The sequence below is a fragment of the Mastigoproctus giganteus genome, chromosome 14 (assembly GCF_048544385.1).
Source record: "Mastigoproctus giganteus isolate SK-2022 chromosome 14, ASM4854438v1, whole genome shotgun sequence".
In the NCBI taxonomy this organism is placed as follows: Eukaryota; Metazoa; Arthropoda; class Arachnida; order Uropygi; family Thelyphonidae; genus Mastigoproctus; species Mastigoproctus giganteus.
Window position 1 is genome coordinate 37,622,536 of NC_143588.1, and position 1,153,433 is coordinate 38,775,968.

A 1,153,433-nucleotide genomic window follows, 5' to 3' on the forward strand; every position below is an offset into this window, starting at 1 on the left:
CACTACTGATACTATGCTGCTGCAACACTATCTGGAAAGGTTGAGCAGATGGGCTGAGAGGTCGCAAATGAAGTTTAACATTGACAAATGTAAAGTACTACATATGGGAAACAGTAATCCTAGAGCAACGTATCACCTCTGTGGTACTACGCTGACAGTGTTAGAGAATGAAAAGGACCTGGGGGTAATTGTGCAGGCAGATATGAAGTTCTCTGAGCAGTGCAGACGAGCTGCAAGAGTAGCTCATGGTGTCTTGTCAATGATATACATGAATTTTTCTAGCAGGGACATGGATGTGATTATTCCCGTGTATAAGGCATTGGTCAGTCCACACCTTGAGTACTGTATACATGTCTGGAGGCCTCATTTCAAGAAGGATGTAGAGCTGCTGGAACGGGTACAGAGAAGGGCAACAAGATTAGTGAATGGAAGAAAGGGTTGCTCTTACGAAGAAAGGCTTAAGTTTTGCAAATTACAGAGCCTGGAGACTAGGCATCGGCGAGGTAATCTGATAGAGGTGTATAAGGCTTTGAATGGCTTGAGCATGCTCAATGCCGATGGGATTCTTCCTCTTGCTCAGAATAATCACCTGAGAGGGCATAAATTCAAATTGAGGAAGGACGGATGTCGGATAGATGTGCGGAAATTTGCCTTTAGCCAGCGGGCAGTTGGTTTGTGAAATAGACTCCCATCGCTTGTTGTTGAAGTTGATAGCCTAAACAAATTTGAGGCTCAGCTGGACAGGTATTTCCAACGAACGGAGGGGTGAAATGGGAGTAGTGGTTGTTTTTTTTTTTTTTTTTTTGGCTGATGCTGAATAAGCTTGCTTTCTTGCATCATATGTCTCGACTAATGCTAATGCTAAAGGAGGTCCGGCAGGCGAAGGCAGATTACGAGAAATCCTTGGCAAGGGATGCAAAGAAAAACAGCAAAGAATTCTTTACTTATGTAAACTCTAGAAGGAAGGGGATGAATCAGATTGGTCCACTTGATATTGATGGGTCAACTGTTGATGATCCTGCTCATGTAGCTAAAAAACTAAATGAATATTTTGCATCGACATTCACACATGAGGAGTTATTCAGCGAGGGGAATGCCAGAGGTGTATTCATCTCTAGCAGTAAGCTACAGAATCTTGAAATAACTGGGAGTAAAATGGAGTAGAGACTGTTGAAGATAAACACAAGAAAGGCACCCGGGGTGGATGGGATCTATCCAGTTATATTAAAGGAGGCAGCGAAGGAAGTAAGCAAACCCTTAGCCATAATTATGAGAGCTTGCTTGGACTCAGGGGAGGGACCCATAGACTGGAAATGTGCAAATGTGACCCCGATTCACAAAGGAGGATCAAAGGCAAGTAATTATAGACCTGTGAGCTTAACTTCTGTTCCAGGAAAATTAATGGAGGCACTGGTTAAAGAAGCACTGCAGGATCATTTAGACAAGACTTCAGTTATAGCTCGGACACAGCATGGTTTTGTTAAGGGGAAGTCTTGCCTGACCAATTTGATTGGATACTATGATGCAGTCACAAAATAACTGGATGCAGGGAATAGCTTTGATTTTATATACTTGGTTCTTACAAAGGCTTTTGATACTGTTGCGCATGGAAGACTGCTGCACAAATTGAAGCAGTGTGACATTGGAGGCAAATTGCTGCTATGGATAAAGGGGTGGTTGAGGGGGAGGAGACAGAGAGTGGTAATCAATGGACACTGCTCATCGTGGACTAATGTTATTAGTGGAGTCCCTCAGGGCTGACTGTTGGGTCCATTATTGTTTTCTGTATTTATAAATGATATTGATTATGGTATATCAAGCTTAATGTCCAAGTTTGCAGACGATACAAAGGTAGTCAGGGTTGTCAAGGACACTACTGACACTATGCTGCTGCAGCAGGATCTGCAAAGGTTGAGGAGATGGGCTGAGAGGTGGCAAATGAAGTTTAACATTGACAAATGTAAAGTACTACACATGGGAAACAGCAACCCCAGAGCAACTTATCAACTCTGTGGTACTACACTGATAATGGTAGAGAATGAAAGTGACTTGGGGGTGGTTGTGCAGGCAGATATGAAGTTCTCTGAGTAGTGCAGACGGGCTGCAAGAGTAGCTCATGCAGTATTGTCAATGATATATAGAGGAATTTTTCCAGCAGGGATAAGGAGGTAATTATTCCCTTGTATAAGGCAATGGTCAGGCCACACCTAGAGTACTGTATACAGGTCTGGAGGCCTCATTTCAAGAAGGATGTAGAGCTGCTGGAACGAGTACAGAGAAGGACAACAAGATTAGTGAATGGAACAAAGGGGTGCTCTTACGAAGAAAGGCTTAAGTTTTGCAAATTACAGTGTCTGGAGACTAGGCACCAGCGAGGTGATCTGATAGAGGTGTATAAAGCCTTGAATGGTTTGAGCATGCTCAATGCTGATGGGATTCTTCCTCTAGCTGAGAATAATCACCTGAGAGGGAATAAATTCAAATTGAGGAAAGACAGATGTAGGATAGACGTGCGGAAATTTGCCTTTAGCCAGCGGGTGGTTGGTTGGTTGGTGGAACAGACTTCCATCCCTTGTAGTGGAGGTTGATAGCCTAAATAAGTTTAAGGCTCAGCTGGACAGGTATTTTGAACGAACAGAAGGGTGAAGGTGATGGTGCATAAACTTGCTTTCTTGCATCAAATGCCTCTACTAATGCTAATATATAACCATACCTATAAAGAATATTTATTATTAATATAAAATATAGTAAGTAGGTATTATTATTATTATTTTTTTATTATTAATATTATCTATATGGTGTAAGGAAGCCTGAGGCTTTTGCTGCACCAGCTAAAAAAATTCTGAATTACCCTGAGAGAGAGAGAGAGAGAGAGAGAGAGAGAGAGAGAGAGAGAGAGAGAGAGAGAGAGAGAGAGAGAGAGAAGTACAAGGGAATCAACAAGAAAGAGAAGAAGGATGATATCCAGCTCAGAACCCTAGGTGTGCCTAGCCCATACTCACCAGATGTGAGCCCCTGGTGTATGTTTAGAATTAGACTAATGAAAATACGGTGTACCCTGGGAGCGATATACGTGTCGACTGAAAGGGGGGGAGGAAGAAAGGGATCGAAATTAAAATAAATGTAACAATAGAAAAAATAAACCAAATGGAATTTTGAAGAGACGACCAAGGTGGAAATAGCATTGCGGTGTCAGTCATAATTTTAGTGTCTTCTTCATACATATATATATACTTTTTCTATTCATATATATATGTATATGTATATGTTTAAAGAAACTGTTTTTTAATATATATTTTGAGCCAAAGTGCTACTGCTGTTATGAATTAGCATGCATTTACTAAAATTTATTTTTTTATTCTAGTTATAATAAAATTTAAAAATGGACATGCCGGTTTGAATTTTTTCGATAAGATCGAATTTGAATGCATTTTAAAATCATATGTGCATTTATTCTAACCAGATGACTTCTAGTTATTGTTTTCACATTTGACAAGGGCTTCTTTTTAAGCAGCTCTCCTCATTCTTAAAAGAACTATATTCTCAAGAAGCTCTTGCTATATTCAGTATTGGTTATATGTACGTGAACCTTAGTTTATTTGTATTAGTGGAAATAATGTGCCTTAAATTTATTTGAATAGAATGGCCGCTAGATGGTGAAATAATTTCTTCCCGCGGAAATTTTGGAAGGCAGGGAAATCCATCGATGATTGGTTTGGCGTTCTTCCAAGTTTTGTGACGTTGGATTGTGACCGATTGGTTATTCTATGGCGGAGTGAGCGTGTAATAAGTGCGTCTTGTATATAAGCTTATATTCCATCAGAGAAATCGAAGACAATATCATTAAATAAATGTGAGCTGGGTAATGGTGAATATTTACTTTTCTTAAGCACTGTAATATTTTTAAATACAGATTACGAAAACTCACATGCTAAATAGTTTCCTATGCCGTCTGCTACTATTTTGATATAGCCAGCTGTCTGTAATTATTACAGTTTTGTTTATTTAGTACAACTGACAGCTATGTGTAAATGCTATAGCTATTTAAATCTTTTGAAAGTCCATCCCAACAGTATCCTTTTTAGCATTCTCAGAGGACCAAATTATAACCAGATTAAGTGGATGAACATGACAAAGTAAAAACGGTTAGCTTGTAATTATAAAATTGACATATTTTTGTGGGACTTCATGGATGCATGTGTTTTTGTGTGACCATAAACATTTAAATATCTCATAAACATATATATATTCCTATACGTAGTAATAATTATATATATATATGAGAGAGAGCGAAAACTTACAAATGTGTGTATGTATATATACTTACACATACATGCCAATGTTTCAGAAAAAAATATATATGTATACCGATTAAGAGTGAAAGATACAGATAACAATAGATTCATAAATGCGCCCAGATATATTATAAATTCACATTTTTAATAAATATATATATTATAGTTTTTTTTAGCATGCGCGTGTTTATATATATATATATATATGCGTGTGTGTAATTTTGAAACTTTACTGTTTACAGCGATGACTACTATCATACGGTAATTTTTTTTCGAAAAGTAATTAGCCACGTGTTAGCCATCTATATATTTTTTTAAACAAGTTACATTGCATATATAAAACAAATTTGGATGAGAAATGTGAGGCATATTTGGGAAATGGCCTACCTATACTAACCCATCTGAACCAGATTATTGATAGTGTTTATATGTAGAATATTTTAATATTATATACCTTATTTTATAGCTTCGGTTGCTAAATAATATAACTGAAGTCTTATTTTCTATTTCCAAACGTGGAATTACTTGAGATCTTACAACGATGCTAGTTATTGTTTTATTCATTTTTACATAAGATCTATTATTACATCCTAGACATAGAGTTAAAACATAGGGAGTGTTTCCTAAACATTTTCTTTTTGAAATAGTGGTTGTCACTCGTTTGTACTGTAAATCTTAAATTTTAATAAGCGTAATGTTTTTTTGATTTGTGAGTAATGATCATGAAAGCAGTTCAGTGTTAATTTCGTCTTAAGTGTACCGTATGATTGTAAACTAGTAGTTTTAGAGCGATTTTGACGCAGTGGAAACCTTTTTTTTTTTCTTTCAAATTAACCTTATCTCCCCTCTGTGAAACCACGTATGGTTGCGTCCACTCTCGTCACGACTGTTTGCGTTTTCTGCGCGGCCATATTCGCTTGTATGGTTTACGAGTGTAAATCTGTGTGCAGTGTTCGTTTTGGGAATGTAAATAAGTGGTTGATGTTGTGTGTAAATAAACGAATATTTATATGTGTTAAAAATACAAACGTTAAATACAGAGAAATTCTGTAAATGTATTTTAATAAGGTAAGCTAGTTCTTTGAAATTATGAGATGTTTCCAGACATTTATTGATGCTAAATTGCAGTATCACTACATTGACTTTCATGCATGCCAAGTATCTTTATCGAATCATATTTCATTCCCACAATTTGATTTCTTGGGTGTTGTTTTCTATTACTAATTACTCTAAACGTCTTTTGGCTTATTGAGCGAGTTTACTGAGTCGGTTTTTAGTCTCCACTATGAAGATGAAATGTATATTATTAGATGTGAAGTACATCGCTTCTATTGACCAGTGATTATCGTTATATATATATTATGTTGGTGTTTTCACCTTTAAGAAGTTGTGTCCATGCCCACTTTATTTGTGAAGAATATGCCATTGTATTATTATCTTCTCCTCCCCCGCCAAAAGGATTCATAAAATTGTATATGTAATATGTAGAACTACAGTTAATAGAGATTGGAATTTCTGTTTGATTGCTTTATTAGTCAGAGAGAAATGGGTACACATACATAATATAGTTAACTTATATACCATTTTGTTTATACAAGTATCATTCACAGTAATAATAAACAGTTAGTGTTATGTAATTTATGTGATATGAATATATTTCTGTAAGAGCAGTTTTAGTACATAAAAGATTACAATCGATGAATATTATGTTGTCAGAGTAGAAAAGGAGTTTACTTTTCCTTTTTCCAATTTAAATTATTTTACCCCTTATTTTTAATATGACTTGTGTAATATAGAGATTGTTTCATCAAAAGTTAATTTCAAATTTATTTAAATATATCTGGATTTTACTCTTTATAAACTTTTATAATTTGCATAGCCATTTCCATAGGTTAATAATCACTTTTTTATGTTAATGCAAGTTTGATTTTTTACTGTTTAAAATACTCAACTGGCAGTAATAAGTTTTTTTCTTAATTATTTATTTATTTTTTTTACTTAACCACTTTTCTATAGGTGTCTGGTGCAGTTATTACTTCTGGATAAATGGATTTCTTCCTCTGGAGCAAAAAATAGTATGAACTTTTAGCATTTTAAATACATTACGAATATAGTTAAAATTATATAATTTGATGTACATTATATTACTTAGTCTTTCAGAGACTGGAGTTTTCATTGAGTTTCATTTATCTTCTAATTTGTGTAATTCAGGTAGAAAGTTAACAAGCATGCCTATTTGGAATTGTGTAAAGAATTATGCACATTTGTTATAATTTGTAGAAGATTTACATTTCATATAGTTTATTTCACTTGCATAGCTGCCAACTCTGGATTTATGATAGAGAATCTGTCATTTTGATCATTTTTCTTTCTTGCTGTTATAACAGTTTTTCTTCATTTTTTTTTTTTCCAAAGAAAAAAAAGCAAAAAAAAAAGCTGTTAAATTCAGAATTTTCAAAAAAATGCTGTGTTAAAGAATTGCCCTGCATGTTTCATGCAATGCAGGCATGTCTGTGTTGAAAGAAACAGTGTTTCATCGTGCTTGTGTGGTGCAAAGGTACTTAATAATTTACTTCAGTAAGATGCCAAAGAAGTATGATGTAAAATTTCAGAAGACAAGATGCGTATGTTTTTCCATCATCAGTTTCAAGTGGCAAGAAACACAGTGTAATTGAACATTGCAAACAAATAAGGAAGGACCAGTGTGTATTGTGTAGAAGGAAATGTAGAAAGAGCATTTCATAGTGATGATGATATTTTTATATATGCCAAAGTCCAAATGTTTATTTGCATCATTTATCCTAGAACATAGTCTTCCTCTGAGTTTTGTGTTGTGTTTAGAAATATGATCCTAGAACATAGTCTTCCTATGAGTTTTGTGTTGTGTTTAGAAATATGATTCCCAATAGTGAAATAGCAGAAAACTACATTTATGGAATAAAAAAAAAAAAAAAAAAAATAGTGGTCACTGTTAGTGAACTTGTGCAGAGGAGGAAAAGAAGAGGACGTGATGGCTCTAAAAAATGTGCTCTTTTCAATTGCTATAGATGGCAGTAATCGAAGTGATGCAATGCTGTATCCCATTGTTGTCACATTTCCTATATAAAAAGGGGGGGGGAGTCAGATCAAAGTGGCTTTTGCTCACTGTCATCATTAGAAGGTTTCTCTACAGGGGACAACATTGGGTACCTTCTGAACAGCCTGAAAGCATGTTGTATTCCTTTAAAAAGAATTCCTTGCACTTTAGTGTTGATAATTTCCTTGTTATGGTAGACCAAAAATCTAGTAGCAAGGTTACTAAAATTAGAGTTGAGCATGTGGTACTAATCTGTCCTTGTCATCTCATCAATTTGTGTGCTGAAAAGGGTTTGTATGCCTTCCTGTGAAAGTGGATAGATTTAAAGGATTTCAGTTAATCCATGTTATCATGGTAAAAAAAAAATATATTTTGAAGCATGTGTATGTATATAGGGACTGTCATAAAAATATAATTAGATTGGTAGAACAGTGGCAACCTCTGACAAGTTTTTTTAAAAAGAGATAAGGAATTGTGGAATAAACTGTATGAGCACTTTTCAGAGTTACCAATTAGAGGAGTACAAGTGATCACTAGTGGGTGGCACTTAATTGTGTCCAGTTAGAAGACTGATTAATGAATTCCAAGAAAAGTAAGGAAGAAATCAATTTTGAAAAGGTTTCAACAGATTGATAGCTCTGAGCACGTTATCTTCACTTATGTGGAAAGTTTCTTCATGTTCATTCTTTGGTCGAATAAAGCAATTTGCTTGTTTGCATGTTGTGCCAACCTTTGAAAATACTAACATAGCACTTTAATCCAATCTACGTTACATTTGTATACAATTACTCCTAGATATGTGCAGAAAATTTCTTATGTTATGTTATGTAAGTTTCTCATACCAACTGTTTCGAAATCTTCCGCTTCCATTTTGGAAGTAAATTAACATAGCACACTAAATGGGTAGGATGATAATAATTTAGTCATAGGTGCTTCTATTACTGAGGTCAAGCTAGTTTAAAAGAAACGAAGATCCATTTTTGTTCAGCAAGGAAGCCCTTTAGAGTTCTTTCATATAGTCTTTACTGTTGTACGTGTCCAAGTTTCCATTTAAAAATGTTCTCGTAAATGACAGTATAAATTTCTTCAGTGTCAGTATTGGCAGTGCTCGTTTTCAAATTTCAAGTATTTTGTGGACAAATTAGCATTATTATTAGTAGTGACAAATGAGCAAGATAGCAAGCTATACAGCATCAGTCAAAAAAAACAAAAAAAACAACACCCTTACTTATACCACCTACCCAACCCGTTTAATAGTTTCTTTAGTTTTTCCTTGAATTTTATGACAGCTAGTTCCAATAATCAACTACCTGGGTGCTGGCTGAAGGCAAACTTCCACACATCTATCCTGTGCAACCATCCTTCCCTGGTTTGAATTTATTTCCCCTCATGTATTTAGTATTAGTATTAGCCATATAGCGCAAGGAAGCCACAGGCATTTGATGCACTGGCCAAAAAATAAATAGATAAGAAACAGTAAATTAGCACCGCCTTCCTCTTGTAGGTAACTGTCTTGTTGATTTTTTAATTTCTTCCAACTGTCAGCCACAACCGTGTGTAGAGGCAATTTGTTTCAGTAATCAACGAGTTGCCGGCTAAAAGAAATTTTTATACGGTCTAATCTAAACCTCTTCCCCAGTAATTTGAGTTTATAACACCTAGTTCTGGAATTTTTTGTAACAGTGAAGATACTGCCTTCATTCATTTTACTGGACCCTCTCAGAGTCTTATGAACCTCAATCAGATCCTTCTGAGGTTACCAACTGTATCACATTAATTGGAGTATTTCTTTGTATGGACATCCTTTTGTTGTTCTCACAATGCAATTTGCCCATTTTTTAAATCCTTTCAAGAAGCTCATTGTCTTTTTTCAGATGAGGTCTCCATACTTGTACACAGTATTCCTTATTTGGTATTAAAATTGCCTTATACGGTGAGATTATGACCTCCCTCAGTGTTTTCCCCAGAAAATTTTGCCTGCCAGGTGGCATTATGAAGTAGCCGAGCGGGGAAGTGTAATGCTTCGCAATATTATAAAATTTTCTGTTATTTATAAGTGTGACTTAAGCGATCCAGAGCAAAAATTAGTTGCATAAATTAACATAGGCTCCTGTTGCACTGATCTTGATCGCATAGTATGTTCAAATTAATATTGATCGAGATCAGTGAGCAGTACCATATGATACCGCGAGAATCGCTTAAATTTTAGCTGGGCGGTGCACCCATTTGATAGGTCCTGAGGAGAACACTGTCCCTATCTCTACAGGATAATGTTTGATAAATCATTGATAGGACACCATGGTCCCTTTCTTCCTCTACTGTTTTTAATTTGATTACACTAAGGCATAATTTATTTTGGGGTTGCTGTTACCCAAGTTTAAGATCTTGCATTTTGTTACATAAAGACATAGCTGACCATTCTTGAAGCCTGTTCAAGTCATTCTGAAGAAGTGTTGCTTGGCACCGATCATTAACAACTCTACCAGTCTTACCGCACAGCAATCTATATTAGAATGTTTCCAGTAATCCCAACATGTTCCAGTTTATACAGTAACTTCTCTTGAAGTCAGAATTTTGCTAAAATCCAAATATACTGTTGAAATTGTTTACTTCATCTGGCTCATGAGTAACTGTCAAAATAGCTTACTAGGTTAGTTAAACATGATTTTCTCTTAACAAAACCATGTTGTGTCTTCGGGCATTTCTGTCCCTAGATTGCACTCTTAATCATTGTTTCTACCCCTAAAGTTTGACTAACCAGTCTGTAGTGAATGACTTCACCCTTAGAATGCCTTTATGCATTTGTCATATGTTGGCACTTCTCCAATTCAAGGGAATCTTTCTCTCTAGTCCAAAGATGCCCTCATAATTAACCTCACTGGTTCAATACACTTTCTGGTGACCTCCCTCAAAATTACTGAGTAAATAAAATAAATAAATAAATCTGCAGCCATTATCAACCCACTGCAGGATGGAAGCCTACCCAACAATTCATGTTGAGGGAAATGGACCATAATCTGCCACTCTGGTCCAGTGCAGTGCAGGTTGGTAGATCAACCGTATTTAGCAGTCAAGGGCTTGAACCCCCAGTCTACCCAGTGTATGCTACTGCACTCCTGCCCCTGACAACTTGGCTACGGAGGCTTTTTTTAACTGGGTATATGCCATCAACTCCAAGAGTGTTTTAAGCTCAAAAGTTATTCTAATAAACATCATCTATAATTATGAAATCACTAATTTCATATGGTTTAGCTGCACTTGCACAGCCTCTTTTCAGTATGAAGGATCTTTCATCAGTGAATACCGATTCAAACTACCTATTTAATTCAGCAACATCAACTGGGTTATCTAAGACTTTCTCATATCCAGTACACAAGTGTCTTACCTGATTCGATTGCTTTTTTGTTGTAATCATGTACATGATTACAACCAAATTCCTTGTCCCCAGTGCGTTTTCACACGCTGTCTTAGCCTCTCTAACCTTATCTGTGGTTCTATTACAGATCAACTTGTAGCTGTTGTAGGCTTCAGAACCTTTTGTCACTCTGTAATTAACCCCATGCTACATTTTTCTGCTCTATTAGACCGGCCAGATCTGCATTCATATATTTCAACATCCTCCTCATGCAATCTTTTCTTAATCGTATGTATATGTTTATGATCTCTGTGATTTTTATTTTATAGCTGTTGCATAATTCAAATGTATTCACCCTCGCTCTGCAATCCGCTCAATTAATAGATGCCATATAGCACCTTAAATTGTCATCGACCCTTCTTCTGAAATTAAAACCCACGCCTTTACTTTTAACACTCCTTGACCATGTGGTCATCTTGGAGTATAAAAAGAAAATTTATTTATTTCTAATTTATTTAAAAAATTTTTTCTCCATGGTGAGTTTTCCTCCCACTTATTCCATTCCATCTGGGACAGATGGGAGTCACCCATAATTAGACATTCATGCTTGCTTGCCCATTTCATCTCTGTGTAGAAACTCCTGTTGTACTCTTCACAATGTTCTTGTCTGCAGATTACTCCACCTCTCATTATACCCTTGCTTCCAGCTAACTCATACTACACCGATTCAGCAAAATCTCTTTTTGTTCTCAGGCTGCTTCTTATAAGAAGCTTGATCCCACACCTACCTTTCCTAAATACTCTGTACATACCATAGTGGAACTTGTCATGGGATGACAAGTGGCACCTTGTCTCTGGGTGGCACCTTGTTTCTGTTATCCCTATTACAGTATGTCAGCATTAGTTTGAACTTTTAACCAGGAGTTCAAATTCAGCCATTTTATTGACAACACTCCTGACATTACTGTAGATACAATTAAGAATAAGTATTCTTCTGTAGTTTACTAATCTGACATTACACCCATTGAATTATTTAGGCTTGTTGTCCTAGCTTTTTCTTCCCACTCATTTGGATTGTTCCTACCCTCAGAACATCTTGCCAACGTTGGCTGTTATGGCAACAAACAAGAATTCTTCAGGTGAGTGCAAGTGTTATTTTAACTGATATTATCAGATAAACGTGGATCATTATTATCCCCCCACCCCTCAACTAGCAGTTTATCTGAACCCTTAACATATCCTCAGTGATACTGGGAAAAATCCTTGTGACACCTTTGTTCAAATGAATACTATCTCTACAAAAGAGATTCCTTCTACCTTCATGTGTGGACCATGCTGATGAAAATGTCCCCATCGAGGGTTTCAAATTCTCTCAAGTGTTGAGTTAATCCATAAGCTTTGAGCATATAATCCCTCCTGTCATGTCTGGGCAGAATTGAAGACACATACACATTCTGACCTAACTTGCATCATTTTTCAGCATTGCCTTATATTTATTCAACAACTGGTCATATTTGTTTAATATTGTCGGTCCCCATATGATTAATAATTCTGTCTTTACCCCTCCCACCCCTTAAAATCTGACAATCTGTTGGTTAATTCTTGCTCCTTGCAAACACAGCCTAATTTCTGGTCCACCTATTTTTAACTACAAAAAATGTTACCTGTTTTTCCTGACAATAGAATCTCCCACTGAAAGTAAATCACCTTCAGCCAGAGCAGTATGCACTTGACTGTTCTCTTCTCGGTCCTGGGGTGCATCACTTGGCAGGACGTGAGTTCTTGACAATCTCCTAGTTACATTTGCCTCTAGGGCAAGAACCTGTTTCTTCAGTGACTAAGATTTTTCTTGCATTGTACCAATTTGAGATTTGTACAATCCTTACATCAGGTACAAAAAAAAAAAAAGAATCGTTAGTTGAGCTAGTTTTGCCTGCTAGACCCACCCTAGAATACATGCCACAGGCTATACAATTGATGAACTTGTGACACACTGGAAATACCTACAGGCATTTCCTGTGAGTCACAATGTCCTTGGACGTGGTATTGTAAGTGGATTGTGTAACAACTATTATTTAGGTAAAATTTGAAATTTAGAAAGACTTCTAAATTTAAATTTACAATATACACCGATGAGCCAAAACATTATGACCACCTACCTAATACGATGTTGGTCCTCCACATGCAGCCAAAACAGCTCGTACCCGGTGAGGCACTACAAGATTTCTAACTGTGTCTTGTAACAACATAATCAGCAGATCCTTTAATTCCTGTAAGGTCCATGATTGAGACGCCGCAGATCGGAGTTGCTGTTCCAACACAAACCACAGATACCCGGTGGAATTGAGGTCAGGGCAATATCTGGAAGTCTTCCTGATGTTCCGTGAACCAGTCTCGAACAATCTGGTCAGCAATGATATTTAGGTAGGTAGTAGACATCAGAGTGCCCGGCACATGTATGACTAGACCGTATCCCAGCAGAACATCGCCCAAAGCACGACACCGCTCCCACCAGCTTGTTTTCATCTTGCGGTGCATCCAGTCACCATCATTTCCCCAGGTAAACGATGCAAGTGTGCCTGGCCATCCACATGTTGCAACAGGAAATGTGATTCATCAGACCAGACGACCTTTTCCCAATCACTCAAGGTCCAGTTTCAATGCTCGTGTGCCCATTATAGGCACTGTTGCTGGTGAACTGTGGTTAACATGGGCACTTGGAGTGGCCTACACAGCCCCATTTTCAGCAGTGTTTGATGTGCTGTGTGTGTGTTGTGACACATTACTCCTGACACCAGCCTTCCAATTACTGGCGAACTGTGGCAAAGTCGCCTTTCTGTTGCCACGTACCATCTGGGAGAGCCTTCGCTCACCTCGAGTATCGATGAGCCGTGGTCGTCCAACACCTCGCTGACGGTTCGAGGGTTCCCCCCTCCTCGGACCATTTTCGGTGGGTACTAACCACGGCTGACTGTGAGCATCTCACCACCCGTACCGTTTCAGATATGCTCTGACTGAGTCATCTGGCCATTTCAGTTTGGCCTTTGTCAAACTCGCTTAAGTTCGCTGCCTTTCCCATCTGAAGAACAAGAGTAACACTGATTAACTGAGCTCAGTATCAGGTGTTTTTTATACCGTGTCCCAACTCGTGCACGTGCCGTATTCACCTGTAGTTACTGCGATTTGCATAATGCCTCGCTGGTCATAACGTTTTGGCCCATTGGTGTATTATAGAATTTAAATTAACACAAAGTATTGCAGAAATTAAACTGGTTGCAAAACTTTAACCACCACTGAATTTAATTTTAAGTTATCAAACGAAAGTTATGAAATTCCTGCCAAAATATCAATAACAAAGGCCATCTTAATATTAAGTTGTAGCTTACCAATATGTACCTAAATGCAAAAATAAATTAACCTATGTGACTGAAGGAATTCAAACTATATATTAACTTTAAAAAAAAAAATGCAAAATTATTTCAAAAACTATCCTGCAATGAAGAGGTGCCGTAATGCCCAGCCACACAATATAACTTTGTTTCCAAACTCCTTCCAGTATTCTGAGCAATAGGAGGAATTCCATCAGCAATGAATTTACTTGATCCATGCAAAGCCTTAAACAACTCAATAAGATCTCATAATGGTTTATTCTCTAGACATGTCCAATTTTCAGAATTGAAGCCTTTCTTGGTCCTGGAAGAGCACCTTTTTATCCATCTTACTAATTGTATTGTTCTTTTCTGCACTTGTTCCAACAGATCCATGTCCTTCCTAAAGATCTTCACAATTGGCAGAAATGAAGCCTTTTATGGTAAGTGTATCACTTTGTTTTGTGATCTCTTAGAATGGGTGCAGAGAATAGCTGGTTGTTATTCTCTGCACCCATTCTAAGAGATCCAGAGATCTTTCTTAAACTGATGCTTCCAGACCTGTATGTAGTACTTAAGATGTGGCTTAACCTTTGAATTATAAAATGGGATAATCACTTCCTTATCCCTTCTGAAAAAATTCCTGTGTTTTAATAACAAAACCCCCATGAGTTGCCCTAGCAGCCAGTTAGCACTGCTCAGAAAATTGTCTTTTTCATTCTCCATTACACTGTGTAGTATGACCAGTTGGTGGGTTAATCTGGAATTACTACTACCCATGTGCAGTACTTTACATTTGTGAATTTTGAACTTAATTTGTCACTTTTCAGCCCTTATGCCTAATTTTTATAGACCTTGATGCAATAGCATACCCTGAATACTATCATTAATCACCTTGCCAATCTTCATATCATCTGCTTTTATCAATATACAGTAAAATCTCATTAATACAAACTTGGTTTATACCAAGTACTCGTTTATACGAAGCACATACCATTCCTCTGCGAAAGGATAGGCTTTTCTATGTAAATATTTTTGTTTATTACCAAATTTGGTTAATATGTATTACAAAGTTCTTTTTCACTCCATTAGAAATAAATATTCATTTTGTATTTTTAATACAAATCTTGGCAGAGCAATCCGATTATTGCTCCCGGCCACTTGGCTCCCTACTTCCCGAAGGATGGCACTGACTTGTTAGAAATTAGTTTTGCGTAAATAAAAGCAGTTTATGGTAGCTACAACATCAAGTGCACTCTGAAAAACATCTTTCTGAAGGATGAGTTATTAAATTAACAAAAGAATAAAAAAAAATTTTTCTAAGTTGTTTACATGCATGCCCTCGCTCTCCACGGGAAAAAGGTCAGTTGCAATTGTTACTCCAGTTCAAAGAGTCTTTTGCTATCGTATACAGCAATATATTTTTTGTGCAATTTTATCTGAGCTGATGTCTTTTTCGGAACTTGTGTCTTTAAATTCATTATATTAAATCTTATCTAGCAGTGTTATGATGACAAAACGTAGATGGACGGAATTAAGCTTGGAAATTAAACTAAAAATTATACAAGAGGCTGATAGGATGGAAAGAAGCAAAACGGACATTGCAAAGGAATACAACATCCCTTTACCTACTTTATCTACAATGCTGAAAAGGCTCCTCCGTAGCCAGGTGGGAAGGAGCAGCAGTGCGTAGCACACGCTTCTTGATTAGACTGGGGTTCGAGCCCGTCACCACCAAATACGGAGGATGCGGAAAGGTCAGGGAATGACCACTGCATATCCCGGAGCAATATGGCCTTAGTTGCTAATGCTCCTAAAAATAAAAAAAAACAATACTGAAAAACCGAAAAAGGCTTGAAGAAGTGTGTGACAATGGAGCAGTGATGAAAAACAGGAAACGAATTCGTGGTGCGAAATGAGGAGCTTGAAACAAAACTTTTCGACTGGTACCAACAAATACGTGCATCTAATTTGCCAATATCAGGTTCAATTTTGCAAGAAAAGGCAAATTATCTAGTTCAGCAACATGGGATTAGCAACTTCAAATGCAATAGTGGCTGGCTCCAAAGCAGGAATAACTTGGTTTCGCAAAATGTTTGCGGTGAGTCTGGATTAGTCGACAAAGAAAAGGCTACAGACTGGTTGCGTTCTGTATGGTCCATCCTTGAAAAATATGAAGCAAAGAATATTTTTAATCTTGACGAGACAGGTTTATTTTATAATTTGCTGCCAAACAAAACATTTGTTGTTTGAGGAGACTTGTCAAAATTAAGTAAACGAGGACTCTCTGTTCTGTTATGCTGCAATTCAGATGGCAGTACAAAACTACGCCCACTTGTGATTGGTAAGTTTTCCAAGCCAAGACGTTTTAAAGCAGTTAACCAACTTCCCTGTGATAATGAGGCCAATAGAAGTGCTTAGCTTACGGTCAAAATTTTTCAGTTTTGGTTATCAAAATTGGACAGAAGAATGGCTTCAGAAAAAAGGAACATTTTGATGATTTTAGACTGTTTTACAGCACATTCTGCCGAGACACTTAAGTTGACAAATATGCGGCTGTTGTTTTTACCCACCAATACCACCAATTTAATGCAACCACTGGATCAAGACATTATTTATAACCTCAAGAGAGCATATAGAGTCCACCTGATAAGGTACTTGATCCGCAACATAGAAGGAGGGAACAATTTGCAGACAAATTGGAATGTCTTGGATGCTATCCATAATATTGTTATTGCTTGGGAAAGTATTACTTCAAGTGTAACAATCAACTGCTTCAGAAAGAGTGGCTTTGGAGAGAACATCATCGAAAAACATGGTCCAGCAGACAAATGTGATAGCAACAGTGAGGAATGGAGGAATTTGAAGGAGCATATGGATTTTGTTGGCGAATTTGAAGAGTTTGTGATGGTGGATGATGAAGTTGCTACCACTGCAATGCCAACACCAGAAGAGCTGCTGGGTACCAAACAAAATGATGATGTTTTTGTTACCAGCAACAGAGAAAGTGAAGAAGTGCGCACACACTGCCATCTAAAAAAGATGCCCAAAATGCATTGAACATAATAGAGAATGTGTTGGCCTGCAGTAACGTTGATAAAAAAAAAACTATTGCATTTGATAACATCTGTGCTGTAGTTAAAAATGCACACAGGACAAAAACTGTGCAAACAACATTGGATTCTTTCTTTAAATTAGATTAATTTATTAAAAAGTTAATGGTTTGTATGTCTCCTTTTATATTAAGATTGTGTAATTTTTTTTACTGTGATACAAAAATATTCTATATATCAAAATATATACTGTACAGTATTTTCATTTCTGTTAATATTGCTTTTCTTTTAGTTTATCTTACAAATAAAATAAAATCTTTAAAAAATGTTTTTCCTATGACTGTATTGTTAGACAAGGCTTTTGTTTTTATTTTATTAATTTATTTTTGATATTGTTATTATTCTTAGATATACAGTATATACCAAAAAAAAAAAAGTAAAATTTTGACACTTTTGGGGGACCTTGTTATTACAAAACGTGAAAATTTAGGTCCCTTTAACATTGTATTAATGAGATTCCACTGTAATATCATTTTAATAAATATGGAAAACAACAACTTCTTAATGCCATCCCGTTCCAATTTGTACAACACTCTTTAATGTGCAACAGTATCAAAAAAATATTTCTGAAATCTAAGTGTTTGATGTCAAAAATATTTTTTGTATCCAGATTTTTTGATACTGCATCACAGGGATAACATTTCTCTAGGTGGTGATTATCCCTATAGCTTTCCTGACCAGTCTGATAGTATCTAGTCATATTAGTTGCTTCAGAAATCCAGATCATTACTTCAGAAATCCATGGTGCAACTGCATTTTAACTACATTTCTGTCTAGATAGTCTTGCATTACTTTTAAGTAGCGACTCCATTGTTTTCTCTAGAACAGAAGGCAAGCTAACAAGTCTGTAGTTGCTCATGTCACCTTTTGATCTCCCTTTTTGTGAATTGGGGATACATTTGCATATCTCCAGTTCATAGGGTGCCCTTGTATCCAAAGACTCTCAAAATTATAGCTAAGGTTTGCCTATCTCCCTTGCTGCCCCCCTTAATATACTTGATATGTCCCATACACCCCAGGTTCCTTTTTTATGTTTAGCTTCAACAATTTCTCTTTGAATTTCCCCTCAGTTATCACAAAATCATTTAGCTACCTGTTAGAGTCTGATAAACTTCTGGCATTCCCTTCCCTAAAGAATTGCTCGTGTATGAATGTTGATGCAAAATACCTATTCAGTATGTCTGCAACTTGAGATGGATCATCAACAATTAAATCATTGATATCAAGTAGACTAATGTTATTCATCCCCTTCCTTCCAGTGTTTACCTAAGTAAAGAAGCCTTGCCAAAGGATGTAAAGAAGTTTTACTTTACATTGTTTGCTGGGGATTCATAACGTGCTAGCCTGCCTAATCTTCTTGTGACTTGATTGCATATTATTTTATATCTATTGTAGGCATTTGTATCACCTGATAATTTATATGCATCCCATGCATTTTTCTTCTTTGTCACGAGTCTCATTATTTCATATGACATCCTTTAGGGTCTATGTTTTATATTTCTTAGTTGGTATGAAAAGTCTAGTAGCTTCTATGATTATTTCCCTGAATGCTTCTGATTTAGAATTTGCTGTTAATAACATCATTAGTTGGTTCCACTGTATAGCCTCTGAACACTGTCTGAACTAACTGTAGTCACCTTTACAAAACCCCTTCCATTTTGCCCTTGACAGTAATCACAAATTTTGGTAAAATCCCACGTCTTCTTGTATAAATAAAAGACACCATGTGGTGTTTTTTATCTGTAGATTGTTTATGCATTAAGAGCCGCTGCTGATAATCAGATTAAATGTGCTACAATCTCTTTTGTCTGTAACATGCTTGTGTAGGAAACACTCATCCACTAAACCTAGTACCTCTTGGAGATAAAGAAATAGTTGAAGCAATAGACATTATGCATATTTAGTTCTGCCAATTTCATTGCAAGAATCTACAAGTAGTTTTTATGAAAAGAAAGAATTGATAATCAGTGGTCCTTGGTTGGGTAACTGACAAGTGCAGAAGGGAGCTTGGAATATAAGAAATTACCCAAAGTTATGCTTAACATCTTAAAAATTCCTCATAGTAGCGTTAAGTGTGAGAGAATATTCAGCAAGGTGGAAAAAACAAAACTGAGTTCAAATTTCTCTTTCTGGTGAGGCTTTGGAAGTGCTCTTTAGAACCACATTTAGTGAAAATAAAACATTTTCTGAAGAGGTCAAAGTCTTCAACAGTATCTTTCTTGAGGCGATTAGAATTAGTTGATGTCTAACAGACAATCCAAACAGAAATTTACAGTAAGGGAAATCCTAGGCATGGCAGTGTTTGAAAACATTGTACTGGTAAACTGTATTTTTTCCTGTGGCTGTATTTTAATATCAGATGCATGTGTTGTTAGTTAAATGATTTCATGTCCAAAGTCTGTAAGAAAGATTCTGCTTTTTCCAAAAATCTTCTGTCTTCCTCCAACTTTTTCCAGAAATAGCTCCTGTTTCCTTTACCGATTTTGTACGAAAATCTCTTACAGTAACCCGACCTCTGGCTTTTTGAAAGTCAAAAGATGGCAGCTGTGTAGTTAATTGCTTCATGATGTGATCGCTTCTTAATATTGTTGCATGTAGTTGTTTATTTTGTTTCTGTTATGTACAATAATGAATGTATTATAAAATTTTTTATTATTAGTCATAAGGATTTATTTTTCTTATCTGGGTTGTGTTATTCAACATCTTAACCAGTGGAGTACAGCTTATCAGGAATGAGATTTTTTTTTTTAACAGTTAAATTAGGCATTTTAAAATTTTATTTTTATGTTGTAGAGTATTATGAAGCTGGAAAAAATAATTGCTTTCTCCATGATTATTTAATTTGGTGGTTCTCTTATGAATATTTATTGTTAGGTGGCAGGAATTTTGATCTTGTGTAGTGGGGGTTTTTTGAATTTTTAATAAGAAGCAAAGGAAAAACTTTTCTTGAAACTTATTGTGAGTTACAGCTTAATAAGGAATAGTTTTGAAGCACAAAAATTAAAAAAAGAGGTTTTTTTTTTATTATTATTATTATTAAGTTAATATATATTTGTTGGAAACGAAAACAGAAGATGTAAACAGGATTAGAAAAGAGTTTTTTCAAAGGGATCGTGAATAGTGAAACAGTCACTAGAGAAGAACAGGAGCTAGATGGCCATGATGAGGATGTCAAGGATATAAAGGAGGAAGAAATTTTGCTAGCATTGCATAGTATGAAGTAAGGGAAGGCAGCAGGGCCTGACATGATACCCATTGAAATTTTCAAGGGGGTTAGGACAGAGAGGAGTCCCATTTATGACAGGGCTAATGAATGAAATAATGAGAGCATCCAAGATACCAGATGCTTGGAGGGAGAGTCTTATAGTACCAATATATAAAAGGAAAGGAGGCATACAAGACTTCAACAACTATAGACCTATCAAACTAATGAGCCAGACAATGAAGTGGCTAGAGAGGGTTGTCTAAAGAAGACAGAGTTAAGCTGGAAGACTAGATTACCAAGAATCAGCTTGGCTTTATGAAGGGAATAAGCACTACTGATGGAATATTTATAGCAAGGGTCCTGCAACAGAAGTGTAGGGAGAAAGAACAAGCTCTCCACTTAGCCTTCATAGACCTAGAAAAGGAAGTGTCTGAGGAAGAGTTGTGTTCCTGAGACCTATGTCAAGCTTATCCAGTTTATGTACCAGGATAGTAGAACTAGAGTACATAGCGCAGCTGGAGTTAGTGATGCCTTCTCTGTTAATGTTGGTTTACACCAGGGCTCTGCCCTTAGCCCGTTTCTATTCTGAAACTGAAATCATAATGGACACACTAATCAGAGAAATGACTCTGACAGTTTACTCTTTGCAGATCATCATGCTTAGTGGCCAATTGTGCATGAGAGAGAGTGAGAGTACAGAAGAAGCTAGAGAGATGGATAACAGTTCTAGAGCAGGGAGGTCTAAAAGTCTACAGGAAGAAGACAGAATACATGGAGTGCTTTGGTTACCGAGACAACTCTCAGCATTGGCAGTGTACAGCTTAATAGGGTTAACAACTACGAGTACCTTGAAACAAATGGCAGGTGTGAACATGATGTCCAAATTCGAATAAAATTGGGATGGGCCAAGCGGCGAGAAATGTCTGGTGGTTTGAAAGACAAGAAGATGCCAACTAAACTGAAATCAAAATTTTACAAACAGGTGGTAAGGCTATGTATGTTATATGGCTCAGAGTGCTGGGTTGTCAGAAGAAAAGAAGAATGAGCTTTAATGTCAGCACAAATGAGAATGCTAAGGTGGAGTTAGAGCAGAATTAAGAATGCTAAGGTTGTTCAAGAGAAGAATGTTGCATATCGGAATTGGTTTGTTTCTAATTCTTCAGTTTCATTTTCTGCTTACACCAAAGCTCGCAACAATTGTAAAGCAGTTATTAATCAGTCCAAACTAGGGTTTGAACAGGCTAAGAGTAGAAAACTTGCTTCTTGCCCTAATGGTAGCCGAGCGTTCTGGTCTCTCTCCAAAGCTATTGGCCGCAACTTTTGCCCATCTCTGCTGCCACCTCTGTCCAAACCAGATGGTTCTGTTGTCACTTCAGCCAAGGATAAAGCTGACCTGCTAGCATCCCATTTTTCTTCCAACTCATGTGTTAATGACCTTGGAAAACACCTCCCACCATTCCCAACATGCTCCATTCAATGCCTCCTGTGGTCTTCCGTCAAAAGGATGTCTGAAGGATTTTGACAAATCTTGATGCTAAGAAAGCTCTGGGTCCCGATGGTATTTCTCCACTTGTTCTCAAAACCTGTGCTCCTGAACTTACTACTATTCTTTGCTGCCTTTTTTCACTTTCTTATTCTAAAGGTGTTTGCTCATATTTTGCTCTAAATTTGCTCATATCCAGCCAGTTCCTATAAAGGGTGACAAATCCCTCCCATCCAGTTATTGTTCCATTGCAATTACTTCTACTCTTCCTAAAGTAATGGAGAAATCAATTAACTGCCAACTCTTAAACTACCTAGAAACCTTCCGTCTGATCAACGATCACCAGTATGGATTCCATCAGTGTTGATCCACTGGTGATATTTTGGCTTATGTTACCCATTTATGGACTTTCAATGGAAAGGTTCGGTGAAACACAAGTAGTTGCTCTTGACATTTCAAAGGCTTTTGATCGTGTTTGGCATAAAGGTCTTCTAAACAGGCTTCCATCTTATGGTTTGCCAACTGTTTTTAGTAATTGGTTATCCAGGTTTCTCTCTGATCGCTCACTGATGGTGGACGGCTCTCTGTCTTCTAACCTCTCTACTAAAGTGTTCAGAGAGAAAACTGGATACCTAATTGCAAAAAGCAGTCAGCAATCCATAAGATGGAAGCTTATCTAAACAAGACATTTATGCTGAACACTATCAGATGCTTTGGAAATGTAAGAAGTAAACTTTATATAAATATAAAGTGAAAAAAACAGAGATAGAACGTAACAAAAAAAAATGTATAATAAGAGAGAAATAATTACAAAATTGACAAAATAAGGATGTTGCTACACAACTTACAAAACTGACCTCTCGTCTGGTTTCAACGGCCAGGATTTCAAGCAAAGTAGCAACATGTGTCTTCATTTCTGATGTAAACAACAAGCCAATGCTAAAAAACATATACATCAATCAAAATGAGAATAAAATTTATTGTTACCGAAATTAATGAAAATATAATTTTATGAGCAAAATAAAAATTTTTTTTTTGCAAGTATCAAAAAAGGGGCTATATCGAAAATGGCCTGTGAACCTTACAGTTGACACTATGAAGACAAGAAATTAAAAACTTTAATTGACAACACAAATATCTAGAAACAATCCATTTAAAGGTAAAGAGATTTGAAAGCAGTAAAAAAGCAAGTAGCCTTGGAAAAAATAACTTACATTGTAGACATGTGAGGAAAAGGTGGCAACATGACTGTATGCAGGACAAAACAAAATGAAAACTGAAGAGCACATGACAATGAGATACAAATATAAAGTTATATGACAGTGACACCTAGTGATAAAATTTTTGTCAAAACTAGAACTAAGTAGAGACTCAAAATAAAAAAAAAAAGCATATGTTGCATAGAGACATATTAAATGTAGTCATAAAGTATTAAATGTATGCTATATACATAATGTATAAGCATAGAGAAAAAATGTGAAAAAATAAGTTGATAAAGTGAGATAAACAGATATAATATGAGAAAAACAGATAGAGTAGGGCAAAGTGTGATAGTATTATTGTATCTGAAAAACGTTTTGAAGTAAAGTTACAAATTAATCCAAAAGTGCGAAATTTAGAGGCCAAAAGTGTGTCCCAATGAAATATACAAGGCGCGCGCACGCACACACACACACACACACACACACACACACACACACACACACACACACACACACACACACACACACACACACACACACACACACACACACATAATGAGAAATCTGTAGTAAGTTAATGGATTTTGAAAAAAAAATTTATATGGTTGATTATAGGAAGAGCTTTACGAAAATGATAATTTCAATATCCTGAAGGAAAAGAATTGCCAGTAAGGTTAAGAAAAAATTTTTATGGTTGGAAATAGAAATATTGTAGTTATGGCATATGACAGCATTTATAACATTGGGTGGTAATGACATTAGAGTGGACACTATATTAGAAATATTGGAAAACCAATGGAAAAAATTACTTTAAAGTTGAAAGAGTCTCTTTTATTGTAAAGATCAACTGAAGAATGATTATTAACAATACTAATGTTAATGTCCAAATTATTAGTGGTGTTATTACAGGAATTAGTTTTTTCTGGAGTTAGCATTAGTAATAGCATATGATGCAAGAAAGCAAGCATTTACAGCATCAGCCAAAAAAAAAAAAAAAAAAAATCGCATTTCACTTATCCATTCTCTCCAAAAGTTTGTCCAGTTCCTCATTGAATTTATTCAAGTTATCAACTTCCACTATGACAGGTGGAAGTTTGTTCCAGCAATCAGCCACTCATTAGCTAAAGGCAAATTTCTGCACATCTATTCTGAAACTGTCTTTCCTCATTGTGAATTTATGCCCACTCAAGTGTGTAATCTGAGAAAGAGGAAGAATTCCATCAGCATTGAGCTTGATCAAACTATTCAAACCCTTAAACAGCTCAATCAGATCACCTCAGATGTCTAGTCTCCAGACACTGCAATTTGCAGAACTTAAGCCTTTCTTGGTAAGAGCACCCCTTTCTTCACCTCACTAATTTTGTTGTACATCCTGTCTAAAATGAAGCTTCCAGACCTATATGCAGTACTCAAGGGGTAGCCTGACCATCACCTTATGTAAAGGGATAATCACCTCCTTTTTCCTGCTAGCAAAGTTATTGTATATCATTGATAAGATCCCATGAGCTGCTCTGATCTGAAAACTTCATATCTGACGGCCCAATTACCTCCACATCTTTTTCGTTCTCCACTACCCTGAGTGTAGTACCGCACTGTTAGTATGTCACTGTGTGGTTACCGCTATCCATATGCAGTACTTTGCATTTGTCAATGTTAAACTTCAGTTGTCACCTCTTAGCCCATCTGCCCAACTTTTCTAAATCCTGTTGCAGCTGCATACCGTCATTATTCATTAACATCCCTGCCAACCTTTGTATCATCTACAAACTTGGACATTACACCTGTTATACCTTCATCATTATCATTGATAAATATAGAAAACAATGGTCCATCGATTACCACTATGTCTTCCACCAAACCATCCTTTTATTCATAGGAGCAACTTTCTGTTAATACTGATGCTCAATTTGTATAGCAGTCTTCTATGTGCAACAGTATTAAGTTTTCCTGAAATACAAGTATATGATATCAAAATTATATTTTTCATCAGTTCCTTTGTGACCACATCATAGTATCCAATCAAATTGGTCAGGCAAGATTTCCTCTTAACCGTACTCTTATCTCCTCGGGTTTGGTGGACCAAACCCATGCTGTGTCTGAACTATAACTGCAGTCTTGTCATGAGGATACAGATACAAATGGCTAAAATCCTTAATAAAGTTTGAATAATTGATTACACAAAGGTCATCAGTATACTGAAATAGCAGGATATTTTGAGGAAGAGAAATGTTAGACCAGTAACGATATAAATTTGCAAGAATACAAGAGGCAGGGCTACCCATGGGAGTACAGACCTGGAAACCATCAAAAAAGTATTTATTAAAGATGCAGAGATTGATAAAGTTGTTCCAGAAAGTGATGTTATGATAACATGATTATATTTATGGAAAATTTCTAAAAGAACTTTTTAAATTAGCCAATTTATATGTGTAAAGAGACTATGGAAATCAAAAGTTTGAATATCTTGTAATTTATTAGATTGTAATGTTTCCAAGAGAGGTAAATTATTTAGAATAATTTTGTTATTAGGTAAAATACCCCAGACAGTTTTAAGTAACTGTTTTAATGTAATTCCAGGAAGGTGAACATAACTGTTTTTACAAGAAGTAATAAAGCTGAATATGACAAGTGTTTTATGAAAATTTGGAATGAAATAAACACAGGGAATTTAAAATTATTAATATTTAGTTTTAATTTCTTATTTAAAGCTAATAATTTTTTAATGAAAATCTTAGGAGAGGAAGGCACCAGTTTGTAAGTATCACTGTCATCAATATAGAAAGCCTTACATATAAAGGTGTAGTTGTTAGAGGCTCTGTCTACCACAAAAGCAATTTGTTTTTGTAATAACAAAATGCGTATGTATTTCTTGTAATTGTGTTTTGATCTCAGAAATATTGTAATATCTAATAGGATTATATGTAAATTTAGAGTACACGTTGGAAAAATTATATAAAGTTATGAAAAAATATTATTAATCCAAGAAAAGCCTCAATGGATGTATATATGCCAAATTAAGACAAAAGTTTAAGAGGTTTCTATGAGGAAGATCCTCATTGAACACCTTGCTTTCCAGGCTGTTGCATGCTTCTAGTAGAAGCAGTGCGAGAATCACTTTCAACTCTGCCTGTGTCTTTAGTTAATCTATTAGTCTGTGTACCCCCCCCCCCCAAGATATGTTTCCCAACCACCTATATAAAAGTGTTGATATCATTAGTGAATATTCTTGCAAAACCCCCCCCCCCCACTCTGTTTAAGTGTCCCTGTAAAAGTATAATTACAATCATAATCGTATTTGTAAAAAAATATAGATTATTTTGAAGCAACTTAACCTTGCATTAGTCAAATTATTAGCATATTTTGACAGCTTTTACTATATTTTCTAATTGTGTTCAAGGATAATTAGAAGAAGAGAACCCAGCACCAATTCCTGAAGAACTCTGCTTGATATGCTGATTCACTCTGATGAATGACAATTTATGACCTATTGAATAAGTGGAAGTGGGGATTGCCCCACTTCCACTTATTCAATATCATCTTGTTGGGAACAATATCAAAAAACACATTACTAAAACCTAGGTATACAGTGTCAGCATTGCTTTTTTTTTGCATTCACTTGTTTTAAGACCTTATCATAGTAGTTAATCAGACTTTCAAACAAGATTTTCCCTTTGTGAACCTATGCTATGTGATTCCTTTAGGAAGCAATTCTTATCAAGGTGGTCTTGGTTGTTTGTTTGTTTATTTGGTTTTTAGGAGCATTAGCAACTAAGGCCATATTGCTCCGGGATATGCGGTGGTCATTCCCTGACCTTTCCGCATCCTCTGTATTTGGTGGTGACGGGCTCGAACCCCGGTCTAATCAAGAAGCGTGTGCTACGCACTGCTGCTCCTTCCCACCTGGCTATGGAGGCGCCTGGTGGTCTTGGATTGGCCTTATCCATAGACTGTGAAACTAGCCTATTACTGTCAATTTTACTGGTGTGTGATCCCCATCACATCTTGCCTTTTGGGTTAGGGAAGAAACGGTGCTCTTTCAGCTTAAATGGAACATCAGAGTCCAGTGATGATCTCTTTAATGCATAGCCGCCAACTCTCTGGATTTACTATGTAGAAATCATAGTTTTTTACTTGATTTGACCCTTCTTTGTCCATTGTAATTTAATAATGTAATTTAAGTTAAATGTTCATTTAACCATTGTAATATTGTTGATGAGACAGTGTGAAAAAAAAAACTACATCAAAATGGGGATTCATTTTTTTTTTTTTTTTTTCCCAATTTTTCAAATTTCTTATTTTTGTTAACAAATTGGCCATCATGATGTGCTGTGGTAGTGTACATTGGGAAATAGAAATGAGGGATATAGAATTATTTTATGTTTTTTGCAGTCATTTCATACTTGTATAGTATTAGTAAATTAATAAGAGGAGTTTACCTCAATATAGTACGTAGAACACTTCCGTATGATACCCTCCAGAAATTAAAACGGAAAAAACGAAAAAATCGACAACTTACCGGTACATTAAAGTAAAATATAAATAATTAAATAATCAATTTAAAACAATTAAAATTCAAATTAATGCAATTAAAAGAATCTAACGAAAATATTCGAAACGATTTTCCTTCCTGAAGCTGACAATGCTTTTCGACCGTATGTCGTGATCACAGGAATGAAAATTACCGAATCGGGTTAAACCTGCAACTTAAATAGTGATTATATGTCTTCGCGCATGCGCGTAAAGGTCCACGCATCAGAGATCAAATATGGCCGCCGAACATTATCTCCGATGCGTGGACCTTTACGCGCATGTGCGAAGACATATAATCACTATTTAAGTTGCAGGTTTAACCCGATTCGGTAATTTTCATTCCTGTGATCACGACATACGGTCGAAAAGCATTGTCAGATTCAGGAAGGAAAATCGTTTTGAATATTTTCGTTAGATTCTTTTAATTGCATTAATTTTAATTTTAATTGTTTTAAATTGATTTTGAATTGTGTTAAATTGATTATTTAATTATTTATATTTTACTTTAATGTACCGGTAAGTTGTCGATTTTTTCATTTTTTCCGTTTTAATTTCTGGAGGGTATCATACGGAAGTGTTCTACGTAATATATTGAGGTAAACTCCTCTTATTAATTTACTAATATTATTATCAATGTGGAACATATTGAGTATTACAGCTCTGATTCATACTATATACTTGTATAGTGTGAAGCTAATTAACAGTGTTTTTCAATAAGGTGCCGAAGCAGTATGGCATAAAATTTCAGAAGACATGCAAGATTTTGCATGTAAAAAAGGTAACAGGTTTGTTACCTTTCAGAAGAAAGGTAACAAACATTGCATGTCTTCTGAAAGGTAACAAATCTTTCAGAAGACATGCAAGATTTTACATCTGAAAAAGGTAACAGGTTTGTCTTGGGTACCATACATAGATTTAATTTTTCATTTTAAAGAGGTGGGAAAAATTTGCAAATTTCTGATTACACAATTTACAAATCGGCAAGATGACAGCATGCAATGCTTAGAAAGAGAAATTCAAAAGTAGATGTTACATTTTATGGTGATGATGATGTCATATGTGCTGAATGTTTATTTACACCTTATAGAACATAATCTTCCCAGAATTGTGCTGGTCATGCTGGTGTATTGTTCAGAAATGTTTCCTGGTAGTACAATTGCAAAAAAAAAAAAAAAAAAAACACCAAAAAGCTATTATTAAACCATCAGGTAAAGAATTAAGTTTTAACAGTTTTAGGTTAAATAATTTGAACAATTTTACATGGTCATTAATTTGGTTAATAAGATTAATAATAAATCAATTAATAGACATACAAGTTAGTGCAATTGCATCATTTCTGTATGTAGCCAACTAAAGTAGTTATAAATTGGCATTATTAAGTATATCTCATATTGTGAATACCTTCACAACGAGTTGCCATGATATTGCACTACCTAGAATAAGTAACACTTCACCATAGGAGAAGACTGTTATTTATTCTCAGCGGATACCATCATCACCCATATGGCACCGTTTCGGAGCTTATTGGCTCCTCATCCCACACAAGTAAATTCCACATCAGTCTACCGTGATCACTGCCACCTAGTGGGTCCTTTATTTTCCGATTCTTAATGCACGAATAATCACTGCTGATAATCAGATCAACAGTATTAGTCCCTCTGGTTGCCTCTCTAACATGCTGCTGTAAAAAACAAGCATCCAATGTATCCACAAAAGTCTTGCTAGTGTGTGAGTGACCTACCCACAATTTTCATTCACTCTCTGGGAAGTTAAAATCTCCCATTATAAAAAAAATTCTGATTTACCGGCCCACTGTATTTCTCTGTACAGTTGTTTGTTGTATTCATCAGAGTCATTACGCCTATAACACACTCCTACTCTCATATTTGCCGTACCAGTCCTCACCAAACTGACTCAACATTGCACTGCCTACCCATCTCAACTGGATGCTCTTCCTTAGATTTCATGTGATGATAAAATAACAGCATAATGCCTCCTCCTTTCCTATCCTTTCTGTGTCTCATCACAGTGACACTAGGTGGAGGTGGACGTTAGTTTGAGAGCCACCACAGACAGGGTACACATACATAAATACATATCCTTTCTGTACACATTATACTCCTCAAATTCGAATTCCGCACTGCCTATATCTTTGTGATACCACGGCTCTGATATCCGACAATATTCACCTTTTATGTCTTGACCAGCACCTCAAATTCATTAAATTTATTTACTATAATCATAGCATTGGTGTATATGCAAGTATACATGCATCTGTTCTTACTCTTAGTTACCCTATCACATCTCACATATTTACTTGTTCAGTGATGACTCCCAGCTGTAAAAAATCCCCTGTTGAAACTCCCATCACCTTGCTTTCCTCCAGGCTGCTACTCATTCTAATAGAAGCAGTGCAAGAATCACTGTCACTTTTGCCTGTGGTTACTGTTAATCTCTTAGTCTGTGAATTGCCCCAAGTTAACAGTTTTTCGACCCACCTAACATTGCCTCGATAGCATCAGCAAATATGCTTGCACCCTTTCTATTTAAGCGTATCCCATCCCTGGATGAGCAGTCTCTCTTGTTAACAAGCACAGACCACACAGAGAAAACTTCTACCCCACGAACCTTGTACAATCTCTCAAGGGCTGAATTGATTGACAAGGCTCTCATCATATATTCCCTCCTATTGTGTCTGGGCAGAATTGCAGACACTTTCAAATTTAACCCTAACTTGTGACTTTTTTTCAACATTGACCTGCACTTCTTAAGTAAATCTGCAGATCTCCTATTCTTACTGTCATTAGTGTAGATATGTACAACAGTATCACCTTTTGAGCCCTTTAAAGATGATATCTGCTGTACAATATCATCAGCTTTGCTCCTGGCAGCCATACCCTGGTCCTATTCCACCTATTATTTTTGCACAATATATTTCCCACCTCCTGACAATAGAATCACCAATAATAACCAGCTTCTGTGGGACCAGTGCATTCTGTCTTGAAGATTGCAGCTGTGTTGCCTAATGCACAAGAGTGAGCTCTGGCATTGAGAGCTTGATGTTCCCCCCCATTTTAATTCCTTTGAGGGCATCTACCCTACTTTTCAAACTCTCATAGACATCCATCAGAATGCTGAGTTGGCTCCTAATTTCTTGACACTCTGCACCTAGCACAGACAAAGACATCCTTCTTGGCTAGATCATGTCCTATTCCAGAAATGTTCACAAAAATTTCATAAGTTGCAAATTTTTTTAGGCTGTGATCTGTTGGAGAGTCGGATACCTTTAGTTCTACCCCAAGCCACAGCACTTCCACTATGTTGTGCCCATTGCTTTGCTGCTCTAGTCTACAGCATAATTGCATTTGAATACAATTTAATTGATTTACAATGAAAATTTATAAGATTAATAAATTGAATTGATTAATTGACAATAGTACATTAAGCTGGATTCCTAAATGCAGTGCTATGCATTACAATATCTAGTTTTACGTTATACCTTATGCTATCAAGTTCGGAATATACGCTACGCTGTTCCGTAACGATCACAACATTAAATTAGTTATATCCTTAGCTAAACACAAAAAACTGTATGTCCAACAAGGGATTAGCAGTTATAAGTCAATTATCCAACTAATGGCAACTTAATTGATTCCAACTTTATAGCTACCTATTTGTCACAAGTAAAAAATTTGAATTCCGCTACCACTCAAACTATAACTATAACAGTGGTGGCAAGATTCGAATGATACGGAGGTTCTACATATATTAAGTAGTAACCTAAAAAATCTCTCGCTAAATTAAAGAATAAAATAATGAGTGTGACTAGGACTATAAAACTACTTAGAGTAGAATTTAATATGACAATTAAGACAATAAAATGGCAAAAGTCTTCAAACCTATCAGTTCTTGGAGTTGAAAATTCCATGAATAGTGATTGCTACTGATGAAAGACCCATCATGCTGAGCAGAGGCTCTGCCATTGAGGTTTAAACATAAGAAATTAGTGATTCTGAAATTATAGATGACAGTTTATTATAAAAACTTCCAAGCAGCATCAGGCTCCGACTGTTTCAGGGCTATTTTGGCACTTCTTCGATGGATGGGTTGTTACCCTGGTGTTGCAATGTTGACAACCCAGTTGTGAAGTATAGCTCCATAATATGAGAGATGCCTGATGGTGTATAAAGTGAATTAGACTAGAGCACTTTAAAGGCCTAAGCTTCAGGCTGCGAAAGAATTAGACTGTACAAGTTTGTGCAAATGCAGCATATTAGTACGCAGCAATTCTAAAAAAAAAAAAAAGCTAAAAACAACATCGTTTTAGTTATGTCTCATATTGTGAATATGAGAAAATGAGAAAAAATTGAATATTATAAAAAAATAAAATATTAAAAATAATAATAAATAGAAATATTGCAGAGAAGTTTTCAATTTATGCACATGATTATTAGAACTATATTAATATATATTGTACTACATGATACAGAGCAAAATGGAAAGAAGAAAATAAGTTGCAGCTAAAATATGTTTAATGTTGAAATACATACAGGAAAATAATGCAAAGCTTTCAGGCAGTATAGTGCCCTTCATCAGTTTTGACCATTAATCTGGAAATATAGAACCTGTGTTGCGTGTAATAGCAGTCATGTATGTATGCAACAATTAGCTGTTAGAAGGTAAAGTTTGTGCCTGTGACACATGGGAACGTTGTAAATGCCAATGGTTGTCAGCCATGAGGATGGTTGCCTCAATGTTGAAATGTCAGTAATGGGATGTAATGGGATGAACACGAAATCCTCTGTTTCTATTAAAGGAATCGTTACAGTATGAGATATGCAGTGATTCCAACCATGTGCGGCAACGTTAATGGCGGGACCGATCAATAATCATGACATCATGGCGTGGATCACTGTCGTGCTGGGTCAACCAGAAGTGCTCAGCAATGCCTGAGAGTTCCACATCTTGGCATAGTGCGAGCTCTGTTAACCCATGCCTGGACCCATTCTAGTTCTGCGGATGAGAGGCGCACTGAGATTACTAGGGTCAAAACAGATCTTGCGAGGTGTGGCTTCCCCACCAGTACCTTAGATAGGTGCGACCTACAAGCCCGTGACTGCCTTTATCCCATTTAACCCAAACCTATCACAACAGATTTCTAGAGTCTTAAAGGCTCATGGGATAAAGTGCCTACAACTCTCAGGCAGGAAGTTGCGATCCCTCATCTCCAGAGTTAAAACATTGGTTTCCCCCTTGCTGCAGAGTGGATTAGTCTACTGTATTTCCTGACGTGACTGCACTAGCTGCTGCATTGAGGAAACTGGCAGGAGGCTCAGCAATTGTTTCTGAACCCGAAAAAGCTATCTGTTCAGCAGACGTGGAACACTCGGTCATTGCTGAGCACTTCTGGTCGATCCAGCACATTGACCCACTTCGCAATGTCATGATTATTGATCGGTCCCACCATTACTGTCACCATGGCTGGTTGGAATCGCTGCACATCTCGTGCTGTAATGATTCCTTTAACAGAAACAGAGGATGTTGTGTCCATCCCATTACTGAGGCAACCAACATGGCATTTACAACATTCCCATGTATCACAGCCACAAGCTTTACCTTCTAACAGCTAATTGTTGCATACCAGCAGTTCACCCTACATGACTGCCATTACACACAACTAGGTTCTGTATTTCTAGATTTTTAGATTGACGGTCAAAACTGATGGACACCATACTGCCCAAAAGCTTTGTATTACTTTCATGTACACATTTGATCATTAAACATATTTTAGCATTAGTATTAGCAGAGGTACATGACCCAAGATTTATGCAGCATCACCCAAAAAAAAAAAAAAAAAAAAACCCTCCCATTTCACCCCTCCATTCGTTTCAAATGCCTGTCCAGCTCAGCCTTAAATTTATTTAGGCTATCAACTTCCACAACAAAAGACGGAAGTCTGTTCCACCAATCAACTACCCGCTGGCTAAAGGCAAATTTCTGCACATATATTCATCAATTGTCTTTCCTCAATTTCAAACTATTTCCCCTCAGGTACTTAATCCTAGCAAGAGGAAGAATCGAATCGAACCAGCATTCAGCTTGCTCAACCCATTCAGGGCCTTATACACTTCAAATCAGATCACCTCGCAGGTGCCTACTCCCCAGGCGCTGCAATTTGCAGAACTTAAGATTTTCTTGGTAAGAGCACCCCTTTGTTCTCACCAATCTCGTTGCCCTTCTTTGTACTCGTTCTAGCAACTCTAGCAAGTCCTCCAGACCTGTACACAGTACTCTAAGTGTGGCCTGACCATTGCCTTGTATAATGGGATAATCACCTCCCTCTCCCTGCTAGCAAAATCCTTATATATCATTGATAAGACTCTATGATCTGCCCCAGCAGATCATCTGCGAACTTCATATTTGACTGCACAATTACCCCCAGGTCTTTTTCACTTTCCACTTCTCGGAATGTAGCACCACACAGTTGATACATTTCTCTTCGGTTATTGCTACCCATATGCAGTACTTTGCATTTGTCAATGTTAAACTTCAGTTGCCACTTCTTAGCCCACGTGCCAACTTATCTAGATCCTGTTGGAGTAGCATACTGTCTTTACTGTCATTAACAACCCTGCCAACCTAAGTCTTTGAGGTTGTCATAGACATTCTCTCAGATATGCCAGACAAGCTGTACTTGCTACCTGGGAGTCTGAAACGCTGATGGAACTGATATTTGGGTGACATTCAAGTCAAATGGACCCAATTTCGGCAAAGTCCGGACGGTCTGTGACAGCCAAAACCTCTGCTTGCACCTTCACGATGGTGGGACTGTTAGTAATCCTGGGTATAACCTCCATGCAGAAGTACATGGTGGGTGACCACCCAGGTGTGAACCAACGTAAGCAGGGGTCGAGGTGTGGCACCCACACCACATGGAGGAACGCCGCCCCTCTATGTTACCAGGCAGTACTAGGTGGTAGATGACTCTCATCAACCGGTGAAATACCACCACTTTGCTTATTGGAGGTTTGAAGTGGTGGAACCGATGTTTAGTCTCTAGAGCTAAGTTCCGGTCAATCCTTCCTTATCTCTTCCGTCATACAGTATGATTGATGAATTTTGAGGTTATGATGAACGTCATGGCGAGATCCAATATTCCTTACATTTCGAGGGTACAGCTCTAAAACGATGTTCGCAGGCCGGCCGCTAGTTAGTACACCGGACCGAACCTATTGGTAACTCTCTAGGCGGCTTCCGGATCAGCTAGTGTATAATCTAGCTACCTCTACTCTGCCAGATAGTGACTGGAGGGAGTCTGAGTAGTGTGTATGCGGGGAGCATTGTCGAAGCCATGTTATGTCAAGGATCTGGGTATATTCTTACCACGTGTATGCCGTATCCAAAAATTTCATTACTTCATACAGTATGGCCCATCCACTTTTTCTTACTATTGAATACACCATGAATTGTCAAACTAATAGAGCAAGCTTATCTGCGAAAAGATCTAAACCTCCCAAGCACTTCCTAATTAATTTCACAAATATACGTGGTCTCAATTCTAATCTCAACGATGTCCATTTCCACTTGCAGTCTGCCAAACCCCATGTACTTTTTCTGACAGAATCTCAGTTATCGGCTGATTCAACTACTGCTGATCTCAGATGCCCAAATTATTCGCTGTATGATTCCTTTCGCCTCAATGGTGGTACTTGTGCATATGTCCGTTCTGATATTCCCTTTCAGAGACTTGACAATTTGGAATCTCCTCTCTTTGATCTTCTCTGGCTTAAAATCTCTCTACCTCATTGTGTCAAATTCATCTCTTGTCTCTAACATTCTCCCAACTCCACCATAAGGTCCATTCACCATAAGGTCCAAGGAAGTGAAGCCAGTCGACATCGATGGACAGGGCAGTGTCGAGTCAGTTTGGTGTGACATAAGCATAGGGAAATCAAAATTGAGAGTAGGAGTGTGCTATAGACATAATGACTGTGATGAGTATAATAAGATATTGTACAGGGAAATAGAGTGGGCCAGTAAATCAGAGAGTCTTATAATGGGGGATTTTAATTTCCCAGATATTGACTGGAATTTGTGGATTGGTCACTCGCACACTAGAAAGGCTTTTGTGTATTTATTGGATGATTGTTTTCTACATCAGCATGTTCGTGAGGCAACAAGAGGGAGCAATACTCTTGATCTTATTATCAGTAGTGATTCTTCATGCATTAAGAATCTGCAGATAAATGAACCACTAGGTGGCAGTGATCACAGTGTGTTGAAGTGGGATTTACTCAAGGAGGTAACTACCATCAGAGGTAAAGGGAAGGGTTTTTGTTTTCGTAAAGGCAACTATGATGGTCTGAGACAGTATTTAAATTCTATACAGTGGGACCAACTGATGATGTTACCAACAGCGAACTCAAAATGGGAAGCATTCAAGGAACTAATCTTGGAGGCTACCAGGCTTTACATACCAACTAAGAAATATTGTTCAAGGTTTAGTCCTAAATGGTTGTCAGATGAACTAATGAGGCATGTGGCAGAGAAGAAAAATGCATGGGATACATACAAATTAATGGGTGACATGGAAGCCTATGATAGATATAAGTTGGTCTGTAACCAAGTCACAAAGGAGATTAGGCAGGCAAAGGCAGACTACGAAAAATCCTTGGCAAAGGATGCAAAGAAAAACAGAAAAGAGTTCTTTACATATTTAAACTCGAGAAGGAAAGGGATGAATCAGATTGGTCCATTGGATATTGATGGTTCAACAGTTGAGGATCCTGCTCGGGTGGCTAACAATCTAAACGAGTATTTTGCATCTACATTCACGCATGAGGAGTTATTCAGGAAGGAGAATGATGTAGGTAAAGTAAACATTGGCAGTGAGCTAGATGATTTTGTAATAACTGAGAGGAAAGTGGAGGAGAGATTGTTGAGGATTAACATAAAAAATGGGTGGATGGGATCTATCCAGTTATATTAAAGGAGGCAGCAAAGGAAGTAAGCAAACCCCTAGCCATAATTATGAGAGCTTCTTTGGACTCAGGGGAGGTACCCATAGACTGGAGATGTGCAAATGTAACCCCAACTCACAAAGGAGGCTCAAAGGCTGACACAAGTAATTATAGACCTGTTAGTTTAACTTCTGTTCCAGGTAAGTTAATGGAGGCACTGGTTAAAGAAGCACTGCAGGATCATGTAGACAAGAATTCAGTTATAGCTCAGACGCAGCATGGTTTTGTTAAGGGCAGGTCTTGCGTGACCAATTTGATTGGATACTATGATGTAGTCACAAAAGAACTGGATGCAGGGAATAACTTTGATATTATATATTTGGATCTTAGGAAGGCTTTTGATACTGTTGCACATGGAAGACTGCTGCACAAATTGGAGCAGTGTGGCATTGGAGGCAAATTGCTGCTATGGATAAGGGGATGGTTGAGTGGCAGAAGGCAGAGAGTGGTAATCAATGGACACTGCTCAACGTGGACTAATGTTATTAGTGGAGTTCCTCAGGGTTCAGTGTTGGGTCCGTTGTTATTTTCGGTGTTTATGAATGATATTGATGATGGGATATCAAGTTTAATGTCCAAGTTTGCAGATGATACAAAGGTTGGCAGGGTTGTTAAGGACACTACTGACGCTATGCTGCTGCAACAGGATCTGGAAAGGTTGAACAGATGGGCTGAGAGGTGGCAAATGAAATTTAACATTGACAAATGTAAAGTACTACATATGGGAAACAGTAACCCCAGAGCAATGTATCAACTCTGCGGTACTACACTGACAGTGGTGGAGAATGAAAAGGACCTGGGGGTAATTGTGCAGGCAGATATGAAGTTCTCTGAGCAGTGCAGATGAGCTGCAAGAGTAGCTCATGGTGTCTTGTCAATGATATACAGGAATTTTTCTAGCAGGGATAAGGAGGTGATTATTCCCTTGTATAAGGCAATGGTTAGGCCACATCTTGAGTACTGTATACAGGTCTGGAGGCCTCATTTCAAGAAGGATGTAGAGCTGCTGGAACGGGTACAGAGAAGGGCAACAAGATTAGTGAATGGAACAAAGGGTTGCTCTTATGAAGAAAGGCTTAAGTTTTGCAAATTACAAAGTCTGGAGACTAGGCACCGGCGAGGTGATCTGATAGAGGTGTACAAGGCTTTGAATGGTTTGAGCATGCTCAATGCCAATGGGATTCTTCATCTTGCTCAGAATAATCACTTCAGAGGGCATAAATTCAAATTGAGGAAGGACGGATGTCGGATAGATGTGCGGAAATTTGCCTTTGGCCAGCGGGTGGTTGGTTGGTGGAACCGACTTCCATCACTTGTTGTTGAATTTGATAGCCTAAACAAATTTAAGGCTCAACTGGACAGGTATTTCGAACGAACGGAGGGGTGAAATGGGAGTGGGTTTTTTTTTTTTTTTTTTTTGGCTGATGCTGAATAAGCTTGCTTTCTTCCATCATATGCTTCTACTAATGCTAATGCTAACTCTACTAATCACTTGGAGCTCTTTGACTTCCTCTCTTTGCAACTTGACTTTCTCCAGTCCAACTTTCCTAACAGTGAGATAATTTTCCTTGGTGGATTTAATGTTCACAACTCCAGCTGGCTTCCGTTTTCTAGTCACACCGACCCAGCAGGTCGAGATGCTGAGGCTTTTGCAATTACTAATGACCCAGCACAGATTGTTCATTTACCTACAAGAATACCGGACAATCCTAATCATACAGCCAACACGCTTGATCTTTTTCTCACAAACAACCCTTCTAAGTACACGGTCGAAGTGAGAGGCCCTTTAGGCACTTCAGATCACAACTTGGTGATTGTCTCTTCTCCAATGGAATCTTTATCTCATGGCTATTCCCAACCTTGTGTTGTTTGCCATTACAAGAATGCAAAATGGGATGACCTGTGAGACTTCTTTTCCATGGTCGGATTACTGTTTCAAAACTTCTGATGTCAACGTTTGCTCAGATCGTGTCAGTTTAATTATTCTTGCAGGAATGGAATCCTTTATCCCACACTCCACTTTAAAATCTCGTCCTCCAATAAATGTGCTAAGGCTATTCAAGAGAAGAATGTTGCATATCTTAATTGGCTTGTTTCTAATTCTTAAGTTTCATTTTCTGCCTACACCAAAGCTCGCAACAATTGTAAAGCAGTTATTAATCAGTCCAAACTAGAGTTTGAACAGGCTAAGAGTAGAAAACTTGCTTCTTGCCCTAATGGTAGCCGAGCATTCTGGTCTCTTGCCAAAGCTATTGGCCGCAACTTTTGCCCATCTCTGTTCCCACCTCTGTCCAAACCAGATGGTTCTGTTGTCACTTCAGCCAAGGATAAAGCTGGCCTGCTAGCATTCCATTTTTCTTCCAGCTCATGTATTAACGATCTTGGTAAAATACCTCCCACCATTCCCAACACGCTCCATTCAATGCCTCCTATGGTCTTCAAGGGATAGCAGAAGGATTTTGATGAATCTTGATGCTAAGAAAGCTCCAGGTCCTGATGGTATTTCTCCACTTGTTCTCAATACCTGTGCTCCTGAACTTACTCCTATTCTTTGCCGCCTTTTTTCACTTTCTTATTCCAAAGGTGTTTTTCCTTCTGCTTGGAAATTTGCTCATATCCAGCCAGTTCCTAAAAACGGTGACAAATCCCTCCCATCCAATTATCGTCCCATTGCAATTACTTCTACTCTTTCTAAAGTAATGGAGAAATCAATTAACCGCCAACTCCTAAACTACCTAGAAACCTTCTGTCTGATCAACGATTTCCAGTATGGATTCCATCAGTGTCGATCGACTGGTGATATTCTGGCTTACGTTACCCATTTATATACTAATTCAATGGAAAGGTTCGGTGAAACACAAGTAGTTGCTCTTGACATTTGAAAGGCTTTTGATCGTGTTTGGCATAAAGGTCTTCTAAACAAGCTTCCATCTTATGGTTTGCCAACTATTTTTAGTAATTGGTTATCCAGTTTTCTCTCTGATCGCTCACTGAGGGTGATGGTAAATGGCTCTCCGTCTTCTAACTTCTCCACTAATGCCGGTGTCCCCCAAGGTTCAGTTCTTTCCCCCACTCTTTTTTTTCTCTTGTATATTGATGACCTTCTTCCATTGACTGGAAATCCTATCCATAGTTTTGCCGATGATAGCACATTGCATTCCACTTTCCATTTTGAGAAACCTTGTCCTGCTCAATCAGCTTCAACTTCTCGAAAATCTGCTACCAGTTCCTTAAATGCCGTTCTTCAGGTAATTCTCCAGTTGGGGGAAAGACAACTTAGTTGATTTCAACCCTTCTAAAACTCAGTCTTGTCTTATATCTTGCAAAAAGGATTCTTCTGCTCCTATGCTTATCTTTGGTGACACTCTGATTTCTAGGCAAAATGATATATCTCTTTTGGGGATTACCCTGACTTCTAATCTCTCTCTTGGCACAAGCACATTACAAATATTGCTTCCTCTGCATCTAAAAAACTTGGTTTTCTCTTTCGCTTTTGGTGTTACTTTTCTTCCAAACAGCTGCTCGCTCTGTATAAATCACAAATCCGCCCTGCCATGGAATATTGTTCCCACATCTGGGGTTGTGCCCCCAAAACCTCCCTCAGGCTTCTTGATTCCATTCAGAAGAGGGCAGTAAGGTTAATTAATGATTCATCTCTAACAGAGTCTCTCCACTCGCTCTCTCATAGACGCACTGTTTCTGCTGCATGCTTCTTCTACAGATACTTCCATGGGCACTGTTCTTCTGAATTGGCTTCTATAATTCCCGCTCTCTCTTTCAAAACAGTCCAAACATGTGCCGCCACCAGCCAACATCCATTTACTGTCCAACTTCAAACTCACAGAACCAACTTTTCATCTTCCTCATTTATTCATTCGACTGCAGTTTTCTGGAACAACCTTCCTTCATATTTCTTGAAAATTACAATCTACAGAAGTTTAAGTCCAATGTCAACAAATATCTTCTTTCGTCGTCTCAATCTCCAACCCAAGCACGGTACTAAGTACTATAGGTTCTAATACCTCTCGTGTTTGGGGGTCACATAAAAAAAAAAAAAAAAAAAAATCTGAAAACTTGGACATTAAACTTGATATACGTTCATCAATATCATTGATAAATATAGAAAACAGCAGTTGGCCTAACGCCGAACCCTGGGGAACTCCACTAATAACATTTGTCCCCGAAGAGCAGTGTCCATTGATTACCACTCTCTGTCGTCTCCCACTCAACCATCCCTTTATCAATTGTAGCAACTTACCCTTAATGCCATACCTCCAATTTGTAAATAGTCTTCCATGTGCAACAGTATATCAAAAACTTTCCTGAAATCCAAGTATATGATATCAAAATTAATTTTGGCTTTCAGCTCCTTTGTGACCACAGCATAGTATCCAATCAAATTGAATCAAACAAACAAACAAACCCATGCTGTGTCTTAACTATTACTGCAGTCTTGTCTAGATGATCCTGCAATGCTTCTTTAACCAGTGATTCCATTATTTTCCCCAGAACATAAGTTAAACTAACAGGTCTATAGTTACTTTTGTCACATTCTGAACCTCATTTCTGAATTGGTGATACATTTGCACACCTCCAATCCATGGGGACCTCCCCTGAGTCCGAGGAAGCTCATTATTATGGCTGAGGGTTTGCTTACTTCCTTTGCCACCTCCTTTAATATAACTGGATCGATTCCTTCCACTCCGGGTGCCTTCCTTATGTTTAACTTCAACAATTTCTGCTCCACTTTCCTCTCAGTTATTACAAAATCACTTAGCTCCCTGTTAGCATTTGATAAACATCTGGCATTCCCCTCATTGAATAATTCCTCATGTGCGAATGTAGATGCAAAATACTCATTCAATTTATCAGCTACCTGAGCATGATCATCAATAGTCAACCCATATATTTTAAGTGGTCCAATCTGATTGATCCCTTTTCTTATAGAGTTTACATAAGTATAGAACTCTTTGCTGTTTTTCTTTGCATCCTTTGCCAAAGATTTCTAGTAATCTTCCTTTGCCTGCCTAACTTCCTTTGTGACTGGATTACAGACTAGTTTATATCTGCCATAGGCTTCTTTGTCACCTGGTACTTTATATGGATCCCATCGATTTTTCTTATCTGCCACCAGCCTCATTAATTCATCTGACATCCATTTAGGCCTAAACCTTGAACAGTATTTCTTAGATGGAATGAAAAGCCCAGTAGTCTCCAAAATTAAGTCCCTGAAGGCTTCCCATTTAGAATTCAACGTTGGTAACATCATCAGTTGATCCCACTGTACAGAATTTAAAAACTGTCTGAGACCCCTGTAGTCACCTTAAGAAAGCAAAAGCCTTTCCCTTTAGCCTTGATGGGAGTTACATCTTTAAGTAATTCCCACTTCAGTACATTGTGATCACTGTCATCCAGTGGTTCCTTTATCTGCAAATTCTTAATTCTGCAAATTGTAGCTGCAATTTGTTATTTTATTTTATTTCAGTTTTGCTTTGTGTCATGTAGTATAATATACAAAGGGTACTAGGAAAGTTTTGCAATATGACGCAACAATGAATCACAGGAAGCTGCATGTTGAGACATGTTCATACGTGCATAGTAGCCGCCGCGCCAAGTCGATGGGCTCAGTTATTCATTAGTAGTGAGAGTGTAAAGTGCTTGCTATGGCATCGTGGTCACGAAATGAGATAAGGACAGTTTTGCGGTATAATTTCGTGCATGGTTTAACCATAGACCAGTGCTTAGAAGAAATGACTCTTGCACTAGATGATGATTGTCCTCATCGTACAACGATATTCAGGTGGTATAGAGAATTCCAAAGGGGAAATTTCACTCTGGAGGATTCTGAGAGGCCGGGAAGGCCACGAACGTCAGTTACGGCGCCTCTGTAGCCAGGTGGGAAGGAGCAGCAGTGCATAGCACACGCTTCTTGATTAGACCGGGGTTCGAGCCCGTCACCACCAAATACGGAGGATGCGGAAAGGTCAGGGAATGACCACCGCATATCCCGGAGCAATATGGCCTTAGTTGCTAATGCTCCTAAAAACCCAATAACAATAACAAATAACGTCAGTTACGGAGGAAAACGTTACTGCTGTGAGGAAAATGCTTGACGAAAACAGGCGAGTGACCTACCAACAGATAGAGGATACTTTGGGCCTAAATGCTCCAGCAATTCGTTCGATTCTGCAAGATCATTTGCACGTGAAGAAACTTTGTTCTCTCTGGGTGCCGCATCAACTGACTGAAGAGCAGATGACACGACGTGTGACTTGGTGCCGGGAGATGTTAAAAAAGTTTGATAAGGGACAATCTCGGTATGTGAACAACATCGTGACAGGTGACGAGACTTGGCTGTACTATTACGATCTGCCGACCAAGGCTCAAAACAAAGTTTGGGTCTTTGATGATGACGACACACCCGTAATTGTCAGAAAATCCCGATCTGTAAAGAAGAAAATGATAGCTGTATTTTTCAAATCGAGTGGAATTGTGGAACGTGTCGTTTTGGACACGCAGAAGACAGTCACAGCTAAGTGGTATACTGAACAATGCCTGCCTAAAGTCATTGGATCTATGAAGAACCTGCGGCCAAAGTCAAGAATGGACATCTGGTACCTCCATCACGATAATGCTGCAGCTCACCGCGCCAAAGCCTGCACCGAATATTTGACCACGACAGGACTGAAACTTCTCGAGCACCCTCCCTACAGTCCAGACCTTGCTCCCTTCGACTTTGCACTGTTCCCGCATGTGAAAATGAAGCTAAAAGGGAGGCGGTTTTCCAGTGATGAGGACCTTCTACGGGCTTGGGACAACGAGTGTACTTTACTCCCTAGTGAAACTTGGCAGAACTGGTTTAAAGATTGGTTTCGGAGGATGGAGAGGTGTTATTGAATGTAGAGGAAATTACTTTGGAAAAATTAAATAAACAAAGCTGTATTGCAAAACTTTCCTAGTACCCTTTGTATATAATGAATCCAGAGCACAATAGGCCTTTTCACTTATAACTATATTAATATTAAGCATGTTTAGATATACTGAAGATTCTCTGTATATGCATTTCTCATCATTACGATTAAAAATATTCAAAATAAAATATTCAAAATAAAATAAAAATTCATCCAATACAAATAAAAGTTTCCAGGAGTTATTATAATTTAATTAATAAATACAGGTTTCAATAAAATAATACATATACACTTACCAAAGACGCTTCTTTTGGGAATCCTTCCTCTAAGATGTCCACGGGTAACCTAATATTGCAGCTGAAGTGCACTCTGCCAGAGCGGAAACAGGAATGATGAACCCTCAGAAATGAAACATGCTTATCTTTTCAAAGAAATAAGCGAATTAGTGATTCTCAGTACTATGTCCTTTCACTTCCTTATCTCTGATTTGATCGGTGTAAGTGTTCTGCTGCATTGAGAGTGTCCCTTCCCATGTGCTCCACTGCAGAGCTTCTATTCAAATAGCTCAGCAGGGACCCTGTGGCCCACAGGGTTTCTCCGCAACTCATTTCTTTGTCAAAGCAAAAAACTCTTTCCCTACCCCTGAAATGGGCTCCTAATCTGATGCAGTGCTTTTCATGTTTTCTTAGTAACAATTCTAGAAGCCTAGCCACAAACATTGGAAAAAGAAAAAGGAAGGAGTATATGTTATCTACTCACTGGATTTCCCCATGAAAATTTTCCAAACTTTTGTTGATCCATAGGCCATATTCGATGTTTGAACCAAATACCAAAGCACTTTACTAAAAAATGTTGTTTCGGTTCGCAGTTCAGAAAAAAAATCTGTTCAGTGGTTTTAGTTCGGTTCACGGTTCAGAAAAATGGGTAGAGTTTGGTTCGGTTTGGTTTGGTTTGCACCTCTGACTCCATTATTTATTTTCCCCTGGAACAGAAGTGCTGATGGGATGCTTCTTACTCTTGCTTAGATCACACTAAAGAGGGGGCACAAATTGAAGTTGAGAAGGACAGGTGCAGATTAGATGTGTGGAAGTTTCCCTTTAGCTAGTGGTTGATTGATGGAACAAACTTCCATCTGTTGTTGTGGAAGTTGATAGTTTAAATAAATTAAAGAAAGAATTAGACAAACTACTGGAGGGAATGAATAGGTAAAATGGGAGGTATTTTTTTTTTTTTTTTTGAGTGATGCTGTATAAGCTTGCTTTTTTGCATCATTTGCCAGTGCTAATGCTAATATAATCCAGCTGTGTTCAGCATGATATAAGATGAAGTAAATTTAAAATAGAAATAAATTGAGGAAAGAACTACTAAAATTTTCCACCAAAAACTGAGTATTTTATTTGCAGATGAAAATAAGAATTAGGTGCACCTGACTCCGCTCTTGTCAGACCTCCTAGTAGGATGAGATGGGAAGGCAGCAGTTTCACATGATAGTCTGTAATTAGCACTTACTTTTTTTTTCTTTTGCTCAGTTAATTCTTTTAGCTTTCTTGTCATTCACTTTGGTATCCTTTTTGTGCTGTTTTCTTGCTGGAATGAATGTATTTGCGACACTGAGGATGTATAATTGTTATCTCAGTTAATAAAGTCCAAGAAATATTCCTTAATTCATTATAGTCTTTCCTTGTAAAACTGAAGCCTGCACTTTCTACTTTCTTTCTTTTCTCTCTCTTTTTTTTTTTTTTTTCTCCCATACCACTGAAATGCTTCACTTGACTTTTGCAGTTGTTCCATAGTAGTGATGAGAGGGGAGAGTATTATGTTCTTTAATTATAATAATTATACAGTGAATTTAAATTAAAAGCATGCAAAGTATTTTGGGATATACATATTCTAGGATCCAAAATAGGAAAAAAAATGTCATTTTAAGGGTTTTTGATTCTGAACAGTTATGAAGGTATAAAACAAGTTAGCTAATGTATGCAGTGCATTGCAATTTAGGCATGTTAGTCAGGTTAATAAAGGCAAATATAAAATTTCATGAAAATCTATCCACTGGGAGTTGAGCTATTACAAGTTGATGGCTGGATTTGGATTTCTGTTTTCCAGTTTTCACGAAATGTATGATGCCTGGACAAATCTTTTTAATAGAACAATATATAAAATTTCATGAATAATCCATTTATTGAAAGTTGACTTATTTATAAATGTGATATTTCCATTGGTCCAGTTTTGATGAAATTTTGGGTGTCCATTGGTCCAGTTTTGATGAAACCTTCATAGAAGAGCCAAATATAAAAATGTATGGAAAGCATCCAATAGGAGTCAAGTTATTACATGTAAATGCAGAACCGGACTGATGTGAATCATGATGACAGTGGGCACTTTAAGCATATATATACACTAATGCAACTAAAAATAGCTGTAGCCAATTTAGAATGCTGAAAAAATATGAAATTAAGAATTTTTAGACATACGTGAATAACATTTTACAATTGTGAATAACATTTTACTTGGTATATTGCTGCATATTCTTATTTATTTGTTATTATTTTTTGCCATTTGAAACTATATGTCATTGTTTAAAATTCAAACAGCCCTAATGGCTTTTAAAATAAGATGTGCAATATCTTTGGAGATATATTCTAGTCATATGACATATGATTATATGACTTATTTTTTATTTTGGAGCCTAGAATATATATCCAACGATAATGCACATAATTTTTGAAACACCTTGTATGATAGGTAAGGTATCACTATTTTACTCTTAAGCCATCAGCATATTTATCATCCATAGTATTTGTTTTGTTGGAATTCAAATTTACATTATGAAAACAAAATGAAGTTGTTGATGGGTTAAACAATGCATCAAACTGGTTCTCCATAGGCTGCTTGTGACCTCTCAAACATTTTTTTGAGGTGCATCCTGAGTGTTGTCACCTTTTACAGGTTCCTTGGGTGAAACCTATAAAAAAAAATAATGATAAATAGTGGTACTTAAAGTAGATTGCCCAGTTCTATAAAATTCTAAAATATGGAATCTTCATTTGTATTGCTAGTTAGGAGAAAGAACAGAATCTTTACAAATGTGAAAATATTCATATTTCATTCAGTAATATTACAATAAAGTTTGTAGTGTAAACACTGGTGTGTGGGTGGGTGGGTTGCAAGCCCCAGAGAGCTGCTGGTTTAGCCTTTGAACACGTTTCTGAGTTTGACATTCCAGAGTTCAAGGGTGCATTTTTATTAAGATGCAAACTGCTAGTATTATTACAGTAGTCACTCAAAAAGTTTACCTCAATTTTTCTCAGTTTTATACTTTGAATTTATTTAAATTGTAAACTCTACAATAGATTCAACCTGTGTACAATGGAATTTCATAACATTGTGATATGAAGTGTTGCAGTAGTCAGTTTTCAAAATGGAGTCAGATACCTGGGTTTATTATAAACAAAGAACTATGATACAATTTTACACAACAATGAGGAATATTCTGAAATAGAAAGGGGAATGAATAAACAAGGTGGCATAAAGCTGTAGGAAAAGATTGAGATTATATCGAAAAATAGTGCATAAACAAGGTATGTAAAAACATGTATGATTTTCAGATTTTCTAAATGAATATGTGCTGACTTGAACTGCAGGGCAAAACTTTTTGATTGGCCTCCTATTTGTACAGTTTAATAGTTCTATGAATAATTTTACTTTGTTTTTAGGTCAGTCATAATACTTTTCCCATGGTGTAACAACCTTCATGAGAAAAGTTAAGGCAGTTCAATGTGAGAAATAAAAAGGGGTAAAAAATTACTGATTCATTTTAAAACATGCACATCAGAGTAAGTAGCAATATTAAACTATGTTTTTATGTGATTTTATTTTATACTCTTTACTGAACAACTGAAATGTTGGGATAGTAGTTAAAAAAAAAGTTTTAAAGCTGTTTCAGTAATTGGTATACACTTTCCTCCAATGTGTTTGTGAGACACCTCATCTCTGGGAACTAATGATTGATTCCAAAGGTCACATGAGAAGTAGTTGTCAGTAACAGTTAAAAGGTTAGATATAAAAGGCATATATACTTGTTTGTACCAGGGAGACAGAATGAAATTAGAAAAGGATCTAGCAGCCACATCCATTTGCAGTAGCATGCATTTGCCAAGGAGCTGAAAAAGTGGAAATGTTGGAAACAGCATATTGCCAGTGGAACAGAAGATAACACAACCATTTATTTCAAGATTACCCTATATCATAATGAACAGATAGTGAGAGGATATTGCAAAGGCATCCTTAATGATTTGAAAAAATTGGGAAAAATGTGTGATCAACAACCATTAGATAGAATTGGTTACCTCTGTTGCTCTGCCTGTCATTCCAAAAAATATGGAAGGATTTGACATTAGAGCAGAGGCAGAAAGTGATATGGAGTGAAGAATGGTCTGATAGCAGATAGCTGCACATATTATGGGCATCAATAAATTATCTACCTTGACTATAAATATGTTTTATATATAAAAAATTGAAATGTTATTGTGCTCTCATAAATGTCTATCTTATTTGCCCAGGTCCAACTCAGTACAGTGAAGTACAAAAGATATTTCAAGTAGCCATTCCAAAGGAAAACATGGACTTCACGAAATTGGAGCATCAGGCCATCAAATTTTTGACAAACGAAAGGAAGGAATGGGCCAGTAGTAGTTATTTTTTAACAGTGAAAGCTTACGTGTTGATGATATCCCATCTGAATACCAGATAAAATATTTTGGTCTAAGCAGATTAATTGAGGTTGAGAATAAAGGACTCTGACTCAGGGATGACCAACAAAAGTGACAACTCTAGAAATATGCCAAACAGTTGAAGAGCTAGTTATGCAGGATAGACATATTAAAATGTTTATAATTGCTAGAGAATGTAATATATTTGAGAGGTACTAACCAGCCTTCATAAACACTTGTCCATGTCAAAGATAAGTTTTCATTGTGTGCCAAGAATGCTTATGCCCCTAAAGAAATAATGCAGGGTTCAAACAGGGCCAGATTTAAATTTGTTGTGGCCCTAAGCTATAACATGTATTGAGGCCCCCCTCTCTCTTTCAATTCACCTGTGACAATATTAAAAAAGGATTTTTTTAGGTAGAGTGAGGCTCCTTGTGAGGTCCTAAGCTGTAGCTTGTTTAGCTTATGTGTAAATCCGGCCCTGGGTTCAAATTTGTGAGGGAAATTCGTGATATTGATCCACAAGGATTTCTTTTATGAAATGTGAATTTACTTTTGGGATCTGTAAACACCACAGAAGTCCACATAATGAAATTATCATGATTGTTACTACCTGAAAAATTTGGAATAAGGAAGGAATTCTTTTGATAGATTACAATCAACCTAAGAAGAGACCGCAGTCGTTTTTGCGCCAGTAAAATCTAAATCAATCAAACCTAAGAAGACAATCATGCCTATGCTGTTGTTTTCAAAAATTTAAGCGGGATGGTAAAAGAACAATTCCTACTTGCTTCTTCCTGACAGCCCTTGTGTACACAAGTTTTATAAAGTAATTGCTGCACCAAGAGATTGTGGATTCCAAGAATTAAACACCTGCCCTAGAGTCCAGACCTGGCCTTAGTAGTAATTATTTCCTCTTACAAAATTGAAAAATTTGCTGGGAGAGTGTGATGAACTCAAGGAAGCTATAAATGGCTTTTTCAGAGACCAGAAAAAATACCCCTCACCTCAGATATTTTAACGTTATCAAATGGAAGATATATCAAGGGGATGTATTGTGTTGGGGGGGTGAATATAGTTTATGTTGTTTATTTATTTTCGAGGTGGATAACTTTTTGAAGTGTCCCAAAAAATGGTTATTTGGTCATGTTAGTGGCAGTAAAGCTCAGGGATAGTAATGTGATAGTATAGGCCTGTTTTATGCAGACCACTGGTAGTCATTGATGAAACTATGAATGCATCTATCTTTCAGGACATTCTTAAAAATTTTTCTGTATTTGCACATGCCATTTCTTTGGGGAGGCTTTGTGTCACAAAGCACAGTGTGTAATGAATTATCAGTGATTTGAGGAGAGTAATGGTGAACTTGTCATTTCCAGCCCCAGAGCTTAGATATGAATCCCACTGAACACTTTGTGGTTTTGGAAGAACATACGATTGACAGACAAGGTTCCCTAGTTCAAGCATAGCACTAATTGCAGCCTTGGACAGAGTGGAGCAAGACCAGAGTCTCCATATACCAAAAATTTGTGCAAAGCATTCCACAAATTATTGATGTCATTGAAGTCCATGGAGGTCTGTACTCAATATTAAAAATATGATATTGCATATGGCCTCCATGGCTTTACCATCACTTTTCTAACCAGGTGTCTTTATTTATTGTTCTGATATACATATTGGAGGATAGTAGTATATAGTAGTAGTAGTGTGTGCCTTGAATATTTATTCTAAAACTTGTGCGTGTAGCCATTTTTGTGTATGTCTGTTGGTGATTTTATTTTATTTTAAATTGTTATTACAAAAAAAAAAAAAAAAAAAAGGTAAATACAATGCGCTTAAAATATGTTTATTTTGTTTTGATGTAGGTTTCATTATATTGTTTAAGTGAATTTTTTTTATTCCCAGCATGCCCCTTGTGGCTCTTTGAACATGTAACTGTGACTCAAACTTTTAGCCCACATGAGGCAAAATTTGAAATGGAGTTAAGAGGACTTAAAAATCAAGGACATGTGGAGTGCAAGACAAAAATGCTTTAAAACTGAAATTGAGGATTTGGTAAGGCAAAAGGCTGCCCTTGTAATTCTACACAAATGGACAGCAATAGATGAGTTGAAAGCAAGACCAAATTGTGTTCTATGCATGGAGTAGCTTATCAGACAAGTATCTTCTTTTTCTGTGTGCCATCTCCTAATGGAGGTCACCGACCACCACTGTAAATGTCTCTCTGTGGCAGCTCTGATCAGTTGCTCGGTGTTCAGTCTTGTCCAATTCTTAATGTTATCATGCCACGATGTACATCTTCTCCCAGGCTTTCTTCTTCTTCCATTCATTCTCCCATCAATAATTAGCCGTGGAATTGTGTATTTGTTGTTCCTCATCAGGTGTCCAAGATATGCATTTTTCTTTTCTTTATATCCTTCAGCAATTGCTGGGTTTTTCCAATTCTCTGCAGGATACTCATTGGTCACTCTTGCTGTCCATTGTATCTTTAGCATTCTTCTGTACGTTCACATATCAAATGCTTTTAGTTTTTTCGAGGTGTTAGTTTTTAGTGTCCACGTCTCAACACCATATAACAAAACTGACAAAATGTAAGATTCTAAGGTGGAGATCCAGGCTTCCATTGCACAATGCAGGTCTCATTTTAAGAAAATACTGCCTGGCCACTTCAATCATTGCTTTTATTTCCATATCCGGTTAGTTTTTGTTATTGATCCAACAGCCTGGATATTTGATTTTGTCAACTCTATCAGTGTTCCGTTTAACATAAGGGGAAGTGTTGGTATTGCCACATTAAGGACCATGAGCTTAGTCTTGCTGATATTAATCCCGAGGCCCATTCTTTCATTTTTTCTTCCCTCACACGATTGAGGAGTACCTGTAAATCCTGTATATCAGTTGTACAAAATACAGTGTCATGTGCATAGCGAAGGTTGTTAATCACTTTACCATTGACAGATATTCCTTCATTTGTTTTAAACAGGAGGGGAAGAGTCAGTGCTGTAGTTGTAAAATTAGCAGAAGGTATACTCTGTGAATGTTACGTATGCAGAGGGTATACAATGCTTATTCATTGAATTCCAGAGGGTATATGGTGTATAACCGTGTGCATACACAGCATATTTACTTACTTTTATATACAGCATATATATTAAAAATAATAAAACTATAAGTATTGCCTAAGAATCAAATTCTAATAAATTTCTTTTTTAATTTTCAGTAAATATTATAATAAAATTTGTTTTTTCAAGTCTCTCAAAAACCAGAAGGTATATGCTGTTCACCTAAAAAAATCCAGTGGTATACCCACGTATATCCTCCACTACAGCCCTGGGGAGAGTACGCATCATTGCCTCATTCCACTTTCAATGTTGATGTTTTCTGTCTTTCTGCCATCAACTACAACAGATGTTTGGATCCTGTAGAGGTGTTTAATTATTCAGACGTCCTTTTCATCAAGGCCCCAACCCGCAAGGATCTTGATGAACCTGGTATGTTGGACTTGATCAGAGGCCTTCTCAAAGTCAATAAAACAAAGGTGGGCATCAATCTTTTGTTCCCTGCCCCTTTGCACCATGACCTGGGCACAAAATAGTGCTTCTCTTGTACCCAGTCCTTCTCTAAATCCAAAGTGTGCATCATCCATAGACTCCTCACAATTCCTGTAAATCAGATTTTGAATTATTTTTAGAAACATTTTGAGGAGTTGGCTCATCAAAGGGACAAGTATATAAATTTGAAAATATTTGCGTTTGGACTTCTCTCAGTTTTTGATTCAATGTATTTCTGCGGGGAAATATTTTTGAACATGAACTATATTAAAAATAAATCAAGAAACCATCTAAACAATGCGAGTCTCTCAGCTTGTTTAAAGATGAAAATTATGGCATACTCGCCTGATATTGAGAGAGTCGCTCAAGAAGTTTAGCAGCAAAAGTCCCATTAATTCGTACCTAATTGGATGTTTGTTACTTTTTTTTAGTATTAATAAATAATATTTCAAAATATATATTTTTTAATAAAACACTTCCCACTCTATTCCATTTGTTAAAAAAACTCCCCTCCTCCCCCAGCTTAAGCTGAGGTGCAGGCAGCTCTTCGGATTCTCTTTTTTTTTTCTTTTTTTTTTAATTAGATCAAAAAAAAGGTTGCCAACCCCTAATTGTAGATTATAATTACCACAAAAAAAATTTTAAAGTAAAAAACATCTCTATTCATAGATGCATTTTTTTGAAACTGGTGATAAAAAAATTCTGCTTAGGTTAAAATTAAAAAAAAAACAAACTTTTTTTAGGATTAAGATATTTTACTTTTATAATGCATTTAAGAAAAAAACAAAGTAGTCTATTGATAATCATGATATAAGCTACTAAATTAATAAATATAATAAGTTTGAAATGTTATAAATGTTTTATTTATATATTTCTTAAAAAACCAAACTGTTGAAGTTATGAATATAATTTTTTTCATAATATTCTGGAAGATGAGTGGGGGGGGGGGCTAAATCATATAGAAATAATGATACTCTATTGTTGTAATAGGTTTTAAAAGTAGTTAGGTTAAAAATGAAATAAAAAGAAGAAAACTGTTTGCAAATCAAAAATTATATTTTAAAATTTTATAATGGGCACAGTATTAGGTATTGGCAAACGATGCAAGAAAGCAAGAGCTTATACAGCAGTAGCCACACACACACACACACACACACACACACACACACACACACACACACACACACACACACACACACACACACACACACACACCCCATTTGTTCATCTCCTCTAATAAGTTGTCTGGCTTTTCCTTGAATTTATTCAACACCAGATGAAAGTCTGTTCCAACAATCAACTACCTGCTGGCTGAAGGCAAGCTTCTGCATGTGGTAGATGATTCTCGTCAACGTGTAATATTACAACTTTGCTTATTGGAAGCCAAAAAGTGGTGAAACCATGATTAGTTTCCATAGCAAAGCTATGGCTACCCCATCTATTCCATTATTCAATATGATTAATATCTTTGGAAGTTATGATGGCTTTATGTAAAGTGTTAAGTATGTTAATTGTCTGATGGCACCAGGGGTTTCCCCCATCTCTGCATTGTATACTCTGTTTTTTTCTTGACACAGTGGGGAGTGGAATGTCGTGTAGTGTTATGTTCTGTTGTTTCTCTGACCATTTAGCTGTTGGGCCCTTATTGGGATTCAGGTCAGGCACCCAGTAGCTTATTTAAGTACTCTGGCAGCCCCTGCCACCTATTTTCCAATGATTTCAGTGACAAGGCCTATTTATAAAAAAAAAGGGGGGGGTTGAACACTACAATTTGGAAAGGCCAAAAGAGATTTTCGAGACAGCGGTTGAATTTAGAATTCGGCAGCATTATTAATGGGGTGTACTCGGTCAGTTTAGTTAGAGTTGGGGTGAGACAGGATTTGGGAGAAAACAGGTAGAAGGATGGGGGATGATAGAGTAGGCATCCCCCAAAGAGGTCAGTGGGGGACTAGCTCTGCCAGGCGAAGGCAGGGTGGAGCTCGTCTCTATGGGGGAGCAGGGAGGGGAGGATATAGACATGTCTCCCCCTCTTCCTGGGGATGGGGTTTTAAAGGGACTGGGTTTGAGTACCCAGTTCAGATAGGCAAATGGCGTGTTGTGTCGAGTCCAGTAAAACTGCAGCCACTATCAACCCACTGCAGAATGGAAGCCTCTTCAACAATTCATGCTGAGGGAAATAGACCATAATCTGCCACGCTGGTCTAGTGCAGGTTGGCAGATCGACCGTATTGAGCAGTCATGGCTTGAACCCCGGTCTACTCAAAGAGCATGTGTTGCACTCCCGCTCATGACCACTCGGCTATGAGTCCAGTAGGATGGTCAAACTGCCCATTTACTTCATTCATAATCTGCATTCTCACTCTACTTGCATTCTGTTTTTATACTTTTCTCATATATTTTATTATATATATATTTTTTTTTTTTTCTCTTCACTCACTCATTCATCTTTTTTCTAACACATCAGGTGGGGGGGAGATGCAGTGGTGTGTAATGTAAATTTAATACTAATGCATAATAGTTAAATAAGTAAAAATAGTTAAATAAATGATTGAAACTAGGGTTGAAACTTAACTGTAACATTTATGGTTGTGTTCTTTTTCTCACACAATTACACTCATTCATCCTTCTGGCATTCATTTCATTTGTTCAACTCTTGCTTTCTGCACTGCACTCTCTGGGCACCTCAACTTACTGTTATTCTTCAGTTGTGGTGCAGGCCAGGGGAGAATGCAGTGAAAGTGTTTGTGGTGTTAGTAAGTGTTTGTTAAAATATATAAAGTAGTGCAAGTTATTATTAAATTCTTAAATTCTTTCTTAAATTCTTAAATTAAATTCTTTCAGCCAATTACATTTGACCTTCCACTCATTCCCATTCACCATAACACTCATTCACTCTCTCTCTTTTCCCCATGCTGGGTCACTCTTTCTTACATTTATTCCCTTTTTCCATAATTCCTAATTCGCTCTTTCGCTCAGTGCCCAGCCTGTTTATTCTGGCTTTCATTCTCATTTCATTCTACATTGCATCCCCTTGCTACTAGCTTACTGATATTTTTCAGCTGATCTGCTTCCCTGGCTGCCTCTACACTCCCTCCCCTAAATAAGTAATTATTTGGTGTGGGGTCCCCAGGTTCCTACACATGGCAGGAACCTGGGGACCCCACAGGTTCCTACACATGGCAGGGTAGTCCTGGGGGTACCCAGGTCAATCTGGTTTTGTTGTGTCAGGTTTCTGTGCCGACCGGGCTAGCCAGGTAGGTAAAGTGCATGCCTAGCAACCCAGAGGTAAAGTGTAAAGTGTGTTTAGGGTCAAACGGCACCAGGGGTTCCACGTAGTTTACATTGTGGGTGAACCAGTTGACTGGAAAAGCCAAAGATTTAAAATTGTATGGACTTTGTATATGTGTGATGCCTTGTACCGTTGGTCATTTAGCCACTGGGCCCCTACTGAGGCCCAATGTTGCCCCACTTATGCCCCGTGGAGGCAGACCAAGAACCCAGTAGTCTGTTTCACTCTGGCAGGTCCTGCCGCTTAATTTCCTGAGATTTCGGCGGCTAGGACCTAAAAAAAAGAAATGTGTCGACGTAGGGGTAAAATTGCTTAGTTTTGCTAGGCCAAGTTATGGGCGTAAGGTAATTTAGACATGTTAAGTTTAATATGGGGCCAATAGAGAGGTAGCCCCAGTTTTCAGTGGAGCATGCCCTTGCCCCACCAGAGTAGAAGATATAGGGTGGAGAGGAGAGGAGGATGAAAATGACTCCACCAAGCAGTAGATATAAAGGTGAAGGGGGCTAGAGGGCCTTCTTCAGATTGCCATATGGCTATTGGCAGCTATTGCTGCATTTCTGTTTTCAAGTTTCTTCACTCATGGGTCAAGCAACCCAAAGGTCGCGGGTTCGATTCCTGCCTCGGGCTTGGATCACAGTAAAATGCAAAAACTTTGGGAGGTGCATTATGGCCATAGAAGCTGATGCGCCAACAACTAACAAGGGGGGAAAAAAATCAGGTTTCTGTCAGGGTGCAGAATACTGCTATCCTGACAGTTTTTAAGTCATCGTCTGAGCATGGTGGGAGACGTGGGCAATTTTAACTATTGATTATTTGGTTAATTGCTGGGAGGCTGAATTGCCATTCTTTGGATAGTTCTGTGCATTTCGAATACTTTGTGTGAAGGATGTAAAGGCTTTATAGTTTCCTCTTCTATGATAAACAGGTGTTCTTCTCCCCTGGGAAGGGGGCCAATCTGTGCCATTAGCTGTGTTCTGGGGATATTGTAAATTATACATTCACATAGAATATGTGCCCAGTCTTCATTCTCACAACAGGTGCAGTTTGATGGGCATTATGGTGAGATCTAGTCTTCCTTAGATTTTAAAGGTACAGCTGTAAAATGGTGTTTGTGGCCCAGCTGCTCGATAGTCCACTGGACCAAACCTTTTGGTAACTGGCAGGCATCTGGATCAGCTAGTATATAATCTGATAGCATCTGGAGGGAGTCCAGATGCCTGCCAGTTACCAAAAGGTTTGGTCCAGTGGCTAAAGGCAAATTACAGTGTCTGGAGACTAGGCACCGGCGAGGTGATCTGATAGAGGTGTACAAAGCCTTGAATGGTTTGAGCATGCTCAGTGCTGATGGGATACTGCCTCTTGCTCAGAATAATCACCTGAGAGGGCATAAATTCAAATTGAGGAAAGACAGATGTAGGATAGATGTGCGGAAATTTGCCTTTAGCCAGCGGGTAGTTGGTTGGTGGAACAGACTTCCATCCCTTGTTGTGGAAGTTGATAGCCTAAATAAATTTAAGGCTCAGCTGGACAGGTATTTCGAACGAACGGAGGGGGTGAAGTGAAAGGATTTTTTTTTTTTTTTTTTTTGGCTGATGCTGCATAAGCTTGCTTTCTTGCATCATATGCCTCTACTAATGCTAATAGTCAGCTAATAGAAGAAACTTGACTGTGAAAAGATCTAAACCTCCCAGAAACATGCTCATTTGTTTCACAAATACATGTTGTCAGAGTTAGTGATGTCCATTTCCACAGGCTGTCAAGCCCCACTTACTTTTTCTGTTACTTTAAGATTCAAGATTGAGGCAGCTGATAATTATCAGTTGCCTCAACCACTGCACATCTCAGTTGTCCTAGCTGTTTGCAGTATGATTCCTTTTGCTTCAAAGGTGGTACATGTGCATATGTCCATTCTGATATTCCCTGTCAGAGACAGTAATTTGAAATCTGGCTTAAAATATTTTTATCGATTTCTGTCAGATTCATCTGTTGCTTTTATAGTTCTCTCAACCGAGCTAATCACTTGGAACTCTTTGGCTTAGTTTCTTTGAAGCTGAACTCTTCTCCAGTCCAACTTTCTTAACATTAAAGTAATTTTTCATGGTGATTTTAATGTTCACTTCTCCAGCTGGCTTGTGTTTTCTTTTCATATGGACCCAACTAGTCAAGATGCTGAGGCTTTTGCAATTACTAACGACCTCACTAAGATTATTCGTTTACCTACCAGAATGGTAGGTAAACATACCAAGAATGGTAGGTAAACAAATACCAGAGAATACTGGTATTCTGGTGGGTAAACGTTATCCATGGATTCTTTAATTAAGAATAAAGACTAGCATTTCTGATTTAGCTGCTTCTTTGAGAACAGCACGACTAGATGAACAGGCTAAATGTACATTAGACTTTAGGTATTACTGGATCTTGGCAGCCACTGTTTATACCGTGGTTCAAGTAATTTTGGAATTTAATGCTAAGAAACACTACACAGGCACAAAAGAGTTCTCATAGTAAAACAAAACAAACAGTGACAGTAATTAAAAAAAAAAAAAAAAAAAAAAAGGTAAAATAACTGCTAGTAATAGAAAAATTGTTCCACTGAACTGAATGCACTAACATAATATAAAGATGGACAAGTTTGGCAGAACCTTTTGACCATTTGGTTTCTGACTGCAGCATTTGTTAGTCTGAAATTTCACTGTTGTAAAACACATTTGTCTGTCATGCAAAAGAGTTCTACGAATGTGAGGTAAGACTATAATTGCATGTACATTATATACTTATTATTTGTATTCTACACATATAGTAGAGGAGGTATGTAAATGTGTCTCTTTTTCACAAAGGGTGACTTCAGCAGTTATAGACCTGTTAGCTTGACTTCTGTGTCAGTGAAATAATGCAGTCATTGTTTAAAAGTATGGAATTATACGGACATCACAGCATGGAACAGTTGCAGAGAAGAGAAACCAGATTAGTTAAGAACACAAAAGGTGGGATTCTCTCTCTCACCAGGTTGTAGAGATCTGCATGGGGTCTACATTTTTTTTTTTTTTTTTTTTTTTGTTTTTTTTTAACCTGGCCTGACCTAAGCCAAGCCCGAATTTGTTTATCAAATTCATTACCCATACCTGACCCACCCAAACCGATTTTTATCCCAGCCAGACTGAAACTTTTAAATCTAAATAAAATTGCTAGCATTAGTTTCTGAAGTTTCATAATAATAAAAAAAATAAACTTTCAGATTCAAAATTCAATATTAATAATTATATAACAATAAGAATTATCCAAAATAATTATCAATATTAATTATAAAAAAATAAAATGTAATAAATTTTCAATTTACTGTATTTAATATACAGTAAATCCCCGCTATTCGCGGTATCTGTATTCGCGTATTCGTGGTCGCTGATTTAATATAAAATGAAACCTAAAAAAATGTGAATTTTAAAGCGCCGTGAACATTTTACGCCATAAAAAAACGTAGGTGTGGCTAAAATTATCTTTCCCGGTCAAAACAGCGCTCAGTTTGACAAAATCGCGAGCATGGATGTTTCTCGCTAATCCTTGTTCAGTATGTGTTATGCGCTTGTCATGGAAGGTTTCGTCGTTTGCTTTTAATTTATATGCTTATAAATTTATCAATTTATAAATTGATATGCTTACAAAAGTGATAAATCTACTGTTTGCAGTGTAAAACAGACTTTTTCAAGTGTGTTAACGGAAGAAAGTGACTTTATTGTGGACAAGTTCTTTCTAACCCGTACAAAAATATGGCTACGAATAACAAGGGAAATGTGAAAAGATCAAAGAAGGCGATGACATTAGCGAATAAAATTGAGTTATTAGACAAAATTTCTAATGGTGAAAGTGTCTCCTCAGTGGCAAAACATTATAAAATCAGTGAATCAATGGTATGATCAATCAAAAAATCGGAAGAAAAAATCCGCCGTAGTGTCCGTGAAAATGTGCTAATTGCTTCAAAAATTTGCTCTGTAACTCGTGATGTTAAATTAGAAAAAATGGAAAAAGCTTTAAATCTGTGGATAGAAGACTGAACTCAAAATAAAATTCCGTTAAGTTCACTTATCATTCGTGAAAAGGCAAAACACCTTTATCAATTTTTAATTATCAGTTGCCTCAACCACTGCACATCTCAGTTGTTAGAGAAACTTTAGAGAAACTGGTGATAGCACTGGCGGGATGTTTTTTTTTTGCTATCAAGCCAAGGCGCTGGTTTGAAAGATTTGTTTGAAATTTCTAATAAATATTACATTTAATATTAAATTGTTTCTTATTTTCATTTCGATGCCATATGCTTGCATTTCACTATGTACTGTCTATGTACATAGTCATATTATGAAGGTACATATAATACATACATAGACAAAATTTTAGACTAGTTTTTCTTATATATTTCATACTTTGGAATGGAACCCCTTTATTACTATGGGAGCCATAACTCAGTATTCGCGTTTTCAGTATTTGCGGCATTACTCAGGAACGTAACCCCCGCGAATAGCAAGGGTTTACTGTAATTCCAAAACGAATATCAATATCCACTTCTACCAGCCACCTTCTCTTCACATGCCTTTTATTGCAAATTGTTGTGCAGAAATAAAACCAAGTCAACACCATCATATTTAAATTGATCCGGCAGTCTTTGCACTGCTAATCTGGCTGCACTAAAATTTCTTTCAGAGCTTGCACTGCTGATGGGTCATTTCCATGAAAGAGTACAAATTTTGGAGACTGTGGCAAAGTGCTCCTTATTGGTCAATTAAATGCGTCAACAGACAAATAATACACATTTTTTCTAATAAACCTTTAAGAATTTAAATACATAAAAATTAAAATTATATGTAAGAAAAAAGTCGGAAATGTTTGAAATAACAATTCATTACGATTATTTATACCCGACTGGAGCTGAAGCCCGAACATCATTCATGTGATCCCAACCCTTGTGCTGGGTTGGGCCGAAGCCTGAGGGCTAGGACTGGGCCCCTGCAGAACTCTACAAGGCCGATTAGCTACAATAATGCAGTAACAGAGGAACTGGATGTGAATGATAATTTTGATATCATATATTTAAATTTCAATAAAGCTTTTGACACTAGAAAAACAGCAGTCTTTTGTACCATCCATATGAAAGACTGCTGTATAAATTGGAGCATTTTAGCATTAGGTGGGAAAGTTACTACCTTGGATAAAGGGATATTTGAATGACAGAAGGTGGTTATAAATTGGGACCAGTTTGGCTCAGATTCTGTATTTTTCTTCTTATTTTTTTATTTTGCAAATAACCATTATCCAAGTAATTACGGGCATTTCATTGATGTCACAGCAGAATGGCATGTATACCTATGATGATGTTAACTGCCAGCTCTCTGGATTTATGACTGAGAATCCATTGTTTTGACTACTTGCTGCCCTCTATCTCATCGTTATACTAGAGTTGGTATCATAGAGTTTCTCCATCGTTTTACACAAATTCCATTTTCCCCCTGTCTTTTTCTTTTTGTAGAAAATGTGACCTTTTTTCTTAAATTTCTGTGAAATGATATTTCATTTAAGAATATAGCCCTGGGAAAGAAGAATAGTTTGCTGTTACTGTTTAGTTAGAAAAAATAATAAAATAAATAAATAAAGCAATCTTTATTCTGCAAATTTTCATTTCTAAAGCATTACCTATATTACAGCAATGACACGCTTTCTCAATTTGGAAAGGAATAACTATTAAGTTTATTAAAAGCTAATATAATTAATTATAAGAGCTTTTAATAATATAATATAAAGAAAATAAATTGCTTTCAACTCTTAACGTGCATTTCTGATATGGTGTAGAAATACAAGCCAGAACACTGCTCTTCCTTGTAAATTAGTGAAGGTTCCAGTGAGAGGTAATTATAAAGGTAATATGGCATAAATGTGAAGACAAGTTGATGTGGTAAAACTTTAACTAAGCTTTATTATACATATGGGGGATCAGAAGCATTTTTGCAAGTTTACATGTTGTACCATTGATAGATACGAATGCTAATATGATCCATTGAAGTAAAGTGTTACATCTTCCAATATTTCATATACTCATACCAGAAGCTATTTGATTTTGTGCATAAATGTGATTAATTGTGGAGTCAGTTTGGTGGCCAGCTGACTTTCTGTCGTGAATTCCTGTGGCCTGAACATGTTTCCTTATTAAGTTGAAAGTTTGCTAACTCCGAATAGAATTTTTAGATAGCAGGTTGCGAAACTGAGTTATTGGAAGTGTTAATTATTTAATTTCAACTTAAATATATTGTATTTACATTTATCATCCAATAACTGTATAAATTTGTCATCGAAAGCCTGTTATTCAGAGAAAGTTCTTGAACCAATTTAATATGAATGAATCAATTTTGTAAACACACACACACACACACACACACACACACACACACACACACACACACACACACACACACACACACACACACACACACACACACACACCTCTGCTATTAAGAAAGAAGTTATGTTAGTCACATTTGGTTGAAGAACTGACAAGCACACAAAGAAGCTAGAAAGTTATTCCAAGTCATTCTTGGAATTTTGATAATTTCTCATAGCAGTGCTGAATGTCAGAGAACATTCAACCAGATTGGTGGGAGAGAAAGAAACTAAATTCAGATCATCTCTTTTTTGGTATAATTTTGGAAATGCTCTTGACAGCCAAGTCTGAATAGCAGTGTCATTGTTATAAACATAACTTTGATTCAATTCCTGAAGAGGTGTAAAATCTGCAGTATCCTTGAAGCAGTCATAATCATTGCTCTCTAAAGAATATACAAACATAAATCCATAGACAGAAAAAAATGTTTAGTAAGCTAATGTTTAAAACTATACTATACTGGTAAACAATCCTATGACTATATTTTTTAATATGAAATGAGTATTTTGTTAGTGTAATTTAATGTCCTGTGCAGTGCAGACTAAAAAAACCCCTGCTTTTTCTGAAAAATCTCCCATTTTCTTCCTGTTTGGGAAGAATTGTTTTTTTTGCAAAAAAAAGCCTTCTGTTTTTTATTGCCAGTTGTGTCATGCTTACAAATACGTGGCGCCTCCGTAGCCAGGTGGAAAGGAGCAGCAGTGCATAGCACACGCTTTTTGATTAGACTGGGGTTCGAGCCCGTCACCACCAAATACGGAGGATGTGGAAAGCAGGTTGCAGGAAAGGTTAGGGAATGACCACCGCATATCCCGGAGCAATATGGCCTTAGTTGCTAATGCTCCTAAAAACCAAAACAAACAACAAAGCTTACAAATACCTAATATCCTGCTCTTTGAAAGTCAGAAGTTGCAGCTATATGTCAATGTATAATTTGTAATAAATAGTATTCATGTGTTGAAAGGAGAAAGCATGTTATCATTGCTTTTGTAGTGGATGCAAATAAGAGAAAACATGCAATTTGTTAATGTTGCATGATTGCATGTCTTAATAAAATACACATAATGTGCTTCAGTATTTACAAAATACACAATGATATGTAGTTTGTTTTGCCAGCTAATAAACACCATTGATTTTATATTTCAGAAAAAACCATTTGATAACTGATCATTTTTACAAAAGTTAAGTGCACTGCTGGCAAGAGACCTGACAAATGGAATTTGTTTAAATCAGAAAAAAAATTAAAAAAAACTTTATTTTCTGATATACTTGTATATCATTCAGATTAAGATAGTTTGCAAATTGTCATTATTCTGAAGAGCATAAATAGCCTCTTCAGTAATGAGTAATCTGTTACATTTTTTTCTCTGGGTAATTTTCATTAATCTGAGAAGTGTTATAGCAGTCATGTGAATTATCATACATTTGTAGTAATGTGGAAAGAGTAGAAAATTGTTTTGATTTACACTTCTTTTTCCAATTAGCTCATGTCTGGCAGCAGTAATATATTTTGCATTTTATGGTAGCATCTCTATCTGAAGACTGAAATATTCAGTAAGTGTCACTGTTCCTACTTATGTCAGGTAAAATTATTGCTTTGGCTTAAGAGTATTTTAATAACTTAATAAATATGGTAAATATTTTAAGACACCAGCCTTTGTATGGCTATAGTTGGAATGAGAAAGTAAATGTTAAGTAAACTGCAACATTAAGCTGGATGGAATGAATAGAAATTGGTGGTATATGTGTTTTCCCCGAGTACTCTAAAGAAGCTATCCAAAAAAGTAAGTTTTAGGTGATTTACATGAACATATCCTCGGTTAGCTGTGTAAGGAATTTGCAGTGAAATGGCTTTTCTTACATTAGAAGTTGAGGTTTTCATTAACTTAGGACTGTGTAAAGGTGCATTAAGAAACTATTCAACTTTTTATAAGATTCGTTTTATATAAATTACTGAATAATTTGTTTAAATGGTTAAACTGTTTGTACACATTAAAATACAATTATATAATTAGTAATGTAGTATTTTTGTTTGTCAGCTCACGAAGGTTCTTAAACTTGTCCTTCCATCTGCTGAATGTTATGAAATTATTAAACTTTAATTACAGATAGTGATGAAACTGTTGTACTGCTACTGTGGGGGGTTGGGTCTGAGGTGTCAGATAGCCTGATGGGTGGTTCTTGTATGCTTATAAGGTTATGTGGGAACTGTTTGGCAACCTGGTGAGGGAGCAGAATTTATAGGTTAACCTCTGGTGCAACTATAAATTCTGAACTGAAGATGTGTTTTTCCAACATAAAAATCAGTGGAACAATATTCACTGGCCTGATTATTGTTCCATCGATTGATAGGTTGTAACAACACATATCTTCGGTTGGTTGGTTGGTTGTTGTTGGGTTTTTTTGGCGCAAAAGCAACTTTGGCCATATTGCGCCATATCTTCGGATTCAGTCATTATCACATTCCCCATTTCATTGTTAATAGAAGTTTGTACTTTCATTATCTTATTTGCTTTATCTCTGCTTTTCAGTGCTGCACTTATGAGCATGATCCATAAGGATTGAGACCAATATTACAACGTAAAATGTAGAATGATTATTAGTGGAAACTGTATACCTGTCAGATATTCATTTCTAACAATACTTTTTTATTTTTGTTTCTGCAGGTTTGCAGTAATATCTGTAAACCAAGTCAAACTCAGATAAGGATAACGTATCTGTAAGGAAAATAATAAATAAATAAATAAATAAATAAAGGGGAGTCTGCTGACGAGGCCACTAGAGATGGTCGTGTTCCAAGCCGCTAAGTGGATTTTTCTTAGTTATTGATTTGAAATTTTTGTTTTTCTAAAACTTTTGATTTAAATTTAGTAGTATAACATTATTTTGTGATTTTCTGATTAACTTGGTGTAATTATTCTTTACTCGGCCTTGTAATTGCATAAAAGTATCGGTAAAGGTTTCCACGTGTTTCAACTCCGGTACCGTTCGTAATTTTCCCGCCATTGTGATACGATAGTTGTATGCCGTACTAGATAGCGTTAGTTGAACTTCGTTAGGAGTTAAATTGTACGTTTAAATAAATACATATAACGACTTAGATTACAAACGTAATATAATTAATTATATTTAACATAATTAATAACATAACATAATTAATTAATAAATTAATAGAATCATGACTCAGACCAGAGCAGCAAAGCAAAAGGCTCAAGCTAATGGAAGCGCTGTGGCTCAGAGCAGAACTGAGGGGGGCAGTTGTCCTCTGACTCACAGCCTTATAAAATGCACTGTTTGCTTGATGTTTGCAGAGCAATCGGGTACGGGACATGATACTGCCAAGGGGGATGTCTTTGTGTGTGCGCGATGCAAGGAGTGTATCGATATCAGGCAACAACTCGGCGTTCTTGTGGGCCTATATGAGAGCTTGAAGGACAGGGTGGATGCCCTCGAAGAAACTAAATTGAGGGGCCCATCAAGCTCTCAGCTGCCCACATCAACGCCAGAGCTTGCACTTGGGCATCGCGTGACACAGAGACAACCCCCAAGGCAGAATGCGCTGGTCCCGAAGGAACTAGTAGTTGTTGGTGACTCTATTGTCAGGGAAACGGGGAACATGCTTTGTAAAAAAGATAGGTGGAACAGGACCAGGGTATGTCTGCCAGGGGCAAAGGTTGATGACGTTGTAGAGCGAATATCATCTTTTAAGGGCACAAAAGGTGATATAGTTGTACACGTTGGCACTAACGATATTAAGAGTAGGAGACCGGCAGAATTACTTAACAAGTACAGGTCACTGTTGAACAAAAGTCGAGAATTAGGGTTGAATTTGAAAGTGTCTGCAATTCTGCCCAGACACGATAGGAGGGAGTATATGATGAGAGCCTTGTCGATCAATTCGGCCCTGGAAAGATTGTGCAAGGCTCAAGGGGTAGAATTTTTTTCAGCCTGGACTGTACTTGTTAACAGGAGAGATTGCTTCTACAGGGATGGGATACACTTAAATAGAAAGGGTGCAAGAATATTTGCTGATGCTATCGAGGCAGTGTTAGGTGGATCGGAAAACTGCTAGCTTGGGGGGAGACAAAGACCAATAGATTGACAGTAGCCACTGGCAGAGGTGAAAGAGATTCTTGCACTGCTTCTATTAGAATGAGCAGAAGCCTGAAAAACAAGATGCATGGTATTTCAGAGACTGCTGGGAGCCATTGCGGTACAAGTAAACACATGGGTTGTGTTAGAGTAGCTAAGAATAGAAACAGGTGCAGGTATACTTGCGTGTACACCAATGCTAGGAGTTTAGTAAATAAATTTGATGAATTTGAGGTATTGCTCAAAACATCAAAGGCAGATATTGTTGGGATATCAGAGACGTGGTGTCATACAGATATAAGGGATGCAGAAATGCAATTTGGGGAGTACAACGTCTACAGAAAGGATAGACAGGATAGGAAGGGGGGAGGGGTTATGCTATTAGTTAAGAAACACATAAAAACCAAGGAAGTGAAGCCAGTCGACATCGCTGGACAGTGCAGTGTTGAGTCAGTTTGGTGTGACATAAGCATTGGGAGATCAAAATTGAGAGTAGGAGTGTGCTATAGGCCTAATGACTCTGATGAGTATAATAAGGAACTGTACAGGGAAATAGAGTGGGCCAGTAAATCAGAGAGTCTTATAATGGGAGATTTTAATTTCCCAGATATTGACTGGAATTTGGGGGCTGGTTACTCACACACTAGCAGGGCTTTTGTGGATTTATTGGATGATTGTTTTCTACATCAGCATGTTCGGGAGGCAACTAGAGGGAGTAATACTCTTGATTTGATTATCAGCAGTGATTCTTCATGCATTAAGAATTTGCAGATAAATGAACCACTAGGTGTCAGTGATCACAGTGTGCTGAAGTGGGATTTACTGAAAGAGGTAACTACCATTAGGGGTAAAGGGAAGGGTTATTGCTTCCGTAAAGGCGACTACGATGGACTGAGACAGTATTTAAATTCTATGCAGTGGGACCAACTGATGACGTTACCAACAGCAAATTCAAAGTGGGAAGCATTCAAAGAACTTATCTTGGAAGCTACTAGGCTTTACATACCAACTAAGAAATATTGTTCAAGGTTTAGGCCAAAATGGATGTCAGATGAACTAATGAGGCATATGGCAGAGAAGAAAAATGCATGGGATACTTACAAATTAACACATGACACAGAAGCCTATGATAGATACAAGTTGATATGCAACCAAGTTACAAAGGAGGTTAGGCAGGCGAAGGCAGATTACGAGAAATCCTTGGCAAGGGATGCAAAGAAAAACAGCAAAGAGTTCTTTACTTATGTAAACTCTAGAAGGAAGGGGATGAATCAGATTGGTCCACTTGATATTGATGGGTCAACTGTTGATGATCCTGCTCAGGTAGCTAACAAACTAAATGAATATTTTGCATCGACATTCACACATGAGGAGTTATTCAGCAAGGGGAATGCCAGAGGTGTATTCAACTCTAGCAGTAAGCTACAGAATCTTGAAATAACTGGGAGTAAAGTGGAGGAGAAACTGTTGAAGATAAACACAAGAAAGGCACCCGGGGTGGATGGGATCTATCCAGTTATATTAAAGGAGGCAGCAAAGGGAGTAAGCAAACCCTTAGCCATAATTATGAGAGCTTCCTTGGACTCAGGGGAGGTACCCATAGACTGGAAATGTGCAAATGTGACCCCAATTCACAAAGGAGGATCAAAGGCTGACACAAGTAATTATAGACCTGTGAGCTTAACTTCTGTTCCAGGAAAATTAATGGAGGCACTGGTTAAAGAAGCACTGCAGGATCATTTAGACAAGACTTCAGTTATAGCTCAGACACAGCATGGTTTTGTTAAGGGGAAGTCTTGCCTGACCAACTTGATTGGATACTATGATGCAGGCACAAAAGAACTGGATGCAGGGAATAACTTTGATATTATATACTTGGATCTTAGAAAGGCTTTTGATACTGTTGCACATGGAAGACTGCTGCACAAATTGGAGCAGTGTGACATTGGAGGCAAATTGCTGCTATGGATAAAGGGGTGGTTGAGGGGGAGAAGACAGAGAGTGGTAATCAGTGGACACTGCTCATCGTGGACTAATGTTATTAGTGGAGTCCCTCAGGGCTCAGTGTTGGGTCCATTATTGTTTTCTGTATTTATAAATGATATTGATGATGGTATATCAAGCTTAATGTCCAAGTTTGCAGATGATACAAAGGTTGGCAGGGTTGTCAAGGACACTACTGACACTATGCTGCTGCAACAGGATCTGGAAAGGTTGAGCAGATGGGCTGAGAGGTGGCAAATGAAGTTTAACATTGACAAATGTAAAGTACTACACATGGGAAAAAGCAACCCCAGAGCAACGTATCAACTCTGTGGTACTACACTGACAGTGGTAGAGAATGAAAGGGATTTGGGGGTGATTGTGCAGGCAGATATGAAGTTCTCTGAGCAGTGCAGACGGGCTGCAAGAGTAGCTCATGGAGTATTGTCAATGATATACAGGAATTTTTCCAGCAGGGATAAGGAGGTGATTATTCCATTGTATAAGGCAATGGTCAGGCCACACCTAGAGTACTGTATACAGGTCTGGAGGCCTCATTTCAAGAAGGATGTAGAGCTGCTGGAACGAGTACAGAGAAGGGCAACAAGATTAGTGAATGGAACAAAGGGGTGCTCTTACGAAGAAAGGCTTAAGTTTTGCAAATTACAGTGTCTGGAGGCTAGGCACCAGCGAGGTGATCTGATAGAGGTGTATAAAGCCTTGAATGGTTTAAGCATGCTCAATGCTGATGGGATTCTTCCTCTAGCTCAGAAAAATCACCTGAGAGGGCATAAATTCAAATTGAGGAAAGACAGATGTAGGATAGACGTGCGGAAATTTGCCTTTAGCCAGCGGGTGGTTGGTTAGTGGAACAGACTGCCATCCCTTGTGGTGGAGGTTGATAGCCTAAATAAGTTTAAGGCTCAGCTAGACAGGTATTTTGAACGAACAGAGGGGTGAAGTGGGAGTGGGTTTTTTTTTTTCTGGCTCATGCTGCATAAGCTTGCTTTCCGCCATGGACGGTCCCAAGCCCGGCTGCGAAAGGAGGAGGGTGGTCATCCTGCCGAAATGACCAGAACCGGGAAACCGGGGAAACTAGGCAAGAAACCGCATGAAATTCGGAACAAGCTCTTACAACAATGTTACCGCATCCGGGGTAGCCGATGCGCCAGCACTGGGGACCCAGGGTACTGGTGTGAAGTGGACCACTGGCCACAGAACAAGCTGTTATAACAATGTTACCGCATCCGGGGTAGCCGATGCGCCAGCACTGGGGACCCAGGGTGCTGGTGTGAAGTGGATCACTGGCCACAGCAATAAGCTTACTACGCCAAAAAGGACAATTAACATTGGCGAATGGAATGTTCGAACGGGGCACCACATTGGACAAAAGGAAATCATTGCCCAAGAACTACTTAGGTGCAAGATATCAATCGCAGCATTATCCGAATTAAGACTCACCGGGTCTGGAACGATGATCATCCAACCACCAGCACCTAATGAAGTGGTTATGCTATTCTACTCTGGTGGTGAGAAACGAGAAGCAGGAGTGGGCTTTATGGTCGATGCTCAGGCCACCAGTAGTGTGATCGCTTTCCAACCAATATCGGACCGCCTGGCAGTCCTTATTGTCAAGGGCACCATCAAGACCCATATTATCTCCGCCTATGCGCCAACTGAGACTAGCCTGGACCCGACCAAGAATGACTTCTACAACCAGCTCCAACATACGCTGGATTCAATTCCGCAGACAGAAGTGATCATCCTCGCAGGGGACTTTAATGCCCATATTGGCGTGGACAGATCTGGTTGGGAAACAACAGTGGGCAAGTTTGGCCATGGGAAGATCAATGACAGCGGCTTACGTTTGTTGTCCTTTGCCGCATCTAACAACCTGATCATTGAAACAGCCATTTCCAGCACCCTCAAAAACATCAACTTACATGGCGAAATCCATCTGGCAAGGACTCAGCAATCCTGGACTACATTTTGATCAATGCCAGATTTCGCTCATCACTCATGGACGTTCGTGCCATGAGGGGACCTGATTGCGGATCTGATCACTACCTCATCCGGGCTAAGGTGCAGCTCAAATTACGGCATGCAAAAAGATCATCTCGGTCAGCCAAGCTGGACTGGAGGCAGCTAATGAATGCTGCCAACAAACAGGCATATCAGATCGCCCTATCCAACCGCTTTCAGATGCTGGCTGTGCCCGAGGATATAAATGAAGAAGAAAAGCAGATCTCTGATGCCATTCTGGAATGTGCCAAGCCCCTATGTCCACCTGCCCGACGTCGAACACAACCATGGATATCAGACGAGTGCCTCGACCTCGTGGACAAACGGAAACAGGCAAAGTTGGTCGACTTTGAACGGTACCGGCAGCTAAACCGAGAAGTCCGACAAAGAATGACAGCAGAAAGAGAAGCATACTGGAACCAAGTGGCAGACGATCTTGAAGTGGCGGCATCCAAAAACGAGTACCGCACTCTCTACCGCACCCTCAGATGTCTGAGTGGAAAGACCAAATTGACTAGTGACAACATCAAGAATGCTGATGGGACCTTCGTGCGATCACCATCCGAACGCCTGCAACGGTGGAGTGAATTCTTCAAAGCTTTGTATAATCACGACCCACCTCAGGGACCGCCAGCAACAGCACTCTCGATCGACCCCCCTGAGGTCTCCATGGTCGATGTTGAGCCTACAGTAGAAGAAGTGAATGCAGCCATACAATCCCTGAAGAATGGCAGGGCACCAGGAGTGGACCAAGTCACCACAGAAGCGATCAAAGCCGGGGGAGATGTACTGCTTCGCCGACTACACTCACTCCTCAAAACCATCTGGTGCACTGAACAAATTCCGTTAACATGGAGGAAAGCCATTATCGTACCGATCCACAAGAAAGGTGATAACCGGGACTGCAAGAACTACCGTGGCATCAGCCTCCTTTCCATCATCGGAAAGGTCTTTATGAAGATCATCCAGTCAAGACTGCAAAAACATCGCGAGCAAACCAGTCGAGAAGAACAGGCAGGATTTAGACCCGGGCGAGGATGCTGTGATCAAATCTTTGCCATTCGTCAGCTGATGGAGGAGAGGATCCGGTGTGGACAGCGAACCGTCATTGTTTTCATTGACTTTAAGTCTGCTTTCGACTGTGTTCACCGGCCTGCCTTATGGAAACTACTAGAGGTTGAACATGTACCTCGAAAAGTCATCACACTCCTCCAAACTGCATACAACGGTTTAACCAGCCAGGTGCGCATCCAGAACGATTTATCTGAGGAATTTACCATCCAAACTGGAGTCCGCCAAGGGGATGTAGCCTCCCCGTTGCTTTTCAACATCGTGGTCGACGCCATTATGAGGCAAGCATTCAGAAACAGACAGGGCATACAATATGACAAGGATCACTATGTGACTGACCTGATGTTTGCTGATGATAGTGCTATCCTTGCCGGTAACGACGCTGAAGCCACGGACATCCTCTACGACATTGCCCGCATTGCCCGGCCGTACGGTTTGAAGATCAATGCTGGTAAGACAAAGGCCCTGACAACAGATGGGTCGCAAGCCACCATCTATCTCGAAGGCGTCCAGATCGAGCAAGTGCAGGACTTTAAATACCTTGGGTCGCTGGTCCAGGAGAAGAAAGTTGCATCCACCATGGAAATCCACAGCAGAATTGGACAGGCGGCCACTGCGTTCGCCTCGCTCAAATGGTGTCTGTGGAAGAGGACCAACATTTCCACAAAGACTAAAATCCGACTCTTCCGGACTTTGATCCTGCCCATTCTTCTTTACGGATCGGAAACATGGATTTGTCTCAAGTTAGATTTGAACAAACTTGAGGTATTCCAAATGCGATGCCTGCGGCAGATCTTGGGCATCTCTCTTCGCGACCGCATCACTAATGATACCATCCGCGCCAGATGCCAACAGCAACCAACCATTGCCGACCAAATCCAGAAGCGAAGGCTCAGATGGTTTGGCCACGTATGTAGAATGGGCACGAACAGAATACCATCCACACTCCTTTGGAGACAACGACCCACCCAATGGAGCATCCAACGGACCGCGCCTAGGAAAACGTGGGCCAAGCAAGTGGAAGATGACTTGAAGAGCCGACGTCTTGACCTTAACCAGGCCAGGACTGAAGCCATGGATCGTAAGGTATGGAAGAACATCACAGAGCAAGTCCGAAACCCTGCGGCACCTACAGCAGCATACTGGTTGCGTGGCCAACCGCCTCCCCCAGCTGCCAGCTAAGGACCAAAGAAGAAGAAGAAGAAGCTTGCTTTCTTGCATCAAATGCCTCTACTAATGCTAATACTAATGCTAATGCTAAACTTGTGTGGAATTCTGTGTGGCATCTCTTTTTGTGTAAAACACCTGTAAACATTTGAAAATGATTTTTCACACAGAATAATCACTGAAGGGTAGTCCTGGAACTACTACTATGATTCTGAATCAAAAAAAACATAATAGAACACGGAAGTTTTCCAAGGGACTGGAGGTTTAGAACTTCTTAGACGGGAAAATGACCTAAGGGTATGAAAATTAAGTACACAAATGAAAATGAAAAAATACACATACATAAGTTAAAGATCATTTTTAAGTACTATTTCAGAATTTATAAATATTTTACTCTGTCTATGGGAAACATTTTTAAACTGAGAATTTCTAATTGCTTAACATTCTGTTCATTAAACTCATAACCAAGTTGGGAAAATGAGCTCTTTTGGAGTTTAAACATACCTTAAAAGTTCACAGTTGCAATAAGACAGAGCAATAATTCACTAAGTAATTCAGAACTCTTCACAACCATCAGAACTTAATGCTTAACGTGGTCTACATATCTAATTATGGATTTTGATGAAACCATTGCATTATGTCACTTCTGTTATATCAAAATTTTTATACTAAAAAGGTTTCCGTGCTGAAAGCCTCAGACTATGGAAAATTCACTAACCGAACAAGTTACTGCCAGGCATCGTTTTAGTTCGTAGTTAACCACTGAAATAGGTGAAATGCATTGTTTCTGTTATATCTTATATTGTGAATGCCTTCACAACGAGTTGCTGTGACATTGAACTACCTCAAAAAAGCAATGCTTCGCCAATGGATTCTCAGTGGATACGACCACCCCACTGCCGCTGAGCATTTTCTTATATGTGCAAAAGAAATATAAGAAAAATATTGGAGGTAGTGCAATATCAGGGCAACTCATTGTGAAGGCAACCACAATTTATATGAGATACACGAGTATCAGAAGCGATGACATTTCACCTAATTCGGTGGTTTACTATGAACTAAAATGCTTGGCACCAACTTGTTCCATTACCAAATGTTTGTATTGTTTACTATTTTTTAATATTAAAAATAAATAATTTCTATATTTAAAAAAAAAGAGTATAAAGTGGGAAAATGTCATTATAAAAATACACTGTGCATTCCTCATCACAAACTTTTTATGTGGGAAAATGTTTTACCCGGGAAACTTCTTACACGAGAAAATAATACATTACAACTTAAAGAGTTGAAATTGGGACTTAAGAAATTAAACCTAGTACAGGGGAAAACTTCTTATACGGGAATTTCTTATCTGGGTTCTACTGTATTTTGTAGTGGAAACAAAGCATGTGCCACCCTCCGAATAAGAAATGGCACACAAAATCTGCTGGCAAGTGTAAGCTCATTTTTTGATATGAATGACATTATTTACACTCATCTGCAGAACTAGTATTAGTATTAGCCACATGATGTAAGGAAGCCTATAGCTTATGCTGCACCTACCAAAAAATATATAAAAATAAAATAAAATAAAGAAAATAATATAAATAAATAAAATAATAAAAAAAAAAAAATAAGAGAAAAGGAAATGACATACTATGTGTTTCCTTCCTCCCGTAAGTAATTATCAACCTTTGAATTTCCCCAAACTGTCAGCCTCTCTACCACCCATGTAGGTAACCTATTCCAGTAATTTATATTTCCCCAAACAGTCAGCCTCTCTACCACCCATGTAGGTAACCTATTCCACTGGCTAAAATAAAACATCCTGCAATCCAGTATAAACATCTCCCCCTGCAACTTGAACTTATGGCCCGCAGTTCTAGAATCATTTATAACCGTGAAAATTTCGTCCTCATTCGTTTTATGTTTTCCTCTCAGAGCCTTAAACATCTCAATCAAGTCTCCTTTAAGGTGCCTAGTTTCCAAACTATGCAATCCACATATTCGAAGTCTTTTCCTCATATATACCTCCTTTTGCCAATCTCACCAGGCAAGTTACCCGTCTTTGGATCCTTTCAAGAAGCACAAATGTCTTTCTTTAGGTTCGTACTTGAACGCAGTATTCCAGGTGTAGCTTTATATAATAGGATTATGACGTCCTTATCACTACTAACAATCGTTCGATAAATCATCGATAGGACACCATGGGCTTTCCTTGCAACCTGTTTACAGTGCCCGAAGAACTTCATGTCTGACCATATCATAACACCCGAGTCCCTTTCCTCCACTACTTGCTTTAGTTCAACTCCACCAAATGTGTAAGTTATTTTGGGACCACTGTTCCCTAGGTGTAATACCTTACACTTTACTGGATTAAACTTAGCTTCCCTTTTTCCAGCCACCCCTGAAGTCTTCTAGGTCACTCTGAAGAAGCTCTGCTTGGCAGTGATCATTAACTACTCTATCGATCTTTACATCATCTGCAAATTTAGACATCATGCCCTCCATCCTTTCATCGATGTCATTTATGAAAATCAAAAACAAGTAAGTAGTGGGGAACACCACTTCTTACATCAACCCAATCTGAGGAATAATCATTTAGCACAACTCTGCTTCTTTCCCTGAAGCCATCCTGTTATCCCTCTAAGGATTTGCCCTGTGATTCCAACCTGTTCCAGCTTATAAAGTAACCACTCAATCCCACATAAGCAGTTACTTTATGAGCGGTTGCTTATAAAATAGACGCTCATGTGGGATTGAATCAAATACTTTGCTGAAATCCAAATAAACTGTGTTGAATATTCGCAGTCGAAATTGATGTATTTTGCATTAAGGGCAAATTGCTGCTATGAATAAAGGGATGGTTAAGTGGGAAAAGACAGAGAGTGGTATTTAATGGACACTGCTCTTCATGGACTAATGTTATTAGTGGAATCCTCCAGGGTTCAGTGCTGGGCCCATTGTTGTTTTGCGCATTTATCAGTGATAAATCATTGAAGGTATATCAAGCTTAATATCCAAGTTTGCAGATGATACAAAGGTTAGCAGGGTTGATAATGACAGTAAAGATAGTATACTACTGTAACAGGATCTAGAAAAGTTAGGCAGATGGGCTGAGAAGTGGCAACTGAAGTTTAACATCGACAAATGCAAAGTACTGCATATGGGTAGCAGTAACCCAAGAGAAATGTACCAACTGTGTGATACACTCAGGGAAGTGGAGAATGAAAAAGACCTGGGGTAATTGTGCAGTGAGATATGAAATTCTCTGAGCATTGCAGACGGGTTGCCAGAGGAGGTCATGGAGTCTTGTCAGTGATATATAGGAATTTTGCTAGCAGAGACAAGGAGGTGATTATCCCTTTGTATAAAGCAGTGGTCTGGCTATACCTTGAGTACTGTGTACAGGTGTGGAGGAAGGATGTAGAGTTGCTAGAACGAGCACAAAGAAGGGCATCAAGATTGGTGAGAGGAACAAAGGGGTGCTCTTACCAAGAAAGGCTTAAGTTCTGCAAATTGCAGCATCTGGAGACTAGGTACCTGTGAGGTGATCTGATCGAGGTGTATCAGGCTCAATGCTGAGGGGGTATAGATTCAAATTGTGAGGAAAGACAGTTGTGGAATAGATGTGTGGAAGTTTGCCTTTAGTCAGCGGATAGTTGATTGCTGGAACAGACTTCTGTCTGTTGTTGTGGAAGTTGATAGTTTAAATAAATTTAAGGCTGAACTAGACAAACATTTGGAGTGATTGAATGGGTGAAATGGGAAGTTTTTTTGGTTTTTTTTTTGGCTTATGCTGTATAAGCTTGCTTATACAGCATCAGCCTGTATAAGCTTGCTTATACAGCATCAACAAATGCTAATCTCACTTGCACATATTGTGTTAGTTGTAAGTTGTGCGTGCCGTGTTCTTTGTTATTTGCATATCTTTTTTTATTGTTTTCAATTTTACAACCAAAAAAAATGTCAGTGAACAGAAATATAAAAACCTGTGGAAAATATTCTTCTAATTTTCAATAAATTTCCAAAAAAATTAAATCATTTAATTTTTGAAACAGTTGGTTTCGATCACTGAGTCTGAATGTAGGCATACATTGGCACCTACATGCCTCTGGGTGCCAAATTCCACAGTTCTATGGACTGACAAAGGTCCACAATGAGGGTGTACCCTTGCGACCTATCGTCTCCTGTTGTTGATTCCCTGACATGAACTATCCAAGTTCATTTCTGGTCTGCTCTTGCCCCTAGTGGGCAAGAGCAGACAACTCACAGAAGACTCATTCCATTTCAAACAGTGGGGAATTCTTGGACCAAGTTAGCAGTGTGTTGATTTCAGATGATGGCCTTGTTTGATATGGTGTATCTCTTCACTTCAATCCCAGCCCAACTAGCCATCACATGTGAAAAGGATCTTCTAGACAACGAGCAGACCCTGAGCAACAGATCTTCTCCAACTGCCGATGACATTTTCACCACTCTTAGATTGTGCCTGACTGATGGTGCCGTTATGTTGGTTAGTACATTTACTGGCAAATACACGGGACAGCCATGGGTTCACCAGTTAGTTCAGTCACGGCAAATATTGCAATAGAGGAGTTGGAGGAAAGTCACATGTTTGTGGGTTTGCCAGATGCCTTTTGGTGCTGCTATTTGGACGATGTGTTCGTTGTCATTTCTCAAGAGTCGGGAGACCAGCTCTTATGCCACCTCAACTCTCTCACCATTCATTCAATTCACCATTGAACTGGAGTTGGGCAATGCCCTTCCTTTCTTGGATACCCTTGTCTGTCGCGAGGGTTCATGTTTAAAGACTTCAGTCTTCCGCAAACTGATCTGTGCTGACCAGTCTACTAACTACCGGTCAGCATATGCACGCAGCAATCTTCTTGGCATGGTGTGAGCTCTACTAACCTGTGCCTGGACCCACTCCAGTTCTGAGGATGAGAGGCACACTGAGATTATTAAGGTTAAGGCAGATCTCATAAAGTGCGGATACCCTACCAGTGCCCTGGATAGATGAACCTACAGGCCCGTGACCACGTTGCCAACTGCAGGACCCCCGTGCAGTGATGACCCCCACCTTGACTGCATTTATCCTGTACTACCCGAACCTGTTGCAACAAATTTCTAGGATCTTACAGGCTCGTGGGATAAAGTGTTTACAACTTCCAGGGAGAAAGTTGCGGTCCTTAACCGAGGTCCTTAACTGGTGTCTTAACCGAGGGTTAAGACACCAGTTTCCCCCTACTCCAGAGTGGATTAGTGTACCGTATTTCCTACCATGATTGCACTGGCTGCTACGTTGGGTAAACCGGCAGAAGACTCAGTAATCGGGTCTCTGAGCACGAGAAAGCCATCCGTTCGGTGGACGTGGATCACTCAGCAATTGATGAGCATTTCTGGTCTATCCAGCATGATATTGACCCACGCAGTGACATCGAGATTATTGACCGATTCTGCCACTGCTGTCGGCGTGTATGGTTGGAATCGCTCCACATCTCATATTGTAGCAGTTCCTTTAACCATCCTCCTAGCTGACAAGCTTTGGCACCCAGAGCATTCCCAATTATTGCAGCTACAACCGCAAGCCTCCACTTCAACCAGCTAATTGTTGCAAGCACCTGTAGCATGTGATTTTCACCACGTATGATCACCATGGCACCACATGATATTCTATATTTTTACAGTAACAGTCACAACTGAAGAAGGGCACATCCCCTATCCCAAAGCTTTTTTGTTTTTGTTCCTATCCTAGTGTATTAAACAGTTTTAACTACAACCTGTTTGTTTATTCTTTTTTTCCCAGTGGCGAACATTGTTACTTTAAGCATGAATCCTGGGTATGTAGGCCTTTTTTCACATATTCATTTAATTTTGTTAATTGATAAGGAAGTAAAGTTTAAATTTGTGCTTAATATATCTTTACTTTTATAGGTGGGGGATAATATTCCTCCTATTTTCACTTATTAGAATCTCCGTTTAATAGAATTAAAATTCAATTTGCAAATGCGATCACAATGGCCAGCGCTTACTACATATAGTGAATGGTATTTTATTTTGGAGAGTCCATTCTAAGACGATTTGATTGTACAGTGAAACAATCATAAAGGGCTGGATTCACTGTATTTGTAGCTATTTATGTGGAACTTTGCATAATTGGGTCAGCCACTGGGCCAAAGTGCACTAGTCCTAGTGTGTCCCAAATAACCAGAATCTACTGTATACAAACAAGGTGTGGCAATTAAATAATGAAACTGTCACAATAAAATATTTTGTACTTTACAAGTTAACTCCTTCAAAATAATTGCCTTGGGCCTGCATGTGCTGTTCCATATGATTTTTCCAAGCACAGAAACATTTCTGGAAGTCATCTTCTGTAAGTCTTTTTTAACATTTAGGTTGTTTTTTTCTGAATGTCTTCACTGGACTGAAAATGAGTTCTCTTCAATACACTTTTCAGTTTTGGAAAGAGAAAAAATTCACAAGGGACTATGTCTAGTGATTAGGGGGCATGTTCTCTCTCTCTCTCTCTCTCTCTCACACACATACACACACAGTTTTGTATTTTGGCCAGAAACTGGTGAACAGAGAGCATGTTATGTGCTGAGCATTATATTGATGGTGCATCTATTGATCCTTCCACAATTCAGGTCTCTTCCTTTGAATTTTTACATGCAGCCTTTAGAGAACTTCTGTATAGTATATTTGATTGACAGTGATTTGGTGCAATGTATTTATTCAGCCATAATTCCTCTAATATTGAAAAAAGCAAGAAATTTGGTTTTTGATTTTGACATTCTTGCTTTCATTAGTTTAGTGGATTGTTTTGTCTTCCATTGCATTGACTGTATTTGTACAGTCAATGCAATGGAAGTGTTGGACATGATATAACTTCAGTTATATCATGTCCAACACTTCCATCCTGTCCAAGTGTTGGACATGATATAACTGAAGTTATATCATGTCCAACACCTTGATATCTGTTAATTCACTCCACTAGTGAGAAGCCCTTAGGAAAAATGTTGCTTTTCTTTATCCAGAAGGGTTGACAGGCTCTCTTAAATCTGCAAAATGGCTTCATTCAGGCAACATACTTGTACAGACCAGAAGTTACAAACATTCAGAAAAGCACCTCTGAGCAACATCTGTTGGGGAAATGCCTGTTACAGTTACTTCTCCCTAGAAGACAATGAACTCATCCCATGGTGTCATTGCTGAATAAGATCTCATTGAAGTGTCTGAAGAGGAAATCTGTTCTGAATTAAAACCACAAGGAGTGATAACTGTGAAACTAATATCCATGCTTCGGGACGGGAAACTCATTCCAACCAGAAACATCACCTTCACATTTAATTGACCAATGTCTCCTAATGAGATCAAAGCTGGCTATATTAACTTTCCAGTGCGTCCATATGTGCCACCTCCTTTATGGTGCTTTAAGTGCCAGAAATATGGACACTTGCAAATGGTTTGTGGCGGAACCCTTGCATGTGCTCGGTATGTTGCAAAGGACCATGAAACCACATCCTGTTCTGATTCAAAACTATCATGCATTTACTGGCAATGGCAGTGACTGTGTGTGAGATGTCTTGAAGCTATTAATATTTACCAATATATATAGTGTTGAGCATTTATTTTTAGTTGCTGTGTATTGCTTTTTACTGCATTTTTATGTATTTACCTTTTTTGACATTGTAACCTTTCTGAAAGGTTACGAAACTTTTAGTCATTAATATTTTTATGGCATGGTCATGTCGCACCACAGCTTTTGTTGTTTTTGAGACAGAAAAAATCCAAATTCTATTCACCAAACTTTTCTATTGAATTTGTCCATACGTGGGTAACATAAGCCAGATATCATCAGTGGATCGACACTGATGGAATCCATACTGGAGATGGTTGATCAGATGGAAGGTTTCTAGATAGTTTAAGAGTTTGCAGTTAATTGATTTCTCCATTATTTTAGAAGGAGTAGAAGTGCAATGGGACAATAATTGGTTGGGAGGGATTTGTCACCCTTTTTTAGGAACTGGCTGGATATGAGCAAATTTTCAAGCAGAAGGGAAACCTTTGGAATAAGAAAGTGACAAAAAGCAACACAGAATGAGTGTTAGCACAGGTTTTGAGAACAAGTGGAGAAATAGCATCAGGATCCAGAGCTTTTTTCGCATGAAGATTATTCAAAATCCTTTTGACAGAAGACCACAGGAGCCAGGAGGCATTGAATCGAGTGTGCTAACAATGTAATTTACTAAGATTATCAATACACAAGTTGAAAGAAAAGACGGATTATAGCATGTCAGCTTTTTCTTTGGCTGAAGTGGCAATAGAACCATCTGATCTTGACAGGTGGGAATAGAAATGTTTAAAAGTTGTGGCCAATAACTTTGGTAAGGGACCAGAATGCTCGACTACCATTTGGACAAGAAGCAAGTTTTCTGTTCTTAGCCTGCTCGAAATCTAGTTTGGACTGATTAATAACTGCTCTACAATTGTTGCAAGCTTTGGTGTAGGCAGAAAATGAACCTGGAAATTTGAATACAAGTGAATTGTGATATTCATCATTCTTATCTTGAACAGCCTTAGCACAGGTCGACAATAACAGCTTTGTCAGGAGAGATTTGATGGTTCTCCTCTCAAAAATGAAGCTTCGAAGCTATTATCGTCGACCGTCCACACAAATTTGGGACCGCAAGTGGCTCAAAAGCTTGTGAATTTGCTCCTCTGAGAGTAACACCATTAATGGTGTTACTCTCAGAGCTCTGTGCAGGGAAGTTTTATGGCTCCAGAAATAGAGAAGTTTTTCTTAAATTTTTACCATTTTATTAACTAAATTGGCATATTAATTTATTTTCTAGAAGTAGCTTATATTCTTAGTTCAATACTTAGTTTATATTTTGAACTTAGAGATTTTGTGGGTTGTTACTTAATATTGGTAAAACTTGTACCGGCCGAAACGTTGCCATTGTGTAGTATCAATATGGAATAGCATGACGTATGTCTCGAACTTGATAGCTTAAGGCATAACGGAAAACTAGATAGCGTAATACGTAGCACTGTAGTAGGAATCTGTTAGCTTAGTATAGTATAATATTGGCAATTAATCAATTAAATTTATAAATCCTTTAATTTTTATTGTTAACTAAATTGTATTTAAACGGAAATTACGGATTGTTAGAGTAACTAAAAGTAAGAACAGGTGCATGTACACCAATGCTAGGAGTATAGTAAATAAATTTGATGAATTTGAAGTGCTAATCTCACTTGAGATTAGCACTGGTTAAGACATCCAAGGTGGATATTGTTGGGATATCAGTGACGTGGTGCCACTCAGATATAAGGGATGCAACTTGCACAAAGTAGCGAAAATGATGTGGTTCGCAGGAGAACCATAGGGGTCGATTCTCCAATGCATCACAGTCTAAAAGAATGCAAAATGTGACATGTTTGTGGACCTCTCTCAAACAGGATGTGATCTAGCCATGGAGGATGTCTTCGTGTGTGTAAGTGCAGAGAATGTGAATAAATTAAGCACCAACTCAGCGTTCTGATGGGCGTCTATGAGAGCTTGAAGAGTTGGTGGATGCTCTCGTAGGAATGAAAACCGGGGCCCATCAAGTTCTCAGCTACCCAAATCAACACCAGAGCACACTCTTGTGCACCAGGCAACACAGCAGCAACCTTCAGGGCAGAATGCGCTGGTCCCACAGGAGCTAGTTATCATTGGAAATATAGCTAGTTTTGAAAATATATTGTTTAAAAAGGATAGGCGGAATAGGACCAGGGTGTCTGTCAGGGGCAAAAGTTGATGACATAGAGGAGATATCTTTTAAATGCATAAAAGGTGATATCATTCTAAATGTTGGTACTAATGACATTAAGTATAGGAGATTTGCAGATTTACTAACAAAGTACAGGTCAATGCTGAAAACAAAGTTGCGAGTTAGGGTTAAATTTGCAAGTATCCTGCCCAGACACAATAGGAGTGGGTTTATGATGAGAGCCTTGTCAATCAATTCGGCCCTGGAGAGATTATGCAGGGCTCATGGGGTAGAATTTTTTCATCGTGGTCTGTGCTTGTTAACAGGAGAGATTGCTTCTACAAGGATAGGATACACTTAAATAGAAGGGAGTGCAAGAATATTTGCTGATGCTATGGAGGCAATGTTAGGTGGATCGGAAAACTGCTAGCTTGAGGTGATTCACAGACTAATGGATTAACAGTAGCCGGAGGCAGAGGTGGAAATGGAAATGATTCTTGCACTGCTTCTATTGGAATGAGCAGCAGCCCGGAAAGCCAGTTGCTGGGAATTTCAGGAACTGCTGGGGGTCATGAAACAAGTAAATACATGGGCTTGTTAGAGTAACTAAGAGTAAGAACAGGTGCATGTACACCAATGCTAGGAGTATAGTAAATAAATTTGATGAATTTGAAGTGCTGGTTAAGACATCCAAGGTAGATATTGTTGGGATATCAGTGATGTGGTGCCACTCAGATATAAGGGATGCAGAATTAGAATTTGGGGAATACAATGCGTGCAGAAAGTATAGGAAGGGAGGAGGGGTTATGCTGTTAGTTAAGAAACACATAAAATCTAAAGAAGTGCATCCATTGAAATAGATGGACAGTGTAATGTTGAATCAGTTGGGTGTGACCTAAGCACTGGGAAAGCAATAATAAGGGTAGGAGTTTGTTTTAGGCTAATGACTCTGATGAGTACAATGAACAGTTATACAGAGAAATAGTGTGTCTTATAATGGAGGATTTTAACTTTCCAGGTATAGACTGGAACTTGTGGATTGATCACTTGCACACTAGCAAGGCTTTTGTGGATTTATTGGATGATTGTTTTCTACAGCAGTATGTTAGAGAGGCAACAAGAGGGAGTAACACTCTTGATCTGTTTATCAGCATTGATTATTCATGCATTAAGAATTTACAGATTAAACTACAACTAGGTGGCAGTGATCACAGTGTACTGAAGGTTTTGATACTGTTGCACAATGAAGACTACTGTACAAATTGGAGCAGTATAGCATTAAGGGCAAGTTGCTACAGTGGATAAAAGGGTGGTTTTGTGGGAGAAGACAGAGTGGTGATCAATGGGTCCTGCTTGCTGTATGTGGACTAAGGTTATTAGTGGTTTCACTCAGGTTTTGGTGTTGGGCCCATTGTTTTGTATATTTATCAGTGATATTGATGAAGGTATATCAAGTGTATGTCAAAGTTTTCTGATGATACAAAGGTTGACAGGGTTGTTAATAACATTAATGACAGTATGCTGCTGCAGCAGGATCTGGAAAAGTTGGGTAGATGGGCTGAGAAGTGGGAACTGAAGTTTAACATTGACAAATGCAAAGTAGTGCATATGGGTAGCAGTAATCCCAGAGTATCAGAGAACTGTAGTGGATATTGAAAGGGACCTGGAGTAATTGTGCAGTGAGATATGAAGGTTTCTGATCAGTGCAGACAGGCTTCCAGAGTAGGGGTCTTGCCTATGATATTACAGGAATTTTGTGAGCAGAGGTAAGGAGGTAATTATCCCTTTGTATAAGGCAATGGTCAGGCCACACCTTAAGTACTGTGTACATGTCTGAAAGCCTTATTTTAGGAAGAATGTAGAGTTGCTAGTACGATTACAGAGAAGGACAACAAGACTGGTGAAGGGAAAAAAAGGGGTGCTCTTATGAAGAAAGTTCTGCAAATTGCAGCTTCTGGAGACTAGGCACCTGCGAGGCGATCTGATTGAGGTGTATAAGGCCTTGAATGGATTGAGCAGGCTCAATGCTGATGGGATTCTTCCTCTTGCTCAGATTACAAACCAGAGGGGGAATAGAGTCAAACTGAGGAAAGACAGTTGTATAATAGATGTGCGGAAGTTTGCCTTTAGTCAGTGGGTAGTTAATTGCTGGAACAAACTTCCATCTGTTGTGGAAGTTGATAGCTTAAATAAGTTCAAGGCAGAATTAGAGAAACATTTGGAATGAATGGATCAATGAAATGGGAAGTTTTTTTTTTGGCCGATGCTGTAAAAGCTTCTTTTCTTGCATCATGTGCCTCTACTAATGCTAATAGAGACAGGGAATCTGCATTCATCCCCTCTTTGAAGCTGTGGTTCTTGGAAGGAATGAACAGTTCTGCCTGGCACACTCCCAAATCTTTTCCGGTTCCAGTTCACATATGGAGAATACTGCCCATGCTCCTGTAGTAACATGTGCTGTGAATTCTGAGCCTGCTGATATTTAAGGATGTACTGTATGTTAAGCTCCACTGTTGAAAAAGAAGGCGGACACCTCTGAAAGCTTCAGTCTTTTATCGTGGTTTTATGGCTTTTATCATGTGTTTTTTCTAAATTGTTTTATTTTTTTTTAATCTTATTTTATCAGTTTTATCTGGTGTAATTCTACTATTAATTTTACTTATTTTATTTCATTTTTATTATTATTATCTTAATACAAGACAACTCCAGTTTATTTTATTTTATTGAATAAAAGTTTATAAAGATTGGTGTAGGATCATGCAGTCATTGTGAACATGATCATACCCAACCCCAGAGGCCTATTTGAAGATTTTTGCAGATATGTTTGTTCTATTGTTTTTGACAATTCATGATGTATTTACTAGTAAGAAAAGTTGAGTATATGTGGTATAAAATTTTGGATATAGCATACACACAGCAAGAATGTACCGAGCTCCTTGATGTGGCCTTGACATTTCCTCCTACATACACACTATTTCCTCCAGTCATAATTTGTCAGTAGAGACATCAAGATTATACACCAGCTGATGCAGAAGCCTCCTAGAGAGTTACCAGTTGGCTTGGTTCTGGTGGAATATCTAGTGTTTGGCCTGTGAACACTGTTTCAGAGCTGTACCCTTAAAGCATAAGGAAGATTGGATCTTGCCATGATATGATATCTGTCATAACCTTAAAAGACACAAACCATACTGCACGGTGGAAGCGAAGCTGAGTGAGAAAGCACTTGCTAAGAGAGCAAAGAATGGTTACAGGCAGTTACTGAATTCAAATAAGAAAATGATACAGACCAGAACCTCGTGTATTGAGTGTGGTAATTAGATAACTCAGCTGAAGTTGCTGTTGAATTGATCAGTACTTTGTATCTTTACTGATATAAGACCCGTTATGCTGAGGAAAGCTGTGTGTATGTTAGGCTGAGCCATATGAAATTAGTGATTTCGAAATTAACAGGTGACTGATTATTAGAAAAGCTTTCAAGCTTAATGGCAATTAATTCTTCTATTAAAAAGTTCATACCCTGACCTAAATAAAATGTCAGTAGGAATATAAGTTGTGTACATATTCAGTAACTTAATATGTAAAATTTCATTCCTGTAGGTGATTATATACCAGAGGTGGAGCCTGGAATCCGAGGAAGGATGCAATGGTTGACAAAGTGGAGTATCAAGCAGTGATCAAGTTCCTGCATTTGCAGCGTAAGAAAGCTCAAGAAATTAACGAAGAAATGAAAGCTGTGCGTGGGCAGAATTGTCCATCCTATGACACCGTAAAAAAGTGGAAACGAGAGTTCCAGTGCAGTCGTACAAGTGTCTTTGATGAGCCAAGAGAAGCTAGGCCATCAATATCCACAGATAGTGAGACGGTTGCAGAGGTTGTGCGGCTGGTGCTGAGTGACAGACGTGTGACAATTCATTTCATTGCAAATGCAGTGGGAATTAGTTATGGGTCTGCCCACAGCATTTCATCTGACCATCTACACATGCCTAAGGTTTCTGCACAATTGGTTACAAGATTGCTGACGCCTTTGCAGAAGCAATGTCGAATGCAATGTTCTTGCCAACTGTTGGATTTGTGTAATGCAAATGATGTTGAGACCTTTTTTTGATCGGTTGGTGGCAAATGACGAATTCTGGGTGTACCAGTATGACCTTAGAATAAAGACATGTCAAAGCAGTGGAAGCACACCTCCTCCCCACCTTCCAAAAAGGCAAAGACCACTCTATCTGCGAAGAAGATGATGTTGTCCGTATTTTGGGACAGAAAGAGGGTTATCCTGACAGATTACCTACCTACCCCGTGGTTCCATAGTTAACGGAGAATACTACAGAAATCTTTGGAAAAAGTTACGTGATGCTTTGAAGGTGAAAAGGCGTGGAATGTTAACCAAAGGTGTGTGTCTTCTGTCAGACAATGCACCACCTTACATGACTGTTGCTATCACCAACTTTGTTGCCGAGTGCGACTTAGAACTACTGCAGCATTCACCCTATTGATATCCCCTCGTATACCTAGTAATTTACCCAGAGAGTGAATTGAACCTTTGACGTTAATTATGAGGGCATTGTTGGACTCTGGCGAAATTCCTTTGGATTGGAGAAGTGGCACCATATCACTAATACATAAAAGCAGTTCTAAGATTGAAGTCAATAATTGCTGACCTGGTTAGTCTGACGTTGGTAGCAGGGAAACTTAGAGACAATGTTTAAGAGTACAGTTCATGAACAGTTAGATAGAAATGATATTTTGTTAAGATAAAACCATGTTTAACTAACCTGGCAAGCTATTTTGACACAGTTACTGATTAGTTTGATCTAGGGAACAATTCCAACATAGTTTATTTTGATTTTAGCAAGGCATCTGACAGTTCCTCATGAGAGATTACTCTATAAGTTTGGATTACAGGGAAGATTTTAAGATGGATTGCAGCGTGGCTTCAGGGAAGAAGGCAGAGGGCTTTGATTAATGGATATGCTTTATATTGGTGTAATGTGAGAAGTAGGGTCCTCCAGGGATCAGTGCTTGGACCACCTTTGCTTCCGATTTTCACAAATGACATTGATTATGGTTAAATGGTGTGATGTAAAAATTTGTAGACGATATAAAGATTGGGTAACTTGTTAATGATTAGTGCTGTGTTTTAATGCAGCAAAATGCAAGGTCGATTAGGGAATAGCAACTCCAAAAATAAATTATACATTTGGTGGTGTTGAATTAAAAACAGTAGAGGAAGAAAGGAATCTGGGAATTATAATATGTTTAGATATGAAGTTTTGGACTTCATATTTAAGCAGTGTAGACAGGCGGCCAGGAAACCCATGCTGTCTTATCAATGATTTTTTGAACCACATTCTCTAAAGATAGAGGTCAAACTTGCTGCTATAAGGCAATTGTTAGACCCATTTAGAATATTGTGTTCAAATTTGGAGAGTTCATCTGATAAAAGACATTGAGCTCCTTGCAGTAACCTTAGACGGGACTTAATTGAAGTTTATAAGGTTGTGTGTTTGGGGGGTGGGGGGTGCGTTAGTAAAATGAATGAAGGGCAAATTTTTACTTTCGTAAAGAATTTAAGAATTCCATTATTTGTACTGCCAAATTGTATGCTATCAGGTAAAGTTGTAAAATATTGGCAAAAAAAAAAAAAAAAAAAAAAAAACCCCACACTAGAATCCCATCATTCTTCTTTAAATTTATTGAAACTACTCGCTTCCACAACATCAGATGGAATTTTTTTTCCAACAATCACTTACTCTGTCAGAAAGCAAATTTTCGAACATTTATCCACAAGCCATCCTTTTTTGATTTAATTGTAATGTCCCCTGTGTTGTCGAAGAAAGAGTTTGAATACCATTATCAAGTTCACCCAATTCATTTAAAGCCTCAAACATTTAAATCAGGTATCCTCACAAATGTCGTTTCCAAACACTGAAATTTGTAGAACCAAAGCCTTTTGTTCTGAAAATATATTGTTCTGTTCTTTTCTGTGCTCAGATTACATGTAAGTTCTCCTTAATGATTTTGCCTTATTATTCAAAGTCTCAATTCCGGAACTACTATTTGATGTAGTAAGTGAGCCTTATCAGGATATTTTCATTATCCAGGAAGAATGGAATCGCTTGAGTTAACTCCTTTATGTATGGGTTTGAGCATTATTGTTTTAAGGTCATCTGAATATCCCATTTTTCAGCAGGTACTTAATTGGAGTGGATTTATTTTTTTTTTCAGTTTCTTCTTTTCTTAGTAGAATCCATAAAAATTTCCTCAGGCTGAAGTTTTCTTTTACAATTACACTAGTAAGCATCAATTTCTTCCCTGAAATAATTTTGGCAGATTCTCTTAGGAAATATGTTCAAAAGCTGAAATATGTGCTTAAAAAGTTCTCATTACCTTCAATTTACAAATATCATAAGTTAATGACCAAAAACCAAGAGTTGTAGTTGGTTTAATCATCTTTTCCATCAATTTTATCATTATTATTATTTTTTCTAGAACATTCAGGAGATTTCAAGAGCATTCAGGAACTTTGTGCAATATTCGAGAACATTCCAGGATGTTCTAGAATATTGTAACATGTGGAAGAAATGTTGCGGCGTTTCTGGAAGGTTCTAGAACTTTCGATGGATTTCTCTAGAATCATTGTGAACCTTCTAGAAACTTCTCTACCGGTATATATATGAGCAGATTCTGTACCAAGCAAGCATTTTCATATTTCAAAAAGTGTGTGTGTGTGTGTGTGTGTGTGTGTGTGTGTGTGTGTGTGTGTGTGTGTGTGTGTGTGTGTGTGTGTGTGTGTATATATAGAGAGAGAGAGAGAGAGAGAGAGAGAGAGAATTGAACAAAGTGACAAGTGTTTTGATGAATTAGTGATTGTAAACAAGTGTTGTGTTGTTATCCACATATTTCTTAACCATACATGAAATATGTTGTGTTCTTGTCAAAATAAGCCTGATAGCTTTTGCTGCATTTGTGGAGAAGTGGTATTAAAATTGCAGCGGAAGCCACTGTTGCAACTTATGTCGCAAATTCAATGAACTCTATTTTGGATGTAAAGTCGGAGATCAAGATAAAGTATGGGCTCCAAGCATTTCCTGTAACTAGTGTTCAAGGACATTAATGGGGGCTGGCTTAGAGATAGTCAAAAAAACAATGCCTTTTTCTGTTCCAATGATAGAGTGCGAACCTTAATACCGTGTATATGATTGTTACTTTTGCATGACCAGTATTTTTGGTTTTTCTGGGAAATCCAAAGTAGAGTATCCCAACATACTTTCTGCTCTAAGGGTGGTTTCTTATGATGATACAATGCCAGTACCAAAACCACCAGAAACTTAAGGACTTGACTCTGATTCAGAATCGGAAAAGTAATCTCCAGAAGATGCAAACCCCAAAACAAATACAGATCCATACTTTTAAACTCTTGATACTGCTGTGTCTAATCAATCAGGCAGAATTGAACGATTTGGTAAGAGATTTGGACCTCTCCAAAACCAAGGCTCAATTACCAGGATCGCAGCTTCAGCAATAGAACCTTCTTCAAAAGGGTAAGGGTCTAATGAATACGGTGTCTTTTTATAGGAAGAGGCACTCTAACATAACGACCTGTTACTCAATGGATGATGCTTAGGTTTATTGTAACAATTTCCAGGAATTAATGAAAGAGTTACATCTGGAGCATGTCCCCGAGCAGTGGAGGCTCTCACTGATTCATCCCAGTTCAGTTTGAAAGCAGTTTCACTCCATAATGGAAATAAGTATCCACCTATATCATTGGCCCATGCAGGTCACATGAAGGAAATGTATGAGATCCTACAGGTTCTTTTGTAAAAAAAATATGCTATCAAGAATACAAATGGAATATCTGTGCCAACTTAAAAGCGGTAGCTTTGCTGACTGGGTTGCAAGGTGTATGCACTAAATACTGCTGCTCTTTATGTGAGTGGGACAACCAAGCTAAGGATTGCCACTACAGGGTAAAAAAATGGCCAGACCATTCAGAAGCTACATCAGGCCAGAAAAATGTAGCACATCTTCCTTTGGTGGATAAGTCAAAAATCTGTTTACCTCCATTGCGTATCAATCTAGGTTTGATAAAACTATTTGTGAAAGTGATTGACAAAAAAGGAGAAGAATTTTTCTGTTTGAGGCAAAAGCTTCCTCGAATCAGTGAGGCCAAGATAAGAGGGAATATTTTTCAGATCAAACTGCTATTCCAAGGTGAGGAATTCACTAAAAAATTAAATGCTACAGAAATAAGAGCCTAGAAGGCATTGGATCTTTTCAGGCAATGAGAAACCACAAAATTACAGTGAAATTGTGGATGAACTAATTTTAGTGTACTAATTTTATGGGATGCAACGTGTCGTTAAAGCTTCATTTCCTACATTCCCATTTAGACTTTTTTCCTGAAAACTTCGGAGCTGGCTCCAATGAATACGGCGAGTTTCACCAAGATATTTCTCAAATCAAAAAAAAGATACCTAGGAAAATGGAGTCCAAATATATTGACTAACTACTCTTGGAATCTCATACGGGAGACAGCAATAGACTATTATAAAAGGCAAAAAAAAAAAAAAAAATGACAAAATAAGTATTTTGTTATCAGATAAACATTTTTGTAAATAGAATAAGGTTAATAGACCCATTTTTTGATATTTAGTTGTGAAATGTTATGAAATGAAATGTTTTTTTACTGGAAACTTAGTTTTTGACTTAAATCTCTTCTCCCTTAAAATTGTTGGTGTTACAGCAATATGGTTGCCATATTTAAATATTATTTTTTTTTGTATATTATTATCTTATTATTATTAGTGGCATATGATGAGGGAAGCAAGCATATATAGCTTCAGCGAAAAAAAAAAAAAAATCTCCCAAATCACTTGTCCACTCCTCTGATGATTTGTGTAGTTCTTCTTTGAATTTATTCAACTGGCAAAAGGCATCTACAGTCAGTCCTCGTATAACACGTGTTTACATTACACGAATTCGATCATACACGATTTATAAATAGGGGAACGGTATCTTATTTAACATGAACCGAATTCACTTATGCACGATTCGCCTTTGTGTTTACAAGAAATGGCTGTCGAACGTGGAATCACCCCCAACTGAACGCAACACTATAGGAATGAAGAGAAGATTCTGAAAATATATTTGTTTTTTGTATCAGTGAAGTGGAAACACATTTCACTATAATAACATAAAAACCAACACAATTCCAGCTATCGGTATTATCGCAAATGCAATTAGATAGAGTTTACTACCAGTTTATAACAGATTCCACTATCAGAAATGCAACTGGAAATTGTTTTTATTGTTTTATGGTAGTAACCCCTAGAAATGTGCTTTAGTAAAATGTGAGGTGTTAATGGTGTATCTCTGCCTTTACGGTGTTGTTTATTCAGTTGCTACATGCACGCGCAGCTTTGTTTATGTGTATCAAGCGTGCCTCCTTGTTTTGTAATTATGCTTTATTCCCTAAAATTGAGTAAAATACTTCAAAGGTGTGAAAAGGAAGCGTCCTGGTGAAGACACTTGAGATTCAGAGAGAAAAAAAAAGCAATATCGATAAACAGAGGCGGACTGGGTCAAAAATTCTTACCCGGGAAAATTTATAGTGGCCTCATACTACGGTTTATGGCCAAAATCACACCGGCCTCCGGCCTACAGGGGTTTCCCCGGTAAGGCTTATGGCCAGTCCGCCACTGTGGATAGCAAAAAAATATGAAACTGTGAAACGCTTTGAGCGAAATGAAAGACCATGTGATATTGCACGTGCTACAGACCTAAATGAGGCAACACCGAGAATTACAAAGAATGCAGAGAAAATAAAAACAACTTTCATAGCAGGAAGAACTCAAAGTGTAATTAACACAAACAATTTGAAGAGATGTAACGGCTGTCAACTGTTTGGATAGAAAATCAAACAAAAAACAAGTTTGCTTACGATAGAAGCAAAAGCATTAGCAATATTTTATTATGTAATAGTCGTAATAAAATAAGTAAGTATTTTATTACGATTATTTATTGTGTTTGGTAATGTTTTGGTTACAAATGTGTATTCAATCTTGGGTGGTCGGCACCTAACCCTAATTTTCCCATAGGGCCTGTTGTTTATATTGCACGATTTTGCATTGCACGAGGGTTTCTAGGAACACAACTATCGTGCTATACGAGGACTGACTGTACTTGCTGGCTGAAGGCAAACCTCCTCACATTATCCTCCAAGCATCCTTCATCAATTTGAATTTATGCCCCCTTGTGTGTAGTCTGTGCAAGAGGAAAAATCCCATCAGCATTGAGCTTGCTTAATCCATTCAAAGCCTTAAAAATCGTGATTAGATCACCTTGCATGCTGCAATTTGCAGAACTGAAGTCTGTCTTGGTAAGACCAGTAGTGCCCTTTGATTCCCTTTGCCAATCTCATTGTCCTTCTCTGCACCTGTTCCATCAGTTCTACATCCTTCCTAAAATGAGGCCTTCAGACCTGTACGCAGTGCTCAAGATTAAGGCTCAAGATGTGGCCTAACCATTGCCTTATACAATGGGATAATCACTTCCTTGTCCCTTGTTCCTGTATCTCAGACAAAACTTCATGAGCTGGTCTGGCATCCTGTCTGTATTGCTTAGAGAACATATCTGACTGCACAATTACCCCCCCCCCCCTATTCTTGTTCATTTTCCACTGCCCTGAGTGGTAGTACCGTACGGTTGGGATGTTAATCTGAGATTATTGCTACCCATGGGCAGTACCTAGCATTTATCATTGTTAAACTTCAGCTGACATTTCTCAGCTCGTCGGCCTAATTTGTTTAGATTATGTTGCAGCACCTTACCCTGATTACTGTCATTAATCAGGGTAATGATTAATGACAGTAATCAGAGTATCATCTGCAAACTTAGACATCAAGCCCGATATACTGTCACTGATATCATTAATAAATATAGACCCTGCTTACAGCATTACTCCATGAAAAGAATTGTCTATTTAATAACCACTCTGTTTTCTTCCATTCAACCATCCCTTTATCCAGAGCAGTTAACTTACTCTTCTCAACATGTTTCCAGCAACTCTGCTTTCGGTTGTCATTATACATCAGCAAATTTCACAGTTTTGTCGATCCACCTCATCTTTGGTTTTTTTTTTTTTTTTTTGGGCTTTTGGAATTAAGCGGTATCCAATTTGAAAATTTGTTTGGTTCCATCTATCATCAGTTCCTCATGATGTGTGACCTGCCCATTTCCATTTTAAATGCTTTGTTCATATCATTGAACAATCAATGATATCACAAATCTAGGTTTGTTGGCAAATTCATGCACATATTTTTCAGTCTCTTTTGGTTATGTTCAAAATTCGGCACTCCCTACTTCTCTGTGTGATCCTCAGTGTTTGTAAAACTTTGGAAATCAATATCCACGTTTTCCAACCATATTTTAGGACAGGACAGATACATTGATCAAAAACTTTTCTTTTGAGACAAGACTATATTAAGCTTTTCAATGCTTCTCATGCCAATTTTATGCACCATTCAATTTCCATCTATTCAAATTAATTGTATGAGGTAATCATACCTTTCCACTTCTTCAGTTCTTGTCCATTGGTATTGATTTTCTTTGGTCTGGTAAATTTGTTGAACATCATCTGTGTTTTCTTGATATTTCCAAACTTCTTGCTTTCATGCTGCAGTTTGTAAATGTTTTGCTGCATTTCTTCTGGATCATTGGTAAAGAGAGTGGTATCATCTGCAAATTGTGATTCAGGTAATCTCCATTTCTCACTACTCCTTTATTATCCCAGTTTAACTTGCAAAAATTTCCTCTAAACAGACACCCTTTTCTTTGTTGATCCATATTTGCAGTTCCTTTTATATGAAAAGGATTTTCCCTTTATATGAAATGATTGGAAAATATTGATGCATACTCTGTCTACACATTGGTTAATTAAAGTGTTGATTTTTGCTTGTTTTGCGACCGAGTCTTATGCTTTTTTTATAGCCAATGAAGGCTATACACAGTGGAAGGTTGTATTCATTGTGCCACTCTATAACTTGCAGCACTGTTTCATGAGATCCATTGTACTGAAGCTGCTTCTAAAACCTGCTTGTTCTTTGGTTGTGCTGCATCAAGTATTGTGCCTATTCTTGAAAGTATGTTTGTGAAAACTGTATAGACAACTGGCAATGGGCTTATTGGTTGGTAGTTTTTCAAATCTGCTTTGTTACCTTTTTTGTGCAAAGGGATGACTTTGTATTCTAAAGGTACTTTGTTAAGTAGAAGGCATTTTGAAAATAGTCTGGCTAAGACTTTAAATACTGGCTGGCCTCCAGATTTCAACATTTCACCAGTGACTATATTGGTTCCTATTGCTTTGATTTCATTGATTTTTTTTTTTTTTCATTGATTTTTTAGCATATACTCCTACCACAATTTCTAGTACAGTTTCTGCATCTGTTGTTGAGTAAATGAATAAATTTTGGCCCTCTGCAAATTCAATTAAATCCAAGTATATGAAAGTATATTAAATGCAAGTACAGTCGATTCCGGTTATTTGTGACGCATCAGGACTAGTGCATTTTGGCCCGATTGAGCGGCTGCCCCAATTATCCGAAGTTTCACGTAAAAAAAGTTAAAAATACAATGGACCCGCTTTACAATTGGTTCACTGTACAATCAAATCATGTTACGATGGAGTCATCATAGTAAAGTACCGTTCACTATACGATGTGAGTGGGAGAATCAATAACAAAGAACACAGCACACACAAATTCACAAATAACACGATACGCGCAAGTGAGAATGGAGTAATAAGTTACGAAGCTTTAAAAATAGGAATGAAGAGAAGATTCTGAAAATTAATTTTTTTTATAAGATTGAAGATTTCATGGAAGTGTAAATGCATTTCACCATAATAACTCACGGAATTCCAGCTGTCGGTATTATCGCAAATTCAATAAGATCGAGTTTACTATCTGTTTATAATAGATTGACTGCGATCTCTTGCCCCAATTAAACGGCATGTTGTCCCAATTAAGCGAAGTAAACCCTGGATATTTTCTTGATTGGGTTCTGTTTTTTAAGATTTTCCCCAAATAAACTGCTGCCCTGATTAACCGGTGGCGCCTCCGTAGCCAGGTGGGGGAGCAGCAGCATTTTTTTTTGCACACGCTTCTTGATTAGACCGGGGTTCGAGCCTGTGATCACCAAATACGGAGGATGTGGAAAGGTCAGGGAATGACCATCGCATATCCCCGGAGCAAATATGGTCTTAGTTGCTAATGCTCCTAAAAATCAAATAACAAACAACGATTAACTGGTGGTGGAATCCACTGTATATGAAACCTGAGTAAGTGATATCAAAATTATTTTTTGGATCCATTTCCTTTCATTACTGCATTGTAATATCTAATCAGATTGGTCTGACAGGATCGCCTCCTGTCAGACCAATGTTTGACTGCAGTATAAGTTCATTCCTGTCTAGGTAGTTCTGCATTACTTCTTTCTACAGAGACTCCATTATTTTCCCTGGAACAGAAGTTAAGCTAACAGGTCTGTAATTACTCATGTCATCCTTTAGTCTCTCTTTGTAAATTGGGGATATATTTGCATATCTCCAGTCCATAGGGATCTCTCCTGACTCCAAAGATGCTCTCATAATTATGGCTAAGGGTTTGCTTACCTTCTTTACTGTATTAATATAATTGGATAGATCTCCCATCTAACCCAAGTGTATTTTTTACATTGAGCTGCAACAATTCTCCCCACACTTTCCTCTCAGTTATCACAAAATCATTTAGCTCCTTATTAGATTCTGATGAACTTCTAGAATTCCACTTAGTAAAGTTTTATATTTTATTACCTTAGACATGGCGCACAAAAGCCTTAGATGGTGATGTGCCATAAAACTCCTAATAACCAACCAACCAATCCCTTAATAAAGAACTCCTCATGGGTGAATGTAGATGCAAATACCTATCCCGTTTGTCAGCAACCTGGGCATGATCATGAATAGTTGATGATCCTACCCAGGTCCCAAAACGTTGTCAGTTTGCCAAATTGATTCAACCCCTTCCTTCTGCAGTTAATATAAGTAAAGAAGTCTTTGCCACATTCTTTGCCAGAGACTTCTCATAATCTGTCTTAGCTTAACCTTCTTTGTGACTTGATTACAGACTAGTTTGTATGTACCATAGGCTTTTGTGTTACCAGATAATTGCATCCATGCATTTTTCTTCTCAGCCAGAATTCTCAGTCTAATCAGTTTTTCTGACACCCATTTAGGTCTAGTCCTGTAATGATTTCTTAGTTGGTATGAAAAGCCTAGTTAACTTCTATGATTGTTTCCCATTTAGTATTTGCTACTGGCAACATCATCAGACTGGCCCACTGTATTTAAAAACTGCCTGAGTCCACTGTAATCATCCTTATTGAAGCAGAAGCCCTTCTCTTTATCCTTTGCAGTAGTTTTGTCATTATGTAAGTTTGCCCTCAGAACACTATGATCACTGTCTCCTTTGGATCCTTTACCTGCAAATTCTTAATGCATGAGGAGTCACTGCTGATAATCAGATCAAAAGCGTTTTTTTTCTCTCATATGCTGCTGTAGAAATCAGTTATCTAGTAAATCCGCAAAATCTTGCTAGTATTGGAGAGATCAACCCACAAGTTCAAGCCAATATCTGGAAAGTTAAAATCTCTCTTTATAGGACATTCTGATATATTGGCCCACCCTATTTCTTTGTATAATTGTTTGTTATACTCTTTATTGTTATTAGTCCTATAAAACACTCCTACTTTCATTTTCATTTTCAAATGCTTGTCATGCCAAACTGACTAAAACATTGCACCTAACACCCATTTCGGCTGGATGCACTGCCTTAAATTTTATGTGCTTCTTTACTGAGGGCATGACCCCATCCCACATTTTGCTCTGTGTGTTCCTTTCTGTATGCATTGTACTCCCCATATTCAAATTCACCATCAGTTATGTCTGAATGACATTACGTCTCTATCCCTACAATTTCTGCATTTTATGACTTAACCACTACTTTAAATTCATCAAATTTATTTACAGTGTTCTTAGCATTAGTATGCATGCACATTTTCCAATAATAGTAATTGGGTTTTCAGTTTGAGGGTGGGGAAAATCTGTTGTTATACATAATGTTCATTCTTAGATGTGTGCAGTTAGCTGTACATTTGAATTGTGTAAGGACTGTGAGGGCAATGAGGAAGTTGTGTAACATGTGTTCACACTACAACCATTGTTTAGTCATTTATTTTTTATTCAAATAAAATATCGGTTTACATTTGCTTCAGAAATACATTTTAGACTAAACAGCAATAGGGAAAACTATCCCACTGAGAATAAAGCAGTTGATTAAGAAAAGTTTAAATTTGGAAATCCTAAAATGTAAACTATAGCTGAGTCCTGTTTTGACATGGAGAAATTTACCCAAATATGACAAAAAAAAAAAAAAAAAACTGTACAGATGACAAATACCCAAAAACAAAAATAAGTGAGAGAGAAAACCTGGTGCCTTTTAATTGATACACCTTGTATATTGTATATGTTTAGCCGCCATATTTGTATATGATTACTTGTCTCTCTCTCAATAAATATTGAATTTGCAGAAATCAATTCATTTTTATTTCAGATCAACATATGGAGAAATAATGCGACGGCATCTTGATGATCATCCAGGTGTAAACACCAGTGTCTTCTCAACTACACCACTTTCTGTGCATTCTGGGACCACAGGATCAAATTCTCTTCATACTACTCCCCCTAGGAGTGATGATGGACGTGTAGTAGTGCCTGGTGTTAGTACCCCTGTAACAGAAACTAGTACTTCTCCAACATCAACGTTAGCTCTTCATCATCAGGGGAGGGCCTACACCGGGTTATCAGGATCTTCAGTAATTGGAATAAGTAAACCACTTATACGACAACCACTAGCACTAATTCAAGAAACAGTCCATGCTGTTGGTTCTTCTGGAAGCGAAATGCAGAGTGGTGTTCAGTATTCAGTTCAAGCAGGTTATCAGTAAGTTTGTGTTAAATTTTTTGACTATATTCTTTGAGTAAAGTGCAGTTTATTATAACAGTAATTCTAGATGCACTATTTGTGGTAATTTTTTAAAAACATTTCAAAATGTGAGTAATGTTTTTAATTGGTAGTTGACAAATGCTGTGAACTCAGCATTTCAGCCTTTTACTGAAATTAATGAATTAGTAGAGTTTCGTTAATCTCTTTTGACATATTGCAGTTGCATTTTGCTCAGAAACTTTTTTGAGATGTGGGAGTTACAGATTTGGGAGTTACTTTGTCAGATTAACATCTTTCATTTTAGATGGTTCCGATTTCAGTTGAATTAAAAACATAAATGCCACTTTGAAGGAATAATTAAAGGGATGATATGTGGTATCTTGTTGAGAGAGCGCTAATAAACTTTTGCGTGTGATTTTGTTATTATTATTGTAAGTGTATGAAATCTTTTAAATATGTGCATTTCTTGATTGCTTCATGTGTTCCTGAAAAGCAGCTTGTAAATTAAAAATACATGAATTAAAAGCAAAAATTATTTTTATGTAAGGTTTTTAAATGCATATTGATTCCATAGAAAATGCAATGAATGTACATTTAAAGAGTATGTAGTACGGAACACTAATAGCCATGAGTTATTATTTCGTGCTGCCTTGCATTCTTTTTTTTTTCTTTTTCTTTTTTTTATAAATCTTGTTATTGGATATTATAGCTTCTTTTATTTAATACTGTCTCTTGGTGTTTTTTTTTTTTTTTTTTGTTTCAAGCTTTATTTTCTTGTGATGTTAGGGAACGCTAAGTTGTTAGAGCAGTTAAACATGTATTTATTGTTACAGTATAGAAAAATATAAAGCTATGATTTAATAAATGTTAGAAATGCTAGTTACAATTTATACAGAAAAATTAGTTAAAACTAAATAAAAAAATCGATGATTAATACAGTGGATTCCAGTTATTTGGGACACATCGGGATAGCGCATTTTGGCCCAATTAAGTAGCTGCCCCAATTATGCAAAGTTTCACATAAATAATTAAAAATACAGTGGACCCCTGCTTTACAATTGATTTTCTGTATGATCAAATCATGTTACGATGGACTCACCATAGTAAAGTACTTTCACTATATGATATGTAGTAAGTGCTGGTCATTGTGATCACATTTGTGAACTGAATTTTAATTCTATACAGTGATTCTAATAAATGATAATAGGAGGAATATTATCCGCAGGCCATAAAAGTAAAGATATATTAAACACAAATTTATACTTTATTAACTTAACAATTAAAAAATTAAATGATATGTGAAAATTGGAAGAATATTTTCCATAGGTTAGCAAAATAAAAATAAATTTACATTTACGTGCATAGCTTAATTAATACGTACTGTAATATGTACATACTAACTAGTTGATATTTCTGTTCATTGACATTTGGGGGGACGGGATTAAAATTTAAAACAGTAAAAAAGATAAGCAGTCAATAACAAAGAACACAACATGCACAAATTGCAGCTAACACGATACGGGCAAGTGAGAATGCCGTAACAAGTTACGAAGTGTAAAAAATAGGAATGAAAAGAAGATACTGAAAATTTATGTTTTTTCTATGATTGAAGATTTCATGGAAACACATTTCACCATGATAACTTAAAAACCCACAGAATTCCCGGTGTCAGTATTATTGCAAATTCAATAAGATTGAGTTTACTATCCATTTATAATAGATTGCAATAACAGAAAAGCCCAATAAACCGGAAACTGCTAATTGTTTTTATTGTTTTATGGTTGTGACCTCCAGAAATCCAACCGTACCACGTGGTATGGTCAGAGACAATTGTAGGGCAAGCTAGAGTGCTGTGATCTCCTGTCCCGATTAAACGGCATGTTGTCTCAATTAAGCAAAGAAAACCCTGGCTGTTTTCTCAATTAGGTTCTGTTCTTTACGATTTGTCTCAAATAAACAGCTGCCCTGATTAACTGGTGGCCCAAATAACCAGAATCCACTGTATTAAAGTACTATTACAAAAAGTATCTGCATTACAAACTATTAATATTAGTTTCAAAACAGTTTTTCACATAGAAATTATACACAGCATTCTACCCTGTGTTGCAGTGGTCCTCAGATATTTTTCAGTGGATGGCATCTGAAAATTATGTGCTATGATTTGCACCTTTTTAAACAGGACCATAAATTGGACTGGGTGATGTACGTCCAGGAATTTACAAGTGCAGATTTGCTACTGTAAAACTGAGTCTCCGAACTCAGCCATACTGTAAAAAAATATATTGAATTTATTTTAAAGTAGAACTCTGGTCAACCAAATGATTACTATAACTGAAGAGTCGGGAGGGGAATTCCCCAGACATTGTGGAATTCACCATCTCAATCAAAAAACAAATAAATAAATACATAAAATAAAATAAAAATAAATTAATTAATTTTCAGAAAGTTCATGGCACCTCTATGAAAGAAACATGCATGATTGCCCATTTTTCAAACTAGTGATGTACTGGGACCCTAAATGAAAAATCATCTTATTTTTTATAAAAATAATGTTTACTAGAGAATATGACCCCATGGGCTTTAATGACATCAGTAACCTTCTGGGGAACACTTTGCACAAATTTTTGGGGTGGAGACTGGAGATTATAAGAATTTTGCTCTGTTCCTGTAAGGTTGTAGTTAGTTCTCTGTCTCATCTAGGACATCCTGTTCATTCTTTCAGCTGTTCTAAAAAAAATTCAAAGATGTTCAGCTGGATTCAGATATGTGCTCTGAGTTGGAAATTGTAGGCTTCATCACATTATTCCCTTCAAAATACCATTGTATTCAGCCTTGCTTTGTCATGTGGAGCATTGTCACACCAGTAAAAAATATTCCTCTTCAAAGAATTCCCTTCAAACAAGCGCAGGAAAGGCAGAATGTTTAATGTTGAAAAATCAAACCACTGGTTGCCATAGATGGCAACCAGTGGACAAACTTCAAACCACATTAAACAGTCTTGTGATATCACATGACTACCAAACTTCATTGTTGGACAACAGAATATGGGCAAAACTTTACTTTGGACTTATATTACTGCACCCAATGTGATCGATTATTCTGCATCACATTCTGCCACTGCTGTAATGTTCCTTACCTTGTTTGCACGAGGATAGGTGGTGGCAAGAACTTCTAGGACATGTTTAACCATTCAGATATAGTTGTTTCTTCAGTTGTCACACCAGTGTTTATCCTAGTTATTTCACCTGTATCCTTCTTTATAAATCCCTCTTCAGTAAAGCTTGTTTATTGAGCTAAACTTACTTCCATAAGCCTTTTTATTTAAATTCTTATGTGAAGAAATCAAAATTAAGTATAGAAAGTGATAAGGTTTGGGAATATGTAAAAAAATACATTACTTCCCTGAAATGCATTTTTATCAAAGTAAATCAACTTTAGAATAGGTCATAAACTGAAAAGAACACAAATAGGAAGAAAATGATGAACTCGAACAGTGGCAAGAAGAGAAAGATTTCTTTCTTCTTTTTTATTATTTTTATTTATTTATATATATTTATTAACATAATCAATTTTTATTAAGAGTCAATTCATATGAAAAGAATTGTGACAGTCACTTTGAAGGAACTTATCTCCTGATTTTTTATGGGTAGAATCTTTTTAACCAAACTCCAGATGCTGAGAATTCAGTTGGCATTTAACTAGTCTTTGTCATCTAATTTGATTGGTTAGTACTTTCATTTCAACTAATTTTTATTCATTTTCTAGTTTAATTAACATTGGCATCATCTTTTTTAGGCTTATGCAATGCAGTGAACTATAGAAGCGAGCTGATAACTCAGTTCACATGCACATTACCAGGAATATAGTTCATATAATATGTCCTGACATATGAACTATATTCCTGGTAATGTGCATGCGTGTTTCAAATTTTAGAGTGTCTATATCTGACCAATAAAGAACTTAATGTGTTTGGCAGGAGAGTTCTCCCGACAACTAATTAGATAAAGAGTTATTTAAATTACATATTATGTTATGCAGTATCTTACATTATGCTTACCCTTATATCTGATCAAGTATTTGACTGGAGAGTTCTCTTGGCAACTAATTAGATAAAGAGTTATTTAAATTACATGATGTGTTATGTGATATGCTATGTTATGCTTACCCTTAAATAACATCATTCTTGGCACCTGAAAGATGGAGGAAAGTTATTATCATCTCAGCATTTTCTTGTGGTACTGGGTGTACTTATCATCTGAATTGGGCAGCTTCTTGTGCTATTTGTCTCACTGTCTCCTTTTGATGCTGGGTTCAGTTCTTGCTATATTGGCAGCTCCTTGTGCTCTTCAGTTCTGTACTGCCAAAATGTGTGAATGGACTGCAGTTCTTATCTTTGTAAGCATGAGCTGGATGAACTTCAGATATTGTTGCATACTTTTCAATGACTGTTCCTCAATTTGTGCATGATAGTGTAAATTTTATCTGTAATATTGTATGTACTGGTTTGAATACACGTCAGGATGCCATAATGTGGCAGGGAATGCCTGGTACAGTAAATAAATAAATAAAATATTATGTGACTGTTGGGATTTTTGATTAGAGAATCAATTTTTGAATACGCGATAAGACCAATTTAATTATGAACTAATTTTATCTGCAAGCGAATTTTGGTACGGTGTGGATAATATTTTATCGAAGTCCTGATTATAAAATTATAGCATTTTTACCGAAGTGCTATAATTTGTTAAGTGGGTAGGGCTGATATATGCTGATCTTATGTAATATAATTCAGCTTCAAACACTGCATCTGAAGAACATCTTTTAGCATTGAGCACCTGCATATGTAATACCAATTTGTTTTTCTCCTGATGGATGATGTGAACTGAAATATGGATATTATCAAAAATGTGGCTGTTTTCTGTAGATATGCTTAACAAAGACCAGACCTTGTTTTATAATGGTCAAATTAAAAAAAATATATAATATTATTATTTTGTATTTGAAAGATGCATTTTAAATTAAGGTGAAGAGTTTGATCAGAAGATAGTGGTTTTGTTTTTTATTATGAGAATGTCGTCTGTGAACATAGTGAATAATTTAACATATGACCTCTAATATGACAATACTAGATTTTTAGTGGCATTCAAATATTTCTGAGAGTGGTTTTTTTACACCAGCCCTTAATGAATTTGAAAATCTGGTTGAAAGTTTTTGAATTAGTATAAAACAGTTTGCTAAGAGCAGTAAAGAAGTAAGTTTAATGATATCGTTTGGTGACAGCTAGATCCATTATTTTAAATTGGTATGTCAGTTTAGTAGTACCAACGTTTTGTTTTAGAAAAAATCAATGTCCACATTAGAGATGGGAGAAATCCCAGGAGCCGCAAGACCCTCAACATACCAAATTAGTATACAAAGAAACTGTTGCATAAGAGGCTAAGATGTCCTCAGAATCTAAATGGACTGCTTTAGAAGAAAAACATCCTTCATATTGCTAACTCCAAAAGTGGATGGTGGAAGTGGCTAACAAGGAAATATTATTCATCAGTAATGAAGAATATTTATTGAATGCAAATGATTTGTAAGAAACAGCAGGACATAGAGGGAGGACTGGTTTATGTATTTTTATGATGATGAATAAGTTTTGTCTTCTCATTTGGTGAAGAACTGGAGGACTTTTTAAAGATCCTTGAGCAAACTGTCATCCTTATTTTTCACCATTATTCCAAATGAATTTCCAATTTGTATATCTCAGTGTCTTGTCCTTTTGATATAATTTATTATTATTCATTTTTACATAATAAACTTTTTTTGTTGGCTTTCTGTATAATTATTTTTACTAAGTTCTTTTATAGCTCGCAACTAAAATCAACATTTGATTTACATTTTATTTTATCACTAATAACTTTATTTATTTGTTTAAAAATATGTTGCTTGTCCAGATAATTATTTAACTTTACTTTGTGTTTCCACAATAGCTTCTGTTATAGAAACACAATTGGATATATCCTTTGATGAATTGCAAAACATAACCTAAACCATAAAGGTTCAAGTTCAGAATTTTTGAAGTGCTCTGAGGATAAATTTATTATGTTAATTAAGGGTAAGAGCTTAACTTGGTGCTTTGTTAAATTAGATCACTTTTTTTCGTGTCTGCTTCTAACAGAAGCTGACATGTCTACCATCAGCTGATTATATTTGCGAAAAGAAAACCACTGTTCACATATTAATAGCTGATATAAAGTATATTTGTATCTGTTTATGAGTATTTTACTCTGCCTCTCATTTATTACTTATTTTTATTATTTTTTTTATCAAACAAGCAGGCTTAACACATCATGGAACCTTCTGAAAGTGAATCGTGAACAGGTACAAGTAAATTTTGAAATAATTCCATTATTGTAACATTTTTAATGACCAACTTGCGGCTTCTGAGCAACAAAAAATAAATAAATAAAAAGAAAAACCATAGTATACTGCATTTTAAGCCATGACAAGACTTCCTCAACCTGTTCATGAGAATGTTCCATTATTTAAAAGAGAGAGAGAGAGAGAGAGAGGGGGGGGGATTTTTTTTTATCAAACAAGCAGGCTTAACACATCATGGAACCTTCTGAAAGTGAATCGTGAACAGGTACAAGTAAATTTTGAAATAATTCCATTATTGTAACATTTTTAATGACCAACTTGCGGCTTCTGAGCAACAAAAAATAAATAAATAAAAAGAAAAACCATAGTATACTGCATTTTAAGCCATGACAAGACTTCCTCAACCTGTTCATGAGAATGTTCCATTATTTAAAAGAGAGAGAGAGAGAGAGAGAGAGAGAGAGAGAGGGGGGGGGAAGTAATAAGAATACTGTAGAACTTGTAAAGTCTCTTGTAATTGGTGGTTTCAATCTCAACTGTCCTTTATGTGATAGTTTTTAATTTGCATTTTAGTAATAATGAGCATATTAACCTTTATCTCTACTCTGTTATGAAGACATTTTGTAGCATTTATTGGTAGCATCATTTACATTGTTTTATAAATTTCTCTTATAAATTATGTATCAATAACTAATGAGTTCTGAACTTCTAACTTGCGGGATTTACTTAAAGACTTAACCACTGTCAATGGTAAAATGGAAGGGCTTTTGCTTTCGTAAGGGTGACTGCAGTGGGCACAAACAGTTTTTAAATTCAATACTATGTTACCATTTTATGAAGTTGCCAATAGCAACATTCTAGTTGGGAAGCATTCATGGAAGTAATTGTAGAAGCTACTCATACCAACTAACCAGTTAAAATACCGTTCCTGGCTTAGACCTAAATGGATGTCAGATGAACCAAAGAGACGTGGTAGAGAAAATATTTGTGGGATGTATATAAATTATCAGGTGATACAGCCTGTAGTTGATATAAACTAATCAGTAATCAAGTCACAGAGAAGATTAGGCAAGCTAAGGCAGAATATGAGAAATCTTTGGCAAAGGATGAAAAGAAAAATAGCAAAGACTTCTTTTCTTATGTAAACACTAGAAGGAAGGTGATGAATCACTTGATATCGATGATTCATCTGTTTATGATTCTGCTAAGGTTTCTTACAACCTGAATAAGCACTTTGCATCTACATTCACACATGAGGAATTCTTTAAGGGAGTGGATGTCAGAAGTTTATCATATTCTGCCAGGAAGCTAAAGGTTTTGTAATAACTGAGAGGAAAGTGGAAGAGATGTTAAATGTAAGAAATGGATGAATGGAATCTATCCAGTCATATTAAGGGAGGTAGCAAAGGAGGTAAGTGCACCTTTAGCCATAATTATGAGAGCATCCTTGGATTCAGGAGAAGTCCCCATGGACTGGAGATATGTGAAGGTATCAATTAACAAGGGGGCGGTCAAAGAGTGACATGAGTAATTAGTTAGCTTAACTTTTATTCAAATAATGGAGTCACTGGCTAGAGAGCTAATACAGGACCATCTAGATGGGAATGCAGTTATACTGCAATCAGAGAATGGATTTGTTAAGGGGTGATCTTATCTGACCAATCAGATTGGATACTGTGATGTAGTAAAAAAGGAACTGGATGCAAAAAGTAACTTTTGGTACTGTTACACATAAAAGACTGCTGTAAAAATTGGAGTAGTGTGGCATTAAGGGCAAGTTTCTATTCTGGTTAAGAGGTTGAATGGTGGAGTGGAAGGTTGAATGGGAGAAGATATAGAGTGGTTATTAAGGGACACTGCTCTTCATGGACTAATATTATTAGTGGAGCCCCGCAGGGTTCAGTGCTAGGTCCATTGTTGTTTTCTGTATTTATTAGTGATATTGATGAAGATCAAGCTTAATGTCTAAGTATGCAGATGATACAAAGATTGGTAGTAATGACAACAATTGGGGTAAAGTACTATAACAAGATTAAAAAAAATTGCAGTTGAAATTTACATTGACAAATATAAGATATTACGTATGGGTAGCAGTAATCCCAGATTAACATATACCCCTGAATTTAACACCCCCCACTGAGGTTAGTTGGAAATGAAAGTCTTGGGAGGGGCATAATTGTGCAGTCAGATATGAAGTTCTCTGAACAATGTAGGCATCCTATGAGGACAGCTCATATGATTTCGTTTATAATATACAGTAACTTTGCTAGCAATGATAAGGAGGTCATTATCCTGTTGTATAAAGCAATAGTTAGTCACTGCATCTTGAACACTGCATACAGGTTAAGAGATCTCATTTTAGAAAGGTTGTAGTAGTAGTAGTGGCATGTGATGCAAGAAAGAGCTTATGCAGCATCAGCCAAAAAAAAAAAAAAAAAAAAAAAATCACACCATTCCCTCCAAATGCCTGTCCAGTTCCTCCTTAAATTTATTCAACCTATCAACTTCCACAACGACAGATGGAAGTTTGTTCCAGCAATTAACCACCCGCTGGCTAAAGGAAAATTTCCGCACATCTATTCTACATCTGTCTTTTCTTAATTTGAATTTATGCCCCCTTAGATTCGTAATCTGAACAAGTGGAAGGATCCCATCAGAATTCAGCGTGCTCAACCCATTCAAGGCCTTATATACCTCAATCAGATCACCGCGCAGGTGCCTAGTCTCCAGCCACTGCAATTTGCAGAACTTAAGCCTCTCTTGGTAAGAGGATCCTTTCATTCCCCTCACCAATCCTGTTGCCCCTTCCTGCACACGCTCAAGCAAATCCACATCCTTCCCAAAATGAGGCCTCCAGACCTGTACGCAGTACTCAAGCCATGGCCTGACCATTGCCTTATACAGAGGGATAATCACCTCCTTTTCCCTGCTAGCAAAATTCCTATATATCATTGACAAAACCCCATGACCTGCCCTGGCAGCCTGTCTGCATTGCTCAGAAAACTTCATATCTGCCTGCACAATTACTCCCAGGTCTTTTTCATTTTCTACCACCTTAAGTGTAGTATTGGTACGTTTCTCTGGGGTTACTTCTACCCATATGTAGTACTTTGCATTTGTCAAGGTTAAACTTCAGTTGCCACTTCTTAGCCCATCTGCCCAAATTATCTAGATCCTGTTGCAGTAGCACACTGCCATTACTGTCATTAACAACCTTGCCAACCTTTGTAGATCTGTTGGAATGGGTGCAGAGAAGGTCATCGAGATTGGTGAAGGGAAACAAAAGGGTTGTCTTACCGAGAAAGGCTTTCTTCATCTTGCTGAGATTACACACGTGAGGGGGAATAAATTCAAATTGAGGAAGATGGTTGCAGGGTAGATGTGGAGAGATTTCCTTAGGTAGTGTGTGGTTAATTGTTGGAACATACTTCAATTTGTTTTTGTGAGAGTGGGTAGTTTAAATGAATAAAAAATTTAAGGAAAAATTAAACAAATTATTGGAGGTGATGGACAGGTTATGGAATTTTTTTTTTTTTTTTTTTTTTAAATTTTGGCTGATGCTTTATAAACTTGCTTTCTTGCATCATATGCCACTACTACTACTACAATAAAAATCTAGTAATAAATGTCTAATAATAATAACTAAAATTTTTTTATTAATTATATTTTTTGAGAAGGATACATGCTTGCTTGTGTGGTTATTGCCCTTGTATTAGTATGTAAAGGTTTTAATTATACCATTTTTTAAAAGATTATTATGTCATGCATATCAACCTTCATTTTTATATCCCTCATTCATAAAATAACCTTATTGTGTTTAATCACAGGCCTCGAGTGGGTACAACAGCGGTTCCCCAGGTTAGTCATAGCCATAGTACACCCACTGTCCATCACTCCCATCCCATCCAGACACAAGCTCATCAGTCACAAGTTGTACATCAAGCCCAAACTCAGGTATTAGTTTTATCTTGTGTGTACTTGTGTCCATATATACAGTAGACTCTAGATTTTCCGGGATACATGGCAAAAAACAAATCCCGGATAATCCAAAAATACAGAAGTCCCCGATATACGTAAGAGATACGTTCCAGGACTTCTTACTTCGTTGAGTTTTATGTAAGTTGGGAATGACTAGTAACATATTGCTACTACTGTATATTATTATTGACAAATCTGAATTGAGCACGCTACTTGTTAATGTTTGACCATTTTCATACATTCTCATTAGTTTAATTTTCTAATCCAAATAGATCATTTTCCTTTTGTTTGTAGATGTACTAGTACTGCTGTCACTTATTCTCTTAGTCGGCACCACGATAATGGTCAAAATGAAATTTTCTGTAAAGAACTTCACAGGGTTAAGGTGAAAGCTCACTATTATCACCCCTCGCAAGCTCACTTTTACTAAAGCACATTTCTGGAGGTCAACAAAAAACAAAAAAAAATTTTCACTTTCTATTTTATTGGGCGTTTCTGTTAGCGCAATCTATTATAAATTTGTAGTAAACTTGATCTTTTGCATTTATCAGTGATAATACTGATAGTTGGAATTCTGTGGGTTTTTACGTTATTATGATTAAAAAAAAAAAAAAAAATTAAAAAAAAATATATATATTAAAAAAAAAAAAAAAACCCACAGAATTCCAGCTATCGGTATTATCGCAGACAAATGCAAAAGATCGAGTTTACTACAAATTTATAATAGATTGCGCTACTTGTGTGTGTCCAATATGATGTTTCCCTTTATTTTTTGCGATGTCGATTTTAAATCTAATAGCTTCCCTTTATTTTTTACCATGTCACGTATGGTTTGGTCACGAACATATAATGGTTCATTAAAGATTTAACGGATGCACCGTTTTCAAACTTTTGAATAATTTCAAGTCTTTGTTTAACTGAAAGTGCAACTCTTTGGCGTTACTATAAAAAAAAAAATTTCGACATACCTGACATAAATTACGAAACAAAATTTGTCTTTTTGCGGTGCGGTGAGATGCGACACAACATAACAATCAATGCAACACACTAAATCAAACTAAACATTTTTTTTTTTTTTTAGCGGTGGGTGTGAAGACAGTGGGGTTGCACGATAATAGGCACATTAATCTCCCAATGGTGACTTATAACGCCTCTTCTTGTCGCTTATTTACGACTTGCAAAATATATCTATTTATACCTATTCCAGTTATTACTTGAATTTTATGATTTCTGATTTTTTTTTTTTTTTTTTTTGTAGTCTTGAAGTGTCCTAGTTAATCCGATCCCGGTAAATTGAGAGTCTGCTGTATATATATATTATTAAAGATTTTTGGAAAATGAGCTATTTGTAACTGTTAAGATGGATCATTAATAATATTTTTCCTGTTTTGTGTACCACACAGTATGTATGTTTTAGTGATTATGCTTGTAATATTTGTTGTTTAAGAATCCATTAATTATAGTATGCTTTTTATTTTTTACTAGACCTTAAAATTTAGGTACTTTTAATTTCAAGACATAAACTTCCAAGGACGAGAAAAGCAAGCTTCTCTTAACCCTTAGGTGGCCACACGTGCTTTTAACAACAATCTGTGTGATTCCCCACCCCTCTGGTCTCCTATTTTAAACACCAAACATACACCCATATCTGTTTTGGTATATTATGGCTACAGTTGCTAATGTGCCATAAAAACTCAAACCAACAAAGTATATCTGTTTATTACTGCATTATTTATCTAATTTTAAGTGATTATGCTTGTAAAAGTTGTGAGAAAAGTAGTGTTTGTGTCTGTTTAGACTTTGTAGGTGCATTTGACACCATTGATTAGAACAGTGTACTAATGGTGCTTTGTAATGCCGAGTGCATGTCCCATTTACTCAGTTATTAAAGACTATTTTTGAGATTGATTTGTGGTCAAATCAAGCAGTGGAACCATTGCCAAGTGAGTGGTTTGGGGTTGTCCACAGGGAACTGTGTTTGGGCAAATCGTGTTGAATTTAATACTAAATGTGCTGGTACTACTTGTGTGGAAGCAAACTCACAATAACAACTAGAAGAATGTTCAAATTTTGTGTTATTGGAGCTGTATGGTTGGTGTATTCATATGTTGGCAATAAAAGAAAATCTGTTCCCTTAAAAAGAGAATCTCTCTCTCTCTCTCTCTCTCTCTCTCTCTCTCTCTCTCAACATATATTTCCTTTTTTCCTTGTGAATTTCTAATGGTTGCAAAATTTTACTTTTTTGTATTTTTATTTTTTAACCTCTATCAGTAAAATAGAATGATTATAGCAGTTTCTTGAACTTGTATACTTGGCATTGATAGTGGCATGGCACCTCATTCCAGGAAACCAACTATCATCACTCCTTCTGCATGCCAGAAGATGGATGCTAACTTTTTTAACAACTTCTGCACTCGAAACTTTTTTGGAGGGATAAAATGAGATTCCTCTCCTGTTTCAGTTGTTCTTTTGTTTTGGGGAATTGAAGTGGTGCACCCATGTTTTGTCCATAGCGACATACTGCCCTCAAAATCGAGCTTCGTTAGCTTTAAAATGCCGCACACTTCAGTGCATTCTGTGCACTGAAGTGTGCCCACCTCAAAGAAATCTTCCTTCCTAAAACATTCGCTACAGTATTATGTGCTCCTCATAGGAGATGTTGATTGTTGTCTCAATGTGTTATTTGTAGTCTTGCATGATCAGGTCACTACTGGCATCCACATTGGCAGGGGTCACATGGAAAGGCCTCACTGTGCAGGAGTGGTAATGAATAATAGTTTTTGAAATTATTTTTATATATATAAAATAAAAAAAGAAACATTCATAATACTCTAAGCTCTTTAAAATGTGGCAGGTTTATTGAGGGTGCATGGTGTGGTTGCTGCACCCTTGGGGATTTAGAGGTGATGGATTTTATAATTTTCCAGATTTTAGAGGTCTACCTAGGTTGAACAGATTTAGAGGAACATGTTCAAAAAATAAAGCACAAACAACTGAACTTATCTTCATTTCTAAACACATGTATAATATTATTATTATAATATTATACATGTGTTTAGACCATAATAAGTACTCAAACACTGAATACTTATTACGGTGCAAGGAAGCCTGAGGCTTATGCTGCACTTGGGGGGAGAGATTTGTTGTGCTACGAGAATTGTGCTATGACTATTGCAGTATGAAATCTGCAGTGTAAATTGTGTTGGTTGTTGAAACAGTTTAAAGAATCCTGCAAGAAACTTATAAAGAAAGAAATGTCACTGTTTTTTGAAAAGATTCTTAAAAGACAAATGTGATTGTTGATATGAGTGCTGGAGTTACTTTCTTAATATATCCTGATTGTAATATGACTTTTTTTTAATATGTGAATTATTTATTTATTTATTTATTTATTTTTGGTGAAATGGCTGTATTTTAAAGATTTCTGGATTCTACAGTGCTGGATTTTAAAGTGTTTATTATATAATTTTTCAAATTTTTTGGTCAGTGGCTGTGTTGAAACAGAACATCAACAGTAGAACTATATCTTTCTTCTTCAATTAGAAATGCAATTGCAGAAAACTCTTTTGATTACTGCATTGTTTGCAGGGGTAGAAAGATTCACATTCTGCAACAGAGGAGAGGAATGTAGTTGAGAAAGACTGGATGGAACTGTAATACCCTAAAATGTTACCTGCCATATCTACCCAGATGATAATTTATGCAGATTGCTTAATTGGCCAAAACTAAACTCTGTTTTTAGTGGGAGGGCTGCATCCACTCAAATTCTCTTCCCAGTTTTCAGTCTTGACTTCAAACACTGAATACTTACTATTTGCTCTTAATTATATACTCTTATTATTTTTTCTACATCCTTGGATTGGTGCAAATTTGGCTTAATTTGCCCATGTGCCATAAAAATTAAAATATCTTTATGTGGCGTATATTTATGGATATATTTATAAACTTTACCTCAATGGGGTCTGGTCATACACTTTGTAAAAGTAATTTTAATAAACAGTGAAACATGAAAATTTAGAATTCTGTATGTATGCTTTTGATGTGCGAAAGTTTGCCTTATCCAATGGGTAGTTAATTGCTGGAGCAGACTTCCATCTGTTGTTGTGGAAGTTGATAGTTTAAATAAATTTAAGGCTGAACTAGACAAACATTTGGAGTAACTTGGATGGGTGAAATGGGAAGAGGTTTTTTTTTTTTTTTTTTTTTGGGCTGATTCTGTATAAGCTTGCTTTCTTGCATCATATGCCTCAACTAATGCTAATGTATCACTAAGCTACGTAACTTAGACCGTCATTTTGAATTTTCTGCAGTGAATGCAGTCCTAAGGAGTTAGTGCTCTTTTAAGCTGCAATTTGTAGGACACTTTTAATGATGTTCTTTTTTAGTTTTGTACTGAAAGATTACATTTTTAATGTTGATTCAATTTTTAATTCTACAGCATTGACTCTATAAGGCCTTACGTACTAATGTGGTAGGTAATAAACAGGAACAATAACATAATATGAGATAAGTAATGCGATATTGTTGGGGGGGGGTTATATGTTAGTTTAAAATCTAGAAAATAATAATCCATTTTTAGTAATAACATCCTTCTCCCCACTATGTGTGGGTTATATGTTAGTTTAAAATCTAGAAAATAATCATCCATTTTTGGTAATAACATCCTTCTCCCCACTAACAAAGGCTGGCATAGTGGCATAGTATTTAGGTTCAGGCGCCACCGGTGGTTTCCCACATCTGCACCATATGTACTCTGTGATGAAATGCAGAACCACTGCACAGCCAGAAAAAGTGTAATGTCTGGTTAATGTAGTATTGTGCTTTGTTCTGTTTGTTGTGTCTGGCTGCTTGGCCGCGGGGCCCCTATTGGGACTCCACATTGCCCGCCACAACAACTGGGAGGTGAGCCAGGCTGCCCATTATACTCTGGCTGCCTCTGCCAGGGTTGCCTAAGCTTCCTGACAGAAGCCATAAAAAAAAAAAAAAATAAAAATAAAAAAATAATAACATAAATAAATAAAAAAAATTAAATTAAAAGAAAATTAATAAATAAATAAAAAAAATTAAATTAAAAGAAAATAAATAAATAAATAATAAAAATAATAATGAAATAAATAAAAAAAATAATAAAATAAAAAGAAATTAAAAGAAATTTGATAAATAAAAAATAATAAAAAATAAAATAAAATAAAAAAAATGAAAAGTGAAAAAAAAAAGTTGAGGCTGTAAAAAAAAAAAAATAAAAAAATAAAAAATAAGTAAAAATAAAATGAAAAGATAAGAGAGCATATGGGGGAGTAAGAGAAGAAGAAGAGGTCAAATGTGGGGAACAGTAGTTGGAGTGGACCAAAGAGGGAAGGCAGTCCACTTTAGAGTGAAGGAAGAGGATGGAGAAGGGAGTTGAAAATTACAGGAGCAGGTGCCCCTGTGAGTATCCTGCACCCAGGGTTTATTGCATTATCCTATCCCAGTAGGGGATCGCAGGGGTGGCACGTTATTCTGTTCTGCCCTGAGTTCCGCAAGTCTTGCTCTTCTACAAGTGAAAACAGCCTGGGCATAGCGTGTTAAGGCTAGGTATGTGGCCTCTTCTTGAAGTAAAGTTGACTTCTGATTGCGGGGGTTTCCTTGAATCTCTGTGAGAAATTGAAGTCTGGTGTTCTCGTAAGTGAGACACTCGTACATAAGGTGTTCCCAGGATTCCTCTTTACCACAGTGGCAATATGGGTTATTTTCTATTCCCATGGCTGTTACTTTTTGCTGGAACGGTCCATGGCCTGTAAGCAGGAAGGTGACTTGCAATCCAGGCGAGTACCAAGGAGGAGGCTTTGGGGAAGTACGACTAATTGAGGGAATAAACCTTTTGGTGATTGCTCCTTTAGGCGTTGTGTCCCATGTTTCTTGCCAGAGGTTTTGTAGGTGGTCTGCTATTTTTATTCTTTCCTTCTTAGGGTCATTTGCCTGGTTCAATTGCAGGTTTAACAATTGCGTTGGGATTCCCTTCTTCAGGTGCTGGAAGAGACCCCTTTTGACAACTTCCAGATAGAGAGGTAAGTATCCTGCAATGACTTGTAATGCAGGGGTGCTGACAGTACAGCACGCCCTGGTAACCGATAATAACATAAATCTTTGAATGGAATCAAGCTTGCGCTTGTTCCTTTCCAGGATTGCCTTTTCACACCAGATGGAGGCTCCATAGCACACAATCGGGACATATACTGCCTTATATATTAATGATAGAGCTTTATTCTTTAGGCCCCAATCTGCTCTACTAATCCGCCTTATCATTGCAGTGTATTTTTGGATTTTAGCTGACAGGTATTTTAAGTGGGGGTGGAAGGATAAGTTGGCGTCTAGATACAGGCCCAGATACTTGATTTCTGTGTAGAGACGGATTGGGGTGTTGTTAATTTTCATCACTGGTGGCCGTCGGATTTGGAGCTTTCCTTTTAGAAGGATTGACTTTGTTTTTTCACTGGAGATTGTTAATTTGTGCATGGCAGCCCAGTCTTGAAGTTTTCCCAGTGCAAAGTTGGCTTGTACTTCCAATGTGGCTCTTTTACCAGAATGAACAATCAGTACGAGATCATCAGCAAAGGCCAGGGGTTTGACCTCTCCGAGATCTATCCCCAGGAACTCGTCCAAGACAATGGACCAAAGAAATGGCCCAAGAACAGAGCCCTGAGGACAGCCTCACAGTATATTCCTGGTGACTGGTTGGTATTTGTTGGTTACCTGCACTGTTCTATTGCTGAGGTAGGACTTTATACTGTTATATAGACTGCTGGACGTCTTGGCCTGCCAAAGTCTTCGAAGTATGCTGGGCCACCATAGTCGGTCGAAGGCCCCTGCAGAGTCCACCATTATGGCTAGAGAGTATTTAGATTCTGTCTGGGTAGCTAGAGAGATTAATCTGTGGATAGCATCTTCTGTACTGCAGCCTGTTTTAAAACCAAATTGATGCGGAGATGGTAATTGTTGCTTTTTGTAGTAGTCGGTGAGACGGCAGAGTAAAAGACGTTCTTGAAGTTTGGCCAAAACAGGAAGCAGGGCTATTGGTCTGTAAGAAGTCGGAACTTGAGGTGGTTTTTTCGCGTGTTTTAGGATTAACTTGAGTGTTGAAATTTTCCAGAAGTCTGGAAATGTTCCTTCAGCTAGGCATCTATTAAATAAACTTAAGAGAGTTATAGGATAGTGCTCTGCAAACTTTTTTATTACGTCAACTTCCAGCAAGTCCAAGCCTGAGGTATTACAAGAAAATTCTTAGTTGCCTATGCTGACGTTGTTGTTTTGTTTTCATTCACTCCAGATGGGAACTTGAAGAACGTGCCAATAATGTACTACTCGATTACAAATATCGATAATAAAAACCAAGCAAATGTTGCTTAAAGGTCAACTAAATTTAAACAGACCCCCTAATATTAAACTTCTAGATCAATCAATTAAAATCGTTAGAAACTTATTTAGGAGTTATGGTTGATGACAGGTTTCAATTTGTCTCCCATGCTAAATATATATAGAAAAAAGTTAAAACTGTAACTGGTAAACTTATTGGAATAACCAAATGTTCTTGAGTTATCAAACTCTCCACTTTGAAGTTGTACTATAAATCCATTTTTATCCCAATAGTGTGTTTTGCTGCGGGTGCCTGAGACCCTTGTATAGGTAAATATCTTGTGAATAATTATATCACACACCTCCAGAGATTTTTTCTTTTGGTGACTTCTAGAGCTTGTTGCACAATCTCTACTACAGCCCTTCAGGTAATAGCAGGAAAATTGTCTATTAAGTAACAGGTAATCTTTGTTTACAATACCACAGAAGAAAGGAATTACCTGTTGCATTTCAACATTATTCTCTAAACTTTGATATACCAACTAAAGACGACATACTTAGAATAAGAAACTAGTTCATAAGTGACTGGCAAGATGAATGGGACAGTGGTATAACTGGTAGGATTACAAATAAGTTTTTTCCTCGAGTAGAAGAATTTAAAATATCATTTGGGCTGGTTTAACTCTGGCTTATATATTACCTTTTGGATATCAGGACATGGTAGTAGTTTAAACTCTAAATTGTTTACGTTAGGGTTGGTTGCTTCTCCATTGTGTAGTTGTGGCATACCAGAGATGGTGCAACATCTGATATTCGAATGTAATTGTTACCTTGACTATAGATCTGAACTGCAAGTGTTAACAAATATATATGATGAGTGTGACATATAAATTTCTTGAAAACAAGGATAACTACTGTGCTCTAGCAAAGTATGCTGACAAGGTTTTCAAGGGAAGGAAAAGGCTTATTGGAACTGACATATAGGTTTGTGGGTGACTTCATCTTGTGCCTTGAACTTCTCATTTTCTAGGTGTTTCTGAATTGTGCTAGAATTAATTAATTCTTCACTGAATTTGTACCTAATGAGTTATTTTCTTGGGTTTGTGTCATGGAATTTTTACATTGGACTTCAACTTTCTATTGTTCTTAACAGACTTGTCTTGAACAAACACCTGATTTTGTTTTGTTCGGACAAACTGCTGCTTTGAATATGTTATAAAATGTAAATATGTTATGTTTTTGATAGACTGTTGTTTTGAACATATTGTATAAATTGTAAATATTGATAATCATCTTCAGAGCTTTGTTAGCTTGGCTCTCTTTTAATGTGGTTGGATCTAGATTATTTTACTTTCCTGATGTTTTTGTGGATTAATTGTTAATAACATTTTGTGTGTGATTTTTGCCATGAGCTTAGTCATTTAATTTTTTTGAATTAAGGAATTAAGTTCTATATACTGTTTTAAGATAATCTGGAATTGTTCAGATTTATCTGACTGGGTGGTATATTGATGTAGTTTAGTTTAAACTTTGAGATCTTCTAATTTTAGATTGTGTTCTTTTTTTCCTAGTTTGATGAGACTACAGTTAATTTAATGTTTTAGAATAAGATTGATACTACATCATCCTTGTTGGATCCTCAATTAATTAGCTTAAGGTAACCCTATGTTTATTATAATCCGGTGTGTGACAACTCTTGGTGCTGCCAGTTTGATGGCTGTTTATCCCACTAGGAAATTGTGTTGGATAATATTGAGTGTCTCAAGAAGTTTGATACCAATGATTCTTGTGTCGCTACTGGTTAGGCAGTCTAACACATTTTGATGTATAGTTTATGAAAATTATGTTAATTGTTGTTGGATTGTGAATTAACTTTGATGATTCTCCACTAGTAACCTACTATAATTTTTACTAAACTATTTCTTCCTATTTCTAGGAAATGCCTTCCACTTTCACTTTCTGTCTCTTTTCCTCCCCTTCCATCCCATACTTATCTTAATTCATTTTTCCCTTCCTTAATTCTTGGTCTGCCATTTTGGCACTAGTAAGAGTCTCTTCTCTAGTTAGCAGACCCTGGCATGCCTCCACATGGCTAAGGATGGGAGTCAGGGGTGGGAGGAAACCAGGTGTTCTCTGCTCCCCTGGCTGCAAAGTCGGAAGGTGCCAACACTCAATACTCAACAGAACCCACACATACTACTGTATACACCAACACTTGCCAGCCTTGGCAAATGCCCTGTCAGATGCATCAGCAGCATATAGGAGAAACCCTGGAGACCACATATAATACAAGAATACTTTGGTGTCCGTTCTGTATATTATCACAAGGGTTTGCTGCGCTGTTAGTACATCTGTTTTGCAGATCTTGGAACCTCCACTGAATATCAAGCAGCATTGCCACTCGATCTAGAAGTTGTCAAAAGACGCCTCAAGAAACAAATCCCAACCAACATCTTAGGGATTACCAAACAGGAAAGAAAAAGAATACTGGCCTCACTGTACCAGCAATGGCAGAGTCGATGGGACCAGACACCCAAAAAGGGATTCTAGGAGCTCCCTGCTTCAGGGCTTTATGCCACATTTTTGCTAACAGGACATGGCTCCCTGAATGAAAAGTTATTTCAGCTGGGTCATACCTGTAGAGCTGATGAAGGTTGGGTCCATGTCATTTATGACTGCCCCAATTACCATCCTCACAGATGTAAACTTATGTCCAAGTTTGGACCAATATGCAGCGGAGGTGAGCAGCTACTCATCTCTGATGAAATTCATTACATGGCCTTCTTCGAATTTGCTTTAAAAGTTTTTGAGACCAGGAGAAGCGACCATGCAATGGCAACACACTGCTACACCCCTCATTACTTAGACATGGATGCCTACTGGACTGACATCTACTGACTATGACAAATGAGTGTGTTTCTCACTCAGAGAAAATGTTTTTGTTTATGATAGAAATTGCTTTTTTTTTTTTTTTTTTTAAATGTCATTTATTTTTGTAGTTGTAACAATCATTATACACGTTATTGTGCTAGGTAGTATCTTGTTTTTGTGGTTATTGCTGGCTCTACGAATGTATGTTAGTGGACAGACATTCCTATAACCACAGACGACATTATAGGAGTTTATCCTCACTAACAGAAGATATATATTGTGAACGATTACCATTCTGAACAACATAAATGTTGGACGTGATCACAGATGTAAGATGCACACTTGATACAGATGTAAGAAAAGAAAGGAAAAAACTGACTCAAGTAAATAATCCAAAGGTCTTTGAGATAACAGAAGAGGAGGGGAAAAAAGTATGAACTGGCACTCAGGAACAAGTTTGAGCTTCTACAGATCTTTCAGGACCAAGATATCGATGATGAATACCAACTTTCTGAAAGTGATAAAGCCCAAGAAACCTATAGGTAAAAAGAAATCCAAAGAAGAAAAAAAATTAGTCAAGAAACACTTATCATGATGAACAGAAGACAACAAATGAAGAGCCAGATAAAAACTGACAAGGACAAAATTGAGTATGCCGAGTTATGCAAAGCTTTAGAAAGAGACTAAGAGAAGACATAAGAAGATTTAACACAAGAAAAGTAGAACAAGCATTAAGAGAAAACAAAGGACTTAAATCAGCAGCCATGAGCAGTAATAGAGAAAGACAAATGATACTGAAACTGAAGAATAGCGATGGCATAATTCAAATAGCAGAAGACTTGCTCCTTATATAAAGAATTATATTAGGAGTGAGGGAATGATGCCAGCAGTGGGGAAGATGGTTTACAAATTTAACAACACATACGAAATACCCGATGTACTTCCTCATGAGGTAGAACATGCATTGAAGAATCAAAAAGCCCCAGGTGAAGATGGAGTTACTGTAAAGTTGTTAAAATTAGGAGGAAGAGACATGACACAGAAACTGGCAAGACTCTTCACAAAATACAGGCTTGACACCTAAGGCTTCACAAAATAAAGGTGTGAAGGCTAAGGAGCTTAATAATTCAATCATAATTTTGCTGCATAAGAAAGGAGTTAAATCAGAAATTAGAAATTAGCCCAATTAGCTTGTTGTCCCACATCTACAAGTTGTTCACAAGGGTCATTGCTAACAGATTAGAAAGAATACTTGATGAGAATCAACCCAAACAGCAAACTGATAATAGTAATAATAATAGTGGCATGTGATGCAAGAAAGCAAGTGTATGAGCTTATGTAGCATCTCCCAAAAAAAATTCACACAACCATTCCCTCTAAATGTTTGTCCAGTTCCTCCTTGAATTTATTTAAGCTATCAACTACCACAACGGCAGATGGAAGTTTGCTCCAACAATTAACCACCCGCTGGCTAAAGGCAAATTTCTGCATATCTATTCTACAAGTGCCTTTCCTCAATTTGAATTTATACCCCATTAGGTTCGTAATCTGAGCAAGTGGAAGAATCTCATCAGAATTCATGCTCAACCCATTCAAGGCCTTATACACCTCAGTCAGATCACCTCACAAGTGCCTAGTCTCCAGCCACTGCAATTTGCAGAACTTAAACTTCTCTTGGTAAGAGGATCCCTTCATTCCCCTCACCAATTTTGTTGCCCTTCTCTTTACACGATCAAACAAATCTATATCCTTCCTAAAATGAGGCCTCCAGACCTGTAGGCAGTACTCAAGGCATGGCCTGACCATTGCCTTATAAGCCGACCGGGCTAGCCGAGTGGGTAAAGTACCTGCCCGGCAACCCAAAGGTCGCGGGTTCGATTCCCGCCTCGGGCTTGGATCAAAGTACTGCAAAAACCTTGGGAGGTGCAATATGGCCACAGAAGCCGATGCGCCAACAACTACCAAATCAATCAACCATTGCCTTATAAAAAGGGATAATCACCTCCTTTTCCCTGCTAGCAAAATTCCTGTATATCATTTACAAAACCCCATGACCTGCTCTTTCAACCTGTCTACAATGCTCAGAAAACTTCATATCTGACTGCACAATTACTCTTAGGTCTTTTTAATTTTCTACCACCCTAATTCTAGTACCACACAGTTGATACGTTCCTCTGGGGTTACTTCTGCCCATATGGAATACTTTGCATTTGTTAATGTTAAACTTCAGTTGCCACTTCTCAGCCCATCTGCTCAAAATTTCTAGATCCTGTTGCAGTAGCACACTACCATTACTGTCATTAACAACCCTGCCAAACTTTGTATCATGTGCAGACTTCAACACTAAACCTGATATACCTTCATCAATATCATTGATAAATATACAAAACAACAATGGAGCCAACACCGAACAATGGGAAACTTTACTAATAACATTAGTCCACAAAGAGCAGCACCCATTGATTACCACCCTCCATCTTTTCCCACTCAAACATCCTTTTATCCATTGTAGCAACTTACCCTTAATACCATTCTGCTCCAATTTGTACAGTAGTCTACCATGGGCAACAGTGTCAAGGGCTTTCCTGAAATCCAAGTATATGATATCAAAAATATTTTTTGCATCCAGTTCCTTTGTAACCATATTATAGTATCCAATCAAATTTGTCAGACAAGACTTTCCCTTAAAAAAACCCATGCTGTGTCTGAATTATTGCTGTAGTTTTGTCTAGATGATCCTGCAGTGCATCTTTAACCAGTGACTCAATTCTTTTACCCGGAACAGAAGTTAAAACTAACTGGTCTGTAATTACTCGTGTTACCCTTCAATCCCCCTTTGTGAATTGGGGATACATTTGTACATCTCCAGTCTGTGGGGACCTCCCCTGAGTCCAAGGATGCTCTCATAATTATGGCTAAGAACAGACCTCCTTTTCCACTTCCTTTAATATAACTGGATAGATCCCATCCACCCCAGGTGCCTTTCTTATGTTTAACTTCAACAATTTCTCCTTCACTTTGCTCCCAATTATTACAAAATCATTAAGCACACCCTTCTACAATATGATAACCTTCTGGCATTTTCCTTCCTTAATAACTCCTCATGTGTGAATGTAGATGCAAAATACTCATTCAGTTTGTTTACTATCTGAGGAGGATCATCAACTGTCGAACCATCAATATCAAATGGACCAATCTGATTCATCCTTTTAGAGTTTATATAAGTAAAAAATCCTTGCTGTTTTTCTTAGCATCCTTTGTCAAAGATTTCTCATAATCTGCCTTCGCTTGTCTAATCTCCTTTGTGACTCGATTACAGACTAGCTTATATTGCCATAGGCTTCTGTGTTGCGTGATAATTTATATGCATCCCATGCATTTTTCTTCTCTGCCACGAGTCTCATTAGTACATTTGACAACCATTTAGGCCTAAACCTTGAACAAATTTCTTAATAGGTATGAAACGTCTAGTAGCTTCCACGATTAATTCCTTGAATGCTTCCCACTTAGAATTTGCTGTTAGTAACATAATCAGTTGGTCCCACTGTACAGAATTTAAAAACTGTCTGAGACCCCTGTAGTCACCTTTATGGAATCAAAATCCCTTTCCTTTACACCTGATGGTAATTATATCTTTAAGTAAATCCCACATCAGTACACTGTGATCACTGCCACCTAGTGATTCCTTTATCTGCAAATTCTTAATACATAAATGATCACTGCTCATAACCAGATCAAGCATATTACTCTGTATTTGCCTCTCGAACATGCTGCTGCAGAAAACAATCATCCAATAAAACCACAAAAATCATGCTATTGTGCGTGTGACCAACCCACAAGTTCCAGTCAATATCTGGGACGTTAAAATCCCCCATTATGTTAAAATTAGGAGGAAGAGATACGACACAGAAACTGGCAAGGCTCTACACAAAATAAAGGCATTGACGCCAAGGCTGCACAAAATTTTGTGAAGGATTTTAACTTCCCAGATATTGATTGGAATTTGTGGGTTGGTCACACCAGCAAGACCTTTGTTGATTTACTGGATGATTGTTTTCTACAGCAACAACACTTTACAGAGGCAACCAGAGAGAGTAATACTCTTGATCTGGTTATCAGCAGTGATTATTCATGCATTAAGAATTTTCAGATAAAGAACCACTAGGTGGTAGCGATCACAGTGTACTGATGTGGGATTTACGTAAAAGACGTAACTGCCATCAGGGGTAAAGGGAAGGGTTTTTGCTTTTGTACACTGTGACAGTTTTCAATTTGTGTACAGTGGGACAACAGCAAATTCTGAATGGGAAGCATGAAGGAAGTAATTGTGGCAGTTACTAAGCTTTTCATGCCTAAGAAATACTGTTGAAGAAGAACAGTATTTCAAGCAGAAAGAAATACTGTTCAAGGTTTAGGCCTAAATGGATGTCAGATGAACTAATGAGACTCGTGGCAGAGGAGAAAAATGCATAGGATTCATATAAATTATCAGACGACACGGAAGCCTGTGGTAGATATAAGCTAGTCTGAAATCAAGGCACAAAGGAGGTTAGGCGAGTGAAGGCAGATTATGAGAAATCTTTGCAAAAAAATGTTAAAAAAAACGGCAAAATTTTTTTTTAATTATAGATAAACTCTAAAAAGGAAGGGGATGAATTAGATTGGTCCACTTGATATCAATGGTTTGATTGTGGATGATCCTGCTGAGATAGCTGACAACCTGAATGAATATTTTGCATCTATATTCACACGAGGAGTTATTAAGGGAGGATATTGCTAGAAGTTTATCAAACTGTAACAAGGTGCTTAATGATTTTCTAATAACGAGAGCAAAGTGGAGGAGAAATTGTTGAAGTTAAACATAAGAAAGGCACCCAGGGTGGATGGAATCTATCCAGTTATATTGAAGGAACGGCAAAGGTAGTACGCAATCCCTTAGCCATTATTATGAGAGCATCCTTGCACTCAGGGGAAGTCCCCACAGACTGCAGATGTATTGCCAATTCACAAAGGGGGATCTAAGGGTGACAATTAATTACAGACAAGCTAGTTTAACTTCTGTTCTGGGGGAAATAATGGTGTGACTGGTTAAAGATGCATTGCACGATCGTCAAGACGTGGACTAATGTTATTAGTGGAGACCCCCCCAGGGTTTGGTGCTGGGCCCACTGGTGTGGCCCTGGGTGCCAAGTGTGCTGTGGTCAAGTGATTAAAGTGCGTTCATTAAAGCAATCTTTTGGAAGAGCTTTTGCTATATAGAGTTTCTTTTTTGTTGTGATTACAGTTTTTCTCATTTTATACTAGAGTAGTTCTTTGACACTACAGGAAGTAGGCAGAGGCCCAGAAAGGAAAGTCACCTTTCTGTTTCTTTTTCATATCTGTCACTAGCACAACTAACAGCTTCTTGATCACCTCGTGGTGCTGCTCCTGCCTCCCCGTGGTGGGGCCCGAAACCTGGAAGGGAAAGTTTTCCTTCCAGGGCTAAAAGGAGCAATCAGGGAAAATGAAAATTTCCCTCCTCTGAAGACAGGATTTTCTACATAGCAATTGTGACAATGAAAACTGCAATAGAATGAAAACAGATGTACCTTAAATGGAGTACCCATCTTTCCTTATACTGCATTTGCTAACGAATCAGTAATTAGGTACACTGTCTCCCTTCTATATACAAAAATGTTTAGAAAATGTAGCTGGATCACCAAAAATGGTACACAGACTGAAATCTGGTGACTTATTAATTAAAACCACGAACCACAAACATTCTGAGTCCCTCGTCAAACTAACATCATTTAGTGGAGTCCCCCACTGAAGTATCTCCTCATGCTACTCTTAATAACTCTAAAGGAGTCATATCCGAATAAGACCTATTGAATGTCAAAGAGGAGGAGATTGTTTAAGAACTCCAAGACCAGAAAGTTACTCAAGCAAGACGAATAATGTTAAAGAAGGATGGAGAATTTGTACCTACTCATAGCACTATTCTTACTTTTTCTACACCGAACCTATCTTCATCAGTAAAAACTGGATACTTAAACTGCTGCATGCATCCTTACATCCCCAATCGTATTCGATGATACAAGTGTCAGAAGTTTGGGCATTCCCAAACTGTCTGCCGAGAAAATTCAGTGTGTTCAAACTGCAGATCAAAGGAACATATTGATACCAATTGCAATGCGGAATCATTACGATGTCGAAACTGCAAAGGCAGTCATTCAGCATTTTCTAAATCCTGTGAGCAATGGAAGCTGGAGAAAAAAAAATCCTGAAATACAAAGTAGATAACAAAGTCACCTACCCCGAAGCGAGAAAACATCTACAAAACATACCTAAACGTACGTATGCTGAAGCATCCAAAAGATACCAAACAGTTTCAACTCAGACGGATACAAAAGTTCCACCAGAAGTGTCAATTTCTGGCTGGGCTCGATCACTCTTATCATCTGAATCACATTCCACAAAACAAACTGTCAATAGGACTAATAATACACCAATCTCAATACCACCTACTACTCAAGCTCCAGTTATTCCAGGTCAAATAGAAAACTCAGATTATGCTAGGAAGAAATCATCTGATACCATATTTATGGTATCAGATGATTTCTTCTGAGAATAATTGCAGAGAATAATAATTATGATGAACCCATTCTAGATCCACAGGGTGTCAAAAATATTGGTACAAACGTTTAGGGGAGGTTGGTAACATCTAATGGAATGTGAATCGCATAGAACCCATAACCGGAAATGTCACGAGAAAGTAGTAGCAGAGGCACAAGACAGTAATTAGTGGCAAACATTTATTTGATATAATATTAACAATGGAGTACGAGATAGATGCATTTCATGATGTTACAACAGATGCTCGAAGGTTCCACCATGAGACGCGATGCATGCGTGGCACTGATGCAGCATGGATTGGTGGACACGGTCGAACACACCTGGAGTTTCTCTGACAGTAGCAGCAGCACAGATGAGTCTCGCCATGAGATCCATTTCTGTCTCCACAGGTGATTCATACACAATAGATTTGAGGGCCCCCCGCAGAAAGAAATCAAGGCTCGATAAATCAGGTGAGCGTTGGGGGCCAGGCAACGGGTCCACCCCGGCCAATCCATCGACGCCCCAAAACGCCTGTTCAAATGGTCACAAACACACCTTCCATAATGGGCAGGCACCCCGTCATGTTGAAACCAAATGTTGCGTCTCACATTTGCTGGAACCTCGTCAAGTAACCCTGGTAGAATTTTTTCAAGAAAGATCCGATATTTAGCGGAGTTCGTGCGGGATGGTAACAGGTATGGGCCGACTAAGCAGCCACTGACCATACCTGCCCACACATTTATTGCGAAGTGATGTTGTGCCGCATGGGGGGCGCACACCGTGTGGGTTGTCGTGAGCCCACACATGAGCATTGTGCTGATTGAATAAGTCTTCCCGAGTGAAATAAGTCTCATCCTTGACCAAAACATAGGCTGAAAAATTCAAGTCTTGAACACTTTCTTGGAGAAACCACTGCGCAAAAGCTACATGTACAGGATGATCTTGGGGGGGGGGGAATAGTAACTGAACCCTTTGGGGGATGAAAGGGGAGCAAGGAATGCCGGACACGCTGTACACTGCAACGAGACACTTCTAAGGCAGAGGCAACGGCACGTGTGCTGGTAGTAGGATTATTCTGGACGGCATTCAACACACTTTCTTCCGTGGCAGATTCTCGTTGAATGTGGTCTGCCCGCACTACTCCTGTTACCTCTAAGTGACCCATAATCGCACAAATTTTGATGCACACCTGCAAACAAATGGTGGTCCAGCACATGTATGTCTGGGAAGCGTTCTCCATAAGTTCGTTGAGCGGCTCGTCCATTTCCCTCTGCTAATCCATACACTAGGTGCATGTCTGCCAGCCCACAGTTCATATCTTGATGCATGCGCTTTGTGCGGCAACTACAGCTTGAATGAGTAAACCAGAAATTTTCCTTCTCGCGAACTGATGAACAGCACCGTGTACCGACTTACGGTGACAATTCCTGTTATGGGTTCCTGTGCGATTCACATTCCTTTAGATGTTACCTACCTCCCCTAAACGTTTGTACCAATGTTTTTGAGACACCCTGTATATGCTGAAGACGACATGGGTACACGTCCATTCTTCCCAAAAAAGGAAAAAAATAAGAATTGACTGTCAAAAACAGACCATATCTAAAAAACAGACAGATTTGACTGCTAACTCTAAACCTACACAATGAACAACATAATCCAGTGGAATTGCAGAGGGTTTCATAGCAACATAGATGACATATACGAGTTAATCGATCGTTATCATCCTCTGGGTATCTGCCTGCAAGGTACAAATTTAACACTTCAAGTGATAGATGACTCTTGGTGGTAGATGACTCATCTACCGGTGCAATACTCAACCAGTGCAACTCATCTACAGGCAGGCCGCTAATTAGTACACTGGACTGAACCTATTGGTAACTCTCTAGGAGGCTTCCAGATCAGCTAGTGTATAATCTTGCTACCTCTACTCTGCCAGATAGTGACTGGAGGGAGTCTGAGTAGTGTGTATGTGGGGAGCATTGTCGAGGCCATATTATGTCAAGGATCTGGGTATATTCTTACCAAGTGTACGCCCTATCCAAAAATTTCAGTACTTCGTACAGCATGTCCCACCCACTTTTTCTTACTATTGATTATACCATGAATTGTCACACTAATAGATTCTAATTCTTTTTGTACCTAAAACGAATTCAAATGTATATTGATTGATATTGATATTTATTTTTTTATCAATCAATAGACATTTGAATTCGTTTTAGCTACAACATAAAACGATTTCAAATGTATAATCAATTTTAGCTGCTCCCAGAGCAGTCATCACATACTACTTCACTACCTTTGGTAGGTGCAATATGGCCAAAGTAGCCCTTGTGCCAGAAACTCCCATAACAACAACAAAAATCACTGTTGTTTTGTATATTTATCAGTGATATTGATGAAGGTATATCAGGCTTAATGTCAAAGTTTGCAGATGATACAAAAGCTGACAGGGTTGTTAATGACAGTAATGGCAGTGTGCTACTGCAATACGATCTAGAAAAGTTGGGCAGGTGGGCTGAGAAGTGGCAACTGATGTTTAACTTTGACAAATGCAAAGTACTGCATATGGGTAGAAGTAACCCCAGAGTAACGTACCAACTGTGTGGTACTACATTTAGGGTGGTAGAAAATGAAAAAAGACCTGGGAGTAATTGTGCAGTCAGATATAAAGTTTTGTGAGCAGTGCAGACAGGCTGCCAGATCAGGTCACGGGGTATTGTCAATGATATACAGGAATTTTGCTAGCAGGGATAAGGAGGTAATTGTCCTCATGTTTAAGGCACTGGTCAGGCCTCACCTCGAGTACTGCATACAGGTCTGGAGGCCTCATTTTAGGAAGGACGTAGAGCTGCTTGAACGAGTACAGACAAGGGCAATGAGATTTGTGAGTGGAACAAAGGGTTGCTGTTACCAAGAAAGGCTACAGTTCTGTTAATTGCAGCATCTGGAGACTAGGCACCTATGAGGTGATCTGATTGAGGTGTATAATTCCTTGAATGGGTTGAGCAGGCTCAGTTTTGATGGGATTCTTCCTTTTGCTCAGATTATGAACCTGAGGGGCATTTAGAGTTATAGAATAGATGTGTGGAAATTTGCCTTTAGCCAGCAAGTTGTTGATTGCTGGAACAAACTTCAGTCTGTCATTGTGGAAATTGATTGCTTAAATAAGTTCAAGGAGGAACTGGACAAATGTTCAGAGTTAATGGATGTTTGAAATGTTTTTTTTTTTTTTTTTTTTTTGTCTGATGCTACATAAGCTTGCTTTCTTACATCATATGCCTCTGGTAATGCTAATTAAATAACAATGCTAATGTGTACTGACGGGTATGCAAATGTGTGCATGTATGCCCTTATGTCCTATGCTGGGTGGGAAATGAGTCCATTTAACCTGTGGCGGGGGAGTATCAGACACAGATTTTAAACTGTATGTATTATTCTATTCAGGGTACCGCAATGGAGTTAAAGTGTGTGAAAATTTGGGAATGCACAGGACTGTCTCATAAGTGTTATTTGTTGTTCCCTGAATATTTTTATATACAGTTGGACCTCTGTATAATGAAATTGATTTTCCCTTGAAAAAATTTGTTATACAGAAATTTCCTTATAAAGAAATATGATCTTTTCAACAATGAAAAATACTGTAAATTCAGAAATAAAGTAAAAGATGGGAAATAAATCAGGAATAAGTGGGAATGGTTACATTTTCTAAAATTTTTAAACAATTTATTAATACACACATATTAATGACTACTTACATGATGCGCAAAATATGTTAGTACACTTTTGAGAATTATGTCTTAATTTGTCTAAACTTGAACCATTGAAATATATTTTCTGTTACATTTTCTTCCCACCAGAGGCCTGGATGCAGAGTTTCAAATGCTGCCAACATTTCTTGTTTGAAATGCCTTCATTTTCATTGAACTCATCGTTGATATATTCACTAGTTCTTTAAATATGCTCCAAAATGTTGGTATCACTTGGATATTCAGCTACTATGACATCGTTATCAACTTCTAAAAATTCATCAGGAACAATTTCTCCTCTGATCAGACCTTGCTTGGAACTCTTCCCAAGATTGCTCAATGTCTTGTAGTAGTTCATTCTTCTCATCTGTGTTAATTAGCATTTTAGCAAAACTTGCTTTTACAAAACAATTCTTAATCGTTGTTTCCGTTTCATCTTGCTCCACACTTTTGCAAACTCTGATATGCATATACACAAATCTCTAACAGAATCTCTATGTTGGTTGGTTTCTATTCTCAGTATAATTTTTTTTCAGTGTGAATCTTCGGTAATGCATTTTCAAATTCTTGATAATGCCTTGGTCCATTGGCTGCAGTCATGGCTGGATTTAAACTTGTCGTGGCCCTAAGCTGTAACATGTATGAGGCCCTTCTCCCTTACCATTCACCTGTCACAATATTAAAAAAGGATTTTTTAAGATGGAACGAGGCACCTTGGAACTCGAGGCCCTAAGCTGTAGTTTGTTTAGCTATATGTAAATTTGGCACTGGCTGCAGAAGGAAGAAAACAAGCTTCACACTATTAAGGTTTGAAATTGCCTTGTGAAGGTGGGCAGGGCAGTGGTCGACAGTCAACGCAATTTTTCTGTTTTCTTTTGTTATCTTTCTATTGAAATTTAAAATCCATTGCTCAAAAATTTCACTTGTCATTCAAGATTTTTTGTTGTAGTTGTAGTCCAACTCTTAACGACTTTACTCCTTTGAAACATAGGGGTTGTTTACTTTTGCCTATTACCAAAAGCTTCAGTTTGTTGTGCATCGCATCTGACATTACCTTCAGAAACCAAGGAACAGAACTAGGGATCAACATCGTGTTTTGTGTAAAGCTAGGGAAAAGTCCCAGCTTATTGGGATGATGTCTGTCCTGAGCATAAACATTTTATTTAAGCATTTTAAAGAGGACAGGAAGGATGTAGCAGATGATCCTCAAAGTGGACAGACCAAAAACAATCTGCAGCCTTGAATTGGTGGACAAAGTGCATAGGTTACTAGCATGTGACTGCTGATTAATGCTGAAAATGCTAGCAAGTGAGTTACATGTGCATAAGGAATTGATTTGGTCCATAATTACCACACATTTGAGAAAAGGAAAACTTTGCACAAAGTTTGTTCTACACTATATGGGCGATGTGGATAAACTTAGAAGAGCAGATGCTTGCAAAGATTTTGTTCAAACAGGTGACAGTGAACTTAACCTGCACTTGGCTCTGGCAGATTTTTTCCTGTTTTCTAAGTTGAAATTGAGATTGAAAGGATCTGATTTGATATTGTTTATGACATTCAGAAGAATGTAGCAGCAGAATTTAATACCATCACAGCAGATGAGTTTTCCAAGTCTTTGAAACTTGTGTGAACGTTGTAACAAATGTATTCAGTCCCTGGGGGACTGTTTTGAGGGAGGCAATTAAGTAAATATTTTTGTAATCCATATTTTGCCTTATATGAATTGTCATTATTTCTTTGTTGCCCTGTCTATTCCTTCTCTCATTTTTGTTTCCCTTGTGTTCATCATACTAGAACTAGCCATTACATTGTTGAAATGTGTCAGTTGGATGGTTCAAAAACCCACAGTACAACAAGAATTTCAAATAAAAAATTTGTTTTTTTGTTTATATTTATATATCTTGGTGGGGGGGGGGCTAATTCTGAATACTTGATGCCTTTCGATGAAGTGTGTTTATTCCAGGCATAGTTGCTACTGTAATTTCACGAGTATCTGATCTTGTTGGTTTCTTTTGTTTTTATAATTTTGTTTTTATTTATTTAATAATAGTCAGGATGTAAGTAGTAGCACCTCACATGCTTAACTTTGCAGCTGGCAGCAGTTATCATATGTTTAAATGTGGTAATTTGAATAAACACGTAAAAAATGAAAGCAAATCAGATACAGTACACAGATTTAATTTATTTTATTTTTTTATTTAAGGCACATGTTGCACAGATGCAAGGTCAGCAGCAGCAGTTTCAAAGGCTAAAAGTTGAAGATGCATTGTCCTACTTGGATCAAGTAAAAATTCAATTTGGCAATCAACCACAAGTTTATAATGATTTTTTGGATATCATGAAGGAATTCAAGTCTCAGAGGTGTGTGTTCTTTAGTTGATAAATTTCTTTTGTTTTAAATGGTAGCGGTAATACCTATTGCCATTTATATACACTGAATTGCAAAACAAAAGTTTTTAGAAAAGTCCACTTAAAATTTTTGTTTTAATGTTTGACCCTGGGGAAACAATGCTTCAATGCTTTCTCTGGCTGCACATACTTGAATGCTAATCCTAGCCTACGACCATAGTGGTCGACATGAAAGTATACATGGAAAATTTTGTAACAGAGAAAATACAAGTAATGTGTGTTACAAGCCTTTCTTATATTAATGAAATCCTGTTATTTATTTTTTATTTATTTGTGCATGCTGTAGACTATCTGAGAAACAAAGGTTAATGAAATTAAGAGCAGTTTTGTTGCTTATGATGATAAATAAAAGCATTATTATCCTTACTGGAAAATGTTCTTATATTGACAAGGGAAAATTTTGTTTCAAGTGCATTCTTTTCCTTATGTGACCTCCTCATCCCTTTGGAAGATTTTCAGAATGCAGCCTTGATACGAGCAGAAAAGTTGAATGCTCTTTATTGCGATAGGGAGCTCTCTAAAATGATGAAACAAAAAGCGACATGTGACATTTTCTTCAAGCTGCAAGAACTGCTGATGGTTCATTTTGGTCTCAAAACCTTAGACATCAACTTTCACAAGTAAATCAATCATTTTGTATAATTTTACTTTCTTGCTCTGTGTTTGTTTTAATTTGTTACTTTTCATTATAATAAATAAGTGCATGCATACATATAGGTGCCTCCGTAGCCATGTGGGCAGGAACAGCAGTGCATAGCACACTTCTTGATTAGACCGGGATTCGAGCCCGTGACCACCAAATACGAAGGATGCGGAAAGGTCAGGGAATGACCACCGCATATCCCCCGAGCAATATGGCCTTAGTTGCTAATGCTCCCAAAAACTGTCAGTCTACTGGAAAAGCTCTATACCCCCATCTGTGGAGGAAGTTTGAACTAAAACATACCACTTCCATTTATTTTCATATTCGTTTAACATGACAGCATCAGTCTTAGAAACTTTACTGCCATGCCTCACATGTATCTAAGACTGATTCTGTCATGTTAAACGAATATGAAAATAAATGGAAGTGGTATGTTTTAGTTCAAACTTCCTCCACAGATGGGGGTATAGAGCTTTTCCAGTAGACTGACAGGTTGCAAGTAACACTAGTTTTGTTAGTAACATTAACATTCCATGTCACAAATTTGCAGTGGAGATATGAACAAATATGAAATTTTGCTTTAGACTGGGAAAATCTGCAACAGAAACTTAAGACATGTTAAAAACTGTTTATGGTAATGAAACTTAAGGTGTACTAATGTGTTTGAATGATATGAGCAGTTGAAAGATGGATGTGAGGATGTTTGTAATAATTACAAAAGTTTGGAAAAGTTGTGTCAAGAAATCATTGACCCTGTCAGCATCTGATAACTTAGACATCAGATGTTGTCATCTGACAAGTTGAATATGAATAAGGAAATTATTCATCAAATTCTTCATGAAGATGTAGAGAAAAGGAAGATCTGTGCAAAATTTGTGCTGCATAGCCTCATAGAGAGTGTCATCATGCAAAGACTTCACAAAGTCTTTGCTTCCATATTCCATAAAGTGGTAGCCACAATCTTCCCAATGGAGGGCTGAGACCTGAATTGTTTTGAGGGGATGCTAACCCATTGCATGGATTTTTGTTTTGTTTTCAGATTTCAGTGATTAATTCATTTCCGTTACAATTCTTGAAAGAAATGTTTGTGGATCTGCACATCATAAATGTGTAAATTTTCCTCACAAATTTCAGTCCTGCGCTGTTTTTGAAGATGTGTGCATTTTTGTTACCCAATGAGAATGTGCATTTGACATGGTGAGGTGTTCATAAAGATGATCAGTACCAAACTCTCAGAAATATTATATAATATATATTTCTGAGTATTTGTGATACGTTCGAATCACAAATTGCATGCATTCGAAAATTGTAGTGTATGAGAGTGTTTGTGGATCTGTGCATCATATGCATGTAAATTTTCTTCACAAATTTCAGCCATGCACTGTTTTTGTGAAGAAGTGTGAATTTTTGGCACCCAATGAGAATGCACCTTTGACATGGCAAGTGTTCATAAAGACGGTAAGTACCAACCTCTCAGAAATATTGCATAATATATTGCTGAGTATTTGTGATACACCATGCATTCGAAAATGTAGTGTATGAGAAGTTCATCTTTAAACGACTATGTTTGTAATAAATGCTGAACAACCATCCCTAGGAAGAGGTTTTATGTGTACCATGAGACCCATCATAAAAGTCATTTTACAGTGATTTGACTGGGGATGCCTCTATTCTGAGTGGCGCCTCCGTAGCCAGGTTGGAAGGAGTAGCAGTGCGTAACACACACTTCTTGATTAGACCGGGGTTCAAGCCCGTCACCACCAAATACAGAGGATGCGGAAAGTTCAGGGAATGACCACCGCATATCCCGGAGCAATATGGCCTTAGTTGCTAATGCTCCTAAAAACCAAACAACAAACAAACAAACAAACAAACAAACAACAATCTATTCTGAGTCGATAGAAGATGCCACTATGGCCTTGTCCAAATAATTGAAGTTAATTGCACTCCGTGGTGCATCCAAGAAAGTTAGGATTTGTATCAAGTCGAATCGGTGTTTTAATAAGGAAACCAAGTTGGCCTTCATCAGGAAGCAGAAGGCCTACTGTAAATGGCAGAAATCTCAACTTACTCAGACCTCACTATATTCAAGAAAGAAAGAGCTTACTTCTTAATAAAGAAAAGACAAGTCCTAAACCAAGCTGTTCTTGATAGGTTGAAGAGGGGTAGAAGGATTCTATCACACCAGACAAACCATCATATCATTGATCAAAAGCTTGTCCAGGAATGGGTACAGTGCAACCTCCTGCAAGCAAATTTTTCATATCCAGATTCCTCTCCCGCACAAGAGGACTGGTTATCTAGGGCACAGATGAATGATATAGAAATACCTAGGGAGACCCTGATTGATATCAACAAATTACCTAACAAAGCTACTGTAGGACCAGACAGTTTCCCATTTTTCTTATTAGAAAAAGTATGCAGCATGTACATTGTTGACCTTCTACTACACATCTTCAGACAAACCTTACAATCCAGAAGAGTTCCATCAATTTGGAGATCTTACCATGTCAAGTCCATTCCAAATATTAGGAAACCTAAATCTCCAAAAGATCTGCGACCAATTTCTATCAGTTGCTCTTTACTTAAAATCTTCGAAAAAGTGATTCAGCCAGCAATTGCTCAGCACTGCTTTGGTCACAGGCCCGAGTACCTTCATACCGTTCTGCACAAGCGATCAACAACTACAAATCTTCTACATACCCTCTTCAGAATCCAACAGGCCATCAATAACAAATCCCAGATTGACATCATCTTCCTGGACATTAAATTGCCATATGACAGAATTTACTTACCAGCTCTCTTTACTATTCTGAAGCATTACTTTGGTCTGGCAGATACCGTGCTACAAATCTTGAAGTCCATCCTACTTCTCAGACAACCTGTTACTGTCAACGATTTCCAGGTAACTTTTGACGTCACAAGAGGCATCCCGCAAGGGAGTGTGCTTTCAACAATCCTCTTCACAGCAGTTTTGGAACCTTTCCTTGCATGTAATTCTAAAAACTTCGTCTCTTATGTCGATGATCTGAAGTTCTTTGAGTTCAAACCATCCTGATCAGATCCTTGATATTAACCAACAGGCCTCTACACAGATAATGAAACTGGAAAACTATCTAGCATCTCCATCAGTTGCTCTTTACTTAAAATCTTCGAAAAAGTGATTTTGCCAGCAATTGCCCAGCACTGCTTTGGTCACAGGCCCGAGTACCTTCATACCGTTCTGCACAAGCGATCAACAACTACAAATCTTCTAGATACCCTCTTCAGAATCCAACAGGCCATCAATAACAAATCCCAGATTGACATCATCTTCCTGGACATTAAATTGCCATACGACAGAATTTACTTACCATCTCTGTTTACTATTCTGAAGCATTACTTCAGTCTGGCAGATACCTTGCTACAAATCTTGAAGTCCATCCTACTTCTCAGACAACCTGTTACTGTCAACGATTTCCAGGTAACTTTTGACGTCGCAAGAGGCATCCCGCAAGGGAGTGTGCTTTCAACAATCCTCTTCACAGCAGTTTTGGAACCTTTCCTTGCATGTAATTCTAACTTCGTCTCTTATGCCGATGATCTGAAGTTCTTTGTGAGTTCAAACCATCCTGATCAGATCCTTGATATTAACCAACAGGCCTCTACACAGATAATGAAACTGAAAAACTATCTCGCCATAATTGGGTTGCATCTGAACCCTTCCAAATCTGCTCAACTACCGATAACCAAAAAAAGATTTAAAAATGATGGTCAAATCTTCATTGGCAGGGAAAGGGTGCAAAGGGTAACTTCCCACACAGACCTAGGCCTCACCTGGGATGTTGGACTCGCCTTCCAGCCTCACTTTGTCAGGATGAGACAGAAGATGTACGCGGCACTTTGGGCAGTGCGTCAGGAGCTCATTGGTGCGCATCAGCCAGCGCTGCTTTGTCGGTACATCCTGAGGTGCATTACCCCTATCCCTCTCTACGCATCTGAAATTTGGTCATCTGCTCCTGCCTCCCACCGAAAAAAGTACCTCAGTCTGGAATATTGGTTGCTCAGATGAATGAACAGGGTGGTGGGTCACCCTTTTACTACCTCTATATCCATCCTCCAAGCTAATCTAGGGACGACCTCCTGGAGACTTCACAATACAACAAGAAATGTACTCATGTTAGCTCGGCTTATCACAGGCCGAATTGATGCTCCATCTGTATCCCTGTTAATCTCTGGCCCAAAGAAGACAAGAGGTGAATGCTGAGACTCCTGCCACTCTCTCTGGTTTACACTTACAAACATTGATTCCCTTAGGGGCATGTTTCCGGCCAACTGCCTCCAAATCTACAACAATAAACTGGGCATCAACCCTGATAATTTTAAGACAGTCATATAAGTTCTGTGAGGACAAGCTCTACAGAAAGGAATGCCTCAAGAACTGAACCTGTGACGATCACCTACACCTGGTCTTTTTGCCTGCTGCATCCCTCCCCATGTCTATTGCTATAAACTTTGTGTCTATTTCAAGCATATGTAACTTCAATTATGTAAATATCTCAGGTCGAGCACACATGTACTCTTATACATTGTAATGTGGTTACTTGCACCTCAGTATGTAAATCTCTCACTCTCCTGGCACACTGCCATCCCGGGGTGACCCACAGTCTATTGTGGTTAATAAATGGATAATAATAAAAAAAGTTGAATTCAATATTCTGAAATACAAAGATGATGTAGTATTCAGAACTGATCATAAAATTAGGGAAATTATTCTCTGTTAGTATAGATATCCCACATGATAATGAAAACATTCTGTCAAAGCATAGTATAGTGTACAATGTAGAATGCATTGGTTGTATCTCTTCGTATTAGGGATTTACCAGAACTAGATATCAAAAAATTCCATTAATGTGAGATGGCTGGTTGCTTCAAAATTGACTCATTTTCATTACATATAATTTATTTGATCTGTTTTGATCAAATTGCAGTATTAATTATCAACCAAATCTCTTGTAAATTGATTTCTGAAATGTTGCCTATAAGGATTGATGAAAGCTCCCTTAATATCTATTAGTGTTTGTCATCTTAGACATTTGAACCTTTACTAACATGCGCAAACACGATACCTTGATTACATTCTGGTGCAAAATAAACTTATCCATGAATGGATAAATGCATCCGACTTGGAATCCTCCTCATAGAGTATTTTTTTAATGGTATATATGCATTTAAGGCTTCTGTAATTAATACAGACTTGCTAAAGCATACTGCCTCCCCACCCGCCACTTCCATTTTTGCAGCAGCATCTCAGTTTGGCAATTTTGTTGCCCTTGTTAAGTGTTGTGTTCCACTGGAACTTCAGACATTCCAGATGAAGCTTGTAAACAGTCCTTACAGTTGTGAGTATGTTAATGACATATTGTGCAATTGGGAATAACCCATAGCCAGAATAAGGCTTATTAGTGCAACTATTAATCATTGACCCTGACCTTCATTTGCCCTCATTGCAAATGCCTGTTGATTACTGAAAATGCATATTTGTGTCACAATTACCCTTAAAAATGTGTGGTGCAATGAGGTTTAAAATGCAAAAAGGACATCTTTAAAGTCTTTGCACAGTTTTGGAGATGTTGTTTAACATGTAATTTCTAATACGCCTGGCTGTAACTCAAGCTGCTATGTCCAAAATGAGCAGTCTGCTTTTAAAGAATTGTCTGTTAAGGGTGGTTTCAATGCAAAGAAAGAAGTTTGAATGTTCATAAACCAATTTATATAACCATTACACATATGCTCATAGAATAGAATAGTTGTGAAATTGAATCACTATTTCAAAAGTGTTATTGTGCATTGCTTAACTTTCATTGGTACGTTACATATTTGCAACCCTGTTTGCTGCTTATATTTTTAAATCTATGTGCAACAAACTTTAAGACAATCAAATGTTTCCATAATAATTATACTAAAGGTATATATGTTTAAATTTCAGTATCGACACACCAGGAGTTATTCAGAGGGTGTCCAATTTGTTTAGAGGTCATCCAGACCTTATAGTTGGCTTTAATACCTTTTTACCACCAGGATACAGAATTGAAGTACAGTCAAATGAACAAGTACAAGTCAGTATGCCTGGACCAAATGCTGGTTCAAGTGCATCATCTGCAGTGGCAGCTGCAGCAGCAGCAGCCTCAATTACAATCCATACTGCCAATCACAGTTCTAATACACATGCTACCCAAGGAAGCCAGTCAAATCATAGTAGTCATACCAGTACTCCCCATCCTCCTAGTTCGGGAAGTAAGGTTGGTAATACTTTATAATATTATATTACGTTTCATGCTATGTATACTTGAAATTATTAAAGGCACTGTTGTCTCAGACAAGTCTATTTTCCAAGTGAGTTTAGATTATTTAATGTAATTTTGTTTAATTGTAATGATATGCATTAAAATGCTTATTTACATTGGGATAGATTATTTCACTGTTTTTCTAATACAGTGAAACTTGCTGAATTCCGGGGGGGAGGGGGGTCTGTGTCCAAGAAGGAAGCTATGTTGTGGGAATCCATGTTGAGAGGAAGTTATGCAACTGAGTAAAATTTGGATCTGTTCCAAAATAGGGAAAATATATACAGTATCATTTTTACCCTTTGTACATGTGATTACTTTTACTTTTATAATTGCGAACAGTTTTTTTTTTTTTTTTCAATAGTAGTACTCAAATTAGTAATACATCATTTGCCACATAGCATTGGCCTTGAAGCCATTGTTAGGTAATACTGCTCGTGTTTAGCATACAGACATAGCACAAACCAACCATGTGATCTTAGCAGATTAAGTGCTATACATTATATCTTGGGTTTTGTTTTAATCTATCTTGGTCAGTAGCAGTGTCACATTCCAACATTATGTGATTGTGATCTTGCATATTTGTCAGGTTTCTCTAAAATGTATTAGATTAATTAAGTTTTAATTATATTCTTTTGAAAAAATATTCAGGATGGGCAGCAGTTCATATATGAACTTCAATTTATTTATTGCTTTTTTGAGTACTGATTTTTTAAAATGTCAGGTATAAGATAAATATTCTGTTTATACTCCAGCATGACCACATAGGTTAGAGGAGTTTATGACTAATCATTTTGACAAGAATAAAATCATTGTCTATATTTAAGTCATATGGGCCAGCATGGCTCTCAAATGTATGTACTACTGCATTTCTGCATAGACTACTCCTTAAGGCTCAGATAACTCTCTTTGAACCCTCAAGCACAATCATAGGTCAGAAGAGATGCCAGAATTCTTCCATCTCACATGTGAAGAATGTGTTCTTTATTTTTCTTTGAAGCTTCTCTATCAACATGTTGCCCTCCAATTCATTGATTATTGAAACTTGGTTGGTAGTTTTGAAAAATGAGGCTTCATTTGTGTGGTATGACTTCTGAATGTAAAAAGTAGTGCTTGGTAAGAAAGCAAGAAGTTAATAAAATGAGTCTATGTTTTCTGCACACAGTTTTGATAAATTAATTTTAGTTTAGTGGAACATGAAGGCATGCATATATATCACTTGGCATTTTATCAAATGTAAAATCACAAGACCTATTTCAGTTAGTTAATGTTTCAAAACCTCTTGTTTTGTTATGCAGGTAACAAATGAAATAGTAAAGTCCATATGCAGCCTCCTTTTAGACAATTGTGTAACTACTTGTACAGAATTGTCTAAAATTCTCAATTTCCTGATTGAGGGTGGATTATTGGCACATTCCTAGTGTTTTGTTGATGAATGATTTTATGATACTCAATTTTATTGAATGGGGATGTGAAAAATGAAATTTGAAGATGGCTTCAGTATACGCACACCTGTATACTTTAGTGGTAATATTGTTGGTCTGGTCTTTTCAGTAGAATATCCAGGAAAAGTAGTTTTATTTTTATTTTTTAATTACCTGTGGTTGGAAGTCACACAAACAGGTTCCCTTGCCAATTTGTTGTCATGATGATGAAATACAAAGTGGGGGCTGAATACATTGATTCATTGAAATTCATTTCAAACATAAAGGATTAATTTTTGATTTAGAAAATGCTTAAGTGATATGTGCATGCCTTGTACGAAGTTGACAGCTGCGCGCGTAGCACAGTGGTATTGTCACCGTCCTCCCCACACCGGGTGGAACTAATAAATTAATTTACCAAAATTATATGCATAAGAATTACGTAATGTAATTATTCCATTTAGAGTTGGAATGTAATTATTCCATTTACATAGCATTTTATAAGCATGAAGTATCAATTTCAAGAAGTGAAAGAAATTATTTAATTTTTTATATTATATTAAAGATTGTATTTATATTACTGTTCCACACTGCCAACATTTTACTGTTGGTATTCGTGGTGAGCAGACGTACCTTGGCGGTGCTCTACATAGTGATTACAGAGAACTACAGATTAGAGGGGATTGGTGGAGTAGAGTAGGATTACGGAGGTTCGAATATTGATTTTAAATAATTTATTTAGTATATTGTAAAGTTTAGTTCGATATAAGTTTTTTTTCCCTGTAATAGTTTGATTTTTATAATATACATATAATTTTTTTTTTCAAGGTAGATAATTTGTTCAAGGTAGATTTTATCCTTTATTAATTGTTAATAAAGAATAAAATCCATCATTAATTGTTGCTCCCGGCAGGGTATGGCTGCCGGGAGCAACAATTAATGATGTTACCAACAGATAGTGAGATTTTAGGGACTAATTACAGGAACTCCCCAACTTAAATAAGGGTTGCGTTCCACTGAATGCTATGTAAACTAGATTTTACATAAGTTGGAATTTCCCCCATGCTTGTGCAGCACTCACAGCTGTGCTCGCTGAATTGATTGAATCAAAAAAACTGTTGATTCAAAAATTGAAAAAATTTCAAAAAAATTGAATAAATACAATAAATAATTCTATTTTCTTGTTCACCGATCGAAACGATCGGTGAACAAGAAAATAGAATTATTTATTGTATTTATTCAATTTTTTATCTCATGCACAGGAAAAATTACAAAAGCGTGCAATTTAAAAAAATTTCAAAATTATAAAATTACAAAAAAAGAGAGGAGATAGGCATAACATCAGTAAGTTTTACCTTTTGAGCATCATTGCCAGAATCGACGCCTTCAGCTGATAAGTACTGCGCTATGCAGGTTGAGGGCGGTGGAGATTTAGAAGGGGTCGACTGGTCAACCGTACAAAAGAACATATTAATGGATGACTGGACAGTGGCTTGTTTCTTTTGATTGTAGATTTCTTTGTAGCAAGCAAGCATATTATTCACCCCTCTGTTAACTTTTAAGAATCATTCGCTGTCAAGATCCATCTTCTAAAAACTGCCATTGCCGATGCAATTTCACGAAATGGCATTGCCATCTCTCTCTGGTGATGAAGCGTCTCGGCTCCTCTTTTGGTTCATCTTGAGCTTCGTCAGCATTTTCTTCTGTCACTATCACTGCCTGCAAGTCAGTAAGTTCTTCGTTAGATAATTCCTTCTCCTCTTTCTCTATTAACACTTCCACGTTTTTAGCATCAACTTACAACTGAAGTAGTTCTGCAATCTTTACAATCTTATCTGTAACCTCTTCATATGATTCGTCTTTTTCAAATCTTTCGAAGTCTTTTACATGCTGTGGCCATATTTTCTGCCCAGGCCTTATTAATGTTTAAGATGTGCGTGGTAAATATTGTAAGATTTCCAAAAGTCTCTTAATGTAAAATTTTTCTCATTGTCTACTGCAGACAATGCCTGAGCAAATGTTCTGCGTAAATAGTACCCTTTTAAATTTGAAATAACACCTTGATACATAGGTTGGATGCTGCCTCCGTAGCCAAGTGAGCAGGAGCAGCAGTGCGTAGCACATGCTTCTTGATTAGACCGGGGTTCGAGCCTGTGACCACCAAATATGGAGGATGCGGAAAGGTCAGGGAATGACCACAGCACATCCCGGAGCAATGTGGCCTTAGTTGCTAATGCTCCTAAAAAAACAAACAACAACAACAACAACAACATAGGTTGGATGAGTGAAGTCGTGTTTGGTGGTAGAAATATGACTCTCACGTTCGAATTGAAATCACCTAGATGCATAGGATGTCTAGGAGCATTATCTAATAGAAGCAAAATCTTGAAAGGAATGTCGTTGTCTTTACAGTATTTTTCAACCTTGGGAATGAAGCAGCATTTAAACTGATCATCAAAGAGAGATATTATTATCAATATGATTTGATCGGAAATGCACATGTAGGGTGGCTTTATTGATGTCCTTAAATGCAGGAGTATTTCCAGAATGGTACACAAGCAGTGGTATTAATCTGTGATCTCCTGCTGCATTATCCCCAAGCAAGGGCGTGGCTCTATCTTTTGAAGCCTAGAAAACCGGAATTGTCTTTTCCTCTTTGGCAATGTATGTTTGATCCGGCATTTTTTTCTCAATAAACAGCAGTCTCGCCAATTTTAAAAATTTGCTGCTTTGAATGCCTTCATCAATAATTTTTATCAACACATCACAAAATTTCTCTGCAGCTGCAGAATCGGTACTGACGACTTCATTGCATACTGTTCATCTATATCCAGTTGATATAGATGAACAGTGCACTGTTGAGTCAGTTTGGTGTGACATAAGCACTGCAAAAGTAAAAGTAAGAGTAGGAGTGTGTTATAGGCCTAATGACTCGAATCAGTACAATGAACAATTGTACAGAGAAATACAGTGGGTTAGTAAATCAGAATGTCTTATAATGGGGATTTTAACTTCCTAGATATTAACTGGAACTTGTGGGTTGGTCACTTGCACACTAGTAAGACTTTTGTGGATTTATTGGATGATTGTTTTCTGCAGCAGCATGTTCGAGAGGCAACCAGAGAGGGTAATACTCTTGATCTGGTTATCAGCAGATCAAGATTCGTGTATTAAAAATTTGCAGATAAAGGAACCACTAGGTGGCAGCGATCACAGTGTACCGATGTGGGACTTACTTAAAGATATAATTACCATCAGGCGTAAAGGAAAGGGTTTTTGCTTCTGCAAAGGTGACTGCAGTGGACTCAGACAGTTTTTAAATTCTGTACAGTGGGATCAACTGATGATGTTACCAACAGCAAATACTAAGTGGGAAGCATTCAAGGAATTAATCGTGGAAGCTACTAAAAGTTTCATACCTATTAAGAAATATTGTTCAAGGTTTAGGCCTAAATGGTTGTCAAACGAACTAATGAGACTCGTGGCAGAGAAGAAAAATGCATGGGATGCATATAAATTATTAGGCGACACAGAAGTCTGGCAGATATAAGCTAGTCTGTAATCAAGTCACAAAGGAGGTTAGGAAGGCGAAGGTAGATTACGAGAAATTTTTGGCAAAGGATGCTAAGAAAAGCAGCAAGATTTCTTTACTTATATAAACTCTAAAAGGAAGGGGATGAATCGGATTGGTCCACTTGATATCGATGGTTTGACTGTTGATGATCCTTCTCAGATAGCAAACAAACTGAATGAGTATTTTGCATCTACATTCACACATGAGGAGTTACTAAGGTTTTAAAATGCCAGAAGGTTATCAAATTGTAGCAGGGTGCTTAATGATTTTGTAATAACTGGGAGCAAAGTGGAGGAGAAATTGTTGAAGTTAGGCACCTTGGGTGTATGGGATTTATCGAGTTATATTAAAGGAGGCGGCAAAGGAAGTAATCAAACTCTTAGCCATAATTATGAGAGCATCCTTGGACTCAGGAGGTCCCCACGGACTTGAGATGTGCAAATGTATGCCCAATTCACAAAGGGGGGATCGAAGGGTGACACAAGTAATTACAGACCAGTTAGTTTAACTTCTGTTCTGGGTAAAATAATGGAGTCACTGGTTAAAGATGCATTACAGGATCATCTAGATAAGACTTCAGCAATAATTCACACACAGCATGAGTTTGTTAAGGAAAAGTCTTCTCTGACAAATTTGATTTGGTATTATGATTTGGTTACAAAGGAACTGGATGCAAAAAATAATTTTGATATCATATACTTGGATTTCAGGAAAGCTTTTGACACTACTGCACATGGCAGACATTAAGGGTAAGTTGCTAGAATGGATAAAAGGATGTTTGAGTGGGAGAAGAGGGAGGGTGGTAATCAATGGATGCTGCTCTTCATGGACTAATATTATTAGTGGAATCGAATCTCACAGGGTTCAGTGTTGAGTCCACTGTTTGTTTGTATATTTATCAATGATATTGATGAAGGTATATCAGGCTTAGTGTCGAAGTTTGCAAATGATACAAAGGTTGGCAGGGTTGTTAATGACAGTATTGGCAGTGTGCTACTGCAACAGGATCTAGAAAATTTTGGCAGATGGGCTGAGAAGTGGCAACTGAAGTTCAACATTGACAAATGCAAAGTACTGTATATGGGTAGAAGTAACCCCAGAGAAACATACCAGCTGTGTGGTACTACACTTAACGTGGTAGAAAATGAAAAAGACCTGGGAGTAATTGTGCAGTCAGATATGAAGTCTTCAGAGAAATGCAGACGGATTGCCAGGGCAGGTCATAGGGTTTTGTCAATGATATACAGGAAGTTTTCTAGCAGGGAAAAGGAGATGATTATCCCTTCGTATAAGGCAATGGTCAGGCCACGTCTTGAGTACTACATACAGGTCTGGAGGCCTCATTTTAGGAAGGGTGTAGATTTTTTCTTGAGCATGTACCGAGAAGGGCAACAAGATTGGTGAGGGGTAATGGAGGGATCCTCTTACCAAGAGAGGCTTAAGATCTGCAAATTGCAGTGACTGGAGACTAGGCACCTGCGAGGTGATCTGATTCAAATGTATAAGACCTTGAACGGATTAAGCACACTGAATTCTGATGGGATTCTTCCACTTGTTCAGATTGCGAACCTAATGGGGCATAAATTCAAGTTGAGGAAAGACAGATGTAGAATAGATGTGTGGAAATTTGCCTTTAAGCAGCATGTGGTTAATTGCTGGAACAAACTGCTATCTGTTGTGGAAGTTGATAGGTTAAGTAAATTTAAGGAGGAACAGGACAAACATTTAGAGGGAATTGTTTTGTAAATTTTTTTTTTTTTTTTTTTTGGCTGATGCTGCATAAGCTCATACACTTGCTTTCTTGCACCACATGCCACTACTACTACTACTACTATTTTAATGTTTTGAAAACCAACGTAGTGCTTGACCGTATTATACAACCCATTGCTTGCCATAAACTTGGGTTGGGATTCACCGTACTTATCCTTAATATCTTTATAAATGCTTTTGCTTGAATGACCATTGGACTCACAGGCACTCGCTCCTGCATCTGATTTTCGATCCATATTATTAACAGCTGTTCCATCTTCGATATAGCACCTGAATGCTGTTTTGTGACCTTAAGTGTGTTGATCCTTTGATACTTCTTTTATACGTGCACTGTCCTTTAAAATAGTATTCACTGTTGAAGCAGCGAGACCTAATTCCGTTTCAGTAGACGGGAAACTTTGTCCTTCTTTGTACATCTTAATCATTTTCACCTTCATTTCTAAATCAATTTTTTTTCATTTCCTGGCACTTTTCATTGGTCACTTTCCTTTCATCATTGTAATATGTAAATAGGAATGAAGAGAAGCTTCTGAAAATTTGTTTTTATATGATTGGAGATTTCAGTGAAGGGGAACACATTTCACCATAACAGCATAAAAACCCACACAATTGCAGTTATCAGTTTTATCTCAAATGCAATAAGATCGAGTTTACTACTCGTTTATAATTAGATGCACTAACAGAAAAGCCCAATGAACTGGAAAGTGCAAATTGTTTTTATTGTTATATGGTTATGAACTTCAGAAACATGCTTTAAATATGACTTTTTAGAGAGATAAATAGCTTAGTAATACAGTAATACCCCGAAGTTACGCAATAGGTGGGTCCAACAAAAATTGCTTAAGTCGAATTCGCGTAAGTCGGGGTACAACATTGCATACATATAAATTTTGTTTAATTGGGACCAAGGACTAACAAAAACACTAGTTTAGAAGAAAAATATTTAATAAAATTGCAATTATTTATACATATTAATACAAAATGTGTATTAAAAAAATAAATGGGTTACGTAAAAAAGTTATTTTGATGTCGATGGCTTCATAAAATCTAACAAATTGGTCTGACCACACAGTGGCTTCTTTTTTCACGCAGAATTTCTTCGTAGCAAGCTAATAATTTTTTTATTCCTTGCTTTGTAGCTATAACGTGTTCTTTGTTGGAGTCTGTTTTCTAAAATTTTTAAGCCCTTTTCAATTGAGCTGAGACCTTCTGTCAAGCTTGCAATTGTCATGTGTTTTTCTGGTGGAACTGGGTCTGAAGTGTCGGATACTTCAGACCCAGTTCCACCTGGATAGTTCAGTGACGTTTTGCTCACACATCTCTATGAGCTCAGTCATTGTCAGCTTCTGACTGTGAATCCAACAGCTCGTTGACATCATCACCATCGACTTCCAAATCTAATTGCCTGGCAAGATTAACAACTTCTTCTATCACATGAGCGACATGATCAGTTTCTGGCGTTGTTTTTGTCTCGGTTTTGAAAAAAAAATGGACAAAGTTACTTCCAGACATCATTCAATGTTTTTTTGTAAATTTCATCCCAAGATTCTTCAGTGATTCTTACGGCATCTAAAACATTGAATTGTTTCCAAAAGTCTTTAACAGATATCTCACTATTTTGTCTCATAGCTTCATTCAGACGTGCAAACGAACACCTCGTGTAGTAAGCCTTGAATGGTGCCTCCGTAGCCAGGTAGGCAGGAGCAGCGGTGCGTAGCACACGCTTCTTGATTAGACTGGGGTTTGAGCCCGTGACCACCAAATACGGAGGATGCGGAAAGGTCAGGGAATGTCCACCGCATATTCCCGGAGCAATATGGCCTTAGTTGCTAATGCTCCTAAAAACCAAATAACAAACAAACAAGCCTTGAATGTTTTGATACTCCCTGGTCCATCGGTTGAAGCAAGCTGGTTGTGTTTGGAGGCAAAAACACAACTTTCGCACGTGGGTCGAAATTAATTAGCGTGGCAGGAGGGTGACCGGGTGCATTGTCAATAAGAAGCATCACTTTAAATGGAATCTGTTTAGACTTGCAAAATCGTTCGCCTTCGGGTATGAAGTGGTGACCAAATCAGTCCTCAAAAATGGAAGCTGTCACCCAAGCTTTATGATTTGACTTCCAAATCACTGGTAAGCTAATTTTAGATATACACCAAACGAAAAAATCAAGTACTGCGTAGCTCCGAGTTCGCGTAAGTCGGGGTATTACTGTATAGCGAAAATTTCCACTTCCAAGGACTTGGAACAAATTACAAAAAAAAAAAAAAAAAGTGTTATTGAGTTCACGTTATGATATTTTCATGATACCTCCATTTATTCCTACAGGATACAAACTATGCTTCCACGATTTTTTAATTTTTTGTTTAAAACGTACCTAAAATCGAATTTTCATAAGTCATGCATTACGTAAGTTAGAGAGTATATTAAACATACACGATCTGATGATTTGTTAGACAAATATAGGACTATGCTGAAGAAATGCTGCGAGTTAGTTCACAATGACGGAGTGTGCAATTCTGCCCAGACACGATAGGTGGAATCGTATGCTGTGCAAGTCTTGTGAATTAATTCAAGGCTTGATGGACTCTGCAAGGCTTTTAAAGGGAAATTTTTATCAGCTTGGCCTGCAATTTTTATCAGCTTGGAAACTACTAGTTTTGGGGGGGGGACAAGGGTAATATAGATATGCTTTTACCTGATAATATTGGTAAAAATACCGCTTGCACATACCTCGAGTTCTTGTTTGTTACCGCAGCAGAACATATTAGAAAGAAGTTCTGAGGGCAAAAACGCTTCAAATAATGCCAAGGAAGTGAGCTTAAATAACTTTATGTATGGGGTGTGTCAGGGTAGTTAACTATACAAGAACACTAAGTCTTAATTGTGTATACAGTAATGTCTGAAGTGTCATCAATAAAATGAGTGAATTCGAACTTCTGGTTAGGACAAGTAACGCTGACGTAATAGGGCTTACAGAAATGTGGTGCCATCTGGAAATAGGGGATGATGATGTGTTTCACTATGGTATTTATAATGTATTCAGGAAGGAGGGCAGATAAAAGGGGTGGTGGGTCATGCTTCTTATCAAAAGCAGCCTGATCTGAGATGAAAGCTTTTCTGGATTCAGACATTTGCATGCTAGTATACAATCTGTATGGTGTGAGATAGTTGGAAGCAAAGGTATATTGAGAGTGGGAATAATCTACAGGCCAGGTGATTGTGAAGATTATGATGAGAGCCTCTATGTGCAAATGAAATGGTCAAGTAAGCGTGAATGTCTTTTTTATGGGTGATTTTAATTTGCCTCTAATTGATTGGAGCAAATGGGAAGGAAACTCCACATGAGTGATAAAATTTTTAATTAAACTAGATGATTTTTATTTGTACCAACATGTCAGGGAAAATAATATGCTAGACCTGATTGTCACCCATGAATCAGATGATGCAATAGGGCTGACAGTACAGGAACCAGTAGCAGGAAGAGTAACCAGTTGCATGGAGTTCTACTGTGGACAATGAAGAGTTGTTATTTGGTTTTTTTAGGAGTATTAGTAACTAAGACCATATTGCTCTGGGGATATGCGGTGGTCATTCCCTGACCTTTCCGCATCCTCTGTATTTGGTGGTCACGGGATCGAACCCTGATCTAATCAAGAAGCGTGTGCTACGCACTGCTGCTCCTGCCCACCTGGCTACGGAGGCCCCTACAATGAAGAGAGAGAGGTAGCAGTAGTTTAAGGCAAAGGAATGGGTTTTAATTTCAGAAAAGGAAATTACGATGCCTTAAGGTATTACATGGCCTCTACAGAGAGCGAATACAATTGAATTATGGTATACCTTTAAAACATAAATCACAGAAGCTTGGAATGCGTAAATCTGTATTGAAAAAATACTCTACGAGGAGGATTCCAAGTTGGATAAATAATGAAGTTGCCAGATTACTTGAGCAGAAAAAGATGGCATGGAATAGTTACAGAGCAGTAAAAAGTACTGAGGCATATAACAGCTACAAAGTGATCTGTAATAGTGCTACAGAAAAGGTAAGGCTGGCAAAGGCAGATTAGGAGAAATCGCTGGCAAATTTGAAAAGTGCTAATGTATCTTCAATACATGAGAGTGGCTCTAAGAGTGAAGTGGGAAATTACCGACAGTCTAACTTTAGTAGTAGAGAAAATCACGGAGGCAATGAGCAAGGGTGGAATTCAGGATCATTTAGATAGAAATTGAATTGTGAAGGAATCTCAGCACAGTTTTGTAAAAGGAAAATCATGTTTAACAAATCTGGTTAGCTATTTTGACAGGGTCAGTCGTGAACTGGATTTAGGGAATAATTTTGATGTTATTTATTTGGATTTTATCAAAGCATTTGACTCATTTCCCACATGCGGGATTTATAAGCTGGAACAGGTTGGAATCACAGGGAAAATCATTTGATGGATAGCAAGATGGCTTCAGTGCAGGAGGCATAGAGCTGTGATAAATAGTTAATCCTCAGATTGAATAGATGTAAGAAGTGGGGTTCCCCAAGAATCAGTTTTAAGACCACTGTTGTTTTTGATTTTTATAAATGACATCTATGAAGGGATAGATTTATCCAAATAAATGAAAACAGCCTGTAAAATCAAGCAAATTATAATTTAAAGAAATTTTTGACTTACAAATGTTAAAGAATGTTTATTCATAATCATCGACTAAATGCACACTCGTTAGTTTTTTGCACAAGGAGTCTTTCTTCAGAAATGCTTCAAGAGAGGTTTGTTTCCAAGATAATCCCTTCTCTTTTTTTTATAAATTTCACGATAGTATGCATAAGCATTTTTTTTAATGGTACGCACAAATTGCAACTAACTAAGACAATACGTGCAAGTGAGATTGCAACTAAGACAATACGTGCAAGTGAGATTGCAACTAACACAATACATGCAGAGTAACAAGTTTACGAAGAAGGGGGGGAAAATTAATGAATGAAGAGAAGATTCTGAAAATTTATTTGTTTTTTATCTGATTGAATATTTCAGTGAAGGGGAACTCATTTCACCATAATATCCTAACGTAAAAACCCACAGAATTGCAGTTATCGGTATTACCGCAAATGCAATAAGATCGAGTTTATTACCCATTTATAATAGATTGTGCTAACAGAAAAGCCCAAAAACCGGAAAGTGCAAATTATTTTATAGTAGTGACCTCTAGAAAAATGTGTTTTAGAAAAATATCACAAAGGCGTTCACAATTGATTCTTATAACGGAACATTATGATAATGATGAAAGTGTAGTGCATTTTAATGATTTGAATTGGTAATTAATACAATTTGCATTATAAAAATGCTCTTTTAGAGAGATAAATGGCTTAGTTATATAGCGAAAATTTCAACTTCTGAGATCTTGGAACGAATTACCAAAAAAAAAAAAAAAAAAACCACAATGTGTTATTGGGTTCACATTATGATATTTTCACAATACGATGGTGTCTCTGGAATGGATTAATATCGTAAAGCAGGGTGCACTGTATTGTATAGCTACATGCATGGTTTGAAATGCGGTATTTATGAATGTTTAACATTCATTTTTTTGCAATTAATGTTCATATTTTAAGTTTTGTTGATACTTGATACTTGGAAAAAATAAAAACTCGTAAAGCTGGAACTGCCTGTACTGGAATAAGTTACCTACATGGGTAGTAGAGGCTGACAGTTTGGGGAAATTCAAAGGTCAGCTGGATAGTTACCTATTGGAGGAGGGAAATGCATAGATTGTCTATTTCCTTTTCTTTTAGTAATTATTTTATTATTTTTTTTAATTTTGTTATTATCTTATTTTATTTATTTATTTTTATTTTTTTTTTGTGTGGCGTAGCGTAAGCCATAGGCTTCCTTGGCAGCATGTGGCCATTGCTAATACTAATACTATATTATGTTAATGAATATTTTTTGCATAAAACATGTTATCTAAAACATTAGTGGGTCTTTGGTCCTGAAATGCAGAAATGTGTACTAATGTTGTGATAAGCAGAATAATTGCCTTGCAGATGTCAGCCCCTTCTGTTTGCAAATATCTGTGCATGTGATTACAGTGGTCCTCCCCCTCTTTTGATTCCTATGTTATGTTCATTTATTTAACTTCATATGCTAAGAAAACACACCTGCTTATTTATTAATTGTGTAAGTCTGTTCTGCCATCTTTACCTTCATTTTCCTTTAAAGTTGGCTTTGTTTTGATTTCATAATCATTAGCTGTGATTTCATTACCTTTAAAATGGAGTGTACGTGCAGCCATATTTGGCATTAATTTGCTCAAGGCACGTTTGAGATGATATTGGCCAACGTTGAAGGGGTGGGGAGCTCTGGAATTCTGATCATGAAGTTGATGGCATTGAATTAAGTGACAGTGATATGGAGCGTATTGGTTTGTCAGAAAAAAAAAAGTGAAGTTAGTAGATAATAAAGAACCCAGAAAAAAAGATAGAAACTTCAGAAGGAAACTGTGGTATCTAGTTTAGAAGGGAAAGGCGAATGTAATTTAAAATCAATTATTTTTGATTTTGATTCTATCCCACTCTACAGAGAATGATATTTTTAAAAGTATCTTGCATATCTGCCAACCCTGCAGCTGTATGATGGAGACTCTTTCCTTGACTCATTTAGCCCACCACTCTTAATAGTTTAACTCCTTTTCCACAACAATCCATAAGCCTATGGCTTTGGCATTGAGTTCCTGATTTTCAAGAATAATTCTCGAAATTTTCATTTGAAATTTTGTTGTTTTGTCTGAACTAACAAACTGGTTGTCAGGTGTGCTAAGGCTTATGTTTGCATAAAATGTGTGGAACGCTAGAAACAAGATGCGAAATGTACTACCTTATACAAGCTTAAATAATATATGTTACTTAAGCTTGTATAATGCTTAAGTGATGGTGGTGGTGCATAGCTAAATTTGATTTGATAATACCCCCAATAAGATTCCAAAGAAATGTTAGGTATTTAAAATGTAAATAATCAAGAATTTCCAAGTATTATGTAATCTGGAAAACATAGTATGTCTGCTTTGTGTGCCCTATTTGACATGATTAACTATTTAAGCCAGTCAGAAATGTGATATAATATAACATATACAAACAGATAAGCATAACAATGAATATTGATGTGGATACAGAACATTAAACCATTTAGTGAAAATGGAAGCCAGCATTCAAGATGCCTTCATTCAGACTGATCAACAGTACAAGTTTTCCCCCTTAGTCTTTAGTCTATTTACTGGTGCCTTAAAAACAGAGCTCTAATTGAATCCATTGATGCAAGGGGAAATTTATCCTTAAATATAATGTAAATAATTTTCATTTAGCTGGTTTCATTTTAGTGTTTCTTGCTGATTTTTTTTTTATGAAACCCCAAACACGAAAGGTATCAAAACCTATAGTACTTAGTACTGTGCATGGGTTAAAGGAGAAGTATGGGGGGGGGATGCCGGAAACTTTGCTCTAGAGTCTAAACATGGGTTTCACCACTTCAAGCCTCCAATAAGCAAAGTGGTGGTATTTCGCCGGTTGATGAAGATCGTCTACCACCTTTAAAGGTGCCATTTCTCTATAAACAATATTAATGTAGCAGAAACATTCAAAGCTTTAAATATAAATTTTGAATAAAACATAAGACAAGAAACCTCACCTTAAAATTATGGAACCTTATGTATATAAATAAATAAATATACAATAACAGCTTATGATACTGTTGATCAAATCATTTATTACCATTAAATGTGTTGTATAAATCTACTGCCTGCCGAAATCAGTGTTTTTAGAATGTCCAGTTTGGTTTCCAGTGAATAGTTTTGTTTGATAGCTTTTTATCTTCTCGTTATTAGCATTAGCTGATTCACATGATGTGTTTGAGGCCATTTAAAAAAAAAAAAATAAAGAAAAATCTAATTTGAAACTACCTGTGCAGTAAACCAAAATCAATCACTTGTAATCAAAATGCATATAAACAATATGTAAACAGAAAACAGCATTGGTGAGAGGTGCTACCCAGCAGAGTTTAAAGAGAAGTTTTATAAACGTCACTTCATCGAAATTCAGTTAATTAGAACCCGCAGCAGGCACTCTCTCTTTACGATAACACTGTTGTGCAGGGCGATGTACAGAGTGCATATTTTTGCAATGTGCATGAAAAGGTGGAGTGACTATTTTGGTAAATATTCCAATGATGTTATTGGATGGCTTTGCAGCCATCCAATAACATCGTCTGCGTTTTGTGTCCACGTTTTACAGACGTGGACACAAAACTCGTGGCAGTAGAAACAGGTACAGAAAATTAGCACAGAGAAGGTGCAATTATCCATTGACATGAAAATAAGTTTTGAGCAATAAACAGAGCTTTAAAATTTTTTCCTTGTCATAAATTGGAAATTTTTGTAGCATTTTCAGTTCGTATAGCAATTCAGCCATTTTCTCATTACCTATAGTATCAGTTAAAATTTGATTTAAATCAAAGAACACCCCTTAAAAGGCAGTACTGTGAATTTTATTTTTTTAAGTTGGCGCATCGGCTTCTGTGGCCATAATGCATCTCTCAAGGTTTTTGCACTACTCTGATCCAGGCCCGAGGCGGGATTCGAATCCACGACCTTTGGGTTGCCAGGTAGGCACTTTACCCACCCGGCTATCCCTGTTGGCAGTACTGTGAATTACAACTGATTGGAAAACTGAATTGCAAAACACTAAAAAAAATTTTTCAATAGGTCTCTGAGATACCCAAACACATAATTATTAATCATTTGCATTTGGAGTGAATAATGCTATTTTGGGAGACAGCTCTTGAAGGAGGTGTCAAAAATACAGAGCACTGTTGCAGGGGACAATTGTAACCATATTCTTTAATATTGAAAAAGCCTATGATACTGCATGGAGGTACAGCATCTTTCTTATGTGACATATATAACTTTGGACTTTAAGTATACTTAGTACCCTATTATCCAAAATTTCTTATCAGCCCATACTTTCCAAGCCTGAGTACAAACTTCCTACTCTAAAAAATGCTATGAGGGTGTACTACAAAGATTCAATCCTGTGTCATGCTATTTGCAATTAAGATAACTGCAGATCTACAGAATGCTATGAATACTGTCAGCTGAATAATGGTCAAGAACAATGGATTTAGGCACAAAAAAAAAAAAAAAAAAAAAAAAAAGAAAGAAGCTATATACACTAATTTTTGCCCAGATCCAGAATTAAAATTAGAAGAATAAGTGGTCCCAGTGAAGCCATTGGCTAAGTTCTTAGAGCTTGATTTAGAAAAAAGTTTGATATATTCTGAAAAGTTAATCTTTTAGGAGTATATCAACTTAAAAAAAAACACGAAAAACTCAATACTATAAAGTTCTGTCAGCACAGCATGGGGAGCCAATCATTATACTCTTCTTAAATTATACCAAGTATTAGTGAGTTCTAAACTTGATTAAGGTGCCCAAGTATATAGTTCATCAAGTGATAGTGCCCTTCAGCGGTGGTCTTGGCGCATTATAGCCTTAGTAGCTAATGCGCCAATAAAACCAAAACCAAACCAAACCAAGCCCTTCAGCGGGTTGATCTGATCCACCTTAGCACATCCATAGGAGCATTCCAAACATCACCAGTACAGAGTTGGTACAGTGAATTCAACAAACCATTATTAGCAATCCAAAGTATAGCAATATGCTTATAAGATAAGATCCATGCCAGACTATCCAAAATGGTCAACTCTGTTCACGCCATGATGGAAGAATAGATACCATATTTGCCGTAGGGCAGTCGTGGTGTCTGTTGAATACTCCGAGTAATAAGGAATTAATCTTTAAATAATAAGACTTCAGAAGGTTTAATAAATTACTACCTGCTTAGTTATAGTAATATTAATAGGGGAATGTGATGCAAGAAAGCAAGCGTATGAGCTTATGTAGCATCAGCAAAAAAAAAAAAAAATTGCACGACCATTCCCTCTAAAGTTTGTCCAGTTCCTCTGCGAATTTATTTAAGCTATCAACTTCCACAACGACAGGTGGACGTTTATTTTAACCACCCCCTGGCTAAAGGCAAATTTCCGCACATCTATTCTACAACTGTCTTTCCTTGATTTGAATTTATGCCCCCTTAGGTTTGTAATCTGAGCAAGTGGAAGAATCCCATCAGAATTCAGCGTGTTTGACCCATTCAGGGCCTTATACACCTCAATTAGATCATCTCGCAGGTGCCTAGTTTCCAGCCATTGCAATTTTCAGAACTTTAAGCCTCTCTTGGTAAGAGGATCCTTTCATTCCCCTCACCAATCTTGTTGCCCTTCTCTTTACAGGCTCAAGCAAATTCACATCCTTCCTAAAACAAGACCTCCAGACCTGTGTGCAGTACTCAAGGCATGGCCTGACTGCCTTATACAAAGGGATAATCATCTCCTTTTCCCTGCTGGAAAAATTCTTTTATATCATTGACAAAACCTCATGACCTGCTCTTGTAGCCTGTCTGCATTGCTCAGAAAACTTCATATCTGATTGCACAATTACTCCCAGGTCTTTTTTATTTTCTACCACCCTAAGTGTAGTACCACACAGTTGGTACATTCCTCTGGAGTTACTTCTACCCATATGCATTACTTTGCATTTGTCAATGTTAAACTTCAGATGCCACTTCTCGGCCCATCTGCTCAAAATTTCTAGATCCTGTTGCAGTAGCACACTGCCATTACTGTCATTACCAACCCTGCCAATCTTTTTATCATCTACAAACTTCGACACTAAGCCTGATATACTTTCATCAATATCATTGATAAATATACAAAACAACAGTGGGCCCAACACGTGAACCCTGTGGGACTCCACTAATAGCATTAGTCTGTGAAAAGCAGCACCCATTGATTACCACCCTCTATCTTCTCCAACTCAACCACCCTTTTATCCATTGTAGCAACTTACCCTTAATACCGTTCTGTTCCAATTTGTATAGTAGTCTTCTATGTGCAACAGTGTCAAAGCTTTCCTGAAATCCAAGTATATGATATCAAAATTATTTTCCATCCAGTTCCTTTGTAATGACATCATAGTATCTAGTCAAATTTGTCATACAGGGCTTTCCTTTAACAAACCCATGCTGTGTCTGAATTATTGCTGCAGTCTTGTCTAGTTGATCCTGCACTGCATCTTTAACCAGTGACTCCATAATTTAACCGGAACAGAAGTTAAACTAATTGGTCTGTAATTACTCGTGTCACCCTTCAATGCTCCTTTGTGAATTGGGGATACATATGCACATTTTCAGTCCGTGGAGACTTGAGTCCAAGGATGCTCTCATAATTATGGCTCTGGGTTTGCTTTGTTCTTTTGCCGCCTCCTTTAATATAATTGGATAGATCCCACCCACCGCAGGTGCCTTTCTTATGTTTGGCTTCAACAATTTCTCCTTATAGACAAGTAGTTGTTTCACTGACTGTCTGCAGACTTACTGCCCTGGAATACTCGGAAACCAATTTGTGACTTTTCCTTTGAGAAATGAGGGGGAAAACATCCTTAATTTAGACTTTGCATCCACTGATTGCACACACTTTTCATGACATAACCCTATATGTACAGAATAGGTCCGAAACCATGACAGGACCAGCAGCAATTTCTCCAGATGCTACCTTATAATAACAATACTCTATAGGAAGCATATATATATATATATATATACACTGGAGTTCAAAGAAAGTGCATCACCCCCTTAAAATTGTAATTGGTGTCTGAATAACGTAAGTATATGGCAATATTTTTTACAGATTGCATCAGATAAAATTGGCATGGATTGGTGATGACGTAATATTCCATCAGCTGTTACTAATATTGCATCAGCTATATAAGCACACTCTGCTAGAGTTGCAGTCATTCCTTGCTTGTGTCAGGATGGCAAGTTACGTGTAGTTCATGCCACGAAGAAAGAGTGCTATTGGTGCTTTACGTGAGGAAGGATGTTCTTCCTGTCATATAGAGTGTCTTGTAATCTGTCGACAGTAAGTAGATTTCTTTCCAAACTCAACAATATTGGTTCTGCTGATAGGAATAAAGGAACCGGATGCAAACAAGTCCCTACGCCAAAACAGGACTGAGTTTTGAAGCTCTTATGCCTTAAAAATGTTAAAGCTTCTTCGTCTGCGCTGAAAAGAGAATGGGAAAAACATACAGGAGTGATAGCAAGTGCAGTAACAGTCTGAAGATGGCGCATTATAGCCTCGGTTGCTGATGCGCCAATAAAACCCAAATCAAAGTCAGAAGATGCCTCTTCAAAAATGGACTTGTAGCACATTGTCCTAAGAAGAAGCCCCTCCTCACACAAAAAATGAAAAAGGCCAGATTAATTTTGTCTGAGCAGTGGAAGTCAGTTATTTTCTCGGATGAGAAGAAATTCAACCTGCATGGCTCTGATGGGAGACAAACGATTTGCCGTAGACATGGTGAAGAATATCATCCAGACTGTATGGTGTCCACAGTGAAATTCCCTACCAGCCAAATGATATGAAGGTGCATTTCATATCGCAGAATAGGTCACCTGCAGTTTATAAAATGTTCCGTAAATGCCAATGGATACCTGGCTATATTGGAAGGCAAATTGCTGCCAACCATTAGAGACAATTTCAACCTGCCAAGTAACTGCATCTTTCAGGATGACTCTGCTCCTTGTTATCGGGCAAAGAGTGTAAGTAGGTACTTCTGTAGTTACTTTGGCTTCACTTCTGCATTAGAGGTTCGACAGTAATGTGTTTACATTTATTACAGATGAAAAAAAAATGGTTGGAAGAACAGTCCATTTCAACTCTTAGCTGGCCAGGAAACAGGCCGGACCTGAATCCTGTAGAGAACTGTTGGCATCGTGTGGAATCTGCAGTTGCCAGAAAGAAACCAAAGACCCTTCAGGAAGCCATAATTCATGTTTGGAACTACGAACTAATAGTTGATTTTCTTCAGAAATTGATCTTGTCAATGCCTCGATGGTGTGCTGCTGTCATCAGGGTCAGAGGCGGTTCAACTAAATATTAGTTTGTACCTGGTGAACGTTTTATTTTGTTTTCCATTATGGCTAAAATGGGTAACAGAAGTGTTACCCATTTTAGCCATAATGGGTAACACTTCTGAAATGTTATCAGAAGTGTTACCCATTAATTACTAATTATTAATGGGTGTTAATTTTTCTAGCAGGGATAAGGTTGTGATTATCCCCTTGTGTTTACCAAAACTGTTGTATAAAGGTTGCAAATGCTCATTTTGGAATATTTTGAGAGCACCTGTCTGAGCAGTGCAGACAGTCTGCAAGAGTAGCTCATGATGTCTTCTCAATGATATACAGCAATTTTTCTAGCAGAGATAAGGTTGTGATTATCCCCTTGTATAAGGCAGTGGTCAGGCCACACCTTGAGTACTGTATACAGGTCTGGAGGCCTCATTTTAAGAACAATGTTGAGCTGTTGGAACGAGTACAGAGAAGGACAACAAGATTAGTGAATGGAACAAAGGGTTGCTCTTACGAAGAAAGGCTTAAGTTTTGCAAATTACAGTGTCTGTTGACTAGGCACCTGCGAGGTGATCTGATTGAGGTGTATAAAGCCTTAAATGGTTTGAGCATGCTCAGTGCTGATGGGATTCTTCCTCTTGCTCAGAATAATCACCTGATAGGGCATAAATTCAAATTGAGGAAAGACAGATGTAGGATAGATGTGCAGAAGTTTGCCTTTAGCTAGTGGGTAGTTGGTTGGTGGAACAGACATCCATCCTTTGTTGCGGAAGTTGATAGCCTAAATAAATTTAAGACTGAGCTGGACAGGTATTTGGAATGAACGGAGGGGTGAAATGGGAGCATTTTTTTTTTTTTTTTTTTTTGGCTGATGCTGCATAAGCTTGCTTTCTTGCATTATATGCCTCTACTAATGCTAATATGCTAATTACTTAGTTTTGCTTTAACTACTAATAAATATCTTTTGTTTATATTTCTATTTGTGATGCTAGTCATTAATGTAACATACCATCGCGAAACAGGGTTAGAAATGTGAAATTCCCAGGTTTCTTTGAACACCAATATATATATATATATATATATATATAAGAATAATAATAGTATTAAGATGCATATAGGGTGGAGAGTAACAGTATGAAAAGGAAGATAACGTTTATTATGGATCAGGGAGAATGCATTAGCAAAACGTACCCTGCAGCCATAATGTGTGTGTGTATATATATGTATGTATGTCTGCATGTATGTATGTATGTATATATGTATGTATGTATGTATATATATATATAATTAAATTAAAACGACAGTAACTGTAAATATGTAAATAATATTTATGAGTCAATGCAGTTGCAAGCAATCATGCAAAGCACCCATAATGTCTATAATATTACAGATAATAGAAAGAATAAGCAAATAAATCCAACAATAATACCATCAGGGACCTAAGATAACGCAAAAAAAAAAAAAAAAAAAAAATTATCGCTTTTTACCGACAATCTAGATGACGTCAACTGGGGCCAACCACCCAGAATGAAGGCAAAAAGCGACAAGAGGTTCTCTGTTTCTGTGATGATTAATATATGCTAAGTAATTTAAATCTAAACCAAATGTAAACCACTATAGGCCTAAAGTAAATCGAATATAAAACGAAAGATGATAATAAAAATTTTAGCAATATTAGAATCAAAGGTAGGAAATATAAGTAAAATATAAATGTAAGCATATATTAATCATCGTTGACCCGACAGAGAACGTAATTTAATGATTAAAATAAGATTAAATATATAATACATACTACATATTGACCGTATCTAGGACATAATGTAATAGTCGTCAAAATAATATGTGGTGCCCCCTATGTGATGGATACGGTAAAAATAATTAATTAAATTAAATTAACGCATTGAGAAACATGCAGATAGTAAGAAGAAAAACTAAAGGAGTAGGAATAATAGAACCTGAACTCCACAAAGGCGAAAAATAGTGGTATAGATAAGAAATAGTTTCTCCTACGTCCTCGGATTGCCCTAATAATTTCGGAGAAATAAAAATAAAGAGTGTAGGACAGTTTAAAGACATTACAAGATATAAGTTGTGGCTCGGGTATGCCCGGGATCGCAAACCCGTTCCTATAGTAGGACCCTGAGCTGAATTTGCATGTTATCTTAGCGTGAACTTAAGTAAATTTAAATAAATTTAACTATATTAACTATATATTTAAAAAAAAAAAAAAAAAAAAAAAAATGATACACTGTAATTTGCAAGCCGGTGGGTACAAGTTTTCTACGCCGTAAGACACCAAGAATGCAAAGTGTATCCTATTTACATATATACATGGCACTAAATATAACGATTATATTGAAAATTATATTAAAACAATAGGTTCAGAAAACAAATTTTTGAAATTAATAATGCTTATTGCTTTCCTGAAATGATATTTCAGGTAAGCGATGGGGAAATTATTATTGATCAACTTGCCGTACAACACTGTTAAGCCCGCTGAACAATTTTTATTACTATTGCAGATATAAGCAATCCTTAGACATTGTGATAAAATTATATTAGCATGCACTGATTTTGATATATTAGATTTCCAATTTGTAAGGCTTACTACGTTAAAATTGAATGCATCTCTTTTATTATATACGTTTACGTCTATATTATTATTATGCAATATTTCTATATGAAGATCCAGATAGTTTGCTATAGTATCAGAACTATTAGTTTTTTCCAATACAAGTTCTACTGGATATAATTTACTGTAATCCTGGACAAAATGTGGACAATTAAAAACACATATATCATCTACGTATCTATATATAAGTAGGTTATCTTGGAATTCTCTTTCTGTATAATGTAGATAAAGGTTTGCAATTATGCTTGATGCTGGACTTCCCATAGGGGTGCCAGTGACTTGCAAATATAACGATGTTCCGTCATATACATAATTATTAAAAATGCATAATTTTATTAGAGTATCCCAATAGGTTAAATCAACCTTTATAGCATTTTTATTTTCTAAATATAGTTTCTGGAGGACGACTTCTAAGTTATTAAGATTAATGCTCGTAAATAGACTGTTAAAGTCAAATGTTTGTATTTGATGAATATTGTTATTTTTTAGAGCATTTATAATAGGTAAGTTATTATTTATTATAATAGTTTTATTTAAGTTATTTAATATAATTTTAAGTAACTTTTCTAACGTTTTTCCAGGAAATTTAGCATAACTATCTCTACATGATGTTACGAATCTAAAAGCAATCGGTGTTTTATGAAATTTGGGTATGCCATATATAAATGGAAATTTTAGGTTATTATACTTTAATTTTAATTTTTTATGCAATGCAATTAATTTTTTGATTATTATATTATGGGAAGATGTTATCTGTTTATATGTATGGCTAGACTGTAGTTCATTTTTAATGATTTCTATATAATATGATTTACATATGATTGCATAATTACAAGCAGCTTTGTCAACGGGCGTAATCACAAAATGTTCATGTATATCTTTGAGCTGCCTATTTATTAATTTGGTATTATATAGATTATCTTGTATGAATTTCAATTGATTATATTTGCTAGATATGATATTTAGCATTGTAAATAGCCACATGTGGTATGCCTCAACCGGTATGTTATGGTTGTATGCTGATTTTATACAATATTTAAGTAAATCTAGATATAACAATTTTTTAAAATTAGATTTAATTAATGCGTTAATTTAATTTAATTAATTATTTTTACCGTATCCATCACATAGGGGGCACCACATATTATTTTGACGACTATTACATTATGTCCTAGATACGGTCAATATGTAGTATGTATTATATATTTAATCTTATTTTAATCATTAAATTACGTTCTCTGTCGGGTCAACGATGATTAATATATGCTTACATTTATATTTTACTTATATTTCCTACCTTTGATTCTAATATTGCTAAAATTTTTATTATCATCTTTCGTTTTATATTCGATTTACTTTAGGCCTATAGTGGTTTACATTTGGTTTAGATTTAAATTACTTAGCATATATTAATCATCACAGAAACAGAGAACCTCTTGTCGCTTTTTGCCTTCATTCTGGGTGGTTGGCCCCAGTTGACGTCATCTAGATTGTCGGTAAAAAGCGATAATTTTTTTTTTTTTTTTTTTTTGCGTTATCTTAGGTCCCTGATGGTATTATTGTTGGATTTATTTGCTTATTCTTTCTATTATCTGTAATATTATGTATATATATATATATATATATATATATATGTATATATATATATATATATACAGGGTGTTTCAGTTAAATGTTTCAGAACTTCTAAGAGGGGTAGGGTACATCCTGACAACTCGAAATCATATAGCAATGTGGGGTCGGAAATGCTTTCCTGAAGCGGTGTTGTACCCAGAAGCACCATAAAGAAAAGAGACTGTAAGTGAGAAATCGTTTTAATAATACATGAAAAGAAGCAAAAGGTACATGGATTAAAGTAAGTGTTCGAAGTTTCTTCCACAGGCTACAATGCACGCCTCACATCTCCGACGCATGGACATCCGAACATTCTGGAATACTCCAGGCGAATTTCGAATTTCTTGAACAAGAACGCCAAGTTAGTAGGATGGATGATTACACGAACGCAGAGTTAGCCGATATGCATTTGCCGTACGGGGCTGCAAATTGTAGTGGGCCAGCCGCACAGCGTTTGTACGCGGAACGATATCCGACGAGGCGTATTCCCAGTCATAATTTCTTTGCAAGACTGCACCAGAGGTTAGCTGAGAGAGGTTCATTTGAAAGAGCTGACAGGGACAGGGTAAGAACAGCACAGACTCCAGCCGTCGAACAGAATGTGCTGTAGCATGTACAGGGGAATCCAAGAACGAGTACACGAAGTCTAGCAAACGCAGTCGGGGTTTCCCATTGCAGCGTCTGGAGGATTCTCCGAGAACAAGACATGCATCCGTTTCACGTGCAGCGTGTCCAGGCACAGCAACCGGAGGATTATGCACCTCGTATTGCTTTCGCACAGTGGTACCTTGGAAAATGTGCTACAAATCCCCTTTTTCCTGCTGAACTGTTGTTTTCCGATGAGGCATCCTTCACAAGGGAAGGAATTTTCAACACGCATAACGACCATATCTGGGCGGTCGAGAACCCGCATGCAATACGACGTCGTGCAGCACAGATTCGATTTTCGGTCAATGTATGGGCCGGTATTATGGGAGATCACCTCATCGGATCTTACCTGTTACCGTGTCGTCTAACCGGACCTATCTACTTGATCTTTCTGCAGCAAGTATTGCCACAACTTTTGAGAGATGAACAGATTTCTGCATCGACGCAACAGACAATGTGGTTCCAACACGATGGAGCCCCTGCCCATTATAGCGGAGATGTTCGTAACTACCTGGATGTCACATTTGGTCAACAGTGGATCGGACGTGGTGGTCCCGTGCGTTGGCCTGCTCGGTCACCCGACCTATCATGTCTTGATTTTTATTTCTGGGGTCATATGAAATCGCTAGTTTATGACACCCCTGTTGACAATGCTGAGGAGCTGGTTGCAAGAATCGCAGTAGCTGCCGAAGAAATTCGCCTGGAGTATTCCAGAATGTTCGGATGTCCATGCATCGGAGATGTGAGGTGTGCATTGTAGCCCGTGGAAGAAACTTCGAACACTTACTTTAATCCATGTACCTTTTGCTTCTTTTCATGTATTATTAAAACGATTTCTCACTTACGGTCTCTTTTCTTTATGGTGCTTCTGTGTACAACACCGCTTCAGGAAAGCATTTCCGACCCCACATTGCTATATGATTTCGAGTTGTCAGGATGTACCCTACCCCTCTTAGAAGTTCTGAAACGTTTAACTGAAACACCTTGTATATATTAAAAGTCTGATGACTTTTAATTATTATTAATGGGTGTTAATGGAGTTATTATGTGCTATGTTAATGCTATTGTATAGGAACAATTAGCCATTATATGTGTATCGTTTTTATATGTACCAAACTAAATTTCTTATTATTAAATTTGGTTCTACATGGGAGCATCAGATTTGTACCACAGATACATATAAATATATAGTAATATATAACATTTCAAAATTAATGTAAAATTGGAGTAATTTGGAGAAATTTAAGAAAATTAAAATTCTTCCTCTTGGCCACATATCTGCTACTTCCTCATGTGCTTTTAGCAGACACAGCCAAATTAGAAGAATGTTTCATGCATTCTTAAATTTTTGTGCTTAAATTTTTTTAAATTAAATAGTGGTTTACCTTAAAGACAGCAAACTGATAGGAGATTCAAAGCCCTACGGGTATGTATCAGATTAAGATACTGTTAAACCTCATCTCCATATCCTGAGGTGGTCAGACTGAAAATGTTAATTTTTCCCTGCCTTCTTTTGGTTTTGTGTGTGTAGTTCTATTAGTTGCGCAATCGTACTAGGGGTTTTTTCTTCCATGGTGGGGTAGTAAATTGCCGTAAGCAAATACTAATCTTCTGCTTTCATGTGAATGGCCTGTTTAATTAAAAAAAAAATTAAGTACATATATAGACAGTTCTCGCTTTACGAGTTCCCGGGTTTACGAATTTACCGCAAGTATCAACAAAATTGAAAATATGAACATTAATTGCAAAAAATAAATGTTAAACATTCATAAATACTGCATCCAAACCATGTGTTTAGCTATACAATACAGTGTACCCACTTTATGATATTAATTAGTTCCAGAGACACCATCGCATCGTTAAAATATCGTAATGTGAACCCAATAACACATTGTTTTTTTTTGGTAATTCGTTTGAAGATCTCGGAAGTTGAAATTTTTGCTGTATAACTAAGCTATTTATCTCACTAAAATGTAATTTTTAAGGTCACGAGCATGACCTTAAGGCCATATAAAAGGTCGTGAGTGTGGTTTGTAAATTGTATTAGTTACCAATTCAAATCATTAAAATGCATTACACTTTCATTGTTATCATATGTTCCCGTTGTAAAAATCAATTTTAAACGGCTTTGTGATTTTTTCTAAAGCACATTTCTGGAGGTCACAACCATAAAACAATAAAAACAATTTGCACTTTCCGGTTTATTGGGCTTTTCTGTTACTCCAAGCAGTTATAAACGGGTAGTAAACGTGATCTTATTGCATTTGTGATAATACTGATAGCTGGAATTGTTTGGATTTTTACATTATTATGGTGAAATGTGTTTCCCCTTAACTGAAATCTTCAATCGTATAAAAAAAATAAATAAATTTTCAGAATTTTCTCTTCATTCTTTTTTCTTTTTTTTAAAGCTTGGTAAACTTGTTGCTCCTCACGAATCGTGTTAGTTGCAATTTGTGTGTGCCATTAAAAATGCTTATGCATGCAATCGTGAAATTTATAATTAAAAGAGAAGATTATCTTGGAAACAAACGCCTCTTGAAATATTTCTGAAGAAGATGACTCCTTGTGCAACAAACCAACGAGTGCCGAGCCAGTAATGAGTGATCAACGAGTGTGCATTTAGTCGATGATGATGAAGAATAAACATTCTTTAACATTTGTAAGTCGTAAATAATTTCTCTATTATCATAATTTGCTTGGTTTACAGGATACGTTTTCATTTCTTTTGATAAATCAATCATTGTTTAAACTTAAACTACCGTATTTCCCCATGTATAAGGTGCACCTTTTTTCGAAAAATTTGGGGTCAAAAAAATGGGTGCGTCTTATACAGTGGTTTTAGATTTTTTTAGTTGCATTTCCCGCTTTTTCGCGCTTGTTGTCTTTGCGCTCATTGTTTGGCACTTGTTACCGGTATATTAGGTTACGTTTTGCCACGTTCTGCCCAGAAATGGCTCAGAAAAGATTTTCGTACAGTGCTGAATTCAAGTTAAAAGTGATCCAGTTTGCAAAAGTGAATGGAAATCGTGTTGCTGAACGTAAGTTTGGTCCTCCTCCAACTGAGAAAACAATTCGAGACTGGCTACGGGAAGAAGAAACCCTACTGAAAACGCCACGGCAGAAGAAGGCCACGAGAGGCAAGTCAGCAAAATGGCCTTCTTGCCTAATTTAGAGAGGGAATTGAAGATATAGACTGAGGAGCAAAGGGTAGTTGGAATTCCTGTATCCGCAAAGATGGTTCAGCATGAGGCAAGAAGAATTGCTGATAAAAAAGAAGTTACTGATTTCAAAGGAGGACACAATTGGTGCTTCAGGTTCACGAAACGGAATGGACTAAGCATGTGTACACGCACTAGACTTTCCCAAAAGATGCCTGAAAGCTATGAGCAGAAGGTCCTTGAATTTCATCGTTTTGTCAAAGTCCCTCTTCAATTTGATGTCCCAAGTAACAGAACTGTTGATAAGAAGGGTGTGAAAACTGTAACTGTGAAGACAAGTGGACATGAAAAGAGCCATTATATAGTTCTAGCTTGTTGTGCCTACGGAACCAAGCTGCCTCCTATGCTGATTTTCAAACGCAAAACAATGCCAAAAGAAGGCATTCCTCGACGAGTGATTGTCCATGAACATGGACAATCACTCGTCGAGGGTCGGATGGATCAGGATGGGGAGATCTGGTTTGAGACAGTTTGGAGCAGGAGACCAGGTGGGCTCTTATGCAAACCTGCCCTATTGGTGCTTGATCAGTCCAGGGCACACATAACAAAATAATTAACGAAACTAGGAGGAATATTGTCCACAGGCTATAAAGCAAAGATATTAAGCACAAATTCACCCATTATTACCTTACCAATTAAAAAATTAAATGATACGTGAAAATCGGAAGAATATACCTGATAATCAGAATAATTAATACGTACTGTAATATGTACATACAAACTAGTTGACATTTGTGGGTGGGGGTTAAAATTTAAAAATAAAAAGATAAGCAATCAATAACAAAGAACACAGCACAAACAAACTGCAAGTAACACAATACACGCAAGTGAGAACAGAGTAACGAGTTACAAAGCTTTAAAAATAGGAATGAAGAGAAGAGCTGAAAATTAATTTTTTTATATGATTGCGAAGATTTCATGGAAGTGTAAACACATTTTACCATAATAACCCACAGAATTCCAGCTGTCGGTATTATCGCAAATTCAGTAAGATCGAGTTTACTGTCCGTTTATAATGAATAAATAAATTTTCTGTTTATACTCCGGGACGACCAAACGGTCAGAGGAGTTATGATAATTTCACTAACAGAAAAGCCCAATAAACAGGTGACTGCTAATTGTTTTATGGTTGTGACCTCCAGAATTTCGACCGAACCATGTGGTACTGTCGGAGACAATCGTATGGTAATCTTCAGTGCTGCGGTCTCCTGCCCTGATTAAATGGCATGCTGTCCCAATTAAACGAAGTAAACCCTGGCTATTTTCTCGATTGGTTTCTGTTTTTTAAGATTTGCCCCAAATAAACGGCTGCCCCGATTAACTGGTGGCCCAAATAACCGGAATCCACTATATATATATATATTCACAAAATATGTTTGCAATATACATTACATATCAAGAATAGAAGAATAGGAAATATGTTGATTCTCCATACAGTATCTTTTCGATGAAACTCAATTTTCCTATGTCTACAGCAGTTCGTGCTGGTCCATTATTCAAGAAAATGCTTCTTAAGACAAGTCACGAAAAAGTATGGTTCTGGTAGTATTAAAGCATTGTCATTGATATTTTGCCAGATATAACTTCTGGAGTAGTACAGTTTTGGAAAATTGTACCATATTACATTCCATTTGATGGTAGCAGTGATAAATATATATAATATTTTTGTTAATAAATTTTAATTGCTTTACTTTACTGCCTAGCTTGAAAGGTGATTCTTCAAGTTGGAAGATGGGATGTTTAATGCTTTCAGAATTTGAACGCAATAAAATACTGACAGAACACTCCGTTGCAATATTTACCAAATGAATTTGATCACAGAATCCTAAATTTTGGAATATATTAGTGGAACATGTATTGCTAGTCTTGGGAAGGAGTAATTCATTCTGATAAACTGTCAGTCATACCTCACTTCAGTAATCATAAAGTATAACAAAAGAATAAAGAAATAATCTCCATGAACAGATAATGCCCTTTTTTATAAAGTAGACACTTAGCAAAGATTAAGTACAATCACAAAAACAGTAAAACAGTAAAAGAAGGCTAGTGAGTGTTATGGCAATATGTTCAAAATATGGATTGTAATTTCTTACTTAAGCTTTAAAAAATGGGGGAGGAGAATCATTATTATTGGACATAGGGAAAATATTTTTAAAGTAATTTTTATTATCATCATCATTATTATTGATTAATTTAATCGTCATTCATTTATTACTTTGTTTCAGAACTCTGCAGGGAAAAAAAAAATAGTACTTTTGACATTTTTAAACGAGAACTGTGTTTTTGTATCTTCTGATCCAAAATCTGCTTAATAAATAATAGGAATGATTGGAGAGTAGGATCTTCAGTTCAAGTTCACAGAATAATGAAGTATATTCTTTTCTGCTATATTTCATTTTTCTTGCAGCATAATACCAATTTCACATAGATTAGTGTATTGGCAGTATAACACAAGAAAGCATAATTATAGTGCCAGCAAAAAAAAAAAAAAAAAAACAATGAAGGAAAAGAAAAAAGCATTTTTCTTCTCCTTCCAATAATTCCCCCAAACCTTTATTAAATTTATTCATACTACCAATTCATAGCAGTAGGTGGAAGTGTATTCCAGCAATTGATTGCTCTTTCAGTGAATGAAAATTTCCACACATCTGTTCTGCAGTCAGTTTTCCAATATAAATATTATGTCTCGTGAGTTTCATCTGAGAAAGAGTAAAGATGTCTTTAACATTTAGTTTGCTTGTCACTTTGAAGCAGTGTTTCTCAACCTTTTTTTTTAATTATTGCTCCCTAAATGGTTTTTTAGACATTTTTTTTTTCTCAATCGTCCCCCCTCCCCATGAAATTTTAAACAACAAAATACTTTATACTTATTCTTTTTATTCAGTGGGATCCCTGAGCCTGATGCTTCTTAGCTGAAAGTTCAATGTTTGGTATGATGTTAGCAAGTTTAATTCTAATGTCTCATGAACATATATCAATTCTGTTTCTTTCCTTTGTTAATATTTTATTTACTGAACTAAAACCACTTTCAACCACATAAGATGTTGGAAAACAAAGAAGTACTTTGGCCATTTCCAACCACATTGTTGGATAAAGAAGTTTAGTTAGTTATATTTGATCCCCACAACTTAGCCATTACACCTTTTTCGAATTTATATCTTCATTCTTCATTACACCGTAATTCAATGAGTTTTTCTTGAATTTCTTCACTAGCAAAACTGGCATTGCATCCAGTTGGGTTTAACATCTGTGGCTTTACTTCAAAAGAAAATAAAGCTGAAAATCTATTTTTCAATTCGCCTTTTAAAGAACATAAATGATCTGAATAATTCTTAAGGTCATTCTCGGTGAGAGATTCATTGATTTCAGCTAAATCTTGCATAGCATGAAATTGTTTTCTCATTAAATTGCATTCAAATATTTCCAGTTTTTCAGTGAAGGCTTTTGAAACGCTTTTGCAGTCTATCACAGTAATTAATTTCCCTTGAAGTTGAAGTGATACTTCATTAAGTTTTCGAAAAATCCAAGTGCTGCGGTCTCCTGCCCTGATTAAATGGCATGCTGTCCCAATTAAACGAAGTAAACCCTGGCTATTTTCTCGATTGGTTTCTGTTTTTTAAGATTTGCCCCAAATAAACGGCTGCCCCGATTAACTGGTGGCCCAAATAACCGGAATCCACTATATATATATATATATTCACAAAATATGTTTGCAATATACCAAGCCATACAGTATACGTTGTTTTTGTGTTTGCCTGTCTATTTTGCTAAATCAGTATCTCCTGCATTTTCTAAAAAAACTAATTATCGTGTCAAAAAGGTTTACAAATCTTGTTAGACAGTTCCCTTTAGAAAGCCATCTGATTTCTGTATGTAAAAGAAGCCTCACATATTGTTGTTCATTATGAACACAAAATTTTCTGAAAAGGCGATCATATTTGCTCTGTGACTTTATTTTATTGGTGGTTTTAATAAATATACTGATGGAGTTGAAAAAGAACTGGACTAATATTTTTTGCGACCAGATGATGTCGGTGCACAGTGCAGTCTATTGTAAGTACTTCGGGACATACTTCCTTTAGGTAGGCTATAAAACCTTTGTCTTCCAACCATGGAGGTAGCACCATCAGTGGCACAGGATACCAAATTTTCCAATGGTAGTTGTTTTTTTAATAAAACATATTTTTAGAGCAGCAGAAATGGATGCTTCAGTACATTCAGTTTCTATAGATTTTACAAGCAACATCTCTTCTTGCAATTTACAATCATCATTGAAATGATGCACATATACCATTAGAAGGGCCTCATTGTCAGTAACTCTGGCTTCGTCAATCCGAATAGAAAATTTTCTCGTTTTTAGTTTGTCAGTTAGCTGCTGTTCAATGTTAACTGACATCTTATCAATATTTCTTCGAATTGAGTCGCTCTATGGCAATGTTTTTAAAATACTGGAAAGATTTTGATGCATCACTGTTGAAATTGAGTCTCTGTTGTGGGCAGTATAAGTCTCAGCAACTGTATGAGCACTGCCCGCCAATTTTACAAGACAATCATTCCATCGTAATTGTTTTGTGTGTTTTTCTTAAATAAGGAAGTAACGATGTTACATTGCTCAAAATTCTGTTTTAAATATTTTAAAATATTCAATATGTTTTTTTTTTTATGTGAATCCCAAACACGAGAGGTATTAGAACTTATAGTACTTAGTACTGTGCTTGGGTTGGAGGTTGAGAAGACGAAAGAAGATATTTGTTGACATTTGACTTGAACTTCTGTAGATTGTAATTTTCAGTAAATATGTATGAAGGAAGGTTGTTCCAGAAAACGGCAGTTGAATGAATAAATGAGGAAGATGAAAAGTTGGTTCTGTGGGTTTGAAGTTGGACAGTAAATGGATGTTGGCTGGTGGCGGCACGTGTTTGGACTGTTTTGAAAGAGAGAGCGGGAATTATAGAAGCCAATTCAAAAGAACAGTGCCCATGGAATTATCTGTAGAAGAGGCATGCAGCAGAAACAGTACATCTATGAGAAAGCGAGTGGAGAGACTCTGTTAGAGATGAATCATTAATTAACCTAACTGCCTTCTTCTGAATGGAATCAAGAAGCCTAAGAGAGGTTTTTGGGGGCGCCACCCCAGATGTGGGAACAGTATTCCATAGTAGGATGGATTTGCAATTTATACAGAGTGAGCAGCTGTTTGAAAGAAAAGCACGCCGAGAGCGAAAGAGAAAACCAAGTTTTTTAAATGCAGAGGAAGCAATATTTGTAATGTGCTTGTGCCAAGAGAGATTAGAAGTCATGGTAATCCCCAAAAGAGATATATCATTTTGCCTAGAAATTGAAGTGTCACTAAAGATAAGCATAGGAGCAGAAGAATCCTTTTTGCGAGATATAAGACAAGACTGAGTTTTAGAAGGGTCGAAATCATCTAAGTTGTCTTTGTTCCACTGGAGAATTACCTGAAAATCTGCTACCACTTCCTTAAATGGAATTGGTAGCAGATTTTCGAGAAGTTAAAGCTGATTGAGCAGGACAAGGTTTCTCAAAATGGAAAGTGGAATGCAACGTGCTATCATCTGCAAAACTATGGATAGGATTTCGAGTCAACGGAAGAAGGTCATTAATATACAAGAGGAAAAGAGTGCGGGAAAGAACTGAACCCTGGAGGACACCGGTATTAGTGGAGAAGTTAGAAGACAGAGAGCCATCTACCATCACCCTCAGTGAGCAATCGGAGAGAAAACGGGATAACCAATTACTAAAACCAGTTAGCAAACCATAACATGGAAGCTTGTTTAAAAGACCTTTTGCCGAACACGATCAAAAGCCTTTGAGACGTCAAGAGCAACTACTTGTGTTTCACCAAACCTTTCTATTGAATTAGTCCATAAATGGGTAACATAAGCCAGAATATCACCAGTGGATCGACACTGACGGAATCCATACTGGCGATTGTTGATCAGACGGAGGGTTTCTAGGTAGAAGGTTTCTAAGAGTTGGCGGTTAATTGATTTCTCCATTAGTTTAGAAAGAGTAGAAGTAATTGCAATGGGATGATAATTGGATGGGAAGGATTTGTCAGTTCCTTTTTAGGAACTGACTGGATATGAGGAAATTTCCTAGCAGAAGAAAAAACACCTTTGGAATAAGAAAGTGAAAAAAGCCGGCAAAGAATAGGAGTAAATTCAGGAGCACAGGTTTTGAGAACAAGTGGAGAAATACCATCGGGACCTGGAGCTTTCTTAGCATCAAGATTCATCAAAATCCTTCAGATATCCTTTTGACGGAAGACCACAGGAGGCATTGAATGGAGCGTGTTGGGAATGATGGGAGGTGTTTTACCAAGATCATTAATACATGAGCTGTAAGAAAAATCGGATACTAGGAGGTCAGCTTTATCCTTGGCTGAAGTGACAACAGAACCATCTAGTTCGGACAGAGGTGGGAGCAAAGATGGGCAAAAGTTGCGGCCAATAGTTTTGGCAAGAGACCAGAATGCTCGGGTAGAAGCAAGTTTTCTACTCTTAGCTTGTTCAAACTGTAGTTTGGACTGATTAATAACTGCTTTACAATTGTTGCGAGCTTTGGTGTAGGCAGAAAATGAAACTGGAGAATTAGAAACAAGCCAATTACGATATGCAACATTCTTCTCTTGAACAGCCTTAGCACATTTATTGGAAAACCAAGGTTTAGATAAAGGACGAGATTTTAAAGTTGAGTGTGGGATAAAGGATTTCATTCCTGCAAGAATAATTTCACTGACACTATCTGAGCAAACGTTGATATAAGAAGTTTTGAAACAGTAATCCGACCATGGAAAAGAAGAAAAAAAGTCTCGCAAGTCATCCCATTTTGCATTCTTGTAATGCCAAACTACACGAGGTTGGGAATAGCCATGAGATAAAGGTTCCATTGGAGAAGAGACAATCACCAAGTTGTGATCTGAAGTGATCATGTGTACTTAGAAGGGTTGTTTGTGAGAAAAAGATCAAGTGTATTGGCTGTATGATTAGGATTGTCAGGTATTCTTTTAGGTAAATGAACAATCTGTGCTAGGTCATTAGTAATTGCAAGAGCCTCAGCATCTGGACCTGTTGGGTCGGTGTGACTAGAAAACGGAAGCCAGCTGGAGTTGTGTACATTAAAATCACCAAGGAAAATTACCCCACTGTTAGAAAAGTTGGACTGGAGAAAGTACACATGATCACATAGGAAGTGCTTGGGAGGCTTAGATCTTTTCGCAGATAAGCTTGCGCTGTTAGTTTGACAATACATGGGTGTATTCAATAGTAAGAAAAAGTGGGTGGGATATGCTGTATGAAGTAATGAAATTTTTGGATATGGCGTACACGTGGGAAGAATATACCCAGATCCTTGACATAATGTGGCCTCGACAATGCTTCCCACATACACACTACTCGGACTCCCTCCAGTCACTATCTGGCAGAGTAGAGGTAGCAAGATTATACACTAGCTGATCCGAAAAAGCCTCCAAAGAGTTACCAATAGGTTCGGTCCGGTGTACTAACTAGCAGCCGGCCTGCGAACACCGATTTACCAACTTTACAGGATGTTTCCTTTTTAAGTGATCTAAAATTCTTGATGGTTTCATAGCCTCATTTGATAAAGAACTCTTGCACATAAGACATGGTGAGAGAAAACGATCACAAGCAGTGGCTATCAAGCCTAAGAGGCAATAGAAAGGAAGAAGTAGTACTTGCCAGATTGCGAATAGGACATACCCACCTAACTCATAGTTATTTACTCACTCAGTATGACCCTCCACTATGCAGCAACTGTCAAACTCAACTCACAGTAAACCACTTTATCATTGAATACCCATTATACTTGAGAGAATGACAAACAGCTTTCTCTTCACATCTATGTTCCTTTAATAGACTAACCTTACAGCAGAAAAAGGAAACAATAAATCAATACTAATTGTCGCTTAGAAAGTAGAAACAGTGGACTGAAACATTTCCTCATCCCATCCATGCCTCATATATTGACCACCGAAACAAAAGAATAAACTATGCCGCCGCCAAGGTCGGAGCTGTTGGAAAATGTGCAAACGGCAAGGGTTGCGATTAGGCACAATTCCAGGTTAACTGTGCCTTTTCCTCCCAGCCACACTTTTTTTTTTTTACAGTCACTGTATTTTATAATAATATTTATAATTTCCATTGCATTATCTGTCCGTCTTTGTGTAATAACTCCTCCTAGGGGACAGATTTTTGTGAATTTTTATGTTTTGCTTTTTTAAAAAAAGATTTGTTGAGACATCCGAAATTTATTAAAATTAGACATAGAAACTGGATAATTATGATTTTTTTAATACACATATTATAGGCCAGTGGTTCCCAAACTATTGAGATCTATGGACCCTTTCAAAAATCAAAAAAAGTTCACAAACACCTTCAAAAATCCAAACAAAAAAAAAAAAAAAAATGCAGATCCCCATATATAACATATGCATATGTTATATGCATGTGTGTGTATATATATATATATATATATATATATATATATATATATATATATATTTACACACACACACACCACTGCTTCACAGACCCCTTTGAACTGGTCTACGGACTCCAGTTTGGGAAACGCTGTTATAGGCTATTATATACTATATATTGCAGCTGAAGCACTGGATATTGTTGTTGCTGCCATACACCTGTTGGATTTATGAATGGGCAGTGTGGTGGATGTGCAGCAAAGTAAAGTAATGTTTTGTTCTTGTGTTACATGTGAAATTTGAGGAGCTTGTTTCTTTATCAGTTTATTAAGCATATGTATCGTGAACTATTATCAATTACTTATGTTGATTACAACAGATATGTTACTTTTCACTTGTTATTAAAATGAAGGGGTAAATAACTAAAGTGCATGCGCTATGATCTGAGGATCAAGTTGCTATTTGCTTACTTTATTACATCACAGAAGATTCACAAAATATGTGTTGCATTTCAGCTTTTATTAGAAGTTTGGAGGAAATAATCAAATTGTTATATAACACTAAGTGAATATTATGTTGTGAGAGGTGTTGTTGCAGTGAATTGAAAACATTTACTGTCATATACAGGGTATGTCAAAATTATGTTAACACTTATATGGAAAAAACATTGTGTTCATAACAATGAACAACCAGTTGAGACCTTACATACATAATATTCCACATATACAATACAATAAATATTGATTAATGTTGATTACAATAAATGTTTTTTTCATATAAGTGTTAGCATAATTTTGACAATGTTTTTTCCACATAAGTGTTAACATAATTTAGAAATACCCTGTATTATTAGTTAAATAACTAATAAACAAAGATAATTAGTTATTTACTTTTCATATCAGTTAAAACACTGAAAAAAAATTCACTTAGTTTTAGAAATAAAAATGTAATGCACCTGAAATTCAGTACATTACCCAGCTTGTTAGTTCTTTTGCCATAAAATTTTTTTTTTTTAACATCCTTCATCAATTTTATTGGTTGAAAATTCCTTTACCACTTTAACTTATCTACAACTTTAGTAAGCCCAATACTTGCTAATATACCTAGAGCTCCTTTAGTTATAGCAGGTAATAAGAATTGAAGAAAGCCAACAATTTATTGTAACTGAGCTAATTGTAACAATTTATTATCAGATAGATATACTTTATAAGGTTGATATGCCATTTATTTAAAATAAATTTATTCAAGATATAATTCATATAATTGTTTATGTTCATCTTGAGTGAGTACTTCATTTTCCAATAATATGTCCGGAATTTATACAATTTGATTTCTGAACTCTGCTATTATCTTCAGCTATTTTTGATGCAATACTCATTTCTAATTTTTTGTATAGTTCATCCTTATTTTTGAGTATACTAATCCTGAGCCTTTGTATTCTAATGCTGTTAGTATTAAACTAATACTCTTCTTATACTTTCCTAAATGTTCTCTTTCTTCAGCTATGATTTTTTTTTCATATAAGTGTTAACATAATTTTATCAGAAGACCTACATCTTTTCTTTCCACCTGAGGATTTTAGTTTTAATTGTTTTTATTTATTTCTTCTATTTCAGATGTTTCTGCTCTTTGTGTTAATTTGCTAGGCATCTTTAATTCATTAGCTTCTATATGTTATCTGTCTAAACCTTTATCAGGATGCTTCAAAAATACAACTTCTGCAGTAGTTTTAACTAAATCTAAGCTATTCTGTGTAGGTATACTTTCAATAGCTTTAAACTATACGTGTAGGCGTAGCTTCTAACTTTTCTGTAATTGGTTTTGAAAATTCATAATGAGTGTTGAAATGGGGGTGACTGGGGGGAGTTTAGCTCCAAATGGAATAAAATCCCCCCAAAGTGGAAAAATAGTAATTTTTATTTTAATATTAATATAAATATGTTCCAGTCATCATTTTTTTCTTGTATGTATGCCTCTAATACTCATAATGTTGTATGCATATCTTTCATCAATTTCACAAGATATACACATATGAGCATGCGTGGGACATTAGCATTAGTTGAGGCATATGATGCAAGAAAGCAAGCTTACACAGCATTAACCAAAAAAAAAAAAAAAAAAACCCCTTTCCCATTTCATCCATTGAGTCACTCCAAACGTTTGTCTAGTTCATCCTTAAATTTATTTAATCTATCAACTTCCACAACAACAGATGGAAGTCTGTTCCACCAATCAACTACCCACTGGCTAAAGGCAGACTTCTGCACATCTATTCTACAACTGTCTTTCTTCAGTTTGAATCTATGCCCCATTAGGTTCTTAATCTGAGCTAGTGGAAGTATACCATCAGCACTGAGCCTGCTCAAAACCATTCACAGCCTTATATATACACACCTTGATCAGATCACCTCGCAGGTGCCTAGTCTCCAGATGCTGCAACTTGCAGAGCTTAAGCCTTTCTTCGTAAGCGCACCCCTTTGTTCCTCTCACCATTCTTTTTGCCCTTCTCTGTACTCATTCTAACAACTCTACATCCTTCCTAAAATGAGGCTTCTAGACCTATATATAATATTCAAGGTGTGGCCTGACAATTTTACAAAGGGATAATCAGCTCCTCGTCTCTGCTAGCAAAATTCCTATATATCATTGACAAAACTACATGACTTGCTCTGGCAGCCCATCTGCAATGCTCAGAGAACTTCATTTCTGACTGCACAATCACCCCCAGGACCAAATAAGGAGGATGCGGAAAGGTCAGGGCATGACCACCGCATATCCCTGGAGCAATATGGCCTTAGTTGCTAATGCTCCTAAAAACAAATAATAATAACAACAACAACACCCCCAGGTCTTCTTCATTCTCCACCTCCTTGAGTGTAGTACCACACAGTTAGCATTAGCATTAGCATTAGTAGAGGCATTTGATGCAAGAAAGCAAGCTTATGCAGCATCAGCCAAAAAAAAAAAAAAAAAAAAGTAACATAAATAAATAAAAATAACCACTTCCACTTCACCCCTCTGTTCGTTCGAAATACCTGTCCAGCTGAGCCTTAAACTTATTTAGGCTATCAACTTCCACGACAAGGGATGGAAGTCTGTTCCACCCACCAACCACCCGCTGGCTAAAGGCAAATTTCCGCACATCTATCCTACATCTGTCTTTCCTCAATTTGAATTTATGCCCTCTCAGGTGATTTTTCTGAGCTAGAGGAAGAATCCCATCAGCATTGAGCATGCTCAAACCATTCAAGGCTTTGTACACCTCTATCAGATCACCCCGCTGGTGCCTAGTTTCCAGACACTGTAATTTGCAAAACTTAAGCCTTTCTTCGTAAGAGAACCCCTTTGTCCCATTCACCAATCTAGTTGCCCTTCTCTGTACTCGTTCCAGCAGCTCTACATCCTTCCTGAAATGAGGCCTCCAGGCCTGTATACAGTACTCTAGGTGTGGCCTGACCATTGCCTTATACAAGGGAATAATCACCTCCTTATGTCCAGTTGTTACATTTCTCTTTGGTTACTGCTACCCATATGGAATACTTTGCATTTGTCAATGTTAAACTTCAGTTGCCACTTCTCAGCCAATCTGCCTAACTTTTATAGATCCTATTGCAGTAGAATACTGTCTTTACTGTCATTAACAACCCTACCAACCTTTATAATCTGCAAACTTAGACATTAAGCCTGATATACCTTTATCGATATCATTGATAAATACACAAAACAACAATGGGCCCAGCCCTGGAAGACTCCGGGTTATTACCGGAGTCTTCCGAACCCTGGAAGACTCCGGTAATAACAAACATAGAGAAATGTCCGTTTATTACCACTCTCTGCCATCTCCCACTCAATCATCCTTTCATCCATTGCAGTAACTTGCTCTTAATGCCATACCGCTCCAATTTGTACAGCAGTCTTCCATGTGCAATAGTATAAAAAGCTTTCCTGAAATCCAAGTATATGATATCAAAATTATTTTTTGTATCCAGTTCCTTTGTGACCACATCATAGTATCCAATGAAATTGGTCAGACAAGACTTCCCCTTAACAAACCCATGCTGCATCTGAACTGTTACTGCTGTCTCGTCTAGGTAATCCTGTATCACCTCTTTAACCAATGATTCCATTATTTTCCCCGAAACAGAAGTTAAACTAACAGGTTTATAATGATTTGTGTCACCCTTTGAACCACCTTTGTGAATTGGGGATGCGTTTGCACATCTCCAGACTGTGTGGACTTCCTCTGAGTACAAGGTTGCTCTCATAATTATAGCTAAGGGTTTGCTTACTTCCATTGCTACCTCCTTCATTATAACTGGATAGATTCCATCTGCCCCAGTGCCTTTTTTATGTTTAACTTCAACAATTTCTCCTCCACTTTGTTCTCAGTTATTACAAAATCATTAAGCACCCTGCTACAATTTGATAACCTTCTGGCATTGTCAAAACTTAATAACTCCTCATGTGTGAATGTAGATGCAAAATACTCATTCATTTTACCAGCTACTTGAGCAGGATCATCGATAGTTGAACCATCTATGTTAAGTGCACCAATCTGATTCATCCCATTCCTTCTAGAGTTTACATAAGTAAAGAACTCTTTGCTGTTTTTCTTTGCATCATTTGCCAAAGATTTCTTGTAATCTGCCTTCGCCTGCCTAAACTCCTTCGTGACTAGATTACAGACTAGCTTATATCTGCCATAGGCTCCAGTGTTGCCTGATAATTTATATGCATCTCATGCATTTTTTTTTTCTTTGCCACGAGGCTCATTAATTCATCTGACATCCATTTAGGCCTGAACCTTGAACAGTATTTCTTAGTTGGTATGAAAAGTCTAGTATCCTCCAAGATTAAGTCCCTGAAGGCTTGCCATTTAGAATTCACTGTTGGTAACATCATCAGTTGATCTGACTGTATAGAATTTAGAAACTGTGTGAGACCACTGTAGTCACCTTTACGAAACAAAAACCCTTCCATTTACCCTTGATGGTAGTTACATCTTAAAGTAAATTCCACATCAGTACACTGTGATCACTGTCACCTAGTGGTTCCTTTATCTGCAAATTCTTAATGCATGAATAATCACTGCTGATAATCAGATCAAGGGTATTACTCCCTGTGGTTGCTTGTTGTTTGTTTGTTATTTGGTTTTTAGGAGCATTAGCAACTAAGGCCATATTGCTCCGTGATATGCGGTGGTCATTCCCTGACCTTTCCGCATCCTCCGTATTTGGTGGTTACGGGCTCGAACCCCGGTCTAATCAAGAAGCGTGTGCTATGCACTGCTGCTCCTTCCCACTTGGTTACGGAGGCGCCAACCTGTGGTTGCCCCTCGAACATGTTGCTGTAGAAAAGGATTCTCCAATAAATCCACAAAATCCTTGCTAGTGTGCAAGTGATTATCCCACATGTTCCAGTCAATATCTGAAAAGTTAAAATCCCCCATTACAAGACATTCTGATTTACTGGTCCATTCTATTTCTTTGCACAACTGTTCATTGTACTCATCAGATTCATTAGGCCTATAACATAATTCCTACTCTCATATTTATTTTCGCAGTGTTTATGTCACCAAACAGATCAACATTGCACTGTCCACCCATGTCAACTCGATGCACTTCCTTAGATTTTATGTGTTTTTTAACTAACAGCATAACCCTTCCTCCCTCCCTTCCTATCCTGTGTGTCCTTTCTGTACACATTGTACTCCCCAAATTCCAATTCTACTCTGCTTATATCTGTGTGACACCATACCTCTGATATCCCAACAATACCTGCCTTTGATGTCTTGATCAGCACTTCAAATTCCTCAATTTTATTTACTATACGTCAGCATTAGTATACATGCACTTGTTTTTACTCTTAATTACCCTAACACAGCCCATGTATTTACTTGCTCCATGATGACTCACAGCAGCTCTTGAAGGCCCAGCAACTTGCTCTCTAGGCTGCTGCTCATTACAGTAGAAGTAATTCAAGTATCACTTTCACCTCTGCCTGCGGCTACCGTTAATCTTTTAGTCTGTGAATCCCCCAATCTAGCAGTTTTCTGACCCACCTCACACTGCCTCGATAGCATCAGCAAATATTCTAGTACCTTTTCTATTTAAGTATATCCCATCCCCGTAGAAGCAGTCTCTCCTGTTAACAAACTCGGACCACGCTGAAAAAAATTCTACCCCATGAACCTTGCACAATCTCTCCAGGGCCGAATTGATTGACAAGGCTCTCATCATATACTCCCTCTTATCGTGTCTGGGCAGAATTGTAGATACTTTCAAATTTAACTCTAACTCGCAAATTTTTTTCAGCATTGACCTGTACTTGTTAAGTAAATCTGCAGGTCTCTTACTCTTAAGATCATTAGAGCCAACATGTACAACAATATCACCTTTTGTGCCTTTTAAAGATGATATCTGCCCTACAACATCATCAACTTTTTCCCCTGGCAGATATACCCCGGTCCTGTACCCTCCGTCTTTTTGAATAATATATTCCCCGTCTCCCTGACGATAGAGTCACTGACAATAACCAATTCCTGTGGGACCAGCACATTCTACCTTGCAGATTGCCACTGTGTTACCTGATGCACAGGAGCGAGCTGTGGTGTTGAGTTGGGTGGCCGAGAGCTTGACGGGCCCACATATTAATTTCAGGCACCTCCGTAGCCAGGTGGGAAGGAGCAGCACACGCTTCTTGATTAGACCGGGGTTCGAGCCCGTCACCACCAAATATGGAGGATGTGGAAAAATCAAGGGAATGACCACTGCATATTCCCGGAGCAATTTGGCCTTAGTTGCTAATGCTCCTAAAAACCAAACAACAACAATATATTAATTTCTTTGAGGGCATTTACCCTACACCTCACACTCTCATAGACACCCATCAGATGGTGCCTAATTTCTTCACAGTCTCTGCACCTAGCACAAACAAAGACACCCTCCTTGGCTTGATCATGTCCTGTTCTAGATAGGTTTGCAAACATTTCACATTTCGTGCATTGTTTTACACTGGTACGCTGGAGAATCATCCCCTTCAGTTCTCCTGCGAACCACAGCACTGGCTATTCTGTGAAGGCTGCTTTGCCGCTCTAGTCTGGGTCATGATTCTGTTAAGTATAATTTAATTAACAATGAACTTTAATAAGATAAATAAATTTAATTTTACTGATTAATTGATAATACTATACTAATCTAACAGATTTCTAATACAGTGCTACGTTTTTCTCTATCTAGTTTTACGTTAAATCTTGCACTACTCCATATCGTATAACAGTGGCATCGAGTAGCGAATGTAAAATCTACAGACACTAAATATTAACTTTCAAAATCGCTATCTAAATTCAAAAATAAACCTTGGAGTTTGCTAGAACTATAAAGCTACTTATAGAAAATAATTTAGTATAACAGTTTAGTCAATAAAATGACTAAATATAAATGAAAACTTAGTGTTCGCTGGAGCTGCAAAAATCTTGGTCAACATGGTAATAACCTCGTACCAACTATTGCATTGGGCCCATGTGGTACATGTCTTTAATGTATTTTATCCTGGCATACGTCAATTTTGTGCAAGTTAAAAAACAGAATTGGAATTGACTTTTCGTGTTGTTCAAGGCGTTCTATTGTTTTTTTAGGTATGAAGTTTAAATATTTTTAATGCTGTTCATTTTTTATCATTTAATACTTAACAGGTTTCATTTATAAATGCAAATTGAATTATCCATCAGTTATGGTCATAAAACGGTACAAAGGAGTCTGCTTTAATTTTTTTATAAGCCAAAACTTAGTTCTGAAATAGAAGCAGAAAATAAAAATGTAATAATTATCAAGGAAAAAGAAGAGAATGAAGAAAACATTGCATCACCAACAGAAGACATAAAGAATAGTAAACTCAGCCACTAATCCCGACACAGATGAAGTGGAGATTCTTGTTTGTTGCCACAACAGCCAATGTTGATAAGATGTTTTGAGGGTATCAACATTTCAGATGAAGGAAAGATATAGCTTGGGAGAAACCTAAATAACTTCAAGCAGTGTATCAGGGTAGTAAACTATAGAAGACTAGTTAGTCTTAACTATGTCTACAGTAATGTAAGGTGTGTTCACAATAAAATGGCTGAATTTGAACTCCTGGTTAGGACAATTAATGCTGACATATATAGGGCTAACAGAAATTTGGTGTCACCTGAAAATTGGAAATGATGAGTTCCACTGCAGTATATATAATGTATTTAGGGAAGATAGAAGAGGTGGAGGGTGTCATGCTTATCAAAAGCAGCCTGACCACAAAAAGAGTTTTCACTGAGTCAGAAGTTACATCTGCCATTATAGAATCTGTGTGGTGTGCATTAGTTGGAAACAAAGGTATAATGAGAGTGGGAGTAATCTACAGAATAGAAGATTGTGAAGAGAATGACAAGAGTCTCTATATGTAAATGGAATAAGCAAGCAATTGTGAATGTGTTATTATCGTTGATTTCAATCTGCCTCACATTGCTGGAATAAGTGGGAGGGAAACGCCATGGGGAAAATTTTTTTAAAATAAATTAGATGATTGTTATTTGTACTAGCATGTTAGAGAAAGTACTAGGGGTGAGAATTTCTTGACCTCACCATTGCTAATGAATTAGATGACATCACAGGGTTTAAAGTACACAAACTATTTTCAGGAAGTGATCAATCAATTGTCAGAAGATGAAGGAAGATGCATTATTTAAAGGTAAACACACAGGTTTTAATTTCAGAGGAGGGACTTTGACAGTTTAAGACACTATACAGCCTCTATTGATTGGGCAGATTGCAAAGTGAGGGTGAATACACTTGAATTACAGAATATATTTAAAGCAAAAATCATAGAAGCCATGAACACATACATACCATTAAGAAAATACTGCAGGAGGAGGCCAAAATGGATAAGTGTGGAGCTCCCTGGACAAATAGAGCAGAAAAAGATAGCATGGGATAGTTAAAAAATGGTTAAAAGTAGGTACAATTTGATCTGTTTCACAAATAAGGTCAGGTAGGCCAAGGATGAATATGAGAAAGCATTGGCTAAGAGAGCAAAGAATGGAGACAACGAATTTTTCACGTATATGAATATAATGAAGAAGAAGAAAGCAAATCAGATCGGACCCTTATGCACTTGGTGTTGTAAAGTCTTAGATATCCTAGCTGATGTTGCGAATGAATTGAATAGGTACTTGACGAAAGAAGCTTCATACTGAAAAGAGGCTGTGCAAGTGCAGCAAAACCATATGAAATAGTGATTTTGTAATTACAGATGATGTTTATTAGAATAATCTTTGAGCTTAAAAGCAAGTAACACTGTTTATAGATTGATGCATATACCCAGCAGTTTTGAGAGAAGTCATCAGGGAGTGTACTGAACCATTGAGGCCTCCAGACCTGTATGCAGTACTCAAGATGTGGCCTGACTATTGTCTTATATAAAGGTATAATCACCTTGTCTCTGCTAGCAGAATTTACAACACTAAGTGCACAAGGGTCCATTGACAATACTCCATGACCTGCTCTGGCAGCCCGTCTGCACTGCTTGGAGGACTTCATATCTGACCGCACAATTGCCCCCAGGTCTTTTTCATTCTCCACCTCCCTGAGTGTAATACCACAGAGTTGGTACGTTTCTCTTGGGTTACTGCTACCCATATGCAGTACTTTGCATTTCTCAAAATTAAACTTCAGTTGCCACTTCTCAGCCCATCTGCCTAACTTTTTCTAGATCCTGTTACAGTAGCATACTATCTTTACTATCATTAACAACCCTGCAAACCTTGGTATCAACTGCAAACTTGGACATTAAACCTGATATACCTTCATCGATATCATTAATAAATACACAAAACAACAATGGTCCCAGCACTGAACCCTAAGGTTCTCCACATTAGTTCATGTAGAGCAGTGTCCATTGATTACCACTCGCCGACTGGGGTAGCCAGGTGGGTAAAGTGTTTGCCTGGCAACCCAAAGGTCGCGGGTTCGAATCCCACCTTGGGCTTGGATCAGAGTAAAATGCAAAAACTTTGGGAGGTGCATTATGACTACAGAAGCCGATGTGCCAACAACTTACAAAAAAAAAAAAAAAAAAAAAAGATTACCTCTTTCTGCCATCTCCTACCACCTTTATCCATTGCAGTAACTCGCCCTTAATTTCATACCACTACAATTTGTTCAGTAGTCTTCCATGTGCAACAGTATTAAAAGCTTTCCTGAAATCCAAGTATATAGTATCAAAATTATTTTTTGCATACAGTTCCTCTGTGACTGCATCATAGTATCCAATCAAATTGGTCAGGCAAGACTTCCCCTTTCTAAAACCAGGCTGTGTACGAGCTATAACTGAAGTCTTGTCTAGATGATCCTGCAGTGCTTCTTTAACTTGTGCCTCCATTAATTTTTCTGCAACTGACATTATACTCACAGGTCTATAATTACTTGTGTCAGCCTTTGATCGTCCTTTGTGAATTGGGGTCACATTTGCACATCTCCAGTCTATGGGTACCACCCCGGAGTCCAAGGAAACTCTCATAATTATGGCTAAAGGTTTGCTTACTTCCTTTGCTGCCTCCTTTAATATAACTGGATAGATCCCATCCACCCCAGGTGACTTTCTTGTGTTTATCTTCAACAATTTCTCCTCCACTTTACTCTCAATTATTAAAGATTATCTAGCTTACTGCCAGAGTTGAATACACCTCTGGCATTCCCCTTGCTGAATAATTCCTCATGTGTGAATGTCGATGCAAAATATTCATTTAGTTTGTTAGCTACCTGAGCAGGATCATCGATATCAGATGGACCAATCTGATTCATCCCCTTCCTTCTAGAGTTTACATAAGTAAAGAACTCTTTGCATCCCTTTCTCGTAATCTGCCTTCGCCTGCCTGACCTCCTTTGTAACTTGGTTACAGATCAACTTATATCTATCACAGGCTTCTGTGTCACGTGTTAATTTATATGTGTCCCATGCATTTTTTTCTCTGCCATATGTCTCATTAGTTCATCTGACATCCATTTAGGCCTAAAACTTGAACAATATTTCTTAGTTGGTATGTAAAGCCTAGTAGCTTCCAAGATAAGTTCTTTGAATGCTTCCCATTTTGAATTTGCTGTTGGTAACATTATCAGTTGGTCCCACTATATAGAATTTAAATACTGTCTGAGACCACCGTAGTTGCCTTTGCGAAAGCAATAACCCTTCCCTTTTGCCCTGATGGTAGTTACCTCTTTGAGTAAATTCCACTTCAGCACACTGTGATCACTGCCACCTAGTGGTTCCTCTATCTGCAGATTCTTAATGCATGAAGAATCACTACTGATAATCAAATCAAGAGTATTACTCCCTCTAGTTGCCTCCCGAACATGCTGATGTAGAAAACGATCATCCAATAAATCCACAAAAGCCTTGCTAGATCAAGAGTGACCAACCCACAAATTCCAGTCAATATGTGGGAAATTAAAATCCCCCATTATAAGACTCTCTGATTTACTGGCCCACTCTATTTCTCTATACAGTTTCTTATTATACTCATCAAAGTCATTAGGCCTATAGCACACTTCTACTCTCAATTTTTATCTCCCAATGCTTATGTCACACCAAACTGACTCGACACTGCACTGTCAAGCGATGTCGACTGGCTTCACTTCCTTGGACTTTATGTGTTTCTTAACTAATAGCATAACCCCTCCTCCCCTCCTGTCCTGTCTATCCTTTCTATACACATTGTATTCCCCAAATTCCAGTTCCGCATTCCTTATATCTGTGTGACACCACGTCTCTGATATCCCAACAATATCTGCCTTTGATGTTTTGAGCAATACCTCAAATTCATCAAATTTATTTACCAAACTCCTAGCATTGGTGTACACGCAGGTATACATGCACCTGTTTCTATTCTTGGCTACCCTAACACAACCCATGTGTTTACTTGTACCGCAATGACTTCCAGCAGTCTCTGAAATATCCTGCATCTTGTTTTCCAGGCTTCTGCTCTTTCCAATAGAAGCAATGCAAGAAGCACTTTCACGTCTGCTAGTGGCTGATGTTAATCTATTAGTCCTTGTATCCCCCAAAGCTAGCAGTTTTCTGACCCGCCTAACACTGCCTCGATAGCATCAGCAATCGAGGCATTCTTAGTTGGTATGAAAGCCCAGTAGCTTCCAAGATTAATTCTCTGAAGGCCTCCCATTTAGAATTCACTGTTTTTAACAACATCAATTGATCCCACTGTATAGAATTCAAAACTGCCCAAGACCACTGTAGTCACCTTCATGAAAACAAAAACCCTTCCTTTTATCCTTTATGGTAGTTACTTCTTTAAGTAAATACCACATTAGTAGACTGATCGCCTTCATCTAGTGGTTCCTTTATCTGCATATTTCTGATGTATCCGTCATCACTGCTGATAATCAGATCAAGAGTATTACCTACTCTGGTTGCCCATCGAACATGCCGCTGTAGAAAACAATCCTCCAATAAATCCACAAAAGTCTTGCTAACATGCAAGTGCCCAACCCACAAGTTCCAGTCAATATCTGAAAGTTAAAATCCACATTTTAAGACATTGTGATTTACTGGCCCACTCTATTTCTCTGCACAGTTGTTCGTTGTGCTCAGGGTAATTAGGCCTATAACACACTCCTACTTCCATTTTTCCATTCCTAGTGTTTATGTCACACCAAACTGACTCAACATTGCACTGTCCAGCCCTGCCAACTGGATGCATTTTGTTAGATTTTATGTGTTTCTTAACTAACAGCATGAACCCTCCTTTCCTACCCTGTATATCCTTTTTGTACACATTGTATTCCCCAAATTCCAATTGTGCATTGCTTATATCTGTGTGACACCATGTCTATGATATCCCAACAATATCTGCCTTTAATGTCTTGATCAGCACTTCAAATTCATCAATTTTATTTACTATACTTCTAGCATTAGTGTACATGCAAGTATACATGCACTTGTTCTTAGTCTTAATTACCCTAACACAGCCCATGTATTTACTTGTTCCATGATGACTCCCAGCAGTTCTTGAAGCCCCCAGCAACTTGCTCTCTAGGCTGCTGCTCATTACAATAGAAGCAGTGCAAGAATCACTTTCGCCTCTGCCTGCAGCTACTGTTAATCTTTTAGTCTGTGAATTTCCCCCAAGCTAGCAGTTTTCCAACCCACCTAACACTGCCTCGATAGCATCAGCAAATAATAAGTAAGTGTGTCACAAACATATTATAATAAAAATATAAATTTATTATAATGAATAATAAATGTGAAAATGTTACTGCATGTAATAATGTTTTGGTGCTTATTTTATTGTATTTTTGGCTATATTTTAATTATGAGTCTTAAAATTTAATTAGATATATAATGTTAGAATTAAAAAAAAATATTATAATTAAATAAAACAGTCGCTGCTCTTTAACAATTTATTATTGGGAAGGAAATTGTGAGTATATAACTATTAAATTAAATTAGGAAACACGTGACCACCAAAATAAATACTGCAAATTAATTAATGCTGTCAAGGTTGTTGGAGTTAGGGGAAAGGCAAGGTGCTGTTCTGTTAGATTCTATGAAATGAACCTAACTGTCCCAATAAAAAAAAAAAAAATAATAAAATAAAATAATACAAACATAAAAATAAGAAAATAAAAGAAAAAGGAGGACTAAGGCAACAGTCGCCCTCAGAGGCTTGCTGAAAGACATAGTCGGTCACACATGCAACAATGTGGGCTATTAAAATAATAACACAGTCCCACAGAAAGAAACAAAGATCCTACAAACACTTTCCCTTCAAGGGGCAGTGGCACTTGTGAACTCAGAAAAGGGTGTCATTTAATAACCATTAAATTACTTAAATAAATTAAATTTATTCCTCAGAAGATGTTGCCTGCAGCATATTTTAAATAAGTAATATTTAGTTATTTAAAGATATTTAAAAAAATAAAAAATTCTGTTACTAATAGTAGTAAACATTTTTTTATTTATAATACTGTTTAGCCATAATTATCACTTGAAACATTTTTTGAGATTTATGTTTAAAAAATTTATTTATTTTACTTAATTCCTTATGCACAAAATAGCAATCATCACATCATATTCCTGTAACAAGCAACCAAACACATCATTCCACGCACAGCCAGCATTCATACCATCAGAGTTCTCCAGCTCATGGTCCTTCTACATCACCAGGTGTTCATAGTCCAAGTGCTCCACAAGCAAGCCAACCAGTGGAATTTAATCATGCTATTAATTATGTTAATAAAATAAAGGTAAGTATTGATTTGTAGTTGAATTCAGTATTTACATTCTTAGATTATAAATTAAAGAAATCTCTCTCTCTCTCTCTCTCTCTCTCTCTCACCTCCCCATCCTCTTGGAAACTTAAGCTTTTCAGCCTGCAGACAGAAATCCTCCCATCAAAAAGAACCACTTTACAGACACAGCATGGATATGTTATTGTTTAAGTTTCCTTTCGGTACCTTCTTCAGCATTACTCTGAGAACTACGAGTAATTTTTCAGTTTTATCTTTAAAAACAAGTGCAGTTGTCTATATTTTCTATACGTTAAAAAAAGAGAGAGAGGGGAATTTATGAAAGTTTATTGAATAACACTAACATCAAGTAAGAAATGACAATATTTTCGCTTCATTGAAATAAATTCCTTCTACAAATGGAAGTTTTCCTTCTGCTCACTGTTTACAACAAACAAGCAGATAGAATGTTACCACTCTCTCAGTAAAGTTGAACTGTCTAATTTATGTTTCACAAAGTAAAAGTTTGGTTGAGTTTTATCCTTTTTAAGTTGTGTTAATAGCAGTTTTACTCTTTCTTCTTTATCAAAGAGGATGAACTCTGTTTAAAATCCAATACTCTATGAAGTTTACTTTAACTGTCCTGAATGTTCTGTTTACAATAACAGTACAATTAAGCAGCATTTAGGGCTTTACATATGCCATAACTTGCTTTGTTACTTTGTCTCTTTGTTCTTCAACAACGGTTTAAAGGCTTTTAAAGGCAAAACCTTAACTAGTTAATTAGTCACAATTTTTATTAACCATAACCTTGTGTAGCAAATTAACTCACTTTATTGCAGTAGATGAAAACTAATGCAGTAGATTGTCAGTTATCTGGAATAATTGATGTCAGACCTTTTCTGGATAGCCAAATTTTCCGGATCATTGATCATAAAGTAAGATTAAATAAATTTAATCTTACCTTACGATTAAATTAAATAATTAAGATTAATTAAATAAAAAAATAAATTTATAAACCAATCTCGGAAAGCAGAAATCCAGGCATTTTTATACAAAACAGGAAAATGAGAAAGATTTTTAAATGCTCTGTTTTTTCGACTTACCAATAAAGAGCATGGACTGTGCATTCCAGTAGTATTTGCACACACAGCAATTGTAACTCTCCCTTTTCTTATCTTAAAACCTGGTGCAGGCATTTCTCTTGGCGCCTCCGTAGCCAGGTGGGAAGGAGCAGCAGTGCGTAGCACACGCTTCTTGATTAGACCAGGGTTCGAGCCCGTCACCACCAAATACAGAGTATGCGGAAAGGTCAGGGAATGACCACCGCATATTCCCGGAGCAATATGGCCTTAGTTGCTGATGCTCCTAAAAACCAAACAACAACAACAGCATTTCTCTTTTAGTGGCTATGGTTTTTCACGGTAATGCTATCCATTATAAGCCTGTCTCATCAACGTTATAAATGTTTTCTTTCTTGTAATTTGCCATAACTGAAGCAAACTTATGACACTACTGCCGATTTTTCTGCAGGAAGTTTCTTGCCTTGAATATCTAGTTCACATATACTGTGTCTCAGTTTAAAGTTTTTGAGCCAACCTGTGCTTGCCTTAAAATCTTCATTACCTCTTAATTTTCTATTAAAATCTAGTGCTTTTTCACACAACATTGAGCCAGAGACTGGTTCACCTAAACTTTGCTTCTGAAGAAACCGCAAAAAAGTGCACACTCTCTAAAGCGGCATTTTCAGGTTTAAACATCGCCTTTTTCCTGATAGATCCTCCTTCACTATCCATAATCGACACAAATTCTGTTATAGCATTGGAATTTTTCTTTGTGTCATAAATTGTTGAAGTCCCCACATTAAACTCTTTGGAGAGATTTCCTAAATTTCCACCTTTTCTAATTCTATTAATAATTTCTGTTTATTGTTGCAATGTTAAAACTATGTGTTTTCTTTTCGTTCACATTTTTCCGTAAAAAATTGAGAAAACTAATAAATTGCATCGTTTTGGGCTGATATTATTCTTACTGAATCTGGAGCTAAACTAATCTGAAGTTCACTCTTGGTTTCCGAGAAAACCCAGTAGTCTCTGTGATATTTTTCTAAAGCACATTTCTGAAGGTCACATAGAATTCTAGAGGTCACAAACATAAAACAATAAAAACAATTTGTAGTTTTCAGGTTATTGGGCTTTTTGTTTGTAGAATCTGTTATCAACGGGCCATAAACTCGATCTTTCGTTTATTAGAATCAAAATTCAATTTGCGAACATGATCTCTATAACCAGCACTTACTGTATTATCATTAATTAAAAAAAAAAAAAAAAAAAAAAGAGAAGAAAGATCAGCCTTTCAAATTATTCTGGATATCTGACGTTCTACTGTATATATATTAAAAAAAAAAAAAAAAAAAAAACCAGTCTGTCTCAACTTAATTTTATTCTTCAAATGATTCACATATATAATCTGTTGCAAGTGGGAGCATACTTCATATCATATCAATTGTTGCTCCAAGCACTGACATAACAGAGAGTGCAGGCTAACGTTTAATGAACCATGCTTTTGATATCACATCATTAAGCTATACACCGATGAGCCAAAATATCATGAACAGTGAGTCATGCAATCGAAGCAACTGCAGGTGAACTATGGCGCATGTGCGGGTCTGGACACGGTATAAAAAAACACCTGATACTGAGCTCTATTAATCAGCATTACTCTTGTTCTTCAGATGAGAAAGGCAGCGGACTTAAGTGAGTTTGACAAAGCCCAAATTGTAATGGTCAAAGCATATCAGAAACGGAACGACCAGTGGGATTCTCATGGTTAGCACCTACCGAAAGTGGTTCAAGGAGGGGGAAACCCACGAACTGCCGGCAAAGTGTTGGACAACCACGGCTGATCAATGCTCGAGGTGAGTGAAGGCTCTCCTGGATGGTACGTGGCAAAAGAAGGGCAACTGTGGTGCAACTCGCCAGTAATTGGAATGCTGGTGATGGGAGTAATGTGTCACCACACACAGGACATCGAACCCTGATGAAAATGGGCTGTGTAGCTGCAGGCCGCTCCAATTGCCCATGCTAACCACGGTTCATCAGCGACAATGCCTACAATGGGCACGCGAACATCGAAACTGGACCTTGAGTTATTGGAAGAAGGTTGTCTGGTCCAGTGAATCATGTTTACTGTTGCACCATGTGGATGGCCGGGTACATGTGCATCGTTTACCTTGGGAAGTGATGGTGCCTGGATGCACCGTGGAACAAAAACAAGCCAGTGGCGGCGGTGTCATGCTTTGGACGATGTTATGCTGGGTTACCCTGGGTCCAGGGTATCCCAGCAGAACATCACCATTCATATGCCTGGCACTGATGTCTACCACCTACCTAAACATCATTGTTGACCAGGTACACTCTTTCATAGCAACAGGCTTCCCCTCTGGCGGTGCCATCTTTCAGCAGGATAATGCGGCATGCCACACTGCCCAGATTGTTTGAAACTGGTTTGCGGAACATGAGGAAGACTTCCAAGTATTGCCCTGGCCTTCAAATTCCACAGACATCAATCCCATCGACCATCTGTGGTGTGTGTTGGTACAGCAACTCCAATCTGCGGTGTCTCAACAACGGACCTTACAGGAGTTAAGGGATCTGCTGGTTATGTGTTGGTACCAGATACCACAAGACACATTTATAAATCTTGTAGCATCCATGCCTTGCCTGATACAAGCTTTTTTCGCTGCACGTGGAGGACTAACATCATATTAGGTAGGTGGTCATAATGTTTTGGTTCATCAGTGTACATAACATATTATAAAAATCATTGCAATTCATATCTCATATGATTTGCTTTAATAATTATTGCATATTTGAAACAGTAGTATGACACAAGTACATCCTTCAGCTTCACATTAGATTGAATAAATAAATAAATAAATTTACAGCAAGGAAATAGATAACTTATCATTCACTAGATTATTATAGTGATAAGCATATTAGGATTAGTAACAACAAATGATGCTAGGAAGCCAAATGACCTATCCATCCCTTCTAAAACCATTACCAAATATTTTCATTTCCGCTGTTATATATGTTAACTGTTTGCAGTCAGTTTTTATTGTTAGACTTTTAAAATAATTGTTAATCCTGTCACACTTTCTACTTATACAGGTTTTTGTATTTAACATCTATATTACACATTTAAGGAAGTAGATATGACACTGATCTGTTGTATTACTAGCAAATAATAATGTTTGCATGCTCATAGATGACAGTAATGTTGAGGAGGGTTAACAGTGTGTAGCCTTGTCTGTCTGCCTCCCACATCTGTTTTTTTTTTTCAGTAACAGAAACAGTTGTGCTGTGAGAACATATGCAGTTTATCTTCTTTTTATTGCATATACAATGGATTCTGATTATTTGGGCCACTGATTAATTGGGGCAGCTGTTTATTTGGGACAAATCTTAAAGAACAGAACCCAATCGAGAAAATACCCAGTGTTTACTTCGCTTAATCGGGACAACGTGCCGTTTAATCAGGGCAGGACAATAAAACAATTAGCAGTCCCCTGTTTATTGGACTTTTCTGTTTGTGCAATCTATTCTAAATGGGCAGTAAACTCTATCTTACTGCATTTGTGATAATCCAGATAGCTGGAATTCTGTGGGTTATTATGATGAAATGTGTTTACACTTCCATGAAATCTTTAATCAATCATATAAAAAATAAATTTTCAGAATCTTCTCTTCGTTCCTATTTTTAAAGCTTCGTAACTTGTTACTTTATGTGAAACTTTGCATAATTGGGAGAGCCACCTAATCGGGCCAAAATGCACTAGTCCTGATGTGTCCCAAATAACTGGAATCGACTGTATATGTGTGTGTGTGTGTGTGTATATATATATATATATATATATATATATATTTTTTTTTTTTTTTTCCCTCTTGTGTTTTTACTTAGTTCTTGTATTTTTATTGTTAAAATGTTAGCAGACAGAAAGATAGTGTTTGAATCATCTCCCTGACAATTTTTGCTACATACCTGGACAAGAAATTCAGTCGAAAAAAATCCATAGCTTTAATGAATGTATAAATTCTTTTTAACTTTGGTTGTAAGGTTGGTGATCAGGACAGAACTTGGGCTCCACATATGTTCTGCATTATCCACAAACCTGAGGATAATAAGTGAGAAAATTAAAAGTATGGTTTTATAGTACAGGTAATCCTTGTATAACACTGTAGTTAGGTTCCTAAAAAAATCTCGTGTAGTACGAAACCATGTTATACAGGACTAAGAACCAGTACAAAAAAGGAAGGGGTACGTTCCAAGAGCTAACAAAAATGCACCATTTCATCAACAAAATGTTAACCGAACTAACAAAAATAGAACATTTCATTAACAAAATGTTAACAAAACTAACAATTCATTTCATTAACAAAATGTTAACAAAACTAATAAAAATACACAATTCTAGGTTTGTGTATCTTCAGTCTCTTTAAAAAATCATTAACCTGGGTTTGTTTGTTTTTGCTTGATAGATCTTTGTAAATTTCATATGGAACCAATCATTTTTGAAGCTCCCTTTTGAACTTCGGGATCCTTTCAGTGTTGAAGAATCTGAATTCAAAAAATAAGATTGTAATATGCCATTTCCAACAAATCTGCTTCGCCAGCCTCTTTTTCTACCAGTAATTCTTGAACATCTTCAGTAATCATATCTTTTTTTTTTTTTTTTTTTTTTTAGCATCAGCGACTAAGCCTATGCTACTCTGTGTGTTCTGAGGTCGTGTGTTCCATTTTTCAGGATGAAAACCCAAATGTCCTGGGAGAAAAAACATACTACTCTTTCCTGAGACCCACTAACTCAGCCACGTTGTGAAAAAGATTCCTCTTGTCATCGACGGGATTCGACCTTAGATCTTTTCCACCTGGTGTGGGGGTGACAGCAGTTCTACCAACAGTTGATACCCAAGGGGTCTTCAGTAGTCATATCATCAAAACCTTCCAATCCCACCGACTTTCTTACCATTGTTTGGCACATAATGGCCTTTAGCTCTCCTTGCGCCGTAAAACCTCCAACAACAACCTATTGACTTAGCAGGTTCTAATATTGCACTGATTCCATTTTCTGCTGGTTCAACCATGAACTTACTATGGCCATACATTTTTCCAACACATATTTAATGTTGATTGTTTTACATTTTTGAGTGATAAAGCTAAGATTCCGATACAGTCCACAATTGAAAAATGTTTCCAGGCATCCATCACTTTAATTTTCCATTAATTTAATTCGGAATCAATTTTTTCCAAAATCCATTGTAAAGATTTCTTGATGTAATGAATTTCAAAGGTAGATATAATGCCGTGATATAATTAAAGAAATTGTACTAGGTGGTAGGAACACATAACTTCAATGTTTGGATGACTTAAATCTTTTGGATTGCCTGGCACGTTATTCAATAGTGATAAAACGTTTAAATCTAGATTCTTCCACATGTTTAACACTATAGGACTAATACAGGGATTTCCTAACAAAGGAAAAAAATGGGAATTTTTCAATATTTTTTATTTATTTATTTATTTATTTTTTGTATAACAATTAGTGAGTCAAAAGTGGAGATTCACAAAAAAGAGTGGAATTGTTGAAAAATTACATCCAACATAATGGCAGAGTTTTTCCTCCCACAGAAGCTCAAAAATACCATGTTATGTGAGTTTGCCACAATTCTCTAACTGTGTTGGAGCGAAACTATGTTATATAAGTACCGTGTTGTGTGAGGATTGTCGCACTTAAATCAATTGTGTTAGAGCGAAACTGTGTTGTAGAAGTACTGTGTTACATGGGGGATTGCCTGTATAGAAAAAACCCCGCAGCCACATTGATGATTGCTGTTTCTGCTTGACAAAACATATCTGGTGTCCAGAAAAAGCAAGCACGGTATCAGCTATCCTAACTTATCATCTAATACAGGTTGTTCGACATAATGAAGATCTACCAAAAAGAGATCTCCCAAAATCATGACATAAAGTCAGCAGTGATGCTTATAGTTAGGATTCTTACATTGCACGACTTAGTTCATGATTTAAACTTATCTTACTAATATCCATTACTAATATGCTTATCACTATCTAGTGAATGTAAGTTATCTATTTCCTTGCTAAAGAGAAAGCAGAATTTCTTGATTCTAGTTTAGAACACTGGAGATTACATGAAGGAGGAACTGAAATTATAGTATGTCAAAAACATCATGAAATATTTTCAATATATATTTTGTTGTGAAAGATAGCATGTATTTCTTTAAACATATTAATCGTGTTCTGAATGAATTGAGTATTGAATGCAATCATAGTGAATGATGTGAGTATTTATTGATGCCTCAAAATTAAGTTTAAAAGCAGTGTTACTATATAGTAAGACTTTTGTGGATTTATTGGATGATTGTTTTCTACAGCAGCATGTTCGAGAGGCAACCAGAGAGGGTAATACTCTTGATCTGGTTATCATCAGTGATCATTCATGTATTAAGAATTTGCAGATAAAGGAACCATTAGGTGGCAGTGATCATAGTGTACTGATGTGAGATTTACTTAAAGATATAATTACCATCAGAGGTAAAGGAAGGGGTTTTTGCTTCCGTAAAGGTGACTACAGTGGTCTCAGACAGTTTTTAAATTCTCTACAGTGGGACTAACTGTGATGATGTTACCAACAGTAAATTCTAAGTGGGAAGCATTCAAGGAATTAATAGCGGAAGCTACTAAATGTTTTATTCCTATTAAGAAATATTGTTCAAGCTAAATGGTTGTCAAATGAACTAATGGAACTCGTAGCAGAGAAGAAAAATGCATGGGATGCATATAAATTATCAGGCGACACAGAAGCCTGCTAATTTATATGCGAAGGCAGATTACGAGAAATCTTTGGCAAAGGATGCTAAGAAAAACAGCAAGGATTTCTTTACTTATATAAACTCTAAAAGGAAGGGGATGAATTTGATTGGTCCACTTGACATCGATGGTTCGACTGTTGATGATCCTGCTCAGATAGCAAACAGACTGAATGAGTATTTTGCATCTACATTCACACATGAGGAGTTATTAAGGTTTGAAAATGCCAGAAGGTTATCAAATTGTAACAGGGTGCTTAATGATTTTGTAATAACTGAGAACAAAGTGGAGGAGAAACTGTTGAAGTTAAACATAAGCAAGATAGGTAAATTGGATCTATCCAGTTATATTAAAGGAGGCGGCAAAGGAAGTAAGTAAACCCTTAGCCATAATTATGAGAGCATCCTTGGACTCAGGGGAGGTCCCCACGGACTGGAGATGTGCAAATGTATCCCCAATTCACAAAGGGGGATCGAAGGATGATTGAGTAATTACAGACCAGTTAGTTTAACTTCTGTTCTGGGTAAAATAATGGAGTCATTGGTTAAAGATGCATTGCAGGATCATCTAGACAAGACTGCAGCAATAATTCAGACAGCATGGTTTTGTTAAGGGAAAGTCTTGTCTGACAAATTTGATTGGTTATTATGATGTGGTAACAAAGGAACTGGATGCAAAAAATAATTTTGATATCATATACTTGGATTTCAGGAAAGCCTTTGACACTGTTGCATATGGAAGACTACTGTACAAATTGATCTGGTTAGAATGGTATTAAGGGTAAGTTGCTGCAATGGATAAAAGGATGGTTGAGTGGGAGAAGACAGAGGGTGGTAATCAATGGGTGCTGCTCTTCGTGGACTAATGTTATTAGTGGAGTCCCACAGGGTTCGGTGTTGGGTCCACTTTTGTTTTGTGTGTTTTTCAATGATATTGATGAAAGTATATCAGGCTTAGTATCGAAGTTTGCAGATTATAGAAAGGTTGGCAGGGTTGTTAATAACAATAATGGCAGTGTGCTACTGCAACAGGATCTAGAAAATTTGGGCAGATGGACTGAGAAGTGGCAACTGAAGTTTAACATTGAAAAATGCAAAGTACAGCATATGGGTAGAAGTAACGCTAGAGAAAAATACCAACTGTGTGTGGTAATGCACTTAAGGTGCTAGAAAATGAAGAAGACCTGGGAGTAATTGTGCAGTCAGATATGAAATTTTCTGAGCAATGCAGACAGGCTGCCAGGGCAAGTCATGGGGTTTTGTCAATGATATACAGGAATTTTGCTAGCAGAGAAAAGGAGGTGATTGTCCCTCTGTATTAGGCAATGTTCAGGCCATGCCTTGAGTACTGTGTGCAGGTCTGGAATGATGTGCGGAAATTTGCCTTTAGCCAGCGGGTGGTTAATTGCTGGAACCAACTTCTATATGTCGTTGTGGAAGTTGATAGGTTAAATAAATTTAAGGAGGAACTGGACAAACATTTAGAGGGGATTGTTTTGTATTTTTTTTTTTTTTTTTTTTGGCTGATGTTTCATAAGCTCATGCACTTGCTTTCTTGCATCACATGCCAGTACTACTACTACAATGGAAATGCATTCTCATCAGTTCGTCTACTTTGTGTTGTTGTCTTGAAAGAAACATAAGATCCTGAGTGTAATAAAGTTTGATGCCTTTGTTGAGAATGTCTGTGGTGAGCATAAGGAATTGGAATACTCACTGGTCTGCAGGAAGATTTCACAAAATACTGTTGTTTTCTATTTTTGGGAAAAAATCACACAACAAGAAAAACATAATATTGTGCAGCAGTGGGAAAAGAGGGAGGAATTTTTACCAGTGAGAAATAATATAAAACTTGTTCCACAATGGTTGATCCAAAAAAATGATCCTTCTTTCTTTTCACCTTTACTTATAAATCTTGGATTAATGAAGAATACTGTTAACATTGTAAATGAAAAGGAAGTGTAATCTTCTACCTAAAGGAAGTGTTTTACAATTTACCAGATGTGCAAAATTGAACGAAGGGATTTTCATTAGGCCTCAAATAAAGAAACTGCCCAAATATGAAGTATTTAAAACAAAGCTACAGCATATGGAACTAGCAGTTTGTTCTTGAATTTCGTTGAAGAAGGAAAGATGATAATTATCAATCTCTGGAGTCAACTTTCCTGCAATGTAATGAAGCTATGGGTTGTAAAATGTCCTTGAAAATTTACGTACTTCGTTTGCATCTTTGCATCTCAGTTTTTTTAACCCCAAAATTTGAAAGATGTAAGTGACAACTAGGAGAAAACAGCAGGACCTGTTCATTATGCAAAAATGTACTAGTGTTGCTGTGATATGCCATTTTGAGAGAAATTTTCCCTCTTAAAAAACCATTCTGGTTTTTTAAGAGGGAAAGCAAAATGGCTATAAGAATAACTCCATGAATTTTATTTTTATAACCCTCAAGGAGTTATAACACCACATATTTTCGAAGTAAATAGAATATATGTGGTAATATTTTATTTGTTTGATTAAAATATTGAAAACAAATGTCTCATTTTTAAGATACATTTGAAATTAGTTCTTTAGTAAGCCACTAAAATTTCAGTGCATACATACAAACATAATTTAGACATAATTTTACTATTTTTTGAATAAGTAAATTTCATTTTGAATTTGCAACCTTTGCTCTGGAGGTATGATGGGGGGGGGGGGCTTGTTTATAACCACTGTATTCAACTTCACGAAAGCAAAATCCCTTTCCTTTACCCTTGACAGTAGTTATATCTTTAATTAGCTTGCTCGTGGGTGGGAGTGAACATAATATATTGATGAGCGAGCTACTTCAAGTTGTAACTACTTTCAAGGGTAAAACGGTTCCTTTAATGATTTCTGTCATTGCTTATCGAACATGTTGGTTGAAATTAATCCAGAAAAGTCTTGTTGCTGTATTATTTAGGCAATATCTTGAAATTTAGTCTCCAATTTATTTTGATTTATTGGCCCACTCAGTTTGTCTGTATTGTTGTTGTTTGTGGTATTTATTTATCATAGCCTATAACACATTCCTACTCTCATTTTTGTCAACCCATTGCTTTATCATCATCATCATCATCATCATCATCATTATAGGTGGTAGATGGCTTTCATCAACCGGTGAAATACCACCACTTTGCTTATTGGAGGCTTGAAGTGGTGAAACCCATGTTTAGTCTCTAGAGCAAAGTTTCCGGCATCCCCCTCCCCCCATACTTCTCCTTCAACCCTAACCCAAGCACGGTACTAAGTACTATAGGTTCTAATACCTCTCGTGTTTGGGGTTCACATAAAAAAAAAAAAAATCCATCATCATCATCATCAGCCATTTTCAATCCACTGCAGGATGAAGGCCTCTCCAGCAACTTTCCAATTTCTTCTGTTTTGTGCGGTGGCCATCCATTTACTACCCACGAACTCGTGACTTTCATCTGTCCCTCTCCGCTGTTGTCTTCCAGGTTTTCTTTTAGCTCTTCTTGGGTACCATCCTGTTATTTTCTTAGTCCGTCTGTCATCACGTCTTCTAGCTATGTGTCCTGCCCAAGTCCATTTCTGTTCTTTAGTTTTGATAAGAATGTCCTTTATGTGTGTTTGCTGTCTAATCCATTTTTTTTTTTTTAAATCGAACAGTCGGATTCCTAATATAATTCTTTCCATTCTTTGCTGTGTAGTTTTCAGCTTCTCTTCCATTCTTTTGATGAGTGTCCAAGTTTCACTTCTATAAGTCACGGTGGGGAGTATACATTGGTTGATTGTTTTACATTTCAGAAAAATTGAGATATTGCTCCTCAGTATGTGACTATATTTCCTGGATGCTATCCATCCAAAATTTATCCTTCTCTTCACTTCCAGCCATTTACAGTGAAACTTCCCTTTAACGGACAGCCATGGGGAACGAAAATTTGTCCGTTAGAGAGAAGTGTCCGCCAACAAGAAGTCTGAGGGAGAAAAAAAAAAGAAAGAAAAAGAAAAATCGTTAAACGTTTAATGTAAAATGAAATTAAAATATATACAGATTTTGAACAATATTTTTGTAAATAATATACAATTACATACACAAGAGATAAAGAAAAATCGTTAAACGTTTAATGTAAAATTAAATTAAATTATATACAGATTTTGAACAATATTTTTGTAAATAATATACATACAATTGTGCTATGCATATTATGACTTTATGTTAAGAAAAATACATACAGTAATCACTTATTTTCTTCTGCACCCTTTTCCGGCTGATAATTTTGTTTTCAATATTTGTTTGGAGTGAAGAAACCATTGAAAGTTCTTCAGTATCTTCTTCAGCGGCGAAAAACATTTTTAAACGATTGATTTGTATGAGCGCTTCTTCTGTTTTCATCGGTGGTTCATCGTTAATATGTTCTACGACAGAATGACCTCCTTCCATTTCTTCATCCTCATGAGGAACTTCTTGAAAAATATCGATGATAATGTCCTTGATATCTAGAGCACCATCTTCTGTAGTGAGGTTCGAGTCTATATCTTTGTAGCCAGGGTCACTTGTAGCTGAAGTATCGTACATTATCAATAGATGTTGAAGTTCTTGTTCTTTTTGTTCACAACTTCAATTTTTGCTTTTGAGAAGCCAGACTTTACAAAACAGTTCACGACAGTTTGTTTTCTAATTGTGTATACTGAAGAGGAAATCCATTGAATTGCATCTAGGATGCTGATTTTCTTTGCAAGGTCACTCGCACATGTTACATCGTTCATGTTTGCAATGAGATGTCTTTAAAACACGTTTTCTGTAGTGAAGTTTAAAATTTTTTATTATCCCTTGATCCAAGGGCTGACACTCTGCAGATGTGTTTGGTGGCAGAAAAACGATTTGAATGTTGGACAATTCAATGTGCGGGTGAGATGCAGCATTATCCATGAAAAGAATAATTTTTCTCTTTTGACGAATCATGTTTTGGTTAAAGTGACTTATCCATTCGCTGATGATATCTCGTCACATGATATCATCAGCGAATGATGATATCTTGAAACAACGAGGATTTTGTGGTTTTCCTATAACAAGAGGTTGTTCAAAGTCTCCCAGCATATTTGTACACAATAGTATAGTCAAGTGTTCCTTAGAAATTTTTCTGCCCTGGCACTTTTTGTTTTTTAGGCTCATTGTTTTTTCAGGAAGAGCTTTAAAAAACAATCCTGTTTCGTTACAGTTGTAAATATCCTTAGCTTCAAAATCACAACATAAATCTTCCAATTTGATGGTCCACTCTGTTACAACCCCCAGTATCAACAGACCCACCTTGACCACTTACGGTTTTCCAAGAAATTTTATGCCGAGTTTTGAACTTGTCTAGCCATCCCACAGAAGCTTTGAACTCATTTACTCCAATAGATTTCACAACCTCCAAAGCCTTTTCCCTAATAATAGGCCCATTAATGGGAATTTTTTTAGCACGTGCGCGACAAAACCACTCATACGTAACATTGTCAAATTGAAGTCCAACAGTTTTCGGGAATGATTTTTGAATTTTGGCAACACGGATCATTTCCGTGTTGCCAAAATTGTTTGAGCAGTTCATTTTTTTTCTTTAGGATGTCACTTACCTGCGTCTTCCCGATTTTGAATTTTGCAGAAAGTTTGCGAACACTATTTTTTTGCCGATCATACGCATTAATGAGTTCGACTTTATCTTTTAAAGTTAAATGTTTATGAGAAGACATTGTGCACTTCACACAACACTGAACAAAACTGAAAACTGAAACTGCAAAGCCGAAAGGCCGATGAAACCCCCCCTCCTGCACACACCGAATTCATCAGAAGTTTTACACGTGCCTTAAAATTCTTGAAAAAGGCTTTAGAACCGCGACGTAAACCTTGATAAAATTCAGAGAATTGAAAATAGAAAATAAACACACGATTGAGGCAATACTCTCTAGTTAGTGGTCATATGTTCTTGGGGTGTCCCCATGGCATCTTATTCATTGTGATCAGGTACACAGTGGCCCATGGATCCTGGTTTCCCACCGAGGAGACAAGATGCTCCGCAGGACAGCTTCTTCCACTGCCTGATCATTGCAGTGTAGGTGTTTTTTGTCTCCCGGTATTGCCTATTGCCGCTTAAATGTTTCAACATCCTGAGGGGGCCCTGTTTGCCTTGCCCACTGAAAGGTTCGTCTTCTCCTTTGCACTTGGTTGCGTAGAGCGTCTCTCGACCACCATGGCACCGCTCCTGTTTTCGGGTTTTCTTTTTTATGGCTTGGTTGGCCGCGTTTATAATGTCTTTGGTCACTGCATGCTGATGAGTGTCAGGATTTCTTGTCTGAGTACCATCCTGGTGTAGGTTCTGCATATTTAGTATGACTTGCTCTTTGAACTGATCCCATCTGGCATGATCCACTGCAAACCTGTGCTGCTTGAAGTTGGCAATCAGTGGCTGCTGCAGGGCTCGCCGAATGGTGAAGGTAATTGCACGATGGTCTGATGTGGTCCATTCCTCGTGAACCACCCAGTCCACGGCGGACCTGGTAGCTAATGTCACATCCAGTGTTGCCTCCCAGAGGGTGGAGGCAAAAGTTGGTAAGTTGTTGGGGTGATTCAGGACTATAAGTCCACTGGCACTGATGTATTCTTCTAAGTGCACTCCATTCCTGGACCCCCTGTGCTCCTGGGTGCAGTTTGCAGCTAAACCAAAGGGGGGGGGGAACAACAGTTTACGTCGGCTAAGATGAGTACTTTGTCTTTTGGGAGCTCGGTTAACGCTTGGTTGGGGTACTGGGTTGCTGGTATTATATTCTCTCCAGACCGACAATAGAGAGACCGACAAAATTGTACATCTGCCTGTACAATTTTGTACCCTAAGGGATATCCCCGGACTTTATTTGCAACTGTGTAGGGTTTCTGAATTAGTAGAACATCGCAGTTTTCTTCTTCTGCCTTTTTTGTGATTTGGCCTGCAACTGCATATGCTCTTTGGGCGTTTATTTGCATACATTTTTGACTCTTGTTGTTATATCCTTTATTCAGAGTTCCTATAATTGATTCTTTCTTGGTGGATGCTCTTGACTATCAGGTAGGTGGGACAGTTTGTATCGCGAAGGGAGTGTGTATGCGGCATCTTCAGGTCCCTGCAGTTCACACAAACTGGATCTTTACCCTTGTTTGGGCAGGAGTTGAAACTGTGTCCCTTTTCCCCCGCAGTGGCTGCAGGTCACAGTTTGGGAACACATAGGTGCTGCATGCCCAATTCGGCAGCAGCGGCAGCATTGTGGGACTGCTACATGCTCCCTGTATCGATGTGCTCCCCAGTTTATGTATATTCGGGGGTGCCTCGTTATGATTCTCCAGGCATCCGGGGTTAGTTCAATCACCCAATTTATGGTGCTACCGTTCCTGATTTTTTGGCTGTACCGCTGTTTCTGTGTCAACCTCTGGTAGGTCTTGTTGCAGGTTTTGTCTGTAAATCTCTTCTGTAATGGTGGTTGATGTTGTGTCCTTTTCCCGGTCATACACCACGATGGACGGGCCTTTCTGCCTTGGTGGTTAAGCTACCAATCCAAGGGTGGATATTTTGGCATTTTCTAAGATGCATTTACCGTCATTGCTGGTCACAGTTCCAATTATAACTCCCGTGTTTCGAGTTTTCCTAATGGACTTTATTCTTGTGCTCTTTAGGTCTTCTGTGAGAGAGTCCATCACAGCTTTCTTAACATCTCCACTTGATTTGTGTGTGCCCGGTGTAGTGGGTTTGACCACTACTAAGTGTGGTTTTGGGAGTAATGTCTTTCTCGGTGGCGGTTTGCCTCTGCTGTCTGGCCGGAAGGCATTTGCCTCAACGCTTCAGAATAGGTCGGGGAGCGTTGTGGCATTTCATTTTACCCCGCCTCGAAAGAACGCTTCTAATTTAGCGTTGGCCTTTTCAGACTCGATATGAGCCTTGAGGAGAATAGTTTTCATCTTAGTCTGTAAGGAGACAATATCCGCTCGTGGCCATGTAGTAATTCGGTTGTTCTGTTCTTTCAGCAAGTTTTCAAGCTCAGTTCTGAGAAACAGGATTTGTTCTGGGACCGGTCCTTCTGGCAGGGTAGCATCAAGGAGTCGAACTTCTTTCAGTGGCTATGTTGTTTGGGTTCGTAGCTCAGGTTGGGTCTTGTTATGGTCAGTCTGAGATCTGGTCTCTCGTTTATGCTTTGCAACCATGTGTTGCTTGTTTCTTTTCTTTGATGAGGGTGGTGGTTTCTGATTATATTCAAATTCTCTGGGGTCTCATTATTAATGGTCCCAGGCTCTTGACCAGCACAGTCCTCCGTTGAGAGGTGATTTCTGCTGGCATTTTGGACAATGTCGAATTTCCAAGATGTTCGGATTAACGAGATTATATTGTTATATTCTTGGGGCACAGAATGTGAAGGTGTTTGGTACCTGACACAAGTTCATGCAGTTAAGGATCCTGATTTATGTCCAGATTAAAGGAGGTGGCAAAGGAAGTAAGCAAACTCTTAGCCATAATTATGAGAGCATCCTTGGACTCAGGAGAGGTCCCCACGGACTGGAGATGTGCAAATGTGTCCCCAATTCACAAAGGGGGATGGAATGGTGACACGAGTAATTACAGACCAGTTAGTTTAATTTCTGTTCCGGGTAAAATAATGGAGTCACTGGTTAAAGATGCATTGCAGGATCATCTAGACAAGACTGCAGCAATAATTCAGACACAGCATGGGTTTGTTAAGGGAAAGTCTTGTCTGACAAATTTGATTGGTTATTATGATGTGGTTACAAAGGAACTGGATGCAAAAAAAATTTTGATATCATATACTTGGATTTCAGGAAAGCTTTTGAAACTGTTGCGCATGGAAATCTACTGTACAAATTGGAGAAGAATGGTATTAAGGGTAAGTTGCTGCAATGGATAAAAGGGTGGTTGAGTGGGAGAAGACAGAGGGTGGTAATCAATGGGTGCTGCTCTTCGTGGACTAATGTTATTAGTGGAGTCCCACAGGGTTCAGTGTTGGGTCCATTGTTGTTTTGTATATTTATCAATGATATTGATGAAGTTATATCAGGCTTAGTATCGAAATTTGCAGATGATAAGGTTGGCAGGGTTGTTAATGACAGTAATGGCAGTGTATTACTGCAACAGGAATCAGAAAATTTGGGCAGATGGGCTGAGAAGTGGACTGAGGTTTAACATTGAAAAATGCAAAGTACTGCATATGGGTAGAAGTAATCCCAGAGAAACATGCCAACTGTGTGGTACTACACTTAAGGAGGTAGAAAATGAAAATGACCTGGAAGTAATTGTGCAGTCAGATATGAAGTTTTCTGAGCAATGCAGACAGGCTGCCTGGGCAGGTCATGGGGTGTTGTCAATGATATACAGGAATTTTGTTAGCAGGGAAAAGGAGGTGATTGTTCCCCTGTATAAGGCAGTAGTCAGGCCACACCTTGAGTACTGCGTGCAGGTCTGGAGGCCTCATTTTAGGAAGGATGTAGATTTTCTTGATCGTGTACAGAGAAGGGCAACAAGATTGGTGAGGGGAATGAGGGGATCCTCTTACCAGGAGAGGCTTAAGTTCTGCAAATTGCAGCAGCTGGAGAACAGGCATCTGCGAGGTGATCTGATTGAGGTGTACCTTGCCTTCAATGGGTTGAGCACGCTGAATTCTGATGGGATTCTTTCACTTGTTCAGATTACGAACCAAAGGGGGCATAAATTGAAATTTGGGAAGGACAGATGAAGAATAAATGTGCGGAAATTTGCCTTTAGCCAGCGGGTGGTTAATTTGTGGAACAAACTTCCATCTGTCGTGGAAGTTGATAGGTTAAATAAATTTAAGGAGGAACTGGACTGGATTGTTTTGTAAAAATTTTTTTTTTTTTTTTTTTTTGGCTGATGCTACCTAAGCTCATACACGTGCTTTCTTGCATCACATGCCACTACTACTACCATGCCTCTGCTATTCCTGAAATATTTGTATCTGATAATTTGATCAGTTCTTTAAATTCATCAAATTCATTTATTTACTATTCTATTATACTATACCTACAGCGGATTTTACCCTTAGAAGCCCCCATCCAGCACATATTAGCTTCTTCCATGAGGTCCCCCCCCATCCCCCAAGAAGGTCTTTTAACCACCTTGCTTTCCAGACTTGCATGTTCTGCAGTCTGATTATGTTCATCAAAAGAAAACTGGGGCCAGAATCGACTTCTAAAATTAAGAGAATTAACTTATATCTGTAAAAATAAATCAGTATGTCATATATTTTTACATTTATTTACATAAACTGGCTGGTTTATGTAAACTGGCTAGCATATTTACCAAAATATGCTAATTTACATAAACTGGCTGGCTGGTTTATGTAAATTAGCATATTTTGGTAAAACGTAACTCCTTCTGTATCTAATAACTATTACATGATGTGAAATCTACTGTGACATGATTTCGAATTTTCGAAATCTATGCATAAAAATTGGTTAAAAACAGCATTTAAATTCTTGGAGGTAAAAATTGTGTTGGCTAGTTTAATCAGATCAAGAGTATTGCTCCCTCTGGTTGCCTCTCGAACATTCTGCTGTAGAAAACAATCAACCAGTATATTCAAAAAGTCTTGCTAATATGTGAGTAATCAATGCACAAATTTCAGTCTATATCTGGGAAGTTAAAATCCCCCATTATAAGACAATATGATTTACTGGCCCACTCTATTTTTCTCTTCAGCTGTTGTACAACTTGTTGTACTCATCAGAGTCATTAAATCTATAACACACTCCTGCCCTCAACTTTGCTTTCCCAGTGCTTATATAACACCAAACTGACACAACACTGCACTGGCTACACATATCAACTGAATGCACTTCCTTAGATTTTATGTGTTTCTTAACTAACAACATATGATCCCTTCTCCCTTGCTATCCTGTCTATTCTTTCTGTACACTCCCCAAATTCCAGTTCTGTATTCCTTATCTCTATTTGACACCACACCTCTGATATCCCAACAATATCTGCCTTTTGTGTACATGCAAGTATAGATGCACCTGTTCTTACTTTTAGTTACTCTAACACAACCCATGTATTTACTTCTTCCGTGATGACTCTCAGCAGTCCTTGAAATCTCTAGCACTCACTTTCCAGGCTGCTCATTCCAGTAGTAGCAGTGCAAGAATCACTACTGTTACTAGGTGGCAGTGTATGAGATGACAACAATTGCTGTTATCCTCTTTTTTTTTTTCTCCTTAAGAAATCAAGAATGTCTAGATCAATAAAGAATATGAATTTAAACAGTATTTATCATAAACGTATACAGTCACTTCTAGACCCATCTCCTTTCATATATTGACCAACACTCCAGAGTAACAGGTGCAATTTAGCCATAGCAGCCTTTGCACCAATAAATCCCACTGCACCTCTGCCTGTGGCTGTAGTTAATCTATTAGTCTGCATATCTACCCAGGCTAGTAGTTTTCTGGCTCACCTAACACTATCTCGATAAAATCAGCACATAAACTTACGTACACCATAACTTAGCTGTAACTTGACAAGATTTTTATATAGGTGCAGCAGTGTTCCAAGTATATTAAATGCCAATTGGAAAACTGGCATTAAATATTATCATGGAAGTAATTTACTCCAGTAAAATTATCACTTATTTCTGGTATGATTTATAACTGAAATTTCACCTATAATCATTTTGCAATCCCCTCCCAACTCCTAAATCTCATTCAGACCCCCTAACGTGAATTAAAAAACACTGTAACCCACATTCAAATGCTTTCCTATGACCATCCATTTTGTAATTGACAACTTCAAAATCAGCTCAGCTGGATTCGTACCTGTTTGAGTAAAACGTGCAATGACACACACACACACACACACACACACACACACACACACACACACACACACACACACACACACACACACACCTATTTAAGCCCATTCCTTTAGAAATAATTCCTCTTGTTAACAAGCACAGATCATGCTGGGAAAAATTCTATTCCATGAGCCTTGCACAAACACTACCTCTCCATGGCCAAATTGATTAACAAGGGTTTCAACGAATACTCTGGCTAGAATTGCATTGATTTTAGTTCTAACTAGCAACTTTGTTTCAACGTTGCTCTGTACTTGTTAATGATATTCTCAGATCTGCCACTCTTAATATCTTTAGTGCCAACATGTATTATCAACCTTTGTGCCTTTAAAAGATGATAGCCTCTACAATGTCATCTATTTTAGGCTCTGACAGATTATTCTATTTTCCTATATTCTATATTCCAATTCTGTTTGTCCATTTTGTACAACCATATTTCCTATTTCCCTGACAATCAAATTACTAACTATAGCTTCTTCGCGCGTTCTTGATGGGGCCCCTCTTTTACTCCTTTGAGTGTATCTGAAGGCTTTCTCCCTATTCTTCAAGCTCTCATATAATCCCATCAGAATGCTGAGTTCTGGTGAGATTATATGAGATGCACTTAAACTTTTCTTGCTGTTTACAAAGAACATGTACAAAGGCATTCCTAACAGCTGTATCATGTCCTGCTAGAGGTTGCCTTCCAAAAAGAGCATGTGCAGCACACACACATAACATAATCCCAATTCATAGGAGGGCTTCCTTCTGAAATTATTCCCCCGAATGAAAGCATTCCCACTACTTGGAGCCCTTTGCTGCTCTAGTTCAAGTCACGATTTTAGTTTAAATTTAATTTAAAAATATCACACAAAACTAAGAGATTGAAAAGGATTATGCTTCTCCAATCTCACTTATTTAATGGCAGTACAAACTATGTACTTTTTTAGATTGTATTACTTACCATGTGAAAAAGTAACATTATTAAAACACATTTGTTTTGTTATTACTTATAGTACAATGGTACTATAAGTCTTATGGTACTAATAGTACAATGGTATATAAGTATTGTATAAGTACAATGGTACTTGGTCATCTTGCAACACAGAGGCAGCCCCCAAAGCAGAATGCGCTGGTCCCACAGGAACTAGTAGTTGTTGGTGACTCTATTGTCAGGGAAACGGGGAACATGCTTTGTAAAAAGGATAGGTGGAACAGGACCAGGGTATGTCTGCCAGGGGCAAAGGTTGATGACGTTGTAGAGCAGATATCATCTTTTAAGGGCACAAAAGGTGATATAGTTGTACACGTTGGCACCAATGATATTAAGAGTAGGAGACCAGCGGAATTACTTAACAAGTACAGGTCACTGTTGAAAAAAAGCCGTGAAGTAGGGTTGAATTTGAAAGTGTCTGCAATTCTGCCCAGACACGATAGGAGGGAGTATATGATTGAGAGCCTTGTCGATCAATTCAGCCCTGGAAAGATTGTGCAAGGCTCAAGGGGTAGAATTTTTTTCAGCCTGGAATGTACTTGTTAACAGGAGAGATTGCTTCTACAGGGATGGAATACACTTAAATAGAAAGGGTGCAAGAATATTTGCTGATGCTATCGAGGCAGTGTTAGATGGGTCGGAAAACTGCTAGCTTGGGGGGAGACAAAGACTAATGGATTAACAGTAGCCACTGGCAGAGGTGAAAGAGATTCTTGCACTGCTTCTATTGGAATGAGCAGAAGCCTGAAAAACAAGATGCAGGATATTTCAGAGACTGCTGGAAGTCATTGCGGTACAAGTAAACACATGGGTTGTGTTAGGGTAGCTAAGAATAGAAACAGGTGCATGTATACTTGCGTGTACACCAATGCTAGGAGTTTAGTAAATAAATTTGATGAATTTGAGGTATTACTCAAAACATCAAAGGCAGATATTGTTGTTATATCAGAGACGTGGTGTCACACAGATATAAGGAATGCAGAACTGGAATTTGGATCCATCGATGTCGAAGCCAGTCGACATCGATGGACAGGGCAGTGTCGAGTCAGTTTGGTGTAACATAAGCATAGATAAATCAAAATTGAGAGTAGGAGTGCTAGAGGCCTAATGACTCTGATGAGTATAATAAGATACTGTACAGGGAAATAAAATGGGCCAGTAAATCAGAGAGTCTTATAATGGGGGATTTTAATTTCCCAGATATTGACTGGAATTTGTGGGTGGTCACTCACACACTAGCAAGGCTTTTGTGGATTTATTGGATGATTGTTTTCTACACCAGCATGTTCGGGAGGCAACTAGAGGGAGTAATACTCTTGATCTGATTATCAGTAGTGATTCTTCATGCATTAGGAATCTGCAGATAAATGAACCACTGGGTGGCAGTGATCACAGTGTGCTGAAGTGGGATTTACTCAAGGAGGTAACTACTATCAGAGGTAAAGGGAAGGGTTTTTGCTTTCGTAAAGGCGACTATGATGGTCTGAGACAGTATTTAAATTCTATACAGTGGGACCAACTGATGATGTTACCAACAGCAAATTCAAAATGGGAAGCATTCAAGGAACTAATCTTGAAAGCTACCAGGCTTTACATACCAACCTAGAAATATTGTTCAAGGTTCAGGCCTAAATGGTTGTCAGATGAACTAATGAGACAAATGGCAGAGAAGAAAAATGCATGGGATACATACAAATTAATGGGTGACATGGAAGCCTATGATAGATATAAGTTGGTCTGTAACCAAGTCACAAAGGAGATTAGGCAGGCAAAGGCAGATTATGAGAAATCCTTGGCAAAGGATGCAAAGAAAAACAGAAAAGAGTTCTTTACCTATTTAAACTCAAGAAGGAAAGGGATGAATCAGATTGGTCCACTGGATGTTGATGGTTCAACAGTTGAGGATCCAGCTCAGGTGGCTAACAATCTAAATGAGTATTTTGCATCTACTTTCACACATGAGGAGTTATTCAGGAAGGGGAATGTCGTAGGTGAAGTAAACATTGGCAGTGAGCTAGATGATTTTCTAATAACTGAGAGGAAAGTGGAGGAGAAATTGTTGAGGATAAACATAAAAAAGGCACCCGGGGTGGATGAGATCTATCCAGTTATATTAAAGGAGGCAGCAAAGGAAGTAAGCAAACCCCTAGCCATAATTATGAGAGCTTCTTTGGACTCAGGGGAGGTACCCATGGTCTGGAGATGTGCAAATGTAACCCCAATTCACAAAGGAGGATCAAAGGCTGACACAAGTAATTATAGACCTGTTAGTTTAACTTCGGTTCCAGGAAAATTAATGGAGGCACTGTTTAAAGAAGCACTGCAGGATCATCTGGACAAGAATTCAGTTATAGATCAAACACAGCATGGGTTTGTGAAGGGCAGGTCTTGTCTGACCAATTTGATTGGATACTACGATGTAGTCACAAAAGAACTGGATGCAGGGAATAACTTTGATATTATATATTTGGATCTTAGAAAGGCTTTTGATACTGTTGCACATGGAAGACTGCTGCACAAATTGGAGAAGTGTGGCATTGTTGGCAAATTGCTGCTATGGATAAAGGGATGGTTGAGTGGCAGAAGACAGAGAGTGGTAATCAATGGACACTGCTCAACGTGGACTGATGTTATTAGTGGAGTTCCTCAGGGTTCAGTGTTGGGTCCATTGTTGTTTTCTGTATTTATAAATGATATTGATGATGGTGTATCAGGCTTAACGTCCAAGTTTGCAGACGATACAAAGGTTGGCATGGTTGTTAAGGACACTACTGATACTATGCTGCTGCAACAGGATCTGGAAAGGTTGAGCAGATGGGCTGAGAGGTGGCAAATGAAGTTTAACATTGACAAATGTAAAGTACTACATATGGGAAACAGTAACCCCAGATCAACGTATCAACTCTGTGGTACTACGCTGACAGTGGTAGATAATGAAAAGGACCTGGGGGTAATTGTGCAGGCAGATATGAAGTTCTCTGAGCAGTGCAGACGAGCTGCAAGAGTAGTTCATGGTGTCTTGTCAATGATATACAGTAATTTTTCTAGCAGGGACAGGGATGTGATTATTCCCTTGTATAAGGCATTGGTCAGGCCACACCTTGAGTACTGTATACAGGTCTGGAGGCCTTATTTCAAGAAGGATGTAGTGCTGCTGGAACGAGTACAGAGAAGGGCAACAAGATTAGTGAATGGAACAAAGGGTTGCTCTTACGAAGAAAGGCTTAAGTTTTACAAATTACAGAGCCTGGAGACTAGGCATCGGCGAGGTGATCTGATAGAGGTGTATAAGGCTTTGAATGGCTTGAGCATGCTCAATGCCGATGGGAATCTTCCTCTTGCACAGAATAATCACCTGAGAGGGCATAAATTCAAATTGAGGAAGGACGGATGTCGGATAGATGTGCGGAAATTTGCCTTTAGCCAGCGGACAGTTGGTTTGTGGAATAGACTCCCATCGCTTGTTGTTGAAGTTGATAGCCTAAACAAATTTAAGGCTCAGCTGGATAGGTATTTCGAATGAACGGAGGGGTGAAATGGGAGTAGTGGTTGTTTTTTTTTTTTTTTTTTTTTTTGGCTGATGCTGAATAAGCTTGCTTTCTTGCATCATATGCCTCTACTAATGCTAATGCTAATGTTGGCAGAATTTGAATGTTCTTGTAAACACAACACAAATGTTGGCAGAATTTGAATGTTCTTGTCAATACAACAGAATGTTGGCAAAAATGACTCTTATTTCTTAAGTGTTTACAAATGCCAACTAACAAATAAATTCACCAATTTAATCAGAGACAGAGAATCACAAATACTACTAATTTTAAATCAAAATTAATACTACACTACTAATTTTAAATCAAAAGTTGCAAAAAAAAAAAAAAAATAAAAATAAAAAAATAATTTTTATGCAATTAAAGAATGCTCCATTTAGCAGCTCCTAAAAAAAAGGTTGCACTTCCAGATAACCTCATCAACCTTTTGTGCAGAAAGAATTGTTTAATTCCATGCAAAATAAACTACATCGTACTGTAACAATGGTGGCAGAATTTGAATGTTGTTAATAAAACACAATGGCGGCAGAAGTTGACTGTGATTTTTTAAGCAATTAGAAATGCCGAGTAATGAAAAATTTACCAACTCCAAATTTCTCCAAATTTACCAGCTTAATCAAAAAATTACAGGTAATAACTGCACTACTAATTTTAAGTCAGAAGTTGCAAAAAAAAAAAAAAAATAAATAAAAATAAAATCTTTAAAGCCCTAAAAAAAATAGTTCCACTTTAGTAGCCCCCGAAAAAAAAATTATGCTTCCAGATAGCCTCATCAACCTTTTATGCAGAAGGAAATGTTCAATTCCATGCTACCAAAGTAACATATGATGACTGTAATCAAACTATTTTTTTTCCAGGTATTGTCACAATTTTTTTCTATGCCACTTGATATGCCAATGGTGATGCATTTGATATCATTCTAAAATGATATCAAATGTATCATCAGTTCATTCATCTGCTCTAAGGCCAGCTTACATTGCTATAATTGGAAGAGTTGCTTGTACTAAGTTATTTACCTACCACATTTATTGAATATTGATAGAGAGAAATTTTAGAGATTAATGGGGAAATGTTTCCCATGTTTTCATGGAATATATGTATTAATCCATTATGGACATGGGACTTGATAGATGCTTTTGAGAGGTGCACGTGTGGAGATTCCTACATTGCCCTTTAATGATCAAAGATGTGAAATTACTTCTACTTCAATAGTTCTGAATTCCCCCCATAATTTTCAAAAGAAATTGAATGCGAGCACCTTTGTGTTCTGTACCACTCTTTACATAATTTGTTTTCCATTTGCTAGTACTTCAGGAATTGACAGGTACCGACTTTGCTACAAAGTTTTGATCTAATTGTTTATTTAACGTTCAAGATTACTTGCCTTTCCATTCCCTTGAGTTAAGTAAACATCAACTCACACATTTTTTGTTGTTTTCACAAGGTATTGATGGTCAAATGTAACATGATATTCACTGAACTTGAACAGTACTGTGCAGGAAGTGCAAAAAATCTTAAGTAAAATTTTGAAAATAGAAGTGTGGGATAGAATCTAATATGTATGTCCATTTTTGAATTTCAGTATAATCTGATATGTGCATCCATTTTTGAATTTGAATAGGAATCTGATGTGTACATCCATTTTTCTGAATTTTTTTAGAATTTACACACATAATAAGCAGAAATGCTTGCACATGCAAACATTTAAATTTTTTTTGGCTTAACTGTCCATTTTCGTGTGGAAAATGGACCAGACTATTATATTTAAATGTTTATTTTTTCAGACTTTTTGAAAATAAAACAATAATAATAAATAATAATAATGAAATATACTACTTTTTATAAATAATATTTATTAAAAAATGAAAAGATACATGTAGTATGTATTGCAGTCCTTTAGAAAAATTAAGTACATTGACATTGACTTAAACATTGGCACCTCTGTAGCCAGGTGGGCAGGAGCAGCAGCAGTGTGTAGCACATGCTTCTTGATTAGACCGGGGTTCGACCACCAAATACGGAGGATGCGGAAAGGTCAGGGAATGACCACCACATATCCCTGGAGCAATATGGCCTTAGTTGCTAATGCTCCTAAAAACCAAATAACAAACAATAACAGACTTAAACATTGACTTCAAAATCAATATTAAATGAAGAAAATTGCAAAATGCATACTATATGACTAAATATATGTGTATGTATATTATCATTCTGAAAGTATGTTTAATTATAATCATAAATTAAATAACAATAAACATTCATTTTGAGCATTTTTTCATATTCTTATCATTCAGGAATGTGAAAAACTTTAAAGGGGTGCGATAATGAATTAATGAATTATTATATAGTGAAATATGCTATTTTCTATGCAATTGATATTGCTTTATTTTGTCCTTATCCATATAATGATAAGCAACCTCTGGCTACATCTGTCCAGGCTGTAATGGGTACTATTGCATTGTTTTCTTCTCCACAGTTTTGTAAAGATTGAAACATGCAATAAAAGATTTAATATATTTATAATATGGACTACAATCAACAATTGTATTCTAAAGAATGAGTTTTAGCCAACTTACAAAATTGAATTACAGTTCATTTTGTGCTAAACGTTTAAGATTTTCACATATTGTTTTTTCTTCTTTGTGAATTGTATATTTTTCCACATTTATGCATAAATGAATTTTGTAAATAATTCTTTGTTCTGAGTTTTTTCAGGATTATTTTGTTCAAGTGAGACTTAAGAAACCATTATTATTAGGCCACATCTGGTTGTATTTTTGTTACTGTGAAATTTTCATTAAAAAGGTATTCATTGTACTTTGATTTTATCTGCATGTGTGCTCTCCCAGTGCCAACTGTATTAGGTATGCCAATTATAACTTTGTGTAGGATCCCCTTTTTGTCTGCAATGAAACGTTGTGGCACTGATGTGGCCAATTTTAGTAATGTGTTGTATAGGTGACCCCTGCTTAATGCTGTTAATTTGTTCTGGAAAAACAGCGCCAAGTGAGCGCCACTTTCCTATAAGGTAACATATGTATTTGTGAGTTGCGGTCGGTGCCATAGGATATTTCCTAATCAATAATAAACGGTAGTGAAAAGATGCACAAATGTCGGTCAAAATATTTAATATTCAAATATTTGTTGTTGTTATTTGGTTTTTAGGAGCATTAGCAACTAAGGCTATATTGCTCCGGGGATATGCGGTGGTTATTCCCAAACCTTTCCGCATCCTCCGTATTTGGTAGTCACAGGCTCGAATCCCGGTCTAATCAAGAAGCGTGTGCTATGCACTGCTGCTCCTGCCCACCTGGCTATGGAGGTGCCTCAAATATTTCTGCTTATAAATTGATCGATCAATTAAGATAAAAAATTTGTTGATTTTAGGTTGTAATTTGATCCTCTTCCTGGTAAACTAAAAGGGGTTTTAATTTTAAATCCCCCGCAGCATTACCACCAACAATAAAGTCAACCGATCCTTCGTCGCTTTGAAACCTGGCATGTTTTTTTCTTCTTTCAATATGAAACTTCTTTTAGGTAGTCGTTTCCAAAAAAGTCCTGCTTCATCTATGTTAAAAACTTGTTGAGATTTTTAGTTGCTTACAGTGGAACAGCTGTCTTCCCCGCTGTAAAATTAATTTTTTATTTTTTATAATTGTTCTTATAGTTAAACTTGCCAGTCCTAAATTATGGCACACATCCCCTTGTCATTGACTGAAATTGATTCGCTTCAAAATGTCTAATTTAATTTTCAAATTCAGTCTTTTTCTTACATTTTCTTACATTTACAGATGTTGTTGCTTTTTCATTCTTATCCGCCATTATTAACTCTTCGAAAATGTCACTGCGTTCGTTGCATTAATTAGGCATTAATTTTGAATGTTCGAGTAAACTGTCCGTTACGCACGATGTCTAATACTGTACTGAGTGATGACTAGACTTCGGATAAATGCATATAACCAAATATATGACAAGCTAAATGATCAAATAATACTTGATCATTTTTTAAAATATCGATCTCGGAATACATAACAAATCACTGTACTGCAATTAAATTAGCATGCGAGAAAATTTCACTGAGCGTGTGAAAATTTCTCAAGTTGGCATGGGAAATGTTTTAATGTTTTGCTATTCATTTTCAAGCTATCAACTCCATCAACTGAAACAATTTCATTAAATATGCCAAAAATGCAATCTGTAAAAGAGCGTTATAGTGATTTGTGACAGCGTTATAGTCAGATACGGGTTATAATATAAGAACAGCGTTATAGCGAATCAGCATAAAGCGAGCTGCATTATAACGAGGGCCTGATGTATATTCTTACTGCACATTCAGTCAATAAACTGGTAACCATGAAAACATTTCTTCAATTTTTCCAAGATATGATTGTTGTTGTTATTGACTGGTAGTACCACATTTATATTCATCAGATACTAGATAGTACAATGCAGTAAACTTATTTTATACACAAATATAGATAGCAGATTACAGCGTAAAGTAAATTCCCTCATTGCTTTGTTTAGAACCAAGGTTTCCATTAGATTCTTATTATTATTATTATTATTTTTTTTTTTTTGCAAATTCATAAATATATAATTTTCAGGTTCTGTCTAATGAGCATAACCTTTTTCACCAATTTAAAAAATTCTTTAAGCCTTTAAAATGAACTGAATACGTATATAAATTTTCTGTTTTTGTTCACAATGATGAATGCATTACTGTAAGCCAAATTCCCACAAGATGCAAAATATGTCATCCTTGCTTGTGTTTTCAATTTCAGAAAGAATGGTGATACATATACTGACAAACACAAACATTTGACATAATATGAATATTTACTGAAAGAAGAGTCGTAGAATTACACCATTAGGCAAATACAGCACAAAATGGATGAATACAGAACTGGCTATTCTGATAGAGCAGAAAAATATGGCATGGGACAGTTACAGAGCAATGGAAAGTGAAGCCTGCAGGTTGATTGATCTGTAAAAATACCACAGAAAAGATGATGTCGGCAAAGGTTGCGTCGACAGCAAAGAATATGCTTAAAGAATTTTTCATGTATTTGAATATGAAGAAGAAAAGAAAAAAATAATCAGATAATGAGTTTGGGAAAGTCTTAATAATTGAAGAGGCAGAAGTGATTTTTACAGTTGAAAGACCTGTAATGAGCAGTGACTGCCTTGGTGACTGAGCTGTATGAAATTAGTGATATTAAAATTACAGATGGTTGTTTATTAGAAAAAATTTGAAGCCCAAAGGCAATTATAGCTCTGAGTTTACGGCATATACCTAGTAATGTTGAGTAGTAGGATAGAATGATATTACAGTAATATACAGTGATATACAGTAATCTTGAATATAGTGATAGAGTACAATGCTATTACGGTTAATTATGTACTTATAAGACATTCTTCTGAATTGTAGATGCACCAATTTTATGTAGACGTTTTTTATGTTAAGCGTCTATAGTTGTTCTTCCACTTTCCTCTCAGTTACCACAGAATCATTCCCCTCGCTGTTAGTTTGATAAACTTCTGTTACCTACCCCCTTCCCTAAAGAATTACTTCATATGTGAATGTAGATGCAAAATGCTTATTCAGCCTGTCAGCTTCCTGAGCAGGTTCATCAGCAGTTAAACTATCGATATCAAGTGGACCAGTGTGATTCAACCACCTTCCTCTACTGTAAATACGAGTAAAGAAATCTTTGCTGGTTTTTTTTTATTTTATTTTTTTAACTTTCTTTACCAGAAACTTCTCGTAATCCGCTTTTATGACTTGATTGCAGACTAATTTATGTCTACCATAGGCTTCTCTATCCCCTGATAATTTATGTGCATCCCATGCATTTTTCATCTCTGCCACAGGTCTCATCAGTTCATCTGACACCCATTTAGGTCTAAGCCTTGAACAGTATTTGTTAGTTGGCATGACAAGCCTAGTGGTTGCCAAGATTAATTCCTTGAATGCATTTGGAATTTGCTGTTGGTAATATCATCAGTTGAGTTATATTAAAGGAGGCAGCAAAGGAAGTATGCAAACCCCTAGCCATAATTATGAGAGCTTCTTTGGACTCAGGGGAGGTACCCATAGACTGGAGATGTGCAAATGTAACCCCAATTCACAAAGGAGGATCAAAGGCTGACACAAGTAATTATAGACCTGTTAGTTTAACTTCTGTTCCAGGTAAATTAATGGAGGCACTGGTTAAAGAAGCACTGCAGGATCATCTAGACAAGAATTCAGTTATAGCTCAGACGCAGCACGATTTTGTTAAGGGCAGGTCTTGCCTGACCAATTTGATTGGATACTATGACGTAGTCACAAAAGAACTGGATGCAAGGAATAACTTTGATATTATATATTTGGATCTTAGAAAGGCTTTTGATACTGTTGCACATGGAAGACTGCTGCACAAATTGGAGCAGTGTGGCATTGGAGGCAAATTGCTGCTATGGATAAGGGGATGGTTGAGTGGCAGAAGACAGAGAGTGGTAATCAATGGACACTGCTCAACGTGGACTAATGTTATTAGTGGAGTTCCTCAAGGTTCAGTGTTGGGTCCATTGTTGTTTTCGGTGTTTATGAATGATATTGATGATGGGATATCAAGTTTAATGTCTAAGTTTGCAGATGATACAAAGGTTGGCAGGGTCGTTAAGGACACTACTGACGCTATGCTGCTGCAACAGGATCTGGAAAGGTTGAACAGATGGGCTGAGAGGTGGCAAATGAAGTTTAACATTGACAAATGTAAAGTACTACATATGGGTAACAGTAACCCCAGAGCAATGTATCAACTCTGCGGTACTACACTGACAGTGGTGGAGAATGAAAAGGACCTGGGGGTAATTGTGCAGGCAGATATGAAGTTCTCTGAGCAGTGCAGACGAGCTGCAAGAGTAGCTCATGGTGTCTTGTCAATGATATACAGGAATTTTTCTAGCAGGGATAAGGAGGTGATCATTCCCTTGTATAAGGCAATGGTTAGGCCACATCTTGAGTACTGTATACAGGTCTGGAGGCCTCATTTCAAGAAGGATGTAGAGCTGCTGGAACGGGTACAGAGAAGGGCAACAAGATTAGTAAATGGAACAAAGGGTTGCTCTTACGAAGAAAGGCTTAAGTTTTGCAAATTACAGAGTCTGGAGACTAGGCACCGGCGAGGTGATCTGATAGAGGTGTATAAGGCTTTGAATGGTTTGAGCATGCTCAATGCCAATGGGATTCTTCATCTTTCTCAGAATAATCACCTCAGAGGGCATAAATTCAAATTGAGGAAGGACGGATGTCGGATAGATGTGCGGAAATTTGCCTTTGGCCAGCGGGTGGTTGGTTGGTGGAACCGACTTCCATCACTTGTTGTTGAAGTTGATAGCCTAAACAAATTTAAAGCTCAACTGGACAGGTATTTCGAACGAACGGAGGGGTGAAATGGGAGAGGTGTTTTTTTTTTTTTTTTTTGGCTGATGCTGAATAAGCTTGCTTTCTTGCATCATATGCCTCTACTAATGCTAATGCTAATGCTAATTTATGTCTACCATAGGCTTCTCTATCCCCTGATAATTTATGTGCATCCCATGCATTTTTCATCTCTGCCACAGGTCTCATCAGTTCATCTGACACCCATTTAGGTCTAAGCCTTGAACAGTATTTGTTAGTTGGCATGACAAGCCTAGTGGTTGCCAAGATTAATTCCTTGAATGCATTTGGAATTTGCTGTTGGTAATATCATCAGTTGGCCCTACTGCATAGGATTTAAAACCTGTCTGAGACCACTGTAGTCATCTTAAAAAAAGCAAAAGCACTTGTCCTTGGCAATAGTTATCCCTTTAAGTAAATCCCACATCTACATATTGTGATCAGTGCAGCCCAGTGGGTCTTTTACCTGCAAATTCTTAATGCATGAAGAATTGCTGCTAATAGTCAGATCAAGAATATTGCTTCCTATTTTTGCCTCTCTAGCATGCTGCTGTAGAAAATAGTCATCCAATAAATCCACAAAAGTCTTGCTAGTGTATGTAAGTGACCAGCTCACAATTTCCAGTCAATATCTGAAAATTGAAATCCCCAATTATAAGACATTCTGATTTATTAGCCAACACTATTTCTATATATTTCTATATAGAGTTGTTTGTTATACTAGTCGTTTATTAGGACTAACACAGTTCTACTTTTATTTTTGTTTTCCCAATGTTTTTTAAACAAAACTGACTCAGCATTGCACTGGCCACCAGTGTTCCCTGGAGACACTGCCTTAGATTTAATATGCTTAACTAAGAACCTCCCTCCCTTCCTGTTCTTTCTGTATTCATTGTACTCCCCATATTCAACTTCTGCATCTGTTATGTCTGAGTGACACCATGGCTCCAATATCCTATACTGTCTGTATTTAATGATTTAATCAGTACTTCAAATTCCTCAGATTTATCAATCAAATGTTGCTTTAGCAGATTATGCAAGATTTTCCTTGTCCAGTTCCACAATCTCTTTATAAGAAACTTTTGGGGCCAGATGTGTTTTGGAATTAGGAATTTTTTGGATTTCAGAATTGTAGTACAGCACATGTGCAATATACTACGTAAAACTCTATAGAGGTCTGTGGCAGCACCCTGTAAGCAAACATTAGTATTTGTGCAGCAAACCTTAATGAATATATACTGAGTGGGATAAATAAAGACTGTAAATAGTATTACTATTTATTTGACAGTAATAATTTGGTAAATGAAATAGTTGGCTAAATAATTGACCATAAATATTTTAATACAGTTTATTTGTAAAGAAAGTGCTCAATAAAACTTTAAACATATACAGACTAAGCTATACCTATACATATACATGCAGTAAAGGTACATTATATCTGGCTTGAGGAACTTGGAGAAGAGAGTGCATCAGTGTGTCATCGTCATCATCATCAGCTTGCAGTCAGACATCTGAAGATGGGCCTGCAGCATTTTTACACACAGAGGAAAAGTCAGTCTGTCCTTAGCATCCTTAACTTCTGTTGGTGCTATCTCATCAGCTAATGCTTTTCTAGGAACATAGCACCAATACAGAGAAGTTTATTTCATCAGCATTATAACTGTTCAGGACCAAGGTTTTCATCAGATTATTATTATTATTATTATTATTATTAATTTTTTTTTTTTTTTTTTTGCAAATTTATTCCAGCTGCTTCACAATCAACAGAACCTTTTTCACCACAGCTATTTAGATATTTTATACCATGATGCTTCTTAAATTTCTGTAGTAAATTTCTGTATTTTTAATGTAAACAGGAATTTAAAAATTCTTGTTTATATTAAAAATAATCTTTATTATTGTCTAATGTTGAAAATGTAAATGTTTTCTAATCACTAAAAATATTTTTAACACCGAGATTTTTAAATTTTAGAAGAACCACAAAATTTGGTAAATGAAATAGTTGGAAGTTGCCATTTCCAACTATATATTCATTGAAATAGTTGGAATTTCACTAAAATTACCATTTGATAAATAAATAGTTCACTAAAATTGCCATTTAATAAATATTTGAAAATTTCAGCAATTAATCGTCATAATGTCATGATATAGACACTTAAAATGCAGCTGTGTGTGTGTGTGTGTGTGTGTATAGTATTGTTTGGGTTATTGTATTACTGTGACCCAACTATAATAAAATATAAGTATTTTTTCTATTCAAGTGATGCCTCTCACCCTCTTGAATCATGTGATTCACACGGTTCACTCTCCATGAAAAAACTTTCAGCTTTCAGAACTTTTTGAATCTTGGAATTTGGGTTAAGAGATTTTGGACTGGTAGTATAAAATTTGGAAAAGATAAAATGTTTGCTTTATGTATTTATGTCGATGTGATTTTTTAAAGTTTATAAATGATAGAAAATTTTAAACAAATAAACATAAGAACTGTGCATAGAAAGAAATGCAGAAATAGATGAAGCATTTTAAATGAAGATAGTAGTATCTGATGTTGTTTTTGTGGTAGATGAAGGTTTCTACATCCGACCTTTGTTTCTTTGGGCTACTGCATTCAGTCGATTTAAACAAGATTCCAATGCATTACTTCCAAAAAATAGCATCTAATGATGTCATACATGCTGAGTACGTTTGCATCATTTATCATAGAACATAGTCTTGCTCTGAGTTTTGCTAATCATTCTTGTACAATATTGAAAAATGTTTCCTTTTAGTAAAGTAACAAAATATGGATATTGAATTTAAAAAAAAAAAAAAAAAAAAAAAAATTTTCTTTCAAATTGGGCACACACACAGAGAGAGAGAGAGAGAGAGAGAGAGAGAGAGAGAGAGAGAAAGAAAAGAAGTAGTGATGCCTTTTAAAAATTTTTGATTGCTAAATGACAGTAATCAGAGTAATTCTAAGCTATATCCTGTTGTAGTAATTAAATGACAACTAAGTACACTGTTATATCACTTGAATGTATTTTAAATTATATTTATTGAATTGTTACCTGATCGGTCTACACTTCAAATACAGTAAACCCTCGCTATTCGCGGGGGTTACGTTCCTGAGAAATGTCGCGAATACCGAAAACGCGAATACTGAGTTATGGCTCCCATAGTAATAAAGAGGTTCCGTTCCAAAGTATGAAATATATAAGAAAAACTAGTCTAAAATTTTGTCTATGTATGTATTATATGTACCTTCATAATATGACTATGTACATAGACAGTACATAGTGAAATGCAAGCATATGGCATCGAAATGAAAATAAGAAACAATTTAATATTAAATGTAATATGCCTTTGCTAGCAAAAAAACTTATCACGCCAGTGCTATCACCAGTTTCGCTCAAGTGTTAATAAAGGAGTTTTGCCTTTTCACGAATGATGAGTGAACTTAACGGAATTTTATTTTGAGTTCGGTCTTCTATCCACAGGTTTAAAGCCTTTTCCATTTTTTCTAATTTAACATCACGAGTTACAGAGCAAATTTTTGAAGCAATTATCACGTTTTCACGGCCACTACGGCGGATTTTTCCTTCCGATTTTTTGATTGATCGTACCGTTGACTCATTAATTTTATAATGTTTTTTCCACTGAGGAGACACTTTCACCATTAGAAATTTTATCTAATAACTCAATTTTATTCGCTAATGTCATCACCTTCTTTGATATTTTCACATTTCTCTTGTTATTTGTAGCCATATTTTTGTAGGAGTTAGAAAGAACTTGTCCACAATAAAGTCACTTTCTTCCGTTAACACAGTCGAAAAAGTCCGTTTTACACTGCAAAACGGTAGATTTATCATTTTTGTAAGCATATCAATTTATAAATTTATTCAATTTATAAGCATATAAATTAAAAGCAAACGACGAAACCTTCCATGACAAGCGCATAACACATACTGAACAAGGATTAGCGAGAAACATCCACGCTCGCTATTTTGTCACTCCTCTTCCCCCCACCCACCGAGCGCTGTTTTGACCGGGAAAGATAATTTTATCCACGCCCATGTTTTTTATGGCGGAAAATATTCACGGCGCTTTAAAATTCACATTTTTTTAGGTTTCATTTTATATTAAATCGGCGATCGCGAAACCGCGAATACAGATACCGCGAAAAGCGGGGGTTTACTGTATTTATAATGTTTTGATGGTCTGCTGAACTCTGTTTTAGCCTTGGAGGAGGAGGGATATATATATATAAATGAAATTGCATAAAATTCTATAATCCTATTACAAGTGCCTTCATGTAAGGCAGTGTTTCCCAAACTTTTATGCTTGTGGACAGATAAAGGAACTACTAGGTGGCAGTGATCACAGTGTACTGATGTGGGATTTACTTAAAGACATAATTACCATCAGGGGTAAAGGAAAGGGTTTTTGCTTCTGTAAAGGTGACTACATGATCTCAGACAGTTTTTAAATTCTGTACAGTGGGATCAACTGATTATGTTACCAATAACAAATTCTAATTGAGAAGCATTCAAGGAATTAATCGTGAAAGCTACTAAAAGTTTCATACCTATTAAGAAATATTGTTCAAGGTTTGGGCCTAAATGGTTGTCAAATGAACTAATGAGACTCATGGCAGAGAAGAAAAATACATGGGATGCATATAAATTATCAGGCGACACAAAAGCCTATGGCAGATATAAGCTAGTCTATAATCAAGTCACAAAGAAGGTTAGGCAGGCGAAGGCAGATTACGAGAAATCGTTGGCAATGGATGCTAAGAAAAACAGCAAGGATTTCTTTATTTATATAAACTCTAAAAGGAAGGGGATGAATCTGATTGTTCCACTTGATATAAATGGTTCGACTGTTGATGATCCTGCTCAGATAGCAAACAAACTGAATGAGTATTTTGCATCTACATTCACACATGAGGAGTTATTAAGGTTTTAAAATGCCAGAAGGTTATCAAATTGTAGCAGGGTGCTTAATGATTTTGTAATAACTGAGAACAAAGTGGAGGAGAAATTGTTGACGTTAAACATAAGAAAGGCACCTGGAGTGGATGGGATCTATCAGTTATATTAAAGGAGGCGGCAAAGGAACTATGCAAACCCTTAGCCATAATTATGAAAGCATCCTTGGATTCAGGGGAGGGCACCACGGACTGGAGTTGTTGAAATGTATCCCCAATTCACAAAGGGGGATCGAAGGGTGACACTAGTAATTACAGACCAGTTAGTTTAACTTCTGTTCCAGATAAAATAATAGAGTCACTGGTTAAAGATGCATCCTGCAAAGCAGTAAGTCAGACACAGCATGGGTTTGTTAAGGGAAAGTCTTGTCTGACAAATTTGATTGGATACAAAGGAACTGGATGCAAAAAATAATTTTGATATCGTATACTTGGATTTCAAGAAAGCCTTTGACACTGTTGCACATGAAAGACTACTGTACAGATTGGAGCAGAATGGTATTAAGGGTAAGTTGCTACAATGGATAAAATGATTGTTGAGTTGGAGAAGACAGAGGGTGGTAATCAATGGGTGCTGCTCTTCGTGGACTAATGGTATTAGTGGAGTCCCACAGGGTTCGGTTTTGGTTCCACTGTTGTTTTGTATATTTATCAATGATATTGATTGAAGGTATATCAGGCTTAGTGTCGAAGCTTGCAGATGATACAAAGGTTGGCAGGGTTGTTAATGACAGTAATGGCATTGTGCTACTGCAACAGACCTAGAAAATTTGGGCAGATGGTCTTAGAAGTGGCAATTGAAGTTTAACATTGACAAATACAAAGTACTGCATATGGGTAGAAGTAACCCCAGAGAAATGTACCAACTGTGTGGTACTACACTTAAGGTGGTAGAAAATGAAAAAGACCTGGGAGTAATTGTGCAGTCAGATGTGAAGTTTTCTGAGCAATGCAGACAGGCTGCCAGGGCAGGTCATGGGGTTTGTCATATATGGGAATTTTGCTAGCTGGGAAAAAGGAGGCGATTGTCCCTCTGTATAAGGCAGTGGTCAGGTGAAGCCTTGAATACTGCGTACAGGTCTGGAGGCCTCATTTTAGGAAGGATGTAGATTTGCTTGAAAGTGTACAGAGAAGGGCAACAAGATTGGTGAGGGGAATGAAGGAATCCTCTTGCCAAGAGAGGCTTAAGTTCTGCAAATTGCAGTGGCTGGAGACTTGGCACCTGATTGAGGTGTATAAGGCCTTGAATCGATTGAGCACGCTGAATTCTGATGGGATTCTTCCACTTGTTCAGATTACAAGCCTAAGGGGCATAAATTCAAATTGAGGAAAGACAGATGTAGAATAGATGTGTGGAAATTTGCCTTTAGCCAGTGGGTGGTTAATTGCTGGAACAAACGTCCATCTGTTGTTGTGGAAGTTGATAGGTTAAATACATTTAAGGAGGAACTGGACAAATATTTAGAGGGAATTGTTTTGTAAATGTTTTTTTTTTTTTTTTTAGCTGATGCTGCATAAGCTCATACACTTGCATCACAGCCACTACTACTGCTCCTTTTGGCTTTGAAAAATAACCATGGACCCTCACATTGTTGCTTACATAAATATAGTGTCCGGATGATGGGTATCCAAAATTAAAAATATATATCTCAGATTCAATTTATTATGTTTACAATCTACCTTTTTCAAAATGACACAAAAGATAACTGAGTCACTATTTGCATATACAGTCAATTGTACCTAATAGGCTACTAGTGTTATGAATGGTTTTCTTTCTTCATCTCACAAAGTTCTTTAAAGTTGGGGATGATTATAGACAATAGACAACTGAATTCTCATGTTGGGTGTGACACCCAGCTTGTAACAATGTTTAGATTTTGTTGCTGCATACCTTGAAAATGCAGCTTTGCACAGATAAGTTGTGGGGAACGGAAGAAGCTTGAGCACTGAATATTTAGACACTTGCAAATATTCTTGAAGACCAGAATTCAACCAGAGGAAGCTCACCGAATTTCTGTTTCAAGCTAGTATCAGATGTAATATCTATCAAACACACATAATTTTACACAGACATGCCATCCGGTTTCTCTGAAACACAAAGTGGATATCAGTCCTAAGTATTACAGACCAGTTAGTTTAACTTCTGTTCCGGGTAAAATAATGGAGTCACTGGTTAAAGATGCATTGAAGGATCATCTAGACAAGACTGCAGCAATAATTCAGACACAGCATGGGTTTGTTAAGGGAAAGTCTTGTCTGTCAAATTTGATTGGTTATTATGATGTGGTCACAAAGGAACTGGATGCAAAAAATAATTTTGATATCATATATTTGGATTTCAGGAAAGCTTTTGACACTGTTGCGCATGGAAGACTACTGTACAAATTGGAGCAGAATGGTATTAAGGGTAAGTTGCTACAATGGATAAAAGGATGGTTAAGTGGGAGAAGACAGAGGGTGGTAATCAATGGGTGCTGCTCTTCGTGGACTAATGTTATTAGTGGAGTCCCACAGGGTTCGGTGTTGGGTCCACTGTTGTTTTGTATATTTATCAATGATATTGATGAAGGTATATCAGGCTTAATGTCGAAGTTTGCAGATGACACGAAGGTTGGCAGGGTTGTTAATGACAGTAATGGCAGTGTGCTACTGCAACAGGATCTAGATAATTTGGGCAGATGGGCTAAGAAGTGGCAACTGAAGTTTAACCTTGACAAATGCAAAGTACTGCATATGGGTAGAAGTAACCCCAGAGAAACGTACCAACTGTGTGGTACTACACTTAAGGTGGTAGAAAATGAAAAAGACCTGGGAGTAATTGTGCAGTCAGATATGAAGTTTTCTTTGCAATGTAGACAGGCTGCTAGGGCAGGTCATGGGGTTTTGTCAATGATATATAGGAATTTTGCTAGCAGGGAAAAGGAGGTGATTGTCCCTCTGTATAAGGCAATGGTCAGGCCACGCCTTGAGTACTGCGTACAGGTCTGGAGGCCTCATTTTAGGAAGGATGTAGATTTGCTTGAGCGTGTACAGAGAAGAGCAACACGATTGGTGAGGGGAATGAAGGGATCCTCTTACCAAGAGAGGCTTAAGTTCTGCAAATTGCAGTGGCTGGAGACTAGGCACCTGCGCGGTGATCTGATTGAGGTCTATAAGGTCTTGAATGGGTTGAGCACGCTGAATTCTGATGGGATCCTCCCACTTGTTCAGAATACGAACCTACGGGGACATAAGTTCAAATTAAGAAAGGATAGATGTAGAATAGATGTGTGGAAATTTGCCTTTAGCCAGCGGGTGGTTAATTGCTGGAACAAACTTCCATCTGTCGTTGTGGAAGTTGATAGGTTAAATAAATTTAAGGAGGAACTGGACAGGCAATTGGAGGGTATGGTGTGATTTTTTTTTTTTTTTTTTTTTTTTTTGGATGATGCTGCATAAGCTCCTACACTTGCTTTCTTGCATCAAGTGCCACTACTACTACTACTACTATTATCATCAGTAGAAGATGGGAAGTATTTCTGAAACACCTGTTTCAAAAAATTTAAACGTTCAACGATGCTACCATAAATAATTTCTTCCTGGCTAGATTCATTCTCTATCACAAAGTCATTCAGAGTTGAAAAGCACTCATAGTGCCTTTTTTCTACACACCTCCAAAATTAAAGTTTTCATTGAAATGACTCAATTCTTCCCTTGTTGTGAATATTGACATGCTCTTTCCTTAGCACGAGAGATTTAGTTCATTAATTCTTTTAAAAATGTCTGCTAGGTATGCCAATTTCTGCAGCCAAGATGTATTTACCAAAAAGTCAGAAAGATAAAATGGATGAACAATAAAAAAAAACAACAAAAGAATAAATTTTCAAGTGAAGTTCAAAAACTCTAACGAGAACTTTTTCCCTAGTAAGCCACCTTATTTCTGATGAAGCAGCAGTGTTGTGTCCCCACTGCACATTTCTTCACAAAGTAACCTAAACACTGCTGTTAAGTGACCTAGATTTAATGTGATTCAGTATCTTTACAGCATCATCCAACACAGTTTTTAGATCCCTTTCACTTGTTTTGGCAACAGATGCTTGTAGATGAAGCATACGCTGACTACTCGAACAATATAGCGCAACTCATTGATACGTGCCACCATCCCTGCCATTTTTTTGTCATTGCTCTATATCCATCAGTGCACGAGCGCGCGTGCACACACACACACACACACACACACACACACACACACACACACACACACACACACACACACACACACACACACACACACACACACACACACTCGAGTCTTAAGTGTTCGTTTTGGAAGAAGAGTACAGCATAGGTCATCTTTTCCTCATCAACCAGAAAAGCATATGATTCCTTTAGAAAACCATATGACAGTTATCACTGGTAATGTCCCTGTTATGTTAGATGTAAAAACTGGAGTAGCAAGTAAGTTAAAAGAGAAAATTGAACACTCGATTGAAATAGGCTGTCCTTATCTGATTAATCAGGCAGCACATGAAAAGAGATGTCATGCTGTCTCCTAGATAAATATTTGTCGGACATATTCCAGTCTCAGTCATGTCCATTTCCACTTACAGCCTGCGAAACCCCTTGTACCTTTTCTGACGGAATCCCAGTGGTTGAATGAACCAATTATTGGTTGATTCAAGCGCTGCTCATCTCATTTATCCTAATTATTCGCTGTATGATTTCTTTTGCTTCAAATGTGGTACTTGTGCATATGCCTGCTGTGATATTCCTGTCAGAGAACCAGTAATTTGGAATGTCCTCTTTTGATCTTCTCAGACTTAAAATCTCTACCCAACTCTGTCAGATTCATCTGGTACCTCTATTGTTCTCCTAACTCCAGAAATAATTTGGAACTCCTCTCTTTGAAACTTGACTTTTTCCATTCCAACTTTTCTAATAGTGAGGTAATTTTTCTTTTTATTTGATTTTAATGTTCACAACTCTCTCAGGCTTCTGTTTCCAATCACCAGACCCAGCTGGTTGCAATGCTGAGGCTTTTGCAATTACTACAATACCAGAAAATCCTAACTACTCAGCGCAACCCCAGGGACTCATATCTGGTGAGTATGGGCTTGGGCTTGGCACACCCAGGGTCCTGAGCTTCTGACTCTCTCTCTCTCTCTCTCGGTTTTTTTTTTTTTTTTTTGACTAGTGTAGCAGCATAAGCCTTGGGCTTCCTTGCACCATATAGCTAATAATAATAATGATAATAAAACACTTGATCCTTTTCTCACAAAAATCCTTTTAAGTACACGGTTGAGATGAATGGTTCTCTAGTTGTCTCAGATCCCAACTTGGTGAAGTCATCTTCACCAATAGTACCTTTCTCTCGTGGCCATACTCAATCTCATGTTTGGCATTACAAGAATGCAAAATGGAATAATGTGTGATATTTCTATTCTTCTTTTCCTTTGTCAGATTAGTGTTTGAAATCTTCTAATTAGTGTTTGCTCAGATTGTGTCAGTGAAATTATCTGATCAACCAGATAATTCGCTGTATGATTCCTTTTGCTTCAAATGTGGTACTTGTTCATGATTTCCTTTATTCATGCATGAAATCCTTTATTCCATGTGCTAAGGCTGTTCAGGATAAAAATATTTCATATTGCAGTTGTATCTAAATCTCCAGCTTCATTTTTTGCCTATACAAAAGCTTGCAACAATTGCAAAGCAGTTATTAATTAATCAGTCTAAACTAGATAAAAAAGCTTGCAACAATTGCAAAGCAGTTATTAATCAATCAGTCTAAACTAGATTTCAAACAGGCTAAGAGTAAAATAACTTGCTTCTTGTCCAAATGGTAATCAGGCATTTTGGTCTCTTGCCAAAGCTATTGGCTGCAACTTTTGCCCATCTCTGTTCCCACCTCTGTCAAACCTAGATGGTTCTGTTGCCATCTCAGCCAAAGATAAAGCTGACCTGCTAGCATCCTACTTTTTTTCTAACTCGTGTATTGGTGATCTCGTATACCACCTCCTGCCATTCCTAGTACACTGCATTCAATGACCCCCCCCCCCCCCCCCCCCCCCGGTCTTCCATAAAAATGATGTCAGAAGAATTTTTAATAGTCGATGCCATTTCTCTGCTTGTACTCAAAACCTGTGCTTCTGAGCTCACTCCAGTTCCATGTAACCTTTTTTCCACATGTGTCCCCCCCTTCTTGGAAATTTTCACCCTTTTTAGGAACTGCCTAAGAAGGGTGAAAATCCCTCCCATTATGCTTACTTTTTCTCTTTCTAAAGTAACGGAGAAATTTATTAACTTTCAACTCTTAAACTATATAAAAAACTTCCATCCAATCAATGATTACCAGTATGGTTTCCGTTATTGTCAATCCACTGGTGATACTGGCTTATGTGTCCCATTCATGGACAAATTCAGTAGAAAAGTTGGCGAAACTTAAGTAGTTTCTTTTGACATTTCAAAGATTTTCGATCATGTTTGGCATAAAGGTTTACTAAATAAGCTTCCATCTTGTGGTTTACGAACTGTTTTTTGTAATTGGGTATCTAGTTTTCTCTCTGACTGCCCACTTCAAGTGATGTTTGATGCCTCTCTGTCCTTTAACTTCTCCACCAGTGCAAGTATTCCCCAAAGGTTAAATTTTTACTCCAACTCTTTTCCTCTTTTTATATTAATGACCTTCTTCCATTGATCGGAAATCATATCCGTAGTTTTGCTGATGTAGCACATTGCATTCTACCTTTCAGTTTGAGAAATCTTGCCCTGTATAAACAGCTTCAACTTCTTGAATATCCACTATGAATTCCAAAACTTTTGATCTCCTGGTGATTCTCCAATGGGGCAAAGATAACTTAGTTGACTTCAATCTTTCTAAAACTCATTCCCATCTTATATCTTGCAAAAAGGATTTATCTTTTCCCATGCCTATCTTTGATGATTTCTAGACAAGATAACATATCTCTATTAGGAATTACCCTGATTTTTAATCTCTGTTGGCATAAGCACATCACAAATATTGCTTCCACTGCATCTATAAAGCTGTGTTTTCCTCTTTCGCTCTCAGCATTACTTTTTTTTTCAAACAGCTGTTCGCGCGTACAAATTGCAAATCCACCTTAACATGGAATATTGTTTCCACATTAGGGGCAGTGCTACCAAAACCCCTCTCTCGGTCTTGTAGATTCCATTCAAAAGAGGTCAATATTGACCTCTTTTGCATGGAATCTTAGAAGCCTAAAAGATCAGTTATGTTAATTAATGTCCCACATCTAACTTCAGAAGAACATGCCATGGAACTATAGATACTTCCATGGCATGTTCTTCTGAATTGTCTTCTGTAATTTATGCTGTCTTCCAAACTACTCCAAACACATGCTGCTACCATTCAACATCCTTTTACTGTCCAACTTCAAACTCACAGAACCAACTTTTCTTCTTCCTCATTTATTCATTTTTCTTTTGTTTTCCGGAACAACCTCCCTTCATATGTGTTTTCTTAAAATTATAATCTACAGAAATTCAAGTCTACTGTCAACAAGTATCTTCTTTCTTCTTTCATTTTCCCAACCCTCAACTGATGCATGGTATACTAAGTACTGTAGGCCTAATACCTCTCATGCTTGTGGTTTTCTCACACACACATATATATAAATATATATTTATATATATGTGTGTGTGAGAAAACCACAAGCATGAGAGGCACACAAGCAGTGTTACAAAGAAAGGCTGATTAAAATTATTATTAAATAATATATACCCCCTGAAGTGGCAAAAACCTTGAAGCATGTATACACTGTCTTTGGGTAAATGTTTAAGTAGATTTTTAAAATAATTGCAACCTCTGATAAGTGTAGGAATCCATATGAACACTTTCAAGGTCATCAAATTGAAAAGTACAGTAAGCAGTTGGAGTGATTTGCACAGACTCGCATCCAAATCTCATTCATTCATAATCCTAAGGAAATTTTGTGAAAGGATACGATAATGAACATCTCAAGGAAAACATTAATTACAGATTTCTGGTGTAAGCAATCCTGTACAGTCTAAGCAAGCTGATAGACAGATTATATTAACACAGTCAGAAATTTTTTTTTTATTATTTTCTGGTTTGATTAATCATTTTAAATGTTATGCTGGTGTTTGAAATTCTAAACAGAGTTCTTCAGTCAAATGTGCCCCAATCTGTATGCTGAGATTATTACTCCTTTGATGTGTTGAAGAATGTGATATGTGGATTTGCTAGGCTAACAGTTTTAAAATCTTACACTTCTATTTTGGAAATTGTTACCAATGCACACTAAATTAGAAGAATGATTTTGACTTGTTCACAGTCAGTTCTCCTACCAAAGTCATTGTGTCATAGTCATTGGATTCCCCAGTTGGATTTTTTCCCCTTTAGAGTTTCATTAAGAACCAGATTTATCAAAGATAGTCTAAAAGGTTTGTTCTTTTGTTCAGTGATGAATTTCTTTATTGTTGCATGTGCCTACATGGGAGCACAAGTTTGCACCAAAAAAAATCTTATAAATGTTGAGGTAACATAGCTTTCAACAAATGGTAATTCATTTTCAAGTCTAAGGGTATTAGTAGTTATCAATATGACTTTTGCCTGATTCTCTGTAAGATCTTATGAAAGAAGAAAGTATGGATATATATGTATCAGGGTCTTTAGTGGCAGAACTGACTAGCATAGAAGGAAAAGAAATTTAACAAATTGTGTCAAATCATGCTTGGCAATTTAGGACTATTTCACAGCAATGTTGAGCATTATCAGATATTCAGCCAAGTGAAAAGAAAGTGGATAGTTGTTTAAGATTTCCACTTTCTGAAGAAACTTTAGAAATGCTCTTCGCAAGCAAGTCCAGAAGGCTGTTTTTTTTTTTAATGAAAACTCCAAACACGAAAGGTATCAAAACCTATAGTACTTAGTACCTGTGCATGAGCTGAAGGAGATGAGAGGAAACTTTGCTCTGCAGACTTTATTGTGAACAAAATTTTATTCAGCAGCTATGCACAAGCATAACACTGTCTTCCTTGTAGCACTATGCTTGTAGTCATAATCATTTTTTATTGTGTGACAGACAGTCTAAAAGAAATCCATCAATTTCTGATCCACTGTATTAAAAGACCAGTACTGTGTTGTATCCTAATATTAAATGTGTGTTTTGTTTTCAGTTCATAGTCTGGATTTAAAGAAGTATGCTTTCTGAAAATATTTGGATAGCAGATTCAGAATTAGTAGCTTGCACATATGTCTGACAGTGAAAGCATGAATATTTTGTGTGCTTTCAGTCATGCGAAAGTGTATCATCCATTTTTCTCTTAGAGAAACTGCCACCTGGGTTATGTATCTTGAAATGTTTTTGCAAAGTCATATCACAGATATAACATTTAGTCATCTCTCTCTCTCTCTCTCTCTCTCTCTCTCTCTCTCTCTCTCTCTCTCTCTCTCTCTCTCTCTGATTTGAGTTATATGTGAGCTCTTGCATGAGAATTTAGTTTTATTTTGCTTTTTTTTTTTTTTTTTTTTTTTGTATCATAATAAATATGGTGAAATTCCAATGACGAAAGTAAATATTTTCATCATTGGAAAAACCCCTCTTCTTTGTGTGGCAAGATATCATTCTAGGGATAAAGGAAGAAAAATCTGCCAATAGCAAAAATACTGAATCCGATGAAAATGAGGGAAAAAAAGAAAGAAAGAAAGAGTGGAAATGAGTTAAAACATGACCTACGTTTTTGGCAATGTGAGGCTTGTCTGACTTATTCTTTCCAGGGGGCTGGCGGGAGAGATGCTCACATGCAGAGAAAAAGTAGGGTGGAAACCCTCTCTGAGGATATTCATAGCATACTAATTGTAAATAAAATAACGTGTGGTAGAAGGCATTTGAAAAGTCAGCTAGAAGGCTGTGGGCTCCCTTCCATTTCCGTTCGAGATAATTTTTCTTAGAAAAGCATGGGTAAAATGCTCATACTCATAATCGCTCGTGGGTTTACAATAAAATTGAAGATCTTAATTTTCATTAGTGTTTGATTTGTTTTTTTAAGTAGCAAATAGACAAGATTAAAAGTTGTGAATCCACTTTTGAAATATTTTGTGTACTATAAATCTTGAAAATACTAAATCCTTATGGGAGTTGATGTTTTTAAATATCCTATATATATATATTGTATTAAAACCAATAGAGATAACAGAAAGATAAAAATCGTTTAGACAAAACAAATGCACCAAAGTGTGCAAAGCAGCAGCAAAGGATGCAGATGTATATATAATAATATAAAAAATGCCTATGCCCCCAGACATATATATATATATATATCTCCTACAAATCTTATGCATTAAACAGTAAATTGAATAATGTTCTCAGTTATACAATATTCTTATTGCTTTTTTTTTTTTTTTTTTTTTGCCCATACTTTTTTATATATATATATATTTGTAGATGATATATTTTTCAAACTGAATTTTAGAATTCAAGGTAAGTTATATAACTTTACTCACTTCTGAAATTACTTTACAACTCAGTTATAAAATAAGTTCTGCATTTTACATTCTGTTTTTGAAACACAAAAGGATATAATATATCATCAGCCAAAAAGTCAAATCTAGTGCAGGGCATGTTCTCACTCACTATGCAATGACCATGCCTTATGTTATTCATCATAGAGCTGTTACATGGTGTCAGACTTTGAGTGAATCATTCCAGTGGAACTGTGACAGAAGACATCTCTTATTGCATCTGACAATTTGCCAGTCTTTAATGAAATAGAGCATATCACTGGCAGGTGGGATGGGGGGGGATCTTTGGATATGGATATGGGTACAAATATAATAATGGATGTTTCCTGCATTCCAGTGGTAGGAGAATAAACAAGTTTCATATTATTCATCAGCCACATAAAAAAGGTGAAACAAGACATGGGTTTCTCCCCCTTTCACAGGCCTGATTTTGTATTATATTATGGTGAGTATCATACAGTTTTTGTTACCTTCTAAATTTGCCAGTGAAGAAGAAATCAAGGGCACCATTAACCTTTATATTTTCATAGATATCAGAAGCTGGTATGTATCTGGTATAAACATAGTTTAGAAAATGAAATGTTTCATATTTCTGTATCTCTAAAAGCAAATATAATATACTGTAAATGGAAGTATAATAACAAGTAAGTATCCACTTAGCATAGAAAGTGAATGATAAAGACACTATTAATATACAATGGGGTGTTATTGAATGGTAGACTTTAACAGATATGGTTCAGTTATAGTTTAGAAAATTAATATGATTCATATTACTATGTCTCAAAAATCACGCAAGCATATCCATGCACACAAAAGCACACACATGAACAGAGCCACACATAAACTTCATAACGAGTACCCACATCTGATGGAAAGTGAAAGACAAAGAATTTACTGATACAATATCAGTATTATTAGAGGCTTATCAAATGGATTGCTTTTCTAGTCTTTTAAAGCTGTTAGGGCAAATCATCATTGGATTGTTCTTTATTGATATAGCCTTCAAAGATTAGAAATACAATCTTTAAAGCATTCCACATTTTGTAAGCTATGTGTCATTGTCAATTATGTCCATAATGACAAAGCTATTTTCATCAAGGATGACGTTGCCATTATGTTAATAGCTGCTTTGTCTTTCATTCTCTGTGGTAAGCAGATACTTAGTTTGTTTTTGGACTAATTTTGCTTTGGAATTTGACCTTATAGGAACCAGCTGTGCTCCTTTTCAATTCACTATATATATAGAATGGACACCCCCATCCCCAAGCTTTACAATATGTGGTAAGCGGCGGTGATTGTGGTCACGTTTGCAAATTGAATTTTAATTCTATTAAATGGCGATTCTAATAAGCGAAAATAGGAGGAATATTATCCACAGGCTATAAAAGTAAATATCACACATTTACACTTTATTATGTTACTAATTAACAAAATTAAATATGTGAAAATCAGAAAAATATTTTCCACAGGTTAGCAAAATAAAAATAAATTTATGCTTATGTACATAGCTTAATTAATATGTACAATAACATGCAAATACTAACTAGTTAATATTTCTGTTCACTAACATTTGGGGAGGGGGGAAGTAACATTTAAAACAGTAAAAAAGATAAGCAATCAATAACAAAGAACATGGCATGCACAAATTACAACTAATGCAATATGTGCAAATGATATATGGAGTAAGAAGTTTATGAAGCTTAAAAAATAGGAATGAAGAGAAGATTCTGAAAATTTACGTTTTTTCTATGATTGAAGATTTCATGGAAGGGGAAACATATATCACCATAATAATGTAAAAATCCACAGAATTCCAGATATCGGTATTATTGCAAATGCAATAAGATCGAGTTTGTTGCATTAACAGAAAAGCCCAATAAACTGGATACTGCAAATTGTTTTTATTGTTTTTTGGTAGTGACCGCCAGACATGTGCCTTAGAAAAATATCACAAAGGCATTCAAAATTGATTATTATAACTGAACATATGATAATGATGAAAGTGTACCGTATTTTAATGATTTGAAATTAAAGTGGCTGATTTCACCAACCAGCGAGCACATTAAATGGCTTCTACTTATTTCACTTTATGATGGGATGGGCTTACGATTGTCTCTGACCGGACCAGGTGGTACTTCCTTTCAGCAAATAGCAGCGTCTGTAAACATGTTGGCCGTGTGTTTTGTTTTTGCATCTTTCAGTTGAAGTGACTTTTTGGTTTGGCTTTAATCAATATATTAGTTTTAATCAACCTTTTTAATCAGTATGTACAGTTTTCATTATAAAAATCACCTTTTAGAGAGATAAATAGCTTAGTTATATAGCAAAAATTTCATTTTCTGAGGTCCTGGAACAAATTACCAAAAGAAAAAAAAAGAAAGTGTTATTGGGTTCACATTACAATATATACATGATATGGTGGTGTCTCTGGAATGGATTAATATTGTAAAGCGGGAGTCCACTGTACTGCTTACAGAGTGATGTTTAATGCAGGAGAAGAGCCAAAGAGATATGTTATTTAAGCAACTGTAAATAGCATTAATTAGCATAAAAATACACCACACCATACTCACTGAGCAAATTGTACCATTTAGTAATAGTAGTAGTAGTGGTATGTTTTTTTGTGCAATATTTTTAATAAGTCAGCCAAGCTCTAGAAGTCTTAATGAGGAAAGTCTCTGCATGGAAATGCTTAATTCTGAGTTTCCTACATGGTCGACATAATGTGAGGAAGTGCACCACAGGTTGGATGCTCATTTCTCAGAGCATAAAAATGTTTTTTGAAGTCTTTGTAAGAATTATCAAATGTAATAATAGTAACAATCCAACTTGTAATTTAACAACCTTTTCTTTACATTCTTCCTCACAATCTGTTTCTTTCCCTTGAATCCATGTTGATATTTCTTCTTCTATTGCCATGATATTCAGCCTCCTCTTCTTATAGCATTAATTCCTCACTATACTATGGTTCTCACAAATTTATATGCTTTTTACCAAATATGGTGGCAAAATGTGTTGCACACATTTTGACACCAAGTTGCTAAAATGCTACATCACAGTTGAATTCTGCAACAAAAACCAGCAAAACCACTTGCTTGCAAAATGTTTTACTTGTATTTTGTACATTGACCATGTTACAAAACCCATCTGTAAGCTTCAGGGAATTTTTAAATCACAATCCTGCCACAGATCGAATAATCCATTTTAAAAGCAGAATGTCGTGTATAGCATATAGTTCTTCATGTCAGGCTTTAGCCAGATGTACTTTGAACAAAAGGTTACAATGACAACATGAACTAAATATCCTCTATTTACCCTGGGCATTGGAATTGGCACATATTATTATTGGCACAAGGTATTGCCTATACAGCAATACCTTGCTTGTCACAGACTTAAAATTTCAATTAAGTTTAAGTCTGTGACAAGGCCGTTGGTATCAGTTCCATAATAGTCATAAATTTTATTGTTTTATGACTATAATGTTCCATAAAGACCTGTATGTCGAGAAAAAGAGGAGACGATTTCACCAGACTTCATTATTGAAATACCTAAGTAAACAGTAATGGTTTTTTTCTCATCTCTCACGATGTTACCTTTTCATTAATAAAGTTTTTATTTCAAATCCTTGTAATTGGCTATCAAGTGTAAATTGTTTAATTATTTATTATAATTTGTTTATAGACTATTTCTTTGGTACGTATTCAATTAAAACTCATTATAATTATACCTCAATCAGCACGGTTTCACATAACGCAGAACAGTTTCGGTACCGACTATCAGTGCTATGCGGAGTATTGCTGTATTTCATTTTGATATTTCTGACTATAGTGTGTCCGTTCATTCTTAAATTGAGGGTAAAAGAAATTTACTAATGAAAATTTATATTTTCATAAGTCATGAATGGTATTCTTAGCAATACATAAGAAAAATAAAAAGGAAAGTCCTTTAATTTAAACCATTAGTCCTCTCAAATTTAAGGTGTATATACTGGATTAATATTTGTTCTTTTTTTTAAAACTCTTATCAGATGAATAATATATACAATTTGGGAAATGTCAGATTGGTTTCTGTAATGATTTATAAAGATTCATCTGGTTAGGATACAAACAACAGATCCCTACTTCCTTGTTTTGCATAATCACTGTGAGTAACAGTAGTTTTATTTCATATACATTTATTTAATAATAAAAAAAAAAAAAAACTGTACCACTAATTGATTATTTCATTCAGTACAATGTCACCAAGAAAAAAGAAAGGAATGGACTATTCACAAAACCTGTTTATGGTGAAACAAAAATTATACATTCTTCTTTTATGTGTATTTTATCTGCTAACAAAATTTCAAGGAAATTGATATGTTGGCAAAAACATTATAGATTGTAAGAACTGATGAAGAATAGAAATCGCAATAAATATTTTTTTTTCAGATAAAAAAAAAAAAAAAAAAAAAAAATATATATATATATATATTGTCAGTCCTCGTATATCATGATAGTTGTGTTCCTTGAAACCCTCATGCAATACAAAATCTTGTATTGCACGAGGATTTCTAAATGAATAACACGCTCTATGGGGAAAAATAGGGTTATGTGCCGATCACCCAAGATTGAAAACACATTTGTAACCAAAACCTTACCAAACACAATAAATAATAGTAATAAAATACGTATTTTATTACGATACTTCGTAGTCATAATAGTCGAATATTACTAATAATAGTCGTAATAATTACGTAATTTATTATATAATAGTTGTAAAATTTATTATATAATAGTCGTATTTTATTATGACTATTACAAATATTGCTAATGCTTTTGCTTCTATCGTAAACTTGTTCTTTGTTTGATTTTCTATCCAAAATGTCCAAACAGATGATAGCCATTCCATCTCTTCCAATTCTTTGTGTCTTAATCTAATGGAATTTAATTACACTCTGAGTTATTCCTGCTATGAAAGTTGTTTTTATTTTCTCTGCATTCTTTCTAATTCTCAGCATTGCCTCATCTAGGCCTGTTGCACGTGCAATATCACATTCTTTCATTTTGCTTATTACGTTTCAGAATTTCATATTTTTTTCTCTATGGACAGAGGCGGACTGGCCATAAACCTTACCGGCGAAACCCCGGTGGGCCAGAGGCCAGAAGATGATGGAGGACGGCGTGATTTTGGCCATAAACGCTAGTATGAGGACACTACAAATTTTTCCTGGTAAGAATTTTTGACAATATGAATATACAGTCCACCTTTGTCTATCCATATTGCTTTTCTTTTTCTCTCTGAATCTGCCTGAAAAGGAAGCTTCCTGGTTACACCAGGAAGCTTCCTTTTCACACCTTTTAAGTATTTTACTCATTTTTAGGGAATAAAGCACAATTACAAAATGAGGAGGCATGCTTGATACACATAAACAAATCTGTGCAAGTGTAGCAACTGAATAAACAACACCATAAAGGCAAAGACACATTATTAACACCTCACTAGCTCACATTTTACTGAAGCACATTTCTGGAGATCACTACCATAAAACAATAAAAACAGTTTCCAGTTACATTTCTGCTGGTGGATCTGTTATAAACTTGATCTAATTGCATTTGTGATAATACCAATAGCTGGAATTGTGTCGGTTTTTACGTTATTATGGTGAAATGTGTTTCCCTTCCACTGATATAAAAAACAAAATACATTTTCAGAATCTTTTCTTCATTCCTATTGTGTTATGTTCAGTTGGGGTGATTCTGCGTTGGACTGCTATTTCTTGTAAACACAAAGGCGAATCGTGCATAAGCAAATTCAGTTCGTGTTATATACGACATCGTCCCCCTATTTATAAATCTTGTATGATCGAATTCGTGTAGTGTAAACACGTGTTATATACGACATCGTTCCCCCATTTATAAATCGTGTATGATTGAATTTGTGTAGTGTAAACACGTGTTATTCGAGGACTGACCCCCCCACACACACACGGGGGTATCAAAAAGTTTGTACCCTTACCTAGAAATAATAGCCCTAGAAAGGTGAAACTTCACAGGAACTTTAATTCTTTTCTATGTACTCTCCATGTATAGTAACACATTTCTCCCATCTATGGATCAGTTGTTTGATGCTTTGTTCATAGAAGTCTGCACTTTTTGCCTGAAACCATGATTCCACTTCATTGATGACTTCCTGAGACTAATCAAAGCAGCATCCATGTAATGGTTTCTTCATTTCTTGAGACAAAAGAGTCTGACACTGCTAGGTCGGGAGAATAGGGTGGGTGCTGCAGTTGCTCAAAGACACACTAGGCAAGAAAGTTCGTGTTGGCTTCGGCCTTAGCATTTCTTCACTCTTAGAACTGCTTTTATGTATTGGTGATATGGTGCCACTTCTCCAATCCAAAGGAATTTCGCCAGAGTCAAACGATGCCCCCATAATTAACGTCAAAGGTTCAATTCACTCTCTGGGTAAATTACTAGGTATATGATGGGGTATAGGGTGGGTGCTGCAGTAGCTCGAAGTCGCACTCGGCAACAAAGTTGGTGGTAGCAACAACCGTGTAAGGCGGTGCATTGTCTGACAGAAGTGGACACCTTAGGTTACCATTCCACGCCTTTTTTTTTTTTTTTTTTTTTTTTTTTTTCCAACTTCAAAGCATCTTGTAACTTTTTCAAAAGATTTCTGTAGTATTCTCTGGTAAGTGTGGAACCACGAGGTAGGTAATCTGTTAGGATAACCCCTTTTTTGTCCCAAAACACGGACAACATTACCTTCTTCGCATATGGATGGTCTTTGCCTTTTTGGGAAGTGGGGAGGAGGTGTCCTTACACTGCTTGGACGTATCTTTAGGCTCCGGAGCATACTGGTACACCCAGCATTCGTCATATGTCACCAATTGATCAAAAAAGTTCTCAACATCCGCATTACACAAATTCAATACTTGGCAAGAATATTGCATTCGACATTTCAAAGGGGTCAGCAATCTTGGAACCCATCGTGCGGAGACCTTAGACGTGTGCAGATGGTAATGTAAAATGCTGTGGGCAGACTCTTAACTAATTCCCACTGCATTTGCAATGAAATGAATTGTCACCAGCTGCACAACCTTTGCAACCATCTCACTGTCTGTGGATGTTGATGGCTTGGTACACCCAGGCCATCAACATCCACAGACAGTGAGATGGCCTTCTCTTGGCTTGTAAAAGACACTTGTACGACTGCATTGGAACTACTATTTCTACTTTTTTACAGTGTCATAGGATGGACAATTTTACCCATACACAACTTCCATTTCTTCTTCAATTTCTTGAGCTTTCTTGCCCTGCAGATGGAGGAACATGATCACTGCTCGATACTCCACTTTGTCAACTGTAGTGTCCTTCTTCAGATTCCAATTCAGATATGATCACCTATGGCAGTGGTGTCCAACTTATGGCCTCCAGGCCATATCTGGCCCGCGAATAATTTTTATAAGGCCCTCTTGGCACGGGAAAGTGCCGAGAGGGCCTTATAAGCATTTTAGAATTGCCCACTGCATGCAAGGCAAAGCTGAATACGAAGATATGCAAGCATCAAGCTCGACTATATAAAAAGCACACACCTAGTCCAGTGCAGTCATATATACGCTAAATACATTTATATATGTGTCAATCTTTTCATATTGTGAAATTCTGCTATTTTAATATAACTTGCTCATTGTAGTGAAATTAGGACTAATTTTTATTGATTTTAAAAATCATCCTTAAAAATGCTCCGAGAGAGGAAAGTCGATTTTTATTGCCATGTTTTTAATCAAAGGTGGACTGAAGACTATTTCTTCATTTAGTTTGATGAAAAAGCAGTGTGTTTGATGTGTAAAGAGACTGACAGTTTTTAAAGAATATAATTTAAAATGACACTATGATTCCAAGTAAATCTTATTGTCAGTGTAAAGGAGTATTGCGAAATAAAAGTGTTCCAAATTACAAAACGAATTAAGAAAACCACAAAACACACTGAAAACAGATCAATCGAGAAATTTATTTGCTGTAAGTGCTAGTTATGAAGTTGCACATTTGATCGCTTTTGAAAGTAAACTGCTCTGTGATAGTGAATTTGTTGAAAGTTGTGGAAGAAATTTGTCCGGAGAACAATTACATGATACAAGACATTAGTTTGTTTCGATAAACAGTTATGCAAATAGTAGAACATATTGGAAAGAATTGGTTCGAATAACTTTTGGAAATATAAAACATGAAATATTTTAGTGTGGAACAGGATGACAGTACTGATATAAATGACACAGCCCAACTCCTTATCTTCATATGTGATATCAATGAGAGTTTTGTACAGTTGAAGATTTAGCTGATTTACAGAGTATGCACGGAAGAACTGCAGGTGAAAATCTTTTTAAAAATTTTTTCCATTCTATTGAAAAGTTTGGATCAAATATTAAAAACCTGGTAGGAGTCACAATTTACGGTGCAAAAAATACGATTGGTAAAAACATTGGTCTTATGAGTAGAATAACCAAGAAAATGATAGACATCAGAGTTGAACTTCCGAATGGAATTCACTGCATTGTGCATAAAGCAACTCTCTGTGGAAAAATATTGGATGTCCAACACGTTATGAATGTGGTTATTTCAGCTAAATTTTATATGATCACTTGGCCTTAATCACCGTATGTTTCAACAGTTTTATTTAGAAATTGAGGCTGAATATGAAGATGTAATTTTACCTAGCCTACTCATGGCAAAGTGCCATATTGTTTCTTTAAATTGCATCATGAAATTGGTATTTTTATGACAATAAAAAGTGAAACCTATAAAATAATTATCAAATAGGAAGTGGCCATTTGATCTTCATTTCTTACAGACATTTGTAGTGATTTAAATGCTCTTAATTTAAAACTACGAGGAAAAGGGAAATTAGTCTGTGATATGAAGTATGGTGACATAAAATCATTTCAGAACAAGTTATTGTTTATATTCAAATTGAGCAAGACAATTTAGTTCACTTTGAGTGTTGTATCGAGCTAAAAGAGAAACACACATTTTCAAAGAATCCTTGCCTCTCGTTATTACAATTGCTTTTTGATGAGTTTGAAAGTCGATTTGCTGATATAAGATCCCATGAAAAAGTCATAAGCTTGTTTGAGAATCCATTTACTTCTTTTTTCTGAAAACTAGAATCCCAACTTGCAACTTGAAATTATTGATCTTAAAGCCAAAACCTGGATCAAAAATAAGTATATAGACTACTATTAGTAAAATAATAAGAGGAGTTTACCTCAATATAGTACGTAGAACACTTCTGTATGATACCCTCCAGAAATTAAAACGGAAAAACCAAAAAAATCAACAACTTAGCGGTACATTAGAGTAAAATATAAATAATTAAATAATCAAGGAGGTGAGGAAGGAAAATCGTTTTGAATATTTTCGTTAGATTCTTTTAATTGCGATAATTTGATTTTTAATTGTTTTAAATTGATTTGAATTGTGTTAAATTGATTATTTAATTATTTATATTTTACTCTAATGTACTGGTAAGTTATCAATTTTTTTCGGTTTTTCCGTTTTAATTTCTGGAGGGTATCATTCGGAAGTGTTCTACGTACTATATTGAGGTAAACTCCTCTTATTATTTTACTAATATTATTATCAACATAGAACATATTGAGTATTACAGCTCTGATTCATACTATCTAAATATATAGACTACGAAAATAAGCTACTTGAATTCTACAACTCCTTGCCATCTGAAGATTTTGCGCTAATAAAAAAAATTCCATGAAAATTGCTACTTTGTTCAGATCAACATATGTTTGCGAGCAAATTATTTCACACATGAAATCAAATAAATATTTATAAAGGAAACAGAATAAAACAGATGAACTTCTTCGTTCCGTATTGAGAATTGGCGTCTCAAATTTTCGATCATATTTTGAACAGTTATCTAAAAATATCCGGCCTCAATCAACTGATTAAATGTTATCTTTTGTTCAGTAAATGTTATTGTATATTATTCTGTATTATTTAGCACAGAGAGGAACCGAAAGTAAAAATAAAATGAGTTGTAGTTCAGCTAGGTTTAATGTTATGTTAAATACATACGATAAACAGTAAAAACAGAATATGTTAGATACATACAGTAACTAGTAATACAAAAAGCTTTCGGCCTTTATGTTGCCCTTCATTGAAAGTTTTGAGAATGTAGAACTTAAGAGCATGCAATGGCAGTCATGCAACAACTAACTGTTGGAAGTTGAAGTTTGTGGTTGTGACATATGGGAATGTTGTCACCATTTGTCAGTCATGAGAATGTTTGCTTCAATAATAGGATGAACACGACATCCTCTGTTTCTATTGATGGAAGTTTATAGCACATGATGTGCAGTGACTCCTACCAGAGGCTGCACTGGCAATGGGGGGACCAGTCGACAAACATGACATTGCAGCGGGGTCAGTGTCATGTCGGGTTGACCAGCAGTCAAAAGCAGAGTATTCTATGTCTACTAAGCGAATGGCTCTTTCGTGTTCTGAAATATGTTTGCAAAGTCTTCTGCCAGTTTCCCTGAAGAGGCAGCCAGTGCAGTCACAGCAAGAAATGCGATATATTCCACTCTGTAGTAAGGTGCGAACTGGTGTTTTCACTATGTTATTGTATATATCGTACTTAATAAAATTTTCGAATATTTTCAATTTTAGGTGCATGATTATATTTATTTATTCACCTCAATATTGAAAGCAGTGATCCTTTTCAGCTTGTAAATTTTGAAAAGTGAGCATTTAAAAGCAAAAGTAAAGTATTTTTTAATGAAATCTAAAAAATAAATCACTGACAGATTTGTTACTCATAAAAGTGTTGGAAATTTGCCTTTTTTTTATATACAACATGAAAATAAAAAATTAAAAAAAATGGTAACATGAAAAGAGAAGCTTCATTTTAACATGTAACAAGTTACAGAAAATTTAACATTAATTTTTCTTGAATCACCCAGTGCAGCCCAAGAAACAAATCTAACTTTGAATATGGCCACTGTACAGGAAAAGGTTGGACACCACTGACCTTCAGGAATGAAATTTCACATGTTAGTTATTAAATATGTAGACAACTTATATTAAAATTGGCATCTTCCTATTGATGTTTTATCTAGGTCACGGTATGAACTTTTGGATACACCCCTTTGTGTGCTTGAGCACGCACGCAACTGCCTAAAAGTAGTTTGGAATCACTGAATGTGAAAACGGTTTTTGATAACTTTTTTCCGAATTACCTGTCATAGTGTAAGGTTTAACAAAAAAAAAAAAAAAAAACACTGCAAAGTATTTTATGATTTTTTTTTTTATAAATTAAGCATTGAAAAATTTATAGCAAAGAATAACGAAATAATTAACATTAACAGCTCTACTGATTTTTCATCAAAATGTCCTTCATTACATTTTATCACTGCCTTACACAGAATATGGCATTTTGGTGATTAATTTTATAATAGTGTCTTGACTAACATTATTCCGAGTGATTGACATGATTCTCCCTAAATTTTGTAGAGACGGGCAGATTTCATGGACTTGTTGGTCTATATCAGGAGTGGCCAACTTATTATGTGATGCGATCTACTTTTTTCCTTCAAAATGCGCTGCGATCTACCATCTCAAAAATTTCATTGCACAAGGTGCACAAATCAAGGGATGACTATATATTTAAAATTCGCCGTGATCAACTGAAATTTAATCCGTGATTGACTTGTTGGCCACCCCTGGTCTATATGATCCTATTAAAGTGCTGTTGGGTTTAAGTTAAGTGATGGGGTAGCCACATCATAATTTTTAATATTCCTTCCTTTCGTTTAGTTGCTAAAAAGTCTCTACACAGCTTTTAACTGTTCTTTGTATTACTGTCTTGTTGTAATGTACATTTCTTTCCCAAAGTCAAAGTCTAGAAGATATTGCATTATGTTTTTCTAGTCTTCTTTTCTTAAAATTCTCCAATTCTGATGTTGTCACTCACTCCAGAAAAAAAGAAGCAATCCCAAATCATGATGTGACCACCACTGTGCTTGATTGTAGGCACTAAACAATGTGGAGCCATTTTTACATTCAGTTGAAAGTCTTCACAATAAACTCTGCTTTTGGATCCAAAAATTTCAAAATTGGGTTTGTCTGTCCACAGTATGTTGTCCTACTACTCTTAAAGTGTCCACTGTTGATAACTCTCTACCCAAACCAAATGTTTCTTTTGATTTTCCGGTTTTAATAAAGGTTTATGGACTGCTCCAAGACCATAAAGTTCTCTTTGTATAGGATGAAGTTTTACTTGGGAGTTTGTCTTTTCCTGTTGAACTCAGCTCAGATTTCAATTGCAGTAAGTTCTTGATTGCATAACAACGAAGGGTTTGGCTACTTCCTTCCCAAAAATCCACCCCACCCATGGTGGGGTGGATTTGTGGGAAGGAAGGAAGTTTAACATTTGTCAATGTTAAACTTCATTTGCCACCTCTCAGCCCATCTGCTCAACCTTTCCAGATCCTGTTGCAGCAGCATAGTGTCAGTAGTGTCCTTGCCAACCTTCGTATCGTCTGCAAACTTGGACATTAAGCTTGTTATACCATCATCAATATCATTTATAAATACAGAAAACAATAATGGACCCAACACTGAACCCTGAGGGACTCCACTAATAACATTAGTCCACGATGAGCAATGTCCTTTTGATTACCACTCTCTGTCTTCTCCCCCTCAACCACCCCTTTATCCATTCTCCCCCTCAACCACCCCTTTATCCATAGCAGCAATTTGCATCCAATGCCACACTGCTCTAATTTGTGCAGCAGTCTTCCATGTGCAACAGTATCAAAAGCCTTTCTAAGATCCAAGTATATAATATCAAAGTTATTCCCTGTATCCTGTTCTTTTGTGACTGCATCATAGTATCCAATCAGATTGGTCAGGCAAGACTTCCCCTTAACAAAACCATGCCGTGTCCAAGCTATAACTGAAGTCTTGTCTAGATGATCCTGCAGTGCTTCTTTAACCAGTGCCTCCATTAATTTTCCGGGAACAGAAGTTAAACTCACAGGTCTATAATTACTTGTCTGCCTTTGTTCCTCGTTTGTGAATTGGGGTCACATTTGCACATCTCCAGTCCATGTGTACCCTCCTGAGTCCAAGTAAGCTCTCATAATTATGGCTAAGGGTTTGCTTACTTCCTTTGCTTCCTCCTTTAATATAACTGGATAGATCCCATCTACCCCAGGTGCCTTTCTTGTGTTTATCTTCAACAATTTCTCCTCCACTTTACTCTCAGTTATTACAAGATTCTCTAACTTACTGCCAGAGTTGAATACGCCTCTGGCATTCCCCTTGCTGAATAACTCCTCATGTGTGAATGTCGATGCAAAATATTCATTTAGTTTGTTAGCTACCTGAGCAGGATCATCAACAGTTGACCCATCGATATCAAGTGGACCAATCTGATTCATCCCCTTCCTTCTAGAGTTTACATAAGTAAAGAACTCTTTGCTGTTTTCTTTGCATCCCTTGCCAAGGATTTCTCCTAATCTGCCTTCGCCTGCCTAACCTCCTTTGTAACTTGGTTACAGATCAACTTGTATCTATCATAGGCTTCGGTGTCATGTGTTAATTTGTATGTATCCCATGCATTTTTCTTCTCTGCCATGAGTACTGTTCAGGTGACCTCCGCTTAACGCTGATAAATCGTTCTGGAAAAACAGAGCGCTAATTGAATACAAGCTAGGGTAGCGCCGCATTCCCATAAGGTAACGTGTATTTGTGAGTTGTGTTCGGTGCTATAGGATATTTCCTAATCAATAATAAACGGTAGTGAAAAGATGCACAAATGTTTGTCAAAATATTTAATATTCAAAGATTTGTACATATAAAATATTCTGCATTACATACGTATATAATTTTGTGGTAACTACTTATGTTTATAAATTAAACTTACAATTCCAATTACAATAATGAATTTTATTGATGAATTTAATCATGAAAAATGTGTCGATTTTGGGTTGTACTTTGGTTCTCTTCCTGGTAAACTAAATGAGGTTTTAATTTAAAATCCCCTGCAGCATTACCACCCAACAATAAAGTCAACCGATCCTTTGCCGCTTTGAAACCTGGCATATTTTTTTCTTCTTTTAATATGAAACTTCTTTTAGGCATTTGTTTCCAAAAAGTTCCTGCTTCATCTATGTTAAAAACTTGTTGAAAAGTATAACAAATAATACCCCTCTTCAATAATTTTAACAAGTTCTTTTTTCCAAGTTTCGACTCCTTGATCTGCACTTGTTAAAATGGTTCCACATTTCTTTTTTTAGGTGAGTTTTCTTCAGGTCATCATATAGGTTAATCTCTTTCTCTCTCTCTCTCTCTTTTTTTTTTTTTTATAATATTTAACTTAAATGAATTCTGCATTGGATATTATCTTCAATAAAATTAGTTAGTCTCTCCATTTCAATCCTAATAGCTGGCCTAGCCCTAGTTGCTTGCAGTGGAACAGCTGTCTTTCCCGCTGCTAAAATTAATTCTTTATTTTTATAATTGTTTTTACAGTTAAGCTTGCCAGTCCTAAACTATGGCACACATCCACTTGTCGTTGACCAGAATTGATGCTCTTCAAGACATCTAATTTAATTTTAACAATCAGTTTTTTTCTTACATTTGTAGTCTTCGTACTGCGTCCAGATGTTGTTGCTTTTTTCATTCTTATTCGTCATTATTAACTCTTTGAAAATGTAACTGCGTTGGTTGTATTAATTATGATACAGTGTTCGAGTAAACTGTCTGTTCCGCACAATGTCTAATGCTGAACTGAGTGATGACTATACTTCGGATAAATGCATATAACAAATATTACAAGCAGTATACTTGATCATTTTTTAAAATGTTAATCTCAAAACTATGTAACAAGTCACTGCAGTAAATTAGCTTGCGAGAAAATTTCACTGAGCATGGGAAACACTTTAATGCTGTTTTGCTATTCATTTTCAAGCTATCTACTCCATCAAATGAAACGATTTCGTTAAATATGCCAAAAATGCAATCTGTAAAAGAACGTAATAGTGATTTGTGACAGCATTATAGTCAGATTCAGGTTATAATATAAGAACAGCATTATAGCGAATCAAAGTAAAGCGAACTGTGTTATAATAAGGGCTTGCTGTATACAAGTCTGGTGGCCTCACTTTAGGCAGGGTGTAGATCTGCTGGAATGGGTTCAGAGAAAAAGAAGCAGTTTGTCGAAGGGAATAAAAGGGTGTCCTTAGCGAGAAAGGTTTCAGCTCTGCAAATTGCAATGTATTGAGACTATGCACTTGTGCGGAGATCTGGTTGACATGTTTAAAGTTTTGAATGGATTGAGTAAGCCTAATGTTAATGATATTCTTCCAGTTGCATAAATTCAAGTCGAGGAATGATGGTTGTAGGATCGAAATGCAGAAGTTTGCCTTGAGTCAATAGGTGGTTGATTGTTAGAATAGGCTTCTATGTGTGTTGTGGAAGTGGATTGGTTGAAATTATTTAAAGAACTAGTCACATTATTCATTTAAAAAATAAAATAACTGTTGTTATTTTATTTTATCGGCTGATGCTCTATAAGCTTATTTTCTTGCATGATTTGCAGTCACTACTACTGCAACGACTGTCTTTCATGTCAATTCATGTCTTTACTAATTTTAATGCTAATGACTACATTAACATTAGTAAAGACATGATGCATGAAAGCATGCTTATATAGCATTAGCCAAAAAAAAAAAAAAAAAAAAAATTCTGATTTCACTCATCCACTCGCTCCAAATGTTTGTCTTGTTCTGCCTTGAATCTATTTAAGCTGTCAACTTCTACAACGACAGACGGACGGTTGTTCCAACAATCAGCCACACACTGGGTAAAGGCAGACTTTCACACATCTCTCCTACAACTGTCTTTTCTAAATTTGAATTTATGCCCTCTCAGGCAATTATTATGAGCAACAGGAAGAATCCCATCAGCATTGAGCATGCTCAAACCATTCAAGACTTTATACACCTCAATCAGAACTCCTTGCAGGTGCCTAGTCTCCACTGTAATTTGCAAAACTTAAATCCATTTTTCGTAAGTGCAACCCTTTTTTTCCATTCATTAATCTTGTTGCCCCTCTCTGTGCTCGTTCCAGTAGCTCTACATCCTTCTTAAAATGAGGCTTCCAGACCTGTATACAGTACTCAAGGTATGGCTGGACCATTGCCTCATACAAGTGGATAACCACCTCCTTATCCCTGCTAGAAAAATTCCTGTATATCATTGGCACGACACCATCAGCTACTCTTGCGGACGGTGTCGTGCCAATGACACCATCAGCTACTCTTGCGGACATTCATATCTGCCTGCACAATTACCCCAGGTCTGTTTCATTCTCTACCACTGTCATTGTAGTGCCACACAGTTGATACATTACTCTGCGGTTACTGCTTCCCATATGCAGTATTTTATATTTGTCAATGTTAAACTTCATTTGCCACCTCTCAGCTGATCTGCTCAACTTTTTTAGATCCTGTTGCAGCAGGGTCCTTAGTGTCATTAAAAGCCTGCAAACCTTCATATCATCTGCAAACTTGGAGATTAAGCCTGATATACCATCATCAATATCATTAATAAATACAAAAAACAACAATGGTCCCAACACTGAACCCTGGGGACTCCACTAATAACATTAGTCCACGAACAACAGTGTTCATTGATTATCACTCTCTGTTTTCTCCTACTCAATTATCCCTTTATCCCTAGCAGCAATTTGCCTCCAATGCTATACTGTTTTAATTTGTGCAGCAGTCTTCCATGTGAAACAGTATCAAAAGCCTTTTTAAGATTCAAATATAAGATATCAAAATTGTTCTTTGCATTCTGTTCCTTTGTGACCACATCATCGTATCCAAACAAATTGGTCAGACAAGACTTCACCTTAACAAACCCATGTTGTGTTCAAGCTATAACTGAAGTCTTGTCTAGATCACCATGCAGTGCTTATTTAACCATTTCGTCCATTAATTTCCCTGGAACAGACGTTAAACTAACAGGTCTGTAATTACTTGTGTCGCCCTTTTATCCTCGTTTGTGAATTGGGGTCACATTTGCGCATCTCCAGTCGATGGGTACCTCCCACGAGTCCCTGGAAGCTCTCATAAATATGGCTAAGAGTTTGCTTACTTCCTTTGCTATCTCTCTTTAATATAACTGGATAGATCCCATCCACCCCAGTTGCTGCCTTTCTTATGTTTCTCTTGAACAATACATTTCTATGTCCTACTAGGGCAGAAGAGAAAAAAATATATATAGCTTATTTCTGATTTAAAAAAAAAATTTTTTTTTCCTATTTATTTTTCAATATTAATGTTAAATTTAAACATTAATATTGAAATGTTAAATTTAAACATTATTAATGGACATTCCCATTTGCTCACAATTTTCACACATTGATCCTTTCAGAACAGTACATTGAATATGGTGGCAGGCAAACCTTTTTTTTTTTGTAGGTCAAGTGCACATATATCTCACTCAGGAAATGCCCCACCTTAATATATACATGTGTTATCTCATGCATATACATTGATAGGGGAAATAATAATTTATACAGCTTTCCAGAATTTTTCACACATATGAACATTCATTTACTCTCTGCAATGAGAAACAAATTGGGGTGGGAGTAATCTTTGTCATTGAAGTATTATCACTTTTACACCTCTCGTTCTCATCCAGCAATGTGGATGTGATTGAGAGCTCCAGTTAAGCATAGACACAAGTACTCAAATAAACCAGTTTCTATAGATGAAATGAGTAAATTAACATTTACTCATTTCATCCTATTATACTAATTATTCACAAACATACATTACATTTATGAAATAAATAAAGTATGTCACCCAGAAGCATAGGCATCCTAGCTGGATGAGAAATTTTCCCATTGGTTTGCATTACAAGAGTTTGCCCTGATTCCTTTTTCTTTTGTCTGCTAGCACTTGGATAACAATATCTCAGGGGCAATAGTTCTTCCGAGCTTTTATCTTAGCTATCGGTCAACTTATTCTGGATCTCTGTAAGTTTTTTTCTTGCGTGGTTTACCCATCACCAGAGTTTTTATAGCTTGGGACATCAAAAGGAGGCTGCATTAATTCCCCGGTTGCTTTCTTCCAATGGAGTCATCAGCATCTTTTCTGATAGTGCATATTATTTAAAAAACCTGTTCATTTGCACGATGGTGATTATCATTCTGTGTGGAAGACCCCATAAAGCAGTAGTACTAAGGACAAGTTGCTGCTGTGGATAAAGGGATGGGTTGAGTGGGAGAAGACAGAGTGGTAGTCAGTAAACATTGCTCTTTGTGGACTCATAACATTAGTCCATGAAGATGTTGGGTCTATTGTTGTTTTCTGTATTTATCAATGATATTGATGAAGGCACATCAGGTTGAAAGTTCAAGTTTGTAGATAATACAATCGTTGGCAGGGTGTTTAATGACAGGAATGACAGTATACTACTGCAACAGGATCTAGAAAAGTTAGGCAGATGGGTCAAGAAATTGCAACTAAAGTTTGACTTTGACAAATACAAGGTACTGCATATAGCTAACAGTAACCCCCAGAGTAATGCACCAACTATGTGGTACTACACTGGGGGTAGTATTACCCAGACCACCCTTGATAAATATTTGGGGGTAATTGTGCAGTCAGATATGTAGTTTTCTGACCAGCACAGATAGGCTACCAGAGTTGCTCATGGGGTGTTGTCAATGATATACAGGAATTTTGCTAGCAGGGATAAGGAGTTAATTTTTTCTTTGTATAAGGCAATGGCGAAGCCACACATTCAGTCTGGAGGCCTCATATTAGTAAGGATGCAATGCTGCTGTAATGAGTACAGAGAAGGGCAATTGGATTGGTGAGGGGATCAAAGGACCGCTGTTACCAGTAATGGGTTAAGTTTTGCAAATTACCGCATCTGGAGACTAGCCACCTGTGAGATGATCTGCGAGATGTATAAATCCTTGAATGGTTTGAACAAGTTTGATGCTGATGAGATTCTTCCTATTGGTAAGATTATACTCCTGAGGGGTGATAAATTCAAATTGAGGAAAGAGTTGTAGAATAGATGTACGGAAATTTGCCTTTACCATTGGGTGGTTGATTGCTGGAACACATGTCCATCTGTCGTGGAAGTTGGTAGCTTAAATAAATTCAAGGAAGAACTGCACAAATTTTGAAATGAAAGGGTGGATGAAATACAGATTTTTTTTTTTTTTTTTTTTTTGGTTGATGCTATATAAGCATGCTTTCTTGCATCATGTGCCTTTGCTAAAGCTAATTTCAGAGAAAGTTATAAGTTTAAATGGTCTTTTGTCTTGTGCTCCTAGATTTTTTTGTATTTTTTAGTTATAATATCCTCCTTACTCTTATCTTTATCTATATCAAAGATTAAAATTTTGCATACTCTTGTTTTCGGATTATCTGTCTTTAAACCTACATCAGTGACCTCAGGGTTGTCCCTTATTTTTTCTGCATCTTCTTTTGTGGCAGTTTCAATGCCTCATGCCTATGTTTCTAATTTTCCCCACCAGTTTTATCTTTTCATTTTTAAACTGAGATTCAAGGTTTTTACTAATTGCTTGTTCTACAGCTTAACTTGTACCAAACCTGATTCCTTCTGTTTGTCTTGTAATAAACATGTTGTCCTTTCATTGATTCATCTGTTGTCTTGTTTCTTCGGCATATTAACAGTTAATTGTTTACTTTTAATTACTTGTGCATATGTCTGAGTCTCTTGTCCTTTCCCAGTCACATTCCTTTCTAACTTTACTTTGAGAACTTCATTTTCAGCGAGAAGGTCTCCTAATATCCATTCCAGCCTTGTCCAATAGTCTATTATCTTTTTTTCCATCAGTTTTAATAGTGGTAGATGACTCTCATCAACCGGTGCAATACCACCACTTTGCCTATTGGAGGCTAGAAGTGGTGGATCCCATGTTTAGTCTTTAGAGCTAAGTTCCGGTCAACCCTTCCCTAGCTCTTCCATCATGCAGTATGATTGATGACTTTTGAGGTTATCATGAACATCGTAACGAGATCCAATATTCCTTACATTTTGAGAGTACAATTCTAAAACGGTGTTTGCAGGCCGACCGCTGGTTAGTACACTGGAACAAACCTATTGGTAACTCTCTAGGAGACTTCTGGATCAACTTGTGTACAATCTTGGTACCTCTACTCTGCGAGATAGTGACTGGAGGGAGTCCGAGTAGTGTGTATGTGGGGAGCATTGTCGAGGCCACGTTGTGTCAAGAATCTGGGTATATTCTTATCATGTGTACGCCGTGTCCAAAAATTTCATTACTTTATACAGTATGTCCCACCCACTTTTTCTTACTATTGAATACATCACGAATTGTCAAACTAATAGAGCAAGTTTATCTGCAAAAAGATCTAAATCTCCCAAGCACTTCCTAATTCATTTCAAAAATATACGTGGTCTCAATTCTAATCTCAATGTTGTCCATTTCCACTTGCAGTCTGCCAAACCCCATGTACTTTTTCTGACAGAATTTCAGTTATCAGTTGATTCAACTACTGCTCATCTCAGATGCTCAAATTATTCGCTGTATGATTCCTTTCGCCGCAAAGGTAGTACTTGTGCATATGTCTGTTCTGATATTCCCTGTCAGAGACTTGGCAATTTGGAATCTCCTCTTTTTGATCTTCTCTGGATTAAAATCTCTCTACCTCATTGTGTCAAATTCATCTATTGTTTCTACTGTTCTCCCAGCTCCACTAATAACTTGGAGCTCTTTGACTTCCTCTCGTTGCAACTTGACTTTCTCCAGTCCAACTTTCCTAACAGTGAGATAATTTTCCTTGGTGATTTTAATGTTCACAACTCCAGCTGGCTTCCGTTTTCTAGTCACACCGACCCAGCTGGTCGAGTTGCTGAGGCTTTTGCAATTATTAATGACCTAGCACAGATTGTTCATTTACCTACAAGAATACCGGACAATCCTAATCATACAGCCAACACACTTTATCTTTTTCTCACAAACAACCCTTCTAAGTACACGGTCGAAGTGAGAGGTCCTTTAGGCACTTCAGATCACAACTTGGTGATTGTCTCTTCTCCAATGGAGCCTTTATCTCATGGTTATTCCCAACCTCGTGTTGTTTGCCATTACAAGAATGCAAAATGGGATGACCTGCGAGACTTCTTTTCTTCTTTTCCATGGTCGGATTACTGTTTCAAAACTTCTGATGTCAACGTTTGCTCAGATCGTGTCAGTGAAATTATTCTTGCAGGAATGGAATCCTTTAACCCACACTCCACTTTAAAATCTCATCCTTTATCTAATCCTTAGTTTTCCAGTAAATGTGCTAGGGCTGTTCAAGAGAAGAACATTGCATATCATAATTGGCTTGTTTCTAATTTTTCAGTTTCATTTTCTGCCTACACCAAAGGTCACAACAATTGTAAAGCAGTTATTAATCAGTCCAAACTAGAGTTTGAACAGGCTAAGAGTAGAAAACTTGCTTCTTGACCCAATGGTAGCTGAACATTCTGGTCTCTTGCCAAAGCTATTGGCCGCAACTTTTGTCCATCTCTGCTGCCACTTCTGTCCAAACCAGATGGTTCTGTTGTCACTTCAGCCAAGGATAAAGCTGACCTACTAGCATTCCATTTTTCTTCCAACTCCTGTATCAGTGATCTTGGTAAAACACCTCCCACCATTGCCAACATGCTCCATTTGATGCCTCCTATGGTCTTCCGTTAATAGGATGGCAGAAGGATTTTGACGAATTTGATTCTAAGAAAGCCCCAGGTCCTGATGATATTTCTCCACTTGTTCTCAAAATCTGTGCTCTGAACTTACTCCCATCCTTTGTTGCCTTTTTTCACTCTTATTGATTGCTGCCTTTTTTTTTTCACTTTCTTATTCCAAAGGTGTTTTTCCTTCTGCTTGGAAATTTGCTCATATCCAGTCAGTTCCTGAAAAGGGTGACAAATCCCTCCCATCTAATTATCGTTCCATTGTAATTACTTCTACTCTTTCTAAAGTAATGGAGAAATCAATTAACCGCCAACTCTTAAACTACCTAGACAACTTCCATATGATCAACGATCACCAGTATGCATTCTGTCAGTGTCGATCTGCTGGTGATATTCTTGCTTATGTTACCCATTTATGGACTAATTCAATGGAAAGGTTCGGTGAAACACAAGTAGTTGCTCTTGACATCTCAAAGGCTTTCGATCGTGTTTGGCATAAAGGTCTTCTAAACAAGCTTCCATCTTATGGTTTGCCAACTATTTTTAGTAATTGGTTATCCGGTTTTCTCTCTGATCGCCCACTGAGGGTGATGGTAGATGGCTCTCTGTCTTCTAACCTTTCCGCTAATGTCGGTGTCCCCCAAGGTTCAGTTCTTTCCCCCACTCCTTTTCTCTTTTATATTTATGACCTTCCATTCAGTGGAAATCATATCCATAGTTTTGCCGATGATAGCATATTGCATTCCACTTTCCATTTTGAGAAACCTAGCCCTGCTCAATGAGCTTCAACTTCTCGAAAATCTGCTACCAATTCCTTAAATGCCGATCTTCAGGTAATTCTCCAGTGGGGCAAAGAGAACTTAGTTGATTTCAAGCCTTCTAAAACTCAGTCTTGTCTTATATCTCGCAAAAAAGGATTGTTCTGCTCCTATGCTTATCTTTAGTGACACTCCGATTTCTAGGCAAAATGATATATCTCTTTTGGGGATTACCCTGACTTCTAATCTCTCCTGGCACAAGCACATTACAAATATTGCTTCCTCTGCATCTAAAAAACTTGGTTTTGTCTTTCGCTCTCTGCGTTACTTTTCTTCCAAATAGCCGCTCACTCTGTATAAATTGCAAATCTGCTCTGCCATGGAATATTGTTTTCACATCTGGGGTGGTGCCCCCCCAAAACCTCTCTCAGGCTTCTTGATTCCATTGAGCAGTTACGTTAATTAATGATTCATTTCTAACAGAGTCTCACCACTCGCTGTCTTATAGACGTACTGTTTCTGCTTCATGCCTCTTCTACAGATTCATTTCATGGGCACTGTTCTTCTGAATTGGCATCTATAATTCCCGCTCTCTCTTTCAAAACAGTCCGAATACGTGCCGCCACCAGCCAACATCCATTTACTGTCCAACTTCAAACTCACCGAACCAACTTTTCATCTTCCTTGTTTATTCATTCAACTGCTGTTTTCTGGAACAACCTTAATTCTTACGTATTTCCTGAAAATTACAGTCTACAGAAGTTCAAGTCCAATGTCAACAAATATCTTCTTTCGTCTTCTTAACCTCAAACCCAAGCACGGTACTAAGTACTATAGGTTCTAATACCTCTCGTGTTTTGGGTTTACATAAAAAAAAAAAGTAAATAATAAAAATAAAAAAAAATAATAATGCATGTTTGTGTGGTCATTAATTTGTCTAGTTCCAGTCTAGCTAATTTGTTCTTTGTTTGTGACAGAAGCAACTGTCTGGATAGTTGCTTCAGAGTCATATTCAGTTGTTTGTTCATTTGGTTCTTGTGATTTCTCCATCGTGTTCATGAGTGAATTTTTATCCTTCTTATTTTGCTGGAAGCTGGTAAAGGTCCTTCTTCATCTTAATCTTGAGAGTGATGTAGCTGAGTACCATCTTGTTTTGTTCACTTCAGTTGAACAGTCCAGTTAAAATCTTGCAAATTGTTACATGGTTCCAAAGTAATTTTATCGTTATGTTTTGATGGTATTTCCCAGTCATTTGACTTATATGATGATTTCTCAGTCGGTTCAAGATTGCAATACAATGACCTAGGGTTCAACGAATCATTTTATAACTAATGTACAGGCTGCCATTGATTAACACGATTAATTCTTCCCTTGAGCTTATTGCACAAAAACGGAAACCCGTTAATCGAATATAATAATCAATAGGAAAAAGTATAATTGGTCCGTGACGTTCAGGAATGTCTATAAATAAATTATATAATGTAAATAAATTATATTCATGAAGAATTTTAAAAATACCTTTTAAATAACTTTTTAACTGTATACCATGTAAAAGATAATGAAAATAATAACTGAATTAAATGTTTATTGCATAAAATACACAATGTAGAAACTATTTGTTACGGAAATATTTGAAGAGCATTGGCTTTTTTATTATTTTTTTTATTTATTTTTATTAAATACAGTATCGCAGAGAATCTCAAACATTTGAGATTATGAATGATTTCATTTAGTTCTTTTACCGTCATCTCCTTTGTGGTAACATTTTCATCTGGCTCATTTAAAAATTAAAATTATTTATTTATTTATTATTTTTTTTTTGTATTTAAATAGAATTTTTAAATTCAAGTCTGCACGTGACTTTATTAGTGGGAGACAAACAAATAACTTCTGCTTCCGATAGTTGATGGAATACACAGGCGTGCAGGAGGCAAACGTTTGTTTATTGCCTGTCTGATGCGCGGTAAGTTTAGCACGTGATTCAAATCCTTTTCAACTATCACATAAAAAAGATTGCGTTAACTGGAAATTTGCATTGTGTAAAGTGATATAATTTATCAAATAGTGGTAACTGAAAAACACTTTAATCGAACTAGCGGTATGCTAGGCTTGGCTGTATTACAGAATTGGAAAGATTTTGCAGTATATTAGTATGCAGTTTTGGTTGTCGAAAGGAGTTAGAGTTAGAAATTGTCTTTTGGTAATGAACATAAATACGTGATTTGCATATAAAATCTCATCAGGATTGCCACCTCTACAAAGATCATGGCAGGTGACTATGAAATAGATTATATATATATTTCATAGTCACCATTGAATTTTAGTGAAATGTCTGCATGGGCAGAAATAGCATCAAATAGTGTCAGTTTAAGATTGCAATACAGTAACGTAGGGTTCAACAAATCATTTTTATAACTAATTGTTATAAATATTTTTATAACTGAGTGTTGGCAATGGCGAGTGAGTGAGTGAGTGAGTGAGTGAGAGAGAGAGAGAGAGAGAGAGAGAGAGAGAGAGAGAGAGAGAGAGAGAAAAGCTTGAAAGGGTGCGAATTCACTAAAAACCTAAAAATATACATAGTCATCCTTACCTGATAAAGGTTATTTTCTTGCATTTTTTGGAATAGCTAGCTCCATTTTCCATAAAAATAAAGCCTCCAAGAAGAAGCACTACCTTCAAGTCTTCAGTACTTACGATTGATTGCACCTCTGTTTGCTTCAAATGCCGCATACTGGCCACTCTTCATATTTCTTGCCATCTACAATCATCTGCCGCATTCTGAGATACGTCTGCCATTGTCTCGGTGCCCACAGGTGAACCCCATAATGGAGAATTTTATCTTTCCAGATATTGACTGGAAATTGTGGGTTCGTCACCCACTAGCAAGAATTTTATGAATTTCCTGGATGACTGTTTTCTACAGCAGCATGTGAGAAAGGTAACAAGAGAGAGGCAGATAAAAGTACCACTATGTGGCAGTGATCAGAGGGTATTGATACGGGATTTATTTGAAGATGTAATTAACATTAAGGGTAAAGGGAAGGGATTTTGCTTTCATAAAGGTGGTCTCAGACAGTTCTTAAATTCTATACTTAAATTCTATACAGGAGGTTATATAATAACAGTAGAATTAAGAGTTTCAAAAAATTGTTTTACCCAGTGAAACTTCAGTTCCAGGTAAAATAATGAAATCATTGGTTAAAGAAATAATGGAGGATCATCTAGACCAGCGTTTCCCAAACTTTTTCAGTCACGGAACACTTCATCTCGCAACATATTCACAGAACACTTTTCATCTCGCAACATATTCACGGAACACTTATGAAATACAAGTTTAGTGGGAGCCAAAGAACTGTTTGCTAATATTTTATTACATATGATGCACTGTGCATGAGGAGCATCTTTATTTCCAATACATATAAAGCCAAAATTCAAATAATTGTCATCATACTTTTGTTTTGGTATTTTATTAGTTGGTTCATGTTTTTTCACTTTGGATTTCTGGGGAACAAAAGGCTGCGATTGTTCATTCTCACTTGGAAGTGTGAAAATATTGTGTTCATTTTCATCGACCATACATAGTTGCACTGCTAGCAGTACTTTGCTTCTCGTTTTAAAGTTCCAAACCACAAATCTATGGTCACATATTTCAGTAATAATATTTCAAAATACTATTTTTTTTTTTTTTTTTATCCTCGTCTTTTCCCATTATTATATGGGGTCAACGTTTTTTTTTTTTTTTATTATTATTATTGTTATGGGATGCAATTTTTACGGCCGGATGCCCTTCCTGACGCCAACCCTCACCCTTTATCCGGGCTGGGAATATGCGGTGGTCATTCAGTGACCTGCCGCATCCTCCGTATTTGGTGGGTACGGGCTCGAACCCCGGTCTAATGAAGAAGCATGTAATTATCAAAAAAAATTTATACAAGGAAGTGAGTTTAGTTATGATATCGGTTCGCTTCCCTCTCTCCTTCAATCTGTGTACTCCAGGCTAAATCACATACGAATGGCATATTAGCATCACTACATTACTATTTTTTTTTTTTTTGTAGGTTTCATTACCTCTACGAATGCTTTTCTATGCAAAAGCCTGCCAAAATAAAGTGTTCCGTGGTCTGTTTGAATATTAGTCTATACCAGTGTATTAATAACTGAAAAAAAAAAAAAAAGTTAAATATTATAATGATACAAAAGTCGTTTGCCCTTGTGTCGTGAAATGTGCATAACAACAACAAAAGTGGTGTTTGCTACAAATATGCAAAATTTATTTATTTTTTAAAAATTATTAATTACGATTTTTCGCCGAACATTTGTTTACATCTCACAGAACACAGCTTGAGAAACGCTAATCTAGACAAGAGTCCAGTTATATTTTAGTCACAGTATGGTTTCTTTTAGGGGAATCTTTTCTGACTAATTTGATTGGATATTATGACGCAGTCACAAAGGAACTAGATGTAAAAAATAAATTTGATATGTTATGCATGGATTTCAGGAAAGCATTTGATACTGTTGCACATAAAAGACTTCTGTACAAATTAAAACTATGTGGCATACTTCTATAGATAAAGGGATGGTTGAATGAGAGAAGACAGAGAATAGTTATGAATAGACTTTACTGTTTGTGGAATAAAGTTATTAGTGGAGTTTTCCAGTGTTCGATTCTGGGCCCATTTTATGTTTTCTGTATTTATTAATGATATTGATGAAGGCTTCTTATCTAAGTTTGGTGAAGATATAAAGGTATTAACGTGGCCAGTGGTAGTAATGATGATATGCTACTGGAAAATTTAGGCCTATGAAGTTAATCATTTCCAATTACCCTGAGTAACGTACTACTGTGTGGTACTACACTCAGGATAGTTGGAAATGAAAAATTCCTGGGGGTAATTGTGTAGCCAGATGAAGTTTTCTGAGCAGTGCAGACAGGCTGCCAGAGCAGCTCATGGGGTGTTGCCAATGATGTACAGGAATTTTGCTAGTGGGGATAAGGAGGTGATTATCCTTTTGTATAAGGCAGTGGTTATGCAGCACCTTGAGTACAGCATGCATGCATGGACACCTAATTTTCGGAAGGATGTAGAGCTGCCAGAACAAGTACAGAGAAGGGTGACTAGATTGGTGATAGGAAGAAAGGCTTGCTCTTACCAAAATTGGCTTGGGTTCTGCAGATTGTAGTGTCTGGTGGCAAGGCTCCTTCAAGGTGATCTAATTGAGGTGTTGAGTGGATTGAACAAGCTCAATGCTGGTGGATTCGCTCTCTCTCTGTCGTGCACACTCAAACTACACTATAATTGGGAATAAATTCAAATAAGGAAGGATGAAATCAGAATAGATGTGTGGAAGTTTGCCTTTAGTTATCCAGTGTTTGATTGCTAGAACTAACTTTCATCTGTTGTTGTGGAAGTGGATAGAACTAGTCAAACTACCGGAACAGATGGATAGGTGAAATGGGAAAGCCACTTTCTTTTTTTTTTTTTTTTCTGATGCGCTATATGCTTTGCCTTCTTGTATAATTTTCTGATACTAATGTACTCACAGATTTTTCTGATTTGAGACAAAGGTCATTTCAGCTTATATGGTTGGGTTGAGACCTAGCAAAAATTGGCATAAATGTGCTGATACAACATTAGTTTGTCAGTCAGACACAATAAATAAGATTTAGTCATCAGTGAACTAATACGTGTAATTTGATTGATATCCACTGCATAGATATCTTCTCTCCCATGAACTTGAGGAACTAGCAGAGTGGCAAATAATGTGCCCAACAATACTTGACCTTGTGGAATGCCTGAGATTACATTGTGGGTGAAGGTCTTTTTTTCCCCCTTTAGGAGTGTCCATTTGTAGAGTGGAGTGTTCAAAATTCCATGTCTCCAGAAATGTGAAAGTGCCTCTGACAGACGGTGAAGAACTGTTACATTTGATAGAGTCATAACAGATTTACAATCAAGGAAGTTGCCAGTAGTTTCTGCATTATCTTGGAATGCCTTGAGAGTTGGAGTCATAATTGAGAGAAAGTTGGTTATAGCAGATGCCTCCGTAGCCGAGTGATCACGAGCGGGAGTGCAGTAGAACATGCTGTTTGAGTAGACCGGGGTTCAAGCCCCTGACTGCTGAATACGGTTGATCTGCCAACCCACACTGGACCAGCGTGGCAGATTATGGTCCATTTCTCTCAGCATGAATTGTTGAGGAGGCTTCCATCCTGCAGTGGGTTGATAATGGCTGCACTTTACGTTTTTTTGGTTATAGCAGAACAATTTTGTATTGCAGAGTGGGTTTGTTAATATCTTCCTGACAGTAACTGTTTAGTGGGAATAGGTTACAGGGTTTTCTTGTGTAGGCTATAGGTATGTGAAATGGGCTGGCAGTGATTGATTTATGATGGAGATAAAATCATAGCTATAGGTATCACACTTACCACATTCCACTGTTGAGGGGAAAAAAGTTCTGGTGAAGAATTGTATGAAAACGTTCAGTAGAGGTCCTAAGATGAAAGACAAATTCTTACAACCTTAGAGGTTCTAAGGCTGTAAGAATTTGTTTATAAATTGTGGCCCCCATCAGCTCCAGAACTGACAGTCAGTGGTAGCATATTAATAGCTTTAATCACCTGTTGTCTAGAGGTAGCAATCAGTGTTCTCCCCAGAAAATTTTGCCAGCCAGGTGCCATTATGAAGTAGCAGGATGGGAAAGTGAAATACTTTGCAATGTTATAAAATTTTCTGTTATTTATAAATGTGACTTAAGCTGTCCAGAGCAATAATTAATTGCATAAGTTAACGTTATATGCTCCTATTACATTGACCTTGATCGCATAGTATGTTTGAATTAATATTGATCAAGAACAGTGAGCAGTACTGTACAGTACCATGAGAGTCACTTTAAATTTAGCTGAGTGGTCAGTTAAATTCACCGGGTGGTGTGTCCATTCGATAGATCCTGGGGAGCACACTGATAATGTTTGCTAAGTCATCAGATGTTGACTGAAAGTCAGTGATGTTGTTATCTTGTCTTTTTTGGTTTGAGAACCTAGTTTTTTTTGTTTTTTTTTGTGTACCCCAAACACCCAAACACGAGAGATATTAGAACCTATAGTACTTAGTAATGTGCTTGGGTTTGAGGTTAAGAATACAAAAGAAGATATTTGTTGACATTGGACTTGAACTTCTGTAGATTGTAATTTTCAGGAAAGACGTAAGAAGGAAGGTTGTTCCAAAAAATGACAGTTGAATGAATAAACGAGGAAGATGAAAAGTTTGGTTCTGTGAGTTTGAAGTTGGACAGTAAATGGATGTTGGCTTGTGGCGGCACGTGTTTGGACTGTTTGAAAAGAGAGAGAGCAGGAATTATAGAAGCCAATTCAGAAGAACAGTGCCCATGGAAGTATCTGTAGAAGAAGCATGCAGCAGAAACAGTGCGTCTATGAGAGAGCGAGTGGAGAGACTCTGTTAGAGATGAATCATTAATTAACCTAACTGCCCTCTTCTGAATGGAATCAAGAAGCCTGAGGGAGGTTTTGGGGGCACAACCCCAGATGTGGGAACAATATTCCATGGCAGGGCAGATTTGCAATTTATACAGAGAGAGCAGCTGTTTGGAAGAAAAGTAACGCCGAGAGTGAAGAGAAAACCAAGTTTTTTAGATGCAGAGGAAGCAATATTTGTAATGTGCTTGTGCCAAGAGAGATTAGAAGTCAGGGTAATCCCCAAAAGAGATATATCATTTTGCCTAGAAATCGGAGTGTCACCGAAGATAAGCATAGGAGCAGAAGAATCCTTTTTGCGAGATATAAGACAAGACTGAGTTTTAGAAGGGTTGAAATCAACTAAGTTGTCTTTTCCCCACTGGAGAATTACCTGAAGATCGGCATTTAAGGAACTGGTAGCAGATTTTCAAGAAGTTGAAGCTGATTGAGCAGGACAAGGTTTCTCAAAATGGAAAGTGGAATGCAATGTACTATCATTGGCAAAACTATGGATAGGATTTCCAGTCAATGGAAGGTCATCAATATACAAGAGGAAAAGAACTGAACCTTGGGGGACACCGGCATTAGTAGAGAAGTTAGAAGGCAGAGAGCCATCTGCCATTACTCTCAGTGAGCAATCAGAGAGAAAACTGGATAACCAATTACTAAAAACAGTTGGCAAACCATAAGATGGAAGCTTGTTTAGAAGACCTTTATGGCAAACACGATCAAAAGCCTTTGAGATGTCAAGAGCAACTACTTGTGTTTCACCGAACCTTTCCATTGAATTAGTCCATAAATGGGTAACATAAGCCAGAATATCTCCAGTGGATCGACACTGACGGAATCCATACTGGTGATCGTTGATCAGACGGAAGGTTTCTAGGTAGTTTAAGAGTTGGCGGTTAATTGATTTCTCCATTACTTTAGAAAGAGTAGAAGTAATTGCAATTGGACGATAATTGGATGGGAGGGATTTGGCACCCTTTTTAGGAACTGGCTGGATATGAGCAAATTTCCAAGCAGAAGGAAAAACACCTTTGGAATAAAAATGTGAAAAAAGCGGCAAAGAATAGGAGTAAGTTCAGGAGCACAGGTTTTGAGAACAAGTGGAGAAATACCATCAGGACCTGGAGCTTTCTTAGCATCGAGATTCATCAAAATCCTTCTGATATCCTTTTGACCGAAGACCACAGGAGGCATTGAATGGAGTGTGTTGGGAATGGTGGGAGGTGTTTTACCAAGATCATTAATACATGAGCTGGAAGAAAAATGGGATGCTAGCAGGTCAGCTTTATCCTTGGCTGAAGTGGCAACAGAACCATCTGGTTTGGACAGAGGTGGGAGCAAAGATGGGCAAAAGTTGCGGCCAATAGCTTTGGCAAGAGACCAGAATGATCGGCTACCATTAGGGCAAGAAGCAAGTTTTTTACTCTTAGCCTGTTCAAACTCTAGTTCTGACTGATTAATAACTGCTTTACAACTGTTTCGAGCTTTGGTGCAGGCAGAAAATGAAACTGAAGAGTTAGAAACAAGCCAATTATGATATGCAACATTCTTCTCTTGGACAGCCTTAGCACATTTATTGGAAAACCAAGGTTTAGATAAAGGACGAGATTTTAAAGTGGAGTGTGGGATAAGGGATTCCATTCCTGCAAGAATAATTTCACTGACACGATCTGAGCAAACGTTGACATCAGAAGTTTTGAAACAATAATCCAACCAAGGAAAAGAAGAAAAGAAGTCTCGCAGGTCATCCACTTTTGCATTCTTGTAATGTGAAACAACACGTGGTTGGGAATAGCCATGAGATAAAGGTTCCATTGGAGAAGAGACAATCACCAAGGTGTGAGCTGAAGTGCCTAAAGGACCTCTCACTTCGACCATGTACTTAGAAGGGTTGTTTGTGAGAAAAAGATCAAGCGTATTGGCTGTATGATTAGGATTGTCCGGTATTCCTGTAGGTAAATCAACAATCTGTGCTAGGTCATTAGTAATTGCAAAAGCCTCAGCATCTCGACCAGCTGGGTCGGTGTGACTAGAAAACGGAAGCTAGCTGGAGTTGTGAACATTAAAATCACCAAGGATAATTATTTCACTGTTAGGAAAGTTGGACTGGAGAAAGTCAAGTTGCAAAGAGAGGAAGTCAAAGAGCTCCCAGTGATTAGTGGAGTTGGTGGAACGGTAGAGACAACAGATGAATTTGACACAACGAGGTAGAGAGATTTTAAGCCAGAGAAGATCAAAGAGAGGAGATTCCAAATTGCCAAGTCTCTGACAGGGAATATCAGAACGGACATATGCACAAGTACCACCTTTGATTCGAAAGGAATCATACAGCGAATAATTTGGGCATCTGAGATGAGCAGTAGATGAATCAACCGATAACTGAGATTCTGTCAGAAAAAGTACAGGGGGTTTGGCAGACTGCAGGTGGAAATGGACATCGTTGAGATTAGATTTGAGACCACATATATTTGTGAAATGAATTAGGAAGTCCTTGGGAGGTTTAGATCTTTTCGGAGATAAGCTTGCTCTATTAGTTTGACAATTCATGGTGTATTCAATAGTAAGAAAAAGTAGGTGGGACATGCTGTATGAAGTAATGAAATTTTTGGATATGGCGTACATGTGGTAAGAATATACCAATATACCCAGATCCTTGACATAACGTGGCCTCGACAATGCTCCCCACATACACACTACTCGGACTCCCTCCAGTCACTATCTGGCAGAGTAGAGGTAGCAAGATTATACACTAGCTGATCCGGAAGCTTCCTGGAGAGTTACCAATAGGTTCAGTCCGGTGTACTAACTAGCGGCCAGCCTGCGAACACCGTTTTAGAGCTGTACCCTCGAAATGTAAGGAATATTGGATCTCGCCACGACGTTCATCATAACCTCAAAAGTCATCAATCATACTGCATGATGGAAGAGATAGGGAAGGGTTGACCGGAACTTAGCTCTAGAGACTAAATATGGGTTCTGCCACTTCAAGCCTCCAATAAGCAAAGTGGTGGTATTTCACCGGTTGATGAGAGTCATCTACCACCTAGTACTGCCTGGTAACATAGAGGGGCAGCGTTCCTCCATGTGGTGTGGGCGCCACACCTCGACCCCTGCTTACGTTGTGTCACACCTGGGTGGTCACCCACCATGTACTTGTGCATAGAGGTTATACCCAGGATTACTAACAGTCCCACCATCGTGTAGGTGCAAGCAGAGGATTTGGCTGTCACAGACCGCCCGGACTTCGCCAAAATTGGGTCCACTTGACTGGAGTGTCACCCGAATATCAGTTCCATCAGCGTTTTAGACTCCCAGGTAGCAAGTACAGCTTGTCTGGCATATCTGAGAGAATGTCTGTGACAACCTCAGTGATCAGATCAAGCCATTCAGTGGGATTAAAATGAATGGATAGCTGATTTGATTGTTGTAGTGCCACATTCCTCTTTCAAGAGTCTGCTGAAGGTAATTTTTAACTGCAGAGGACTTACTTCCGTTGAATTCAGCTCTGGTTCTGGAGTAAGCAGTCATGGATAGCTCCAGTAGTTTCCCATATCTTGTGAGGTTTGTTGTTGAAGAAGAAGTGAGAAAGGGGACTAACAGGCTTTTGTCCTTTTAGATATTCATGCAATTTTTGATGCAACAGACTTAACAACAGAGTTTAGCCAGTATGGCACCAAGAATAACTTTATTGGTGCTGATCTCTCGTAGTTTATTACTTGATTACCTCATCACTTAATTGATGAAATGCCTGGATCAGCATTTTCTATAAGTGCTAGAGAAGAAGTGTAGATTGAAGTTGCCAACAATAAGATGCTTACCAGATGTGTCCATATTATTGATTATTCAGTGCGCAATTTCCTGGATAATGGCCTAAGATTTGTGGCATGTACAAAGTAATGTCAAGTAAACTGTGTTAATATTGAACCAAGGTGTTCAGAGCCTCGAAATGCTGAGACTGGCCCAATGAAGGATGTTTTTGGATAAGAATATTGTCCTTGAAGAACATGCCACATCACTTCCCCTCTTAGAGCCATGTGAGTGCATTAGTATTAATGGTGGCAAATGGTACAAGAAAGCAAGCTTGTACTGCATCATCCAAAGGGAGGGGGACTTTCCACATCACTTGCTTACCCCTCTACTGTAGTATTGTTCGTCCTTAAATTTATCACTAGATGGAGGTTTGTTCCCAGAGTGAACTACTCGCTGGCTGAAAGCAAATTTCTGCACATGTATCCTGCAACAATGCTCTTTGACAATTTAAATTTACCCTCTCTTATTTGTGTTTCTAGGCAAGAGGAGGGACACATATCAATTTAATCAAGGCTTACTCAATCTATTCAAAGTCTGGACAGCTCAATCAGATTTCTTTGCAGTTGCCTAAGTTTCCTGATGCTGCAGTTTGTAGGACTGAAAGTCTTTCTTAATAAGAGTTTCAGTTCTCACTAATGCTCATTGCTCTTCTCTCCACCCATTCCAACAGATAAACATCCTTCCTAAAATGATACTCCAGGCCTGTATGCAGTACTCAAAATGTAGCTTAGCTATTATCTTATACAACAGGATAATTACATCCTTAATCCTTATGGCAAAATCCGTGTATATCACTAACAAAACACTATGAGATGTCATTGCAACTAGTCTGCACCACTGAGAAAATGGTGTGTCTGATGGCACAATTATCCAGTTCTTTCTCATTCTCTGCAGCCGTCGCTGTCTTCTTGGATTTCTCCTTTGTATCAATGGTTATCCTCTACCTAACTTTTTATATATATATATATACAGGGTGATTCACTACCAGTGCGAGAAACTTGCAGGAGGTGTAGGGGGGCACAAAGACAAATCGGAATCACGTAGCATTCCAGGGTCCGTAATGCCTTCGTTATGCGGTAGAGGACGTTGAACGGGAAGCCGCGTGAACAGCGATCCCGCTGGAAGTCAGTATTTGCGAACCGGTTCCCGAGGCAGTAGGATGGACGAGTATTCAAACGTTGAACTGGCCGACATGCACCTCGCATATGGAGCTGTGGACTGTAATGGGCGCGCCGCTCTGCGCTTGTACCAGGAACGTTTCCCGCACAGCCGTGCTCCTCATCATACGATTTTCGCATGTGTGCACAGAAGGTTATGTGAGACTGGTTGTTTCGCGAGAGGTACCATGAATCGAGAGCGAATGACAAGGACACCAGACAATGAGGAGAATGTCCTACGTCTTGCAGAAGGCAATCCGAGTTTCAGTACTCGAGCGATGGGCCAACGATTGGGTATTTCCCAATCCACTGTATGGAGGATACTGTCAACACACCAAATGAGTTCATACCATCTGCAACGCGTCCAATCATTGGAGCCTGTGGGTTATCCACCCCGGAAGACTTTTGTTATTGGTTTCTCTATCAGAGTGGGGCAGACAGCGTATTTGCTGCGTCCATATTGTTCACAGATGAGGCAGGTTTCACAAGAGAGACTGAATCTTCAATCAACATAATGCCCATTTGTGGGCTTCGAAGAACCCCCATGGTACGCGAACACGTGCAACTCAGTGGCGTTTCTCTGTCAATGTTTGGGCCAGCATTGTTGGAGACCACCTCACTGGACCGTACCTTCTGCCCCCTCATCTGACGGTAGGGCATACTTGATCTTTCTACAGGAAGTCCTGCCCTGAACTTATTGAAGAAGCACATGTTCCTCAGTCGTTGCGCCGCTCAATGTGTTTCCAGCATGATGGGGCTCCCCCACATTAAACCAGTGATGTCCGCCAACACCTAAACTTTAAATTTGGACAGCATTGGATGGGTCATGGTTGTCCAGTTCATTGGCTTGGCCTGCTAGATCGGCGGACCTATCATGCCTGGACTTCTTCTGCTGGGGTGAAATGAAGACATTGGTGTACGAGAACCCCGTTGATTCACTTAAAGACCTCGTCACTCGCATCTCTGTAGCTGCCGGAGAGATTCGAGACACGCCAGGAATCTTCCAGAACGTTAGGGATTCCATGCGGCGACGCTGTGAAGCCTGTGTGACTGCTTCTGTTCGAACTTTCGAACACCTGTAGCATGGCTTTTTGCCAGTGTAAAACTTGTCATTAAAATGATTTCTGTTACACTAACGAGTTGCTGTTTCTGTTCTTTTTCTTTGCTTCGCTTCTTTGTTCATGCGACCTCCCACATGACAAAGGCATTTTGGACCCTGCAATGCTATGTGATTTCGATTCATCTTTGTGCCCTCTACACCTCCTGCAAGTTTGTCGCACTGGTAGTGAATCACCCTGTATTTTAATTTTGTTCCTCCACTCTTTTCTGCCCTCCTAGTCTCCATTCTTCAATTCCTCTTTCCAGGTGCCTTTCCATTTTCCCCCTTTTTTCCTTCTATTTCTACTTCCTCAAAGCTAATCCTTACTCCAGGAAGTTTCAACTTCATTATCTTTAAATTCCTCTCTGTTTTCTCTCAGTAGTTCTTCACAATATCTGTACCATTCTTCTAATTTTATTACACCCAGATTAGCCTTTTGTTTTTGAGACTGTCGCAAACCCTACAGCATCTTCCATGCTGTAGCAGATCTCTCACATCCTATGCTGCACTATACTTCTGCACGGCTATGCATACTCAAAATGTGGCCTAAATTCTCTGCAACCAGTTGGTATTTTTATTTATTATTATTTTTTTTTTGGTAATATTGCTACCCATATGCAGTACCCTGCCTTTGTCAATTATATTTCAATTATCACTTCTCAGTCCATCTGTCCAATTTTTCTAGATCTTGTTGCAAAAAAAGTATATCCAGATTACTATTATCATTAACTACCTTGCTTACCTTTGTATCATCTGAAACTCGGACATTAAACCTAATAATGCCTTCATAAGTATAATTAATAAATACTAAACAAGAATGGGCCTCACTAATATCACTATTCCAAGAAAAGTCTTGGACTAATTTTATTAGTTGTCTTCTGCTGTTCAGCCATTCCTTTATCAGTAGCTGTAATTTGACTGTAAAAGAGGAAAATGTTAGAGAGAATTGTTTTTATTTATTTTTTTTCCTTTCCTGAAAGGTGAAGAAAGCACTCTGATACCTCCTCTGCTATAAAGGTGAGACAGAAAGTGAGTCAAGTAATAGGAATTGGGAATGGTCAGAAAAGTGGCAGCTATGTTTTCATATAGCAGAATGCAAGCTCTTACACTTGGGGATTATAAACCCAGTGTATGCAGCCATGGGTGAAGTGGAAACTGGGAAGGGGGGGGATCCTGGTGGATGAGCAACCCAACCCTAATACACCATTTTGACCCTGCTTCAACACCAGAGCTAAGAGTTTCTGGGGCAATTAGTGATTGGTCCTTGCTACTAGGGTCAGTTGAAGCCCAGTCTCCTTCCCTTCGGTCCCAGGACAGTGTCAAGGGTTATTGGAAATGTAGGTATGGCACTCTGAGTGAACTTGTTATTCCATTTGTCTATACAGTGCCTTCTAGTGCACAAATGGCATATCTCTTAGCACACTGTGGTGGGTTTGGTACTTAGGGAATTAGAAATTTTTATCTTATGAATAATTAAATTCCTCTTCTTCAGATGATGCAGACAATATTTCTATTAAAAGACCAAAAACTGAGGATATACCACCATTAGTGACACCACTTTCTCTCATTCCACCAGAGAGAAGGAAATTGGAAAAATGAAAACCAGCTTCATTCACAAAGGATTAGGAGGGTTGGCAGATCTCCAAAATGTGTGAAATGATTGCATTCTGGAGACCTTTTAGTTGGAGCTACAACATGCCCATCAAATTCTGAAAGGTACATTGATCTGGGAGAAATATCTATCATCGTAACCTCCATAAAACTTCATGTGGTGTAAAATCAGACTGGGATTTTCTTAATATCTCTGAAGAAGAGAACTGCTGTGAATTGAAAGAATAAGCCGTGACACCTGCCAAGGAAATATTCATGCAAAATAGCAGAAATCTTGTTCCTACTCGAGTTCTCATCCTTACATTCAACACCCCATGGCCTCCAAGTTCGTTTGCAGCAAACCACTTAAATCCTCAACAAGGGCTTATATTCCAAATCTGCTGAGGTATGTTAAGTGCCAAAAGTATGGCCACTCACAAACAACTCATCGTGGTAATACAGGCACTAGCCTGTGCTCAGTGTTGGGGCAATGACTATGGGAACAAGAAATGTTCAGCTCTAAAAGCAATTTGTACAAATTTCCAAAAAGTGCACCCTGAATACTATTGGGCATACCAGCAGTGAAAGGAAGAGAAAGAAATCCAAAAACTAAAACCAGAGCTGAACATTTCTTATCAAGATGCCAGGAAATGCATTGAATCAGTAAATAGCTATAGGCCATTATACTCAATACGTTTCTGGTTTCTCATACACTCAGTAGGTCTCAGTAGGTTTGTATCCCTTAGGGATACAAACAAAGATAACCATACCACCATCAGAGTCATGTACTCCCATTGTATTCTATGGAGGCACCAATAAATTCAGTCATGGAACTCTTTGCTGAGGAAGAAATGGACATAGGACACCATCCATATTGTCCCAAAAAATAAGAAATGAGTGGTTCAGAAGGATAGTGAACCAAATCACTTTTAAATAGTATTGAAAAAAATCAACTTTTGCATGTGAGCCAATAAAAAATTAATTGTTATGTAAATTTAAATATATAATATCGGTGTAAATACACCATAGTTAACCCATATATTTGAGCTACGGTTGTAGCGTAGAAGGCATCGTTTTAAATGTATCTCATAATGTGGTTGCCTTCACACTTCACACATTATGCCAGTATTTGTTGAAAATAGTTATTAATATATTCTGAATTTCCTAGAAATTTGAAATATTTATCCTAAAAATTTTAGTTTAAACAAAAAAAATGGACTTCATTCACTTTAACTTGAATATTTTCCCACTTCCGTAGAATACCAAGCACTATTACTAACTATTTTTATTATTTAGGATTGAATGAATGAGTAATATCACTTTTTTATTTTACCATTGCTGTTTTTTTTAAACAAATAATGTATTTCTGAAATTATAATCACAGCTTTTTTGACAAAAAAAAAAAAGAAATTGTAAACAAGTCTGGTGATTGTGGTGGCCAACTTATGTTACTAAAACAAGCAAATTAAATAAAACTTTTATTAGTCATACGTATATATATATCCATGCATAATTTGAAACTCATCTTCAGTCACTTCAGCACATCCAGTGTTCCTTTCCACCGACAATATTTTGTAGAAACTATGGTGACAAGGAGGAATATAAGGCAATTACAAAATCATGTTTGCTTTCTTTGCACTTGTTACACTCTGTTGGTCTTTGTATAGTTGATTTTGTTTAAATTGCACCAATGAAGACAGAGGTCTACCACTTTTCTCCTTCTGTACATCAATTTCTTCAAATGGCATTAAATTGTTTGATGAGTTTTTGTAAAATGTTGAGAAGGGACACCCTCTTAAACTGGAAACGTAAGCCAGTTGACAAACTCTTTGATAATATTTTTTTTTTCTGTTGATTATATAACCTTTTCTAGAGGCTCTGATGACAAAAAAATCATTATGCTTAAGTTCTGTACTTTAAATGGTGGGTCTTTTTTTTTTTTTTTCATTGAGTGTTTTATTATATTAATCCAGTTGTCAGGGCTGTATATCAATGAATTTTTCTTACTAAACTTTTCTATAACTCCAAAATCATCATCATTTGGTAGGTAAGAGTGACCAGAAAAAACCGTGAATACTCATTTGTATCGATGGCCATAGAGGGGTCAACTTCAATAAATAAAGTGCAACATTTATATTGCTGTTTTGCCCCCAGCAGATGTCACAATAGAGTTACGTTGGTGCATTAACTGGCATTATCTTTTAAATGCTTTATAATAACAGTCAAGATTTCTTGAAACCCTCTTCCACCTTCTGTTTCATTCCACAAGTAGTTTACAGAGGGTCAAGATGGACTTGGCATACTGTAACACGAACACTATCATATGTTCTCCATCATTATAAGGAAACACTGCTCTCCATTGGCTGGCTAAAGAACTAAGGGCTTGGTCAACATTTTCACTCAATAATTATTGGCTTGAAGGGGACATAGTATACCTGTAACCTGACTATTCATTCACTCCAAAAGTTTGTCTAGTTCTTTCTTGAATATATTGAAGCTGTCAACTTCCAAAATGACAGATGGAAGTTTGTTCCAGCAACATTCAACCACCCGCTGGCTAAAGGAAAATTTATGCAAATTATTCTGCAACTGTCTTTCCTCAATTTGAATTTATGCCTCCTCAGTGTGTAAGCTAAGCAAGAAAAAGAATCCCATCAGCATTCAGTTTGCTCAAACCATTCAAAGCCTTATGCACCTCAATCACATCACCTTGGAGGTGCCTAGTCTCCAGATGCTGCAAAGTGCAGCATCTGGAGACTAGGCACCTTTCTTGGTAAGAGCAACCCTTTGTTTCCCTCACCAACCTCGTTACCGAGGGGTGCAGTGGAAGTTTTTTTTTTTTTTTTTTTTGGCTGATGCTGCATAAGCCTGCTTTCTTGCATCATATGCCTCTACTAATGCTAATCAATCAGAGAACAGATTACAAACATTTGAAAATAGGATTCTAAGAGCAATCTTCGGATCAAAATAAGATGAAACAAAAGTAGAAATATAGAAATGAAAGTATATTTCAAATCATAAAGGTTAGAAAATTGAGATGGGCTGGATATGCTATCTGTCCTTGATGACAGAAGATACAACCATCAAATCCTCACAGGAATCCCAACTGCAAAAAGGAAAGCTAGCAGAACACCCCTCAGATGGAAGGATGGTTATGAACAAAGATATTAGTGTAATTTTTGGAGGAGAGGTGAAGTGGAGAGATCTTGCACATAATAGGGAGTTTGCAGAGAAATAGAGTTGTGGAATTTAGTTGTAAAGGGCCCTTGAGGCAACCACCATGGAATAAGTAAGTAAAGGTATTATTTGCGTGCAGTCTGTACAGTGGACTGACAGGAGATGATTATCTGTTTCTCTTTTTGATTTTGTGTCAAAATATTTGGCAACCCCATGTTCACATAGTAGTCACAAATGGTAAAGGTTTACAAACTGCTTTGTCTGCTGTATTAGGAAAGGAGTCCAACAAACTAGCCAAGAACAAAGACAGTGTGAACACTAAAAAACTTTTGTTGGAGTGACTTGTCACAAGAGATATCAATCAATTTTTCTTATTTTTTAGATATGCCAGCAGAGTTATGGGTTTTCAAGAAAGGGTATCCACCTGTAATTTTCAATGTCTGTATTGACAGGAAAATATTCTTCAAAAGAGATTGACAACTATGTGAGGTGGTCAATTATTTCTTACTGTAAGTCTGACTCTGCAGAAATATTTTTTTTCAACAAACCATGTAGAAGAGTATCTAAGGTATCATATTGTCTTGCTTCGGCTCTCTTTCTCCAAAGAATAATTATTCTTTGAAAAAGAGTGGGAGAAAGAACTGAACCTGGGAAAACCAGCATTACTGGAGAAGTTAGAAGACAGAGCCATCTACCATTACTAGCAGTGAGCGGTCAGAGAGAAAACTGTACATTATATGTTTGATTAAATGTACATTATATGTTTTTGATTAAAGTAGTTTAAGATGAATAAGGCTCATTTTTAAGAAAGCATTGTACTATTGTATAATATTTGAAAATGAACTGCACAGCGACATAATTTTGATATTTTTGAGACTAACAGATCAATTTTGTTTTGAATATGCAACGTTTTCTCTGGAGATGTGATTTTTTTTTTTTTTTTTTTTTTTTTTGTTTCCAGTGGAATTAGCTTCATTTGTGGGAGGAGTGCAGGTTTTGTTAAAAAACTGTCTGTTTTGGTGATATGGGATAGCTGATAATCTGGCACTGCTGTAGCCCTGTAAATTCCAGATTGTTGTGTACACTTTAATTGTACTACTGTTAAATTAGTATAGCATATTTAAAATTTGTTTATTGAAACAGTAAAGATATCACAGGTCAACACCAAAAATGTTTCTGGCTTGAAAATAGTCAATTCTTCTTAATTTCAGCATGAGAAAAACGAATATAAAATTTAAAACTCTTAGATAGCTTTCAGTTCCATGATATAGTCCCTCTTATGATTTATGAGCATATTGGTGAATACTAGGGAATTTTGGAGTCTTGCATTAGCAGAGACATACGATGCAAGAAAGCAAGCTTATGCAGCATTAGCCAAAAAAAAAAAAAAAAAAAATACCCTCCCATTTCACCCCTCCATTCATTCCAAATACCTGTGAGCTCAGTGTTAAATTTATGTAGGCTAAACAACTTCAACAACAAAAGATGGAAGTCTGTTCTACCAAACAACTATCCGCTGGCTAAAGGCAAATTTCCGAACATCTATTCTACAACTGTCTTTTGTCAATCTGAAACTGTGCCCCCTGAGGTTCTTAATCTGAGCAAGAGGAAGAATCCCATCAGCATTCAGCTTGCTCAACCCATTCAAGGCCTTATACACCTCAATCAGATCACCTCGCAGGTGCCTAGTTTCCAGCTGCTGCACTTTGCAGAACTTTAAGCCTCTCTTGGTAAGATGGCCCCTTCATTCACCTCACCAATTTTGTTGCCCTTCTCTGTACACGCTCAAGCAACTTTACAACCTTCCTAAAATGAGGCCTCCAGATCTATACTGGGTACAGGCCCGAAGGCCTCATTTTCGGAGGAGAGGTATAGCCTGTCCATTGCCTTGTATAACAGGATAATCACCTCCCTGTCCCTGCTAGCAAAATTCCTAATCATTGACAAGGCTCCATGACCTGCCCTTACAGCACATCTGCACTGCTTAGCAAACTTCATATTTGACTGCACAATTACCCCCTGGTCATTTTCAGTTTCCACTTCTCTGAGTGTAATACCACACAGTTGGTATGTTTTTCTTCGGTTATTTATCAGTGTTCTACCATTTATCAATGTTAAACTTTAGTTGCCACTTCTCAGTCCACTTGCCCAACTTATCCAAATCCAGTTGGAGTAGCATACTGTCTCTACTGTTGTTAACAACCCTACCAACCTTTGTATCATCTGCAAACTTGGACATTAAACCTGATATACCTTCATAAATATCATTGATAAATATACAAAACAACAATGGGCTCAACACCGAACACTGGGAAACTCCATTAATAACATTTGTCCACGAAGAGCAGTGTCTGTTGATTTCCACTCTCTGTCATCTCCCACTCAACCATCCCTTTATCCATTGTTGGAACTTGACCTTAATGCCATACCTCTCCAATTTGTACTGCAGTCTTCCATGTGCAACACTAACAAAAGCTTTCCAGAAATCCAAGTATATGGTATCAAAATTATTTTTTGCATTCAGTTCCTTTGTGACCACATCATAGTATCCAATCAAATTGGTCAGACAAGGCCACCCTTTAACAAGCCCATGCTGTGTCTTAACTGTTAGTGCAATGTTGTTTTAGATGATACTACAATGCTTCTTTAACCAGTTTTAAACCATTATTTTCCTCAGAATACAAGTTAAACTAACAGGTCTATAGTTACTTGTGTCACCTTTTGAACCCCTTTGTGAATTGGTGATACATTTGCACACATCCAGTCCCTGGGGACCTCCCCTAAGTCCAAGGAAGCTCTAGCTGAGGATTTGCTTACTTCTTTTTCTGCCTCCTTTAATATAACTGGATAGATCCCGTCCATCCCAGGTGCCTTTTTTATGTTTAACTTCAACAATTTCTCCTCCACTTTGCTCTCAGTTATTACAAAATTATTTAGCTCCCTTTTAGAGTTTGATAAACTTCTGGCACTCCCCTCATTGAATAACTCTTCATGTGTGAATTGCAAATACTCATTCAGTTTATCAGCTACTTGAGTGTGATCACCAATAGTGGTTCAATCTGATTCATACCTTTCCTTCTAGAGTTTACATATGTAAAGAACTCTTTGCTAATTTTGCAGTCTTTACCAAAGATTTCTCGTAATCTGCCTTTGCCTGCCTAACCTCTTCTTTGACTTGATTACAGACTAGGTTGTATCTGCCACAGGCTTTGTCTCACTTGATACTTTATATGCATCTCATAGATTTTTCTTCTCTGCCACGAGCCTCATTAATTCATCTGACATCCATTTAGGCCTAAACCTTGAACACTTGTCTGACAAATCTGATAGGATATTATTATGTGGTTACAAAGGAACTGGATGCAAAAAATAATTTTGATATCATATATTTGGATTTCAGGAAAACTTTTGACACTGTTGCGTATGGAAGACTATTGTACAAATTGGAGCAGAATGGTGTTAAGGGTAAGTTGCTACAATGGATAAAAGAATGGTTAAGTAGGAGAAGACAGAGTGGTAATCAATGGGTGCTGCTCTTCGTGGATTAATGTTATTAGTGGAGTCCCACAGGGTTCGGTGTTGGGTCCACTGTTGTTTTGTATATTTATCAATGATATTGATGAAGGTATATCAGGCTTAATGTTGAAGTTTGCAGATGATACAAAGGTTGGCAGGGTTGTTAATGACAGTAATGGCAGTGTGCTACTGCAACAGGATCTAGATAATTTGGGCAGATGGGCTGACAAGTGGCAACTGAAGTTTAATCTTGACAAATGCAAGGTACTGCATATGGGTAGAAGTAACCCCAGAGAAATGTACCAACTGTGTGGTACTACATTTAAGATGGTAGAAAATGAAAAAGACCTGGGAGTAATTGTGCAGTCAGATATGAAGTTTTTTGAGCAATGCAGACAGGCTGCCAGGGCAGGTCATGGGGTTTTGTCAATGATATATAGGAATTTTGCTAGCAGGGAGAAGGAGTTGATTCTCCCTCTGTATCAGGCAATGGTCAGGCCACGCCTTGAGTACTGCATACAGGTCTGGAGGCCTCATTTAAGGAAGGATGTAGATTTATTTGAGCATGTACAGAGAAGGGCAACAAGATTGTTGAGGGGAATGAACAGATCCTCTTGCCAAGAGAGGCTTAAGTTCTGCAAATTGCAGTGGCTGGAGACTAGGCATCTGCGCGGTGATCTGATCGAGGTATATAAGGCCTTGAATGGGTTGAGCACGCTGAATTCTGATGGGATCCTTCCACTTGTTCAGATTACGAACCTAAGGGGACATAAATTCAAATTAAGAAAATACAGATGTAGAATAGATGTGCAGAAATTTGCCATTAGCCTGGAACAAATTTCCATCTGTCATTGTGGAAGTTGACGGGTTAAATTAATTTAAGGAGGAACTGGACAGGCATTTGGAGGGAATGGTGTGATTTTTTTTTTTTTTTTTTTTTGTCTGATGCTGTATAAGCTCATACACTTGCTTTCTTGCATCACATGCCACCACTACCACTACTACTTTTTCTTAGATGGAATGAAAATCCTAGTAGCCTCCAAAATTAAGTCCCCAAAGGCTTCCCCTTTAGAAATCAACGTTGGTAACATCATCAGTTGATCCCACTGTACAGAATTTTAAAACTGTCTGAGACCCGTGTAGTCACCTTTATGAAAGCAAAACCCTTCCCTTTAGCTTTGATGGTAATTACATCTTTAAGTAATTCCCACATCAGTACGTTGTGATCACTGTCACCCAATGGTTTCCTTATCTGCAAATACTTTATGCATGAATATTCACTGCTGATAATCAGATCAAGAGTATTACTCCCTCTTGTTACCCCTTGAACATGTTGCTGTAGAAAACAGTCATCCAATAAATCCACAAAAGTCTTGCTAGTGTGAGAGTGACTAACAAGTTCCATTCTATATCTGGAAAGTTAAAATCCCCCATTATAAGACATTCTGATTTACTGGCCCATTCCATTTCTCTGACAATTGCTCTTTATACTCATCAGATTCATTAGGCCTATTACACACACCTTCTCTCATTTTCCTTTTACCAGTGCTTATGTCACACCAAACAGACTCAACTTTGCATTATCCACCAACATCAGTTGGATGCACTTCCTTCGATTTTGTGTTTCTTAACTAACAGCATAATCCCTCCTCCCTTCCTGTCCTGTCTATCTTTTGTGTACACATTGTACTCCCCAAATTCCAATTCTGAACTGCTTATATCTGTGTGACACCACATCTCTGATATCCCAACAGTGTCTGTCTTTGATGTCTTGACTTGCACTTCAAGCTCATCAAATTTATTAACTATACTCCTAGCACTGGTGTACATGCTAGTATACATCCACCTGTTCCTATTTTTAGTTATCCTAATATAGCTCATGTATTTACTTCTTCCACTATGAATCCCAGCAGTCTTGGAAATCCCCATTACCTTGCTTTCCAGGCTGCTGCTCATTCTAATAGAAGCAGTGCAAGAATCACTTTTGCCTCTGCCTGCGGTCACTGTTAACCTTTTAGTCGTGTATCCCCCCACAAGCTAGCAGTTTTCCAACCCACATAACACTGCCTTGATAGCATCAGCAAAAATTCTTGCACCCTTTCTATTCAAGTGTACCCCATCCCTGTAGAAGCAGCCTGTCCTGTCAACAAGCACAGACTAGGCTGAAAAAAATTTTACCGCTTGCACAATCTCTCCAGGGCCGAATTTATCGACAAGGCTCTCATCATATACTCCCTGCTATTGTGTCTGGGCAGAATTGCAGACACCACATTCAAGCCTAACTCTTGACTTTTTTTTTAACATTGACCTGTGCTAGTTGAGTAAATCTGCAGATCTCTTACTCTTAATGTCATTAGTTCCAATGTGTATAACAATATCATCTTTTGTGCCGTTAAAAGATGATATCTGCTCTACAATGTCATCAAGTTGTGCCCTGGCAGACATATCCTGGTCCTGTTCCACCTATTCTTCTTGCATAGTATATTCCCTTGTCTCTCTGATAATAGAGTCACCTTACTAGTTTCTTTTGGACCAGCGCATTTTGCCTCGGAGATTGCCTTTGTGCACAGGAGCGAGTTCCGCCATTGAGCTGGGAAGCTGAGAGCTTGATGGGCCCCCTTATATTAATTTTTTCAATACCAATTACCCTACACCTCCAGCTCTCATAGATGCCCATTAGAACGCTGAGTTGCCACCTGATTTCTTGACATTCTAAACACTTAGCACACACAAAGGCATCCTTCTTGGCTAGATCATGTACTGTTTTAGAAATGTAGGCAAACATTTTATATTTTGCACATTTTTTTGAGACCCTGATGCATTGGAGAATCACCCTCTTCCTTTCTCCACCAATTCACAGCAATGTCTCTAGTCTGTTATCTTTGCTCGCAGCTCTAGTCTGGGTCATGATTTCTGTTTAAATACAATGTAATTATCAATGAAATTTAATAAGATTAATAATATTTTTGATTAATTGATAGTACTATAATAAGCGAACAAATTCCTAATAGAGTGCTTCTTATCACACTATCTAGTTTTACTTTATACCGTAAGCTGTCAGTTTGAGATATATATACATTATGCTATTTCTTATCGACTACAATATGGTGGCTAGTTCAACAATATTGGGGACAACACTGGGAATCGTAACTTACAAAAAATCTCTGGTTAAATTCAAAATAAGAAGTTAAAGAATGCTACTAAACCTATTTAATTTATCTGTAAAACACAATGTACTATGTTAATTAACGAAGAATACTGTAAAAATTAAAAATATTTATCCCTTTACAGCAGTCAAAAATCCACACCGACTGTTCTCTTTTGCAACCAGAGCGACTCAGATATATCAGTCTACTCTCAGATGTCTAGTGAATAGATAGGCTGGTAACATTGAAACAGGAACTGATATGCCTTTTTTTTTGTATTTCTGTGTATCATTTAACTTGCAAATGATGTTTTGAATGACACTCATTTCTTTTTCTCGGGTTTGTGAACAAAAATTACGTACAAATACAGGATGCCACGTAAATGTGTTAACAGTGTTGACAATATTTGTTATGTGTGTTGATGTGACATTTTCCAATTGACTCCACTTGTGAAGACAGCCTACTACCATTATTTTGGCTGTAAGATAGGGACGAAGACAAACCCTGGGCATCTCATATTTGCTGCAACACGTGCTGTAAATCTCTGTGGATGGTTGAATAAGAAAGAACGTTCAGTGCCTTTTGCCATCCCAATGATTTGGAGGCAACCTTCAAATCATGTAAATGACTGCTATTTCTGCATGGTGCCTCCTCATCAGCGTGGCATGTCAAAAAAAAAAAGGAAGTGGACTGTTCAATACCCCAACATCCCGTCAGCTATCTGACCGGTGGCACATTGGGATGGTCTGCCTGTGCCTCACCCTCCAGAAGAGTACACTTTGTTTTCTGATGAAGATTGGGACAGTGTGAGGAATGATAGTCAACCTGGTCCTTCAACATCACAGGATCCTGATTGTGTGCCAGAACATGAGTTGCCAAGTGAGTCACACAGAATCACTCAAGGTGAACTAAGTGATCTAATTTGAGACCTAGATCTATCGAAAGATAAAGCAGAGCTTCTGCGATCAAGGCTCCAACAGTGGAATCTTCTGCAACCAAATGTAAAGGTGTCCGTGTACAGGAGCAGGCAGAATGCTTTGACTCCATATGCTAAAAGTGAAAACAACCTTGTTACCTGCTGTGATGTCAATGGTTTGATGACAACTTTGAACGCGGAGCACAACCCACATGACTGGAGGCTATTCATAGACTCATCAAAGCTAAGTTTAAAGGCTGTTTTGCTCCACAGTGGCAGCACTCTTCCTTCAATTCCTCTAGGCCATGCTGTCCACATGAAGGAGACATACGAGAATATGAAATTAATTCTGAGTAATAAAGTACATAGACCACCAGTGGCAGATCTGTGGAGACCTGAAGGTGATTGCAATACTGCTGGACATGCAGTTGGGATACACGAAGTAATGCTGTTTCCTGTGTGAGTGGGACAGTCGTGGTAGGTCCTCACACTATAAGAGAAAAGTCTGACCATTAAGGGAAAATCTGCACTCGTGGAAAAAAAAATGTTCAGCACAATCCTCTGATTGATTGAAGCAAAATTCTTCCCCCCCCCCCATACACATCAAACTGGGACTCATGAAGGACTTTTTTAAGGGGATGAACCAGGATGGAGAATCTTTCAAGTACTTGAGACGACAATTTCCACTGTTGAGTGAAGCTAAGGTTAAGGAAGGAATCTTGGTCCATAAATTCGTGAACTTTTAACTGATTAAAACTTGGAGCGAGTCCTCCAGGGTACTGAGAACACAGCTTGGGAAGCCTTTAAAAGTGTTGTGTATAACTTCCTGGGAAACCGAAGAGCTGGAAACTATGTTGAGACAGTGAACAAACTTCCACAAAATTATCATCAATTAGGCTGCAACATGTCACTGAAAATCCACTTTCTGGACTCTCATCTGGACTTCTTCCCCGTCAGGGAAGAAGTCCAGATGAGAGTCAAGACTTGGTGCAGTGATTGATGAGCACTGTAAGCGATTCCACCAAGACATTTCAGCAATGGAAAGAAGATATCAGGGTAGGTGGAACACTTCTATGCTTGCCGACTACTGTTGGACAGTAACAAGAGTTGCCCCAGAAGTGGAGTACAGGCGACAAGTGAAAAGAAGGGGCTGTCATGAATAGGCCACATTTTGAGAAAGTACTTTTGGTTTCTGTGCAGTTTTCTTGTGATTTTGGTTTTTTTTACGTTTTAATTAAAAACAACTGTGATTTATTTTTTGCAATAAATATACTTTTCACTCCGACTACTACTGAAATGACTATATTCTTAGAAAATAGCGAAAGCGCTGTATCCAAAAAAACTAGAACTAATAAATAATTTCTGAAGTCATATTCGTTTTTCTCGACCCAAAATTAGTAAAGTTCGCATATTTTAAGAAAGGAAACCTCAACTAGTGAGGTACATTTAATCAAGCAATATGAATTGAACTGTTTAGTTTGAGACAAATTTGCCTAAAGAACAAGCTGAACATTAGGTTCTAGGTTACAGCAGTGGAATATACTCACAGAAGGAACAGAAATTTTAGGTTCTGAAAAAGACATGAAAATTTTTTTAAATATTTTGCCACGGAGGACAGTATATGTTTTTTCAAAGACATTATTAGAATTCTGAAAGAACTAGGTGTGCAGAAGTCAGATTAATGCTGTTTCATAGATGCCTCAAAATTAAGTTTAAAAGCAGTTTTGCTTCATAATGGAAATGACTTTCCGTAAGTTCCTGTGTTTCATTCAGTTGTACTTAAAGAAAGTCGTGGAAGCATGTCTAACATTCTACATGCTAAAGACTACCAGGATTATGTTGCAACATATGCGGTGATCTTAAGGTTATCAGTTTGCAGAGGGATTTCGCAAAATGTTCTTTTTTGTGTTTGTGGACAGCCGAGCGGCAGAAGAACATTATGCTGTGCAACATTGGGACAAGTTCATATAAGATATATGAACTCATCCCGCCTATGAACATTTGATGTAAAATATAATCAAACAGTGTTCTTCTTCCACCCCTGCACATCAAATTTGGATTGATGAAAAATTTTGTGAAGGGCTAGATAAAAAAAGTAACGGATTTGCATACTTGAGGAACGTGTTTCCTAATTTAACATATACCAAACTTAAGGAACAATTTTCTTAGTACCCAAAATTAGAAAACTCCTGAAAGACAATATTTTTGAAATCCCATTAAAGGAGGTTAAATTGGCAGATTGTCAATCCTTTAAGTCGGTAGTACATGGTTTTTTGGACAGTAGGAAAGAAGAAAACTATGAAATGTTGGTGTCTAATTTACTAGAGTGCTACAAAAACACGGGCTGTTGAATGTCGTTGAAAAATTACCCCCTGAAAATCTAGATGTGAGTGATGAACAAGAGGAGCATTTTCATCAAGATATTTCCACGATGGAAAGTGGTTGTTGTTGTTTGTTTGGTTTTTAGGAGCATTAGTAACTAAGGCCATATTGCTCTGGGATATGCGGTGGTCATTCCCTGACCTTTCCGCATCCTCCGTATTTGGTGGTGATGGGCTCGAACCCTGGTCTAATCAAGAAGTGTGTGCTACGCACTGCTGCTCCTTCCCACCTGGCTACGAAGTCCAATATCAACAAATATCTTCTTTCGTCTTCTCAACCTCCAGCCCAAGCACGGTACTAAGTAATATAGGTTCTAATACGTCTCATGTTTGGGGTTTTCATTAAAAAAAAAAGAAAAAAAAAAGCTTTCTCGTAAAGATTTGTCATACTTTTTCTGAAGTTAGAGTTATACAGAACAAATAATATTTTTTTACACTTGTATTTCAAACTAGAATTATATGTATATATCCATTTATTTCAACATTAAACTTTGGTACATCTTTTTGTGTAGACGGGATAGAGACTTTTTATGGTGATTTTCGGAATCAGCACGTTTATTTCCCCCAGAATCACACATTGTAGAGATATGACAAAAAAATTTTTTTTCTTCCACAGTGTTATCAGCAATGATTATACCTGCATTAACAATCTGCAGATAAAGAAACCACTAGGTTGCAGTGATCACAGTGTACTTATGTGAGATTTATTCAATGATGTAAGTACCATCAGAAGTAAAAGGAATTTTTTTGCTTTTGTAAAGGTGACTGGAGTGGTCTCGGATAGTTTTTAGGTTCTATGCAGTGGGATCAACTGATGATGTCAACAGCAAATTCTAAATGAGAACCATTCAAGGAATTAATCTTCGAAGCTACTAGGCTTTTCATCCCAACTAAGAAATACTGTTCAAGCTTTAGGCCTAAATGGATGTTAGATGAACTAATGAGACGTGACAGAGAAGAAAAATGCATGGAACACATGTAAAATATTATGAGACAGATACTTGTAGTAGATACGTGGTCTGTAATCATGTCACAAAGGAGGTTAAGCAAGCAAAGGCAGATTACAAGAAATCTTTGGCAAAGGATGCAAAGAAAAACAGTAAAGACTTGTATACTTATGTAAACTCTAGAAGGAAGGGAGTGAATCAGATTGGTCCACTTTTGATATTGATGGTTTTATTGTTGATGATTCTGCTTAGGTAGCTGACCAACTGAATGGGTATTTTGCCTCTACATTCGCATGTGAAGGATTCTGTAGGGAAGTGGAGGCCAGAAGCTTATCAAACTCTGGTAGGGAGCTAAATGATTTTGTAATAACTGAGAGCATAGTGGAGGAGAAATTGCTGAAGTTAAACAGAAGGAAGGCACTTGGGGTGGATGGGATCTATCCACTTATATTAAAGGAGGAAGCAAAGGAAATAAGCAGTACCTTAGCCATGATTATGAGGGCATCCTTAGACTCGGGAGAAGGGGGTCTCTACGAACTGGAGATTTGCAAATGTATCTCCAATTCACAAAGGGGGATTGAAACGTGACACAAGTAATTATATACATGTTAGTTTAACTTATGGTTCGGGGAAAATAATGGAGTCACTGGTTAAAGAAGTATTTCAGAATCATCTAGACAAGACTGCAGTTATAATTCATACACAGCATGGGTTTGTTAAGGGAAAGTCCTTTCTGACCAATATGATTGGATACTATAATGTGGTCAGAAGGGAACTGGATGCAAAAAATCCTTTTGATAACATATACAGTCAATCCTCGTATAACATGGTAGTTGTGTTGCTAGAAACTCGTGCAATGCAAAATTATGCAGCATGAATAATAGGCATTATGGGAAAAGTATTGTTAGGTGCTGAGCACCCAAGACTGAACACATTTGTAACCAAAACATTACCAAACACAATAAATAATCATAATAAAATACGCATTTTATTACAATTATTGTGTAATAAAATATTGCTAATATTTATATTGCGTTTGTTTTTATCATAAGGAAACGTATTCCTGATATGTTCCGTGTTGGATCTTCTATCCAACCAGATAACAGATGTTCCATCTCTTCCAATTCTTTGTCTTGATCTAATAGATTTTGTTACACTCTGAGTTGTTCCTGCTATGAAAGTTGCTTTTATTTTCTCTGCATCCTTTCTAATTGTCCTCAACAATGCCTCATTTAGGCTTGTAGCACGCATAATATCACATTCTTTTGTTCTTGCCAATGTGTTTCACAGTTTTCGATTTTTACTCTATCGAAATTGGCTTTTTCTCTCTCAACCTGTACATGATATTGGCTTTTTCTCTCTCAACCTGTAGTATCTTCACTAGGATGCTACCTCTTCAGAAGTATTAGTTTTTTCAGGTATTTTACTCATTTTTAGTGAATAAAACACAATTACAGTATAAAAAGAACAAAAATGAGAAGGCATGCTTGATACACCTAAAGAAAGCAGTGCACATGTAGCAACTGAATGAACAACGCAGTAAAGAAGAAAATACACTACAATCACCCTACACGAGCTCACATTTTACTAAAGAACATTTCTGGAGATCACTACTATAAAACAAAAACAATTTGCGGTTACTTGTTTATTGAATGTTTCTGCTAGTGGAATCTGTTACAAACGGGTAGTAAAATCGATCTAATTGCATTTGCAATAATACCGATATCTCGAATTCTGTGGGTTTTTATGTTATTATGGTGAAATGTGTCAATCATATAAAAAGCATAAATAAATTTTCAGCATCTTCTCCTCATTCCTATTGTGTTGGGTTAAGTTAGGGTGATTCCGACATGTTTGACTATCATTTCTTGTAAACAGAAAGGCGAATCATGCATAAGTGAATTCAGTTTGTGTTAAAAGCGACATTATTCCTATATGTATAAATCATGTATGATCAAATTTGTGTAGTGTAAACACGTGTTATACTAGGACTGACTACTTGGATTTTAGGAAAGCTTTTGATACTGTTTCACATGGAAGACTACTGTACCAGTTGGAGCAATATGGCATTAAAGGCAAGTTGCTACAATGGATAAAATGATGGTTGAGAAGACAGAGAGTGGTAATCAGTGGACACTACTCTTCATGGACTAATGTTATGAAGTGAAGTTCCCCAGGGGTCCATGTTGGGCCCATTGTTGTTTTCTGTATTTATCAATGATATTGCTTAAGGTGTATCAGGCTTAATGTCCAAGTTTGCAGACGATACGGAGGTAAATAGGATTGTTAATGACAGTAAGGACGGTCTGCTACTGCAAGAGGTCTAGAAAAGCTTGACAGATGGGCGGAGAGGTGGCAACTGAAGTTTAACATTGACAAATGCAAAGTACTTCTTATGAGTAGCAGTGACCCCAGAGTAAAATACCAACTGTGCGGTACTACACTCAGGGTAGTGGAGAATGAAAAAGACATGGGGTATTTATGCAGTCAGATTTGAAATTTTCTGAGCAGTGCAGTCAGATTGCAAGAGAAGCACATGGGGTTGTGTCAATGATATATAGGAATTTTGCTAGCAGGGATAAGGTGATTATCCTCTTGTATAAGGCACTGGTCAGGCCTCTTTGAGTACTGCATACAAGTCTGGAGGCCTCATTTTAGAAAAGATGCTTGAGATACTAGAATGAGTACAGAGAAGGACAATGAGATTAATCAGTGGAGCAAAGGGTTGCTGTTACCAATAAGTTCTGCAAATTGCAGTGGATCACCTCACAGATGCCCAGTGAGGGTATCTGTGAGGTGATCTGATTGAGGCCTTGAATGGTTTGAGCATGATCAGTGCTGATGGGATTCTTCCTCTTGTTCGTCACTCACTGCACCTCAGGGGGCATAAATTCAAATTGACGAAAGAGTTGTGGAAGAGTTGTGGGGAAACAAGTTGACAGCTGAAATAAATTTAAGGATGAAGTAGACATCTTTTGGAGTTAAATGAGAAGGGGTGTTTTTTTTTTTTTTTTTTTTGTTTGTTTTTTGGCTAATGCTGTATAAGCTTTCTTTCTTTCATCGTATGCCTCTACTATTCTAATATAGTTCAGATATAGCATTTGTTTGTTAAGGGAAAATCTTGTCTGACCAATTTGAATGGATAATACGATGTGGTCACAAAGGAACTGGATGCAAAAAATAATTTTGATATCATACACTTGGATTTCAGAAAAGCTTTTGACACTGTTGTACATAAAAGACTACTGTACAAACTGTAGCAGTGTGGAATTAAGAGTAAAGAACCATAATAAATAGACATGCTCTTCATGGACTAATGTTATTAGTGCAGTCCTCAGGGTTCTGTGTTGGGCCCAATGGTGTTTTCTAGTTTTATCAATGGTATTGATGAAGGCTGGTAGGCTTAATGCCCATTTTTGCACATGATACAAAGGTTGGCAGGTTGGTTAATGGCAATATCCACTGCAACAGGATCTAGAAAAGTTTGGTAGATGGGCTGAGAAATGGCAGTTGAAATTTCACGTTGATAAATGCGAAGTACTGCATATGATAGAATTAACCCCAGTGTAATGTGCCAACTGTGTGGTACTACATTTAGTTTAGTGGAAAATGAAAACATTTGGGGGTAATTGTGCAGTTAGATGTGAAGTTCCTTGAGAAAAGCAGACAGGCTGCCAGGGCAAGTCATAGGTTTTTGTCAACAGTATATAGATATTTTGCTAGCAGAGATAACATTCTGATTATTACATTGTGTAAGGCAGTGGTTAGGCCACATCTTGAGTACTGCATACAGGTCTGGAGGCCTCATTTTGGGAAGAATGTGGAGTTTCTGGAGTGAGTACAGAGAATGGCAATGAGATTGGTGAGCAGTATAAAGAGGTTCTGTTTCTAAGAAAAGCTTAAGTTATGCAAATTGCAGCATCTGGAAATTAGGTACCTGTGATGTGATCTGATTGATAGTTTTAAGTCTTTGAATGGATTGAGCAAGCTGAATGCTGATGGTATTCTTCCTCTTGCTTAGACCACACATGAGGGGGCACAAATTCAAATTTAGTAAGGACACCCCAGCATAATGGTGTCTTATATTCATTTGCAGAATAGATGTATGAAAATTTCCTTTAGCCAACGGGTTATTAATTGTTGGAACAAACAGCTGTTGTGGAAGTTGATAGTTTAATTAAATTAGGGTCTAGTACCTCTCGCCTACGGGTGAAATTTTGTCCCCCAGTCAAATTTGAAACAGCCTGCTGATGAAGTCCCATAAAATGGCATATGAAAAATCGGCATAAGCCTTAAGGAAAAAAACAATAATTTTATATTAGTTGTTGTTTTAAGCACTCGATAAACAAATTTCTGTTAGCTGTAATCCTGTCTTGTGACATTAATCATGATTCGGAATATGTATCAATTGATGCCGTAATCGATAATCACATTGTCATTACACCTAATTAGTATTTAGCATTTGTTTCTCCCCCAAAACCATGCTTCACACATTGGCACTGTCTTATTAGGTCTTGCTGTTGGTGATGGATAGTCATTATTCATTTTAGCTTTGTCTTGGTTGGTTGGTTGGTTGGTTGTCGGTTTCATCATTGCACATCAGTGCAAATTTAGTGAAATAATTTTGAATGCTGGCAACGTGTATGGTTCATTTGCTTATTTCTATTTAGGTGAATATTGTAAAATACATGAAACTTTCTGCAATGAATTGTAATAATAAAAGAATAAGAGATGCAGGCAAAAGTTCTTTTTTTTTTGATGAAAAATGGATGAATAATTATTTTTTCATGAAAATAAATGGGAAGTGTGTGTGAGTGTGTCATTTGTAAAGAATCAGTTGAAGTTTATAAAAACGTAGTCTTGAACTCCATTATTTGACCAAGCGTAAGGAATATGAAAAACCGAAAGTGACTCTGCCTTTCGACAAGGTAAAAGTTTTAAAAGAATCTTTAAGCAAACAGCAGTCTATTTTCAAATGACATAATGTTCATGAAAATATATCCATAACACAAGAAAGTTATGAAGTGTGTAAGCTAATTGCAAAGAAACTGAAAGCACGCATCGAAGTTGAGTTTGCTAAAGAGTGTATTGTTGCATGAATTTTAGTGCATGAACTCCAGAAAAATTCAGATTGTTTGAGAATATTAGTTTATCATGGAGTACAGTTTATGACTGTATAATACCCATGGCTAAATGTCATCCAAGTATCCTTGAAACAAGAAGCACCAGAATTTGATTTATCAGCATTTTCAGAATTTTCATGATCAGAATTTTATTCATCAGCAGCATCAGTGTTTTATTCCCTAGATGTAGATGAAATAAGAGATATATTAAATATGGCACATTTGGCTATATTTGTACACGGCACAACTGGAATAATGGCAAACTTTATGATACGAGAAGATTTGCTTGCTTTAAAATCAATCTCTTTTCTGAAGTCAAATCAGCAATAAGTGATTTCTATTAAAAAAAAAAAAAAAAGTGCAGCCATTATCAACCCACTGCAGGGTGGAAGCCTCCTCAACAATTCATGCTGAGGGAAATGGACCATAATCTGCCACGCTGGTCCAGTGCGGGTTGGCAGATCGACCGTATTCAGCAGTCAGGGGCTTGAACCCCAGTCTACTCAAAGAGCGTGTGCTACTGCACTCCCGCTCCTGCCCACTCGGCTACGGAGGCCGTTTCTATATATATATTTCTATATATACCCTACAAAAAACTGAGCGGTGTAGTTATGGACTGTGCAGCATTTATGGTAGGATCTCAAAAAGAACTTGTTTCTTTAATTAAGAAAGAATTAGAGAGCTGTTAACTGGAATCTAATGTGTTAATAGTGTGTCACTGTCTTATTCACCAAGAAAATTTGTGTACATTCTCTAGGAATGAGCAATGTGATGAAAGTGGTAACAAAATGTATTAATTGCATAAAAAAAACTAAGGGACTGAACAACCGAGAATTTAAAGAAATGTTAAGGGACCTTGAAGTGGAATCTGGTGATTTATTGTAGTATTGTAAGGTTCGCTGATAAGCAAAGGGTACATGCTCAAGTGCTTCTATGAACTGAAAGTTGAAGTGAAAACTCTTCATGGATATTAAAAGCTCCCACATTATAAAATTGGAGGACCAAAGGTGGTTATGTGGTTATTTCTTGATATCACTATCCACTTAAATGGTCTAAATTTGAAATGACAAGGGCTAATTACCTCTCTCTCTCTTCTTGTCAATATCAGGAGCTTTCTCTCTCTTCTTGTCAATATCAGGAGCTTTCTCTCTCTTCTTGTCAATATCAGGAGCTTTCTCTCTCTTCTTGTCAATATCAGGAGCTTTCTCTCTCTTCTTGTCAATATCAGGAGCTTTCTCTCTCTTCTTGTCAATATCAGGAGCTTTGAATCAATGCTGCAATTGTTCATAACTCAACTTAAAAAACACTGCATGGTACATTTTCCAACACTGAAGAACTTAAACCAGAATTGAAAGTGGAGTATGCTGCAGAGTGTTCCAATCTTTTGAATCAATTTCAAAACAGGTTTCAAGATTTACAAAATCATGAACTCAAGATTATATCTATTTTAGAATTTTATAAATTCTATGTAGATCCTGAAAAATCCACTTTTGAGGAATCGTGCATTGAAAATTGCATCACTTTTCTACCACTTACCGATGTGAATAGTTTTTCTGAACATTAAATTTAGCCAAGAACCACTTGAGTGCTGGAGTTACGGATGATAGATAATCTTGCAAACCAACTAAGATTTGCCACATCATCAGTGCCATCTAACACCTCTGACCGTTCCACAGCAAAGCAGGGCCAATGTTCTCATTAAGATGCAAGGTAAGAAGTTTCATTAAAATTAAAACCTTATAACTGTGGCATCTTTGATATTTCGGTTTTTTAAGCATTATAACTGTGTGGTTAATAATGCATATTAACATTTTAATTAATATTGCTTAGTGTGATCGTGTGCATACCTATGAATTTGTAAAACTTATTTTCATTATTTTAATTAATTATTTTTCTCAGCAAAGATGTTCACCCACAGGTTTTTATACACTTCCAATTTGCCCTTGGTATTAAAAAGGTTCCCCACCCCTGGTTTAAATAAATTCAAGACAGAATAAAACAACTATTGGAGGGAAAGAATATGTAAAATAGGAGATATCTCTCTTTTTTTTTTTTTGGCTGGTGCTGCATAAGCTTTTCTTGCATCATTTCCTAATGCTAATAAGAGTGAATGACATGAAAACAGTTAAAGTACTGCTTAAAGCATAACCATATTGAAATCTTACACTTAAGAAGGAATATCTAATAGGTGAGTTAATCTGATAATTGGAAATTATAGGGTACTGTGTTTACCGAGAAGTGTGATTTAGGCATGGAGTATAAAGTAATAATTTGTTTATTGACTTCCTAATTTATGATACAGTGGACAGCTATGATTGAGTCATATAGAAACTGTAAACAGATATAATTAATTTTACATGGTGTAATATTTGGCTTGGAAGGGTAGCAGTGATTCTTTTCAAGGGGGTTGTAAATGTAGTTTTTTGAAGTTTTAGGTTTTGAAGAAAATTTTGATTCCTGAGGCTTGCCACAGACATTCTCTGAAGTGTGACAACTGGGCTTACTACCTGGGAATCTAAATTGATAATGTAACTAATATTCCTGTGACACTCATGTGTTTAGTGAGCCGAATTTCGGTGAAATCCAGTTGTTCCCTGACAGCCAAATCCTCTATTTCTACATTCTCTATGGTGAGACTGTTATGTGACTCAGGGTATGTCCTCCTGATTGCAAGTCCTGCAACACTGTATCTAGTGTTACAGAAGGTGTGGCATACACACTGCATAGAGAAATGCCACCTCTTCAGTATCACCCAGTCAATACTAGGTTATAGATGATCATCATCATCAGCAATTTTCAATCCACTGCAGGATGAAGGCCTCTCCAGCAACTTTCCAGTTCCTTCTGTTTTGTGCAATGGCCATCCATTTACTACCCAAGAACTCTAGAATTTTATCTGTCCATCTCCGCTATTGTCTTCCAGGTTTTCTTTTAGCCCTTTTTGTGTACTATTCTATTATTTTCTTAGTCCACCTGTCATCTTGTCTTCGAGCTATGATCTGCCCAAGACCATTTTAGTTCTTTAGTTTTGATAAGAATGTCCTTTATGTGTGTGCTGTCTAATCCATATGTTTTCTTTTCTTATCTAACAGTCTGATTCCTAATATAATTCTTTTCATTCTTTGCTGTGTAGTTTTCAGCTTCTCTTCAATTCTTTTTGTGAGTACCCAAGTTTCGGTTCCATAATTCATGGTGGGGAGTATACATTGGTTCATTGTGTTACGTTTCGGAAAAATTTAGACATTGCTCCTCAGTATGTGGCTATCCTCAGTATGTGGCTATCCATTCAAAATTTATCCTTCTCCTGACTTCCAGCTATTTATCATTATTACAGCTAATGACTTGTCCCACATAAGTATATGAATCCATCTTATCAGTTTCTGGTCCTTCGATGATTATATCGCTTTCTGTGGCATACTTGTTCATCATTACTTTTGTTTTAGCCGTATTCCTCTGTAGTCCGAAATCCTTATCAACTCTTCATAACTGATTAAAATTTTCCCCTAATTCTTTGGGATCAGGGCATATGATCACAATGTCATATGCAAACCATAAATGGTTTAGATTCTCTCCATTCACATTGACTCCTTTCTACGACCAGTCTAATCTACTGAAAGCTTCCTCAAGGAGCAGCAAACAACTTCGGAGATATTGTCTCTCCTTGTTGAACTCCTTTCCCAGTTTTAAATTTGCTAATGTCTTTGTCTAGTCTAATAAAAGGGTAGTCTATGTCTTGTCTTTACAGTGGCCAAAACAGTGTATGGAGCCAAATGCCTTTTCATAATCTACAAATGCCAGGCATAATGGTGTTTTATATTCATTTGCTTTCTCAATTAGCTGTGATATTACTCGAAGGTGATCTATAGTTGAGAATCGTGTTTTAAAGCTGGTTTGCCCTTTTGGTTGGTTCTCATCAAGTTTTCTTTCTAATCTGTTAGTGATGATTCTTGTGAACAACTTGTAGATGTGAGACAACCCAGGGGTTGACATTCAGTGAGTATGCGCTTTGCACACCCAGGGGCCTGACCCAGATATCATCATTCTTCTCTTTCTTGGTGATTCACTTCTAGCTCTGAATCTTGTTCTCACTCACTCACTCACACGCATGCAAGTTAATTCAGAAATTTTGTTTAGGCTGTTGCAGGATAAGCCACCAACTTCGTTGCACCATATGGCTAATAATAATAACAAACTAATTGGTCTATAATTTACAATTTCTCATTTGTCTCTTTTCTTATGTAGCAAAATTATGAATGCATTATTCCACGCCTTTCCTAATGTATTTTGTGAAGAGTTTTCCCAATTTCCTGTGTCATGTCGCTTCCTCCCAATTTTAAGAACTATACAGTAACTTTATCTTCACCCGGGGATTTTTTATTCTTCATTTTCTTCAATGCATATTGTCTCTCATCAGGAAGAATATGAGGTATGTCATATGTATTGCAAATTTGTGATCAATTTCCCCAATTTTGGCATCATTCCCTTGCTCCTTATTTAAAACTTTATAATCATCATCAGGCATTTTTAATCCACTGCAGGATGGCCTCTCCAGCAACTTTCCAGTTCCTTCTGTTTTGTGCAATGGCTGTCCATTCACTACCCACAAATTCATGAATTTCATCTGTCCATCTCTGCCGTTGTCTTCCAAGTTTTCTTCTAGCTCCTCTTGGGTACCATTCTGTTATTTTCTTAGTCCATCTGTCATCATGTCTTCGAGCTATGTGTCCTGCCCAAGACCATTTTAGTTCTTTAGTTTTGATAAGAATGTCCTTTACTTGAGTTTGCTGCTTAATCCATGTGTTTGTCTTCTTATTTAACAGTCCGATTCCCAATATAATTCGTTCCATTCTTCGCTGTGTAGTTCTCAGATTCTCTTCCATTCTTTTGGTGAGTGCCCAATTTTACTTCCATAAGTCATGGTGGAGAGTATATATTGCTTCATTATTTTTTGTTTCAGACAAATTGGGATATTGCTTCTCACTATGTGACTATATTTGCTGAATGCTATCCATTCAAAATTTATTGTTCTCTTGACTTCCAGCCATTTATCACTATTACAGCTAATAACTTGTCACAGATAAGTATATGACTCCACCTTTTCAATTACTGCTCCTTCAATTATTATGTCCCTTTTCTGTGGTGCACTTGTTCTTCATTACTTTTGTTTTAGCTATATTCATCTTTAGTCCAAAATTCTTACTAACTGTGCTTAACGGATTAAGATTTTCCTCTAATTCTTTGGGATCGTGGCTTATGACCACAATGTCATCTGCAAATCATAAATGGTTTAGGTACTCTCTATTCACATTGACTCCTTTCTGCGACCAGTCTAATCTTCTGAAAGCTTCCTCAAGGGCAGCAGTAAACAACTTCAGAGATATTGTGTCTCCTTGTCGAACTCCTTTCTCAATTTTAAATTTGCTACTGTCTTTGTCTAGTTTAATAAAGGAGGTAGCGTTCATATATATTTTCTTCAAAATCATAATATATGGGGTATCTATGCCTCATCTTTCCAATGCCTGAAACATTGATTATGCTGTATGGAGTCAAATTCCTTTTCGTAATCCACAAATGCTAGGCATAATGGTGTTTTATATTAATTTGCTTTCTCCATTAGCTGTTATATTATGTGAAGGTGATCCTTCACGTAATATAACAGCCATAGTTGAGAATCCTGTCCTAAAGCCAGCTTGCTCTTTCAGTTGATTCTCATCAAACTTTATAGTAGTCTTCTGCTATTTGAATTATGCCTTTTGCTATTTATAACTGCACCATCACTGTTCTTCAAATTCAGTATCATTTGTCTTTCTGTATTACTGCTCATGACTGCTGATATTAGTCCCTTGTTTTCCCTTAATGCTTGTTGTTCTTTTCTTGTGTTAAATCTTTTTATGTCCTCTCTGAATGTCTCTCTAATGGCTTTGCATAACTCAGTATACTCAAATTTGTTCTTGCCGGTGTTTATATTGCTCCTCATTTGTCTTTTTGCTTCATCATGACAAGTGTTTCTTGACTAATTTGTTCTCCTTTGAATTTCTTTTTGCCTTATAGGTTTCTCAGGCTTTATCACTTTCAGAAAGTTGTATTCGTCTTTGATACCTTGGTCCTGAAAGGTCTGCTGAAACTCAAACTTCTAAGTTCCAGTAGCTACTGTTTTTTCTCCTCTTCTTATCTCAAAGACATCATATTATTTTCTTGAGTCAGTTTTTTCCTTTCTTTTCTTATATGTATAGGAAATGTACTTCATACCATTCTGTGATCACTTTCAACATTTACCTTATTCAGGACAGTAACATCGTTCACAATATATCTTCTGTTAGTGAGTATGAAGTCAATTTCATTAGTTTTGAATTCATTAGGGCTTTTCAATGTCCGCTTTCTGTCCACCCTTTTCTTGACAAAAGTGTTCATTACTGACATTCCTCTAGATTCTACAAATTCCACAGGTCTTTTACCTCTTTCATTTCTGTCACCAATTCCAGATTTTCCTATAGTTTCCATTTCTGTGCTCTTTTGTCTCTTTCCAACCTTAGCATTGAAGTCCCCCCCCCCACAATGATGGTGTAGTGAGTTTTCTGTTCATCTAGAAGTCTCAATTTCTGTGTACGTTTCTTCAACCTCTTCATCATCATGGTTCAACGTTGGTGCATATATCATTATAACATTTAGTTTGTATCTCTTAGAAATTCTGAGCAGTAATATTGACGCCTTTGGTGATGTACTTGTGAATTCCAAAATGTTGATTTTTATATCTTTATGGTCCAAAAATCCAACTTTGCATTTATTTCTTTCACTATTTCTATTGGTCTACAGTAGATTTCCACTTGGTAAATTTATAAGTGATTCCTTTCTTCTTGTTGTTTCAAGCCGATGATATTGTAATTGACATTTTCTAATTCCTTTTCCAGCTCTGATATCCTCTCTTCACCGATGAGTGATCTTTTGTTGTTACAGGCGCAGTTTATTTTCCGTGCATTGCAGCCTGGTCGTTACCCAGAGATTGTTAGCATCTTCTTTTTCCACTCTGATCCTCTCAGTGCCGTAAGAGGGGGAGCTAAATCCGTTGGGACTGAGGGGCATTAGCATTAGTAGAGGCATTTGATGCAAGAAAGCAAGCTTATGCAGCATCAGCCAAAAAAATTAAAGTAAAATAAATAAATAAAAAATAACCACTTCCACTTCACCCCTCTGTTCGTTCGAAATACCTGTCCAGCCGAGCCTTAAACTTATTTAGGCTATCAACTTCCACGACAAGGGATGGAAGTCTGTTCCACCTACCAACCACCCGCTGGCTAAAGGCAAATTTCCGCACATCTATCCTACATCTGTCTTTCCTCAATTTGAATTTATGCCCTCTCAGGTGATTATTCTGAGCAAGAGGAAGAATCCCATCAGCATTGAGTATGCTCAAACCATTCAAGGCTTTGTACACCTCTATCAGATCATCTCACTGGTGCCTAGTCTCTAGACACTGTAATTCGCAAAACTTAAGCCTTTCTTCGTAAGAGCACCCCTTTGTTCCATTCATTAATCTTGTTGCCCTTCTCTGTACTCGTTCCAGCAGCTCTACATCCTTCTTGAAATGAGGTCTCCAGGCCTGTATACAGTACTCTAGGTGTGGCCTGACCATTGCCATTTGTTATGTTATGTTGTGTTGTGTTGTGTTATCATAAAGTGCTGAAGGGTTTGGTGTTTTCCTCTTCACGCTGACCAGGCATCTTGAAAAGAACCATTCTACACTTCCTTTGCTACCAAAGTTGCTTACCAACGAGAAGGTGTGCACGAGTGGATTTTAGGGAGGCACGTCAACCGAACTACTCCTAAATCTTGTAAAACAGAAAGATATTGGATCGATCAGTGTTTTAGACTGTGTCTGATAATATAGAGAATGCCTGGTTCCCCTCTAAGTCCCAGGTTGTAGGTAACTGTCATCAACTGCTGCAATACCACCACTTTTCTTATTGGAGGCTTGCAGTGATGTCACTTATATTTAGTCTCCAAAGAAAATTGCCAGCAGTGCACACCTCTTCTTTCAAGCGGTATGATTGATATCTTTTGAGGTTATGATGGGCATCATGGTGATATCCAATCTACCTTATTTCAAGAGTTTATAACATTTTTGCAGGCTGTGTGCTTGATAGTCAACCAGACTAACCCTTTTTGGATGCAGGGGAGGTCCTTATGGACTGGAGATGTCTGAATGTATCTCCAATTCACACAGGGGATCAAAAGGTGACATGAGTAATTAAAGTCCTGTCAGCTTAACTTCGAGGGGAAAATAATGGAATCACTGGTTAAAGAAGTAATGCAGGATCATCTGGACAAGAAGGCAATTATAATTGTGTCACAGTGTGGATTTTTTATGGGGTGGTATTGTGTAACCAATCTGACAGGTTACTATGATACAGTAACCAAGGAACTGGATGCAAGAATTATTTTGATATCATACAGGGGTGGTCTTGTCTAACCAATCTGATAGGTTACTATGATGCAGTGACCAAAGAACTGGATGCAAAAATTATTTTGATATCATACAGAGTGTGTGATATCAAAAGTCACTATCTATTTGAATTTTAAGATGAATTTCATAAAAATGTCCAGATGACTCGATTTTTTGCATATTTTTCTACAAAATATCGTTCTACAGCTTTTCATAATTTATTAATTATTATTTTTTCTTTCCAGATCCAAATATACATAAATTAAACATATTTTTTTGAAATCTGCCTTATTTAGCCTAATATATAGTGAATTTTTGGACACCCTGTATAATTGAATTTTAGGAAGTCTTTCGATACTGTTGCACATAAGACTGTACAAACTGGAGCAATGTGGCAAATCGGCAAGTTACTGATATGGATATAGCCTATGAGCCTTGCATAGTTGCCACAGGGCCGAGTTGTATGATAAGGCTTTCATCACGTACTCTGTGTTGTGTCCTTGCAGGACTGACCACACTCTGAATTTAAACGTGAATTTGGAACTTTTTTTTTTTTTTTTTTGCTCTGTACTTGATGACCCCTGCATGAAAAGGATACCTTCAATATCTGGTAACCTTTGAAGATGTGATCACCTAACATTGGGGAGGACACCTGCTGACAGTGTTTCCTTTTTTATTAGCATTAGTTGAGGCATATGATGCACTAAATCAAGCTTATACAGCATCAGCCAAATTTCTAGCAACTCTACATCCTTCCTGAAATGAGGCCTTCTGACCTGTACACAATATTCAAGGTGTGGCCCCACCATTGCCTTATACAAAGGAACAATCACCACCTATATTTCATTGACAAAACTCAGTGACCTGCTCTGGCAGCCGTCTGCACTGCTCAGAGACCTGCATATCTTACTGCACAATTACCCCCAGCTCTTTTCATTCTCCATATCCCTGAGTGTGGTACATTTCTCTTGGGTTACTGCTACCCATATGGAGTACTTTGCATTGTCAATGTTGAACTTCAGTTGCCACTTCCCATTTGCCAAATTTATCTAGATCCAGTTGGAGTAGCATACTGTCTTTACTGACGTTAACAACCCTGCCAACCTTTGTATCACTGCAAACTTCGAACACTAAGCTTGATATACCTTCATCAGTATCATTGATAAATATACAAAACAATAGTGGACCCAAAACTGAACCCTGTCGGACTCCATTAATAACATTAGTCCACGAAGAGTGCACCCATTGATTACCACCATCTGTCTTCTCCCACTCAACCACCCTTTTATCCATTGTATCAATTTTCCTTTAATACCATTCTGCTACAATTTGTACAGTGGTCTTCCAGGTGCAACAGTGTCAAAAGCTTTCCTGAAATCCAAGTATATGATATCAAAATTATTTTTTTGCATCCAGTTCCTTTGTGACCATATCGTAGTATTCAGTCAGATTGGTCAGACAAGACTTCCTCTTAACAAACCCATGCTGTGTCTGAACTATTATTGCTGCCTTGTATAGGTGATCCTGTATTACCTCTTTTGTGTCTATTGTTATGTGCTTTACATATGAACAGTGGCTTTTGCAGTGGATTGTCCCTTTATCTTATTGTTGAATGCAAGTGGTAAGTTCCAATCATCCAGAGAGTATCATGGGATAAAAGAACAAGTGGCTGTATTTAAAATTGTGTTGTGTGAATTCATTCCAGCATAGAACACATAAAGGTTTCTCAGAGCTTAGTGAATATGTGTTGTTTTGTAAGACATTATTCTTGTTCTGTGCTTAATAATTACTTATAGATTTAATAAGGTGCAAACCATTAAAATAACAGAGCACACTGGAAAAATGCTGTGAGAGCCCACTATATATACCTTTGAATTGTGTTTTAAATTCCTGACTGTATTAGTTGTTCATTTTGTGTGAAAATTTGTGGTTTAGAACTAAAATTTCTTATTTGATATTGTAAATTTTTCAAAACAGTCATCACATGATTCCAAGAGTGTGACAGGAATATCAGAAAAGTCTAAAGTTGTAGGCAAGAAAAATGGTTCTTCCTGCACAGCAATCTGTGACAACATACATTAGTGTTATCTATAATAATAGTTTACAAAAAAACCAAATCATTGTTTATCCATGTTTATTCATCAGATCTGATCCTGCTGCACTTAATTTTTGTTCCTATAGCATTTTTTTTTTTTTTTGTTGTTTGGTTTTTAGGAGCATTAGCAACTAAGGCCATATTGCTCCGGAATATGCGGTGGTCATTTCCTGACCTTTTGACAACCTCCGTATTTGGTTGTGACCTTTTGACAACCTCCGTATTTGGTTGTGACGGGCTCGAACCCAGGTCTAATCAAGACGCATGTGGTACTCACTGCTGCCTCTTCCCACCTAGCTACGGAGGCGCCTTCCTATAGCATAGATTCGGTGGTATGAAAGTTATCACTCCACTAAAATTCAAGCCATTCAGGTGTTTTATTCCCATTTCCTTCCAGTTATTTATGGAAATGCTGAGAGGAAATGTTAGAATTATTATTATTTTTTTAGATTGAGAATTTTTTTTGCTTTTAGATTGTTTGCGAGAATTTTTTTTGCTTTTAGATTGTTTGTGAGAATTTTTTTTGCTTTTTGATCATTTTGACCCAAATGATCAAATTGAATTGATTATTCTTTTATTCTGAGCCTCATAAGTTGTTGAAAGAGAATTTTGGATATAGTTCTTCTTATAGAGGAGCAACCTCTGAAGTTCAGTTATTGCTTTTTCTGCCCTAAGTTAAGATGTTGTTTGTTGGTAATTGGCTAATGCTTAGATATTTCCAGTGTCATTTCTAATGCTCCCTGAAGATCTAATAGGTGTTTCAGCAACTAAAGTTAGGATCAACATGCATTTTTAAGAAATTGGTTTTGCACAGTCTCAGTTCTGGTATTTTATTGTATTTGCTAAGTGCACCAGCTTAAAGGCTGTAGTGTCCAAAAAGTTTTACTAAATACTTGGAAATATTTTAGTCTACACATCAATTACCCCTGGTAATGAAGACTTCACTTAGTAAATTGCTAACACATGAAATAGGCTTAATATAGTCTAGCAGTTAGCATGGGAGAGCAGTACGACACTTGGGTTGACCCTGGTGCCAGGCCAGGTAATTGATAAATATGGTGTTGATATTATCGTCAAAATGATTAGTTATTAACTCCTCTGAGTTAATAACAAATCCCCTGTTATGCTGAAGTATAAACAGAAATGAATATTTATATTAATAACAGACATTTATGCAAATCACTATTAGTATAGTTAAAGCAAATCTATGTACGAAAACAGGTTTATTCAGCATTTAAAGAAAAGTCAGGCTGTGATATCTAGGCTATATGTCCAACCTTCCCTGTTGATTATCTTAACTCTTCTTATTTCTTGTAGATGGTCATAACTGCCTACTTTCTAGGTTTTCAGTAGACAATACTGACAACTAAAAGTTTTTCTGTCATATTTGTAAAAATTCAGTTTTTACCTGTCTTCTTTACAAAAAAAAAAGTTAAGATTAAAATTTTTTCCGATTTTCTGCTTATTTCCATTTATCTAATGGTTGTTGAGTGTGCTAAACTACTTCACAAAACAGAAACGTGGGATAATACGCTTGTTCTCTCTAATCATTTCATTCTTCTTGTGTGCTGTGAAGCTAATTAAAAATGTCTTTCGATAAGATGCCAAAGAAATAAAAATTTCAGAAGACGTGCATTCAGGATTTTTTTTGTATCATACAATTTTAAAAAAGGTAACAAAAGGCGCACACACGCATGCCTTGTGTACTGTATGTATATACAGGGTGTCTCAAAAATATTGGTACAAATGTTTAGGGGAGGTAGGTAACATCTAAAGGAATGTGAATCGCATAGGAACCCATAACCGGAAACGTCACCGTAAATCGGTAGATGGCGCTGTTCATCAGTTTGCGAGAGGGAAAATTTCTGGTTTGCTCATTCAAGCAGTAGTCGGTGCACAAAGAGCATGCATCGATATACGAACTGTGAGCTGGCAGACATGCACCTAATGTATGGATTAGCAGAATGTAATGGACGAGCCGCTCAGTGAATTTAAGGAGAATGCTTCCCAGACAGACTACTGGACCACTGTTTGTTTGCGCATGTGCATCAAAATTTGTGCGATTATGGGTCATTTAGAGGTAACAGGAGTAGTGCGGGCAGACCACGTTCAACGCAAACTCCAGCCATGGAAGAAAGTGTGTTGAATGCTGTCCAGAATAATCCTACTACCAGCACACGTGCTGTTGCCTCGCCTTAGGAGTGTATCGTTGCAGTGCACAGCTTGTCTGGCACGGCGATTCCTTACACCCCTTTCATCTCCAAAGGGTTCAGTTACTGCTCCCCCAAGATCATCCTGCACGTGTGGCTTTTGCGCAGTGGTTTCTCCAAGAAAGTGTTCAAGACTTAGATTTTCCAGCCTATGTTTTGTTCACGGATGAGGCTTATTTCACTCGGGAAGGCTTATTCAATCAGCACAATGCTCATATGTGGGCTCACGACAATCCACACAGTGTGCGCCCCCGTGTGGCACAACATCGCTTCGCAATAAATGTGTGGGCAGGTATAGTCGGTGACTGCTTAGTCGACCCATACCTGTTACCATCCCGCATGAACTCCGCTAAATATCGAATCTTTCTTGACAAGTTCTACCAGGGTTACTTGACGACGTTCCAGCAAATGCGAGACACAACATTTGGTTTCAACATGACGGGGCGCCTGCCCATTATGGAAGGTGTGTTCGTGACCATTTGAACAGGCATTTTGGGCGTCGATGGATTGACCGTAGTGGACCCGTTGCCTGGCCCCCACGCTCACCTGATTTATCGAGCCTTGATTTCTTTCTGTGGGGGGGCCCTCAAATCTATTGTGTATGAATCACCTGTGGAGACGGAAATGGATCTCATGGCGAGACTCATCTGCGCTGCTGCTACTGTCAAAGAAACTCCAGGTGCAGCCATGTCCGCCAATCCATGCTGCATTGGTGTCATGCATGCATTGTGTCTCATGGTGGAACCTTTGAGCATCTGTTGTAACATCATGAAATGCATCCATCTCGTATTCCATTGTTAATATTATGTCAAATAAATGTTTGCCACTAATTACTGTCTCGTGTCATTTCTGCTTCTTGTGCCTCTGCTACTACTTTCTCCATGACGTTTCCGGTTATGGGTTCCTATGCGATTCACATTCCTTTATTACCTACCTCTCCTAAACGTTTGTACCAATATTTTTGTGACATCCTGTATAATTTTACAACTTCAAGCAGGAAATAGGACATAATCAGAAATTTGTAAACAAAAAGCCTTTCTAAGGGCAGCACACAGTGCATAGAAAGAAATACAATGATGATGTATTTCATATGCACTGAATGTGTATTTGGATTTTTGGTCATATAATATAATCTGCCCTGAGTTGTGCTGATCATGCAGGTGCATTGTTCAAAAATATGTTTTGCGATAGTGAATAACAAAGAAATGTAGTTAAGAAGTACAGAACAACAAGCATGGTTAGTGGAATTGCATGGATGAGGAAAGAAGAGGTAGATATGGCTATTTGCAGTTTATACATATGGAAGTAATCAAAGTGATTCCAATTTTTTTTAATTGCGTTGACCTATTATTTAAAAAATAATAATAAAAAAATAAATAAGGCTGCTGTCAGTGTGGCATTAGGATGTGTATGCTGTTTTGAATAACATGAAGGATTTTCTGAAGAACATGCTCAATATTGTAAGATTCCTTCAAAAAGAAATGTGTGGCACTTAGTGCTGAAGTTATGTCTGTTATGGTAGACTGAAAACAGGAGTAGCACAGTATTAAAACAAGAGATTGAGTATTTGGTGACAATACGCTACCTATGTAATCTTATTGATTTGTGTGCTGAAATGCAAGCTCCATGTTTCTTGTCAAGGTAGATGAACATATGGGGGACATTTTAGTACCATCTAGAAAGAAGTGCTAAAAGGAAAGATATTGTTAAACTAGTGCAAGCCACTGAAATAAAAAAAATAATAATAAAAAAAAAAATGCATGTTTGTACACATTATCTGTCTTTGGTTTAATATGTATCTAGACTGGTAGAACAGTGCAGTTTTCAGAATTACCAATTTGAAGTACAAGAATTAACTAGTGAGTGCCGCTGACACATGTTCAAGTCTGTTTTGTGGTTCTAAAGTTTGGAAAGAAGAAAAACTGATAATCTCAAGAAAAAGAACTTTAGAGTTGTAAACTAAAAATTGTAGCATGTTAGCCTCACCCATGCAGAATATCCGTTCATGTTTTTTTCCCCTGAATTTGGCAGTTTCTTATGCTAGTGTTTGGAAATAAAAACAATGCCCTGGGTCCATATATTGAGGTTATTACTCCTAGATATATTGAAAAATGTTATGGATGAATTTATTTTCTCAACAGCTTTTAAATCTTCCATTTTGGAAGTTCATTGCCATAGCACACTTAAACCGGAAGAATGATACGACTTAATCATAAGCATTTTTATTGCCAAGGTCATATAGAGTAATACAAGAGAAGATTTTCTTCTTCTATTGTTCGCTAAGGAAGTACTTTATTGCTGCATGTGACTACATAGTGCCTATGTTCCTATTTAAAAATTTTAAAAATGTTCTTATAACAGTGGTGAAAATTTTATATTTGGCACGTTTCCAGTACACATTGTTGACATTAAAGATAAGGAAATAGATGAAGCAATAGATGTTTTTTACCACTATTTCTTGTCAGTTTCAGTGTTAAAACTATTTCATAATGATATTATGAAAGAAGAAGAAAGAATTCTTTTCAACAGCATTGCTCAGGCAATTGACAAACACAAGGAAAGTGAAATACAACAAATTATCCCAAGTCATTCTTTGCATTTTAATCATTCCTGATAGTGTGCTGTGTGTCAGGGAATATTTAACTAGGTAAAAAAAAAAACAAAAAACTCTTTCTCGCAATACTGCTCAAGTATGAATAGCAGTGCCAGTATTACAACCAAAACTTTATCTCACCATTTTTGAAGGTTTGACAGTGAAACTTAATTTCTTGTGCAGTATGAACTTCACAGAAATCTCCGCTTTCCTTCTCCTTTTTTTTTTTTTTTTTTTTACCTGATGAATTCTTGACTTTCGTAACATCCTATTTTTCACCTTTAGTCCAAAAATCTGTGTTAACTCTGTATACAGTTGCTTGATTTCCAGTGATTTGGAAGCAGATACAGCAGTATATTTTATGCCTCTTCTCTCTCTCTCTCTCAGCAACTCTTCACCCCCCCCCCCCAATAAATTACCAAATTCAGATCTAACTTGATAGCAAATTTAGTTCTCTCTCTCGCTCGTGCGCGCGCGCGCACACACACACACACACACACACACACACACACACACACACACACACACACACACACACACACACACACACACACACATTTCCAGTGAAATATTCTAGTGCGTTTTTCACCACAACAAAGGTCAGCCTACATATAAAGTCAGTCATGATGAATTTATGGTTGGTAAAAATTGAGCTGTAACTGTAGTTTTCCCTCTGGATTTGAAGTAATAATGTTTGACACAGGGTTGTGTGTAAAAAAAAAAAAAAACTCAGTTGGCTTTAAAAAAATTTTTAAAAAGAATTTGCAAGAGGCTGCTTAACTGTTTTCATATTCAGGTTTTTAACCTATCTTTTCCCTGTGAAATATACTCTTGTACAAGGACTTCCACAACTTATTTCACATGTATAACAGCCTCCTTATATTAATTCTAAAATGCGAATACTTTGTATATTGTTTTGGCTGTTTCACTTTACTCATATCCAAGTAAAAAGATTCATTCTGTTTTAAATTCTTGCTATTATTTAGAGTAGAATGATATTTTCTGTGTGAAATTATGTTGGTAATTATTTTAAATTTCCTAAATAAGGTTTTCTCATACAGTTCTCATTAAAACATTGACTGGTGCCATTGTTTTTATGAGAATTTCAATTAAATAGTTAGCTTTTTTTTCATTGTTCTATTTTTTTAAATTTTAGAATCGATTTCAGGGGCAGCCTGACATATATAAGCAGTTTCTTGAAATATTGCACACATATCAGAAAGAACAAAGAAACTTAAAGGAGGTAAGGTTTACTTCGAGTAGATGTAACATATTTTACAATTATGATACTATAACATCAGCTTACATTCCGAAATTTACTATTTCTCTGTAACTTTTCTCCAGAATCCCAAGAAAGAGGCACAAATAATATATACTTATCCCATATTGTATATTTATTATTATTATTAGAAATTTAGGAGCAGAAAACATATAGGTATATTTCTGAATTTTAAATTTTATGCCTCTTAATGAGCAAACTGCAAAACAATTTGAAATTGACAACACTAAGTTTTATTTTAAATTGATTGGAATCTTGACAAGGGATACATCACATCCCACAGGCTACATTTAGTTAATTAAAAGCTTTAATAGCCCATAGGATTTTTTTTTTAACTCCCACAGTTTAAAATTTATTCTAATACAGTTTATATTATAATTGACATACAACAGGACCTCACTGCTCGCATCTTTGCTACATGCACTTTGGTCATTTATGTTTATAACTGTTTTTGTGAACATGCCACTCTTGTCAATATCTATCTGCTCAATTGTTTATAAAACCAATCCCTGCATTCTTTATAAGCTTTAAAAGCCTAAAGAAATTTAAGGCATTTAAATCATTGAAGAAGAATATACATGCTGTTCAGTTGAATGAATAATTATTATTATTTTTTTTTTTTTTTCAAACTACAGTATGCACATGTAATATATCTGATTTATTTATAAACTGCACACACTGAAATATTCTTGGTAATAATTGGTTCTGCAAGCTGAATAATGAACAAAAATTTAACTACTTATTAACATATAATCATTATGAACAAAATAAACAACAGTATTAAATAAGTAATACAAGGTTATCTTATAAATACAAATCCATGTTGCAATCTATATATATATATATATATATATATAATGTTGATTAAAGAAATCTATATCAATAATGTGGGATTCTCCCATGTTTTTGAATAATAATATTATTAAAATGAAAAAATAGCTAATTTCTAAAGGAAATTTTCGAATGAACTGTACTATCAAAGAAACTGTTCTTTCTACCCAGTGCACACTTGATAAAATTAGTGCTTAGCCAATAATTATAAAATACATTAATAAAATACTTGAACCCCCTTATCTGGTGTCTTAAAAGCCAACAGTGTTATATTTGAAACAACTATGTATCAGTTTGAAAAGGGCAAGTGCATTAAGCACTATAATTCTCAGTTGAATTCTGTCTTGTCTTAACTTAACTTTTTTTTTTTTGAAATTAGTTTTTGCATATAATTTTTTATGACATGGGGAAGTGTCCAGAATTTTTTTTCTATTGGCATCACTTTGAAAATTTAATTGCAGATAGATCATCCTGTGGATTGCATAATGCAATCATTTATCCTGTGTTAAAAATACAGCTATGTATATGTTTCATTAAAAAGCAAATGAGATTTTATATATATATAAAATCCCATTCACTTTTTAATGCAAGATGTCCCTGCCTTAACAGTGGAGTTTTGGTTTGTTTATCATTGATATCCTTTGTCAAATCAGTTTTGTGTTGTCATTATCTTAGCCTGAATTGTGCACACAGTATCATTTTTGTTATGTTTTTATTAATTATTATTATCATTATTATTATTATTATTATTGTGCTCTGATTACTTATAACTATGCCATAATAGATTATTTTAATTATGCATGTTTTTATTTAATTTATAATTTGGAATCTACAACTTTTGGTATTAATTTTTGATCCTCTCTCTCTTTCTCAGACAAATCCAGTTTATTTTATTACAGTAGTGGAAAATTGCATTCCACATTATAACTGTTAATGTGTTTTATGTATGAAACAGGATTTTTCTATCCATGAGCATATGCTGCACTTAGGACCTGAAATGTGGAAAATCCTCCTGGCAGTAATATGGTCTAGATTGAAATATCAATGATTTGGGAATTTAAATCCCTTCTTTCTCACAGGCTTCTTCATTCTGTGCTAATCACAGATTTTTCATTATAGAGACTTTGGAAATATAACTCCATAACTGAAAAGTTCCTCCTGCATATGAATTAAAAGAAATTCCATGACTGTATATATTAAGTATTTAGTAAATAGTTATCTTTTATAGAGAGAGAGAGAGGAGAGTGGTGGTCACTTTTCATTTGATGCACTCATTAGTTGACAGTTGGTGCATGCATTATAGTTCTTTCTCATTTTCAATGAGTTATAAATGATTTTGTAAAGTTTTTCAACTGTGGCATGTATATGTCTAAATTACATCAGCTGAGTGAATGCCAATAGTACATGTAACATATCTATGTTCCCATTGCTATTCTTAATTTTCTCCTGTTATTTTACTATTTAAATACAACTATATGGTTCTGTGTAGCTTTATTGCTTCCATCAGTAAATCATTGCCTTTTCACTAATTTTAATTTTATCAATAAAACTACTGAAGGATAGTCATATTCTGTTTTTCGAAATTGTAAAAAAAAAGCAGGGTTGGTCCTTTTAGATATTATTCAGATTGTATGCAATAAATCTAGTCAGATTTATTGCTTACAATATTAGCTAGCAGTAGAATTGACCTCCCACCATTAGAAACTATGATCCTGCTTATATTCCTAACTCTTATCAGAAGAGAGATACTGGGTGGATTAAGTATTATGAATGTTATGTAACCAAACAGAATATGCTATTAGTATGTGTAGTGTTTATCCACCTGCCATCAACTGCCAGCATTTGGTAAATTGATCTAATTACCTCTGCTGCTTACTTGTTCTCTCTCTCTCTCTCTCTCTCTCTCTCTCTCTCTCTCTCTCTCTCTCTCTCTCTCTCTCTCTCTCTCTCTCTCTCTCACATGCTTTTGAACCATTGTGTATTTTCCTAGGGGGTAGTACATGGTTTTATTTCACCTTTTGTAAACCCAATTTTCCTAAAACCAATTGTTTTTAAAATCCTGCTAATAATGTTCTGCAGCTGTGGTTGGTTTCGAGGTTTGTAATGGTGAATAGTTGCTAATTTCCATTGAGTTTTGTATTGTTTGAATAAATTGAAGTTGCTATTTCAAAAATGTTGCTGTACAGTAGCTGTAGAAGGGGCATGTAATATAAATAAACCACATTTATCGAATAGAGAGGTGTGTTTTGATCATATGGAGATTGAAGCTTACCCAACTGTGCTTTTGAACAAAGTTAGGAAATTGCATGGTTGGAGTCATTACCCCAGCCGTAGAAACAGTTTTCTGTGTAAGGTACTTTTGGAATTTGTACTGGATTTATAATCATTCAGAAAAAAAGTATTACCTGATTAAGGGGCAAAGAATATTTTTTGTAAAACCATATTTCAAGTTTCATATATCAAATAAATATTTAAACAAAAATGAAAAACAAAGTTTTTTTTAAGTTTGAGTGATGTGGTTGGTGCTACTGTTCAATTTCAGGAGATTAAAATGGTATCTACCCTTTAGAGAAATAAGAAGCTTTTTGATCATTCTATTTGGAATTGTTATTTAGGCAATCTTTAATGTAATTCGTTTATAGATTTTCCATGTTACATTGACATTAAGCTTGACATGAAGGTTATTTTCCCATAAATACACTACTATAAATGATTAATTTGTACCTGGGCATACAAAAATCAGACCAACATTTTAATAAATCTAAATTTAGTAAATTCTTCAATAGAGCAAAATTCAGCACATCAAAAGATTTTAGTAACCATCAATTATGTGATGATAAAATCATCACAGTAGCATCATTTAAGTTTCTATTACTCTCAGAGGCTATTGGCAATAACAATCATCTTGTGCGACATAAGGCTTGAAACAGATTGAGCAAGTTTAGTGGTGATGGGATTCTTCCTCTTGCTTAGACTTCTATTCACATGAGGGGGCATAACTTCAAATTGAGGAAAGATGGTTGTAGAATAGATGTGCAGAAGTTTGCATTCAGCAAACATGTGGTTGATTGCTGGATCAAGCATATACCTGTTGTTGTGGAAGTAGATAGTTTGAATAAATTCAAGGAAGAACTAGACAAACTGTTGGAGAGGATGGATAGGTGATATGGGAAAGTTTTTTTTTTTTTTTTTTGCCAATGCAAATATTGTTTTCTTGCATCATTTGTCACTTCTACTACTAATATATTTTCTCCTGGTCACTAAACACAAATCTTTTAACTTTACACGTTTGGAAATCTTGTTTTCTTTTGTGAACAACTCCTAGTTTTTGCATGGAATGATTTTTTCTTTCAGCCGTTTTATTTATTGTATCCATAAAAATTAAGGTTTGGTTATAATTTGCGATGGCTGTATAAGTGAAAAGACTGAAATCTCTGTGTGTGGGGGGGGGGGGGGGGGGGGTACTAAATCACAAAACAACTTTAGTTTTGAATAATAGGAAGCTGTGCAATGTTAGAAAATTAGCTCCACGTGAAAGCAGTGAATACCAAGGTGTGATCAAAGTTATCTAGATTACATTTGGTATGTATGACAATATTTGTATCATTACTGTTTTGGTATTAGGATAATATGGTGTTCTAGTGTATTTGGAAGTAAATAAATTTACTTACAAATATGTTCGTTGTGATATTGGTAATAACCCACTGCCAGATAAACTGTGTATAATGTAAAGGTGTTCATTTGTGATGATTAATGAGTGACTTGAGTCATTTACCTGAATGGCTGACTTGACTCATCAGTAATCTTAGGGTGTCTCCGTAGCCAGGTGGGCAGAAGCAGCAGTGCATAGCACTGCTGCTTCTTGATTAGACCGGGGTTTGAGCCCGTGACTACCAAATATGGAGGATGCGGAGAGGTCAGGGAATGACCACCACATATCCCCGGAGCAATATGGCCTTAGTTGCTAATGCTCCTAAAAAAAAAAAAAAAACTAAAACAACAACAATAATCTTACCCGTGGCCTGTCTTTGTGCCAGTATTGATAGTCAGTACCAGCTCTCTAGTTAGAGCAACAAAATGACCAGATCCAACAGTGTACACATCCATAAACAGATCCAGCTTCAAAATCCATAAACAGATCCAGTTAGATGCAGGAAAGTAATTCTAAATGGAGAAAGTGTGTCACAGCACATCTTGTTCGCTAGAAAGCCATAGAGCAATCCAATATAATTGAAGTACAAGCCTATTTAAATATCATCTCATTTTTTCCCCTCACATAAATAAATTCACTAAATTGTTAGAAAGGTAACAATTATTCCAAGTTTTCAAATTAGTCTAAAGCATATTTTGCATAATTATAACTTATTTTCTAACCAGTCATTTTCTCAAATATCATAGTAGTTTGACAAGTTATGGTCTCAGATCATATTTCCTGATTTGAATTTGAATAAAATGTTTAGATTTTAAACATTTGTTTAAATAAAATTCTTATGTTTGAATTATTCTTTAGGCCCTCATTGTACTGTATATACAGTCTCTGCATTGATTTTTATGATAGACTCCACTAATAAAATACACGTTTTTATGTGTACTTTATTATAGTGTTTTATTTTTATCTCTCTATGGAATAATTGTACTGCAGGAAGAAGTTAAATATAGAACACTGCAGTTTTTCTTGTATTGTATGAATAATAAAAATCTGAATAAAATAAATGTGCAGTGAAATTTGTGGGTTGACAGAGTGATCTTGTTTCTTGATTTGAATCTAAAATAAATCAGGAAATAAAATGTGCATTTAATACATTGTTGTTATTTTGGTTTTTAGGAGCATTAGCAACTAAGGCCATATTGCTCCGGGATATGCGGTGGTCATTCCCTGACCTTTCCTCATCCTCCATATTTGGTGGTGACGGGCTCAAACCCCAGTCTAATCAAGAAGCGTGTGCTCCGCACTGCTGCTCCTTCCCACCTGGCTACGGAGGCGTCATTTAATACATGGAATTTGTAATGACTCATCAGTGTGGTGGGGAGGGGGGATAATGAAAAATTATACATTACTTCCTTCTTTTGTAAAAAAAAAAAAAAAAAAAAAACCCAACCCCAAGACAAAACAATAGCTTTTATAGAGTGCGTTCACGAATGATATCCTTATCAAGTGAAATTTCTAATGTAACAAATAATGGTGTTGCAAAGGTGTGTTTTTTTTTTTTTTTTTTTTTTTGATGAAGAAGGTGGTGATTTTTATTGATTACCTGCTTAAGGTTTATTGTTGAAGATAAACCCTTAACCAGGCACAAGCAATTTCTCATATCTTTGTGTGACTAATAAATGGTTAAAGTAGAAATGGACCAGTTTTTAAAAGGAATGAGCAAAAAGAAGTGGACTCTTAGATCCTGCACTCAGTTAAGGGTTAAAATCCAAAAATCTAAGAAAATTGTCCAGGGTGGTCCTCTTTGTGCATAACAATACTCCTGTTGAATATAATCAATTTGGGTTTACAGATTGTTGTCACACCCACCATATTCACCAGATATGGCTTCCTTGTATTATTATCTGTTTCCTGCACCGAAAAAAAAAAATAAAAAAAAAAATATATATATATATATATATATATATATATATGATAGAGCAGAACATTGGTACAAGTAAAGAGTCAGAGTGGTTATAAGTGTCTAGAGCATTAAGTGCCTAGTCCTCATGTTGAATAAAAGTTGACTCATTTTGAGATTACTTCATTCTTTCTATTGTGGGCCAGAAACATTTTAAACACTTCTCCTATATGTGCAGTATATATATTTGTGAATGATTTTTTGTTAAGTAAGATGGTGCCACAATGTTACTCAGTAAAGCACTGATAATCCTTTTGCAAGTACTGTACACTTATATATACATTTTTAAAGTTCTTTCAGTAAATTACACACAAATTATATCTCTATGTTCATATCCTCTTGAAACTTTATAGAGATAGATGGCATCTATCTAGTTCTTTACAGATAATAGTAGTAATTTTTATATTTATGATAGTTTAAAAAATCAGCTTAGGAGGGCTCACCCTTTTGGCAAGATTTTCTGACAGTGTGGGCTTCTAGTAGCTGAAATTGAGGAATTCTCAGCAATTCAGATTCAGAAGTTGGTGAAACTGAATCAAATAATACATATATAAATATAGAAGGAAGGCAAATAAAAAAATGAGTACCGTAAATCCTCACTAATCTAGTTACAGTTAATCCGGATTGAAATATGGAAAATTGTTTCACAGTTGTGTACTATACTTTGAAAGACACGAGAATTAGGAAGGCAGATGAGTCACTCTGACTGCACAGAAAGAGACGGAACGTACATCACGTTGTCTTGCATGTTGTTCAGTATTGTTATTGACTCTGAGTCGGATGGGTGTAATTGTTTATATTGCTTAATTTGCATACTTCTTTCTTCTGATGTAAAGAAGTTAACATATGTTATATATTATGGGTTTATGTAATTGTTGGAAAACCACAACACCATTGCCTTGTCAAAGTCTTTGGAGGCAGTTTCATTGTTTTTCTGATAGTCATGCCTTTAATGCTATCAGATGTGCTTGCAAAATCTAATAGCTTCCCTTTATTTTTTATGATGTCATGTATAGTTTGGTTACCAACATTATAATGTTAAAGATTTAACGCAGCGGTTCCCAAACTTTCTTGGTTCACAGCACCCTTAGTGTTATAGTAATTTTTTTCACGGCACCTCTAGGCCAAAAGAAATACCTGACAATGGTTTGCACCCTTTTAATATATACCTTTATAGTAATTTATTGTTTATATAGAGGTACTAAATAAAGATCAATTATAGATCACCACAAAATTAAAATGATACGGTACAGTGGATGCTGTACACCTTTTTATAATGAAAATAAATATACAAATTAAAAAAAATATAATAATTATAATAATAACTTTAAGTAACTTAAACCAAAATTACACGACACCCCAAGAATGTTGTTGAGGCACCCTGGTTGAAAACCACTGATTTAACGGATGCACCATTTTCAAACTTTTCAATAATTTTGAGTTTTTGTTAAATTGAAAGCCCAGCACTTTTGCTTTTACCCATCATTTTTACGATTTCTAAACCAAAAATATTTACTATTAAAAAAAAAAAAAAAAAAAAAAAAAGAATTTCAAGACTTCTGATTTTTTTTTTTTTTTTTTGCAGTGCGGTGGAGCACAACAATCCATGCGATGTATTAAAACAAACTAAACATTTGTTCTCTTCTTATTTTTTTTTTTTTTTTTTTTTTGAGCGACTGGTGTGGTCTTCACAACCCCTGTTGTCTTACCAGGGGTTGCAGGATAATAAGTACATTCCTCTCCCAATCACTACTTATAATGCCGATTGTCGTGCAAGCGGCATTATAAGTAGTATAATGCCGCTCTCTTGACTTGCAAAACGTTTGTTTATACCTTTATTACTTGAATTTTATGATTTCCGTCGTTTTTTTTTTTTTTTTTTTAACTTTGTATTCCTGAAGCTTCCTGATTAATTGGGAGTCTGCTGTACAACCTCTGAGTCTTCTATCGATGGATAAATGTATTGTTTTTTTATAGTTTTCGAATAAAGGCTCTATAGTGATATATTTTTTATTTATTTTCATCAGCACTAATTTTCTATTTATTCTAAGTTTTTTTTTTTTTTTTTTGGTCTTTTAGGGCAATGTTTTGCTTCGCTAATCCAGATTATTGCTTAATCTGGATTAGTGAGAGTCTACTGTAATGGAGATTTTTTTATGATTTATTAATATATTTTGTGATATGTTTCCAGTGTTTTTACCTCAATTTTAAAATTATTAGTTCTCTCAGAAATAATTTTAAATGTGCATTTTTGATATATTGGCAAAACTAATAGATTCTAAGAAAAATACAAAATCCTCTTTTATTGTAGGTGGTAGATGACTTTCATCAACCGGTGAAATACCACCACTTTGCTTATTGGAGGCTTGAAGTGGTGAAATCCATGTTTAGTCTCTAGAGCAAAGTTTCCGGCATCCCCCTCCCCCCATACTTCTCCTTCAACCCATGCACGGTACTAAGTACTACAGGTTTTGATACCTTTCGTGTTTGGGGTTTTCATAAAAAAAAAAAAAAAAAATTTGACATTAATCTCTCTCAGACTGTGAGGCCCTACTGGAGTCTTCCTCAGTTCTGTGCAGAAAATGGAAGCATGTTTTTGCAGAGTGAAGTGTAAATCTTAATTATAATATGATGCCGTCCCAATGACAGTTGAATGTTTTCAAGATATTTATTTTGTATGCTGAAGAAAGTTTTGTCAATTTAATGTTTTTTTTTTTTTTGTTTTAATTAGTTTTCCCTGTGGCTTTCATGATTCCCACAAACTGATGCATGTTACATGTTAGCTTTGTCTATTTTTTTAAGTGTTAATTTGCAATATCTTTTACAAATGCAATTTGTTTCTTGTAAGTAACACCCACTCAAATACAAATTATTATCAATTTTGAAAGATATAATAATTTTAAGTAATCTTGGTGATGCTTGATTTTATTTGTCTTGATTTTATTTGCCTCCTATAATACCTACTATTATGCCTACTATAACACCACAAAGTATTATAGTAGGCATACCTACTATAATACTTTGTGGTATTGCAAATTATTACTTTTACTAATTTACATAATTGTAAATATCTGCATATACTCACTGATGTGGAAAGATGTGTGGGTGTGTGTGCACGCACACAATTGTTTCTTACATTCTCTATAGTTAATTTTTTTTCTTTTTTTCTCTTTTTTTTTTTTCTCTTACTTTTAGATCAAATGTAAAACATCCTTTCTATAGCTTTTCAAAACACCAATGCTTGAGTAGATAGAGGAATTGACACATGTTAGAATTGTTAGAATTTATTCTAATAAATTCTGACAATTTATTATAACCTTTGTTTAGTGTAGAATTCACTAACAAATTTGCTGAAACCATTTACACAAAAATTCAGTCCAATTCTGAAATTCATAATAATCCTGTATAGGCTGTTTATCTTGTCCATGTTTTCCAGGCTGCTTTATTGTCATGTGCAGTGCTGTCGTGAGATATTTTGCACCTTAGGCAAATCAAGAATTTGCCCCCCTTTTTAAATTAAAATTAAATAATCTGCATGACGGCGAAGTGCCCCTACTCAAATTGCGCCCTAGGAATTTTCCAGGATGCCTACCTACCACGACTGCAATGGTCACATCATAAAATTTTTGTCCTGAAATGATTGAACTGAATAGATGGCTCAGTCAGTGACAAACAATTTCCATTTATACTTTGGTCGTGGCTAGAAAGTTATTAACTTTACGATAACTATCTGTTGAATATTACGGTAGGTATATCAATGCTAAAGTAAACATATTTTTTTGTGCTGCTATATGGAGCTCAGTCTGAAAACATATATGCCAGTAACAATGTCAGTATACATTACTAGGAAAGTGGGCAACACACTTTAAAACCTTTTCTAGAGGAGGAGAAAGATTTTTATCAAGTAGAGTTAGTTTGAATTTTACATATTTGATCCTCATTTTATTGGGTGCATTCCCTGTTTTTTATCTTTTAGGTACCTTAGAAGATTTTGAATAGGTTTCATTTCATATATGCGGATTAGCCAGGAAAGGACAGTTAATGTTCAAAAATTTAAAACAAGTAATCCGATATATGTGTCATTACTTTCAGACCCTTGTGGATAGCACAGTGGTTAGGATTACTACCACCCCACTTATGAGTTTCTTGGGCAAAGTTTGCACAATTTCCCCACCTGGAAATTTTGATTTTGATTCATCTAAACTGGATGCATTGCAATTTGCATGCAGAAATCACTAATGCTTATGGCCTTTGTTTTGCTGCAAAAAAAAAAAAAAAAAAAAATGATATTATTTTTGAGATGTCATTTCTTCTGTCCCATAACATCACATTTGATGTAATGTCACCACTATCCTCTGGAATTAGCATCTGAATTTCAGAGTTATTGAATTCAGCTACTTTTTGATTTTGATTATTTTTATTTGGGTTTTTTTTTTCACAGCTAAAATATGTGTTTCACATTGACTTTTGGGTCCCCTAGTTCTTGCTATAGTACAGTTTGGAACAAAAGTTATAGATGCAAGTGAGCACATGATGACTCTGTTCATTTCTTTAAAATTCATTCAATACATTTTATTGATTTTTATGCTTTGCTTTTAATTGATTTTTTGTTGATTTTTAAAATTTCATGGACCTTCATAACCTTCTTTCTCAGGCTGATCATAAATGATATGAAAGCAATTCAAATTATTCATTGGTACCTAAAAAAAAAATTTGAGTTTACCTATAAAGTGAGGAACAAATATGCAAATTTCAAACTAACTACCTGATGCAAATTCTCCTTCTCTTTAACAAGAAAATTTCCTGAAATTTATGTAGGTCAGTATGTGGCATCTTAGAACAGGAAGGGGTGGATTGTACCAAGTTGTGTATAGACATTTGCATGTTAAGTACAGTTTTAAACTGCAAAATTAGAAATTATGCATAAGAATATATTTATATGCAGAAATTTATGAAAATTATGCATATAAATATTTTTAAAGAAAATATGTATATATGTTTTTTGTACTATTAGATACTTCCATTTTCAGACTTAAAATTTGGTAAGGTGAAGTGTGTGAAATTTGAAAACTTTGCATGTTGTTTCCCTCAGAATAGTTAGATATGATCAATGATATACTGTTTTGTGCTCCTCTCTCTCTCTCTCTCTCTCTGACACACACACACACATGAAGACAGTTACAAATATTTCAAAAACAAATCCTTTAAGATTAGATTTCTTTAGAACAAGTGGGAAACTGAAAGCAGGTAACTTAACTGTATTATTACTAAAGCTGCATTGTGAAATTCACGCTTTGTATGTCGGCAGCACATACCACTCTGATTTTTTAAATAGTTGCAAAGGGATTACGAATACCTTACAGGTTTTTGTACTCAGTAACTCTTATAAAACTAAAAATCCCATCAAAAACCCTATTAACCAAAAATTTGTCTGTATTTAGTTAGGTTTAACCTTTAATGTTGTCATTGTTATTTTTGAGAGGTAGCTTTCCTGTGTCTTGCAAACACAGCTGGGAGAATAACAGGTGATCTGAAGAATATCCATTAATCACAACTGCATGGCCTTCTGCCATGCAGCCACCCAGCAATCCAGCTTAGAATCTTACCAGTAATCCCACCTCTCCCAGCTTACAGTAACAGTAACCTCTCTTGAGGGATTGAGTAAAATGCTTTGCTAAAATCCAAATAAACTAAATAGAAATTGTTGTGGACATGGTACTCAGAGGGAGGAGGAAGGGGTACTTGGCTCTACCGCTTACATTCCCTACTATCCGGGCATTTTGCAACCAATAGCCCGCATCTCACAGTCGTACAAAATATGTTGTGTGCAGCTTCCAGTTTGGAAGCTGAACACGGTGATGGTGGCAAAGACCCTGTTGTGGGAGTTGACAACAGTGGAGTTGTCTACAAAATTCAATGTTCGGATTGTGGGGGATGTTACGTAGGTGAGACTATGCGTATATTACACGATAGATTGAGGGAACATAGCAGGGCGCTTAGATTGCCTAATGTCTCGGGGTCGGCCATGGCGGAACATGCCTGGGATAACAGCCGAAGGAGCTGTAATTACAGATGTTTCTGGAACCAGAAGTGGCTGGAGAGCATAAGGATTTGTTCCTTGGGTGATCATAGCCTGAATAGGGATAAGGGTTATAGGATTAATGTAATGTTTGAGACCGTTATCCTGGATAGGGGGTGAGCGTTTTAAGGTCGTACAGCCCCGAGCCACTTCCGGTGCTGATGTACAGGAAACGGAGCATGTGCAGGTACTATAGTATGCCCTAGGTCTGCTGGGAAGGCTTAGTACTTTATAATGAATTGTTGATGCAGCACTACTTATGTTGAGAAAGACAGCAGATGCTGCCGAAAGCTTCAGTTTTAGAGTAGTACGGGTTTAACGCTTTTAATATATAATATTTTTATTATTTTAATATATTCATATAATTTATTGTATTTTAAATTATATTATGTTTTACAGTCGATTTTATGTATTTTATTTATTTATTTTTTTATTTGTAATTTAATTTTATCTATGTTTAAAGTTATAATTGGTCAGAGTCGGCATCAATTATGCATATCCCATTTATTTAGGTTGTCTGTAAAGAAATTTGCATGGATGATATCCTAAAGCTGACTAGGATGGTTTGGTTGCTGTATTCCTGTTATATGATTTAAAAGAAAATATATGAGAACGCTACCTCCTTTATTAGACTAGACAAAGACAGTAGCAAATTTAAAATTGAGAAGGAAGTTCAACAAGGACACACAATATCTCTGAAGTTGTTTACTGTTGCCCTTGAGAAAGCTTTCAGTAGATTAGACTGGTCGCAGAAAGGAGGCAATGTGAATGTAAAGTATCTAAATCATTTACGATTTGCAGCTGACATTATGATCATAAGCCTTGATCCCAAATAATTAGAGGAAAATCTTAATCAGTTATGCACGGTTAGTAAGGATTTCAGACTAAAGATGAATATCTTTATTGTTTTTATGAATATCTTTTTTGGCTAAAACAAAAGTAATTATGAACAAGTGTGCCACAGAAAGGGATATTCCTTGGGTGATCATAGCCTGAATAGGGATAAGGGGATGAAGGAGCAGTAATTAAAAAGGTGGATTCATATGCTTGTCTGGGACAAGTTCATTAGCTGTAATAATAATAACTGGCTGGAAGTCAAGAGAAGGATAAATTTCGGATGGTAGCATTCAGGAAATATAGCCACATACTGAGGAGCACTCTCCCAATTTTTCTGGAACGTAAAATAATGAACCAATGTATACTCCCCACCATGACTTATGAAAGTGAAACTTGGTCACTCACCAAAAGAATAGAAGAGAAGCTAAGAATTACACAGCGAAAAATGGAATGAATTATATTAGGAATCAGACTGTTAGATAAGAAACGAAATACATGAATTGTGCAGCAAACTCAAGTAAAGGACATTCTTATCAAAACTAAAGAAACTAAAATGGTCTTGGGCAGGACACATAGCTCCAAGACATGATGATGGATGGACTAAGAAAATAATGGAATGGTACCCAAAAGGAGCTAGAAGAAAACCTGGAAGACAACAGTGGAGATGGACAGATGAAATTCTCGAGTTCGTGGGCAGTAAATGGATGCCCATTGCACAAAACAGAAGGAACTGGAAAGGCCTTCATCCTGCAGTGTATTGAAAACGGCTGATGAGGATGATTTGTTTATACAGTATATTCTTCATAGTTGTCTAACCAGCAATGGTGTTTAGGTTCAGTGAAAACTTTGCCTTAAACAAGCAGGACTTCATAGTTGTGTACAAGTCCAAAAACCCTTATTAAAACTGGAAATTGAAAGAAACTGTTGGCTTGAGCTAAGAGTCATCAACATGTTAATTTGAAGAGTGGAAAAAGGGTACTGTAGATGGATGAATCCAATTTTGAAATTTTTGGATCCAAGCGTATCAACTGAAAATGATCAACTGAAAAAAAAAAAAAAATAAATAAAATGGTGGTTCCATCATGACCCTGGGTTGCTTCTGTTTTTCTGGAGTGGACTACGTTGTCAGAAAAGATGGCTATAAAAACATTCTTGAACATAATGCAGTAGCTTTTCAATTTAAATTGCATCGTCATCCAAATCGCCGGACTTTAAACCGAATAGAGCTTGAATGTGATCATCTAGACCAGGGTCGCCAATCTACGGCCCGCGGGCCAGATCCAGCCCGCGTAGTCTGTTCATCCGCCCCGCCCCGCACTGTGCTACAAATGATCAAAATTTCTAAAATATATTGGTAAATAAATATATTGTTATTTACCAATATATATATATATGTTTATTTACCAATAAATATATGTGTTTAAAAAAATAAATATATGTTTATTTACCAATAAATATATGTGTTTATAAAAATAAATATATGTTTATTTACAAATAAATATATTGGTAAATAAATATATTCGTTGTCTTCATTTTTATTGTATTTACTGAATTGTACATATCAAACAAAATGAATATACGGCTCGTGCTCGTCAATCTTGTGGTTATCTGGCTCGTCATGAAAAATGTTTGGTGACCTCTGATCTAGACCAGCAGATATGCATAGGCGTCCACAAACTTTTTTGATATTTGAAGAGGTCCATGAACCGTTTTTTTTTTTTTTTTTTTTGTTTTAGTGTGTGTAGATTTCAGCACTTTGAGAACCACTGATCTAGACCATATCAGGTTCATGAAGGCTGCCCACCTTCAAAAAATTGTGGGATATCTTGCAGATCGCTTGGAATAATGTTAATCAAGACACTATTATAAAATTAATTTATAGAATGCCACAACTGTGTAAGGGCAGTGATAAAATCTCATTCCGGATATTTTGGTGAAAAACCAGCAGAGTTGTTTATATTAATCATTTCAATATTTTTTTTGACCTTACACTGTCATAGCTAATTTCAAAAAAATTAATGAAAACTGTTGCTATGTGATTGCAAATGTTTAGGTGGGAGTGCATGAAGTAGGTCTATACTAATTTTGCAGAGCTATCTAAAATATAGCTTCTCCTTCTGGAATATTTTCAGTAGCCAGAATTTTGTGACTTCTGAATTCATTGCATATGAGAATAGATTCTGGTATGTTCTTTTGATAATATGCCAAGACCAGGGGTGGGCAACTTTTTTCGTCAGCGGGCCGAATGAAATTTTCGTATCATGATGCGGGCCGAATGAAATTTTCGCATCATGATGCGGGCCGGAATAGATTGAAAAATTTAATAAAAAAAATCAGAACCTAAAAAATGTTATATTACTTGAATTACCAAATTATTAATGTATTTTTAAAAAAAATATCTGAATGTCCAATTATCATTGAAAATGCGGCATTCGGCATCAATTTTTCTTTTTTTTTTAATTGGCTCATTTTATGGGCTATAAATTATATTAAATTAAAAATTGTAATAATTAGAAAAGGCATAAAACATAAAATATCTCGCACCAATATTATTTTTTTCAATAAGAAGTCAAACCCAAAGGAACTTTGTTCGATCGATGCTACAATAATAATTAGGAAATAACTCTTTGACGCTGCGTAGAATCACTTGGTTACTGTTGTACTGGCCGCGATTCCCGATTGAACCGAATTAAGCTGAACGTTTACGGCGAGTGTAGTCAGGTATGGATATTCTATATTTATGCATTTACCGAGGGGGCCGGATTCAACATCGTCGTGGGCTGGATGTGGCCCGCGGGCCAGCTGTTGCCCACCCCTGGCCAAGACTATAGATAAGAAGAGTTTAAAATTAGTCATTTGAAGAGTATTTTTAAGCCTTCATTGTGTTTTTTTTTTTCATGAGCTCACTACTTAATATTTCCTTCATTATTAATTGTTTTTCAGTACTAGCTACAGTACAATCTTGTTAATATAAACTTGGTTTATACAAAATATTTGTTTGTAGAAGCACATATTATTTCCCCTTTGAACAGACAGGGTTTTCTGTGTAAACTAATTCATGTATTACAAAATTTGGTTAATTTGAATTACAAAGTCCATTTTTACCCAGTGAGAAGTAATGTTATTTTGTATATTAGAAATTACTCTTATGTAAACAAAACTAGTTTATGGTAGTTTTGTTTACTGTGTTCTGAAAAACATCATTAGAATCATTTTTAATTATTAAGCTGGGTTCAGAGAGCCTTTTGTTACATTTATAATTTATTTTGTGCTGTTTTTACAGAGCTGTGTTTGTGGAACTTGTGATTTTTAAAATTCAGTTGAAAGTTTGCTTGTATTAAACCCCTATCTAGGAGTGTTGTGGAAATGCAGAGTATTAAAACTGGAAATAAAGCTGAAAATTATACTAGAGGATGTAGAATGGAATCAAGCAAAATAGACACTGCAAAGGAATACAACATACCTTTGCCTACTTTTATTTAAAGTACTGAAAAACTGAGAACAACTTGAAGTGTATGACACTAGAGCAGCGATAATAAAACAGGAAAAATTTGTGGTGCAAAACATGAGAGCCTGAAACAAAACTTTTCGACTGGTAGCAACAAATGTGTGCATGAATTTTGCAAGGAAAAGATAATTATTTAGCTCAGGAATATGGAATTAGCAACTTCAAATGTAGCAGTGGCTGAATCCAAATATTTAAGGTTAGAAATTATTTAGTTTTGCGGAATTTTTGTAGCGAATCTGGATCAGTTGACAGAGAAAAGGCTGTTGATTAGTGTTCTGTAAGGTCCATTCTTGAAAAGTAAAGAATATTTTTAATCTTGATGAAATGGGTTTATTTTATAATTTTCTGCCAAACAAAACATATGATCTTCCAGAAGAGTTGTGTAAGGGTGGAAAATTAAGCAGACAAAGGGCAATTTTTCTCTTTTGCAGTACAAGACTATGGCCACTCATATTTGATTAATTTTTTTCAAACTAAGATGTTTTAAAGAGTTTAACCAAGTTTCGTGCAATTATGAAGTACTAGAAATGCTTGCACAGATGTTGTGGGATCTGCTAATCCTTCTAATGCTTTCTGGACAAAGAAGGGTGATTTCTATTGTGGTCAGAAATTTTCATTATTGCTGTCAAAAGTGGACAGAGGAATGACTTAAGAAAAATGTAACATTCTGACCATTATGTATCGTCACAGCGCATTCTGCTAGGAATTTCAAGTTTCCAAATATACAGTTGTTGTATTTCCCTCCTAGTAGTACAATTTTATGCAGCCATTGAATCAAAGAATTATAACTTCAAGAGAGCATGTAGAGCATACCTGATAAGGTACTTGATCTACAACATTAGCATTAGCAGAGGCATAAAATGCAAGAAAGCAAGCTTATGCAGCATCAGCCAAAAAAAAACCCCTTACTATTTCACCCATTTACTCGCTCCAAATGTTTGTCCAGTTCTTCCTTAAATTTATTTAAGCTATCAACTTCCACAACAACGGAGGGAAGTTTGTTCCAGCTATCAATGACCCACTGACTAAAGAAAATTTACCACACATCTTTCTATAGCTGTCTTTCCTCAATTTGAACGGATGGAAGTTTGTTCCAGCTATCAATGACCCACTGACTAAAGAAAAATTACCACACATCTTTCTATAGCTGTCTTTCCTCAATTTGAGCTTATGTCCCCTCAGGTTTGTAATCTGAGCAAGAGGAAAAATTCCATCAGCACTGAGCTTGCTCAAACCATTGAGCAAGCTCAGTTGCCTAGTCTCTAGGCAACTTCTCACCTCGCAGGGTAGACTAGTCTCTAGACACTGCAATCTGCAGAATTTGTCTCTCTTGGTAAGAGAGTTCCCATTTGTTCCGCTCACCAACGTGATGCACTTCTCTGTACTCATTCTAGCAACTCTAAATGAGGCCTGCAGGCCTGACACAGTACTCATGGTGTAAACTGACCATTGCCTTATACAAAGGGATAATCACTGCTTTATCTGTGCTAAGAACATTCCTGTATAGCGTTGACAACACATCATGAGCTGCTCTGGTAGCCGGTCTACACTGCTCAGAAAACTTCATATCTGACTGCAAAATTACCACTGGTCTTTTTCATTCTCCACTACCCTGATTGCAGTACCACACAGTTGGTACATTTCTCTGGGGTTACTGCAACCAATATGCAGTATTTGCCACTTCTCAGCCCATATGCCCAACTTTCCTAGATCCTATTGCAGTGGCATACTGTCATTAGGATTAGCATTAGTTGAGGCATATGAAGCAAGAAAGCAAGCTTATATAGCATCAGCCAAAAAAAAAAAAAAAAAAAACCCTTCCAATTTCTCTGTACTCGTGTGGGCTGAAGATTGCCTTATACAAAGGGATTTTTTATTTTAGTATTAGTATTAGTAACGGCCGTATGGTGCAAGAAAGCCTATGGCTTATGCTGCACCAGCCAAAAAAAAAAAAAAAAAAAAATAAATAAATAATAATAATTAATAAATAAATAAATAATAATAATTAATAAATAAATAAAAATAATAAAATGAAATAAAAAATAAATAAAAACGAAATTAATCCTATCATCCTATGCGCTTCCCTTACCCGAAAGTACAATCCAGATGACCTTTGAATTTCCCCAAACTGTCGGCCTCTACCACCCATGAAGGCAACTTATTCCAGTAATTTATAACTCGCTGGCTAAAATAAAACTTCCTGCAGTCCAATCTAAACATTTCCCCCCGTAACTTGAATTTATGTCCCCTAGTTCTAGCATCATTTATAATCTTGAAAATTTTGTCCTCATTCATTTTACTGATGCCTCTCAGAGCCTTAAACACCTCAATCAAATCTCCTCTAAGGTGTCTAGTTTCCAAACTCTGCAACCCACATATTCGAAGTCTTTCTTCATAAGGACGCCCTTTTGCCGATCTCACCAGGCGAGTTACCCTTCTTTGCACCCTTTCAAGAAGCTCGATGTCTTTCTTTAGGTGCGGTCTCCATACTTGAACACAGTATTCCAAGTGTGGTCTAACGTAAGCCTTATATAATGGGATTATCACGTCCCTATCTCTACTTGAAAAAGTTCGATAGATCGTCGATAGGACACCATGGGCCTTCCTTGCAACCTGTTTACAATGCTCAGAGAATTTCATGTCTGACCGTATCATAACACCCAAGTCCCTTTCCTCCAGTACTGGGTTTAGTTGAACTCCACCAAGTGAATAAGTTATTTTGGGATTACTGTTTCCCAGGTGTAATACCTTACACTTCGTTGGATTAAAGCACAGCTGCCATTTTTCTGACCATTCTTGAAGTCTATCGAGGTCTCTCTGAAGAAGCTCAGCTTGACAGTGATCATTAACTACTCTACCAATTTTAACATCATCTGCAAATTTATACATCACGCCCTCTATCCCTTCATCAATGTTGTTTATGAAAATTAAAAACAACAGTGGTCCTAATACTGATCCTTGGGGAACCCCACTTCTTACATCAACCCAATCTGAGGAATAGCCATTTATCACAACCCTCTGCCTCCTGCCCTGAAGCCATCCTTCTATCCATCTAAGGATTTTCCCAGTGATTCCAACATGTTCCAGCTTATAAAGCAACCGCTCATGTGGGACTGAGTCAAAAGCTTTGCTGAAATCTAAATAAACAATGTCGAAATTATTCCCTAAATCCAGCTCGTGAGTGACCCTTTCGAAATAGCGAACCAGATTTGTTAAACATGATTTTCCCTTTACAAAACCGTGCTGAGTATCCTTGAGAATTTCAATTCGATCCAAATGATCCTGAATTCCACCCTTGATCATTGCCTCCATGATTTTCCCTACTATTGAAGTCAGACTGACAGGTCGATAATTTCCCACTTCACTTTTAGAGCCACCCTTATGTATGGGAGATACATTTGCACTTTTCCAATCCAAGGGAATCTCCCCAGAGTCTAGTGATGCTCGCATAACCAGCCTCAGTGGTTCAATGCACTCGCTTGCCGCCTCTCTCAAGATTATAGGGTATATTCCATCAACTCCAGGAGCCTTACTGGTCTGTAGGCTTGAAAGTTTTTTCATTAAATAATCTTGCGAAATTTCAATATCATTAATTACATATTTTTCAACTTCGCTCCCACAATTTCCCATTGCCACAAAAGGCTTTTCATTTGTAAATATCGATGCAAAATAACTGTTGAGTTCATCTGCAACGGCAGCTGGTGAATTTATTACTATCCCCTTTCCCTTACGTAAAGGTCCGATCTGGTTTGTCCTGCTCTTCTTGGCATTTATGTATGTGAAGAATTCTTTATCCCCCCTCTTTGCTCTGTTTGCTAGTGATTTCTCATAAACTGCCTTTGCCTGTCGAACCTTTTCTGTGGCTCTATTACACATCACCTTGTAGCTGTTATAGGCTTCAGTACTTTTTATTGCTCTGTAACTTTTCCATGCCACCTTTTTCTGCTCAAGTAATGTGGCAACTTCACTATTCATCCAACTTGGAACCCTTCTCGTGGAGTATTTTTTTAATGGTATATACGCATTCAAGGCATCTGTGATTAATGTTTTAAAAGCGTACCACAGTTCAATTGTATTCATTCTCTGCGCGATATCTACCCAGTTAATAGAGGCCATGTAGTATCTTAAGGCATCGTAATTTCCTTTTCTGAAATTAAAACCCATTCCTTTGCCTTTTACTTCTGCTACCTCTCTTGTCATCATCCACCGTAGAACTCCATGATCACTTCCTGCTACTGGTTCCTCTACTGTCAGCCCAGTTATGTCGTCTGATTCATGTGTGATAATGAGGTCTAGAATATTCTTTTCTCTAGTACTTTCCCTGACATGTTGATACAAATAACAGTCATCTAGTTGATTTAAAAATTTTGTTCCCCATGTCGAGTTTCCTTCCCATTTACTCCAATCAATTAGAGGCAAATTGAAATCACCCATAATAAGACATTGACGCTTACTTGCCCATTCCATTTGCATGTAGAGGCTTTTGTCATAGTCTTCACAATCACCTGGTCTATAGATTACTCCTACTCGCATTGTACCTTTGTTTCCAACTATCTCACACCATACAGACTCTATACTAGCATGTGAAATGTCTGAATCCGGGAAAGCTATCGTCGCACTCAGGCTGCTTCTGATAAGAAGCATTACCCCACCACCCCTTTTATCTACTCTATCCTTCCTAAATACATTATACAAGCCGTACTGAAACTCATCATCCCCAATTTCCGGGTGGCACCACGTCTCTGTAAGCCCTATTATGTCCGCGTTACTTGTTTTAACCAGCAGTTCGAATCCGCTCATTTTATTCACGACACTTCTAACGTTACTCTATAAACAATTAAGATTTACTGTTCTTGTATATTTAACAACCCTAACACAACCCAAACTCTACATTCTTCCTAAAATCAGGCCTTCAGACCTGTATACAGTACTCAAGGTGTGGGCTGAAGATTGCCTTATACAAAGGGATAATCTCCTCCTTGTCGGTGCTAGCAAAATTCCTGTATGTCATTGACAAAACTCCATGACCTGCTCTGGCAGCCCGTGCACTGCTCAGAGAACTTCATATCTGACTGCATAATTACCCCCAGGTCTTTTTCATTCTCCACCTCCTAAGTGTAGTACCACACAGTTGGTACATTTCTCTTGAGTTACTGCTACCCGTGTGGAGTACCTTGCAGTTGTCACTTCTCAGCTCATCTCCCTAGCTTTTCTAGATCCTGTTGCAGTAGCATACTGTCTTTACTATCACTAACAACTCTGCCGACTTGAATATTAAGCCTGATATACCTTCATCGATATGATTGTTAAATACACAAAACAACAATGGGCTCAAACCAAACCCTGGGGGACTCCGCTAATAACATTAGTTCCAGCGAACAGTGTCCATTTATTACCACTCTTTGCCATCTCTCACTCAACCATCCCTTTATCCATTGCAGTAACTTGCCCTTAATGCCATACTTCTCCAATTTGTACAGAAGCCTTCGATGTATAACAGTATCAAAAGCTTTCCTGAAATCCAAGTATATGCTTTTAAAATTATTTTTCTGCATCCAGTTCCTTTGTGACAACCTCTGTGTCATCTGCAAACTTCAACATTAAGCCTGATATACCTTCATCAGTATCATTGATAAATATACAAAACAACAATGGCCCTAACACCAAACACTAAGCCAGTGTTTCTTAACCTTTTCATTGTTGCAGTTCACTTTTAAAGACCGTATAATTTTGCAGCACACTTTGAAAGATGCTAAAATTTCGCGGCAAACTACAGTCACTATTATACTCATATATATTATATATACATATCTAAATTATATATTTTTAAATATCTATAAATATTATAAATAAAAACAAACAAAAATTATAAATAATATATATAATATACAGTCGGACCTCCCTTTAACGAACTTCCATATAGCAAAATTTTCGATGTAGCAAACTTTTTTTTGATTTCCCCCTGGTTATTACATTGAAAATAGTTTCCATATAACGAAGAAAATTTCCATATAACCAACTGATTTCCACAGACCTGGGTACACATTGTTCGCACCTCTGGCCTTTAGGCAATAAAGCTGATGCTGTAGAAAGCACAAATTAAGAGTTAAAAGTATTAAGCATTAATCCCTTTATCTTTGAATAGCTAAAGGGTTTAATTCCAGGAATTAAGAGGTAAAACATTTTACAATTTAATGGTTCCTTTAAAACCCTGCAGGAGGAAACTGCCCAACCCATGCACGAGATACAAAAAGATGGAAGAGTTTGGGAGAAGCCTTTACCCAGCAGTGGGTCAGCAATGGCCAAAAATAAGTAAAATCTACACAACTGATACACTACTATGCTGAGAAGTCTCACTGGTCAGTTGTCCACAGCCATTGGTAAAGATTAAGGCATATTCCTGAAAAGATTAAGGCATATTCCTGATGCAGGCATTGGCTCTGGTCAACCCATTTTCTACCATAAGCATCCTATTAGAGAATTAGGAGAGAGTGATTTTCCTCTATCTCGGAAATTCATCTGCTGTTTTGAAGAAATTAGTCCTTGAGGTTGTCACAGACATTCTGTCAGATATGCCAAACAAGCTGTACTTGCTACCTGGGAGTCTAAAACGCTGATGGAACTGATATTCGGGTGACACTCAAGTTAAGTGGACCCAATTTCAGCAAAGTCTGGACAGTCTGTCACAGCCAAATGCTCTGCTTGCACTTTCACAATGGTGGGACTGTTAGTAATCCTGGGTATAAGTTACCCCATGAACAAGCACACGGTGGGTGATCACCCAGGTGTGAACCAACGTAAGCAGGGGTCAAGGTGTGGTGTCCACACCACATGGAGGAATGCTGCCTTTCTGTGTTACCAGGCAATACTAGGTGGTAGACGACGCTCATCAACCGATGCAATACCACCACTTTGCTTATTAGAGGCTTGAAGTAGTGGAACCCATTTTTAGTCTCCAGAGCTAAGTTCTGGTCAACCCTTCTTAATCTCTTCCATATTGCAGTATCACTGATGACTTTTGAGGTTATGATGGACATCATGGCGATATCCAATCTTCCTTACATTTCGAGGGTACAGTTCTAAAACGGTGTTTGCAGGCCGGCCGCTAGTTAGTACACTGGAACGAACCTATTGGTAACTCTTAGAAGGCTTCTGGATCAGATAGTGTATAATGTTGCTACTTCTATTCTGCCAGATAGTGACTGGAGGGTGTCCAAGTTTTGTGTATGCTGGAAGGCATTGTCTTGGCCACGTTATATCAAGGATCTGGGTATATTCTTACCATGTGTATGCCATATCCAAAAATTTCATTACTTCATAAAGCATCCCCCCCCACTTTTTCTTACAATGAAATACCCCATGAATTGTCAAACTAATTGAGTAAGCTTATCTGCGAAAAGATCTAAACCTCCCAAACACTTCCTAGTTAATTTTACAAATATAAGTGGTCTCATTTCTAATTTCAATGATGTCCATTTCCACTTCCAGTCTGCCAAACTCCCATGTACTTTTTCTGACAGAATCTCAGTTATCGGTTGATTCAACTACTGCTCATCTCAGATGCCCAAATTATTCGCTGTATGATTCCTTTAGCCTCAAAGGTGGTACTTTGTATATATGTCCATTCCAATATTCCCTGTCAGGGACTTCGTAATTTGGAATCTCCGCTTTTCGATCTTCTCTGGCTTAAAATCTCTCTACCTCATTCTGTCAGATTTATCTGTTGTCTCTACTGTTCTCCCAATTCCACTAATCACTTGGAGCTCTTTGACTTCCTCTCTTTGCAAATCTACTTTCTCCAGTCGAACGTTCGGTAACAGTGAGATAATTTTCCTTGGTGATTGTAATGTTCACAACTCCAGATGGCCTCTGTTTTCTAGTCACACTGACCCAGCTGGTCGAGATGCTGAGGTTTTTGCAATTACTAATGATCTTGCACAGTTTGTTCATTTAATTACATACCGGACAATCCTAACCATACAGCCAAAATGCTCAATCTTTTTCTCACATACAATCCTTCTAAGTGCACGGTCGAAGTCAGTGGTCCTCAGATCACAACATGGTGATGGTCTCTTCTCCAATGGGGACTTTATCTCTTGGCTATTGCCAACCTTGTGTTGTTTGGCATTTCAAAAATACAAAATGGAATGACCTGCGAGATTTCTTTTCTTCTTTTCCTTGGTTGAACTACTGTTCCAAAACTTCTTATGTCAACGTTTGCTCATATCTTGTCAGTGAAATTATTTTGGTAGGAATGGAATCCTTTATTCCACACTTCACTTTAAAATCTCGTGCTTTATCTAAACCTTGGTTTTCCACTTAATGTGCTAAGGCCGTGTAGGAGAAGAATGTTGCATAACATAATTGGCTTGTTTCCAATTCTTCAGTTTCATTTTTGCAACAATTGTAAAGCAGTTATTAATCACCCCAAACTAGATTTTGAACACGCTAAAAAGTAGAAAACTTGCTTCTGGCCCTAATGGTAGCTGAGAAGTGTGGTCTCTTGCCAAAGCTATTGTCCGCGGCTTTTGCCCATCTCTGCTCCCACATCTATCAAAACCAGATGGTTCTGTTGTCACTTCAGCCAAGGATAAAGCTGACCTGTTAGCATCCAATTTTTTTTACAACTCATGTATTAATGATCTTGGTAAAACACCTCCCACCATTCCCAACACGCTCCATTGAATGCCTCCTGTGATTTTCCATCAAAAGGATGTCAGAAAGATTTTAACAAAATCTTGATGCTAAGGAAGCTCCAGGAACTGATAATATTTCTTCACTTGTTCTCAAAACCTATGGTTCTAAACTCACTCCTATTATTTGCCGCCGTTTTTCAGTTTCCTATTCCAAGGTGTTTTTCCTTCTGCTTGGAAATTTGCTCATATCGAGCCAGTTCATAAAAAGGGTGACAAATCCCTCCCATCCATTTATCATCCCATTGCAATTACTTCTACTCTTTCTAAAGTAATGCAGAAATCAATTAACCCCCAACTCTTAAACTACCTAGAAACCTTCCGTCTGATCAACGATCGCCAGTATGGATTCCATCAGTGTCGATCCACTGGTGATATTCTGGCTTATGTTACCCATTTATGGACTAATTCAATGGAAAGGTTTGGTGAAACACCAAGTAGTTGCTCTTGACATCTCAAAGGCTTTTGATCGTGTTTGGCATAAACGTCTTGTAAAGAAGCTTCCATCTTATGGATTTCCAACTGTTTTTAGTAATTGGTTATCCAGTTTTCTCTCTGATCACTCACTGAGTGTGATGGTAGATGGCCCTCTGTCTTCTAACTTCTCCACTAATGCCGGTGTCCCCCAAGTTTCAGTTCTTTCCCCTACACTTTCCTCTTTTATTTATTAATGACCTTCTTCCATTGACTTGAAATCCTATCCATAGTTTTGCAGATGTTAACACATTGCATTCCACTTTCCATTTTGAGAAACCTTGCCCTGCTCAATCAGCTTCAACTTCTGGAATATCTGCTACTGATTCCTTAAATGCCTATTCCAAGGCAATTCTCCAGTGGGGCAAAGATAACTTAGTTGATTTCAGTCCTTTAAAACTCACTGGACAAAATCAATGGTTTATGGACAAAATCAATGGAACAATTTGGTGAAACACAAGAGCTGCTCTTGACATCTCAAAGGCTTTCGATCATGTTTGGCATAAAGATCTTCTAAACAAGCTTTCAGATTATGGTTTTCGCAACTGTTTTTTGCAATTGGTTATCCAGTTTTCTCTGACCGCTCACTGAGCATGATGGTAGATGGCTCTCTGTCTTCTAACGTCTTCCCTAATACTGGTGGCGCGTCCATATCCAGGAGGGCAGGGGTTGGGGCCCGTGACGACCAAATACGAAGGATGTGGAAAGGTCACGGAATGACCAGCGCATATCCCTGGAGCAATATGGCCTTAGTTGCTAATGCTCCTAAAAACCAAATAACAAACAACTGATACTGGTGCCCCTCAAGGTTCAGTCCTATCCCCCACACTTTTCCTCTTGTATATTAATGACCTTCTTCCATTGACTGAAACTCCTATCCATAGTTTTGCTTATGATAGCACATTGTATTCAACTTTACAGTTTGACGAACAAACCTTGCCCTGTTCAATCAGTTTAATCTTCTCGAATATCTGCTACCAATTCCTTAAATGCCGATCTCCTGGTAATTCTCCAGTGGGGCAAAGACATCTTAGTTGGTGTCAATCCTTCTAAAACTGAGTCCTGTCTTATATCTCGCAAAAAACGAAAAACAATTTCAAAAAACGAACTTCTAATGTCTGAAGGATTTTTTTTTCTGCTCCTATGCTTATCTGGTGACACTTCGATTTCTAGGCAAGATGATATATCTCTTTTGGGGGATTACCTTGACTTGTAATCTCTCTTGGCACAAGCACATTACAAATATTGCTTCCTCTGCATCCAAAAAACTTGGTTTTCTCTTTCGCTCTTGGTGTTAGTTTTCTTCCAAACAGCTGGTTACTCTGTACAAATTCAAATCCATCCTACCGCGGAATATTGATCCAACATCTGGGGCGGTGTCATCAAAACCTTTCTCAGGCTTTCAAATTCCATTCAGAAGAAGGCAGTTAGGTTAATTACTGACTCATGTCTAAAAGGGTCTCTCCACTTGCTGTCTCATAGATGTACTGTTTCTGCTGCATGCCTTTTCTACAGATAATTTCATGGGCACTGTTCCTCTGAATTGGCTTTTATAATTCCTACTCTCTCTTTGAAAACAGCCCGAACACATGTCGCTACCAGCCAACATCCATTTACTGTCCAACTTCAAACTAACACAACTGAGTTTTCTTCTTTGTTTATTCATTCAACTGCCATGTTCTGGAACAACCCTCCTTCATGTGCCTTTCCTGAAAATTACAGTATACAGAAGTTCAAGTCTAATGTCAATAAATATCTTCTCTTGTCTTCTCGACCTCCAACTCAAGCACGGTACTAAGTACTACAGGTTCTTATACCTCTCGTGTTTGGGGTTTTTATTAAAAAAAAAAAAAAAAAAGCTACTAGTTGTCCCTAATTTCAGCTTTGTGTTAACTGCTGTGCAAGTAGCCTTACAGTGTCTAAGAGGACACTACACTCAGAAATACATGAGTGTAGTGTGAAAAAGTGGAAGTGGTTCATAGTGTAGATCGCAGCATGAAAAAAAAGAAGAAATCGCTTTAAATTTTGATGTCTCTGACAGCAGTGTGGCAACCATTCTGAAAAACCCTGTTTTTATTCTCAACCTCTTTGAGGAAACGTGACCCAGTCGGAAGCATGCAAAATTATGCCTTTGGAAAGATGTAGATGAAGAAGTTTTTAGGTGGGTGAAGTTGATTCGAGACCAAAACATGGCTATATCAAGGCTATTAATAAAAGAAAAGGCTATGGAGTATGCATCTTTTCTGGTGCACAAAACCTTCCTAGCCAGTTCTGGTTGGCTGGACAAATGTAAAGAACGGTATGGCTTTGAAAAAGTCATTTATGATGAAAGTGGAGTTGCAATCGTAGAAGACTATACCCATTGAAAACAAACAGTTTTGAAAAAAAATTATGGAGGGCTACGAGTCCAAAGACAAATTCAATGTTGATGAAACATCTGTTTTTTGAATGTTTGCCAAACAAAACACTGACTTTTAAAGGTGATAAATGTTTATGTGGTAAAAATAGGAAGCAGAGAATTACACTCTTCCTTGCTGCAAATATGGCTGGTAACGAAAAACTGAAGCTTTTGGTATTAGGCAAAAGTAAATAACCCGGATGTTTGAAAGGAGTAAAGTCATTAGATTTGGACTACAACAAAAAACCATGAATGACAAGCGCAATTTTTGAGCAATTGATTTTAAATTTCGATAGAAAGATGACAAAGGAAAATGAAAAAAATCACTTTAATTGTCGACAACTGCCCTAGCCACCTTGAGTCAGTAATTTTGAAACTTGCAAGTGCGAAGCTTGTTTTTTTCCTTCTGAATAATTCGTCTTAACTGTATCCAATGGACCAAGGCATTATCAAGAATTTGAAAATTCACTACTGAAGGCGCATACTGAAAAAAATGATACTGAGAATAGAAACCAACCCAACATATAGATTCTGTTATAGATTTGTGTATGTGCATATAAGAGTTGGCAAAAGTGTGGAGTCATGTGGCAGAAACAACGATTAATAATAGTTTTGAGAAGGCATGTTTTGCTGAAATGCTAATTAACAGAGATGAGAGGGATGAACAACTAGAAGGGATTGAACAACCTTGAGAAGAATTCCAAGCAAGGTTTGAGCAGTGTAGAAAATGTTCCTAACGAATTTTTAGGAGTCGATAATGATGTCATAGTAGCTGAATATCCAAGTGACTTCAACATTTTGAAGCGTATTTAAAGTACTAGTGACAATATCGTGATGAGTTGGATGAAAATGAGGGCAATATTATTATTATTATCATCCATATTGTGCAAGTATGAGCCTTATGCACCTGCCAAAAAAAAATTCCTAAGCTACCCTAAGAGAGAGAGAGAGAGAGAGATGGGGGGGGTTGGGAAGATCTCCAAGAAAGAGAAGAATGATGATATTAAGCCCTCCAAACAAATGTTGGCAGTATTCGAAACTTTGCATCGAGGCCTTCAGTGGGAAGAAAATGTAATAAAAATATATTTGAGTATTTAAAGTTTAAACAAATGTAAGCATTTTTATGAACGGTGTACAGTAGGATCCGGTGTACAACAAAAAATAACCAAATATTTTACGACATAATTCTTAAACGTGTACTAATAAATTGTGGGCATCATGTAAGTAGTCATTTCTTAATGTGCATGTATTAATAAAATGTTAGAAAATCTATTCATTCCCACTTTTTTCCCATCTTTTACCATCCTTCTGAATTTACTACATTTTTCATTGTTGAAAAGGTCAGTTTCTTTATAGCGAAATTTCTGTATAGCGAATTTTTTTCAAGGGAACGATCGATTTCATTATATAGAGGTCCGACTGTATATTATATATTATAATATTGATTCAACATTTGATAATATTAGTGTTATTAAAGTGACTTTACAGCGACTGGTCACTGCGGATCTCAGCCAATTCTTCTTCCTCTTGCACATTCCGAAGTTCTAATGTCTGAAGGATTTTTGTTGCAAATGAGTCTCTTACCCACAAATATTTTTTGTTTATCAAGGGATGGGAAGTAATGCTCAATTTTGGTCTTTAACAGCTTTAATGTTTCGCTTATTACATTAATTATTTTAGTATAATTCTTTTTGGCAGTCAAGGGAAACATTTCTAAATTTTTTCATTTAGACATTTTTTCCCTATACTCAACTTTTCTTTAAAGATGATGTTTAGATGCTATCTGTAAAATTTTTATTGCTTGGGACAGTATTGCTTGTCCCAAGCATATTTATTGTAATAATTAATTGCTTTTGAGTGAGTGGCTTTGTTAGAGAATATTATTTAAAAATATTGTCTATCAGACGAATGTGAAGGTAACGTGCGTGCACACACACACACACACACACACACACACACACACACACACACACACACACACACACACCCACGCACCCACGCACACGCACACCCACACACACACGCGCGCGCACGCACACACACACACTATAAGCTTCACATAAAAATCAAATGAATTTTTTAAATTTTCAGTGAATTTCTCGTATAAATTATTAAAATAGTTATTAAAACACACAATCTTTCTTTTCCCTTGGGTTATCTTACAATAAAAGAAACTGTGAATGAAAGATATCTGTTATTATTGTTAGATAAGGCTTTGGTTATTGTTATTATTTCTTATTACTCATAGATATATGTACCAAATAAACAAAATGATAATTTAATTTTGACCCTTTTTGGTCCCTTAAACTTCATAATGAGATTCAGTTGTAATCAGAAAGAGGCTAGTTTGTGGTTTTATGCTACTGTTTAAATTTCATTCTCATACCAACATCATATAAAGGCTCGCATATCAGAGCAGAAATTAAATGTGCCTATAATTTCTTTTGATACTATTTATTATATGACGCAAGAAAGCAAGCTTATACAGAATCGGCAAAAAAAAAAAAATATACTCTTTGTATTTCACGCACCCAATTACTCCAATCCTTTGTCTAGTTTAGCCTTAAATTTATTTACGCTTCCACAACAACAGATGGAAGTCTATTTCAGCAATGAACTACCCACTAGCTAAAACCAAACTTCCACATATCTATTCTACAACTGTCTTTCCTCAGTTTGAATATATGACCTCTCAGGTTCTTAGTCTGAGCAAGCAGATGAATCCTATCATCATTGAGCCTGCTCAAAACATTCAAGGCTGTATACACCTCAGTCGGTTCACTTTGCAGGCAACATGCTGCAACTTGCAGAAATTAAGCCTTTCTTTGTAAGCTCACCCATTTATTCCTCTCTTGTTGCCCTTCTCTGTACTCATTCTAGCAACTCTACATCCTTCCTAAAATGAGGCCTCCAGACCTGTATGCAGTACACAAGGTGTGGCCTGACCATTGCCTTATACAAGGGGATAATCACCTCCTTATCCCTGTTAGCAAAATTCGTATATATCACTGATAAAACTCCATGATCTGCTTTTGTTGCCCGTCTGCACTGTTCAGTGAACTTCATATCTCACTGCACAATTATCCCCAGGACTTTTTCATTCTCCACCTTCCTGAGCGTATTACCACATGGTACATTTTTCTTGGGTTACTGCTGCGCATGTGCAGTACTTTGCATTTGTCAATGTTTAACTTCAGTTGTCACTTTTCAGCCTATCTTCCTAACTTTCTTAGATCCTGTTGCAGTAGCATACTGGCTTTATTGTCATTAATAACCCTGCCCACCTTTGTATCATCTGCAAACTTGGACATTAAGACTGATATTCGTTTGTTGAGAAATACAGAAAAGAACAATGGTCCAAGCACCGATCCTTGCCGGACTCCACTAATGACATTAGTCCACATAAAGCAGTGTCCATTTATTACCACTCTCTGCTGTCTTCTACTCAACGATCCCTTTATACATTGTAGCCACTTGCTCTTAATGCCACACCGTTCCATACAGCAGTCTTCCATGTGCAACAGTATTAAAAGCTATTCTGAAATCCAAGTACAGTCAGTCCTCGTATACCACAATAGTTGTGTTCCTAGAAATCCTCGTGCAATGCAAAATCGTGCAATGTAAATAACAGACTCTATGAGAAAAATAGAGTTATGTGCTGACTCCCAAGATTGAACACACATTTGTAACCAAAACATTATCGAACACAATAAATAATCGTAATAAAATTATCATTATTACTTACGTATTTTATTACGACTATTACATAATAAAATAATGCTAATACTTTTGCTTCTATCATAAGCAAACTTGTTTTTTTGTTTGATTTTCCATCCAAACAGATGACAGCCATTCCATCTCTTTCAATTCTTTGTGTCTTGATCTAGTGGATTTTAATTACACTTTGAATTGTTCCTGCTATGAAAGTTGTTTTTATTTTCTCTGCATTCTTTCTGTTAGTTAGTTATTTGGTTTTTAGGAGCATTAGCAACTAAGGCCATATTGCTCCGAGAATATGCAGTAGTCATTCCCTAACCTTTCCACATCCTCCGTATTTAGTGGTGACGGGCTCGAACCCTGGCCTACATCAAGAAGCGTGTGCTAGGCACTGCTGCTCTTTCCCACCTGGCTACGGAGGCGCCCTTGCATTCTTTCTAATTCTCAGCGTTGTCTCATTTAGGCCGATAGCACATGGTCTTTCATTTCACTCAAAGCGTTTCACAATTTCATATTTTTTCTCTATCGACAGAGGCGGACTGGCCATAAGCCTTACAGGTGAAATCCCAATGGGCTGGAGGATGGTGTGATTTTGGCCATAAACGCTAGTATGAGGCAGCTACAGATTTTCCCAGGTAAGAATTTTTGATCCAGTCCGCTTCTGTTTATCAATATTGCTTTTCTTTTTCTCTCTGTATCTGTAGTGTCTTCACCAGGATGCTTCCTTTTCACACCTTTTAAGTATTTTACTCATTTTTACAGAATAAAGCACAATTACAAAATGAGGAGGCACGCTTGATACACATAAACAAAGCTGCGTGCTTGTAGCAACTGAATAAACAACACCGTAAAGGCAGAGACACACTAACACCTCACTAGCTCACATTTTACTAAAGCACATTTCTGGGGTTACTACCATAAAACAATAAAAACAATTTCCAGCTGCATTTCTGCTAGTGGGATCTGTTATAAACTGGTACATTTTTCTTGTCATTATAATTGCATTTGCGATAATACTATAATTGCATTTGCAATAATACCGATAGCTGGAATTGTGTGAGTTTTTACGTTATTATTGCGAAAAGCGTTTCCCCTTTACTGATATAAAAAACATAAATACATTTTCAGAATCTTCTCTTCATTCCTATCATGTTGCATTCAGTTGGGGTGATTCCACGTTCGACTGCCATTTCTTGTAAACACAAAGGCGAATCATGCATAACCGAATTTGGTTCGTGTTATATATGATTTCGTTCCCCTATTTATAAATCGTGTATGATCGAATTCTTGTAGTGTAAAACGTGTTATACAGGGACTGACTGTATATGATATTGAAATTATATTTTGCCTTCAATTCCTTGTGACCACATCGTAGTATCCAATCAAATTGGTCAAAAAGTCCTTTCTGTAACAAACCGATACTGTTTCTGAACTATTACTGCAGTCTTGGCTAGATGACCCTGCATCGCTTGTTTAACCAGAGACTCCATTATTTTCCCCAGAGTAGAAGTTAATCTAACAGGTTTAACATTTTTGTCACCCTTTGAACCTTCTTTATGATTTTGGGATATATTTGCACATCTCCAGTTGATGGGGACCTCCCTTGAAATTAAGAATGCTGTCATAATTATAACTAAGAATTTTCCTACTTCCCTTGTTGCCTCCTTAAATATAACTGGATAGATTCCATCCCATGGCCTTTTTTATGTTTAATTTTAAAAATTTCTTCTCCACTTTGATCTCCATTATTACAAAATTATTTAGCTACCTATTGGAGTTTATTAAGCTGGCGTCCTCCCCCTACCTTTCCAAATTCCTCGTGTAAATGTAGATGTAAAATACTCATTCAGCTTGTCAGCTTTATGAGCAGGATCATCAACAGTTGAACCATCAACCTCAAGTGCACCATCTGATTCAAACCCTTCATTCTAGAGTTTACATAAGTAAAGAAGTCTTTGTTGTTTTTCTTTGCATCCTTTGCCAAGGATTTCTCGTAATCAGCCTTTGCTTGCCTAACCTCCTTTGTGACTTGATTACAGACTAGCTTTTATTGGCCATAGGCTTTGTGTCACCTGCTAATTTATATGCATCCCACACATTTTTCTTCTGCCATGAGCCTCATTAGTTCATCTGACATCCATTTTAGCATAAATCTTAAATGGTATTTCTTAGTTGGTATGAAAAGCCTAGTAGCTTCCAAGATTAATTCGGTCTACCATTGAGAATTCACTGTTTTACGCATCATCAATTGATCCCACTGTATTCAAAAACTGTGTGAATATAGAATTCACACAGTTGTGAATATAGAATTCAAAAACTCTGTGAGAACGCTGTAGTCTTCTTTTCGAAAACAAAAACTCTTCCCTTTACCCTTGATGTTACGTCAAGGGTAAAGGGAAGGGTTAGTTACATCTTTAAGTAAATCCCACATCAGCAGACTGTCATAACTATCACCTAATTGTTCCTTTATCTGCAAATTCCTAATGCATGCATCATCACTGCTGATAATTAGATCAAGAGTATTACCCACTCTGGTTGCCCCTCGAACACGTTGCTGTAGAAAACAATCTTCCAATAAATCCACAAATGTCTTGCTAGCTTGTGAGTGACCAACCCACAAGTTCCAGTCAATATCTGGAAAGTTAAAATCTCCCATTACAAGACATTCTGTTTTTTTCTGGCCCACCCTATTTCTCGGCACAATTGTTCGTTGTATTCAATTGAGATATTAGGCCTATAACTCGCTCCTACTTTCATTTTTCCCTTCCCAGTGCTTATGTCACACCAAAGTGACTCAACATTGCACTGTTCACCAATGTTAACTTGATGTACTTCCTTAGATTTTATATGTTTCTTAGCTAACAGCATAACCCCTTCTCCCTTCCTACCCTGTCTATCATTTCTGTACACATCGAACTCTCGAAATTCCAATTTTGCACTGCTTTTATCTGAGTGACATCATATCTCTGATATCCCAACGATATCTACCTTTGATGTCTTGATCAGCACTTCAAATTCCTCCATTTTATTTAATATACTTCTAGCATCGGTATACATGCATCTGTTCTTACTCTTAGTTACCCTAACACAGCCCATGTATTTACTTGTTTTACAAGGACTCCTAGCAGCTCTTGAAATCCCCAGAAACTGGCTCTCTTTGCTTCTGCTCATTTCAATAGAAGCAGTGCAAGAATCATTTTCTCCTCTGCCTGTGGCTACTGTTGGTCTTTTGGTCTGTGAATCCCCCCCCCCCAAGCTAGCAGTTTTCACCCCACCTGACACTGCCTCGATAGAATCAGCAAATACTCTTGCACCCTTTCTATTAAAGTGTTTCCCATCGCTGTAGTCTTTCCTTTTAGTATGCATAGACCACGCTGAAAAAAATTCTACCCCATGAGCCTTGCACAATCTCACCAGGTCCGAATTGATCGACAAGGCTCTCATTGTATAGTCCCTCCTATTGTGTCGGGGCAGAATTGCAGGCACTTTCAAATCTAACCCTAACTCATGTGTTTTTTTCAACATCACCTGTACTTGTTGAGTAAATCTGCAGATCGTTTACTATTAAAGTCATTAGTGCCAACGTGTATAACAATATTACCTTTTGCACCCTTAAAAGATGATATCTTCTCTATTAAGGCATCAACCTTTCCCCCTGGCAGCCATACGCTTGTCCTATTCCAACTATCCCTTTTGCACAGTTTATTTCCTGTTTTCCTGACAATTGAGTCAAATTGACAATTAGTTCCTGTGGGACTAGTTCCTTGGATATTGCAGCTGTGTTGCTTGATTCATAGGAGTGAGCTCTGGCATTGAGTTGGGCAGCTGAGAGCTTGATGGGGCTCCTCTTATTAATTTCCTTGAGGGCATCTAACCTACATCTCAAACTCTCATAGATGCCCATCAGAATGCTGAGTGGTGCCTAATTTCCTCAGAGTCTGCACCTAGCACACATAAAGGCATTCTCCTTGGCTGGATCATGTCCCGTTCTAGACAGGTCCATAAACATTTCACACTTTGCACATTTTTTAGACTGTGATGTGTTGGAGAATCGTCCCCTTCGGTTCTCTCCCAAGCCACTGCACTCCCGCTACTTTCTGCTCGTTGCTTTGTTGCTCTCGTCTGGGTCATGATTCCACTTAAGTATAATTTAATTAACAATGAAATTTAATAAGATTAATAAATATTACTGATTAATTGATACTATACTAAACTAACAGATTTCTAACACAGTTCTACGTATTACGCTATCTAGTTTTACTTTAAACTTTATGTAATCATGTTCAGAATATACGTTACGCCATTTCATATCGATCTAATATACTTTAACAACTGTGGCAAGTTATGAATGGTAAAATGTACTGACACCAAGTATTAACTTCCAAAATCACTATCTAAATTCAACATAATCCAAGGCTACTTCTAGAAAAGAAATTAATGTGTCAGTTAAATTAGTGAAATGGCTAAATATTTATAAAAACTTTACATTTGCTGGAGCTGCAAAATCTTCCATATATTTTTGGTGGCTTACATTTTCATTTTTGCATAATTACTGCAGTAAGATGCAAGACAAAAAACAATTTGTTTTTTCGAACTTAGCAGGGAAAAAAAAAATTACTGGAATCAATAATCTTGCTAGGATAAATCTGCTTATCAAATTATAATTTTTTCACAGTATGTCTGCTTAATTGAATAATACATGTTTCCTTTGAATTTACATTCTGTGTGGCAGTGACATTTGTATTGTTTAAAATTTTTTCTGGTTCATCCTTTTATTTAAGTTTATTGTTATCATCTATGTGAAAATGTCTTTTCCATGCCCCAAAGTCATTTCTCGATATAATCATAGACATCATGGATGTTACATTTTCAGTTTTAGTTCAGTTTGATTTGACACAAACAGCTGCCCAGATGGTGAACTTTAAAGAATAGAGTAGTCTAATTAACTTTGACTTTTTACCCTTTCTACATCTATAGCTCTATCATATTTTACAAATGATTTAAACATTAATTAAATAAAATTTTTATTTTTTTTTTGTATTTTATTATTATTATTATTATTATTATAATTATTTTTTTTTTTTGAAAAAGATGGCCATGAAAGATTGGAAGTGTACAAAATAAGTTCATTCTCCTTCATCTCCTTCCAAATACTTATTGGTGATTGGTAGTTAACTGTTATCAAGTAACAGATTATTATACTTATATGTAACCTGTGAAGTGTGAGAGAGAGAGAGACTATATTAAAGTTAAAAAATTGGTGCATTATGTAATCTCTTTGGGATGCACTGAAATTCTAGCAAAACCTGGGATCGTTTGTACAAGAATTCATATTGAGTACAAGGGGTACTAGGAAAGTTTTGCAATACAGCTTTGTTTATTTAATTTTTTCAAAGTAATTTCCTCTACATTCAATACACCTCTCCATCCTCCGAAACCAATCTTTAAACCAGTTCTGCCAAGTTTCACTAGGGAGTAAAGCACACTCGTTGTCCCAAGCCCGTAGAAGGTCCTCATCACTGGAAAACCGCCTCCCTTTTAGCTTCATTTTCACATGCGGGAACAGTGCAAAGTCGCAGGGAGCAAGGTCTGGACTGTAGGGAGGGTGCTCGAGAAGTTTCAGTCCTGTCGTGGTCAAATATTCGGTGCAGGCTTTGGCGCGGTTAGCTGGAGCATTTTCGTGATGGAGGTACCAGGTGTCCATTCTTGACTTTGGCTGCAGGTTCTTCATAGATCCAATGACTTTAGGCAGGCATTGTTCAGTATACCACTTAGCTGTGACTGTCTTCTGCGTGTCCAAAACGACACGTTCCACAATTCCACTCGATTTGAAAAATACAGCTATCATTTTCTTCTTTACAGATCGGGATTTTCTGACAATTACGGGTGTGTCGTCATCATCAAAGACCCAAACTTTGTTTTGAGCCTTGGTCGGTAGATCGTAATAGTACAGCCAAGTCTCGTCACCTGTCACGATGTTGTTCACATACCGAGATTGTCCCTTATCAAACTTTTTTAACATCTCCCGGCACTAAGTCACACGTCGTGTCATCTGCTCTTCAGTCAGTTGATGCGGCACCCAGAGAGAACAAAGTTTCTTCACGTGCAAATGATCTTGCAGAATCGAACGAATTGCTGGTGCATTTAGGCCCAAAGTATCCTCTATCTGTTGGTAGGTCACTCGCCTGTTTCGTCAAGAATTTTCCTCACAGCAGTAACGTTTTCCTCCGTAACTGACGTTCGTGGCCTTCCCGGCCTCTCAGAATCCTCCAGAGTGAAATTTCCCCTTTGGAATTCTCTATACCACCTGAATATCGTTGTACGATGTGGACAATCATCATCTAGTGCAAGAGTCATTTCTTCTAAGCACTGGTCTGTGGTTAAACCACGCACGAAATTATACCGCAAAACTGTCCTTATCTCATTTCGTGACCATGATGCCATCGCAAGCACTTTACACTCTCACTACTAATGAATAACTGAGCCCATCGACTTGGCGCGGCGGCTACTATGCACGTATGAACATGTCTCAACATGCAGCAACAAGCAGCTTCCTGTGATTCATTGTTGCGTCATATTGCAAAACTTTCCTAGTACCCTTTGTACAGTGTGTTTCGGCCTAAGGAAACCATGAATATCTAGTAAACAACTGGATATTCATGGTAAAATTATTCAGTTTGTTTACTGAATATCCAGTAAACAACTGAATGATTTGGAACAATTCTGTTGAGTCTTTAGCTTCCACTGTACATGAACGTCACCATTAGCAGTGTGTGGAGTTGTCTGTTATTTGAAGGAGAATCTTCTCCTACGTAATTTACTCCTCTCTATACTCTATATCTATTATATTGGCAGCGTGATCTACACATCTGTTATATAATTAAATAGGACATTATTTTATTTTGTGTAATGAACTTTTTTTAATTCTGTAGTAGTAATGATTGAAGTGGAGATTATCGTGTCATCATTATCCATTTTTGATAGATAATTGGATTGCTTTGAATTTGCAGAGCACTGTGACTCTGCTGTGTTATTTCATTTGTGTAAATTGGTGTGGTCTGTTAACTTTAACCAGTCATGGAATGCATCGATTCTTTCCTTAGACAGTGTACATCTGAACAGAATGATCATTATTTCCTTGGCCATGTTGTGTACAGCATGGCCAAGGAAATAATGTAATAACAAAGTAAATAAATAAATAAAAAATGGTAAGATAATAAAAATAAATTAACAAAGCAAGGAACTATAAAACATATTTATTTGCATTGCATTATGATATAATTTACTTTCCACAAATTAATAACTAAATTATTCCAAATCAGTTATCACTAATTTGGAATAGAAGTGTTGGAATACTTCAGGTACTGAAATGCTGTTCTAGAGCAATTTGCCTAAAGATGAATTGTTATTAAAAGTATTTAGATGTATAAAAGTTGATTTTCAGCCTTAATTAATAAAGGATATTGTTTCTTAGGGTGTTCATACAGGAACAAAGCCATTAACAGAAGCAGAGGTGTATGCCCAAGTTGCAAAGTTATTCCAGAATCAAGAAGATCTTCTTCAAGAATTTGGCCAGTTTCTGCCAGATGCCAATGGAGCCTCCAGTGCATTGGTAAGCTGAAGAATGAACTAAAAGTCTAAAGTAATCACTACCATATGTTAAATACTATTGATTGCTGATTGTTTCTGTAGGTTTTTCGCCCTGTGGAATGGTGGTATTATCAAAATTTAGAGATTTACTTTTAATTCCGTGACAGTGATGTAATTAATTTGTTAAAAATAATTTGATTAATTTTATTTTTTATTTCTTTAAACTTGAATTCTGACACACATAAAAGGGAATTTTATTCAGTCATCCCATATCCCTCTATTGATACAATTAATATCTGTCTGAGGGAATCATGCTTTATCCTTTTGAGAAATTTGGTTCTCCCTATTTTAGAAAGACCTAACTTCATTATGAAGTACAATGTTATACATGTATAGGTATATTGATATCCAAAACCATAAAAAATATGTTAAATATGTTAAACCCCTAGCATTATTTCTGTTATGAGTATTGCGTCAGGCCTCTATGTAAAAACTCCTCGCTAATTGCAGTAAAGATATAAACTTCACGTTATCTGTCTAATGTTTATCTTTTATGTGACCAGTTACAGCTTTACTTCTGTACGAATTTCTATTATGTTGTTCTGTTAATTTTTGTTCCCCATAAACTTGGTGAAAGTTTATTAAACAACATGCTATGCTTTCATCTATTCACCCCCTCCCTAATGCAGTTACTTGTTTCCCAAGATCTTCGCACCGTCATTAGCACTAATGGCCTTTCCTCAATTCATCCCATTCACATAGTATAATTTTATAGTTTCTTCTGAGTGGAGCAGAAATTGAAATTATATGCTACCATTAGTTGATTGCATGATTAAAATTACAGTCATCATGAAACTGTAATTGATCATAAGAATTTTACTTAGTATCTATGAATAAAATTAGGGTAAATTGTGTTAAAAGTGAAAGTAACCATAGAATTAATACCGAAGAGACTTTTCTAATTTTGTTCATTTATTTTTTATTATTGTTTTTTTTAATGAAAACCTCCAATCGATAAGGTATTAGAACATATAGTACTGCACGGGTTGAAGGCTCTAAAGACAGATGATAAACGTTGATATTATACTTGAATTTTTTGAAAATTCATATGAAGGAAGGTTTTTCTAGAGAACAGAAGTTGAAGGGATAAATGAGGAAAAGTTGGTTCTGTGAGTTTTGATTTGGACAGTGAATGGATGTTCACTGGTTGTCACACGTTCAGAGTGGTTTGGAAGAAAATGAGTGAGGAACTTAAGATGCTGCTTGGAAACAGTGTACATGGAAGTATCAGTAAAAAAAAAACAGATACTTCCATGTGCACTGTTTCCAATCAGCATCAGTTTCTCCACTCTTCTGTCTCACAGATATCATTTCTGCTCTATGCCGCAGAAATAACTTCTGTTTGACAGAAGTGTGGAGAAACTTTGTAAGAGTTGGGTCATTAATTAACCTGAATGTCCAGCTTTGAATGGATCCCATGAGCTTGTGAAAGGTTTGGAGGCTTTGCCTCAGATGTGGGAACAAAATTTGACAAAGGTGTAGTTATTTAGAAGAAGAGTAATGGTGAGAGCGAAAAGGAAATCCATTTTTTTTTTTTTAAAGCAGTGTTTATGACGTGCTTCTGCTAATAGACTGAGAGATTAGAAGATGGGATAATCCCTAGTAGAGATAATGTGACCATGTATAGAAATGCGATTATCAACAAAGATGAGCATAGGAACATTAGATGCTTTTTTTTTTAAAGAAATAAGACAGTATATTATATACTGATTATTAATATGTTAATAATGTTCTTGTTTATTCTCTGGCATGACCACCAGGTCAGTGGAGTTTACAACAACTCAATCAATACAAATGTACATCGTATTTATCAGTCACGGGCTTGAACACCGGTCTACTCAAAGAGCGTGTGCGACAGAAGTCGCACACGCTCTTTGAGTAGACCGGGTACTGCACTCACCCTCGTGACCACTCGGCTACGTCAGGCCTAATGATAGATTTCCTCTTGTGCATTAATAACCAGGCCATTAATATACAAGGGCCTGCTTTATTGGAGAGATTGGAAGGAAGATGGAAGGGAGGGAGGGAGAGAGAGATGGGGGAGGGGGGCTGGATATACTAAATTGATAAAAGTATTCAAGAGGTAATAAGATAGAAGCATGTTTAGAAGATCTTTGTGCCATACAATAGAAGCTTTAAAAATTTTGAGCAACTGCCGGACTTTTGCCAGCTCCTCAACTGTACCATCAAATTTGTTCAAAGATGAGTAAAAACAAGTGTATCAACAGAGGAGCAACACTGGCATGCTAATGTGATCGTTGATGATAGGGATTGTCTTTAAAATAGTGGTAGTTGATGAAATTTTCCAATAGTTAGTAAAGATAGTTAAGTGCAAAGGATTATAACTGGAAAGAGAGGGATTTCTCACCTTTTTTTTAGAACCTGCCTAAATACACACTATTTCCAAGCAAAAATTGAAACATCAGTGGAATAAGAAGATGACAAAGAAGGAGCATGGATTTTAAGAACAAGTCGAGAAATTCCATAAGGACCTGGAGCTGTTTTGGCTTCAGGATTGTTCATATTTTTTCTATCATCCTTCTGTTGGCAATCCATAAGATGCATTAATTGGAGTGTATTGGGTATAGTAAGTGGTGATTTAACAATATTCTCAATATAGAGGTAGAAGAAAAATAGGATGCTTTTAAGTCAACTTTATTTTTTAGTTAAGTATGCAATAGTTCCAGTAGATTATAACAGAAGTGGGAGCATGGATGGACAGACGTTGCGGCCAGTAGCTTTGGTATGTGACTGGACCACTTGATTATCATTTGGGCTAGAAGGCAAGTTTTCTGTTCTTGTCCTTTTCAAAATTGGGTTTGGATTGATTTGGACCCAATTGTAGTATTTCTTATCTTCATATATTTACTGGAAAACCAAGGTTAACACGAAGATCAAGATTTTAGGGTGGAATATAGGATAAAGGATTTCATTCTCATTAAACTTATACGCAATGCTGTGTTGATATTTTCATAATTTTAATATTTAAATTTAGCACTGCTTTATTTAATTAAGCACTATAAGATTTAGTTATTTCAATTTAATTAAAATTGAAAATTAATTTGCAATTTTAATTGTATTATTTATTTATTTGGTATCTATATAATGTCGGTGTAGATACACCATAGATAACTCTTAAGAAACTACGATGGTTGTGTGGAAGGCATCATTTGCTCTGTATCTCATATTGTGTTCTTTCTTCACAATGAGTTGCCATGGTATTGCACTACCTCAAATAAGTAATGCTTCAATGATAGAGAAGACTATTGTTACTTATTCTCGGTGAGTACCACCACCCAGATGGCACCGTTTCAAAGCTATTGGCCTATCAAGGTGAGTGGGCAGGTATTGCAGACATGACAACCCAGTTGTGAAGATAATCACACAATATGAGAGATGCCAAAAGGTGGCAGTACTCACCAGTGCTTTTTTTGTAAAAAAATAGGAGCCAGTACTCATTCTTTTCTATCAGAAAAAATTTAAAATTAAAAGAATATGAAAAGTACTCTAAAATTTTTTTCCCCCTGATACTGTTACTTTTGTAGTAATGTTTTTGGAATAAGAACAACAAATTTAGTATATTAACACAGTTTATTAAGTATAAATTAATTATTCAAGTATATATAGAAAAATAAGTAAAATGTGAACAAAATAAGTAAATAAATCGGTCAACTACTGAGTGCCGGGCACTCAGGATGACACAAATGGTAGTTAGTGTAGTATCTCAAATAGAGAGCTTTATGGTAACTGAAAAAAGTTTTTAGTACCCCCGACTTGGCCTAAAACTTAGGAAATAACGAAAACATTGTCTATTTCAGTCTTTCCAGTTGTTGTGAATGCCATGGGTGGGAGAAGCAACTCTGACTTCTTCCTGGAGAAGCAATTAAAGTCTCGGGGGAGAAGCGACTGGCAGGTGAGGGCCATGCAAGACTCCGTGCAGGTGCCTCTCCACCACCACCGCCTCAATGTTGGCTCTCTGAGTATTCCCCTTGCCAGGACAACTCCAGCTTTGAAAATTTTTAATATGCATGCCCTTGTATATTAATGGCCTGGTTATTAATGCACAAGAGGAAATCTATCATTAGGCCTGGTCGCAAAATTTATAAATGACCTTTATAGAATTATTAACTGACTATTTAGCAACCTTTTTGTCACCAAAGGAGAGTTTCTAAGTACAAAGAAGCTTTCTATTGAAGTGCAATAAAAAATTGTTTTTTTTAACTTTAACACAAAAATAAATGATAGTTTTCCCTTGATAAGCAACGAATAACGCAGCTAAATTTTTAGCTCCGTTAGCAACGGAAATAGAGAAGGGGACATGAAAATTAGTCACATTTTCCTCTCTGGTGCCATCATTTTAAAATTTAAAAAATATTTTAGAATTATCTTTTAAACATACTCGTTGAGCTCTTTCCAACGGTGTAGCTATAGGTTGTTGACAACATTTTTATCCTCCCACATTTTAACCCTCCATTTCTCAGACTAATTTTTGTCAACAATGATCAATATGGCATTATGTTGGCCCACGTAATGTGCAAACCCATGCAAAATTTCTAGTCAATAGGTTCAGTGGTTCCAGAGATTAGCATTGGCATTAGTAGAGGCATTTGATGAAAGAAAGCAAACTTATGCAGCATCAGCCAAAAAAAAAACCACTTCCACTGTTCGTTCAAAATACCTGTCCAGCTGAGCCTTAAACTTATTTAGGCCATCAACTTCCACGACAAGGGATGGAAGTCTGTTCCACGAACCAACCACCTGCTGGCTAAAGGCAAATTTCCGCACGTCTATCCTACATCAGGGCGCCTCCGTAGCCAGGTGGGAAGGAGCAGCAGTGCGTAGCACACGCTTCTTGATTAGACCGGGGTTCGAGCCCGTCACCACCAAATACGGAGGATGCGGGAAGGTCAGGGAATGACCACCGCATATTCCCGGAGCAATATGGCCTTAGTTGCTAATGCTCCTAAAAAAACCAAATAACCAATAATATCCTACATCTGTCTTTCCTCAACTTGAATTTATGCCCTCTCAGGTGATTATTCTGAGCGAGAGGAAGAATCCCATCAGCATTGAACATGGTCAAACCATTCAAGGCTTTATACTCCTCTATCAGATCACCTCGCTGGTGCCTAGTCTCCAGACACTGTATTTTGCAAAACTTCAGCCTTTCTTCATAAGAGCACCCCTTTGTTCCATTCACTAATCTTGTTGCCCTTCTCTTTACTCGTTCCAGCAGCTCTACATCCTTCTTGAAATGAGGCCTCCAGACCTGTATACAGTACTCTAGGTGTGACCTGACCATTGCCTTATACAAGGGAATAATCACCTCCTTATCCCTGCTAGAAAAATTCCTATATATCACTGACAATACACCATGAGCTACTCTTGCAGCCCGTCTGCACTGCTCAGAGAACTTCATATCTGCCTGCACAACCACCCCCAGGTCCCTTTCATTCTATACCACTGTCAGTGTAGTACCACAGAGTTGATACGTTGCTCTGGGGTTGCCTGTTCCCATGTGTAGTACTTTACATTTGTCAATGTTAAACTTCATTTGCCACCTCTCAGCCCATCTGCTCAACCTTTCCAGATCCTGTTGCAGCAGCAGCAGCATAGTGTCAGTAGTGTCCTTGACAACCCTGCCTACCTTTGTATTGTCTGTAAACTTCGACATTATGCTTGATATACCATCATCAATATCATTTATGAATACAGAAAACAATAATGGACCCAACACTGAGCCCCAAGGGACTCCACTAATAACATTAGTCCACGACAAGCAGTGTCCATTGATTACCACTCTCTGTCTTCTCCCTCTCAGCCACCCCTTTATCCACAGCAGCAATTTGCCTCCAATGTCACACTGCTGCAATTTGTGCAGCAGTCGTCCATGTGCAACAGTATCAAAAGCCTTTCTAAGATCCAAGTATATAATATCAAAGTTATTCCCTGCATCCAGTTCCTTTGTGACTGCATCATAGTATCCAATCAAATTGATCAGGCAAAACTTCCCCTTAACAAAACCATGCTGTGTCCGAGCTATAACTGAAGTCTTGTCGAAATGATCCTGCAGTGCTTCTTTAACTAGTTCCTCCATTAATTTTCCTGGAACAGAAGTTAAACTCACAGGTCTATAATTACTTGTGTCAGCCTTTGATCCTCCTTTGTGAATTGGGGTCACATTTGCACATTTCCAGTCTGTGGGCACCTCTCCTGAGTCCAAGGAAGGTCTCATAATTATGGCTAAGGGTTTGCTTACTTCCTCTGCTGCCTCCTTTAATATAACTGGATAGATCCCATCCACCCCGGGTGCCTTTCTTGTGTTTATCTTCAACAATTTCTCCTCCACTTTACTCTCAGTTATTACAAGATTCTCTAGCTTACTGCTAGAGTTGAATACACCTCAATGCTGTGACAGGCGGACGGACAGGCAGACAACCAAGTGACATTTTAAGGGTTCTTTGTTAGATTATGGCTCCTAAAAATAATAAATAAAAATAAATAACATAAGTAAAATTGATTTCATAAAGTTTTTGTAGAATATTCCAAATTTTTATTAAGTTTTCATCCGACACCCTATGCCGACTTCTTTTCTTCCTCTTTGTGTGTCGGTTGCTGAATGACGTTTCCGGAGCAGCTATGAATCCACATATTTTGCTGGATCAAAGCGGGTCAGTGGTGGGTATACAATTTTAAGAAACAGTAGTGGAGAAACTGTTTTTGTCATCAACGAAGCTGTGGTTGGGCTGACAATCAGATTCATTTGTGAAAATGCTCGTTCACATTTACACGAGGAAATTGGTATCGTACTCAGAGCATCCATCAGATTCTTACGAAACCATCTTTTCAATTAGGTCCCCCCGAAATCCAGGAATTGCCTTTAACTGTAACCCAATTGACAATTTTTTAACTTCGTTTTCACCAAATGCCAGCAACATGCTTAGAAGGTTTAATACCTTTGTTCTCCTCGTTTTCCATGTCTCGTCATCAGTGTTGTCACTAGTTTTTAAATTTGAATTATTTTTATTTTATTTATTTTTTTGAAACTGTCGGTGTCATCTGGATATTCAGGTACTGTGACAATGTAAACAGAGATAGGGAAAATGTGGATAATGCAATTCTGCGAAATGACAGATGATTATTTGTCGGGGTAAAAGAAAATCACCCTCTACTAATTCTCGAACGGGGCACTTACAGTTGATTCACGAAGGTGCTGTTTTAGTTCACTTTCCGGGCGGGCCATAGGTCCGCCCGGAAAGTGAACTAAAACAGCATTTTAAATTTTGTTAATTATCAAAAAAAATCTCATTAAATGTATTGTTCGGTAAATGTAATTGTGTATTGTACTTAATAAAATTTTTGAATATTTTAATTTTACATGCAACAAGATATGGAAAATGTAACACACTGAAGAAATCTAACTTTGAATTTTTTGAATATGGCCCCTGTATGAGAAATGTTTGGGCACCAATGCAGTAGAAGGTGGACCAGAGCCCATCTGAAATACACCTTGATATGCTCACTGCAGACCAGTGTGACTTCTTCTTATGTGGGATGGGTGGTCGGATAGGTTTTGCCAGGTACCACTAAGTTGTAGAATGGTAATCCCTTCAGCTCTCTTAATTCGTGCAGCACCACTAATTGCCTGAAGGCCAGAAATGCGAACAGGGCGTGCTGAGTTCATCCTCTCCTAATCTGTTTGTTATATGAAAATTTTCTCGCTCGTTTTAAATATAACTTCCAAGGAGAATTCAAAATAATTAAAGACAGAGGTCCAACTGAGTAATTTAGAATTATAAAAATGGTTATACTGTTTTATATAGAAAATACCTTAACAATAGACAGTGAAAAATGTAAATTTAGTTAAATAATTTTAAGCTTATTTGAATAGTAGATAAACATGTGAAAGAAATTTATGGAATATTACAAATTTCAAAGTGCACTGCATCCAAATGTCACACATCATTGTTAATAAAGGTGCCGTACCGTTGTGTACCATCACAAAAAAAGCACTGGTACTCTGAGAATAAATAACAATAGTCTTCTCTATCAGTGAGGTAGTACAATACCATGACAACTCAGGGGGTGCCTCCGTAGCCAGGTGGGAAGGAGTAGCAGTGCGTAGCACACATTTTCAATGTTCAGATTTTATACAATCTGAGCAAAAGGTGGCCATTACTAGTAACGGCCAACCTTTTGCCCAGATAAGGGCAGTTACACAGTGTGGCATCGAGTCCACTAGTTCACAAAAGCGTTCCAGGTATTTCCATCCATGCTTGCTGCACTGCTTTCCATAATTCCATCGCATTCCTGGGTGGAGAATCCAAAGCTGGAAGAGACCTTTTCACAGCATCCCGAAGATGCTCCCCAGGATTGATGTCAGGTGAGGGAGGCCATTCCATGGTTGTGAAATCTGTGGAATGCTCTTCAAACCATGTTCTAGTTACCAATAGCTCTGTGAGAAGGTGCATTGTCCTTCTGGAACAGTCCATTGCCCTGTGGGTGCACAATGACCATGAAGGGATGCAGATGGTCTGCAAAGATGGTTACATAACCTGGACTGTTCAGAGATGCATCTGGACGTATCAGAGGTTCCAATGTGCACCACTTGAACACACCCCAAACCATTACCGCCTATCCACCTGCCTGAACAGGTTCTTGTTGATGCATATCTGGAACTGGAACTTATTGGACCAGGACACCAGTCTCCAATCATTCTTTACCCAGTTGAGCCGTAGAGTCCTAGTGTGGTGTCAGCAATGGGACCCTGGTGGGTCAGAGACTCCCATAATCTATTGCAGCTAATGATCACTCGATGGTTTTGTTGGTTGTCTTTCTGGCACTTCCCTCTGTGTAGTCGGTGGTGGTGGTGTGTGCCACTAGCGCTCTCCGGTTGGCTGAAACAATGCAAAACAGACGTCAACAGCCATGTTCATCCCCGACCTTTCTCTGACCGCAGTGCTGTCCTCAATAAGATGTTATTCCGGAAATGGTGTATTCCCAATACACTCTTGATACTGTTGAATGGGGATAGTGCAATTTCTGTACCACCTCGGCGATAGAGTCTGGCACTCACTATCATCCCTCTCAAAGTCAATTAACTCACAACGTTTATCCATACTAATATCGAATTACTATTTATGTGAATGCGGTGATGCAATTTGCCTATATACCTGCAAAGCAGCTGGTTCATGCACTAACAAAAGGGGTGACAGCTTCGCGTTCAGGAACCAGGTATCCCATGAATTCAGTACTTTCAGTGTATTTAGTGCTATTGTTAATGAAGAAATTATCAAGAATTGGATGTATTCTGATGGTATATGAACAAGTATGTGAGGTAATTATTAATTGGAATATTGATTAGCTGGGATTAACTAGAAAACTGATGTCAGCTAGATTTGTGAATATTAAAATCACCAAAGAAACATTATTTCATTGCTAGGAAAGTTAGACTGGGAAAAGTCAATTTTCAAAGAAAGTAAGTAAGGAAGTTTCCAATGATTAGTGCAGTTGGAGCAGCCTCCATAGCCGAGTGGTCAGGAGTGGGAGTGCAGTAGCACACACTCTTTGAGTAGACCAGTGTTCAACCTCCTAACTGCTAAATACGGTCTATCTGCCAACCTGCACTGGACCAGTTGGATGTATGATAAAGGCACCAGATAAATTTGGCACAACGTGGTAGAGACATTTTTAGCTGGATGATATCAGAAACAGAAGATTCCATCAGAACAGGCATACATGTGAGTGCTTCCTTTAAAGGAAAATGAATCATGAAGAGAATACAGTGAGTTCACTGTTTACACAATAGTGTATTCTATTGTGTAAACAGAAATCACATAGATTGAACAAGATTTTCCCATTCAAATGCATACAAAATATGGAGGAGAAATTCTACCACGAAAACAATAAAAAAATAAATAATAACAAACATTAAATTAATGCATACCATTAATATTAAGTACCACTTGTACGAAATATTCGATGGTTGGTGATTCTCCTCAGGGGCAGGATCATTAGCTTCTTCACCTTCCTCAAATTCTATAAAGGTGGGCCTGGAAAAGTGGAGGTACACAAGCAAATGGTTTCGTGAAGCAGGTGTGCAGAGTTGGGTGAATTTCCGACTTTCTCTTCCCACAAAGGATTTCTTGATAGAGAGCAACATTTTTCAGCATTTTTGCCCTAACCAAAGAGCTCCTGTCCATGTTGGGACCATTTTCAAAAGTCATAAGGCAAAATATTCATGATGTTGGAAGGCCTCTTTTAGGCATATCACTATAAGTTGGCAGTCTTGTCGTTGTTACTGGCTGGACGAAGCTGATGCTGCTTCATCATCTTATTTCATGGCTATTTTTTTCCAACTCCCTCAACTCTTCAAAGCTCAATGCTACTATCCGAGATTCAAGCAAATTTTCAAGTTCCTTCTCGTTGTCTTTATTTTATTTTCAGCAATCATTAACCCACTAATCATAATATAACAGATATGATATCACATGCAGATGACGTGACGCTCTTAACAAAAATAAAATCGACTGATGAAGCAATGGACACTACAGTAACCATCCGCAAGACTTTATCAGAAATACAGCAGTACCTCATAAGATTTGACCTACAAGTGAACCCTGAAAAATCTACTATCATGGTATAATCACTTAAATTCCCACCAACCATAATTTGGCCTGCTGTTAGCAGAGTCCTTATCCCCTGTGTCGAATAGCACAGAGATATGGGTGTGATATTTGACAGAAAGTTAAAATTACTTCATCACATAGAATTATGTGTCAAATTCAACACGAAATGGTGATGTTGTTGTTGTTATTTGGTTTTTAGTAGCTTTATCAACTAAGGCCATATATTGTTCCAGGGATATGTGGTGGTTATTCCCTGACCTTTCCACATCCTCCGTATTTGGTGGCTCATGGGCTCGAACCCTGGTCTAATCAAGAAGCATGTGTTACGCACTGCTGCTCCTGCCCACCTGGCTACGGAGGCAAAGGAAATGGTGAAGTAGTTGCCATGTAGTACTTGCTACATATCCAGAACACAAATCTGATTAAAAGATATATCAGAACGATGATTTTCAAAGGTGTTCTGTATGGAGTAGAGTTGTGGGGCTCAGCTGTAAACAACACAATCCAACCAATAAATGCCACAGAATACTGGCTCCCAAAGTAGGCAACCTGGAAGTGTCGTCTCCCACCACAGCAGCAGACAACGAAAGGGTCAAAGCACTGAATGTCACCAGATTTTCAACATTAATGCATGAAGGATGACTCACCTTCACCGTAAAAATGATCACTGGAGGAATCTCAGCCAAAGATGTGGAACACAATATGTTGGTGGATTCCCCAACCAGCTCTCCACTCCACTCCCAAGCATCTTTCTCTTCCTTCGAGGCTCCATAAAGATTTCTTCCTCCCTTATGAAAAGCTCCATTTAGCCCAATCCTTGGATGCAGACCTGTGTAAAATCGTAGGGTTACAAGAAGTATAGACGTCACATCCTAGATCTACATGTGTATTGAACAACCGTCAACTTAGGTGAGATTCCTCCTGCTCACCAAAAATTTGAAGCAAAGCTGAATTCAAGTAAACTAACCTGTGCTATTTAAATTTATTTTATTAATTTTTAATCTGATGTATTATTATTATTTAATTTTATTATTTTTAATTTGTTTTATTATTACTATTATTATAATTAGCCATATGGTGCAAGGAAGCTTGAGGCTTTTGCTACACCAGCCAAAAAAAAATAATTTTCTGAGTTACTCCTGAGAGAGAGAGAGAGAGAGAGAGAGAGTGAGAGTGAGAGAGTGTCAGCCCTTTTCACTTTTCCAATTTGAGAAAACTTTGTTTATATAATAATAATTCCTTATTAAAAGTACTGTATGTTCTCTTCTGGCCACAATGAGATGTTTTTAAAAAATTAATGTACATTATTGTTCCTCCCTGATTTGGGGTTCCATCTCCAGACAAGTATTGCTACCAAGTGCATAGGGTGGTTGTTGTTATGTCTGGTGTGTTATTGTTGGTCGAGAACCTCTAACTATCCTACAGGTGTTTAGGATTGCAACTTTCTGGAGTTCCTTGTAGGTGTTTGTGCTGGGAGACCTATTGCTGTTAGTAGGGGTGTTTGTCACCATACCTGTGGTTGACACCATGATCAAGATGATCTTAACTTGTTGTGCCACATCTCTTTGATCCCCTGTCTTAGGTTAGTGTACTTCCTGATTTTTTCCCCCATGGGTTATCTGCAGGTTGCGAGTGTTGGGTACCGCTATGTCAATTAGACAGGTAGCCTTTTCCTTCTTGTCCAAAAGGAAAGTCCAGTCTGTTGTGCGGGAATGCCCTATCCATTATTATGGGATGGTTCCAGTACAGCTTGGGGATTGGGGTCTCTAGTACTGCCTGCAGTTCATACTCTAATATGGTACACTGTCTGCGATCAGCTGGTGTTTCCTTGCTAGCTTCTGATGACTACCTGGTCGTGTCTATGAGCTATCCTACCTGGTCATGTCTACAAGCATACTCAGTCTGGGTGATCACCTTGCATCCCACGGTGATGTGTTGTATAATTTCTGACATGTGTAATCATGTCAGACGTGTAATCGGACATGCCGGGCTCCTTGACGATGTATTTTCTATAGTTTCTGGTGTTGATTTCCTGGTCTTGGATGGCAAGCATGAATCCTTCAGTCTCAGGGAAGAGTGTTTCACTCGTGAGTCATGCATTGGAAGCAATTTTATCTATGTGATCTTGATGGAGATCATTTTAGTGCCTGCCGTGGAGTGTCTTCCCTAACCATTTTTCTATCTTTGTGTTTGTGCCTCCTGGTTTGGAGGGGACTCCCCGCTTAGGTTGATTGAGTGGAGTATACTGCTTGTCTTCTTCCTGGCCTGGTGGATTGCTGCTGTGTGTTTCTGAAAGTAATCCTTCATTTTATTATTATTATTGCTCTTATATTATTTCTCTCTGATTCGGGGTTTCCACCTTGTGACGGGTATTGCTACCTAGTACACAGGGTGATTTAATGTCTGGTATTACTGTTGGTCGAGGAACTCTGATTATATTACAAAAGGTGTTCAGGATTGCGACTTTCTGTAGTTCCTTGTAGATGTTCTCTGGGAGACCTGTTGCTGCTAGTCTGCTATGTAGTGTCTTTCGCCTCATACCAGTAGTTGACACAACCTCATGTCTCAGGTTCGTGTACTTCCTAATTTTTTCCTCATGGGTTTTCTGAACATTGCTAGTGTTGGGCACCGCTATGCCAATCAGTTAGATAGTCTTGTCCCCAAGGGTTATGTCCGGTCTGCTGTGTAGGATAGTTTTATCCGTTTATCTCTTGTACTGCCTGGGGTTCGTATTTGTAGTAAGGTACAATTTCTTTGGTGAACTAGTATTTCCTCGCTGGGTTCTGATGTATTATCCTTGCTACCTGGTCGTGTCTATGAGTGTACTCATTTTGTGTGAGCACCTTGAACCCCGCGGTGATGCATTGGATCGTTTCTAAGGCCAGATGTCATCTGAGATTCTGGTCTCTTTTGCGATATAGTTTCTGGTGTTGATTACCTGGTCTTGGATGTTCAGCATGAATCTTTCAGTCTCAGGAAAAACGTCCCGCTTGTTAGCCATTCATTGGAAGCTTTGTTATCAATGTGATCTTGATGGAGGTCATTGAAGTATCTGCCGTGGAGTGTCTTCTTTCTAACTTTGTTTCTTGTATTGCCTGGGCGGGAGGGGCTTCCTCGCTTAAGTTTTTTTTTTTTTTTTTTATGAAAACCCCAAACACGAAAGGTATCAAAACCTGTAGGTTGAGTGGGTATACCACTTATCTATATTCATTATGGCCCGGTGGAGTGGTGCTGTATTGTTCTTGAAGTAATGCTTCAGGTTAACTATTGCTGTTTTCTGTTGCTCTTTCAGGCCTCTTCCTCCCTCTTTCTGATCTATTTTTAGTCTCTCCACTGCCACTTCGGGTGGTGTTGGTGACTCTTGGTCATCATTGTCCTTATCTTTCGCATGATATCTTCTAGCTCGGAGTTAGTCCAATCTATGACCCCGAATGTGTATGTTAGTACTGGAGCTGCATAGCTTTATGGATTATGATTTCAGCAGGCTTCTGAGTCTCTGATGATATTTTTCGATGAGGCATTTCTTGATTTCCTTGTGTTTTAACTGCTGAGCCTGCATCATCCCTATGTATTTGTAGGTCCCTCTTTACCAGTCAGCAGCTGGTAGTTTCGGCCAACTAATTTTCCCTGGTGCAGTGTGTGGGTCTTGCATTTGTCTAGACCAAATTCCATCCTGATGTACTTGCTGAATTCTTTGGTAATCCGGAGTAGTTGCTGGAGTTGCTTCTCGGTTGCTGTGTAGAGCTTTTGTCATCCATGTATATCAGGTGGGTGAGTGTGTACAGGTTCTTTCTTCCTTCTTTGAGGTTATATCCATAATTGCTGCCGTTGAGCCTGGCGGATAGTGGGTAGAACCATAGTTGGCTCAGAGCATCTCCCTGAAAGATTCCTCTTCTAATGGGGATTGGCCGGGTTGTGATGTTCTCGATCTTAATGGTGGTACTCCCTTTTGCCATTGTTGCTCCTAAGAAGCTTGTCACTATGGGATTGACCTTGCAGATCTTCAGGGTCTCTATTAGCCAGATATGAGGTAAGGAGTCGAAGGCGTTGCGGTAATCGATGTAGGCCGTGTATAGGTTGCGGTGCTTCTTGAAGGCTTGCTCCATAACTGCGGCATCTTTGGTTAATTGCGTCTTGCATCCTTTGCTGCTCCACTTGCATCCTTTCTGCTGTTCGGCCATTATGTTCCGATTCTCTAAGTGTTCTGATATCTTCTGTTATGTAGCTGGTCAGGATCTTGAACATCGTTGGGAGGCATGTGATTGGCCTTTATTTTTCCGGATTTCTTGTATCTTCCTATTTAAGCTTCAGATATGTGACTCCTTCAGTGAAAAACGTTGTGATTGTCTCCGTGTGCCTTATCATTCGAGTGAACTGCTCTGCTAGGTGCTTGTGTGCGCAGGTGAGCTTCTTGTTCCAGTAGTTGTAGATGTTATCATTTCCCGGGGTTGGCCAGTTGTGGTATCGACTGTGTTACTTCTTATTCTCGAATCTCCCACTCTCTCATCTCTTTTATGTCCTCCATTTTCTTCCATTCTACTTCTATTCAGGGTGCTCTGCTGTTATGTTTTACTTCACTGGGCCAGATATTTCCCCAGAACTCTTCAATCGTCTTCTTCTTGTGTGGTCTGTTTCCTGCTTCCTCATGTTTACCCAGTTTCCTGTAGAAGGCTCTTTGGTCCTCATTGAATTCGTTTGTTTATTTTCCTCTGGGAGCTCTCTTTGTATCGGTGTAGTCTCTTGCTGAGTGCAAGGAGGTTCTGCTTCAATGTGTCCAAGTATTCTCGTATTCTGTGATTTCTGGTCTCATGTTTGCTGTGGACGCTGTCTCTCTTGAGGATGCTCTTCACCTTTCCAATCAATTTCTTACTTCTATTACCCTGTTGGTACTGGGTCAACTAATATATCTTGACTCGTAATTCTTTTATATTCTGCTGTAGTCTTCTTTCCCAAGCTGGCTGTTCCTTCTGTTTATGGTTCTTCTGTTGCTGGTCTCTCATTTATTTTCCATTAATCCTAGTGACTGCTATGTTTACAGCACAGTTTATGGCTCTGTGGATAGCCTCTTATATTACACCATTGTTGTCGAGGTAACATGGCATTATTTGACGATTGAGGTGGTCTGTTACTCTCCACAGGATTTTATTTGGCCTCTGCTTAGGTATCACATGGGTTCTTGTGGGGTCCATTCTTTCGAATTCTGTTAGGGCCTTCCACTCAACTTCAATTCTCGATACCATGACTTCGTCTCTTTCCACTTCAGGATTGTACTCTGGATTGTATTCTTTCTTGCTGTTCCTCCTCTCGTTCCATATTGTCCATATTCTTTGTGCTTTGTAGTTCATCGCTGACATTCTGATTGATTTTTTCCAAGATGGCAGGAGCTATTAGGTTCTTCATTACGATGGTCCTTCTTTGGTCTGCTAATTGTTGTTCGGTGACCTGAACATCTGGGTATTGTTCCAACCACTTCTTATGTAGTCACGATCTGTACATTGTCCTATTGGCCTCTAGCCTTCTTATTTCATAGTATGCTCGCATCATGTAAGTATTCATTACAATGCTCCACTCTGTATTGGCGTTTTCTTCCTTTCTGGGTTGGCAGTTGTGCAGGAAACACTTCCAGTTGGTGGGGCTGGATGGTCTTGCCCTTCTCTGGTGGTAGCTTTATGGGGGACAGCGCCTCTTGCTCGGGAGACTCCAACTTTTCGAGCCAATCCCTCTGCCTAAGGCCTGAACCAGAGTGATTTTATCCTGCATCATACTTGATGGAGTATGAATAATATTTCTCTGCGACATCATCCATCTATGGAGATGGACTTGTTTAGCTTCAGCTCATGTTCAGTAGTTTATTTTTATTTAGTTCTCTCGCGTGACACCAGATGGTGCCACCATCTGCCTCAGCCGTAACTCTGGCCTTCGGGAAGATAACTCGAGGAGACTTTGTCGATGTTTTTTTTTTTTTTCATCATAATTTTAATATTATTATTATTATATCGGTCTGTCTGCATAATAGAGCCGCGCTTGCTTCCACCAAGGTGTGATTCAAACCCCGGTCCATCAGACTGGTAGTTCAGTGTGTTAACCACTGGGCCATCACACCCCATTATTATTATTATTATTATTATTATTGTTGTTGCTCTTATATTATTTCTCCCTGATTGGGGGCTTCCACTCCGTGACGGGTACTGCTACCAAGTACACAGGGTGGTTGTAATGCCTGGTGTTACTGTTGGTCGAGGAGATCTCTGACTATCCTACAGGTGTTCAGGATTGCGACTTTCTGTGGTTCCTTGTAGGTGTTCTCTGGGAGACCTCTTGCTGATAGTCTGCTATGTAGTGTCTTTCGCCTCATACCAGTGGTTGACACAACCTCATGTCTCAGGTTCGTGTACTTCCTAATTTTTTCCTCATGGGTTTTCTGAACATTGCTAGTGTTGGGCACCGCTATGCCAATCAGGTAGGTAGCCTTTACCGTCTTGTCCACAAGGATTATGTCCGATCTGTTGTGTGGGATGGTCTTTATGGCCCGACCCCAGTACACCTTGTGGGTTCAGGTCTCTAGTACTGCCTGGGGTTCATACTTGTAGTATGGTACACTTTCTTTGTTCAGCTTGTATATTTTCGCTTGCTTCCGATGTATTATCCTGGCTACCTGGTTGTGTCTATGAGTGTACTCAGTCCGAGTGATCACCTTGCACCCCGACGTGATGTGTTGGATCATTTTTGAGGGGCCAGGAGGCATCGTCGACATGTGTCATCTGACATTCCGGGCTCCTTTGAGATGTATTTTCTCTAGTTTCTAGTGTTAATTACCTTGTCTTGTGTGGCCCTCATGATTCCTTCAGTCTCGGGAAAGAACGTCCTGCTTGTGAGCCATGCATTGGAAGCACGGTTATCGATGTGATCTTGATGGAGGTCATTCTGGCATAGAGTGTCTTCTTTGCCCATCTTTCTATCTTCGTTTCTTGTTCCGTTTGGGTGGGAGCGGTTTCTTCGCTTAGGTTCAGTGCAGTGTACCACTCATCTATCTTCCTTATGGCCAGGTGAAGTGGTGCTGTATTGTTCTCGAAGTAATCTTTCAGGTTATCTAGAAGATATCCCTGATATCTTCTAGCTCGGTGTTAATCAAATCTATGACCCTGAATGTCATTAATGAATGTTATTACTGGAGTTGGAAAGGTGTTTATCATTTTAACTGTGTTCCCTCCATTCAGTTTTGCTTTCAGTAGGCTTCTGAGTCTCTGATGACATTTTTCGGTCAGGCACTTCTTGATTTCCTTGTGTTCCAACAATGCATTGGAATATGCACTCCAGTGCGTGGAGTGCATATTCCATGCATTGTAAAATCTGAAAATGGGATGACAATTGCCTCGTACTGTAGGATTTTCAGTTTCAATCTGTAGGACAGATGATGTACATCAATAATCGATATTTATAAGCAAATAAGCAAAACAACAGCATATAGTGCATAGAAGGAAATGCAAAAATAGATGTCGCATTTTATGGTAATGACTATCATATGTGCCGAATGTTTATGTGCATTTTTTGTTAGGAAATCTCTGACAGGAATATTAGAATAGATATATGCAGAGTATTATCTTTGTAGTGAGAGGAGTCATAGATTGAATAGGTAGAGCAACTGAGATGAGTGGATGTTGAGGCAGTTGATGATAGAGAATCAAAAAAAAAATAAATGGAGCTTGGCAGATTGTAGGTGGAAATGAACATTATTAAGATTGGAACTGAAACCTTATATATTTATCAGATGAATATCCTTTGTAGGTCATTTTGCCTTATATATTTATCAGATGAATAAACCTTTGTAGGTCATTTCGCCATTGTTTCTCCAAGGAAGTTGGTCACTATCGGATTGACTTATGGATTGGCTTGCTCCATAATTGCAGCATCTATGGTTAATTGCTCCTTGCATCCTTTGCTCAGCCCCTTGCACCCTTTCTGCTGTTCAGCCATTATGTTCTGGCTCTCCAAGTGGTCTGATATCTTCCTGGTTATGCTTGTGTACTCCATTTTGCCATTGTTTCTCCAAGGAAGTTGGTCACTATCGGATTGACTTTGTAAATGTTCATCTCCTCTATTAGCCAAGTATGGAGCATGGAGTCAAAGGCCTTGCAGTAATCGATGTCAGCTGTGTATATGTTGCGGCGCTTCTTGTCGGCTTGCTCCATAATTGCAGCATCTATGGTTAATTGCTCCTTGCATCCTTTGCCCAGCCCCTTGCACCCTTTCTGCTGTTCAGCCATTATGTTCTGGCTCTCCAAGTGGTCTGATATCTTCCTGGTTATGCTGGTTAGGACCTTGTACATTGTTGGGAGGCAGGTGATTGCTTTATATTTAGCCAGATTTCTTGTATGCTCTTCTTTAATCTTCAGATATTTGATTCCTTGAATGAGAAACTTTGGGATTGTCTCTGGATGCCTTATCGTTCGGGTGAACTGCTCTGCCAGGTGCTTGTGTGTGCAGGTGAGTTTCTTGTACCAGTAGTTGTGGACTTTATTTATTCTTGGAGTTCGCCAGTTGGGAGAGTTCTTGATTGTCTGTTTTACTTCTTCTACTCGGATCTCCCATCCTCTCATTTCTTGTATGTCCTTGGTTTTCTTGCATTGTAGTTCTATCCAGGTGGCTCGGCTGTTATGTCTTACTTCCCTGCTCTGTATGTTTCTCCAGAACTCCTCAGTCATCTTCTTCTCAGGTAGTCTGTTCACTCCTTTCCTGTCTTCTCCAAGATTCCTGTAGAAGCCTCTTTGGTTCTTATCGAAGATTCGGTTGTTTATTTTCCTCTGGGAGCTCTCTTTGTATCGGCGTATTCTTGCTTAGTGCAAGGTGGTTCTGCTTCATGTCCAAGTACTCTCCTATTCTCTGATTTTTTGTCTCATGTTTGCCGTCGACACTGTTCCTCTTGAGGATGCTTTTCACTTTTCCAATTAATTTCTTACTCATATTTCCCCTTTGGTACTGGGTCAATTGGCCTATCTTGACTCTTAATTTTTCTGCCTTCTGCTAAAATCTTCTTTCCCAAGCTGGTGTTTCCTTCTGCTTTTGGTTCTTCTGCTGCTGGTCCTTTGTTTCTCTTCCATTAATCCTCGTGGCTTCTACTGCAGCACAATACACACTGTGTGGATGGCCTACAGTGTTGCTCCATTGCTTTCGAGGTAATGCGGTATTATGTGCCGATTCACGTGGTCTTTGACTCTCAACAAGGTTCTATTTGGCCTCTGCTTCGGTATCATGTGAATATTTGTTGTGTCCATTCCTTCGAATTCTGTTAGGGCTTTCTTCCATTCGTCCTCTATTCAGGATATCATGACATCGTCTGTTTTCATTTCAGCTGCTGTGGGTTGTATTTCTTCTTGCTCTTCCTCCTCTGTGGTTCAGTAGTTTTATTTTCTTTTTCCTCTGATTCCGTATTCCTTATCCTTTATAATTGATCGCTCACGTACTGCTTGAATTTTTCCAAGATTGCAGGAGGTATCAGGTTCTTTGTGATTATGGTCCTTCTCTGGTTGGCTATCCGCTGTTCAGTGACCTGAATATCCCTGAATCATTCCAGCCATTTGGTATGTAGTCTTGCCCCGTAAGTTATCATATCGGTCTCCAGCTTCGTTATTTCGTAGTATACTTGCACAATGTACGTATTTATTTCAATGCTCCACTTCATGCGTTGTTGTTGTCTTCCATCCTGGGTGGTTACTAGCATAGGTGTGCAGGAAGCACTTCTAGTTGGTGGGGCTGGATGGTCTTGCCCTTATTATTATTATTATTGAAGTTAATATAATCTGCATTATGTAATTTGTACATAATTTTTCTTTAATCTAATTGCATTAAAGTACGTAACCCGTATCGTATTTCTGGTGAGATGATATCTCTGCTCGTTGTTGAACCCTGGCTTAGTGCCATGAAGGGTGTTTTAAAGTCAGGGTACCTGCGTGTACTTGTGCACCCTACAGCACAGATCATATATATTTATCTAAGCCAGCTGTTGAGGCCATCGTGGTGCTATCTGTAATAGCAATGCAAATGATGCCCTCCACTTTGAAGCATTTAGAGTTATTGCAGCATTGAGGGAACCGTTTTTTTCCACATGCCATTTGTGCATTGTTTTGGAATTTACATCTATGCAGACTTGATTTTTGAAAGGACATCTTTTCGGTGAAGATATTCCAAAATTCTTTCTCTCACTCTTACAGAAACTTTCAAATTGTTCATCTGGTTGACAATTTTGGCTATTGTAGAGTGCACAGAAGATAACTTCAACATTTTACCTTTGGTCCATCAGTTGCAGGAGTGAAATAGTATTAGGTGATAGAAAAACAACTTGAATGTTGTTACTCACTTGATGGTATGTGGATGACTTGGAGCATTATCTGGGTTATAAGAATTACGAAATGAATTTCATCTTGTATGCCTTCAATTAAACTGGCAAGGAACTTTTGTGTGTAGCCCATGAGAGCCTGTGGATTTTTGCCATGGTGGATCAACAAAGGCTTCCATTTGCAATCCCTCTTTGCGTTACTGACCAGAAAACATTGTCAAGCACTCTTTTAAAACCTGGCACACTCTTTTATTCTTATGTAGTAGTAGTAGTAGTGGCATGTGATTCAAGAAAGCAAGTGTATTATCTTATACAGCATCTGCCAAAAAAAAAAAAAAATCACGCCATTGCCTCCAAATGCCTGTCCAGTTCCTCTGTAAATTTATTCAACCTATCAACTTCCACAACGACAGATGGAAGTTTGTTCCAGCAATTAACCACCCTCTGGCTAAAGGCAAATTTCCGCAAATCTATTCTACATCTGTCTTTTCTTAATTTGAATTTATGCCCCCTTAGGCTTGTAATCTGAACAAGTGGAAGGATCCCATCAGAATTCAGTGTGCTCAACCCATTCAAGGCATTATATACCTCAATCAGATCACCGCACAGGTGCCTAGTCTCCAGCCACTGCAATTTGCAGAACTTAAGCCTCTCTTGGTAAGAGGATCCCTTCATTCCCCCTCACCAATCTTGTTGCCCTTCTCTGTATACGCTCAAGTAAATCTACATCCTTCCTAAAATGAGGCCTCCAGACCTGTACGCAGTACTCAAGGCGTGGCCTGACCATTGCCTTATACAGAGGGATAATCACCTCCTTTTCCCTGCTAGCAAAATTCCTATATATCATTGACAAAACCCCATGATCTGCCCTGGCAGCCTGTCTGCATTGCTCAGAAAACTTCATATCTGACTGCACAATTACTCCCTTTTTCATTTTCTACCACTTTAAGTGTAGTACCACAGAGTTAGTACGTTTCTCTGGGGTTACTTCTACCCATATGCAGTAATTTGCATTTGTCAAGGTTAAACTTCAGTTGCCACTTCTTAGCCCATCTGCCCAAATTATCTAGATCCTGTTGCAGTAACACACTGCCATTACTGTTATTAACAACCCTGTCAACCTTTGTATCATCTGCAAACTTCGACATTAAGCCTGATATACCTTCATCAATATCATTGATAAATAAACAAAACAACAGTGGACCTAAAACCGAACCCTGTGGGACTCCACTAATAAATTAGTCCACGAAGAGCAGCACCCATTGATAACCACCCTCTGTCTTCTCCTACTTAACCATCCTTTTATCCATTGTAGCAACTTACCCTTAATACCATTCTGCTCCAATTTGTACAATAGTCTTCCATGCACAACAGTGTCAAAAGCTTTCCTGAAATCCAAATATATGATACCAAAATTATTTTTTGCATCCAGTTCCTTTGTAGCCACATCATAATATTCTATGAAATTTGTCAGACAAGACTTTCCCTTAACAAACCAATGCTGTGTCTGAATTATTGCTGCAGTCTTGTCTAGATGATCCTGCAATGCATCTTTAACCAGGGACTTCATTATTTTACCCGGTACAGAAGTTAAACTAACTGGTCTGTAATTACTCGTGTCACCCTTCGATCCCCCTTTGTGAATTGTGGATACATTTGCACATCTCCAGTCCGTGGGAACCAACCCTGAGTCCAAGGACACTCTCATAATTATGGCTAAGGGTTTGCTTAGTTGCTTTGCCGCCTCCTTTATTATAACTGGATAGATCCCATCCACCCCAGGTGCTTTTCTTATGTTTAACTCCAACAATTTCTCCTCCACTTTGCTTGCTTTCAGTTATTCCAAAATCATTAAGAATCCTCCTACAATTTGATAACCTTCTGCCATTTTCAAACATTAATAATTCCTCATGTGTGAATGTAGATGCAAAATACTCATTCAGTTTGTTTGCTATCTGAGCAGGATCATCAACAGTCGAACCATCGATGTCAAGTGGACCAATCAGATTCATCCCTTTCCTTTTAGAGTTTATATAAGTAAAGAAATCCTTGCTGTTTTTCTTAACATCTTTTGCCAAGGATTTCTCGTAATCTGCCTTCGCCTGCCTAACCTCCTTTGTCACCTGATTACAGACTAGGTTATATCTGCCATAGGCTTCTGAGTCGCTTGATAATTTATATGCATCACATGCATTTTTCTTCTCTATTACGAGTCTCATTAGTTCATTAGATAACCATTTATGCCTAAACCTTGAACAATATTTCTTAATAGGTATGAAACTTTTAGTAGCTTCCACGATTAATTCCTTGAATGCTTCCCACTTAGAATTTACTGATGGTAACATTGTCAGTTGATCCCACTGTACAGTATTTAAAAACTGTCGGAGAGCACTGTACTCACCTTTACGGAAGGAAAAACCCTTTCCTTTACTCCTGATGGTAATTAAATCTTTAAGTAAATCCCACATCAGTACACTGTGATCACTGCCACCTAGTGGTTCCTTTATCTGCAAATTCTTAATACACGAATGATCACTGCTGATAACCAGATCAAGAGTATTACTTTCTCTGGTTGCCTCTCGAACATGCTGCTGCAGAAAACAATCATCCAATAAATCCACAAAAGTCTGACTAATGTGTGAGTGACCAACCCACAAGTTCCAGTCAATATCTGGGAAGTTAAAATCCCCCATTATAAGACATTCCGATTTACTAGCCCACTCTATTTCTCTGTACAATTGTTCATTGTACTCATTCGAGTCATTAGGCCTATAACACACTCCTACTCTTATTTTTGCTTTTGCAGTGCTTATGTCACACCAAACTGACTCAACAGTGCATCAACTGGATGCACTTCTTTTGATTTTACGTTTTTCTTAATTAACAGCATAACACCTCCTCCCTTTCTATCCTGTCTATCCTTTCTCTACATATTGTACTCCCAAATTCCAGTTCAGCATTCCTTATATCTGTGTGACACCACGTCTCTGCCATCCCAAAAATATCCACCTTTGATGTCTTGACTAACACTTCAAATTCATCAAATTTATTTACTATACTTCTAGCATTGGTATACATGCAAGCATACATGCTCCTACTCCTATTCTTAGTTACCCTAACACATCCCATATACCCACCTATTTCAGGATGACTGCCATCCGTCTCTGAAACCCCCAACACCCCACGCTCCAGGTCGCTACTTATTCTAATAGAAGTTGTGCAAGAATCACCTTCACCTCTGCCTACGGCTACTGTTAAACTATTAGTCCTTGTAACCCCCCAAGCTATCAGTTTTCTGACCCATCTAACACTGCCTCGATAGCATCAGCAAATATTCTTGCACCCTTTCTATTTAAGTGTATCCCATCCCTATAGAGGCAGTCTCTCCTGTTAACAAGTACAGTCCAGGCTGAAAAAAATTCTACCCCTTGAGCCTTGCACATTCTTTCCAGGGCCGAATTGATCGACAAGGCTCTCATTATATACTCCCTTCTATCGTGTCTGGGCAGAATTGCGGACACTTTAAAATTCAACCCTAATTCTCGGCTTTTGTTCAACAGTGACCTATACTTGTTAAGTAATTCTGCCGGTCTCCTACTTCTAATATCGTTAGTGCCAACGTGTACAACTATATCACTTTTTGTGCCCTTAAAAGATGATAACCGTTCAACGTCATCAACCTTTGCCCCTGGCAAACATACTCTGGTCCTGTTCCACCTATCCTTTTTACAAAGAATGTTTCCCGTTTCCCTGACAATAGAGTCACCAACAACTACTAGTTCCTGTGGGACCAGTGCATTCTGCCTTGGGGCAGAATGTAACTTAGGTGTGGTGTGGCATTCATTCCCAGAAGAGACAGGCTTCATCCAGATTGAAGAATTAGTATTAGAAGTGGCAAATGAAGCAAAATACAAGCTTATACAGCATGTATTAGCCAAAAATAAATAAATAAATAAAATAACATAAAAATAAAACCCTTCCCATTTCATCTATCCTGAGCAACTCCAATAGTTTCTGTAGTTCTTCCTTGAATTATTGAACTTATTTGCTTTCACAACAAAAGATGGAAATTTGTTGTGGCAATCAAACGGCAGCTAGCTGAAGAAAACTTCGACACATCTATTCTGCAACCATCCTTCTTCAGTGTGAATTTTTGCCCATTCGTGTAAAGTCTGAGCAAGAGGAAGAACTTCATCAGCATTGTGCTTGGCCGATCCTTCCAAATCGTTAAAGGCCTCAATCAGATCACCTTGCAGTAACTAGTCTCTGGCACTGCAATTTGCAGAGCTGAAGCTTTCTTGGTAAGAGCACCCATTTTCCCCTCTCACCTTCGTTCCAAACTTTTTTCCCTTCTCCGTACCCTTTGCAGCGTACATTCTAAAATGAAGCCTCCAGACCTGCTAGCAGTACTCAGGATATGGCCTGACAATTGCCGTACGGTGTTCTCCCCAGAAAATTTTGCTAACAGGGTGGGATTTGTAATACTTCGCAATATTATAAAAATTTCTGGTATTTATAAATGAGACTTAAATGATCCAGAGCTGACGGAGCTAGCCAGGTGGGTAAAGTGCCTGCCTGGTAAACCAAAGGTCGCGGGTTCGAATCCTGCCTCGGATTTTGGATCAGTGTAAAATGCAAAAACTTTAGGAGGTGCATTATGGCCACAGAAGCCGATGTGCCAACAACTAATAAAAAAAAAAAAAAAAAGTGATCCAGAGAAAAAATTAATTCCTAATTTAACATTATATGCTCCTGTCGCATTGAACTCAATTGCATAGTATTTTCGAATTAATCGCGAACAGTGAGCTGTACCTTTTGGTACCACGGAATTGCTTAAATTGCCATATGGAATTGCTTAAATTTTACCCGGGCGGTCAGTTAAATTCACTGGGCAGGGCGCTCATTCGAGAGGTCCTGGGGAAACACTGCCTTATAGAATGGGTTAATCACTTCCTGATCACTGCTAAAAAATCCCTGCATATCATTGACAAAAGTAGTGAGCTGTCCTGGCGGCCTGTCTGCACTACTCAGAGAAATTCATTTCTTACTGCACAACCACTCACTGGTCTTTTTATTTTTTTGCTACCCTATAGTAAGAGTCACTACTACCCATATGCAGTGTTTTTCCTTTGTCAGTGTTAAAGTTTAACTGCCATATCTCAGCTCACCTGCTTAATTTTTCTGTATCTTGTTGCAGTAGCATACTGTCATTACTGTGTAATGCTCCTGCCATTCTTGGTATCATCTGTGACCGATGTATAACTGCACTCCTGTCTAGATGGTCCTGCATTCCTTCTTTAATCAGTGACTCCATTATTTTCCCTGGAACAGAAGCCATGCTAAGAGGTTTTATTTACTCATGTCACCTTTACTGGCTCACCCTCTTTCTCTGTGCAGTTGTTTAACATACTCATCAGACTCATTAGGCCAACAACACACTCTTACTCTCATTTTTGCTCTACCAAACCTTATGTTAGACCAAACTGACTCAGCATTGCACTTGCCACCCATGTCTACTGGATATGCTGCCTTAGATTTAATATGTGTTTTTAACTGAAAGTTTAACACCTCCACCTGTCTTGTCCTGTCTGTCCTTCCTGTATATACTGTACTCCCCATATTTGAATTCAGCATCACATATATCTGTGTAACACTACATCTCTGATATCCCAACAGTGTGCACATTTGATGTCTTCACCAGCACTTCAAATTCATAAAATTTATTTACTGTGCTCTCACTGGTGTACATGCAAGTATACTACACATTGCTCTTTTTCTTATTTACCCTAACACAGGCATTGTATTTATTTGTTTCATGATGACTCCCAGAAGGCTTTGAATTCCCCAACACCTTTCTTTCTAGACTGCTACACATTCCAGTAGAAAGCAATGCAAGAATCACTACCAGCTCTGCTTGATTGGTAATCTTCTTCTGTATTGCATCCTCATAGAAGCTATCTCTCCTGTTAACAAGGACTATGCTGCGAAAAATTCTACCCCACGAGCTGTTTGCAATTTCTCCAGAGGACAATGATCAACAAAGTTCTCATCATGTACTACTTCTTATCGTGTCCGGAGAGAACTGCAGACACTTTCAAATTTAACCCTAACTCGAGACTTTTTCTCAATATTGCCCAGTAGTTGTTAAATAAGTCCTCACATCTCCTACTCTCATTGTCATTAATGCCAATGTCTAACACAATATCAACTTTTGTGCTCTTAAAAGATGATATTTTCTCTATAATGTTTTATACTCCTTCCCCCAGCAGACTTACCCCTGCTCCTTTTCCACGTATCCTTCTTGCACAATAATTTCCTCCTATGGGACCAGCGCATTCTGCCTTGGGGATTGCTGTTGTTTTACCTGATGCACAAGTGTGGGCTGTGGCACTGAGTTGAGTAGCTGAGAGCTTGATGGGCCCATCATTTTAATTCCTTCAGTGACATCCACTCCTACCTTTAAGTTCTAGTAAACCCCCATAAAAACACTGAATTGGAGCCTATTAATTTCACACTCTGCACTGAATGCACAATGACATTCCTCTTGGCTGTATTATGTATTCTGTTCCCAAAGGGTTTGCAAATATCGCACAATCAGCATATTTCATTTTGCCATGATTCAGAGGAGAATAGCCCACCTCATGTAGCATGTATATAACATAAACTCAATAGAGTAATACCTATAACATAAACTTGTTACTTTGAGTCCGTTGCCCTGCTGCTCTAATCTGAGGCATGATTTCCATTTAAATTGAATTTTAATTTGACCATACATTAAGCTAACATATTCATAAATTCAGTAATAACAGTGCTCTTTTCACCAGTTATGCAGCAAGTTTACGTTATATATATTACTCTGTCAAGCTTATGTTATATTTTTATTTATTTATTTATGAAAACCCCAAACACGAGAGGTATTAGAACCTATAGTACTAAGTAACATGAATGAGTTGGAGGTTGAGAAGATGAAAGAAGATATTTGTTGACATTAGACTTGAACTTCTGTAGACTGTAATTTTCAGGAAAGTCACATGAAGGAGGGTTGTTCCAGAAAACGGCAGTTGAATGAATAAACGAGGAAGATGAAAAGCTGGTTCTGTGAGTTTGAAGTTGGACAGTAAATGGATGTTAGCTGGTGGGGGCACTTATTCGGACTTTTTTTTCAAAGAGAGAGCAGAAATTATAGAAACTAATTCAGAAGAACAGAGCCCATTGAAGTATCTCTTGAAAAAGCATGCAGCAGAAACAGTACATCTATGAGACAGCGAGTGGAGAGGCCCTTTTAGACAAGAGTCATTAATTAACCTAACTGCCATTCTTCTGAATGGAATCTAGAAGCCTGAGAGAGGTTTTGACGACACCGCCCCAGATGTAGGATAAATATTTCACGGTAGGATGGATTTGAATTTGTACACAGTGAACAGCTGTTTGGAAGAAAACTAACACAAAGAGCGAAAGAGAAAACCAAGTTTTTTGGATGTAGTGGAAGGAATATTTGTAATGTGCTTGTGCCAAGAGAGATTAGAAGTCAGGGTAATCTCCAAAAGAGATATATCATATTGCCTAGAAATCAAAGTGTCATCAAAAATAAGCATAGGAGCAGAAGAGTCGTTTTTGCGAGATATAAGACAGGACTGAGTTTTAGAAGGATTGAAATCAATTAAGTTGTCTTTGCCCCACTGGAGAATTACCTGGAAATCGGCATTTAAGGAATAAGTAGCAGATATTCAAAAAAAGTTTAAGCTGATTGAGTAGGGCAAGGTTTGTTTGTCAAACTTGAAAGTGGAATGCAACGTGCTGTCATCAGCAAAACTATGGATAGTAGTTTCAGTCAATGGAAGAAGGTCATTAATATACAAGAGGAAAAGAGTGGGGGGGAAGGACTGAATCTTGGGGGACACCAGTATTAGTTGTTTGTTATTTGGTTTTTAGGAACATTAGCAACTAAGGCTATATTGTTCCGGGGATATGTGGTGGTCATTCCGTGACCTTCCGCATCCTTCGTATTTAGTGGTCACAGGCTCGAACCCCTGTCTAATAAAGAAGCATGTGCTATGCACTGCTGCTCCTGCCCACCTGGCTACGCAGGCACCACCAGTATTAGTGGAGACGTTAGAAGACAAAGAGCCATCTACCATCATCCTCAGTGAGTGGTCAGAGAAAAAACTGGATAATCAATTACAAAAATCAGTTGGCAAACCATAATCTGGAAGCTTGTTTAGATCTTTATGCCAAACATGATCTAAAGCCTTTGAGATGTCAAGAGCAGCTGCTTGTATTTGACCGAACTGTTCCATTGATTTTGTCCATAAATGGATAATTTTTCGTACTCTTGGACCTTTGTGGATGCACATGTGTAAATAACATTATTTATATTGGTTAATAAAAATAATTTTGTCATGGTACACTAAATTGAATTTTATTATTAGTATAAAAAAGAGAGTGGAGATTGTTAAGTGTCACTTTACTTCTTGTGAGCACGGACCATGCCGAAATAACTTTGTCCCTTATTAAGAAGTTTAGTCTAAAAGATTTTAGTAAATTAGACAATTGTTTTCAATTTCCTGTCCGTTATTGCTGGGTGGTTTAGTTTGTTGTGGGTTGATGTGCATCGACTTCGCTTTGCTTTTCCTTTTGGCAGTGAGTAGATTATGGAATTTGAATACTGGATTGTTTTTAAGAAACCTGTGTATGTTAACCATTTTAAATCATAATATCATGTCATAAATTTAGTTTCATTTAATGTATTAACTGGTTTACCTTTGTATCATCTCCAAACTTCTTCATTAAGCATGATACCTTCATCAATATCAAAAAGTGGTCCCAACACCAAACTCTGGGGGACTCCATCATTAACATTAGTTCACGAAGGGCAGCATTGATTGATTACCACCCTCTGTCTTCTCCCACTCAACCACCCTTTTATCCCTTGTAGCAACTTACCCTTAATACCACACTGCTCCAATTTTTCTTCCATTCGCAACAGTGTCAAAAGCTATCCTGAAATCCAAGTATATGATATCAAAATTATTTTTTGCATCCTTTGTGTTCCTTTGTAACCACATCATAGCATCCAATCAAATTTGTGAGACAAGACTTTCCCTTAACAAACCCATGCTGTGTCTGAATTATTACTGCAGTCTTGTCTAGATGATCCTGCAGTGCATCTTTAAGAAGTGACTCCATTATTTTCCCCTGGAACAGAAGTTAAACTAACTGGTCTGTAATTACTCGTGTCACCCTTAGATCCACCCTAGTGTGACACGTCTAAGTTTGGAAGGGTTGTTAATGATAGTATTGATGGTATGCTGCTGACACAACATCTAGGAAAGTTAGCAGAATGGCTGAGAAATGGCAACTGTTGATATTGCATATGGGTCGCAGTAATACCAGAATAGCATATTAACTGTGTGGTAGTGCACTCAGGTAGTGGAAAATAAAAGGGCCAGGGGATAATTGTGTAATCTGACATGAAGTTCTTTGAGCAGTGCAGACATGCTTCCAGGACAGCTCATGTAATTTTGTCAATAATATTCAGGAATTTTGCTGGCAGATATATGGAGGCATTATCCCATTGTATAACGGAATGGTCAGTCCACATCTTGGAATTGCATACAGGTCTGGAAGCTTTATTTTAGGAAGGGTGTAGAGGCATTGAGTTCTGTAAACTGCAGCAACTGGAGACTAGGCACCTGCAAGGTGATCAAGGCTTTGAGTAGCTTGAACAAACTCAGTACTGGTGGGATTCTTCATCTTTTGCAGACTATGCCCATGAAAGGGCATAAATTCAGGAATGGTGGTTGCAGAATTGATGTGGAAGTTAGCCTTCGGCCTAATGGTGTTTGATTTTGGAACAATCTTCATCTGTTTTTGTGGAAGTGGTTAGTTTGAATTAATTCAAGGGAGAACTAGACAAAGTATTGGAGGAGGTGGATAGGTGAAATGGAATTTTTTTTTTCTCCTTTCCTTTTTTGGATGATGCGATATAAGCTTGCTTTCTTCAATCATTTATTGCTATTAAGGTAGTGAATTTGATCAAGTCTCGAGCACAAAATTCATGGCTTTTTAACGCAATGTGCAAAGAGATGGGTTCAGCTCATACACACTCACCTATTGTTGCATACTGAGGTGACGTGGCTCTCCCGAAGCTGTGTTTTAACTTGCCTGTTTGAACCGATGGAGGAAGTGAAAAAAATAAAATCTATGTATGCAACTTCGAAACCATTCATTGACTTTTGCAACTCAGTTACCTTGCAGATAATTTCAGCAAGATAAACGAACTTAATCTCCAACTTCAAGGATTCGACAGTAATATTTTCAAGATGCATAGTAAAATAAAAGGTTTCTATAATAAATTATTGTTGTGGGCAAAATATATCAAGGATGAAAATATCGCAGCTTTTCCGAATCATAACGAATTCACTGTTCATATTGCAATTCTCGTAAATATTAGTGTGACGAAAACAATTAAATGTCACTTGATGCATCTCAATGAAGCCTTCACACAATATATTTCGCATTTCAAGAACGAAAAAAAAAAAAAAAAATAAATAAATAAATAAAATAATAATAATAATAATAATAAATAAATAAATAAACAATTGGGTTTTAAATCCTTTCGTCACAGCCAGTGCCATAACTGCTGACATACCAGTCAATTTAAAAGTGAGTTTATTAAAAATTGCAGTGGATAACTCATTGAAAACAATTTTTGAAAGCCTGACGATTTTTGGTCCAAAACTCGAAAACAGTTCAAAGAAATTAGCGATGGGGCTCTTTAAAAGCTTCTCGTATTTTCCTCAACGTATTTGTGTGAACAAGGCTTCTCTTTCTCTGCCTTAACGTCAATAAAAATTAAGGACAGAAACTGTTTGAATCCAGAGTCAGCGATCATTCTTGTCCTAACTTCTACTCGGCCACGAATTGAACTGCTGGATTCAACAAAACAAGCTCAACAATATCACTGAGTTTTTAATATTTGTTAAAAACTCAGTGATATTGTTGAGCCATGAATTGAACTGCTGGATTCAACAAAATAAGCTCAACAATATCACTGAGTTTTTAATATTTGTTCTTTATAATGAGAATAAACATTTGTATTTCTCTTAAACACTTTTTTTGTAGAAGTGATATTATAATGAGAATAAATGTCTGTATTTCGACAAATTGCCCCGCACCACAAAACATGCATAAAAGGGATCTTATCATCTGTTTTCTTACATAAGTACCAAAAAAGTTAACTCACTGTAAGCACTTAGAGGAAGTGAAACTTTAGCACTCACCAAAAGAATGGAAGAGAAGCTAAGAACTACACAGCGAAGAATGGAACGAATTATATTGGGAATCAGACTTGGGCACTTATGAAAGTGAAACTTGGGCACTCACCAAAAGAATGGAAGAGAAGCTAAGAACTACACAGCGAAGAATAGAACGAATTATATTGGGAATCAGACTGTTAGATAAGAAGAGAAACACATGGATTAGGCAGCAAACTCAAGTAAAGGACATTCTTATCAAAACTAAAGAACTAAAATGGTCTTGGGCAGGACACATAGCTCGAAAACATGATGACAGATGGACTTAGAAAATAGCAGAATGGTACCCAAAAGGAGCTAGAAGAAAACCTGGAAGACAAAGGCGGAGATGGATAGATGAAATTCATGAGTTTTTGAGTAGTAAATGGATGGCCAGTACTCAAAACAGAAGGAACTGGAAAGTTGCTGGAGAGGCCTTCATCCTGCAGTGGATTGAAAATGGCTGATGATGATGATGAAGCACTTAGAATTCAAGTGTAGAGGTTTACTTGTAGTAGGCATACATATATGGGGGTACAAAGATAAGAACGTCAGGGGCTCACATCTGGTGAGTATGGGCTTGGCACACCCAGGGTCCTCAGCTGGATATCATCATTCTTCTCTTTCTTGGTGATTTCCTTCTACTTCTCTCTCTCTCTCTCTCTCTCTCTCTCTCTCTCTCACACACACACACACACACACACACACACACACACACACACACACACACACACACACACACACACATACAGGGTAACTAAAAAATTTTTTTTGGCTGGTGCAGCATAAGCCTCAGGCTTCCTTGCACAATATGGCTAATAATAATAATAATAATAATAACGTGGTTCTTTGGGGTATGCGAACAAAAAAGGTTGAGAAACACTGATCTAGCTTATTTCCCCCCCATTTATTCTTGTATGGTTGACAAGTTCCAGAATTTTGAAACTTCTGAATATTTGAATTACAGAATTTGAGGTTCTACTGATTTAATTTCACTGATGCAAAACAGATATTTTTTGGATGAAATAGTTCTGGTATTTGGTTGTTAGTTTGATTTTTATGGATCCCTGTATTGTTTATATAACTGTAACTGCCGGCAGTCTACTTTTATTCAGCTACTGGTTTACAACATTACTTGTCTGTTTGAGAAAGTGCTTTAAAAATATTAGCAATTGCAAGTTTAGTGATATATATCTCTCTGTTGTTGATTTTTTTGCAATAGTGGAAAATTATGCATTCATATAATGTGTTATATTTCATTCATTCTAATGTTTCATTATTTCTTCTAGCTCCAGCCTGCCAAAGCAGTAAATAATGATCATACCTCAGTTGTTAAAAAGACTGTTGTTCCAAAACCAGTTACATCACCAGCCAACAATCAAACTAAACAAGCACCTCCTGTTAAACGACCTCCACCTGCTCCAGCTCCTGTACAGACACAGCCTAGCAAAGTTGGTATATTTTTTATAATTACCTCTCTTAAAATAAACATCCTCAGTGAAATTAATGTTGAAAGAAGAAACACTAGAAAAGATATATATTTTTTAATTTCCTTAGCATGATGATGATAAAAAGCAAAAGAAAGTGAGAAACAAATTGAAATTGAATAGAAGAATAGAATAGAATAAGGAGTCTGTAGTTTGTTTGTTATTTGGTTTTTAGGAACATTAGCAACTAAAGCCATATTGCTCCGGGGATATGCGGCCGTCATTCCCTGACCTTCCCACATCCTCCGTATTTGGTGGGCACGGGCTCGATACCCGGTCTAATCAAGAAGCCTGTGCTATGCACTGCTGCTCCTGCCCACCTGGTTATGAGTCTGTAGTGGCAGGGTAAAATGTATGTGGTGCAGATAAGCATAATGAGAGATCGACAGCATGGTCACAAAATGTGCAGCTCACATTACTTCCTTCCTACCTATAATATCACCATCAGAAATATTTTGTAACGAGTGGATATCTAGGTCAGTATTATAGTTTTTGTTGTTGTTGTGGTGTTTTCTGGCACAAGGGCTACTTAGGCCATATTGCGCCTGTAGTTTATGTCAATCCTTACCTCCAGTCTTCCAGTCACTACTTTCTTTTATGGTCTCTGTTACTTTTTTTTTTTTTTTTTTTAGCCTTATTTCCTCCCTAATGCTTGTCGGACAATATTGATCTACTTTTCACTTGATCTGCATTTAGTTTTATTAGCATTCATTTCTTCTTTTAATATCAGTTTAACTAATCATATATTGTTCATCCTTTCCATGTTCCTTGCTGTTCTTGATTTTAATCGCTTTCCTTTGATTAGATAATTGCTACTCCAAGATTTTTTTTCTTCTTTTCTCATTTGTTATGTTGTCTTGCCACTGGTTCCATTGTTAGTGGTGCATTCACGTATTTTTCTGAAAACACATTTCTTTATTGCCTTCTTATGCCTCTTGTTTTATTTATTGTGCTGGTTTTCTCTGGTAAAACTCATTCAATTTTTTAAGAACCCCTCCATGTATTATTTTCATTGTAGACTTCGCAGATATAAAAATTAACTAACCTTCCAATTTTTGTTTGTTTAGTCTCTAAACAAATTTTTTCTTGTTTCTTCCAGCTTTCATAGGTTTTATTTTTGTGTAACTAATTTTCATGCCAAATTCTCTGCGGTCTTTATCTAATTCATTAAGTGATTGTGTTCTATTTAACGACACAATTATTATCCACGTATAATAACAGTCCAGATTTTTTATATCATACTGAACTTTTTCAGTAAATTATAATATTTTTTTAACATTCCATTAAAATTATAAACAGAACTGCTGTAGGTGCTGCATTGCCTCTCACATTACCTTAAAACTATTTACTGATACTTTCATAATTCTTCACACATATTTGTTTACTTATATACAAGCTTCTTATTCACCACAAAAGAAAGATCCTTTTTAGCTTTGCTAAAATTTGAAAGAGAAGCATTCTTGTTATTTTGTTCTTGTGTTTTTTTAAATATCGACAATTCATTAATACCGTTTGTTTTTATGGTTCCATGATTTTCCTGTAATTTTCCTTCATGAAAACCTGCAGTATACCCTTTGGCTTAAAACTTTACTGTGATTTCACAAGGTTACATTCAATATTTTAGCCCTCTCTCTCTCTCTCTCTCAGGGTAACTTAGGAAAATTTTTTTTTTTTTTTTGTTTTTTTTTTGGCTGGTGCAGCAAGCCCAGGCTTCCTTTGCACCATGTAGCTAATAATAATAACAATAATTTTCATTTTTATGAATTTGTGCAATTAATGCCTTTACCAATCATCCAGAACTTTTTATTCAGAAAAAACTACCTCTGAGTAATGTCATATCAGCAGTGTCATGCTATTTTCCCTCAATTTTTCTGCATTTCAGATCTAATTTTCTGCATGCCTTCTACCTTTGTTGCATCTGACAGGTGCCCGAACTTGTTTTTTATTCTGAATTTTTAGTTATTTATTTTTTTCTTAATGCTTAACTTAGCATTATTTGAGGCATATGATGCAAGAAAGCAAGTTTATAGAGCCTCAGCCAAAAAAAAAAAAAAAAAACCTTTCCATTTCACCCATCTGGTCACTACAAATGTTTTTCTAGTACAGCCTTAAATTTATTTAAGCTATCAACTTCCACACAACAGATGGAAGTCTGTTCCACCAATCAATTACTCCAGGTATGGCCTGACTATTGTCTTATACAAAGGTATAATCACCCCCTTGTCTCTGCTAGTATAATTCCTATATATCGTTGACAACTCCATGACTTGCTGTGGCAGAATGTCTGCACTGCTCTGAGAACTTCATATCCAACTGCACAATTACCCCCAGGTATTTTTTTATTCTCCACCTCCCTGAGTGCAGTACCACATATTTGGTACATTTCCCTTGGGTTGCTGCTTGCCATATACATTATTTTGCATTTGTCCATATTAAACTTGAGAGCCATGAACCGCTGCAAAGGGATGAGACTACACCCCACCTTGGAGACAACTGTTTTAAGTCTAGATAAGTGCTGGAGGCAAAACTGCGCATGTCCATGCAGCAACAATGAACACCAATCTAATGGTTGAATTGCGTACCTTGTGCCCTCGCACGCCTCACTGCATGCACAACTCTGTGTCTGTTAAAATAATTTTATCTCTAAAGTTTCCATTGTTAGAATTTGTTGACAAAGAGACATGTTCAGCCTTGAAATCTCCAAACTATTTAATTAAAGTTATATTTTACTGGATATATACGTTATTATTATTTCTTATAAGAAATCCTCTTGTTCTTATATAACTTGGCCATTATCTCTGAATAAAATAATGTTTCCTTCCACTTTCTTCGAAAGAAAGTTAGAACACAAAACGCCATAAATATAACAATTGCTACTTATGATATATTGACTTTGTTAACAGAACAAAAATCAAAACACGTAAATAGCAACGTAATTATTTCACACTATGGTAACATGTACAGAAGATACGTAACCTTCTTATGTCACATTTAATGGTCCATATCCCTCGCCTAAGAGATACAAGCTAAAGATTATAATGATTTATGCACCAACATCGAGCCATGATGATGAAAAGGTTGAAGAAATGTACACCGAAATTGAGAGTCTTCTAGATGAGCAAAAAACCCACTACACTATTATTATGGGAGACTTTAATGCTAAGGTTGGAAAAAGACAAAACAGCGCAGACAGGGGAACTATAGGAAATTTTGGAATTGGTGAAAGAAATGAAAGAGGTGAAAGACTTGTGGAATTTGCAGAATCTCAAAGACTGTCAGTAATGAACACTTTTTTTCAAGAAAAGGGTGAACAGAAAGTGGACATGGAAGAGTCCAAATGGATTAACTACTAATGAAATTGACTTCATCCCCACTAACAGAAAATATCTTGTGAATGATGTTACCGTCCTGAATAAGGTAAATGTTGGAAGTGATCACAGAATGGTAAGATGCACACTTGATATAGAGGTAAGAAAAGAAAGGAAAAAACTGACTCGAGTAAATAATACAAAGGTCTTTGAGATAACAGAAGAGGATAAAAATCAATATGTACTGGAACTTAAGAACAAGTATGAGCTTCTGCAGACTGCTGAGGACCAAGATATCGACGAGGAATATTACAACTTTTTGAAAGTCATAAAGCCCAAGAAACCTATAGGGAAAAAGAAATCCAAAGAAGAAAAAATTAGTCAAGAAACACTTGTCATGATGAACTGAAGATGGCAAATGAAAAGCAAGAAAAACACTGACAGGGATAAAATTGAGTACAGTCGGTCCTCGTATAACACGTGTTTACATTACATGAATTCGATCATACACAATTTATAAATAGGGGAACGTTATCTTATATAACACGAACCGAATTCGCATATGCACGATTCGCCTTTGTGTTTACAAGAAATGGCAGTCGAACGCGGAATCACCCCAACCGAACGCAACACGATAGGAATGAAGAAGATTCTGAAAATGTATTTATGTGTTTTATATCAGTGAAGGGGAAACACATTTCACCATAATAACGTAAAAACCCACACAATTCCAGCTATCGATAATTTGCAATTGCAGTTAGATCGAGTTTACGACCAGTTTATAACAGATTCCAGTAGCAGAAACACAACTGGAAATTGTTTTTATTGTTTTATGGTAGTAACCCCTAGAAATGTGCTTTAGTAAAATGTGAGGTGTTAATAGTGTATCTCGGCCTTTACGGTGTTGTTTATTCAGTTGCTACACGCGTGCAGCTTTGTTTATGTGTATTAAGCGTGCCTCCTCGTAATTGTGCTTTAAAAATGAGTAAAATACTAAAAGGTGTGAAAAGGAAGCGTCCTGGCGAAGACACTGCAGATTCAGAGAGAAAAAGAAAACAATATCGATAAACAGAGGCGGACTGAGTCAAAAATTCTTACCCGGGAAAATTTATAGTGGCTTCATACTATGGTTTATGGCCAAAATCACACCAGCCTACGGCCCACCGGGATTTTCCGGGTAAGGCTTATGGCCAGTCCGCCTCTGTCGATAGAGAAAAAATATGAAATTGTGAAACGCTTTGAGCGAAATGAAAGACCATGTGGTATTGCACGTGCTACAGACCTAAATGAGGCAACGCCGAGAATTACAAAGAATGCGGAGAAAATAAAAACAACTTTCATAGCTAGAACAACTCAAAGTATAATTAAAATCCGTTAGATTAAGACACAAGAATTGGAAGAGATGGAACGGCTGTCTTTTCTATATGTTTTTCGATTTTCTATCTGTTTGGATAGAAAATCAAACAAAAAAAGAGTTTGCTTACAATAGAAGCAAAAGCATTAGCAATATTTTATTACGTAATAGTCGTAATAAAATACGTAAGCATTTATTACGACTTACGTATTATAATTTTATTACGACTATTTTATTTAATATAATAAATTTTTTAGTATTAAAAAATACTAAAAATACTTTATTATAATACAGTAATACCCCGAAGTTACGCGATAGGTGGGTCCGACAAAAATCGCGTAAGTCGAATTCGCGTAAGTCGGGGTACAACTTTGCATATAAATACATATAAATTTTGCTTAATTGGGACCAAGGACTAACAAAAACACTAGTTTAGAAGAAAAATATTAATAAAATTGCAGTTCTTTATACATATTAATACAAAATATGTATTAAAAAAACAAATGACTTCGTTTAAAAAGTTATTTCGATGTCGATGGCTTCATAAAATCTAACAAATTCGTCTGACGACACAGCGCGTTCTTTTTTTCACGCAGAATTTCTTCGTAGCAAGCTAATAATTTTTTTATTCCTTGCTTTGTAGCTATAACGCGTTCTTCGTTGGAGTCTATGTTTTCTAAAATTTTTAAGCCCTTTACAATTGAGCCCTTTTCAATTTTCAACCTGTCAAGTTTGCAATTGTCATGTGCTTTTCGCCGTTGCTTCATTTAGGCCTGTAGCACGTGCAATATCATATGGTCTTTCATTTCGCTCAAAGCGTTTCACAATTTCATATTTTTTCTCTATCGACAGAGGCGGACTGGCCATAAGCCTTACCGGGGAAACCCCGGTGGGCCAGTGTGATTTTGGCCATAAACCATAGTGTGAGGCCACTATAAATTTTTCCGGGTAAGAATTTTTGATCCAGTCCGCCTCTGTTTATCGATAATTGCTTTTCTTTTTCTCTCTGAATCTGCAGTGTCTTCACCAGGACGTTTCCTTTTCACACCTTTTAATTAAGTATTTTACTCATTTTTAGGGAATAAAGCACAATTACAAAACGAGGAGGCACGCTTGATACGCATAAACAAAGCTGCGCGCATGTAGCAACTGAATAAACAACACCATAAAGGCAGAGATACACTATTAACACCTCACATTTCTAGGGGTTACTACCATAAAACAATAAAAATCCAGTTGCGTTTCTGCTAGTGAAATCTGTTATAAACTGGTAGTAAACTCGATCTATTGCATTTGCGATTATACCGATAGCTGGAATTGTGTTGGTTTTTACGTTATTATGGTGAAATGTGTTTCCCCTTCACTGATATAAAAAACATAAAAGCAGCAAAGTTGAATTTTGTTCATCTTTCGCTCTCAATCTCCGCCGTTGCACCGTATATCGATAACATATGAAAAACGACCTTGAAGATAGTGGGCGGCAGCGTTGCCAAACGAAAAAATCAAGAACCGCGTAACTCCGAGTTCGCGTAAGTCGGGGTAGCGTAAGTCGGGGTATTACTGTATAATAAATAATAAAAAAATATTTTTTATTATTTATTATATTATAATAAAAAAATATATTATTTTTTATTACGTATTTTAATCGTTATAAAATACGTAAGTATTTTATAACAATTAAAATTACCCGATTATTTATTGTGTTTGGTAATGTTTTGGTTCCAAATGTGTGTTCAATCTTGGGTGGTCGGCACCTAACCCCACTTTTCCCATAGGGCCTGTTGTTTATATTGCACGATTTTGCATTGCACAAGGGTTTCTAGGAACACAACTATCGTGCTATACGAGGACAGACTGTATACTGAGTTATGCAAAGCCATTAGAAAGAGACTCAGAGAGGACATAAGATTTAACACAAGAAAAGTAGAAAAAGCATTAAGGGAAAACAAGGGATTTAAATTAGCAACCATGAGCAGTAATACAGAATGACAAATGATACTGAAAAATAGCGATGGTGTACTTATAAACAGCAGAGAAGGCATAATTCAAATAGCAGAAGACTACTATAGAGAATTATACAAGGAGCAGGGGAATGATGCCAGCACTGGGGAAGATGGATTGCAAAGTAGCAACACATACGACATACCCAATATTCTTCCTGATGAGGTAGAACATGCATTGAAGAAAATGAAGAATCAGAAAGCCCCGGGGGAAGATGAAGTTACTGTAGAGTTGTTAAAATTGGGAGGAAGAGACATAACACAAAAACTGGCAAGGCTCTTCACAAAGTGCATTAGAAAAGGTGTGACGCCTAAGCAGTGCAATAATGCAATCATAGTTTTGCTGCATAAGAAAGGAGATAAATCAGAAATTGGAAATTATAGACCAATTAGCTTGTTATCCCACATCTACAAGTTGTTCACAATTGTCATTACTAACAGATTAGAAAGAATACTTGATGAGAATCAACCGAAAGAGCAAGCTGGCTTTAGGACAGGATTCTCAACTATGGATCACCTTCATGTAATATCACAGCTAATGGAGAAAGCAAATGAATATAAAACACCATTATGCCTGGCATTTGTGGATTATGAAAAGGCATTTGACTCCATACAGCATAAGGCACTGTTTCGGGCACTGGAAAGACAAGGCATAGATACTCCATATATTATGATTTTGAAGAAAATATATGAGAGTGCTACCTCCTTTATTAGACTAGACAAAGACAGTAGGAAATTTAAAATCGAGAAAGGAGTTCGACAAGGAGACACAATATCTCTGAAGCTGTTTACTGCTGCCCTTGAGGAAGCTTTCAGAAGATTAGACTGGTCGCAGAAAGGAGTCAATGTGAACGGAGAGTACCTAAACCATTTACGATTTGCAGATGACATTGTGGTTACAAGCCACGATCCCAAAGAATTAGAGGAAAATCTTAATCAGTTATGCACAGCTAGTAAGGATTTTGGACTAAAGATGAATATGGCTAAAACAAAAGTAATAATGAACAAGTATGCCACAGAAAGGGAAATTGAAGGAACAGTGATTGAAAAGGTGGAGTCATATACTTATCTGGGACAAGTTATTAGCTGTAATAATGATAAATGGCTGGAAGTCAAGAGAAGAATAAATTTTGAATGGATAGCATTCAGGAAATATAGTCACATACTGAAGAGCAGTATCCCAGCTTGTCTGAAACGTAAAATAATGAACCAATGTATACTCCCCGCCATGACTTACGGAAGTGAAACTTGGGCACTCACCAAAAGAATGGAAGAGAAGCTGAGAACCACACAGCGAAGAATGGAATGAATCATATTGGGAATCAGACTGTTAGATAAGAAGAGAAACACATGGATTAGGCAGCAAACTCAAGTAACATTCTTACCAAAACTAAAGAACTAAAATGGTCTTGGGTAGGACACATAGCTCGAAGACATGATGACAGATGGACTAAGAAAATAACAGAATGGTATCCAAGAGGAGCTAGAAGAAAACCTGGAAGACAAAGGCGGAAATGGATAGATGAAATTCATGAGTTTGTGGGTAGTAAATGGATGGCCAGTGCTCAAAACAGAAGGAACTGGAAAGTTGCTGGAGAGGCCTTCATCCTGCAGTGGATTGAAAATGGCTGATGATGATGATGATCACGATCCCTCGCCTTATGCTTGTTAATAGTGTTAATGAAAACTGTGAAATTAAAAATAACATGCTCTGAGTGCTCTGACAGTATAAGACACATCTTGATTTTAGGACTAATTATGGGTTAAAAAAATGCATCTTGTACACCAGAAAATACAGTATGTGTTTTTAATGAAACAAGGTCTGCTACTTGAGTTATAATTACTCATTTTCTGTTAGCAGATGTATTTTCGTTAACTTTCTGTATAAATCATTGATTTATCTGGTTGGTAATTTAATGATGGTGATTTTTCCAACTGTTGGGGTTCGCACACTTCTAGTGATAGAATATATGGAATTTAACTGATCTAGTTGGTAAATGGTGCTGTGCATTCAAAGAAGTACAAGTAAATTCCTTATTATATAGTGTTATACAATTCCTTATTAGTTGATAACTGTGAGAATGAACATTTGCTCTTTTTAATTATAATATGCACTGAGTGAACACTGAAATTATGACCACCTACCTAATACTTCGTAGGTCCTCCTTTTGCCCTCAGTATAGCAGCTTTCTGTGGAATTGATTCGACAAGATGTTGGAAGCGTTCGGGAGATATGGGACAACCAAGCTGTGTGTAATGCGGTCAGCAATGCAGGTATGGAGGTGATTGGTGTATCCAGACGTGTGATATGCCTTACCATAGTGTACTACAAGTGCTCTTTTGGATAGATATCGGGGAAGTTTGGAGCCAATCAATATGCTGGAAGTCAGAACTGTGTTCCTTAAACGATTCCTGCACTACAAGTACCCGATGGCTCAGTGCATTGTCATCTTGGAAGATGTCATTGCCATTTGGGAAAAAGTGTAATATATTGGGATGTACTCAGTCAGCAGGCAGTTAACGATAGCGGAGACCACTGATATGTTGTTTCACATGCAACAGGGGTCGAAGTTCCTGCCAGTGAAACATTGCCCACACCATACAACCGCCACCACCAGTCTGCACTTTTGATACCATGTACACGACCATCCACGGTGTTGAGTAAATAACGTGACTCATCCGACCAGCACACGTTCTTCCAGTCCTCTAACGTCCAATTTGCATGCTCTTCCACTGGGCGAGTCTTTTATGCCGATGAACCTTGGTTGGGAGAGGATGCCATAGTGGTTGTCTGCTGGTATAGCCCATACGTGTGTGCATGCGACACATGGTCATGTCAGATATTGTTCTGGGTTGGCCCAAGTTGTATTTGGTAGTCAACTCTTCAACGTGCTGTGCCAGTTCGCCTGTACGAGTCATTGGACACCGCACTCACCTCTAACATCAACCTTTCACCGACCTTTGGAGTTTTGCTGTCGGGTTGTTGTTTGACCCTTTTGACACCAGTCCTGGTACACTAACTACGGCGGCTCTCGAATACCCCACCTGTTCAGCTGTTTGGGAAATTGAGGCACCAGCTCGTCAAGCATCCACAATCTGTCCTTTTTAAAAGACTGATAAATGCTTCCTTTTACCCATCCAGCTTAGAATTTTACTACCTACTGAACCACTAACACCTTATCTATGCTGTGTAGGTCGACTAACTTCACACTGTCATGTGCTGAACGGGTTGCATTCAGTTTTCATAGGGGTGGTCATAATTCAGTGATCACTCAGTGTAGTTGATATCAGTGCTTAAAATGCATTTGCATTATGGATAGAAATAAATCTAGAAAGGAACAAAACATTTGATACAGATTAAAATTATTCTTAGAAAAATTGGGTAAGTCATTAATAACTCCCTTTATATTGCCAAAAAAAAATAATGCCACACAATCAATATGCATATTTCCTTAGTGAACAAAATTAAAAAAACATGATAAATAAATAAAATAATATTCTCTTACTGGTACTAGCACAAGAAGTAACAAATGAGAAAGATTTAAATTTTCCCCCTGAAAATGTGATAATAAAATAATATAACAATAATGGTATTTATGTAAAGATCATGTTATAAATTATTACACTGATTGTACGAAATAGCATAATATGACTGGTCAATTTTATATTTTGGTTTTGCAAATTAGCATTTATTTATGATACGACAGGCAGTCCACATAGTAAGATTGGCAAAAGGGCAACTGTATGAGGAAAGACTTTAGTTATTCAGGCTACAGAGCTTTGCAACCAGACCTTAGAGGAGGCCTGATTTAGGTTTATAAGACTCTGCAGGGATTAGCAAAATGAATGAAGGCAACATTTACACTGTTATAAAGAATTCCTGAACTTGGGACCATAAATTCAAATAACAGGAGAAGAGGTTTATACTAGATTGTTGGAAGCTTTCGTTTAGCTAGCGAGTCATCGATTACTGGAACAAGTTTCCTCTGAAGTTAATTGAGGCCTAAAGGTTGATGAAATTCAGAAGTTAACTGGATAGATATGTACATGAGGAAAGAAGCAAGTATTTTATATTTTTTATATATAGCCATTCCCCGGCTTATGTAAGTGTTGCATTCCATGAAACTCTACGTAAGTCGGAATTTTCCTAAATGCTTATGCAGCACTTGCAGTTATGCTTGCTGAATTTGATTGAAGCAAAAAAGAAATGTTCGAAGAACATGTAACTAGAATTATTTATTCAATTTTTTATCTCATGCTCAGGAAAGATTACAAAAATGTACAAAATTATTAAATTCCAAAAAGAGAGAGGAGACAGGCATAAAGTCAGCAAGTTTTATCTTTCGAGCATCATTGTCAGAATTAACTCTTGCTGATCAACACGCCGCTGTGGAAGTTGAGGACTGTGGAGATTTAGAAGGGGTTATTTTTAACACGTGACAAAATTTCTCTGCTGCTGCAGAATCGGCACTGGCGACTTCATCGCATACTTTAATTTTTCGGAAACCAACACGATGCTTAAGCTTATTAAACCTCCTGTTGCTTGCCAGGAACTTGGCTTAGGGGTTCACTGTACTTATCCTTAATATCTTCGTAAATACTTGCTTTTGTTTGCATGGCCATTGGATTCAGGGGCACTTGCTTCTGAATTGATTTTCCAGCCATATTATTAATAATTTTTCCATCTTTGATATAGTACCTGAATGCTGTTTTGTGATCACTGTTGATCTTAAATGTGTTGATCCTTTAACATGTTCTTTTCTACAAGTACTGTCCCTTAAAATAATATTCACTGCTGAAGCAATGAGACCTAATTCCGTGCAATAAATGACAAACTTTGTCCTGCTTCGTACATCTTAATTAATCCACTGCCAGCACTTATACTTTCCGTTGGTCCCTTTCCATTGTAATAAGTAAATAGAAATGAAGAGAAGATTCTGAAAATTTATTTATATGTTTTATATGATAGAAGATTTCAGTTAACTGAGACTCATTTCACAATAATACCGTAATGTAAAAACCCACAGAATTTCAGTTATCAATATTATCGCAAATGCAATAAGATCGAGTTTACTACCTATTTTTAATAACAGAAAAGCCCAATAAATCGGAAAGTGCAAATTGTTTTTATTTTTTTATGGTAGTGAAATCTGTTTTAGAAAAATATCAAAAAGGCATTCAAAATTGATTTTCATCTTTTTGTAGTGATTCCAGTACTTGTTGTATTTACGCCTCAGTTTTACATAAAAAAATTATTTTATTTTAAAACGTTTTTTACCTTTTATTTTCAAAAAAAATATTAATTCTTGCTGAAAATTGCGCAAACCTCGATTGCCGTGGTGACATTGAGTTCATTGATCCTTCGCTTGACTACTGCCAGAACTCAATTGTAACAGCACTATGAACTGTAACAGGGAAGTGCATATGCATCCCATTATGGAGTCTGTCATTCTGCATTGCAGTTTTGAGCGCCAGCGTTCATCACATGAGCATAATTTTGCATTGACACCAGAAATGTGATCCATGATCATGCTCAGTCAACTTTTATTTTACTTTACCTAACGAATATATATATATATATATATACATACACAGCACACCATTCGCGAAGCACCTCCGTAGGCAGGTGGTCAGGAGCAGCAGTGCTTAGCACACGCTTCTTCATGAGATCGGGGTTAGTGCCCGTGACCACCAAATACGGAGGATGTGGAAAGGTCAGTTAATGACCACCGCATATCCTAGGAGCAATATGGCCTTAGTTGCTAATGCTCCTAAAAAAACCCCCAAATAATAACAAATAAATAAAATAATAGCACCATTCGCTATCTTTCTGAAGAAGGGACACTTCCGTACAAAACTACCATTATATTTTTATCATTTTGTATTTTATATTCATTTATTTTTACCTGTATTTTAATCTTTTTATCCTGTACCATACCACTTGTAACTTATATTTTATTTATGTTTTATTTTATTTATTTTAATAAAGTTATTTTAATTTAGTTTTTCAATCGTTAACAGAAAGAATACAGAGTGACTTGCAACTTGAAGCCCAAGGCCTGTTTTCTAATGTTTGTCTAATGTATGCCCCTTATGTGTATGGTGTAACTATCAGTTTGCAGAAATTGATGTCAGAAACCCAAAGTAGACAACATTTTCGTTTCGCACACTGTCGTAAAGCTCATTGTTTTATTCCCAGAGGATTTGGATTTAAAGAGCCCTTTCCCTGTGACCATATGAAGCGAGCCTGTTTAATTTTGCCTTGAGAACCTTGGGAATTTGGATCAGCAGTGTACAGCAACAATTGAAGAGAGTTAGCATTACCAAATCTAGGTGCATGCCAGAATTAAGAGGTTTGGTTTCTTTTTCTACTCTTTCTGCTTTTATTCAGGTTTTATGTTCTCCAACCATACATGAGACAGAAGTGTACCGTATACGTCAGCAAGATAAATTTAATAGCTTACTGCAGGAGGCATATACCATCAGGAGCACACACAGATTGCACATGAAAGATTTTTTCTGAATCAAAGAAGTAAACAATTGTCTGGAGAAAAAGTGATTTTTTAACTTTTGGCTTGAAGTTCGCTATTTTTCCGCTGAAGCCTCCCATCATGCAGTTAGCCCTGAGAGTGGAAGCAGCACTGGATCGACTACCCAAAGCAGCTGCAAACGAAATTCGTTTTTTAACCTCTGTCTTACAATATATCCGACCTACTACCATCAACCTTAGGTATTGTCAAGGGGAAGCCCTTATATCGTTATGCAAAGATGACACTATTGTTGTTTTACCTGTCAATAAGGGCTGGTGTACCGTTATTATGAATAAATCTGAGTATTTATGCAAGATCCTCTCTCTTTTACAGGATTGAGAGGTGTATGAATCTGAACAAGATGCCCCTATTAAGATTTTTTGAGAAGTTATAGTCCAAACTCAACGAGTTAGTATATAGCTGGTTTCTATCTCATAAGACTTTAAGAGTGTTCATTGAAGGCTTCATGCGACAGGTTGTCAACTCTCACAATTCTCTGGACTTCCAAAGATCCACAAGCCCAATATTCTTCTACAACCTTTGTTTCCTGCTGTTAATACACCCACACATGAGCTCTCTTGATACATTGCAAATTATTAGCACCCCTTGTAGGGAGAACTAATTATACTGTCTAGCAGTGTACAGTTTTTACATGCTATTAACGATTTTATTATTTTGGATAGCTAGGTCATTGTTTCCTTCAATGTGGTCTCCCTGTTCACTTTTGTCTCTGTACCACAGGCTATTTCCTGTGCAAGGCAACTTTTGGATGGGGATACTACCTTGAAGGACAGGACCTTGATGATGTTTGTACAGCCCTCAACATGTGTTTGACTGGCAACATGATCATGTTCAACGTCTCTGTTCTGCCAAATTCAGGTCACAGCTATGGATTCTCCCATTAGTTCCATTGTAACCAACATTGCCATGGAGGAACTAGAGAATTGGATATTTTCGAATTTCCCATTACTCTCTAGTACTGGTATGTTGATGATACATTTGCTATTGTCCTTCAGGGATCAGAAACTCAACTGTTTCATTATCTCAATTCCATGTCACCTTTTATCCATTTTACAATCTAACTGAAAGCAAATAATAACCTTTCTTTTTGCATGTTTTAGTCGAACGCTTGGTTCAGGTTTTACAACTTCTGTATTTAGGCAGCCTATGTGAGCCTATGTCAATTAAGCAGTATGTTGTGTACCTTGTTTTCCTGCACTTAGACACATTCAAGCTCCATAGACGACAGGCAATTAGAGGTTTCCAAAATAGGAACAGAGCTTTCCAACTATGGTTATCCACCTCATGTTCTGGATAGATTGGAACTATAAGTTTGTTACATGACCAAGTCCCCCCCCACACTATAATGATTTTAACTGTCTACACTCCTACTATCATATCATATCGGAACATTTTATCAGGATTTTATGTACAACTTTCTGGTAGGAAGTTAAGTTGCCTTATTTCCAAGGTGAAAACTTCCATCCCGTCTTCATTACGAAGCAGTTTTGTGTATCTCATTACCGGTCCAGAATGTTGGGAATGTTATATAGGTGAAACTGCTAGTTGATTGAAAGATCATGTCTCGGAAAATGAGGGGGCCCTCTGAACCACTAACTTTGAGTGTGCCGCTGTTGCTGAACATTATTGAGTTGAGTAAAACAACTTTGATCCCCGTTGTGACATTGAGAACTTCGCCCATTCGCGTGACTACCAGCAGTGCTCGTGGCTTGAGTCACGAGCACATAGTCACTGCACATAGTCAATTGTAATTGCACTATGAACCATAATAGTGGAGTGCATATGCACCCCGTTATGGAGTGTACCATTCTACAGTGTGATGAGTGCTGCCGTTCGCCACGTGAGGCTAATTTTGCATTAACGACACCAGACGTGATCCACGATCACTCACATTTAACTTTTACTTTACCTTACCTAACGTGTGTGTGTGTGTGTGTGTGTGTGTGTGCGTGCGTGCGCGTGTGCGTGTGTGTGCGCGCGCGCAGTGGATTCCGGATATTTGGGCCTCCGGTTAATCTGGGCAGCCGTTTATATTTCGGGCAAATCTTAAAAAACAGAAATCAATCGAGAAAATAGCCAGGGTTTACTTCGCTTAATTCGGACAGCATGCTGTTTAATCGGGGCAGGAGACCACAGCACTGGAGATTATCTGACGGTACCACGTAGTTCCGTCGAAAATCTGGAGGTCACAACCATAAAACAATAAAAACAATTAGCAGTCACCCGTTTATTTTCTATTAGTGAAATTTATCATAAACGGACAGTAAACTCGATCTTACTGAATTTGCGATAATATCGACTGCTGCAATTCTGTGGGTTATTATGGTGAAATGTGTTTACACTTCAATGAAATCTTCAATCATATAAAAAAATTTATTTTCAGATCTTCTCTTCATTCCTATTTTTAAAGCTTTGTAACTCGTTACTCCATTCTCACTTGTATGTATTGTGTTACTTGCAATTTGTGTGCTTATTATTGATTGCTTATCTTTTTACTGTTTTAAATTTTAACCTCCACCCACAAATGTCAGTGAACAGAAATCTCAACTAGTTCATATGTACATATTACAGTACGTATTAATTATTCCAATTATCACATATATTCTTCCAATTTTCACGTATCATTTAATTTTTTAATTGGTATATTGGTATAATAATAGCCTCTGGATAATATTCCCCCTATTTTCGCTAATTAGAATCGCTGTTTAATAGAATTAAAATTCAATTCACAAACGTGATCACAATGACCGGCACTTACTACACATCGTATAGTGAATGGTACTTTACTATGGTGAGTTCATCGTAACTTTATTTGATTGTACAGTGAACTAATTGTAAAGGGGAAGGGTACATTGTATTTTTAACTATTTACGTGAAACTTCAGATAATTGGGGCAGCCGCTTAATCGGGCCAAAATGCACTAGTCCCGATGCGTCCCAAATAACTGGAATGGACTGTATATATTGGAATTATATCAAATGACATTTAGATTTAAAAATTAAATGGTGTAAATATTGGCTCTAGTTTTAATGCTATTGTCTGTGGACAATTAGACATTATACGTGCATGGGTTGTATATGTACTTAACTTATTTATACATTATTATTTTTAAATTATGGTACTACTTGGGAGCATCAGGTTTGTAGTGACCCCAACCAACCCGCTAGTTATATGTAAATCTAGCCCTGGTATGGATAGCCTTATATATAAAAATATAAGATACATATAAAAACAACAAAATTAATGAAATATTTCTCCAACTTTCTTTATATATAAGGATTTTTTTATAAGTCCTTATAAAGAGTCCTTTATATATAAGGACTCCAACTTTTTTATATATAAGGCTATCCATACCAGGGCTAGATTTATATATAACTAGTGGGTCGGTTGGGGTCACTACAAACCTGATGCTCCCACGTAGTACCATAATTTAAAAATAATAATGTATAAATAAGTTAAGTGTATATATGTACAGCCAACCGTTCACTGTCTAGCTGAAGGAGGGACACCTTGGTCCAAAAGCTACTATTATATTTTTATCTTCTTGTATTTTCTATTCATTTATTTTTATTTGCATTTTAATGTTTTTATCCTATACCATACCAGTTTTAACTTATATTTTATGTATATTTTATTTTATTTATTTTAATAAAGTTATTTTAAGTTAGTTTTTCTTTGGTTAACAGAAAGAATACAGAGTGATATGTAACCAAAGCCCAAGGCCTGTTTTCTAATAAAATAGAAACATCAGTCTCATATTTTCTTCCATCTATTAGTTTAAATGACAGTTAAGAGTGCAAACTTTCAAACATATGCATGTATATCTATTCCTATTTTTTATGTATTTAAATATTATTAAAATTAAAAAAAAATATATATATATATATTCAATCTCGTTTCTTCTTTTTCAGTTCTTTCAAATTTGGTACTTTTTACAGTATCAGATTTTGTGTTACTATCTTTGCTATTTGAAAACAATAATACAATAATAAAAGCAATTATTGAACTATGAGAGAATCAAAATAAAGAACCAGAAAATATAAACATGCAGCATTGATACTTCTCTGGTACCAAGCCATTCTTCAAGCAGAAAAGCACATAGTTGCAGAGATGGTGTTACATCATCAGAGAGGTTCTTACACATAATTTCTGTATGAAAAACATAAGAAAAAGTCACTTCAGAAATTATTGCAGTAAACGTTTGACAGTATTTAGTAAGGTAGAAAAAAATTACAGATTTTTAATAATTTAAACATGATAATTTTATTTTCATTGGCCAAAAGTCAGATGATCTGTTGTCACCATTACCACTAGGTTCCAGCACCCTCATGGACTGAGGAGTTAAGCTGAGTTTAGCTCTTCCAACTGAAATTATTTACATTTATACACATTTTTCTGATGACTAATAACTAACATGTAGTTCTAGTGGTTATTATAAAATGTGTAACCATTGAATTTCTTAGAAACACATGTCATTAAATAAATTCACAGCAAATGACTGCAGATTATGTCATAGCAAGTACTGTAATGGCAGTTTTAAATGCATGCCTAGTATAGTATCGGTGAGAGTATCAATGACTGTGCTTAAAAGAAAAAATACACATTGATTAATGAATTATTTTGATTATGAACCTCAATTATGCCCACTACTAATAATAACATAGTTTGTGGAGTTCTTGGCCCCTGCAAAGAAATTTGATTGAGATGTTTAAGGCCTTGAATGGATTAAGTAAGCCAAACTTTGATGACATTCTTTAGCTTGCTGAGACTATACACGAGTGTACATACATTCAGATTGAGGAAGGATGGTTGCAGGATAAATGTATGGAATTTTGCCTTAAATCAGCATATGGTTGATTGTTGGAACATCCATCTGTTGAGATGGGTAGGTTTTTTTTTTTTTTTTTTGGTTTTTTTCCCCCCCACCTAATTTTCTGTAAGCTTGCTTTGGTGCACATTATTCAATATTATTATTAGTCATATTCTGCAAGGAAGCCTGAGGCTTAACTTGCACCAGCCAAAAAAAATTTCTGAGTTACCGAGAGAGAGAGAGAGAGAGAGAGAGAGAGAGAGAGAGAGAGAGAGAGAGAGAGAGAGAGAGAGAGAGAGAGAGAGAAGTAGAAAGGAATCACCAAGAGAGAGAATGATGATGATATCCAGAAATTTCATCCTTTTTTTTTTTTTTTTTTTTTTTGTATAGGCATTTAGGACAAGTCTGATCATTAAGCGTGTTCAATTGCTTTCTTAATATACCCAATTTGTAAAAGGTTTTTTTTTTTTGTAAAATATGCTAGATTTTATAGCTTTTTCTTTTGAAAATATTAACATAATATTAGTATGGAAAATGGAAGATTAATACATAATATTATTAGTTTACTGTCATATAAAGGAAAAATTTTATATTTTCTTTTTAAAAACGAAAGCCTCTTTTATGTTATCATTATTTTTAGTGTCTCTTTTTAATTTTCTCTACTGAAATATTGTGTTTACATTTAATAAAGGAAATCATACATTATTGTGTTTGTTTTTCACGTTTTCTCTTCATATCAGTGGGTCGTGGTTACCCATAAAATATTAATGTATCTCATACGAAAAGATTATAGTTAGGTTAATCTCGTTTCTCACTTTCCCACCCTTTTATTTATTCCATTTCCTGTTTAAAATTCAGAATACCACTTGAGCTTTTGAAAGTGATTTTCAAAGTGATTATTATTCATGGGTTTTTATGGTTCTGTTCATGATTATATTAAGCACAGTTCAGTACTTAATGATGCATTGTCACATTGTTAATGTGACAATGCAGTTAAGACAGATTTTATAAGAATATACTGGTATTTATATATGGATAGTGTGTCTAATAAAATCAATATTTTGTATACTTTAATTGATTATGCAGTGTAAATATGATTGTGCATGTTGAATGTTTATGATATCTGTGTTGTTTGAATATTTGGATTTCATTTTCCAATCTGGATAATTTAAGCCTTTCCATGATAACCAGCTTTTATCTTTGTATGCCTAATGAACAAAGATTTTAAAAATATTAAAGAATTGCTAATGATAGTTTGCTCCTATGCACAAAGCACAGCCACCTTCAAGAATTAAAGCGACCGTGACTTTGGTATGCACACTGTGTATGACATCACCCACCAAAGCTTATGACTATGTATTAATGATCTCTGATAGAGGGAAAATGTCTTTATTGAGTGAAATGTATTTATTGAATATGAATTTTTCTTATTCTTCGTTCATTTTACTTACAAAATCAAAATTCACTAAATAAGAAAAATAATACATTGTTTTTATTGGACATTAGCATTAGCATTAGTAGAGACATACGGTGCAAGAAAGCAAGCTTATGCTGCAATAGCAAAAAAAAAAAAAAAAAAAAACCCTCCCATTTCACCCCTCCATTTGTTCCAAATGCCTGTCCAGCTCAGCCTTAAATTTATTTAGGCTATCAACTTCCACAACAAAAGATGGAAGTCTGTTCCACCAATCAACTACCCGCTGGCTAAATGCAAATTTCCGCACATCTATTCTACAACTGCCTTTCCTCAATTTGAAACTGTGCTCCCTCAGGTTCTTAATCTAAGCAAGAGGAAGAATCCCATCAGAATTGAGCCTGCTCAACCCATTCAAGGTCTTATACACCTCAATCAAATCATCTCGCAGGTGCCTACTCTCCAGGCGCTGCAATTTGTAGAATTTAAGCCTTTCTTGGTAAGAGCCCCCTTTTGTTCCCCTCACCAATCTTGCTGCCCTTCTTTGTACTCATTCTAGCAACTCTACATCCTTCCTAAAATGAGGCCTCCTGACCTGTACATGGTACTCTAGGTATGGCCTGACCATTGCCTTGTATAATAAGATAACCACCTCCCTGTTCCTGCTAGAAAAATTTGTATATATCATCGACAAGACTCCATAACCTGCCCTGGAAGCCTGTCTGTACTGCTCAACGAACTTCATATTCGACTGCACAATTACCCCCAGGTCTTTTTCATTTTCCACTTTCCTGAGTGTAGTATCACACAGTTGGTACATTTCTCTTTGGTTATTTTTTTTTATTATTTTTTTTTTTTATGAGAACCCCAAACACGAGAGGTATTATAACCTATAGTACTTGGTACCGTGCTTGGGTTGGAGGTTGAGAAGACGAAAGAAGATATTTGTTGATATTGGACTTGAACTTCTGTAGATTGTAATTTTCAGGAAATACGTATGAAGGAAGGTTCTTCCAGAAAACGGCAGTTGAATGAATAAATAGGAAGATGAAAAGTTGGTTCTGTGGGTTTGAAGTTGGACAGTAAATGGATGTTGGCTGGTGGTGGCAGGTGTTCGGACTGTTTTGAAAGAGAAAGCGGGAATTATAGAAGCCAATTCAGAAGAACAGTGCCCATGGAAGTATCTGTAGAAGAGGCATGCAGCAGAAACAGTGCGTCTATGAGAAAGCGAGTGGAGAGACTCTGTTAGAGATGAATCATTAATTAACCTAACTGCCCTCTTCTGAATGGAATCAAGAAGCCTGAGAGAGGTTTTGGGGGCACCACCCCAGATGTGGGAACAATATTCCATGGCAGGGCGGATTTGCGATTTATACAGAGTGAGCAGCTGTTTGGGAGAAAAGTAATGCCGAGAGCGAAAGAGAAAACCAAGTTTTTTAGATGCAGAGGAAGCAATATTTGTAATGTGCTTGTGCCAAGAGAGATTAGAAGTCAGGGTAATCCCCAAAAGAGATATATCATTTTGCCTAGAAATCGGAGTGTCACTAAAGATAAGCATAGGAGCAGAAGAATCCTTTTTGCGAGATATAAGACAAGATTGAGTTTTAGAAGGGATGAAATCAACTAAGTTGTCTTTGCCCCACTGGAGAATTACCTGAAGATCGGCATTTAAGGAATTGGCAGCAGATTTTCGAGAACTTGAAGCTGATTGAGCTGGACAAGGTTTCTCAAAATGGAAAGTTGAATGCAATGTGCTATCATCGGCAAAACTATGGATAGGATTTCCAGTCAATGGGAGAAGGTCATTGATATACAAGAGGAAAAGAGTGGGGGAAAGAACTGAACCTTGGCGACACCGGCATTAGTGGAGAAGTTAGAAGACAGAGAGCCATCTACCATCACCCTCAGTGAGCGATCAGAGAGAAAACTGGATAACCAATTACTAAAAACAGTTGGTAAACCATAAGATGGAAGCTTGTTTAGAAGACCTTTATGCCAAACACGATCAAAAGCCTTTAAGATGTCAAGAGCAACTACTTGTGTTTCACCGAACCTTTCCATTGAATTAGTCCATAAATGGGTAACATAAGCCAGAATATCACCAGTGGATCGACATTGACGGAATCCATACTGGCGATCGTTGATCAGATGGAAGGTTTCTAGGTAGTTTAAGAGTTGGCGGTTAATTGATCTCTCCATTATTAGAAAGAGTAGAAGTAATTGCAATGGGACGATAATTGCATGGGAGGGATTTGTCACCCTTTTTAGGAACTGGCTGGATATGAGCAAATTTCCAAGCAGAAGGAAACACACCTTTGGAATAAGAAAGTGAAAAAAGGCGGCAAAGAATAGGAGTAAGTTCAGGTGCACAGGTTTTGAGAACAAGTGGAGAAATACCTTCAGGACCTGGAGCTTTCTTAGCATCAAGATTCATCAAAATCCTTCTGATATCCTTTTGACGGAAGACCACAGGAGGCATTGAATGGAGCGTGTTAGGAATGGTGGGAGGTGTTTTACCAAGATCATTAATACATGAGCTCGAAGAAAAATGGGATGCTAGCAGGTCAGCTTTATCCTTGGCTGAAGTGACAACAGAACCATCTGGTTTGGACAGAGGTGGGAGCAGAGATGGGCAAAAGTTGCGGCCAATAGCTTTGGCAAGAGACCAGAATGCTCGGCTACCATTAGGGCAAGAAGCAAGTTTTCTACTCTTAGCCTGTTCAAACTCTAGTTTGGACTGATTAATAACTGCTTTACAATTGTTGCGAGCTTTGGTGTAGGCAGAAAATGAAACTGAAGAATTAGAAACAAGCCAATTACGATATGCAACGTTCTTCTCTTGGACAGCCTTAGCACATTTATTGGACCACCAAGGTTTAGATAAAGGACGAGATTTCAAAGTGGAGTGTGGGATAAAGGATTCCATTCCTGCAAGAATAATTTCACTGACACGATCTGAGCAAACGTTGACATCAGAAGTTTTGAAACAGTAATCAGACCAAGGAAAAGAAGAAAAGAAGTCACGCAGGTCATCCCATTTTGCATTCTTGTAATGCCAAACAATACGAGGTTGGGAATAGCCATGAGATAAAGGTTCCATTGGAGAAGAGACAATCACCAAGTTGTGATCTGAAGTGCCTAAAGGAGCTCTCACTTCAACCTTGTACTTAGAAGGGTTGTTTGTGAGAAAAAGATCAAGCGTATTGGCTGTATGATTAGGATTGTCCGGTATTCTTGTAGGTAAATGAACAATCTGTGCTAGGTCATTAGTAATTGCAAAAGCCTCAGCATCTCGACCTGCGGGGTCAGTGTGACTAGAAAACGGAAGCCAGCTGGAGTTGTGAACATTAAAATCACCAAGGAAAATTACCTCACTGTTAGGAAAGTTGGACTGGAGAAAGTCAAGTTGCAAAGAGAGGAAGTCAAAGAGCTCCAAGTGATTAGTGCAGTTGGGAGAACGGTAGAGACAACAGATGAATTTTACACAATGAGGTAGAGAGATTTTAAGCCAGAGAAGATCAAAGAGAGGAGATTCCAAATTGCCAAGTATCTGACAAGGAATATCAGAACGGACATATGCACAAGTACCACCTTTGAGGCGAAAGGAGTCATACAGCAAATAATTTGGACATCTGAGATGAGCAGTAGTTGAATCAACTGATAACTGAGATTCAGTCAGAAAAAGTACATGGGGTTTGGAAGACTGCAAGTGGAAATGGACATCGTTGAGATTAGAATTGAGACCACGTATATTTGTGAAATGAATTAGGAAGTCCTTGGGAGGTTTAGATATTTTCGCAGATAAGCTTGCTCTATTATTTTGACAATTCATGGTGTATTCAATAGTAAGAAAAAGTGGGTGGGACATGATGTATGAAGTAATGAAATTTTTGGATATGGCGTACATGTGGCAAGAATATACCCAGATCCTTGACATAACGTGGCCTCGACAATGCTCCCCGCATACACACTACTCGGACTCCCTCCAGTCACTATCTGGCAGAGTAGAGGTAGCAAGATTATACACTAGCTGATCCGGAAGCTTCCTAGAGAGTTACCAATAGGTTCAGTCCGGTGTACTAACTAGCGGCTGGCCTCCGAACACCGTTTTAGAGCTGTACCCTCGAAATGTAAGGAATATTGGATCTCGTCACGACATTCATCATAACCTCAAAAATCATCAATCATACTGCATGATGGAAGAGATAGGGAAGGGTTGACTGGAACTTAGCTCTAGAGACTAAATATGGGTTCCACCACTTCAAGCCTCCAATATGCAAAGTGGTGGTATTTCACCGGTTGATGAGAGTCATCTACCACCTAGTACTGCCTGGTAACATAGAGGGGCGGCGTTTCTCCATGTGGTGTGGGCGCCACACCTCGACCCCTGCTTACGTTCGTTCACACCTGGGTGGTCACCCACCATGTACTTGTGCATGAAGGTTATACCCAGGATTACTAACAGTCCCACCATCGTGAAGGTGCAAGCAGAGGATTTGGTTGTCATAGACCGTCCGGACTTCGCCGAAATTGGGTCCACTTTGACTTGAGTGTCACCCGAATATCAGTTCCATCAGCGTTTTAGACTCCCAGGCAGCAAGAACAGCTTGTCTGGCATATCTGAGAGAATGTCTTTGACAACCTCAAGGACCAATTGCTACCCATATGCAGTATTTTGCATTTGTCAATGTTAAAGTTCAGTTGCCACTTCTCACCTCATTTCCCCAACTTATCTAGATCCAGTTGGAGTAGCATACTGTCTTTACTGTCGTTAATAACCATGCCATCCTGTGTATCCTCTGCAAACTTGGACATTAAACCTGATATATCTTCATCAATATCATTGATAAATATACAAAACAATAATGGGCACAACACCGAACCCTGAAGAACTCCATTAATAACAATTGGCCAAGAAGAGCAGTGTCCATTGATTACCACTCTCTGTCATCTCCCACTCAACCATCCCTTTGGTTGAGGGTGATTATGGGTGATTTCAATTTGCCTCTAATTGATTGGAGTAAATGGGAAGGAAACTCGACATGGGGAACAAAATTTTTAAATCAACTAGATGACTGTTATTTGTATCAACATGTCAGGGAAAGTACTAGAGAAAAGAAAATCCTAGACCTCATCATCACACATGAATCAGATGACATAACAGGGCTGACAGTAGAGGAACCAGTAGCAGGAAGTGATCACAGAGTTCTACGGTGGATGATGACGAGAGAGATAGCAGAAGTAAAAGGCAAAGGAATGGGTTTTAATATCAGAAAAGGAAATTACGATGCCTTAAGGTACTACATGGCCTCTGTTAACTGGGTAGATATTGCGCAGAGAATGAATACATTTGAACTGTGGTACACTTTTAAAACATTAATCACAGATGCCTTGAATGCGTATATGCCATTAAAAAAATACTCCACGAGAAGGGTTCCAAGTTGGATGAATAGAAGTTGCCACATTACTTGATCAGAAAAAGGTGGCATGGAAAGGTTACAGAGCAATAAAAAGTACTGAAGCCTATAACAGCTACAAGGTGATGTATAATAGAGCCACAGAAAAGGTTTGACAGGCAAAGGCAGTTTATGAGAAATCACTAGCAAACAGAGCAAAGAGGGGGGGATAAAGAATTCTTCACATATATAAATGCCAAGAAGAGCAGGACAAACCAGATCGGACCTTTACGTAAGGGAAAGGGGATAGTAATAAATACACCAGCTGCCGTTGCAGATGAACTCATCAGTTATTTTGCATCAATATTTACAAATGAAATGCCTTTTTGTGGCAATGGGAAATTGTGGGAGCGAAGTTAAAAAATATGTAATTAATGATATTGAAATTTCGCAAGATTATTTAATGAAAAAACTTTCGAGCCTACAGACCAGTAAGGCTCCTGAAGTTGATGGAATATACCCTATAATCTTAAGAGAGGCGGCAAGCGAGTGCATTGAACCATTGAGGCTAATTATGCGAGCATCACTAGACTCTGGGGAGATTCCCTTGGATTTGAAAAGTGCAAATGTATCTCCCATACATAAGGGTGGCTCTAAAAGTGAAGTTGGAAATTATCGACCTGTCAGTCTGACTTCAGTAGTAGGGAAAATCATGGAGGCAATGATAAAGGGTAGAATTCAGGATCATTTGGATCGAATTGAAATTCTCAAGGATACTGAGCATGGTTTTGTAAAGGGAAAATCATGTTTAACAAATCTGGTTCGCTATTTCAAAAGGGTCATTCACTAGCTGGATTTAGGGAATAATTTCGACATTGTTTATTTAGATTTCAGCAAAGCTTTTGACTCAGTCCCACATGAGCTGTTGCTTTATAAGCTGGTACAGGTTGGAATCACTGGGAAAATCCTTAGATGGATAGAAGGATGGCTTCAGGACAGGAGGCAGAGGGTTGTGATAAATGGCTATTCCTCAGATTGGGTTGATGTAAGAAGTGGGGTTCCCCAAGGATCAGTATTAGGACCACTGTTGTTTTTAATTTTCATAAACAACATTGATGAAGGGATAGAGGGCGGCATGTCTAAATTTGCAGATGTTAAAATTGGTAGAGTAGTTAATGATCACTGTCAAGCTGAGCTTCTTCAGAGAGACCTAGATAGACTTCAGGAATGGTCAGAAAAATGGCAGCCGTGCTTTAATCCAACAGAGTGTAAGGTATTACACCTGGGAAACAGTAATCCCAAAAAAACTTATTCACTTGGTGGAATTCAACTAAACCCAGTACTGGAGGAAAGGGACTTGGGTGTTACGATACGGTCAGACATGAAATTCTCTGAGCATTGTAAACAGGTTGCAAGGAAGGCCCATGGTGTCCTATCGATGATCTATCAAACTTTTGCAAGTAGAGATAGGGATGTGATAATCCCATTATATAAGGCTTATGTTAGACCACACTTGGAATACTGTGTTCAAGTATGGAGACCGCACCTAAAGAAAGACATCGAGCTTCTTGAAACGGTGCAAAGACGGGTAACTCGCCTGGTGAGTTCGGCAAAAGGGCGTCCTTATGAAGAAAGACTTCGAATATGTGGGTTGCAGAGTTTGGAAACTAGACACCTTAGAGGAGATTTGATTGAGATGTTTAAGGCTCTGAGAGGCATGAGTAAAATGAATGAGGACAAAATTTTCAAGATTATAAATGATGCTAGAACTAGGGGACATAAATTCAAGTTACGGGGGGAAAATGTTTAGATTGGACTGCAGGAAGTTTTATTTTAGTCAGCGAGTTATAATTTACTGGAATGAGTTGCCTTCATGGGTGGTAGAGGCCGACAGTTTGGGGAAATTCGGAGGTCATCTGGATAGTACTTTTGAGTAAGGGAAGCGCATAGGATGATGGTATTTTTTTTATTTTTATTAATTATTATTATTTAGTTATTTATTTTATTTTATTATTATTTATTTATTTATTATTATTTTTTTTAATCATTGTTTTGTTCGGATTTTTTTTTTGGCTGGTGCAGCATAAGCCATAGGCTTTCTTGCACCATGCGGCTGTTACTAATACTAAATACTAATACCTCTCCAATTTGTACAACAGTCTTCCATGTGCAAGAGTATCAAAAGCTTTCCTGAAATCCAAGTGTATGATATCAAAATTATTTTTGACATTCAGTTCCTTTGTGACCACATCATAGTTTGTTTGTTGTTGTTTGGTTTTTAGGAGTATTAGCAACTAAGGCCATATTGCTCTGGGGATATGCATTCCCTGACCTTTCCACATCTTCCGTATTTGGTGGTCACGGGCTTGAACCCTGCTCTAATCAAGAAGCGTGTGCTACGCACTGATGTTCCTGCCCACCTGGCTACGGAGGCAACCCACATCATAATATCCAATCAAATTGGTCAGACAAGAACTCCCTTTAACAGACCCATTAGCTGAGACTGGGTTTCAGTAAGTGCAGGAATAGTAATTGAAATTTCACTGTGTTTGTTAACGAATTTCATTAATATCAGATTACATTAACATGGTTTAAATAAGTAGACAATGTGCATGCCAATGAAAAATACATATTTTAATATGAAATAGTGCAGTTTATTAAAATACTATTTTAATATGAAATAGTGCAGTTCATTAAAACTATTTTAATGAAATAGGGCAGTTCAAGATCCTTCCATAGTAGGTATGGAAAGATCTTGAAGGTAGTCGTCTGTGACAGACCTGATCTTGCCTATTTCTTTCAAGTTATGTACTGAATTGAATGCATACTAGTGTTTTGCATTTCTGATATCAGTTGTCATTCACAGCATGAAATATACTGCAAAAATACTGCAAATAAGAATATGTAATAATTGTTGCACTTATTTGAAAAAACAAAGAAAATTGTTAAATTTTTCCATATGTGTATGAAGTTTGAATATAAATATTATTTATTGTTGAATTAATTTTTTAGAAACCAAGGATGACTTCCCTGAAAGATGTTACTCTGGCAGAAGCAGGGAAATGTGGCACTTTAAATGAATTTGCCTACTTTGACAAGGTATTTAGACACCGTTTATTCAAAAATTTATATTTTATAAAATATTTAATCAAAATTCAAAGGTGCTTGGAAGTGAGGAATAACTTAAATTCTTGTTGCATAGTAAGAGTATTAATCTTGGTGGGGGTGGAGAAATATCACAATGTGGATACCAGAAGAAGGCAGGAATGGTATCATCTACTTTGTTCTGTTTCACTCTTCTCCACCTCACTGTCTTAATATAGTTGGTGGCAAAAGTTTTCTCTATCTTTTTGAAAAACCTGAGTTATTTATTTATTTATTTATTTTTTTTTTCATTTCACAAAAAAATAAATAAAATAAAACTACATTAAAATTTTGTGAATTTATGTTTGTTTTCATTAATTATTTAGCAATCAAGTGTGCTCTGATAGTCAATGTTTCAAAGTTATAAAATAGAAATGCATCATAATAGCATTCTACTCTGCTTTGTACAGTCTTGAGTATTTGTTTAGTGAGATGCTAACTAGCAGTGTCCACCTATATGATGGCAAAGGAAGACAATGTAAAATTTCATAAGAATTGTACTGTGCATATTCCATGCATTGTAAAATCTGAAAATGGGATGACAATTGCCTCGTACTGTAGGATTTTCAGTTTCAATCTGTATGACAGATGATGTACATCAATAATCGATATTTATAAGCAAATAAGCAAAACAACAGCATATAGTGCATAGAAGGAAATGCAAAAATAGATGTCGCATTTTATGGTAATGACTATCATATGTGCCGAATGTTTATGTGCATTTTTTGTTAGGAAATCTCTGACGGGAATATTAGAATAGATATATGCAGAGTATTATCTTTGTAGTGAGAGGAGTCATAGATTGAATAGGTAGAGCAACTGAGATGAGTGGATGTTGAGGCAATTGATGATAGAGAATAAAAAAAAAATAAATGGAGCTTGGCAGATTGTAGGTGGAAATGAACATTATTAAGATTGGAACTGAAACCTTATATATTTATCAGATGAATGAGCAAGTGTTTGGAAGGTTTTGATTGTTTTGCTAAAAAATTTGCTCTTTTAGTTTTGGTTATTCACAGCAGATTCAGTGGATAAAATAAAAGCAGAGGATGGAACTTATATGAATTAACAAATTTTTTGGATATGGTGTCTACGCACAGCAAGAATATACCTAGCCTCCTTGATATAATATGGCCTCCAGAATGCCTCCTGCATCTATATTTCTTTGGCTCTTCCCAGTCATTGCGGACAGTGAGTTATACACAAGCTACTGGATGGTTGACCATCCAGTAGCCAGGTTGCAGAAACCCTCGAACATTGGAGCTAACCATGATTCCCATCATAATATCAAAAGGCTTTTCTCATATGATGCAAGAGATGGAGCATCTTGAAGTATGGTATTGTATTGTTAATGAGAGTCATCTACCACCTAGAATCGTGTAGTTATCGAGAGGGGGATGTTCCTCCATGTTATATTAATAGCACACCCTGACCCATGCTTACCTTGGTTCACACCTGTAAGTCACTTCTTGTATACCAGATGCAGTGTTTTCAGACATGATAGATGGAGGGGGGGGAGAGGGGTCACTGACAGTCCCACTCTAACTGTACCTACATGAGAGTGGGACTGTTACTGATAGTCCCACTCTCTTGCAGGTACAGTTAGAAGGTTTGTCCTAGAAGAACCAGAGTTCACCAAAATTCAGATTCCACTTGTGAGTCAAATCAAATTGAATCTCAAGTGCACCTGAATGCCAATTCCATCAACATTTTAGACTCTTACTTAGCAGGCCCTAGATGTTATAGTTGGAAGGTAGTCTGTGACAGACCTCAAAGGCCAATATCTCCACTCAGTTTGCAGTAGGAACTTTCTAAATTCCGGCTTAAGAACTTGACACACTTATGGAAAAATAAGCTGGCCACCCTATGCCTCTTTTACTATTAGTATTAGCAGAGGGGCCTTGGCATCCGATATTCTCAGGAACCGATATACCTACATACAATCTTTTATTTTAAGAACCAATGATATTTGCAGCTACCGATGGCTTTTCGATACAGCTGGAACAATACATTGGTCAAATTTTCTGACGCATGGCATGTGGAACATGACTCGTAAAATTGTTCTCAACCAATTAACATATTTGTTACTGTTCAGTGAACATTCCCACATGTTACAGTTTGTTCCATGCTCTGTTTGATGCCTTTGTTCAGTGTGTAAGCAGTCTGTTTTTTGTTAAGCATACATAATTACAGTAATTTAATTGTGGTATTTTTGAATTTATTAATTAAATAAATTGAAATTAAATAACAATGGCTCCACAAGTTAAGAATAAAATTTCTATTAAAGTGAAGCAAGAGATGGAGTAAAAATTAGTGCATTGATACATGAGTATGGTTTCCTCAATCGATTATTTCTATAATACTTAAAACAAATGGATATTTTGAAGAGTGTCAAAGTTAGTGATGATTCGACATCAGTATATAAGGGAAGAGACTTTGTTGTGGAAATGGAAAGGCTTTTTGTTGATATGGATTAGGGAAAATCAGATGAAGGGTGACCCAGTGCCTAGACAATTTATCTGTGAACGTGATAAGCAGATCTGTGATGATCTGAAACTTAAAAACTCCATCAACCAGTGGCAGGACTGTGTGCTTTGAGGACTTTAAAGCTAGCAGAGGCTGGTTAGAGCCCTTCAAAAGAGGGCAAATATCAAAAGTGTTGAAAGGCATGGGGAGGCATCCAATGCTGATAAAAAAAAAAGTAGCTGAGGCTTTTAAAATTGAATTCCAAGAGTTTATTGGTCAGGAGGGTTATCTTCCCCAAGAGGTTTTTAACATCGACGAAACCTGCCTCTTCTGGAAGCTTATGCCCAGGAGAATGTACATCACTAAGGATGAAGTCAGTTTACCTGGGCATAAGCTTATGAAAGATAGGCTCACTCTCCTGTTGGGTGCCCATGCTTCTGGAAATTTCAAGCTGAAGCCTTTGCTTGTGTATCACTCTAACCCCCCAGTATATTTAAACAACAAAAGGTTGAAAAAGGCATGCTGGGAGTATTTTGGTGCAGTATCAAGAAGGCCTGGGTTTCAACGAATGGGCGCTTGAAGTTTTCTTTCCTTCAGTGAAGAGTTATCTTTAGAAAAATAAGCTTCCTGTGAAGGCACTGCTCTTGCTGGATAATGCTCCAGGCCATGATCCCAAACTTGTTTAATCCCTTGAGGCATATTTCGACTTTGTTCCAGTCAAATTTTTGCCACCCAACACCACTCTTCTTCTTCAACCAATGGACCAGCAAGTGAAAGCAAACTTCAAAAAAATCTACACCAAGAAAATGTTAGCAAGTTGCTTTGCAGTGACCTCTGGTGAAAATGCTGTCACCCTCAACAATTTTTGGAGGTCGAAGTTTGACATCCTGGACTGTGTGAGGCTAATTGTAAGTGCTTGGAAAATTAATTAATTTAGAAAATTATCCATGCCATTGACGGACTTGAAGATGATGGTGACAAATGTTATTGTCACGCTTGGTAAATCAATTGGTCTGGAGGTTGGTGAAGCAGATGTGAAGGACCTTATTGATGCTCATGGGCATGAGCTAACAACAGAGGAGCTACAAGAGTCAGAGAAAATTATGGAGAGGGAGAGGAAGAAGACACCCAAAAAGTGCCAGCTGAAGAATTGAAGACTGTCATTTCTTGTTGGGGCGTTTAAAAGAAGTGGTAAAAAACCACCCCAACATTGAAAACACTGAACTCGCAATGTGAAAAATGGAAGGCAAAGTTATTTCTTATTTCGGGAAGCTACAAAAATGTCATCAAAAACAGTCCACTTTGGACAGTTTCTTTGCCAGTAGGAACAAAAGACTGAAAAGATATCTGACTCCCGATAGTCCCAACATCAGTATGCCGCCATTGATTTCATAGCTCTGCAATTCAAATCTAAGGTAAATGCTAATTTATTGTTTGTTTTTCAATTTAAGTTCTTTTATGACTATTAAATAACTTTAAAAAAAGCTAATTTTTAATGTAAAAATGAAGTATAAAATGTATAGGAAATGAAATATAAGAAATACTATTTTATGTGTTCACGTGTCAAGAATTTGGATGAATTACAGGAAATTGATGTACAGTATAGTATAGTGTGTTCGTGTCTAACGGCACCAGGGGTTTCCCCCATCTCCGCGTTGCTTTCATTGTAGGTGTACCAGTTCACTGGGAAGGCCAGAGATTTAAAAGTGTATGGATTTTGTAAGTGTAGTGTTGTGTTTCGTTGTTCTTCTGGCCATTTAGCCGCTAGACCCCTGCTGGGGCCCAACGTTGTTCACACTATGCCTCGGGGAGGCAGACCAGGTACCCAGTAATTTTACGTTTTCACTCTGGCAGGTCCTGCCACCTAATTTCCTGAGATTTCAGTGGCAAGGATCTAATAAAATAAAATAAAATAAAAATAAATAAATAAAATAAAATAAAATATAAATATAAATCAATAAAATAATTTAATAGTATTGGGAAGTAGTCGCTGAAAGGTAGACTGAAAGGGGTTTTCGTATGCATTTGGAATTTTGACAATTTTTTTTTTTTTTTTTTTTTAATTTTGACACTGTCTAATACTGTACTGAGTGATGACTCGTTTTTAAATATCACCTAGTTTTGGCGCATTATAGCCTTTGTTGCTAATGCGCCAATAAAACCTAACAAACAAACGAACAATGATGACTGGACTTCGGATAAATTTATAACACAAATATTACACAATATACTTGATAATTTTTTTAAATGTTGATCTCGGAACTACGTAACAAGTCACTATACTGCAATTAAATTAGCGTGCGAGAAAATTTCACTGAGCGTGGGAAAATTTCTCAATTCGGCATGGGAAACGTTTTAATGCTGTTTTGCTATTCATTTTCAAGCTATTGACTCCGTCAAATGAAACAATTTTGTTAAATATGTAAAAAATGCATTCTGTAAAAGAGCGTTATAGTGATCTGTGACAGCATTATAGTCAGATATGGGTTATAATACAAGAACAGCGTTATAGCGAATCAGTGTAAAGCAAACTGTGTTATAATGGTGGCCTGCTGTACCATCATCAGTATCATTGATAAATATACAAAAGAACATTGGACCCAACACCAAACCCTGTGGGACTCCACTATTAACATTAGTCCACGAAGGACAGCACCTATTGATTACCACTTTCTGTCTTCTCCCACTCAACCATTCTTTTATCCATTGTAGCAGCTTACCCTTAATGCCATTCTGCTCCAATTTGTACAGTAGTCTTCCACGCACAACAGTGTCAAAAGCTTTCCTGAAATCCAAGTATATGATATCAAAATTATTTTTTTGCATCGAGTTCCTTTGTAACTATATCATAATATCCAATAATATCAGAGTAAATTGTAGCATCATTTTTGTATGAAACACAAGAATTTATCGTCCAAACCTATGGAGTATTTTAAAAGACTGCAAGCCTCTACCATAAAGTGCAAGAAGCCAGCTATTTAGTAGCCGAACTGGTAGGAAAAAAAGAAATCTCACCTGATTACAGAAAGTAATTTCACCAGTATGTTGACTAATCGTGAAAGGTATTTTGGGAGAGGAAGCTGGAAAAAGAATTATGACAGTACCACTTTCGAACAGCACAATTAGCAGGCATATAAAAGAAATATCCAATGATATTGAAGAACAAGTTGTTCAACATATTAGTAATTATGGGTGGCTGTTTGCGTTGCAAGTAGATAATTCTGTCAGGTTTATAGAAAATGACATGATTATTAATTTTTTTTTTATTGTTGTTGTTGTTGTTGTTGTTGTTGTTGTAAAGAACTTACCGAAAGAACAACCGGCCAAGATATATTCGAAGTAATGAATAATTATTTACAAAAGTGGGGTTTACTATGGAAGTCGTATGTTTGCATTAGTACCGACAGTGCTACTGCAATAACAGAAGCACTAAAAGGATTTGTAAACTTAGTAAAACGACACAATTCAAATATTATACTTGATCAAGTGGTTAAAATGGTAAATAATATAAAAACTAGACCACAAAAAATATGTATTTTTGGAAAATTATGCAAGGAACTGGAATCGATCATTATTTTTTTAATAATGCATTACTGAGGTTCGGTGGCTATTCAAAGGAAATGTACTTATGCATGTGTATGAATTATGTGAGGAAATGCTGATATTTTTTTCACTGGAGTAATCAGAATTTTTTGATTATTTAAGTGATGAATTTGGTGCTGTAAATTAGTTTTTCTAGCATATTTGTTCACACAGCTAAAAAAATTAAATATCAATATGCAAATGTCAAGTAAATTTACTCATTTCTACTGACAAGTTGTGCTCTCCTTTAAAGAAAAGTTGAGTATATGGAAAAAATATGTAAATGAAAAAAATTAAGAAATCTTTCCTTTGACTGACAAAATGAATTATACTAAAATAATTAGTGTAATAAACGAAATATTAGAGCCGTTGAAGACAAAAATTAAGCATTACTTCCCATCCATTGATACCAAAATGTATATGTGGGTAAGAGACCCATTTGCAGCAAGAAACCTTCCAACATTAGAACTTAATTTGCAAGAGGAAGAAGAATTGGCTGAGATCCGTAGTGACGAGTTGCTGGAAATTCACTTTGATAACACTAATATTAGCAAATTTTGGATCAGAATTCAAAATGAATTTCTACGAATTTTGAAAAAGGCAATTAGAATTTTATTACCGTTTTCCGCTTCCTTCTTGTGTGAAATAGGGTTTTCTGCTTTAAACGAGATTAAACAAAAAAAGAGAGAGAGACTAAAGTCGGTAGAAGAGGAGCTGAGGGTAAGCCTATTGACAGTGTCCTTGTATTAAAAACCTGCGTGCCTCCCATCAAACCCAGCCGTCTCGGTGATTAAAATGTAATAATTGTATATATTTTTTTGTTTTTATTTAATTGTATTAATTTTTTTATATATTTTCTTTTAAATTTCATGTATGTTCTTTTAAATAATTCCTTTATTTTAAATTTCATGCAATTCATGTATGATCAAAAAAGAGACATTTAAAAGCATTTGGAACAAATAAAAGGTAAAAGGTAAACTGCAGTCATTATCAACCCACTGCAAGATGGAGGACTCTTCAACAATTCATGCTGAGGGAAATGGACCATAATCTGCCATGTTGGTCCAGTGCGGATTGGCAGATTGACCGTTTGACTCAAATGCTCTTTGGATAGACCGGGGTCTACTCAAAGTTGTTGTTGTTGTTGTTATTTGGCTTTTAGGAGCATTACCAGCTAAGGCCATATTGCTCCGAGGATATGCGGTGGTCATTCCCTGACCTTTCCGCATCCTCCATATTTGGTGGTCACAGGCCCGAACCCCGGTCTAATCAAGAAGCGTGTGCTACGCACTGCCACTCCTGCCCACTTGGCTACGGAGTTGCTCTACTCAAAGAGCGTGTGCTACTGCACTCCCGCTCGGCTGTGGAGGCTTTTGAAACAAATCATAAGTGCATTATTAAATATACCCAACAGAAATAACTTCCAATTTGTGATATGTATATATAGATATGTATTTTGTATATATTGTTTATAACTTTTATTTATAATATATATATATATATATATATATATATATATATATATATATATATAATATAATATATATGTGTATGCATATATATAATATATCAAATATATTATATATATGTGCATATATAATATATATGAATATATAAGTGATAGTGTGCTGCAACAATGAAAAGAACATACATGAAATTTAAAAGAAAATATATAAAAATATTAACCCAGTTAAATAAAAGCAAGAAAATATACAATTATAACATTTTAATCAGTGAGACGGCGGGGTTTGATGGGAGGCACACAGTTTTTAATACAAGGACTTATTGTGGATCTGTAGAGCTTACCATAACTGGTGGTTTGACATGGCATGCACACCTCTTGGTGCTATGTGCTGTGCAGGTATATTATTTGCATCAGAAATCATATGCAAGGAACATTTCTAGAACACATCACTGGTAATCCACTTATTGTCTAGACCAGTGTTTCTCCAGCGATGTGTTCTAGTAATGTTCCTTGCATATGATTTCTGATGCAAATAATATGCCTGCACAGCACATAGCTCCTAGAGGTGTGCATGCTGTGTCAAACTACCAGTTATGATAAGCTGATGTCACTGACTACCAAAGAAGCCTTTATGGGGCTGGCATATCAAGTCGGGGACTGTATACTGTAGTGAATTTGTCCAGTGTCAGTGAAGCATCCTCTAGGGTATTCCTCTCATGATGAATACCCTAGAAGCTGTTTTGCTGGTACATGGGTATTCCTCATGTAAGGAATAACCATATCCTTAGCATATTGGCATATATGCTGAAGAAGATGCAGACTGTACACCTCTTTCAAAAGCACATTGCTAATAAATGAAATATCATGATGATATTTCATTTATTAGCAATATCATGATGTCCTGGATGTGAAAAATAACATACGGACAGAATCCTCACTTCTCAATCCACTCATTTCACTCTGCTTCTTCCCTTCCCCTCTTTCCCTGCTCACTCCTTCCACAATAGCTCTGGCTGCTCCAAGTCTTGTAAAGACCAGAACACCCATCAGCCATCTGTCTAGTGATCATTATCATCGTGGTCACAAAGAAACTGAAAGGATGAACACATAATCACAAGAACACCCGGCTGAATGACAACACCTAAGACATGGAAGTGGACATCTTACACAAATTGTCACTACAAACATATAAGAATGATAGATGTTCTGACTATGGAATTCAAAAGGTCATTTTGCTGGTTTTTACCCCGCAAAACTAACCCTGGATAAAACAAATAATAATGACCTTTCAGCCAACTACCTAGACATAAAAATCGACAGCCCCCATACTACTATCAACATATACAACAAAAGAGAAGCTTTTAGCTTTGAGGTAGTCAGTTTTACCCATTGGCACTCTAACATTTCTAAAAACGTTCATGCAAACATAATTCTTTCCGAATGTATAAATGCTACAATATGCAATAACATCAGCCTATTTTCAGACAACATTAAAATACTGTACAATAAATTACTACATAATAAATTTCCAGCTGCTTGCATCTGCCATCACTTCACAAAAACATTTAACATTATTAAATTTAAAAATATTACAAACTACAAACTGGGTTGTAGTTTGTAATGTTTTTATTTTTACTCTCCTCCTTTACATTCTGTCTTGTACATATTGTATAGTTTCATACCCCCCTTGACTCTGTCGTGTCTCACAGTGTGGAAAGCTCATGCTCCCGGATTGTCTGTTAACGGGGTATTATGTTTCTTGTCTTGTCATCATTTTTGCATATTCTTATATTTTTATTTTTTTATCTCATTATCTTATTTTGATTTCTTTAACATTGCCACTGTTGACTTAAACATGTGGGGCAATTGTCCAGTCATCAGGCGCTACTTCTGCTGGCTGGCTTTTTGCCTCATCTGTTTAATTGCTCACTTCCCTGTCACACAGGTACAGTGCTAGATTACGATTTTACACCCCCCCTTTGCATGGGGCTACTTCAGCTGACATATACATATATATACCGCAAGTGAACACTTAGCTCTCCTTTAATCACCATTGACAACAATATCTTCCGGTCCATACAGACAGTAAGTTCTCTTGTCTTTGCCCCATCTCTTAGATATTTTTGAGTTTAAATTGTATACTTTTCTTTCCACAGGTTTTTATTTATCATTATTATTTTTATTTTTATTTTATAGTTTATTTATTATTTTCTTCTTAATTCTGGTCTCTCTCAGGTCAGCTGTGGTGTATACGTATGCCTTTTACGTGTACATCATAACAGAAACAGAGACCTGGACTATTTTTGTGGCTCCTACAATTTTTGCTGTCCACCCTTTTGAAGAAGTAGTTAAAGTCCTGGGACCCACAGTTTTTGTTCTTACAATTATTATGAGCTTATTAATTGCATTTTATATTTATTTCAGGAAAATTGATTTTTTACTTACAGGTTCTCCCTATTCTTCCATAGTTACTATACCTTAAAGCTCAACTCCCCTACCACATACACAAATATACTTAATTTTACCTTTTTGTCCATTATTCATTATGGTTGCTTCCTTTCTATGTCTACCGTAGTTCCCGGATCCATAATCCAGTCTTCTATATATTTTATAAATTTTGCATAAACCCTTATAGCCCATTCCTGTTTGATAAGACTTTCTTAATATCATTGCATCTTTATCTTTATATATATATATATATATTAGAATTATGCCAAGAGACACATTTAGGTTTAAATATTAAATGGCATAAGTATTGTAAATATTGGCTTCATTGTTAATGCTATTGTCTGTGGACAATTAGACATTACACGTGCATGGGTTGTATATGTACTTAACTACAAACCTGGTGCTCCCAGGTAGTACAACAATTTAAAAACAAAAATGTAGATCGTATGTATAGCTTAGCTTACAGCACATAAGGACTCCTTAAAAAATCAAGAAACAAAAATGTATAAATAAGTTAAGTACATGTGTGTGTGTACATATATATATATATATATATATATATATATATATGTATATACACACAAATATATATATATATATATATTTGTGTATACCCTAAAAAAGAATAACTGTGTGCATATCCAGGTAGGTAAATTTTTGAGCCTGTGAATAGTTTCATCCGTATTCAATTGTTTTCTAGTATAGTTATGCTAACTACTATTTACTTCTAATATGATTTTCATGTTCTGCATCTTAATGGCAACTTGGTGCTGGGCAAACAATCGAAATATATTTTGTTACATTTGCAGTGACTATGTTATGGAAAAACAAAAGCAGAAAAAATTCCCAGGGGCTCACATCTGGTGAGTATGGGCTTGGCACACCCAGGGTCCTGAGCTGGATATCATCATTCTTCTCTTTCTTGGTGATTCCTTTCTCTCTCTCTCACTCTCTCTCTCTCTCTCTCTCTCTCTCTCTCTCTCTCTCTCTCTCTCTCTCTCTCTCTCTCTCTCTCTCTCTCTCTCTCTCTCTCTCTCAGGGTAATAGGGATATTTTTTTTTGGCCGGTGCAGCATAAGCCTCAGGCTTCCTTGCACCATATGGCTAATAATAATAATAACTTCATTTGTGAAAATTGTATATGTAAAATGATTTCGGATTTACCCCTTCCCGGAACATTTTTTTCTGGAAAATGTGCCATAACGGATCAACTTTTTTTTATTTTACAGATTAAAAGTATGCATCATGCGAATACTCATTGTATAGTTTTTTGTGTTATTTTTTAATTTTTTCATAGGAAATACATGGGAGTAATTAACCCATTTGGGCTATCCCGAGTTATCTCATGTACGCCAAAATGTGTGCAAATTATACAGATTTTTTTAATAAATTAGTGCTTAAGCTTTTTTTTTTTTTTTTTTTTTGGTAGTTGTTGGCGCATAGGCTTCTGTGGCCATAATGCACTTCCCAAGGTTTTTGCAGTACTTTGATCCAAGCCCGAGGCGGGAATCGAACCCACGACCTTTGGGTTGCCAGGCAAGCACTTTACCCACCCGGCTAGCCCGGTCAGCGAAGTGTAACGCACAAGCAGTAATCACACCCTAACTACATTCTGACACACAGCCGCCACAAGTGGACAGGCGAGGTAAATGTTGCTTACGGGTGGCAGTTCAAGATGGTGCCGAAATATTTTTCAATATTGGTTTTGTGAATTATTTTCGTGGGTTCAGTATTTTGCATTTAGGATGGCAAATTACATTTTGCTTACTGGCGCACAGGTACGTGCGCTACTGTTCTGACTTTGCTGTACAATATAAGTAAAATGAAAGCCAGTCGTTTGCTGCCAGGCGTAAGAAAATCCTGAGAAAACTCAGGATTTACCTGCCTAATGCAAAATTAGCCAGATAAATACCAGAGAAAATATGTTTCAGTCCTAAATTTGGAATTGTTTGCTTTAGGTATTATTGTATCCTGAGATATTTCGTGTGGTTCCAAATAACATTTAAAACTAAAAACAAGATATCTCGGGATAATCCATGATGGGGTTATACAAGGCAGGCATGTCACTCTTCCTTTGCTCAGTTTGGAACCTAGCACAGATGATTTTAATTAACCAAAATTATTTTTGGTAAAACTCTCCAGACTGAACCACTTTCATCACCATTATAAACTGGTCCATTCATTATCTTTAGAAGAAATTTATTGTGAAAACATTCTCTGGCAGCAGTACCATTACAAAGTATTTTACGACTTGTGGTGAGATACTTAATTCCATAGCACTTTTTAAACCTTAGTCCTTTAAGAAATATTTGTATGTAGGCTCTCTAGAATATGTAGGCAAATTTAACTTTTAGACAGTCATTACATATATAATTTAAAGAAGGCACATCTGTGAATGTTTAAAAATCTTCTAGTATACTGTATTTTATTTATGTTTCCAAGAAACAGTAGACACATTTTTAAAAGCTCACTAAATGAAAATACTAGGGTCAGTTCCTAAGTAATGTCTCTTTGGCCCATAAAAGTATAACAGATAAAAGTTGAAATTTATATCATTTATTAAACACTGGGAAGCATTTATACATTATTCTCTGTATTCTCCTTTATTATTACGTTTTTTGCTATCATTTTTTCCAGTCCACATATGCATTGTGGTAAAAACACGAGCCCTGCTTTTAAAGCAGCCTCTTGATATGTTTTTCAGCTCCCCATCTCTGACAAAGTGTTTTACACGAAGAATGCCTGAATTGGGAGGGGGGTCTGATGGAGCCTAGACCATAGTATATGTAGAATGAGGCAAAAATTTCCATCGTAGATTTGCAGTTTTCATATGAGTTGTGGGGTGGGTGTGTGGCCAAGCATTATCATGGTGTGTTGTGATTTGATGTTATTTAATAGCTTTAATTTTTGGTTTTACTCCTAATATTAGTAGTGACAAATGATTTCATCATTTGTCATATTAGTAGTGACATATGATTTCATATTAGTAGTAGACATATGATTTCATATTAGTAATGACATATGATTTTATCATTTGTTACTACTAATATCCAAAATCAAAGATGCTCTCATAATCATGACAGACAGTTTTATTACCCCCTTTTCTGCTTCCTTTCATAGGAAGCAGAAAAGGAGGTAATAAAACTTTATTATAGTTTATTTATTAATAATAAATATAACTGAATAGATCCAATCCACTGCCATTTTTACATTTAGCTTTAAAAGTTTTACCTTTTGCTGTGTGATATCACAAAATTATTCAGCTTCCTGTTATTATTTGATACACTTTTAGTATCCTTACATGGATTTAATTGCAAAATACTTGTTCAGTTTGTCAGAAAGCCACTAGTATGATCATGAGTAGTTAAACCATTTATATTTAGTGGACTGATGTAATTCGTCCCCTTCCTTCTACTATTTATGTAAGCAGTGAGGTTGTTGCATTCTTTCTCACAGATATCTTGTAATTTGCCTTAGTTTAGCTAATGTCCTTTGTGACATTTATGTGCATCTCACACATTATTCTTCTTTTTCACAAGTCCCATTGAAACCTGACATCCATTTAGGTCTAACCCTCGAACAGTATCTCTTGGTTGGATAAAAAAAGCTTTGGCAGTGGGTACAATTAATTTCCTGAATGATTCCCATTTAGAATTTTTTGTTAATTTTGGCAACTGGAGTAGCCTGGTACAGGCGAACTTTTTATGGCTCTGCTAATAGAGAAATTTTCTTATATTTTTGCTGTTTTATCGACTTTAATTGGCATATTATTTTCTAGAAATAGCTTTATATTCCTAGTTACAGTACCTAGTTTAATTTGAACTTATATATGGAAGTTATGTAACGAAACTCGGAGATAATACTCGATACTGAAAAAAATGTGTGTGTGTGTGTGTGTGTGTGTGTGTGTGTGTGTGTGTGTGTGTGTGTGTGTGTGTGTGTGTGTGTGTGTGTGTGTGTGTTATAACTGCATTACGATATAAGTTTAGGGTTATAATTTTGTATTGAAATTGAAATTTTATTTGAAATTGAATCAAAATCATGACTCAGACCAGAGCAGCAAAGCAAAAGGTTCAAGCTAATGTGAGTGCTGTGGCTCATGGGAGAACTGGGAGGGGGGCAGTTGTCCTCTGAATCACAGCCTTTTAAAATGTATCGCTTGTCGCAGTACATTTTATATGTACCGTCCATGTTTGTGGAGCAATCAGGGATGGGACATGATATTGCCAAGAGGAATGTCTTTGTGTGTGCACGATCTAAGGAGTATGAGGAAATCATGTGACAACTCATTGTTGTTATGGGCCTATATGATAGCTTGAAGGATAGGATGGATGCCCTCGAAGGATCTACATTCAGCAGCCCATCAAGCTCTCAGCTGATCAAAGTCAGCGCTTTCACTTGAACATCACGCAACACAGCAGCAACCCCCAATACAGAATGTGCTGGTCGTACAGATGCTAGTAGTTGTCGGTGACTCTATTGTCAGGGAAATGGGGAACATATGTGCAAAAGGGATAGGTTGAACAGGACCAGGTATATCTGCCAGTGGCAAAAGTTGATGACGTTGTAGAGCAGATATCATCTTTTAAGATGATATCTGCTCTACAATGTGATAAGGTGATATGTTGTACATGTTGGCACTAATGATATTAAGAGTAGGAGACCAGCGGAATTGGTGCTTCCGTAGCCAGGTGGGCAGGAGCAGCAGTGCATAGCACACACTTCTTGATTATACTTGGGGTTCGAGCCCGTGCCCACCAAATACGGAGGATGCGGAAAGGTCAGGGAATGACCACCGCATATCCCCGGAGCAATATGGCCTTAGTTTCCAATGCTCCTAAAAAACCAAATAACTAACTAACTAATCAACCAGTGGAATTACTTGACAAGACAGATGACTGTTGAAAAAAAGCTGTGAATTAGGGAGATGAATTTGAAAGTGGCTGCAATTCTGCCCAGAAACGATAGGAGGGACTATGTGATGAGAGCATTGTCGATCAATTTGGCCCTGGAGAGATTGTGCAAGGCTCAAGACGTAGGTAGAATTTTTCTCAGCCTGGTGCTTGTTGACAGGAGAGACTGCTTCTGCAGGGATGGGATACACTTAAATAGAAAGGGTGCAAAAATATTTGCTGATGGTATCGCGGCAGTGTTCGACGGGTCGGAAAACTGCTAGCTTGGCGGGGGATACACAGAATAATAGATTAACAGTAGCCACTGGCAGTGGTGAAAGTGATTCTTGCACTGCTTCTATTGGAATGAGAAGCACCTGGAAAACAAGATGCAGCAGATTTCAGAGACTGCTTGGAGTTATTGCAGTATAAGTAAGCACATGGGCTGTGTTAGAGTACCTAATAATAGGAACAGGTTCATGTATATTTGCATGTACACCAATGCTGGGAGCTTGGTAAATAAATTTGATGAAATTGAGATGTTGGACAAAACATCGAAGGCAGATATTGTTGGGATATCAGAGATGTGGTGTCACACAGATATAAGGAATGCAGAAATGGAATTTGGGGAGTACAATGTGTACAGTAAGATTAGACAGGATAGGAAGGGAGTAGGGGCTATGCTATTGATAATATGCAGCAGTCATTCACTCACCTTTCCGCATCCTCCGTATTTGGTGGTGACGGTCTTGAACCCCGGTCTAATCAAGAAGTGTGTGCTATGCACTGCTGCTCCTTCCCACCTGGCTACAGAGGCGCCCATAAGCACTGGGAAATCAAAATTAAGAGTAGGAATGTGTTTTAGGCCTAATGATTCTGATGAGTATAATAAGAAACTGTACAGGGAAATAGAGTGGGCCAATAAATCAGAGAGTCTTATAATGGGGGATTTTAATTGGAATTTGTGGGTTGGTCACTCACACACTAGCAAGGCTTTTCTGGATTCATTGGATGATTGTTTTCTTCAGCAGCATGTGCAGGAACTAGAGGGAGTAATACTCTTGATCTGATTATCAGTGGTGATTCTTCACGCACTAAGAATCTGCAGATACAAGGAACCACTAGGTGGCAGTGAGCACAGTGTGCTGAAGTGGGATTTACTCAAAGAAGTAACTTCCATCGGGGGTAAAGGAAATGTTTTTGCTTTCGTAAAGCCGATTACGGAAGTCTGAGACGCTACACATAGCCCTCGTTTTGCGCCGATTCGCAATAGCGCCTATCACTAACCACAAGGCTATTTTTATTTATTTATTTTTGCTATTTTTTTATGAATTGAAAATTTAAAGTCATCAGACAAGATTTATGGGCATTGTATTGTGATATGTGTCATGCACTGTTCACGTGATCGAGAACAATTGAACCAATCAGCAATTAGCATGGCCATATCAGAGACGAGAAAACTTCTCGCCCTCAAAGTAGCCACTCGTGACAGGAGGTAAAGCATTCAGGTGGTTGTTTACGCCATGTACACGTGTTGGAAGTTTAATACTAATTGTACTATTAATGAGTTAAATACATAATCATTAATAGCAGTGTACAGCTTTTGCCAGTCGTGTTATTAAGTTTTTAATTTAATTAGAATAAAGAAACACCATGTCTGATAAAAGAAGTTCAAAGAAAATAAGCTTATTTCTACTGTAACTAACTTGTGTATCACTTAGTCTTGTAGCACTTTGAATCGATTGTTTTATTTTATCAGCATTCTTCATAATTGTAGTAACAGTCAACGTAGGCTCGTCAATCTATCACATTGGAAAAGAAGATGGAGGTTAGTCAGAGGATGGAAGCTGGTGAAAACTGCCCTGATGTGTGTGAATATGCCTACGTCGACTGTTACTACAATTATGAAGAATGCTGATAAAATAAAACATTCGATTCAAAGTGCTACAAGACTAAGTGATACACAAGTTAGTTACAGTAGAAATAAGCTTTTGGAAAAAATGGAGCAATTGCTCACACTTTGGGTCGGTGATTTGAACAAAAAAAACATTCCCTTGACCCAAGCTGTAATAACTGAAAAGGCTGTCAGTTTTTGAAGACTTAAAGAAGAAAGAAGGTCAGTGCAATGAAATATTTTTGGCTAGCAAGGGATGATTTGTGAGATTTAAAGCAAGAACCAAATGCAGAAGTGTGAAAATTACTGGCGAAAAAAAAAGTTCAGATGTTGAGGCGGCTGCCACATTCCCTGCAGAGTTTCAGGCAATAGTACAGTAGAGTGATTAGCCCTAGATTTCATTTTCAATATTGATGAAACAGACCTTTATTGGAAAAAGTTGCCCTCAAGAACCTTCATTGTCCATGAAGAAAAGTCGGGTCCTGGATTTATAGCATCAAAAGACAGGCTGATACTTTTGTTTGGAGCAAATGTGTCAGGCAATTCAAAATTTAAGCCAATATTGGTGTACCATTCAGAAACACTGCGTGTTGTGAAAGGTTTAAACAAAGCCATGTTGCCTGTGTACTGGAAGTTAAACAAGAAGGCTTGGATGACACAGGATGTCTTCTTGGATTGGTACACCAACTATTTTTGGCCTACTGTTCTCAAATTCGCCAATGACAAAAATTTACCAACCAAGGCTATTCTTCTTTTGGACAATGCCCCTGGACATCCTACAGATCTGGGTGAAGTCAGAATGCCTCTTAAAGTTAATGTTGTCTACATGTCCCCTAATACAACATCAGTTTTGCAACCTATGGACCAGGGGGGGGGTAATAGCTGCCTTTAAAGCTTATTACTTACAACAAACATTTACAGAAATGGTGAAAGCTTTGGATGTGCCAACATTACCATCAGAGAATATTGGCGGTCATTTGATGTCTTAAAGGGCATCAATCACATTAACACAGCCTGGCAAGAAGTGAATGTCAGTTGTCTAAATGGAGTGTGGGGTAAACTTCTCACAGATCTCGTGCATGACTTCGGAGGATTCAAGCCACAACAGAATGTTGTAGAAGACTGGCTGGCACAAGAGGCAGGGTTAGAAGAAGTTACAGTTGAAGATGAAACTGAGCTCTTGAAGAGTCATGCAGAGACTCTTTCAAATGAAGACTTTGAAGAGCTAGCTGCAAAACTTAGCCGACAGCAGGAGGAAGAGACAGAAAAAGACTCTCATCTAAAAATTATGAAGATCAGTGATCTACAACAGATCCTTGCAAGTGTAGAGTTTCTCACTAATGGGCTTTGTGCCATTGATCACGACTAGGAGAGGAGTGCCACAGTTAAAAGGAGTGTCATATCAAACCTGAGCCCATATTTTGAAATTCTTAAAGAAAGGAGGAAGAAATCCAGGCAATCAACACTTGATCCTGTCTTCAATAAAAGGCAATCTTCTCAATCAGGGCTGTCAACAGCAGATCCTAAATCAGGACCTTCAAGAGGCAACTAAAACTTTGGCATTACGCCACTGTCAAAATGTTTCATGTATGTATATGTATTAATTTATTTTTTATTTAAATGTATTTATGGAGGTTAAAAATAAAACACTTTTTTAATTAAAAAAAAGGTTATTTCTTTGCTTTAAGTATACCATTATTGAAAAGGGGTAGGTAAAATTTTTGATGCCTGGAACCTAACCCTGTGATTTCCCACTGACTCCATGCTCCATGATATAAAAGGTTCCATTTGCTCCTGTCCCCCCAGGAACCTAACCCCAGTGTAAATCGAGGGCTACCTGTATTTAAATTCTATACGATGGGACTAACTGATGATGTTACCAACAGCAAATTCAAAATGGGAAGCATTCAAAGAATTAATCTTGGAAGCTATTAGGATTTTCATACCAACTGAGAAATATTGTTCAAGTTTTAGGCCTAAATGGATGTCAGATGAACTAATGAGACAAGTGGCGGAGAAGAAAAATGCATGGGATACATAAAAATTAATGGGTGACACAGAAGCCTATGATAGATATAAGCTTTTCTTTAACCAAGTCACAAAGGGGTTATGCAGGCAAAGGCAGAATACGAGAAATCTTTGGCAAAGGATGTAAAGAAAAACAGCAAAGAGTTCTTTACTTACGTAAACTCTAGAAGGAAGGGGATGAATCAGATTGGTCGATTCGATATCGATGGTTCAACTTTTGATGATTCTGCTCAGGAGGTGATCTGATTGGAGGTGTTATAAGGTCTTGAATGATTTGAGAGGCTCAATGCTGACACGATACTTCCACTTTCTCAGATTAAGAACCTGGACGGGCATAGATTCAAATTGAGGAAAGACAGTTGTAGAATAGATGTGCAGAAGTTTGCCTTTAGCCAGCAGTTTGTTGATTGCTGGAACAGACTTCTATCTGTTGTTGTGGAAATTGATAGCTTAAATAAATTTAACACCGAACTGGACAAACATTTGGAGTGACTGGATGGGTGAAATGGGAAGGGTGTTTTTTTTTTTTTTTTTTTTTGCTGATGCTGTTGTAAGCTTGATTTTTTGCATCATATGCCTCAGCTAATGCTAATGTTGGCATGCGTCACGCATATGCACTATACATTGTCATTAACAAGTGTCTGATTCTGCCCAGTAACCCATTTGTTGTTCCTTCCATTTAGCAAAAGTGGAGGTATGATTGTAAATAGTTTAGTATTTTGTAAATATTTGTATAGTTTTGTATTGTATAATGTTATTATTTATATGAGAATATATTATACAACATTGAAACGCACTGATCGAAATCTGATCAGGAAATGACCTAGGTAATTATTTAACTGCACATTTGTAGTTACGTAATTTCTCCACCCTCTTCTCCCATTGGCCTGAATAAGTGAATAAGTGAAAACAAGTGAAAACTTGTTTAATGTAATGTATAGATATATTATTCCTTTTTTTTTTTAAATTTTATTAATTACACACACTATGAAATAAATGTTGCATTTCAGTTTTTATTTAAATCCACAAGGAATAAGTTGAGCACATTTGAATAGTGAATTTGCTTTTGCCTTTCACTTCTATTACTGGAAAATGGGAAGAAAATGGAAATAAAATGTAAATGGAAAAATCAAATTAATTTAAGTTAAATATGCATGAAATGAATGTGAGATTGTTGAGAAGTTCTCTATTTCACTTTTATTTAAATTTTTTTTTTATCAGATCAGGTAGGACATTGAGTAAAAAAGTGCATAATATGATTTTCAGAGGACACCATTATGTGTTGAGCTTGCAGTTTTTTCTTGCAGAAAACAAAATCGGTTAGAAAAACTGATATTTATAAGTTTTAAATTAGCATTAATGAAGGCACATGATACAAGAAAGTAAACTTATATAGCATCAGCCCAAAAAAGTACCCTTCTCATTTTACCCATCCACTCCCTCAAAATGTCTCTATCATTCTGCCTTGAATCTATTTAAGCTATCAGCTTCAAATATGGGGGCGGGGGGTAAACTTCATTCGAGAACATTTCATATTTCTACAAGAGAGAGAGAGAGAGAGGTTCCATTAATTTATTCATTTATACAGTAGTCTCTTATGATACTGCCGAAGTGTTGAAGAGAGAAGTAAACAATAAAAAGTCTTCAGAAGATGTTAGTTCAATAACTACACAACTGATCATATAGATTGGGCATTTAGGCTGTGACATCAGCTTAAATCTCACTTACATTCAGTACTACATTGGGCGTCTCCATAGCCAGGTGGGAAGGAGCAGCAGTGCATAGCACACGCTTCTTGATTAGACCGGGGTTCGAGCCAGTCACCACCAAATATGGAGGATGCGGAAAGGTCAGAGAATGACCACCGCATATCCCGGAGCAATATGGCCTTAGTTGCTAATGCTCCTAAAAACCAAACAACAGCAACAACAGTACTACACTGCTCGATAAAACTGGGTACAGTTCTGTTCTCTGGAGACAGCTTATATAGCATCAGCCAAAAAAAAAGCACCCTTCTCATTTCATCCATCCACCCCCTCCGGATCTCTGTCTAGTTCTGCCTTGAATCTATTTAAGCTACCAACTTCTACGACATATGCAAGTTTGTTCCAGAAATCAACCACCCGCTGGCTAAAGGCAAACTTCTTCACATTAGTTTTACAACTCTCTTTCCTCGATTTAAATCTGTACCCTCTTGGGCGATTATTCTGAGCAAGAGGAAGTATCCCGTCAGCATTGAGTATGCTCAAACCATTCAAGGCTTTATACACCTCAATCAGATCACCTCACAAGTGCCTCGTCTCCAGACACTGTAATTTGCAAAATTAGTGTCTTTCTTCGTAAGAGCAATCCTTCATTCCATTCACTAATCTTGTTGCCCTTCTCTGTACTTGTTCCAACAGCTCCACATCCTTCTTAAAATGAGGCCTCCAGACATGTATAGAGTACTCAAGGTGTGGCTTGACCATTGCCTTATACAAAGGGATAATCACCTCCTTATCCCTGCTAGAAAAATTCCTGTCTATCATTGAGAATACACCATGAGCTACCCTTGCAGACGGTCTGCACTGCTCAGAAAATATCATATCTTTCTGCACATTTACAGCCAGGTCCTTTTCATTCTCTACCAATGTCAGTGTAGTACCACACAGCCAATACATTACTCTGGGGGGTTACTGCGGCCCATATGCAGTTCTTTACATTTGTCAATGTTAAACTTCAGTGGACCCAACACTGAACCCTGAGGGACTCCACTAATAACATTAGTTGACAAAGAGCAATGTCCATTGATTACCACTCTCCATCTTCTCCCACTCAAACATCATAGGAGCAATTTGCCTCCAGTGCTGCACTTTGTGCAACAGTATCAAAAGCCTTTCTAAGATCCAAATATATGATATCAAAATTATTCTTTTCATCCAGTTCTTTTGTGACCACATCATAAAATCCAATAAAATTGGTCAGACAAGTAACACACCTCTTAACAGAGGTGTGTTACTTGTCTCCGAGTAAAAGTTTCCGAGCTAAAACTGAACTCTTGTCTAGATGATCCTGCAATTCTTCTTTAACCACTGCCTCAATTGATTTCCCTGGAACAGAATTTAAACTAACAGGTCTGTAATTACTTGTGTTGCCCTTTGATCCTCCTTTGTGAATTGGGGTCACATTTGCACAGCTCCATTCCATGGATACCTTCACTGAGTCCAAGGCAGCTCTCATAATTATGGCTAAGAGTTTGCTTACTTCCTTTGCTGCTTCCTTTAATATAACTGGATAGATCCCATCCATCCCAGGTGACTTTTTTTATGTTTATCTTCAACAACTTCTCCTCCACTTTATTCTCAGTTATTACAAAACCATCGAGATCACTGCCAGAGTTTAATTCACCTCTGGCACTCCCCTCCCTGAATAACTCCTCATGTGTGAATGTAGATGCAAAATACTCATTTAGTTTGTTAGTTACCTGAGCAGGATCATCAGCAGTTGAACCATTGACATCAGATCGACCAATCTGATTCATCCCCTTTCTTCTTGAATTTTACATAAGTAAAGAACTCTGTGCTGTTTTTCCTTGTTTCCTTTGCCCAACTTTTATTGTAATATTCCTTTGCCTGCCTAACCTCCTTTGTGAATTGGTTACAGACCAGCTTATAACTCTCATAGGCTTTCGTGTCACCTGTTCATTTATATGTATCCCATGCATTTTTCTTCTCTGCCACTTGTCTAGTTAGTTCATCTGACATCCATTTAGGCCTAAACCTTGAACAATATTTCTTAGTTGGTATGGAAGCCTAGTAGCTTCCAAGATAAGTTCTTTGAATGCTTCCCATTTTGAATTTGCTGTTGGTAACATCATCAGTTTGTTCCACCGTATAGAATTTACATTCTGTCTCAGATCTCTGTAGTCACCTTTACAAAAGCAAAAAGCCTTCCCTTTACTCCTGATTGTAGTTACCTATTTGAGTAAATCCCACTTTAGCACAGTGATCACTGCCACCTAGTGGTTCCTTTATCTGCAGATTCTTAATGCATGAAGAATCACTATTGATAATCAGATAAAGAGTGTTATTCCCTCTAGTTGCCTCCCGAAATGCTGCTGCTGTATGCAACAATCTTCCAATAAATCCACAAAAGCCTTTACAATATGTGAGTTACCAATCCACTTATTCCAGTCAATATCTGGGAAATTAAAATCTCCCATTATAATACTCTTTGATTTACTGGCCCACTCTGTTTCTCTGTACAGTTGTTTATTATACTCATCAGAGTCATTAGGCCTATAACATACTTCCTACTCTCAATTTTGATTTCCCAGTGCTTATGTCACACCAAACTCACTGGACACTGCACCGTCTAGCCATGTCGACTGGCTGTACCTCCTTGGATTTTTTTCCCTTAATTAAAAGCATAACCCCTCCTCCCTTTCTGTCATGTCTGTACACATTGTACTCCCCAAATTCTAGGTCTGCATTCCTTATATCTGTGTTATACCACGTCTCTGTTATCCCAACAATATCTGCCTTTGTCGTTTTCACCAACACCTCAAATTCATCAAATTTATTTACCGTATTCCTAGCATTGGTGTACACGCAAGTATACATGCACCTGTTCCTATTTTTAGCTACCCTAACACAGCCCTTGTATTGTTCTGCAATGACTCCCAGCGGTCTCTGGAATCCCCAGCGCCTTGTTTTCCAGGCTGCTGCTCTTTCTAATAGAAGTAGTGCAAGAATCACTTTCACTTTTATTTGAATTTGCTGTTCGTGACATCATCGGTTGGTCCTACCTTATAGAATTAGTCTGTGTATTCCCATAATGGCAGTTTTCCGACCCACCTAACACTACCTCAATAGCATCAACTATCGAGGCAGTGATAGGTGGGTCTGAAAATTGCCATTCTTGCACATTTTCTATTTAAATATTCTTGCACCATTTCTTTTTAAGTGTATTCCATTCCTGTATAAGCAGTCTCTCCTGTTAACAAGCACAGACCAGGCTGAGAAAAAATCTACACCTTTGAGTCTTGCACAATCTCTCCAGGTCTGAATTGATCGATGAGGCTCTCATCACATATTCCCTCCTATTGTGTCTGGGCAGAAATGCAGACACTTTCAAATTGAACCCTGACTCATGGCTTTTTTTCATCATTGACTTGTACTTGGTAAGTAATTCTGCCATTCTCCTAACCTTACTATCTTAAGAGTAATATCATTATAATATCTTCTCTTAATATCATTAGTGCCAACATGTACCACTGTTTTTGCCATTAAAAGATGATATCTGCTCTACAACGTCATCAGCCTTTGCCCCTGGCAGACACACCCTGCTCCTGTTTGCACAATATGTTCTCCATTTCCCTGGCATGAAATTATTATTATTATTATTAGCCATATGGTATAAGGAAGCCTGAGGCTTATGCTGCACCAGCCAAAAAAAAAAATTTCCAAGTTCCCCTGCGAGAGAGAGAGAGTGAGAGTGTGTGTGTGTGTGTGTGTGTGTGTGTGTGTGTGTGTGTGTGTGTGTGTGTGTGTGTGTGTGTGTGTGTGTGTGTGTGTGTGTGTGTGTGTGTGTGTGTGTGTCAGAAGTAGAAGGGAATCACCAAGAAACATGAAATATATGCTACAATATCTACTGGAGCCTGTGAACAGATAATGTTTCCCTCAAATTGTATTCCGTGGAGTACATAATAAAGAGTGGTGTAACGGCATTGTGGATTTAAAAAAGAAAAAAAAAAAAAAAAAAACACTTTTATTAGTAGCTTGCTCTTTTTTACCTTTGGGCACAACCAATTTAAATAAAGTTACTTCTGCAGTAGATTTTTCAATAAACAATTCATTACATCTTCTCATCCCTTTTCACCGTGTTTTTACTTGGCACCAGCATTTGCCAATTTATTATTGGGACTGTTCTAAGATAATATTCGTTGTGGCATTGTTCCCAGATCATATACTGATCCAGGTAGATATTATGATAAATACGCTCTTCTGTATCAAACACAATGCTGATGTTCTGAAAGTCATGTTCTTTACCCTTTGATAAGTCATTAGTCCAATAAAATGCAGATCCAACTAACTTTAAAAAAAGAAAAAGTCTCCATGGGAAATCAATGAGATCAACATGGGAATGTTCTACGTTGTAGAGAATTTTCAAACCTAGTTTTTTGCATAGCATGATAATCTGAAAGGTTTCAGGGATTTTTCAGTTTAAAAAAAGTGTGCATGTGTCAGTGTTTTAAAAAAGAAATTGTGCAAGATTAATTTGCTGTAGTCTATCGTTTTCTGCAACTTTTTCAGTCAGAACACAGTTGATGCATTCATGCTTAATGTTGCATATTTCTTATTTTCATTACAGTTAATGGAGATTTCTCAAATTTTCAGTAAGGAAATTAAAGGAAACCCTTTTCCTTTTAGGTCAGTTGAGCCTCAAGTGTATGCATGGGGTTTTTGAAGAATGTGCTAAAAATTATCTGACTGTAATCACTTTTTTTTTGCATATTTTCTTAAATGTTATCGTTTTATAACAGTACATTTTCGATTTATAATATCTATATCCATTTCCTTTCCTTTTGTCTGCAGGTTCGTAAAGCTCTTAAAAGCCATGAAGCATACGAAAACTTTCTTAGAACAATTATCATTTATAATCAGGAGATTGTTTCCCGTACTGAGCTTGTTCACCTGGTTACTCCTTTTTTAGGGTAAGTTTTTGATTAACTGCATGCAAAATTTTTTTACTCTACTAATATGCCCTGTAGTCATAGAATATCAAGATATAGAATGGTTGAAACCTAAGAAACCAGACATAACTTTCACATTACCTAGGTTTCATATTTACTTTGAATCATGCTATTATTAAAATAATATTTCTGTGAAGTGAATATTCATATAAATGTAACAGTATTTCTAAAAGATAGGGAAGGCGTCGTGTTACCCTTCTCTCTATAAATGGTCCGATTCATTTCCAGAGTGATGGAAATCAGATTAGTAAAGGCATAGTAGCATACTGTTTTGTGGAAGGCACCACCGATGGTTTCCCACACCTGCGCCATGGTACTTTGTGAAGAATTACAGAATCTCTGTAGAAGCAGAAAAAGTGTGGTGTCTGGTTTGTGACAGAGTAGTGCTATGTTCCATTGTTCTGTCTCTGGCTGCTTGGCCGCAGGGCCCTTAAGGGAACCCCCACGTTTCCCACCTCCACCACTGGGAGGTGAGCCAGGCTGCCCATTATACTCTGGCTGGCCTCTGCCAGGGTTGCCTGAGCTTCCTGATGGAGACCAAGTAAAAAAAAAAAAAAATAAATAAATAATAATAAAAAAAATAATAAAATTAACGATAAAATAAAATTAAATAAATAAGGTAATAGATTAAAAAAAAAGAGAGAGAGCTAGAAGAGAGAGGGGCATAAAAGAAGAGAGGATTGAAGGGGGAATAAATTTGAGTGGGTTGACAGAGGAGAATTAATCCACCCTAGTTTAGGCAAAGTATAGGAAAGGGTGTGGGTTTAAAAGTCATAGGCATAGTGCTTGTGGATGCCGCACTGTGGTCAGTGCTAGCAATCCCGCACCTAGATATCGGTGGCAGCAGTATATCCTACCCATTTCGGGTTTGCAATGACTTTTAAATCCTGCACTCTGAGGAGTGCCAGCATCCCGCACCTTGGATAGTGCCTGCAATAAATCCTACCCTATTTGGGTTAGCATAGTCATGTCTGTGTTGTGGTGGGGGGGATGGAGAGTTATCGCATGCCGGTTTGGTTTAGTTCTTGGGCTCTGGGTTCTGCAATCTTAGCTCACCCAAATGCAAATGTTTCCTGCACATAGGTGGTTAATGCCTTATAGGTATCTTCCTCGAGGAGTGAATTCTTGATTGCGAGTGTTTCTCTGTATTGTGGTGAGGAATTTAAGCCTAATGTTGTCGTTACTGAGGCACTCATACATGAGGCGCCTCCAGGACTCCTCTTCGCTGCAGTGTCAATGCATATCATTCTCGATTCCCATGGCCGTCAGTTTTTGTTGGACGGATCCATGCCCGGTGATGATAAAGGTCACATGGAGGCCAGGTGAAAACCAGGATGGAGGTTCTGGGTGAGTTGAACTTATAGATGGAAGGAATCGTTTTGTGATGGCCCCTTTTGTTGTGGTGTCCCAGTCATGTTGCCATATCTCTTGTAGATATTAAGTTATCCGTTTTCCAGGATGTTTGAAAGGTGCCTTCTGTCAGGTACCTATTCAGAAGGCTTAGGAGAGTAACAGGATAGTATTCTGCAAATTTTTTAACCACATCCACTGCCAGCAGATCCAGGTTTCCTTCTTTCATTTTGTTTATTGCCAAGTCCATCTCAATGTTAGTGTAGGGGGATTCCACAGAGGCAGGATGGTGGTTGTGATTTTCATCTACTATTTCTTGTTGTTGAGTCATAGCTGCAGCTTCAGTGGGATAAATGGTGTCTAGAATATTGTTAATGCTATCTTTCCAGATGTAAGTAGAGGAACCAGCCATCTTTAGTGTCGTGTTGAGACAGCAGCTTGTTTGTTACAATCCTGAAAATGATGCCTCAGGGGCCAGCTGAGTACTTTTTTTTTTTTTTTTTGCAGCCTTATAATTTAAAATTCAAGTAATGTTATCAACGTTTACATCTTTTCTTGTGCTGATCTAATAGTTTACTATAAATGCATGCGCAGACTGTCTGCTTTAAAGAATTCTATGAGATGAAATTTGGGCTTTTCATGGATATAATGCAGTCTGTCAATCATTGACTTTATTTTCTTTTACTAGATTTTTAAATGTTTCCTACACAGTAGGAATTAACTTGTAATTTAGTTAGTGGGCAGTCTTTAAGTCTGATTGGTATGTGCTAATTACTTATTTTTCTCATATTGGAGTTCTTAACAAATTTAATTTCCTTATAGAAGGGGGAAAATACCCTCCTATAATGAAAACCAAGAGGTTGTGTTTGGTGAAGTGAGTAGGCAACATTGATGGAATAATACCAATGCAGACAATAAACTTTAATTTACCTTAAGTTTTGAAATTATCTCAGAATTTTCATTGTGTCTAACTTTCCTTAGTACAATATTGAATTACACGAACATAATATTAACTGCCAAGTGGTTCATCCAAAAGTCATGTCAACTTTATATTATTTATCATTCATCTTTTATTTATTTTTGGAAGGAAAGAGTAGTTCAAAGTTATTCATTTTGTGGTGCCATCCAGTATATTAACCACAAAGAATACATTTATAAAAAATTTGGCGAAGGTAAAGAAAGCCTGCATGAGAAGCACACAGAAGTTTGATGGTATTTACTGGTAAAAGTATTATGCCGTAACATCATTTGTATTGTTGCTCGCTCGGTAAACAGACGGTGGGTGTTATCGGTCAGGAGTAGAAATTGAATCCCGTGGGAGATTGAACCCCTCCCGAAGTGGAAGGGGTAACCTGACCTTTTTTCTTTAGAATCACTGGTGGACTAGTGGATAAATTGTTTATTAAGGTGCAGGAAAGGCAAAGGAAAACCCACACGAAAAGCACAGCAATTTTTTTTTGGCTGATGCTGCATAAGCTTGCTTTCTTGCATTATATGCCTCTACTAATGCTAATGGTAATTTTTGAAAAAGTTTACTGGTGAAACTATGTTACAAACATTTTTTACCATGCCAGAACTTCCAATATAACTCTCTACGTAATTCAGTTAGTGATTCTAAAGAAAAAAGGTCAGGTTACTCCCCACTTCGGGAGGGTTTCAAGCTCCCGTGGGATTGAAGTTTTACTCCAGACCGATAACACCTACCGTCTGTTTACCAAGCGAGCAATAATACAAATGCTGTTATGGCAAAATACTTTTACCAGTAAATTTTATCGAATTTTTGAGTGCTTCTCGTGCAGGCTTTCTTTACCTTAGCCAAAAATTTATATAGTTTTTTTAATTGCAGAAATGTATTGACAACGAAAAGCCTTTTCTCTGATTGAAAAATCGTAATGCAAACAAGATAATGTAAATTCTTCATGATTCAGTAAAAGAGGTCAGATGAAAAATTTCTATGACTTTATTTACTACAAAAGATGAGGGTAAATATAAATAAGCAGTGGTTATTGTTGGTATTGGGTTTAAAGATACAAGGGCTACTGTGGCTAGCCCTTGTATCTTTAAACCTAGCCCTAGATACAAGGGCTAGATACAAGGGCTAGCCCTAGATACAAGGGCTATTGTGTCTGTTCGTAGCTCTTGTATCAGCAACATATCGTTATAAATGTAAAATTATATCCTCCTCTACAGCCCAATACATTTTAAATATATTAAAATTTTGTCTATATTTCCTTCTTTATTTCCTATAAAATGAGTGAAATATTCAACGTGCAGAGTGACTGAAAGGTTTGACTGGATGGTTGAATGTAAGGGACAATCATCCAGAAAATAATGGACCATAAGTTGTCTTTGACTGTATCAGCACTGCGGTGGATTTTCTCCCACTAATAGGAAGAGATGAGTATGATGAGCGCGTCCAATTCTGAGTCTTGCCAATACCAGTTCCTCTCGTCTGTTTCATCACAAGCCAGAAAGTCAGCTTTAAATCTTGTTTTTTATAGTAAAGTTTATTATTGGTGTTACTTTTCCAGATCTGTAACTATTTATCGTAGCGCGCTTTGTGTATGACATGCTTCACAGTGTGCCAAATAAATAACGAGATGGATGCTACCAGAAAAAAAGGGAATAACACTAACGGCAAAGTAAGGTTATATATTTTCGAAGTAATCACCTCCGTTGTCAAGGACATCGGATGGGTTGTCAAGGACACTACTGACACTATGCTGCTGCAACAGGATCTGGAAAGGTTGAGCAGATGGGCTGAGAGGTGGCAAATGAAGTTTAACATTGACAAATGTAAAGTACTACACGTGGGAAACAGCAACCCCAGAGCAACGTATCAACTCTGTGGTAGTACACTGACAGTGGTAGAGAATGAAAGGGACTTGGGGGTGGTTGTGCAGGCAGATATGAAGTTCTCTGAGCAGTGCAGACGGGCTGCAAGAGTAGCTCATGGAGTATTGTCAATGATATACAGGAATTTTTCCAGCAGGGATAAGGAGGTGATTATTCCATTGTATAAGGCGATGGTCAGGCCACACCTAGAGTACTGTATACAGGTCTGGAGGCCTCATTTCAAGAAGGATGTAGAGCTGCTGGAACGAGTACAGAGAAGGGCAACAAGATTAGTGAATGGAACAAAGGGGTGCTCTTACGAAGAAAGGCTTAAGTTTTGCAAATTACAGTGTCTGGAGACTAGGCACCAGCGAGGTGATCTGATAGAGGTGTATAAAGCCTTGAATGGTTTAAGCATGCTCAATGCTGATGGGATTCTTCCTCTAGCTCAGAAAAATCACCTGAGAGGGCATAAATTCAAATTGAGGAAAGACAGATGTAGGATAGACGTGCAGAAATTTGCCTTTAGCCAGCGGGTGGTTGGTTGGTGGAACAGACTTCCATCCCTTGTGGTGGAGGTTGATAGCCTAATTAAGTTTAAGGCTCAGCTGGACAGGTATTTTGAACGAACAGAGGGGTGAAGTGGAAGTGGGTTTTTTTTTTTTTTTTTGGCTGATGCTGCATAAGCTTGCTTTCTTGCATCAAATGCCTCTACTAATGCTAATGCTAATGCTCCATCACTTAATGAACAAGTATAATGTGTACACACTGTTTACACCTTTTTTATAAGTTTTTAAAACACTTCTGGAACTCCTCTTCTGGTACCGCTTTCAGCTGGTCGGTCACTGCAGCCTGGATGTCCTGTATCACATTCCTTTCATGGCTGGGGGGGACAAAAGGTAAACTGCTGGAGTCAAATTCTAAGAATATTGTGATTTTAAATGTTTCCCACCAACCAATAATAAAATAAAACACGGAAACTGGAAATTTGAAAACTGTTTACTACTATATATTTAAAATAACTTGACAACTAAAAGGATAAAATACATTAAAATACCGGGTTAAAAGCGATAAAACCGACCGTAGCTTTTGAAGGCTCCTGCCCTCTTCCTCAGCGGTAGCTTCCTTGTACTGCGGTGCACCCCTCGACGTGGGCACCTGTACATGGTGAGGGGACCTCCCAGTGACGCTGCTGGACTTCCAGACTAGCATCACTGGGATCCAACGCCCACAGCCCAGGTTCCAGGCTTACATCAATGGAATCCGGCGTGTTTGCCGTGCGCTGCGACCCGTGGAAATTCGGAAAGGGGGATCCTGGTGGTTGAGGGGCCCAGCTTCAATACACCACTTTGGCCCCTGCTTCGACAAGACGGGTGGTCCTGGAAGGCCCGGCTAGGATCAATCGGCTAGTAGGCTCGCCTGCGAGGGTCAACCGTGTCAATGCCACGCCCCTACCCTCATGGTCCGAGGGACAGGATTCAGGCTGGCGGCGGTGCGGGTATAGTGTCTGGGTAGCCCTGGCGTCCCACTCCCGAGCGCATTTATTGCATGCCGGGTAGTGGGCGTCCCTTTGGGCTCCGTGGTGGCTGGGGAGCCCAGGCACTGAACAATTTAAAAAGCTCCATGAATCCTGATAAACTTACTTCTTCAGGGGCCCCAACCCGGTCCCTATCTGAAACTATAGAAAATGATACTGATAGCATTATTGCTACAAAGGGGCAGCGAACAGAAATATCATCAGGGCCTGTTCCAAAATTTTTAATTATTCATTCCACCACTGAAAAACCGATTGGCAAAATGTCTCCCTTCTTGATACAGAAAGGGTTAGATGGGTTAGCAGGGTCACCCAAATCAGTTAAGAGGCTCCGTTCTGGAGACCTCTTAATTGAAACCAAAACTGACAGGCAGTCTGAGCAGCTACTCCGTGCAACATCAATCGGAGGAGTACCCATAACCGTGACACCACATAGAACACTCAATTCATCGAGAGGTGTCATTTCGGAATGGGACCTTCTCGACATAACCGAGGAGGAAATCTGCTTAGAATTGAAACCACAGGGAGTTATTGCTGTGAAAAGAATTAGTGCGTGTAGGGATGGGAAACTTGTTAAAACCAGGAGCATTATCCTGACTTTTAACTCGCCCAAACCTCCTGATGAGATTAAAGCTGGAAACATCAACTGTCCAGTACGTCCATATGTTCCAAATCCTTTACGGTGTTTTAAATGCCAGAAATATGGACATTCTCAAACGGCCTGCCGTGGAGTCCTTGCATGCGCTCGATGTGGTGCAAAGGACCACGAAACAACAGCATGTTCAGCCGCAAAACCCACCTGCATTAATTGTGAGGGAGAACATCCGGCCTACTCACGAGCATGCCAGAGTTGGAAAGAAGAAAAAGAAATTCATCGGCTGAAGGCAGAGCTAAACATATCGTACCAAGAGGCAAGGAAAGCGGTTAAACCTCTCAACATCAACAAACCTACCTACGCCCAGAAGGTAGCAGGGAGATGTTCCATTGGAACTCAGGCGGACATGTCCATCCCTCCAAAAGAATCATTTACTCCCATCGCACGTTATCTTTTAAGCTCCCAAAAACCTGCACAGAAAGACCACCAATCAGCTGCCACTCCTATATCGGTACCTCCTAATGCTCCACAAGTAACAAAAGAAATTGCGAAAGGAAAGAATAAGAAAGGTGAAGTACCCCCTAGTACCCAAAAAAACATTGATGTCGAGCAGAAGGAGGTACCCAAAGATTCAGTCTTGGAACTCTTTGCGGAGGAAGAAATGGACACGGGACAGCGTCCATTCTTCCCCAAAAACGATAAACCCAAGACTGATAAAATTAAGCCCTCAGCACCTTGGAAGCCGCCTGAAGGAACCACCAAGCCAAAATAATGGCTAAATTCCTACAGTGGAATTGTTGTGGATTCCGCCAAAATGCAGAAGACATCAAGGCACTCCTGCAAAAGCACAAACCATCTTGCTTTTGTATACAGGAGACTTACCTAAGGGTAAATGATGACCCCAGGATGCACAACGTTACTATCATTCGCAAGGATAGAATTGGAGATGGCCCAGCGCATGGAGGAGTCGCAATCCTTGTGGGTAACCATACCCCTTTTCAGCATTTGCGACTTACTACCAGCATAGAGGAAGTAGCAACTCAAATAACAGTGGGGTTTTTACTAACAGTTTGCTCTATATATTTGCCACCTGGTACTGACATCTGCCAGAAAGACCTTGATGATCTCGTAATGCAGTTGTCTCCCCCTTTCTTACTTCTTGGGGACTTTAATGGACATAACACCCTGTGGGGTAGTGCTAGCATTAATAGAAGGGGACGAGTCATAGAGCGTATGCTCATTGACAATGACCTTTGCCTTCTTAATGTGGGAACAAACACCTTTTTCCACATGCCTACCCGTACGTTTTCTGCCATTGATCTTTCTATCGGCTCGCCTTCTCTTCTCTCGTCACTTACCTGGGAGGTAGAAGGGAACCTGTATGGAAGTGATCACTTCCCCGTGATAACCACCTTAATTACTGGGAGACCTTGTCTTCTTGTCAGGTTACCGCGGTGGAAGTTTGATCAAGCTGACTGGAGTGCCTTTCAACACCTGGCAAAATTTGACAACTCTACAGTCAGTCAGGAGCCTATCAATGATGCAGTTACGTACATAACAGAAAATATTGTCCATGCAGCTGCAACTACAATTCCAAAAACATCCACTCAGTTTCCTCCATTTCCAAATTTTTTCTGGATGGAATCCAGAATGCACAGCAGCTAAAAAGGCTCAAAACAAGGCTTGGGGGCTATTTCGAAGATATCCTACCACAGTCAACCTATTAGCCTTTAAACATGCCCGAGCCAAAGCACGCTACATCCGCCGTCAGAGTCAAAGGGAATCGTGGATCCATTTCACATCATCCATTACCCGGACGACCAGTACTAAGGTGGTCTGGGAAAAAATCCGGAAAATGAAGGGAAAATACACAGCACACCCCTCATCGGTCCTTGAATATAATGGATGTACTATTGCAGACTCTACTGCAATAGCCAATGCTCTTGGGGAAACTTTTTCTAACATCTCTGCAACATCATCTTACTCCCCAGAGTTTCTGGTCTTAAAGCACAACATTGAAAAACAGGCCCTTAAATTCACATTGAAGGGTTCCCACCCATACAATGGGCCATTTAATATCAATGAGCTGAAAACAGCACTCGCCTGTACAAAGGCTACAGCTGCTGGACCAGACAACATCCATTATGAAATGATCAAACATCTTTCACCAGAATCCATGGACCGTGTGCTCTTCCTGTACAACAGAATCTTCCTTGAAGAGCATTTTCCGGATACCTGGCGCAAGGCAACTATTCTTGCTTTTGCTAAGCCAGGAAAGGAACCTATATGTCCAAAAAACTATCGTCGCATTGCTCTGACCAGCTGTCTGTGCAAAATATTGGAGAGAATGGTCAATGCCCGTCTCTTATGGTATTTAGAATCGAACGACCTTCTCTCCCACTTTCAGTGCGGCTTCCGAAGAAACAGGTCCACACTGGAGCACTTAATTAGACTGGAAACATCTATCCGAGATGCTTTCCTAAAAAGAGAACATTTGGTGTCCATCTTCTTTGACATGGAAAAAGCGTACGACACAACTTGGAGATTTGGTATTTTAAAAGACCTTTACAAGACATTGGTCTAAGAGGCCACCTTCCAATTTTTATTAAAAATTTTTTATCCTGCCGTTATTTCCAAGTTCGTGTAGGATCCTCCCTTTCGCGACCCTTTTGCCAAGAGGAGGGGGTACCACAAGGATCTGTCTTAAGTGTCACGCTTTTTGCCATTAAAATAAATTCTATTTCTGAACAACTTCCTCCAACTATAAACAGTGCACTCTACGTCGATGACTTCAGCATATTCTCTCAATCATGCAATATGAGGGTTATTGAGAGACAACTACAACAAGCTATTGACCGTCTTAACTCCTGGGCCACGGCCAATGGTTTCAAGTTCTCACCGGAGAAGACCGTCTGCGTACATTTTTGTCGCAAACGTAACCTCCACCCTGAGCCTGAATTACGACTTGGACAAAGCACCATTCCAATTGTATCAGAGGCGAAATTCCTGGGACTCATTTTTGACAAAAAGCTGACATTTGTTTAACACATTCGTCAGCTTCGCACAAAGTTCACGAGAGGGCTTAACATCCTCCGCTCTCTCTCTTCTACCTCTTGGGGTGCAGACCGATGCACTCTCCTTCGTCTATACTGTGCACTTGTACACTCAAAATTATATTATGAAATAGCGCTGTTCGTTGGCTTGACCCCATCCATCATCAAGTCATTCGTATTGCTACCGGTGCATTCAGAACATCACCTGTCCAAAGTCTGTATGTCGAAGCAAATGAACCATCCTTGTGGCTTCGACGAATGCAGTTGTCTCTACAATATACCTTCAAGCTGAAGTCCCTGCCAGACCATCCCACGTGGACATCCGTTTTTGAGCCACGATGGGAAAATCTCTACAACACACGACGGACCGCCAATCGCCCATTCGGCATTCGTGTTCAAGAGCTACTCAATGAATTTAACATCTCGGTAGATAAGGTCGCTCGATCACCAAAGGAGCCCCTTCCACCCTGGCATGCACAAACACCAGCATGTGACTTCTCGCTCAAGATTGCGACGAAGTCGAATACTCCAATTTCTGTCTACCTTCAGCTCTATTCACAACACCGTGCAGAACATGCTGACTTCTTGCCAGTTTACACAGACGGCTCAAAGTCAGAATCGTATGTGGGATCTGCTGCTGTCTTTCCAAATAATACCATATCAGAGCAGATACCCCTTGACTGCATCATTTACACTGCAGAGCTGCATGCCATAGAGTTAGCTCTAGATCACATAAGAAAACACCGTTACCAACGGTGTATTATATATGCCGACTCAATGAGTGCACTACAGGCTTTATCAGCGATGTCACACACTAATCATCCAACCCTGTCCCGAATCCAGCAGATAATATACAGCCTCTATGTAAGTGGATTCGATATCCGCTTCTGCTGGATCCCCAGTCACATCGGGATTAGAGGAAATGATTTGGCTGACACTGCAGCCAAATCGGCAGCCCTGACGGATAATCTTGACCTGTTAGTCCCCTATACAGACTACAGGCAAGTGATCCGTAGTAACCTACAATCTCAGTGGCAAGATTCGTGGCATCGACTGATGACTACAAACAAACTATGTCAAATTAAGCCTCTGATCCATCCTTGGCGGTCCAGCTTACGCAAGGATCGCAAAGAGGAAGTTGTTCTTGCTCGGCTCCGCATAGGACACTGTCATGTTACACACTCCTTTTTGCTGAGGGCTGATGACCCTCCTATGTACGAGCAGTGCGACACCATTTTATCCGTTAAACATATTTTATGTGACTGTACCAATTTTAGAAATGCTCGTTTTACCGCTTTTAACCATCTGACTGAGCCATATATCCGACAATGACCATGTGTCTGCTATTTTTAGTTTCCTAAAAACAGTAAAGCTTTTTACTCATATTTAAAAAAATCTTATTATTTTAAGATTTACTATTGTTACTTGTTTACAGATATTTGTCTTTTACAGTTTATAATTGTTTTATACTCTGACTTAGTGACCTAATTCATTAGGTCACTGAATGTTTTACTAATTTTTTTGACAAAGTTTTGGCGCATTATAGCCTAAGTTGCTGATGCGCCAATAAAACTCAACTAACTAACTGCGGTGCATCTTAAGTACCAGCAGGTTTACGGTCTAAATCACGTGTTTATCCCCGCGTGTTCTATTCTCCTATGTACTGGGACTGGAAGCGGCTCAGGAGCACTTCATACGAAATCGTTCATCCCTTCTGAGGAATCGTAGCCTCAAAGAGAGGATGAATCCTCAAACCTTAGTCTCTATTAATGTTCTCTGTTGAATTAATCCGCAAACTCTCGAGCCACTTGCGGTCCCAGAACCTATGCGCCCGATCAGTGATGATAGCTTCGTCCGGGGAGATCTGGTGTTGCTTCTCCCAAAAATGTTCGGCAACGGTGGACTTTCCGTAATCTGCATTTCTTATTGCCCTTGTGTGCTCCCCCAGACGTTCTTCGAGACAGCGCTTTGTTTCCCCTACATAACATTCCCCACAATCCGGGCATTTAATACTATAAACGACTCTACTAGCATTCTCTTTTTGAATGGGGTGTTTTACGTGTGACACGATTGTGTGCAGCTTCCGGCCTGGAATCTGCACACAACGCTTCTGGTAGTTTCTTAGTACCCTAGTTATATATTCTCAGTTAAGCCCTCAGATAGTAGGGTAGTAGGGTATGTATGCAGTGGCTATTGGAGTGAAGGGCTCGCCTCTTCTCTGATTTTCTCCAATATACTTTTGCATAATCCTCTGGGGGGTAGCCACACTTTGTAAGTTCCGCCGTGACGCATTCATATTCTTCTTTCCTATCCTCAGAGGTACTACAATGCGATTTTGCCCTATCTGTTAATGTTCTGACCACACTGTTCCTATGATGATTGGTCTGGGCAGAATTATAATGTGAGTACTGGCCTTTACACATCGGTTTCCTATAAACTTTAGTTTTTAGTTGTTGGCCTTCTCTACAGACCAATACATTTAGGAATGGCAAAAATCCTTCTTCCTCTACCTCCGTGGTAAATTGTATGAATGGGAAGAAGCCATTTAAAAAATTCAACACTTCATTTTCACTCCCCTTTTGAATAATTGGGAATGAATCATCGACATATCTCTTCCATGGGCACATAGGGAGATCTCGACCATTAAATATTCTAGCCTCGAGCTCCTCCATAGTTAGATTAGCTATAATCGTGCTAATGGGGGGAGCCATGGCTCCCCCCATTAGCACGATTATAGCTAATCTGCTTATACACAATAGTTAACCTGCTTATACACAATATTACCAAAAATCATGGTGGTGCTTGAGAGGCATAGTTCTATACCTTTACAAATATCTTCTAAGTTTAATTGTGTTCTGCTACTCAAGGTGGTATCATTCTGTAAGGCCATGTGGGCACAAAGTACCCCATGGTCGATAGGAATGCACGTAAAAAGCGATGTCACATTGAAAGATATTATAGCATCATTTTCTTCTATGTGCTGACTTCTTATGAAGCACACAAAATCTTTACTATCTTTGACGCTGAATTCGGAAGTTACTATTAATGGAGACAGTATTTTGGCCAGGAAACCAAACAAGGCATATGTGGGACTGCCAATGAATGAAACTATAGGTCTAAGTGGCATACCCACTTTATGTATTTTTGGTAAGCCATAAAATCTCGGTGTCTGGCTCCCTGTAGCATGCAATGTCCAATACTGTTCTTTAGAAATTTTGTTGGACTTTAGTCAACTCTGAATCATTCTATTTACCTGATGTTCGAAATTCATCAATGGGCTTTTCTGAATAACTTTATAAGTTGTTTGATCATTCAATAAATCTAACACTTTACTTAGATATGCTTCTTTATCAAGGACCACAATAGTCTGCCTTTGTCCGCTGGTAAGACCACAATACTTTCATCTCGTTTGAGGCTCCTAAGTGCTAATTTCTGTTTCACACTAAGATTAGCGGGGGCTTTTTTGGCTTGATTCAGAATAGGTGCTGTTTTAACTCGAATTCGGTGCATCAGAGTTTGCAGATTAATTCAACAGAGAACATTAATAGAGACAAAGGCTTGTGGATTCATTTCCTCTTTGAGGCTACGATCCTCAGAAGGGATGAACGATTTTGTATTTTGCGCTACCGAGCCACTTCCGGTCCCAGTACATAGGAGAATAGAACACGTGATTTAAACCGTAAACCTGCTGGTACTTAAGATGCCCCGCAGTACAAGAAAGCTACTGCTGAGGATATATATATATATATATATATATATATATATATATTATGTATTTTTTCCTTTTTAGTTGTCAAGTATATTTTAAATATATAGTAGTAAACACTATTTGGGGGGGGGGGAGTGTTTGATGACTGGAATTAATTTTTTTGCCAAAAACACTCGATGCAACACTTAACTCCTTTTCTTGTTGCTCAAAACTCAACGAATGCAGTACAAAACGGAAACAAACTTCTTTTCTCTTACTACGATCTTCTCTTACTTTTTTTTCTGTACTTACATCTATTTGCAGCCGATATTTAAAAGCTTTTTTTTTTTATATATATATATACAGTCAGGTATGCTACAATGAACAGTTTTTATCAATAAAATCAGGATGATACAACGAACACGGAGGAATACTGTCGGCTAACATAGCACGCACGTATTGCATGATGTGTTGATTAGAGCGTCAGTTATCATCTTTGTTATCGTTTGTAAGATTCAGTTATTAGTTTAGTTCATTTATCTGCTGCCAAAAACACTTGATGCAACACTTAACTCCTTTTCTTGTTGCTCAAAACTCAACGAATGCAGTACAAAACGGAAACAAACTTCTTTTCTCTTACTACGATCTTCTCTTACTTTTTTTTCTGTACTTACATCTGTTTGCAGCCGATATTTAAAAGCTTTTTTTTTTTTTATATACAGTCAGGTATGCTACAATGAACAGTTTTTATCAATAAAATCAGGATGATACAACGAACACGTAGGAATACTGTCGGCTAACATAGCACGCACGTATACATGATGTGTTGATTAGAGCGTCAGTTATCATCTTTGTTATCGTTTGTAAGATTCAGTTATTAGTTTAGTTCATTTATCTGCTTATTTGCCCTTTAGCAGTGAAAATATTTTTTTTAATAACAGTATTCTGCTTCATAATTTTAGCCATGACCTGCAAAATAGAGTGAGAAAGCTAATTAACTTTACATTAAGAAAGAAATAATTTCCAAGCGAGAAAGTGGAAAAAGTGTAAGCGATCTAAGTGCTGAATATGGTATGGCTAAATCAACAATCAGTACAATTTTAAAAAACAAGGAAGAAATAAAAAGTGCACAGGTCGCGAAGGGAATCTCAAGATTAAGCAGTTTACGTTGTAATATCACGGAAAAGATGGAACCTCTTCTATTAGTGTGTATTAATGAAAAACAAATGGCAGGTGATAGTAGTGTCAGTGAGGCAATTATTTGTGAAAGGCCAAACAGTTGTTTGAGGAGCTTGGCACTAAGGCTCCTAGTACAAGTACTGGTTCTGTGAAGGAGTCTTTTGGCACCAAGGAGTGGTTTACTGGATTTAGGAAAAGGACTGGATTACACAGTGTTGTGAGACATGGTGAGCCTGCCAGTGTAGATAGGGATGCTGCTGGGCAACATCATGAGAAATTTAAGAAAATAATTAAGGATGGAGGCTTTCTTTCACAGCACTGTCTTTCTTTCACAACTGCGATGAAACTAGCCTTTTCTGGAAGAGCATGCCACGCAGAACATATATCATGAAGGAGGAGACCACTTTGCTTGGCCATAAGCCAATGAAAGACTGGCTTACATTGCTCTTTTGTGCCAATGCTTTGGGTGACTGCAAGGTCAAACCATTGCTCGTGAACCATTCGGAGAACCCCCAGAGCTTTTAAAAACATCAGGAAAAACCACCTTGGAGTTTTGTTGCATTCCAACCACAAGGCTTGGATGACTAGGAGTCTTTTCTCCGATGTGGTGACTAAGGTGTTTGGTCCACCTGTCCATGACTACCTTAGGGAGAAGGATCTTCTATTGAAGGTTCTTTTGGTCATAGACAGCGCTCCAGCCCAACCTTCTAATTTGATGGAAGAATTACCAGTTGAGTTCAGTTTATCAAGGTTCACTTCTTGCCACCTAATGCGGCACTGCTCCTCCAGCCTATGGACTAGCAGGTGATCGCAAATTAAAAAAAAAACTCTACACTAAGGCACTGTTCAGGAAATGTTTTGAGGCCACTTTTTCCAGTGATGACTCTGAAGGACTTTTGGAAGGGTCACTTCAGTATAGCAGATGTGTTTTCCTAAATGTGGGTGCTTGGAAAGAGGTTTCTGTTAGTTGCTTGAATTCGGCTTGGAGGCCATTGTGGCCTGACGCTGTTGCTCCAAGGGACTTCGCAGGCATTCAACAGTTGGTGTCTGGGCAGTTCCCTGAAGATCAATGAGGAGGATGTGGAAAAATTGGTGGAGGACCACAGGAAGGTGCTATCATTTGAGGAGTAGCAGAGCTTCACAATGAAGAGCTAGAGGCACTGAAGAGGAGGAAAGCTTTCAGGGATGAGAAGGATGAGGAAAAGTATTCCAGCTGAGAATCTCAAGAGGTGTTCTATTGCTGGAATAAACTATCCAAACTTATAAAAGATTATCACCCGGATATTGCCACTGTGGAAATGGGCCTTCATAATTTTAATGACACCTTGATGGCCCACCTTTGCAGAGTCCAAAAATCCAGGATAAAGCAGTCAAGCCTGAATTCATTCTTCAAAAAGGTTTAGAAACACCCTCCAACTGATGAACCTCCCACAGGACAGTCACCTAAGATGAGTAGAAACGATGACTCCTCTCCTTCTACCTCTGTGTGATTTTTTATGATTTTTATTAGGGATAGTTTGTTTATATTTTCACTGGGGAAATATTGTTTATGCTTTTCAAATTTTATGTAGTGTATAAAAGTTAAATAAATTAATTTTATATTATTTTTACGCTTATATTTTTCCTGTTTAAATCATTGTAATGATTAACCCGCTTAACGCTAATAAAATTCATTCCGGAAAAACAGAGTGTTAAGTGAATCCACGCTAAGCCAGTGCCCCATTCCCATAAGGTAACATATGTATTTGTGAGTTGCGGTCGGTGCCATAGGATATCTCCTAATCAATAATAAACGGTAGTGAAAGGTTACACAAATGTCGGTCAAAATATTTAATATTCAAATATTTGTACATATAAAATATTCTGCATAACATACGTATATAATTATGTGGTAACTACTTACGTATCAAAATTAAACTTAAAATTCCAATTAAAATCATGAATTTAATCAAGAAAAATGTGTTGATTTTTGGTTGAACTTTGGCCCTCTTCCAAATAAACTAAAAGGGGTATTAATTTTAAAACCCCCGCAGCTTTACCACCCAACAATAAAAGTCAACCGATCCTTCGCCACTTTGAAACCTGGCATGTTTTTTTCTTCTTTTGATATGAAACTTCTTTTAGGCATTCGTTTCCACAAAAGTCCTGCTTCATCTATGTTAAAAACTTTTTTGAGAAGTATAACACATAATATCCGTCTTCAATAATTTTAACAAGTTATTTTTTGAAAGTTTCGGCTCCTTAATCTGCACTTGCGGATTCTCCCTGGATTTTAAATCTATTCAACCAGCCCTTACTAGTTTTAAACGGTTCCATATTTTTTTTTTTTTTTAGGTGAGTTTTCTTCAGATCATCATATTGACTAATCTCTCTCCCTCTCTCTTTTTTTTTTTTTTATAACATTTAACTTAACTGAATTCTGCATTGGATATTATTTTCAATAAAATCCTAATAGCCGGCCTAGCCCTAGTTGCTTGCAATGGAACAGCTATCTTTCCCGCTGCTAAAATCAATTCTTTATTTTTTTTATAATTGTTCTTACAGTTAAACTTGCAAGTCCTAAATTATGGCACACATCCGCTAGTCTTTGACCGGAATCAATTCGCTTCAAAATGTCTAATTTAATTTTCAAATTCAGTCTTTTTCTTACATTTATAGTCTTCCTACTGCATCCAGATGTTCTTGCTTTTTCATTCTTATCCACCATTATTAACTCTTTGAAAATGTAACTGCGATGGTTGCATTAATTATGATACAATGTTCAAGTAAACTGTCCGTTACGCATGATGTCTAATACTGTACTGAGTGATGACTAGACTTCAGATAAAAGCATATAACACAAATATTACAAGCAATATACTTCATAATTTTTTAAAATGTTGATCTCGGAACTACGTGACAAGTCACTGTACTGCAATTAAATTAGCGTGCAAGAAAATATCACCGAGCATGGGAAACGTTTTAATGCTGTTTTGATATTCATTTTCAAGCTATCGACTCCATCAAATGAAGCGATTTCGCTAAATATGCCAAAAATGCAATCTGTAAAAGAGCGTTATAGGATCTGTGACAGCGTTATGGTCAGATATGGGTTATAATATAAGAACAGCATTATAGTGAATCACAGTAAAGCAAACGGGGACCTGCTGTATTGGATGGTAACTTTGTTTTAGACTGTGGGCTTGGAATGGATTACACCTAAATACATATATTTCAATGTATGCTAGAACGAGTGAGGTTCTAGAACCAATTACGTTCATTCTAGCATACCCCCACTGTATATATATATTGCTAATTATACGCTACCTTAAATAGAAACCACATTTTAGTCATATTGTGATAATTCTTAAAATTTACAAAATACTAAATAAAGCTATTCTTCTTCTTTTCTTTTTTTTTTGTAGGAAGTATCCAGAACTTTTCAAGTGGTTGAAAGATTTTTTAGGGTACAAAGATCCAAATAATACAGTTGAAGCAGTACCTAATAAAGTGCCATTACAAGAAAGAGAAAGGGTTACAGGAGACTTTGCAATGGAAATAGGCAAGTTTAATAAGTAATGATGTTATATTAGTATAATCATTCAATCTAAACATAGCTTTAACATATTTTCTATAATTTTTTAAATATTATTAATCATGGTTCTGCTGGAACATAATTATTCCAAACTTAGTTATAAAAATAAATAAATGAAAATAATAATTATAAAGTTTGTCTTCCTTTCTATTAAAGAACTAAAAAGCAATATTCAGTTCTCTGACATAAAGAATATCTGCCCCAATGATTTATAAAACAAATGAATTAATTTTGTCCCTAATCACCTAGATAGATAAGTAATTACCTCATAACTTCTATTTTTGAGGTCGTTCAGAATTGTTTCTATGAAAATTTAAGAAAGGAAAATAAATATTATTCTTCTGAAGTAATTTACTTCTATAGCTTAATTTCATTGAGCCGAATTTTTTTTTTTTTATATTGAGCAACTCATTAAAATGCATTTTTGGATTCACTCATTATTCTTTGATTTAGTTATGTATTATTGGAATTGTTCTTGAATGTTTGTTCACAGTACTGGCCTTGAGTTTCTACTTAATAAATTGTATCAATTCTATGAAAAAAATCCAAGAAGTCTCAACTATAGTCAAAAATACCAGGGGAGGGTGGGAGGGAGGGAGGGAGGGAGAGAGAGAGAGAGAGAGAGAGAGAGAGAGAGAGAGAGAGAGAGAGAGAGATTCATCTCACTTGGAATGAAAGGAATGTACAGGCAGTTCTCGCTTTACGAGTTTTTTTTCCCTCAAGTATCAACAAAATCGAAAATATGAACATTAATTGCAAAAACTTAATGTTAACTATTCATAAATACCGCATTTCAAACCATGTGTGTAGATACACAATATAGTGTACTCAGCTTTATGATATTAATCCGTTCCAGAGACACCATCGTATCTTTAAACTATCATAATGTGAACCTAATAATACATTGGTTTTTGGTAATTCGTTTCAAGATCTCGGAAGTTGAAATTTTCGCTGTATAACTAGCTTATCGCTAGATAAGCTATTTATCTCTCTAAAATGTCATTTTTAAGTTCACGAGGATGACCTTAAGGCCGTATAAAAGGTCATGAACATGGTTTGTAAATTGTATTAGTTACCAATTCAAATCATTAAAATGCACTGCACTTTCATTGTTATCATATGTTCCATTATAAGAATCAATTTTAAACGCCTTTGTGATATTTTTCTAAAGCACATTTCTGGAAGTTACTACCATTAAACAATAAAAACAATTTGCACTTTCCGGTTTCTTGGGCTTTTCTGTTAATGCAAGCAATTATAAACGAGTAGTAAACTCGATCTTATTCCATTTGCAATAATACCGTTAACTGCAATTGTGTGGGATTTTATGTTATTATGGTGAAATGTGTTTCCCCTTTACTAAAATCTTCGATCATATAAAAAATATCAATAAAATTTCAGAATCTTCTCTTCCTTCCTTTTATTTTTTAAGCTTCGTAAACTTGTTACTCCACACAAATCGTGTTAGTTTCAATTTGTGCCTGCCTTAAAAAAAATGCTTATACATACATGCAATCATGAAATTTATAATATAAAGGTGGTAGATGACTTTCATCAACCGGTGAAATACCACCACTTTGCTTATTGGAGGCTTGAAGTGGTGAAACCCATGTTTAGTCTCCAGAGCTAAGTTTCCGGCATCCCCCTCCCCCCATACTTATCCTTCAACCCATGCACGGTACTAAGTACTATAGGTTTCGATACCTTTCGTGTTTGGGGTTTTCATAAAAAAAAAAAAAAAAATTGAAAGAGAAAAAGATTATCTTGGAAACAAACACCTCTTGAAACATTTCTGAAGAAGATGACTCCTTGTGCAACAAACCAACGAGTGCCGAGCCAATAACGAGCGGTCAACGAGTGTGCATTTAGTCGATGATGATGAAGAATAAACATTCTCTAACATTTGTAAGTCGTAAATAATTTCTCTATTTTTATAATTTGCTTGATTTTACAGGCTACATTTTCATTTCTTTGGATAAATCAATCATTGTTTAAACATAAACTAATTAGCTAACTAATTTCATTGTTGATAACGTAAACCCTATTTTTAACATAATGTCTATGGAAAATAAATTCCTGCTTTACGAGCGCACGCTAGGAACAAATAAACTCGTAAAGTCGAGAAATACCTGTACTGATTAAATGAACTAATCACTGAACATTATTTTGACCATAATAACACCAACCTTTGTCACTGCATTCTACTTTGATCACTAAAATACCTACCTTGGTGGAGCATGCCCTTATTATCTAATTGAAGATATGAGAAAATATTGATGAATTTAAGAATATGAGCAATTAATTTTGAAAATTGTATTATTTATTTATGTAACTTGAAAAAAAATAATTTGTATGAATTCATTAAACTGTAATTTCAGCCTTGAAAATCTGTGAGTAGGGCGTGGAATTCACAAGGCTCAGTTTTGGGGATTTTCTGGCACAAGGGCAGCTAAGGCCAAATTGTGCCTGTTGCCATAATTTTGTAAATGAGATTATTTTTTTCCCACTCTGGTCATGTGTTTGAAAAGTTTGTATAAATGAATCTGATTTAGAAAATTAAATATGTCGGACAGATTTGCTTCATCATTCATCTCTAATGCATTATTCTGGGTTACAAGATGCTTAAAATTGCCAGTCGAGCAACATGATTATGGGGGCAGTTAAGCAGATATGTTTCAGTTAGTAGGGCAGGACAGTGAGGAGGATCCTCCCAGTCAACAAGTGAAGGTGGGTGTGATGGGTATGTCCAGTGCGTGCCCTTGTGAAGACAGTCTCTTGTTTGTTTAGACATGAACTGGATTCTAGTATTGTGGCGTTTTCTTTATTTTGGGTTTGTTGCTGCCATAATAATACCATTTATAAATACATGTCTTTTATATAATGGGTTTGCGGTTTGTATAAGAAATTAAGACAATTAAAAATATGGGGTAGGGTGGATTTTTAGCTTGATCAGCCTTCTCAATTCCAGCATGTCCAGGAATACAGCAGAACCTTACCGCTATGTAGTATTCTGTAATATTTATCAATTGTGAATCTCATAGAATACTACATAGTTTTCCTGAATTCTTTCAGAATTGGATGAGAGTACATATGTTTGTGTTATAAAGCAGTTACTGCACTCAGGAAATCAGTAGAGATTTTTTGATTCCTCTTGATTAGGCATGTTGCTGACATGTTCAATAGCCATTTTGATTGCATTAAGTCCAGCAGTGTAAATATTGGAACTGAGGAAAGAGTTTCAAAGATAACACAAGTTGGAAGAACCACTGCAGCACCTACACTTGTATTACATTTAGATCCATCAGTATATATTTGCAGACAATGTGTGTATGCTGATGAATGAGCTGAATGTAGCTGCTATATATTTTGGTTCTCCAGCACTTGTTTTCCCCATTTCCGAAAAAAGTGAATGTTGACCGTAGTGGCTCCATTTTTCCAATGTCCAGGTGAATACTGTCTAGTACAACAATCCAGTTCTGCATTACATTCTTCAGTCTGATTCCAGTCTATTTATTTTCATTTGTTTTATTCTTGTAGCAATTTATGAAAGACTGGTTAAAGAGTTAATGTCAGATTGGATGTGAGGGAAGATTCTGAAGTTTGGCTGTACCACCACCTGTCTTTGAAATGGTAATGGAGCTTCATGTGCAAGAACATATAGACTATGGACTGGTGATGTTCGGAAGGCACTTAGAGCTGTTCTAAGGACATTGTGTTGGATTACTGTAATGTTGATTTTCCAACTGAATCATATATGGGTGCACCATAGTGTAGTCGGGGTCAGTTTATGGTTCGATCCCGAATACACTATGGTGCACCTATGGTTTGATACAGATGGAGAAGGGAGTATTGGTCTGGTCCCCATGACATTGAATGAGCACTAATCATATTCAATTTCTTCAGGCAAGTAGTTCTCATATGCTGCTCATGTCTTAGGAAGTTTAACTTCTTATCTAATATTAAACCTAGGAATCTGATATTCTCATTTACTCGTATAACATGATTCTCCAAATCAAAGTCGGGGTGCATTTTTCGCTACTTGCAGAATTTTTAGCAAATGGCGACAGTCCGTAACCATTTTGTATTGTCCATAATTGCATTTTGTTTATTGATAGTTGGAGTTTCCTTTCAAAGGAATACATATTTTAATAGTGATTGGATACTGTGAGGTCTTCAGCATAAAAACAAGTTTCTGCAGAATTTGGGATGGTTGTAGTAGTGTGTATTCTAACCATGAAAAGTGCTACACTCGGGACTGATCCCTGTGGTACTCCTTCCTCGGGCCCCCCCCCGGGTGCAAGCGTTTCCATTGCAACTAATTTCTGATCTCTATAAAGTGATCTAAAGGAATCACTCTTCTCTTTAAATTTCTGTTAGTTTCTTTTAAGTTCTTTCAAAAAGCACAGTAGACTTCATCTTACAAGTAGTAAGTTGAGTCAGGAAAGAAAACACCTGTCCTTTTTTTTATTAGAGTTACTAACCCAACAAATCTAACAACTGCTTGGCCACTCATGGCATTACTCCTGCCTCCCCTTGGCACTCCTGTAAACTGTGTCGTAAAACCAACACTGAGGGCCAAAAGGAGTATAAAATGGAGAACGAAACCTTTCCTCATGATCCATTGAGATCATCTACCGATACGGACCAACCTGGTCGTGACTATTACCAAAATAAAAGATAAAAAAAAAAAAAAAAAAAAAATCCATGTCACAAGATCACCCATCCTTTCTCCTTATACATTCACTGTTGGATCATGAGCAAATTATTCCCATTTATAATTCAGAAATGCTTGTAAAATGCTGCAGGAACACCAAAGATGGTAAAACGTCTACAGTCTGGAGATCTTCTGGTAGAAATGAGAAAACCAAAACATTCAGAAACATTAATGAAACTGATCATCTTTGATGAAATATCTGTGAAAATAACACCACATGCCAATCTGAATACCTCCAAAGGAATTACAGCAGAGTGGGACCTCATTAACATCTCAGAGGAAGAAATTGTGCAAGAGTTGGCTGATCAAAGAGTCATTAACATTAGCAAGGGCACATGATGCAAGAAAGCAAGCTTATAGCATCAGCCAAAAAAAAAAAACAAAAAAAAGCACCCATCCTTCTCATTTCACTCATCCACTCGCTCTAAATGTTTGTCTAGTTCTGCCTTGAATCTGTTTAAGCTGTCAAATTCTACAACAGATGGAAGTTTGTTCCAGCAATCAATGACGCACTGGCTAAAGGCAAACTTCCGCACATCTATTCTACAATTGTCTTTCCTCAATTTGAATTTATGCCTTCTCAGACGATTATTTTGAGCAAGAGGAAGAATCCCATCAGCATTGAGTATGCTCAAACCATTCAAGGCTTTATACACCTCAATTAGATCACCTTGCAGGTGCCTAGTCTCTAGCCACTGTAATTTGCAAAACCTTAAGTTGCCTTTCTTCATAAAAGCAACCCTTTGTTTCATTCACTAATCTTGTTGCCCTTCTCTGTACTCGTTCCAACAGCTCTACATCCTTCTGAAAATGAGATCTCCAGGCCTTCATACAGTACTCAAGGTGTGGCCTGACCATTGCCTTATACAAGGGGATAATCACCTCTTTATCCCTTCTAGAAACATTCTTGTATATCATTGACAAGACACCATGAACTACTCTTGCAAACCATCTGCACTGCTCAGAAAACACAAGCAAAGGGAATATTAATCCGGAAAGATGGGGAATTAACACCTACGTGGAACATAGTACTCACTTTCAGTACTCCAAATTTACTGACAACAAGTAAAGTAGGGTATCTAAATTGTCATGTACATCCATATATACCAAAATCCTTCAGGTGTTATAAGTGCCAGAAATATGGACACTCCCATGTAGTATGCTGTGGCACTATGATAGCCCAAATTAGGCGAACACGCCTAAGCTGAGTGTACTGTAACCTCCTTCACTTGTCCCAATTGCAAAGGTAATAATCTGGCATATTCAAAAAACTGTGAAGTGTAGAAAGTGGGGGAAAAAAATATAAAACAGAAAACAAAGAACATACTAGGAAGCCAAAAAGCACATCATGCAGTTTATGCTGAAACACACACACATATGCACAAGGAACTCAACAGATTGTTTCTGTTGCTACTCAGACGGACATCACAGTTCCTCCAAACACTTCAGTTGCCAATTGTGCCAGGTCCGGGCTTAATGCTAACCTGCAAAACAAAGTCTACAAGAACAAGTAAGTAATTCTCCAATTTCAGTTCCACCCAATATACCTGCTACTACTAAAAAAGCAGACAAATCAGCACCAACAGATCATGTCCAGACCAAGAAACAGTCCACCCCACATATGGATGTTGACAACAAGGCTGAATCAGATGAAACTAAATTATATCCTTGTGCAGAGTAAGACCTGGATACAGAATGACCCATATTCCCCAAAAAAGATAGACATAAAACTGAACGATATGACAAACTGCTCAAAAAAACAGACAAGTTAAAACACAACTTCAAAAACCTTGTAATGCAGCACATACTTCAATGGAATTGTAGAGGGCATGCATTTTGATACTGACGACTTATGTGATCTAATTAATAGATACAATCCAATGATCATTTGTTTAGAAGAAACCAATTTAACACCACAGTTAACTTTCTCTCTCAATCAAAAACTTCACAATGTATAGAAAAGACAGGAATACTACAAAATCTGCACATGGAGCAGTGGCAATCTTAGTTAACTCTAAAATTCCTTCTGGAATTATCTCTGTACAGATTGACTTGGAAGCTGTTGCTGTGCGTGTGGCTCTTGGAATAATACTAACTCTTGTTTCAATTTACCTTCCACCAAACAGGCCTGTTGCTGTAAAAGAACTAATTCTTATAGTTCAAGTGCCAACACCCTCTTTGGAGAAGAGGATGTTTGCACTTGAACTATAAGACCTTCTGTCTCTTTAGAGACTTCAATGGGTGTCACCCATTGTGGGGGATCTTCCCGCATGGATCAAAGAGGACATCTGATTGAGACCTTACTTTAATTTTAACAACCCTGTATATATTGTTGGATAGCCCATTACCATATCAGCTGATGAAGGCAGCTGTTGCTGCCGAACACTCTTGTATAGTAGTTTTAAGTGATTTTAATCTTTTTAGTAATTGTATTATTGTAACATACATTTTATTTTAATTACAGTTTTTGAATATACGTTTAAATATTTTAATAGTTTATTGTATTGTAAATAGAGTTATATATGCAGTCTTGAGTCAGTGTTTAGTTGCATTAAAAATAAATTAATTCCTTTCTCTGACAAATACAAGAACCTTTATCACTAATCCACCTATTGGGGAACAGTGCCAATCTGGATGACCTTTTTGCTTATCTGATAGAAATCAGGCTATGAATATTTGTAATATCAAATAAAGCAAATTCCGGCATCACTTCAAATATTTAAATAGGCACATTTTAGCCTAAGTTGCCCTTGCTGCTAAACACTTATATCACCACCATCTCTCCCTCCTCCTGCATGGAGATTCTCGAGAGTACACTACGATAACAGACCTAAAAGTTTCGAGAAAGCTCAGAAGTAATGATGGTAAATGTCCTCTCAGTCCTAGGCATATTGGCCATGAAGGATGTCAATGTCACGTGGTTTTAAAGGCTTTCTCTATACCTAAGCTCACCACAATAAAATGTTCATTATTTATGAATGCATCTTGCATATTTCCCACAGCTTTTATCTTAAGATCTAGGGTGGATCTATTTTTACAAAAAACCAAACTGAACTGTGTTCATAGTAGTCTGAGTTTCCAGATTCCAGTTGAGGCAGCGCTATCATTTTTTCCAGTCGTGCCCAAGCAACTAGTAAGTGGGATTTGTTTATAATTATGCAGTCTGATTGGTCCTTTTCAGGCTTTGTAATGGGTAGAAGGATTGAATGACACCAAGAAATAAGAAAGTAACACGTGAACAAAAATTCAATTGAAAAGTTTTAGGAGAGAGGGGAAAGGGCTTTCTCATTAAGGTTCTTTAACATTAGGCAATATATGCCGTCTGGACCAGATGCATTTTTGGTGGTTTCTTTAAAAATTCTTCTGATTCATACATTTTTAGCAGTTCATTATATGAGAGGGTGGACTTCTTTATGATATTCATTTTATATTTTTCAACTACTGATTTGTTTTTTAGGAAAGGTGGACCATATGTAGTTGATGCAGGATAGTGAGCAAAAGACTCTGCAAAGATGTTTGCTATGCAGGAGAAACCCTCAGAGATGGGTTATCTCTTGTCCATTACCGATTACTATTGAGGAAGGAAACTTTCCAGTAAGACATCTTATTTTCTTCCAGATTTATCTCGCATCTGTCTTTAGTGAGAAATGAGGCAACCTGAATACATGATCGTTTCCTAGCTTTCTGCCTGATGTAGTGGGCATGTGCTTTAGGTTTCTTGAATTTATGAGATTTGCAGTGGTTGGATTCTTTCAAAACTGATTGCACACCTTTTCTCTCTCAGCAGCATTGCAAGTGGAATTCCACCAGTAGTTGATGTATTTGCAAATTTTATTGGCAGTAGCAGCTGCCAATATTGGTTTTGCAATGTGTTTAACAGCTTCATCAGTGGATTGATTCCAAATGATATGATCATCTAGTGTAATGCTGGATGCATATTTATTCCACTCAGCTTGAGAGAATTTCCATTCAGCTCAGCCACTTACTGGTAAGTTACTCTGTTTGAAGAGTACAAATTATAGGAAAATGGGTTGTCTAAAACTATCCAATCGAAGTCTGGAAATAAGGTGAGTGAACATACCTACAGGTCTGTAACAGAGCCTTTTGGAATATGGACATAGATAGAGCCTGTTTCAAGCAGTGTGAGATTATGCTTTACCATATTTTACCCCAGGGGTTCACATCTGGTGAGTATGGGCTTGGCACACCCAGTGTTCTGAGCTGGATATCATCATTCTTCAGCATATGCCTCAGGCTTCTTTGCGCCATATAGCTAATAATAATAACAAAGGACTCTATTATGCAACCCTGGTTGTCTGTATGTAACAATCCCCGTAACAGTGATGTGAATTAACATCACCCAACACAGAGAAATAAATAATCAGGGGTTCCTGCCCTTTTGGCATTTCTGGAGGCAACCCCAGTCTTTTCACTTCTGGATGATTCTATCTTTTCTGTATCTTCTTTATTTGCACCCTTTGTGAGGATCCATTTTTCTTATTTTCCGCAGGCTATTAACTTTGACCTCTTTTAAGTGCAGTGTCCTTGACTGCTTCACTACATTTTAATGAAAAGTCCTCCTTAGCTTTCAATATTATTATACTTGATTCCTTTGGGTTGCAATTTGTCTAGTCTTTGTGTTGGTTTGCTTAGTTTGAATGGATTCTCTTTTGTTCATGGCTTTGGCTGTCTGTGCATAGGTTAGAGTATTCATAATCTTATAGTTTTCTTTCTCCTCAGTCACTGATTCTAATTTTGATTTTAAGACTCTTTTCAGCATTTAGTTCCATAAGCCTTTCCTCTAGGATGGCCATCAATTTATTATCTGCAGTCTTATGGCTATTTTAATTCTATTGGTCTGCCTGAACATAAAATTCTCTAAATTTAGCTTTGTTTCTTTTGCTTGTTTGATATGATCACTAATCTTGGCTAATAATTCTAGTTAGCTTACCTCCTCTGGTTTTTGTAGCTCTTGTTCTGTTGTCTCTATTTGTAACTTGCCTTTTCTGGTCCTTTTGATGCTTAGTGGCTCTGGTGGGCTGCTCTAATTTTTCACGTACCTTTTCAGTGGTGTTCTTTCTCTCAATACTCTGTTAACCTCCACCGCAGGAAGGTCCTGTGTGTGTGTGATTCTAAGACCCTAGTTGTTCATTTTTCTTTCATATCCCTGAGGTTTATTGGTCAATTCGTGCAATAATTGGTCAGCAAACACCATGGCAAATAATTTGGTATGTTAATTTTGCTTCTACACTTATTTGAACCCAAGCTACAGTGCTCTAAAGTTTGGAAGCAGGGTTGGAATTTTCATTTGTTTTGCTAATGGAAACAAAGAAAAGTACCTGAAAAATTAAGATTCCTTAAATAACATATATTAATATAATTTCTATGTTTGATAATGTAAAATAAGACCAGATTTGTAAATTATAGTTATTGTTTGATGAATTTTGAGTGGTATAAAAGCCACTTCTGCCACTATACTCTTGCTACTACCATAGCGGTAGTAAAGGGACAAAATTGGTCAAAATTCAATAAATACAAGGAACTAAATATTAAAACACGTCTACCTAATGAATTCCATTAAGTAAATGTGTTTTAGTGCTGATCCTACCTTTAAACTGTAGTTATCCATGATTAAATGATCCAAAAGCAATGATAACTAATCAAGCGGACCCTACTTTTGCCCAACCACTCTCATCAACATCCACTGTAAAGATCAGTATTACGTGTTGAACTTTTTTCCATCACAGAACAATTTCCTCCAACTTTAAACATGACCCTCTATGTTGATGACTAGCATATTTTCTTAGTCATGCAACATGCGGGATACTGAAAGACAACTTCAACAAGCCATTGAATGTCTTAATTCCTAGACTCTTGCTAATGGATTCAGTTTCTTGCTGCAGAAGACTTTTTGCATATATTTTTGTCGTAAGCATAATCTAAATCCTGAACCTGAATTGAGGCTTGGACATTATACCATCCCAGTAGTGATCAGTGCAAAATTCTTGGGACTCATATTTGATAAGTTGACGTTTCTAGAACACATCCATCAACGCCATACAAAGTGCATGAGAAGCTTGAACCTTCACCGTGCTCTCTCTTCTACATCTTGGGGTGCAGACTGAGGCATCTTATTACACATCTCCCAGACATCTACCATTCTAAACTTGATTATAGGTTCCAAGTATATGCATCAGCCATAAACAGTGTTCTTTGATGACTGGTCCCTATTCATCATCATCAGGCTATTCATATTGCTACTGGAGCATTTCAAACATCTCCTGTCTTTAGCCTCTAAAGCAGTGTTTCCAACCTTTTCAAGTCGCGACCCCCCTTTTATAATAGCTAAGTAACCTGCGACCCCCACCACATTTGCATAAAAAAGCATTTTTAATAGGGTAAAGAAAACACATTAAAAATTGATTTTTCAAAATATAATTCTAGCCCAATATTTAATTTAATTAAATATTGGGTTTAATACTATAGTTTAATAATATTTAATGCTATAGTTGTACTTGCATCTGGGCAACCAGCTTCAAAATTTGCACCTGAGTGTTTGTTAAAGCCAACCTCATGTCATCCCCAACAAAGGTGGTTGACTATTGGTGAACTAAGTTCACGCCAGTTTGCATTAGATGCCCATCGCAGACATTATTGAATTACATCATTGTAAAACATGCCGGCATCAGCAAAACATATGGGGTGATTTTCAACTGCATTAAGAGAGCAACTCACCTTTATTTGAAGGTCCGTATTCGACAGTCTGTTATTGACACATCAAGCCACTGATTAAAAATGAATTTTGATATTGAATTTTGTATCATATGAATATTTTTTTCATTTTACTATTTGTAACCTAGAATTTTATTCTAATGATAACACTTCATTTGTATATTTTATTTTTAGGGAGTGAATCAAGGTCTGCTGTAGTGGAAATTTGAAAAATTATTAAAAGCCCACCATAGCAAATAATTAAACTAATATAAAAACGTTAAAAACCCTGCCAACCTTTGTATCATCTGCAAACCTGAACATTAAACCTGATATAACTTCATCAGTATCATTGACAAATATACAAAACAACAATGGGCCCAACACCGAACCCTGGGGTACGCCAGGGGAGTGCCAGAAGTTTATTAAACGCTAACAGGGAGCTAAGTGATTTTGTAATAACTGAGAGCAAAGTGGAGAAGAAATTGTTGAAGTTAAACATAAGGAAGGCACATGGGGTGTATGGGATCTATCCAGCTATATTAAAGGAGACAGCAAAGGAAGTAAGCAAACCCTAAGCCATAATTATGAAAGCTTCCTTGGAATCAGGGGAGGTCTGCATGGACTGGAGGTGTGCAAATATATCACCAATTCACAAAGTGGTGTTCAAAAGGTGACACAAGTAACGACAGTTTAACTTGTGTTCCGGGGGAAAATAATGAAATCACTGGTTGAAGAAGCATTGCAGGATCATCTAGACAAGACTGCAGTAATAGTTAAGACACAGCATGGGGTTGTTAAAGGGAGGTCATGGCTGACCAGTTTGATTGGATACTATGATGTGGTCACAAAGGAACTGAATGCCAAAAATAATTTTGATATCATATACAGTAAACCCCCACTATTCGCGGGGGTTACGTTCCTGAGAAATGTCGCGAATACCGAAAACACGAATACTGAGTTATGGCTCCTTTAGTAATAAAGGGGTTCCATTCCAAAGTATGAAATATATAAGAAAAACTAGTCTAAAATTTTGTCTATGTATGTATTATATGTACCTTCATAATATGACTGTACATAGACAGTACATAGTGAAATGCAAGCATATGGCATCGAAATGAAAATAAGAAACAATTTAATATTAAATGTAATATTTATTAGAAATTTCAAACCAGCGCCTTTGCTTGCTAGCAAAAAAAAACAGCCCGCCAGTGCTATCACCAGTTTCCCTAAAGTGTTGATAAAGGAGTTTTGCCTTTTCACGAATGATAAGTGAACTTAACAGAATTTTATTTTGGGTTCGGTCTTCTATCCACAGATTTAAAGCCTTTTCCATTTTTTTCTAAATTAACATCACGAGTTAAAGAGCAAATTTTTGAAGCAATTAGCGTGTTTTCACGGACACTACGGCGGATTTTTTCTTCCGATTTTTTGATTGATCGTACCATTGACTTATCGATTTTATAATGTTTTGCCACTGAGGAGACACTTTCACCATTAGAAATTTTGTCTAATAACTCAATTTTATTCGCTAAGGTCATCACCTTCTTTCATATTTTCACATTTCTCTTGTTATTCGTAGGCATATTTTTGTACGGGTTAGAAAGAATTTGTCCCCAATAAAGTCACTTTATTCCGTTAACACACTCGAAAAAGTCTGTTTTACCCTGCAAAACGGTAGATTTACCACTTTTGTAAGCATATCAATTGATAAATTGATAAATTTATTCAATTTATAAGCATATAAACTAAAAGCAAACGACCAAACCTTCCATGACAAGCGCATAACACATACTGGATAAGGATTAGCGAGAAACATCCAAGCTCGTGATTTTGTCACCCCTCTTCCCCCCACCCACTGAACGCTGTTTTGACCAGGAAAGATAATTTTAGCCACGCCCATGTTTTTTTATGGCGGAAAATATTCACGGCACTTTAAAATTCACATTTTTTAAGGTTTCATTTTATATTATTAAATCAGCAATCGCAAAACCGCGAATGCAGATACCGCGAATAGCGGGGGTTTACTCTACTTGGATTTCAGGAAAGCTTTTGATACTGTTGCACATGGAAGACTGCTGTACAAATTGGAGGGGTATGGCATTAAGGGTAAGTTGCTACAATGAATAAAGGGATGGTGAGTAGGAGATGACAGAAGTGGTAAGCAATGGACACTGCTCATCATGGACTAATGTTATTAGTGGAGTCCCTCAGGGCTCAGTGTTGGGTCCATTATTGTTTTCTGTATTTATAAATGATATTGATGATGGTATATCAGGTTTAATGTCCAAGTTTACAGATGATACAAAGGTTGGCAGGGTTGTTAACGACAGTAAAGACAATAGGGAAAATGGGCTGAGAAGTGGCAACTGAAGTTTAACATCAACAAATGCAAAGTACTGCATATAGGCAGGAATAACCAAAGAGAAACATACCAACTGTGTGGTACAACACTCAGGGAAGTGGAAAGTGAAAAAGACCTGGGGGGTAATTGTGCAGTCAAATATGAAGTTCACTGAGCAAGTGCAGACGGGTTGCCAGGGCAGGTCATGGAGTCTTGTCTATGATATATAGGAATTTTGCTAGCAGTGACAGGGAGGTGATTGTCCCATTTGTTGCTAGAACAAGTACAAAGAAGGGCAACAAGATTGGTGATGGGGAACAGAGGGGTGTTCTTACCAGAAAGGCTTAAATTCTGCAAATTGCAGCACCTGGAGAGTAGGCACCTGCTTTAAGTATCTGCGGTGGACCTTAAATTACTTTCTTTCATTTTTCAAAAATCAGTGTTACAACCACTTGTAGAATATTTCAGTGTAGCCATATGCCATATTGAAATAAATAAGTGTTGAAAACCTTCATGGTGAATTTTCCTATAAAAATAATTACAATTAAAAATAACCACGGCGGCCTCCCAGAAAACACTTTGTGACCCATCCACCCCCTTGAGGGTTTGCGACCCACAGGTTGGGAACCCAGGCAATAAAGTATGCTTTAAAACTAAATTTCCTGTCAGATATGGACATCTACTTTTGAGCCATGTTGGGAAAACTTTTACAATGCCTGCCAGAATGCCAATTGTCCTTTCAGTTTCCGTGTTCTAGAGCTATTCAGAGAGGTTAACATCACAGTAGACAGGGTTGCTCAGTCACCAAAGCAGCTCCTTCCACTCTGGCATTCTCACATATCCAGCTTGTGACTTTTCCATTAAGAACTGGGTAGTCTGGTACTCCATTATCCATTTACCTGCACAGTACATAGGTTTTGGGGAGGAGGCACCACCGATGGGATACCACAACTCCACCTAAGTACCATAACTCCGCCTAAGTACTCTTGTGAAGTATACATTATGTGGGCCCCTAATGGGACCCCATGTTGCCTGTTCACACTGCTAGGAGGTAAGCCTGGCTATACATAATTCTCGGGCAGGTCTTGCCACCTAATTGCCCAAACTTTCAGTGTCAGGGCCTTAAAAAAAAGGAAAGAAAGAATATGGGGAAACAGTAAGTGGGAGAGTAAAGTTAGAGATATTGGGGATGTAGAGTGAAGGCATCCTCATGCATAAATGGTAAAACTCCATTAGGCGAGTTGGGGTAGCGGAGTGGGAGTGAAAGTGCATTGGGTAAGGGAATCCACTGCAGATTGCCAAGAGGCCAATGGTCACTGTCGAGTCAGGTCCTGCAGTAGGTAATGCCTAGCCCATTGGTGGTCAGTTTCAAATTCAGGTAGATTTAGCATTCATATCTCTTTTAGTTGTGAACATTTTTTCTTGAGAATACATAGTAGGCTGCAGCAAAATGCAGCTAGTATTGTGGTTTGTGGCTGAAGTGCATCCTAGGGATAGGTGCTGGAGTTGGTGGGTTTTGATCATTGCAGTTGCAATGATTTAGGATACTTTTTACAGTTTTTCTTCTGTTGAAAAGGTTCTGTACAAAATTTGAGAAAAATGTAGTTGTCTTTGGATCAGATTAGCATTAGTAGAGGCATTTGATGCAAGAAAGCAAGCTTATGCAGCATCAACCAAAAAAAAAAAATAAATAAATAAATAAATAAAATAAAATAAATAAATAAAAAATAACCACTTCCCCTTCACCCCTATGTTCGTTCGAAATACCTGTCCAGCTGAGCCTTAAACTTATTTAGGCTATCAACTTCCACGACAAGGGATGGAAGTCTATTCCACCAACCAACCACCCGCTGGCTAAAGGCAAATTTCCTCATGTCTATCCTACATCTGTCTTTTCTCAATTTGAATTTAGAATAATCACCTGCCCTCTCAGGTGATTATTCTGAGCAAGAGGAAAAATCGCATCAGCATTGAGCATGGTCAAACCATTCAAGGCTTTATACACCTCTATCAGATCACCTTGCCGGTGCCTAGTCTCCAGACACTGTAATTTGCAAAACTTAAGCCTTTCTTCGTAAGAGCACGTCTTTGTTCCATTCACTAATCTTGTTGCCCTTCTCTGTACTCGTTCCAGCATCTCTACATCCTTCTTGAAATGAGGCCTCCAGATCTGTATACAGTACTCTAGGTGTGGTCTGACCATTGCTTTATACAATGGAATGATCACCTCCTTATCCCTGCTAGAAAAATCCCTATATATCATCGACAATACACCACGAGCTACTCTTGCAGCCCATCTGCACTGCTCAGAAAACTTCATATCTGCCTGCACAACCACCCCCAGGTCCCTTTCATTCTCTACCACTGTCAGTGTAGTACCACAGAGTTGATACGTTGCTCTGGGATTGCTGTTTCCCATATGCAGTACTTTACATTTGTCAATGTTAAACTTCATTTGCCACTTCTCAGCCCATCTGCTCAACCTTTCCAGATTCTGTTGCAGTAGCATAGTGTCAGTAGTGTCCTTGACAACCCTGCCAACCTTTGTATCGTCTGCAAACTTGGACATTATTCTTGATATACCATCATCAATATCATTTATAAATACAGAAAACAATAATGGACCCAATACTGAACCCTGAGAGACTCCACTAATAACATTAGTCCACGATGAGCAGTGTCCATTGATAACCACTCTCTGTCTGCTCCCCCTCAACCACCCCTTTATCCATAGCAGCAATTTGCCTCCAATGCCACACTGCTCCAATTTGTGCAGCAGTCTTCCACGTGCAACAGTATCAAAAGCCTTTCTAAGATCCAAGTATATAATATCAAAGTTATTCCCTGCATCCAGTCCTTTTGTGACTGCATCATATTATCCAATCATATTGGTCAGGTAAGACTTCCCCTTAACAAAACCTTGCTGTGTCCGAGCTATAACTGAAGTCTTGTCTAGATGATCCTACAGTGCTTCTTTAACCACTGCCTCCATTAATTTTCCAGGAACAGAGGTTAAACTAACAGGTCTATAATTGCTTATGTCGGCCTTTGATCCTCCTTTATGAATTGGGGTCACATTTGCACATCTCCAGTCCATGGGAACTTCCCCTGAGTCCAAGGAAGCTCTCATAACTATGGCTAAGGGTTTGCTTACTTCCTTTGCTGCCTCCTTTAATATAACTGGATTGATCCCATCCACCCCAGGTGCCTTTCTTGTATTTATCTTCAACAATTTCTCCTCCACTTTACTCTCAGTTATTACAAGCCTGAGCAGGATCATCAACAGTTGACCCATCGATATCAAGTGGACCAATCTGATTGATCCCCTTCCTTCTAGAGTTTACATAAGTAAAGAACTCTTTGCTGTTTTTCTTTGCATCCCTTGCCAAAGATTTCTTGTAATCTGCCTTCGCCTGCCTAACCTCCTTTGTAACTTGGTTACAGATCAACTTATCTATCATAGGCTTCTGTGTCACATGTTAATTTATATGTATCACATGCATTTTCCTTCTCTGCCATATGTCTCATTAGTTCATCTGACATCCATTTAGGCCTAATCCTTGAACAATATTTCTTAGTTTGTATGTGAAGCCTAATAGCTTCCAAGATAAGTTCTTTGAATGCTTCCCATTTTGAATTTGCTGTTGGTAACATCATCAGTTGGTCCCACTGTATAGAATATATGCTCCTGGTCCTTTGGAAGATTGTGATCTGTGTAATCAGAATGGACCTCGAATCTTCAAATCCTAGGCAGTCAAACATGCAGGACCAGGTTTCCTCCAGGCTACAATGGCACTGTGGGTGGTCTGCAGTGCCCATAGATGTTAATTTTTTTCTGTATTGATCCGTGTCCCATGACAAGGTATGTGGTATACAATCTGGGGGAAAATCAGGATGGGGCTTTCGGTAAGGTGAAAGTGACCTCCAGTATGAATTTCCTTGTGATCTCATCCTTTGTAGATGTGGTTCCTCAGTCCTGCCAGACCTGCTGCATGTGAACGTGGAGACACCTTTGGATTATTTGCTGGGTTTGTGTTGATCTCATTGTAGTACTGGATAGTCTCTTTGAGAGGTGTTAAACTATTCCCCATCTTATGGTCGAGGAGAAGAGAGCCCATCAAGAACTTCAAGGGCAGGCGTGCTCATTGTACAGCTGCACTGGTTAGGCTGAGTAGAATGACCCTTTGGATGGTAGTTTGCTTTCTCTGTTTGGTGACTGTGGTGGTTCGGTGAAGCCAAACCCCTGCAGCATAAGAAATGGCTGGCAAGAAAACAGCTTCGTAGAACAGTGCCAGGGTGCAACGAGTCAGTCCCCAGTCCCTTCAGGTGACTCTTGCTACCAAGGCTGTGTGGTTCCAAATTTTTGTTTGGATATATTTCAGATGTGGGAGTAAAGAGCGCTTAGAGTGTACAATTACTCAAAGATATTTTAGCTCGGTGCAGAATTTTTTGGTTTTTCCATTGACTTTGATCTCCAGTGGTCTATCCAGGTTTAGGTGTCCTTTAAATAGGATGCTGGAGGTTTCTTCCACCAAAATTGTTAGGTTATGATGGGTTACCAATCCTAGAGGATCTGGAATGCCTGATTGGTTCTGATTTCAAGTTGGGCCAGGTGGGCAGGAGCAGCAGTGTATAGCACGCGCTTCGTGATTAGACCGGGGTTCGAGCCCGTGACCAGCAAATACAGGGTATGTGGAAAGGTCAGGGAATGATCACTGCATATCCCCGGAACAATGTGGCCTTAGTTGCTAATGCTCCTAAAAACCAAAATAACTAACTTCAAGTTGGGATCTTGAGCTGGCAGTCACGGAGAGAATCATATCATCCGATAGTCCTGGGATTTCACTGGTCCCCAAGTTTTGGTTGAGAAACACTTCTAGGACCAAGTTCCGGAGGATTGGCTCCAGGACAAAATGGATATCACATGAACTAATGAGGCATATGGCAGAGAAGAAAAATGCTTGCGATACTTACAAATTAACACATGACACAGAAGCCTATGATAGATACAAGTTGATATGCAACCAAGTTACAAAGGAGGTTAGGCAGGCGAAGGCAGATTACAAGAAATCCTTGGCAAGGGATGCAAATAAAAACAGCAAAGAGTTCTTTACTTATGTAAACTCTAGAAGGAAGGTGATGAATCAGATTGGTCCACTTGATATTGATGGGTCAACTGTTGATGACCCTGCTCAGGTAGCTAACAAACTAAATGAATATTTTGCATCGACATTCACACATGATTAGTTATTCAGCGAGGGGAATGCCAGAGGTGTATTCAACTCTAGCAGTAAGCTACAGAATCTTGAAATAACTGGGAGTAAAGTGGAGGAGAAACTGTTGAAGATAAATACAAGAAAGGCACCCGGGGTGGATGGGATCTATCCAGTTATTTTAAAGGCAGCAGCAAAGGAAGTAAGCAAACCCTTAGCCATAATTATGAGAGCTTCCTTGGACTCAGGGGAGGTACCCATAGACTGGAAATGTGAAAATGTGACCCCCAATTCACAAAGGAGGATCAAAGGCTGACACAAGTAATTATAGACCTGTGAGCTTAACTTCTGTTCCAGGAAAATTAATGGAGGCACTGGTTAAAGAAGCACTGCAGGATTATTTAGACAAGACTGGAAATAGCTTTGATATTATATACATGGATCTTAGAAAGGCTTTTGATACTGTTGCACATGGAAGACTGCTACACAAATTGGAGCAGTGTGACATTGGAGGCAAATTGCTGCTATGGATAAAGGGGTGGTTGAGGGGGAGAAGACAGAGAGTGGTAATCAATGGACACTGCTCATCGGGGACTAATGTTGTTAGTGGAGTCCCTCAGGGCTCAGTGTTGGGTCCATTATTGTTTTCTGTATTTATAAATGATATATTGATGATGGTATATCAAGCTTAATGTCCAAGTTTGCAGACGATACAAAGGTTGGCAGGGTTGTCAAGGACACTACTGACACTATGCTGCTGCAACAGGATCTGGAAAGGTTGAGCAGATGGGCTGAGAGGTGGCAAATGACGTTTAACATTGACAAATGTAAAGTACTACACATGGGAAACAGCAACCCCAGAGCAACGTATCAACTCTGTGGTACTACACTGACAGTGGTAGAGAATGAAAGGGACTTGGGGGTGGTTGTGCAGGTAGATATGAATTTCTCTGAGCAGTGCAGATGGGCTGCAAGAGTAGCTCATGGAGTATTGTCAATGATATACAGGAATTTTTCCAGCAGGGATAAGGAGGTGATTATTCCCTTGTATAAGGCAATGGTCAGGCCACACCTAGAGTACTGTATACAGGTCTGGAGGCCTCGTTTCAAGAAGGATGTAGAGCTGCTGGAACGAGTACAGAGAAGGGCAACAAGATTAGTGAATGGAACAAAGGGGTGCTCTTACGAAGAAAGGCTTAAGTTTTGCAAATTACAGTGTCTGGAGACTAGGCACCAGCGAGGTGATCTGATAGAGGTGTATAAAGCCTTGAATGGTTTGAGCATGCTCAATGCTGATGGGGTTCTTCCTCTAGCCCAGAATAATCACCTGAGAGGGCATAAATTCAAATTGAGGAAAGACAGATGTAGGATAGACGTGCGGAAATTTGCCTTTAGCCAGCGGGTGGTTGGTTGGTGGAACAGACTTCCATCCCTTGTAGTGGAGGTTGATAGCCTAAATAAGTTTAAGGCTCAGCTGGACAGGTATTTTGAACGAACAGAGGGGTGAAGTGGAAGTGGTTTTTTTTTTTTTTTTTTTTTTTTTTGGCTGATGCTGCATAAGCTTGCTTTCTTGCATCAAATGCCTCTACTAGTGCTAATGCTAATGCTTCGTAGAACAGTGCCAGGGTGCAACGAGTCAGTCCCCAGTCCCTTCAGGTGACTCTTGCTACCAAGGCTGTGTGGTTCCAAATTTTTGTTTGGATATATTTGAGATGTGGTAGTAAAGTGCGCTTAGAGTGTACAATTACTCAAAGATATTTTAGCTCGGTGCAGAATTTTTTTGGTTTTTCCATTGACTTTGATCTCCAGTGGTCTATCCTTTAAGCTGGAGCTTCCACCAAAATTGTTAGGTTATGATGGTTAGCCAATCCTAGAGGATCCGGAATGCCTGATTGGCTCTGATTTCAAGTTGGGCCAGGTGGGCAGGAGCAGCAGCAGTGTGTAGCACGCGCTTCGTGATTAGACCGGGGTTCGAGCCCGTGACCAGCAAATACGGAGGATGTGGAAAGGTCAGGGAATGATCACCGCATATCCCCGGAACAATGTGGCCTTAGTTGCTAATGCTCCTAAAAACCAAAATAACTAAATTCAAGTTGGGATCTTGAGCTGGCAGTCACGGAAAGAATCAGATCATCCGATAGTCCTGGGATTTCACTGGTCCCCAAGTTTTGGTTGAGAAAAACTTCTAGGACCAAGTTCCGGAGGATTGGCTCTAGGACCAGTCACTATGGGCAGTCCCTTTATATCTTCCTGGTAACTGTGGAGTAAGGGTCACTACTCAGGTGGATCTATTGCTGAGGTAGGAATTAATTCAAGGGAATAGATTGAAGGGAATCTGTGCAATTCTGATCCTTCCTAGATCACCCCTGAGGAGTTTATTGGTGGAAACTCTGTATACCAGCCCTACAAGGGTGGGCATTGCCAGTCGAGACTACCAGATTCTCCCTCGACATCCTCTTTCTTTGTCAAATCAGGGCCATATAAGAGTTCCTGGCCATTGAATTGCACCTCCGCTTGGGGCCACAATATTCTAGCCTGTTAAAAGGCTTTCCTTTTATTGTTGACTTCCCTCCTAAGATGCTGGAGCTCTGGTGATCATCAGGGCACAGCACAGGGGGAGGGGTTCTTGTGTTGGAGAGTAGCATTGCAGGGCTCTAGTAATGGCTCTCATCACCATTCTCCGATGTGTGCCGGGGTACTGGAATTTGTGGCTTTCCACAGACAGTGATGCAGCAGAGTTTTCTATAGCTACGAAAAAGTCCTTCCAGTTGATGTTACCTGTTTTATATCTGTTGAGCATTGATCTTCTTATCAGCTGTTGTTGTTGGGTTCTGGACATGTTGTAGATTATAGCACGGTTGTCCAAGATTCTCGGACACCCACGCAAATGTGTACCCTGACATTTGTCTGTTGGCCAAGGTGATATCTATGTTTTTTTTCCCAGAGGATGGAAGAGAAGGTTGATAGATTATTGGGTCTGTTGAGGATGGGAGATGGGTATTAGAGATGAACTCCTTCAGCCGTTGTCCGTTGCAGGCTGCTGTGATCCGAGTTTGCAAATCATGCTAGGTATCAGCAGTTCATCTGCACCAACAGTCGAACAGTGATTTTTTTCAATAGGGAAGAGGGCAACTGTATTGTTCAGGTAATTGATCATTGGAAGAATGTCCTCTCCGGGTCTGAAATAGATGGATACAACATAAAAGATACCCAGAGGGCCAATGATATGGGCACACACTTCCCATGCCTTGCAGAGATTGGATATCTTTGTAGTGGTGAGATCCGCGTTCCTGATGGCAATGGATGCCAAAGGAATCTCGTTGTCTGCCTGGATGATTTTGTAGGAGAGCGAGTAGCTCCCCACCTTCTCGGCATGAGTATAGTGTTCTTGTAAGATCACAGTGTCAATGTTTTTCTTCTTTGCAGTTAGTGTCAGTTGGTCTGGCAACACTTTTGCCCTCGGCACATTAGTCTGTAGAAATTTTATCTGTTGTGTATTAAAGCATTTAAGATGTAGACCCATAATCGGTTCTTAATTGTTGAGTCCTGTTTGACATCAAATAGACTGGGCAGCTATTGTCTCTGATTGAATGTTCATGTGAGAGTTCTAATCTTTAGCAATTAGTGCAGATAGATTCTTCAGTCTTGTTGGGACAGTCCCTATACTTGTGTCCCCCCTCTGGGGACATTGCCTGCAGATGTGTGTGGTATGGTCAAATTGCAACACTTTAAGCATTTGGGAATGGCCACATGCTCCTTAAAGTGGTGGCTGCCCCAATCAATATAAATCCTATCCTGGATTCTAATTGCATTACATGCCACACAAGGAGGTGAGTTCAATCAACCAGTTAATTGTGCTACCAGGCTTGGATTTGGTGTGGTATTTTGGTTTCACTAATCTAATTCTTCTAAGGTTATATAGAATGTGCACCCTCGAGAATTCGATAGTAGACTTCTTCCATGATTTCTGTGGGTGTGTAATGCCTTTGTCCTTCCAAGACAACGATTGAGGGTCCTTTTTATTTCGACTGTTCTGTCTATAAGAAAAAATCTATAAAATTAAATCTATAAGTACTCCGACGTTGCAAGTTTTTCTGATTGATTTGATTTGTGTGGTTTTGAATTGGTCACAACTTTGTTTTTTTACTTCTTCACTGGACTTTAGTTCTTGATCTACTGGTTTTAAGATGGCAATATTCAGAGTTTTCAATAGTCTTCCTCTTTGTTGCTTGGCTGGTCGTCTCATGATTCAGTTTGTTATTGATCCTCAGCACATCTGCATATGAATGAGGATGCTGTGGCATTTGTTCTTGTTCTTCAAGATAAGCCCCCAGCTTGGCAGTAGCCTTCTCTCTTTCAATATAGGTATTTAAGAGAAGAGATTCCGTCTTCAACCATATTGTTATAATTTCACCTCGGACTGCTGTTGTAATTCGATTGTTGGGGTTGGCCATTAAGCCTTTCCATCTCACAGTGGAGAGCTCGAATCTGCTCAAGATGCGGGTCTGGTCTAGGAGGGTTGGATCCAGTGCTGGGGGCATCGTCACTTGGGATTGGGAGGTGGTCATGTGCCTCTGTTGGGTTGCCAGTGCTGGCGGCCTCATTATCTTGTTTTCTCTGACTCTTTTCGAGTTTATTTTTACTCTGAGGTCCAGGCCTGCTCTCCTCTGCTCTGGGACACCATGACTCTAGTGATTGTAGTGTGCTGACTTAAGAAGAGTGGACTATGAAAATACATAGGTTTTCACAACTTTTACAGCATTCCTTTTTATCATACCATATTCACACTCCATCAAGTCCATCCCTCTCCCAATTGCATGTGCATCGTACTGGCAACTGGACAGGATTACCCATTTCATCATTATATATATTCTGCGCAAGTCAGTGACGTCACCCGTAGGTGCTGTGGGAAGCATCCACTCGTGGAGACTGGAGTGATCATAATGTTTTGGTACACACGTGAACGTCAATGACTTGCGCAAAATATATATAATGATGGAATGTGTAATCCTGTCAGGTTGCCAGTACGATGCACATGCAATTGGGAGAGGAATGGACTTGATGGAGTGTGTGAATATGGTATGATTTACAGGTCACAAAGGTGTGGGTCAGCAATCACAGGTATTGTTGGCTGTTTGAAAGTCTTCTTGCCTTGAGAATGGTTCTAAGGGGAGCAGACAACCAGCCATTCGGAAACACCATTGGTTGACAGTCAAGGTGAAAAGTGGTTGGCAATATCTGGGATAGACAGATCTCACTCCTCCAATTAATGACAGGCGCCTCCGTAGCCAGGTGGGAAGGAGCAGCACTGCGTAGCACACGCTTCTTGATTAGACCGGGGTTCGAGCCCGTCACCACCAAATACGGAGGAAGCGGAAAGGTCAGGGAATGACCACCGCATATCCCGGAGCAATATGGCCTTAGTTGCTAATGCTCCTAAAAACCAAATAACTAACAAACTAACAAATAACATCCAATTAATGACAAACAACAACCAAGATGCACAGAGAAATGTTTGCGAGCACATGTATGCAGATGGTCCTATGGAGTAGGTGACTATTCGTATGCCTACGTTGAATGACCATCATCAACACCTGTGCCTGCAGTTAGATGGGAGCGGTGTTCTTGGACATTGGACAACTGGAAATGAGTTGCCTGGTGTGATGAATCCGGTTGAAGCTCCATCATGCCAGTGGACAGGTGTGTATTTAATGTACAGTCTGGTTGCATGTGGCCAGCTTCAACAAAAATAGGCTAGTGGTGGTGTCATGGTTTGGGGGTATTTTTGTGAGCATCACTGGGTCCCACATCATGTACATTGAACATGCTGTCACCTTGAGATCCTACCTTGTCATTGTTTTGGACCGACCGAATTTCACCCTTATTGGTGAATACAGCATTCACCAATAAGGGCTGTATTCAGACAGCACTGGGCTCTTTCAATAACACAGTGTTCTATGTCACAAGGCCTGCAATATGCAAGAATTGTTCAAGAATCATCTCCAAATATTTTGTGTGGTTTCCTGGCTGCCAAATCCCCCGACATCAGTGCCATTGAACATTTGTGGGATGTAGCTTAGATTTGTAGGATGAAGGCAATTGCCAGTTGCCTTCTGTCCAGCTGGTCGGATACCTGTCGATACCTTTCACAGTCTTGTAGAGTCAATGCACAATGGGTGCAAGCAGTTATCGTGATGAAAGGCAGTTCAGTGTGCCTTTAGGGAGGTAGTCATAATGTTTTTGCTCATGTTGATATTTCTTAGACATTTTACCAAAGTATCTAGATGCAAGGCTTAAATAAGTGTTATAGATAAAAATACAAGCAAACTACTGAACAATATGCATCATTAATCAGTTTTTCTTTACCAGACTATTCATCGTGCAAGAAATATGGTGCAAGTTACAGAGCTGTTCCAAAAAATTATGTCCAGCCAAAATGCAGTGGTAGAACTGCTTTGTGTAAAGAAGTAAGTGGAGTTAGTTGAATGTAGTTAGTTCAGCCTGCTAATTAAAATGAGTGCCATGTATATATAAGTTATATTATATTTCATTAAAAATTATAATGAAGGATGATACTGACATGTACAATTAAGTTATTGTATTTTATTAATGTTGATAGTTCACATCAAGTTTTTTTAAATGATTTATTTATTATTATTTTTTTTTTCTTGAGGTGGATAAGAGTCTCACAAACATGCTATATTTTGAACCAACGTTTGGAAAAGATGTATTATCAAAAGCACAAACTTGGATTTAAGGTTCACTGACAAATTTCCGGGGAAGGGGAAGAATATTCTTCTTGTCTGTTATAGGATTCATAAGTTAATTAATCATGGTTTCTAATTATTTGTGATTTTTTGAGAAACTGAACCTTTAGTTTAAAAGCTGTCAATGCATTTTATCAAAAGATTTGAATATTCAAAGAATCTTTGTAAAATTTTAAAGTTGAATAAAAGGAAAATTAAGTGTTTATGATATAATCGAGTTTTGCCGTATGATCTTCAGTAAAAAAATGCATGCTGATGCACATCCACATGTGCACGCACATGCACACGCATGCGAACACACACAACCCTCTTTAACAGTTTATGGCCAAGTGATTTTTGTGATTAAAGGAGATTGCGGTGGGGGGGCGGACTTCAATTTAAAGCTATTTTTCAAGGTGTATTAACTGGAGAGACAACTATACACTTATTTAGAATAAATATTATCACAACTTGCGAAATGGCAAAATAAACCATTTTGTCAGTTGTGATAATTATATTTATTGAAATATATATAAATATATAATATCAGTGTAGATACACCATATCAGGGTACCTGCCCGCCCACTGATGATGAAGCCAACTTAGCTTCGAAATGACTGTGTGAGTGGTGGTACCCACTGAGAATAAATAATAGGAGTCTCCTCTACCAGAGGAGTGTTATTTATTTGAAGTAGTGCAATACCTGATATCTCATTGTGATGGCAGCTACAATATGAGATAAATTTAAGTGATGCCTTTACACCATGTGAGGCCTCCATAGCCAAGTGGTCAGGAGCAGGAGTGCAGTCCCACACACACACACACACACACACACACACACACACACACACACACACACACACACACACACACACACACACACTCCTCGAGTAGACCGGGGTTCAAGCCCCTGACTGCTAAATACGGTCGATCTGCCAACCCACACTGTACCCACATGACAGATTATGGTCTATTTCCCTCAACGTGAATTGTTGAGGAGGCTTCCATCCTGCAGTGGGTTGATGATGGCTGCAGCTTTTTTTTTTTTTTTTTTTTACACTACGTATGTAGTTAAATTTATGGGTAAACTATGGTGTATTTACACCGATATTATATAGTTAATTTAAACCCATATCATATTATGCCTTGCGAATTTAATCTTCAAATAAATATATAAGAAAATTATGGAAACCTAATAGAATTAAAATATTATATACAGGTGAAGTGAAAACGATAAGAACAAATATAGAGACTAAAAGCAATAAAAACGCAAAAAAAATTTGCAAAAGTAGCTTTTGAGGTAAATTCATGACAACATACCAATTATCTACCCTACATGCATACACCCTCACTGAGCATGTGCAAATTGTGGAAGGTGAAAGAAGAAAGGTGGAGGAAAGGACAAAAAGAAGAAAATATCAACCTGAGGCTCCACAGATGTAAGGTGGAGAACATTTACCGTATTGTAAATGTTCTGCAGGATAACCACTTCCATAATGGGGTGTATGCAGGTTCGAAAATTGTGATTAATTATGAAACCCACAACAGCTATATGGAACATTTGCAACCAAGAATGATCATGGGAATCATTATGGCCGTGCATACTCTAATATTCTAATGGTAGAACATGGGTTATAATTTATATGCTGTTCACACCGGTAATGTTCAGCAATGGCAGATAGGGCGAAATTGTTCTGGTGAATAGCTCCCCCCCCCCACATGCTCTGAGACATTATCATCGAGTCTCCTTTGTGACTCGCCAAAATGACAAGTCCCACAATCTGGGCAAGTAATATAATATACCACGTCTGCACACTGCAGCAGGGGAGTAATCCGATTTAATTTTAGAAACTATCGACTGCAATTTCCTGCCATGGAGCTGGACATAACCAATATGTTAGTGGCACAACAATTTGGCAGTAAGTGCAGATAAGCTGTCTTGGACAGCTGAGAATGTAAGCAGTGGCAATAGATATGCTCCGAATGGGCAATAAACCTACTATCATGTAACTTAAGGGTATCCAGAACACCCTGGTGATATCCACACCTGGACAAATTCACCTTAGTTTTTGAAATTCAACGACCCTGTCAACTGGAAAAACACACGATTAAATAATGCTCCTGCCATACTGTGTAAGTATCCTGGGGCATGTGCCAGTTTATAATTAGTGAATTGACCATAGTACATTGGTTTTCTGTATACTGAGGTTAAAATGCAGGATCTACACACCAAACCAGTGTATCTAAGAATGGAAGGGCATGATCTGTTTCCAACTCCACAGTGAAAGAAATATAAAAAGACAAGGAATTAAGGTATTGGAGGAGGAGCACCCCCGACCCTTGGAGAATGATCGTGAACATTGTCAACATATCTGCGTCAAAGCCTGATAGGAAGCAGCAAAATTCGAAAATATATCTTCCTCAAGTGTCTCCATTGTGATTTTAGCTATAGGAGCACTTACTGGGGGCACTTGTGGCCATGCTCTGTATCTGCCCGTATAAAGAATTGCCAAAACTGATTGCTCACCTAGATAAACGGATGAATAAGGCATCATTAACTGTAAAAGAGAGGTCGTCTCCCTAAGCATGGCATCCCTGTTCAACAGTCGCCTAGCAAAGGTAATAACTGGCTATATTGGAATGGATGTAATCAGAGAGACCACGTCATAGGAAATCATGACCTCATTCTCTAAATTGTTAGTCTCTAATGATTAGCAGGGAATGAGTGGAACTTTTAACAACATGGTCCGTATTATTAATAAGTGGTAAAAGTAAACTGTCAATATGCTTAGAAAGCTAAGCATAAGCTTGCCGTGGCACCCCTATGCCACAGCAAATGACAGTAGGATGCAAAGAAATGCCCAATTTATATAACTATGGCAAACTATGAAATTGAGGAAGTAGGCATCCTGTTGCATAAAGTTTCCAACCAACTGCTTTACTAATTTTCTTGTCAACATACTTTTCCTTTCATCCCTGATTTCACATGCATAATGATAGCGCATGCTTGTAGGTTACACTTCAGAAGATATATTGGTATGTTGTCGTGCATTTTATCTTTTAAGTTTTATTTAATCATCAGTTGTGACAATATTTATTCTTAATATGCTTAAACACAACACTTAATGCCTCTTTGCTAATATACATTTATAAACAAATCATGTTGCCACTGACAAACTATAGAAATAAATTTTAATAAAATAAAACTGTACAAATAAATTATATAAATTAAAATACAGCGATTAAAATATAAAAGCAATAAATGTGAGCATAGAATATAAAGTAATAGAATTATAAGTTACTAATATCCCACAACTGTAGGCTGTTGTATGTGAGTTTGTGATTGGAAGTATTCGAGTGATTTATCCTGAAAATTATAAATGTATTTGTTACAGTGGCGAAGTTCTTCAAAAGAAAGCTACTGAAGGCGTAAAGCTACTAAAGAAAGCGTTTTATTTGAACCAAAAAAAATAAATAAAAAACAGGATATTTAAATCATTGAAAAATACTGATTTATGATTATTTAAAACATACAGGTAATAAAACAACCGAAGGAGCTAAACCAGCAAAAAAAAACCTTACTTACAAGAAATCACTAGTAAAGAGAGCTAAAAATGGAGGCGAGGAGCTTTTTTCATACATAAATGCAAGAGAGAAGAGAATGAACAAGATGGGACCCCTTACTTAATTGAAGTGGAAAACTCAGAAATTCAGTAGTTAATTATTATGACGAAGTTATAAAACAGTTGAATGCATCTTACAACCTTGACGTTATTTACCTTAATTTCAGTAAAGCTTTTGATACTTTTGTTCCCTGCATAAGGCTATGTATAAATTGTAGCAACGGTTTATATATATATCCTTATACATTATTAATGGCAAGTACCTGGCTGGCTAAAAAAATAGAAGACAGAGAAAGAACAGTTATAAATGGACATGCCTCAGGGTGGATCAATGTTGAGGCAACTTCTGTTTATTATCTTCCTTAATGACATTTATGAGGGAGTGGGGAAGTTTTAAATTTTGTCAATGATTTAAAGATGGGAAGGTCTTTAAGGACCAGACTAGGCCATTTTTCAAAATTAATTCGAACAGTTGCGCAAATCGTCTGAGAAATGAATGCTTCTAAATGTAACATTTTGCCCTAAAACAGAAATCTACAAATTACTTAATTGCTAAGTAAGTAGAGTTTAAAGTGCTTTAGGACAGAAAAAGACTTAGTGGTTAAAATTCAGCAACATCCTTAGCACAACCTGTTTATACTACATGAAATTTTCCATTCAATGTAAACAGGCAGTGCTCAGAAGGCACATTGGTGTCCTGTCTTTGATATACAAGAGCTTCACAAGTACAGTAAAGGATGTTATTGTCACTTTATATAAGACAGTGGTAAAGCTACATGTAGTATATTGTGTTGAAGTGGGGAGGCCACACATGAAGTAATAGAGCTTTCAGAAATGGTTCCAAGAAGGGCAACCAGTTTGGTGAGGAGTGCTAATTAATGTCCATGTGAAGAGAGATTTAGGAGTGGACTTGGAAACTAGAGTTATTATGGAGTGGGGGTCAAACCTGATTAAGGGTATGTAAACAGCTGAAGGGAATAGATAAAATGAAAGAGTGAAATATATTTTCAGCGACAGGAGGGAGTGTGTAGAAACAAAAGGCTGGATCTCATGACGTGCATTTCAGCAACGCTTACTAGGTCATTGGAATAATTTCCTATCTTAGTGGTAGAAACAGGTAGTTTGGTAAACATCAAAGCAGAATTGAGTAGCCAGTTTTTGCTGACATGAAAAGTATTACTGTGAGGTCCCCTCCCATATGCAAAAAGATCTGCTTCCTTGCATAATTTACCCTTTATAGTAATAATAAGCCTGTTTTCCTAACTTGTGCAGAAAGTCTGTTCATGTTCCTCTTTTCAGATTTAAATAAAGCTTTTAAATGTTATGCTTTGAAAATCTGAAACCAAAAATTGCTTTTCAATTCAACGTACCTCACATCCATGTGAAGTCATTGCTATGTTGAAGAATGTTATGTGCAAATTTGTTATTCCACAGTTCTGAAATCTTCCACTTCCATATTGTAACTTGATTTCCATAGCAATTTAGCCAGAAGGATGATTCTGACTATGTATTGACATTTTTATCGCTAACTTTGTGAAAGTCTAAAAAAAGGAAGTTGAAGATTCTGTTCTTTTGTTCTGTGAGGAATTATTTATTGCATGGTTCATTAGTTCTCCTAGAAAAATGTTTTTATAAATGATGATGTTTCACAAATTTCAGCAGTTCGCAATGCATCATTTTCAAAATTTTTAAAGTCAAATTTGGTAGCTGTGAATATTGCTCTTTGTACCTGAAAAAGTGGTGATTTTTCCACAGTACCATCAACCTCAGCACTGACAGACGTTCCCTTGTCATGTTCCACCGATCCTTAATGTAGAATATATTTTTACTGGTCTAAATATAACATAACCCTGATTTTTTTTTTTTTTTTTCTTGGTTGTTGCCGCATCGGCTTCTGTAGCCATAATGCACCTCCCAATGTTTTTGCATTTTACTCTGATCCAAGCCTGAGGCGGGATTCAAACCTACAATCTTTGGGTTGCCAGGCAGGCACTTTACCCACCTGGCTAGCCCGGTCGGCCACAACTTTTAATTACAATCTCCTTTTCATAAAGTGTCTTCTGCCTGTGGTGTTCCTTATCATGCCTTATCCTAACCAGATGAATGGGATAAGGCATGACGTTCTAAGGTATTCTGTGAATACCTTGATTTAACTCCCTCAAGGTCATCAGCTCTTTATTCAAGCTATCAGTGTCATTGTTGAAAATGCAGAATTTTCACTTCACTACACTTCATTACTTCAATAATGCTTTACAAAATTATTCTTCTTACAAGTATTAATAAACTTAACTGTGTGACAAACCATTATTAGTACTACTTGTGTAATGTTTTCTTTCTTTAATATGTATTTAAACACATTTAAAAGAAAACATTACACATAGACATCAGGACTACTGGTCCATAAATTTCTGATCCTCTACCCCTTGACATGGGCACCTGTTCATGGTGAGCGGACCTCCTCATGATGCTGCCAGTTGGATCCCAGTGATGCTAATCGTCCAGATTATCATCACTGGGATATGAAGCCTACAGACAAGTTCCATGCACTGCAACCCATGGAGATTTGCCAGCAAGGGTCAACCGTGTCAATGTCAAGTCCGTACCCTCGTGGTCCAAGGGACAGGATTCAGGCTGGACACGGTGCAGGTATGGTGTCTGGTTAATCCTGGCTTCCCACACCCAAACGCATTTATCTTGCCGGTAGTGGATGCCCCATTTGGGCTCTGTGGTTTTCCACCAGTACCAAAAGAAGTTGCTGGAGAAAACAACAAAAATCCCGAAATACTCCGTAGTTCCCAAGAAAAAATGGATATCAAGGAGAATGAGGTATAAGAGTATTTAGTCTTGGAACTCTTTGTAGAAGAATTAAATGGATACAGAACAGCATCTATACTTCCTCTAAAGAGATAAATCGAAGACTGAGAAAATTAAGCCCTTGGCACTTTAGAAGCCTTGATGGACTCAACAAGCCAAAACAATGGCTAAATTCCTACAGTGGAATCGCTGTTGATTCTGGCAAAATACTGATGACATTAAGGCTCTCCTACAGAAGCATAAGCCAGTTTGTCTTGCTTACCAGAGACTTATCCAAAAGCAAATGATGACCCCACCACACCTAAAATCACAATTTTTCATAAGGATACAATTGTGGATGGTCCTGCTCATATCACCTATATGAGCAGGACCATCATGATCATCCTTGTGGGCAACCAGACTAGCATAGATGCTGTTGCAGTTCACCTTACAGTGGGATTTTTGTTAACAGCCTGCTTGCTCTATTTATTTGCCACCTAGAAATGTGATCCCCAGAAAGACCTTGATGATCTTGTACTACAGTTGCTGCCCCCTTTCTTGGGGATTTTTTGGACATAACACTGTTGTGTAGTGCTAACTGCAGTGGAAGGGGATGTCATAGAGCATATACTCAATGACCTCTCCCTCCTAAATGTGAGAAGTGATGGTAGGTATGTTCTTCCACATACCTACCAGCAGTTTTCTGCCATTGATCTTTCTATCTGCTCTCCTCCCTTCACTTACTTGGAAGCTGGAAGGGAACCCGTATGGAAGAGATCATTTCCCCATGATAACCACCCTAATTAATGGAAGGGCATATTTTCCTGTTAGGTTACCACAGTGGAAGACAGATCAGACTGACTGGAATGCCTTTCAGTGTCTGGCAAATTTTGCCATCGCTGCAGTCAGTCAGGATCCTATCATTGATGCAGTAATGTACATTACAGAATGTATTGTCCATGCAACTGCAATTGCTAGCAGGGATAAGGACGTGATTATTCCTACCAAGAAATGGTTTAGTTCTGCAAATTGCAGTGTCTGGAGACTAGGCACCTGTGAGGTGATCTGATTGAGGTTTATAAGGTATTGAATAGTGTGAGCAGGCTCAGTGCTGATGGGATACTTACTCTTGCTCAGGTTACAAACTCTTGCTGAGGGGGCATAAACTGAAATTGAGGAAAGACAGTTGTAGAACTGTCTTTCCTCAATATAGACGTGCGGAAATTTGCCTTTAGCCAGCGGGTAGTTGATAAACTTCCCTCTGTGTTTGTGGAAGTTGATAGCTTAAGTAAATTCAAGGAGGAACTGGACAAACGTTTTGAGCAAATGGCTCAGTGAAATGGGAAGGTTTTTGTTTTTGTTTTTTTTTACTGCTGATGTAAGCTTGTTTTGTTTCATCATATGCCTATGCTAATTGCAATTCCAAAAACATCCACCGTGTTTCTACCTTTTCCAAAACGATGGTGGAATGCAGATTGCAAATAAACAAAAATGGCTGAAAACAAATCTCTGGGGACATTCTGACAATATCTTATGGCCAATCTTTTAGCCTTTAAACGAGCATGAGCGAAATACTGCATCCACCATCAGTCAAACAGAATCGTGGATCCGTTTCACATCATTAATTACCCAATCTAATAGTATTGTGATGGTCTGAGATAAAATCTAGAAAATGATGGGAAAATATACATCTTGGCCTTCAATCCTAGAATGTAATTGATGCACTATTGCAGAAACAACTGCAATAGCCAATTCTCTCGGGAAACCATTTTTGACATCACTGCATTATTATTATTATTATTATTATTATTGCTGCTCTTATATTATTTCTCCCTAATTGGAGGATTCCACCTGCTAGGCTGCTATGTAGAGTCTTTGGTACCATACCAGTTGTTGACACGATGATTGGGATGGTTGATACTTCTAACATATGCCACATCCCCTTGATCTCATGTCTCAGGTTCGTGTACTTCCTGATTTTTTCCTCATGGGTTTTCTGGACTTTACTAGTGTTCGGCACCGCTATGTCAATTAAGTAGGTAGCCTTTTCCATCTTGTCCACAAGGGTTATATCCAGTCTGTTGTGCAGGATGGTCCTTATGGCGTGGTCCCAGTACAGCTTGTGCTTTCGGGTCTCTAGTACAGCCTGGCTTGTACTATGGTACTTTCTTTGGTCAACTGTTATTTCCTCACTAGCTTCTGATGTATTATCCCGGCTACCTGGTAGTGTCTATGAGTGTGTTCAGTCTGGGTGATCACTTTGCACCTCGCAGTGATGTGTTGGATCGTTACTGAGGCTAGGTGGCATCATCGACATGTGTCATCTGACATTCCGGGCTCCTTTGCGATGTATTTTCTATAGTTTCTGGTGTTGATTACCTGTGCTTGGATGGCCAGCATGAATCCTTCAGTCTCTGGGAAGAGCGTCCCGCTTGTGAGCCATGCATTGGAAGCAATATTATCGATGTGATCTTGATGGAGGTCATTGTAGTGTCTGCCATAGAGTGTCTTCTTTGCCCATCTTTCTATCTTCGTTTCTTGTTCCGTTTGGGTGGGAGGGGTTTACTCGTTTAGGTTCAGTGGGGTATACCACTTATCTATCTTTCTTATGGCTTGGTGTGTTGTTCTCGAAGTAATCCTTCAGGTTGACTATCGCTGTTTTCTCTTGTTCTGTCTGGTCTATCTCGCCCCTTCCTCCCTCTTTCTGAGTTATTGTTATTCTCTCCACTGCTGACTTGGGTGGTGTTGGCGGCTCTTGGTCATCATTGTCCTTGTCTTTCACATGATATCCTCTAGCTCGGTGTTAGTCGATTCTATGACTCCGAAGGTGTATGTTAGTACTGGAGCTGCATAGGTGTTTATGGCATTTAACTGTGTTCCCTCCATTCAATTTTACTTTCAGCGGGCTTCTGAGTCTCTGATGATATTTTTCGGTCAAGCACTTCTTGATTTCCTTGTTTTCCAACTCCTCAGCCTGCATCATCCTTAGATATTTGTAGGTCTCTCCTTCTGTCATAGCTTCGATCTCTTTACCAGTCAGCATCTGGTAGTTTCGGCCAACTCATTTTCCCTGGTGCAGTGTGTGGATCTTGCATTTTTCTAGACCAAATTCCATCTTGATGTCCTTGCTGAATTCATCGGTGATCCAGGGTAGTTGCTGGAGTTTCTTCTTGGTTGCCGTGTAGAGCTTGATGTCATTCATGTACATCAGGTGAGTGAGGGTGTACAGGTTCTTTCTTCCTTCTTTGAGGTTATATACCTACTTGCTGCCGTTGAACATGGTGGATAGCGGGTAAAATCATAGTTGGCTCAGAGGGGATTGGCCTGATTGTGATGTTCTAATAGGGATTGACCTGATTGTGATGTTCTCGACCTTAATCGTGGTACTCTATTTCACCATTGTTGCACCTAGGAAGTTTGTCACTATCGGATTGACCTTGTAGATCTTCAGGGTCTCTATTAGCCAGCTATGAGGTACGGAGTCAAAGGCCTTGCGGTAATCGATGTAGGCCGTGTATAGGTTGTGGTGCTTCTTGATAGCGTGCTCCATAACTGCGGCATCTATGGTTAATTGCTCCTTGCATCCTTTCTGCTGTTTCGGCCATTATGTTCTGACTCTCTAAGTGGTCTGATATCTTCTTAGTCATGTAGCTGGTCAGGATCTTGTGCATTGTTAGGAAGTAGGTGATTGGCCTATATTTCGCTGGGTTTCTTGTATCTTCGTCTTTGGACTTCAGATATGCAATTCCTTGAGTGAGAAACTTCGGGATTGTCTCTGGATGCCTTATCATTTGGGTGAACTGCTTTGCCAGGTGCTTGTGTGTGTAAGTGAGCTTCTTGTACCAGTAGTTGTGGACGTTATGTATTCCTGGAGTATGCCAGTTGTGATCGTTCTTGATCGTCTGTTTTACTACTTCTTCTCGAATCTCCCATCCTCTCATTTCTTGTACGTCCTTGGTTTTCTTGCGTTCTAGTTCTATCCAGGTCCAGGTGTCTCGGCTGTTATGTTTCACTTCCCTTCTCCATATGTTTCCCCAGAAATCGTCAATCTTCTTCTTCTCAGGTGGTCCGTTCCCTTGTTTCCCGTCTTCAGCAAGATTCCTGTAGAAACCTCTGGTCCTCATCGAAGATTCGGTTGTTTATTTTCCTCTTGGAGCTCTCTTTGTATTGCCGTAGTCTCTTGCTGAGTGCAAGGAGGTTCTGCTTCAATATATCCAAGTACTCTCCTATTCTCTAATTTTTTGTCTCATGTTTGATGTGGACGCTGTCTCTCTCTTGAGGATGCTCTTCACTTTTCCAATTAATTTCTTACTCCTGTTGCCCCATTGGTACTGGGTCAATTGGCCTATCTTGATTCTTAATTCTTTTATCTTCTGCTGAAGTCCTCTTTCCCAAGCTGCCGGTTCCTTCTGTTTTTGGTTCTTCTGCTGCTGGTCTCTCGCTTCTCTTCCATTAATCCTCATGGCTGCTACCACAGCACAATACACGTCTGTGTGGATGGCCTCCAGTGTTGCACCATTGCTTTTGAGGTAACGTAGTATTATGTGCCAATTCAGGTGGTCTGTGACTCCACAAGGTTCAATTCGGCCTCTGCTTCGGTATCACGTGAGTCTTTGTGGGGTCCATTCCTTCAAATTCTGTTAGGGCCTTCTTCCACTCGTCCTCTATTCTGTATATCATGGCCTCGTCTGTTTCCACTTTAGCTGTTGCAGATTGTATTTCCTCTTGCTCTTCTGCCTCTGGTCGGCGGTGGTAAGTTCTTCCTCCTCTGGTTCCATATTCTTTATCCTTTGTAGTTGATATCTCGTGTCCTGCTTGATTTTTTTCCAAGATTGCAGAGGCTATTAGGTTCTTCGTGACAATGGTCCGCTATTCGCTGTTCGGTGACCTGAATATCTAGGAATCGTTCCAGCCACTTGGTATGTAGTCTCGTCCTGTAAGTTGTCATATCGGTCTCCAGCTTCGTTACTTCGTAGTATGCTTGCATGATGTACGTATTCATTTCGATGCTCCACTTTATGTGTTGCCGTTTTCTCCCTTCCTGGCTGGTCACTAGCACAGTTGCGCAGGAACCACTTCTAGTTGGTGGGGTTGGATGGACTTGCACTTCTCTTATTATTATTATTAGCAACAGCCATATGGTACAAGGAAACCTGAGGCTTATGCTTCACCGGCCAAAAAAAATTTTTTTTCCTATTACCCTGAGAGAGAGAGAGGGAAGGTTTTTTTTTTTTTTTTTTTTTTGGGTAGTTATTGGCGCATCGGCTTCTGTGGCCATAGTGCACCTCCCAAGGTTTTTTGCAGTACTTTGATCCAAACCCGAGGCGGGATTCGAACCCGCGACCTTTCGGTTGCCAGGCAGGCACTTTACCCACCCAGCTAGCCCGGTCGGCAAGAGAGAGAAGTGGAAAGGAATCACCAAGATATGGAAGAATGATGATATCCAGCTCAGGACCCTGGTGTGCCAAGCCCATACTCACCAGATGTGAGCCCCTGCAGGTGAATATCTTGATGTTCCCCAGAGTTCCTGGCCCTGAAACATAAAAGTGAAAAGCATTCATTAATTTCATATCAAAAGGCTCCTATCCCTACAACTTGTCATTCCTTATAAAAGAACTAAAAGAACTCTTACCCTTTCTAAGGCAAGTGCTGTTGGACCAGTAGGCAACCATTGTGAAATGATTAAGCACTTTTCTCCAAAATTTGTTGATCTCCTTCTATATAACAGAATATTTATTGAAGAATACTTTCCGGATGCCTGGTCCATGGCAAATGTTCTTACCTTTGCTAAGCCAGGAAAGGATCTTAAAGTCCCAACTAATTATCCTATTGTTCTGACTAGCCATCTCTGCAAAATCCTGGTATTTAGAAACAAATGACTTTTCTCTAGCATTCAATTCGGCTACTGAAAGAACCGGTCTACTCTGGACCATCTTATTAGACTGGAAACATCCATCCAGGATGCTTTCCTAAAATGTAAACATCTTGTGTATTATTTGATATGGAGAAAGTATATATACAACTTGAATATTTGGCATCTTAAAAGATTTGTATAGCCTCAGTCTTAGAGTGCATCTCCCCATTTTTATTAAAAATCAAACAATTTCAGTCTCTCCAAGTTCATATGGTATCCTCACTGTCTCTTCCCTTTTGCCAAGAGAAGGGAGTACTGCAAGGATGAATATTAAGTGTCAGGCTTTTTACCATCAAAGTAAATGCCACCACAGAACAACTTCCTCCAACTTTAAACAATCCCTTAAATGTTGATAACTTTATCATATTCTCTCACTTATGGAATATGGGAGTTATTGAAAGACACCTGCTACTAGTCATTGATTGCCATAATTCCTGCACATTTGCTAATGGATTCAGGCTCTCCCCACAGAAGACCATTTGCGTAGATTTTTGTTGTAAGTTTAATCTTCATTCTAAATCTGAATTAAGGTTTGGACTTAATGCCATCCCCGTAGTAATAGACACAAAATTCTTGGGACTCATATTTGATAAAAAGTTTGTGGACTGAAGAACACGTTTGTCAATTCCGTACAAAGTGCATAAGAAACTTGAACATTCTATCTATATTTGGGAGCCAGCCTATGCACTTGTTCATTCTAAACTTGCTTATGGATCCCAGGTATATGCATCAACCAGAAACAGTGTACTTTGATGGCTGGACCCTTTCCATCTTCTGGCTGTCTGTATTGCTGCTGGAGCATTTCAGCATCACCTGTCCAAAGTCTATAGGCTGAAGCAAATGAACCACCATTATTGCTTCAGAGTAAGTAGTTGTCTCTGAAGTTTACTTTTAAACTGATATTCCTTGCCAGACCACCATACATGGCTATCCGTTTTTGAGCCACAATGGGAAAGTTTGTACACCTGTCAGTCTGCCAATTGTACTTTTGGTATTTGTATCCAGGAGCTACTTGAGAACTTAGTATCAAGTTAGACAAGGTTGACCAATCACCCTTGATGGAAAGCAGCCCTTTCCATCCTGGCATGCTGACATGGAAGCATATGACTTTTCCCGTAAGAACTGGGTAAAGTCAGATGCTCATTGTCTGCCGATGTGCAACTCTATTCAGTACACCAAGCTGAATGTTTTTACTTTGTGCTAGGTTACACAGGCTGCTCAAAGTTAGAATCATGTGTAGCATCTGCTTCTGTCATTCAGAAACAGATGCTACTCATTATCTGAACAGATTCTCCCCAAATGCACCATATTTACTGCAGAGCTTTGTGCCTTGGATCACATTAGTACTTGCCAGTATCAGCAATTCATTTTTTATTCCTATTCTTTGAGTGTCTTACAGGCTTTATCATCGATGAGATATAATCCTCTTCCAGTACTGTCTCATTCAGCAAAAGATCTCCTCTCTCCATGAAAATGCGAATATGATATCCGCTTCTGCTGGATTCCTAGCCACATTGGGATTAGGAGAAATAATTTGGCTGACATCACAGCCAAACCAGAAATTCTCACTAATAACTGTTGCCTGTCAATTCCATATACAGATTACTGACAAGTAATAAAAGATACAGTCCCATTGCCAAAATTCATGGAATCGACAGACTACAATAAATTATGTCAGATAAAGCCTGTGATTGAACCTTGGCGGTCTAGTCTGTGTAGGAATCATAAAGAGTAAGTTGTTCTTTCTTGGACAGTGTAAATGACAATCTGACACCCGTATTTCCGGAGGGCTGTGACCCTCCTATGTGTTAGTCTGATGACACCCTTTTATGTCTGAGACATATTTTAATCAAGTTCCCAAATTTTAAATGTACACTTTTTCTGCTTTTACCTGACTAAGCCTTATACACTCAGTTGGATTTTGTATGACAATGATAACGTCAGCTATTTTTGCCCCTTATATTGTGTATATAAATTAATAACTTATTAATTTATATACATAATATAAAAAATAAAGCATACAATTTTAGAATTTATACTGCCTTTTAAACATATTTACGATATGTTTAAAAGACGTACCTTGTCTTGGTGCATAATGTTCCAGTAAAATCGTACTCCAAACCAATCTGAGCCTCTAATATTATCGGAATAAAGTTATTCTTGGAAAGTGTCTTGTTTTGTCTGTATGGGAAATGAAGAAATTTATATTTTTAAGCAAAAATTGTAAATTTTTAATCGCTCTGTTTATTTAAAAATATTTTTAGAATTCTAATAAATTAAGCTTACCATGAAATTATGTATTCAGTCAGCAAGTTTTGTTATTTTTACTTATATTTTCAGGTATTAAATGATACTTGGGTATCATTTCCTTCGTGGTCGGAGGATTCAACATTTGTGAGTTCACGTAAAACTCAATACGAAGAATATATATATAGATGTGAAGATGAGAGATTTGAGGTATGATGAATCTAATGCGTAACAAATGCTTCCTTCCTCCATAAATTAAATGCCATATTTACTCCATTAATTTCAGCATGTTTCTTTTTTTAATTTTGAATACCTGGCAAAGCATTTAGGAGAATACTTTACTTTTAATTCCTTGTTTATTCTTATTCTACAATAAATCTTATCACCTTTCCACCCATGCTCCTTTTGCTTCATCAAAACAGTTGTAAGTGTTTGCCTTTTTATTTGCCTAATTGTTATTTTATATTGTACTTTATACATAGTCTTATAGTTATTGTTACGCTGGTTATTTTTAATTTAGATAAAGAGTTTTTGTAGATTACAACTAAATATACGTAAAACCATAATTTCGTTCAAATCTTACAGCCATTGTTTTTGTATAGAGTAGTAGGGAAATCAAATTTTTAATTGTGGTAACTAGGCACCTCTAACATATAATTATATAACGTAATATGCATCACTGCATTTAGGATTTTATTAGATAGCATAATATTGATAATTAATTAATTAAATTTATTGATCTTATTAATTTAAAATATCATGCCCCAGACTAGAGCAGTAAAGCAACGGGTACAAAGTGGCAGGAGTGCTGTGACTCGGGGGAGAACTGAGGGGGGCAATTCTTTAATGCATTACAGCCTAAAAAAATGTGCAATCAATTCGGCCCTGGAGGAAATGTGCAAGGCTCAAGGGGTAAAATTTTTTTCAGCCTGGTCTGTGCTTGTTAACAGGAGACACTGCTTCTACAGGAATGGGATACACTTAAATAGAAAGAGTACAAGAATATTTGCTGATGCTATCAAGGCAATGTTAGGTGGGTCGGAAAACTGCTAGCTTGGGGGGATTCACAGACTAAAGGTTAAAAGTAGCCGCAGGCAGAGGTGAAGGTGATTCTAGCACAATTTCTTCTATTAGAATAAGTAGCGACCTGGAGCGAGGTGTGCTGGGGGTTTCAGGAACTGATGGCAATCATCGTGAAACAGGTGGGTATATGGGATGTGTTAGGGTAACTAATAATAAGAATAGGAACATGTATACTTGCATGTATACCAATGATAGAAGTATAGAAAATAAATTTGATGAATTTGAAGTGTTGGTCAAGACATCAAAGGTGGATATTGTTGGGATAGCAGAGACGTGCTGTCACACAGATATAAGGAATGCAGAACTGGAATTTGGAGAGTACAATGTGTACAGAAAGGATAGACAGGATAGGAAGGGAGGAGGTGTTATGCTGTTAATTTAGAAAAACATAAAATCAAAAGAAGTGCATCCAGTTCATATAGATGAACAGGTAACTGTTGAGTAAGTTTGGTGTGACATCAGCACTGCGAAACAAAAATAAGAGTAGGAGTGTGTTCTAGGCCTAATGACTCGAATGAATATAGTGAACAATTGTACAGAGAAATAGAGTGGGCTTGTAAATCAGAATGTCTTATAATGGGGGATTTTTAACTTCTCAGATATTGACTGGAACTTGTGGGTTGTTAACTCACACACTAGTAAGATTTTGTGGATTTATTGGATGATTGTTTTCTGCAGCAGCATGGTCGAGAGGCAACCAGAGAAGGTAATACTCTTGATCTGGTTATCAGCAGTGATCATTCTTGTATTAAGAATTTGCAGATAAAGGAACCACTCGGTGGCAGTCATTACAGTGTACTGATGTGGGATTTACTTAGAGATATAATTACCATCAGGGCAAAGGTAAAGGTTTTTGCTTTTGTAAAGGTGAGTACAATGGTCTCAGACAGCTTTTAAATTCTGTACAGTGGGATCAACTGACGATGTTACCAACAGTAAATCCTAAGTGGGAACCATTCAAGGAATTAATCGTGGATGCTACTAAAAGTTTCATCCCTATTAAGAAATATTGTTCAAGGTTTAAGCCTAAATGGTTATCATATGAACTAACGAGACTCATGACTCATGAGGTCTGGAGGCCTCATTTCAAAAAGGATGTAGAGCTGCTGGAACGAGTCAAGAGAAGGGCAACAAGATTAGTGAATGGAACAAAGGGGTGCTCTTATGAAGAAAGGCTTAAGATTTGCAAATTACAGTGTCTGGAGACTAGGCACCAGCGAGGTGATCTGATAGAGGTGTATAAAGCCTTGAATGGTTTAAGCATGCTCAATGCTGATGGGATTCTTCCTCTAGCTCAGAAAAACCACCCGAGAGGGCATAAATTCAAATTGAGAAAAGACAGATGTAGGATAGACGTGTGGAAATTTGCCTTTAGCCAGCAGGTGGTTGGTTGGTGGAACAGACTTCCATCCCATGTCGTGGAAGTTGATAGCCTAAATAAGTTTAAGGCTGAGCTGGACAGGTATTTTGAATGAACAGAGGGGTGAAGTGGAAGTGGGGTTTTTTTTTTTTTTTTTTTTTTTTTGGCTGATGCTGCATAAGCTTGCTTTCTTGCATCAAATGCCAATGCTAATGCTAGTCTGTAATCAGGTCACAAAGGAGGTTGGGCAGGTGAAGGCAGATTACGAGAAATCTTTGGCAAAAGATGCTAAGAAAAACAGCAAGGATTTCTTTTCTTATATAAACTCTAAAAGGAAGGGGATGAATCTGATTGGTCCACTGGATATCGATGATTCGGCTGTTGATGATCCTGCTCAGATAGCAAACAAACTGAATGAGTATTTTGCATCAGCATTCACACATGACGAGTTATTTAGGAAGGAAAATTCCAGAAGGTTATCATGTTGTAGAAGGGTGTGCTTAATGATTTTGTAATAACTGGGAGCAAAATGAAGGAGAAATTGTTGAAGTTGAACATAAGAAAGTCGCCTGTGGTGGACGGGATCTATCCAGTTATATTAAAGGAAGCGGCAAAGGAAGTAAGCACACCCTTAGCCATAATTATGAGAGCATCCTTGGACTCAGGGGAGGTCCCCACGGACTGGAGATGTGCAAATGTATCCCTAGTTCACAAAAGGAGGATCGAAGGGTGACACGAGTAATTACAGACCAGTTAGTTTAACTTTTGTTCCGTGTTAAATTAATGGAGTCACCATTTAAAGATACATAGCAATATTTAAAGATACAAACACAGCATGGGTTTGTTAAGGGAAAGTCTTGTCTGACAAATTTGATAGGATATCATGATGTGGTTACAAAGGAACTGGATGCAAAAAATAATTTTGGTATCATATATTTGGATTTCAGGAAAGCTTTTGACACTGTTGTGCATGGAAGACTATTGTACATATTGGAGCAGAATGGTATTAAGGGTAAGTTGCTACAATGGATAAAAGGATAGTTGAGTGGGAGAAGACAGAGGGTGGTAATTAATGGGTGCTGCTCTTCGTGGACTAATATTATTAGTGGAGTCTAACAGGGTTTGGTTTTGGGTCCACTGTTGTTTTGTATATTTATCAATGATATTGATGAATGTATATCAGGCTTAGTGTCGAAGTTTGCAGATGATACAAAGGTTGGCAGTGTTGTTAATGACAGTAATGGCAGTGTGCTACTGCAGGATCTAGATAATTTGGGCAGATGGGCTAATAAGTGGCAACTGAAGTTTAACCTTGACATGTGCACAATACAAACTGCATATGTGTAGAAGTAACACGAGATAAAAGTACCAACTGTGTGGTACTACACTTAAGATGGTAGAAAATGAAAAAGACCTGGGAGTAATTGTGCAGTCAGATATGAAGTTTTCTGAGCAATGCAGACAGGCTGCCAGGGCAGGTCATGGGGTTTTGTCAATGATATATAGGAATTTTGCTAGCAGGGAAAAGGAGGTGATTGTCCCTCTGTATAAGGCAATGGTCAGGCCACGCCTTGAGTACTGCATACAGGTCTGGAGGCCTAATTTTAGGAAGGATGTAGATTTGCTTGAGCGTGTACCGACAAGGGCAACATGATTGGTGAGGGGAATGAAGGGATCCTCTTACCAAGAGAGGCTTAAGTTCTGCAAATTGCAGTGGCTGGAGACTACGCACCTGCGCAGTGATCTGATTGAGGTGTATAAGGCCTTGAATGGGTTGAGCATGCTGAATTCTGATGGGATCCTTCCACTTGTTCAGATTACGAACCTAAGGGGGCATAAATTCAAATTAATAAAAGACAGATGTAGAATAGATGTGCTGAAATTTGCCTTTAGCCCGCGGGAGGTTAATTGCTGGAACAAACTTCCATCTGTCGTTGTGGAAATTGATAGGTTAAATAAATTTAAGGAAGAACTGGACAGCTATTTGGAGGGAATGGTGTGATTTTTTTGGCTGATGCTGCATAAGCTCATACACTTGCTTTCTTGCATCACATGCCACTACTACTACTAACAGGAAATTGTGGCTAGAAACTATACCTTCAAACCATTCAAATTTTCATTGCACCTCATTACTTGTTAGCTCTCTTAATTTTTTAATGTGGCAAAGGAAGGCTTTCTTGTACTTAATATATAATTCACATGCACAAACGCTGATATTTAGAAGTCAGGGACGGATGAATGAACACAAAAATACATATAAATAAAATCATTAGATTATGACAAAACTTGCATTCATTTTGTTAGAGAGGCATTTTAATGTGTCACCAGGGGCCTTTGTCCCCTGCTTGCTGCACTCGCTTCTTTGGATAAAATAAAATAAAATACATAGAGAAGCTTTCGACACTGTGTGTCGAACCTGTGTTTTCCTCAGCAATGACAGGGCTGTAGTGGATGATATATATACAGGAGTATATGCCGGATACCTTCTGGATTTTTATAGGTGCATGGTGTATAACCTCTATATAAATACATATATACAGTAAGCCCCCCCCCCCCCCCCGTATCTGTGGGTGTTGAGTTCCAAGACCTAGTTTGAATGGCTGAAACCCTGGATATAAACGAACATCTGCTGACCCCATATATAAAGTGATTTTCTTGTACATACGTATAATAACGTTTAATGGATGAATTAAACACATAGTTAGACATTACAACATTAAATATGGTAATAATAAAGTACAGCAGACTCTTGATTTACCCGGATTGGATTAATTGGGACACTTCAAGACTACAAATTGAAAAAAAAAAAAAAAAAAAATTAAGTAATAACTAGAACAGGTATAAACAGATAATTTGCAAGTTGTAAATAAGCGACAAGAGCCAGCGTTATAAGTCGTCATTGGAAATTAGTGTAACTATTATCTTGCAACCCTGCTGTCTTCACACCTACCACTTAAAACAAAAAACAAAAAAAAAGAAAAAAAAAAGAGAGATCAAATGTTTAGTTTGTTTTAGTGCGTCGCGTCAATTGTTGTGTTCCATTGCACTGCAAAAGGACAAAGTTTATTTTGTTATTTATGTCAAGTATGTTGGAATTTTTTTTTTATAGGAACTATTTTTTTTTTTTTTGTCATTGTTTAGAAATCGCAAAAATGATGGGCAAACTCAAGAGTTGTGCTTTCAAATTAAACAAAAACTTGAAATTATTCAAAAGTTTGAAAACGGTGCATCCGTTAAATCTCTAAAGAACCATTATAATGTTTGTGACCAAACAATACGCGACAGAGGGAAGCATCGTATTGGACATGCGATAGTATGTGTCCCCCCCACCCCTGCGTGGTTAACCCTGGGTAACTGAATCAATGGATATGGGGGCACATCCGTACACATGCACACACACTGGTTTATGCTGTTTTTCCTCTGTACTTCGCTTAAATAAGCACAATATACTCTGCATACTTAACATTCAGAGAGTATGCATTCTACTATGAATACATAAAATTTTATATATGGAAATCAAGAATGGTACTGCGTGGTGATGTTAGATAAACAAGCAGATGCACTAGGTTTATCTAGCATTACCAAGTAAAACAAGCTTCCTTTACATATTTTAGTATTTGTTACGTACCAATTGGCTGAATAAATTTCACTAGGAGGAAAATTATTTTAATGTATAGAAATATAATAATACACAAAGAGTGATCAGAGTTTTATCTGAAATCACAAAATTATGCAGATATTAAAAAAAAGACACAGTGATAATACGAGAGTGGTTCAATGAAGAATCGCTCTGACTTAGCCTGTTAATTCTTGGCGCAGGTTTTAGTCCCTGTAGATTTACACATTTTCCCATCGATGGATCAGGCTATGGATTTTGTAAGTGTTGAGGTTGGTCTCTGAACCATGACTCTGTTGTAGAAATGATTGTCTCGTCGTCGGGGAAGTGGTTTCCCGAAGAAATGATTCGAGGATGGGAAACAAGAAGAAGTCCAGTGGTGCAAGATCAGAAGTGAAGAAGTGTGAATTGTTGCAATTTCAGAAGTGTGAACAGGGGCATTGTCTTGAAGCATTCTCGCACCTTTGGACAGCATTCCACGCCTACGTATTTGGATTTTCTCCTGTAATTTTGTGAGTAAGTTGGCATAATAGGCACATGTAATTGTTCTACCCTTTGGTAGGTAATCATTATGTAATCAGGTAGTCATTATTATGCCTTTCTCATACCAAACCACTGTCAGCAAGACCTATCCTGCTGTCGCTTGGACCCTTGCCTTCTTGGGGGGGGGACACCATGATGTCACCATTCCATGGACTGCTTTTTACTTTCAGGGTTGAAATGGTGTAACCAACTTTCATCCTGAGTGATTAGACTAAAAGTCTTCCTCATTTTTTTGGCCCAGGGCTAACAACTCTTGTGATTTCTGTTGTCGACCAGCCTTATGGAAACCAGTCAGTAATCAGGGAATCCATCTTGCACTCAATTTCTGTAAATGGAGTTGGTCATGAAGGAAGGTTTCAACAGAGCCCACACTAATCTTCACCTCCTGGGACAATTCATGCTCAGATAACTGGCGATCTTCCATGATTAACAACTCCACTTTTCTGACCGTGCTGTCATCAATGGCTAAATACAGACAGACTAGAATGGGGTCAGATTCTACTGATGTCCGACCATGCCTAAACTGTCTATGCCAGTGCTTCACAATGCCATAGGATGGGGCTTCATCCTTATATACAGCAGTCATCTCCTCGTGAATTTCTTTAGGAGATTTCCCCTTCAAGAACAGATACCGGATTACAGCTCTGGCTTCAACTTTGTCCATGATGCTACATCTTCACACGTTTAGCTCTGTAAAAGAAAAACAAATTGAGACACAGGGCTGAAATTTTACACCTTTAGTACAGAGATAGGTATGATGGTACACACAAAATATGACTCTGCGATATGTGGAAGTAGGTGAGGGCGATTCTTTATTGAACCAACCTAGTACATGGAAATGTACCCAATCAGGGGAATGATTTCTGTGAATAACATAGCTGCCAACTCAACAGAATTAAAATGGAGAATCTGTCTGTTTGACTCAATATAGCTTCTCTGTTCAATTGTCATTAGAGTTGGTAACATAGTTTCTCTGTCTTTTTGTAGTTCACAACTTTTTTTTTTTTTTTCTGTCTTTTTCTTTCAAAAAACTAGTCAAACTACATCAAAATGAGAATTCTCCCCCCCCTTTCTTAAAGAATGTCGGTCATAAACACCTGAGAATAGTTTGCCATAATTGTTCAGTTAGCTTGGAGGGATGGGGGCAAACGTTGTTCTGCAGGTTTTCATTTTCAAAGCAGTATATTACTGTCCAGAGATCTCTCTCTCTCTCTATCAGTTTAAAAAGTAATTAAGATTAATAAAAGAGCCTATGATTCATGAAAAACCAGTATGATTAAAGATTTATTTTAAAAATAGTTAGATGTTTCCAAATCCTGATTCATGTGCAGGAAATATGAATCAGGATTCATATAGAAATATGGGCCAAAACACAGTGCCCTCTCGTGTTGAACAAATTAGTAAAGGCTACTTGTCAATCGCAGTTATAAAAGACCAGTGGTGGGAGAATGATGTGTTGCAACTTCAAACTACAACTACTATTAAATACACTCATAGCAGATGCTTTATGACTTTGTGAATTAATTTGATAAATTTTTGGAGTGGTTTTTTTTTCCCCCCCCTTTATGGAAACCCCAAACACGAGAGGTATTAGAACCTATAGTACTTAGTCCATGCATGGGTTGGAGGTTGAAAAGATGAAAGAAGATATTTGTTGATAATATACTTGAACTTCTGTAGACAGTAATTTTCAGGAAAAACATATGAAGAAAGGTTGTTCCAGAAAACGACAGTTGAATGAATATATATGAAGGATGAAAAGTTGGTTCTGTGAGTTTGAAGTTGGACAGTAAATGGATGCTGGCTGGTGGCACAACGTATTCAGACTTTTTTTTTGAAAGAGAGAGAGCAGGACTTATAGAAGCCAATTCAGAAAAACAACTCATGGAAGTATCTGTAGAAAACACATTCAGCAGAAACAGTGCATCTATGAGACAGAGAGTGGAGACACTGTTAGAGATGAGTCATAAATTAACCTAACTGCCCTCTTCTAAATGGAATCTAGAAGCCGAGAGAGGTTTTGGGGACAGGAGTGCAAGTGCAGTAGCACACGCTCTTTGAGTGGACCGGGGTTCAAGCCCATGCCTCCTAAATACGATTAACATTTGTATTGATTGATTTATTGTAAACTCCACTGACCTGGTGGTCACGTAGGAGTATAAACAAGAACATTTTTTTGTTTCCTTGTCGATATAGCAGCAGAAACCCATAAGAAGTTTAAGCAAGCTTTTGGTGACGATGCTTTTGACCAGACGCAGATCTACTACTAGATTAACCGTTTTAAAAATGGTCGAATGACAGTTGATGATGACAATCGCTGTCAGCATCCATTATCGAGCACCACCTGGGAAAATGTCGCAAGAGTTTGGATGGCGATCCGTGAAGACTGCAAGCGGACCATCCATATCATTAGTAGCATTGCGGGACTATCATACGGCACATGTCAGCAAATTTTGTCTGACAAGTTGAGCACATGAAGGATTGTGGCCAAGTTCATGCCACGGTTACTGATTGAAGACCAAAAGCAGCATCGCATGGATGTTTCAAGAATGGACCAGGAGTGATGAAAACTTCCTCTCTGTGGTCGTCATTTTTTTTTTTTATATGAACCCCAAACACGAGAGGTATTAGAACCTATAGTACTTAGTACCGTGCTTGGGTTGGTGATTGAGAAGACGAAAGAAGATATTTGTTGACATTGGACTTGAACTTCTGTAGATTGTAATTTTCAGAAAATACGTATGAAGGAAAGTTGTTCCAGAAAAACGGCAGTTGAATGAATAAATGAGGAAGATGAAAAGTTGGTTCTGTGGGTTTGAAGTTGGACAGTAAATGGATGTTGGCTGGTGGCGGCACGTGTTCGGACTGTTTTGAAAGAGAGAGCGGGAATTATAGAAGCCAATTCAGAAGAACAGTGCCCATGGAAGTATCTGTAGAAGAGGCATGCAGCAGAAACAGTGCGTCTATGAGAAAGCGAGTGGAGAGACTCTATTAGAGATGAATCATTAATTAACCTAACTGCCCTCTTCTGAATGGAATCAAGAAGCCTGAGAGAGATTTTGGGGGCACCACCCCAGATGTGGGAACAATATTACATGGCAGGGCGGATTTGCGATTTATACAGAGTGAGCAGCTGTTTGGAAGAAAAGTAACGCCGAGAGCGAAAGAGAAAACCAAGTTTTTTAGATGCAGAGGAAGCAATATTTGTAATGTGCTTGTGCCAAGAGAGATTAGAAGTCAGGGTAATCCCCAAAAGAGATATATCCTTTTGCCTAGAAATTGGAGTGTCACTAAAGATAAGCATTGGAGCAGAAGAATCCTTTTTGCGAGATATAAGACAAGACTGAGTTTTAGAAGGGTTGAAATCAACTAAGTTGTCTTTTCCCCACTGGAGAATTACCTGAAGATCGGCATTTAAGGAATTGGTAGCAGATTTTTGAGAAATTGAAGCTGATTGAGCAGGACAAGGTTTCTCAAAATGGAAAGTTGAATGCAATGTGCTATCATCGGCAAAACTATGGATAGGATTTCCAGTCAATGGAAGAAGGTCATTGATATACAAGAGGAAAAGAGTGGGGGAAAGAACTGAACCTTGGGGGACACCGGCATTAGTGGAGAAGTTAGAAGACAGAGAGCCATCAACCATCTCCCTCAGTGAGTGATCAGAGGGAAAACTGGATAACCAATTACTAAAAACAGTTGGCAAACCATGAGATGGAAGCTTGTTTAGAAGACCTTTATGCCAAACACGATCAAAAGCCTTTGAGATGTCAAGAGCAACTACTTGTGTTTCACCGAAACTTTCCATTGAATTAGTCCATAAATGGATAACATAAGCCAGAATATCACCAGTGGATCGACACTGACGGAATCCATACTGGTGATCGTTGTTTAGACGGAAGGTTTCTAGGTAGTTTAAGAGTTGGCGGTTAATTGATTTCTCCATTACTTTAGAAAGAGTAGAAGTAATTGCAATGGGACGATAATTGGATGGGAGGGATTTGTCACCCTTTTTAGGAACTGGCTGGATATGACCAAATTTCCAAGCAGAAGGAAAAACACCTTTAGAATAAGAAAGTGAAAAAAGGCGGCAAAGAATAGGAGTAAGTTCATGAGCACAGGTTTTGAGAACAAGTGGAGAAATACCATCAGGACCTGGAGCTTTCTTAGCATCGAGATTCATCAAAATCCTTCTGATATCCTTTTGACCGAAGACCACAGGAGGCATTGAATGGAGTGTGTTGGGAATGGTGGGAGGTGTTTTACCAAGATCATTAATACATGAGCTGGAAGAAAAATGGGATGCTAGCAGGTCAGCTTTATTCTTGGCTGAAGTGACAACAGAACCATCTGGTTTGGACAGAGGTGGGAGCAGAGATGGGCAAAAGTTGCGGCCAATAGCTTTGGCAAGAGACCAGAATGCTCGGCTACCATTAGGGCAAGAAACAAGTTTTCTACTCTTAGCCTGTTCAAACTCTAGTTTGGACTGATTAATAACTGCTTTACAATTGTTGCGAGCTTTGGTGTAGACAGAAAATGAAACTGAAGAATTAGAAACAAGCCAATTACGATATGCAACATTCTTCTCTTGGACAGCCTTAGCACATTTATTGGAAAACCAAGGTTTAGATAAAGGACGAGATTTTAAAGTGGAGTGTGGGATAAAGAATTCCATTCCTGCAAGAATAATTTCACTGACATGATCTGAGCAAACGTTGACATCAGAACTTTTGAAACAGTAATCCGACCAAGGAAAAGAAGTCTCGCAGGTCATCCCATTTTGCATTCTTGTAATGCCAAACAACACGAGGTTGGGAATAGCCATAAGATAAAGGTTCCATTGGAGAAGAGACAATCACCAAGTTGTGATCTGAAGTGCCTAAAGGAGCTCTCACTTCGACCGTGTACTTAGAAGGGTTGTTTGTGAGAAAAAGATCAAGCGTATTGGCTGTATGATTAAGATTGTCCAGTATTCTTGTAGGTAAATGAACAATCTGTGCTAGGTCATTAGTAATTGCAAAAGCCTCAGCATCTTGACCTGCTGGGTCGGTGTGACTAGAAAACGGAAGCCAGCTGGGGTTGTGAACATTAAAATCACCAAGGAAAATTACCTCACTGTTATAAGAGTTGAACTGGAGAAAGTCAAGTTGCAACGAGAGGAAGTCAAAGCGCTCCAAGTGATTAGTCGAGTTGGGAGAACGGTAGAGACAACAGATGAATTTGACACAATGAGGTAGAGAGATTTTAAGCCAGAGAAGATCAAAGAGAGGAGATTCCAAATTGCCAAGTCTCTGACAGGGAATATCAGAACGGACATATGCACAAGTACCAGCTTTGAGGCGAAAGGAATCATACAGCGAATAATTTGGGCATCTGAGATGAGCAGTAGTTGAATCAACCAATAACTGAGATTCTGTCAGAAAAAGTACATGAGGTTTGGCAGACTGCAAGTGGAAATGGACATCGTTGAGATTAGAATTGAGACCATGTATATTTGTGAAATGAATTAGGAAGTCCTTGGGAGGTTTAGATCTTTTCGCGGATAAGCTTGCTCTATTAGTTTGACAATTCATGGTGTATTCAATAGTAAGAAAAAGTGGGTGGGACATGCTGTATGAAGTAATGGAATTTTTGGATATGGCGTACATGTTGTAAGAATATACCCAGATCCTTGACATAACGTGGCCTCGACAATGCTCCCCGCATACACACTACTCGGACTCCCTCCAGTCACTATCTGGCAGAGTAGAGGTAGCAAGATTATACACTAGCTGATCCAGAAGCCTCTTAGAGAGTTACCAATAGGTCCGGTCCGGTGTACTAACTAACGGCCAGCCTGTGAAAACCGTTTTAGAGCTGTACCCTCGAAATGTAAGGAATATTGGATCTCGCCACGACGTTCATCATAACCTCAAAAGTCATCAATCATACTGCATGATGGAAGACATAGGGAAGGGTTGACCGGAACTTAGCTCTAGAGACTAAACATGGGTTCCACCACTTCAAGCCTCCAATAAGCAAAGTGATGGTATTTCACCGGTTGATGAGAGTCATCTTCCACCTAGTACTGCCTGGTAACATAGAGGGGCAGCGTTCCTCCATGTGGTGTGAGCGCCACACCTCGACCCCTGCTTACGTTGGTTCACACCTGGGTGGTCACCCACCATGTACTTGTGCATGGGGGTTATACCCAGGATTACTAACAGTCCCGCCATCGTGAAGGTGCAAGCAGAGGATTTGGCTGTCACAGACCGTCCGGACTTCGCCGAAATTGGGTCCACTTGACTTGAGTGTCACCCGAATATCAGTTCCATCAGCGTTTTAGACTCCCAGGTAGCAAGTACAGCTTGTTTGGCATATCTGAGAGAATGTCTGTGACAACCTCATGGACCAACTACAGGACCACTGGTAACTAGAGTTGGGTGTATGGGTATAACCCAGAAACCAGGCAACAATCATCCCATTAGAAGAGCCCATCTTCGCCCTGACCAAAGATAACCTGGCAAATGGGGAGGAATGTAAAGTCCTTGCTGATCTGTTTTTTATACATTGAGAGGATTGTCCATAAGGAATTTGTCCCTCCTGGCCAGACCGTGAACTCAAAGTTCTCCTGCACTGTCCTGAGGCTGTTAAGGAAAGCCATCAGGAGGAAAAAGATCTAGAGAAGAGGTGCACAAAGAACTGGGTCCTTCATCATGACGTCTGTCGCTGTGGCACAGTTTTTAGCATCCAACAACATGATAATCATCCCCGCCTCATTCTTCAGACTTAGCCCTTTGCGACTTCTTCCTCTTCCCATGAATGAAAATCAAGCTGAAGGGTCAAAGATGTGAAGGCATAGAGGATATCCCAATCAAATTGCAGGTGGTGCTGAACACTATGATAAGGATGGACTTTCAGGATGCATTAAAATCATGGGAAAAGCACTTGGATTGGCGTTTATGCTCTCAAGGGGACTATTTTAAAGATGACGGTGGCAAATAAGATCTGGGGGTTTGTCTAATTTATTTTATAAATACATTTCAGGATATTTTGGGTAGCACCTTATATATTTTGGATATGTGTATGTTTTGGATTCTTGTTGCACTTGGAGTAAGATTAATTGTCATTGTCTTTTATAAATGTGTTTTTATTTCTAGCTTGATGTTGTCCTAGAAACAAATCTGTCTACTATCCGGGTTCTTGAAGCAGTACAGAAAAAGATTAACAGAATGACAGTTGAAGAAAAGGCAAGATTTCGTCTTGATGATACATTAGGTGGAAGTTCTGCTGTTCTTCACCAGAGATCTATAAAAAAGTATTTTAATATTTTAAAAAGTTATTTTTATTTTTAAAAAAATTAAATGTTACCAAATGATAAAATGTATGTAAATAGTAGCTGTGATGATCCAGTCTGGTCAGCCCCTGCATGCTAAGCATAATCCATGACCAGTTGAATTTTCTGCAATTTGAATAGTGCTATTTTTGTAAGCAAATAAGTTGTAGTTTATTTCTATGTGTCCAGCCATCTGTTAATTCAGGTGTGTCTGTATATGCCAAACAAGAGGCCAGGAAGGAAATTGACACTTCTTCTTTTTTTTTTTCTTAACTTTACTAATACAACTAACTCTTTCAACTGCATGGCCACTTCTTAGTGGCACTGCTCTGGGATCAGTAGCATGGGAACTAAAGACCCCCTCCCCTCTTCAGGGCAAAAAGAAGTTAAAATGGACTCTCGCCTCTTTCACTGCTCAAGCCTACCAGCAAAAATAATGACTGAAAATTCTCATCTGAAAAGAATGAGAAAAAACATAAGAGAGGAAGAAGAAAAATACCCAGCCTTTCTCATCATGCACTCTCTGTCAAATCAGCAGCTGAGCCAGCTTTCTCTTTTTCTCATTCAAAAATTCATAGAAATTGGTGCCAGTCTTTCCAAAATTATTATTATTAGCCATATGGTTCAAGGAAGCCTGAGGCTTATGCTGCACTAGCCAAAAAAAATTGAGCTTACCCTGACAGAGAGAGAGAGAGAGACAGAGAAGTAGAAAGGAATCACCAAGAAAGAGAAGAATGATGATATACATTTGAGGACCGTGTGTGTGTGTGTGTGTGTGTGTGTAATAATTGAGAGTAAAGTGGAGGAGAAATTGTTGAAGATAAATACAAGAAAGGCAACTGGGGTGGATGGGATCTATCCAGTTATATTAAAGGAGGCAGCAAAGGAAGTAAGCAATCCGTTATCCATAATTATGAGAACTTCCTTGGACTCAGGGGACGTACCCATGGGTTGGAGATGTGCAAATGTAACCCCAATTCACAAAGGAGGATCAAAGGCTGACACAAGTAATTATAGACCTGTGAGTTTAAATTCTGTTCCAGGAAAATTAATGGAAGCACTGGTTAAAGAGGTACGGCAGGATCATCTTGACAAGAATTCAGTTATAGCTGAGACATGGCATGGTTTTGTTAAGGGAAGGTCTTGCCTGACCAATTTGATTGGATACTATGATGTAATCATAAAAGAATTGGATGCGGTAATAACTTTGATATTATATATTTGGATCTTAGAAAGGCTTTTGATACTGTTGCACATGGAAGACTGCTGCAGAAATTGGAGCAGTGTGGCATTAGTGGCAAATTGTTGCTATGGATAAAGGGATGGTTGAGTGGCAGAAGACAGAGACTGGCTATTGTTGCTATGGATAAAAGGATGGCAGAAGATAGAGAGTGGTAATTAATGGACACTGCTCATCGTGGACTAATGTTATTAGTGGAGTCCCTCAGGGTTCAGTGTTGGGTCCATTGTTGTTTTCTGTCTTTATAAATAATATTGATGAGGGTATATCAAGCTTAATGTCCAAGTTTGCAGACGATACAAAGGTTGGCAGGGTTGTCAAAGATGCTACTGATGCAATGCTGCTGCAACAGGATCTGGAAAGGTTGAGCAGATGGGCTGAGAGGTGAGAAATGAAGTTTAACATTGACAAATGTAAAGTACTACGTATGGGAAACAGCAACCCCAGAGCAACGTATCAACTCTGTGGTACTACACTGACACTTCTAGAGAATGAAAAGGACCTGGGGGTAATTGTGCAGGCATATATGAAGTTCTCTGAGCTTTGCAGACGGGCTGCAAGAGTAGCTCATGGTGTCTTATCAATGATATACAGGAATTTTTCTAGCAGGGATAGGGAAGTGATTATTCCCTTGTATAAGGCAATGGTCAGGCCACACCTTGAGTACTGTATACAGGTCTGTAGGCCTCATTTCAAGAAGGATGTAGAGCTGCTGAAACGAGTACAGAGAAGGGCAACAAAGGTTAGTGAACGGAACGAAGAGTTGCTCGTACGAGGAAAGGCTTGGGTTTTGCAGATTGTAGTGTCTGGAGACTAGGCACCAGCGAGGTGATCTGATAGAGTGGTTTGAGCATGCTCAATGCTGATGGGATACTGCCTCTCGCTCAGAATAATCACCTGAGAGGGCATAAATTCAAATTGAGGAAAGACAGATGTAGGATAGACGTGCGGGAATTTGCCTTTAGCCAGCGGGTAGTTGGTTGGTGGAACAGAGTTCCATCCCTTGTTGTGGAAGTTGATAGCCTAAATAAATTTAAGGTTCAGCTGGACAGGTATTCCGAACGAACAGAGGGGTGAAGTGGAAGGGGTTTTTTTTTTTTTTTTTTTTTTTTCTGATTCTGCATAAGCTTGCTTTCTTGCATCATAATCATGCCTCTACTAATGCTATTGCCCATCTGATGGCCCTTTTTTCTTCCCCTCAGTTTCTTTCCCCCCTTTCTTCTTTAATTTCTTGAGCAAATTCCCTTTATCTGGGTCTTTGAGCAGGTCCCTTCTGACATTTTATTTCCCTCGTGGTATTTCTTATGCTTCAGGAGTCACCCACAGTTGCCAGCATGGTTGCCACCTCCTCTTTCTTTTCAGGTACTTCCTCCTCTCCCTCTACACTTAGCTTTAGACCCGTCCAGCCTCTGCTTACTAGTGGTAGGGGATCCCTCTCTGTATTGGCTCTCCTGTTGCCAAGACTCCTCTATTCTCCCCCCCCCCCATCTCTCCATCTATTTCTAGGGCAGAAACTGGCCTTAGTCATTTCATGCATAGCAGCTACCCCTCTCTTCTCCACTTTGTTTTTTGCTGCCAGTGAGGTGCTGCCATCTTGTTTATTCGGCAAAATCTTGCCCATTCATTAAGACTATTGCATATTTAGCAGCCTCCATTACTTCCCATATTGAGGTAAGCGCCGGGTCCGACGACTCATACAGGCGAAAAGGCACACCATTGAATATTTCCCTACCCAATACAACTTGGGCCAACCCAGAACAATATCTGGCATGACCATGCGTTACGCCCTCACATGTAAGGGGCAATACCAGCAGACGAACCCTATGGCATCCTCTCCTAATCAAGGTTTATTGGCGTAAAAGACTCGCCTGGTGCAAAGACCATGCAAGTTGGACGTTAAAAGACTGGAAGAAGGTGTGCTGGTCGGATGAGTCACGTTATTTACTCCACAACGTGGATGGTCGAGTACGGATTTGGCATCAAGTACATGAGGGTCTTGAACCATCATGCATGGTATCAAAAGTGCAGACCGGTGTAGTTGGTTGTATGGTGTGGAGCATGTTTCACTGGCAGGAACTTGGACCCCTGGTCCATGTGGAACAACGTAACTGTGGTCTACACTATCATCAACTGCTTGCTGACTGTGTACACCCCGCTCGGTGCATTGTCATCTTCCAAGATGAAATGCACTGAGCCGTCTGGCACTTGTTGTAGGAATCGTTTGAGGAACACAGTTCTGACTTTCAGCATATCGATTGATCTCCAAACTCCACCAATACCAAGGCTTTTGGATATGCCAATCACACCATACCTGCATTGCTGACCGCATTACACACAGCTTGGGTGACCATACATCCCGAATGATTCTGACATCTTGTTGAATCAATGCCACATTGGATAGCTGCTGTACTGAGGGCAAAAGGAGGACCTACAAAGTATTAGGTAGGTGGTCGTAATTCATTGATCACTCAGTGTTTTAAATCTCATGCATTTTTCTTCTTTGACACTAGTCTCATTAGTTCAGGTGACATACATTTAGGCCTAAACTTTGAACAGTATTTCTTAATTGGTATGAAAAGCCTACTAGCTTCCACAATTAATTATTTGAATACTGCCCACTTAGAATTTGCTGTTAGTAACATCATGTGTTGGTTCCACTGTATAAAAATTAAAAACCATTTGAGACCACTGTAGTCACTTTTACGAAAGCAGAAACCCTTCCCTTTACCCCCGATGGTAGTTACAAATTTAAGTAAATCCCACATCAGCACACTGTGATCACTGCCACCTAGTTGCTCCCGTATCTGCAAATTTTTAATGCATGAATAATCACTGCTGATAATCTGATCAAGTGTGTTCTCCCTCTGGTTGCCTCTCTAACATGCTGCTACAGAAACAATCAACCAATAAATCCCCAAAATTCTTTCTAGTGTGGGAGTGACCAACCCACATGTTCCAGTCAATATCTGGGAAGTCAAAATCCCCCTTTATAAGACATTCTGATTTACTGGCCCACTCTATTTCTCAGTAGAATTGTTTGTTGTACTAATTAGAATCATTAGGCCTATAACACACTCCTAGTCTTATTTTTCCTTTCACAGTGCTTGTGTCACACCAAACTCACTCAACATTACACTGTTCAGCTATGTTAATTGGATGCACTTCCTTAGATTTTATGTGTTTCTTAACTAACAGCATAACCCCTCCTCCCTTCCTATCCTGTCTATCTTTTCTGTACACATTGTACTTGCCGAATTCCAATTCTGCACTGCTTATATCTCTGTGACACAACCTTTCTGATATCTCAACAGTATCTGCCTTTGATGTTCTGACCAGCAATTCAAATTCATCAAATATATTTACTATACTCCTTGCCTTCCAGGCTACTACTGATTCCAATAGAAGCAGTGGAGGAATCACTTTCACCTCTGGCGTCTATGGAGGTGCCAGAGGTGAAAATAAAACTTTCTGCAATCCAGTCTAAACATCTTCACCCATATTGAAATTAGGGCTCTTTGTTCTAGAATCATTTATAACCCACGAGGTGCCTCCATAGCAAGGTGGGTGTGAGCAGCAGTGTAGCACGTGCTTCTTGATTAGACCAGGGTTCGAGCCCGTGACCACCAAATACAGAGGATGCGGAAAGGTCAGGGAATAACCATCTCATATCCCCAGAGCAATGTGGCCTTAGTTGCTAATGCTCCTTAAAACCAAATAACAAACAAACAAACAAACAAACTTTCACCTCAGCCTGCAGCTACTGTTAATCTTTCAGTCTGTGAATCCACCCCCCCCTCCCAAACTATCAGTATACATGCACTTGTTGTTCTCTTAGGTACCCTAACACAGCCCATGTATTTAATTCTTCAGTGATGGCTCCCAACACTCCTTGAAATCCTCAGCACCTCACTTTCCAGGCTGCTGCTCATTCTAATAAAGACAGTGCACGAACCACTTTCACCTCTGCCTGCAGCTGTGGTTAATGTATTAGTCTGTGTATCCTTACCCCATCATTATTTTCTGACCCACCAAACAATTCCTCATTAGGATCAGCTTCAATTTTTGCAACCTTTCTATTTAAGTGTATCCTCTTCGTATAGAAGCATTGTTTGCTGTAAACAATCACAGACTGCTGTGAGTTAATTTGAACCCCGTGAGCCTTGCACAATCTCTGCAGGGCTGAATTGATTGTCAATGGTCTCATCATATACTCCCTCCTTCTAGTTTAACCTTAACTCCCAAATTCTTTTCAACATTGTGTTGTAAATGTTAAAACTGCAGATCTCTTACTCTTATGTATACATCTTAGTGCCAATTTATACAAGTATCACCCTTTGTGCTCTTTAAAGATGACATTTCCTGCCTTCCATTGGGGAAATTTGCAAAAAAGATTTCCATCTGATTTCTATTTGTTTGTTTTTTTTATTAGTTTTTGAGGATTTTGCTGGTTTATTGTATTTTCCTCTTTACTGTGATAATTTTTTTTGTTAAATGCTAGTTTATCTCAATATATGATGCAGTTTTTGTGTAGTGATTATTTTTCAGTTTTATTTTAACAAAAAACTAAAGCTTTTCATAACATTGCCAAAAAATAAAAAAGTAGAATTTGAAAGACAATAATTAATGCAGGATTACTAATGTGAATGAAGACAGTGTGCTGCATTGCAGCATATTAAAATTTAGACTAGAAGATAAAATTTTGTAATACAAGTAGTAGAAGTTTTCAAGTTCTATCGTGATTTAAACTTCACTTCTATTAAAATTTTGCTATTGATGAAGAAAGCCATAATACTTTTGAATATCTGGAATGGACTTAGTTTTATTTTTATTAACCTAGTCTAAATTCCTATGGTATAATAAGCATGATTCTCAGAAAAGTAGTGTATTGCTTCTATTTAGTTCTCTTAAGCAACTCTCTTAGAAATGTATTGCATTTAATTCATGAAGTGAAAGCCTGGACTGTGTAGATATAATAATTTGTAATTATTCTGCTTAATATAGAATATATGGTGATAAAGCTCCTGATATAATTGATGGGCTGAAGAAAAATCCAGTTGTTGCTGTTCCATTAGTCTTAAGAAGGTAAGAATATTGTTTCCGTTGATTTCTTTAAAATTAACCTTGAAGTGTATATTTTTCGACCATTACTGTTTTCGAGGAAATAAAAACATTTTGAAAAAATTTAATTTAAACTTAAAAACCCACTCAAAAACAGTTATTGGCTATGGGTTAAAGAAAAATATGTTTATGTCAAATACAACATGAAATTTTAATAAAAGCAAAATTTCTTAAATTCTGCCCATAATAAGAGAGTGTGGGTTCAGAAACCTTACAAATGGTATTTTTAAACCCACACTGACTATTCAACAGATATAATAATTACAGAGGCCTTCTTCCTCCACCAGTATATCAGCTATTTGCAATCGGTTCTTATGTAGATATCAAAAATAATTCTTAAATTTTTTCATGTCACAATTTCTACATTACAGATTTTTGTGTTGGCCCATAACATGTATATCCTATAAGAAAGCAGATATAACACTCATCTGTTGTATTACCTACATATAACTCCATGTGACCATTGATTGCAGTAATATTTGGCCTGGTGGAGTTAATAAGTTGAACTTTATCTGTCTGCATTGCACTTCTCACATTGAATAATGGAAATACAGTTTTTTTTTTCTTCCTCAGTAGAGGAAGAAAATCTGCAGTATTACTAAACATATTCTTTGTATTTTTGGTTACAAGGTTAGGACAAAACTTGGGCTTCACGTACATGCTGTGTCACCAGTACCACAAATCTGGGGATGTGAATGACTGGGAAATTTGAGAACCTTTTCTCTTCCTGTGGCGTGTCCAGAATTGCACTGTTAGTAACCTTAGGTATAACACCCGTGTGTAAATCCTTAAATACAGCACCTTAGTGCCTAGAATACTGGGCATGACAACCCACGTAAGCAGGATTCAAGGTGTGGTGTCCACATCCCACAGTGAAATGCCACCCTTCTCTGTTAACAGGCAACTACTTTTTTGAAAAAAAAGTAGTTTTTTGTATTTATACAATGTATTTTTTTATTTATATAGAACTAAGATGTAGCTTTGAATATACCTGAATCAAACATGGGACCATTTCACCTTTCGCTTGTATTTAGCCTTGGGAGCATCCAGTTTCACCATTTGACACCAGATGTGAGCCCCTGGGGTTGAGGGATCACAGTGATAGGAGTGTTTCCCAAGAAATCCTTGAATAGTATGCAATGAATATGCACAGGTGTTGTCACAATGGTGAGTATGGGCTTGGCACACCCAGGGTCCTGAACTGGATATCATCATTCTTCTCTTTCTTGGTGACCGCAGGGGCTCACATCCGGTGAGCATGGGTTTGGCACACCCAGGGTCCTGAGCTGGATATTGTCATTCTTCTCTTCCTTGGTGATTTCCTTCTACTTCTCTCTCTCTCTCTCTCTCTCTCTCTCTCTCTCTCTCTCTCTCTCAGGGTAAATTAGAATTTTTTTTTTTTTTTTTTTTGGCTGGTGCAGCAAAAGCCTCAGGCTTCCTTGCAATAATAATAATAATTTCCTTCTACTTCTCTCTTTCTCTCATGGTAACTCAATTTTTTTTTTTTTTTTTTTTTTTGACTGGTTCAGCATAAGCCTCAGGCTTCCTTGCACCATATGACAAATAATAATAATAATAATAATAATAATAATAACTATACTTACTGAATTTAACTCCTTATAATCTCTAGAGAGGTCACCAATTTGCATTGACTGGGGCAATTATTCAGAACACAACACTATTGGAAATTCCAAAGAAAGCTTATCAGCAATTTATCCAGAATTTGCAGAAACAATGGAGTTAGAATAAACAATGTCAGAAGGTTAGTTTGAACAAGGTCCATGGAAAGATTTATCATTTCCCAAATATTACCTTAGTCACTAAACTTTTTGATCACCTCTTAATTTTCTAAATGAATCACAACATGACAATTGCATTTTAATTGTGCAAAATGTGACACTACATAACAGAAATCAAACCTTTCATTTCTAGCTTGAAGAGTAGAAACGAAGGGAGTGTGTTAGGTGGGGTGCAGAGCGAAGAGCTTTCAGTGTTATGATATAGTCAGATATAAAGATTAACAGTAATTTCTTGTACTATTGCTTATAACTAGTTTATATTTCCATTATACAGAGAAAATGTGTAGACTGCATTTGGAATGCTGTGTTCAGTCCTTGAGGCTACATTTGAAGACATGAAAGATTCAGAGACAGTCTGCTGAGAATAGCAAAGGGATGTGTCTGTATGGAGAAGCAGGAAGCAAAATTAACAATAGTGTAATTTCACTTTGAATAGGACATAAGAACTACTTGAGCTTGAATACAAGATTTTAAGGAAGACTGATAGACTGAATCTAAAGGAGTTTTGCTGACCATGGGAATAAACTGTCTTGTGGGTGGATGATGTTTTTAAAGAATCATTAGCATTAGTAGTGGCATGTAATGCAAGAAAACAAGCTTATACAGCATCAGTCAAAAAAAAAAAAAAAAAAATTCCCATTTCACCTATTCATTCACTCCAAAAGTTTGTCCAGTTCTTCCTTGAAACAATCAATCACTCTCTGGCTAAATTCAAATTTCCAGTTCCTCTTTAAATTCAAATGAATTTAAAGAGGAACTGGACAAACATTTAGAGGGAATGGTTGTGTTTTTTTTTTTTTTTTTGGCTAATGCTACATAAGCTCCTACGCTTGCTTTCTTGCATCACATGCCACTATTACTATTACATACTTATTAAAATGAGTCCACTAGAGCTCTATGCAGTACTCAAGGTGTGGCCTAACCATTGCCTTATTCAAAGGGATAATTACCACAGATGCCTTCCTTATGTTTAACTTCAACAATTTCTCCTCCAGTTTCCTCTCAGTTATTATAAAATCATTTAGATTAGAGTTTGGTAAACTTCCAAATCCACTTCCCTACAGAATTTCTCATGCATGAATGTAGATGCAAAATACGCATTCAGGTTGTCAGCTTCCTGAGCACAGCCTCATCAACAGTCAAACCATTGATATCAAGAGGACCAATCTTATTCATCCCCTTCCTTCTAGAATTTACATAAGTAAAGACGTCTTTGCCTGCTTTTCCTTCCACCCTTTGTCAAAGATTTCTTGTAATCTGCCATCACTTGCCTAACCTCTTTTGTGACTTGATAATACACTAGCTTATATCTACCTTAGGTTTTTGTGTCATGTGACCATTTATTTGAATTCTATGAATTTTTTTCCTCTTCCACGAGCCTTACTAATTCATCTAACATCCGTTTAGCCTAAACTTCTTAGCTGATATGAAAAGCCTTGTAGCTTCCTAGATTACGTCCTTGAATGATTCCCATTTAGAATTTGCTGTTGGTAACATCATCAGTTGGTCTCACAGTATAGAATTTAGAACCTGTCTGAGACCACTATAGTCGCCTTTACGAAAGCAAAACTCCTTTGATTTACCCCTGATGATAATTACTTCTTTGAGTAAATTCCACATCAAAACAGTGGGATCACTGCCATCCTTTATCTGCAGATTCTTAATGCATGAATAATTACTATTGTTAATTAGATCATGAGTATTTCTCCCTCTAGTTGCCTCTCGAATATGCTGCTGTAGAAAACAGTATGCAATAAATCCACAAGATTTTTTCTTGTGTGCTGCGAGTGACCAACCCACAATTTCTAGTCAATATCTGGAAAGTTAAAATTCCAAATTGTAAGTCATATTGATTTACTGGCCTACTCTATTTCTCTGTACAGTTGTTCATTATACTGCTCAGAGTCATCAGGCCTATAACACACTCCTAGTTTTTGCTTTCCCAGTGCTTATGTCACACCAAACTGACTTTACATTGCACTGGCCTTCCATATCAGTTGGATGCACTATCTCAGATTTTATGTTTCCAACTAACAGCATAACCCCCCCCTTTCCTATCCTGTCTGTCCTTTCTGTACACATTGTACTCCCCAAATTCAAATTCTGCATTCCTTATATCTCTGTGACACTAGACTCTGATATTTCAATAATATTTGCTTTTGTTGTCTTGACCACTTCAAATTTATTTTATTTATTTTTTTTTAATTTTTATTTTAATTTTTACTTTGTTTTATTTTATTTAATTATTTTTTTGTTAATATCTGACCTGCCATTTGCCCCTGTCAAAAGCTAAGCTTGACCCTCCCCTTCAGTATAAATTAGGGACGAAGATGGCTCAGGGACCAATGGAATTGTTGTGGTCCCTGAGCCATCTTCCTTCAAGGCTCTCATAAAAATGCTATTGTGAGCAAAAATAAGATTGGGTTGTGTAGCCATCAGTGAAAATGGCATTATAAATCTACATTCTGCATATATTTTATATGTGTTAGATAGTATGAATCAGAGCTGTAATACTCAATACGTTCTACGTTGATATTAATATTTCTAAAATAATAAGAGGAGTTTACCTCAGTATAGTACGTAGAACAGTTCCGTATATGATACTCTCCAGAAATTTCTGGAGAGTATCATACGGAACTGTTCTACGTACTATATTGAGGTAAACTCCTCTTATTATTTCACAAATTTTATGTGTGTACATGTCACCATTCTTCAGAATGCAGTATCAGATTGACTAAGAAACGTGCATCCCACAATGAAGATTACTTTAGATTTCAATTAAATGTATTGAACTTTTTCTGATGAAGAGATCAAATTCGACCTATAATAACATAAGTAATAATAATATATTCCACGTTTTGTCATTTAAAATATGGGACTCTAAATCGGAATAAAATATAAGACTTTAGAGTTATACCCTCCTAAAAGTTTGGAATCACAGCTTATGACAACAGTTTCATTAATTTTTTTTAAAATTAGCTATGATAACACAAGGTTTAACATAAAAAAAAAAAAAAAAAAAAAAAACACTCACTACGAAGTATTTTATTATTTTTTTATTAATTCAAAAATTTCCAGCAAAAAAAAATATTGATAGGATTAATATTAATATTAACAACTATAGTAAACCCCCGCAAATACTGAGTTATGGCTCCCATAGTTATAAAAGGGTTCCGTTCCAAAGTATGAAATATATTAGAAAAAAAATTAGTCTAAAATTTTGTCTATGTATGTATTATATGTACCTTCATAATATGACTATGTACATAGACAGTATATAGTAAAGGCGCCCACTGTAGCCAGGTAGGAAGAAGCAGCAGTGCATAGCACACCTTTCTTGATTAGACTGGGGTTTGAGCCCGTCACCACCAAATACGGAGGATGCGGAAAGGTCACGGAATGACCACCGCATATCCTGGAGCAATATGCCCTTAGTTGCTAATGCTCCTAAAAAACCAAATAACTAAGTACATAGTAAAATACAAGCATAAGTCATCAAAATGAAAATAAGAAACAATTTAATATTAAATGTAATATTTATTAGAAATTTCAAACCAGTGCCTTTGGTAGCTAAAAAACTTATCCCGCCAGTGCTATCACCAGTTTCTCTAAAGCGTTGGTAAAGGTGTTTTGCCTTTTCACGACTGATAAGTGAACTTAACGGAACTTTATGTTGAGTTCGGTCTTCTATCCACAGATTTAAAGGTTTTTCCATTTTTTCTAATTTAACATCACGAGTTACAGAGCAAAATTTTTGAAGCAATTAGCGCATTTTCATGGACACTATGCCGGATTTTTTCTTCCGATTTCTTGATTGATCGTACTGTTTGACTCATCGCTTTTATAATGTTTTGCCACTGAAGAGACATTCACCATTAGAAATTTTGTCTAATAACTCAATTTTACTCGCTAATGTCATCATCCTTCTTTGATCTTTTCACAATTCCCTTGTTATTCATAGGCATATTTTTGTAAGGGTTAGAAAAGAACTTGTCCACAATAAAGTCACTTTCTTTTACCGTAAAAAGTCTGTTTACTTTAACACACTGCAAAATGGTAGATTTTTCACTTTTTTAAGCATATCAGTTTATAAATTGATAAATTTATTCAATTTATAAGCATTTAAAAGCAAAGGACGAAACCTTCCACGACAAGCGCATAAGACACACTGGACAAGGATCAGCGGGAAATATCCAAGCTTGCGATTTTGTCACCCTTCTTCCCCCACCCACTGAGTGCTGTTTTGACCGTGAAAGATGATTTTAGCCATGCCCATGTTTTTTTATGGCGAAAAATGTTCATGGCGCTTTAAAATTCACATTTTTTAAGGTTTCATTTCATATTAAATCAGCGATCATGAATATGCAAAACTACGAATACAGATACTGCGAGTAGCAGGAGTTTACTGTATTACTGATTTTTCATGAAATATCCTCCAGTGAGTGTTGTCGCTGCTTTACACTGATGTGGTATTCTGGCAGTTTAATTTCATAATAGTATCTTGACTGAACATTATTCTAAACAAACTGCAAGATTCCCCATAAATTTTGTGAAGATGGGCATTCTTCACAGACTTGAAATTCTAGATCATTGGTGTCCAACCTTTTCCCATACAGGGGCCATATTCAAAGTTATATTTGTTTCATAGGCCGCACTAAGTGATTCGAGAAAAATTAGTGTGTTACCTTTTACTTATCTTGTTACATGTAAAAGGAAGTTTCTGCTTTCATGCTACCATTTTTTATTTTCAGGGTATACAGGACGTTTCACAAGTGATGGTCATTAATTTAAAGGTGAACTGTACACACTACAATATGCAAAAAAAAAACCTTATGAAAATGGTCCTTAAGTGAATTGTTTTCGAGATATTGCACATTTCTAGTTGGGATCCGCCACTGACAAAGTGAACTGTACAATGTTGGGATCCACCACTAACTTGCTTGTTTAGGTTTGGTTATGCTCATTCTCTCCCTTTCCACTTCTCTTAATGCTCTGAGACGTAGCAGGCATACTAGTACTTGTCAAAAAGATAGTCAACATGGAAAGAGTTACAGCAATAAAGAGTATGCGGACATGAACTTCATGTATGGTAAAGACAATGGCAGGCTGCACATTTGTACCAAGAAGCATTTCCCCACCGAAGGCAGCCCAACAGGCACACATTCATCAGGGTACATCAGTGTCTTAGAGAACATGGGCGCTTTGCACATGGAGTATGAGCAGGTAGGCCCAGAAGCATAACACCTGATGTTAAGAAAACTTATATTTCAAACAATAGTATGCAGTCTTTTATTATATGGAGCTGAGACCTGGACTTTGAACAGGTTAGGGGAAAACAAATTGCTCTCCACAGAAATGGATTTTTTTTTGAGACACTCGGCAAGAACTTCTAGGAGAGATAGAAAAGGGAACAAAGACATAAGAGAGAAAGAGAAAGTGGAAAAGGATAATGGCTACTATCAAAGAGAAGCATTTATAATGGTACGGACATGTAAAAATGGGGGCAAGAAACCAGAAATCCAAAGCAATCCTGGAAACGGTACCACCAGAAGAATATGGATAAATGGAGTACAGGAGTGCAAGACAGCTCGGGGTCTAACTGACCAAGACATCACAAACTGCACTTTCTGGTGGGAAAATATTACCACCAAAAAAAAATAACTTGTAGGCTGGGAAAACCGATTGCAATTGGAAATACTCCTCTGTAAAAAAAAAAACACAGTTACTTTTACTTTTTATACTCTCTTTAGAAAATTTACAACCTGAATAGGTTAATGCTTTTTACTATTAAGGTGAATAAATAAAAACAGTCGATTCTGGTTATTTGGGACACATCAAGACTAGTGCATTTTAGCAGCTTCCCCAATTATCCGAGGTTCCACATAAATAGTTAAAAATACAATGGACCCCCGCTTTACAATTGGTTCACTGTATAATCAAATCATGTTACGATGGACTCACCATAGTAAAGTACCGTTCACTACAGGGTGAGTGCAGTGGGATCAACTGACGATGTTACCTAAATTCTAAGTGGGAATGTAAATTCCCACTTAGATGTAAATTCTAAGTGGGAAGCATTCAAGGAATTAATCGTGGATGCTACTAAAAGTTTCATACCTATTAAGAAATATTGTTCAAGGTTTAGGCCTAAATGGTTATCTAATGAACTAATGAGACTCGTAACAGAGAAGAAAAATGCATGGGATGCATATAAATTATCAAGCGACTCAGAAGCCTATGGCAGATATAAGCTAGTCTGTAATCAGGTCACAAAGGAGGTTAGGCAGGCAAAGGCAGATTACGAGAAATCTTTGGCAAAAGATGCTAAGAAAAACAGCAAGGATTTCTTTACTTATATAAACTCTAAAAAGAAGGGGATGAATCTGATTGGTCCACTTGATATCGATGATTCCACTGTTAATAATCCTGCTCAGATAGCAAACAAACTGAATGAGTATTTTGCATCTAACATTCACACATGAGGGGTTATTAAGGTTTGAAAATGGCAGAAGGTTATCAAATTGCAGCAGGGTGCTTAATGATTTTGTAATAACTGAGAGCAAAGTGGAGGAGAAATTGTTGAAGTTAAACATAAGAAAAGCACCTGGGGTGGATGGGATCTATCCAGTTATATTAAAGGAGGCGGCAAAGCAACTAAGCAAACCCTTAGCCATAATTATGAGAGCATCCTTGGACTCAGGGGAGATCCCCATGGACTATATATCCCCAATTCACAAAGGGGGGTCGGAAAGTGACACGAGTAATTACAGACTAGTTAGTTTAACTTCTGTTCCTGGTAAAATACAGTAAACTCCCGCTATTTGCGGTCGCTGATTTAATAAATATGAAACGTAAAAAAATGTGAATTTTAAAACCCCGTGAACATTTTCCGCCATAAAAAAACATGGGCGTGGCTAAAGTTATCATTCCCGGTCAAAACAGCACGCCATGGATGTTTCTTGCTAATCAGTATATGTTATGTGCTTGTCATGGAAGGTTTCATCGTTTGCTTCTAATTTATATGCTTATAAATTGAATAAATTTATCAATTTATAAATTGATATGCTTACAAAAGTGATAAATCTACTGTTTTGCAGTGGAAAACAGACTTTTCCGAGTGTGTTAACGGAAGGAAGTGACTTTATTGTGGACAAGTTCTTTCTAACCCATACAAAAATATGGCTACGAATAACGAGGGAAATGTGAAAATATCAAAGGTGATGACATTAGCAAATAAAATTGAGTTATTAGACAAAATTTCTAATGGTAAAAGTGGCAAAATATTATAAAATCAATGAGTCAACGTTATGATCAATCAAAAAATCGGAAGAAAAAATTTGCCGTGGTGTCTGTGAAAACGCACTAATTGCTTCAAAAATTTGCTCTATAACTTGTAATGTTAAATTAGAAAAAATGGAAAAAGCTTTAAATCTGTGGATAGAAGACCAAACTCAAAATAAAATTAGTTCACTCATCATTCGTGAAAAGGCAAAACTCCTTTATCAACACTTAGTGAAACTGGTGATAGCACTGGCGAGATAAATTTTTTAGCTAGCAAAGGCGCTGGTTTGAAAGATTTGTTTGAAATTTCTAATAAATATTACATTTAATATTAAATTGTTTCTTATTTTCATTTCGATGCCATATGCTTGCATTTCACTACATACTGATTATGTACATAGTCATATTATGAAGGTACATATAATACATACATAGACAGAATTTTAGACTAGTGTTATTATTATTATTATTATTATTAGCCCTATGGTGCAAGGAAGCCTGAGGGTTATGCTGCACAGTCAAAAAAAAAAAAATTTCTGAACTACCCCAAGAGACAGAGAGAGAGAAATAAAAGGGAATCACCAAGGGAGAGAAGAATGATGATATCCAGCTCAAGACCCTGGGTATGCCAAGCCCATACCTGGGGTGCCAAGTATGGGCACCCCAGGTATGTGCCAAGGGGAAAAACCCCAGGGGCTCACCAGATGTGAGCCCCTGGGGTTTTTCTTATATATTTCATACTTTGAAACGGAACCCCTTTATTACTATGGGAGCCATAACTCAGTATTCGCGACATTTCTCAGGAACGTAACCCTGAGGGTTCACTGTAATGGAGTCACTGGTTAAAGATGCATTGCAGTATCATCTAGACAAGACTGCAGCAATAATTCAGACACAGCATGGCTTTGTTAAGGGAAAGTCTTGTCTGACAAATTTGATAGGATATTATGATGTGGTTACAAAGGAACTGGATGCAAAAAATAATTTTGATATCATATACAGTCAGTCCTCGTATAGCACGATAGTTGTGTTCCTAGAAATCCTCGTGCAATATAAACAACAGGCCCTATGGGGAAAAATAGGGTTAGGTGCCGACCACCCAAAATTGAACACACATTGGTAACCAAAACATTACCAAACACAATAAATAATCGTAATAAAATACATACATATTTTATAACGATTAAAATACGTAATAAAAAATAATATAAATTTTTTATAATATTTTGATTATTATTATATTTTATTATAATATAATAAAAAATACATAAGTATTTTTTACGAATAAAATACTTACGTAGTTTATTACGACTATTACGTAATAAAATATTGCTAATGCTTTTGCTTCTATAGTAAGCACACTTGTTTTTTGTTTGATTTTCTATCCAAACAGATGACAGCCGTTCCATCTCTTCCAATTCTTTGTGTCTTAATCTAACGGATTTTAATTACACTTTGAGTTCTTCCTGCTATGAAAGTTGTTTTTATTTTGTCTGCATTTTTGTAATTCTCGGTGTTGCCTCATTTAGGCCTGTAGCACGTGCAATATCACATGGTCTTTCAATTCGCTCAAAGCGTTTCACAATTTCATATTTTTTCTCTATCAACAGAGGTGGACTGGCCATATGCCTTACTGGGGAAACCCCGGTGGGCCAGAGACCAGTGTGATTTGAGGCTATAAACCATAGTATGAGGCCACTATAAATTTTCCCGGGTAAAAATTTTGGACCCAGTCTGAATCTGTTTATCGATATTGCTTTTCTTTTTCTCTCTGAATCTGCAGTGTCTTCACCAGGACGCTTCCTTTTCACACCTTTTAAGTATTTTACTCATTTTTAGGGAATAAAGCACAATTGCAAAACGAGGAGACACGCTTGATACACATAATCCAAGCTGCGCAAGTGTAGCAACTGAATAAAGAACACCGTAAAGGCAGAGATACACTGTTAACACTTCACATTTTACTAAACCACATTTCTAGGGGTTACTACCATAAAACAATAAAAACAATTTCCAGTTGCTTTTCTGCTAGTGGAATCTGTTATAAACTGGTAGTAAACTCGATCTAATTGCATTTGCGATTATACCGATAGCTGGAATTATGTTGGTTTTTATGTTATTATGGTGAAATGTGTTTCCCCTTCACTGATATAGAACACATAAATATATTTTCAGAATCTCCTCTTCATTCCTGTCGTGTTGCATTCAGTTGAGGTGATTCTGTGTTCGACTGCCATTTCTTGTAAACACAAAGGCACGTGCATAAGCGAATTCGGTTCGTGTTATATAAGATATCGTTCCCCCATTTATAAATCGTGTATTATCGAATTCGTGTAGTGTAAACACGTGTTATACGAGGACTGACTGTATTTGGATTTGAGGAAAGCTTTTGACACTGTTGCGCATGGAAGACTATTGGACAAATTGGAGCAGAATGGTATTAAGGGTAAGTTGCTACAATGGATAAAAGGATAGTTGAGTGGGAGAAGACAGAGGGTGGTAATTAATGGGTGCTGCTCTTCGTGGATTAATATTATTAGTGGAGTCCCACAGGGTTTGGTTTTGGGTCCACTGTTGTTTTGTATATTTATCAATGATATTGATGAATGTATATCAGGCTTAGTGTCGAAGTTTGCAGATGATACAAAGGTTGGCAGTGTTGTTAATGACAGTAATGGCAGTGTTGTTAATGACAGTAATGGCAGTGTGCTACTGCAGGATCTAGATAATTTGGGCAGATGGGCTAATAAGTGGCAACTGAAGTTTAACCTTGACGTGTGCACAATACAAACTGCATATGTGTAGAAGTAACACGAGATAAAAGTACCAACTGTGTGGTACTACACTTAAGATGGTAGAAAATGAAAAAGACCTGGGAGTAATTGTGCAGTCAGATATGAAGTTTTCTGAGCAATGCAGACAGGCTGCCAGGGCAGGTCATGGGGTTTTGTCAATGATATATAGGAATTTTGGTAGCAGGGAAAAGGAGGTGATTGTCCCTCTGTATAAGGCAATGGTCAGGCCACGCCTTGAGTACTGCATACAGGTCTGGAGGCCTAATTTTAGGAAGGATGTAGATTTGCTTGAGCGTGTACCGACAAGGGCAACATGATTGGTGAGGGGAATGAAGGGATCCTCTTACCAAGAGAGGCTTAAGTTCTGCAAATTGCAGTGGCTGGAGACTAGGCACCTGCGCAGTGATCTGATTGAGGTGTATAAGACCTTGAATGGGTTGAGCACTCTGAATTCTGATGGGATCCTTCCACTTGTTCAGATTACGAACCTAAGGGGGGCATAAATTCAAATTAAGAAAAGACAGATGTAGAATAGATAGGCGGAAATTTGCCTTTAGCCAGTGGGTGGTTAATTGCTGGAACAAACTTCCATCTGTCGTTCTGGAAGTTGATAGATTAAATAAATTTAAGGAGGAACTGGACAGGCATTTGGAGGGAATGGTGTGATTTGTTTTGGCTGATGCTGCATAAGCTCATACTTTTCTTGCATCACATGCCGCTACTTCTATAAGATGTGTAATAAGCACCAGTCATTGTGATCATGTTTGTGAATTGAATTTTAATTCTATTAATCAGGAATTCTAATTAGCAAAAATAGGAGGAATATTATCCATAAATTTACCCTTTATCACCTTATCAATTAAAAAATTAAATGGTACGTAAAAATCGGAAGAATATACGTGATAATCGAAATAATTAATACGTACTGTAATATGTACATACTAACCAGTTGACGTTTCTGTTCGCTGACATTTTGGGTGGAGATTAAAATTTAAAACAGTAAAAAGATAAGCAATCAATAACAAAGAAGATGGCACACACAAACTGCAAGTAACATGATACATGCAAGTGAGAATGGAGTAACATGTTACGAAGCTTTTAAAAAAGGGATGAAGAGAAGATTCGGAAAATTAATTTTTTTATATGATCGAAGATTCCTTGGAGGTGTAAACACATTTCACCATAAGAACCCACATAATTCCAGCTGTCGCAAATTCAGTAGGATCGAGTTTACAATCCATATATGATAGATTGCACTAACAGAAAAGCCCAATAAACAGGTGACTGCTAATTGTTTTTATTGTTTTATGATTGTGACCTCCAGAAATCCGATTGAACCAGTGATACGGTCGGAGACAATTGTAGGGTATTCTCCAGTACTACGGTCTCCTGCCCCAATTAAATGCCATGTCCCAATTAAGCGAAGTAAACCCTGGCTATTTTCTCGATTGGGTTCTGTTTTTTTAAGATTTGTCCCAAATAAATGGCTGCCCCCATTAACCGGCCCAAAAAACCGAATGCACTGTATAATCATTGACTTCTATTTTTTTCTTTGAAAATTGTGTTTAGAACTTCTTTCGATGAGCTGTCATGTTAGCAAAATCATCACAATACACAATTGCATTTACTGAACAAAACATTTAACAAGAATTTTTTTTTTTTTTTTTTTATATATTATTAACAAAATTTAAAATGCTATTTTAGTTCACTTTCTACGCAGGCCATACCAGCCAGCAAGCCATAGATTGGACACCACTGGTGTAGACGATCCCATGTTGGGTTTAAGTCAAGTGATGGGGTGGCTACACTAATTTGCTATACCCCCTTCTGTTTTTAGTTACTAGAAAGGCCAGTCCCTGCACAACTTAAAGCAGTGCAGGTCATTGTCTTGTAATATAAAATTTCTTCCACAAAATTGAACTCCAGAGGATAATGCATTATGTTCAAGAATGTTTTTATAGCCTTTTCTTAAAATTCCATAGTTTCTGTCATTGTCACCCACTCCATAAAAACAGAAGCAACCCCAGGTTTGGTAGAACCACCACCATGTTTGACCTATAGGCACCAAATAATATTAGTAAAATAATAAGAGGAGTATACCTCAATATAGTGTGTAGAACCCTTCCGTATGATACCCTCCAGAAATTAAAACGAAAAAATCGGCAAACTTACCGGTACATTAGAGTAAAAAATAAATAATTAAATAATCAATTTAACACAATACAAATCAATTAAAAACAATTAAAAATCAAATTAACGCAATTAAAAGAATCAAACGAAAATATTCAAAACGATTTTCCTTCCTGAAGCTGACAACGCTTTTCGACCGTATGTCGTGATCACAGGAATGAAAATTCCTGTGATCACGACATACGTTTGAAATACATACGTTCGACATACTATTTTCATTCCTGTGATCACGACATACGGTCGAAAAGCGTTGTCAGCTTCAGGAAGGAAAATCGTTTTGAATATTTTCGTTTGATTCTTTTAATTGCGTTAATTTGATTTTTAATTGTTTTTAATTGATTTGTATTGTGTTAAAGTGATTATTTAATTATTTATTTTTTACTCTAATGTACCGGTAAGTTTGCCGATTTTTTCGTTTTTTCCGTTTTAATTTCTGGGGGGTATCATACGGAAGGGTTCTACGCACTATATTGAGGTATACTCCTCTTATTATTTTACTAATATTATTATCAACGTAGAACATATTGAGTAGCACAGCTCTGATTCATACTATCTAGGCACCAAATAAGTTAGTGCCATTATTTCTTCAAATAATCATCTCACATAAACTATATGCTTGGATCCAAAAATTTCAAATTCGAATATTCATCTGGTCCACAATATGTTTTTCCACTCTTCGATTTTGATGTCTGTTAGCCCAAGCTGACTGTTTCTTTTGCTTTTTCAATTTTAACAAGGTTTTCAGACCACTACACGACGATGAGGTCCTGCTTGTTTTACAGTGGATATAGACACAGAAGTTTCTCTGTTGCCATTTGAACTCAGCTTGGGTTTCAGATGTAGTAAGTCATCAATTTCATTTAGAAATCAGTGTTATGGCCTTATCTTGTACTTCTGTCGTGATCGTGATGGTTTGTCCTTTAAGCTGCCACTCTCTTTGAATCGTTGAATGGTAGTTTATATTCCTTTAAATGAAACACCTATTTTTTTTGCCAGTACTTTTGAATAACCTTCTTTATACAGAGTTATAATAGCACTTCTTTTTTTAACTTCCAGTTCCTTATTTCTTTCTGAATGACTGGTGTTCAATTTTATAAGTTACAGTGCTTACTTTAAACTTTTTTTTGCAAAACACTCTAGAATCTTCTCCATCGTTTTCCCAAATTAAGGAATCTTCTACAATGTTCTACCACATTCAGGAGTCTTCTCTACATAACAGTCTTTTTGTGCCAGTAAAATCAATCAATCAACATAACAGACAATATATTAATACAAATTGGTAAACAAGTTGGTTTTATTTTAATGAAATCTTTTTCAGTTTAGGAAAATGAAATGTGATTCCATACTTTTTGGCTGGAGTGTATCTGACTTTCACAGGCAGTTAATTTGTCACAGTATCATGCTCAGCCTCTGTTCACAAATTAAAACTTATGTATAGATTGACTATAAAACAGTCTGCATAATAGAATTTTAGTTATTTTATCATTCCTTAATGTTTTCTATTTCTTTAGGTTAAAAACCAAGGAGGAAGAATGGAGAAAAGCACAAAAAAGTTTCAACAAATTATGGAGGGAACAAAATGAAAAATACTACTTAAAATCTCTTGATCATCAAGGAATTACATTTAAGCAAAATGATGTCAAATTGTTGAGGTCGAAAAGTTTATTAAATGAAATTGAAACCCTTTTTGAAGAGGTAACTTTTGATTTACTGATCATAAAATATGTTATTGAACAAACAAGATTAAAAATATTTTTATGTAATTCTTTTCCATATAGTCTGAATTTAATAAAGCTATCTCTACACATTTCTTCTAATAGAAGGTAGGATCAGCAAGTTCTGGAGCTGAATTTTTATTTAAACCAATATGTTTACAGATAATTACACAATGTTTTTCAATGTTAATGCAAAAAAAAAAAAAAAAAAACATTTGAAGCCATTTTTAAAAGTTAATTTAGTGTTTATCACTGCCCTAGCTTCTGCTTCACTGGAAAATCATCCTGTTAATTTCAGTTTGAGAAAAATAAAATTGTAAAAATCATGAGGATATTATGGAGTTTTTGGGAAAAGCATTCAAAAATTATACTTATGGAAGATATTCAGAAATTATAGTTGAATTTATTTACAATTTTTTTTCTTGCCAGTAGAACAGATCTGATTACATCTCACTAGCACTTAATTTTTCCAAGTACATAGTTTTATTACAATATAAACAGGTATATGGAAGATAGTGAGTACCTCATTTGAAACAATGGACTTACATCAGCAATACTCTTATTTTTCAATTTACTTTCTCCAGCACTTGCAGACAGATTCAATGAGGTCTGAAGAAAATGTTCATTGGCTGCTATAACACATAATTTGTTGTTCAGTGATTGCTACCTACACTGATGCATATCATTCTTTGTGATTGCTGATATTTGACTGGGAGTATCTTGGTGAAGTAGGACACCTTTAGGCACCTAACATTTTTGACTTGATAGAAGCTTGTAATTGATTTCAGGTAACTATAACTGCCAACCCTTGGGACTTACAACGGAGAATCCGATTTTTTTTTTTTTTTTTTTTTTTTTACCCCTTTTCACCATTGTATATAGTTGGTGAAAAGGATATTCTCCATCTTTTTATTTTCAGAAATACACAGTAAACTACATATTAAAATTGGAATTTTTTAAAGAACTTTTATTGATTTTCTGCTTATTTTATTATGAATTGGCCATGCAATCTTATTACTTGTAAAGTTACATTTTCCACATTTACTTTATATAGATGTGATTTTTCTTTTCAAATTAAAGGGAACATGGTATTAACAGACATTTGCAAATAAAAGAAGCATAAGGACAGCATGCATTACATAGAAAGAAATGTAAAAATAGATGTAGCATTTCGTGGTGATGATGATGTGTCACATGGTTATTTGTATCTTTTGTGAAAAGATGCAAATATACTGACTCTCTGAGACATATTTCCCCACCCCTTGGTATTATTTGATTATGCCAACATTTAACCTGCCTAACTACTAACAGTCTCTATCTTACCAGCTGCTTAGAAAATCTTAGGCATACTACCAGCCTTACATGGGTATCTATAATATCAGAATATTTATATTGAATATTTATAAACAGTGGAGGTTAACTTATATATGCATTTGATGGAGATATGTGATGATAACGAACAAATAAATTTAAAAATAAAAGTGACCTTCCAACTTTGGCGTTCCTTCCACAAGTAGAACTGAAGCTGGCATTATGCATTTTCCAGAATTATGAAGATTACTTTGTCAAGTGGCTATGTCTTGTCTTATTATTTCGAAGTGAAAATGAACCTCAGTCAGTGAAAAGTGACGTTTCAGCACATATGCAAGCTTTCAAGGCTAATGAGTTTCTTTAAAATAAAAATATTCATCTTTTCTGGAAAATTTCTCAATGCTTATAAACATTAAATGACAGAATCTGCTTTGGATTCAGAAATACAAATATTAACCAGCAGATTCTTAAACAGGGGTTACCCACTTGCTACAATAGACAGAATTAGGGTACAAGCTAAGGATAAAATGCAAAAAAAAAATACCCCAATCAACAATAGTAATATCAAAAAATACTTTATTTCTGTCCCATAAGTTGAACACAAACAACTTAACAGATTCTTTAAAGATACCGAATTTAAAATTATAGCCAGGCCAATACGGAAATTGCACACTATACTGAACAATCGCTCAGTCCTTTCCTCGTTTTCAACACAAATAAATGACCAAGTATACAACATTTCTTGCGGTGATTTCAACTTGTCTTATCAAGGTTCTGCGCGGTTTCCTCTGAATTTTCGTGTTAGTCAACACGCGGCCTCAGTTTGTGCTTCTCGTTCAGCAGCGTCAGAATTAGCCTTTCATGCTGTTAATGAAAAACATACTTTTTTATTTAACGAGGCAAAAATACTTAGTGTACAACGTAATTATACGAGACTATTAATTGCAGAAACCGTCTAAATTAAATTACATGAGAATTCTGTTAATATTTGCCGGCCATATATAATCTCCAACTCGTGGTCCTTTACACGCATGCGCGAAGACATATAATCCTTGTTTAAGTTCTATGCTCAACCCTATTCAGTAATTTTCATTCCTGTGATCATGGCATATTGTCGAAAAGCATTGTCGGCTTCAGCAAGGAAAATCATTTTGCATTTTTTTAATTAAATTAATTTTTTACTTAATTTTTAATTGTGTATCTCTAAATAGGCCTACAAGACTGGGACAATTCATGTTGATGATTAAACTTCACACCAGCCGTTAGATAAATAAATTTTCAATACTGTAACTAAAAACACTTTATTTACAATAAGATAAATATAAAATAGATATATATTTAGATATATATAAAAATAAATAACACTGATAAGATATACTAAAAACCTAGAAACTAAAAGCGATAAAATTTTGCTGTAATTTTTGGAGGCAGCAGTCTCCTTCCTCAGCAGCATATGTCTACTGTGCGGCACATCCTTAAATAGCAGATCCACGTCACATGGTTCCATGGTTGGAATTTTCCATTTGCGCACCGGAAATGGCTCGGGACTGTGCTAGCTAAAACCGTTTATCACGTCCAAGAACGACGGTTTCCAGGAGTGGATGTAGAGGTGCACCCCTATCCCTATTAATAGTATTGCGAGCTGCCCCAATACATGAGCTCTCAAGCCATTTACGGTCCCAGAACCTCTGTCCATAATCTGTGATGGCTCGGGAGCTAGCTCGCTCCCGAGCCATTTCCAGTTCCAGTGTGCAAATGGAAAATTCCAACCATGGAACCATGTGACGTGTGCCGTGGATCTGCTATTTAGGGATGTGCCGCACAGAAGACATATGCTGCTGAGGAAGGAGACTGCTGCCTCCGAAAATTACAGCAAAATTTTATCGCTTTTAATTTCTAGGTTTTTAGTATATCTTATCAGTGTTATTTATTTTTATTGTAAATATATATCTATTTTATATTTATTTTATTGTAAATAAAGTGTTTTTAGTTACAGTATTGAAAATTTATTTATCTACCGACTTGTGTGAAGTTTAATCATCAACGTTTTTAATTATGTACATTTGATTTTTAATTATTGTTAATTATTTCTTACTGTAATGTAAGATTTTCGATTTTTCTTAATTGTTTTCATTTTAATTTCTAGAGAGTATCACATGGATGTGTTCTACGTATCATATTAATGTAAACTTCTCTTATTCTTTTACAAATATTGATATCAATGTAGAACGTATTGAGCTTTATAGCTGTGGTCTTACAATTCCCTTATGCAGTGGGATTATGATCTCCCTATCTCTAAAGAATAATGTTTGATAAATCATTGATAGGACACCATGAGCTTTCCTGGCTTCCTTTACACAGTTCAGAAAACTTCATATCTGCCTATATTGTAACTCTCAGATCCCTTTCATCCTCCGCTGTTTTTAATTCAACCTCACCAAGTGTATAATTTATTTGTTGGTTTCTATTCCTCAAGTAAACGACCCTGCATTTAGCAGCATTAAACCATAGCTGCCACTTCTCTTACAATCTTTGAAGTCTGTTCAAGTCATCCTGAAAGTGCATTGCTTGGCACTGATCATAATTACTCTGCCAACCTTTACGTTAACTGCAAATTGAGATCACACCTTCCATTCCTTCATTGATGTCATTTATGAAAATGAGAAACAACATTGGTTCAAGAACCAGTCCTTGAAAGAACCTACTCTTGACTTTACACCAATCTGAAGAATATCCATTAATCACAACCCTCTGCCTTCTGCCCTGCAGTCACTCAGCAAAATGTCTTAGAATCTTACCAGTAATCCCAAACCTGTTCAGTCTTATACAGTAACCTGTCATGATGGACTGAGTCAAATGCTTTGCTAAACTCCAAATAAACTATATTGAAATTTTTCCCTAAATCCAGCTCATGAGTGACTGTGTCAAAATAGCCTACTAAGTTAGTCAAGCATGGTTTACCCTTAACAAAGCCATGTTGTGTGTCCTTCAGAATGTCATATCTATCTAAATGTCCCTGGATTGCACTCTTAATCACTGCATCTAAGATTTTTCCTACCATTGAAGTCAGACTAATTGGTATTAGAACATTCTTAGAACAACTGGTATGTATTGGCAATACATTGGCACTTCTCCAATCCTAAGGAATCTTTCCTGAGTCTGAAGATGACCCCATAATTAACCTCAATGGTTCGAAACACTCCCTCACACTCTCCCTCAAAACTACAGGGCATATGTTATCAACTCCTTACTTGCCTTTATGCTCAGGTTTGTTTATTAGAAAAATTTTGCTAATAAACAATCATCTGTAATTACAAAATCACTAATTTCATGTGGCTCCGCCCCACTCACACAGCCTGTTCTCAGCATGAAGTATCTTTCTTCGGTAACAACAGATGAAAAGTACCCGTTCAATTCATCCGCAACATCAGCTGTATTGTCTAAGGTTTTTCCACTCCCTGTGAACAAGAGTCCAATCTGATTTGCTTTTTTATTTCTTCTATTCACATAAAAAAATTCCTTGTCCCCATTCTTTGCTCTCTTAGCCAATGTTTTTTCATATACACAGCCTTGGTCTCCCTGACCTTATTTATGGTACTATTACAGATCAACTTGTACCTGTTGTAGGCTTCAATACTTTTTTTTCACTCTATTACTTGTCCCATGCTATTTTTTTCTGCTCCATTTGACTGGGCAGCTCCACAGCCATCCATTTCGACATCCTTCTCTCGTAATATTTTCTTAATAGTATGTATGCATCCATGGCTTCTGTGATTTTTGCTTTCAAAGAATTCCATAAGTCAAATGTATTTGGAGGAATCCCAATCAGAGTCACTCCACACAAAAAACTTAGAAATATTGAGAAGGGGTAATAGCAGAATAACAAACAGCACACAAGTAAAAATAGTCCAAGAATTAAAAGTAATTCAGATCAAAAAATTTTTGGTTTAAAAGATGATGTTTTTGTTCCTAGTTGGAACAAAAACACTGTCTCTTTTAACATCATAATTAGTAGTAGTAGTAGTAGTAGTAGTGGCACATGATGCAAGAAAGCAAGTGTAGGAGCTTATGCAGCATCAGCCAAAAAAAAAAAAAAAAAAAAAAAATCACACCATTCCCTCCAAATGCCTGTCCAGTTCCTCCTTAAATTTATTTAACCTATCAACTTCCACAACGACAGATGGAAGTTTGTTCCAGCAATTAACCATGCGCTGGCTAAAGGCAAATTTCCGCACATCTATTCTACATCTGTCCTTTCTTAATTTGAACTTATGTCCCCTTAGGTTGGTAATCTGAACAAGTGGAAGGATCCCATCAGAATTCAGCGTGCTCAACCCATTCAAGGCCTTATAGACCTCAATCAGATCACCACGCAGGTGCCTAGTCTCCAGCCACTGCAATTTGCAGAACTTAAGCCTCTCTTGGTAAGAGAATCCCTTCATTCCCCTCGCCAATCGTGTTGCCCTTCTCTGTACACGCTCAAGCAAATCTACATCCTTCCTAAAATGAGGCCTCCAGACCTGTACGCAGTACTCAAGGCGTGGCCTGACCATTGCCTTATACAGAGGGACAATCACCTCCTTTTCCCTGCTAGCAAAATTCCTATATATCATTGACAAAACCCCATGACCCGCCCTAGCAGCCTGTCTGCACTGCTCAGAAAACTTCATATCTGACTGCACAATTACTCCCAGGTCTTTTTCATTTTCTACCACCTTAAGTGTAGTACCACACAGTTGGTACGTTTCTCTGGGGTTACTTCTACCCATATGCAGTACTTTGCATTTGTCAAGGTTGAACTTCAGTTGCCACTTCTTAGCCCATATGCCCAAATTATCTAGATCCTGTTGCAGTAGCACACTGCCATTACTGTCATTAACAACCCTGCCAACCTTTGTGTCATCTGCAAACTTCGACATTAAGCCTGATATACCTTCATCAATATCATTGATAAATACACAAAACAACAGTGGACCCAACACCGAGCCCTGTGGGACTCCACTAATAACATTAGTCCACGAAGAGCAGCACCCATTGATTACCACCCTCTATCTTCTCCCACTTAACCATCATGGGCACCTCCGTAGCCAGGTGGGAAGGAGCAGCAGTGCGTACCACACGCTTCTTGATTAGACCGGGGTTCGAGCCCGTCACCACCAAATATGGAGGATGCGGAAAGGTCAAGGAATGACCACCGCATATTCCGGAGCAATATGGCCTTAGTTGCTAATGCTCCTAAAAACCAAACAAACAACAACCCACTTAACCATCCTTTTATCCATTGTAGCAACTTACCCTTAATACCATTCTGCTCCAATTTGTACAGTAGTCTTCCATGCGCAACAGTGTCAAAAGCTTTCCTGAAATCCAAGTATATGATATCAAAATTATTTTTTGCATCCAGTTCCTTTGTGACCACATCATAATAACCAATCAAATTTGTCAGACAAGACTTTCCCTTAACAAACCCATGCTGTGTTTGAATTATTGCTGCATTCTTGTCTAGATGATCCTGCAATGCATCTTTAACCAGCGACTCCATTATTTTACCCGGAACAGAAGTTAAACTAACTGGTCTGTAATTACTCTTGTCACCCTTCGATCCACCTTTGTGAATTGGGGACACATTTGCACATCTCCAGTCCGTGGGAACCTCCCGAGTCCAAGGATGCTCTCATAATTATGGCTAAGGGTTTGCTTAGTTGCTTTGCCGCCTCCTTTAAAATAACTGGATATATCCCATCCACCCCAGGTGCCTTTCTTATGTTTAACTTCAACAATTTCTCCTCCACTTTGCTCTCAGTTATTACAAAATCATTAAGCACACTGCTACAATTTGATAACCTTCTTCCATTTTCAAATTGTAATAATTCCTCACGTGTGAATGTAGATGCAAAATACTCATTCAGTTTGTTTGCTATCTGAGCAGGATCATCAACAGTCGAACCATTGATGTCAAGTGGACCAATCATATTCATCCCCTTCCTTTTAGAGTTTATATAAGTAAATATATAAACTCTAAACTCTAAATATATATGAACTAATATATTAGTTCATATATTCAGTTCACCAACCCTTCTAAGCACAGTGAAATCAGGTTATTTGAGTTGTCATATAAAGCAATACTTCCAAAACGGTGTTACAAGTGCCAGCAGTTCGGTCATTCACAAATGGTATGCAGGGGTACAGCTTACATGCATCTTGTAGATCAAAGTGGCATTCACACAGTCAATGCCACTTAGTCCCATCTTATTTCCAATCAGAATAAGCCACATAACACAAGAAATACCAGACTGTAGAAAGATACTTATAAGCAGATAATATTACTACATCATACAGCTACCAAAATATGTGTTCATTGAAAGGCAACTACAAAATTCAGTAAATAAAATAGTTGTGGACAGAAATAAATGGAAACCATACCTCAAGTAAAAAAAAAAAAAAAAAACAGCACAATTAATTTTTGCAAAAAATGGAAAATGTGCACCTAGACTCAAAAATGTAAACAGGATCACAACTTATACCACTTGACATAGTATTAGATTTCTTGGTCTAGTACCAAATACCAAATTAAACTTTCTAGAACATATTAATAGCTTACGTACCACCTGCTTAAAAGCTTTAAACATCATATGTACAGTATCATTGCAGATAATGTTCGAGGATGTTCCGAGCTCTAAACATTCTCTGAACAATATCTGCAGTGATGTGGGGAGCAGGCTCTTAAACAAAGACATTTATTGAATTATGCTCTAAAAATTTGTAGGCTCACCAGACTGGGAATATTTTCATGAGCCAAAATGTGAAGCTTTGTTAATCACAAAACAGCAGTCAATGCCAACAGTACCTACAAAACCTGCTCATGGAGTGGCATATTAATCTGAACAGTGTTGTAGAAGATAGCTAAGCATTACATCCTCCTGGCATCTCTGGCCTCCCAAATGTAAGAAATATTTTCAACACTAGGGAAAAAATACCAATATCTGCAATGATGTGGGGAGCAGGCTGTTACACTCTGCTAAATTTATATTGGGCTATATGATCGAGACTGGATTATGGGGCACCAGTTTATGATGGCAAGGAAGAGTGTGCTTAAATGGCTGGATCTCACACATCTCCAGTGCAAGTTTATGTACAGAGGCATATGAACCACCTCTCCATTAAACAAAGGCATTTATTGAATTATGCTCTAAAAATTTGTAGTCTCACTAGGCTGGGAATATCTTCATTAGGCACAATGTGAAACTTTGTATAATCACAAAAACAGCAGTCAATGTCAACAGTACCTGTGAAACCTGCTCATGGAGTGGCATATTAATTTTGACAGTGTTGTAGAAGATAGCCAAACACTACATCCTCCCAAATGAAAGAAATATTTTCAGCACTAGGGAAAAATACCACTCCTTGAAAGGCATTATCTTTTTGGACACTCAAAGGGAAATCTGTGTAATCCAATGCTTATATACAATTAACTATCCAACATAAGTCGAATCCATATGTGGTTAGCCTCCTTCAAAATACACCAAGGTCAGCATCACAACACCAGCCCCCATGTCATGATTATATTTCTGTCATTCAAAAAAGTTAGTTATGAAAGATGGACACATTTCTGGAAATATCAAATGGGTAATAAATTATTCCAAATAAAACAAGCATCCCAACCCTGGAAATCAAGCTTGCATAAATTCAGACACGAAGAAGTTATTCTTACAAGACTGCATATTTAGCATACACATTGCACCCATCCATATTTACTTAGAAAAAGAATAGAAGACCCACCGATGTGTTCATGCGATGTGAAGTTTGCTTCACTGCACTGCACCTCCGTAGCTAGGTGGGCAGGAGCAGCAGTGCGTAGCACACTCTTCTTGATTAATCCGGGGTTCAAGCCCGTGACCACCAAATACGGAGGATGTGGAAGGGTCAGAGAATGACCATTGCATGTCCCCAGAGCAATATGGCCTTAGTTGCTAATGCTCCTAAAAAACCAAATAACAAACAGTAAAGGTTATGTTGTGTTTGGATAAAGCTTCACTGCACAACATATCAGATACTCTTAGTTGGAAGTCACCTCGATCAAAAACCCCTACTGAGCACTGATACCCAGCCCGCCACCTCATGGTTGTGGGTTTGCAATGGGGGGGGGGGGGGGAGTCTTGGTTTTTCTAAGGGCCCCAGGGCTAAGATAAACAACAGACTAACATAACCCTATATAATATGACACAAAGAACAATTTCAAACATTTTCTGGCCTTCACAGAGTTTGTATTACATCACAACATTACATCGTGGAATTGGAGAAAACTGCTGCAACAGAGAACAGTGCTGGACTGCCTGCTTCACCAAACACAAAGAAATAAAAATATCTTTCAGATAGCCAGTGTTCAACAAAGTATCTAATGAATATTCTGAGATGATGCTAGCCTTGATAAACTGTTGGCATACTGAAAATTGAAAATATTCTATTGCCAAATATAATACACCATTTAAAGTTTAAAAATTTTAACTAGTAGCACATAGTGCAAATGTGAAAAGGGCAGTACAAGCAAAGAAGCTCTTGCACCAAAATAAACCAAAACAAACAACAACAGCAGGATTATCTTCAGGTATGGCAGTCATCATGTCACAATCAAACTGAATATATCTTCCCAAGCATGCTTCATTGGGTAAGCTCTAGACTTGGAATCATGCCATTTCCTTTAATATTGAAGTTTCTTCACATACCCACCTTGAATATTTTTTTGGCTGCAAGTTTAATTCTCTAAATTCCTAAGGCATTAATTGTGCCTACCCTGTTCTTTTAAATCATGCTATATTTAATAGTACTTTATTTTAAATCCTTACTGAGTGTCTAATATCTGGAAATGCTTACATTATAATGTGCTAGTTGCTAGTACTAGCTTTAATGCCATATTTATCCAAATGGCATATACCACAGATTTTTTTTTTTTTTTTTGTGGTAGATGTGAATGTTCTTTATTAAAGCATAGAGAGAGACATATTTTATATGAGGATTTCTGTTTTAGTATCAACATGCATAAAGATTTTAAAATATATCAGCTGTACTTCCATTATAATGTAATTAATGTCAGAACTGATTCATTCTCGCATTTCAGCAAAATTGGCATTGAACTGCAAATGTAAATAAAATAAGTCATATTTATTGCATTCTTTTTCTTGAAGTGAAATTCTTAAAAAAAAAAAAAAAATTTGAATTGCTCTACAAGTGAAAATCATTGATGAAAGTTATCGATATGTATTAATTTTGGTTATAAATTTAAAGAAAGAAAACATTAATGTTGTAAAATTGTATTTCATGGTATTTCACTATTAATCTATGCATGTGAGGGGAGCTTGTATTTTCAGATGTGTAGAACACTATTCACTTTATCAAAGCCATTTATAATCAGACACATTACATAGTTTCCACCACAGTAAAAATCAAAACTGAAAGATAACAGTGACATGCAGTTTTCCTTCTAATATTTAATTACTGATGACAGAAAACTACTTCAGTACATTATTCTAAAAAGGAAGGATACTTCTTCAAAATTTTTTAATGTTTTAAAAACTCATAGGATGTATATTCTTTGGTTATGTTGTGTTTGGATAAATATACTTAATATGTTCCACTCCCTGTATATCATGACTAAAAAACTTTTTTTTTTTTTTTTCATCTCTCCATTAGCGACATGAGCAAGCAGAAGAGGGAAATTATCCACCAAGTGGACCACACATGACAATCATGTATAAAAATAAGGCTGTCCTTGTAGATGCTGCAAATTTAATTATTCATCATGTTAAACGGCAAACAGGTGAATTTTTCTCCTAAATGCAGCTTTAATTTTTCTTTCTTCCTTTTCCACTTAGTTCTCCTTTGACTAGCAAAATTAAAATCTAGTGATGCTTGCAATTCTTTATTGATAACCAGAGAAGGCTCCCTTGTATGTTGTAGAATATTTTATTATAAACTAGTATTGTAAGTAGTATTCCCCTTTCTCTCCCATTATCAGCATATTTATCATTCTTACAAGTAATGGTTAATATATCTGTCTCTAATAAGTTGAAAATTTTCTGAATAACTGATTTAAACTTTCCTTTTTGATGTGAAAACATCTATGGCGGCACTAGGGAAAAATCGATTGGTAACGAGATTTTTTACGGAAATAACAGTTGACATCACTATTTGTTAGGTGGCTGTTACATTTTAAATTGCACAAATAATGTCCCTTCCTAAATGGCATTAAGAATGCTAACTCAGTCACTAACATTTATTTGGTAGGGTAAGTAATTGATTCAGTAAAATTTGTACTAAGATACAGAAATGACGTCACTTCCTAAATGACACTAACTTAGTCACTAATGTTTATTTGGTAAAGCAGTGGGTAGTAATATTATGCAAGAATAAAAGTTTCATAGCCGCCGAAGAATCCTCTCGAGTCGAAAGGGGGCGAGTTCAAAAACATGGAGAATGAAAAAATGCAGACTTGAATAAAATCTGCTTGTCAAGATTTTGATCAACATTAACTTTCTAAGTAGCGTAAGTAAATGAGTAAGTTTCAATCAAACTGTTTAAAAATTTAAATGGTTTTGATTCAAGAATGCAACAATAAAACAATCACTTCTTGCAGTAGTTTTGGCTATGACGTCGTACTAGTCTACAAATGGATTTCGCTGACTATTGAATTGTGAAAATACCAAATCCAATTTCAGTTAACAACCTATAAGAGTATTTCGAAGATGGCTAAAACTCCAGCAGAGCGAAATCGAGAGAAGTATACAAGAATAAAAGCTTCAAAACCACCGAAGAAGCCTCCTATGTTGACAAAAGAACGAGTTCAAAAACATAGAGAATAAAAAAAAAATACAGAGTTTAATAAAATGAAGCAGATTTTATTAAACTGAAAAATACATTTGGAGGCTGTTACTTCTAGAATTTCCAACTGCAGACGTGACAAATATGAACGCTTGTAATATTTGTCAAGCATCTCGCAAAAATGATTCCATTCTAACATTGTTGAAGAGCAACGGTTTCGTTTATCCGGCTATTCCACCTCATCTGCCTCAATTGGATTTAGTGAAAGAGGGGCTCATTTCTCCTGATGTACTATTCATGCAAATTACAAGACCAAGACGGAATTTTGGACCAAATTATAAACACTCCTGTAAATGTTAATTCGATGATTGGTTATTTGCCTCGGAGAATAGATGATGATTAATTCTGTTAACGTTCATATCAAATGTAAGAAAAATTTCATAAATTGAGTAATTTAAAGGGATTGGTTCATAAATGAGATGTAAATGTTAGGTGAAAGTATCTGCTTGTATCCTCAGTATGATATCAAGATTGACAAAGCATTCTTCGATGAAGACATGGAACACGATCATGCTCCTACGCATGGTGAAGCGAATGAAAATATACCTATTGAAAATAGTCCAAACTCATAAACATACTTTTACCTGTTTATGAGTGGTGTTTTGAAGTTCCATTTATGCCATCACGATCTACGATGATTTTTTAATTCCCATGCCGAAAGCAGACACTCAACGAGTCAAATATAATGCTGAATACAAGAAATGGTGGAAGAATTTAGAGGACAATGAATATATTAGCATTGATCATTTCTTTAAAGAAAATCACATTCATTTGGAATCATATTATATCAATTTCTTCGAGCTGGTATTACTTGGCCAAAATTCTTTCTGAAATGAGAACCTTATCAAAAATGGCATAACCCCTTCAATCCTTTTGTGTTTACGTAGATACTGCTATTAATCGTAATTAAAAGATTTTATATAAGTCATCTTAAAAACTCTATTGATGTTTTTTATGTTAAATCCAGGGCAGACCATTAGGGTGTCCGGGATGAAGCTGTATAGTACCCTGATTTCTATAAACACAAATATTAGCATTAGTAGAAGCATATGATGTAAGAAAGCAAGCTTATATAGCAGTAGCAAACAAAAAAAAAAATAAATAAATAAATAAACCTTCTCATTTCACCCATCCATTCACTCCACAAATGCATGTGTTGCCTTAGTGTTGTCATGAACTTATTTAAGATTTTGACCTCTACAACAGTAACAGATGGAAGTTTTTTCCAACTTTCAACCACTGGCTGGATTGAGGCAAATTTCTGCAAGTCTATTTTACAATTGTCTTCCTCAATTTGAATTTAGGTGAGTAATCTGAGCAAGAGGAAGAATCCCATCAGCTTGTTCAAACTATTCAAAGCCTTATACACTTAAATTAGATTTATTCGCAGATGCCTAGTTTCCAGACGCTGCAGTTTGCAGAACTTAAGCCTTTCTTCATAAGAGCAACCCTTTGTTTCACTCACCAATCTCATTGCTCTTCTCTCTCTACTCATTCCAGCAGCTCTACACCCTTCCTAAAATGAGAAGCTGTATGCAGTACTTAAGGTGTGGCCTGGCCATTGCCTTATACAAGGGGACAATCACCTCCTTATTGCTTCTAGAAAAATAACAGCCTGACTGCACTGCTCAGAAAACTTCATATCTGACTGCACAATTATCCCAGATCTTTTTCATTCTCCACTACACTAAGTGTAGTTCCACCCACTTGATATGTTACTGCTACCCACATGCAGTACCTTACATTTGTCAATGTATTTGATATCATATACTTGGATTTCAGGAAAGCTTTTGATAGTGTTGCACATGGAAGACTGCTGTATGGGTTGGAGAGGTGTGGCATTAAGAGTAAGTTGCTACAATGGATAAAGGGATGGTTGAGTGGGAGACGACAGAGAGTGGAAATCAGTGGACAATGCTCTTCATAGACAAATGTTATTAGTGGAGTTCCCATGGGTTCGCTGTTGGGCCCATTGTTGTTTTGTATATTTATCAATGATTTTGATGAAGGTATATCAGGTTTAATGTCTAGGTTTGCAGATGATGCAAGGGTTGTCGACAGTAAAGACAGTATGCTACTCTAAATGGATCTAGATAAGTTGGGAAAATGGGCTGAGAAGTGGCAACTGAAGTTTAACATTGACAAATTCAAAGTACTGCATATGCGTAGCAGTAACCCAAGAGAAATATGCCAACTGTGTGGTACTACACTCAAGGAATTGGAGAGTGCAGGATACTTGGATGTAATCCAAGTCAGTGAAATATGAAGTTTGCTGAGCAGTGCAGCTGGGTTGCCAGGGCAGGTCATTGAGTCTTGTCAATGATATATAGGAATTTTGCTAGCGGGGACAGGGAGGTGATTGTCCTGTTGTACGGGGCAATGATCGGGCCACACCTGGAGTACTGTGCACAGGTCTGGAGGCCTCATTTGGGGGGGGGTGGAGTTGCTTGAACGAGTGCAGAGAGGGGTGCGGGATTGGTGAGGGGAACGGGGGATCCCACTCGCCACAGAACCCTCTTCCCAAGGGGGGCTTGGGTTCTGTGGGTTGCAACACCTGGAGAGTGGGCACCTGCAGGGTGGTCTGGTTGAGGTGTATGGGGGGGGGCCCTGAATGGGTTGAGCGAGCTGAATGCTGATGGGATTCTTCCTATTGCCCAGACTAAGAACCTGAGGGGGCACAGTTTCAAATTGAGGAAAGATAGTGGTAGAATAGATGTGTGGAAATTTGCCTTTAGCTGGCGGGTAGTTGATTGGTGGAACAGGCTTTCGTCTTTTGTTGTAGAACCTAATAGTCTAAATAAATTTAAGGCTGAGCTGGACAGGCATTTGGAACGAATGGAGGGGTAAAATGGTAGGGGTTTTTTTTTTTTTTTTTTTTTTGGCTGATGCTGCATAAGCTTGCTTTCTTGCATTGTATGCCTCTACTAATGGTAATGTTAAATTTCAGTTGTCGCCCATCTCCTCAATTTCTCTAGATCCTGCTGCAGTAGTATATTGACATTACTGTCATTAACAACCCTGCAAACCTTTGTATCATCTGCAAACTTGGACATTAATCCTGATATATACCTTCATCAGTAATATCAATAAACACAAAAAACAACAATTGGCCCAACACCGACCTTATATTATTTAATGGAGTCCCCTGGGGGACTCCACTAGTAACATAAGTCCATGCAGAGCAGTGTCCATTGATTACCACTTTGTGTATTCTCCCATTCAGTCATCCCTTTATCCATAGCAGCAACTTGCCCTTAATGCCCTACTGCTCCAATGTACATTAGTCTTCCATGTTCCACATTATCAAAAGTGTTCCTGAAATCCAAGTACAGTAGAGTCCCGAGGTTTTGTGTTATCCGAGCTAGCTCTTAGCTCAATTTTTACATAAAGGCTAAAAGCCTTTATGTAAAAGTGATTTGTGTTCGTATATATGATCAGTAAACCTGTGATGAGAACAGACTGTGCTGTGCCAATTTGTGGAATGTCGATGACTCATCTCCCTGCACGCCCCTCCACACAGTCGCCACAAAACTTCAACAGTTTTATCTTTTGGGTTCGGTTTGACATCTCATTCAGGTGATTTTGCTTGTGACTAAAAAAAATTAAATTTTCTTATTATCGTGGATTATTGTGTGTGACAGAGTGAAATGGAAGACAGAATAAATAATGACAGCTGTAATACTAATTGAAAAACATATGTTACACACATACAGTAGAAAAGCTTTCAGTTATTATGGTAACCTTCATCAGTCAAACTGACAGTTAAGAGTGTGGAACATGAGGGTGTGTACTGCCATTCATGTATATGAAACTGCGTGGTTAATTGTTTGATGTTGAAACCTGTAGCTGTGATGTATGTGAACATTGCCAATGTTTGTCACTCATCAAAATGGTTGCTTCAATAATAAGGTGGACATCCACTGCTTCTGTTGACTGAGGTATTAGAGCATGTGAAGTTCAACGACTCCAACCAGGCACATCTCTGTTAGTGGCAAGACCTATCTACAATCACAACATTGCGGTGCGGGTCAGTGTCATGGCAGGTTGACCTGAAGTGTTCGGCAATGGCCGAGTGGTCTATGTCCGCTAAGCGGATGGCTCTTTCGTGTTCCGAAAGACGTTTGCTGAGTCGTCTCCCAGTTTCCCCGATGTAGCAGCTAGTGCAGTCACAGCAAGAGATGCAGTAGACTAGACTACTTTGTAGTAAGGTGGGAGCCGGTTTTTAACTCTAGAGATGAGGGATCACAACTTTCTGCCTGGGAGCTGTACGTATTTTATCCCATGTGATTTTAGTACCTTTGAAACCTGTTGTGATAAGTTTGGGTAGTATGAAATAGAGATGAGGGATCACAACTTTCTGCCTGGGTGCTGTACGTATTTTATCCCATGTGATTTTAGTACCCTTGAAACCTGTTGTGATAAGTTTGGGTAGTATGAAATAAAGGCTCTTGTGATTGAGTCATTACCTTGAATGTTCCTGTTGGTCGCTATGTGGCCATGTGTCTGTAGGTCACACCTGTCAAGAGTACTGGTGGAATAGCCACACCTCGCAAGATCTGCCTTGACTTTAGCAATCTCCCTGTCATCTACAGAACAAAGAGTGGGTCCAAGCACGGACTCTAGTTCTGTAGATAGAGGCGCACCGAGATTGGAAACAGTGGATGTCGTGTCCACACTATTATTGGAGCAACCATTTTGATGACTGACAAGCATTGGCAACGTTCACATACATCACAGCTACAGGTTTCAACATCAAACAATTAACCACACTCTTAACTTTCAGTTTGACCGATGAAGGTTACCATAATAACCGAAACTTTTATAGTGTATGTATTTAATATATGTTTTACAATTAGTATTAAACCTGTCATTATTTATTCTGTCTTCCGTTTCGCTCTGTGTCACACAATAATTCACAATAATAATTGTTGGCAACGTTCACATACATCACAGCTACAGGCTTCAACAAAAAAAAATTAACCACACAGTTTCATACACATGACTGGCAGTACATGCCCTCGTGTTCCACACTCTTAACTTTCAGTTTGACTGATGAAGGTTACCATAATAACCAAAAGCTTTTATAGTGTATGTATTTAATATATAAGGCACCTCCGTAGCCAGATGGGCAGGAGCAGCAGTGCGTAGCACACGCTTCTTGATTAAACCGAGGTTCGAGTCCGTGACCACCAAATACAGAGGATGTGGAAAGGTCAGGGAATGACCACCGCATATCCCCGGAGCAAGGCCTTAGTTGCTAATGCTCCTAAAAAAAACAAAACAAAACCAAATAGCAATTTAATATATGTTTTCAATTAGTATTAAACCTGTCATTAATTATTCTGTTTTACGTTTCACTCTGTATCACAATAATTCACAATAATAATGAATCCAGAGCGCACAGGCCTCTTTAATAATAATTAAATTTTCTCTTTGTACTCTGGCACGACAACTAGGTCAGTAGAGTTTACAATAAATTGTCAATACAAATATTTATTGTATTTATTAGTTATGGGCTTGAACCCCGGTCCACTCAAGAAATGCCTACTATGCACTCTCGCTACTGACCACTTGGCTACGTCAGGCCTACCACTAGTTTATCGGTTCCATGTGGCTTCTCTATTTTTATTTTATGTATGATGAGTGTAAAACGGAAACGTGTCATGGTTTCATTAGAAACTAAGTTTGATGCCATCAAACAAGTAGACAAGGGCGAAATGATTAAAAAGCTGGCTAGAGAGTTAGGCATAGGAGATTGGGTGAGAAATCAACAGAACATTGAAAAATTGTATTCACAAAGATTGTCTGAGAAAAGTGATGAGCACATGAGAAGAAAAACAATGAAAAAGGGAAAGTATAAACAATCATCTGAAGCAGTTTTTTTTGTGGTTCACGCAAATGAGACAGAAAGGAAGCCCGGTTTCTGGACCAACTCTACAAGCAAAGGCTCCACAATTTCAGAAAAATTTTTGTGATGGTGATGAAGAATTTACAGCTAGCGTGAAATGGTTAGATAGATGGAAAAAGAGGTATGGAGTAAGACAGCTGAACATCGCGGGGAAAAATTGTCTACTTTTCAGGAAGAAGCGCAGTCTTTTACCAAAAAGTGGGCAAAAATCATAGAGGAGGAAGGTTTAAGTTTGGATCAAATTTACAACTGTGACAAAACAGGTTTAAATTATTGAATGCTTCCGACCAAAACATTCGCATCACAAGAAGAAAAAGTAGCGCCCCGGATATAAACGTAGTAAGCAGAGACTTGACAGTGTTGGCATGCTCAAATGCTTCAAGAAGTCACAGGCATAAGTTGCTACTTATTGGAAAGGCTAAGAAACCAAGAGCCTGCAAACACGTACATGTGAAAAGTCTTCCTTGTAAGCATGCCAACCAATCAGATGCGTGGTTTGGATTCATGTTTGTTGAAAAAATGATTTCCATGAAGACTTCGTTCCTGCAACAAAGAAATTTTTGGCAAAAAAGAAACTCCCGGAAAAAGCATTGTTGCTTCTGGACAATGCACCATCTCATCTGGATGAAACTGAACTAGTCTCTGGTGACATTAAAACTCCTTTTTTTGCCTCCTAATGTTAAAGTCTCTGACCCAGCCATTAGATCATAGTATCCTGGAGACTTTGAAACAGAACTACAGATGATGACTTTTAAAACAACTCCTGGAATATCTGGAAAATGGTGGAACTGTTGCTGAAAGTCTTAAAAACATAAACGGGAAAGATGTCATTTACTGGCTGGCAGAATCATGGGAAGAAGTAAAAACATCAACTCTCATGAAGTCCTGGAAAAAAATTCTCAGTGAAACCGAGGAAGAAGAAGATGATGAAGATAATCTTCCAGTTATAAAGCTAGTAAAAATTCCAAATTCAAACCTATTACGGCAGAAGACATTTAAAATTGGATGAATGAAAATGTGCAACAGGAGATGACCGATGACATGATTATAAATTTAGAAAGTGAGCGAAAACAAGAGAATGAAAACGAAGATGGTGTGTGTGTGTGTGTGTGTGTGTGTGTGTGTGTGTGTGTGTGTGTGTGTGTGTGTGTGTGTGTGTGTGTGTGTGTGTGTGTGTGTGTCCAGGAGAAGGCTCTAAAATTTTGCATACGGAAGGCCTAAATGCGAATGAGAGTACGCCCACCGATCTACTATTGTTGAGACGTCTGAGAAACATTGCAGAAAACAACCGTCAAACTTCTTTAAAACAGACAACTTTGAAAGACTTTTTTTCTAAAGCCTTATGCTGTAATGACGATAATGCATATACAGTATGTTTAGTATAATACTATCTAAGTAAATAAACACAGGCTAAGGTAAAGAAAGCCCACACAAGAAGCATGGAAAATTTTCACTCAACCATTCCCTCTCAATGTTTGTCCAGTTCCTCCTTGAATTTATTTAAGCTATCAACTTCCACCACGACAGATGGAAGTTTGTTCCGTCAATTAACCACCCTCTGGCTAAAGACAAATTTCTGCACATCTATTCTACAACTGTCTTTCCTCAATTTGAAATTACGTCCCTTTAGGTTCGTAAGAATCCCATCAGAATTCAGCGTGCTTATCCCATTCAAGGCCTTATACACCTCAATCAGATCACCTAGCAGGTGGGCAGGAGCAGCAGTGCGTAGCACATGCTTCTTGGTTAGACCGAGGTTCGAGCCCGTCACCACCAAATACAGAGGATGCGCAAATGTCAGGGAATAACTACCACATATCCCCGGAGCAATATGCCTTAGTTGCTAATGATCCTAAAACCCAAATAACAAACAACAAACAAACCTAGCAGGTGCCTAGTCTCCAGCAGCTGCAATTTGCAGATCTTAAGCCTCTCTTTGTAAGAGGATCCCTTCATTCCCCTTACCAATCTTGTTGCCCTTCTCTGTACGCTCTCAAGCAAATCTACATCCTTCCTAAAATGAGGCCTCCAGACCTGTATGCCGTACTCAAGTAGTGGCCTGACCATTGCCTTATACAAAAGGATAACACCTCCTTTTCCCTGCTAACAAAATTCCTATATATCATTGACAAAACCCCATGAACTGCTCATGCAGCCTATCTGCAATGCTCAGAAAACTTCATATCTGACTGTTACTCCCAGTTCTTTTTCATTTTCTACCACCCTAAGTGTAGTACCACACTTTTGTTACATTCCTCAGGGGGTTCCTTCTACCCATATGCAGTACTTTGCATTTGTCAATGTTAAACTTCAGTTGCCACTTCTCAGCCCATTTGCCCAACGTATCTAGATCCTGTTGCAGTAGCACTCTGCCATTACTGATACAGTATATTATATAGATATACAGTATATTACAGTACATTATATAGATAATATTAGCGATGAATCTTTTAAAGGTGGAAGAAATTTGTTGGAGAAAATGAAACGTTGCTTCAACTTCCTTGATTTTTTGATGAAATCTAAATTAATAAGACTGAAACTGTACTTTGTAAGTGCAGTAATTATTTTAAACTAATTGAATCATGAGCAGAGTCAAGTGGAAAGTTCTGACATTGTAAAATATGATCTGTGCACGAGTGAGTGTCTTTTAAAATAAAAAAAAATAAAAAAATAAAAATGATTCTGTAGAAAAAAAGTCAGGTTACTCCCTCCAGTTCGGGAGAGGTTCAAGCTCCCATGGGATTCAATTTCTACTCCTGACTGATAACACCCACCATCTATTTACTGAGAGAGCAACGATACAAATGCCGTCACGGCAAACTAGTTCCACCATTAAACCACTCCAAAATTTGCCGTAGTTGTCATGTGGGCTTTCTTTTCCTTCGTCTTAAACACAATTATAGTATGTAATTACATACATACATGTACATGTTTTCTTTTTCTTACTGTACATATGTATGTACATGTACTGCCTTAATGGCAGAAATGAGGGAGATGATAGAGAGGAGGGGAACATTGTCGCAGGGTGAGTATACAAAAATTATCCGTGTTAACAGGGTTTGACCGTATCCAAGCTGTTCTTGGTCCACATTAGCTCGGATAATCTCGGGACTCTGTTGTACATGATATCAAAATTATTTTTTGATATCATATACTTCAAAGGTTCTCGTTAATATCCAGTCAAGTTGGTCAGACCTGTCTTCCCCCTAACAAACCCATGCTGTGTCTGGACTATAAGTGCAGTCTTGTCTAGATGATTCTGCAATGCTTCTTTAACCAGTGACTCCGTTATTTTCCCTGCAACAGAAGTTAATCTAGCAGGTTTGTAATTACTCATTTCACCCTTTGATGTCCCTTTTTGAATTGGGATACATTTGCACATATCCAATCCTTGGGTACCTCCACTGTGTTCAAGGATGCTCTTGTAATTATGGTTAAGGATCTGCTTACTTTTCTGCCTCCTTCAATATAACTGGATAGATCCCAACTACTCCAGGTGATTTTCTTTTGTTCAATTTCAACAATTTCTCTTCCACTTTGCTCTCAGTTATTACAAAACATTCAGTCTCTACTAGAGTTAGATAAGCTTCTGGTCTCCACTTCCCTACCGGCTTCCTCATGTATGAATGTAGATGCAAAATTCTCATTCAGTTTGTCAGCTATCTCAGCAGGTTTATCAACAATCAAACTGTCAATATCAAGTGAATGAATCTGATTGAGCCCCTTCTTTTTAGAGTTTACATAAGTACAGAAACCTTTACTGTTCTTCTTGCATCCTTTTCCAAAGATTTCTCATAATCTGCCTTCGCAAATTATGAGAAATATAAAAATACAGTCGAACCATCGATGTCAAGTGGACCAATGAGATTCATCCCCTTCCTTTTAGAGTTTATATAAAGAAAGAAATCCTTGCTGTTTTTCTTAGCATCTTTTGCTAAGGATTTTTCGTAATAAACCTTCACCTGCCTAACCTCCTTAGTGACCTGATTACAGACTAGCTTATATTTACCATAGCCTTCTGTGTGACCTGATAATTTATATGCATCCCATCCATTTTTTCTTCTCTGCCACGAGAGTAGCCTGTGCAAAAGTAGCTTTTTGTCGCTCCTGGAACAGAGAAGTTTTTTCTGATTTATTTTCTGTTTTATTAGCTTAAATTGGCATATTAACTTATTGTCTAGAGTAGACAATAATTGGGAAAACATGCCGTTTAATAGGGCCAGGAGACCGCAGCGCTGGAGATTACCCTACAATTGTCTCCGATAGTACCACGTGGTTCGGTCGATATTCTGGAGGTCACAACCATAAAACAATAAAAACAATTAGCAGTCACCTGTTTATTGGGCTTTTCTGTTAGTGAAATCTATCAAAAAGAGTAGGAGACCTCCGGAATTACTTAACAAGTATAGGTCACTGATGAAAAAAAGCCGTGAATTAGGGTTGAATTTGAAAGTGTCTGCAATTCTGCCCAGACAGATAGGAGGGAGTGTATGATAAGAGCCCTGTCAATCAATTCGGCCCTGGAAAGATTGTGCAAGGCTCAAGGGGTAAATTTTTTTTTCAGCCTGGTCTGTACTTGTTAACAGGAGAGACTGCTTCTACAAGGATGGGATACGCTTAAATAGAAAGGGTGCAAGAATGTTTGCTGATGCTATCGAGGCAGTGTTAGGTGGGTCGGGAAACTGCTAGATTGGGGGGATACAAGGACTAATAGATTAACAGTAGCCACTGGCAGAAGTGAAAGTGATTCTTACACGACTTCTATTCATCATCGGACTTCAAGGACTGCTGGGAGTCATTGCGGAACAAGTGAATATATGAGCTGAGTTAGGGTTAGTAAATAAATTTGAATTTGTGGTGCTGGTCAAAACATCGAAGGCAGATATTGTTGGGATATCAAAGACGTGGTGTCACACACATATATAAGGAATGCAAAATTAGAATTTCAGGAGTACAATATGCACAGACAGGATAGGAAGAGAGGAGGGGTAATGCTGTTAGTAAAGAAACACACAAAATCTAAAGAAGTGCATCCAGTTGACATGAGTGGACAGTGCAATGTTGAGTCAGTTTCGTGTGAAAGCAAAATTGAGATCAGAAGTATGTTGAAAGGCCTAGTGACGCTGATGAGTACCATGAACAACTGAACAGGGAAATAGTGTGCAAGTAAATCTGGAACTTGTGGTTGGTCACTTGCACACTGGCAAAGCGTTTTTGGGTTTCTTGGATGATTTTTCTACAGTAGCATGTTCGAGAGGCAACCAAAGGGAGTAATACTCTTGATCGGGTTATCAGCAGTAATTATTCATACATTAAGAATCTGGAGAAAAAGGAACTACTAAGTGGCAGTGATCACAGTGTACTGATGTGGGATTTACCTAAAGGTATAATTACCATCGGGTTAAAGGGAAGGGTTTATGCTTTCGTAACGGTGGTTATGTTTGTTGTTTGGTTTTTAAAAGCATTAGCAACTAAGGCCATATTGCTCTGGGGATATGCAGTGGCCATTCCCTGACCTTTCCACATCCTCCGTATTTGGTGGTGACGGGCTCGAACCCCGGTTTAATCAAGAAGCATGTGCTACGCACTGCTCCTCCTTCCCACCTTGCTACGGAGGCGCCACTCATAACGGTGCTCTCAGACAGTGTTTAAATTCTGTACAGTGGGACAAACTGATGATGTTACCACCAGAAAATTCTAATTGGGGAGCATTCGAGGAATTAATTGTGGAAACTACTAGGCTTTTCATACCAATTAAGAAATATTGTTCGAGGTTTAGGCCTAAATGGATGTCAGATGAACTAATGAGATTCGTGGCAGAAAAGAAAAATGTATGGGATACATATAAATTATCAGGTGACACAGAAGTCTCTGGGCACAGATATAAACTATTCTGTAATCAAGTCACAAAGGAGGTTAGGCAAGTGAAATCAAATTATGAGAAATCTCAGGTTGGTCCACTTGATATCGATGGTTTTACTTTTGGTTGTCTTGCTCAAAAAGCTGACAAACTGAATGAGTATTTTGCATCTACATTCACACATGAAGAATCCTTTAGGGAAGTGAAGGACAGAAGGTTTCTAAACTCTTACAGGGAGCTTAATGATTTTGTAATAACTGAGAGCAAAGTGGAGGAGAAATTGTTGAAGTTGATCAGAGAAAAGGCTCCTGGAGTGGATGAAATCTATCCAGTTATATTACATGAGGTGCAAAGAAAGTAAGCAAACCCCTTAGCCATAATTATGAGAGCATCCTTGGAATCAGGAGAAGTTTGCACTGGCTGGAGAAGCACAAATATATCCCCAATTCACAAAGGTGGATCAAAAGGTGACACGAGTAATTACAGACCTGTTAGTTTAACTTCTGTTGTGGGGAAAATAATGGAGTCACTGGTTAAAGAAGCATTGCAGGATCATCTAGACAAGACTGCAGTAATAATTCAGACACAGTATGGGTTTGTTAAAGGAAACCCTCTTTGACAAATTTGATTGGATACTATGATGTGGTCACAAAACAGCTGGATGCAAAAAACAATATTGATATCATATACTTGGATTTCAAGAAAGCTTTTGATACTGTTGCATATGGGAAAGTTGCTACAATGGATAAAAGTTTGGTGGAGTGTGAGACGATAAGAGTGTGGTAATCAATGGATGCTGCTTTTTGTGTATTAATGTTATTAGTGGAGTTTCCAAGGGTTCGGTGTTGGGCCCACTGTTGTTTTATATATTTATAAGTGATATTGATGAAGGTATATTTCGCTTAATGTCCAAGTATGCAGTGTGCTACTGCAACAGGATCTAGAAAAGTTGGGCAGATGAGCTGAAGTTTAACATTGACAAATGCAAAGTACTGCATATGGGTAGAAGTAACCCCAGAGAAACGCACCAACCGTATAGTACTACTCTTCGATGGTAGAAAATTAAAAATACCTGGGAGTAATTGTGCAGCCAGATATAAAGTTTTCTGAGTAGTACAGATAGGCTACCAGAGCAAGTCATGGGGTGTTGTCAATGATAGTATTATTAGTATTAGTATTCACAATGGCCACATGTTGCAAGGAAGCCTGTGGCTTTGGCTTACCCACCAAAAAATATAATAACAAAAATAAATAAAATAAAATAATAACAGTGAAAATTTTAAAAAATAAGAGAAAAGGAAATAGACAACCTATGCATTTCCCTCCTCCTGTAGATAATTATCCAGCTGACCTTTGAATTTCCCCAAACTCTCAGCCTCTACCACCCATGTAAGTAACTTATTCCAGTAATTTATAATTTGCTGGCTAAAATAAAACTTCCTGTAATCCAGTCTAAATATCTTCCCCCATAACTTGAAATTATGGCTCTTTGTTCTACAATCATTTATAACCCGTGAGTTGCCTCCATAGCCAGGTGGGCAGGAGCAGCAGTACGTAGCACACGCTTCTTGACTAGACCGGGGTTCGAGCCCGTCACCACCAAATACGGAGGATGCAGAAAAGTCAGGGAATGACCACCGCATATCCGCGGAGAAATATGGCCTTAGTTGCTAATGCTCCTAAAAACCAAATAACAACAACAACATAACCCGTGAAAATTTCGTCCTTATTCATTTTGCTTATGCCTCTGAGAGCCATAAACATCCTCAGTCATCTCCTTTAAGGTGTCTAGTTTCCAAGCTCTGCAACCCATGTATTCGAAGTTGTTCCTCATATGGATGCCCTTTTTGCCGATCTTACCAGACGAGTTACCCATATTTGGACACTTTCAAGAAGCACTATGTCTTTCTTTAGGTGTGGTCTCTATACTTGAACACAGTATTCCAAGTGGGTAGCAATAGCCTTATATAATGGCATTATGACATCCTTATCTCTACTTGCAATTGTTGGATAAATTATCGATTGGACACTATGGGCCGTCCTTGCAACCAGTCTACAATGCTCTGAGAACTTTGTGTGTGACCATATCGTAATACCCAAGTCCCTTTCTTCCACTACCTGGTTTAGTTCAACTCCTCCAGGTGTATAAGTTATTTTGGGGTTTACTGTTCCCCAGGTGCAACACCCTAAACTTTGCTGGATTAAATATAGCTGCCATTTTTCTGACTGTTCCTGAAGTCTATCTTGGTCACACTGAAGGAGCCCTACTGGCCGGTCATCATTAACTACTCTACCAATCTTTGTGTCATCTGCAAATTTAGACCTCATGCACTCTATCCCTTCATCGATATCATTTATGAAGACCAAAAACAACAGTGGTCTTAATACTGGTCCTTCGGAACTGTATTTCTTACATCAACCCAATCTGAGGAATAACCCTCTGCCTCCTGCTATCCATCTAAGAATTTTCCCTGTGATTCCAAACTATTTCAGCTTATAAAATAACTACCCATGTGGGACTGAGTCAAATGCTTTGCTGGAATCTAAGTAAAAAGTGTTGAAATTATTCCTTGGGATTAGTTCAGCTCTTGATTGACCCTGTCAAAATAGCTAACTAGATTAGTTAAACATGATTTTCCCTTTACAAAACCATGCTGTATCCTCAGAATTCAATTTCTATCCAAATGATCCCGAATTCCACCTTTGATTATCGTCTCCATGATTTTCTCTCTGCACTCTTAGAACTGTCCTTATGTACTGGAGATGCATTGGCACTTTTGCAATCCAACGGAATCACTCCCAAGTCCAGTGATGTTCTCATAATTTTTCCCTCAATGGTTCAGTGCACTCACTTGCCACCTCCCTTAAGATTATAGGTTATATGCCATCAACCCGAGGAGCCTTACCGGTACGTAGGCTCGAATTTTTTTCATTAAATAAACATGTGAAATTTCAACATCATTAATTAAATTTTTTTCATCTTCACTCCTATAATTTCCCATTGAAACGGTTTTTTTTTTTCTTCTCTGTTAATATCGATGCAAAGTAACTGTTGAGTTCATCTGCAACTTCGGCTGGTATATTTAATACTGTCTGATGTCCATTACATAAGGGTCCGATCTGGTTTGTCCTTCTCTTCTTTGCATTTATATATGTGAAGAATTGCATATCCACCTTCTTTGCTTTCTTTGCTAGTGATGTCTCATAATGTGCCTCTGCAAGCCTAAACTTTTCTGTGACACTATTACAGATCACTTTGTAGCTCTTATAGGCTTCAGTACTTTTTATTGCTATGTAACTTTTCCATGCAGTCTTTTTCTGCTCAAGTAATCTAGCAACTTCATTATTCGTCCAACTTGAAATCCTCCTTGTGGAGTATTTTTTTAATGGTGTACTAGGGGGCTTTTCCCTCTGCTCGCTTTGCTTGCCCACCTGCATGCATGCTTTTCTATGTAAAATGTAGTCATGCCGAGTAAGTCAAGTTTTCTATCTAAAAAACACACCTGTGAATGCACTGGTCAATATCTAATCAGGAAATGGCCTATGTAATTATTTACCTGTGCATTTGTAGTGCACGGCATTCTCAAGGTCAAATAAATATCACGATAAATCTCCAGAACAGTGTACACCCTCCAACACTGGGAAAGCAGTGATTGGTAGACGCCACTGCTTTCCCTTCCCACTGTCCTAGGTTGATATGCCTACGGTGTTTTTCCACACATCTGTTGCTGTTTCTTCAGGGACTTGTTTTCCCATTTTAAAACAGCGGGATAAACACCCTACCTATGCTAAACCCTCCCCTCCTTGACAACACAAAACAATCAGAAAAAGGAGATACCTTCACCTGTCAATTATCATCGTCTTTCTCGCTTTCATCAAAGTACCTGCCTGAGTAAAATATTTATTGTTATTATTGTTGCTCTCTTATATTATTTCTCCCTGATTGGGGGTTCAACCTTGTGACGGGTATTGCTACCAAGTACACAGGGTGGTTGTTGTTAAGTCTGGTGTTACTGTTGGTCGAGGAACTCTGTGACTGCCCTACAGGTGTTCAGGATTGCTACTTTCTGGAGTTCCTTGTAGGTGTTCACTGGAAAACATATTTCTGCTAGGCTGTTATGTACTTCCTGTGGTTGACACGATGATCGGGATGGTCGTTACTTGTTGCATATGCCACATCTCTCTAATCTCCTGTCTTAGGTTCGTGTACCCATGTGTTTTCTGCAGGTTGCCAGTGTTGGGTACTGCTATGTCAATCAGATGGATAGTCTTTTCTTTTTTGTCCACAAGGGTTATGTCCATCTGTTGTTGAGGGATTGCCCTATCCGTTATTATGGCACGGTCCCAGTACAGCTTGTGGGTTTGGTTCTCTAGTACTGACTGGGGTTCGTACTTGTAGTACAGTACACTTTCTTCAACCAACTGGTATTTCCTTGCTAGCTTCTAATGTATTATCCTGGCTACCTGGTTGTGTCTATGAGTGTATTCAGTCTGGGGTGATCACCTTGCATCCTGCAGTGATGTGTTGGATCGTTTTGGGAGTCAGATGGCATCGTCGTCGTCATGTGTCATCGAACACACCAGGCTCCTTGGTGATGTATTTTCTGTAGTTCCTGGTGTTGATTACCTGGTCTTGAATGGCGAGCATGAATCCTTCAGTCTCGGGGAAGAGCGTCCCGCTCGTGAGCCATGCATTGGAAGCAATTTTATTTATGTGATCTTGATGGAGATCATTGTAGTGTCTGCCATTGAGTGTCTTCTCTGCCCATCTTTCTATCTGCGTTTGTACCTCCTGGTTTGGCGGGGGGAATTCCTCACTTAGGTTCATTGGGGTTTCCTTATGGCCTGGTGGAGTGCTGCTGTGTGTTTCTGGAAGTAATCCTTGAGGTTAACTATCGTTGTTTTCTGTTGCTCTATCAGGCCTCTTCCTCCTTCTTCCTTGGCAATTGTCAGTCTCTCCACGGCAGATTTTGGGTGGTGTTGGTGGCTCTTGGTCATCATTGTCCTTGTCTTTCTCATGATATCCTACAGCTCGGTGTTAGTCCAATCTGTGATCCCAAAAGAGTATGTTAGCATTGGGACTGCATACATGATGGCTTTAACTGTGTTCCCTCCATTCAGCTTTGCTTTCAGCAGGCTTCTGACTCTCTGATGGTATTTTTCGATCAGGCAGGTCTTAATTTCCTTGTGCTGTAACTGCTGAGCCTTCATCAACCCCAAGTATATGTATGCTTCCCCCTCTGCCATGGCTTCGATCTCTTTACCCATCTAGGTGCCTCTGTAGCCAGGTGGGAAGGAGCAGCAGTGCGTAGCACACGCTTCTTGATTAGACCAGAGTTCGAGCCCGTCACCACCAAATACGGAGGATGCGGAAAGGTCAGGGAATGACCACCACATATCCCTGAGCAACATGGCCTTAGTTGCTAATGCTCCTAAAAACCAAATAAAAACAATTTTTATCCATCTGCAGCTGGTAGTTTTGGTTGACTAATTTTCCCTGACACAATCCGTAGGTCTTGCGCTTGTTTAGACTAAATTCCATCCTAATATCATTGCTGAATTCTTCGGTGATCCGGAGTAGTTGCTGGAGTTGCTTCTCAGTTGCAGCGTAGAGCTTGATGTCATCCGTATACATCAGGTCGGTGAGGGTGTACGTGTTCTTTCTTCTTTCTTTGAGGTTATATCCATACTTACTGCCGTTGAGCATGGTGGATAGTGGGTCGAGTGCTAGGCTTATTATTATTAATCATATGGTGCAAGGAAGCCTGAGGCCACCTGCCAAAACAAATTCCAAAGCTACCCTGAGTGAGAGAGAGAGAGAGAGAGAGAGAGACAAGTAGAAAGGAATCACCAAGAAAGAGAAGAATGATGATATCCATTTGAGGACCGTGTGTGTGTGTGTGTGTGTGTGTGTGTGTGTGTGTGTGTGTGTGTGTGTGTGTGTGTGTGTGTGCGCGTGCGCGCGCACCAAGCCCATACTTACCAGATGTGACCCCTTGGGGTAATATACTGAAGTGCAGCCAATATCACTATGTAATTATTTACCTGCATTTACATAGGTCACTTATAAAAAGGCCTTTTGCTTCGGGTTCCATAATACATGAGTAATATTGTTGCATCCGAAACAGCAGGACTGAAATATTTACAAACAATACAGATATTTAAAATAATTACAAAATACTAAACTACAGTATTTTCAAATATAGAATATTCATTAATATATAAAAAATCTTACAAAGGAACATTAAACCTTAGACAGTGAATCACGTGCACGAGGTTGGTGAATATTATGGAGGCAGTTGTCAATAATTAATTGAATTTGTAGTGATGTAATTGTTTCGCCCTCTTCTCCCATTGGGTCGAGTAAATATCACCAGGAGGAAAACTTTTTTAATGTATAGATAGATAAGCATTCAAATCTTCTCTGATTAATGTTTTAAAGGTATGCCCTTATTCAATTGTATTTGCTGTCTGCGATATCTGGTATTCTTTTCCCTTACATGTCAATACAAATAGTAATCTTCTAGTTGATTTAAAAATTTTGTCCCCCATGTGGAGTTTCCTTTCTATTTGCACCAATCAATTAGAGGCAAATTAAATTCACCCATAAGACATTCAGACTTACTTGCCCATTCCATTTGCATGTAGAGACTTTCATCATAGTCTTCACAATCACCTGGCCTGTATATTACTCCCACTCTCATCATATCTTTGCTTCTAAGAATCTCACAACATACAGATTCTATATTAGCATGAAACATTTGAATCCGGGAAAGTTTTCTTCACACTCGGGCTGCTTTTAATAAGAAGCATGACCCCGTCACCTCTTCTATCTTCCCTCTCCTTCCTAAATGCATTATACATACCATACTGAAACTCATCATCCCCTATCTCTGGGTGATACCACATTTCTGTAAGCCCTGTTACGTCAGCGTTACTTGTCCTAACCAGCAGTTCGAATTCACTCATTTTATTGACGACACTTCTAACATTACTGTATAAACAATTAAAACTTAGTATCCTTGTATAGTTATCCACCCTGACACACCCTGGAAAGTTATTTAAGCTCGCTTCCTTGGCATTAGCTGCCCGCTCATTTGAAATGTTTCTGCCCTCAGAACATCTAGCTAATTTGTTCTGTTGCAGAAACAAACAATAACTCTTCAAGTATGTGCAAGTGTTACTTTAACCAATATTATCAGATAAATGCGTATCTATATTACCCCTTTTTCCTCAAACTGGCAAAAACCCTTGCACCACCTTTAGAGATTGCATTCTTCTCTACAAAACAGATTCCTTATTCTTTCTGCCTACAAGTTTGGGCCAAGCTGATAAAAAGTTTCTCCACAAAAGCCTTAAAGAGAATATTATTTATTCTCTAAATAATATTCTCTTTAAGGGGTAAAGAGAATATTATTATTCATATGGAGGACTAATGACATAAACCATACATGATTTGACAATTTGTTAGACAAATATAGGATCATGCTGAAGATATGCTGCGAGTTCAGTCACAATGTCTAACAAATTGTCAAATCATGTATGGTTTATGTCATTAGTCCTCCATATGAATAATAATATTCTCTTTACCCCCCCTTAAAATCTGACAGCGTTGGTGACATCATTAATATACAGGTGATATACAGGAATTTTGCTAGTAGTAGTAGTAGTAGTAGTAGTAGTAGTGGCACTTGATGCAAGAAAGCAGAGTAGGAGCTTATGCAGCATCAGCCAAAAAAAAAAAAAAAAAAAATCACACCATACCCTCCAATTGCCTGTCCAGTTCCTCCTTAAATTCATTTAACCTATCAACTTCCACAACGACAGATGGAAGTTTGTTCCAGCAATTAACCACCCGCTGGCTAAAGGCAAATTTCCGCACATCTATTCTACATCTATCCTTTCTTAATTTGAACTTATGTCCCCGTAGGTTCGTATTCTGAACAAGTGGGAGGATCCCATCAAAATTCAGCGTGCTCAACCCATTCAAGGCCTTATAGACCTCAATCAGATCACCACGCAGGTGCCTAGTCTCCAGCCACTGCAATTTGCAGAACTTAAGCCTCTCTTGGTAAGAGGATCCCTTCATTCCCCTCACCAATCGTGTTGCTCTTCTCTGTACACGCTCAAGCAAATCTACATCCTTCCTAAAATGAGGCCTCCAGACCTGTACGCAGTACTCAAGGCGTGGCCTGACCATTGCCTTATACAGAGGGACAATCACCTCCTTTTCCCTGCTAGCAAAATTCCTATATATCATTGACAAAACCCCATGACCTGCCCTAGCAGCCTGTCTACATTGCTCAGAAAACTTCATATCTGACTGCACAATTACTCCCAGGTCTTTTTCATTTTCTACCACCTTAAGTGTAGTACCACACAGTTGGTACGTTTCTCTGGGGTTACTTCTACCCATATGCAGTACTTTGCATTTGTCAAGGTTAAACTTCAGTTGCCACTTCTTAGCCCATCTGCCCAAATTATCTAGATCCTGTTGCAGTAGCACACTGCCATTACTGTCATTAACAACCCTGCCAACCTTCGTGTCATCTGCAAACTTCGACATTAAGCCTGATATACCTTCATCAATATCATTGATAAATATACAAAACAACAGTGGCCCCAACACCGAACCCTGTGGGACTCCACTAATAACATTAGTCCACGAAGAGCAGCACCCATTGATTACCACCCTCTGTCTTCTCCCACTTAACCATCCTTTTATCCATTGTAGCAACTTACCCTTAATACCATTCTGCTCCAATTTGTACAGTAGTCTTCCATGCGCAACAGTGTCAAAAGCTTTCCTGAAATCCAAGTATATGATATCAAAATTATTTTTTGCATCCAGTTCCTTTGTGACCACATCATAATAACCAATCAAATTTGTCAGACAAGACTTTCCCTTAACAAACCCATTCTGTGTCTGAATTATTGCTGCAGTCTTGTCTAGATGATCCTGCAATGCATCTTTAACCAGTGACTCCATTATTTTACCCGGAACAGAAGTTAAACTAACTGGTCTGTAATTATTCGTGTCACCCTTCGAACCTCCTTTGTGAATTGGGGATACATTTGCACATCTCCAGTCCGTGGGAACCTCCCCTGAATCCAAGGATGCTCTCATAATTATGGCTAAGGGTTTGCTTAGTTGCTTTGCCGCCTCCTTTAATAGTACAGGAATTTTGCTAGTAGGGAAAAGGGGGTGATTATCTCTTTGTATAATGCAATGGTCAGGCCATGCCTTGAGTACTGCGTACAGGTCTTGAGGCCTCATTTTAGGAAGGATGTAGAGTTGCTTGAGCTTGTACAGAGAAGGGCAACAAGATTGGTAAGGGGAACGGAGGGGTCCTGTTACCAAGAGAGGCTTAGGTTCTGCAAATTGCAGCAGCTGGAGACTAGACACATGTGAGGTGATCTGATTGAGGTGTATAAGGCCTTGAATGGGTTGAGCATGCTGAATTCTAATGGGATTCTTCCGCTTGCTCATATTATGAACCTGAGGCCTCATAATTCAAATTGAGGAAAGGCAGTTGCAGAATAGATGTGTGGAAATTTGCCTTTAGTCAGCGGGTAGTTGATTGGTGGAACAAACTTCCATCTGCCATTGTGGAAGCTTAAATAAATTAATAAGGAACCGGACAAACTTTTAGAGGGAATGGATGTGTGAATTTTTTTTTTTTTTTTTTTTTTTGACTACATAAGCTCAAATGTTTGCTTTTTTGCATCAGATGCCTCTTCTACTGCTAAAGCCTAGAAAGACATTTTGTTTTCGTTATTTTTTATGGCTCAAATTTTCCAGTAAAAATAAATAATTGATACAGATCAGAAATCAAACCATTGGCATAGCTAGCAAAGGGTTAACAGGTTCAAAATGAAAGAAGGAATTTTCTTTGGGCTTCATATAAAGGAACTTCTCAAATATGATGTATTTAAATCAAAGCTACAAGTTAACGAACTAACTTGAACTAGGTGCTAAGCCATCAATAAAACCAATTGTGCATGGATTTCTTGAAAGAACATAATTATGAATCTCTCGTGTCAAGTTTTTTGAAATGCTATAAAGATATCAGTTGCTAGATGTCTTTGAAAATTCATTTTTTGTATTCTCATCTCAATTCTCTTTCCTCTTCTCTCCTCCCCCCCCCCCCCGGTCAAAATGTGGAAGTTGAGAATGATGAACAAGGTGATGCTTTCATTAGTACACCACAATGAAAAAGTGGTACCATGTTTTTTTTTTTTTTTTTATGTAAACCCCAAACACGAGAGGTATTAGAACCTATAGTACTTAGTACCGTGCTTCGGTTGGAGGTTGAGAAGACGAAAGAAGATATTTGTTGACATTGGACTTGAACTTCTGTAGACAGTAATTTTCAGGAAATACGAATGAAGGAAGGTTGTTCCAGAAAACAGCTGTTGAATGAATAAACGAGGAAGATGAAAAGTTAGTCCTGTGAGTTTGAAGTTGGACAGTAAATGGATGTTGGCTGGTGGCAGCACAGGTTCAGACTGTTTTGAAAGAGAGAGTGGGAATTACAGAAGCCAATTCAAAAGAAAAGTGCCCATGGAATTATCTGTAGAAGAGGCATACAGCAGAAACAGTACCACTATGAGACAGCGAGTGGATAGACTCTGTTAGAGATGAATCACTAATTAACCTAACTGCCCTCTTCTGAATGGAATCAAGATGCCTGAGAGAGAGGTTTTGGGGGCACCGCCCCATATGTGGGAACAATATTCCATGGCAAGGCGGATTTGCGATTTATACAGAGTGAGCAGCTCTTTGGAAGAAAAGTAACGCCGAGAGCGAAAGAGAAAACCAAGTTTTTTAGATGCAGAGGAAGCAATATTTGTAATGTGCTTGTGCAAAGAGAGTTTAGAAGTCAGGTTAACCCCCAAAAGAGATATATCATTTTGCCTAGAAATCGGAGTGTCACTAAAGATAAGCATAGGAGCAGAAGAATCCTTTTTGCGAGATATAAGACAAGACTGAGTTTCAGAAAACCAAGTTTTTTAGATGCAGAGGAAGCAATATTTGTAATGTGCTTGTGCAAAGAGAGTTTAGAAGTCAGGTTAACCCCCAAAAGAGATATATCATTTTGCCTAGAAATCGGAGTGTCACTAAAGATAAGCATAGGAGCAGAAGAATCCTTTTTGCGAGATATAAGACAAGACTGAGTTTCAGAAGGATTGAAATCAACTAAGTTGTCTTTGCCCAACTGGAGAATTACCTGAAGATCAGCATTTAAGGAATTGGTAGCAGATTTTCTAGAAGTTGAAGCTGACTGAGCAGGACAAGGTTTCTCAAAATATAAAGTGGAATGCAATGTGCTATCATTGGCAAAACTATAAATAGGATTTCAGTCAATGGAAGAAGGTCATTAATATACAAGAGGAAAAACATGGGGAAAAGAACTGAACCTTGGGGGACACTGGGATTAGTGGAGAAGTTAGAAGACAGAGAGCCATCTACCATCACCCTCAGTGAGCGATCAGAGAGAAAACTGGATAACCAATTACAAAAAACAGTTGGCAAACCATAAGATGGAAGCTTGTTTAGAAGAATTTTATGCCAAACACGATCAAAAGCCTTTGAGATGTCAAGAGCAACTGCTTGTGTTTCACCGAACTTTTCCATTGAATTAGTCCAGAAATGGGTAACATAAGCCAGAACATCACCAGTGGATCGACACTGACAGAATCCATACTGGCGATCGTTGATCAGACAGAAGGTCTCTAGGTAGTTTAAGATTTGGCAGTTAATTGATTTCTCCATTACTTTAGAAAGAGTAGAAGTAATTGCAATGGGATGATAATTGGATGGGAGGGATTTGTCAACCTTTTTAGGAACTGCCTGGATATGAGAAAATTTCCAAGCAGAAGGAAAAACACCTTTGGAATAAGAAAGTGGAAAAAGGCGGCAAGGAGTAAGTTCAGGAGCACATGTTTTGAGAACAAGTGGAGAAATACCATCGGGATCTCTAGCTTTCTTAGCATCAAGATTCGTCAAAATCCTTCTGACATCCTTTTGACGGAAGACCACAGGAAGCATTGGAGTGTGTTCGAAATGGTGGTAAGTGTTTTACCAAGATCATTAATATATGAGTTGGAAGAAAAATGGGATGCTAGCAGGTCAGCTTTATCCTTGGCTGAAGTGACAACAGAACCATCTGGTTTGGACAGAGGTGGGCAGAAGTTCGGCAAATAGCTTTGTCAAGGGACCAGAATGCTCGGCTGCCTTTAGGACAAGAAGCAAGTTTTCTACTCTTAGCCTGTTCAAACTCTAGTTTGGACTGATTAATAACTGCTTTACAATTGTTGCGAGCTCTGGTGTAGGCAGAAAATGAAACTGAAGAATTAAAAATAAGCCAATTATGATATGCAACATTCTTCTCTTGAACAGCCTTAGCACATTTATTGGAAAACCAAGGTTTAGAAAAAGGACGAGATTTTAAGGCGGAGTGTGGGATAAAGGATTCCATTCCTGTTAGAATAATTTCACTGACACGATCTGAGCAAACGTTGACATCAGAAGTTTTGAAACAGTAATCCGACCAAGGAAAAGATGAAAAGAAATCTTACAGGTCATCCCTTTTTGCATTCTTGTAATGCCAAACAACACGAGGTTGGGAATTGCCATGAGATAAAGGCTCCATTGGAGAAGAGACATTCACCAAGTTGTGATCTGAAGTGCCTAAAGGACCTCTCACTTTGACGTGTACTTAGAAGGGTTGTTTGTGAGAAAAAGATCAAGCGTGTTGGCTGTATGATTAGGATTGTCCGGTATTCTTGTAGGTAAGTGAACAATCTGTGCTAGGTCATTAGTAATTGCAAAAGCCTCAGCATCTCGACCAGCTGGGTCGGTGTGACTAGAAAACGGAAGCCAGCTGGAGTTGTGAACATTAAAATCACCAAGGAAAATTATCTCACCATTAGGAAAGTTGGACTGAAGAAAGGTAAGTTGCAAAGAGAGGAAGTCAAAAAGCTCCAAGTGATTAGTGGAGTTGGGAGAACGGTAGAGACAACAGATGAATTTGACACAATGAGGTAGAGAGATTTTAAGCCAAAGAAGATTAAAGAGAGTAGATTCCAAATTGCCAAGTCTCTGACAGGGAATATCAGAATGGACATATGCACAAGTACCACCTTTGAAGCAAAAGGAATCATACAGCGAATAATTTGGACATCTGAGATGAGCAGTAGTTGAATCAACTGATAACTGAGATTCTGTCAGAAAAAGTACATGGGGTTTGGCAGACTGCAAGTGAAAATGGACATCGTTATGATTAGAATTGAGACCAAGTATATATGTGAAAAGAATTAGGAAGTGTTTGGGAGGTTTGGATCTTTTCTCAGATAAGCTTGCTCTATTAGTTTGATAATTCATGGCGCATTCAATAGTAAGAAAAAGTGGGTGGGACATGCTGTATGAAATAATGAAATATTTGGATATGGCGTACACATGGTAAGAATATACCCAGATCCTTGACATAAAGTGGCCTCGAAAATGTCCTCCGCATACAGACTACTCGGACTCCCTCTAGCCACTATCTGGCAGAGTAGAGGTAGCAAGATTATACACCAGCTGATCCGGAAGCCTCCTAGAGAATTACCAATAGATTCGATCCGGTGTACTAACTAGTGGCTGGCCTGCGTACACCGTTTTAGAGCTGTACCCTCGAAATGTAAGGAATATTGGATCTCGCCACAATGTTCACCATTAACCTCAAAAGTCATCAATCATTCTGCATGATGGAAGAGATAGGAAAGGTTGACCGGAACTTAGATCTAGAGACTAAACATGGGTCCACTTCAAGCCTCCAATAAGCAAAGTGGTGGTATTTCACCGGTTGATGAGAGTCATCTACCACCTAGTACTGCCTGGTAACATAGAGGGGCGGCGTTCCTCTATGTCGTGTGGGCGCCACACCTCAACCCCTGCTTATGTTGGTTCACACCTGGGTGGTCACCCACCATGTACTTATGCATGGAGGTTATACCCAGGATTACTAACAGTCCCACCATCTTGAAGATGCAAGCAGAGGATTTGGCTGTCACAGACTGTCCGGACTTCTCCGAAATTAGGTCCACTTGACTTGAGTGTCACCCGAATATCAGTTCCATCAGTGTTTTAGACTCCCAGGTAGCAAGTACAGCTTGTCTGGGATATCTGAGAGAATGTCTGTGACAACCTCAAGGACCACTTTGGATCTTGGTTGCATCATTTAGTAAAAACATCTTTCTCCTGATATTTATAGGAGGTTCATAGGCTTCAATACACAAACTGTTGAAGAAACACTGGAGAAGTTCTGAAATCACTTAGAACTGTCGTAAGAGTTGAATAGGGTTGAGGCGAGATAAAGCACTCTCACAAGCAGAATCGAAGACAGGCATGCGGTAGTCCAGATGCGATCGGATTATGGATCTATATAAGCAAAGCAAGCTGTAATGATCTGCTCCCCAGGTTGTGGTTGATAAGACTGAGTATATAGAGATTTTTTCGACAAGTAGACGGGATGTTCAATGTCCTTTTGACTCCCAGGTAGCAAGTGCAGCTTGTCTGGCATATATGAGAGAATGTCTGTGACAACCTCAAGGACCATGAGAATACTAGAATCATGGCAGAATTCTGCCATGATCTAAGCTTAGTGGTCGTCTCTTAAGAGGTAAGGCAAAATGGATTATCTGAAAAATTCTCCAAACGACAAACATTTCTAAGAAAATTGAATGTATGTAATACATTATATATTGTAAAATGAATGTCTCATATTTTAAGATAGCCAGCATATGTACTATTGTGCAATATTTAAATTTGGGCCTTCATTAAATTTCACTGTATCTTTTAATGGTGATGGGATAGGTATGTTATAATATTGGTACGTTTGAAATTAGATTCATTTCCTTTAGAATCTGCAGTTTTTGCTTCATTGGATTGTTTTTTTTATTATTATTATTATTTCAGTGATATATTATTATTATTAGCTATATGGTGCATGGAAGTGTGAGGCTTATTATGCACCATCCAAAAAAAAAATTCCAAGTTACCCTGAGAGCGAGAGAGTCAAAAGTAGAAGGGAATCACCAAGAAAGAGAAGAATGATGATATCCAGCTCAGGACCCTGGGTGTACCAAGCCTATACTCACCGATGTAAACCCCTGGGTATATAATATATTATGCAAATCGCTTGCTTGTGAAAAAAAAATATTAAATGATGTTGTAGGGAAACAAACTGATGTTACCAAAACTAAATCTCCCACTTATCCCTTATTCCCCAGTAAAGTTTTACAGTGTCTTATTCCCCCTCCCCCCCAACAACTCTTTGCTATTGAGTGGTGACTTTATGAAAACCTCATAAACCCTGCTTTTTTAGCACCAAATCTAATTTCTTCTTCCTGCGTACAATTGTCTATTATCTCCATCTTATTATTTGAAAGTCTAAATTTTGCAGCTATAGGAATTCATAAACAATCATTCTCCACCGTTCCCCACCACCACCCATTAGATTATCCAGTCAAAAAAATTTAACAGCTCTAGAAATGAAGACCTGGTTATGCAGGATAACCAAGTCTGGTTATTCAGGATTAGTGGCTATGACTGCCAGAGAGTGGAATTTTCAAGAGAAATTGGTATTGGACATGTCACAGGTTCCTTGCTGGATACCAATATTTATTAACTATTATTGTAGCTCTAGTTTTTCAGCTAGCAGGGGTGCATTTTTAAATTTGCACCAAAATATTCTTTCCAAATTAGCAAGTCTATCAGAAAAAAATTTCAAATAATGATGCTAGAATCAGATTCTACTTGAGAAGGGCTATTTGTTTTATTATTTCAAAGGATAATTAAGTTAATCCAATATGTTAAATTGTGAGCTCTAGACAATTTTCTAAATCAAATAGGCATAATTTAGTCTGAACATTATTGGCCACAACATGTGTTCACCATTACTCCCACCTGTGTTGCAGTCTGATTGTTCTCTTGCATTGTCAGCTAAAGACAAAGCTGACTTAATAGTATCATATACTTTAAATTCCTGTATCACAGTCTCTGTAAACTTCCTTCACTTGTACCTATTACACTTCACTCAGAGCCTCCTGTGAACTTCTGACGGGACACTAACACTCATAATCTCAAGAAAGTTCCAGGTCCTGGTGGCATTACTCCACTTGCATAGCTGCCAACTCTTTGGATTTCATGCATAATGAATATTTATATGCATCTTTTGTCATAGAACATGATTTGATTTGATAAAAAAGTTATCAAATCAAAAGCAGATTAATCTTGTTGCTGGCATTAGAAGATGATTCTGCAAGATACAATATTGGACACCTTCTAAACCACCTGAAAGCATGTGGGATTTTTTTTAAAAACCTGTATGTCACTTAAAAGTGTTGTAATGCCCATGTTATTGAAGGTCTTTAAAGTGTGGTGGAAAGGGTATTAAAAGAGGAGATTGAATTTGGTGATAATAGGCATTCCTTCTCTTCTCTTTAATTTGTGTCCTTAAAGGTATTGTATATCTTTCTATCTGAAACTGGAAGAATACTTAATGGAAATTTCTATCTGTCTAGAAAGATGTGCTAAAAAGATTTAGATGTTTTCAACTGGTACATGTTACTGAAGTATTAAAGATTCTGAAATATGTCTACACATTGACTGTATTTGGTTAAATGTGTAACATTTGCCAACAAAAGGTGAAATTTGACAAGTCTGTTTTAAAAGGAGGTTATAAGAGGTAAGAAATGTAATGAGCACTTTTCAGAGGTGAAAAAGTGGAAAGTACATGGTCAATCACTAGTAAATGGAATTGGCTAATGTTCAATTCCTATTCATGATCCATAAGTTTTGAAAGAAGACAAATTGGTGAATACAAAAAAAAAAAAAAAAAAAAAAAAGCTGTATTGCAGATTTTTCTCTCTTTTTTTTTTTTTTTTTTTTTTTAATGAAAACTCCAAACACAAGTGGTATTAGAACCTATAGTACTTACTACCATGCATGGGTTGATAGTTGAGAAGTTGAAAGAAGAATACTGATTGCTTGTGCAAAAGGTCTGTTTGTCTTTTATCTCTTCTGGCTTGAATAAAGCAGTGTGCTTATTTCTTTTGAATCTTATCCCAACCGTTTGAAAACAGTCCATCATACATCCATATACTAAGGCCATTTCTCCTAGATATGTTGAACAATGTTATGTACAAATTTATTTTATCAACGGTTTTCAAATCTTCCACTTCCATTTTGGAACTAATTAGCATTAGTAGAGGTATACGATGCAAGAAAGCAAGCTTATGCATCATCATCCAAAAAAAAAAAAAACCTCCCATTTCACGCGTCCATTCATTCCAAATTGCCTGTCCAGCCCAGCCTTGAATTTATTTAGGCTATTAGCTTCCATAACAAAAGATGTAAACCTGTTCCACCGATCAAGTTCCCGCTGGCTAAAGGCAAATTTCCACACATCTATTCTACAACTGTCTTTCCTCAGTTTGAAACTGTGCCCCCCCCCCCTCAGGTTCTTAGTGTGAGTAAGAGGAAGAATCCCATCAGCATTCAGCTTGCTCAAGCCATTCAAGGCCTTATACATCTGAATCAGATCACCTCGCAGCTGCCTACTCTCCAGACACTGCGATTTGCAGAAATTAAGCAATTCTTCATAAAAGCACCTTTGTTCCATTCAAATCTTGTTGCACTCCTCTGTACTTGTTCCAACAGCTCTACATCCTTCTTAAAATGAGGCCTCCAGACCTGTATACAGTACTCAAGGTGTGGTCTGACCATTGCCTTATACAAGAGGATAATCACCTCCTTATTCCTGCTGGAAAAATTTCTATATATCATTGACAAGACAGCATGAGCTACTCTTGCAGACCATCTACACTGCACAAAAAACTTCATATCTGCCTGCACAAATACCCCAGGTCCTTTTCATTCTCTAATACTGTCAGTGTAGAACCACAGAGCTGATATGTTACTCTGGGATTACTGCTTCCCATATGTAGTATTTTACATTAATGTTAAACTTCATTTGCCCTCTCTCAGCCCATCTGCTCAACTTTTCTAGATCCTGTTGCAGCAGTGTACTGTCATTAGTGGCCTTAGCAACCCTGCCAACCTTCATATCAACTGAAAACAACACTGAACCCTGAGGGACTCCACTAATAACATTAGTCCACGAAGAGCAGTGTCCATTGATAACCACTCTGTCTTTTTTTTTTTTTTTTTTTAATTGTTGGCGCATCGGCTTCTGTGCCCATAATGCACCTCCCAAAGTTTGTGACTTGATTACAGACTAGTTTATACCTAACATAGGCTTCTGTGTCACCTGATACTTTTTATGCATCCCATAAATTCTTCTTCTCAGCCTCATTAATTTATCTGACATCCATTTAAGCCTAAACCATGAACATTATTTCTTAGTTGGAATTAAAGGCCTACTAGCCTCCAAAATTAAGTTCCTGAAGGCTTCCCATTTAGAATTCAACGTTGGTAACATCATCAGTTGATCCAACTGTACAGAATTTAAAAACTGTCTGAGACCTCAGTAATCACCTTTCAGAAAGCAAAAGCCCTTCCCTTTAGCCTTGATGGTAGTTACATCTTTAAGTAATTCCCACATCAGTACCTTGTGATCACTGTCACCCAGTGGTTCTTTTATCAGCTAAATTCTTAATGCATGAATAATCACTGCTGAAAATCAGATCAAGAGTATTTCTCCCTCTTGTTGCCTCTCAGACATGTTGCTGTAGAAAACAGTCACCCAGTAAATCCACAAAAGGCTTGCGAGTGACCAACCCACAAGTTCCAGTCAATATCTGGAAAGTTAAAATCTCCCATTATAAGACATCCTGATTTACTGGCCCACTCTATTTCTCTGCACAATTGGTCATGATACTCCTCAGATTCATTAGGCCAGTAACACACACGTACTCTCATTTTTTCTTTCCCAGTGCTTATTTCACACCAAACAGACTTAACACCGCATTGCCCACCAAAATCAGTTGGATGTACATTCTTAGATTTTATGTGTTTCTTAACTAACAGCATAACCCCTCCTCCATTCCTGTACACACTGTACCCCCAAATTTCAATTCTGCACTACTTATATCTGTGTGACACAAAGTCTCTGATATCCCAACAATCTGCCTTTGATGTCTTGACTAGCACTTCAAGCTCATCAAATTTATTAACTATACTCCTACCATTGGTGTACATGCACCTGTTCCTACTCTTAGTTACCCTAACACAGCCCATATATTTATCTGTTCCACTATGACTCCCAGCAGTCCTGGAAATCTCCATTACCTTGCTTTCCAGACTGCTGCTCATTCTAATAGAAGCAGTGCAAGAATCACTTTTGCCTCTGCCTTTGGTCACTGTTAATCTTTTAGTCTGTGTATTCCCCCCCCCCCAAGCTAGCAGTTTCTTAACTACCTAACACTGCCTCAATAGCATCAGCAAATATTCTTGCATCCTTTCTATTTAAGTGTACCCCATCCCTGTAGAAGCAGTCTCTCCTGTCAACAAGCACAGGCTAGGCTGAAAAAAATCTACCCCTTGAGTCTTGCACAATCTCTCCGGGGCCGAATTGATCAACAAGGCTCTCATCACATACTCCCTCCTGCTATTGTCTCTTTTTTTTTATTTTTTTAATGAAAACCCCAAACACAAGAGGTACTAGAACCTATAATACTTAGTACCATGCTTGGGTTGGAGGTTGAGAAGACGAAAGAAGATAGTTGTTGACATTAGACTTGGATTTCTGTAGACTGTAATTTTCAGGAAATACATGTGAAGGAAGGTTGTTCCAGAAAACGGCTGTTGAATGAATAAACGAGGAAGATGAAAAGTTAGTTCTGTGAGTTTGAAGTTGGACAGTAAATGGATGTTGGCTGGTGGCAGCACAGGTTCGGACTGTTTTGAAAGGGAGAGTGGGAATTATAGAAGCCAATTCAAAAGAAAAGTGCCCATGGAAGTATCTGTAGAAAAGGCATGCAGCAGAAACAGTATGTCTATGAGACAGTGAGTGGAGAGACTGTTGGAGAGGAGTCATTAATTAACCTAACTGACCTCTTCTGAATGGAATCTAGAAGCCTGAAAGAGGTTTTGGGGGCACTGCCCCAGATGTGGTAACAATATTCCATGGTAGGGTTGATTTGCAATTTGTTCAGAGAGAACAGCTGTTTGAAAGAAAAGTAACTCCAAGATCGAAAGGGAAAACCAAGTTTTTTAGATGCAGAGGAAGCAATATTTGTAATGTGCCTGTGCCAAGAAAGATTAGAAGTCATGGTAATCCCCAAAAGAGATGTAATTTTCCTAGAAATTGGAGTGTCACCAAAGATAGCATAGGAGCAGAAGAATCCGTTTTACGAGAGATAAGACAAGACTGAGTTTTAGAAGGATTGAAATGAACTAAGTTGTCTCTGCCCCACTGGAGAATTACTTGCAGATCGGCATTTAAGGAATTGGTAGCGGATATTCAAGATGTTGAAGCTGATTGAGCAGGTCAAGGTTTTTCAAAATGGAAAGTGGAATGCAATGTGCTATCATCGGTAAAACTATGGATAGGATTTCCACTGAGTGGAAGGTCTTAATATATAAGAGGAAAAGAGTGGGGGAAAGAACTGAACCTTGGGGACACCAGCATTAATGGAGAAGTTAGAAGACAGGGTGTCATCTGCCCTCACCCTCAGTGAGTGAACAGAGAGAAAACTGGATAACCAGTTACAAAAAACAGTTGGCAAACCAAAAGATGGATGCTTGTTTAGAAGACCTTTATGCCAAACATGATCGAAAGCATTTGAGAAATGTAAGAGCAACTTCTGGTGTTTCACGAAATTTTTCCATTGAATTAGTCCATAAATGGATAACATTAGCCAGAATATCACCAGTGGATTGACACTGATGGAATCCATACTGACGATTGTTGACCAGACGGGAAGTTTCTAGGTAGTTTAAGAGTTTGCGTTTTTTTTTTTTTTTTTTTATGAAAACCCCAAACACGAGATGTATTGGAACCTATAGTACTTTAGTACCTTGAGAAGACGAAAGAAGATATTTGTTGACATTAGACTTGAACTTCTGTAGGCTGTAATTTTCAGGAAATAATTGTGAAGGAAGGTTGTTCCAGAAAACGGCTGTTGAATGAATAAATGAGGAAGATAAAAAGTTGGTTCTTTGAGTTTGGAGTTGGACAGTAAATAGATGTTGGCTGGTGGCAGCACAGGTTCAGACTGTTTTGAAAGAGAGAGAGTGGGAATTATAGAAACCAATTCAGAAGAACAGTGCCCATGGTAGTATCTGTAAAAAGGGCATGCTACAGAAACAGTACGTGTATGAGACAGAGAGTGGAGAGACCCTCTTAGAGAAGAGTCATTAATTAACCTAACTGTCCTCTTCTGAATGGAATCTAGAAGCCTGAGAGAGGTTTTGGGGGACCGCCCCAGATGTGAGAACAATATTCCATGGTAGGGCAGTTTTGCGATTTGTACTAAGTGAACAGCTGTTTGGAAGAAAAGTAATGCCGAGTGCAAATGAAAAAACCAAGTTTTTTTAAATGCAGAGGAAGCAATCTTTGTAATTAGCTTGTGCTAAGAGAGATTAGAAGTCACAGTAATCCCCAAAAGAGAAATAACTTTCCTAGAAATTGGAGTGTCACCAAAGATAAGCATAGGAGCAGAAGAATCCTTTTTACGAGATATAAGACTAGAATGAGTTTTAGAAAGATTCAAATCAACTAAGTTGTCTTTGCACCACTGAAGAATTACCTGGAGATCAGCATTTAAGGAATTGGTAGTGGATATTCGAGAAGTTGATATCATATATTTAGATCTTAGAAAGGCTTTTGATACTGTTGCACATGGAAGACTGCGAACAAATTGGAGCCCTGTGGCATTGGAGGCAGATTGCTGCTAGGGATAAAGGGATGGTTGAGTGGGAGAAGACAGAGAGTGGTAATCAGTGGACACTGCTCATCGGGGACTAATGTTATTAGTGGAGTTCCTCAGGGTTCAGTGTTGGGTCCATTGTTGTTTTCTGTATTTATAAATGATATTGATGATGGTATATCAAGCTTAATATCCAAGTTTGCAGACGATACAAAGTTTGGCAGGGATGTTAAGGACACTACTGACAATACGCTGCTGCAACAGGATCTAGGAAAGTTGGAGCAGATGAGCTGAGAGGTGGTAAATGATGTTTAACATTGACAAATGTAAAGTATTACATATGGGAAGAAGTAATCCCATAGTAACATATCAACTCTGTGGCACTACACTGACAGTAGTAGAGAATGAAAAGGATCTGGGGGTAATTGTGCAGGCAGATATGAAGTTTTCTGAGCAGTGCAGACGGTCTGCAAGAGTAGCTCATATTGTCTTGTCAATGATATACAGGAATTTTTCTAGCAGGGATAAGGATGTGATTATCCCCTTGTATAAGACAATGGTGAGGCCACACCTTGAGTACTGCATACTGGTCTGGAGGCCTCATTTTAAGAAGGATGTAGAGCTGTTTGAACAAGTACAGAGAAGGGCAACAAGATTAGCAAATGGAACAAAGATGCTCTTACGAAGAAAGGCTTCAGTTTTGCCAATCTGGAGACTAGGCACCTGTGAGGTGATCTGATTGAGGTGTATAAAGCCCTGAATGGTTTGAGCATGCTGATGGGATTCTTCGTCTTGCTCAGAATCACCTGAGACGGCATAAATTCAAATCGAGGAGAATTATGTAGGATAGATGTGCGGAAGTTTGCCTTCAGCCATCCGGGTAGTTTGTTGGTGAAACAGACTTCCATCCTTTGTTGTGAAAGTTGATAGCCTAAATAAATTTAAGGCTGAGCTGAACAGGTATTTGGATCGAACGGATGGGTGAAATGGTAGCGTTTTTTTTTTTTTTTTTTTTTTTTGTTTGTTTTTCTTATGCTGCATAAGCTTGCTTTCTTGCATCATAAGACTCTACTAATGCTAAGGCTGAGTGAGCAGGGCAAGGTTTCTCAAAATGGAAAGTGGAATGCAATGTGCTATCATCGGCAAAACTATGGATAGGATTTCCAGTCAATGGAAGAAGGTCATTAATATACAAGAGGAAAAGAGTGGGGCAGAGAATTGAACCTTGGTGGACACCAGCATTAGTGGAGAAGTTAGAAGACAGAGAGCCGTCTACTGCACCCTCAGTGAGCGATCAGAGAGAAAACTGGATAACCAGTTACCAAAAACAGTTGGCAAACCATAAGATGGAAGATTGTTTAGAAGACCTTTATGTCAAACACGATCGAAAGCCTTTGAGGTGTCAAAAGCAACTGCTTGTGTTTCACCAAACTTTTCCATTGAATTTGTCCTATTAGTAAATTATTCCTGGGATCACGACAGTCGGTCGATAAGCATTGTCAGCTTCAGGAAGGAAAATCGTTTTGAATATTTTCGTTAGATTCTTTTAATTGCGTTAATTTGAATTTTAATTGTTTTAAATTGATTTTGAATTGTGTTAAATTGATTATTTAATTATTTATATTTTACTTTAATTATTTATATTTTACTTTAGTGTACTGGTAAGTTGTCGATTTTTTCGTTTTTTCCGTTTTAATTTCTGGAGGGTATCATACGGAAGTGTTCCACGTACTATATTGAGGTAAACTCCTCTTATTAATTTACTAATATTATTTTCAACGTAGAACATATTGAGTATTACAGCTCTGATTCATACTATCAAATTGAATTTGTCCATACATGGGTAACATAAGCCAGAACATCACCAGTGGATCGACACTGACGGAATCCATACCGGCGAGCGTTGATTAGATGGAAGGTTTCTAGGTAGTTTAAGAGTTGGCAGTTAATTGATTTCTCCATTACTTTAGAAAGAGTATAATTAATTGCAATTGGACGATAATTGGATGGGAGGGACTTGTCACCCTTTTTAGGAACTGGTTGGATATGAGCAAGTTTCCAAGTAGAAGGAAAAACACCTTTGGAATAAGAAAGTGAAAAAAATGCGGCAAAGAACAGGAGTAAGTTCAGAAGCACGGGTTTCAGAACAATTGGAGAAATACCATCAGGACCTGGAGCTTTCTTAGCATCAAGATTTGTCAAAATCTTTCTGACATCCTTTTGACGGAAGACCACAGGAGGCATTGAATGGAAGTTTGTCAAACTAATACTCTATTAGTTTGACAGTTCATGGTTTATTCAATAGTAAGGAAAAGTTGGGGTGGAAATGCTGTATAAAATAATGAAATTTTCGGATATGGCGTACACATGGTAAGAATATACCCAGGTCCTTGACATAACTTGGCCTCGACAATTGAGGACGTAATTTTAGAAGCTAATAGCCTTATTATACCTATGGAATAGCAACATCTGACATCCATTTAGAGATTACACCAAAATGGATGTCAGGTGTACTCATGAGACCCTTGACAGAAGAATACATGATCGGATACATATAAATTATTAGGTGATACAGAAGCCTACAGTTGATATAAATTTCTCTGCAGTCACAAAGCAGGTTAGGCATGCAAAGATAATCTTTAAAGTTTTTTACTTATGTAAAAACTAGAAGAGATTTGAGTAGTTTAACTGTCAATGATGCTCAGTCAGATTTGAATAGTTTAACTGTCAATGATGCCACTCAGGTTTCTGACAAATTGAATAGGAATTTTGCATCTGCATTCACACATGAAGAATGTGTGAATGTTTTTGATTTTATGGAAACAGAGGGAAGTGGGAAAAAAATTGTTGAAGCTTATAAAAAAGGCTGCTTGGGTGGATGGCATGTATACAATTACGAGCATTTTATAGGAGTCAGCCAAAAGGAGAAAGAAAACCTTTAGCCATAATTATAAGTGCACCTTAGATTCAAGAGACTCCTATATACTGGAGATATATGTTTCCCTAATTCATAAAAGGGAATCAAATGGTGACATTAGTAATTACAGATAGAGCCAGATTTATGCATAAGCTAAATAAGCTACAGTTTAGGGCCTCACATTACAAGGGGGGGGGGGGTCTTGCTTCATCTTAAAAAATACTTTTGTAATATTGGCACAGGTGAACTGTAAGAGAGAAGGACCTCATACATGTTATAGCTTAGGGCTACAAAAAGTTTAAATCCAGCCCTGATTACAGATCTTTTAGCATGACTTCTTTTCAATGGAAAATAATAAGAGACTGGTTAAAGAAGTAATGCAGGACCATGCTGTAAATGCAGTTATATTGTAGTCGAAGCATGGATTTGTTAAGATGCAGTTTCTGACCAATCTGATTGGATACTATGATGCATTAACAAAGGAACTGGATAAAAAAATTATTCTGGCATCGTACACTTAGAATTCAGAAAAGCTTTTATACTACTGCCCATAAAGACATCTGTATAAATTAGAGCAGTGTGGCATTAAGGACAAATTACTGCTATGGGTAAAGGGATGGTTCATTGGGGTAGGACAGAGAGTGGTTATCAGTGAGCAATGCTGTTCTTGGACTTTATGTTATTGGTGAGACCAGGATTCAGTTGCCTGGTCCATTTTGTTTCCAATTTTCTTAGTGATATTGTTGAAGGCACATCAGACTAAGTGTCGTAGTTTTCAGATGATACAAAGTTTTACAGTGGGATTAATGACAAAAATATGTTGTAGTAGGTTGTGACAGTAATCAGCACACACTATTGTAGTAAGATCTAGAAAAATTAGGCAGGTGGGGCTGAGCAACTGAAGTTTAACATTGACGAATGCAATAATATACAGCAGTAATCCCAGATTAATGTGCCAACTTGTGGTACCACACTCAGAGTAATGAAGAATTAAAAAGATCTGGGGATAATTGTGCAATCAGACATGAAGTTCTCTGAACAGTGCTGACAGATTACCAGGACAAATGGAGTTTTGTCAATGATATACAGGAATTTTGCTTGTAGGGATAAGGAGGCGATTATCATATAAGGCAGTGGTTAGGCTTAGTCTCTAGCTTATCCACTTACTGCATACAAGTCTGGAAGCCTCATTTGCAGAAGGATGTAGATAGGTTGAAACAGGTTCAGATAAGCTCATGAGGTTACTGACCAACAAAAGAGTGCTGTTATCAAGAAAGGCTTCAGTTCTGCAAATTGCATCACTTGTGAAGTGAGGTTTTAATGGATTGAGTAATGTTCTTCCTCTTGCTCACTATTAATGCAAGAAAGTAAGCTTAAGGTAGTATGAATATTAGACTAATATACGGGTTTCTGCATTTATTGAAAAGGCTTTTTATAGGTTGCAAAAGCAGCATTATTTTTTACTTCCTTAAATTTTTACCGACTAACTTTTCATATTTTCTAGTTATGGAAAAAGTTACATCAGGCTTTTTTAAACACTGATATGTTTTTCAAACATTGAACACAAAGAAATCATAATTTTTACTGCAGGACTTTAAAGATAGCCAGACTAAGGTCACTCTCTCATATCATCAGTCTCAGTGATTTACTGGTGGAGTGCTGCAATTTTTGTTGGAAAGTATTTTTACTTATTCATTACTACGCATAAACTTCTAATGTCCTTTTGCTTTCCAAATAGTGTGAGATAACTGATCATGACAGAAACAAAGGTATACTGCAGTTCGTTAATGAATTGCAATGTACTTTTTATAAATGTTAGTTTACCAGGCCGAGCAACCCACTGATGGGACACTCTAAGGAACACTTATTTTGTGTAGAAATTAGTGCTAATTGATCCCACAATCACACCAACTCTTATTTCACAGAACCCTGCCATAATGGGCTAATTTCATTAAAATACAACTGCCCACAAGATACTGCATGTGTAATTTGTGGCCTAGTTAGAAGCAATATTTTATTAAATATAAATATAAATATCAAATGAAATATATTTTTTTGATAAATGGAAATCGGTGGTGCACACCTACGAAGAGTGATATCTAGACATTACTAAGGGAGATCTGATTGGCTTGTATCTAGTGCTGAAGGAGTTGGGAAAAGCAAATGAGGAAAGTCTCTCACACTCATAGATGAGACCAGAACCAGGAAACACAAATAAAAAATCTCAGGGAATAACAAGACTAGGTCCCATTCAGTTTTGGGCAGAGGCATAATTTTAAAGCAGAACTGGATAGTTATAGTTACCTTGTTGGAGTGGTATGAATATTATGTTTTATTTTGTTATTTTATTTTTGGCTGATTCAGAAAAAAAGACCTCTTCCTTTGCATCATTTAGCTTTACTAATATTTAATATTTTTGAGACCCTTATAGAATCTAATTGAAACCCACATTTGTATCAGGAACCTTAGGATGGCAATCACTGGTCTACAAATTAGTTTGGTGGGGGCTGACTATTAAGTGGTTAAGGCTCAAGTAGATAAAGTTTTAGATTTTTAAGAATTGTTATGGCTATATATATATATATATATATATTTATACATTAGAAATATTTGTGTAGCATGAACAATGATAATTTTGCTGAGTTGTATACTATTATAAAATGAGCATTTGAATTTTCCCTATCCCCCCCCCCTGCGGAATGCTAACTTTGATATCTGTGTTTGATATATTCAGGTATTCATAAGGAGGATAAGCAGAAGATTAAACAATTGTTGCGGCAGTTTATTCCAGATTTCTTTTCTATTTCAAGGGGGGAATTATCAGATGATGAAATTGAAAAGGAAGGTAACTATTTTGTATAATGTTAGTTAATTTTCTATATAGCCCTAATTTGATTGAGTAAAATATATGAAAATTGATCATGTTATTGGTACTTATCAGATACCATCTTTTAAATCCCTTGTCAAGTTCACGAGACTAGCATGCTCTCACAGGGCAGAGGCATAATTTGACAAATTTGTAAACAAGAAATGCTGTAAATAATGGGAATGCTGAGGTGGTTCTCTTCTTGAGTGATTTGTAAAATACAGAAACATCATTTTTTTAATAATAGCAAATAGAGTGAAATCCCATTACTCCAAACCACACAGGGGTGCACAAATCATTTTGTTGTACTGAACTTTTGTTCTAGTTGATTTTTAAATAAATTCCAGAGATGAATATCTCTAGAAATTTTTTGAAAATGCATGTTTTTTTTTTTTTTTTATATATATACAAATATATATATATATATATATATATATGAAATATGAAAACGAAGAAGTGGAAAAAGGAAAAACAGGAAAAACAGTACGTGTACCTGAATGCGCAAAGCAGCAAAACAGGATACATGTATATAAATAAGTGTCATCGATGAAAGTAAAATAAAATAAAATAAAAATCAAAAATAAATATAGATGGAGAAGTTATTAAACACAAAATGCCGAGCCTAGTTGAAGAAAAAAAAGAAAAAAGAATGTTAAGAACCTAAATAAAATTAAGTAGAATTAAATCTGAGTTAATGCCGAATTAACAGGCCAATCATATGTACAAAAGCTGAAAGAAAAAGAGGGGAGGGTAATAGAGATAAAAATTATAAAATAAAAATTAAAATTATAAAATAAAAATTAAAGAATTAAAAATTAAAAATTGGTACATAGATCAGGTATTTCATCAGTGGGCTACACCTGATCATGTACCAAACACTGTGTTTCTAGTCATAATAGAAGTCGTAATTTAATATCAGTATTTATTTATGTCCAATCTTATTTTCTCTATTTTAACCACAGAGGGCTCCCACAGTTCTTCTCTTCTGAGCAACTCCACCATCGTTGTCATAGTTTTCCCTCTGTGTACATTCCATTCTTATTAATCATATTCACATAATTGTATCTTATTAATCATGATCGCAAATTTGTATCTTCATTTCTTGATTATATCTCACTCAACTTATTTCTGCCAAATATCATAGGTATTTAATTTTTCTCCTCTTCATATTTTTATTATATTTCATGTCTATCACTCAAAACATACACTACAAGCTAGCGGTATTAATTTCCACTTCTACTAACACTCTCATAGCCAAGGCCCTCTCTATGAGGTTGGGTACTTACACACCCAGCTTGCCTAGTATCCTTTAAACTCTTTTCCTTCTCTTTACATCTTTCTACTTTCTGATCTTCGTTTTTCCGTCCGTTGAACTATTAGTGTAATACGAGGGTGATTCGGACATTCTCACTTTTCTTATTCTCACTATCTTCGCCTCTATATTTTTAACTTCTTTTCCCTCCCCTACCTTGCATTACTTCCTTTTTCTATACCGCTTTCTTGTTATCTTGTTATTCATTATTATTTAACTTACATACTTTTGATTTAAACTTACGTTCTTACACACTTAATTTACTAAACACACTGCGTTTGCATTCTTACATACTATCGACTCAATTTATTTCTAAATACACTACGTTACATAATTTATTAATCTAAATACACTGCGTTGGGGCTACCTCACTCATGTTTGTGGAGTCTTAAAAAATTTTAAAAATTAATTTAATTTTTTTTTTTTTATATCCATTTCATTTCTACAGCTTCTCCATCAGCATGAGTTTGCATAGAAACACAGTGTTTGGTACATGATCAGGTGTAGCCCCCTGATGAAATACCTGATCTATGTACCAATTTTTAATTTTTAATTCTTTAATTTTTATTTTATAATTTTAATTTTTATTTTATAATTTTTATCTCTATTACCCTCCCCTCTTTTTCTTTCAGCTTTTGTACATATGATTGGCCTGTTAATTCGGCATTAATTCAGATTTAATTCTACTTAATTTTATTTAGGTTCTTAACATTCTTTTTTCTGTTTTTTTCTTCAACTAGGCTCGGCATTTTGTGTTTAATAACTTCTCCATCTATATTTATTTTTATTTTTATTTTATTTTATTTTACTTTCATCGATGACACTTATATATATATATATATATATATATACACACACACAGGGTGATTCACTACCAGTGCGACAAACTTGCAGGAGGTGTAGGGGGGGCACAAAGACAAATCGGAATCACATAGCATTGCAGGGTCCGAAATGCCTTCGTCATGCAGTAGAGGACGTTGAAAGGGAGGTCACATGAACAGCGATCCCGCTGGAAGTCAGCATTTGCGAACCAGTTCCTGAGGCAGTAGAATGGACGAGTATTCAAACATTGAACTGGCCGACATGCACCTCGCATATGGAGCTGCGGACTGTAATGGGTGCGCCGCTCTGCACTTGTACCAGGAACGTTTCCCACACAGGCGTGCTCTTCATCATACAATTTTCGCACGTGTGCACAGAAGGTTACGTGAGACTGGTTGTTTCACAAAAGGTACCATGAATCGAGAGCGAACGAGGATGCCAGACAATGGGAGAATGTCCTACGTCTTGCAGAAGGCAATCCGAGTACGAGTACTCGAGCGATAGGCCAACGATTGGGTATTTCTCGATCTACTGTATGGAGGATACTGTCAACAAACCAAATGGGTTCATACCATCTGCAACACGTTTAATCATTGGAGCCTGCGGATTATCCACTCCGGAGGACTTTTGCTACTTGGTTTCTTCAGAAACGGTTTGTAAATGCTGACTTCCAGCGGGATCGCTGTTCACACGACCGCCCGTTCAACGTCCTCTACCGCATGACGAAGGCATTTCGGACCCTGCAATGCTATGTGATTCCGATTCGTCTTTGTGCCTCCTACACCTCCTGCAAGTTTGTCGCACTGGTAGTGAATCACCCTATATATATATATAATTAAAATTATAATGTAGATATAATAATTTCTGCTTTATTTTACTTAAATTAAATATTAAAATCAGTCATAAACAAATAAAATGATGAAATAAGTGTATTATGAGAGTAAAAATATATTTTGTTCATAGAGTATCATTTAAGACCTGTTTTATTTATAAGACATACCACACTTTCAGAAATATAGTACATATCTTTTTTCTTTTATTTCAGCATTTTTTAAAAATTTACTCTTCAAATAAAGAAAAAAGAAGTAACTACAAAATATTCATAATCACACATCATTTCAGTTTTTTTGAGAAAAGTGGCATATAATTTATTGAAAAATGTGGGAAATGCAGATGGTGTGACCTTGCATTCTTTTGCCATGTTTTTTTAAAACTTCCATATTTATTTTAAAGAAGAGGCTCTGTATTATCCATATTTACAATTTGAGATACACTGTGCCATTTATAATTTTCTGAAAAAGAAATTTTTTCTTTTGTTGTAAACTAGTACATTTAGTCCTGGATGGACTTCGAAAATTATCAGGCATACTGAATATTTTCCATAAATTATTTTGCTCAAAGAAGACTTACAACTCCTTACTTTACTGACTAACTGACTTCCTGATGCGCTTACTTTATTAAAAATAACAAGGAAGTTGGTCAGAATTAAAAATGTTTTTGTTGTGGTGAAAATTTCATTAAAACAGTTTTCATTGTAACAATATTTTACTGAGGAAAAAATTAGTAATTCAAATTATATGTGTATCAATGCCTTAAGTGTGCTAACTTAACAGAAATTCAAAAACATCACATGTGTGAGCTCAACATCTGATGTAGAGCCCCATATGTGATGGCTATATGCTTGGCTCAAGAATTGAATTGTTGTTTTAAATTCGTTAAGAGTTCCTAAGGTAATGCAATTCTTTCACTTTTACTTTGTGTACCGTATATCATTTGTATACAATACACAAAGAAAAAGTGAAACCTGTAAACTAAACTTCTACTGTTAAGTTTACAAGTTCAGTAACTGACTTTTTTTTATTTTTTTTTATAAGAAACCCCTAAACATGGAAGGTATTAGAACCTTCAATATTGTGTATAGATTAAAGGACAAAAGGTATTTGTTGACATAGACTTGAATTTCTGTAGATTGTAATTTTCGGGAAATACATATGACGGAAGCTTGTTCCAGAGAACAGACGAAACGAGGAAGATGAAAATTTAGTTATGGTATGCAAGCAACCCTCAGCTATTAATTGTTGCACATCATCTTCATTATCTTCCTTTTTCTTCTTAATGAAGTTTTTGACTAAATTTCATTGAACATTTCTCCATTGGGTGGTACTGCCGTTGATTCTTTGCCTCTTGTATATTACAAATCTTCCCCTACAACGTTCTTAGACATCTCCACAATCCTCTGTACTTTTCCTCTAATATTGGAAATCTATGAATATCACTAATGCATTCTGGCCACAAAGTCATTTGGTAATAGTTCCTTTTGGTTGCCTTGTACTAGCATTAGAAGAGGCATATGATGCAAGAAAGCAAAAATTCCATTTCACACAACCATTCACTCCAAATATATGTCCAATTCTTCCTTGAATTTATTTAAGCTGTCAACTTCTACAGCGACAGATGGAACTGTGTTCCAGCAATCAGTTACGTGCTGGCTAAAGGCAGATTTCCAAACATCTATGGACGGTGCATCATGACCTTAGTTGCCCATGTGCCATAAAAACCAAACCAAAGCAAAAGCAAGCATCTATTCTACAACTGTCCTTCCTCGATTTGAATTTATGCCCCCTCAGGATCGTAATCTGAGCAAAAGGAATGATCCCATCAGCATTCAGCCTGCTCAGCTCATTCAAGACCTTATACACCTACCTTGCAGATGCCTAGCCTCCAGATGCTGCAATTTGCATAATTTAAGCCTTTCTTGGTAAGAGCACTTCTTCATTCCCTGCACCAATCTTTTTGGTGAGGGAAACAAAGGAGACTACATTCTACATAGGGGAGTACATTCTAGGTAGCTTTATTCTCTTCTATGACTCTCTGAACAAGTTTTTCTTGGAATCCAGTGCAATTACGTATGGGGAAGGCATTTTCAGGGATATATTAATGCTATATCACTAGCTAAACAGTATAGTCCTTCAATAATATAAAGTAGGGTCTGATACAGAAGCAACTTTAATTGCACTACCCTTTCATCGTTATCAAATGTTCCATTAGAAGAATCAATTTTGAATGCCTTTGTGATATTTTTATAAAATACTTTTCTGGAGGTCACTACTATAAAACAGTAAAAACAATTTGCACTTTCCGGTTTATTGGGCTTTTCTGTTAGCACAATCTATTATAAACAGGTAGTAAACTCCATCTTATTGCATTTGTGATAATACTGATAACTAGAATTCTGTGAGTTTTTACGTTACAGTATTATGGTGAAATGAGTTTCCCCTCACTGAAATCTTTGATCATATAAAACACATAAATAAATTTTCAGAATCTTCTCTTCATTCCTATTTACTTATTACAATGGTGAAGGGGCCAACAGAAAGTGCAAGTGCTGGCAGTGCTAGGAAACGAAACAAACTTGATTTAGAAATGAAGATGATTAATTAAGAAGTACAAAGCAGGACAAAGTTTGTCATTTATTGCACGGAATTAGGTCTTGCTGCTTCAACAGTGAATACTATTTTAAGGGACAGAGCACGTATAAAAGAACATGTTAAAGGATCAACGCATTTCATTAAGATCAGCAGTGATCACAAAACAGCATTCAGGTGCTATATCGAAGATGGAAAAGCTGTTAATAATATTAGCATTAGTAGAGGCATTTGATGCAAGAAAGCAAGCTTATGCAGCATCAGCCAAAAAAATTAAAGTAAAATAAATAAATAAAAAATAACCACTTCCACTTCACCCCTCTGTTCATTCGAAATACCTGTCCAGCCGAGCCTTAAACTTATTTAGGCTATCAACTTCCACGACAAGGGATGGAAGTCTGTTCCACCTACCAACCACCCACTGGCTAAAGGCAAATTTCCGCACATCTATCCTACATCTGACTTTCCTCAATTTGAATTTATGCCCTCTCAGGTGATTATTCTGAGCAAGAGGAAGAATCCCATTAGCATTGAGCATGCTCAAACCATTCAAGGCTTTGTACACCTCTATCAGATTACCTCGCTGCTGCCTAGTCTCCAGACACTGTAATTCGCAAAACTTAAGCCTTTCTTCGTAAGAGCGCCCCTTTGTTGCATTCACTAATCTTGTTGCCCTTCTCTGTACTCGTTCCAGCAGCTCTACATCCTTCTTGAAATGAGGTCTCCAGGCCTGTATACAGTACTCTAGGTGTGGCCTGACCATTGCCTTATACAAGGGAATAATCACCTCCTTATCCCTGCTAGAAAAATACAGTCGGTCCTCGTATAACACGTGTTTACATTACACGAATTCGATCATACACGATTTATAAATAGGGGAACGTTATCTTATATAACACGAACCGAATTCGCTTATGCACGATTCACCTTTGTGTTTACAAGAAATGGCAGTCGAACGCGGAATCACCCCAACCGAACGCAACACGATCGGAATGAAGAAGATTCTGAAAATGTATTTATGTGTTTTATATCAGTGAAGGGCAAACACATTTCACCATAATAACGTAAAAACCCACACTATTCCAGCTATCGATAATTTGCAATTGCAATTAGATCGAGTTTACGACCAGTTTATAACAGATTCCACTAGCAGAAATGCAACTGGAAATTGTTTTTATTGTTTTATGGTAGTAACCCCTAGAAATGTGCTTTAGTAAAATGTGAGGTGTTAATAGTGTATCTCGGCCTTTACGGTGTTGTTTATTCAGTTGCTACACGCGCGCAGCTTTGTTTATGTGTATTAAGGGTGCCTCCTCGTTTTGTAATTGTGCTTTAAAAATGAGTAAAATACTTAAAAGGTGTGAAAATGAAGCGTCCTGGCGAAGACACTGCAGATTCAGAGAGAAAAAGAAAACAATATCGATAAACAGAGGCGGACTGAGTCAAAAATTCTTACCCCGGAAATTTTATAGTGGCCTCATACTACGGTTTATGGCCAAAATCACACCGGCCTCCGGCCCACCGGGATTTCCCGGATAAGGCTTATGGCCAGTCCGCCTCTGTCAATAGAGAAAAAATATGAAATTGTGAAACGCTTTGAGCGAAATGAAAGACCATGTGATATTGCACGTGCTACAGACCTAAATGAGGCAACGCCGAGAATTACAAAGAATGCGGAGAAAATAAAAACAACTTTCATAGCAGGAACAACTCAAAGTGTAATTAAAATCCATTAGATTAAGACACAAGAATTGGAAGAGATGGAACGGCTGTCTTTTCTATCAGTTTTTCGATTTTCTATCTGTTTGGATAGAAAATCAAACAAAAACAAGTTTGCTTACGATAGAAGCAAAAGCATTAGCAATATTTTATTACGTAATAGTCGTAATAAAATACGTAAGCATTTTATTACGACTTACGTATTATAATTTTATTAGGACTATTTCATTTAATATAATAAATTTTTTATGAATAAAATACGTATTTTATTCGTAAAAAATACTTTTTAGTATTAAAAAATACTAAAAATACTTTATTATATTATAATAAAAAATATATTATATTATTTTTTATTACGTATTTTAATCGTTATAACGTATTTTATAACGATTAAAATTACCCGATTATTTATTGTGTTTGGTAATGTTTTGGTTCCGAATGTGTGTTCAATCTTGGGTGGTCGGCACCTAACCCCACTTTTCCCATAGGGCCTGTTGTTTATATTGCACGATTTTGCATTGCACGAGGGTTTCTAGGAACACAACCATCGTGCTATACGAGGACAGACTGTATCATTGACAATACACCATGAGCTACTCTTGCAGCCCGTCTGCACTGCTCAGAGAACTTCATATCTGCCTGCACAACCACCCCCAGGTCCCTTTCATTCTCTACCACTGTCAGTGTAGTACCACAGAGTTGATACGTTGCTCTGGGGTTGCTGTTTCCCATATGTAGTACTTTACATTTGTCAATGTTAAACTTCATTTGCCACCTCCCAGCCCATCTGCTCAACCTTTCCAGATCCTGTTGCAGCAGCATAGTGTCAGTAGTGTCCTTGACAACCCTTCCAACCTTCGTATCGTTTGAAAAGTGGACATTAAGCTTGATATACCATCAATATAATTTATAAATACAGAAAACAATAATGGACCCAACACTGAGCTCTGAGGGACTCCACTAATAACATTAGTCCACGACGAGCAGTGTCCATTGATTACCACTCTCTGTCTTCTTCTCCCCCTCAGCCACCGCTTTATCCACAGCAGCAATTTGCCTCCAATGCCACACTGCTCCAATTTGTGCAGCAGTCTTCCATGTGCAACAGTATCAAAAGCCTTTCTAAGGTCCAAGTATATAATATCAAAATTATTCCCTGCATCCAGTTCCTTTGTGACTGCATCATAGTATCCAATCAAATTGGTCAGGCAAGACTTCCCCTTAACAAAATCATGCTGTGTCCGAGCTATAGCTGAAGTCCTGTCTAAATGATCTTGCAGTGCTTCTTTAACTAGTGCCTCCATTAATTTTCCTGGAACAGAAGTTAAACTCACAGGTCTATAATTACTTGTGTCAGCCTTTGATCCTCCTTTGTGAATTGGGGTCACATTTGCACATCTCCAGTCTGTGGGTACCTCCCCTGAGTCCAAGGAAGCTCTCATAATTATGGCTAAGGGTTTGCTTATTTCCTCTGCTGCCTCCTTTAATATAACTGGATAGATCCCATCCACCCCGGGTGCCTCTCTTGTGTTTATCTTCATCAATTTCTCCTCCACTTTACTCTCAGTTATTACAAGCTTCTCTAGCTTACTGCTAGAGTTGAATACACCTCTGGCATTCCCCTCGCTAAATAACTCCTCATGAGTGAATGTCGATGCAAAATATTCATTTAGTTTGTTAACTACCTGAGCAGGATCATCAACAGTTGACCCATCGATATCAAGTGGACCAATCTGATTGATCCCATTCCTGCTAGAGTTTACATAAGTAAAGAACTCTTTGCTGTTTTGCTAGCAAACTTTGCTAGTTTGTTAGCTACCTGAGCAGGATCATCAGCTTGCTCAGATTATGAATCTGAGGAGGCATAAATTCAAATTGAGGAAAGACTAGATGTACAGAAATTTTTCTTTAGCCAGTGGATAGTTGATTGTTGGAACAAACTTCCATGTGTCCTAAATTATCACGGAGGTACTGGACAAACGTTTAGAGAGAATGGATGTGCAAAATTATTATTTTATTATTTGTTATTATTTTATTTTTTTTTTTTATTTATTTATGTTTTTTTTGTGATGCTACATAAGCTCATATGCTTGCTTTCTTGGATCACTTTCCTCTACTACTGCTACTTCCCATTTAATCTTAACTTGTGATTTTTTTTTCCCCTCCTTAATGAAAACCCTTCTAATATTAATTATGTTCCTATGTCATTACAATAACAAGGTGGCAGATTTCAATTTTCTTTTTTTAAGCAAGTCAAAGGCCAAGTAAAGAACAAATTCACCAACTTTGTCAGATAAACACTTACAAAAAACTTAAGGAAAAAGGCTGTTTTAATTTTGCAGAGAATTAAAAAACTTGTCAGTTGTGATCTTTGATTTGTTTCATTGGGTAACTGATGCAAATTCTGATTAATTTTGTACCCAGAGTGCTCTTGAAAATTATTTGTTAATTTTAAGATTTAAAAAAAATTAATTTAATTGATATGAAAGTTTATCAAGAGAATATATCCTTTTTTTTTCTCTCTCTCTCTCTCTCTTTTTCTTTTTTTTTACAGAAAATGAAAATGATGATAGTCATATAATTAATAATTCATCAGCCACTGATGATTATTTGGAAAAGTGCAGAGAACATGTGAACAGATCAGATGAATGCTCAGGAAGTGTTTCAGATAAAACTGTTTGTAGCAAAAATACTCCAGCATTTACAGATATGAAAAGCTCTGATAAATCATTTAAAGATATCACAACTGTAATGGAAAACTCAAATCCTGTAAGCTAATAATTTCTTTCGCTCCATTTTTAACTGATTTTTTTTAATTTCTTATCCCTCCCCCTTTAACTGATGTTTTTCTTAAGTGGTGTGTGTGTGTGTGTGTGTGTGTGTGTGTGTGTGTGTGTGTGTGTGTGTGTGTGTGTGTGGAAATTATAAAACTCAGCCCTCTCAAGCAAAACCTGCAGCAAACTCTTCTACACTTGAAAAAAAAGAATCCAGGAGAAGAAAAATTTCCTCTCTGTGATGATAAAACAATATATAATAGCATTATATATGTTAATATCTTATTTCTTTCCATTGGATAACTCATGAAAAGAAACAAGGTAAAATTATTTGATTCATGGTTTTTAATTGATCCTAATAATGAAAAGGCCTTTAGTAAAATTCAAAGTAATATGATGTACGGTATATGAGTCACATATCCAAGGTGTTCTGCTTGTAATAAAATTTGCAAAACATATCATGTTACTTTTGTGTGTCATATGTTGATGTAATGCAGCACATGCATTATAATCCAACATTATAATGCATGTTTTACAGCCATTCCAGCATTCAGAAAAAATTGTGAAAGTAGATGTAGAGTTTCGTAGTGAAGGTGTTGATGTCATACCTGCTGAATTATTATACACTTTATTTATTTAAAATGTAATCATTCCCAGAGTTGTGCTTATTGTGTATGGACGTGGTTCATTCAGGAATGGCGGAATTTATTACCTCACAATAAAAATAGTGGAAAAATAAAAAGAGCAAGCATTGTTAGCGGAATTTGTGGGGTGGGGAAGAAGAGGTATTGATGTCTTTGAAAACTGTGATTGCTACAGATGGCAGTAATCAGAGATCCCAAGGCATGTTCTGTTTGTGGTGATTTGTGATTTTTCCTAACAAAAAAAAATTCTCAAATTGAAAATACCTTGCTCTGATTGCCAGTAGAAGGTGGTCCTGCAGAGTACAGTACTGGGCATCTTCTGAAAACACTAAAAATTCCTTTAGAAGACTTATTGGCACTTTGTCTTGATGCACATTGTCACTTAGTGACAAGGTCTATCATAACACATTATCATTATTGCTGATGTTTTTTGGTAGGCCTAAAAACAGGAGTAGACAAGAATGTTAGAAGAGATTAAATAATTGGTTATAACAGATTGTATACATCAGGGTTTCCCAACCAGGATGCCACAGAACCCTTTTGTTCCGTGAAATGTTGCTAGGGGTTCTGCAAGAGATCATGATTGAAAAAAAAAAAATAAACCTTGTTTTTTTTTTTTTTTTTTTTTTTTTTGAACTTCACACAATGCTGGGACTCATAGTGATGGACAGTGACCGAGCAGCCGTTAGCAATTTCATTAGAGGTCTTTCAGCTCCATATGGCAGCATTTGATTGAGTCCATTCTCAGTTTTTGATGCAACATAGGGAAGGCCGTTGATAACACTAGCCATCACGATTTTTACCTCCAAGAACTTAAATGCTGTTTGTTAACCAATTTTTATGCATAGATTTCAAAAACACCATGATAGTTTCACATTACATCACAGTTATTAAATATAGAGGTAGTTTACATTTTGCCAAAATATGCCAATTTTGCATAATCTAGCCAGTAACGTGTGACATACTAATTTATTTTAACAGATATAATTCTCTTAATTTTAGCAATCAATTCTTGCCTCGGTTTTCTTGTGATAAACATAATCAGACTTCTACCTATGGGTCTTAGGTTCAAATTCCAAGACAACAATTTACAATTTGAAGAGAGCATACTTTTGATTTTTGGTGAGGATTTTTGTAGGTGTACCAAGGTTTTTCAAGTATTAACTGATCGTGACATGTTCTCAGGGTTGTAAATCTATCCTCCGAAAATAAACAGATAATGTATAATTTTTTTACACTTGTATTACAAACTTGAATTATGTGTATATATCCCTTTATTTTAACATTAAACATTGGTACATCTTTTGATGTAGATGTAATATAGACTTTTTATGGTGATTTTTGGAATCAACATGGGTATTTCTTCCAAAATCACATATTTTCATTGTTAGAGGTATGACAAAAAATATTTTTTGTTGGCTAATGTAATTGGTGAGCGCTATATTGCACAGAGGGAAGGACAGTAGGCTGATGTCAGCCTCTCCCTCCCGAATTACCTCCCCCAGCTGCTGTTGTTGTAATGTTGCAAAACGTGGATTGTGTAGGTTAGATGTGAATTGTATTGTGAAGTTTCATATTTTTTGCTATTTTCTCATTTAGTTATTTATTATGCCCTTCTGTTTTACATTTTATTAGCATTTGTGTTTTACAAACATGTCTGATGGTCCAATGTGGCGATTTTTGAAGATGAGGTGTGAGATGGAAGAGGAAGAGGAGGATTCTATGTCTAGGCCTATGGACAATTCTGATAAGGTTAGTCATGAAGAATTGCAATCTTCTGAGTCATTTCATTGCACTAGTGCAACAAGGGGTGCAAAAAAAAAAAAAAAATCTGTCTTTATGATGAAAGCTACTTATTAATGGGTTTTACGTCAGCTGGTAATCAAAGTTGCCCTATTCCATTGTGTGTTGTCTGTGGCAAACAACTTAAAAATGCAGCAATGGCTCCAGCTGAATTGAAAATAACTTAACTACAAATCACAGCCATTTGACAGGTAAAGGTGCTGATTATTTTAAATCACTATTGGAATCTCAAAACAAATAGAGTAAAGCTTTTGTTAAAAAAAAGTCACGTTTGGTGGAAAGGCGCTCAGGCAACAAATTATTTAGTAGCAGAACTTATTGCCCAGAAAAGGAAAATTCACACAGTTGGTGAGAACCTAATAATGCCAACATGCAAAATTATAGTGAATAATATGCTAGAACAAAATGCAGTATGAGAAAGTGAAGAGGTTCCACTCTCAAACAATACGACAAGTTGACATATTGATGACATGTCACATGATGCTGAAGACGTTTTGTGTAATAACCTGAAAAACAATAGCTTCTCTATCCAGCTTGATGAGTCAGTAGATTTCACCAATATATGTCATGCTATAGCATTTGTAAATGATGGTGAAATTCAAGAAAACGTTTTCTGCTGCGAAGAGCTGCCTGAAACAAGCAAAGACCAAGGGGGGCTCACATCTGGTGAGTATGGGCTTGGCAAACCCAGGGTCCCAAGCTGGATATCATCATTCTTTTCTTTCTTGCTTTCTTGGTGATTCCCTTCTCCTTCTCTCTCTCTCTCTCTCTTTCTCTCTCTCTCTCTCTCTCTCTCTCTCTCTCTCTCTCTCTCTCTCTCTCTCTCTCTCAGAGTAATGTGGGAATTTTTTTTTTGGCTGGTGCAACATAAGCCCAGGCCTTCCTTGCATTATATGGCTAATAATAATAACAATATATTTAATGTTTTGTCTTCATATCTGGAAACAAAAAGTCTGTCTTGGAGGAACTGTGTTGGCATCTGAACTGATGGTGCCTTATCAATGGTTGGGTTCATGAGATGTTTCACCTCTCTTGTAATAAAAAAGAAAATCCTGATGTTGTCACAACACACTGCTTTCTTCACGGAGAGGTGCTGGTGCCAAAAACTTTTAGAGATGAAATGAAAAAAATTTCTCGATGAAGATACAAAAATGGTTAACTTTATTAAACAAAAAGACCAGTTCACCCGAGAATGTTTAAAAAAAAATTTTGTGAAAACCTGGACAAAGAGCACAGAAATCCAGTGGCTTAGCAGAAGAAGAGTTCTCAACAGGGTGTTTGAGCTTAAAGGTGAATTGCAGGAGTACTTTAAAGAAAATAGTTGACCAGATTTTGCTGAATACTTTTAAGATGAAGAATGGCTGTGGAAACTAGCCTACTTAGCAGGCATTTTTCATCAGTTGAACAAGTCTCTGAAGGGTGTTAGAGAAAATGTTTTGACTTCAAGTGACAAGATTCTTGGATTTAAGAGGAAATTGAATCTTTGGGAAAATGTTGCAAAAGTAAATCTTGAAATGTTTCCACTGCTGCTTGGGCTTGATAGTGAGGAAGAATATCAGCAAGTCTCAAGTCTTATTGAAACCTACCTGGAAGAACTGGGCCCATTGTTGTTTTGTATATTTATCAATGATATTGATGAATGTATGTTATTATTATTATTATTAGCTATATGGTGCAAGGAAGTCCAAGGCTTATGCTGCATCAGCCAAAAAAAAAAAAAATTCTGAATTACCCAGAGAGAGAGAGAGAGAGAGAGTGAGAAGCAGAAGGGAATCACCAAGAAAGAGAAGAATGATGATATTCTGCTCAGGACCTTGGGTGTGCCAAGCCCATAGTCGCCAGATGTGAGACCCTGGGTTTCAGCTTAATGTCAAAGTTTGCAGATGATACAAAGCTTGGCAGGGTTGTTAACAACAGTAATGACAGTATGCCGCTGCAACAGGATCTGGAAAGGTTGGGTAGATGGGCTGAGAAGTGGCAGCTGAAGTTTAACATTGAGAAATGCAAAGTACTACATATGGGTAGCAGTAATCCCAGAGAAATCTACCAACTATGTGGTGTTACACTCAGGGTAGTGGAGAATGAAAGAGACCTGGGGGTAATTGTGCAGTCAGATATGAAGTTTTCTGGGTAGTGCAGACAGGCTGCCAGAGTATATCATGGGGTCTTGTCAGTGATATACAAGAATTTTGCGAGCAGGGATAAGGAGGTGATTATCCTCCTGTATAAGGCAATGGTCAGGCCACACCTTGAGTACTGCATACAGGTCTGGAAGCCTCATTTTAGGAAGGATGCAGAGTTGCTAGAATGAGTACAGAGAAGGGTAACGAGACTGGTAAAGGGAACAAATGGGTGCTCTTGTGAAGAAAGGCTTAAGTTCTGCAAATTGCAGGTTCTGGAAACTAGGCACCTGCGAGGCAATCTGATTGAGGTGTATAAGGCTTGAATGGATTGAGCAGGCTCAATGCTGATAGGATTTTCCCTCTTGCTCAGATTACAAACCTGAGGGGCCATAGATTCACAGTGAGGAAAGACAGTTGTAGAATAAATGTGCGGAAGTTTGCCTTTAGCCAGCAGGTAGTTGATTGCGGGAATAAACTTCCATCTGTTGTAGAAGTTGTTGGCTTAAATAAATTCAAAGCAGAACTAGACAAACATTTGGAACGAATGGATCAGTGAAATGGGAAGGTTTTTTTTTTTTTTTTTTTTTTGCTGATGCTGTATAAGCTAGCTTTCTTGCATCATGTGCCTCAACTAATGCGCTAACTGCAGAATAAAATTGAACATTGTTTTCCCTCGCTTTCAACACAAATGTATGACTGGGTGAGGGACCCTTTCTCTGAATCTGCTGCTCGGCCTGAGGACTTTGAGATAAAAGGAAGAACTTTATGAGCTTCAGTCTGATCATACAATCAAGATGAAATTTACTGATCTGCCCATCAAGTTCAGGATTTCTTTGCAAGCAGAGTATCCTGCCATTCATAAGAAAGCAATTGACATTTTGCTGCAGTTTGCAACTTCTTACATGTGTGCGCAAGCTTTTTCTTGTTTAACAAGCATCAAGAGCAAGGACAGAAATCGTCTCATTTCAGTTGAAGATGAAATCCATGTGTGCTTCTCTCAAGTTTGACCTAGAATTTAGTATTTATGCAGCAAAAAACAACCACAATAAATTTCATTCTTTATTTATAGTTTCAAAAATAACTCTTTATGCATATGTAGGCCTACAAAACAGACCAAGAAACCAACACATGTATATAATAATTTTGTATTATGTATATGTGTTGTATAATATATATTATACAAAATTATTTTATTGTGTATAATAATTTTGTAACTGCTAGGCCTATATTTGAACCTGATTATTTCACTCAGTAAGAAAATGTTTTTTCTTGTATAAAATTGTCTTAGGCTATATTTTTATTCATATTGCTTTGGCTTATGGTTTTAGTAGCTTTACTATTCAACACTGACAATAAATTTTCATGTTGTAAATAACATTAATTAAAATCAATTTACAACCTTTATTTAAATTAAATATACCGAGTCTACCTTTAGAAAAATTAAATCCCATTTTGGCTTAAACCAGTTATTTAACAGAAATTTATTATGTTTCCCTTATGAGTTTTTAAAATTTATGAAAAGGAAAGAAAGAGATTCATTTCAAGAAAGGTTGGCTGAAAAGTCATTTTTAGTTTTAAATAAGGATAATAAACAACTCTTGCACATACCATACCTCATTAGCATCTTGTATAATAGAAATTTGTGATAAGACTTTTAGGCCTACTGGGATAAGGTAAAAAAAAATTAAGTAGGAAATTTTAAAAAAAAGGAAAAACTGAAGTTTCCTTTAACTACATTACTGCTTTGCATTAGAGTTGATATCCTTTGTGGGGGGCAAACACAAAAAGAATAGACTAATAAGTTGGCCAAAATGAACAGATCCACAGATAAATATCATTCTCTACTCAAAAGAGCATTGACAATTATTATTTGATTATTATACCCTTAACTTACTAGACATGCTAATGTACCGTGAGCTGTAGATATAATAATTTTTATGCAGGGGTTTCCTGATACCTGAAAATTATTTCAAGGATTCCTCCAGGGTAAAAAGATTGAGAAAGGCTGGTCTGCGTGATCTGATTAATTTTTGTTCTAAAATTGAAAAAAGGTGGTGCGTGCATTTCTGAAAGTGTATGGATGTTTGGTGGACATTTATTACTACACAGAGAGAAGTGTAAAAAGAAAAGACACATTGAAACCATTTCATTAATGCATGCCACCGAAGTTAAAAGGTTTTGAAGCATCTGTGTATACTTTTATGTCTTGTGTAAATGTTGAACTAGACTGGTAGAATGGTGTTGCCCTTTTACAGTTGTGTTTAAAGGAAAGATAAGAATTGGAGAGAACAATGATATGTATATATATATGTGTCTGTGTGACTTGAAATTGTCAAATTATACAATGCAAAACCATTGCTAGTGATATGGCTAGCATTGGTTTCTGTCCAGACTGAGTTAACAATTAAAAAGAAGTTCAGTGAACTCAAAGAAAAGGACTTCTCACTCATAAACTTTTAGTGTAGGCAATCCATAACTGCCCAAAGATGCTGATGACTCTTAAGAGGTTATCCTCATGTGCGCAGGAAGACTGTCCATGTTAATTTTTTTCTGGCTTGAAGTATATGATACAGTGGATTCCGGTTATCTGGGGCAGCCGTTTATTAGTGGCAAATCTTGAAAAACAGAAACCAATGGGGAAAATAGCCGGGGTTTACTTCACTTAATTGGGACAAAATGCCGTTTAATCGGGGCAGGAGACCTCAGCACTGGAGATTACCCTGCGATTGTCTCTGACCGTACCACGTAGTTTGGTCGGATTTCTGGAAGTCACAACCATAAAACAATAAAAACAATTAGCAGTCACTTGTTTATTGGACTTTTCTGTTAGTGCAATCTATCATAAACGGATAGTAAACTTGATCTTATTGAATTTGCAATAATTCAATAAGATCCATGGAAGTGGATCTTATTGGGTATTAATTCAATAGGATCCATGCAATCTATCATAAACGGATAGTAAACTCGATCTTATTGAATTTGCAATAATTCAATAAGATCCATGCAATAATTCCATGGAAGTGTAAACAATAATGTTTAGACTTCCATGGAATCTTCAGTCATATAAAAAAAATAATTTTCAGAATCTTCTCTTCATTCCAATTTTTAAAGCTTTGTAACTCGTTACTCCGTTCTCACTTGCACATATCGTGTTACTTGCAATTTGTGTGTGCCGTGTTTTTTGTTATTGATTTCTTATCTTTTTACTGTTTTAAATTTTAACCCTCACCCACAAATGTCAGTGAACAGAAATCTCAACTAGTTTAGTTAGTATGTACATATTACAGTGCGTATTAATTATTCTGATTTTCACGTATATTCTTCCGAATTTCACATATCATTTAATTTTTTTAATTGGTAAGGTAATAAAGGGTAAATTTGTATTTAATATATCTTTACTTTTATGGCCTGTGGATAATATTTCTCCTATTTTCACTTATTAGAATCGCTGTTGAATAGAATTAAAATTCAATTCACAAACGTGATCACAATGACAGGCACCTACTACGCATCGTATAGTGAACGGTACTTTACTATGGCAAGTCCATCATAATGAGATTTCATTGTAGAGTGAACTAATTGTAAAGGGGGGATACATTGTATTTTTTAACTATTTACGTGAAACTTCGGATAATTGGGGCAGCTGCTTAATCGGGCCAAAATGCACTAGTCCCGATGTGTCCCAATCAACCGGAATCGACTGTATATGACACAAGTGACCAATGCTCTTTTAAACATTTGCAAGCAGCTATGTCCCCTTTTGTACCCAATTCTGATAAACTGGTAGATGCAATGAAGGAACTTCACTACAGCAAAGGATATAAAAGATTTGTGGATTCTACAGTGTTAGGAGATAATTATTCCAGTGTTTGACAACCCGGCTGCATTTAGATTAACTTCATGAGAACCATTCTTCTCTTGCCTGCCAGGGAGAACAGAAAATTGATTCTTTTCTCTGAGATTTTATAATTACATCCTCTGGTTCTTCTCTTGCCAACCAGGGAAAACCTCGTTGATTTTACTCAACCCCTTCAATGGTTCAGTATGCCTCAGTCATATCTCTACTTATCTCAGTTGTCTGTCTAGTTGTCAGACTTTGGAGTTCACATCTTCTAAGCCATCCTTCATATGTGTATCTATTTGTGCCCATCACTAATCCGATTGCCTTTCTTTGAATTCTTTGCTCATGGTTTAGACCTAAATGGATGTCAGATGAACTAATGAGGCTCATGGCAGTGAAAAAAAAAATGCATGGGATGTATATAAGTTTTCAGGCAACACAAAGCCTATGGTAGATATAAGCTAGTCTGTAATCAAGTCACAAAGGAGGTTAGGCAAGTGAAGGCTGATTACAAGAAATCTTTGGCAAAGGATGCAAAGAAAAACAACATTGGCTTCTTTACCTATGTAACCTCTAGAAGGGAGAGGATGAATCAGGTTGGTCCACTTCATATCAATGGTTCGACTTTATGATCCTGCTCAGATAGCTGACGAATTGAATGAGTATTTTGCATCTGCATTCACACATGAGAAAATTCTGTAAGGAAGGGGAGGACAGGAGTTTACTAAACTCTAACAGTAAGCTAAATGATTTTGTAATAACTGAGAGCAAAGTGGAGGAGAAATTGTTGAAGTTAAACATAAAAGATGTACCTGCTGTTGATGGAATTTATCCAGTTATATTGAAGAAGGCAGCGAGGGAATTAAGTAAACCCTTAGCCATAATTATGAAAGCTTCGTTAGATTCAGGGCAGGTCCCCATGGACTGGAGAAGTGCAAATGTATCCCCAATTCACAAAGGGAGATCAAAAGGGTGACTTGAATAATTACAGACCTGCTAGTTTAATTTCTGTTCCAGGGAATTAAATGGAGGCACTGGCTCAGGAAGCGATGCAGGATCATCTAGACCAGTTGTGGCCAACAAGTCGATCGCGGCTTTAATTTTGGTCGATCACAACGAATTTTAAATATTTCCTTTATCTGTTGAACCACGTGACTACTCTTGTTGCCGTGCAGCCACTAGGCTTGTTTAGTGAAAATTCACGCAGTTACGTTATGGAGAGCATAGTGTATGTGTCGAATTCTTATTTAGCTTAATATAAATAACTGGGCAGTACTTATACGTTAATTTAATACCGTTTGATTTAAAATGAATACTATGAAAAAGAGTAAAATGTATCATTTTCATCAAAAGTGGGAACTAGAATACTTTTTTGTAACGATAAAAGAAAAATATTGTTTTTTGATTTGCAATGCATCCATAGCTATACCCAAAAAAGGAAATTTATAAAGGCACTTCAATGCACTCCATGGTAAATACCAATCAGATTTTCCACCTAATAGTGATCTTAGAAAAAAATAAATTAAAAGAACTTTAATCCAGATTATTCGCGCAACAAAATTTCTTCATGACACCTAATTTACAATCTAAAGCAGTAACTAGCATCATTTAACATGAGTTGTCATCTTGCAATAAAATGCAAACCATTTTCTGATGGTCAATTTGTCAAAGACACATTTTTTAGAAATAACAGACTCTCTTTTTGAAAATTTTAAGAACAAAAATGAAATTAGAAGTGCTCTTTAAGATCTGCAATTATCTCGAAATACTGTGATGTGATGCATTGAAAAAATTAGCAAAAATGTGAGATAACAATTGTGTGCTCATATTGCTAATTGTGTGACCTTTTCTTTACAACTGGTTGAATCTACAGACGTCAGTGATACTGCTCAATTGCTGTTTTTTATTCGTATGGTTTTCAACGATTCTACCACTAGAGAAGAACTGCTGCTGGGTATGGTTTCGTTAAAAGAAAGAACTATAGAGGCCTTGATATATTTAACGCATTGAAAAAATTAAATTACCACTATTTAAACCCATATCAATAATAACAGATGGAGCTAAAGCAGTGACAGGGCATCTTAACGGATTCATCGTATTGTGCCAAAAAGATGATGGATTCCCAGATTTTTTGAGTTACCACTGTATCATCCACCAACAAGTGTTAGCCAGCAAAAGATTAAATACTAAAAGTGTTTGGACATAGTTTTCAAAATTGCAAATTCCATCAGACTTTTCAAAATGCAACTCCATGAAAATTAACCAGATCTGATATTACACACAGATTTTGAAATTTGCTGAACGAAATTAAAAAAATTATTGATCAAAATGGGAATGATTAACAGCAGCTACAAGATACGTGGTAGTGTGATCTGGCTTTTTTGGCAGATTTTACCAGTAAATTAAGTGATCTGAATTTGGAATTACAAGGAAAAAATAAAACTGTGGGTAACATGATTGGTAGTATTTCTGCATATAAATATCAATTTTTTGAAATGGCTAAGGAACTCAAAGAAAAAAAATTCAATCATTTTTCAAATATGCAAGATCATTTGCAAAAATATCCTGTTTTTGAATTTAATAGACAGAAATATGTTTCCGAAATTGAGAAAGTTGTGGATGATTTTGAAACCAGATTCAGTGATTTTAAAACAATTGTTCAATTGTTTTAAGACATTGTTCAATATATTTCTTATCCATTTAATGTCGACTTAGATACGAAACAAATTGAAGAAAAAATTGCTGAAATTTTTCACATGCAGAAAATATTACTTCAAAATGAAATTATTACATTGCGAAACGATATCTTGCTATAAGGTCATCAGAAAAAGACGTTTGGAAATATGTTTGCCTAGAAAAGTACCCAAATGTAAAAAAATGCGGTGAACTTTTAAATTGCTGTTTTGTTCCACATATCTATGTAAATAGGTCTTTTCGTGTTTGAAACAAACAAAGACGAAGAATCGCTCTACTCTTACGGACTTGCATACAGAAAATTATTTATGGTTGGCCTTCACAGTATATCCCCGATTTTGAAAGCTTGGCAGATGACAAGACACAAACTTCACATAAATTAAAAATTTAAATACGTATGAATTTAAAATAAGACCTCTGAATTGTGTTTAATTTTAAAATTTATAAACAACATTTTTCAATATGTGTTGATTAACTTTTTTAACCATGTGCAATGAAATTCATGAGATGATAGATCGTGGCACATTTTGAAGAAAAAAAGTAGATCGCATCACAAATTAAGTTGGCCACCTCTGATGTAGACAAACTGTAAGGATGTAGAGTTGCTCGAGTGAGTACAAAGAATTGCGGAAAGGTTGGTGAGAGGAACAAAGGGGTGCTTTTACCAAGAAAGACTTAAGTTCTGAAAATTGTAGTGGGTGTAGAGTAAGTCCCTGCGAGTGAGGTGTATAAGGCCTTGAATGGTTTAAGCAGGCTCACTGGTAATGGGATTCTTCTGTTTTCTCAGATTACAAACTTGAGGCAACATGGATTCAAATTAGAAGAGATGTGTGGAATTTTGCCTTTGACCGGCAGGTAGTTGTTTGCTGGAACAAACTTCCATCTGTTTTTGTGGAAGTTGATAGATTTAAAAAAGATAGAAATAAATTTATTTATTTCTATAAAGAAGATAGAAATAAATTTAAGGCTGAAATTAACAAGCATTTTGAGTGACTGGATGGATGAAATGGAAAGGGTTTTATTGGGGAGGTGGACTGATGCTGTATAAGTTTGCTTTCTTGCAGCATAAGCCTCAACTAATGCCATTGCTAAATAATGTGATCTAATTATCCATAATGAATATGAAATTTCCAAAGTGAAATGCTCTAAACAAGGCTATATTCATTTTTACTAAAAGTTAATTGTGTGTTTACTAAAAGTTATTATTTATTAAATGTTGATTAATTGAAACACATATGTACAATGAAAATCAAAAGTAAAAAAAAAAAAAAAACCGAGTAGAACTAGTAACAATGAATTTCATTTTTCTGAATTATTGAAACCCACTACACTGACCTTTGCAAAGCAGACACCTCCCTATAGGGGGCACTTTCTTCTGACCCCCTCTGCTTTAAAGAGGTTTCACTGTATTTAAAAGAGCGTTTCTTACAGGTTTTTGTGTCTCTCAATTTTTATGATTCCTGTCCAGTGGCTCGACTGAAAAATGAAATCTCTCTCTCTCTCAATACGAAGGTTGGCAGGGTTGTTAATGACAGTACGATACTGAAAAAGGATCTAGAAAAGGTGAGCAAATGGGCTTGAGAGGTGGCAACTGAAGTTTAACATTGACAAATGTAAAGACTGCATATGGGAAGCAGTAACACCTGAGTAGCGTATCAACTGTGTGCTACTACACTGACAGTGGTAGAGTATGAAAAAGGTCTGGGGGTAATTGTGCAGTGAGATTTGAAGTTTTCTGAGCAGTGCAGATGGTCAGCAAGAGTAGCTCATGGTGTCTTGTCAATGATATACAGCAATTTTTCTAGCAGGGATAAGGAGGTGATTATCCCCTTGTATAAGGCAATGGTCAGGCCACAACTTGAGCACGGTATACAGGTCTGGAAGCCTCGTTTTAAGAAGGATGTAGAGCTGCTGGAACGAATACAGAGAAGAGAAACAAGATTGGTGAATGAAACAAAGGGTTGCTCTTACGAAGAAAGGCTTAAGTTTTGGAAATTACAGTGTCTGGAGACTAGGCACCTGTGAGGTGATCTGATTGAGGTGCATAAGGTCTTGAATGGTTTGAGTTTGCTCAGTGTGCTGATGGGATTCTTCCTCTTGCTCTAAATAATCACCTGAGAGGACAGAAATTCAAATTGAGGAAAGACAGTTGCAGAATAGATGTGCGGAAGTTTGCTTTGAGCCAGCAGGTGGTTGATTGCTGGAACAAATTTCCATCTGTTGTTGTAGAAGTTGATAGCTTAAACAGATTCAAGGCAGAACTAGATAAACATTTGTAGTGAGTGGATGGGTGAAATGAGAAGGGGTTTTTTTTTTTTTTTTTTTTTTGCCTGATGCTCTATATGCTTGCTTTCTTGCTTCATATGCCTTTGCTAATGCTAATAAAAATTCACACTTCTCTTCCCAACATAACTGACTAATGATGATGTTTTCAAAAGTCCCGCTGTTTTGTTTGTTTGTTATTTGGTTTTTAGGAGCATTAGCAACTAAGGGATAAGCAGGGGATAAGCAGTGGTCATTCCCTGACCTTTCCACATCCATTGAATTTGTGCTACGCACTGCTGCTCCTGGCTACGGAGGCGCCAAAAGTCTTGCTTAAAAGCACTTCGTTTGGTTCACTTTTTAAATTTTATCACGTTTTATTCATATATGACAACCTGAGAAAAGAGTGGTGTACTTCTCCTTTCCTTAGGGCTATTCTTAAACTTTATTTTAACTACAATTTCGTAATCACAATTCTTGATCCTATTTGCTCCACTTAAACAATATGGATTTCGGAGGTGAGTAGTGTAGAAACATAAGCTATTGCTAAAAAAAATTGTTGAAGAATAACGGGACTTTAAGTCTTTACTTAAATTAATACAAATAAAGAAAATATTAAAATAAAAAATTAGAAAATGGTTAATGATGTGTGTAACACAGTCAGAATGGTAGGAATACAGATACAGTCTTTTCACAGAGTAATGACACCAACAACCATACAGACTGCAAAGTAAAATTAGTAAATAGCCATGCAACATTTTGGAATTCAAGATTAGTTTGGGGTGTTATGTAATCACTTCTACTGCAATGTGTAAACTTCAAAAAGGCAAAAAATTAATAACAGAAATGAAGTGCTGATTATAAAAGTTTTTTCTGTGTATTCATATAGATTCATGGGTAATGCTGACATTACCCATGATCACAATAAGTTGCTGCACTGTATCCTTAGCCTACACAGCTATGGGATGGATGGAAGAAGTTGGAGAAATTCATTGATGAAAAGAATAAATGGGATAGTTCAAAGTGAGATACGCCCTTGGAGAAATAAGGAATATCTGAGTAAGTCTGATTTGTTTTCACAAATGGATAGGCTGTGAGATCCCTCTCATGTCAGAATTGTTGAGTTTGTTGATCATAATTTATGCATTAAAAAGCTTTAGCCTAGAAACAGTACTATTGCATATGGCTTTTTTAAAATTATTAGTGTATGATGTCAGAGTTATTTTTTGCATTCCCTTTCTTACTGATCAGATTGGTTAGACAAGATCTCCCCTTTACAGTTTTCTGTTTTGTGATTTCCATATAACTGCATTCATGTCACGATTGTCCTGCATTAATTCTTTAACCACTTATTCCGTTGTTTTCCCTGGAACAGAAGTCAAGCTTATGGGTCTGGAAGTTTGACTTCTGTTACAGAATTTCTTCTCATTAGTCCCAGGTGCATTATCTTTTTTGCTTCAATTTCTCTTCCACTTTGCTCTCAGTTATGATAAAATCATTAAGAAATTTAGCTGGTTCCACCTCTCAGAGTGAAGTACTTAATTTTGCCAGTTGCATTGTTCAGAATTTGACCCATGTATTTTTTTTATTGCATCTTTCTAAGATGAAACAAGGGAGAAAATGATCATCTTTATTAATTGCTCTTGAATAACTACCATTGTTTATAAAAATTTAATTGAGGGAATATGTTGCAGACGAGAAACAATGCTCAGTGGGCCACATTTTGGAAACCATTGTTTTGCCATAAACTGCACGTCTTTTTTCTTCTCTTTTTTTTTTTTTTTTTTTTTTTTTTCACTTTGATCCTTTCTTGGGGTGACATGATCACTCTCATTATATCTGAAAATGCAGCGTAATCAGTTGCAGTCTGTCAAAGTTGCACTGTATATGCATACTATTAGTCACTTCCATTTTCAATTTTGTTTCAGATTTGGCATGCCATAAAATGCACAGTGGATAGAAATAACATCCGTAATTTGAATATTACTCATGTATCTAACAAGTGAATATGATTTTTTTTTTATGATGCATGATGGGAAAACAGTAAATAACATTTCATAAACAACTCTTATAAGACTAAATATTTATAGAACTTTTGAGGGAATTCTGTTAATATCTATAGTCAATTTAAAAGCAAGAGCCCTTGAACTAGACAGTTTGAAACTTTCTAGCATTGGTACATGTCAAATGCCATGTGTGTTCAGAGGGGGGAAAAATTCCAAAAACAGTGGTGTGGCTCCTGGCAAGTTTGCATGCACAATTACTCTTGGAAATACATAAAAGTAACCTAAAAGACCACTCCAAGTAAAAATTTGTTTATAGTTAGGAAGGTAAAAAAAAAAACTCATTTTAATCTCAACCGAACAGTTAATAATGGGCCGCCGTAGCCTAGTGGCTACGCGGGTATATAAGTACATGTGCCTTGAGTGACCGGGGTTCAAGCCCGTGACTGCTGAATATGGTGCTGTTTCTTGTATTTAATCTATCATGCAAACTCCTCTGACCGTTTGGTCATCACAGAGTAAAAACAGAAAATTTATTATTATTATTAATACACAATCATCATATCTGAAAGTAACCTCACACTTCAGCACCACCACTGGTGGGAATAATTAAGGATATTCAATTATTTATCTTATTTCATTTATTATTTATTTTTTATTTTTCTTTTGTATAAGAACAGATTGGATATGGCATAATTTTATGATTAATATTATTTTTATAAAAACATGTATAACATGTATATACTTCTCTTCCTTTATGGAGTTCACCTCTAATTTTTTACCCCATAGGATGATTCTTATTCTATGTTTTTCCTCAATAACAACTGGTACTTGTTCTTTCGTCTTCACCAAATCCTCTGCGAAAGACTAGCTAAGATGTTTCATCAAGCTTCAATTTTAATAGAAGAAGAAATGAAGGACAGAAAGGAAAGAAAGGAATCAACTGCAGTTGCTTTGAGGCTAAAACCAAAAAGTAATGTTACTTTCAATGTATATATTCTAATTAAGACAGAGAACACTATATAATCCAAAACATTTATGTAATATATTTAAATCTGTGCAATGAATATTCACAACATTAGGTGTATTTTGATTGGTTTAAACTGAAAAGCTTTATTGAAAAATGGTTGTTTCTGTTCTTTGTGAAATTCAAACAGCTCTAATTTTATGAAGAATTATTTTCGGTGGCACAAGTTTAGATTCGTTTATAAGTCTAAATCAAAAAACGAACCCATTTATTTATTTTTTTCTTATATAAATAAAAAAAAACATGAGATATTCAAGATCAATGGATCAAAATTATAAATTGTGTGTGAAATTTATAGGATACTGAGCAGTTTTTTACACTTAATGTCTATTGCCTGATTGCAGTAGGTACTGTAATTATTTCTGAAAATCTTGTCTTAAAGTTGAGATGACATTTCAAACTCAGTTTTGAGTACACTATCAGGGCTTCTTTAAAAAAAAGCTCCTTTGCAAATTAGTCACTAACTTTGAATTTGTCTAGTTTCATTGAGTTCCTTTTGTTCTGATAAATAATTTTCTATTTCATTAAAATATTCAGAGTCATACTTGACACCTGATGCAGCTCGTTCATTCATTTGCAATTTAAACTTTAATTCTACAGAATGAAATACAGGTCCAAAACTGCAAAAAAAAAAAAATTACAGGCTATGCTAAAATATGAAAACTTGAATATTATCCTTACTGCTGGCTAGCAAAGCAATTCTCAAAAAACCCACAAAAAAAAAAGAAAGAAAAAAGATGTATGTATGTGAAAAAAAAGATTGCAATGGAAGTGTGCAATTCCAAAAAAAAGCTTCTTGGCTTTTCCTGCTGTCAGCTCTCTGGATTTATGACAGAGAGTATGCCTTTTTGACTTCATTTGATACTTTCTCTGTCTTTTTATAAAAAGTTTTCCTCTGTTAGTTTATTTTTGCTGAAAAATAGTAAATATGTTAAAAACATAATTTTTAAAACATTCCACAAATTTCTGCTTATTTTCATTTAAAAATTGACCATCAGGTGTGCTAGTCTGAGTTGCTCTGTGTAATGTGCAAACATTTAATCTCACTAGTTTGTTTGGTGCAAAGCTAATTATATCTTTCAGTAAAATCCCAAGGAAATACAATGTAAAATTTCAGCAAATGTAATTATAACTGGAATCAGATGTAGATTTCCTATGTATTGAAAAACACTTGGAAAGTGTGACATGTTTGCTTTGTGTACCCTACACTGATGTGATTTTTAATTACAATGGACAGGAAATGCAGTGTAATCAGATGATTTTTATGTAACTAGATGATTAGCATTAGTAGAGACATATGATGTAAGAAAGAAAGCTTTTAGAGCATCAGCCAAAAAAAAAAAAAAAACGCCCTTTCAATTATCAGTTTTCACAACAACAGATGGAAGTCTGTTCCAGCAATCAACTATCCGCTGGCTAAAGGCAAATTTCTACACATCTGTTCTATACCTGTCTTTCCTCAATTTGAATCAATGTCCCCTTACTTTGTAATCTGAGAGCAGAAAAATCCCATCAGCACTGAGCCTCTTCAAACCAATCAAGGCATTATACACCTCAATCAGATCACCTTGCAGGTGCCTAGTCTCCAGATGCATAAAGGAACCACTGTGTGGCAGTGATCACAGTGCACTGATGTGGGATTTAGATATTAAGTAAATATTCAGTGGCAAAGGGAAGGGTTTTTGCTTTGGTAAAGGTGACTACAGCGGTGTCAGGCAGTTTTTAAATTTTATACAGTGGGATCAACCGGTGATGTTACCAACAGCAAATTCTAAATGGGAACCATTAAAGGAATTAATCTTTTCACTATACTACCTGTTGTAGATATAAACTACTTGGTAATCAAGTCACATAGGTGGGCCAGTAAATCAGAAATAGTGGGCCAGTAAATCAGATTGTTTAATAATGGAGGATTTTTAACTTCCCAGATATTGACTGGAACTTGTGGGTTGGTCATTCGCACACTAGCAAGACTTTTGTGGATTTATTGGATGATTGTTTTCTGCAGCAGCATGTTCGAGAGGCAACCAGAGAGAGTAATATGAGAGTAATCATGGTTATCAGCAGTGATTATTCGTGCATTAAAAATTTGCAGATAAAGGAACCACTGGGTGGCAGTGATAGTGTACTGAAGTGTGGGATTTACTTAAAGAAGTCACTACCATCAGGGGTAAAGGGAAGGGTTTTTGCTTTGGTAAAGTTGATTACGGTGGAACCAACTAATAATGTTACCAACAGCAAATTCGAAATGGAAAGCACTAAAGGAATTAATCGTGGAAGCTACTAGGCTTTTCATGCCCATTAAGAAATACTGTTCAAGGTTTGGGCCTAAATGGACGTCAGATGAACTAATGAGACATGTGGCAGAGAAGAAAAATGAATGGGATGCATATAAATTATCAGGCGACAGAAGCCTGTGGTAGATATAAGCTAGTCTGTAATCAAGTCACAAAGGAGGTTAGGCAAGTGATGGCACATTATGAGAAATCTTTGGCAAAGGATGCAAAGAAAAATAGCAAAGAGTTCTTTACTTATGTAAACTCTAGAAGGAAAGGGATGAATCAGATTGGTCCATTTAACATAGTTGGTTTGACTATTGATGACCCTGCTCGGGTAGCTGATAAACTGAATGAGTACTTTGTAGTTACATTCACACATGAGGAGTTATTGAAAGAAGGGAATCCAGAAGTTTATTAAACTCTAACAGGAAGCAAAGTGATTTTGTAATAACTGAGTGCAAAGTGGAGGAGAAATTGTTGAAGTTAAACATAAGGAAGACACCTGGGGTGGATGGGATCCATCCAGTTATTAAAGGAGGTAGCAAAGTAAGTAAACTCTAGAAGGAAGGGGATGAATCAGATTTAGTTCTTTAGTTCTGCTAGTGCATTGTTCAGAAATATGTTTTCTAATAGTACATTAGCAAAAAAATATGGTTGTGGAAGAACAAAAACAGCAGGTATCGTTAGTGAAATTACACAATTTGGGAAAGAAGAGATGGTTTCCGAAAAATGTAACTTTTGATTACTGCAAATGGCAGTAATCAAAGTGAATCCAGATTCCATAACTCATTGTGATTACCTTTTGTAATATATATAATTCTCAAATCAAAAGGAGCTTGTTCGGAATGCCAGCATTAGAAGGTGGTTCTACGAGATACATTAGTATTAGTATTAGCAATGGATACATGGTTCAAGGAAGAATATAGCTTATTCTGCACAAACGAAAAAAAAAAAAAAAAAAGGAAAAGAAAGAAAGAATAAAATAATAAAAAGAAAATTAAAAAAATAAAAAGAATAATTAATAAAATAAAAGGAAATTGACGATCCATGCATTCCCTCCTTCCTTGGATAACTATTCCCCAAACTGTCTGACTCTACCACCCATGTAGGTAACTTATTCCAGTAATATATAACTCACTGGCTAAAATAAAACTTCCTGCAATCCAGTCTTAACCCTCCCCCATAACTTTAATTTATGACCCTAGTTCTAGAATCATTTATACCTAAAAATTTCATCCTCATTCATTTTACTTATGCCTCTCAGAGCCTTAAACACTTCAATCAAGTCACCTCTAAGGTGCCTTGTTTCCAAGCTCTGCAACCCACAAGTGAATAAGGGCATCCATATGAAGTCTTTCCTCATATGGATGCTCTTTTGCCAATCAAAATGCCAAGGTAGCACAGATTTCATCATTTGGCAAATGTTATTTTCAGATTTGAAATTTTTTTGTGGTGGACAAGTTTAGAGTATTTCTTGGTGCCACTGAAGATGAAGCAAATGATGTTTTACAGCATCAATTATATTAGTTTCAGTTTGAGAAATTACCAGCCATTATTATGAAAGAAGTACACATTAATGTATATTGGTCCATAGTTGGGAAACTAACAAGTTCACAAGGAAACTTGAAATTTGCTTAACCTCCTTAGTATAACTGAACTATCTTAAAATTTATAGCTATTACATAGTATTAGCATTAGCATTGGCATACAATGCAAGAAAGCAAGCTTATGCAGCATCAGCCAAAAAAAAAAAAAAAAAAAAAATCCTCCCATTTCATCCCTCCATTTGTTCCAAATGCCTGTCCAGCTCAGCCTTAAATTTATTTAGGTTATAAACTTCCACAACAAATGATGGAAGTCTGGTCCACCAATCAACTACCCGCTGACTAATGTCAAATTTCTGCACATCTATTTTACAACTGTCTTTCCTCAATTTGAACCTGTGCCCCCCTCAGGCTCTTAATCTGAGCAAGAGAAAGAGTCTCATCAGCATTCAGCTTACTCAAGCCATTCAAATGCCTCAATCAGATCACCTCACGGGTGCCTACTTTCCAGGCACTGCAATTTCCAGAAATTAAGCCTTTCTTGGTAAGGGCACCCCTTTGTACATCGCACCAATCTTGTTGCCCTTCTTTGTACTCATTCTAGCAACTCTACATCCTTCCCAAAATGAGACCTCCAGACCTCTACGCACAGTACTCTAGGTGTGGCCTGACCATTGCCTTGTGTAACAGGATAATCACCTCCCTGTCCCTGCAAGCAAAGTTAGCATTAGCATTAGTAGAGGCATATGATGCAAGAAAGCAAGCTTATGCAGCATCAGCCAAAAAAAAAACACTTCCATTTCGCCCCTCTGTTCGTTCGAAATACCTGTCCAGCTGAGCCTTAAACTTATTTAGGCTATCAACTTCCACGACAAGGGATGGAAGTCTGTTCCACCAACCAACCACCCGCTGGCTAAAGGCAAATTTCTGCACATCTGTCTTTCCTCAATCTGAATTTATGCCCTCTCAGGTGATTATTCTGAGCAAGAGGAAGAATCCCATCAGCACTGAGCATGCCCAAACCATTCAAGTCTTTTTACACCTCAATCAGATCACCTCACAGGTGCCTAGTCTCCAGACACTGTAATTTGCAAAATTACAGTGTCTTTCTTCGTAAGAGCAATCTTTTGTTCCATTCACTAATCTTGTTGCCCTTCTCTGTACTCGTTCAAACAGCTGTACATCCTTCTTAAAATGAGGTCTCCAGACCTGTATACAGTACTCAAGGTGTGGCCTGACCATTGCCTTATACAAGGGAATGATCACCTCCTTATCCCTGCTAGAAAAATTCCTGTATATCATTGACAAGACACCATGAGCTACTCTTGCAGCCCATCTGCACTGCTCAGAGAACTTCATATCTGCCTGCACGATTATCCCCAGGTCCTTTTCATTCTCTACCACTGTCAGTGTAGTACCACAGAGTTGATACGTTGCTCTGGAGTTACTGTTTCCCCTATGTAGTACTTTACATTTGTCAATGTTAAACTTCATTCGCCACCTCTCAGCCCATCTGCTCAACCTTTCCAGATCCTGTTGCAGCAGCATAGCATTGGTAGTGTCCTTAACAACCCTACCAACTTTTGTATCATCTGCAAACTTGAACATTAAGCTTGATATACCATCATCAATATGATGTTTTCATAGGGGTGGTCATAATTCAGTGATCACTCAGTGTATATCTACATTGCGGCCTATCGAGCGACAGCATAATAGAAAATCGAACAAAGAAATGGAACAGGAAAACATGGGTGACGATTCTACCGACATTGGGAAAGAAAATTGCTTTGATAAATATGAGAAAAAGACCTCCAAAACTAGAAAATGTTACTTTAGCTGACGTCGTTGTCAATTATACTTATGCCTTGTGACATGAATATCGACTTTGTCCATATCCAAAAATATTTCAATATTGAAACTATGATATATATATTATTATTCTTATTATTAGCCATAAGGTGCAAGGAAGCCTGAGACTTATACTGCACCAGCCAAAAAAATAATAATAATTCTGAATTACCTGAGAGAGAGAGAGAGAGAACAAGAGCCAGAAGTTGAAAGGAATCACCAAGAAAGAGAAGAATGATGATATCCAGCTCAGGACCCTAGGTGTGCCAAGCCCCTACTCACCAGATGGCCAACTACGACTTGAATGAATATAAAAGAGAGATGGTTACTCTTCATTTACCTTTTTTAAGTAAAGAAGAGGAAATACTTTCTGAAATGAAATTTCTCGCTTTGTATGATGAGCACGAACAAGTTATTTTAGAATGTCATAAAATTATGAATCTGATTTAGATATTTACAAAACTATGGTGATCTGTCATGAAATATACCATACTGACATGGACACTGATGCAGCTGTCATCAGTGATATTCAAAACTTTGTAACGTTGATTTGTGAAGACGCTGATCCATTTAAAGATTTCTACGAACACCCAGACAGTGAAATGAATAGCCTTCTTCGACTAGCAACTTTAAATCCGATTGTTGCAATAGCAAAGAAACGAGAAAATTTAATGCCAAACGATCAGTTTTGTGATTTAATGTGAAAAGTTAATTTAAAACGGGAAGGAATTTTATTGCATGTTATTTATACTTTACTTCCACCTAATCTTCAGCCTATCCAAATATTCCTTACTGGCCGTGTCAGGACGTTTGTGAATCGATTATTGATGCAAGTTTACAATCGTTTTACTAGCACCAATAATTTCTGTAATGCTTATATAACTTGTGCTTCTACTGGAAAAGCTGCTGTAGCTATTAATGGTACCACAGTACACACCGCATTAAAATTTCTTTATCAAAGAATTTAGCTGTCTTATAAAGTTGCTCAACAATATTGTACTCTTTTCAAATATGTACGTGTTTTAATTATCGACAAAGTTAGTATGATGGGAGCTGAACTTTTATCTCAGATAGATGTTCTGAGATAAATTGTATGACAAATTACAGACCGTGTAGATCATAATTTCTGTGGAATAGACATTTTTTCGATTGGTGATTTGCGACAACGGCCCCGCATACAAGCAACTCCTATTTATCAACAGATTAAGCAAATGCACCACAGGCTCCAGTCTTTGGCATGGGTTACAATATTACAAACTCAATGAAGTGATGAGACAGTCAAATTCAAAATTCTCAAGAGTGTTGACTAAAATTGGAAATGGTATTCGGTTAACTGACGATGAACAAGAACTTATCGAGTTGAGATTTGTGGGCAAAGAAGAAACAGGCAATTTGTGTTCTGATGGTGTTCGTTTAGATTTGAAAAATATATAATTTTTGGACAATTATGACAATTCTGTGTTAAATTCGTCTTTGGATACCATTATGTCATGAAGGCATATTTGTTGAGTGCAGAGATGCAGAATGTGAGGCTCATGTGCGACAAAAACTTAATAAAATGGCAGTATTAGACACTGGTGGATTACCTTATGAACTTCCTTTACTTATTGGCAAACCACACTTGATAACCACTGATATTGACATGTCGGTTGTCTGGCTAAAGATTGGCATGTATTGAATAAGACGAAGAGGCTAATTGTATTAAATGTCTTTGGTTGAAATTTCCAGGATCATCTGCTGTGGGTCGACTTGCTGGAGTGAAGGTTCGTCGGTTTGCTATTGCTTGGGAAGTCGATTTAGAAGCCGTACCGATCACAAGAAGAAGTACGAGTGTTTCGTTGAATAACAACAGAATGATCTCGGCTAAACAAAAATTCATTTTCTACTAATACCAGCTTGTGCTGTTACCATCCATAAATCTCAGGGGGGTACTTTTGATTCCGTAGTGTATGTTGCATTATCTCGAGTTACTGATATCAGTGATCTTTACATTACTGCTACAAATGGAGAAAAAAAATTTTATCATGGACTGAGAAACATTATATCCACTCTTGCACTTCAAGCTGAAATGACCAGGTTGTCGAGTAATCCTCTATTTACCATGCAAGATACTTTATACTAGTTCATCGGTAAACGACAAGATCTTTCCATTCTAATGTTAAATTGTCGAAGTTGACGTGCTCGCAGTGACAATTTTCATGCAGTTACACAACAATCCAATTTACTTCTACTTTCTGAAACTTGGCTTAATAACAAAGAGGAAGTAAGCATACTTAACTTCGATTGTGTCGTTCAATTCAAACAAGAAGATCAACAAGCTGGTGGTGTAGCAGTTTATCATAAGAGAGAAAATCATACTCATGTTGTTACTTCTCATATGGAAGTGATTTATCAACAAACTGTTGACAAATCCATCAGTGTTAGACCTGTTGGAGACATTTGTGCAGCTGAATGCCTTCTTCTTTTGATGGTCAAATGATTTGTCTATAGTCATTTACATTTCACCTAACCGAAAGATCGAACACATCATTGAATTCATCCATTTCGTTTTACTTCCTTACACAATTGAAGGAGCTGCATTGCTACAACAATTTTCTCACAAGAAATGCGACCGAATACAATGATACTTAGGTTGGAGATTTCAACATTAATTTTTCAGATACAAGAACTCGCCAACTTACATAATACTCCACTTACGGAAATTCAACTTCACGTAAGTTTTTGCCGGCCAGTGCAAACTTTGAAAAATCATGGAAGCATATTTTGCATCCCATAGGAATAAATGGAGGTATCGCAATGTGAACCCAATAACACATTGTGTTTGTTGTTGGGTTTTTTTTTTTTTTTTTTTGTGTGTAATTCGTTCCAAGTCCTTCGAAGTTGAAAATTTTGCTATATTACTAAGCTATTTATCTCTCTAAAAGGTCATTTATAATTAAATTGCATTATACTTTCATCATTATCATATGTTCCCGTTATAAGAATCAATTTTGAATGCCTTTGTGATATTTTTCTAAAGCACATTTCTGGAGGTTACGACCAAAAAACAGTTTGGACTTTCCGGTTTATTGGGCTTTTTTTGTTAGTGCAATCTATTATAAACAGGTAGTAAACTTGATCTTATTGCATTTGCGATAATATCGATAACTCGGTTGTGTGGGTTTTTACATTATTATCATGAAATGTGTTCCCCTTCAATGAAATCTTCAATCATATAAAAAACAAATTTTCAGAACTTTTCTTCATTCCTATTTACGTATTACAATGATGAAGGTAAAGGGACCAACGGAAAGTGCGAGTGGTGGTAGTGCCAGGAAACGAAACAAAATTGATTTAGAAATGAAGATGATTAAGAAGTACAAAGCAGGACAAAGTTTATCATCTATTGCAAGGGAATTAGGTCTTGCTGCTTCAACAGTGAATACTATTTTAAGGGACGGTGTGCATATAAAAGAACATGTAAAAGGATCAACACACTTAAGAACAACAGTGATCACAAAACAGCATTCAAGTGCTAGATGATGGAACAGCTGTTGATAATATGGATGGAAAATCAGATTCAGCAGCGAGTGCCCCTGAGTCTAATGACCATTCAAGCAAAAGCAACGAGTACTTATAAAGATATTAAGGATAAGTACGGCGAACCCCAACCAAAGTTCGAGGCAAGCAACAAGTGGTTTAATAGGTTCAAGCATCGTGCTGGTTTCCACAATGTTCAAGTATGTGGTGAAGTCACCAGTGCCGATTCTGCAGCTGCTGAGAAATTTTGTGATATGTTGGAAAAAATTATTGAAGGTGACTATTCAATGGAGCAAATTTTTAACGTTGACAAGACTGCTCTGTATTGGAAAAAAATACGAGATCGAGCATACATTGCCAAAGAGGAAAATACAATGCCAGGTTTCAAGGGGTCAAAAGATAGGGCCATGCTTTTTCTTAGGGCTAATGCAGCGGGAGGTTACAGATTAAAACCACTACTTGTGTACCATTCTGGAAATCCTCGGGAATGAAGCAGCATTTAAATCAATCCTCAAAGAGAGATATTGTTTTGAATGCTGCTTCATTCCCGAGGTTGAAAATTATTGTAAAGACAACGACATTTCTTTCAAGATTTTGCTTCTATTAGAGAATGCTCCTGGACAACCTACGCATCCAGATGATTTCAATTCGAACATGAGAGTCATATTTCTACCACCAAACACGACTTCGCTCATCCAACCAATGAATCAGGGTGTTATTTCGAATTTAAAAGCATACTATTTACGCACAACATTTGCTCAAGCATTGTCTGCAGTAGACGATGAGAAAAATTTTACTTTAAGAGACTTGGAAATCTTACAGTATTTAACATGCCATCTTAAACATTAATAAGACCTGGGCAGAAATTATTAAAAGTTGTTTAAATAGCACATGGAAGAAAAGAAGCCCACGGCAAATAAAAGGCTTCAAAGGATTTAAAAAAATCGAATCATATGAAGAGGTTACAGATAATATGGTAAAGGTTGCAGAGTTACTGCAGTTAGAGGTAGATGCCAAAGATGTGAAGGAGTTATCTAACGAAGAACTTATTGACTTTCAGGCAGTGGTAGTGAAAAAAGAAAATGCTGACGAAGCTCAAGATGAACCAAATGAAGAGCTGAGATGCTTCATCACCAGAGAGATGTCAATGGCATTTGGTGAAATTGCATTGGCAATGGTGAGGTTTGAGAAGATGGATCCTGACAGCAAACAATTCTTAAAAGTGAGCAGAGGGGTGAATGATACGCTTGCTACAAAGATATCTACGATGAAAAGAAAAAAGCCACCATCCAGTCATCCATTAATATGTTCTTTCGTAGGGTTGAGCAGCTAACTCCTTCTAAATCTCCACAGCCCTCAACCTCCACAGTGGCATACTTATCAGCTGAAGACTTCGATTCTGGCAACAATGCTTGAAAGGTAAAATTTACTGACGTTATGCCTGTCTCTCTTTTTCTCATTTTATAATTTTGAAATTTTTTAAAATTGCACGCTTTTGTAATTTTTTCTGCGCATGAGATAAAAAATTGAATGAATACAATAAATAATTCTATTCACGTTTTCGTTGAACATTTCTTTTTTTGATTCAATCAATTCAGCGAGCACAGTTGCGAGTGCTGCACAAGCATGGGGGAAATTTCAACTTAAGTAGCATTCCGCAGAACGCAACTCTTACATAAGTCGCAGAGTTCCTGTACGCAATCCAAACCTTTGACTGATTTCTTATAAAATAAATTTGGACTAATGTTAAATACTTTTAGATCTGTATCAACTACTAATCATGGGACTATAATTGATGCTGTGTTTCAAAAACTCTCTACAATCCAAGTGTATGTATTATATTTTAGCTATCACAAACCCATAGTAAGTAAATTACTTATTGACCATGTATTGCAACCTCATATTCATGAAACTGTCGAAAAAAATAAATGCTTTAAAATGTTAGTGTTCAGATTCTTTTCACGCTAAACCCCTTTAACTTCATCCAAGCCAATGATGTTTTCACATAAAATGAAATATCTTTTGTGCGTACAAGGTACACAGTGTTTTTTATATAGAATTCCTATTTTTTAAAGTTTTCACTTGTTGGTTGATGGTGAAGTTTTTTTTTTTTTTTTTCCTTCCTCCTGTTCCTCTTTTGATTTTTGTTACCCCTATAGATTTCAGTGCCCTGAGCCGTTGCCTCTTTGGCTCATCCCTTAAGCTGGCCCTCAACAGCATCAAATCTTCTGCTAAAATTGAAATTAACAATATCAAACTTATTATTAGGGTTCGGATTTTTATGTATGATCATATTCATTTTTCGTTTACATAAAGGCATGAAACTTAGTGTGTCCATGTTACATGGTCTGAGGATCCTAAAGAAGCGTGTTTGTAATTTCATATTTCATCATATTTTACACATAGGTCATAATTTCAAAAAATATATGAAATATCATATTTAATAGCATATTTTATACTTGTTGACATAAAACTTTCATATTTCGTCTTACGATAATCGACGAATTATTTATCAAATTGATTTAAAATATATTTCTAAAAAACCGTGGGAATTTACATTTAATCATTTCACATTCCAGCATTGTCGGGCACGAGCGGCTAAATCCCAAAGTTACTCTTAATGAACAACTACTATATTAGGGTGAAATGCATCATTTCGTCTGTATCTCATATATAATGCTCTTCCTTCACAGCGAGTTCCCAACGTATAGCAATACCTCGAACAAGTGAAGCTTCACTAATAGAAAAGACTATTGTTACTTATTCTCAGTGAGTACCACCACCTAGACGGCACCGTTTCAAAGCTAGTTGTCTTTTCATCGGTGGGTGGGCAGGTACTGGTATTGCAAGTGAAGCGTTACTTATTCGAGGTAGTGCAATACATGGGCAACTCGTTGTGAAGGAAGAGCACAATATGAGATACAGACGAAATGATGCCTTTCTCACTACTATCGTAGTTGTTCTTTAAGAGTTATCTATGATGTATCTACACCAATATTATATAGAATCTTAAATATTAAAACTCTTAAATATTATGCCTTGTTGCATTTAGTTTATTTAAGTAAATTAATTAATTACCTGGTAATGGTTATCTATGATGTATCTACACCAATATTATATAGAATATTAGTGGAGTTTTTTTTTTTTTTTTTTTTGGATGCTTCGATATATGGACATTCCAAATTTAATGCTCATGCATATTTAGTTTTTTCATATAAATCCGAAAATAATAATAATTTTTATAAATAATCTTAAATAAATATATAAATACATTTTTAAGGTTCCGTGCGCGAAAGTATCCCAATTACAACAGCATAACATTACTGCTTTGCATGAAGCAAACATAAGGAGAAGGAGAATTTCAGGGGTGCGTTCTACACAGCAATTGCTTCTGCAGAAAACCAAAAAACACCAGATCCATTCTTTGCCGATTTATGCCAAGCAATGGTTGCCGCAAACATTCCTTGGAACAAAGTGAACAATCCGGTCTTCAAAAGCTTCTTGGAAAAATACACTCACAAATCAACATTATGGAAAAATTACCTTGAGGACTGCTATAAATCGGTATGCTCTCATTGAGTTTATTAAATAATTTATTATTTAATAAAATCCAAAAGACTGAATTGCTCTGTAGGCTATATTTTAATTAATTTATTTATTTATTTACTTATTACTTGCAGTATCTAAACAATACTCACGAAGATATTGGAAGCAGCTGTGTGTGGGATTCAGTTGATGAAACCACGGATTGTGAAGGCAGATATAAAGCTAATTTTATTGTTAGAAAGCTTGATTCAGATGAACCATCTAAATCATATCTCCTTGCATCAAAGGTTCTGGATAAAACTAATCTAGCAACTGTTGCTATATTCACCTTTCTCAGTGATGCATCTGTATCATGGCAGCCAGTGCTATGTTGCCATTTTTGAATAAAATTCCTCTGTACCATTTTGTTTCCATTGTTGTGTCAGTGTTGTTTCCTTCATCATTTCTGTACCTCACGAGGTTTGGTATGCTTTTCGTATATGCAAAATTTCCCAAGTTTTAGAGGATACGGCCGTTGAAGGACTTCCTCTAGCTCCCAATGTCATTAATGCATTTAATTTTGCCCCGATCACATCTTGTGATGTTGTGGGGTCCTTCTCTGCTTACAAGCGAATATAAGCAGATGATAGAAGGAGATTAACTCCAAAATATTTGGGGTGGATACAGGTATCGCAATGCGATGGAAAGTACTTAGCAACTTAAGTGTTAGTAGCCTAGTACCTTATCCTATACATTTTGGGTTTTGTATGTTTAAATAAAATTATTTTAATGTTTATATTTCAAAAAAAAAAAAAAACTTGCAAATTGTGATATTTTCATTATATTACTTGTTAGAAATTTGTATAACAAGTCGCACAACTTTAAAAGAATAAAAAAAAAGTAAATATCATTTATACGGTATATAAAGGTAAATAATTTCGTCATATTTAAGGTCATATTTGGTTAGATTTAATAACATATTTTCATCATGTTTTGACATTTTTAAGGTCATAAAAATCCGAACCCTATTTATTATCTACATTAATTAAATTAAATTAAACTTCATAAAAATACCGTGTCAGGTAAGTATTCTTCTTTTACTTAGCATTACTTAAGTATAAGAATGTTTAAATAATTCTAAACATTTTTGCAAATGATGTTGCATAATGGTGAGTTTTATCTCTATACACTGAATTTTTTAATTGTGTAATTAATAAAGATTATTGTGTTAATTTTATCTACCTTGTGTGTAGTCGTATCACTAAGAAATTGGAAAAATTTACTTTATTCTTACCTATATTCCAATTTACTTTATTGTACATTTGTGTTCATATAGATGAAATTGATGTGGAAGACTATTATCCTTCATTTATGGATATGGTAAAAAGCTTACTTGATGGTAATATGGACAGCAATCAGTATGAAGACACTTTAAGAGAAATGTATGGAATCCATGCATACATTGCTTTTACTTTGGATAAAGTAGTGCAGAATGCTGTGCGCCAGGTCAGTTTTTATAACTAAGAAATTAAATACGTAGTTTAATTTTATATTTGAGGTAGAAGCCACAGACCACAAAAAAATATTAAACTGTACATATTTTTTAAATACAGTGATGCATACTTTTTCTTAAAATATGGTATATGAAGTAACTTACTTATTAAATATAAGTAGAAAATTGATGTTTAATAAGCTAGATTGTAGGTTTTGAAATCCTAGCAAAATAAGTAGTTGGCAGTCCTGAAATGAAAATATAATTTTAGAAAGCAGTAAAGTAAGTTTATCATGTTTGTTTTTATTGTACTTACTATGCATTTAATACATATACAGTGTTGTCTCAGAAGGCCTGTTTAATACCTCAGGAAAGAAATTCAACAAAACAAAATAATAAAATAAATGATTACATAAGTAATTTAGCAAGTTTAACTTAGAATTGTTACTCTTAAACAAAGAAAAAGTTGCTCTTACCAGAATAATAGCATGAGGCACATGTTAACACAGACATTTCAGTGAATTACTACACAGTTAAATTTTTTAGACAAACCAAAGTTTGCACATTAGCATCATTATTGTAACATCATCTATTGTGAAATCCTTCACAATGAGTTGTCCTCCTTATACTTCAAATAAGTAATTCTTCCCAATTAGAGAAGACTGTAACTTATTTTCAGTTGAGTACCACCACTCAGGCAGTACTGTTTCAAAGCTGTTTGGCTTATCATCAGTGAACGGATAGGTACCCTGAAGCATAAGAACTGACAGCCAGGTGTGAATTATGAGCACCTTCCTAATACCACGTTGGGCCACCATTCGCGTGAATAACAGCCACTATTTGCTTCGGCATTGACTCCAGTAAATGTCTGAAAATGTCTCAGAATTTTCAGCTATGCTGCCTTCAAGGGGTTCCACATTATCAGAATAGATGACGGTTGCATATCCATATATTTCATTTCCCTTTCCAAAACATCCCATAGGTGTTCAGTTGAATTGAGGTCAGGCAAATTTGGGAGACAATCAAGATGGGTGACTTCTTTGCTGTGTTCCTCGAACCATTGTGCACAGTGCAGACTCATGACATGGCACGTTACAATCTTGGACAATCCCATTTCTGTCCCAGAAAAATGCAGGGTGCACATGGTCTCCTAAAAGCTGCCAGCAGACCTCACAAGTAAAACGGTCCATTTGCACCAGTGGTCCTAGTTCCATTAGCAAAACATGCCCAGTATTAAGCAATCACTGCCATCTGTCTGAATAGTGGGCACCATGCACATGGACTCGTATTGCTTGCACCACACGCAAAGGCATCTGTCAACATGTTGCACCAGGTATTTGGACTCATCCAACCAGCACACTCATTTCCAGTCCTCCAGTATCCAATCAGTGTGTTGTTGACACCACAGCATTCACCATCAATGATATCAGCAGGAGAGAGGGTGTCTCTTGTGTCATCTTTTATGGAACCCCATATGTATTACGATGTCACGTGTTGCACAGTAACCTGCCATTCAACCCGTGCAATGCACTGCACCCTTTATTACCATGAACATCCACTCTGCATAATCCTTTATGATTCTGTCAATTGCTTCCATATCAGACATGCAATTTCTGGTATGGGAGCACCCGACACACAAGCTCCCACATTTATGCACTTTTGAAACTCCTTGATATCTTTACCACATCCCATAACTGCTACTTTAGCACCCCGGAACAGAATGCAAAACCAGAATGCAAATTACCTCTCCTACATATGAAGCAATTTGGCTTTTTATATTGCAGGCTATTATGAATGGGGTGGTCACAACTCAGTGATAACAGTGTATATCTTAATCTGTTGTGTGTGTGTATACTATGTGTACAGGTCTTGGTAAATCTGTTGCACAGATCTACATTAGGTAAAAATGTGATTTGGATTCTTACCATTTTACTCTATGGGAGGAAGTAATTTTATTGAAATTTACATTAGTTAAATAAATTGATTTTCTTAAGTAAATATGCTAAAAGCCAAAGGAAAATATTTGAGCAAAAGCTTTTATGTTACAAGAGTTTAACGAAATGCTTGTGCTTATTTTAGAAGAAATGATGATGTCTCCAATATGCTTTCCCTAAACAATAACACCTGGTGTCTGTGTTCTTCAATATGGAAAAAGCATACGACACAACTTGAAAATCTGCTATTTTAAAAGACCTTTATAATAAATAGCCTTGGCCTTAGAAGTCACATTTCCATTTTTTTTTTTTTTTTTTTTTTTCTTATGTTCTTTGATAGGGAAAAAACATATGACACAATTTGGAGGTGTGCTATTTTAAAAGATCTTTGTAGTCTTGACCTCTAGGTAACCTCCCCATTTTTATTAGAAACTTTTTATCCCATCAGTCTTTCAAAGTTTGTAGGTTTCATCCTCCCTGGATCCTTCTGCCAAGAGGAGGGAATGTGCCTCAAAGATCAGTTTTAAATGTTACGCTTTTTTCCATTAAAGTTAATACCATTGCAGAACAAATTCCTCCAAGCGTAAATAAGCATCCTGTAACAGGGGTGGGAAACCTGTTTAAATGGTGGGCCAAGTAAAATGTTTGTGAGGTACACGTGGGCCAAATGTTTTTTAGGCTTTCTACAATTTTCAGATTTATTTTAGGATTATTAAAATGGTGTATAATGAAAAAATTGTGATAAACAGTTTTATGTTATTTATTTTAATATTTATAGATTTGATACTAGAGAGCTATTAAGTGCTCGATATTTCCTATATTCTATATATTATGAATCAACAGGGCTTACCTTTACTTTAGATATAGGAAGCTTCTTTTCCAACTCTCCTTGTCCAACTCGCTAATAATTCATGGGGAAGGTGATATCAATTTTGCAAGACATTGTCAAAAAGTTAAATTTTGGAGGTCTAAACTGGCTAATAATTAAGGATCGATTTTTTCTTTTTGGTGCTGTGGCAGGAATTTTGAGTTAAATTTAGGGGTCTAATAATTGGATATGGGGTGGGGGTTATTCTCTACATTCCTTAAGTCGGACTAGAACTTTTTGGGGTGTCATGTTCACAGGAAGAGAGCTACTCACAATTAATCCGAAACTTTTGTCTTATGTTGTAGTGTTTGTTCTTCACGCACGTGTATAAGTGACCAATCGTCGGACAATAGGAATGGTCTACGGATATTGATTGACGTTGCATGTGGTTTCATCTCTAAGGTTTCTGCAATAAGTAGTTTGTAGTAGTTGTGTTGAATATTTATAATTTTAGTTTCCTTAAAGCCGAATGTATGTCATTCATTTATGGCATGGAACGAAAGTTCCGATGCATTTGATGCGGGCGGGTTATTCACAATTAATCGGTTGTTCACAATTTGATGTGGGAGGGTTGTTCAAATGCATCGGAACTTTCATTCCACGCCATAAATGAACGACATACATTCGGCTTTAAGGAAACTAAAATTATAAATATTCAACACAACTACTACAAACTACTTATTGCAGAAACCTTAGAGATGAAACTACATGCAACTTCAGTCAATATCCGTAGGCCATTCCTATTGTCTGACGATTGGTCACTTATACGCATGCGTGAAGAACAAACACTACAACATAAGACAAAAGTTTCGGATTAATTGTGAGTAGCTCTCTTCCTGTGAACATGACACCCCGAAAAGTTCTAGTCCGACTTAAGGAATGTAGAGAATAACCCCCACCCCATATCCAATTATTAGACCCCTAAATTTAACTCAAAATTCCTGCCACAGCACCAAAAAGAAAAAATCAATCCTTAATTATTAGCCAGTTTAGACCTCCAAAATCTAACTTTTTGACAATGTCTTGCAAAATTGATATCGCCTTCCCCATGAATTATTATTAGCGAGTTGGACAAGGAGAGTTGGAAAAGAAGCTTCCTATATCTAAAATAAAGGTAAGCCCTGTTGATTCATAATTTAATATTTATAGATACTCATACATACATACAATTAATTTTATTAATAAGAAAAATCAAATACAAATTCAAGATAAAATTACAAAAATTTGATTTTTTGATTTAAAATTAGATTTTAAATTATGCACTAGGTTTCAATCAATAGCTTCATAAAAATAAAATGGTAAATCCTCTCCAAATTATTTACTTTTATCCGTCAATTATTCACTGACATTTCCCTCTGAAACACACCATACACTTGCACTGCAATCACATTATTACATTATTGCAATAATTCATTAGCAATGGACACTGTGAAATACCCTAAAAGCAGCAAGCAGTACAAAGTGAAGATCCTCTTTGAAGTGCACAGCTTACTTCAACTATAGAATGGGAGTATCCTTGATGAAATTACTCAGATAAAGAAGGTGGAATGGTATGCAGTACTATAATTAAGACGTAATAATCCTGTAACATAAAATCACTGTTGAACATCTACTTTAGTAGGATACTGTAAACAATTTCCTCTCTTAATATTGTGAATAATTGCACTTATGTAAATATTGTAAATGCCAAGAGGAGGAAGTGTGCCTCCTTCTGTTAAATGTTAAAAACAATTTAATAACAGCAAATATAATAAAAATTACAATAAGCATAATTTTATGATATATCCTTCAGTGGGCCCTTTTGTTATATTAAATTCTTGCATTTTTGTACACCTTTCTAGCCGGTCAGCTGTGTAAAAGAGGCAAAAGCAAACATTTGCTATAATAAACTGATTTAATAATAATAATAATATTCTGCAAAGCCAAGAGTCCAGGAACCATTACTGACTGCATGCAAGTCTATGCCTGCTTACTTGAGTTGTGATATATGGCACAAATTCAAATGATTCATTAGATGTCGTGCAATCAGAATGTTAAAAACAATTTAATAACAGCAAATATATTAAAAATTACGATAAACATAATTTTATGATATATTCTTCAGTGGAACCTTTTATTATATTAAATTTTGAAATTTTATTATATTTCGAAAACAACCGCAGGTCGGATTACACACCTTTGCAGGCTCAACCCTGCTCTATAATTTAAACATATTTTCCCATTCGTAAAACATGAGGGTTATTGAAAGACAACAAGCCATTGATCAATTTGCCTCCTGGGCACTGGATAATGGCTTCAGGTTCTCTGCAAAAGACTAATCACTGCAAAAGACTAATTGTGTACATTTTTGTTGTAAGCATAAATTTCATCCTTCATCCATAATGCTATTCCAGTAGTACCTTAGATCAGATTTTTGGGGCTCATCTTTGATAAAAAGTCAACATTTTTGCAGCACATCCATTAACTGTGTATAAAGTGCACAACACATTTGAACATCCTTCCTTCTCTCTCTAGGGATAGAGGAGAGAGCACAGAGAGAGAGAAATACTGATGAACGTTACTCCATTTGTATCATGCACTTGTGCCATCAAAGTAGATTGTGTGTGCCAGGTATACACATCTGCCTAAGATGTACTTTGGTGATCCCATCCACCACCATCAGGCTACCCATATTCCTACTGGCGCATTTTAAATATCTCATGTGTAGAGTCTCTATGTGGAAGCAAATGATCTGTTTTTATTGCTTTGACAAAAATAGATGTGTCTACGGTTTACTTTAACTCAAATCCCTGCCAGACTAGACCTTGTGGACATCCATTTTTGAGCCACAGTATTTGCCAACTGAGTTTTGCTGTATCCAAAACCTACTCTAATATTTACATATTATGGTAGAAGAGGTTGCCCTGTCACTATGGTAATGCATTCCATCCTGCATTGTCTCCCTTAAGTACTGAGTCAGTTTTGATACACCACCTGTCTAACTGCAGCTCTATTCTGACTTGGGAAAAATGAGGTGACCTCTAAGGCCATGACTACAAAGGTCTTTTAAAATAGCAGATCTCCATGTTGTGTCATATGCTTTTTCCACATTGAAGAACACAGACACTAGGTGTTGCCTTGTTTTAGGGAAATCATCTTGGAAATATCATTTCTTCTAATTTTTGATTTGCCACTTTCTGTCTAACTGCAGACTATTCTGGATGCGTAGAGGTTGCGTTGAATCACATAAGCACTCATTACTATTTTATATCTGCAGATTTCCTTAAGTACATCAGGCTTTATCAGCAAAGAGATACACTGCCCATTTTGGTCTTAGGTTCAGCAGAAGATACATTCTCTCTCTCTCTCTCTCTCTCTCTGAACATGAATTTAATATCTGCTTCTGCTAGATCCCTATATACATTGGGATTAGGGGAAATGATTTGGCCGATATCACAACAAAATCAGCACTTCCACATATATTCTTAGTCTGTCAGTTCCTTTATACAAACTACAGGCAAATGATGTACAATAAGTTATACTGCCAATAATCGACTCGTGGAATGGACAAACTACAAATAAATTACATCAGATTAAGCCAGCTCAAATGATGGTGGTCTGGTCTGCCCAGGAATTACAAAAAGGAATTTGTTCATGCTCGACTCCACGTAGGGCACAGTCATCAAACATATTCTTTTCTGCTGAGGACAAACCTCCAGGTGCAAGTATTGCGACACCATTTTAACTGTTATGCACGTTCTTATTGAAGGTCCTGAATTTTTGTTCCCGACATTTTTTGTACTGCTTTTAACTGTCTGACTGACCATTATACACTTCGTCAAATTTTATGTGACAATTTTTCAGAAATTTTTAAATTTAAAAAAAAAATTGAAATATGTACCATTGTATAATTTTTATTTTTAAATTATATACTTGTATACGTATACATATTTTTACCTTGTTGTCTATTTTTATTAATGTTTACTCTTTATATATTTTTGACTGGTGACATTTGTAAGTCATTTATGACTTTATTGTCTTAAACTTGAACTTCACATCATGGCGCAGGTTGCCAATGTGACAAAACAGCAAATCGTCATCATTACTCATTATCAACCTGCCAGATCTGCATCCTTCGGATCCATCTCTACCGCTCGGTCATGTTACTGAGAGTGCTCCAATCTTACTCAGTTTTTCAATTATCAGAAATTATATTATTCACTCATGATCACTGAATTATGACCACTACGTCTGTAATGGACAATTCCGCATAGCACACAGTATAAAAAGCCGAGCTTCGTACACTAGAGAAATGATAAGTTGCATCTGATTGTACAATTTAGAGTGCTAAAGTAGCAGTTAGGGGATGTAGTAAAGATATCATGAAGTTACAAAAGGGCATAATTGTGAGAGCTCATGCATCAAGTGCTTCCATATTGGAAACTTCACATCTAGTCGGTTGCTCATGGCGCACTGTGGTTAAGGTGTACAAAGAATGGTATCAATTGGGTCAAACCACCTCCTGCTCACAGAACCATAAAAGATTATACAAGGTGGATGTTCGTGGTGAGTGAAGGGTGCAATGCATCATACAGGCTGAATGGAAGGTTACTATGTGACACTTAACATACAAAATGGGGAATGTAAGAACAATATCCCAAATGATGATGCACCACACACAAATGTATGGGGTTCTATATAAGACAACCCAGGAGACATCCTCTCCTCACCATTGATGGTGAATGGTGTCAACACTACACTGGTTGTACAAAGGGTACTAGGAAAGTTTTGCAATATGACGCAACAATGAATCACAGGAAGCTGCTTGTTGCTGCATGTTGAGACATGTTCATACGTGCATAGTAGCCGCCGCGCCAAGTCGATGGGCTCAGTTATTCATTAGTAGTGAGAGTGTAAAGTGCTTGCGATGGCATCGTGGTCACGAAATGAGATAAGGACAGTTTTGCGGTATAATTTCGTGCGTGGTTTAACCATAGACCAGTGCTTAGAAGAAATGACTCTTGCACTAGATGATGATTGTCCACATCGTACAACGATATTCAGGTGGTATAGAGAATTCCAAAGGGGAAATTTCACTCTGGAGGATTCTGAGAGGCCGGGAAGGCCACGAACGTCAGTTACGGAGGAAAACGTTACTTCTGTGAGGAAAATGCTTGACGAAAACAGGCGAGTGACCTACCAACAGATAGAGGATACTTTGGGCCTAAATGCACCAGCAATTCGTTCGATTCTGCAAGATCATTTGCACGTGAAGAAACTTTGTTCTCTCTGGGTGCCGCATCAACTGACTGAAGAGCAGATGACACGACGTGTGACTTGGTGCCGGGAGATGTTAAAAAAGTTTGATAAGGGACAATCTCGGTATGTGAACAACATCGTGACAGGTGACGAGACTTGGCTGTACTATTACGATCTGCTGACCAAGGCTCAAAACAAAGTTTGGGTCTTTGATGATGACAACACACCCGTGATTGTCAGAAAATCCCGATCTGTAAAGAAGAAAATGATAGCTGTATTTTTCAAATCGAGTGGAATTGTGGAACGTGTCATTTTGGACACGCAGAAGACAGTCACAGCTAAGTGGTATACTGAACAATGCCTGCCTAAAGTCATTGGATCTATGAAGAACCTGTGGCCAAAGTCAAGAATGGACACCTGGTACCTCCATCACGATAATGCTCCAGTTCACCGCGCCAAAGCCTGCACCGAATATTTGACCACGACAGGACTGAAACTTCTCGAGCACCCTCCCTACAGTCCAGACCTTGCTCCCTGCGACTTTGCACTGTTCCCGCATGTGAAAATGAAGCTAAAAGGGAGGCGGTTTTCCAGTGATGAGGACCTTCTACGGGCTTGGGACAACGAGTGTGCTTTACTCCCTAGTGAAATTTGGCAGAACTGGTTTAAAGATTGGTTTCGGAGGATGGAGAGGTGTATTGAATGTAGAGGAAATTACTTTGAAAAAATTAAATAAACAAAGCTGTATTGCAAAACTTTCCTAGTACCCTTTGTATACTCTAGGTCTGGAAACAAGTATGCTGGAAGTTTGTTAGCAGCAGAGTTCCAGCATACAGACCTCTTCAGACATCTAGTGCAGTTGGTGCATATGCAGATAGTGGCTGTTATCCATGATCATTTGACTACCTAATACCATGTTGGTAGCCAACGCTGTATTAGGTCATAATTCAGTGATTATTCAGTAAATCCATTTCCTTTTCTCTTATTAATTATTATTATTTATTTATTTTTAATCTTCTTCTTGTTATTATTTCTATTTTATTTATTTTTTGTTATTTTATTATTATTTTTTTTTTATTATTATTATTTTTTTATTTTTTTGGCTGGTGCAGCATAAGTCACAAGCTTTCTTGCACCATGTGGCCATTGCTAATACTAATACATGCCCTTTTAAGCCAATTTTAATAACATACTTGCCTTTACGCAGGAACTGATACAATTTGACCAGAGTAGCACCATAATCGTGCAAAAAAAAAAAAAAAACTAGTCCAGCAACAGCATTAAGATTGTGCTATCCAATGGTGTTCAAAACTTCATTTAGTTCTCAATTCACTAAGTGTTGTGCAATCAAAATTCTCATAGCATAGAACTACAGCCATTTAGTCCAGCTCTTTTTTGTGTTAAGGGGGTTATTGAAGTGCTAACTACTTTGAATTTTTCTATTCACTGAAGTTTTAAGTGGCCCCTAACAAGATAAAGCCCCTGACAAGAATTGAGATATACTTCTTTATCTATTCCTGTTCTATGCTATTTAAATTTTTGGTTATCTTACTTTTCTTGCTGCAAAGTAAATAATATTCACTCTTTTACATATTTCATGTGATAATTTTCTTTGTTTTAAATGTGTTTTATTTTGTTTTTTGTTCAAATAATAGTATGATGCATTCGAACTTGTGTCGGAATTTCTTAAGTGGGGAGTAAAAGCAACAAGTACATGATATAAAAATATTGATAATTTTTGAATTTTAAAGAATAGAATTCAGTTCATCCATGTTATGCTACAAATGGATAGACTGAATTTCATTCTTAAAAATATACATCATTGTCACCTGGCAATGATATATTTGAAGCAGTGCAGTAACAACTACAAAAAAAAGTCAGAAAAATTGAGATTAAATAACTATTACTTAAAATATGTTCATTTTTAGCGGAACTGTACACAACCTTCATTTTATTTATTTCCTTTTATTCTTTTTTCTGAGAAAAATACAGCAGACTCTCAATTTACTAGGATTGGATTAACCCGGACACTTCAAGATTTCAGATAAAAAAATAAATAAATAAATAAAAAATCAACCAGAAATCATAAAATTCAAGTAATAACTAGAATAGGTATAAACAGATGTTTTGCAGCAAAGTCGTAACCAACGGACAAGAAGCAGCATTGGGAGATTTGTGTGCCTATTATCTTGCAACCCCTGCTGTCTTTCACACCCACCCCTCAAAAAAAAGAGACCAAATGTTTAGTTTGTTTTAGTGTATCACGTCGATTGTTGCATTCTCTCGCACTGCAAAAGGACAAATTTTGTTTCGTTATTTATGTTAGGAATGTCGGAATTTTTTTTTGTATAGTGTGTGGGGTTTTTTTTTTTTTTTAGAAATTGCAAAAATGATGGGCAAATGCAAGAGTTGTGCTTTCAATTAAACAAAAACTTGAAATTATTCAAAAGTTTGAAAACAGTGCATCCGTTAAATCTCTAATAAACCATAATAATGTTGGTGACCAAACCATGCGCAAAATTGTAAAAAATAAAGGGAAGCTATTCAATTTAAAATCGACATCGTAAAAAAATAAATGCATGTCCAAAACGCACTACTCGTGTATTGGAAACGCAAGTAGTGCGTAGTGAATTTTTTCGTTTCTCATCTATCGGCATACTTTTTATGTCGATTGCTGAACATTTTTCGATACAGTAAGTCTCCGAATTATGTAGCTTTGAACTTACGTTACGCTATTTATATTTTTTATCACTGAAAATTTCAGTGATAAAATGTTTCACCATAAAATGGACACACATTTCATCATAATGTAATAACTAACAGAATTCCAGCTATCAGTATCATCGCAAATGCAATAATATTGAGTTTACTACCAGTTTTTAATTAGATGCATGAACAGAAAAGCTGGATAACCCGGAAAGTGCAAATTGTTTTTGTTGTTTTATGGCAGTGACCTCCAGCAATGTGCTATAGTAAAATATGAACTCGAGTGGGGTGATAATAGTGAGTTTCCGCCTTGACCCTGTGAAGTTCTTTTCATAAAATTTAATTTTGACTGTTATCATGGTACCGACTAAGAGAATAAGTGACACCAGTACTGGTAAATCTATCAAGAAAAGGAAAGCGATCGAGTTGGATCAGAAAATTAAAAGAATAATGATGTGTGAAAATGGCCAAACATTAACAAGTATCGCGTGGAATTCAGATTTGTCAGTGGCAACGGTGAACACAATAACGGAGAAAGACAGAATACGAGAAGCAGTGAGACGATCAGCACCAGTGAAGTCAACTATGATAACCAAGGCTATAAAATACAAATCGGTTTTTGCAGCACAAAAACTATATAATATCGGTGTAAAAACACCATAGACAAAAGACAGTACAAAATCATGTGAATTTTTTCTTCCTTTTATGGTTTCTTTTCTTATGTGCCACTCAGGCTACTTCACTGCTGTCCCCAGATAAAGTTTTTAATTTAACTAATTAAAAATATATTATAACTATTTTCCTTCTGAGGATGTTATGTGGTTTTAAAATTTTGGCATATCAGGGATATGGTAGCAATATTTATTTGCCATTCCCGAGTTACGTAAAACTCGACTACGTAAGAATTCCTGGAACGTATCACCTACGTATGTCGGGGATTTAGTGTATTTTTGGATTAACCTGGAAATCGATTATCCAGGAATTTTTTTTTTACCATCTATCCCAGAAAATCGAGAGTCTTCTGTAATTAAGATTAAAACATCATAAAACACTATACAACTGTAAAAGGGCACAAATGAATCACAGAAAACATGCCAATTTTCTACTAAATGAAAAACAAAATAAGAACCCTGCCATATACCAAGCACATGATTCATTATTAGATTATTAATATTATTATGTATTTGCTCTGTATGTGCTACTCTGTGTGTCAAATAAGCCTATATTTGTAAAAATTAATATGTATATACACTGATGAGCCAAAATATTATGACCAGCGAGTCGTTATGCAAATCGAAGCAACTGTAGGTGAACCACGGCGTGGGTCAGGACATAGTATAAATAACATCTGATACTGTGCTCCTTTAATCAGTGTTACTCTTGTTCTTCAGATGGGAAAGGCAGCGGAGTTAAGCGAGTTTGACAAAGGCCAAATTTTAATGGCCAGCTGACTGGGTCAGAGCATATCCGAAACGGCATGGCTGGTGGGGGTGTGCTCATGGTCAGCCACAGTTAGTACCTACCGAAAGTGGTCCGAGGAGGGGGAACCCACGATCCGCTGCCGAGGTGTTGGATGACCACGCCTCATCAATGCTCGAGGTGAGGAAAGGCTCTCCCGTATGGTATGTGGCAACAGAAGGGTAACTGTGGTGCAACTAGCCGGTAATTCGAATGCTGGTGACGGGAATAACGTGTCACAACACACAGTACATCGAACCCTGCTGAAAATGGGGCTGCGTAGCCACAGGCTGCTCCGAGTGCCCATGCTAATCACGGTTCACCGTGACAGCACCTACAATGGGCACGCGAGCATCGAAACTGGACCTTCCAATCACTCAAGGTCCAGTTACAATCGGCACGTGGGCATCGAAACTGGACCTTGAGTGATTGGAAGGTCGTCTGGTCCAGTGAATCATGTTTCCTGTTGCACGATGTGGATAGCCAGGTGCATGTGTGTTGTTTACCTGGGGAAGTGATGGCGCCTGGATGCACTGTGGAACGAAAACAAGCAGGTGGTGGCAGTGTCATGCTTTGGGTAATGTTCTGCTGGGATACCCTGGGTCCAGTCATCCATGTGCCGGGCACGCTGACATCTATCACCTACCTAAACATCATTGCTGACCAGGTATACTCTTTCGTGGCAACGGTCTTCCCCTCTGGCTGTGACGTATTTCAGCAGGATAATGCACCATGCCACACCACCCAGATTATTTGAGACTGGTTCGCAGAACATGAGGCAGACTTCCAGGTATTGCCCTGGCCTCCAAATTCCCCAAACATCAATCCCATCGAGCATCTGTGGTTTGTGTTGGAACGGTATCTTAACCATGGACCTTACAGGAGTTAATGGATCTGCCGATTACATGTTGGTACCAGATACTACAAGACACATTTAGAAATCTTGTAGCATCCATGCCTCGCCAGGTACAAGCTGTTTTGGCTGCATGCGGAGGACTAACATCCTATTAGGTAGGTGGTCATAATGTTTTGGCTCAACAGTGCTGAAATATGGTAATTTATCCATAAATGACAATTCACACTTCATGCAGTAAAACAGATTGAATTTTGTTAAAACCAAAACTTGCTGAAATGTTAAAATTCTTTTGGTTTATAATGAATTGAGACTATGGTCATTTAATTTACTCCATTTCTAATCCTTGAATTTTGTTTCTTTGTTTTTGTTTTTTTTTTTTTTGTTTTTTTTTTTTTTTGTTTTTTTTAGTTGCACCATATTGTTGGTGATGATTCATGTACTTTCTGTACAGCTACATATCTTGATGAGCTTAAAAATGGGGCAGCAGGTGGTTCTTGTGCTACTGCTTCTTTCCGGAGTAGTTCTGAAATGGCGTACCAGAAGAGAGTTGAACAGATGTTCAGTGATGAAAATTGCTTCAAAATAATACTGGTGAGCTATTAAATCTTTAACTATCTTGGTAAGCTTGCTGTTTAAAAATGAACTCTCTATCTATATATGTGTGTGTAATAAGTATAAAAATTGGGTGAAAAGTTAAGTGGTAATGGAGAGATAAAAATAATATGAGAATTGCACCTTAGTGTGCAAAGGATAGAAAAGTTTATATATGTGAGGTAAAATTAATAAGTCTGTTGAAAAATGTGAAGACAGTGCAAAGAAGTGCACATAAATTAGACAAAATGCCAAAACTAATAGGAGAAGAATAGCAGAAATTGGAGATGTTAAAGGTGTGAGAAAGAGAGAAAGAATGTGAATTTTAATTCATTATGATATAATGAATTTAAAAAAATAAAAATAGGCTGAATTGGATAGCCAATTAGAGAGAAGGGAACTGTAAAGCAAAAGAGTATTAAATTAATATATGTAGTTATAGCAAGCATCAGATATAGGTAGACAATTTTGGTTATAAGTCCAAGAAATGGGTAGAAATTTATAAAATTAAAATCTGATGTTAGCTAAAAAATTAATTTTGTTACGTAATCAGGCATTTCATCAGGAGACTACAAATGCTCATGAATCAAAGACTGTGTTTCTATACTTGTCCATATTTGCAGAAGAAAAGCAAATTTAAGAATAAAACTAAGTGAAATCAAATTGGGGTTGGGAGGGAGTAAAGCAGTAGAACTTTCACAAAAATATGGACAAGATAGTCCCAATGCAGTGTATTTTGTAGAACAAAATAAATGAAATTAAATTAAGAAACAAAATAGTAATAAAATTAAAAGTGCTTACAGTGTAACTTAGATGCAAAAATAGGTGGTTACAAGTGAATGATATGATTTAGAATAAATTTGGGGAGAGTATGTATAAGAAGTTAGTGCAAGCAAATGGTATAAGGCAAGGGAGTAAATCAAGGAAAGGAAAGGGATGAAAGTGTAGATAAAAAAAGGTGAAGATAGTGAAAGATTAGGGACAGTAGGAATGTTGTATCGCACTAATAGCTCTACTAACCATCTCTCTAATGGCTATCCAATTCAGCCTATAATTTTGCTTAATTCATTATATCATATAAGATATTCACATTCTTTCTCACACCTTTAATGCCGACCGGGCTAGCCAGGTGGGTAAAGTGCCTGCCTGGCAACCCAAAGGTCGCGGGTTCGAATCCCGCCTCGGGCTTGGATCAAAGTACTGCAAAAACCGTGGGAGGTGCACTATGGCCACAGATGCTGATGCGCCAACAACTACCAAAAAAAAAAAAAAAAAAACACCTTTAACATCTCCAATTTCTGCTATCCTTCTCTAATTGGTTTTGACATTTTGTGTAATTTTCAAATCCATATTTGCACTTTTCAGCAGACTTCTTAATTAATTTACCTCACATATAAACACACCCACACACAAACAAACAAACAAAATATGTCCAGTCAAAACATTATGATACCAGATAGTGGGTATTTTTTTTCTCTTGTTACCAATACCACTGCAATGGGGGTGCAGAGCATTCGCTTTGCATATGAAAGGCCCGGGTTCAATCCCCGACACCTCCACTATTCTATGAATATTTTAACCCCAGGGGTTCACATCTGGGGAATATGGGCTTGGCAAATCCAGGGTCCTGAGCTGGATATCATCATTCTTCTCTTTCTTGGTGATTCCTTTCTATTTCTCTCTCTCAGGATAACTTGTGATTTTTTTTTTTTTTTTTTTTTTTTTTGGCTGGTGCAGCATAAGCCTCAGGCTTCCTTGTACCATATGGCTAATAATAATAATAATAATAACATGCAAAGCGTGACTATGAGGCCTCTGAGGGAGGTATGTTATACCATGTTTCCAAGATTGTCTCCCATAGATCTGTAGGGGGGAAATCAAAACACCAGATTTGTTAATGTATGTAATCCCGGGTGTTTTAGCATTCAATGTTATTAAAGGGTATGACAGCTCTAAGAGATTCCCAGGAAAACATACGCAATGCCAAAACAGTGCCACCACTTGCCTGTTTCTGGCATTCTTGTTTCACCAGGACATCAGAGTGATTCTTCTTTGCAGTTTGTTACCTTACTCTCCATCCATCATCCACACAGCATAGGAAATGTCATTCGTCAGAAAGAGCAACTTTTTTCCAGTTATCAGTGGTCCAGTGATGCTGTTCAGATGCAAACTTTCAATGTCGTTGGCAATCAGTTGCCATAAGTATGGGTAGCTCTACTGGGCACTCATATGGGGGAAGTCATTGGATCATGGAAAGACCACTGGTCATCCCCTGATTAACATCCATGGTCAGCCATTCCACCATTTTCTATCCATCAGCTTGACATGACAGCAGCTTTTTCTCACCATGACCATTAATAAGGCATGTGCACCTGCCATTAGCCTGGCAACTGCTCTATTCACAATCTGTCCACTCTTGGAATGCTTTCACTCCTTGAACAGCCCACAAGATTTGCAGTTTCCATAATACTGCCATCATTCAACCCGTACCCGATAATCATCCCTTTTTTGAAGCTCATCGCACTACATCCATTGCCTCCATCAGTCAGGTACTTGGTATGGATTGTGTGCCACCATGTGGGGACAAACAGCTGATTGCTAAAACATCAAGGTGGTCATACTGTTTTGACTGGACAGTGTATAAAATAATATAAAAGAAATTCTAATGCCAAAATATTAAGCTGAAGTGTTCATTGTGCAGACCAGCCTAAAAGAACACGGGGAAAAATAAAAGCAGAAATGTAAGAAATTACAATTTTAAAAGCTGAAAGAATATGAAAAATGCTAATGATTGATTAATACAGTAGATAAACATACATATTGTGTGTGTGTGTGTGTGTGTGTGTGTGTGTGTGTGTGTGTGTGTGTGTGTGTGTGTGTGTGTGTGTGTGTGTGTGTGTGTGTGTGTGTGTGTGTGCGCGCGCGTGTGTGTGTGTGTGCGTGTGTGCGCGTGCGCGCGCGTTATTAGTATAATAATTTTTTTTATAAAATTTTCCTGTTAACAATCTCTAATGCCATTGTTTAATTAAACACTATGCGATTGCAATATATATTTGTTCAATTTTATTGAAATGCTGTTGTTATGAATTTTACACAGTACAGCATACGTTATTGGTTGAATAGTACTTGGGTATCATTAGTTGTTGTTATTTGGTTTTTAGGAGCATTAGCAACTAAGGCCATATTGCTCCAGGGCTATGCGGTGGTCATTCCCTGACCTTTCCATATCCTCCGTATTTGGTGGTCACGGGCTCGAACCCTGGTCTAATCAAGAAGCACGCTGCTGCTCCTTCCCACCTGGCTACAGAGGCGCCTTGGGTATCATCAGCCAGTAGCTAATGCCATACTGTATAAAAGTGAGCTGTTAATTGAAGGCCAAGACATATCTAAAGGCATGAAATAAAATTAAATAAATAAGTACTAATTATTGCCTATACATTGATAGGCATTCAACAGGTTCCAGCACCTATATATGCAAGTAAAAGTAATTAGCAACACTAACCTGTTTCTGTGAACCCCATACCAGTTTTACATAATGGTAAAATATAATGGATAGCTTCTAAAGAAGAGGGGAAATATACCACAAATTAAAATAAAATGTTTAATATAATATTAAAATTATAGAGGCATACAAATAATATACTGTACTAATTACCAGCATTAATTCATACAGTACTAATTACCATCAATCATTTTTATATAAGGCCTAGAATGAGTATTAATAATTTGAATATCAGTGCTGGGAGGAAAGGTAAAGTGGAACATCATTTCGTCAGGGGACTGCAACTATGATGATTCATTGGGGCCATAACATTTTCATACATCTCTGTCCAGGCTGACCGGGCTAGCCGGGTGGGTAAAGTGCCTGCCTGGCAACTCAAAGGTCATGGGTTTGAATTCCGCCTCGGGCTTAGATCAGTGTAGTGCAAAAACCTTGGGAGGTGCATTATGGCCACAGAAGTGGATGCGCCAACAACTGGGGGGGGGGGGGAATCTCTGTCAAGGCAAGTCGATCAAAATAGAAAAGGAAGAATATAAAACACATAAGAATTTATAGTATGCATTGGCAAAAATGATGGTCTAAATGCAATTTGCTTTTGCTGCTCTGGCACAAAAAAAACACCTAGTAGATAGGAAAATACAAATTATATGCATCCCATCTCATACAGGTAATTATCCAGTTGACCTTTGAGTTTATTCATACTGTCAGCTTCAACTGTCTGTGAGGGCACGTGTTCCAGCAATCAAAGACTTGCTGGCTAAAAGAAAACTTCCTAAAATTTAATCTAAAGCGCTCATCTCTGTAATTTGAATTTATGGCTCCTAGTTCTGGAATTCTTTATAACAGTGAAAATTCCTCTTTAATTCATTTTACTAATTCCTCTGATGTGCCTGGTTGCCAAGCTTTTAGTGCACATAATCAATATTTTCTTATACAGTCGTCCTTTTACCAATCTAACAATTTGAATTGCCCATCTTCAGACCCTTTCAAGAATATCAATGTCTTCCTTCAGCATTCCAAATGGAGTCTTACAATTGCCTTATGCAGCGGGATTATGACCTCCCTATCTTTACAGGATAATGTTTGATAAATCAACACTAGGACACCATGGACTTTCCTGGCTGTCTGCTTATACTGTTCAGAAAGCTTCATATCTGCCCATATTGTAACTCCCAGATCCCTTTCCTCCTCCACTGTTTTATTAAACCCCACCAAGTGTATAATTTATTTAGAGATCCATCATCATCATCCATTTTCAGTCTACTGCAGGATGAAGGCTTTACCAGCAATGTTCCAGTTCCTTCTGTTTTATACAATGGCCATCCATTTACTAACCATGAACTCTTGAATTTCATCTGTCCATATCTGCTGTTGTCTTCCAGGTTTTCTTTTAGCTACTCTTGGGTACCATTCTGTTATTTTCTTAGTCCATCTGTCATCATGTCTTTGAGCTGTGTCCATTTCAGTTCTTTAGTTTTGAAATGAATGTCCTTTACTTGAGTTTACTGCCTAATCCATGTGTTTCTTTCTTATCCAACAGTCTGATTGCTAATATAATTGGTTCCATTCTTCTCTGTGTAGTTTTCAACTTCTCTTCCGTTCTTTTGGTGAGTGCCCAAGTTTCACTTCCATGAGTCATGGTGGGCAGTATACATTGGTTCGTTATTTTAAGTTTCAGACAAATTGGAATATTGCTCCTCAGTATGTGACTATATTTCCTGAATGCTATCCATCTGAAATTATTCTTCTCTTGACCACCAGCTGTTTATCATTATTACAGCTAATGACTTGTCCCAGATAAGTACAGTAGACTTGATTTTCCTGGCTAGATGGTAAAAAACAAATCCCAGATAATCGATTTCCTGGTTAATCCAAAAATACAGAAGTCCCCAACATACGTAGGAAGTTTTACGTAACTCAGAAATGACTAGTAACATATTTCTACTATATTATTATTGACAAATCTGAATTCAGCACGATACTTGTTAATGTTTGACCACTTTCATACATTCTTATTAGTTTAATTTTCTGATCCAAATTGATCGCTTTCCTTTTCTTGGTAGATTTACTAGTACTGCTGTCACTTATTCTCTTTGTCGGCACCGTGATAATGGTCAAAATGAAATTTTCTGTAAAGAACTTCACAGGGTTAAGGTGAAAACTTACTGTTGTCACTCAACGCAAGCTCACATTTTACTAAAGCACATTTCTGGAGGACACTGCCATAAAACAATAAAAACAATTTGCACTTTCCGGTTTATTGGGCTGTTCTGTTCGGGCATCTAATTATAAACAGGTAGTAAATTCAATCTTATTGCATTTGCGAAAATACCGATAGCTGGAATTTCGTGGGTTTTTACGTTATTATGGTGAAATGTGTGTCCCCATTCAGTGAAATCTTCAGTCATAGAAAAAAAAAAAAAGTCATAAATAAATTGTAAGCATCTTCTCTTCTTTCCTATTTTTTTGCTTTTTTACTCCGATCTCACTTCTGCAATTTGTGCGTCCTGTGATCATCACTATTGATTGCTTATTATTTTTTTGTTGTTGTTTTAAATTTTACAATCCTAAAAAAAAAAAAAAAAAAAAAAAAAATTTGAGTCAAAAAAAATTTACGTAAATCCATAGTTGCGTAAGTCAGGGGACTTACTGTATCGAAAAATGTTCAGCAACCTTAGTAAAAAATATGGCGATAGATAAAAAAACTTACCACATACTACTCGCGTGTCCAATGCAATGCTTCCCTTTGTTTTTTACCATGTTGCGTATGGTTTGGTTATCGACATTATAATGGTTCATTAAAGATTTAACAGATGCACCATTTCAGGCTTTTGAATAATTTCAAGATTTTGTTTAAAGTGCGACTCTTTTGCATTTACCCATCATTTTCAACATTCCTGACATAAATAATGAAACAAATTTTTTTTTTTTTTTTTGTGCTGCGACGGAACACAATAATCAACACGACGCACTAAAACAAACTAAACATTTGGTCTCTGTTTTTGAGGGGCGGTGTGAAGACAGCAAGAGTTGCAAGATAATAGGGACATTAATCTCCCAATGATGTCTTATAACGCCTCTTGTCACTTATTGACAACTCGCAAGACATTTGTTTATACATATTCTAGTTATTACTTGAATTTTATGATTTTTGGTTGTTTTTTTTTTTTTTTTTTTTTTTTTTTTATTTGGAGTCTTGAGGTGTCCCAGTTAATCTGCTTCCTGGTAAGTCGAGAGTCTGCTGTATATTAATGCTCCTTCAATGGCATACTTGTTCATCACTACTCACTTTGGCATACTTGTTCATCACTACTCTCTTTGGCATACTTGTTCATTACTTTTATTTTAGCCATATTCATCTATAGTCTGAAATCCTTACTAACTCTGCATAAATGATTAACATTTTCCTCTAATTCTTTGGGATCATGGCTTATGATCACAATGTCATCTGCAAACCGTAAATGGTTTAGGTACTCTCCATTCATTCATTGGCTCCACATTGGCTCCTTTCTGCAACCAGTCCAATCTTCTGAAAACTTCCTCATGGGCAGCAGTAAACAAATTTGAAGATATTGTGTCTCCTTGTTGAACTCCTTTCTCAATTTTAAATTTGCTGCTGTCTTGTCTAATAAAGGAAGTAGCATTCTCATATATTTTCTTCAAAATTATAATGTACGGGGTGTCTATGCCTTCTCTTTCCAGTGCCTGAAACATTGCATTATGCTGTATGGAGTCAAATGCCTTTTCATGATCCACAAATGTCAGTCATAATGGTGTTTTAAAAATTCATTTGCTTTCTACATTAGCTATGATATTAAGTGAAGATGATCCACAGTTGAGAATCCTGTCCTAAAGCCAGCTTGCTGTTTTGGTTGATTCTCATCAAGTATTCTTTCTAATCTGTTAGTGATGATCCTTGTGAACAACTTGTAAATGTGGAACAATAAGCTAATTGGTCTACAATTTCTGATTTGTCTCCTTTCTTAAGCAGCAAAATTATGATTGCATTATTCCCCTCCTTAGGGTCTCGCATTTCCTAATGCATTTTGTGAAGAGTGTGCCAGTTTCTGGGTCATGTCTCTTTCTCCCCATTTAGAAATCGCTCCATTTAGTGGTTGCTCTTCCCAAAATGTAAAACCTTGCATTTTCTTTGCATTAAAACTTAGCTGCCACTTTTCTGACCATTTCTGAAGCCTGTTCATCCTGAAGGAGTGCTGCTTGGAACTGATCGTTAACAGCTCTACCAATCTTTACACATCATCTAAAAATTTTGACATCATGCGTTCTATCCCTCATTGATGTCATTTATGGAAATGAGAATCCATGAAAAATTCTGATCCTTGAATGACCCCACTCCTGATGTTGCACCAATCTGAAGAATATCCAACAATCACAACCCTCTGTTCAAGCTTGTACAGTAACCTGTCACCATATCAGATGTTTTGCTAAAATCCAAATAAACTATGTCGAAATTGTTCCTTACATCCAGCTCTTGAGTATCTCTGTCAAAATAGCCTACTAAGTTAATTAAACATGATTTTATTTTAACAAAACCATGTATTTCAGAATTCCATGTCTATCTAATTCACTGGATTGCACTCTTAATCATTGCCTGTAAGATTTTTCCTGCCACTGAAGTCAGACTAACTGGTCTGTAGTTAACCAACTTCACTCTTAGAACAGTCTTTGGATATTGTCAATACTTCGGTACTTCTGCAATCCAAAGGAATCTCCCCCTGAGTCGAAAGATGCCTTTATAATTAACCTCAATGATTTCATACACTCCCTGACGGTCTCCCTCAAAACTATCAGGTATATGCCAACTCTGGGAGCCTTACTTGCCTTTATACTCAAAAGTTTTTCTAATAAAAGTCATCTGTAATTACAAAATCACTAATTTCATATGACTCAGCTGAATGGTCTTTTGTCAGTAAAGGCTGAGCAAAGTACTTATTCAATTCATCTGCAATATCAGCTGGGTTATCTAAGAATTTCACACAAGGATCCAATTTGATTATTTTTCTTCTTTGTTGTATTCGCATACATGAAAAATTCCTTGTACCCATTCTTTGCTCCCTTCGCCCATTCTTTCTTATATGCAGCCTTGTCCTCCCTAACCTTACTGTTTCGTGTAACTGTTTCGTAAAACTTGTAACTGTTTCGTGCTATCTTTTTTCTACGCCATTTGACCTGCTAGCTCGATAGTTATCCATTTTGGCATCCTTCTCCTGTAGTATTTTCTTAATAGTATGTATGCTTTCGTGGCTTCTATGATTTTTGCTTTAAAAGTATTCCATAAGTCAAATATATTTGCCCTCCCTTGGCAATCTGTCCAATTCCTAGATGCCATATATAGACTTTATATGGCATCTAGGATATATAGGGCACTTTAAACTGTCCAAGTCCCTCTTCTGAAGTTAAATCCCTTGCCTTTACCTTTAACTACTGCAATATATTCCTTCATCTTCCAACTGATGATTGCATGAACACTTCCTGACAGTGGTTCCCCTAATTTAAGTCCTGTGATGTCCTCTGATTCACTAGTAATGATGAGGTCAAGAATATTCTCGCCCTAGTACTTTCACTAACATGCTGGTACAAATAATAATTATGTAATTTTTATTTTAAAAAAATTTTCCCCATGATGAGTTTCCCCTTCACTTTTTCCATTCAATCTGGGGCAAGTTAAAGTCACCTATAATAAGACATTCACACTTGTCTATCCATTCCATCTGCATTTAGGGACCCTCGTCATACACAATCTTCCAGTCTGCAGACTGGAAAATTATGAAGAGTATGATGCAGATTCCAGTAGAGTATGCTTTACGTTCCTATAGAAGGAGTGCAAGAATCCCTTTCACCTCTGCCTGAGGCTCTAGTTAATCTATTAGTGTTAACTCTATTAGTGTTAACCAATATTCTTGCACTCCTATTTCTTTCTTTCTTTCTTTCTGGATTGGGCTTGGACAGAGAGAGCAGTTTGTAGGACATCAGAAATGGCTAAATAAGCTTGTATTGAAGTTTAAATGGGTATATGAGAGCATACATACCATTAAGAAAATATTGCATGAGAATTCCAAACTGGATGAATATTGAGCTGGCCAATCCCTTCCCTTCCCTGTAAAGCAGTCTCTCTCTTGCTAACAAGCACAAGACCAAACTGAGAAAAATTCTACCCCATGCATATTCTCTCCAGGAGTGAATTGATTGACAATGCTTTTTCTGGACATGTATATGTCCTATCGTGTCTGGGCAGAATTGCAGACACTTTCAAATTCATTCCTAACTTGCAACTTTTTCCCGACATTACCCTGTTAAGTAAGTTGTCAGATCTCCTACTTTTAATATCATATAATGTTACATTCGTAAGTACCAGCTGTATGGATTTATAACAGGAAATCCCTCTTTAATACTTGATTTTACCCTTCTCCATCTCATCATAATACAGTAGGTGACAGTCAGCTACTGCTCATTGGCTTTGATATTGTGTTTTGGCTGGGTTGAGCTTGGACAGAGAGAGCAGTTTGTAGGACGTCAGAAATGGCTAAATCAGCTTGTATTGAAGTTTAAATGGGTATATGAGGGCATACATACCATTAAGAAAATGTTGCATGAGAATTCTAAACTGGATGAATATTGAGCTGGCCAATCTAATAGAGCAGATAAAGATAGCATAGGAAAGTTACAGAGCAGTAAAAAGTATGAAGCCAACAACAGCTTCAAGTTTATCAGTAACAGTACCACAAATTAGATTAGGGAGGCCAAGGCTGAGTATGAGAAAGCACTGGCTAAGAGAGCAAGGAATTTTTCATGTATGTGAATACATGAATTTTTCATGTATATTTTTCAAATTATAAGAAAAGATCCCTTGTGTGCTGGTTGTGAGAAAGTCTTAAATAACCCAACTGATATTGCTGATGAATTCGGTAGGTACTTTGCATTGGTCTTTTCTGACAAAAGATCCTTCATGCTAAAGAGAGACTCTGCAAGTGAGGCTGAGCCATGTGAAATTAGGGTTTTCGAAATTACTGATGATTGTTCATTAGTAAAACTTTTGAGCATAAAGGAGAAGTTCCAATGTATCATCAATACATTGGAACATCAATACAGAGGTAGTCCTAAGAGTGAGGTAATACAGACTGGTTAAATCAGGCCTACTCTAATACAGGCGCATTAAAGGGGACCTGACTGGGGTTTATACGGCTCTGAGTCTAATTTTCTGAGAGGGATTAGTAAAATTTCAGTAGTAGGGAAAGTTTTAGAGGTAATGATTAAAAATGCAACCCTGGGACATTTAGAAAGAAATTGCATTCTGAAGAATACACAACATGGTAAACTATTTCAACACAGTTACTCGTGAGCTGGAACAATTTCAATGTAGGTCATTTGGATTTTAGCAAAGCATTTGACTCAGTCCCTTGTGAGAGGTTGGATTGCAGGACAGAAGGCAGAGGGTTGTGATCAGTGGATATTCTTCAGATTGGTGTAATGTGAGAAGTGGTATCCCCCCAATGATTGGTTCTTGGATACCCTTGTTCCTGATTTTCATAAATGACACTGATGAAGGGATAAAGGGCGTGATCTCAAAATTTGTAGACGATGTGAAGGTTGGGAGAGTCATTAATGATCAGTGCTACTTTGGGATGACTTGAACAGGCTTCAAGAATGGTCGGCAAAGTGACAGCTATGTTTTAATGCAGCAAAATGCAATGTCTTATGCTTGGGGAACAACAATCCAAAAAGAAATTATACACTTGGTAGAATCGAATTAGAAACTGTAGAGGAAGAAAGGGATCTGAAAGTTGCAATATAGGCAGATATGATGGTTTCTGAGCAGTGCAAACAGGCGACCAAGAAAGCCTGTGGTGTCCTGTCGATGATTTATTGAACATTATCCTGTAGAGCAGTGTTTCTTAACCTTTTCGTTGCTGCAACACACTTTTAAAGACGTTAAAATATTGCGGCACTACACTCTACTATATTCATATATTCACAAACGCGAAGTTGTTTCTGTTGGGTATATTTAATAATGCATTTATTGTTTTTTTTAAATACTTTTAATATCATTTTTTTGATTGTACATGAAATTTAAAAGGAAATATGTAAAAAATTAACATAATTATATAAATACAAACAAAAATACAATTAATTTTTATTATAAAACTTGGATTTAGTATTAGCATTAGCATTAGTAGGGGCATTTGATGCAAGAAAGCAAGCTTATGCAGCATCAGCCAAAAAAATAAAAAATAAAATAAAAAAATAACCACTTCCATTTCACCCCTCTGTTTGTCAAGAGATGGAAGTCTGTTCCACCAACCAACCAACCACCCGCTGGCTAAAGGCAAATTTCCGCACGTCTATCCTACATCTGTCTTTCCTCAATTTGAATTTATGCCCTCTCAGGTGATTATTCTGAGCAAGAGGAAGAATCCCATCAGCATTGAGCATGCTCAAACCATTCAAGGCTTTATACACCTCTATCAGATCACCTCGCTAGTGCCTAGTCTCCAGACACTGTAATTTGCAAAACTTAAGCCTTTCTTCATAAGGGCACCCCTTTGTTCCATTCACTAATCTTGTTGCCCTTCTCTGTACTCGTTCCAACATCTCTACATCCTTCTTGAAATGAGGCCTCCAGACCTGTATACAGTACTGTATACAGGTAGGTGGGCCTGACCATTGCTTTATACAAGGGAATAATCACCTCCTTATCCCTGCTAGAAAAATTCCTATATATCATTGACAATACACCATGAGCTACTCTTGCAGCCCGTCTGCACTGCTCAGAGAACTTCATATCTGCCTGCACAACCACCCCCAGGTCCCTTTCATTCTCTACCACTGTCAGTATAGTACTACAGAGTTGATAAGTTGCTCTGGGGTTGCTGTTTCCCACATGTAGTACTTTACATTTGGCACCTCTCAGCCCATCTGCTCAACCTTTCCAGATCCTGTTGCAGCAGCATAGTGTCAGTAGTGTCCTTGACAACCTTGCCAATCTTCGTATCGTCTGCAAACTTGGGCATTAAGCTTGATATACCATCATCAATATCATTTATAAATACAGAAAACAATAATGGACCCAATACTGAACGGTTTATAAATTTTTTGGCTAAAATTCAGAACAGGGTGCCACTCCAGTGGGAAAAAAAGGTTATTTTAATGTTATGATACGCTAATAATTCGAGATGGATTCAAGCATTCTGGAGTGGCATCCGGTTCTACAGTTTTATCTCTTATTTTTTTTTTTTTTTTTTGCATTTTCCGTAGCACACAGGTTGAGAAACAGTGCTGTAGAGGTTACTGCAAAAACTGGTAAAAAAAGATATCAGCCTTCTTGAAAGGGTCCAAAGACAGGCTACTCAAATATTGAGATCAGCAAAAGGACAACCATTCAAGGAAAAATTTTGATTTTCTGGGCTACAGCGCTTGATGACCAGGCACCTCAGAGATGACCTGATTAAGGTTTATAGGGCTCTGAGAGGGGTTAATAAAATGAATAAATGCAGAATTTTCACTGATATAAAGAATTCCAGAACTGGAGATCATTCAAAATTCAAATTAGAGAAGAAAACATAATAGTAATAGAGGCATGTGATGTAAATAAAGCAAGCGTATGAGCTTATAAAATGATCAGCCAAAAAAAAAAATTCACACATCCATTCACTCTAAATGTTTGTCCAGTTCCTCCTTGAATTTATTTAAGTTATCAACTTTCACAATGTCAGATGGAAGTTTGTTCCAGCAATTAACCACCCACTGACTAAAGGGAAATTTATGCCCCCTTAGGTTCGTAATCTGAGGAAGTGGAAGAATCCCATCAGAATTCAGCATGTTCAACCCATTCAAGGCCTCATACACCTCAATCAGATCACTTCACAGGTGCCTGGTCTCCAGCTGCTGCAATTTGCAGAACGTTTAGACTACAGTGTAGGAAATTTTTAGCCAATGAGTCATCAGTTACTGGAACAATGATCAAGTGGTTAATTATCTATGTGAGGAGGGAAGGGCATAATTAGTATTTTCTTATCTACTCTTCTGTTTTCTTTTTTTTTTTTTCTTTTTTTTGAGGCTTCCTTGCATGTTATTGGCTATACTAATGCTAAAGACTTCATTTGCCAACAAATAATTTTATCACAGATTATGAGTGTGAGTTTTTTTTTATTTATTTAAGTAACTGTCAAAACTCATAAAACTTTGACAGAAGGGTTGGTCAAATGAATTCTAATCCTGCATATGGAACTACTAGATTTTATTATAATAGTAAAAAAAAAAAAAAAAGTTTTGAAATATCTCCAGTGAGTGTGACAGAGGGAGACTTATGGGTTTGAGAGTTTGCAAGGCCTACAGTGGACCTGCACAAAATATTGAACATTCTGTATTGTGCATCACTCCTTTCAGAATTAATGGGTTGGATTATAGATTGAGTTCTTATCAAGTGAACTCTTGTATAAGTTATGTTTTGTACCTGCAAACCTGGCAAGAACTGTAAAAGAGTATACAAAGATAACTGGCAAAATTCCCAATACCAAGCAATCTTGGCTGTGGAGGTCTTTGCTGATTATGATCCTCCTCTTCCCCATCAGCAAGCATTAGCATTTGTAGAGGCTTTTGATTCAAGAAAGCAAGCTTATACATCATCATCCATTTTAAATTCACTGCAAGATGAAGACCACTCAAGCAACTTTCCAGTTCCTTCTGTTTTGTGCAATGGCTATCCATTTACTGCAAACGAACTCTTGAATTCATCTGTCCATCTCTGTTGTAGTAATAGTAACGGAGGCATATGATGCAAAAAAGCAAGCATGTGAGCTTGTATAGCTAGAATCAACCAAAAAAAAAAAAAAAAACAATTTCACACATCCATTCTCTCTAAAAGTTTGTCCAGTTTCTCTTTGAATTTATTAAGCTATCAACTTCCGCAATGACAGATGGAAGTTTGTTCCAGCGATTAACTACCCTCTGGCTAAAGGCAAATTTCCGCACATCTGTTCTACAACTGTCTTTCCTCAATTTGCCTTCCTGGTTTTCTTTTAGCTCCTCTTGGATACCATTCTGTTATTTTCTTAGTCCATTTCAGTTTTCTAATCCATGTGTTTCTCTTCCATTCTTTTGGCAAATGCCCAAGTTTCACTTCCACAAGTCATGGTGGGGAGTATACATTGATTTGTTATTTTACATTTCAGACAAATTGGGATATTGCTCCTCAGTATGTGACTACATTTCCTGAATTCTATTCATCCAAAATTTTTTCTTCTCTTCACTTCCAGCTGTTTATCATTATTACAGCTAATGACTTGTCCCAGATAAGTATATGAATCCACCTTTTCAATTACTGCTGTTTCGATGATTTTACCCCTTCCTGTGGCATACTTATTCATCATTACTTTTGTTTTAACCATATTCATCTTTAGTCCGAAATCCTTAATAACTCTGCATAACTGATTAAGATTTTTCCTCTAATTCTTCGGGATCGTGGCTTATGATCACAATGTCACCTGCAAATTGTAAATGGTTTAGGTACTCTCCATTCACATCGACTCCTTTCTGCGACCAGTCCAATCTTCTGAAATCTTCTTCATGTTTAGCAGTAAACAACTTTGGAGATATTATGTCTCCTTGTCAAACTCCTTTCTCAATTTTAAGGTTGCTGCTGTCTAGTCTGTTGAAGAAGGTAGCATTCTCATATAGTTTCTTCAAAATGTATGTGATGCCTATGCTTCGTCTTTCCAGTGCCTGAAACATTGCCTTATTCTTTATGGAGTCAAATGCCTTTTCATAATCCACAAATGCAGGCAAAATGGTATTTTATGTTCATTTGCTTTCTCCATTAACTGTGATATGTGAAGGCGATATATAGTTGAGAATCGTGTCCTAAAGCCAGCTTGCTCTTTCAATTGATTCTCATCAAGTGTGCTTTCTAATCTGTAAGTAATGATCCTTGTGAACTAGGACAACAAGTGATTTGGTCTGTAATTTCCAATTTCTGATTTATCTCCTTTTTTAAGCAGCAGAATTATTATTGCCCTTCACAATATTCATTAGGAAAGGCGTGACGTCCTTGGGCATCACACCTTTCCTAATGAATATTGTGAAGAGTTGCCGATTTCTGTGTGGTGTCACTTTCTCCTAATTTTAACAACTCTACAGTAACTTCATCTTCACCTGATGCTTTTTGATTCTTCGTTTTCTTTAATGCATGTTCTACCCCATCAGGAAGGATATCGGGTATGTCATGTGTAAGTAATTTGTGATCCATTTTCCCTACTACTGGCATTATTTCCTTGCTCCGTATGTAATATCTTATAGTGGTCTTCTCTAATTTGGATTATGCCTTCTCTGCTGTTTATAAGTACACTATCATTATTCTTCAGATTTAGTATCATTTGTCTTTCTATATTACTGCTCATGACAGCTAGTCTGTAATCAGCTCACAAAGGAGGTTAGGCAGGCGAAGTCAGATTACAAGAAATCCTTGGCAAAAGATGCTAAGAAAAACAGCAAGAATTTCTTTACTTATATAAACTCTAAAAGGAAGGGGATGAATCTGATTGGTCCACTTGACATCGATGGTTCGACTGTTGATGATCCTGCTCAGATAGCAAACGAACTGAATGAGTATTTTGCATCTACATTCACACATGAGGAATTATTAAGGTTTAAAAATGGCAGAAGGTTATCAAATTGTAGCAGGATACTTAATGATTTTGTAATAACTGAGAACAAAGTGGAGGAGAAATTGTTGAAGTTAAACATAAGAAAAGCACCTGGGGTGGATGGGATCTATCCAGTTATATTAAAGGAAGCGGCAAAGCAACTAAGCAAACCCTTAGCCATAATTATGCGAGCATCGTTGGACTCAGGGGAGGTTTCCACAGACTGGAGATGTGCAAATGTATCCCCAATTCACAAAGGGGGGATCGAAGGGTGACACGAGTAATTACAGACCAGTTAGTTTAACTTCTGTTCCGGGTAAAATAATGGAGTCACTGGTTAAAGATGCATTGCAGGATCATCTAGACAAGACTGCAGAAATAATTCAGACACAGCATGGGTTTGTTAAGGGAAATCTTGTCTGAAAAATTTGATAGGATATTATGATGTGGTTACCAAGGAACTGGATGCAAAAAATAATTTTGATATCATATATTTGGATTTCAGGAAAGCTTTTGACACTGTTGCGCATGAAACACTATTGTACAAATTGGAGCAGAATGGTGTTAAGGGTAAGTTGCTACAATGGATAAAAGGATGGTTAAGTGGGAGAAGACAGGGGTGGTAATCAGTGGGTACTGCTCTTCGTGGACTAATTTTATTAGTGGAGTCCCACAGGGTTCGGTGTTGGGTCCACTGTTGTTTTGTATATTTATCAATGATATCAATGAAGGTATATCAGGCTTAATGTCGAAGTTTGCAGAGGATACAAAGGTTGGCAGGGTTGTTAATGACAGTAATGGCAGTGTGCTACTGCAACAGGATCTAGATAATTTGGGCAGAAGGGCTAAGAAGTGGCAACTGAAGTTTAACCTTGACAAATGCAAAGTACTGCATATGGGTAGAAGTAACCCCAGAGAAACATACCAACTGTGTGGTACTACACTTAAGGTGGTAGAAAATGAAAAAGACCTGGGAGTAATTGTGCAGGCAGATATGAAGTTTTCTGAGCAATGCAGACAGGCTGCCAGGGCAGGGCATGGGGTTTTGTCAATGATATATAGGAATTTTGCTAGCAGGGAAAAGGAGGTGATTATCCCTCTGTATAAGGCAATGGTCAAGCCATGCCTTGAGTACTGCGTACAGGTCAGGAGGCCTCATTTTAGGAAGGGTGTAGATTTACTTGAGCGTGTACAGAGAAGGGCAACAAGATTGGTGAGGGGAATGAAGGGATCCTCTTACCAAGAGAGGCTTAAGTTCTGCAAATTTCAGTGTCTGGATGGAGACTAGGCACCTGCGCGTTGATCTGATTGATGTGTATAAGGCCTTGAATGGGTTGAGCACGCTGAATTCTGATGGGATCCTTCTACTTGTTCAGATTACGAACCTAAGGGTGCATAAATTCAAATTAAGAAAAAACAGATGTAGAATAAATGTGCGGAAATTTGCCTTTAGCCAGCAGGTGGTTAATTGCTGGAACAAACTTCCATCTGTCATTGTGGAAGTTGATAGGTTGAATAAATTTGAGGAGGAACTGGACAGGCATTTGGAGGGAATGGTGCGATTTTTTTTTTTTTTGGCTGATGCTGCATAAGCTCATGCACTTGCTTGCTTTCTTGCCTCACATGCCATCTGGTGAGTATGGGATTGGCACATCCAGGGTCCTGAGCTGGATATCATCATTCTTCTCTTTCTTGGTGATTTCCTTCTATTTCTGTCTCTCTCTCTCTCTCTCTCTCTCTCTCTCTCTCTCTCTCTCTCTCTCTCTCTCTCAGGGGTAACTCAAATTGTTTTGGCTGGTACAGCAAAAGCCTCAGTGCACCATATGGCTAATTATAATAATAATACAGCTCATTGAAGTCTTTTGTTTTCTGAGTCTCTTTATAATGGCTTTGCAAAACTCAGTATACTCAATTTCGTCCTTGTCAGTGTTTATCTTGCTCTTCATTTGTCGTCTTTGGTTCATCATGACAAGTGTTTCTTGACTAATATTTTCTTCTTTGGATTTCTTTTTTTGGATTGCTTTATCACTTTTAGAAAGTTGTTCTATTCCTCATTGATATCTTGGTCCTGAAAGGTCTGCAGATACTCCAACTTGTTCCTAAGTTACAGTACATACTGCTTTTTTCTCCTCTTCTGTTATCTTAAAAGACCTTCATATTATTTACTTGGATCAGTTTATCCTTTCTTTTCTTACATCTGTATCAAGTGTTCATCTTACCATTCTCTGATCACTTCCAATATTTACCTTGTTCGGGATGGTAACATTGTTCACAATATGTCTTCTGTTCAGCCGTTCACTCGGAAAGGTTGTCTAGTTCTGCCTTGAATTTATTTAAGCTGTCAACTTGCACAATGATAGATGGAAATTTGTTCTAGCAATCAGCCACTATCTAAAGACAAATTTCCACACATCTATTCTACAACTATCTTGTCTCAATTTGAATTTATGCCCCCTCAGGTGTATAATCTGAGCAAGAGGAAGAATCCCATCAGCATTGAGCTTGTTCGAACCATTCAAGGCCTTATACACCTCAATCAGATCACCTGGCAGGTGCCTAGTCGCCAGATTCTGCAATTTGCAGAACTCAAGCCTTTCTTTGTTAGAGCAACCCTTTGTTCCACTCACCAAACTCGCAGGCGCCTCCGTAGCCAGGTGGGCAGGAGCAGCAGTGCGTAGCACACGCTTCTGGATTAGACCGGGGTTCGAGCCCGTCACCACCAAAAGGGGAGGATGCGGAAAGGTCAGGGAATGACCACCGCATATCCCGGAGCAATATGGCCTTAGTTGCTAATGCTCCTAAAAACCAAAACAACAACAACTCTGTACTCGTTGCAGCAGCTCTACGTCCTTCATTAAAATGAGACTCCCAGACCTGTATGCAGTACTCAAGGCATGGCCTGACCATTGCCTTATACAAAGGGACAATCAGTCTATTATTACTGCTATCAATATTCCTGTATATCAGCGATGGCCAACTTAATTTTGATGCGATCTACTTTTTTTCTTCAAAATGTGCCACGATCTACCATCTCAAGAATTTCATTGCACATGGTTAAAAAAGTTAATCAACGCATACTGAAAAATGTTGTTTATAAATTTTAAAATTGAATACAATTCAGAATTCTTATTTTAAATTCATACGTATCTAAAATTTTAATTTATGTGATGTTTGTGTCTTCGTTTCATCTGCCAAGCTTTCAAAATCGGTGATATACCATGATAAGCCAACCGTAAAAATCTTCTGTATGCAAGTCCATTAGAGTAGAGCGATTCTTCATCTTTGTTTGTTTCAAATACGAAAAGCCGATTCACATAGATATGTGGAACCAAAACAGGAATTTAAAAGTTCACTGCATTTTTTTACGTTTGGGTACTTTTCTCGGCAAACATATTTTCAAAGGTCTTCTAATGATTTGGCTTTTAGAAAGATATCATTTCGCAATGTAATATAATTTCATTTTCAAGTAATATTTTCTCCATTTGAAAAATCTCAGCGGCTTTTTTGTAATTTGTTTCATATCTAAGTTGACATTAAATGGATAAGAAATGTATTGACAATGTCTTCAATTGTTTTAAATTCACTGAATCTGGTTTCAAAATCATCCACAATATTCTCAATTTCAGAAACATATTTTTTACTATTAGATTCAAAAACTGGATATTTTTGCATATGATTTTGCATATTTGCAAAATGATTGGATTTTTTTCCCATTGAAATCATTAGCCAATGCCAAAAATTGATATTTATATGCAAAGATACTACTAATCAGTGCATTGAAGTGCCTTTCTAAATTTCGTTTTTTTGCATGTAGCCACAGAAGCATTGCAAATCAAACAACAGCATTTTTCTTTTATAATTACAAAAAAAAATATTCTAATTCCCACTCTTGATGAAAATGATACGTTTTGCTCTTTTTTGCAGTATTCATTTTAAATCAAAGGTTATTAAATTAACGTATAAGTATTATCCAGTTATTAATATTAAGTAAGCTAAATAAGAATTCAACACATACACTATGCTCTCCACCACGTAACTGCATGAATTTTTATTATTATTATTACTAGCTATATGGTGCAAGGAAAAAAAAATTCCCAAGTTACCTTGAGAGAGAGAGAGAGAGAGAGAGAGAGAGAGAGAGAGAGAGAGAGAGAGAATCAAAAGGGAATCACCAAGAAAGAGAAGAATGATGATATCCAGCTCAGGACCCTGGGTGTGCCAAGCCCATACTCACCAGATGTGAGCCCCTGGGATTTTTAGACAAGCCTAGCGGCTGCGCAGCGAAAAGAGTAGTTATGCAGTTCAACGGATTTGTAATTAGAATATGCAGTGGAATGCATAATAATAATATTTAGATTTTGACCAATCTATTTTTATTTTTTATATATATTTAAAATTCGTCATGATCGACCAAACAAAATTAAAGCCGCAATCGACTGGTAGATCGCGATCGACTTGTTGGCCATCATTGACAAGACTGCACTCTTGCAGCCCATCTTCACTGCTCAGAAAACTTCATATCTGGCTGCACAGTTACTCCCATGTCTTTTTCATTTTCTACCATCCTAAGTTTTCTACCACACATCTGTGCTTTTTTTTTTTTTTTTTTTTGTTTACTTCTACCCATATGTAGTACTTTGCATTTGTCAATGTTAAACTTCAGTTGCCACCTCTCAGCCCCTCTGCTCAACTTTTCTAAATCCTGTTGCAGTAGTGTACTGTCATTAACAACCCTACCAACCTTTGTATCATCTGCAAACTTGAACATTAAGCTGGATATACCTTCATTAATATCATCAATAAATACAGAAAACAACAATGGACCCAACACCGAACCCTGGGGGACTCCATTAATAACATTAGTCGATGAAGAGGAAGAGGAGTGTCCATTGATTACAATCTCTGTCTTAGTATTAGTAACGGCCGCATGGTGCAAGAAAGCCTATGGCTTATGCTGCACCAGCCAAAAAAAAAAAAAATCCGAACAAAACAATGATAAAAACAAAAATTAAATAAATAAATAAAATAAATAAATAAAATAAATAACTAAATAATAATAATTAATAAATAAAAAAAATTAAAAAATAAAATAAAAAATAAATAAAAAGGAAATTAAACCTATCATCCTATGCGCTTCCCTTACCCGAAAGTACTATCCAGATGACCTCTGTCGGCCTCTACTACCCATGAAGGCAACTTATTCCAGTAATTTATAACTCGCTGGCTAAAATAAAACTTCCTGCAGTCCAATCTAAACATTCCCCCCCCCCCCCCCCCCCGTAACTTGAATTTATGTCCCCTAGTTCTAGCATCATTTATAATCTTGAAAATTTTGTCCTCATTCATTTTACTGATGCCTCTCAGAGCCTTAAACACCTCAATCAAATCTCCTCTAAGGTGTCTAGTTTCCAAACTCTGCAACCCACATATTCAAAGTCTTTCTTCATAAGGACGCCCTTTAGCCGATCTCACCAGGCGAGTTACCCTTCTTTGCACCCTTTCAAGAAGCTCGATGTCTTTCTTTAGGTGCGGTCTCCATACTTGAACACAGTATTCCAAGTGTGGTCTAACATAAGCCTTATATAATGGGATTATCACGTCCCTATCTCTACTTGCAAAAGTTTGATAGATCATCGATAGGACACCATGGGCCTTCCTTGCAACCTGTTTACAATGCTCAGAGAATTTCATGTCTGACCGTATCGTAACACCCAAGTCCCTTTCCTCCAGTACTGGGTTTAGTTGAACTCCACCAAGTGATTAAGTTTTTTTGGGATTACTATTTCCCAGGTGTAATACCTTACACTTTGTTGGATTAAAGCACAGCTGCCATTTTTCTGACCATTCTTGAAGTCTATCTAGGTCTCTCTGAAGAAGCTCAGCTTGACAGTGATCATTAACTACTCTACCAATTTTAACATCATCTGCAAATTTAGACATCACACCCTCTATCCCTTCATCAATGTTGTTTATGAAAATTAAAAACAACAGTGGTCCTAATACTGATCCTTGGGGAACCCCACTTCTTACATCAATCTAATCTGAGGAATAGCCATTTATCACAACCCTCTGCCTCCTGCCCTGAAGCCATCCTTCTATCCATCTAAGGATTTTCCCAGTGATTCCAACCTGTTCCAGCTTATAAAGCAACCGCTCATGTGGGACTGAGTCAAAAGCTTTGCTGAAATCTAAATAAACAATGTCGAAATTATTCCCTAAATCCAGCTCGTGAGTGACCCTTTCGAAATAGCGAACCAGATTTGTTAAACATGATTTTCCCTTTACAAAACCATGCTGAGTATCCTTGAGAATTTCAATTCGATCCAAATGATCCTGAATTCCACCCTTGATCATTGCCTCCATGATTTTCCCTACTACTGAAGTCAGACTGACAGGTCGATAATTTCCAACTTCACTTTTAGAGCCACCCTTATGTATGGGAGATATATTTGCACTTTTCCAATCCAAGGGAATCTCCCCAGAGTCTAGTGATGCTCGCATAATTAGCCTCAATGGTTCAATGCACTCGCTTGCCGCCTCTCTTAAGATTAGAGGGTATATTCCATCAACTCCAGGAGCCTTACTGGTCTGTAGGCTCGAAAGTTTTTTCATTAAATAATCTTGCGAAATTTCAATATCATTAATTACATATTTTTTAACTTCGCTCCCACAATTTCCCATTGCCACAAAAGGCTTTTCATTTGTAAATATCGATGCAAAATAACTGATGAGTTCATCTGCAACGGCAGCTGGTGTATTTAATACTATCCCCTTTCCGTAAAGGTCCGATCGGACCTTTACGGAAAGGGGATACCTTTACTTACGTAAAGGTCCGATCTGGTTTGTCCTGCTCTTCTTGGCATTATATGTGAAGAATTCTTTATCCCCCCTCTTTGCTCTGTTTGCTAGTGATTTCTCATAAACTGCCTTTGCCTGTCGAACATTTTCTATGGCTCTATTACACATCACCTTGTAGCTGTTATAGGCTTCAGTACTTTTTATTGCTCTGTAACCTTTCCATGCCACCTTTTTCTGCTTAAGTAATGCAGCAACTTCACTATTCATCCAACTTGCTCTTTGCTCTGTTTGCTAGTGATTTCTCATAAACTGCCTTTGCCTGTCGAACATTTTCTATGGCTCTATTACACATCACCTTGTAGCTGTTATAGGCTTCAGTACTTTTTATTGCTCTGTAACCTTTCCATGCCACCTTTTTCTGCTTAAGTAATGCAGCAACTTCACTATTCATCCAACTTGGAACCCTTCTCGTGGAGTATTTTTTTAATGGTATATACGCATTCAAGGCATCTGTGATTAATGTTTTAAAAGCGTACCACAGTCAATTGTATTCATTCTCTGCACGATATCTACTCAGTTAATAGAGGCCATGTAGTACCTTAAGGCATCGTAATCGTAAGGCATCGTCTTCTCCTACTCAACTATGCAACTTGCTCTTAATGTCATTCTGCTGCAATTTGTACAGTAGTCTTCCATGTGCAACGGTATTAGAAGCTTTCCTGAAATCCAACTATATGATATCAAAATTATTTTTTGCATCCAGTTCTTTTGTAACCACATCATGGTATCCAATCAGATTGGTCAGACAAGACTTCCCATTGACAAACCCATGCTGTGGCTAAATTATTACTGCAGTCTTGTCTAGATGATCCTGCAGTGCTTCTTTAACCAGTGTCTCCATTATTTTCCCTGGAACATAAGTTACACTAACTGGTCCATAATTACTCGTGTCACCGTTTGATCCCCTTTGTGAATTGGAGATACAGTCGCACATTTCCAGTACATGGGCACCTTCCCTAAGCAGTTGAACTTTTCGTGCTTCCCACATAAACAGTTATGATATTTTGCAAATATTTGTTTTATAATTTTCAGAATGAATAAATTATTATTTTCTCCACTGTAATGATGTTACTGCTTCTATTTCTGTTGTTAGGTTTTATATATCAAAAATAGGAGTACCAGAAACTTTCTTGGATATTATTTTTAGTTACTATATCAAGTAATATTTCAGTTGTATCATTTCGGTATTTTCTTGTGTTTCCAGGAACCTAACACTTATGTGCAATGGAGTGATGGTAATTAAGTCTTATGGGTTGTGTGTGTTTTTAAGGGGTTTGCTTTATGAAATGATCAGAATACATTCTGATCATTGACAACAGTCAATTATTTTGCTTTATTTTTTGATTATATCTTGTATTTTTTTTTTCATTAATTAATGGAATGAAATTCCATTTCTATATTTCAGTACAAAGATGAAGGGAAAATGACAATTGAACTCTTAGATACTGATACAGATGCTTCTGAAGGGCCTGTTGAAGTAGAAAAATGGTCTGAGTATGTTGAAAAATATGCATCTGGTGAAGAATCTGTCTCAGAAGAATTAAAAGAACAGCTTTCCAAAATGCCTGTGTTTTTACCAAGGTAAGTTTTCGTTCAAGGTCCTTCCCTGAGTGGTACAGAGCACACCATAATTACTCATTTCTCTCTTTCATGAGTTTTCTACAAGTGTAGAACATATTGAGAGAGATTTTTCTGCATAATTGTTCACACATTCATTCTTTCAGATAGCAGCTTTAATTGTTTAACATGCTAATTGATTGTTTAACATTCTAAAAAAACATACTATTTTAGTTCTGTTTGATATAAACGTATTCAGTTTTGCTTTGAATATAGACATTTTCATTAAATGTCCATTTTCTTTTTGTCATATTTATATCCAAATACCATTTCAGTTAAAATGTGTTTTAATGGGCTATGATTCAGAAATATTTACTTATATATGAAATGTCTGATTTTTATTTCATAACTTTCATAAATCATTCATAAATTTCATAAATCTTTCTGTAATTCAGACTACTCCATTTCTCCTTTAGTCCAAGGTTTTACTTTATACTCACAGTGTGTGGTGCATATAACACAAGCCCTCACTACTGTATGGATCTCCACAAATAAGCCCTCAAATAAGCCCTCACTACTGTATGGATCTCCACAAATTCCCATCTTAGAGACCAGTTAAGCAACATTGTAGGCAGCCTACTTTTCTAAAAGTTACCTATCTTTATCATATCCACTGATGTTTAGTTAAAGTTGTTGTTATTTGGTTTTAGGAGCATTAGCAACTAAGGCCATATTGCTCCGGGATATGCAGTGGTCATTCTCTGACCTTTCTGCATCCTCCGTATTTGGTGGTGATGGGCTCGAACCCCGGTCTAATCAGGAAGCGTGTGCTACGCACTGCTGCCCCTTCCCACCTGGCTATGGAGGCGCCTGATAGTTAAAGTAATATGAGTTATATTTGCATGCTTAAATCCTCATTGTGGGAAAAAAATAAAATTATACTGATTCAAAATCTCAAATTTAAAGAGAATATGATTAGGAGTAATCAAGTTGTCTTGTTAACTGAAGTACTAAAATTCAGTAAGATCCAGAAAGCCTGAATGTCGGGTAAAGAAGTGAAAGAATTGCTTAGGTGGAGTTCAAAGGTTAATAAGATTTTTATTTTAATACCATGAGTTATATAGGCTGAAGTCCATTAAAGACCTCAGCAAGCTTGAAACCCCTTGAGTTATTACATGTGTATTCACTATTAAGGGTTGATTATTCGGTTTGATTGTAGGTATTGTAGGTTGAGAAGATTAATTTTAGTGATTGGGAAGGTAAATAAATAGCATCCTACCGAGGACTGATTTCCTGTTTGGAATACCTTCTGTATCCTGGAGAATTTCGTAATGTTTAGCCAAAATAGAGTTGTACCAAATAATAGCAGTCTTTATAAATACAAAACATTGAAAAATCATTTCAAAATAGTCATTTGTATCACTTAAGTGGATGTGCATATGAGGATTAGTGTTTCTTTGAGTATAGTTCTCATTGAATAAGTTGACTATAAAAGAAACTGTTGAGGATGGTGTATTCTTGAAATTTCTGAGTGGTGGCTTTTTTGATTGTTAGGATGAAGTTTTCTTTGTGAAGATCTGAACTCTGTTATTGTTGGGAAATGTTATGAATCCCTGTGGCAAGATATCAAAGTTATCCACTGTTATTAGATAAAATTTTGAAATGAGCTTCTCTATAAATATTGTAAAAGTTGAGATTATTTCTAAATATGATTGGTCAGGCAGTTAAAGAAACTCTGAAAGATATAAATGAAGATTGATTTGCTTCAATTTTAGGGCAGTTTTAAGAAGGTTAGTTTTTAGACTAGTCTCTTAATGGCTTCTCTTAAAATGACACTCTCTGAAAGATTATCCAGTAAAATAAGATCCGCAGTACCATTCTTACCATTTAAATGTGGCGGAAACATCTCCATGTTTAACCTTCTTACAAGTAATGCTGCATCCTTTTGTCTATTTCCAACTAATAATAGATAGTTTTAATAGATAGCTTTGAAAATAGGAGGACATTGCATTTTTTGTTCAGTTATTGTTCAGTTTGGTTTTAAAAAAACTGATGAGTGAATATAGAGGATATTATTTTTCAAAAAAAAAAAAGTAACAAGTTTATTTTTTATTCTGGTTTGAATTTTGAAAATTTTACTTTGTCAAGTCAAAATAAGGAGAAATTAATAAGTAAAAGCATTTAAACATAACTTTTATAAAACTACAAAATTTCTTAAAAACTCACTTCTCAAAAATTTTAAGAAATTATACATTTAACTCACATTATTTATGCAGTTTAAAATTGTTTATAGAGTTCCTGAAGTAGAAATTAGACAGTGCTTAAACTAAAATGTAATATACTAAATAATATTGCATTCTTGTTGTTGCTTTGGATACAGCTTTTGGGTATCCATTATCAAGGCAAAGTTAAGCAGATAACAGATCTCCTCCAAGTTTATCCTGGAAGGGACCTGTATAGAACACTGATGACTGTGAAACAGCCTCCACTCCTGAGGGGATATTCAAGTGCATTCGGACATCAATAATGGGTATAATAAAGTGTGCAACAGATACTTGTTGTTGGTACTGCTTTTACCAGGTGCAAGGACATTACTGAAAATAATTAATGAAAAATCAGTATTTGAACCATAATAATTATGGTTGCTGTAGTTGTATACTTTACTGGAAGTTTAATGTAATTACTCCAAAATTAAGCATTTTTGGACTCTAGAACAATCTTGTGTGTGTGAAAGTGTTTCATAACATGCAAGCTATAGTTTCACTTGATTCTCTTTGTTAAAATTCAAATGGCCACAGCTCTTTGACCAATTCTGAATGGTCATCAAGCTGTGGCTATTTGAATTTTAACAATAGGCCATTTCATTTTCAATGCTAAAAAAAATAAGAATTAGCACACACTTAGTACAACATATACTGGGTGATTATAAAATAAGTTTCCCTATTCACCAGACCCTAGTGTCAAAACAGTTATAAGGTATGTTCATGTCAGACAGCACCTGGGATTTCTCCCATCTCCGCGTGTGTTCGCTGTATCGAGGACAGTACACTCTCAAACCAGAGACTTGAAAGTGTGTAGGCCATGTCTGTGCAATGTGATGTGTTGTACCCATTGTTTGTCCGGCTTATTGGTTGCCAGGCCCCTAGTGGGGCCCGACGTTGCCCATACTTCGCCACGTGGAGGCTAGCCTGGTGGGTCCTGCCACCTAGTTTCCTGGGATTTCAGTGGCTAGGACCTAAAAAAAAAATCCATGCGTTTGACGTTAATTTTTAATGAGATTGCTGTTAGGAAATCACTGGTTGGTTGGGGTTGAACACTAGAGAGATGTGTTAAAAGGCCTAATAGGTCAGGCAAAATTTTGTTATTAAATTTAGGTGTGGGCTATAGGCTAGATGAAAGATAATAGTGGGAGGGAGGGGAGGCTGAAGACTGGGGGGGTAGAAGTAGAAGTAAGGGGTCGCTAGAGGAGATAGCAATTCTCTGCTAGGCAGTGTGGCATGCCCATGCCACACCAGAGGGAAGTTTGAATGGCAGGTGGGAGAGACAAAGAAAAGTTATCTCCCCTGCCATGTATAGGGTGTGCAGGTAGAGTGTGAGGGTGTCTGAAGACTTTGGGGGTGAAAGGCAGAATTATGGGGACGATGGAGAAGGCAACCCCAGGTGGTTAATGAGGCAGGCCCATGCCTCACCAGGCAAAGAGATGGGTCAGCAGGGGAGGGAGGAAACAATGCATGTCTCCTTTCCCTCCTGCTGAGAATAGGAAATTAAAGATGAATAGGATTAGGGTACCCCATGTCAAAACAGTTATGTATGTATGTATGTATGTATGTATAGTATCTTATGTAAGACGGCACCTGAACGAAAGTTCAACTCCATCTTTGTACACTGTGATGGTTACAGAGCACTGTAACAGGCCAGAAATGTGTGTTATGTTCGTGCAGTGTGTGTGTTGTTTAGTTGTTTCTGGCCGTTTTGTCACCAGGCAGGCGATCACCTGGAAAGCCTGCCCAGTGTCCGTCTACACCACGGGGAGGTAGGTCACAATTGCGCAAGAACCATGGCCAGCCTCAACAGTCACGTACTGAATGTCCAAAGAGGATTTGGAGCCATTCAAAAGAACCCTGTGCCAGCAAGCCGGCAACACCACACACACACACACACACACATTCCCAGGAGACAGGACAGCAGAAGACAAAGAAATAAGGATGAGAATAGCATAAAGTAAAAAAATAAATAAATAAAAATAAAAATTTTAAAAAAAGAGGGAAAAAAAAATATATATATAATAAAAAAAAGAAAAGAAAAGAAAATAAATAAAAATAAAATAAAATCTTTATCCATTTCTTGCCCACATCTTTATGCAGTGCTGCCCAAAGTGGTCCACAAAGAGAAAAAGTATATTGTCAAACAGAAGTAGTAATGTCATTCAATCATGATCGGCAGGAACAAGTTCTAGATATAATTCTGAATTCTGTTAATCTGGAGTGTTGTCAGAAGTCTCTGGTCGATGATAGTATCACTGAGCAGAGGAAAGATTTAGTTGAAGGAAGTCTTGATAAAGGAAGAGTCAGAAAAGTGCAGCATCTGTTAAAATCTTTGTGTTCTTGAAAACCACAATTATTTTGAATATGATGTCATCAGGACGACGAGGCAGCGCACAGTTGTATTATGATTTATGATGTGTTTTCAGTTTAATTTCTTGAATTAACATTAAGGAGAGCCTTCCTGCAATTAAAAGCAGCATTGCAGAAGGTTTGAAGGGCCTGAAAAGTGTTGACAGAAATGAGTATCCTCTCACCTCCGGGACACAAGTTTGGTACTGTTGCCTTAAGAGCCGATCTTAGATCGTCGTAAATGGAGCATTCAAAAGGTACGTGAGGAGAGTCTTCCGGTAGCCCACATCAACAGGAGACTGTATTGGAAAGTTTGAATTGGTAGAGTTTTGCGTTAAGCGAACCATGGCCAGTTAGTATGTAGGAGGTAAACAGTGAGGGTGAAAACCATTTTCTGGTGGATGATGAGAGTAGTGCAGTTACGTCGGGAACGAAGTTTTTGGTGATAGCTCCTTTTTCGGTAGAATTCCATCTATTCTGCCAGGTGTTCACTAACAAATTCCAGCATCAGGTTCGTTCAGTTTTGGGATCAGCCTGGGGGTTAACAATGATTCCCTGAAATTCCGTAGAAATGCCTTTGCGGATGTAAAAGCAAAGTCCTCTAAACAACATGCAGGTCAAGTGGTATAGTGTCTGCAAGAGTCTGTAAAGCTGGAGTTGATACTGTTCAGCAAACGTGAAGTAGGCTAAGGAGAAAACAACGTTGAATAGTGGATAACTTAGTTTGTACAGTTTTAAGTGCAGTACATCTAAACCGAAGGCTGGCAACATAGGTTGTAATTGGGATTATGGCAGCATTATAAAATAGATGTAGGGTTTTAGTGTTCAATCCCCGGTCTTGTCTAGTAATTTGGAGCAGCATTGCGATAAAACTCTTAACTTTGACGGACAGATGTTGAATATGCTCAGCAAAGGAAAAGCGGTCATTGATGATGACTCCTAAAAATTTGGTGCTTCGGACAAGTGGAAGTGATTTCTTGTCAAGTTTTACAACTGGTGGTCTGCGGTAGTCTAATTTGTGTTTAAAAATCATGATCTTCGATTTGGTTGGGGAAATTTTTAATTTGTTCTTAGAGGACCAGAATGATAGTTTAAAGAGTACTTTATTGGCATAGAGTTCTAATTCAGATCTTGAGTTTCCATTCACTAAAATGATAATGTCATCTGCATACACAAGTTGTTGCACATTTTGAAATTCAGTCGTCCTAAGCAGCCAATCATCGAGAACTAGGTTCCAAATCAAGGGACCCAAAATTGATCCTTGGGGACAACCACGGGAGACAGATCTGTGAATCTTCATGCTTTTAGTGGTGACGGTGCAATCGGCAAAGTAGTTTCTAACAAGTCTATAAAGCTGAAGAGAGCAGTGATTGGAACGGAGTCTACTGAGGCCACTCTCCCACCATAAAGTATCAAAAGTGCCCTCAAAATCGATAAAGATTGCCATAACGTACTTGGAAGTGGAGCAGTCAATGAGGTGGAGTTCTAATAAGGCGTCTTCGCATCCAAGCCCTTGCCTAAACCCGTATTGAAGAGAGGATGTGGAGCTTGTGGCTCCCTGCAGTGTGGTTATTTTATTGGCGATTAATCTCTCTAACACTTTTTCCGGGTGAGAGAGCAAGGTTATGGGGCGGTAGGATCTGGCATTATATAGTGGCTTACCAGGTTTATGTAAAATCTTAAGAATGGCATGTTTCCATGGTTCGGGAAACTTTCCAGTATTTAAGCAGTTGTTGAATAATTTAAGTAGAACTTTGGGCCTTTGGTCATAAAAGTGTTTGATAAATATATTGTCAATCAGGTCATCGCCAGGACATTTGTTTGACTGAATTTTATTCAAGATTGAAGTAAGTTCTTCTGCAGTGAATGGACTTGTTTCTTCTAAAGGAAGGTATTTTTGGTTTAAATCTCGAATAGATAGATAGATGGTGTGGAGTGTTAATAGTGAGATCATCGTTAGGCAGCAGTTGGTCCAAGATGGCATTTATGGAGTCTGTTAGTGTAATAGTTTCCATACTGTTGGAGGTAATGGAGTTAAAAATGTCACCCAAGATCATTTTATTTTTAGAAATTTTATAGATGACGCCCCAAGGATTATTATTCCCAGACGTACGGACAAAATTGTGCCAGGATTGCAATTTGCTTTCATAAATCAATTTTATGTATTTTCTTTTGAGAGTTTTGTATTCTTCATGTAATCTGTTGACTTCTTCTGGCTTTATTTACAAGTTTCCGAGTAGAGGAAAGTTCGTTATTCCACCAAGGTGTGCAGTTAGTTTTTAGTTTCTTTTTATGCATAGATTTCTGAATTGCAGTAATGATAATGTTTTGAATCTGCAGTACTAGTTGTTCGGTGGTAAGAGAATTAAAATTTTCTAGGTGTCTTCAGGCAAGTGAGAGAGAATGGAACGATTAAAACGTTCCCATTTTATGTTTCTAAGAGAGTAACGTATGAGATTACGAAGAGGTTGTTGAAGAGGAAGAGTTGATCCCAGCAGGAAGACGATAGAGAGATAGTCACTTGTTGTTAGGTCAGTTTCGATGTGCCAGTCAGTAATATAAGGAGCAATATGGACTGTGGCCAAAGAGAGAGAGAGATGTCTATATTTGATTCACCCAGGGAATTAGAAAAGGTACATGGCCGGTTTGGTTGATTCAAGACAGTAAGCTGGTGGGAGAAGATGGTATCCTCAAGCAGTAATCCCCGCGCATCTGTGAAAGAACTATGCCACAATGCAGACATGGAGTTTGAGTCGAGTAAAATTAACAGAGAAATAGGGCCTAATAAACTGAATACGGAATCGATATAGTGTAAGTGAGGAATCAAGTCAGATGACGGGGGACAATACATTGAGATAACATAAGTCGAGTGATTAGGACTCAAGACTGGAATGCAAATGGCATGCTGTGATGTTAAACAGGACAAGAGTAAAACGTCAACATTTTTATTAAATATTACGATGGCTACCTTAGAATCTGTATGAGTCGGTTGTAAAATCCGAGAAGAGCAAGGATATCCGACAATTCGTCCTTTACTATGATATGGTTCTTGAAGAATGAGAATGTCAATGAGTTCCTCCTCAGATACACGACGTAGCTCATCTGCCACGGTGCGTGAATGGTGAGCATTGGCTTGCAGAAATTTTAAGTTGACAGTCGAGATATTTGGCTGGGAAGCGCTTGAACTCGATAAGACTGTGATATTAGAAGGGAATTGTTCGTTGCCTTACTGTGTCTTGAGCCTTTATGTATTCAGGACAGTTGATATCTCTGACCGAATGATTAACATCATGTTTGTGCCTCTTGCAATTAATGCAGACAGGCGGTTGATCCTTGCTGGGGCACTCAGCAAAGATATGGCTTAGTTTGCCACAGTGTCCACAAGAAGGTCTTTCTTGTTTACACATATTTGAAGTGTGTCCGAAAGCAAGACAACAATAGCACTTCATCACAGCAATGAACGGATTAAATCGGTGAGCAGTCCACCCAATAAATAACCTGTCTAAAGTAGAGATAGCTGAAAAAATACGTGGGGTAAAATCAAACACACAATTAGAAGTGTTCTTTGATTTTGAGCTAATTTTAAATTGGAAAGTGATCTCTTGTGAGATTTCTTCACGTGTGAATTTAAATTCTTTCAGGTTTATGAAGTAGAAATCATCAAGTAATTCGTCTTTGGTTAAATCATTATCAATATTGTATACCAATAAGGTTGGATTCAGTTTCTTAGGTATCTCAGGGGTGATTCCAACATCAGACAGGATTTTTGAGGGAGAGATGGTATCCAAATATTTACACGAATCAGTTTCTTAAATTACGCCTTTGTTTTCAATGAGACGGAGAGCTTTAACTTTGACTTCTTTCAAGTCTTGCTTTAAGGTTTTAACTACACGTTCTTTAACATCAGTGCTCGTAGTAAGAGTAGAACTCTCAGATGCCTTTAGGAGTAATAAATGTGGTTTTCTGGTTGAAGTAGTTTTAACATTAGCGGATTGCAGACTGTCTGTTTGGTTAATAGAAATTTTTGCAAGGGATTGTGCAGTAGCCTCAGAGAAGTTTTCAGGAGAAACTACGTTCAAAGAAGTATCAACTAATTCTGTAGAAGTTGAAGATTTTGCCACAGAAGCATATGAGAGAGGTGTGGACATAGTTTTTGAATCATCACTTCTTATCTGCCGCATCTTTATTTTCATCTTAAGAGCTTCGTTTTCTGTAATCAAGCCATTCACAGCTAATTCAAGACCACTCCAAGAATGAAGAATAGCTTTGGTGGCAGTTTTTGTAACCTTTCTATTGTTGTTTAATAAGTAAGTTTCAATTTCTTCTCGCAGGAAAGGAAGTGCATCGACAAAGGAAAGATCTGAAAGTAAGAAGTCCTGTCGTTTGGTATTTTAATTTTCCTGGCAGTTGAAGTAGCAGCCCTAGTCAACGTGTCAGGTCTAAAATGTTTTATTTGTGAAGAATCAGTAGCGACATTTGTGGTCGTAGAAATTGGTACTCTACTTGAAAATTCAAGATGTTCTGATTTAGCCTTAGGAGCAATTACACTTGTAGTTTCCCTTGTCTTACTTTGTTCTTGTGAAGAAACTAGATGTGGAAACTCATCGGTGTTTACCGACAAATTAGTGCAGCCTGTATTTTCTTCCACGTTGGGGGTTTGTTCTTGGGAGAGATCCAGTATGGGGAAGTCTCCTTTGTCACGGGGCAAGTTAACAGCTTCACTAATAGCCTCTGTCATCCTGAAACTACAATTTTTAGCAACAAGAGGCAATTCTGCAGGATGAAGGGTTTTTACCCTTGAGGTATTTACCTCAGATGGTTAAATAGGCATACGGCGAGGAGTGTCAGGGAGGAAGCGGTAAAAGTATCGTCCCAATATGTGTGCTGACGTGACCTTGGGGTAGCTTAATTGGCCCTTCTTGTATGAGCTGAACTACTTGTGTTGGAAAATCTTTTGTCAGTGAGGTTGCATATGCAGATCTAAAATTAATAAAATAACTTTACCTGATGACTTCTTTCAGAAGGTGATACACTCATTTTGGAAACTAAATATTCCTCTTCCTGATGATACCAAATACCGCTGTTATTAACTGTTCAGGCAATTAAATTAAGACCAAATTAGTAGAGCACTTTTTCACTCGACTGACGTGCTGAGCGAGCATGTGCTATCAAAACAGTTAGAGATGGCATTGTGAAAATCAGTGGGTGTGTCATTTAGATTACGGGAAGCGATTTGTAGAAGAAAAAAGATTAGTTCAAATTCTCGCCACCAGGGGAGAAATTGGCACTGTAAACATGAAATGGAATAATTAACTTAGGATTAGATTTTAATATCAGAACTTAGAAATCTACAGATATTGTTCTATGTGTTTTCCTTCACTTGAGATCACATTCTCAAAATGGAAGACTGAGTGCAACACTGTTTCGCATAGCATCTCATTGGGGATGTTGGCTACATGCTGTTTAATGCTTACTTTCAAATTGATAAGCATCTGTATGCTGCCACGGTAAACTGTCTTTCAGGTATCCTCATAGCCAGAAATCACGGGGATTGAGATCTATGATTGGGTTGGCCAGAACTGCAGTAAGTCTCTAGAAATGATGCGATCATTTCCGAATGTTGAATGGAGCAGTTCCTTCACTTGTCAACCAACGTGGGGAGGGGAACCATTTTGCATGAACACTACAGCCTCCAAGTGTTGCCGTTCTTGCAGAGTGGGAATAATGTAATCTCTTAGAAGAGTGCAGTACAGTGCACTAGTTGTCTGGCTTATTGGCCACCAGACCCCTTGAATGGCCTGGCGGCCAATAAGTCTATACCTCATGGCCCCGTACACCTTACGGGGCCATGAGGTGTAGACTCTTTAAAAAAATGGTCCGATTATAAACTCTGCTGTGATTCCACACCATACTCTAATGTATGGACTTTGTAGTAGTCTTTCATGCACAGCAGATGGACGAGGAGTTCTCCATATTTGGCAGTTTTGTGCATTTACAGCCCCATGTATCATGTGCCTCATCAGACCACAAGATCATTCGAGCCCATGTATCACAAGTTCCATACTAGCCAGAAATCGTAGGGCAAAGTCTATTCGTTGTTGCTGATTACAAGACTTTAGTTCTTGCACTTCGTCAATCTTGTAGTGCAACCAGCATAAAATTATTCGAAGCACTTTACGTACAGTAGACCAAGGAAGGTTCGAGTCTTTTGACACACCTCTGGCACTACTGACTGATAGTGTTTCGCATTCTGACCATTGCAACTGCCACTTCATTCACTACCTCCGTTCCAATTCGTGGTTGTCCCCTACCTGGAATTACACCAAACTCCCCAGTTGCTTCAAATTTCTTTATTAGTTTTTGAAGCCCCACTGACATCAAAGGTCCTTTACGCAAACCTTTAATTTCTGATATTCACATAGTGCTGAATTAGCATCACTATTATTCTAGTAGAACAGTTTTACTAAAAGAGCACGTTCCTTTTTTGTAAGAGCCATAATGGTTATTGATGGTGGCATTGGCCTTTCTGCTTTTATCTAACAGGATGTCATTTGCATAACCAGCATCTTGAAGTAAATGGCAACGTTTACATTTGTGCAGCACTGTTTTTCCCCTGGTGGGAAAAATTTGAACTGATTTTTTTTCTTTTACAAATTGTTTCCCCATATCTTAAAGACATACCCACCGATTTTCACAGTGCTAACCCTAATCGTTTTGACACTAGGATCACCTGAAGAGGAAAACTTATTTTATAATCCCTTGATTTATATATATATATTTTTTTTTTTTTTTTCTTATTTTTATTGAATTTTTACCATTGAAAACACCAAAGGTTTTTTTTTTTTTTTTTTATAACCCTTCAGAATCAGATCTATGTTCATATGAACTTTTTCAATTGTTTTCAGGTCTTAAATTGAAACTAAAAGTTACATCCCCATGAATTATGATCATCCCCATAATAGGTCCAGTCAAACTTGGAAAACATCCAGTGTGTCATGGCATGGATGCTGCACAACTATAGAAGACATCTAAATATAATACTAGCCATGTGGACATCCACCAGAGCATATCCTGGTGAATTATGATGATGTCTTGACACATTGAACAGCTTGATTCAGTCAGGGAAATTTCCAGGCCATAGAAGTACAGTGATGTCTTCCAAATGTTTGTTGCACCACTTCCATCTACAATAGTCACATCACTTCCTGTTGAAACATGCCATCTTTTGGGGAACAACAAGACTGTGGTTTGCTGCATATGATTTATAAGAATGTTGTGATAATACACAGATGCATACAAGGCACTAAAGCATCTCAACCTAACCAAAGTTATGACACCACACACCCCTGAAATGTTTGCACAGTGTACGTTGCCTGCTGTCAACATGACACCAAAAGTAGAACTTATCATGCCAATATATTTTTTCCAGTCTTCCACTGTCCACTTGAGGCTGAAGGCTTGGTTATCACTAATTATGCCTCATCTGATGGAAATGAGTATTTCAAGCCCTGTATTGTATCCTGATGCCATTACCCACCACAAGGTGTTGTGCTCTTTGCTTACTCCGAGCATCCACTGACTATTCATACACATTCAGCAATAATAATTCAGACAGAGCATGGGTTTATTGTTAAGGGAAAGTCTTGTCTGACAAATTTGATTGGATATTATGATGTGGGTACGAAGGAACCGGATGCAAAAAATAATTTTGATATTATATACTTGGATTTCAAGAAAGCTTTTGACACTGTTGTGTATGGAAGACTGCTGTACAAATTGGAGAAGAATAGTATTAAAGGTAAGTTTGGTCCTTGAGGTTGTCACAGACATTCTCTCAGATATGCCAGACAAGCTGTACTTGCTACCTGGGAGTCTAAAACGCTAATAGAACTGATATTCGCGCGACACTCAAGTCAAGAGGACCCAATTTCGGCAAAGTCTTGACGGTCTGTGACAGACAAATCCTCTGCTTGCACCTTCACGATGGTAGGACTGTTAGTAATCCTCGGTATATAACCTCCATGCACAAGTACATGGTGGGTGACCACCCAGGTGTCAACCAACGTAAGCAGGGGTCGAGGTGTGGCGCCCACACAGCATGGAGGAACGCTGCCACTCTATGTTACCAGGCAGTACTAGGTGGTAGATGACTTTCATCAACTGGTGAAATACGACCACTTTGCTTATTGGAGGCTTGAAGTGGTGCAATCCATGTTTAGTCTCTAGAGCTAAGTTCCGGTCAACCCTTCCCTATCTCTTCCATCATGCAGTATGATTGATGACCTTTGAGATAATGATGAACGTCGTGGTGAGATCCAATATTCCTTACCTTTCGAGGGTACAGCTCTAAAATGGTGTTCGCAGGTCTGCCGCTAGTTAATACACCGGACCAAACCTATTGGTAACTCTCTAGGAAGCTTTCAGATCAGCTAGTGTATAATCTTGCTACCTCTACTCTGCCAGATAGTGATTGGAGGGAGTCCAAGTAGTGTGTATGCGGGGAGCATTGTCGAGGCCACATTATGTCAAGGATCTGGGTATATTCTTACCACGTGCACGCCATATCCAAAAATTTCATTACTTCATACAGCATGTCCCACCCACTTTTTCTTACTATTGAATACACCATGAATTATCAAACTAATAGAGCAAGCTTATCTACGAAAAGATCTAAACCTCCCAAGCACTTCCTAATTCATTTCACAAATATACATGGTCTCAATTCTAATCTTAACGCTGCCCATTTCCACTTTCAGTCTGCCAAACCCCATGTACTTTTTCTGACAGAGTCTCAGTTATCGGTTGATTCAACTACTGCTCATCTCAAATGCCCAAATTATTCGCTGTATGATTCCTTTCGCCTCAAAGGTGGTACTTGTGCATATGTCCGTTCTGATATTCCCTGTCAGAGACTTGGCACTTTGAAATCTCATCTCTTTGATCTTCTCTGGCTTAAAAACTCTCTACCTCACTGTGTCAAATTCATCTGTTGTCTCTACCATTCTCCCAACTCCACTAATCACTTGGAGTTCTTTGATGTCCTCTCTTTGCAACTTCACTTTCTCCAGTCCAACTTTCCTAACAGTGAGGTAATTTTCCTTGGTGATTTTAATGTTCACAACTCCAGCTGGCTTCTGTTTTCTAGTCACACTGACCCAGCAGGAAGAGATGCTGAGGCTTTTGCAATAATGACCTAGCACAGATTGTTGATTTACCTACAAGAATACCAGACAATCCTAATCATACAGCCAATATGCTTGATCGTTTTCTCACAAACAACCCTTCTAAGTACATGGTCGAAGTGAGAGGTCCTTTAGGCACTTCAGATCACAACTTGGTGATTGTCTCTTCTCCAATGGAACCTTTATCTCGTGGCTATTCCCAACCTCGTGTTGTTTGGCATTACAAGAATGCAAAATGGGATGACCAGCGAGACTTCTTTTCTTCTTTTCTTGGTCGGATTACTGTTTCAAAAGTTCTGATGTCAAAGTTTGCTCAGATTGTGTCAGTGAAATTATTCTTGCAGGAATGGAATCCTTTATTCCACACTCCACTTTAAAATCTTGTCCTTTATCTAAACCTTGGTTTTCCAATAAATGTGCTAAGGCTGTTCAGGAGAAGAATGTTCCATATCGTAATTGGCTTGTTTCTAATTCTTCAGTTTCATTTTCTGCCTACTCCAAAGCTCGCAACAATTGTAAAGCAGTTATTAATCAGTCCAAACTAGAGTTTGAACAGGCTAAGAGTACAAAACTTGCTTCTTGCCCTAATGGTAGCCGAGCATTCTGGTCTCTTGCCAAAGCTATTGGCCGCAACTTTTCCCCAACTCTGCTCCCACCTCTGTCCAAACCAGATGGTTCTGTTGTCACTTCAGCCAAAGATAAAGCTGACCTGCTAGCATCCCATTTTTCTTCCAACTCCTGTATTAATGATCTTGGTAAAACACCTCCCATCATTCCCAACACGCTCCATTCAATGCCTCCTGTGATCTTCCGTCAAAAGGATGTCAGAAGGATTTTGATGAATCTTGATGCTAAAAAAGCTCCAGGTCCTGATGGTATTTCTCCACTTGTTCTCAAAACCTGTGCTCCTATTCTTTGCCGGCTTTTTTCACTTTCTTATTCCAAAGGTGTTTTTCCTTCTGCTTGGAAATTTGCTCATATCCAGCCAGTTACTAAAAAGGGTGACAAATCCCTCCCATCCAATTATCGTCCCATTGCAATTACTTCTACTCTTTCTAAAGTAATGGAGAAATCAATTAACCACCAACTCGTAAACTACCTAGAAACCTTCCATCTGATCAACAATCGCCATTATGGATTCCGTCAGTGTTGATCCACTGGTGATATTCTGGCCCATTTATGGACTAATTCAGTGGAAAGGTTCGGTGAAACACAAGTAGTTGCTCTTGACATCTCAAAGACTTTTGATCGTGTTTGGCATAAAGGTCTTCTAAACAAGCTTCCATCTTATGGTTTGCCAACTGTTTTCAGTAATTATCCAGTTTTCTCTCTGATCGCTCACTGAGGGTGATGGTAGATGGCTCTCTGTCTTTTAACTTCTCCACTAATGTCGGTGTCCCCTAAGGTTTAGTTCTTTCCCCCACTCTTTTCCTCTTGTATATTAATGACCTTCTTCCATTGACTGGAAATCCTATCCATAGTTTTGCTGATGATAGCACATTGCATTCCACTTTCCATTTTGAAAACCTTGTCCTGCTCAATCAGCTTCAACTTCTCAAATCTGCTACTAATTCCTTAAATCCCGATCTTCAGGTAATTCTCCAGTGGGGCAAAGACAACTTAGTTGATTTCAACCCTTCTAAAACTCAGTCTTGTCTTATATCTCGCAAAAAAGATTCTTCTGCTCCTATGCTTATCTTTAGTGACAGTGCGATTTCTAAGCAAAATGATATATCTCTTTTGGGGATTACCCTGACTTCTAGTCTCTCTTGGCACAAGCACATTACACATATTGCTTCCTCTGCATCTAAAAAACTTGGTTTTCTCTTTCGCTCTCAGTGTTAATTTTCTTCCAAACAGCTGCTCACTGTGCATAAATCGCAAATCCGCCCTGCCATGGAATATTGTTCCCACAACTGGGGTGGTGCCCCCAAAACCTCTCTCAGGCTTCTTGATTCCATTCAGAAAAGGGCAGTTAGGTTAATTAATGATTCATCTCTAACAGAATCTCTCCACTCGCTTTCTCATAGACGTATTGTTTCTGCTGCATACCTCTTCTACAGATACTTCCATGAGCACTGTTTTTCTGAATTGGCTGCTATAATTCCCACTCTCTCTCTCTCTCAAAACAGTCTGAACACATGCCGCCAACATCCATTTACTGTCCAACTTCAAACCCACAGAACCAATTTTTCATCTTCCTCATTTATTCATTCGACTGCCGTTTTCTGGAACAACCTTCCTTCATACGTATTTCCTGAAAATTACAGTCTACAGAAGTTCAAGTCCAATGTCAACAAATATCTTCTTTCGTCCTCTCAACCTCCAACCCAAGCACGGTACTAAGTACTATAGGTTCTAATACCTCTCATGTTTGGGTTTCACATAAAAAAAAAAGAAAAAAATTTACTACAGTGGATAAAAGGATGGTAATCAATGGGCGCTGCTCCTCATGGACTAATGTTATTAGTGGAGTTGCACAGGGTTCGGTGTTGGGTCCACTATTGTTTTGTATATTTATCAATGATATTGATGAAGGTATATCAGGCTTAGTGTCGAAGTTTGCAGATGATACAAATGTTGGCAGGGTTGTTAATGACACTAATGACAGTATGCTGCTGCAACAGGATCTAGAAAATGTGGGAAGATGGGCTGAGAAATGGCAACTGTTATATTGACAAATGCAAAGTATTCTGCTTGTGTATCCAGTTTTTCGCTGTCAGGCGTTGACTGTCATCATTAAATGCACTACATACACTGTTATTAAAAGTATTGGTACACCATAGGATAATTATATACATAAAATAACAAGTATTGTAATTTTGCTGTAGAATGCATTATGTAGTAAATAGGTGGGTATAAATTGAACTGCAGAATTCTTCTCATTTAGTTTTAAATGAAATATCACATTGAGCATAGCTCAGTCTTTTGAACACTGGTATTTTGATACCAAACTGTTCTATTATTTGACAGATTTTGGAGGGTCCACAGGGACCATTGTATGGTACAGCATATGGAAGCAGAAGCTGCAAAGATATGCAACAGCTGAATCACAAAGTAACCAACTTTGTATTTTCACATAAAGATATTTAAGAGTGGTTAAGCATGTTATCAAACAAAATCATGGCTATGGCTGCAGCAGAATCAATTAGGAACATATAAAAGAGGTTGTCAGTGTGATTATTACTCTACAGAGATCATTGATTAAGATGATTTTCATGGATAAATTGTATACACTAACTCAAAATCATTGCTCAGTGACAGTTACACAGGTGTTGTGCTCTCAGAAACTGGAACATTGGAGGAATGGAAGTGCATTCTGTGGAATATTATATTCTCTGGAATGATGAATCATGGATTATGTTGATTTAACCTCATGATGGTTACAACCAGGAGAACACCCCCGTTGAGACTGCCAACATCTTACCTGTGAGAAACAGTAGTGGAAATATTGTTGTGTGATACTTTTTATGGAATGACATTGGAGTGCTGATTTTTGTAGATGGTGCAATGAATGGATTTTCCAGTTATGGTATTCTAGACAGTGCTCCTTGCCACAGAAACGACTACATGGTGATACCACTGGATTTGGCTATCTTGGTCCCCCAGTTTTTACCATTGAAAATCACTGAAATTAGTTGGAAGGGCATGTGCAAAATCAACCATGGGAAAGACTTCACAAGCTGATTAACTCTGTATTATCTACCAGAATGACACAAACGACAATTTTATTGTCATGTTGTGTCCTCATTGTTGTGTTTCTTTCAACTTCATTGATTGTTTTGTTAATGGAGTATTAGTAGTGTCTTTCTGTCCAGTTCTTCAAGTGTGCTATTATCACACATTGTGGAGCAGCTCAAATTGTTGATGCACCCAGTTCAATGCTGTTCTATCCTAAAGAATATGGGAGATTTGTTTTTCACAAGTGATGTCTGTTATTTGTAGCAGAACGAACATTAACAATGTGTTCTTCGCATAATAACAGTTCCTCCACCTTGAAAGGGAGGCAAGCTCAAACACAAACAAATGTGGATGCCCTAAGGGGCCAATTGGAGTTTTATTTTTAAAACACACACACATTTTCAATATAAAATAAAAGTTCACAGATTCATAATAATGAAAATGTAGATCAAAAGCGAACAATTTTGAATAATTTCTTGCTGATTTTAAAGTTTTTAAAAGTGAACGACTGGTGAACACTGCACTTGTGGGTAAGAGGTCAGTATGCTTGCTAATTAATGGTTTCAAGATTTCATGTTTGAAAAAAAAAAGTCAAGATATTTACATTTATATACAAGATGATCATGGTGTATCACTTTACTGGCTCTAAGTGGAAAACCATTAATGGTAAAAAAATGAAATTTGGAAAGGACACATCCACTGCATGCAAAAAATTGGGAAGGGGAAAAAATTCAAAACTGTCAGGTATGAAGAAATGAGTTGTTCAGTATGTGTCCACAGATTATGGAATGGTCATCGATGTGCCTTGCGAGCAACATCATCAGCCATTTTTAAACCACTGCGGGATGTGAAGGCCTCTCTTTTTTTTTTTTTTTTTTTTTTTTTTTATGAAAACCCCAAACACAAGAGGTATTAGAACCTATAGTAGTACCGTGCTTGGGTTGGAGGTTGAGAAGACGAAAGAAGATATTTGTTGACATTAGACTTGAACTTCTGTAGACTGTAATTTTCAGGAAATACATATGAAGGAAGGTTGTTCCAGAAAATGTCAGTTGAATGAATAAACGAGGTAGATGAAAAGTTGGTTCTGTGAGTTTGAAGTTAGACAGTAAATGGATGTTGGCTGGTGGCGGCACGTGTTCAGACTGTTTTGGAAGAGAGAGCAGGAATTATAGAAGCCAATTTAGAAGAACAGTGCCCATGGAAGTATCTGTAGAAAAGGCATGCAGCAGAAACAGTACGTCTATGAGACAGTGAGTGGAGAGACTGTTAGAGATGAGTCATTAATTAACCTAACTGCCCTCTTCTGAATGGGATCTAAAAGGCTGAGAGAGGTTTGGGGGGTGCACCACCCCAGATATGTAAACAATATCCCGTTGTAGAGCAGATTTGCAATTTGTACAGGGTGAGCAGCAGTTTGAAAGAAAAGTAATGCCGAGAGCGAAAGAGAAAACCAAGTTTTTTAGATGCAGAGGAAGCAATATTTGTAATGTGCTTGTGCCAAGAGACATTAAAAGTTAGGGTAATTCCCAAAAGAGATATATCATTTTGCCTAGAAATCGGAGCGTCACCAAAGCATAGGAGCAGAAGAATCCTTTTTGCGAGATATAAGACAAGTCTGAGTTTTAGAAGGATCGAAATCAGCTAAGTTGTCTTTGCCCCAATTACCTGGATATCGGCATTTAAGGAATTGGTAGCGGTTGTTCGAGAAGTTGATGCTGTTGAGCAGGGCAAGGTTTCTCAAACTGGAAAGTGGAATGCAATGTGCTATCATCAGCAAAACTATGGATAGTATTTCCAGTCAATGGAAGAAGGTAATTAATATACAAGAGGAATAGTGTAGGGGAAAGAACTGAACCTTGAGGAACATCAACATTAGTGAAGAAGTTAGAAGACAAAGAGCCATCTACCATCACCTTCAGTGAGCGAACAGAGAGAAAACTGGATAACCTATTACAAAAAACAGTTGGCAAACCATAAGATGGAAGCTTGTTTAGAAGACCTTTATGCCAAACATGATCAAAAGCCTTTGGGATGTCATGAGCAACTGCTTGCGTTTCACCAAACTTTTCCATGGAATTTGTCCATAATTGCGTAACATATGCCAGAATATCACCAGTGGATTCACATTGACGGAATCCATACTGCTGATCAGACGGAAGGTTTTTAGATGGAAAAGTTGGTGGTTAATTGATTTCTCCAATACTTTTAGAATTAATTGCAATGGAACCCCGGGGGCTCACATCTGGTGAGTATGGGCTTGGCACACCCAGGGTCCTGAGCTGGATATCATCATTCTTCTCTTTCTTGGTGATTCCCTTCTACTTTTGACTCTCTCTCTCTCTCTCTCTCTCTCTCTCTCTCTCTCTCTCTCTCTCTCTCTCTCTCTCTCTCTCTCTCTCTCTCTCTCTCTCTCAGGGCTACTCGGGAACTTTTTTTTTTTTTTTTTCCTGGTGCAGCATAAGCCTCAGGCTTCCTTGCATCATATGGATAATAATAATAATAATAATAATAATAATAATTGGATGGGAGAGATTTGTTACCCTTTTTAGGAACTGGCTGGATATGAGCAAATTTTGAAGCTAAAGAAAAAACACCTTTGGAATAAGAAAGTGAAAAAAGGTGGCAAAGAACAGAAGTATGCAAAAGTTGCGGCCAATAGCTTGGGCAAGAGACCAGAATGCTTGGCTACCATTAGGGCAAGAAGTAAGTTTTCTACTCGTAGCCTGTTCAACATCTAGTCTGGACTGATTAATAATTGCTTTACAATTGGAAACAAGCCAATTACAGTATGCAACATTCTTCTCCTTTTTTTTTTTTTTTTTTGATTAGTTGTTGGCGCATCGGCTTCTGTGGCCATAATACACCTCCCACAGTTTTTGCACTACTCTGATCCAAGCCCGAGGCGGGATTCGAACCCGCAACCTTTGAGTTTCCAGGCAGGCACTTTACTAGCCCGGTTGGCATTCTTCTCCTGAACAGCCTTAGCACATTTATTGGAAATCCAAGGTTTAGATAAAGCACGAGATTTTAAAGTGGAGTGTGGGATAAAGAATTCCATTCCTACAAGAATAATTTCACTGATATGATCTGAGCAAACGTTGACATCACAAGTTTTGAAAGAGTGTTCATTCAGAAACACCTTCAGCTCATCCACCTCCTAAGCCGTAGCTTATATGTGGATAATGCTACTTCAGTTTATTCTATTGCCATAATTAAAACATTATTATTTTATGAACATCAACTATTAAAAATACAAAACTCAATTCAACTTTAAAGAGATCATTATACCTCTTAGCCATGGCTAAGAAGAATATAGTATTGACTACCTCAGTCCCACTTATCCTAATGAACTATGTTACCATCCCCAGCCACGGGGAGGCAGGTACTACTATCTAGCCGTAATGTTGCTCTCCGTTTAAAAACCAAACTCACAAATTTATTAAAACTGCCAAAAAAGCTTCTATCCATGAACATTATCCATAAGTTTCTTTGCTCAAGTCCACCCAAGCAGATCTCCAACTTATTCCTGAGATCAAGATAACAATTACAGTGCAACATGATATGTACACTGGTTTCTTGCTGTCCACAGAAACATAAATCACTTACTGCAAGCCCCAACTCGTGCAACCTTCTTGCTAATCTGTGTGCTGTGATTAAAAATATAGCACAGAGTCCAAACTGCTGCCAAGGATTTTTTGTACATTCAGTATGTCTACTCGTGGCAGACACATATGGGTAACTCGGCCTTTCTCACTTGAATCCCATCTTTGTTGCCATACAGCCATTAACTCGCCTTTTATCCTAATCTTTTCATCCTTCACATCAGACCTCATGTATATCCTTTCGGGATCTGGACAAGAACTGTGTATGTCAAACACTGATTTTCTAATATTATTCTTGGTGCAGTATAATAATGCTTACAAAACAGTCTGCAAATCAGCCGGTAATCTACCCGCCAGAACCTGTAAAGCATCTGTCGATACTGTTCTACAAGCACGAGTTGTGCACAGGAGAGTGAACCTCTGCACTTGGAGCAAGTATTTCTTTATTACAGAATTCATTATTCTATACAGCCAAGCCACTGAGGAATAAGTAATAATGGGAACAAATAAACATTCATAGAGAAGGTTCAAAGCCGTTCCCTTTATCCCCCAATCAGTTCTTATCATCCTTCTTAGCTTACCATAAAGAACACGTATTTTGTTTTTCAAATACCTCATATGTTCAATAAGGTTCATTCTCTCCCACACACACACACACCAAGGTACTTAATGACAGTAACATACTGTATAGACCAGGGGTCCCCAACCTTTTTCATCCGAGGGCTACATAGAAAATTCATAACAAATGGCAGGCCAGAGTCGGTGCAATTTTGATGACTAAAACCATTGTAAACCAAAAAACGGAATTTTAGCGACTTCACCAGTTCAATAGTGTGTGCAAGATAGAAAAACTATAAAAAATTATAAACAAGGGATAATTATTGTAAATAAAGACATGGTCATATTAAAAATCACAATTTTTATTATTATAATCACATTTGATGTTACAGAAATAGCAAATCAATGAGATGTTTGTAGTTGTTTTGATTTAGCAATAATTGAAATGTTAGGTTTAATAGTAGAAGTTCCCAATCTTAAAACGTCTTGCAAATGTTCATCTGTCATTCTTGATCGATGTTTGGATTTTATATATTTCATTTTTGAATATGTTTGTTCACATAGATAAGTGCTACCAAAGATAGAAATTATTCTTCTTGATAATTTTTTTAATACTGGAAATTCATTTTCTGTCAAAGTTTTATAAAAGTTAGTTAATGTTTCATTTTTCAATAATGTTTTCAGGTTATCGTTACTTTGAAGATCAATGATTTCTAATCGTAGATCTTTATCTATTTGTGAAACATTTACATCAAATGGATTCTGAAATAATGTAAATAATTTTCTATTGTTTTCGAAATCAACAAATGCTTCCATCAATAATTCAAGATTTCGGACAAAATTGTCAGTAGAAAAATCACAATTGGGCATACTATTATATTAACTTTCATAACACAAAAAATGGGAAAAATTAATTTGTTCAATTTGATTTTTAAATAATTCTAATTTTGTCTGAAATGCCTTAATATCGTCGAACAAGTCATTTACAAGTAGATCACGACTTTGAAGTTTTTTATTCAATGTATTCAAATGTTCACAAATATCTGTTAAAAATGCAAGTTCCCATAACCATTTAGAGTCTGTTAATTCTGGGACTGGTTTGAATTTTTTGTTCATGAATATGTCTATTTCGGTTCTGAGTTGAAAAAATCTTTTTAACCCATTACCGCGACTCAACCATTGCACCTCAGTATGATACAACAAATCACCATATTTGCTTTCTATTTCCTCCAAGAAAATTTTAAACTGACGATGGTTCAGGCCATTTTTGTGTATAAAATTCACAATGCTAATTATAGTCGACATGATTGAGTTCGAAGACCAAAATTTACTGCACAACGATTGCTGGTGAATAACACAATGAAATTGCATAGGTCTTTCAATGTTTTTGGAATCAAAATATTTATTAACATGGCCGATGAAACCAATATTTTTTTACCAACTATATTCTTTGCACCATCGGTCGTGATTGCTGTCAACAATTCCCAATCAAGCTGCAGGTCTTCAAACACTTTTGATACTCTATAAAATATGTTTTCACCAGAGGTTTTATTTTTCAAGCTTTCAAGTGCAGCCAGTTCTTCTGTGACTTCAAAATTTTGATTTATACCGCGTGTGTAAATGAGTAATGTGCTGTGTTGGTAATATCTTCACTTTCATCAATTTCAATCGAAAAATATATAAAATCTGTAACTTTTTGTTTCAGCTGATCTTTAACATTAGCAGACAAGTCTTCGATTCTTCTTGCTAAAGTTGACGCTGATAAACTTATAGCAGCGAAGTGCTTAACTTGACCAGGGCATATTTCTTCTACAAGTGATAGGCACACTCTTTTCACAAACTCGCCATCAGTAAAAGCCCTCCCTTCTTCAGCAATGATATGAGATGCTCGCAAACTAGCTCTAATTAAATTTAAATTTTGATTAGTGAAACATATCATCTGTTGTTGTTGCCTCTTGAAATCAAAGCTCGGCTCTTGTAATTTCTTGTTTCGTATCTCTCCTTGAAGTTTATCGTAAGTTGAAGCATGTTTTGTCGTATAATGCCATTTCAAATTATATTCTTTCACACAGAAACTGCTTCCTTACATATAAGGCAGGTACATCGGTTATTGTACCTTATAAAAAAATAATTAATCGACCAAAGTTCATTGAAGACATGATATTCGGAATCAATTTTTATTTTCCTTGACATCTTGATTCGCTAAAATTAAAATTAAAAATTCAAAGTTAAATAAAATTAAAAATAATATGCATTTATACAAATAGCACTAATAAATTGTTGCGCATGATAATCGGTGCAGCGCGCTGACGACTACGGTCTGGATGAGAATAGCTAACCAGGAGAGAAAGATTAATACACATACTCGTCTTTACATTGCAAACTGCAAAGAACGCATTGCATACAATTCTTTCACTAATACTTACTTGATTGATATTTAGATTAGTGTTTAGCAATTGTTTTAACAGTCGCTTATTTTAACTTTACTATTTCACTTTTTGACGACTTGTGTTCGCCATGAATACTCAAGGCTATAAACTTATAGCCTTGGGCACTCGCACTGTTGGGAATTCCGACATCGCAAGAAACACTACTGCCAAGAGTTGCACAATGTTACAAAATTATATTTTAGAATTAGTATTAGTAATGGCCGCATGGTGCAAGAAAGCCTATGGCTTATGCTGCACCAGTTAAAAAAAAAAAAAAACCCAATAAAACAATGATAAAAAAATTAATAATAATAAATAAATAAATAATAATAATTAATAAAAGAAAAGGAAATTAAACCTATCATCCTATGCGCTTCCCTCACCCGAAGGTACTATCCGGATGACCTTTCAATTTCCCCAAACTGTCAGCCTCTACCACCCATGTAGGCAACTTATTCCAGTAATTTATAACTCGCTGGCTAAAATAAAACTTCCTGCAGTCCAATCTAAACATTTCCCCCCGTAACTTGAATTTATGTCCCCTGGTTTATAATAATCTTGAAAATTTTGTCCTCATTCATTTTACTGATGCCTCTCAGAGCCTTAAACACACACACACACACACACACACACACACACACACACACACATGCCACCTCCGTAGCCAGGTGGGCAGGAGCAGCAGTGCGTAGCACACCCTTCTTGATTAGACCGGGGTTCGAGCCTGTGACCACCAAATACGGAGGATGCGGAAAGGTCAGAGAATGACCATTGCATATCCCCGGAGCAATATGGCCTTAGTTGCTAATGCTCCTTAAAAAAAAAAAAAAAAAACCAAACAACAGCCTTAAACACCTCAATCAAATCTCCTCTAAGGTGTCTAGTTTCCAAACTCTGCAACCCACATATTCGAAGTCTTTTTTCATAAGGATGCCCTGTTGCCAATCTCACCAGGCCAGTTACTCGTATCTGTACCCTTTCAAGAAGCTGGATGTCTTTCCTTATGTGCGGTCTTCATACTTGAACACAGTATTCCAAGTGTGGTCTAACAAAAGCCTTATATAATGGGATTATCACGTTCCTATCTCTACTTGCAAAAGTTCGATAGATCATCAATAGGACACCATGGGCCTTCCTTGCAACCTGTTTACAATGCTCAGAGAATTTCATGTCTGACTGTATCGTAACACCCAAGTCCCTTTTCTCCAGTACTGGGTTTAGTTGAACTCCACCAAGTGAATAAGTTATTTTTGGGATTACTGTTTCCCGGTTGTCATACCTTACACTTTGTGGATTAAAGCATAGCTGCTATTTTTCTGACCATTCCTGAAGTCTATCTAGTTCTCTCTGAAGAGGTTCAGCTTGACAGTGATCATTTACTACACTACCAATTTTAACATCATCTGCAAATTTAGACATCATGCCCTCTATACCTTCATCTATGTCGTTAATGAAAATTAAAAACAACAGTGGTCCTAATACTGATCCTTGGGGAACCCCACTTCTTACATCAACCCAATCTGAAGAATAGCCATTTATCACAACCCTCTGCCTCCTGCCCTGAAGCCATCCTGCTATCTATCTTAGGATTTTCCCAGTGATTCCAACCTGTTCCAGCTTATAAAGCAACCGCTCATGTGGGATTGAGTCAAAAGTTTTGCTGAAATCTAAATAAACAATGTCCAAATTATTTCCTAAATCCAGCTCACGAGTGACCCTTTCAAAATAGCAAACCAGATTTGTTAAACATGGTTTTCCCTTTACAAAACCATGCTGAGTATCCTTGAGAATTTCAATTCGATCCAAATGATCATGAATTCCACCCTTGATCATTGCTTCCATGATTTTCCCTACCACTGAAGTCAGACTGACAGGTCGATAATTTCCCACTTCACTCTTAGAGCCACCCTTATGTATGGGAGATACATTGGCACTTTTCCAATCCAAGGGAATCTCCCCATAGTCTAGTGATGCTCACATAATTAGCCTCAATGGTTCAATGCACTCGCTTGCCACCTCCCTTAAGATTATAGGGTATATTCCATCAACTCCAGGAGCCTTACTGGTCTGTAGGCTCGAAAGTTTTTTCATTAAATAATCTTGCGAAATTTCAATATCATTAATTACATATTTTTCAACTTCGCTCCCACAATTTCCCATTGCCACAAAAGGTTTTTCATTTGTAAATATCGATGCAAAATAACTGTTGAGTTCATCTGCAATGGCAGCTGGTGTATTTAATACTATCCCCTTTCCCTTACCTAAAGGTCCGATCTGGTTTGTCCTTTTCTTCTTGGCATTTATATATGTGAAGAATTCCTTATCTCCCCCCCCCCCCTTTCTCTGTTTGCTAGCGATTTCTCATAACCTGCCTTTGCCTGTTGAACCTTTTCTGTGGCTCTTATTTGGACGCATTTACATTATATATATTGATTAAAAATATCCTTATATACGATATATAGCAACCAAAAAAGATTTCTGTAGAATAAATTTCATGTGGCGGATGAAATAGTCTTTCGGGCCGTAGGTTGGGGACCCCTGGTATAGACATATCAAACGACCTCGCAACTGGATGTCTATTCATACTTAATCGGCCCTAATCTTTGTCCTTGAGATCAGTCTTTGTACAATCTTTGTCCTTGAGATCTGTAACTTATATAGATTGAACCATTCTATCAATTCTTCCATAACTTGCAATGCACGCATCTCTAGTTGAGATCTTGCATTATCATACACCAGTATTAACAAGTCATCATCATATGCCACTATGTTCACAGCAACGTTATTTCTATTCAAAAAATCATCCATCACAATCGCCCAGGCATGGGGGCCAATCACCGAGCCCTGAGGACAACCTCGAGTTACATTTTGCCTTATTTCCGTAAATCCAGTTCTTTCAATATTCTTTCACTCAACACAAGTTCTTATATATAGGTTTATACAATTCTATCATTTATTTATCTCCAACCCTTCTATATTGCTGAAATCTCTTCCTTATTGTTCTTAAATCTACTTTCATTCGCTGCAAGTCTTGTTCTCGTCTTTTTCTTTCTCATACTATAATTCCCTATAGACAGCGGAAATTATTTACATAATCTTCAACACTAAGTGAATCCCAATTAATTTCATTCACTATTGAATTGAAAGTCAGATCAAAGCATTCCCAGTTAGCAATCCCAACAGAGAATCTATCTGCCTCTTTTACTTCTCTTATTCTCTCAATGCAGCTCAGCTCAAACAAAATACAGGCATACCTCGAATAACGAATAGGATGCGTTCCACGAAATTACTTCGTTAAGCGAAACTTCGTTTTCAGAGGTAAAAATACTATGGCCAGAATAGGGATACGTTCTTACGTAAAGAAAATGAAAAGCTTTTTTTTTTTCGGACAAAGAAAAGTTTTATTAAATAAACAGTCAACTTATATACAAAGTGAAATCACATTTTAAAATATGAGTCTAAAGTTGATTGTTTATGCTCTTTTTCTCTTTCATTTAACAATTGCCTATACGGAGTTATTGCATTTAACACTGATCGCTTAACAATAATACTTCTTCCTAAATCAGGATCATTTTCACTAAAAAATTTAACGTTTTCAATGTCATTTAAGCACCTTTTTAAATCTTTGGTTGTTAACACTTTTTCGGCAGGAACTTCTTTAACTTCGTCTTCATTACTAACAAGGTTTTCTAAATCTTCCACTGAAAAACCATTACCTTCTGCATTCAATAAATTTCTAACATCCTCTTCATTGACATTTTCGAAACCTATTGATTGAGCCATCTGGATAACTTCATTTCCAATTTCTTGGATGTTATTTTCTTCTTCTAGTACAACTTCTGGCCATATTTTGCGCCAAACTCCATTTAAGCATTTCTTAGTGACTTCTTTCCAAGAACTATCAATGTTTTCAATTGCATTTTTAATGGTGAAGTTTTTCCAAAAAGTTTTAACTGTCATTTCCTCTTTATCCTCTAGTTCAGTTAAACTGCTTAATGTTCGACGCAGATAATAAGCTTTAAATGATGCTTTTCCTCCCTGATCCAATGGTTGAATCAGGGAAGTTGTGTTTGCTGGAAGAAACACAACTTTGACAGGAATGCAACGTGTTAAGATCAGTAGGATGTCCCGGAGCATTGTCTAACAACAAAAGAGCTTTTTCTTCAAAGTTGTTTTTTTGACAATACCGTTTTACTTCAGGACAAAAGTGGTTAACAAACCAATCAGTAAATAACTCCTTGGTAACCCACGCTTTTCTATTTGCTTTCCATATTACGGGTGAATTCATTTTTATGTTACCTTTTAATGCCCTCGGATTTTCTGAATGGTATACTAATAACAATTTTAATTTATAATCGCCAGAGGCATTTGATCCAAAGAGTAACGTTAAACGGTCTTTGGCTGCTTTGAACCCAGCAGCTGATTTTTCTTCAATAGATATGAAGCTTTTTGTTGGTAGCCGTTTCCAGAACAAACCGCTTTCGTCAACACTGAACACCAAATTTGGAAAATTTTCACGTTCAATTATTTCCTTTAGTTTTTTTGAAAACTTATTTGCAGCTTCTCCTGTTAATTTTACACTATGAATCCTGGCCCGTTTTTTACATTTCTCGAACCAACCACGAGAAGCCCCAAAGGTTTCCGTAATTTCTTCAGTTTGTTTAGATTTCAGGTGATTAAACTGGAATATATATTTTTTATGTTAAATGGGGCTTGAAATTGCCGACTTCGTTATATCGAAGCTTCGTTATCAGAGGTAGCGTTAACCGAGGTATGCCTGTACCATTATGATCACTTATGGATAGTTGATTCACAACCTTCCAGTCATGTATCTTATCCCACATAGACACGGTACACACTGTAACATCAATATAGGACTGCCCATGTACTGAGCTATATGTTGGACAATGGCATGGTATGTTAACAACAACCATTCCTGAGACAGACAAGAAGTCCTCAAGGATCTTGCCTCTATTATCAGACTGCTCACTGCCCCATAGAACGGATTTGGAAATGGTGTCCATCGCAATTAATATATGACAACCTTGAAGTACATCTCGTACTTTCTTCAAGTAATTAATATATGGAATTATACTGTCAGAGTGCCGACAGTAGAGAGAAGCAAGATATATTCTACCAATAGTGCCAATAACTTCAGCACAAATTATGTTTTCATTGGATAGACTAGAAATCTTGGTAATCATCAAATCATGCAGCCTCACCACTATCACAACTTTCAGACTATCACCATCTGACAGAACTCTATAATTTCTTGGATAACCATGTACATTGCCCCTTACTTCATATGGTTCCTGCAATAGACTTACATGAATGCTTTTCTTTTCCATTTCCAAATGTACCTGTGCAGCCACAGCTTTTGCTCTTTGTGCATTCAGCTGTAATATACTTAGATTCTCAGCCATAGCTTATTTTATTTTTATATAGTTCCAAAGCTCTCTTGTACTCAGGACAATCCTTATCAATAGCAGTGTGATCATACTTCCTGCTTCTATTACAATTACAGCAGATCAGTCTCTCAGCCTTTTTACTGCAGTCCTTATATGCATGCCCCATCTGGGCACAATGTCCACATACAACATCTCTTCTACAGTATTTAGATACATGACCAAATCCTAGGTATTTGTGGCACTGAGCCACAGACAATATTTCTTTATATTTATATGCCATCCAGTTGGCATATATCCTCTCTTTCTGAACTATATTCCAAAGCCTCGATCTGACTTCCAAAATACAATTAGACACATTTCCATTTTTAGTATTATTCATCGGAACAACAACATTTTCATATAACTCATTCCTGGTCACCCCACAGTCTTTACAATTCTTTATCCAAATCTGTTCTAAAAGCTTTTCCTGCATATCCTTCTCAATGTCAAACAATACTATTCTAGAGTGAACAATCCTTGGAATTGCATGCTTCAAACCAATTTCCTGAATCCATTGACACCCTCTAATTTTCTTAATATTATCCTCCCCCCCCCCTCTGCCTCGAGCAAAATTCTGCAGTTCCCGATTGTTCTTATATTCTTAACTTTTACTTCTTTCAGAGCAGGTCTTAATTCTTTCAAGACTTCTTGTTTAACGTCCTCACTTGTCTTGAATCTCTCACTAGCAGCTTTAATCAGCACAACTTTTGGTGGCTTCTTGGTTTTCTTCAGTGGTTCTTGAACTGCATTAGCATAACTTTTCTTTTCCTTTTTCTTGCTTTCTAATTTTTCTTTTAATAACAAGTTTTCCATGTGGACATCCATAGCTTTTGTTTCAAGAACATCCCATAGATCTAAAATTGTTCTCATACCAGCAGTTGGAACTTTACTGTGGACATCATATAAATAAGCTCTCAACCTGCCTCTAATTTCTTTGACGTGCTCAAACCCTTCATAATTAGATCTTTCGTTACTTGCATCAGTTTTCCTTCTCTTATAAGAACCTGTTTTCTTTGCACTATCTTGATCTTTCTTCTCAGCACTATTGCCTGCTCTGGTTTTTCTCTTCTTTGTATCACTTGGACCTTGTGAATTACGCTGAAGACTAGAGAGAGAGAGAGAGAAAAGGACCTAAGACTAGGAGAAGTCCTTGTCAGGGTCCGCCCAGAAAACACTTCCATCTCTGTTAACTCTTGAACTTGCGACAAGATTTCTCCCGTTGCTGCAACACCTCTGATATTGCAGCAACCAATTCTTCACTTAAGGCGGCTCATCTGATTCAAGAGCACTCGCCATGTATACAATAAAACCAAATTATGTACAATTAAAAGTTAAATCTCAATTTAGATAAGCAACAACTATTTACACTATATACAAGGCTCAAGAGTCCTGGCTCACAGCTTTTCTGAATGAAATACTAAAAGACTCTGAAATCTATCGGCAGTCAATAAAAACCGTCCACGACCCAATTTTAACGAGTTGTGGTCCCAGGAGCAAAACTCGAGGGCACGGAAACTCTTAACAATTTTCTCTCTAACCCAGAATCAAACAGTATAGCCCATCTAGCCACCCGAGGAAATCTCCTTGACTGCCCACCCCAGACTATGAGGAAGTAGGGCTAGCTAAACTGGTTCTGGCACCAATTAATTATAACAAAACAAGAAAGCAAAATTTTAACTCGCAATCAAATTTTATATCTCTCGGATAACTCGCTTTGCTAAGCACCCCAGAATAGCCCATGGGGCATTTTGAAAGAGAAGTCCGACCAAGGAAAAGAAGAAAAGAAATCTCTCAGGTCCCATTTTGCATTCTTGTAATGCCAAACGCGAGGTTGGGAATGGCCATGAGATAAAGGCTCCATTGGAGAAGAGACAATCACCAAGTTGTGATCTGAGGTGCCTAAAGGACCACTCACTTCGACCGTGCACTTAGAAGGGTCGTTTGTGAAAAAAAAGATCAAGCATGTTGGCTGTATGGTTAGGTTTGTCCGGTATTCTTGTAGGTAAGTGAACAATCTGTGCAAGGTCATTAGTAATTGCAAAAGCCTCAGCATCTCGATCAGCTTGGTCGGTGTGAATAGAAAACGGAAGCCAGCTAGAGTTGTGAATCACCAAGGAAAATTTCCTCACTGTTAGGAAAGTTGGACTGGAGAAAGTCAGTTGCAAAAAGAAGTCGAAGAGCTCCAAGTGATTAGTGGAGTTGGGTGAGTGGTAGAGACAACAGATGAATTTGACACAATGAGGTAGAGAGATTTTAAGCCAGAGAAGATCGAAAAGAGGAGATTCCAAATTACCAAGTCTCTGATAGGGAATATCGGAATGGACATATGCACAAGTACCACCTTTGAGGCAAAAGGAATCATACAGCGAATAATTTGGGTAACTGAGATGAGCAGTAGTTGAATCAACGGATAACTGAGATTCTGTCAGAAAAGGTACATGGGATTTGGCAGACTGCAAGTGGAAATGGACATTGTTGAGATTAAATTTGAGACCACTTCAATTTGTGAAAGGAACTAGGAATTTACTGCCCACAAACTTGTGAATTTCATCTGTCCATCTGTTGTTGTCTTCCAGGTTTTCTTTTAGCTCCTCTTTGGGTACCTTTGTGTTATTTTCTTAGTCCATCTGTCATCATGTCTTTAAGTTGTGTGTCCTGCCGAAGTCCATATCAGTTCTTTAGTTTATTAAGAATGTCCTTTATTTGTGTTTGTGGCATAATCCATGTGTTTCTCTTCTTGTCTAACAGTCTGATTCCTAATATAATTCTTTCCATTCTTTTGGTGAGTGCCCAAGTTTCATTTCCATGAGTCATGGTGGGCAGTGTACATTGGTCCATTGTTTTATGTTTTAGACAAATTGGAATATTGCTCCTCAGTATGTGACTATATTTCTTGAATGCTATCCATCCGAAATTATTCTTCTCTTGACTACCAGCTGTTTATCATTACCAGCTAAGTATATGAAATCTACTTTTTCATAAGTATATGAATATATCTTTTCAATTAATGCTCCTTCAATGATTATATCCCTTTCTCTGGCATATGTGTTCATTCATCATTACGTTTGTTTTAGTCATATTCATCTTTAGTTCAAAATCCTTACTAACTCTGTATAACTGATTAAGATTTTCCTCTAATTCTTTGGGATTGTGGCTTATGATCACAATGTCAACTGTAAATCGTAAATGGTTTAGGTACTCTCCATTCACATTGACTCCTTTCTGCAACCAGTCCAGTCTTCTGAAAACTTCTTCATGGGCAGCAGTAAACAACTTTGGAGATATTGTGTTTCCTTGTGAACTCCTTTCTCAATTTTAAATTTGCTGCTGTCTTGTCTAATAAAGGAAGTAGCATTCTCATATATTTTCTTCAAAATCATAATGTATGGGATGTCTAGGCCTTGTCTTTTCATGATCCATAAATCCCAGGCATAATGGTGTTTTATATTCATTTGCTTTCTCCATTAGCTGCAATATTACGTGAAGGCTATCCATAGTTGAGAATCCTGTCCTAAAGCCGGTTTGCCCTTTCATTCGATTCTCATCAAGTATTCTTTCTAATCTGTTAGTAATGACCCTTGTGAACAACTTGTAGGTGTGGGACAACAAGCTAATTGGTCGGCAATTTCCAATTTCTGATTTATCTCCTTTCTCATGCAGAAAAATTATGTTTGCATTATTCCACTCCTTAGGCATCACACTTTTCTAATGTGTTTTGTGAAGAGTCTTGTCAGTTTCTGTGTCATGTCTCTTCCTCCCAATTTTAACAACTCTACAGTAACTTCATCTTCACCTCGGACTTTCTGATTCTTCATTTTCTTCAGTGCATGTTCTACCTTATCAGGAAGGATATTGGGTGCCTTGTGATGCTTCCCATCAAACCAGACAGAAATTGGATATCTCTTTGATATACTTTCCTCCTTGAGATATCCCCATAACCAAAAGTCACAAAGATTGATGTGACCAAGTGTTCCTAATGGGATGGAAATTAGTGATCATCAGATATATGTTGTGAAGAAGCTGGTTACTGGCTACAAATGTGTAAATGTGCCTCATTCTTCAGAAATCAATTGTTTGCAAACATCCTGTCTCCCAAAAGTAAGCATCACATGATGGTGGAGAAGGTCGCAGTAAGAACACTTGGCTCTCATTGTACATATCTCTGGACTAGGTTTTGGACCTCCTCAAAGTAAAATGATCCAGTTAAAAATATAAAAAACCATACCACATGTAGCTTGGTGTGGTGTAAAGCCACACCAAACTACACATGAGTAATGCGTAAGTATTTCATTGACAACATCTGGAGATGATGTTTCCACACCCAACTGTTACAAGATATTAAACTTCTACTTAATTGGAAATGTGCCTCATTGTTCAACAAGATGTTCTCCAGCCATGTCATCAACCTCCATCCTTGCCAGAAACTACAGGGGTGAAGTCATAGTAGCTGTTGCATCATATTAATCTTGTGAAAAAGGGGGTATCAATAAGTGATGAATAGACTTCATAGACTTTTTTTGTCTATGCCATAATTATTCAAATTTAGTGTATAAATAAATTTTACAGTTTTGATGTCCTAGTTGTACCTGAATAATAATCTATATTTAATAGATCAGGAAAAAGAATGTTGTTTTGTTCTTGCTATTTGAATATTTGTATTAAAAATTGTAACCCCTTTTGTTTATGATTTTCAATATTTCTTATGTAATACTAATATTTTTATTTCCTTAAAAGTTCCAACATAATTTGTTTTTTCTGTTCCATAGAAATGTTCGAATCTGGCGGCAACGAGCAACAAGGCACAGTTACGACACCACGGATACAAAACTTGGTGATGGTGATAAAAGTGTAAATTATGAAAGTTCACTTACTAATAGGGAAGCTGGTTCTGGAGAAAATGAAAAAGCAGAATTTTCTTTTAGCCGAAATAGAGAAAAGAGTGGAGATTCTGCAAAGAACTCTCTTGAAGATCTTAATAAAAAAGACCACTTACTTGAGATACGAATGCAGAAAAAGCCTGATGAAGATTTTGGATGTAAATTTAATGTCAATTCATATAAAATGGTTTTCTTTGTACATGGTGATGGTTATATGTATAGACGAATGGCTTTGAAAAGAGCCCGGCAGGTGAGTGATTTACCCATTGCGTATTTGGAAGCTGAATTTTCCTCTGTATATATATATATATAATGTGTAAAATTAATATTAAAGATAATAATATAAAAGGCAAATCAATCAAATAATACCAAGCAGGAAATTAAGAAAACGCAAAAAAAAAATTATCGCTGTTTACGCACAATCCAGATGACTTCAACTGGGGCCAACCACCCAGACTGGAGGCAAAAAACGACAAGAAGTTCTCTGTTTCTCTAATGATCACCATATGCTAAAATATAAAGTAATTTGAATCTAAACTAAGTAAAAATGTTTGAATCTAAACCAAATAAGAAATTGTAAATGTAAGCATATATTGATCATCGTTGACCCGACAGAGAACATAATTTAATAATTAAAAATTAAAATAAGATTAGATATATAGTATATAATGCATAACTACCATACTTCAAAATAACTATCCCCCTAGTGAGTTAATATGTGGTGCCCCCTATGTGATGGATATCGAAAAATATAAATCAAAATAAATAAATAAAAAATGATTAATTAATTAAATTTAAGTTAACGCAAAGAGAAAAACATGCAGATAGTAAGAAGAAAAACTAATAGACTAGGAATAATAGAACCTGAACTCCATAAATGTGAAAAAATAGTAGTATAGATAAGAAATAGTTTCTCCTATATCCTCGGATTACCCTAATAATTTCAGAGAAATAAGAACAAAGAATGTAGGACAGCTTAAAGACAATACAAGATATAAGTTGTAGCTCAGATATGCCCGGGATCGCAAACCCGTTCCTATAGTAGGACCTTGAGCTGAATTTTCATGTTACCTCAGAGTAAACTTAACTATATACAGTTATAACCATAAAAAAAAAAAAAAAAAAAAATGATAAACTATAATTTGCAGGGCGGTGGGTACAAGTTTTCTACGCCGTAAGACACCAAGAAAGCAAAGTGTATTAATATACATGGTTCTAAATCCGTAATAATGGTAATTATATTAAATTAAAGCGATCGGTTCAAAAAACAAATTTTTGAAATTAATTATGTTTATGGCTTTCCTGAAGTAGTATTTCAGGTAAGCGATAGGGAAATTAATACTAATCAACTTACTGTACAATGCTATTATGTTTACTGAACAGGTTTTATTGTTATTGCAAATAGAAGCAATCCTCAGACATTGGGATAAAATGATATTAGCATGTACTGATTTTGATATATTAGATCTCCAGTTTGTAAGGCCGACTACATTAAAATTAAATGCGTCTCTTTTATTTTATACGTTTACATCTATATTATTATGAAATATTTCTATATGAAGATCAAGGTAATTTGCTATAGTATCAGAACTATTAGTTCTTTCCAATACAAGTTCTTCTGGATATAATTTACTGTAATCCTGAACGAAATGTGGAAAATTTAACACACAATTGCTTAAAAAAAATTGCACTTACGTATCTGAATATAAGTAGGTTATCTTGTAATGCTCTTTCTGCATGATATAGATAGAGGTTTGCAATTATGCAAGATGCTGGACTTCCCATAGGGGTGCCATTCATTTGTAAGTATAACGAAGTTCCGTCATATACGTAATTACTGAAGATACATAAATTTATTAAAGTATCCTAGTAAGTTAAATCAATCTTTATAGTATTTTTATGTTCCAAATATTTATATATATTTGGAACATAATTTGGAATTAATAAATAGGCAGCTTAAAGAAATACACAAACATTTTGTAATTACTCCGGATGATAAAGCTGCTTGCAATTATGCAATTATATGTAAGTCTTATTATATAGAAATTATTAAAAATGAACTGCAGTCTAGTAGCACATATAAATGCATAGCATCTTCCCCTAATGTAATAATCAAAAAACTAATTGCATTACATAAAAAATTAAAGTTAAAATATAATAACCTAAAATATCCGTTTATATATGGTATACCTAAATTTCATAAATCACCTATTGCATTTAGATTCATAACATCATGTAAAGATAGTTATGCAAAAATTCCAGGAAAAACATTAGAAAAGTTACTTAAAATTATATTAAATAGTGTAAATAAAACTATTATAAACACAGTGATCACAGTGTGCTGAAGTGGAATTTACTCAAAGAGGTAACTACCATTAGGGGTAAAGGGAAGGGTTATTGCTTCCGTAAAGGCGACTACGATGGACCGAGACAGTATTTAAATTCTATACAGTGGGACCAACTGATGATGTTACCAACAGCAAATTCAAAATGGGAAGCATTCAAAGAACTTATCTTGGAAGCTACTAGGCTTTACATACCAACTAAGAAATATTGTTCAGGGTTTAGGCCAAAATGGATGTCAGATGAACTAATGAGGCATATGGCAGAGAAGAAAAATGCATGGGATACTTACAAATTAGCACATGACACAGAAGCCTATGATAGATACAAGTTGATATGCAACCAAGTTACAAAGGAGGTTAGGCAGGCGAAGGCAGATTACGAGAAATCCTTGGCAAGGGATGCAAAGAAAAACAGCAAAGAGTTCTTTACTTATGTAAACTCTAGAAGGAAGGGGATGAATCAGATTGGTCCACTTGATATTGATGGGTCAACTGTTGATGATCCTACTCAGGTAGCTGACAAACTAAATGAATATTTTGCATCGACATTCACACATGAGGAGTTATTCAGCGAGGGGAATGCTAGAGGGGTATTCAACTCTAACAGTAAGCTACAGAATCTTGAAATAACTGGGAGTAAAGTGGAGGAGAAATTGTTGAAGATAAACACAAGAAAGGCACCCGGGGTGGATGGGATCTATCCAGTTATATTAAAGGAGGCAGCAAAGAAAGTAAGCAAACCCTTAGCCATAATTATGAGAGCTTCCTTGGACTCAGGGGAGGTACCCATAGACTGGAAATGTGCAAATGTGACCCCAATTCACAAAGGAGGATCAAAGGCTGACACAAGTAATTATAGACCTGTGAGTTTAACTTCTGTTCCGGGAAAATTAATGGAGGCACTGGTTAAAGAAGCACTGCAGGATCATCTAGACAAGACTTCAGTTATAGCTCGAACACAGCATGGTTTTGTTAAGGGGAAGTCTTGCCTGACCAATTTGATTGGATACTATGATGCAGTCACAAAAGAACTGGATGCAGGGAATAGCTTTGATATTATATACTTGGATCTTAGAAAGGCTTTTGATACTGTTGCACATGGAAGACTGCTACACAAATTGGAGCAGTGTGACATTGGAGGCAAATTGCTGCTATGGATAAAGGGGTGGTTGAGGGGGAGAAGACAGAGAGTGGTAATCAATGGACACTGCTCATCGCGGACTAATGTTATTAGTGGAGTCCCTCAGGGCTCAGTGTTGGGTCCATTATTGTTTTCTGTATTTATAAGTGATATTGATGATGGTATATCAAGCTTAATGTCCAAGTTTGCAGACTATACAAAGGTTGGCAGGGTTGTCAAGGACACTACTGACACTATGCTGCTGCAACAGGATCTGAAAAGATTGAGCAGATGGGCTGAGAGGTGGCAAATGAAGTTTAACATTGACAAATGTAAAGTACTACACATGGGAAACAGCAGCCCCAGAGCAACGTATCAAATCTGTGGTACTACACTGACAGTGGTAGAGAATGAAAGGGACTTGGGGGTGGTTGTGCAGGCAGATATGAAGTTCTCTGAGCAGTGCAGACGGGCTGCAAGAGTAGCTCATGGTGTATTGTCAATGATATACAGGAATTTTTCCAGCAGGGATAAGGAGGTGATTATTCCCTTGTATAAGGCAATGGTCAGGCCACACCTAGAGTACTGTATACAGGTCTGGAGGCCTCATTTCAAGAAGGATGTAGAGCTGCTGGAACGAGTACAGAGAAGGGCAACAAGATTAGTGAATGGAACAAAGGGGTGCTCTTACGAAGAAAGGCTTAAGTTTTGCAAATTACAGTGTCTGGAGACTAGGCACCAGCGAGGTGATCTGATAGAGGTGTATAAAGCCTTGAATGGTTTGAGCATGCTCAATGCTGATGGGATTCTTCGTCTAGCTCAGAATAATCACCTGAGAGGGCATAAATTCAAATTGAGGAAAGACAGATGTAGGATAGACGTGCGGAAATTTGCCTTTAGCCAGCGGGTGGTTGGTTGGTGGAACACACTTCCATCCCTTGTCATGGAGGTTGATAGCCTAAATAAGTTTAAGGCTCAGCTGGACAGGTATTTTGAATGAACAGAGGGGTGAAGTGGAAGTGGGTTTTTTTTTTTTTTTTTTTTTGGCTGATGCTGCATAAGCTTGCTTTCTTGCATCAAATGCCTCTACTAATGCTAATGCTAATAACAACTTACCGATTATAAATGCAATTAAAAATAACAATATTCAGCAAATACAAACATTTGACTTTACAGTTTATTCACTAGTATCAATCTTGACAATTTAAAAATTGTTCTCCAGAAACTATATTTGGAACATAAAAATACTATAAAGATTGATTTAACTTACTGGGATACTTTAATAAATTTATGTATCTTCAGTAATTACGTATATGACGGAACTTCGTTATACTTACAAATGAATGGCACCCCTATGGAAAGTCCAGCATCTTGCATAATTGCAAACCTCTATCTATATCATGCAGAAAGAGCATTACAAGATAACCTACTTATATTCAGATACGTAAGTGCAATTTTTTTTAAGCAATTGTGTGTTAAATTGTCCACATTTCGTTCAGGATTACAGTAAATTATATCCAGAAGAACTTGTATTGGAAAGAACTAATAGTTCTGATACTATAGCAAATTACATGGATCTTCATATAGAAATATTTCATAATAATATAGATGTAAACGTATAAAATAAAGGAGACGCATATAATTTTAATGTAGTCGGCCTTACAAACTGGAGATCTAATATATCAAAATCAGTACATGCTAATATCATTTTATCCCAATGTCTGAGGATTGCTTCTATTTGCAATAACAATAAAACCTGTTCAGTAAACATAATAGCATTGTACAGTAAGTTGATTAATAATAATTTCCCTATCGCTTACCTGAAATACTACTTCAGGAAAGCCATAAACATAATTAATTTCAAAAATTTGTTTTTTGAACCGATTGCTTTAATTTAATATAATTACCATTATTACGGATTTAGAACCATGTATATTAATTATGTATAGGATACACTTTGCTTTCTTGGTGTCTTACGGCTTAGAAAACTTGTACCCACTGGCCTGCAAATTATAGTGTATCATTTTTTTTATGGTTATAACTGTATATAGTTAAGTTCATGCTGAGGTAACATACAAATTCAGCTCAAGGTCCTACTATAGGAACGGGTTTGCGATCCCGGGCATACCCGAGCTACAACTTATATCTTGTATTGTCTTTAAGCTGTTCTGTTTTCTTTGTTCTTTGTTGTTATTTCTCCGAAATTATTAGGGTAATCCGAGGATGTAGGAGAAACTATTTCTTATCTATACTACTATTTTTTCACCTTTATGGAGTTCAGGTTCTACTCTATTAGTTTTTCTTCTTACTATCTGCATGTTTTTCTCTTTGCGTTAACTTAAATTTAATTAATTAATTAATTGATTAATAATTTTTTATTTATTTTGATTTATATTTTTACCATATCCATCACATATGGGGCACCACATTAACTCACTAGGGGGATAGTTATTTTGACGACTATTGTTGTTATTACATTATGTCCTGGGTATGGTAGTTATGCATTATATACTATATATCTAATCTTTTTTTAATTATTAAATTACGTTCTCTGTCTGGTCAACGATGATCAATATATGCTTACATTTACAATTTCTTATTTGGTTTAGATTCAAACATTTTTACTTAGTTTAGATTCAGATTACTTTATATTTTATATACTTTATATATTAGCATATATTGATCATTAGAGAAACAGAGAACTTCTTGTCGTTTTTCACCTTCAGTCTGGGTGGGTGGCCCCAGTTAAAGTCATCTGGATTGTGGGTAAACAGCGATTTTTTTTTTTTTTTTTTTTTTGCATTTTCTAAATTTTCTGCTTGGTATTATTTGATTGATTTGCCTTCTATATTATTATCTTTAATATTAATTTTACACATTTTATATACATTATGGTTGTAATGCATAATTGCTCTGCAAGTGCATTGACCCCTAAATATTATTTACAGTTTGTTACAATTATTAACTTTCTTTCCTTATTAATATATATATATATCTTTTTTTTTATGCAAATGTGGAAAATATATTTTAATCCTACTTGTATTAAATAATAATACATCAGAATAAAGCCATCTATAATAGAAACCATTCTACAGTTGAGCCTAAGTCGTGCTAGACTTTCTCTCCACTATAGTATTATAATAGAATGAAATATTAGTTGATATTGGAAAGTTCCCAACTGAAATGCAGGTGTCCACAATGTGCAGGACAACCACAATGTTCATTCCCAAATAAACTAAAAACAATTATAAAATTAGTACTATTTAGCTTTATACTTTGTCTGAGGCCAATCTGATTAATATACTGCTCAACAAAATTAACAGAACAAAATGTTTTTCATGAGTATTTTATTGGAAACAGTGTTGCCAAAGGTGAATATGTATGCTGGTATGCAAATCCAGGTATCCAATAGAAATTGACCTGCCACCATACAGAGCTGCAGGTTATGCAAATTATTCATGCCTATAAAAACACAGGTTGCAATCACATAATTTCATTCCTATTTTTGACTTACTCAGTGGAATAGCCACGTCTCCAGTACTAATAAGTTATCATTGTTTAGATGATTCTTTGAGATGGCAGGCCATTGAATGACTTGAAACTGGGCAAGCAGAGGTGGCACACAGTGTTGTCTCTACACCATGGAAACAGTTTTGTGAGACAGAAACCATTACAAGAAGAGCTGGGCAAGGTCATCCAAAAGCTACATCAACCAGAAGACTTCTGTCTAGCTCTTGACAGCAAGACAGAACCCTATGATGTTCTGTCATCAACTATCTCTTGAGGTTCAACCAGACTGTTAAGAAGGCTCTCAATTCAAGCAGAGTCTATGCAAAGAATTCAGTGGTTTGCATCCCATTAACCCTAAATCACCACAGAGCTCGTCAAAACTGGTGCCATGTATATGTGAGTTGGTGTCCTGACAAATGGGGTACAGTTCTGTTCCCTGACGAGTTCCGTTTTAGCCTACAAACAGATTCTAGACATTACTTCATATGGAGTGGGATAGCCACATCGAAATAAAAGGGACACATGGTGGAGATGGTGTTCTCGTGTGGGGTGGAATAATGATCAACAACCATATCACCTCTTCATGTTTTTGATAGGGGTACCGTAACTGCAAAGAAGTGCCAAGAACATATCCTCGAACCCTGTGTGTGACTTTTTAGAGGTGTGGTTGCCCAGATTTTCTTTTCATGCACAACAACACCACTGCACATAAAGTTCACGTGGTGGAGCAGTATCTTGAAACTGAAGATATCCAACAATTGTGGTGGAACACCCTTGGGCTTCGCATTGCACGCTGGCAATGTCACTCCTCAGTGACTTGGTAAGCTAAAGTCTGTGCTTGTGGAAGAATGGAATTTGTTGCCACATAATCTTATAGACACCCTTCTATTGAGTGTGGTTCACTGCTGTCAGGCCTGTTTAGCCATTGGAGGGGATCATACGCTGTACTGATGACATATGACCATATTTTCGAGCATCTTGTACCGACTTCTGTAATGGGACCTTTTTGCCATGTTTTGTTGAGCAGTGTAGTAAGTAATAAGCTTAATTACTGTCTGTTTTTGTGCACCTCATACCAGTATTATAGATTACAAAGTTTTGAATAATAGGTTTATTTGGCTCAATGTATGAAATATCATTTTCTATAAGTAATTTTTTATTTTAATTAATTTTATTTAAATTTAAACAAGATTGTAAAGCATGTGCTTACCAATTAGTCTGCTATACTGATGACTAAGTGTAAATACAACTTGATTTATATTTAAACAAGGTCGTAATGCATGTGCTTACCAATTAGAGTCTAAGTAGCCACTATGAGAACACTTCTGCACCCTTATATTTTATTGAATAACAGTAATCACGTGGATTTAATTTTATGTGTAATAGTAGTATTGCTTTGAAATTACTTAATAACATACACAAAAATAAATATTTTATACCAAACATCTGTAACGCACTGCCATAGTGATATTATTAATAAAAAATAAAGGAATAAATTTTAAAACCTGACATGACCATGGCAGTATGGGTATGTATTTATGGCTGTAAGACATAATAGCCAGTGGTGTCAATAATAATTAATCTAACTCATACCTAACATATACCCCCTTACATATATATATACAGCAGACCCCCATTACAACACGGTTCGCTTTACGCTGATTCGCTATAACGCTGTTCTTATATTATAACCCGTATCTGACTATAACGCTCTTTTACAGATTGCATATTTAATGAAATCGTTTCATTTGATGGAGTCGATAGCTTGAAACTGAATATCAAAACAGCATTAAAACATTTCCCACGCCGACTTGAGAAATTTTTCCACACTCAGTGATATTTTCTCACACACTGATTTAATTGCAGTACAGTGATTTGTTACGTAGTTCTGAGATCAACATTTTAAAAAAATATCAAGTATATTTGTGTTATATGCATTTATCCGAAGTCTAGTCATCATGCAGTATTAGACATTGTGCGTAACGGAGTTTACTTGAACATTGTATCATAATTAATGCAACCAATGCAGTTACATTTTCGAAGAGTTAATAATGGCGGATAAGAATGAAAAAGCAACGTCTGGCCGAAGTACAAAGACTATAAATGTAAGAAAAAGACTGAATTTGAAAATTAAATTACACGTTTTGAAGTGAATCGATATTATAAAAAAAAATAAAGAATTAATTTTAGCAGCGGGAAAGATTGCTGTTCCATTGCAAGCAACTAGGGCTAGGCCAGCTATTAGGATTGAAGTGGAAAGACTTTAACTAATTTTATTGAAGATAATATCCAATGCAGAATTCAGTTAAGTTAAATATTATAAAAAAAAAAAAGGGAGAGAGAGAGAGAGAGAGATTAGCCAATATGATGATCTGAAGAAAACCCACCTAAAAAAAAAAAAAAAGAATGTGGAACCATTGAAAACTAGTAAGGGCCGGTTGAATAGATTTAAAATCCAGGGAGAAGCCACAAGTGCAGATTAAGGAGCCGAAACTTTAAAAAAAAAACTTGTTAAAATTATTGAAGAGGCATATTATGTGTTATACTTCTCAACAAGTTTTTAACATAGATGAAGCAGGACTTTTGTGGAAACGAATGCCTAAAAGAAGTTTCATATTGAAAGAAGAAAAAAACATGCCAGGTTTCAAAGCGGTGAATAATCGGTTGACTTTATTGTTGGGTGGTAACGCTGCGGGGGATTTAAAATTAATACCCCTTTTAGTTTATTTGGAAGAGGGCCAAAGTTCAACCCAAAATCGACACATTTTTCTTGATTAAATTCATCAATTAAATTAAATCAATTTTTAGATCGATTAAATTCATGATTTTAATTGGAATTTAAAATTTAATTTTGATACGTAAGTAGTTACCACATAATTATGTACTTATGTAATGCAGAATATTTTATGTCTACAAATATTTGAATATTAAATATTTTGACCGACATTTGTGCATGTTTTCACTACCATTTTTTTTTTTTTTTTTTTTTTTATTGATTAGGAAATATCCTATGGCACCGACTGCAACTCACAAAATGCTTAGTGCGGATTCACTTAGCACTCTGTTTTTCCGGAACGAATTATCAGCATTAAGCTGGGATCACCTGTATATACACAATAGCCCATACCTGTTCAGTGACAGAACTGGGTAGATAGTTATCAGACCCTGGACGTTTTGTTTATGTAGAATTTTACAAATCTTATGAGTGTTTGCACTTTTTATTTTATTTTTTATTTTTTCATTAATTTTTGTACCTACGTTATCAGATCTTTTGACATATATATATATATATCTATTTCATCTATATACATATATATATATATATTTCATATACAGGGTGTCTCAAAAATATTAGTACAAACGTTTAGGGGAGGTGGGTAACATCTAAAGGAATGTGAATCACATAGGAACCCATAACCGGAAACGTCATGGGAAAGTAGTAGCAGAGGCACAAGAAGCAGAAATGACACAAGACAGTAATCAGTGACAAACATTTATTTGATATAATATTAACAATGGAGTATGAGTTGGATGTATTTCATGATGTTACAACAGATGCTCGGAAGTTCCACCATGAGACGCGATGCCTGCGTGACACCGACACAGCATGGATTGCCGGACACAGTCAAACACACCTGGAGTTCCTTTGACAGTAGCCTCAGCGCAGACGAGTCTCGCCACGAGATCCATTTCCGTCTCCACAGGCGATTCATACACAATAGATTTGAGGGTCCCCACAGAAAGCAATCAAGGCTCGATAAATTAAGTGAGTGTTGAGGGCCAGGCAATGGGTCCACCACGGCCAATCCATCGACGCCCAAAACGCCTGTTCAAATGGTCACGAACACACCTTCCATAATGGGCAGGCACCCCGTCATGTTGAAACCAAATGTTGCATCTCACATTTCCTGGAACATCGTCAAGTAACCCTGTTAGAAATTGTTCAAGAAAGATCTGATATTTAACAGAGTTCATGCGGGATGATAACAAGTATGGGCCAACTAAGCAGTCACCGACCATACCTGCCCACACATTTATTGCGAAGCGATGTTGTGCCGCATGGGGGTGACAACACACCGTGTGTGTTGTCATCAGCATTGTTGAATAAGCCTCATCTGTGAACAAAAAATAGGCTGGAAAATTCAAGTCTTGAACACTTTCTTGGAGAAACCACTGCACAAAAGCCACACGTGCAGGATGATCTTGGGGGAGCAGTAACTAAACCCTTTGGAAATGAAAGGGGTGTAAGGAATCGTTGTGCCAGACACGACGATTCCTTACACCCCTTTCACTGCAATGAGACACTTCTAAGGCAGAAGCAACGGCACATGTGCTGGTAGTAGGATTATTCTGGACGGCATTCGTTGAATGCCATCCAGAATCTTTAGTACTTTCTAAAGTACTAAACGAAATTCAACGAATGCCGTCCAAAATGTTTAGTACTTTCTTCTATGGCGGGAGTTTGCATCAAATGTGGTCTGCCCACACTACTCCTGTTACCTCTAAATGACCCATAATCGCCCAGATTTTGATGCACACGCGCAAACAAACGGTGGTCCGGTACATGTCTGTCTCTCTGGGAAGCGTTTCCATAAATTTGTTGAGCAGCTCGTCCATTGCCCTCTGCTAATCCATACACTAGGTGCATGTCTGCCAGCTCACAGTTTGTATATCCATGCATGCTCTTCGTGCGTCGACTACTGCACCGACTTACGGTGGCGTTTCCGGTTATGAATTCCTATGCGATTCACATTCCTTTAGATGTTACCTACCTCCCCTAAACATTTGTACCAATATTTTTGAGACACCCTGTACACTTGGTCGTCGACTTAGACCGGCCACACCTACGACCACAAAAAAATAATAATAAAATAAATAATAAATAAATTAATAAATGAATAATAAATCAGGAAGTCACTACTGAGGATACCCATAACCCAGGTGAGGAGTCGCATTGATGACGAGAGGCCTGAGGACAGCACCAGGCACATAAACTCCATCGCTCTCTCTCACATACATCCAGTCGCTTTCAAGCATCTGTTGCGTGTGGTGTATTAATTAAAATTCTATTGTAATACCCATAAAATGCTTAGTAAAAGGAAAATGCCTTCATGTACATATATGCCAGCTAAGAAGTCAAGGAAAACTATTGATTTAGAGTGTAAAATGAAAATTATCCAGCAGTATGAAGGCGGAAAGAAAGTGAATACGATAGCACGTGACTTGAAGTTATCGCATTCCACGCACCGTATCGACGATACTTAAAGACAAAGAAAGAATTCGGGAAGCTGTGAAGGTTTCTGTGCCTATTAAGTCTACAATTTTAACCAATCAACGACAGGAACCCATCCATGAAATGGAGAAATTGTTGTTAATATGGATGGAAGATTTAATACAAAAAAATACACCCATGAGCCTTCACACAGTGCAGGCAAAGGCTAGAAGTTTGTTTCAGAGTTTAAAATCACTCATCAGAGACGATTATGCAGAAGATTTTCAGGCTAGTACCGGGTGGTTTAAGTATTTTAAAAAAAGATTTGCTTTGCATAATGTCTCTATAAATAAACATCTCCTACCTCAAACCAAGAACATGACCCTGACGATGCACAACCCAGCACAAGCAAAGATTAAAAATTGATTTTGTAAATTTCATTTGTATTAATTTTTAAATTAATTCTAGATTGTATTTTTGTGTTTTCAGTATATTATATACAGTATTATTTTTCACATTATGTACAATATATAATTATAGATTGTAGTTTTGTTTTTTATAAACAGTATGAATAATAAACCAATTAAAATGTAGAGAACATTTGAATTTAACCTCATTGAGAGAGATAGCCTAGGTGTAGAAACGAAGGTATGTACAATATCGCTAAGTAAAAGATAAAAACATTACTGTATTTAAAATGAAAAATAAAAGATTATAAAAATAAATTATAAAGATGATAAAAAGATTAGAAAGGTTAAAAAATACTGTTAAATATATGGCCGACATACGACCTGTCAGTCAGAACAAAAGTCAGTCGTAAGTCGAGGACCAACTGTATATGTATATATATATATATAATCAAGCTTTTTACTAATACCTTAAATTGCCTTTGTATTAAATTGCTCAGTAACAACGTTCCTACTAACTTTATTAATTATAACCATTAATTATAACATCAAAAGTATGTCGTCTTATATCAAACATAAATTTGGATTCAATAAGTACACAAGTATTAACTTGATACTTGTGTAGATGTAAAGATGTAAATTTCAATGGTGGTAGTTCCACTGCTTTGTAAGTAAATACATTATATGGCTTCTATTTGAACAATATCAATACTTTTTTACTGTCTAAGTCTATTTTCATTTTTACTTTTAGATGATTTAATAATGATTTACAATTGAAGTGTATGTTATATTCTTTTCATCTATGGCATGTTTCCCTTTCTCTTTTTTCCAGACTGTTTTTTCACCAAACAGCCTTTTGCATTCATTTTTTAAAATGAATATAGAGGGCACTAGTTCATCTTTTTTACATAGCTCTATTCAGTCCGCATAATTCTTTATATATTGTTTGCTGCTTTGAGAAACTCCACAGTTGTCATAGCTCTCTGCTTCTGTTTATATCTCATTTATGCCTTTCTTGATGAAACATGAATTAAATCAATGAATTTCTGGTATTTAATTGTTTTTTGATATTTATCATTTCAACTTTATTGAATTCATTCTTATTTGTTTATTCCCTTATATTTTTTTTATTTTTGGCCATATTTTTCGACATTTCAAAGCATATCACAGTCTTATGGTATTAGTATCTCCTTCAACTAACGCTCTCTCAGCCAAGGCCCTCTAAGAGGTTGTGTATTTACACACCCAGCTTGCCTAGTATCCTTTAAACTCTTTTCTCTGCTTTTTATCTTTTTACTTTTTATCCTTCGTTTTACCATCCATTGAACTATTAGTGTAATACAAGAGCAATTCAGACATTCTTGCTTTCCTTCCTCTCTGCTATTTTCGCCTCTTTTATTTTTACTACCTTTTCCTTCCTGCACCTTGTTTTATTTCCTGTTTCAAAACTTTGCCTGTTACACTAAATTCACTAAAGTTTTTCAGTCAAAATTTACCTCTTCTTATCTTGGACATGCAAAATTAATACTATCCTTTTAATAGATATATACTTGAGGTATATAAATGAATTCAAGGTATTCATTATCATTTTTTTAATTCATTTATACATTAATTTAATTACTTAACTTAATTATATATATTGCATTGGGGCTGCCTTATGTTTTTGGAGGACCTATCTTTTTTTTCTCCCTCCCTTTTTATTATATTATTTTTTTATATTATTATTATTTTATTTTTTTTTTCCTAATATTTTTAACCTTTCCTCCATTACCATAAGTTTATATAGAAATGCAGTGGTTTTTCAAATCCCCTGATGATCTATGTACCAACTTTCTTTAGTTTGCATCAAACTTTATCTTTCCCTTAGTTATTTTATTATCTTCCCACCCTCAGTTTGATGCTCACTATTCTTCTTCGCTTATTAATCAAATTTTTGCTTTCCCTTTTGGCATCTCTACATTTAATTGGCTCATTGATGCAGCCTTTAATTTCAGTTAATTTTATATATATATATATATATATATATATATATATATATATATATTTTTTTTTTTTTTAGGTTCTTAAAATTCTTTCTCTTTTTATTTCTCATTCTTTTCTTTTTCTTACTTTTCTTCTATTAGCCTCAGCACCTTGTTTTATACTGCTCCATCTTTATGTATTTTTCTGTTATTTCATTCTGATTTCATCTATATACAATTTGTATCCTGTGTTGCAGCCTTGCGTACTCAGGTGCCTTTTCTGTATTTTCTTCATTCCCATTTCTGCATTACACACACACACACACACACAAATAAAAAGTATCTTTATGGCGATTAGCATTAATGCACTCAACAATTACATCAAATAGGTATTATGAATCAGAGCTGTAATACTCAATATGTTCTACGTTGATAATAATATTAGTAAAATAATAAGAGGAGTTAACCTCAATATAGTACGTAGAACACTTCCGTATGAATTCTGGAGGGTATCATACGGAAGTGTTCTGCGTACTATATTGAGGTAACTTCTCTTATTATTTTACTCTCAAATAGGTATATATAGTTAGTAATTTTCCTAGTCATTTATTGGGTGTTTTTACATAATTGTTCCTACAAGAAGATATAAATAAAAACCCCCACTGGAGATTCATGAAATTTTGGTATTAAATATACAAATGGGAATTTGATGTTATTATTTTTTTACTTAATTTCTTCTTCAAGTCATGTAACTGTTTGGTAATGATGCATTGGTTGGCTCTGGTGACCTGTTATATAATTTGTTATTAAATTTTTTCTTAGTAAAATGTTTTGCAATAATTCTATAATTATTCATAACTTTATCCATAGGAGTTATGAAAAAGTCTGTGTATTTCTCTTTTCATTATAAATTCTATAGTTATACAAATATAGAATCCACATTATTATTCAATTGCTGTTATGTCCAGCAGGTTCAGTTCACATGTTGAATGCTTTAATGTTTTTTTTTGTTGTTGTTGTTGTTTTTTTATGTAAACCCCAAACACAACGGTATTAGAACCTATAGTACTTAGTACCGTGCTTTGGTTGGAGGTAGAGAAGACGAAAGAAGATATTTGTTGACATTGAACTTTAACTTCTGTAGACTGTAATTTTCAGGAAATATGTATGAAGAAAGTTTGTTCCAGAAAACAGAAGATGAAAAGTTGGTACTGTGAGTTTGAAGTTGGACAGTAAATAGATGTTGGCTGGTGGCGGCACGTGTTCAGACTGTTTTGAAAGAGAGAGAGAGAGAGAGTGGGAATTAAAGAAGCCAATTCAGAAGAACAGTGCCCATGGAAGTATCTGTAGAAGAGGCATACAGCAGAGACAGTACGCCTATGAGACAGCGAGTCTATTAGTTGTTGTTGTTATTTGGTTTTTAGGAGCATTAGCAACTAAGGCCATATTGCTCCTGGGATATGCAGTAGTCATTCCCTGACCTTTCCTCATCCTCCATATTTGGTGGTCATGGACTCAAACCCTGGTCTAATCAGGAAGCATATGCTACGCACTGCTGCTCCTGCCCACCTGGCTACGGAGGCGCCTTGACTCTATTAGAGATGAATCATTAATTAAACTAACTGCCCTCTTCTGAATAGAATCAAGAAGCCTGAGAAAGGTTTGGGGGGCACCACCCCAGATGTGAGAACAATATTCCTTGGCAGTGCAGATTTGCGATTTATACAGAGTGAGCAGCTGTTTAGAAGAAAAGTAACGCCGAGAGCGAAAGAGAAAACCAAGTTTTTTAGATGCAGAGGAAGCAATATTTGTAATGTGCTTGTGCCAAGAGAGATTAGAAGTCAGGGTAATCACCAAAAGAGATATATCATTTTGTCTAGAAATTGGAGTGTCGCTAAAGATAAGCATAGGAGCAGAAGAATCCTTTTTGCGAGATATAAGACAAGACTGAGTTTTAGAAGGGTTGAAATCAACTAAGTTGTCTTTGCCCCACTGGAGAATTACCTGAAGATTGGCATTTATACAGCGTGTTGGGAATGGTGGGAGATGTTTTACCAAGATTATTAATACATGAGTTGGAAGAAAAATGGAATGCTAGCAGGTTAGTTTTATCCTTGGCTGAAGTGACAACAGGACCATCTGGTTTGGACAGTGGTGGGAGCAGAGATGGGTGGCGCCTCCGTAGCCAGGTGGGAAGGAGCAGCAGTGCGTAGCACACGCTTCTTGATTAGACCGGCGTTCGAGCCCATCACCACCAAATACGGAGGATGCGGAAAGGTCAGGGAATGACCACCGCATATCCGGGAGCAATATGGCCTTAGTTGCTAATGCTCCTAAAAACCAAATAACAAACAAACAAGCAGAGATGGGCAAGAGTTGCGGCCAATAGCTTTGGCAAGGGACCAGAATGCTCGGCTACCATTAGGCCAAGAAGCAAGTTTCCTACTCTTAGCCTGTTCAAACTCTAGTTTGGACAGATTAATAACTGCTTTACAATTGTTGCAGTAGGCGCCTCCGTAGCCAGGTGGGAAGGAGCAGCAGTGCATAGCACACGCTTGATTAGACCGGGGTTCGAGCCCGTCACCACCACCAAATACGGAGGATGCAGAAAGGTCAGAGAAGGACCACCGCATATCCTGGAGCAATATGGCCTTAGTTGCTAATGCTCCTAAAAACCAAATAATATATATATATAAACAATTGTTGCAAGCTTTGGCATAGGCAGAAAATGAAACTGAAGAATTAGAAACAAGCCAATTACGATATGCAACATTCTTCTCTTGAACAGCCTTAGCACATTTATTGGAAAACCAAGGATTAGATAAAGTCTGAGAGTCTGAGATTTCAAAGTGGAGTGTGGAATAAAGGATTCCATTCCTGCAAGAATAATTTCACTGACACAATCTGAGGAAACGTTGACATCAGAAGTTTTGAAACAGTAATCCGACCAAGGAAAAGAAATCTCGCAGGTCATCCCATTTTGCAATCTTATATTGCCAAACAACACGAAGTTGGGAATAGCCATGAGATAAAGGCCCCATTGGAGAAGAGACAATCACCAAGTTGTGATCTGAAGTGCCTAAAGGACCTCTCACTTCGACCGTGTACTTAGAAAGGTTGTTTGTGAGAAAAAGATCAAGCGTGTTGGCTGCATGGTTAGGATTATCCGGTATTCTTGTAGGTAAATGAACAATCTGTGCAAGGTCATTAGTAATTGCAAAAGCCTCGGCATCTCAGCCAGCTGGAGTTGTGAACATTAAAATCACCAAGGAAAATTACCTCACTGTTAGGAAAATTGAACTGGAGAAAGTCAAGTTGCAAAGAGAAGAAGTCAAAGAGCTCCAAATGATTAGTGGAGTTGGGAGAGCTGTAGAGGCAACAGATGAATTTGACACAATGAGGTAGAGAGATTTTAAACCAGAGAAGATCAAAGAGAGGAGATTCCAAATTGCCAAGTCTCTGACAGGGAATATCAGAACGGACATATGCACAAGTACCACCTTTGAGGCAAAAGGAATAATTTGGTCATCTGAGATGAGCAGTAGTTGAATCAACCGATAACTGAGATTCTGTCAGAAAAAGTACATGGGGTTTGGCAGACTGAAAGTGGAAATGGACATCGTTAAGATTAGAATTGAGATCATGTATATTTGTGAAATGAATTAGGAAGTGCTTGGGAGGTTTAGATCTTTTCGCAGATAAGCTTGCTCTATTAGTTTGACAATTCGTGGTGTATTCAATAGTAAGAAAATGTGGGGGGGGGGACATGCTGTATAAAGTAATGAAATTTTTGGATAGGGTGTACTCATGGTAAGAATATACCCAGATCCTTAACATATCATGGCCTCAACAATGCTCCCTGCATGCACACTACTCAGACTCCCTAGAGTGCTACCAATATGTACGGTCCATTGTACTAACTAGCAGCCGGCCTGCGAACACCGTTTTAGAGCTTACCCTCAAAATGTAAGGAATATTGGATCTCGCCACGATGTACACCATAACCTCAAACGTCATCAATCATACTGCATGATGAAAGAGATAGGTAAGGGTTGACCAGAACTTAGCTGTAGAGACTAAATATTGGTTCCACCACTTCAAGCCTCCAATAAGCAAAGTGGTGGTATTTCACCGGCTGATGAGAGTCATCTACCACCTAGTACTGCCTGGTAACATAGAGGGGTGGCATTCCTACATGTGATGTGGGCGCCACATCTCGCCCTGCTTATGTTGATTCACACCTGGGTGGTCACCCACCATGTACTTGTGCATGGAGGTTATGCCCAGGATTACTAACAGTCCCACCAACGTGAATGTGCAAGCAGAAGATTTGGCTGTCACAGACCATCCGGACTTCATATCTGCCTGCACAATTACCCCCAGGTCCTTTTCATTCTCTACCACTGTCAGTGTAGTACCACATAGTTGATATGTTACTCTGGGGTTACTGTTTCCCATATGTTGTACTTTACATTTGTCAATGTTAAACTTTATTTGCCACCTCTCAGCCCATCTGCTCAACCTTTCCAGATCCTGTTGCAGCAGCATAGTGTCAGTAGTGTCCTTGACAACCCTGCCAACCTTTGTATCGTCTGCAAACTTGGACATTAAGCTTGATATACCATCATCAATATCATTTATAAATACAGAAAACAATAATGGACCCAACACTGAACCCTGAGGGACTCCACTAATAACATTAGTCCACGATGAGCAGTGTTCATTGATTACCATTCTCTGCCTTCTCCCCCTCAACCATCCCTTTATCCATAGCAGCAATTTGCCTCCAATGCCCAACTGCTCCAATTTGTGCAGCAGTCTTCCATGTGCAACAGTATCAAAAGCCTTTCTAAGATCCAAGTATATAATATCAAAGTTATTCCCTGCATCCAGTTCTTTTGTGACTGCATCATAGTATCCAATCAAATTGGTCAGGCAAGACTTCCCCTTAACAAAATTGGAAGAGATGGAACATCTCTGCTATCTGTTTGGATAGAAGATCAAACAAAGAAGAGATCAGGAACAACTTTGCTTACAATAAAAGCATTGGCAATATTTGAAGACCTCAGAAATAAAGCTGAAACCCTCAAGAAGTGTCTCTCTTTACTGCCAGTAGTGGCTGGTTTAATAATTTCAGGTAATGTCACGCTTTCCTTAATGTGGAATTATCAGGTGAAGCTGTGAGTGCAGATGAAAAGCAGCAAAGGCATTTCAACTTTGTTGAAACCGTACTGTATTGGGAAAAAATGCCGTCACGAACATATATCTTAAGAGAGGAAGCACGAGCTCCAGCCTTCAAGGCTGCTAAGGATAGATTGACTGTTCTGTTAGGAGCAAATGCAAGTGGCGACTTGAAACTGAAGCTTGTTGTTATCATGCAGCCAATCCACGGGTGTTAAAAGGGATTGTAAAGTCTTCCTTGTGTGTTTACTTTAGGAACAATAGAAGAGGGTGGATGACCAGGCAGATCTTCACTGATCTTCTACTAGATGTGTTTCAAACTACTGCAAAAAGAAAAATTTGGATTTTAATTGTTTTGGACAATGCACCAAGTCACCCTCCAGCCCTTGCTGTTAGCATGGGTTTGAGGGTGAAAATGAGGGTTCACAACAGAGGGTGAAAATGCACCAACAGTTATAGACTTTTGGAAGCAATTCACCATAAAAAAATGCAATTACATAATTGTGGAGGCTTGGAACGAAATAACAAAAGAATCCTTTTGTGGTGTTTGCAGCCTCTTTTACCAGATTTTATTCATGATTTTAAACTCTGGCTTTGATCCTGTAAACGAGCTTCCTAAATTAAAAGCACATTGCGTTGCCTTCACAAAGTAATTTGCGGAGGCTTTGAGAAATTGGAGGAAGAAGATTTAGAAGAGTTGCTTCAGTCTCATGAAGAAGAACTTTCAACTGAAGAACTGCAAAATCTTGTTGATGGAGGGCAGGTGGAAGGTGAGGAAGACGATGAAGATAAATGCCTGAAATCCACCATAAAACAGTTTTCTACTTGAGTTATCTTCAGTTTTAAATTCATTTGAGAAAAGTATGCAGTGACTAGAAGATAACGATTACAATGCAGAAAGAAGCAGAAGAGCACTTCATACAATTCGATCTGCTTTGGAACCACATAACCAGCTGCTTTGTGAAAGAAGAAAGATAGCGAAACAACAGAAACTAGATGTCTTTTTTATGAAAACACCAAAAAAAAAGACAGAAAATGAGCCACAGCCCTGTAGTTCCTGCATGACTATATTTCATTCAAAGCCCTCATCTGCATCTCCTCCCCTTCCCGGTTCCGATAATGATGACAACCTGCCGCCACTTTCCCCATAATTCCACTGCTTCAAGTCTTTCCCGCAAGGTGTCTTCATTTATTTTTTAAGGTAGGAATCTAAATTTAAATGATTAAATTGTTAATTTTACATTTTTAAACTGTGTAAGTGTTTTATTATACAATTATTTATTGTGTTTGGTAATGTTTTGGTTACAAATGTGTGTCCAATCTTGGGTGGTCGGCACCTAACCTATTTTTCCCATAAGACCTGTTATTTATATTGCACCAGGATTTCTAGGAACACGACTATTGTGTTATATGAGAACTGACTGTATGGCAGAATTGAGGGCATAGTTTCCTCCACATGAAGTTCATGCATTACTTTGGAATTTTGATCTGTGCAGACTTGATTAATGAAAGAGTGTCTTTACACCTTTGCTGAACACCTTCCAAATTTCTCTCACAGAAACTTTCAGATTTTCCATCTGATTGACAATTTTAGCCATTGTAGATGTAGAGTGCACATAATATGAATTAGTATTAGGCAACAAAAAAATAAATTTGATGCGCTCATACTGACGATCTGTAAATGGCATTGCGCATTATCCAGGATAATGAAAATTTTGAAAGGAATTTCTTTCTGCATGCAATAGGACTTCAATTCTGGATGCAGCTCTTTACTAAAGCAATTGGAGCAGTATGGCATTAAGGGCAAGTTGCTGATTTGGATAAAAGGATGGTTGAGTGCAAGAAGACAGAGAGTAGTAATTGATGGCACTGCTTGTCGTGGACTAACATTATTAGTGGATTCAGTGTTGGGATCATTGTTGTTTTCTATTGTTATCAGTGGTATTGATGAAGATAAAATGTCCAAGTTTGCAGATAATACAAAGGTGGGCAGGGTTATTAATGTCAGTATTCTGCTGCAACAGGATCTAGAAAAGTTGGGCAAATGGGCTTAATGGTGGCAGTTGAATTTGACATTGACAAGTGCAAAGTACTGCATATGGGCAGCAATAAAACCCAGAGTAATGTACTAACTGTGCAGCACTACACATAGTAGTGGAGAATGAAAAAGACCTCGGGGTAATTGTGCAGTCAGATAGGAAGTTTTCAAAGCAGTGCTGGCAAAACAGACTGCCAGAGCAGCTATTGGGGTCTTGTCAATGATATACAGGAACTTTGCTAACAGGGATATTATTATTATTGGTCAAATGGTGCAAGGAAGCCTAAGGCTTATGCTGCACCAGCCAAAAAAAAATTCTGAGTTACCCTGTGAGAGAGAGAGAGCAGTAGAAGAGAATCACCAAGAAAGAGAAAAATGATGATATCCAGCTCAGGACCCTGGGTATACCAAGCTCATACTCACCAGATGTGTGAGCCCCTGGGGTATGGAGGTGATTTTCCCTTTGTATAAGGCAGTGTTCAGGCCACACCTTGAGTACTGCATACAGGTCTGGAGGCCTCATTTTGGGAAAGATGTAGAGCTGCTGGAACGAGCACAGAGAAGAGCAACAAGATTAGTGAGTGGAACAAAGGGTTGCTCTTACAAAGAAAGGATTGAGTTCTGCTAATTCCAGCATCTGGAGACTAGGCACCTGCGAGGTGATCTGGTTTGAGGTGTATAAGGGCTTTGAATGGTCTGAACAAGCTCACTGTTGGTGGAATTCTTGAACTTCCTTAAATTACACACTTGGGAGGGCATAAATTCAAATTGAGGAAAGATTGTTGTTGAATAGATGTGCGGAAATTTTGCTTCAGCCAACAGGGGGACTGGGATTGATTGCTGGAACAAATTTCCATTTGTTGAAGTTGATAGCTTAAATAGATTCAAGGATTAGCTGGACAGACATTTGGAGCGAATGGATAGGTGAAATGGGAAGGGTTTGTTTTTTTTGCTGATATTGTATAATCTTGCTCTTGCATCATATGCCACTGCTAATGCTAATTCCACTTGTGTTTCACCTTTTTTATTGGCATACCAGTAGAATGACAAGGAATCTTTGTTATAGTCCTTTAGTGTGCCCATGAATTTTTGCTGTGGTAGTTCAGCTTTAGCTCAATTTCCACTCACTCTCTGCATTACCACCCAAAAGCAGCAGGTGATCTTCAGAGGCCTTGTAACCTGGTGTGTTTGTTTCTTCTCATGTTGTGGTTTGGCATTCATTTCTAGAATAAACCACCTTCAGTTATTGCTTTTAGTTCTTTTCAATATTTATCTGCTGCTTCTTTTCCTGCAGATGCAGCCTCAAAAATTACTTTATTTTGTGTCTATTTAGGATGACTAACAACATCAAGATACTAAAAGCGGGCAATACAGTACCAGTAACGTAGCTACTCTTTTTTGGGCCCGGAGTTCGGGCCCCTACTTAATTAATGAAAATTGCAAAAACAGGAGACAGTCAAAGATGCCGGCCCCCTAAAGGGCCCAGGCCCAGAGTCAGTTGCCTTTCCTGCCTACATAGTAGCTACACCACTGTACAGTACCCTATGTGAATATCATGTGACAGATGAGTAATCCACCCTGTTTTCTCTCACTCAACATGATGAGTTAGTTGCACAAATAGAATGAAAGTATCTAAATACTGAGTTGCGTAATTTTGAGTTTGGCTCTCAAATAAAATGAAACGTCTAAATATTCGGTCTTGTAAGTTTAAATTTGCATGAACAAAACTCACATATACAGAGAACTCACCATACATGGAAGTCATGCTTTGCCCTTCTGTTGACAATATAGTGGTTCAAATACATCACTCCTTTGGCGAGGTCTTGGTTCGAATAAAGTCATAGACTAGCATGATACTTAAGAGCATCTTTATTTTAAACTTTGGTTAATCAGCCTCAGGCAGAGGGCAGATGGTTTCTTCTGTGCTATTATGGATTTTTCTGCCTGAATAACGTGTAATTCAGCCCATGAACATATTTGTATAGATATAAGCCATGTTGTGCACTCAGCACAACATGCTTTATATGACACAATGTAAATGAGATATATAAATAAAAACATCAGTAATCCTTCTGCAGAGTGGGTAAATGACAGCCTCATTTGCCAACCCATTGTGTGAATGATGATTCAGATACATGACAAAGGTTATGTATATCTTAATTCCTAAATGGGGATTAAGGTCTCTCATAAGATGAGAGACCAGAAACTGTAGTCTTGAAACCTCGATTGGCTCACTCAATTAGTGAATTTAAGTAATGAGATAGTAATTAGGTGTACCTGTATAATAGAATTTGGTTCATCTTCTCCAGCCCTCAAATTAGTTGGTTTGAGTTTTAGTGGCAAATTGGCAACAGAGGCAATAATGCATCAAAACCAAGCGATATAAAAGATAAATGCACGAAAGATTTCAGTGACCTACAGAATTAGGTCAATTTGTCAGAAAGTGTATTCTGCATGTGTAAGCAGGCATAGAGATTTTAAATAACCAAAAACTAATATCATGCAATCATTGTTGGATAGAATTTGACTGAGTGTATCTGGAACAGCAGCTGAAATTTGACCATAAGAGCATGAATTGTCACATTAGAGAAAACAAAATTGCCCATGAATCAATATTATTTTGCCTGTATCTTTTATGTTGATTTATTCAGTCAGGTTGCTAAAGATGATGCTTTTTTCCTTCTCTTTTTTTATTGTTTTTATATACTTCCAAACTTCTGCCCCCAATGTTGAGAGATTTGGGGAGGGGGGAGGGACACTGTTTTGGAAACATAATAGCATGAAGATTTTAAGCTCATAGGATATTTAAAAAATCGTTCATTCATGTTCTTTAATACTTCATATTTATCCATTTCCTGACTATATACATATATTTTTCATTTTTCAAGGTTGTTCCAAATTATGTGAGTTAACAAATTGTTTTTTGAAATCCTCCAGTACGTTCAGCCATTCCTTATTTGTATTGACCAATGGTTGATACAGATAGCAGTATGAAAATAGCTTTAAAAATGAAAGGTGGAGATCGACAGCCAGTGTTGTCTGATTTAGGTTTTGAAAAGCCAGACTTGTCTGGAATTGGGATCCAGAAGTTCATTAAATTGAATGATAAATAAATAGATAATAGAGGACATCAAAATAGATTAATACAGGTGTTTTTTTTTTTTTTTTTTTTTTTTTTCCAATAATTTAATTGTAGTGTTGGGAACTTTAGTCAAAATAAGACCAAATTAATATTTAAAAGCATGCAAAGTTTTCATTTTGTACAATTTTTAAAATTTCCACACAAAAAAGTTCACTTCAAAGTGAAAAGGTTGCAAAGATTCTGCCCATTTAACCCTTTCATAGGAACTGACAGCTCCTTTTATACATTGGATGGTAGGAGTGGTGTACATAAAGTTTAGTGATCTCTGTTTAAATTATTTATTAGTTCTATTTCCCCTCCCCCTCATTATTTGTGTATTTATATATATATATGTGTATTTTTTTTTTTTTTATAGAGTCATTTAAGTGTATCAAAGAGGCTAAACCAAAGGTTTCGTGAATGGCACAGAGAATGGATGGACAAAAATGTTACAGAAGATTTTCAAAAACTCTGCCGAGAATGGTTGATGGGACTTGGAGAAGATATTAGTGAGATAACTGTGTGCATCAGGGAAGATAATCCAAGTAAACCACCTTATTCCCCCTATAATCGCTATAGACTAAAGCTTCAAGAAAAGACGTGAATCATCACTGTGATGATTGCTCGTTTGATATCCGCATCAGGTCAATCTCAGTCACTTAAAAGATTAAAATAATCCATTCGAGTGGCTCCTGATTGTACGTAGCTGAGTTCAGCTTCGACAGCATCGTCAGTTGTGGCGCCAACTGTAGTAGCTCCTTTTCTGTAAAGGAGTTGAAGTGGAACTAAGCTGACTTAAAACAAAAGACCAAGAAATTCAGCTGCGAAAAGTACTGAGGGATTATTTTTACCTCTCTAAACATTTCCTTTTTTATTTTTATAATTTTTAAAGTGTTGCTTGGGATTAGTATTTGTTGTGGTCGAGAAACTCCCCTCCCCCAGTCTACAGAGGAAGTGGTCATTGTAAAATATTTTCATTGCTTCATTTGAAGACTATGCGAAAGTCGTCCTGGTGATAAAATGCATCCAGATGCTAAGAATGCCCGAATGCATTGGAATAAACTTGCCGTTGTTCATAAATGGAACTTAATATGATTGCCACACGTGTGTGTGTGTGTGTGTGTGTGTGTGTGTGTGTGTGTGTGTGTGTGTGTGTGTGTGTGTGTGTGTGTGTGTGTGTGTGTGTGTGTGTGTGTGTGTGTGTGTGTGTGTGTGTGTGTGTGTTTATTTAAGGACATATATGTTGCTGCAGAATGACATATATAGAGAGAAACTTCGGCACAAAATGTATGTACAGAATATTGGGCAATGGACCTTCTCAGATATTTTACACAAGTGTGGTATTTTTGTATCTGTAGATTATGCACACCATTAGACTTCAGTGGACTAGAAAAGAATCAAGCCATGAGTAAATGTTGTTACTCCATAATTGCAAAGAGAGAGAGTTTAAGAACTGGGTAAAGGGTATATATCAGCATCCTGAATATTACAGGACAGTAAGTTTTGCCCTTGTTTGTCATTCTCTTGTATATTATCATCAAAAATGCCATAACATTGTGTGTTTTACAGAATTGTTGAAATAAAACCCATGACCTGTGTAAATATTGACATTTCACTTTTAGTTTGTTTTATAATATTCTTGTACTTTGTACACTGAGTATTATCTGGTTTAATATATTTTAAAAAAAAATAGTTTTTTCTTAATTAAGATTGGTTTATGCCCATTTGGACTTTTAACTTTTGTAAATAGATAGGTGTGTATAATATTTCATTTTTCGTTATTTTGCATGTTGCTGTTCAATTATCAGGTTACCAAATGTTGAGAATGGGGCAAAATACACAAAAACACATGGTTGTTCTAAAAAAATATTTTCTAACCTCGGAAGAAAATATGACATGAATATCATTTTATTAAAATTTATTTCATAAAAAGAAAATAATTAATATAACTAATTTAAGAGATATCCATTTAATGGATAGCCCATTTTCCTGATGAGTAATGTTCTCTGATTAAAAAGATATCAGTTATTTGAGGTCAACTATGTGGACAGTCATTTCTAAAGGACACATGCCAGAGTGCTGTAACAGTCATGGGATAGACCACAGCTTCCTCAAATGGGTTACTGCAAAAGTTAACAAGTGTTATTTTAGGAGCTGTTTCATATATTGTAATAACTGCCTCTGAGACAGCCGCCTTTTTATTAACTATATTATTTCATAATATAAATTCCCACTTAGGTTCACTTCTATTGGATAGCCATATACCTTTCTGCTGGATGTGCACATGCAAAATGTGACAGCAGAAGTGATGTAATGTTATTTTTGACTTGTGTTGTGCAATGCTGTTTCTATTTAAATAATGCGGCATGCAAAATATAGCAGAAGTGATGTGATGTTTTAGAATTACCTTATATGATGCTGGTTGTTACCAGATTAGGAATTTTAGATTTATATAATTACATAATTGATTATTAGTGTCACATGACCATAATAGTATACACACAGTTGTCTAAAATAGTGAAATAGAAATATCAAGCAGGTTGGGGGATCTAGTTTGCAATTCACAAATGCCTGTATGCATATACAGGAGAGTTGGATATAGGTTCAGCATAGGATGAAAACTAGAAAATGTGAAGTACATGTGTGCAATGACTTCCTCCAGGTCAGCACATCATGTTGCAATACAGTTTCTGACAGGCAAGAATACCTCTAGATATTCCATTTACACAAGGACAGCTTGTCAGTTCACTATACATCTTCCTTAATGTGCACAAGAAATCATGCTCTTAAAAAAATTATCATACATGGGTGGACAGTTGGCTCAAATATAGAGTTACCAACAAATAATTATATATCAATGTAAGTGACAGACAGATATTGCATCTATAAAATAGCTCACAGCCACCAGCTCTCTGGGTGTGTGACAAAGATTCCATTATTTTTAATTTATTTGAAACATTCTCTCTTAATTTTCTTAGCAGTTCTACATGTTTTGTATTCAATGATTACAGTACAGCCCTGGGATGATACCCTCTCTCTGTTCAGAAAACAAAGAAATGAAAGAACTTATTGAAGTTTATTAATACTACTATCAAAGATTTATTTCAAAAGAAAATAATTGGTTGGGCTGTAACTCCTCTGATTCATGTATTTCTAGGCTGTACAGCCTCCGAAGCTTGGAAAATGAAGTTACTCAGACTAAAATTATATCATACTGTTGTTCTTGTGAAAACAAAAATATACTTCCAACCTTAAAGTCAAACAAACCAACATGAAAGACAAACGTTTCTTACCGATTCGTTGGTAACGTTGACACTAGACATTTTAGAAATAATTATCATAGTTACAAGTCCAAACTACTCATTGACTAGAATTGTCATACACTTGTTGCCAAACTTGGGGGGGGGGGAACAAAAATCGAAACACTGAATGAGTTACAAGCTAACAGAATAACGTGAAAAAATCTGAAAACTGCTTAACCTTGCTTCCATAGAAATAATCGAACTTTTAGAATGAGCAAAAATTTTTGGAGAGGAAAAAATTAAATAATTGGCTTTTGTCAAATAAAAACGCTTTCTCCCTGACACCCCAGGGATGTGGTTTTCAGGTGGTTTTTTTTTTTTTTTTATTATTATTATTATTAACTTTGCTTAGCCATCAGTAATTTTGTAGTCAAAAGTTGAAATTTACGTCATACACTTCCAAACACTTGAATATAAACTTTACATGATATTACTTTTTGCAAAATAGTAAAAACTTGAGATTATTTTTAATAAATTTTACCTTAGATGCCTACATTGTATACAGTCAAAAGTTGAAATTTAAGTATCATAGACTTCAAAACCAGATGAACACTATTGAATATTACAACTTTTACAGGGTATTTAAAAAATGGTTAACTGTAGCCATTATTGATCCACTAGCAGCGATTCGCATTTGGGGAATTGGACCATGAGAGAAGTAGAGGGGAATCGCTAAGAAAGAGAAGAATGATGATATCCACCTCAGGACCCTTGCTCTCAGGGTAACTCAGAAATTATTTTTGACTGGTGCAGCATAAGCCTCAAGCTTTCTTGCATGCACCATATAGCTAATAATCTGCCGTGCTGGTCCAGTGCAATTTGGCATATCAACTGTATTTAGCAGTCAGGGGCTTGAACCTTGGTCTAATCAAAGCGTGTGCTACTGCACTCCCTCTCCTAACCACTTGACTACGGAGACCACTTTTATAGGGTATTTATTACTTTCACAAAATTCAAGACCACTGAAAACTAATCTGCACAATGAGTACTCATTATGATCTCTGAATTTTAAAATTTTTTGTATATTTCACTAAAAGGATGTGTGCACCTTTATATGTCATCTGTTTATGTAAACATAGAGAAAAAAAGCTCAGTTCCATGCATCTCCAGTAACAATTTAAACATTTTCCATACACTATAAGAACATAATAAATTTCAAGAGGAGTAGCAACTTTTTTTGCACATTCTAAAACATAAAATTCGAAACATACTGAGCAAGTTATAAGCTTCTTTAATAAATGAAAAATCTGAAATCTGCTTAAACTTGTGATAATAGAAAACTTTTTGGATTAGAGAAAAATGTCAGGGAGAAAAAAAGTAAAATAATTGGCTTTTGTCAAATTAAACAGTTTTTTTCCTAACACCTGAGGGATGTGTTTGTTAGATTTTTTAATTTAACTTTGCTTAGCCATCAGTAAATTTTGTACGGTCAAAAAAAAGTCAGTAAAATTTGTACAGTTGAAATTGACTTCGAAACCAGCCAAACACTGTTGAATATTACAAGGTTTACAGGGTATTTCACAAAGTTCATGATCTGAAAACTAATGAATAATGAGTACTCACAATCTGAAAACTTAAAATTTTTCTATATTTCACTAAAAGAAAATCGCTCTGTACACAAAAAATCTGTAGCAACAAACAAAATCTTCGATGGAAACATTAATTTTTACCCATAAGTAGAAAAAATTTGATTTGGCAAAGAAGACATGGAGAAAACAGTATTTCGATGTGTACCCCCTCGTTCACACTTCTTTTTGCAGAAATAATGAACAATTTTTGTACACCACCCAAGGTTCGTAGGCCTGGTTAAAAGAAACAACAATAAAATTCTGGGAAATTGTATAGAATAATGGCATCCCTAGCCTTGTATCTCTTAGAAGCCAATCCCACCAGTTATTTGAGCTGGTGTTGAATGCTTCAACAGGCTACCCCTGTTGAAGCATTCAACACCAGCTCAAATAACTTTGTGAAAGCTGCAAAAAACCTTAATTCATTCTGTATGTTTCTTTTACTTGCAGCACAATCAGAACAATTGAGGCTTGTATCTTTAGACAAGCAGATGTCAGTTTTAAAAGTCAGGAACTGACTGCAGAATCCCAGGTTGAAATGTATCTGTGACCCTCCAGTCATGCCTGGATAGAATCAAGCTTCATCAGTTAGGGATGTAAAGCAGAGAAAAACGCAGAATTCCCCAAGCCATGTGCTCTGCAGATGGACAATGTGGGTGGGTGGTGGCAGCAGCTGGGAAGGGCCCCCCAAAGAGAAAAAATCAGAAATAGACACTACGAGAACATTGACCACAAGTCTTGCCAACTTCTAAGACAATGCTGAACCATCTGCTACAACTATAAGGCTAGGGATGCCATAATTCTTTACGAGAACCTTATTGCCCAGATTGGGGCTCTACAGCTGTTATATTCGGTTTCTTTTGACCCCCGCCTGTGAACCCTCGTGGCATACGAAAATTCTTCATTTATTTCTGTACAAAGGAGTGGGGGAGGGGGGAATACTCATTGAAATGCTGGGTGGTTTTTTTTTTTTTTTTTGGGTTTTTTTCACGTCTTTGCTGAATCAGTTTTCTTGGTATGGCTAAAAATTAATGTTTTGATCAAAGATTTGGTTTGTTAAGCAGATTTTTTGGTGTACAGGGTGCAGATATTCTTTTAGTGAAATAAAGAAGAAAGTGAGTTTACAGATCGTAATGAGTACTGGTTATGCACATTAGTTTCCAGAGGTCTTAAATTTTCTGAAAGTAATACTCATAAAACTTCTACTATTGAATGGATGTGTGTGATATGTAAATTTCAACATTTAACTACAAAATTACCGATGGCTAAACAAAGTTAATTTAAAAATCTGACAAACACATTCGTCTAGTGTTGGAAAAAAGCATTTTTATTTGACGAGCCAATCATTTTACTTTTTCTCTCATTCTAAAAGTTCCATTGTTTCTACAGACTCAAGTTTAAACAGATTTCAGATTTTTTCATGTTATGCTGTGAGCTTGTAACTCATTGTGTGTTTCAATTTTTTTTTTTTTTTTTTTTCCACTCAGTTTGGCAACAATATGACGTTAATTCTAGTCAACGAGTAGTTTGGACTTGTAACTATGATAATTATTTCTAAAATGTACAGTTTCAATGTTACCAACAAATCGGTAAGAAATGTTTTAGTCTTTCGGGTTGGTTTGTTCAATTTTGAGGCAGTCGGAACTATATGTTCGTCTTCGCAAGAACAGTACAATGTAGTTTTAGTCCGAGTAACATCATTTTTCAAGCTTTGGAGACTCTAACTTTCCCATTTCATTAAGTCTCCAGACCTGGATATCTTCAAATTTCACTTTCTTGTGGCTGATAATGCATCTTCCTCCCATGCATTTTTTAAGACATCTTCATCTTCTCCTCCCGTGTGGTATCCACTCATAATTTTTGGCTATCTCTCTTCATTCATGTGCACATGTCCAAATGATCTCAACCTGCTATATTCTTTTCTTATTTCCTCATTTGTAATCCTTTCAAGCCTAGAAAATCTAGCACTCCGACATAGGTCGTCCATCTCTAAGACCCGAACATTTTATCACCCTCTTTCAGTGTCCACACCTCACAGCTGTAACAAAGAACTGATTCCACTAGCAGGTGTTTAGTATGTTTTTAGTTCTAATGAGTGTATTGTTGTCCAACTATATAGAGTTCTAGGTACTAAGAATCTTCTTTGATGAATTCATACGTTATCTACTCTTTCCAATCCTTCCTTAGTTATCGTACATCCAAGATATTTGGAAAAAAAAAAGGCAGCAAGATTTAGACGTATAGTCCGATTCATCTAGATGCCCTGCTGTGCTTAGGTATTCTGTTTTTGTAAAATTGATATTGAGGGCTCTCCCCCCCCATTTGTTATATATTAGAGGAAATGACCATCGCATATCCCCAGAGAAATATGGCCTTAGTTGCTAATGCCCCTAAAAACCAAATAACAACAATAACATTATATATTAGATACAATTTTTTTAACATGTATTCTAAATCATCAGCTTCTTGTATAACGATGACCTGATCATTGGCAAATTAAGATTCCAAAGATATCTGTCATTAATTGGTATACCCCCATTCCACAACAGCTTCTATACCATTCTTGTAAAGCACATTCCATGAAAACAAAGACAATAAAATACATCCCTTAGATGGGAAGATGGAGTAATCTGAACTTTAATATATGCCAGATTGTTATTGTTTAATTCCCTAATTATTTCTACAAGCTCTAGATCGATTGATATATTCTGAAAGGCTTTCCATAACTGGTCCCAAGTGTCAAGCGATCTTTCTAGTGCGATTTTCTGGCGTTTTTCCTAGGGTGAGTACTAGTGCTTTCATAAACCCTCCACCACTTGCAATGTTACTGCTTCCCTTGCTGAGCAACGTACTGCTCTCCTCTTCTGCTAATCACTGGTTAGCACCACTCCTGCCTCAAGTGGCAGGGCCGGTAACCTGGGAGAAGGAATTCCGTCTTCAAGGGCTAAAAGAAGCAGTGATGGATTGAACCGTGTGTCTGCTACTAGAGCCCACAGGTGCCAGACTTGATAACACTGTCTCAGACTTTGACTTGAATCGTCCAAAGAGACAAAGGGCTGAAACACAGAGTGCAGATATGCCAGCATTTCTATTAATGCATTCACTATCTGCACAACCTGTTGTAAAGTTAAGTCTTTTCTAATACAGAAATGTTTAGAATCTGTTGTTGGATTGCCTAAAATGGTCAAATATCTCCCATCTGGAGACCTTTTAATTGAAGCTTCTAAGCAAAGTCACTCAAAAAAATTGTTAAAATGAACATTTAACAGTATTCCAGCGACAGTAACCCCATAACACACTGAACACCTCCACAGGCATTATCAGCGAATGGGACTAAGTACTTGTGATCAGAAAGTGACACTTGCACGAAGAACTTGACCAAAAAAGATGGCAACCAACAACGTCCATCATCTCGACATTCAGTACTCTGACTCTTCCATCTTCTGTTAAAGCAGGTTAATTTAACTGCAAGATTCAGCCTTGCATCCCGAATCCCATTCACTGCTTTGGAAGTATGGCCATTCTCAGGTGGCATGCCAAGGCAATGCTGTGTGTCCTCTTTGTGGCTCCAAGGAGCATCCTCAAGAAGACTACAGCTTCCTCCTGTTTGCCCAAACTGTAAAGGAAGCCATCCTGCATTTTCTAAAGCATGTCGCCTTTGGAAAACAAAAAAAATCCAGAAATATAAAGTCGTATCCTGAAGCAAGAAAGCAAGTGATGCTAACCATGCCTAGCCGATCATATGCATTGGTCACCAAAAATAGCCGCTCAGCTGCAAATCAAACAGTGTCTCCATAGAACTCAATATTTCCTTTGCCACCTGGGCCAAAACTGTGCTAACACAATAAACCCACATTAAATGAAACCAGCAATATGCCAATCAGTATCCCAACTGATGCTATCTGAACTTTGGCAGAAACAAAAAAATCAACTATTGTTGAAAATCAGAAGTGAAAACGCCTAACAGCAACATGGAAATGGATGTTCAATCAGAGGATGACGACACATTACTAGAGTTACATGCTAATGATACCATGGAAACAGGATGCCCAACCTTTCCCAGAAATGAAAAATCAAAACTAAGCAGACAGAAACATTCTCAGAAAAAACAGATCAGTCTTCCTCAAATAAATCCAACTAATTAATAAATTGCTACAATGGAACTGTAAAGGATTACACAGTAATATAAATGCCCTGAATGCATTTATTATTTAAAATTAATGCAGTAGGTGTATGCTTACAAGAAACCTTTTTATCATAAGTTTCTCTGAAATTCAAAAATTTTAGACATTTAGGCAAGACGGATTCCAGCACTTGCTCATGGAGGGAGTGGCTATACTTGTCCAAAATACCATACCATCAAGACATCTACAAACACCCTTAGAACTTGTAGTTCAAATGACAATGGGAATATTGTTAACCCTTGCAACCATTTATATCCCACCAAATTATTCTTGCTCTCAGACTGAACTTGACAAACTTATCACACAACTACAACCTCCTGTCTTTTTACTCGGTGATTTCAACAGTCACCACCCATTGTGGAGATCTTCCACCATGAATACGAGCGGCCAATTGAAACATTCCTGGATAACCAAAACTCAAATTCTGACTCACTCTCCAATTCATATTCAACTGCCCACAGGTGCTACATCAGCCATAGACTTGTCCATGTGTTCAGCATCTTTTTCCAAGCATGGAATGGTCAGTGCTCAATGATCCATTCCACAGTGATAATTTTCCTGCCATCAGTTCAATTCCAACACAGGTGTCATGTCCTAAAGGCCATACTTGGAATTTTCATAAAGCAGACTGGAAAAACTATTCCACTTGTATCCTGCTTGACAACCTATATGCACAGAAACAGTATATTGATGACGTAACTGATCACTTTACCAGCAAGATATTATCTGCAGCAGAAATTTCCATTCCAAAATCTGACCACCGCAAGTGTGTAAACCACAATCAGTGGTGGAATGAAGAATGCTCCAAAGTGAAACTAGAAAAAAAAACCGTGCTTTGAACCAATTCCGCAAATTCACTACTGCCAACCTAGTTGTCTACAAAAAAAAAAACAGCAATAGCAAGACAAATTAGGCAGAAAACAAAATGTGATTCCTGGATTAACCTCACCTCAACTATTAACAAAAATACTGACACTCGAATTATATGGAAAAAAATCCAAGCTCTCAATTGGAAATTTCTACCACTGCAAACTGATAATACAATGGAATGGGCAGGACCTATCCTCCCCAGCTGATATTGCAAATGCTTTAGCAGGATCTTTTCATAACATTTCCACCTCTTATGTGACCTTTCAACGCATTAAAACTGAAGAAGAACGTCATAAATTTAATTTTTAAACTAGACCCTCACTTCCCTATAACCAGCCCTTTACTCTAGCTGAGCTCAAAGAATCCTTGGGAAAATCTCCGAACAGTGCAGCAGGACCAGGCAACATTTACTACAGTATGCTGAAGCATCTATGTGGAGCCGATCTCTACATACCATTACTCTTCTATAGCCGGATCTTCTCAGAAAACGAACCACCGTTCTCGCTTCGACGTAACCAGTTGTCTCTAAAGTACGCTTTAAAACTGAAATCCCTGCCAGACCATCCAATGTGGCCATTCATTTTTAAGCCACAATGGGAAAATTTGTACACCTGTAAGACTGCCAGTTGCTCTTTTGGTATTCGTCTCCAAGAGCTACTCGAACTTAAAATCAACGTAGACAAGGTTGCCCAAACACCAAAGCACTCCCTCTGTCTACCTGCAGCTTTATTCAGCACACCGAGCTGAAAATTCTGATTTTGCTCCAGTTTACACAGACTGCTCGAAGTTGGAATCATATGTAGGATCTGCTGCTGTCTTTCCAGACGCCACCATATCACAGCAGATTCTCTCCAAATACAGCATATTTACTGCAGAGCTGCACGCTATAGAGTTAGCCTTGGATCATAGTAAATGCCAATACCAATATAAAATGAACCAATGTTCATTTTATATTCTGACTCTCAGCGTGTTACAGGCTTTAATAACAGATATAATTCTCATCCAGTTCTGTCTTGTATTCAGCAGAAGATTCACTCTCTTCATGAACGTAAGTATGATATCTGCTTCTGCTGGATTCCCAGCCACATTGGGATTAGGGGAAATGATTTGGCTGACACCGCAGCCAAATCGGCAATTCCCAGTAATTGCTGCCTGTCAGTCCCCTATACAGACTAAAGAAATAATACACCAAAAGATATACTCCCAATGGCAGGATTCGTGGAATAGACAGACTACAAACAAATTATATCTCATAAAGCCTGTAATTGAACTGTGGAAGTCTAGTCTGCGCAGGAATCATAAGGAGGATGTTGTTCTTGCTGGGACCTGCATAGGACAGTAATTTGACACATTCGTATTTGCTGATTGCTGATGATCCTCCTATGTGCGAGTCCTGTGACAATTTTATTAAACACATTTTAATTGACTCCAGATTTTAGCAATATCCGTTCTACTGCTTTTAATCATCTGACTGAGCCGTATAGACTCAGTCAGATTTTATCCGACAATGACAATGTGTCTGCCGTTTTTAGCTATTTTAAATCAATTTTACTTGTATTTAAAATTTGCATGTTATTGTTATTTCTTTATTGATTAATGTTTTATACATTTTTATTGTATATCTTGACATGGTGATCTAACTAATTAGGTCACCGAGAGCTTAAATTTTTATATATTACCTGGTCTTGGCGCATTATAGCCTTAGTTACTAATGCCCCAATAAAATCCAAACCAAACCTCAGATAATACGTATACATATCCTCTGTCATGGCATCATTCCAAAACAGGGCAAAGATCTTTCTCTAGTTCAGAAATACAGACCTATATTGTTGACAAACAGCTTGTCAACGATATAGGTCTAATTCGTTGACAAGGAGCAAAATCTGAAAGGGTGGGTGCATAAGAGGCTCGCCTGGATTCTAGACTCCCAAAACCTTTCTGATCACCGATATGGCTTCCATAAAAATAGATCTATCCTAGATTTAGTTGTCAAATTGAATAAACATATACGTAATGCCTTCCTTGTGACGCAACATTAGTTATTGTGAACCTAGATATTCAGAAAGCATTTGATACTACTTCGCATCATTGTATTATTAAAAGTATACAGGGTGGCCATAATTAAAGTATCCCTATTCAGAGCTCTGTAGCTCTAAGTAATGCCACCAAAATTAGTAAGGAAACTATTCAAGGCATGAAGAGAAAAAAAAATTCGTTCCAAAATTTGCCGATAGGGGATAATATGGAGCTGTTCAAGACAAAGCCATGACAAAGTACCAACAAAGAAATAACAGACAAACTTTAATGAAATCACAAATTTTTATTTCTGCGCCTTGCAAAAAAAAAAAAAAAAAAAAACTGAATTTCACTAGTTTTAAATCCAAACTAAAAAATAAGATGATACCTAAGAGAGCAGAAAATTCATAAATCTGAGTTAATTTAATTTTTCCAGCAGCAGAAAGCTATAAAGGCACAACGCAAATATCACAAGCCTATTCTGTAAGTTTACTGTAACAGTGTGTTTTACTCTGCCTGATCTCTCTCTATTTAATTGTGAAGCTGTTCTGTTAAAGGATGCAATGCAGCAGCTCTGCATGAATTTAGATGCTGTAAGAACTTACATCAAGGTCCTTTATCGGCTGTGGCAGTTAGAAGGATGATTAACAAATTTGAGGAAACTTGGTCCTTTGTTGTTCAACCTGGAAGAGGAAGAAAGCCTGTTTCACCTCAGGTAACAGGAAGTTGTAACTTCTATCATCGTCCGATCCATGGATACAGCTGCTGGAACTAGTAGCAACGCACAGGGAGTAGTGAGGCAATTGGTTGTTCCAAATTCCACTGTGTGGAAAATTCTTCAGAAACTAATCCACTCAACCATAAGATCAGTCCCCAGCAGCAACTGCAAAGAGATGATATTGAAAAACGAATGGCATTTGCTCTACAGTTTTTGGCCAGAATGGAAATGTACGATGCCTGGCTATGGAACATTCTTTGGGGAGATGAGGCCCATTTTTATCTCGATGGGACTATCAACACTCAAAACTGCTGAATAGCGGTTCAGAAGCACCGCATGCTATTCAGCAAATCCCATTGCACTAGCTGAAAATCATGGCATGGTGTGGGGTGACATTAAATTTCATCCTAGGGCCATACTTTTTTGAGGAATTGCACCTAGCAGGAGCAGGCACCTGTTTCGTTACAGCACTGATGTCATCACATGCTGAGCAGGTTCATTATTCCTAATCTGCAGCAAAGAGGATGCCTGGATGAGACGAGTTTTGTGCAAGATGGGACTCATATAGCACAGGAGCTTGTCCCACATCACTACTGCAGAAAGTCATTAGTCATTTGTTTCCCATTGCGTGGCCACCACATTCGTACGACCTTACACCGTGTGATTTTCGTGTGTGGGGTCACCTCAAGGCCAATGTCTATCGAAGAAGTGTCCGTGACCTGGCTGTCAACGGATGACGTAATGCAGCATGTGTGGAACATAACACTAGTATGTTGCATTCTGCAGTCAAGCACGCTCTGCATCGAATACAATTTCTGGTCCAGAACAATAGTAATCACATCAAAAACCAACTCCACCATCAGTAAACATTGAAAGTAAACTGAGTTTGGAACTGTGAAACCATTTCCTCTGGCCGTTTATTTCAGTTTCTTTCTGTTTGTTTTTTGCAGAAACTAATGGTCTTGTTTCACTCTGTGACTGAGTCTGTCTCAGGCAGTGCAAGGTTTTTTTCCCCAGAAATGGGTTTTTTGTCCAGCAAACAGAAAATTTGACCGTAGAACACAGGCAGTTAAAAGACAAGACACAACATGACAGGTGGATTTAATTATAATTATTCGGTGGCCTAAATATAATAGTTTAATTTTTTTTTTTTTTTTTTTTTTTGTTTCTTTACAGAGCACAAATAAAATTTTTGTAATTTCATTAAAGTTTGCCTGAGTGATTTATTTTTTGGTACTTTATCATGTCTTTCCTATTGTGCAGCGCCATATTATCCCCTATCGGCAGCTTTTAGAACTAAATTTTTTTCATGGGGTACTCCCCATGCCTTGAATAGTTTACTTAATAATTTTGGTGGCATTCCGCTTATTACTTAGAGCTACATACAGTTCTGAATAGGGATACTTTAATTATGGCCACCCTGTACATCAGTTGTGGCTTAGATGTTACATTCCCCAAATCATTCAGAAATGTTTAAAGTTACGCACCTTTGAAGTCTGATATCGAAACAGGCTGTCAGCATTTCACATTCAAGAGGTCCATTTGGTCCTTGAAGTTGTCACAGACATTCTCTCAGATATGCCAGACAAGCTGTACTTACTACGTGTGAGTATAAAACGCTGATGAAACTAATATTTGGGTGACTCTCAAGTCAAGTGGACCCAATTTCGGCAAAGTCCGGACAGTCTGTGACAGCCAAATCCTCAGCTTGCACCTTCAGGATGGTGGGACTGTAAGTAATCCTGGGTATAACCTCCATGCACAATTACATGGTGGGTGACCACCCAGGTGTGAACCAACGTAAGCAGGGGTCAAGGTGTGGTGCCTGGTAACATAGAGGAGCGGCATTCCTCCACATGGAGGAATGCCACCCCCCTCTATGTTACCAGGCAGTACAAGGTGGTAGATGACGCTCATCGACCTGTGCAACACCACCACTTTGCTTATTGGAGGCTTGAAGTCTCTGAATGTTTAGTCTAGACCTAAGTTCCGGTCAACCCTTTCCCATCTCTTCCGTCATGCAATATGATTGATTACTTGAGATTAGGATGAATGTCGTAGCGAGATCCAATATTCCTTACATTTCGAGGGTAAGCTCTAAAACGGGGTTCGCAGGCCGGCGGCTAGTTAGTACACCAGACCGAACCTATTGGTAACTCTCTAGGAGTCTTCCGGATCAGCTAGTGTATAATCTTGCTACCTCTACTTTGCCAGATAGTGACTGGAGGGAGTCCGAGTAGTGTGTATGTGGGGAGCATTGTCGAGGCCACGTTATGTCAAGGATCTGGGTATATTCTTACTATGTGTACGCCAGATACAAAAATTTCATTACGTCATACAGCATGTCCCACCCACTTTTTCTTACTATTGAATACACCATGAATTGTCAAACTAATAGAGCAAGCTTATCTTCGGAAAGATCTAAACCTCCCAAGCACTTCCTAATTCATTTCACAAATATATGTGGTCCCAATTCTAATCTCAACGATGTCAATTTCCACTTGCAGTCTGCCAAACCCCATGAACTTTTTCTGACAGAATCTTATTGGTTGATTCAACTACCGCTCATCTTAGATGCCCAAATTATTCGCTGTATGATTCCTTTCGCCTCAAAGATGGTACTTGTGCATATGTCCGTTCTGATATTCTCTGTCAGAGATTTGGCGATTTGGAATGTCTTCTCTTTGGTCTTCTCTGGCTTAAAATCTCTCTACCTCGTGTGTCAAATTCATCTGTTGTCTCTATCGTTCTCCAAACTCCACTAATCACTTGGAGCTCTTTGACTTCCTCTCTTTGCAACTTGACTTTCTCCAGTCCAACTTTCCTAACAGTGAGGTAATTTTCCTTGGTGATTTTAATGTTCACAACTCCAGCTGCCTTTCGTTTTCTAGTCACATCGACCCAGCTGGTCGAGCTGCTGAGGCTTTTGCAATTACTAATGACCTAGCACAGATTGTTGATTTACCTACAAGAATACCGGACAATCCTAATCATACAGCCAATACGCTTGATCTTTTTTCTCACAAACAACCCTTCTAAGTACACGGTCAAAGTGAGAGGTCGTTTAGGCACTTCAGTTCACAACTTGGTGATTGTCTCTTCTCCAATGGAACCTTTATCTCATGGCTATTCCCAACCACGTGTTGTTTCGCATTACAAGAATGCAAAAGGGGATGACCTGCAAGACTTCTTTTCCTTGGTCGGATTACTGTTTCAAAAGTTCTGATGTCAATGTTTTCTCAGATCGTGTCAGTGAAATTATTCTTGCAGGAATGGAATCCATTATTCCACACTCCACTTTAAAATCTTGTCCTTTAAATAAACCTTGGTTTTCCAATAAATGTGCTAAGGCTGTTCAAGAGAAGAATGTTGCATATCGTAATTGGCTTGTTTCTAATTCTTCAATTTCATTTTCTGCCTACACCAAAGCTCGCAACAATTGTAAAGCAGTTATTAATCAGTCCAAACTAGAGTTTGAACAGGCTAAGAGTAGAAAACTTGCTTCTTGTCCTAATGGTAGCCGAGCATTCTGGTCTCTTGCAAAAGCTATTGGCCGCCGGTTTTGCCCATCTCTGCTCCCACCTCTGTCCAAACCAGATGGTGCTGTTGCCACTTCAGCCAAGGATAAAGCTGACCTGCTAGCATCCCATTTTTCTTTCAACTCATGCATTAACGATCTTGGTAAAACACCTCCCACCATTCCTAACACACTCCATTCAATGCCTCCTGTGGTCTTCCGTCAAAAGGATGTAAGAAGGATTTTGACGAATCTTGATGCTAAGAAAGCTCCAGATCCCGATGGTATTTCTCCACTTGCTCTCCAAACCTATGCTCCTGATCTTACTCCTATTCTTTGCCGGCTTTTTCCACTTTCTTATTCTAAAGGTGTTTTTCCTTCTGCTTGGAAATTTGTTCATATCCAGCCAGTTCCTAAAATGGGTGACAAATCTCTCCCATTCAATTATCTTCCCATTGCAATTACTTCTACTCTTTCTAAAGTAATGGAGAAATCAATTAACTGCCAAATTTTAAACTACCTAGAAACCTTCCGTCTGATCAACGATCGCCAGTATGGATTCCGTCAGTGTCGATCCACTGGTGATATTCTGGCTTATGTTACCCATTTATATACTAATTCAATGGAAAGGTTCGGCGAAACACAAGTAGTTGCTCTTGACATCTCAAAGGCTTTCGATCGTGTTTGGCATAAAGGTCTTCTAAACAAGCTTCCATCTTATGGTTTGCAACTGCTTGTAGTAATTGGTTATTCAGTTTTCTCTCTGATTGATCACTGAGGGTGATGGTAGATGGCTCTCTGTCTTCTAACTTCTCAACTAATGCCGGTGTCCCCCAAGGTTCAGTTCTTTTCCCCACTATTTTCCTCTTCTATATTAATGACCTTCTTCCACTGACTGGAAATCTTATCCATAGTTTTGCCGATGATAGCACATTGCATTCCACTTTCCATTTTGGGAAACCTCGTCCTGCTCAATCAGCTTCAACTTCTCGAAAATCTGGTACCAATTCCTTAAACGCCGATCTTCAGATAATTCTCTAGTGGGGCAAAGACAACTTAGTTGATGTCAACTCTTCTAAAACTCAGTCTTGTTTTATATCTCGCAGAAAGGAGTCTTTTGCTCCTATGCTTATCTTTAGTGACACTCCGATTTCTATGTAAAATAATATATCTCTTTTGGGGATTACGCTGACTTCTAATCTCTCTTGGTACAAGCACATTACAAATATTGCTTCCTCTCCATCTAAAAAACTTGGTTATCTCTTTTGCTATCCGCATTAGTTTTCTTCCAAACAGCTGCTCACTCTGTATAAATCGCAAATTTGCCCTGCCATGGAATATTGTTCTCACATCTGGTGTGGTTCCCCAAAAACCACTCTCCGGCTTCTTGATTCCATTCAGAAGAGGGCAATTAAGTCAATTAACGACTCATCTCTAACAGAGTCTCTCCACTCGCTGTCTTTTAGACGTACTATTTCTGCTGCATGCCTCTTCTACAAACACTTCCATGGGCACTGTTCTTCTGAATTGGCTTCTATAATCCCTGCTCTCTCTTTCAAAACAGTCCGAACACGTGCTGCTACCAGCCAACATCCCTTTAATGTCCAACTTTAAACTCACAGAACCAACTTTTCATCTTCCTCGTTCCCTGCTCACTTCTCTGTCCCCCCACTCACTAAGTTGTCGGTTACAAAGAAGTCCTTAAATAAGAAGACATGAGGTGGCTAATGGAAATTCTGGGCTCTGCCCAAGCAACCCAAACACCCACACACACACACCTAAACCTCATTGCTGACCGGGGACATCCTTTCCTGGCAACAGTCTTCTCCTCTGCTAGTGCCATCTTTCAGCAGGATAATGCGCCATGCCACACCAACTGTATTGTTCGAGACTGGTTTGCAGAACATGAATAAGATTTCCAGATATTGCTCTGGCCTCCAAATTCCCCAGACATCAATCCCATCGAGCATCTGTGGTTTGTGTTGGAAAAACGACTCCGATCTGCGCCATCTCGATCACGGACCTTACAGGAATTAAAGGATTTGCTAGTTGTGTTGTTACCTGATACCACAAGACATTTAAAAATCTTGTAGCATCCATGCCTCGCCAGGTATGAGCTATTTATGCTGCACGTGGAGGACCAACATCATATTAGGTAGGTGGTCATAATGTTTTGGCTCATTGGTGTATAATGTGTATTCTGTGGTCGATTTGTTTGTTTTCTGGATGGAAAATGTGAGTTTCCAGTAAAAACCCATGCTACCTTCGCCTGAGACCAGCTAACTAACTAAATGTAAGTTTCCAGTAAAAAACCCATGCTACCTTCGTCTGAGACCAGCTAACTACTTCTTTTTTGAAAAGAGCCTATGAGAATTCCTCACATCATTGACTTGAGGCAGTAATCTGGGGTCTACATCACTTATATGGGGTCCGGAAAATTTCCCGCCAGCAATTTACCGTCACATCAGTTTATCGCATAAACTATTTACCACCGCGTCAGTTTATCCATTTTACCGTCTAGAAGCAATGAGATGTGTTTGGTCAAATCATAAAAAGTTATTTTTTATTTAAATTTCTACCTTAAGCTATGATTAGCATATTTTTTGGAATTCTATGAACTATGAGGAAATAGTACGGAAATATAAAAAAAAAAAAAAAAAAACACATGTATGGAAATCTGTAATTTAATAGGTAGATATTTAATAGGCAGATTATGTATTTTAATAGGTACATGTATCACAAAAATATTAAAAAGTCCATTATTTGAACAATATAACAATTGGTTAATTTTAAAATAAACTAATTATAACATTAGGTATGTCATAGTACACTGCAAAAATTCATAATGAATGTTTATGCAATCGCGTTTTCGGGTTTTCCTTTAGTGATTTCAAAAATTCCACCGACATAATGCGTTCACAAACTCAAAAGGATGAAAAATAAACTCAAACTCAAAATAAGAAAATGTGATTGTAAGAGATTATAAATATATGAATACATCCCTAATCGGCATGCCCTACCCCCACTCCCCTAAAACATTCTACTTAAGTTAAAAATAAATTTATATAAATTATATGTATTGCCTGGCGATATTTGTAGGCTATAAATTGTTTATGCCATAAACTGACGCGGCAGTAAACTGTTAGAGATTAATTGATGGCGGTGAATAGCGGGCGATAAACTTTCCTAGATTTAGTATAGGAAAGTTTATCGCCGAAAGTTTAAGTTTATAAACAATTTATAGCCTACAAATGATTGCTAGCATGTTTTATCCCCAGGCAATACATATAATTTATATAAATTTATTGGTCATTTTAAATTGAAAATAAGGCTTTTCTATAGGTGTTATTTAAGAATTAAGTGCAGTTAAAAATGGAAGTTAGGTATGCATTTCTATATGCTAGGTATGCGTTTCCTACAAATATTGCAGGTGCTTTAATTTAATTGCCTGTTCTTTTCCAAAATTGGAATTAGGTAGGTACCTACTTAATTCCTTTAACTTAAGTAGCATGTTTTAGGGGAGTGGGGGTGGGGCATGCCGATTAGGGAGGTACTTATATATTTATAATCTCTTAAAATCACAACATTTTCTTATTTTGAGTTTATTTTTCATCCTTTTGAGTTTGTGAACGCATCATGTCGGTGGAATTTTTGAAATCAGAAAAAGGAAAACCGAAATTGTGCTTTAGTGGACATATGTTTTATAAAGACAGGCAAAATGAAACAAAAATTCATTAGAAGTGTCAATTACCGAAAAACCAAATGTGCCGCTCGAGTTACTACGGTAGATAACACCATCGTTAAAACATGGAAGGAGCACAATCATTGTGGAGACGCAGCAGGAGTTGAGGCAGCACAACTTCTTGATACCATTCGAACTAATGCAGAAACATACGCCTCATAGTATTATTTCAAATGTTTCGAGAATCTGTAGCCAAGCAGCAGCCCCTAAGCTTCCAAGTGTAGATACGATGAAACGAACGATCCGAAATATAAGAAATCGAAATTTTGATGGCCCAGTTCTTCCAACGTATCGTAGAGACATAGTTTTTACAGAATAATATAAAATATCGTGCAATGGAGAATTGTTTGTACAATTTGATTCTGAACCCTAGGACAATCGTATGTTAATTTTCAGTACGAAAAGAAATTTGCTGTTGTTAGCGCGAAGTGAACACTGGTATGCCGATGGGACTTTCAAAACTGTTCCCTTACTTTTTTTTATCAGCTGTATACGATATATGGATTCGAGGACAAAATATCGCTTCCATTAGTTTATGCATTATTGCCTAACAAGTCTGAGGAAACGTATGTATCTCTACTACAGCAACTGAAAGTATTGGAACCGGCTGTGTCCCCGCCATCAATAACTATAGATTTTGAGACTGCGATGATGGCCAGAAGAGTTTTTCCTAACGCTTCGCAACGGGGTTGTTTTTTACACTTTTCACAATGTATTTTTCGTTCCATTCAGAATAATGGATTGAAACAACGTTATGAAACTGATGATAATTTTGCTTTAAATATGCGAATTTTGGCAGCAATTGCATTTGTGCCCACTCCAATTGTGACGGTCGTTTTTTAACATTTGTGTGAAAATGGTGTTTTTCCTCCAGAATCGCAAGAAGCTATTGATTATTTTGAGGATACATGGATTGGACGCCCAACCAGACGACATCTTCGTCGACCACCAAAGTATTCCCATGAAAAGTGGAACGTATGCCAGCTTGTTCTTGAAGGATTACCAAGAACGAATAATTCTGTTGAAGGGTGGCATAGAAGATTTGAGGAACAAGTCGCTGCTTATCATCCCAACATTTGGAAATTTATCGATTGCATTAAAAAAGAACAAAGTATTAACGAAATGCGCAACGAACAATATTTAAGTGGAAGTGATACGGGCAACTAAAAAAAGAAGTATCGCGATTGTGATGAACGAATTAAAAGGCTTGTTAGTGCATATGATGAACGGGGTGATATTGTTGATTATCTAAGAGGTATAGCACATAATATTTCTTCTTAATAATTTACATACTATGTTGTAAACATTACAGTTTCTTAGTAATTAATTATCCCAACGTGACTGATTCTGAAGATTACATAAACTTCATTTTGAATTTTTGCAGTGTACTATGACATACCTATTAGAGCTGGAAAAGGAATTAGAAAATGTGAATTGGAATATCATCGGTTTGGCTGAAACAAGAAGAAGAAATGAATCACTTATAAGTTTATCAAGTGGAAATCTGCTGTACACCAATGGAAACAGTGAAAGGAGTGAAGGTGGAGTTGGGATTCTGGTCCATAAATATTTTAAAAACAGCATTTTGGAATTCAAAAGTACATCACCAAGGGTGTCAAGACTAATATTCAAGATTTCTAAGAGGTACAAGCTAAAGATTATAATGATTTATGCACCAACATCGAGCCATGATGATGAAGAGGTTGAAGAAATGTACACCGAAATTGAGAGTCTTCTAGATGAGCAGAAAACCCACTACACTATTATTATGGGGGACTTCAATGCTAAGGTTGGAAAAGGGCAAAACAGCGCAGAAAGAGGAACTATAGGAAATTTTGGAATTGGTGAAAGAAATAAAAGAGGTGAAAGACTTGTGGAATTGGCAGAATCTCAAGGACTGTCAGTAATGAACACTTTTTTCAAGAAAAGGGTGAACAGAAAGTGGACATGGAAGAGTCCAAATGGATTAACAACTAATGAAATCGACTTCATCCTCACTAACAGAGGATATATTGTGAATGATGTTACTGTCCTGAATAAGGTAAATGTTGGAAGTGATCACAGAATGGTAAGATATACACTTGATATAGATGTAGGAAAGGAAAGGAAAAAACTGACTCGAGTAAATAATACAAAGGTCTTTGAAATAACAGAGGAGGAGAAAAAGCAGTATGTACTGGAACTTAAGAACAAGTTTGAGCTTCTGCAGACTGCTCAGGACCAAGATATCGACGAGGAATATTACAACTTTCTGAAAGTGATAAAGCCCAAGAAACCTATAGGGAAACAGAAATCCAAAGAAGAAAAAATTAGTCAAGAAACACTTGTCATGATGAACCAAAGACGACAAATGAAGAGCAAGAAAAACACTGACAGGGAGAAAATTGAGTATACTGAGTTATGCAAAGCCATTAGAAAGAGACTCAGAGAGGACATAAGAAGATTTAACACAAGAAAAGTAGAACAGGCATTAAGGGAAAACAAAGGATTTAAATCAGCAGCCATGAGCAGTAATACAGAAAGACAAATGATACTGAAACTGAAGAATAGCGATGGTGTACTTATAAACAGCAGAAAAGGCATAATTAAAATAGCAGAAGACTACTATAGAGAATTATACAAGGAACGAGGGAATGATACCAGCAGTGGGGAAGATGGATTGCAAAGTAGCAACACATACGACATACCCGATATTCTTCCTGATGAGGTAGAACATGCATTGAAGAAAATGAAGAATCGGAAAGCCCCGGGGGAAGATGAAGTTACTGTAGAGTTGTTAAAATTGGGAGGAAGAGACATAACACAAAAACTGGCAAGACTCTTCACAAAGTGCATTAGAAAAGGTGTGATGCCTAAGCAGTGGAATAATGCAATCATAGTTTTGCTGCATAAGAAAGGAGATAAATCAGAAATTGGAAATTATAGACCAATTAGCTTGTTATCCCATATCTACAAGTTGTTCACAAGGGTCATTACTAACAGAATAGAAAGCATACTTGATGAGAATCAACCGAAAGAGCAAGCTGGCTTTAGGACAGGATTCTCAACTATGGATCACCTTCACGTAATATCACAGCTAATGGAGAAAGCAAATGAATATAAAACACCATTATGCCTGGCATTTGTGGATTATGAAAAGGCGTTTGACTCCATACAGCATAAGGCAATGTTTCGGGCACTGGAAAGACAAGGCATAGATACTCCATATATTATGATTTTCAAGAAAATATATGAGAATGCTACATCCTTTATTAGACTAGACAAAGACAGTGGCAAATTTAAAATCGAGAAAGGAGTTCGACAAGGAGACACAATATCTCCGAAGCTGTTTACTGGTGCCCTTGAGGAAGCTTTCAGAAGATTAGACTGTTCGCAGAAAGGAGTCAATGTGAACGGAGAGTACCTAAACCATTTACGATTTGCAGATGACATTGTGGTCATAAGCCACGATCCCAAAGAATTAGAGGAAAATCTTAATCAGTTATGCACATTTAGTAAGGATTTTGGACTAAAGATGAATATGGCTAAAACAAAAGTAATGATGAACAAGTATGCCACGGAAAGGGAAATAATGATTGAAGGAGCAGTGATTGAAAAGGTGGAGTCATATACTTATCTGGGACAAGTTATTAGCTGTAATAATGATAAATGGCTGGAAGTCAAGAGAAGAATAAATTTTGAATGGATAGCATTCAGGAAATATAGTCACATACTGAAGAGCAATATCCCAGTTTGTCTGAAACGTAAAATAATGAATCAATGTATACTCCCCACCATGACTTATGGAAGTGAAACTTGGGCACTCACCAAAAGAATGGAAGAGAAGCTAAGAACTACACAGCGAAGAATGGAATTATATTGGGAATCAGGCTGTTAGATAAGAAAAGAAACACATGGATTAGGCAGCAAACTCAAGTAAAGGACATTCTTATCAAAACTAAAGAACTAAAATGGTCTTGGGCAGGACACATAGCTCGAAGACATGATGACAGATGGACTAAGAAAATAACAGAATGGTACCCAAGAGGAGCTAGAAGAAAACCTGGAAGACAAAGGCGGAGATGGATAGATGAAATTAATGAGTTTTTGAGTAGTAAATGGATGGCCAGTGCTCAAAACAGAAGGAACTGGAAAGTTGCTGGAGTGGCCTTCATCCTGCAGTGGATTGAAAATGGCTGATTAAGATGATGATGATGATGACATACCTAATGTTATAATTAGTTTATTTTAAAATTAACCAATTGTTATACTGTTCAAATAAAGGAATTTTTTACTATTTTTGTGATACGTGTAACTATTAAAATACATAATCTACCTATTAAATTACATATTTCCATACATGTGTTTTTTTTTTTTGTTTCCGTACTATTACCTCATAGTTCATAGAATTTCATAAAATGTGCTAATCATAGCTTAAGGCAGAAACGTAAATATAAAATAACTTTTTATGATTTGACCAAACACATCTCATTGCTTCTAGACGGTAAAATGCGATAAACTGACGAGGCAATAAATTGTTTATGCGATAAACTGAAGCGGCGGTAAATTTTTCTAAACTCCACTTATATGTGTTGCTATATGTTATTTCACTCTACCTTGTGTGTCTGCGCGTGTAGCACAGTGGTGTCGTCACCGTCCTCCCCACACCAGGTGGAAAAGGCCTGGGTTCGAATCCCGTCTAGGACGAGGAAGTTTAATGGGCTTTTTTCATTCCGTGGCTGAGTTAGTTGGTCTCAGGCGTAGATAGCAAGGTTTTTCTCCCCAGTAATTGGGGTTTTTTCGTCCAGCAAATCAACCATAGAACATACGCAATTTACAGACACAAATACGGGTTAATGTATTTAATTACGGGTAACCCTAAAATAATAATTTGATTTTTTTTTTCTACCTTGTGTAACACCTCTCCTTTCTGCTGATTTTGAACTCTTCCCGATGCAAGATTCTTGCACCGTGATACAATATTGACCTGGCTCATCCTTGGGCCCTGTGGTATCTTTAAATAACTATTACATTTAGGTCACCTGGAAAGTTAATTCATATACCAATGTGTATCATGTCTAAATTGTGAGTGTTCTCTCATCGATTTGCCTGCTTTGCCAGGGAAAAACCTTGCTATCTATGCCTGAGATTGATGAACTCAGCAATGAAGTGAAAAAAAGACCATAAAAGTTCCTTGTGTTATCAACGGGATCTGAACCTGGGCTTTTTCGAACCGGTGTGACGATACCACTGTGCTAACCACGCAGATGGTATCTACTCTATGCCTCTTTTCCAGAAACTCATTTAATCGGTTTTCTAAAGCAATGAGTTTCTCAATGATATCTCGACTTATCCAGCTGTCACCACTTGATACAAAATAATTCATTATCATTCTTAATAAACACTGGGATGTAACAATAATTCCTGACCTTTGAATTCAACATTCTACTTATATATCGCTATTAGAACCTTATTGTATCTTATCCTCCTGCTGCCTCAGGCCCCTCCCCTACCCTGAGTCGTCGGATTCATTCGAGATGACAGTAGTTGCTTTTCCCTTTATTGTGAAATCTAATTCAAATTTTCATCAGGGCTTTGCTGACTTGGGACCGCTGGCCCCACAGGAGGGGATGGTTTCGGTTTTTCCTCTAGGTAAATTTTCACTCCTATTTCTGATTCACTGGCCCTCCTTGGAGTTGGGTACCTGCTGTCTTCAGCGTTTTCCTTGGTGTGGGATTTACTTCTCTGTGGTTTTTATTTGCTCTGCACTTGACTGCATTCCTACGTTCTTTCTCTGTACCTTACCCATGCTCATTTATGAGCATCCTGCCTATCTACAGGAGCCTCCGCTTTCTTTAGGATTCCTTTCTCCTTTGCCATCTTCTGATGACTTCTCTAATATCGTACCGATGAGTTCCCATCTTTGCCATCCACTGTTATCCAACCTTTAAACTGTAATCAAATTCCTTTTCCACCAACACCTCTCACCCTGGCTCGATGTTGGTGACTGTTAGAATCCTATCTGTCAAGGTCTTTGTGATCCAGTTCCCAATGGGCGGATTCTGGGAGGATCCATCCTAGTAACTAAGTTTCCAGTAGAGCAACACATATAACACACTACTCACAAAACCCACACCAACAGGTTTAGCAAAATTGTCCTGCATTACAAATACTTAATATGGATTTGTGTGAAGTTACAGGAACCAGCTAACAAACAACTATGACCAATATGTCATTTATAAACAACAGTCTTTCACCAAATTGTTTATTTACTTTAGGTCCCTCCCTATGGAACATAATTCTTGACAGTTGGCTCTGTTATATTTTAAAAATACTTACATAATACCATGCACAGATGGTTTAAAATTCTTATAGTTGGAATGTCTGGTTCTGATTTAAAAACACGTGCTAATATAGTCCTATCTGATTATATTAATAAACAATTGTGCATTTCTTCCTCCAAAACCAAAATAATGATCATTGGAGGAAAATTTTACTACTGTCAGCCTACTCAGCCTAATCATCAAAATTAATAATTCCACCATCCCATTCTTCCTCAATTAAAATATTTAGGAGTGATTTATGATGACAGACAAAATTTTACATCATATATGTACAATTTGACAACAAACATCAAAAATTTATTTGTTATTTAATTAAACTTTCAATAGAAGATTGTGGTCCAAAAAATTCTATTTATTTACTGTATTTGAAATTCCGTTTTGCCCCTGTGGCCACTTAAGCTGTGCTGTGTGGCTTCGTATTTTTTACAATTTATTTTAAATTTTACCTGAGGTGGTCTCGATTCTGGGTTGTAGTGCTTTGGCTTTTCCTCACGTCTGATGGGTTCCCTGGTAATTTCAGGTTAGATGTGCATGATAAATGTAGCTATTGGTGATATCAAAGCAAAAGGCATATATAAGTGACCCCCGCTTAACTCTGATAATTCGTTCCTGAAAAGCAGAGTGCTAAGTGAGCGTCGTATTCCCCATAAGGTAACATATGTATTTGTGAGTTGCGGTCTATTCCATAGGATACTTCCTAATTAATAATAAATGGTAGTGAGCATATACATTAATGTCAGTTAAAAATATTAAATATTCTACATTACATATGTATATAATTATGTGGTAATTAACTAACTAAAATCATGAATTTATTAATCTGATGGCCCTGTGCTCTCGAGTTTTCGTATCTTCGGACTGAAAAAATGTGGCGATTTTTGGGTTGTGCTTTGGCCCTCTTCCTCTTGTTGTACAACATCATGTAGGGATTCACTTCTTTCTTCAAATTTCTTTTTACCTTGGCACTTTGTTCCATGTCAGGATCGTTCTCCCGGAAATAATCACACATTTTTTCAAAGGGTCAAAAGCTTCACTTAGTCCTTTTGCAGTCTGCGACTTCATCGGTTCTTCATCTGTAGTATCTCTTGATCATCATCTCACTCAATATCAAGCTCTTGAGGGAGATGATGTTCTTCTTTTGAGAGGCCATCCCTGTCATTGTCGTCATCTCTTGTACGTCGATGGTTCGACTGTTGATGATCCTGCTCAGATAGCAAACAAACTGAATGAGTATTTTGCATCTACATTCACACGTGAGGAATTATTAAGGTTTGAAAATGGCAGAAGGTTATCAAATTGTAGCAGGATACTTAATGATTTTGTAATCACTGAGAGCAAAGTGGAAGAGAAACTGTTGAAGTTAAACGTAAGAAAAGCACCTGGGGTGGATGGGATCTATCCAGTTATATTAAAGGAGGCGCAAAGCAACTAAGCAAACCCTTAGCCATAATTATGAGAGCATCCTTGGACTCAGGGGAGGTTCCCACGGACTGGAGTTGTGCAAATGTATCCCTAATTCACAAAGGGGGATCGAAGGGTGACACGAGTAATTACAGACCAGTTAGTTTAACTTCTGTTCCGGGTAAAATAATGGAGTCGCTGGTTAAAGATGCATTGCAGGATCATCTAGACAAGACTGCAGCAATAAATCAGACACAGCAGGGGTTTGTTAAGGGAAAGTCTTGTCTGACAAATTTGATAGGATATTATGATGTGGTTACAAAGGAACTGGATGCAAAAAATAATTTTGATATCATACATTTGGATTTCAGGAAAGCTTTTGACACTGTTGCGCATGGAAGACTATTGTACAAATTGGAGCAGAATGGTATTAAGGGTAAGTTGCTACAATGGATAAAAGGATGGTTAAGTGCGAGAAGACAGAGGGTGGTAATCAATGGGTGCTGCTCTTCTTGGACTAATGTTATTAGTGGAGTCCCACAGGGTTCGGTGTTGGGTCCACTGTTGTTTTGTATATTTATCAATGATATTGATGAAGGTATATCAGGCTTAGTGTCGAAGTTTGCAGATGATACAAAGGTTGGCAGGGTTATTAATGACAGTAATGGCTGTGTGCTTCTGCAACAGGATCTAAATAATTTGGGCAGATGGGCTAAGAAGTGGCAACTGAAGTTTAACCTTGACAAATGCAAAGTACTGCATATGGGTAGAAGTAACCCCATAGAAACGTACCAACTGTGTGGTACTACGCTTAAGGTGGTAGAAAATGAAAAAGACCTGGGAGTAATTGTGCAGGCAGATATGAAGTTTTCTGAGCAATGCAGACAGGCTGCCAGGGCAGGTCACGGGGTTTTGTCAATGATATATAGGAATTTTGCTAGCAGGGATAAGGAGGTGATTATCCCTCTGTATAAGGCAATGGTCAGGCCACGCCTTGAGTACTGCGTATAGGTCTGGAGGCCTCATTGTAGGAAGGATGTAGATTTACTTGAGCGTGTACAGAGAAGGGCAACAAGATTGGTAAGGGGAATGAAGGGTCCTCTTATCAAGAGAGGCTTACGTTCTGCAAATTGCAGTGGCTGGAGACTAGGCACCTGCGCGGTGATCTGATTGAGGTGTATAAGGCCTTGAATGGGTTCAGAACGCTGAATTCTGATGGGATCCTTCCACTTGTTCAGATTACGAACCTAAGGGGGCATAAATTCAAATTAAGAAAGGATAGATGTAGATTAGATGTGCGGAAATTTGCCTTTAGCCAGCGGGTGGTTAATTGCTGGAACAAACTTCCATCTGTCGTTGTGGAAGTTGATAGGTTGAATAAATATAAGGAGGAACTGGACAGGCATTTGGTGGGAATGGTGTGATTTTTTTTTTTTCTTTTTTTGGCTGATGCTGCATAAGCTCATACATTTGCTTTCTTGCATCACATGCGACTACTTCTACGTCGTTATCGTCAATTTCGTCTAATCCTGCTTCTTTTCCGAGTGCAACGATTTGCATTTTAACAGTTTCAATGGAATCAGCAGGTTCCTGGGAATGCTTTATGCAATTCTTCCGAACTTTCCTCCACGCTTCATTCATGGTTTTCTGAGTAACTTCATCCCAGGTACTTGAAATATTGTAGATCGCAGTTTTCATGTTATAGGATTTCTAGAACTCCTTTAAGCTTGGTACATTTTCAGTGTTCATGGCTTTAATAGCTTGGGAAAAGGTGTTCCTTATGTAGTACGTTTTTAATATGACAATTACACCTTGATCCATTGGTTGGATCAGAGATGTAGTGTTTGGAGGTATGTAAAAAACTTTTATATGATCGTTCAAGTCTTAGCTCTCTTTGCTCGGGTGTCCTGGCACGTTGTCATGATCAGAATTGCTTTGTAACCAAAGTTATTTTTTGCACAGTATCTTTCCACTGCGGAACAGAAGAACTCAGTGTACCAATCAATGAAAAGCGGCCTGGTTACCGAAGTTTTTTCATTAGCCTTCCAGGTTACAGGTAGGTTTGATTTAGCTAAACCTTTAAGAGCCCTTGGATTTTCGGAATGGTAAACTAAAAAGGGTTTTAATTTAAAATCCTCTGTAGCATTACCACCCAAGAACAAATTTAACCGATCCTTCGCTGCTTTGAAGCCAGGCATGATTTTTTTCTTCTTTCGGAATGAAACTACTTTTAGGCATTCGTTTCCAAAAAAGACCTGTTTCGTCTATGTTAAAAACTTGTTGAGCAGTATAACATCCCTCTTCAATCATTTTAACAAGTTCTTTTTTGAAAGTTTCGGCTCCTTCTTGATCTGCACTTGCAGCTTCTCCCTGTATTGCTGCATTGTGTAGGTTATAGCACTTTTTAAATCTATAAAATCAGCCCCTACTAGGGTTAAATGGTTCCATGTTTTTTCTGGGTGAGCTTTCTTCAAATCTTCATACAGGCTCTTTGCGTTTTCTTTAATAATAATTGAACTTAACAGAATTCTGTGTTGAATATTATCTTCAATAAAATTATTTAGAAGTTTCTCCATTTCAATCATAATAGCTGCCCTAGCCCTAGTCAATTTAGTTGCCTGCAGGGCAACAGCTATTTTTCCAGCTGCTAAAATTGTTTATTTATTTTTTATAGTTGTTCTTACAATTGAACCTGCCAGTCCTAAATTATTGCACACATCTGCTTGTCATTGACTGGAATCGATTCATCGATTCTCTTCGAAACGTCTAATTTAATTTTCAAACTCAATGTTTTTCTTACCTTTCCAGTCTTTGCACCGCGTCCAGACGTTGCTTTTTCATTCTTATCCGCCATAACTCTCTGAAAATGTAACTGCGTTGCACTGATTGCGTTACGATGTTCGAGTACAGTAAACTGCTGTATGCACTGAATGATGACTAGAATTCCCCTGGAAAGTGAGCTGAAGACAGTGACAAATGTTTTATTTATCTGAAAAGATCGATTTTAACTTGTGGTAAAAGCAAATGGTTGTACTGTAATCCCTTACTGCACGAAAGGTACTGTAATCAATTAAGGTGTGAGTCATGGAGAATGTTTTCTGCTTCATTTGGATGAAAAGTACTTGTCAATATTCCATCTGGAAATAATGTCAAGTGGCGTGAAGACAGTAACAATATGTTTATTTTGAGAAGTCCCATACAGTAAAATAAAACAGGGAAGTTATCCTTTATGTTACAGAAAGTAATTCACTATGGCGGGGAAATGTAAACTACTTCCAACATATGTATTTGACGTAGCCGAGTGGTCAGGAGCGAGAATTCATAGCACGCGTTCCTTCAGTGACCGGGTTCAAGCCCGTGACTACTAAATACGATAAATGTTTGTATTGACGATTTATTGTAAACTCCACTGACTTGGTTGTCGTGCCGGAGTATAAACAGAATACTTATTTATTTGCCAATATTCCCAAAGGGGATAATCTCAAGGCATGTAGCTTAGAAGAAAGGGAAGTTACCCTTTATGTAGACAGGGAAGTTATCTTTCTATTACAGGTCAGAACAGGAAATGCAGACTTCGTAGCAGCACATGACACTGGATGGTAGATTTTTTTACTTTGTGTACTAAAAAACAATTTCTCCCTTGAAACTTTGTGATAACATCAAATCCACACCAAGAAAATAGAGCACATTGAAAGTTTCAATTTTGTACGTAGAGTCGAAATTATAAAATTAATTAGTTAATATCACGGTGGCTATTTTCTCCTTTTGCCAAAAAAAAAAAAAAAAAGGGAAAAAAAGATCCTTAATAACGGACTGGACTGAAGCAGGGCCTGGCAAAAATTCGACCTGTATGCTAGTAAAATAGTGTTACAGTGAGTTGTGACAGCGTTGTAGCAAGATTCAGGTTATAATATAAGAACAGCGAATTAGTGTAAAGCGAACCGCGTTATAACGAGAGCCTGCTGTATTTAATTAGAGCCACCCTGTGAATTGTGGGATTTGTTTTTGTAAGTTGATTTGGTTGCTGTGGGAGTCCCCGTCTGCTCTGCAGGATTGACTCCATCATCTTTGTTGGCATTAAATTTAGAATTTTTACAAAAACAAATTGTATATTCTGTCTGTGTTTCCATCTGTTGGTAGTGGTTGAAGGCTAAAAAAATCTGACTTGTACAAATTTGTGTTTACATCCTTCCCAAGAATAAATAAAGTATATTTAAATCAGCAAATAAGAGTGTTTTCTGAAACTACTTAAAGTTTAAAATTTTTAATGTAAAAGTTTTAAGTTTGAAATTAGGAAGTTCAGTTTATTTTCAGTTGTTTGTCCAACTAAAAACAGTTAACTTCTTTAGCGGTTAATTTTAAAGTTTATTTTATTAATAGTACTAATCCTGAAAATAAGGAAACACAGACACTGATAAAATTTACAAAAGCATAATTTATTGTTAACAACAAACACAAAATTATTTTCAAGTTAGCAGCGGAATACAAATTCATATCGTCACAAGAGCTAACGGGATGTAGTAGTAGTAGTGGCATGTGATGCAAGAAAGCAAGTGTATGAGCTTATGCAGCATCAGCCAAAAAAAAAAAAAAAAAAAAAAAATCACACCATTCCCTCCAAATGCCTGTCCAGTTCCTCCTTAAATTTATTCAACCTATCAACTTCCATCTGTCGTTTGCCTTTAGCCACCCGCTGGCTAAAGGCAAATTTCCGCACATCTATTCTACATTCGTCTTTTCTTAATTTGAATTTATGCCCCCTTAGGTTAGTTTTGTCCTTTACAGTTCGTCGAATGGAAATGAGCTTATTTACAACTTAATAGCAGAATGTAAATTCTCTGCTAACTTGACTGAGTGAGTTGCACAAGCGCTACTCACTTAGTCAACAGAAGAACATGCATTTTTGTCCTTTTCAGTTATTTGAATGGAAATGAACTATATTCGAGTTTGTATGCAGTCTCCAGTTCGTGAATCATGGCAATGACTGCCTGTAAAATACTATACTAGTCGAACCCTGAATTGTCAGCCTTCATCTTACATTTTGCTAAAAAAACATGCACGACTACATTGAAAGGAATAATGTTCTAGCATAATGTTCTTAAACTGGATAAAACGAATAATCGAATGATCTTAAAAGGTAACCTTTCAATTGTTCTCATAATCAATCCAAATCAATAATACTGTCAAACATCAACTGGAATATTTCTCTTTTGGTTTCCAAAATTTGAAAGCAGTTAATAAAAGGAATTTTCAACACTAAAAGTTCCAATTCTGAAATGAAAAAAAAAAAAAAAAAAAGAAGTAAACTGCAGCCATTATCAACCCACTGCAGGATGGAAGCCTTCTCAACAATTCATGCTGAGAGAAATAGACCATAATCTGCTATGCTCGTTTAGTGCAGGTTGGTAGATCAACCGTATTTAGCAGGCAGAGGCCCAAACCCTGGTCTACTTAGTGTGTGCTACTGCATTCCCACCCCTGACCACTCAGCTACAAAGGCGTTTTTATTTCCACAAAATTTATGGGACATCTTGCAGATTGCTTGGAATAATGCTAGTCAAGATACTATTATAAAATTAATTGCCAGAATGCCACTTCTGTGTAAGGTGTTATGGAGGGTATTTTGATGAAAGAATTAGTATAGTTGTTAATATTAATCACTTCAATAATTTTTGCTGTAAATTTTTCACTGCTTAATAAAAACAATCTTAAAATATTTGTATAGTGTGTTGGTTTTTTTTTTATATTATACCTTACATTGTAATAGCTAATTTTAAAAAAAAATTAACTAGAACTGTCTTCATTCTGTGATTTCAAATGTTTAGGTGAGAGGGTATGTATTTGATTGTATATAGGTTATTTCATCACACTTTTTTGAATTCAGTGGGCAGATATATAGACACCTGACAGCTTATATGGGGATTGGTTGTGTATCTGGATATAATAAGGGAATGCCGTTATCTTTATTAAATTTTGTTGCAGAAATAAAGTACAGCAAAATCCAACTACAATAAATACCGTTTTAATGAAAATATTTTCTCTTACCCTGATGGAGAAAAAACCGTTGTTGTGCCATGATCGTATAGTGGGACTCAGAATAATTTCTGTCAGTGAAGCTCCGTAGCTCCACTGAAGTGGGCTGCTGTGATGATGAGGCAGGCTGGGATGAAAATGGGGCAAGAGCAGCAACAAGTTTGAAGAATGTGTCTATCTTCATCTGTTTACCTCCCTTACGACAGCCTCTTTTAACATATGTAAATTGTGGTAGTTTGGCCAGATTTCACTTTTGTCTGAGAGGCTGACATACTGAATGACAAGATCAAGTGCCTCTTACACTGCTGTCCTTTTTAAATTTCTTCATTACTGGATGCCCCTCAATGTCACCTGCACTCACTTCATCAGAATTCTCTTCTTGTGTCAAAATCTGGAAGCCTGGATCTACGTCACTTTCCTCTAGCCAGTCAGTTACGTCTTCCACTATAATATATCTCTCTCTCCCACATGGCGTAACGTTTGGTGGAAGTCGGCAGACATTAGCATTAGCTAATGCCTGCCGACTTCCATATGATGCAAGAAAGCTAGCTTGTGCAACACTCCCATTTGACCCCTCCGTTCATTCCAAATCCTTGTCCAGTTGAGCCTTAAATTTATTTAGGTTATCAACTTCCACAACAAGGGATGGAAGTCTGTTCCACCAACTCGGTGGCTCAAGGCAAATTTCCGCACATCTATCCTACATCTGTCTTTCCTCAATTTGAATTTATGCCCTCTCAGGTGATTATTTTGAGAAAGAGAAAGAATCCCATCGGCATTGAGCATGCTCAAACTATTCAAGGCTTTATACACCTCTATCAGATCACCTCGCCGTTGCCTAGTCTCCAGACACTGTAATTTGCAAAACTTAAGCCTTTCTTCGTAAGAGCACCCCTTTGCTCCATTCACTAATCTTATTGCCCTTCTCTGTACTTGTTCAAACAGCTCTACATCCTTCTTGAAATGAGGCCTTCAGACCTGTATACAGTACTCAAGGCATGGCCTGACCATTGCCTTATACAAGGGAATAATAGCCGACCGGGCTAGCCAGGTGAGTAAAGTGCCTGCCTGGCAACCCAAAGGTCGTGGGTTCGAATCCTGCCTCGGGCTTGGATCAAAGTACTACAAAAACCTTGGGAGGTGCATTATGGCCACAGAAGCCGATGGGCCAACTACCAAAAAAAAAAAAAAAAAAAGGGAATAATCACCTCCTTATCCCTGTTAGAAAAAATGCTGTATGGCATTGACAAGACACCATGCGCTACTCTTGTTGAAGCACATCTGCGCTGCTCAGAAAACTTCATATCTGCCTACACAATTACTCCCAAGTCCTTTTCATTCTCTACCACAGTCAGTGTAGTACCACAGAGTTGATACATTACTCTGTGGTTACTGTTTCCCATATGTAGTACTTTACATTTGTCAAGGTTAAACTTCATTTGCCACCTCTCAGGTGGCAAATTAAGTTTAATGAAGTTAAATGCCACCCTGCTCCAATTTGTGCAGCAGTCTTCCATGTGCAACAGTATCAAAAGCCTTTCTAAGATTCACATATATAATATAAAAGTTATTCCCTACATCAAGTTATTCCCCCATTTTGAAGGCTCAAACCCTTCAAAATCAATGTCAGCGGTCACTGTCAAAAAGTAACTTTTTCCAGCTATGAGCCAGTGTTGTGGTTTAACTCATTCCAAGAGTCAGAAAAGTTGTAAATTGTTGACTTTGTTATAATTTTTTTTTGTTTTGCAGAGTATGCTAGCTTCTTGTCTTCAGTGACATCTTCTTCCTTCTCAGTGATGACCAAAACTTCGTTCAGATACTATCGCTGGTAGACCCTCTTGCATGAAACTATGACTCCTTGATCCATGGGTTGTATTATTTTATTTTTTTTTTTATTTTTATGAAAACCCCAAACACGAAAGGTATCAAAACCTATAGTACTTAGTACCGTGCATGCATTAAAGGAGAAGTATGGGGGGAAGGGGGATGCCGGAAACTTTGCTCTAGAGACTAAACATGGGTTTCGCCACTTCAAGCCTCCAATAAGCAAAGTGGTGGTATTTCACCGGTTGATGAAAGTCATCTTGAAATTTAAGAGGGAGAAACATAGTATGGATCTTGCCATCACTACTGACTAATTTCTCAGCAATTGGGTGGTCAGCAGGAGCATTATCTAACAAAAGAAGAGCCTTTAGATCATTGGGAGCCACCTTTAAGACATTGCTGATATCGACGTATTTCAGGGAAAAAATGCTCGAAAAATCGGCAGAAACAAATTCTGAAAATACATCTTTAAATGAGTGTCAAACTTGCCATTGCTATCGTTCCAAGAGTAGCAAATGAATTTTACATATCAATGGTTAAACCAACAGCAATATGTAGAGTATCCAGCGCACGACAATGCAGAAGGATGAAAACACTGTTCAGCTTTGTGTTTAATTCCAACCACTGGATTTTGGAAAGGTGTATGAAGGCTTTAGAATTCTCCAGCAATATAACAGGTACAAAATCAAAATGTAAATTGCATGCATTTTACCTGCTACCCCAATACTTTTGTCCGTCTACTGTACTTTTGAGAGAAAGAAACCGAACACCACACTTAGCAGCATCCCTCGCCTGCTACTTCTCCGCTACAACACACACCTCTCTAGCATCACATTAAGTAAGGTCAGTAATTATGATGCAGTCCCACCTGTATTAGCTGGGTCATGGCATGACAGGAGGCCCTTACTTGATCAGCTTCTGACCATTACAGGAGATGGAAGCCCAATTAACAAAAAAGTGTTTGATTATTTTATCACATAGAATGAAGTTATGACTACTGTAAACAGACTTTTAATGGGAAACCCGAATCTAATAAATGCGGAGGTTCCTTTCGGAGGAATTGGATTCCCGAGTTCAGAGATCAAGAACTCTCAACCCAATCAAATATGAGTTTCATTTGCAGATGGTTCCCCCACAAAAACCATTTCTGAATACCTGTATATATGCAGGTAAGAACAAAAGAAATGTGGGAGAAGTTTTGAGAGAAAACAGAGTTTTAGAAGTGGAGAACAGGGGAAGTGTTTTAAAAGTTTTAGAGAGAAAGTCTTTGAGAGAGCTTTCTGCCGACCTTTTTGCAGAGTTTTAGATGACTGTAGAGAACTTTTTAGATGCAGTTTTAGATGACTGTAGAGAACTTTTGCAGTCTTTTAAAAGAGCAGGGAGAAAGTTTTTAGAATATTTGAGAGAGCTTTTAGCAATCTTGGAGGGTTCTGGGAAAAATCTTCTTAGAGTCCTTTGGAATCCTCTGGAGAGAACTGAAAGAGAAGTAAATGAAGAATAAGGAAAGACTGTCATTACAGCCTTACCTAGCCCACCAACCTGAAGCTTCCAGCAGAGCTGATTGGAATGGAATGATACAGTCATTGTTCTGGATACAGTGGACCAAGACATTAGCATTAGCATTAGTAGAGGCATTTGATGCAAGAAAGCAAGCTTATGCAGCATCAGCCAAAAAAAAAAAAAAAATAAATAAATGAAATAAAAATAAATAAATAAATACAAAATAACCACTTCCACTTCACCCCTCTGTTCGTTCGAAATACCTGTCCAGCTGAGCCTTAAACTTATTTAGGCTATCAACCTCCACGACAAGGGATGGAAGTCTGTTCCACCAACCAACCACCCGCTGGCTAAAGGCAAATTTCCGCACGTCTATCCTACATCTGTCTTTCCTCAATTTGAATTTATGCCCTCTCAGGTGATTATTCTGAGCAAGAGGAAGAATCCCATCAGCATTGAGCATGCTCAAACCATTCAAGGCTTTATACACCTCTATCATATCACCTCGCTGGTGCCTAGTCTCCAGACATTGTAATTTGCAAAACTTAAGCCTTTCTTCGTAAGAGCACCCCTTTATTCTATTCACTGATCTTGTTGCCCTTCTCTGTACTCGTTCCAGCATCTCTACATTCTTCTTGAAATGAGACCTCCAGACCTGTATACAGTACTCTAAATGTGGCTTGACCATTGCCTTATACAAGAGAATAATCACCTCCTTATCCCTGCTAGAAAAATTCCTATATATCATCGACAATACACCATGAGCTACTCTTGAACACAGCCCGTCTGCACTGCACAGAAAACTTCATATCTGCCTGCACAACCACCCCCAAGTCACTTTCATTCTCTACCACTGTCAGTGTAGTACCACAGAGTTGATACGTTGCTCTGGGGTTGCTGTTTCCCATATGTAGTACTTTACATTTGTCAATGTTAAACTTCATTTGCCACTTCTCAGCCCATCTGCTCAACCTTTCCAGATCCTGTTGCAGTAGCATAGTGTCGGTAGTGTCCTTGACAACCCTGCCAACCTTCGTATCGTCTGCAAACTTAGACATTAAGCTTGATATACCATCATCAATATCATTTATAAATACAAAAAACAATAATGGACTGAATCCTGAGGGACTCCACTAATAACATTAGTCCACGACGAGCTGTGTCCATTGATTACCACTCTCTGTATTCTTACCCTCAACCACCCCTTTATCCATAGCAGCAATTTGCCTCCAATGCCACACTGCTCCAATTTGTGCAGCAGTCTTCCATGTGCAATATCAAAAGCCTTTCTAAGATCCAAGTATATAATATCAAAGTTATTCCCTGCATCCAGTTCTTTTGTTACTGCATCATAGTATCCAATCAAATTGGTCAAGCAAGACTTCCCCTTAACAAAACCATGCTGTGTCCGAGCTACAACTGAAGTCTTGTCTAAATGATCCTGCAGTGCTTCTTTAACTAGTGCCTCCATTAATTTTCCAGGAACAGAAGTTAAACTAATAGGTTTATAATTACTTGTCTCGCCCTTTGATTCTCCTTTGTGAATTGGGGTCATATTTGTACATCTCCAGTCCATGGGTACTTCCCCTGAGTCCAAGGAAGCTCTCATAATTATGGCTAAAGGTTTGCTTACTTCCTTTGCTGCCTCTTTTAATATAACTGGATAGATCCCATCTACCAGGTGCCTTTCTTGTGTTTATCTTCAACAATTTCTCCTCCACTTTACTCTCAGTTATTACAAGATTCTCTAGCTTACTGCTAGAGTTGAATACACCTCTGGCATTCCCCTGACTGAATAACTCCTCGTGTGAATGTCGATGCAAAATATTCATTTAGTTTGTTAGCTACCTGAGCAGGATCATCAACAGTTGACCCATCAATATCAAGTGGACCAATCTGATTCATCCCCCTTCCTTCTAGAGTTTACATAAGTAAAGAACTCTTTGCTGTTTTTCTTTGCATCCCTTGCCAAAGCTTCCTTATATAGGTAAGTTTTACCTTACACTTATCCTCTTTTAGTACATAAGCATCTCTGTTCAATAGAATAATTGTCATCGTAGTGCGTCATGACACATTGCCTCTAAATTATAGTTTAACTTGACTAGTTAATACTGTCAATATCACTACACAACACCCAATCGTTACTCAAGGTGTTGGTATAGTGTCTGTTCTTACATGTATATACCTCTATAACTCTATACTCCTCCAAGATGTGGATTGCAGACTAGAGATGAGCATGATGCCATAGAGGAATCTCATGAAAAACACAAACATGTCTCTAACTTACACCACTAGCTAAAGACCCGTAAGGGACTTCCTTATTCATGTTATTGTTATTGTATGTATATTTTCGGAAACAATAAATTGTTTTGTTTGAGTATCCCTGCCTCTTAACTACTCTCTTGCTACACATTAGCCATAGTACAAGTTTTATAGTAAAAGAACTATTATTGTGGCATTCCTTGACCTGACTATAACAGTTAAGGTCCTGAGATGAAAAACCCAACGCGGGATGAAGCTGCAAGTTCTATTTTCCATGAATCTGAATATACCTTTAGGCCTCGAGATCATTGTCCTATTTTAATAAACCATTAGGCAGTCACATAAGTTCTTTGGGATTTTCTGGGACATGCATTAATTAAGGTTTTGTAGTATCCAAACCATTTTGGAACTTAGGCAGCATTCAAAGCATTTTAGATAACTCAGAATTTTAAAGTCCAGCCTAGCATAACTGTAGATGCCCAGATCCCAATATAATACTCGTGATGTGACTAAAATTGTAATATTTCCTGGGAGAAAAAACGTCAAATATAACACAGGTGCTGTGACTCAAGGATTGAAGTAATTTCCAGGATAAAGAAAACAAATGTAACACTCTTGCTAGTCATGCCCACGAGGTAGTCTCTTTTATGCGGGATGAAAAGCCGTTTTACACGAATGCCCATGTGCAATTCGAATTTTATGGATTAAAGATCTAATTAAAGAAGAACAAACCAGAGAACGGAAGATGAGACTAAGCGGACTATGGTAGTAGAAAGAAAGGTTAATAGTGTTGCTGGTTTTGTGTATACAGAGAATAGGTGAAGACGAATTTCTCTTTCACGTCAATACAATACAGACAACTTTATTTAGCAACAGTTAGCAACTAGTAACGATTCTACCTATAACAACTGTTTAAAAAAATTAGTTGCTATATGTTGTAACAAATTTCTTTTAGATTAAGTTGATAATCAAAATTATAATTCCTTTTCAGCTCTACATAAAGGTAAGTTGCATCACTTTCAGGGACCCTAATCTCGCCCAGATACTAGTAAACCAAAAATGGAAGAACAGAGCCCACAAACAACAGAAGTAGATTTATCAGCCCCCTATTTCAAACACAGCAATTACAACTCCCTCCGAACCTGGCAGGCCCCATTTGGCTAATATCACGGGTTACCTTCGACTTTTACCAATCTTTTTTGGCAAACATGATGAAGCCCTTCCGTCCAGTTGTTTTTGAGATATTGGAGAGTTTAGGTGAAATAGCATTTTGGCAAGACAGGGAATTAATAGCAGTGATTAAGGCCAAAGTTCGTGCTTTTGCAGCTGACCTTTTGGCTAAGTCCCTTGAATTATGAGGGGAGAAAAACTCCACTGCGTTTAAAAATGCTTTCTGGCTCAGTTTAAGAAAAGGGAACCGATTGTGACTTGTCTCCACCAATTTGCAACGGAGATCCAAGGACAGTCGGAGCTGGTGTAAGTTATAGTTTGCAGGTAAAGAATTTGTCATGGGCCACATTCAAAAAGCAAGGAAATTCTCCTGGAGCGTCAGCCATACTTGAACAAACCGTGTTGGCACAATTTCTCAGGAATATTTCAGTTAAAATTAGAAAAACAGTACTCTCGCCCAATCCTTTAACTTTTTTACAAGCAGTCGAGATTGCTCATAGAGGAGAGATCAACAATGAGTTAACACAATTAAAGAATATGCCACCATGTTATCAGTAGTCAGTTAAGAGATGGTGCTTAGGATCAACAGGAAAGCAGTTTAAAACATATGCCTAAACCTTCGAGTAATTACAGACCAGTTAGTTTAACTTCTGTTCCGGGTAAAATAATGGAGTCGCTGGTTAAAGATGCATTGCAGGATCATCTAGACAAGACTGCAGCAATAATTCAGACACAGCATGGGTTTGTTAAGGGAAAGTCTTGTCTGACCAATTTCACTGGATATTATGATGTGGTTACAAAGGAACTGGATGCAAAAAATAATTTTGATATTATATATTTGAATTTCAGGAAATCTTTTGACACTGTTGTGCATGGAAGACTATTGTACAAATTGGAGCAGAATGGTATTAAGGGTAAGTTGCTACAATGGATAAAAGGATGGTTAAGTGCGAGAAGACAGAGGGTGGTAATCAATGGGTGCTGCTCTTCTTGGACTAATGTTATTAGTGGAGTCCCACAGGGTTCGGTGTTGGGTCCACTGTTGGTTTGTATATTTATCAATGCTATTGATGAAGGTATATCAGGCTTAGTGTCGAAGTTTGCAGATGATACAAAGGTTGGCAGGGTTGTTAATGACAGTAATGGCAGTGTGCTACTGCAACAGGATCTAGATAATTTGGGCAGATGGGCTAAGAAGTGGCAACTGAAGTTTAACCTTGACAAATGCAAAGTACTGCATATGGGTAGAAGTAACCCCAGAGAAACGTACCAACTGTGTGGTTCTACACTTAAGGTGGTAGAAAATGAAAAAGACCTGGGAGTAATTGTGCAGGCAGATATGAAGTTTTCTGAGCAATGCAGACAGGCTGCCAGGGCAAGTCATGGGGTTTTGTCAATGATATATAGGAATTTTGCTAGCAGGGAAAAGGAGGTGTTATCCCTCTATATAAGGCAATGGTCAGGCCACGCCTTGAGTACTGCGTACAGGTGTGGAGGCCTCATTTTAGGAAGGATGTAGATTTACTTGAGCGTGTACAGAGAAGGGCAACAAGATTGGTGAGGGGAATGAAGGGATCCTCTTATCAAGAGAGGCTTAAGTTCTGCAAATTGCAGTGGCTGGAGACTAGGCACCTGCGCGGTGATCTGATTGAAGTGTATAAGGCCTTGAATGGGTTCAGCACGCTGAATTCTGATGGGATCCTTCCACTTGTTCAGATTACGAGCCTAAGGGGGCATAAATTCAAATTAAGAAAAGACAGATGTAGATTAGATGTGCGGAAATTTGCCTTTAGCCAGCGGGTGGTTAATTACTGGAACAAACTTCCATCTGTCGTTGTGGAAGTTGATAGGTTGAATAAATTTAAGGAGGAACTGGACATGCATTTGGAGGGAATGGTGTGATTTTTTTTTTTTTTTTTTTTTGGCTGATGCTGCGTAAGCTCATACATTTGCTTTCTTGCATCACATGCCACTACTATTACTACTACTACTACCTATACAAGATCAAATACAAGACTTGCAACAATCGTTAGACATATTATCTGTAAACAACACGACCCTTAATAATTTGGAAATGCAGATAGCTGCTTTGAATAAACTGTTTAGATCAGAAAACGAAAATACCATATGTCATTTTTCCGATTTCTGCAATCGGTAAGTATTGTGTAGTACGCCGTGTCCACATTTGGACCGAGCAATGTGTCCTTAGGAGCAAAGGTCCTTGACCATGTAGACCAACGCTTCGACCGTCCACGCGATATGAGCAATGCTAGGCAGCATACACTCGAAAACTCTGCGAACACCAGAAAACATGGGGAAATTCATTTTTTATGGCGGTCGAACCTGCAAGTGCCAGCCGACGCCGATGTCGCTCACTCACCCATGTACGGACCACAAAGCACATAAGTTTACTGCGTTACCAAAAATTGTGGCAACCTATGCTAACAATCAGAGGTACAATTTAATGGAAACCAGAATAGAATTTCGGATAGAACATATTATAATAATCATAATAGGGGTAATATGAACTCTTATGTAAAGTCAAGAAGGGAAGTATCTAGGAACGATTTTAATCAGAGACAAACCCAACCTAAAGCCATTTTGGGCAGGAAAATTAATCATGGCAACGTTGGAAGTTAGGCAAGATAGACATAGATATATATATATATATTTTTTATATGAACCCCAAACACTTGAGGTTGCGCCTCCGTAGCCAGGTCGGCAGGAGCAGCAGTGCGTAGCATACGCTTCTTGATTAGACCGGGGTTCGAGCCCGTCACCACCAAATACGGAGGATGCGGAAAGGTCAGGGAATGACCACCGCATATTCCCGGAGCAATATAGCCTTAGTTGCTAATGCTCCTAAAAACCAAAAATAACTAACTAAACACGAGAGGTATTATAACCTATAGTACTTAGTACCGTGCTTGAGTCGGAGGTTGAGAAGACGAAAGCAGATATTTGTTGACATTAGACTTGAATTTCTGTAGATTGTAATTTTCAGGAAATACTTATAAAGAAGGTTGTTTCAGAAAACGCCAGTTGAATGAATAAATGAGGAAGATGAAAAGTTGGTTCTGTGAGTTTGAAGTTGGACAGTAAATGGGATGTTGGCTGTTGGCGGCACGTGTTCGGACTGTTTTGAAAGAGAGAGAGAGGGAATTATAGAAGCCAATTAAGAAGAACAGTGCCCATGGAAGTATCTGTAGAAGAGGCATGCAGCAGAAACAGTACGTCTATGAGAGAGCGAGTGGAGAGACTCCGTTAGAGATGAATCATTAATTAACCTAACTGCCCTCTTCTGAATGGAATCAAGAAGCCTGAGAGAGGTTTTAGGGGCACCACCCCAGATGTAGGAACAATATTCCATGGCAGGGCGGATTTGCGATTTATACAGAATGAGCAGCTGTTTGGAAGAAAAGTAACACCGAGAGCGAAAGAGAAAACCAAGTTTTTTAGATGCAGAGGAAGCAATATTTGTAATGTGCTTGTACCAAGAGAGATTAGAAGTCAGGGTAATCCCCAAAAGAGATATATCATTTTGCTTAGAAATCGGAGTGTCACTAAAGATAAGCATAGGAGCAGAAGAATCCTTTTTGCGAGATATAAGACAAGACTGAGTTTTAGAAGGGTTGAAGTCAGCTAAGTTGTCTTTGCCCCACTGGAGAATTACCTGAACATCGGCATTTAAGGAATTGGTAGCAGATTTTCGAGAAGTTGAAGCTGATTGAGTAGGACAAGGTTTCTCAAAATGGAAAGTGGAATGCAATGTGTTATCACCGGCAAAACAATGGATAGGATTTCCAGTCAATGGAAGAAGGTCATTAATATACAAGAGAAAAAGAGTGGGGGAAAGAACTGAACCTTGGGGGACACCGGCATTAGTGGAGAAGTTAGAAGACAGAGAGAGAGAGCCATGTACCATCACCCTCAGTGAGCGATCAGAGAGAAAACTGGATAACTAATTACTAAAAACAGTTGGCAAACCATAAGATGGAAGCTTGTTTAGAAGACCTTTATGCCAAACACGATCAAAAGCCTTTGAGATGTCAAGAGCAACTATTTGTGTTTCACCAAACCTTTCCATTGAATTAGTCCTTAAATGGGTAACATAAGCCAGAATATCACCAGTGGATCGACACTGACGGAATCCATACTGGCGATCGTTGATCAGACGGAAGGTTTCTAGGTAGTTTAAGAGTTGGCGGTTATTTGATTTCTCCATTACTTTAGAAAGAGTAGAAGTTATTGCAATGGGACGAAAATTGGATGGGTGGGATATGTCACCCTTTTTAGGAACTGGCTGGATATGAGCAAATTTCCAATCAGAAGGAAAAACACCTTTGGAATAAAAAAGTGAAAAAAGGCGGCAAAGAATAGGAGCACAGATTTTGAGAACAAGTGGAGAAATACCATCAGGACCTGGAGCTTTCTTAGCATCAAGATTCATCAAAATCCTTCTGAAATCCTTTTGACGGAAGACCACAGGAGGTATTGAATGGAGAGAGCAGTCTAGGAATTCAGAAAGAACCACGCAAGCACCTACCCAGTCCCATAGGTATAATTTGTGCAGTCATGACTGTATGGCTCATACCCCACAGGAAATCAATGAAGTATAAGTGCCTGAGGCAGCTTCTGTTGTAGGACCAGAAGCAGAATGTGGTATTCGCATCAGTGAAAGAGAGATGGAGAAAGCTGTACCTCCATATCAAAATGATAGGGTACAAGGGGATGCGGATAATGCAGAACAGCCGAATGGACTAATGGACTAAACATCCACTAGACAGTGGATCTTGGGCCCACTTGCATCGAGATTGGAATCAACAAAACGACGACAAAGGTTTTGATTTGGCAAGCTTACTCAGAGATGCTTGGAGGTGAACAGTAAACAGCTTTTGCCTTGTATTAATCACATAAGACAGCAGGTTTTCTCCAACATCGATTTTCTTGAAAATGAAATCGACATGTGAGGAGAAAGTTCTTTATGTAAAAAAAAAAAAAAGAAAAGTGCATATAATGACTACTAGCCTCTACCGAAAGTGACAGTTTTTTTTATCTTTGTAGACTGAGTGCAGTAATCTGATCCGGTCATGAAGTACAGTCTGAAAGATTTGCTGAAGATTTGGACATTCGAGATATATTTAGTGTTTAGCCAAGCAGACATCAACTTTGTCAAGTTAAACACGGTGCTTATTTTTGTGAAATGCGCAAGCCCTCTGTGGCTCTGCATAAGTCAGTATCCCATAAAAGGTGTTCCAATTGTGGAAATTGCCTCAGACAATGGGTATCCAGAATTCTTCTGACAAATGGCACTCTGGTGCCATTTTGGTGCCAATGTCAGAAGCATTTTATACTGAAACAGTCATTAAAAGAAAATGGTATTTCAGTCATATACCAGGGATGGAGAGATTTGGGAATTTAGTAAAGATCGTTGTTAAAGTCTTGGATATTGCTATGAATCTACAAATAGACCTCTGGGGTTGGGAATGTTCATACTCGTATTATGGCATCATACACCAGCCGTATTAAAACTATGGTTTTGTACTGTTTAAAATATTGAAATGACTAGATAGAACAAATAAAATTTAATCGAATAAATAATTACAATGTATAAAATATAATATTAAACTGCAGGATACTATTTACAATAAAATATATTTACAATAAAACAACGAAATTAAAATACTAGATGATAAAAGCACTAAAAATATACTGTAGCTTTCAAAGGCATCCGCCTCCTTTTTCAACAGTAGGGTTTTATCACACAGCACATCCTTAAATATCAGCAGGCTCACGGCTCTCAGCACGTTGTTCCACAGGAGCATGGGCAGTATTCTCCTCATGTGTACTGTAACCAGAAATGCCTCGGGAGTGTGCCAGGTGGAACCGTTCATCACATCCAAGGAGCACCGCCTCAAAGAGGAGATGAATACGTATTCTCCTGTCTCTCTTAATAGTACTGTTCCCAGAGGAACAGATCCGCAAGCTCTCGAGCCCCCTTGCGGTCCCAAAATCTATGACAGCTCCGTCTGGTGAGATTTGATTGTGTTCCTCCCAGAAATGTTCTGCTACAGCAGACTTTCCATAATCGGCGGTCCTTATTGCATTCATATGTTCCCCCAGACGATCTTTGAACCGACTCTTTGTTTCACTCACATAACATTCCCCACAATCCGGGAATTTAATCTCATAGATGCCCCACTTGTAAATTCTCTTGGTATGGGGTCTTTTACCTGTGATACAATGTGCAACCTCCGCCCTGGAAGTTGCACACAATGTGTCTAACATTCTCGTAATACGCGAGCTATGCGCTCCGTTAGGCCGGATAGTAGGGAATGTATGCGGTGGCAACTGGTGTGAATGGTTCATTTCGTCCCTGTTCCATTCCTCGGATATGTTTGTTTATGATCCTATGAGATCTGCTGTGACCCATTTAACTTCTTCATTTCTATCATCGGGGGGTGCAGCAGTGGGACCCAGCCCTATCCAACAATGCCCTAATCACACTATTTTTGTGATGATTGGTTTGTGCTGTATTATAATGCATATATTAACCCCGGCACATGGGTTTTCTATATACGCTGGTCTTTAACCTAGGGCCTTCCCTATGAACCAACACATCAAGGAAAGGGAGGGTACCCTCCACTTCCCCCTCCGAGGTGAACTGAATAAATGGGGAGAAGCTGTTAAGAAAGCTAAGAATAATAGTGAATTATCCCCTTCCGAATAATAGTGAATGTATCATCGATATATCTTTTCCAGGCGCTTCCGTAGCCAGGTGGGAAGGAGCAGCAGTGCGTAGCACACGCTTCTTGATTAGACCGGGGTTCGAGCCTGTCACCACTAAATACGGAGGATGCGGAAAGGTCAGGGAATGGCTACCGCATTTCCCTGAGCAATATGACCTTAGCTGCTAATGCTCCTAAAAAACCAAAATAACAAACAAACAAACAAACAACAGCCTCTTCCATTAATCTATTGAACTTGCTCATTTGCCTTTGCCTATAAATATCAGAAACATAGGATTCTTTAGTCGATACTACTCTCATAATGAGCAGGAAATGCGCCGGGGCCACACTATCACTTACACTTTTCAAAATCATACCTTTACATCTCCTAGTATAATACAAACTGTTATGTAGTTTTTCAATCCAAATGCTTAAAATCTTCTTTTGGTACCACCTGGCAGCGCTTAACAGACGATCGTTTTCAAACGGCAACTCGACACGAAATCCACGGGGTGTAAGTCCAAATGCTTTGCAACGATGTGTTAACCTCAAATGCTGTCCCTGCTTGGCTTCTCCTACACTGTACTTCTGAAACTCTCGGATGCACTGCAACACCGAAAGGCCATAACTCCTAACTAAATCTTCAAATAGGCCTCTGGGGTTGGGAATATTCATACTCATATTATGCCATCATACACCAACCGTATTAAAACTATGGTTTTGTACTGTTTAAAATATTGAAATGACTAGATAGAACAAATAAAGTTTAATCGAATAAATAATTACAATGTATAAAATATAATATTAAACTGCAGGATACTATTTACAATAAAACAATGAAATTAAAATACTAGATGATAAAAGCGCTAAAAATATACCGTAGCTTTCAAAGGCATCTGCCTCCTTTTTCAACACTAGGGTTTTATCGCACAGCACATCCTTAAATATCAGCAGGGTCACGGCTCTCAGCACTTGGTTCCACAGGAGCATGGGCAGTATTCTCCTCATGTGTACTGAAACCGGAAAGATTTAGTCAGGAGTTATGGCCGTTGTGTGTTGCAGTGCATCTGAGAGTTTCAGAAGTGCAGTATAAGAGAAGCCAAGCAGGGACAGCATTTGAGGTTTACATATCGTTGAAAAGCATATGGGCTTCCCGTGGATTTCAGTTTCAATTACACCCCATGGATTTCAAATTCAGTTTCGCTTCACAGCATTTTTCTTTGAAGATGGTGAATTTGTCAATTCCAAAAGGCCATGGCAATAAGGGTACCCAAAGTCAGTAAACCCTCATGACAATGAAAATCTGCAATTATAGGGATACCATCTTCTGCACTCATAAAAAGAGGACATTTACATGTTTTGTGGTGAATAAAAGAGGACAAAAAGTTCACCTTGGATTAAAAAAGAGGACAAATATATTATATAAATTATAAAATAAAGACAATGTAAACCACATTTACTGATGTTTAGGATTAGTACATTCATATTTGTCTTGAGAAATTATTTCTTTCAATAGCTCTGGATTGCCTCTGAAATATGTGTAAAAATCAACGCATGATGTATGTTTGAAATTGTACTGCAAAAACAAAATACCTTTTACAGAATTGACATTTTACCTATTCCTTTCTTTTGCCCACTGACTTTGCATTAGAGAGAATACTCTCTCTACATTTGTATTGTGAGGAGGAATTGCAAAGAAAAACTGGGCAATTTTCAACAATTCTGAATGGAATTCAATATTTTTTGAATTACTAAAATATTTGGCCCAATTTTCATATATAAGCATGTTTTTAAAGTCTTTATTATTCATTTGACCCTCAAAAAATTTCTTCAAATTGTTAAATTGGTCAAAACACTTAACATCATTAATTGTTACCCCTTTGACAATCAAGTAGGAAATAGAACATTCTGTATCGTTCCATCTTGGTACTCCATCCATTTTCAGCCATATAAAACAAGAAATGGATTTCATACGGTGAAGCCACTTATCTAAATATTCCATGCAATTTCTATACAGATTTTTTGTATCACTAGAAAATTTTTCGCATTCAGGTACAAATCCTTAATCATTTTTTTTTTTTGTATAGCATTTCCTTTACTCTTAATGGCATGAAGTTGTGATCCATCCGTTTCGAGATAATTTCTTTCACTGGGACTATAGACATTTAGAACTTCTGCAGCTGAGTTACTTTCCCTTTCAATTCGTTGTATGTGTGTATGGAATACACTCATAAGTGATTGCATGAACCAAAGATGAATCTCACTAAATCCATTTTCAAAGAACCTTTTAATCACAATGAGAGGTTTTTCTTGGGACAGAAAATAAGCCTGCAAAGCTGTAAACATATCTATGAGCCTTGTGATGCTTGGAAATAATGAAAGCCATCTCCTCTTGCTGTGAGAAAGGAACTGTCTATATTCAATCTCAACAAACTCACAGTATTCTTTAAGCTCTTCAGTCCGGACTGTATAATTATGAAAATACTGGTAAATTTTAAAAACAATGTTCTCTACATCAACTTCCCAAAGTTCTATGGCATTCTGAAGACAATTGTTCAAAATATGTGCAGGGCAGCTCACTCCAATCAAAGTCTTGTTATGCAACAATTTCTTTAATTTTGCAAAGACATTCCCTTCTTCATTTCGTCTCAGTCTTCCAAACATTGTATTGCAGTTGTCCCCAGTGAACACAATACATTTTTACACAAACCATTGTTTTCAAGAGTTTCTTTAACATACGTAGAAATGGTATTTGCAGTCTCGTTAGGCATCTTCTGTAATTCAATTAATTTTGTAACCCTCCTTCATTTATATCAATATATTGAATAATTAACGGGAAGATTTTTTCAGAACCAGGATTACTTCCATCAGTTGAGATCCCACAGTATGCAATTTTATTTTCTTTTAAAGTTTTACAGTAACATTAAGAGATTGATTTGCAAGGTTTTTTTTTTTATGTGAACCCCAAACACGAGAGGTATTAGAACCTATAGTACTTAGTACCGTGCTTGGGTTGGAGGTTCAGAAGACGAAAGAAGATATTTGTTGACATTGGACTTGAACTTCTGAAGATTGTAAGTTTCAGGAAATACGTATGAAGGAAGGTTGTTCCAGAAAACGGCAGATAAATGAATAAATGAGGAAGATGAAAAGATGGTTCTGTGGGTTTGAAGTTAGACAGTAAATGGATGTTGGTTGGTGGCGGCACGTGTTCGGACTGTTTTGAAAGAGAGAGGGGGAATTATAGAAGCCAATTCAGAAGAACAGTGCCCATGGAAGTATCTGTAGAAGAGACATGCAGCAGAAACTGCGTCTATGAGAAAGCGAGTGGAGAGACTCTGTTAGAGATGAATCATTAATTAACCTAACTGCCCTCTTCTGAATGGAATCAAGAAGCCTGAGAGAGGTTTTAGGGGCACCACCCCAGATGTAGGAACAATATTCCATGGCAGGGCGGATTTGCAATTTATACAGAGTGAGCAGCTGTTTGGAAGAAAAGTAACACCGAGAGCGAAAGAGAAAACCAAGTTTTTTAGATGCAGAGGAAGCAATATTTGTAATGTGCTTGTGCCAAGAGAGATTAGAAGTCAGAGTAATCCCCAAAAGAGATTATCATTTTGCCTAGAAATCAGAGTGTCACTAAAGATAAGCATAGGAGCAGAAGAATCCTTTTTGCGAGATATAACACAAGACTGAGTTTTACAAGGGTTGAAATCAACTAAGTTGTCTTTGTCCCACTGGAAAATTACCTGAAGATCGGCATTTAAGGAATTGGTAGCAGATTTTCGAGAAGATGAAGCTGATTGGGCAGGAGGAGGTTTCTCAAAATGGAAAGTTGAATGCAATGTGCTATCATCGGCAAAACTATGGATAGGATTTCCATTCAATGGAAGAAGGTCACTGATATACAAGAGGAAAAGAGTGGGGGAAAGAACTGAACCTTGGGGGACACCGGCATTAGTGGAGAAGTTAAAAGACAAAGAGCCACCTACCATCACCCTCAGTGAGCGATCAGACAGAAAACTGGATAACCAATTACAAAAAACAGCGGCAAACCATAAGATGGGAGCTTGTTTAGAAGACCTTTATGCCAAACATGATCAAAAGCCTTTGAGATGGCAGGAGCAACTACTTGTGTTTCACCAAACCTTTCCATTGAATTGGTCCATAAATGGGTAACATAAGCCAGAATATCATCAGTAGTAGATAAGTTGGGGGTTTAAAGACATTTGCATAAAGTCTGGAGGGATTTAAACACATATGCATAAAGTCTGGAGGGATTTAAACACATATGCATAAAGTCTGGAGGGATTTAAACATATTTGCATACTGTGCCACGAGCGCTGGTGAGAAAATTATATTTAGTTCTTATTTCGACCCTAGATGGCGGCACATGCTTACAGAATTCTGTTTAGGTCGTATTTTATTCCCTAGATGGCGCCACGTGTATTTCTCTATTTTTTTTTTTTTTTTTTTCCTCTCACATTCAGCATTACGGGTGGCAAAACACCATGTCCTCTCATAGTTCATTGAGTATTATTGTATATTTTCTTTGGCGTGTGTCTTCTAATAGTTTTTAAACCTTTATTGATCCTTTGATAAAAAGAATGTTCCTTGTCTTGTCATAGTATTTAATAACTAATCCACCAGAGTCTTTTTTCTTGTGTGTGTGTGTGTGTGTAAACCTTTTTATAGGTTCGTTTCCTTAGAGATTCATCCGGAAGATACATTTTTTTTTAAATTCGAGCCTTTTTATTATTATTGTATATCTTCTGATATTTTTTTGTGTAAACTCTTTTTATTATTGTATATCTTCTCATATTTTTTAATCCTTAATTATTGTCTTAACTTATGTGTGTAAACCATTTTATTGACACATTTCCTAAAATCGAAAAAAAACTCAAACACCAAAGAAAATTTCTGCTTTTTAATGAACATTTTTAAAAAAGGTACATCTATGAACAAACAGTAACATTTTCAGATGTGTGGAAGCATTCCATCCTCTAATCCTCATGCTGCTGTTCCGAGATAATAATAATCACTATCAGAATGATGACAAATATAAGTAGTGCGATGTCTTCGACACTGTCCATTCCTACCTGTGGAGATAGAGAAATGTTAGCAGACTATTATAATCTTAAAGTAATAGGTAGTTTCAGTTCTATTGATGCTCTTCAAAAACATACTAAATTACCAAGACGTGTTGTGCGCCAATTCCTAGCTAGTCAACCTACTTACGTGAGACATCGACAGCAAAGAATTAATTTTTGGAGGAACCAAATTATAGTTCCCGGACTTAATCACACTTTTCAATGTGACCTGGGTGACCTGTCGGCTCTCGCCGACTCAAACGATGGATATCGTTACCTTCTGGTTTGTGTGGATTGCTTCTCGCGATATTCTTGGGTCAGAAAACTGAAAAGCAAAAAATCCAACGAGGTGGTGCAGGCATTCAAATCTATTTTCAAAGAAGAAACACCATTTTGTGTTAACACCGACCAAGGAAAAGAATTAACTAATGCTCCTCTTCGTCGGTTATTCCAATCCCTTGGTATCAATTTCTATACAACAAGATCAGAAAAGAAGGCAGCTATTGCCGAACGGTTCATTCGGACACTGAAAGAAAAAATTTATAAGTGGATTTCTTATTCCAAAAGTCAGAAATATATTCACGTACTCGATGATTTTGTGGCTACGTATAATCGTACTACCCATCGTTCTATAGGTTATGGCCCCTGTAAACGTCACTCTTGCTAATGAAGAAGAAGTGTATAATAGACTCTACCACAGCCATACCAAAACCCTGAAACCGAAATTTAAAATCGGAGATAGAGTTGTTTTGAGCAGCGGGTCTCACCCTTTTTGCAAAGGTTACTGGGGGAATTGGACGAGAGCAGTGTTTACTATTACACGTGTTTTGAAGCGTAACCCTGTTGTGTACAGTGTGACAGGCCGTGATGGTGAGCAGATAGAAGGAACGTTTTACGAAACACAGTTACAGAAAGTTAACTTTGACGATAATCTTCCCCCCTGACGTCTACCCCGTCGAAAAGGTACTTAAACAAAAGACAGTTAGAGGACAACGTCAGTTATTAGTCAAATGGTTAGGCTCCCCACAAAGCTTCAACAGTTGGGTCAGCTCACAAGATGTTTTTCCTTACACTACCCAGCAATGCTAGTATGGATCTGCATCCCAGAAATTCTCAGTCACAATTCACAGTGGAACTGCCTAATGTTGTTTCTCTCTCGGGCAAATGGGAAGTAGCACTAGCCGAAGTACATTTCCCTCTTTCATGGGATAATATGGGATAGGAGGGAGTATATGATGAGAGCCTTGTCGATCAATTCGGCCCTGGAAAGATTGTGCAAGGCTCAAGGGGTAGAATTTTTTCCAGCCTGGACTGTACTTGTTAACAGGAGAGATTGCTTCTACAGGGATGGGATACACTTAAATAGAAAGGGTGCAAGAATATTTGCTGATGCTATCGAGGCAGTGTTAGGTGGGTCGGAAAACTGCTAGTTTGGGGGGAGACAAAGACCAATAGATTGATAGTAGCCACTGGCAGAGGTGAAAGAGATTCTTGCACTGCTTCTATTAGAATGAGCAGAAGCCTGAAAAACAAGATGCATGGTATTTCAGAGACTGCTGGGAGCCATTGCGGTACAAGTAAACACATGGGTTGTGTTAGGGTAGCTAAGAATAGAAACAGGTGCAGGTATACTTGCGTGTACACCAATGCTAGGAGTTTAGTAAATAAATTTGATGAATTTGAGGTATTACTCAAAACATCGAAGGCAGATATTGTTGGGATATCAGAGACGTGGTGTCACACAGATATAAGGGATGCGGAACTGCAATTTGGGGAGTACAACGTCTACAGAAAGGATAGACAGGATAGGAAGGGGGGAGGTGTTATGCTATTAGTTAAGAAACACATAAAAACCAAGGAAGTGAAGCCAGTCGACATCGCTGGACAGTGCAGTGTGGAGTCAGTTTGGTGTGACATAAACATTGGGAGATCAAAATTGAGAGTAGGAGTGTGCTATAGGCCTAATGACTCTGATGAGTATAATAAGGAACTGTACAGGGAAATACAATGGGCCAGTAAATCAGAGTGTCTTATAATGGGAGATTTTAATTTCCCAGATAATGACTGGAATTTGGGGGCTGGATACTCACACACTAGCAGGGCTTTTGTGGATTTATTGGATGATTGTTTTCTACATCAGCATGTTCGGGAGGCAACTAGAGGGAGCAATACTCTTGATTTGATTATCAGCAGTGATTCTTCATGCATTAAGAATCTGCAGATAAATGAACCACTAGGTGGCAGTGATCACAGTGTGCTGAAGTGGGATTTACTCAAAGAGGTAACTACCATTAGGGGTAAAGGGAAGGGTTATTGCTTCCGTAAAGGCGACTACGATGGACTGAGACAGTATTTAAATTCTATACAGTGGGACCAACTGATGATGTTACCAACAGCAAATTCAAAATGGGAAGCATTCAAAGAACTTATCTTGGAAGCTACTAGGCTTTACATACCAACTAAGAAATATTGTTCAAGGTTTAGGCCAAAATGGATGTCAGATGAACTAATGAGGCATATGGCAGAGAAGAAAAATGCATGGGATACTTACAAATTAACACATGACACAGAAGCCTATGATAGATACAAGTTGATATGCAACCAAGTTACAAAGGAGGTTAGGCAGGCGAAGGCAGATTACGAGAAATCCTTGGCAAGGGATGCAATGAAAAACAGCAAAGAGTTCTTTACTTATGTAAACTCTAGAAGGAGAGGGATGAATCAGATTGGTCCTCTTGATATTGATGGGTCAAGTGTTGATGATCCTGCTCAGGTAGCTAACAAACTAAATGAATATTTTGCATCGACATTCACACATGAGGAGTTATTCAGCGAGGGGAATGCCAGAGGTGTATTCAACTCTAGCAGTAAGTTACAGAATCTTGAAATAACTGGGAGTAAAGTGGAGGAGAAACTGTTGAAGATAAACACAAGAAAGGCACCCGGGGTGGATGGGATCTATCCAGTTATATTAAAGGAGGCAGCAAAGGAAGTAAGCAAACCCTTAGCCATAATTATGAGAGCTTCCTTGGACTCAGGGGAGGTACCCATAGACTGGAAATGTGCAAATGTGACCCCAATTCACAAAGGAGGATCAAAGGCTGACACAAGTAATTATAGACCTGTGAGCTTAACTTCTGTTCCAGGAAAATTAATGGAGGCACTGGTTAAAGAAGCACTGCAGGATCATTTAGACAAGACTTCAGTTATAGCTCAGACACAGCATGGTTTTGTTAAGGGGAAGTCTTGCCTGACCAACTTGATTGGATACTATGATGCAGTCACAAAAGAACTGGATGCAGGGAATAACTTTGATATTATATACTTGGATCTTAGAAAGGCTTTTGATACTGTTGCACATGGAAGACTGCTACACAAATTGGAGCAGTGTGACATTGGAGGCAAATTACTGCTATGGATAAAGGGGTGGTTGAGGGGGAGAAGACAGAGAGTGGTAATCAATGGACACTGCTCATCGTGGACTGATGTTATTAGTGGAGTCCCTCAGGGCTCAGTGTTGGGTCCATTATTGTTTTCTGTATTTATAAATGATATTGATGATGGTATATCGGGATTAATGTCCAAGTTTGCAAGGTTGGCAGGGTTGTCAAGGACACTACTGACACTATGCTGCTGCAACAGGATCTGGAAAGGTTGAGCAGATGGGCTGAGAGGTGGCAAATGAAGTTTAACATTGACAAATGTAAAGTACTACACATGGGAAACAGCAACCCCAGAGCAACGTATCAACTCTGTGGTACAACACTGACAGTGGTAGAGAATGAAAGGGACTTGGGGGTGGTTGTGCAGGCAGATATGAAGTTCTCTGAGCAGTGCAGACGGGCTGCAAGAGTAGCTCATGGAGTATTGTCAATGATATACAGGAATTTTTCCAGCAGGGATAAGGAGGTGATTATTCCATTGTATAAGGCAATGGTCAAGCCACATTTAGAGTACTGTATACAGGTCTGGAGGCCTCATTTCAAGAAGGATGTAGAGCTGCTGGAACGAGTACAGAGAAGGGCAACAAGATTAGTGAATGGAACAAAGTGGTGCTCTTACGAAGAACGGCTTAAGTTTTGCAAATTACAGTGTCTGGAGACTAGGCACCAGTGAGGTGATCTGATAGAGGTGTATAAAGCCTTGAATGGTTTAAGCATGCTCAATGCTGATGGGATTCTTCCTCTAGCTCAGAATAATCACCTGAGAGGGCATAAATTCAAATTGAGGAAAGACAGATGTAGGATAGACGTGCGGAAATTTGCCTTTAGCCAGCGGGTGGTTGGTTGGTGGAACAGACTTCCATCCCTTGTGGTGGAGGTTGATAGCCTAAATAAGTTTAAGGCTCAGCTGGACAGGTATTTTGAACGAACGGAGGGGTGAAGTGGAAGTGGTTTTTTTTTTTTTTTTTTTTTTGGCTGATGCTGCATAAGCTTGCTTTCTTGCATCAAATGCCTCTACTAATGCTAATATCTCCGATGGATGGAACATATTGTCACTGTACCCAAAAAGAAAAAAGAAATCAGGGCGATGACAGTATTAAAAGAAAAGTATACCACTTCCTCAAAACTTATCGACGATGTTAATTCTGTCGACAGTGACATTCAACTGAAAGTGAAAACAGACGGAACGAAAGAACAGTTCACGTTAAGGGTGAAGAACGAGGGTATGGTGAAAATCCCTAAAGTTTTTACACGGGTTATAGGTCTCGATAAGACATTTAGCGAGGATCAAGGAGGGTTCCATATTTTCAGAAATTATCATGTCGGCGAGTGGGTTTCCAAGAAGGAAATCACAATGCCTAAAGAAACATCCAATAGAACGATCACATATCGGGGTGTGAAAGCAGAAGCTGTTCAGGTCTGTAAACTACCACGAGGGAGCTACAAAAGTATATCCCAGATGCTTAACACCATGATGAAACTGGCCCCCCAACTCGACGCAAAAGTGAACTCCCATAGGTATAGTGTCTATCGAAATCGATCCTTCAGTTTACCTTCGCTTCCCAAAAACAGGGCTCGGTCAGATGTTAGGTTTCAGAAAACTAGGCAGAGACTTAGAAGGTAGAGTTTACGCTAAGTACCAGGCAGATATATATAGAGGCGCCAGTTCCTATTTCGTTTATTGTAACTTAATCGAGGATCAGATTGTGGGCGATACAAAAGCACCACTGTTACGTGTCGTATCGTTTTCCAATAACGGAGAGTTCTCGCATTTAGATTATTATCCCCTCCAGTTAAGAACGTTCCATACCGTTACCATCCAAGTGCGTACAGATAGCGGTGAATTCGTGCCGTTCAGTGACGGAAAGACTACAATTAAACTCCATTTCTGTGAACGATGAATGCGTACGTCCATTACTACACAATGCAAGCAGGGGGGAACCCCTACTTCGCTGGGCCCTCTATCCAGAGAGGTTACGGTTTAGGAAGCATCTTCCGAACAGCATTCCGTTTTCTCACACCGATACTCAAGCCTGCAGCAGCTTTCATCGGTCGACAAGTACTGTCGGCAGGACGTAATATTGTTGATGATGTCATATCAGGTGTTATACCTAAACGTTCGTTTTTAAATCGTGTATCAGAAGTCGGGCAAGCCATTAAAGACAAGGTGCGTAATCATCGAGGTGGTAAACGTAGACGCCGCGATATTTTCGATGGAAGTTATGATGTCTGAGTTGGATCTTTTCAGTAAACCTGCCACTAATATGTGTGTGTCGAACGGTCGTCGTATATTACTTTCCTTCCTCTAGCATCTGTAGATAGTGTAGGCCCGATCGAATTCTATATTCTGGGGACTTCAGAAGAGTATCTAGACCTCGGGAAAAGTTATTTGCGGTTGAAAGTACGAATCACGAGAAGCGATGGAAAAGATCTGGAAGAAAATGATAAAGTAGGAGTCGTTAACAATTTCTTTCACTCTCTATTCAGTCAAGTCGATCTCTTTGTACAAGACAAACTGATTAACCCATCGTCGAATACGTACCCTTATCGTGCATACCTGGAAACGCTTCTTAACTATGGATGAGAAGCCAAGAATTCGCAACTGACAACAGAGATGTACGTCAAAGATCAGTACCCCGATGTTAAACAGATGTTCGAGAAGGACGACAGTGGTATGTGCCAACGATCGAAATCCTTCTCAAAATCGAAAACTGCAGAGATGTTAGGAAGACTTCGACTCGATCTGTGTCACCAGTCTAAATATATAATGAATAACGTCTCCCTCCGTTTACGACTGGTAAGAAGTTCCCCCGAATTTTGTTTGCTTTCCAACGATTTGTCAACTGCCAAGTTGAACATTATGGAAGCAACGTTATTCGTACGTAAAGAGAAATTGAATCCTCAGATCCAACTCGCACACATCAGTGTTTTAGAGAAGAACCCGCTCGTGTACCCGATTAATCACGTGAACGTGAATACTTTTCTATTCCCAAAGGAATGGTAGATTCCACACGTGATAATAAATTCCTAGGACAAATTCCATCGCGTGTGATTGTGAGTTTGGTGTCAAGCGAAGGTTTCAATGGATCGTACGCTCGTAACCCTTTTAAATACTCTCACTTCAACCTGTGTTACTTACAAGTGACGGCCGATGGCATTCATTACCCGTCAATACCTCTGACTCCCGACTTCAAGACAGGACAGTATACGAGATCGTATCTGTCGCGGTGAAGACAGGATATTAGAGCTGGAAAAGGAATTAGAAAATGTGAATTGGAATATCATCGGTTTGGCTGAAACAAGAAGAAGAAATGAAGCACTTATAAGTTTATCAAGCGGAAATCTGCTGTACACCAATGGAAACAGTGAAAGGAGTGAAGGTGGAGTTGGGTTTCTCGTCCATAAAGATTTTATAAAGAGCATTTTGGAACTCAAAAGTACATCACCAAGGGTATCAAGACTAATACTCAAGATTTCTAAGAGGTACAAACTAAAGATTATAATGATTTATGCACCAACATCGAGCCATGATGATGAAGAGGTTGAAGAAATGTACACCGAAATTGAGAGTCTTATAGATGAGCAGAAAACCCACTACACTATTATCATGGGGACTTCAATGCTAAGGTTGGAAAAAGGCAAAACAGCACAGAAAGAGGAACTATAGGAAATTTTGGAATTGGTGAAAGAAATAAAAGAGGTGAAAGACTTGTGGAATTTGCAGAATCTCAAGGACTGTCAGTAATGAACACTTTTTCCAAGAAAAGGGTGAACAGAAAGTGGACATGGAAGAGTCCAAATGGATTAACAACTAATGAAATCGACTTCATCCTCACTAACAGAAGATATATTGTGAATGATGTTACCGTCCTGAATAAGGTAAATGTTGGAAGTGATCACAGAATGGTAAGATGTACACTTGATATAGATGTAGGAAAGGAAAGGAAAAAACTGACTCGAGTAAATAATACAAAGGTCTTTGAGATAACAGAGGAGGAGAAAAAGCAGTATGTACTGGAACTTAAGAACAAGTTTGAGCTTCTGCAGACTGCTCAGAACCAAGATATCGACGAGGAATATTACAACTTTCTGAAAGTGATAAAGCCTAAACAGGGAAAAAGAAATCCAAAGAAGAAAAAATTAGTCAAGAAACACTTGTCATGATGAACCGAAGACGACAAATGAAGAGCAAGAAAAACACTGACAGGGAGAAAATTGAGTATACTGAGTTATGCAAAGCCATTAGAAAGAGACTCAGAAAGGACATAAGAAGATTTAACACAAGAAAAGTAGAACAAGCATTAAGGGAAAACAAAGGATTTAAATCAGCAGCCATGAGCAGTAATACAGAAAGACAAATGATACTGAAACTGAAGAATAGCGATGGTGTACTTATAAACAGCAGAGAAGGCATAATTCAAATAGCAGAAGACTACTATAGAGAATTATACAAAGAGCGAGGGAATGATACCAGCAGTGGGGAAGATGGATTGCAAAGTAGCAACACATACGACATACCCGATATTCATCCTGATGAGGTAGAACATGCATTGAACAAAATGAAGAATCGGAAAGCCCCGGGGGAAAAAGAAGTTACTGTAGAGTTGTTAAAATTGGGAGGAAGAGACATAACACAAAAACTGGCAAGGCTCTTCACTAAGTGCATTAGAAAAGGTGTGACGCTTAAGCAGTGGAATAATACTATCATAGTTTTGCTGCATAAGAAAGGAGATAAATCAGAAATTGGAAATTATTGACCAATTAGCTTGTTATCCCACATCTACAAGTTGTTCACAAGGGTCATTACTAACAGATTAGAAAGAATACTTGATGAGAATCAACCGAAAGAGCAAGCTGGCTTTAGGACAGGATTCTCAACTATGGATCACCTTCACGTAATATCACAGCTAATGGAGAAAGCAAATGAATATAAAACACCATTATGCCTGGCATTTGTGGATTATGAAAAGGCATTTGGCTCCATACAGCATAAGGCAATGTTTCGGGCACTGGAAAGACAAGGCATAGATACCCCATATATTAGGATTTTGAAGAAAATATATGAGAATGCTACCTCCTTTATTAGATTAGACAAAGACAATAGGAAATTTAAAATCGAGAAAGGAGTTCGACAAGGAGACACAATATCTCCGAAGCTGTTTACTGGTGCCCTTGAGGAAGCTTTCAGAAGATTAGACTCTTCGCAGAAAGGAGTCAATGTGAACGGAGAGTACCTAAACCATTTACGATTTGCAGATGACATTGTGGTCATAAGCCACGATCCCAAAGAATTAGCGGTAAATCTTAATCAGTTATGCACAGTTAGTAAGGATTTTGGACTAAAGATGAATATGGCTAAAACAAAAGTAATGATGAACAAGTATGCCACAGAAAGGGAAATAATGATTGAAGGAGCAGTAATTGAAAAGGTGGAGTCATATACTTATCTGGGACAAGTTATTAGCTGTAATAATGATAAATGGCTGGAAGTCAAGAGAAGAATAAATTTTGGATGGATAGCATTCAGGAAATATAGTCACATACTGAAGAGCAATATCCCAGTTTGTCTGAAACGTAAAATAGTGAATCAATGTATACTCCCCACCATGACTTATGGAAGTGAAACTTGGGCACTCACCAAAAGAATGGAAGAGAAGCTGAGAACTACACAGAGAAGAATGGAACGAATTATACTGGGAATCAGACTGTTAGATAAGAAGAGAAACACATGGATTAGGCAGCAAGCTCAAGTAAAGGACATTCTTATCAAAACTAAAGAACTAAAATGGTCTTGGGCAGGACACATAGCTCGAAGACATGATGACAGATGGACTAAGAAAATAACAGAATGGTACCCAAGAGGAGCTAGAAGAAAACCTGGAAGACAAAGGCGGAGATGGATAGATGAAATTCATGAGTTTTTGGGTAGTAAATGGATGGCCAGTGCTCAAAACAGAAGGAACTGGAAAGTTGCTGGAGAGGCCTTCATCCTGCAGTGGATTGAAAATGGCTGATGATGATGATGATCTGTCGCTCTTCTCTTCATTAAATAAATGGACGGAAGACACCGGAAACGATTTGTCATATTCCGAGTATTCAGTCGGTAATGTATTGTATGCTTTTGACCTATCACCGGACGAAAACGCCATCGGTGAACACGTTAGTGCAATGAGACGGGGGAGAGTACATCTCGAACTGAAATTTTCCTCACCATTGCCTGAAAACGTCACTTGCGTCTTGTACAGTGAATTCGAGAACGTGGTTTCGCTGACAAAAGACAGATCTGTTCTTCTTGATTATGAACACTAAAGAAATAGCACGTTTGTTGGAAAGTGTTGTTAAAGATTACCCCATAAGTGTATGTGCTTGCGACGAATTGCCTACGAACATTCTTAGTAAACCGGTTCTTCTAGTTGTCAACACCGATCCCTCCGACAGACCAGGAACCCATTGGATAGCTATTTACCTCGGAAAAGAAGAAGCCGATTACTTCGACACGTTTGCCCGCCCCCCGCCCGAAGATTTTGCTGCGTTTCTGAAAAGGCAAAGTCGCAAGTGGACTCATAACAAGACTGTAATACAACATCGGGAATCTATAGCTTGTGGACTGCATTGTGTTTTCTTTTTAACCCATAGATGTCACGGTATTACTATGAGGCAGATTGTTAACGAATGTTATTGTAAAAATTTGTGGGGCAATGATATTATTGCCACTTTAGATGTAATCGATCATATAAATAAACAAATTAAAAAAAAAAAATTGTCTACTTACATGCTTACCCACTGTATTTTCCTTCCTCTCAAGCGATGGGGAGACGTCAGAATCGACGGTTTCTTCCTTGCCCGTTTGGGCGCTCGTTTTTCCCCGGCCGCCGCGGGAGGGAGCACGAGGGCCTCCGGAGGAGGCCCTCTTTTCTTCTTCAGCCCCAGAAAAGCCTGCAATGTTTGAAGGTAGGCCTTCACCTTGGATTCGATCGACATGTCCTGTCTCTTCAGAATTTCGGACATCTCTTCATCCAGAGAAATCATCCGTTGGTGTTCTGGTGGTGCCAGTAGTAAATATTTTTTGAACGAGTTGTTCATTTTCTTATTAGCGATGTTATCAGTGGAATTATCAGACTGCCTAGTAAGGGAAGCAGTGCTCCTCCTTGCTGGGTAATAAGTCTCCATTGCCGTGTGAAGGGGACCGTTTTATCCGCTAGAACACGCAGCAGTTTCTTTTTGCGCTGCAGTCTAAGACGTTCTTGGGGGATGAGCGGTATGTTACCTCTTAGTAAATTCTTACACATTTCGCACAAAACCGTGACCTGAGAATGTGATGCCTGTCTCAAAATTGTATTTGCTTGCTTGGGGCTGGCACTAGACAAACACCTGATGACGTCACTATGTTTTCGGAGCCTTTTAGCCATGAGGGTACATATGCGATTGACGGGCCGGCCTCTGGTAACATGCACGTGCGCAGACGTAATTGTTCTGGCGTATCTTGTCGAAAGTCCAGTAATAAATATGAGAACGGTTTTTCTGTGGCCTCCATATAAATTTCGACTAGAACACTCGAACGCCCTGGAAATACTTGCGAGGCTAGGTGAGATATTTGTCGGGAATCTCTGGGATTTGTAAAAACGATTAAATAGTGTGAGTTAAGACTGATGGTCCTATATTGACTACCCTGACAGAACAAATTTTGGGAGAGAAGACATATACTTGTGTTCCTGTGATGGCTTCCTTTAATGAATATTTCAGCGATTTCGGAACTGTCTTTAGCAACGTGTAGAAGATCGTCGATTATAATTAGATTTCTGACATGTCTATCGACTTCGGGCAGTTTCAAGCCTTTTACGAATTCCACGTGTGGAAACTGTAAGAAGGGGTTCTGCTCTTCCGAGTAGCAGTAAATTATTCTCTCCGGAGGAGGTGAAATTAGCTGTTCGCTGTTTTTCATAAGGGACAGAATGAAGGCTGTTTTACCCCTTTGAGTACCACCGGCCGCAACACATGTGAAGGGGTGGATAAAGGAACACATAGTGACAGAGTTATAACCGACGAATCGTTTTTGATTGTGTTTTTCACAGAAGTATCCATATGGGAATGTACGGGTGCCCTCTCCAACTATGCGCTTCTTAAATGTGAAACCATACCGCCTAGTTAACGATGTATGGAGTAGCTTGCACTGCCATTTGTCACGCTTCACGTTGAACGGTACAGGAACTGTTACTTCAACCTGTTCACCCATCGCCGCTGATCACATTACATCCAAGTTTATGAGTCGGCTGTTGTTCTCGTTTAGGGTAATGCCTTTACATTTTGTTACAGATTTGCCTGAGCGTGTTCTGTACGAATACGATTTGGGTCCTGAAGTAGCGAATTCTAAAATAATGTCACCTTCCGATTCATCTACTAGTTCACCTAGTGAGTGGCCTGTAGATGGAAGTGTATCGCCTGGTTTATATGAGAATACCATACTATCAGTATCTGTATAAATTAAACGCTCTCCCAGAGGTGCGATGGCTTTATACAGTTAAATTCGTCCGTATGAAGCAACAAAGGACCCTATTACAGCGTTTCCTTTGCGATATGGGGCTTCTGTACCTTCAAGAACGCTGTATGCTATCAGCATTTTTTCTTCAGTGACTAGTCGCGCATCGTGAATAATTTTACCATCATCCAGGAAGTGTTCAACTACGCTTGAGTAGGACGAGCATAGAACAGTATTTACTCGATTTGTTCGCATGGCAAGCCTACCTCACAAAGAATTCATACATAGCTTTCCCAGAGCACGTTTGGACGTGTTTTTTTTTTAATTTGTGCAGGATCAAGTGAAATACCTTCCTTCTGATTTAATTCTTGGATGTAGGTGTCACGATCGACACCCTGAGGCCACCCCGAAGCCTCTTGTTTAATTTTCAAGAAGGAATCGATATACCCTCCAAACAACGATTCATGTGTTTCATCAAAGTGCCACACTTCGTAGAATTCGACAACTTTGTAGCTATAGTCACGTGCTAAATCTAGTTCTGGAGTTGTCCATACACCTTTTATGGTCGTATCTTCGTGATTACAGAGAGTTGATTCCTCCTGAGCACATTTTGCACACAGAGGAAAAATTAATTTTCCATTACATGTTATCGGTAATATTGGAAGAAACAACTTCTCTGGTGCTTGCACACGTGCACTAGCAATGCCAAAGTATGCTCTGTTGCTGTAATCGAAATCTCTCAGAATAACATTTGGATGGCCGCGAGGATACACTCCATATTTACACACCCAGGGGTATAGGGAGCAAAAATCCCCATAATGAATCTGCTCGTTTTCATCTGCTTTGTGGTATAGTTTAAAACAATCCACATGACCACCTCTGAGGGCACTTCTAGGGGTAATTGGTTCTGTTATATTAAAACTGGCTACAAAGGCATTCAAGACGGGGTTATTTTTTCTCATTTCGTCGAATTGACATTCCCATATGGAAACCATGTAGTTGCCTTGGTTTTTCAGAAACGTTTCGCGATCCAACGTTTCTTCATAGAGAACTGACATGGGTAGATTTCTGTTTGTCTGTAGCGTATTACCTCGATAACAGATCCTACATCCTTGAAAATAACAACCATAAAATTCGTAAACTGTTTTATCTCAGATCCCATCGACGAAAAAGGGCCCAATCCGCGTCTCGCCCGCCACCGAACGGGCATGTCGTATCGGTGCGTTCTCTTGTTGTTCTAGCCACGACAGCCATGCAATTGCTTTTCGACTTTGGACGTTCGACCCGTGATACCCCCCCTGGGGGGAGAATAGCCATTGTGTTTTGGGGTAGAAAGTTTCTAGCGAAAATCCTACTACACGTTCCTGCAATGGTGATATCTTGGTTGAACGGATCGACGTCGGAGATTTCGATTAGGAGAGCTCTGAACTTATTACAGCTGTCACGTAATACCCGTACATCGTCAAGTGTATAGGCAATGAGCTCTGCCTTTAAGTCGTACGATTGGTCTTTCTTCTCACAGTACCATGTTTGGAACTCTACACTATCCTCCTTCGACATAAATTCAGGTTTGAAATGTTTTTTGTCTGGAATAGGACCCACGTAATCTGTAGTTTGTAGAGTATGGAATGCATGTGGAAAGAATCCTTTTCGAACCTCATGTAATTCGAACATTGCAGGTAACCTCCTAAGGGGAACTGATAAGTACGAATAAGAATCTAAGAAGATGAGATTTAGTTTCAAATGATAAATTCCTAATATTTTAGAGCCATCAAAAATAACTCGAGGTTCGAAGTTCTTACCGTAGAGGTATGTCAGTACGAAGTAACCATCGAAGCCTCGCAAATTGTGTGCTATTATCAGCACATCTTTGTATTTGGGTTGGATGTGGCTAATGTTTCGACCATCGCGACCGCGTTTTGACGATTCACGAAATCCAAAAATCTCGTCCAGGAATGCTGTGACACAGTTGGGTCCCTCATATGAACGCAGTTCTTCTCCAAAGCTTGCTACACAGAGCACTGGTATATGCTCACCCTGATGCAACACCGTCTCTGTGTCGAAATAAATTATAGATACGTTTTTTTTAGGGTCTGCTGGTTTCTGAACATAGCAGTGCTGTGGCATGTGAACTATCTTACATTTTTCGCAATAATCCAGGGGTTTGCATTTGTGTTGTTTCCGTGTGAGGAACGTTCGCAAACACTCACGACAGCGGTGATATGTCGAGCAATGGTTGTTTTTTTTTATGAGCGTCGAAACAGATATTTCCTCTGTAATACCGAAAACAATCACTACACAGCACCAAATCGCCACTATGATACTCACGTGTTCGACACCTATTGCATGAATGAGTATGAAATCTTTCAATGTTTTGGAATGTTTTAAAACACAGTGAGCAGCAATAATCTGCTCCAAATAATGCTTTCACAGACCGTACTACATTGTAGTGTTTACCAATACACAGTAGAAATATTTGTTTCTCTGCTTCAGGACCCCTGTAAATAACATCAAACTCGTTTTCAGCTGACAGTACAAGTATCTGAAACTCGGGAGTAAGAACCCGTTGGAATTTTTGTAGTTCTTCCAGTCCACACAATGTCTCGGAAATGCCTGCTTTTTCATGCAATTGCTTGGCTCTCCAAGTCTGCAAACCATTTCTGTCTTCGCGAACTTTTCTGTACGTAATAGCGTCGTCTTGTTTGGCTGAAATAGCTGTTACTATTGCACATCCCATGCATATATTATCATTATTCCTAATTTTGACAACGCACTTCTTCTTTTCTAAGAAACTGTTTAGATGTACAATAGTTCTTTTTTTTATATTTTTAGAATGACCAGCACCACCTTTATTTGATATGTTTATTAGAACAATATCGATTGAGAGAGAGTCTGTTATCAGAAAGCCACTTCGCGACTGATCTACACTGAAAAATGCATCCATAATGTCAGTTCTGATATCTTCATAAATGGAAGATTAATCGATGTTTTTAGGGAGTCGGCGTTTACACACAAACGAACATGGCTAAATTCCTCTCCCTTGTTTACATGCCCGATAATTTGCTTAAACATTTGTTTGAACAATAGAAAAAATTGTTCCCCTGCAAGCAAATGCAGGTCTTGGTATTTGCACGTGTAAGTTTTATACTTAGTTTTATATTTAGAGGAAAACTTCTCTGATCTTTCACTGATTTCGTAGAATCGTTCGTATGTTTCCTCACCCCTACCAATTTGAATCTGAAAAGAAATAAAAAAAAAAAAAAACTTAACGTTTTTGGAATTTGGATTGTAATTCTACATATGAAATTCTGAATAAGACTTACAGGCCCTCCCCTCGGCACGTTGAGACAATGAAAAGAATTCTGCATTCTGAAAATGAATATTACACATTGTTATAAAAACTGTATTTTTATCACTTTTAAAATAAAAAGTGATAAAATAGGAGGAAATTCACTCACCTCAGTATACTGTACACTATTCGTATACAGTATTTCAGCTTCAATAACTTCAGCAAGACTAACAGCTTCAGTCTCCAGGGTATCATCATCACACATCCAAGTGTCCATTTTTTTCTCTAACGATTCTGTGACGGGGGTTGCCTTTTAAATTTTCTCCAGTAACACTACGATGTTCTCTGTCCTCGATCCGACTATTGTTGTCAAAAGGAAACTTGTTCCGAAATAGTACCACATCCTGTAAGAGTGTGGTGGGAGGTTGCCTTTTAATCTTTCTCCAATAGCACTATGACATTCCATGTCCTCGATCCCACTATTGTTGTCAAAAGGAAACTTGTTCCGAAATAGTACGATATCCTGTAAGAGCTCTGTTATTAGGCGGTTTTCCTTCTTTTCTGACCTTGTTGTGTAGAAATTGATACCAAGGGAGCATTAGTGAATTATTTTCATTGCTTGGTATTAACACAAATAATCCGATAAATTTGTGTTAATCCCGAATTAACACAAATATCGATGACACACGTCTTCTTGAGTTATATTATTAGTCGCATAACCTGGTTGGGGACTGCTTTATATATGACTGTTATACGTTCTATCGCTACATTTGCCATTTTTCCACAACTGTTAAGATGAGTTCCGCTACAAAGAAGAACTATGTGTTTTTTCGTCGCCTCAGCTCGAGCACTATTTTACGAGTTCTCCTGCTTGATTTCGAAGTATCGATCGTTTTGGAATGTGCCTCCAATTATCTAAAACTAACGGCAGATCAATGGAGTAAGATAACGTTAAAATGGCCTGAAGTATTACTATTAGTTCGGGGTCATGCACATGAAACTGTTACATTTACAGGCGGCTTGGTGATTGAGACAGATGCTGGTCGTGCTACAATTTCCAATGGTGGGTTATGCGAATTTATTCTCGACTTGAGTGAATGTGAGTCTCTTTCACATAAAATAGTCTATGTCGACCAGTTTGTATCTGTGCTTGGGAATGAAACTAAGCTATTCACTTTGATGCAAGAATCTCTGATGGATGAACTGAACTCCGCTCGAGAACGTTTGCGACAGCGTCGGGGCTTCACCTCCAGTGATATCACATTTCAAGAAGCCTACGAGTATATGGTTCGACATCTGATTCCGTATAACGTGGTAACAGACTTTATGGCTAGATGTACTTTGCAGCAGAAAGAATCAGAATTTAATCCTTATAATATTCTGCAGGCAATACTTGGGATGATATCAGAGTTAAGGAAGAGTTATATTGAACGATATGCTCATTTATTCCCATTTCATTAGACTGTGCCTTTTTGATTATTAAAAGGCTGTTCGTGTTTTTCTTTAATTATATACATGTCTAATTAAAAATGTATTTCGAAAGAGCTGAAATGTACCTCGTAAATGTACCTTTTAAAACTGTTCATTAATACTGTTTGTTCATAGATGTACCTTTTTTTAAAAATGTTCATTAAAAAGCAGAAATTTTCTTTAGTGTTTGAGTTTTTTTTCGATTTTAGGAAATGTGTCAATAAAATGGTTTACACACATAAGTTAAGACAATAATAAAGGGTTAAAAAATATGAGAAAATATACAATAATAAAAAGCGTTTACACAAAAACAATAATAAAAAATATGAGAAGATATACAATAATAATAAAAAGGCTCTAATTAAAAAAAAATGTATCTTCCGATTGAATCTCTAAGGAAACGAACCTATAAAAAGGTTTACACACACACACAAAAGAAAAAAGACTCTGGTGGATTAGTTAATAAATACTATGACAAGACAAGGAACTTTCTTTTTATCAAAGGATCAATAAAGGTTTAAAAACTATGAGAAGACACACGCCAAAGAAAATATACAATAATACTCAATGAACTATGAGAGGACATAGTGTTTTGCCACCCGCAATGCTGAATGTGAGAGAAAAAAAAAAATAGAGAAATACACGTGGCGCCATCTAGGGAATAAAATACGACTTAAACAGAATTCTGTAAGCACGTGGCGCCATCTAGGGTACGAAATAAGAACTAAATATAATTTTCTCACCAGCGCTCGTTGCACAGTATGCAAATGTGTTTAAATCTCTACAGTCTTTATGCAAATGTGTTTTTTCTCACCAGCGCTCGTTGCACAGTATGCAAATGTGTTTAAATCTCTACAGACTTTATGCAAATGTGTTTAAAGCCCTCCAGACTTTATGCAAATGTGTTTAAACCCCCAACTTATCTACTATCAGTGGTTCGACACTGACGGAATCCATAATGGCGATCGTTGATCAGACTGAAGGTTTCTAGGTAGTTTAAGAGTTGGCGGTTAATTGATTTCTCTATTACTTTAGAAAGAGTAGAAGTAATTGCAATGGGACGATAATTGGATGGAAGGGATTTGTCACCCTTTTTAGGAACTGGCTGGATATGAGCAAATTTCCAAGCAGAAGGAAAAACAACTTTGGAATAAGAAAGTGAAAATAGGCGGCAAAGAATAGGAGTAAGTTCAGGAACACAGGTTTTGAGAACAAGTAGAGAAATACCATCAGGACTGGAGCTTTTTTTAGCATCAAGATTCATCAAAATCCTTCTGATATCCTTTTGACAGAAGACCACAGGAGGCATTGAATGGAGCGTGTTGGGAATGGTGGGAGGTGTTTTACCAATATCGTTAATGTATGAGTTGAAAGAAAAATGGAAGGCTAGCAGGTCAGCTTTATCCTTGGCTGAAGTGACAACAGAACCATCTGGTCTGGACAGAGGTGGGAGCAGAGATGGGTAAAACCTGCGGCCAATAGCTTTGCAAGAGATCAGTATGCTCGGCTACCATTAGGACAAGAAGCAAGTTTTCTATTCTTAGCCTGTTCAAAACTCTAGTTTGGACTGATTAATAACTGCTTTACAATTGTTGCGAGCTTTGGAGTAGGCAGAAAATGAAACTGAAGAATTAGAAACAAGCCAATTACGATATGGATCATTCTTCTCTAGAAGAGCCTTAGCACATTTATTGGAAAACCAAGGTTTAGATAAAGGACGAGATTTTAAAGTGGAGTGTGAAATAAAGGATTCCATTCCTGCAAGAATAATTTCACTGACACGATCTGAGCAAACGTTGACATCAGAAGTTTTGAAACAGTAATCCGAACAAGGAAAAGAAGAAAAGAAGTCTTGCAGGTCATCCCATTTTGTATTCATGTAATGCCAAACAACACGAGGTTGGGAATAGCCATGATATAAAGTTTCCATTGGAGAAGAGACAATCACCAAGTTGTGATTTGAAGTGCCTAAAGGACCTCTCACTTCGACAGTGTACTTAGAAGGGTTGTTTGTGAGAAAAAGATCAAACGTATTGGCTGTATGATTAGGATTGTCCGGTATTCTTGTAGGTAAATGAACAATCTGTGCTAGTTCATTAGTAATTGCAAAAGCCTCAGCATCTCGACCTGCTGGGTCGGTGTGACTAGAAAACGGAAGCCAGCTGGAGTTGTGAACATTAAAATCACCAAGGAAAATTACCTCACTGTTAGGAAAGTTGGACTGGAGAAAGTCAAGTTGCAAAGAGAGGAAGTCAAAGAGCTCCAAGTGATTAGTGGAGTTGGGTGAACGGTAGAGACAACAGATGAATTTGACACGAGGTAGAGATCAAAGAGAGGAGATTCCAAATTGCCAAGTCTCTGACAGGGAATATCAGAACGGACATATGCACAAGTACCACCTTTGAGGCGAAAGGAATCATACAGCGAATAATTTGGGCATTTGAGATGAGCAGTAGTTGAATCAACCGATAACTGAGATTCCGTCAGAAAAAGTACATGGGGTTTGGCAGAATGCAAGTGGAAATGGACATCGTTGAGATTAGAATTGAGACCACGTATATTTGTGAAATGAATTAGCAAGTCCTTAGCAAGTTTTAATTAAATGTTTTGTTCAGTAAATGCAATTATGTATTGTACTTAATAATTTTTGAATATTTTCAATTTTAGTCGCAACAAGATATCGAAAATGTAACACACTAAAGAAATCCAACTGAATTTTTTTTGAATATGGCCCCTGTACGGAAAAAGGTTGGACACCACTGGAAGGTGGATTAGGCCCATTCTTTACAATATTAATTTTTATAATTGAAATAACAATAAATATTTTCTATTGTAAGTAGTGAAGCATAAATTTTACTAAGGTTAAATTATCTTTTACATTCGCAACTAAACTAACCTAATTGCAGTAAAGTATCTACAGGTATAAAGATGGATAATAAATATTTTTGTAATTAAAGTGAAAAACAGTATTTTAAAAAAGACAAACTTTGGTATTAAATAAACTAGTGTCTACCTCTTGATTGGATCGTTGATAAGTATACCAAATTTAGTCGACAGTACGCAACTTTCGATCAATGTGGTGTGAACACAGCTCAAATCCAAGTTTTCATATGCTGCAATCAATTTCTAGAGAAAGCAGTCCCTCTAACTGTCAATATTTATTTGACATGCTGGAATTCCTGTAATTTATATATATTTTTCTAGCACACCATCTGATCCTCACACGTTATCTACTCTCTAAACCAAAATATTGTATTGCTAGACTATAAAATTTATATGTGCATAAATTCTGAAGCAGGGGTGGGTTGGTAACAATCACAATGCACTAAATTGAGCGTCGTCGGGGTCTTCCGCCTAATTGTCAACGCAGAAATTCGAAATGAACAATCGTCTCCTATTCCGAAATTCTGTATAACGTAACTCAGTAGTTTTCGTCAAGCTTGCATAAAAAAATGGCGTATAATATAAAAATCCGGACATTTAGCAAATTTATAAAAATCCACCAGGACAAAAATTTTAGACAAAAAATCCGGAAAAATCTGGTTAAAAGAGGACGGATGGTAACCCTATATATATATATATACAGTGCTTTTTTTGGGGGATAGTACGCAACGGTACGGCGTACTGGCACCTTTATTAACAGTGACGTGTGACATTTGGATGCAATCCACTTCGAAATTTGTAATATTCCGTAAATTTTTTTCATATGTTTATCTATTGTTCAAATAAGCTTAAAATAATTTAACTAAATTTGTATTTTTTACTGTCTATTGTTAAGATTTTTTCTATATAAAACATTTTTATAATTCTAACTTACTCAGTTGGCTCTCTGTTTAATTATTTTGAATTCCCTTTGGAAGTTACACTTAAAATAGTTTCCGTTGAGCAAAGAAAATATTCATATAGCGAACGGATTAGAAGAGAATTAACTCGGTACGCCCTGTTCACTTTTCTGGCCTTTAGGAAATTAGTGCTGCTGCTGCGCGCATTAAGAGAGCTAAAGGGATTAGCATTCTACAAGTTAGTGGTACCTAGTAAAAACTATCCGACTACCTGTCCCACACGGAAAAGTCGCGCTGGTCAAACGTGAGCAGATCAAGGTGTATTCCCAATGGGCCTAGTCCATCTTCCAGTGGTGTCCAACCTTTTTCCGTACAGGGGCCATAGTCAAAAAAAACATTCAGTTGGATTTCTTTAGTGTGTTACATTTTCGATATCTTGTTGCGAATAAAATTGAAAATATTCAAAAATTATTAAGTACAATATACAATTGCATTTACTGAACAAAACATTTAATTAAAAATGTTTTTGATAATTAACAAAATTTAAAATGATGTTAGTTCACTTTCCTCGCGGGCCGTAGGTTGGACACGCTGTGAATCAACTGTAAGCGCCCCCGTTTGAGAAAATTAGAAGAGTGATTTTCTTTACAGCCACAAATAATCATCCGTTGAAACAACGGATGATTTTATTTAGGCTATCAGCTTCCACAGCATGGAATGGAAGTCTGTTCCACCAACCAACTACCCGCTGGATAAAGGAAAATTTCCGCACATCTATCCTACATCTGTCTTTCCTCAATTTGAATTTGTGCCCTCTCAGGTGATTATTCTGAGCAAGAGGAAGAATCCCATCAGCATTGAGCATGCTCAAACCATTCAAGGCTTTATACATCTCCATCAGATTACCTTGCAGGTGCCTAGTCTCCAGATACTGTAATCTTCAAAACTTAAGCCTTTCTTCGTTAGAGCAACCTTTTGTTCTATTCACTAATCTTGTTGCCCTTCTCTGTACTCGTTTCAACAGCTCTACATCCTACTTAAAATGAAGTCTCAAGACCTGTATACAGTACTCAAAATGTGCCTGAGGGATAATCACCTCCTTATCCCTGCTAGAAAAAGTCCTGTATATCATTGAGAAGACACCATGAGTTACTCTTGCAGTACATGAGCTACTCTTGCGTCTGCACTGCTTAGAAAACTTCATATCTGCCTTCACAATTACCCCTAGGTCCTTTTCATTCTCTATCAGTGTCGTACCACAGAGTTGAAACATTACATTGGGGTTATTGCGGTACAAGTAAACACATGGGTTGTGTTTAGGGTAGCTAAGAATAGGAACAGGTGCGTGTATACTTTCGTGTACACCAAATCTAGGAGTTTGGTAAATAAATTTGGTGGATTTGAGGTCTTGGTCAAAACATCAAAGGCAGATATTGTTGGGATATCAAATACTCGGTGTCACGCAGATATAAGGAATGCAGAACTGGAATTTGGGGAATACAATGTGTACAGAAAGGATAGACAGGATAGGAGGGAGGAGCGGGTATGCTATTAGTTAAGAAACACATAAAATCCAAAGAAGTGCAGCCAGTTGACATTGCTAGACAGTAGGAGTGTGTGTAATAGGCCTAATGAGTCATTAGGCCTATAACACACTACTACTCTCAATTTTTTTACAGGGAAATAGATATTGTACAGGGAAATAGAGTGGGCCAGTAAATCAGAGAGTCTTATATTGGGGATTTTAATTTCCCGGATATTGACTGGAATTTGTGGGTTGGTCACTCACACACTAGCAAGACTCTTGTGGATTTATATGATGATTATTTTCTACATCAGTATGTTCGGGAGGCAACTAGAGGGTGTAATACTCTTGATGTGATTATCAGTAGTGATTCTTCATGCATCAAGAATCTGCAGATAAATGAACCACTAGGTGGCAGTGATCACAGTGTGCTGAAGTGGGATTTACTCAAAGAGGAAACTACCATCAGGGGTAAAGGGAAGGGTTTTTGCTTTCATAAAGGCAACTACGGTGGTCTGAGATAGTATTTAAATTCTATACGGTGAGACCAACTGATAATATTACCAACAGTAAATTCAAAATGGGAGGCATTCAAAGAATTTATCTTGGAAGCTACTAGGCTTTACATACCAACTAAGAAATATTGTTCAAGGTTCAGGCCTAAATGGATGTCAGATGAACTAATTAGACATGTGCAGAAAAGAAAAATGCATGGGATACATACAAATTAATGGGTGACATGGAAGCCTATGATAGATATAAGCTTGTCTGTAACCAAGTCACAAAGGAGATTATGCAGACAAAGGCAGATATGAGAAATCTTTGGCAAAAGATGCAAAAAAAACCAGCAAAGAGTTATTTACCTATGTAAACTCTAGAAGGAAAGGGATGAATCAGATTGGTCCACTGGATGTTGATGATCCTGCTCAGGTGGCTAACTAAATGAGTATTTTGCATCTACATTCACACATGAGGAGTTATTCAGGGAGGGGAATGCCAGAGGTGAATTAAACTCTGGCAGTGAGCTAGATGATTTTGTAAAAACTAAGAGCAAAGTGGAGGAGAAATTGTTGAAGATAAACATAAGAAAGGCACCTGTGGTGGATGGAATCTGTCCAGTTATATTAAAGGAGGCATCAAAGGAAGTAAGCAAACCGTTAGCCATCATTATGAGAGCATAAATATGCTGAAGGTGCGGTACCCATGGACCAGAGATGTACAAATGGGACCCCTAATCACAAAGGAGGATCAACGGGCGATACAAGTAATTATAGTCCTGTTAATTTAACTTCTATTCCAGGAAAATTAATGGGGGCAGTCGTTAAAAAAAGCACTGCAGGATCATCTAGACAAGATTTCAGTTATTTCTCGGACACAGCATGGTTTTGTTAAGGGAAAGTCTTGCCTGAACGATTTGAATGGATACTATGATGTAGTCACAAAGGAACTGGATGCAGGGAATAACTTTGATATATTTAGATCTTAGAAAGGCTTTTGATTCTGTTGCCCATGGAAGACTGCTGCACAAATTGGAACAGTGTAGCATTGGAGGCAAATTGCTGTTATGGATAAAGGGATGGTTGAGAAATACCTTCATCAATATCATTGATGAAAAGACTCGGGTTCGAATCATGTCATTGACACAGAGTCACTTTAATGGGCTCTTTTCACTTCTTGGCTGAATTAGTCGGGCTCCGGGGTAGATAGCTAGGTTCCCTCCCCCACCCCCAGAAACTGGGGTTTTTACATCCAGCAAAACGGACAAATTGACCCGAAAATACAAACAATTTACAGACAAAATATATAAATGGGTATATTTAAGAAGTTACCGGGTGATTCTTGAGTCGTTTCATAATCATTGTCCTTACCACACCTGGTGGAAAAGGCCTGGGTTCGAATTCCATCAAGAATTTGTGTTTTTCTCTCTGTAGCTTCCTTGTCGATCTCAGGCTTCACCTTCCTAAAGAAAGTAACTTTATCTTTTCACACAGAATAGCATTAATCCGTGAGTGTTTCACTTCTGATCAGCATGTTCATCTGAAACTTATGGATCACAGTAAGTGATTAAGATGGGTTCGTTTTTTAGAAGTGAAGAGATGACAATGTGCCAGTTGTTTGTGCAGTATGAAGCTGCGCACACATGTGTTTCGCACTTAGGAGAATTGGGACTAGTACAGTTCAGAGATGTAAGTTTTATTTTTATTTTTCGTTTGCCATTGAAAAAAAAATAATAATAAATAAAGTAAAAATGGTTAGACTTTACAACACGCAATATTACCACCGCAGTCCATAGCCCAAAACTGCTACCTCACCACAACAATATTTTGACGAATTGATAACTTACGTCCTTTAACGTTGATGGGCGCTGTTGTAAGCGAGCAGGTGATTTGATTGTAGTTGGGCGTAAACATCATTCTCTGTGATATTAATTTTTGTAGATGTATTAGTTAAGTGTTGTTTTCTGAGAATTAGTGATTAAAATGGGTTCGTTATTTAGAAGCGAAGAGATGACAATGTGCCAGTTGTTTGTGCAGTATGAAGCTGCGTACACATGTGTTTCGCACTTAGGAGAATTGGGACTAGTACAGTTCAGAGATGTAAGTTTTATTTTTATTTTGCCATTGAAAAAAAAAAAAAAATAAATAAAATAATAATAATTAATAAAGTAAAAATGGTTAGTCTTTACAATCTGGTAATACCACTTCCCATTAATCGTTGTGAGTAGCAGTGATTGACATGCCTAGGGTGATTATACCCCGCAACCATTTAAGACTAAAGACTAATTAGCATGAGCATTAGTAGAAGCATTTGATGCAAGAAAGCAAGCTAATAAAAAAAAAAAAAAATAAATAAATAAAAAATAACCACTTCCACTTCACCCCTCTGTTCGTTCGAAATGTGTCCAGCTGAGCCTTAAACTTATTTAGGCTATCAACTTCCATGACAAGGGATGGAAGTCTGTTCCACCAACCAACCACCTGCTGGCTAAAGGCAAATTTCCTCACGTCTAACGTACATCTGTCTTTATTCAATTTGAATTCATGCCTTCTCAGGTGATTATTCTGAGCAAGAGGAAGAATCCCATCAGCATTGAGCATGCTCAAACCATTCAAAGCTTTATACACCTCTGTCAGATCACCTCGCTGGTGCCTAGTCTCCAGACACTGTAATTTGCAAAACTTAAGCCTTTCTTCGTAAGAGCCCCCTTTGTTCCATTCACTAATCTTGTTGCCCTTCTCTGTACTCGTTCCAGCAGCTCTACATCCTTCTTGAAATGAGGCCTCCAGGCCTGTATATAGTACTCTAGGTGTGGCCTGACCATTGCCTTATACAAGGGAATAATCACCTCCTTATCCCTGCTAGAAAAATTCCTATATATCATTGACAATACACCATGAGCTACTCTTGCAGACCTTCTGCACTGCCCAGAGAACTTCATATCGGCCTGCACAACCACCCCTAGGTCCCTTTCATTCTCTACCACTGTCAGTGTAGTACCACAGAGTTGATACGTTGCTCTGGTGTTGCTGTTTCCCATATGTAGTACTTTACATTTGTCAATGTTAAACTTCATTTGCCACCTCTCAGCCCATCTGCTCAACCTTTCCAGATCCTGTTGCAGCAGCATAGTGTCAGTAGTGCCCTTGACAACCCTGCCAACCTTTGTATCGTCTGCAAACTTGGACATTAATCTTGATCGATCATCATCAATATCATTTATAAATACAGAAAACAATAATGGACCCAATACTGAATCCTGAGGGACTCCACTAATAACATTAGTCCACGATGAGCAGTGTCCATTGATTACCACTCTGTCTTCTCCCCCTCAATCACCCCTTTATCCATAGCAGCAATTTGCCTCCAATGCCACACTGCTCCAATTTGTGCAGCAGTCTTCCATGTGCAACAGTATCAAAAGCCTTTCTAAGATCCAAGTATATAATATCAAAGTTATTCCCTGCATCCAGTTCTTTTGTGACTGCATTTGTGTCCGAGCTATAACTGAAGTCTTGTCTAGATAATCCTGCAGTGCTTCTTTAACCAGTGCCTCCATTAATTTTCCGGGAACAGAAGTTAAACTCACAGGTCTATAATTACTTGTGTCAGCCTTTGATCCTCCTTTGTGAATTGGGGTCATATTTGCACATCTCCAGTCCATGGGTACCTCCCATGAGTCCAAGGAAGCTCTCATAATTATGGCTAAGGGTTTGCTTACTTGCTTTGCTGCCTCCTTTAATATAACTGGATAGATCCCATCCACCCAGGTGCCTTTCTTGTGTTTTTCTTCAACAATTTCTCCTCCACTTTACTCTCAGTTATTACAAGATTCTCTAGCTTACTGCCAGAGGTGAATACATCTCTGGCATTCCCCTCGCTGAATAACTCCTCATGTGTGAATGTCGATGCAAAATATTCATTTACTTTGTTAGTTACCTGAGCAGGATCATCAACAGTTGACCCATCGATATCAAGTGGGCCAATCTGATTCATCCCCTTCCTTGTAGAGTTTACATAAGTAAAGAACTCTTTGCTGTTTTTCTTTGCATCCCTTGCCAAAGATTTCTTGTAATCTGCCTTTGCCTGCCTAACCTCCTTTGTAACTTGGTTACAGATCAACTTGTATCTATCATAGGCTTCTGTGTCACGTGTTAATTTGTATGTATCTCATGCATTTTTCTTCTCTTCCATATGTCTCATTAGTTCATCTGACATCCATTTAGGCCTAAACCTTGAAAAATATTTCTTAGTTGGTATGTAAAGCCTAGTAGCTTGCAAGATAAGTTCTTTGAATGCTTCCCATTTTGAATTTGCTGTTAGTAACATCATTTGGTCCCACTGTATAGAATTTAAATACTGTCTCAGTCCATCATAGTCGCCTTTACAAAAGCAATAACCCTTCCTTCTACCCCTAATGGTAGTTACCTCTTTGAGTAAATCCCACTTCAGCACACTGATCACTGCCACCTAGTGGTTCATTTACCTGCAGATTCTTAATGCATGAAGAATCACTACTGATAATCAAATCAAGAGTATTACTCCCTCTAGTTGCCTCACGAACATGCTGATGTAGAAAACAATCATCCAATAAATCCACAAAAGCCTTGCTAGTGTGTAAGTGACCAGCTCCCAAATTCCAGTCAATATCTGGGAAATTAAAATGACCCATTATAAGACTCTGTGATTTACTGGCCCACTCTATTTCCCTGTACAGTTTCTTATTATACTCATCAGAGTCATTAGGCCTGTAGCACACTCCTACTCTCAATTTTGATCTTCCAATGCTTTTTTTCACACCAAACTGACTCGACACTGCACTGTCCAGCAATGTCGACTGGCTTCACTTCCTTGGATTTTATGTATTTCTTAACTAATAGCATAACCTCTCCTCCCTTCCAGGCGCATTATAGCCTTAGATGCTAATGCGCCAATAAAATCCAAATCAATCAACCAACCAACCTCCTCCCTTCCTATCCTGTCCTGTCTATCCTTTCTGTACACATTGTACTCCCCAAATTCCAGTTCCGCATTCCTTATATCTGTGTGACACCACATCTCTGAAATTCCAACAATATCTGCCTTTGATGTTTTGAGCAATACCTGAAATTCATCAAATTTATTTACTAAACTCCTAGCATTGGTTTACACGCAAGTATACATGCACCTGTTCTTTTTCTTAGCTACCCTAACACAACCCATGTGTTTACTTGTGCCCCAATTCCCAGCAGTCTCTGAAATATCCTGCATCTTATTTTCCAGGCTGCTGCTCATTCCAATAGAAGCAGTGCAAGAATCACTTTCATCTCTGCCAGTGGCTACTCTTAATCTATTAGTCCTTGTATCTCCCCAATCTAGCAGTGTCCGACCCACCTAACACTGCGTTGATAGCATCAGCAAACATTCCTGCACCCTTTCTATTTAAGTGTATCCCATCCCTGTAGAAGCAGTCTCTCCTCTTAACAAGTACAGACCAGGCTGAAAAAAATTCTACCCCTTGAGCCTTGCACAATCTTTCCAGGGCCGAATTGATCGACAGGGCTCTCATCATATACTTCCTCCTACTGTGTCTGGCAGAATTGCAGACACTTTCAAGTTAGTAACCTCATTATTGCTGCAGCTACAGTATCCCTCTGTATATTACTACAATATGTAATATCCATCAGTCAGAAGTCCAGAGGTCTGGCCACGTCTGGTCTTTGAGACACCTGGTTATAAAAAAAAAAAAAGAAAATTGAAAACAAAATATGGCACAAAAAAGATTTTAAAATGTATTTTATTTAAGAAGTGCCTTTCTAGTCGTTTACTATATAAGCAATAATAAATAAGAAAAAATCTACTTTAAAAACAATTTGAGGCCCATACTAATCAGCCTTTGCCATCCCTAAACTACTTTCCAGCTTCTTTCTCATCAGGAAAGTTCAACATTAGTTTATATTGGTGTAGCCAAGTGGTCACCTACAACAGTGCACAGCACACTTGCCTGAGTGGATCAGGTTCGAGTCTGTGACTGCTAAATATGGTTAATGATTTAATGTTGAAATAGTTAATTATTAACTCAGCATCTTAAGTATTTTACTTTAATTTAATTGCATTTTAATTTTATTTTATTTTTTAACTTATAAATATTTTGTATACTTTTTCATATAGGTTAATTTTAACATGAATGCTTTCCAAAGAAAATTTATTGGTGAAATACGCAGGTGTGATGAAATGGAAAGGAAATTACGTATGTATTAAAATCTGTTATTTATTTTTTATAAATATTAGTATTATAAAAAGCAAGTTCATAGTTACCCTATGTGTAAAATTACCCTCTGTGTGAAGTGCAGTTCACTTTGTTTGACCCTTATAAAATTTGGACACTTTGATTACATTATTTAAGTTACAATAATATATAGTACCAGATCCCTTATCCAGAAAGGGGTCTGGTGCTTTATGGATTTATCTGGTACTTGATGCCAGAGGCTTTATGGATTTTGGGATTTTTTTAATTTTGGCAAGAGAAATTAAAAGTTAAATAAATTTAAATTCCACATACAAATTAAATTATTAAATATGTATATTAAGATTGCATATCTTAAAATTGTATATTAAGATTTGCTTTATTTTAAAAGTATTAGTTAATGCAAATTTAATACCACTATAATGAAATGTTCACTCAACTAATCAAATAACAGAATATAAAAATTAAAATATATATTTTTTTTACAAATTTAAAATATATACAGTATATGTAAAATCCAGAAAATTTAGTAATAGATTAGTTCAAAAAAGTATATAATAAAATGTGCTAAAACCAAAATAATGAGTACCTTGGTATGGGGAGCAGGAGGATGGTTGAAATTTTATCAGATATCTCTTTCAAGTCAGATATCAGTACTTTTTACAAATGAACATTTAAATATTTAATAGACCTTTTTACAAATGGACATTTAAGTAGTTAACTGGCAGCTGGAATTTATCTGCATTTTGATTGCTGTTGTAACCATTTTTTTGCGAAAAAAAAAAAAATCTGTCAGAGTGACAGAAATCACAATTTCAGTATTCCTGAATTACTGCATATACTTTTTGATCTCCATCATTCCTTTGTTAATGAAGAATACTCTAAATTTGACCACAATACTTTAAAGTTATGGCCCGGTGATCAGATGTGGTCCAAGACGTGGTTCTGGACAGAGCTAGATGGTGCCTTCTGAAATCCCAATACAACAGTGTATAAAATTTTACCAATAATTTCAGTGCAAAGTTTCAGCTTAAAAAAAAAAAAAAAAAAAAAAAAAAGGTAAAATCCAGAACACGGTGCCCCTTTGAATATCTCTTCGAGAAAAGGGGAAAAGCAATGACGTACACTTCGTAACTCCACCCACTCACTGCATTCCCCTCTTCTCGACAACTGCACGTGGCGAATGTCACGCGACATAACAGTATGGCACAGCTGAAAAACAATGAAAATAACGGCAATACAGCAATTTTTTCGGAGCAGCAACCAAAATAATTATACGTAAAAATAACACAAATTTCTTTTTCAAAATGAAAAAAAAAATAATGAGACGCAGTAAACGACCAATTTTCGGCAAATAACTCCTGAAGTCCCGTAAAAAGGTAACCTAAAAACCTAACCATTTTTCATTAAACACAAATGAAAGACAATTAAAAATGTAACTCCCATTGTATTTTTTTTTTGTCCAACGACTGGTTTTTGCTTGAATCCTTCCCGAAGTCGCATAAAAACAACCTTTTTTGCTGAACAGAAACGAAAGTCAATTAACACGTGCAACGAACAATAAAATTGCTCTTTGCATAAGTACAAAACGGCAACATAGAATTTTTTTTTTTTAAAAGAACGCAACGGACACAATACTAGGTTAATGATACGTGAAAATAACACAGAAATACAAATCAAACTAAACTCACCTCATCAGTGGAACAGGATAACGACACAAACTCAGGACCACAAGGCAATTAGCAGCAAAGCAACAAGTAGCAGCTGAGCACCGTACACAGTACAAGCCAGCATTCAAAAGAATGAATACACAATGAATTTCGTAATTACCGCTCCAGTGACTTCGTGTCACATGACGTCTGCATGAAATGAAGAGGGGATGCAGTCAGTAGGCGGGTTCACAACCTGTCAATCACTGCTTTCCCCCGTTCTGACAGCCAATTACAAGGGGGCACCGTATATTGGAGTAAGGCCAAAAAAAAATTGTGACATTATAGAAAAAAAATTTTGTTTAACATGTATTTTAAGATATAAATTCTTGTAGCATAAAGGTCCAGCTATCTGTGTACAATCGTTAAATTTATCTTTTTTTAATTTTTGTTACATGAAGAGTTTATTGATGGCTTATGAAACTGTATATTATCTATGAATGAACTTTTATTTCTCTTTTATACTCTTCCAGAATTGTGTTTTTTAAATTTTCTTAAACTTTGCTTGGAACTTTCCTAGCAGGGACAAAGAGGTGATTATCTCATTGTATAAAACAATTATTAGTCTACATATGGAATACTGCATACAGATTTGGAAACTGCAGTTCAGGAAGTACAAAAACCTGTTGAAAAAGGCATAGATAAGTGGAAAGAGATCATTTGCGGGAAAAACATTATTCTTACCATGGAAGGTGGTATGTGTAAACTGCAGCATCCGGAAATTAGGCAGCTTTGTGATGCCTATTTTTCAGATTATGTGGTGTGCAGAGATTAGCCTTTCTTGGTAAGAAAATATCTCCCCCCCTTCCCAAACTAATCTCTTTGTTCTTCTCTGCACCTTTTGTAAGTTCTTCTAAATTAGTCTTTTTCTCAGATGCCACACAAGTGTACATAAATTTAAATTGAAAAAGGATGGTTGCAGAACAGATGTGTGGAAATTCACATTCAGGCAGATAGCAATTGGTTGTTGGAGTAAACATTCATTATTGTTTTGGAGGTGGGTAGTTTAGAACAAAATTGGACAAATTACACCGACCAACACAATTTTTATCTTCACTAATATATCACCTTTCAATATTTATGCATAGATTTTGAAAATAATTCTTAAAATTTCACATCATGTCACGATTTCTACGTATACAGGTTTTTGTGTTTACCCATAATACGAGTATCTTACTATAATTTAGGGAAGTAGATATGACACTGATCTGTTGTATTACCTGCAAATAATAATGTTTGCATGTGCTTATAGATGGTTGTAATGTTGGGGAGATTTAACGTGTTCAACCTTGTCTGTTTACCTCCTACCTCTGTCTTTCATAGTAACAGAAAGGCAGTTGTAATGCAAGTATATGTACAGTTTATCTTAGTATCTGTTGAATATTCTTTATTTTATTTCCATTTTACTTAGCATTGTAAAATGGAAATATTATGTAGCTGATGCTACATAAGCTCATAATTTTTAATAAAATTTTTAAGCAGCAAATTTTTAATAAAATTTTTGAGCAGGAAAGTGTCTGAATCGCACTGATTGTGTTGGTTTACAGTGAAAACTCCACAGAGGAAGAAAATCTACAGTATTACTAATGTGCATATTTTCTGTGTTTTGGTTGCTAGATTGGGACAAAACATATGTGCTGTACCACAAATCTGAGGATGTGGCTAACTGGGAAAAATAAAGTTTGCCTTTTGCTGTTCTTATGTGGTGAGAATCACGAAACCACACTCATTGCTATTTCTGAATGGCAGAAGTGTCAAGGATGTTCAGAAAAAGCAAGTACAGCATCAAATATTCTAAAATATGATCTTCAGTAAGGCCTGTTCCACATAATGACCAATACCAGCTCTCCTGAAATCATGAGATAAAGGAAGCAGTGATGAATATAGTGATGTAATGAATATAGTGGGGTTTTGTCAATGATATACAGAGACAAGGAGGTGATTATCCTGTTGTATAAGGCAATGTCCAGGCCACATTTTCAGTACTGCCTACAAGTCTGGAGGCCTTATTTTAAGAAGGATGTAGAGCTGCTGGAACAAATACAGAGATGGGCAATGAGATTGGCGAGGTGATCAAAGGGATGCTCTTACCAAGAAAGGCCTCAGTTCTGCAAATTGCAGTGTCCAGTGATTAGGCACTTGTGAAGTGATCTGATTGAGGTGTTTAAGGCTATGAATGCATTGAGCAAGCTCAGTGCTGATGGGATTCTTCCTCTTGCTCAGACTACACACATGCATGCACACAAACACAAATGGGGAAAAATTTCAAATTGAAGAAGGATGGTTGCAGGGTAGATGTGTGGAAGTTTGCTTTTAGCTAGCCAGTGATTGATTGCTGGAACAAACTTCCATCTGTTGTTGTGGAAGTTGATAGCTTAAATAAATTCAAGGAAGAACTAGACAAACTACTGGAGGAAATGAATAGGTGAAATGGGAAGTTTTTTTTTTTATTTTTTTTTGGTTGATGCTGTATAAGCTTGCTTTCTTGCATCATTTACTAATGCTAATTCTTGTGTAGCAGGCTTTGCTGGACCATACACTTCAAGAACTACCAACCAGAAAATCATAACATGCTGCACTTAATTAAGCAAGAACAGTTGAATGAATTAGTTCATGATTTTAACTTATCTAAAGAGAGCATGTAGAACTTCTTGGTTCTAAGTTACTTGAAGAGGGAACTAAAATTGCAGTATATTGAAAATGTCACAAAGTGTTTTCTAAATATTTCATTATGGTAGATGGTATGTGTTAAAATATTAGCATTAGCATTAGAAGAGGCATTTGATGCAAGAAAGCAAGCTTATGCAGCATCAGCCAAAAAAAAAAAAAAAAACCCCACTTCCACTTCACCCCTCTGTTCGTTCAAAATACCTGTCCAGCTGAGCCTTAAACTTATTTAGGCTATCAACCTCCACCACAAGGGATGGCAGTCTGTTCCACCAACCAACCACCCGCTGGCTAAAGGCAAATTTCCGCACGTCTATCCTACATCTGTCTTTCCTCAATTTGAATTTATGCCCTCTCAGGTGATTTTTCTGAGCTAGAGGAAGAATCCCATCAGCATTGAGCATGCTTAAACCATTCAAGGCTTTATACACCTCTATCAGATCACCTCGCTGGTGCCTAGTCTCCAGACACTGTAATTTGCAAAACTTAAGCCTTTCTTCGTAAGAGCACCCCTTTGTTCCATTCACTAATCTTGTTGGCCTTCTCTGTACTCGTTCCAGCAGCTCTACATCCTTCTTGAAATGAGGCCTCCAGACCTGTATACAGTACTCAAGGTGGCCTGACCATTGCCTTATACAATGGAATAATCACCTCCTTATCCCTGCTGGAAAAATTCCTGTATATCATTGACAATACTCCATGAGCTACTCTTGCAGCCCGTCTGCACTGCTCAGAGAACTTCATATCTGCCTGCACAATCACTCCCAAGTCCCTTTCATTCTCTACCACTGTCAGTGTAGTACCACAGAGTTGATACGTTGCTCTGGGGTTGCTTTTTCCCATGTGTAGTACTTTACATTTGTCAATGTTAAACTTCATTTGCCACCTCTCAGCCCATCTGCTCAACCTTTCCAGATCCTGTTGCAGCAGCATAGTGTCAGTAGTGTCCTTGACAACCCTGCCAACCTTTGTATCATCTGCAAACTTGGACATTAAGCTTGATATACCATCATCAATATCATTTATAAATACAGAAAACAATAATGGACCCAACACTGAGCCCTGAGGGACTCCACTAATAACATTAGTCCATGATGAGCAGTGTCCATTGATTACCACTCTCTGTCTTCTCCCCCTCAACCACCCCTTTATCCATAGCAGCAATTTGCCTCCAATGTCACACTGCTCCAATTTGTGTAGCAGTCTTCCATGTGCAACAGTATCAAAAGCCTTTCTAAGATCCAAGTATATAATATCAAAGTTATTCCCTGCATCCAGTTCTTTTGTGACTGCATCATAGTATCCAATCAAGTTGGTCAGGCAAGACTTCCCCTTAACAAAACCATGCTGTGTCTGAGCTATAACTGAAGTCTTGTCTAAATGATCCTGCAGTGCTTCTTTAACCAGTGCCTCCATTAATTTTCCTGGAACAGAAGTTAAGCTCACAGGTCTATAATTACTTGTGTCAGCCTTTGATCCTCCTTTGTGAATTGGGGTCATATTTGCACATCTCCAGTCCATGGGTACCTCCCATGAGTCCAAGGAAGCTCTCATAATTATGGCTAAGGGTTTGCTTACTTCCTTTGCTGCCTCCTTTAATATAACTGGATAGATCCCATCCACCCCGGGTGCCTTTCTTGTGTTTATCTTCAACAGTTTCTCCTCCACTTTACTCCCGTTATTTCAAGATTCTGTAGCTTACTGCTAGAGTTGAATACACCTCTGGCATTCCCCTTGCTGAATAACTCCTCGTGTGAATGTCGATGCAAAATATTCATTTAGTTTGTTAGCTACCTGAGCAGGATCATCAACAGTTGACCCATCAATATCAAGTGGAAAAATCTGATTCATCCCCTTCCTTCTAGAGTTTACATAAGTAAAGAACTCTTTGCTGTTTTTCTTTGCATCCCTTGCCAAGGATTTCTCGTAATCTGCCTTCGCCTGCCTAACCTCCTTTGTAACTTGGTTGCATATCAACTTGTATCTATCATAGGCTTCTGTGTCGTGTTAATTTGTAAGTATCCCATGCATTTTTCTTCTCTGCCATATGCCTCATTAGTTCATCTGACATCCATTTTGGCCTAAACCTTGAACAATATTTCTTAGTTGGTATGTAAAGCCTAGTAGCTTCCAAGATAAGTTCTTTGAATGCTTCCCATTTTGAATTTGCTGTTGGTAACATCATCAATTGGTCCCACTGTATAGAATTTAAATACTGTCTCAGTCCATCGTAGTCGCCTTTACGGAAATAATAACCCTTCCCTTTACCCCTAATGGTAGTTACCTCTTTCAGTAAATCCCACTTCAGCACACTGTGATCACTGCCACCTAGTGGTTCATTTATCTGCAGATTCTGAATGCATGAAGAATCACTGCTGATAATCAAATCAAGGGTATTACTCCCTCTAGTTGCCTCCCGAACATGCTGATGTAGAAAACAATCATCCAATAAATACACAAAAGCCCTGCTAGTGTGTGAGTAACCAGCCCCCAAATTCCAGTCAATATCTGGGAAATTAAAATCTCCCATTATAAGACTCTCTGATTTACTGGCCCACTCTATTTCCCTGTACAGTTCCTTATTATACTCATCAGAGTCATTAGGCCTATAGCACACTCCTACTCTCAATTTTGATCTCCCAATGCTTATGTCACACCAAACTGACTCAACACTGCACTGTCCAGCGATGTCGACTGGCTTCACTTCCTTGGATTTTATGTGTTTCTTAACTAATAGCATAACCCCTCCCCCCTTCCTATCCTGTCTATCCTTTCTGTAGACGTTGTACTCCCCAAATTGCATTTCTGCATCCCTTATATCTGTGTGACACCACGTCTCTGATATCCCAACAATATCTGCCTTTGATGTTTTGAGCAATACCTCAAATTCATCAAATTTATTTACTAAACTCCTAGCATTGGTGTACACGCAAGTATACCTGCGCCTGTTTCTATTCTTAGCTACCCTAACACAACCCATGTGTTTACTTGTACCGCAATGGCTCCCAGCAGTCTCTGAAATACCATGCATCTTGTTTTTCAGGCTTCTGCTCATTCTAATAGAAGCAGTGCAAGAATCTCTTTCACCTCTGCCAGTGGCTACTGTCAATCTATTGGTCTTTGTCTCCCCCCAAGCTAGCAGTTTTCCGACCCACCTAACACTGCCTCGATAGCATCAGCAAATATTCTTGCACCCTTTCTATTTAAGTGTATCCCATCCCTGTAGAAGCAATCTCTCCTGTTAACAAGTACAGTCCAGGCTGAAAAAAATTCTACCCCTTGAGCCTTGCACAATCTTTCCAGGGCCGAATTGATCGACAAGGCTCTCATCATATACTCCCTCCTATCGTGTCTGGGCAGAATTGCAGACACTTTCAAATTCAACCCTAATTCTCGGCTTTTGTTCAACAGTGACCTGTACTTGTTAAGTAATTCTGCCGGTCTCCTACTCTTAATATCGTTTGTGCCAACGTGTACAACTATATCACCTTTTGTGCCCTTAAAAGATGATATTCGCTCTACAACGTCATCAACCTTTGCCCCTGGCAGACATACCCTGGTCCTGTTCCACCTATCTTTTTTACAAAGCATGTTCCCCGTTTCCCTGACAATAGAGTCACCAACAACTACTAGTTCCTTCGGGACCAGCGCATTCTGCCTTGGGGGTTGCCTCTGTGTCACGCGATGCCCAAGTGCAACCTCTGGTGTTGATGTGGGCAGCTGAGAGCTTGATGGGCCCCTCAATTTAGTTTCTTCGAGGGCATCCACCCTGTCCTTCAAGCTCTCATATAGGCCCACAAGAACGCCTATTAGTGGTCTTCTAAGTGAAATGGGGATTGAACAGCATTTGACATTGAACTGCACCATGGAAATGCATTGCCATCAGTTCCTCTACTTCATGATTTTGGCTTGAAAGAAATGCATCACAGTATGTCCAAGATCCCGAGTGCAGTGAAGTGCCATGACTTTGCTTAGAATGTCTGTGTTATTCTTAAGGTAGTTGGATTACTTTGCTGGTTTACAGGGAAGCTTCACAAAATAGTATTGTTTTCTGTTTTTGTGTGACAAGTTATGCAACAGAAAAACATATTTTACAGCAGTGGAAAAAGAGGGAGGAATTTTTAAATGAAAGAAGTGGATTCTGCTACCTAATGGAAATGTTTCCCAATTTAACATATGCTGAACTGATGGGAGATTTTTGCAGGTTTCTTAAGAGGGAATGCCAAATGGACTATAAGAAAAACTCCCTAGTTGGCAAACATTTCTAAGGAAATAGAATGTATATAGTAAATTGTATGCTTGATTGAAGTACTTTAAAACTCATTTTTAAGGTAGCATATTATTTTATTATATTTGAAATTGATCATTCATTAAGTTAGTAAAATTTCACCGTAATTATCAATGGAGATTTGATAGAGAAGACAGTTTAATTTTGAATTATGAAATTTTTGAAATCAGCAGATCAATTTCCTTTAGAATCTGCAACTTTTGCTAAGGTGGTTAATTTTTTTTTTTTTTTTTTTTTTGCCATGTTATTAGAAGGAATAGAGAAATCAAGTGGAGAAAAAGGTTTTTTAGTATATATATTTTTTGACGGATGTTGTATAAGCTTCACTTCCATGCGTCATTTCTCAGTACTAAAAGTGATCACAATAACAGTTGCTAACTGATCTTAAGGAGTCGGTTTATAATTTATGAGAAAATATATGACAAAAGTCAAACTATGTAATTCCACAATTATGTAATGTCATTATAATTACAATCTAATTTGCCTTAATTTTATTTATAATTTTATTGGTGGAAATTTATACTTTATTTATGCATATTTTACTGATGTGATAGATGGGCATAGGCTATAATTGAAGGATTGCTTTTATGTTGGAGGTTGCTCTTAATATATGTTTTATCAAAACAACAATATCCGTCAAAACATCAAAGGCGGATATTGTTGGCATAGCAGAGACGTGGTGTCACACAGATATAAGGAATTTGGGGAGTACAATGTAGTAGTAGTAGTGGCATGTAATGCAAGAAAGCAAGTGTATGAGCTTATGCAGCATCAGCCAAAAAAAAAAAAAAAAAATCACACCATTGCCTCCAAAATGTGTATAGAAAGGGGGGAGGTGTTATTCTGTTAATTAAGAAAAACATAAAATCAAAAGAAGTGCATCCAGTTGATATAGATGAACAGTGCACTGTTGAGTCAGTTTGGTGTGACATAAGCACTGCGAAAGCAAAAATAAGAGTAGAAGTGTGTTATAGGCCTAATGACTCGAATGAGTACAATGAGCAATTGTTCAGAGAAATAGTGGGCTAGTAAATCGGAATGTCTTATAATGGGGGATTTTAACTTCCCAGATATTGACTGGAACTTGTGGGTTGGTCACTCACACACTAGTCAGACTTTTGTGGATTTATTGGATGATTGTTTTCTGCAGCAGCATGTTCAAGAGGCAACCAGGGAAAGTAATACTCTTGATCTGGTTATCAGCAGTGATCATTCGTGTATTAAGAATTTGCAGATAAAGGAACCACTAGGTGGCAGCGATCACAGTGTACTGATGTGGGATTTACTTAAAGATTTAATTACCATCAGGGGTAAAGGAAAGGGTTTTTGCTTCCATAGAGGGGAGTACAGTGGTCTCCGACAGTTTTTAAATTCTGTACAGTGGGATCAACTGACGATGTTACCAACAGTAAATTCTAAGTGGGAAGCATTCAAGGAATTAATCGTGGATGCTACTAAAAGTTTCATACCTATTAGGAAATATTGTTCAAGGTTTAGGCCTAAATGGTTATCTAATGAACTAATGAGACTCGTAACAGAGAAGAAAAATGCATGGGATGCATATAAATTTTCAAGCGACTCAGAAGCGTATGGCAGATATAAACTAGTCTGTAATCAGGTCACAAAGGAGGTTAGGCAGGCGAAGGCAGATTACGAGAAATCCTTGGCAAAAGATGCTAAGAAAAACAGCAAGGATTTCTTTACTTATATAAACTCTAAAAGGAAGGGGATGAATCTGATTGGTCCACTTGACATCGATGGTTCGAGTGTTGATGATCCTGCTCAGATAGCAAACAAACTGATTGAGTATTTTGCCTCTACATTCACACATGAGGAATTATTAAGGTTTGAAAATGGCAAAAGGTTATCAAATTGTAGCAGGATACGTAATGATTTTGTAATAATTGAAAGCAAAGTGGAGGAGAAATTGTTGAAGTTAAACATAAGAAAAGCACCTGGGCTGGATGGGATCTATCCAGTTATATTAAAGGAGGCGGCAAAGCAACTAAGCAAACCCTTAGCCATAATTATGAGAGCATTCGTGGACTCAGGGGAGGTTCCCACGGACTGGAGATGTGCAAATATATCCCCAATTCACAAAGGGGGATCGAAGGGTGACACGATTAATTACAGACCAGTTAGTTTAATTTCTGTTCCGGGTAAAATAATGGAGTCACTGGTTAAAGATACATTGCAGGATCATCTAGACAAGACTGCAGCAATAATCCAGACACAGCATGGGTTTGTTAAGGGAAAGTCTTGTCTGACAAATTTGATAGGATATTATGATGTGGTTACGAAGGAACTGGATGCAAAAAATAATTTTGATATCATATATTTGGATTTCAGGAAAGCTTTTGAGACTGTTGCACATGGAAGACTATTGTACAAATTGGAGCAGAATGGTATTAAGGGTAAGTTGCTACAATGGATAAAAGGATGGTTAAATGGGATAAGACAGAGGGTGGTAATCAATGGGTGCTGCTCTTCGTGGACTAATGTTATTAGTGGAGTCCCACAGGGTTCGGTGTTAGGTCCACTGTTGTTTTGTATATTTATCAATGATATTGATGAAGGTATATCAGGCTTAATGTCGAAGTTTGCAGATGATACAAAGGTTGGCAGAGTTGTTAATGACAGTAATGGCAGTGTGCTACTGCAGCAGGGCCTGACGCAGCCCGCTGGTCAGGAGCGAGAGTGCATAGCACGTGTTCCTTGAGTGGACCAGGGTTCAAGCTCGTGACTACTAAATACGATAAATATTTGTATTGATGAATTTATTGTAAACTCTACTGACTTGGTTGTCGTGCCGGAGTATAAAAAGAAAATTTATAATTTGGCCAGATGGGCTAAGAAGTGGCAACTGAAGTTTAGCCTTGACAAATGCAAAGTACTGCATATGGGTAGAAGTAACCCCAGAGAAACGTACCAACTGTGTGGTACTACGCTTAAGGTGGTAGAAAATAAAAAAGACCTGGGAGTAATTGTGCAATCAGATATGAAGTTTTCTGAGCAATGCAGACAGGCTGCCAGGGTAGGTCATGGGGTTTTGTCAATGACATAGGAATTTTGCTAGCAGGGAGAAGGAGGTGATTGTCCCTCTGTATAAGGCAATGGTCAGGCCACGCCTTGAGTACTGCGTACAGGTCTGGAAGCCTCATTTTAGGAAGGATGTAGATTTACTTGAGCGTGTACAGAGAAGGGCAACAAGATTGGTGAGGGGAATGAAGGAATCCTCTTACCAAGAGAGGCTTAAGTTCTGCAAATTGCAGTGGCTGGAGACTAGGCACCTGCACGGTGATCTGATTAAGGTGTATAAGGTCTTGAATGGGTTGAGCATGCTGAATTCTGATGGGATCCTTCCACTTGTTCAGATTACGAACCTAAGGGGGCATAAATTCAAATTAAGAAAAGACAGATGTAGAATAGATGTGCGGAAATTTGCCTTTAGTCAGCGGGTGGTTAATTGCTGGAACAAACTTCCATCTGTCGTTGTGGAAGTTGATAGGTTGAATAAATTTAAGGAGGAGCTGGACAGGCATTTGGAGGGAATGGTGTGATTTTTTTTTTTTTTTTTTTTGGCTGATGCTGCATAAGCTCATACACTTGCTTTCTTGCATCACATGCTAATACTACTACTACTACTACTAACACAAAAAAAACCTGACATGTGAAAGTTAAAAAATGAAATAAATTTTGATTACCTATGTTTTGCTCCCCAAGAGATTTACCATATTAAATCTTTATATATATATATATATATATATATATAAAGGAATTTTTGTTCTGCATGATTATTTATAAGTTTTTTTCTCCCTTTTTTTCTAGGAATTTTGGATAAAGAAATTAAGAAAGATGGCATTCCAATATTTGATGTTGGTGATAACCCACCTGCTCCACAACCTAAGGAAGTGATTGACATGGAAGTAAGTATATAGAATTGTCATATGTTTGTTTCCTTGAATGAATGACTAATAGATGGAAGCTTTAAATTAGATGATGATGATTAAGCAAATGAGAATTAGAAAATTATCAAACAAGAGCTGCTCTGACTCAACAGAAAACAGTTTATGGTTTCTGTATAATATTACTGAATGCATATATAAACAGGTTTGATTGACATTGTTTATTTGAGATATAAATGTTTGGCTGTAAACTGGAATGGGTTTCTGTCATATTACTAGATTGCCTTCAGGTAAGTTAGTAGTACAGTTTTTTTAAATTTAACTGCAGGTGATTGAATTAGCATTGCAGACAATTTTTATTTTAATCTTGTTAGCAATATTACTAGATTATCTGATGGTAATCTAGTAGCATTGCTACAGATAAAAGTAAAAATTACTGCAGTTGTTCCTAAATAGTATATTAAGATTAAGTAATTCGTAGTGATTTTTAGCACTATTATGCACAAATGTATAAAATTTTCAGTGAAGTTTGTAGTAGTCCCTGTTTTCATAGTACACCCTCTTGCCTTATATGGCCTTTATTGGTTCTGCAAAGGCTGGCTTAGAGTATTTATGCCTAGTTAACATCAGAAAGCACTTACATGTGTAAAATATAGTCCATTATGAATTATTGGCCATTAGCTTTAAAAAATTGGCTGTATATAGTTCCTTTTCCTAGTTACGCAGAATGATGTTGGTGTGAAGCAGTAACTATTAGCATATAATTTTGATGGGGAGAGAGAGAGAAAATACACAAACTTTGTGGTGATCAAATCTTTGAACCTTTTCATGTATACATTAAAAGCTGTTCATTTATTACAATAAAGGAATATTAAGACATCATATTATGATATAATATTTATTACAGGAAATCTTTATCCTTTCAGGAGTGAGTTATAAGCACTGCAGACTCTGAGGAATTAGTTTTTTCATGAAATTTTGAAGAATTCATAAAATTTTAAACTTTATACATAGATGCATTTTAATATTAATTTGCCAATATTTTGACTTAGTTACCCAATGTTAGAGGGAAATTATTTTAAAATCAACTTGGAATTAAAAAAAATTGCAAAAAAATGAAACAATCACAAAAGAATTAAAAAAAATGTGAACTTGTTACTTCTTTTTTAATGCAGTATATCTTCTACATTAAAAACTTCTGGATTTCAATACCAAGAATGTTGGCTTTTCTAAGCCAAAACCAGATGAGTGGTGGATATGCATGACTTCCTCTTCTCATTTTAAAATTTATTTTATGCTGCAAAAGGTTTTTTTGTTGCAGTAGTGTACTGTGACTCCTGTTGTTAATGACCCTGCCAACTTTCCAAAAAATCATTTGGAAGTTCCAGCTCTAAGTGGCTAGTTTGAATTTATGAACATTGGCTTTCAACTAGAGAGTAAATGAACCAGAGAGTAAATTATATTTACTCTCTGGCTTAAAGAGAATTTTTGCACATCCTGCAAATATCTTTTTTCAGTTTATATTTATATCCCCTTATGTGCATTTATGAGAATAAGTAAATATGCGATCAGCATTTAGTTTACTCAGTTTCATTTAATGCCTTAAACATTTTAGTCAGGTCTCCTTGCAGGTGACTGGTTTTTTCCAATTACTTCTTTCTCGGTAAGAGTACCATTTTGTGCCTCCAACTCACCTTGTTTCTTTTTTCTGCACCCATTCCAACAGATCCACAGCCTTCCTAAAAAGGCTTCAGACCTGTATGCATTATTCAAGATGCAAACTAACTATTGCCATATACAGTGGGATAATTCATCTTTGCTGGCAGAATTCCTATTGATCATTGACAGAAACCCACAAACTGCCATGGTAGCCTGTCTGTACTGCTCAGAGTGTACAATTGACCATAGGTCATTTTCATTCTACACTAAATTGAGTATGGTAACGATCAATTAGTTTGTTGTTCTCAGACTACTACTCCCCAAGTGCAGTACACCTTGCATTTATCAATGTTAAACCTCAATTGCCACTTCTGATCCCATCTGCCTAATTTAACTTGGTCTTGTTGCAGTAAGGTACCCATATTCCTGTTATTAACCCCCCTGCCCTTGACAAATCAACATTAAAATTGATATGCCTTTGTTAATATTGTTAATAAATATTGAAAACAGTAAGAGGCCCAGCACTTGACCCTGAATGAATGATGCCATTAATAACATTAGTCTATGAAAAACAGTGATAGTTAATAAACACTGTCTCCTTCCAGACAAACATCCATTTATTAATAGCAGCAATCTGCCTCTGATGCTACACTACTGCAATTTGTACAGCAGTCTTCAAGTGGAATTTTATCTAAAGCTCTTCTGAAATTGGAATATATGATGTTAAAATTATTTTTTGCATCCAGTTCCTTTGTGACTATAGCTAGGCTGGTAATAATGTGGAATTTACTTAAAGGAGTAACTACCATCAAGGGTAAAGAGAAGTGCTTTTGCTTTCATAAAGGTGGCGCCTCCATAGCCAGGTGGGAAGGAGCAGCAGTGCGTAGCACATGCTTCTTGATTAGACCGGGGTTCGAGCCCGTCACCACCAAATATGGAGGATGTGGAAAGGTCAAGGGAATGACCACCGCATACTCCCAGAGCAATATGGCCTTAGTTGCTAATGCTCCTAAAAACCAAATAACAACAACAGCTTTCATAAAGGTGACTATGGTGGTCTCAGACAGTTTTCAAATTCTAACTGATGATGTTAGAAACTTCTAAATTTAGAATTTAGAATTTTTCTAAAATCCCATTTAGAATTTTCCAACGGAAAATTCTAAATGGGAAGCATCCAGGGAAATAATTATAGAAGTTACTAAGCTTGTCATACCAACTAAGAAATACTGTACAAGGCTTAGACCTAAATGACCAACTGATAACGTTACAACTGATACTGTTCAAGGTTTAGGCCTAAATGGATGGCAGATGAACTACTGAGCCTCGTGGCAGAGAAGAAAAATACATGGGAGGCATATAAATTATCAGGAGACACAGATGCCTATGGTAGATATAAGATAGTCTGTAATCAAGTGACAATGGACGTCAGATAAGCAAAGGGAGATTATGAGAAATCTTTGGCAAAGGATGCAAAGTAAAACAGTAAAGACTTCTTTACTTATGTAACCTCTAGAAGGAAGGGGATGAATCAGATTGGTCCCCTTGACATCGACGGTTTGATTGCTCATGAACCTGCTGAGGAAGCTGACAAACTGAATGAGTATTTTGCATCTACATTAACACATGAGGAAGTCTGTAGGGAAGTGGAGGCCAGAAGCTTATCAGACTCTGGCAGGGAGCTAAATGATTTTGTAATAACTGAGAGCAAAGTGGAGGAGAAATTGTTGAAATTGAACATAAGAAAAGCAACTGGGATGGATGGGATCTATCTAGTTATATTAAAGGAAGCAGCAGAGGAATCAAACAAACCATCAGCCATAATTATGGAAGCTTCCTTGGACTCAGGGGCCGGTCCCCATGGACTGGAGATGTGCAGATGTGTCTTTAATTCACAAAGGGAGAATCAAAGGGTGACATGAGTAACTACAGACTTGTTAGTTTAATTTCTATTCCTGGGAAAATAATGGAGTCACCGGTTAAAGAAGCAATGCAGGATCATCTAGACAAGACTGTAGTTATAGTTCAGACACATCATGGGTTTGTTAAGGGGAAGTCTTGTCTGACAAATTTGATTGGATACTATGATGTAGTCACAAAGGAACTGGTTGCAAAAAATAATTTTGATATCATATACTTTGATTTTATGAAAGCTTTTGATACCGTTGCACATGGAAGACTACTGAACAAATTGGAACAGTATGGCATTAAGGGTAAGTTGCTACAATGGATAAAAGGATGGTTGAGTGGGAGAAGACAGAGAGTGGTAATCAATGGACACTGCTTTTCATGGACTAATGTTATCAGTAGAGGCTCTAGGGTTTGGTGTTGGGCCCACTGTTGTTTGATATACCTTCATCAATGATATCGATGAAGGTATATCAGGATTCCTGTCTAAGTTACAGATGATACAGAGGTTGGCAGGGTTATTAATGACAGTTATGATAGTACCCTACTGCAACAGGATCTGGGAAAGTTGAGCAGATGGGCTGAGAGGTGGCAAATGAAGTTTAATTGGCAAATGTAAAGTACTGCATATGAGTAGCAGTAACCCAAAGTAACATAACTGGGTGGTACTACACAAGGTAGTGGAGATTGAAAGGGACCTGGGGGTAATTGTTCAGTCAGATATGAAGTTTTCTGAGTAGTGCAGATAGGCTGTAAGATTAGCTCATGGTGCCTTGTCAATTATATATAGGAATTTTGCTAGCCAGGATAAGGAGGTGATTGTCCTCTTTTTTTTTTTAAAGCAATGATCAGGCCACACCTTGAGTACTGCAAACAGGTCTGGAGGCCTCATTTTAGGAAGGATGTAGAGCTGCTGGAATGAGTACAGACAAGGGCAACGAGAGTGAGTGGAACAAAGGGTTGCTGTTCTGCAAATTGCAGTGTCTGGAGACTAGGCACCTATGAGGTGATCTTATTGAGATGTTTAAGGCTTGAATGGTTTGAGCAAGCTCAATGCTGATGTAATTCTTCTTCTTGCTCAGATTACTCACCAGAGGGGGACATAAATTCAAATTGAGGAAAGACAATTGTACAATAGATATGTGCAAATTTGCCTTTAGCCAGCAGATGGTTGATAGTCGGAACAAACTTCTATCTGTTGTAGTGGAGGTGAACAACTTAAATATGTTCAAGGCAGAACTAGACGAACAAATGGGTGATATGGGAAGTTTTTTTTTTTTCGCCTGATGCTATATAAGCTTGCTTTCTTGCATCATATGCCTCTACTAATGCTAAATAGATGTCAGATAACCTTATGATATTTGTGCTAGGCAATAAAAATGTATATCATGAAATGTAAAATACATTGCTTTTGTATCACCTAATAATTTGTATGCATATAAATTATTCAGTGATACAGAAGCCTCTGGAAGATATAAAGTGGTCTGCAGTGAAGTCACAAAGGAGATTAGGCAAGCTAGGCTAGATTATGAGAAGTCTTTGGCAAAAATTACAAAGAAAAAAAAACAGACTTCTTTATTTATGTAAACTAAAAGAAAGGGATGAATTACATTGGTCAACTTGATATGAATGGTTTAACTGTTGATGATCTTTCTCAGTTTGTTGACAAACTGAATAGGTATTTTGCATCTACGTTCCAGGGGATACCAAAAGTTTATTCAACTCTAACAAGGAGCTAAAGGATGTTGTGATAACTGAAAGTGGAAGAGAAATTGTTGAAGCTAAAAGTAAATAAAGCATATGGGGCTGATTGGTTAATTACAATTATAATAAAAGAAGCAGCAAAAAGAAGTAAGGAGACCTTTATCCCTATTTACGAGGGTATCCTTGGTTCAGAGCCCATTTTATAAATGTTTCTCTTATTCATAAAGGGGAATCATCAAATGGCAAACTGAGTAATCTTGATTTCTTGTGCCAGTGAAAATAATGGAGTCCGTGATCAAAGAAGTAATGCAAAATCATCTTTACAGGAATCCAGTTATATAGCAGTCACAGCAGGTAAAAGACTCACTGGTTGTCATTGTGATCAGTGCCAACAAGTGGTTCTTTTACCTGCAGATTGTTAATGTATGCAGAATCACTGCTGATAATCAGATCAAGCGTATTGCTTTCTCTTAGCATTAGTAAAGGTATATGATGCAAGAAAGCGAGCTTATGCAGCATCAGTCAAAAAAAAAAAAAAAAACACGCTCCAATTTCACCCCTCCATTCATTCCAAGTACCCGTCCAGCTCAGCCTTAAATTTATTTAGGCTATTAACTTCCACAACAAAGGATGGAATGTTCCACCAACCAACCACCCGCTGGCTAAAGGCAAACTTCCACACATCTGTCTTTTCTCAACTTATTGCCTCTCTAACGTACTGTTGTAGAAAACAGTCAGACATAAATCCACAAATATCTTGCTAGAGTGTGTGTATGGATGACCAGCCCACAAGTATTAGTCAATATTTGGAAAGCTAAAATAAAAATAGTATTAGTGACAAATGATGCAAGAAAGCAATCTTATATAGCAACAGCCAAAAAAAAAAAAAAAAATGCTACACATTTCACCCATCCATATACTCCAAGAATAGGTCTAGTTCTTCCTTGAATTTATTTTAATCTTCCACAACAGATAGAAGCCTGTTCCGACAATCAACCACCTGCTGGCTGAAGGAAAAGCTTTTACACATCTAATCAGCAACCATCCTTCCTCAACTTAAATTTATGCTCCCTTGTGTGCAGTCTCACCAAGAGGAAGAATGCTATTAAAATTCAGCTTATTCACTCCATTCAAGGCCTTTAACACTTCCTTCAGACCATCCTGCAAGTTGCCTAGTCTCCAGATCTTGCAATTTGCAGAACTAAAGTCTTTCTAGGTAACAGCACCCTTTTGTTCACTTCACCAATCTGGTTGCCATTCCCTGCACCCATTTCAGCAGATCTATATCCTTCCTAAACTCAGGCATCTGGACCTGTATAGATTACTCAATATATGGACTAACAATGGCTTTGTACAATGGGATCATTACATCTTTATCCCTGCTAGTAGAGATTCTGTTTTATCATTAACAAAACACATGAGATGATCTGGCAGCATGCACTGCTCAGAGAATTTCATATCTGAAATTACCCTCACATCTTTTTAATATTCCTCTACCCTAGATGTAGTATGACACAATTGATAAGTTACACCTGGGATTACTGCTACCCATACGCAGTACCTGGCATTTGTCGATGTTAAACTGCAACTGCCATTCCTCAGCCCATCAACCTAATTTTCCTAGAACTTGCTGAAGTAGCTCACCAGTGACTCCATTATTTTCGCTGGAACAGAAGTTAAACTAACAGGTCTGTAATTGCTCGTATCACCCTTTGTGAATTGGGGACACATTTGCACATGTCCAGTCCATGGGGACCTTCCCTGAGTCCAAGGAAGCTTTCATAATTATGCTAAGGGTTTGCTTACTTCCTTTGCTGCCTCCTTTAATATAACTCTATATACCCAACTAGCTCAAGTGCCTTTTTTATGTTCAATTTCAACAATTTCTCCTCCACTTTGCTCTCAGTTATTACAAAATTACTTAACTCCCTGCCAGAGTTTGATAAGCTTCTGGATCTCTATTTCCCTATAGACATTCCTCATGTGTGAATGTAGATGCAAAATACTGATTGTTTGTCGGTTACCTCAGCAGGTTCATCAACAATGGAACCGTCAATGTCAAGGGGACTAATATGATTCTTCCCCTTCTTTCTAGACTTTACGTAAGTAAAGAAGTCTGATGTATTTCTTTGCATCCTTTTCGAAAGATTTCTCATAATCTGCCTTCGTTTGCCTAACCTTCTTTGTGATTTGATTACAGACTAGCTGGTATATATTATTGTCTTCTGTGAAACCTGATAATTTATATGCATCCCATTCATTTTTCTTCTCTGCCACAAGTCTCATTAGTTCATCTGCCATCCATTTAGGCCTAAACCTTGAACAGTGTTTCTTAGTTAGTACGAAAAGCGTAGTAGCTTCCAAGATTACTTCCTTGAATGCTTCCCATTTTGAATTTGCTGTTGGTAACATAACATCAATTTAAAAACATCTGAGACCCATAGTCACCTTTATGAAAGGAAAAATCCTTCCTTTTACCCCTGATGATAGTCACATCTTGAAGTAAATACCACATCAGCACACTGTGATCACTGCCACCTAGCATTAGCATTAGTAGAGGCATATGATGCAAGCTTATGCAGCATCAGCCAAAAAAAAAAAAAAAAAAAAAACCACTCCCATTTCACCCCTCCGTTCGTTTGAAATACCTGGCCCCCTGAGCCTTAAACTTATTTAGTCTATCAACTTCAACAAGGGATGGAAGTCTGTTCCACCAACCAACTACCCGCTGGCTAAAGGCAAATTTCCACACATCTATCCTACATCTGTCTTTCCTCAATTTGAATTTATGCCCTCTCAGGTGATTATTCTGAGCAAGAGAAAGGAAGAATCCCGTCGGCATTGAGCATACTCAAACCATTCAAGGCTTTATAAACTCTATCAGATCACCATGCCGGTGCCTAGTCTCTAGACACTGTAATTTGCAAAACTTAAGCCTTTCTTCGTAAGAGCAATCCTTTGTTCCATTCCCTAATCTTGTTGCCCTTCTCTGTACTCGTTCCAGCAACTCTACAACATTCTTGAAATGAGGCCTCCAGACCTGTATACAGTACTCAAGGTGTGGCTTGACCATTGCCTTATGCAAGGGAATAATCACCTTCTTATCCCTGCTAGAAAAATTCCTGTATATCATTGACAAGACACCATGAGCTACTCTTACAGCCCATTTGCACTGCTCAGAGAACTTCATATCTGCCTGCACAATTACCCCCAGGTCCTTTTCATTCTCTACCACTGTCAGTGTAGTACCACAGAGTTGATACGTTGCTCTGGGGTTACTGTTTCCCATATCCTCATCATCATCATCAGCCATTTTCAATCCACTGCAGGATGAAGGCCTCTCCAGCAACTTTCCAGTTCCTTCTGTTTTGAGCACTGGCCATCCATTTACTACTCGAAAACTCATGAATTTCATCTATCCATCTCCGCCTTTGTCTTCCAGGTTTTCTTCTAGCTCCTCTTGGGTACCATTCTGTTATTTTCTTAGTCCATCTGTCATCATGTCTTCGAGCTATGTGTCCTGCCCAAGACCATTTTAGTTCTTTAGTTTTGATAAGAATGTCCTTTACTTGAGTTTGCTGCCTAATCCATGTGTTTCTCTTCTTATCTAACAGTCTGATTCCCAATATGATTCGTTCCATTCTTCGCTGTGTAGTTCTCAGCTTCTCTTCCATTCTTTTGGTGAGTGCCCAAGTTTCACTTCCATAAGTCATTGTGCGGAGTATACATTGATTCATTATTTTACGTTTCAGACAAACTGGGATATTGCTCTTCAGTATGTGACTATATTTCCTGAATGCTATCCATTCAAAATTTATTCTTCTCTTGACTTCCAGCCATTTATCATTATTACAGCTAATAACTTGTCCCAGATAAGTATATGACTCCACCTTTTCAATTACTGCTCCTTCAATCATTATTTCCCTTTCCGTGGCATACTTGTTCATCATTACTTTTGTTTTAGCCATATTCATCTTTAGTCCAAAATCCTTACTAACTGTGCATAACTGATTAAGATTTTCCTCTAATTCTTTGGGATCGTGGCTTATGACCACAATATCATCTGCAAATCGTAAATAGTTTAGGTACTCTCCGTTCACATTGACTCGTTTCTGCGACCAGTCTAATCTTCTGAAAGCTTCCTCAAGGGCAGCAGTAAACAGCTTCGGAGATATTGTGTCTCCCTGTCGAACTCCTTTCTCGATTTTAAATTTGCTACTGTCTTTGTCTAGTCTAATAAAGGATGTAGCACTCTCATATATTTTCTTCAAAATCATAATATATGGAGTATCTATGCTTGTCTTTCCAGTGCCCGAAACATTGCCTTATGCTGTATGGAGTCAAATGCCTTTTCATAATCCACAAATGCCAGGCATAATGGTGTTTTATATTCATTTGCTTTCTCCATTAGCTGTGATATTACGTGAAGGTGATCCATAGTTGAGAATCCTGTCCTAAAGCCAGCTTGCTCTTTCGGTTGATTCTCATCAAGTATTCTTTCTAATCTGTTAGTAATGACCCTTGTGAACAACTTGTAGATGTGGGATAACAAGCTAATTGGTCAATAATTTCCAATTTCTGATTTATCTCCTTTGTTATGCAGCAAAGCTATGATAGTATTATTCCACTGCTTAAGCGTCACACCTTTTCTAATGCACTTTGTGAAGAGCCTTGCCAGTTTTTGTGTTATGTCTCTTCCTCCCAATTTTAACAACTCTACAGTAACTTCATCTTCCCCCGGGGCTTTCCGATTCTTCATTTTCTTCAATGCATGTTCTACCTCATCAGGATGAATATCGGGTATGTCGTATGTGTTGCTACTTTGCAATCCATCTTCCCCACTGCTGGTATCATTCCCTCGCTCTTTGTATAATTCTCTATAGTAGTCTTCTGCTATTTGAATTATGCCTTCTCTGCTGTTTATAAGTACACCATCGCTATTCTTCAGTTTCAGTATCATTTGTCTTTCTGTATTACTGCTCATGGCTGCTGATTTAAATCCTTTGTTTTCCCTTAATGCTTGTTCTACTTTTCTTGTGTTAAATCTTCTTATGTCCTTTCTGAGTCTCTTTCTAATGGCTTTGCATAACTCAGTATACTCAATTTTCTCCCTGTCAGTGTTTTTCTTGCTCTTCATTTGTCGTCTTCGGTTCATCATGACAAGTGTTTCTTGACTAATTTTTTCTTCTTTGGATTTCTTTTTCCCTGTTTAGGCTTTATCACTTTCAGAAAGTTGTAATATTCCTTGTCGATATCTTGGTTCTGAGCAGTCTGCAGAAGCTCAAACTTGTTCTTAAGTTCCAGTACATACTGCTTTTTCTCCTCCTCTGTTATCTCAAAGACCTTTGTATTATTTACTCGAGTCAGTTTTTTCCTTTCCTTTCCTACATCTATATCAAGTGTACATCTTACCATTCTGTGATTACTTCCAACATTTACCTTATTCAGGACGGTAACATCATTCACAATATATCTTCTGTTAGTGAGGATGAAGTCGATTTCATTAGTTGTTAATCCATTTGGACTCTTCCATGTCCACTTTCTGTTCACCCTTTTCTTGGAAAAAGTGTTCATTACTGACAGTCCTTGAGATTCTGCAAATTCCACAAGTCTTTCACCTCTTTTATTTCTTTCACCAATTCCAAAATTTCCTATAGTTCCTCTTTCTGTGCTGTTTTGCCTTTTTCCAACCTTAGCATTGAAGTCCCCCATAATAATAGTGTAGTGGGTTTTCTGCTCATCTAGAAGACTCTCAATTTCAGTGTACATTTCTTCAACCTCTTCATCATCATGGCTCGATGTTGGTGCATAAATCATTATAATCTTCAGCTTGTACCTCTTAGAAATCTTGAGTATTAGTCTTGACACCCTTGGTGATGTACTTTTGAATTCCAAAATGTTGTTTTTAAAATCTTTATGGACCAGAAACCCAACTCCACCTTCACTCCTTTCACTGTTTCCATTGGTGTACAGCAGATTTCCACTTGATAAACTTATAAGTGATTCATTTCTTCTTCTTGTTTCAGCCAAACCGATGATATTCCAATTCACATTTTCTAATTCCTTTTCCAGCTCTAATATCCTGTCTTCACCAATGAGTGATCGTACGTTATAACAGGCCAAGTTCAATTTCCGTGCATGGCAGCCTGGTCGTACCCAGAGATTCTTAGCACCCTCTGCTTCCACTCTGATCCTCTCGCTGCCGTAAGAGGGAGAGTGAAAGCTGCTGGGGACTGAGGGCCATTTGTATTGTTGTGCTCTCATTGCTGGAGGGTTTGGTCTTTTCCTCTTCACGCTGACCAGGCGTCTTGAAGAGAACCACTCTACACGTTCGTTGCCACCTAAGTAACGTAACAGGGCTTACCATCGAGAAGGTGCGCATGAGTGGATTTTAGGGAGGAAGGCCAACCAGACTTCTCCTAAATCTTCTGTAATAGAGAGATATTGGATCCATCAGTGTTTTAGGCTGAGTGTCTGATAACACACAGGATACCTGTTCCCCTCTAAGCCCCTTATGTAGTTTCCCATATGTAGTACTTTATATTTGTCAATTAGCATTAGCATTAGTAGAGGCATATGATGCAAGAAAGCAAGCTTATTCAGCATCAGCCAAAAAAAAAAAAAAAAAAAAAAAACACAACCACTACTCCCATTTCACCCCTCCATTCGTTCGAAATACCTGTCCAGCTGAGCCTTAAATTTGGTTAGGCTATCAACTTCAACAACAAGTGATGGAAGTCTATTCCACAAACCAACTGCCCGCTGGCTAAAGGCAAATTTCCGCACATCTATCCAACATCCGTCCTTCCTCAATTTGAATTTATGCCCTCTCAGGTGATTATTCTGAGCAAGAGGAAGAATCCCATCGGCATTGAGCATGCTCAAGCCATTCAATGCCTTATACACCTCTATCAGATCACCATGCCGGTGCCTAGTCTCTAGACACTGTAATTTGCAAAACTTAAGCCTTTCTTCGTAAGAGCAACCCTTTGTTCCATTCACTAATCTTGTTGCCCTTCTCTGTACTTGTTCCAGCAGCTCTACATCCTTCTTGAAATGAGGCCTCCAGACCTGTATACAGTACTCAAGGTCTGGCCTGACACCTGTATACATGACAAATGTTAAGCCTTATACAAGGGAATAATCAATTCCCTATCCCTGCTAGAAAAATTTCCTGTATATCATTGACAAACACACCATGAGCTACTCTTGCAGCTCGTCTTCACTGCTCAGAGAACTTCATATCTGCCTACACAATTACCCCCAAGTCCTTTTCATTCTCTACCATTGTTAGCGTAGTACCACAGAGTTGATACGTTGATCTGGGGTACTGTTTCCCATATGCAGTACTTTACATTTGTCAATGTTAAGCTTCATTTGCCACCTCTCAGTCCATCTGCTCAACCTTTCCAGATCCTTAGCAGCAGCATAGCATGAGTAGTGTCCTTAACAACCCTGCCAACCTTTTTATCGTCTGCAAACTTGGACATTAAGCTTGATACACCATCATCAATATCATTTATAAATACAGAAAACAACAATGGACCAACACTAAACCCTGAGGAACTCCACTAATAACATTAGTCTACGTTGAGCAGTTTCCATTGATTACCAGTCTCTGTCTTCTGCCACTCAACCATCCCTTTATCCATAGCAGCAATCTGCCTCCAATGCCACACTGCTCCAATTTTGCAGCAATCTTCCATGCGCAACAGTATCAAAAGCCTTTCTAAGATCTAAATATATAATATCAAAGTTATTCCCTGCATCCAGTTCTTTGGTGACTACATCATAGTATCCAATCAAATTGGTCAGACAAGACCTGCCCTTAACAAAACCATGTTGTGTCTGAGCTATAACTGAATTCTTGTCTAGATGATCCTGCAGTGCTTCTTTAACCAGTGCCTCCATTAATTTTCCTGGAACCGAAGTTAAACTAACAGGTCTATAATTACTTGTGTCAGGCTTTGATCCTCCTTTGTGAATTGGGGTTACATTTGCACATCTCCAGTCTATGTGTACCTCCCCTGAGTCCAAAGAAGCTCTCATAATTATGGCTAGGGGTTTGCTTACTTCCTTTGCTGCCTCCTTTAATATAACTGGATAGATCCCATCCACCCCGGGTGCCTTTTTTATGTTTATCCTCAACAATTTCTCCTCCACTTTCCTCTCAGTTATTAGAAAATCATCTAGCTCACTGCCAATGTTTACTTCACCTACGACATTCCCCTTCCTGAATAGCCCACTAGCAGGGCTTTTGTGGATTTATTGGATGATTGTTTTCTACATCAGCATGTTCGCAAGACAACCAGAGGGTGTAATACTCTTGATTTGATTATCAGCAGTGATTCTTCATGCATTAAGAATCTGCAGATAAATGAACTACTAGGTGGCAGTGATCACAGTGTGCTGAAGTGGGATTTACTCAAAGAGGTAACTACCATTAGGGGTAAAGGGAAGGGTTATTGCTTCCGTAAAGGCGACTACGATGGACTGAGACAGTATTTAAATTCTATAGGTGATTCTTGCACAACTTCTATTAGAATAAGTAGCGACCTGGAGCGAGGGGTGTTGGGGGTTTCAGGGATGGATGGCAGTCATCGTGAAACAGGTGGGTATATGGGATGTGTTAGAGTAATTAAGAATAAGAATAGGTACATGTATACTTGCATGTATACCAATGCTAGAAGTATAGTAAATAAATTTAATGAATTTGAAGTGTTGGTCAAGACATCAAAGGCGGATATTGTTGGGATATCAGAGACGTGGTGTCACACAGATATAAGGAATGCCGAACTGGAATTTGGGGAGTACAATGTGTACAGAAAGGATAGACAGGATAGGAAGGGAGGAGGTGTTATGCTGTTAATAAAGAAAAACATAAAATCAAAAGAAGTGCATCCAGTTGATATAGATGAACAGTGCACTGTTGAGTCAGTTTGGTGTGACATAAGCACTGCGAAAGCAAAAATAAGAGTAGGTGTGTGTTATAGGCCTAATGACTTGAATGAGTACAATGAACAATTGTACAGAGAAATAGAGTGGGCTAGTAAATCGGAATGTCTTATAATGGGGGATTTTAACTTCCCAGATATTGATTGGAACTTGTGGGTTGGTCACTCACACACTAGTCAGACTTTTGTGGATTTATTGGATGATTGTTTTCTGCAGCAGCATGTTCGAGAGGCAACCAGAGAAAGTAATACTCTTGATCTGGTTATCAGCAGTGATCATTCATGTATTAGGAATTTGCAGATAAAAGAACCACTAGGTGGCAGTGATCACAGTGTACTGACATGGGATTTACTTAAAGATTTAACTACTATCAGGGGTAAAGGAAAGGGTTTTTGCTTCCGTAAAGGCGAGTACAGTGGTCTCCGACAGTTTTTAGTTTCTGTACAGTGGGATCAACTGACGATGTTACCAACAGTAAATTCTAAGTGGGAAGCATTCAAGGAATTAATCGTGGAAGCTACTAAAAGGTTCATACCTATTAAGAAATATTGTTCAAGGTTTAGGCCTAAATGGTTGTCAAATGAACTAATGAGACTCGTAACAGAGAAGAAAAATGCATGGGATGCATATAAATTATCAAGCGACTCAGAAGCATATGGCAGATATAAGTTAATCTGTAATCAGGTCACAAAGGAGGTTCAGCAGGCGAAGGCAGATTACGAGAAATCCTTGGCAAAAGATGCTAAAATAAACAGCAAGGATTTCTTTACTTATATAAACTCTAAAAGGAAGGGGATGAATCTGATCGGTCCACTTGACATCGATGGTTCGACTGTTGATGATCCTGCTCAGATAGCAAACAAACTGAATGAGTATTTTGCATCTACATTCACACGTGAGGAATTATTAAGGTTTGAAAATGGCAGCAGGTTATCAAATTGTAGCAAGATACTTAATGATTTTGTAATAACCGAGAGCAAAGTGGAAGAGAAATTGTTGAAGTTAAACGTAAGAAAAACACCTGGGGTGGATGGGATCTATCCAGTTATATTAAAGGAGGCGGCAAGGCAACTAAGCAAACCCTTAGCCATAATTATGAGAGCATCCTTGGACTCAGGGGAGGTTCCCACGGACTGGAGATGTGCAAATGTATCCCCCATTCACAAAGGGGGATCGAAGGGTGACACGAGTAACTACAGACCAGTTAGTTTAACTTCTGTTCCGGGTAAAATAATGGAGTCACTGGTTAAGGATGCATTGCAGGATCATCTAGACAAGACTGCAGCAATAATTCAGACACAGCATGGGTTTGTTAAGGGAAAGTCTTGTCTGACAAATTTGATAGGATATTATGATGTGGTTACAAAGGAACTGGATGCGAAAAATAATTTTGATATCATATATTTGGATTTCAGGAAAGCTTTTGACACTGTTGCACATGGAAGACTATTGTACAAATTGGAGCAGAATGGTATTAAGGGTAAGTTGCTACAATGGATAAAAGGATGGTTAAGTGCTAGAAGACAGAGGGTGGTAATCAATGGGTGCTGCTCTTCTTGGACTAATGTTATTAGTGGAGTCCCACAGGGTTCGGTGTTGGGTCCACTGTTGTTTTGTATATTTATTAATGATATTGATGAAGGTATATCAGGCTTAATGTCGAAGTTTGCAGATGATACAAAGGTTGGCAGGGTTGTTAATGATAGTAATGGCAGTGTGCTACTGCAACAGGATCTAGATAATTTGGGCAGATGGGCTAAGAAGTGGCAGCTGAAGTTTAACCTTGACAAATGCAAAGTTCTACATATGGGTAGAAGTAACCCCAGAGAAACGTACCAACTATGTGGTGCTACACTTAAGGTGGTAGAAAATGAAAAAGACCTGGGAGTAATTGTGCAGGCAAATATGAAGTTTTCTGAGCAATGCAGACAGGCTGCCAGGCCAGGTCATGGGGTGTTGTCAATGATATATAGGAATTTTGCTAGCAGGGAAAAGGAGGTGATTATCCCTCTGTATAAGGCAATGGTCAGGCCACGGCTTGAGTACTGCGTACAGGTCTGGGGGCCTCATTTTAGGAAGGATGTAGATTTACTTGAGCGTGTACAGAGAAGGGCAACAAGATTGGTGAGGGAATGAAGGGATCCTCTTACCAAGAGAGGCTTAAGTTCTGCAAATTGCAGTGGCTGGAGACTAGGCACCTGCGCGGTGATCTGATTGAGGTATATAAGGCCTTGAATGGGTTGAGCACGCTGAATTCTGATGGGATCCTACCACTTGTTCAGATTACGAATCTAAGGGGCCATAAATTCAAATTAAGAAAAGACAGATGTAGAATAGATGTGCGGAAATTTTCCTTTAGCCAGCAGGTGGTTAATTGCTGGAACAAACTTCCATCTGTCGTTGTGGAAGTTGATAGGTTGAATAAATTTAAGGAGCAACTGGACAGGCATTTGGAGGGAATGGTGTGATTTTTTTTTTTTTTTGGCTGATGCTGCATAAGCTCATACATTTGCTTTCTTGCATCACATGCCACTACTACTATACAGTGGGACCAACTGATGATGTTACCAACAGCAAATTCAAAATGGGAAGCATTCAAAGAACTTATCTTGGAAGCTACTAGGCTTTACATACCAACTGAGAAATATTGTTCAAGGTTTAGGCCAAAATGGATGTCAGATGTACTAATGAGGCATATGGCAGAGATGAAAAATGCATGGGATACTTACAAATTAACACATGACACAGAAGCCTATGATAGATACAAGTTGATATGCAACCAAGTTACAAAGGAGGTTAGGCAGGCGAAGGCAGATTACGAGAAATCCTTGGCAAGGGATGCAAAGAAAAATAGCAAATAGTTCTTTACTTATGTAACCTCTAGAAGGAAGGGGGTGAATCAGATTGGTCCACTTGATATTGATGGGTCATCTGTTGATGATCCTGCTCAGGTAGCTAACAAACTAAATGAATATTTTGCATCGACATTCACACATGAGGAGTTATTCATCAAGGGGAATGCCAGAGGTGTATTCAGCTCTAGCAGTAAGCTATAGAATCTTGAAATAACTGGGAGTGAAGTGGAGGAGAAATTGTTGAAGATAAACACAAGAAAGGCACCCAGGGTGGATGGGATCTATCCAGTAATATTAAAGGAGGCAGCAAAGGAAGTAAGCAAACCCTTAGCCATAATTATGAGAGCTTCCTTGGACTCAGGGGAGGTACCCATAGACTGGAAATGTGCAAATGTGACCCCAATTCACAAAGGAGGATCAAAGGCTGACACAAGTAATTATAGACCTGTGAGCTTAACTTCTGTTCCAGGAAAATTAATGGAGGCACTGGTTAAAGAAGCACTGCATAATCATTTAGACAAGACTTCAGTTATAGCTCGGACACAGCATGGTTTTGTTAAGGGGAAGTCTTGCCTGACCAATTTGATTGGATACTATGATGCAGTCACAAAAGAACTGGATGCAGGGAATAGGTTTGATATTATATACTTGGATCTTAGAAAGGCTTTTGATACTGTTGCACATGGAAGACTGCTACACAAATTGGAGCAATGTGACATTGGAGGCAAATTGCTGCTATGGATAAAGGGGTGGTTGAGGGGGAGAAGACAGAGAGTGGTAATCAATGGACACTGCTCATTGTGGACTAATGTTATTAGTGGAGTCCCTCAGGGCTCAGTGTTGGGTCCCTTGTTGTTTTTTGTTTTATAAATGATATTGATGATGGTATATCAAGCTTAATGTCCAAGTTTGCAGCGATACAAAGGTTGGCATGGTTGTCAAGGACACTACTGACACTATGCTGCTGCAACAGGATCTGGAAAGGTTGAGCAGATGGGCTGAGAGGTGGCAAATGAAGTTTAACATTGACAAATGTAAAGTACTACACATGGGAAACAGCAACCCCAGAGCAATGTGTCAACTCTGTGGTACTACACTGACAGTGGTAGAGAATGAAAGGGACTTGGGGGGGGTGGTTGTGCAGGCAGATATGAAGTTCTCTGACAGTGCAGACGGGCTGCAAGGGTAGCTCATGGAGTATTGTCAATGATATACAGGAATTTTTCCAGCAGGGATAAGGAGGTGATTATTCCCTTGTATAAGGCAATGGTCAGGCCACCTTGAGTACTGTATACAGGTCTGGAGGCCTCATTTCAAGAAGGATGTGTAGCTGCTGGAACGAGTACAGAGAAGGGCAACAAGATTAGTGAATGGAACAAAGGGGTGCTCTTACGAAGAAAGGCTTAAGTTTTGCAAATTACAGTGTCTAGAGACTAGGCACTGCCATGGTGATCTGATAGAGGTGTATAAAGCCTTGAATGATTTGAGCATGCTTAATGCTGATGGGATTCTTCCTTTCTCTTGCTCAGAATAATCACCTGAGAGGGCATAAATTCAAATTGAGGAAAGACAGATGTAGGATAGACGTGCGGAAATTTGCCTTTAGCCAGCGGGTGGTTGGTTGGTGGAACAGACTTCCATCCCTTGTCGTGGAGGTTGATAGCCTAAATAAGTTTAAGGCTCAGCTGGACAGGTATTTTGAACGAACAGGGGGGTGAAGTGGAAGTGGTTTTTTTTTTTTTTTTTTTGGCTGATGCTGCATAAGCTTGCTTTCTTGCATCAAATGCCTCTACTAATGCTAATGCTAACTCCTCATGTGTGAATGTAGATGCAAAATACTTGTTTAGATTGTTAGCCACCTGAGCAGGATCCGCAACTGTTGAACCATCAACATCCAGTGGACCAATCTGATTCATCCCTTTCCTTCTTGAGTTTAAATAGGTAAAGAACTCTTTCCTGTTTTTCTTTGCATCCTTTGCCAACGATTTCTCATAATCTGCCTTTGCCTGCCTAATCTCCTTTGTGACTTGGTTACAGACCAACTTATATCTATCATAGGCTTCCATGTCACCCATTAATTTGTATGTATCCCATGCATTTTTCTTCTCTGCCATATGTCTCATTAGTTCATCTGACAACCATTTAGGCCTGAACCTTGAACAATATTTCTTGGTTGGTATGTAAAGCCTGGTAGCTTCGAAGATTAGTTCCTTGAATGCTTCCCATTTTGAATTTGCTGGTAACATCATCAGTTGGTCCCAATGTATAGAATTTAAATACTGTCTGAGACCATCATAGTCGCCTTTATGAAAGCAAAAACCCTTCCCTTTACCTCTGATGGTAGTTACCTCCTTGAGTAAATCCCACTTCAGCACACTGTGATCACTGCCACCTAGTGGTTCCTTTATCTGCAGATTCTTAATGCATGAAGAATCACTACTGATAATCAGATCAAGAGTATTACTCTCTCTAGTTGCCTCCCGGACATGCTGATGTACAAAACAATCATCCAATAAATCCACAAAAGCCTTGCTAGTGTGTGAGTGACCAACCCACAAATTCCAGTCAATATCTGGGAAATTAAAATTCCCCATTATAAGACTCTCTGATTTACTGGCCCATTCTATTTCCCTGTACAGTATCTTATTATACTCATCAGAGTCATTAGGCCTATAGCACACTCCTACTCTCAATTTTGATTTACCTGTGCTTATGTCACACCAAACTGACTCGACACTGCCCTGTCCATCGATGTCGACTGGCTTCACTTCCTTGGATTTTATGTGTTTCTTAACTAATAGCATAACCCCTCCTCCCTTCCTATCCTGTTTATCCTTTCTGTAGACGTTGTACTCCCCAAATTCCAGTTCTGCATTCCTTATATCTGTGTGACACCACGTCTCTGATATCCCAACAATATCAAGCATTGGTGTACACGCAAGTATACATGCACCTGTTTCTATTCTTAGCTACCCTAACACAACCCATGTGTTTACTTGTACTGCAATGACTTCCAGCAGTCTCTGAAATATCCTGCATCTTGTTTTTCAGGCTTCTGCTCATTCCAATAGAAGCAGTGCAAGAATCTCTTTCACCTCTGCCAGTGACTACTGTTAATCTATTAGTCTTTGTCTCCCCCCAAGCTAGCAGGTTTCCGACCCACCTAACACTGCCTCGATAGCTTCAGCAAATATTCTTGCACCCTTTCTATTTAAGTGTATCCCATCCCTGTAGAAGCAGTCGCTCCTGTTAACAAGTACAGTCCAGGCTGAAAAAAATTCTACCCCTTGAGCCTTGCACAATATTTCCAGGGCCGAATTGATCGACAAGGCTCTCATCATATACTCCCTCCTATCGTGTCTGGTCAGAATTGCAGACACTTTCAAATTCAACCCTACTTCACGGCTTTTTTTCAACAGTGACCTGTACTTGTTAAGTAATTCTGCCGGTCTCCTACTCTTAATATCATTAGTGCCAACGTGTACAACTATATCACCTTTTGTGCCCTTAAAAGATGATATCTGCTCTATGTCATCAACCTTTGCCTCTGGCAGACATACCCTGGTCCTGTTCCATCTGTCCTTTTTACAAAGCATGTTCCCTGTTTCCCTGACAATAGAGTCACCAACAACTACTAGGTACTATATAGTTACACTACATCACTGCATTCATGTTAATGGTAATTCGATGTTAGTATGAATAAATGTCATGAATTAACTGACTTTGAAAGAGGTATGACAGTGTGTGCCTGACACATGGGTCACTCTATCGTGGAGGTGGTACTGAAATTGCACTATCCCCATTCGAAAGTATCTAGAGTGTATCAGGAATACGTCATTTCTGGAATAACATCTCATCGGGGACAGCGCTGTGGGCCGAGAAAGGTGGTGGATGAACGTGGCTGTTGACATCTGTCTCACATTGTTTCAGCCAACTGGAGAGCGACATTGGCATAAATCACCACCAACTTTAATGAGGGAGATGTTACAAACGTCACTAAGACCATCAGGCGATCATTGGCCACAACAGGTTATGGTGGCCACCGATCCACCTGAGTCCCATTGCTAGCACCATGACACGGGACTATGCCTCAATTGGGCAAAAGAACTTCGGCACTGGACCTTGAATGATTGGAGATGGATCTTGTTGTCCGATGAGTCCCATTTCGAGCGAACGGTAGTGTGCGTATCTGGCAGAAACTGATGAAGCTATGCACCCTTTGTGTCAACAAGGAAATGGTAATGGTCTGGGGCAGGTTCAACTAGCACACGATGGGGCCTCTGGTACATTTCGAGACGCATCTCGAAATGGTCTATGGTTATGTAACCTGGACCAATTCGAGACGCATCTTGAAATGGTCCAGGTTACGTATCCATCCTTGCAGCCCATATGCATTCTTTCATGGTCATCGTGCACCTACAGGGCAATGGAGACTCTTCCAGCAGGACAGTACACTTCCCCACAGAGTTGTGGTGACTAGAACATGATTTGAAGAGCATTCTGCAGAGTTTACCACCATGGAATGACCTCCCCATTCTCTGGACATGAACCCTGTGGAGCATCTTTGGGATGCTGTGGATAGGTCCATTTGAGCCTTAGATCCTTGACCCAGGAATGCCATGGAATTATGGACAGCAGTGCAGCAAGCATGAATGGAAATACCTGTGGAACATTTTCGTGAACTAGTGGACTCAGTGCCTCGCTGTGTGACTGAACTTATTTGGCGGAAAGATGGGCCTACCTATTACTAGGTTGGTATCCCTTGATTTGTGTCCACTAAGTGTACATGTACCTGTTCATACTCTTAGTTATTCTAACACAGCCCATATTTACTTGTTCCATGATAACTCTCAGCAGTCCTGCAAATGCCCAGTACCCTGTTTTCCAGGCTGCTGCTCATTTCAATAGAAGCAGTGCAAGAATCACTTTCACCTCTGCCTGCTGCTTCTGTTATTCTGTTAATATCACCAAGCTTTCCGACCCACCTAACACTAAAATAATACAATTTAATTGATTAACAATGAACATTAATAAATTCAATTGATTAATTGACGATACTACACTAAGCTAATAGATTCCTAAATGCAGTTATATGTATTGCGCTATTAAGTTTTACGTTATACTTTATGCTATCAAGTCCAAGATATACGTTATGCTACACTGTTACGATCACAGTAATAAATACCAGTGATTGCTTTCTTATCTCACTCCATTGCAATTCTAATCCACTAAACATTAACTCTTTTGTGGTCCAATGTCACTCTGGGTGTGACATCATAAAATTCCATTTCCAGTTGGATGTTGCAACAATGCGCCATAAGCATTTCTGTTATGGAATCTGTTTTCCAGCTGTACTGGCACAATTATTGTTCTACCATCTATTTACATTTCATATAAACATTCTGAAAAGGCAAATCCTCATGCAAGGGTGCCTCCATAGCCATGTGGGCAGAAGCAGCAGTGCGTAGCACACGCTTCTTGATTAGACCAGGGTTCGAGCCTGTGATCACCAAATACGGAGGATCCGGAAAGGTCAGGGAATGACCATCGCATATCCCCGGAGCAATATGGCCTTAGTTGCTAATGGTCCTAAAAACCAAATAACAACAACAATCCTCATGCAAAGTGTGTTTAGGGTCTGACGACACCAGTCATGTGTTAAAAGTACAGAGATTTAAAAGTGTATGGATAATGTTAAGTGTAGTTTTGTGTATCGTTTATTTGGCCATTTAGCAGTTGAACCCCTTTTAAGGTCCACCGTTGCCCACAGTTGGCCGTGTGGAGGCAAACCAGGTACACCAGTATTTTAAATAAGTACTCTGTCAGGTCCTGCCACCTAGTTTCCTGAGATTTCAGTGGCTAGGACCTAAAAAAAAAAAAAGCAGTAGGATTGAACACTGAAAGGGTTAGATGCTTGTACAATGGAATTTCAAAGTTTTAAATTTAGACTGTGTGGGGGCTTATGCTGTGAAAGTGAACAGAGTAGGGGGAGGAAACAGAAAGTAAGTGGTCGATAGAGGAGGTGACCCTTACAGTCAGTGGGGCAGGGCCATGTTCCACCAGGAGGAAAAGGGAGGGGTGGAGACAGTAAACCATCTCCCTCCAGGAAAGTGGAAAGAAAATACCATGCAAGAGAGCACAGGTATAGGATCGCCTATGGCACTGGTACAGAGCTGCATTGAGGTCAAGTCCGGTAAAGTTAAGTCTGTCACAGTTCTTCTATTTATAGGTTGGTCGTTGGCAATGTTTCTCGACGGCTAGGGTTGTGGGTCACTCCCGAGACAAGTCCCGTCCTCGTCATCCGTGATTGGTGATCCAAAATTCCATAGTTCAACAGCACAGTTAATTTTTGGCATTCTGAACCAAATCTGCAGTTTCGTAAATTTTTTTTTATAGTAGATCTGAAGTATTACTTTAATCCAACTGCTTTAATAGCACAAAACTTAATGCAAAACACTGTTGATATGTTTTGATGCTAATGTTGTTGCAATATTGTAATGTTTTCAGTTATCGAAATTACATTTCCCAGTTTAATGTCATCTGAAAAACTGATCAAATTAACAAATTATGCAGTGTTGTTAGTAATATTTGTGTCATAATAATTAAATTATTAAAATGGTCATAATATGCATTTGCATATCGTGGTCACTTTAAATGTAATACAATGTCTAGTGATAACTGAGAAGAATGTGGAAGATAAATTGTTGAAGTAAAAGTAAATAAGGCACCTCAGACTGAGGTATCTATTCACTTGCATTAAAACAACCAGCAAAATAGGTAAGCAAACCTTTTGGTCATAATTATGAGAGCATCCGTGGATTCAGAGGTGGTCCCTACAAAGGGAGGGATCATATTGCAGACCTGTAAGCTTGACTTCTTTTCTGGGGAAAATAATGGTCATCATTAGTTAAAGAAATATTGCAGGATCATCTTGATGCAGCTGTATGGCAATCACAGCATGGGTTTGTTAAGGGTTGATCTTTTCTGATCAATCTGATTATAATCAGATTGATCAGTTCTTCTTAATTTCAGAATGAGAAAAACGAATATAACATTTAAAACTCTTAGCTCTCGGGTTCGACGATATAGCCCCTCTTATGGTTTAGGGGAATATTGGTGAATATTAGGGAATTTTGGAGTCCAGAGAATAGATTGGTTGGTAACACTGAAATAGGAACTGATACGGCATGTTTTTTTTTTTTTTTTGTACTGTTTATTATTTTTTTATTATTATTTTTTTTTCTGTATCATTTACCTAGTAAGTGTTGTTCATTTCTTTTTTTTTTCATTTTTTTTTTCAGGTTTATGGACAAAAATTACGTAAAAATCCAGAATGCCACATAAATGTGTTAACAGTGTTGACAATTTTTGTTTTGTGTGTGGCGATGTGACGTTTTCCAATTGATTCCCCTTGTGAAGACAGCCTGCTATCATTGTTTTGGCTGTAAGGTAGGGGATGAAGACAAGTCCTGGGCACCTCATATTTGCTGCAAAATATATGGTAAATCTCCGTGGATGGTTGAATAATAAAGGACGTTCAATGTCTTTTGCCATCCCAATGGTTTGGAGAGAGCCTTCAAATCATGTAAATGATTGTTATTTCTGCATGGTGCCTCCTCTTCAGCATGGCATGTCAAAAAAAGGGAAGTGACTGTGGAATACCCTAACATCACATCAGCTATCTGACCAATGGCACATGGGGATGGTCTGCCTGTACCTCACCCTCCAGAAGAGTACACTTTGGAGTCTGATGAAGATGGGGACAGTGTGAGGAATGATGGTCAACCTGGGCCTTCAATATCACAGGTTCCCGATTTTGTTCCAGAACCTGAGTTGCCAAGTGAGTCACACAGAATCACTCAAGGTGAACTAAATGATCTAATTGGAGATCTAGATCTATCGAAAGATAAAGCAGAGCTTTTGGGATCAAGACTCCAACAGTGGAATCTTCTGCAACCAAATGTCAAGGTGTCTGTGTACAGAAGCAGGCAGAATGCTTTGACTCCATATTTTAAGTGAAAACAACCTTGTTGCCTGCTGTGATGTCAATGGTTTGATGACAGCTTTGAATGTGGAGCACAACCTGCAGGACTTGTGGCTATTCTTAGACTCATCAAAGCTAAGTTTAAAAGCTGTTTTGCTCCACAATGGCAATGCTCTTTCTTCAATTCCTCCAGGCCGTGCTGTTTACGTGAAGGGGAGGTGGCGTAGTGATGGTTGTGTTAAGTGCCTATGGTTTGTGCTCCTTCTTTTGATGTATAAGTATGGTTTACAGAGTAGTTACTTTTATAAAATATATGATATGGATAGAGATAACTTCAGGGGGCCGATATCGGTGTTTGGAAATTTTGTCTTTGAACTCTAATAGCGACACATATAGACCATAGCCTCATAGGCTTAACATAAAGGATTTTCCCTTGTGAAAATTCCCATAGACTTTATATTGCCCCGTTGAGATAACATTACGCAAAATGGAGACTTGTTATCTTATTGCCTTGGAAATTTACTGGCTTTGGGGTAGCTCCCTTTAGGGAGAAGCCATTAAATATACATATGTCATTATATACTGTGGATATATCAGTCTTTATTACTTAGATTTCACATTTACATTTTGGACTCAAAGTGAACTAAGTGATCTAATTGGAGATCTAGATCTATCGAAAGATAAAGCAGAGCTTCTGGGATCAAGACTCCAACAGTGGAATCTTCTGCAACCAAATGTCAAGGTGTCTGTGTACAGAAGCAGGCAGAATGCTTTGACTCCATATTTTAAGTGAAAACAACCTTGTTGCTTGCTGTGATGTACTTTTAAAGAAACTTGAAGTAGTGATAACTCCCTTAATTTTGGAGTTGAGGATCTTACTTTGGAGGAAAAGAATCTCCTTGAAATTACTTATTTTGTAAATAATTTTGTGGGGCCCCTGTCCATTAGCGGCTGAGACCTGTAAACCAACCTTAGTGAATTCTTCAACTCATGCAGATTTCATCCTGGGTGGGTTAAAGTGTCTATGTAGACATATATTGTTAAACTGTTGAAATTAATTGGTTATTGTTGTCTAAATTACTTTTCTAATTAACATAATGTCAGAAGAAAAAGAAGACTGAGATATTACTTGGTCTCAGGAATTTGAAGCATATTCATCTTTTTCTGTGAAATAAGATGATTTTGCAACAAAACAGGTGTCTTCTAACAAAGAATCTTTTCAGACACCAGTAAGGCATAAAGGTAAAAGGAAATCAGAGACCCCTAAAACTGTTATAAAAGGGGAAAAAGAAAACTAAACTTGATAAAACAAAATTGAATAAGAATAAGACTTTGAATGACGAAGAAGATGAGAATCGCTAGCCTCTCGTTAAAAAGTTTCAAGCTCCAGCTGAGAACGGTGGGGGTTATTGATTTCCTGATTCCCCAAGTGGTATAGGGGATAAAATAGTTAATGTTTGTAGTAGGGAGTACCAAGGAATTTCTTTTATGAATGGTTTGAACCTCCTAGGATCATTACATGCCTCTTAGGTGTATGTGACATTGGCTAAGATAAGAAGGGCTTTAGGAGAAATAATGTCTAAAGAGTCAAGTAAAATAACAAAACCAGTGTCTAATAGAATTTATGGTCTCTGGGCCGACGTGGAGGCATTGACCACAGCTTTGGTTGTGGACAATGATTGCCTCAAGGTACGAGCCAGGGATCTGGAGGAGAGTGCTTCTCAGATAAAACAAATGTTAGATTGTCAGATTGAACTTCATAAGAAGTCTTATGCAGAGGTAGTGTGGCAGGATCTCAAGTTGGTTGATCCTGTCATCATCCAGAATAAACCAAGATCCAAACAGAGGACTGACAGTGCAAGTCGAGATAGATCCTTATGAGTTCCTAGAGGTGTGCCTTATCCCCAGAATCTGATTATTTTTAGGCCTACCGACGACTCTTCTTTGAGTTCAAGTCAGGATATAAAGCAGAAGAATCTCCTTGAAATCTCCTCCACGCTCAAGTCATTAAGCATGACCACAAGGAGATGAAAGTAAAAGGTATTCATCTCCTTAGGAATAGGGGGATCCTTGTGGAGACCACAAATTGGCTGATGCTAATAGGATCTATTCTGCTTTGAAAGAGATGGGTCTTACAATGGAGAAATCTCGGTTATCTGATCCAACAGTGTGAATATATGGTGTCCTTCGTGAATATGCTAAGGAGGAACTACTTGATCTCTTCTTTAAAAACTTAAGACTGTGGTTTCTCGCAGGATGAAGTTAAAGACGAGGTGACTTTCAGATTTAGTTCTGGATTGGGTGCAAAGGTGGTTAATTGGGTGGTTGGATTTAGTCCTCATATGATGAGGTATATTTTGGATAGTGATAGAATCTATCTGGGATTTACATCACACAGGTTCTGTAGGTTTAAGATTGTAATCAAGTGTTTCCGTTGTTTGGGGTATGGCCACTCGGCACAACTTTGTTCACATAAGGCAGTTTCTTGTGGACACTGTGCAGAGGGTGGTCATGTCTATGGAGATTGTCCCCATAAAGAAGACTACCCAAAATTTATTAACTGCAAGTAACATAGTAGAGATTACAATCATTCTGTAAGGGATGTCAAGTGTCCAGAATCATTAAAAGTGGTACAACGTACGGACAGCAGAACCAAACACGAGTGATAATGGTTCAAATTCAGCAATGGAGTTGGCTGATAAGAATCCAATTTTAGATAATATTATATATGAGGGGATAAAGTTCTTCAGATAAATGGTCAGTGCTGCAGAGTGGCAATGGATGAGATTAGAATAACAGCATTTGAAAATAATTTTGATATTATTTGCATACAGGAACCCTTCCATTCTTTGCAGGTAGGGGTGGGGCCTACAAAGTTATGGGTTTTCCCACCTTGGCAAGAATTATTCATTCGCTTTGACAAATCCCCGAAAAGTGCTGTAGTTGTTTTAAATAATGATCTGGTTGTTACCAACATTACAGATCTGTGCACGGACACTGACTTGTTTAATGATTTCTACACCTTTCATAAGTTTTTACATTGCATCTGTTTACTGCCCACCAACTGAAGACATACAATTGACTCTCCATTGTTTAGACAATATATGTACTAATTTCACTTCTAAAAATCTTATAACAGTGGATCTAAATGCCAAATCCAACTTCTAGCACAGTGGTTTTACCGACCATAAAGGATTTCGAGGTTTTACCGACCATAAAGGATACCTTCTGCTGATAGATGCACTGCAATATGCCTGCAAGAAAGGACGGTCGACTGAAGACCATAAATCTTCTGACCAACTATGTGTCCAACCCACCTGCTAAATACTTACTTGCTGTGTTTGTGAACTTTCAGGGCGCGTTTGACACTTTATGGTGGGAAATTTTATCCTACAACTTAAGTGTGCAAAACTTACCTGACAAGCCGTTCACATTCTCTATTGTGAATGGCAAATCAAATATAATGTCACTCTTATTACGGTTAAAATAGATGAAATTCTAACTGACTGAGATGTTATTCTATGCCTTGTGAATAGTGACCACCATGCTATTGTATTTGGTTTGATGCCTCAACAGCAATATAATGATTCACAGTCACAAGATCTTAGACGTTTCTCATTGAATACCATTAAATGGAACAAATTCAAAGATTACCTTCTCACCATTTTCTCTGCAGATGTTGTAGACAGTTTAAATATTATGACGGCAATGGAATTTATAAATTTCGTTCAGACCCATCTGTATTTGGCAACGGAGTGCTCAGCCAAAAGAAAACAGACCAGAAGAACTTCTGTTCCTTGGTGGTCAGACTTAAGTAACCTGCGAAAGCTAGTTCAACATGCTAGAAAAGAATTCCAGTGGCAAGGCACCTTTCTGCTGAGGATGTTTGAACCTACAGGGAAGCTTACAGTACCCTAAGGAAAAACTATCAAAAGGCATTTGCCAACTCAAAAGAAAGATGTTGGAAAAATTTCTTAATGGATATCAGAAATAAAGAACCGTGGGGCTTGGTTTACCGGATATCAATGAACAAAATGGCTTGCGGAGATGTTTATAACACAGTTAAAGTAGATGGTCAAGAAACTCAAGACTGGATGTCTACGGTGGATTCCATAATTAACAACCTATTCCCCAAAGATATATCAGATCTAGATTCCCCTGAACAAATGCAAATACGTAATGATAATGAAAAGAATGAAGGACCATCGGACATTGAACCCTTTGCACTCCTGGATTTTGGCTCTGCCATGGCAAAGCTCAATGGTAAGAAATGCTCAGGTATTGACATGATTGAGTATACAGTCATAGTATAGTTAAATTTGATGACTAAGTGTTTACTAGAAGGAATATGTTCTCGTTAATGAAAAATAGCTTTACTAAAGATGCTGCACAAGCCTGAGAAATTAATATCAGATCCATGGGCCTACAGACCAATTTCGCTTTTAGCCAACCTGGGGAAATCGTTTGAGTGAACGTTAGCTCCAAGAATCCAAAAAATGCTAGATCATCAGTTATGTTCGGAAGCACAATATGCCTGCAAGAAAGGACGGTCGACTGAAGACCATAAATCTTCTGACCAACTATGTGTCCAACCCACCTGCTAAATACTTACTTGCTGTGTTTGTGAACTTTCAGGGCGCGTTTGACACTTTATGGTGGGAAAGTGCCCTCAGGAGCTTGAGATCCGCAGAGTGTGATGCGTACATCTATAGTGTTATGCGACCATACTTTAGCGACAGACATATTAAGGTGGTGGCAAACCATCTTACGTATTGGGCTCAGGTTTCAAGAGGATGCCCCAAGGATCAGTGTTGGGACCTCTCCTCTGGAACACTGTGCTGGATCAGTGGTTAACAAGGGAACACAATGATATCACTAAGTTAGCCTATGCAGATGACTTGGCGATAGCTGCTGATAGATGCACAAGGAGAATAACTGAAGAGAAAATACAGCCTATCTTGGATGATTCAATGGCATGGGCTACAGTCAACAAACTGAAAATATCCCCCAGTAAAACCAGTTTTATGACTTTTAAGAACCATTTTAGCCACAGTAGACTGCTCAGAATCTGACTAAATAATACCCAAATCCCCTATGTATATCATAGGGGATTTGGATATTCATCTAAGATGATACCCAAACTAAGTATTTGGGTATCACCTTAGATGATAAACTTAGCTTTCTGCCTCCTGTCATAACTCAGGGGCAAAATCCGTTTTTTCACAGTATCAGTTATCAGAGTCTCCAGGAAAGAGTGAGGATTATCAAATAAAACCTTGAAACTTTACTATAAAACCATATTTTTGCCTATTATATCATACGCAGCAAGTGTTTGGTACCAAAAAGTATCGAAGGTAAAAGTGAAACAGAGACTTATCTCCACACAAAGATCAGTTCTTCTGACAATCAATAATATTCCAAGGACTGTTTCAAACAATTCACCCCAAATACTTGGTGATATGATTCCTGTAGATTTATATATTGCTTTCCGAGGTTTGATTTACTACCTAAAAAAAGGACAGTCTAAGATATTGCTTGGAATTATGACTGACCCAGGCAGCAACTTTAAAAGGGAGAAGAAAAGGCTTTGGAAGGGATTTAGTGTTGTCTGGCAAAAAAGATGGGACTAGAGCAAATTTGGGCTTGTAACAAGAAAGTATATTGCGCAAGTGGAATTTTCAACAACTCCTGGAGTTATTTCGTGGTTTAGGCCTTCTATGACAACTTCTTATCTGCTAACCGGGCATGGGTACCTCCGGACTATGTTATTTGAGTGTTGGCTGGAGCCTGATCCGTACTGCACATGTGGGGAACATGAAATTTATGTACTTCTGAACTGTCCATTGTACTCTCAATCTAGAGCGGATTTAATGTCTGCGGTTCCAAACTAATTGGAGAACAATGTAAATATCTTAGTTGAAGACCGTAATAACTTTACTTCTCTGCAAACCTTGAGAAGGTTTGCAGAGAAGTTTTCATATTGAGAACTCAGCTAAGAACTTCAGCTTCTTTTGGTAATTGACTTCAGAAAAGACCAAAAGACAAAAGGTTTATGTGTAAACAGAAGGATTATGTGAATTGTTATTGTGTTGATTTATATTAATTGTTATTGTGTTGATTTATATCAATTATTATTGTGTTGATTTATATCAATTATTATTGTGTTGATTTATATCAATTGTTATTGTGTTGATTTATATCAATTATTATTGTGTTGATTTATGTCAATTGTTATTGTAAAGATTGGTTTTTGTGAAACACAAGGTTTATGAGAAACATTTAGTAGCTATCTCATTGTGCTTGTCTGCAGGTTTGAAAGTTCTTGCGGACAGACTAGGCAGTGTTGTTAATTGTCCATTGTATGTAATTTAATTATATAGTTTCCTGGTTCTCAGGAATTCAGAAACTCTAAGCATATTTAAAACAAGTGTTGTATATATCTGTTTAATATAATAGTTACTGTTTCTCGGTGGTAGTGAGAATAATTTGTGGAAGTTCTCCACTAGTAATTCACTTGTCGGCACCCACTAGTATTGCCGACAAGTCCCGTACCTACATCCGGTGGGTACAGGACTTGTGCATTCTGTATAAATAGATAACGTAAATGTAAACGTTATTTATAAACATTTAAATGTTTAAAACGTTATGTATAAACGTTATGTATAAACGTTCTGTATAAACAGATAATGTAAAACCCGGGCCTAGAGAAGGGTACCGGACAGCAGCTGCCTTGGATTAGTGGTGGTATAATACCTCACACATGTTTTTAGGCTAGCTTTGTAGAGGGTCTATGCCAAAATAGATGAACTAGGTGGAGATGGGCTTTTGCCTAGGAGCCACACTTGATTCTGTGATACACATACGCAGTGCACCAGAAGGTCAAATATAAATGCTTATATAAAAATGTTTATATATGAGTAATGAGAATGCTAATGTATATAAAACTGTATGTATATCTTCTTGTAAGTATTTTATGTATATATGTAATAATTGTGTGTACAAATAAATGGAAATGGAATGTCCACATGAAGGAGACATATGAGAATATGAAATTAATTCTGGAAGCAACGAAGTACAAAGACCACCAATGGCACATTGCAGTACTGCTGTGCATGCAGTTGGAATACACGAAGTACTGCTGTTTCCTGTTTGAGTTGGGCTAGGTCCTCACCCTACAAGAGAAATGTCTGACCTCTAAGGGAAAATCTGCACTCTGGGGAAAAAATGTCCAGCACCATCCTCTGGTTGATCGAAGCAGAATTCTTCTGCCCCCTTTACACATCAAACTGGGACTCATGAAGAACTTTGTTAAGGAGATGAACCAGAATGCAGAAGCTTTCAAGTACTCGAGAGGACAATTTCCACGGTGAGCGATTCCACCAAGACATTTCAGCAATGGAAAGAAGATATCAGGGTAGGTGGAATGCTTGTATGCTTGCTGACTACTGTTTGACAGTAACAAGAGATGCCCCTGAAGAAGAATACAAGCGACAAGCGAAAAGAAGGCACTGTCGTGAATAGACCACATTTTAAAAAAGTACTTTTGGTTCCTGTGCAGTTTTCTTGTGTTATTGTTTTTTTACGTTTTAATTAAAAACAACTGTGATTTATGTTGTATCAAGAAAATGTAAATATGAAATTGTTTTAATATTACTTTTCACTCCAACTTCTACTGAAATTGCTATATCCTTAGACAATAGCGAAAGTACTGTATCTCAAAAACTAGAGCTAATAAAAAATTTCTCTAGTCATATTCGTTTTTCTTGACCAAAATTAGTAAAGTTTGCCTATTTTATTGAACAGTGTTAGTTGCTGTGATGTGCTAACAAAGAATATACCCTTCATAAAAGAGACTATTGATACTTCATTGCTGTATTCCTTTATGAAGTTCATGGAAAACCTAATCAGTTATTCAGTGTTACTTCATCTAATTAATGTTAATAAGCATGCACAAAGCTTAGATTATATTGCTGAGCAGGTCCTCTTCCTGTCATTATTGAATTGAAACTTCTTTAGGTGCGGTCCAGGCAGTTTTCACATGATAGTAACTTTCATTTGTGGATCAACAAAAAACGCAAGGAAAATGCGACCATTGCCATAAGTAAATGCATTACAGGCACTCTGAGCAGCCAAGTATCGTACTAGGTTAAATGCCCTATGATCACCAAAGTTAAGCAGCATTAACCGCAGTTAGTAATTCGAAGGGTGACAATCTGGGAATATATGGTGTAATTGACTTTTTGCCTACCTTTTTTTTTTTTTCTTTTGTTAACCCGTGAAAAACATTCTTCTGATTTTCACGTATCGTTTAATTTTGATTTTGTTAATTGGTAAAGTAATAAAGTGTAAATCTGTGCTTTATATCTTTACTTTTATAGCCTGTGGGTAATATTCCTCCTATTTTTGCTCATTAGAGTCACTGTGAATAGAATTAAAACTCAATTTGTAAACGTGATCGCAATGATTGTTGCTTACTACATATCGTATAGTGAACGGTATTTTGTTACGGAGTGTCCATTTTAAAGTGATTTGATTGTACAGTGAACCAATCATAAAGCGGGGGTCATAGTGAGCATTGTAAGCGCACGAATATGTGCAATGCGTACATGGATTGAAAAAAATCGCCAAGAAAGGGCAACATGAAATGATTCATCTCCCATTGTACCACTCCGTACCAGGCATGAGCTATGTATGACCCAGTACCCACGCTGATTCCGTCATGCTGTTTCTTTTGTCATTCTCCACTGTATTTAATAAAAAATTTCGACGGAAAAGAATTTATAATTTCAACATGCTGAAGACTAATAGTGAGCCTTGTAGGGCGTATAGCATTAGCATTAGTAGAGGCATATGATGCAAGAAAGCAAGCTTATTCAGCATCAGCCAAAAAAAAAAAAAAAACACACACCACTCCCATTTCACCCCTCCGTTCGTTCGAAATACCTGTCCAGTTGAGCTTTAAATTTGTTTAGGCTATCAACTTCAACAACAAGTGATGGAAGTCGGTTCCACCAACCAACCACCCGCTGGCCAAAGGCAAATTTCCGCACATCTATCCGACATCCGTCCTTCCTCAATTTGAATTTATGCCCTCTGAGGTGATTATTCTGAGCAAGATGAAGAATCCCATTGGCATTGAGCATGCTCAAACCATTCAAAACCTTATACACCTCTATCAGATCACCTCGCCGGTGCCTAGTCTCCAGACTCTGTAATTTGCAAAACTTAAGCCTTTCTTCGTAAGAGCAACCCTTTGTTCCATTCACTAATCTTGTTGCCCTTCTCTGTACCCGTTCCAGCAGCTCTACATCCTTCTTGAAATGAGGCCTCCAGACCTGTATACAGTACTCAAGATGTGGCCTAACCATTGCCTTATACAAGGGAATAATCACCTCCTTATCCCTGCTAGAAAAATTCCTGTATATCATTGACAAGACACCATGAGATACTCTTGCAGCTCGTCTGCACTGCTCAGAGAACTTCATATCTGCCTGCACAATTACCCCCAGGTCCTTTTCATTCTCCACCACTGTCAGTGTAGTACCGCAGAGTTGATACGTTGCTCTGGGGTTACTGTTTCCCATATGTAGTACTTTACATTTGTCAATGTTAAACTTCATTTGCCACCTCTCAGCCCATCTGTTCAACCTTTCCAGATCCTGTTGCAGCAGCATAGGGTCAGTAGTGTCCTTAACAACCCTGCCAACCTTTGTATCATCTGCAAACTTGGACATTAAACTTGATATCCCATCATCAATATCATTCATAAACACCGAAAACAACAACGGACCCAACACTGAACCCTGAGGAACTCCACTAATAACATTAGTCCACGTTGAGCAGTGTCCATTGATTACCACTCTCTCTGCCACTCAACCATCCCCTTATCCATAGCAGCAATTTGCCTCCAATGCCACACTGCTCCAATTTTTGCAGCAGTCTTCCATGTGCAACAGTATCAAAAGCCTTTCTAAGATCCAAATATATAATATCAGAGTTATTCCCTGCATCCAGTTCTTTTGTGACTACATCATAATATCCAATCAAATTGGTCAGGCAAGACCTGCCCTTAACAAAACCATGCTGCGTCTGAGCTATAACTGAATTCTTGTCTAGATGATCCTGCAGTGCCTCCATAAATTTACCTGGAACAGAAGTTAAACTAACAAGTCTGTAATTACTTGTCAGCCTTTGATCCTCCTTTGTGAATTGGGGTTACATTTGCACATCTCCAGTCTATGGGTACCTCCCCTGAGTCCAAAGAAGCTCTCATAATTATGGCTAGGGGTTTGCTTACTTCCTTTGCTGCCTCCTTTAATATAACTGGATAGATCCCATCCACCCCAGGTGCCTTTTTTATGTTTATCCTCAACAATCTCTCCTCCACTTTCCTCTCAGTTATTACAAAATCATCCAACTCACTGCCAATGTTTACTTTACCTACATCATTCTCCTTCCTGAATAACTCCTCATGCGCGAATGTAGATGTAAAATACTCATTTAGATTGTTAGCCACCTGAGCAGGATCCTCAACTGTTGAACCATCAATATCCAGTGGACCAATCTGATTCATCCCTTTCCTTCTTGAGTTTAAATATGTAAAGAACTCTTTTCTGTTTTTCTTTGCATCCTTTGCCAAGGATTTTTTGTAGTCTGCCTTTGCCTGCCTAATCTCCTTTGTGACTTGGTTACAGACCAACTTATATCTATCATAGGCTTCGATGTCACCCATTAATTTTTATGTATCCCATGCATTTTTCTTCTCTGCCACATGTCTCATTAGTTCATCTGACAACCATTTAGGCCTAAACCTTGAACAATATTTCTTAGTTGGTATGTAAAGCCTGGTAGCCTCCAAGATTAGTTCCTTGAATGCTTCCCATTTTGAGTTTGCTGTTGGTAACATCATCAGTTGGTCCCACTGTATAGAATTTAAATACTGTCTCAGACCATCATAGTCGCCTTTACGAAAACAAAAACCCTTCCCTTTACCTCTGATGGTAGTTACCTCCTTGAGTAAATCCCACTTCAACACACTGTGATCACTGCCACCTAGTGGTTCATTTATCTGCAGATTCTTAATGCATGAAGAATCAGTACTGATAATCAGATCAAGAGTATTGCTCCCTCTTGTTGCCTCACGAACATGCTGATGTAGAAAACAATCATCCAATAAATCCACAAAAGCCTTGCTAGTGTGCGAGTGACCAATCCACAAATTCCAGTCAATATGTGGGAAATTAAAATCCCCAATTATAAGACTCTCTGATTTACTGGCCCACTCTATTTCCCTGTACAATATCTTATTATACTCATCAGAGTCATTAGGCCTATAGCATGCTCCTACTCTCAATTTTGATTTCCCTATGCTTATGTCACACCAAACTGACTCGACACTGCCCTGTCCATCGATGTCGACTGGCTTCATTTCCTTGGACTTTATGTGTTTCTATTAATAGTATAACCCCTCCTCCCCTCCTGTCATGTGTATCCTTTCTATACACATTGTATTCCCCAAATTCCAGTTCCGCATTACTTATATCTGTGTGACACCATGTCTCTGATATCCCAACAATATCTGCCTTTGATGTTTTGAGCAATACCTCAAATTCATCAAATTTATTTACCAAACTCCTAGCATTGGTGTACACGCAGGTATACATGCACCTGTTTCTATTCTTAGTACCCTAACACAACCCATGTGTTTACTTGTACCGCAATGACTCCCAGCAGTCTCTGAAATATCCTGCATCTTGTTTTTCAGGCTTCTGCTCATTTCAATAGAAGCAGTGCAAGAATGACTTCCACCTCTGCCAGTGGCTACTGTTAATCTATTAGTCCTTGTATCCCCCCTAACTAGCAGTTTTCCGACCCACCTAACACTGCCTCGACAGCATCAGCAAAAATTCTTGCACCCTTTCTATTTAAGTGTATCCGATCCCTGTAGAAGCAATCTCTCCTGTTAACAAGTACAGTCCAGGCTGAAAAAAATTCTACCCCTTGTGCCTTGCACAATCCCTCCAGGGCCGAATTGATCGACAAGGCTCTCATCATATACTCCCTCCTATCGTGTCTGGGCAGAATTGCAGACACTTTCAAATTCAACCTTAATTCACGGCTTTTTTTCAACAGTGACCTGTACTTGCTAAGTAATTCTGCCGGTCTCCTACTCTTAATATCGTTAGTGCCAACGTGTACAACTATATCACCTTTTGTGCCCTTAAAAGATGATATCCGCTCTACAACGTCATCAACCTTTGCCCCTGGCAGACATACCCTGGTCCTATTCCACCTATCCTTTTTACAAAGCATGTTCCCCATTTCCCTGACAATAGAGTCACCAACGACTACTAGTTCCTGTGGGACCAGCGCATTCTGCCTAGGGGGCTGCCTCTGTGTTGCCTGATGATCCTCTGGCGTTGATGTGTGCAGCTGAGAGCTTGATGGGCTCCTCAATTTATTTCCTTCGAGGGCATCCACCCTGTCCTTCATGCTCTCATAAAGGCCCATAACAACGCTGAGTTGTTGCCTGATTTCCTTGCACTCCTTACATCGTGCACACACAAGGACAACCCCCTTGGCAGTATCATGTCCCGTACCCGACTGCTCCGCAAACATCAAGCAAACAGTGCATTTTAAAAGACTGTGATTCAGAGGGCAACTGCCCCCCTCAGTTCTCCACTGAACCATAGCACTCCCATTAGTTTGAGCCTTTTGCTTTGCTGCTCTGGTCAGAGTCATGATTCCGATTTAATTCAATAAAATTTCAAAACAAAAATTAAATCCTTAAGTTATATCCCAAAACAGTTATGTTATATATATTTTTTTTCGGTATCTAGTGTTTTCTACGAGTTCCCTTTATACAACTTCCGTATCACGTGTACCACTATAGTATAGAGCATGTATATGTGAAATGCAACCACTGAAACCACCTCCACTGAGTACAAAGCAGAGATCTAAGCTATTTTGACAGCAGAAGAAATTACAGCATGTGATGGAGTTGAACAATGAAGCTGGAGAAGGTCCATCCACATTTTCAGAGCCGTACATCTCCCCAGAAACGTTAGAAGTTAATTTGGAAGGAGTGATGGAAGTTGATACTGCAGATGAAAACGGTGAAGAGTCCTTGAAGCCCAGTTGTAAGCAAAAAGCAAAGAAATCAAAGCTGATTTGTACTCCATCAAATCGTTCAACATGTAATACACAGCCGGAGCGGCAACAACAGGATTTTAAGAAACACTGAAGCATCCACACAATTTAAACGTACATTCCTGGATAATGATTTCGGTTCAATCTATTCTGTTCCAATTGGTTTTGGTTCAAGAAGGATTTGAAGATTGTAGCAGCTTGAGATGTCGCTCTTCTTCAAACAGCATTTTTAAAATGAGGATGTAAGTCAAATGTCTGCCTGTAACAGCTGTCGTGACTCTCTCAAGAACAAAATGATTCTGACTCTGTTGAAGTTAAATGGTTTTAAATATCATCCTATGGCACAGCACTTGCCAAAACTTGATTTGGTAACGGAATGTCTCATATCTCCAAGGCTCTGATTCATGCAGATTCGTCACCTGCAGCATTCATATGGTCAATATGGGATCCTCGGTCAACTGATAAATGTTCACCTAAAGACGTTTCATTTAACTTCTGCTATGCGTGCTTGGCGCACACAATTTTTTTATAATCATTTATATGCCATATTGTAAATTGGATTCATTGTCAACCTTTTTATTTGCAAGCAAAGGATTGCTGTAAAAAATATCTAATTTTGAAATTTTGTTTTTGATGTGAAACATCCTTGGGGCAGCTACAACTGAGTAAATCTCATCCATCATGAAAATGTGTCATGGAAGTGATGTCATCCATGAAATTTTCCAGAGGCATTTTCCACACTCCCACCACTAGTCTGTGCCGAGCACCCACTAATAGTATCATTAGAGTCTGACATTTATTGTGACCAGTCCAATATCTCAAGTTCTAGTGAACCAATTTACAAAATTCAAATGGCATTCATTTGAATTTCGCTGAACTGCATTAGAAAAACACAATTTAACAAAAAAAACTGCCCGTGTACTTTGTATGCACGAAAGATGTTTTATTTTTTGTGAAAAATCCTTGGCTTGGAAGAGGTTAGCGAAATCCAAGCCAATAGCCTAATTACACATTTGATTGTAGCCATTTGTTTTGAATAGTATGGTTGCAACAATACAAGTATTTGTCATATGACTGCAGCAATACAAATGTTTGTCAACAATTTTGTTTTTCGTTATATTCCATCGTTAGGTGCCGCTATAGAAGTTTTCACATCAGTAATTTTGGAAAAGGTGTTCAGTGATACCGATGTCATGTGTAGAGCATTCTTGAGAGTATTGAGCAAGAATGAAAGTGACAAGACCTAAGAAAATAAAGATGAAGGCAGCGCAAGAATGAAAAAGACTTGAGATTGCTTAAAAGACAAACAGAAAATCAAGAATTGGATTTAGCAGTGCCTTCAACCAGCAATGATGCTGCTCCATCTAACAACGATGTACTCAAAGCGAGCATTAATTACATACAGTGGAACATTTCTCCCGTTGTGGAGCAGATGAGTTTAAATGATCAAGCTCCTTTTCCTTATGCCAACTACTACAGGTAATCCGGTTTCACCGCTAATTCGGACATAATTTCTGCAAACGTAATTTCAAATTTCCCAAGTCAGCGCACCGACCTGCCGCTACTATTTTGGTGGCATTGGTTGCAGCATCAGCTGTTGGCGTGAACTCGTAAACACTGGCAAGCCATTCCTACTTGTTTTTCTGCATTTATTATTATAACCTGCTCACATTTAGCCCCAGCCATGGTTCCAATGCATAAAGGAAGTGCCTCTCAATGGTGTGAAGTGCAAACACCGTACATTGTCCATAACAGGTAAAGTTTAACTTCTGAAAAAACTCGACAGCAGTGTGTCTGTGAGAAGTTTAACTCTGCTTAATTGTAAATTCAGCAATTTCTCTCAGTTCCTCTTATCTTAGTAATTTTCTTTTATCCATTCCTTTTTAGATTTTTTTTTTTTTTACAACACACTTGTACAAACTTGTGGAAAATCAACACAATATGATGAATAATACAGTGCGCTAACGAACATTTTTTCACAAAATCTCTCACAATACTGACAAACTTATTGCGATTTTTGGGAGTTTATTTTATCGTAATTAGTTTTATTGCAGCGCTCACCGCGCGTGCAATAAACTAATCACAAACGACTTTCATATGTATGCCGTAATAGCATCACACATATGTGGCCGACACGGCTTCTCAAGAAATAAAGTAACCAACATATGTTGGCCACATATATGTGACATAAAAAAAGGACTTTTTTTTTTTTTTTTTTTTTTTAATATTTTAAGCGAAAAAACGACAGCACTGACATTACAATATTTATTTTAAAATTACTAATCAAATTATTTCCTAAATATTTTTGGCCCCTGGGGAATTTTTTTCTTAAACTAGATGGGCAGTCAACGTGTTAAAGATAGAAGGAGTTTTTTTGTGCTAAAATAACCACAATGTTTGTGCTAAAATAACCACAATGTTTGTGCTAAAATAACTACCGGTGATCCAGCTCACTAATCCGGCACTCCATAGGTCCTGGATTAGCAATGGTTGACCTGTATTTACGTAAGAATGTACATCGAAAGTTTGAAAGGAGATTTATGAAAAATTTCTGTTCTGAATGCTACATAACTGCTAAAGATACACCACTGATACGTAATGCATTTTCCAGTGTTGATGTCAATGGGATCCTTGTGTGTAATATCTCTAGAGGATCACTTAAGAACAACACGATTCCAGTTGAATAGCTTTGTCTTCCCAGATTTTCCATTGCATTTACCGAAGTTGGGTTTAGTGACAGAGAGAAATGCTGATTTCTCACTTACTGTTCATGCAGATAAGGTGCCTGAGACATACATATAGACAATACGATATTCTGGGCCAATCGATCAAAGTGCCTGTTTCAGTCAACATTATGCCCATTGCTTGCCAAGGGAGATTAACGACAATCGTTGTATAAATGTGCATATAAAATACGTTTGATGAAATCAGTTTAAATGATCAAGCTCTTTTTCCTTAAGCTGACTACTATTTTCATAAGAATGTGCATCGAGAGTTGGAAAGGAGATTTATGAAAAATGATTTCTGTTCTGTATGTTATGTTTACAGTCATCTATGGTTTCTTTGTGTCGTTTTCAAACCATAGACAATCGCAAATGTGTACAGAACCGAAATCATTTTTCAAACTCTCAATGTGAATTCTTATACATAATTAATACTCACTTAAGGTACATCATTGTTAGATGGAGCAATAGCATTGCTGGTTGAAGGCACCTGCTAAATCCAACACTTGATTTTCAGATGATCTGACTGATTCGGTGTTACTCCATATCATGTCCATTATGTAGCAATGAAAATAATGAGATTGAGAACTTAATAAATAATAGCAATAGCTTAATTTTCAGTACTTACCTTAATATAATCTGCAGTTGGGCATAAGGTGGAATAGGCTAAAAATTGGATTTAATGTGGATGAGCTTAAATTTTTGAAACGGAGTTAAAATATGCTCAAGGAAATAGAAGTGCATGTCTTCATCCATGGTTGTCATGAATTAAGTTGAAAGGAATGGGAACTATGAGAGTATAATCAAGAGACCAATAGCCGTAACGATAGGCTTTCATTATTAACGTCTTCAGTTGGTAATAGTTAAAGAGAGAGCGTGTGTATTTTAAAAGAACTCTAAGTTCCCGTGATGCTCTTTGATGCATGTGGGAATCTCAGGTGCTTGAGATTCCAGACTGGGGAGAGGTTGTAGGGTAATTTTACATTTAATATGTTTAATTTAGATTGATGCCAAAACCATTTTATGATAAGGGCTTCATACTGGTAAATCCTGAAACTAGATTGTAATTTAATAATGGGGGTTGCTGAATCTACTAAAGGTGTGTGGTTATGGGATTGTACATGTAAAGTCAGTTCTGTATTTGCTTGTCCAGTTTTAAAGCTATTATAATGATAGTATGCTCGTTTATTTGATGTTTTTGTAGAGCCATATTTTGAAGTAGTGCTTCCGATATAGCATGCATTACATTTTTGCTGGCATTTTATTAAATATACTATGTTGTTCAAATCACATGATGCCTCTGATCATGTTAAATAAAGAGATACAATTTTCAAAAATTCTTATAAAATATTTCAATAAAACCCACGTTTCCTTCTTAAAAAATGCCTTACTTACAATATTATTCCTAAATTTGCTCGTATATATTCCCCAAACATACCTGCAAAAAATATCCATACATTGTTCATCAAACGTGTATTAGTATCTTACGAAAAGAATTATCAAAAAGATATAACAAAAAATACCGACTCCTTCACCAAATACATTTTCTAAAATTTAGTCTTAAGAGACATGGAATCCCAAACCTTGTTAGAATTTACCACATATAATGAAACATGCATTAGAGCTGTTGTAAAGATATTGAACAAAGGCACAGCAAAAAATGGAGTCTAGGAAAATTGATCGCCAGCAATTTACCGGCGCGTCAGTTTATCACATAAACAATTTACCGGCGCGTCAGTTTATCGCGTTTTACCATCTAGAAGCAATGAGATGTGTTTGGTCAAATCATAAAAAGTTATTTTTTATTTAAGTTTCTGCCTTAAGCTATGATTAGCATATTTTTGAAATTCTATGAACTGTGAGGGAATAGTACAGAAATAAAAAAACACTTGTATGGAAATATGTAATTTAATAGGTAGATTATGTATTTTAATAGTTATATGTATCACAAAAATAGTCAAAAAATCCATTATTTGAACAATATAACAATTGGTTAATTTTAAACTAAACTAACTGTAACATTAGGTATGTCATAGTACACTGCAAAAATTCAAAATGAATGTTTATGCAATCTTCAGAATCAGTCACGTTGGGATAATTAATTACTAAGAAACTGAAATATATTTACAACACACTATGTACATTATTAATAAGGAACATTATGTGCTATACCTCTTAGATAATCAACAACATCACCCCGTTCATCATATGCACTAACAAGCCTTTTAATTCGTTCATCACAAAACCAATACTTCTGTTTTTTTTTGTTGCTCGTATCACTTCCACTTAAATATTGTTCAATGCGCATTTTGTTAATACTTCGTTTTTTTTAATGCAATTGATAAATTTCCAAATGTTGGGATGATAAGCAGCGACTTGATCCTCAAATCCTCTATGTCACCCTTCAACAGAATTATTCGTTCTTGGTAATCCTTCTAGAACAAGCTGGCGTACCTTCCACATTTCATGGAAATACTTTTGTGGTCGACGAAGATGTCGTCTGGTTGGGCGTTCAATCCATGTATCCTCAAAATAATCAACAACTTCTTGCGATTCTGGGGGAAAAACACCATTTTCACACAATTGTTCAAAAACAACCGTCACAATTGGAGTGGGCACAAATGCAATTGCTGCCAAAATTCACATATTTAAAGCAAAATTAGCTTCAGTTTCATATTCCATTTCATCCATTATTCTGAATGGAATAAAAAATACATTGTGAAAAGTGGAAAAAACAACCCCGTTGCAAAGCGTCAGGAAAAACTCTTCTGCAAGCATTCATCCTCGCCGTCTCAAAATCTATAGTTATTGATTGCGGGGACATAGCCGGTTCCATAAACTAATGGAAGCGATATTTTGTCCTTGAATCCACGTATCATATACAGCTGATAAAAAAAAAAAGTAAGGAAACAGTTTTGAAAGTCCCATCGGCATACCAGTGTTCACTTCGCACTAACAACTTCAAATTTCTTTTCGTACTGAAAACTAACATACGATTGTCCTCGGAGTCCGGAATCAAATTGTACAATTCTCCATTGCATGATGTTTTATATTCTTCTGTAAAAACTGTCTCTATGATGCGTTGGAAGAACTGGGCCATCAAAATTTTGATTTCTTATATTTCAGATCGCTCGTTTCAATTGTATCTACACTCGGAAGCTTAGGGGCTGCTGCTTGGCTACAGATTCTCGAAACATTTGAAATAATACTATGAGGCGTATTATTTGTTGTTTCTGCATAAGTTCGAATGGTATCAAGAAGTTGTGCTGCCTCAACTCCTGCTGCGTCTCCACAATGATTGTGCTCCTTCCATGTTTTAACGATGGTATTATCTACCGTAACTTGAGCGGCACATTTGGTTTTTCGGTAATTTTGACACTTCCAATGAATTTTTGTTTCATTTTGCCTGTCTTTATAAAACACTTGTCCACTAAAGCACAATTTCGGTTTTCCTTTTTCTGATTTCAAAAATTCCACCGACATGATGTGTTCACAAACTCAAAAGGATGAAAAATAAACTCAAAATAAGAAAATGTTGTGATTGTAAGAGATTATAAACATATCTTAAGTACCTCACTAATCAGCACGACCTTCCCCCACTCCCCTAAAACATGCTACTTAAGATAAAGGGATTAAGTAGGTATCTACCTAATTCCAATTTTGGAAAATAATAGGCAATTAAATTAAACAATCTGCAACGGTATATATTTCTAGGAAATGTATACCTAGCATATAACTTCCATTTTTAATTGCACTTAATTCTTAAATAACACCTATAGAAAAGCCTTATTTTCAAATTAAAATGACCAATAAATTTATATAAATTATATGTATTGCCTGGGGATAAAATATGCTAGCCATCATTTGTAGACTATAAATTGTTTATGCGATAAACTGACGTGGCGGTAAACTGCTAACGATTAATTGATGGCGGTGAATTGTGGGCGATAAACTTTCCTGGACTTAGTCTAGGAAAGTTTATCGCCGAAAGTTTAAGAAAATTTAAGTTTATTAACAATTTATAGCTTAAAAATGATGGCTAGCATATTTTATCGCCAGGCAATAGCGAGGTACTTAAGATAAAGGTACTTAAGATATGTTTATAATCTCTTACAATCACAACATTTTCTTATTTTGAGTTTATTTTTCATCCTTTTGAGTTTGTGAACACATCATGTCGGTGGAATTTTTGAAATCAGAAAAAGGAAAACCGAAATTGTGCTTTAGTGGACAGGTGTTTTATAAAGACAGGCAAAATGAAACAAAAATTCATTGGAAGTGTCAAAATTACCGAAAAACCAAATGTGCCGCTCAAGTTATGGTAGATAATACCATCGTTAAAACATGGAAGGAGCACAATCATTGTGGAGACGCAGCAGGAGTTGAGGCAGCACAACTTCTTGATACCATTCGAACTTATGCAGAAACAACAAATAATACGCCTCATAGTATTATTTCAAATGTTTCGAGAATCTGTAGCCAAGCAGCAGCCCCTAAGCTTCCGAGTGTAGATACAATTGAAACGAGCGATCTGAAATATAAGAAATCAAAATTTTGATGGCCCAGTTCTTCCAGCGCATCATAGAGACAGTTTTTACAGAAGAATATAAAACATCATGCAATGGAGAATTGTACAATTTGATTCTGGACTCCGAGGACAATCGTATGTTAATTTTCAGTACGAAAAGAAATTTGAAGTTGTTAGTGCGAAGTGAACACTGGTATGCCAATGGGACTTTCAAAACTGTTCCCTTAATTTTTTTATCAGCTGTATATGATACGTGGATTCAAGGACAAAATATCGCTTCCATTAGTATATGCATTATTGCCTAACAAGTCTGAGGAAATGTATGTATCTCTACTACAGCAGCTGAAAGTATTGGAACCGGCTATGTCCCCGCAATCAATAACTATAGATTTTGAGACGGCGAGGATGAATGCTTGCAGAAGAGATTTTCCTGACGCCTTGCAACAGGGTTGTTTTTTCCACTTTTCACAATGTATTTTTCGTTCCATTCAGAATAATGGATGAAATGGAATATGAAACTAATGCTAATTTTGCTTTAAACATGCGAATTTTGGCAGCAATTGCATTTGTGCCCACTCCAATTGTGACGGTTGTTTTTGAACAGCTGTGTGAAAATGGTGTTTTTCCTCCAGAATCGCAAGAAGTTGTTGATTATTTTGAGGATACATGGATTGAACGCCCAACCAGACGACATCTTCGTCGACCACCAAAGTATTCCCATGAAATGTGGAACGTACGCCAGCTTGTTCTAGAAGGATTACCAAGAACGAATAATTCTGTTGAAAGGTGGCATAGAGGATTTGAGGAACAAGTCGCTGCTTATCATCCCAACATTTGGAAATTTTATCGATTGCATTAAAAAAGAACGAAGTATTAACGAAATGTGCATTGAACAATATTTAAGTGGAAGTGATACGAGCAACAAAAAAAACAGAAGTATTGGTTTTGTGATGAACGAATTAAAAGGCTTGTTAGTGCATATGATGAACGGGGTGATGTTGTTGATTATCTAAGAGGTATAGCATGTAATATTCCTTATTAATAATGTACATAGTGTGTTGTAAATATATTTCAGTTTCTTAGTAATTAATTATCCCAACGTGACTGATTCTGAAGATTGCATAAACAAACATTCATTTTGAATTTTTGCAGTGTACTATGACATACCTAATGTTATAATTAGTTTAGGTTAAAATTAACCAATTGTTATATTGTTCAAATAATGGATTTTTTGACTATTTTTGTGATACATATAACTATTAAAATACATAATCTACCTATTAAATTACATATTTCCATACAAGTGTTTTTTTTATTTCTGTACTATTCCCTCACAGTTCATAGAATTCCAAAAATATGCTAATCATAGCTTAAGGCAGAAACTTAAATAAAAAATAACTTTTTATGATTTGACCAAACGCATCTCATTGCTTCTAGACAGTAAAATGCGATAAACTTACGAGGCGGTAAATTGCTGGCGATCAATTTTCCGGACCCCCAAAAAATGGAACTCCCTTACTCATAAAACACACAATCCTCAAAAAATATCTACCGTCGATATTTCCTCTCAACCTTTCACCTCCACTGAACTTGCTGGTCTTGAATATGGTTTTAATTTTGCCATTAAAGACAATAATTATCCTTCTAAAGATTGTATTAAAGAACTCCAGACCAAATTAGAACATCGCCCCGATAAATGCCGCATAATACATTAGTCTAATTCCATTTTAAAATCAAAATTCCAATCGCAATCTAATATAAATAAACAGCAACTAACAGACATACATAAATTACGAAATAACCCAAATATTATCATACAGCAAGCAGATAAAGAAGACATCATAGTGATGTTAGATAAAAGTACATATATTGAAAAAATGAACCAAATCCTTTCAGACCCAGATACATGCAAACCCGACAATACATATAATATTACCAAACACAAAAACAGACTTGATATTATTTTAAGAAACCTAAGGACAAATAAAGAAATCAACCTACATACCTTGCAACAAATCGGTATACGAAATAACATTCTTCCACACATGTTTGGCGTCACCAAACTGCATAAACCCAACCACCCACTAAGACCGATAATTTCTTTCAATAAATCAGCCTTTGCTAACCTTTCCTCCTTTCTGGTTAAGATTATTTCCCCCCTTACAAAAATTTTCTAAATTTAAAGTTAATAATACCATCTAATTATTTGAGAAAATAAACCCCATTATTATTTCCAACACAGATAATTTAGCATCTTTTGATATAGTATCCCTATACACCAATGTACATCTACCAACCGCTTTACAGGCTCTAAGCAATTTCTTAACCAATACCCTATTTAATCGTATTTCTCTCTCTCTCTCTTTCGATCAATAGCATATTGGAACTTACTTCATTTCTCTTAGATACTAGACATTTCCGTTTCAATAACCAAATATATCAACAATATTCGGTTTACCTATAAGATTGGGGATCTCAGCCCCCCCCCCACCCGTGTGCTTTCCAAGTTAAAATTATATACACGCTATGCCGATGACATCCTTATAATTGGTAATAAAACTATAATTGATGATCTTTTAACTAAGTTTAATTCCTTTCACAATAGATTAAAGTACACTCTTGAAATGGAGGAAAACGGACAATTAAATTTTCTAAACCTTACCATATATAAAGCTGATACTCAACTCAGAACTAGAATTTTCAGAAAAAACACCCACACCGGAAAATACTTACATTATGAGTCACACCACCCTTTTAGCACAAAAAAAGCTGTTCTGTACAATCAAATATATTCCATCAAATACAGTTCAACACAAAACAACTTATGGCACCTCCGTAGCCAGGTGGGAAGGAGCAGCAGCAGTGCGTAGCACACACTTCTTGATTAGATCGGGGTTCAAGCCCATCACCACCAAATACGGAGGATGCGGAAAGGTCAGGAATGACCACAGCATATCCCGGAGCAATATGGCCTTAGTTGCTAATGCTCCTAAAAACCAAATAACAAACAAACAAACAACAAAACAACTTATCTAACGAACTTCAAAATCTTACAGAAAAATTTATATCCAGGAAATACCCCTTGCAGTTAATCCAAAAAACTATTTCCAATGTCCAAAATAATATTAATAATCCATCCAAACATAACACACACACAACAATTTACGCGTAGTTCTTTGTTCCACAAGTTTCCTTCTGTTTTAGCGTGTGTGCTTGCCTAAATAATGTTCTATGTGAATCACTCGGCTTCCGACAAGGCTGCACGCTAATATGTGTTTCCAGAAGACCTGGGTTTTAAATGATAGTCCAGTAATTGGATTAGGACAAAATTCTTGCACCCTCAAGCTCACTCAGACTTAAATAAGAGTAAGCCCGCAGCATAAAGATCGCATTGTGATCAACTCAAAGGTTCTCCTTAAGTTGAACTTTGAGCCTGCATAACTCCAACTCAAAATCTACTCAATAAATTATGTGAATTATGTGTAACAGAGAATTGTCACGAGGCAAAATGATCAACAAAACAAGATTTGTTAAACATATAAGTCATATACATGAGTACAATTGAACTGGTCAAAGCTTTAAATTAATTGGTATGTGGTTGCTTGGTAAATTAACTGAATAGCAAGCGTTATCTTGCTATTAGTAGTGTTACAATTTATGGAATGTTCTTCATGTGACTTTTCCACTAATTCTCTAGCAAGAATTCACAATCATTGATGACAGTCACGTCATACAATTGTTCTATTATTATAATAGGAATATATATGTCAACTTAACAATTAGAATGAGTATTATAACAACTAATTGGTCAGGTCGCGTTAACTGTTAGATTCTAAATATGAAAAGTAGATACACATTTGTCAGAATGATTTTTATGAGAAGAGAGGTCGGTGTGTGTGTGAATTTAAGGCAAGGGGAAAGTATAATTAACTTGTAATGCTTGAGTTTGTGTTTAAAAAATAAAACTGCTCACTTACAGACAAATGGTCATTTTCCCCGGCACATGATCTCTTTTATCCATCTGTATGACTCTGGGCTAACTTCTTTAACTTTCTCTATCTGCTGACTTAAACTTTCGCTAAGGGGCTCCTCCGTAGCCAGGTGGGAAGGAGCAGCAGTGCGTAGCACATGCTTCTTGATTAGACCGGGGTTCGAGCCCATCACCACCAAATACGGAGGATGCGGAAAGGTCAGGGAATGACCACCGCATATTCCCGGAGCAATATGGCCTTAGTTGCTAATGCTCCTAAAAACCAAACAACAACAACAACAACTTTCGCTAAGCTTCTCGGACCCGCTCTCAAACTTTTACAACCTGGAAACTCCAAAGGGAGAGCTTAGGCGAGTAAGACTCGCCTAAGCTCTCCCTTTGCTTTCCCCTTTTCCTATAAATACCTCTACATTCCCATGTCAACTTTGGAATTTGACGCAACTAAAAATGATATATTAAATAGATACAGGAAATCTCATATTTTTTTTTTGTAAGGCAGTTTCTTTTGTTTTGCAATCGCAGTCATCGAACATAAATCAATACACTCATACGAACGGAATTTTAGAATGACAGTCATTGTGTTTATTAGTTTCGATCTCGTAAGGAATTATGTCTCATGTTCTAATTTCTCACTCTCCTCTGTCACAAGTTGCAATCTGCTCTTTTCGTTCCTGAGGCAATTACGCAATACATGGACTTACGCATCGGAGAGAGAGGGGTGACTGACATCGTCTAATTGCTCTGGGCACTAAACGCGGTGTATCGTTTCAACAACAACTTAACCTAGGGCGGCGACTGACTGCTTCTACGAAATCGAAAGTTAAACGACGTTCATTCCATCAGATTAATTGTAAAGACACTCTGGAAAAAGTATAGGACACTTTTGTATATATTATATATTATAAAAGTATATATTATAAATGCTTCTTAAAAGCAGTTGAAAGGGATAAAAAAAATGATATCATTTTTTTAACACTTTAACATCTTCCTTATCACAGTGACCTTGCTAAACAGTTTCATCGAATATTTGCAAATACTGATATTACACTCATATTTTCAACATACAATAAACTAGGATCCATGTTTAATTCTTACAAAGAAACTTATAAATACCAAATCTGTGATTTGAACAACATAGTATATTTAATAAAATGCCAGCAAAAATGTAATGCATGCTATATCGGAAGCACTACTTCAAAATACGGCGCTTCAAAAACATCAAATAAACGAGCATACCATCATTATAATAGCTTTAAAACTGGACAAGCAAATACAGACTTTACATGTACAATCCCATAACCACACACCTTTAGTAGATTCAGCAACCCCCATTATTAAATTACAATCTAGTTTCAGGATTTACCAGTATGAAGCCCTTATCATAGAATGGTTTCGGCATCAATGTAAATTAAATGTATTAAATGCAAAATTACCCTACAGCCTCTCCCCAGTCTGGAATCTCACGTACCTGAGATTCCCACATGCATCAAAGAGCATCACGGGAACTTAGAGTTCTTTTAAAATACACACGCTCTCTCTTTAACTATTACCAACTGAAGACGTTAATAATGAAAGCCTATCGTTACGGCTATTGGTCTCTTGATTATACTCTCATAGTTCCCATTCCTTTCAACTTAATTCATGACAACCATGGATGAAGACATGCACTTCTATTTCCTTGAGCATATTTTAACTCCGTTTCAAAAATTTAAGCTCATCCACATTAAATCCAATTTTTAGTCTATTCTACCTTATTCACTCTAAGCCCAACTGCAGATTATATTAAGATAAGTACTGAAAATGAAGCTATTGCTATTATTTATTAAGCCAATTAAATTGGTACCCTAAGGAATCCTACAATTTATCCAATTGTGGGATTGAGAACTTGAGATTCTTTGTCAATGGCTTTCAAATACATAGGTAAAGATACTAAACTGATCTGTGAGCAAGTTCAATCCAAAGAATACATTAACAGCTGCATTGAAAACAATTTGGCTTTCCTAAGGACAATCCCAACCCCACCTACTACTGGGCTCAACGTAAGTGCGAGCTATTCGCTATGATTAGACAACTTGGTAAATCTACAGTGTTCTTGACTCTGGGTCCAATTGAAATTGGTTGACCACATTTGCTACAGCTGTTGTACAAGTTACAGAATAATGGGTACAATATTAGTGAGGACGATGCAAGTGACATCGACTTCATGCAGAAGGTGATGCTAGTGAATGAAGATGTTGTAATTTGTGCAATATATTTCAAGAAGATTATGGATACAATTATGAACATATTGCAGTTGAAAAGTTATAGCCCGTTTGGTCACTTTTATGCGGACAACTTTTTCAAGCACATAGAATTTCAGCATTGTGATAGTCCACATGCACACATTTTGCTGTGGCTAAATAACGCTCCCAAAGACCCTTTGGGTGAGAACAAAGAAATTCCATCTGAATGATTGACAAGTTAGTGTCTGTTTCTGCTAGCTAGGCTTTGAGGAGTATCAAGCTTCAAACTCACAAACATACATTCACGTGTTACGAGAAAATACGCCATATAAACAAGAGATGCGTCAATTTGAAGCACCAATCATGCTTTGGCGCTCTACCACTGTGTTAGTGCCTGTGTCTAAGACAGATGGACGCAAAGTAATATATGTTGCTCACTACAAGAAGATGTGGCAAAATATAGAGGATAATGAATACACCGACATTGATGCCTCCTTCAGGGCAAATGATGTAAACTCCTATGACTATTACTTGGATATGACCAGAGCTGGCATAAATCAGCCCAAGGTATTTCTCAAACGTCAATCAAGTGTGAAGTGGCACAATCCATTCAACCCGTTTGTCTGTAACACTTTGAACTCAAACACCGACATCCAATTCATCATGGATGAATACTCTCGTGCTGTGTATGTCATTGAGTATGTAAACGAGATGAACCGAGGGATGAGCAATTTACAATGACAGATTATTATGATCATAAACGAGCATCCAGAATTTGACACTGTTGGAATCACAATAAAACTATCCATCGATATGCTCAACAGCATTGAGATCAAAAGTCAAGAAGATGCCTAGTAATTGCTACATCACCCAATGTAAGAGAGCTCTGCAGTGGTAGTTTATATTCCCACTGTTTGGCCGATCGAACAACAGAGGGAGTGAGGAAGTCCAATGAAGAGATGAATGAGGATATATGGAAAGAGGATTGGTTTGACAAATATGAGAAGAGACCACACCACTTGGATCATATCTCTTTTGTGCTCCTCACCAATCTTGTTGCCCTTCTCTGTACACGCTCAAGCAACTCTACATCCTTCCTAAAATAAGGCCTTCAAGCCATGCCTTGAGTACTGTACACAGTACTCAAAGTGTGGCCTGACCATTGCTTTATACAAAGGGATAATCAACTCATTTTCTCTAATAGCAAAATTCCAGCATATCGTTGACAATACCCCATGACTTGCTCTGGCAGCATGTCTGCATTACTTAGACGACATCATATCTGACTGCACAATTAATCCTAGGCATTTTTCATTTTTTACCACCCTAAGTGTAGTACGACACAGTGTAGTACCATACAGTTAGTAAGTACTGCATACCACACAGTTGGTATGCAGTACTTTGCATTTGTCAATGTTAAATTTCAGTTACCACTTCTCAGCCTATCTGCCCAACTTTTCTAGATTCTGTTGCAGTAGCACACTGCCATTACTGTCATTAACAACCCTACCAACCATTGAATACTTGGACATCAAGCCTGATATACCTTCATCAATTTTACCCCAGTAGTTCACATCTTGTGAGTATGGGCCTGGGAAACCCACTGTCCTGAGCTGGCTGGGTATCATCATTCTTCTCTTTCTTGGTGATTCCCTTCTACTTCTGACTCTCTCTCTCTCTCTCTCTCTCTCTCTCTCTCTCTCTCTCTATTAATGTGATGCAGGAATTTTTTTTTTTTTTTTTTTTGGATAGTGCAGCATAAGTCTTAGGCTTCCTTGCACCATATGGCTAATAATAATAATAATAATATCATTGATAAATATACAAAACAACAGTGGGCACAACACCGAACCCTTGGGGACTCCACTAATAACATTAGTCCACGAAGAGCAGTGTCCACTGATTACCACTCTGTCGTCTTCCACTCAATTACCTTTTTATTCCTTGTAGAAACTTAATAATACCACGCTGCTCCAATTTTTACAGTAGTCTTCCATGCTCAACAGTATCAAAAGTTTTCCTGAAATCCACGTATATGATATCAAAATAATTTTTTGCATCGAGTTCTTTTGTGACCATATCATAGTATCAAATCAAATTTGTCAGCCAAGACTTTCCCTTAACAAACTCATGCTGTGTCTGAATTATTACTGCTGTCTTGTCTATATGATCCTGCAGCGATTCCATTATTTTCCCCTGAACAGAAGTTTAACAGGTCTGTAATTACTCGTGTCACTTTTTGATCCCCCTCTGTGAATTTTAGATACATTTGCACATCTCCAGTCCGAGGGGACTTCTGAATCCAAGGATATTCTCGTAATTATGACTAAGGGTTTGCTTACTTCCTTTGCCGCCTCTTTTAATATAACTGGATAGATCCAATCCACCCCAGGTGGATTGGATATATCCAGTTATATTAAAAGTCTGTTTGTCTGTTTAACTTCAACGTCTCCTCCACTTTGCTCCTAGTTATTACAAAATCATTAAGCTCCTTGTTAGAGTTTAATAAGCTTATGTCCTTCACTTCCGTAAAGAATTCCTCATATGTAAATGTAGATGCAAAATACTCATTTAGTTTGTCAGCTATCTGAGCAGGATCATCAACATTTGAACCATCGATATCAAGTGGACCAATCTGATTCATTCCTTTCCTTTTAGACTTTATATAGGTCTATGGCGACAGTGAAGAGCTTTTACTGGACATTGTAAATGTGTGAATCAGACAAGGACATTGGCAAAATGATAGAAATTTGTAAGGCAATGTGTCAAGACAAATGACGATGGCGACTCTGACAAAGCATGCTGTAATGATCTGTATAGTCTTGCTATACAACTGCGAGAAGAAAACCCCTTTCAAGACTTTTACAATCATTCAGACAGTGAGCTGAATGAGGATCTAAAGCTCACCATGCTCAACCAACTTGGCACATTTGCAAAGAAACGAGGAATTTTGTAACTTAATGAGAATGGCCAACGACAAGGAAATGATTCTATTCATGCATGTAATTTGGAGTCTGTTATCTCCCAATCGTGAACTGATTCAGATATTCTTGACGGTTATTCAGATATTGCCTCTTGATGGAAATATACAACCTTTTCAGCAGTACAGATGGGTATTGTAATGCCTGTATTTCAAGCGCCTCTGTAGCCAGGTGGACAGCAGCAGTGCATAGCACACGCTTCTTGATTAGACCGGGGTTTGAGCCCGTGACCACCAAATATGGAAGATGTGGAAAGGTCAGAGAATGACCACCGCATATCCCTGGAGCAATATGGCCTTAGTTGCTAATGCTCCTAAAAACCAAATAACAAACAAGCCTATATTTCATGCGATTCAACTAATAAGGCTGCCCTTGCAATAGACAGAACCACTGTGCACACTCCCCTTAAAATCCACTTCGAGAAATCTGCCTTTCTCTCTGTGGAAGTTGCACAATACAGATTGCTGTTTAAGTATGTCAGAATGCTAATAATCGACATGGTCAGTATGATTGGTGCTGAGCTGTTATCACAAATCGATACAAGGCTAAAACAGATAACTGGAAATGTCGATACGAGCTTCGGAGGGGCAGGACATGTTCTTAATCGGAGACTTACATCAGCTGCCTTTAGTTAGTGTGACTCTGGTCTAACAGAAAAGCAGTATATCGCTGGCCCCACTCTCTGGCATGGCCTCAGATACTACGAGCTTGTTCAAGTTATGTGCCCAGTCGAATGTTGCTTTCTTGTCTGTATTAACCAAAATTGGTAACAGAGCTAAATTAGATCAGAACAAGCAAGAACTTATCAAGTTGTGTTTCTTCGATCAGGAGGAAGCTGATCACCTCTACCCAAACGGTATACCATTCTATTTGTGAAATAATTCTGTCAATTTGTACAGCTGTGTGATCCTCATTGCTGCAGAGAAGAAAGTGGAATCAGTTGTGCAAGACTTCTTTGTGGTCTGCATGAACACAGAGCAAGAAGCATACGTTTGCCAGAAACTATAAAATGTTGGTTATTGATACTGATGGATTACCATATGTGAGCTCCCACTGGTCATCTGAAAGCCGTATTTCATCACTACCAATGTGGACATTATTGATGGGCTTGCTAATAGCGGCATGGATAAATTATCCCAGATTCAAAACAACAAAGAGCAACAGATATAATGATTGTGGCTCGAATCCACCTTGCCTAAGATCAGAAAGTTAGCTCACAAGAAGGCGGCTAGATACATGCAAGCAAACAACATCAATCCTGTAGCTGTGCCGCTCTCAAGACGAACCGTGAGTATATCGTTGAACAAAATAACTGCACAATTTGTGCTGAAACACTTTCCTCATTTTTTTTTCTTTGTTAGTAGTTGGCGCATCAGCTTCTGTGGCCATAATGCACCTCCCAAGGTTTTTGCACTACTCTGATCCAAGCCCGAGACGGGATTCGAACCTGCGACCTTTGGGTTTACAGGCAAGCACTTTACCCACCCGGCTAGCCCAGACGGCACTTTCCTCTCATACTAGCTTGTGCAATGAAGATACACGTTGCAAAGCAGCATGTTCAATACAGTGGTTTATGAGTATGAAAAGGGCCATGAACAGCAGCTGGTTTTTGTCTCTCTGCCATGTGTAACTTACGTGTCTTACTTTAGTTATCATCATCAATGGACTCTACATTCTCTTGCTGACCAGCGACATGAGATTCTACCATGACCCGAGAAATGCTAAACCACCATCAGTTTACAAAATGAGTTTTCCAGGCTCACAACTAATCGACTACAAACAAGACAGGACAACTTGCTCGAATTCATCTGCAATAGGAAAGAACTCTCAATTCTGTCACTCAATTGCCAAAGCCTACGGGTGCATCATGCCAACACTGCCACTGTTACACAGCAATGCCAAATCTTGCTGCTATCTGTGACTTGGGTTAGACAATAATGAGAGTGTCAGTATCCCTAATTTTGATTGTGTGGTTCAATTCAGCGTGAAACCAAACATTGGAGTGGATGGGTACACATTGTTACGCCATACTTTGATGTCATCTATCAACAAATGACTGGTTTGACAGTTAGTGTTCAGCCCGTTGGTGATGTTTGTATAGTGCAGTGCTTGTTACCCAACAGCCACGTGATACAATGGTTGTCTATATTTCTCCTAAGAGTGACATACAGGATATAATTGACTTCATTCATTTCATTTTGCTGCCGTACTCAATTCAAGGTGCAGTGCTGTTAAAGAAATATTTGCATAAAATACCCATGATCATAAGCAGCAATTTGAATGTTAACTTCAGATTGGAAGAAACTAAACCATTAATTATTTTCCTGCAAGAAACATTCGATCTAACTCTAAACATTAATCCCTCAATTTCAACCTACAAGATCAGGTACCACAACTGACACTGTCCAGAGACATTTAGATACGTTACCCAACAGCCACGTGATACAATGGTTGTCTATATTTCTCCTAAGAGTGACAAACAGGATATAATTGACTTCATTCATTTCATTTTGCTGCTGTACTCAATTCAAGGTGCAGTGCTGTTAAAGAAATATTTGCATAAAATACCCATGATCATAAGCAGCAATTGAGACACAGCATGGGTTTGTTAAGGGAAAGTCTTGTCTGACAAATTTGATAGGATATTATGATGTGGTTACAAAGGAACTGGATGCAAAAAATAATTTTGATATCATATATTTGGATTTCAGGAAAGCTTTTGACACTGTTGCACATGGAAGACTATTGTACAAATTGGAACAGAATGGTATTAAGGGTAAGTTGTTACAATGGATAAAAGGATGGTTAAGTGCGAGAAGACAGAGGGTGGTAATCAGTGGGTGCTTCTCTTCTTGGACTAATGTTATTAGTGGAGTCCCACAAGGTTCGGTGTTGGGTCCACTGTTGTTTTGTATATTTATCAATGATATTGATGAAGGTATATCAGGCTTAGTGTCGAAGTTTGCAGATGATACAAAGGTTGGCAGGGTTGTTAATGACAGTAATGGCAGTGTGCTATGCAACAGGATCTAGATAATTTGGGCAGATGGGCTAAGAAGTGGCAACTGAAGTTTAACCTTGACAAATGCAAAGTACTGCATATGGGTAGAAGTAACCCCATAGAAACGTACCAACTGTGTGGTACTACGTTTAAGGTGGTAGAAAATGAAAAAGACCTGGGAGTAATTGTGCAGGCAGATATGAAGTTTTCTGAGCAATGCAGACAGGCTGCTAGGGCAGGTCATGGGGTTTTGTCAATGATATATAGGAATTTTGCTAGCAGGGATAAGGAGGTGATTATCCCTCTGTATAAGGCAATGGTCAGGCCACGCCTTGAGTACTGCGTATAGGTCTGGAGGCCTCATTTTAGGAAGGATGTAGATTTACTTGAGCACGTACAGAGAAGGGCAACAAGATTGGTAAGGGGAATGAAGGGTCCTCTTATCAAGAGAGGCTTAAGTTCTGCAAATTGCAGTGGCTGGAGACTAGGCACCTGCGCGGTGATCTGATTGAGGTGTATAAGGCCTTGAATGGGTTCAGCACGCTGAATTCTGATGGGATCCTTCCACTTGTTCAGATTACGAACCTAAGGGGGCATAAATTCAAATTAAGAAAGGACAGATGCAGATTAGATGTGCGGAAATTTGCCTTTAGCCAGCGGGTGGTTAATTGCTGAAACAAACTTCCATCTGTCGTTGTGGAAGTTGATAGGTTGAATAAATATAAGGAGGAACTGGACAGGCATTTGGAGGGAATGGTGTGATTTTTTTTTTTTTTTTTTGGCTGATGCTGCATAAGCTCATACATTTGCTTTCTTGCATCACATGCCACTACTACTACTATGTCGAAATCACAAATATATGTGTCTTACTTTAGTTATCATAAATACATTGTATCTCGTCTTCCAGCTGAAATTATAGAAATTTGTGGATGAACAATAAAATATTCACAATACAGAAGCACTTTTATTTCATAATCAATATATATACAGAACAAAATACCTAAAAGAAATGTGAGGTATGTTTCACATAAAACCATCTACCACACTTGCTCAGCACGTGCCATTTTTTTAAAGTACAGTCAATCCTCGTATAACATGTGTTTATACTGCACGAATTCGATCATACACGATCTATAAATAGGGAAACGATATCGTATATAACATGAACTGAATTCGCTTAAGCACGATTTGCCTTTGTATTTACAAGAAATGGCAGTCCAATGCGGAATCACCCCCAACTGAATGCAACACGATAGGAACGAAGAGAAGATTCTGAAAATGTATTTTTGTTTTTTATATCAGAAGGGGAAACACATTTCACCATAATAACATAAAAACTAACACAATTCCAACTATCAGTATTATTACAAATGCAATTAGATCGAGTTTACTACCAGTTTATAACAGATTCCACTAGCAGAAACGCAACAGGAAATTGTTTTTATTGTTTTGTGGTAGTGATCTCCAAAAATGTGCTTTAGTAAAATGTGAGCTAGTGAGGTGTTAATAGTGTGTCTCTGCCTTTATGTTGTTGTTTATTCAGTTTCTACATGAGCCAGCTTTGTTTATGTGTATCATTTTGTAATTGTGCTTTATTCCCTAAAAATTAGTAAAATACTTAAAAGGTGTGAAAAGGAAGAATCCTGGTGAAGACACTACAGATTCAGAGAGAAAAAGGAAAGCAATATCAATAGACAGAGGTGGACTGCGTGGGTCAAAAATTCTTATCGGGAAAAATTTGTAGCGGCCTCATACTAGCGTTTATGGCCAAAATCACACCGGCCTCCATCGTCTTCTGGTCTCTGCTTTACCAGGGTTTCCCTGGTAAGGTTTATGGCCAGTCCGCCTCTGTCCATAGAGAAAAAAATATGAAATTCTGAAACGCTTTGAGCAAAATGAAAGAACATGTGATATTGCACGTGCTACAGGCCTAAATGAGGCAAAGCCGAATTCTGAAACGCTTTGAGCAAAATGAAAGAACATGTGATATTGCATGTGCTACAGGCCTAAATGAGGCAATGCCGAGAATTAGAAAGAATGCAGATAAAATAAAAACAACTTTCATTGCAGGAACAACTCAAAGTGTAATTAAAATCCATTAGATCAAGACACAAAGAATTGGAAGAGATGGAACGGCTGTCATCTGTTCCATCAAACAAAGAACAAGTTTGCTTACGATAGAAGCAAAAGCATTAGCAATATTTTATTACGTAATAGTCGTAATAAAATACGTATTTTATTACGATTATTTATTGTGTTTGGTAATGTTTTGGTTACAAATGTATGTTCAATCTTGGGTGGTCGGCACCTAATCCTATTTTTTCCATAGGGCCTGTTATTTGTATTACACAAGGGTTTATAGGAACAAAACTATTGTGCTATACGAGGACTGACTGTACACGAAGTATTGTTGCCTGATATTTTTATTTTGAAGTTAAGAATTTAAAAAAAATAGTGACTGTGCTTTTGGCTTTAGCCATTTAAAATATGTAAACGAAACTTTTAACTGTTTGTCTACTGAACAGAATGGGGGGGGGGGGGACGTATGAAATGAAATTTACTTACACTGAAAACGTTTAGTTAATGTATTTTACAGTTATTGTGTATTTATTTTATTTTATTTTTCTGCTATAATGTGGTTAGCTTAACATGGGTGTTGAAGTTGTCGAATGACACCACTGTTATATATTGAGATTGCACCATATTTTGGATATTGTCTTTAAAGAATTAAACATCTTGATTTTCAATTTAGGCCACATTTGAAAAGTTGGAAACTGAACTAAAAGAGGTGAACTCAAATGCCGAAGCCCTCAGAAAAACATTCTTAGAATTGACAGAATTGAAAAATATTTTAATTAGAACTCAGGCTTTCTTTCAGGTAAGGCAAAATGCATTTTCTTATAACTGCTTATAAGCATGTTAATTTTTTTATGTTATACTTCTATGTTTATTTTTTATAGATTAATATGTTTTATTATATGTCAATTTTTGATATATATTGAAACTTCCCTTTAACAGACAGCCGTGGGGAACGAGAATTTGTCCGTTAGAGAGAAGTGTCCACCAACAAGAAGTCTGAGGGAGAAAAAAAAAAGAAAGAAAAATCGTTAAACGTTTAATGTAAAATTAAATTAAAATATATACAGATTTTGAACAATATTTTTGTAAATAATATACAATTACATACACAAGAGATAAAGAAAAATCGTCAAACATTTCATATAAAATTAAATTATATACAGATTTTGCACAATATTTTTGTAAATAATATACAGTACATACAATTGTGCTATGCATATTATGACTTTATCTTAAGAAAAATACATACAGTAATCACTTATTTTATTCTGCACCTTCTTCCGGCTGATAATTTTGTTTTCAACATTTGTTTGGAGTGAAGAAACCATCGAAAGTCCTTCAGTATTTTCTTCAGCAGCGAAAAACATTTTTAAACGATTGATTTGTATGAGCACTTCTTCCATTTTCATCGGTGGTTCGTCGTTAATATGTTCTTCGACAGAATGACCTCCTTCCATTTCTTCATCCTCATGAGGAACTTCTTGAACAATATCGATGATAATGTCATTGATATCTAGAGCACCATCTTCTGTAGTGAGGTTCGAGTCTATATCTTTGTAGCCAGGGTCACTTGTAGCTGAAATATCGTACATTATCAATAGATGTTAAAGTTCTTGTTGCTCCACATTGCTGTTCACAACTTTAATTTTTGCGTTTGAGAAGCCAGACTCTACAAAACAGTTCACGACAGTTTGTTTTCGAATTGCGTTTACTGATGAAGAAATCCATTGAATCGAATATAGGATGCTGAGTTTCTTTGCAAGGTCACTCGCACATGTTACATCGTTCATGTTTGCAATGAGATGTCTTAAAACACGTTTTCTGCAGTGAAGTTTAAAATTTTTTATTATCCCTTGATCCAAGGGCTGACACTCTGCAGTTGTGTTTGGTGGCAGAAAGACGATTTGAATGTTGGACAATTCAATGTGCGGGTTGAGATGCAGCATTATCCATGAAAAGAATAATTTTTCTGTTTTGACAAATCATGTTTTGGTTAAAGTGACTTATCCATTCGCTCATGATATCTCGTGTCATCCACGCTTTTTTATTAGACTTCCAGTCAACATTCAAAAGATTCAACTTTATGCCCTTGAAACAACAAGGATTTTTTGGTTTCCCAGCATATTTTTACATAATAGTACAGTCAAGCGTTCCTTAGAAATTTTTCCGCCCTTGCACTTTTCGTTTTTGACTCATTGTTTTTTCAGGAAGAGCTTTAAAAAACCAACCCTGTTTTGTGACAGTTGTAAATATCCTTAGCTTCAAAATCACGACATAAATCTTCCAATTTGACGGTCCACTCTGTTACAACCCCAGTACCAACAGATCCACCTTCACCACTTACGATTTTCCAAGAAATTTTATGTCGAGTTTTGAACTTGTCTAGCCATCCCACAGAAGCTTTGAACTCATTTACTCCCATAGATTTCGCAACCTCCAAAGCCTTTTCCCTAATAATAGGCCCATTAATGGGAATTTTTTTAGCACGTGCGTGATAAAACCACTCATACGTAACATTGTCAATTTGAAGTCCAACAGTTTTTGGGAATGATTTTTGAACCTGATCATTTCCGTGTTGCCAAAATTGTTTGAGCAGTTCATTTTTTTTCCTTTAGGATGTCGCTTACCTGCGTCTTCCCGATTTTGAATTTTGCAGCGAGATTGCGAACACTATTTTTTTGCCGATCATACATATTAAAGAGTTCGACTTTATCTTTTAAAGTTAAATGTTTACGAGAAGACATTGTGCACTTCACACAACACTGAACAAAACTGAAAACTGAAATTCAAAAGACGAAAGGCTGACCAAATTCCCCCCCCCCCCTGCACACACCGAATTCATCAGAAGTTTTACATGTGTCTTAAAATTCTTCAAAAAGGGTTTAGTTTAGAACCGCGACGTAAACCTTGATAAAATTCAGAGAATCGGAAATAGAAAATAAACACACAATTGAGGCAATACGTGGAAGAAAAGTTCCTAGAAAAAGGGCTGTGAGCTCGCCCGCTGTCCGTTATGGGGAGATCAAATTAAGTGCTAATCTAAATGAAACAGTGCAGATTGCCTGTCCGTCTCCGTTACAGAGAATGTCTGCTAGACAGAAGCTGAAAACACGTTAAAACCAATAGAGGAGAGTTGGGGAATTTGAAAATGTCCGTTGTAGAGAGATGTCTGTTAGAGAGAGGTGTCCGTTAGGAGAAGTTTCACTGTATATACTTTATTTAATTAGAATAAAATAATTTTATTTTTTGCTTTAGATTCAAATGAATCATTTTCCATGAATTATAATTCTGTGTATAAAAGCTGTCAACAGAATACTCATTTGTCAAAATTATTTATTTAGTCTATTAGCTTTTAGTTTATATGTAGAGAAATTTATCTAATACTGGGAAACCATAATTAGAAAATTAATTTTATTAAAGATGATTCATTTCTTTTTTTAAATTTAGTATATGTTTTTTAAGTAATTTATTTTCTTTAAATCAAAAAATTTATCTTTCATAATAATGAGAAATTTAATTAAATTTTTTTTATTAGAAGTTGCAACTATAACTTATTAACTAATGCTCGTACTCATTCAATAATGAAATTATAGTAATCTTATAATACCGTGATAAATCTGACTAAAAATGAAATGTCAGCATAGTATATGTATAATTTAATTTCAGAAGGGAAAGGTTGTAAAATTTGATTTTCAATAGTGGCCAGATAGATTTCAGAAAGGGGGGCAGAAATGCCTAAACCCATTGGTAAACCGAATGTTTGTCGATAAATTTTATTATTGAATCTAAAGTATCTAGCATCTAGTAAAAGAGTGGTGAGTTCAAGGATGTGGTCAACGAAAGAGAGGTACGTTTCGTTAAAGTGTCATCAGCTGTTAGAAGTACACATAATGCTTGTAAGGTGAAAGGAATATAAACATTAGTGTATAGGAATATGACATCAAAAGAAGCTAATAGTGTCCATCAGATATAGTGGTGTTACTATTGGCGATGGCTTTGGAAATAATTCTGCAATCTGTATTCATTAAGGATACTGGATATCAGTTTTGGAGGTTTGTGCGATCTCCTTTCTTAGGGATCAGTTGTGCGACAGAGGTAGAGTGACCGAATCTGGTAGATTGGGGTTTGTGCTTCTTGCAGCATTCGTAAGAGTAGCACTCCAAATTGATCCCACGAGGTTTGAAAAAATTCAAGGAAGTCAGTCTGTCCAAACCTGGAGATTTGTTTTGGGAAGTGCTTTGCATGCTACTGTAAGTTCTTATAGGGTAATTGGTTTCTCCATACTGTGTTGGATTGTAGGGGGAATTTTTTGAGTCCTGAAAAGATTTCCTCGGTTGCCTTTGTAGAGGTTTCATGGTAACTGTATATTTCTTGATAAAATGTAGTTACTTCAGAGAAGATTTCCTCTTGGTCTTCAGTAATGTTTCCACCTTGCAGTTGAATGGCAGTAATGGTGATTGCTTTGTGCTGTCTGCGTTCTAATAAGAAAAAGTATTTGGTTGGAGTGTCTTGATATCAGTAGGACACCTTTTGCAGAGTTTTCTAAGTGAGCTTGAATGGCCTGACTATCAGGTGGTAGATGCTTCAGAATGATCTCAGTTGACTTTTAAATCTAGGCCACCATGCGTTCTTTGGTGGGCAGGATTCGATATGGTCTTGTAGCTTAGAGATATATTCCGTCTTGAAAAAGGCTATTGTTGAACATCCAGTCGGAATCACCACTTTTGAAATAATTGGGTGAGAAGGGGAGTTGCAATTTGACAAAGCAGTGATCTGAGATATAAGATGGGATATGTGTGATGCTTCTGACCAGGGGGATGGTGTGTTTTGGGATGTAGTACCTGTCCAGTCGGGCTTGGTAGGGAAGTCTTCTAGACGCTGTATTTGCTGATCTCCAAGTGTAGGACTTTCCTCTGGGTTCTGGCGTCTAAATGCATCGACCAATTCATTGTCGTTTACCAAGGCCTGCAGGTTGTTGATTAACATTGTGCGGTGCTCAGTGCATCGCACTCTGTCCATTTCTGGGTGCAGTTGAAATCATCAACAAGAATGACATGTTCCTGATCCTGTAGAGAGATGGCTCTAAATGAAATAGGTTATTTGAATAGCAAGTGTGTCTTGCTGTGGCATGTAGATGTTAAAAATACACAGAGTTTCCGTTTTGGAGAGTGTGGAGTATATATATATGCTAAGGATAGCTAAATTATTGAGTCGTTTCTGTTAATGGTAGATAGGGAGATGTGGCAACAGCACATGAAATTCCTGTTGCAAAATAAACCAAAAATTCAAAGAATTGATCTCGAACAACGTTCCTTCATTAAAATTTGTTGGATGATGGAAAAAACTTGTTTTTAGACAGTTTTATTCATCCATACATTGATACATATTTTTCCATTATCTGTAAAAACTATTATTATTAGAAATTTTTTATCACTACTTTTGAAATATTTACACTGAAAATGAGGCCCCTCTTCAGGTGAGGCCCCTGGCCATGGCCAGTTTGGCCATAGCATTAATGTGTCCATGCTTTCAGCATATAATTCTGCCTATTGTGTCTGGGCAGAATTCCAAACACACACATTCTGACCTAACTCACAGCATTTTTTTTTTCAGCATCATTCTATGTTTATCCAACAAATGGTCAGATATCTTGTTCATTTAATATCACGAGATCTTGTTCATTTAATATCACGAGATCTTGTTCATTTAATATCAGAGAGCATTTAATAATGCTCTCTTTACCCCATTGAAATCTAACAGTCTGCTGATAACATCATCAAATATTGCTCTTGGCAAACACACCCTTGTTCTGATCCACTACTTTATTACAAACCATATTACCCGTTTCCCCTGACAATAGTCTCCCAATAAAACTAGATCACCTTCAACCAGAGCAGTATGCACTTGAACCTGGAATTGGCGCCAGATCACGAGATACTTGATTCCCCGGCAAGCTCCCAGTTACATTTGTTTCTAGGGCAAGCACTTGTTTTTTCAGTGACTCAAATTCTTCTTAGTGCATCAAGTTCTCATTTGAGAGTGGTACACTCCTTACATCAGATGTAAAGAAAAGAATCATTGGTTGAGCTAGGTTTGTCTGTTAGACCAACTTAGAATGCACATCTTTGGCAAATCCTCTACAGCTTTGGCAAATAACTTTGAAATACTGCATGCCATCTTTAAGCTGTTGACCTACAATAACTGTATAACACAGTTGCAGGCAAACTGGCAGGAATAAACTTACAAAACAAACTGTCTCAGATAAAACTAGGATTAAACCTATGGAACACTAATTTAAGATTAAAGAAACAGGAAGAAGTTGTCCTAGCTAACGCAGAATTGGTCACACAAATCTAACCCATGCATACCTTTCCCGGTCTCATGGTCCTCTTCAATGTAGGATTTGTAACACAGTCCTAACAGTTACCCAAATTGTCGAAATTTTGAAAGAAATCATAGAGGCATTTGATTCCATTACTTAAACACATTAACAGCTGCTGACGAGGCTAGTGGGAGCCAGACGTGTTCAAAGCCGCTAAGGGGATTTTCTTATTTATTGATTTGAAATTATTGTTTTTCTAAAACTTTTGATTTAAATTTAGTAGTATAGCATTATTTTGTGATTTTCTGATTATTCTGGTGTATTTATTCTTTACTCAGCCTTGTAATTGCATATCGGTAAGGGTATCAAATCCACGTGTTACAAGTTGCAGCTCCACTGAACGAGAAGTTTTTTAGCTATATTTAGCTGCTTTATTGACCAATTGTTGCATTAAATTATTTTCTATAAGTAGCTTATAAACCTAGTCAGGGTTGTTAGTTTATTCTGAATTGAGACAGCGAGATTTGGAAGTTAATTAATACTTAAGTGTCCGTAGATTTACTGTTCGTAACTTGCCGCCGTTGTTATACGATACAACGTTGTATCCCGAACTAGGTAAGTATAGTATAATAATGTAAATTAATCAGTAAAAACTATTAATTTTGTTAAACTTCATTGTCAGTTAAATTGTACTTTTAACTAAATACATATAACGACTTAGATTACAAACATAACAATTAATTAATACATAACTTGATACGGAACTCGTAGATAATACTTAATACTGAAAAATATATATAGCGTTATAACTGTGTTGGGATACAAGTTTAGGGTTATAATTTTGTACTGAAATTGAAATCATGACTCAGACCAGAGCAGCAAAGCAAAAGGCTCAAGCTAATGGGAATGCTGTGGCTCAGAGAAGAACTGAGGGGGGCAGTTGCCCTCTGAATCACAGCCTTTTAAAATGCACTGCTTGCACTTGGTCATCACGCAACACAGCCGCAACCCCCCAAGGCAGAATACGCTGGTCCCACAGGAACTAGTAGTTGTTGGTGACTCTATTGTCAGGGAAACAGGGAACGTGCTTTGTAAAAAGGATAGGTGGAACAGGACCAGGGTATGATTGCCAGGGGCAAAGGTTGATGACATAGAGCAGATATCATCTTTTAAGGGCACAAAAGGTGATATAGTTGTACACGTTGGCACTAATGATATTAAGAGTAGGAGACCGGCAGAATTACTTAACAAGTACAGGTCACTGTTGAAAAAAAGCCGTGAATTACGGTTGAATTTGAAAGTGTCTACAATTCTGCAAAGAAACAATAGGAGAGAGTATATGATGAGAGCCTTGTCAATCAATTCGGCCCTGGAAAGTTTGTACAAGGTTCAAAGGGTAGAATTTTTTTCAGCCTGGTCTGTACTTGTTAATAAGAGAGACTGCTTCTACAGGGATGGGATACACGTAAATAGAAAGGGTGCAAGAATATTTACTGATGCTATTGAGGCAGTGTTAGGTGGGTCAGAAAACTGCTAGTTTGGGTGGATACAAGGATTAATTGATTAACAGCAGCAACTGGCAGAGGTGAAAGTGATTCTTGCACTGCTTCTATTGGAATGAGCAGAAGCCTGAAAAACAAGATGCAGGATATTTCAGAAACTGCTGGGAATCATTGTGGTACAAGTAAACACATGGGTTGTGTTAGGGTAGCTAAGAATAGGAACAGGTGCATGTATACTTGCGTGTACACCAATGCTAGGAATTTGGTAAATAAATTTGATGAAGTTGAGGTATTGCTCAAAACATCAAAGGCAGATATTGTTGGGATATCAGAGACGTGGTGTCACACATATATAAGGAATGTAGAACTGGAATTTGGGGAGTACAACGTCTACAGAAAGGATAGACAGGATAGAAAGGGAGGAGGGGTTATGCTTTTAGCTAAGAAACACAAAACCCAAGGAAGTGAAGCCAGTCAACATCACTGGACAGTGCAATGTCAAGTCAGTTTCGTGTGAAAAAAAAGCATTGGGAGATCAAAATTGAGAGTAGCAGTGTGCTATAGGCCTAATGACTCTGATGAGTATAATAAGAAACTGTACAGGGAAATAGAGTGGGCCAGTAAATCGGAGAGTCTTATAATGGAGGATTTTAATTTCCCACATATTGACTGGAATTTGTGGGTTGGTCACTTACACACTAGCAAGGCTTTTGTGGATTTATTGGATGATTGTTTTCTACATCAGCATGTTTGGGAGGCAACTAGAGGGAGTAATACTTTTGATCTGATTATCAGTAGTGATACTTCATGCATTAAGGATCTGCAGATAAAGGAACCACTAGGTGGCAGTGATCACAGTGAGGTAACTACCATCAGGGGTAAAGGGAAGGGTTATTGCTTTCGTAAAGGCGACTACGATGGTCTGAGACAGTATTCAAATTCTATACAGTGGGACCAACTGATGATGTTACCAACAGCAAATTCAAAATGGGAAGCATTCAAAGAACTTATCTTGGAAGCTACTAGGCTTTACATACCAACTAAGAAATATTGTTCAAGGTTTAGGCCTAAATGTATGTCAGATGAACTAATGAGACATATGGCAGAGAAAAAAAATACATGAGATAGATATAAATTAACACGTGACACAGAAGCCTATGATAGATATAAGTTGATCTGTAACCAAGTTACAAAGGAGGTTAGGCAGGCGAAGGCAGATTACGAGAAATCTTTGGCGTGGGATGCAAAGAAACACAAGAAAGCCATCTCAGGTGCCTTTCTTGTGTTTAACTGTTGAGGATCCTACTCAGGTAGCTAACAAACTAAATGAATATTTTGCATCTACATTCGCACATGAGGAGTTATTCAGCAAGGGGGAATGTCAGAGGTATATTCAACTCTGGCAGTAAGCTAGATAATCTTGTAATAACTGGGAGTAAAGTGGAGGAGAAATTGTTGAAGATAGACACAAGAAAGGCACCTGGGGTGGATGGGATCTATCCAGTTATATTAATGGAGGCAGCAAAGGAAGTAAGCAAACCCTTAGCCATAATTATGAGAGCTTACTTGGACTCAGGGGAGGTACCCATAGACTGGAGATGTGCAAATGCGACCCCAAATCACAAAGTAGGATTAAAGGCTGACACAAGTAATTATAGACCTGTGAGTTTAACTTCTGTTCCAGGAAAATTATTGGAGGCACTAGTTAAAGAAGCACTGCAGGATCATCAAGACAAGACTTCAGTTATAGCTCAGACACAGCATGATTTTGTTAAGGGGAAGTTTTGCCTGACCAATTTGATTGGATACTATGATGCAGTCACAAAAGAACTGGATGCAGGGAATAAATTTGATATTATATAATTGGATCTTAGAAAGGCTTTTTATACTGTTGCACATGGAAGACTGCTGCACAAATTGGAGCAGTGTGGCACTGGAGGTAAATTGCTGCTATGGATAAAGGGGTGGTTGAGGGGGAGAAGACAGAGAGTGGTAATCAATGTACACTGTTCATCGTGGACTAATGTTATTAGTGGAGTCCCTCAGGGTTCAGTGTTGGGTCCATTATTGTTTTCTGTATTTATAAATAATATTGATGATGGTATATCAAGCTTAATGTCCAAGTTTGCAGACGATACAAAGGTTGGCAGGGTTGTTAAGGACACTACTGACGCTATGCTGCTGCAACAGGATCTGGAAATGTTGAGCAGATGGCTGAGAGGTGGCAAATGAAGTTTAACATTGACAAATGTAAAGTGCTACCTATCAGGAAACAGCACCCCCAGAGCAACGTATCAACTCTGTGGTACTACACTGACACTGGTAGAGAATGAAAAGGACCTGCAGGTAATTGTGCAGGCAGATATGAGGTTCTCTGAGCAGTGTAGACGGCTGCAAGAGTAGCTCATGGTGTCTTGTCAATGATATACAGGAATTTTTCTAGCAGGGATAAGAAGGTGATTATTCCCTTGTATAAGGCAATGGTCAGGCCACCTTGAGTACTGTATACAGGTCTGGAGGTCTCATTTCAAGAAGGATGTAGAGCTGCTGGAATCAGTACAGAGAAGGGCAACAAGATTAGTGAATGGAACAAAGGGTTGCTCTTACGAAGAAAGGCTCAAGTTTTGCAAATTACAGTGTCTGGAGACTAGGCACCGGCGAGGTGATCTGATAGAGGTGTATAAAGCCTTGAATGGTTTGAGCATGCTCAAAGCTGATGGGATTCTTCCTCTTGCTCAGAATAATCACCTGATAGGGTATAAATTCAAATTGAGGAAAGACAGATATAGGATAGATGTGCAGAAATTTGCCTTTAGCCAGCGGGTAGTTGGTTGTTGGAACAGACTTCCATCCCTTTTTGTGGAAGTTGATAGCCTAAATAAATTTAAGCCTCAGCTGGACATGTATTTTGAACGAACGGGGTGAAGTGGAAGTTTTTTGTTTTTTTTTTTGGCTGATGCTGCATAATCTTGCTTTCTTGCATCATATGCCTCTACTAATGCTAAAGAAGTGTTATGGGACAGAAATAGCATACATGATGTTTTTAAATTTCTAAACACAATAAACTATAGCCTTCTGTAATGAACAAGAAACAGACAAGCTTCTACACATCCAATTACAGATTGCTTTTTCAATAAGAGAAAAAGAAACAACAGCATTTAACAAAAAAAATTTCAGTACTAAGTTTCCACAAGTATTGAGTCCTGGTGCAATATGGCCAGAGAAGACCACGTGCCACTAAACACCAAACCAAAGCATCAGTATTAGTCAGTTTGCCATTACTATGAGTTAAGTGTTTTGCTTTTAACTATGTTGCTTTTGAATGACTTCTCTTTTAAATGTGATTGGACAGTACCTGCTGTGTGCACTTGTGATATAACTCTGTGAAAACAATAAAAAAACCACACCAAGTAAAATCTTTTCTATATTTAAGAAAGTATAGAAAACCACAGATTTTATCTTCAACCAACAATTAATGCAGGCTCGTTATTTTTGAGTTACACTTCACAGATATAATGCTGCAGGGTTAAGAGATGAGACATAATGCATTTAAAAACAAATTGTGCTGAGTAATGTATCTACATATTAAGTTTTGTTTTAAAATTGGAAAAAACTAAAGTTGAACTTCCTTTTTTTTTTTTTAATAGCATGTGGGGTTTCTGTAATGGGCTGTACACAAGTTTTCAACTGCTGCTGTTGTTTCAAAGAGGGTAGGGAGGAAGTGGGCATCTGTCAAAAGTGATTTGCAAACTGGGTTGTCCTTAACTTCAACAAATGAGTAAATCATGTCACAAGTGAACTTTAGTACAAATTGACCAAAGGATTAACTGTGCTTGAAATTGCTATAGGAACTTCTCTCTCTCTCTCTCTCCCCCCCCCAATCATGTTATTTAGTTTTAACAAAACTTTGAATGTGAAGTGCATTTCCACAAAGTTTGTGCCTGAGCTGTTAACAGGGGAATAATGTGAACAAGTCGATTCTGATTTGTTCGAATGTACAACTAAGGATGGGGTTGCCAGACTGGAAAACTCTGAAAGGATCTCATTTGAATGTTCAAATAAAGAGTAATCTGGCTGAAATGAAATAGCTGAAAGAGTAATCTTTCAGTTATTTTAAAATTTGCTTTCCAGAAGTACTTCCAAGAGTGGGAAAATCATTGGGTCACCCTAAGAATGAAAACTATCCTAAGAAGAAGGATACTATTTCAAAAGGGATCAAATTGCCAACCTGAATATGCTTATTGTCATTATACTGTATCAGGTTTAGGTAATTTTTGGTATGAATGAGTTTGCATAATGTAACACTGCATGCAGAGGTATGCAGTGTTGCCACTGATGTGGTTTTGTAATAATTGTATATGGTTACCAGAATGAGAGAAAGTAGCTCTTTCATTTTTGCTTTCAGGAATCTTGAATCACCCTGTATTTTAAATATCCCGATTCTAACATCTGCTTAGATTGTGTCACTGAAATTATTCTTATATGGATGAAATCCTTTTCATATTAAGCATACAGCCTATCATTGTTGGCTTGTATCTAAACCTCTGCTTTATTTTCTGTTTACTCTGAATTTGCAATATTTGTAAAAAAGTTATTAATCAATCTAAAATCAATTTTGGAAAGACTAAGAGTAGGTATTAGTCTTTCTTGATTTCCAAATGGTAATCAAGTCTTCTGGTATCTTTTGAAAGATACAACTTCTTTCTATCATTACTACTACTGCTGCTACATTGTGATGGTTTTAATTCATATTCTTCTAAGAATAATTTACTTTTCCTTTAACTCTTTCATCGATTATGTTGGTAAATCTACCATACCAACTATATTCCATTCAGTCAGTGCCTTTGATTTTCTGATGAGAAAGTGACTAGGGGAATTTTGAACCATGTTGGCACTAAGAAGTGTACAAGCCCTAATGGCATTTTTCGCTTATTGAAACCTGTGATCGAGAGTCAACTCCAGTGTTTGTCTTTTTACACTCTTACACCTGTGGTGTTTTTCCCCGTCCATGTAGAAATTTGCTCATTACTTATCACTATCAATCCACAGGTGAAATTTTGACTGATATTCTGCCTTCAGCAAATTTTTCAATATTTTAAAGCACGTTATCAATAAATTTAGAATCAGTTTTAAAAAGACTAAGAGCAGGAAATATGACAAACTGGTTTCCTTGTTTTTTTACAGTTCCTTTGAAAATTTTGGATAACTATTCAAGCAGTTTCTCTTGACATTTCTATTTTCTTCATATGTGGTTGACATAAGTTTAGAAAGATGATATAAGCAAGTTCCATCCTATTTACTCTCATTTGATTTTTAAAATTGGATAGCCAGTTTTCTTTGTGACCACTCATTGCATGTGATGATAGATGGCTTCCCTTTTATTTAAGTTAACTAATTCTGGGTTCCTCAAAGTTCTGGCCTTTCATCCTTTCTTTTCTTCCTGTGTATTAATGATCTGTATATAGTTGAAGTTCTCTGAGCAGTGCAGATATGTTGCTGGTAGATAGGTCTCTAGACAGTTTAGAGAGTTTTGTCAATGATATGAAGGTATTTTGCTATCAGAGATAAGGAGGTAATTATTCTGCATAAGGCAGTGGTAAGGATGCATCTTGAATATTTCATACATTTTTGGTTGTAGATCTATTAGAACAGATGCAGAGAAGATCAGTAAGATTAGAGAAGGGGAAGAAATGGGTACTCTTATTAAGAAAGATTTCAGTTCTGCAAATTGTAGCATCTGGAAACTAGACAGAACCAATTGAGATGTTTAAGGTTCTGAATGGATCGAGTAATCTAAATGTTGTTGGCATCCTTTCTCCAGCTCGGGCAACACACACACACACACACACACACACACACACACACACACACACACACACACACACACACACACACACACACACACACACACACACACACACACACAAGGATGCATAAATTTAAATTGAGGAAGAATTGTTGCAGGATAGATCTGTGGAAATTTGTTTTTAGCTGGAGGGTAGTTGATCGTTGGAACAAATTTCCATCCGGTGTTATTGAAGTGGGTAGTTTGAATAAATTTAAGAAAGAATTAGTCAAATTATTAGAGGGGAGGGTATATGTGATGTGGGAATTTTTTTATTTTTTTTTGTATCATTTGCTAGTACTGATACGTACATTGACTGGAAATCCTATCCATACTTTTGCTGACAATAGTGCACTACAATTGGAAAGCTGTGCCCTGCACAAAGGTACAACTCTTTGAATGTATCTTTTGCCAGTTCCTTAAATTCTGATTTTCAGTGTGAAGAAGAAAACTTAGTTAACTTCAACCCTCCTGAAACCTGGTTCTTGCACAAAAAAGAGCCTGCTACTGCAGTTCTCCTCTTCAAAACTTGAATTATAATCCCTCAATAATTCGTTCTTTCATTTCAAAATTCACCCTTCACCATATTATATCAGCTAATATTTTCTCATTAGGTGGTGTGTAATGCGAACATCAATTTTATGAACAGATTGAAATCATACATGTTGTGTGCTGGAAATGCAGCAGTATCCAATATTTTGTATTCGTAATTGCTGGCCAAAGTGACTTACTCAACATGTGGGATGTTTTCCGGTGGTAAATTCGACTCAGGACTATCAGATCCACTCCATCCCTCCAGTCTAAACTTACCAGAATTAACAGATTTGATTCATCATTCGTCGGTATCTTTGTCATGCTACTATTACTTCTTTTGATCTTGACCCAGATGCCTGGCTTCATGAAAAGGACTAATAAAAAAAAAAAAAAAAAAAAAAAAAAATTCAGAATCATTTGAAACATCTAACTTTACCTATTGTCTTCAGTTTTAAAAAGTGTTTTTTACATTTTTATTTTCTTTTGTTTTATGCCTTTTGTTAAAGCCTCAAGTGCCTGTTTTATATGTTGTTATTAGGTTTTTATAGGATGTAAACCCCTTTAGCCATCTGTGTCTGGGTATTGTTCCTGTATTCTTTGATTGGCAATAAATGATTATTTATATAATATACCCTAAGAATTAATTTTATCACAAAACGTATAAGGTCTGATCAAAGAGTTGTAAAATTTCATTTATTACAAAAGTAGTAGTAGCAGGACTAAGGTGACAGCAAGTGTAGGGCAAGGGATCACTGAATTAACTGATTTGAACCACTTCCCTCCACCAAATCACTAATGAGTAGTGTGTATCTTAGAACTTTGTTGCAATCATCATGGATACCAAAGCAAAGCAACACATGTGCTGCAACAGGTTTTTTATGTATAATGGGAAAAATGTAGTTATATTTAATCAAAATGTTAGAACTGAATTTGGTGATGCTTGTTATTTTTTTTTATAACAAGTTTTTTTTTTTTTTAATTGAAACTTTTGTTAGTAGTTGGAAATGGCCAAGAATCTGTTGATGGCTAACAATCATTTCAGCTTTCAACTTGAAGCAGTGAGGAAATGGTTGCTAAAATGCATGAAAAATTCATTCTGATTGGCATTTTATCATCTGAGAAACTGCTGATAAATTGAGATCTCTTTTGGATCAAGCCAGGAAAAATGACACAAAATTTTGACAAGTGAAATTTATTTTAAGTGAAATTTGTGTTTATTAGTGGGTGAAATGTTTATAAAATGTCCAAGAATCTGTTGAAAATGTGAACTTTCAACTTGAAGAAATGGTTGCTAAAATGCATTAAAAATTCATTCTGATTGTCATTTAACCACCTGAGAAGTTTATAACAAATTGAGAATCTCTTCTGGATCATGCCAGGAAATTTTTACAGAAAATCTTGGCAAGACTCGTGTGCAAAATTTGTTTTAATATTGTTGAATGATGACTACAAAATTTTGACTTTGAGAATTGTGTGAGGTGCTGAAAAGAAGGGGAGAAATGGACTTTAATTTTGTAAGTTGCGTTATTACTGATGATGCAACATATATGTACAGCAACATATATGAAAATCACCAATATCACCCTGTACAAAAGCACAGCAGCCAAATGTGAAAACTGTCCCCTCCCCCCCTCAATATCATAAGGGTATCATTCCTTACAGTTCGTAATGGTCAATCGGTAACCTCAGTAACCAGGCATGTTATAAAGAAATTCTGATTTCATTGAGGGAAAGCATTTAGAAGACAGCACATATCTTTGTAAATATGGGTAGTTTCTCTACCATAACAGTGTTCTGCACACAAAGCACTCAGCATTCAAGAATTTTGATCCAGAAGACAATCCTGTAATAAAGTTATTCCCGTTAAAGACATTCTCACTGTCCATTCACTTTATCTCATTAAAGGGACAAAGTAAATGCATGGTAGATACTCAAAACGAAAGTGAAAGAACAAAGATTTGATTGATGTTTCAAGCATTCTAACTCTTACCTGAACTCAGAATGAAAGCTGAATGGGCAATGATTTGATGACATTCCAATGATCCAACATAATATGACAGCAGAACTCAACAGGCTCACAGTACAGAGCTTCCAGGAATGTTGGTACATTTGAATTTCATTAGGGGAGAACTACTTTAAAGAGGATCACTTATTAAAAATGTTGTGCATTCTGTTCTGAAATAAGGCTTGAAAGTCATTTGATATTTCTGATTACTGGTATTCACCTTTTCAAACTAACTCTGATAGCAAAATTGCCTTTCCAGACTATTAATTATCACTGCACATTGTCGCAGTCATGTGAAAAACCCAAAGGTCGCGGGTTCGATTCCCGCATCGGGCTTGGATCAAAGTACTGCAAAAACCTTGGGAGGTGCAATATGGCCACAGAAGCCGATGCGCCAACAACTACCAAATCAAAAAAAAAAAAAAAAAAAAAAAAATCATGTGAAAAATACTTATATTGTTGCAGTCATATGGTAAATACTTGTATTGTTGCAATCATACTTACTCCAGGCACTATTGAATCCAGTTATCATCATAAGGGGAGGCATGACAACCAGGTTTTTAAGTTTTTTTTTTTTTTTTTTTTTCTAGATACACCTAGAAACATTTTACACATTCACTAAAAGCATAGTTAAGGGAGTAATAAGCCCCATCTGTTCCCCCCCCCCCCCGAATCCACCCCTGACTTGAGATATCATACCGGTCACGAAAAATGCGTCACGCTCTGTAATCACACTATTAGTAGTGTAAGCGTGGAAAGTGCCTCTGGTGGAATCCGTGGATGACGTGACTTCCGTGACCAATCAAATTTACTGGGTAGAAAGTTGGAAAAACTGCGAGCCCATTGTTAAAATATTCACATCTCACCACTGGATAGACAAGATAGGAAGGGAGGAGGGGTTATGCTATTTGTTAAGAAACATAAAATCCAAGGAAGTGTAACCAGTCGACATCGCTGGACAGTGCAGTGTTGAGTCGGTTTGGTTTGGCATAGGCACTGGGGTATAAAAATTGAGAGTAGGAGTGTGTTACAGGCCTAATGACTCTGATGAGTATAATAAAAAACTGTACCGGGAAATAGAGTGGGCTAGTTAAATCAGAGTTTCTTATAATGGGGGATTTTAATTTCCCAGATATTGACTGGAATTTGTGGGTTGGTCATTCACACACTAGCAAGGCTTTTGTGGATTTATTGGATGATTGTTTTCTACATCAGCATGTTTGGGAGGCAACTAGAGGAGTAATACTCTTGATTTGATTATCAGTAGTGATTCTTCATGCATTAAGAATCTGCAGATAAAGGAACCACTAGATGGCAGTGATCACAGTGTGCTGAAGTGGGATTTACTCAGAGAGGTAACTACCATCAGGGGTAAAGGGGAGGGTTATTGCTTTTGTAAAGGTGACTACGATGGTCTGAGACAGTATTTAAATTCTATATGGTGGGACCAACTGATGATACCAACAGCAAATCCAAAATGGGAGGAATTCAGAGAATTAATCTTGAAACCTACTAGGCTTTATTATTATTATTATTACTAGCCATATAGTGCAAGGAAGCCTGAGGCTTATGCTGCACCAGCTAAAAAAAAAAATTTCCAAGTTACCCAGAGAGAGAGAGAGAGAGAGAGAGAGAGAGAAAGAAAGAAAGAAGTAGAAGGGAATCACCAAGAAGAGAAGAGTGATGGTATCCAGCTCATACCAACTAAGAAATATTGTTCAAGGTTTAGGCTTAAATGGATGTCAGATCAACTAATGAGACATGTGGCAGAGAAGAAAAATGCATGGAATACATATAAATTAATGGGTGACATTAATTTATGAATTTAAATAAATTCACTATGTACTCAATTCCTTGCTGTGTTAATGGCCCTTATCCAGGCAAAAGGTGGGTCTACATATTACTAGGTAGGTATCCCATGATTTCTCACTACTCAGTGTATTTAAGCTAGGTTAATTTATTTTTTATATTGTAGTAAAAAGAGAAAATAGAAATCAATATCAGTTAACTTCAACTATTTGCCAAAGACTATGCATTCCTTGTGAATATATGGTTATGGTTTTTTCATATCATCTAGTGCTCTTTGTTTGTTCCTTGTTATATTTTTAGTTAGTTTAGTAACTTACTAAATAAATAATAAGTTTCTCCTCGTTTGGTGCAGTATATGTGTATGAAAGAAATGTCAATCTTCTGTAATACAGTCACTTGTTATACTGTGTTTATTGTATATAGCAAGAAGTACCTCATATTGATTCCATGGATAGTGCCTTAGTAGTTCATGAAGTAACAAGTACACCTATTCAGCTGGGGTATGTGACATTATTAGCAGAATTTGGATATTTTATTTATTTATTTTTTATATATTTTGAAATTTGCATGCACAAGTTTTAATATTATAAAAAATTTTATAATTTTTTGTAATTTGTCATTGTACTTTACTTTTACTGCCTTGGTTGGTGAATGGAATGAAAATATTAAATTATAATGATGTTTTCATATTGCATACATTTTCGTTGTTTTTTTGTTTTGTTTTTCATATAATTACATGATTATAAAGCAGTTAAAATTATGTTGACTTACTTAGGCTTATATGTGTTGCCCTTATACATATTCCTTTCACACCCCTATGTGTGTGCGCATGCTCGCTTGCATGTGCATACATGCAGTAGTAGGTATTTTACAATTGACTGGTTGAACTTGGGTAGTTGCAAATAAAAATGAAAGTCTGTGGTGGTAAGCATTGAGAGTGATAGAGTTATAGACATTTTACAACAAAATTTAAAAGAAAAATTTACATATTTGTTGAAGGCATACTTCTAAATGCATAGGGGAAAATTTTGTCTTAATGACATACACTCTTGTATGAACAAATATACTTTTAATCAGGTTACTAACTACTTACTGCTCAGTTAGTGGAGTTTACATGTAAAAATAATTTTGCAGAAATTTTTTTATAGATTTTTCTCCACCATCTCATATAATTGAAATACTTTTTTGACAGTTATTTTTGGATGATTAGACATTTCTCTCTGTTCCAACATTCTACTGTGACTAATGATTAAAGTAAAAAAAAATATGATTAGTATGCTTAAAGCAAAAAAAAAACAAACAAAACTTGTAGATCATATGCTTTGTACTTCATGATTGGAACTTTTCTTATGATGTATAATCAAAACACTGAATTCATAGTGGCAAGTTACTGTTGTCAGGTTGGTTGACTATTTCTCACATGTTATTTGTGGGCCTAAATCTAGACTCTGCTGTTATTGTTGACATATTTCATTTCATTCAATTTCATTTATTGCCTTACAAAAGGCACCCAGGAGCTTATTATTATAAGCATATCAGTTTTATATCTAATAAAAGAACACTTTTAACCAATTATTATTAGTAAATTGAATTTAATTGTTTGTAAATTAAGTACAATATAATATATGCAATATAATACTATACAATGAAATATAAACTATCAAAACTACTATATACAGTATAATATCAATACAGTCTGCTTGATACTGAAATCGAGAAACAAATATATAATGTCTATATCAATACGCTGGTTGGTCTTTAGCTTTCATAGAATGAAATTACTCTATGAGAGCTAAAGTCTATCATTCCAATGGCTTAAAATAAGTGTTTACTATTTAGTGAAGTCCTTTTGGTTTACAACTTTTAAATACTTTCTTCTGTCAAAGGCATTTATAGCAGATTTGATGGAAAGTCTGTAAATCTTGAGCTTCTTAAAAAAAAAAAAAAATCTGTTTTCCTCTCTCATTGAACCAGCAACTATTTCTAATGATACTCTCAAATCCAAAATTGACACAGTTAAGAATGTTCAGAACTGTTTAAGGTTCATTGTAACTACACTTGAATGATCTTTTAAACGTGACCAAAGCAGTTTATCATTTAATGAGACATGTTCTGTAATGAGAAATGTAACTTCCAAAATGAACTATAGCCGAGGACACACTTTTAAATTAACGAAACTTCCAAAAATAAATGTATAAGTAATAATTGTTACTCTGTATGAATTTATTCATTGATTGTACCCAGTAATCTCTAGCTGTCTTTATTGTCATCTTTTAAAACTCGATTCTTTGTTCATCCAGTTGATGTAACTTATGATGTTATACTAAACCTGGGTCACTACACATCCTCTTAAGGTAATAGTTAAGGACTTCATGTGCAACTAGTAAATCTGCAAGCAATTTACCAAACAACCACCAACAAAACATTGTTATAAACTATCTAAATTACTACAGGTTGTACCAGCACAACATGTAGTAATTTAGAACAGAACAAATTGTACTGACGTTAAGAAATGTGCCACCTACAAATTATGCTCTCTTTCCATGTGCAGAAAAGGGACAAATATACAGTTGTACATTATATTAACCGTTTGTAGTCTAATGTTGCAGCTGGCGTGACACCGTAAAACTGCACTTCCAGTCCAATGTCATGTCCAGCATGCCCATCAACATTTCTGATTATGTAATTTGTTTTCCAGCTGTACTGGCACAATTATTGTACTACCATCTATTGCATTTCATATAAACAATCTTAAAAGCTAAACCATGTTTATTGAATGTTTATATATTCAATTATTAAGCGAATGCAGCATAATTTTTTTATTTTTATTTTAGTCTTCCTTCAGTTGAATGTTGTAGAGCTGAGAATGTCTGTGTTTCTGATTATAAAATTTCTTTTCCCATTGTACTGACTCAATTATTGTACTGCAGTCTGTCAGTAGTTCATTTAAAGAATCTGAAAAGCTAAATGGATGTTTGTATTCAATTTTTAACAGGAGTGCTTTTTTTTTTTTTTTGTCTTAAGTTCAAATGTCTTAACCAGCACAACCATCAGCATTACTGATTATGAATTTTGTTTTCCTAGTGTACTGCCATTTATTTATTCTGCATATAAATAATCTGAAAAACTAAATTGATATAGTAATAGTGGCATGTGATGCAGGAAAGCAAGCGTATGAGCTTATGTAGCATCAGCCAAAAAAAAAAAAAAAAATTCACACAACCATTCCCTCTAAATGTTTTGTCCAATTCCTCCTTAAATTTATTTAGCCTATCAACTTCCACAACGACAGATGGAAGTTTCTTCCAGCAATTAACTCTCTTCTGGCTAAAGGCAAGTTTCTGCACATGTATTCTACAGCTGTCTTTCCTCAATTTGAATTTATGCTCTCCCTTAGGTTCGTAATCCGAACAAGTGTGAAGAATCCCATCAGAATTCAGCGTGCTCAACCCATTCAAGGCCTTATACACCTCAATCAGATCACCTCACAGGTGCCTAGTCTCCAGCTGCTGCAATTTACAGAACTTAAGCCTCTCTTGGTAAGAGGATCCCTCCATTCCTCTCACCAATCTTGTTGCAATTCTCTGTACACGCTCAAGCAAATCTACATTCTTCCTGAAATGAGGCCTCCAGACCTGTACACAGTACTCAAAGCTTGGCCTGACCATTGCCATATACAGAGGGACAATCACCTCCTTTTCTCTGATGATGTCTTTCTTATGGTGATATTGAGAAACCATTAGACCTTTCTGAAGAAATGGGGGGGGAGGAAACTTAAAAATAAGATACAGTTTTCAACTGTTCCATATGGTGTGACTGAGTGTTGGAGTTTTACCAAATGAAAAGTAAAGGAGATTTTTGGAGTTATCAATATGGGACTGAATTAAAAAAATTGATATAAAGAAATATTGGTATGAAGAATGGACAGACAGAATTACATTTTTCAAGAATATATTTAGCAAGATGAGAGTTTCAGATATTTTCTCTGCTCACCCACAAAAGGGTAAACAAGGAATTCAAAGTAGAGGCCCTAATGTAAAAAACATTGTTGATTATCTGGATGGAAAGTTTGTGAATATATTCTTCCAGAAGAAATATTGCATTAGAGCTTTTAAGTTGTTTTGTCATGCTGTTTTATATATTTACTCATATAAACCTGAAAATAAATGTTTGCTTGATCGATAGAACTGAACTGCATTGGGAAGACAGTGAAAGTAATCCTGGATTATAAAGGGTTAAACACACAGCCTCTCAAATTCCAGTCAGTTACAATGACCTGCCTTTATTTTAAAATATATTCTTTTAGTTTTATCTCTTAAGAACTAGATACAAGTATATGTACTTGTATGTTCTAAAAATGTTCATTTTTTATCATATATGACACTGAGATAGTTAACATTAACAGAATAAGGGATTGACTGGTTATAAAGTAATTGAACATTTAACTTTAAGTTTAACCTTCCTATAGTTAAACTTTTTATACTGGTGCCTCCGTAGCCAGGTGGGAAGGAGCAGCAGTGCGTACCACACGCTTCTTGATTAGACCGGGGTTCGAGCCCGTCACCACCAAATACGGAGGATGCGGAAAGGTCAGGGAATGACCACCGCATATTCCGGAGCAATATGGCCTTAGTTGCTAATGCTCCTAAAAACCAAACAACAACAACAACTTTTTATATGATGTTTGAACATCATGTTGCACAGGTTTAACAAAATGCTTAAAATGAAAGATTTCAATAAATTTAGATCTATTTATTACTAATAGAATTTACCAATGCAGTGTTTTGCAGTGTTTCCTGCTCAGCTTCTTCACTGACTGCAAAATTTAAAATGAGATGGCTTACTTGTTAATTATCTTTATTATATATTTACTTAAATTATCAATTTTAATTTTTTTTAATCTAAACAAAGTTGTCAATTGTCTTAATTTTAACCTAATCCAAACAAAAATATTTGATAGAGTTAATACTAAGGTATTACACTGCTACAAAAACAACAAAAGACAAAACTGGCATCTTTTGGTCCTGGTGCAGCAATTTGCAGTGATCATTTTAAGTCTATTGAAATGCCAGATAGTGCCTTTTCAATGAATAAACTAATCTAATGTCTGAATGGCATGTTGCATAGATTATCTTGATGAAAACACTTGAAATGAAAGCAACTCACCTGTGTAGTTTTGCTATCAGTGAAGAAACAAAGGAGAAGGTATCTGCAAATGATTGCTAGAATCTATTAGTAATAAGAAGGTTCTTAATAGGTGAAGTGCTTTCATTTCAAGTATTTAAACTTAGTTTAACCTTTATTTTTAACTAAGTTTAAACTTAGTTAAACCTGAATGTACAATGATATTTTCTTCCATAAGCATCATTGTACACTAGTTATCGATATCTGCAATTTACAGGTGTCACAACATTCAGCCAACCCCTGCAGAACCTTATTTTGTTCTTCATCTGCTTCCTTTAATTTTCCATATTGAAAAAAAAAAAAAAAAAAAAAAGATTTAGGAACATCCAGGAGGCATTCCATACTTACTGGGCCATGGACTACTTCTTTAGAACAACTTTTTCGTGACAGGTCTCTCCATGTGCTCATAACATGCTTGATAATAACCATTCTATTAGAAAATTAGTCAAAATTCAGAACATTAGTGTTAGTAGAAGCATATGATGCAAAAAAGCAAGCTTATACAGCATCAGCCAAAAAAAAAAAAAAAAAAAAGCTTTCCCATTTCATCCATCCAATCACTTCAAATGTTTGTATAGTTCTGCCTTGAATTTATTTAAGCTGTCAACTTCCACAACAGCAGATGAAAGTTTGTTCCAGCAATCAACTACCCGATGGCTAAAGGCAAATTTCTGCACATCTATTCTACAACTGTCTTTCCTCAATTTGAATTTATGTCCTCTCAGGCAATTAATCTGGCCAAAAGGAAGAATCATCGAGCTTGTCCAAACCATTCAAGGCCTTATACACCTCAATCAGATCACTTTGCAGGTGCCTAGTCTCCACTGCAATTTGCAGAATTTAAGCCTTTCTTTGTAAGAGCAATTCTTTGTTTCATTCACTAATTGCACTGCCCTTCTCTGTACTTTTTCCAGCAACTCTACTTCCTTCCTAAAATTAGGCCTCCAAACCTGTATACAGTACTCAAAGTGTGGCTTGACCATTGCCTTATACAAGGGAATAATCACCACCTTTTCCCTGCAAGAAAAATTCCTGTATATCATTGATAAGATACCATGAGCTACTCTTGCAGACTGCACTGCTTCAGAAAACTTCGTATCTGACTGCACAATTATCCCCAGGTCTCTTTTTTTTTTTCATTCTCCACTAACCTGAGTGTTGTACCACACAGTTGATACATTACTCTGGGTTACTGCTACCCATATGCAGTTTGTTATTTGGTTTTTAGGAGCATTAGCAACTAAGGCTATATTGCACCAGGGATATGCGGTGGTCATTCCCTGACCTTTCTGCATCCTCCGTATTTGGTGGTTACGGGCTCGAACCCCGGTCTAATCAAGAAGCGTGTGCTACGCACTGTTGCTCCTGCTCACTTGGTTATGGTGGCATCTCATATGCAGTATTTTACATTTGTCAATGAATGTTCAACTTCAGTTGTTACCACTCAACCCACCTGCTCAACTTTTCCAGATTCTGTTGCAGTAGCATACTGTCATTAATAACCCTGCCAAATTTCTTATTATCCGCAAATGTGGACATTAAGGCTGATATACCTTCATCAATATCATTTATAAAAAAAGAAAACAAAAATGGGCCCAACACCGAACTCTGGGTGACTCCACTAATAATGCTAGTCAAGGGCCCATTGATTACAACTCTGTCTTCTCCCACTCAACCATCCCTTTTTCCATAGCCCTTTGCCCTTAATGCCATACTGCTCCAATTTGTACAATAGTCTTCCATGTACAACAGTATCAAAAGCTTTCCTGAAATCCAAGTATATGATATCAAAATTATTTTTTGCATCCAGTTCCTTTGTGACCATATCATAATATCTAATCAGATTGGTTAGACAAGACTTCCCCTTAACAAACCCATTCTGTGTCTGAACTATAACTGCAGTCTTGTCTAGGTGATCCTGCTGTACTTCTTTAACCAGTGCCTCTTTAATTTCCCCGGAACAGAAGTTAAACTAACAGGTCTGTAATTACTCGTGTTACTCTTTGATCCTCCTTTGTAAACTGGGGATACATTTGCACATCTTCAGTCCATGGGGACCTTCCCTGAGTCCAAGGAAGCTGTCATAATTATGGTTAAGGTTTGCTTCCTTCCTTTGCTGCCTCCTTTAATGGCGTCTCCGTGGGCAGGAGCGGCAGTGCGTAGCACACGCTTCTTGATTAGACCGGGATTCGAGCCCGTGGCCAACAAATACAGAGAATGCGGAAAGGTCAGGGAATTAACACCGCATATCCCCTCAGCAATATGGCCTTAGTTGCTAATGCTCCTAAGAAAAAAAAAAAAAAATAAATAACCAACCATTCATCAATGTCAAATGGACCAGTCAGATTCATCCCCTTCCTTCCTTCCTTCCTTCTAGAGTTTAAAGTAAAAAACTCTGTTGTTTTTCTTTGCATCTTTTGTCTTTGCCTGTCTAACTGTCTTTGTGACTTGATTACAGACCAGCGTATATCTACCATAGCCTTCTATGTCACCTGATAATTTATATGCATCCCAAGCATTTTTCTTCTCTGCCATGACTTTTATTAGTTCATCTGACTTTCATTTAGGCCTAGACCATGAACAGTACTTCTTAATTGGTATGAATAGCCTAGTAGCTTCTGATATTAATTCTTTGAATGCATTTCGAATTTTCTGTTGGTAACATCATCGGTTGGTCCCACTGTATAGAATTTAAAAACTATCTCATACCACCATAGTCACCTTTACTAGAACAAAAACCCTTCCCTTTGCCGATGATGGTAGTTACATCTTTGAGTAAATCTCATATCAGCATACTGTGATCTCTGCCCCATAGTGGTTCCTTTATCTGCAAATTCTTAGTGCATGAAGAATCATGCTGATAATCAGATATTACTCCCTTTGGTTGCCTCTCAAACATGCTGCTGTAGAAAACAATCATCCAATAAATCCACAAAAACCTTGCTAGTGTGCAAGTGACCAACCCACAAGTTCCAGTCATTTGTGGAAGTTTATTTGTTTAAATAAATTCAAGGAAGATTTAGACAAACTATTGGAGAGAATGAATAGGTGAACTGGGAATTGTCTTTCCCCCCATTGATGCTGTATAAGCTTACTTTCTTACATCATTTTCCAGTGCTACTGCTAATTTCTGTAGATTGTAATTGTCAGGAAATATGTATGAAAGGAGGCTGTGTCATAAAATGGAAGTTGTAGTGATAAATGAAGAAGAAAAGTTTGTTCTGCAAGCTTGAAGTTGGACTGTAAAAGAATGCTGATTGGTTGTGATATGTGTTCTGACTGGTTTGGGGGAGGGGTGGGAAATTATAGAATGGCACGTTTCAGAAGAAAAGTGCCTATAGAAGCATCTATAGTAAAGGCATCATTAGAAACAGAGCATCTGTGAGACAGAGATTTGACAGACTTTGTAAGAGATTGGTCATTAATTAACCTAACACAGCCACTCAACATCCTTTTACTGTCTAACTTCAAACTCCCACATGTTGGAACAATATTCCAGGTAGTCGGAATTGAGATTTGTGTAGAGTGAGTTGTTTTTTAGAAGAAAAGTAAATCCGAGTGCAGAACCGAAAACCGTGTGTTTTTAGATGAGAGGAAGCAATATTTGTGATGAGCTTACACCAAGACAGATCAGAAGTCAGTGATCCCTAATAGAGATATGTGATCTTGAAAAGAAATCTGAGTGTCATCAAAGATGAGCAGAAGAATCCTTTTTGCAAGATATAAGAAAGCAATATATAAGAAACAGGACTAAGTTTTAGAAAGGTAGAAATTAACTAAGTTAACTTTGCCTTACTAGAGAATTAATATAGATCAGCATTTAAGGAATTTTTAATGGATATTCAAGAAGCTCAAGCTATTTGAAACACCCAGGTCGAAGTGTTTCAAACTGGAAAGTGGAATGCAATGTACTATCATCAGCAAAACTTTCCAGGGTTTGCAGTCAATGTAAGAAGGTCATTAATATACAAGAGGAAAAGAGTGGGAGAAAGAACTGCACTTTGTAGGACAACAGCATTAGTGGAGAAGATAGAAGACATAGAGCCATCTACCATCACCTGCAATGAGTAGTCAGATAGAAAACTGGATACCCAATTAAAAATAGTCAATCATCCATAAGATGGAAGCTTATTTAGAACAATTTTTGTGCCAAATACGATCAAAAACCTTTGAAATGTCAAAGGCAACTGCTTGAGTTTCACCATACTCTTTCATTGAATTTGTCCATTGACTAGATAGTATGAATCAGAGCTGTAATGCTCAATATGTCCTACATTGATATTAATATTTGTAAAATAATAAGAGGAGTTTACCTCAATATAGTGCGTAGAACACTTCCGTATGATACTCTCCAGAAATTAAAACGAAAAAATTGAAAAACTTACAGTAACAAATAATTAAAAAACAATTTAACACAATTAAATCAATTTAACACAATTAAAATCAATTTAACGCAATTAATAATATTAAAAAGAATCTAACAAAAATATTCAAAACGATTTTCCTTTCTGAAGCTGATAATGCTCTTCGACCATATGTCGTGATCACAGGAATAAAAATTACCGAATAGGGTTAAACATGAAACTTAAATAGTGATTATTTGTCTTCGTGCATGCGCCTAAAGGCCCATGCATCAGAGATTGAATATGGCTGACGAACATTAACAGAATTCTCGTGTAATTTAATTTCTATGGTTTCTGCAATTAATAATTGTGTATAATTACGTTGGACATTAAGTATTTTGGCCTCGTTAAATAAAAATGTATGTTTTTTGTTAATTCTGACGCTGCTGAGCGAGAAGCACGAACTGAGGCTTCGTGTTGATTTACATGAATATTCAGAGAAAAACACGTCAAAACTTGGTAAGACGAGTCGCAATCACTGCAAGAAATGTTGTATACCGGGTAATTAATTTGTGTTGCGAACGCGGAAAGAACTGAGCGATTGTTCAGTATAGTGTGTAATTTCCGTATTGGCCTGGCGACAATTTTAAATTTGGCATCTTTAAAGAATCTGTTAAGTTGTTTGTGCCACTGTTCAACATATGGGACAGAAATAAAGTATTTTTTGATATTACTATTGTTGGTTGGTGTAGTATTTTGTATCCTAACTTTAGCCTGTACCCTAATTCGATTTATTGTAACAAGGGGATAACCCCTGTTTAAGAACCTGCTAGTTAATTGTATTTCTGAGCCCAAAGCAGATTCCATCGTTGAATATTTATAGGCATTTAGAAATTGATTAAAGATAATTGATCTTTTGTAGGTGAACAGGTGATAGCTATTATAGTGTAGAAGCATACTGGTGTTTTTAGGTTTCGATAGATGCTAAATTGGATTTTATTCGAGTCCCGAGTAAACGTGAAATTTAGAAAGTTTAATGACTTTGTATCCATATCCTCCCTTTCCAATGTAAATTTGAGTTTAGAATGAATACTATTAAACAAATGTAAAATGTCTTGGATAGTACTTCTATCAGTAATAACTAGAACATCGTCTAAATACCTCCCATAGTATGTGATACAGGGTTGAAAAGGTGTCAGATGTATATGCTCAATCGTTGAGAGATAGATCTCTGACATTAACCTGCTCAGGCTCAAACCCATTGGCAATCCAAAAGTTTGTTTGTCAACCTTGTCTCAAAAGGTGATATAGTTGGTCTCAACTAACAGTTTAATTAAGTGAAAAATTTCCTTAATAGGTAGCTTCGTATAATTAATCGGTATCCAGTTATTATTTAACATATCCCAAATAATATCTAATGTGTATTCAACTTTTACATTCGTATATAACAGGGTAACATCTAGTGAGAATAAATTGTCATTGTCGCCAAGTCTACAGTCTTTAAGATTATTAAATAATGTTAAGTCGGCCATATTTGATCTCCGATGCGTGGGCCTTTACGTGCATGCGTGAAGACAAATAATCACTATTTAAGTTTCATGTTCAACCCTATTCAGTAATTTTCATTCCTGTGATCATGACATACAGTTGAAAAGCATTGTCAGCTTCAGGAATCTAACGAAAATATTCGTTTTGAATATTTTCGTTAGATTCTTTTTAATATTTTTAATTGTGTTAAATTGGTTTTTAATTGTGTTAAATTGGATTTTAATTGTGTTAAATTGGTTTTTAATTGCATTAAATTGGATTTTAATTGTGTTAAATTGGTTTTAATTGTGTTAAATTTATTTTAATTGTGTTAAATTGGTTTTTAATACCAATACGAACACTTCCGTATGAAGTGTAGAACACTTCATACGGAAGTGTTCTACATACTATATTGAGGTAAACTCCTCTTATTATTTTACAAATATTAATGGGTAACATAAGCCAGTATATCAACAGTGGATCAATACTGACAGAATCCATATTGGTGATCATTAAGCAGATTGAAGGTTTCAAGATAGTCTAGGTAATGGTAATGGATAGCAGGTAATGGATTTCTCCATTACTTTAGAAAAATTAGAAGTAAGTGCAGTGGGAAGATAATTGGATGTTTGGGATTTGTCACCCTTTTCAGTAATTGCTGGATAAGAGAAAATTTCTAAGTAGAAAGGAAAAACACCAGGGGAATCAGAAAGTGTAAAAATATGACACAGAACAAGAGTAAGTTCAGAACACAGGTATTGAGAACAAGTGGAGAAATACTGTCAGGACCTGGAGCCATCAGGGTTGTCATGAAATTGTTTACAAATGGTGCCCCTCCTGTAATTTTTTCTGGATCCGCCACTACTGGTAGGCATTCAAAAACATCTGACAGAACCTTTTAGGCAATGAGAAATCTCAATATTACAGTGAAATTGTAGATATAGTAATTTTAGCATACAGATAGTTGGGTTTGACATGTCGTTAATTTCCTATATTCTCATTTAGACTTTTTTCATGATAACTTGGGAGTGGCCTCCAATGAACACAGTGAAAGGTTTCACCAAGGTATTTCTCAAATGGAAAAAAAAATACAAGTGAAAACGGAGGCCAAATATGTTGCCAGACTAGCATTAGCAGAGGCATATGATGCAAGAAAGCAAGCTTATGCAGCATCAGCCAAAAAAAAAAAAAAAAAAACACACCACTCCCATTTCACCCCTCCATTCATTCGAAATACCTGTCTAGCTGAGCCTTAAATTTATTTAGGCTATCAACTTCCACAACAAGGGATGGAAGTCTGTTCCACCAACCAACTACCTGCTGGCTAAAGGCAAATTTCTGCACATCTATCCTACATCTGTCTTTCCTCAATTTGAATTTATGCTCTCTTAGGTGATTATTCTGAGCAAGAGGAAGAATCCCATTGGCATTGAGCGTGCACAAACCATTCAAGACTTTATACACCTCTATCAGATCACCTCACCGGTGCCTAGTCTCCAGACACTGTAATTTGTGAAACTTAAGCCCTTTCTTTGTAAGTACAACCCTTGGTTCCATTCATTAATCTTGTTGCCCTTCTCTGTACTCGTTCCAGTAGCTCTACATCCTTCTTGAAATGAGGCCTCCAGACCTGTATACAGTACTCAAGTTGTGGCCTGACCATTGCCTTATACAAGGGAATAATCACCTCCTTATCCCTGCTAGAAAAATTCCTGTATATCATTGACAAGACACCATGAGCTACTCTTGCAGCCCGTCTGCACTACTAAGAAAACTTCTTATCTGCCTGTACAATTACCCCCAGGTCCTTTTCATTCTCTACCACTGTCAGTGTAGTACCATAGAGTTGATACGTTGCTCTGGGATTACTGTTTCCCATATGTAGTACTTTACATTGGTCAATGTTAAACTTCATTTGCCACCTCTCAGCCCATCTGCTCAACCTTTCCAGATCCTATTGCAGCAGCATAGCGTCAGTAGTGTCCTTAACAACCCTGCCAACCTTTGTATAGTCTGCAAACTTGTACATTAAGCTTGATATACCATCATCAGTATCATTTATAAATACAGAAAACAACAATGGACCCAACACTGAACCCTGAGGGACTCCACTAATAACATTAGTCCACGATGAGCAGTGTCCATTGATTACCACTCTCTGTCTTCTCCCCCCTCAACCACCCCTTTATCCATAGCAGCAATTTGCCTCCAATGCCACACTGCTCCAATTTGTGCAGCAGTCTTTCATGTGCAACAGTATCAAAAGCCTTTCTAAGATCCAAATATATAACATCAAAGTTATTCCCTGCATCCAGTTCTTTGTGATTGCATCATAGTATCCAATGGGCACCTCTGTAGCCAGGTGGGCAGGAGCAGCAGTGCGTAGCACACGCTTCTTGATTAGACCGGGATTCGAACCCGTGACCACCAAATACAGAAGATGTGGAAAGGTTAGGGAATGACCACCGCATATCCCCAGAGCAATATGGCTTTAGTTGCTGATACTCCTAAAAACCAAATAACAACGACAACAGTATCCAATTAAATTGGTCAGGCAAGACTTTCCCTTAATATAATTTTAAGTATTTTTCACCAACTGTATGTTGAAATAACAAAATAAAACGAAGGCTAAAATTTTTGATAACTTTATAATTAAGCTTACAATAAATTATTTACAGTGGATATAAAACAATTAAAATATCATAAAATACAATAAAATATACCAGGTTAAAAGCGATAAAATATCTGTAAAACAAATAAAATATTATAAAATACAATAAAATATACTAGTTTAAAAGTGATAAAATATCTGAAGTTTTCGAAGGCTCTGCCTTCTTTCTCAACAGCACGCTTTTTTACTTCACAGCACAACTTTAAATACCCGCAGGTTCACGGCACATGTCACGTGATTCGATGGCACGTGCACTGTTCTCATGCGTGTCGGAACTGGAAGTGGCTCGGGAGCGCGTCAGGTGGAATCGTTCATCCCTAAGGATGAACGATTCTAAGGATCACTGCCTCAAAGAGGGGATGGATACGCATACCCCTGTCTCTATTAATATTTTTCTCAATGGAACTAATCCACAAGCTCTCGAGCTACTTGCGGTCCCAAAACCTATGCACCTGGTCAATGATAACTGCTTTGTCCGGGGAGATATGGTGCTGCTTCTCCGAAAAGTGTTCGGCCACGGCGGATTTTCCGTAATCCGCATTCCTTATCGCCTTTGTGTGCCCCCCCCCCCAGATGATCCTTGAGATGCCACTTTGTTTCCCCCACACAACATTCCCCACAATCTGGGCACTTAATGCTATAGACGACCCCACTTGTATTTTCGTTTGAAATGGGGTCTTTCACCTGTGACACAACTGTGTGGAGCTTTCGACCTGGAAGTTGCACACAGCGCATCTGGTAGTTTCTTAATACCTGAGCTATATGCTCGGTTAAACCCGGATAATAGGGAATGTATGCGGTGACTATCGGTGTAAAAGACTCACTTCTCCTCTGTTCTCCTCTAATATATTTCTCTATGATCCTCTGGGGGATAGCCACACTTCAGGAGATCCGACGTGATGCACTCATACTCTTTCTTTCTATCCTCGGAGGTACTAAAATGTTACTTTGCCCTGTTTGTTAGTGCTCTAATTACACTATTCTTGTGATGGTTGGTCTGAGCTGAATTATAATGTGAATATTGGCCTTTACACATGGGTTTTTTATAAACTTTGGTCTTTAGACTTGGGCCTTCTCTGTAGACCAACACATCCAAGAACAGCAAAGCCCCTCCTTCTTCTACCTCCGAGTTGAATTGTATGAACTGGGAGAAGCCATTAAGAAAATTTAACACCTCATCTTCCCTCCCCTTTCAAATAATTGAGAATGTATCATCCACGTATCTCTTCCACAGGCGCATAGGGAGAACCATGTCACTAAATAAACTAACCTCCAGCTCCTCCATAGCCAGATTAGCTATAATCGCACTAATGGGGGAGCCCATGGCTGCACCGTGAACCTGCTTATACATAGTATCACAGAACACCATAGTGGTGCTTGAGAGACATAATTCTATGCCCTTACAAATATCTTCCAAACTTAGGTGTGTCCTACGGCTTAAGGTGGTATCTCTCTGTAGGGCCATGTGTGCACATCACACACCATAGTCAATTGGAATATATGTAAACAGAGATGTCACATCAAAAGATGTCATAATTTCATTTTCTTCTATACGCTGCTCTCTTATAAAATGTACAAAATCCTTGCTGTGCCTGACACTAAACTCGGAAATTCATACTAACGGTGACAACAATTTGGCCAGGAAACCGGATAGTGCATATGTGGGACTGCCTATAAACGAAATTATGGGCCTGAGTGGAACACTCACTTTGTGTATTTTGGGCAGGCCATAAAATCTCGGTATTTGGCTTCCCGTTACATGTAACGACCAATACTCCTAAGAAATCTTATTAGTCTTTAACCAGCCCTGTACCATTCTATTAACCTGATGCTCTAGGTTCAGCAATGGATTTTTGTGAATAATCTTATAAGTTGCTCAGTCATTCAACAAGTCTAATGCTTTGTCTAAATATACCTCCTTATCCAGAACCGATCATTCAACAAGCATTAGACTTGTTGAATGATCAAGCAACTTATAAGATTATTCACAAAAATCCATTGCTGAACCTAGAACGTCAGGTTTTACCATTGCTCAACCTAGAGTGGTATTTAAAGTTGCACTGTGAAGTAAAAAAGCGTACTGTTGAGAAAGAAGGCAGAGCCTTCGAAAGCTTCAGATATTTTATCGCTTTTAACCTAGTATATTTTATTGTATTTTATGATATTTTATTTGTTTTAAAGATATTTTATCGCTTTTAACCTGGTACATTTTATTGTATTTTATGATATTTTATTTGTTTTAAAGATATCACTTTTAACCTGGTACATTTTATTGTATTTTATGATATTTTAATTGTTTTATATCCACTGTAAATAATTTATTGTAAGCTTAATTATAAAGTTATCAAAAATTTTGGCCTTCATTTTATTTTGTTATTTCAACATACGGTTGGTGATAAATACTTAAAATTATATTATGAATATACCCAACCCCAGAGGCCTATTTGGAGAAAAGACTTTCCCTTAACAAAACCATGCTGTGTCCGAGCTATAACTGAAGTCTTGTCTAGATGATCCTGCAGTGCTTCTTTAACCAGTGCCTCCATTAATTTTCCTGGAACAGAAGTTAAACTCACAGGTCTATTAATTACTTGTGTCAGCCTTTGATCCTCCTTTGTGAATTGGGGTCACATTTCCACATCTCCAGTCTATAGATACCTCCCCTGAGTCCAAAGAAGCTCTCATAATTATGGCTAAGGGTGTGCTTACTTCCTTTTCTGCCTCCTTTAATATAACTGGATAGATCCATTCCACCCTGGGTGCCTTTTTTATGTTTATCCACAACAATTTCTCCTCCACTTTCCTCTCAGTTATTACAAAATCATCTAGCTCACTGCCAGAGTTGATAACACCTCTGGCATTCCCCTTCCAGAATAACTGCTCATGTGTGAATGTGGATGCAAAATACCCGTTTAGTTTGTTAGCCACCTGAGCAGGATCCTCAACATCAATCTCCAGTGGACCAATCTGATTCACCCCTTTCCTTCTAGAGTTTACATAGATAAAGAACTCTTTTCTGTTTTTCTTTGCATGCTTTGCCAAGGATTTCTCATAATCTGCCTTTGCCTGCCTAATCTCCCTTGTGATTTGGTTACAGACCAGGTTATATCTATCATAGGCTTCCATGTCACCCATTAATTTATATGTATCCCATGCATTTTTCTTCTCTGCCATATGTCTCATTAGTTCATCTGACATCCATTTAGGCCTAAACCTTGAACCCTATTTCTTAGTTGGTATGTAAAGTCTAGTAGCTTTCAAGATAAGTTCTTTGAATGCTTCCCATTTTGAATTTAAGAAAGCAAAAACCCTTCCCTTTACCCCTGATGGTAGTTACCCCTTTGAGTATATCCCACTTCAGCACACTGTGATCACTGCCACCTAATGATTCCTTTATCTGCAGATTCTTAATGCATGAAGAATCACTACTGATAATCAGATCAAGAGCATTACTCCCTCTAGTTATCTCTCGAACATGCTGATGTAGAAAACAATCATCCAATAAATCCACAAAAGCCTTGCTAGTGTGTGAGTGACTAACCCACAAATTCCAGTCAATATCTGGGAAATTAAAATCCCCCAATATAAGACTCTCTGATTTACTGACCCACTCTATTTCCCTGTACAGTTTCTTATTATACTCATCAGAGTCATTAGGCCTATAGCACACTCCTACTCTCAATTTTGATCTCCCAAAGCTTATGTCACACCAAACTGACCCGGCACTGCACTGTCCAGCGGTGTCGACTGGCTTCACTTCCTTGTATTTTATGTGTTTCTTAAGTAATAGCAGAACCCCCTTCTCCCTTCCTATCCTGTCTATCCTTTCTGTACACATTGTACTCCCTAAATTCCAGTTCTGCATTCCTTATATCTGTGTGACACCACGTCTCTGATATACTGTTAAATAAAACTTATCAATAGTTGCAGCCAATAGCTTTTGTAGGAGCCCAACTACTGTTGGAATCTCATACAGGAGACACCAATGGACGATTATAAAAGGCAAAAAATGACAAAATAAGTGTTTTGTTATCAGATAAAAATTTTTTTATAAATAGGATAAGATTAATAGACCCATTGTTCAATAATTAGTACTGCATATAACATTTTCTTAAAATATATTAAATCTTTTTTTATTAGAAACAGTTTTTGACTTTAGTCCCTTTTGCCTTAAAATTGGTGGGCGTTACAGCAATATGGTTGCCATATTTTAATTCAGCAACATCAAATCAATAAGAATTCAGGGAGTAATAAAAATTTTTTTTTGCCGACCAGTATAATTTGTTGAGAAGTGTGGCTGCACTGTGGCATGAACTAGTTGTCCTAGTTCAACTTCAACAAGGTCTTGGAGTGTAAAGATTTTTCAAAGTACTGAAATGGAGTTGTGTATAAAGCTAGATCTCTTAAAAAACATTCCAATTTTCTATTTCAAAAAGTTGGGAGGTATGCATTTATTGCCCATCAAATAGAAAATCTCAAAAAAAATGGTAATTTCTAGGAGATTGCTGATTTTTTGGTTGTTCTACCTACATATTATATAAGTGAAAAAGAAAACGTTCTCTTTGTTTTAATAATAATATATTTTACATTCATTAATATTCATACATTTTTAATATAAACAAATTATTTTTAATTTACTTTTCAGTTTTGTTACGGGTGTAATATTAAGAGAACGTCTTCCATCCTTTGAACGCATGCTTTGGAGAGTGTGCAAAGGAAATGTATTCTTAAAATTGGCTGAAATGGACAAACCTCTGGAAGATCCTATAACAGTAAGATACCCCACTTGAATGAATATTTTAGAAATTGAAGATAATGGTATTAAATGGATTGGTTGTTTCTAGAATACCTGGCATATATTTTGTCAATACTGTTTCAGAGAAGAAGTAGAGGATAGTATTGAAGTAATTACAAAACCTTCCCTCTTGGTTCTCCTTGATGCTAGCTGACAGTGGGATGGAGTTGGGGAATAAATTGACTAAAAATGCAATTTGATAATTGTCAATTATGCCCACACTTCTTGTTACACTGATCTAAGATTTACTCTTGCTTGTGGTGGCTTTCAGCATTATGCTCAAGTTCTAATATGATTCGATCACCAGTTTTGTTAACTACTCAATTTGCAAATGTTTCTCTATCAAGCTCATGTCAGCTGTCTGTTTCTTCCTGCCTTGTAATCCTCCTCCTGTTTGCTTTACTTTCAGCCGCTTTTCTTCTTATTTCAGCTGCTTTTTCATCACTCTGCTAATCTCTATATTGCTTCTTTCATTCTTGAGCTGGTCAGTGACATTATTGAGAAGCAATTTCTCTTGGCACTTTCCATTTTTTGGAGGGAAAAAAAAAAAAAAAAAAAGAAGAGAGAGAAATTTTGAAAATCAGTTGGATATTCCTTCCCCCTCAATTTTACTGTTAAATAAAACTTATCAATAGTTGCAGCCAATAGCTTTTGTAGGAGACCAGAATGCAAAACTTGCTTATTGTCCAAATGGACAATAAGTAATTTTTCTACTCTTAGCCTATTGAAATCTGGTTTGGATTGATTAATAACATAACTGCTTTATAATAGTTGCGAGGTTTAGTGTAGGGAAAAACTGATCCAGAAGATGCAAGCTAATTACAATATGTAGTAAGGTTGTTCAACATAAGCTGTATTTATTGGAAAACCAACATAAGCAATGTGGAATATAGGATTTCATCACTACCGATTAGTTTCACTTACACCATCTGAGCAGACACCTAAAACAGTAATCCAACCAAAGAAAAGACAAGTAGTAATCTTGCATTCTTTTAATGCCAAAAAATGCAAGGTTGAGAATGGCTACGAGAGAACGGCTCCATTACTCGTTCTTATTCTGCAGTTTTAATCAGATTTGCCTTGACTCTGTACCTGGAAAGGTTGTTTGTGAGAAAAAGAACAAAATTGTTATGTGTGTGGTTGGGGTTGTCTGGTGTTCTGGTATGTAAATGAATAATGAAAGTTGGACTTGAGAAAGTTGAATTTCAGTGAAAGGTAAAGAATTCTAAGTGATTAATGGAGTTTAAAATATGAGAGAGACAACAGATGAATTTTACATTTTACAGAATGGAATAGAGAGATTTTAAGCTGCAGAAGATCAAAAACGTGAGATTCCAAATAGCATATCTTCAGTAGGGAAATCAGAATGGACATATGCATAAGTACCGTCTTTGAAGTGAAAGTAATTTTAGGGGAAATTCTGTTAGAAAAAGTAAGTGGTGCTTGGCAGACTACAGGTGGAAATGGACATCACTGAGATTAGAATTGAGACTACGTATAATTGTGAAATGACTCAGGATATCTCTGTATATGTCAAAATAGTAGTTGTAATAGTAGTAGTAATGGCAAATGATTCAAGAAAGCAAGTTTATATAGCATCAGGAAAGAAAAAAAAAACTGTATAGTTCACCCATCCATACCCTCAAATGATTTTTCTAATTCTTCCTTGAATTAATTCAACCCATTCACTTCCACAGCAACAGATGGAAGTCTTCCAAAAATCAACCATCTGCTGGCTGAAGACAAATCTATCCTGCAACCATCCTTCCTAAACTTGAATTTATGCTACCTCATGTGTGTGAAGTCTTAGCAAGTGGAAGAATGCCATTAAATTCAGCTTACTCATTCCGTTCAAGGCTTTTAAACACCTCAATCAGATCTCCCTACAGGTACCTAGTCTCAAGACTGTAATTTGCAGAACTGAAGCCTTTCTAGGTAAGAGCACCCTTTTGTTCCATTCACCAGTCTGGTTGCCCTTTGCACCCATTCCAACAGATCTTCATCCTTCCTAAAGTGAGGCCTCCAGACTTGTATTATACAGTACTTGAGATGCAGCCTAACCATGGCCTTATACAAAGAGATAATCACATCCTTATCCCTTAGAAGCAAAGTTTCTGTATCATTGACAAAACCCCCTTGAGGAAGGGGGTTATACAAAGAGATAATCACATCCTTATCCCTTAGAAGCAAAGTTTCTGTATCATTGACAAAACCCCCTTCAGACATGAAATTCTCTGAACAGTGCAGACATGCCTGGCGGCATGTCTGCACTGTTCAGAGAATTTCATGTCTGACTACATGATTACCCCCAGGTCTTTTTCATTCTCCACTACTCTGAGTGTTAAAAAAGTTAAAATCTTCCATTATAAGACATTCTAGTTTACTGGCCCACTCTATTTCTCTGTATAGCTGTTTGGTATACTCAATCATTAGTCAGTCAACATTGCACTTGTCACCCACGTCAATCGGATGCACAGCCTTAGATTTAATAATATACTTCTTAACTAAGAGCATAACTCCCCACCCCTCCTGTCCTGCAAACTTGTGCAAGTATACATGCACATGTTTTTAGTCTTAGACTAAAAGTCTTAGACTCTGACACAGCCCATGTATTTATATTTTTTCATCATGACCCATAGCAGAGCTTGAAATCCCCAACGTCTTGTTTTCCAGGCTGCTGCATTTTCTAACAGAAGCAGTGCAAAAATCACTGTCATCTCTGCCTATGGCTCTAATTAATATGTTACTCTATCTCCCCCAAACTAGCAGTTTTCTGACTCATCTATCAGTCTCAATAGCATAAGCAGATATTCTTGCACCCATTCTATTTAAGTATCCCATTCCTGTGAAAACAGTATCTCCTGTTAACAAGCATAGAGAAAAATTCTACCCCACGAAACTTGCACATTCTCTCTCTAGGGCCAAATTTATTGACAAGATTCTCAACATGTATATGCCTTCCTATTGTGTCTGACAGAATTGCGGACACTTTCAAATCCTGACTTGTGACTTTGACTCAGCATTGCTCTTCAGATCTCCTACTCTTAATGTCATTAGTGCCAACATGAACTACAATATCGCCTTTTGTGCCCGTAAAAGATATCTGCTCTACAACATCATCTATATTTGCTCCTGGCAGACATATCCTGGTCCTATACCACCTATACTTCTTGCATAAATCTTATCTGTTACCCTGACTTTATAGTCACCGACAATAATCACCTACTCTGGGGCAAGCACATTCTGCCTTGGATATTGCTGCTGTGTATCCTGATGCACAAGTATGCACTCTGGTTTTGAGTTTGGCAGCTGAGAGCTTGATGGTTCCACCATTTTAATTCCTTTGAGGGTATTTACCGTACTCTTCAACCTCTCATAAATACCCGTCAGAACACTGAGTTGGTGCCCAGTTTCTTCACACACTCTGCACTGAACACACATACAAAGAACATAATACAGCCCCCTGGCTGTATTATTTTCTTTGTGTGTCCAGAAAGATCTGCAAACATTGGACAAGTTTCTCATTTTGTTAGGCTGTGATTTGTTGGAGACTCATCCCCTTCGGTTCTTCCCCAAGCCACAACACTCCTGCTACTTTGTGCCCATTGCTTTGCTGCTCTAGTCTGGGGAATGATTTCTGTATAAATAATACAATTTAATTAACAATGAAAATTAATAAAATTATAAATTCAATCGATTAATTGACAGTTCTACACTCAGCTAATAGATTCCGAAATGCAGTTATACGTATTACGCTATCAATTTTTATGTTATGCCTTATGCTATTAAGTTCAAGATACATGTTACGCTATACTGTTATGAAAGCAGTAATAAATACCAGTGATTACTTTATCTCACTCCATCTCACTCCAATCCACTAAACATTAACTCTTTGTGGTCCAGTGTCACATTCTGGTTGTGACATCATAAAATTCCATTTCCAGTCAGATGTCGCGACAGTGCACCCATCAGTACTTCTCTTACGGAATTTGTTTTCTAGCTGTACTGGCTCAATTATTGTACTACCATCTATTTGCATTTCATATAAACAATCTGAAAAGGCAAATCCTTACGTACCAATGTGTGTTTATATTCAGTTATTAAGTATATGTGCTGTTTTTTTTTTTTTTTTTTTTTAAATTCTTCTTTCAGTCTGATGTTGGTGCTGAGAACATCAGCATTTCTGATTGTAAAATTTGTGTTCCTGCTGTACTGAAACTTATTTGTTGTACTGTACTATATTTATACTTCATGTAAAGAATCTGAAACACTAAATCTATGTTTATATTGAATTGTTAACAGCAGGCAGTGGATTTTTTTTTTGTGTGTTGAACTTGGAATGTCTCAACCACCACTGTTGCTGTTTCCAATTATGAAATTTCTTTTCCTACTGTATTGCCATTTATTTATACTGCATATAAACAATAAGAAAAACTAAACTGATTTTATATTCAGTGGTTAACAGCATGTAGTGTTTTTTTTTTTTCTGTCCTCAAGTCCAATGTGGAACCTTGAACAACCGTTGGCTTTCCCAATTATAAAATCTGTTTTCTTGCTCTACTGCCATCCATTTATATTTCATATAAACATCTGAGAAATTCAGTGGATGTTTATATTCAGTTGTTAATGGCAGGCAGTGTTCTTTTTTTTTTTAAGTGTAAAAGTCAGAAAGTAACTTATTCTATGTGTAAAATTGAGAAATCATTAGACTTTCCTGAAGAAATTGGGGGGGGAACTCTTCCAATATGATAGTTTCCGACTGTTCCTTTTGGTGTGATTGGGTTTACGTTTTACTAAATAAACTTCAGGAGATTTTTGGAGTTATTATCAACATTGGACTAAATGAAAAAAATGATATAAAGAAATATTGGTCTAAAGAATGGACAGACAGAATTAAATTTTTGCAGAATGTATTTAGCAGGAAGAGATTTCTGTAGATATTTTGGATATTGCATCTCTGCCCACCCAAAAAGGACAAACAAGAAATTCAAAGTAAGGACTCTAAAAGTAAAAAACTTTGTCAATTATCCAGATGGAAGGTTTTTTGAATATTTTCTTCCAGGAAGAAATATTGAACTATTGAAATATTTTAAACTGTTTTATCATGTTATATTATATATTAGTTCATATAAACCTGAAAATAAACAATTTTTGAATATCGTATTTAAACTAGGCCCAGAGTGCCAAGCGATAGTTCTCAAGCGATTTTTCTAGTGCAATTTTGTAGGGATTTTCCTAGGGCGAGTACTAGTGCTCTAATAATCCCTCTACCACTCATAACGTTACTGCTTCCCTCGCTGAGCAACGTTACTGCTAACCCCACTTGCAATGTTACTGCTATCACTAGCAACGTACTGCTCTCCTCTTCTACTGATCGCTTGGTCATTGCTTGGCACCACTCCTGCCTCCATGTGGCAGGGTCAGTAACCTGGGAGAAGGAATCCCCTCTTCCAGGGCTAAAAGGAGCAGTGATGGATTGCAATGCATATCCACAGCTAGAGCCCATGGGCTCCAGACCTGCTAACTCTGATCCTGAGCATGACTCGAATCGTCTGAAGAGACTACGGACAGAAAAACAAACTACAGACATGCCAGAATTTCTCATAATGCATTCACTATCCACACAACCTATCTGCAAGCTGTTGCCTTTTCTAATACAGAAATGTTTAGAATTGGTTATGGGATCTCCCAAAATGGTTAAAACATCTCCAATCTGGAGACCTGCTAATTGAAGCTTCTAAGCCAAGTCACTCAGAAAAATTGTTAAAATTAACAACTTTTAACAGTATTCCTGTGTCAGTAACAACCCATAAACTCTGAACGCCTCTAAAGAAGTTATCAGCGAATGGGACTTACTAAATGTGTCTGAAGAAGAGATAATTCAAGAGCTTAGCGAACAAAAAGTGACTCATGCACAGAGAATTATGACAAAAAAAGATGGCAACCTATTACCAACCAAGCCCATTATTTTGACATTCAGTACTCCGAATCTCACATCTGCTGTAAAAGCAGGTTACTTAAACTGCAAATTCAACCTTACATCCTGAATCCCATTCGCTGCTTTAAGTGCCAGAAGTATGGCCATTCTCAGACGGCATGCCGAGGCGATGCTGTGTGCCCTATTTGCGGCTCCAAGGAGGCTGTACAGCTTCCACTCCTACTTGCCCAAACTGTAAAGGAAGCCATCCTGCATTTTCTAAAGCATGTGACCTTTGGAAAACAGGTAAAAAAATCCAGAAGTATAAAGTGGAGCATAAAGTCACATACCCTGAAGCAAGAAAGCAAATAATGCTACCATGCCTAGCCGATCATATGCATCGATCACCAAAAATAGCCACTCAGCTGCAACCCAAAGAGATTTCTCCATAGAACCGAATATTTCGTTTGCCACCTGGGCCAAAACTGTGCTAACTTGCAATAAGAAAACTCGGTCAATGAGACCAGCAACACTCCGATCAGCATCCCAACTGATGCTATCTCCACCCAGCTACTATTGAAAACCAGAAGGAAGTGAAACCATGCATTAGCAACATGGAAATGGGAAGGCACACTAGAATTACATGCTAATGATTACCATGGATACAGGACACCCAACCTTTCCCAGAAATGAAAAATCAAAACTAAGCAGACAGAAACCTCAAAAAAAACCAGTCAGATCAATCTTCTTCAAATAAATCCGACCAATGAATAAACTCCTTCAATGGAACTGTAGAGGATTATGCAGTAATATAGATCACTTGAATGATTTACTCATACAAACTAAAGCAATAGGTGTATGTTTACAGGAAACCTTTTTAACACCATGAAGTTTCTCTAAAAATTACAAATTATACTATGTTTAGGCGAGACAGGGATTCTGACACTCCTGCTCCCGGTGGGGTGGCAATTCTTATCAAAACTAACATACTGTCAAGACATCTCCAACTGCAAACCTCCTTAGAAGTTGTAGAAGTTCGGATAGCAATGGGAATATCGTTAACCCTTGCCTCCATTTATATCCCACCAAATTATCCTTGCTCCCAGACTGAACTTTACAATCTTATCAATCAACTGCCACCTCCAATCTGTTTACTCAGCGATTTCAACGGTCACCATCCATTGTGGGGATCTTCCACCATGAATAGGAGGGGCCAATTAATAGAAATATTCCTGGATAACCATAACCTGACTCTGTTGAATTCTGGCTCTCCAACTACCTACAGGTACTACATCAGCCATAGACTTATCCATATGTTCAGCATCTCTTTTTCCAAGCATGGAATGGTTAGTGCTAAGTGATCCATTCCACAGTGAGCATTTTCCTATCATCAGTTCAATTCAAATACAGACAGCATCATGTCATAAAGGCCATACTTCTTGGAACTTTCATAAAGCAGACTGGAAAAACTATTCAACTTGTGTCCTACTTGACAACCTATATGTACAACAAAAACATATTGATGACAACTGATCACATTACAAGCCATATATTATCTGCAGCAGAAATTTCCATTCCAAAATCTGATCAGCTCAAGCATGTACACTGAAATCAGTGGTGGAATGAAGAATGCTCCAAAGTGAAACGAGGAAAAAACCGTGCCTGGAACCAGATTTGCAAATTTCCAACTACTGCCAACCTAATTATGTACAAAAAACTCAGAGCCAAAGCAAGACAGTTGGAAGACAGCAAAACGTGACTCCTGGATTAAATTCGCCTCAACTATTAACAAAAATACTGACACGCGAATCATTTGGAAAAAAATTCAAGCTCTCAATGGGAAATTTCTACCGCTGCAGTCTCTGATAATTCAATGCAATGGGCAGGACTTGTCCTCTCTTACTGACATTGCAAATGCTTTAGCAGAATCTTTTTATAACATTTCTGCCTCTTTTATGTGACCTCCATTGAACGCACTAAAACTGATGCAGAACGTCATAAATTTAATTTCTCAACTAGACTTTCACTTCCATATAACCAGCTATTTACTTTATCTGAGCTGAGAGAACCTTTGAGAAAATCTCCGAACAGCACAGCAGGAAGAGATGGCATTCACTTCAGTATGCTGAAGCATCTGTGTGAAGCTGATCTCTACATACTATTACACTTTTATAACCGGATCTTCTCAGAAAATACATATCCTCTGTCATGCCGTCATTCCTATATTTGTGCTATTCCAAAACCAGGCAAAGATCCTTCTCTAGTTCAGGATTACAGACCAATATCATTGACAAGCTGTGTGGGCAAAATCTTTGAAAGGATGGTACATGAGGCTCACCTGGATTCTAGACTCCAAAAATCTCCTTTCTGATCACCAATATGGCTTCCATAAAAACAGGTCTATCCTAGATGTACTTGATTGTAAAAATTGAATCCAACATTCATAATGCCTTCATCAGGAGACAACATCTAGTGATAGTCAATCTGGATATTCATAAAGCATTTGACACCACATGGCGTCATGGTGTTATTAAAGATGTGCATCAGTTGGGGCTGAGAGGCCATCTCCCTTTAATACTTCAGAACTTTTTAAAATTGTGTACATTTCAGGTCTGATATAAAAACATGCTGTCAACATCTCACATTCAAGAAGAGGGTGTCCCACAGAGTTCCATATTGAGTCCAAACCCTATTTGCGATTTGGGTCAACAATATTTTGGAAGAACTTCCAAAAACAATTGAAGTATACATGTATGCTGACAATTTCACCGTATCCTGCCAATTGCAAAGCATGAATACTATCGAAAGACAGCTACAAATTGCTTTAACAAGAATTCTGTCCTGGACATGATGGATATCATCTCACTGAACAGAAAACCACTACCACTCATTTCTGCAAACTTCGGTCACTTCATCCTGATCCAGAGCTAAAAATAAATAACGTGCCAGTTCCTCTTGCTTGCACTGTCCGTTTCCTTGGCCTGATACTAGACAGGAAACTGAACTTTCAAGTGTGTGGCCTATCTTCGAAATATCTGCTTGAAGAAATTAAATATCCTCTGATGTGTGTCATCCGTGTCATGGGTCGCTGATCGTCATACCCTCATCCATCTTTATAGAGCTCTCATCAGGTCTCGCTTGGACTATGCTTTCCAGTATATGATTCTGCGAGGAAAAGTACTTTAGAATGATTAAACACAGTGCTTTGAGAGTCGCTCTAGGGGCATTCAGAACTTCCCTGGTTCAGAGCCTTTACATCGAAGTTCATGAACCTCCCTTACATCTTCGCAGAAAAACATTACTTCTGATGTATGCCGCAAAAATCCGTAGTCTGCCCTCTCACCCTTGTTGGAGATGTCTCTACAATACTGAATGCAAGTCATTTTACATCAGTAAACCTAATGAAAACCGACCTGCTCCACTTAGATTTAAGGAACTGGCTCCATCATGGAATAAAGAAATCAGCAATATATTTCAGGACAAGACACCACCATATCCACCCTGGACAAATATCTGTGCAATATATGATGACTACTTTCAACAGTGGGGAAAGAACACCCTGTCTCCTTCCAATATTGCACAGTTACATGCAACTTGCACTCTTTCTAATTCCAACACATGTGAAATCTATACAGATGGGACAAAAACTGAGACCCACATAGGTGCTGCTGCAATCTTCCGGTCATTCAGCACTTCTGTCTCATTGCCAGTAGAATGCAGTATCTTCACTGCTGAGCTCTATGCTATAAACTTAGCTCTGGATCACATTATCGAATATCTAATTCTGTCTGCTTTAATATACACTGACTCACTCAGTGCTGTCTCTGCCATAAATACTAATACCAACTCCTCTCACCCTATAATAAAACAGATTCATTCTAAATTACTTGCCTTTAAGTAATTGAACCAAACTGTGACATTCTTCTGGATCCCAGGACATTCTGGAATAGCCGGCAATGAAAGAGCAGATCATGCAGCCAAACAACTAGAAACCACTATTTTGCAGAATTTTCAAGTTCCATATATAAGTTACAAACACATTATTCATAAAGCATGTTATAATAGCTGGTCATTAATCTGGAAAGGTTATCCAGGAAACAAACTCTACCATATAAAACTGGAACCAAAGCTGTGGCTCTCCAGCTTCCAAAAAACAGGCGAGATGAAATAATTTTAGGAAGGCTAAGGATTGGGCATACTCACCTCACTCACCTGTATCTATTAACTAATGACAGCACTCCCCCAATGTACATCATGTCAAATATAACTGACCATTCGCCATTTGTTAGTGGACTGTCCCCCACTTTCAAAATATCCACTTTAAATCAATAACTAATACACAGTCATCAATAAATTTATTGCAGATTCTGGGAGATGATTCTAATGAAAACAAACTATTTACTTTCCTAAATCATTTAGGAATATATCATAAAATATAGTTATTACAATAAAGCTAATATTTCATATTCACCATTAGAAAGACACAATAGGGGCCCTAGCAGCCTATGTGTCATTAAACTCAACAAATATTTAAACTAGTCATTTGTTTTATTGATACAGCTGGACCAAATGGGAAAACAGTGAAAATAATGCAGGACAGGAAAGGGTTAAAATGTGAAAAACCTTTAAATTGTTGCCACTGCTACTGATGAATTGTGATATGTTCACAGGCAAATATCTCTAAAGAAATTATTTTTCTGTTTTTTTTTATAGAAACCAGGCAGGCCAGCTTCACTTTTACTTTCTGAGTTAGTCAAATTTTTATTTAAACATGAATAACAGAGAATATTTTGCTTAGAACTCGAAAGATTTTCCTTTTTTTCGAAAATAAGACAGTGTTTTTATAAGTAAGAAACAGCCACTGCTGCTGTTGTGCAAATCAAAAATCAGTAGAAAAAAAAATCATATTATATTCTAATGGTGGAACATTTAAATTAGTCAAATTCTCTATAAATCCAGAATTAGTCAAATTTAAACAAATAAAATTGTAGTCAAATGTGAGTCCCACATTTTTTTGAATACATTTGCATTTCTCATTTGGTTGACTAGGTAAAATATTATTGCCACTTACTTTGGTGGTTAAGTAATTCACATTTTGAAACTTAAAATGTTTAAATAACACATGATTTTAAACAGTAAATAGATTATTTTAACATTATTTTTAGGGTGATCACGTGCACAAATGTGTATTTGTTATATTCTATCAAGGTGAACAGTTAAAAACAAGAGTGAAGAAGATATGTGAAGGGTAAATATGTTAATGCATAATTTGAAATAATATTTTTTATAATTCTACCACTAATTTAATTGAAACTATTTTTTGTATAGAAAGGCTAATAGCAAAAGTGAAATTCACAAAGGAAAAGACTAGTCTTTTTCAATGTCATGGATCACTTGTGTTGATGCTACCGTACAGATAAACAGCATTTCTTCAAAGGGATGTGTAATGCTCATTCATTATTTGTATATCACTTTGGAGGTTATGGGCACCGTTTCATTGAGAGACTAGAACTCGCTCATCATGCTGTTCATAGCCCATCGACGATTTAATCCACAGTATGAGAGAAACCAAAGGCATACCTGCCTACTCTCTGGATTTATGGAGAATACCTTTTTACTTGATTTGATCTGTTCACTGTCTTGCCATTGTAATATAGATGGTGGCAGAGGTTCTCCATATTTTTGCAATAAATATATAATAAAAATATATTAAAACTGGATTTTTTAAAATTTTGGAAATTCTGTTTATTTTTGTTAATAGAAACTTGGTTTAATAGCCTTGTACTCTGTATTATGTAACCATTTATCATACATTTATGGTGTGAAACTAGTTAATAATGCCTTTCATTAAGATGTTGAAGAAATGCAATATTTCACAGGATATATGTGCAAGATTCTCCATGTATTGTGAAATTTGAAATCAGACATTTACATCAAGGCAATGTAATAGGACATTTTCAGACAAGTCAGCAAAACGACAGCAGGTCGAGTCAGTTTTGTTTGCTGGGAAAAATTGAGAATAGAAGTGTGTTATAGGCCTAATGACTGTGATGAATATACTAAACAGCTATACAGAGAAATTGTGGGTTAGCAAATCAGAGTATTTCATAATGGGGGAGTGGACTGGAATTTGTGGGTTTGTCACTTACAGACTAGCAAGACTTTTTATGGTTTTTTTGGATGATTGTTTTCTACAGCAGCATGTTAGAGAGACAACGAGGAAGCAATACTCTTGATCTGGTGATCAGTAGTGATTCTTCATTCATTAAGAATCTACAGGTAAAAGACTCACTGGGTGGTAGCAATCATAGTGTACTATGATTGTGTACTATAATGTGGAATTTAATTAAATATTTAAGTCAAGGGTAAAGGGAAAGGCTTTTGCTTTCATAAGGGTGATTACAGGAGTCTAGACAGTTTTTTAATTCTGTGCAGTGGGAACAACTGATGATGTTACCAACAGTAAATTCTAAATGGAAGGAATTTCAGGGAAGTAATAAAAGAAGCTACAATGTGGTACGTGTGTTCCTAAAAATCTCCGTGTTATAGTATTTCATACATTAAAAACAACAGGGCTTACGGGTAAAATAGGGTTAAGGGCTGAGCACTCAAAAAAAAAAAAAAAAAAAAAAAAAAAACGTTCAGTCTGGTAAGTAAAACACTAAAAAAAAGTAAAACACTTAAAAACCCAATAAAATTGCTAATATAGGTTTAAACATCTTAAATTTTTAATAAATAAATAAATATTACAGTAAATATAGCCCTGTAATATATACATACTAACTGATATTTATGTTCACTGGCTTTTTTTTTTTTTTTTTTTTTTTATTGTAAAATTTAAAACAGTAAAAAAGATAAGCAATCAGTAACAATGAACATGGCATGCACAAATTGCACAAGTGAGATATGCAGTAAAAGTACAAAGTTTAAAAAATAGGAATGAAGAGATGATTCTGAAAGTTTATTTATGTTTTTTATATGATTGGAGATTTCATGGAAGGGGAAACACATTTCACCATAATAATGTAAAAACCCACAGAATTCCAGCTATCAGTGTTATCGCAAATGGAATAAGATCGAGTTTACTACCCATTTATAATTAGATTGCACTAACAGAAAAGCCCAATAAACCGGATACTGTAAATTTTTTTTATTGTTTTATGGTACTGATCTCCAGAAATGCTCTCCTTTGCTCACGCTATCCCACCTCACGAAATTTCTGTTCAAACAGAAAAATGTGAGCTCCTGAAAATGTGTTATCTGTTATTACCTATTATCCTGTGAATACAGCGAATGACAACAGTATGTCTCCGACCAATACAACTACAGTAAATGGGAAATATAGCACTCACACATTTGACATTTTTTAAGCTTCGTAAACTTGTATATATTGCTGTGCAGGTCGCTATGTTCAGCTTGGTGTTGCCTGGCATTACTTGCAGATGAAATAGCACATGAGCCAATGCGAAAATTGGGTTATACTCGCATTGTTCCTTAATATAGTGGGGCCTTAACTTATGATGGCGCCTCTGTAGCCAGGTGGGCAGGAGCAGCAGTGCATTGCACACGCTTCCTGATAAGACCGGGGTTTGAGCCCGTGACCATCAAATACGGAGGATATGGAAAGGTCAGGGAATGACCACCACATATCCCCGGAGAAATATGGCCTTAGTTGCTAATGCTCCTAAAAAAAAAACAAATAACAATAACAATCGATTTATGATGACATCAACATCTGATATTCTCAGGAACCGATATATCTTCCATACGATCATTTATTTTAAGGACTGATGATATTTGCAGGTACTGATAACTTTCTGATATAGCTGAAACGATACATGGGTGGAAATTTTGAGACGCGTGGCACATGGAACATCACTCATACGATTGTTCTCAATCAATTAACATCTTTTTTATTTTCAACAACTTTGTTAAGTGCGTGGTGCATGGATCATAACTCATATGATTATTTCAGATCTATGATGATCTAAAACTTAAAGCTCCTTCAACCAGAGGTAGTGCTGTGCCTTTGGAAGACTTTAAAGCCAGCAGAGGCTGGTTTGAGTGCTTCAAAAAGGACAAATGTCAAAAGTGTTGAAAAGCATGGGGAGGCATCCAGTACTGGTAAAAAAAAGCAGCTGAGACCTTTAAAATTGAATGCCAGTAGTTTGTTGATCAGGAGGATTATCTTACCCACCAGATTTTTAACATTGATGAAAACCAGTGTACTCTGGAAGTGAATTAGCATTAGCAAAGGTACATGATGCAAGAAAGCAAGCTTATATAGCATCAGCCAAAAAAAAAAAAAAAAAACCTCTTATTTCACCCATCAGTTCACTCCAAATGTTTGTCAAGTTCTGCCTTGAATCTATATAAGCTATCATCTTCTACAACGACAGATGGAAGTTTGTTCCAGCAGTCAACCACCTGCTGGCTAAAGGCATACTTCTGCACATCTATTCTACAACTGTCTTTCCTCAATTTGAATTTATGCCTTCTCAGGCGATTATTCTGTGCAAGAGGAAGAATCCCATCAGCATTGAGCATGCTCAAACCATTCAAGGCTTTATACACATCTATCAGATCACCTCGCCGGTGCCTAGTCTCCAGACACTGTAATTTGCAAAACTTAAGCCTTTCTTTGTAAGAGCAACCCTTTGTTCCATTCACTAATCTTGTTGCCTTCTCTGTACTCGTTCCAGCATCCCTACATCCTTCTTGAAATGAGGCCTCCAGACCTGTATACAGTACTCAAGATGTGGCCTGACCATTGCCTTATACAAGGAAATAATCACCTCCTTATCCCTGCTAGAAACATTCCTGTATATCATTGACAAGACACCATGAGCTACTCTTGCATCCGTCTGCACTGCTCAGAGAACTTCATATCTGCCAGCACAATTACCCGCAGGTCCTTTTCATTCTCTAAGACTGTCAGTGTAGTACCACAGAGTTGATACGTTGCTCTGGGGTTGCTGTTTCCCATATGTAGTACTTTACATTTGTCAACGTTAAACTTCATTTGCCACCTCTCAGCCCATCTGCTCAACCTTTCCAGATCCTGTTGCAGCAGCATAGCGTCAGTAGTGTCCTTAACAACCCTGCCAACCTTTGTATCATCTGCAAACTTGGACATTAAGCTTGATATATCATCATCATCATCATCATCATCATCAATATTATTTATAAATACAGAAAACAATAATGGACCAACACTGAACCCTGAGGGAATCCACTAATAACATTAGTCCACGATGAGCAGTGTCCATTGATTACCACTCTCTGTCTTCTCCCCCTCAACCACCCCTTTATCCATAGCAGCAATTTGCCTCCAATGCCACACTGCTACAATTTGTGCAGCAGTCTTCTATGTGCAACAGTATCAAAAGCCTTTCTAAGATCCAAGTATATAATATCAAAGTTATTCCCTGCATCCAGTTCTTTTGTGACTGCATCATAGTATCCAATCAAATTGGTCAGGCAAGACTTCCCCTTAACAAAACCATGCTGTGTCCGAGCTATAATTGAAGCCTTGTCTAGATGATCCTGCAGTGCTTCTTTAACCAGTGCTTCCATTAATTTTCATGGAATAGATGTTAACTCATAGGTCTATACAGCAGGCTCCTGCTATAACGCGGTTTGCTTTTTGCTGATTCGCTATAACGCTGTTCTTATATTATAATCCATATCTGACTATAACACTGTCACAGATCACTATAATGCTCTTTTACAGATTGCATTTTTGGCATATTTAACGAAATCGTTTCATTTGATGGAGTCAATAGCTTGAAAATGAATAGCAAAACAGCATCAAAATGTTTCTCACGCCGACTTGAGGAATTTTCCCACACTCAGTGAAATTTTCTCACACGCTAATTTAATTGCAGTGCAGTGACTTGTTACATAGTTCCGAGATCAACATTTTAAAAAACGATCAAGTATATTGCTTGTAATATTTGCGTTATATGCATTTATCTGAAGTCTAGTCATCACTCAGTACAGTATTAGACATTGTGCATAATGGACAGTTTACTTGAACATTGTATCATAATTAATGGAACCAACGCAGTTACATTTTCGAAGAGTATAAACGTAAGAAAAAGACTGAATTTGAAAATTAAATTCGATGTTTTGAAGCGAATTGATTCCGGTCAACGACAAGCAGATGTGTGCCATAATTTAGGACTTGCAAGTCTAACTGTAAGAATGATTATAAAAAAAATAAAGAATTAATTCGTTATTTTTTTATGATTGTTCCACTGCAAGCATCTAGGGCTAGGCCGACTATTAGGATTGAAATGGAAAGACGTTAACTAATTTTATTGAAGATAATATCCAATATAGAATTCAGTTAAGTTAAATATTACAAAAAAAAAAAAGAGAGAGAGAGAGATTAGCCAATATGATGATCTGAAGAAAACTCACCTAAAAAAAAAAAAAAAAAAATGTGGGACCATTTAAAACTGGTGAGGGCTGGTTGAATAGATTTAAAATCTAGGGAGAAGTACAAGAGCAGATCAAGGAACCGAAACTTTCAAAAAAGAACTTGTTAAAATTATTGAAGAGGGATATTATGTGTTATACTTCTCAACAAGTTTATAACATAGATGAAGCAGGACTTTTGTGGAAACGAATGTCTAAAAGAAGTTTCATATTGAAAGAAGAAAAAAAACATGCCATGTTTCAAAGCGGCGAAGGATCAGGTGACTTTATTGTTGGGTGGTAATGCTGCGGGTGATTTAAAATTAATACACATTTTAGTTTATTTTGAAGAGGGCCAACCCAAAATCGACACATTTTTCATGATTAAATTCATGATTTTAATTGGAATTTTAAGTTTAATTTTGATACATAAGTAGTTACCTCATAGTTATATACGTGTGCAATGCAGAATATTTTATATGTGCAAATATTTTAATATTAAATATTTTGACCGACATTTGTGCATCTTTTCACTACCGTTTATTATTGATTAGGAAATATCCTATGGCACTGACCGCAACTTACAAATACATATGTTACCTTATGGGAATGCGGCGCTCGCTTAATGCGGATTCACTTAGCGCTCTGTTTTTCCGGAACGAATTATCAGCATTAAGTGGGGGTCACCTGTAATTACTTGTGTCAGTCTTTGATCCTCCTTTGTGAATTGGGATCACATTTGCATATCTCCAGTCTCTGGGTACCTCCCCTGGTCCAAGGAAGCTCTCATAATTATGGCTAAGGGTTTGCTTACTTCCTTTGCTGCCTCCTTTAATATAACTGGATAGATCCCATCCATCCCAGGTGCTTTCTTGTGTTTATCTTCAACAATTTCTCCTCCACTTTACTCTCAGTTATTACAAGATTATCTAGCTTACTGTCAGAATTGAATACACCTCTGGCATTCCTCTCACTGAATAACTCCTCATGTGTGAATGTCGATGCAAAATATTCATTTAGTTTGTTAGCTACCTGAGCAGGATCATCAACAGTTCAACCATCGATATCAAGTGTACCAATCTGATTCATCCCCTTCTTTCTAGAGTTTACATAAGTAAAGAATTCTTTGCTGTTTTTCTTTGCATCCCTTGCCAAAGATTTCTCGTAATCTGCCTTCACCTGCCTAACCTCCTTTGCAGCTTGGTTACAGATTAACTTATATCTATCATAGGCTTCTGTGTCCATGTGTTCAGATGCCATGAAACTTGAATAGTTTCATGGCATCTTCAGACAGTGACATTGACGAAAACCAAGAGGATGGAATTTTGTTGGTTACAGTTTTGTAATTATGCTTCAATAGTTGCAGCGCACACACACATTTTCTGGTTGGTGAATAAAAACTTGAAAATGTGCTCTGTCACTGTGGAAGTGGTTTCAGACTTGATATGTATGATACAAGTTTGTATGAAATGTTTTAATTTTATAACGGAAGTTTGTGGACACCATGTACATTCGATATCTCTGTATATTCATTAAAAATTCTATTGATACTTGAGAGTGCTTTCATAATTGCTTTAGCAACAGTGATATCCAGCTTTTTGACTCAGCAACAATGACAATTTTTTTGCATACCACTTACGAATTGGTAGTGAGAAGTGGTGATCAGTTAAATAGCTACATACGAAGTTTGTTCTTGTTCAAGTATGCAGATTTTCCCTTGAAATACTGGTTGAAATTTTCTTAGGCATTACATTGAATTTGTGCTAATTTTTTAAGAAACGAAATTTCTTTCTGTTTGCTAATGGATTGTATACAGAATTTTTTTCTTTATTATTGAAACTGGTACACTGACCTCTGCAAAATGAGCATTTCCCTATATTGTGGATACTTTCTTTTTACCTAACCAATGATGTCCGCCTTAGAGAGGTTTTGCTGTACCATTATATTGTAGCTGAAGTACTGGATATTATGTTTGTTGCTATGTGCTGATTGGAGAAATGGGAAAAGGTAAAGAAAGCTAACACAAGAACCATGGCAAGCTATGGGAAACTTACCAGACAAATTGGTTTTTCGCAACTGCAGTTTCTCCCTGCATTCTCGATAAACAGATGGTGTGTGTTATCGGTAGTAGCAGTAGAAGTTGAGAACGATATATTGATAGACACGTAAGTGTGAGAGATATGTACCGATTGGTGTGTGAACACAACAGATGATAACATCATAGCATTAAGGATTGATTGACATTATGATACACATATATGGTAAAACTTCAGAACAGGGTGTGTACTCCAGTTTAACATAACATAACCTATCCTTTTTCACCACCCTGCTTGAATCTGTCCCGAATTAGTGGCATAAACTGACATTACCTTTAAGGTTAGGTTAGGAAACCTAACCTTAAAAACGTACAAAGATATCAGTAATATGGGTTTTTTTAATAGTGAAAACACTCATGAACTCCAATAATCTGCTTTTAATAATGAGAAAAAATTAATCATTGCATAGTCTATCATGCCTTCCTGTCAATCAATATATTGCTCTTGACTTCTGCTGCCGCTCCTGATAACATGCACTGTCTGTTTACCGAGACTGCAGGGAGAAACTGCAGTAGCAGCAAACCAGTTTTTCCGTTAAGTTTTCTATGGTGACTTCCTTTACCTTAGCTGAGAAATGAATGGGAAAAATGCCAGATGCACAGAAACAAAATATTTTTGATTTTGCATATAAAAGTTTTTTTTTCATATTTTTTTTTGTTATAAATCATGAATTATTACTATTGTTAATGTGCCTGAAATGTAATACGCTGAATATATTAATTTCTTTCTTTTTCTCTTTTTTTTTTTTTTAGTTATTACTACTAGAAGTTAACTCAAATAATTGCTAAGTAGTATTTAATGGAAAAGAAACTTTGGACTGATACTAGAAAGGGGAATATGAGTTTGGCTATTTGTACTTTAACCTTAACTTTAAACTACAAACTGTAGTTTGAAGTTAAGGTTAAAGTACAATTAGAAAAGTTCACAGATATATTAAACATTTTCTTGTAATCTGCAAACTCAAAAAATATGTTTGTAGAATATCTTATGAATTTTTACCAGTCATATAAGAACTTTGCTAGTGTAGGGCAAAGAGATATAAAATGTTGGTTAGCCAAAATCCTGTGTGTTGATTAGAAAGGTTGTTTCCTTAGATGGGTACAAATAAGAGCAAAAAGATTAATGGAGGATCTACTGTTATGAGAGAGAATGTAATTCTGTGGTCCTGTTGAGTGTATGCATCTATGTGATGACTTGCTTGAAACATATTAGATTCTTGAGATTTGAGTAGGCTTAATGCTGGGAATCTTTATGTTCCTGATTTTTAATATTAAAGTATAGATTGGATATCAAGAAATTTGCTTTCAGTCAGTGGGCTATTTATCACTCAAAGAAGCTATCACCTTTACATTGAGATAGTGTTCGTATAAATTTAATTAGAGAGCACATGCTTTTTTAATGATATTCCTTTGCATCTTTTAGGTTATTACATACAAATTTATATTCATTGACCTGTGGATTTTTCTCAGTTATCAAGAGTAGCATAAACAGTTTTGCTAATTTTTTTTCCCTGTGATTTTATCTTAATAGCAGTATGAACTAATCAGTCTAATTCATTCTAATTTCTGAAATCTCATGCATTCGATTGAAATTATTTCACTTAGTTCTGATTTATGGGAAAGACTAGTTGACTATTTCACAAATAATTTAATGCATTTATTACTGCAGGTTTCGAGCAACAATTTATCCATGTCCAGAAACAGAAGATGAAAGAGGTGGTATGCTAATGGGCATAAATAGCAGAATGGAAGATTTAATTACTGTGAGTTATAATTACCATTAATTATAATAAAGATTGTTATTGTATTGTACACCAGAAAAAGAAATAAATACAAATGCAATTTTCTTTCACAGCAGACCACATCCAGGAGATTCACATATATTATGATTACAAATTCAAATCAAAAGGGACTATGAAGCCCTATTATTATAATAATCTTAAACCATAGGAGAAAACCTCATACCTTTTTTTAGGAGGACTGTTAATCTCTCAACACTCAATCACGAATGATTATATGACCCCCCCCCTGCATAGTCATAAGTAAAGCAAATTAAAATAGCTATTAATAATCATGCCTTCAACTCTCATATCATGTCAAGCGAATTGGAAAGAATTATGGAAAGACGGCGGCCACCAACCTCCAAAAAATCAACCAACATCACATGCCACCATGAGAATTGAAAAACAATTGTCGCAAAAACCTAAAAACGGCAAAACAAATAAATATCCATTAATTCACACATAAATTAAACTTTAAAACCGTTTTTTTACTTCTTTTAAGAGACCACTTTATTCGGTTTATTACCGTGTTCACAAGAAGTACAAACATGATGAAATACAAATTTACCCAGGAATGAAATATTTTATTTGATTAAATTTCTTGTACAAACCAATTATATTAATTTCCAAGATAAAATATACAAGCAGATATTCGCATTACCGATGGGACTTAGCTTGAGTGGATTGGTTGCTGAAATTTATCTAAATAAGATCGAGCAGGTATACTTAATGCCACGTCTCCCAAATATAACATTCTACCGTAGATATCTTGATGATATCTTAATAATTAATAATAAATATATAGTACAGAAGGTCCTGGATACATTTAATAACATTCATACTCAACTTAAGTTCACTCTAGAAATGGAAATCCTGCATCACAAATCCATAAATTTTCTAAATTTCACTTTAACCAGGGTTAATGAAATCATATTTTTTAAAATTTATAGGAAGCCGATGAATACTGGGAAATTTTTGCACCGTTCGAGCTACCATCCTTTTACATATAAAAGGAGCATTATTTTTAATCAGTTTCATAATGCATATAGATACAGCTCTATTTAAGAATCCTTATTGAATGAGCTCATGGAACTGACAAAAAGATTTTTAAATAGAGGTTATTCATTAGGTACCATTATGCAGATTAGTCAACAGGCAAAATATAAATTGGAGATGGTACAACAAATGACAGGGCAGATCACAAACATTTTATTAAAGTTCCATATATACAGCATTGGTATAGACAATTTATTAACATATTTAAGAACACTGAATTTAAGATTGTTGCACAATCGATGAGTAAGCTCCATGCTGTCTTGAAACATAGGGTGTATGTAGTTCCTACCATGGAAGCTCACAATATTGTTTACAATATTTCTTGTGGTGGGTGTAATTCTACTTATATTGACTCAACCCAAAATTTACTTTCGGTAAGGATACAGCAGCATGTGGCATCAGTTAGGTTAGGTAGGACGGGTGCCTCTGAGCTTGCATTTCATGCAATCACTGATGGACATGTGTTCCTTTTTAATGAATCGAAAGTTCTTAATAAACATCGGGAATATTTTAAATCATTAATTGCCGAAACATTAGAAATGAGATTAAATGTTGACTCTATTAATATACGCAGACCTTATAATATTTCGGACTCGTAGACAGTTACGCTCATGCATGAATAGTAATTCATACATTGGTCTATATAAATAATTTTGTGTCAGGTGTCGTTAATTTTATATAAAACGGGGGAGGGGGGTATTCTCGAATCACTTTTGTACTTCTTGTAAACACGGTAACAAACTGAATAAGGTGGTCTCCTAAAAAAAAGTTGAAAAACAGTTGTAAAGTTTAATTTATGTGTGAATTAATGGATATTTATTTGTTTCGTCGTTTTTAGGTTTTTGCAACAATTGTTTTTCAATTCTCATGGTGGCATGTGATGTTGGTTGGTTTTTTGGAGGTTGGTGGCCGCCGTCTTTCCGTAATTCTTTCCGATTCGCTTGACGTGATATGAGAGTTGAAGGCATGATTATTTTAATTAATAGCTATTTTAATTTGATTTATTTATGACTATGCACGCGCAGTGGGGTAGGTTCATATTATAATCATTCACGATTGAGTGTTGAGAGATTAACAGTCCTACTAAAAAGGTATGAGGTTTTCTCCTATAATTTAAGATTATGATTACAAGATTGCTGATACCAGAGATCCTCAACATCAAGATTCTGAGCATCTTAATATCAAGGACAAGAACGATAAAATATATAGAATAAGTTAAAATAAAGCAGTGGCAAAATATATTAACACTAACTTATGAAGCTTATGAGTTAATATGAATATATTAACTGTAACTAGAAGAAACAGTATATACCATGAAAAAAGATACATAAAACCTACATACATAAAGTTACATAAAACCTACATACATAAAGTTACATAGTGTTATGTATGTTGCAATATAATAAAAGTAAAATTTTCATAATTATAAGAACAAATAGCTGATAAGAAAGGAGAGTTTGGTTGACATAGCTGCATAAGTCCGTGGATCAAGCAGAGACACCAAGGAAATCGTCACGACTGCAGAGGAGTAATGCTGGTGGGAGGGACATCCCTAAACAACTTGAGGACATTTCTCTGGTATTTTCAAGGTGGAAACCCTTGATGTAGGCAACTGTACATGGTGGGGGGTGTACTGCCAGTCCTCCAGATTAGTATCAGTGGGATCCAGTGATCACAACATAGGTTCCAGGCTAAGCCTATAGGAATCCAGTGTGTTTGCCATGCATTGCAGCCTGCAGGTGCCAAGTGTTTTGTGACTGAGTTATTTCTGTGAGCTTTCACTGTGATTTTCTAAATTCAGTTTCTTTTACATTCCTCTCCTTAAGAATTCTTTTTATTTAATAGCAGCTCTTATTGCAAAAGTACTGGTTGAGAGCAAGAAAGGAAAGTCACCTTTCTTCATTTTTCTTAAGTCTTATTACTAACTCATACTTATCTTTGCTTGGTCCTCCCCATGGCAGGGCTGGTAACCTTGGCAGAAAAGTTAATCTGACAAGGGCTGAAAGGAGCTAACATGGAATAAAAAGGAAGATATTCATTACTTGAATCTCAAGGCTCATCTTCAAGGATAGACCAAACTGAATTTGACTCATCCCATCCCAACAGATAAAGAACAGAAGGATCCAAAAAGGAATTGACTTTGTTTCTAATTATACATTCCGAAACAAGTTAACTGATTGGTGGACTTTCTCCATTTCTTATTCAGAAATGTCTTGAGAATGCTGCTGGGTCACCTAAAATAGTTAAAGCTCTGGAGATTGAGTTATAGAGACTATGAACTATAACACTCTGAAGCCCTATTTAGAATATCAAACCTTGCAGGTATTCCAGTCAAAGTTACTTGCTACCCTAAATACTTCTAAAGGCATCCTGTGTGAATGAGCTTATTCCAAAAAGGAATTAGTCCAAGAGCTACAAGAACAGAAAGTTGTACAGCCATAGAGAATTAAAATCAAGAAAGATGGTGAACTTGTAACTACACACACAGTATTATACTGACCTTCTCCACACCAGCTCTTCCAACTACAGTTAAAGCTGGATACTTAAATTGCCACATATGACCCTACATTCTAAATCCTGTTAGGTGCTTCAAGTGCCAAAAATTTGGCATGCTCAAACAGTGTCCAAAATGTGGATCCAAATAGACAGACAGATTGCACAACAGAAACAGAGTATGTCTAAATTGTAAGGGTATCTATCCAGCTTACTCAAAAGTCTATGAAACCAGGAAAACAGGAAAGAAAATACAAAAGTATAAAATAGAACACATAGTGACTTACCAAGAAGCAAGGAACCAAGTTTTTAAGTTCCTTGCACACATAAGCAGCTGCAACCCAAAAATACACATTGGAAGGAACTTAAACTGAAGTATCCATACCACCATCCACATCCATTTCCAACTGGGCTTGGGCTGTTCTAGCAAGTTCACAGCAATCATTTAAAGAACATGTCGAGGACCAAGAAAATAATACCCCAGTCATTATACTCTAAAATAATAAAAAAATAATACCCTAACTACTCTCCATCTCATTCAGTTACTGGAAGTCTGAAAAACCCTACCTATGAAAGACTTTAACTGCAGATATGGAAATTAATGACACCACCAAGAATGGTGAAACCATCCTAGCAATACATGCAAAGTAGTCAGAAACACTTTCTACTTCTAAAGCTAAATAATTGATCAGTTGATTCAGTGGAACTGTAGAGGTCTTTGTAGCAATATTGGTGATATTCATGATTTGATAAATCAGCATCAGCCAGTAAGCATCTGTCTACAAGATATGAATCTCTCTGCACAAGTGATGCTTTCAATGCCTGCAACTACTTCTAAAGACTTCTTTAGAAGTAGTTGCAGTACACCTTGCTCTTGGAATAACACTTACTCTTGTGTCAATATATGTTACCAAATCAGACATGCTCACTGACTGAACTAGATGATCTAATCCTACAGCTACCATCTGTGTCGGATGCTTTTAATATGCACCAGTTATGGGGATCATTACGGACAGATAGTTGGGGATGCATAATAGAGTCCTCTCTTGGAAAGCATAATCTAACACTGCTTAACACAGGCTCTCACACTGATGTTCATTTTTTGACAGGCTCAACCTCTGCTATAGACCTGTCAGTGTGCTCACCCATATTATTTCCAGATTTCGATTATATATCCAGCATTACCCTAAATGATCATATCCAGCATCAATCCATAGATGATTCCATTAAACACATTATAGAACAGATGTTGGCACCTGCTGATACTGTCATGCCACAAACTTCAAAAAAAATTCTCAAACACATTAACTACTTGTGGAATTCCACATGTGACGCTGCTAAGAGAGAAAAGAACAAGTGTGGAACCGGTTTTGAAAGAATACAACCACTTCCAATCTCATAAACTACAAGAAACTTAAAGCTCATGCCCATTACATCAGGTGGAAAGCTAAGAAAGAATCTTGGATTTAGTTTGCCTCATCTGTCACTAAAGACACAGATGCAGGATTAATCTGTTGGGAGCCGACTGGGCTAGCCGGGTGGGTAAAGTGCCTGCCTGGCAACCCAAAGGTCATGGGTTCGAATCCCGCCTCGGGCTTGGATCAAAGTACTGCAAAAACCTTGGGAGGTGCATTATGGCCACAGAAGCCTATGCGCCAACAACTACAAAAAAAAAAAAAAAATCTGTTGGGAAAATAAGATGCTTTACTGGAAATTTTCCATCAACTCCTTCCTCAATCATCATCTGTAATGGATAGGAGATAACCCTTGCTGAGGATATAGCAAACATCCTTGCAGAATCTTTTGCTGACCATTCTACATCAAATGCATATGATTCATCTTTCCTAAAAGACAAATCAGTAGCTGAAAAATATAAAGTAAATTTCAAAATGAAGTCAGTCCTCTCTTATAATGAATCACTAACAAAGTATGAATTAGAAGAATCTTTAAAGAAATTTGCCAACAGTGCACTTGTTCCAGATGGCATATATTACTTAATGCTAAAGAACTTTAATAAGAGAACCCTTTTCTTTCTCCTAAAACTTTTCAACCAAATTTTTCTCTCATTACTTCATTACTTTCCGATTTCCTGGCATCATTCTATAGTTCTGTCCCTTCCAAAGCCAGAAAAAGCCAATCAGACCTGCATAATTATAGACCAATCTCACTTATTAGCTGCTTGGGTAAGACTGCAAAAGTGATACACAGTTGCCTCATCTGGCATCTGGAAACTCAGACTTCTATGAACAAAGATCAGTTTGGTTTTTGGTTTTTCATAAAAACATAGCTACCCTAGACTTTACAATAAAGGCTGAGGCAAATGTGGGAAATGCATTCATAAAGAATGAAACCTGGTCATGATGAGCTTAGATATGGAGAAGGTCTTTGAAACCACTTGGCATCCTTCATGACCTACACACCCTAGGACTGAGAGGATATTTACCATTGTTAATTCAGAGCTTTCTTGAAGATCAAACCTTTCTGGTCCATTATCTAAGTGTACTCTCCAAATCTCCATGCAGGAGGATGGAGTACCACAAGGAACAATCCTGAGTGCCACACTCTTTGTGGTTAAAATACACATTTTAACAAAAACCATCCCAAATTCTGTGGAAACTTATCTTTATGCTGATGACCTCACTATATTCAGTCACTCTCAAAATATGTATCCCATTGAAAGGAAACTCCAACTGTCATTAAATAAAATACAATTATGGATGTTATAAAATGGTTACCAACTGTCTCCACAGAAAACTTTTGCTATACTTCTGTAAGAAGCAAAAATTCCACCCTGATGCTGAATTGCATTTGGGGAATTATGTTATAACAGTAAATGACAACATCAGACTCCTAGGTTTAAATATCAGATAAGAAATTAAATTTCCTAAGACACATATAGTACATATGAACTATGTGGACTGCAGTGTCATGGGGAGTTGACCAATACTCCCTTCTTCATCTGTATCAAACCGTTATCTGATCCCGACTAGACTATGCTGCACCTGTATGTGACTCAACTAGAAAATTAGCATTACAGTGTCTCAATACCATTCAACACAATGCCCTTAGAATAGCTCTATGTGCCTTCCGAACATCACCAGTGCATAGTCTATATATCAGTGCACATGAACTTCCATTATCCTTTCAGAGATGGATGCTTCTCCTTACATATGCAGCTAAACTTCGAAATCTTCCCTCACATCCTATATGTCCTTACCTCTTTAACTCGTCTTTTGTAAACTGTTACAGGAATAAAACAAATTTTTTTATTTTTATTTTAAGAAAACCCCAAATACGAGAGGTATTAGAACCTATAGTACTTAGTACCATGCTTGGGTTGGAGGTTGAGAAGACGAAAGAAGATATTTGTTGACATTAGACTTGAACTTCTGTAGACTGTAATTTTCAGGAAATACGTATGAAGGAAGGTTGTTTCAGAAAACGGCAACTGAATGAATAAAGGAGGAAGATGAAAAATTGGTTCTGTGAGTTTGAAGTTAGACAGTAAATGGATGTTGGCTGGGGGCGGCACGTGTTCAAACTGTTTTGAAAGAGAGAGCAGGAATTATAAAAGCCAATTCAGAAGAACAGTGCCCGTGGAAGTATCTGTAGAAGAGGCATGCAGCAGAAACAGTACGTCTATGAGACAGCGAGTGGAGAGATTCTGTTAGAGAGGAGTCATTAATTAACTAACTGCCCTCTTCTGAATGGAATCTAGAAGCCTGAGAGAGGTTTTGGGGGCACCACCCCAGATGTAGGAATAATATACCATGGCAGGGTGGATTTGCGATTTGTGCAGAGTGAAAAGCTGTTTGGAAGAAAAGTAATGCCAAGAGTGAAAGAGAAAACCAAGTTTTTTAGATGCAGAAGAAGCAGTATTTGTAATGTGCTTGTGCCAAGAGAGATTAGAAGTCAGGGTAATCCCCAAAAGTGATATATTATTTTGCCTAGAAATTGGAGTGTCACCAAAGATAAGCATAGGAGCAGAAGAATCCTTTTTGCGAGATATAAGACAAGACTGAGTTTCGGAAGGATTGAAATCAACTAAGTTGTCTTTGTCCCACTGGAGAATTACCTGAAGATCAGCATTTAAGGAATTGGTAGCAGATTTTCGAGAAGTTGAAGCTGACTGAGCAGGACAAGGTTTCTCAAAATATAAAGTGGAATGCAATGTGCTATCATCAGCAAAATTATGGATAGGATTTCTAGTCAATGGAAGAAGGTCATTAATATACAAGAGGAAAAGAGTGGGGGAAAGAACCCTGGGGGACACCAGCATTAGTGGAGAAGTTAGGAGACAGAGAACGAGACATCTACCATCACCCTCAGTGAGCGATCGGAGAGAAAACTGGATAACCAATTACAAAAAACAGTTGGCAAACCATAAGATGGAAGCTTGTTTAGAAGACCTTTATGCCAAACACGACCGAAAGCCTTTGAGATGTCAAGAGCAACTACTTGTGTTTCACCGAACCTTTCCATTGAATTAGTCCATAAATGGGTAATATAAGCCAGAATATCAACAGAGGATTGACATTGACGGAATACATACTGGCGATCGTTGATCAGACAGAAGGTTTCTAGGTGTTTAAGAGTTGGTGGCTAATTGATTTCTCCATTACTGTAGAAAGAGTAGAAGTAATTGCAACGTGATGATAATTGGATGGGAGCGACTTGTCAGCCTTTTTTAGGAACTGGCTGGATATAAGTAAATTATTATTATTATCATTAGTATTATCATTAGTCATATGGTACAAGGAAGCCTGAGGCTCTTATGCTGCACCAGCCAAAAAAAAAAAAAAAAAAATTTCCCGAATTACCCTGAGAGAGAGAGAGAGAGAGAGAGAAGTACAAGGGGATCACCAAGAAAAAGAAGAATGATGATATCCAGCTCAGGACACTGGGAGTGTCACACTCCCAGTGTCCTGAGAGTCCAAACCCATACTCACCGGATGTGAGCCCCAAGCAGATGGAAAAACACCTTTGGAATAAGAAAGTGAAAAAATGCGGCAAGGAGTAAGTTCAGGAGCACAGGTTTTGAGAACAAGCGGAGAAATACCATCAGGACCTGTAGCTTTCTTAGCCTCAAGATTCGTTAAAATCATTCTGACATCCTTTTGACAGAAGACCACATCATCACTGTCCTAACACCAACTTTTACCTGTGCTTCCTGAACAATAAGCTCATCCGTGCAGTGATGGAAGACCACAGGAGGCATTGAATGGAGCATGTTGGAAATGGTGGGAGGTGTTTTACCAAGGTCATTAATACCTGATTAATAGATTAACAGTAGCCACTGGCACAGGTGAAAGTGATTCTTGCACTGCTTCTATTGGAAGGAGCAGCAGCCTGGAAAACAAGATGAAAGGTATTTCAGAGTCATTGCAGTACAAGTAAACACATGGATTGTGTTAGGGTAGCTAAGAATACGAAGAAGTGCATGTATACTTGCGTATACACCAATGCTAGGAGTTTGGTAAATAAATTTCATCGATTTGAGGTGTTGATCAAAACATCAAAGGCAGATATTGTTGGCATATCAGAGATGTGTTGTCACACAGATATAAGGAATGCAGTACTGGAATTAGGGGAGTACAATGTGAACAGGAAGGATGGGGAGGAAGGGTTATGCTATTATTTAAGAAACACACAAAATCCAAGGAAATGCAGCCAGTCGACATCACTGAACAGTGCAGTGTCGAGTCAGTTTGGTATGAACTGGGAGATCAGAATTGAGATTAGGAGTGTGTTATAGGCCTAATGACTCTGATGAGTATAATAAAAAACCGTACGTACAGGGAAATAGTGGGTCAGTAAATCAGAGAGTCTCATAAAGGGGGATTTTAATTTCCCGGATATTGACTGGGTTGTGGGTTGGTCACTCACACACTAGCAAGGCTCTTGTGGATTTATTGGATTATTGTTTTCTACATCAGCATGTTCGGGAGGCAACTAGAGGGATCACTACTGATAATCAGACCATACTCTTGATCTGATTATCAGTAGTGATTCTTCATGCATTACGAATATGCAGATAAAGGAACCACTAGGTGGCAGTGATCACAGTGTGCTGAAGTGGGATATACTCAAAGAGGTAACTACCATCAGGGGTAAAGGGAAGGGTTTTTGCTTTTGTAAAGGCGACTACGGAGGTCTGACACAATATTTAAATTCTACACAGTGGGACCAACTGATGATGTTGGTCCCACCAACAGCAAATTCAAAATGGGAGTAATTCAAAGAATTAATCTTGGAAGCTACTGAGCTTTACATACCAACTAAGAAATATTGTTCAAGGTTTAGGCCTAAATGGATGTCAGATGAACTAATGAGACATGTGGCAGAGAAGAAAAATGCATGGGATACATATAAATTAATGGGTGAAATGGAAGCCTATGATAAGCTGGTCTGTAACCAAGTCACAAAGGAGATTTGGCAGGAAAAGGCAGATTATGAGAAAACTTTGGAGAAGGAATGTAAAGAAAAACAGCAAAGAGTTCTTTACCTATGTAAACGCTAAACGGAAAGGGATGAATCAGATTGGTCCACTGGATATTCATGGTTCAACTGTTGATGATCCTGCTCAGATGGATAACAAACTAAATGAGTATTTTTCATGTACATTCACACATGAGGAATGTGTGAATTCAGGGAGTGGAATGCCAGAGGTGAGTTGAACTCTGGCAGTGAGCTAGATGATTTTGTAATAACTGAGAGGAAAGTGGAGAAGTTGTTGAAGACAAACATAAAAAAGGCACCTGGGATGGATGCAATCTATCCAGTTATATTAAAGGAGGCAGCAAAGGAAGTAAGCAAACCCTTAGCCATAATTACGAGAGCTTCCTTGGACTCAGGGGAAGTACACATAGACTGGAGGTTTGCAGATGTTACCCCAATTTACAAAGGAGGATCAAAGGATGACACAAGTAATTATAGACCTGTTAGTTTTACTTCTGTTCGAGGTAAATTAATGGAGGTACCAGTTAAAGAAGCACTGCAGGATCATCTAGACAAGGCTTCAGTTATAGCTCGGACACAGCATGGTTTTGTTAAGGGGAAGTCTTGTCTTATCAGTTTTATTGGATACTATGATGTGGTCACAAAGGAAGTGGATGCAGAGAATAACTTTGATATCATATATTTGGATCTTAGAAAGGCTTTTGATACTGTTGCACATGGAAGACTGCTGCATATATTGGAGCAGTGTGGCAGTGGGGGTAAATTGCTACTTGAGTGGGAGAAGACAGAGAGTTGTAATCAATGAACACTGTTCATCGTGGACTAATGTTATTAGTGGAGTCCCTCAGGGTTCAGTGTTGGGTCCATTGTTGTTTTCTGTATTTATAAATGATATTGATGATGGTATATATCAAGCTTAATGTCCAAGTTTGCAGAAGATACGAAGGTTGGCAGGGTTGTTAAGGACACTAATGACAGTACGCTGCTGCAACAGGATCTAGAAAAATTGAGCAGATGGGCTGAGAGGTGTCAAATGAACTTTAATGCTGACAAATGTAAAGTACTACATAAGGGAAGCAGTAACCCCAGAGTGATGTATCAGCCCTGTGGTACTACACTGACAGTGGTAGAGAATGAAAAGGACTTGGGTAATCGTGCAGGCAGATATGAAGTTTTCTTCATATCTGCCTGCACATATGAAGTGCAGACAGTCTGCAAGAGTAGCTCATGGTGTCTTCACAGGAATTTTTCTAGCAGGGATAAAGAGGTGATTATCCCCTTGTATAAGGCAATGGTCAGGCCACACCCTGAGTACTGTGTGCAGGTCTGGAGGCCTCATTTTAAGAAGAATGTAGAGCTGTTGGAACGAGTACAGAGAAGGGCAAGAAGGTTAGATGTGCGGAAGTTTGCCTTTAGCCAACGGGTAGTTGATTGGTGGAACCGACTTCCATCTTTTGTTGTGGAAATTGATAGCCTAAATCAATTTAAGGCTGAGTTTGGACACGTATTTGGAACGAATGGAAGGGTGTAATGGGAGCTGCTTTTTTTTTTTTGGCTGATTGTGCATAAACTTGCTTTCTTGTATCGTATGCCTCTACTAATGCTAATTTTAATGAGTTTGAAGAAAAATCAGATGCTAGCAGGTCAACTTTATCCTTGGCTGAAGTGACAACAGAACCATCTGGTTTTGACAGAGGTGGGAGCAGAGATGGGCAAAATTTGCGGCCAATAACTTTGGCAAGAGTCCAGAATGCTCAGCTACTATTTGGCAAGAAGCAAGTTTTCTACTCTTAGCCTGTTCAAAATCTAGTTTGGACTGATTAATAACTGCTTTACAATTGTTGCGAGCTTTGGTGTAGGCAGAAAATGAAACTAAAGAATTAGAAGCAAGCCAATGACAATATGCAACATTCTTCTCTTGAACAGCCTTTGCACATTTATTGGAAAACCAAGGCTTACATAAAGTCTGAGATTTTAAAGTGGAATTTGGAATAAAGGATTCCATTCCTGCAAGAATAATTTCACTGACACGATCTGAGTAAACGTTGACATCAGAAATTTTGAAACTGTAATCCGACCAAGGAAAAGAAGAAAAGAAATCTCTCAGGTCATCCCTCCCATTTTGTATTCTTTTAATGCCAAACAATACGAGGATGGGAATAGCCAGGAGATAAAGGCTGTATTGGAGAAGAGATGTAGAAGGGCTTTTGTCTTAAAGTTATTTATTTATTTTTTTTTTTTACTTTTTATTTTGTTCCTAATTAGTTAATATAGATTAGTTCATGTGTACCATTATTAGTTATACATAATGAGAAAAAAATTTAATTCATTAATTGGTATTTGAATTTATCTCAAATAAGATTGAATAGCACAAAGGGAGAAAAGCAGTAGCTTTTTTCCTCTAAAAGTGTTATTTTTATTAGCTTGTATTGTTATTTCTTTTTGTTATTACATGATATATAATGTATCTATTATATATCAAGTTTGTATAGCATACAATATTGAATAATATACATTTTTTTTTTTTAAACACATTAACAGGTGATAAATCAGACAAAGGAGCATCGACGCTTACTTTTGGTTAGTGCAGCAAGAGAAATACATAACTGGTTTATTAAAGTTCGCAAAATTAAAGCAATATATCATGCTTTGAATATGTTTAATCAGGATGTTACACGGGGCTGCCTTATTGCAGAATGTTGGTGTGCTGTTAGTGATCTTTACAAAGTCCACCAAGCATTGAGACAGGCAACTGTGAGTACTGTTTTTTATTATAATATAAATTAAAAAAAGAAAAAAAAAGTAAGAAATCAACTTCTTTTTTTTCTTTTCTTCTGTTTTTTTTTGTGGAAGAAACCTATGAATGGAATATTGATATATATTTTTAACCATTCTTCTGCTTATGGGATGAATATAATGTCATTGGATATACAGTCCATTCCGGTTATTTGGGACACATCGGGACTAGTGCATTTTGGCCCGATTAAGCGGCTGCCCCAATTATCCAAAGTTTCATGTAAATAGTTAAAAATACAATGTATCTCCCTACTTTACAATTGGCTCACTGTACAATCAAATCACGTGACGGCAAACTCAACATAGTAAAGTACCATTTACTATGTGATGTGCAGTAAGCGCCGGTCATTGTGATCACATTTGTGAATTGAATTTTAATTCTATTAAATAGCAATTCTAATTAGCGAAAATAGGAAGAATATTATCCACAGGCTATAAAAGCAAAGATTACCTTACCAATTAAAAAACTTAAATGATACGTGAAAATCGGAAGAATATAAGTGATAATCGGAATAATTAATACGTACTGTAATATGTACATACGAACTAGTTGACATTTCTGTTCACTGACATTTGTGGCTGGGGGTTAAAATTTAAAACAGTAAAAAGATAAGCAATCAATAACAAAGAACACTGCACACACAAATGGCAAGTAACACGATACGTGCAAGTGAGAATGGAGTAACGAGTTACAAAGCTTTAAAAATAGGAATGAAGAGAAGAGCTGAAAATTAATTTTTTTATATTATTGAAGATTTCATGGAAGTGTAAACACATTTCACCATAATAACCCATAGAATTCCACCTGTCAGTATTATCGCAAATTCAATAAGATCAAGTTTACTGTCCGTTTATTAGCATTAGCATTAGTAGAGGCATTTGATGCAAGAAAGCAAGCTTATGCAGCATCAGCCAAAAAAAAAAAATAAAGTAAAACAAATAAATAAAAAATAACCACTTCCACTTCACGCCTCTGTTCGTTCGAAATACCTGTCCAGCTGAGCCTTAAACTTATTTAGGCTATCAACTTCCACGACAAGGGATGGAAGTCTGTTCCACCTACCAACCAACTGCTGGCTAAAGGCAAATTTCTGCACATCTATCCTACATCTGTCTTTCCTCAATTTGAACTTATGCCCTCTCAGGTGATTATTCTGAGCAAGAGGAAGAATCCCATCAGCATTGAGCATGCTCAAACCATTCAAGGCTTTGTACACCTCTATCAGATCACCTCGCTGGTGCCTAGTCTCCAGACACTGTAATTTGCAAAACTTAAGCCTTACTTCGTAAGAGCACCCCTTTGTTCCATTCACTAATCTTGTTGCTCTTCTCTGTACACCTAGAGTACTGTATACAGGCCTCCAGGCCTGTATGCAGTACTCTAGGTGTGGCCTGACCATTGCCTTATACAAGGGAATAATCACCTCCTTATCCCTGCTAGAAAAATTCCTATATATCATTGACAATACACCATGAGCTACTCTTGCAGCCCGTCTGCACTGCTCAGAGAACTTCATATCTGCCTGCACAACCACCCCCAGGTCCCTTTCATTCTCTACCACTGTCAGTGTAGTACCACAGAGTTGATACGTTGCTCTGGGGTTGCTGTTTCCCATATGTAGTACTTTACATTTGTCAATGTTAAACTTCATTTGCCACCTCTCAGCCCATCTGCTCAACCTTTCCAGATCCTGTTGCAGCAGCATAGTGTCAGTACTGTCCTTGACAACCCTGCCAACCTTCGTATCGTCTGCAAACTTGGACATTAAGCTTGATGTACCATCATCAATATCATTTATAAATACAGAGAACAATAAAGGACCCAAAACTGATCCCTGAGGGACTCCACTAATAACATTAGTCCACGATGAGCAGTGTCCATTGATTACCACTCTCTGTCTTCTCCCCCTCAACCACCCCTTTATCCATAGCAGCAATTTGCCTCCAATGCCACACTGCTCCAATTTGTGCAGCAGTTTTCCATGTGCAACAGTATCAAAAGCCTTTCTAAGATCCAAGTATATAATATCAAAGTTATTCCCTGCATCCAGTTCTTTTGTGACTGCATCATAGTATCCAATCAAATTGGTCAGGCAACACTTCCCCTTAAGAAAACCATGCTGTGTCCGAGCTATAACTGAAGTCTTGTCTAGATGATCCTGCAGTGCTTCTTTAACCAGTGCCTCCATTAATTTTCCGGGAACAGAAGTTAAACTCACAGGTCTATAATTACTTGTGTCAGCCTTTGATCCTCCCTTGTGAATTGGGGTCACATTTGCACATCTCCAGTCCATGAGTACCTCCCCTGAGTCCAAGGAAGCTCTCATAATTATGGCTACGGGTTTGCTTACTTCCTTTGCTGCCTCCTTTAATATAACTGGATAGATCCCATCCACCCCAGGTGCCTTTCTTTTGTTTATCTTCAACAATTTCTCCTCCACTTTACTCTCAGTTATTACAAGATTCTCTAGCTTACTGCTAGAGTTGAATACACCTCTGGCATTCCCCTCGCTGAATAACTCCTCATGTGTGAATGTCGATGCAAAATATTCATTTAGTTTGTTAGCTACCTGAGCAGGGTCATCAACAGTTGACCCATCGATATAAAGTGGACCAATCTGATTCATCCCGTTCCTTCTAGAGTTTACATAAGTAAAGAACTCTTTGCTGTTTTTCTTCGCATCCCTTGCCAAGGATTTCTCGTAATCTGCCTTCGCCTGCCTAACCTCCTTTGTAACTTGGTTACAGATCAACTTGTATCTATCATAGGCTTCTGTGTCACGTGTTAATTTGTATGTATCCCATGCATTTTTCTTCTCTGCCATATGCCTCATTAGTTCATCTAACATCCATTTAGGCCTAAACCTTGAACAATATTTCTTAGTTGGTATGTAAAGTCTAGTAGCTTCCAAGATAAGTTCTTTGAATGCTTCCCATTTTGAATTTGCTTTTGGTAACATCATCACTTGGTCCCACTGTATAGAATTTAAATACTGTCACAGTGCATCGTAGTCGCCTTTACGAAAGCAATAACCCGTCCCTTTACCACTAATGGTAGTTACCTCTTTGAGTAAATCCCACTTCAACATACTGTGATCACTTCCACCTAGTGATTCCTTTATCTGCAGATTCTTATTCCATCAAGAATCACTGCTGATAATTAAATCAAGAGTATTTCTCCCTCTAGTTGCCTCCCGAACATGCCGATGTAGAAAACAATTATCCAATAAATCCACAAAAGCCTTGCTAGTGTGTGAGTGACCAGCCCCCAAATTCCAGTCAATATCTGGGAAATTAAAATCCCCCATTATAAGACTCTCTGATTTACTGGCCCACTCTATTTCTCTGTACAGTTTCTTATTATACTCATCAGAGTCATTAGGCCTATAGCACACTCCTACTCTCAATTTTGATCTTCCAATGCTTATGTCACACTAAACTGACTCGACACTGCACTGTCCAGTGATGTCGACTGGCTTCACTTCCTTGGATTTTATGTGTTTCTTAACTAATAGCATAACTCCTCCTCCCTTCCTATCCTGTCTATCCTTTCTGTAGACATTGTACTCCCCAAATTCCAGTTCTGCATTCCTTATATCTGTGTGACACCACGTCTCTGAAATCCCAACAATATCTGCCTTTGATGTTTTGAGCAATAACTCAAATTCATCAAATTTATTTACTAAATTCGTAGCATTGGTGTACACTCAAGTATACATGCACCTCCTCTTCCTCTTAGCCACCCTAACACAACCCATGTGTTTACTCTTACCCCCATGATTCCCAGCAGTCTCTGTAATATCCTGCCTCTTATTTTACAGGCTGCTGCTCATTCCAATAGAAGCAGTGCAAGAATCACTTTCTCCTCTGTCAGTGGCTGCTGTTAATCTGTTAGTCCTTGTATCCCCCCAATCTAGCAGTTTTCCGACCCACCTTACACTGCCTTGATAGCATCAGCAAACATTCTTGCACCCTTTCTATTTAAGTGTATCCCATTCCTGTAGAAGCAGTCTCTCCTGTTAACAAGTACAGACAGGCTGAAAAAAATTCTACCCCTTGAGCTCTGCACAATCTTTCCAGGGCCGAATTGATCGACAGGGCTCTCATCATATACTCCCTCCTATCGTGTCTGGGCAGAATTGCAGACACTTTCAAATTCAACCCTAATTCACGGCTTTTTTTCATCAGTGACCTGTACTTGTTAAGTAATTCCGCCGGTCTCCTACTCTTTTTGATAGATTTCACTAACAGAAAAGCCCAATGAACAGGTGACTGCTAATTGTTTTTATTGTTTTATGGTTGTGACCTCCAGAATATCGACCGAACCACGTGGTACTATCGGAGACAATCGTAGGGTAATCTCCAGTGCTGCGGTCTCCTGCCCCTATCAAACGGCATGTTTTCCCAATTAAGCGAAGTAAACCCTGGCTATTTTCTCGATTGGTTTCTGTTTTTTAAGATTTGCCCCAAATAAACGGCTGCCTGGTTTAACCGGTGGCCCAAACAACCAGAATCTGCTGTATATTAAGGCGCCTCCGTAGCCAGGTGGGAAGGAGCAGCAGTGCGTAGCACACGCTTCTTGATTAGACCGGGGTTCGAGCCCGTCACCACCAAATACGGAAGATGCGGAAAGGTTAAGGAATGACCACCGCATATCCTGGAGCAATATGGCCTTAGTTGCTAATGCTCCTAAAAACCAAACAACAACAACTGCTGTATATTATATGCTGGAATACTGGATACTAATCTAAAAGTTGTAACATTTGTCTTAAGTAAACAAAATTTCCACAGTTTCAATAAATTAATTCATATGAGAATGACCTGTTTTGCAATGTGCAGCTACAATATTGAAAGGTATCACTAGAGAGGATTCTGCATTGTAAATTATTTCAGTAATTATTAACATTCAACCAAAGCAAACATCAAATGAAGTAGTTTTTTTTATAATATAGCAGATTCCAGTACCAAGATGCTGTTACTAGATCAGTGGTTCCCAACTGATGTGTGATTTGCAAGTATGCTGTGTGATTAGAAAAAACTCCATTGAGTTCAATGGCAATCATTATTCAGGTGTGCTCTGAATGTTCATCTTTTAAATTAAAGCGTGGCTTGAGTGACAGAAAATTGAGAATGACTGAACTAGATCACCATCAGTTAGTTACACAAGGTTGAATAAAGCTAGTGGGTTTAAATAATGACATAATTTATATGGTTCAAGAGAGGTTGGGAGGGGGGAAAAGAGAGAGAGAGAGAGAGAGAGAGCAGGTTATACAGTTCAGTGAGAATGTACAGTGTACTTGTCTCAGAGAAAAGAACTTTGCAGGATCATCTAGACAAGACAGCATAACTGCTGTCTTGTCTAGACAGTGCAAGACTAGACAGTTATGCTGTCTATTCAGACACGGCATGGGTTTGTTGAGGGGAAGTCTTGCCTGACCAATTTGATTTAATACCGTGGTCACAGAGGAACTGGATGCCAAAAATAATTTTGATATCAAATACTTGGATTTCAGGAAAGCTTTTGATATTGTTGCACATAGAAGGCTACTGTACAAATTGGAGCAGTATGGCATTGAGCGCAAGTTGCTACAATGCATAAAAGGATGGTTGAGTGCGAAAAAAAAGAGTGGTAATTAGTGGACTAATATTATTAGTCGTGTTCCCCAGGTTTCGGTGTTGGGCCCATTATTGTTTTGTATATTTATCAGTGATATTGATGAAGGTATATCAAGCTTAATGTCAAAGTTCGCAGATGATACAAAGGTTTGGAGGGTTGTTAATGACATTATGCTGCTGCAACAGGATCTGGAAAAGTTGAGCCGATGGGCTGAGAAGTGGCAACTGAAGTTTAACTTTGACAAATGTAAAGTACTGCATATGGGTAGCAGTAACCCCAGAGAAATGTACCAATTGGGTGGTGTTACATTCAGGTTAGTTGAGAATGAAAGATATCTGGGGGTAATTGTGCAGTCAGATATCAAGTTTTCTGAGCAGTGCAGAGAGACTTGCCAGGTCATGGGGTCTTGTCAATGATATACAGGAATTTTGGAAGCAGGGATAAGGAGGTGATTATCCCCCTTGTGTAAGGCAATGGTTAGGCCACAACTTGAGTACTGCAAATAGATCTGGAAGCTTCATTTTAGGAAAGATGTAGAGTTGCTAGAACAAGTACAGAGAAGGGCAACAAGACTGGTGAGGGGAACAAAAGGGTGCTCTTATGAAAAAAAGGCTTAATTTCTGTAAATTGCAGCATCTGGAGACTAGGCACCTGCAAAGCGATCTGATTGAGGTGTATAAGGCCTTGAATGGATTGAGCAGGCTCAATGCTGATAGGATTCTCTCTCTTGCTCAGACTACAAACCTAAGGGGGCATAAACTGAAATTGATGAAGGACAGTTGTTGAATAGATGTGCAGCAGTTTTCCTTTAGCCTTTAGTTGATTGCTGGAACAAATTTCCATCTATTGTTGTGGAAGTTGATAGCTTGAATAAATTCAAGCCATCAAGCACAGACCATGCTGAGAAAAATTCTACCCCATGAGCCTTGCACAATCTGTCCAGGGCCGAATTGATTGACAAGGTTCTCAACATATACTCCCTCCTATCATGTCTTGGCAGAATTGCAGACACTTTCAAATTTAACCATAACTTGTGACTTTTTTTGCAACATTGACCTGTACTTGTTAAGTAAGTCCACAGATCTCCTACTCTTAATGTCATTAGTGCCGTTAATTTAGTTTCAATTAGATCGTCAAAACATTAATTTTTACGATCTAATTGAAATATTCGCGGAGCTGATAAAATTCTTTTGTAGGTCGGATCCGGCCTGCGAGCCATAGTTTTGGGACCTCTGCTGTAGGTGCTTATAGAACATTGACAGTACAAAGTCTTTGTATTGAAGCCCATGAACCTCCCCTCAGCCTCAGAAGAAAGATGTTACTCCTGAACTATGCGGCCAAAATTCAAAGTCTACCTACTCACCCCATTAGGCCAATATTTAATGATCCACAGTTCACAATGCACTATAGAAATAAACCTAGAGCAGTTAAACCCACTGGCATCAGATTGCAGGCTTTATCACAAACCTGGAATATACATCTTGACAAGGTCCTCCAAGATTCAAACAGTGCAGATCCTCCATGGTATTTTATTAAACCATCCTATGATAGCTATTTCCTAAGCTGGGGAAAACATTCACTTGCCAATATCAATATACAGCAACACCATACTGTTCACACAAAATTATCCACTGGTGGATCAAAGTCTGAAAGTGGAGTCCGAGGCTGCAGCTTCTTTCCCTATAACACCATCTCTGTTTCCCTGTCCACTGAATTCATCAGTTATACAGCAGAATTATGTGCCATCAAACTTGCCTTAGAAAATATTCTCCCTCTGCCCATCCAAAAAAGTGTAATGTATTCAGACTCACAGAGTGTGCTTTTAGCCTTGCAAAATTCCTCCTGCTCACCAGCACATCCTTTAATAAAAACTAAACTGATGCATATCCATGAACACCATCAAGTGGTCATCTTTTGCTGGATTCCAGTCCACACTTGGATATAAGGGAATGAAAAAGCGGATTATGCAACAAAACATTCATCCAACATAGCATCGTCAGATTACTATGTTCCATATATTGACTACAGATCCTATATAAGACCTGTATGTAAGGAACAATGGACACTTCTATGGAAAGCTCAACATGCAGAACATGCTCTCTCAAATAAAATCTGAATCACAGTTATGGGCTTCCAGTTTTTGTGTAAACAGAAGGGAAGAAGTCATCCCATCCATAGCCTGAATTGGTCACAGTCACTTCACCCATTTTTATCTACTCACAGGAAATGATCTTCCAAAGTGTATGCACTGCAACTCTTTTCTCACAATCATTGTGAGAAAAGCTTCATTCAATATTCTATGAGATCTTCAAGAACCTTTAACACTTTGTCATATTATAGGAAATGATGCAAATCTTCCGGAATTTTTCTGCTTCCTAAAATGGATACAGCTATAGTGTAAATACACTATAGCTGTATCCATTACATTGTCTAATGTAACCAAGGGTTTCCCCATCTGCACGTTGCTTTCATTGTGGGTATAACAGTTCACTGTAACGCCAGAGATTTAAAAGTGTATGAATTTTGTATATGAGTTGTTATGTACCGTTGTTCTTCTGGACATTTAGCTGTTAGGCCCCTGATGGGTCCCAACATTGTCCACACGCATCCCTGTGCAGGCAGACTAGGTACCCAGTAGTCTAATATTTTACTCTGGCAGGCTCTGTCACCTAGTTTCCTGAGATTTCAGTAGCTAGGACCTAAAAAAAAAAGCAAACACGAGCGCACGTGATTCTAGGGGGTGAGATGCTAATGAGGTTTGTAGTCGAACGTGATACCCAATTGTAGCATTGAATTTGGAATTTAAATTTTGGATGACATATGCTGTGATGTATAGTGAGAGTGGGGGGAACTGAAGGCTGGGGAAAAAGATAAAACTATGGGTCAATAGGGAACGACAAAGGGAAAGACAAAATGATCCCAGTTTTTTCAGTGAGGCATGCCCATGCCCCACCAGGGAAGAGAGGGGGAAGGAGACAGTAAGCCCCCCTTCCCACTGGGAAGGGATTAAAAGCCCGATTTGGTCACCAAGGCAGCCCACAGCAGCAAGTCGCACATGTGTCTGGGTATGGCATCCTTCATGGGAACTAGTTCTGTCCAAGATTTATGCTACCTCCTTATCTCTTTAGGTTATGGTGTCCATTTAATGGGTTACATTCCCTGAGACCCTATCCCATGACCAGGCAAAAGGATGGGGTAGGGGTCACCCAGGGTGGGAAAGGAGACTCCGCCAACCCCAGGTGGTCAGAATAAAAGAACATAGGGAAAGAGATCCCTATGGTGGAGCATGCTTTTTGTAGCTCTGTCCCACACTGCCCTCGAGGTTACTGTAATGGCCAGTCAGCGTCCCACACCACAACTTTCCCAGCTAGGAAAAGCTACTAGCATGGTGTCCGCATGGATAACCATGAAGCCCCTGAGGGCCTGCATAGCTATCAGTCTGTCCGGTGAAGAGGCTAAGATAGAACATGCAATTAATAATAACTTTCATTCACTCAACATTCACACAGTTTCCCTTTTTATAGTTTTTACATACATTTTCTATTTTATACTTTTTTTTTTAATTTTTTTTTACACTTTAGATTTTGTAATTTTTTCTTACATTTTATAGACAACACATTTTATATATTTTACCCTTTTACAGTTTTTTTTTTTTTTTTTTTCAAGTTATAATTGCAAAATCTGAAGATAGCAGCAAATGAACTGAATAAAATAGGTAAAAAGTACAAGATGAAAATCTCCACCTCAAAAAAAAAAATCGATGGGATTATGTGAAAAAACATACAAAGAGTCAAAATTGTTATTGATGACAAAATAATAAAGAATATAATATATGATTTCACCTATTTGGGAAATTTAATATTAAATGAAGGAAAAGACATCCACACTAAACTACAAAAATATAATAAAATGAATGGAACGATTAAACACCACTTTGGAAAACATATGAGAACTGAAACAAAATTATGACTGCACAACATCACATCGAAATCAGTCCTCTTCTACAGCTGTGAGACTTGGGTCATAAATAAGAAAGATGCAAACAAACTAGAAGCAGCACAAATGAGATTTTTAAGATCATTATTAGACTTTACAAGACTAGACCACCAAAGAAATTTAGATATCCACGAGAAATTAAAAGTAGATAACGTAGTAAATGACATAAAAAACGGTATCAGGAAAATTGGATCAGCCACATAGAAAGAATGAACCCAGACCGGATCCCAAAATTAGTCTTTAATTTCAAACCTGCAGGCAAGAAAGATGTGGGTCGGCCGAGACAACGATGGCTAGATCAAGACTACCTCCAAGAGCTACAATGGAACAGGTCTTAAAAGACCTAAGCTGGACCAAGCTCATGATGATGATGACAATTTTTTTTTTTTTTTTTTTAGTTTGTTCATTCATCCATCATCTCTTTTACACCAGGAGGGGGGGTATGCAGTCAATATGGCAAATGTAATATACAGTAAACAACGGTGCCTCCATAGCCAGGTGGGCAGGAGCAGCAGCAGTTAATAGCACACGCTTCTTGATTCGAGTCTGTGACCACCAAATACGGAGGATGCGGAAAGGTCAGGGAATGACCAAAGCATATCCCCGGAGCAATATGGCCTTAGTTTCTAATGCTCCTAAAGCCAAATAACAAGCAAACAACAAACAGTAACCAGCATCATTTAATCTAGCCTGTATGAAAGGATAACTAATTAAAGTAATTGGTCAAATTAATAGACATTCACACATTTATGTGGCCTTAATATAATGGGGTAAACGTTCCCTTTATGCCATATATAGGTAGTTCCCGACTCTACAAGTTAATTTGTTCCTAGTGCGCACTCGTAAAGCGGGAATTTATTTCCCATAGACATAATGTTAACAATAGGGTAAAAACGTTTTCAACAATGAAATTAGTTAACTAATTAGTCAATGTTTAAACAATGATTGATTTATCAAAAGAAATGAAAACATAGTCTGTAAAATCAAGCAAATTATAATAATAAAGGAATTTATTTATTTTATTTATTATTTATGACTTACAAATGTTAAAGAATGTTTATTCTTCATCATCATTGACTAAATGCACACTTATTGATCGCTCATTATTGGTCAGCACTCATTGGTTTGTTGCACAAGGAGTCGTCTTCTTCAGAAATGCTTCAAGAGGCATTTGTTTCCAAAATAATCTTCTCTTTTATATATAAATTTCAATAGCATGCATAAGCATTTTTTAACGGAACGCAGAGATTTCAGCTAACACGATTTGCATGGAGTAACAAGTTTATGAAGCTTGCTATTTGGAATTTAGTTTATGAAGCTTTAAAAAAAACAAAGGAATGAAGAGAAGATTCTGAAAATTTATTTATGTTTTTCATACAATTGAAGATTTCAGTAAAGGGGAAACACATTTCACCATAATAACATAAAAACCCACAGAATTCCAGTTATCGGTATTATCGCAAATGCAATAAGATTGACTTTACTACCCGTTTATAATTGCTTTCAGTAACAGAAAAGCCCAATAAACCTGTAAGTGCAAATTGTTTTTATTGTTTTATGGTAGTGACCTCCAGAAACGTGCTTTAGAAAAGTATCACAAAGCCATTCAAAATTGGTTCTTATAACAGAACATATGATAACAATGAAAGTGTAGTACATTTTAATGATTTGAATTGGTAACTAATACAATTTACACTATAAAAACGATCTTTCAGAGAGTTATATAGCGAAAATTTCAACTTCTGAGGTCGTAGAACGAATTACCAAAAAACACGTTATTCAGTTCACATTACAATATTTTCATGATAAGATGGTGTCTCTGGAACAGATTAATATTGTAATCTGTTCCAGAGACACCTCTGGAACAGATTACGATATTTTGAAATGTGGTATTTATGTATGTTTAACATTCATTTTTTGCAATTAATGTTCATATTTTCGGTTTTGTTGATACTTGATATTTGAAAAAAAAAACTTGTAAACCCAGGAACATGTAAAGTGAAAACTTGTAAAGCGGGAACTGCCTGTATTATTACTTGTGTTCTTTCATTCAGTTCATTGATTAGTCAATCTCACACTCTTATTTTCACTCATGCACTTCAACATTCATCTAGTAATGCACACAATCATTTATTCATCCACACATTCATTTGTTCACTCACTCAACTCAGTTTCCCATTCACTACAACACTCAGCCATTCTCATTCAGACATATTCAGTCATTCACATTCCTCACAACATTCACCACAACTGCTCAGGCTTCTACATTTAACCCACTAGTCACTCACTTTCATTACAACATTCAGTCATTCATCTTCACCACAGAATTCAGTCACTCACATTCACCACAATACTCATTCTTCCAAATCATATACTCACAGCCATGTATCTACTCGCTTCCTAGCATTTAGACTTTCTCTTTACACAAGGATACCACAGTGACTCTCAGCTTACTGTTATTTTTCAGCTGAGAGATCATTTATCAATAAATGAATTTATAAGTTTAATTATTTGAGTTGTTTAATTTAAGATTTCAGCAGTTCAGTTTAATCATTTATCAATTTAACAATCAATCACTCACATTCACTATAACAATCAGTCACTCACATCCAACACAATACCCAGTCTTTCAAATCACAGCCATGCATCTACTCACTTCCTAGCATTTAAACTTGCTCATTCACACATGGATACCACAGTGACTCTCAGCTTACTGTTATTCTTCCGTTGAGAGGTCATTTATCATCAATCAATTTATAAACTTAATTATTTGAGTTATTTAATTAAGAATTTTAACAATTCAGTTTAATCATTTATCAATTTAACAATCAATCGCTCACATTCACCAAAATACTCACCTACCAACAACTAGTAGGTGACTCTATTGTCAGGGAAACGGGGAACATGCTTTGTAAAAAGGATAGGTGGAACCAGGGTATGTCTGCCAGGGGCAAAGGTTGATGACGTTGTAGAGCGGATATCATCTTTTAAGGGCACAAAAGGTGATATAGTTGTACACGTTGACACTAATGATGTTAAGAGTTGGAGACCGGCAGAATTAGGGTTGAATTTCAAAGTGTCTGCAATTCTACCCAGACATGATAGGAGGGAGTATATGATGAGAGCCTTGTCGATCAATTACGGCCCTGGAAAGATTGTGCAAGGCTCAAGGGATAGAATTTTTTTTCAGCCTGGTGTGTACTTGTTTACAGGAGAGACTGCTTCTACAGGGATGGGATACACTTGAATAGAAAGGGTGCAAGAATATTTGCTGATGCTATCGAGGCAGTGTTAGGTGGGTCGGAAAACTGATAGCTTGGGAGGGGGGATACAAAGACTAATAGTTTAACAGTAGCCGCAGGCAGAGGTGAAGGTGATTCTTGCACAACTTCTATTAGAATCAGTAGCAACATGGAGCAAGGGTTGTTGGGGGTTTCAGGTACGGATGGCAGTCTTCGTGAAATATGTGGATATATGGGATGTGTTAGGGTAACTAGGAATAGGAATAGGAGCATGTATGCTTGCATGTATGCCAATGCTAGAAGTATAGCAAATAAATTTGATGAATTTGAGGTGTTGGTCAAGACATCAAAGGCGGATATTGTTGGGATAGCAGAGACGTGGTGTCACACAGATATAAGGAATGCAGAACTGGAATTTGGGGAGTAGAATGTGTACAGAAAGGATAGACAGGATAGAAAGGGAGGAGGTGTTATGCTGTTAATTAAGAAAAACATAAAATCAAAAGAAGTGCACCCAGTTGATATAGATGAACAGTGCACTGTTGAGTCAGTTTGGAGTAACATAAGCACTGCGAAAGCAAAAATAAGAATAGGAGTGTGTTATAGGCCTAATGACTCGAATGAGTACAGTGAACAGTTGTACAGAGAAATAGAGTGGGCTAGTAAATCAGAATGTCTTATAATGGGGGATTTTAACTTCCCAGATATTGACTGGAACTTGTGGATTGGTCACTCACATACTAGTCAGACTTTTGTGGATTTATTGGATGATTGTTTTCTGCGGCAGCATGTTCGGGAGGCAACTAGAGGGAGTAATACTCTTGATTTGATTATCAGTAGTGATTCTTCGTGCATTAAGAATCTGCAGATAGAGGAACCACTAGGTGGCAGTGATCACAGTTTACTGATGTGGGATTTACTTAAAGATTTAATTACCATCAGGGGTAAAGGAAAGGATTTTTGCTTCCGTAAAGGTGAGTACTGTGGTCTCAGACAGTTTTTAAATTCTGTACAGTGGAATCAACTGATGATGTTACCAACAGTAAATTCTAAGTGGGAAGCATTCAAGGAATTAATCGTGGATGCTACTAAAAGTTTCATACCTATTAAGAAATATTGTTCAAGGTTTAGGCCTAAATGGTTATCTAATGAACTAATGAGACTCGTAACAGAGAAGAAAAATGCATGGGATGCATATAAATTATCAAGCGACTCAGAAGCCTATGGCAGATATAAGCTAGTCTGTAATCAGGTCACAAAGGAGGTTAGGCAAGCAAAGGCAGATTACGAGAAATCCTTGGCAAAAGATGCTAAGAAAAACAGCAAGGATTTCTTTACTTATATAAAGTCTAAAAGGAAGGGGATGAATCTGATTGGTCCACTTGACATTGATGGTTCGACTGTTGATGATCCTGTTCAGAGAGCAAACAAACTGAATGAGTATTTTGCATCTACATTCACACATGAGGAATTATTAAGGTTGAAAATGGCAGAAGATTATCAAATTGCATCAAATTACTTAATGATTTTGTAATAACTGAGAGGAAAGTGGAGGAGAAATTGTTGAAGTTAAACATAAGAAAAGCACTTGGGGTGGATGGGATCTATCCAGTTATATTAAAGGAGGTGGCAAAGCAACTAAGCAAACCCCTAGCCATAATTATGAGAGCATCCTTGGACTCAGGGGAAGTTTCCATGGACATGGAGATGTGCAAATGTGTCCCCAATTCACAAAGGGGGATCGAAGGGCGACACGAGTAATTACAGACCAGTTAGTTTAACTTCTGTTCCGGGTAAAATAATGGAGTCACTGGTTAAAGATGCATTGCAGGATTATCTAGACAAGACTGCAGCGATAATTCAGACACAGCATGGGTTTGTTAAGGGAAAGTCTTGTCTGACAAATTTGATAGGATATTATGATGTGGGTACAAAGGAACTGGATGCAAAAAATAATTTTGATATCATATATTTGGATTTCAGGAAAGCTTTTGAGACTGTTGCGCATGGAAGACTATTGTACAAATTGGAGCAGAATGGTATTAAGGGTAAGTTGCTATAATGGATAAAAGGATGGTTAAGTGGGAGAAGACAGAGGGTGGTAATCAATGGGTGCTGCTCTTCGTGGACTAATGTTATTAGTGGAGTCCCACAGGGTTCAGTGTTGCGTCCACTGCTGTTTCGTATATTTATCAATGATATTGATGAAGGTATATCAGGCTTAATGTCGAAGTTTGCAGATGATACAAAGGTTGGCAGGGTTGTTAATGACAGTAATGGCAGTGTGCTACTGCAACAGGATCTAGATAATTTGGGCAGATGGGCTAAGAAATGGCAACTGTGTGATACTACACTTAAGGTGGTAGAAAATGAAAAAGACCTTGGAGTAATTGTGCAGTCAGATATGGGAAATGTTTAGATTTGACTGCAGCAAGCTTTATTTTAGTCAGCGAGTTATAAATTACTGGAATAAGTTGCCTTCATGGGTGGTAGAGGCCAACAGTTTGGGGAAATTCATCTGGATAGTACTTTCGGGTAAGGGAAGCGCATAGGATGATAGGTTTAATTTCCTTTTTTTTTTTTTTTCTTTTTTTTATTAACTATTATTATTTAGTTATTTATTTTATTTATTTATTTTTTTTTTGTTTTTATTATTGTTTTGTTCGGATTTTTTTTTTTTTTGCTGGTGCAGCATAAGCCATAGGCTTTCTTGCACCATGCAGCCGTTACTAATACTAATACTAATATGAAGTTTTCTGAGCAATGCAGACATGCTGCAAGGGCAGGTCATGGGGTTTTGTCAATGATATATAGGAATTTTGCTAGCAGGGAAAAGGAGTTGATTGTCCCTCTGTATAAGGCAATGGTCAGGTCAGGCCATGCCTTAAGTACTGCGTACAGGTCTGGAGGCCTCATTTTCGGAAGGATGTAGATTTTCTTGAGCGTTTACAGAGAAGGGCAACAAGATTGGTGAGGGGAATGAAGGGAAGCTCTTATCAAGAGGAGCTTAAGTTCTGCAAATTGCAGTGGCTGGAGACTAGGCACCTGTGCGGTGATCTGATTGAGGTGTATAAGGCCTTGAATGGGTTGAACACGCTGAATTCTGATGGGATCCTTCCATTTGTTCAGATTACGAACCTAAGGGGGCATAAATTCCAATTAAGAAAGGACAGATGTAGAATAGATGTGCGGAAATTTGCCTTTAGCCAGCGGGTGGTTAATTGCTGGAACAAACTTCCATCTGTTGTTGTGGAAGTTGATAGGTTGAATAAATTTAAGCAGGAACTGGACAGGCATTTGGAGGGAATGGTGTGATTTTTTTTTTTTTTTTTTTGGCTGATGCTGCATAAGCTCATACACTTGCTTTCTTGCATCACATGCCACTACTACTGCCACTCACTTCCTAGCATTCAGACTTGCTCATTCACACATGGATACCACAGTGACTTTTCAATGGTTGAAGAATAACAGTTATTCTTCAGAAAAGGAATTCCCTTGGTATTCCTTTTTTCAGTCTTATTATACAGCCCTTTCTTGCTATGGATACAGCTATATGATCATCTCTGACATGGTTTTATAAACACCATGTCTGACCTCCATGTCGTTGATAGGTGCAATAAGGCCCTAGTAGCCCTTCCGCCAGAAATAACAATACCATTGTATTGAATGAAACATTCGGTGCAGTATGGTCTTTGGTTGTCTGATTCTTAAGTGCTATACAAATCCTTATAGCAGTAATATGGAAGTATTCTCCAAATCCTCCTTATTTGGGAGAAATTCTGTTTATCTGTGGGTGACTATGAGTATTTAAGTAAATTTTAGAAATGATCTACTGTTTTTTCTGTAGTTTATTTCAATTTTTAGTCATAAAATAAATTTTTATATGCATGGTATTATTTTATTTGTAGGAGGAAAGTGGGAGCACAGTTCCGTCTATATTAAATTGCATGATAACTAAAGAAGCACCACCTACATATAATCGCCTCAACAAATTTACAAAAGGTTTTCAAAATATTGTGGATTCATATGGAGTGTCTGATTATCGAGAAGTGAATCCTGGTAAGCAGTTTGGCTTTCACTTCTGAGATTTATGTTAAAAACAACTTAAGGAACATACATTTAAACATTACTTTTAATGAATCATTATGCTATAGTTATATGATATTAATTTTACAGTAATCAGATGTATTCTGTGAAGGTTATAATCTGGGAGGAATCTGTGTGAACTCATTTACTGTGAAGAGCTCATTTATTCAATATAGTTTTTAAGGACTAAACTACATTTTTTTTATACTGTTAGTTTTATTTCATAGAGTTATGTCACTTCATTCAACTGATATTGCAGAATAAAACGACTAGCTCACAGTGCTGCACCTCATATAATGAAATTATTTCTACAAAGAATGAAGATTGGCAGAAATATAATAGCCTGCACAAATGAATTACTAAATTTTAAAATTAAAAAAAGAAGAAAGAAATATACATTGAACCTTATGAAAATTGTTACATTATATTAATAAAAAAAAAAAAAAGTTACATTACATTGACGTTATATTACATAAAAAAAAAATGTTACATTGCAATGATGCCATGTTAGATTTCATTAAAAAATAAATATTACATTAATTAATATTTGAGAAATACCCTATTTTGTATTATCCACAAACAAATAGCATATCTGTCTCATATGTTACAGATAAATCTTCTTCTTCTTTGTCCTCGCCTTCTTCTCACGTTCATATGGGGTCAGCACAACTTTTGCTTTATTTCCCCTCCACCTAGTCTCTTGTAGGCATAGGATCTTCACTCTTCTTCTTTGCATCAAATCCACAATCTCTCTCTCTGCTCTTTCCATTCATTGTCCCAATGTTCCTATTCTAACACTTTTCAACTCCTTCTTCATCTCTAGCTGAACTAACTTCTTTAACCGGACCCGTCCTTTGTTCGGAAGTCCTGACACATCTACTTTTCATCAATCACCTTTTGTTTTGGCATAGTTTTTATGACCGGATGCCCTTCCTGATGTCAACCCTCACCATTTATCCGGGATTTAAGCTGCCGATCTGCAAGCCTTACACAGCTATATAGAAGTGGTAGCTCTTATACAATGGTGATGTCTCAATTTATTAATTTTACGCAATTTATGCCGAATTTCTAATCCCACTGAACAAGCAGGTGACACTGCTGTAGTTATTTTATCTCATGAAAATGGCTGACTCAGTAGAATGACTGTGACCTTGAAAATAACAGTAATAAATAACTCAGCAACACGTGAGTATTTTTACATACAATTTGGTATCCTGAAAACTTCTACCTCGAATATTACAGATAAATAATAACTGTTAAATAGGCACATTTGTAAAACAATTATTTAATTGATACAGAGCATTTATAAGTAATCATTAAAATTAAAATTTAGGTCTAAAAAGTTTAATGAATATGGAGCGATTATTCTCTACATTCCTTAAGTGGGATTAAAACTTTTCAAAGCAACATGTTCACAGTAATAAGAGCAACACACAATTAATCTGAAACCTTCGTCTTATGTGGTAATGTTTGTTCTTCATGCATGTGCATAAGTGACCAATCGTCGGATAATAAGAATGGTCTACGGATATTGATCGAATTTTTGCATAGTTTCGTCTCTAGGATTTCCACAATAAGTAGTTTTTAGTAGTTATGTTGAATATTTATTATTTTTGTTTCATTAAAGTCGAATGACTGTTGTTGGTTTCTTCATTCAGCTTTAATGAAACAAAAATAATAAATAGCTGTCCAGCTAATTATTATACCTGTCCAGCTGAGCCTTAAATTTATTTAGGCTATCAACTTCCACAACAAGGAATGGAAGTCTGTTCCAGCAACCAACCACCCGCTGGCTAAAGGCAAATTTCCGCTCATCTATCCTACATCTGTCTTTCCTCAATTTGAATTTATGCCCTCTTAGATGATTATTCTGAGCAAGAGGAAGAATTCCATCAGCATTGAGCATGCTCAAACTATTCAAGGCTTTATACACCTCTATCAGATCACCTCGCCTGTGCCTAGTCTCCAGAAACTGTAATTTGCAAAACTTAAGCCTTTCTTTGTAAGAGCAACCCTTTGTTCCATTCACCAATCTTGTTGCCCTTCTCTGTACTCGTTCCAGCAGCTCTACATCCTTCTGAAAATGAGGCCTCCAGACCTGTATACAGTACTCAAGGTGTGGCCTGACCATTGCCTTATGCAAGGGAATAATCACCTCCTTATCCCTGCTAGAAAAATTCCTGTATATCATTGACAAGACACCATGAGCTACTCTTGCAGCCTGTCTGCACTGCTCAGAAAACTTCATATCTGCCTGCACAATTACCCCCAGATCCTTTTCATTCTCTACTACTGTCAGTGTAGTACCACAGAGTTGATACGTTACTCTGGGGTTACTATTTCCCATTGTAGTACTTTACAATGTTAAACTTCATTTGCCACCTCTCAGCCCATATACTCAACCTTTCCAGATCCTGTTGCAGCAGCATACTGTCAGTAATGTCCTTACCCTGCCAACCTTCGTATCGTCTGCAAACTTGGACATTAAGCTCGATATACCATCATCAATATCATTTATAAATACAGAAAACAACAATGGACCCAACACTGAACCCTGAGGGACTCCACTAATAACATTAGTCGACGATGAGCAGTGTCTATTGATTGCCACTCTCTGTCTTCTCCCCCTCAACCATCCCTTTATCCATAGCAGCAATTTGCCTCCAATGCCACACTGCTCCAACAATTTATATAACAGTATTCACATTATATATATATAGCTGATAGCTCAACTCCCCTACCATATACACAAATATACTGATATTTACCTTTTTGTCTATATATATATATGTTTTTTTTTTTTTCAGCCCCATTTACCATCATTACTTTCCCATTTTTATTTGCTGTTATGTTTGGAGATGCCGGACATGGCTTAATTATGTTCCTCTTTGCACTTTGGATGGTAATTAAAGAAAAAGCTTTAACTGCTAGTAAAATTACTAGTGAGGCAAGTATTTCTATTAATTTTTAATGAAATTTCATTGAATATTTTGTATGCTCATCCCAAATTTACTTATTCTTCTATAAATAGTTAGTTTCTAATATATCATTTAGGTTATAGAAAACTTAATTATTTACCAGGGTAATGATAATTTTTAAACACCACAAATCTAAAATTTCACTCTTATTTATTTCTGAAACTGTTAGATTTAGAAGAGAAAGGCATTGTTAAGGTAAGTTAATAAAGGGAAATCACATCGGCAGCATGGTTATCTACGTGTCTTGTAAATTTTCTATGTGATTAACTTATTTTTATTAACTGATAATGTGGTTAATAAAAATAAGTTCATTACATAGAAAATTAGCATTAGTTGAGGCATGTGATGCAGGTGGTAGATGGCTTTCATCAACCGGTGAAATACCACCACTTTGCTTATTGGAGGCTTGAAGTGGTGAAACCCATGTTTAGTCTCTAGAGCAAAGTTTCCGGCATCCCCCTCCCCCCCATACTTCTCCTTCAACCCTAACCCAAGCACGGTACTAAGTACTATAGGTTCTAATACCTCTCGTGTTTGGGGTTCACATAAAAAAAAAAAAAAGAAAACAAGCTTATAAGCATCAGCCAAAAAAGCAAAAAACAAAAAAAAACTTTCCATTTCATCCCTCCAGTCACTCCAAATGTTTGTCTAGTTAGAAAATTATAAGAAAAATAGATGACTCCTGCCATTGCTTTCTCCATTTATTTTATTGTTATTTATCCTTTTATCCATGACATTACCAAAGCTGAAACCTACAAAATCACTTCGATAATATTCCAATTTAAATATACCTCTACAATATTCTGAAAAAATAAATAAATAAAATGAGGATAAAAAAAAATAAACCGAAACAAAATAATGCACATCTTTTTTTTGGAATGTATCATTTTTTTAATACTCTTTTAGGAATAAAAGTAAATGCTTTTAGATCTCACTATGCCGACCGGGCTAGCCGTGTAGGTAAAGTACCTGCCTGGCAACCCAAAGGTTGCGGGTTCGATTCCTGCCTCGGGCTTGGATCAAAGTACTGCAAAAAACCTAGGGAGGTGCATTATGGCCACAGAAGCCTATGCGCCAACAACTACCAAAAAAAAAAATCTCACTATTTTGGCAGCTACTGGATTACCTTCAGAGAGTAGGCTCAATTGCCCTAAAAAAAAAAAAAGTCAATTTAGAGATCGAACGTTGCGATGTGTTTTAATCAGAATATGGAGTCTGAATAAAAATCTTTAGGTGTATAATTCAATTACAGGTAACAATTTATCTGGCAAACTTTAGAGTAGCAACAAGTGAGTTTACAGAGTCCTTTGAATGACGCACATATCTGTACTCTTGAACAGCAGATAAAAATGAAAATTCTCCATTGCTGTGTTTGGATACCTTTAAACAGTTAAAATATTAGTCATACAGTACATTATTAGAAAGAAAAGAATAATGAATATAGCTGTAATAAGTTGCTTGAAAAAGTTTGCTGTAAGCCCTCAAACAAATTTGGTTCTGCAGGATTTTTATTTCCATTGAAATGCAACTGATAAGGCCTACACATGAAGAAAGCAGTAAAATTTAGCTAATATAAAGATTACTACAAATTAATTTGTATTAATTGTGTGGAAGGAGCCCCTAATCCTTCCTTGTTGTCTCCGGGATCACATCAACTTTCAGATGCATCAGCTGAAACGCATATATCTGTGCTGTCAGAAAATCTCAGCGCTAACTCCTTCCCTGCTGAAACTCTGAATCCAACCTTTTCTATTCTACAATAAAATAAATTCCAGGAACTACTCTTTAATACTATGAAGAAAATCCTCCATCAAACTCAGCTAATCAGTGTACCTCATACTGCAAATTATGATATTCCCCTGGATTCTAATACACTCAATGAAGGAAATTGTGAGCTATCCATGGAGATTCGTAGTATAAAAACAATATTAACTAATCAACAGGCTGAAATTTCTAACATCAACGCCCAAATTAAAAATCTCACGTCAATTATGTCTTGCATTTAAGGGAAACTAGGAAGAACTCTGAACCTACTCTTGAAACTAGTGGTCTCAAAGTGAATAAGATTCTTCATTACTTGATGATGCCCTTAGTATTAAGACCAGATCTTCATCTTCCACCGGCCTCAATACTCCTACTGCTGCAAATAATAATTTGCCAAAGCTTGTTAACATTCATGATTCAGGTCATTCAACAGAGCAATTTATTCTCAAGCAGACTGTCAGATGATTCTTCTGATGTAATTCGAACCACTCCTACCACCTGCTCTCCTCTGCAGAACAGTTCTGTCTGTACCTCTATTTTACAAGCTCAGAGTCACCAAGTGGAATCCTCTTCAACATCAGTTAAGGCAACATGAGGTCTGCAACCCTGTCTATAGGGCTGCCGCCACAGTGAATAAACCTGCTTCTGATTGCCAGTCTCAAATATCACACAAAAGATCAAAACAGAACGAACCTTCAGAAAATGCTAAAGCCTCTATATCTCAATATACTTTCTCCAAGCTTCTAGCCAAAATTCATCAAATACAGAATGTAACTAATGCAGATAAATCTCAGTTACTCAAAAAAGTACAATATCACAATTATTCCCACAAAAGATGGAATTTTTGTTTCTAGGCTTGAACCCGCCACCAAATCTGAGATCTTATCAACTTAATTAAAGAAGAATATGGTTTCGGTGTGGATGTCCGTTCTCTGAATACACGGGGCCCCGCCTACTCATCTTTTATAATAACATGCCTTACATTACAAATGGAAAAAGTGCTCAATCTAAGATCCCTCTTTTCAGGGACTCTAGTAAATCGCTTCACAGACAGACAGACTGACAAGGCAGTCCAAAATCTCTTCTTCAAATGTATAGCAATCAGTGGCCCTGCTATCTACATATACTATGCTCTCCTCTTGTCACAGAATCCTCAGATCTCAGCTGTTCAGTGTTTACCTTCAGAATTGCAGGAGTATGGTTAGTAATCTAAACCAATTTAGAGAAATCTAGGGCTCGCATATTTATGACATCTACCTGCTCACTGAAACCTGGCTCTCTATAGATATTGATGACCAGGAGATTATAGATGGACAATATATAATCTGTAGAAAAGACAGTGGATCTCATGGAGGCAGTGTAGCTATTATACATTCTAACCATATACTCTGTGAAATTGCATCAAATTTCACAAATATTGAATCACTATACTGCCTTCTTCATCTTAGCAAGTTATAATTTATAATTGTATCACTTTATTTTCCACCTCCCTTAACTAATATTGACCTTCAGTACTTAGAAAGCTCTCTGGAATATATCTTCTCGCTAATTCAATCTACCGACATAGCAATGGTTTTTGTTGTCTTTAACTGTTAACTGGCCAATTTAGAATCTTCTCTCTATCACTGCAGACTAGGGCTCTCTATAATATGCTTCACAGCTATGGTCTTGAAAAAGTTTGTAATTTCAACCAAAGAAAATGCCTACCTTGACCTAATATTCTCCTGTACTCATATAGAGGTTCACAAAGACAACCCTATATTTCACTCGAAACATTCGCCAATTATTTTTGATATCACTGTGACTTCTCATTACTTCAAATGCAGCTCCTGTTCTCCATGATTCAATTTCAGAATGGCTGACTGGCCTCTGCTCAATCTAGCTCTCAGCAACATGGACAAGCAGCTCTTTGACACTATGGATGACATCGATATGCTGACCAATAACTCGATCAACTGTGTCCACTCAGTTATATCTAACATTGTACCTCAATCCCATCTGACCGGCACTCTACCTACCTGCACTGGTATAACAGTGAACTAATACATAAAATTAAATCCAAAGAATTCTATAGAAACAAGTATAAGCAATACTATGAAATATTCAGCGAACTCCACAAAGAAGTGAAAACGCTGATATTAAAATCTTACAGTATGTATACAGAGTCAATTCAGGATAGTCTACTTACTCACAGAGATATCAAACCATTCTGGATTTTCATGAAGCACAAGAATATAACCAGTAGAAAGTTACAACTCCATAACGCAGATGGAATTCTCTTATCGGACAAATTCAGTATTGCTCAAGAGTTTGCCAAACATTTTTGCAGAATTCAAACAAATGATACTCATTTCCTGACTGGCCCCAGGTGCCAAGCGATTTATTAGTGACTAAGCGATTCCCAGTGATATATAGAGTGTTCTAAAAATAAACAAGTTTCTTTAATTTCCTCGTTAAAATCCTATTATTTTTTGTGAAGCAGCTCTTTATCTTACAATCAGTAAGTGAAGACACAGAAAGGAAACTCACCTTTCTTATTTTTTCTCTTATTCTCACTTTTACTAATCTAACTTACACAGCCGCTTGGTCACTAAGAGGCACTGCTCTTGCCTCCATGTGGCGGGGCTGGTAACCTGGGAGAGGAAAGTAACACTCCCAGGGCCAAAAGAGCAAACATGAGTAGTAAATTAACTACTAGTACTATAGGGCTTCAAGAGAAAGCTCTACCAAGTAGTGAAACAGAAAACACAAAATCAAAGAGACAGAAGACAGATATGGACCCACCAAAAATACCAACATTCATTGTCATACATGCGACAGGAGATCAGACATTAGGAAGTATGTCTCCGTTTGTAATCCAGAAAACATTAGAGGGTCTAGTAGGATCTCCCAAGTCAGTTCGACGGCTGAGATCTGGAGACATACTAGTGGAAACAGAAAATCCCAAACACTCCCAGAAATTACTTTCAACAACAATTTTTGGAAGAATGCCAGTAGTTGTAACACCACACAACACACTGAATTCTTCCAGAGGGGTGATCTCAGAGTGGGACCTCTTAAATGTGTCAGAGGAAGAGCTCACAGAAGAATTAAGAAGCCAAGGAGTTACAGGAGTGAAGAGAATTAATATCCGAAGGGATGGAAATATAATTCCAACAAGAACCCTTATCATAACATTTAATACTCCAAAACCTCCAGCAACAATCAAAGCAGGATATCTGAACTGCCAAGTACGACAATACATACCAAATCCACTACGTTGTTACAAATGTCAGAAATTTGGACATTCACAAATGGCATGCAGAAACTCAGCAACCTGTGCAAAGTGTGATTCTAAAGAACACGAGACTAGTTTGCTCTGCCAACATCTTGAAATGTACAAACTGTAAAGGGGAACACCCAGCCTACTCAAAAACGTGTGAAAAATGGAAACAAGAGAAACTAATCCAGAAATACAAAACAGAACACAACACAACGTACCAAGAAGCAAGGAGAATAATACAGCCACGGCCTACAAACAAGCCAACATATGCACAAGCAGTAATCCAATATAAATCAGTAGAAGTTCAAACTGAAATTTCCATGACGCCAAAAGAATCATCTACTGGATTGAGGGCACAGAAACAGGAGAAAATAGTGAATACCTCAATTTCTCTTCACACAGAACAGATATCCACAAATCAGCATCACAACGAAAACCGACCTAAACTTATAAACACCAAAGAAACCGAACAGATGGAAATAGGAAAAATAAACACAACTGAAGAACCAGTATTAGAAATTTTCACAGAAGAAGATATGGACATGGACCGACCAAACTATCCTAAAAAAGATAAGACAAAGCATAAGAATGCTCCATTTCGGAAGCAACCCGGAAGCCCTAGAAAAACCAAATAATGGATCAGTTCATCCAGTGGAATTGTAGAGGACTACGTGCCAATTACGACGATGTCCAGTATTTAATAACACAACATACGCCAATATGTTTTTGTCTACAAGAGACATACCTTAGACAACAAGACACCCTTTCAGTGAAAAATTATAGACTGTATAGAAAAGACAGATTAAGAGAAAGGTCAACACATGGAGGTGTAGCCATCTTAGTCCATAACCATATCGCAACCGAACACATTCCTTTAAACAGCAATATAGAAGCGATAGCTGTAAGAATAACACTGAAATTTAGGGTAACCATCTGTTCAATGTACCTTCCACCAAGACCAAATATACCATTTGAGGAAATAGACCAACTAATCTCCCAACTCCCATCACCTTTCTGTATAATGGGAGACCTGAATGGCCATAGTCAACTGTGGGGAAACATTGATATCAATAGACGAGGACGGATAATAGAAAGAATAATAGACCATCATAACCTTTCTCTACTCAATAATGGCAAACATACGTATTTTCACTTTCCTAGTCGCACAACCTCAGCAGTAGACCTAACCATATGCACCCCTTCCCTCCTACCGGAATTAAAGTGGCAAGTAATAGAAAACCCATACAGCAGTGACCACTACCCAGTAATCACCATACTGACCAGAAACCTTCCTTGCCACCCAAACAGACCACCCCGCTGGAAAATAGAAAAAAGTAACTGGGAAAAATTTAGAGAATTGGCAATATTTAATCCACAAATCATCCAAGAAACATCGGTCGATGATGCTCTAAAGCATGTCACAGATACCTTAATACAAGCAGCCAAACAAACAATACCCACAACCTCCACTCGTTTTCCATTGCATCCAAAATCGTGGTGGGACGAAAATTGCATGAAAACAAGAAGAGAACAAAACAAAGCCTGGAATAAGTTCCGGAGATATCCTACAACAGATAATCTGATAAAATTTAAGCGAGCACAAGCACTAGCTAGGTATGCTCGGAAAAAAGCCAGAAAAACTTCCTGGATCCAGTTTACTTCCTCTATAAATAGAACGACAAACACAAAAATAATATGGAATAAAATAGGAAAAATGAATGGGAAGTATAAAAACCAACCATCACTAGTATTACATTGGAATGGAGAAAGCATTACCGAACCATCAGAGATAGCTAATATATTAGGTGAAACGTTTGCTAAAGTATCGTCCAAACAATCCTACAATACTGAATTCTTGACCTATAAGGAGAAAACGGAAAAAATCAGAATTAATTTTAATACTAAAAGGATTGAACCCTGCAACCAACCAATTACAATACATGAATTACGACAAGCAGTATCACAAACAAAACCAAGTGCAGTTGGACCAGACAACATACACTATGATATGCTTAAACACCTAAAGCAGAAAGAGATAGAAAACCTCCTTCAACTGTACAACCGCATATTTCTAGAAAACCAATATCCTGAAGCGTGGCATCATGCAATAGTATTAGCTTTCCAAAAACCCAATAAAGATCAGAAGGACCCAAACAACTATCGTCCGATAGCCCTCACAAGCTGCTTAAGCAAAGTACTAGAGAAGATCATCAACAAAAGATTAGTATGGTTTTAGGAGACAACTAACTGGTTCACCAATATGCAGTGTGGGTTTAGACACAATCGATCCATGTTAGATCACCTTGTACGAATAGAAGCAGATATAAGAGATGCATTTATAACCTCAAAGCATATGGTTACGGTATTTTTTGATATAGAAAAGGCTTATGACACGGCATGGAGACACGGTATATTACAAGATATCCACGATGCAGGACTCAGGACATTTACCACTATTCATTCAAAATTTCATGAAAAATAGAACATTTCAAGTTAGAGTACAAAACACCATGTCAAAATCATATAAACAAGAAGAAGGAGTTCCGCAAGGGTCTGTCCTGAGTGCCATACTATTTTCAATAAAAATAAATAGCATTACAAAACAACTACCACCCACAGTGTCATATGCACTGTATGTAGATGACTTCAGTATTTCATATCAAGCACAAAACATGGGAACAATAGAAAGACAACTACAATGTGCAATTAACAACGTTAGCCATTGGGCCCAGAAAAACGGGTTTAGAATATCAAAAGAAAAAACAGTCTGCATACATTTCTGTAGAAAACGAAATTTACATCCCGAACCTGAACTAATATTGCAAGGTAACACAATACCAGTTAAACAAAGTGTAAAATTTCTTGGACTTATTCTAGACAGAAAATTGACCTTTGTAGAACATATAAAAGAACTACAAATAAAATGTATGAAACAACTTAATATTCTTAAAGTCTTAACAACAACATCTTGGGGGGCAGACCGTTATACCCTGCTCAACTTGTATAAAGCACTAGTAAGGTCAAAAATAGATTATGGAGCACCGGTTTATGCATCAGCAAGAAAGAGCGCCCTCAAATGGCTAGATCCGATTCACCATAGTGCAATTCGAATAGCAACAGGAGCTTTCCGCACATCCCCTATATACAGTCTCTATACAGAGGCTAATGAACCACCACTGTTCCTGAGGAGACAACAGTTGTCATTGCTGTATGCTTACAGGATAAGACCCATAAGAGACCATCCGACTTGGACAACTTTATTCTCGCCAAAATGGGAAAACATATATAAGAACCGCAAGAGAGCAAACCAGCCTCTAGGCATCAGACTACAGGAGCTACTGATAACACATGACCTAAAAATAGACAACGTTGCAAACCAAGAAGGATATATAGATCCACCATGGATAAACCATACCACAGCCTATGAACTCCTCACACAAAACTGGAATAAAAATACTTTGTCAGACAGCAACTTTCAACAACTGCATGCAGCACATAGAATGCAATATCCCAATCACATACCAATATATACAGACGGATCAAAATCGGAGAACCATGTAGGAGCAGCAGCAGTATTCCCAGATATTACATTGTCACGCCAACTCCCAAAAGAATGCAGTGTCTACACTGCAGAATTAGTAGCAATTCAGATAGCCCTGGAGCATTTCAGAACCACCTACCACTTGAGAGCAGTAATATACTGTGATTCATTAAGCGTAATCCAAGTCATACAAAACACAAGCAATATAACCCATCCAGTACTCTGGCAAATTAAACGGATACTAACAGACTTCACAAATAAAAAACAAGATATACGTTTCTGCTGGATACCAGGACACAAAGGGATAAAAGGAAATGAAGAAGCGGATAGAATTGCAAAATCAACCAATAACCTTCAAGAACAATATTTCACAGTTCCACATAATGACTACAAGCCAATCATTAAAAATCGCTGTCTAACCCAATGGCAAGAACTCTGGCAAAAACAAACATGGAATAAATTATATGAAATAAAACCAAAAGTTGAGCACTGGAAAACGAGCATAAGGAAATCAAGGAGAGAAGAAGTAGTTCTGACCAGATTGCGGATAGGTCATACGCATTTAACAAATGGTCATCTATTACGTGCAGAAGAACCCCCAAGATGCCAAGTATGCAATACTGTCCAAACAGTTAAACATATACTAATAGAATGCCCAACATATGAAAATGATCGACACCGAATTTTTTCATCATTATATAAAGGAAACCAAAACATCACCCTTGAAGATCTTATAGGTGACAAAGAACACGTGTCAGATATTTTTAGATTCATAGAAACAATCAACATATACCATCTGCTGTAAATAATAGTATAATACCGCAGAAACAGTTAACCTTTCACATTCGAACAAGATTTATATAAAGAGAACATTGTATAATCAATGAACTGGCGCACTATGATCTCCGTTGTCGATGCGCCAATAAACACCAAAACAACAACAACATTTCCTGACTTCACACCTGTTAAAGATGATATCCTCATTAACCTCTTTATCACAGATGAAGATTTAAATTCGGCATTAAAAAGCATGAGAAATGACCTATACTAGAGGTCCAGATGGCATTCCAGGCTTATTTTGGAAAATGACTGTCATTACCTTAAAACCCCTCATACTACAGATCTTCAACTTGTCTCTCAGGCTGGGGAATTATCCTAAGCACTTTAAGCAGGTCAGTATAGTTCCTGTTTTCAAAAAGGTGATAAATATGATGTAACTGATTACAGACCCATATCCTTGCAAAACAGCCTGGCTAAACTCTTCGACACAGCAGTACACAAACATCTCTTCGAATTCTTCAGGCCTTTCATCAATATGGTTTCTGCAGTGGCAAGTCAGTAGTCACAAATTTGCTTCCTTTCTGGAAATATACCTCAGAAGTTCTTGATAACCACCTTCAAGTAGATGCAGTCTACACAGATATATCTAAGGCATTTGATAAAGTCCCACACGAACAACTTCTGGAAACTTAAGCTATATGATATCCGTGACCCTTTGCTCTCATGGCTACGCAGCTATATTAGCATCGTTCCTTGAGCGTTATCATCAATCAAGTGAACTCAGACTGCTTTATACCACTAAGTGGAGTACCTCAGAGCTCCCCCTTAGATCCTCTACTTTTCATTGTTTTCGTAAATGATCTTCCTTCTTTCATCTACACCCCCAATGTTCAAGTCGCTCTCTATGCAGATCTTAAGATCTACTCAGCAGTGAAGGAGTTTACCGATTCTCAACAGCTTCAATGCACTCTCAATAAATTCTCTCTTTGGCTCTCTCTGAATGGCTTGTCTGCTAACCTCTCAAAGTGCAAAGTAATCTCTTTCTCATCCTGCAGATCTCCACAACTAATAAATACGGAGTACACTATTAACTCTTGATCATCAAAAGGGCCGCCTCCGTAGCTAGGTGGGCAGGAGCAGCAGTGCGTAGCACACGCTTCTTGATTAGACCGGGGTTCGAGCCCGTGACCACCAAATACGGAGGATGCGGAAAGGTCAGGGAATGACCGCCGCATATCCCCGGAGCAATATGGCCTTAGTTGCTAATGCTCCCAAAAAAAAAAAAAACAAATCATCAAAAGGTATGACCAAGTTAATGACTTGGGGATTCTCTTCTCCAGCAGTGCTAAATTCGATGGCCATGTCCTTAAAATCACCAGCAAAGCATTCAAAACACTGGGTTTTATCAAACAGAACACTTACAAGTTCAAAAACTACAGATATGCGATTATCCTTTATAAAACTATTGTTCTGCCAATCCTTGAATTCAGTTCACCCATCTGGAATCCTCACACAAAGACTTTAACTAACTCCAAAAAAAAATTGTCCGTTACCTTACGTACCGTAATCCTCTATTTTATCACTCGGTGTATTATGAATCGCTGTATGATTACTTTCATCTGAGGCCTCTGTGCACTAGAAGAATTATTGCTGACATCACCCTTCTAGCCAAAGTAATCACTGGAACTTATGAAGCATCTGATATCCTTAGTAAAATCAACTTCAATGCTGCTTGTACACAAGTCAGGAACCTTACACTGTTTCGTGTTGACTCTGCCACCACGGACTTTATGAAATTCAGTCCACTAAACAGAATCAGCAAATCAGCAAATGACTCTCTCATTGACTTCTTTGAAAACTCCCAACCACTGATGGGAGTTGGGAGTTGTCAACTCCCAACCATTGAGAACTCCATTCACAAGTTTGCCTCTTCTCTTAAATTGAGGTGCAGATCTCTGCTCTGAGTTTGTCCCCCTCCACCCATCCCATAGGTGCTTGGTTGCATTGAGGTATGGTGACTGGGAAGGCCACCACAGTAGGCTAAATTTACTTATGCTCCTGGAATCAGCTGTACAATTCTGGCCATATTACATTGTGCACTCTCCTATTAAAAGAAACCATTTACAGATGGATACACTTTGGCCATGGAGTAATGTCCCTGGTCAGAAATAATTTCCAGATTACATTCGGCAGCTAAATGTACCTGGCAGGATGATCCATGAATATGTGCCAATTTTAGCATATTCTGGTCCACTCATCAGTGTGAAACAATGCGAACTGTCAGACCAGCCAACATTTTTTCCAATCCTTCACTGTCCAGAGTCGGTATTCCTGAGCTCACTGTAACTGTGTCGTCTTGTTTTCTGTTAATGATAGTGGAACCCAGTTTGGTCATTGGCTGCAATACCTTATCAGTACAAGATACTATGAATTATGTGTTCTAAAATGTCTCTTTAGTTACTGACATTGTACATGGTTTTCTATTTGACTGACTGTAGCCTTTCTGTTACCCTTACAAGTATCAAAAGTGTTGTTATCCTCCATTGGCCTGTTGCATCATATTTCAATTTTGTGGTCAGAATAAGCTGTTTCTCACCGCACAATTGCCATTGCCTGGCTATTTGGTTATTTTTCCACTCTCAATACATCCGAAATGCAATCATATATGAAACCCTTCAGAACTGCAGTTTCCAAAATGCTTATGCTGGCTCATCTGTCACCAAATACCATGCGACGTTCAGAGAATCATTGAAACAAAAGATTAGTTAAATGCCTTGCTAATTATTGTACTGAATTGCGCATGTGCTCATATGCACACAGCATCCCAATGTATCTCTAAAACTGCTTTAAATCACATGGTACAAAGGCTTCATTCTGTTACTGAAGAGTTGCTCCATTTCATGGAAAGGGTTGATGTATCCAGTAAAAAGCTGCCAGTGATCTATGTTAAATAAATTATAAAAGATATACAGTCAATCCTTGTATAACACGTGTTTAACTACATGAATTCGATCATACACGATTTATAAATAGGGGTACAATTCCGCAAATAACACAAACCAAATTTGCTGCTTATGCACGATTTGGCTTTTCAGTTACAAGAAATGGCAGTTGAATGTGGTGGAATCAGAAAGAATGCAGAGAAAATAAAAGCAGCTTTTATAGCAGGAACTACTCAAAGTGTAACAAAATCCATTAGATCATGTGCAAATGTGTCCCCAATTCACAAAGGGGGGATCGAAGGGTGACACTAGTAATTACAGACCAGTTAGTTTAACTTCTGTTCCGGGTAAAATGATGGAGTTAGTGGTTAAAGATGCATTGCAGGATCATCTAGACAAGACTGCAGCAATAATTCAGACACAGCTTGGGTTTGTTAAGGGAAAGTCTTGTCTGACAAATTTGATTGGTTATTATGATGTGGTTACAAAGGAACTGGATGCAAAATATAATTTTGATATCATATACAGTAAACCCCCGCTATTCGCGGAGGTTACGTTCCTGAGAAATGTCGTGAATACCGAAAAAGCGAATACTGAGTTATGGCTCCCATAGTAATAAAGGGGATCCGTTCCAAAGTATGAAATATATAAGAAAAACTAGTCTAAAATTTTGTCTACGTATGTATTATATGTACCTTCAGAATATGACTATGTACATAGACAGTACATAGTGAAATGCAAGCATATGGCATCGAAATGAAAATAAGAAACAGTTTAATATTAAATGTACTATTTATTAGAAATTTGAAACAAATCTTTCAAACCAGCGCCTTTGCTAGCTAAAAAACTTATCCCGCCAGTGCTATCACCAGTTTCGCTAAAGTGTTGATAAAGGAGTTTTGCCTTTTCGCGAATGATGAGTGAACTTAACGGAATTTTATTTCGAGTTCGGTCTTCTATCCACATATTTAAAGCCTTTTCCATTTTTTCTAATTTAACATCACGAGTTACAGAGCAAATTTTTGAAGCAATTAGCGCGTTTTCACGGACACTACGGCAGATTTTTTCGTCCGATTTCTTGATTGATCGTACCGTTAACTCATTGATTTTATAATGTTTTGCCACTGAGGAGACACTTTCACCATTAGAAAGTTTGTCTAATAACTCAATTTTATTCGCCAATGTCATCACCTTCTTTGATATTTTCACATTTCTCTTTTTATTCGTGGCCATATTTTTGTAGGGGTTAGAAAGAACTTGTCCACAATAGTCACTTTCTTCCGTTAACACACTCGAAAAAGTCTGTTTTACACTGCAAAATGGTAGATTTATCACTTTCGTAAGCATATCAATTTATAAATTGATAAATTTATTCAATTTATAAACACATGAATTAAAAGCAAACGACGAAACCTTCCATGACAAACGCATAACACATACTGAACAAGGATTAGCGAGAAACATCCACGCTCGCTAGTTTGTCACCCCTCTCCCCCCACCCACTGAGTGCTGTTTTGACTGGGAAAGATAATTTTAGCCACGCCCATGTTTTTTATGGCGGTAAATATTCACGGCGCTTTAAAATTCACATTTTTTTTTTTAGGTTTCATTTTATATTAAATTGGCGATCGCGAAACCGCGAATAGCTGGGGTTTTCTGTACTTGGATTTCAGGAAAGCTTTTGACACTGTTGCGTATGGAAGACTACTTTACAAATTGGAGCAGAATGGCATTAAGGGTAAGTTGCTACAATGGATAAAAGGATGGTTGAGTGGGAGAAGACAGAGGGTGGTAATCAATGGGTGCTGCTCTTCGTGGACTAATGTTATTAGTGAGTCCCACAGGATTTGGTGTTGGGCCCATTGCTGTTTTCTATATTTATCAGTGGTATTGATGAAGGTATATCAAGCTTAATGTCAAAGTTTGCAGAGGATATAAAGGGCAGGATGGTTGTTAATAACAGTATGCTGCTGCAGCAGAATCTGGAAAAGTTGGGTAGATGGGCTGAGAAGTGGTAACTAAAGTTTAACATTGACAAATGAAAGTACTGCATATGGGTAGCAGTAACTCCAGAGAAATTTACCAACTGGGTCATGTTACACTCAGGGTAGTGGAGGATGAAAGAGACCTGGGGGGGGGGGGTAATTGTGCAGTCAGATATGAAGTTTTCTGAGCAGTGCAGCTAGGCTGCCAGAGTATGTCATGGGGTTTTGTCACTGATATACAGAAATTTTGCAAGCACGGATAAGGAGGTGATTATCTCCTTGTAAAAGGCAATGGTCAGGCTACACCTTGAGTACTATGTACATGTGAGGAAACCTCATTTCAGGAAGGGTTGTAGAGTTGCTAGAACAAGTAAAGAGAAGGCAGCAAGACTGGTGAAGGGAACAAAGGGATGCTCATGAAGAAAGGCTTAAGTTCTGCAAATGGCAGCTTCTGGAGACTAGGTGCCTGTGAGGTGATCTGATTGAAGTGGCCTTAAATGGATTGAGCAGGCCCAGTGCTGATGAGATTTTTTCTCTTTCTCAAATTACAAACCTGATGGGACATAATTCAAACTGAGGAAAGACAGTTGTAGAATGGATATGTGGAAGTTTGCATTTAGCCAGCGTGTAGTTGAATGCTGGAACAAACTTCCATCTGTTTTTGTGGAAGTTGATAGCTTAAATAAATTAAGGTAGAACTAGACAAACATTTGGAATGGGAAAAGGTTTTTTTTTTTTTTTTTTGACTGATGCTGTATAAGCATTCTTTCTTGTATCATGAGCCTATGCTAATGCTTAACTTTGTCCTGTTTCATACTTTTTAATCATCTTCATTTCTAAATTAATTTTGTTTCATTTCCCAGCACTGCCAGCACTTGCACTTTTCATTTATCCTTTTCCCTTCACCACTGTAATAAATAAATAGGAATAAAGAGAAGATTCTGAAAATTTATTTATGTTTTTTATGTGACTGTAGATTTCAGCGAAAGGGAACTGGAGTTCTGTAGTAGCGGGGAACTCCAGAACTACAGAATTCCAGTTTTCGGTATTATCGCAAATGCAGCAAGCTCAAGTTTACTACCCATTTATAATAGATGGCCCTAACAGAAATTCTCCAATAAACCGGAAAGTGCAAATTGTTTTTATTGTTTTATGGTATTGACCTCCAGACTTGTGTTAAAAAATATCACAAAGGCATTCGAAATTGATTCTTATAATGGAACATATTATAAGGTAGTGCAATTTCCATTATAAAAATGACCTTTCAGAGAGATAAATAGCTTAGTTATATAGCAAAAATTTCGACTTAGCATTAGTAGAGGCATTTGATGCAAGAAAGCAAGCTTATGCAGAATCAGCCATAAAAAAAAAAAAAAAAAAACCCAGTTCCACTTCACCCCTCTGTTTGTTCGAAATACCTGTCCAGCTGAGACTTAAACTTATTTAGGCTATCAACTTCCACGACAAGGGATGGAAGTCTGTTCCACCAACCAACCACCCTCTGGCTAAAGGCAAATTTCCGCACGTCTATCCTACATCTGTCTTTTCTCAATTTGAATTTATGCCCTCTCAGGTGATTATTCTGAGCAAGAGGAAGAATCCCATCAGCATTGAGCATGCTCAAACCATTCAAGGCTTTATACACCTATATCAGATCACCTCGCTGGTGCCTAGTCTCCAGACACTGTAATTTGCAAAACTTTAGCCTTTCTTCGTAAGAGCACCCCTTTGTTCCATTTACTAATCTTGTTGCCCTTCTCTGTACTTGTTCCAGCAGCTCTAACATTCTTGAAATGAGCCCTCCAGACCTGTATACAGTACTCAAGGTGTGGCCTGACCATTGCCTTATACAAGGGAATAATCACCTCCTTATCCCTGCTAGAAAAATTCCTATATATCATTGACAATACACCATGAGCTACTCTTGCAGTCCGTGTGCACTACTCAGAGAACTTCATATCTGCCTACACAACCGCCCCTAGGTCCTTTTCATTCTCTACCACTGTCAGTGTAGTACCACAGAATTGATACGTTGCTCTGGGGTTGCGTCTCCCATATGCAGTACTTTACATTTGTCAATGTTAAACTTCATTTGCCACCTCTCAGCCCATCTGCTCAACCTTTCCAGATCCTGTTGCAGCAGCATAGTGTCAGTAGTGTCCTTGACAACCCTGCCAACCTTCGTATCGTCTGCAAACTTGGACATTAAGCTTGATATACCATCATCAATATCATTTATAAATACAGAAAACAATAATGGACCCAACACTGAACCCTGAGGGACTCCACTAATAACATTAGTCCACGATGAGCAGTGTCCATTGATTACCACTCTTGTCTTCTCCCCCTCAACCACCCCTTTATCCATAGCAGCAATTTGCCTCCAATGCCACACTGCTCCAATTTGTGCAGCAGTCTTCCATGTGCAACAGTATCAAAAGTCTTTCTAAGATCGAAATATATAATATCAAAGTTATTCCCTGCATCCAGTTCTTTTGTGACTACATCATAGTATCCAATCAAATTGGTCAGGCAAGACCTGCCCTTAACAAAACCATGCTGCATCTGAGCTATAACTGAATTCTTGTCTAGATGATCCTGCAGTGCTTCTTTAACCAGTGTCTCCATTAATTTACCTGGAACAGAAGTTAAACTAACAGGTCTATAATTACTTGTGTCAGCCTTTGATCCTCCTTTGTGAATTTGGGTTACATTTGCACATCTCCAGTCTATGGGTACCTCCCCTGAGTCCAAAGAAGCTCTCATAATTATGGCTAGGGGTTTGCTTACTTCCTTTGCTGCCTCCTTTAATATAACTGGATAGATCCCATCCACCCCAGGTGCCTTTTTTATGTTTATCCTCAACAATTTCTCCTCCACTTTCCTCTCAGTTATTACAAAATCATCCAGCTCACTGCCAATGTTTACTTTACCTACATCATTCTCCTTCCTGAATAACTCCTCATGCGTGAATGTAGATGCAAAATACTCGTTTAGATTGTTAGCCACCTGAGCAGGATCCTCAACTGTTGAACCATCAATATCCAGTGGACCAATCTGATTCATCCCTTTCCTTCTTGAGTTTAAATAGGTAAAGAACTCTTTTCTGTTTTTCTTTGCATCCTTTGCCAAGGATTTTTCATAGTCTGCCTTTGCCTGCCTAATCTCCTTTGTGACTTGGTTACAGGCCAACTTATATCTATCATAGGCTTCCATGTCACCCATTAATTTGTATGTATACCATGCATTTTTCTTCTCTGCCACATGTCTCATTAGTTCATCTGACAACCATTTAGGCCTAAACCTTGAACAATATTTCTTAGTTGGTATGTAAAGCCTGGTAGCCTCCAAGATTAGTTCCTTGAATGCTTCCCATTTTGAGTTTGCTGTTGGTAACATCATCAGTTGGTCCCACTGTATAGAATTTAAATACTGTCTCAGACCATCATAGTCGCCTTTACGAAAACAAAAACCCTTCCCTTTACCTCTGATGGTAGTTACCTCCATGAGTAAATCCCACTTCAACACACTGCCACCTAGTGGTTCATTTATCTGCAGATTCTTAATGCATGAAGAATCACTACTGATAATCAGATCAAGAGTATTGCTCCCTCTTGTTGCCTCACGAACATGCTGATGTAGAAAACAATCATCCAATAAATCCACAAAAGCCTTGCTAGTGTGCGAGTGACCAACCCACAAATTCCAGTCAATATCTGGGAAATTAAAATCCCCCATTATAAGACTCTCTGATTTACTGGCCCTGTACAATATCTTATTATACTCATCAGAGTCATTAGGCCTATAGCACACTCCTACTCTCAGTTTTGATTTCCCTATGCTTATGTCACACCAAACTGACTCGACACTGCCCTGTCCATCGGTGTCGACTGGCTTCACTTCGTTGGACTTTATGCGTTTCTTAACTAATAGCATAACCCCTCCTCCCCTCCTGTCCTGTCTATCCTTTCTATACACATTGTATTCCCCAAATTCCAGTTCCGCATTCCTTATATCTTATGAGTTATTCAGGAAGGGAAATGCCAGAGGTGAGTTAAACTCTGGCAGTTAGCTAGATGATTTTGTAATAACTTAGAGGAAAGTGGAGGAGAAATTTTTGAAGATAAACATAAAAAAGGCATCCGGGGTGGACTGGATCTATCCAGTTATATTAAAGGCAGCAAAGGAAGTAAGCAAACCCTCAGCCATAATTATGAGAAATTCTTTGGACTCAGGGGAGGTAACCATGGACTGGAGATATGAAAATGGGACCCCAATTCACAAAGGAGGATCAAAGGGCGACACGAGTAGTTATAGACCTGTTAGTTTAATTTCTTTTCCAGGAAAATTAATGGAGATACTGGTTAAAGAAGCACTGCAGGATCATCTAGACAAGATTTCAGTTATAGCTCAGTACAGCATGGTTTTGTTAAGGGAAAGTCTTGCCTGACCAATTTGACTGGATACTCTGATGTGGTCACAAAGCAACTGGATACAGGGAATAACTTTGATGTCATATATTTGGATCTTAGAAAGGCTTTTGATACTATTGCACATGGAAGACTGCTGCACAAATCGGAGCAGTGTGGTATTGAAGGCAAATTGCTGCTACGGATAAAGGGATGGTTGAGTGGTAGAACACAGAGAGTGGTAATCAATGGAAGCTGCTCATTGTGGACTAATGTTATTAGTGGAGTCCCTGAGGGTCCATTGTTGTTTTCTGTATTTATAAATTATATTGATGATGGTATATCAAGCTTAATGTCCAAGTTTGCAGATGATACAGAGGTTGGCAGGGTTGTTAATGAGACTAATGACAGTACGCTGCTGCAACAGGATCTAGAAAAGTTGAGCAGATGGGCTGAGAGGTGTCAAATGAAGTTTAACATTGACAAATGTAAAGTACTACATATGGGAAGCAGTAACCCCAAAGTGATGTATCAACCCTGTGGTACTATGCTGACAGTGGTAGAGAACGAAAAGGAACTGGGTGGTAATTGTGCAGGCAGATATGAAGTTTTCTGAGCAGTGCAGAGAGACTTGCCAGGTCATGGGGTCTTGTCAATGATATACAGGAATTTTTCTAGCAGGGATAAGGAGGTGATTATACTCTTGTATAAGGCAATGGTCAGCCACACCCTGAGTAGGTATACAGGTCTGGAGGCCTCATTTTAAGAATGATGTAAAGCTGTTGGAATGAGTACAGAGAAGGGCAACAAGATTAGTCAATGGAACAAAGGGTTGCTCTTACGAAGAAAGGCTTAAATTTTGCAAATTACAGTGTCTGGAGACTAGACACTGAAACCTGCGAGGTGATCTGATAGATGTATATAAAGTCTTGAATGGTTTGAGCACTCAATCCTGATGGGATTCTTCCCCCTTCCTCAGAATAATCACCTGAGAGGGCATAAATTCAAATTGAGGAAAGACAGATGTACGATAGTTGTGCGGAAGTTTTTTTCCGTTAGCCAGTGGGTAGTTGGTTGGTGGAACTGACTTCTATCATTTGTTGTGGAATTTGTTAGCCTAAATAAATTTAAGGCTGAGTTGGACAGGTATTTGGAATGAACGGAGGGGTGAAATGGGAGTAGGTTTTTTTTTGCTGATATTGCATTAGCTTGCTGTCTTGCATCGTATGCATCTACTAATGCTATTAAACATAATATACACTGATGAGCCAAAACATTATGACCACCTACCTAATATGATGTTGGTCCTCCCTGTGGAGCCAAAACAGCTCGTACCCAGTGAGGCCTAGATGCTACAATATTTCTAAATGTGTCTTGTGGTATCTGATACAAACATGTAACTAGGAGATCTTTTAACTCCTCTAAGGTCTGTGGTTGAGATGCTGCAGATTGGAGTTTCTGTTCTAACACAAACCACATATGCTGAATGGGATTGATGTCTGGAGAATTTGAAAGCCACGGCAATACCTGTAAGTGTTCCTCATGTTCTGCAAACTAGTTTCGTATAATCCGGGCGGTGTGTCATGGTGCGTTATACTGCTGTTCATATTGTTTGGTTTTTAGGAGCATTAGCAACTAAGGCCATATTGCTCGGGGATATGCGGTGGTCATTCCCTGACCTTTCCGCATCCTCTGTATTTGGTGGTGACGGGCTCGAACCCCGGTCTAATCAAGAAGCGTGTGCTACGCACTGCTGCTCCTTCCCACCTGGCTACGGAGGCGCCTAGCGTTATACTGCTGAAAGAGGGGAAGACCGTTACCATGAAAGGGCTTACCTGGTCATCAATGATGTTTAGGTAGGTGGTAGATGTCAGAGTGCCCGGCACATAAATGACTGTACCCAAGGTATCCTAGCAGAACATCGCTCAATGCATGACACCACCTCCACTAGCTTGTTTTTGTCCCACAGTGTATCCAGACGCCATCATTTCCCCAGGTAAAGGAAGCACACATACCTGGCCATGCACATGGTGTAACAGGAAATATGATTCATCGGACCAGAAGACCTTCTTCCAATCACTCAAGGTCCAGTTTCGATGCTCGCGTGCCCATTGTAGGTGCTGTCACCGGTGAACCATAGTTAGCATTGGCACTTGGAGCAGCCTGCGGCCATGCAGCCCCATTTTCAGCAGAGTTCGATGTAGTGTATTGTGACACATTACTCCCATCACCAGCATTCCAATTTCCAGTGAGGTGCACCACAGTCTCCGTTCTGTTGCCATGTACCATCCGGGAGAGCCTTCGCTCACCTCCAGCATTGATGAGTTGTGGTCGTCCAACACCTCACCGGTGGTTCGTGGGTTTTCCTCTCCTTGGACCACTTTCTGTAGGTACTAACCACGGCTGACTGTGAGCACCCCACGAGCCATGCCATTTCAGATATGCTCTGACCCAGTTGTCTGGCCATTTAAATTTGGCCTTTGTCAAACTCGTTTAAGTCCGCTGCCTTTCCCATCCGAAGAACAAGAGTAACACTGATTAATGGAGCCCAGTATCAGGTGTCTTTTATATTGTGTCCTGACCTGCGCACATGCGGTAGTTCACCTGCAGTTGCTTCAATTTGCATAACGACTCGCTGTCTCATTAGTCTATGTATGTGTAGTATAGGCAGTGCTGTCGGGGTATGGTAGGCATCCAGGCAAATGCCTAGGGTGCAATTCGGGTAGGGATGCTTCATTGTGCAGACGTTTAAATTTATGGGTAATCCACATGTCCTAGGCAAATGCTTGATTTGCCTAGGGCACAAAAATATCTCATGAAGGCACTGAGTATATGTATTATAAAAAATGATAATAAAGTAATGGTAAGACTAATTGTGTGTATAATTTGCAAAGAACAGTTAAGGATTTAGGTTGTTGCAAAAAAAAATGTTGACTTTAGAAAATTTTAAGACTATATTTTATGACATTCATTTTCAGCTGAAGATGAAAATTCACATATTTAAACTTTTATTATTACTTTGTCATGCCTGTTATTTTTTATTTGTCTTATCATTGATAATCCAACTGAATCTTGGCAGTTGTTGAAATCCATATGCAATTTTTAAATTATACAATACAGGAATATGGAATCTGCAACGAATTGTATACTATATATATTTTATGAAGCCCCCCCAACCCCAGGCACGAGAGGTATTAGAACCTATAGTACTTAGTACCATGCATGGGTTGAAGGTTGAGAAGATGAAAGATACTTGTTGACATTACACTTGACTTTCTGTAGGTTGTAATTTTCAACAAACATGTATGAAGGGAGGTTGTTCCAGAAAACAGAGGTTGAGGAAGAAGAAAAGTTGGTTCTGTGAGTTTTAAGTTTGACAGGAAAGGGAAGCCGACTAGTTACGTCATATGTTTGGATTGGTTTGGATGCGAGAGAGAGTGAGAGAGAGAGAGAGAGAGAGCGGAAATTATAGAAGCCAATTCAGAAGAACAGTGCCCATGGAAGCATCTATAGAAAAGGCATGCAGCAGAAACAGAACATCTGTGAGACAGAGCGTGGAGAGATTTTGTTAGAGATCGGTCATTAATTAACTTACTGCCCTCCTTTGAATGGAATCTAGAAGCCTGAGAGAAGAGAGAGGTTTTAGGGGTAGCTCCTCAGATGTGGAACAATATTCCATGATATGGTGGATTTGCACAGAGTGAGCAGCTGTTTGGAAAAAAAACTAATGCCAAAGGCAAAAGAGAAAATCCAGTTTTTAGATGCAGAGGAAGTAATATTTGTGATATGCTTATGCCAACACAGATTTAATTCAGGGTAATTCCTAATAGAGATATGTGATCTTGTCTAGAAATCTGAGTGTTGTCAAAGAGAATCATAAGAGCAGAAGAAAGATATGAGATGCAACCTAGTTTTAGAATTATTGAAATCAACTAAGTTATCTTTGCACTATTGTAGAATTACCCGGAGATTGGCATTTAGGGAATTGGTAGTGGATATTCAAGAAGTTGAAGCTGTTTATGCATGGCAAGGTTTCTCAAACTGGAAAAACTGGAATGTGGAATACTGTCATCAGCAAAACTATGGATAGGATTTCCATCCAATGGGAGAGGAACATTAATATACAATAGAAAAAGAGTGAGAGAAAGAACTGAACCTTGGGGAAATGCCTGCATTAGTGGAGCAGTCTATCATCACATGCAGTGAGTGGTCAGATTGAAAACTGGAAAGGCAATTGCAAAAAAAAAGTTGGTAAACAATAAATGGAAGCTTATTTAAGAGACCTTTATGCCAAACATGAAGTTGAAGCTGTTTGTGCGGGCCAAGGTTTCTAAAACTGCTAGGTTGATTGCAATGTGCTAGCATCAACAAAACTATGGATAGGATTTATACATAATCAAAAGATTTCAAAATGTCAAGAGCAACTGCTTGAGTTTCACCAAAATATCCATTGAATTATATGGGTAACATAAGCCAGAATATCTCCAATGTATTGTCAGTGACAGAATTCATACTGGTGATCATTGAACAGATGGAAGGTTTCTAGACAGTTTAAGAGTTGGCAGTTAATTGATTTCTCCATTACTTTAGAAAGAGTATAAGTAAGCACAATGGATCAACAATTGAATGGGAGGGATTTGTCACACTTTTTTAGGAACTGGCTGGATGTGAGCAAATTCCAAACAGAAGGGAAAACATCTTTGGAATAAGAAAGTGAAAAAAAGGTGACACAGAACAGGAGAAGCTTAGGAGCACAAGTTTTGAGAACAATTGGACTAGAGCATGCATCGAGGTTGTTCACAATCCTTCTAATATCCTTTTGATGGAAAACCACTAGATTGGCAATAGAACCATCTGGTTTTGACAGAGGTGGGAATAGAGATTGCCAAAAGTTGTTGGCCAATAGCTATGGCAAGAGACTAGAATGCTCAACTATCATTTGGACAAGAAGCAAGTTTTCTATTCTTAGTTTGTTCGAAATCTGGTTTTGACTGATTAATAGCTGCTTTGAAATTGTTGCGAGGTCTGGTATAGGCAAAAAATGAAGATGAAAATTTTAAACGACTTGCAATATGCAACATTCTTATCTTGAACAGCCTTAGCATTTTTTTTGGAAAACAAGGTTTAAATAAAGGACGAGATTTTAAGGTGGAGTGGAATAAAGGATTTCATCTCTGTGAGAATAATTTGAGCTACGTTGACATTAGAAGATGTGAAACAATAATCTGATCAAGGATAAAGAAAAGAAATCTTGCTGATCATCCCATTTTGAGTTCCAAGTGATTAGTGGAGTTGGAAGAATGTTAGAAGCAACAGACGAGTTTGGCAGAATGGACAGAGATTTTAAGCCAGACAAGGTCGGAAAGTAGAGGTTCCAAATTACTGACATTATCAATATAAAATATTAAAATTATCAATCATACTGTGTGATGGAATAGATTGGGGGGGGTTTGCCAGAGCTCTGCTCTGGATATTAAACATGGCTTCCACCAATTCAAGCCTCTGATGAGCAAAGTGATGGTGTTGTTTCCACACCTTGACCTGGGTGGCCGCCTCCAGTATACTAGTAGCTGTATTTCAGGACTTGCACATGGGGGTTATACCCTGGGTTGCTAACTGTCCCACATCCTTAAGGTATAAGCAGAGGATTTGGTTGTCACAGAACAAGCGGATTTTGCCGAAATTCAGTCTACTTAAATTGTGTGTCACCTGAATATCAGGTCCACCACAGTTTTAGACTCCCAGATAGCAAACTCAGCCTGACATAACTGAGAGCAGGGGCTCACATCTGGTGAGTATGGGCTTGGCACAACCAGGGTCCTGAGCTGGATAACATCATTCTTCTCTTTCTTGGTGATTCCGCTTCCCCCCTCTCTCTCTCTCTCTCTCTCAGGGGAAACTCAGAAATTTGTTTTGCCTGGTGCAGCAAAAGCCTCAGGCTTCCTTGCACCATATGGCTGATAATGATAATGAGAGAATGTCTGTAACAGCCTCAAGTACCAAATATATATATATATATATATATATATAATGCGTAGAATAACAAGAAAGTGGAAGCAAGGAAATAGAAAAATTGAAAAAAGATGACAGAAAAATATGGAAAAAGACTAGAAAACTGAGAGGCTGGTTTTGTAAGTTGTGGCAACATCCGTATGTTGTCAATGTTGTAATTATTCTATCAATTTTAAAGTTATTTATCTCTTATTACATACACGCACGTGCACACACATGCGCTTACACGCACGCACACATTTTTTTTGTTACCTTCTGTCACTTCTATCACCCCCCTTTTTTCTCTCACTTTATATATATATATATACACACAGTGGATTCCGATTATTTTTATTTAGGCCACTAGTTAATTGGTGCAGCCTTTTATTTGGGACAAATCTTAAAAGAAATGAACCTAATCGAGAAAATAGCCAGTGTTTTCATCGCTTAATTGGGACAGCATGCTGTTTAATTGGGACAGTTGACTGCAGCATTCGAGATTATCCCCTGATTGTCTCCGACTGGACCACATGGTCCAGTCGGAGCTGGTTAGTAGAATCAGCTGCTTTATAGAATCAAATTTCAAAGAAACCTATTCAAATAATTAAAATGCACTCCACTTTCATCCTTATCATGTGTTCTAAGAATAAATTTTGAATGCCTTTGTGATCTTTTTCTAAAGCACATTTCTGGAGGTAACAACCATTGAACAAAAACAATTTGCAGTTTCCAGTTTATTGGGCTTTTCTGTTAGTGCAATCTATTATAAGTGGTTAGTAAACTCAATCTTATTGCATAGCTGGAATAATAGCGATAGCTGGAATTCTGTGAGTTTTTATGTTAGTATGGTGAAATGTGTTTCCCCTTCACAGAAATCTTCAATCATATAAACAAATAAAATTTCAGAATCTTCTCTTCATTCCCATTTTTTTAGCTTCATATACTTGTTACTTTGTATCATGTTGCAATTTGTGCATGCATGTTCTTTGTTATTGATTGCTTATCTTTTTTTTTTTTTTTTTTTAAATTTTGCAATCCAAAAAATCTCAGTGAACAGAAATATCAATTAGTTAGTTTATACATATTACAGCATTAATTAAGCTATGTATGTAAGTGTAAATTTATTTTTATTTTGCTAACCTGTGGAAAATATTCTTCTAATTTTCACGTATCATTTAATTTTTTAATTGTAAGGTAATAAAGTGTAAATTTGTGCTTAATATATCTTTACTCTTATAGCCTGTGGATATTATTCCTCCTATTTTCGCTTATTAGAATCACTGTTTAATAGAATTAAAATTCAATTCACAATGACTGGTGCTTACTACGTATCATAAAGTGAATGGTATTTTATTATGGAGAGTCCATCGTAATGTGATTTGATCACGCAGTGAACCAATAAAGTGAACCAAAAAGCGAGGGTCCACTGTATTTTTAACTATTTACGTGAAACTTTGCATAAATGAGGCAGCCGCTTAATCGGGCCAAAGTGCACTAGTCCCAATGTGACCCAAATAACTGGAATCCACTGTATATGTATAAACTGCCATCGATATATGTATAATATTTTAAATTTAGAGTTTAAAAAAAAGGAATAAATATTGAACAATGAGTTCTGTGTAAGCACTTTAAAATTCTTGGGGCTATCTTGGATCCCCATAAAACATAAAACTACTTAAAGGTTAAGTCATTTTCAGATGACTGTTTCCCTTCATGGTTTTCTATATACGTACAGGAAACTATGAAGAACTTAAGATATCTGAGCAGATATTTTTGAATTATTAAAGAATAATTGTCATTACTAAGTGTTTAAATCATGGAAGTTTTCTACATTATTTTCTTAGATATGGAGCACCTTCTTCAATGGACGATATATAATTCTTCTCATGGGGTTGTTTTCTATATACACTGGTCTTGTATACAACGACTGTTACTCAAAATCACTGAATGTGTTTGGATCTTCGTGGACAGCAGTAGAGTGAGTTCTGTAATGTTTTAGATGTGCTTTTCTTTACTTTTCCATTCCATTTTGATGGTAATTGCTAATGCCCTTGAGCTTCTTTCATTACATACTTGCCAACTTGTGTTATCTCTGTCAAATAGGCATATATGTTATGTTTTTGACACACAGACTTACCACTTTTATTGAAATGGACTCAAAGCCACCATGACTGCCGCTTTCCTCTTGTTTAATGCAGAGAATGGTAAAGTATACTAATCCCACGATCTTAGGTAAATCAGTTCAGTAAACACTGTTTTGTTTTGGCTGTGGGATCTCCTTGTTTTCTGTGATTCATTTGTGTCCTCTGTATACTTATCTAGTTTTTATAAAATGTTTTAGGTAGTTAATTCCCCTAATTATTTATTCTTGTTGAACATGCACATTTCACAAGGATTAATTTATTTTCTTTGAATATTATTTTCAATTTACTAAAACATCTGAGATATTGCCACGGTCAACTAGGATCTTGCTGTGGCTGTGAACCAGATACACAGTGCTAAATATGTTATTGTGACATCCAAAGAAGATAAATATCATCAGTGTTAGTAGACTAAATGGTGAAGGGAAATTCATAGAACTATATCATTATGATATCAGAGTAGCAGCTACCACAGAAACCAAGATATGAATACCAGGGGGGGCTGCAAATAAGCGATAGTTATAAATTATTTATTTCGGAACTAAGTGGCAGTGCAAGGAAGGTGAGGCTTTCAGAACTAGTTTGGAAGAAATTTTTATTCCCTTGGGAAGCATAATCGTCCATCTGAGTTGTGAGCAATGTTTTAAGATGAAAGTTGGTTGATGAAATTTGTCTGTATATATATGATCTTATTGAAGACTTCAGAAAAGAAGAAACATCATTCTTTAGTATCTTAGAAAGAACAGCATAAATTTGATAAAGAAAGGACAGTATCATTGGAGATTTAAATAACAAGGTAGAAATTATAACTACATCCACAGGTATTTTTGAAAAATTTGGATTAAACTAAATCTAATAATAAAAGTAAAAATCTTCTATAATTTTGCACAAGCCATTTTTAATTATAAACATATCAGTAAATATATATCCGTATGGCTGCATGGGAAGAGCATACTAGAAACAAAAAAACAAAAATAGTGACAATCACTCATTTATAGCTATCTCAGAAATAATGATACAGTTAAAAAATTGCTTTGTCAGTTGTGCCAATTTTTCCTTGGTTATAACATCATTTCAAATTTGCATATAGAAGTATGCAAATTTGAAATGATGTTATAACCAAAGAAAAATTCTATAATGTCAAACCTTCCAGTAAACTGACTGGCAGTTTATAATGTGTAAGACATTCATTCATTGTATTTTGAATATCAATTTACTGTGCTGTCTGTCTCAGATACTGTAACTTTTTTTTCACGTGATTTATGCTAGGATATTCATTATAAAATATGTTGGCATGGACTTTCTACCTATTGCTGATTTCGTGAAGTCATCATATAGTACCTTGTTACCTGATCATTAATACCAATTTATTTTAGCAACTTTCCGAGTGGTTCCTTTACTCTTGAGATTTTTCGTTTATGCTGAAACTGTTGAGAAATCAGTATATTTGGTCATTAATTAAAAATTTTATGAATCCACTTCTCAGGGTCGTGTTCTGCTAATTAGATGCAAACATCATTACAGGTTTCGTCAGTTAACTATGTAGCTGCTACATTGCAACTTCTCTTCTTAACTAAAAATAACCTATAAATAAATGTTGGGATTAAATGATTATAATATCACTTGGTTATAAGATCAAGAATATCTGTCCTCCCAATGACGTTGTAACTGAGTTTGTTGATATATCATTATAGTCCAAAAATAAGTGATATAAAAATGACTTGATATGAACAAAAACTGAGGACCTTCAAGGTTTGATAACAGCTATTAAAGATGGAATCCTACTTGTCGAAAAGTTAAATGGCATTACCAGCACTAATATGACTTTAGACAAAGAATAGTAAAAATTTAAGGGAATGGTCCCTTCAGTAGAATCTGAAAAAGGGTACATGGGGAGAAAGTATATTTTATTATTGTTATTGGTGTTCTGTCAGAGGCAGGGTCATGTGTACATTCATATCTCCCTATTGGCATTAGTAGAGGCATATGATGCAAGAAAGCAAGCTTATGCAGCATCAGCCAAAAAAAAAAAAAACACACCACTTCCATTTCACCCCTCCGTTCGTTTGAAATACCTTTCCAGCTGAGCCTTAAATTTATTTAGACTATCAACTTCCACAACAAGGGATGGAAGTCTGTTCCACCAACCAACTACCCACTGGCTAAAGGCAAATTTCCTCACATCTATCCTACATCTGTCTTTCCTCAATTTGAATTTATGCCCTCTCAGGTGATTATTCTGAGCAAGAGGAAGAATCCCATTGGCATTGAGCATGCTCAAAGCATTCAAGGCTTTATACACCTCTGTCAGATAAATATACTATTATCAGCTCATCGCTTCATGTCCCTATATCTACAATCTCCCCTTCTGGGTTCTCTCCACTTCAACTTTTTCCCTTCACATCCTTCATCAATCCCTCACCTCACAAGGCATATCAAATGTGATTTCTCTCTCACCTTCTGATTATGTCATTCAAATATTTCTTATCACACACCATTCTCAAAACATCCTAATTTCTCAGTACCCACCTTACCTTTTCCATATTCCTCCATACTTCTCAAAACTTTCCAGTTTTCTAAACTCTTCCATTTCCAATGTTCATATCTCTGCTCCATAGAGTACTATACTCCATATTAGACATTCTACCAATTTTTTCCTAAAACAGATTCCTAATCTTCCACATAATATTCTTCATCACTTCTTAAACCCTTTTTATCCATTGCTATTCTTGTTCTTATTTCTCTGCTTCTGTATCTTTAACTGTTTCTCTTACATGCCTGTTAAAGTTGTAGATAACAACGTCCCTGTCTCATACCTCTTCTAATGTTGCACTTTCTATTATAATTACTTAGATTTTACGAACGTAATTTTTTTAACTCAATACAAATAACGACTTATATTTTACAAACGTAACGCTACAACTTAATACATATAACATGATAGGAGATACGAAATTCATATAAAGTAAACTCAGTTGGAGATAAAACTTGATATTGAAAAAAAAAAAAGAAAAGAAAATGTATATATACAGTCAGTCCTCGTATAACATGTGTTTACACTACACGAATTCGATCATACATGATTTATAAATAGGGGAACTTAGTTGCTACAAGTGCACAGCTTTGTTTATGTGTATCAAGCGTGCCTCCTCATTTTGTAATTGTGCTTTGTTCCCTAAAAATGAGTAAAATACTTAAAAGGTGTGAAAAGGAAGTGTCCTGGTGAAGACACTACAGATTCAGAGAGAAAAAGAAAAGCAATATCGACAAACAGAGGCAGACTGGGTCAAAAATTCTTACCTGGGAAAATTTATAGTGGCCTCATACTATGGTTTATGGCCAAAATCACACCGGCCTCCGGGGTTTCTCTGGTAAGGCTTATGGCCAGTCCACCTCTGTCGATAGAGAAAAAATATGAAATTGTGAAACGCTTTCAGCGAAATGAAAGACCATGTGATATTACACATGCCAGGCCTTAATGAGGCAACGCCGAGAATTACAAAAATGCAGAGAAAATAAAAACAACTTTCATAGCAGGAACAACTCAAAATGTAATTAAAATCCATTAGATTAAGACACAAAGAATTGGAAGAGATGGAACGGCTGTAATCTGTTTGGATAGAAAATCAAACAAAAAACAAGTTTGTTTACTTGTATTTTGTTTGATTTTTTTAATAGGAGCAAAAGCATTAGCAATATTTTATTATGTAATAGTCGTAATAAAATACGTAAGTATTTTATTACGATTATTTATTGTGTTTGGTAATGCTTTGGTTACAAATGTGTGTTCAATCTTGGGTGGTCGGCACCGAACCATATTTTTCCCATAGGGCCTGTTGTTTATATTGCATGAGGGGTTTCTAGGAACACAACTATCGTGCTATACGAGGACTGACTGTATATATATATATATATATATATATATATACTGGTGTTCAAGGAAAGTGCATCATCTAGGAATTTCACATTTCTAACCCTTTTTTGCATTGTATGTTACATTACTTTTTCGCATTTGGTATGTTACATTAATGACTAGCATCACAAATAGAAATATAAACAAAAGATATTTATTAATAGTTAAGGCAAAGCTAAGTAATATTTAACAGGTCCTCTCAAAATATTCCAAAATAAGCATTTGCAACCTTTATACAACAGTTTTGGTAAACATGACAATTATGGCTGAAATGTTATCAGAAGCCCTCAATTTGCTTCAGTTTATCATTTTAAATGGAAAACAAAATGAAAAGTTCACCAGGTGCAATTAACATTTAGTTGAACTGCATCTGGCCCTGATGACAGCAGCACACTGTCAAGGCATTGACAAGATCAATTTCTCAAGAAATCAACTGATAGTTAATGGTTCCAAACACGAGTTATGGCTTCCTGAAGTTCATGAAGGATCTTTGTTTCTTTCTGGCAACTGCAGATTCCACACGATGCCAACAGTTCTCTAGGATTCAGGTCCTGGCTGTTTCCTGGCCAGTAACAGTTGTAATGAACCGTTCTTCCAACCATTTTTTCACCTGTAACAAATGTAAACACATTACTGTTGAACCTCAATGCAGAAATGAAGCTAAAGTAACTACAGAAGTGCCTACTTACACTTTTTGCCCAATGACAAGGAACAGAGTTGTCCTGAAAGATGCAGTTACTAGGCAGGTTGAAATGGTCTCTAATGTTTGGCAGCAATTTGCCTTCCAATATAGCCAGGTATCCATTGGCATTTACGGAACCTTTGATAAACTGCAGGTGATCTACTCCGCAATACGAAATGCACCCCCATATCATTTGACTGTTGTAATGAACCGTTCTTCCAACCATTTTTTCACCTGTAACAAATTCACTGGGGAATTTGTTACATTTGTAGGGAATTTCACTGTAGACACCATACAGTCTGGATGGTATTCTTCACCACATCTATGGCGAATCGTTTGTCTCCCATCAGAGCCATGCAGGTTGAATTTCTTATCATCCGAGAAAACAACTGACTTCCACTGCTTGGGGGTCCATTTGACATGCTCCTTACATCAAATTAATCGGGCCTTTTTCAATTTTTGTGTGAGGATGGGCTTCTTGTTAGGACGACAGGCTACAAGTCCATTTTTGAAGAGCAGTCTTCTGACTGTTATTGCACTTCCTGTCATTCCTATACAAATTTGTATGATCTTCCCATTTTCTTTTCAGCTCAGATGAAGAAGCTTTATGTTTTTTAAGGCATAAGCACTTCAAAATGCGTTCCAGTTTTGGCGAAGAGACTAATTTGCTGCGTCCAGTTCCTTTTTTCCTATCAGCAGAACCAGTATTCTTGAGTTTGGAATGAAATCTACTCACTGTCGACTGATTACAAGACACTCTATAACCAATATGACGGGAAGAACATCCTTCCTCACGTAAAGCAACAATAGTACTCTTTCTTGGCGTGAACTGCACGTAACTCTTCATCCTGACACAAGCAAGGAATGACTGCAGCTTTTGCAGAGCGTGCTTATATAGCTGAAAGTAACAGCTGATGCAATATTACGTCATCACCTATGCATGTCACTCTTATCTAATGCAATCTGTAAGAAATATTGCCATATATACTTAGGATATTCGGATGACAATTACAATTTTAAGGGGTGATGCACTTTCTTTGAATATATATATATATTCAGAGTGTGTATATATATATATATATATAGTGTTATAACTGCATTGGGATATAAATTTAGTGTTATATTTTTAATTGTATTGAATTTGAAATTTTAATTGAACTTGAATCGAAATCACGCTTCAGACCAGAGCAGCAAAGCAAAAGGCTCAAGCTAGTGGGAGTGGGACTCAGGGGAGAACTGAGGGCTGGTGTCCTCTGAATCACAGCCTCTTGAAATGTACTTCTTGTTTCATGTTTGTGGAGCAATCAGGAACGGGACATGATATTGCCAAGGGGATTGGCTTTGTGTGTACTCAGTGTAAGGAAATCACACTCCTTCAAAAATCAGGTGCCAACTCAGCATTGTTATGGGCCTATATGACAGCTTGAAGAATAGGGAACATGCCACCAAAGGATTTAAATTGAGGGCCCATCAAGCTCTCAGCTACCCACATAAATGCTAGAGCTTGCACTTGAACATCAGGCAACACAGCGGCAATCCCCAAGGCAGAATGCACTGGTTCCACAGGAACTAGTTGTTGTCAGTGACTCTGTCAGGGAAATGGGGAATATATTGTGCAAGAAGGATCGGTGGAACAGGACCAGGGTATGTCTGCCAGGGACAAAGGTTGATGATGTTGTAGAGCAGATATCATCTTTTAAGGGCACAAAAGATGATATTGTTGTACACATTGGCATTAATGATATTAAGAGTAGGAGACCGGAGGAATTACTTAACTACAGGTCAGTGTTGAAAAAAAACCGTGAGGTTAAATTTGAAAGTGTCTGCAATTCTGCCCAGACACAATAGGAGGGAGTATATGATGAGAGCCTTGTTGATCAATTCGGCCCTGGAGAGATTGTGCAAGGCTCAAGGGGGTAGAATTTTTCTCAGCCTGGTCTGTGCTTGTTAACAGGAGAGACTACTTCTGCATGGATGGGATACACTTAAATAGAAAGGCTGCAAGAATATTTGCTTTTGCTATCAAGGCAGTGTTAGATGGGTTGGAAAACTGCTAGCTTTGGGGGGGGGATACACGGACTAATAGATTAAGAGTAGCCACTGGCAGAGATGAAAGTTATTCTTGCACTGCTTCTATTGAAATGCAATTGAGCAGCAGCCTGGAAAGCAAGGCAATGGGGATTTCCAGGACTGCTGGGGTCATAGTGAAAAAGTAAGTACATGGGCTGTGTTAGGGTAACTAAGAGTAGAAACAGGTGAATGTATACTTGTGTATATACCAGTGCTAGGAGTATAGTTAATAAATTTCATGAGTTTGAAGTGCTAGTCAAGACATCAAAGGCAGATATTCTTTGGGGAGTGCAATGTGTACAGAAAGGATGGACAGTAAAGGAGGAGGAGTTATGCTGTTAGTTAAGAAACACATAAAATCTAAGTAAGTGCATCCAATTGATGTTGTTGGACAATGCAATGTTGAGTCTGGTTGGTATGTCATAAGCACTGGGAAAGGAAAAATGAGAGTAGGTGTGTGTTATAGGCCTAATGAGTATAATGAGCAATTGTGCAGAGAAATAGATTGTTGTTGTTGTTGTTGTTATTTGGTTTTTAGGAGCATTAGCAACTAAGGCCATATTGCTCCGGGATATGCGGTGGTCATTCTCTGACCTTTCCGCATCCTCCGTATTTGGTGGTGGCGGGCTCGAACCCCGGTCTAATCAAGAAGCGTGTGCTACGCACTGCTGTTCCTTCCCACCTGGCTACGGAGGCGCCAGAAATAGATTGAACAAGTAAATCAGAGTTTCTTATAATGGGGGATTTTAATTTCCTAGATATTGACTGGAATTTGTGGGTTGGTCACTCACACACTAGAAAAGCTTTTGTGGATTTCTTGGATAATTGTTTTCTACAGCAGCATGTTTGGGAGGCAACTAAAGGAAGTAATATTCTTGATCTGATTATCAGTAGAGATTCTTGATGCATTACGAATCTGCAGATAAAGGAACCACTAGGTGCCAGTGATTACAGTGTGCTGAAGTGGGATTTACTCAAAGAGGTAACTACCATCAGGGGTAAAGAGAAGGGTTTTTGCTTTTGTAAAGGTGACGACGGTGGTCTGAGACAGTATTTAAATTCTACTCGTTGGGACCAACTGAAGATGTTACCAACAGCAAATTCAAAATGGGAAGCATTCAAAGAATTAATCTTGGAAGCTACTAGGCTTTTCATACCAACTAAGAAATATTCTTCAAGATTTAGGCCTAAATGGATATCAGATGAACTAATTAGACATGTGGCAGAGAAGAAAAATGCATGGGATACATAAAATTAACAGGTGACACAGTAGTGTATGATAGATATAAACTGGTGTGTAACCAAGTCACAAAGGAGGTTAGGTAGGCAAAGGCAGATTAAGAGAAATCTTTGGCAAAGGATGCAAAGAAAAACAGCAAAGAATTCTTTACTTATGTAAACTCTAGAAGGAAGAGGATGAATTAGATTGGTCGACTTGATATTCATGGTTCAACTGTTGATGATCCTGCTCAGGTAGCTAACAAACTAAATGAATATTTTGCATCTACATTCATACATGAGGAGTTATTCAGGGAGGGGAATGCCAGGGATGTATTAAACTCTGGCAGTAAGCTAGATAATCTTATAATAACTGAGAGTAAAGTGGAGGAGAAATTGTTGAAGATAAACATAAAGTGCCTGGGGTGGATGGAATCTATCTACTTATATTAAAGGAGGCAGCAAAAGAAGTAAGCAAACCCTTAGCCATAATTATGGAAGCTTCCTTGGACTCAGGGGAGTTACCCATGGACAGGAGATGCACAAATGTGACCCTAGTTCACAAAGGAGGATCAAAGGGAGACACAGGTAATTACAGACCTGTTAGTTTTACTTCTGTTCCAGGGAAATTAATGGAGGCAGTGTTTAAGAAGCATTGCAGGATCATCTAGACAAGACTTCAGTTATAGCTCGCACGCATAGCATGGGTTTGTTAAGGGAAGTCTTGTCTGACCAATTTGATTGGATACTATGATGTAGTTACAAAGGAACTGAATGCAAAGAATAATTTTGATATCATATATTTGGATCTTATAAAGGCTTTTGATACTGTTGCACAAATTGGAGAAGTGTGGCATTGGAAGCAAATTGCTGCTATGGATAAAGGGATGATTGAGTGGGAGAAGACAGAGTGGTAATCAATGGACACTGCTCTCCTTGGGCTAATTTTATTAGTGGAGTCCCCCACAGATCAGTGTTGGATCCATTGTTGTTTTCTGTATTCATTAATGATATTGATGATGGTATATCAGGCTTAATGTCCAAGTTTGCAGATGATACAAAGCTCGGCAGGGTTGTTAATGACAGTACGCTGCTGCAACAGGTTCTAGAAAAGTTGAGCAGATGGGCTGAGAAGTGGCAACTGAAATTTAACCTTGACAAATTTAAAGTAGTGCATATGGGTAGCAGTAACCCCAGAGTAATGCATCAACTCTGTGGTACTACACTGCAAGTGATAGAGAATGAAAAGGACCTGGGAAGAATTGTGCAGGCAGATATGAAGTTTTCTGAGCAGTGCAGACGATCTGCACTGGCTTATGGTGTCTTGTAAATGATATACAGGTATTTTCCTAGCAGCTGGGATAAGGAAGTGATTATCCCCTTGTATAAGGCAATGGGCAGGCCACACTTTGAGTACTGTATACAGGTCTGGAGGCCTCATTTTAAGAAGGATGTAGAGCTGTTGGAACAAGTACAGAGAAATTCAATAAGATTATTGAATAGAACAAATGGTTGCTCTTATGAAGAAAGGCTTAAGTTTTGCAAATTACAGTGTTTGAAGACTTAGGCACCTGCGAGGGGGATCTGATTTTGGTGTATAAAGCTTTGAATGGTTTGAGCGTGCTCAAACTCTTGCTCAGAATAATCACCTGAGAGGGCATAAATTCAAATTGACGAAAGACAGATGTAGGATAGATATGCGGAAGTTTGCCTTTAGCCAGCGGGGTACTTGGTGGTGGAACAGACTTCCATTCTTGTTGTGGAAGTTGATAGCTTAAATAAATTTAAGGCTGTGCTGGATAGGTATTTGAAACCAACGGAGCGGTGAAATGGAAGCATTGTTTTTTGGCTGCTGTGCTGCATAAGTCAGAATTGTTATTGTTAGGAGCATTAGCAGCTAAGGCCGTATTGCTCCGGGGATATGCAGTGGTCATTCCCTGACCTTTCCGCATCCTCCACATTTGGTGGTCATGGGATCGAACCCCAGCCTAATCATGAAGCATGTGCTACGCACTGCTGCTCCTGCCCACCTGGCTACGGAGGCGCCAATATGCCTCTACTAATGCTAAGCTAATAACATCCATCCATCTCAGAGTCAACAGATATTAAACAACATGCAAGACAATATAATGTACCATATTTTCCCATGTATAAGACGCACCTTTTTTCGAAAAGGTGCATCTTATACATGGGCGCGTTTTGGGGTCTAAAAACTGGGTGCGTCTTATACAGTGGTTGAAGAATTTTTTTACTTGCATTATCCGCTTTTTTGTACTTGTTGTCTTTGCGCTTATTGTTTCACACTTGTTACCGTTATATTAGGTTACGTTTTGCCACGTTCTCCAGAAATGGCTCAGAAAAGATTTTCGTACAGTGCTGAATTCAAGTTAAAAGTGATCCAGTTTGCGAACGTGAATGGAAATCGTGCTGTTGAATGTAAGTTTGGTCCTCCTCCAACTGAGAAAACAATCCGAGACTGGCTACGGGAAGAAGAAACCCTACTGAAAACGTCACGGCAGAAGAAGGCCATTAGAGGCAAGTCAGCAAAATGGCCTGATTTAGAGAGGGAATTGAAGATATGGATTGAGGAGCAAAGGGCAATTGGAATTCCTGTGTCCACAAAGAAGCAATTCTTCTTGCCTCATGCTGTGTCCACAGCATGAGGCAAGAAGAATTGCTGATGAAAAATAAGTTACTGATTTCAAAGGAGGACACAATTGGTGCCTCAGGTTCATGAAACGTAATGGACTAAGCATGCATACACACACCAGACTTGCCCAAAAGATGCCTGAAAGTTATGAGCAGAAGATCCTTGAATTTCATCGTTTTGTCATTCAATGTCGGAAGACACATCAATTTGAGTTGGGACAGATTGCAAATATGGACAAATTCCCCCTTCAATTTGATATCCCAAGTAACAGACCTGTTGATAAGAATGGGTTGAAGACAAGTGGACATGAAAAGAGCCATTATACAGTTGTTCTAGCTTGTTGTGCCGATGGAACCAAGCTGCCTCCTATGCTGATTTTCAAACGCAAAACAATGCCAAAAGAAGACATTCCTCGAGGAGTGATTGTCCACGTTCATGACAAGGGTTGGATGGATCAGGATGGGATGAAGATCTGGTTTGAGAAAGTTTCAAGCAGGAGACCAGGTGGGCTCTTACGCAAACCTGCCCTATTGGTGCTTGATCAGTTCAGGGCACACATAACAAAAAATGCAAAGAAGATTGCTGCAGAGCAAAAAACGAAATTTGCCGTCATACCTTGACATCCCAGCTCCAACCACTTGATGTCAGCATTAACAAACCCTTCAAAGCTGACATGAGAGACGAATGGAACCAATGGATGAAGTCTTCTGGGGACAATGTGACACCAGCAGGAAGAGTGAAGAAACCAACTATAGGAGAAGTTTGTACCTAGGTGAAAAGATCCTGGGATAACATCAAGATTGAGATCATTGTCAAGTCATTTAAGAAGTGTGGCATTTCAAATGCCATAGATGGAACTGAGGACGAGGCAATATATGAAGACAGTGATTCGTCATCAGACACAGATGACGACAAGCTAATGGATGGGAGTTTTGACAGTGATGAGTTGTATGAATTTTACGATGACTAAAACTTGAGTTCAATAACTTTATGTAATACATTTTTTTTCAAACTTTGGGCCCCAAAATATTAAGGTGCGTCTTATACATGGGGAAATACAGTATGTTCCATCTCTCTCTCTCTCTCTCTCTCTCTCTCTCTCTCTCTCTCTCTCTCTCTCTCTCTCTCTCTCTCTCTCTCTCTCTCTCTCTCTCTCTCTCTCTCTCTCTCTCTCTCTCTCTCTCTCTCCCCCCCCCCCCCCCCCAATCAATGAGCATGCAGTCAGTGTGGCTCATCTGCTTTCTTAAATTCCATGTGTCTTTCAAAATTCACAATTGAGTACCAACGGTGAACTGAATTTTTCATATTTTTATCTGGATTAACTGTAACCAGATTAGCGAGGGTTTACTGTAAAGCTAATACGATTTCCATTATAAAAATGACATCTTAGAGAGATAAATAGTTTAGTTCCATACTGAAAATTAAATTACCAAGGTCTTGGAATGAATTATCAAAAAACAGTGTGTTATTGGGTTTACATTACAATGTTTTCATAATACGATGGTGTCTCTGGAATGAATTAATATCGTAATAAAGTGGGGGCCCACTATATAACCGAATTGGCAACTCATGGAGGTATTCACAACGTGAGATGAAACTATGCCACTATAATAAATTTGATTAATATACTGCAGATAGACATGATGCAGTTGTGGTAACCTTTATATCTATTCTTTCCGTAGCCAGGTGGGAAGGAGCAGCAGTGCGTAGCACATGTTTCTTGATTAGACCGGGGTTCGAGCCCGTCACCACCAAATACGGAGGATGCGGAAAGGTCAGGAAATGACCACCGCATATCCCGGAGCAATATGGCCTTAGTTGCTAATGCTCCTAAAAACCAAATAACATAACATAACATAACATATCTATTCTTAAAATTTATTAATTTGTATACATAAATATAAACTATTGTATTTATTTTCCCTCCATTTTCATTTTTTTACCCATTTTGCGGTGTGGCAATAAAAATTTTTTTTAATTTTCTGTTTATAATCCGGGACGACCAAATGGTCAGAGGAGTTCACAAGATAGACAGAATACAAGAAACACCGTATTCAACAGTCAGCGGGTTGAACTCTGGTCACTCAAGGCACATGTACTTATGCACCCGCGTGCCTGACCACTCAGCTACGTTGCAATAAAGTTCCCAGACTGGTGCTGTTATGTCCATGTTTGATGATTTCGAAAGTAAATGGAAGTGGTATATTGTAGTTCAAACTAACAGCCATCAGATGTTGGAACAGACACAGTCTAGTAGTCTGATAGGTTGCAAGTAAAAACCAGTTTCATTAGTAGTGTTAACATTCTGTGTCATAATTTTGCAATGTAGCAACAAACAAATATCAAGTTTTACTTTAAACTAGAAAAATCTGCAACAGACATGTATGAAATGTTAAAAACTGTTTGTGGTGATAAAACATCCTGTTTATGGTGGCAGCGATCACAGTGTATTGATTTGGTATTTACTTAATGCTGTAACTACCATCAAAGGTAGAGGGAGGGGTTTTTGCTTTCATAAAATTGACTACAGTGGTCTCAGACAGTTTTCTAAATTCTATACAGTGGGACCAACTGATGATGCTACCATCAGCAAATTCTAGGGAAGTGTTCAAGGAATTGATCATAGACTCTACTAGCCTTTTTATACCAACTAAGGAATACTCTTCAAGGTATAGGCCTAAACGGATTTCAAATGACCTAATGAAACTTGTGGAAGAGAAGAAAAGGCATGGGATGCGCATAAATTATCGGCAACACAGAAACCTATGGTAGATATAAACTAGTCTGTAATCAAGTCACAAAAGAGGTAAGACCAGTGAAGGAAGGTTGCAAGAAATCTTTGGTGATGGATGCAAATAAAAAGAGTGAAGACTTCTCTACTTAAAGTTTACACACTAGAACTATCGGGATGAATCAAATTGGTCCACTCGATATCCTGCTAAAGTTGATAGCAAACTGAATGAGAATTTTGCATCTACATTCACTCATGAGGAATTCTTTAGGGAAGGGAATGCTAGAAGTTTATCAAGCTCTAACAGGAAGCTAAATTATTTTCTAATAATGGAGAGGAAAGTGGAAGCAAAATTGTTAAAGTTAAACATAAATAAGGTACCTTAATATAACTGGATGGTGCCATCCATCCAGTTATATTAAGGGAGGCAACAAAGGAAGTAAGCAAACCCTTAAGTCAAAATTATGAGAGCAACTTTGGACTCAGGGGAGGTCCCCATGGACTGGAGATGTGCAGATATATCCACAATTCACAAAGGGGGGGGGGATCAAAGGGTGATGAGTAATTACAGACTTGTCAGTTTAACTTCTGTTCCAGGGAAAATAATGGAATCACTGGTGAAAGAAGTAATGCACAATCATCTAGACATGGCCGCAATTATACTTCAAACACAACATTGGGTTTGTTAAGAGGAAATCATTGATCAATTTGATTGGTTACTATGATGTGGTCACAAAGAAACTGGATGCAAAAAATAATTTTGATATATACTTGGATTTCAGGAAAGCCTTTGATACTATTCCACACATGCGAGGGGGTATCAAAAAGTTTGTACCCTGACCTAGATAAAATATCAGTAGGAAGAGGCTGTTTTTAATATAAGTTGTCTACATATTCAATAACTAACATGTGAAATTTCTTTTCTGTAGATGATTGTACACCAGAGGTGGAGCCCGGAATCTTAGGAAGGACACATGGTTGACAAAGTGGAGCATCGAGCAGTGATCAAGTTCCTGCATTTGCAGGGAAAGAAAGCACAAGAAATTTACAAAGGAATGAAAGCCGTGTATGGGCAGAATTGTCCATCTTATGACACAGTAAAAAAATGAAAACGGGAGTTCCAGTGCGGTCGTACAAGTGTCTTTGACGAGCCAAGAGAAGGAAAGCCATCAGCATCCACACAGTGAGACGGTTGCAAAGGTTGAACAGCTGGTGCTGAGTGACACAATGTGTGACAATTAATTTCATTGCAAATGCAGTGGGAATTAGTTATGGGTCTGCTCACAGCAGTTTACATGACCATCTGCACATGTCTAAGGTCTCCGCACAATGGGATTCCAAGATTGCTGACGCCTTTGCAGAAGCTGTGTCAAATGCATTGCTCTTTTATGAGGGGATATCAAAAGGTTCGTACCCTTACCTAGAAATCCATGGTGCTGCAGTAGCAAAAATCCATTGGATTTTTGCTACTGCAGCACCCACCCTATTCTCCTGACCTAGCACTGCCAGACTTCTTGTTTCGAGAAATGAAGAAACCATTGTGTGGACAACGCTTTGATTCGTCTCGAGAAGTCATCAGTCAAGTGGAATTGCGGATTCAGGCAAAAAGCGTGGACTTCTATGATCAAGGCATTAAACAACTGATCCATAGATGGGAGAAATGTGTTACTATACATGGAGAGTACACAGAAAAGTATTAAAGTTCCTGTTAATGAAAGTACTATATATGGGTAGCAGTTGTCCAGAGCAACCTGAATGTGGTACTTCACTCAGGTTCGTTGAAAATGAGAAAGCCCTGGGGGTAATTGTGCAGTCAGATATGAAGTTCTGCAAGCACTCCACCTTTTTAGAGCTCTTATTTCTAGGTAAGGGTACGAACCTCTTGATATCCCCTCATAAAAGACTGCTGTACAAATTGGAGCAGCGTTGCATTAAGGGCAAGTTGCTGTTATGGATAAATGAGAAGAAAAGAATGGTAGTCAATGGGCATTACTCTTCATAAACTAATGTTATTAGTGGAGTTCCCAAGTTTCCCTTCCTGCCACTGGGAAGTGGGCTCTACTATCCAGCTTTGATATGCTCTCTTCTTTTAAACACAGCATATATAAACTTGTTTAAATAATAAAATCTGTACTTTTCCACAAACACGGTCCATAACATACTCTGCTCAAGGCCATCCAATAATAATTTTAGTTGATTGGTGTTGAGTCCATTGTTGTTTTCTAAATGATTGGTGTTGGGCCCATTGTTGTTTTCTGAACTTATTAATGATATTGATGAAGGCATATCATGCTTAATGTCCAAGTTTGCAGATGATACTAAGGTTGGCAGGGTGGTTGACAGTAATGACAATATGCTACTGCAGTGAGATCTAGAAATGTTTGGCAGATAGACTGCGAAATGACAGTCGAAGTTTAAAATTGTTAATGCAAAGTACTACATATGGGTAGCAGTTACTCCAGAGCAACCTGAATGAAGTGTGGTACTTCACTCAGGTTCATTGAAAACGAGAAAGCCCTGGGGGTAATTGTGCAGTCAGATATGAAGTTCTCTGAGCACTGCAAACAAGTTGCCAAGACAGTCCAGAGTTTGCCATTAATATATAGGAATTTTGCTATCAGGGATAAGGAAGTGATTATCCCATTGTATAAAGTGGTGGTGGCCAACCTACAGCCTGAGGGCTGGATATGGCCTGCAAATTTTTATATGGCCATGCAGAAAGTGAACTAAAACAGCATTTTAAATTTTGTTACTTATCAAAAAAATTTTCTCATTAAATGTTTTGTTTAGTAATTGTGTATTATACGTAATAAAATTTTTGAATATTTTCAATTTTAGGTGTATCATGATATTTATTTATTGACCTTAATATTGAAAAGCAGTGTGCCTTTTCTAGTTGTAAATTTTTTAAAGTGAGCATTTAAAAGCAAAAGTAAGGTTATTTTTTTAAAATACAAAAGAAAGTCATATTTTTATAATTTTAATAAAATCTAAAAAGTAAATTAGTGACATAGATTTGTTGCACATAAAAGTGTTGGCAATTTGCATTTTTTATAGAATGCCTGAAAATAAAAAATGGTATCACGAAAGTAGAAACTTCCTTTTACATGTAACAAGATATGGAAAATGTAACACTAATTTTTCTTGAATCACTCAGTGTGGCCTGCGAAAGAAATCGAACTGAATCTGGCCCCCTGTATGGGGTTGTGCACTACGGCCATATTGTCGATGTGCCTAATAAATCCCGAAACAAACAAACAAAGCCCCTGTATGGGGAAAAGTTGAGCACCACTGATACAAAGCAATGGCCAGGCCACATCTTGAATACTGCATACAGGTCTGGAAGCCTCGTTTTAGGAGTACAGAGAAGGGCAACGAGAATGTTGAGGGGAACAAAGGGGTGCTCTTACCAAGAAAGGCTTCAATTTTGTGAATTGCAGCATCAGGGATTAGGTACCTGAGAGGTGATCTGATTAAGGTGTTTAAGGCTTTGAATGGATTGAGCAAGCTCAGTGCTGATGGAATTCTTCCTCTTGCTCACATGCGGTAATTCAAATTGTGGAAGGACTGTTGCAGAATAGATGTATAGAAGCGTGCCTTTAGCCGACGGTTGGTTGATTATTGGAAGAAACTTTCATCTGTTGTTGTTGTTGTTGTGGAAGTTGATGTTGATAGTTTAAATTAATTGAAGGAAGAGATAGACAAACTATATTGGAGGGAATGAATAGGTTAAATGGGAGGTATCATGTTTTTTTTTTTTTTTTTTTTTTTTGGCTGATGCTGTAAGCTTGCTTCGTTGCATCATTTGCTAATGGTAACATTAAGTTGTACCAGTGTGTTTGAATGGTATAAGTGGTTCAAAATTGGACATGAGGATCTTTGCAATGACCTAGTAAGTGGGAACCCCTCAATCTCTCAAAATGAGGAGACCCTTTCAAAAGTTCGGGAAATTGTGGGAAGAGATCATCAATTGATCCTTAGAATGATGAGATGATTCATTCATCAACTTCTGCAAGAAGATTTAGGGAAAGGAAGGTCTGTGCAAAATTTGCACCATACACCTCATGGATGAACAGAAGCAACAAAGAGTGTCACCATGTGAAGATTTCATCTAAACTTGTCAAGACAGTCCTAATTTTGTTGAATGTATCGTTACTGGAGATGAGTGTTGGGTGTTTCAGTATAACCCGGAGATGAAGCAAAAGAGCATGCAGTGGATTTCAGTATCATCATCGAGGTCCAAAAAATTTTGTTTACAGAAGACCAGGATCAAGACAATGCTGATCACGTTTTTTGATCACCATAAACAGTTTTTCCCATTTAGAATTGAAAAACCTGAATTGAACTGAAAAAATACCAAGCATCAATCCCATCTTTTTGGATGGTGGAGGAGATACCATTTTGAAAGATTATCTCCTCTTCTACTTGGATAGCCAGTTGATGTGCACTGCTACCCGTATATTAAGCCCTAGTAAAATCTGTGTGTCCATTATAAGAAGCTCCCCTTTAACAATTCTGTAAGACTGGGAATTTTGAAATGACTAGATCCTATATATTGTAGTGGTCTACTTATCACCCCAGGAGCATTCTGTACTTTACCAGTCCAAAGTCTTTATTTAAAAGACTGTGAACTTCCCTTGATTCTTTGGAGTGAGAAATTACTACCAAGCTATGCTGCCAAGATGAATTACATACCTATTAACTTGGTATGAAATCTTGTTTATGTTAAAATGGATGAAGCTGTACACAAATTAATTGGTTATACACCTTCAAGAACTTCTTCTTCGATAGTATCTGGATTTTAAAAAACTAGCTTTCCCTCTCCTCTTCATAGCTGCCTTGGAACACAGCTCTTCCATCTTGTGATCTCTACTTCAAAATATGCTGGGTCAACAATATTAACAAAAAAAAAAAAAAAAAAAAAAACCAGCAACTCAGTCAGCAATATCATGCAGCTTACACAGCCCAGTTTTCTACTACACTCAAATATACACAGATGGCTTCAAAGCTTATGGCGGCACTCTAGTGGCAGCAGTTTTCCAGGCTCCACCTTTTCTCAACAACTTCCAGTGGAATGCAGTATTTATCCTCTTACAGTCCATGCAATACAGATGGTCATAAACCAGTACTATTTGACTTCTTATAAGGATTTCAGTAATATTTATAGTAATATGCATTAATATTAAAAAAGAAAAATAAGGAAATCACAGGCGTGATTTTATCAGGGAGCACCTAGTACTATGTATTTCCCAAAGGTCAAATTTTCATAGTGGTCTATTGTAAAGCAGTCAAGACTGGTCTTCCATACATTATGTGTATATAAATAATCTTATGTATACAGATGCTGAGTTTAATCTGTGTTCCCATAACAGATCCTAATCAATCTCAAAATGCTAGCCAATTGAAACCGAATTGCTGAGTTCCACTGGATTAATGGACATGCACTGATTAGCATTAGTAGAGGCATATGATGCAAGAAAGCAAGCGTATTCAGCATCAGCCAAAAAAAAAAAAAAAAACACACACACCACTCCCATTTCACCCCTCCGTTCGTTCGAAATACCTGTCCAGTTGAGCTTTAAATTTGTTTAGGCTATCAACTTCAACAACAAGTGATGGAAGTCGGTTCCACCAACCAACCACCCGCTGGCCAAAGGCAAATTTCCGCACATCTATCCGACATCCGTCCTTCCTCAATTTGAATTTATGCCCTCTGAGGTGATAATTCTGAGCAGGATGAAGAATCCCATTGGCATTGAGCATGCTCAAACCATTCAAAGCCTAATACACCTCTATCAGATCACCTCGCCGGTGCCTAGTCTCCAGACTCTGTAATTTGCAAAACTTAAGCCTTTCTTCGTAAGAGCAACCCTTTGTTCCATTCACTAATCTTGTTGCCCTTCTCTGTACCCGTTCCAGCAGCTCTAACATTCTTGAAATGAGCCCTCCAGACCTGTATACAGTACTCAAGATGTGGCCTAACCATTGCCTTATACAAGGGAATAATCACCTCCTTATCCCTGCTAGAAAAATTCCTGTATATCATTGACAAGACACCATGAGCTACTCTTGCAGCTCGTCTGCACTGCTCAGAGAACTTCATATCTGCCTGCACAATTACCCCCAGGTCCTTTTCATTCTCCACCACTGTCAGTGTAGTACCGCAGAGTTGATACGTTGCTCTGGGGTTACTGTGTCCCATATGTAGTACTTTACATTTGTCAATGTTAAACTTCATTTGCCACCTCTCAGCCCATCTGTTCAACCTTTCCAGATCCTGTTGCAGCAGCATAGCGTCAGTAGTGTCCTTAACAATCCTGCCAACCTTTGTATCATCTGCAAACTTGGACATTAAACTTGATATCCCATCATCAATATCATTCATAAACACCGATAACAACAACGGACCCAACACTGAACCCTGAGGAACTCCACTAATAACATTAGTCCACGTTGAGCAGTGTCCATTGATTATCACTCTCTGTCTTCTGCCACTCAACCATCCCCTTATCCATAGCAGCAATTTGCCTCCAATGCCACACTGCTACAATTTGTGCAGCAGTCTTCCATGTGCAACAGTATCAAAAGCCTTTCTAAGATCCAAATATATAGTATCAAAGTTATTCCCTGCATCCAGTTCTTTTGTGATTACATCATAGTATCCCAATCAAATTGGTCAGGCAAGACCTGCCCTTAACAAAACCATGCTGCGTCTGAGTTATAACTGAATTCTTGTCTAGATGATCCTGCAGTGCTTCTTTAACCAGTGCCTCCATTAATTTACCTGGAACAGAAGTTAAACTAACAGGTCTATAATTACTTGTGTCAGCCTTTGATCCTCCTTTGTGAATTGGGGTTACATTTGCACATCTCCAGTCTATGGGTACCTCCCCTGAGTCCAAAGAAGCTCTCATAATTATGGCTAGGGGTTTGCTTACTTCCTTTGCTGCCTCCTTTAATATAACTGGATAGATCCCATCCACCCCAGGTGCCATTTTTATGTTTATCCTCAACAATCTCTCCTCCACTTTCCTCTCAGTTATTACAAAATCATCCAGCTTACTGCCAATGTTTACTTTACCTACATCATTCTCCTTCCTGAATAACTCCTCATGCATGAATGTAGATGCAAAATACTCGTTTAGATTGTTAGCCACCTGAGCAGGATCCTCAACTGTTGAACCATCAATATCCAGTGGACCAATCTGATTCATCCCTTTCCTTCTTGAGTTTAAATATGTAAAGAACCCTTTTCTGTTTTTCTTTGCATCCTTTGCCAAGGATTTTTCGTAGTCTGCCTTTGCCTGCCTAATCTGCTTTGTGACTTGGTTACAGACCAACTTATATCTATCATAGGCTTCCATGCCACCCATTAATTTGTATGTATCCCATGCATTTTTCTTCTCTGCCACATGTCTCATTAGTCCATCTGACAACCATTTAGGCCTAAACCTTGAACAATATTTCTTAGTTGGTATGTAAAGCCTGGTAGCCTCCAATATTAGTTCCTTGAATGCTTCCCATTTTGAGTTTGCTGTTGGTAACGTCATCAGTTGGTCCCACTGTATAGAATTTAAATACTGTCTCAGTCCATCATAGTCGCCTTTACGAAAACAAAAACCCTTCCCTTTACCTCTGATAGTAGTTACCTCCTTGAGTAAATCCCACTTCAACACACTGTGATCACTGCCACCTAGTGGTTCATTTATCTTCAGATTCTTAATGCATGAAGAATCACTACTGATAATCAGATCAAGAGTATTGCTCCCTCTTGTTGCCTCTCGAACATGCTGATGTAGAAAACAATCATCCAATAAATCCACAAAAGCCTTGCTAGTGTGCGAGTGACCAACCCACAAATTCCAGTCAATATCTGGGAAATTAAAATCCCCCATTATAAGACTCTCTGATTTACTGGCCCACTCTATTTCCCTGTACAATATCTTATTATACTCATCAGAGTCATTAGGCCTATAGCACACTCCTACTCTCAATTTTGATTTCCCTATGCTTATGTCACACCAAACTGACTCGACACTGCCCTGTCCATCGATGTCGACTGGCTTCACTTCCTTGGACTTTATGTGTTTCTTAATTAATAGCATAACCCCTCCTCCCCTCCTGTCTATCCTTTCTATACACATTGTATTCCTCAAATTCCAGTTCCGCATTACTTATATCTGTATGACACCACGTCTCTGATATCCCAACAATATCTGCCTTTGATGTTTTGAGCAATATCTCAAATTCATCAAATTTATTTACCAAACTCCTAGCATTGGTGTACACGCAGGTATACATGCACCTGTTTCTATTCTTAGCTACCCTAACACAACCCATGTGTTTACTTGTACTGCAATGACTCCCAGCAGTCTCTGAAATATCCTACATCTTGTTTTTCAGGCTTCTGCTCATTTCAATAGAAGCAGTGCAAGAATCACTTCCACCTCTGCCAGTGGCTACTGTTAATCTATTAGTTCTTGTATCTCCCCAACTAGCAGTTTTCCGACCCACCTTACACTGCCTCGACAGCATCAGCAAAAATTCTTGCACCCTTTCTATTTAAGTGTATCCCATCCCTGTAGAAGCAATCTCTCCTGTTAACAAGTACAGTCCAGGCTGAAAAAAATTGTACCCCTTGAGCCTTGCACAATCCCTCCAGGGCCGAATTGATCGACAAGGCTCTCAAGATATACTCCCTCCTATCGTGTCTGGGCAGAATTGCAGACACTTTCAAATTCAACCCTAATTCACGGCTTTTTTTCAACAGTGACCTGTACTTGCTAAGTAATTCCGCCGGTCTCCTACTCTTAATATCATTGGTGCCAACGTGTACAACTATATCACCTTTTGTGCCCTTAAAAGATGATATCCGCTCTACAACGTCATCAACCTTTGCCCCTGGCAGACATACCCTGGTCCTATTCCACCTATCCTTTTTACAAAGCATGTTCCCCGTTTCCCTGACAATAGAGTCACCAACAACTACTAGTTCCTGTGGGACCAGCGCATTCTGCCTAGGGGGCTGCCTCTGTGTTTTCTGATGACCAAGTGCAAGCTCTGGCGTTGATGTGGGCAGCTGAGAGCTTGATGGGCCCATCACTTGTAATCCTTCGAGGGCATCCACCCTGTCCTTCAAGCTCTCATAAAGGCCCATAACAACGCTGAGTTGTCGCCTGATTTCCTTGCACTCCTTACATCGTGCACACACAAAGACATCCCCCTTGGCAGTATCATGTCCCGTACCCGACTGCTCCGCAAACATCAAGCAAACAGTGCATTTTAAAAGACTGTGATTTAGAGGGCAACTGACCCCTCAGTTCTCCCCTGAACCACAGCACTCCCATTAGCTTGAGCCTTTTGCTTTGCTGCTCTGGTCAGAGTCGTGATTCCGATTTAATTCAATAAAATTTCAAAACAAAAATTAAATCCTTAAGTTATATCCCAAAACAGTTATGTTATATATATATTTTTTTCGGTATCTAGTGTTTTCTACGAGTTCCCTTTATACAACTTCCGTATCACGTGTACCACTATAGTTATGTATTAATTATTTGTTACGATTAAGTCGTTATATATATATATATAGAGTTTATAATACAATTTAATTGACAAAGTTTATCAAGATTAATAGATTTACTGATTAATTGACAATATTATATTATGCACTATACTACACTAAGCTTATGCTATCGTGTAAAAATGGCAGGAATTCTCGAACGGTATTTCTACGCACTCGTAAGTATTGATTAGCTTCCAAATCTCGCTATCTCAATTTAGAATAAACTAAGGATCCTGACTAGGTCTATAATCTACTTATAGAAGATAATTTGATATAACAATTGGTTAATAAATCGACTAAATTTGGTTAAAAAAAAAAGACCTCTCGTTCAATTTGTAACACGTGGATTTGATACCGTTACCGATACTAAGTAATACCTACAAAATCTCTGTCTAAGTTAAACTTTAAACTAAGTATCGTAACTAGGAATATAAAGCTACTCTAGAAAATAAGTTAATATGACAATTTAAGCTAATAAATCAGAAAATAAATCAGGAAAAACTTCTCTGTTCCAAGAGCTTCAAGGAGCTACGACCGCACAGGCTAACCTCGCACCCAGAAGACCAGGAGATCTTGGAGAACAAGCATTCATTCATTCAAAAGTGCCATTAAGTACCACCACCCAAGCCTAGGCTTATATGTGGCATTGAAACAATATGGCCTTAGTCGCTAATGCTCCTAAAAACCAAATAACAAACAAACATATGTGGAATGGTGCTTAATGTTACTTAAACTTGGCCATTAAAACTCTAAACTTTCAATTTAACAATTCAGTACAACTAAAATAACTCAAAATATAAACTGTGAAAGCTCTTATGCCACTTGGCCCAAGCCAAGTGAGATAGATGTTAAGTTCATTGCTAACCTCACCTATCCCAGTGGACCTGGTGTCCATTCCTGCCACTGGAGGCAGGCTCTACTATCCAGCTTTGATACGCTCTCTTCTTTTAAGCACAACATGTATAAACTCATTAAAATTACAAAATCTGTACTTCACAAATACATAACATAGTCTGCTCAAGGCCACCCAATAATAATTCTAGTTGATTCCTAAGATCAACATACTGGCTGCAATAAAAGAGAATATGTTCTGATGTTTCCTGCTCTTCACAAGTGCAGTTCTGATCTTTCACCAGACCCAACTCATACAGTCTCTTTGTGAGCCTATGCCCAGTAAGAAGGAAGGCCTCATGTACTCCGAACTGTTGCTAGACTTTCTTTCTTACTTTCCCACCTCATCTGCCATACTTGAATCAGTTCTGACGATATTCTCTTTTTCTCCATTTTAACATCCTGTCCGTTATACAGCCTCACCTCCTTCCGACATGAACTCACACTCAAGACAATCTTTCTTACATTATGCCTTGTATAATATATCAATGCAGGTAAAACTATTTGCAGATCAGCAGGTAATCTACCTGAAATCACCTGGAGAGCATCTGTAGACACTGTCCTGCACACTCTAGTGATAGATAGGAGGGCAAATCTTTGGGCCTGCAATATATGCTTCTTTATCAATGAATTAGTCATCCTACGTAGCCAAGCTGCTGAAGCATAGGTGACTATAGGTACAAATAAACAATCATATAGCAAGTTTAATACACGACCTTTGATACCCCATTCAACTATAATGACTCTCTTTAACGTGGCATATAATATTCTAATTTTCTGTTTTAAATATTTAGCATAAGGGACAATATTCATTCACTTTCCTATCACCACCCCAAGGTACTTAACAGATGTTACATATCGTACAGATATGCCTTGAGTCCTCACAAGAGAGTGTCTACTCATACTGAGTTGACCTTTCAATAGTAACTGCACAGTCTTCTTTTCTGAGATTTGCAGGCCATATATCTTAGATCATTCCATCAGATCCCACAAAATTCTATATAGCCTAGCATTACTGTATATCAAGAAGAGAAGGTCATCAGCATATGCCAGAACATCAATCCCAACATAGTTCCGCTTCAAAAACTCGTCAATGGTTATGCACTAGGCCTGAGGACTGAACACAGAGCCCTGAGGACATTCTCTTAAAAGCTCTCTTTCTATCTCAGTATATACAGTTCTTACAGTTACTTTCCTTTTCTCAAAATACTGTCTAAAGACAAAACATTTTTGTTGAGCATTTTGTAACTCTTAGCCTAGACAGGACCCCTGCCCACCACAGCCTATCGAATGCACCTTGAAAATCGACAAACATACCCATCACATACCGCCCATTGTACTCTTGTACATATCTCACCCTCTGGCATATGACATCTTCTGTTGATTTCTCTTTCCTGTGAACAAATTGGTTACAAGAAGACAACATTCTTTGCTCATATCTAGTCATTATCCTACTTATACATAGGCATCATATGTTTTAGCCAATACTGACAGCGTGGCAATCTGACGGTATGCACCGGGCTCTTCTGGTGTCTTATTGGGACTTTTAACTGTCAATCTCAATAGTGCAGTTCTTCAGGCCAGGGAAAAGGAACCCCTATCCAGACATTTATTATACAAACAGCACTGGTTTCATTTGAAATGCTCTTTTCGTAACTAGGCTCCTCCGTAGCCAGGTGGGCAGGAGGCAGTGCGTAGCACATGCTTCTCGATTAGACCGGGGTTCGAGCCCATGACCACCAAATATGGAGGATGCGGAAAGGTCAGGGAATGACCATAGCATATCCCCGGAGCAATATGGCCTTAGTTGCTAATGCTCCTTAAAAAAAAAAAAAAAAAAAAAAATAACAAATAAATAACTTTTCATAACTTTTACTTCAGTGAGGTCAAGGCCCGGCAATCGGTCATCCTTTGCCTGTGCAATCGCTTGTGAGACCTCCTCCTGCCGATACCAGTACTCAGCATTGCCTCTGACCATCTCATTGAATCTCAGTATGTTCCATCTCCAATACTGGAAATAGATCATCCAAAACCATGTTTGTGGATCCATACCATTCTACAGTGTTAATACCATCTCTATTTATTGTATAGCTTACTTCATTAAAATATACCTTTTCTGTAACTATCTTAAAAATAGAATCCCCATGAGTCTCTTGATCCCCTTTCACTCACAAACTTTCTCCAAGAATTTTCTTCAGCAGTTTTTATACTTTTCACATATTCCCTTCTTAACCTCTTATATTTAGATTTATGCACATTAGCCAAATTTAAATCACCTCAACGTCAATAGTTCTGAAATTGTTTTCTCACAGTTTTTAGTTCTTTCCTTTGAAGTTCTAAGAGACCATTCCATCAATTCACTGGTTGCCTTTGAAACTTGTTCCTCTTCGTACTACACTTAGATGAAAAAAACGATATATTTTGTAATTCTTTAACATGTTCAGCATCAGTCAATTTTTCCCAATTTACATTATCAGACTGAGCACGGAAATCTCTAAATAGGCCTACAAGGCTGGGACAATTCATATTGAACAATTAAACATTACACCAGCCGGTATTCAAATAAACAAATTAAATAAATAAAATAAAATATATAGTAGTCTGAAACTGATGTGATTTAATTTACAATAAAATACAAAAATATGAAATATATAAAATATATAAAATATGATGATAAAAGCGATAAAAACAGTTAATAAAATACCGTAACAACTGTAGCTTTTGGAGATAGCGATCTCCTTTCTCAACAGCATATTTCTGCTGTGCGGCACATCCTTAAATAGCAGATCCACGGCACTTCGTCACATGGTTCCTCGGGAGTAAGGCCAGAATTTCCCATTTATGCACTGGAACCAGAAATGGCTCGGGAGCGCACTAGCTGAAACTGTTCATCTCGCCCAAGAACCACGGTTTCAAAGAGGGGATGTAAGCGCACACCCTTGTCTCTATTAATGGAATTGCTAGCTGCCCCAATACGTAAACTCTCAAGCCATTTACGGTCCCAGAACCTCTGTGCATGATCCATGATGTAGGTGAGATGGGGCGATGACTGAAAGACCCTCTGGGGGAGCATATGAATGCAATAAAGTCCGCAAACTATGGGAAGTTTGCCGTGGCAGAACATTTCTGGGAGAAGCAACATCAAATCTCCCTGGAGGATGCTGTCATCACGGATCATGCACAGGGGTTCTGGGACCATAAATGGCTTGAGAGTTTATGTACTGGGGCAACTAGCAATTCCATTAATAGTGACAAGGGTGTACGCTTACATCCCCTCTTTGAAACCGTGGTTCTTGGGCGAGATGAACAGTTTCAGCTAGCGCGCTCCTGAGCCATTTCTGGTTCCAGTGCATAAATGGGAAATTCCGGCCTTACTCCCGAGGAACCATGTGACGATGTGCCGTGGATCTGCTATTTAAGGATGTGCTGCACAGCAGAAATATGCTGTTGAGAAAGGAGATAGCTATCTCCGAAAGCTACAGTTGTTATGGTATTTTATTAACTGTTTTTATCGCTTTTATCATCATATTTTATATATTTCATATTTTTGTATTTTATTGTAAATTAAATCACATCAGTTTTAGACTACTATATATTTTATTTTATTTCATTTAATTTCATACGCTCGTATTTTATTTTATTTTATTGTAAATAAAGTGTTTTAGTTACAGGATTGGAATTTGTTTATTTGAATACCGGCTGATGTAAAGTTTAATTGTTCAATATGAACACGGAAAGCCAGATCGAATTTTGTCTGGTTTGCAGTCCGAACCGCAAATCTTTCAGTTTCCTTCTCAGTTTCTTCTGCTACAATGCTACCAATCTCAAAAAGAATAGCATTGTGATCACTGGTCATCAAGTCTTCTATAACTCTCCAGTTATGAACTCTACTATAAATAGAGATTGTACTCATATTAAGATCTACGAAAGACTCCCCACGTATAGTTGGGTATATAGGCCGGTGTCCTGGCACATTCATCACCACCAGCCCTGAGGCAGAAAGAAAATCCTCAAGAATTTCACCTCTCTCATCAGACTCCCTACAGTCCCAGAGTGGGGATTGCGAATTTGAGTCAAGAGCAACAATCAAATTATTAGGCAAAACAACAAGGCATACCCTCTCTAATTTATTTAAATGTACTTCTATATCCTGAGAGGGTGCGCAGTATAAGGAGTCAAAATATATCACTCCAAAACTCCCAATAACCTCACAACAAACAATTCTATCATCAGAAAGATGAGTCAACTTAGTAATTACTAGTCTTACATTTCTTACTATGATTGAAGTATGTTTGAATTTTTGAAGTGTCTTACATTTCTTACTATGATTGAAGTATCTTTGGGTGTTTCCCTTCCGATATCACACGATAACTTATCGGGTATCCCCTTACACCACCCAACACCTTATAAGGTTCTTGGACTAATGCTATATCAAAATTTTTCCTTTCCATTTCGTATGCCAGTTGTGTCGCAACAGCTTTCGATCTCTGCATTTAACTGTACTACTCGTAACTCACTAGCCATAATTTATTTTCAATTTATATTGCTCCAGTGCTCTTACATACTCCTGACATTTCTTGTCAACTGTAACATGGTTCATCACCCTTCATTTTATCTTATAATTATTACAAACTGGTGTCTCATTTTTCCAAGAACATTTCCTACCTGCTTCTGCACAGTGACTACAAATAGCAGTTCTTTGAGAGTACTTAGAAATATGTCTGTAACTCAGACATTTATAGCATTGTACTACAGAATATATTACTCAGCACTTATATGCCATCCAAGAGGCAAATAATATCGCTCTTTTTCCTATGATCTTCCAGACTTTCGATTGGACTTCGAGTTAACCTTATCATTAGTTCTAGATTTATTTACTGACAAAATCTCAACATTTTCTTTAAACACTTTTTTAGAAATTCCATTATCTTTACAGTTTTTTATACACAGTTGCTCCATAAATTCTTGATTCGTGCCCTTTTCAATATCAAATAACACCATTCGAGGATGAATTGTTCTCGGAACACTGAACTTTAAATCAAATTTTTGTATCTTCTTGCAGCCCTTGATTCTGTTAATGTCATCATCATCAGCCTCCACAAGGATGTGACAATCTCTAACAGTTCTTATATTTCTAACCTTTACATCTTTCAGTAATGGCTTCACCTCCTTTAACAGTTCCCTTTTCACTTCCTCACTTGTTTTAAATCTCATTCACACCTTTTATCAAAATAATTTTAGGAGTTTTCTTTTCCTTTGGTGCTTCATGTGTAGGTGCCTCCGTAGCCAGGTGGGCAGGAGCAGCAGTGCGTAGCACACGCTTCTTGATAAGACCGGGGTTCGAGCCCATGATCATCAAATACGGATTGTGCAGAAAGGTCAGGGAATGACCACTGCATATCCTCAAAGAAATGTGGCCTTAGTTGCTAATGTTCCTAAAAAAACCAAATAACAACAGCTTCATGTATAACTTCTGCATAACTTTTCACTTCACGTGCACTTTTCTCCAATCTCTCTTTTAACAGCAAGTTCTCCGTGTATACACACGCCGACCGGGCTAGCCGAGTGGGTAAAGTACCTGCCCGGCAACCCAAAGGTCGCGGGTTCGATTCCCGCCTCGGGCTTGGATCAAAGTACTGCAAAAACCTTGGGAGGTGCAATATGGCCACAGAAGCCGATGCGCCAACAACTACCAAATCAAAAAAAATCAAAATCTCCGTGTACACGTCCATCACTTTGGTTTCTAAAATGGCCCACATTTCCAAAATTATCTTCATTGCTTCATTGTAACTCGACTGCACTTATCAAACAAAAACAAATAGGCTTTTAGACATTCTCTAATTTCCTTAACATGCTCAATTCTTTATATTTTGACCTTTTCTTCTTGCATACACCTCCAGTTTCTTTATTATAGGACTTATCTTTTTTAGCACTCTTGCTTGATCTTGCTTTCCTCTTTTTTATATTTGGAAATTTCACCACTTTTTGATTGTGTATCCTTAGGATTTTATTGTGAAGCTTGAGGCAGGCCAAAGAGAAATGATACAGAACCCTTAGGTGGTGGAGTTCTTGGAATTGTTCTGCCAGAAAACACTTCTACTTCCTCTAGATCTTGTACCTGTGGAAAAATTTCTTCATTCACTTCTTCTCCTTCATCATCTGTTACAGCTGAAGTTGCTTCGAGGAACTCTTCTTTTCTTATAGATTCTTCAGGCTCTGTGCTATCAGAACTTTCTTCAGTACTCTTTTCTGTAGTTGTATATACTAAAATTTAAAGTATTTACAATTGAAAACTCAATCTCAAAACAGTGAGAAACAGCTAAACTATTTACAAAATATACAAATTGGAAACTTGAAACTGGGATAAAGAGCCCCAAAATATGGTGCACTCTGAATGGACCTAAAATGCTGTGAAAACCGATCAGCAACAATTTGAAATCCGTCTTGCTCAAGGGTCCCAGAGGAAGCCTTCAATTAAATTTGGCGAAGGCACAGAATGCTCTCAAAAACCTCAGGAGGGAATAAATAGCCTCCCTCCTTAATTTGAAAAATTTTAACAGAACAGAACAAGCTCCTTGGCCCCTCTACACCAACCCTCACTTTCGCTAGGTAAAGGGTTCCCCCTACCTGCCCACCCGGGATCACAAGGAGGTATGAGTAGTGGCGCAGGCTTGCCAGCCCTAGGCAAAAGGAAGACAGAAAAATCACTCTAGAAATAGCACTCTCACACACTAGCAAGAAAATACTTCCTATTGCCCCTAGGACATGGACTTTAGTAGGACTGATTGTGCATTGAATAAGAAGAAGAAGAAGAAGATTACAAAGGGTGGAAATAGATATGACAAGACAAAACCTTCATTGAGCTAATCAAATTAAACAGTACCCTGAATCCTGGAAATCAAATATATGGTCAAACAGGTATAAAGTAATCCTCGCATGACTGTGAGTTGAACTTGCTTGACTCACTCCGATCTACTCAAATCAGAAGTGCCTCCCACAGTGCATGACTTGCCGTGCCTCTTTTTCAGCATCTAGTTCTTGATTGTCTTCTTTTCATAAGAGAATATTGAACAGCACTCCCATTTACACATATTTCATAACACATCCACATTACAGCTAATATTAGGTGATGGGCCCTGTGGAGCTATTTTTATTTACGTAATTGTTAAATCTCTATATTGTTGTTGAACACACAAAAGGAAATCACAGAGCATCTTAGAAAGTCACCACTGGACATACATTGCTGAGGTTATTCTTGACTATAATGTGTATCAGTATTTTTGTTGTATGATTGGTGAAGTATAGCTCCAAAAGCTCTTCTGCCTTTTAATCTATAAATAACAACAAAAACTCACAGCTCCAGGAAGCTTGCAGGTATTATGCATAAGATGGATAAAGATCATTTGTCTGGTGATGGTTTGGTAGTTTCCCTGATCTGTGGTTCTTAAAAATTCTCTGATCAGTTACAATGATGTTCAGCTTATGGCATTTAGGGCACATGCAGTTCTTGTTAGTTGTGTGCCACCCAATGTGAAAAAAAAAAAAAATAAATAATAATAATAATAAAAAAATGAATAATCAGAAATGAAGCTAAACACTTATAGGTTAAATTTTATTTTTATTGTCAGAAATTATGGCTTGAGTTTTAATGTCATAATAATTAATTTAGCACAGTTAAGTAAGGATATTAATAAACTTATGATATTGATTCTGTAAGGATGAACATTTATTTATTAACCTAAATTAAATTAATTTTATAAATGTAAAATAATTTATTTTTTATTTTTACACAAACTTATTAGTATTAGCAATGGCCATATGGTGCAAAGAAGCCTATGGCTTATGCTGCATCAGCCAAAAAAAAAAAATAAAAAAAAAAAATAAGAAGAACATTTTTTAAAAAAGTAATAATTAATTAATAAGAGAAAAGGAAATAGACAACCTATGCATTTCCCTCCTCCCGTAGGTCAGAATCCAGCTGACCTTTGAATTTCCCCAAACTGTTAGCATCTATCACCCATGTAGGTAACTTATTCCAGTAATTTATAACTGGCTGGCTAAAATAAAACTTCCTGCAATCCATTCTAAACATGTCCCCCCCCCCCCCCGTAACTTGAAATTATAGCCTCTAGTTCTAGAATCATTTATAGCAATGAAAATTTTTTCCTCATTCATTTACTTATGCTTCTCAGAGCCTTAAACACCACAATTAAGTCTCCTCTAAGGTGCCTAGCTTCAAAGCTCTGCAACCCACATATTCGAAGTCGTTCCTCATATGGACACCCTTTTGCCGATCTCACCAGGCGAGTTACCCTTCTTTGGACCCTTTCAACAAGCAAATGTTTTTCTTTAGGTGTGGTCTCCATACTTGAACACAGTATTCCAAGTGTGGTCTAACAATAGCCTTATGTAATGGGATTATGACAACCTTATCTCTACTAGCGATTGTTCAATAAATCATTTATAGGACACTATGGGCCTTCCTTGCAACTGTCTACAATGCTCAGAGAACTTCATGTCTGACCACCCAAGTCCCTTTCCTCCACTGCCTGCAGTACTCCATTTCCTCCACTATGTAATATAAAATTCCATTACATACCATATTTTAAGCTGTATAAGATAGATTATGATTTACCAAAGATTATTTAAGAAAAAAATAACTTTTTTGAGGTTATGATTTATTTTATTATGCATATGAAAAAAAAATCTTTAATTTTATAATATCATACATATGAACGCAAAATATTGTAATGTTCTCAAAATTCATATACAAAATTATTCTATTTCATCTTTAAAGAATATCATCCCTTTAGGATGAACACAAACAAAAATACTTGATAGAATTTTTTCCTCTGGCAAAGTTTTTCTCTTGAATACGAGGAGAGGTGGAAGTTTTATTCACTCAGCACAATAAGCCAATGGGTCAAAAAAAGATAAAAAAGCAAGTTATTATTAATTTCAAAACCCAGAACTGTCATTCTAATCAAACAGAATATCATCTTTTGTGCTGTCCAAGGCATTACTGGTGCCACATTTCTTAAATGACTTCACAACTGTCTTAGTCTTTACTGCATCCCAAGAATTTTTTACTCATTGATACGCCTAAGAAATTGTTGGTCTCTTGATATCACCGGTATCCATTAAGTTGTGTTGTAGTACCTGTGTCTTCATCCATTTAGTCCATTCTTTTTCATGAAAGCTTTAAAAGGCTTGTTAATAGAAACATTCAGTGGTGGTAGTTGGTCAGTTAGTATACCTTGGAGGCGCCTCCGTAGCCAGGTGGGAAGGAGCAGCAGTATGTAGTACACGCTTCTTGATTAGACCGTGGTTCGAGCCCGTCACCACCAAATACGGAAGATGTGGAAAGGTCAAGGAATGACCACCGCATATCCCGGAGCAATATGGCCTTAGTTGCTAATGCTCCTAAAAACCAAAAATAACAAAAAATAACAGTATACCTTGGAATTACAGCAAGCTGTGTTTTTAACTTTTCCAACCTCCTATTTGTGGCATCTGTTTAATGTGCACAGAATTGATCCCATACTAGTAGGGCCGGGTTCTTGAGAAGGGGACCAGGATGCAGTGACCACACTTTTTACAGCCATTGTTTGACTCCATCATCATCCGTGTGCCCTTTAAGATGAACACGGAAAAAATACCTGGTGGAATTTTTTTCCTTTGGCAGAGTTTTTTCTCTTGAATACGAGAAGAGGTGGAAGTTTCGTTCCCTCAGCACAATAAGCCAAAACAGCACTATACCATGTGTCTTTTCATAGCCTGATGTAGTAGTAGTAGTAGTTGTGATGCAAGTAAGCAAGCTTATATAGCAGCAGCCAAAAAAAACCATTTCACACGTCTAATCCCTCTAAACATTTGTCCATTTCCTCCTTGAATTTATTTAAGCTATCAACTTTCACAACGATAGATGGAAGTTTGTTCCAGCAATCAACTACCCACTGGCTAAAGCCAAATTTCTGCACATCTATTCTATAACTGTCTTTCCTCAGTTTGAATTTATGCCCCCTCAGGTTCGTAATCTGAGCAAGAGGAAGAATCCCATCAGAGACTGCTCAACCAATTCAAGGCCTTATACACCTCAATCAGATCACCTTGCAGGTGCCTAGTCTCCAGATGGTGCAATTTACAGAACTTAAGACTTTTTTGGTAAGACCACCCTTTTGTTGCCCTTCTCTGTAATAGAAGGACGAGTCCAATTCTGCATCCTTCCTAAAATGAGGCCTCCAGACCTGTGCGCAATACTCAAGGCGTGGCCTGACCATCGCCATATACAAAGGGATAATCCCTACTAGCAAAATTCCTGTATATCATTGACAATACCGTATGACCTGCTCTGGCAGCCTGTCTGCACTAATCAGAAAATTTCATATCTCACTGCACAATTACTCCCAGGTCTTTTTAATTTTCTACCACCCTAAGTGTAGTACCATAGAGTTGGTACGTTTCTCTGGGGTTACTTCTACCCATATGCAGTAGTTTCCATTTGTCAGTGTTAAACTTCAGTTGTCACTTCTCAGCCCATCTGCCCAATTTTCTAGATCCTGTTGCAGTAGCACACTGCCATAACTTCATTAACAACCCTGCCAACCTTTGTATCATCTGCAAACTTTGACATTAAGCCTGATATACCTTCATCAGGCTTAATGTCAAATGTCATCCAATGTTTTGTATATTTATCATTGATAAATATACAAAACAACAGTTGGGCCAACACCGAACCCTGGGGGACTCGATCAATAACATTAGTCCACAAAGAGCGGTGTCCATTGATTACTACTCTCTGTCTTCTCCCACTCCACCACCCTTTTATCCATTGTAGCAACTTTCTGTTAATACAATACTGCTCCAATTTGTACAGTCATCTTCCATGCACAACAGTGCATGGAAGAAGACTGTACAAATCCTAAAATCCAAATATATGATATCAAAATTAATTTTTGCATCCAGTTCATTTATAACCACATCATAGTATCCAATCAGATTTGTCAGACTAGACTTTCCCTTAACAAACTCATGCTGTGTCTGAATTATTACTGCTGTCTTGCCTAGATGATCATGCAATGCATCTTTAACCAGTGATTCCATTATTTTCTTTAGAACAGAAGTTAAACTAACTGATCTGTAATTATTCATATCACTCTTAGATCCCCCTTTGTGAATTGGAGATACATTTGCACATCTCCAGTCCATGGGGATTCCCCACCCCCCAAGTCCAAGAATTCTCTTATAATTATGGCTAAGGGTTTGCTTACTTCCTTTGACACCTCCTTCAATATAACTGGATAGATCCCGTCTACCCCATGTGCCTTTCGTATGTTTAACTTCAACAATTTCTCCTCCACTTTGCCCTCAGTTATTACAAAATCATTAAGCACCCTATTACAGTTTGATAAACTTCTGGCATTTTCCTCCCTTAATAGCTCCTCGTGTGAATGTAGATGCAAAATACTCATTCAGATTATCAGCTATCTGAGCAGGATCATCAACAGCCGAACCATCGATATCAAGTGGACCAATCTGATTTATCTTCTTCCTTTTAGAGTTTATATAACCAAAGAAATCCTTTCTGTTTTTCTTAGCATCCTTTGCCAAATATTTCTCGTAATCTTCCTTTGCTTGCCTAACTTCCTTTGTATCTTGACTACAGCCTAGCTTATATCTATCGTAGGCTTCTGTGTTGCCTAATATTTTGTATGTATCACATGCATTTTCCTTCTCTGCCACATCTCATTAGTTCATCTGACATCTATTTAGGCCTAAACCTTGAACAGTATTTTTAATCGGTAAAGCTACTAGGCTTTTAATGAAAAGCCTAGTAGCTTTCATGATTACTTCATTGAATGCTTCCCATTTAGAATTTACTGCTGGTAACATGATCAGTTGGTCCCACTGTATATAATTTAAATTCTCAGGCAGTTGTCTGAGACCACTGCAGTTATCTTTACGGAAGCAAAACTCGTTCCTTTACTCCTGATGGTAGTAATATCTTTAATTAAATGCCGGAAGAATCACTTCTGATAATCAGATCTAGGGTATTACTTCCTCTAGTTGTCTCTTGAATGTGCTCCTGTAGAAAATAATCCTCCAATAAATCCACAAAAGTCTTGCTAGTGTGCGAGTGACCAAATTACAAGTTCAAGTGAATATCTCGGAAGTTAAAATCCTCCTTTATTAGTCAATCTGATTTTCTGGCCCACTCTATTTCTATATACAGGTGTTCATTGTACTCATCAGAGTTATTAGGCCTATAATACACTGCTACTCTTATTTTTGCTTTCCCAGTGCTTATATCACACCAAACTGACTCAACATTGCACTGACCATCTATGTCAACTGGATGCTCCTCCTTAGATTTTGTCTTCACAGTTACTGATGTTGTACCTTTAACATCCACTCTTCTGTTTGAGCATATTCAAATGTTAAAGGAGACTAGTTCAAAGCAGAACCATCCCAAATAGCTAGGAAAAAAGATTATTAGTTTAATTCCCAATGTCTTATCTCATAAAAAAAAAAAAAAAAACCCTATAAACAATAGTAGTTATAAAAACTTTGTATAAGGGCAACAGTGCGAAAAATTAGTTAAATTTTTTTTAATTAAAAAAAAAACCCTTTAAAAACGAAGTAATTGCATCATTTATGAGGCCGTTTTAATATTTGAAGTAGGCTTATCCCCCCTCCCTTTCATATCTGTTTAATGCAAAAAGCTGTTATGATATCTATTTATTTGGTTTATAAATTGAGTGTTTTACAAATTTGAATTGCTAATACTTTTTTACAGTGGAAATATTTCATCAGCAGTTCAACTTGATCCTGCATATTTCTATAAGAATTCATCATATCCTTTTGGAATTGATCCAGTAAGTACTATTATACTTTTTTTTCGTGGGGGGAAGGTGGATACATGGGAAGGGGAGAGAGAGAGAGAGAGAGAGAGAGAGAGAGAGAGAGAGAGAGAGAGAGAGAGAGAGAGAGAGAGAGATGCTATTTAATTGTTGTGATGAAAATTTTTTACTTTTTCATTTTAATAATTTTTTGGATGATTTTTTTTTGTTAATTTTTTTAGGTTAAAATCCTAAAAAATTTTTTTTAGGTTAAAATCCCATGGTTCTAAATTAAGTTTAAGTCAGATTAGCTGTACATATTAAAACTCATTCATACTGTGAAATATATGCTGTGGCGCCAACTTTATTGTCTCACGTGCACATGTGCCAATAGCTCCCCCAGGCAGTTAGTGGCGAAGTACAATAGTGTTCAGAACTTTGTATAAGGGCAACAGTATTCTTAATTCCATCCTGACAAGACAACGTGATAACTTTTCATTTCACAATATGCCGACGGGGCTAGCCAGGTGGGTAAAGTGCCTGCCTGGCAACCCAAAGGTCGCGGGTTCGATTCCCGCCTCGGGCTTGGATCAATGTACTGCAAAAACCTTGGGAGGTGCATTATGGCCACAGAAGCCTATGCGCCAACAACTACCAAAAAAAAAAAAAAAATTTCACAATATATTTGCATCTTGGCTAGAAATCACTGCCAATAACATGCATTCTGTTTGCCAGCATATTTTGTTCCATTTGGCAAATGATTTCACTGGTTTTGAATTGCAAGTTCAGACAATTGCCAAAGACATTGTGAAGATTGGAAAAGACTTGGGATTCGAAACTTTGGAAACTGCACTGACTCACATGTAAATGACTTAGATGATGCAACTCTTCTTGAAATTGATGAGCAAATTGCACATGAAGAAGAGGAAAACAATTCTGAAGTGGCACCAAAAGAATTTTCAACAGAAGAATTGGAGAAAATGTTTCAGAGGGGTTTACGTGGCCTGTGAGGCGATTATGAATGAAGATCTGAACGTTGAACATAGCATCAAGATACAGCAAATTTTACAAGATAGGATTTGATGCTACAAAGACTTGTACGCTGAGAAAAAGAAGAGATGACTTCACCAGACTTCATTATTAAAATACCTAAATAAACAATAAAGCTTTTTTCTCATCTCTCATGATGTGTTACCTTTTCATTAATAAAATTTTTGCAATATTCTTTTATTTCAAATCCTTTTAATTGAAATCAAGTGCAAATTGTTTATAGATTTATTATAATTTGTTTATATACTGTTTCTCTGATATGCATTCAGTTAAAACCCCTTATAATTATACCTTAATCAGCACGGTTTCACGTAACACAGAACAGTTTCGGTACCAATTATCAGTGCTATGTGGGTTATTTCTGTACTTGGATTTTAATTTACCATTAAAAAAAAAAATGCAGCAGAAATCAAAATCACATTATTTATTTACATCATTATTATTAATAGTGGCAAATGATTCAAGGAAGCAAGCTTATTTATCAGCAGCAACACACACACACACACACACACACACACACACACACACACACACACACACACACACACACACACACACACACCTACCTACCTATACTTTCTTTCTAACAATTTACCTGACCTTTCCTCTTAAATTTATTCAAACTATCACTTCCAGAACACCACAAGTTTTCACAATTCCTGAAAAACAGTTTTACTTCACTTTGCATTTATGGCCACTTATGTGTGTTGTCTGAGAAAAAGGAAGGATGCCATCAGGATTTAGTTTACTCAATCCAATAACACTTTAAACATTAAAGAGGGTGCTGACTCTCTTTAAAAATTACAGCTGTGAATTACAGGCTCCGAAAAAGCGATGTGTTTGCCATTTTATTTACCTAATTGTTATTTTATATTGAACTTTATAAGTAGCCATATAGTTCTAGATACGCTGGTTATTTTTAATTTAGATAAAGAGTTTTTGTAGATTACTACTTAATATACGTAAAACCGCTGTTTCGTTCAAATCTTGCAGCCATTGTTTTTGTATAGAGTGGTAGGTAATTCAAATTTTTAATTGTGGTAACTAGGTTGCTCTAACGTAAAATTATATAGCATAATTTGCATACCTGCATTTAGTATTCTATTAGATAGTGTAGTATTGACAATTGATTAATTAAATTTATTGATCTTATTAATTTAAAATATCATGCCCCAGACTGGAGCAGAAAACCAACTGGCACAAAGTGGCAGGAGTGCTGTGACTCGGGTGAGAACTGAGGGGTGGGGGCAATTCTCCAACGCATCACAGCCTAAAAAAAAGTGCAACTTGTGAAATGTTTGCCGAACTCTCTGGAATGGAACATGATCTAGCCAAGCAGGATGTCTTTATGTGTACCAGGTGCAGAGTGTCTAGAAATTAGGCGTCAGCCCAGCGTTCTGATGGGCATCTACGAGAGCTTGAGGTGTAGGGTAGATGCTCTCGAAGAAATTAATATGAGGGGCCCGTCAAGCTCAGCTGCTCAACTCATTGTCAGAGCTCACTCCTGGGCATCAGGCAACACAGCGGCAACCTCCAAGGCAGAATGCGCTGGTCACACAGGAGTTAGTTATCGTCGGTGACTCTGTTGTCAGGGAGATGGGGAATATATTGTGTAAAAAGGATAGATGGAATAGGACCAGGGTATGTCTGCCAGTTGCAAAAGTTGATGACGTTGTAAAGCATATATCATCTTTTAAGGGCACAAAGGTTGATATTGTTGTACACGTTGGCACCAATGACATTAAGAGTAGGAGATCTACAGATTTACTTACAAGTACAGGTCAATGTTGCAAAAAGTTGTGAATTAGGGTTAAATTTGAAAGTGTATGCAATTCTGCCCAGACACGATAAGAGGGAGTACATGATGAGAGCTTTGTCAATCAATTCGGCCCTAGAGAAAATCTGCAAGGCTCAAGGGGTAATATTTTTTTCAGCCTAGTCTGTGTTTGTTAACAGGAGAGACTGCTTCTACAGGGATGGGATACACTTAAATAGAATATTTGCTAATGCTATCGAGGCAGTGTTAGGTGGGTCGGAAAACTGCTAGCTTGGGGGGGGGGGATTCACAGACTAAAAGGTTAAAAGTAGCTGCAGGCAGAGGTGAAGGTGATTCTTGCACTACTTCTATTAGAATAAGCAGCGGCGTAGAGTGAGGGGTGTTGGGGGTTTCAGGGACCGATGGCAGTCATCGTGAAACAGGTGGGTGTATGGGATGTGTTAGGGTAACTAATAATAAGAATAGGTACATGTATACTTGCATGTATACCAATGCTAGAAGTATAGTAAATAAATTTGATGAATTTGAAGTGTTGGTAAAGACATCAAAGGCAGATATTGTTAGACATGGTGTCACACAGATATAAAGAATGTAGAACCGGAATTTGGGGAGTACGATGTGTACAGAAAGGATAGTCAGGATAGGAAGGGAGGAGGTTTATGCTCTTAATTAAGAAAAACATAAAATCAAAAGAAGTGTATCCAGTTGATATAGATGAACAGTGCACTGTTGAGTCAGTTTGGTGTGACATAAGCACTGTGAAAGCAAAAATAAGAATAGGAGTGTGTTATAGGCCTAATGACTCGAATGAATACAATGAACAATTGTACAGAGAAATAGAGTGGGCTAGTAAATCAGAATGTCTTATAATGGGGGATTTTAACTTCCCAGATATAGACTGGAACTTATGGATTGGTCACTCGCACACTAGTGATTGTTTTCTGCAGCAGCATGCTCGAGAGGCAACCAGAGAGGGTAATACTCTTGATCTGGTTATCAGCAGTGATAATTCGTGTATTAAGAATTTGCAGATAACGAAACCATTAGGTAGCAGTGATCACAGAGTACTGATGATCGTGCTATGTAACTTGGTGGAATTCATGTATAGACTGCAAGAGATAGGTCATGGGCTATAGGTTGCTCACCACTGCTCTAGAGAGGCGCGTCCGTAGCCAGGTGGGAAGGAGCAGCAATGCGTAGCACTCGCTTCTTGATTAGACCGGGGTTCAAGCCCGTCACCACCAAATACGGAGGATGCGGAAAGGTCAGGGAATGACCAACGCATATTCTGGAGCAATATGGCCTTAGTTGCTAATGCTCCTAAAAACCAAATAACAAGCCACTGCTCTAGAAGATAGAGGTAAGACACTCAAAATCATTATACTTTATTATTGTTATTATAGTGGCTTAATAAATCAGTATCCATTCATTTAGAAAAGTTAAGTGCAGTGCTCTGTCTTTAAAACAGCAAAATCAAAATGTGGTAAACTCAAAAATCCAGCATCCAAGGGGATTGAGAGGTGCTAGACTTTAAAATTTTCCAGATTTTAGAGTGGTAAAATTTTGGAGAAGCACACTGCATTGTATATTAAGCACAAACAACTAAATCTGTAAAAATTAATTTATAATGACTAAAAGGTAGAATTTTTCTCAGCCTGGTCTGTGCATGTTAACAGGAGAAAATGCTCCTACAGGGATGGGATACACTTAAATAGAAAGGGTGCAAAAATATTTGCTGATGCTATAAAGGCAGAATTAGGTTGGTGGGAAAACTGTTAGTTTGGGGTAGATATACGGACTAATAGATTAACAGTAGCCGCTGGCAGAGGTGAAAGTGATTCTTGCACTGCTTATATTAGAATGAGCAGCAGCCTGGAAAACAAGATGCAGGGTATATCAGAGACTGCTGGGAGTCATTACAGTGAAAGTAAACACATGGGTTGTTTTGGGGTGGCTGGGAGTAGTAGCGAGTGCATCTCTGCTTGCGTGTAAACCAATGCTGGGAGTTTGGTGGATAAATTTGATGAATTTGAGGTGTTGGTCAGGACATCAAAGGCAGATGTTGTTGTGATATTAGACGTGGTGTCACACGGATATAAGGGATGCAGAGCTGGAATTTGGGGAGTGCAGTGTGTGCTGAAAGGATGGATGGGATAGGAAGGGAGGAGTGGTTGTACTGTTGGTTGAGAGGCATATAAAATCCAAGGAAGTGCAGCCAGTCTACATCACTGGACAGTGCAGTGTCGAGTCGGTTTGGTGTGACATAGGCACTGGGGGATCAAAATTGAGAGTCGGACTGTGTTATAGGCCTGATGTGACTATGATGAGTATAATAAAAAAGCTGTGCGGGGAGATGGAGTGGGCCAGTGAATCAGAGTGTCTTGTAGTGGAGGATTTTGGCTTCCCAGATATTGATTGGAACTTGTGGATTTGTCACTTGCACACTAGCGTGACTTTTGTGAATTGGTTGGATGATTGTTTTCTGCATCAGCATGTTCGGGGGGGGGGGGGGCAGCTGGATGGAGTAATACCCTTGATCTGGTTATCAGTAGTCATTCTTCATCCTTGATCTGATTATCAGTAGTCATTCTTCATCAGTAGGATTCACTCAAAGAGGTAAATACCATCAAGGATAAACGGAAGGGTTCTTGCTTTCGTAAAGACAACTGCAGAGGTCTGTACGGTGGGACCGGCTGATGATGTTACCAACAGCAAATTCAAAATGAGAAGCATTCAAGGAAATAACCTTGGAGGCTGTTAGGCTTTGCATACCAACTGGGAGATATTGTTCAGGGTTTGGGCCTGGATGGATGTCAGATGAACTAATGAAACATGTGGCAGAGAAGAGAAATGCATGGGATGCATATAAATTAATGGGTGACATAGAGGCCTGTGATAGATATGAGCTGGTCTGTAACCGGGTTACGGGGGTTGGGCAGGCGAAGGCAGATTATGAGAGGTCTTTGGCTAGGGATGCGGGGAGTAGCAGCAAACAGTTCTTTACATATGTGCTCTGGAGGGAAAGGGATGAATCAGATTGGTCCACTGGATATTGATAGTTCAGCTGTTGATGATCCTGCTCAGGTGGCTGACAGACTGAATGAGTGTTTTGCATCTCCATTCACACATGAGGAGTTGTTCAGGGAGAGGAGTGCCAGAGGTGAATTAAACTCTGTCAGTGAGCTGGATGATTTTGTGATAACTGAGAGGGAAGTGGAGGATAAATTGTTGAGGATAAGCATAAGGAGAGCACCTGGAGTGGATGGAGTCTGTCCAGTTGTATTGAGGAGGCAATGAAGGAAGTGGGTGGGCCCTTAGTCATAATTATGAGAGCTTCCTTGGACCAAGGGGAGATACCCATGGACTAGAGATGTGCAAAGTGACCTCAATCTGCAAAGGAGGATCAGCGGGAGACACAGGTAATTATAGGCCTGTTGGTTTGCTTCTGTTCTGGGGAGATTAATGGAGGCACTGGTTAAAGAAGCATTGAGGGATCATCTGGACAAGACTTCAGTTATAGCTCGGACACAGCTTGAGTTTGTTAGGGGGAATTCTTTGTGACGAATTTGATTGGGTACTGTGATGTAGTCATAAAGCAACTGGATGGATGCAAAGAATGGTTTTGGTATCATATATTTGGATCTTAGAGAGGCTTTTGATATTGTTGCACATTAGCATTAGTAGAGGCATTTGATGCAAGAAAGCAAGCTTATGCAGCATCAGCCAAAAAAAAAAAATAAGAAAAAAAAAAAATAAAAAAAAAATAAATAAAAAATAACCACTTCCACTTCACCCCTCTGTTCATACGAAATACCTGTCCAGCTGAGCCTTAAACGTATTTAGGCTATCAACTTCCACGACAAGGGATGGAAGTCTATTCCAGCAACCAACCACCCGCTGGCTAAAGGCAAATTTCCTCATGTCTATCCTACATCTGTCTTTCCTCAATTTGAATTCATGCCCTCTCAGGTGATTATTCTAAGCAAGAGGAAGAATCCCATAAGCATTGAGCATGCTTAAACCATTCAAGGCTTTATACACATCTATCAGATCACCTCACCGGTGCCTAGTCTCCAGACACTGTAATTTGCAAAACGTAAGCCTTTCTTCGTAAGAGCAACCCTTTGTTCCATTCACTAATCTTGTTGCCCTTCTCTGTACTCGTTCCAGCATCTCTACATCCTTCTTGAAATGAGGCCTCCAGACCTGTATATAGTACTCTAGGTGTGGTCTGACCATTGCCTTATACAAGGGAATAATCACCTCCTTATCCCTGCTAGAAAAATTCCTATATATCATTGACAATACACCATGAGCTACTCTAGCAGCTCGTCTGCACTGCTCAGAGAACTTCATATCTGCCTGCACAACCACCCCCAGGTCCCTTTCATTCTCTACCACTGTTAGTGTAGTACCACAGAGTTGATACGTTGCTCTGGGGTTGCTGTTTCCCATATGTAGTACTTAACATTTGTCAATGTTAAACTTCATTTGCCACCTCTTAGCCCATCTGCTCAACCTTTCCAGATCCTGTTGCAGTAGCATAGTGTCAGTAGTGTCCTTGACAACCCAGCCAACCTTCGTATCGTCTGCAAACTTGGACATTAAGCTTCATATACCATCATCAATATCATTTATAAATACAGAAAACAATAATGGACCCAATACTGAACCCTGAGGGACTCCACTAATAACATTAGTCCATGATGAGCAGTATCCATTGATTACCACTGTCTGTCTTCTCCCCCTCAACCACCCCTTTATCCATAGCAGCAATTTGCCTCCAATGCCACACTGCTCCAATTTGTGCAGCAGTCTTCCATGTGCAACAGTATCAAAAGCCTTTCTAAAATCCAAGTATATAATATCAAAGTTATTCCCTGCATCCAGTTCTTTTGTGACTGCATCATAGTATCCAATCAAATTGGTCAGGCAAGACTTCCCCTTAACAAAACCATGCTGTGTCTGAGCTATAACTGAAGTCTTGTCTAGTTGATCCTGCAGTGCTTCTTTAACCAGTGCCTCCATTAATTTTCTGGGAACAGAAGTTAAACTAACAGGTCTATTATTACTTGTGTCGCCCTTTGATCCTCCTTTGTGAATTGGGGTCACATTTGCACATCTCCAGTCCATGGGTACTTCCCCTGAGTCCAAGGAAGCTCTCATAATTATGGCTAAGGGTTTGCTTACTTCCTTTGCTGCTTCCTTTAATATAACTGGATAGATCCCATCCACCCCATGTGCCTTTCTTGTATTTATCTTCAACAATTTCTCCTCCACTTTACTCTCAGTTATTACAAGATTCTCTAGCTTACTGCCAGAGTTGAATACACCTCTGGCATTCCCCTGGCTGAATAACTCCTCATGTGTGAATTTCGATGCAAAATATTCATTCAGTTTGTTAGCTACCTGTGCAGGATCATCACCAGTTGACCCATCGATATCAAGTGGACCAATCTGATTCATCCCCTTCCTTCTAGAGTTTACATAAGTAAAGAACGCTTTGCTGTTTTCCTTTGCATCCCTTGCCAAAGATTTCTCGTAATCTGCCTTCGCCTGCCTAACTTCCTTTGTAACTTGGTTACAGATCATCTTGTATCTATAATAGGCTTCTGTGTCATGTGCTAATTTGTATCTATCCCATGCATTTTTCTTCTCTGCCATATGTCTCATTAGTTCATCTGACATCCACTTAGGCCTAAACCTTGAACAATAATATTTCTTAGTTGGTATGTAAAGCCTAGTAGCTTCCAAGATAAGTTCTTTGAATGCTTCCCATTTTGAATTTGTTGTTGGTAACATCATCAGTTGGTCCCACTGTATAGAATTTAAATACTGCCTCAGTCCATCGTAGTCGCCTTTGCGAAAGCAATAACCCTTCCCTTTACCGCTAATGGTAGTTACCTCTTTGAGTAAATCCCACTTCAGCACACTGTGATCACTGCCACCTAATGGTTCATTTACCTGCAGATTCTTAATGCATGAAGAATCACTACTGATAATCAAATCAAGAGTATTACTCCCTCTAGTTGCCTCCTGAACATGCTGTTGTAGAAAACAATCATCCAATAAATCCACAAAAGCCTTGCTAGTGTGTGAATGACAGTCCCCAAATTCCAGTCAATATCTGGGAAATTAAAATCCCCCATTATAAGACTCTCTGATTTACTGGCCCACTCTATTTCCCCGTACAGTTTCTTATTATACTCATCAGAGTCATTAGGCCTATAGCACACTCCTACTCTCAATTTTGATCTCCCAATGCTTATGTCACACTAAACTGACTCGACACTGCACTGTCCAGTGATGTCGACTGGCTTCACTTCCTTGGATTTTATGTGTTTCTTAACTAATAGCATAACCCCTCCTCCCTTCCTATCCTGTCTATCCTTTCTGTAGACATTGTACTCCCCAAATTCCAGTTCTGCATTCCTTATATCTGTGTGACACCACATCTCTGAAATCCCCACAATATCTGCCTTTGATGTTTTGAGCAATACCTCAAATTCATCAAATTTATTTACTAAACTCCTAGCATTGGTGTACACGCAAGTATACATGCACCTGTTCTTTTTCTTAGCTAACCTAACACAACCTATGTGTTTATTTGTACCCCAATGATTCCCAGCAGTCTCTGAAATATCCTGCATCTTATTTTCCAGGCTGCGGCTCATTCCAATAAAAGCAGTGCAAGAATCACTTTCACCTCTGCCTGTGGCTACTGTTAATCTATTAGTTCTTGTATCCCCCCAATCTAGCAGTTTTCCGACCCACCTAACACTGCCTCTATAGCATCAGCAAACATTCTTGCACCCTTTCTATTTAAGTGTATCCCATCCCTGTAGAAGCAGTCTCTCCTGTTAACAAGTACAGACCAGGCTGAAAAAAATTCTACCCCTTGAGCCTTGCACAATCCTTGTTGTGCAAGGATTGTACAAACAGAGCTGAACTGATAGTCACTTTGAAGGTAGAAAATTTCAATGGTGTTCTTTTAGCCAGTGAGTTGTTACTGGAGTAAGTTACTTCTGTGGATTGTTGGTATCGGGGAAATTAAAAATTCAGCTGGATATTTACTTACGTTAGGAGGGAATAACATGAGTTCTTTATTTTTTTATATATTTAGTTTTTATTTTTATTATCTATATAATATCTGTGTAAATACACCATAGTTTACCCATAAATTTAACTACCTGAGTAGTGTAAAGGCATCATTTGATTTTATCTCATATTGTGGTTACCTTCACAATGAGATACCAGGTATTGGACTACTTCGAATAAATAATGCTTCTCTAGTAGAGGAGACTACTGTTATTGTTAATGTGTTATGGGTTGAAAGTAACTATATAATATCGGTGTAAATACACCATAGTTAATTTCAACCCATAACACATTATGCCTTGTGCATTTAGTCTTCAGAATATTATCATTATCTTTACCATTTGGCATCTCTCATTCATATTGTGGTATTAACTTCACAATCACGATGGCAAGTTTCCATTATCAAAGTACCTGCCTGCCCACCAGTGAGTGAGCCAACAAGCTCTGAAACAGTGCTGTCTGGGTGGCGGTGCCCACTGAGAAAAATAACAGTAGTCTCCTCTACTAGAGAAGCTTTATTTATTCGAACTAGTGCAATACCTGGTATCTTGTTGTGAAGGTAGCTACAATATGAGATAAAATCAAACAATGCCATTTCACTACTCAGGTAGTTAAATTTAGAGGTAAACTATGGTGCATTTACACCAATATTATATAGTTCAATTGAACCGATAACACATTATGCCTTGTGCATTTAGTCTTCAAAAAATTTATTTATTTTTATATATTTTTTATTTATTTTATTATTTTATTTTACTCTTTTTAGTGCCAACACAGCAAAAACCTTCGGCTTTGTTATACTGTATGACTAATACCATTTCAAATGTTTCAGAATACTGTGCTTTCTTTTTCTGCAGATAAATAATTAAAATAATCAGAAAACATGTTTAGGTCTACATGATCAGAACTGTCTACAAGATCTTCAAGTTATATCTTGCTCAGACACAAAAAAAAAACTAAATAATTATCGTCCTATTGCTCTGACTAGCTGTCTGTGCAAAATGCTAGAGAGAATGGTTAATTTTCGTTTAATCTGGTATTTAGAATCAAATGACCTTCTCTCCACCATCCAGTGCGGCTTCCGAAGGAACCGGTCCACTTTGGACCATTTTATTAGGCTGGAAACATCCATCTGGGATGCTTTCCTAAAACGTGAAAATTTAGTGTCTGTATTCTTTGACATGGAGAAAGCGTATGACACAACTTGGAGATTTGGCATCTTAAAAGATTTGCATAGCCTTGGTCTTAGAGGGCATCGTTCCTTCAGCCAAGAGGAGGGAGTACCACAAGGATCAGTATTAAGTGTCACAGTTTTTCGCCATCAAAGTAAATTCCATCACAGAACAGCTTCCTCCAACTGTAAACAATGCCCTATATGTTGATGACTTTAGCATATTTTGTCAGTCATGCAACATGAGCGTTATTTAAAGACAACTGCAAAAAGCCATCAATCGCCTTAATTCCTGGGCACTTGCTAATGGCTTCAGGTTCTCGCCGGAGTAGACCCTTTGCGTACACTTTTGTCGTAAGCGTAATCTTCATCCTGAACCTAAATTAAGGCTCGGACAAAATGCTATTCCAGTAGCAGCGGACACAAAATTCTTGGGACTCGTATTTGATAAAAAGCTGACCTTTCTGGATCACATCCGTCAACGCCGCAAAGTGCACTATAGGCCTGAATATTCTGTGCTCTCTCTCCTCTGCATCTTGGGGTGTGGATCGATGCACCCTACTACGCATTTACCGTGCACTTGTACGATCCAGATTAGATTACGGGTCCCTGGTATACAATTCAGCCAGAGATAGTGTACTTCGCTGGCTGGATCCTGTCCATCATCAGGCTCCGTATTGCTATTGGAACATATCGAACATCTCCTGTCCAGAGCTTATACATCGAAGCAAACGAACCACCGTTATCGCTTCAATGTAAGCAGTTGTCTCTAAAGTATGCTTTAAAACTGAAATCCCTGCCAGACCATCCTACGTGGCCATCCATTTTTGAGCCACGATGGAAAAATTTGTACAACACCCATAAGACTGCCAATCGTCCTTTTGGTATTCGTTTCCAAGAGCTACTCAAAGAACTTAATATCAAGGTAGACAAGGTTGCCAAAACACCAAAGCAACCCCTTCCACCCTGACATGCTCATGTTCCAGTATGTGGCTTGTCCCTTAGAAATTGGGGAAAGTCGGACACTCCATCATCTGTCTACCTGCAGCTTATTCAGCACACTGAGCTGAACATTCTGACTTTGCGCCAGTTTACACAGACTGTTCGAAATTGGAATCATATGTGGGATCTGCTGCTGTCTTTACAGACACCACTACATCGGAGCAGATTCCCTCTGAAAGCAGCATATTTACTGCAGAGCTGCACGCTATAGAGTTAGCCTTGGATCACATTAGTAAATGCCAATGCCAACGGTTCTTTTTATATTCCGATTCTTTCAGCGTATTACAGGCTTTAATAACTGTGAGATATAATTCTCATCCAGTTCTGTCTTGCATTCCGTAGAAGACTCACTTTCTCCATGAACGTGAATATGATATCCCCTTCTGCTGGATTCTCAGCCATATTGGGATTAGGTTGACAGGTTGATTAGGTTGCGATTTGTTTGACATCACCATCGCACACTGCAGTCAAATCAGCAATTCCCAATAATAATCGCCGCCTGTCAGTCCCCTATACAGACTACAGACAAATAATACACCAAAAGATATACTCCCAATGGCAGGATTCGTGGAATAGACAGACTACGAATAAATTATTGTATAAAGCCTGTAATTGAACCGTGCAGTCTAGTCTGCTCGTGAATCGTAAGGAGGAAGTTGTTCTTGCCCGAACCTGCATAGGACATAGTCATTTGACTCATTCATTTTTTCTGAGGGCTGATGATCCTCCTATGTGTGAGTCCTGTAGCACAATTTTAACAATCAGACACATTTTAATTGACTGTCCAGATTTTAGCAATATTTCCATTTTACCTGCTTTTAATCATCTGACTGAGTTGTATACACTCAGTCAGATTTTATCCAACAATGACAATGTGTCTGCTGTTTTTAGCTATTTTAAATCAATAAAGGTTTTTACTTGTATTTAAAATTTACATGTTATTGTTATTTCTTTATTGATTTATCTTTTCTACATTTTATATCTTGACATGGTGACCTAATTAATTAGGTCAGTGAAATTAAAATTTTTTATATATATCACCTGGTTTTGGCGCATTATAGCCTTAGTTGCTAATACAGGCTTTTGCTGACGAGGCTACTAGGAGATGGTCGTGTTCAAAGCCGCTAAGTGGATTTTTCTTATTTATTGATTTGAAATTATTGTTATTCTAAAACTTTTGATTTAAATTTAGTAGTATAACATTATTTTGTGATTTTCTGATTAATTTGGTGTATTTATTCTTTACTCGGCCTTGTAATTACATAAAAGTATCGGTAAGGGTATCCACGTGTTTGCAACTCCGCTGAACGAGAAGTTCTTTAGCCATATTTAGCCGCTTGATTGAATATTTTTTACATCGAATTATTTCTGTAAGTAGCTTATAGACCTAGTAAGGATCGTTAGTTTATTCTGAATTGAGACAGCGAGATTTGAAAGTTAATTAATACTTATGTGTCCATAGATTTACCATTCGTAACTTTCCCGCCTTTGTGATACGATAGTTATATACCGTACTAGATAGCGTTAGTTGAACTTCGTTAGCAGTTAAATTGTACTTTTAAATAAATACATATAACGACTTAGATTACAAACGTAATATAATTATAGTGACAAATGGGCCTGGAGTACTGGGGTCCATAGTTTAATAATTTCAAATAGATATTTACAGTATACCCAGTTATAAAATATAAGTACAAATTCAGTATCTTTCGGAACACGTGTCCCTTTATCAACTGACAAATTTGAATACATTACAAGCAAAGTGTGGCACGTTACTCATGCGTCATTGTTGTAGCATGGACGTGTGCTGCCTTACGCCAGTGATCATCCATCAATAAAACGGTTGTCTCTAGGATGGGATGTATACGCATGCCTTTCTGGCGATTTAATGCCTTAGGGTTGTTTATTATGTTTAGTGACTCTAGCCATAGGCGGTGGCGAAAGTGTCGCGCGTGACACTTTCGCCAACCCAAGGCCTCCGAAGCAAGTCGGCATATCGTCCGCCTACATTCCATACTATCCAGGAGTGTCAGGACGTATCTCGAAGATCCTGAGAAGTTACAACATCAAATGTGTGCAATTACCCGGTAGGAACCTACGTTCACTTGCCTCCAGTGTGAAGACCCCTGTCACACCTGTCTTACGCAGCAATGTAATGTACCGTATCACCTGTAGGGCCTGTAACAGTTGCTACGTAGGTGAGACATCGAGACGTCTCCAGGATCGCCTCACGGAACACGACAGAGCAATCCGGCTTGCCGAAACTGACCAGTGCTTGCAGAACATTTTTGGGCTACCAACCACGATCTTGACCCCAAGCGCGACTTTGAGATAGTGGACCACGCGCGACACTTTCGCCACCGCCTATGGCTAGAGTCACTAAACATAATAAACAACCCTAAGGCATTAAATCGCCAGAAAGGCATGCGTATACATCCCATCCTAGAGACAACCGTTTTATTGATGGATGATCACTGGCGTAAGGCAGCACACGTCCGTGCTACAACAATGATGCATGAGTAACGTGCCACACTTTGCTTGTAATGTATTCAAATTTGTCAGTTGATAAAGGGACACATGTTCCGAAAGCTACTGAATTTGTACTTATATTTTATAACTGGGTATACTGTAAATATCTATTTGAAATTATTAAACTATGGACCCCAGTACTCCAGGCCCATTTGTCACTATTCAATCACTTTATGGCCATAATACCTACAGCGATTGTGTGCAGTTACAAAAGTCCTTCCTCTCAATAGCCTGCAACAGGCAACATTTACGTTTCGCACACAGATGCAAAAGCAATCGAATCATACCTAAAGGGTTCCGCTACAAAGCCCCGTTCCACAACTCTCATATGGATCGTGCCTGCTTTAACTTCAGCCTACGCACATTAAATTTGTGGATATCCCATCTCCACCGTGAAATCAGGAACGCTGACTACAACAAGTCCAGACTGTTACAACATCTACAAGGTAAGGTCTCGCCTATTGTATTTACAAACCTTATGCATACCATCTGCCATCGGGCTAGTCAGACCTTGATACCTACCGTTTACGCCAACAGCGCAAGTTCATAAACTTAAGCATAGAAGCTAACTCCTTAAAGGCGAACACTCGGACGACACGACTTCTTTCGTCTTGAATCTAAGTAACAAACAACTGTCCAACGAGCAGCTGAGTATTCGCCGTTATACCATCGAAACCTCCCATCACACAGCTCGCTATGGGTATAGAAGCCAGTATTACCAACCTTCCCGAAGAAACTGCCAACGAGATCCGATTCAAGACTGCCGCAGTTCTCCGCACCACTCGAAAAACGTACTCAAACCTCAACCACCGCCAGCGTGCCGCCCTGTCATCTATAAGAAAAGACAACTCCATCGTTGTACTTCCTGCGGATAAAGGGCGCCGGACTGTTGTGCTGGACCGATCAGCCTACCGAGAGAAAGCCTTGGCCCTATTACTCGATCCTAACGTATATGAACCTCTACCTGATCCTCCCGTTAAAGTCTTGAAACGTCTGGAAGCAAATGTTAATAAACTTGTCCACGCATGGCTTAAAGATAAGAAGATCCCGACCGCGACTCACCATCTTCTACGTGCTACTGGCTGCCAACTACCTCAATTCTACGGATTACCAAAGATCCATAAACCGGGTATTCCTCTCAGACCTATAGTGTCTTGCTGCAGTGCCCCAACGTATGAACTGTCCAAACACATCGCGAGCCTCCTCTCGCCTCTTATAGGTAATACATCTCACACCGTTAAAAACAGCAGTGAATTCATTAACATCATTAAGGACATTTCAATCCCTGATAACTCTGTCATGGCATCATTTGACGTGGTTTCTTTATTCACCTCAATTCCCGTCCAACAGGCCATGCACTGCGCCAGAAGGCTCCTTGAGAGCGACTTAAGCCTCCAATCCAGGACGTCACTATCCACTGATGACATCTGTACCGCCCTCAACCTATGCCTCTCTAGCAGCATCTTCACCTTTGAAGACTCACTCTACAAACAAGTACATGGCACTGCTATGGGTGCCCCTGTCAGTTCCGTAGTAGCTAACATCGCCATGGAAGATCTGGAGGAGCAGATACACCAGAACCCACCTACACCTATTACAACGTGGTGTAGATACGTCGACGATATTTTTACCATAATACCATGTGGTTCTGAAACGGTACTACTAGAACACCTCAACTCTCTATCCAATTTCATCAAGTTTACCGTAGAATCAGAGGTGGACGGTTCGCTCCCGTTTCTGAACGTGCTAGTGCATCGTGTAGGCCCACGTCTAGAGACCTCAGTATACCGCAAACCCATGTGGTGCGGTCAATTCACCAACTACGGGTCCGGCCACGCTCCAAGCCATCTCAATAGCACTGCCCGCACCCTGTTCTCCAGGGCCTGGAGCCATTCCAGCACCGACACAATTAGACACAATTAGATGTAACGAGATCTCCCATGTGAAGGCAGACCTAACCAGATGCGGTTATCCATCCCATGTACTAAACAGATGCTTGTTACAGGCACAAGAACTTACTTCCAACCCAAGACCTCCGAAGCAAGTCGGCATATCGTCCGCCTACATTCCGTACTATCCAGGAGTGTCAGGACGTATCTCGAAGATCCTGAGAAGTTACAACATCAAATGTGTGCAATTACCCGGTAGGAACCTACGTTCACTTGTCTCCAGTGTGAAGACCCCTATCACACCTGTCTTACACAGCAGTGTAGTGTACCGTATCACCTGTAGGGCCTGTAACAGTTGCTACGTAGGTGAGACATCGAGACGTCTCCAGGATCGCCTCACGGAACACGACAGAGCAATCCAGCTTGCCGAAACTGACCAGTCCGTGCTTGCAGAACATTTTTGGGCTACCAACCACGATCTTGACCCCAAGCGCGACTTTGAGATAGTGGACCACGCGCGACACTTTCGCCACCGCCTATGGCTAGAGTCACTAAACATAATAAACAACCCTAAGGCATTAAATCGCCAGAAAGGCATGCGTATACATCCCATCCTAGAGACAACCGTTTTATTGATGGATGATCACTGGCGTAAGGCAGCACACATCCGTGCTACAACAATGACGCATGAGTAACGTGCCACACTTTGCTTGTAATGTATTCAAATTTGTCAGTTGATAAAGGGACACGTGTTCCGAAAGCTACTGAATTTGTACTTATATTTTATAACTGGGTATACTGTAAATATCTATTTGTAATATAATTAATTATATTTAACATAATTAATAACATAACATAACATAATTAATTATAATTAATTAATAAATTAATAGAATCATGACTCAGACCAGAGCAGCAAAGCAAAAGGCTCAAGCTAATGGAAGTGCTGTGGCTCAGAGCAGAACTGAGGGGGGCAGTTGTCCTCTGACTCACAGCCTTATAAAATGCACTGTTTGCTTGATGTTTCCAGAGCAATCGGGTACGGGACATGATACTGCCATGAGGGATGTCTTTGTGTGTGCGCGCGATGCAAGGAATGTATCGATATAAGGCAACAACTCAGCGTTCTTGTGGGCCTATATGAGAGCTTGAAGGACAGAGTGGATGCCCTCGAAGAAACTAAATTGAGGGGCCCATCAAGCTCTCAGCTGCCCCACATCAACGCCAGAGCTTGCACTTGGGCATCACGTGACACAGAGGCAACCCCCAAGGCAGAATGCGCTGGTCCAGAAGGAACTAGTAGTTGTTGGTGACTCTATTGTCAGGGAAATGGGGAACATGCTTTGTAAAAAGGATAGGTGGAACAGGACCAGGGTATGTCTGCCGGGGCAAAGGTTGATGACATTGTAGTGCGAATATCATCTTTTAAGGGCACAAAAGGTGATATAGTTGTACACGTTGGCACTAATGATATTAAGAGTAGGAGACCGGCAGAATTACTTAACAAGTATAGGTCACTGTTGAACAAAAGCCGAGAATTAGGGTTGAATTTGAAAGTGTCTGCAATTCTGCCCAGACACGATAGGAGGTAGTATATGATGAGAGCCTTGTCGGTCAGTTCGGCCCTGGAAAGATTGTGCAAGGCTCAAGGGGTAGAATTTTTTTCAGCCTGGACTGTACTTGTTAACAGGAGAGATTGCTTCTACAGGGATGGGATACACTTAAATAGAAAGGGTGCAAGAATATTTGCTGATGCTATCGAGGCAGTGTTAGGTGGGTCGGAAAACTGCTAGCTTGGGGGGAGACAAAGACTAATAGATTGACAGTAGCCACTGACAGAGGTGAAAGAGATTCTTGCACTGCTTCTATTAGAATGAGCAGAAGCCTGAAAAACAAGATGCTTGGTATTTCAGAGACTGCTGGGAGCCATTGCGGTACAAGTAAACACATGGGTTGTGTTAGGGTAGCTAAGAATAGAAACAGGCGCAGGTATACTTGCGTGTACACCAATGCTAGGAGTTTAGTAAATAAATTTGATGAATTTGAGGTATTGCTCAAAACATCAAAGGCAGATATTGTTGGGATATCAGAGACGTGGTGTCACACAGATATAAGGGATGCAGAAATGCAATTTGGGGAGTACAACGTCTACAGAAAGGATAGACAGGATAGGAAGGGGGGAGGGGTTATGCTATTAGTTAAGAAACACATAAAAACCAAGGACGTGAAGCCAGTCGACATCGCTGGACAGTGCAGTGTTGAGTCAGTTTGGTGTGACATAAGCATTGGGAGATCAAAATTGAGAGTAGGAGTGTGCTATAGGCCTAATGACTCTGATGAGTATAATAAGGAACTGTACAGGGAAATAGAGTGGGCCAGTAAATCAGAGAGTCTTATAATGGGAGATTTTAATTTCCCAGATATTGACTGGAATTTGGGGGCTGGTTACTCACACACTAGCAGGGCTTTTGTGTATTTATTGGATGATTGTTTTCTACATCAGCATGTTCGGGAGGCAACTAGAGGGAGTAATACTCTTGATTTGATTATCAGCAGTGATTCTTCATGCATTAAGAATCTGCAGATAAATGAACCACTAGGTGGCAGTGATCACAGTGTGCTGAAGTGGGATTTACTCAAAGAGGTAACTACCATTAGGGGTAAAGAGAAGGGTTATTGCTTCCGTAAAGGCGACTACGATGGACTGAGACAGTATTTAAATTCTATACAGTGGGACCAACTGATGATGTTACCAACAGCAAATTCAAAATGGGAAGCATTCAAAGAACTTATCTTGGAAGCTACTAGGCTTTATATACCAACTAAGAAATATTGTTCAAGATTTAGGCCAAAATGGATGTCAGATGAACTAATGAGGCATATGGCAGAGAAGAAAAATGCATGGGATACTTACAAATTAACACATGACACAGAAGCCTATGATAGATACAAGTTGATATGCAACCAAGTTACAAAGGAGGTTAGGCAGGCGAAGGCAGATTACGAGAAATCCTTGGCAAGGGATGCAAAGAAAAACAGCAAAGAGTTCTTTACTTATGTAAACTCTAGAAGGAAGGGGATGAATCAGATTGGTGCTAGAACGAGTACAGAGAAGGGCAAGATTGGTGAGAGGAACAAAGGGGTTCTCTTACCAGGAGAGGTAAGGGAACAAAGGGGTTCTCTTACCAGGACTTGGATGTGGGCCCCGTGGAAAGCCTGGCCTTTGCAGATTACATGATTTTCCTTGTAAAAGGTAACTCACGAGTGAAGGAGACTAGGCATCTACGAGGTGATCTGATGGAGGTGTAAAAGGCTTTGAATGGTTTAAGCAGGCTCAGTGCTGATGGGATATTTTCACTTGCTGAGATTAAGAACCTGAGGGAGCATAGATTCTAATTGAGGAAAGACAGTTGTAGAATAGATGTGTGGAAGTTTGGCTTTAGCCAGTGGGAAGTTGATTGCTGGAATAGACTTCCATCTTTTGTAATGGAAGTTGATAGCTTAAATAAATTTAAACTGACTCAATAAACAGCTACCTTACAGACAGAAGTGTCTCAGTACGCACAAGGTTCCAGGAATTGACATGTCCTGTGAATAAAGGCTGCCTGCAGGGTTCAATCCTTGGCCCTTTCTTTTGGAACATTGTTCTGGACCAATTTCTGGCCTTGGATGTGGGCCCCATGGAAAGCCTGGCCTTTGCAGATGACATGATTTTCCTTGTAAAAGGTAACTCACGAGTGGTTGTAGAGCAAAGATCAAAATGCCGCCCTCTTGCAGCTGCAGGAGTGGGCACAATGCTCAAAATATCGTCTGAAAAAACCAAACAAATACTTTTAAAAGGCAATTTGGACATAAGAAAACGTCCACAAATCAAAATTAACATAACCACTATAAAAATGGTAACAGAACTAAAATATCTTGGAGTGGTCTTTGATTCAAATTTAACTTTTTAACTTTTTACCCCCATTTGATCTACTTGGCGAAGAAAGTGAGAAATTATGCAGGTATGATTGCCAGGATCAGTCGAGCAGACTGGGGACTCAAAAGGAAGACCCTGGCAATCATATACCGTGCAATGTTCCTACCTGTTATCACCTACGGAGCCGGTGCGTGGTTCATCCGCTCGGCCATAGTAAGAAATAGGAATAAATTATAATCGATACAAGGGACAATACTATTCACTATTACCAGAGCATGTCGCACAGTAAGCACACGTGCACTACAGTTGCTGGCCGAAACTCTCCCACTTTACCTGGAAGTAGCCAAAAGAGGCTTATATTATAGATTTAAAAAGGGCATAGCCATTGACACAGCCAACACCTTCAATGATGAAAGAAAAAGAATAGCCACAAAGCTCCACGAGCTATGGCAAACAAAGTGGGAGCAGGAAACCAGAGGTCTGGTTACCAAACGGTTTCTGCCACGGGTGTCAATGGTTAGCCCAAAGCCATCTAAGTGGTATGCCCCTGGACTTTTTACAACATTTATATTGACAGGTCACGGCTCCCTAAAGGTGAAACTAACCTCCTTAGACCTGACTGATGACCCAAACTGCATCTGTGGAGAAAGTGAAGACTGGGCACACATTCTATATGAATGTATAATATATGACATCCCCAGAACAGAGCTAATAGCACAGATTGGTCCCCTTCCCAGGGGAGAAGAACATCTGTTCATCATAGAAGAGCTAAATTATAAAGCTTTTACATCTTTCACACAGAAAGTATTCGAAATGTGCAGAGCAATGCAAAGAATGGCAATTCAGCCCCCCAGCAATTAAACAATAATCAATAGTAAAATTGCCCAAGTTTCCTACCACGCCCAGACGATGACTTAAAAACTGTCAGGATAGCAGTATTCTGCACCCTGACAGAAACCTGACATGACAAACCTCCCCAGGACTACCCTGCCATGTGTAGGAACCTGGGGCCCCATGCCAAAAAAGTAACCATGTAGGGGAGGGAGATGTACAGGGGGCAGATTAGCTGAAAAATATCAGTAGGCTAGTAGCAAAGGGATGCAATGTAGAATGATTGAATGAATGAGAATGAAAGACAATGAATAGGCTGGGAACCGAGTGAACTAGGAATTATCGTAAAAGGGAATAAATGGCAGTTTTGGTGAAAGAAAGAGTGACCTAGCATGAGGGAAAGAGAGAGTGAATGGGAATGAGTGGAAGAGCAAATGTAATTGGCAGAAAGAATTCAAAGTTAAAAATAACTTACATCACTTTATATATACTGTACTAACAAACATTTACTAACCACATAAACACTATCACTGCATTCTCCCCTGGCCTGCAAAAAAAAAAAAAAAAACTTGTGGCTAGGCCTGCACCACAACTGAAGAATAACAGTAAGTTGAGGTGCCCAGAGAGTGCAGTGCAGAAAGTAAGTGTTGAATAAATGAGATGAGAGCTAGAAGAATGAATAAAAGTGTAAGCATGTGAGAAAAAGAACACAAACCATAAATGCTACAGTTAAGTACACAACTAACCTTAGTTTTAATTAGTATTTAAATTTACACTACACATCATTTCATCCCCTCCTGGTGTGTGAGAAAAAGATGAATGAGTGAAAAAAAAAAAAACTATATATATATATATATAAAAAACTTGGAAAAAAATTATAAAATAAGAAAAAAGTATTTAAAAAATAAATAAATAAAATAAATAATAAAAATACATAAAATAAATAATAAAAATAAATAAATAAATAAAAAAAAAAAAAAAGCGAGTGAGAATGCAGATTATGAATGAAGTAAATGTGTGTCTCTCCCACCCCCTTGCCTGGTGGGTTCCCCACTGCAGCTAATATATCCCACCCCCGGAGCGGGATGGGCAGCTTAACCTTCATACTGAATTCGACATTCCTTGGACATGACACTGACGAAGACATTCTACGGCTTTGCTGCCAACGGCGATCTGAACTGGGTACTCTAACCTGGTTCCCTTTAAAACCCCATCCCCAGATAGGGGAGGGAGGAGACGATCTCTGTCTCCTCTCCTCCCTGCCTCTACCCCCCATACTTTGCCTGGTGGGGCTCGTCTCCACTGACCTCTTTGGGGATGCCTACTCTATCGTCCCTATTCTTCTATCTGTTTTCCCCCCAGTCTTCAGTCTCCCTCCCTCTCTAACTAAATCGACCGAGTACACCTTAACAATGCCGCCAAATTCTAATCAACGTCTAAATTCCACCGGTTTCGTGTAAATCTCTAAGACAACTAACACTATTATCTTTTATCTAGCGTATAGCCTCACATGTCTAAATTTAATAACATCAAAATTTTGCCCGAACTATTTGGCCTTTAACACATCTCTTTAGTGTTCAACCCCAACCAGCGATTTCCTAACAGCAATGCCATTAAGCATTAATGTCAAATGCAATTTTTTTTTTTTTTTTAATAGGTCCTAGCCACTGAAATCCCAGGAAACTAGGTGGCAGGACCTGCCAGAGCAATTTGTTGTGATACTGGATACTCCCGGCTAGCCTCCACGTGGCAGGGTTGGGCAACGTCGGGCCCCACTAGGGGCCTGGTGGCCAATAAGCCGGATAAACAATGGACACAACACATCACACTGCCCACACACTTTCAAGTCTCTGGCTTGACAGTGTACTGTCCTCGATACAGCGAAACACACGCAGAGATGGGAGAAATCCCAGGTGCCTTCCGACACGAACATACCTTACCTTATTGTCCATTAGCTCAAATACTCTACACGGAAGCAGGTTTACATTCCAACAATCAGTATGGTTTTAAGCAGGGCAACTCTATGGAGGATGCCATGCACCACCTGCTGACAACAGTTAAAAACTCAGAGGAGAAATACATGTTGGCAATCTCCATTGACTTTGCTGGGGCATTTGATTCACTCTGTTAGCCTAGTATTCTTAGGAGACTCTGCCAGGCAAATGTCCCACAAAACCTCTATAAGGTAATAAACAACTACCTTACAGACAGAAGTGTCAGTACGCAGAAGGTTCCAGGAATTGACATGTCCAGTGAATAAAGGCTGCCTGCAGGGTTCAATCCTTGGCCCTTTCTTCTGGAACGTTGTTCTGGATGAATTTCTGGCCTTGGATCTGGGCCCTGTGGAAAGCCTGGCCTTTGCAGATGACATGATTTTTCTTGTAAAAGGAAACATGAGAATGGTTGTAGAGCAAAGATCAAATGCTGCCATCTTGCAGCTGCAGGAATGGCCACAAACGTACATGCTAAAAATATCACCAGAAAAAAACCAAACAAATACTTCTAAAAGGCAATTTGGACATTAGAAGACGTACACAAATCAAAATTAATACAACTACTATAAAAATGGTAACAGAACTAAAATATCTTGGAGTAGTCTTCGATTCAAAATTAACTTTTTATTCCATTTGACCTACTTGGCAAAGAAAGTGAGAAAATATGCAGGTATGATTGCCGGGATCAGTTGAGCAGACTGGGGGTTCAAAACAAAGAACCTGGCAATCATATACCATGCAATGTTCTTACCTGTTATCACCAGTGGAGCCAATGTGTGGTTCACCCGCTCAGCCATAGTAAGAAATGGGAATAAATTAGAATCAATACAAAGGACAATACTTCTCACTATTACCAGAGCATGTTGCCCAGGAACCACATCTGCACTATAGTTGTTGGCCGGAGCTCTTCCACTTTACCTGGAGGTAGCCAAAAGAGGCTTGTATTATAGACTTAAAAAGGGCATATCCACAGAATTTCTGGAGATAGCCCTTGATACAGCCAACATCTTCAATGCTGAAAAAAAGAGAATAGTCACAAAGCTCCATGAGCTATGGTAAAGTGCTAGCAAGAAACCAGAGGTCTGGTTACCAAAAGGTTTCTGCCAAGAGTGGCAATTGTCAGTCCAAAGCCTCTTATGTTGTATGCCCCTTGACTTTTTGCAACATTTATACTGACAGGTCACGGCTCCTTAGGGGTGACTGATGACCCAAACTGCACCTGTGGTGAGAATGAAGACTGGGCACACATTCTATATGAATGTATAATTTATGACATCCCCAGAACACAGCTAATAGCACAGATTGGCCCCCTTCAAAGGGGAAAAGAACACCTGTTTATCATAGAAGAGGAAAACTATAAAGCCTTTACATCCTTCACACAGAAAGTATTCGAAATATCCAAAGAATGGCAATTCAGCCTCCCACCGATTAACTAATAATTAATAGTTAAAATTGCCCACGTCTCCCACCATGCCCAGACGATGACTTAAAAACTGTCAGGATAGCAGTATTCTGCACCCAGACAGAAACCTGACACGACAAAACAGATTGACCTGGATAACCACAGGACTACTCTGCCATGTGCAGAAACCTGGGCCCCCCCCACACCAAATAATTACTTATTTAGGGGAGGGAGTGTAGAGGCACCCAGGGAAGCAGATTAGCTGAAATATATCAGTAAGCTAGTATCAGGGGGATGCAATGTAGAATGAATGAGAACGAACAGTCTGGGCACTGAGTGAAAAAGTGAATTAGGAAGTATGGAAAAAGGGAATAAATGTCAGTTTTGGTGAAAGAAAGAGTAACCCAGCATGAGGGAAAGAGAGAGTGAATGAGTGGAAGAGCAAATGTAATTGGTTGAAAGAATACAAAGTTAATAATAACTTGCACTACTTTATATAATCTAAGAAACATTTACTAACAACACAAACACTATGACTGAATTTTCCCCTGGCCTGAAAAAACCTTGGGGCTGAGCCTGCACCACAACTAAAGAATAATAGTAAGTTAGCATTAGCATTAGTAGAAGCATTTGATGCAAGAAAGCAAGCTTATGCAGCATCAGCCAAAAAAAAAAAAAAAAACACTTCCACTTCACCCCTCTGTTCGTTCGAAATACCTGTCCAGCCTAGCCTTAAACTTATTTCGGCTATCAACTTCCACGACAAGGGATGGAAGTCTGTTCCACCAACCAACCACCCGCTGGCTAAAGGCAAATTTCCGTATGTCTATCCTACATCTATCTCTCCTCAATTTGAATTTATGCCCTCTGAGGTGATTATTCTGAGCAAGAGGAAGAATCCCATCAGCATTGAACATGCTCAAACCATTCAAGGCTTTATACACCTCTATCAGATCAGATCACCTCGCCGGTGCCTAGTCTCTAGACACTGCAATTTGCAAAATTTAAGCCTATCTTCGTAAGAGCAACCCTTCGTTCCATTCACTAACCTTGTTGCCCTTCTCTGTACTCGTCCCAGCAGCTCTACATCCTTCTTGAAATGAGGCCTCCAGACCTGTATACAGTACTCTAGGTGTGGCCTGACCATTGCCTTATACAAGGGAATAATCACCTCCTTATCCCTGCTAGAAAAATTCCTATATATCATTGACAATACACCATGAGCTACTCTTGCAGCCCATCTGCACTGCTCAGAGAACTTCATATCTGCCTGCACAACCACCCCCAGGTCCCTTTCATTTCATTCTCTACCACTGTCAGTGTAGTACCACAGAGTTGATACGTTGCTCTGGGGTTGCTGTTTCCCATATGTAGTACTTTACATTTGTCAATGTTAAACTTCATTTGCCACCTCTCAGCCCATCTGCTCATCAACCTTTCCAGATCCTGTTGCAGCAGCATAGTGTTAGTAGTGTCCTTGACAACCCTGCCAACCTTCGTATCGTCTGCACACTTGGACATTAAGCTTGATATACCATCATCAGTATCATTTAATACTTACAGAAAACAATAATGGACCCAACACTGAACCCCGAGGGACTCCACTGATAACATTAGTCCACGATGAGTAGCACCCATTGATTACCACTCTGTCTTCAGCCCCCTCAACCACCCCTCCTATTACCACTCTGTCTTCACCCCCTCAACCACCCCTCCTATTACCACTCTGTCTTCTCCCCCTCAACCACCCCTCCTATTACCACTTTCTGTCTTCTCCCCCTCAACCACCGCCCATAGTAGCAATTTGCCTCCAATGCCACACTGCTCCAGTTTGTGCAGCAGTTTTCCATGTGCAACAGTATCAAAAGCCTTTCTAAGATGCAAGTACAGTCCATTCCGTTTATTTGGGACACATCCGGACTAGTGCATTTTGGCCCGATTAAGCAACTCTCCCAGTTATCCGAAGTGTCACGTGAATAGTTAAAAATATAACGTACCCCCCCCTTTACAATTGGTTCACTGTACAATTAAATCACGTTACGATGGTGATCCATCGTAACGTGATTTCATAGGTAGCATGTTTTCTGTAAGTAAAGTACCGTTCACTATATGATGTGCAGTAAGCGACGGTCATTGTGATCACGTTTGTGAATTGAATTTTAATTCTATTAAACAGCGATTCTAATTAGCGAAAATAGGAGGAATATTATCCACAGGCTATAAAAGCAAAGATATATTAAGCAGTAATTTACCTTTTATTACCTTACCAATTAAAAAATTTTAATTAAAATAAAATTTAAATGATACGTGAAAATCGGAATAATTAATACGTACTAGTTGACATTTCTGCTCACTGACATTTGTGGGTGGGGGTTAAAATTTAAAACAGTAAAAAGATAAGCAGTCAATAACAAAGAACACGGCGCACACACACAAATTGCAAGTAACATGATACGTGCAAGAGAGAACGGAGAAAAAAAAGGTAAAGTGCAGCCATTATCAACCCACAGCAGGATGGAAGCCTCCTCAACAATTCATGCTGAGGGAAATGGACCATAATCTGCCATGCTGGTCCAGTGTGGGTTGGCAGATCGACCGTATTCAGCAGTCAGGGGCTTGAACCCCGGTCTACTCAAAGAGCATGTGCTACTGCACTCCCGCTCCTGACTACTCGACTATGGAGGCACTGAGAACAGAGTAACGAGTTACAAAGTTTTAAAAATATGAATGAAGAGATCTGAAAATTAATTTTTTTTATATGATTGAAGATTTCGTGGAAGTGTAAACACATTTCACCATAATAACCCACAGAATTCCAGCTGTCGGTATTATCGCAAATTCAGTAAGATCGAGTTTACTGTCCATTTATGATAGATTTCACTAACAGAAAAGCCCAATAAATAGGGGACTGCTAATTGTTTTTATTGTTTTAAGGTTGTGACCTACAGAATTTCGACCGAACCACGTGGTACCGTTGGAGACAATCGTAGTGTAATCTCCAATGCTGCGGTCTCCTGCCTCGATTAAATGGCATGCTGTCCTAATGCTAAATGAAGTAAACCCTGGCTATTTTCTCAATTGGTTTCTGTTTTTTAAGATTTTCACCAAATAAACGGCTGCCCCGATTCGGTGGCCCAAATAACCGGAATCCACTGTATATAATATCAAAGTTATTCCCTGCATCCAGTTTTTTTTGTGACTGCATCATAGTATCCAATCATATTGGTCAGGCAAGACTTCCTCTTAACAGAACCATGCTGTGTCCGAGCTATAACTGAAGTCTTATCTAGATGATCCTGCAGTGCTTCTTTAACCAGTGCCTCCATTAATTTTCCTGGAACAGAAGTTAAACTCACAGGTCTGAATTACTTGTGTCAGCCTTTGATCCTCCTTTGTGAAGTGGGGTCACATTTGCACATCGCCAGTCTGTGGGTACCTCCCCTGAGTCAAAGGAACCTCTCATAATTATGGCTAAGGGTTTGCTTACTTCCTTTGCTGCCTCCTTTAATATAACTGGATAGATCCCATCCACCCCAGGTGCCTTTCTTGTCTTTATCTTCAACAATTTCTCTTCCACTTTATTCTCAGTTATTACAAGATTCTCTAGCTTACTGCCAGAGTTGAATACACCTCTGGCATTCCCCTCGCTGAATAACTCCTCACGTATGAATGTCGATGCAAAATGTTCATTTAGTTTGTTAGCTACGTGAGCAGGATCATCAACAGTTGATCCATCGATATCAAGTGGATCTATCTGATTCATCCCCTTCCTTCTAGAGTTTACATAAGTAAAGAACTCTTTGCTGTTTTTCTTTGCATCCCTTGCCAAAGATTTCTCGTAATTTGCCTTCGCCTGCCTAACCTCCTTTGTAATTTGGATACAGATCAACTTGTATCTATCATAGGCTTCTGTGTAACGTGTTAATTTGTATGTATCCCATGCATTTTTCTTCTCTGCCATATGTCTCAATAGTTCATCTGACATCCATTTAGGCCTAAACCTTGAACAATATTTTTTAATTGGTATGTAAAGTCTAGTAGCTTCCAAGATAAGTTCTTTGAATGCTTCCCATTTTGAATTTGCTGTTGGTAACATCATCACTTGGTCCCACTGTATAGAATTTAAATACTGTCTCAGTGCATCGTAGTCGCCTTTATGAAAGCAATAACCCGTCCCTTTACCCCTAATGGTAGTTACCTCTTTGAGTAAATCCCACTTCAGCACACTGTGATCACTTCCACCTAGTTGATTCCTTTATCTGCAGATTCTTAATCCATCAAGAATCACTGCTGATAATTGATGTATTGATATATTACTCCCTCTAGTTGCCTCCCGAACATGCCGATGTAGAAAACAATCATCCAATAAATTCCCAAAAGCCTTGCTAGTGTGTGAGTGACCAACCCACAAATTTCAATCAATATCTGGGAAATTAAAATCCCCCATTATAATAAACTCTCTGATTTACTGGCCCACTCTATTTCCCTGTACAGTTTCTTATTATACTCATCAGAGTCATTAGGCCTATAGCACACTCCTACTCTCAATTTTGATCTCCCAATGCTTATGTCACACCACGCTGACTTGACACTGCACTGTCCAGCGATGTCCACTGGCTTCACTTCCTTGGATTTTATGTGTTTCTTAACTAATAGCATAACCCCTCCTCCCTTCCTATCCTGTCTATCCTTTCTGTAGACATTGTACTCCCCAAATTCCAGTTCTGCATTCCTTATATCTGTGTGATGCCACATCTCTGATATCCCAACAATATCTGCCTTTGATGTTTTCAGCAATACCTCAAATTCATCAAATTTATTTACAAGTTGAGGTGCTTAGAGTGTGCAGTGCAGAAAGCAAGAGTTAAACAAAAGAAATGAATGCCAGAAGGATGAATAAGTGTAACTGTGTGAGAAAAAGAACACAAACCATAAATGTTACAGTTAAGTTTCAACCCTAGTTTCAATCATTTATATTCTTACTTATTTAACTATTATGCTTTAGTATTAAATTTGCATTACACACTATTGCATCTCCCCTACGCCTGGTGTGCGAGAAAAAAGTTGAATAAGTGAGTGATGGAAAAAAAAAAAAAAATATATATATACACACATACAGGGTGATTCACTACCAGTGCGACAAACTTGCAGGAGGTGTAGGGGGCACAAAGATGAATCGGAATCACATAGTATTGCAGGGCCCGAAATGCCTTCGTCATGCGGTAGAGGACGTTGAACGGGAGGTTGCGGAACAGCGATCCCGCTGGAAGTCAGCATTTGCGAACCGGTTCCTGAGGCAGTAGGATGGACGAGTATTCAAACATTGAACTGGCCGACATGCACCTTGCGTATGGAGCTGTGGACTGTAACGGGCATGCTGCTCTGCGCTTGTACCAGGAACTTTTCCCGCACAGGCATGCTCCTCGTTATACGATTTTCGCACGTGTGCACAGAGGTTACGTGAGACTGGTTGTTTCACGAGCGGTACCATGAATCGAGAGCGAACGACGAGGACACCAGACAATGAGGAGAATATCCTACGTCTTGCAGAAGGCAATCCGAGTACGAGTACTCGAGCGATAGGCCAATGATTGGGTATTTCCCAATCCACTGTATGGAGGATACTGTCAACAAACCAAATGGGTTCATACCATCTGCAATGCATCCAATCATTGGAGCCTGCGGATTATCCACTCCGGAGGACTTTTGCTACTTGGTTTCTTCAGCAGAAACGGTTTGCAAATGCTGACTTCCAGCGGGATTGCTGTTCACGAGACCTCCCGTTCAACATCCTCTACCGCATGACAAAGGCATTTTGTACCCTGCAATGCTATGTGATTCCGATTCGTCTTTGTGCCCCCTACACCTCCTGCAAGTTTGTCGCACTGGTAGTGAATCATCCTGTATATATATATATATATGTATATAGTTTGATTGCTTAGATGAATTAAATTTGATTGTTTTATTGATTGTTTTAATATTTTATCCCTTGCTACGTTAATGCCATTGCCGTTGGCAATTCGACAATTATACGTGCTTGATATATTTTAGTTTGATTGCTTAGATAAATTAAACTTTAGTGTCTATTTTCCACTGGGTATTAGGGTGTATCCTGAACAGGAGATTTTGTTAGCATTTCAAGTCTAACATATTCCTAGGGGTCTGTGGTGGCGTTCAAATTATATAATAAATAATAATAAAAAAGTTAGTTCTAATACTAATTATTTAATTTTAATTAATGTTATTAATCAATACTAAACAATACTAAATAACATTCCCTTATCTGGTCATCTATCCGCTACTTCTTCAGGGGCTTTGAGCGGATCGATAGCCAGTTTTAAAGGAATGTCTCATAATTACCCGTTTCTGTTAACTCCTTATCAGTTTTGCCTTTTAGTGAGATTTTTTTTATCTCCTTTAGATTATTTAATTTATTAAATAATCTAAAGATATTTTTATGCTAATTTGTCTTTCAGTTTATTTTTAAATTTCTGAAAATTTTTAATACTTAATTTAGGAATTCAGCAAACTGGTATAGGAGAAACAAAGCCCAACGGGTAATTATCGGAATAAGCGAGTGGAGCTATACTTATCTGTCCGGTGGTGGTCCCTCAGTAAAAGAGGGGTTAGTTCTGTTCACTGTTTGTTTCATCCTTGGTTTGGTTTTTAGTGCGCAGTCGCGTCTATTGTTGCTTGATATTGTTGTAAGGTGATATTTTAGCAAGTCATCCGATAAGTGGGTTGGTTCCTACGTCAGCCGGGGTGCGGCCTGGGTGGGGGTGGGGGGTTTGTTTCCGTTTTAAACTCCGTGGTGAACATTAATTTGAATAAAACATGATATGTTTGTATTTTATTTACAAGCGTTATTTATTGTTATTTACATAAGTTGGTTTGCTATCCCTTTGGACTGGGCCGGTATAGCTTTTCTAAGGCATAACAGCCCGTTTTGTCCTCGGGGATAGCTATTTACATATTTACAGCCTCCTGTAAAGTGAATTTTACCTTGCGACTGGTTACCCATAGATTAATTTTTTATTTTTATTTTTATTTTGAAGGGTGGGTTAATATAGGAAACCGGATTATAGTGCGGTCAGAGGACGAGCCTCCTCTGAGCGTAAGAGATCCGGACCTTAATTTAGGTTTTGGTATTACTTTGTGATTTAGATATTAGATTTTTGTTATTAATAAGTGTGGCCGCTTTTATGTGGTGTTTGCTGTAATTGTAGGGTATATTGTTTTTTGTGAGTGTTTTTATCAGTTTGTTAATTGCTTTTGTTGTGTTTTCTGCATCACTGCATATTTTTATTATTCTGGTCGTTTGGTTCCTAATTGTGTTTCCGTATATGTGTTTTGCAATGTTGCTATCCCAGTGGATGAGTTTTATAGCTGGGAAGTTGAAGTGGTCTCTTTTGTCATAATGTTTAGTTTCGATTTTGTTATTGTTGATAGTAATCTGGCTGTCTAGGTAATATGCTTGTAAGTTGCTGTTTTGGTTGGTACGTTCTATGCTGAGGTCGGTAGGATATATTGCTTGGGCTAGTGTTTCAAAACCATCGTGGTTGATGATTAGGACGTCATCAATATATCTGAACATGTTAATTTCTTCTGTTATGTTATTTTCGAAGTGGTGTAAATATAGGTTGGCAATCGCACTGGAGCAGCACGATCCCATGGCTATTCCTCTGGTCTGTAAATAGATTCTGTTTCCCATCATTACGTAGTTATTTTTGACGTTGAGATTGACTAAATCGTTCCAGTATTGTTTTTTACAGTTTAAACTAATTTGGTGGTTTTTGAAAATAGACTGAAAGGACTTTGATTAAATTGTCATGTGATATGCTGGTGAATAGGTTTTGGAAGTCGTAGGTGTATAGGCTACTTATCTTATTGCTTTTGTTTTGGATGTAGTCTAGATATGTTTTGTTGCTGGTGATTATTTTGGTACTGGTTATTTCATTTAATATAATTTTAAGTTTGTCTTTAAATAGGTTACTGGAAACTTTTGTATAACTGTTTTTCCCTGCTGTTATGAACCTTTTGCCGGTGGGTATTTTGTGGAATTTTGGGATCCAGTAAATGAATGGGTATTTTGTGATTTCTATTTTCAGTTTTAGTTTTTTGTGTAGTGCTATCATCTTCTTATTGACGCTGTTAGGTGTGGATACTATTTGTTTGTATGTTTCACTGTTATCCATTTCTTCTTTAATAGTCTCTATGTAAAGGTTTTTGCATATTATACTAAAGTTGTTGCTGGCCTTGTCTGTGTTCGTTATAACGAATTTCTTCTGCAGTTCTTTGGTCTTATATCTAATGACTTTCAAATTGTATTGTTTGACTTGATTTTTAACTGTTAAGACATCTTGGATTATTTTCATGATTTTTTCCGTGGTAATGTTTATCCATATTTGGAATGCCTCTATGGGTGTGTTAAATTTGTTTGCAGTTTTGAATGCGAATTGCAGTAAATCCTTGTATATGGATTTATGTGTGCTAAATAAATTGGTTGGGCTATTGAGTCTGAATTTTGTTCCTTTTTCCATTATTTCTTTTAGTGTTTGATCTTCTATAATGCTGAGGTCGCCTGTTATGATGTGTTTGTGATGTGGATCTATGTATTTTCTATATTTGCTATCATTGCAGTGGCAAAGTTGTTCCGTACTATTCATATTTTCGATTGTATTTTTATAGTTACACATGGTTATGCCTATTGGTTTTGTGAAACTGTATCTGACTTTAATATTAATGTTTTGAATAGGTAAAAACCCTTTTGTGTTTTCCATAATGTCACGGAAGTTGACGTAGTCGAATGTTCGGTTCAGGAATTTAATGATGCAGTATTCTTTAGTGTCAATGTCTTTGTAATCATCGCCGATTCTGAATTTGAATACATCTTCTAGTGTATGGTTGAGGTGTATGTTCTTAATCTTCAGTTTCTGGTGAATTCTGCTTAGTGCTTTAAGTTTGCTGATTTTAAGTGAAAATAGGATGTTGTGTATGCTTCTAACGTTAATAGGTTCCGTGTCCCATTCTGTGATGAGTTTATCGAAGTTGTTTAGGCTTTGTGATTTGCTTTTATTATCTTCGTCAATTTCTTGTTTGATTTTGTTGAGTTTTAAACCATTTTTTTGCCAGTCTTTGTAGAGCTGAAAAATAGTATATGTACATTGTCCGGGGTTTGTATATGTGAAGTTTCTTCCATTGAATCTGTTATTGAGTCCGTATGGGTATAGTGTTTTGTACATTATTATTAACATGTCCTCCATGTTTTCTCTTTTAGCGGTATTTTCTATTATGGCTAAGATCGCAATAGTTATATTGGTGAATTTGTGTTTTTGAAAGTGTTTGTATTCTATTTCATTGGTGTATTTTTCTGTGGTATTGGCTTTTGTGGGGTTTTCTCCGTATTTCTTTATTTGTGACCGATGTAGATTTATTCTTATGTGCAGTTCTGTGCTGGTTTGTCCTATGTATTGTATTCCGCATGTTTTACAAGTAATTAAGTAGACTACATTTTTGGTGTGACAAAATTTTGGTGCGTTATCGTCGTTTTGTTGGTGTACTCTGTGCATTTGTGGGCATGTTTTGCATAGTTTATTTTTACATTTACTGAATGCTAGTTTTTCCTGGTGTTGATAGATTTCTCCGTAGCTTTCTTGTGTGGGTTTTTAAGGTAATCGGGTCCGCTCGGTTTTTTGTTAATCACTTTTGGTGTGGCGGCATTGCATGCTAAATGACCGTTTTCAGGAATTGTCGGGTCCTGTGTGGTCATGTGTGATCCCGGGGTGCAATTTATGCTGTGATACCCGTACAGCATTTTACTTTTATTTGTATGTTTAATTAATTTTCGTTCATGTTTAATTAATTTTCAATTTATTTTGTAATTGTAGGCCCCGGTTCCTTGTGGTTACTCCGTAATACCCTTTGTCTTATTACCATCTTTATTGGTAAATTTATTGGTAAAATTTACTACTGGCTGTAGTCCCAGTAGCTGTTTAGCAATGCTAGGTACTATCAGGTTAATATATTTTGTGTTTTTATTATTTTAGTTAGTTTCTAATTGATTGTTTTAATATTTTGTCCCTTGCTATGTTAATGCCATTGCCGTTGGCAATTCGACAATTATACGTGCTGGATATATTTTAGTTTGATTGCTTAGATGAATTAAATTTGATTGTTTTATTGATTGTTTTAATATTTTATCCCTTGCTACGTTAATGCCATTGCCGTTGGCAATTCGACAATTATACGTGCTTGATATATTTTAGTTTGATTGCTTAGATAAATTAAACTTTAGTGTCTATTTTCCACTGGGTATTAGGGTGTATCCTGAACAGGAGATTTTGTTAGCATTTCAAGTCTAACATATTCCTAGGGGTCTGTGGTGGCGTTCAAATTATATAATAAATAATAATAAAGTTTTTATTATTTTAGTTAGTTTCTAATTGATTGTTTTAATATTTTGTCCCTTGCTACGTTAATGCTACGTTAATGCTACGATAGCAACATTGCAAAACACATATACGGAAACACAATTAGGAACCAAACGACCAGAATAATAAAAATATGCAGTAATGCAGAAAACACAACAAAAGCAATTAACAAACTGATAAAAACACTCACAAAAAACAATATACCCTACAATTACAGCAAACACCACATAAAAGCGGCCACACTTATTAATAACAAAAATCTAATATCTAAATCACAAAGCAATACCAAAACCTAAATTAAGGTCCGGATCTCTTACGCTCAGAGGAGGCTCGTCCTCTGACCGCACTATAATCCGGTTTCCTATATTAACCCACCCTTCAAAATAAAAATAAAAATAAAAAATTAATCTATGGGTAACCAGTCGCAAGGTAAAATTCACTTTACAGGAGGCTGTAAATAGGAGGCTGTAAATATGTAAATAGCTATCCCCGAGGACAAAACGGGCTGTTATGCCTTAGAAAAGCTATACCGGCCCAGTCCAAAGGGATAGCAAACCAACTTATGTAAATAACAATAAATAACGCTTGTAAATAAAATACAAACATATCACGTTTTATTCAAATTAATGTTCACCACGGAGTTTAAAACGGAAACAAACCCCCCACCCCCACCCAGGCCGCACCCCGGCTGACGTAGGAACCAACCCATTTATCGGATGACTTGCTAAAATATCACCTTACAACAATATCAAGCAACAATAGACGCGACTGCGCACTAAAAACCAAACCAAGGATGAAACAAACAGTGAACAGAACTAACCCCTCTTTTACTGAGGGACCACCACCACCACCGGACAGATAAGTATAGCTCCACTCGCTTATTCCGATAATTACCCGTTGGGCTTTGTTTCTCCTATACCAGTTTGCTGAATTCCTAAATTAAGTATTAAAAATTTTCAGAAATTTAAAAATAAACTGAAAGACAAATTAGCATAAAAATATCTTTAGATTATTTAATAAATTAAATAATCTAAAGGAGATAAAAAAAATCTCACTAAAAGGCAAAACTGATAAGGAGTTAACAGAAACGGGTAATTATGAGACATTCCTTTAAAACTGGCTATCGATCCGCTCAAAGCCCCTGAAGAAGTAGCGGATAGATGACCAGATAAGGGAATGTTATTTAGTATTGTTTAGTATTGATTAATAACATTAATTAAAATTAAATAATTAGTATTAGAACTAACTTTTTTATTATTATTTATTATATAATTTGAATGCCACCACAGACCCCTAGGAATATGTTAGACTTGAAATGCTAACAAAATCTCCTGTTCAGGATACACCCTAATACCTAGTGGAAAATAGACACTAAAGTTTAATTTATCTGAGCAATCAAACTAAAATATATATATATATATATATATATAGTCTAACAGAAAAAAAAAAGTATAAAAATAGAATGCAAGTTGAGAGAGAATGCAGATTTATGTATGAAGTAAATCTGTCTCTCCCACTCCCCACTGTCAACGACGAACATATTCTACTCCCAGAGCAAGATGGGCAGTTTGACCCTCCTACTGAAATCGACACAACATGCTATTTGGCAATCTGAACTGGCTACTCAAGACCAGTTCCCTCTAAAACCCCATCCCCAGGCAGGGGAGGGAGGAGACGGGTCTCTATCTCCCCTCCTGCCCCCCATACTTCGCTTGGTGAGGCTCGTCCCCACACACCTTTGGGGATGCCTACTGTATAGTCCCCATCCTTCTATCTGTTTTCCCCACACTCTAACTAAACTGACTGAATACACCCCATTAACAATTATGCCAAATTCTAATCACTGTCTAAATTCAACCACTGTCTCGAAAATCTCTTTTGGCCTTTCCAAATTAAAGGGTTCACTCCACCCCTCCCCCTTTTTTTTTTCCATAAATAGGGCTTCTCACTAAAATCCTTGGAAAATAGGTGGCAGGGCCTGCCAGAATACTTAAATAATCTACTGGGTACCTGACCTGCCTCCTCGTGGCTTGGTGTGGGCACAAAGGTGGGTCCCAGTAGGGGCTCAACAGCTAAATGGTCAGAGAAACAACAGAACATACACTACACAACATTCCACTCCCCACACACTTTTTAAATCTCTGGCCTCCACTGAGTTCTGTGTCACAAAAACAGAGTATACAACTCAGAGGGGTGCCTCCTTAGCCAGGTGGGAAGGAGCAGCAGTGCGTAGCACACGCTTCTTGATTAGACCGGGGTTCGAGCCCGTCACCACCAAATACGGAGGATGCGGAAAGGTCAGGGAATGACCACCACATATCCCAGAGCAATATGGCCTTAGTTGCTAATTCTCCTAAAAACCAAATAACAACAACAACTCAGAGGTGGGGGGAAATCCCTGGTGGCATCAGACAATTAACACACTTTACACTTGTGTATCTATGTCAACTTCCTTAGATTTTATGTTTCTTAACTAACAGCATAATCCCTCCTCCCTTCCTTCCTTAGATTTTATGCTTCTTAACTAACAGCATAATCCCTCCTCCCTTCCTATCCTGTCTATCCTTTCTGTACACATTGTACTCCCAAATTCCAATTCTGCATCCCTTATATCTGAGATATCAAAGACATGGCACCATGTCTTTGATATCTCAACAATATCTGCTTTGGATGTCTTAAGCAGCACTTCAAATTCATCAAATTTATTTACTATACTCCTAGCATTGGTGTACATGCAAGTATACTTGCACCTGTTCTTACTCTTAGTTTCTCTAACACAGCTTATGTCTTTACTTGTTTCACTTGCTGAGATTAAGAACCTGAGGGAGCATAGATTCAAATTGAGGAAAGATAGTTGTGGAATAGATGTGGAAGTTTGTATTTAGCCAGCGGGTAGTTGATTGCTGGAACAGACTTCCATCTGTTGTTGTGGAAGTTGATAGCTTAAATAAATTTAAGGCTGAACTAGACAAACATTTGGAGTGACTGGATGGGTGAAATGGGAAGGCTTTTTTTTTTTTTTTTTTTAGGCTGATGCTCTATAATCTTGCTTTCTTGTATCATATGCCTCAACTAATGCTAATTGTAGGTGGGGGGGGGGTGTGGAATGGTGAACCTGCCAGTGTTTCTATCAACTATTTTTTTTTTTTTTTTTTTGATAATTTATTATTTATTGATGTGTGAAAACAACTTTGGTTTATCTGGTTTATTTTATCTATAAAATTTTCAGACTGAAGTAAACCTATTGGTAACAAAAATTCGAGACGGAAATGATGCTAACTCAGTCCCTAACATTGATTCCATAGAGTAAGTAGTGGCATGAGCATAAAACGTTACATTGTTCATACTTAAATGACATTAATGATGGTAACTCTGTCACTAACTTTGATTCTGTAGGTAAGTAGCAGGCATGAGCATAAAACATTTAAACATTACATCGTTCATAACTTCAGTTTTAGTTGTTCGATTTTAAAAATTTAAACGGTTTTGATTTTCGTCAAAGATGTTTTCACATAAAATAAAACCTCTTTCATGCGTACAGAGTACACATGCAGCTTTATTATTTATTTCAAGTCTGAGACACAGATAAGGCACCATAAACATGCATGTCATATGATAATCAATCAGTAACAATAATAAATAATAGCTAACCACATGTAAAGGAAATATTTTTTTAAAAAAGTTGAAGCAAATTCAATATTGCTTGTGAAGTATAAAACATATATAAGCGGGTACAAAATGTTAAATATTTAACATATGAGTTTATGTTAAATATTTTTCCAGTATTGTGTACTTGCACAGCTTTGTCAGAACAAGAAGGAAGGCCTCTGTGGAGTACAGTGGAGTATCCACTTGAGTCATTCTAAATCTGCTCTAGATAGAAGTGCTTCAGATAGTGGAAGGCTGGTGTCTGGCAATGGCCTCTTGTCACAGTCTTAATCTAGTACTCTCGGAAGGAGAGGTAAGTGGTGTTCTCATGCAGGAAGCTTTTGCAGAATGAGAAATGACATGGAGCTGGTTGCTGGTCATAGAGTGGAAATCTGGGATCAAGTGTTATTATTTGGTTTTCTTTCTTTCATGCTGTTAACATATCTTCTGATAGAGGGAGGGGGGGGTCAATCCATTCCAGTATGTAAAGGTCATTAATTGGTATCGTTTTGAAGCATCTGGTCACTAGTCTGCAAGTTTAATTTAGTACGGGTTTAGTTTCATAGGATGACAGGATGTCGCCCAGGCAGGACTGGCATATTTTGCAGTCATAAGGCTAAAGAGCCTTTGTTTTTTGGTGTGTATAGGTTGGCTCCTCATTTAGTTGATGTGAACCTCTGAAGGATGTTGTTTCCAGCTCCAACTTTTAGTCTGGTTTTATTTTTTTTTTGTCTTTTAAAGGTAAGTGTGACCCAGTGTGACACATAGGTGGATTGGGTGCTTTTCAGAATTAAGCTGGATGCAATTTCAAGAGATGTTCAGTGGCCTGTTAGCATCCTTGTTTTTAAGGTGAAAAGAAGCTGAGTTTTGTTTGGATTTACTTGTAAGGCTTTTTTTTTTTTTTTTTTTTTTATAATTGTACTTGCCAATGTTTATTAAGACTTGAGTCAAGGTGTTTTCATTAGTCTGAAAAATCTTTAACCTGTGCTAAATTGTGTCCATAAAAAAAAAAAAAAAAAAAAAAGCTCCGTGTTCTTCAAAAATGGGCTGGTCCTTTGTGTAGATGTTAAAGAGCAAAGGAATTAGAACACTTCCTTTGGGTAGGCCTTTTTTCTGGAGGTGCCACCTGCTTCTTTTTCCCCACCAGATCAACAAAGAATAGTCAATTCTCCAAGAGGCAGCAGATTAAACATAACAGCTTTAAATCTTGTGCAGAAATGGGCAGTGGCAAACTGTGTCATAGGTGGTGGAGAGGTCTACAAAGGCAGTCCCCTGATGAGCATCTCTTCAAAAGCTATTCTCAATAAATTGTCAAGTTGAGGATCTCTGTGGTACAGGATCTGCCTGGTCTGAATTCTGCCTGTTAGGAATTAAGATCTTATTGATTTCAGTTGTGGGATTCTATTAAAGATAAGGCTAAGGGGACTAAACAGAAGGGAAAATGGGTCTGTAGTTCTTAATGTCAAATAGAATTTTTTAAGGAAAGCCACAAGCTTTAAGCTTTAAGGAAAGCCACAAGCCTTCCATGGCACTGAATCATTGGAATGGTTAAAGTTCTTAGTCAGTTGTAATAAAGTTGTAGGACATAATTTGATTAGCCCATAAAGTTGTAAGACCCATAATCAGTCTCTCCACTCTCTGTCTCATAGAAATTCTGTTTCTGCTGCATGCCTTTTCTCTAGCTACTTCCATTGGTACTGTTCTTCTATAATTAACCCCCCCCCCTCTTTTTTTCAAACCAGTCCAATCACTTGCCACAACCAGTCAGCATCCCTTTACTGTTCAACTTCAAAACATTAATAATGGGTTTGTTATCATAAACAAATTTTTTGTTAATACAAAGAACTGAATAGGTGTTTTTTTTTTTTTTTTTTTTAAATTTCTTGCCACATTTTTAGCAAAGATTTCTTTCTTTGGGTTTATGAAACTAAAAGCAATGAGGGAATTTTGAATACAATATATATATAATATACAGTAATAGTTTATTGATTCTGAACTATTTATGTAGTGCTATAAGTCTTTTTGTCATAATATTTGGAGCAACATTTATAGGTTTGTAGGACACTACTGGACTAGCTTTTTATTGATAATGTTATAGTAAATTTTCCAAAAAAAAAAAAAAAAGTTGCAACTGAGAAATCAATAATGATAATTAGAGAATTTTTGTTTACTTGTTTTAGTTACCATTTTAATAGTTTGTTATAATTATTGCCTTGGTTAGATATATAGGGTTAGCATTAGCGTTAGTAGAGAGGCAAAAAAAACACTCCCATTTCACCCCTCCGTTCTTTCCAAATGCCTGTCCAGCTCAGCCTTTAATTTATTTAGGCTATCAACTTCCACAACAAAGGATGGAAGTCTGTTCCACCAACCAACTACCCGCTGACTAAAGGCAAACTTCCGCACATCTATCCTACATCTGTCTTTCCTCAATTTGAATTTATGCCCTCTCAGGTGATTATTCTGAGCAAGACGAAGAATCCCATCAGCATTGAGCATGCTCAAACCATTCAAGGCTTTATACACCTCAATCAGATCACCTCACAGGTGCCTAGTCTCCAGATACTATAATTTGCAAAACTTAAGCCTTTCTTCGTAAGAGAAACCCTTTGTTCCATTCACTAATCTTGTTGCCCTTCTCTGTACTCGTTCCAACAGCTCTTCATCCTTCTTAAAATGAGGCTGTTGTTGTTGTTTGGTTTTTAAGAGCATTAGCAACTAAAGCCGTATTGCTCCGGGGATATACGGTGGTCATTTCATTCCCTGACCTTTCCGCATCCTCCGTATTTGGTGGTCACGGGCTCAAACCCCAGTCTGATCAAGAAGTGTGTGCTATGCACTGCTGCTCCTGCCCACCTGGCTATGGAGGCACCTAAAATGAGGTCTCCAGACCTATATACAGTACTCAATGTGTGGCCTGACCATTCCCTTATACAAGGGGATAATCACCTCCCTATCCCTGTTGAAAAAATTCCTGTATATCTAGGGGTTAGGGCTTGATATATTCCTGTATATCAAGGGTTAGAACTAATTCTCCTGGTTAGATATGTTAGAATTAGAAGATATTTTTCCATTAACTTAACCTTTCTTTTAGATGCTTATAAATTCAGAATAAATAAATAAATGGCTAAATTACAATCAACCAGGATATTCTGCTCTTTTTATGAAACTGTTAATACTGTTATAAATTGTAATGTTTATAGCATGATAATTTACAATAGTAAATTTTGGCATCATAAGTTTTTATATGTATGGTGTATTTATACAACACCCCCTATAGAAACTAATCAATGGATTAACAATATACATAGGTTTGTTATAGAAAAATATTGCCCATCTAATCCTAACATATCTAACTAAGGCCTTAATGATCGTATATTTCTTAAGATTTTTAAAATCTTATGACTAAAAGTGACCTTTTTTTTTTTCCCCATAGGTCTGGCAGTTATCAGAGAACAAAATCATGTTCTTGAATTCTTATAAAATGAAGATTTCTGTGATATTTGGAGTACTTCAGATGTTTTTTGGTGTGATTTTGAGTCTTTTCAATCACTGGTAATTATTAATTTTTTTTTTTAAGAGAAAATGTAGAGTTTAATTTTTTAAAAGAAAGTGTGTTGATTTAACAAAAGCTGTAGATTTCGAAGATATAATTCAGTTGTATACTGCGTGTATTGTATTTTTTGAATCTAATTGTTTTTAAATGCAATTGTTTAATTGCATATTTTCATTACATCATTAACAACCCTGCCGAATTTTGTATTGTTTGCAAACTTAGACATTAACCCTGATATACCTTCATCAATATCATTGATAAATACAGAAAACAACAATGGGACCAACACTGAACCCTTGGGGACTCGACTAATAATATTAGTCCACGAAGAGCAGTGTCCATTGATTACCACTCTCCATCTTCTCCCATTCAATCATCCCTTTATCCATAGCAGCAACTTGCGCTTAATACTATACTGCTCCAATTTGTGCAGTTGACTTCCATGTTCCACAATATCAGAAGCTTTCCTAAAATTCAAGTATATGATATCAAAATTATCTTTTTGATATTATATACTGCAAGGATGCTCTTTAATGTGGTAGATGACTTTCATCAACCGGTGAAATACCACGACTTTGCTTATACCACGACTTTGCTTATACCACGGCTTGAAGTGGTGAAACCCATGTTTAGTCTCTAGAGCAAAGTTTCCGGCAAACCCCCCCCCCCCCCCATACTTCTCCTTCAACCCATGCACGGTACTAAGTACTATAGGTTTTGATACCTTTCATGTTTGGGGTTTTCATAAAAAAAAAAAAATCAAATTGGTCAGACATGACTCACCCCCTAACAAACCCATGCTGTGTCCGAATTATTACTGCAGTCTTGACTAGACGATCTTGCAATGCATCTTTAACCAGTGACTCCATTATTTTCCCTGGAACAGAAGTTAATCTAAGGTCTGTAATTATTTGTCTCTCCCTTTGATCCCCTTTGTAAATTGGGGACACATTTGCACATCTCCAGTCCATGCGGACCTCCTCTGAGTCCAGGGAAGCTTTCATTATTATGGCTATGGGTTTGCTTACTTCCTTTGCTGCTTCCTTTAATATAACTGGCTAGATCCCATCCACCCCAGGTGCCTTTCTTATGTTCAATTTCAATAATTTCTCCTCCACTTTGCCTTCAGTTATTACAAAATCATTTAGCTCCCTACCAGAGGTGGCTGATCTTCTGGCCTCCACTTCTCTACAGACTTCCTCATTTGTGTATTTAGATGCAAAATACCTCATTCAGTTTGTCAGCAGGTTCATCGACAATTGATATGTCAATGTCAGGTGGACCAAATTGATTCATACTCTTCTAGAGTTTACATAAATAAAGAAGTCTTTACTTCTTTATTTATGTAAAAGAAAAAAGAAGTATTTTTCTTTGTATCCTTTGCCAAAGATTTATCATAATCCCCCTTTGCTTGTCTGACATCCTTTGTAACTTGATTACAGACTATAATAATTCTACCATAGGCATCTGTGTCTCCTAACAATTTATATGCGTCCCATGCATTTTTATTCTCTGAAACACGTCTCATTAGTTCATCTGACATCCATTTAGATGTAAATCTTGAACAGTATTTCTTAGTTGGCATGAAAAGCCTTGTAGCCTAAAGACTAATTCCTTGAAGGCTTCCCATTTATAATTCACTGTTGATAACATAATCAGTTGGTCCCATTGTATAGAATTTAAAAAATCTCTGAGACTAATGTAGTCACCTTTACGAAAGCAAAAACCCTTCCCTTTACCCCTCATGGTAGTTACATCTTTAATTAAATTCCACATCAGTGCACTGTGATCACTGCCACCTACTGGTACCTTTATTTGCAGATTCTTAATGCATGAAGAATCACTGCTGATAATCTTGATCTAGGGCATTATTCCCTCTAGTTGCCTGAACATCTGCTGTAAAAAACAATCCTCCAATAAATTCACAAATGTCTTCCTAGTGTGTGAGTGACCAACCCACAAGTTTCAGTCAATATCTGGGAAGTTAAAATCCCCAATTATAAGACAATCTGATTTACTGGCCCACTCTATTTCTCTGTATAGTTGTTCATTGTACTCATCAGGGGCATTATGCCTATAACACACTCCTACTCTGGATTTTTCTTTCCCAGTGCTTATGTCACACCACACTGACTCAGCATTTTACTGTCCACCCATATCAGCTGGATGTACTTCTGTAGGTTTTATGTGTTTCTTAACTAACAGCATTTCCAGTCTTCCCTCTGACCTTCCTGTACACATCGTAATTCCCAAATTCCAATTTTGCATTCCATTGTGATACCATGTTTCTGATATCCTAACAATATCCTTGTTCGATGTCTTCACCAGCGCCTCAAATTCATCAAATTTATTTAATCTACTCCTAGCATTGATGTAAATGCAAGTATACATCCACCTAATCTTACTCTTAGTTATCCTAACACAGCCCATGTATTTACTGTTTCCATGATAATTCCCAGCAGTCCTGAAAATTCCCAGCACCTTACTTTCCGGTCTGTTGCACATTCCAATAGAAGCAGTGCAAGAATCATTTCCACCTTTGCCTATGACTACTGTTAATCTATTAGTCTGTGAATCCCCTCAAGCTAGCAGTTTTCTGGCCCACCTAACGCTGCCTCAATAGTATCAGCCACACATTCTTGCACCCCTTTTATTTAAGTGTATCCCATCCCCATTTAAACAATCTTTCCTGTTAACAAGCACAGGTCAGGCTGAGAAAAATTCTACCCCATGAGCCTTGCACAGTCTCTACAGGGCCGAATTGATTGACAAGGCTCTCATTACATACTCCCTCCTATCATGTCAGGGCAAAATTGCAGACACTTTCAAATTTAACCCGAACTCTTGACTTTTTTTTCAACATTGACCTGTACTTGCTAATTAAATCTGCAGATCTCCCACTCTTAATGTCATTTTTGCCATCATTAGTATCACTATACAGCAATATCACCCTTTGTGCCCTTAAAAATATCTACTGTACAACGTGATCTACTTTTGCCCCTGACAGACATACCCTGGTCCTGTTCCACCTATCCTTTTTTGCACAATATATTTTCCATCTTCCTGACAAGAGTCACCAACAATAACTAGCATCTGTGGGACCAGCACATTCTGCCCTGAAGATTGCCGCTCTGTTGACTAATGCTCAAGAGTGAGCTCTGGCACTGAGTTGGGCATCTGAGAGCTTGATGGGTCCTCCATTTTAATTCTTTCAAGGGCTTCTACCCTACTCTTAAAATTCTCATAGACACACATCAAAACCCTGAGGTGGCACCTAATTTCTTGACATTTTTTGGACCTAAGAGACACAAAGACATTCTCTTTGGCTATATCATGTCCTGTTCCAGAAAGTTCCGCAAACATTTCACAAGTTGCACATTTTTTTTAGGCTGTGTTGCGTTGGAGAATTGCTCCCTGTGTTTCTTCCCCAAGCCACAGCACTCCCACTACTTTGTCCCCGTTGCTTTGCTGCTCGAGTCTTGGTTATTATTTCTCTGTTAATATGATTTAATTAATTAACAGTTTAAAATTAATAAGGATAATAAATTTATTTGATTAATAGACCATACTATACTATACTGTACTAGACTTGACTATACAATACTATTCTATGCTAATGCAGTGATACATATTGCAGTGATATTCAATTGAATTGTGAAAGTTTCATAAGTAACATAGATGACATTGGTAATCTTATTAATTATTATTATTAATATTCATATGATGCAAGGAAGCCTGAGGCTTATGCTGCACCAGGAAAAAAAAAAGTTCCCGAGTAACCCTGTGTGTGTGTGTGTGTGTGTGTGTGAGAGAGAGAGAGAGAGAGAGAGAGAGAGAGAGAGAGAGAGAGAGAGAGAGAGAGAGAGAACAAGAGTCAGAAGTAGAAGGGAATCACCAAGAAAGAGAAGAACGATGATATCCAGCTCAGGACCCTGGGTGTGTGTCAAGCCCATACTCACCAGATGTGAGCCCCCGGGATTCTATTGCTTATTCCCTTATTCATGTTATTCCAGCCCTTATCAAGAAAAAAATTTATATCAAGAAAAAAATTTAACTTCACAGGTGAAAGGTTACAATGTACACAGGCATGATTGAATCACCATTAGGGTGGTTATGGAGAAGTAACATACTCTTGAAACATACTCTTCTATGGGCACATCTGGAAGCAGTTGCAATTCGTATTGTGATTCATCTAGCACTAACATTAGTATCACTATATTTTACTCTGAATCACTACCATGAAGATTTATTATTACAAGTCCCACCTGCCTTCTGTATTTTGGCGGACATAAATGCTCACCATTCCATATGGGGATCCCATCGTACAGATGCAAAAGGTCTCGTGATAGAAAAATTGTCACATAAACAAAATCTCACAGTCCTAAATAAGGATAGTCACACATACTTACATTTTCCACTGGCATAAGCTCAGCCATTGATATATCCTGTTCACCAATCCTGAATGCATTTTTTGAATGGACAGTTTCTGAAGACCAACTAAAACAGTGATCATTTGCTTGATATGCAGAATATTAACAAAAGTTATTTTTTGCTGGATTCCTGGACTTACAGGCTTCCCAGCTAATGAGCATGCTGACAGAGCAGCAAAAAACTCTACAAAATGTAATTTTGTCCTCAAATCAAGTTCCATATATTGATTATAAAACTGTAATAAAACAAGCATGTAAAAATCAGTGGCTACAAGTTTGGAAGAATCAACTCAATAATAATTTGTTTCAAAGAAAACATGAATTTAAACTATGAAAATCAAGTTTTGAACAACACATATTGGACACATCCACATAACCTCTACATCTGCTCACAAAAGGTGATTCTCTGGCATATCTAATTGTAACTCTCAAATTACAGATATATCACATATCATAATGAACAACTTTTTATCTCCTGTCACATCTACAGAAGCTTCATTGAGAAATTTCTCAATGCCTATACATATTCAGCAATGGAATCTGCTTTAGATTCAGAAATACAGATATTAACTGGCAGAATCTTAAACAGAGGTTACCCCCTTGCTGCAATAAACTGAATTAAGGTACAAGCTAAGGATAGGATACAAAAAACTTCAACTGATATAGAATACAAAAAACTACACCAACCAACAATAGTAACATTAAAAAATACTTTATTTCTGTCCCATATGTTGAATAGTGGCACAAACGGCTTAATAGATTCTTTCAAGATACTGAATTTAAATTGTGGCCAGACCAATAGGGAAATTACATGCTGTGCTGAACAATCGCTCAGTTCTTTCCACTTTTGCAACACAAATCAATGACCTGGTATACATTTCTTGCAGTGATTGTGACTCGTCTTATCAGGGCTGAACGTGGTGTGCACTAAATGCGAAAGTAAAACAGCATGCAGCCTCAGTCCGTGCTTCTTGTTCAGCAACACCAGAATTAAATTACCTATTAACATTTGCTATCCATATCTAATCTCCAATTCATGGTCGTTTCCACACATGTGCAAAGACAAATAATCTTGCTATTTAAAATCCAGGTACCAGGCACAAATAGCAAGATTATTTGTATTTGCAAAAAATACTCTAATTTCCATTCCTGTGATCAAGACATAGTTGAAAAGCCCTGTCATCTTCAGGAAGGAAAGTTTTTTGCAAAATTTACATTAAACCTTTTTTAATTCTCTAATTAATTTTTTAATTGTGTTTAATCATTTTTAATTTATTATTGTAATCAATTTTGTGTTAATTTTATATTTGTTTTAAATTCTGGAGAGTGTCATATGGAAGTGTTTTACTTACCATATTGAGGTAAATTTCTCTTATTCTTCTACAAATACAGTTATTAACTCTTGAAAAATTGTGGGAGATATAAAATAATGGCTTCTTTCAAAGTTTCTATGAACACCCAAAATAAGTATGTTGATTTGATTTGAATGCATTTTTCTGCAGAGTGGCAGCAAATAAAGAGCTACTGTTATTATTTGAAAATTTAATGCAGTATTACTCAAAGTTAAGGAGTTTTCAGCAAGACATAACTCTTCTTTCTTTGTTTTCAAATGCAGTGCTCTGAATATAGGGGAACAGGGTTATTCACGTGTGGGAAAAGATTTTGCAGCTCCAGCAAATGATAAGTTTTTGATAAATTTTTATTATTTTGTTGACTTAATTTATTAAGTCGACGCTGTTTTATTGACTTAATTGTCATATTAATTTATTTTCTAAAAGTAGCTTTATAGTCCTAGTCACACTCCTTGGTTTATTTTGAATTTATATAGAGATTTTGTAGGTTACTACTTAGTATCCGTGGTACCTTGTACCATTCAAAACTTGCTTCAGAGTAGAAGAGTAAAGCAACAAGCATAAAGTAGAGGTGTTGTTGTGGTTTGGGGGCAAAACAAAGGGAGCGATTCTCCAATGCATCACAGTCAAAAAAAACGTTCAAAATGTGAAATGATTGCAGACCTTATTGGAACAGGATATGATCTAGCCAAGAGGGATGTCGTGTGTGCTAGCTAGGTGAGTGTGAAGAAATTAGGTGCCAACTCAGTATTCTGATGGGCATCTATGAGAGTTTGAGGTGTTGGGTAGATGTCCTCAAAGGAATTAAAATGGGGGTGCATCAAGCTCTCAGCTGCCCAACTCAACGCCAGAGCTTACTCTAGTGTATTAGGCAACACCGCAGCAATCTTCAGGGCAGAATGCGCTGGTCTCACAGGAGCTAGTTATTGTTGGTGACTCAGTTATCAGGAAGATGGGAAATATATTATGCAAAAAGGATAGGTGGAAAAGAACCAGGGTATATTTGCCAGGGGCAAAATATTGATGTTATAGAACAGATATCATCTTTTAAGGACACAAAGGGTGATACCGTAGTACATGTTGGCACTAATGACATTAAGTGTAGAAGATTTGCGACTTACTTAACAAGTACGGGTCAATGTTGAAAAAAAATCGGAATTAGGGTTAAATTTGAAAGTGCCTGCAATTCTGCGTAGACATGATAGGAGGGAGTATATGATGAGAGACTTGTAAATCAGTTCGGCCCTGGAGAGATTGTGCAATGCTCATGGAGGAGGATTTTTCTAAGTGTGGTCTGTGCTTTTAAACAGGAGAGAGTGTTTTTACACTGTGATTGGATATATTTAAATAGAAGGGATGCAACAATATTTGCTAAGGCTATCGAGGGAATGTTAGGTGCGGCAGAAGACTGCTAACTGGGGGAGGATTCACAGACTAATAAATTAACAGTAGCCACAGGTAGAGGTGGAAGTGATTCTTGCACTGCTTTTATTGGAATGAGCAGCAGCCTGGAAAGCAAGTTGCTGGGGATTTCAAGAACTGCTGGGAATTATCATGAAACAAGTAAATACATTTAAAAAAGTAAATACATCAGTGTTAGGGTAACTACACGTAAGATCAGGTGCATGTACACTTGCATATAGTAAATAAATTAGATGAAATTGAAGTGCTGGTCAAAGCATCAAAGGTGGATATTGCTGGGATATCAGAGATGTAGTGGCATACAGATATAAGGAATGCAGAATTGCAATTTGAGGAGTACAATGTGTAAAGAAAGGATTGACAAGATAGGAAGGGAGGAGGACTTATGTTGTTAGTTAAAAAGCACATAAAATCTAAGGCAGTGAATCCAGTTGACATTGGTGGAAAGTGCAACGTTAAGTTAGTTTGGTGAAAAATAAGCACTGGGAAAGCAAAAATGTGGGTAGGACTGTGTTATAGCCATAATGACTCTGATGAGTACAATAAACAACTATACAGAGAAATACAGTGGGCCACTAAATCAGAATGTCTTATAATGGGGATTTTAACTTCCCAGATTACAGAGAGTGATAGTCAATGGACACTGCTCTTGGACTAATGTTATTAGTGGAGTCCCTCAAGGTTCAGTGCTGGGCTCATTGTTGTTTTGTATATTTATCAATGATATTGATGGAGGTATATCAGACTTAATGTCTAAGTTTTCAGATGCTATAAAGATGGCATCTGAAAATGACATCTTTGTCATTTTCAGATGCCAATTGGGTTGTTAATGACAGTATGCTATTGCAACAGGATCGAGAAGAGTTGGGCAAATGGGCTGAGAAGTGGCAAATGAGATTTAACATTGACAAATGCAAAGTACTGGATATGGATTGCAGTAACCCCAGAGAAATGTACCAACTGTTTGGTACTACACCAAGGGTAGTGGAGAATGAGAAAGATCTGTGAGTAATTGTACAGCAGATGTGGAGTTTTCTGAGCAGTGCAAACAGGCATGCCAGAGCATGCCATGTGGTTTTGTCAATGATATTCTGGAATTTTGCTTGGATGGAGAAAGAGGCAATTATTCCCTTGTATAAGGCAATGGTCAGCCCACACCCTGAGTACTGCATGCAGGTCTGGAGGCCTCATTTTAGGACGGATGTAGAGTTGCTAGAAAGAGTACGGGGAAGGCCAACAAAACTGGTCAGAGGAAAATCATAAAGGCTTACATTCTGCAAATTACAGCATCTGGAGACTAAGCACTGGCAAAGTGATCTGATTGAGGTGATTAAGGCCTTGAATGGTTTGAACAGGATCAATGCTGATGGGATTCTTCTTCTTGCTGAGATTACGAACCTGAAGCATAAATCTAAATTGAGGAAAGACAGTTGTAGAATAGATGTGCAGAAATTTGCCTTTAGCCAGGGGGTAGTTAGCATTAGTAGAAGAACATGATGCAAGAAAGCAAGCTTTTACAGCATCAGCCCAAAAAAAAAAAAAAAAAAAGAAAGAAAGAAAATACCTTCCCATTTCACTGATCCATTCATTCCAAATGTTTGTCTAGTTCTGTCTTGAATTTATTTAAGCTATCAACCTCCACAACAACAAATGGAAGCTCGTTCCAGCAATCAACTACCCGCTGACTAAAGACAAATTTCCACACATCTATTCTACAACTGTCGTTCCTCAGTTTGAATCTATGCTAAGTTTTTTAATCTCAGCAAGAGGAAGAATCCCCTCAGCATTAAGCCTGCTCAATCCATTCAAGGCATTATACCCCTCAATCAGATTGCCTCGCAGGTGCCTAGTATCCAGAAGCTGCAACTTGCAGAACTTAAGCCTTTCTTCATAAGAGCACCCCCTTTGTTCCCTCTACCAGTCTTGTTGCCCTTCTCTGTACTCATTCTAGCAACTCTGCATCCTTTCTAAAATGAGGCTTCGATTTTAGGAAGTGCAGTACTCAACACCTTGAGTACTGCACCTGTATGCAGTACTCAAAGTGTAGCCTGACCATTGCCTTATACAAGGGGATAATCACCTCCTTATCCCTGCTCGCAAAATCCCTGTATATTATTGACAAGAGCTCATAACCTACTCTGGCAGCTTGTCTGCACTGCTCAGAAAACTTCATATCTGATTGCACAATTACCCCAAGGTCTCTTTCATTCTCCACTACCCTTAGTGTAACACCACATAGTTGGTACATTTCTCTGGGGTACTGCTCCTCATATGCAGTACTTTGCATTTGTCAATGTTAAACTTCAGTTGACACTTCTCAGCCCATCTACCCAACTTTTCCAGATCCTATTGCATCAGCATACTGTCATTACTGTTATTAAGCACCCTCCCAACCTTTGTATCATCTGCAAACTTTGACATTAAGCTTGATATACCTTCATCACTATCATTGATAAATACACAAAACAACAACGGGCCCAACACTGAGGGACACCACTAATAACATTAGTCCACGTAGAGCAGTACCCATTCCATTCACCATCACACTCTGTCTTCTCCCACTCAACCATCCTTTTATCCATTGTAGCAGCTTGCCCAAAATGTCATACTGCTCTAATTTGTACAGTAGTCTTCCATGAGGAAAAGTATCAAAAGCTTTCCTGAAATCCAAGTATATGATATTAAAATTAGTTTTTGCATCCAGTTCCTTTGTGACCACATCATAGAATCCAATCAAATTGGTCAGAGAGACTTCCCCTTGACAAACCCATGCTGTGTCTGAATTATTGCTGTAGTCTTGTCTAAGTGATCCTGCAATGCTTCTTTAACCAATGACTCCATTATTTTCCCCCGGAACAGAAGTCAAACTAACTGGTCTGTAATTACTTGTGTCACCCTTTAATCCCCCTTTGTGAATTGTAGATACATTTGCACATCTCCAGTCCATGGGTACCTTCCCTGAGTCCAAGGAAGCTCTCATAATTATTGCTTAGGGTTTGCTTACTTCCTTTGCTGCCTCCTTTAATATAACTGGATAGATCCCATCCACCCCGGGTTCCTTTTTTATCTTCAACAGTTTCTCCTCCACTTTTCCTCTCAGTTATAATAATAATAATAATAATAAAAGGGGCACAATGGCCCAGTGGTTATGATACTGGACTACCAGCCTGATGGAACTGATGAGTACAATGTTCATTGTACTCATCAGAGTCAGGCCTATAACAAACTCCGACCCTTATTTTTCTTTCCCAGTGCTTATGTCACACCAAACTGACTCAACATTGCACTGTCCATCTATATCAACTGGATGCACTTGCTTAGATTTGATGTGTTTCTTAACTAATAGCATAACCCTTCTTCCCTTCCTATCCTGTTTATCCTTTCTGTACACATTGTACTCGCCAAATTCTAATTCTGTATCCCAACAATATCTCCTTTGGATATCTTAACTTTAGTTGATTGCTGGAACAAACATCCATCTGTCGTTGTAGACGTTGATAGTTTAAATTAATTCATGGAAGAACTGAACAACCTTTTGGAGTGAATGGATGGGTGAAATGGAAATTTTTTTTTTTTTTTTTTTGGCTGAAGATGTATAAGCTTGATTTCTAGCATCATATGCGTCTGCTAATGCTAATGGTAATATTTTGGGATTGTCTCAATCCTCACGCACCTAATGTGCAGTTAATAAATTTGTATTTTCTAGAATAGATGTTGGAATCAATTTAACATTGAAAAAGTAACCTTGACCAGGTTTGCCTGTTTTATTAGCTTAAATATTAGCTTAAAATGGCATAAACTGAAAGGAAGCAAATCATAAATAGCATCTGACAGATTACTCTATAAGCTGGAATGTGGTGGGAATACTGTAAATTCACTATTGTAAGATGGATGGAGGATAGGAGGCAGAGGGTTGTGATTAATTTTCAGCTTCAGATTGGTCTGTGTTTAGGAGTGTGCATCCCCTACTCCTAACTGTAGACCAACCTGATGATTGGTTCTTAGACCACATTTATTTCTGATTTTTATAAATGGCAAAGCATTAGTATTAGCAGAGGCATACAATGGAAGAAATCAAGCTTATATAAAATCAGTCCAAAAAAAAAAAAAAAAAACCCTTCCCATTTCACTGACCGAATTCACTGCAAAAATTTTAGTTCTGCCTTTAATTTATTTAAGCTGTCCACTTCTACAATGACAGACAGAAGCTTGTACCAGTAATCAACCGTTGGCTGAAGACAAATTCCACACATCTATTCTACAACTGTCTTTCCTCAATTTCAGTTTATGTAGATTCGGGTTCATAATCTAAGCAAAAGGTAGAATCTTATCAGTGTTGTGCCTGCTCAAACCATTCAACAGCCTTATAATACACCTCAGTCAGATCACCTTGCAGGTGTCTAGTCTCCAGATGCTGTAATTTGCAGAACTTAAGCCTTTCCTGATAAGAGCGCCCCTTTGTTTCCCTCACCAGTCGTTGCCCTTCTCTGTACTCGTTCTAGCAACTCTACATCCTTCCTACAATGAGTCCTCCAGACCTGTACACAGTATTCAAAGTGTGGCCTAACCATTGCCTTATACAAAGGGATAATCACCTCCTTATTTCTGCTACCAAAATTCCTCTATGTCATTGACAATACTCATCGACCTGCTCTGGCAGCACGCCTGCAATGCTCAGAGAACTTCATATCCGACTGCACAATTACCCCCAGGTCTTTTTCATTCTCCACCTCCCTCAGTGTAGCTCCTCAAATAGGCCTCTGAGGTTGGGTATATTCATATTACGTTCTTAGCGTTTTTTCCACCAACCTTTCATGGAGTAAAATAAAATTAAAATAAAATAAAACAAAACAAATCTTGATAACTATATTTACAATAACCTGTATTTACAAAATTAATATACGTATTACAATATTAAAAGTATTAAAACACAAGATTAAAATGCATTAAAATATACTAAGTTAAAAGCGATAAAATCCCGTAGCTTTCAAAGGCTCCAGCCTTCTTCTTCAGCAGTACTCTCTATTATTCAGTACACCTTTAAATATCAGCAGGGTAATGGTAGGCATCACATGTTTCCATTCTCACGTGTTCCGCTCTCTTGCATTGTGGAACCGGAAGTGGCTCGAACGGAAGTCGTACGGAACCGTTCATCCTTTTTTAGGATAATAGTCTCTAAAAGGGGGTGAATCTGTACACCCCTATCCCTATTAATGTTGGTTGTAGAGCTGATCCGCAAACTCTCGAGCCACTTACGGTCCCAGAACCTATGCGCCCGATCGGTGATAGTGGCATCGTCTGGGGAGATCTGGTGCTGCTTCTCCCAAAAATGTTCGGCCACGGCGGACTTGTCATATTCCGCATTTCTTATTGCTTTTTTAATTTCTTATTGTCATATTCCGCATTTCTTATTGCTTTTGCAATAAGAAATGCGGAATATGACAAGTCCGCCGTGGCCGAACATTTTTGGGAGAAGCAGCACCAGATCTCCCCAGACGATGCCACTATCACCGATCGGGCGCATAGGTTCTGGGACCGTAAGTGGCTCGAGAGTTTGCGGATCAGCTCTACAACCAACATTAATAGGGATAGGGGTGTACGGATTCACCCCCTTTTAGAGACTATTATCCTAAAAAAGGATGAACGGTTCCGTACGACTTCCGTTCGAGCCACTTCCGGTTCCACAATGCAAGAGAGCGGAACACGTGAGAATGGAAACATGTGATGCCTACCATTACCCTGCTGATATTTAAAGGTGTACTGAATAATAGAGAGTACTGCTGAAGAAGAAGGCTGGAGCCTTTGAAAGCTACGGGATTTTATCGCTTTTAACTTAGTATATTTTAATGCATTTTAATCTTGTGTTTTAATACTTTTAATATTGTAATACGTATATTAATTTTGTAAATACAGGTTATTGTAAATATAGTTATCAAGATTTGTTTTGTTTTATTTTATTTTAATTTTATTTTACTCCATGAAAGGTTGGTGAAAAAATGCTAAGAACGTAATATCCCTCAGTGTAGTACCACACAGTTGGTACGTTTCTCTTGAATTACTTTCATTTGTCAATATTAAACTTCAGTTGTCACTTCTCAGCCAATCAGCCTAACTTTTCTAGATCCTGTTGCAGTAGTATACTGTCTTTACTCTCATTAACAACCCTGCCAACCTTTGTACAATCTGCAAATTTGGACATTAAGCTTGATATACCTTTATCTATATCATTGATAAATACACAAAACAACAATGAGCCCAGCACCGAACCCTGTAGGATTCCAGTAATAATAAAATTAGTCCATGTAGTGCAGTGTCCATTTATTACCACTCTCTGCCATCCCCCACTCAACCATACCTTTATCCATTGCAGAAACTTGGCCTTAATGCTATATCGTTCCAATTTGTACAAGTCTTTCCTGTGTAACAGTATCAAAAGCTTTCCTGAAATCAAAGTATATGATATCAAAATTATTTTTTGCATCCAGTTCCTTTGTCACCACATCGTAGTATCCAATCAGATTGGTCAGACAAGACTTCCCCTTAACAAACCCATGCTGTGTCTGAACTATTACTGCAGTCTTGTCTAGATGATCCTGTAATGCTTCTTTAACCAGTGACTCCATTATTTTCCCCTGAATAAAAGATATACTAACAGGTCTGTAATTATTTGCGTCACCCTTTGAACCTCCTTTGTGAATTGGGGATACATTTGCACATCTCCAGTCCATGGGGATCTCCTGTGAATCTAAGGATGCTCTCATAATTATAGCTAAAGGTTTGCTTACTTCCATCATTGTCTCCTTCAATATAACTGAATAGATTCCATCTTCCCCAGGCACCTTTTTTATGTTTAACTTCATCAATTTCTCCTCCTCTTTGCTCTCTGTTATTGCAAAATCATTTAGCTCCCTGTTAGAGTTTAGTAAACTTCTGTCCTATTCCTTACAGAATTCCTCATGTGAATTTAGCAGCAAAATACTCATTCAGTTTTCCAGCTATCTGAGCAGGATCATCAACAGTTGAACCACCAACATCGTGGACCAATCTGATTCATTCCCTTCCTACTAGAGTTTACATAAGTAAAGAACTCTTTGTTGTTTTTGTTTGCATTTTGCACCTTGCTTGAACTACAACAATCTCCTTCCAATTCAAGAAACAGTGCTGCTGGTCCCGATGGAACTTTACTATGTAAAGCTCCAAAATTTGGATGAATCATCACTATCTTCACTGCTGAGGTTTTTCAGTTGAATTTTCTCTGAACATACCTTCTGGAGTTCCTGGTGTCATTCTTGCAAAACTCGGTAAAGATCATTCTGTTCCTCAAAATTACAGGCTGATATCTCAGCAATGCCCTCGAAAAAGTGATACATTTCCTTCTCACTTGGTTCTTTGAATCCCAAAACTTGATTAACAACCAATTTGGATTACAAAAAAAATCGATCATTGGATCTCATGACCAAGCTGAAGCAAACATCAGAAATGCATTCATCAAAAAAGGAATATCTCGTCATGGTCTGACTTGACGTTGAGAAAGCCTTTGACATCATGAAAGCCTTTGACAAAAGCATGTGGCATTTCATCATCTTAAAGGATCTACATTTGTTTAGCCTAAAAGGCCATTTGCCATATTTCATCTAAATTTTCTGACAAGAATGATCCTTTCAAGTTCGTTATTGGAGAACGCTAAGTCTTTCTCTATTGGAATTTGCTAAGTCTATCTGCTGAGAGAAGGGTTGGAAACGAGAGTAGCCTTGTGCAGGTGAAGTTTTTATGGCTCCAGAAAATAGAGAAGTTTTTTCTGTTTTGTTAACTTAAATTGGCACATTAACTTATTTTCTAGAGTAGCTTTATATTCCTAGTTACAACACTTAGTTTAAATTTTAACTTAGAGATTTTGTAGGTTATTATTAGTATCGGTAAGGGTATCCAATCCAGTTGTTGTACAAATTTTGCAGAGCCGGCGAACGGGAAGTTTTGTAGCTATATTTAGCTGCTTTATTGACTAATCGTTATATTAAATTATTTTCTATAAGTAGCTTATAGACCTAGTCTAGATCCTTGGTTTATTCTGAATTGAGACAGTGAGATTTTGGAAGTTAATTAATACTTTAGTGTCCGTAGATTTACCGTTCCTAACTTGCCACCATTCTTATACGATACGTTATATCCTTTGCTGCCTCTACTGCCTCTATCCCGTTAGCTTAGTATAGTATAGTATGGTATATAATATTATCAGTTAATCAGTAAAATTTATAATTTTGTTAAACTTCATTGACATTTAAATTGTACTTTTTAACTAAATACATATAACAACTTAGATTATATACGGAAGTTATATAATGGAATACAAGTTTAGGGTTATAATTTTGTACTGAAATTGAATCAGAATCCTGACTCAGACCAAAGCAGTAAAGCAAAAGGCTCAAGCTAATGGGAATGCTGTGGCTCAGGGGAGAATTGAGGGGGGCAGTTGCCTTCTGAATCACAGCCTTTTAAAATGCACTGCTTGCTTGATGTTTGTGGAGCAATCAGGTATGGATCATGATATTGCCAAGGGGATTGTCTTTGTGTGTGCGATGTAAGGAGTGTGAGGAAATGAGGCGACAACTCAACGTTGTTATGGGCCTATATGAGAGCTTGAAAGAAAGGGTGGATGCCCTCGAAGGATCTAAATTGAGGGACCCATGAAGCTCTCAGCTGCCCACATCAACGCCAGAGCTTGCACTTGATCATCACGCAACACAGCAGCAACCCCAAAGGCAGAATGTGCTGGTCCCACAGGAACTAGTAGTTGTTGGTGACTGTATTGTCAGGGAAACGGGGAACATGGTATGTAAAAAGGATAGGTGGAATAGGACCAGGGTATGTCTGCCAATGGCAAAGGTTGATGACATTGTAGAGTGAATATTATCTTTTAAGGGAACAAAAGGTGATATTGTTGTACACATTGGCACTAATGGTATTAAGAGTAGGAAACCGGTGGATTTACTTAACAAGTACAGGTCACTGTTGAAAAAAAGCCATGAATTAGGGTTGAATTTGAAAGTGTCTGCAATTCTGCCCAGACATGATATGAGTAAGTATCTGATGAGAGCCTTGTCAATCAATTCGGCCCTGGAAAGATAGTGCAAGGCTCAAGGGGTAGAATTTTTTTCAGCCTGGTCTGTACTTGTTAACAGGAGAGACAGCTTCTATAGGGATGGAATAAACTTAAATAGAAAGGGTGCAAGAATATTTGCTGATGCTATCAAGGAAGTGTTAGATGTATCGGAAAACTGCTAGCTTGGGGCAGGGGATACAAGGACTAATAGATTAACTGTAGCCACTGGCAGAGGTGAAAGTGATTCTTGCACTGCTTTTATTGGAATGAGCAGCAGCCTGAAAAACAAGTTGCAGGGTATTTCAGAGACTGCTGTGAGTCATTGTGGTACAAGAAAACACATGGGTTGTGTTAGGGTAGCAAACAGTAGGAAAGGGTGCATGTATACTTGCATATACACCAATGCTAGGAGTTTGGTAAATAAATTTGAGGTATTGCTCAAAACATCAAAGGCAGATATTGTTGGAATATCAGAGATGTGGTGTCACACAGATATAAGGAATGAAGAACTGGAATTTGGGGAGTACAATGTGTACAGGAAGGATAGACAGGATAGGATGGGAGGAGAGGTTATGCTATTAGTTAAGAAACACATAAAATCCAAGGATGTGAAGCCAGTAAACATTGCTAGACAGTCTAGTGTCGAGTCAGTTTGGTGTGACATAAACATTGGGAGATCAAAATTGAGAGTAGGCGTGTGTTATAGGCCTAATGACTCTGATGAGTATAATAAGAAACTGTACAGAGGAAGAGATTGGGCCAGTAAATCAGAGAGTTTATTATAATGGGGGATTTTAATTTCCCAGATATTGATTGGAATTTGTGGGTTGGTCACTCACACACTAGCAAGGCTTTTGTGGATTTATTGGATGATTGTTTTCTACATCAGCATGTTCGGGAGGCAACTAGAGGGAGTAATACTCTTGATCTGATTATCAGTAATGATTCTTCATGCATTAAAAATCTGCCGATAAAGGAACCACTAGGTCACAGTGATCACAGTGTGCTGAAGTGGGATTTACTCAAAGAGGTTAACTACCATCAGGAGTAAAGGGAAGGGTTTTTGCTTTCGTAAAGGCAACTACGGTGGTCTGAGACAGTATTTAAATTCTATATGTTGGGACCAACTGATGACGTTACCCACAGCAAATTCAAAATGGGAAGCATTCAAAGAATTTATCTTGGAAGCTACATGGCTTTACATACCAATTAAGAAATATTGTTCAAGGTTTAGGCCTAAATGGATGTCAGATGAACTAATGAGACATATAGCAGAGAAGAAAAATGCATAGGATACATATAAATTAATGGGTGATATGGAAGCCTATGATAGATATAAGCTGCTCTGTAACCAAGTCACGAAGGAGATTAGACATGCAAAGACAGATTATGAGAAATCTTTGGCAAAGGATGCAAAGAAAAACAGCAAAGAGTTCTTTACCTATGTAAACTCTAGAAGGAAAGGGATGAATCCACTGGATATTTTAGTTCAACTCTTGATGATCCTGCTCAGATGGATAACAAACTAAATGAGTATTTTGGATCTACATTCACACATGAGGAGTTATTCAGGGAGGGGAATGCCAGAGGTGAATTAAACTCTGGCTGCGAGCTAGATGATTTTGTAATAACTGTGAAGAAAGTGGAGGAGAAATTGTTGAAGATGAACATAAAAAAGGCACCCGGGTTTCATGGGGTCTATCCAGTTATATTAAAGGAGGCAGCAAAGGAAGTAAGCAAATCCTTAGCCATAATCATGAGAGCTTCCTTGGACTCGGTTGGAGGTACCTATGGACTGGAGATGTGCAAATGTGACCCCAATTCACAAAGGAGGTTCAAAGGTGACACAAGTAATCATAGACCTGTTAGTTCAACTTCTGTTTCAGGAAAATTAATAGATGCACTGGTTAAAAAGCACTGCAGGATCATCTAGACAAGACTTCAGTTATACCTTGGACACAACATGTTTTTGTTTAGGGAAAGTCTTGCCTGACCAATTTGATTGGATACTATGATGTGGTCAGAAACGAACTGGACGCAGGGAATAACTTTGATATCATATATTTGGATCTTAGAAAGGCTTTTGATACTGTTGCACATTTAAGACTGCTGAACAAGTTGGAGCAGTGTGGCATTGGAGTAAATTGCTGCTATGGATAAAGGGATGGTTGAATGGGAGAAGACAGAGAGTGGTAATCAATGGAATCAGCTGATCGTGGACTAATATTATTAGTTAGTCCCTCAGGGTTAAATGTTGGGTCGATTGTTGTTTTCTGTATTTATAAATGATATTCATGATGGCTTAATGTCCAAGTTTGCAGATGATACGAAGGTTGGCAGGGTTGCTAAGGACATTAGTGACAGTATGCTGCTGCAACAGGATCTAGAAAAGTTGAGCAGATGGGCTGAGAGGTGGCAAATGAAGTTTAACCTTGACTAATGTAAAGTACTACATTTGGGAAGCAGTGACCCTAGAGTAATGTATCAACTTTGAGGTACTACACTGACAGTGGTAGAGAATGAAGAGGACCTGGGGGTAATTGTGCAGGCAGATATGAAGTTTTCTGAGCAGTGCAGACAGTCTGCAAGAGTAGTTCATTGTCTCTTGTCAATGATATACAGGAATTTTTTCTAGCAGGGATAAGGAGGTGATTATCCCCTTGTATAAGGCAATGGTCAGGCCACACCTTGAGTACTATATACAGGTCTGGAGGCCTCATTTTAAAAAGGATATATAGCTGTTGAAACAAGTACATCAAAGGGCAACAAGATTAGTGAATGGAACACTGGTTGTTCTTATGAAGAAAGGATTAAGTTTTGCAAATTACAGTGTCTGGAGACTAGGCACCTGCAAGGTGATCTGATTGAGGTGTATAAAGCCTTGAATGGTTTGAGCATGCTCAATGTTGATGGGATTTTTCCTCTTGCTCAGAATAATCACCTGCGAGGGCATAAATTGAAATTGAGGAAAGACGGATGTAGGACAGATGTGCGGAAGTTTGCCTTTAGCTAGTGGGTAGTTTGTTGGTGGAACAGACTTCCATCCTTTGTTGTGGAAGTTGATAGCCTAAATAAGGCTGAGCTGGACAGGTATTTGGATTGAACGGAGGGGTGAAATGGGAGCATTTTTTTTTCAGATATTGCATAAGCTTGCTTTCTTGCATCATATGCCTCTACTAATACTAAAGCTCTAAAAACTTTATCCAAGAAATAGAAATCCCATTAGGGGCTGTTCTCAGTGCACTTCGTTAGCAATAAGAATGAATCATATAATCGAAAACATTCCTAAAACTGTGTATTAAAAACTTTATGCCAGTGATCTTACAATTTCCTGTCATTCTCAAAAAATGAAGTCTATTGAGCGATAACTGCAAATATGAATTAATTGCATCCGAACATGGATGACTCAAAACGATTATAGATTACCCAGCCAGAAATCTACTGCCATTTACTTCTGTACCAAATGTAAAATGAATCCTGAACCTGAACTCCACTTGGGTAACCACCCTCTTCCAATTGCTAATAGTGTTCATTTACTAGGCTCAATTTTTTGACAGCAAGTTGAGCTATTAAAAGCACATTGAACATCCCAGTCTACTTGTCAAAAAAATCTCTATATACTCAGTCTTATCAACCACAACCTGGGAGCAGATCATTACAGCTTGCTTTGCTTATATAGATCCATAATCCGATCGCATCTGGACTACGGCATGCCTTTCTTTGATTCTGTTTGTGAGAGTGCTTTATCTCGCCTCAACCCTGTTCAACTCTTACGACAGCTCTAAGTGATTTCAGAACTTCTCCAGTGTTTCTTCAACAGTTTGTGTAATTGAGGCCTATGAACCTCCTCTAAATATCAGGAGAAAGATGTTTTTACTGAATGATGCAACCAAGAAATCCAAAACCCGGCGATTCATCCTAATTGGTCTATTCTTTATGATCCCTTTCATAAAAACAAACCACAAGCAATTTGGCTTGTTGGTACTAGGTTAAAGGAACTAGCAGAAGATTGAAATACACACTTCAATAATGTCCTTTATGATCCTATATATCCTGGCCCTCCATGGTCTGTCATCATGCCATGTTGTGACAATTATTTTCACCAATGGGTAAACATTCACTCTCTCGGACATTAACATCAAACATCTACATATTGCACATACCAAATATTGTGCAGACTTTGCTAAAATATGAAAACTGATGGATCGAAGTCTGAGAGTGGATTGGATGCAGCAGTGCTACTCTCTGATACTATCATTTCCCTATCTCTTCCCACTGAATAATATGCCAGAAAGCTTGCTCTAGAAAACATTTTCCACCTGTCAACCCAAAAGAGCATAATACACACAGACTCGCATAGTTCCTTATTAGTCATGAAAAACCCTTCCCCACTTCATCCATTATTAAAGCTAACCGAACAGAGTTGATTCGCTCAAAGAGCATCAGCAACAGATTGTCTTCTGCTGGGTCCTGGGCCATACCAGAATACCAGGAAATGAAATCGCAGATGATGCTGCCAAACACCCATCCAGCACAGCCCCAATGAATTTTCTAGTACTGTTCACAGATTATAAAATATATATTCAAATTATATGTAAAGGTCAATGGACACTTCAATGGTAAGTTCAAATTCATAATAAGCTCCTTCAAATTAAACCTGTACCAAAAATATGGACTTCCAACTTCATTACAAACAAGAAGTAATTCTATCCAGAACCAGAATCGGCCATACTCATCTCATCTGTTCCTTTTATCAGGAAATGAGTGGTGTGTAGCAGTGTAATCACTGCTACACACCACTCACAGTCAAACATAGACTTCTAGAATGTACAGAGTACATTCTAAAAGGACGAAAAATCAAATTGCACAGAATTTTTCTCCTTCCTAAAATGAATATGATTATATAATTCTAACTGCTTCTACAGCAACCAACACAGGCAATATTAACCACTTTCAGAGGTGCAATATGGCCTAAGTAGCCCTTGCACTGAAAACCACATCAACACACTACACCGGCATGGTGCCAAAAGCTTCCATAAAGCTTCCTAGCAGCAATAGGCCTCTCAGAGAACACTTACATGGAACTCCCAAACACTGCTATCCTGAAAACCTGTAGGTAGTAAGAGAGGTCTTCGATGAACTGTAATAACAATAATAATAATAATAATAATAGTAACCAGACACAACCAACCACCCATGCATTTGGTACCATTATCTGGGTGTAAAAAATTCCATAAAGGATAAAAACGTTATAATAATAATTAAGGCCTGCCTCACTGAAAAATACCATCAGAGACTCAGAACCCTGCTGAAAGCAAAGCTGAATGGATGGAACACAGTTAAAGCCATAGATAAACACCTATGCAGTCCCAGTGCTAACGTACTACTTCGGGATCATTGATTGGACTAGCACAGAGCTGTAGGATATCATGAGAAAGACAAGGACAATGACGACCAAGAGCCGCCACCCGAAGTCAGCCATGGAGAGAGAGAGAGAGTGACAATAGCTCGGAAAGGAGGAGGAAGAGGCCTCATAGACCTCATTGAGTAACAGAAAACAGCAATTGCTAACCTGAAGGATTACTTCCAGAAACACACAGCAGCACTGTACAAGGCCATAAGGAAGATAGATAAGTGGTATACCCCACTCAACCTAAGCGAGGAGTTCCCTCCCACCGAGACAGCACAAATGAAGCTGGAAAGACAGGCAAAGAAGACACTCCATGGCAAACACTATAACGACCTCCATCAAGATCACATAGATAAAATTGCTTCCAATGCATGGCTCATGAGCGGGATGCTTTTCTTCGAGACTGAAGGATTCATGCTCACAATCCCAGACCAGATAATCAACACCAGACACAATAGAAAATACATTGCCAAGGAGCCTGGAGTGTCAGATGACATGTGGCGACGAAGCCACATGGCCTCAGAAACAATTCAACACATCACTGTAGAATGAAAGTTGATCACCCAAGCTGAGTACATTCATAGACAAGACCAGGTAGCTCAGATAATAGCATTAGCATTAGTAGAGGCATATGATGCAAGAAAGCAAGCTTATGCAGCATCAGCAAAAAAAAAAAACATGCTCCCATTTCACCCCTCCGTTCGTTCCAAGTACCTGTCCAGCTCAGACTTAAATTTATTTAGGCTATCAACTTCCACAACAAAGGATGGAAGTCTGTTCCACCAACCAACCACCCACTGGTTAAAGGCAAACTTCCGCACATCTATCCTACATCTGCCTTTTCTCAATTTGAATTTATGCCCTCTCAAATGATTATTCTGAGCAAGAGGAAAAATTCCATCAGCATTCAGCATGCTCAAACCATTCAAAGCTTTATACACCTCAATCAGATCACCTCGCAGGTGCCTAGTCTCTAGACACTGTAATTTGCAAAATTTAAGCTTTCTTCATAAGAGCAACCCTTTGTTCCATTCACTAATCTTGTTGCTCTTCTCTGTACTCGTTCCAACAGCTCTACATCCTTCTAAAGATGAGGCCTCCAGACCTGTATACAGTACTCAAGGTGTGACCTGACCATTGCCTTATACAGGGTGTCTCAAAAATATTGGTACAAACATTTAGGGGAGGTAGGTAACATTTAAAGGAATGTGAATCGCATAGGAACCCATAACCGGAAACGTAACCATAAGTCGTTACACGGTGCTGTTCATCAGTTCGCAAGAGGGAAAATTTCTGGTTTACTCATTCAGGCAGTAGTCGCCGCACGAAGAACATGCATCATTATACGAACTGTGAGCTGGCAGACGTGCACCTAGTGGGACTTGTGTTTGATAAAAAGCTGACCTTTTTAGAACATATTCATCAACTTTGTACAAAGTGCATGAGGGGACTAAATATTCTTCGCTCTCTCTCTCTCGTCTACGCGTTGGGGAGCAGACAGGTGCACCCTACTACGTATTTATCGTGCACTTGTATGATCCAAATTAGACTACGGGGCCCAGGTGTACTCCTCAGCCAGAGACAGTGTCCTTCGATGGCTGGACCCAGTCCACCATCAGGCTATCCGTATTGCTACTGGAGCATTTCGAACATCTCCTGACTAGAGCTTATACGTTGAAGCAAGCGAACCACCGTTATCCCTTCGACGTAAGCAGTTGTCTTTAAACTATGCTTTAAAGTTGAAATCCTTGCCAGACCATCCTACGTGGACATCCGTTTTTGAGCCACGTTGGGAAAACCTGTACAATATCCGTCAGACTGCCAACCGACCTTTTGGTATTCATGTCCAAGAGCTACTCAGAGAGTTTAACATCATGGTAGACAAGGTTGCACAAACACCAAAAGAAACTCTTCCACCCTGGCATGCTCATACCCCATCGTGCGACTTTTCCCCTAAGAAATGGGTAAAGCCTGAGACTCCATCATCTGTCTACCAGCAGCTGTATTCTGCACACCGAACTGAGCACTCTGACATGCTGCCGGTTTACGCAGACGGCTCGAAGTCTGAATCGTGCGTAGGATCTGCTGTTGTCTTTCCGAACACTATAATATCTCAGCAGATCCTTCCTGAATCCAGCATATACACTGCAGAGCTCATGCTATAGAGTTAGCCTTGGATCACATTCGAACTTGTCAATGCCAAAGGTCAATAATATATTCTGATTCTTTGAGTGTATTACAGGCTTTATTATCTTTGAGACACAACTCTCATCCAGTTCTCTGTCGGGTTCAGCAGAAGATACATTCTCTTCATGAATACAAGTTTGATATCCGCTTCTGCTCGAATCCTAGCCACATTGGGATAAAGGGAAATGATTTGGCTGAGACTGCAGCCAAATCAGCAACACCCACTAATAATCGTTGCCTGTCAGTCCCCTATACAGACTACAGGCAAATAATACGCAACAAGATATATTCCCAATGGCAAGAACTATGGCATAGAGAGAGAACAAATAAATTATACAAAATAAAGCCTGTAATAGAAACATGGCAGTCCAGTCTGTGCAGGAATCGGAGCGAGGAAGTTGTTCTTGCTCGACTCTGTATAGGACACAGTCATTTGACACATTCATTTCTGCTGAGGGCAGATGACCCTCCTATGTGCGAGTCTTGCGACACCATTTTATCAATAAAGCATATTTTAATAGATTGCGTTAATTTTACCCATGTTCGCAATATACATTTTACCGCTTTTACTCATCTGACTGAGCCTTATACACTCTGTCAGATTTTATCAGAAAACGACCACGTCAGCAGTTTTTAAGTTTTTACAAGCTATTAATATATATACACACATATAAACTGCATAATTTACTTTTAAACTTATACTGCCACATATACATACATACATATATATATATATATATTTATTTATTTTTTTTTTTTGTTTTGATTTTTGCTGCATCGGGACCACCGCTGTTCAATTCCCTGCATTGGCGGTTCGATCTGTGGATCGGTGTGGTGGACTGATCTTGCGATCATTTCGCCTTTGCGGCAATTTGTTGAGCGTTCGAAATGCAGCGATTCCCTGACGATTATTGGCCTTGTGGTCCTCTGTTGAGATGGGGCATAATGATCAGTCTATTTTTTCTATTTTTGTTTTGTTTTGTTTTATTGTGAATGGTTTAAATCTCTGTTTAGTGATATTTCACATAAATTAGGACCTGGTGCCCATCAGAGGGGGCACCGCTAAATTTCTATTTAATTGGCTTTAAATTTCGATGAATTATTATTCGTATAATTAGATTTTCTAAATTAATTTAGAGTTTCCGTTGCAATATATTTTTATTCTTCTTACCTTTCTCTTCCCTCCCTGTTAGATTTGAATCTAGGTTTAATTTTGTTTTTTCGCTCTTGTCTTGCCGTACTGCTGGCATTATTTTATTATTTTAAACCTTATTCTAATTTATATGACTATATATATATATATATATATAACAATTTGACAAGGTAATCTTTTTAAAGGTTACCTGAATTTATCATTGTTGATGTTTTAATCTTTTCTTGGCGCAGTATAACCGTAGTTGTTTTTGCGCCAATAACATCAAAACCAACCAACATGCACCTAGTGTATGGATTAGCAGAGGGCAATGGACGAGCCGCTCAACGAATTTATGGAGAACGCTTCCCAGGCAGACATGTACTGGACCACTCTTTGTTTGTTTGTGCGTGTGCATCAAAATTTGTGTGATTATGGGTCATTTAGAGGTAACAGGAGTAGTGCGGGCAGACCACGTTCGATGCACGCGAATTCCCGCCATGGAAGAAAGTGTGTTGAATGCTGTCCAGGATAATCCTACTACCAGCACACGTGCCATTGCCTCTAACTTAGGAGTGTCTCGTTGCAGTGTACAGCATGTCTGGCATGACGATTCCTTACACCCCTTTCATCTCCAAAGGGTTCAGTTACTGCTCCCCCAAGATCATCCTGCACGTGTGGCTTTTGCACAGTGGTTTCTCCAAGAAAGTGTTCAAGACTTGAATTTTCCAGCCTATGTTTTGGTCACGGATGAGGCTTATTTCACACGGAAAGGCTTATTCAAACAGCACAATTCTCATGTGTGGGCTCGCTCATGACAACCCACATGGTGTGCGCCCCATGCGGCACAACTTCGCTTTGCAATAAATGCGTGGGCAGGTATGGTCGGTGACTGCTTAGTCGGCCCATACCTGTTACCATCCCGCATGAACTCCGATAAATATCGGATCTTCCTTGAACAAGTTCTAGCAGAGTTACTTGATGATGTTTCAGCAAATGTGAGATGCAACATTTGGTTTCAACATGACGGGGCGCCTGCCCATTATGGAAGGTGTGTTCGTGACCAATTGAACAGGCATTTTGGGCGTCGATGGATTGGCCGTGGTGGACCCGTTGCCTGGCCCCCACGCTCACCTGATTTATCGAGCCTTGATTTCTTTCTGTGGGGGGCCTTCAAATGTATCGTGTATGAACCGCCTGTGGAGATGGAAATGGATCTCGTGGCGAGACTTGTCTGTGCTGCTGCTACTGTCAAAGAAAATCCAGGTGTGTTCGACTGTGTCCACCAATCCGTTCTGCGTCGGTGTCACGCATGCATCGCATCTCATGGTGGAACCTTCGAGCATCTGTTGTAACATCATGAAATGCATCCATCTCGTACTCCATTGTTAATATTATGTCAAATAAAGGTTTGCCACTAATTACTGTCTTGTGTCATTTCTTGTGCCTCTGCTACTACTTTTCCGTAATGTTTCTGGGTTCCTATGTTACCTACCACACTTACCTCTCCTAAACGTTTGTACCAATATTTTTGAGACACCCTGAATAAGGGGATATCCCTGCTAGAAAAATTCCTGTATATCATTGCTCAACTTTTCTAGATCCTGTTGCAGCAGTCTGCTGTCATTAGTGTTCTTAACAACCCAGCCAACCTGCTTATCATCTGCAAACTTGGACATTAAGCTTGATATATCATTTATAAATACAGGAAACAACAATGGACCCAATACCGAACCCTGAGGGACTCCATTAATAACATTAGTCCATGATGAGCAGTGTCCATTGATTACCACTCTCTGTCTTCTCCCATTCAACCAAACCATCCCTTTATACAAAGCAGCAATTTGCCTTCAATGCCAGACTACTCCAATTTGTGCAGCAGTCTTCCATGTGCAACAGTATCAAAATCCTTTCTAAAATCCAAATATATGATATCAAAGTTATTCCCTGCATCCAGTTCCTTTGTGCCCACATCATAGTATCCAATCGAATTGGTCAGGCAAGACTTTCCCTTAACAAAACCATGCTGTGTCCAAGCTATAACTGAAGTCTTGTCTAGATGATCCTGCAGTGCTTCTTTAACCACTGCCTCTATTAATTTTCCTGGAACAGAAATTAAACTAACAGGTCTATAATTACTTATGTTGCTCTTTGATCCTCCTTTGTGAATTGGGGTCACATTTGCACATCTTCAGTTCATGGGTACCTCCTCTGAGTCCAAAGACGCTCTTATAATTATGGCTAAGGGTTTGCTTATTTCCTTTGCTGCCTCTGTTGATATAACTGGATAGATCCCGTCCACCTTGGGTGCCTTTTTTTATGTTTATCTTCAAAAATTTCTCCTCCACTTTCCTCTCAATTATTAGAAAATCATCCAGCTCACTGCCAGAGTTTAACTCACCTCTGGCATTCCCCTCCCTGAATAACTCCTAATGGGTGAATGTAGATGCAAAATACTCATTTAGTTTGTTAGCCACCTGAGCAGGATTATGAACAGTTGAACCATCAATATCCAGTGGACCAATCTGATTCATCCCTTTCCTTCTAAAGTTTACATATGTAAAGAACTCTTTGCAATTTTTCTTTGCATCCTTTGCCAAGGATTTCTCATAATCTTCTTTTTCCTGCCTAATCTCCTTTGTGACTTGGTTGGTTACAAAGGAGGTTACAGACCAGCTTATATCTGTCATAGGCTTTCATGTTACCCATTTATTTATATGTATCCCATGCATTTTTCTTCTCTGCCACATGTCTGATTAGTTCATCTGACATCCATTTAGGTCTAAACCTTGAACAATATTTGGTATGTAAAGCCTAGTAGCTTCCAAGAAAATTCTTTGAATGCTTCCCATTTTGAATTTGCTGTTGGTAACATCATCAGTTGGTCCCACCGTATAGAATTTAAATACTGTCTCAGACCACTGTAGTCGGCTTTTACGAAAGCAAAAATCCTTCCCTTTACCCCTGATGGTAGTTACCTCTTTGAGTAAATTCCACTTCAGCACAATGTGATCGCTGCCGCCTAGTGGTTCCTTTATTTGCAGATTCTTAATGCATGAAGAATCACTACTAATAATCAGATCAAGAGTATTACTCCCTCTAGTTGCCTCCTGAACATGCTGATGTAGAAAACAATCATTGAATAAATCCACAAATGCCTTGCTAGTGTGTGAGTGGCCAACCCACAAATTGCAGTCAATATCTGGGAATTTAAAATCCCCCATTATAAGAATTTCTGATTTACTGGCCCACTCTATTTCCCTGAACAGTTCCTTATTATACTCATCAGAGTCATTAGGCCTATAACACACTCCTATTCTCAATTTTGATCTCACAATGCTTATGTAACACCAAACTGGCTCGCCTCCGTAGTTTGACCGGACAAAAACCTTAATGGGATTCTTCTTCTCCATGACAATTCACAACTTCAGACCAATCTGCACACAATGGAGGCCACTGCAAAACTGGGATGCACTGTTCTTCCTAACTCCTCTCATAGCTCAGACCTTGCACCTTCTGACTAGGGGCGCCTCCGTAGCCAGGTGGGAAGGAGCAGCAGTGCGTAGTACACGCTTCTTGATTAGACCGGGGTTCGAGCCCATCACCACCAAATACGGAGAATGCGGAAAGGTCAGGGAATGACCACCGCGTATCCCGGAGCAATATGGCCTTAGTTGCTAATGCTCCTAAAAACCAAAAATAACAATAACAATAACAACCTTCTGACTATTACCTCTTTGGCCACTGAAGGATGCCCTCCACATCGTGGCACCCATTTTGCAGTTGATGACTATCTCAAGCACTCAAGCTAGGTGTTCGCAAAGCCCTCCGGAGCAAGAGTAAGGACTTTTACAGGATTGGAATACAGCATCTGACTCAGAGATGGCAGAAGGGCATAAAAAATGATGGTGACTTTGTGAAAAAATAAATGATGGGTTTATTGAGGATTAATTGATGTAAAAGGCATAGTTTTTGGAATTAAATTTTCTGAGTCAAAAAATAGGAGGCATTACTTTCATACTGCTCCTCGTAACTACTCTGTCTTCTGCCACACAACCTTCCTTTTACCCATATCACCAACTTGCGCCTAATGCCGCACAGTTTTAATTTGTACACAGCCTTTCATGTGAAACAGTGTTAAAAACTTTACTGAAATATAAGTGTATGATTTCAGAATTATTTTTTGCATCCAGTTCCTTTGTGACTATATCATAGTGGTTAAGCAGATTGGTCAGACAAGGTCTCCCCTTAATAAATCCATGCTGTGATTGCTTACCTGAAACTGCATTCCTGTATTAATGTATTCTTTAACTGATTTTAATTTACTTTAATTCTCTAAGTGATTTCATTATTTTTCCTGAAAGAGAAGTGAAGCTTAAATCTGTAATTGTTCACTTGTCCTTTGGTCCCCTTTTGTGAGTGGGGGGGAGAAGAGAGAGAGGGAGAGATACAGAGAGAGAGAGAGAGAGAGAGAGAGAGAGAGAGAGAGAGAGAGAGAGAGAGAGATACATATCTCCAATTTGCTTTAGGGCCCTACTCGAATGCTCTCATAATTAGGGCTACAGTTTTCCTACCTCTTTTGATGGCGCCTCCGTAGCCAGGTGGGAAGGAGCAGCAGTGTGTAGCACACGCTTCTTGATTAGACCGGGTTCGAGCCTGTGACCACTAAATACGGAGGATGCAGAAAGGTCAGTGAATGACCACCACATATCCCGGAGCAATATGGGCTTAGTTGCTAATGCTCCTAAAAAACCAAATAACAAACAAACAAATAACAACCTCTTTTGATATAATTGCATCTTTTAATATAATTTGATAGATCATTGTTGCCTGGGTACCATATTCATTTTTAGCTTCAGAAATTTTCTTCTCCACATTTCTTTCAGTTGTCACAAAATAATTTGACACCCACCTAGAATTTGATATGATTCTGGTATCTCCATCTCTAAAAATGTATTCATCTATAAGTGGAGAGGTGCCTCCGTAGCCAGGTGGGAAGGAGCAGCAGTGCGTAGCACATGCTTCTTGATTAGACCGGGGTTCAAGCCCGTGACCACCAAATACGGAGGATGCGGAAAGGTCAGAGAATGACCACCGCATATCCCCTGAGCAATATGGCCTTAGTTGCTAGGCTCCTAAAAACCAAATAACAAACAAAACAAACATATAAATGGAGATGAAAAATTTATTCAGTTGGTCAGCAACGCAAACAGGACGTCAATGCCATTCGTAACTGTTCAACATTGTGGTCCATCTCTTTCCATCCAGTGTTAACATAAGCAAAGAATTCTTTGCTACTCTTCTTCCCCTTCCATAATCTGCACCCTAGCCCTCATAATCTTCTTTGGCCTGTCTAAGTCCCCTTATGGAATTGATTGCAGAATAGTTTGTAGTTACTGTAGGTTTCTATATACCTCGATGAATTAATGATAATCCCTGCATTTTCTTCTCTACTGTAGCCACCATACTGAATTCTTCCATGTGAGTAACGAAAATGGTTATCGTTCCCAAAAGCATAAAGCAAAACAGAGAAAATAAACTAGAAAAAAGAGAATTAATTTTTTTTTTTAAGTCCTGGATGCCCTTTCTGATGCCAACCCTCACCCTTTATCTGGGCTGGGGGATATGTGGTGGTCATTCCCTGACCTTCCACATCCTCCTTATTTGGTGGTCACGGGCTCGAACCCCGGTCTAATCCGGAAGTGTGTGCTATTTTTCCCCTACGAGTTGAGCCAATGTTGGTAAATTAAAGGCATGTTTGTTAGTTTGTTTGTTATTTGGTTTTTACGAACATTAGCAACCAAGGCCATATTGCTCCGGGGATATGCGGTGGTCATTCCCTGACTTTTCGGCATTCTCCGTATTTGGTGGTCACGGGCTCGAACCCCGGTCTAATCAAGAAGCGTGTGCTAAGCACTGCTGCATCTGCCCACCTGGCTATGGAGGTGCTCCACTGGCATGAATTGGATGACTGTGGATGCCTTGAAACAATTGGGGGGGGGGATTAGCCATCTAAAAAAGCCGATAAAGGAGATTCTGTAGTGCTTTTGATCAAATCTGATTATGATAATAAGTTAAGTGATTTACTACAAGATAAAAATACCAGTTATAGGGAAAAAATCCTGTATTAAAAATAAGAACAGATATTGAAAATGAATTAAAATGAATGAATTTAAATGAAAGATTAGTAGTAATTTGCACACTGATTTGTTAGGTCACATGTTCCCTGTTAAAAAGTTACATAAATCAGCAAAACTTTATGGCCAATAGTTTTAGAAATACTACTAAAGAAAATTTAACAAAATATATGGGTAATATACTAAAACTATTAACAGATCATTCTAGATATCTTATAAAAATGACTGAACATTTATAATCTCTCATCATAATTTGGATCTGTATCCAAATGACAAATTCGTTGTCAAGGGCAGTGCAAAACAGTGTATTGTATTTCATGTGACTATTGCCTTTCCACTGCCCAATCACGACATTCTCGGTATCACTGCAAGTGTGGTTTTCTCTGAAACAAGTGGCTTCTGAATAGGCAGTCAGCAGTCAATACAAAATTTCTTGAAACCATACCCTATGCACTGTATTTATAAATGGGGCAGTTCTGAGCATGGTTGAATTCAGATGTAATTTGCTGCACTGGAAACCCTATTTTTGCAGCCCTCCCTTAGAATAGAGTGGCTTCACTTTTGACGTACAGGCAACCCCCATATAACACGGCACTTCTACAACATGGTTTCGCTCTAACACGATTAATAAATGTGGAAATCCTCACACAACACAGTTTTACTCTAACATGCTTAGAGAATTGCGGCAAACCTCACATAACACAATATTTTTGAGTTTTTGTGTGGAGAAAACCCTGCTGTTATGTTGGATGTAATTTTTCAATATTTCCATTCTTTTTTGTGAATCCCCACTGTTAACTCACTAGTCATTATGAAAAACGGAAGTCCCCAAAACATAAAAAATCATGACTTCGAAGTTCATGTGTGAAGTTCATGACTTAAGCTTTTTATAAGGTTATTTTGGTTTTTATTTGATCGTGTATAAATTTTTCTGGGTAGGTATTACTAAACTTTATTCTTAAGAACCATATTGGAATAATTTCTTTGTTGTGAATTAAATACAGCTTTGTTTATTTAATTTTTTCAAAGTAATTTCCTCTACATTCAATACACCTCTCCATCCTCCGAAACCAATCTTTAAACCAGTTCTGCCAAGTTTCACTAGGGAGTAAAGCACACTCGTTGTCCCAAGCCCGTAGAAGGTCCTCATCACTGGAAAACCGCCTCCCTTTTAGCTTCATTTTCACATGCGGGAACAGTGCAAAGTCGCAGGGAGCAAGGTCTGGACTGTAGGGAGGGTGCTCGAGAAGTTTCAGTCCTGTCGTGGTCAAATATTCGGTGCAGGCTTTGGCGCGGTGAGCTGCAGCATTATCGTGATGGAGGTACCAGGTGTCCATCCTTGACTTTGGCCGCAGGTTCTACATAGATCCAATGACTTTAGGCACGCATTGTTCAGTATACCACTTAGCTGTGACTGTCTTCTGCTTGTCCAAAACGACACGTTCCACAATTCCACTCGATTTGAAAAATACAGCTATCATTTTCTTCTTTACAGATCGGGATTTTCTGACAATTACGGGTGTGTCGTCATCATCAAAGACCCAAACTTTGTTTTGAGCCTTGGTCGGCAGATCGTAATAGTACAGCCAAGTCTCGTCACCTGTCACGATGTTGTTCACATACCGAGATTGTCCCTTATCAAACTTTTTTAACATCTCCCGGCATCAAGTCACACGTCGTGTCATCTGCTCTTCAGTCAGTTGATGCGGCACCCAGAGAGAACAAAGTTTCTTCACGTGCAAATGATCTTGCAGAATCGAACGAATTGCTGGTGCATTTAGGCCCAAAGTATCCTCTATCTGTTGGTAGGTCATTCGCCTGTTTTCGTCAAGCATTTTCCTCACAGCAGTAACGTTTTCCTCCGTAACTGACGTTCGTGGCCTCTCAGAATCCTCCAGAGTGAAATTTCCACTTTGGAATTCTCTATACCGCCTGAATATCTTTGTACGATGTGGACAATCATCATCTAGTGCAAGAGTCATTTCTTCTAAGCACTGGTCTATGGTTAAACCACGCACGAAATTATACTGCAAAACTGTCCTTATCCCATTTCATGACCACGATGCCATCGCAAGCACTTTACACTCTCACTACTAATGAATAACTGAGCCCATCGACTTGGCGCGGCGGCTACTATGCACGTATTAACATGTCTCAACATGCAGCAACAAGCAGCTTCCTGTGATTCATTGTTGCGTCATATTGCAAAACTTTCCTAGTACCCTTTGTACAAGGGTTACATGTATAAAATTGACATGACCCTTCAATATAAACCCATAAGTAGGATGACCAGATTTTTAGAGAAGAAAAATGGCATTTTATAAATTATGTAGTAGAAAATTTTATTCGAATACCAAGAAAGGAATATAAAATTATTTCCTTCCAGAAGGTGAAGATATTATGCAATAGAGAAAACGTTCTCGTGTAATTGTGCTTAGCAGCAATGAAGAGGAAGCAATTAAGCGAACATATATTATCTGACCTATATATATATATATATATACATACAGTCGATTCCGGTTATTTGGGACACATCGGGACTAGTGCATTTTGGCCCGATTAAGCGGCTGCCCCAATTATCCGAAGTTTCACGTAAATAGTTAAAAATACAATTTACCCCCCCCCCCCCTTTACAATTACTTCACTGTACAGTACAATCAAATCACATTAGGACGAACTCACCACAGTAAAGTACCGTTCATTATACGATGTGTTGTAAGCGCCGGTCATTGTGATCACGTTTGTGAATTGAATTTTAATTCTATTAAACAGCGATTCTAATTAGCGAAAATAGGAGGAATATTATCCACAGGCTATAAAAGTAAAGATATATTAAGCACAGATTTACTCTTTATTACCTTACCAATTAAAAAATTAATGATACGTGAAAATCGGAAGAATATACGTGATAATCGGAATAATTAATACGTACCGTAATATGTACATACTAACTAGTTGACATTTCTGTTCACTGACATTTGTGGGTGGGGGTTAAAATTTAAAACAGTAATAAGTTAAGCAATCAATAACAAAGGACACGGCACACACAAATTGCAAGTAACACAACACGCGCAAGTGAGAACGGAGTAACAAATTACGAAGCTTTAAAAATAGGAATGAAGAGAAGATTCTGAAAATTATTTTTTTTATATGATTGAAGATTCCATGGAAGTGTAAACACATTTTACCATAATAACCCACAGAATTCCAGCTGTCGGTATTACCACAAATTCAATAAGATCGAGTTTACTGTCCGTTTATGATAGATTGCACTAACAGAAAAGCCCAATAAACAGGTGACTGCTAATTGTTTTTATTGTTTTATGGTTGTGACCTCCAGAAATCCGACCGAACTATGTGGTACGGTTGGAAACAATCGTAGGGTAACACTGCTGCGGTCTCCAGCCCCGATTAAACGGCATTTTGTCCCAATTAAGCGAAGTAAACCCTGGCTATTTTCTCTATTGGTTTTTGTTTTTTAAGATTTGCCCCAAATAAACGGCTGCCCCGATTAACTGGTGGCCCAAATAACCGGAATCCACTGTTTATATATATATATATATATATCACAGTTTGCAAGACATTTGTTGAGATATTACTATTTTTAATAAAAAATTAAGTTTCCGATAGTTATAAAAAAAGATGTATTTTTGTTAACTTTTGGAATGTAACCAGCCTTTTTGCATTGGTTCTTAGTCCAGTATAACACGATTTCAAACTGCATGAAATTTTATAAGAACCTAACTACCATGTTATACAAGGGTTCTCTCTATTGTTTTTCTGCCACATTTACACCTTTTGAATGTGGAAGAACTGCTTTCTTACTTTACAGTCATTAAAAACTTTTGAGGAGGATGAATTTTGAAAAACCAGTTGTCTTTTTTCTTGAATTGTGGTTCATGCTAAATGTACAACCACGATAAGACACTTTTTCAAAGTGTGATAAATTGCACATTTTCTCCAGTCTGGCTTCAGATTCCTGCAGTCAAACAGCCTGTGCAGCCTTTCTTAATGAGGCAACATGTCATCATCCCACATCAGAGTTTTCTTTGCATCTGTTTGCATTTATTCTCATTTATTTTCCTTCCTTCTGTCTGTGGCAATCATAATACAAAGGTTAACATTTATTTTTTTGGCCAGTGGGTGTGTATGTATAAGGCAAAGGTCAGGCCATATCTTGTCCAGAATTTAAAACAAATACACCAACCGTTTAACTATAGTGGTTTAATACTGAATGTACCAAACGATACTACACTGTAAAAAAAATATATGCAAAAAAACTGATATTCAAAATAAAATTTGCAATAAAAATTTGTAAAATATACAATAAAATATGAATAAAATATTTAAAATACAATAAAATTAAAAGTGATAAAACATTGACTGAAGCTTTTGGGGGCTTCCGCCTCCTTTCTCAACAACAATGATGTTTAAGCAACACATCCTTAAGTAACAGGCTCACAGCACACGTGGTTGACCAGGCACATGCTCAATATTTCTTCCATGTGAACCAGAACCGGAAGCGGCTCGGGAGCGTGGAAATATAAAACGCTCATCTTTTGCCAGGACCACGGCTTCCAGCAGGAGGTGAAATCGAACACCCCTGTCCCTATTCATACTATTTTTCTCAGACGAGCCTATCCACAAACTCTCCAGCCACTTACGGTCCCAGAACCTATGCACCCGGTCAAGGATGACAGCATTCACAGGGGAGACCTGATGATGTTTCTCCCAATAATGCTCAGCAATGGCGGACTTAGTGAACTCTGTGGTCTGTATAGCTCGCATGTGCTCCCCCAGACGGTCTTTTAATCACCGTCCTGTCTCCCCCACATAACATTCCCCACAATCCGAGCATTTGATCTCATATACGACCCCACTACTGGAAACCCCAGGAATGTGGTCTTTGACCTGTGACAACACTGTGTGCAACCTCCGGCCCGGAAGTTGCACACAGTGTGCCTGAAAGTCACGTAGCATTCTTGAAATCCGATCTGACAAGCCCGGATAGTAGGGAATATAAACTGTGGTGACTGGAACGGACGGTGTTCCATGATTAGGCTCACGCCTCTATTATATTAGCCTAATCATGGAACACCGTCCATTCCAGTCACCACAGTTTATATTCCCTACTATCCGGGTTTGTCAGATCGAATTTCAAGAATGCTACTTGACTTTCAGGCACGCTGTGTGCAACTTCCGGGCCGGAGGTTGCACACAGTGTTGTCACAGGGCAAAGACCCCATTCCTGGGGATTCCAGTAGTGGGGTCGTATATGAGATCAAATGCCCGGATTGTGGAGGAGACAGGACGGCGATTAAAAGACCGTCTGGGGGAGCACATGCGAGCTATACAGACCGCAGAGTTCAATAAGTCCGCCATTGCTGAGCATTATTGGGAGAAACATCATCAGGTCTCCCCTGTGAATGCTGTCATCCTTGACCGGGCACATAGGTTCTGGGACCGTAAGTGGCTGGAGAGTTTGTGGATAGGCTCGTCTGAGAACAATAGTATGAATTTGGATATTTCTTGCATCAAATGCCACTGCTACTACTACTACAGTTTTTGAGCATCTTCATTTAGAGGGAATGTTACCAAAAGAAATTCATGAAGACATGCACCAAATATTAGGGAATCTTTCCTTCATACGTCACGGTCAAAAACTGGGTTGCAGAATTTAAGCATGGACAGCAGTGTTGAAGATGCAACCCATAGTGGGTGGTCTGTTACCATGTCAACACCTGAAAATGGGGATGCCATTCATGACCTGGTCATGCAAGACTGCAGAATAACATTGAAGCTCATTGAGACAACATTCAACATTTCTCATGAGCATGCTCATGATATCATGGTGAATGTTTTAGGAAGGAAGGTTTCTTTGAGGGGATGGGGGGGTCCTTAAAATACTGAATGCAGATCAGAAATGGGAAAGAGTGAAATACTGTCATGAGATTATGCAGCATTTTGAAGCTAACAAAGCTCAGTTTTAGGGATAGTATCATGGATGAAACGTGGGTGCACCACTTCAACCCTGATACAAAAGAACAACTGAACAGTGGAAGCATCTCTCTTTTCCCCTTCCTAAAAAGTCAAGTGTAGAAGTTGGCTGGCAAAGTCATGCAGTCCATCTTCTGGATTGCAGAAGGAGTAATCATAGTTGATTTCCTGAAATGAGGCACCATTATCAATGCTGAGCATTATTCTAACCTATTGAGACATTTCCATCAGGAATTAAAGCCCATGTGCTGCAGGAAATCAGACAAAGCAGTCATCTTGCATCAAGAAAATGCAACGCAGCACTCATCATTTGCGATTCAGTCAACACTGTGGGTTTGAATTACACTGAGTGGACAGAAATCGTGAGATACCTACCTAGTAACGGGTAGGCCCACCTCACTATGTGATGCCCGGATAAGGACAGTCACACAGCGAGGCATTGAGTCCACTAGTTCACGAAAGGTTTTTCACAGATATTTCCATCAATGTTTGTTGCACCACTGTCCATAATTCCATCACATTCCTGGGTGGTGGATCAAACACTGGAATGGACCTTTCCACAGCATCCCAAAGATGCTCCACAGGATTTATGTCCAATGAATGGAGAGGTTATTTTATGGTGGTAAAACCCGTGGAATGCTCTTCGAACCATGTTCTAGTCACCATGGCTTTGTGGGGAGGCGCATTGTCATGCTGGAAAAGTCCATTGCCCTGTGGGTGCACGATCACCATAAAGGGAAGCAAGCAGATGTTCTGCAAGGATAGATGTAACCCGGACCATTCAGAGATGCATCTATATGTAACAGGTCACATGTGCCAGTTGAACACACCCTAGATCATTATCGACCGTCCACTTGCCTAAACAGTTCATGATGCATAGCTCTGTGCGGTTTCCGCCAGATACACATCCTCCTGTTTGCTTGGAATAACTGAAAACAGGACTCATTGACCAGGAGACCCATCTCCAATCATCCAAGGTCGAGTGCCAACGTTCCTTTGCCAAGTTTACGCATAGAGTCCTGTATCATGGTGGTAGCAATGGGACTCTGGTGTGTCGGCAGCTCTCATAACCTATTGCGGCTAATGCCCCCATAACTGTCTGAGCAGTTCCTTGTTGACATAATGGGGGCAGTTTCTGCCAGATATGCACCCTGCTGTCTGCTCAAATAATTGGAAACGGGACTCATCAGACCAGGAGACCCGTACTTCAGTCGTTTCAAGGTCCAGGGCCGATTTTCTTTCATCCAGCTGAGGCGTAGAATCCTGTGTTGTGGTGTCAGCAGCTCCCATAACCTATTGCAGCTAATGATTGCCAGATGGCCTTCGTGGAGGCATTTCTGGCACCTCCCTCATTGAAGTCGGCATTGATCTGTGCCATTGTCACTTTCCAGTTGGCTGAAACAATGTGAGACAGACGTCGACAGTCACTTTCATCCACCACCTTTCTCTGCTGACAGCACTTTCCATGATGAGATGTTATTCCAGAAATGGCATGTGCACTCTTGATACTGTCAAACGGGGATAGTGCAATTTCTGTAACACCTCTGCTCCGATAGGGTGACCCCATGCATTGGGCACTCATTATCATCTCTCTTTCAGTCTGTTAACTCACGACATTTATCCATTCTGACATCAAATTACCATCTATATGAATGAAGTATACCTATATACCTGCCAATTGGTGGGTTCGTCCACTACCGAGAGGGGTGACAGCATTGCATTGCCAGGAACCCCATGAATTCTGTCCTTTCAGTGTATTACAGCATTTTACCCTTCTCACCATATTTGGTTTTATCGGACTGTTTTCTATTGCCAAACTCAAAAAGGACAGAAATTCAACAGTGAAAATGCTGTGATTGATTCAGTAAACAACAGGTTTGAGTCAGACTGAATTTTATTTGAGCTGGTTACGAAAGCTAGTGGAGCATGCCAGAAAGGGTGTTGACTTAAAGGACTACGTTGAAAAATAAATAAATTGGTTTTCACAACTCTCCAGCATTCTATGAGAAGTTAGAAACTTTTCAACCACCCCTTATATACAGCATCAGTCAGAAATACACTTCCTACATCACCTGTCTATCCCCTATTTAGCATTTTTTTGCTAAATGGGAGAGTGAATATTTTCAAGTCCCATCTAGTAATGGCATGCCACTTTGGTAAATAATATAGCAATTTCTGCACATTGGACCTAGTATTTAGTATTGGTATTTAAGTAACAAAATATCCAATTGGGAGTGTTCAAATAGTGGCACTTACTTGATCTTTTGAGAATGTGTTCATTAATATATTCTTTAATGTTCGCTACACTTTTGTACTCCTAATTCCTGACTGACATGAAACTTCACGAGCACTTATTGTGCTGTCCTTTGATGAATTAGCTGCTTGATCAAAGGTCTTTCAATAATAGGCATTAAAGCAGTGGATGTTGATATTTCCTACTTTATGGATGAGTTTTCAGACATCCTGTTTCTTTGAACCTCTTAACTAGTTAAGATAATTTAGATGGCAATATTGCTGGGTTCCACTTGTGTTTTTCCAAACTGTAACTTGTTTTTACCAAGTAAAAGGTGCAATTCTCTGTGATCTTATCAATTTTTTCCAAATTTTTGGAATACCCTGTATATTATATTGTGACATATATGTTTTTCTTTTCTTTTCATTGCAGTTTTTTGTGAGACATGTTTTTAATGTATCTGAATAAGGAAGGGCATATTTAGATTATTTTACTTGTTGGTGGCCTCAGCCAGATAGATGCAGCTGCAGAATTCAAAAGATTGCATAGTAACATTTGCTCACACAAAGTTGCATCAGCAGATTGATGGACTCATTCAAGAAAACAGATTGGTTCATTTCATATTGGATAAGGAATTCAATGGACCTTGAAGATATCACCAACAAAAACATCCTTCATTATCCTTTGCTGGTTTACTGTCTTCCCCAGAAGGTCTCCTTATTGAATGTCTTTTCTATGTGTTGAAAAGCAGCATCCACTATGAATTCTGAAAATCCAAAATTGCCATCTCTATAAGTTTCAGTTTTATGGGTGTGATGTGGAGTACTTTCAGCAACAACCTTGCACAGACTATTCTTTTCAGTGAGAGTCAATTTTCACATTTGTGGAAAATGAACTGGCACAACATTCATTACTAGTGTGAGAACGGGCCACTATGATTTTATCCTTGCAAAGCAAGGTGCTGATTGGTTTGGGTAAAAGTAGGAAGGACTGCATTGTTAAGCCTTTCTTCAAAAGTGTGTTGACTTAGGGGACTATGTTGAAAATTAAATGGGTTTTCACAGCTTTCCAGCATTCTTTCTATAGGAAGCTAGAAACGTTTCAGCCACCCCTCGTATACAGCATCAGCCAGAAATACACTTCCCACATCAACTGTCTATCCCCTCTGTAAATTTCTTTTTACTTCATTTTTTTTTTTAAACCATCTCATAAATATTGTTTGAACAAAATGGCACTCCAACATAATGAGCAGTTGGTTGAATATTCAGTTCCCTGGACACTGAACAGGATGCTTTAAATCTTTTGCATTGTTGTTCAAAAGCCACGGCCAAGCCTTCCTTTATTTTTATCTGTGGGACCTCACCTGAAGGAAATATTTTATGATGTTCAGATTTGCATGTACATCTCCAGCAGTGCATCATTCATGCTGTGAAATCAGACCTGTAGTCCTAGGCCCTGTCCTCCTGTTGAATCGGAAGACATGCTTGCTTTCATATATCAGAATGAGTGATGGCTATTTTGAGTGGACTTCAAGATTTTGGGCTTGGTTTTTTTATGATGCTGGAGAAACAGGGATGCCTTGTTACTTATATGTAAACTATTCTGTGGGATAGGAAATGATCACAACAGGAACAAGACATTTATTATGAATGTCTTGTATAATACTAAAATTATAATATTGTATAATACTGAAAGAGTATCAAGAAATTTGTGCTTTTGTTGTATAAATTAATTTACCTTGGATTTAAAAAAAAACATTCAAGGGCAACCTAGATAATTTTTATTACGTAACAAATATTTTATAAGTATTGTAATAAATCTTTTTGTTTTCAGCTATTTCAGAAAGTGGATAAATGTGTTTTGTGAATTCATTCCTCAGACTATTTTTCTCCTGGCTATCTTTGGTTATTTGGTTATTGTGATCTTTGCAAAATGGATTGCATTTGATGTCAGTGATTCTTATTGTGCCAGAAGCCTGTTAATAATGCTCATCAATATGTTCATGTTTAGCTATCCAGAAGATCCATGTTATCTGACTGAAATGTATAATGGCCAGGTAATATAATATGGTATTAGTCAATTAGCATAATTACTTTGTAGCTTAGTTTATGTTTATTTGATCATACTTATTATAGAACTAAAAATAATTTGTTTTTCCCATGTTTCAATCTATACTAGCAAAATAATTATTAAGTAAGAGCCGGAATGTAAATTTGCATATATAGGATTGGTGCTTCTAGATATAACAAAATTCCATTATGTTGTTTCGTACTGTGAATCTAATGAAAAGCACAGCACTGCTACTTGCTTTGATTTTTTTGCCTGAAGAGTTTAAATTGCACAGCCACATTAATAGAACAAACTTCTGTGCAAATATCAAAATATCCCAAAAACTTTATGATTCTTTTCGCAATTCTAGATGGTCTCAGCTCTGTTTTCAGTGAGGTCTGTTTCCAAAAAGTGTCTGTTGAGACCACTTAATTTTGCTCAGATATGGGAAGTTATGAGTTACAAAGTTGATGGTTATGTTAGAAGTTAGTATTTCTGTTAACTTTTTATTTAACTCTATTTTTTTTTCCAATAAAATTTTAGGACAGATAGTCTCAAACTGTGATACTGTTTAGTGCAATTGTATCGTTACTACATAGTTGAATTTGAAGACAAACTGAAGTATATACTAGACATCATTATTATAACATCTCATACTGTGAAATCCTACAACAAGTTGCCATCTGTTTATACTTTGAATAAATAACAATTTCCTGTGGGATTCAAGTGAGAAGAAATAGTAGCATATGTCTCTAATGTTTCTTATTAGAACTATAAGAGAAAGACAACTTGTGAAGATTTCACAATATGAAATGTTAAAATGATGCCTAACATACAAATGTCAGTTTGTCTTAAAATTAAAGTATATAGTAATGAAGAAATTACACTAAACAATATCATAGGAACATTAAAAGTGAAAAAAATCTTGTTACTGTTACAATACCTGGGTGGAAGCAATCACAGTGTAGTAATTTGGAATTTAATTAAAGACATAACTACTGTCAAGGGCAAAGGGAAAGGCTTTTGCTTTCATAAGGGTGACTATAGGGATCTCAGACAGTTTTTGAATTCTGTGCAATGGAATCAACTTTGTTACCAACAGCAAATATTAAATGAGAAATATTCAGGGAAGCAATCAAAGGAAATATTAGGCTTTTCGTACCAACAAAGAAATACTCTTCAAGACTTAGACATAAATGAATGTCAATGACCTATTGCGACACATGACAGAGAAGAAAAGTGCACGGGATGCATATAAATTATCAGGTGATGCACAAGACTATGGTAGATATAAATTAGTCCGTAATCGAGTCACAAAGAAGGTTAGGAAAACTAAGGCAGATTATGAGAAGTCTCTGAAAAAACTTCTAAGCTTATATTAACAGTAAAAGGAAGAAGTTGAATTACATTGGCCACTTGATGCCTGTGGGTTAACTGTTGATGACCCTGCTCTGGTTGCTGACAAATTGAATAGGTATTTTTGCATCTACATTCACACATGAGGAGTTCCTTAGGGAAGAGGATGCTAGGAGTTTGTCAAACTCTAACGAGGAGCTGAATGACTTTGTGATAACCCTAATTCATAAAGGAGGATTAAAAGGCAATGTGAGTAATTACAGACTTGTTAGCTACTTGTCTATTCCAGGGAAAATAATGGAATCACTGGTTAAAGAAGTAATATGGAACCATCTAGACAGGCATGCAATTATACTACAATCACATCATAGATTTGTTACTGGTGGTCTTGTCTAACCAATCTGATAGGTTACTATGATGCAGTGATCAAGTAACTGGATGCAAAAAATAATTTTGACATCATGTACTTGGATTTCGAGAAGGCTTCTGATACTGTTGCAGATAAAAGATTGCTGTACAAACTGGAGCAATGTGACATTAAGGGCAAGTTACTGCTATGGATAAAACATGGTTAAGTGGAAGAAGACAGGTGCCGTTATCAATGGGCACTGCTCTTCATGTTCTAATGCTATTAATGGAGTTCCCCAGAGTTCAGTGCTGCGCCCATTGTTGTTTTAAATATTTATCAATAATATTGATGAAGGTATATCAGGTTTAATGTCTAAGTTTGCAGATGATACAAAATTTTGGCAGGTTGTTTAGTGACAATCATCAGGATGACCTGCTGCATCTAGATCTAGGAAAATTGGGTTGATGGGCTGATAAATGGCAGTTGAAGTTTAACATTGACAAATGCAAGGTACTGCATATGGGTGGAAATAACCCCAGAGTAACTTATTATCTGTGTGGTACTAAACTGAGGATAGTGGAGAATGAAAAAGACTTGGGGGGTAATTGTGTAGTCAGACATGAAATTCTCTGAGCTGTGCAGACATGCTGTCAGGATAGCTCACAGGGTTTTGTCAATGATATACAGAAACTTTGCCAGCAGGGATAAGGATAACCATGGCCTTTGTATAAGGCCATGGTTAAGCTGCATGTTGAGTACTGCATACAGATCTGGAGGCATCACTTTAGGAAGGATGTACTGCTGAAATGGGTGCAGAAAGGGGCAACCAGACTTGTGAGGAGAACAGGAGGGTGCTCTTACATAAAGTGTCTTGAGACTAGACACCTGCAGAGAGATCTGAATCATGTGTTTAAAGTCTTGAATGGATTGAGGAAGCTGAATGTTAATGGCATTCTTTCACTTGCTGAACATAAATTCAAGTTGAGGAAAATGGTTGCAATATAGATATACGGAAATTTTCCTTCAGCTAGCGGGTGGTTTTATCCCCCAGGACCCTTTCATTCTCTACCACTGTCAGTGTAGTACCACAGAGTTGATACGTTGCTCTGGGGTTGCTGTTTCCCATGTGTAGTACTTTACATTTGTCAATGTTAAACTTCATTTGCCACCTCTCAGCCCATCTGCTCAACCTTTCCAGATCCTGTTTCAGCAGCATAGTGTCAGTAGTGTCCTTGACAACCCTGCCAACCTTTGTATCGTCTGCAAACTTGGACATTAAGCTTAATATACCATCATCAATATCATTTATAAATACAGAAAACAATAATGGACCCAACACTGAGCCCCGAGGGACTCCACTAATAACATTAGTCCACGACGAGCAGTGTCCATTGATTACCACTCTCTGTCTTCTCCCCCTCAGCCACCCTTTATCCACAGCAGCAATTTGCCTCCAATGTCACGCTGCTCCAATTTGTGCAGCAGTCTTCCATATGCAACAGTATCAAAAGCCTTTCTAAGATCCACGTATATAATATCAAAGTTATTCCCTGCATCCAGTTCCTTTGTGACTTCATCATAGTATCCAATCAAATTCAAAAATCAGGCAAGACTTTCCCCAAAATCAAAGTCAGGCAAGACTTCCCCTTAACAAAACCATGCTGTGTCCAAGCTATAACTGAAGTCTTGTCTAAATGATCCTGCAGTGCTTCTTTAACTAGTGTCTCCATTAATTTTCCTGGAACAGAAGTTAAACTCAGTTGTATAATTACTTGTGTCAGCCTTTGATCCTCCTTTGTGAATTGGTGTCACATTTGCACATCTCCAGTCTGTGGGTACCTCCCCTGAGTCCAAGGAAGCTCTCATAATTATGGCTAAGGGTTTGCTTACTTCCTCTGCTGCCTCCTTTAATATAACTGGATAGATCCCATCCACCCCGGGTGCCTTTCTTGTGTTTATCTTCAACAATTTCTCCTCCACTTTACTCTCAGTTATTACAAGATTCTCTAGCTTACTGCTAGAGTTGAATACACCTCTGGCTTTCCCCTCGCTAAATAACTCCTCATATGTGAATGTCAATGCAAAATATTCATTTAGTTTGTTAGCTACCTGAGCAGGATCATCAACAGTTGACCCATCAATATCAAGTGGACCAATCTGATTCATCCCCTTCCTTCTAGAGTTTACATAAGTAAAGAATCTTTGCTGTTTTTCTTTGCATCCCTTGCCAAAGATTTCTTGTAATCTGCCTTGGCTTGCCTAACCTCCTTTGTAACTTGGTTACAGATCAACTTGTATCTATCATAGGCTTCTGTGTTAATTTGTATGTATCCCATGCATGTTTCTTCTCTGCCATATGCCTCATTAGTTCATCTGACATCCATTTAGGCCTAAACTTTGAACAATATTTCTTAGTTGGTATGTAAAGCCTAGTAGTTTCCAAGATAAGTTCTTTGAATGCTTCCCATTTTGCATTTGCTGTTGGTAACATCATCAGTTGGTCCCACTGTATAGAATTTAAATACTGTCTCAGTCCATCGTAGTCACCTTTACGAAAGCAATAACCCTTCCCTTTACCTCTAATGGTAGTTACCTCTTTGAGTAAATCCCACTTCAGCAAACTGTGATCACTGCCACCTAGTGGTTCATTTATCTGCAGATTCTTAATGCATGAAGAATCACTGCTGATAATCAAATCAAGAGTATTCCTCCCTCTAGTTGCCTCCCGAACATTCCGATGTAGAAAACAATCATCCAATAAATCCACAAAAGCCTTGCTAGTGTGTGAGTGACCAGCCCCTAAATTCCAGTCAATATCTGGGAAATTAAAATCTCCCATTATAAGACTCTGATTTACTGGCCCACTCTATTTCCCTGTACAGTTTCTTATTATACTCATCAGAGTCATTAGGCCTATAACACACTCCTACTCTCAATTTTGATCTCCCAATGCTTATGTCACACCAAACTGACTCGACACTGCACTGTCCAGCGATGTCCACTGGCTTCACTTCCTTGGATTTGATGTATTTCTTAACTAATAGCATAACCCCTCCTCCCTTCCTATCCAGTCTATCCTTTCTGTAGACGTTGTACTCCCCAAATTCCAGTTCTGCATTCCTTATATCTGTGTGACACCACGTCTCTGATATCCCAACTATATCTGCCTTTGATGTTTTGAGCAATACCTCAAATTCATCAAATTTATTTACTAACCTCCTAGCATTGGTGTACATGCAAGTATACATGCACCTATTTCTATTCTTAGCTACCCTAACACAACCCATGTGTTCGGTATCGCCTATAGCATCATCTTGCATGCGTGGTCGGCCTTCAGAATGACAGGTGCAGCTGTCGAAGGACCAGTGATGGTCGTCCACGAAAAAAACCATGATGACCACTATATACTCCTACAGGCCAGAAGGGACTGACAACAAACAGCGGGATCCATTGCACAGGACATAGGATATCGCGGTTTACTGTGGCCCGCCAACTCCAAAAAGGTGGATTGTTTGCCTGACAGCCAATATGCTGTGTCCCTTTAACACCTGCCCATCAGAGACACTGTTTACAGTGGTGCATCGAACACAAGGACTGGACAGCAGCACAATGGGGTAAGGTACTCTTTACTGATGAGAGTAGATTCAGTCTCAACAGCGATTCTGGACATCAGCTATTCTGGTAAGAGGTTGGCACATGGTATCACTTAAAGGGATTGATATGGCAGTCGAGGTGTTCTTGTCTGGAGAGGTGTTATCTTGGATGGACATACACAGCTCCAGATACTAGAAGGCGGTACTCGTGCACGCTACCGTACTGAGGTAATCCTTCCCCGTGTGTGTCTGTTCCGAGGTGGCATTGGCCCCGAGTTCGTGTTTATGGATGTTAATGCCACACCCCATCGCACTGCAGCTGTTGATATGCTTTTGGAAAGTGAGGACATTGTTCGTATGGATTGACCTGCCCATTCTGCCAATCTAAATCCCATCGAACACATATGGGCCACTCTGGGGAGACACCTAGCGGCACATTAGCATCCACCAGAAAATTTTCACCATCTGAAGATGGCGCTGACAGAGGAATGGATGATGTTACTGCAAGAACTTATTAACAACATTGTTCTAAGTATGGACAGGTGGTGCAAAGCCTGCATCAACATTAGGCGTGGCCCTATCTTCTACTGAGGACCACCCCTTCCCTTTGTTCTATCTTTGGCAGTGATGCATCTTTATTATGGCAGCCAGTGCTATGTTGCCATTTTTGAATAAAGTCCCTCTGTACCATTTTGTTTCCGTTGTTGTGTCAGCGTTGTTTCCTTCATCATTTCTGTACCTCATGAGGTTCTTTTGGTATTCTTTTCCCGTATCCAGGCCACTCCTATGGGAACTACAGGTGAAAACCTGACTGGACCTTAAGTTTTGCACATCGGTGTATTAATTTAGTTTAGAACTAAACACTAATGTTTTTTCTTTTTTATAATTTTTTCCCTTTTAAAAAAAAGAAATCTAAAAGGAAAATTTTATTTGAAAAATTCATTATCAGAAGATGTATGGGATTTCCTTGGAAACTGCACTAGTAATTCCCAGAATTTTCAGCAGCAGGTATCAGGCATTTTGTCTCTATTTCGAAAGTGTTCAAACAATATAGATTTAGTTCATTTTGTGTTTTCAATTTTGAAGTACAGTAATTAGATTGAACTTTTGTTTAGAATTATTGGATTTTATATATTTTTTTGTTTATTTGTAGAAGGATAAGAGATATTTACCTCAATATGTTATGTAGAACACTTCCGTATAATACTTTCCAGAGAGTATCATATTGAGGTAAATTTCTCTTATCCTTCTACAAATATTGATATCAACGTAGAACATATTGAGCACCATAGCTCTGTTATATACTATCAAATTCATATTTTAAATTCTTGTTGACTATTTCATTCACTTCCTTTCTCTCCAGGTCTGGAGAGTATCACATGGAAATGTTCTATGTATCATATTGAGGTAAATTTCTCTTATCCTTCTACAAATATTGATAACAACATAGAACATATTGAGCACCATAGCTATGTTATATACTGTCAAATTTTTTTGTTTAATATTCTCCATTATTTTTTTTATTGAAAATAAAATTAAAGAACTGATCAGCAGTTATATATGTGGAAGTTTTCAAGAAACTATGTGGCAGTGAAAGTAATGAGAAAAATATGTGACTTTATGTTCTGAAAACAGAAAAATATCAACTAAAGTTATTTTGAACTGGATTTTATTTGACAAGAAATCCAAAACACTTATCGTCCTAATACCTTTGAGGAAACCAAAGGAAAAAAAAACAATTAATTTGTAACAGGTTTTAAAATTGAAAATATGGACCTTTTTAACTATTTAAAAAAATTGCATTACTCGCCACCAAAGCCAGATTTACCAGGGCACAGCAGTGAAGTCCTAAGGTTTTGGGTAGAATCCAAACCAATTACTGCAGGATGAAAAGTTTTTATCAGTGGATTATATCAGAAGATCAGTGGCAACACAGAAGTGTTGCAACTGATCTTCAAGCAGCCCCCCTATTTGTGTGGGAACATGTTCTCTGCCTTTCAGAGCTACCTAAATGTGGCAATTCTAATTAGAAGCACTCAAAGGAAACTCAAATAGGAGTGAGCCACTACACCGAAAATCTTTGTTGTGTACATAAGCTGAAAAATAAAAAAAAACAGGGGATCCATTTGTCCTTCTTTGCCTTGGTATTACAAGGAAAGGAAGGGTAAAAGGATAGGATAAACAGAGAAGAGGACAGATACAGAACAATTAGAAAAGACCAAAACAGCTTCACTTGTATTTTGGTCTATCCCTGAGCTTAAAAGATTCTCCATGGAGATTCTTTTAAGACCAGGGATAGTAACACTGGAATGCAGCATCTGCACATGTATGCATGTATTCAGAAAACAAAACAGCAACTGAAGCTTAGCATTAGCCCTTAGATACCACCTGGCGATACGGTGTTCTTCAAGATCTTCATTCTTTCGACTTGAGAGGTAATCTATCCCAATTTATACAAAGCTTCCTATGCCATAGAACGTTAGATGTCAGATACATGAATAATTTATCCAAAACATTTGAACAAGAGGAAGGTATACCACAGGGTTCCATTCTGAGTCTAACATTATTTGTAATAAGAATCACCAACATGACAAGGGATGTACCAAATACAGTACAATCGTACATGTTTGCCGATGACCTCATTATCTCTACTCAATCCCAGACTATGAACACCATCGAAAGGCAACTTCAAATTGCTATAGCTAGAATAGAATCATGGGCATTGCGGAATGGTTATTCCCTAGCAGAAAAGAAGTCTGCTGCTATTCATTTCTGTAAAAAAATGGAAACTACATCCGGATCCAGAAATATTTTTAAATAACAGCCTGATTCCTGTCACTAACAATTTCCATCTTTTGGGGTTACATTTAGATAATAAAGTTAATTTTGCTTCCCATATGGCGCACCTCCGGAATACTTGTCTTAAAAAACTGAATATCCTAAGAGCTGTCTCTGCTATGTCCTGGGGTGCTGACAGAAGCTCTCTCCTACATCTCTATAGAGCTTTAATAAGGTCGCGCTTGGATTATGGAGCACCTGTCTATGACTCCGCCAAGAAAAGTTCTCTATTACATCTGAACACCATCCAGCATAGTGCTCTTAGAATAGCTGTTGGAGCCTTCAGAACATCTCTGGTTCACAGCCTGTATATTGAGGCAAACGAATCCCCTTTGCATCTCAGGAGAAAAATGTTATTGTTACATTATGCAGCAAAGATTGGAAGTACTCCAGCCCACCCCAGCTGGCAGTATCTGTTTGATCCTCAACACACCCTGCTATATCACAATAAACCTAATGAAAACCTCCCCACAGGGATTCGACTGCAAGAACTCATGATCAGTTGGAAAATTAACTTTAAGAATATATTCCAAGACCTTGCTATTCCTGAACCTCCCTCGACTGAATTCATACCTCTCTGTGATAATTTCTTTTCAAGATGGGGAAAATCCTCCCTGGACTGAATTCATACCTTTCTGTGACAATTTCTTTTCAAGATGGGGAAAATGCTCCCTGGAAAATACCAACTTTCAACAGCTACATAAACTGCATTCTTTGGAAAACTCAGAGAAAGTTCATTTCTATACCGACGGCTCTGAAACAGATACGTCTGTTGGTGCAGCAGTTTCTGCCTCTCTTCCCACTGAATGCAGTATCTATACTGCAGAATTATTTGCAATAAAACTGGCTCTAGATAACATAAACAAATATCATATCAAACAATCTCTGATATATACAGACTACTTTCCTCCCTCTCATCCCATTCTTAAAGTGATCCAGTCTAAATTATAATACCCTCTCAGGCGATTATTCTGAGCAAGAGGAAGAATTCCATCAGCATTGAGCATGCTCAAACCATTCAAGGCTTTATACACCTCAATCAGATCATCTCGCAGATGCCTAGTCTCCAGACACTGTAATTTGTAAAACTTAAGAATTTCTTCATAAGAGCAACCCTTTGTTTCATTCACTAATCTTGTTGCCCTTCTCTGTACTCGTTCCAACAGCTCTACATCCTTCTTAAAATGAGGCCTCCAGACCTGTATATAGTACTCAAGGTGTGGCCTCACCATTGCCTTATACAAGAGGATAATCACCTCCTTATCCCTGCAAGAAAAATTCCTGTATATCATTGACAAGACACCATGAGCTACTCTTGCAGCCCGTCTGCACTGCTCAGAAAACTTCATATCTGCCTGCACAATTACCTCCAGGTCCTTTTCACTCTCTTCCTCTGTCAGTGTAGTGCCACACAGTTAGCATTAGTAGATGTATATGATGCAAGAAAGCAAGCCTATGCAGCATCAGCCAAAAAAAAACATGCTCCCATTTCACCCCTCCGTTCATTCGAAATACCTGTCCAGTTGAGCCTTAAATTTATTTAGGCTATCAACTTCCACAACAAAGGATGGAAGTCTGTTCCACCAACCAACCAACTACCCACTGGCTAAAGGCAAATATCCGCACATCTATCCAACATCTTTCTTTCCTCAATTTGAATTTATGCCCTCTCAGGTGATTATTCTGGGCAAGAGGAAGAATCCCGTCAGCATTGAGCATGCTCAAACCATTCAAGGCTTTATACACCTCAATCAGATCACCTCGCAGGTGCCTAGTCTCCAGACACTGTAATTTGCAAAACTTAAGCCTTTCTTCGTAAGAGCAACCCTTTGTTCCATTCACTAATCTTGTTGCCGTTCTCTGTACTCATTCCAGCAGCTCTACATCCTTCTTGAAATGAGGCCTCCAGACCTGTACAGTTTATTGCCTTATACAAGGGAATAATCACCTATTTATAACTGCTAGAAAAATTCCTGTATATCATTGACAACTCCTTTGACAACTCCTCCAGCCTGCTGAATCTCCTGGAGAAGGCCTTACTCCCCATCCTCACTAAGCAGATCTTGCCCAGTAATCCAGCCCAAATTCACTACTCCCTTCCAAACAGATCAACGATCACCAGTCTGCTAGCCACCACGAATACTATCTTGTCAGCATTGGAGAATAGGCAGGAACTAGCTGTGACTTACTTAGACATTGAGGCTGCATTTGATGCCGTCCAAGTAAACCAACTTCTCACTCTCCTGGAATGCCACTTCCAGATCACAGGGAACATATTATGCTTTCTCTCCTCTCTTCTGAATAACAGAGTTATAAAGCTTCATACAGGAGATCGCACCTTTACTAGATCCGTCACCGCAGGAGTCCCACAAGGAGGGGTCCTTTCGGGCCTTCTGTTTTCATCCATTATCTTCCCATTGGTTGCACATTCTCGATGTCTACTGAGCTATGCGGACGATATCAAGATACTCACTCCCATCATCCCCGGTCAAGACCTAGATCTGGTAAAAGTGGAAATTAACAACACTCTCACCACAGTCACATCTTACCTCTGCCAGTTTGGGCTCAAGATCAATCCTGCTAAGTCCGAATTCATGGTGTATTCATTGAAGCAAACTCCTTCTTCTCTCCAGCCTTCGGTCGGCAACACCCTCATCCCGATTGTGTCCAGCCATCGTGATCTGGGCGTTGTATTCGACCCAAAACTTCGATTCAACGCCCACATGGAAATGCTCCTCACACGTGCTTCAAGACTCCGGTGGATAGCAAAACAACATCTCCTTCATATCACAGATAAAAAGATAACCATGAGGTACATAAGAACAGTTATCTTTCCACCTTTACTCTATGCTGCTGAAATTTGGGCGTCAGCTGCACCGTCAATAAAGAAACCACTCTTTGCCACAGAATTCTGGCTCCTAAAGTGGGCCAACAGGAAGCACAACCTTCCAGCTCTGATTCGTACCACGCAGCTTGCCAACTCTCTCGGAATTCCACGGCTTCCCACCTTAGTCGACGACCAACGCCTCCTAGCAACAGTCAAGATGATAACAGGCATAATGGCAACACCTTCATTCTGGGATACCTGTGGCTGGAGGATCCCCCCCCCCCTGCTGCCCTTAGGGCCAATCCCGAGCTCTACTCGCATGCAGCACGACTCCATCTCTCGGACAGGTTCCTTCCTCAGCAGATGCTCAAGCAAACCCAGGCACTGGACGCTGACCTGAACAAATTCGCTGCTGACCGGACTTACCGGAAAAAAATTATGACGAGTAGGACTAATCAGCAATGACTGATGTATACCTTGCATCTGTTCCTGTCTGATTGAGCTGGTGCTCTTATCTCGATGTTAAGCCAGCTCAATCAGATTTAACTCTCGTAAGGAGTTCTCTCCTTTGTATTATGATATGTTTTCTTTGTAAAATTACCTTTTTGTAAATAATTGTTCAATTTTCCCGGAAATTTCAGAAACTGTAAGCCCCTGGCTTTATGGCCGAGAAGGGTAATAAAGATTATCTCTCTCTCTCTAAGACACCATGAGCTACTCTTGCAGCCCATCTGCACTGCTCAGAAAACTTCACATCTGCCTGCATAATTACCCCCAGGTCCTTTTCATTCTCTACCATTGTCAGTGTAGTACCACATAGTTGATATGTTACTCTGGGGTTACTGTTTCCCATATGTAGTACTTTACATTTGTCAATGTTAAACTTCATTTGCCTCCTCTCAACCTTTCCAGATCCTATTGCAGCAGCAGTATACTGTCAGTAGTGTCCTTAACAACCCTGCCAACGTTTGTATCGTCTGCAAACTTGGAGATTAAGCTTGATATGCCATCGTCAATATCATTTATAAATACAGAAAACAACAATGGACCCCACACTGAACCCTGAGGGACTCCACTAATAACATTAGTCCATGATGAGCAGTGTCCATTGATTACCACTCTGTCTTCTCCCTCTCAACATCCCTTTATCCATAGCAGCATTTTGCCTCCAATGCCACACTGCTCCAATTTGTGCAGCAGTCTTCCATATGCAACAGTATCAGAAGCGTTTCTAAGATCCAAATATATAATATCAATGTTATTCCCTGCATCCAGTTCTTTTGTGACTGCATCATAGTATCCAATCAAATTGGTCAGGCAAGACTTTCCCTTAACAAAATCATGCCGTATCTGAGCTATAACTGGTCTTGTCTAGATGATCCTGCAGTGCTTCTTTAACCAGTGCTTCCATTAATTTTCCTGGAACAGAAGTTAATGCAGGTCTATAATTACTTGTGTCAGCCTTTGATCCTCGTTTGTGAATTGGGGGTCACATTTGCACATCTCCCTGTCCATGGGTACCTCCCCCGAGTCCAAAGAAGCTCTCATAATTATGGCTAAGGGTTTGCTTACTTCCTTTGCTGCCTTCTTTAATATAACTGGATAGATCCCATCCACCCCAGGTGCCTTTTTTATGTTTATCCTCAACAATTTCTCCTCCAGTTTAATCTCAGTTATTACAAAATCATTTAGCTCACTGCCAGAGTTTACTTCACCTCTGGCATTCCCCTTCCTGAATAACTCCTCATGTGTGAATGTAGATCCTAAATACTCATTTAGTTTTTTAGCCACCTGAGCAGGATCATCAACAGTTGAATCACAAATATCCCTTTCCTTCTAGAGTTTACACAGGTAAAGAATTCTTTTCTGTTTTCTTTTGCATCTTTTGCCAAGAATTTCTCATAATCTGCCTTTGCCTGCCTAATCTCCTTTTTGATTTGGTTAACGACCAGCTTATATCTAACATAGGCTTCCATGTCACCCATTAATTTATATGTATCCCATGTATTTTTATTCTCTGCCGTATGTCTCATTAGTTCATCTGACATCCATTCAGGCCTAAACCTTGAACAATATTTCTTATTTTGCATGAAAAGCCTAGTAACTTCCAAGATAAATTCTTTGAATGCTTCCCATTTTGAATTTGCTCTTGGTAACATCATCAGTTGGTCCCACTGTATAGAATTTAAATACTGTTTCAGACCATCGTAGTCACCTTTACGAAAGCAAAAACCCCTTTACACCTGTGGTAGTTACCTCTTTGGGTAAATCCCACTTCAGCACAATGTGATCACTGCCACCTAGTGGTTCCGTTATCTGCAGATTCTTAATGCATGAAGAATCACTACTGATAATCAGATCAAGAGTATTACTCCCTCTAATTCCCTCCCGAACATGCTGATGTAGAAAACAAACAGTTCATATGTTACTCTGTGGTTACTGCTTCCCATATGCAGTACTTTACATTTGTCAATGATAAACGTCAGTTGCCACCTCTCAGCCCATCTACTCAACTTTTCAAGATCCTGTTGCAGCAGTGAACTGTCATTATCAACCCTGCCGATCTTGTATCGTCTGCAAACTTGGACATTAAGCCTGGTATACCATCATCAATATCATTAATGAATACAGAAAACAAGAATGGACCCAACACTGAACGAACCCTGGGGGACTCCACTAATAACATTAGTCCACGAAGAGCAGTGTCCATTGATTACCACTCTGTCTTCTCCCACTCAACCATCCCTTTATCCATAGCAGCAATTTGCCTCCTGTGCCACACTGCTCCAATTTGTGCAGCAGTCTTCCATGTGCAACAGTATCAAAAGCCTTTCTTAGATCCAAATATATGATATATGAAAATTATTCTTTGCATCCAGTTCCTTTGTGACTACATAATAGTATCCAATCAAATTAGTCATACAAGACTTCCCCTTAACAAACCCATTCTGTGTCCGATCTATAACTGAAGTCTTGTCTAGATGATCCTGCAATGCTTCTTTAACCAGTGCCTCCATGAATTTCCCTGGAACAGAAGTTAAACAGGTCTATAATTACCTTTGTCTCCCTTTGATCCTCTTTTGTGGATTGGAATCACATTTGCACATTTCCAGTCCATGGGTACCTCCCCTGAATCCAAGGAAATTGTCATAATTATGGCTAGAGGTTTGCTTACTTCCTTTGCTGCTGCCTTTAATATAACTGGATAGATCCCATCCACCCCAGGTGTCTTTCTTGTGTTTATCTTATATTTATATTTAGATTTATGTATATCTTATATATATATATCGAGAAATGATAATTCTCAAGAACTCTGAAGACTAATTCTCGAGCACAATCACTATTCATGCAGAAGCTATGATAGATATAAACTAGTCTACAGTCAAATCACAAATGAGTTAGGCAAGGTGAGGCAGATTACATGAAGTCTCTTGCAAAGAATCTAGAGAAAAGCAGCATAGGCTTCTTTGCTTATATTAACAGTAGAAGGATGGGGTTCATTCACATCGGTCCACTTGGTGTGTGTGTGTGTGTGTGTGTGTGTGTGTGTGTGTGTGTGTGTGTGTGTGTGTGTGTGTGTGTGTGTGTGTGTGTGTGTGTGTGTGTGTGTGTGTTATGGGGGTTTAAAGATGCATAAGCTACACTGGCTGTAGTGCCCCTTCACATGATGTCTGTGGTCTAAATGTTATATGATACTGCCAATGTTGCTGAAAAACTGAATAGGTACAAGGTGTGGGGCTGTAAAATAACTAGAATGTTGCAACAAATGAAACATGATGAAAACTTTTGTAACTTACAAGTTATCCACTTCAAAATAATTGCCTGGGAAAACAAACTGTTCCATATGTTTCTTCCAAGCCTAGAAACATTTCTGGAAGTCATTTTCTGTAAGCCCTTTTAACACTTCAATCCTTGTTTTTTTTTTTCCCTGAATACCTGAGGTGTATAAGGCCTTGAATGGGTTGAGCACGCTGAATTCTAATGGGATTCTTCCACTTGTTCAGATTACGAACCTAAGTGGGCATAAATTCAAATTAAGAAAAGACAGATGTAGAATAGATGTGCAGAAATTTTCCTTTAGCCAGCGGGTGGTTAATTGCTGGAACAAATTTCCATCTGTCATTGTGGAAGTTGATAGGTTGAATAAATTTAAGGAGGAACTGGACAAGCATTTGGAGGGAATGGTGTGATTTTTTTTTTTTTTTTTTGGCTGATGCCGCATAAGCTCATACACTTGCTTTCTTGCATCACATGCCACTACTACTACTACCTTCAATTAACTAAAAATGGGTTCGCTTAAGTGCACTTTTCAATTTAGGGAAGAGAAAAAAAGTCACAATGGACTAAGTCTCATATTTAGGATGCACATTGGGCACACTCTCGGATTTGTTTTTTGGCCATAAATTGACAAACAGACAATGCTCCAGTACACAAACATTGTGTACTGGAGCATTGTCTTGATGGATCATCCAACCCTGTATCCACATTTCATATCTCTTCCTTCAAATTATTTCATGTATCCTTTTCGGAACTTTGTAAATGTTTGATTGACACTCTGATTTGGTGGAATGTATCCAGCCATAATAATTCCTTTAATATCAAAGAAAACAAGAAGGGAGATTGTTTTGTCTTCCCTTGTATTGACTGTTTTTTAGTTTCTGTGTCATATTGGAGCAACCAACTTTCATTTACAAGTAATTACTGTTTACAGTACTCAGAAAACCTAGATTTTCTTCAAATTTTTTTAAAAAACATCTTCCAAAATTGGAGTCTTATGTTTTTGATCATTCAAAAATTTTTACACCATCTTTGTGCAAACTTTTTCAAGCCTATATTCTCAGTTAAAATTTGTCTGTGTCTTTGTCCATATTGATTTCTGATGCAACCGTTCTACTGCCTAAACAACAATATCTTCTAATCATTGTTCTTAATCATCCACATTTTTATCAGTTTTTGTGAATACTGGATGGCTAGATGTACAGGATTCTCAGGATTCCCCCCCCCCCCTCTTTAAAAATCTTTTATATCGTTCAAACATGCAAGCTCTTGACATAGTACCTTCCCTTAGTAAATTAATAAGAGGAGTTTACCTCAATATAGTACGTGGAACACTTCCGTATGATACCCTCCAGAAATTAAAGCGGAAAAAACGAAAAAATCGACAACTTACCGGTACATTAAAGTAAAATATAAATAATTAAAGTAAAATATAAATAATTAAATAATCAATTTAACACAATTCAAAATCAATTCAAAACAATTAAAATTCAAATTAACGCAATTAAAAGAATCTAACGAAAATATTCAAAACGATTTTCGTTTTCGAAAATCGTTTTGAATCGATTTTCGTTTTCGAAAATCGTTTTGAATATTTTCGTTAGATTCTTTTAATTGCGTTAATTTGAATTTTAATTGTTTTGAGTTGATTTTGAATTGTGTTAAATTGATTATTTAATTATTTATATTTTACTTTAATTATTTATATTTTACTTTAATTATTTATATTTTACTTTAATGTACCGGTAAGTTGTCGATTTTTTCGTTTTTTCCGCTTTAATTTCTGGAGGGTATCATACGGAAGTGTTCCACGTACTATATTGAGGTAAACTCCTCTTATTAATTTACTAATATTATTATCAACGTAGAACATATTGAGTATTTCAGCTCTGATTCATACTATATAGTACCTTCCCTATAAACTTACCATAACAACTCATAAATTTCAATTGGCATTTTCATTAGTTATGTTAAAAATTTGAAGTTAATTCTTTGTGTGATTCTTTTGTGTCATTTTTCTGGCAAATTGCAAAAACACGGGGTAAGGAAAACCTGTCTCACTAGAAAGTGAATGAGCGTGTTGGAACATGACTTGATAGACATCTAGGTCTACTACTGTTACTTTTTTTCACAGGTAGCACTTGATGTGTAGTTGTTGCATGTGCAGTCTTGCTATTAAATAATCACACCTTGTATTTTACATTCACACATGAAGATCCAAGTTTATGGGCCCAGCACTATTTGAATTTATGGCCATTCATGGATTGAGCAAGTGCAGTGCTAATGATATTCCACCCTCTTGCTCAGAATATACACAGGAATAGCCATAAATTCAAAATGAGGAAGGATGATGGCATGATATATGTGTGGAGGTTTGCCTTCAGACAGTGGTGGTTGAATATTTGGAACAAACCTCCGTCTGTTATTGTTGTGGAAGTGGGTAGCTTGAATAAATTCAAGCAAGAACTAGACAAATTATTGGAGAGGAGGGACAGTTGATGTGTGGAAGTTTTTTTTTTTTTTTTTTTTTACCAATGCTTTATAATCTTGGTTTCCTGCATTCATGGATTTCCTGCATTCATATGCCACTACTAATATTATTACTAGTACTAACTTTTGGAAAAGTATATTTTTCTCATATTGTAATCTTAGTGCAGTTTTAAAATATTCTTTATTTATTTTCAGAGAGAACTGCAGACATTTCTGGTTGTCATAGCTTTCCTTTGTATTCCGTGGATGCTTTTAATTAAACCTCTACTACTGCTTTTGGTTAAGCGTACTTATTCTCGACTAGTAAGTGTTATGTAGAATATATTAGAGTAGTCTTTTGATATAATACTGATGCTGAAAAGCTGAATCTGTAGAACTGGATAACCAAATGAAAGCCTGTTTTTCAAACATCTATATACTGCTTGTGCTATTGAATTCAAGTTAGCCATCATTGTGAAGACATCACAGCCAGTCTATTTGGATGGTACATTAAAACAGTATCCAGGCATACTGTCTATGGAAGAGTTCAGCAAAGAGTCTTTGTACAACCAGTTCTGTGTTCTCGTGACCCAGTACATGAAAGAGCCTGTTTGATTTGGTGCCAGTAGCTGATTGATTGTACTTAGGAATAATGATCATAGTACTTTTCAGTGATGGATCAAGGTACAGGGTTCATTCAGGTTATCAATATGCTTTCATCTGGAGGAAATGGAGAACCTTATTCCATCCTTCTAACATTATGGAAAGAGACATTTTTGGAGGTGGTGGTTTCATGATCTTACCTATTATCACAGTTATTACATATGTTCGTTTTTTTACTCTGAAGAATACTCACAGCTGTAAGGTGCCAAGATGTGTTCCTTGATTCTTCTGTTCAACTCTTTTTCAGGAATTGTAGTTCCAGACTTGCTTTTTCAGGAATTATAATGTATGTCCTTACAGAGCTCTCCTAATTAACTAATACCATCAAAGGAAGATTATAGTCCATATGGAATGGCCCATATCACTCAGACCTCTATCCAGTAAATATGTCTGGCATGCTCTAGTAAAGAGGGTTGCCTATCACAGGCTCCCTCCCAAAAACCTCACCGAACTTGTTTCCTTACTACCCAAGACGAATGGTCTTGAAAAACAACTTTCAATTTAACATACATTTGGCAATAATGGACACCCTCTGCTCTCCATTAGTCTGTAAAATCAAAGATTTACTCTACTTTAAATCAAAGAAAAGAGGAACATAATGAGGTGTTATTGCAGAATGATTAAATTTAGATTAAACACTTTTTTATAATGTCGAACATATTGCTGAAACTACAGCAAATATTTTTGTTAACAAAGAACTGCATTACCTGTATTCAAATAAAAAAATAAAATATAAAAAACATAACTGATTAATTACTGCAAATGAAAAAGTAAAGAAAAATTGTTTTTAACTTCCATTCATTAATTAATGTTATTTGTAATTTTTTTTTATTTTTTGCTTGTGTACAAATAGCAGTAATTCCTTATGCATTTATAAGTTAAAGTACTTAACAATTTAATATTAAGTACTTCAGAACAGTGAGAACATTTGCAATTTTTGAACAAGTATGAACAAACTTGCAGTTTGGATTAATTTATTACAGTATTCAGTTACGCATTGGTACTGTAGACCACTATCTCATTGATGATGTCAAAAAACATATCCAGTGACGCTGTAGCCGAGTGATCAGGCAGTGTACATAAATATACGTACCTTGAATGACCAGGGTTCAAGCCTGTGACTGCTAAATATGGTGCTGTTTCTTGTATTCTCTCCACTTTGTGAATTTCTCTGACCATGTGGTCATCCTGGAATATAAACAGAGATATGGTATATTGATAGCCTATGTAATATGTAAGAGGGAAAAGAAAAAAATAAAATTTTTGGATTTCTGTTGGTCCAGTTTTACTGAAATTTGGAATGGCTTTAAAAATATTTTCTAAAAGTGGAATGAAGGTCTGACGTAGCCAAGTGTCAGGAGCATGATTGCAGTAGCACACGCCAGTTGAGTGGACTGGGGTTCAAGCCCGTGACTGCTAATTACGATTATCATTTGTATTGATTGATTTATTGTAAACTCCACTGGTCTGGTGGTCATGCTGGAATAAGTATAAACAAGAACATTTATGGAACTGGCATTCTCCAGAAAATTATACAAAATTCCATGAAAATCCATCCATTGCAGATTTTATATGGTGACAGACAGTAGGAGCTTTATGGATATGGTGAAAACAGTATGAGTATTATGCATATATGATAATGCACCTAAAAATCTATGCACCATGATGAATTCTTCCTTTGTCAGAGTCTCATCATTCAAGGTAAGCAGTTCTTTAAAATAGCCATTTTGCATTTCAGCTTGGGTTTTTCTGCAGTTTCTTCAAATCTCCTGAAGTTAATTCTTTGTGTGATTCTTTTGTGTCATTTTTCTGGCAAAAAAATAACAAAATATTTAAGTATCAAAATACTTTAATATTTTGTTATTTTTCTTCTTTAACTTCTTTAATATTTTGGGAAATCCTGAATTTGATCATTAAGAGAGTCATTTAATCATGGTAAGGGGAATTGTATGAAAATTTTATGACTTAACCCAAATTTTTAAAGGACTCTACAAGGCTTTTGGGGAAAACTTATCAGGATGACTTACCCTTCGGTAGAAGGAATCTCTTCTGTAAAGATGGAATAGATTTGAAAAAGGCAGATAAGGGTGTTTTTGTCAGTGCCATTGAGGAGGTGTCCTTAAAGATTCAGGGAAGGTGGGAGACAATAGGAATAACATAGATAGGCAGTTTTATGATGTATAGGTATAGGAGCAAATTAATGCTAGCACACATCTCAGTACGGCTTGCATGAGGACTCAAAATGCAAAGAACCTTCTGATATTCAAAAGATGTCATGAAGGCAGTGATATTTTAAATACAAGAAAAGATAATGTTAGAGCAACTAATGTACTTTACTAAAAGAAGAGACTGCTTCTACAAAGATGGGATACAATTAAATAGAAAGGGATGCAAGAATATTTGCTGATGCTATTGAGGCAGTGCTGGGTGTATCGGAATACTGCTAACTTGGAGAGGGTTTACAGAGTGATAGATTAACAACAGCTGCAATCAGAGGTGAAAGTGATTCTTGCACTGCCTCTGTTGGAATGAGCAGCAGCCTGAAAAGCAAGGCAACAGAGATTTCAAGGACTGCCGGGAGTTATCATGGAACAAGTAAATACATGAGCTGTGTGAGGGTAATGAAGAGTAAGAACAGTTGCATGTACACCAATGCTAGGAGCTTAACAAATAAATTTGATGAATTTATTTGCTATGCTGGTCAAGTTATCAATGCAGACATTATAAGATATCAGAGATGTGGTGTCATTCAAATATAAGGGATGAAGAGATGGCAGACAAGGACAGGAGGGGGAGATTATGCTCTTAGTTAAAAACTATTAAATCTAACACAATTGCATAGAGTTTAAATTGGTGGCCAGTGCAGTGTTGAGTCAGTTTGGTGTGACATAATCACTGAGAAAACAAAAATGAGAGTAGGATTGTGTTATAGGCCTAGTAACCGTACTGTGATGAGTACAATGAACTGTACAGAGAAATAGTGGGCCAATAAATCAGAATGTCTTATAATGGGGGATTTTAACTTTGCATATATTAACTGGAATTTGTGGGTTAGTCACTCACACACCAGCAAGAGTTTTGTGGATTTATTGGATGACAGTTTTATTCAGCAGAGGTTAGAGAGGCAACAAAGGAGGTAGCACTCTATCTGGTTATCAGCAGTGATTTTTCAAGCAATAAGAATCTGAAGGTAAAAGACCAACTGAGTGGCAGCAATCACAGTATACTAATGTGGAATTTAATTAAAGACATAACTTCTGTCAACGGTAAAGGAAATGGATTTTGCTTTCTTAAGGGTAACTGCATTGATCTCAGACAGTTTTTAAATTCTATGCAGTAGGACTAACTGATGATGCAACACAACTACAGCAGCATGTTAGAGAGACAAAAAGAGGCAGCAATATTCTTGATCCGATAATCAGTAGTGATTATTCTTCCATTAAGGTTCTGCAGATAAAGAATCACTAGGTGGCAATGATCACAGTGTATTAATATGGGATTTACATAAAGATGTAACTACCATCAGGGATAAAGGGAAGGGTTTTTGCTTTCATAAAGGTGACTAGGGTGGTCTCACAGTTTTCAGTTCTATAAAGTGGGACCAACCATTGATGTTTCCAACATTAAATTCTAAATGGGAAGCATTCAGGAAAGTTTTTTTCTTTTCTTGCCAACTACGAAACACCATTCAAAGTTGAGGCCTAAATGGATGTCAGAGGAAGTAATGAGACTTGTGGCAGAGAAGAAAAATGCATAGGGTGCATATAAATTACCATGTGATACAGAACTGCTTTTGAAGAAGCCTGTGGTAGATATAAACTAATCTGCAATCAAGTCATAAAGAAGGTTAGACAAGCTAAGGCAGATTACAAAAACTTTTGCAAAGGATGCAGTGAAAAGCAGCAAAGATTTCTTGACTTATGTAAGCAATAAAAGGAAGGAGATGAACCACACTGGTCTACTTGATATTGATGTGGTGTAACTGTTGATGATCCTACTCAGGTTGCTGCCAAACTGAATAGAGATTTTGCATCTACATTGACAAATGAAGAATTTTTTTTGGAAAGTGGATGCTAGAAGTTTATCAAACACACCAACAAGGACCTAAATGATTTTGTTATTACAGAGAGGAAAGTGGAATATAAATTGTTAAATTAAACATAAAAAAAGGCACCTGGGGTGGATGGGTGCTATCCAGTTATATTAAGGAAGGCAGCAAAGGAAGTAAGTCAACTTTTAGCCATAGTTATGAGAGCATATTTGGATTCAGGGGATGTTCCTGTGGACTCCTCATGTGTGAATGTAGCCCCAATCTATAAATACTTATAAATACAGGTCTATAAATACTTATGCGATCATAGGATGGCTTAAGTATTTATAGACCTGTTAAATAAACTTCTGTTCCAGGGAAAATAATGTAGTCACTGGTTATAGAAATGCAGGACCATACAGCCGGAGTGTGGTTTACACAGTCACAGTCATTACCAATGGATTTGGTAAGGGAAGATCTTGTCTGACTAATTTGATTGGGGTACTATGATGCAGTAACAAAGGAGCTAGAATGCAAAAAATAATTTTGATATCATATACTTGGATTTTAAGAACTACTTTTGTTACTGCTGTACATAAAAGATTACTGTACAAATTGGGGCATTGTAGCATTAAGGGCATGACTGCTATGAATAAAGCGATGGTTCAGTGGGAGTAAACAGTGGTTATCAATGGACACTGCTCTTCATGGATTAATGTTATTAGTGGAGTCCCACAGCATTCATGGCTAGGTCCATTGTTGTTTCTGTATTCATTAATTATATTGAAAAGTTTATCAGGCTTAACCTTACCAGTTGGATTTAATCACTTGTGGGACAGCAGGGTGATTAATTACTATAATGAAGGTATGCTGCTGCAACAAGGTCTAGATAAATTAGGTAGCTGAGCTGAGAAATAGCAGTTGGAATTTAACATTGACAAATGCAAAATATTGCATGCAGATAGAAGTAATCCCAGAGTAATGTACCAACTGTGTGGGATTATACTCTTGTTAATGGAAAATGAAAATGGCCTGGGGTAATTGCACAATCAGATATGAAGTTTTCTGAGTAGTGCAGACAGGCTGCTAGGACAGCACATAGGGTTTTGTCAGTGATATACAGGAATTTTTCTAGCAGGGATAAGGAACTGATTATACCATTGTATATGGCAATGGTCAGGCCACATTTCAAATACTGCATACATGTCTGAAGGGCATCATTTTAGGAAGGATGTAGAGTTGCTGGAACAAGGCTGCCGTAGCCTAGTGGTCAGGCGCGCGGGTGCATCAGTACACGTGCCTTGAGTGACCGGGGTTGAAGCACGTGACTGCTGAATACGGTGCTGTTTCTTGTATTCTGTCTATCTTGTGAACTCCTCTGACCATTTGGTCGTCCTTGAGTATAAACAGAAAAAAATTTTATTATATAAGGTGCAGAGAAAGGCAATGAGATTTGTGAGTGGATCAATTGGGTGCTCTTACCAAGAAAGGCTTTAGTTTTTCAAATTGCAGTGTCTGGAGACTATGCAGTTGCAAGGTGATCTAATTGAGATGTTGACTTTGCATTACCAACACTGCTTTTTATAGGAATAGACTAGTTCCTGGCTATGAGCCAGTGAAATCTCATAGTCAGGAACAGCTGATATAAGATTGTAGTTTCCACATATGTCAATATCTGTTAGAACCTCTGTGAGAGGAAAATGGGTCACTATTGAGATTTTTCTGATTTCGAACATGGAATGATTTTTGGGCAAGATGTGCAAGTACCAGCATTTTGCCAACAGCCAACATGTTTAAGTACTCATCCTATTCTATGGTGTCACAAGTCTACTGTATCTATATCAATAGCAGTTGAATAACCAGCCAGAGGTCACTTGTGGGACAGACACGTGTGGTTAATGCCTTTGGTAAGTGCCATGCATCTTGTCTCGTAATACAGCAGTGACACAACACAGTGGCCCAGCTAACCAATGAGTACAACTTGGAATGGCTAGACCATAATATTCACATGGACAATTGCTTTAGTAGGCCATGGCAGTTGACAGCTGTCAGGTACCCATTCTCCTTGCAAGACATGAGAAACTGCACCTTGCATGGGCACCTCAGAACCAACATAGGGTAATCTGTTACCTGCTGTGATCAGTCCCATTTCCAACTGTAACTCTTAGTAACATCTGCAATTGAAGAAAGCAGTGTGAGGCTACAACATCTGGATGCATAGTTGGTGGTGTTATGGCTTGGGGACTGTTTTAATGGCATGGCAAGGTTCTTTTGATCACTGTTACTCAACAACTCAATGAGAAATCCTGCCTTTCTATCGTTGCCCCAACTATATGCCTTCATGATGACAGTATATCCAGACAACTTCTGCATCTATCATTAAGCCAACATGCCATACCACAAGGTCCCACAGGTTGTTAACTGGTTTCAGGAACATGACAATTTCTCACTCCTCCCATGGGAGGAGGGAGAAATTGTCATGTTCCTGAAACCAGTGCAGGCATTACTGGATACCCTGCAACACCTTGACAAGTTTCTGCTAAGACACATAATGGGCTGTATTACATTCAGAAGGTGCCTCCACATGGTAATAGGTAGATGTTGCTAATGCAAAGCCAACACAGTGTATATGTGTGTATGTATGTAGGAGTGGATAGAATTCTTTTGTATCTGCCAGATGTCTGTGTTGAAGCAAAATTCAGACATTTATGTTCTCTTGGTTTGACACTGACATGATGTCAGTTTCAAACCAACAGAACATAAATGTTCTGTTGCTCATATGCTTTAGCCTCTTTGTAACCTGGAAACAAAAATCATTTGGAAAGTACCTTGTTTTCTCACTGGTGGTGGCTGATAGCTGCAGCAGTTCATTTGCCATTGGAAATAAAAACAAATAATTTATCCCTGGTGTGCCAGGAATAAATTATTTGTTTTTATTTCCAATGAGGCCAGACTATCTGCTATCTCTATCTGGTCTGTCTCCATTTTGTTCAGTGCAATGGAAAAAATGACACTGGTAATACAATGACATTTTTCCATGAAAAAGGATAATCTACTGTCACCCATGACAACCCCTGGAAAAAAATGACCCTGGATAATCCAATGTCAACATGACATTTTTCCATGAAAAACGATAATCCAATGCCACTCAGTGACACTGGATTATTCTTTGAGTCAGGAAGGAAAGGGGAAAAGTAGGAGTCCGTAGCAAGGGTCCAGGGAAGAAATAAGAGGAAGAAGATTGTGATTAATGGTTATTTTTCATATTTATGGGTTTACTCAAGCATCAGTTCTGGGACTGCTGCTGTTTTTCTGATTTTCTTAAAGAACATTGACAAAAGTATGGTTCATTACCCAGTCTTCAAGGGCACAGTTTTTTTTTTTATGAGACTTGTTAATAACCAGTGTCAGCACCATTCCCTTGGGACATTTGGGCAGCCTATAGGAATAATCTGGAAAGTAGCAACTAGATTTTAATGCTGCAAAATGCAAAGTTGTATACTAATAAAGGAAGATAAAGATTTGTTGCTAAGGTACATGCAGAAATTAAGTTCTCTACACAATGAAGACAGGCAGCATGGAAGGCTCATTGTGTCCATTCAATAATTTATAGAACATTTGCTTATAGAGACAAGGTGGTTGTAATTCCGCTCTCTAAAGCAATGGTGAGACCACACACGTAGTACTATGTACAGATATGGATACCATATCCAAAAGAAGACACCCATTAAGCTTCTTGAAAATGTCCAGAGATGGGAAGTGCTCTGAATGAGATGGGGAAGAAATGCACCTATATGAGAAAAGACAAATATAGGGACTGAGCTAATATTACTGGCTATTCAGATGGATCTCCATCAAAGTAATTTCCCTATACATCAATTCTAAAGCTTCTGAAACTTCTGGTAGCATTCCTGTTTAGCTTGTTTTGGAATTACTATTGGTTCCTGTTTTATATCCGGAATAATTTCCTCAGCGATTACAAATGTCTAACCTTGCAAAGGGCCGACCGGGCTAGCCAGGTGGGTAAGGTGCCTGCATAGCAACCCACAGGTCGCGGGTTCGAATCCCGCCTCGGGCTTGGATCAAAGTACTGCAAAAACCTTGGGAGGTGCACTATGGCCACAGAAGCCGATGCGCCAACAACTACCAAAAAAAAAAAAAAAACCTTGCAAAGGACTTTAAGCTTGGGGGGGGGATATCTACAGGGAACTAAATCTGTAAATATGTAGATGGATGACCATCGTGAAGGAGCACTTAACAAAAATTCTTGAATAGAAAGCACTGATACAAGGACATTGTCTGATGCAAGCACAATTCCTTGAGGGACACTTTTCTGGCTGTTTTCTCTGGACAGTATATCACAAAACTGCCATAGAATTATTATAGTATTCATTGACAGCACAGAACAAATCATAATAAGCAATACTGTGAGTAAAAAATATAACAAGGATGATCTTCACATTTTATTTAACTTAATTTGCATTTTTGGGTCTTTGAGAAGCAGCTGCTCCCAATGAAAGGATGCATTGTTGTTGTTTCTTGGTCCCAGCCATGATTTGTCACCAGTAATGATAGAAGAAACAAACTGTTGGTTAAATGCAGCACTTTGACAAAAATCCTGATGTGTGAGACACCAACTTAACTGAAATGCATCTCATTCCTAAATCCTGTGTTAAAATTTATTGTCATGCCCCATAAGAAATACTAATTTCATAGCAATTTGACAGATAGTCGAACATTACTCACTCACTCCTGATTAGATCACAAATATGATCAACTCAATCATTGTTTTTTGAAGTTGAAAGGCAGCCAGAGTTAGGACTATCTTTGACAGAGAAGTGGTCATATTTAAACTTTGTTAACCATGTTAACCACTGAAAAGTTTTAAAATAACACATATCTTCTCTGAAGGCTGCATTTAACATTTTGTGAGTTTCCATTGCACTTTTCTCTAATTTGAAACAATGTAATGAAAATTACTCATTAAAATGCAATTATTCACATAGAACACAGTAAGTCAGACTGGAGAAAAATGATTGATTCTTGTGTTACTATGTTTAGTTGAGGCAATCGCACACTTGACATAAGATGTGGCATCATGAGGCACCAAATGTTGTCACAAGTTGCATCTTATTACAGTGTTGCAATTTCAAGATACAAAGTCAATTCCTGAATTTTTCAATAACACATCATTGTATAGTCATGTAAAATATTTTGAGTACAAAATTGCCATATTTTTCAGTTTTATTTGTTTTGAATAATCCCTCCAAAAGTGCAAAATAATGGTTTCACTGTTGATATATTTTTCTCATCTGATTTTTTATGAGTTATTACCTAAGCATGACAACACTGGTGGATTTTCCACTAGTGTAGCATGCAAATCAGCTCATGAATGTACACACACTTGTTCAGACATAATGCACAATAAAAGACCACACAAAAAGCTCACTATATGAACGATGTACTGTGACAAAAGTGGTCGTTGCAGTAGGAAACTCCAAAGCCTTCATACAAGCAGCACACATCATTGATAGGGTAAAAGCAGTGGAAGGAAGAACAATCCAGATTGAGAGAGAAATAAATAATACAGATGTCATTGATTATTTAAAAAAAAATGATGAAACCACAAAAAAAGTTAGAGGAATACAAATTTTTACAACGCTTTGGACATAATTATGACTAATATAAAATAATTTTTTTGTTTTCAAGTTATTAGTTTACATTTACACAATTTATGCATTCCATTTATGTAAAGCTCCTGGAATAAACTTTTCATTCCTTCTTAGAATGAAGAAACTACTCTTCGTGAAGAGGAACGACAGCCAAATGAAGGATTTGGAGAATTATTTATTAATCAGGCTATTCATACAATTGAATATTGCCTTGGTTCCGTATCACATACTGCATCTTATCTACGACTGTGGGCTCTTAGCTTAGCTCATGCACGTAAATATATAATCTATTGTAGTCTTGTTCTTTGTTATACAAGTATATATGCTATTTAGTATAATTTTGAATATTTTCTTGTGTTAGTTTGAAAACTCTGTTGCAATTATCTGAGAGTGTTATCTGATTGTTATTTGAATGTTATTTGATTGGTTTTAATACTTCTGGAGTCTTAAAATTAACTAAGACAGCTGTTATATGGCATTATCATTATCATTATGTGTTAATAACTTAACATCATAAAAACTATATGTAAATTTAAACCACATTTGTTGTGTATACTAAAACATAGAAATTCAAATATATACACTACTGTGTAAACCTGCATTGTATTATCATCATCCATCCAGTAATTCAGTCTTGTGACTGTTCCTCTGATGAGCAGTCTCATCTCTCTCTCTCTCTCTCTCTCTCTCTCTCTCTCTCTCTCTCCTGTGCTCCTTTTTAAGTTCATCAAGGTCTCAGAGTCCTACTTTTAACCAGTAACGTCCCAATAAATGTATTTTTTAGTCTTCCCTCTGTACTGTGTATCCCCAATGCACAAGGAGATACAAAAGGTGACACAAGTAACTATAGACCTGTTAGTTTAACTTGTGTTCCATTTAAAATAATGGAGTCACTGGTTAAAGCACCTACCCACAAGACAAAGGTCACCCAAACATGGTTGACAGAGAATGTGTCTGAGTTCATCAAGCATGACAAATGGCCTCCTGCCAACCCAGATCGTAATCCACTTAATTGCCATTTGTGGGCTATTTTGGAAGAGATGGTCTGTGGTTAAAGGCATGCCACATTGGAGAACCTAAAAAGATCACTGGGGCATGCTGTGATCAATTTCCCACTGGATGTTGTGCGTGCTTCTATTGATGAATGGCCAGAATATTTGAGGTCTTTTGTGAAAAAACAAGTTGGGGAATTTTGAATGAGTATTGTGTTGCTTCATTTGTTGGGTGTTCAAGAATAAACAGAGTTTTGAGTTCCTGTGTCTTTTTATTTTGTGGCTCATGCAGTAACACATGTGACAATATTTATGGATATCTATGTGAAATCTAAAACTCTATGAATGTTAGTGTCATATATTACAGACTACATGATCAAGTTAAATTATTAAAATACCTAAGGAGTGCTATAAGTTATAGTTTATAATCCTCTGCCGATACTAATTACACTGCTACAAGTTATGTAGGAACTTCCAGTATCTGCTTTTAGTGCTTTGTGCTTGCCTTTTCTCTAAACAAAATTATGTAATGCAAAATCATTTAACATATCTTCCATTTATGTCCTCTCAAGTCTACCACTGGGTAGTGCCATTTGTAAGGCCCACAAATATGTTTGTTCTGTTGTGTTTTGAAAATGGCCCATCTGAGACTTATGATATTAGTATGAAACAACACAGTGTCTGTGTGTGCTTATATGAGTGCATATTTATTTTCACTTAAAATTAAAATTTTTCTTAAAATTTTGTCTAGTAAAGCTATCATCTCATATCTTCATTAACTAATCATCAGAGAGAAAATAACCTTATTTATGGGGATGGTTATTATATTATAATGAAAGACCAGTAAAATGCATCTTTTTCTGTTGATTCTTAAGTAATATTACAATCAGATTTTTATAACATGTATGGGTAAACTTACACAACCACCATTGAAATTTTCTGTGACAAAAAAAAAAAAAAAAAGTGTGTGTACATATATATACATACACAGAGTTTGCGTTGCATTAGCAACATCTGCCTGTATACGTCTTGGCATTCACTCTACAAGATGTTGCAGTGTCCTGTAGTAGTGCTGTCCATTTATTATATGTGTGTCTAGTAATGCCAGATGTATGGTCTAGCATTGTCAGATGGATGGTCTTAGTATTAGATGACCTTTTCCAGTAGGTCCGAAACACGCTTAATTCGATTGAGATTGGGTGAGGTGAGTGGCCTTGAGAAGATGGAAAATTTATTGTCATGCTCCTTAAACCAGTTGCCATGTTTGCCGACCTTGTGGAATGAGGAGTTGTCTGGATATTCTGCCATCATGAAGGTGTGTACTTGGTTGGCAGTGAAAAAAAAGGTAGGAATTCCCATCAAGCCCCTGATTAACAGTGATCAGATGACCAAGGGCATTCCATAAATCCAGTCTCTAAACCATAAAATGACCATCTCCAGCCTGCTGAAGATCAACAGTACATCCAGGTTCCATGGCCTTGATGTTGCTTTCTCCAAATGCAGATGCTGCACTTGCTCATGAAAAGTGTGGTTTCTTATATCTCATAGTGAGATGCAACTGCACCGGGTTACTGCAATGGATATCAACTGCCATAGTCTTATGAGCTAATATCTGGTGCACATTAGCATTATCATTAGCATTAGTAGAGGTATTTGATGCAAGAAAGCAAGCTTATGCAGCATCAGCCAAAAAAAAAAAAAATAAATAAAAAATAAATAAATAAAAAATAACCACTTCCACTTCACCCCTCTGTTCGTTCGAAATACCTGTCCAGCTGAGCCTTAAACTTATTTAGGCTATCAACTTCCACGACAAGGGATGGAAGTTTATTCCACCAACCAACCAACCACCCGCTGGCTAAAGGCAAATTTCCTCACGTCTCTCCTACATCTGTCTTTTCTCAATTTGAATTTATGCCCTCTCAAGTGATTATTCTGAGCAAGAGGAAGAATCCCATCAGCATTGAGCATGCTCAAACCATTCAAGGCTTTATACACCTCTATCAGATCCCCTCGCCGGTGCCTAGGCTCCAGACACTATAATTTGCAAAACTTAAGCCTTTCTTCGTAAGAGCACCCCTTTGTTCCATTCACTAATCTTGTTGCCCTTCTCTGTACTCGTTCCAGCATCTCTACATCCTTCTTGAAATGAGGCCTCCAGACCTGTATACAGTACTCTAGGTGTGGTCTGACCATTGCCTTATACAAGGGAATAATCACCTCCTTATCCCTGCTAGAAAAATTCCTATATATCATCGACAATACACCATGAGCTACTCTTGCAGCCCGTCTGCACTGCTCAGAGAACTTCATATCTGCCTGCACAACCACCCCCAAGTCCCTTTCATTCTCTACCACTGTCAGTGTAGTACCACAGAGTTGATACGTTGCTCTGGGGTTGCTGTTTCCCATGTGTAGTACTTTACATTTGTCAATGTTAAACTTCATTTGCCACCTCTCAGCCCATCTGCTCAACCTTTCCAGATCCTGTTGCAGTAGCATAGTGTCAGTAGTGTCCTTGACAACCCTGCCAACCTTCGTATTGTCCGCAAACTTGGACATTAAATTGATATACCATCATCAATATCATTTCCACACCAATATTCACATGCATGTGGATATTAATTGTCTTGCTGTTTCTACATTGTACTGTCTGGTTAGCTGGGCCACTGTGCTGTATCGCTGCTGTGATACAAGATGAGATACGTGACACTCATCACAGGCATTGACCAGATGTTGCTGCCTGTATATGTGACCTCTGGCTGATAGTTTAGTGCTGTTGAGCCAGTTGCAGTAGATTCATGACACTACAGATTAGTTAACCATGTTAAGTTGTTAAGGTTGAGGGCAAGATGTGCACATGCACATCTTACCCCCAACAATCATTCCCCTTTCAAGATCTTGATGCAAACTCATTCTTCTTTGCAGGCACTTAGACTGATTGTCATATATGTGAACTGTAATCTTGTGTCAACTGTTCCCGACTTTGAGCCCTCATTGGTGTCACAGACCAGTCCATTCCTACAAAAGGGGGTGTTGCTAATGTAATGTAAGACAACTCAGCAGGGCCAGATTAAGGATGAAATATGCCCCCCCAGGCCATGTTTAAATTTGAGGCCCCTTTCCTGGCTATCTTTAAATTTGAGGCCCCTTTAATATATATATATATATATATATATATATATATATATATATATTATGTGAAGTAAAAGTTAGGCAAAAGTAATAAAAATAAATAAATATGGCTATGTAGCTATCATTAGAGGCAGCAAATGCACATCCTCCACATGATGCCTAATTATATCTGATAATTAAAATAAATATGATATTTAAAATAAAAACATCAGCCAGTAGTACGGCAATAATGCAGAGCGAAACGAAACGCAAAATAATATAAAATAAACAAACTGGGAAGGGAAAGTAGAGATAATAGGACAAAAAGGTAGTCGATAATCCCCTGTATAATTTAGTCAATTAAGTCAAACCCAATTAATAGAACATGATGTAAATTTAAAATAATGCCAATTATAAATAATTTAGCGGAACCCCCTCGAAGGTACCAGTTCCAAAAGACGTGAAATATCACCAAATAAGGGTTAAAGAAACTACCAAAAAACTAAAATATCAAAATAATAGACTGACCATCATGCCCCATATTGACAGAGGACCACGAGGCCAATAATGGTCATGGAATCGCTGCATTTCCTTTCTATTATATAAGCTGGTTAAGCTTGCATTATGTCAGTGGTGTGGCTCTGATCTAGAGTGCTGTCTGTTCTATAGATTATTTTTCGCTGCATAAGGACCACCGCCATGCAAATCCTCTGCATTGGTTGATCTATCGGAGAATGGAGGAGTGGTTTGGTTCTTCGATATTTCTGCCTTTGCGATGATTTGTATGACGATTGAAATGCAGCGATTCCATCACCATTATTGGCCTCGTGGTCCTCTGTCGATATGGGGCATGATGGTCAGTCTATTATTTTGATATTTTAGTTTTTTGGTAGTTTCTTTAACCCTTATTTGGTGATATTTCACGTCTTTTGGAACTGGTACCTTCGAGGGGATTCCGCTAAATTATTTATAATTGGCATTATTTTAAATTTACATCATGTTCTATTAATTGGGTTTGACTTAATTGACTAAATTATACAGGGGATTATCGACTACCTTTTTGTCCTATTATCTCTACTTTCCCTTCCCAGTTTGTTTATTTTATATTATTTTGCGTTTCGTTTCGCTCTGCATTATTGCCGTACTACTGGCTGATGTTTTTATTTTAAATATCATATTTATTTTAATTATCAGATATATATATATATATATATATATATCCACACATACATATACACACATAGTGTGCGGGTCAGGCGCCACCTGTGATTTCTCACATCTGCGCCATATGTACGCTGTGAAGAAATACAGAACTACTGTAAATGCCAGAAAAGTGTTGTCTGTTGTATATGACATATTGCGTTAGGTTCTGTTGGGTGTCCTGGCATTTGGCCGCAGGGCCCCTGGTGGGACCTCACGTTGCCCGCACACACCGCTAGGTGGTAGCCAGGCTGCCCATTATTCTCTGGCTGGTCTCCGCCAGGGTCGCCTGAGCGTCCTGGATGAAGACCAAGTTAAAAAAAAGAAGAGAAGGCCTGGGGAACAAGAGGAAGAGGGATCTGAATGTGAGTAACAAGCTAAAGTGGACAGATAGAGAAGGCAGTCCACCCGAGTAAGGAGAAATAGGGGATGGGTAAAGTGTAAAGTGTAAAGTGTATTTAGGGTCATACGGCACCAGGGGTTTCCCCCATCTCCGCGTTGTTTACATTGTGATGGGTGTACCAGTTTGCTGGAAATGCCAGAGATTTAAAAGTGTATGGATATTGTACATGTGTAGTGTCGTGTACCGTTGTTCATCTGGTCATTTAGCCGCTGGACCCCTACTGAGGCCCAACGTTGCCCCACTTTAGCCCCGTGGAGGCAGACCAGGTACACCAGTATTATAATTATTTACTCTGGCAGGTCCTGCCACCTAATTTCCTTAGATTTCAGTGGCTAGGACCTAAAAAAAAAAAAAAAAAAAATGCACATATACGACATACAAAAATGCATATGCATACACATCAATTGGTATAAGTTAGTTCGCGTGGTGAAGGCGCTAGAATGAGAAGCCGAGAGTTTTGGGCGAAATTTATTTGGATTGTGTGGGACTGTCGCTTGCGTATAGTTAGAGAGGGGGAAGGGAAGTTGAAGATTGGGGGGGATATAGTCAGAGAAGGAGCCGATAGGGAAGGTAGCTCCAGCTTGCAGTGGGGCATGCCCATGCCCCACCAGAAAGAAGAGAAGGGTGGTGGAGGTTAAGGAGATGGCAAGCCGTCTCCCTCCCCCACCGGGGAAGGGGAGTAATAGTGGGCCAGACAAGGGAGCTGACCCAGATCGCCAATAGGGCGTGAAGGCTTGTGGCTGCGAAGTGGTCGTCTATCATCAGTGGCCTACCATCCAGGTTGGGTTGTTTGGATTCAGTCACAATGGGAAAATAGGGATTGGAGACTCCTGTTTTTGTTGTGCTGGTTATTCCGCAGGTCAGTGCGGCTTGGTGTGGTCGTTCAAGCAGTGAGCTATGTTGGTTCTGGTTGCTCAGGGTTTGCTGGTGGCGGGAGGGTTTGCCGTCTGGCGTAGAGGCTCTGGGCAAATTTAGAGAATTGCTTGTAATTTGCTTCATTCTCCAGTAGATAATGCTCCTGGTTTTTGGGGTTGAATTGCATCTGTGTGATCAGGTGTCCACGTAGATCTTCATAGTGCTCACATTCATACATTATGTGGTCCCATGTCTCCAGAGAGCCACACGCGCACATGGGATTATCTGTGATGCCAAGGAGGTTCAGTTTGTTGCGAATCGCTCCGTGTCCTGTGAGGAGGTAAGTGGTGTAGCGTCCGGGGTTGAACCATTGCGGATATTGTGGGTAGACCTGTTGGAGATTAGGTAGAAACTTTCGAGTTATTTCACCTTTGGTTGAGTCAGTCCAACGTTGCTGCCAGATTGTTTGTAGGTATGTTTCCAGTCTTTTCTTCTCTGCCTGTATGTTATTTATCGGATCTGTGGTAAGGTCTTGATACGTTGTGGCTTTTCCACGCCTGAGTTGCTGCTGCATTCCTGTGCGGATTACTTCCAAGTCGAGAGGCAAGGTTCCCGTGATAACTTGCAGTGCATGTGTTGATACTGTATTGCATGCTCGGGTGATGGTTAGGAGGATCGGTCTGTGTATTATTTCCAATCGTCGACGATTAACCACTGTTGAGGCCTTTTTATACCAGACGCCGGAGGCATATGTAATTGCTGGGATGATGGCTGCCTTGTAGAGGAGCGCAAGGGTGCGCCTCTTCAGCCCCCAGTCTCGGCGGGTGACCCTGGCAAGCATGGCTACGTAATTTTTGATCTTTGTCTGTATATAGTTGAGGTGGGGGGTAAACGATCGGTTTCTGTCTAGTATAATTCCAAGGTATTTAAGTTCAGTGACAAGCTTAACGGTTCTATCATTGATTCTAATTTGGGGCGGTCTGGTTGGGGTCAGGAAGCCTTTTAGGAGTATAGATTTCGTCTTGGTTGACGAAATGGTCAGGTGATGTCCCTCCGCCCAGTCTCGGAGGGTGGTTAGTGCTTCGTTTGCGATGATCTCCATCTGAGCCCTAGAGTTAGCGGCCAGTACCAAGGAGAGATCATCAGCAAACGCCAATGATTTGACGTTCCCTAGATCCTTGCAGAGGAACTCATCAAGTACACAGTTCCATAGGAGGGGACCCAGTACCGAGCCCTGGGGGCATCCCCGACAGATCCGGCGCTCCACCCTACAATAGGGAGCATCTACTAAGATTCTTCTGTTACTTAAGTAGCTCCGCATACAGCCATAGAGATTCATTGGTAATTGGGCTGCTCTGAGTCTTGCAAGGATGCTCGGCCACCATAGAGCATCGAACGCCCCGGCAAAATCAATCGAGATGAGGAGGAAATATTTTCGGTCGCAACTCTCTGCTAAGTCCAGGATACATTCCAGAGCGTCAACGGTAGATCTTCCAGGTTTAAAGCCGAATTGGTTGTTTGCAGTTAAATTTGTTGTGTTGTAGTGTTCTACTATCCTCTGTTTGAGCAGTTGTTCAAATACTTTGCTTAACACCGAAAGTAGGGCTATTGGTCGATATGATTCTGGCATCTGTGGCTGTTTGGATGGGTTTTTAAGTATAAGTTTCACGCTGGCCACCTTCCAGTCTGAGGGGAACCAGCCAGAGCTAAGGCAGTGGTTGTACAAGTCTAGGAGGAGGTCAGGGGTATATTCGGCAACTTTCTTTACTATTTCCGGCTCCAGCATGTCCGGACCTGGAGTTCTTTTGCTTTTTAATTTGCTTATGGCTGTTTGTAATTCATGGTGAGTGAAAGGCTCTTCTATTCGGGTGGTTTGGTAAGCTTCGTTGGCTAGACAAAGTAGTTGTTGTTCAGGAGTATCATTTCCGTTTAGTGGTTTGAAGGTGGTATTTAGGATGTTGTTGATTGAATCTTGCCAATTTTTTGTCATAGTGCCTTGCGGGGTAATCGTGGAGGATGTCACCTCCCCTCTGGGCAGTTTGTTCATGGTTATGCGATATATTATGCTCCATGGGCTCGAGTTGCCTACAGTAGACACCAGGTGCTCCCAGGACAGCTTCTTTCGCTGCCTGATCATCGCGGTATATGTATTCCTGGCATCCCTGTACTGCTGCCTGAGAAACTCCACCTCAGGTGGGGGCCAGGTCCGTCTAGCTCTCTGAAAGGCTCGTCTCTTTTGGTTCATTTCCCGTCTCAGTACTTCAAGTTCTCGTGACCACCACGGGACTGCTCCTGGCTGTGGGGTCCTTGTCCTGATCGTCTGGTTTGCAGCACTTGTTATGGCATTTGTTATTGCACGTTGGTGATGATCCGGTGTGCAGCCCAGTAGTTGGTCGGTTTGTAGGTTGTTGGCTTTGCAGATGACAGCCTCTTTGAATCGTTCCCAATTCGCTTTATCTACTGCATACCTGTTTTGTTTGAGACTAATGACTGGGGCTCGGTGGAGTGATCTTTGCATGTCAAATGTGATAGCTCGGTGGTCGGAAGTGGTCCAGTTCTCTTGAACCTTCCAGGCTGCAATATGACTGGCAAGGGATCTGGTAGCTATGGTAGCATCCAAGGTGGCTTCCCAAAGGGTTGAACTGAAGGTGGGTAGATTATTGGGACGGTTTAGGACGACAAAGCCACTGTTAGTCAAAAACTCTTCCATGTGTTGTCCATTTCTGGACCCTCTGCGTTCCGGGGTCTCACTGTGCCACAGAGGTGAGCGGCAGTTCAAGTCAGCGGAGACAAGTATCCTGGCTCCATGCAGCTCGGTGAGTACATGTTGCAAGTACTGTGTTGCAGGGAGAATATCAACGCCCGGACGACAGTACAAGGATATCACATACAATTCTCCCAGTGATGATATTATGTGTGCACAGGATGCCCACTCAGAACACAGATGGGTGATCTTTGTCACCGTTATATTAGGGTTTCTCACCACTATAGCCGCCCAGGGGGTCACTCCACCCACCTGGACAATCTTGTAATTGAGCGGGTATCCCCGTACAGCCCCGGCGCAGGTGTAAGGTTCTTGTAGCAGTATGATGTCAAGATTTTCTTCCTCTGCCTTTTGCCTAACCTGTCCCGCGACGGCAATGGCCCGCTGCGCATTTAGCTGGAGAAATTTAATGCAGCTTGTGTTGTATCTTTTAGGAAGAGTCCCCATAGTGGATCTTTAGTTGTTGTGCGCCTTTTGCTTTTATGTAAACGGGGCATTTGCTATCTCTGAGTGAGTGTGTGTGAGGGAGTTTCTGCCACTTACAATTTGCACAAACTGGATCGTTTGCTTTGTTCGGGCAGTTTGCGAAGTTGTGCCCCTTCTCAGCACAATGTCCGCATGTTGCTTCTTGTTGGGTGCATGTGTGCGTGGTGTGCCCGAATCGGCAACACCGGAAACATTTCGGGACCGCGATGTGTTCCTTGTACCAGTGGGAGCTCCAATTTATGTATATTCTTGTCTGTTTTGTGATCTCTTGCCAGGCTTCAGGGGCAAGTCCGAGTACCCAGTTTGAGGAGCCTCCATTTCTGCTCTTAGTTTGGAATTTCGGCGTTATAAGGCTGGCAGGATCTCTGTCAGGTAATGCGTGTTGGAGGTTTCGCCTGTACACTTCTTCACATATGGAGGAAGGGCTGAGGTCGTTGTCAATGTCAAATATGACAATAGAGGGGCCTTTCTGTCTGGGCGGTTCGGCTATTAGCCCGAGCGTGGGGATCCTGGAGTTGTTCATAATGAGGTTTGCATCATCTTTGGTTGCAGTTTCGATGATGACCCCTGTGTTCCGCGTCTTTCTAATGGATTTGATTTTGGCAGATCTGAAGTCTTGAGTCAGTGAATCGACCACTATTTTCTTTACTTCTTCGCTGGTTTTGTGGGAGTCATTTGTAGTAGGTTTAAGAACCACAAGATGTGGCTTTGGAAGTAATGTCTTCCTAAGAGTAGGCTTGGAAGTGGTGGTTATAGTTGTAGCTGTGGCTGTGACTTTGTTCCTCAGCGTCTCTGAATAGGTAGGGGCGCGCTGTGGCATTTCCTTTGCCCCTCCTTGTAGGTATGCCTCCAGTGTAGCATTCACTTTCTCATATTCCACGTGCGTTTTGTATAAAATAGTCTCGAGTTTTGTCCACAAGGAGACTATGTCGGCGCGGAGCCATGTGGTCACTCGATTGCTCTGTTCCTTTAGGAGGTCCTCGAGCGAGTGCCTGAGTGCGAGCATCTGATCAGGCACAAGGCCTTCTGGCAAGGCTGGGTCTAAGTTGCAGCATTCTTCAACAATTTCCAGTTGTTGACTATGTTGTTGCTTCCTTTCAGGGTCAGATTGGGACCTAGTTTCCCTTTCTGGTTTAGGGCCAGTTAGCCTCTTGTTTCGCTTTTTGGAGAGAGTGGCTGGTTTCTGTTCATCACTGCCGTCTCTTGGGTCGTCAATTAGTATAGTTTCGGGCGCTTTCCCGCCCTTCTCTTCCGTTTGGGTGAGATCTTCTAATGGCATATTGGTCAAGTCGGAAAAACGGGATTTCCGAATTAACGGGATTATGGAGGTGGATCCTTGTAGGGGATACGAAATGAAGAATTTTGAGGGGTCACACAAGTCCGTGCGTTTATTAGGAGCTGCACAGCTCTCTGTTGAAGATTTGGGCTATCCCCCACAGTCACGTGAGGGGGGAGGGAACAGAAAATTTCAAATTTGTCGCAGAAGGACACAGCTACTTCCTCTCGGGGTATTCGTGGAAGTAGAAGACGATGGCAAAGTCTGTTTTCCAGCTAAAGTTGTAAATTCTTCCCCAGTCAAAGGCCAGATCCTAGCGCGGCAGCCGCGTTATACCGGAGCACTTCTCTATTTTCCCTTCGCGAGCCGCATGGTGACCATACAGTCTCGCAAGCAAAGGAAAACAAAGAATAACGCTAGTATCTGGCGTAAATCCCAATAGAAAAACAAAAGTTTCTTACCAAGGCACTCCAAAAAGGTTAGTCTTCTTGTGGAAATACATTGTAGCACTTACACTGTTGATTAAACTTTTTTTTTTTTTTTTTTTTTACCCTAAATTCCAATGTTCAGTTTCTTAGAAGGAATGTCGTGAAATCTCCTCAGGCACTGTAACCGGCTGATACGTATTTTTCTGAAGTAAACAATATTCCCTGTGGGAACAGGGTTATTCTTCAAGGGACAGTGAAATGAAGGTCAAACTCTGTTGCAGGTCCACGAACGTAGAGTGTCTTCGTTCGCATGTTAACCCTTCAGGCATTTATTCCAACAGCTATTGTACGTTGCAGGGTTATCATGTGGAAGGAATGCCAGCTTCCGTATATAGAATTTAGAGACAAATATGCATATAAAAAATTACCTGATCATACTAGACATCTGAAGGCACTTGGAATGGATCATGCATGACATCTGGATTCTATCAGTATAAAAATTCCATACTATGAAGTAAGTGATCACTACTTAAAGACACAATAACGCGGAGCACTGATTTAACCAGCCGCACTCACGAGTCACAGTCAGACCGTGTCTATCGATTGACTAGTGAATTCCCCTTTCATCTTCACAACAACTTGAATTCGTCGTGGCACAGACTCAACGTCAGAGAAGCCGATTTTTTCCATTCCCGCTATCCAGTGTTGGTGTTTCTGAGCACCCTGTAACCTTACTTCATGGGTAGAGGGATCAAAAGTCACAGGGGCAGGCGCCACTGTGCGAGTGCCAAACGCCAAGCACTCTCTGGGAGTCAGCTTTTCAAGGAGTGCCAACCATGATGATGCCAGCATAGTATTTTAATCTTCAGTCTTACTCTTTTGTCAGTTGGGAAAATGCTATCCGACCCCAGTTTGTGTTTGCACTTGAAGGTCGTTGTTCTGAGCAGCTCTAAGTTCAGCAAACTTTGCCCGTCTGATGGTAAAGACAGCTTGTGCGTAACTCGTTAAGGCTTTGTATGTTGTTTCATTCTGAAGCAGGTATGTTTCATGGTTACGAGGGTTCTCCTGGATTTCAGTAAAAAATTTGAGCCTACAATCATCGTAAGCAGGTCACTCATACATGACATGCCCCCATGACTCCTCTTCGCCACAGTGGCAGAATGGATTGCTTTCAATTCCCATTGCTGTCAATTTTTGTTGAAAGGGCCCATGTCCTGTGATCAGGAATGTAACTTGCAGACCAGGTGAAAACCAGGAAGGAGACTTCGGGAAAGTCATGTCAATGGATGGGAGGAATCTTCTGGTAATTTCTCCTTTGGACGTGGTTTCCCATGAATGCTGCCAAATTCCTTTGAAGGTGTTTGAAGATACGTTTTCTTTCTTGTTTCAGGTCATTGGTAAGCTGCAGTTGAAGATTTAACAACTGTGTCGGAATTCCCTTCTTTAATCGATGGTAAAGTCCCCTTTTAATCACCTCAAGATAGAGTGGCAAGCATCCAGTAATAACCTGTAGGGCAGGGGTGCTGACAGTGCGACATGCCCTGCAGATAGATAACATCGTGAATCTTTGTATTGAGTCAAGTTTACGCTTGTTCTTTTCCAGGATAGCCTTTGTACACCAAACTGAGGCTCCATAACACACAATTGGGAGAAATGCCGCTTTATAGATGAGAGACAAAGCTTTATGCTTCAAACCCCAGTCCGCTCTGCTGACTCTTCTTATCATAGCCGTATACTTTCGGATTTTTGTGGATAAGTACTTCAGATGAGAGTGAAAGGTAAGACCGGTGTCAATGTAGATTCCCAGGTATTTGACTTCTGTGTAGAGACGTATAGGGATGTTATTTAACTTCATTGTTGGAGGCCTGCGTATTTGTAGCTTTCCTTTGAGGAGAATCGATTTTGTTTTCTCACCAGAAATTGAGAGGTTGTGGAGTGCTGCCCAGTTTTGGAGCTTTCCAGAGCTGTATTTGCTTTTGCTTCCAGTGCCGCTCTTGTGTCACCTTGCACCACCAGAACAAGATCATCAGCGAAGGCTAAAGGTCTGGCTCCACCCAGGTCAAACCCCAGGAACTCATCCAGAACAATGGACCAGAGGAATGGCCGAAGGACAGAGCCCTGGGGGCAACCCCGGTGAACGCATCTTGTCATAGTCTGGTATTTGTTTACAACTTGTAATTTTCTATTGCTGAGATAGGATTTTAGACTATTGTATAGGTTTTTGGACGTGTTTGCCTGCCGAAGCCTCCGAAGGACACTGGGCCACCCCAGTCGATCGAAGGCACCAGCAAAGTCCACCATGATGGCTAGAGTATACTTTGAGTATACATATACACATATACTTGAGTATACATATACACACAAGTGCAAAGTGCAAAGTGTGTTTAAGTGTCTAACGGCACCAGAGGTTCCCCCCATCTCCGCGTTGCTTTCATTGTGAGTGTACCAGTTCACTGGGAAGGCCAGAGATTTAAAAGTGTATGGATCATGTGAGTGTGTTGTGTTATGTACCGTTGTTCTTCTGGCCATTTAGCCGCTGGACCCCAGCTGAGGCCCAATGTTGCCCGCACTTCGCCCCGTGGAGGCAGACCAGGTAACCACTAGTTTAAATTTGCACTCTGGCAGGTCCTGCCACCTAGTTTCCTGGGATTTCAGTGGCTAGGACCTTAAAAAAAAAAAAAAAAAAAAAAAATTTGCATGGGAATATTGCGCTAGAATTAGAAAAGCCAAAATGGTGGGCGAACAGCGTAATTTAGACACGGTTATTTTTGGCGTGTGGGACATTCGCTTACATACAGATAGAGTTGGGTAGGGAGAATGAAGACTGGAGGGATAAAGACAGAAGAATGGGGTCAATAGGGGAGACGACCCCAGGTAGAATCAGTGGGGCATGCCCATACCCCACCAGAGGGAAGAGTGGGGTCGGCAAGGAGGGAAGGAGACAGGAAAGCCATCACCTCCCCCCGCCGGAGTAAGGGAGAAGCAAGGGCCGAACAAGGGAGCCGGCTCAGATCACTAACATGGCGTGTATGTAGCAAAGCTGTGGCTTCGTCAGGTCCATGACAGTGTACAGTCCATTATACACACAGTGAGACCTTGACTTACGATGACATCGACATCCGATATTATCAAGAACCGATGAAATTTGGAAGTACCGATGGATTTCCGATATAGCTGATACATGAGAGAAAGTTTTCAGACTCGTGGTACATGGAACATCGCGCCTCCGTAGCCAGGTGGGAAGGAGCAGCAGTGCGTAGCACACGCTTCTTGATTAGACCGGGGTTCGAGCCCATCACCACCAAATACGGAAGATACGGAAAGGCCAGGGAATGACCACCGCATATCCCCGAGCAATATGGCCTTAGTTGCTAATGCTCCTAAAACACCAAATAACAAATAACAGCATGGAACATCATTCGTATGATTGTTCTCAACTAATTAGCGTATTATCAAAGCACCATTATCTTCAAATCCGTCAACATTATGGATAATTAAAGGCCAGACATGTTTCAAGGCTGAATTTAAGCATGTGGTAGAAACATCATTCCAAAAACTTACGATCAGCCTCACAGAAGCCAGAATGTTGCCCTTCGACCTCGAAAAAATCTTTGAGGGTGACAGCATTTTCACCAGAGGTCGCTGCAAAGCAAATTGTGAACATTTTCGTGGTGTCGATTTTCTTGAAGTTTGCAATCAATTGCTGGTCCATTGGTTTGAAGAAGAGGAGTGGTGTTGGGTGGCAAAAATTTGACTTGAACAAATTCAAATTGTGCTTCAAGAGATTGAACAAGGTTGGAATCGTAGCCTGGCACATTATCCAGCAGGAGCAGTGCCTTCACAGGAAGCTTATTTTTCTCAAAATTTTCTGTCCTTCAGTGAAGGACAGAAAACTTCAAGCTCCCAGTCACTGAAGACATATTCTGTAACTGAGGCCTTCTTTTACGGTGCCAAAACACTCCCAGCATGCCATTGTCGAATTTTTGTTGTTTAAATACTCTGGGGGTATTCGAGTGATACACAAACAAGGGCTTGTGTATCATTCTAACACTCCCAGATACACAAGCAAAGGCTTCAGCTTAAAATCTCAAGAGGCATCGGCACCCAACAGGAGAGAGTGAGCCTATCTTTCATAGGCTTATGCCCAGGTAAACTAGCCTCATCCTTAGTGTTATACGTTCTCCTGACATTCGCTTCCAGAAAAGGCAGGTTTCGTCAATTTTACAAACCTGCTGAGGAAGATAACCCTCCTGATCAACAAACTCTTGGAATTCAATTTTAAAGGTCTCAGCTGCTTTTTTACACAT

General features: G+C 37.7%; 3 protein-coding genes across 12 annotated transcripts in view; 2 read left to right on the top strand and 1 right to left on the bottom strand.

The window, feature by feature from the left end:
* Positions 1–3,760: 3,760 nt before the first annotated feature.
* Positions 3,761–721,760, top strand: LOC150075069 (paired amphipathic helix protein Sin3a-like). Of its 9 annotated transcripts, none has more exons than XM_090389145.1 (28): positions 3,761–3,862; positions 6,312–6,370; positions 63,013–63,082; positions 97,257–97,646; positions 107,846–107,972; positions 130,749–130,906; positions 137,566–137,878; positions 188,374–188,562; positions 309,083–309,169; positions 348,826–348,963; positions 382,546–382,707; positions 410,589–410,675; positions 436,070–436,188; positions 453,866–454,002; positions 479,387–479,484; positions 494,434–494,550; positions 508,082–508,239; positions 514,499–514,579; positions 530,192–530,375; positions 541,394–541,520; positions 581,880–581,990; positions 591,844–592,058; positions 608,223–608,406; positions 622,512–622,681; positions 636,136–636,318; positions 660,743–660,918; positions 695,176–695,536; positions 720,558–721,760. In XM_090389145.1, exons 4-28 carry the CDS (start codon positions 97,276–97,278, stop codon positions 720,783–720,785), a joined length of 4,281 nt encoding a protein of 1,426 aa, XP_090245271.1. In that variant the 5' UTR covers positions 3,761–3,862; positions 6,312–6,370; positions 63,013–63,082; positions 97,257–97,275; the 3' UTR covers positions 720,786–721,760. The 9 variants fall into 9 exon arrangements, with proteins under 9 accessions (XP_090245271.1, XP_090245272.1, XP_090245268.1 ...); XM_090389146.1 differs by having other exon boundaries at positions 3,766–3,853; XM_090389142.1 differs by having other exon boundaries at positions 3,775–3,868.
* A 62,866-nt stretch (positions 721,761–784,626) lies between these two features.
* Positions 784,627–785,406, bottom strand: LOC150075070 (uncharacterized). The gene has a single exon (XM_090389079.1). The coding sequence runs from the start codon at positions 785,404–785,406 to the stop codon at positions 784,627–784,629; it is 780 nt and encodes a 259-aa protein (XP_090245205.1).
* An 11,395-nt stretch (positions 785,407–796,801) lies between these two features.
* The window catches only part of LOC150075071 (V-type proton ATPase 116 kDa subunit a 1-like), a 431,757-nt gene continuing 75,125 nt past the window's right edge, over positions 796,802–1,153,433 (top strand). Inside the window, exons 1-17 of one of the 2 annotated variants that reach the window (XM_090389279.1) lie at positions 796,802–797,011; positions 801,063–801,141; positions 813,631–813,728; positions 874,117–874,242; positions 891,884–891,960; positions 909,831–909,957; positions 921,063–921,145; positions 930,084–930,177; positions 942,745–942,957; positions 959,763–959,913; positions 962,748–962,887; positions 989,437–989,570; positions 1,026,247–1,026,325; positions 1,068,466–1,068,584; positions 1,109,819–1,110,041; positions 1,127,460–1,127,567; positions 1,137,723–1,137,882. In XM_090389279.1, the coding sequence (XP_090245405.1) occupies positions 796,895–797,011; positions 801,063–801,141; positions 813,631–813,728; positions 874,117–874,242; positions 891,884–891,960; positions 909,831–909,957; positions 921,063–921,145; positions 930,084–930,177; positions 942,745–942,957; positions 959,763–959,913; positions 962,748–962,887; positions 989,437–989,570; positions 1,026,247–1,026,325; positions 1,068,466–1,068,584; positions 1,109,819–1,110,041; positions 1,127,460–1,127,567; positions 1,137,723–1,137,882 (2,128 nt within the window). In that variant the 5' untranslated portion in view covers positions 796,802–796,894. The remainder of the gene's footprint in view (positions 797,012–801,062; positions 801,142–813,630; positions 813,729–874,116; positions 874,243–891,883; positions 891,961–909,830; positions 909,958–921,062; positions 921,146–930,083; positions 930,178–942,744; positions 942,958–959,762; positions 959,914–962,747; positions 962,888–989,436; positions 989,571–1,026,246; positions 1,026,326–1,068,465; positions 1,068,585–1,109,818; positions 1,110,042–1,127,459; positions 1,127,568–1,137,722; positions 1,137,883–1,153,433) is intronic. The other variant, XM_090389280.1, reaches the window with a different exon arrangement.

Bases quoted from the DNA above. Each gene is read 5' to 3' on its own strand.
- LOC150075070 (XM_090389079.1), bottom strand. From the start codon at position 785,406: ATGTCAGTTCTCTATGAAGAAACGTTGGATCGCGAAACGTTTCTGAAA.
- LOC150075069 (XM_090389145.1), top strand. From the start codon at position 97,276: ATGCGACGGCATCTTGATGATCATCCAGGTGTAAACACCAGTGTCTTC. The intron at 348,964-382,545 runs GTAAGCTGAAGA...TATTTCTTCTAG, and splicing joins ATGGAGCCTCCAGTGCATTG to CTCCAGCCTGCCAAAGCAGT. The intron at 695,537-720,557 runs GTGAGTGATTTA...TTTTTTTTATAG, and splicing joins CTTTGAAAAGAGCCCGGCAG to AGTCATTTAAGTGTATCAAA.